We start from the raw sequence: 1118507 nt of genomic DNA, 5'->3' as shown, positions 1-1118507 counted from the left end.
AGGGCTTTTTTTTTTTTTTTTAATTGCTGCAGGAAGACTTCGTATTGAGTGCTGTTGTGATTACAGGCAGAGGTTAGGGGTAATTACTGCTAGGAAATTTAAACCTAGAGATTAAAGGATAAAAACTAAGAGATCATATCAGGTTGGCCAAAAAGTTCATTTGGGTTTTTATGCATGATGTCCCCTTTTTGCTGAGGAAACTAAATAGTTTTCTTCAACTGACCAGGTCATCTGTCTCCTGCCCTTTTGGACCCATACTGGACGCCAGCCTCGTGGCAGGTGACTCCCTGGGATCACACAGGGGACATAACAGTTTGACGAGAATATGTAAACGTGTGTTTGTAGGAAGCACAGGAATCAGACGATGCCTTGATTCCAATCCTCACCTAAGGTGTCAAGTTGAGGGTTGAAATCCTGGTCAGTGCTGGGCAAAGCTGGCTGTAACACATGGGCGTCATTTCACTTCTCTGAACCTCAGTCCCCATCTGAAAATGACACTGTTGCACAGGGTGGCCTCTAGGTTCTGACCTAGCCCAGGGTGACAGGCAGAGAGACTGTCACCAATGCATGGATGCAGACTTGTAATCAGACTCAAGCTGCATCTTAATCTGAGTAAAACTTGAATGAATGCTGGCAAGCCAGTGGAAAGTCTCCTCTAATCAAATAATGGAATCCCTTTCTGGGATGAAGAGAAGACTCATGACAGAGATATCTGTCTCTGGTGATAAAATTGAAGCTTCGTTAATTTGGACTAATTCAAAGGAATAATAGAAGACCAGCAAATATGTGTCTTAATACTTTCAAGCGTGTCAGATAATAGGTGTGCTGCCCTGACCGCTGAAGGCAGTTCAGGGTGAAGTGCCATCAATTCATAAACGCCTTTGTAGTCAGCTGGACAAATCTAAGGCACTTCAACAGAATCCTTTATTTAGGCTGTTTTAGCATGTCCTCCAAGGTCCTGCTTACACACTAAAATGTGTGCACCAAACTTGTGTGTAACCACAGGTAGTAGAGTGCCCTTCAGCCTGAGTCCCAGCCAGACCTTGTTGTTTCTAAGCCAGAAAAATTCTATTTCAGCCTTGTAATTAACTTAGTCATGTGATATGAGGTCACACTGCCTCCTTAATGATGGACATCTAGAAGATTCCTGGCTCACACGGTAGAGACGCTCTGAAGATTCATGAACCAGAGCACTGGGCACTTCTGTTTATGTTTGTTGGCAGGAAGAGCTCAATCTGTTTCCAACTCAGAACTCTAGAGAGCGTCTTTCAGAATCTGAACAGAAGCCTCCAGAAGCTTTCAGAGCCTAGCGCATCCGTGAACTGGAAATGTAGCTGCTGCAGCAACAGCAATGCAGTCCCAGCCCCAGAGCTGGGCCGTGTTCCTGATCTGGGGTCAACTTTTGCATACGGCGCCCCCTCCCCCGCCATCTCCCCGGATGCATCTCCTAGCACACAGCCGTGCCTGGCCCACTGTTGCCTCCAGCTTGCTCCTGGAGACGGGGAGCTGCGTGGCATCATGATGCGGCTGCTTAATACTCAGTCTGCGCCCACCACAGGCGACGCTCATCCCTCCGAGAACACGCAGGTAACAGCTCAAGCCTGACACGAGAGACGATATTCAGTAACATCCTGCTTTCAAAGGGTGCTGTTGGAAAGAGGTTTTGAAGTTGACCCTGTTTTACATTGCCTAAAACGGCGCCTGGAGGTTTCGTGAGTCCAGAGTTGAACGTGTCTGCCGCGTGAGACCGCGTTCCTCCCGTGTTCCTAGACACACTGCAGGGGTGGTCCACACTTCGTTCCTGGAAAAGCGTAAGGAAAGCTAGGTAAAATAACTCCATAGCCAAATCCAGAGCTTCCATTATATGTACATAACCACAGCAGGTGTTTATGTTTTGGAAAAACTAAAGAAAGACCATTCATCTGCGGAGACTCATTCTTGACAGATTTAGACCATATACCCCTCTTTGTACAACAGCGCTCTTCCCCCCAGCGAAAACAGGACCTGACTGTTGACTTGTTTCTTTGATTTAGAGTGCTTTTTCTGATGCTAATATAGTAGGTGGAAAATTATTCTCAGATGATGCTCATGTTTTGAATTTTGTGCATACAGAGTTATTTCCAAGTTGAAACAAATCTACCTGATTCTTAACTGCGGATTTCTAAAGCATCATATTTCAGATTAATCCCATGGTGGTACCTGAGAGTTAGCAGGGTGGAGTTGGAATTGGTTGGGCTGATGCCTGCAGAAGCCTTCTGCTTTAGGGAATCCGGTAGAACTAGTTACATGTGAAATAGTGGGAGGGACATAAAGGCAGTTGATGGACCCGAAGGTGTTCAAGGATGTGAGTTTACACTTGTTCCCTCCAAATAGCATTTGCACACACTTGTAACTGTGGATTTACAGACAGCTGAGTTCTAGCTACTGAGGCCCACCCCCCTGCCTTTCTAACAGGGTCTGCACTCTGTGCATCTCTTGCTGAATGACTAAATACAAAATATCCTTTTAAAACCTTTTATCAGAGTCTAGTTGTTTTACAATGTTGTTTCTGCTGCACAGCAAAGTGAATCAGCTAGGGGTGCGTGTATATATCCCCTCCGTTTGGGATTGCTTTTGCATTTAGGTCACCGCAGAGCATTGAGTTCCCTGTGCAAAATAGTAGGTTCTCGCTAGTTCTCTATTTTACACACAGTATCAATAGCGTATATGTGTCAATCCCAGCCTCCCAGCTCACTTCACCTGCTTGGTGTCCGTGCGTTTGTTCTCTCATCCGCGTCTCCATTTCTGCTTTGCAGATAGGTTCATCTGTACCATTTTTGTAGACTCCTCTTATTAAATGCATGTTAATGTATGATGTTCCTTCTTCTCTATCTGACTGACTTCACTCCATATGACACTCTCCAGGTCCATCCACATCTCTGCAAAAGGCACAGTTTTGTTCCTTTTCATAGCTGAGTAATATTTCATTGTGTATATGTGCCACATCTTTATCTATTTATCTATCAATGGACGTTTAGTTTGCTGCCGTATCCTGGCTATTGTAAATAGTGCTGCAGGGAACATTGGTGTGCATGTGTCTTTTGGAATTATGGTTGGGTTTTCTCCAAGTATATGCCCAGGAATGAGATTGCTCAGTCAAAAATGGTAGCTCTATTTTTAGTTTTTTAAGGAGCCTCCATACTGTCCTCCATAGTGGCTGTACCCATTTACATTCCCACCAACAGTGTAAGAGGATTCCCTTTTCTCCACACCTTCTCCAGCATTTATTGTTTGTACATTTTTTGATGATGGCCATCCTGAGTGGTGTGAGGTAAAATATCCTTCCTTTAACTGTACTCATGTGGTAGGTCTGTATTTGAAAACAAGGGGACTTTTTTCCTAAGTTACCTCTGCCACAATTGATTGTTGTAGGAATTTGAGATTCATCAGTTTGGTTTTGCTCCTGCTGCCTTGCTGGAAAGGCAGACTCTTCCCTGTTCAGAGAGAGACACGTGGATGTGTTGAAAACCGAGAGGTGCACTGGTGCACAGTTGGAAATGCACGGAGGAAGACGCGCCCGCAGAAAGCCGTGCCAGGCCAGCATCACGAAGCTCTTGAGCACCATTAAGGCAGGTCACCAGGAAGAGAAACCATTCTCTAGAATTTAAATCCGGATTAAAAAATATTGTTAAACATCTTCACTGTTTGAAAGCAGAGTTATTTTCCTCCAAGAATCAGGAATCCTTTCGCAGAGTTAATATTTGCAGAAGTTTCTGTATCTTTCCAGTAGTGACTCAAGTTGTGCCTGAGAGCTGCTGGCTGAAGAACAGCTGGGGGTCGGCACTGAGGCTCCTTCTCTGCCAGGCAGAGGGGAGGGAGGGAGGGAGCGGGGAACACAGCTGCTCTTTTAAAGCATGGGGGGACCGTCTTCAGAGAAAGGAATCACAGTGAACAAGAATGCCAATTTGTGGTGATTAAGAGCTTCTTGAATATTTGTACTTTGCTTAATTCCAAACCCTGTGAGCTTTTCTCTCCCAGACATACCCAGAAGCCTCGGAGAATGAGGGGGTGGTTTCTGTCATTTATGACTTCTTCCCCTATGGTGTTTTGAGCCCTGATTTCAATGGATTTAATAAGAAAAGTTGGTTCACAGAGGGCACAGGCCTTCTGTTGCAGAGGAATCTCAAGATGCTGGCTCTTTATCATCTGTAAGTGATGGATGGGGAAGATCAAGTTTACATTCATAAGGGATTTCCCATGCCTTCAGACACAGGGCGGACTTACCGTCTGGAGTGGAGGACCCGTCTGAAGAGCTGGTGGTCCCCCGCCTCTCTTTCTAGGGGACGTGCTGCCGTGTCTGCAGCTGATCAGAAACTGGTGCCAGCCGGGCCAGCCCCATTGCACTACCACTGCCTGTCCCCGTCCCATTAGCACATGGGGTGAGCCCCTCTCTGGGTGTCGGTCCCTCCGCTGCCTTGTACCCTTCGGGTGCTGGGACGAGGCGGGGACAGACAGGAGGGAGGTGAGCCTGGGACAGCCCGTAAGGTAGGCGCTTGCCTTATTTGAAGCCACCAGTATAAACTCGAGTCCCAGCTACCACCCCAGTCCCTTTGTGCAGCGGGAGGGTAAGGGGGGGTCAGCCCAAAGTCTGGCCCTTCTGGTGACCCTGCCGGCCACATGCTGTGTTGGTGGCCTGGCTGAGAGAGAGATGCACTGAACATCTCAGAGCTGGCTGCGCCTTCCTTGTTCTTGGTACTCAGGGGACCAGCCTGCCCATCCGTGGCCCACCCGCCACTGGCCTGGTCATGCAGCACAGACTATTCTGTGTCACTTTCTCTGTCCCGGCCAGGTCCCCCCACACAGGGGTGAGCTGCGTGGTCAAGGGCCTGCTCTCAAGCCACTCAGAGCCAGACTAGTTGTGGCAGTTCCATGACGTAAATTGGGATAAAAGAAAGACCACGGTGGTGCTCGGGGAGAGTGTACTAGGGAAATTATGGAGCCTGGGAGGCTCCGAGGCTCCCCTGAGCAGGCGACATGTGAGCGGAGAGATGGCCCCCAGAGGAGAAGGAAGCTGCAGCGTGAAGGGTCTGCCAGAGGGAGACAGAGGTCAGGTCAGGGGGCACCTGAGAGCTGCAGCCAGGATTCTGAAAATGGGATGATGCTCCCCATCAGCTCCTGCTGTTTCAGAAGGATATTCCCGGAGGAGGAAGACGAGCGCACGACAGCCAAGACTGAACCTTTAAAGCCACGTACAAGAACTTCCTGTTTGTAACAACCAAGGGGCAAGTCCAGGGCCCAGGCGTACTGTCCTGTGCCATCAAGAGGCTGGTTGTCCTGCTTGTTGAACTTTGACCTTTGGCCTCTCGGGGTTCTGAGATTTCACAGCCTCTTGCCATCAAGTAGCGTGATTTCCATAGACCATCAGAAGCCCAGCTGGGAGTGGACTCTCCTGCCCTGCAGAGAGGTGGCAGTAAAGCTCATGTCCGCTCTTGAGCCACCACCTCCTCCTTGCTCTGTTAACAGTGGAACAGGGCACCGCACGCGGGCACAGCTGCCAGGGAGTCACGTGCTAGTTGGGGGCTCAGTTTGTGCAGTCATGCGCTGTGTCCTCCATAAGCCTGGGGATGCCACCTGCAGCCCCACTGGGCCATCATGCCCCCCTCCACCTTCTGAGCCTGAACATGTTCATCCCAGCTTCCCATAAAGGAGAAGATTCATGTTAGATCAAACATATTCATCCCAGCTTCCCATAAAGGAAAAGATTCATGTTAGATCGAACAGCCTAATACCCATCCCTTGGATGAACAGAATCACCCCTTTGCTGATGTAGAGAGCAGAAGCTCCTCAGCCACCTTGAGAATGTAGCTCAGTAAAAGGGGGTCAGTTTTTATCGATCGGGTGGCCTGTAGGCTGATACTGTAACCCAGAGCCTCCAGAACACGTCAGCCCAGTGGTATGGACCATCAGGTGCAGTTGATATGAGTCAATGCTGTTATTCACAAGGACTGTTGCTGTTAATGCATTAATTCTCTGGGCTGTGAACTGGTGTCTCTGCTGAGGGCAAACAGAAAGGGTCCTCCTTGGTCCCCACTAGTAGGGGATGGACTGCCGTTGTCTGTAACCAGTGAGAGCTTCAAACAAGCAAGAGGCCTTGGGGCCAGGGCACATGGTCAGCCCAGTAGCGGCTGGTGGGCTATGTCTGCCTGAGCACGCAGATCTCAGACAGCTGGGCCCAGGCACCTCTCTGATGCTGATGATGCCCCAGAGGGCAGCAGGAGAAGGGGGTAACCGAGGAAGAGATGATTAGATAGCATCATCGACTCAATGGACATGAGTTTGAGCACACTCCGGGAGATAGTGAAGGACAGGGAAGCCTGGCGTCCTGCAGTCCATGGGGTCGCAGAAAGTCAGACACGACTGAGCGACAGAATGACAACAACAAATGCCCTTCCGCTGTTCTGACCCAAAGGCCTCCTTTCTCAGAGTCAGGGTGGGTAAGTGGCTGAGCAAGAGCTTCGGGTCTCTCCCCTTCCCCCAGCCTTGCAGTCTGCGCCCAGTGCCCTGTCATGGCAAAGCCTAACTGGGAGTAGCTGGCAGAGCAGAATGCTGCTTGCAGGGTCCCAGTCCCAGGGGCCCAGGGCAGATGGGGGTGGGCTCGGCGCTGGAGGTGAGCACTCGCTAACTGGGGTACTTGAGTTCTTGCTCCAGTTGAAGCCTAGACCTAATACTCATCAGCTTCCAATTGATTCTTGGATAACAATCTAGAAACCATCCCACACAACCCATGTGTGGGCCTCCTTGAGTTGCCATCTCTTCTACTTGCTGGGAGTTGATTGTGGTCTGTGCCCTCCAGGAGCTCACCTGTGAAGGTAACCTTTATTCCAAACCTTTATTGGGGGTCAAGAGACTGGACACTCCTCTCTCAGAGCAGCCACAACCATGTGTCCCTGCTCAGTGCGACCCTCATCACATGGGAAATGACATCTCAAGCATCCCCCACCTCACCTGGACTTTGTTACAGGCTCGTTTTCTGGAATTGGAAAGAACTATTCAAAGACTCCAGGAGCAAATTCCTAGAGATGGTGAAGGACAGGGAAGCCTGGCGTGCTGTAGTCCATGAGGTCACAAAGAGTCAGACATGACTGAGCGACTGAGCAACAAATTCAAAGACTGCTTGAAAAAGGCAAGGAACTGAAAACATCCTAGAACACCAGCCCTGAGCTAAAAAGAGTTGGTTTTTCTCTGTTCTTCCCTTATGGGACTGAGAAAATTGCTTTGGGAGTATTCGCTCTAATTCCATGGCCCCGTAAGGTAGAGCTACCATCTGGGTAGGACAGAGATGAAGATGTTTCTGGAGCATCTGGCAAGGGAGTTCCTACGCTGTTGAGTAAATGCTCTGGTTTCTTGTCTTTTTGTAGCTGGTAGTCGTGCCCTTCCTAATCTGCACTGGAGTCTCCTCTGTTCCCCATGGACACCCTGTTCACCCCTCCTGCCTCTGTGATCTGAAGTGCGGCTCACCTGAGAAATTACTTCTCTGTGTTTATCTCTTTGAGAGGCGAGATCAGCCATAACATTTCCGGGTGCTGGGCCATGACATTGACTTTCAGAGACTGGAAATGGCTATTTTCCTGGATGTTCTGAACTTTAGGACCTGGAAACACTTGTTTCCTAAAGAGATTTAACAACCCATGAGCAAAGACCTGGGAGATGGACCTGGTTTCGTTTTTCCCAGCGTGGCAGGCTCAATGATTGCTGTTCTAAATCGAGGCCATATCTGCTAAGTCAGGAAGTCAGAGCTGTCTTCCCCTTGGAGCTTTTCTGCTCACTTGCGCCAGGAGGTCCAGAAAGGAGATCAAAGGGAGGTGGGTGAGGTTGGGGTGCAGAGGGTCATGTAGAAAAAGAATTCTCAAAGAGAATTGGCTCAAGGTTGGAAATAACTTGTGAATGGCCCAGAAAAGCCCTCTGGCTCTGGGGCTCAAACTTATTTCAGTAACATGATAAAATCCTCAAGCAATGAAATGAACATTTAGTACTTGCTTACTTTCCTATCTCGCTCTCCAGCCAGCCCACAATGGCTGGGCTGGTGTTTGTCTGTCTTCCTCTCAAAATGAAGGCTGTTCTGGAAGCTCAAAGTACTTCATTTATGTTCGTGAAATTTCCTGGTATCAGTGACAGATGATCAGCTCATCGGTGTGGGGTTTGACAAGTGGTGGAGGATACATCTGATCACAAGGAAAGCATTGTCTTGCAGCCGTTCCAGAAGCATAGGTTGTAGCAGTCTCTGATTGCCATTTGAGAAATAGGCTGTCAGAAGCTTATCAGTGTAGACAAGCCCAAACCATCCCTGCAAATGCAAGGGAACTCTATTAAAAGTGAGGAAGTCTGAACACATCAAACATATTTTAGGAAATCTCTTTATAACTAGCCATCATCCACTTTGCAAAGAGGAAATGGCAAAATGCAGGTAGTCCAGAAAATGTGTTCAGACATTTGCAGGTTCGTCTTTCTCTTCCACTCCCCTTGTAACAGAAGTCTCTAGTTCAGGGTCTCCTAATTTGCGTTGTGCCTTTTTGCCTTTTCTGGGAGCAGGAAGGGTCTCCCAAGGCCTGAGAGGACATGCGGACTGAGAGTGCACGCACATGGGAATGGCCCCAGTGGAAGAATTATGAGCAGGGGGTGTATCTCACTTTTGAGACGTGAGGAGTTGCTGCTTCCTGAAAACCCCTGCTACCCTAAAGTGAAAGTGTCAGTCGTGTCTGACTATTTGAGAGCCCGTAGAGTGTAACCCAAAGGCTCCTCTGTCCATGGGATTTCCCAGATAAAAGTACTGGAGTGGGCTGCCGTTCCCTTCTCCAGGGGATTTTCCCAACCCAGGGATCGAACCCACATCTCCTGCCTTGCAGGTGAATTCTTTAATCTGAGCCACCAGGGAAGCCCTATCCTAAGAGAAGTTGAAGGGCAGAGACAGACTCAACTTGAGGATATTTAAGCTTAAGCCTCTGACTTGCAGAGGCTCCTTTCAAGGTGCCAGAGTTCTCCTGGGAGGAAACAGCAGCCCAGCCGTTCATGGGGTGGGAGTGGGAGTGGGTGATCTCTGCCTCTACCCCCACCCCCACCCCCCACAGTTTAGGCATCACTCTTCACACCTGGGGGTCCTGTGGGCACTGTGGGCAGAGCTGGCAGGCTGCCTCCATCACCCACAGCAGCTGTAGGGAGGCGGCTGGGGGAGGGGAAGGGTGTAGCTGAGTTAGACTAGTATGCCAAGGCCGAGGCCCTAGGGGCTGGTGTAGGGAGATCAAAGAGCTGGTGCTTTAGGCAAGAAGTGCTGCCCACGAGGTGTGGCATCTCCAGTAACAAGTTGTGATGCCAAGGAAAGTCTGTTCTCCCTACCCATGATGTTACATGACTATCTGATGCAGAAGTGATTTAAAAAAAAAAAGCAGAAAAAATAGGGGAGGAAAGAAGTATTATAGAACTGAGTCAAGCAATTGAACATTAATAATGATCTTTTTTTTTTTTTTAATTTTTTTATTAGTTGGAGGCTAATTACTTCACAACATTTCAGTGGGTTTTGTCATACATTGATATGAATCAGCCATGTATTTACACGTATTCCCCATCCCGATCCCCCCTCCCACCTCCCTCTCCACCCGATTCCTCTGGGTCTTCCCAGTGCACCAGGCCTGAGCACTTGTCTCATGCATCCCACCTGGGCTGGCGATCTGTTTCACCATAGATAGTATACATGCTGTTCTTTTGAAACATCCCACCCTCACCTTCTCCCACAGAGTTCAAAAGTCTGTTCTGGATTTCTGTGCCTCTTTTTCTGTTTTGCATATAGGGTTATCGTTACCATCTTTCTAAATTCCATATATATGTGTTAGTATGCTGTAATGTTCTTTATCTTTCTGGCTTACTTCACTCTATATAATGGGCTCCAGTTTCATCCATCTCATTAGGACTGGTTCAAATGAATTCTTTTTAATGGCTGAGTAATATTCCATGGTGTATATGCACCACAGCTTCCTTATCCATTCATCTGCCGATGGGCATCTAGGCTGCTTCCATGTACTGGCCACTATAAACAGTGCTGCGATGACCATTGGGGTGCACGTGTCTCTTTCAGATCTGGTTTCCTCAGTGTGTATGCCCAGAAGTGGGATTGCTGGGTCATATGGCAGTTCTATTTCCAGTTTTTTAAGGAATCTCCACACTGTTTTCCATAGTGGCTGTACTAGTTTGCATTCCCACCAACAGTGTAAGAGGGTTCCCTTTTCTCCACACCCTCTCCAGCATTTATTGCTTGTAGACTTTTGGATAGCAGCCATCCTGACTGGCGTGTAATGGTACCTCATTGTGGTTTTGATTTGCATTTCTCTAATAATGAGTGATGTTGAGCATCTTTTCATGTGTTTGTTAGCCATCTGTATGTCTTCTTTGGAGAAATGTCTGTTTAGTTCTTTGGCCCATTTTTTGATTGGGTCATTTATTTTTCTGGAATTGAGCTGCAGGAGTTGCTTGTATATTTTTGAGATTAATCCTTTGTCTGTTTCTTCATTTGCTATTATTTTCTCCCAATCTGAGGGCTGTCTTTTCACCTTACTTATAGTTTCCTTTGTAGTGCAAAAGCTTTTAAGTTTCATTAGGTCCCATTTGTTTAGTTTTGCTTTTATGTCCAATATTCTGGGTGGTGGGTCATAGAGGATCTTGCTGTGATTTATGTCGGCGAGTGTTTTGCCTATGTTCTCCTCTAGGAGTTTTATAGTTTCTGGTCTTACATTTAGATCTTTAATCCATTTTGAGTTTATTTTTGTGTATGGTGTTAGAAAGTGTTCTAGTTTCATTCTTTTACAAGTGGTTGACCAGTTTTCCCAGCACCACTTGTTAAAGAGGTTGTCTTTTTTCCATTGTATATCCTTGCCTCCTTTGTCAAAGATAAGGTGTCCATAGGTTCGTGGATTTATCTCTGGGCTTTCTATTCTGTTCCACTGATCTATATTTCTGTCTTTGTGCCAGTACCATACTGTCTTGATGACTGTGGCTTTGTAGTAGAGTCTGAAGTCAGGCAGGTTGATTCCTCCAGTTCCATTCTTCTTTCTCAAGATTACTTTGGCTATTCGAGGTTTTTTGTATTTCCATACAAATTGTGAAATTCTTTGGTCTAGTTCTGTGAAAAATACCATTGGTAGCTTGATAGGGATTGCATTGAATCTATAGATTGCTTTGGGTAGAATAGCCATTTTGACAATATTAATTCTTCCAATCCATGAACACGGTAGGTTTCTCCATCTGTTTGTGTCCTCTTTGATTTCTTTCATCAGTGTTTTATAGTTTTCTATGTATAGGTCTTTTGTTTCTTTAGGTAGATATACTCCTAAGTATTTTATTCTTTTTGTTGCAATGGTGAATGGTATTGTTTCCTTAATTTCTCTGTCTGTTTTTTCATTGTTAGTATATAGGAATGCAAGGGATTTCTGTGTGTTAATTTTATATCCTGCAACTTTACTATATTCATTGATTAGCTCTAGTAATTTTCTGGTAGAGTCTTTAGGGTTTTCTGTGTAGAGGATCATGTCATCTGCAAACAGTGAGAGTTTCACTTCTTCTTTTCCTATCTGGATTCCTTTTACTTCTTTTTCTGCTCTGATTGCTGTGGCCAGCACTTCCAACACTATGTTGAATAGTAGTGGTGAGAGTGGGCACCCTTGTCTTGTTCCTGATTTCAGGGGAAATGCTTTCAATTTTTCACCATTGAGGGTGATGTTTGCTGTGGGTTTGTCATATATAGCTTTTATTATGTTGAGGTATGTTCCTTCTATTCCTGCTTTTTGGAGAGTTTTAATCATAAATGAGTGTTGAATTTTGTCAAAGGCTTTCTCTGCATCTATTGAGATAATCATATGGTTTTTATCTTTCAATTTGTTAATGTGGTGTATTACATTGATTGATTTGCGGATATTGAAGAATCCTTGCATTCCTGGGATAAAGCCCACTTGGTTGTGGTGTATGATTTTTTTAATATGTTGTTGGATTCTGTTTGCTAGAATTTTGTTAAGGATTTTTGCATCTATGTTCATCAGTGATATTGGCCTGTAGTTTTCTTTTTTTGTGGCATCTTTGTCTGGTTTTGGAATTAGGGTGATGGTGGCCTCATAGAATGAGTTTGGAAGCTTACCTTCATCTGCAATTTTCTGGACGAGTTTGAGTAAGATAGGTGTTAGCTCTTCTCTAAATTTTTGGTAGAATTCAGCTGTGAAGCCATCTGGTCCTGGGCTTTTGTTTTCTGGAAGATTTTTGATTATAGTTTCGATTTCCTTGCTTGTGATGGGTCTGTTAAGATCTTCTATTTCTTCCTGGTTCAGTTTTGGAAAGTTATACTTTTCTAAGAATTTGTCCATTTCATCCAAGTTGTCCATTTTATTGGCATAGAGCTGCTGGTAGTAGTCTCTTATGATCCTTTGTATTTCAGTGTTGTCTGTTGTGATCTCTCCATTTTCATTTCTAATTTTGCTAATTTGGTTCTTCTCTCTTTGTTTCTTAATGAGTCTTGCTAATGGTTTGTCAATTTTGTTTATTTTTTCAAAAAACCAGCTTTTAGCTTTGTTGATTTTTGCTATGGTCTCTTTAGTTTCTATTGCATTTATTTCTGCCTTAATTTTTAAGATTTCTTTCCTTCTGCTAACCCTGGGGTTCTTCATTTCTTCCTTCTCTAATTGCTTTAGGTGTAGAGTTAGGTTATTTATTTGGCTTTTTTCTTGTTTCTTGATGTAAGCCTGTAATGCTATGAACCTTCCCCTTAGCACTGCTTTTACAGTGTCCCATAGGTTTTGGGTTGTTGTGTTTTCATTTTCATTCGTTTCTATACATATTTTGTTCTCTTTTTTGATTTCTTCTATGATTTGTTGGTTATTCAGAAGCGTGTTATTTAGCCTCCATGTGTTTGAATTTTTAACAATTTTTTTACTGTAATTGAGATCTAGTCTTACTGCACTGTGGTCAGAAAAGATGACTGGAATGATTTAAATTTATGTGAATTTTCCAAGACTAGATTTATGGCCCAGGATGTGATCTACTCTGGAGAAGGTTCCGTGTGCACTTGAGAAAAATGTGAAGTTGATTGTTTTGGGGTGAAATGTCCTATAGATATCAATTAGGTCTAGCTGGTCCATTGTGTCATTTAAGGTTTGTGTTTCCTTGTTAATTTTCTGTTTAGTTGATCTATCCATAGTTGTGAGTGGGGTATTAAAGTGTCCCACTATTATTGTGTTACTATTAATTTCCTCTTTCATACTCGTTAGTGTTTGCCGTATATATTGCGGTGCTCCTATGTTGGGTGCATATATATTTATAATTGTTATATCTTCTTCTTGGATTGATCCTTTGATCATTATGTAGTGTCCTTCTTTGTCTCTTTTCACAGCCTTTATTTGAAAGTCTATTTTATCTGATATGAGTATTGCGACTCCTGCTTTCTTTTGGTCTCCATTTGCATGAAATATTTTTTTCCAGCCCTTCACTTTTAGTCTGTATGTGTCTCTTGTTTTGAGGTGGGTCTCTTGTAGACAGCATATATAGGGGTCTTGTTTTTGTATCCATTCAGCCAATCTTTGTCTTTTGGTTGGGGCATTCAACCCATTTACATTTAGGGTAATTATTGATAGGTGTGGTCCCATTGCCATTTACTTTGTTGTTTTGGGTTCACGTTTATACAGCCTTTCTGCATTTCCTGTCTAGAGAAGATCCTTTAGCATTTGTTGAAGAGCTGGTTTGGTGGTGCTGAATTCTCTCAGCTTTTGCTTATCTGTAAAGTTTTTGAATTCTCCTTCATATCTGAATGAGATCCTTGCTGGATACAGTAATCTAGGTTGTAGGTTATTCTCTTTCATTACTTTCAGTACGTCCTGCCATTCCCTTCTGGCCTGGAGGGTTTCTATTGATAGATCAGCTGTTATCCTTAGGGGAATCCCTTTGTGTGTTATTTGTTGTTTCTCCCTTGCTGCTTTTAAGATTTGTTCTTTGTGTTTGATCTTTGTTAATTTGATTAATATGTGTCTTGGGGTGTTTCGCCTTGGGTTTATCCTGTTTGGGACTCTCTGGGTTTCTTGGACTTGGGTGGCTATTTCCTTCCCCATTTTAGGGAAGTTTTCAGCTATTATCTCCTCGAGTATTTTCTCATGGCCTTTCTTTTTGTCTTCTTCTTCTGGGACTCCTATGATTCGAATGTTGGGGCGTTTCACATTGTCCCAGAGGTCCCTGAGGTTGTCCTCATTTCTTTTGATCCTTTTTTCTTTTTTCCTCTCTGCTTCATTTATTTCCACCATTTTATCTTCTACCTCACTTATCCTATCTTCTGCCTCCGTTATTCTACTCTTGGTTCCCTCCAAAGTGTTTTTGATCTCATTCATTGCATTGTTCATTTTTAATTGACTCTTTTTTATTTCTTCTAGGTCTTTATTAAACATTTCTTGTATCGTTTCAATCTTTGTCTCCAGGCTATTTATCTGTAACTCCATTTTGTTTTCAAGATTTTGGATCATTTTTATTATCATTATTCTAAATTCGTTTTCAGGTAGATTCCCTATCTCCTCCTCTTTTGTTTGACTTGGTGGGCATTTTTCATGTTCCTTTACCTGTTGGGTATTTCTTTGCCTTTTCATCTTGTTTAGATTGCTGTGTCTGGAGTGGGCTTTCTGTATTCTGGAGGTCTGTGGTTCCTTTTTATTGTGGAGGATTTACCCAGTGGGTGGGGTTAGACGATTGGCTTGTCAAGGTTTCCTGGTTAGGGAAGCTTGCGTCAGTGTTCTGGTGCGTGGAACTTGATTTCTTCTCTTTGGAGACCAATGGAGTGCCCAGTAATGAGTTTTGAGATGGGTCTATGTGTTAGGTGTGACCTTGGGCAGCCTGTATGTTGATGTTCACGGCTATGTTCCTGCGTTGCTGGAGAATTTGCGTGGTATGTCTTGCTCTAAAACTTATTGGCTCTTGGGTGGTGGTTGGTTTCAGTGTAGGTATGGAGGCTTTTGGACGGTCACTTATTACTTAAAGTTCCATGTAGTCAGGAGTTTTCTGGTGTTCTCAGGTTTTGGGCTTAAGTTCCCTGCCTCTGGATTTCAGTTTTATTCTTCCTGTAGTCTCAGGACTTCTCCAACTATACAGCACTGATAATAAAACTTCTAGGTTAATGGCGAAAAGATTCTCCCCCGTTAGGGACACCCAGAGAGGTTCACAGAGTTACATGAAGAGGAGAAAAGGGAGGAGGGAGATAGAGATGAGCAGGAGGGGAAAAAGGGGGACTCAGGAGGAGAGAGACATATCTACGCAGCTGTCTGTTCCCAGAGTGTTCTCCGTATCTCAGACACCTACAAAGATTCACAGAATTGGATTGGGAAGAGAAGGGGAAAGGAGGAAATAGAGGTGTTCTGAGATAGAAAACAGAGAGTCAAGATTGGGAGAGAATAATCTTTGGTTTAAAAATAGGGCTTCTCTTCTTTTTTTTTTTGTAAGGTTATAGTGTATTGAAAATGAAAATTAAGGAGTAGTAGAGGAGTACTAGAGGACTTTAAAAGAAATAAGAGAAAAAGAAAAATAGAAAAAAGAAGAGAAAAAGGAAAGAAAAAAAAAGAAGAAAAAAGAAAAAAAAAGAAAGAGAAAAAAAAAATTTTTTTTTCACCCTAATTAAAAAAATCGTAAAAATCTATGAAAATGAAAGTTAAGGAGTAATGGGGGAGTAATAAAAAGAAAAAATAAAAAAAGAAAAAAAAATTTTTTTTTTTTTCTTCCTTACTTAGAAAAAAAAAAAGAAAGTAAAAATATATCTAGGAGTTTCTCTGGAGCTGTTGCGGTCAGTATGGGTTCGGCTCAGTTTCAGATAGCTCCTCGTTCCAGCTTACACTGCTCGATATCTATAGGGCCCTTCCGGTGTAGACCGTGTTTTCTACGGGGATTTTAATCTGTTGCACCAGTCCCTTCTGAAGCGGTTCCCTTTGTTTATTTGGCTTCTGTTTGCCGGTCTCTTCAGAGCCTCATTTCCGCCCTGACACAGGCGGGCGGAGGTGGACTCTTATTCAGGTAGCTAGTTCCGTCGCTCTGCCGGGAAGGGCTGGCACTGCGGGGCGGGGCTTGTCGCTGTGGTGACGGGCTTGCGCCGCGGGGACGGGCTGACGCTGCCCTCTCCGTCTGCGCTGCTCAGGCTCCCGGCTGCTCTACATGGAGCGCGCCCCGCGCTGCGCGAGGTTCCAGCCCTCGGGTGTTCCACAAAAGCGCGGAAGGAAAAGCTGCGCCTGCTCTCTGTGCCTTCCCCGTCAGAGCGGTCCAGGCAGCGAGGGGCTTGGTGGGCGCACTCTCCCCAGGTGTGGCGCGCCCACGCCCTTCCGCGGACCCAGTCTCAGTTTCCGCTGGTGCCAGTCGGGTGCGCGCGCCTTCTGCCCTCCGCGTCCCCAGCCCCAGTCCCCGCCCGCGCCGGTCGGGTGCCTGCGCCCTGTGTCTCGCGGCGACCTTCCCCTCCCCCCTGCCTCCTGCCTCCGGCGGGGCTGGGCCGGTCCGCAGCCTGCGAGCTCTTCTCTGGATTTTCTCGGTCCCTTTGTTCTGCGAACGGCCGGCAGTGTGTTCGGGCGGTTAATTTTCTCTCTGTCTTTTGGTCTGCCACAGTTCAAGTTGGCAACTCACAGAAGCTCCCTCCGATTGTCCTCAGGGCACTCAGGCCCGGACCCTACCCGAAGCAATGCCGCCTAAGACTCCCTTCCTGGGACGGATCTCCGTCCTTAGCTCTTTTGTCTCACTTTTTATCTTTAGATTTTGTCCTACCTCCTTTCGAAGACAATGGGCTGCTTTTCTGGGCGCCTGATGACCTCAGCTAGCGATCAGAAGTTGTTTTGCGAAGTTTGCTCTGCGTTCAGTTATTCTTTTGATGAATTTGTAGGAGAGAAAGTGGTCTCCCCGTCCTACTCCTCCGCCATCTTGGCTCCTCCGATAATGATCTTTTAATATAATTAAGATTCCACCCAATGGTCCCGGCAGGGAAAAATTACAGGGAAGGAAGACGGATGTGAGGTTGTGAGGGTCTCAGGTGAAGAGAGGGCAGAAAGTGTTAGTCCTCCGTCATGTCCGACTCTGCGACCCCATGGACTGCAGCCCACTAGGCTCCTCTGTCCTTGAAGTTCTCCAGGTAATAATACTGGAGTGGATTGCCATCCCTTTCTCCAGGGGATCTTCCCAACCCAGGGATCGAACCTGGGTCTCTCACATTGCAGGCAGACTGTTTACCTCTGAGCCCCCAAGGAAGCTGCAGGGAAGGTGGGGTTGGCCACAGAGGGGCAGTGGGGGGATGTTCTGGGGTGAGGGGACGTCTGCGTCCTCATTGTGGGGGCGGCTACACAGTCATATGTGTTTGTCAGAGCTCACAAAGCTGTACACGGTAAAGAGTGAATTTTACCGTGTGGGAACGAGGCCTTCCACGTGTTCCATGATTTGGCCGGTAAACCGTGCCGACTCTATTCCATCCCACGTGTGTTTCTGTTGCCTTTGTATCAGAGACAGCTTACGAAGTCCAACAGGAGAAAATCAAAAGTGCAGCTATAGACTCCAAAGCCTCTTGGTGAGTTTAGGTCCCGGGGTCTGACGGGGTTGGAGACGTGGTTTGTCTGCGAGTCTGCCCCCTGCCTGAGCCCACCAGCGTGCAGACGGCAGGGACCATTCCAGCAGGCGCTCAATAGAAGTCTCGGGACAGATGACGGGCTGCTGGCTCACCACCCCCTCCAGCTCTGGAGCGCCTCCCTCTCCCCGCCTCCTTCCCTCTTCCTCCCCATTCCGCCTTCTCCGGGTGTCTAAAATGTTTCCACCATCTCCAGGGCAAAAGACCATCAGCCCAGCATGATTCTTACAGGAAAAGGATCCAGAAGGCCTTCTTCCCAGCCTCATAATTCTTCAGGACAACTCCCCGTGGGGGGCTGTCAGAAGTCATCCGGGAACAGGAGAAGGACTTCACCAGGAAAGTCCCGAAGGCTCCAGGGGAGGGGTGGGCGGTGAGGATCATCCTGGTGGGTGAGGGGCCAGCAGGGGCCGGCGAGGGGTGACTGCCTGGGGAGGGTGGGTGCTGGGGCTGCTGGGCCGGTTGACAGGCCCCCGGTGAGGGCTCAGACCTCATCCCCGTTTCCACGGGAAAACAGGACACGGAACAGCTGTCCGGCAGCTTCAGTGCCTCTGTCCGACTCCCTGCTGTGAATCGAGGTCGGGGGCAAGACTACATTCTCTGTTCACTGCTGGTTCCCCTGATTTAGCGCCCAGTACATTCAATGGAATTGAATTGAGTTGGTGTGTGTCTGGGGGCTGGGGTGTGCTGTGTGCTAGGTCGCTTTCAGTTCTGTCTCTTGGCGACCCCATGGACTGTAGCCCGCCAGGCTCCTCCGTCCATGGGATTCTCCCGGCTAGAACACTACCATGCCCTCCTGCAGGGGATCTTCCTGACCCAGGGATGGAACGCGCGTTTCTTACATCTCTTGCATAGGCAGGCGGATTCTTTACCCCCTGGGGGCTGGGTAGCGATGGTGAATTTTCTGAAAGGATCCCTCAGGCTACTTCTGGAAACAGACAGGGTGGGGCGGACAATGTGGAAGAGGTGAAAAAAGTAGGGGGACCGTGGGGGACAGGAACCTTAGCTGGGCAGCCTCAGTGGGGATGGAGAGCGGGGAGTGGGCGTCCACGAAGGGGAACCAGGATTTGGTGGAGGGGCATCAAATGTGATTCCCAAAGAAAGCTGGTGAGAAAGCCCACTGCCTTCTGAAACTGCCCTGGCCCAAATCCCCTGGGCCTTCCAGATTTGGGAGGGAAGGAAAAGCCACATTTGGGGTTGATGGACTTCCTTGCTCTGGCGGGAACACACTGTGGATGCTACCCCAAATGCCCTGGGTGGAGAGCTGCTTCCAGCTCTGAAATGCACCGGTGTTTCTTGTTCTAAGACCAAGAACAGTGGAACACAAAGGGGAGCTTTATAACCAGAGGCCCGCACACACCCCAGATGCAACAGATGCCCACGTGTGTCTGTGGGACATGGAAGAAGGGAGACAGTTGGGTTTCCAGGAAGCTGGGAACAGCAAACGGCAGCCAGATACCCCAGCGTAGGAGACCGTCACGGCACATCGGAGCGTGAAATCAGGGTTCAGATGGGAGAGGAGGGTGCAGTTTGGCAGAGGCCAGGGGGTGGAATCTCTAGCTGGAGGTCTGTGTGGGAGCTCTGGCAAAGGTGACCCAAAGCGTGTGTGGGGTGAGGATGAGTGTGCGCTGGGGCCTTAGTGCAGAGTCTTACCCCTGCCCCCGTTCATCCCGAATAGGTGACCCACCATCAAAGCTAGATGCAGATCCACCATCCGTCCTCCTCTGTCCCTCCAGCCCTCAGCAGGCTCAGGTCTGGCCCAACCCCTGCAGCCTTCTTCCTTGCACCTCACCTCTTTCGACTGTTTCCCCCACTGCTGCAGCCGGGGGCAGAATGTACAGCCCAGGCCCCCGTGCAGTCCCCAGGGCAGAAGCAGCCGAGGCAGCCTGGCCATGGGGTGGCTCCAGTGAGCCCTGCTCATCTCACAAAGGGAATGCGCACGCCCTCAGGGCTGACCAAGCCGGCCTGGGGTCCACAGGGCAGTGTTAGTGAAGGAGGACCAAGTCAGGAGGAGCCCCACAGGCACAGCCAAAGGCTGCTGTCCACAGTGGAAGTTTCCTCCATCTCTCCCTTGCGTGCCTGTGTGGCTAAGATGCTCAGTCGTGTCCGACTCTTTGCGATCCTATGGACTGTAGCCCACCAGGCTCCTCTGTCCACAAGATTCTCCAGGCAAGAACACTGGAGTGGGTTGCCATGCCCTCCTCCAGGGGATCTTCCCGGCCCAGGGATCAAGCCCACATCTCTTATGTCTCCTGCACTGGCATGCGGATTCTTTACCACCAGGGCCGCCTGGGAAGCCCCCCTCTCTTTTACTCTCTCTTGGAAATCTCAGCCCTACTTCCACAGGTCCACCCAAATTGTCCAAGGCAATCTCCCTTACTTAAACTCAACTGAGGAGGTGTTTTAATTATATCTGCAAAATACTTTCACAGCAACCCCTGGGTAAGTGTTGGATTGGCTAACTGGGGACTGTAGCCTGACCATCACCGCCCCATCAGAGAGAGCTGACCCACAGCTTAAAGCTTCCAGGCGCATGCAGCCGCACCTCACCGGCTCCAAACCTGCTCGGAGGCCTGACTCCTCTGCAGGCCCTGAATGACATTCTCCTAGAGGCCCCCGGCTGGGCTCTGATGCTGCTTTGGGGAAGCCGCTGCTCTCCAGGTATGGCTCTGCAAGCCTGGGTGGAAACAGTAGCCGTGTCATTCCAGGGACTGAGGAACAAGCTTAAACTGGTAATTGGCATCCGTGGACATTTTCAGCTCGGTGACAAACTCCAGGTTCATAGCTCCTGTTTGTTTGGGGAAAAAAAAAAGTGGTAAACAGTCAAGGGCAAATGAGAGGACTTTATTTCTCACATCATTCCCTCTTTGAAATGTACACAGGCTTCCCAAGTGGCTCAAGTGGTAAAGAATCCGCCTGCCAGTGCAGCAGACACAGGTTCCATCCTGAGTTGGGAAGATCCCCTGGAAGAGGAAATGGCAACCCACTGCAGCATTCTTGCCTGGAGAATCTCATGGACAGAGGAGCCTGGCGGGCTGCAGGCCATGGGGTCACAAAGAGTCAGACATGACTGAGCTACTGGGCACACAGAAGATAAAAACTAAGAGTGATCAGGCCTGCTCACTGTTCTCTCCATCTTCTTTGTTCTCAGGAAAGAAATGTACAGAATGGGCCACATCCTGTGGTATTTGTCTCATTGTTCTTTGTTTTAGACCACCTTACCCTTCTTTATAAAAACAAATTTTCTAGATTTTTTTTGGGTGATTCTCCTTTAAAAAGGATCCTTCCGAAAGTAGACTAATTATGTGGTTACACTTTTTAAGACTTTCCCTAAATTTCCTATCTCCTCTTGGGAATTGATTTCCCCGGACACACTTTGTTCACCCCCTGGGGCTCACTTTTGAATAACTATTCTCTTTCTCATCCTTGAACTGATTTAGTGGAAGCCTTGTGATCCTCTTTCTTTTATTATCAGTGTGGTGTCTGTAATCCAAATTTGGAAAGAATTTTCTGAATATGAGGCCCCAAGAACCAGCATTTAAATTTCTCCCACATTTCCCCCTCTTCGTTATAGTATCATCTCAGAGACTCCTCATTCTCGTCTTCTGAATGGAGGCCCATGAGCAGCACAAGGAACCAGCGTGGACCAGCGCATAGCAGGTGCTCAGTAAACGACAGTGTCTTTTCTTTGCCCGGGATCCAGTCTGCTGCTCGGCCCCAGCCTGTCCGCAGCGCTGTCCTCTTTTCCTGAGATCGGTGCGTTCAGGCCACGAGGGTGGCTGGTCCAGGGTAGGCAGAATCTGAGGCTCATGGCCTCACATTTAGGAGAGATACCCTGCCTTACTGCACTGGCTCCAGCTTCCGTCTGGCCCTCTGCCGAGACCTCTCCTCCAGTATGAGGCTCCGTTTCCCTCGATGCTGGGATTGTGGGCTGGCGATGACTCTCAGTTGAGTCCCTCCCACAGCACTGCACTTGGCTGAAGGGGTTCCCTTCCTCCAAGGCTAGGACCCTTCCGCAGGGTCAGTGCACATCCAGTGACCGGTCAATGCGGCAGGTACCAAGGGCTGGCCCCTGCCGTGGTTCAGGGTGGCTTGGAACGGCTGTCTGAGCTCAGAGCTCTTTGTGGGCCAGGCCAAAGTTGTTGGTGCTCTTTCATGACATCCTGATGCCCCTTCTGCCCGCACAGCTCCCCTCACTCCTTCTGTGTTTCTGTCCCAAGAGCCCTCTTCCAAAATCTAGCTGCACCCAATTCTCCCTCTCAGTCTGCTTCCTAGGAAACCTGAAACTCAAAGGCTCTCAGACATTGAGTCATTCTGAACAACTGTGCTTTGATGATACTGATGATGCCATGATGTCAGCACAGCATCCTTACCTCCTTCTTAATGTGTCCGCCTCCAGATTGTCCTCTGGCCTTGGGGAGAGCCCTCCGTCAGTCCTCGCTGCCTCCCCAGCCTTGGGTGCGGGTGTGGCCGAGGCCTGGCCCGTCCTAGAGCTGTGTTGCCTGGGCCGCAGTGATTGGCTGAGAGTTGACGAAGGACTTGAGCTGGGCCAGGAACACCCCTCCCCAGGATTCACACTTTAACCACTGAGGCAGAGAAGCTCTCTTTGCCCTGGAGCACTGAACTCATGGCTGGGACAATATTTCAGAGAAAAGTGGGATGAAAAGATAGAGAATTTGATGACATCCTTTGACCACCTGAATCCAGTTGGCTCTGAACCCAGGTCAACTATGAAGTTTCACTTAGGGAGTTAATATATTCTATTTACTTAATTGGATGGATTTCTCTTCTTTGAGGCCAAAAGTGTCCCACCTGATACAGAGGTTTGCCCTTTAGCTCCCCTCAATTAATAATAATAACAACCCTAAAGAACATTTTTAATTAGAATTTTTTCTAAAATGTATCCTTTCCTGCTGCTTAAACAGAGCTCCAGAACATGACTTTTCCCATTGGCTGGCATTTGACCCTGAGGCCCGAGATCTGCCCTGGGCTCTTGCATCTGTGTCAGCTGGACTCGGTGACTAAGACTCATGGAGTTCTCATGTAACTACACTGAGTTAAAAATCTTTCCCATTGTTGTCAGGCTGTTGCTCTTTTGCAATTTCTATCTGCTATCACAGCAGTTGCTTCTAGCAACAACCATCCTTCTCTTCAGTTGCTGCTTTGATTTAGAAATCTGGACTCTGAGTTCATTTGAATTGTGTGTAAGGTAAGTGAACATACATGTTTGCATGTGTGCATGCTAAGTCACTTCTGTCATGTCCTACTCTTTGCACCAACCCTATGGGCTAGCCTGCCAGGCTTCTCTCCCCATGGGATTCTCCAGGCAAGAATACTGGAGTGGGTTGCCATGCCCTCCTCCAGGGGATCTTCCCAACCCAGGGATCCAACCTGCGTCTCTTGTGGCTCCTGCATCACAGGCAGATTCTTTGCCTCTAAGTCACCAGGGAAGCCCTAAGTGAACATAGGTTTTGAGTAAATACTTGACAGTCTCCCCTCTGCCCTAAATGCCTAAGTTTTTGATACATGGACATTGGGTATTAAATATAACCAATTGCATTTTATGATTTTATACTTATCGTGAGACACGTTCTCAATCAGGAAACATATGGGCTAGGAGACCTCCATGTCGGCAGGATGTGAAATAGTCAACCATGCAACCAGAAAACTTGGTTTTATACAATAGTTTCCATCTGGCATATTGTTCTGTTTTAAAAATAACGTTCTCAAGTGAATTCATTCTACATGAGTCAATGACTTTTTTGAGTCAAGAAAATTAGATTGAAACCTGTAGTAAATGGATCCATAAAAATACTCATTAGTTTCTACAAATGTACACTGGCATTTATGCCAAGCGCTTTCTCACTCCTGTTGGTGTGTATCTTGTACTATCCTCATTACCGATCTTCCTAGGTAATGTGTATGTGACTATGTCCAGAGACCAGAGTGGAATTCCCAGCATTTGTGTGATTTCTTTCTTTGATTCTAATTGTTTTTGTTTCATGAACTTGACTTAAGGCAGCTAGAATATGATTCCTAGCTTCTGCTAGAACCAAGGACAGAGTCTGGGACCTGTAAGTAGAAAGAGGCATATAGACAGGAAAGGAGATGTTTGCTTCTGTGTTCCCTCCTCCTTGTCTGTAAAGCAAAGAGCAGGTATAGAAGGGAGGAAAATGTTCCCAAGAAGGAGGAGATCTGACAGTCCCAGAGAGTCCAACATCATCAATTAGTATGAACTCAGTATGCGTCATTTTCGAACAAAGAAAACTGCTTTTGCCAATCATTTCAGCTCCTCTTTATCACTTCCAAGGGTGTTTATTTTGACAGCTTTTTATTTACTCTCTCTCTCTCTTTTTTTTTTCCAGTGGTATATCAGAAATATGGCCCCATCTGGAGACAGGGCATAACTTGATGTTTTCCATGGCCCTTCCAATCAGGAGTAACTACAGTTGTCAGGGGAGCACTGAAAAAATGTCAATTAGCTATAAAAGTTTCGCAAACAAGCATTATGTCTTCCTCTTACGAGTCCCTGGGTGCAGCTCAAAATGGAGCAATAATGTCCATAGTTAAGAATGGCTGTTGGGGGCCCTAGCATCTCTTTTTCCATGAACAATTGCTCGACACTGGCGCTGGAGTCCCTGCCTGGGTGTGGTGGAGCCCAGGTAGAGTATGTGTGTTAAAAATGACTACGGCTCCTGTCACATCTTTGGCATGGGGACCTGGCGTTCTGTGTGCAAACCACATGGCCAAGTGCATCCCTCCGGGGAGCTAGGAGTGGTGCCATCCCACCCTGCTCTCCAAGCACCAGCGGCACATTTCCTCCTCATGTCTGGAAATCACATCAAGGTCGCTCTGGCTCCAAGGAGGAATTAGAGAGCCGTCTGACTCCTGGTGTCACTCTCTGGGCTTGTCCAGAATCCCACCCACATGGCCTGTATTTGCAGACACGTGTTCTGTCCTCCAGGCTGAAAAGGCAAAGAATGTCTCCTTTCCAGAAGTAAAGCTGGACAGGTATGCCCAGCGACTGTGACCTGTCCTTGGCATGCAGAAGTAATGACATCTTGTTTACAAAAGCAGGCAGCTGGCCCATGAGCTGTAGTTTGTCAATTATATTTTTAAAAAATATTGCATTGAACTAGTATTCATCTTGCTTATTGAAGTTTTTGGTGCCCCTTTAATCTTGCGCCTGGGGCCAGCACCTCCCTCTCCTCTGTCTACTCCCAGCGTGGCCTCCAGCCAGAGAGGAGGAAGGTGGGGTCCTTGTCCAAGGGCTCTGCTGTGTGTTGCAGGGCAATGAGTCAGGGCAGAAGGATTCAGCCATGTGTGGCATGGAGGTGGCATCTGGAAAGAGCACGCCTCCAGAGCTTGGTTCCAACTCTTGTTCTGTAGCCATGTGACCCCCAGCGAGTCATCCAGCTTCTCTGAGCCTCGGACTCCGGGGCTACAAAGCTGAACCGACAATACTGACCTCCAAGTATGGCTGTAAAGATTAAATGAGATGAAGTATGTCAAGTGGCTGGCCTCAGTAAGTGGCACTTTAACAAATGTTTGCATTTGTGAACAGAATGTGCAGGCTATTCGAGGATTTTATAGCACCCGACTGCCTTCTAATCAGCTGGACCTTTTTTGTAGTTTGGGCTTCTACATCAGGTTTGTGTGATTTCATGAGTTCTGGGAAGATCCTGCTGGCAGCTTGGGAGCCAGCCCTGTGTAAAGGCCCCATCGACGCTGATCTGAGGCCTCCTACTGGCAGCACGTGAGTGCGTGAGCTCAGGGCCTGATCCCCCGAGGCCAGCCCTTGATGTCACACAACCCCAACTGATACCCAGACTGCAGGCTTGTGAGAGACCCGGAAGTAGGACCACACAGTCGAGATGCTCCTGGATTCCTGATCCACAGGAGCTGGGCACTTGTACCTATGAGTGGTTTCCAGCTCCTATGTTTTGGGGTATTTGTTACACAGCAATAGCTAACTATCACACAGTTATATCCCCACTTTGGGCCATAGCCTCTATAAAGTGTTTAGAACCCAGAGGAGCCCACCAGTGAGTTGGTATAAGCCTAGCAGAGATGACAGTGGGGACATGGGGAATCTGGAGGGTCTCTCTGACCCCACTGAGCCATCTGCCCCCACATTTCTGAATTGGGCATTGTGATCTTTCAGAAAAATCAGCCAAGCAGAGAACAGTCCTGTTCAGGTTAAGGTGATATCAACAAGTAATTTAGTACTTTCTTTTGATTGGATTAGCAATAAAGGTATTGACTAGCCGCTCTCTGAGAGGAAGAAAGTTTAGCCCATCTATATTAAATCTCTTTGTCATCACTGGTTCCAGCAGCCTTCTTACACTGCTCCAGATGCTCTGCACATTTCTATTGTTGTTCAGGGCTGGAGGAGAAGCAGAAATGAATTCTTTTTTCTTGGCTAGGAGGACCGACTGCCTCCACCTCCCCAGCGTGATTATCGAGGCGCATATGGCTGAGAGCCACTGAGAAAAGACATGGATCTGCCTGAATTAGCACCCAACTTGGGTAAGCACCGAAGCAGAAACTGGCCCTCCTTTTAACACTGTGGCTCAGCCAGGCAGGCCAAGCCCTATAATCATCATCGATTATCTCGTTCGGCCTGACTCCTGGGAAATCTTGGGTAAAAGCAAATTGAATTGGATATTTGCTGCCACTCTTGTAAAAGAGGCCCCGCTTAGATTAATTTCAGTCATGATGGTGGCCTGGAAAATGAGGCCTGGACCAGCGTGGTCGAGGTGGCTGTCTGGCCCCACGAGAAGATGCGGCTCTCATAAGCTGGTGAATGAAAGGCTTTGGAGCCAAGCGGGGTCTTTTAATCCAGGGGATTAGTCACAGAGGGGAGGCCGCTATGCACATGAGCTTGCCTGGCTGACACATGGAAATGGCAGATTGTTAAGGAAGATTAATTAAATAAAGCCCCGGCTGCATTGTTCCTGGGTGTCCTAGGCCCCCTAGGGAGAGAGGCTGAACTAGGGCTCTTGGGGTAGGATCTTAGAAATTAATGGAGAAGAAGCCCTTTTGTGGACCGTGGATCATTCTAAGAAATCCCTAACCCTTAGCCGGAGAGGATGAATAGGCAAAACTTGAAAAGGCCAAGGGTTTATTTAATGTCAGAGGAGGGTTTGGGGCCGGCAGATCCTGCTGGAGACGCGCGGGCACGGCTGAGGGAGAACAGAGCCCTCTAACTCGAGCGCTTGGCTGGCGTCTCCCTTGCACACGGCCCACCCGGCAGGAAGTGGGGCCTTCCCACCCCGAGGAGAGGGAATCCCAAAAGACAGGGCACCAAACATGGTGCCAAACAGAGACACCGATGATGTGAAACCAGAGTTGAGTGGTCACCCTGGCTGTCAGATGAGGGCCTCGCAAGGGGAGCAAACAGGACCTCTGGGTGTGAGCCTGATGAGGCCCTTTCAGGGAAGATGTTATGGGAAAAAAAAATAATGATAATAATAATAACAACATTAACTATTAGCAAGTGTCTTCTGTGTTTCAGGTCAGGAGATATATATGTGTGTGTATATATATAATGAAAGAAGAAGAATTATTGTCTGTAGTGTAAAATGATGTTCCACCCAGATCACTTTGGGTCCCTTTCCACCCATGTTTAAAATGAAATATAGTTGATTTACAATATTGGCTAAGTTTCAGGCATACAGTAGAGCAATTTAGATTTATATTCACATATACATGGTGGTTTAGTCGCTCAGTCGTGTCCGACTCTTGCGACCCCATGGACAGCAGCCCACCAGCTCCTCTGTCCATGGGATTCTCCAGGCATGAATACTGGAGTGGGTTGCCATTTCCTCCTTCAGGGGATCTTCCCAACCCAGGAATCGAACCCAGCTCTCCTGCATTGCAGGTAGATTCTTTACCTATCTTTTTCAGATTGTTTCCGCTTATAGAATATTACATGATATTGAGTATAGTTCCCTGAGCTATAGAGTAGGCCCTTGTTGGTTTTCTGTTTTATACATACTGGTGTGTATCTGTAAATATCAGCCTGTTAATTTACCCTTCCCTCCTTTCCTCTTTGGTAACCATGTTTGTTTTATGACTTCTCACTCATTTACAAAGTTATTTTTCTATTTATTTTGGCTTTGCTGGGCCTTCCTGCTGCCTTTGGGCTTGCTCTTGTGGCAAGCGAGGGCTGCTGTCTAGTGCCCAGGCGTCGCACTGTGGGGACTTCTCTTGTTGAGGAGCACAGGCTCTAGGCTTCGGACTTCAGCAGTTGTGGTGCACAGGCTGAATGGCCCTATGGCATGTGGGAGCTTCCTGGCCCAGGGATCGAACCTGTGTCCCCTGCATTGGAAGGTGAATGCTTAACCATTGGAACACCAGGGAAGTCCACTTTTCACCCATTTTGTATTTTGTGCCTCTCAGGCTGGGGTGTGGTCCTGCTTCTAGCCTTGAGCACCTGTGGCTGTTTTTTTTCTAAGAATTCCTCTTGGTCTGATGGAGCTTGCTTTGCAGAGATGAACATGCCCCAGAATTTACATTCACCCTTCGTTCCCACAGCCCTGAATCAGAGGCTGATGGATGCAGAGATAAGAGAGCACCTCTGGGTGGAGCCAACACCAAGGCATCATTTCATTCAAAAGTCCAGGGTGCTCCTCCAGGGTCAGGCCACCCTGTGCAGGACTTAGATCCAGAATTCCTCTCCTGCTAGGCCTCCTCTCTTCTTCTCTCCTGCTTCCCTCCCTAACTTCCAGTTTGTCCTGGGAGAATTTCCTTGATCCTACACATCCTCACCTTGGGATGTGCTCTTGGGAAACCTAACTTAAGACATTGTCCCCAGTTTGTAGGCTAAACAACTGAAACTGATAGTGTGATGAACTCATTTGCTTGCCCAGGGTCACTACAGTGAATGGCTGAGCTGGGATTTACCACCAGTTCTATCTGATTCCAGAGTGTGTGTTATTTACATCTCTTGTTGGAATGCATTTCTGAAGGGGAAGCCTCTGTGTGTGGAAAGCTGGGAGGAAAATCCTTATGTCATTCTTTGGTTCCCTTCTAGGGGTGCTTCTTCCCCGTGGGATCAAGAGTTGGTCAAATTCAAGACATCTACAGCAGCAATTATGCAGTTGACCTGTGAGGATTTCTCACTATGGTGTATTTCATTTAGTTTTGGTAAAAGTTGACCCCAAGAGTCAATTGATTTACCCCAGTAGAGTTGCCCTCAGAGACACCATCTTTGTAGGTAGCTCTGTAGTTTCTTCTACTCCAGAATTATTTCCTGTGCTGACTTGGTGTTGGCCTGTGGACTACGTCACCATGAGGCATGGTTGGCTGGTGTTTATTTCCTTTGCGAACCAGAAGTCAGGCCACCACTGCCATGATCACTGTTATCTGCCTGCAAAGGAACTGGTTGGGCCCAGAGGTAGATACACTTGGGCGCCTGATAGAGCTCAAGCACTGGCCTTAGGTGCCTTGCCTGACGTTGGAGGCAGGGACAAGCGATGCCCAAAAGATGGGCAGGTGCTGGGGTTAGGGATGGCTTTGGATTTAAAAACACCCGGATTACAATTCTGGCTCAGAAGTTAGATGTGTCGTTTCAGACAAGTTACTTAACTCATCTAAACTTATGTCCTCATCTGCAGAATGAGAATTCTCATCACCCCCGGTTTGTAGAATTGCTGTGACTTTTTTATATATGGCTCTTATGCATTTAGGTGCTTTTTAAAATATTTACTTGACTGTGTCGAGTCTCAGTTGCAACAGGCAGGCTTCTCTCTGGTTGTAGCGTGCAGACTGTCTGGTTGTGGTGTGCAGACTCTCTGGTTGTGGTGTGCAGGCTTCTCTCTGGTTGTGGCGTGCAGACTCTGGTTGTGGCATGCAGGCTTCTCTCTGGTTGTGGCGTGCAGACTCTCTGGTTGTGGCGCGCAGGCTGTCTGGTTGTGGTGAGCAGACTCTCTGGTTGTGGCGTGCAGGCTGTCTGGTTGTGGCGTGCAGACTCTCTGGTTGTGGCGAGCAGGCTGTCTGGTTGTGGCGTGCAGACTCTCTGGTTGTGGCGTGCAGGCTTCTCTCTGGTTGTGGCGTGCAGACTCTCTGGTTGTGGCATGCAGGCTTCTCTCTGGTTGTGGCGTGCAGACTCTCTGGCTGTGGCGTGCAGACTTCTCTCTGGTTGTAGCGAGCAGGCTCTCTGGTTGTGGCGAGCAGGCTCTCTGGTTGTAGCGTGCAGACTCTCTGGTTGTGGCGTGCAGACTTCTCTCTGGTTGTGGCGTGCAGACTTCTCTCTGGTTGTGGCGTGCAGGCTTCTCTCTGGTTGTAGCGTGCAGACTCTCTGGTTGTGGCGTGCAGGCTCTCTGGTTGTGGCGAGCAGGCTCTCTGGTTGTAGTGAGCAGGCTCTCTGGTTGTAGCATGCAGGCTTCTCTCTGGTTGTGGCGTGCAGACTCTCTGGTTGTGGCATGCAGGCTTCTCTCTGGTTGTGGCGTGCAGACTCTCTGGTTGTGGCGTGCAGACTTCTCTCTGGTTGTGGCGAGCAGGCTCTCTGGTTGTAGCGTGCAGACTCTCTGGTTGTGGCGTGCAGACTTCTCTCTGGTTGTGGCGTGCAGACTTCTCTCTGGTTGTGGTGTGCAGGCTTCTATCTGGTTGTAACGTGCAGACTCTCTGGTTGTGGCAAGCAGGCTGTCTGGTTGTGGCGTGCAGACTCTCTGGTTGTGACGTGCAGGCTGTCTGGTTGTAGCATGCAGGCCACAGCATGTGTAGGCTCAGTAGTTGCACTGCATGAACCTAGTTGCCCCGTGGCTTAGTTTGCTGACCAGGGACCAGACCTGTGTCCCCTGCATTGGAAGCCAGATTCTTAACTACTGGACCATCAGGGAAACCCCAGAATTGCTGTGATTTCTGAATGAAATAGTGCTTCCAAAGGTTTGGCAAATAGTCCTTTGGCCACCTGATACAAAGAGCCGGCTCATTAGAAAAGACCCTGATGCTGGGAAAGATGAAGGCAGAAGGAGGAGGGGAAAAACGGAGGATGAGATGGTTGGATGGCATCACCAACTCAATGGAGATTAGTTTGAGCAAGCTCTGGGAGATGGTGAAGGACAGGTATCCTGGCGTGCTACAGTCCATGGGGTCATAAAGAGTCAGACATGACTGAGCAACTGGACGATAAACTACAAAGTATTTGATAATGGTCCCTGTGTTTTAATAGCTTAATTACAAGTAGTTTTTGCTTATGTTAAGCAAGAGGGAAAAAGCAGGAGATTGGGAAAAAATATAGCTGGTGTGTCAATGTGGGTCAGCATACACTTGAACTCCAGCGAGCTTCCTACTCACCAAATAGTTCTTGTTTTGTACCTGTAATCAGGAGGAAATCAAGGGAAGACCTGTGTTATCAAAACACTGCTCTCTCTCAGGACCCATGCTCTCTGAAACCTGCCTAATGACAACAGCACAAAATGCGAAGCCCGTGTCTGTGAATTTTTATATTCTGATGGGGCTTCAGACTCACAGACAAACACTTAATGTTTAGGCAGAGACTGCTTGGTTCTTGACCTAAGGGCCACTCAAATTCATTTGCCACATGTGTCCAGTTGGCCTTGTCTTCTAGACAACAGTGGCTTTGGCTTGTCATCTTGAACAGAGCCCTCACAGTGTTCAGATTTGAGGTATGTCTCCCGGAGATGTGCATGAATCTCTGGGACTGCAGTAATGCTGCCCCCCACCCCCTCAGAACATCCAAACTCCAGTCAGTTATAGCAACAGGGGTTTGTTTTCTTGCATCTGTGACTTCCAGTCAGATGGATAGCTCTGCTTCTAGCCATGGGTTGGGTTCAAGACTGCACGTATGTCTTCATTCTGGGTCCCAAGCTTGTCAGAGGCAGCAGCTCTGGGCATCCTCTGTTCATGGTGGTCCCAGGCCCAACCAGGCAGCACACGCAAAGCCTCCACTCCAGCGACGTTGGCCAGAGTGATGACTGGGTCAAACCCAGCACCAAGCCCATGGAGGAATGGGCTCCGTCTCGTGAGCGCAGTGGGAGGCTTTCTGAGTCACATGACAAAGTGCGTGGATGTAGAATTTAGTTGTGGGAGAGGGAATGAAGGAGTGTCACAATAATCGAATCTGTTATATATGAGAGTAATAAGACTTCACACTGGACCCAAAACTAGGGCAAATGAGAGACCATCAGAGAAAGATCAGAATACATACACACACTATTATATAAAAAATATATTAACAACCAGGACCTCCTGTATAGCACAGGGAACTATACTCAATATTCTGTAATAACCTACAGTGGAAAAGAATCTTACAAAGAATATATTTATGTATATGTAATAGATATATAACTGAATCACTTTGCCCCACACTGGAAACTAACACATCATTGTAAATTAACTATACTTTAGTCAATCAATCAATCAATCACATTAAAAAAAAAAAAAAAAACAAGTCTTATTTAAAGAAAGAGAGAGACCAGAGTGTTAGGACTGGTGGTCTGAGCATCAGTGATGCACGGGACACGGAAAATACCCTGAGGGACACCCACAGGTCTTTCGTTTCTACCGAGGATTATAAGTGCACTGATAAAAATAAATACTCACGTGTATGTATCAGGAATACCACAGAAATGATACTTCTAGGTAGATAGTCACTAGAGTGGCTGAATTTGGCGGTGGTGGGGCTCCGCCTAGGTTCTTGTGTGACTAGAATTTCTGGGTCAAGTCACAATTTTGTGAGTTCTGTCAGATCTCTTAGGCAAGCTTTTGCTTGTTTTTTGTCACTTGAATCATCAGAAAGCGGCTCTTAGCTAAGCAGAGCATTCCTGTAAGAACATGTTGCTAAGTTGCGTGCATTTTTGGAAAAATTACACCCGTAGAGGCACGTCCTGGGCCCTTGTGCTCTTGGCTAACGAATGAGAGTTGGGGGTTGGCTGGAGTGTGTCTGGTCAAGGTCTGGTCTTCCATCCTGTCCCCGCTCCTTTCCTAGTAGCTGTGAGAGGCAGTCATCATGTTAAGTGGTGATCTTCAAGGAGAACCACTCCTCGCCTCTAAGGATTGAGCTAAATGGGTGCGGGGAGAATCTCTAAAAGGCTATGGATGTTTTATCCCACATGCTGGACCCAGGACTTAAAGGCCCTCAGAACAATCCTTCTGCTGACATCGCCCCATCCCTTCCTGAGCGTCTGGGCACGTCCATGATGGACTACTTGCAGGATCTGGAAATACTGACTCTGCCAGGCAGCCGGGAACAGGACAGAAGGACAGTCGGCCTTGACAAAGGCCCCTGCTAATGAGAAGTGCAGCCTGCCCTGGCCAGAGCCCTCACTGGAGTGCGGTCCCTGGGGTCCCAGTCTTCTGCCAGAGGGTAATCGCCGGCCGTCCATGGCTGACTCTGGCCGGCAGACACAGCTGGGTTAGTCGCCCAAAGCCTGGCACTGTCTTCTCTGGTCCCCCACAGTCTCCCGTCCTCAGTCAGCACCCCCTCTTCCACCTGATTGATGGCTGCGATCCGACTGGCCCTGGGGTGACGTAACCTGCAGGCCTGGAGCCTCCTTCTCCATCACCAGGTGTGAGTGAGGCCCGTCCACAGGGTTATAGTGAAACTTCAAGCCAACAGTAATAACACAGCCAGAGTGGGTGAGCACCTCTTGAACTCAATTCGTTTCTGTTTCTTTTCCTGCTTCTTTTATTCTGGCTTTCCCTTTTCATTTGCCCCATTTCTCCTTCCTCTCCCTTTTTTTGCTTCCTTCTTCTGTGATGCTTTGATACTTGTTTTATCTCTTCGGTAAACTTTAAAACTGGTGTCATTAGTCAGTGGGAGTTCTGAGTTGCTCTGGCTTACCCTGAAGGGAAAGTCGTGTTAAATGTGTCTTCCAGTGACTGCCCGCCCCCGCCCCCCCCACCTCCCGTTTCCAGGGTGAAGGAGACATACCTAAAAGGCGCAAGAGTAACTCAGTATCGAGGTAGTCACACTCTGAGTCAAGATGAGGTTCAGTGCTCTCCTCTGGATGAATCCAGAAAGTAGGTGAAGATGATGGCCAAGCATCTCACCTGGGGGATCTTACAGGCAGTGAAATGATGCTGTCTCACTCTAAGAATAGAAAATAAAAGAAAAAGTAATTCTAGTTTTCTTAAGACCCACCTAAATAGGTACATAATGCAGGAATAAAATAGCCAAAGGAGAGTTGTTAGCAACTTATAGCACTCAGAGTGAACAGAGTGACAAATTCTTCCAACTATTTTCTTTTATAGTTATACAGAAGCTGGTTAGGCTTAAGGGACTTGTTGGAGGCATATGGGTATCTGATGCTGAGGACCTTTGCACTAAGTGCCCAGTTTCTACTCCTTACCCTACAACCCCATTGACTACAAGGGTCCAGATAGTTTTCTGTGTCTGCATTTTAAATAACAAGAATTGAACCGGCAATCATTAGGGGTAAATGTTACACAATCAGTGAAGAGATTATTGAGTACCAGTGCTGACCTTGGTTTGAAAAGACAGAAGGCATTCCCATAGAATCCCCCAAAGTTGGGGGAGGGGAAAAACTTTCTTTGACTTCACTGAGATCTGGCGATCAGCCCTGATCTGGATACTACTAGCTGTAAACTTGAACATGCCATTTAATTTCCTTAAGTTTTATTTTCTTTATTTGCAAAGTAAAGATAATTATTTCTGAACTGCTTGTTTTGAAAACATATTGTGAGTCTCCAAGTATAGACAATTTAGTCCAACAAAAACATCTGTACACCTACCTTGTGTAGGGTCCATTTGGCCAGACACTGGAGGGCCAAAGATGAATTTAGCAAGAACATGCTGCTTATGCTCCATGATGGAACATTCCATGTGCATAACAGAGCAGGTCATTATTATCACTCCCGCAGGGCTACTCCCTTTTCCCTGAAAGCAGGGGCTAGACTTCCATCAGTGCCCCCACAACCCACACAGCTCAGAGCTCTCGGATTTCAGTAGCTACTGCAACACATATGTGCGTGCACACTCAGTTGTGTCCGGCTCTTTGTGACCGTGTGGACTGTAGCCCACCAGACTCCTCTGTTGATGGGATTTTCCCAGGCAAGAACACTGGAATAGGTTGCCATTTCCTCCTCCAGGGGATCTTCCTGACCCAGGGATCCAACCTGTGTCTCCTGCATTGGCAGGCAGTTTCTTTACCATTGAACCACCTGGAAAGCCCCACTGCAACATTATCTAATGGTCACTGTTTAAAACAGTGTCTTTCTACATGTACAAGTTTCAGGGATGACTTGTGTATTGTTCTTGACGAAGACTCAGGATCCAAGAGGGAATCGTGAAGGACAGAATATTAAGGACCAAGGGCTGAATTTCTCAAGTTGCTTCATTCCCAGCTTGCTTTATGGGTCTAGGTGACTCACTCATTTATTCTGAGTTTGAATTTCCCTCACTCTGTTCAGGGAAGAAGAATCTTATCCCACCTACTCCAGAAGTTTCTTGGGGAGCCAAGATAGTAATGCTTTTGGAAGCATTTTTAAAAATGTATGAGCACTAAAAAGGAAAACCTGCCTACATGGGCCACCTGGAAAAGGAAGAATGAGCCAGATAAAGAATTCTTTGAAAGCTCACAAATAACCAGATTTCCTGGAAAGCACACAAGTGGTGTTCACCAGCAAAAAGATTAGGGAGAATCGCCGTCTCTGAGTTATTTTTAGCAGGATAAACCCAATCTGTGCTAGTTGCCTATTGTAAATAAGCCTGAAATGTGTGGATTTATGGGACACAGTGGAAAATGTCCCATAACCTATGTCACTTATTTGTTAATTTCTGTGTTCTGCTCTGGCTTGTAAACTGAATTACAAGTGAATCTGGCACTCAGTCTGATCAATGATCCATGCTGACTGTCACTTGCATGGTCTGTGTTACGTCAGGTGCCATCCTAGGGGAGGAATAAGAAGGCATAGGTGTCAAGGTATAGGTGTAAAAGGGAGGCCTTCCATAACTGAAATGGCTCCTCTTCAAGCATCATACAAGATCCGGGGCGGAAACCCCCCATGTTATACCTGAGCAGGAGCAGCCCCAATGCAGCAGAGATCTGTTGACAGTCTTGGATCTTTGAGAGGGAATGCTGTTTGGCTGGGTTTGACAATTTCCGGTAAACTTTGAATTGGAAATAAGTCTGGTCCTAGCAGTCATCAGTGAGTCCAGCTGAGTCTTATTTGCACTCTCTTCGGGCTTTCTCCCAGATAAGGCGTCATCATTGCATCATTTCTGAGGATTACCGAGGAGATACCTATAAAACCCAATCCAATCTTTAGGGCAAAGATCTTGTGTATGTGTGAGATCAAAGCAAGCGATAAAGATAAACTCTGTGAAATGATGTCTTTGCACACATGTTTGTGGAGCCGGGTGAGAAAGGGAATCCCTGGGGCTTTGCTGACTCAGTTACAATCAGAGGGGCAAGTTAGAGATGGATCTTGGAAGCGTTTGTTCCTTGGTCCATACAGTGGGCGTGGTCACCAGTATCCACAGTCATTATTTATTTATTTTAGTTTCTATTTTATTTTGGGGTTTAGTTGATTGACAATGTTGTGTTAGTTTCAGGTGTGCTGCAAAGTGATTCAGTTACACGTAGACATATATCTATTCTTTTTCAAATTCTTTTCCCATTTTGGTTATTATAGAATATTTAGCAGAACTCCCTGTGCTATACCATAGGTCCTTGTTTATCTATTTTATTTTATTTTTATAATGAAAACTTTTATAGTTGGAATTAGCCAGCTGGACTCAGTTTAGATGACTAGTTTTGTTGGCAACATCCAAAGTGTCTTAGTCTGGAGCCAGTTGGACATATACATGCCTTCTTCTCTCTATCAGGCCTGATCAGGGGGCTGACTTTAGCCTCATCAGTGTCTTAGAGCTTCTTCACGGCTGTTTAATTTGCTGCTCGTTGGCCTTGACGTCCACACTGAACACCAGTGTGTTGTCTCCTATTTTCTTCATGGCCAACTGGGTGGAGAGGGGGAAATTGATGATGACAGAGTGGTCACGTTTGTTTTTCCTGGGGGCATTCTTCCGAGGATATTTGAATTGCCTCCTGAGCTGAAGTATTTTGGGCTGCTGGGACGTGGGTGACGTCCGGATCGACTCTTTTGTTAGTGGCTGTGGATGCCTTTCAATACTGCTTCTTGGCCTTCAAGGCCTTTGCTTTGGCTTCAGCTTTGGGAGGGGCAGGGGCCTTCTTCTTTGCCTTTGGCTCCATCTTCATGGAAGGTTACCTATTTCATGACCTTTATGGGTCAGTTCCAGACTCCCGATTTGCCCCTCCCCTGCATTCTTCCTCCCTGATATCCACAAGTTTGTCCTCTGAGTCTGTGAGAATGTTTCTGTTTTGTAGATCAGTTCATTTGTATTAATTTTTTAGATTCCGTATGTAAGTGATATCGTATATTTGTCTTTCTCTGTCTGACTTAGTATGACAGTCTTTAGGTTCATTCTATTTCATTCTTTTTTGTGACTGAGTAATATTCCATTGCAGATAAGTACCACATCTTGTTTACCCATTCCTCTGTCAATGGACATTTAGGTTAATTCCAGGTTTTGACTATTATGAATAGTGCTGCAGTGAACACTGAGGTGCATATTAATCAGAATTATGATTTTCTCTGGACATATGCTCAAGAGTGGGATTGCTGGATCATAGGGTAGCTTTATTTTTAGTATTTTAAGGAACTGCCATACTGTTCTCCATAGTGGCTGTGCCAATTTACATTCCCTCCAGCATATGATCACTCTTTATTGTTGGATTTTCCTCTCCCATCAGCCCCTAGACCACTTATGGTTTCCTCAGGTGCCCCCTAGGATGGTAGATCCTGCGTTCTGGCCTTCCTCTTCTGCTGTCATTATCCTGACGTGTGTGTGTGGCAAAGAGCAGCAGGGATGAGGTGACCTGGACCCCCCCAGCTGCTCTTCCTCTCTGCTCCCTTTCTTCACACTTTGTCCATCACCATCCTGAAAGCCAAGGGATAGAAGTCAAGTCAGAGGCAAGACCTGGATATTTTCTTTAGTCTAATAAAAATATTTGGGGGATTAATAGGGGGATAAAAAGACAAAAAGAAAGATCTTATCTCAGAGGCCACAGAGGCTCACTTTTGCAAGCCCCAGACAGAATTGGAGACAACAGTTCTCCACCTTGACTGCAGAATTACTTAAGGTGATTTAAAAAAATACTATGCCTGGGCCCTCATCCAGACTGGTTAAATTAGAGTTTCTGAGAGTGAGACCCAGGCATGCAATTTTTAAAATGTTTCCAAGGTGATTCTAATGGATACCCATCATTGCAAAGCACTGGGGTAGGAATCTCATAGTCATTTGTTATAGTCCTTAGGAAAAAAAAAATCAGGTGGTTAAGTGAATTTTTTAGACATAAAACGGCTCAAAGATGAAACATTTGCTATTGTGAGATAAGCTACATGAAAAGGCAACCCAGCTGCAGACTGGAACATTGTCAGCCCATCTATGAAATCATTTCTTTTGATGTTTACAGCACTAACAAGTTCTGAGATGAGGCTGTCTGATGAGACCATGTTTAATGACCCAGGCCTGCCTATGAGCCAGAGAGACATCCTGATTTGACTTCTGTCTTTGCCAGTTTATTAACTTCAGGACATTAATATTTTTACCATTTAACAAAATGACTTGCAAGTGGGACCTTATTAGAAAGCATGAGATTCACATCATATCAGGGACATGACCCTCCCCACGTCCTTCCCACTCACACAAGAGCTGACACTTCTATGCGCAGGAGATAAAACACTGAATTTGTGTTATACCAGAAATTCTGAACCCTGGGGCTAACTGGATCACTTTAAGGATCCTAGTAAGAGATGTAGTTGTTGTCAGTGTCTGCCCTTGAAAGAGTTTCTCTCTGCTTAATTTTGGTTCTTAAGGATGATGGAATGAAGTCCACTTTAATTAAATGTATAGGAAACACTAATCTGCTTTGAAAGGCACCACTTAATCCACTTATTGGTAGTCAAGGTATGTAGTTAATAATGAGACTTTCAGGAGAACAGGCACAAAGGAGACTGTTTCCAGGAAATGCCCACTCTTAGGATGGGCACTGTCTTGGGACTTCTCTGGAAGTCCAGTGGTTAAGACTTTGCCTTCCAGTGTAGAGGGTATGGGTTTCATCTCTGGACAGGGAGCTGAGATCCCAAATGCCTTGCAGCCAAGGAACCAAAACATAAAACAGAAGCAATGATGTGACAAATTTCAATAACGACTTTAAAAATGGTACACATCAAAAAAAAATTTTTTTTAAAGAGAAAAGAATAAAAAAGAATCAACATTGTCTTATATGTATAACTCATAGCCAGTGGCCACCAAGCAATCTCAAAATTAATCCACACCCTGCCTAAATACTTACTGTGTCTTCACTAGGGATCTATGTACATGATACAGTTTTTGGTTAAGCAAATGAAATTATGCATGTATTTATAATCTGGGTCTCGTGCCCAATTATACATTAATTTGGTCTCCTGATACTAGACTTTTGTTTATACACTCCAGACTTCAGGTTATTTTTCTATATATTATTATGGATTTGCATTTCAATCCTGTGGGAAACTTAAAGAAATAAGTCATATGCTACTGCATTTATTGTGTTATTGTGGATAGTTTTATGTTACTATTTTTGTTTTCCTTCCTTAAATAGACACTGGAACTTCTCTAGCAAATTACTCACCTATATGACTGCTGTTTAAGAAATATTTGAATATTTTCAGCATAGGAAAGAAAAGATGTCATCATCAATTTGATTGGCAAAATAGCTTAGCTATCTAAGAAATATTCTGGGTTTTACCCTGAGGCTTTACTGAAGGATAAGCACTTGGAGAAAGGAACAGACAACTGCTACTGTGTCTAAATTATCCAGGTTTACTGCAGAGCACGTGGGGTCTCTGAGTGGTGATTTGACTTTATCTGCATCGTAACAGGTGGCAATTAGTTATCAATAGAATGAAAAAGTAACAATAATTTTTTAACATAAAAGAATTCACTTGCAAACTGTGCCTTCAGTATTGTTGTGATATTTATGTATGTATTTATTTGACTGTGTTGGGTCTTCCGAGGTGGTGCTAGTGGTAAAGAGCCTGCCTGCAGGAAACATAAGAGACTCGGGTTTGATCCCAGATCAGGAAGATCCCCTGGAGAGGGGCTTGGTAGCCCACTCCAATATTCTTGCCTAGAGAATCCCATGGACAGAGGAGCCTGGCGGGCTAAAGTCATGGGGTCTCAGAGTCAGACCCAGCTGAAGCGGCTGAGCACGCATGTGTTGGGTCTCAGTTGCGGCACACAGGACCTTCACTGCATCGCGTGGGACCTTTCACTGTGGTGCACAGACTCTCACATTATGCGCAGGGGCTCAGTAGTGGCAGTGGGCGGGCTTTGTTGCTCTGCAGCATATGGGATCTTAGTTCTGTGACCAGGGATCGAACCTGTGTACCCTACATTGTGAGGAGGATGGATCCATAACCACTGGGCCATCAGGGAAGTCCCTGTTGTGATTTTTAAATTCTATCTTTGCAGAACTCCCACCTCAAAGATTATTAGACTAGAAATGAGATGGCCCCTGCAAACTGATTAGTTGTATGATCTTGGCTAAGTCACTTTAGGTACTTGAATCTTATTGGCCAGATAAGATATGAGTTATATGAGCTTTTCCCCGAAAATATTTTGTTCCTAACATTGTGTAACTCAAATTTTCAACATGTGTTCTGGGATCGTTAAATATTGCTACTTTCTATGCTTTTGTCTTCATGCAGGATATCTTAATGAGCGTGGAGTTTAACAATGAAGATGTCTTTATTCCTCTTCTGATGACTTTTACAATTATTCACAAATACTTATTCTATTTTCAATTCCCCATTGAATTTAGATCAGCTCATATGGCTTGTGGATTAAGACAATGTGAGCAAAATGACACGTCACTTCTAGAATTAACAGTAAATGATTCTTTATTTGTACTCTCTCTCTTGCTACTGTGACCAGCCTGGGTCTGAGTGAAGATGTGGAATAAGCCCCTAGATATTGAGTAATGAGTATGCATCATAAAGAAATCATTTATGTTTAAATCAGTAAGATCTGGGGATTGAATGTCACTGCAGCATAACCTAACCTATCCTGACTAGTACACCTTCGTTTATCCATTTCAAGTAGTTGACAAGCAGCCTCTGGGGGAATTTACTAAGTGCCACTGAGGTTAGAATCAGCAGATGAACCATTGCCCCTGTAAGACCACTCAGGAAGAAACTTAGCTGCCACGGACCTTCAGTTTACCCATCACTAAGCAAAATCTTGCAAATGATTCAAACTAAACAGATAGCCCCAGCTAATATCGTTTCTCATCTTACTGCAAAATATTTAGTAAATGATCAATTATAGTCAGTAGTGACTTGTAAGAGAGTGCCTATGTTTTTAGGATATGAGGTTATTTGCTTATTTTTTTCTTTTCCATTGTGGTTTATTACAGAATGTTGAATATAGTTCCCTATGCTATACAGTAGGACCTTATTATTTATCCATTCTATCAATATATGTAATAGTTTATATCTGCTAATCCCAAAGTCCCAATCCATCCCTCCCCCACCGTTTCCCCCTGACAAGCGTGACTTTATTTCTCTTTAGTAGATAAGTTCATTTGTGTCATATTATATATTTCACGTATAAGTGATATCATATGGTATTTGTCTTTCTCTGACTTCACTTAGTCTGATTATCTCTAAGCCCATCCATGTTGCTACAAATGGCATTATTTTGTTCTTTTTATGGCTGAGCAATACAGTGGCTAGGGGGCTTCCCTGGTGGCTCAGTGGTAAAGAATCTGCCTGCCAATGCAGGAGCTGCAGGTTTGATTCCTGGGCCAGGAAGAGCCCCTGGAGGAGGAACTGGCAACCTACTCCAGGATTCTTGCCCAGAAAATCTCATGGACAGAGGAGCCTGGCGTGCTACAGTCCGTGGGGTCACAAAGAGTCAGACATGACTGAGTGACTAAACAACAACAATATTCCATTGTATATATCTACCACATCTTTATCCATCATCTATCATTGGATATTCAGGTTGTTTCCCTGTCTTGGCTATTGTGACTAGTGCTGTTATGAACCTAGGGGGTGCATGTATCTTTTTGAATTATAGTTTTCTCCAAGTATATGTCCAGGAGTTGAATTGCTAAATGATATGGCAACTCTATTTTTAGTTTTTTGAAGAACCTTCATACTGTTTTCCATCATGGCTGCACTGATTTACATTCCCACCAACAGTAGAGGAGAGTTCTTTTTCTCCACACCCTCTTCAGCATTTATTATTTGTAGATTTTAATGATAACTATTCTGACTGATGTGAGGAGATACTCCATTGTAGTATCGATTTACATTCTCTAAGAGAGATCATTTGTATAAACAGTTGTTACAAATGAAGCCATGGTGCATATTGCAGATACTTTTATTGTTGTTTCTATTGTTATATATGATTTTTGAATGGAATAACATTTGCTACAATCAATTGAATCACTCTGAGGGTGAGAGGTTTGGCTCTAATACAGATATACCCAAGTGACGCAAGTTCTCCAAATCAGCCATTTCAAATAATTCCCTTGAAAATAGCACTTGAATACACCGTAGGGAAAAAAAAAAAAGAGTTTTCCAAGTTTGCTAATGGCTCCTTTATTGTTCTCATTCTCCTGGGACCCGTTTCTCTTCTTGCTCTACATGTTCTTCCTTTGTGACCTCACCCCTCCTGTAGCTCCTAATAAGGGGAGTCAGCAAAGCAAGAATACAAGATTTCCTGGACTGGTCTTGGGATTGTGCAGAAAGGCAGGGCGTGTGCTGAGCTGAGCAGCAGGGCTAGCCATGGGGTGCTGGCCTTGGATGCACAGACTTTCTGAGTGGATTCTGGAGGACAGAGCCCGGGAAGAGGGATGATTTGGGAGCAGAAAGGGAGAGCCAGGGTTTGGGGACTATACAAGCAGACCTGAAGACTAAAGGGGGAATCCAGTCAGAGACCAGAAGTGCAGTCAGGAAAGGGGGTTGGCAATAAAAATCAGTGACAGGGACTCTGGAGAGTTTTCAGAGCAGATTGCTGCTTTTCTGCCAGCTTGTTCCAGCTGCTAGCTCCGCTCTGCTCACTCCAGAGTGCCTTCGGGAGCATGGTCCTGCCCCTGGGGGATTCAGCCGCCGTCTTGTGACCTTCTGGTCAGCCTCCATATCGTCCCTCAGTTGTGTCTTTCTCTGTGAGACACTATGGACTGTACCCGCCAGGCTCCCCTGTCCATGGGATTCTCCAGGAAAGAATACTGGAGTGCGTTGCCATGCCCTCCTCCAGGGGATCTTCCTGACCCAGGGATCGAACCCAGGTCTCCCGCATCGCAGGCAGATTCTTTACTGTCTGAGCCAGCAGGGAAGCCCATCCAGCATCTGTCTTTAACCTCAATGCTTTGGGAAAGGGCCAGCAATAGAAACCTGCACGGTAGGTGTGAGTCCTTCTCTACTGAAATATGGATTTCTTTGGATTAATTTGTCATATGTATTTAGTTAAAATTACTTTGGGCTTACAATCTGGTCTCTTCCCTGGAATACAAGTTTCCCTTGTCCTCAAACACAGCCTAGTCCAAAACTCTCAACAAGAGCTTATTGTGGGGCCTGGTGGTGGGCAGCAAGGAAAGGGACTAGGGCAGTGTGAGCCAGACTCACCGCTGACTTTATGATATCACAGAGGTGCTGGGAAGTGATGCGCCTGCCTTCCTAATACCAGACCTAACTGTGAGCCCTCAGCACTGACACAGGTCTCTCCAATTAAAAGCATGTAGATGAAATCTGATGACTGGATAAAGAAGATGTGGTACATGTACACAATGGAATATTACTCAGCCATTAAAAAGAATGAAGTAATGCCATTTGCAGCAACATGGATGGACCTAGAGATTATCATACTAAGTGAGTCAAGTCAGAAAAATAAATACCAACATGATACCACTTATATATGGAATCTAGAAAAAATAATACAAATGAATTTACTTACAAAACAGAAAGAAACTCACAGACATAGAAAGCAAACTTACAGTTACCAAAGGGGAAAAGAGGAGAGGGATAAATTAGAAGTTTGGGATCAACATATACACACTAATATATATATATAATAGATAACTAATAAGGACCTCAGCTACTGTGTAGCCCAGGAAACTATACTCAATATCTTGTAATAGCTTATAATTGGAAAATAATCTTAAAGTGTGTGTATCTGTTATAAATGTATAAATATATGGCTTCCCAGGTGGCTCAATGGTAAAAGAATCTGCCTGCAGTGCAGGAGAGGCGGGTTCCATCCCTGGGTTGACAAGATCCCCTGGAGAAGAGCATGGCAACCCCACTCCAGTATTCTTGCCCGGAGAATTCCATGGACGGAGGAGCCTGGTGGGCTACAGTCCATGGTGTTGAAGACTCAGACACCACGCAGCAGCTGGGCATGCACAGGTATATGTATAACTAAATCAGTTTGCTATATACCTGAAACTAGCAACATTGTAAATCAACTATGCTTCAAGCAAACGATTTTTTAAAACGATGAGGAGAGCAGAAACGTGAAAGGAGTACCAAAATTTACTAAAAATTATGAGATCTGACTGCCCTTCCTAAGAGCTTCCAGAATTCACAGTGAAAAGCAGCATCTGTGGCCCCGGCGTCTCAGTCCGAGCCCCGCTGACACTCAGCCTGGGTAGGGGCTGAGTTTCTCTTGGGGAACACGAGTCACTGGGTGTGTGGAGGAAGCAGCTGTGGACAGGAGCGCTTGTGAGCTCTTGAGCATCATGGTGTCACATCAGCTAAGCAACCAGCCCCTAAGCTGCAGCCCAGGGGGGCTGGGCTGGGAGGAGCTAGCTTTGCAGGAAGGCGTGATTCCACATGACGTCCATCTGCTGGAGCCTCCATGTTGATCTTCTCTTATAATGCTTCTGCTCGGAGGACATACTTGCCACTTGCATATCACTGGTTCAGTTCCTTAATCCATGAAAGGCCCCAGCAGGAGTTGTCTTGTACATCTGTGAATGCCAGGAAATCAATGCCATTCAGCCAGCCACAGTGACCTTTCAGATACAGAGATGAGTGCAAAATGGCTCATGGAAGATAACATTCAGCAGTTACGATAGTATGCACAGAATTTCCATTAGCACCTTAATGATCATCTCTTGCATAAAAGGAGAAAAAGTACTAGTTCGTTAGGCTTTGGTGGCAGCTCTTGGAGCTGAAGAAAGCAGGGAGGACAGGCTGGCTCATAAGGGGGGTGCCAACTGCCTACCCCCTTGTCAAGGGTCACATCCCATGACTCCAGCCCCCCAGGAAGGGAGAGGGAAAGAGCCCCAGGGCTGACAAACTAAAGCTCAAGGTTCCTGCCTCAGCTCTGTGTCATGAGTCTGCATGACAACGGTCATTTTGAGCCTCGACTTCTCCATCTGTGGAATGGGATGATAGGACTACTTGCTGGATATATTGCAAAGATTCAGGAGGAGGTGGTTTTTGTTGGTTTGTTTGTTATTTTTTATAGAAGTTTGTACCTTTTGGCCACCTTCACCCATTTCACCCACTTACCACCCTCCACCTCTAGCAACCACCAGTCTGTTCTGAGTTTGATTTTTTATTTTTAGATTCCACTTACCTGAGATCATACAGCATTTGCCTTTCTTTAACTTATTTCACTTAGCATAATACTGTTGAGATCCAGCTCTGTCATTGCAAATGGCAGAGTTCCCCTTTTTATTTTTACATAGAGGAATAATACTCCACTATGTAATATACACGTTTTCTTGTTCCATCAATGGACAAAAGTTGTTTTCATATCTTGGCTATTGTGAATAATGCTGCAGTGAACAGGAGAGTGTAGATAGGAGAAGGTTTTGAAACCTGAAAATCGCTACTGTTTTATTCTTCAATCATTCTTTCAAAAGCAATATACATCTTAAAAAAAAAAAAAAAAACCATTGATCACAGAGATTAGCTGAAATAAGAAACTAAAAATAACTTAATCCCATCACCTGTTTTTTTCATGCATACAGGTTTATTTATCTATTCCTTCCTTTCTAAAATGGGATTATATTGCACATACTGTTTGATAATCACTTTTTTTTAAACGGAAGACTATATAAGCATAGCTTTCCAAGTCATTAACTATTTTTCCTATAATTTTAAATGATTGTTCAACATTCCATTGCATGTTTGTAGCATGATCTATCCAACCAGCTGCCTAGTGTTTGACACCGATGTGCTTCTCTCTCTGTTTTTCTCTCTGTATCTTTCCTCCTTCCTTCCCTCCTCCCTCCCTGTCCCTCTTACCCCTCCCCATCCCCTCCTTCTTCTTCCTTCCTCTTCCTCCCTCCTTCTTGGAAGTTACAAATGATGCTGCGAGTTGCTTCCCCCACTGCTGTGCAGTCCAGGAGCAGCCACATGGCCGGCTTGGCTCACCACATCCTTTGCTGGGATTCTGGTTCCAGCCCAAAAGGATGCAGAGAAGGATGACAGGGCCAGAGTTCCTTCGTTCTAGACGTGATGCTGCCAGGCAGTCCGTGCTACTAAGACTGCTTACATCTTCCACTTCAGCCCTCATTCCTCAGCAGACTCTCCCCTTCTCCTGCAATCCTTCAGGGGCTTGCAAAGCTCTTAGATGAATTTCCTTCTTGCCTAAGGTACTCATTGGCCATTTTTGCTCTTTGTTATCAAAAGATCTCCTGCAAATGCAATCAGGAATTTTACAGTACTAACCTGACTTCTTAATGTTTTAAGTTAATCAAAAGAGTGGCCTACAGACATTAAAATTAAAGTCAAGTCTATAATCTTGTTTATACCAGGATTGAGCTTTATCTTCTCCTTTGTGACTGGATATTTGCCTCTGGAATTAGTAAACTTTAGTAATTTTTTTTTTTCAGCCTGCCAGGTAAATTGATATTTGTTTAATTTGCCAACAAATCTATTAGTGTCTTGGCTGGAAACTGTTGGGAAGAAGTTTCAGCCCAGACCCACTTTTTATTGGCTCTTTCTGAACCTCAGAAAACAAAGATTTACTATCAGTTTTATGGAAGTGCTGGCACAACCATGACTATGATGATGCAGATGGCACAGTTGTAAAATATATATGTATGTGAGCATACTCAGCAGCACAGCTTGGTAAATAGATGTTCGGATTGCCGAGGGGAGAGAGGAACTTCGATGTGGCATGGTTTCTGTTTATCCATATGGCCTAACAGAGCAAGTGACAGGATGACTTTCCCTTCCGCTCTCTTGTCTGGTTTTCTTTAAGAATCCACAGCCCTCCTTCTCAGGAGTCCTCTTACTTTTCTCCCAGGCCAGGAGTTTATGGGAGGGGAACTCTCTTGAATGGTGGCCTTCAGGAATCCACCATGGGCCAGCCCATGGCTTCCAACTCAGAACCGAGTGATGCTAATGATGGTGAAGGATGCTTTTCTTCACTCCCTGTCTTGCTCTGACTGATGGGAAGGATGGTACCTATTACAGCAGAAAAGAGTCTAGTCACTATGAAACAGTGTTGGAGAATCAGATTGGTTTGGGCTTTAGAAGGTGGTAGACCTAGTTGTGAACCTAGCTCAGCCATTTTGACTTGACTTTGAATAATTGATCTACCCTACTATTGAACATGTTCTCCGAACAGTTTCTTCACCTGTAAATTCTTTCAAATTAATGTGAGAATTTATGAGCTAGTGATGGCTTGGTATGTAGTAAGTACTCTTTAATGGTGGCCATAATATTTTCAAATAATTATATCAATATTTGCCAATAAGCTATTTTGGGATTTAAAGAACTCCATAAGCTTCAAGTAATGAATCTACTGAAAGACTACATATAGGAATTAGAAAAACAAGAATTCTGGCCATGTTAGTATTGAGGAAAGTGTGAAGTACTTAACAAGCAGGGCCAGGGGATGTCTGCATGTCTGAGCCTTGCAGAGCATGAAAATGGATCATCCTTAAAATTCCACTCTGTCTGCTTTGGCCAGGAAAGAGGTGATGCGGTGCCAGCTTCAGAATTAGCTTTCTTGACAGCTTCCTCTTTCCACCTCTTGAAATGCTCACTCCTGGGAGATTTCCGCTTAGAACCAGCTGCCACACTGTGAACGCCGAAGCCCTGTGGAGGTGTTTCAGATCACAGCCTCACCTAAGCAGCACTGTCCACGGCTGGTCACGTGAATGCATCAACTTGAATATTCCAAACCAGCTGAATCTTCACATGCTGCAGCCTCAGCTGACATCGGATGAATTGCATGAGACATGCCACATGCAACCAGACAGCTGAGTGCGGCCACGCCTAAGAACCCTGAGAGATAATCATGAGTGGTTTCAAGCTACTGAGTTTTGGGGTGGTTTGTTGTGCCAGAGCAGAGGAACTGGAACAACACCAACCTTGGATACACCACAGAGTGAATGTCTCCATCAAATGGAGTGACTGTCAACTCTCCCGCTCTCAGGACGGCCAGGGAACCCTCCTATTTGCTGCCTGCTTTATGGCATAGCAAGCGGTTTGCCTGTGGTTAATGTCTTCACAGACCTATGAAGTCATGAGCTTGAGTTACCACTTTCTTTTCTCTCTTCCTACTTCCCAGCACTTCTCAGAAATAGTCTGGCTCCTGCTTCTCAGACAGAAGCTGGACTTCCTTTTTCTTAAAATCTGGCTTCTCTTCTCTGTATCATGTTCTTACATCCATGCTTTTTTTCCTGTTTATTCATCTCTCCCTGTTTCCTAGTCTTGCCCAGGTTTCCAGCTGGTCCTCTCCTCACTCCCTTTGAGTCCACTGTCCTCCTCTCTTTGGACTTCCTGCCAGTGATGACATCTGAGGCTGCTTTCTGACACTTCTCCCATCTCTGTTTCAGGGCCATGATGGAGACTCCCCACCCTCATTCTCTGTGATCTGAGACTGTCAGTCAAGATCCCTCTCCCCAACCCTCGACCAGAGGTGAGTCATGGGATCAAACATAGGCAAGACTCTTTCTTTTCCTGGGACTTTGAGTCTTCAGGAGGTGGTATTGATAGAAAATGGTGATTATTGAATGCAGACACTGGAAGAGAGGATCCATTTCTTCGTGCTGCCTGCATTGGGAGAGCTGCCTCTCCCAAGGGCTGCTTGCTTAATTCTTTCCTTTCGCTTTATGAACTGTTCTTCCAAGAGGTAATTTTACATATGAATCAACCAGAACTCTTTTCTGTTGTCTGGCATGAATTATTTCCTTCCTACCCCCTCTTTTATTTTTTCTCTTGTTCACTCACCTCCCCTCTTAGTTCTCTGTCTGCCTATTTATTTCTGGGCTATTCTCTCATTGTCTCTTTTCATAGACGCGCATATACAAGAATTTTCTCTCTCTCCACCATTTCTTCCCCTTTCTGGGTCTGCTGCTTTTCTTTTTATAATTAAATTGTTTTTAAATTGCAGTCTTCTGGGCCTTGCTCATGCCCAATCAACTCCACATGGGCCCTGCTTCCCCGGCCGGTGGGCGGTGGGGTTACAATGAAGCTGTGAGTCTCCGCCATGCCTGTGAGTTTGCCAAGCCAGAGTTTCATCCCTTCCAGCTCCCTCCCAGGATGGCTTCAGGCTCTTGAAGAAAGCAATGGCCATTTCTTGCTGCATTTCTCAGCTCTCCGAGTTCCAAGTCTCTCCTGCTGGGTTTGCAGTGGTGTTTGTATAAGCCTAGCATTAATAGGACACATATTTGGTGCTGCTTTTGGGAGGGGGTGTTTTAGAAATCTGGCAGATGGGCTTGTGTTGAAATAACTTTGGAGTGGAAATAGGAGGTCTGGACGCCAGTCCCAGGCTGTATGGCAGACAGTCTCCACGCTCTTCACCGCTCCATATGCTGCCTCTCACGGGCGCCAGCCTGCGTCTGCTCCTCTTTTATTTGCCAGCATCAGTCCTGGTCACAAATTCACACAAAGGCAGGTCACAGTCAGGATCCCCTAGAGAGAGCTCCCAGGGTCCATTGCTGAAGGATTTCTTAGGAGGGAGAAGACGAGTGATAGAAAGGCCACTTGGGAGAGTCTGGATTGGGGAGATTTGTACATAGCTTCCTTGGTGGCTCAGATGGTAAAGAACCCGCCTGCCAGTGCAGGAGACCCAGCTTCAATCCCTGGATCAGGAAGATCCCCTGGAGAAGGAAATGACAACCCACTCCATTATTTTTGCCTGGAGAATTCCATGGACAGAGGAGCCTGATGGGCTACAGTCCATGGGATCGCAAAGAGTCAGACACAACTGACTCCATAACAACAACAACATATATATAGCACGAAGCAGACGTTGTTACTGCCCCGCCCGTATCCACTCGCCATGCACCACTGCCGTGTGCCATGCTGGTAGCTTCCCGCTGCTAGCACCTGAGAACGCCCGGGGGCTTTTGCTGACTGCGGGGTTTGCTTGGTCTGTGAGGACTGTGAGGGCAGACAGGAGTGCAGAGAGATTTACCTGGAGCAGCCCTGAACCAGTGACACATGGAAGTTGGTGGATAAATACCTCAGCTCTCCTGCCCCTGGGATTCCGTGAGAGGTGTTCCATACATCTCCATACGCAGAGGTGTTCCAGACCCCAGAGGCCAGCCATGGGATGGAGCCCCCATTGTCCGCAGTGGGGACCTGCTCATCAAAGCCCCCTCTAGCAGCTGCCTCCATCTGTCTCACTCCCCATTCCTTTCCGGTGGCCCCTGAGGTCATCCTTTCCCTGGTGAAACACTGTCCGGGAGAACCCAACCCAGAAAGAGGGTTTTCAAACTGCAGAGCCAATAGTTGGCAAGCAAGAGTGATGCTCCTAGGATAGAAAAGAGTGAAAAATGGAAAACTCAAGTTGACCCCTTGAATACCTCTTCATCCGTTAGTGTGGGTATGTTGGGGGAAGAGAGATGGTGGGTTGGAGATTGAAATACTGTGAAATTGACTCTGGATGAGGATACGAGCTAGAAACTAGACTTCAGTACCTTTGAGTTCAACAAATCACTCAACTTTCTCCATCGAGTTTCTTTCTGAAAATAAATGGCTCAACTGACCTCACCAGGTGCCATGGTATGCAGGAACTGAAGCCATGAACCTTCTTAGCCTATTGAAAAATGGTGTCAGGGCATTCAGGTTTTTTCCTTATAAAGGTCTCATTTGTTTTTATAGTGAAATGGTTTTGATGACAGTTTCTAAACTGTCAGCCAGCATTATGTGCTAAGTGTTTGCCATGAAGAGTGCTGATTTTCAACAGCTACGTTCGTTATAAATTCACAGACATAAAAAGTGCCATAGTGATGAACACGCATGTCCTAAGCTCCGAAATCATGAAAGTTTAATGGCTGCACTTTCGTTGCCCTGGGTCTTGTATCCATTGTTGCTGTTTGGTTCCTATTTTACATGCTTAAAGCATCCACAACTGAACAAGCTGATCCTTACAAGATAGCTTGTTTTTCACTGTGCTCAGGGCTGGGACTTTGGGCTTCGATCTTTCTTGCCGCTGCACTGTGGACCAGGTTACGAGTTTTATTCCAATGCCAGCAGGTTGTTGTGGGACAGTGATATTTTATGCAGGGTCTCAAGCATATGATAGGTTTGTTTGCAGATCAAGATTTAGGAGTACAGACTTGGAAATTCAGTATTTTTGGTTTCTTCCAGGATGATTCTGGCGGATGGGTCTGAAGAGTAGAGAGGGAAGAATGGTTGGCCTTAAGACCCACAAGGAAAGGACAGAAAAGTGATGATGCTATGGGTTTCTCCATGATTGCTTTATTCAATTTCACAGCAGTCCTCTCTGTGTATTGATTATGTCCATTTTTACAGATGAGGAACCTCAGGTTCAGAGAAGTGAAGTGACCTGCCTGAGATCACACCACCCATGAATGCAGAGCTGGGATGCCAGCCCAGTCGTTCATCACTCTGTCCTATGGCAGTGTTTAGATATTTGAAGAGAAGTTGCATGTAGGAACTAGCAGAACCCAATCTGTGTGGGGTTCTTCCAGAGTCACATCCTGTATAAGAGGGTGGAGATAGATGCTCAAGAAAGTACCACCCAACTTTTAGGTCCTAGGATGGGCTATGAAAGGATGAGCCTTGGCCAAAATGTTCTGAGTATTTTATCTGTGTTCTTATGATAGGACTAGTTTACCTCCCAAGTAAGATACTTCTAAAGTCATGAATGGTCTTCATGGTGATTCCATTTGAGACCTTCATTGGAGATCCACTGGGACCTCCACGGTGTTGATTTCAGCACAGCCGGCCTTAACCTGGGTAGCTTCTTGGGGGAAGTTTCCTGCATGCAACTGATCTTGTGCCATGTGGATTCTTTTGGTTCCCTTCCCAGCATACAGATTCCAAGGTAGATCCATGGAAGCTTTTTGAGGGGCTAATGAACCTTGGGCTTCCCCAACTGGTGTTGGTGTTCCATGGAGGACCACAGTAATCATGCATCTCCTCATCTACACCTTGCAGGTAACCTGTATACCCCACACCATTCACCTGCAGACCTCAGTCTTACTGTAGTGTAGGTATCTCCTGAGAGCATAAGCTTGTTGAATAAAACATAATGATGGTCAATTTTGGTCAGGACTTCCCTGTTCCAGAGTGGATGACAATAGTTGTTTCTATGAACTTGAGGAAAAGGCTTATTCTCAGGTGTAAGTATTGCAGTCTGGTCAATGAAACTACTTATTGTCTGATATGTCTTATATGTAGTCTACAAAGACCCATTTAGAATAAATAATAATAAATGATAAAAAGTTTTTGAATAGCTTGGGAGGAAAGCAGATTATTTGTTTTATCATGTGTGTACATGTACATGAGTGTGTGTGCTGGTGTATCTGTCTCTTATACATGTCTATGTGTGTGTGTTCAGTCACTCAGTCGTGGCTGACTCTTTTCAAACCTATGGACTGTAGTCCACTAGGCTCTTCTGTCCATGGAATTTTCCAGGCAAGAATACTGGAGCCAGTTGCTATTTCCTACTCCACGGTATCTTTCCAACCCAGGGATTGAACCTATGTCTCTTGTGTCTCCTGCATTGACAGGAGGATTCCTTACTACTGCGCCACCTGAGAAGCCCACTTGTGTACACACACACATGTAAGCACATTTACACACATATATGTATAGGTATATCTGTACATAGGAGAATCAGATCTGGGACTTCCCTAGTGGTCCAGTGGCGAAGACTCTGCACTCGCAATGCGGGGTCCTGAGTTCAATTCCTGGTCAGGGGAATAGATCACACATACCGCAACTGAAAGATTCAGCATGCTGCAGTGAAGACTGAGGATTCCATCTGCCAAAAGTAAGACCCAGCGCAGCCAAATAAAATCTTAATAATTTTCTTTTAAAAAAGAGAGAATCAGATCCCTCTGTGTGTACTTTATGAGCTGTAGTCTTCCAGGTGTCAATTTGCCTGAATGGTTTCCCCACCAGAGGAGAGAGGAGAAGACATAGAGGGATCTTTATAAGTCATCCAGCTCCTCCGAAGACTCGAAAGAAGTAGGAGAAGCTAATTTCACAAGAGATCTAGGGATACCTGGCTGTGGAAGCAGGGCTGGGGTCCCCAGGTGATCAGGGGTGCCATGGATTTACGGAAGGGCTATGTCTCTTACTTTCTCTTGCAGCCAGACGTGGCGCTGGCCACAGGAAACGTCAGAATGGTGGCCAGTGCCTGGCAGTCAGGGGAGAGGATCTAGAGAAAAAGATAGCGTCTGCAGATGGCACCTGTTTGGATCAAGGGCTTCCTCAAATAAGCTTTAAGGAAGGTGAGCGATTTTGTTTTAAACTCAGGGATTGGGACTTCCCTGGTGGTCCAGTGGTTAGGTATCCACCTGCCAACACAGGGGACACAGGTTTGATCTCTGGGAGCAAAGATTCCACATACTGAGGAGCAGTTAAGCCCGTGAACCTCAATTAACTGAGTCTGTGCTCCAGAGTTGATGAACTCCAACTGCAGAAGAAGCCTGTGTGCCGCAATAAAGACCCAGCACAGCCATCAGTGAATAAGTCAATAATAACCTTAGAAGTTAAGGAAAAAGCCAGAAAAATGCAGGGTATATCTTTCTTTGGGGCTTCTGTGAATATTCCAGCCGTCTGACTGTGGTAGGCAGAACTGTCCTCCCCTGTCCCCACTCGGACCATGAAGATCCTCTAAGCCTTAGAACCTGTGGGCATGTTACATCACTTGGCCACAGTGAGTTCAGGTTGCAGATACAATTAAGGCTGCCAGTCAGCTGACTTTACAGTAGAGGGCAGAGCCTAGATTACCTAGATGGGCTCAATCTCATCACCTGGAGATGTGAGAAGGTGCCGTGAGCCGAGGACTGTGGCCGCCTCGAGGAGCCAGGAACAGCCCTCAGGTATAGTCAGCGAGAAAACAGGGACCTCGGTACAACTTCAAGGAGCTACATTCTGCCAGCAGCCCAAATGGACAGAAAACAGATTCTCCCCTCAAACTAGAGGTTTCAGAAAGGAACGCAGCAGCTGACCTCTGGATTTCAGCCATGTCTGCCAGACTTTCGACCTGCAGAGCTGTGAGGCGATTTGTGCTGCTTCAAATGGTGAGTTTATGGTGCTTTGTTATGAAAACAAATATAATAATAAAAAAAAACCCTGTCTCTCCTCATCTTTAAAAACTTCCTTTCCGAATTGCCTCCCAATCTAAGACCATCTTCTCTGTTCCCAGGCTTTTATTCACATATCACTTTGAAGGTATATTTCTCTGTTGTCTTTTACCTTTTATTCAGCATTAGCTGGAAATTTGATTCTTGCTTCTTCATTTATCAGTTGAAACTTTCCTACCAACACATATTTTGGCAGTTTTTAATCTTATGGCTTTTTTGTTTGTTTTTACCTTAAAAGACTATTCTAACTCCCTATATTAGGTTTGTTGAAGGGGCCGATAAACCTGAAAAGTTGTACAATCTCAAGTGACCGTAGAAATATAAGTACAAATAATGAGTTGTTTTGATCCGTCGTTCGGGGAAAATTAAAAGATGTGTATTACGAAGTGTTGATGAGTGTGAAAAGAAGTGTGCCCTTTTATACACAGTTGGAATATAACCCTGCAGACTCTCTTATGGAAAGGCAGCATGACAGTATTTTCATAAATGGAAATGTGAATTCCTTTTGACCGAGAGATAAAGATAAAGATGTCTATTTTGGTGTCTGAGGTTGTATAAAATTGGAAACTGTGATAAATGGGCATAAAAGCAGGTCAGAGAAAGACCACGGGGAGGAACTGGGGAGTGGGAACGTGCAACCCTTGTGTCTGAAAACATGTGAATTGTTTTATCTTTTACAGAGAGAATCTGACCTTAATCCCTAAAGTAACATTAGAAGGAAAGAAATCCCAGGTTCTTTTCCCAGAGAAATCCAGGTGTACTTCTACTTTATAAAGTCAAAACGAACCCAGCAGGCTGTCAAACCCCAAAAGTTCAGGCAGCAGGTGGACAATTTAGTCACGGAGCTGGCTGGTTAGTTATTTGGATAATTGAATTTCAGCCATCACGGATAATGTAATCCAGTTTAATTTGCAAAAATGTCATGTCTGGAGACAAATCAGAAGAAAAACATTTGGTAATGGCGGGAACGTCATTGGAGAGACTTATTTTGTGTTATGAGCTGTCTGTAGGAACCAACCCTTTCACGCTACCAGCGCCTAGATTGAAAAGATGTGATTAAGAACCTCAGCAATCTGGTGTGTGTCATTAATGTTAGTGTTATATAATGTGCTTTGCTAATATATTTATGAAATGTTTGATTTAGGAGTCCATTTGCCCCTTGTCAAAAGCATCTGGGAATGCCTTCATTTTCAATTTGTTTACTGGAATAATAATTTGATTTGGGTTTTCCCATTTGGCAAGTTTTTCTGATCCCAACAACATCTCTAACTACACCACATGGTAGATTTCTATTGTTCTGGAAATTTTGAGCTTCTTTTCAAATATTGGATATGGCAAATGGCCCACCATTTGTCAGCTTAAACATGTTGGCTTTGAAAAGGGGCTGCAACTAAAAATTGTATTTATCTCCTTGGATCTATGACCAAACACCTTTCTGCTTGTATAATCTTTTCTTAGTCTCAGCTGTGACCACTGCTTGTTTAGAAGGTTTGGACATGACTTGTGGACTACAGGGAGAGCCCAGCTGATATTTATTAGCTTGGTGTCTTCTGGAAGGAAACTCAACATCAAAAGAGGGCTGTATGAAGACTGGCAGGTGATGTGGGAGGGGAGTAGACATTGTATCAATAAGTACACATGGTGGCTGGGATTCCAATTTGGTTTGTTTCAGAGAGACCTACAGATGATTGGGTTCCAGATACAGAGACTGAAATCCTGGAACACACTGGGGCATAAGGATCTCTGTTTGGCGACCCCACTAAGTTACAACTAACTCGATGCCCTTTGTGCAAGATTGCAGACCAATAGTATTTTGCGGCTCAGTGTCAGGGGTGTCGGACCAGGCAGGACCACAGAAATGCCCCTCGGGATTTTTGAACACTTTGAAGTGTAAGAGACTTGGGAGTCTCCGAAATAAATGGTATAGCCTTGCTGACATCTGAGTGCAAGCTGATGGTCATCCCGGCATTATGACACATCTGCACTCACATGCTAGTGATGATTGGTCACACTTGGCCTTCACAGTGAGCCTCGGATGTGGACTCGACACTGAAACAATCCTTTCACAGTGGTTTGTTTTACCAACAGTTAAATTGCGCCATTATCAGTATGGCAGAATAAAGATATGTGCACAATAGGAAACTTGTGAATGTAACCACTGGGTCCTTTCTGACCCAGCAGAATCTGGCCACTGGAGTGCTCATCTGGTGTCCTCAAGATCATCACATTATTCAATGGTATTTGTGAATTATTCCCTAGAGGTCATAGGGTGGAGATAAAAATGGAGAAAATGACGACCTTTCATTTAGAAGTTCAACTACATTAGAAAAAATTTTTAGAACCTAGGGTCCAATTGCCAATAGATAGTAAAGTGATGAGTTATAATTGTAGACTTGAGATAGGTTTCCAGAAATAACTCAGTGAAGTTATATCATTGTCACCAATTTCAAGTGCCTAGAAACTTTTTAAATTTTCCCAAGAAATGCTCTGAATCTTGCATCCCTTCTCTACCCGAGTCCTCAGCCAAATCCACTTTTCACGTAGGTTGTCTTTCTTTCAACCTGTGTCAGAACCTTGGTAATCACACAATATCTATCTTCACACGTGAGGTCTCTGTAAGTGTGAGAGTAGCCTGGGGGGTCATTGAGCCAGGCAAGTGCATCACCCAGGCTGCCTGTCTTCATATCAGAGTGTCTATAGGGCTGAGCTCTTTGAGAATTACAGGCTGACTCTTTTTTTTTTTTTTTTTTTTTTCCGGGCTGACTCTTAAGTCCTCAGGAACCTAAATTTCTTACCTTAGGTCTTTGCCAAAACATTTTGAGTGCTTATGTTGTTCTACAGATAGAGATAAAATATTATTTCTTCCTGGGAAATACATCTTTAGATAAGCACCCAATTATCCAAATTTCCCTTGGCCGCAATCTTCCTATCTGGAGAATGCATGAGACTGACTTTTCCTCCCTGAGGTTTTTGTATGAGATGCTTACATGAGATCAAAGACCTAGACTCTAAGACCTCTCAGGTTGGACCGCTCTGATTGGGTCCATCCACCCGACTCATGTGTCTGTGAGAGTCACTGATCCAAACATGCTGGTTCTCAATGTAAGTGGGAAAGAGAGCTTGGAAAAGTCACCCCATGGGAATCAGGTTTAATAGAAAGCACATGGATGGTATTGAAAGCAAGCTGTACTTCCATAGTGACCTAGAGAGAAAGTTTTCATGGAGGAAGAGATGTCAGAGCCACAGACCCTGCCCTCACAGGAAGGATGAGGGATGCCAGCCAGCTGGATCTGGCCTGGTGCTGCGTTCAGTTGCTCAGTCATGTCCAACTCTTTGCAACCCCATGGACTGCAGCCCTTCAGGCTCCCCTGTCCATGGGATTCTCCAGGCAAGAATACTGGAGTGGGTTGCCATACCCTCCTCCAAGGGATCATCCCAGCCCAGGGATTGTACCCAGGTCTCCTGCGTTGCAGGTGGATTCTTTACCGACTGAGCCGCCAGGGAAACCCGGATCTGGCCTTAGACCACTGTTAACCACTGAGCTGCTCAGTGGCATCTGTCGCCCAGCTTCTTTCACTCACTTCTGAGACCAGGCCACCCTCCAGGCCAGTCCCATTAGCATCTGTGGCGTGGGACTTGGGCAACTCTGATATTAGAGCTTCTCAGGGGATTTGCATATGGAACCAAGGTGAGAACCACTGCTTTGGTCCCTGTGCTTCTCCCACTGTGGTCCTTGGAGCAGCAGCATCAGCCGCTCCTGGGAGCTGGGTAGAAAGGCAGAATTTTGGCCTTACCCCAGACCTACTGAATCAGAATCTACACCTTAACAAGATCCCCATGTAGTTCTTATTGTCCTTTTGAGCAGTATAGTAACAAGGTTTCTCAGAAGAAAGAAAAAACAGGAGAAAAAAAGGCCATGTATATTTTTTATCTTAATGTGATAAAGTGAAAATGACTCCTGTGTTATTACACACTAATATGTTTAAAAACTACTTAAATGCTTAAAATAAAATTTTGAGCTTGGGAGGCTGCCATTTGCATGCAAAATGTGATTCTGTAGTCAAGACAGTAGTTGAAGATAAATGGCAAGGATTGGGCTTTTCGGCTTAAGGATGCTCTTGAAAGCATCTCACATATAGGACACAAGATAGAAAAGAATTGTGTTCTGATTTTTTTTTTTTTTTTCTTGGTAAAGGCCTGCATCTGTTGGGGGAGGCATTACTTTTTCAAGAAGGAATTTAAAATGAGAGAGGTTGAATATAAAAAAGGTGATTGGAAACAATAAATGAAGGCTTTGCTGTTTATAGGAACACAAATATAGACAGAGGTGAATGGTATTTTCAAAGCAAAGAAAAATAATGTTCAGTCTGGTGAGTGGAATTTACATAGATCTTGATCAAATATGCATCCTGATCCTAAGTTTAAGACCGGGCACAGCACACAGCCTCGTTACACAGAGTGCTGGCTCTTTGAAAGAGCAGAAGAGAGGAGTCAGGAGCAACTGAGAGTGAGCGCACAAAAAGACAAGCACCCGGATTAGGGAAGGGCTAGGCTGGCGAGGGGAAAGGAGCTCTCGTTGTTGGGCACCAGGCCAGGTGCCCCATAAGCAGAGGGCGGCAGGCTGATGGAGCCTTGGGGTTGAGCTCCTTGCCTGCGATATGGTTATGGCTGTGAACCCAGACCTCTGCTTTCTCTGTGATCCAGGTCATCTGGAAGTTCTTGAGGATCTTGGTGAACAGCATCACTTTTCCACTTGAGACCCAGAACCCACCTTGCCACGTTTTAGTGATTTTCAAAACAGCAGAATGATATGTTATCCATTCACCTCCTCTTCTTCCTTCTTATCTTGCTTGTCACTTCCTTGTTCTCTGACTTCTTAAACCATAGCCTTCCTTTAGAAATCAGCAGCAGAAAAGCTGTTTCCTTATCACAGATTTCCAGGATTCCCATCAATCCTGCAGTGAAAATTTAAGCATCATTTTCAGGCAGGAAACTTGTCAACTTGCCTGACAGCAAGAGAGATGATGTTTCCAAGATTCTTCCTGACTATTGTGATGTTATCATAACTGTGAAAAGACCCGGCATCCCACTGCTTTACTTACTTAGTGTGTTAACCGTCCCAGGGCTGTAACATGAAGGTTCACTTTCAGTTCAGTTCAGTCATTCAGTCGTGTCCGACTCTTTGTGACCCCATGAACCGCAGGATGCCAGGCCTCCCTGTCCATCACCAACTCCCGGAGTTTATTCAAACTCATGTCCATTGAGTCGGTGATGCCATCCAGCCATCTCATCTTCTGTCTTCCCCTTCTCCTCCTGCCTGCAATCCCTCCCAGCATCAGGGTCTTTTCCAATGAGTCAACTCTTCCCATGAGGTGGCCAAAGTATTGGAGTTTCAACTTCAGCATCAGTCCTTCTAATGAACACCCAGGACTGATCTCCTTTAGGATGGACTGGTTGGATCTCCTTGCAGTTCAAGGCACTCTCAAGAGTCTTCGCCAACAACACAGTTCAAAAGCATCAATTTTTCAGCGCTCATCTTTCTTCACAGTCCAACTCTCACATCCATACATGACTACTGGAAACACCATAGCCTTGACTAGATGAACCTTCATTGGCAAAGTCAAGTCTCTGCTTTTTAATATGCTATCCAGGTTGGTCATAACTTTCCTTCCAAGGACTAAGCATCTTTTAATTTCATGGCTGCAATCACCATCTGCAGTGATTTTGGAGCCCAAGAAAATGAAGTCTCTCACTGTTTCCACTGTTTTCCCATCTATTTGCCATGACGTGATGGGACCAGACGCCATGATCTTAGTTTTCTGAATGTTGAGCTTTAAGCCAACTTTTTCACTCTCCTCTTTCACTTTCATCAAGAGGCTTTTTAGTTCCTCTTCACTTTCTGCCATAAGGGTGGTGTCATCTGCATATCTGAGGTTATTAATATTTCTCCTGGCAATCTTGATTCCAGTTTGTGCTTCATCCAGCCCAGCGTTTCTCATAATGTACTCTGCATATAAGTTAAATAAGCAGGGTGACAATATACAGCCTTGACGTATTCCTTTTCCTATTTGGAACCAGTCTGTTGTTCCATGTCCAGTTCTAACTGTTGCTTCCTGACCTGCATACAGATTTCTCAAGAGGCAGGTCAGGTGGGTCTGCTATTCCCATCTCTTTCAGAATTTTGCACAGTTTATTGTGATCCACACAGTCAAAGGCTTTGACATAGTTAATAAAGCAGAAATAGATGTTTCTCTGTAACTCTCTTGCTTTTTAGATGATCTAGGAGATGTTGGATGTTGTCTAACTCAATGAAACTAAGTCATGCCATGTGGGGCCACCCAAGATGGATGGGTCATGGTGGAGAGGTCTGACAGAATGTGGTCCACTGGAGAAGGGAATGGCAAACCACTTCAGTATTCTTGCCTTGAGAACCCCATGAGCAGTATGAAAAGGCAAAATGATAGGATACTGAAAGAGGAACTCCCCAGGTCGGTAGGTGCCCAATATGCTACTGGAGATCAGTGGAGAAATAACTTCAGAAAGAATGAAGGGATGGCGCCAAAGCAAAAACAATACCCAGTTGTGGATGTGACTGGTGAGAGAAGCAAGGTCCCATGCTGTAAAGAGCAATATTGCATAGGAACCTGGAATGTTAGGTCCATGAATCAAGGCAAACTGGAAGTGGTCAAATAGGAGATGGCTAGAGGGAATGTCGACATTCTAGGAATCAGCGAACTAAAATGGACTGGAATGGGTGAATTTAACTCAGGTGACCATTATATCTACTACTGTGGGCAGGAATCCCTTAGAAGAAATGAGGTAGCCATCATGGTCAACAAAAGAGCCCAAAATGAAGTGCTTGGATGCAGTCTCAAAAATGACAGAATCTCTGTTCATTTCCAAGGCAAACCACTCAATATCACGGTAATCCAAGCCTATGCCCCAACCAGTAATGCTGAAGAAGCTGAAGTTGAACAGTTCTGTGAAGACCTACAAGACCTTTTAGAACTAACACCCAAAAAAGATGTCCTTTTCATTATAGGGGACTGGAATGCAAAAGTAGGAAGTCGAGAAACACCTGGAGTAACAGGCAAATTTGGCCTTGGAGTACAGAAGGAAGCAGGGCAAAGGCTAATAGACTTCTGCCAAGAGAACACACTGGTCATAGCAAACACCCTCTTCCAACAACACAAGAGAAGACAATACACATGGACATCACTAGATGGTCAACACCAAAATCAGATTGATTATATTCTTTGCAGCCAAACATGGAGATGCTCCATACAGTCAGCAAGAGCAAGACTGAGAGCTGACTGTGGCTTGAATCATGAACTCCTTATTGCCAAACTTAGACTGAAATTGAAGAAAGTGGAGAAAACCACTAGACCATTCAGGTATGACCTAAATCAAATATCTTAATGACTATACAGTGGAAGTGAGAAATAGATTTAAGGGACTAGATCTGATAGAGAGCCTGATGAACTATGGATCGAGGTTCGTGACATTGTACAGGAGACAGGGATCAAGACCATGCCCATGGAAAAGAAATGCAAAAAAGCAAAATGGCTGTCTGAGGAGGCCTTACCAATAGCTGTGAAAAGAAGGGAAGCGAAAAGCAAAGGAGAAAAGGAAAAATATTCCCATTTGAATGCAGAGTTCCAAAGAATAGCAAGGAGAGGTACGAAAGTCTTCCTCAGTGATCAGTGCAAAGAAATAGAGGAAAACAACAGAATGGGAAAGACTAGAGATCTCTTCAAGAAAATCAGAGATACCAAGGAAACATTTCATGCAAAGATGGGCTCAATAAAGGACAGAAAAGATATGGACCTAACAGAAGCAGAGGATATTAAAAAGAGGTGGCAGGAACACACAGAAGAACTATACAAAGAAGATCTTCACGACCCAGATAATCACGGTGGTGTGATCACTCACCTAGAGTCAGACATCCTGGAATGTGAAGTCAAGTGGGCGTTAGGAAGCATCAGTAGGAACAAAGCTAGTGGAGGTGATGGAATTCCAGTTGAGCTATTTCAAATCCTTAAAGATGATGCTGTGAAAAGGTTGCACTCAATATGCCAGAAAATTTGGAAAAGTCAGCAGTGGCCACAGGACTGGAAAATGTCAGTTTTCATTCCAATCCCAAAGAAAGGCAATGCCAAAGAATGCTCCAACTACTGCACAATTGCACTCATCTCACACTAGTAAAGTAATGCTCAGAATTCTCCAAGCCAGGCTTCAGCAATACGTGAACTGTGAACTTCCAGATGTTCAAGCTGGTTTTAGAAAAGGCAGTGGATATAGAGATCAAATTGCCAACATCCGAAGGTTCACTTTGGTTTTACAGAAACTTCCTGACTTGAATGTCCTTGGCTAATGGTCAAGGGCAATTTGCTCATAGACATATCGGGGTCTTCAGTTAAACTCCTCAAGCTGGTCTCCATATACTAAACCTAACCCAGACTTGCCTGTGAGTGTCCAGGAGTTTTTGGTGGAGGCGTGGGCTGGCAATGGCCTGCTGCAGGGTTGGGGGCACTGAGTGTAGCAGTGGGTCCATGGAACCTTTTGAAGGAGGTCACCATTATCTTCATTACCTCCATAGTTTGGCCTTCAACAGAAAATTGGATTAAAGATTTACTGAGCTTGGCCCCATCATCTTTCAGTATTTGAAATAGCTCAACTGGAATTCCATCACCTCCACTAGCTTTGTTCTTAGTGATGCTTCCTAAGGCCCACTTGACTTCACATTCCAGGATGTCTGACTCTAGGTAAGTGATCACACTATCATGATTATCTGGGTCGTGAAGATCTTTTTTGTATAGTTCTTTTGTGTATTCTTGCCACCTCTTCTTAATATCTTCTGCGTCTGTTAGGGCCTTACAATTTCTGTCCTTTATCGAACCCATCTTTGCATGAAATGTTCCCTTAGTATCTCTGATTTTCTTGAAGAGATCTCTAGTCTTTCCCATTCTGTTGTTTTCCTCTATTTCTTTGTATTGATCACTGAGGAAGACTTTCTTACCTCTCCTTGCTATTCTTTGGAACTCTGCATTCAAATGGGAATATCTTTCCTTTTCTCCTTTGCTTTTCACTTCTCTTCTTTTCACAGCTATTGGTAAGGCCTCCTCAGACAGCCATTTTGCCTTTTTGCATTTCTTTTCCGTGGGGATGGTCTTGATCCCTGTCTCCTGTACAATGTCACGAACCTCCATCCATAGTTCATCAGGCTCTCTGTCTATCAGATCTAGTCCCTTAAATCTATTTCTCACTTCCACTGTATAGTCATTAAGATATTTGATTTAGGTCATACCTGAATGGTCTAGTGGTTTTCTCCACTTTCTTCAATTTCAGTGTGATTTTGGCAATAAGAAGTTCATGATCCAAGCCACAGTCAGCTCTCAGTCTTGTTTTTGCTGACTATATAGAGCTTCTCCATGTTTGGCTGCAAAGCATATAATCATTCTGATTTAGGTGTTGACCATCTGGTGATGTCCATATGTAGAGTCTTCTTCTGTGTTGTTGGAAGAGGGTGTTTGCTATGACCAGTATGTTCTCTTGGCAGAACTCTATTAGCCTTTGTCCTCCTTCCTTCTGTACTCCAAGGCCAAACTTGCCTGTTACTCCAGGTGTTTCTTGACTTCCTACTTTTGCATTCCAGTCCCCTATAATGAAAAGGACATCATTTTTTGGGTGTTAGTTCTAGAAGATCTTGTAGGTCTTCATAGAACCATTCAACTTCAGCTTCTTCAGCATTACTGGCTTGGATTACCATGATATTGAATCGTTTGCCTTGGAAATGAATAGAGATCATTCTGTCATTTTTGAGATTGCATCCAAGTACTGCATCTCAGACTCTTTTGTTGACTATGCAAATTTGGAAAATCAGCAGTGGCCACAGGACTGGAAAAGGTCAGTTTTTGCGGGGAGCCGGCCTGACTGCTCAGGCCCCTTCTCGGCCCTGAGAGAGATCAAAAGGTCCCTCTCTGTCCCGCCACCCCTGATTTGTTAAAGTGCAAATTGGCCTTTCTCACCTCACTCAAGGAAATCGCTGCAGCCACCATTTGCCCATTTTCCTGACTCTGATAAGATTATCGGGCTCCTGTGAATGGCTTATGTCTAGGTAGTCTTTACCTGATTGTAAGACCCTGGTGCCATGCTCTGCTGGAGTTAAGATAAAACTCCTGAGCTAAAACTAGTGTCTGCAGTTCTGCACGTATGCAAGTCTTTGATCTAAAATTTGGTGAATCCTGTTAGTATATATATGTATGTTACCCCTCAATAAAGTCGTCGGAATCAGTCACAAGCTGACTCCGTCCCTCTCAACCCCATCTTTCTTAGTCTTTTATTTCTCAGGTGCTCTGGTGATTGCGTCCTCGACCTGTTCATCTAGCCGGCAGGCCCGGCAAGTTTTCATTCCAATCCCAAAGAAAGGCAATGCCAGAGAATGCTCAAACTACAGCACAGTTGCATTCATCTCACATGCTAGTAAAGTAATGCTTAAAATTCTCCAAGCCGGGCTTCAGCAATATGTGAACCATGAACTTCCAGCTGGTTTTAGAAAAGGCCAAGGAACCAGAGATCAAATTGCCAACATCTGCTGGATCATCGAAAAAGCAAGAGAGTTCCAGAAAAACATCTATTTCTGCTTTATTGACTATGCCAAAACCTTTGACTGTGTGGATCACAATAAACTGCAAAATTCTGAAAGAGATGGGAATAGCAGACCCACCTGACCTGCCTCTTGAGAAATCTGTATGCAGGTCAGGAAGCAACAGTTAGAACTGGATATGGAACAACAGACTGGTTCCAAATAGGAAAAGGAGTACGTCAAGGCTGTATATTGTTACCCTGCTTATTTAACTGACATGCAGAGAACATCATGAGAAATGCTGGGCTGGAGGAAGCCCAAGCTGAAATCAAGATTTCCGGGAGAAATATTAATACCCTCAGATATGCAGATGACACCACCCTTATGGCAGAAAGTGAAAGAGGAGAGTGAAAAAGTTGGCTTAAAGCTCAACATTCAGAAAACTAAGATCATGGCATCCGGTTCCATCACGTCATGGCAAATAAATGGGGAAACAGTGGAAACAGTGAGAGACTTTATTTTCTTGGGCTCCAAAATCACTGCAGATGGTGATTGCAGCCATGAAATTAAAAGACGCTTACTCCTTGGAAGAAAAGCCTTGACCAACCTAGATAGCATATTTACAGGCAGAGGCATTAGTTTTGCCAAAAAAGGTCCATCTAGTCAAGGCTTTGGTTTTTCCAGTGGTCATGTATGGATGTGAGAGTTGGACTATAAAGAAAGCTGAGCGCTGAAGAATTGATGCTTTTGAACTGTGTTGTTGGAGAAGACTCTTGAGAGTCCCTTGGACTGCAAGGAGATCAAACAAGTCAATCCTAAAGGAAATCAGTCCTGGATATTCATTGGAAGAACTGGGGCTGAAGCTGAAACTCCAATCCTTTGGCCACCTGATGGGAAGAACTGACTCATGGGAAAAGACCCTGATACTGGGAAAGATTGAAGGCAGGAGGAGAAGGGGATGACAGAGGATGAGATTGTTGGATGGCATCACTTATTCTATGGACATGAGTTTGAGTAAGCTCCGGTAGTTGGTGATGAACAGAGAAGCCTGGCGTGTTGCAGTCCATGGGATTGCAAGGAGTCGGACACAACTGAGTGAGTGAGCTGAACCTAACCCATATCTCTTCCTGCTCACATGGCTTGTCTGTGAACTGCCCACTTTCCCTGAAACTAGATCTGTGAGTTCTTTGAGGCCCTGATTAAAGCTGAGCTTCTCCATAGAGGATTTGTGGATCCCTACCTGTTTCCCTGGTGCACTGTCTCTTTAAGTCAAATGATTTCGGGGGGTTTTGGGCCACATTTATTCCTGACACTGAGGCATCCCAGCTGAATGTGGTGTGTAGTGTGGGGTTACCTCCACTGGCCTGTACTAAAACATGCCCATCTCCTGAGATACTGACCCTCAGCCAAGGCTTTGGCATCTGGTCATTAATGAGAAACAGTGATCTGGAATCGTGGAGCGCTGAGTCGTTTCTGAGCAGAAGGTAGCAGCTTGTCAGGATTGATTAGTAGCAATACTCGGATTTATGATCTGTTCCCGGTTTTGGCAGCGGCCGGGGAGTGAGGTTGGGCTTCACTGGATAAATCTGGTCGTGTAGCTAGACTGTGTCTATAAGAGATGCCCATCACGAGCATGTTTACTAGTGCCAAGATGCTCCACCTACCTCTCCTCCACCCCCTGCCACAAGCATGTGCACACACACACACCCCGGTGCTTGTTAGAGACGAGGCTTTTCTGTGAGACTCATCTGTGGGAGGACATAGACCCTGCCGCTCTGTTTCTGGGTCCTTCTGAGGATTCCTTAGTTCCCATCCAGTTCAGAGATGCATTTTTTTTTTTTTTAATCAGAATTGCTTTCTCAATAGGGCAGTTATTCAGTATATCCAATCTTCTAACAGATGGTAACTGCAGCCATGAAATTAAAAGACACTTACTCTTTGGAAGAAAAGTTATGAACAGCCTAGACAAGCATATTAAAAAGCAGAGACATTACTTTGCCAACAAAGGTCAGTCTAGTCAAAGCTATGATTTCTCCAGTAGTCGTGTATGGATGTGAGAGTTGGACTTTAAAGAAAGTTGAGCTCAGAAGAATTGATGCTTTTGAACTGTGGTGTTGGAGAAGACTCTTGAGAGCACCTTGGACTTCAAGGAGATCCAACCAGTCCATCCTAAAGGAAATCAGTCCTGAGTGTTCATTGGAAGGACTGCTGTTGAAGCTGAAACTCCAATACTTTGGCCACTTGATGCAAAGAGCTGACTCATTGGAAAAGACCCTAATATTGGGAAAGGTCAAAGGCAGGAGGAGAAGGGGACGAGAGAGGATGAGATGGTTGGATGGCATCACTGACACAATGGACATGAGTTTAAGTAAACTCCGGGAGTTAGTGATGGACAGGGAGGCCTGGCGTGCTGTGGTCCACGGGGTTGTGAAGAGTCAGACACGACTGAGTGACTGAACTGAATTGAACTGAATCTTCTAAACTGCCAGCGACTATAATTTTCAATACACACACACGAAGAGATATGTGTGTGTGTGTGTGTATACATACATATGCCTATACATGTATGCAATATACACATGTTTTACACATATCTATATATGCACATATATGTAACCATGACTTTAAAGATTTCTTTGTGGGTCATTTACAAAAATTATTCATTTTTATTTCTGGCTTTTCATGACCATGTGTGGGCTTTTCTCTTGTTTTGGCGAGTGGGGTCTACTCTGGTTATGGCGTGTGGGCTTCTTGTTACGGCGGCTCCTCTTACTGCAGAGTACGGGCTCTTGGCTTGCCAGCTTCAGTAGTTGGGGCACATGGGCTTAGTTGTTCCAAGGCACGTGGAATCTTCCTGGACCAGGGATCCAGCCATTGTCTCCAGCATTGAAAGGAAGATTCTTCACCCATGGACCATCAGGGAAGCCCGATGTGAACCAGTTTTAAAGTCTTTCATTTTCATTTCATTGAATTCACTACAATATTGCTTCTGTTTTATGTTTTTGGGTTTTTTGGTCACAAGGCATGTGGGAGCTTAGCTCCCTGAACCAGGGATTGAACCCGCAGCCCCTTCTTGGGAAGGTGAGGTCTTAGTCACTGGACCACCAGCGAAGTCCCTGTGACCGTGACTGTCTCACTCACTGTCTTCTGGCTTTCATGCTGCCGATCATTCCAGCTTCCCTGTTCTGAGGCTCTGTCCTCTGCTTCCTCCTACTCCATCTCTGCACCACGTCAGATGCTTGCTTGGCCAGCTGCCCCTTGCCAGCCACATGTGGCCCATCCCCTGCTCTGTCGGTGAAGTTTTACGGGAAATACAGCCTCACCCAGTGGCTTCTGCATGGTCAGTGGCCATTTTAATAGCGGAGTGGAAGGGGTTCAACAGAGGTCTGGTCCACAGAAGTCTACAGTGTTTAGGAGGAGTTTGTCGACTCTGTGCTCGTGGCCTGACACCTGTGATGCTGGCCGCCCCTGAGTGCAGCGGTGCAAGGGCTCCCGTGTGCCTTGTGGTAGGCTTGTCTATTTGGTGTCCGCGATTAATTGAAATCACACCGTGTTTCTAGAGGGAGTAGGTCCTGGTTACTGAGTGTCTTGAGGGCAGTGATGCCTGGGCTGACTCACGTTGAGTGATGTAGGTGAACGGACCGTAGTGACACCGCACAGGTTCCTGATAGGGATCCTTGAAGAACAGGAGGTTTATTGATTATGGACGATAGAATTTCTGACCTGCTTGGGATTGTCGCTGCCCTTCTAACATCAAGAAGCAAGGAAGCACGGAGTCAAGCCACGGAGTGGGTGAATGCGGCTGCCTCTCCGCCAGGCTTGGAGACACCAGGAGAGACCGACTCCTATAGCAGGAGCAGCCATGAAGGCAGCAGTGGCCAGGCTGCCAGGGTCCGCTGGAGAGGAGCTCACTCTAGTGCAGCTGCTTGTCCTCTGGGGGCCACAGAGCAGGGAGCCCTAGCCAGGATTCAGGGCCCTTCAGGATGGAGGGTCAGGGCTGGAGAACTTAGGTTGCCCAAACCAGGGGTCTGCACTGAGAGCTTGGGTATCACGGGGACTTCATTCAGTCACTGGCAAGGTGGGTTAGCCAGGATGTGGGTAAGCTTCCCCTACTCAGGTCGGGTCCCCCTCCAAGCTCTCAGAGGACCTGGGTTTGAATCAATGATAAGACATCCAGAGAAACAGAGCCCAGAGTACTGAGTCACACTGGAGGGGAGGAGTTTGGAGACCACTTTTCTAAAGGGCTCTGAAAAGTAATGGGGCTGAACCCCCGGACTGAGCTGGCCTCAGCCAGGATGCAGGTGATGAGCAGCGTTGCATTGCACTGATTACCCTGCGGTTGACTGGAGTGAGGCTTGCTCGGCTCCCTTCTGAACCTGCGGCCTCTCATTTACCCGCCTCCTCGGTCCTCATAGACCTTGAGCCTCCTGATCTGGAGCCAAACCCAGTTCACGTGTCTCTCTGAGTACAGACCTGTGCTGAGTACAGACCTGTGCTGGGGCCATCTCTGCTCAGGCACCCGAGTGGTGCTGAGCTCAGCTCAGCACGTGTGTTCTTGCCTGCCTTCCTCCCCCTGTGGCTCATGGTACTACCTGACTTCTAGTAACAAGTCTTGGCCACTGCTTCTCACAAATTCCATTCAAATAGCAAATGAATCCTACCCTTTTAGACATTCACTCAGGGTCCCATCATTTCTTTCCTGTGTCACCTCTAAAGTGGTCTCGTTGGTCTCTCGCCCTACTGTCCTCCAAGCATCAGCTCAGATGCTGTCATGTCATAAGTTCATCCCCCTCCCTTCTTGCCATGAATACTTTTCTCTCCAGGACACAGTCCATGTTTTTAACGTGGCTGTGAGCGTCTTCCTGTCCTTCTCTGGTTGAAACTCAGAACCTCTTCTCCAGGCTCACACTCATTCCCTGGCTCTGAGCCCATCTGAATGCTTTCTTCACACCCAGGTTCTGGAGACAAGCCCTGTCCTCATTGCTTGCCTGGCTGTATCCACTGCACCCCCATGGGACTGTCCCATCCTGGGCTCAGGTGCCAAGTATCCTACATTCACTCTGAGCTCACAGGTTTGGTCTCCCTTAGACCTCACAGAGCTGGAATGCAAGCTCTACTTGGGCAAAATCTTAGTTCTCCTGGTGAGTAGATTCCCTTAGCTGAGAGCTGGGCATAGAGTGGGTGCTCTGTGAATTTGCAGAAGGCACACATTTAAGGGGTTCTTTGTAATCCACCACATTTCCTAACAACCTTTCCCACCAGTAAGTTTTCTCTGTTCGAATTAAATCCATATGCTAGAAAGCAAGCACGTTTCCTCATCTGGATTTTTGATGGAGCTGGCAAACCAGTTAGACTCTCTTTGCTATAAAGAACAACAACCTGGATTCAAAGGAGTCTTGAGTCCTTGCTGACAATTTTCTCATCTTAATCTGAGTCATTTTGATTTCTTGAACACTTCTTCAGAAACCGTTATCTGTGTTCATAGATTCGCCTGGAAAGAGCCCACATTAGGTAAGCAGCTTCTGCTGTTTACAAAATAGCACCAGATTCAGGCCTTTGGCTGTTAAAACCTACAGTGTTCTTGAAGGAAGCTTGGAAACAATGCCTCAGGCTCAAGTGGGTTCACAGTGTGTTTTGGTCTGGGAAAGTCTATGAACCTGAACGCCTGTGATTTTGGATCGGAATGAAATAATGCCACTTGCAGCAACACGGATGGACCTAGGGTATGTTTCTAATGGTCGTCACTGGGGAGGAGAGGGACATCGAGATGAACACAGTCCAAAGCCAGCTTGTGCTGTGTGCCTGTGGGGGCCCTGAGGGGGATCAGGAGGGTCAGACTTCTAAGGTGTCTCCTCTCTAGCTGTACTCCCGGTCCCATCTCCACCCTGAAGCCTGAGTAATGTTCTAAGTCAGAAGTCCAGCCAACACCTGTCTCTGCTTCTGACCCCTCAGGCATCCCCAGGGTGGACAGACCTAAGCCTGTGCTCTGGTGCTCCAGGACTTGACAGGCGCCCCCTCCAGCTCTGCCCTCAGCCCCCTGCAGACTTGATGCTCCAGCTCCCAAGCCCACAGCCTCCTGTTTCTTCCATCTCTGCCTCCTTCCTGTTGCTTCTCTTGTTGTTTATTTTTAATGAATCTTTATTGGTGTATAGTTGTTTTACAGCGTTGTTAGCGTCTCCTGTCCAGCAGAATGAACCAGCCATACACACACACATACCCCTTCGCCTTGGACTTCCTTCCCACTCACGTCACCCCGGCGCCTTGAGCAGGGTTCCCATGCTGCGCATGATGTTCTCGTTAGTCATCTATTTTACACATAGCATCAATAGTGTATATATGTCACTCCCAGTATCCCAACTCCTCTCACCACCCACTTCCCCACTTGGTGTCCATATATTTGTTCTCTGCATCTGTGTCTCTGTTCCTGCTTTGCAAATATGAAAATCTATTCCATTTCTCTAGATTCCACATATATGCATTAATACACAATACTTTTCTCTTTCTGACTTATTTCACTCTGTGGGTCTGTCTATGTTTTCACAAATGACCCAACTTTGTCCCTTTTCATGGCTGAGTAATATTCCATTGTATGTAAGTATACATCTTGCTTCTGTCTTTGATGGCCTTCTTCTGTTCTCCCTTTGGACTAAATTCCATCCATCCTTTAAGATTCAGTTTTTGGGTCTCCGATGCCAGGAAGCCTTTTAATTGCCTCAGTGTTGACTGGAAATGTTTTTTCATTTGTGAGTGTTGACCCAGTGCCTACTACATGCTCGGCATTAGAGACAGAGCAGAGATGAAGATTCAGGAGTCATCCCTAAGGAGCATACAGGTTGGATGTCCAAGTGTCCTTGTCCAAGGCCATGGATAGCAGAGAGAAAATCAGAGGACCATCCCTCATTTGCAATAAACTCTCAGTCATTATGTGATGAATTTTGTTTAAAAGTTACAAATGACACATGAGCCTTCAAAGTCACCAGAATATTCCGCCACTTGGATAGCCAAGGATGATATTCCTCTGTGGTGAACATGGATGCTGGTGTTACATATATTAATTAGCATGATATTGGCTTCCTAGGAGACTCAGTCGTAAAGAACCCACCTGATGAGTAGGGGACACAGGTCTGATCCCTGGGTTGGGACGATCCCCTGGAGGAGGAAATGGCAACCCACTCCAGTATTCTTGCCTGGAAAATCCCATGGATAGTGGAGCCTGGTGGGGTTACAGTCCATGGGGTCCCAGAGCCGGATACAACTTAGTGACTAAACAGCAACATAATGTGCTGTTTTACCAGCATTTCAAGGTTTTCTGGGAACAAAAATGGAACTTTACTCCAGTAGGCATGTTTCACCATGCCCTGCACAAAGCTTCCCCTTGTCGGCTTAGAAGAACCATTGAAAGTTCAGTTTAATGTTGCCCTAATGTTATGTCATGGTTACTATGAAAATTATGACATTGTTTATTACAAAATGAAGAGTGGCAATAAATTCAGAAAAAGAAACCTGCAACATTGATATGGAGCAGTCTTGCAGTGTGGTTATTTTGCTTTTCTCTTCTGCATCAGTGGAAAGCTGATTGAAGAAAAGTCTTCTACTCAGGGGAAGAGCACACTGTATTAGTGTATCTGCTAGTCCCATGAGGTAATTCATTTCTGATAATAAAGAGGGACATTACCTAATTCAAACTTTTATCATGCTGGTCAACTGGGCGCCCGTAAAATGCACTGAGGCAAATGATTTACTGACCACCTGATCATGACGGGACATGTCCAAGCTGCTGGGAAGTTCTCAGTCCGTGGAAACTAATGGGCAGAAGTGATCGCTTTCCAGGCAGAGGTGTTTACCTAGGAAACAGTTAGTCCAGCAGGCTGAAGGCTCATGTTGATATCCGATAGAAATTTTGTTGCAGTTATACCCAGTAAGAGATTAACTCTCATATTTAAATTTGTTTTCTGTCGAGTCATTTGTCAAGCTCAGTAAGAAGACTGAAACAGGCTGATGAGATTCAGGGCTGCTAAAACGGCACTAAAACTCTAAAAACTGAGGATTCTCACTAATCCCTCTAGAGAATTTTTTAGAACCAAATAAAAGGCTTGGATTTGAATGGCATGGCTTAGCCCTGTACAAAAGCAGCTCAGTACCCTTGATTTTAGTTCTTCCAGAGAAATGCTCTGTCCCCACTGGGAATAATAGGAAGCATGTTCTGACCCAGAAGGAGGGGATGGCACTGTACCCCATGTCCTCTTTCCAAAGAACAAGGGGCCCTCTGATATTTGAGGCACTAAAATTGAAGACTTGAACACCACCTAATTTCTTTGCCTGTGAATGCCAGCCAGCATCTTGCATGTCTGTAAGTGTTCACCAGTCCTTGCCAGATAAAAGTCTGCTCTTGCAGCTAAGATAGCCCATTTCCCCAGTCAAGATTCCTGGGGACAGAATACAACAGACTGCATGTGAATAAGGGCTTTGAGTTACTGTTTATTTTCATGACCAAATATGTGCGTACATATATATGTTTGGGTAAATTTACTCAGTGGATGCAGCAGATCCTGACCCCTGGGCCATGGAACAAGCATGTGACCACCCCACCCCTCACCCTAGCTTAGGACAGAGCACCACCCCACAGCAAGAGTCATTCCAAGGTGAGGTCATGAGACACCAGCAGAGCTGATCAGAATCTTTCCCTGGAGCTGGTACACTGACGTTGGAAAAAAGAAGCTCTGTCTTTCCGTGTGGTTACTGGTTGGCTATTTTTTGCAGCCTCATGGAGGTCCCATGTCTTTAGTAAGAGACAGCAAAGACAACATACAGAAAGGAAGGAGACAAGCAGAGATGACAGATGGCAGAGAAAGAGGTGCTTGCATGACTGGGACTCCAGACTTTGTTTTGGTGATGCTGAGTCATGGAGGTCTTCCCTTTCAGTTCTGTGAACCATTCAGCATCTTTACTGCCTATGCAAGACAATACAATGAGCCCTTACATTCCCTTTTGTGCTTTTTGTATTTTACTAATACACCAAGTTTTGTCAACCTTTTACCATATAGAATTGCTATGCTTCAAAAGACACAATTGACTCCCAGGTTTCTATTTCCATTCTATAAGGAAGCACATTATGGCTGCATTATTTGGATTCAGTTCAATTCAGTCACTCAGTCATGTCTGATTCTTTGCAACCCCATAGACTGCAGCACGCCAGACCTCCCTGTCCATCACCAATGCCCAGAGTTTACTAAAACTCATGTCCATTGAGTCGGTGATGCCATCCAGCCATCTCATCCTCCGTCATCTCCTCCTCCTCCTACCTTCAATCTTTCCCAACATCAGGGTCTTTTTCAATGAGTCAGTTCTTCACATCAGGTTTCCAAAGTATTGGAGTTTGAGCTTCAACATCAGTCCCTCCAATGAACACCCAAGACTGATCTCCTTTAGGATGGACTGGTTGGATCTCCTTGCAGCCCAAGGGACTCTCAAGACTCTTATCCAACACCACAGTTCAAAAGCATCAATTCTTTGGCACTCAACTTTCTCTATAATCCAATTCTCAACATCCATACATGACTACTGGAAAAACCATAGGGTTGACGAGATGGACCTTTGTTGGCAAAGTAATGTCTCTGCTTTATAATATGCTGTCTAGATTGGCCATAACTTTCTTTCCAAGGAGTGAGTGTGTTTTAATTTCATGGCTGCAGTCACCATCTGCAGTGATTTTGGAGCCCAAATAAATAGTCTTTCACTGTTTCCCTATCTATTTGCCATGAAGTGATGGGACTAGATGCCATGATCTTAGTTTTCTGAATGTTGAGCTTTAAGCCAACTTTTTCACACTCTTCTATCACTTTCATCAAGAGGCTCTTTAGTTCTTTGCTTTCTGCCATAAGGGTGGTATCATCTGCATATCTGAGGTTATTGACATTTCTCCCAGCAATCTTGATTCCAGCTTGAATATTGGGATTACCCTTTGTAATACTGCCATTGAAAAAGAAAAGGATTATGTAGGCTAAGTGGATAATTTACTCATCCAGGTAAAGTTAGAGTAAATTAAATGAAAACAAATAATGCAGGTACCTTCTGGCTTGATAGCTCCTGTTACTGATGGCATTTTAGCAGTGACCACACCTCCCATCCCACGTGTTCTTCTGCCATGTGACCTTCACACTCTGTCCATCAAGATGTGCAGTCTATGCTCCCTCCCTTTGGACCAGGGCAAGCTTGTGTTTCATTAATGAACAGAAAGTAGCAGAAGGAATGCTGTGTATCTTCCGAGGCTAGGAAATCAATGCAGTTTCCACCTTATTAGCTGAGACACTTTTTTTGGAGCAGTGACCTGCTGCAGAGGAAGTTCAAATACCCTGAAGTCACATGCTGTGAGTCACACGCCCAGGCGATTGGAGAGGCCACTCATGGGTGCTTCAGTTGATAATCTAAGAGAAGACCCCAGGAGAAAGTCAGCATCCACTGCTGGACACATAGATGAAGATACTTTCTGATGATTCCAAACCCAAACCATCAAGTTACCCCAGCACGTTTCTAGGAGGTCCACGAAGGACAGCTCACAGGTCCCCAGGAAGCAGTCTGTCTCTAGTCTCCGTTTTTGTCCCACGGCCCATCATCACCACATTTCTTCTCCTGCTCATGATGCTGCCTGGCAATACCCCATCCCTTTGCCCACTCTGCAACTCACATCTCAAGGTCCCTGTTTAGGAAGAATAATCCCCAAACTTCCCACTACATTCCAAAACTAGTAAAGACTCAGTGTTGAGACAGGAGGAGAACTGTGTCTCCAGATTTCAGCCACACTTTGGTACTTGGGCTCCAGAGCATCTGGAGTGTTACAAAGCCACTCCTTAGCAGTGTCATGCTGGCGGTGGAGGCTGGACTTCTTCGATAATACTTGCATGACGCTGACAACGGGCAGGCACTCTTCTAAGTTCTTTAAGAATAGTAACTTCCTTGTGGGGGAAAGGATCGGAGGAAGAGGTAGTTAGGGAGTTTGGGATGGACATGTACACATTTAAATGAATATTTTAAATGGATAACCAACAAGGACCTATTGTATAGTACATGAAATTCTGCTCAATGTCTGTGGCGACCTGGATGGGAGGAGAGTTTGGATACATGTTTATGTGTGGCAGAGTCCTTTTATGGTTCACCTGAAACTGTGACAATATAGTTGTTTGTTAATTGGTTGTACTTTTTTTAAAAAAAAAGAATAGTAAGTTTTTAATTTTATTGATGTGTAGTTGATTTACAGTGTTGTGTTAGTGTCGGTGTATAGCATAGTGATTTAGTTTACATGCACATTTCATTTACAGACTCTTTTCTCGTATAGGTTACCACAGAATATTAAGTAGAGTTCCCTGTGCTGCCCTTGGTTATAAATTTTATGATTTGTCCCTCCCCACAATGTTTCCCCTTTGGTAGCCACAGATTTGTTTTCAATATCTGTAAGTTTTTTTTTCATAAATATGTTCATTTGTATCTCTTTTAAAAAAATCAGATATCACATATGAGTGGTGATATATAATGTTTGTCTTTCTCTGTCTTACTTCACTTTGTATGAGAACCTCAGAGTCCATTCATGTCACTGCAGATGGGGTTATTTCTTTCTTTTTTATGGCTGAGTAGTATTCCGTTGTATACGTGTACTACATCTTCTTTATCTGCTCCTCTGGTGATGGACGTTTAGGTTACTTCCATGTCTTGGCTATTGTGACTAGTGCTACAATGAACATTGGGGTACCTATATCCTTTTGGATTATGGTTTTCTCTGGAGAGATGCCCAGGAGTAGGATTGCTTGATCATATGATAGTTCTATTTTTAGTTTTTTAGGGAAGGGCTAGTAACTTTTCAACCTTCCCCGTAACCTCATGAGTTTTGTTGTTGTCTTTTAGCAGATAAGGACACTGAGGCACATCAAGTTTAAGGAACTCTGCTAGAATGTGGGGAAGTCAGGATTCACATCCAGGCAGTCTGCTCATAAGTCCATGTTCTTAAGTGCTGTTTTTGATGGCTCCTCTGGGTTCACATCCGGCCAATATGGCCAGAGAGATAACAAAGGACATACTATCTTCCTTATCTCTCGTATACCTCCATCCCAATTATCATGCTAGTTAATCTGTGTGTGCCTGTGTGTGTGTGTGCAGACTAGTGTATGCTTGTGAAGCCATGTCTTTCTCTACTGTATGCCCTTGGAAGCTGATAATGGCTTGTCTGTGTCTATGGATAGAAATAAAACCAGCCAGTGTTTGTTAAAAGAGATGAACAAGCCTAACCCAGTCAACCCTAAAGTCATCTGGGTTTTTGAGAGCTTTCCAGGTCCTTTGATGGAACCCATCAGGCCAGACTAATGATGCTGCAGTTTGCCATTCATTCTCATCGGACTTAATGAAGATAAAGGGCTCTCTTTATGTGTCCAGTTGGGCTTAACAAATTAACCAGGCTGCCCAAAGGGTCCATGTGAACAGAGTGTTTGTCCTCATAATGTTCATTAGGAGAGAGCAAGTTAACTAACCTTTTTATCCTGTGTTTCTTTTCCCAGGGCCCAATGAAATCTGCAGAGCTAAAATATCATCTCTAATCTTATTTCCGAGGGGCCTTTCCCTAACTTCTTCTTCTATGATTTCTTCACAGCTGTTATATTGAATCAGTATCATTATTGTTTGAAAAAATATTGTGTTCTGTGTCTCAGAGCTAACTGTCCAGAACTAAATATTCTGGCTCCTTTTGGGTAGATCACAGGCTGTGAGAGATCTTTCCAGAGTGGCGGAATTGTTTGCTTGTTTCTTCTGCCTTCTTGGCAGCAACTGGTGAATGAGTGAAAGCTGTGCTTCTTGGAATTTTTTGCTATGGGTTTACACTAGCAGCTCCTCATGGCCAATTGCAAAAAAATTGCCCCCAGTTCCCCCTTTCCCTGAATGGACACCTCTTTGCAATGTGATTTTTGCCTTTATTTTCATCAGGAGTGGAGTCTATATTCCATATGTTGCATCTAGGCTTAGAAACATGATTTGTTTTGATTAATAGGGGCTTCCCTGCTGGCTCAGATTGTAAAGAATCTGCCTGCAATGCAGGAGACCTGGGTTTGATCCCTGGGTCAGGAAGATCCCCTGGAGAAGGGAATGGCAACACACTCCACTCTTCTTACCTGGAGAATTTCATGGATAGAGGAGCCTGGTGGGCTATAGTCCATGGGGTCACAAAGAGTTGGACACAAGTGAGAGACTAACACTTTCACTTTCAGTGGGATGTCAGCCGAGCCTGAAGGGTACATGTACTTTGCTCTCTCTTGCATCTGAATCTTGAAACCCTTATGATACCTGGCCTAAGCTAGCCTTTCAGAGGATGAGAGACCATAAGGAGAAGAACACAACATCCCCAGTTGCCTGGCAACCTGTTAACTGCCAAACATGTGAATGAAGCCAGCATAGATTATCCAGCCTCTGGTCAACCTGCCAGGTGACCATGGTCACACAAGAGAGTCTGACAGAGGTAAACTGAGCTAACCTGGACCAGAATAATTGCCCCAAAGACTCATAGAATCAGTCATAAAATAAATGGTTATTTTAGCCATTAAAATTTGGGATGATTTGTTACATAGCTGAACCTAATCGATACACTCCTTTATTCTCAAAGCATGCAGCAGCTTACCTCAGTGGGGTACACTATGCCAAGAAGTCTCTGAATCATGTGAAAATCCATCTTCTGAAGGACTTGGCCTCCAAGAAGTTAGCTCCTCTCCCCCCAAGACCAATGTTTTTATCAGTGACGTCACTGAGACCCCTTTCAACACTGAACCATCAGTCAGTACACATATCAGCTCTGCTATTTCACCTCTCACAGCAGAGATCAAGGCCATTCACACGCATCTGACACAAGTAAACCAAGTCCCTACGGAGTTACCCTTTTGTAAGATCAGACTACAAAGCTGAGGATAATTAGTTTGAAAACCAATTGTATAGCATATTACCATGCTCGTGGACATCTGGCAGGTTGAATTAAAGTTGTTTCCTCCCAGAACACCAAGATCATAAGTTGGTTTGTTGGGTTTACTTGATTCAGATATATTATGTTTATATCCCTAAGATGATCTTGTAACTCAAGATTTTGAAAATAATTGAGAAGAATTAAAATAACATAGTGGATGAACCAGATGCAGGTTTTCAAAAAAAGTACTACACTAGTGATCACGAAGAAAATAATATATTAATAAGGTCTCATCTTGTTACTATTCCTTACTCAACTTAGGATGGCCAAACTTTTTAAGACTTGGGTGCCATTCTGGATATCTCTTGTTGTTTAGTCGCTAAGTCACATCCGACTCTTTGTGACCCTAAGGACTATAGCACACCCGGATCCTCTGTCCTCCACTGTCTCCCCCAGTTTGCTCAAATTCATGTCCACTGAGTTGGTGATCCTATCTAACCATCTCATCCTCTGTTGCTCCTTTCTCCTCCTGCTTTCAATCCATCCCAGCATCAGGATCTTTTCTGATGAGTCAGTTCTTCTCATCACGTGGCCAAAGTATTGGAACTTCAGCTTCAGCATCAGTCCTTCCAATAAATATTCAGGGTTGATTTCCTTTAAGATTGACTGGTTGGATCTCCTTGCTGTCCAAGGAACTCCCAAGAGTCTTTTTCAGCACCACAGTTTGAAAGCATCAATTCTTCAGTGCTCAGCCTTCTTTATGGTCCAACTCCACATCCATACATGACTACTGGGAGAACTATAGCTTTGATTATAGGGACCTTTGTTGGCAAAGTGAGGTCTCTGCTTTTTAATATGCTGTCTAGGTTTGTCATAGCTTTCCTTCCAAGGAGCAAGCATCTTTTATTTATTTATTTTTTTTTGCAAGCATCTTTTCAATTCATGGCTGCAGTCACCATCCACAGTGATTCAGAGTCCAAGAAAATAAAATCTGTCGCTATTTCCATTTTTTTCCCCTGCTATTTGTCATGCAATGATATCTATTGCTGGGTAACAAGTCATGCCAGAATTTAGTGACTTGAAACAGCAATCATTGTATTATCTTTCATAATTTCTGGGAGTCATGGATGCAGGAAGGGCCTGGCTGGGTGGTTGTGTGTGGCTCCCGTGTGCAGAGGTTGCAGGTAGAAGCTGTTCTCGACATAGGCTATTCCGGGCTTCCTCCCAGCACGGCTGCCTCGGGACAGTCAGGCTGCTTACAGGACAGCTTAGGCCGCCAAGCCAGTGACCCAGGAGAATACCGCCTGGCCTTTTGTTACCTATGCTCAGAAGTCACACAGCATTACTGCTGCGGTAGACACAAGCCCTGGCTGAAGGGAGTGGGATAGACAGCATATCTTGAAGGGAGGAGTGTCATCAGAAAAGCAGTGGATGGGAGATAATCGTTGCCACTCTCTTAGTACATCTGCTACAGAGGGCTAAAGGCAGAATCTCTGATTTGATCTAAAATCTGTTTTGTTGGCCTGTGTTTCCTTGGCAGGAACAGAATCAACACAGTGTTACCATGTGGGTCCTTTCTGCTACTGCTTGCTTCCTATCTACCTCCAGGTACAACAAATCAGCTACAAAGTAAAGTAAAACCGAAGAAACCCACAGGACCACCAGGGCAAAGATGAAAAAATTGTCTAAAACCAAAGGAGTCTGAGCTGTTCACCTAGTAGCTCTGATCTATATGAGAGATAAGGAAATTTAGAAGCTTGGAAGAACAGTGGGGTAAGAGAAAACCAACAACCAAAAAAGAAACACTGAACAGAAAAAGTCTTGCCTTCTAATCCCAGAAGGAGGAAAGAAGCTGGGAGGGTCATGCAGTTCAAACCATCTTGTACACCTCATTATCTCACTTATTTTTCAGATCTTTTGTATGGAACTGATTTAATGTCTGTAAAACTCCTAGAAACCCTGGGCTTATGGATGCTAAGGAAATGTCATTCAACTCGTGCAGAAGCGAAGGACAAAAGCGAAATCAGAGAAAGGGGCTGCTGCTCACAGTTTAATGCGCTTGTTTATGGTTTCCCACAAGATGGGGCCTGAGGACAGAAAATCAGAAGCAGGCTGTTGGGCCAAGTCCCACTTCTGTCCCGTCCCAAGGCCTTCCTGCTCCAGGGCCTTTACAAACATGCTTCTGGATATTGTACCTGTCTCTACAGTCTCCCAAGTTTGCCAGACAATTTCCTTTAAAAAATTCTTTTTTTTTTAATGTTTTGGCCAGGCCACACAGCATATGCTTCCTTAGTTCCTTGACCAGGGACTGAACTTGAGTCCTCTGCAGTGCAAGCACAGCGTCTCAACCACTAGACTGCCAGGGAAGTCCCTGACTAATACAATTTTTTTTTTTTTAAAAAAAGATGCAGCTCACTTTGAAAAATATCAGAAGTGTGAAACTATTTTCAGATGAAGTTTTAAGAATGTGTGCTCTGCTAGCTCACTTGAGCCGGGTCCAACTCTACGACCCCATGGACTGTAGCCCTCCAGGCTCCTCTGTCCATGGGATTCTCCAGGCAAGAATACTGGAGTGGGTTGCCGTTCTCTTCTCCAGGGGATCTTCCCAACCCAGGGATCCAACTGGTGTATCTTGTGTCTAACTTGATTGGCAGGCAGGTTCTTTACCACTCACTAGTGCCATGTGGGAAGCCCATGGTGGCTCCATGCAAAACCTAAAAATATTTCTCTGAATCAGCAGTTTACTGAAAACCTATTTTATTGCTGTTCAGTTGCTAAGTCTTGTCCGACTCCCTGTGACCCCATGGACCACAGTGCACAAAGCCTCCCTGTACTTCACTATCTCCTGGAATTTGCTCAAATTCATGTCCATTGGTTCGGTGATACTATCCAACTACTCATCATCTTCTGCCCCCTTCTCCTCCTGCCCTCAATCTTTCCAAGCATCAGGGACTTTTCTAAAGAGTTGGCTTTTTCCATCAGGTGGCCAAAGTACTAGAACTTGAGCTTCAGCATCAGTCATTCCAATGAATATTCAGAGTTGATTTCCTCCAGGATTGACTGGTCTTATCTCCTGAGTCTCCAAAAGATTCTCAAGAGTCTTCTCCAACACCACAATTTGGAAGTCTCATTTCTTGATTGTTCAGCCTTCTTCATGGTCCAACGCTCACATCCATACATGACTACTAAAGAAACCATAGCTTTGACTAGACGGACCTTTGTTGGCAAATGATGGCTCTTCTTTTTAATACACTGTCGAGGTTGGTCATAGCTTTCCTTCCAAGGAGCAATCATCTTTTAATTTCATGGCTGCAGTCACCATCTGCAGTGATTTGCAAGCCCAGGAAAATAAATCTGTCACTATTTCTACTTTGTCCCCTTCTATTTGCCATGAAGTGATAGGACTGGATGCCATGATCTTAGTTTTCTGAATGTTGAGTTTTAAGCCAACTTTTTTACTCTCCTCTTTCACCCTCATTGAGAAGCTCTTTAGTTTCTCTTTGCTTTCTGCCGTTAGAGTGGTATCATCTGCATATCTGAGGCTGTTGATGTTTTTCCCGGCGATCATGATTCCAGCTTGTGATTCATCCAGCCCAGCATTTCACATGATGTACTCTGCATATAAGTTAAATAAGCAGGGTGACAATATACGGGCTTGACGTACTCCTTTCTCTATTTGGAACCAGTCTGTTGTTCCATGTCCAGTTCTAACTGTTGCTTCTTGACCTGCATACAAATTTCTCAGGAAGCAGGTCAGGTGGTCTGGTAGCCTCAACTCTTTAATTTTCTACAGTCTGTTGTGATCCACATGGTCAGAGACTTAAACATACTCAATGAAGCAGAAGTAGATGTTTTTCTGAAATTGCCTAGCTTTCTCCATGATCCAACAAATGTTGGCAATGTGATTTCTGGTTTCTCTGCCTTTTCTAGACCCAGGTGTACACCTGGAAGTTCTTGATTCAAGTACTGTGAAGCCTAACTTGCAGGATTACCTTGCTAATGTGTTAAATGACTGCAATTGTTTGGTTGTTTGAACTTCCTTTGGCATTGCCCTTCTTAGGGTTTGGAATGAAAACTGACCTTTTCTAGTCCTTGGCCACTGCTGAGCTTTCCAAATTTGATGGCATATTGAGTGCAGCACTTTCACAGCATCATCTTTTAGGATTTGAAATAGCTCAGCTGGAATTCCATAACCTCCACTAGCTTCATTCATAGTAATGCTTCATAAGGCCCACTTGACTTCACACTCCAGGATGTCTGGCTCTAGGTGAGAGACCACACCATCATAATTATCTGGGTCATAAAGAACTTTTTTTAAAAAAAATTTTATAGTTCTGTGTATTCTTGCCACATCTTCTTAATCTCTTTTGCTCCTTTTAGGTCCTTACCATTTCTGTCCTTTATCATGCCCATCGTTACAGGACATAGTCCCCTGATATCTCCAGTTTTCTTGACGAGATCTCTAGTCTTTCCCACTCTATTGTTTTCCTCTATTTCTTTGCATTGTTCACTTAAGAAGCCTTTCTTGTCTCTCATTCTATTCTCTGGAATTCTGCATTCAGGTGTATATATATTTCCCTTTCTCCCTTGTCTTTCACTTCTCTTCTTTCCTTAGCTATTTGTAAAGCCTCCTCGGACAACCACTTTGCCTTCTTGCATTTCTTTTTCTTTGGGATAAATTTAATCTCCACCTCCTGTAAGAATGTTGCAAATCTCCGTCTGTAGCTCTTCAGGCACTCTATCTACCAGATTTAATCCCTTGAATCTATTTGCCACTTCCACTGTATAATCATAAGGGATTTGGTTTAGGTCATACCTTAAAGGCCTAGTGGTTTTCCCTGCTTTCTTCAATTTGAGCCTGGATTTTGCAGTAAGGAGCTCATGATCTGAGCCAGTCAGCTCCGGGTCTTGTTTTTACTAACCATATAGAGCTTCTCCATCTTCAGCTGCAAAGACCGTAATCAGTCTTATTCCAGTACTGACTGTCTGGTGATGTCCACGTGGAGAGTCATCTCTTGTGTTGTTGGAAGAGGGTGTTGCTCTGACCAGTGTATTCTCTTGGCAAGACTCTGTTTGCCTTTGCTCTGCTCCATTTTGAACACCACAGCCAAACTCACCACTTACTCCAGGTATCTCTTGACTTCCTACTTTTGCATTCCAATCCCTTATGATGAAAAGGACATCTTTTTTTGGTGTTAGTTCTAGAAGGTCTTGTTGGTCTTCATAGAACCATTTGACTTCAGCTTCTTCAGCATTAGTGGCCGGGGCATAGACTTAAATTACTGTGGCATTGAATGATTTGCCTGGGAATTGAACTGAGATCATTCTGTCATTTTTGAGATTGCACACAAGTACTACATTTCAGACTCTCTTGTTGACTATGGGCTACTCCATTTCTTCTAAGAAATTCTTGCCCACAGTGGTAGATATATATATCTGAATTAAATTCACCCATTCCTGTCCATTTTAATTCACTGATTCCTAAGATGTTGATGTTCATCTTGTCATCTCCTGCTTGACCACTTCCAATTTACCTTGATTCATGGACCTAATGTTCTAGGTTCTGATGCAATATTGCTCTTTGTAGCGTCAGACTTTACTTTCACCCCTGGACACGTCCACTACTGAGCAACTTTTTCGCCTCTTTGTTCTTTCTGGAGCTCTTTCTCTGCTCTTCCCCAGCAGCATATCAGACACCTTCTGACCTGGGGGGCTCGTCTTCTGGTGTCATATTTTTTATCTTTTCATACTGCTCATGAAGTTCTTGAGGCATGAATACTGGAGTGGTTTGCCATTCCCTCGTCCAGTGGACCAGGTTTTGTGAGAACTCTTGACTATGAGCTGTCCGCCTTGGGTGGCCCTGCAGGGCATGGCTCATAGCCTCACTGAGTTACACAAGCCCCTTTGCTATGTCAAGGTGGTGAACCATGAAGGGGAAAACCTATTATATACCCCCACTAGGATGTACACTATTGCAGAATAATAAACCATAATACTTATTGTTATGTAGGGATGGTGAGTCTCATGAGAAACCAATAGTGACCATCAATGTGCTCATATTCCTTATACTGTAAATTTTTTTCAGGTTCATAATCAGTCATAATTCTTTTCAACATTGAGACTTAGTCTTGACCTTGAAGGCTTTAAGTTTGTACAATATCATGAACCAAAATGCCATTTGTGGACTTTGCTTTTTTTCAGGGAGTGGTTATGAAAGAGCATCTCTAAATAGCCTTTCCACACCAGACCTCCAGGCTCTTGTTGCCATCCCGTCTGGAAATTGTGTTCAGATGGACTTTGCTTGGAACTATTTTTTCCCCATGTAATACTTCAAAACTTCTATGCAAGCAGTCCCAATGCCCTATGGGGTTAAAATACATTAAAAATCCTCTTTCATTATTTTACTTATTATCTGAAATTACATGGTATTGAAACAGTAGAAGATTCCTTCTTTGCCATGATAATCTACTTTTGTTGATTAACTGAGAAACTGTTAAATTTTGTGTCCGTGCTTCGCTGTATTATGGAATAAGTATTGATAGCCATGGGTGGGGAGAATTCTAATGAGATGGATGAGATTAGGTGGGAATAGGGCCGGAATGTTTGCTTCCAAAGCAGCTGAGGCTTAGATCTTCTAAACACCTGTCTTAAAATCTGGCATCTAAATGACTTTTCTGGAGATTTCAAAATGAATCTTGCCTTCTTTCCAGCTTTAATTGATCCTGGAATGGAAACAGAAGACAGAAAGCCAGTTTGTACCATACCCCGTTGTTGAAAATGGTAGTGGTTTGTGTTATAAGCTGCATGAGGAGAGGGACCGTCAGGCCCTGTTCTTTCCAGAGCAAACTGTTCAGAAGTGCGGTGTGTGCATACGCAAAGGGACATGGAGCATCCGGAGCTCAGTTGCTTTGCTCTTCCCAGTAGGTTGCTTCGTGGGCACTCACTGAGTGGACAGCCCGAAGAAGGGCTTAAACATCAGTGTGTGGCCCGGGCAGAGTTCCCAAGCTGTTTCCCAGTGAGGTTTGGATGACTGTGAGCTGCCCTGTGGTGCTGAGCGCCAGTTGCCCAGAGGGGAGACCTATCCACTGCCGGACCCTGTACCTTCCCCTGCCCTCTCTGTCTCACTCCCTTGCTTCGCTGTAGGTGCTTCCTGGGAGCATCACGCACACAACCTCATACATTCCTTGTGTTACAGCCTGCTGCTAGAGGAATCCAACTGAAGACACGACCTTTAGAAAACAGACGCTTAGCTCTGTGAGCCCATCTTGCAGTCACCATGCACTTTCTCTGAACCCACCACGTGGAAGGCACAAGGTGCGGAGCTGGGGAAAGAAAGGTGAGAAGTGAGAATACCTTCCTGTTACCTAGAGTTGAAAAACAGAAAGGGACTCTCTGTTGAAACAGGAACATCGTGAGAGAGGGGTGTGAGCTCTCACAAGACCTCCACCCTAAGGATTCCTCCAGGAACTTTCCGATGGACCCCTGGTGTTCCCTGGCAGCTGGGGGCTAGGAGATGCTACGTGACTTCTGTTGGCTTTTTCCTACCCGCTCCTTCTCGTCTCATTTGACTCTCTATTTAGTTTGGGGTTCTTGATGATGTTTTTCTTGTTTTTAAACATGGCTATAACTTCTTTGGACATTTTTATGTACGTAGAACATCCATACAGAGAAGTGAACGTATTGCTCAAGAAGTGTCCCTCAGGTACAGCTCACTCTCCCCACAAGAGGAATCACTGTCTTGACTTCCCACAGTGTAGTTTACCTCTTTTTCTCTTTAAATGTCCACATTTGTGAGTTTTGTGCATAATTTTGTACATGATTGTGCAGGGTTCATACTCATTTCCATGTAGTATTCCAGTGCGTGAATGACCATGATTGCTTTATCTGCTCTAAGGTTGATGGGCAGGTGAGTGGTTTCTAGTTGGAGTTCATTCTCGACAGCGCTGCTCTGAGCTTTCCAGTGCATCTTTGGATGAATACATGGATGCATTTCTGCTGGGGAGATGCTCTGGAGCGACACTATCAGGTCACAGAATTCACATGTGTGGTCGGTTTCAGCAAATGACTACCTGCTTTCCTCAGTGGGTACACGGGATTACACTCCCACCAACAGGTTATGAGATGTCCAGTGTTTCTGTGGCCCCACTAATGCTGGTTTTATTCATCTCTTTTTCATTTTAGTTATTCTGATGAGTATGGGCTGTATGCCTTTTTAACTTTTCTACAGAGAAAGATTTAAGTATTTTATCTCTATTTGTAGCAGAAAACCAGAAGGCTCATAAGAGAGTTTTGTGATTAATAAAAATTTGTACCTGCTATAAATTTTCTCTTTTGTGCACTTTTTGTCCATAATTCTTTGAGATTATGACTCATCTTGGGAGCTGCCTTTTGCTAAGCCACTTTGAATACTCTAACTAGCTAATCCTCCTTCCCACCTCCTGGAAGGTGTCTGCATCGCCCCCTTTCAATGAAATGTGAGTCCACCCACTTGAGAATCCTTTTCTGTCAGTCTTTTCTGCCTCATTATCTTCCCAATGCTTTTCACTTTTCAGGCCATTTTCCTGCTTCATCCGCACCATTCTTTTGAAACCATTTTTCCTCCCAAAGTCACAAGTATTTCTTTCATTTTCTTTTCAGTATGTGTTCTTTTTTTTTTTTTTTTCCAGAAAGTCCTTGAGAGGATGCTAAAGCTAGTTTGCATTGTTACATGGTTTCCTTTGCTTCTAAATGTTATCTTGTCCTTCGAGGTGATATAATGGTTAAGAGTGATTGACACCGCGGGCTCTGAGGTCAAGTGCCAGCTCTTCAGTCTTTGGCAAATCATGTAACGACTGTACACCTCAGCCTCCTCATCCATAAAGTGGAGGGAGTTATTTTAACTCTCTCTTAGGGTTTCTGGAGAGGAAGTGAGCTGTTAACCTTAGCCTCATAGCTGGCACATACTACTGTCCAATGAATGTTACTGTTAATCAGATGATATCTTGAATTCCTGTAACGGAATTTCCTTTTCCTTCCCTTCTTTCTCCCTTCCTCCTTCTCTTTCTCTTTTCTTCCTTCCTTCTCCCCTTCCTTCCTCAAACATTTATGAAAGTCTGCTGTGTGTCTGATCTTGTGCCAGGAGCTGGGATGTAGTGGTCATGGTCAGGGCCAAAGAGCACAGAATTTAGCTTGTGTGACAGGAAATCAGGTGTTCACGTGGATACATCACTACAAGCTATGCTGTGTGCCTAGGGGGAAAGGCATGGGTTCCTGGGTAGTGCCTATCAGGAAAATATGATCTAGTCAGATTCCCTGGGAAAGAGGCTTCGGGTCTCACGGGAGGAATTAAGTAGACACCCCACCATCATTGAGAAGTGTATAACAGATTATTTAGCTCTTTCAATAATTACTCTTTTTTCTTTTTTTTTCCAAGCAGGCTGTGTTGTAGACTGCTTACCCAGTGCCCATGCCCAGTAAGCCATGTATCCTGGTATTCCTACTCTTGTGCAGTCCTTCCCCACGTTGACTCTGGGCTTAGTCTTGTTTTGGTCAATGAGATGTTAGCAAGCTTGACCCCAGCAGAATAGCCCTCTTTTTTTTTTTTTTTTCTTTTTAAGTTTTGTTTTATTCTGGCATGAACCCTTAACATAAGATCTAACATCTTAATAAAAATTTAAGTGTACATCATCGACTGTAGGTACTCTATTGGGTAACAGACCTCTAGAGCTTATTCATCTTGCTTAACTAAAACTTTATACCTACTGATTGCGACTCCCCATTTTTCCCTGTCGCTAGCTCCTGGCAACCACCATTCTGCTCATTATATGAATTTAACTTTTTTAGATACCTGATATAAGTGAAATCTGCAGTATTTGTTTTCCTGTGACTAGCTTATTTCATATAGTCATTATGTCCTCAAAGTTCATCCATGTTGTTACAAATTGAAGAACTTCTTAGAAACTCCCTCTTGAAGCCTTGGACCCCCATGAAGACGTTAAATTTTCCTGCTGGAGGGCTCTCGCGGAGAGATGTCCCTGAGGCAATGAGACTCCAGGGAAAGTGAGTGAGGGGAGTCCAGTCAGCCTCAGTGGTTCTAGCCAAGACCCCACAACATGAGCAGAGCCAGCTTGACCCCTCCATTCCCCAGTCAAGCTGCCCCAGCCAGCAGCACCCGGGGCAGAGCCATCCCTACCAGGCTCTGCCTGAACCGTAGAATCCTGACCAATACAGGGTCACTCTTCTTTTAAACCGCTAACCTTGGGGATGGTTTGCTGAATAGCAATAGATACCTGAAGCATGTGGCTTATTCATCTTGTCTGACTTGGGCCCTTCCTGTATTTCAGATGGAACGGGGTGTAATCAGTGGCTTCTCTCACATAGCCCAGTCAGACTCAGGGGGTTTAACCTCAAATCCACACACTCCTTGACACTGTACTCTCTGTTGGACATATGTTGTATATTTCCTAGGGAGAGGACTTGTGGCTCTAAGTATACTGTTTTCTAAAGGAGCTGTGATTCTGCCAAGTAAATAGCGAGTGTTTCAGAAGGAAATAAAGACATGTAATATTTTCTACAAAAAAAAAATTTTTTTTTGAATAAAGTGCTCTGGGGGAACAGAGAGATAGGAATGATTAATTATGCTAATTAGAATCCCTGTGATCTCCACAGTGGAAGGACTATAACTTCATCTCCTTCAGTAAAATTGAGCCTTGAACCCATATGCCAAGGAATTTGTTTTTTCTCTCGTATTGCGGTGAGTTTATTGTTCCCTCATCTTTTAAGATGGGCTAATGTCCTCACAGTTTTCCTAAAGACAAATGAGAAATTAAAGAAGTAAATATCAGAGAGTACAGTAAATCATAAAAACTCAGCATCAGGTTTGCTTCCAGCATTTGTGGGGTTAATAATAGGAGTAAAAATGGAAAATTAGATACTGTGGCTAAATATTAAAAGTTATAAATTGAGCTAACAAGCTCTTTTTGAGCAATGTCATATTTTAAAAATTTTATTGTTCATGTTTGGCTGTCCTGAGTCTTCACTGCTGGGCACAGTCTTTCTCTAGTTGAGAGTGATTGTTACTCTGGAGTGGCGGTGTGTGGGCTTCCTATCGCGGTGGTCTCTCTTGTTGCAGCTCTCAGGCCCAGTATTTCTGTTACATGGCCTTACTTGCCCCACAGCATGTGGAATCTTCCCGGACCAGGGATCAAACTCACGTCCCCTGCGTTGGCAGGCAGATCCTTAACCACTGGACCACCAGGGAAGTCCTACCACACTCTTACATAATAAAATATGTTCTATTTTCCTACCTTGTTAAATTAGCTGCAAACATAGGATCCTTAGGCACCTCAGAGCTCTCTACTTGCATGCAGTGGTGTAGAGAGGAATGACCAGGCTCTTGGGTCAAACCGACCTGTCCGTCTTCTCTTCCTTGCCCCAGCTCCATCCTGCAGAGGAATCTCAACCCACCTGTTCATGCTCTGTTTCTGCCTCCCCCACAAGCACGCATCTCTTCGGGCCTCCTCCAGTCTAGGAGTGCACAGAGCATCAGCGTAGTTCACCCTCAGCGTGGTAGCCCCTTCCCTGTGATGGAGCCAGAGAAAGGATCCATCCAAACTTTGGAAGGGCGCTATGCACCCATTGGGCAGGGACTTGAAAACCTCATGTATCCGATGTATAATCTAGAAGGAGGTGTGGACGATCTAGGTAGGTGGGTCTCCTTGGCCTCACAGATTCCCAGCCCCCATGATGAGGAGTCTAGCCAGAAGAGGACCAGGGTGGCTCCCCCTGAGGCTATGTTATGCAGTATGATAGCCACTAACCACGGGTTGTTTTTAGCACTTGCAGTGTGACTAGTCAAGATGGAGATGTGCTGAATGAGTTGATTAGAAAGTGCCTATTAGATTTGGAAGACACAGTATAAAGAAGAAAAGAATGTAACATACCTCATTGAATGTATTACATTTGCTTCTTTAGCCCTTTAGAAGATGTGGCTATGGAGAACTTTTCATGGCCCACATGCTTTGCATTTGAGGACTCTCGGTCCATGCAGCTCTAAAGCGTGGTGTCCAGGGCAGCAGCCCCTGTCGTCCTGGGGTAGCGGCGTCATGGTGGTGATGCTCTTGGCGGCTCTTCTCTTCCTCTCCTGGCCTCACCCACCCTCACACAGCTCAGACTTGTTTTGATTGATCTCATCTCCCAGATTCTAGCCCAGATTTTGATTCATGGCCAAACTTTGGTGTGCAACTCTGGACTCCTACTCTGAGATTTAACAACCTTCCTGACTTTCCCCATGTTGACTCTCCAGCACTTGTTTCTGACTGACAGCTCCCCTTTGCCCCAACCCCCATCCCAATTCCCTTTGTCTTCAACAAGGGCCCTTGGGGTATTAGCCAGCCCATTGCTGGCTTTCCTCATGAAGAATGGGTGAGATCCCATTTGCTCCTTGGCTCCCTGGGGTTCCTTTATGATCTAGTCTGTCTTATATATTTGCTATAATGACTTGGGTTTGATGGGCTTTAGCTTAATCTCTTAATTATCTCAAAAAACATTGACATTTTTTCTTTCAAGTATTTCCTCAAGGATAGAATCCAATGGCAGATCCATGAGGAAGGCAAACTCTAGGTTTTCCTTAAAGATTTTACAAATCCTTCTATTTGCAAACACTTGTTGCTATTCAGTCATTAAGTTGTGCTTGACTCTGTGATCCCACGAACTGTAGCACGCCAGGCTTCCCTGTCCTTCACTATCTCCCAGAGTTTTGCTTAAAGGCATATCCATTAAGTGCGAGATGCCATCCAACCATCTCATGCTCCGTCACCCCCTTCTCCTCTTGCCCTCAATCTTTCCCAGCATCTGGGTCTTTTCCAATGAGTTGGCTCTTCACATCAGGTGGCCAGAGTATTGGAGCTTCAGCATCAATTCTTTCAATGAATATTCAGGATTGCTTTCCTTTAGGGTCGACTGGTTTTATTTCCTTGCAGTCCCATGGACTCTCAAGAGTCTTCTCCAACACCACAATTCAAAAGCATCAGTTCTTCAGCGCAGTTTAGGTTTGTCATACCTTTTCTTCCAAGGAGCAAGGGTTTTTTCATTTTGTGCTTCAATCACTGGTTACAGTGCTTTTGGAGCACAAAAAATTAAAATCTGCCAATATTTCCACTTTCCCCCCATCGATTTGCATGTAGCAATGGGACTGGATGCCATGATTTCAGTTTTTTATATGTTGAATTTCAAGCCAGCTTTTTCACTCTCCTCAAGATTTAGTTCCTCTTCACTTTCTGCTATTAGAGTGGTATCATCTGCATATCTGAGGCTGTTGATATTTCTCCCGGCTGTCTTGATTCCAGCTTTTGAGTCACCCAGCCTGCATTTTGCATGGTGTACTCTGTATAGAAGTTAAATAATCTGGGTGACAATATACAGTCTTGATGTACTCCTTTCCCAATTTTGAACCAGTCTGTTGTTCCATGTCTGGTTCTAGCTATTGCTTCTTGACCTGCATCCAGGTATATCAGGTGATGGGTAAGGTGGTCTGGTATTCCCATCTCTTGAAGAATTTTCTACAGTTCATTGTGATCCACACAGTTAAAGGCTTTAACAGAGTCGATGAAGCAAAAGTAGATTTTTTTTCCCCCTGGAATTCCCTTGCTTTTTCTATGACCCAGTAAATGTTGGCAATTTGATCTCCGGCTCCTCTGCCTTTTCTAAACCCAGCTTGTACATCTGGAAGTTCTTGGTTCATGTATTGCTGAAGCCTAGCTTGAAGGATTTTGTGCATTACCTTGTTAGTATGTGGAATGAGTGCTATTATGCAGTAGTTTGAGCATTCTTTGGCAGTGTGCCTTTTTGGGATTGGAATGAATACTGACTTTTTCTAGTCCTGTGGCCACTGCTGAGTTTTCCAAACTTGCTGGCATATTGCAGCATTTTAACAGCATCATCTTTTAGGATTTTAAGTAGCTCAGCTGGAATTCCATAACCTTTGCTAGTTTTATTGGTAATAATGCTTCCTTCCTAAGGCCCACTTGACTTCACAGTCCAGGATGTCTGGCTCTAGGTGAGTGATCACACCATCGCGGTTGTTTGGATTGTTAAGACTTTTTCTGTATATTTTTTCCGTGTATTCTTTCCACCTCTTCTTAATCTCTTCTGCTCCTGTTAGGTCCTTGTCGTTTCTGTCCTTTATTATTGAGTTCCTACTATGTTCTAGTCACTTGTTCTAAATGTGAGGACTCTATAGGGTGTGAAATGGAGCAGTTCCCTTTGATAAATGAATTAAAAATCAAGGAATCACAACAGCACCCACTATTGCATAGAAGCCTTTGGTGCTATAGATGAGAGAGTCAGGGAGATAAGAGAGAACTCCAGAGAAATCAATGAATTACTGAAAATGTAAATGGCTTCTTCAGACCCCTAGTGAGGATTAATAGTTGTATGGAGAGGAGAGAATCATCGTGTCACTGGTGACATCTTGGGGACATGTTGGAGGCCTAGTCTTGCCTCTCTCATGAAGAGACATTTCTCTGCCTAATCCCTCGCTGCAAGTGGGCTGCAAACTGTTAGCTTTAAACCAGTTCCAGAGCATGTGAGGCTGGATCCTTGACTCTGTGAAAGACCATGTTGCTATCTTGTGGGTATTTGGGCCTGTTCTTCATTAGAGGAGTCATATTTTGAAATATTGGCCTATGCAGTTATTCTTTTTAGAAGTCATTTTCCCTACAAGACTTGCATTTCTTAAACTAGAAAAGCTGAGTTTGATTGTCCTGAGAAAGAAAGATACAGAATCCTGAGAGTAAGACAAAAGTTGAATTCTTGGCTTTTGGGATTCTAAATAGATGCTTCTGAGTCTATGATGAGAAAAGGGTCTCAAAATTTAAGTGAAAAAAAAATCAGACTTGAAAAGGAAATAGGCTGTTTATTCTCCTTAGAAGGCCTGAGAGTTTGCCCTTAAACAGTATTTAGATAAAAGAGTCACTGGGATATGAGAGTTGGTGAATTCTTACTTGTGCTTCAAGACTTCACTCTGAGACCCCTTTCTGAGTGACCCAATACCATAATCTAATGACACCCCTAGAACATGGGCCTGTCTTCTGAAAAAAGACTTTAGTTCTTCAAGCAGGGATCATGTTTTATTTTGCTATTTCCAGCTCTATGCTCAATAGTACTGATACTAAATAAATGTGTATTAAGTGAATGAGTAATGGAGTAAATTCTCCCTTATTCTCCAGAGTAAAGAGAAAACAGCAAGAGACAGGTTGATATGAAGACATGGTTTCTCTACCAATAGTCAGGATTTCAAGACACTTTTTATGGGCATAATGAGCATTGTCCTGGGTTTTTGGGTGGCCATCCTGAGAAATTTCCATGTGTCAAATGAAATGTAATACTCGATCCCTACTGTATGTCAGATGAAATAGGCTAGTGGGCCCAGAGTGGGGTTCTGATCCTCTCTCTGGCCCTGACGAGTTATGTGGCCTTGAGTATTATTATTATTATTTTAGCTGGAGATACTTTGGTGCCCATCCTAACTTCCTCATTTTGCAGGTGAGCAGACTGAGTGGCTTGCCGAAGTTGATACACAAGGCTCTGGCCGAGGTAACAGACCCTTTCTGCTGACTGAGGTGACCAGCTCTTTAGTCAAAGGGATGTACGCGGTGCTCACCCTTAACTGCCCATGGATGGGTTACAGCGTGATCAAAGCCAGGCATCCTGGGCACACGTTAGCTCCAAGATGAGGCAGGAGTGAGACGGAAAATGTAGGGAAGTGAGGGCCATTGACCAGGTGTCTGTAAAAAACTGAGAGATGCCATCACTACACACCTGAAATGAAGCAAAACCATGAATCGGTCAAGATAGACGTGGGGGCTCCGGGAGGAGAATCAGGCAACTCGAGTTGGTTCTGAGAGTCCAGACTCAGTGCTGACGTGCCAACTCGCCCTGCAGCAACATCTTAAAAATGGCAGCCACCACCTAACAGTGCCTACGTGACAACTCTCGCAAAATGTGATGACAGGGCCTGTCAGTGGTATTTACGGGTCTTAAGTTGCTGGCTCAGCCTGGCCATCTGTTCAGAAACCCTTCCCTTGGCATATAGCGCAATAACTTTGTCAGTTTCTTAAAGGCAGAGACTGCCTTACAGTTCCAGTTACACTCAGGATCCAGCATGACACTAGGCAAAGAATTATAAAGTTTGATTGGCCAGGTAGGAGAGGCTCTGCTGGGTAACAAGCCTGAAATCTCAGAGGCCACACATAGTAAGAAGTGGTTTGTTTCTTGTGCAAGATCGAATGGACTGGCAGAGGCTCTTCTCCAGGCAGACACTCAGGTATCCAGGCTCCTGTCCCTAGAGGCTCCATTTCAGCACCCGCCCATCACGGTGGCTCTCCAGAAGGAAGAGAGCCATGGAGGGGGCACATTGGCACTTAGCTGCCTTAGCCTGGAAGTGCTCATGTTGCTTCAGCTCAGAATCCTATCACGCGGCACAAACTGGCTGCAGAGAAGGCTTCTGAACACTGGTAGCCTTTGCTGGGGGCGTGGTGCTTTTGTCTCAACGCAGCAGAGCTGTGTGGCGGCTGGATGGGGTGCACACGCCAACCCGGCCCAGATGTGTGGCGGCTGGATGGGGTGCACATGCCAACCCGGTCCTGCTCCATCACGTACTCTTCCTGCAACCTTGGATGCTCGTCTCAGCCTCTGTCTTGGTCTTCTCATCTGTAAAATGGGTATAATAATAATATCTATTTTCAGGGTTGTTTGGAAGACCCCTTGAGACGATGAATGTTAAAAGGGCTTTGTAAAGTGTCAGGGACTATTAGAACTTTCATAGTTTTTTCTTCCTTGTTTTCCCCCCAGAGCACTTTGTAACTGTTGGAAGCTCATCACAGTGCATGTGAGCAACAGAGCTTGTCCTTGAATAGGGAGGGTTTAAAGAGGACTGGACCCTGTTTATTGTTGTTATTTTTAACTTTATTCCCCACCTCCTCTTGTTTTTTCTTCAATTGTTTTATATATGTATCTAATGTATATTTTAAAGGGTCTTGAAGAGATACTTGTTCGTTTGTTGATTTTGGCTGTGTTGGGTCCCCGTTGCTGGGCAGGCTTCCCTCTGGCTGTGGTGATGGGGGCTACACTGCAGTCACCGTGCGTGGGCTTCTCATTGAGGCGGCCTCTCTCCTCGTGGAGCAGAGACTCTGGGGCTCAGGAGCTTCGGGAGTTGCAGCACGTGGGCTCAACAGTCCTGCTTCCTGGGCTCTAGAGCACGGGCTGTTTCTCCCAGACATCTTCCGGGACCAGGGACCGAACCCGCGTCTCCTGCATTGAAAGGTGGGCTTCTCACCAGGGAAGCCCCGATCCTGTTTATTATTAATTTTTCTGTGTCATCACTGCCTCCCAAGGATCCCAGACTGTAAGGATACTTAATCAGTATCTTCTAACTGGAGGAGTGGTTGAGCATGTACATTTTATGCCTCGCTAGCACAGTAAAGAAAGAGGATACACTTGAGGCCTCTGGTACATTTGTGGCTTAAGTGTAAATCTCTTAAGGCTCTGCCCTAAGATCGCACATGGATGCAGAATCATCCCTTTCCCTTTCTCCATCCATCCACCCTACCGTCTCTTCCTCTCAACTCTATAAACTCTCTTCCTTACTGCAATGACCAGAATCATAAAGCACAATAATATAGTCTTTGTCTTGTCTTCTCTTTCTTCAGCCAGAGCAGTCCCCTTTCCTCCTCTGCTAGGCTGGACCGACTCTGACGGTTAATGCTAGCAGTGACAGGGACATGAGCCATAACAGTGACCAAGCAGAACTCTGCCAGGCAGTTTTTCCACGACATCTGTTACTCCTCACGACAAGCTTGGGAGTGAGGCGGCCTTTCTGTCTTAGAGATGAAAGAATTGGCAAGGTGATAACAGGGCTGTATTTTAAACCCAGGAGAATCAGATTCCAAAACTTTTGCTCAGAGGAGTTTTTCAATATTGCCTTCTTCAGAGTAAGCCATGATTCCCACGTCTAAACCAAGATGCTGGAATTATTTTGTATCTGAACTCATTGTTTTCATTGTAAGCGTCTCTTCTCTAAGAACTTTAGTTGTATTTTTAGCTTTCATGATTGGCTGTTTCAAACATAAAGCATGATGCAGCTGACAAATTTATGTAGGGGACACATAGAATTGTCTAAGAATCAAGTCCTTTGATTTTTTTCCCTGTAGGTTAAGATAAATTCATTTAGCCACTTTTCTGTTCTAACGCTGTCTTCTAGTACGTGATTTCCACCATGCCTCCTAGTCACATTGGTTTGCCTATGGCACTCTGAGTGCTATTGCTGGCTCCAACCACCTGAACTTGGTGGTGTCAATCAGTAACTCTCATTTGCTCACGATTCTGTGGACCAGGAATTTGAACAAGGCCAAGTAGAGGACTCTTCCCTTTTCCGTGATGACTGAGGACTCAGCTGGGGAGACTTGACTGGCTGGGGGGTGACTCGAACATCTGGGGGTTGGACAGCTGGGGCTGGGAGTTGGCTAGCTTCCATGTTGCTTTCCTTCCTTGCATGTCTGATGCTGAGGCTGAAGGACAGGCTGTTGACCAGCACACCTACTCCTGGCCTCTCCGTCTGGCAGGGGCTTCCTCACAGCATGGCAGCTGGGTTCCAAGAAAATGTATATTGAGAACAGCCTAAGAGCAAGTCTTCTAAGACAGTCGGTGGGAGCTGAACAACCTCTTCTGATCCAGCCTTAGTAGTCACACTCCATCATTTCTGCCTTGTTGTTCTCTTTGGTTTTGTAAAGATTTTTTTGACGTGGACCTTTTTCAAAGTCTTTATTGAATTTGCTTCAGCACTGCTTCTGCTCTGTGTTTTGGTTCCTTGGCCGTGAGGCATGAGGGAGCCTTGCTCCCTGACCAGGGATAGAACCTGCACCCCCTCCATTGCAAGATGAAGTCCCAGCCACTGGGCCACCAGAAAATTCCCTGCCTTGTTGTTCTCTTCGCGGCCAATGTGTCATAAATCCAATCCTGACTAAAGAGGAGTGGAATTGTATTCTACCGCTCAGCTGTAGGAGTTTTAAAAAATGTGCAACCTTTAAAAAACCGAGCACTTCATATATATATAATAATATTCTTTAGAGCAACTAGGCCTATTCAAAGAAGAGAAGACAGGATGGCACAAACAAAGAAAAAATATGTAAGTTGGCAAATTGATGCGTGGCACAATCTTACAAGACAGCAACTGTGGCCATTAAAATTATGTTTTCAAATGATATAAAAAGGAGAAATGTGTCAATGTATTATTAAGTAGAAAAATGCAGCAGATAGTATGTAGAACCTATACCTGCACATCACAGACTGAAAGAATCCGGCATTTTGAGTGATTTCTCTTTTCTTCTGCTTATCAGAGTCCGTGAATGTTCTTACAATGAGCATGTGCTTCTTTTGTAATAAGGAAAACAATCAGATACGAGGAAGGAGAAGTTTGGAAAGTTGAAAGCATCTGTACTAATTTCAGAAGACCCACAAAGTGTTTTGGGCCCAGCTGTTTTTCTGCATGAGTGTGAGGAGAACTGACTCTCTGGCGCCTGGGGAGCTGGGGTGATTGGGTGGCTGAGGAGCCCTGTGAAGCTGGAAAGGGCCTAGAAATAGTCGTCCTCAAGCCCTGGCTTCGGGGAAGAGACAGTCGGATAGGGAGTGGCTTATGCAAGGCCAAGCAGCTAGTAAGTGGCAGGCCCGGTGTGTAGCTCAGGGCTCCTAGTCTCGGCTGGTTGGACCCTCCCCGGGTCCTGCTGCTGCGGCCTGGACCGAAGGCAGTGCTGCATGTGCCCTATGGGAGGACGTTTCCACTCCCGATGGGCGTCTCGCCTGAGACACTGTCTGTTGGGAACTCTTGGATGCTTCTGGCTCGAGAAAGTAGAGTGTGATTTTATGGAAATTGGACCGGAGGTTGTGATAAACTTAGCAGTCGTGGGTTATGTCCAATGATTGATGGCAACTGTATTCTGTAAGAAGCTGAACTTGAGAGTGAAGAATGGGAAAATCGTTGAATGACACTGAGCTTCCTTGGTTAAAGGATAACTGAGAAAGATCCAGCTTTAGAAGTGGCTTGGAGAGAGGGAAAGGAGCCCACATTTTGGGCATTCCATTTCTAAAGCTTTTTAGGGGGCCAGATGGCACTGGTACATTGAAAGGCAGCTCAGAAAGCATATATCGTCTCCATCCCTGACATATTTTTCCCTTTGGAACACGAGACACATGTTCAACAGAGCCCTGAAAGCAGAGTACACCAGTCAAATGTTTTGCTGTCAATATTGTCTATTTTTTACTTTCAAGTTCCATCCCAGCAGGGCCAACGGCTCATACAGGTGCTTCTGGGCTTTTCATACCCTCTTTTATCACCTGATAATCTTTTAATAAACAGAGCTTGCTTTTTCTACTCCTGTAAAAAATGCCTTTGGAATTTTGATAGGGATTGCATTGAATCTATAGATGACTTTTGGTAGTATTGACATTTTAACTATATTCCTTTCATCTACGAACACGGGATAGCTTTCCATTTATTTGTGTCTTCTTTGATATATTTTATCAAACTTTTTGATATTAAATATAAAGAAATGATATACAAAAATAAATTCATTGACAGTTGACTAAAATATCATTAAAATATTGAGTTGCATACAAAATACCCACAAAGGGCACATTTATAGGATAGTGCAAATTTGGTGTTTAACATACAAGAGTAACTCAGGAGTGCCCACAGGCAAGTTTGTTTTAAAAATGGTTAAAAAACCAAGTAAATTTCAGAAAAGGATAGATACTGGCAAGGATTCAGAGAATTAAATATTCGATAACTTGATCATTAGATGACTAATCATTAAGCAAGTAACTTTTAAGGAGAATAGCCTCAAGCCCGTAAGGATTCCCTGGGAGCTATGAGCGAGCATGGTTAATGCTCTGGGGATTGGGAGTGATGGTTCCAAGGTGGCGACAGACGCTTCAGAGATAATTTGCTTGTGGAATATCAGAATGTCTGAATAACGAGGATAATTCTTACGTTCTAGGTGTGCGGCTTTTCTGGCCACAGTTCCAGGTCAGGAGGGTTGGTTCGTTTGAGCAAACAGCGCCGTATCTTCCCCAGATGGGAGAGTCGTGCTGAGCAGCCTGAGTGCTCAGTCGTGTCTGACTCTTTGCGACCCCATGGACTTGCAGCCCACCGTTCTCCTCTGTCCATGGGATTTCCCAGGCAAGAATACTGGAGTGGGTTGCCATTTCCTTCTCCAGGGGAATCTTCCTGGCCCAGGGATTGAACTTGCGTCTCCTGAGTCTCTTGCATTGGCAGATGGATTCTTTACCACTGAGCTACCTGGGAAGCAGCTGTGCAGAGGGGTAATAAAATGGGAAAATGAATGTTTGGGGATTGTATAGATGTAGCAAGGAAGATGGGGAGATGCCTGACAGCTGCTGTGTGGGCCTCTGGGCAGAAGCAGAAGAAACAATAACTAAAAATTAGCTTTCAGAGGAATTCTATGACCTTGGCAATGCCACTCCTTTAAGGAAATCTAGAAGAAAGGCTAATGTTATTCTCCAAGCTTCTAAAGGCAGATGTTGTTGTTCTTAGATGCATTGACAAGCAAAGAGAAACCTCAGTCTTGCCTGGTTATATTCAGATTACAGTCTGATGGAAGACATATTAGGAGACATAGGTTAACATTTTGAGTTCTTTTAACTGACTTTACTTTTTTTTTTAAAAGCAATATTTATTTATTTGGCTGTGCTAGATCTTAGCTGTGGCACTTGAGATCATCAGTCTTTCTTGTGATGAATAGGAGCTTTTTTTAGTTGCAGCATGAGAACTTTTGGTTGTGGCATGTGGGATCTAGTTCCCTGACCAGGTAGCGAACTCAGGCCCCCTGCATTGGGAGTGTGGAGTCTTATCCACTGGACTGCCAGGGAAGTTCCAATAACCCGTTAACTAATTTTCCTCTTGATGTCCAGGACACTGTGAGTAAAAAGGACCAGGTGAGCTGATACAATGTGCTACCAAACACCTGTGATGAGAAGGTGTTTCTGAGGTGCTTTAAGCCAAGGGACCTACAGAATGAAGGGCATATACTGCAGGCCTGCAGATGTGCTATTTCATTACTTTTTATTTAGGTGAGCCAGAAGACAAAAATCTGAACATTTCACATTCAAATTGGATTTCCAATTTCTAGTGAAAAAACTGAACAATCTAAGGATAACTTCCTGCATGATTATTGGCTGGACCTGAGCAGAGGCTGTCTCCTCTCAGCAGGGAACGTGGGCCCTCCGGCTTGCCCCAGGCCCAGCACTCCTTACTGCACGGCCAGGCCCGCATCAGCCCTGGTGACCCACCCTGAGAGGCCCCACTCTGAGAAAACTGGCCTTGCCTTTGAGTCGTCATGACCAGACACAGGAAACGCGGGGATGGGGCACATGTCCCACATGCCTTCTCCTGAGAATACCATAGAGGGAGGCAGAGACAAGGACCCCCGGGAATGAGTCTCAGGTCCCACAGCTTCACAGGGTGACTGTGCTCGTGGGCGTTGTGGGAAGGCAGCGGGCTTCGTGAAGTATAGAGCTCCATGGAAGGGGATGAAGAAGTGGGTTAGAATCAATAAGTAAAAACACTATAAATATTTGATACAGAGTTCTAAAGCAGCAAGGGGGACAGGGAGAGGACAATGAGTAAAGATAAAAAAGATAAAACTGTTCTTGAAAGGGATGCAGAGCAAGCCAGCCATCTTTGGGACCATTACAGGGCGAGAATGGGAAATACGTGATGCAGGAGGCTGGGAGCACTGTGCGTGGAATTTAAATGTTTCCTCGGGTATTTAGGAGAAAGCTAAGACAGTGTCCCGGAACTCAGGCTGGAGGCTCCTCCAAGTATATCTCTCGTGCCTTTTGTGAGCCACAGCAGAAAACTGGAGAGGGGAAGATGAGGGTGGGATGGGCAGAGCCGGAAACCATCGTTGGCATCATATCCGGGTGTACCACGTGCTGCGGGAGATAACCAATTCCCTCGAGGCCCCAGCCCCCTGGGGCAGCTGGCTTCTGCAGCTGCTACAGCTGAGCGATTAACCCAGGAGGACCCTGAATCCTGTTCCCCTGTGCTGAAGAAAATGAATCTCCTCTGAAGTCAGGAAACATTCCCAACAGCCCAACCTGGGTGCAAGCAAGCCTCTCTTGAGAGGGCAGCCCCCAGGGAGAGAGATGCTTGGGATCTCAGAGTTCAGAGTATCACTCTGGGGAAGGCTGGAGTGAGCAGTGTTCCGTGTTTAATCACTTAGGCCATGGAGAAATCACTTGGAGAAGAGCATGTGCCGGTTATAGCCACTTAATTAAAGGAAAAAAAAAAACAAAAAACAAACCCAGGAAGACTAAAAACAATTTCGGTGAAGATGGCTTCCAGCTATTTACAAGGGGACAGAAAAATGCCTGTCAGGTCTCTGAAATTACACACATTAAAACTATCTTAAGTCCTGCTATTCTGAAACCCTTGATGAGAGAATACGCCTGCAATGCAGGAGACCCCGGTTCAATTCCTAGGTCAGGTAGATCTGGAGAAGGGATAGGCTACCTACTATTCTTGGGCTTCCCTTGTGGCTCAGCTGGTGAAGAATCTGCCTGCAATGCAGGAGACCTGGCTTCGATCGCTGGGTTGGGAAGATCCCTGGAGAAGGGAAAGGCTACCCACTCCAGTATTCTGGCCTGGAGAATTCCGTGGACTATACAGTCCATGGGGTCACAAAGAGTCAGACACGACTGAGTGAGACTTTCACTTTCTTTCACTTTGATGAGAGAATGACAGGCAAATCGTTCATTCATTTGCTTATTCCCCTTTTTGAACTTTGTCTTTCCTAAGGGCACATCACTTTCTCCCTTTCTTACCTTATTTAACAAAGTCTTGCAGATCTTACCTTCTAAATATCTGTGGTTACTCTCTCTCCTGCTTAATGTAGTCAGCACATTTCTCCGTCTGCTAATCCATTCTTCACACCCCACCTATTGTCCTCTTTTCAGAATGATAATCTGTTGCATGAAATCCCTCAAGAACCAAACTGAGCCAAAGGGGACTTCCTGGTAGTCCAGTGGTTAAGACTCTGTACTTTCACTTCAGGGGGCACAGGTTCGATCCCTGGTAGGGAAACTAAGATCCCACATGCTGCATGGTGCGGCCAAAAAGGAAAAAAAAAAAAAAAGACAAAATGTACCAAAGACTGGCTCTTGGAAAAAAAAAAAAAGAACACCACCATAAACAGAACCCAAACCAAAACTTAAAATATTCTACAACCTTGCTACTTAAAGTGTGGTCCCTACTCTCAATAGAAATGCAGAATCAGTGCCTTTGTTTTTGCAAGAGCCCCAGGTAACTCACAAGTACAATGAAGCCTGAGAGCCACTGACCTGCAAGGTTTTGTGTTCTTCAACCACACCTACCTGCCTAGTAAATCTGCCTGACATCTGTGGGTCTCTAAGCAACAAAGGTCCGTCTAGTCAAGGCTATGGTTTTTCCAGTGGTCATGTATGGATGTGAGAGTTGGACTATAAAGAAAGCTGAGCACCGGAGAATTGATGCTTTTGAACTGTGGTGTTGGAGAAGACTCTTGAGAGTCCCTTGGACTGCAAGGAGATCCAACCAGTCCATCCTAAAGGAGATCAGTCCTGGGTGTTCATTGGAAGGACTAATGCTGAAGCTGAAACTCCAATACTTTGGCCACCTCATGTGAAGAGTTGACTCATTGGAAAAGACCCTGATGCTGGGAGGGATTGGGGGCAGGAGGAGAAGGGGACGACAGAGGATGAGATGGCTGGATGGCATCACTGACTCAATGGGCATGAGTTTGAGTAAGCTCCAGGACCTGGTGATGGACAGGGAGACCTGGCATGCTGCGATTCATGGGGTCGCAGAGTCAGACACGAATGAGTGACTGAGCTGAACTGAACTGAAGCAAGAGTAGGGCTTCCCTTATAGCTCAGTCGGTAAAGAATGCCTGCAGTGCAGGAGACATGGGTTCAATCCCTGTGTTGGGAGGATCCCCTGGAGAACAAAATGGCAACCCACTCCAGTGTCCTTGCCTGGAAAATCTCATGGTCAGAGGAGCCTGGTGGGCTACAGTCCATGGGGTTGCAAAGAGTCGGGCACGACTGAGTGACTAACACTTACTTACTTACTTAAGCAAGAGAAGAAATGGGGGCCCATAAGTCCAGTGCCTAAATATTAAATTCTAAATCAAAGTAGTTGTTAAAGAAAATATTTCCTATCCTTCTATATTGACAAAGATAGCTTCATCACAATCATGAGTGTTGGGTCTCCTTTAGAATTCCTAGACTGTTAGTAGTTCTATATTATAACATACCAGAGATGATGTGAGCCCAAATAGACACCCCACCCACCCATCAAGCATCTGTCCACAGTCCCACCAGTAGCTGTCCTGTGGCCATTTCTCAGAAATCCCTTCCCAGTAACATGATCTACCCTCATAAGTGTGGACCCAAGACAGAGGTCACTCAGGCCGTGGGAGCAAGCTAGGGGGTTCTGTAGAGAGGCAATTCTCTACATCCTGTACCTAAAGGGTGGTCTAGAAAGAGAAGAGCATGAACCCTTGGAGGACAACGTCTTTCCAGTCCCAGAAGCTCCTTGCCTCATGGAGAAGAAGAGGGCTGAACTGATCCAAACATCTAGAGCTGGGTCCTTTTAGAGTCTGAACCTCTCTTACCTAGGTTGAAGGTCAGTACTACTCTCTGAGCTTCTGTTGTGTTGTGACCTCTGTCCCCCCTGACACAGGCATCCTGGTCTTGTTTCCATCCTTTGTTCTTACTCACTTCCTCTCCCCAGCTGTGGGGCTCTGGTCATTCTGCCCAAACACGGTTTTACTCTTCAAACTGTATGCTTAATGCCAGGCATCCCTGAGATACCAACTCAAGCATTCTTTTCAAGGGACGGCTTCTGCACCCTCCCTGATGAAATCAAATGCGCTAATATTGAATTAACACAGTTACCTATGTGGTATATCTATCTATTTATCACCCATTTCCTCTTCAAAACCTAAGCTCTATTATGGTAGGAACCATAACTGGTTTTGCTTTAGCATGAAGCACAGATTTTTTACATATACTATGTATTGATACATATATTTGTGGAGTGATTGTATGAATGAAGATGAACTCTTTTTGACAGCCAGAACAACTAAACCAAATATGCAAGGTTTCAATCATTAAGAAGAAAAAGATTGTTCTGTACTTCATATCGGAGAAGGCAATGGCAACCCACTCCAGTACTCTAGCCTGGTAAATCCCATGGATGGAGGAGCCTGGTAGGCTGCAGTCCATGGGGTCGCGAAGAGTTGGACACTACTGAGCGACTTCACTTTCACTTTTCACTTCCATGCATTGGAGAAGGAAATGGCAACCCACTCCATTGTTCTTGCCTGGAGAATCCCAGGGACGGCGGAGCCTGGTGGGCTGATGTCTATGGGGTTGCACAGAGTCGGACACAACTGAAGTGACTTAGCAGCAAAAGCAGTATACTTCATATAGGCTAGGTCCAGTGGGTCGTATTTACCATGTAATGTTGTCTACAATGTTTTAGGTGACTTTTGACAATCTGCAAGATGGATATAGGGCATTGCTCTGTTTATTCCAGAAGAGACCATTTGTTCTCTTAAACCTGTTTTCGAAAATTTCTTACCATTCTTCTTTGGAAAATATATTACCTGCACTTTAGCTCCTGACATAAAGAAACAAAATCCACTACCTTCTAAGTTCTTTCTTGTCTTTTACAATGATGTGATTTAAGCTGCTTACTTTTGTTTTTCAAACTAACTTCCCATGATTTGCCGTGTGTATCAGCTTTTGCTATGTAGCAATCACCCCAAAACTTACCAACCTAAAATATCAACCATTTTGCTTAGTTCATAATTCTGTGGGTTGGCTAGGAGGTTCTTCTGGACAGGCTAGCTGTTCTGGTCTTTGCTGGATGCCGTCATGCATCTGTAGTCAGCTGGTGGGTCTTATGACAGTTGATTGATCTAAGCTGCCATCACTCACATGTCTGATGGTTTGGTGGCTATTGGCTGGGTGACTAGGTTTTCCTCTATGTGGTTCTTCATTTTCATCAGACTTGCTAGGGCTTATTTACATCATGGTCTTAAGGTTTCAACTGAAGGAATACAAGTCTCAATCTGTACTCTTTAATCTTCCTTTTGGATCACCTTTGCTAATATTCTATTTTCTCAAACATGTCACACAGACAACCAAGATTAAAGGGGTAGAGAAATGGACTCCATCTCCTGATTGGAGGGACTGCAAAAGTGTGGCCACTTTTTCAATCTGTAGCATTGTGCTTAAACCATGCTTTCTCAAGGTGATCCCCAATTTATTCTACAGGATTGCCCTGTAGAAAGATGCCTTTTTCCCTCTCTGCTTTGTCACCAATATATTTCCCAACCAATAAAAGAACTAACATGGCTTCAACTGTGAAGCTTAAAAGTGACAAAGAATGAGTAACGGGAGGGCCTGTGTGTGCCTGGTGATGTCTAGGACTGATTCTGTGAGTGGGCACCCAGTCCGAGCCCAAGCTGGAACAGTTCACAGGACAGGATGGCACCCAACTGAGTTTATCCTGAGTTGACAGCAGGAAGAGGCTGGGGCATCTGTGGTTTCTACAGTGTCCTCCAGGAAACCTGTTAGAGACTATATTTCTGGATGATAGTGCAGTCTGCTCTGTCATATGGAAGCCACTGTAATTCATGTCTGAGGGCTATGAGACTCTGGAAATCTCATATTTCACTATGTTGCCAGAACAGGATGCAACCAGGGGAAACAATGTATCTTGTTTCCCAAAGCTCATCTGTGTTGACCCCAATGGTTCCAAATAGGAAAAGGAGTACGTCAAGGCCGTATATTGTCACCCTGCTTATTTAACTTATATGCAGAGTACATCATGAGAAACGCTGGGCTGGATGAAGCACAAGCTGGAATCAAGACATTAGGGAGAAATATCAATAACCTCAGATATGCAGATGACACCACCCTTATGGCAGAAAGTGAAGAAGAACTAAAGAGCCTCCTGATGAAAGTGAAAGAGGAGAGTGAAAATGTTGGCTTAAAGCTCAGCATTCAGAAAACTAAGATCATGGCATCTGGTCCCATCACTTCATGGCAAATAGATGGGGAGACAGTGGAAACAGTGGCTGACTTTATTTTTTTGGGGGGGCTCCAAAATCACTGCAGATGGTGATTTCAGCCATGAAATTCAAAGATGCTTGCTCCTTGGAAGAAAAGTTATGACCAACCTAGACAGCATATTAAAAAGCAGAGACATTACTTTGCCAACAAAGGTCTGTCTAGTCAAGGCTGTGGTTTTTTCAGTGGTCATGTATGGATGTGAGAGTTGGACTGTGAAGAAAGCTGAGTGCCAAAGAATTGATGCTTTTGAACTGTGGTGTTGGAGAAGACTCTTGAGAGTCCCTTGGACTGCAAGGAGACCCAACCAGTCCATCCTAAAGGAGATCAGTCCTGGGTGTTCATTGGAAGGACTGATGCTGAGGCTGAAACTCCAGTACTTTGGCCACCTGATGCGAAGAGCTGACTCATTGGAAAAGACCCTGATGCTGGGAGGGATTGCGGGCAGGAGGAGAAGGGGACAACAGAGGATGAGATGGTTAGATGGCATCACCGACTCGATGGACATGAGTTTGAGTAACCTCCGGGAATTGGTAATGGACAGAGAGGCCTGGTGTGCTGCGGTTCATGGGGTCGCAAAGAGTCGGACATGACTGAGTGACTGAACTGAACTGAATATTGCCTATAACATGATGAGGAACTGTCAGTGTAGGACACCACCCTGGACCCAAACAGCCTGGGTTTAAACCTAAATTTCACCTGATTTGCTGCATGCTTTGTTAAGTTAGTTTAGCAGTCAATGCCATGCCTCAATTTCCTCATATAAAAGTTGAGATAATGACAGCACCCATTCCTTTGGTTATTTTGAAGATAAAATGAATACATATGTTTAAAATACTTATAATAGAGCTGGTATGTGTTAGGCACTCAGTAAATACTAGCTCTTTTAATTTGTCAGTAAATTGGAGAAAGTAGGGACTCTGTGGTGAATCTCATTGGTGAAACGGATCACTTCTCTATTGGACTTGTTTATTCTCCTGTGCTCAAGCTAGATAGTCAGTTGGTCTTCCTTCCTCCTTCATACAAGAGAAGCAGTTATAAGATGGTTCACTTTCTTGCCATAGTTAGAGGCACTAATAGTTAATAATATTATTATAGGCTAGAGGGGGAGATGACAGCTGAATCCACCTTATGTGTGACTTTTTGCCCTCCCTTAAATATTTTTAATTTTATCACTCTCCAGGTGATCATTAAATTATGATGTTGGCAAAAGGATCATTGGATCAGGGCCCAAAGACCTTATTTCTAGATTGGATCCTGCCACAAATCAGCAGGGTGGTCTTGGGAAATGTTATTTGCACCTCTGAACACCTTTTTAAAATGGAGTCTGTTTCCATAGACTAGGAAAATTTATACAAAACGATCCATGTGTATTGGGAGGACCAAGAGCAAGCTGGTAAGTGGATGTTTCAAGGCGTTGGCATGAATATTCTGTGTGCAAATAATCATGTGGTATAATCTGTGGTATAATCATGAAGCGACATTCCAAGGTGTGTTTTATTCTCTCAATTTCTCTGTAACGAGAAGGAGGTGGGGTTGGTCTTGGACTTTGAAACAGAAAAAGTTTTTCTGAAACTGCAGTATAAATAAGGAGCTTACAGCCTGAAATGATTTCGTCTTGGCATCTTTGGAGGACTGAGTCTGGTTGACCTCTAAGTGGGAGCAGCAGCTTCTACAAAGCATCTGGGGCTGCTGCAGTGCCTGTGAGCAGGGCCTTGCTGATTTCAAGGTAGTTGTGGTTTGTAACAGGGCCAGCAGTGTGGTCATTTGATGATATTTAATTCTGTAGATATCTATGAAGTGTCTACTCTGCTGCGAGCACTGTGTGATAGGATGATGGAGAAATTGTACCAGTTTATGATTTCACAAGTGGCCGTGTGATACCATGTACCATCCAGAATCTCAGGCTTTGGATATATTAGGACCCCAGATGGCGAGTCTTGAACAAGGGCCATGACTGTGGGGCGGGGGGTCTTGACTGAGATTAGTGTCCCTTAACTAGAGCTGAGGGGTCCAGTATGATGAATCACAATGCGTGGGATATATATGGAGGCCTGCCCAGTTATGCATTGGTGCTTGTACAATGGCAAGGCTTTATTTTTCTGGCCTGGGTGGTGGCTAAAAGCAGAACATGTATTTGGTCTAGAGAAGCACTCCCTAACCTTTTTGGCATGAGGGACCAGTTTTGAGGAAGACCATATTTCCACGAACTGGGGGCAGGGGGATGGTTTCAGGATGATTCAAGCACATTACATTTACCGTGCACTTATTTCTGTCATTATTATTATTGCATCATCTCCACCTCAGGTCATCAGGCATTACACCCCAGAGGTTGGGGCTCCCTGGTCTAGAACAAAGTGTTCTTAGAGGTTGAGGATCCATTGCCAGGAGTTCAACTCACATCCAGACACTGACAGCATTTTCTGAATATGGTCTAAAGAATGGCCATCATTCTTAGTGGGAGTCATGATTTCTGGGCCCCTTAACAGAATATGGCCTTTCTAGTTCTTGATGTAACCCAGCACACATTACATCACCGCGGGCCAAGGTGTAGGAAGATGGATCTTCTTTAGTCATGTGCAGCATGCTGCCTGCTAAATCCATAATTACTCTAAGGAAATGTGCATCTTTCCCTGGACACAGCAAATCTGAAAGGAATAGCCATGTTTTCCCCCTCACCTCCAAGGACAGAGCTTATTATATTAAGTGTAGGTTCTCTATAGTGGGCAACCAAGCCTTAGCCTGACCATGACCCAGGACATTACCAGGAGTGGAGCATTGAACAGATTTATTAGGAATTGTTGAAAAAATGAGTCAGGTAATTATAATGTTCATTCAAGATCCAAAAACACTCTTCTGGAAGGTGAGGCCCTCAAATTCTTAAAAGAACTGAGAAAATCATCACCTACTCAGTTATCCAGGACACACGCTGGGTAGATTTGGGTGTCATCTTGGAGAATGGACCTCCTGGGAGCTTGCTGACTCTTTTGTGAGAACCTCTTTCTTCACATCTCAGCAGGTCAGAAGCATTAGAGGCAGAGCCTCTACCTGCAATATGTCCTATAGCGAAGTCTGATGGTGACGTCTCTAGGCTTGGGCATTTAACAGAAAGAGATAAAAGGGTTACGCTTGAGTGTGTCTTTGTTTTTATTGTTAAGTAACTTCAAAAAACTCAATTCTGGACCTTAAGGTCAAAGCATTTAGGCCTTAGGTCAAAAGTTCTATTTAACGTCAAAAGCTCTTATTAAAGAATCTGATTGTTTTTGTTTTTCTTAAGCCAGTGATCAGTTGTGAGAGCTTGGAAAGTACATTAAAAGAAGCACATCTTCATTTCTTAATCTGCAGAATGGACAAAACAGTACCTCCATCTTATGGTCAGTTAGGATGGCCAATCATATATAAAACTTTGAAGTAGCACTTGATATGAAGCCCTTGATAAATGAGACTTTATATTATTCCTGATCAGGCAACTGAGTGATATGAGCTTAAGTGAGTTTGAGTTTTAATTAGTTCACATAAAAATTGCACAGTGCACATTTCCTATGGTGCTAAGAGATACTTTGGCATTTTTTTTTTTTTCTGTAAACTTCTACTGTTTTGTATAGGTTATGTCTATATAGTGTAATTAGATTGATTTTTTTTCCCATTCAATTCAGCATTTTGTTTTTCAGCTGGGATAATGGGCAATTGCAGAGATATTGATGGAAGTTACTGAGCTTCCTTAAAACAACCAAGCAAACACATCTGTCTGTTGCTCCAGTGGAGGCAGCCCTACTGCAACTGCCAGAAAGCATTTGAGTCAGAAAGTGCTGTTAGAAAATCCTGGCTTCTCCTATCATCCTCTGACCCTTAGCTCTCAACTATTTCTGATGAATCTGACTCCTGTGGAGACTCACTGGTGTTGAACAAGAAATGAGAACAAGGTATCGGTTATCTCATTTCAGTTCAGTCGCTCAGTCGTGTCCAACTCTTCGTGACCTCATGGGCAGCAGCACACCAGGCTTCCCTGTCCATCACCCACTCCCGGAGCTTGCTCAAACCCATGTCCATCGAGTCGGTGATGCCATCCAACCATCTCATCCTCTGTCATCCCCTTCATGGCTGCAGTCATCATCTACAGTGATTTTGGAGCCCAAGAAAATAAAGTCTCTCACTGTTTCCACTGTTTCCCCATCTATTTGCCATGAAGTAATGGGACCGGATGCCATGATCTTAGTTTTCTGAATGTGGAGTTTTAAGTCAAAATTTTTACTGTCCTCTTTCATTTTCATCAAGAGGCACTTTAGTTACTCTTCTCTTTCTGCCAGAAGGGTGGTGTCTTCTACATATCTGAGGTTATTCATATTTCTCCTGGCAATCTTGATTCTAGCTTGTGCTTCATCCAACCTGGCATTTCCCATGATATACTCTGCATATAACTTAAATAAGTAGGGTGACAATATATAGCTTGATGTACTCCTTTCCTGATTTGGAACCAGTCTGTTATTCCCTGTCCAGTTCTAACTGTTGCTTCTTGACCTGCATACAGATTTCTTAGGAGGCAGGTCAGGTGGTCTGGTATGCCCATCTCTTTAAGAATTTTCCAGTTTGTTGTGATCCACACAATCAGAGGCTTTGGCGTAGTCAAGAAAGCAAAAGCAGATGTTTTCTGGAATTCTTGCTTTTTCAATGATCCAAAAGATGTTAGCAATTTGTTCTCTTGTTCCTCTGCCTTTTCTAAATCCAGCTTGAACATCTGGAAGTTCCCAGTACACTTCTCTTCTTTCACCTATTTGTAAGGTCTCCTCAGACAACCATTTTGCTTTTTTCCATTTCTTTTTCTTGAAGATGTTCTTGATCACTGCCTCTTGTACAATGTCACAAAACTCCATGCATAGTTCTTCAGGCACTCTGTCTATCCAATCTAATCCCTCAAATCTATTTTTCACTTCCACTGTATAATCATAAGAGATATGATTTAGATCATACCTGAATGGTGTAGTGGTTTTCACTACTTTCTTCAAGTTAGGTCTGAATTTGGCCATAAGGAGATCATGATCTGATCCACAATCAGTTCCTGGTCTTGTTTTTACTGACTGTGTACAGCTTCTCCATCTTTGGCTGCAAAGAATATAATCAATCTGATTTTGTTATTGACCATCTGGTGATGTCCATGTGTAGAGTCTTCTCGTGTTGTTGGAAGAGGGTGTTTGCTATGACCAGTGTATTCTCTTGGCAAAACTCTATTAGCCTTTGACCTGCTTCATTCCATACTTCAAGGCCAAATTTGCCTGTTATTCCAGGTGTTTCTTCCCACTTTTGCATTCTAGTCCCCTATAATGAAAAGAACATCTGTTTTGTGTGTTAGTTCTAGAAGGTCTTGTAGAAGACCTTCTACAAGATCTTGTCTTGTAGACAAGAAGGCTATAAGAAGTCTATGAAGGTCTTGTCTTCATAGAACCATTCAACTTCAGCTTCTTCAGCTTACTGGTTAGGGCATAGACTTGGATTACTGTGATATTGAATGGTTTGCCTTGGAAATGACCAGAGATCATTCTGTCGTTTTTGAGATTGCATCCACGTACTGCATTTCAAACTCTCTTGTTGACTATAAGGGCTACTCCGTTTCTTCTAAGGGATTCTTGCCCACAGTAGTAGATATAATGGTCATCTGAGTTAAATTCACCCATTCCAGTCCATTTTAGTTTGTCAATTCCCAAAATGTCGATGTTCACTCTTGCCATCTCCTGTTTGACAACTTCCAATTTATCTTGCGAAAACAAGAACAGGAGGTGACTGTGTCTCAGATCATGAACTCCTTATTGCCAAATTCAGACTTGAATTGAAGAAAGTAGGGAAAACCACTAGACCACTCAGGTATGACCTAAATCAAATTTCTTACGATCATACAGTGGGAATGAGAAATAGATTTGAGGGACTAGATCTGATAGAGTGCCTGAAGAACTATGGACGGAGGTTTGTGACTTTGTACAGGAGAAAGGGAGCAAGACCATCCCCAAGGAAAACAAGTGCAAAAAGGCAAAATGGCTGTCTGAGGAGGCGTTACAAATAGCTGTGAAAAGAAGAGAAGCGAAAAGCAAAGGAGAAAAGGAAAGATATTCCCATTTGAATGCAGAGGTCCAAAGAACAGCAAGGAGAGATGAGAAAGCCTTCCTCAGGGATCAGTGCAAAGAAATAGAGGAAAATAAGAGAATGGGAAAGACTAGAAATCTCTTCAAGGAAATTAGAGATACCAAGGGAACATTTCATGCAAAGATGGTCTCAATAAAGGACAGAAATGGTATGGACCTAACAGAAGCACAAGATATTAAGAAGAGGTGGCAGAAGAACTGTACAAAAAAGATCTTCATGACCCAGATAATCACGATGATATGATCACTCACCTCGAGCCAGACATCCTGGAATGCAAAGTCAAGTGGGCCTTAGGAAGCATCACTACGAACAAAGCTAGTGAAGGTGATGGAATTCCAGTTGAGCTATTTCAAATCCTAAAGATGATGCTGTGAAAGTGCTGCACTCAATATGTCAGCAAATTTGGAAAACTCAGCAGTGGCCACAGGACTGGAAAAGGTCAGTTTTCATTCTAATCTCAAGGAAAGGCAATTCCAAGGGATGTTCAAACTACTGCACAATTGTACTTATCTCACATGCTAGTTAAGTAATGCTCAAAATTCTGCAAGCCAGGCTTCAACAGTACATGAACCATGAAATTCCAGATGTTCAAGCTGGATTTAGAAAAGGCAGAGGAACCAGAGATCAACTTGCCAACATCTGTTGAGTCATCAAAAAAAGCAAGAGAATTCCAGGAAAACATCTAGTTCTGCTTTACTGGCTATGCCAAAGCCTTTGAATGTGTGGATCACTACAAATTGTAGAAAATTCTGAAAGAGATGGGAATACCAGACCACCTGACCTTCCTCTTGAAAAATTTGTGTGCAGGTCAGGAAGCAACAGTTAGAACTGGACATGGAACAACAGACTGACTCCAAATTGGGAAAGGAGTACGTGAAGGCTATATATTGTCACCCTGCTTATTTAACTTATATGCAGAGTACATAATGAGAAACGCTGGGGTGGATGAAACATAAGCTGGAATCAAGACATTAGGGAGAAATATCAGTAACCTCAGATATGCAGATGACACCACCCTTATGGCAGAAAAAGAAGAGGAACTCAAGAGCCTCTTAATGAAAGTGAAAGAGGAGAGTGAAAAATTTGGCTTAAAGCTCAGCATTCAGAAAACTAAGATCATGGCATCTGGTCCCATCACTTCATGGCAAATAGATGGGGAGACAGTAGCAGACTTTTTTTGGGGGGGGCTCCAAAATCACTGCAGATGGTGACTGAAACCATGAAATTTAAAATAGGCTTACTCCTTGGAAGAAAAGCCTTGACCAAACTAGACAGCCTATTAAAAAGCAGAGACATTACTTTGTCAACAAAGGTCCGTCTAGTCAAGGCTATGGTTTTCCCAGTGGTCATGTATGGATGTGAGAGTTGGACTGTAAAGAAAGCTGAGTGCCAGAGATTTGATGCTTTTGAACTGTGGTGTTGGAGAAGACTCTTGAGAGTCCCTTGGACTGCAAGGAGATCCAACCAGTCCATCCTAAAAGAGATCAGTCCTGGGTGTTCATTGGAAGGACTGATGCTGAAGCTGAAATTCCAATACTTTGGCTACCTGATGACTCATTTGAAAAGACCCTAGTGTTGGGAAAGATTGAAGGTGGGAGGGAAGGGGATTACAGAGGATGAGATGGTTGGACGGCATCACCGAGTCAATGGTCATGAATTTGAGTAAGCTCCGGGAGTTGGTGATGGACAGGGAGGCCTGGCATATTGAAGTCCATGGGGTCTCAAAGAGTCCGACATGACTGAACAACTGAACTGAACTTAATTTACCTTGATTTATGGACCTAACATTCCAGGTTCCTATGCAATATTGTTCTTTACTGTATCGGACTTTACTTCCTTCACTAGTCACATCCACAACTAGGTGTTGTTTTTGCTTTGGCTCCATCTCTTCATTCTTTCCGTAGTTATTTCTCCACTGTTCTCCAGTAGTATATTGGACACCCGCCGACCTGGGGAGTTATCAGTTATCTATGGCTGCATAAAAAACCACCCCCACATTTAGTGGATGAAAGCAACAAATACTGTATGTGTTCATATTCTCTGGGTCAGCCACCTAGACTAGGCCCATCCAGCTGGTTCTCATGCCGGTCTTGGTTGAGGTCACTATGTGGCTGCAGTCATCAGACAGCCTGATACTGGCTTGTGGCTAAGTCACACATCTTTATCAGCTCAGCACGGCCTTCCTCACCTGGCAACATTATCCAAAGGGCAAGAACAGATGCTGTAAAACCACTCAAAACTTAAACTCAGAAGTTGTGTGACATCAATGCAAGTCAAAGGATGGCCTAGAGTTCAAGTCATAAGTGTATGGGCTACATGATTTAATGGGAAGAGCTGCAAAGATTTTGTGGCCATTGTAATCTACTGCTGGGAGAGAAGGGAAGAAAAAACAAAAGTAGAGAAACATTTGCTGAGTATCAGTTATGCTCCTCATCAGACACCTTTCAGTAATGATAGCCAGCCTGAGTCACGGACTAGGTGTGTGCTGGCCATTGTCAACACTCAGATGCATACATACCTCATCTGTGTTCTGAACAACCTTAGAAGGTAAATGACATTATTATCCCCACTTCTCAGATGAGAGATCAGAGAGGCTAAGGATCTTTTTCAAAACAGCCTCACTTGTCAGTGATAGATGGGACAGTAGTATATTGTCCCATGATTTTGGATTTATCCATGCTGGAGAGTAAGCTCTTGATTCTTATTCTTTCACAAATCAGAAAAGTCACAGGAAAACTCATTTCTTCTTTGTTTCTCTTTCCTTGAGTGAGAGACTGATTGACTGGCAGTCAGCAAAGTGGCAGTTGGCTGGGCCAACAAAGGAAAACTATTTTATTTGCTTATGGATCATCCCAGGTGTGGAGAAGGCAATGGCACCCCACTCCAGTACTCTTGCCTGGAAAATCCCATGGATGGAGGAGCCTGGTAGGCTGCAGTCCATGGGGTCACTAAGAGTTGGACACAACTGGGTGACTTCACTTTTACTTTTCACTTGCATGCATTGGAGAAGGAAATGGCAACCCACTCCATTGTTCTTGCCTGGAGAATCCCAGGGATGGGGGAGCCTGGTGGGCTGCTGTCTGTAGGGTCGCACATAGTCGGACACAACTGAAGCGACTTAGCAGCAGCAGCACCAGCAGCAGCAGCACCAGCAGCAGCATCTCAGGCGGCCCCAGTGGTAAAGAACCCTCCTTTTCAATACAAGTAGCCATAAGAAATGTGGGTTCAGTCTCTGGGTTGGGAACATCCCCTGGAGGAGGGCCTGGCAACCTGCTCCAGCATTCTTGCCTGGAGAATCCCATTGACAGAGGAGCCTGGGGGGCTACAGTCCATAGCATCACAAAGAGTCGGCATGACTGAAGTGACTTAGCACACATGGATCCTCCAAAAGACCCAAGATATTTCTTGGTCTCTGTAGCCTGCCTGTTTTGATAGCACCCCATTACACTGGGTTAGTACTATTTCTCCTTTTAGAGTTTCTCATCTTGGGGGACAGTGCTGATCCAAGCTGCAAAGGGATTCAGGGGAGGGCACCTGTCCTAAGAGGTCAGCGGTAGCATGCATGCTCTTTCTTGGTTTTAAAGCCTGAGCTCATCAGATTTAAACATAATGAGGACCCTAGGAAGCCAGGTGGATTGGTTGTCGTCTCATCACAACCCATAGCCTCTTGACTTTGCTTCTTCTCCCACAAGTTCACAAAACTCTCATTTTACCCTTTTCCTAGACCACATTGCTACCCTGGTTCTACTGTGTTCTTAGGGAAAAGGACATTTTTGTGGTTCTACTGTGATTTTCTCCTGAAAACTAAGTGACTTTCTGGTTCCGTTGCCACTAAAACATAAATTTAAAAAACAAACAAACAAACAAATTAAATATTCACCGAGGCATCTGCTGCAAAACATTGTGACTTTCACTTTCCTTTGGAACAGCTCCCTTTTTTTAAAATAGCTCCTTTTTATTTATTTTTTTAAAATTTATTTACTACTTCCTTTGGAATAGCGTGCTCTCTCTCCCTCTCTGTTTAAATAGCCCCTTAAAAAGATTCTTTTTATTTATCTACTATTTTTTTGGCTGCACTGGGTCTTTGTTGCTGGGCGCAGGCTTTCTCTAGCTGTAGCAAGCAGGGGCTACTCTCTAGCTGAGGTGCCTGGGCCTCTCACTGCAGTGGCCTCTGTTGTTGTGATGCATGGGTCCTAGGGCATCCAGGCTTCAGGACTTGTGGCCCGTGGGCTTAGTTGCTCTGTGGCATGTGGATTCTTCCCAGACCAGGGATCAAAACCGCATCAGCTGCGTTGGCAGGCAGATTCTTAACCACTAGACCACCAGGGAAGTCCTTTGTCTTATTTCGAATCAAGGTTATTACAGAGAATCTGATGAAATAACCTTACTGAAAAAATTGTACATGTCCAAATACCCAATTTTGGAAATGTTTGTAGCCTGGGTGTCTGCGAACCCTGGGTTAGGAAGACCTGCTGTAAAAGACTTCGAGTCAATGATTCAGAAAAGGGAGCAGACCAGAGACACAAATGTTGAGGGCTCCGGACCAGTGGTTCTAAGCCCTGGTTTTTCATTAGGATCACCTGAAGAAATTTTAAAAAATGGTGATGCCCAGGCTGTCCCCTGGACCAGCTAAATCAGAATTTCTGGAAGTGGTTCCTAGGCATCAGAATTTTTTCAAGCTTTCTAAATTATTTCAAATTGCAGCCAAATTTGCTAGACCAATACCACTCAAAACCCAGCTCAGACTCTTACTTGCTGCCTAACATTGGGAATCACTGACTTCCTTTGTGGGTTTTAGTTTTCTCGACTACAGAATATTGATGATATTAATACTGAACTTAGAGGATTGTTTGGAGGAAATAAATGATTTCCTGTATTGAAAGGTCTTAGAACCTGCCACATAATATGCCCTTAACACAGCTATTACTATTTTTTATTAGGAAATAACAATAACTTGGTCTCCATCCTTCCAAAGTTTATTCAAGAACATCATTCAGAAGTTGTTGCTGTCTTGTAGAACCAAGGGCTGTTTTTGTTTCTTAATATAGGGGAAAACTAAGGGTGAGTGTTCCTGGTTGATTTTTTGGGGGGAGTTGGCAAGTGCTGTTTTTGCATTTTGAGGGACTATTTGATCTTCTTGCAGTTGTTCTGTGTTGCTGGTCAAAGGTGTCACACTGAGCCCTGGAGTTGGTTTTAAAGTCTCTTGGTGCAGAGTGCCCATGCTCTCTGGGATGTGTTTGTTTATTTATTTATTTATTTTAATTGATTTATTTTAGTTGGAGGCTAATTACTTTACAATATTGTAGTGGTTTTTGCCATACATTGACATGAATCAGCCATGGATTTACATGTGTTCCCCATCCCGATCCCCCTCCCACCTCCCTCCCCATCCCATCCCTCTGGGTCATCCCAGTGCACCAGCCCTGAGCACTTGTCTCATGCATCCAACCTGGGCTGGTGATCTGTTTCACATATGATAACATATATGTTTCAATGCTATTCTCTCAGAACATCCCACCCTCGCCTTCTCCCACAGAGTCCAAAAGACTGTTCTATACATCTGTGTGTCTTTTTCTGTCTCGCATATAGGGTTATCATTACCATCTTTTAAAATTCCATATATATGTGTTAGTATACTGTATTGGTGTTTTTCTTTCTGACTTACTTCACTCTGTATAATGGACTCCAGTTTCATCCATCTCATTAGAACTGATTCAAATGAATTCTTTTTAATGGCTGAGTAATATTCCACGGTGTATATGTACCACAGCTTCCTTATCCATTCATCTGCTGATGGGCATCTAGGTTGCTTCCATGTCCTGGCTATTATAAACAGTGCTGCGATGAACAATGGGGTGCACGTGTCTCTTTCAGATCTGGTTTCCTCGGTGTGTATGCCCAGCAGTGGGATTACTGGGTCATATGGCAGTTCTATTTCCAGTTTTTTAAGGAATCTCCACACTGTTCTCCATAGTGGCTGTACTAGTTTGCATTCCCACCAACAGTGTAAGAGGGTTCCCTTTTCTCCACACCCTCTCTAGCATTTATTGTTTGTAGATTTTTGGATAGCAGTCATTCTGACTGGCATGAGATGGTATCTCATGGTGGTTTTGATTTGCATTTCTCTAATAATGAGTGATGTTGAGCATCTTTTCATGTGTTTGTTAGCCCTATGTATGTCTTTTTTGGTGAACTGTCTGTTTAGTTCTTTGGACCATTTTTTGATTGGGTCATTTATTTTTCTGGAATTGAGCTGCAGTAGTTGTTTGTATATTTTTGAGATCAATTCTTTGTCTGTTGCTTCATTTGCTATCATTTTCTCCCATTCTGAAGGCTGTATTTTCACTTCACTTATAGTTTCCTTTGTTGTGCAAAAGCTTTTAAGTTTCATTAGGTCCCATTTGTTTATTTTTGCTTTTATTTCCAACATTCTGGGAGGCGGGTCATAGAGGATCCTGCCGTGATTTATGTCAGAGAGTGTTTTGCCTATGTTTTCCTCTAGGAGTTTTATAGTTTCTGGTCTTATGTTTAGATCTTTAATCCATTTTGAGTTTATTTTTGTGTATGGTGTTAGAGAGTGTTCTAGTTTCATTCTTCTACAAGTGGTTTACCAGTTTTCCCAGCACCACTTGTTAAAGAGATTGCCTTTTCTCCATTGTATATTCTTGCCCCCTTTGTCAAAGATAAGGTGTCCATGGATGCATGGATTGGGATGTGTTTTATTTCTAGTGCTTATTCAGTCTTTCCCCTCTCCAAGGGTAACTCTGAAGGCGGGGAGGTTGTCTGTGAGCCTCTGCTGACAAAGGCAACTCTTGTAGGACTTTCTGCATGTAGGTGGAATTTTCTGTACACAGTATCGCCAACTTCTCCATAAAATAAATGGGACTGGTGGCAGCTTTAGCTGAGACACTTTGATCTCTTCTGCCAAGCTTGTAAGCATAAACCATATGTTCCACTCTAACTGTACCTTCAAAAGTCAAACAGAGACTGTGACAGTGTGCGCCTGAAAATATCTATCATGTCTTGAAACTATATTCTCTGTTTGTGCTAGGTATTTTAGAGAAATAGTAGAGCAACAGAATTTAGCCAGGCTCTGGCCCGAGGAGGCATATGATTGAAATGAAAGACTTAGAGGAAATGTGGCTTTGTAATTATAAAATAAATTAATGTACAGCTTAATTCTTTATTTTTTTATTTTTTTCCATTTATTTTTATTAGTTGGAGGCTAATTAGTTTACAATATTGTAGTGGTTTTTGCCATACATTGACATGAATCAGCCATGGATTTACATGTGTTCCTCATCCCGATCCCCCCTCCCGACTCCCTCCCCATCCCATCCCTCTGGGTCTTCCCAGTGCACCAGCCCTGAGCACTTGTCTCATGCATCCAACCTGGGCTGGTGGTCTGTTTCACCCTTGATAGTATACTTGTTTCAGTGCTGTTCTCTCAGAACATCCCACCCTCGCCTTCTCCCACAGAGTCCCAAAGTCTCTTCTGTACATCTGTGTCTTTTTACTAACGCATATATATGGAATTTAAAAAGATGGTAATGATAACCCTATATGCAAAACAGCTTAATTCTTTTTTTTAATTTATTTTTATTTTTAAAAATTTTTTTCATCTATTTTTATTAGTTGGAGGCTAATTACTTTACAATATTGAGGTGGGTTTTTGCCATACATTGACATGAATCAGCCATGGATTTACATGTATTCTGCATCCCGATACCCCTTCCCACCTCCCTCTCCACCTGATTCCTCTGGGTCTTCCCAGTGCACCAGGCCCGAGCACTTGTCTCACACATCCAACCTGGGCTGGTGATCAAAACAGCTTAATTCTTTAAAGCAGGCGATCCTTAGGCAATCAAACCTGATTCTATAGCCTTGAAAGGACCAAAAAATGTTGGTGAATAGAAATTGCTATACAGGCTATTCCTGTAACTTAAGGAAAGTATGAGTTCTTAGATGAAATCAGTGTTTCCTAAATGTTGCACATCAGAATATCTGAAATTAAGAAAAATTAGAACTGTAGATAACTACATATCTACAGTTTATATAGTTTTATATACTATATATCACTCATATAACATTTTTGAAATATAAATTACATGTGATAAAATGCATTTGATCATAAGTGTTCAGTTGATGAGTCTGGATTATTCTATCCAATCATATTACCACCAGCTAAAGTAAGATAAAGAAACTTTTTGTCACTCTCAGAAGTTACCTTATGCTTCTTTACAGTCAATTCTCTTCTCCCCTGGAGACCAGCACTCTGTGATTTCTATCACAGTAAATTAATTTAGCTTGTTCTCCTACAGTGTATCCTATCTTAGGTCTGGCTTCTTTCACTGAATGTAATGTTGGTGAAATTCAATTTTATTGTTATGAAAGATTCCATTTCATTTTTTATTGCTGAGTGCTGTTCCATTGCCTGACTATATAACTGTATCTGTATGTTGATGGACTTTTGGATTATTTCCAGGTTGGAGTTGTTTTTCTAAGGCTTTTATGAACATTCTTATACAAGTCTTTTGTGGACACATGCCTTCATTGCTCTTCAGTCAATATTTAAGAATGAAATTGCTGGATCATATGGTAGATGTATATTGTTTAATTTTATGAGAAGTTGCCAGTTATTTCACTTGGTATGATAATCTCTAGGTCCATCCATTGGAGAAGGAAATGGCAACCCACTCCAGTATTCTTGCCTGTAGAATCCCATGGACAGAGGAGCCTGGTGGGCTACAGTCCATGAGGCAGCAAAGAGTTGGACATGGCCACACAAGTAACACTTACTTACTTACTTAAGCATTTGTGGATAGGGTGTTGTATACTTATTTATAGTTTATACAGGCACATATTTAATTATCAATCTCAGGAAAGCTCCTAAGGTTAATAATAAGCACATGGATTTGTATGATTGTGTTTCTCACACTTCAAGTTTCTTTACCTTTCATTAGTTTATCAGTCTTTTAAAAAATTGAGATATAATTTATATACCATAAAATTCAGCCTTTAAAAACTGCCCAATACAGTAGCTTTCAGCCCAAAACCAAAGTTATGCAAGCTTCACCACTACCTAATTCCACAATATTTCCATCATCCCAAAAGGAAACCCTGTACCCATTAGCAGTCACTTCCCATTTTTCCCCCATAGCAACAAATTAATTCATTTTGTGTCTATGAATTTGCCTATGTTGGGTGTTTTATGTTGGGTGGAATTATTGGGTTATATGGTAACTCTGTCTTTAATCATTTGAAAAACTGCCAGATAGTCTTCCACAGCAGTGTGTGAGGGTTCCAAATTTCTCCATGTTCTTTCCAACACTTGTTATTATCTGTTTTTTTAGAGCTATCCTAGGGCATACAAAGTGGTATCTCATTATGGTTTTTGTTTGCATTTCCCTAATGATTAGTGACATTGAGCATCATTTCATGTACTTATTGGCCACTTGTATAAATGCCTATTCAAATCTTTTGCCCGTAAAAGAAAAAAAAAAAACATAGGTTCTTTGCTTTTGTACAATGAAGTTCTGAGTTCTTTATATATTATAAATACAAGTCCCTTCTCAGACATATGATTTACAATTATTTTCTCCCATTTCTGTAGGTTGTCCTTTTACTTTCTTGATAGTATCCTAGCACAGGTTTTTAAAATTTTTGATGCAGTTCAATTTATCTTTCTTTTGTTGTTTGTGTTTTTTCTTTGTCATATCTAAGAAGCCATTGCCTAATCCAAGTCACAAGATCTATGTTCAAGGTTTCTTAAGAGATTTAGCTCTTACACTAGGGTCTTTGATGCATTCTGCATTAATATTTTTATATGTTGTAGAGATCCAACTTCATTCTTTTGCATGTGGATATTCACTTGTCTCAATACAATTTGTTGAAAAACTAGTCTTTCCCCAATGAATCATCTTGGCATCCCTGTTGAAAATCAGTTGATCATGAATATAAGGAATTATCTTTGGGATCTCACTTTTACTCTATTGCTCTGTATGTCTGTCCTTAGTTTAGAACCACACAGTCTTGAAGCCTGTAGCTTTACAGTAAGTTTTGAAGTTGGGAAGTATGAGTTCTTAAACTTTGTTCTTTTTAAAAATTGCTTTAGTTATTCTGAGTATTGCATTTCCATAAGAATTTTAGGATCATTTTGCTTTTTTTTTTCCCCAAAAAAGTAAGTTGAGATTTTGACAGTGACCACATCTATTTTGTGCCTCAGCCTGGGGAGTGTTGCCCAGCCGTGATTTCTAGGCTGCTGGCTTTCCTTGAAGTTTGTGGCTATTAGTTTTCAAGGCTACCATGGAGCTGGAGAGAAGAGATGGGTACCAAACAAGTTGAAATATCACAAAACTCTCTGTTCTTACCAAGATTTAGACATTTTTTTTGAATAAACACTCTCCACATTGTTGTAAGAATTCAATTTTCAGAGTTCTTAGTTTATTTTTTGCCAGTATTCTTATTGCTTTTATGAAAGAGGGGATTTTTGGAGGTCTTTATTCCATCTTTTCTGCTGATGTCGCTGTCAATTCCTCCACCTTTCCAACTTTGGGATTAGGAGTCCTGTAGAACAATTCTGGCCTAGTCATCTATCAGCTGGTGACCCTAGGAAAGTTACTTAACTTCTCAGAGTCTCAGCTTCTTCTCCTGTCCAGTGAAGCTCCATTTCAGGATGTGCAGGAACATTAAGTGGCATATAAGATGGCAACACAAACTCTAAGAGCTCTGCATGTACATATATTTCCCTAGTCTCATCTTCAAGGCGAAGTTCAATTAATACTAGTATGCATTGATCTTTTCCTCTCCAGATGCTTAACATCTGATCACTTCCTCTTGATGTCCCTAGTTCCCCAGGTGGGAACTTCTATTTTTGTTCTCTGGGATGAACAGACTTTCAGATGCCACCCTGATTCCTGCCTCTTAGGATTCACACCTTTGTATAGTCATCTCCCTTTGAAGGTGGGCGGGAACTGTGACTTCTAACCAGTCGAATATGGCAAAGTGATGGGATGTCCCTCCTATGATGTTACACTATGTATGACTCTGTCTTGCTTCTAGACCTGTTCTTTTCTCTTTTGCTGGTTTTGAAGAAGCAAGTTCCCATGGGGTCAGAACCAGCCTACAGAAAGGGCCAGTGGCAAGCAGCTGCAGGTGGCCTTTAGGAACTGAGGGTGGCCTTGTTGTGTGGCTGCCAGGGGTACCAAAATGAATTCTGCCAACAACTGGAGTGAATTCAGAAGCAGGCCCATCGGCAGTCAATGACTTTTGTAAGAACCTCCAAAGCCAGATAGACCAAGTACAATAATCCCTACTTTGAAAAAAAGGTTTTGAGATAGTAGGGAGAAATGATTATTATGGCTCACATATGAAGACGGGGTGAGGAAACAGTCAAGAATCTAGGTTGTTGTCTTGCTGGAAAAACAGAAGATGAAAGACTTTGTCCTTCACAGACACATCACAAAGCTTCCTCTATCCATTCGCTGCAGTTGGGCAGCAGTTGGGCAGCAGTTGGGCGGCAGTTTGCCCTTCTCTCAGCCCTTTCACAGCACCCAATGCAGGGCCCTCAGCCAGGTGTCAGAGAGGCCCCCCACCAGTGATGCCCCACGGTGCCAGGAGACATCCCACCAGTGGCCACCTGCTCACACTCTCCCGTGCTGGATGTGGAGAAAGCCTGTGCTCCCAAACCCAAGAAGTGCATCACCATACCTGCCGGGCGGAGTGGAGCTTCCCCAGCTGCCTGGCACATGATCGACCCTGTTCATACAAACAAGTCACCTCTGGGGAGGCCAGCTGTGCTGCAGCCAATGACACCCAGTCGCTGAAGGTGGTGGAGATGAATGAATGTGATGAGCTGTCATCCTGGCTGCTCTCATCTCTGCCTTGCTGCCGCAGGCTCTGCTGTCTGCATCTCTGCACAGGCAGGCGTGGCTCCAGGTGGAGGACCAGCTTGGTCCTGCTGCTGTCCCTGCAGCTCCCCCTGGACCCCATCACCTGGCAGGTTAGCGTTGAAGCTGGTATAACTAGATGTCAGTTTGCCGCCAGGCTGGCAGAGGCCCCCCAGTGCTGTCAGCTGCCGTCTGTGATGAAAGCAGGGCTGCCGTGTGCCAGCCCTGAGCATTCTTGGGGCTTTGGCTCCTGCACAGGCTTGCCATGCCTTTGTGATGCCTTAACAGCCACAACTAGGGCCACCGTGAGCTTACAGGACAGTCCCGACTCTCTTATTATCCTGTGTTGAAGTCTGCAAATGTGAATGAGTTCATTTTTCTGGTGAGAGCATTCGTAGTTTCTATGATATTCTCCAATCAGGAGTTACTGAGATTTTTTTTCCAGTTACTGTTCTAAACACTCCACGTACGTTGATGCCCTTTAACTCTCATAATGACTCACTGAGCTCAGGATTATGTTCATTTTACAGGTGAGGAAATTGAGGGCTGGGGATAGTAAGTCACTCACTTAAAGTTGCACCTTGAAGAAGGTAGGAGGGCAAAGATTCAAGTTCAGATTGCACCACATGAGTGTCTGTGACCCCAGAAAAGATTGTGACACCCTGCTCGGATGAGTCCATTTGGAAAATAACATGACTCCCCCGTCCTGGCAGCTCAAGACACAGCTCTTGTTCACAGCGTGGTTGTATCTCTTCCCATCTACCAGTGTGAGGCATGGCATTACCTTTACAAGTGACTTGCTCTAGGACATATTTCTATATTTTCAGTTTCCCTTCTCCTTACTTTGTGCCTTTCCTTTCCTTCTTTAGGGTTTAGAATAGTCATTGATAACATGTAACTTGATGAAATTTTTTGTATATGAACTTGCGTGTAACCACTATTCAGATCATGGTCCATAACTGAAGTCAGCAGACCTTTTCTATACAGGGTCAGGCAGTAATTTTTTTTTTTTTTTTTTTTTTTGCCAAGCTGCACAGCATGTGGGATCTTAGTTCCTAGATCAGGGGTCGAACCTATGCCCCTTGCAGTGGAAGGGCAGAGTCTTAACCAGTGGACTGCCAGGGAAGTCCCAGTAATACTATAGACTTGGCAGGCCATGTAGTCTTTGTTTGAAATACTCAACTCTACCTTGCAGGGCAAAAGCCACCATATACCTGTGCAAATAAGTGGGTGTGGCTGTGTCCCCCCAAAAAAGGTTGTTGACCAAAGTGGGCAGTGGGTCAGATTTGGCTCATGGCCTTATTTGCCAAATCTTGTTATGGTGTATTCCTAGCATCTCATAGAGCTCCCTTTTTTTTTAACCCATTCATGACTGAGAGTAACCCTCCCTATCCATCCAGATGTAACCACTATTTTGGCAGCTGTCATCATTGTGGTTTGTTTTTCTTGTTCTTGGACTTGGTGTGAATAGAATCATATTCATGTACATATTACTTTGTGTCTCATTTTCTTCATTCAGCATCATGTGTGAGTCGTCCGTGTTGTTGAATATTTATTATTGCTTTGTAGGTTTCCCCTGTATGACTATACTATCATTTATTTATCTATTCTCCTGTTGATGAAGATTTGCATTATTTTCAGTTTGGAGCTATTATGAATACTCCTGGGGGGTGAAAAAAAATTCTTAATTTCCTTTTGTGGAATCTCTAAAAAAGCAAACAAAACTCTAGATGATATCTTGATTGGCCACCATGTTAATTAAATTAATAAATGGCCTCAGTGAACGCTTTGAAAGCATACCTGAATAGAAGCAGGATCTGGTTGCTTACATTATGGATTCTAGCACCGTTCCTTACTCTTATTTAGAAAAAGTAAAGATATATATTCAGTGGCAATTTAGTGAGTGCCCACTCCCAGGTACAAGGCAATGAACTTGGAACCCAAAGGCCTGCCCTTTCACCTAGGGGATCTGTGCCTTTGGCTATGGCAGGGAACCTCTCTGAGTCACTTTCCTCACCTGTGAAATGGTAGGAGCCAAGGTGTAAGAATAAAAATGCTTGTGGACTACAAATTTCTACAGATGTGAGACAGTAGTGTTATTGTACAGAGATTTATCAATAATGGTCTCTGTCCTCAAAGAGAACCCAATGTAGGAAAAGCAATGACCATGACCTGTGCCATGTGGGTATACCATAGTCAACACTGAGGAGGCGTCTTGCTTGGACCAGCCACAGTGCAAGGGGGTAGTGAGGATGGCAGAGCCCCCTGGGTTTATGCCACCAGGGTTTGCTGATGGACTGAATGTGGGATTATGGGATGTGAGAGAAAGAGTTACGATGGATGGTTACGATTGCAAGGTGTTTGCCTGATCTGCAAGACTGATAGAATCGCCATTGATTGGTGCAGGAAGGCCAGGGCGACGTTTGTTCTGAGCTGTCCTGTGTGGGTGGACAGGATTTCCCTAAGAAGGGGATATGGTGGATTCCATAAAGGGACACCCATCTCATATAAAGGAGAACTGGGGGGACCTTTGGGGAGTCAGTTGGTCAAAGCTGAGAATGTAGGGAAAATGAACAAAACCACAGAAAAAATGGCAGCAGATCTTGTGGACCAGCTGATGCACATGGCCATTCTCCTACATGTCCAGGAAGATAACTGGAGGATTTTAAGCCACAGGACCTTAGAGCCTTGAGATAAGCCAATGAGACTCTAAACACTTCTTCCTGACTTTCTTCCTCAGGTCAGTTTGCTCAGTAAGTTAGTCTTTGAGGGGAATCCAGAAGTATTGAAACTACTTTGAAAGTAGAAACAGATAACTGGGGCTGCGTTGACCCTCATAAGTCCCATGTTGGCCCCATGAGCCACTTCAGGAACTGTTTCTGGGGTCTTATTTGTGGTTGCAGGAACTGAGGTGGGGAAGCGGATGATGCCATGCTGAGAATTACAGAAACACTCATTTCCTCAAATGATTCAAGAGCCGAGGCTATTGAAGGAAGGCCAAGAACAAGAGAAAATTTAAAGCAAAATCAGACCTGAACCATAATGCCTGAAGACCTGGGTGTGGTTCTTCTTCAAGCCACGCAATCATCGTGTTATCTTGGACATGTTACCCACTGACCTTAGTGCCACGTTCATCTGCAAAACCAAGGTGGTTTTCCCTTCTTGACCTTCCCTCCAGGGCTGTAACAAAAGTCTAATAAGATGCTGTAAGTCAGACACCGTTTCTTGCTGCAGGGTGTTAATCAGGCTCCTGTCAGAGCAGTGAATTAGGACGGCAGAGCTGCTCATTTCTGGCAGAGCCAGCCAGTCTGCTTTGCCAGACTTTTGAATTCTTGTAATTCTGCAGGCCACACAGGGCTGGGGCAGGCAGGGAGAAGAAAGTAAACCCCAAGGGCTCACCTTAGAGGGAGACACTGATGTGATAGTGGCTTCCTTTCTGCATAAGGAGCCTGGCTGTTTAGTGTGAGGTTCTTGTCTTCAGGGTTCTCTTCTGAGACCCCCAAGGGTCCCAGGGCACTGTTCTTTGTGAATTCTTTGACAATCATGGTCAGTTAGCCAAAGCTCTCTGTGAAACTTTAGGGAAACCTGAGGAGGCTGGCTTTGACATCTTGGAAAGTGAGAGAATGCTTGTCTTTTCTGTTTTTGGAGCATCCTGACATACCCTCAGGCAGGCCCGGGGCAGCCCTGAATACAGCTGGAGGACCCTGACCTCCTCCACTCTGCAGTGCTCACCTGCTTCATTTCAGAAGAGGCCTGAGGGCAGAGCTGGGCCTTTTTATTGTCTTCACTCCTGGGCCTCCCTGGCCCTGGAGGAAGAACCTTCTGGAAGCAGACATGTCTGCCAGTGGCAATATACGCATAGTAATTACTGTCCTCTTTCGTAAATTATCCAATGCCTCATCATTAAAAGGGGAGCTACCAGATAACTTTAATAAACATTTAGAAGTTTATAGGAAGGAGTGGTTGATAGTTAAGAGCCAGAAATTTAGCCTTAAGTCAAATTCTGTTCAAATCTCTTCTCTGGCTTTTATGAAACAGATGCAACCTTGGACTAGTCACTATACTGTTGGAGCCTCATTGTTCTTGTCTGTGAAGTGGACATCAGCATATGTATCCTCTAAGACTACTGTCTTAAAGCAGTCTTAAAATAGGAAGTCAAGAAATACCCAGAGTAACAGGCAAATTTGGCCTTGGAGTACAGAATGAAGCAGGGCAAAGTCTAATAGAGTTTTGCCAAGAGAACGCATGGGTTATAGCAAACACCCTCTTCCAACAACACAAGAGATGACTCTACATGTGGACAACACCAGATGGTCAATACCGAAATCAGATTGATTATATTCTTTGCAACCAAAGATGGGGAAACTCTATACAGTCAGCAAAAACAAGACCAGGATCTGACTGTGGCTCAGATCATGAACTTCTTATTGCCAAATTCAGACTTCAATTGAAGAAAGTAGGGAAAACCACTAGACCACTCAGGTATGACCTAAATCAAATCCCTTACAATTATACAGTGGAAGTGAGAAATAGATTTAAGGGACTAGATCTGATAGACAGAGTGCCTGAGGAACTATGGATGGAGGTTCATGACATTGTACAGGAGACAGGGATCAAGACCATCCCCAAGAAAAAGAAATGCAAACAAGCAAAATGGCTGTCTGAGGAGGCCTTACAAATAGCTGTGAAAAGAAGAGAAGCGAAAAGCAAAGGAGAAAAGGAAAGATATACCCATTTGAATGCAGAGTTCCAAAGGATAGCCAGGAGAGATAAGAAAGCCTTCCTCAGGGATCAATGGAAAGAAATAGAGGAAAACAATAGAATGGGAAAAACTAGAGATCTCTTCAAGAAAATTAGAGACACCAAGGGAACATTTTATGCAAAGATGGGCTCAATAAAGGACAGAAATGGTATGGAACTAACAGAAGCAGAAGATATTAAGAAGAAGTGGCAAGAATACACAGATGAACTGTACAAACGGGATGTTCATGACCCAGATAATCACGATGGTGTGATCACTCACATAGAGCCAGACATCCTGGAATGTAAAGTCAAGTGGGCCTTAGGAAGTGTCACTATGAACAAAGCTGGTAGAGGTAATGGAATTCCAGTTGAGCTATTTCAAATCCTGAAAGATGATGCTGTGAAAGTGCTGCACTCAATATGCCAGCAAATTTGGAAAACTCAGCAGTGGCCACAGGACTGGAAAATGTGTTTTCATTTCAATCCCAGAGAAAGGCAATGCTAAAGAATGTTCAAACTACCGCACAATTTCTCTCATCTCACACGCTAGCAAAGTACTGCTCAAAATTCTCCAAGCCAGGCTTCAACAGTATGTGAACTGTGAACTTCCAGATGTTCAAGCTGTATTTAGAAAAGACAGAGGAACAAGAGATCAAATGCCAACATCCATTGGATTATTGAAAAAGCAAGAGAGTTCTAGAAAACATCTATTTCTGCTTTGTTGACACAAAACCTTTGTGTGGATCACAACAAACTGTGGAAAATTCTTAAAGAGATGGGAACACCAGACCACTGGACCTGCCTCTTGAGAAATCTGTAGGCATGTCAAGAAGAAACAGTTAGAACTGGACATGGAACAACAGACTGGTTCCAAATTGGGAAATAAGTATGTCAAAGCTGTATATTGTCACCCTGCTTATTTAACTTATATGCAGAGTACATCATGAGAAACGCTGGGCTGCACGAAGCCCAAGCTGGAACCAAGATTGTCAGGAGAAATATCAATAACCTCAGATATGCAGATGACACCACCCTTATGGCAGAAAGTGAAGAAGAACTAAAGAGCCTCTTGATGAAAGTGAAAGAGGAGAGTGAAAAAGTTGGCTTAAAGCTCAACATCCAGAAAACTAAGATCATGGCATTTGGTCCCATCACTTCATGACAAATAGATGGGGAAACAGTGGAAACAGTGACAGACTTTATTTTTTTGAGCCCCCAAATCACTGCAGATGGTGACTGCAGCTATGAAATTAAAAGACGCTTGCTCCTTGGAAGGAAAGCCTTGACCAACCTACACAGCATATTACAGGCAGAGGCTTTAGTTTTGCCAACAAAGGTCTGTCTAGTCAAGGCTGTGGTTTTTCCAGTGGTCATGTATGGATGTGAGAGTTGGACTGTAAAGAAAGCTGAGCACCGAAGAACTGATGCTTTTGAACTGTGGTGTTGGAGAAGACTCTTGAGAGTCCCTTGGACTGCAAGGAGATTCAACCAGTCCATCCTAAAGGAGATCAGTCCTGTGTGTTCATTGGATGGACTGATGCAGCTGAAACTCCAATCCTTTGTCCACCTGATGTGAAGAACTGACTCATTTGAAAAGACCCTGATGTTGGGAAAGATTGAAGGTGGGAGGAGAAGAGAATGACAGAGGATGAGATGGTTGGATGGCATCACCGACTCAATGGACATGAGTTTGAGTAAACTCCGGGAGTTGGTGATAGACAGGGAGGCCTAGCATGGGGTTGCAAAGAGTCAGACACGACTGAGCAACTGAAATGAACTGAAGTATAATCAGTAAATATTAGCTCATAGGAGATCATAATTTTTGACTTAATTAGAGGTGATTTGTTGTTATACAGAGGCATTTAGAGTCAGTAAATGAATTCAGTTTGATTTTTTATTTTCAGTCTAGGAAGTTGGGCTCTGGCCTTTATCACCTGCCAGAATTAGGGAAGAGATTTTAGGATTAGTTACATGAGACTGAGTTTACTCTTTAAAGGGTGATGTTGGAGAAGCTGAAAGCAAGTGGCCAATGAGCTGATATTGGGTCATTCCCAGGGACACTTGGGGTGGGTGGGCAGGATCCAGGCAGGACTCCTCACTTGACAGCCCAAACTCTCATCTGCTTACTCAATTTTCTGAACATTGGAACCAGCACAAGCCCCATAGGAGAGGAGGAAAACTTCTGATGTCCTAAGTCTAGTCAACCCTTCTTGTTCAAGTTTAGAAAGAGGCTGAGGAGCAATGGCGTTTTATCTTCATATTCTTAAAAACAGTACTGTCAACACCGAAAACTGTTGGAGAGGTTCTATGAATCCGCAGTTTATGGGTGTTGTCTCTGATCATTACAACATAAGATGTACTAGTCTCTTTCCCCACTGACAGCGGTCACTAGCTGCCCAGGGATGTTAAATAACTCACTCAAGTACCCACAGCATCTGAGATTCTAACCCAGGGAGCTCATGCTCTCACACCATGCTCTATTACCTCTTGGAGCTTCCCTGGTGGCTCAGATAGTAAAGAATCTACCTGCAATGCAGGAGACCTGGGTTCAATTCCTGGGTCGGGAAGATCCCCTGGAGAAGGAAATGGCAACCCACTCCAGTGTTCTTGCCTGGAGAATCCTATGGACAGAGGAGCCTGGCAAGCTACAGTCCATGGGGTCACAAAGAGCTGGACACGACTTAGTGACTAAACAACCACCACTGCTCTTACACTAAGCAAAGTAGGCCTAGAAATACCTTGAATGTTTACAAGCTTCTTCTTCCAGGTAAGACTAAGTCAAGATCATCTTATATTTATAATGTGCACTGTTCTGAGTCAGATGAGCAGAGTATGTTCAGATATTCATAGAAAATGTTACGGGCTCTTCCTTTTCTGAAATAAGAGGTTCCTATACATTGTTAATCCAAATGTCTGTTTTCCTCAGTTCTGCTCACAATAGGCATGGAAAATCCGTTCACAATGCCTTCTTGGGAAAATGGAGACGACAACAGCTTAACAGAGTACTTTGATGGCTCATCAATGGTCCTTCTTCTATAAGGCATCCTTTCTTCATTCACTCATTGTTCATTCATTCATTATTTCAGTTAAGAATTTATTATATACTATGCTTTCTTCTAATCTTGTTTCTATCTTTAGATTGTGTTAGTCACTCAGTTGTGTCCAACTCTTAGTGACCCCGTGGACTATAACCTACCAGGCTCCTCAGTCCATGGGGTTCTCCAGGCAAGAATACTGGAGTGTCTAGCCATCCCCTTCTCCAGGGGATCCTTCCAACCCAGGGATCAAACCTGGGTCTCCTGTATTGCAGGAAGATTCTTTACCATCTGAACCACCAGAGAAGCCCCGTCTTTAGCTTGATTGTCTTCTAAAAGTTTCAACTCACTTTCATGTAGTCTGTAAAAGAAATGTGATAAAGTGGACTCTGACTTTGCCCAGAAACAATTCACAACTCTTGGGAATATCATCCTTTCTATAAACTAGGGCACTCCCAAGTGCAACTGAAGGCTAAGTTTGTCATGCCTAGAGCAGGTAAGATTTTTGGTTCTTAAGATAAATGGCCAACAGGTATATGAAAAAGTTCTCAGTGTCACTAATAATCAGGGAAATGCAAATCAAAGCCATGATGAGCTATCACCTTGTACCTATTAGAATGGCTATTATCAAAAAGACAAAAGATAACAAGTGTTGATGAGGTTGTAGAGAAAAGGGAACCCTTTTGCACTGTTGATGGGAATGTAAATTGGTACAGCCATTATGGAAAACAGGATGGTGTTTCCTCAAAAAATTAGGAATAGAACTACTGTATGACATAGCAATTCTACTTCTAGGAATATACCCAGAGGAAACAGAACCAGTATCTTGAAGAAATATCTGCGCTCCCATGTTCATCACAGCTTTATTCACAATAGCCAAGACGTGGAAACAAAGTGTTCACTGATGAATGATATAGAAAGTGATATATGTGACATATAAATTTCATTATCTATGTATGATAGATTTTATCTATGATAGACTATTATCTAGCTATTTATAGATAGATAATGAAATTTTATTCAGCCTCAAAAAAGGAAATTTTATCATTTGCAACAACATGAATGAAACATGGAGGACATTTTGCTGAGTGAAATAAGTCAGAGAAAGACAGATATTGCATGATCTCACTTATATGTGGAATCTAAAAATGTCAAACTCTTAGAAGCAGAGGGTATACTGGTGGTCTCCAGGGATGGAGTGGAGGAAATGGGGAGATGTTGGTTACAAGGTACAAAGATTCGGATATGGAAGAGGGATAAGTCCTGGAGATTTAAAGTACAGCTTGGTGACTTTAGCTAACGGTACTGTATTGTACACTTGAAATGTTCTAAGAAAGTATATCTTAGTTGTTCTCACTAAAAAGAAGATAACTATGTGAGATGATGGATATGTTCATTGTTGTTGGTTAGTTGCTAAGTTGTGTCTGACTCTTGTGACCCCATGGACTATAGCCTGCCAGGCTCCTCTGTCCATGGAATGTTACAGGCATGAATATTGGAGTGGGTTGCCATTTCCTTCTCCAGGGGATCTTCCTGATCCACAGGGTTCAAACCCATATCTCCTGCATTGGCAGGTGGTTTCTTTACCACTGAGCCACCAGGGAAGCCTGGATATGTTAATTACCTTATGGTAAACTGGTCATGTATGGATGTGAGAGTTGGACTGTGAAGAAAGCTGAGCACTGAAGAATTGATGCTTTTGAACTGTGGTATTGGAGAAGGCGCTTGAGAGTCCCTTGGAGTGCAAGGAGATCCAACCAGTCCATCCTAAAGGAGATCAGTCCTGGGTATTCATTGGAAGGACTGATGCTGAAGCTGAAACTCCAATAATTTGGCCACCTCATGCAAAGAGTTGACTCATTGGAAAAGACCCTGATGCTGGGAGGGATTGGGGGCAGGAGGAGAAGGGGACGACAGAGGATGAGATGGGTGGATGGCATCACCGACTCAATGGACATGAGTTTGAGTAAGCTTTGGGAGTTGGTGATGGACAGGGAGGCATGGCGTGCTGCGGTTCATGGGTCGCAAAGAGTCAGACATGACTGAGCGACTGAACTGAACTGAAAACATTTTAAAGCGTAAATGTGCATCCAAAAATCACATTGTATGTCTGAAATGTATACAATTTTTAACTGTCAATTACCCCACAGTAAAGCTAGGATTAAAAAAAAGAGTTTGGGAGCAGTGGCTGTAAGGATTTTGCTTAATGTGGGTCTATAGCAAGTATTTAATGAAAGATAGCTATTGAGTTTTGTCATTTAGTCAAACTGCTTAAACCAACTGTGCTGATTCATTGTATTTTGAGAACTTTTAAAATAATTCTGCTTTATATGGGGAAAATCCAATGGCTTGTGAGCTGGAGAATATGGATTTGAATGTTGGCTCTGTCATTTAACTGCCAGTCCTTGGGCAGATGTTCTCACCTCCTCTGCCTCTTTGTGTTTTCATCTCCACCCAGTAGTAACATTTACTGAGCATTTCTTATGAACTCCACTTTTTTCTAGGTTTTCAGAAGATTAAAATATAGTAAATTAAGATCTGATTCTTGTCCTGGCAGTTCTAGCATGGCTGGGAAACTGAGGGGGTATGGCCAAAGGTGAAGTCCTGGAAGGAACAGAGCTATAGGATGCAGAGATGTTGAGAGCAAGGGATGATGAACAAGGCTTCACAAATTGTGGGACATGGACTGAGCCTCCAAAGTGAGGCGGTGTTAGGCACAAACCAGCCGTTTAAGCAGGAGCTGGGAAAGGAACAGTGTGGACTCTGGCTGGAACAGCAGGGTGTGTGCAGAGGAATTGAGACCAGCCTCCCCAGAGCAGAGTGCTGGGTTTGCAGTAGTGAGTGAGGAAGGTACACAGGAATTGCTGAGTCTTTATAGGAGTGCCTGTAAAAGTCAAACCCATGAATTATGTTGTTTCTCTTTCCTGTTCTGGGTCACCGTCTATGTGATGAACTAGAAGGAGCTTTGTTTTGTTTGCTTTGATAAAACTTTCATAAGGAAAGGTGATGTTGAAGGTGTTCCCAGGAGCCATGTTCTCTTTTCTTGGGGATTAATCAGTCAGTGGCCAGAAGCATGTTGGTGCCTGTGTGGACTGCAGGAAGTGGTGCCTACGGGGATGCAGAATCTGCTCTCAAATGCAGAGCCGGTCTCAAAGAGACAAGCTGGGATTTCTGATTTTCATTTCTGATGACTCCTTCTGACTTATCAAACTTCTAAGATGCTTTCTATAAGGTCTATACTTCTTGAATGGAGAAGGAAATGGCAACCCACTCCAGTATTCTTGCCTGGAGAATCCCAGGAACAGAGGAGCCTGGTGGGCTGACATCTATGGGGTCACACAGAGTCAGACATGACTGAAGTGACTTAGAAGCAGCAGCAGCAGCATACTTCTGGAAAGTTTTCCAAAGAAATGTCAGGAGCAAAATGTTTCCTTTCATACTTTGGAAGCTGCATTCTTTTTTAGGAGGAGGGTAAGGGGAAGTTCATTTTCTTAATGTTGGATGAACATCTGGTCTACCTCCTTGCAAATATACCATGGGGAGAATGGGTCTAGACACAGCAGACTCAAGACTCTTCGCAACAAGCTCTGGCTACCAGGTGGGAACAATTTGAAAGCTTTGCTTGGATCCAGTGTGGTGTGGCTGTCAGAGGAAGTGGTGCATCAGGTCTCCTTTCTTGCTTAGTAATTCTCTTAACGCTTCTTTACAGCTCTCTTGCTAGTGTCTGAGAACACACGCATGCAAAATAGTTTGGAGCAAAAGTGGCTTTTGAGGGGTTGAAGTAATGATGATCATGGTTCTAAAGGCGCTAGGACTGAAAAGCTGTATTGCCGAATACTTACAAGGCACATGAAAACTCAGAAGGCAAGGTCACAAGATCCTGACTCTCTCACATTTTTCTATCAATTGGTCAAGAACAGTTTGGCCATAGCATACAAAAAAATAGAGAAAGGTTGGTCAGAGCTTACAAAATTAGAAAAAGGCAAGGAAAAGATACTCATAGTCTCCTGGGCAAAAGCTTAACTCAAAGAGCCCAACTCTCTCATTTTTCAATAGGAAGATGAGAATAAATATGGATTCAAAAGGATCCTGGAGGAGTTCCCTGGTGGTCTGGTGGTTAAGACTGTATGCTTCCACTGCAGGGGGTGTGGGTTTGATCCCTGACTGAGAAACTAAGATCCTTCATGCAGTGCAGCACAGCCAAAAATAAAAATTAAAAACAAATAAATAATGTCTTTAAAAAAAAAAAGAATCCTAGGTTTCTGGTTTGAAAGAATACTTTCCTGATTTCTCAGGGTTATTGAAGAGGCTATTAACATACAAAGGTAGCTTCTCCAGGTCACTTCTCTCTCTTGTCCTCATAAACCAGGTGAAATGAGGAAGAGGATGAACAAACCAGAAGGCGGAGGTGGTGGGGAGGGGAGCATCCACCCACCACGTCCTCCACGCGCTTCATCCTCTGTTCCAAAGACTTGGTCTAGTGTTACTTCCTATGCCTCCCGCTAAGGAAGACAGAACAAGCCTCACAGATATGGATTTTGTGAATCTGTTTGAAACCATAACTAGAGGCCAAATTCTGGCTTAGTCATAGGGGCAAGATTTTTGTTTTAATAAGTCAAAAGCGATTGGCCAAGGAAGGTCTGCCAATTCACGGGTCACAGCTCTGCTGGCCTGAGCCCTGGGAGTGTGCTTCCACTGAACAACGCAGTGGGCTGGCCTGCAGGCAGGTCATGAAGAAACCTGAGGAAGAGTGTGCCGGTTCACAGCTCAAGGCCCTCTTCTCCCTAAATTTGTTTTCTACATCTGATGTCTCCACATGAAAGTGGTGCATTTAGCACTATACATAAAAACCATTAAAATATTCAAACTCTTTGCCTCAGGAATTCTAGTTTTAAAAATATTTTCTAAGTCAATAATTCTAAATATGGGAAAAGTTGTATGCATGATGATATCCCTCAAACTTTATTTCTAGGAATGCAATTTGCAAATAATTTAAATGGCCAACCAAGAGGAATGGTCCATAGTAGATCCACTTGAGGGAATTATAAAAAGCAAGATTATATTATAAAAAGTGAGATTCATTTGTATAATAAGAAAAGTTTTCCTATTACAGTGATTTAAAAATAGAATATCAGAAAGAAAAAAGTAAAAAGCTATAGAAAAGCCTAATGGATTCTTTATTGCTATTTGGGGGATAATGGATCTGTCCAGCCAAAGCTATGGTTTTTCCAGCAGTCATGTATGGATGTGAGAGTTGAACCATAAAGAAAGCTGAGCGCTGAAGAATTGATGCTTTTTATCTGTGGTGTTGAAGACTCTTGAGAATTCCTTGGACTGCAAGGAGATTAAACCAGTTCATCCTAAAGGAAATCAGTCCTGAATACTCACTGGAAAGACTGATGCTGAAGCTGAAACTCTGATACTTTTGTCACCTGATGCAAAGAACTGACTCATTGGAAAAGACCCTGATGCTGGGCAAGATTGAGGGCAGGACGAGAAGGGGACAACAGAGGATGAGATGGTTGGATGGCATCACCGACTCAATGGTCAAGAGTTTGAGCAAGCTCTGGGAGTTGGTGATGGACAGGGAAGCCTGGCGTGCTGCAGTCCATGGGGTCTCAAAGAGTCAGACACAACTAAGGGACTGAACCGAACTGAATGAGATTATGAGTAATTGTTTTTTCCTTCTTCTACCATTTTCTTTTCCTTTTATTTCTCTTCCATAATCATGCTTGCTTTTTACTAGAAATAACATTTTCATGAAAAATGTTTATGAAGCAGGAAGAAGAAGATTCCCTCTGGAATTATTCTTTATTCCTTCACTCTGGAAAAATAACCATCCTTATATTCCTTTTCTGGGGTGGTTACATATCAACTGCATCATTTTATATTTTGGGGGGAGTTAGGCTGTGCTTCTTTCCTTCTGAACCTCTGACTGCTTTGAGCTGTCAAAACCCGAGGATTGTGCTACCGTGACCAGGAACTCTAACAAGTTTCTCTGTCTTAAGTTAGCTTTGTTGTCTTTCCTTGAATTGCCTGTTTCTTCTGAACGCACCAAGGTCTCTGAGAGCTCAGAAAAATAGTGTGAAAGAGTGAAAGAAGGAATACCTGTTCAACCCATCTGACTTTGACAAACATCCATGAAGTAACTGCTTCAGGCCAGGCAAACCCCTCACACCAGAGCTGTACAAGGATATTTTCCAGGGACTAATACCTAGTCCAAAAGGCAAGAGGGCTGACTCCTGGCTCTATGGCAAGGTAGACTGTAAGCCTCCTAGGAGAAGAGATGAGTTTTATTTAAGGGTCAGGGGACATGGAAAACCATTCTAGAGGATGAAGTGCAGAACTTGTCCCCAGATCGATCCAACACAAGTAGATGGTCAGGTGCATGGGAAGCTGGGAGGAGTGGTTGAGGCCACAATAGGGGAGTCCTCAATTGTTAGGTTGGGAGTTTTGGCTTTATTTATAGGTGATGGAGACTGATTTTTGAATCAGAGTTGGAGCAAAGTTTTATCTACTCCTAGGAAGTTAACTAGTGCAAAGACTGCAATTTGGTGACCCTCAGGCTGTATAGGACCACTGGACGGGTTGGTTTGATTCCAAGATATGTTGTTTTTAATAATTTTTTTTCCTAACAGAGATTTAACATTATAAAAATAATTCAGATTTCAAACTTAAGGAAAAGAAGAAAAGGAGATGTGTGAGTACCAGGCCACATCTCTCTTTTTTTCTCAACCCGAACTCTCACTTTCATGCATTTTGTCATTTGTGTTACTGACATGGGTCGTCTTGCTGGGACATTGACTAGGACACTGTGAAGGAGGTACTGCTGTGCTGTCTAATGTGGAAGCCATGAATGTTTGTATCTATTTACATTAAAAATTAAATTTTAAAAGTTTCTTAGTCACGAGTCTCAGTGATTTCTCAGTCACTGGTCATGTGGGACTCATGGCTGCCGTATTGTGGCTTCTTCTTTATGTCTTTGATGTAGAATACCTTTATTTGGTAGTTTCTATGTTTTTTTTTTACTGATGGTTGTTCAGCAGTTAATTTGATTTTGGTGTGTTTGTGAGAGGAGGTGAGCTCAAGGCCCTTCTACTGTGCTGTTTTGTCTCCAAGCCTCATGGTTGCCATATTGGAATATACAGATATAGAATATCGCCAATATCACTAAGAGTCCTATTGGATAGCTCTGGTGTTGGGGCAAACTGGGAGGCCTCAGCAGGAGTCCAGAGGAGGAACTACAAGGCCACTAAGAGTGGTGGAAATGGAGCGTGATGGCTCTCCTCTCTAGAGCACTATTTTGGTTTGACTTCTTACTGACACAAGTAGACTGAAGTCTATTGTTTAACTCATTTTGTTGAGTGTTTGAAAGCACATTTTTTTGCTGGGGGGACAATGTTTGACAAGTGTTCCAGGAGGACATAGTGTTTGTATTCAACAATACTGATTATTTTTGCCCTAAGTTAGTTTCTCTGGAGTGCTTACTCATTGGTGACATACATGAAGTGCCAAGTGCTGTGAATGCTCATGAAAACAAAAAGTGGGGAGCATTTGGAGTGCTTTAGAGGAATGGTGCTCCAAATGTTGGAAGCATTATTATCCTCAAAAATAGTATCAAGAGGCTCCTCTCTGTGATCTCCATCTATTACGATTATAGGCAAAAGGAACCTGCTGACAATGACAAGAATGGGTCTGCCGGGGTTATCATCCCTGATCCTAATTCCTCTCAGTGCGCTTCTGTGAGACTCAAGGACCTGAGAACATAGGAGTCATGCTTCTGTGCACGTTGCTTCAACACTCATAGAAACACCAACATCTGGGTCATGGGGTAGATATACGTTCAACTTTATGAATGCTTTTAATTGGTCTTCCAAAGTGAGAGAACCAGTTTGCATTGTCACTGATTCTGATTTCTACATGTTTTTCTGAACATTTGGTATTTTCAGTCTTCAAAATTTTAACCATACTAGAGTGGGTCTACTGGTATCATTTAGTGGCTTCAGTTTGCCATGCCTTGCTGTTTAATGAGATTGAATATGGTGTTTGCTTTTGCATGTATTTACTGATTGTTTGAGATCCTTCTTGACTGACTACTCAAATATTTTTCTAATGAGTTTTTGTCTTAATGATTTGTAGGAGCTCTTTACATAGCTTGAATATGAACCCCTTGGTTGACTGTGCTGAAAATATCTTCTTCCACTCTGTCACATGTTATTTCATTTTCTTAATGGAGTCTTTTGATGAACAAAGTTCCTAATTTTAACAGTCAATTTAACATTTTTTTCCCTTATGATTAGAGTTTTTTGTATACTCTTAAAACAATCATGGCTTACTCTAAGGTTAGGAAGATGATCTTTTATGGGTTTTTGAACAGCTTTATTACTTTTCTGATTTGGATTTACAATCTATGTGCAATTCATTAATTGATTATTGCACACTGATTTTGTACATCAGTTTTGGGCTTCTCAGCTGGTTCAGTGGTAAAGAATCTGCCTGCCAATATAGGAGACTTGGGTTTGATCACAGGGTCAGGAATATCCCCTGGAGAAGGAAATGGCAACCCACTCCAGTGTTCTTGCCTGGGAAATTCCATGGATGGAGGAGCCTGGTACGCTATAGCCCATGGGGTTGCAAAAAAAGTTGGACATGACTTAGCGACTAAACAATAATAACATCGCTTTCACTGTTTCCATATGGATATTAATACTTTGTCTAAAGACCTCATTTTCTTCCATGTGGATATTCAGTTGATCCAGTTCCATTTAATGAAAAACCCATTCTTTTCTCACTGCTCTGTTCTGCAAATTTTGTCATGAATCAAGTGTCCATTTATACATCGGAGTCAGCTTCCCACATCTGTTATGCCTCATCCCTCCAGTTAACTATTCTTGTTTACTAATTTACTGTACGCTCCAAATATTTTTTTTTATATCTGGGAAAGTAAATCATCCAACTTTATTCTTCTTGTTCAAGACTCTTTTTTGGTCTTTGCTCTTTCATTTGTTTATAATTTTTAAATCAGTTTATAAGTTTTGACACAAACACAGTTGGGATATTGTTTGGTATTACATTAAACCTATAGAGAAAGCTAGAATTTACATCTATAAAATACTGTCTTACAAACCCATCTCTTTGGGTATTCTTTAATTTCCCTCAATAAAATTTCATGCTTTCATGGGTACGTATCTTTTATTAGAGTTATTCTGAGGAGTTCCCATCTCAAAGAGAGGTCATTTATCCTTTTACCATCAAGGATGATGGTGGATGGCTCTTGGGTATGGTTTCGCTTGGCTCTTGGGTATGGTTTCGCTTTGTTATGAAATATCCTTTATCAAATTAAGGCTTGAAAACAAGACATTTTGCCTTTTTTTTTTTTTAACCCTGGGCATTTTTAAAGGACCTAAAATAAGCTATCGAAGTTTCAGCTGTGGCAGGGTTATGAGCACAGTCTGCTGCATTCAGCCTCTGAGCTGCAATCCATCTTCCCTGAGCTTGAAGGAGAGAGGAAAAAGATGGCAGGGTTGACGCCTAGAGACTCTAGAAGATTCAGGAGCTAATCCCTGGGAAACCCAGAATTATTTTTAAAATAATTGAGGACAGTCTAGTGTTCTCACATAAAGGATGAGAAAAAGACCAAAGAGATGTCTTGTGACAGACTTATGCATGTAGCAAGAGCCTGGCACATTTTCACTTTTAACATCCCATCTGTTATGTCACTGGATCCTTATAGCAACCCTGGTTTCAATATAGTACAGTTTTACAGAAAAAGAAAAAAACAAGATGAATCAGTCATCTAATATCATCGAATGAGAAGAGGATGAGCTGGAAGCAAAAATCAGGTTTCCAGGTTTCCTGACCTGGACACCTCTGGTTAGAACAGAAAAGCATATGAGGGAGGACTTCCCTGGCGGTCCAGTGGTTAAGGCTCTGTGCTTCCACTGCAGGGAGCATGGGTTCAATCCCCGATCACGTAACTGGCATCCCACATGCCACCTGGCATAACCAAAAAACACCCCAAATAGTTTTTTAAAAATGCAATTAAAAAAGCACGTGAGAAGCCCCAAATACAAAAGCTACCCTAGGTCACCCAAGAGGAGACGATTACATTAGAACATGCAAAATGTAAAAATACAATATCAGTTTATAAAAAGTGCCTCTTATAAAACCATGATTCATCCTCAAAACAAACAGTTCTGGAGGACTGCAAGCTGGGACCTCCCCTCCAGGCTCCCCCAGATGCAAGTGCGCTCCTTCTTCCCTCTTTCCTCTTTCTCACCTGCTCTTCCCTCTGCTACTTGCTTTGGCCAAAGCAATATGAGCAGAAGTGACCCGTGTCACCTCTAGGTGAAAGCATTCCACAGTGGTGCTTGGCTCCCAGCCCACTCCCTGTGTCACAGAAAGCGCAGGATCTCAGGTTGATGTGGCGGTGCCAGAAGGTAGAAGCCAACTTGATATCCTGAAATTTCCCAGAGTTACCCATATCCACAGCAGGTCTCGTGTGAGCGATGAAGCAACATCTATTCCTTAAGCCACTGGGACTGTGGGTTGCTTGTTACTACAGCATCACCTCACCTTTCCTGACGGATACAGCAGACCAAACAAGGTCTGCTCCTGCCAGGCCATCTCTGTGGTTTGCATTTTCTTTTGCTGTGCCTCTGGACAATTGCCAGTGCCTCTGCTCTACAGGGGCAGCTATCCTCAGTTCAGTCGATGGGGAAGAAGGGAGAAAGAGACAGGAAGGTCACTGTAGCCGTATGTCCAGCTGTGATCTCCAGTCCCAAGCCAGCATTAGTGAAGTGCTTTGCTTTTCCAAATTTTAGATTCCAACCACATTCCTTGGCTCATAGCCCCATTCCATCTTTAAAACCAGCAGAATTTTCATCACATCATATTTCTGTTTTTAAAAAGAGTGCTTTGATTCCACCAAGGTGTCTGTTTCTAAAATAGCTTAGATTAAAAAAAAAAATACTTTATTAGGTCATGCCTTGCAGTATGTGGGATCTTAGTTCCCCTACGAGGGATCAAACTGATTCCCTCTGCATTAGGAACACAAGTCTTATCCACTGGACCACAAGTGTTGGTGGCTGTTTAGTTACTAAGTCATGTCTGACGCTTGCAACCCCAGGGACTGTAGATTACCAGGCTCCTCTGTCCATGGGATTGCTCAGGCAAGAATACTGGAGTGGGTTACTGTTTCCTTTTCCAGGGGATCTTCCCAACCCAGGGATCGAACCCGGGTCTCCTGCATTGCAGGAGGATCCTTTACTGACTGAACCACTAGGGAAGTCCCTAAAAAAGCCTGGATTTTTACTACTCAAACAGTGATCCATGGGCCAGCAGGGTCAGCATCACCTGAGAACTGGTTGAAATCTGGAATCTCAGGCCCCACCCCAGACCATCTGAGTCATAATCCACATTTTAAGATCCACGTGACTGATATGAACATTTCAGTTTGAGAAGCACTGGCTTAACCTTGGCAGTGAGGAGAGAAGAGTATTTTGGTTTTCCTCAGTTTCCACGGTCCTCGGAGGGGGGTGAGTGATTACCTTCCCCTGACCTCCCGACCCACTATGCCCTCTTTTGAGCCCTGCACAGATTCCTGCTGCAGTTTCTGTAACAGAAGGTGAGCTTTGAGGTTTCTGGTCCTCTTTTGTATCACATCACAAGTAAGAAGTGAGCCCAGATGTCAGGTATGAGGATTCCATCCAACTCGCCTTCCTCGAGACTGCCTGCCGTCCGTGTGGGAAAGGCAGCCGGAAGGTTTTCCTGCTCCGTGCTCCCATCTGGTGCTCTTGACCTTGCTCGGGTCCTCTGCAAACAGATGGACTTGGCAAATGCTGGGGCTGCTGCCGCTCACTCCTAATGTGCCCTCTCATTTTCTCCCTGGCCCCAGTCCCTGCTCTTGCCCATCTTCTCCAGTGCCCCCGGAAGAGTGCCAGGGATGAGGCAAAACGGCTCCCTGGCCCTGCTCCCGCACAACGAGAAGCCAGGGGAAGCTGAGCAGGAAGGATGCTGAGCTGAGACTGGGGCTGGTGCTCTTGGAGCCCCGCTGCGTCTGCTGGTTACTGGAAGACAAGGCACAGGCTTGTCTTTGCCGCTCCAGTCCACTGCCCCGGGCTGCCCTGAGTCCTGGCACCTCCTGCTCCGCTATCCACATGCTGTTGGCAGCCCGAAGCCGGGGCGGGGGTGGGGGGGCTGCCAACGGGAGGCCACTGGTTACTCCTCAGAGCTGCGTCCTCCTGCTGTTTATGGAAGCAGCTCTCCGTGGGGGCCTGACCTGATGCCTTCCACCAAGAATGACTTTCCGGGGGGCTGTGGCCGGGGCTCTGCCATGGGGGCTGCTGGACTGAACGAGGGCCAGGAGGGAGGGAAGGTGGTCCGGCTACAGCGGCAGATGGAATCCGGCCCAGGGCGGACGGCGAGTGCCTTCTTCAATATGCCTTTCCCCTTTTAATCTCCTCTTGAGCAGAGCTGATCAATTAGAGCTGTAATTATTTTAATCTTCTTCTTTGCTGTCCCTGTCTGCCCGCCTGCCACTGCCCATCGACCCTTTCTGCTAACGATGCACTCAGGTGGCAGCCTTGCCAAGGCCACTTCAGGCAGCCCGTCTTCGTAACAGGCCAAACCCGGATACAAGCTTGCCCGATCAGGGACTGTCGCCTTCCTTTGCCCGGGGGGCCTTTGGCAAAGCAACACTCCTGTGGTGGTTTCTCCTCTACAAAGTGAGTCAACTCCATGGGTGGGTGAGAGAAATAAGGCATCAGAACGCTAGCTATGTAGCATAGATAGCACACATTTCAGCATCACTGTGATGTTCACAATATCATTTTGGAATCAGAAAAATCTGGGTCATCTACCTGGGCATCAATCTTGTCATCTCTGGGTCTCGAACCCTCATCTGTTGAATGGGGATTGTAATAACTTCAAGAGTTGCAAGGACTGGAGGACTTCCTCAGTGGTCCAGTGCTTAAGACTCCACTTTCCAATGGAGTTCTGGGGGTGCATGTTCAATCCCTGACCAGGGAACTAAGACTTCACATGCTGTGGGGTATGACCCAAAAGTTTAAAAAAAAGAAGAGTTGTAAGGAATGGGAAAAATGATGCATATATATATATCTCAGAACATAACATTGGGCCCGAATGTCAACTGGATAAGCAAGCTTTTTTTTTTTTTTTTTTTAAATCATTAGTTATTTCCAGATTTTCCCTGTGACTGAGGGAAATAGGTGTTTGGAGAAAGGAGTTGAATTAGTCATCTTGGATTTGTGCTGTTAGTATGGGTTAATAGAATCTCTTCCTATCCCATCATGGGTGGTAAAATGAGGAAAATAGTGCAAACTAGAAGTCTTTGGGATATTTGAATAAAACTTTCTTTCCCCCCCTATATAAACTCTCATGAAGTGAAGGAGACAGGTAGTCTCTGGCTCACAAGACAAAGACTTCCATGTTCTGAAGGGTCCTGGGCCAGATAAACATCAGTTTGGGAGCTTGATGGGTGTGGGTTGTCCTGTGGGAAGATTGGATGCTTCAGCCCATGAGAAAAGCAAACCACTGCTGGCAACTTTCTCCCCCTCATATCAAGTGTCCCATTTTGTTCAGTTCAGCGTAATGCAAAGAAACGCATAAGGAGCGTGAAATACAAAGGCAACTGGGACAGGGTTGCTGGCCCTAAGATCAAGGGTCAAGGGCAGGCACAGAAGAGGAAGTGGAAATTATAGTGGTGGGTATTAGGCAGACACAGACACGTCCTACAGGAAAATATGCAAGGGGTCAGCAACTTAGCAATGGAGGGTATGTGGGGGGAGATGTCAGGGAAGGCGCTGCAGAAGAGGAAGCACTTCTGAGATGATTTCTCTTTTCAGGTAATCCTTAGATGCAGTGAAAACAATTTTAGTGTAACCAGGTGTGTCAGTTTTTAGCTTTTGCTGCATACGAAGCAACCCAAATATTAGTGGTTCTGAACAACAGCAGTTTATTTCGTTCACCAATTTGGGGCTCACTTGGGTGGTTCTTCTGTCTGGACTGGCTTGACTCCTCTGGGTGTGCTGTTTTGGGGTCATTTGATAAATTAGCTGACTGGGTGATTTAGGACGGCTCACTCACAGCTAGAGCGCATTGGTCCCCCTCCACATGGGGAAACCACCAGCTTGGACTCGTTTACGTGGTAGTCTCAGCAAGAAAGCAAGCCCAAATGCTCAAGGGCTATTCAAATCTCTGCATCATGATTTCTAACGTCCCATTAGCTGAAGGAAATCACGAGGCTAGCCTGGATTCCAGAGGCACAAAGGCAGCTTCCACTAGTGTACCATACTGCTTATATTTAGGACGCAGAAGACAAGAGGGGACAGAGAGAGATGAACTCAGGAGGTAAACATCCGAATGAGATGATCTATTTCCCTACTAGAGATGGGAGTCAAGAACCCAATGCTCCATCTTTGAAGACACATTCTGCTGTGTTTAGCGGGGTTCATCCCATTGTCCTTGTTGGAATGAGTATATCCTTGGAAGATCATGACACTCTCAAGTGTAATTAGTCACTTTGAGCGGTCACTTAATAGCAGCAAAGGCCATGGCAGAAACCTCCTTGGAGGATTAGTGGTAGTGGATGAAACATGGGGTGGGGGGTGGTCAGGAGAGGCAGAGAGCGAATATCAGGCTTGGTGTTAGCTGCCTCCCAATTTTGCCTGAAGCTAGACCTGCATCTGCGTGTTCAAGGGGGAACCGCATTACAAAGTCACTTGCAGAACTTAGCTTACAAAACTTAGAAGCCAGATGTCCCTGAAAGGATGGTAGCAGCATGCTAGGGCACCTCACTGACAGCCTGATAAACGGTCTCCTTTCTTGTGCCTCCTCCAGCTCAGCCACTCTCTGAGCAGCTGGTGCCTGTAGCCGGCTGTGGGCCCTGCCTCAGTTAGTGCTCTCTAGTCCAACTTCCAGGGGTCATCTGGTGTGGGACGCCAAGGACTTAGAGTAGTAGTTTCTCAAACTTTACCAAACCCCAGATTTCCCTGGTGGTGGTTGTTTTTATTCACTAAGTAGTGTCTGACTCTTTTGCGACCCCATGGACTGTAGCCCACCAGTCTCCTCTGTCCATGGCACTTCCTAGGCAAGAATCCTGGAGTGGGTTGCCATTTCCTTCTCCAGGGGACCTTCCTGACCTAGAGATTGAACCCATATCTCCTGCATTGGCAGGCGGATTCTTTAGTACTGAGCCACTTGAGAAGCGCAGATTTGCCTGGAGTTTGTTAAAACAGATCTCTGGACCCTGCTTTGAGGGCTTCTGATTCTGTAGGTCTAAGGATTTAAGCATCTATCATGCTAACAAGGTGCCAGGCGATGCTGATGGTGATACTGGTGATTCAGGACTGCATTTTGAGACCTCCTAACCTAGGGTTTGGATACCTTGTCCTTCTACACAGGGTTTTCCTTAAGGCAGAGGTTCTCAACCTTGGCTGCTCCTGGGCACCACTTTAAAAAATATGACTTCACCTGCAGAAAGGCTGATTTAGTTGGTCTGGGTGATCCTGGTATTTACAGTTGTTAGAAGACTCTTGGGTGATTCAGATATAGAGCCAGGGCTGAGGACCCCTGTCTTGTTGTTGTGGTTTTCAGAGAGTGGTCCCCAGACCCATAGCAGCAAGATCACCTAGGATCTTGTTAGAAATGCAGATTCCTAGGCTGTACCCTAGCCCTACTGAGTCAGAAACCTGGCAGATAAGACCTGGCAAGCTGTGTTCTAACAAACCTGCAAGGAGTCTAATGCACACTGAAGTCTGAATCATCAGCTTTTTCAAATGAAATTGGGCCCCTGGGGCACTGTCTTGGAGGCGCTTATTCAATACCCTCCATCTTCAGAACACGGCCTCTGGGGAGGTGACATGCAGTTTGCAAGTATGGGGTTTTGGATATTCCATCAAAAAATCTCTGAAATACATCTTAGACAGAAGCATGGGATATGAAAGTGAAAAGTGAAGTGAAAGTCGCTCAGTTGTGTCTGACTCTTTGCGACCCCATGGACTGTATAGTCCATGGAATTCTCCAGGCCAGAATACTGGAATGGGTAGCCTTTACCTTCTCCAGGGGATCTTCCCAACCCAGGGATTGAACCCAGGTCTCCCACATTGCAGGTGGATTCTTTACCAGCTGAGCCACAAGAGAAGCCCAAAAATACTGGAGTGGGTAGCCTATCCCTTCGCCAGTGGATCTTCCCGACCCAGAAATTGAACTGGGGTCTCCTGCATTGCAGGCAGATTCTTTACCAACTGAGCTATGAGGGAAGCCCCAGCATGGGGTATACATAGACCTAAAGAGAGGTCTCAGGCTAGCATGGGGGAAGGGCTTCACGTGTCTACCTCACTCTGGCCTCCAAGGCGGTCCCTTGAGGTCCCTCCCCCCCAATTCCTCTGCCTCTCAGCCTGGAATGGAACCAGGAACTTCTGCCTGAACTCTAGCACTAAATTAATCTTGTGAGCTTTCTGTGCCTTTGCTTCCTCTTCTAAATGTACAACAGGATTTGCATCAAATAAATCATCTACCTTGCCATTCTAAGTAGGTCAATGAGATTTCACAGGTATGGTTTGCAAGTGTTTTATGGTTATTGTTCAGGAAGAAGAATGTTAATGGAAGGCCTGCTCTTGTCTCATGTACATGCAGCTGGCGGGGCTACCTTCCTCAGCTCGGGGGAAAAGCAAAGTTAAAAATCATATCCTTTAGATTTTTGTAAATCCATTGTTTGAAATGTCCAAAGTAACAAAGAATGTATAGGAACGCAGGGATTCCTCACTTGGGCCTCCACCACTCCCAGTTGTCTGAGATCTCTTAAGGTTTATTCCTGGGGAACTTAAAGCATCAGATCTGCTTCTGGATGCTTCTCAGAGTATCTTGAATGTGATCAGTGGGGACCATGGCTCATCCTGCCTCTTCCACTGCATGGGCAGATCTGGGCAGCTCAGGGGATACTCTTTACTTGTGATGCTCTTGCCAGTCAGACAGGTTCTAGAATTGCCCTCTTCTTGGGCCCCAGAGACATAGTAATTTGGTAGATGGACACACACACACACTCAAGCTACAAGCTTGTAGAGTCTAGAGGGACTTTCCGCCTGGGTCTTGAGTTAGAGCTAGCCGTCTCCATGAACCTGGAGAACAGGGAGAGTCAGTCAAGTGCCTACCAGGGGTTAGGAGGACACTTAAATGAGAGAAGCAACACCAGAAACTACAGTAGAAACTAGATCTAGTTCCAGGCTCATTGCCAAAGTCTGGTACTCTCTTGAAATACATACGAATGAGGCTCAGAACTAAGAACTTTGGGGTCTGAGCAACAGACAGATTCTCTTTCCACTGGATGTTGTCTTATTGGGTGTTGGTTTCTTGGGGCATCTCGTCAGAGCCAGATCAACATGATGGGAAAAGTGTTTGCACTAATGTTATAAGTGGTTCTCAAAGGGTGGTAATCAGGCCAGAGTAGCAACATTGCCGAGGAACTAGTTAGAAGTGGGGCCTCACCTGCACCATTGAATCAGAAACTCTGGGATGCAGTCTTGCAGTCTGTGTTTTATCAAGCCTGCTAGGCATGTCTGAGGTGTGCTAAATTCAAGAACCATTGCTGTTTCTCTATGCCAGTGGATTTTAACCTTGACTGCACATTAAAACCACCTGGAGAGATTTAAAAACTCCCCATGCCCAAGACATACCCCAGACCAATTAAATCCGAACCTCTGGAAGTGTGACCCAGGCATCAGTATTTCTTTTAAAACTCTCTAGATGATTCCAATATGAGCCAAGGTAGAGGACTATTGCTTCAAACAACCAAATTAAATCAGCTATACAACTGGTCTGTTCCATTGCAACCATTACTGATGGCTGAAAATAAAGACCTTAACAAAATGAAATTGACCTAAAGAAACAGTTTGAAAAACAGACTGGGTCTCACAGGCAACTCGTAGCAGGGAACTGGGCATTGACTCGTAAATTCTATCACCATAGACAGTCCCACAGATAACTCGAGCTGTTTCCCCTTTGTCCTCCGACAAACTCTTGGTGTGGAAGAACCACTTATTGGTGCGAGACAGAGAAAAGGGCAAGATCTCGTGAGGATCAAATGCCGCGATAGGTGTGATGGGAATTTGCTTCAATATAGCGGCTTAGAAAATCCAAGACGGGATTTTTTTTTTTTTTTTTTAGGAGCTAAATTCAGAAAAGGCAGTTCTTACTCATCAATGCCTTTGCTTATGAAAGTGCCTCAGTCTGTTTAGCACCACTGAATTTAATCAAAAGTCTTATAAAGCAGTCCTGCCCCTTCAGCTTTTATTACATCGCCCAGTGAGATCATCCTACTGGGTTCTTCCAGCGGCCTGCCTTCTCCCTCTGGGGCTCAGAGGATGAAGCAGTGAGTCTGACCCTCTGACACTGTCAGGCTCAACTTCAGCAACGTTCTATCTCTATAGTGACTTCAACCTTAAGAAATGTGTGAGGTGATTTAATTTGGATTTAGAAAGTCAAGCCCTCTGATTTGGATGGTGGCCCTGATGGGCGGTTCACCTGTGTGATTGGTTTCATGAATCTGTTCTGTTGCTTCTTGGTATTATGAGCCTGGAAGTATGAAAGAGAGGGAGGGAAAGAGAAAAGTCTCGGAAGGAGCGGTCTGCATGCAGGAGTAGCAGGTGGCTTCTATTCTGACTTTGCGAGCTGCCTTTAATGAGAGTAACAATCTCTTAATTGCCTTAGCAGGGCATCCCCTGCGGTTGGCTGCCCACAGTGTCGTGTATGTTCTCTGGGTCCGGACCTCGTTACACTTTTGGTTTCCCTGGAGGCTCTGTTCTCACAAAAGCAGCAGTGGCCTAATAGATTTTGCTAAATAGTTGGTATCAGAGTCAGAGTAGGGGTGGGTTCTGTTGCATCTTCCAAGGCAGATGACTTAAAATCTTCATGGACGTTTCTCTTCTCCGTTTCTCTTTAGCTGGAACATTGTGGGATTGTGTTTTCAATCCGTTCTCCTCCCTAAGATTTTCCCTTGGGATTTCAAAATGCTCTTATCCCAAATTGGTGTTCCCTGGAGCAATGGGTGTGGAGGGAAGATGAAAAGGGATGAAGGAAGTGTCATAAAAGAACAGCGGTCTGCAGAGGGAGGGCTAGTATGTCTCCTCCCACCCACCTACCCACCTTCTGGTCCCCATGTTTTCTCCTTCAGCCCTTTTGTCGTTGAAACTCTTGACTTTGGCTACCAGCCAGAAGATTCTTGGCAACTGACGCGGACTCTGTCTCAGCTGAATTTGGCGGGTGCCATTCTGTCCCTGGAAGAGCCCCGTCTGACCTCTGCTTTGAATCAGTCCTCAGCTGGTTAAATGGCGTTGATTCACTGAAGATTTATCCAACATGCAGCCTAAATCGCTCCCGTCCAAGTTCTTCCCTCTTTGTTTTGTCCTTGGCAGTGAGGTGGGGTGGGGGTGGGGGGTGCGGGAGAGAAGAATACCCCGTTGTTTGCAAAAATACATCTTTCCAGATTGACAAAGGGAAGTTCTTATTTGCATTTGAAGAAGCTGGTTCTCATCAGTCTTCTTTGAGATAAAGAATAGCTGGAGATCTTGGGATCACATAGAAGGGATGGCTTCTCAGTTCTTGTGACACGTGTCACCTTATCAAGGGTACCAGGCGAATGTCTCTGAGTTGTGGTGACTGAAACAATCTATCATCAGGGAAGAGAGCCCCAAAATAGACTGTGTGGGATGGTGTCTCTAAATGCTGCCTCTTGACCTTGCATTTTGGGCAAAGGGTATAAAGGAGCGAAGGCAAGAACACAGCTTAGCCTGTATTCCTGCAGTAAGAATTCGCTTCAAAAAAATAAAGCTGAACAACAGGAGCGGAACATAAGCATGGTTTTTGAAATGCATAAATTCCATGTAAGCTGGAAACACGATCCTCTTCTCCTTCAGTTGGGATAAATAGGAAAGTTGTTGCAACACAGATTAGGGCACAATTCTTTTAAGACTCCAGAGCTAATGTAAAAAAATGCAAACTATAGCAAACTTGATCTTGAGAGAAAAATAAGTGTGAAGATGCTTCCCTCACAGCTGGGACTGTTTACAGGTGCTGGTCATCAATCTCTCAAACACGTGTCTTGCATCCCATTCATGATGGTCTGATTGATTCCTCCCTCTTTTTCTGGGTTCATCCTGCTTCTCTCTGTGCCGAATTGCTTTTCCTGCAGGTTAGGATATGGCTTGATTTTTTTTTTAATTGGCTTTAAATCTTGTAATTAAAGCTCTCTTTTCATCCAAATACATATAAAAAGAGGTTTCACTTAAAATGCATCTCCAGCCAGCTTGCTTGAAGCATCTGCTCAGTGAGTGAGATTATGTAACTTCCAAAGATAGAGAAGGCCAGGGCAAGCCTGGCTTTTCCAGTGACCCTCCCTCCAATTTACTCCATGCTTACTTGATTGGAGACATGCCTGACTATGGCAGCATGTGGACAATTAGAAACAGATCTAGGCTTCCTGGGAGATGTGCATCTTCCAAGGTGCATGTTAGTGCATTTTCCTAGGACAGCTTGTAAGTAATGGCCACATAGTTTGTACTGGATGGAGCTGGACTTGAACCCTTGACTGTAAGCCTCCTGCATATCTAACTACTCAGTAAACTAACAAATTGTTATAAAAGGCAGCATTAGCTCTAGGCTCAACAGTGGTAGAAAGGAGTTGGTTTAGAAGGACAGAGAAAAGAGAGGTCAGTTCTGACTTCATTAAGGAAGTCTTATATGAGCAGAGCCTCAGAATCAGCATGACTTTGATAAAAAGAGACAGGGATGTGGAGAAGTGCTGGCAGGTATTGGCCCTGAGGCCACTGAAGGGGAACTACCCCGGTTTCACCCAATGCCAGCTGTGTGACCTTCAGAATGTGCCCAGAGTTTAGTTTCCTCATCTTGTAAACACTGCTAATGACAATAAGACCTCAAATGGTTTATGAGAATTTGATGAAGTGAAGCATGAAACGCATTTAGATCAATGCTCTTTAAGGGCTCAATGAATCTGAGCTATTATTATTTTAGCCACAGGCAAGAAAGGGCATGTCATGTTGTGATTTTTTTTTTTCCCATTACATTAACGTTAGCCCAAATGTTTGGAACACTTTGGTGCGGCAGGAACACACAGAGCCCTGAGTTCCCCCAGGAGATGCTGTGATGGAGAGCCTTGAGGGGAATTTAGAGGGTGTTGCTTTTGTCTTTGTATTCAGACCCTTGCGGTGGCCAGCACCATGCTGGTTTTAAGTAAACAGAAGCTTAAAAACACTCACTGCATTGTGTTTTGAATTCCAAATCCCAGCTATCCAGCCTGGGATCAGACTCCAGAAGGAAGAGTGACTTCCAGATCCCTTTTATCCCCATTCACGGTTCTCCACCTGGTCCTTTTTCTTAAAGGGTCCTGCTGCAACCCCCAAGAAATGTCCAGTGCTTTCTCATATCTCCATCCCCGGGTGAATCGACCGAATTGTCCTACTCATCAGTGTGTCCTTTTCTCGAAGCTAGTCACTGTTGAGGTCCAGAGCATGCCACCCCAAAATGTGCCTCAAGTGTGTACTGATTATTTTGAATAAAGTCACTTAAGAAATGGCTGATGCAAGAGAGACAATCACCCTCTTCTCAGTCTCCCTGAAGGCAGGAAATAAAACACCTCTGAAAGGTGCAGTCCTTGCATCTGGTGGTAGAAGGATGCCTTTATCACCAGAGGTAGGGAAGCTGGGTAGAGAATTCCTCTTTAATGGAATACCCCAAGCCTAAACACTGCTTTTAGATTCTTCACTAATTAACCCACTCAAAGCCCATATTTCTTTGTTCCATCAATTCTTCACAAATTTATTGTTCCTTACTCTAAAAGGTATAAAAGCTGCCTGTTTTGGCCACTTCTTAAGTCCTATTCCTATGAGACCTCTGTGCATATGAATTAAATTTGTTTCTTTTTCTCCTGTTCATTGTCTTGTTTCAATTTTTCTATTGGGCCAGTCACAGAAAATCAAGGGGGTAGAGGGGAAAATTCCCCCCCTCCTCAAATGCCCCCTTTTCATTCCTCCTCACCCCATTCCCCACCACTCAAAACTGAGATGAGACTGAAATGCTTGAAAAAGTTGGGGCTGGTGGGTGGAGTGGAGATCATGCAAAGGAATGATGATGGATGGAGAAGCCCAAGAAAACAGCTGGAATATCCAGTTGGTGGCTGGAGCCAGATGTTAAGTCAGGGTGTTAAACAAGAGTGTAGGTGCCAAAGAATGGAGGCAGATATATATGTACTAAATGGGGTAAAAGCATAGTCCCTGGCAGTCCAGTGGTTAAGACTTCGCCTTTCAGTGCACGGGGTGTGGCTTCGATCCCTGGTTTGGGGGCTAAGATCCCATGTGCCTCATAGCAAAAAAAAAAAAAAAAAAAAAAAAAAAAAACAACCCAAAAACAAGAAACAATATTGTAATAAATTCAATAAAGACTTTAAAAACAACCCACATTTAAAATCTTTTAAAAAAGAAAAAGAATATTAGAGTTTTGAGGGCCTTAATTCTATTTGTTCTTCCCAAGCATTTATTGTTATAGTCATGGGGGTCTACATCGAGAAAAGGACTGAGCAGGGGCTAGCCCACATCTCTGTTCTCGTGGATGACATCCCAGTGGAGCAAGCAGGATACGACACAGGGAAGCCTGGTGTTCAGGGTCAGCTTCACAGAGGGGTGAGAGTCAGGAAAGAAAGGGAGAAGTGCTGAACAATGGGCATTTGATGTGGTTGGGGGAGCTGAAACCTGAAGCATGAGAAGGAACTAGCCACCTTACGATGGGGAAGAGCAACTGGCGGGGGTGATTTCAGAGCCAAGATCTTGAAAAGGGGACAGAACTGGTATTTTCAAGGAAGAAGAAGGTATGGTCAACATGTTTATCATTTATGGTCTGCCCTGTTCTGAGCCTGTTTCCTAATTTTGGGGGAATCCTTCATCGGCAAGGAGAGTCCATTTTTCACTGAGAAAGAAAATGAAAGGAAAAAATAAAAAGGATGATATTGGTGCTCTCATCATCTTAGCAGCCAGAGCTGAGCACAGGGCTTAGGGCCACCCAGCCAACCAGGTACTCCCAGTGGGACTTTGCCCCTTGAGTAGGTCATTCAAAGATGAAAGGTCAGAAGGATGAGGAGCTTCCTCCCCTATAGTTGGAGAACACAACCTGTAGTTGGTGCTTGCACTACTACTTTGAAAACTTCTGCTTTTAACAACTAAGTGTAGGAATGGCCAGATGTCTCTGGCAGGGCCAGGAGGGGACAGCAAGGTTTTCCCCTCCAGTCAGAGCTTGCAGAGAGGGGCCGCAAGACTTGCAAGACCCATTAGACATAAGACCCGCTCTCACTAAGCCATGCCTTGGCTTAGGGTTGGGCCCAAACAGTGCCTTTCACCTTCCACCTAGTCAAGAGTCCCCACCATAGCCGCTGCTTCCTGCCACGTGCCTGGGCTGCTGTGGTTTCATGCTGGTGTTTGTTTTTTGTGTTTGAGTTTCTTTGGTGGCATATTGTGGCAAGTCTAGGATGGAGAAAACCCAGGTGTTTTTCCTGTAACATGGAGTATCTTTTCACACTCACAATTCTGCTGCCTTGCTGTCTATTGCTTTTTCAATTCAATATCTAATAACTGACTTGGGAGTGCCAGTATTGGTGCTAATGTTGAAGCTTGATGAGAGGCTGGTGGTCCTTCTGTTACAAGATAGGATCATTTCTCTGGCAGTTCGCTTATTTGGTGCCTGTGGGTTCACTCATTGGGATTTTAGGATGTCAGTATTTAGATCTGTGTAAATAAATCACTTGTAAAGTATAAATAATAGAAATAGAAAGTAATATGCTCCCTCTAAAGAAGATATATAGGTGATAAAGAAGTATATGAAAAGGCATGCCACGTTATATATCATCAAGGAATTGCAAATTAAGACAACAGTGACCATGTCCCACAAGTCCATGTCTAAGTCTCTATTTCCCTAGAAATAGATACACCTGTACCATTTTTCTAGATTCCACATATATGCATTAATATATGATACTAGTTTTTCTCTTTCTGACTTTACTCTGTATGACAGAGGGAGGTCCAAGAGGGAGGGGATATATATATGCGCATGGCTGATTCACTTCACTGTCCAGCAGAAACTAACACAAATTATAAAGCGATTATACTAAAAAAAAAAAAAAAAAAGACAGTAGTGAATTATCACTACCTACCTGTTAGAATGGTCACTCCAGAGCAGTGATAACAGTAAATGCTGGTGAGGATTTGTGGCAGCAGGAACTCTCATTCATTGCTGGTGGGAATGCAAAATGACTTGGTCACTCTGGAAGACAGTTTGGAAATTTATCACAAAACTAAACATATTCTCACCATATGATACAGCAGTTGTACTCCTTGCTATTTAACCAAAGGAGTGGCAAATTTATGTCCACACAAAAGCCTCCACACAGATGTTTATGGCAGCTTTATTCTTAATTGCCAAAACTCGGAAGCAACCAAGGTGTCCTTCAGTTGGTGAATGGATAAGTAAACTGTGGTACATTCAGATAGTGGAATATTATCCAGCACTAAAACGAGCTGGGAAGCCATAAAAAGACACAGAGGAACCCTAAATTAGTAAGAGAAAGAAACCAATCTGAAGAGGCTCCATAAGGTATGATTCCAACTATATGGCATTCCCAAAAAGACACAACTATGGTGACAGTGAAAAGATCAGTGGTTGCCAGGGATTCAGAGGGAGGGATGGATGGATAAACGGATGAGTACAGAGGATTTCTAGGTCAGAGACACTATTCTGTATGACGTTACCATGGTGGATAATGTCATTCATTATACATTTGTCCAAACCCATAGAATGTACAACATGAAGAGTGAGCCCTAACGTAGGTCTAATGTAAACTATAGACTCTGGGTGGTAATGATGTGTCAACGTAGATTATAATAAATATACCACTCTGGTGTGACATGTAGATAGGGATGGGTTAAAAAAAAAAAAGAAAGAAAACCATAAAAGCTCTATAGAATTAATCTTTCTAAAGCAATGAAAGCTGCATGTAACACTACAAATGCTATGAAATAATAAAAATAATAAACTTAAATGCATGGAAATGAAAATAATAGTATAAAAGTTTTAAATGTTGTTATGATTCTATTAGGTTTTTAGAATGTAGAGCATCACCCAAAATGGCTGATAGCTGGTTGTCATGACAACAGATCAGGAGTCCCAGAATGAGCATCAGGGACACTGAGGTCTGGAGCGGTCCTTCACAGACCATCCGCACGGATGTCAGTTGGTTCCACCCTGGCAAACAAGCAGAGGCATTGTTGAATTTTAACAGCTGGGCTACAAGTAAACACCTCTCCCCATACAGACTTTTTAGTGTTGTTTTTGAATTTGGAAGACCGTCACTTCTGTTGTCATAGAACAGCAGCTCAGCAAGTGATAGACGATATCATTTCAAATTGCAACCACATTTAGCTTATTTAATGAAAACTGCCCTCCACACTCAACCCTCACCTGGAATTCTTATCAATGCCAGAAACCTGGCTCATTAATTAAAGCTGCCCTTGGACTGAGCTGCATCCAAAATGATGATTGGCTAGAGAAAAACAAAACGTCCTGGTGAGGAAGAATAATGCTGGGAAGGGCTTCTAGGGAAAATAACATTGGTCTGTTGAAGATTTGGGGGCCCCAGCCTGACACCCAAGGACTCAGATCCTCAACGTCACGTAGACCTTTAATGATAGTACCTTGATGTCCAAAGGTCTCCTGCAAAATCAGGACAGGTTTCATCTCTCTCAAACAGAGTAGAGATGAAAGCCTCATGGTAAGCAAAGTTATAATAACATTTTACCTTCATAGAGCATTTAGTTTGGAAATGATGGAGAATCTGGGCTTGAAGATCAACGTTGTACAATTAGCAGGTTGTGGAATCACAATCTGAACCGAGGTCTCTATTACTTGATAATGTGTGTTAAGCACTTAGCACAGTGCTGACACTCATTAAATACTCAAGAAATAGTATCTATTGGTAGTTAGATAGAATAGAAGATCATTATTGAAATTCTGAGAAGTTTCCAGCCAGCAGGTGATGACAAATGGAAATGAATCAACAGTACATTCTGTTCCCTGTGTTCCTAATTTAAAATGTGGAAAATGTAAATCATATTCTACTAATCAGTACTTTGTGGGTTTTTTTTTTTTTTTTGGATGAATGAGTTTATAAAGAACTTTCTTAGGCTTCTTCTCATCTTGTACCTCCAATGAAACACTTTTCTTTGTAAGGTTCTAAGTGGATCAGTGTGAGTTCTCCTAACAGGAGTTTTTAAAACTTAATACTTTAAGTTGGGCAAGGTTTAATATTTAGGTGAAGGAAATAAGCACCTAACAGCATTTAGGAACACTCTTATGAGAGATTTAGCCGAAGCACATCTTGCAACTGATTTTTTTTCCTCCTCAAATATCATCAGCCGGTTATTTCCGCCATTCAGGATGCTATAATTGCATTTTTCTATGTAAATGTCAAATCAGGGTATGAATACAGTATAATTACTGCACAGGAAGGAAACTACACAGGTGACTATGGGTTTTAGAGGGAGAACTTGGAAGAACTTGAAGATGGCTTTCCCTGGAGAGGCAAGAGGGCCAGGCAGAGAGCGGGCTGGGCCTGGGGCAGCTGGTGGCAGGTCAGGACTGAGGAGGAGGTCAAGAACAGCAGACGGAGCAGCCTTGGTGTATATGTGCTGGTGGTGAGGCTGCAGACTGAGGCATCCTTGTGAAGTGTGGTGTTTCAGGCTGAATGCAAATCAAGAAGTTGGGTATAAAAATTGAAAGAGACAGGATTTCCAAGTTGGGGTTGAAGTTTGCACATTCAGGTCCAAATCATTTCTTGCTACCGAAAACTGCAATGAACAGTCCATTGGTTGGGCTTTTCTCAAGTGGTGGCTTTTAGCTATTAAAAAAAAAAAAAGTCCCTAACATCCAAATCTTGTTGACTGCCTCAAAGGGTAGATTTGTCTATATGGCTTTTAACTTGTTTTTGTCAACAAGTTCTGCATGGACTATAGGAAACACACTTATCTGTCTTTCCTAAAACAAAACAAACAAGACAGCATTATTGAAATAAAATTTAAATATTGCATAATTCACTTATTTAAAGAATACAACTCAGTGATTTTTAGTGTATTCACAAAATTGTGCCAACATCACCACTGTCTAATTTCAGAACATATTCATCATTCCATAAACAAAACCTATACCAATTAGAAGTTATTCCTATCTCACTTCAACATCTCCCCAATCCCAGGCAACCATGAATCTACTTTCTGTTTCTGCAGATTTACCTATTCTGGACACTTCATATAAATGGAATCATGTAATATATGGCCTTTTGAGTCCGTTTTTTACATTTTCTTGAGAGTTAATGATGCTGAACTTTTTTCATGTACTTGGAGCCCTGCTGTATATCTTCTTGGGAGAATGTTATTCAAATCCTTTGCCCATTTTAAAATTGAGTATTTGTCTTTTATCATTGAATTATGAGTCTTTTGTGTATTCTGGGTACAATTTCTTATCAGATATATGGTTTGAAATTATCTCCCCCCATTTCTTTTTTTTTTTTTTTTCATTTATTTTTATTAGTTGGGGGCTAATTACTTTACAATATTGTAGTGGTTTTTGCCATACATTGACATGAATCAGCCATGGATTTACAGGTGTTCCCCATCCCGATCCCCCCTCCCACATCCCTCCCCATCCCATCCCTCTGGGTCTTCCCAGTGCACCAGCCCTGAGCACTTGTCTCATGCATCCAACCTGGACTGGCAATCTGTTTCACACTTGATAGTATACTTGTTTCAATGCTATTCTGTCAGAACATCCCACCCTCGCCTTCTCCCACAGAGTCCAAAAGTCTGTTCTATACATCTGTGTCTCTTTTTCTGTCCTGCATATAGGGTTATCGTTACCATCTTTCTAAATTCCATATATATGTGTTAGTATACTGTATTGGTCTTTATCTTTCTGGCTTACTTCACTCTGTAGAATAGGTTCCAGTTTCATCCATCTCATTAGAACTGATTCAAATGAATTCTTTTTAATGGCTAAGTAATATTCCATTGTGTATATGTACCATAGCTTTCTTATCCATTCATCTGCTGATGGGCAATCAAGGTTGCTTCCATGTCCTGGCTATTATAAACAGTGCTGCGATGAACATTGGGGTACACGTGTCTCTTTCAGATCTGGTTTCCTCGGTGTGTATGCCCAGGAGTGGGATTGCTGGGTCATATGGCAGTTCTATTTCCAGTTTTTTAAGGAATCTCCACACTGTTTTCCAGAGTGGCTGTACTAGCTTGCATTCCCACCAACAGTGTAAAAGGGTTCCCTTTTCTCCACACCCTCTCCAGCATTTATTGCTTGTAGACTTTTGGATAGCAGCCATCCTGACTGGCGTGTAATGGTACCTCATTATGGTTTTGATTTGCATTTCTCTGATAATGAGTGATGTTGAGCCTCTTTTCATGTGTTTGTTAGCCATCTGTATTTCTTCTTTGGAGAAATGTCTGTTTAGTTCTTTGGCACATTTTTTTATTAGGTCATCTATTTTTCTGGAATTGAGCTGCAGGAGTTGCTTGTATATTTTTGAGATTAATCCTTTGTCTGTTTCTTTGTTTGCTATGATTTTCTCCCATTCTGAAGGCTGTCTTTTCACCTTGCTTATAGTTTCCTTTGTTGTGCAAAAGCTTTTAAGTTTAATTAGGTCCCATTTGTTTATTTTTGCTTTTATGTCCAATATTCTGGGAGGTGGGTCATAGAGGATCTTGCTGTGATTTATGTTGGAGAGTGTTTTGCCTACGTTCTCTCTAGGAGTTTTATAGTTTCTGGTCTTACATTTAGATATTTAATCCATTTTGAGTTTATTTTTGTGTATTCTCCACCCATTTCATGGGTTGTCCTGTCTTTTCTTTTCATGGTGTCCTCTGAAGTGCAAATTTTAATTTTGATAAAATCCAGTTTATCTACTAGTTCTTTTGTGATTTGTTCTTTGAGGTTCATATCTGAGAAAATATTCCCTAACCCAGAGTCATGAAGATTCATACCTGTGTATTCTTCTAAGACTTTTATATTTGAATTCTTATAGGTGAACTGTGACACATTTTGAGTTTATTGTTTTCAATGTGAAACGAGGTAGGCGTTCAGTTTGCTTTTTTTTTCCCTTTGTGGTTCTTTTTTTGCATGTGGCTATCTAGTTCTCAGTACCATTTGTTGAAAAGACTATTCTTTCTCCACTGAATGGTCTTGGCACCCTTGTTGAAAATCAATTGACTATAGTTTTACGGATTTACTTCTGAACTCTCAATTCTGTTCCATTCATCCAGAAGTTTGCCCTTATGCCGGTACTACACTGTTTTTTGACTGTCGTAGATTTGTAAAATTTTTTTCTTCTTTTGCAAGATTATTTTGGCTATCCTTTAATTTCCATGGGAATTTTAGAAACGGCTTATCAATTTCTTCAAAGAAGCAAACTGAGATTTTAATAGGGAATGAGTTGAATTTTTAGATCAGTTTGGGTTATATCGCCCACTTGACAATGTTATCTTTCAATCTGTGGACATGCGGTGTCCTACTTACTTGGGTCTTTCATTTTTTTAAAGAATGTTTTACAGTTTTCAGAGCATACACTTTGTACTTGTTTTGTTAAACTTATTGCCAAATATTTTATTATTTTGATGTTATAAATATCATTGTTTTCTTAATATCATTTCAGTTTGTTTACTGTTATTGTGTAGAAATACCATTGACTTTTTAATGTGGTTCTTATGTCCTGCAGTCTTGCTAAACTCATTTATTAGTCCTATTTTTATAGATTTTTTTAAAGATTTGCTATATATAAGGTCGTATCTTCTGCACATAGAGGAAGTTTTATGTTTTCCTTTTCAATCTGATTGTCTTTTATATAATTTCCATTCCCAATTTCCCTGGCTAGAAATTGTAGTACGATGTTGAACAGAGGTGGCAAGAGCAGAGATCCTTGTCTCGTTCTTGATTGTAGGGAGAAAGTACTCAGTCTTTTTACTGTAATGTCTTTTCTAACATAAAATCACTAGGTATGATGTTAGCTGTTTTTTTTGTAGATGCCTGTTATCAGGTTGAGAAAGTCCCTTTCCATTTTCAGTTCATTGAGAGCTTTTTAAATCATGAAAGGATGTAGGATTTTGTCAAATGCTTTTTCTGCATCTGTTATGTGATTTTTGCCCTTTATTAATATGGTGTATTAATGAAATGTGAGAAGTGTGGAGGAATCAATGCTGTTACAGCATTTTGCTAGGAGGGTCTTTCATAATTATTATAAATATCATCTCCTGGAAAATTGTTTTTGGGGAGATATTGTTACATCCATTCAAAGTTTAAGAAAACATTGCTTTAAAAGAAAATACTACAGAGAGTAATTTCTTTTCTTTGAGAACTCTTTTCTAGTTAGGTCACCTGAGGTAACCAAAACTTGAATTTAATTAATCAAGCAATGCTCTAGCTTCTGTCCCAGACTCTCCCTTTTATCTTCACCAAGGTTTAAAAAAATAAAAGTTGTGTTGACATGGATCTGGGCATGTGTCTGTACATGTCATCCCCCTGTAGAATATAGACATTAACATGAAGTGCTAGTTTAAGTTTTCTTAGTGCATGTGTAATCCATTTAGTTCTTTTGTCATTTAATCACCCATTATTCATTCAAATGTTTGTTGAATTTCCCCTATTTGCAGATTTAGTAACTCTTCCCATGTCTAAATGCAGTTTTCACTTCCTGCTGCTAAAGCACTTAACATATGCTATTATAACTGTTTATAAAACTGTTTATTGATACAATAGACTGCCATCTCCTAAAATAAGAACTGTTTGATTCTTTATATCCCTAGATTTTTATACAGGCGCTCCAAAGGTGTTTGTGAGAATGAATGAACAAATGAGTGGGTGAATTAAAAAATGCAAAACAATAGGTGTGGTCCTGTGTGACATGAAAAGGTATTCTTCATGGTCTCCCAGTGATATGACTTCAGCTTGGGCAGTGAAATGGCAGGCATGATAACAGACACTGATATTTACCTATCTATCAGCCATATCCCCTTTTCTCCTGCTAATAGAATTCCAAGTTTGTTTTCAGGTTGTGAGTGGCAACCCCTTGATTTCCAGGAAGACTGGCTGCTCCCCAGGAATGAGTTAGAATTGATCCAGTCACAATCATCTCACTTTTCTTTGCTGGTGATTGGCCCAGAAGTAAACATGTGATCCATTTTGAGCCAATAAGGCAGGAAGGCAGTCTTCCAGGAAGTTAGCTTTTCCCCTACAAAATATGAGAGACATCTGAGGATAAAAGCTTTGGTCTCACGCCCTTTCTCTATTGCTTGGAGAGTCTACCATGATAGGTGAAAGAGAGCCATGGTTTCAGTCCTTGTGGGGATTATAGTCTTGTTATAAAGACAGAAAATGAACAATGAACACATACAGAAATAGGAAATATACGCAGAGGGAATCCAATCAAGGTTGTTTAATGGAGAGAGATGGGTTGAGAGGAAAGTTGTCTTTTTAAGCCAAGAACAGAAAATATCTGTGGAAACAATATTCCAGTGAGTGAAGAGGTCATTCTAGAAACATGAGTATGGCCAGTGTAGGTGGAGGAGGGAGAGTCCGGGTGAGCTTGGGAAGGGGGTGGGAAATGAGGGAGCAGAAAAGGCAAGAACAAATGATGAAGTGAGTTAAAGGCTGTTACAAAGAATTTGAATATTTTTGCTTAAATGTGATGGGAGCCACTGGAGGGTTTTAACCTGGGGACTTATTTCTATAAAAATGTTAATGCAAACTAAGCTTTTGATTAATTATCGTGAAATGTAAAGACCTTGAGTTGAAAGAGATTAATCTAAGTAGGAAAGACCTAATTTACTAGCAATCCTAGACTTGCTTATTTCTTTATTTACTTAATGGCATTTTCTATTAATCTTACTTGATAATTTGGGTATTTAAAAATGTTTGGTTTTATTTTTCACTGTGATAACATTCTTTTAAAGCTACTGACAGATTTTTATAGGCTTTATGAGAGAAATGGATTTAACAGATGTTTTCCCCCAGAGTCAATAGATTTAGACAACTCACTGGGTGTGAAAATGAAGTAAAAAGTAATGTAAAGACTACATTATGTCTTCAGGACTGCCCTCTGTTGTAGCATCTTCCAGTTTTACTGCTATTAAGCTCTTATCACAATTTTTGTTCCCCAAACTAGACAGTGGGTTCTTTTAGGAAAAGGTCTATGCCTTCCTAGGACTCTCCCAAAGCAGCATGGCGCCTCATGAGAAGGAAATACCCACACGTTGGGTTGATTAATTAACTGGGTCAAGAATAGGTTACAGTTATGTTGTAGTTCTTAGACCATGCTAAGGAACCTCCACATCTGTCTGTCTTTCTCTTTCGTTTGCTTCTGCTTCTTTCTGTGTGCCCACTTAATTAGCCCATGTCAGCTTTTCCAAATGGTGAAAACATGGCTACCAATAGCTCCTGGCCTGGGAATAACTGAGCATCTGTTTGTTCTTTTTTCTTTTTGGTCCCAAGTTAAGAAGTGAAGGGAGAGCTCTGAGCACTTGTGTTTGAGTTGGATGGCCACCTGTAGGCCAATCACCACAGTTATCGAAACCCGGCCCACCTGTGTCACATGCTGCCCCTCCCCACCCAAACCAAGGAGGAGTGGGCTCTGTTTGAAGATGGGATTCCAGTTTGAACCAGCAGGCTGAAGTTAGGATGGCCATTTTTAGTAGAACAAACACCACCTTACCTCTTGTCTGAGATCCCTACCTGCACGCAACTTCCTCCTCTGTCTCTCTGTTGAATGTTTCACAGACATTTCAGATTCAGCATCTCTCCCTCACGCTATTCCCAAACCTGATTCTCCACAGTACATGGCTCTGCCATATATCCAGTTGTTCAAAGAAGATGCCTAGGAATTATCCTTAACTTTCTCTTCTCTCTCTCTTGCTCCTTATTTCTCATATTTTCTGAGTCAGACATTATATTTTGCTCTCTTTCTTGCTGCCATCACATTGTTTAAGCCAATATGACTTCTCTCCTGAAGGAGTTACTCTACCATATGCTAGTATCTACTTTTGCCTGGCTCCAGTCAGTCCATTCTCTGCACTTGTGCTGTCCAATATGGTAGCCACAGGCCACATGTGGCCATTACATTTACAATTAAGATAAAACACATTTAAAAGTTCCTCAGTTGCACTGGCCGTATTTCAGATACTCAGACAAGAGCCCCTTGTGGTAGATAGGGGCTACCACATTGAGGCTTCCATGAAGGATCCAGCTGGGGATGTATCAGGTCTCAGCTGCAGGTGGAGTGCTCAGAAAGGTGATGATATACAAAGCTTGCTTTACCCACGCTTACAGGACACTCATAAGACTCTTTCCTGCATCTTCCCAGTCTCAATGGTGTCTTCCTTTTCTGTAACATAGCATGTTCTTCTTACCTCAAGGGTTTCATGAACATTTGGCTTACGTTCCTCATCCTTCTAGCTCTCTTTCTACTAGGAGGCCAATGGGCACAGTTTGGTCACAACATCCCAGGAAACCCCTCAGACCCAGGCAAGTCAGAACAGACATCCTATCTATTTTTAACATGGCCACCTATTAATTATCCTTCTGATCTCAACTATAGCATCCTCCTGCAAAGCCTCCTTAGATTTGCTACTCAAAATGCAGTCCCTAGACTAATGGGGTCCCTAGACTACTACCCTTATCCTACTTAACTGTGACTCAATGGTTTAACAAGATGCTGAGGTGATTCAGGTGAACATTAATGTTGAAAATCTTCAGTGACTCTGTCTTATCCTTCAAACCAGATCATATACGACTGTCTTATTATCTATCTCCTAACTAGAAGCTTGTACCTTTGAACTACCTGCCTCCAGTTCCCCCTCATAAGTCAGTCTCTTTAAAAAAAAAATATTTATTCATTTATTTTTATTTATTTGGCTGCACCAGGTTTTAGTTGCAGCATGCAGGATATTCAGTTGCAGCATGCAGACTCTTAGTTGTGGCATGTGGGATCTAGTTCCTTGACGAGGGATCAAACCCGGGCCCTCTGCATTGGGAGCTCAGAATCTCAGCCACTGGACCACCAGGAAAGTCCCCTAAGTCAAAGGCTTATCTCTACATCATTCTAGGTCCCTTGATTCTAATCACTGGTTTTCCCTGGTAAATTCATCAAACGGAACTTGAGGTGAAACCCACTTATCAAAGAGAAGTGAACACAATATATACTCACAACACTGTGTCCTCCCTTTTTGAGCATTCATCCCAATTGTGTTATTAATTCATTTTGTATGTAATTGTGTTTTTAATATCTGTCTTTCCCATTAGACTTTAGAGGCTGGGTCTTCCCTATTCACTATAATCTTTTGTGCCTAAAGCTGTACTTGGCAAATAGCAGGCACTTATTAAGCATTTTGGAAAAATGACCCAATGAACTCCTTTTATATCAGTTAATATTAATACCATGTACTGAAAAGCTATTTACCAAGCATCTTATTATAAATTCCCATTTTATTCTCTAAAACCATGAGAAGTAGAATAGACATTTTTATTAATATTTTCTTTTAGAACTGATCAGGTGGCTCTTATGTTCCAAGCTTTTTGCTAGGACCTGGGATACAGGATGTATGAGGTGGTGCTTCTCAGACTTCAGTGTGCGTTCACATCATCTGGGAGCCTTTCCCCTCCCGAGTTCTTTGATCCTCTTTATGATCATCACCCTGAACTCTTTCTCAGATAGGCTGCCTGTCTTCACTTAGTTCCTCTACCGGGCTTTTATCTTGCTCCTTCGTCCAGAACATGTTTCCTGTGCAACCTCATTTTGTCTAAGTTGCTGTTTGTATTTTTATGTATATGGTAGGTTAGATCCCTATCTCAGCCTTGGAGAAGTGCCCTCTGTAGGAGGTATCCTATGCCATCCTAGCAGGACACGCCCCTGTCACCACCCAATCTACACACTCTAGGGGTTCCCCTTAAGAGGCTGCAGGGAGTGCTCAGGGCTGGTTCACTGGGAAGACCCAGAGGGATGGGATGGAGAGGGAGGCGGGAGGGGGGATCAGGATGGGGAACACATGTAAATCCATGGCTGATTCAGGTCAATGTATGGCAAAAACCACTACAATATTATAAAGTAATTAGCCTCCAACTAATAAAAATAAATGGAAAAAAAATTAAAAAAAAAAAAAGAGGCTGCAGGGGGTCCTTCTGTTGTGGCAGGCGGACTATGTGGGTGGTCTGGTGGGCTTGGTTGGCCTTTAGTCCAGTTGGTTGCCAGGCCCTGCATTGTGTAGATGCTGCTGTCTGCTGTTTAGCGGAGCCTGGTCATGAGGTGGCTCGCTGTGGGTTCCTTAGGGGGCCCCGGGGCTAGTGGCTGGCTCACTGGTGGGCAGAGTCAGGAATGGCAGGTGAAGCCAGCTCCTGGGGTTAGTGGCTGACTATTAGCAGGAAGAGCTGATTCCTGCTGGGATCAGTCTGGCTGATACCAGTCTGGCTTGCAGGGCCCAAGGATCCCAAAGCTCATTTCAGATTGTTGACGGTGGGAGGGCCCGGTTCCTGATACAGTTGGGTATGGGGTCTGAGGTGTCCTGAAGGTTGTGTTTTCCTGCCGGTGAAAGAGCCAGGGACTAGCTGGTCCCAGGGCAGGGTCTGGCTTGTGTTGCAGGATTATAGTCTCCTTGCTTCTGGTCTCTGCTTCCTGGTGGGAGAGGTTGAACCAGAGGCTTATGTGGGCTCCCTGGTGGGAGGGGCCAGTGCCTGCCTGCTGGTGGGCAGAGCTGGGTCCTGGACCTCTGGTTGGCTGGGCCATATCTAGGGGTGTGTCCAGAGGCAGGTGTGGCTCTTCAGTCTTTAGACAGCCTGTCTGCAGATGGTGGGTGGCCTCCCTGTCCAGTTAGTTGTTTGGCCCAAGAAGTCCCAGCACTGTTGCCTGGGTGCTGTTGGGTGGTGCCAGGTCTCTGTGCTAAAGAGCCAAGATATTTGCATCCAGTAGCAGGGTTAATGCAGCTGAGTGTTCCTCAGGGTATCTGCCACCAGTGTTCACGTTCCCAGAGTGAGCCACAGCCATGCACCCCCCACTTCCCCGACCCCCGCATTCTCCAGGAGACTCTCCAAGATCAGCATGAAGGTCTGTTGCCCTGGGCCCCAGTGCGTGTGGGATTTTATGTGTACTTTCTACAAGTGAAGCCTCTGTTGCCCCCAGTCTTGTGGGGCTCCTGCAATTAAGCCCCAACAGCCTTCAGCATCAAATGCTTTGCGGGCTTGGCTTCCTGTTGCTGGACTCCTGGGTTGGGGAGTCTGACGTGGGGCTCAGATTTCTCACTCCTGTGGGAGAACCACCACAATATAATGATTCTCCAGTCTGTGGGTCACCCACCTTGAGAGTATGGGATTTGGTGACCCTGCGAGCTCGTCCCTCCTACCCATCTCATTGTGGTTCCTTATTTATCTCTTTAGTTGTAGAAGATCTCTTCTGATAGGTTCCAGTCATTTTCATCAGTGGTGATTCTGCAGACAGTGGTGATTTTGGTGTGCTCATGAGAGGAGGTGAGCGGAGGGTCTTGGTGCTCCACCGTCTTGGCTGCTCTCCCAGATCACCTGGGAATTTTGTTGAAGTGAAGATTCTGATTCAGTCTAACTGGGAAGTAACCTGAAATTCTGTATGTCTAGCAAGTTCTCAGATGACGCTTATGCTGCTGATCCATGACTACACTTTGAGAAGAAAGGTCTAGGCTAGTGTTTTTCACCCTTACTGCACGCTGGAATTCCCTGGTAAGCTTTAGTATTACTGCTACCTCTGTCCCTTGCCCGGAGACTTTGATTTAATTGGGTTGGGATGTTTGAAAACTTCCCAGGTGGGACTTTCCTCATGGTCCAGTGGTTAAGAATCCACCTGCCAATGCAGGGGACATGGGTTCGATCCCTGATCCAAGAAGATCCCTCATGCCTAGGGGGAACTAAGTCTATGCACCACAACTGCCAGAGAAAGCCTGGGCCACTTGAAGACCCAGTGTAGCCAATCAATCAATCAATCAATCAATAAAATAAAATTCTAAGGTGATTCTAATGTTTGACCAACTGGTCCAGGACAGTGGTTCTGAAACCCCAGTGTGCAATAGACTGACTCCCTGGAGAACTTGTTAAAACATATATCATCTGGGCCAACCCCAGAGTGTCTAATTCAGTACATCTGGGGTAGGACCTGAGAATTTACATTTCTAAAATGTTCTCAGGTGATGCCAACCTTGGTCTGGGTTAATACACATTAAGACACAGAAGTCTTCAAGCAACACAGGAATATACATAGAAGAGTTGCAGTAAAATGTTGGAAGTTTGATCCAACAGTGGAACCATGTACAGTGGTAGCAAGAGAGAGAACTTGGTTTAGAAAGGGCTTCATGGAGGAAGTGATGTCTGAGTTGGGATGAGAAGGACAAAAAGGATGGGAAGAAGTGGTGGAAGAAACAATTTCAGCCAGAAAAAAACATATATAAAGATGTGCTGAGATGAAAGGCCAGGGGTGCCTTTGGGGGACTCCACGAAGTTTGAGATTGTGAGAATATATAAAGTCAGAACAAGGGAGTCACTGCAGGACAGGAGATTTGAGCAGTAGGCTGGGACTAAGGCATGAGGGGAGTTCTATACTATTTTAAGACTTTATTCTCAAAGCCATCAAAGGGGTAAGATCAACCTGGTTGTGATGGGGGTGAGTCTAAGAAACAACAGATGGATGCAGAAGCAATGGGAACAACTCTGGATGGAGAAACAGAAGACACAAACTGGGCAGCGGGAGCCCATGAGAATCCAGAGGGAAGGACCTCAGCCTGTGATGTTGGAATTATGTTGATGGCCTCACCCGCTTGATGTTAGCATTGACTAAAACCTCTCCCCCACCCCAGCCCAGTTTTCCTCCATAGGTAGTCGAAACTTTGTTTCTTGATGGGTTAGCTGATTGTAAGTTATGAGAAAAATTCTTTGATCTTCCACTGTTTTCAAGGAGGTGTGTACCCTGCACATTGCTCACTGAGTTGAGACCCAGCACAGACTGGGCTTTTGAAGCTCTTGCTGCTGCTGCTGTGGCTAAGTCACTTTAGTCGTGTCCGACTCTGTGCGACCCCATAGATGGCAGCCCACCAGGCTCCCCCATCCCTGCGATTCTCCAGGCAAGAACACTGGAGTGGGTTGCCATTTCCTTCTCCAATGCATGAAGTGAAAAGTGAAAGTGAAGTTGCTCAGTCGTGGCCAAGCTCTTGAGTGCGGATGTACTTCCCTTCCTGAGAACCGCAGGTTTGCTTGAACACTGACTGCCTGCTGGGTTTGGCGCTCCAGCTGACCTTGGGTGGACTCCTGGTGGTCCGGTCAGGGGATGTTGGCTCAATTGACCAAATTGATGGTGGCACCGGATAAAGGAGGAAAGTATTTAGGGGTGGGGTGGAGATGGGGACAGAGGAGGAGGTAAAGATCTGAGTATGCTGGGGATATCTGCTAAGCAATTAGACATACAGCTCCATAGCTCAGAAGAGGGGAGTCCAGGCAGATGGCAATTTAAATAACGGGGGTGAAGAACCCCAGAGTTAGCAGAAGGAAAGAAATCTTAAAAATCAGGGCAGAAATAAATGCAAAAGAAACTAAAGAGACCATAGCAAAAATCAACAAAGCTAAAAGCTGGTTTTTTGAAAAAATAAACAAAATTGACAAACCATTAGCAAGACTCATTAAGAAACAGAGAAAAACCAAATTAACAAAATTAGAAATGAAAATGGAGAGATCACAACAGACAACACTGAAATACAAAGGATCATAAGAGACTACTACCAGCAGCTCTATGCCAATAAAATGGACAACTTGGATGAAATGGACAAATTCTTAGAAAAGTATAACTTTCCAAAACTGAACCAGGAAGAAATAGAAGATCTTAACAGACCCATCACAAGCAAGGAAATCGAAACTGTCATCAAAAATCTTCCAGCAAACAAAAGCCCAGGACCAGATGGCTTCACAGCTGAATTCTACCAAAAATTTAGAGAAGAGCTAACACCTATCTTACTCAAACTCGTCCAGAAAATTGCAGTAGAAGGTAAGCTTCCAAACTCATTCTATGAGGCCACCATCACCCTAATTCCAAAACCAGACAAAGATGCCACAAAAAAAGAAAACTACAGGCCAATATCACTGATGAACATAGATGCAAAAATCCTTAACAAAATTCTAGCAAACAGAATCCAACAACATATTAAAAAAATCATACACCATGACCAAGTGGGCTTTATCCCAGGAATGCAAGGATTCTTTAATATCCGCAAATCAATCAATGTAATACACCACATTAACAAATTGAAAGATAAAAACCATATGATTATCTCAATAGATGCAGAGAAAGCCTTTGACAAAATTCAACACTCATTTATGATTAAAACTCTCCAAAAAGTAGGAATAGAAGGAACATACCTCAACATAATAAAAGCTATATATGACAAACCCACAGCAAGCATCACCCTCAATGGTGAAAAATTGAAGGCATTTCCCCTGAAATCAGGAACAAGACAAGGGTGCCCACTCTCACCACTACTATTCAACATAGTGTTGGAAGTTCTGGCCACAGCAATCAGAGCAGAAAAAGAAGTAAAAGGAATCCAGATAGGAAAAGAAGAAGTGAAGCTCTCACTGTTTGCAGATGACATGATCCTCTACATAGAAAACCCTAAAGACTCTACCAGAAAATTACTAGAGCTAATCAATGAATATAGTAAAGTTGCAGGATATAAAATTAACACACAGAAATCCCTTGCATTCCTATATACTAACAATGAAAAAACAGACAGAGAAATTAAGGAAACAATACCATTCACCATTGCAACAAAAAGAATAAAATACTTAGGAGTATATCTACCTAAAGAAACAAAGGACCTATACATAGAAAACTATAAAACACTGATGAAAGAAATCAAAGAGGACACAAACAGATGGAGAAACATACCGTGTTCATGGATTGGAAGAATTAATATTGTCAAAATGGCTATTCTACCCAAAGCAGTCTATAGATTCAATGCAATCCCTATCAAGCTACCAACGGTATTTTTCACAGAACTAGACCAAAGAATTTCACAATTTGTATGGAAATAAAAAAAACCTCGAATAGCCAAAGTAATCTTGAGAAAGAAGAATGGAGCTGGAGGAATCAACCTGCCTGACTTCAGACTCTACTACAAAGCCACAGTCATCAAGACAGTATGGTACTGGCACAAAGACAGAAATATAGATCAATGGAACAGAATAGAAAGCCCAGAGATAAATCGACGAACCTATGGACACCTTATCTTTGACAAAGGAGGCAAGGATATACAATGGAAAAAAGACAACCTCTTTAACAAGTGGTGCTGGGAAAACTGGTCAACCACTTGTAAAAGAATGAAACTAGAACACTTTCTAACACCATACACAAAAATAAACTCAAAATGGATTAAAGATCTAAATGTAAGACCAGAAACTATAAAACTCCTAGAGGAGAACATAGGCAAAACACTCTCCGACATAAATCACAGCAAGATCCTCTATGACCCAACTCCCAGAATATTGGAAATAAAAGCAAAACTAAACAAATGGGACCTAATGAAACTTAAAAGCTTTTGCACTACAAAGGAAACTATAAGTAAGGTGAAAAGACAGCCCTCAGATTGGGAGAAAATAATAGCAAATGAAGAAACAGACAAAGGATTAATCTCAAAAATATACAAGCAACTCCTGCAGCTCAATTCCAGAAAAATCAATGACCCAATCAAAAAATGGGCCAAAGAACTAAACAGACATTTCTCCAAAGAAGACATACAGATGGCTAACAAACACATGAAAAGATGCTCAACATCACTCATTATTAGAGAAATGCAAATCAAAACCACAATGAGGTACCATTACACGCCAGTCAGGATGGCTGCTATCCAAAAGTCTACAAGCAATAAATGCTGGAGAGGGTGTGGAGAAAAGGGAACCCTCTTACACTGTTGGTGGGAATGCAAACTAGTACAGCCGCTATGGAAAACAGTGTGGAGATTTCTTAAAAAACTGGAAATAGAACTGCCATATGACCCAGCAATCCTACTTCTGGGCATACACACCGAGGAAACCAGATCTGAAAGAGACACGTGCACCCCAATGTTCATCGCAGCACTGTTTATAATAGCCAGGACATGGAAGCAACCTAGATGCCCATCAGCAGATGAATGGATAAGGAAGCTGTGGTACATATACACCATGGAATATTACTCAGCCATTAAAAAGAATTCATTTGAACCAGTCCTAATGAGATGGATGAAGCTGGAGCCCCTTATACAGAGTGAAGTAAGCCAGAAAGATAAAGAACATTACAGCATACTGACACATGTATATGGAATTTAGAAAGGTGATAACGATAACCCTATATGCAGAACAGAAAAAGAGACAGAGAAATACAGAACAGACTTTTGAACTTTGTGGGAGAATGTGAGGGTGGGATATTTCAAAAGAACAGCATGTATACTATCTATGGTGAAACAGATCACCAGCCCAGGTGGGATGCACGAGACAAGTGCTCCGGCCTGGTGCACTGGGAAGACCCAGAGGAATCGGGTGGAGAGGGAGGTGGGAGGGGGGATCGGGATTGGGAATACATGTAAATCCATGGCTGATCCATATCAATGTATGACAAAACCCACTGGAAAAAAAAATAAATAAATAAAAATAAAAATAAATAAATAAATAACGGGGGTGATCAGGTTGTGCAGAGGGTGTACAGAGTGAAAAGACCCGGGGAGGGGTTAGTTAAAGCCATGTTCCAGATAATATCATTGCAAGAAAAATACTCCCAAACCTTGAGGCTTAAAGGGACAATGGTTATTTATTTTGCTCACAACTTTTCCAGCGAGATGTAGAGAATTTCTTAAATCTAAATCACTGGGGATTTCTACCCCATGTATTTACAGATGGGGCAACATGACTGGAAGGAGAGAAGTCACTTTCCTAGATGGATCTGGGGCATTTTATTTATTTAAAAATTATTTTATGTTACAGTATGATTTACACTGTTGTGTTAGTTTCAGGTGTACAACAAAGTGATTTAGTTATATGTGTATATACATCCATTATTTTTCAGATTCTTATCCCATTTAGGTGATTACAGAATACTGAGTGGAGTTCCTTGTGCTTTACAGTAGGTCCTTGTTGATTGTCTATTTTATATATAGTTGTGTGTGTCTGTTAATCTCGATTTCCTAATTTATCCCTCCCCCACCCCTATCTTTCTCCTTCGGTAACCTTAAGTTTGTTTTCTATGCCTGTAAATCTTTTTCTGTTCTGTAAATGAGTTCATTTGTACTATTTTTTTTTTAGGTTCTGTATATAAGTGATATCCTATGATATTTGTCTCTGGCTTACTTCATTTAGTATGATAAACTCCCGGTCCATCCCTGTTGCTTCAAATGGCATTATTTCATTGTTTTTTATGGTTGTGTAATGTTTCATTGTGGTAAAGAACCTGTCTGCCAATGCAGGAGACATAAGAGATGCAGGTTCAATCCCTGAGTTGGGAAGATCCCCAGGAGAAGGGCATGGCAACCCACCCCAGTATTCTTGCCTGGAGAATCCCGTGGACAGAAGAGCCTGGTGGGCTACAGTCCATCAGGTTGCACAGACTCAGACACAACCGAAGTACCTCAGCACAGCAGACAACATTCCACTGTGTACACGTACCATATCTTCTTTATCCATCCACCTGTCGGTGGACATTCAGATTGCTTCCATGTCCCATCTATTGTAACTAGTGCCCCAGTGAACAGTGGGGTTGCTGTATCTTTTCAAATTAGGTTTTCCTCTGGTTATATGCCCAGGAATGGGGTTGCTAGATCATATGGTAGATCTGTTTTTAGTTTTTTAAGGAACCCCTATGCTGTTCTCCACCGTGGCTGTGCCCACTTACACTCCCACCAGCGGTGTAGGAGGGGGTCGATCTGGGGTGTGTGAAATTACAGTTCGTGTCTGTCTGGCAAGTTGCTCCAGATGCCAGCTGAGAGCCCGGCTGGGGGCTGTGGACCGACACCTTCATTCCCCTTCACCGCAGGCTCTTGCTGGATGCATGGGCTTCTTCCCAGGAGCGTGACTGGGTTCCAAGTGGGAGCATCCCGAAAGAACCAGGAGGAAATTGTATTACCTTTCACAACCTTCTCTCAGAAGTGACAGCATCTCTTCCTCGGTGGTCCAAGGTCAGCCCACACTGGGTGAATGCAGGCCCCAGGGGGAGGACTGTTGAAGTCCCACAGTAAGAAGGGCTGGGGAATGGGAGCTACTATTTGGCCATCTTTGGAGGATAGGTCTGCCACATGCGCTGCTTCTGGGGGAAGCCGGGGGAGAGGAGTGGCCCAGGTGCCCTGACTGTGCATCTGGGGCTCCCGCCTGTCTGTTGCTCAGGTTCCTGAAAGGGTGATCTGTCAGGCAGCAGCACCAGCATCATCTGGGATGTGTCTGAACTGCAGAATCCCAGCCCTGCTCTGGGGCCTGTGGTCTAATAAGATGCCCAGGAGAGGCATCTGCAGGAAAGATTTAAGAAATCTCTCTCTATGCTGCGCTGGCTCATCTGGCTGCTGCTGCCCAGGGCCTCATCCCAGTTCCCAAGTGCCACATGAATTTCCCATCATGCCTCCTTCCAAGCCTCCTACACAAGATGTGTCAGAGCCGTGGTCCATGGAGACACCTTAGGGGCAGGTGCAAGGGTTTCTGGAGCGGTGTATGCTCGCTTCCTCTCATGCTAATCCCTGGCTGGGCTTTCAGCGAGAGCATTTGCAATATCCTCCTCCAGCAACAGGCCAATCCCAGCTGACTGGCAGATGGGCACTTGGAGAGAGAGGGCTGCTCAGTTCATTACCTTCCTGCTCATCAGCCCAGCCGGGCTTGCCGGAAACAGGACATACTTGAAGCCCCTTCGGGACTCCCATTAATGCTATGGGCTAGGACACAGGCCCTTAGGCCTTCCGCTCCTGGCAACAGATGAAAAAAGTAGCTTCTGTTGTCATTTGTTAGGATCCTGTACGTGCAAAGGAAATGGAGATGACTCTTTTGGGAAAAAAAAACCCGTAAGCCTTCTGCATGCTAATATACAAAGGTCAGTGGCCAATTATGCCCTCAATGGCCTGAAGACGGATGCTACTCAGTTGAGCATCTCGGTCTCTGGGGTCATTGACTCATCAAAGATCCGTGAGCTCTGATGCTGTGCCAGGCGCCAGGGATACAGCAGGGAATAGGCCACTCCTTGCACGGGGCAGGGAAATGTCAAAGCAAAAAGCCACATGTTTGTGTACACACAGCTATATTTAAACTGGATAACCAACAAGGACCTACTCTATAGCAGAGGGAACTCTGCTCAATGTTATGTGGCAGCCACAGATCAGGGGGAGTTTGAGGGGAATGGATTCGTGTATATGTATGGCTGAGTCGCTCTGCTGTGTCCCTGAAGCTATCTCAACGTTGTTAGTTGACTATACTCCAATACAAAATAAAAAGTTAAAGCCACATATTTGGGTTATGGGTCAGATTGGTGGCATTCAGCCTTGCTAGCTTTGCCCCAGCCCTACTTCTTCACATTCAGAGTCATGGCCCCAGGCTCTGCAGCTGTGCTCTGGTGAGGGATGAGGCTGGGGTTCCTGTGTTTTGGCCTCTGGAGTGAGGACCCAAGTCACCCACCCTCGCCACCCCCTGCATCGCTGCTGAAGCTGGAAAGAGGAGTGCCTGCCAAGGGGACGGCCCCCTTGCTGGCTTGAAGCCAGGGGTTGCTACCACACATCCATAATTCACATTCCTGCAGCCCTTGGTGCCTTTCACAATCCATATATTTGGGCAAAATGCTCCTGGAACACCTGAATAACCCTCAATACCAAGCACAGTTTGATGGACATAAGAGTTGGTGCTCCAAGACTTGGGCTGGCAACCTGTGTTCCCAGGGCTGGAACACCGCTCAGCACAGGCACCTCAAGCTGCTTCTTCAAGTTCATTTGGGGACCTTGTTAAAAACAAACTCTGGCAAGAAGGTCTTCTTGGGTGGGGTTGCAGATTTGGCATATAGCATGCTTCCATGGAGGCTGTATTTGTTGGCCCAAGGACCATACTTTGACTCACATGGATCTCGAAGAGGGGCTGCAAACTACCGTTCTTGTGAATTTCATGGCACACAGCCACACACACTGCTCTGTCCACCGTCAGTGGCTGCTTTCAGGCCTCGATGGCAGAGCTGGGTAGCCAGGGCAGAGATTGTCTGGGCCACAAAACCTGAAATATTTACTGTCCACCTTTATGGGAAAGGTTTGTAGACCCCCTGGCACTCAATCAAGGTGCTCTATTCACCTGGGGAATTCTCAAACCCACCCCCAGCAAGTCTGGCTTAATTGCTCCCAGTGCAGTGTGGGCAATGCAATGTCTAAAGGCTCCTGGGCGGTGCACAAGGGCTGCAGGTCCCTGGGGGGTTATGAGCCCCATTCGGTGCCCTTGCGTCCCTCCTTCCTCTGCCCCCGTTTGGCCACGTGACTTTCATTTTTGGAGTTGGCGTTTGCAGCTGATTCTTGCAGCTGCTTTGGGAGCAGATTTTGATAAGAAACTTAGGATGCACAGCTGAGTACCGTGGTTCCCCTGCCCCCAGCATATTTATATGCAAATAACCAAAAGCCTTGTTTATGAGGCTGTCTCTAAAACTGCAACGGAATTGAGAGATCTTTTTTAGGTTGCTTAACCTTCTGATTTTTCCCTTTGCGTTTCTGGGCACATTTCTACTCATCTTTCATTTTCCCTCTTGCAGCCTCCAGCCCACAGGCAGCCTTTTGCTGCCTACTTATTAATCAAAGCAGATTAAGTCTCATTTTCTTATAGCTGCATTTGCTGGCAGAGGTTGGTATTTAGTGCTTGCCAGTTTCCATAGGAAAGGGCTCATCCTTCTGTGTAGCAATAAAATAAATTTTTTATAAAAACATCTTGCAAACTGAGAGGGGAAGCACATATTTGTCCGAGGTTGGAGATTATTTGAGACTTGCCACCTGATGGCTTTCTGTTTCCCCAAGGGTAGTGAAGATTTTGTAACTATGATTGCCTTTCTCAGTGTGGATGTCTTCCAGAAGGAAGACTCAGATTCTTCTAGAGAAACATCTTTCTGTTACTGAACAGAACTTGAGTCCACAGCAAAGACAATCTATTGACACTGCATTATGGTGAGAGAAAGTATAGCATTTATTGTAAAAGAAAAAAAAAAAATACAAAACAAAACAAGAAAGGAGTGTGGGCAGCTGATGCTCAAAAGACCTGAACTCCCCAGTGGCTTTCAGAGAGAATCACAGGGCATGTGATCAACTTGGGCTTGGTTCTCTGATCGGTTGATACAGAGGTAACACGGTGATATTTCAGGAACCTCTGATCTCGGGTGGCCTCGGCCTGCAGCAGCTTGAAGCAGGACTTGGGTTCCCAGGCAGAGACCGAGGTCAGGTTGTGGTGAGAGCACTGAATCCTAGCCACTAGACCAGTGGTCAGTGACAAGGGGCCCTGGCCCTTCAGCTTGGCAGAAAAGAATTTCCACAAAGATGAAAAGTCGTGAAGCAAGTAGAGTATTTATTAAGAGGAAAAAAGAGTACAATAGGTGTGGATAGACACATGGAATTACTCAGAGAGAGACAGTGCCTGAGTTTCACCTTCGTGGTAGTTTGAATTACTTTTATGGGGCATTTCTTCTGTATTTCCTTTGGCCAGGCATTTTGATTTACCTGGCTCACAGTCCATATTTGGTATATCTCAGGATCCTCCCATGTGTGCGCATACACCTCGTAGCCAAGTTGGATTCTTCTGCAAAGGCCTGTGGGTAGAGCATCCCTTGACACCACTCCTCTTTGACCTTCAAGGAGCCTTTCTGTGCATGTGTGGTCAGGGAGGTCTTCTGACTTGGAAAATGAGAAATATGTGATCTGGGCAGGATCCAGCCTCCTCCCTTAATTGTCTCGCTGTTCTCATCTTGGAGTTTCTGTCCACAGGGAATGAACCTCCAGTTGCTTTACCCCGGGGAGGGGTGCATCAGTGTCCTTCCTCACCTCCATGATCAGCCTTCTGGCCCCGTCCGGTCTGGGGTCTGCATGCTGGTGGTTAGCCTGCGCTTCACTTCTTGCACCTGAGAAGTGAGGCACTGGGTTTGGCATCTGCAAAACCAATCAAGGACATGGCTCAGGATATTATCTATGGCACTAGAGGAGGAATTAAAAGTTCTTGATTTTGTTTTATGGCTCAACTATTGCTCGTTTATCTTTCTTGACTGTTTTCCTTTGTTTCTGCATTTTCTCACCTCTCTGATTGAATTTGCTCATTGGAGCTCAGGGGGGAAGGCCTAGAAGACTACAGTCTCTCTGTAAACAAGAGGCAGGAGACCTAGGGGGATCTGTCCCCAGGAAGGGCCTGCCGGGTCCAGCTCAGTTTCATTTCAGAGTCTCAAAGGATGCTTCTCTTGTGATGGCACTATCACATTACCCTTATTCCAGCCTCATCCCTGATTCCACCCAGAAGCGTTTCCTTTGAGTCTAAGGTGGTAAAGAGATGCTGTAGGATGAGCATCGCTGATTCAATGAACATGAGTTTGAGCAAGCTCCGGGAGTTGGTGATGGACAGGGAAGCCTGGCATGCTGCAGTCCATGGGGTCACAAAGAGTCAGACACGACTGAGCAACTGAACTGAACTGAGGACGAACTGACACAGCCCCAGAAGGAAGGGGCCCTTTTGTGCCCTTTGGACAGAACAAAGCTTTAAGGCAAAGTCCTCTTTAAGACTTTTAAAACCCAGGGTGTGATTCTCAAGCTGGATCGCACTTTAGAACCATTTAGAGGTTTTTGAAAGTGCCTGTAGCCAGATCCTAGGCCCCCAGATGCTGATGTGTTGGTCTAGGGTGTGGCATAGTCAATGATAAATTTTTCACATTTTGTTTTGAAATAATTTAGACCTTCAAAAAGATGCAAAAATGTACAAAGGATTCCTGTGTATGCTTACCCAGGTTTTCCAAATGTTTGTAAATTGTGTAACCACAGAACCGTGATCAAAACCAGGAAATTAGCACTGGTATGTGTTGCACTGACGCGTGATCTATTCTGCAGATCTGACTCAAATTTCCTCCGTCATCCCACTCATGTTCTTTTCCAGGATCCCATGTTGTATTTAGTCATCGTATCAAGAAATCTTAGTCTCCTTTAATCTGGGATAGCTCCTCCATCTCTCTCTTGACCTCAATATCTTGGAAACATACTGGCTAGTTATTTTGAAGAGTGCCCGTTAATTTAGCTTTGGTCAGGGTATGTTGAAAATCTCCTTTGATAATTCTAATGTGTAACTAAGATTGGCAGGATCATTATGCTCAGTAAATTGCCCCTTAGGATCATGAGCAAACCATGGGGAAGAGGACTGGAGAAGAGAGTGAGGGCCAACAGGACCTGGATTTTTTTAAAAAAACTTTTTTATTTGAAAATATTTATAAATTAAAAATTTTGTTTTTGTTTTTAACTTATTCTTAATTGGAGGATAATTGCTTTACAAATATTCTGTTGATTTTTTCCATATATCAACATGAATCAGCCATAGGTATAGGTATAGCCCCTCCCTGTTGAACATCCCTCCCATAAAATATTTTTTAAAAAATATTTGTTTTTATTTATGGATCTCACATGTATGGATGTGAGAGTTGGACCATAAAGAAGGGTGAACACTGAAGAATTGATGCTTTTGAGCTGTGATGTTGGAGAAGACTTGAGAGTCCCTTGGATTGCAAGGAACTCAAACCAGTCAGCCCTAAAGGAAATCAATCCTGAATGTGTTCATTAGAAGGACTGATGCTGAAGCTGAAGCTCCAATATTTTGGCCGCCTGATGTGAAGAGCCAACTCATTAGAAGAGACCCTGATGCTGGGAAAGGTTGAAAGCAGGAGGAGAAGGGGATGACAGAGGATGAGATGGTTGGATGGAATCACTGCCTCAGTGGATATGAGTTTCAGCAAGCTTCAGGAGATGGTGATGGACAGGGAATCCTGGCGTACTGCAGTCCATGGGGTCACAAAGAGTTGGACACAACTGAGCAACTGAACAAGAACAAGATTTATTTGGTCGTATTGGGTCTCAGTTGCAGCATGTGGGATCTTAGTTCCCTAACCAAGAATTGAACCAGGCCCCCTGCATTGAGAGTGTGGAGTTTTAGCCACTGGACCACCGTGGAAGTCCCTGGATCTCTCTTTAGTTTGGTCTCTGCCCAGGCCTTTCTCTTAGACATCTGATATTTCATTCTCTTTTTCCTCTACCACAGTGTGAGTGCTAGTCACCCAGTCATGTTCGGCTCTTCATGACACCAAGGACTGTAGCTCATTTGGCTCCTCTGTGCATGGAATTCTCCAGGCAGGAATATTGGAGTGGGTAGCTGTGCCCTTCCCCAGGGGATCTTCCTGACCCAGGGATCGTACCCAGGCCTCCTGCATTGCAGGCGGATTCTTTACCATTTGAGCCACCAGGGAACCTCTTCTATACGCAAGTCCCAAGTCAAAGGCTTCACTTGGTATCAGCCCAACTCCCTCAGACTGCATTGACGTGGATTCACTTTCAAAGTTGGATCATGTCCCTCCTTTGAGTAACATCCTGTGACTGTCAACGCATCCTGCTCCAAGGCCGTCATGATGGGACCTGGCCTTCCTGGGACTCCAGGTTTTCCCTCACCCTCTCCCACTCACTTGCACTGGCAGCTCTCGGGGCTCTTGCCTTTACTGCTCCTTCCCCGGATGCCCTGCCTTCGGATGGCTGCAGGGCTGGCAGGCTCTTCTCTTTCAGGCCTTCCCTCTCTGATCCTGCTCACTCCCCCGACCCCCACGCTCTTCACATCCCCACCCCCAACCCCGCTCCCCAAGGAGAAGATCTTTGCCTGTTTTGTTCCCCTTTGTTTCTCTGGAACCTAGAGAAGTGGCTGATACATAGCAGGGATTTAATATATGAACAAATGGATGAAAGAGTGGTTGAAAAAATTTAAAAAATAGCTTCATTGCTGACAAAGAAGAGATTCGCATTTATAAGGCTGAGTGCATTTATTCAAAGATCTCTCTCTCTCTCTCTTTTACTTGACCAGCTGCCCAGACTCCCATTGTGCAGATTGCTCCTCCATTTCTGACACCTTCCACTTTTCCAGTTCACCTGTCTCTTCTGCACTGGGAAAGATGGCCCGTGAGATGAGTCAGGCAATAATTCTCTCTCCTTTCAGCCGGAGCGGGGAGCAGATTGTCAGATACACATACTTTCTTTTTTTATCCTTGTCACAGAAGCTGTAAAGAAAGTTTGGGTACCTGATGTGACCCTGGAAAAATCTTACTGTGGTGGCGTCTCCAAGTTAGATTTCTCAGCTGGTGTCTAAGGAAGGAAGGAAGGAAAGAAACCAGATACCTACCTTTTATAAAATAAATAACCACTGTTATTTCTGTATGCCAATCAATGTGCATGTGTGTATGTGTGTGTGTGTATGTGTGTGTGTAAAGTTTACTTTTACTAAAATCCTAAGTGGTAAATAATTCTTATTTTACAAATATGACATCTGAAATTTAGCTTGTCAGCAGGTAAACAGCAGAAACTGATATTTAAACCCAGGTGTTTTGATGCTCCAACCAGTACCCTTAATTATCTCCAATATTTAGTGAACTGCCTATAATTAACAAGCTGGATTTAGAAAAGGCAGAGGAACTAGAGATCAAATTGCCAACATCTGTTGGATCATAGACCAAGCAAGAGAATTCCAGAAAAACATTTACTTCTGCTTCATTGACTATTCTAAAGTCTTTGACTATGTGGATCACAGTAAACTGTGGAAAATTCTTCAAAAGATGGAAATACCAGACTACCTCCCTCCTGAGAAACCTCTATGCAGGTCAAGAAGCAACAGTTAGAACCAGACATGGGGCAATGACAGGTTCAAAATTAGGAAAGGAGTACATCAAGGCTGTATATTGTCACCCTGTTTATTTAGCTTATATGCAGGGTACATCATGTGAAATGCCAAGCTGGGTGAAGCACAAGCTGGAATCAAGATTGCTGGGAGAAATATCAATAACCTCAGATATGCAGATAACACCAGCCTTATGGAAGAAAGTGAAGAGGAACTAAAGAACCTCTTGATGAAGGTGAAAGAGGAGAGTGAAAAAGTTGGCTTAAAACTCAACATTAAAAAAACGAAAATCATGGCATCCAGTCCCATTGCTTCATGGCAAATAGATGGGGAAACAATGGAAACAGTGACAGACTTCATTTTCTTGGGCTCCAAAATCACTGCAGATGGTGACTGCAGTCATGAAATTAAAATACACTTGCTCCTTGGAAGAAAAGCTATGACCAACCTAGACAACATATTAAGAAGCAGGACATTACTTTGTTGACAAAGGTCCCTGTAGTCAAAGCTATGGTTTCTCCAGTAGTCATGTATGGATGTGAGAGTAGGACCATGAAGAAGTCTGAGCTCCAAAGAACTGATACTTTCAAACTGTGGTGTCGGAGAAGACTCTTGAGAGTCCCTTGGACTGCAAGGAGATCAAAGCAGTAAATCCTAAAGGAAAAGAAAGTGAAAGTGAAGTTGCTCAGTCATGTCTGACTCTTTGCGACCCTGTGGACTGTAGCCTACCAGGCTCCTCCGTCCATGGGATTCTCCAGGCAAGAATACTGGAGTGGGTTGCCATTTCCTTCTCCAGGGGATCTTCCCAACCCAGGGATCGAATCCAGGTCTCCCGCATTGCAGGCAGATGCTTTACCCTCTGAGCCACCAGGGAAGCCCAAATCCTAAAGGAAATGAACCCTGAATATTCACTGGAAGGATTGATGCTGAAGCTCCAATATTTGGCCACCTGATGAGAAGAGATGATTCATTGGAAAAGACCCTGATGCTGGGAAAGATTGAAGGCAGGAGGAGAAGGGGATGACAGAGGATGAGATGGTTGGATGCATCACCAACTCGATGGGCATGAGTTTGAGCAAGCTCCGGGAGATGGTGCGGGACAGGGAAGCCTGGCGTGCTGCAGTGTATAAGGTCGCAGAGAGTTGGACATGACTGAGTGACTGAAGAGCAATAATAAGGAAGAAGGTGACATCTTGTAGGATTGGGGGTTGCCTCAGGACCTGGAAGAACAGATAATCTGACTTTAGAAACAGGATTAGCTGCATACCTTCATCATCCTCCAGGTTTATTGATTCTTCCTTGCTTCTTATGCCGACCATTTCTGTGTCCTGCCAAATGGTGGTTCTCAAAGGGTGGCTTCCTGGGAAGCAGAAGCAACAGCACCTGGGAGGTGATAGAAGTGTAAACTCTTGCCTTTCCACTCCTGACCTCATGAATGAGGAACTCTGAGGCTGGGGTCCAGGAATTTGTGGTTTGTCAACCCTCCAGGTGATACTGATGGCCACTCAGCTTTCAAAATCCCTAACACAGTAAGTGGAAGAGTCATCTCTGGCTCCAGACTTCCTGTGTTCAAATCATAGCCCTCCTGATTAGCGGTTCATCAACCTTGTGAAAAATACTTAATCTCTTGGTGCTTCAGTTGGATTATCTATGAAATGGGAATATTGACAGCGTCTATCTCATTGTTGTCAGGAGGAAATGAGTGAACATATACAAAGTGATTTGAACAATGAATAACATTGATATTAGCTATAAGTATCATACTCTTTCCATGTTTATCAAACTTTCTGTTTGAAAAAAAAGAACAACCCCCTCCCCCCAGCTCTCCTGGATCCTTTAAAGAGGACCCAGCATCGCTGGTGCGATTGTGACGACTGCCAGGCTAGGCTGCTCATGAGTTGTGGTTGGACTGGATGATGCCAGCACCCAGCGTCAGGTAAGATGGAGCGACAGCATTTCCATTTGCTTCAGGTAGAACTTGGATCTAGGCAGTGGCAGCAGGAGCGTTTGGTCACCAAATGCTGTATTCCTGTATCTTTGGTCTCTGTAGAGTCTTGTGTACCAGCTCTGAGCTCTTCAACAGTTGTCTGCAAAATGAACGATGATTACTCAAGACACAGTGATATTTACCAAGTGTTTGCTTCCCAACTCACTATGCAGAATCAAATGATTCAGATGAGATAGAAGGGACTGAATGCCAAAATGAACTGGAAGTGGCTTCAGAGCAGAGTATTTGGGAGCCGATTGTTATTCAGAGCACAGCCCAGCCTGGTCTGAAGGCCAGGGATGAGCAGGAGCCTTCTCTGGAACGTTTCAGGAAGCTGCACTTATAACTGAAGCCCTCTCTCCTTACTGTCTGAACTAAGCGTGGTATGACTAACCTGGCTGGCTCATCCATTTTCCTGGGGATGTGGCGAGCGGGAGGGGATTGAGCAAGGAGGACTATCTATAGGAGAGAAGTGTGACAAAGCTATTCAGAGGTTTATCTGGAACATTAAACAATGAGGAATAGCCAAGAACATTTAAAAATGAAGGTGGTGGAGGCACTGAATTTTCCTTAATAGACATCAGCGCATATTGTAAACTACATTAATAGTAACAAAGTGGCACTAGAGAAACCAAAGGAAGACATAGCCTAGAAAATAGGTCTTTGTATAAACATAAAATAAATGTGTTTTAAAGAAATAAGCTCAAGGCAATGGGTTGCAGATGTATTATTTAATAATTGGTGCTGGGGATATTTTCAAAGTTACTTAATTAAATTACTTTTCATCAGCTAACACATACCAAAATAAATTTAAGGCACATTAAAGATGTAGATGTAAAAATGGATATCTAAAAAAAAGAAAAAAAGAAAAAATATAGGTGAGCATCTGGAACAGTTCCCTGTCTCTAGGCAGAGAAAGATGTTTGCCTTTCAAAAGCTGTGCATTTTCAGACCTTGAAAAATCAGACACACACATTTCCCTTGGACCTTGTCGTCTTTTAATTTGAACAAGTGATAGAGGCCAGTCCAAGTCTCATTCTATTACATCCTTATGTTTCTAACCAAGACAGTGCAGAACAGCCTTTCCTCATCACATCATTAAGCCCTCCTCCCAACATGAGTTTGCTTTGATCATCTAAAATGGCCAGACCTCATGCTCTCCCTACGCCAGTGCAGCTCATTTGCTCTTGGGCAGTGGAAAAAGAGGGCAGCACGAGTCTACGTCTCAAAAGAGGGAGTTGTTTTGCTTCCAAGGCAGAAGCAAGGTGGTCATCAAACATGTTTCCTTTTCCTGCTGGATTCTTGGCCAACCCACATTTTCCAGGAAGTAGAGCAGGGCCAGGTGACTGACTCGTGGGCAGCGAAACATGGACAGCAGGTGGCAATCTCTTCTATGCTTGGCTCCTCAGTCTCTGTTCTCTCTCCTTGTTTCATGGTGACCTTGGAGAAAACAAGCCAAAGGTTAACAGCACCATAGTGGGGAGAAGCCAAGGGTCCCTGTCACTACCTGTAGGAAAGCTGCCCAGCTTGCAAGGGGCCGTGATGCAAATGAGAAGTCAACCTTCATTGTGTTCACCCACTGGGATGGTGTTTTCTCAGAGTAGTCTAGCCAATCTTTCCTCCCGTGACCCCTGTCATCACCCACCCCTGGGTGAAAAGATGGACCACAGTAACATCAAAGCATCATACTTGCTTTGTTTGAGGCAGGATGAATGAATAGACCCCGTTTAATTTCATTCTTCTTTTCCTCTTCCTTTTCTTCTTTCTTTGAATAGAGAGTGGGCATACTTTCTGAACCAAAGGGAGTTCTCACAATAATTTTGCAAACATTTTTAGCCCTCCCATTTGTTCTTATACTTGTCTTCTGCAACAGGGTACAGAGCCATTAACTTGCTTAAGACCTACAGTTTAATTTTTTCTCCTCTCTCTATTTTTTCCCCCAAAAAGAAAGAAAGAAAAGAAACCCAGTTAGGTGGTCATCAGTGTGGTAACAGGAAATTTGCCAAGGATTTCCCAGAACAAAGTATTGAGCATAATTTCTTCATTTGTTCAACAAATATTTAATGAGCACTTATCGTGTGACAGGTATTACTTTGATGCTTGGGGTTCTTCAGTGAATAAGACAAAAAAATTCCTGCCCTTGTTGAGCATCTTTTCCTCATGGAGCCAGGAGGGCTTTTCAGTAGTTCCTTGTTTTAATAAGTAGTAGATTATATAGTTTAATTAGAAAGTGGTGTCATGGGAAATGGGGGAAACAGAGCCCACGAGGAGGGCCAGAGCTCTCTGCAGCATTTGAGAGGATGGTCATGATATGTATCCCTGGGAAAACTTTGAAATGACTCCAAGGAGGTGCACAAAGTACCCACATGTATATCCAGAGGAAGGGAATACTAGAAGAGCTGGGCTAGAGCTCTAAGTGAGGAGCTTGGCTGGTCTACTCGAGGGGGAGAGTAGAAGCCCGCGGGAAGAGAAGGAGGAGATGATTTTGTGCGTGTGTGGGGGTGGGGGTAAGATGGTGTGTGTGATACCATGGGAGACCCTCAAGATATTTTAAGAATTTTATTCTTTAATTTGGGAAATCAGAGCACCATTCAGCAACAAGATTTGGAAAGCTAACTCAAAATTGCTAAAAAGGGAATTTATTGGCTCACAGAACTGAGCCAGGAGAAAAGCTGCCCAAATCTCCAGCTTCACATATTCACTGAGGCATGTGAATTTCTCTCCTTTGGTAACCACATATGGTTACCACATATGGTCTTAGGGAAGCTACTTATTGGTTCAGTTTGGGTCACATGGCTCTTTCTCAACCAACCACTGAAGGCAGGAGTATTAAATCCTGTAATTGGCTAGTCTGGATCCTTGTCTGTCCCTTCTGGAGAGGAGAGTTGAAAGGTCAGTTTCAGAAAATGCAAAATTTTCTACCAAACTGAAAAGCTTCATCACCTGAAGAAAGAGGAATGCACAGCAAGCAAAAATAATAAATGTCAGCTACAGAAGTGATGAAAGCCAGTACAAGGGGAAAGAGACTTGACAGATTCAAAGCATAAAAAGAAGTCTGCATGTCAGAAAATGTCCTGGTCAGACTTACAAAACAAAGCACAAGTAGGAGGTTACATGGAGGAAATATGACAAAGGATACCTTCATATAGAAATAGTGCAGAAATATCTGTTGAAAAATCAAAATTCCAATGGACAGATAACCAAATATCATGAACAGATGAATTTCTCATCAGGAACTACGTACAAATAGCTGACAGAAATCTGTCCAACCTTACTAGTAAGTGAAGAAATGTTATTTAAGATAATAACAACAAGTCATTTTTCACACTATTTTTTAGTTCCAGTGTTTGCACGACCCTAAAGGTCACTGAGGGTTGGGCCAAATAGAAATTCTCATTTTCTAATTGCTAGCAGTACAGCGTTGCAAACTAACTTGGTGATAATTATTGAGTGTTCCTGAATCCCAGCAGTCCTCTTCTGGAGTGTACCCTGATGAAGATAACAGTTTCTGACCAATAGTGTTCATTACAGTTGCATTTAGAATAGGAAAAACCATCAAGTATCATCGAATAGGAAGGTGATCATATAAACTCAGGCAAAAAGATGAAGTGATATTAGATGACTGGAAAATCCTTGCTTGACAAGAATGTGCTTGTGACACAACCAAATGAAAAAAAGGGTACACCATATGATTCAATTATGAAAATGCTATGAAATTAAAGAAAATTGAGAGTATTACCCGTGGTCACTCCTAGGCTTTTGATGATTTGTATGTGCTATTTTAGAAGTTCACCTATTGTGGCTGTGCTGGGTCCTCATTGTTGTGCTGGCTTCTCTCTAGTTGTGGCAGGTGGGGGCTACTCTTGGCTGCCTTGTGTGGGCTTCAGGAGTTGTGGCACCTGGGCTCAATAAATTGTGGTTCCTGGGCCCTAGAGCACAGGCTCAACAGTTGCTTTCGGCATGTGGGATCTTCCTGGAACAGGGACTGAGCTGGTGTTTCCTGCATTGGCCGGCAGATTCTTTACCGCTGAACCACCAGGGAAGCCCTACACATACTATTTTGATGAATAGACACACAGACATCGATAGTTAGCTTGGGGGCTTTTTGATATCTTTTCTCATATGTGCTATGAATTTGTTTTATGTAGCTTTCCTGCTTCCTGTTGCATTTTTACTTTGAAAAATCCATTATCATTAGGTTGTTATTGGTTATATAGTTAGTATAAAATTTAATTGTACTTAAATTTCCTATGTTGCTATCCTTTTGAAATTACTTATGATAGTTGCTGAAAATTTATGTATTTTAATGGCTCTTCGAAGAACCAATAGATTTATTTTAACATTTTGCTTGTATGTATTCCTCACTTTCTTTGGATTGTTTTCTAAAATTTGAATGCTTTAGTTTTTTCCTTTTTTACTATTTTAAGTGATTAGAACATTTCAGACTGAATTTTCCCTAAGTATAGCTTTTAGTTTTATCCTACATTTTGTATATTTAGTGTTCGTTTTTATATTCTAAGTAGTCCATCATTTTATTCTTGACATCCTCCTTGACAAAGTATTTAGGAAATTGCTTTTTATTTTTTTTTAGCAACTCTTAAATTTTTTTTAAAAATTTTCTATTAGTGTATAGTTGACTAACAATGTTGTTCTAGTTTCAGGTATATAGCAAAGTGATTCAGTTATACATGTATCTGTTCTTTTTCAAATTCTTTTCCCAATTAGGTTATTACAGAGTATTTAGCAGAGTTCCCTGTGCTATACAATAGGTCCTATTGGTTATCTATTTTAAATATAGCAGTGTGTACATGTCAACCCCAAACTCCCAATCTATTTCTCCTGCTTTTCCCCTGGTAATCATAAGTTCATTCTCTAGTCTGTGAGTCTTTCTGTTTTAAATAAGTTCATTTGTATCATTTTTTTAGATTCCACATGTAAGCGATATCATATATTTGTCTTTTTCTGTCCGACTTACTTAGCTTAGTAATGATAATCTCCAGCTCCATCCATATTACTGCAAATGGCATTATTTCATTCTTTATATGGCTGAGTAATATTCCATTGTGTATATATGCCACATCTGCTTTATTCATTAATCTGTCAATGGACACTTAGGTTGCTTCCATGTCTTGACCATTGTAATTAGTGCTGCAATGAACACTGGAGTGCATGTACCCTTTTGAACCATGTTTCTCTCTGGATATATGCCCAGGAGTGGGATTCCTGGATCATATGGTAGTTCTATTTTTAGTGTCTCAAGGAATCTCCATGCTGTTCTTACTAGTGACTGTAACAATCCACATTCCCACCAACAGTGTAGGAGGACTCCCTTTCCTGACATGCTGCAGTCTGTGGGGTTGCAGAGAGTCAGACACGACTTAGTAACTAAACAACAACAATTTCTGCCTATGTTTTGCTCTAAGAATTTTATAGTTATAGGTCTTTAATCCATTTTGAGTTTATTTTTGTGTGTAGTGTCAAAAAATGTTCTAATTTCATTTTTTATGGGTTTCTGTCCAGTTTTTCTGGCACCATTTATTGGAGAGAATGTCTTTTCTCCAGTGTATAGTCTTCTTTCCTCCTAGATTATTTGACCATAGGTGTGTGGATTTGTTTCTGGACTTTGCATGGTGTTCCATTGATCTATATTTCTGTTTTTGTGCCAGTACCACACTGTTTTGAAGATGGTAGCATTGTAGTATGGCCTAAAGTTAGGGAGCCTGATTCTTCCAGCTCTGTTTTTCTTTTTCAAGATTGTTTTGTCTTTTGTGTTTCCATGAAGAAGATTGTTTGTTCTAATTCTGTGAAAAATGCCATTGGTGATTTGATAGGGATTTCACTGAATCTGTAGAATGCTTTGAGAGTATAGTCATTTTTGACAGTACTGATTCTTCCAATAGAAGAACATGGTATATTTTTGCATCTGTTTGTGTCATCTTCAATTTCTTTCATCAGCATCTTATAGTTTTCACAGTTCAGGTCTTTTGCCACCTTAGGTAGGTTTATTCCTAGGTATTTTATTCTTTTTGATGCAATGGTAAGTGGGGTTGTTTCTAATCTTCCATTGTTAGTGTATAGGAATACAAGAGATTTCTGTGTATTAATTTTGTATCCTGCAACTTTACTGAATTCATTGATGAGCTCTAGTAGTTTTCTCATAGCATCTTTAGGATTTTCTATGTATAGAATCATGTTATCTCTTTCCAGAAAGTCTTAAAAATCAGGAAACTGCATTTAAGATATTTTATCATGGTTAAAATTCAGTTTTTGTTGCTAGTTTTATTGCACAGTGATTAGAAGAAAGGCCTTTATCTACATGGGTAGGGCACAATAATTTTGGTGTCAAGAAGTGGCTTCAGTAAGGCATTTAAACCTCGGATCTCACAAAATTTTTATCCCTAAATTAGCATTTTAAACTGAAAAAGACTGAGATACCTTTTATTGACCAATTAAATTCTTTTCCCACGATCACCTCTAACCAGTTGGACAGAAGCTTAGAAATAAGGCAGGCTCATATTTTTGGTGTGTGTGTGTGGGAGAAAGTTGCATTATATTGCCCACCTGATTTGAGACATAGGAATATTTATTTCTCTCATGTAAACAAACAATTACAAGTAATTCTAACTGTTCTGATATAGCAAATATGGCGTTCAGTAGGCAAGGACATTGGGAAGGGGGATCTCCTTTGATATAAGGTAGTTGGGGAAGGCACCTCAAGGAAGTGACATCACAGCTGAGACCTTAAGGATGAACATGAATTTAGCCAGTTCTGGGAATGGACAGAAGGTCATTGTATTGCCAGTTTGGGGAGCCAGTTTGACAGATGAGACTGGAAAGGCAGATCATGCCACTCCTTGGACTTTTTAGTTAAAGGCTTTAATGGCAGACATATCAGTTAGAATAGGCTAGGTTAGGCTTGGGTAATATGGTGCCCAGATCTCAAAACACAGATTTCCTTCTAACTCCTGTCACCTTATCAGTGTAACTTGGCTGAAACTCAACTTCACATCTTCTTCACTCCAGGTTCTAGGCTGACAGAGTAGCCTATCTGAGAAGTTGCTGGTCATTTTGTTAGAGGGGAAAATGAGCATGAATCTTCAAGCTTCTGCCTGAAATGACATATGATGTCTCTGCCCACATATCATTGGCTGAAGCAAGTTATATAAAGTCCAGTTTCAGTAGGGCAAGGAAGAGGTCTCCTCCCCCAGTGAAGGGAAGTGCCTGTTGGTATAATTCTCTATCCCCTTCTAAATCTATTCCTCCTGTGCACCTTACCCAAGAAATAGGGCTACACCCCTTTCTGATTTAGTCACAGATTGACTCTCTTACCAGAGAAACAACTGCTTAAAAAGATTTATACCAAGTGTTAGTATTTTGTGTGCAAATGGCAAACTGCCCATTTCTCTAAATTTTATAAAATAGTTTTCTCTCATCCTCATGGGTCCTTAGGGGGCAAAATTTAAGTCAACTTCAGTAGAAAGGATTTCATATTTCCTACCCAAAGTTTGTTCATTGTTCACTTACTAAGTGGTGTCTGACTCTTTGGGACACCGTGGATGAAGAATGCCAGGCTACCCTGTCCTTCACTATCTCCCAGTCTACTGAAATTCTTATCCATTGAGTTGGTAATGCTGTCTAATCATCTGATCATCTGCCACCCTCTCCTCCTTTTGCCTTCAATCTTTCCCAGCATCAGAGTCTTTTCCAGTGAGTCATCTCTTCACATTAGGAGGCCAAAGTATTAGAGCTTCTGCTTCAGCATCAGTCCTTCCAATGAATATTCAGGGTTGACTTTCTTTAGGATTGATTGGTTTGTTCCAGTCATAAGGAGTTGATGATCTGAGCCGCAGTCAGCTCTAGGTCTTGTTTTTGCTCACTGTATAGAGCTTCTCCATCTTCAACTGCAAATAATATAATCAATCTGATTTTAGTAGAAAGGATTTCATATTTCTTACTCAAAGGTAAGGACTGTTTATTCATTTGGTGGAGAGTCTTGAGCTGGAGAAAGGGATATTTGCCTATAGTTTCAAGTAGAATATAAGGCAAATAATTTACAAAGTGCTTTTCTCAATGGCAAAGTAGAATATCTTGGTATTTTATTCATGTTTAAATTTGGAAGAGAGTTCAGGGGATGCATTAGTATTTCTATCTTTCAAACCAAGGAATGGAGGTATTTGTTTCTCAAAGCCCCACACTGGGCCAGAATTCTGGCAAGAACAGTATAAACGAGTATCATTACCCTTTTAGTCCCAAGAACCAATCAGCAAAGTTTAACGCTCTTCAGTGACATCTTTTAAAGGTAAAGGGGAAGAAGTGGGGGAGAAACATACGTGATGGGCAAAGAGACGAAAAACTGAATGTAGATTTAAAAACACAACAAACTGTATTTGGCCAAGCTAGCATCAGGTCAAATCATCTGTCTGCCACTTTGAAGTATTTGTGTTGGGGCTGCCCATTGTGAGAGAAGACTGTCCTGCCTACAATTTTCTTCTCATCAGACTCATTTGTTACTGAAAAAATGTCCCTTTGGTACAGCAGGTTAAAAAACCTGATTCTGCTTTAACTATTAAGCTTCTGGCTTTGTTGGATAAAAGGGCCGACCTCCTTTATTGCCTTCTAGAACAATGCACTCGAAAGCTCTTCCTCTGTAGGAGATAGAGGGAATTAAACGTGATGGAATACAGATTTCCATTTTCAAAAGAACTTTGAGTTTCTCCCACAGTGGTTTTTGCAGCTTCGTTGCCAGTGTCTTAACAATTTTGTAATTCAGTCATAATTCTGTCAACAGGAGGCTGAGGAGGATAGTGGCTACAACTGTCATATAGCCAGTCTGGCTATGTGACATAAAAGATGCTCAGAAAGAATTCCAGTAGTGGGTGATGGGTTCTATAGGATGTGCCAATGTTCATGCAACCATTGGCTTTATCTCAACAACGTATATCTTCACCTCAGAGGCTGTTGCTAGGGTAATTAACTACTTAGCATTCAGAGAAAAATTATACGTTAGGTTTTATGTCTGTTCAAACGTCTGTATAGTTTAATTTTGAAAAACATGGGCACACCATTGATCAGTCTTAGTAGGGAAAGTGACAGCTGACTTGCAGGGGCAATTTTAAACACACGTATTTGCAACCAGATATCTGCTGTTAAATGAACAGTTTTGAGTCATTAACTGCTCACAGCCAAGGAACAAATTTCACAAAACACGGATAATTCCACCTTATCCTCTCAAACAAATTTTATTCATATTCTGCTCTAACAAATATAGCATGAAGGCAACAGTTGTTTAAGTTTCTTAGTGTACGGCACGGATGAAAAGAAACAAACATATTCAGAAGCAGTCCAGTGCTGAAATGCTGGTTTAACAAAAGAGGCACGTATTATTCTATTTAGCAGTTTATACCAGATCTCAGAAGACATTTTTTTTTTTTCCTTGCAAGCAACAGACTACATTTATTTGCATTAAGTAAAAACATATCTTGATCAAGAAAATTACTTTTTTTCTGATTTTCCTTTATATCACAAATGTCAGGGTAAGGCAAATCCTTAATGAATCGTATGATAAAAACCCTATTCCCCAAGAAAATATATTGAACATATTCTGCTAACTTTGTTATTTTTCAAAGCAAAGCTGACATGCACCACATACAGAAAAATGTCATTTCAAATCGAGTGCATCAAGCAGAGCTGTATTAATTCACAAAGAGGCTTTTCAGTGTTTCATAGAAAGATGTACAATTAGCTGCAATGACTAATAGGTGACCCAGTGTCACAGACTGTGTTTCAGATGCCTCCTTTGTAAGCTTTTGTGAAGGAAGGCTTGTCCATCACTTGAGTAGTTACCAGCTAGAGGACAGACCCTTTGTCTCTCCTACAATGAGTACCTTTTTAAATAGAACTATTATGTGGAAAGCCCACCTCCATCCTCTGTATGCAAACAGGACTTAAATAAGGGGCTATTTGCCTCCTACTCTCCTTCCTATAAACCCTTGAGTCACCTAGCCTGGCTAGAGTGTGGTTGGAAACGGACTTCTAGAATTCATGTTCGGAGAATGAATCAGTCTGGCAAATTTTCCATTGCACAGTTTGTACAATGACAGCACCAGTGAGATAAAGGTTTCCTGCATTGTGGGTATCTTCCATGTTGCCAAAAGCTAGATTTTTAATGTTTTACTATTGAAATAGAAATTTGCTTCATTGTTTGTTCTAAAGCATAAAATCTTCTAGCCAAACAGCAACCCAAAAGCAGAATGAGGGAAAAAATGAAAACGCAGTCTAATCATAAAGAGGAGTGTAAACCAATTTGGGAGCAGGGTTGATGGTCTTTACTCCTCACTCAGTGTCCCGGATGCAGAGCCCACTTTCTTTTTCTATAATTTTCAGGCAGAGAACTCCTTCATCTCATTGATACCCACCCACATTGAAAACTGGATGAATGGCTGTCATTGACATCAAAAGGAACACCAGGACAGAAATAATTCTGATCCCTACTGTTCCTGCCAGAGACATTAGATCTTTGTCCATCAAAAAAAAAAAAAAAAAATCCCCATCCTTCTTGCCACCTCATGTTGTTTTCCACTGTTACTCATTACTCAGCATGAGTAGCACTCAGGCTTGGGAGTCACAGGAAATATGTCCTCCTGGTAGATTGCGCTTGTCAAGTACTAGGTTGACCAAGATGTGCATTCAGGTTTTTCTGTTACATCATACGGAAAACCTGAATGAACGTGTTGGCCAACCCAACACTTCACAAGAACGATGGCGCCTGTCAGCTAAGTCATACAGATGATGTGAAATATAGAAGCTGTCTGTATTCCCGTGGCATCTTTGCTTGGATTAGTTAAAATGAGGCTTTTCCTTGGTTTTCTAGAAAGCAGTGTCTAACGGCAGTAGAGCACATATAAGTTTCTGTATCAAACTCTGGGATAATGGCAGAAGGGGAAACAGCCGTGTTCCAGAATCATGACGTCACTTAAATGTCACTGCTAGGTTGATGAGCCACTTTAAAAACAACAACAGCAGCAGAGGGTGTTAAAACATATTAGATAGGTAGAAATACAACTTATTATTCCAAGAGACCAAATAAGCCATCAAATAAGGCAACAAATTCAGAAAAGCCAAAACAAAATTCATAGGAAGACAAGAAAGTGAAATTTTCTTTAGAGGAAGGAGCAAAACTGAAGACCTCCATGGAATATGTAGAAAGCAGAGCCCCTGATTATTGTAGAAATTCTCCATTTGATCCATTCCTTTTCTCCCTCTACTAAGAAAAAAATATGCAGTTAACTTACATAAGGAAAGCCCTAAAGCCCTCATAAGGAAGATGGGTTTAAGAAGATGGAGAGAGGGGGACAAATGGAGTAAGTGTCATCAACATATATACAGTATTGTGTGCAAAACGGACAGTTGAAGGGAGGCATGGCAGAGTGAGCTCAGTCTGGCCCTCTGTGATGACCCCGATGGCTGGATGGGGGCAGGGGAGGGAGGCGCCAGAGGGAGGGGGCATATGTGTAATTACGGCTGATTCACGCTGTTGTATGGCAGAAACCAATACACCAGTGTAAAAAATTAAAAAACAAAAACCAGGAAAAAAAAAGATATGCAAGAAATAATGGGAGTTTCCACAGGGACGGGCAGACTGGTCTTAGAGCCAGGGAGGCAGGCTTCTTGCCTTCTGAGGGTTCTATCCTGTTGGCTCTGGGACGATGCTTGTGACAACCTCTGACGTCTTCCCATGCCCTTAATCCCTTGTGCCCACTGTACCAGGGACATCTTGGCTTATTAGTCCTGCTGCTTCCCTTCCATGCCTGCTGGCGGAGAGGACGGCCATCAAATTAGTCTTGAACTTGGCGTGAACAAAGCATACCATTTAAATGCAAACCAGGGAGCTAGAACTGCAAGCAAGGCCTCTAATTGCCTCCAAATTCAAACGAGAATCTGCTCTGTGGGTCATCAGTCCTTGGGTAAAAACAAGATGTTCTTTTATGGAAAGCAGATGTATGAAGATTTCAAGGAGAACTTTTTGGATTCTAAATGCAGCAGTCTCCCTCTCAACTAAAACGCCTAGGAAAGTGCCCTTAGAATGGTGTCCCAAGGAATCACTTCTCCCTGAGGGAAAGACACAGTTAAAGGCTTCCTGAATCAGGTGAGCTCTGCTGAAAGTCAGGGTCGGACAAGGGCGCACCTGCCGCCTTGTTACCAAGGAGGAGAACAGGGTCCATCCGCCTGCCTTGTTATGCCTCTGTGGTCTGCTCCGGATTAAACCCTGCCTTCATATTCCGCCTTAGAGCCTCATGGAGCAGTGTTGGACCTTGGGAATCCCTGAATAAAAGACCATTTGCAACCAATCATCCTGACCTTTTTCCAAGCGATTTCTGAGGGTTTTGCCCATTTTCTGTCCTGCCTCCTTCCTCTGTGGATTCTACTGATAGAGGGTTTGATGTTTCCTCAAATGCAGCTTATCAGTCACCTTCCTTTTTTTTTTTTTTTTGGGAGAAATCACTGTACCAACCAGCTTTGTGAAATAACCGAGAAAGCAGACAGGGACCAGAACACACTTGTGCGTTACACGTGCCACTGAGACCCCGGGGCGGACTTGGGAGAAGAAAAGACAGAAACGACAGGGATAGCGCCTGAAAGTTGCATTCACGTGGGTCCCCCACCAAATGAAAGAAAACTTTTTTTTTTCTTTTCTTTTTTTTTCCTTTCTGCGGGTAAACAGAACAAAATGCAGCTGGAGAAATGAGAGCAAAGGGTTCCCCGTCCTTCGGTGGGACTCACCTCCCCCCACCCCACCCGCCTGCACAGTGCACGTGCGCGCCGGCGTCTTCCCGCACCTCCCCGGGGCCGGGAGGCCTGCACTCTGAGGACTGTCCTTCACTGCCATCGCGCTGTCCCTCTGCTTCATCGCGTGCCCCTGCCGAAGACAAGGAGAAGCCATTTGTTAAAGACGTCTTCACAGGGTGAGCAAGGAGTATCTTTTAAATACAGCCATTTAAATGTTTCTCACCCTTCAAGCGTGCCTAGAAAGATGTTTAATTATCAGAGAGCTTGGGATATCTGAGCTGTCATTGGTAGCATGGAGTATCTTTAAAGACCATATAAATCATTGTTAATAAAGGTACGCAACATGGACAACTTGCTGATTAACTCAAGTCTTCAAAGTATTATTTGAAACACCGAATCTTGAAGCCATAGGTCCTCTCTTCTTGGCCCTATCACGTGTTCCAGTTTCCAGGGCTCAACATAGAAACAGTAAAAATGTACATGCTGCTGGCTTGCAAAAGACATGAATGGTCAGCCCACTGCTTTGAGATCGTACTTATTAAGTAGGCATCTGCTGTGTTCTCCACTTGTGAAAGAACTCTAAGATATCCTGCCTTAGAAGAACCTATAGGGAAATGCATAGATCACAAGTATACTGCAAAGTCTTTTGAAAAATGCATTTAACCTACACCACTACCAAGACATTGCCCCCAGAAAGTTCTCATTTCAGTTATGAACACTACTCTTTTTTTAAAATTTATTTATTTAAATTGGGGGCTAATTACTTTATAATATTGTGGTGGTTCTTGCCATACATTGACATGAATCAGCCATGGGTTTACATGTGCTCCCCATCCTGATCCCCCTCCCCCCTCCCTCCCCATCCCATCCCTCAGGGTCGTCCCAGTGCACCAGCGTTGAGTGCCCCGTTTCATGCATCGAACTTGGACTGGTCATTTATTTCACATGTGGTAATATACATGATTCAATGCTATTCTCTCAAACCATCCCACCCTTGCCTTCTCCCACAGAGTCCAAAAGTCTGTTCTTTATATCTGTCTCTTTTGCTGTCTTGCATATAGGGTTGTCATTACTGTCCTTCTAAATTCCATATATATGCGTTAATATACTGTATTGGTGTTTTTTTTTTTTTTTTTTTCTGATTTACTTCACTATGTAGAATAGGCTCCAGTTTCATCCACCTCATTATAACTGACTCAGATGTGATGAACCCCACTCTTGCTGGAATGAACAATTGATCTGATTTCTGTTACCATAAATTACATCTCGTCAAGGATGAATTGGAGATGATCTCTGAGCTAACTGTCTGTTCTGGTGTCCTATGAATCTTTAAAAAAATACTCTTTGAGGTGTTTATGTGTATGGAAAAGCAATGTAGTGCTCATTGTAGATAAAGTTTAAAATATCCAAAAGTAGACAAAGAATCCTGCATAATCCTTCTATTGATACTAACTTCTGTAATTAATGTTACACAGTATTTTCTTATATTTTCTATCTCTTTCTACCTATATATAAAACCATTAATTTTAATAATGAAAATTGCAAACATGAAGGAAATTAGACAACACTAAATATATCTAGAATATATTTACCATCCAGATTTAGCGTTAATATTTTTCAAGTTTCCTTGCAATCTTTATTTAAAAAAATAAAACATGGATAAATTAAAATATTTACAGATAGTTTTGATTTATCTGTATATTATCTCTTCCCAGAGATTACTGAATCCTGATATTAGTGTGAATCCACAACATGCATGTTTTTATACTTTTACACACAAATATATTTACAAATAGACACAATAGGAAGTATGTAGTGTTATGTGGTGTATTATAAAATATACATAATTATTGTAGTCTTTTAAGCATTCATTAATATCGTTACAAATTTGTAATCAATATATATTATGGTTTTCATTTGTGTTTACCATTCCCTTGGCTTGCAATTGTTTCCTACACCATACTCTTTTCTCTGGGCTCAATTTTCTTTTTACTGTTGTGCCTGCTTTGGTAGCTTTTAGAGAAACGGTATGTGAGTAGCAAATCTTTCTTTTTTCCTGAAAATGACAAATGTCATTTTCTTAAATGATACTGAAACTAGTGAAGAACTCTATGTTGACCATTATTTTCATCCATGTTTTGAAGACTTAGAATTATTTCATTATCTTCTGATCTAAATTCTTGATCTTGGGAAATTGCTGTCCTTGCAATACTTATTTATTTGTGGTTAAATCTTTCTCTTTAATTGTTTTAATTTTTCCTCTTTGTTGGTGTTCTGCAGTGCATAAGTGTGAATTTATTTTGTTTTGTTTGTGCTGGATCTTAGTTGCAGCATGCAGGACCTTCCATTTTTGCTGTGGTGTGCGGTATCTTTTAATTGTGGCATGCGGGGTCTTTAGTTGCAGCATGCGAACTCATGGTTGCAGCATGTGGGAGGCCTGTGGGATCTAGTTCCCTGACCAGGGATGGAATCTGGGCCCCCCTGCATTGGGAGTGCCGGGTCTTAGCCACTGGATCACCAGGAAAGTCTTGTGAATTTATTTTAAATATGCCCTTCTTGTAACTTATGATTCTTCTTTTAACTCAAATTTTTTGACTTTCATCAATTCTGATAAATCCTTGGCAGTATCTTTCAAATACTATCAACATCTCCTTTTAGAGCTCTTGTTGAACAAAGAATGTCTTAGTTATTCTGTTTCTATTCCTTATGTCTCCTCATGTGTCATTTATATCACTATACATTGACTTGCTTTTTCCAAATTGTTAATTTTTCATAGTTTGCTGCTTTCTTACAGTTTTATGTCTACTTTTTATCTTTTGTCACTTAAAGATATTTATTTTATGAAATCTTCAACATTACCCTCAAGTTCTTGTAGTGCTAATCATCCTGCAATTTTACCCATCAACTCTCATTCATAATAGATCATTTCCTTGTGTGTTTTATAAATTCATCTTTGGAAATTTATTTCTTCAGTAGGAATTCTGAAGGATAGTTTTACATTACATTTCCATTTGCTAACTCTCCCAGGGGGGTCACACTGGTCTATAATCAAGTATAAATTAATTTCTTGGTTTGTATATTACTGTATGACTTTAGATGGCATAAATTTGTGTTTCAAACACATAGTGTATATGTGTTTTCTGCTTACCATGGGGGCCTTTTCTTTCCCCATGGAGCACCCTAGGCCAGCTCAAGTCTCCTTGTTAATATCCTGAGCTGGGAATCCCAGATTTATTTATGTAGAGGCATCAACTTCAGCTCCTTACCTTGAGGGGCCCAAGGTCCAGGCGGGCATTAAAACCCAGCCTTCTAGCGTTAGAGTCTACATCTGCACAACAACCAAACTGTAGTCCTGGGGGCAGCTGCTCACCAGATTATTGCTTTGGCCTCAAATTCCTCTTCATTTTCAATAGCTTTCATGTTCCTGAGCTATGTATTTTAAAAATATTTTTGTTACAGCTTATCTCTCATTTCTAAGCATTTGTATTGAGAGGGTTTTTTTATTTTTTCCACCTTTTCAGTCACCTATTGCTACAAAACAAGCCACGCCAAAACACAGTGGCCCCCAAACTCACAACTTATTTCTAATGGTTCTGTAAATTGGCTTGGGCTCAGGTGGGCAATTCATCTACTCTAGGCGGCATCCACTGGGGTCTGAACATCCAAAATGCCCTCTCACTTTCTAAAATCTCTCTCCATGTGGCTGTCTCCATTCTGTACCACAGCTTGAGCTTCGTAGAGGGTGGCTGGATTCTAAGAGCAAGCATTCTGAGATCATAAAAAGTTACCAGGTCTCTTAAAGCCCACCCTGGAAGCCACACTTGGCTTGCCGTGTTTCCCCAGAACAAAGGTTCAGATTCCATATGCATCTTTTGTTTTGGTTGTGGTTTAGTCGCTAAGTCGTGTCCAACTTTTTTGTGATATCATGGATTACAGCCTGCCAGTCTCCTCTGTCCATGGGATTCCCCAGGCAGGACTACTGGAGTGGGTTGCCATTTCCTTCTCCAGGGGACCTTCCCTACCCAGGGAAGATGAACCCAGGTCTCCTTCATTGGCAGGTGGAGTCTTTACCACTGAGCCAGCCACCTGGGAAGCCTGTAACCATCTTTACATGCCCTCAAATACTTGTTGAAAAATTATTTTTACATTTCCACAGCACTCTATTGATTCATTGAACTGTTCCTCTGTTGTCATTTATGATATCCCTGGTTTTCAAACAAATTATACAGCACTAAACTTTCTTATATTATGTCTTTGAACTCTAATTTTAATCCCATTTCACTGTATTTCATTAATTTTCTTGGAGGTATGATGCACAGAACTAAAGGTTCTTCCTGTTGCACTACCAATAACCGCTACAAACCCAGCTATGTAAGTATTTCTGTGGGAATTGATGAAGTTCCTTAGGTCACACTGTTTGCTATGACAACTGTGTTCAGAAATGCACTATTTTTTAGGGAACAGCACTGTGTCAAAAAATTCTGTTCTGGAGGTATCTGAACTTCCATTGATCAGCTGAGTGACCCTGTGTGAGTCATTTCTTCCTGGAGATGAAGTTCTCCTCTGAAGAGGTAAGGGAGGAGTCAGGATATACTTTTGCAACAAAGTTAAACTAATTTTGAACTTTAAATTTTGACAACTTATTCACTTGGGTAAAGGTATGTAGGTAGATTCATGTTTATGGCCAAGGGATATATTTTGATATTAACTAAGGAAAACATACTTATTTTGGTATTTCATCTAGATATTGATCATACAGAAAAATAATAGTGTCTGTAAGAAAAAAAATCTAGACAAGCAGTCTGTAGTGTGTTGGCAGTGAAAGGGAAAAAAGGTAAGGCAGTACTGAAGAACTTGCATTTAAATTGTTCAGGTTTAGTCTCACTTCATTACTTTTTAATGGAAACTTCTCTACCATATCATTTCTGCAGCTTAGGATAATTTTAAATACATGAATAAGGTTTAAAAAAAGATGAAATGTTTGTAAGACCATGTTTGTATGAGTTTACATTTTTTATCAGTCCTATGCTGTATATGTATTGCATGAATGCTATTATAATTTATTATATTTTTAATATTATAATGCTATAATAATTTTAATAATATTAAAATTTATTTTAAATAAAGTTTAAAATCATGATATGGGAAGACAGCTGCCTCCTTTCACATATTCTGAAACTTTAGTCTGCCACCATGCTGGAGCTTGAGTCTGGTACAACTCTAACTTCTGGGAGAGTAGAGAAGCCTATGGAGAAGATGCTGGGAGGTGTGAATAAAACATTTTGCCTGCCATATTCCACCACCCTGACACTGAGCCCTGAGGGGACTTATGATGGGAAAGAACAGGGCAGTTCTTTCTGAATAGAAATAGATAAGGTGCATATCAAAGAAATAATTTCAATGAGCCCAGATTCTCACATCTTCCCATATGTAGACAAGTGCTAAATTCATTACCTTGAGATGTCTGGTTTCCCTTAATTAATGGCAATCTTTTGATGTTTCAACTACTTGATTTTTGTTGCAAAACTATGCATCCTGGCTCTTCCCTTGCCTCTTCAAAGCAACACCTCAGAGCTATCTGAGAGGTTGCCTCCTGGTCTTGAAGTCCTCAGAAAGTTCACTGAATAAAAATAATTTTCAACTTTAAGGTTGTGCATTTTTTTCTTCCAGTTGACAGTTTTGGCAACCAAATGAAGGAGCCCAGAGCAGAGTTCCTCACCTGAACTCTACCAGGGACCTCTGGGCCCGAACACCTCCTTGGGGAGTCCAGATGACTTTTGGTGAGTCACTCCTGGTTTTCAGATCTCCTATTATTGGTTAGTGATGCTAAATTTTATGCAGCGGTGTTAAGCTCCTCTTTGGAGGAGTCAGTAGTCCTTGAAACTTAGTTTCAAGAAGAGGTACCTGGTTCATCCTCAGTGAAGGCACTGGGGAGATTTGATTCAGTTTAGACACTCAGGGGTTTTATTCTCAGTTGAAAGTCTGGGGAGATTTTGCTCGGACGCAAGAACACTGAGCAGGGTTGGACTGGGTGATTCGGGGAAGACCGGCCTGCTGTCTTTTCTTGAACTGCCTACCGTCATAGAATCCGTCAGCATGAAACCAAGAGCTCATGAGAGCCTCCAGCTCTGACGAAGGGGACATCTCTTGGCTGGCAATGGCTTTCTCAGGCAACTGAGAAACTTACAGGAGTGGTGGAGGCAAAGACATCATGCCATGTAGCTGTCCCTATAGGAAAATCCATTCGTTTTCATTAAAGCTTGCTCTGCTGGGGACATGAGCTCCCATGGTGGCCTTATACCACCAGAGGGAAAATGTGAGACATGTTAAGAGGAGCTGAAACTACTCTGGGGCAAATCCTGGAGGCATTAAGCTCACAAGTGGTATGTTGGCCCACCACCTGATCATCACTAGTAATTCTATTTTGACAAACCAACCTCTGAATGCAGAATAAAACTTGCAAAACAAGAAGGAATGACAGATTGCCAGCCTCCAACTAATACCCCAGACAGGTCTACGTTCCTACAGTATTTACTTAATTGGGAATTAAAGAAAGTCTCGTCCTGATAATAACTAATAATGGGGTTCTTTTATTGCATACACAGTTTTAAAAATAGCCTGATTGATTAAAAAAAAAATTCCTTTCAAAATTCTGACCTTAAAGAAACAAAAGCCCCCCCAGGGGTAGTTTGCGTTTCTCTTAATCTGTCTTTGAAATGTAACGTATCAAGTGTGAAACAGATCGCCAGTCCAGGTTGGAAGCATGAGACAAGTGCTCAGGGCTGGTGCACTGGGATGACCCAGAGGGATGGGATGGGGAGGGAGGTGGGAGGGGGGATCAGGATGGGGAACACATGTAAATCCATGGCTGATTCATGTCAATGTATGGCAAAAACCACTACAATATTGTAAAGTAATTAGCCCCCAACTAATAAAAATAAATGAAAAAAAAGAAAAAAGAATATCCATGAAGAATTCTCTCAAAAAAAAAAAAAAAAAAAGAAATGTAATGTTCTACCTGATCATCTGTGTGTGTGTTGAGAACTTGGTCTCTGCCATCCAAAATGTATAGCGTACATATGTCAGCCAATTGAATAGACTGGGGTTCTCAGCAGTCTTTGTCTGGCCATGCCAACTCTCAGGGGCTTTTCACCATCTTAACCTTCATTGTGTTAGCCTGCACAATGCGGGCCTTTCTTAAATTATTTTGACACGTAACCTTTCTGAATCTTATTTAGGTGGCATCTTTGCACTCTCTTCTGAGGAAGGCTTTTGCCCTATTGTTTAAGTCACTATTAAGATATATCTCATTAATGGCCAATTGATGGATCTTTAAATGGGACTTAGGAATGAGTAAACATTTAGAGCTCTCTTATTATAAAAAGCTCTTCTATTGGTACTTATTAAAAAAAGAAATTAAAGGGTGAAAAATACATATTGAATGGTTGACCTAGGAATACCGTTAGTTTAAAACAAATAAGAAAAACCAGCTTGTGACTTTTGGTTGATCATATTTTGGGGTAGACTTGTTTCACTGGGGAATGCTTCCCCTGGTTGGCATTATAAGACAGGGCATATAGATCTCACCCTCAGGAAATAGTGATTAAACATACTAAAGGAAACTAGTAGGGCTACCTGAGCTTTACCATATAAAGTAAAAACTGGGAGCTAATATTCAAGGGCTAACAGTAATAAAATTAGTGATTTTGCTTTGGGTTTAACTTGTGCACTCAGAAAGAGGGCCTTGTTGAATACCTTATGCAAGCTTTTGAAGACATGATAAGTTAAACTCTAAAGCCCTAGAACTTAGAACATATTCTCTCTCAAAGGCAAATTAAATAAGACACGGTTTGGCAAATCAATTTTTAAATATCATTTAGGTGACAGTTCTTTGGAGAATTAAAAGCAACTGTCTTTGCCTTGCTAATTTCTACAAATGAGAAATGTAAGTACAGCCCACAATGACCTGAGACTGGGTCCAATTAGCTCAACCAAGCAGACCTGAAACCAAGGGGAAAAAGGGCAAAAGTGGCCCTTTTAAACTCAAAGTGTGACTGGGTGCAAGTTCCTGCGCCTGATGCCTAGGGAGGCCAAAAATCCAAAACATCAGAGTTTGGAGCAAATAGCAGTTCACTACAGGGCCAAGTAAGGCAAACAGGCACCACCCTGAACTCCCAGTCTGGGGGGAGAAGTGTTTACTAGGCAAAGTTTGGGCTGAGGGCCACAGGGTTTGTGGCTTTCTTCTGATCGGTCGGTGGTGAGGTCAAGGGTGGTGCCCAAGGAGGCTTCTGCTCAGCCTGAAGTGGGGGCTTTAGTTCCTGCAGCTGAGCTCAAACATTTCGTTGTCATGCATACTCCTCAAGGAGGAACCAGGAGCCTGCTTTATCGCTTTATCACTGCATGATTGTCTCTTGACTGCCCCTCCTCTGTTTCTTCATTCCCCGGTAAGCAATTGTTTGAATCTGCTCTTTGGAACTCAGGGAAGAGCCAAGGCTGAAGGAAGCTTATTTCCTACAAACAAGAAAGGGACAGGGAAAGGATTTGTACCCAGAGGGCCCCACAAGGTTCTGCTTAGTTTCAAAACGTCTGGAAAGGGTCTCTCGGCCAAATTTCACTTCACAGCCTCCTTAAGGGTAAGGGCTTATCAAGAACAAATACCAATCTTAAAGTCTTTTCCATGACTAGTGAAGCCTTACTCGTCTGAGCACACAACTTTAATGTATTCCAACTGTTATTTATAAAGTAGTAAGTTTACATTGCAATATCTGATTCATAACTAAACTTTTTTAACTGAAGCTATGAGAGCTCTAGTTTTCTCTGGGTACACATTACACATATGAGACGTCTCTACCTCTGGGAAATATTATCAAAATTAAACTTATGAAAGAGCTCTGTTTAATTTACTTTAAAGTGCTTATGAACTAAATATTTCTAAATATGAAAGAAGCAGGCCAGAATGAATTTTAGGTTCAAAAAATCTAGAAAGTATTCAGTATTAAATTAACATCTGGCATTAAGCTTAAGATTGCTAGTTTAATCAATAAAGACTTGTCTTTTATTTTACCTAGGTTTAATGAAGGTCAATACATTTATTTCTGTTACAGAGTTTGTCAACAATAAAAAAATTAACTTGGTATGATGAAATTCTTATAAATACACTATAAAGGAGACAAGATAAGCTTTGGGGTGAACTCTTTAGAAATAATTATGCTTTAGGAATGTCAAACTTGAAAATAATCTCTCCATAAATTTGGTAAGTTGAAGAACTGTGCTAAATGAAGTTAAACAGTGGAAGCTGATTGAAGAGCTAGGTCATTCCCAAATAAGATGCTGAGACAGTCTCTTCCTTTACAGAGAAGCTAAAGATATTTAGAACTATTCATATGTATGTTTGGTGCCACACTGAGATATTTTTATAAGAAAGCACATGTTTTTAGAAATTATTATTGATATTTGTTTGCCATGCCAAACTATAGAACGTGAATGTAGTTCATAATTGCTTACTTCTTCTTAGTACACAGTAGGAAAATAAGATGTGTGTTGTGAACAAAAGAAGGTATGAAAGATGGAATTGTGTTTTTTTAAGGGAAAAGAAAATAGTTTTGTCCCAAAGTTGGTTCTTTCTAGATGGGGAAAAAAATAGGGGACAAAATAATAAGCATACAGAAAGTGGGTGGAAAATAAGCCCGAGAAAAGAGTTTTGTGCATGGTCAGGACTGGCTGAATTTAGATTGAATTTAATAAGGTAGATGGATTTTGTTGTTGAAAGTAGGCTGGTGTAAGCCTGGAATTTCATTTTCTCTCTGTTAAGAGAATAAAGTTTTCTTGGAGTGCAGCATCGGTAGCATTGTGTGAGTTTCTGGGCCTTTAAGTGAGCTGTTTTTACTTTTGAACTCTTTTGTCAACTTTAGTTAAGTGTTCACTGTGATCTTATTTGACCAAGTGTTTTAAAACTTTTTGTTATTTTTGACAAACTTCCCATCAAGTTTTAATTAACATCTCCAGCTAACTTTAAAAGGCTTCAGAGGACCCCTATGGCATCTCAGAGAAGAATATCAGACTAATTAGGCGTATGGTATGTTAAATTACTTGAGAAACGTTGTCAACTGATTAGAGATGAACCTTAGGTTATATTTTGTGGATAAATGTCATTAATACAGATATCCTAAAATGTATATGAATTCCTAAAAATCTGATATGCCCTGGTATAATATTGATCATAATTCTAGTTTTTATCTTAAAATCTAATATGTCACAGCAATATCCAAGTTTATTGTCAAGTGCATTATAATTTGCTCTTTAACCAAGCCTTTTTAAGTCTTGCTACTTAAAGCCAATCATTGTTTTACTTTGATGCTTCTATAAAAATGAAGGTCTTCAAGGAAATTCATAGAAAGGATTTTTGACAAATAGAAGTTTCTGATCACTTTTAGATCATATCACTGAGCTGGGTAAGAAATTACAAAACTCTAATGGAAAACTTGAAGGTTTCACCTAGATCATCAGGAATTAATTAACTGATAAATATAATTTGTGATATTATGACTTTTTGGGAAATTTTTGTTTTCTAAAAGAAAAATCTTTTATGCTATGGCCCTCAGCGAATTGACAAAGTATACTTCTATAAACAAACAGGAAACATCTTTTTCTCTCTACCTGATCCTTCTAGGATTTGGCTTCTCCAGTTAGATCTTCTGTGGACTTGATGCTTTATTGCAACCAGATTACAACTATTTATACTAGTCATTGTTTTAGTTTGTTCTTTTTTGTTTCCAAATTGTTTATGCTTTGTATCTATCTCTGCTGTACTATGACTTTATTAATATTACTAGCTGTATTGCCTATTGTCTAATTTATAAGATTGCTTCTTGTATTACCCAGTATGTAACCAGGTCTCCAACAGAATCAATGATGGCTAAACGTCTTGAGTTAATCCACCATATACACATAACTTTACATAAAATAATTATAATAGTGCAACTCTAGATATGGGAAGAAGCTTCAGGGGAAAACATTTCCTGGATCATAATAGACTAGTAATGCAAGCAATCCAGAGAATTTTAATTATCAACAGGCCCTAATCCAAAAAAAAAAAACACATTGAGTGACCGATCAACAGAATATCTCTCTGGTTTAGGAATGAGCCATTCCTAGCACTGTGCCACAAAATTGCTCATGAAATGTCTCCGAAGGCTGGTCAGATTTTGACCAAGAGGAAGCACTGTGAAAGAAAACATTGCCTGCCATATACTGTGGCCCCCACAGTGAGCCCTCAGGATGGAGACAAACAGGCTGCCTAATGCCAAGCCCTCAGCCATTGTCGCCACCCCCAGCGGTGTACCGAGGAGTCTCAGGATGGGGAAGAACAGGATAGTGGCCCTAGGTAGCTAAGGTGCTTAGCAAAGGAGTGATTTCGATGAGCCCAGACTCTTGCATCTTCCCATATATAGAAAAGCACTAAATTCATTAACTCGAGGTACTGGTTTTCCTTTTGATGTTGTGGCTACCTGATCTTTGTTGCAAAACTCCTATAAATCCTGGTTGTTCCCTTACCTCTTTGGAGCAGCCCCCCAGAGCTACTCTGGGCTTGAAGTCCATAGAAAGTCATCGAGTGAGACATAATTCTCAACTTTTAGGTTGTGTCTTTTTTCTTCAGTCAACAGAGGCAAGGATGTCAACACATCTGTGTCTAGCTCCAGGTAACACACAGTTCATTTACACACGGTTCATTTATCCCATAGGATTTTTTCACAGCTAAGCATTTTAAGCTAGGAATCAGAATAGCAAACCTGGCTTCTTTCCTTTAATTCTTCTCACCAGCCCTCAAGGTACAAAAATGGGTAACAGACCACTCAGTATTCTAGATACACTTTAGTCTTGGCTGAGTGATTTAGAATGTTGGTCTAGAAAATCTCCTAAACATCATCTGGTCCCATTTATTTTCCTGTGGTATTTCCTGGGGCTCATTCAACCCAACAAACCTTTGTACAGATGCGAAGGTCCACAGGTAGTGGGGTAAGAGGGCAAAACATAAGGCGGGCTTCTCTCAGCCCAAACATGCTCAAACGCCTTTTACATTCTCCAGGGCAAAGATTTAGTGTTATGCTTAAAAACAGATATACTAAACAACTCAGCAGGTAGCTTCTGGAAAAGCAATACTTCAGAATCAGCTTGGGGTTGCTTCAATAATTTGTTCACTCCAGGAAGCCAGGGGGCGAGCTAGATGGAAAAATTGTTTTCCTGTCAAAGCTCAGAAAACCAGGGTACCGCACAATCTGGAGATGCTGTAGCTTATCTTTTTCGTTTAAAGATGGTGAGCTTCTAGGGGTAATCCTAGCTCCTTATAATATGTTATTTGGCATAAAGATTTTAAAAGCTTAGCCTGAGCCATGCTGTGGGACTTGATAGAACTGAGGGAAATCCAACATGCCTTTTACAAACAGTTCCTATGGCTGGCCCATTTAATCAATTGAAAATCTCACCACAGAGGCAACTTACCTTAGTTAATCTTCTTGCTGACTCTCTGTTGGGTCATTTACACTGTCAACCTGACAATTCATGTCAACTGTAACCAGAAGGGAAAACAAAAAGGTTAAATGTTTGTTAAACCCAAGTCTCTTAAGTATATTAAAATGGCCTGTGAATCGCTACATTTCTGACTTCCTATCTTATACCTCTTTTCAATTTGTTTTCATTCATTCAAGATTTGGGGACTACTCTTGTAGATTTTTACTGGTCGGAGAATGGGGAGGGCAGAATTGCCCCTTTACTAAACTGTAGGAGCTGTTTTCATGTCATACCAGGTTTGGGGGTTGATATTTTGTGTGTATTTATCACCATCCTTAGGTAAACTCAAAGGCTTTAATAGATGTCTAAGAAAATAAAGAGAAAACAAAGCAAACCAGATCATCCATGCACAGAGATGTAAGCGATTTCCTCTGAAACAGCAATGCTAGTGGGCCTGCTAATTCAAAACCGACCCTGAAAACTTGCCAATGCGTGCAGTGGACACCATGAAATGGAAAAGCAAAACATCTACCAGATCACACAGCAATGATAAAACGTGTGCATTTACTTTACTGTGTGTATTATTCTATGTGAGCATTTGCATACAAATAGCACACGTAATTAATGTCATTGTCCAGAAGGAGCCCAGAACAGGCAGAGCAGACACTCTGGAAATTTTCAAGGGTCAGTAGGTTTAATTAGATTGGTATTGCTAAAGCATCCAAGCCCATATTATATACTTAGAGACTTAATATACAGATGAACAATGGCCAGACCATATTTGGCAGTAGAATTCTGACTTCAAAACTCTGCAGCAACCAGCTCAGAACTTGGTCAGTGACTGCCAGCTTCCCTGTGTTTTGCTCCTTGCTCCCAACACAGGGCCATCAGGGAAAACCAAATGTTCTCAGACCAACCAGCCACTTCTAGTTAACCCATCTGGCTTCCCCTTGCCAACAACCTCCTGTCAAGGGTCTTTGAAATCTTCCCTTTTGTTAGATAGAAGTTCCCCACTTCCCTCCTGCCTTTGAGTTGGCCAGACATAAGTGATAAGAGCTGACACCCATGCTCTGGATATGTAACCTGTTTGTTCCCATTTGGGTAATCTTCATTTGTTTGAACAGAATCAGTCATCCAAATCTCTTTTTCTTGAACACAAAAACCTGATTCAAGTAAAACAGTGGCAGGTGCTGGATTTCACATTCCAAAGAGACTTGAATGAGGGAACGGCTGGTTGGGAGCCCACCGAACTCTCTCTCAAGGAGGAAGGAAAGCAGGTCTCTTTGTTCCTTCTGCAAACACTCCTTGGTTTCTCACCATGTGTGAGCCCACTCTTTACCCCAGGTGTAAACTGGCCAGATACAGCGAGGGTATACCCATAAAAATGAATAATGTGTACACTTTCCATCCTGGCCTACAGAGTTATTGTAAGGTTGACCATCTCAGTGTGGACTGTACAGAATAAAATATAGGAGAGTGTTCCTTATTTGTTCCTTCCTCCAACCCAAGGGTCCCTAGTTCTAAAATCTATTAATAAGTGTTAATATGAAAAGCGTTTGATGAGCAATGTTAACTATGTTAAGAAGTTTTTTTTAATAGCTGAGACTTTGTGCTCAGTAAACTCTATAGTGAGGACAGAACCTTAGTATTTAACACATTTATGTCCCTTTTATTCAGTGAGAATTACATGACCTTGGTATTCTTCGGAACATGATTCGTAGCTGCTGCTGCTGCTAAGTCACTTCAGTCGTGTCCGACTCTGTGTGATCCCATAGATGGCAGCCCACCAGGCTGCCCCATCCCTGGGATTCTCCAGGCAAGAACACTGGAGTGGGCTGCCATTTCCTTCTCCAATGATTTGTAGAGACCTAGTTAAAAATCATGTTTATAGTGTCACAACCTGGCTGGGAGGGTTTCACTCTGCTGAGGATGACTAACATGGAGTGACTTTTAATGGATGAAATCTGGGATTTAAAAATATTAGTTTCCTAGATAATGCATGTGCATGCTCAGTCGCTTCAGTTGTGTCCGACTCTTTGCGGCCCTATGGACTGTAGTCTGCCAGGCTTCTGTGTCCATGGGATCCTCCAGACAAGAATGCTGGAGTGGGTTGCCATGCCCCCCTCCAGGGAAGGGTTAAAAAAATAATCAGTTTGCACTGAGTCAAAGAAAGGTTCAAAGATGTTTTGTAGAACATGGGGAATACAGCCAATATTTTGTAATAACTATAAATGGAAAATAACCCTTAAAATTGGATAATTTTTAAAAAATTAAATTATAAATCAGTTGGCACAAAAGAGCTTATAATTAAGGGAGTCAACTAAGATGAGGGGATGCCTATAGCAGGGTGGAATGCATGGTATAGGAAACTGTTTAAAAGTACCAAGTAACTTCTAACAGTGGCTGAAATTTTCTCAACCCAAACTGCAAGATTTTACATATACATGTTGATAACTGACCAACAATTCTGACTCTCCTAAGCTCTGTGGGCAAATGGAATTGAATATTTAGAAATCATGTGTGCCTAAATAGCTGTTTTTTCTAATGCAAATGATGCTGTCTCAGAGGGTTTCCAGTGTCATTGTGCAGGGGCAAGGTGATAATATTCCTGAGGCTCACAGTCTTTAGAGGCCTTCAAAATGAGACAGGACTAAAGAAAGGTTTTCGGAAATTGAAGAAGTGCTTTTAAAGACTCACTATGTTTCTGGCCAAGCCATGTGATGTGATACAGTGAGGTGGAGTCATGAAATTTTAAGAATAGCCCAGATTCAAGACAGGGCTCCTCTAAATGCTGAGTAGTCCCATGGTGTTCACCAGCTAGACTGCGGTTCAGTTTAGCCTTGGCATGACCCACCATTCCCTTGGTGCCATGAAGTAAGATTAAACTGAGGCACATGCTATTTTTTTTTTTTTTAAATGGGCTGTCCATTTTGCCAATTCCCAGTAGAAAGCGGTTTTTGAACTTTACTCTGTTCAAACCGAACATGCTGATTCATAGAATAGCTCCTTTAATCCTAGATTACACAGAGAAAGTGTTCCAGGTTTGTAGTTTCCGTGACTCAAATAGCTCAGAAACTTACCATCAGGACTTGTGGAGCTCTCTGTGTCACCAGAGCCTTCGCTTTTCACAGGATCTCTGGGTGTGTTCCCGCCTTGAGCTGAAGAAGAAGATGGGCCTTGATCAATAGAGAATTAGGATGTCCTGACTGCCAACTGTTCTGTCACCCTCCATTGCACTCTTCAATTTAAAAATACTCCTGGGATTGAATTTCTTTTGCAGAAGAGGTTAAAGGAGGAAATAGTAGGTTGAGTTGCTCGAATACTTCAGTGCTGACATTTTCTAAATTCTCTTTAATTTGTGAAATAATCACATACATACATGCACAGTTTCTCAAATTAGAAAGCAGGTTAACATGAAAGCAGAGAAACTTGGTTTAATCAGAACAACCCACAATCTGAATTTGGGGAAATCTGTATGTGAGTTTATGTGGCTTTAACTTTGAAGAGAGTAAAAACAGAAAATCTATTTTGCCTTAGGCATGCCTGAAAGCTGAAAGATTCATTCTCCTGGCAGTGAGGTTTTTTTTTGTTTAAACACAAATGAATGTCTCAGTTGTTCCCCTAGAAGACATCCTTAGATGCTGCCATTTTGGACTACTGAGAATCCAGTCTTTAGTTAATTTCTGTTGTAATTTTTCTCTACTCACACAACTTCATAAGACTCGTCCTCCATTCACTGTGGCTGAAGCTATATAACATACTTAAGTGTAGTTGTAAGGACACTGTTTTTCTTTTGCTTTGCATGATCTGATATTTGTACATATTGAAAATTGATCACTATAATAAGTCTAGTTAACATCCATTTTTCTTTTTGTGAGAAAATTTGCTTCTTAGACATCTATTATGTTTTCACAGCTTGAAGAGCCAGGGCATTTGAAAATACAAATAAAGTACTGGAAAAACCCATAACTTCAAAGTTTTTATTATTTCTGTACTTAAAAATGGAATATTAAATTGAGTCTTAGCACGTGAATACCTATTGAGTCCAGAATGTGTTCAGAGGATGTTCAGTCTGATCTTGCTATTAGTGAAGAGTCAAATCTAGGAAAGATCCAGTGTATAATCTCTTCAAAGGCAGATACATGGAATTGGCACTTTTGGTAATGACTTACTGAAGCTGAGAATCAAGAAGTAAGGTGACTAATCTTAGCCGGGGTAGAGGGAAGGTAGGAAGGTCAGTACTTAACAGTGCAGAAAGTCATTTTATATTTGAAGACTGAAGTGCAGGGTCATTTAAGTGCAGATACCAAACAAGCTTTGCATCTAATGCTGAGGAAGAAAATTGAGAATCAGACGTGTGGGAATTTGGGAGATGTCTTTGATCTCTGGCTTGGGAAGATCCTCTGGAGAAGGGAAAGGCAACCCACTCCAATATTCTTGCCTGGGAAATCCCATGGACGGAGGAGCCTGGTGGGCTACAGTCCGTGGGGTTGCAGAGTCAGATACAACTGAGTGCCTAAGACTTTCACTTTTCAATACAGAATAATGTCATATCATTGAGAGCATGAGAGTAGATGAGAAAAGTCAGGAATGGGATAACATAAAAAAAAAAGAACTCCTGGACAGCCAAGTCCTACAATAATGTTGTAGGTCCTACAAGGACAACATTAAAGGGACTGTGTCCGTGAGTTTCTTTCACTGGTTCCTGAGGTTGAGGTTGGGAAACTGAAAACAAAACTTGAAACTTCCAACTGGACTTAACATCATATTTTTTCTCACTGTCAATTCTAGAAAATAGACAATGTTTCAATTGCTCATCAACATATTCCTTAAAGACACAATTACAGAAGAAACCACTGATGGATATTTTTCTAAGCCCAAGAGCAGGAAATCTTTGCTAAGTATCTCTCAAAACAGAAGAAAGAAGAAAAAAAAATGGAATATTTGACTTTATATAAACACAGACTTTGGGGTGGAAAAAAATACCATAAGAGATGTTTTAAAAAAGAAATATAAATTGAAAAATATTTATACCTTTTGTCATAGACAAAGGTAGGTCTATATCTTTGATATATAAAGTACTTCCAAAAAATAGAGGTAAATATTAAGAATTGGATAGAATACTGAGCAAGAAATCTAACAGGAAGTTAATTAAAAATAAGAATGGCCTGCAGTTATGTGAAAACGTGATTCACTTTGCTACTAATGAAAAAAAAAATGCAAGGTAAGATTACACTAAGAAAGAGATTTCTGCCTAAAGTATACTATCATAATGTAGGGTAATACTCCCATCAAGAATAGAGATATTGAACAGATTTGAGAAATTATTTTAAGGCACTACAGAGCCATTGAAGGAGTCTGAAGAGGTGAAAAATGGTGAACTTGACATTCCACATGTACAAAGAAGTTTAACAGAGCTTCCAGATGTTTTTTCAGTGAAGTTTGTGGGGGAGAGGGCCAAAGCTTGGAGGTCAGGGCCCACCAAAAAAGAGGTGCTCTGATAAGTACCTCAAGTTTTCTATGGAATTCCCCTGAAGGGTTATGCTCTGCGGGCAATGAACTTGAAATAAACCAGTTCTTAAAAAAATCTGAAGACCAACTTTTAAGCCACCTAATCTCTGACTAGACTTCAGTGCTCTGCTCACTCCTCCCAGCCTTTAAGCAGCAAACATAAATCCTCTCTGGGAGAAGATAAAGTCATCCAGGAGCTCAAGTCATCACTACAGCTTTTCACATGTAGTGTCTAGCATTCAATAAAAAATTTAAAATTCAAAAAAAAGTAAAAAAATTCAGTCATCCCAGAAGAACAAGTACGGATCACTGAAAACCAAGACGATAAAACAATATGTAGAGACATCTTAGAGATATTACTTGTAGACACAACTTTAAAATATGGTTAATGTGTTTAAGAATTGAGTGACAAGAGGGTGAATTCTCATGGCAAAGAAGTTTATCAGATAACTGGACTAAACACTGTATAAAAAAGTCAGATATAAATTCTGGAACTGAAAAATATATGATAATTGAAGTTTAGAATTCAATAGGCAGATGTGGCAGTAATAAGACACAGCTGAAGAAATCATTCATAAACTGAAAGCTAATTTAGAATATAAAGAATATTAAAGATGAAAGATACAGAGAAGAATTAGTATTATGATCCCCAAACAAAATTAATGCGAAGCAAACCTCATTGAAGTCAATCGTTATAAAACTGCAGAAAATCGTGGTTAAAGAAAAACTATAAAATTATTTAGTGAGTAAAGAAGGATTCAGTTCAAAATAGCAACAATAGGAATTATAGATGACATCACAATAAAAATCATGGAATCCAGAGACAATGTAATGATATTTTTAAAGTGCTTAAAGAAAATAATATTAATGTAAAATTTCACATCTAACAAAAATCTTCTTTTAGACTTCAATTTGAAAATATTTTCGGGGTTAAAATAGTAGAACTACACTGAAGGATTTTTGTTATACTAAAAATAAAAATTCTAGGTAGATTATAGAACTACATTTGAAAGGTAACATGGAAAAAGACCTTCACATCATTAAGCAAACATCTCTTACACAGGAAAAGCAAAACATTAACCATTAGGAAAAAGACTAGAAATGTAGGAAACATTTAAATTAGCAGCTTTAGTTTATCAAAACAGCATTAAGACTGTAAAATAAACCAGAGTAGAAGAAATTTGCCATGTATATATATATATACATATATATGTATACACATATAACACAAGAGTCCTTGTATGTATGTGTATGTGTGTGTGCATATACATAAAACTCACAATGGATTCATATATAAAACAACATAACATAGGAAAAACAAGGAACCCAATAGAAAATGAGCATGACACAAGCAGACATGTCATAAAAGAGGATATCTTGCCTGGTCACTTAATTTCTTGAATGACTTTTACCAAACATTGCAGTATTTAAAAGCCTCAGCCTTTTCACTATAAACATAACTACAAACTGTTTTAACTCCTTGGACACCATCAGAACTTCTCAAAATACAACATAACTGTTATATTTTATGAGAAAGGATTACTATAGAAGGGAAGTTAATTGACCTAACACTATTTAAACGTTACTTATTTGACTTTCTCCTTGGGGTCATTGTGATGGTATCTAGCAGTACCTATGGCTGATTCTTCCAGGAAATCTCTTTCAATGTCATGGATATTAATGGTAATAACCCTGATGATATTACTATAGAGAAACCTCTCTGACATCACAGAGAACTTTCTAGCTAATAGGATGCTAGTCAATTTAATAATGCTCAATGAAAATAAAGGAGCATACAAAACACTTCTAAGAGCTGGGTGAGATAGGAAAAAAGTTGAAGAAAGCAAAACCCAAAAGGCCAATCAGACAGTAAATATTTAAGTTGCTGGCCTTATGTTTTGTTTTTTCAAACTCATTGTTTTAAAATACAGTACATTTGTCTGAGAATTCTCAGGTTATGCCACCATATTGGCACAGATTAGCATGAAATGTAATGGCATGTTTCAGCTCCGTGACAGAGAGGTAAGAAAAATCATAGTTGTAGCTCTATATATTGCCATGTTGTTGAGCATAGGTCTCTTGGACTGCTTTTGAAGATCCTAATGGTATGACTGGTAGACTCATTCATTTATTTATCATGAGTGTACATGATCCATGTGCATGTGGTATGAATATATGACTATGCATGTGTGAAGTGGCAGGCTTATGTGAATATGCAAGTGCATATGTGTATGCAAGTGTGTGTGTGGTGTTCTTTGGAAAGAAGAATGACAGATACTTATTACTCTCATGTATGTGGAACTGTTATTATCCTAAGGGCTTCTCTCCTGCTGGGCAATGCATCTGAGTGCCCCGGAGAAATGATTCCATTTCACACAGACAACAGAATCTGATCAAAACAAAAATTGTCTCTACAGCCTATTTATTTCAGTTTGCCTGTCCCTCCCCTCATTTTGATTGCTGCTGCTTGGAACACAAACAAGAGCAACATTTCAGGACTCCTAGCAGGAGATAAAAGGTGCTGAAATAGAAAGAGTCTGGGACAGTCAGTACCAGTTCATTTTCAATTACCAACCTCAACTGTCCTCTTCAAAGCCTTGATTATGATAACCTTTTGTAGGTCACTTGCATTACATAAAAAATAATAAATGAAGAAAGTCATACCACAAAGAAAAGATGCTGAAATGCATACAGAATGCAGTTAACCAAATTTTTAAATACATAAACATGGAGAGATATGAGAGGATTTGCCAAGTTTTTCTTTTGAGATTTATGTTGGCAATAAACTCCATGCAACAAAGAGAAGTACAAATAATTATTGCTCAGAATGTGTAGTTCCCTAGGTATCATGACAGCTGTAGAAAGCAGAGTTGTCTGGATTCAATTCTATTGAATTAAATTGGTGTTGAACCAAAGCAAGCATTCTTGAACCATCTTGACTTTTGCTATTATCTATGTTCCAACTTCCCTGGAGAAGGAAATGGCAACCCACTCCAGTACTCTGTTCCAACTTCCCTGAAGAGGGAAATGGCAACCCACTCCAGTACTCTTGCCTAGAAAATTCCATGGATGGAGGAGCCTGGTGGATACAGTCCATGGGGTCACAAAGAGTCGGACACAACTGAGCGACTTCACTTCACTTCACTTCATGTTCCAACTTACTGTTAATGCAATGGATTTCCAACTTTACTATTAATGTAATGAATTAGATAATTATTTAGAAAGGCTTACTTCCTATCTTCACCCCTATGGGAGTTGACTTCATTGTTCTTTGACACTGGGCTTGGTCCTGGAATTTGCTTTGCCCAATGAGATATTAGCAAAAGTGAGTCAAACAGAGGTCTGTGAAATGCACTTGTGCAGTTGGGGTTTGCCCTCTTATGCTCCTGCCTTTTACCCCAAAGAGAACATGCTTCAGGGAAGAGCTGAGTGAATAAGACCTGAAACTCAGCTCACAGCCTGACATCCTTCCTGGCCTAGACTAGATGGGGTTGATCCTCATATCTGTGAACAAAAGAATGAATGATTGGTGTTCTAAACCTCTGAGATTGAAGAAGGCTTGTTATGTGGCGTTACTGTGGTGATGACTACTGTTTAATAAAGTGAAAAGTGAAAGTCACTCAGTTGTGTCTGACTCTTTGTGACCTCATGGACTATACAGTTCTTGGTATTCTCCAGGCCACTGGAGTGGGTAGTCTTTCCCTTCTCCAGGGGATCTTCCCAACCCAGGGGTCAAACCTAGGTCTCCTGCGCTGCTGGCAAATTCTTTACCAGCTGAGCCACCAGGGAAGCCCAAGAATACTGGAGTGGGTAGCCGACCCCTTCTCCAGTGGATCTTCCTGACCCAGGAATCGAACCAGGGTCTCCTGCACTGCAGGCAGATTCTTTACCAACTGAGCTATCAGGGAAGCCCAATGCTTAATAATATGTTTATAACTGACTCTGTCTTAACATTGCTTCTTAATTTTGTCCCATAGCAATTACAGCTATAAAACTGTGAGCTTAATTTGTGCCTAATTTTTTCACATATAATAATGTGTTAGCTTTGGTATCACCTAAAATCATCTACAGAACCGACAGGGATAAAGTAGGATAGTTAAATAGTTTAGTTTAAAAATCCCACTAGAGGGAGTTTGAAGGGAGTTTGGGAAACTCTTATAAACTAATGAAGCCAGTAACCTAGCAACAATCTACACTACCTTGAAGGAAGGCCAGGTACATTCAAGCACCAGGCACAGTTAGCCACAAGTCCTGGGTTAAACATACAACAGGACGTCCCTGGGGGCCCAATGGTTAGCAGTCTGCCTGCCAGTGCAGAGGGCATAGGTTTGACCCCTGGCCTGGGAAGATTTCACATACCACGGGGCAACCAAGCCCGTGTGCCACAACTACTGAAGCCTGTGTGCCTTAAAGCCCGTGCTCTGCAACAAGAGAAGCCACTGCAATGAGAAGCTGGTGCGCCACGACTAGAGAGGAGCCTGCTGCCCACAGCTAGAGGACGCCTGCTCTCAGTGAAGATCAATGAAGATCCGGCACAGCCATCAAATAGATAAATGCAAGACAGCGGATACGTGGTCTGAATCTTGTTAATGGTCCCTGAAGAGTTGCATTTCTGCATGGAGCCAAGACAGGAATATAGGTGAAAGGGGACATGACACTGAAACCTGAGGTGAATTATCATACTAGTATATGTCACCAGCCTTTTTCTAATATACATATGATTTTAATAGCGCCGTGACACTCCCAGCTAGACCATATGGGTCAAGGCAGGAACTAATAAATGTAAACCTTGACATCTATTCAAAAATGAGGACGAGGGTGGTCTTCTCCCCGCCTCTCCATTTTTCTCTGATTATAAAAATGTAGCCCTCTTTGTTCTCAGGGCTGTGCTGCCTTGCTTGTCTGCTTGTCTATCTCACAAGCATCCTATGCTAATACACTCTTTCTCTGCCTATCACTCTGCTTCTCGCTGAATTCCTTCTGTGACAAGAGTGAAGAAGCCGAGCTGTGGGAAGTTCTGACACCAGGGAACAGTTTCAATGAAAAGACAATGGGTTTGAGTCCGCTCCTGGTTGGGGACCCTGGGTTCAAGTCCCAATCTGAGTTTTGGCTGGGTTGGAGCTCCATCTGAGAAAGAGTGTGGGTTTAGGACTACAAATGGTGAAATTTTGAGAAACACAGAGTTAATGTATACAGATTAGAAGTCCCTTTACAGGCCAAAGTCTATTGCCTAAAATGGAATAAAACTGGTCACGGAGTTTAAGGCATTTGTCACATATATTTAACTTCCAAGCTCAAATGGAAGGAAGCAATTATTCCACGTGCATAAACATCAATTTATGTTCTTTTCAAGCAACAGATTGTTAGGGGAGATGCTGTCCATTAGACCTTAGAGTGCCAAGTTCACTTTCTAGGTATTGAATCCAAGTGCAACTAAGCAGAAGGAGATCAGAGACCAACTTATGCAGGCAGAACAGAGTGTCAGTGAAAAGACAGAACTTAAAGAGAAGCTGAGTATGTGATATGCTGTGTTGTCATGATGCTTTCCCACAAACTGCTCTTTATAATCAAGGCACCAACATTATTTAAAATGATCGTAAAAGTCAGTGATGTGACTCCTCTTAGTGATGTGGTTCTAAGAGCTGTAAAATAAATATATTTAGCCTCAAGAAAAAAAATTCCAGTCCTTAGTAGTAGCATGGGCTTATCTATTTACATAGCTACTTGAGGGGCATCCAGGTTTCACTTCCAGGTGTTTTGTTATCATATGTTAAGGGTACAAAGGGTAAACACCACTCCTAGGAAATTCATCCAAAGTAAAGGGAAGCAAAATAAACCACGCAGCATTTATTAATAACAAAGATTACCACCCACTCTCTACCACAAATGACACACAGCAAGCCATGGATCCAGCCTCCAGAAATTCCTTCTCTCCGTTGGATATGCCTTTGTTTTGCTTTTTGTAACTTCCTGTTTTGTTTCTCATGACCGATTCTGAACCTCAGGACTGTCTATTTCTGGCCACCTTTCTGGGAAGTGCAACGTTAGTGTCAGGGGAGGGATGGAGTATAACAAATGCAAACCCTACAGGGACTCCTTAGGGAATGAAGGCGGCTCCTCCTTCAACGGGGTTTCACCGGGGACTCTCCAGTACCACCTCCTCTGCTTCCTGCTTACCCCAAAGATCTACACTTATTTTCTCTTTCACTCTTTATTTGGTGAAATTCCTCTTTGTAAAAATTTATCATACAAGTAGTTAGAGCTAGGCATTTGTTACTGGTCTGCCATTCCTTTAGCATTTTCCTCCCAGCAAGAGATACTAAAATAGAGAATCACAGTGAGTTTTCCTGTCTCCTGGGGGAAATGAGGAGTGAAGGTGTTCATGGCTAGCTTCATGTGCTTGTGGAAATTTCCCTGGGCGGCTTCTCTCCCAGTTGGGCAAGTAATTGGAAGCTGGTGGTGGTGGTGAAGTAGTGTCTGACTCTTGCGACCCTATGGACTGTAGCCCACTAGGCTCCTCTGTGCATGGGATTTCCCAGGCAAGAATCCTGGAGTGGGTTGTCATTTCCTCCTTCAGGGGATCTTCCCAACCCAAGGACTGAACCTGAGTCTCTTGTGTCTTCCACATTGGCAGGTGCGTTCTTTACCACTAGCACCACCTGGGAAGCCCCTAAATGGTAGCTACTAAGACCCTATTCATGATTATTTCAGTCTGCTAGAGTGAGGGGGTGGGTTGGAGGTAGCACCAGGCTCATGCCTTCTTTTTGCTGTGGCTGCCAGCCCATTCTTTGGGTTCATCTGTTTTTGTTTGTATTCTTCATTTGCTTGTTATACTTATCTGCTTTCATATCATTATGTCTGGGTAAGTGAGATTTAAAGTCTGACTTCATATCACCATCTTTAACCCAAGACTAGGTACGTAGACTCTTTTGATTTGTGGGAGAGTGTATTCACTCTGGGTGTGTCTCACATACATAACCTTTGTCAATAGCAGGTTTGGGGAACATTTATCAAAGAATAGCTCCGATGAGACAATGTTATGGACTGAATATTTGTGACCCCCACCCCAGATTCACATGTTGAAGCCCCAACTGGTAATGTGACTATATTTGGAAATCAGGCCTTTATGGAGGTAGTTAGGCTAAATGAGGTCATAATACTGAGGCCCTAATCTCACAGAATTGTGGCCATGTAAGAAGAGGGACATCTCTCTCCTTTTGCTGAATGAGGACACAGTGAGGAGTGGACCACCTGCAGGCCAGGAAGAGAGCTCCTACCAAACCCAAATCAGCCCAGTACCTGGATTCGAACTTCCCAGACTCCAGAACTGTGAGAGAATATGCTTCTGTTGTTTAAGACTCCCAGTCTACATTTTTTTTAAATGACAGTAAGATATACTCGATTTACAACTAGTTCACTTTTCTTTGGAACAAAGACACAATTGTAAACCATCTACACTGCATTTAACTTATTTTCTGCCAAAGAACCCCAGTCATAAAGCTGCTACTTGACCACTCTACCTGTGGTGATCACTTGTAGACACATGCCTTTGGCTCCCTCTCCAAAGCCAAATAATGAATGGCTATTCTCAACAATGAAAAATTGAAAGCATTTCCTCTAAGATTAGGAACAAGACAAGGATGTCCACTCTTGCCACTTTTACTCAACGTAGTTTTGGAAGTCCTAGCCACAACAATCGGAGAAGAAAATGAAATAAAAGGAATCCAAACTGGAGAAGTAAAATTGTCACTGTTTGCAGATGACCTGATACTATACATTGAAAATCCTAAAGATGTTACCAGAAAACTATTAGATTTGTTCAATGAATGTGGTAGAGTTGTAGGATACAAAATTAATACACAGAAATCTCTTGCATTCCTATATACTATAAATGAAAAATCAGAGAAATTAAGGAAACAATTCAATTTACTATCACATCAAAAAGCCTAACATACCTAGGAATAAACTTACCTAAGGAGATAAAAAACCTGTACTCGGAAAACTATGAGATACAGATGAAAAAGATCAAAGATGACATGAACAGGTGAAGAGATATACCATGTTCTTGGATTGGAAGGATCAAAATAGTCAAAATGACTACACTAAATGTAATCTACAGATTCAATGCAATACCTATCCAATTACCAATGGCATTTTTTTCACAGAATTAGAACAAAACATTTTACAACTTGCATGAAAACACAGAAGGCCCCCAGTAGCCAAAGCAACCAGTGGAGCTGGAGGAGTCAGCCTCCCTGACTTCAGGCTGCATTACAGAGCTACAGTAATCAAAACAATATGGTACTGGCACAAAGACAGAAATACAGTTCAATGGATCAAGATAGAAAGTCCAGAACTAAACCCGGGCACCAACAGCCACCTCGTCTATGACACAGGAGGCAAGAATATACAATGGAGAAAAGATAATCTCTTCAATAAGTAGTGCTGGGAAAACTGAACAACTACATGTAAAAGAATGAAATTAGAACATTCTGTAACACCATACACAGAAATAAATTCAAAATGGGTTAAAGACCTAAATGTCAGACCAGAAACTATAAAACTCTTAGGGAAAAACATAAGCAGAACACTGACATAAATCACAGCAAGATCCTCTATGACCCACCTCCTAGAGTAATGGAAACAAAAACAAACAAATGGGACATAACTAAACTTAAAAAGCTTTTGCACAGCAAAGGAAACTACAAACAAGGTGAAAAGACAACCCCCAGAATGGACGAAAATAATAGTAAATGAAACAACTGACAAAGGACTAGTTTCCAAAATATACAAGCAGCTTATGCAAGTCAATACAAGAAAAACAAACAACCCAGTCAAAAAGTGGGCAGAAGCTCTAAACAGACATTTCTCCAAAGAAGACACACAGATGGCTAAATAAACACATGAAAAGATGTTCAACATCACTCATTGTTAGAGAAATGCAGATGAAAACTACATGTAGCCCAATGTTCACCGCAGCACTAGTTACAACAGCTAGGATGTGGAAGCAAGCTAGATGTCCATAGGTAGATGAGTGGATAAGGAAGTTGTGGTACATATACACAATGGAATGTTGCTCAGCTATAAAAAGGAATGCATGTGAGTCAGTTCTAATGAGGGCTTCCCTGGTGGCTCAGAGGTTAAATAATCTGTCTCCAGTGCAGGAGACCTGGGTTCGATCCCTGAGTCAGGAAGATCCCCTGGAGAAGGAAATGGCAACCCACTCCAGTATTCTTGCCTGGAGAATCCCATGGAGGGAAGAGCCTGGTAGGCTACAGTCCATGGGGTCGCAAAGAATTGGACACGACTGAGCGACTTCACTTCACTTCGGTTCTAATGAGGTGGATGAATGGAGAGCCTATATAGAGTGAAGTCAGTCAGAAAGAGAAAGACAAATACTGTATATTAATGCATATATACAGAATCTAGAAAGATGGTGCCGATGACCCTACATACAGGGCAACAAAGGAGACACAAACAGATGTTTGGACTCAGTGGGAGGAGGAGAGGGTGAGGTGATTTGAGAGAACAGCATTGAAACGGATACATTACCATATGTAAAACAGATAACCAGTGTGAGTCTGATGCATGAAGGGGGTGCCCAAAGCTGGTGCTCTGAACAACCTAGAGGGATAGGGTGTAGAGGGAGGTGGGAGGGTTTCAGGATGGATGGGACACAGGTATACCTACCTATATCTATATGGCCAATTCATATTGATGCAAGGAAAAAACCATCACAATATTGTGAAGTAATTATCCTCCAATTAATATAAACACATTTAAAAATAAAATAAAGTAGATTTAAAGGACAAGAACAACAACAACAAAAAAACTACAATGAGATATCACCTCACACCAATCAGAACAGTCATCATCAAAAAATCTACAAACAATAAATGCTGGAGAGGGTGTGGAGAAAAGGGAACCCTCTTGTACTGTTAGTGGGATTGTAAATTGATACAGCCACTATGGAAGACAGCATGGAGTTTCCTTAAGAAACTAGGAATAAAACTACCATGTGACCCAACAATCCCACTACTGGGCATATACCCTAAAAAAACCATAACTGAAAAAGACGCAAGTACCCCAATGTTCATTATAGCACTATTTACAATAGCTAGGACATGGAAAAAACCCAGATGTCCATCGACAGATGAATGGATAAAGAAACTGTGGGACATATATGCAATGGAACACTTCAGTTCAGTCGCTCAGTTGTGTCCGACTCTTTACGACCCCATGGACTGCAGTACACCAGGCCTCCCTGTCCATCACCAACTCCCAGAGTTTACTCAGACTCATGTCCATTGAGTCGGTGATGCCATCCAACCATCTCATCCTCTGTCGTCCCCTTCTCTTCCCACCTTCAATCTTTCCCAACATCAGGGTCTTTTCAAATGAGTCAGTTCTTTGCATCACATGGCCAAAGTATTGGAGTTTCAACTTCAACATCAGTCCTTCTAATGAATATTCAGGAATGATTTCCTTCAGGATGGACTGGTTGATCTCCTTGCTGTCCAAGGGACTCTAAGAGTCTTCTCCAACACCACAGTTCAAAAGCATCAATTCTTCGGTGATCAGCTTTCTTTATAGTCCAATTCTCATATCCACACATGACTACGGGAAAAACTATATCCTTGACTAGATGGACCTTTGTTGGCAAAGTAATGTCTCTGCTTTTTACTATGCTGTCTAGGTTGGTCATAACTTTCCTTCCAAGGAGCAAGCGTCTTTTAATTTCATGGCTGCAATTACCATCTGCAGTGATTTTGGAGCCTTCAAAATAAAGACTGTCACAGTTTCCACTGTTTCCCCATCTATTTGCCATGAAGTGGTGGGACCAGATGCCATGATCTTAGTTTTCTGAATGCTGAGCTTTAAGCTACCTTCTTCACTCTGCTCTTTCACATTCATTAAGAGGCTCTTTAGTTCTTCTTTGCTTTCTGCCATAAGGGTGGTGTCATCTGCATATCTGAGATTATTGATATTTCTCCTGGCAATCTTGATTCCAGCTTGTGCTTCATCCAGCCCAGCATTTCTCATGATGTGCTCTGCATATAAGTTAAATAAGCAGGGTGACAATATACAGCCTTGACGTACTCCTTTCCTGATTTGGAACCAGTCTCTTGTTCCATGTCCAGTTCTAACTGTTGCTTCCTGACCTGCATACATATTTCTCAGGAGTCAGGTCAGATGGTCTGGTATTCCCATCTCTTTCAGAATTTTCCACAGTTTTCTGTGATGCACACAGTCAAAGGCTTTGGCATAGTCAATAAAGCAGAAATAGATGTTTTCCTGGAACTCTCTTGCTTTTTCAATGATCCAACGGATGTTGGCAATTTGTTCTCTGGTTCCTCTGCCTTTTCTAAATCCAACTTGAACATCTGGAAGTTCACAGTTCACATACTGTTGAAGCCTGACTTGGAAAATTTTGAGTATTACTTTGCTAGCATGTGGGATAAGTGCAATTGTACAGTAGTTTGAGCATTCTTTGGCATTGCCTTTCTTTGGGATTGGAATGAAAACTGACCTTTTCCAGTCCTGTGACCACTGCTGAGTTTTCCAAATTTGCTGGCATATTGAGTGCAGCACTTTCATAGCATCATATTTTAGGATTTGAAACAGTTCAACTGGAATTCCATCACCTCCACTAGCTGTGTTCATAGTGATGCTTCCTAAGGCCCACTTGACTTCACGTTCCAGGATGTCTGGCTCTAGGTGAGTGACGACACCATCCTGGTTATCTGGGTTGTGACGATTTTTTTGTATAGTTCTTCTGTGTATTCTTGCCACCTCATCTTAATATCTTCTGCTTCTGTTAGGTTCATACCATTTCTGACCTTTATTGTGCCCATCTTTGTATGAAAAGTTCCCTTGGTATCTATAATTTTCTTGAAGAGATGTTTAGTCTTTCCCATTCTGTTGTTTTCCTTTATTTCTTTGCATTGATCACTGAGGAAGGCTTTCTTATCTCTCCTTACTATTCTTTGGAACACTGCATTCAAATGGGTGTATCTTTTCTTTTCTCCTTTGCCTTTTACCTCTCTTCTTTTCATAGCTGTTTTAAAGGCGTCCTCAGACAACCATTTTGCCTTTTTGCATTTTTTTTTCTTGGGGATGGTCTTGATCTCTGTCTCCTGTACAATGTCATGAACCTCCATCCATAGTTCATCAGGCACTCTATCAGATCTAATCCCTTGAATCTATTTCTCACTTCCACTGTATAGTCATAAGGGATTTGATTTAGGTCATACCTGAATGGTCTAGTGGTTTTCCCTACTTTCTTCAATTGAAGTCTGATTTTGGCAATAAGGAGTTCATGATCTGAGCCACAGTCAGTTCCCAGTCTTGTTTGTGTGGACTGTATAGAGCTTCTCAATCTTTGGTTGCAAAGAATATAATCAATCTGATTTTTGTATTGACCATCTAGTGATGTCCATGTATAGAGTCTTCTCTTGTGTTGTTGAAAGAGGGTGTTTGCTATGACCAGTGCTTTCTCTTCGCAAAATTCTGTTAGCCTTTGCCCTGCTTCATTCTGTATTCCAAGGCAAAATTTGCCCATTACTCCAGGTATTTCTTGACTTCCTACTTTTGTATTCCAGTCCCCTATAATGAAAAGGACATTTTTTTTTTTTTTTTTTGGTTGCTAGTTCTAGAAGGTCTTGTAGGTCTTCACAGAACCATTCAACTTCAGTTTCTTCAGCATATTGGTCGGGGCATAGCCTTGGATTATTGTGATACTGAATGGTCTGCCTTGGAAATGAACAGAGATCATTCTGTCATTTTTGAGATTGCATCCAAGTACCGCATTTCAGACTCTGTTGACTATGCGGGCTACTCCATTTTTCTAAGGGATTCTTGCCCACAGTAGTAAACATAATGGTCATCTGAGTTAAATTCACCCATTCCAGTCCATTTTAGTTCGCTGATTCCTAAAATGTCAATGTTCACTCTTGCCATCTCCTGTTTGAGCACTTCCAATTTGCCTTGATTCATGGACATAACATTCCAGGTTCCTATGCAATATTGCTCTTCACAGCATCAGAATTAACTTCCATCACCAGTCTTCCACACCTGGGTGTTGTTTTTGCTTTGGCCCATCCCTTCATTCTTTCTGGAGTTATTTCTCCACTGATCTCCAGTAGCATATTGGGCACCTCCGACCTGGGTAGTGTCCTATCTTTTTGCCTTTTCATACTGTTCATGGGGTTCTCAAGGCAATAATACTCAAGCGGTTTGCCATTCCCTTCTCCAGTGGACCAGTGGTCACCATTATCTTCATTATCTCCACCACAGTTTGGCCTCAGGTCAAATAACAAGGAGGGAACACAGTAGTGCCTTTCAACAGAAAATTGGATTAAAGATTTACTGAGCATGGCCCTGCCCATCAGAACAAGACCCAGTTTCTTCCTCTGTCAGTCTCTCCCATCAGGAACCTTCCATAAGCCTGTTATCCTTCTCCATCAGAGGACAGGCAGACCTGAAAACCACAATGGAACACTACTCAGCCATAAAAAGGACACATTTGAATCAGTTCTAATGAGGGTGATGAACCTAGAGCCTGTCATATAGAGTGATGTAAGTCAGAACACAAATATCATATATTAATGCATGTATATGGAACCTATGTAATCTAGAAAGATGGTACTGATGAACCTATTTTCAGGGCAGCATTGGAGATGCAGACATAGAGAACAGACTTGTGGACACAGTGCGGGGAAGGAGAGGGTGGCACGAATGGAGAGAGCAGCGTGGGACCATGTAAATTACCATATGCAAAATAGATAGGCAGTGGGGATTTGTTGTATTACTCAGGGAACTCAAACCAGGACTCTGTGACAACCTAGAGGGGTAGGACGGGGTGGAAGGTGGGAGGGAGGTTCAAGAGGAAGGAGACGTATGTATATCCATGGTTGATTCATATGGATGTATGGCAGAAACCAACAAAATATTGTAAAGCAATTGTCTTGCAATTAAAAATTTAAAAATCTACTAAGAGTAAAGAGGATGTAGAGAAAAGGAAACCCTCCTACACTATTGGTGGGAATGTAAATCGGTGTAGCTACTATAAAGAAGTATGTGGAGGTTCCTTAGGAAACTAAAAACAGAGCTACCATATGATTCAATAATCCCACTCCTGGGCATATATCCAGAGAAAACCATTGTTTGAAATGATACATGAACCCTACTGTTCATAGAAGCACTAGTCACAGTAGTCAATATATGGAAGCAACCTAAATGTCCATCAACAGATGAATGGATAAAAAAGATATTGTATGTATATACAGTAGCATATTGCTCAGCCATAGAAAATAAAATAATGCCAACTGAAGCAACATGGATGGGCCTAGAGATTGTCATACTAAGTAAATAAGTCAGACAGAGAAAGACAAAAATCATATGGTATTGCTTATATGTGGAATAAAAAAAAATAGTACAAATGAACCTATTTACAAAACAGAAATAGAGCCACAGATGCAGAAAACAAACTTATGGTTACCAAGTACAGGAGAAGGAATAAATTGGGAGATTGTGATTAACATATACACATAAAAATGGGGCTTCCCTTGTAGCTCAGTCAGTAAATGATCTGCCTGCAGTGCAGGAGACTCAGGTTCGATCCCTGGCTTGGGAAGATACCCTGGAGAAGGAAATGGCAACCCACTCCAGTATCCTTGCCTGGGAAATCTCATGGACAGAGGAGCCTGGTGGGCTGCAGTCCATGGGGTCGCAAAGAGTCGGACACTACTGAGTGACTAACACACGTATATAAAATAGATTACTGATAAGGACCTACTATATGGCACAAGGAACTCAATACTCTATAATGACTTATGAGGGAACAGAATCTAAAAGAGTGGCTATATGTATAACTGATACAGCAGAAAGTAAATCAACTACAAAATCAACTATGAAATCTAAATCTAAATCAACTATGAAAGTGAGTTGAAAGTGAAGGTCATTCAGTCGTATCTGACTCTTTGCAACCCCATGGACTGTACAGTCTATGGAATTCTCCAGGCCAGAATACTGGAACGGGTAGCCTTTCCCCTCTCCAGGGGATCTTCCCAACCCAGGGACTGAACCCAGGTCTTCCCACATTGCAGGCGGATTCTTTACCAGCTGAACCACAAGGGGAGCCCAAGAATACTGGAGTGGGTAGCCTATCCCTTCTCCAGTGGATCTTCCCAACCCAGGAATCAAACCAGGGTCTCCTGCATTGCAGGTGGCTTCTTTACCAACTAAGCTATAAGGGAAAATCAACTATACTCCAATAAAAATTATTTTTAAAAAGTGAATGACAGGATCACACTGGTGGAAAATCTGCATGTTTCTACAAGACATCCTTTCCATGGCAACACATGTATTAACCGGGAATATTCTGCCCTAATACATGGCAACACATGTATTAACCGGGAATATTCTGCCCTAATACATGGCAACATATGTATTAACCGGGAATATTCTGCCCTAATCAAAATCAGAAGCTGTCTTTAGTAGGAAATGAAAGGTTGTCGTGGTACCTGGTTGTGGGCATGATATATACATATCATGTATACCAGATATCTATCTATCTATCTATATATATATATACATATAAATATACACCTTCTTCTTTTATGTTTAGCTAGATGATGTGCCTCCTTACAGCCACTATGAGAATGGTTTAGAAATTCATCACTAGCTATTGCCAGAATAACCACTCTAATGAAACCCAACATTTGGGAAAAGTGAAAGTGTCAGTCAGTCAGTCATGTCTGACTCTTTGAGACCCCCTGGACTGCAACCTTTGGGAAGAAGACCCCCACAACATATCCACCAGTATATCAGTGTCTACCATGTGGTGAGATACAAAATGAATGAGGACTTCCCAAGGAAGCTGAGACAGAGAGAGACTGAGAACACAAATCACCCACATGCCAAGTGCTATGGTATGAGCAGGGAGCTCTGGAGGCCCAAAGGATGGGGGTGAAGGGAAAACAGTGGGTAACAAGGAAATGACATTGAACGTGGAGCCGGTGAGACGAGTCAGTGTCAAACGTTTTCCACCCATGCCAAGCATTTGGATAGGTAGGAAGACCTCCTGTGGGTAAAAGGTCTGGGGGACTCAGTTCCTTACATCTTCACCTGGACCACCTTAGGCTTGACCTGTCTCACTCCCACTTTGCCTCTTCTTGTTCGTGGTGCTGCCTCCATGGAAATCAGAAAGGCTGCTCCAACCCCTTTATGTAAGATCACAACCACGAAGCCTCCCCAGGTGTTGCTGCCTTTGGCTTAACTGAGCTGGATTCCAATCACGCTCCACATGTCTGACTTTTCTTTCCCTTTTCCAGGCCCCAATTAAGCATCTAATTCTCATTCATCCTCTTTCTGCCTCCCCCATGTCCTTCAGGGCCTGGCAAGAATGAAAGCTACAAGGAGGCCCTTCTCAGCTCAGGGCCGCCAGGGCTGGTCTCAGATCAGGGTCTTTACAGCAGAACAATACAAATCAGGTGTCTCTCAAACGCCACCCCCTACACCATCACACGCTGTTTGTGGCTCTTGTTTCTCTGCAGCGACTGGGTAAATCTGTACACAGCAGGGCCCTAGTGAGCACAGAGATAGGTATTTTTTCCACAGGAGTCTCTTGATTCTTTTACTCTAATAGGGTTTTAACTATGTAAGGAGCCACAGTGGGGCTGCTTCAGGCTTTTCAATGGTTCTTTATGTGGTATCTTTTATAAGGAAGGAAACTGACTGCTGGAAATAACCCATGCTGGATTCGTAAAAACTTCATCAAGTATTTAAGGCTCTGGAAAGAAAGTGCCTCTGACTGCTTGGGCCGAAATCCTGCATGATTATGTACACAGCTCTTTAGTCCAAGAATAATTTAATCCTATCATCCTTAATTATAGATTCCTTAAATATTTCCACCAGATTTAGCCCTCTTTATATATTTTCCTAAACAGCACAATTTATTCAGAACATTTGATAAAATCTAGCATGTCATCTTTGTGCTGACCAAAGTACTCAAAATCTATACCTAGGAAGAAAGCTGCATCCAATAAATAGCAGATTTACAGCAACACCGAAAGACTATAAGAGGACCCTGGACTGGAAGTAAGTGCATTCAGTTCTGTTACGCTAATTCCATTTCTAGTCTTGGACTCTCAATACCAATTCTCTCAGCTTCAGGGAAAAATGATAGATTTTTTCCTACCAGGAGAAGTTTTCAAACACACCTGGCATTAAGCTGGAACCCATTTCACATTTCACTTTTCTTCAAAAAGCACCATCACAGATGCCTGCATCTTAATCTTGTATTCTTTTTTTAATGGGTACACTATTTAATTATTAACATTGAACTTCAAGAGTTCAAGTATATGCTAGCCTTACGTTCTGATTTTTGAAATGACAATTAAAACAAAGCTTTAAGGGTGCAATGTATTGAACACTGCACAATATATTAACCAACTGGACAACCTAAGGGGTGGTGTAACTATTTAGGAGCACTAATTGAAGGGAAAACCTGCCATTCAGGACTGAACAAAGGTCCTTGGTTGCTGGCAGAGTCTCCCCTTGACTTCAGGCTGGAGATGAATCAAGGGAGTCTGTCAGTGTACAAAACCCATTGAATTCAGGACCAACAGTAACAGGATAGATTGGCCAGAGCCAGCTCAGACTGTGGGGGCCCAGGGTTAGCTGGAGGCTGGGGAATGTTGCAGCCAGAAGTCCAGGACCAGTAGAGAGTAGCTATCTTTTGAAAATCACTGATTTCTAAGAAGTTCCTGAGATCTTTTCCTAAACAGGAATGCATCTTAATCTCTGAATTTCTTTGTATTTAATCATTTTTATGCCTTCTGAGAGTTTATCACTGCTACAACAAACACACACACATACACATACACACATATATCCCCCTAAAAGACTGTCTAATCACATTCACTAAACGTGTAACTAAAACTGCAGTTAAACTCAACCAGATGCCTTTTATCAAAGAGAGTCTGAAGTTACCTGCCAGAAGTTGCTGTTACCTTTTCCAACCCCCTCTTCCTAGGGGTTTTAGTCCGCTTTTAGGTACTAGTTCTATTTTGTCTTTTGCTGTCTGAGCCACTGTTTTCCCCAAGAAATAAATGAGATACTTGACCATATTCCAGTTCAACAAAACCCTTTGCAACTAGCAAAGTGGCACGGCTGCCCCCAGGCCATCTAGTGAGTGACAAGGTTGTTCTTCAGAGTTCAATCTGGGGCTATCGTCACTTCATCAATATAGTAACAGTGGTGCAGAGTCGGGTGAAATGGGACTGGAACTTCCTAGAATCTTCCTTCAGAGGTCTGCTTGGTCAACTCTAATCCATTTGAAAGCAGTGGACTTGAGGAAGGTCTTTCATGTCCTTAAGATGGCTTGGGGGAGGGAGAGGAGCACAGACTTGGTCACAGTGAAGAGAGGGAGTCCTGTTGAATGGCAGGGACTTCCCTGTGGTCAGTGGCAGCAGGATCAGTAGGAATGTGACATGCAGAGGTCTTCTCGTTACAGAATCTGCAGGGCCCTCTACAGAGACCATCTTCCCCTGCCAGATATTCTGGAGTCCAGGCTTGGGGGTTTCATGTTCCCTTTGAAGATGGGTTCACACCATGGCATCTTTAATCTGGAAAGCCAGGTTCATGTCACTCTGGACTTCCTACCATGCAGTTAGAAGTGTATGATGGCTTGGTTTGGAATCCATGGTAAAGATTCTAAGCATGAGGCAGCATAGAGGCCTCCTTGGGCACCCGAGGATCTGGGGGCCCAGCAGGAAAGTGGGTGGTCAGTCAACAGAGGTTAGCTTTGTAATGTCGTCATGCTCTGGGTCCCAGGGCTCTTCCTGGGTTTGTGCTATAGCACCAGCTTCTTGGGGCTGACATCACTGGGTCGCTCAGTACCCTTCCTGAGCCCTTGGGTGCTGAGCATCTTACCTGGCCTGTTGCTTCCTAGTTTGATTGACTTCTGATGGCTGAGTTTTGCTTTTGTCTTGACTGACATCTCTATAGGCACCCTGGTCTTTCCCAGAGTTAGGAATCTCTTGCTTGTTCCAGAATTCTAACAACTGAGGGATCCCTAGCCCTTTGCCTCTTTTCTCGGACTGTCATAGATGCTCCTGTAGGTATCAGGCCACTTTCATTCTCCGTGTGGAAATAGCACCTCCAGTGAGAGAATGGGCTCTGACAGCACTAAATAATGGGCCTTGCACCTGCTTTATCTCTTGACATTTAATCTCTTGTTCTAGGAGACAATTCAGGAAACTCTTCCATAAAGGAAAAAAAATAACATCCAGAATTTTCCTTTCAGGCAAAGAAATCTTAATCCTTTTTTTTTTTTTTTTTTTTTTGGTTCACGTATTACCAAACTAGAGATCCTGTCACATCACCTCTTCAGCAAGATAACAATTCATCTTTGAGGAAGAGGCAATCCAATTTTGATTTATTGATCTCAGGACACAATGCTCTTCTTAAAAAAAAAAAAAAAAGTAGACCAGTCCATAGGAGATTGTGAAATAAAAGCCCAAAGGCTTTTTGAAGGGGGAAATACCAAGTTTGATTTCTTTCTTTATACAGTATTCTGTAGGCATTTTTATTTGTAAAAACAATTTTTTGAAAGCTCAAAATAACACAACTAGAAGCAGTAACATTTCCCCTGCCCTGTGGCTTCCTCTGGGCAAATGGTAAGAATATTTCTAAAAGCTACCCTCAAATTTCAGCTTTCAGTTCTGTGCATTTAGTCTGGTTGCTATTTGGCTGGTTTCAACAGAATATTGATTATTTGTGTGGCTGTAAACCTTGGAGGAAGAAAGAAGACATTCTTATATACCAGTAAGTGTCCTCCACTGTAGAGACATCTATTGAAGATGCAGTGGTGGTGTGCATGTGTGTGTTGGGACAGAAAAAGGAGTGCTCTTGAAGTTTTTATTACATGGGAAAGAGATTGTACCTGTTTTGTGGCTAAATTGTTACTACTGTGTTTCACTGTTTCAAAGATACTTTTTTTGTGTGTGTGCGCCACATTTTAACATCAGGGAAGTTGAGATGAATCAAATAATCAGTTACTACAATTACTGTTCAGCTGGATTGACGCCAGGTTCACACAGGATTTGCATCTGCTTGTCCATCCCTGGACAGCATTGCCAACCCAAGGTCACTTGTATGCCCTGCCTAAGGTTTCTACGGACCACACAGGGATATGAATTCAGGGCACAAGTGTGTATGATTAGCACTGGCGTGTGATTCAACTTCTTAAGAAAGACATTTTTCTAACCCTCTTCCATCAGTGCCAAAGGTCAGACCTCCATGTCTTCTAGCTTTTTGGAGTGGCTGTCATTGGTGCCTGGGCCACCACCCACGGGCTGCCTTGGAGTCCCCTGGAGCTGAGCAGACGCCCTGTGTCCTCACAGCTGTCCCTTCCAGAGCCTGCACCTCTCTGCTTCTCCACTGGCAGTGTCTGGGGAGATTGTTCAGCCCGGGACAGGACAGCCCAGTGATCCTTTGCCATGGAAGTCTGAGAATTACTTGATTATTAACTGCTCTTTGCTAATTCCAATCGCAAAGAAAGGCAATGACAGAGAATGTTCAATCTACCATAACTGCATTCATTTCACATGCTAGCAAGGTAATACTCAAAATCCTCCAAGCTAGGCTTCAACAGTATGTGAACTGAGAACTTCCAGATGTACAAGCTGGATTTAGAAAAGGCAGAGGAGCCAGAGATCAAATTGCCAATATCCGCTGGATCATAGAAAAAGCAAGGGAATTCCAGAAAAACATCTGCTTCTGTTTCATTGACTATGATAAAACCTTTGTGTGAATCACAACAACCAACCAACTGTGGAAAATTCTTAAAGAGATGGGAATACCAGACCACCTGACCTGTCTCCTAAGAAACCTGTATGCAGGACAAGAAAAAATAGCTAGAACCAGACATAGAACAACGGACTGATTCAAAATTGGGAAAGAAGTATGTCAAGGCTGTATTTTGTCATTCTCCTTATTTAACATACATGCAGAGTACATCATACAAAATGCTGTGCTGGATGAATCACAAGCTGAAGTCACAATTGCCGGGAGAAGTATCAACAACTTCGGGTATGCAGATGATACCACTCTAATGGCAGAAAGTGAAAAGGAACTAAAGAGTCCCTTGATGAGGGTGAAAGAGGAGAGTGAAAAGCTAGCTTTAAACTCAATGTTCAGAAAACATTAAGATCACGGCATCCATTAAGATCCATGGCAAAACATTACTATCAGTCCCACCACATCATGGCAAATAGATGGGGAAAAAGTGGAAACAGTGACAGATTTTCTTCTTTTGGGCTCCAAAATCACTGTGGATGGTGACTGTAGTTATGAAATTAAAAGACACTTGTTCCTTGGAAGGAAAGCTATGGCAAACCTAGACAGCATATTAAAAAGCAGATACATTACTTTGCCAACAAAGGTCCATCTAGTCAAAGCTATGTTTTTTCCAGTAGTCATGTATGGATGCAAGTTGGACCATAAAGAAGACTGAGCACTGAAGAACTGATGCTTTTGAACTGTGGTGTTGGAGAAGACTCTTGAGAATCCCTTGAACAGCAAGGGGATCAAACCAGTCCATCCTAAAGGAAATCAACCCTGAATATTCTTTGGAAGGACTGATGCTGAAACTCCAATACTTTGACCACCTAATATGAGAGCTGACTCATTGGAAAAGACCCTGATGCTGGGAAAGATCAAGGGCAGAAGAAGGGGACGACAGAGGATGAGAAGGTTGAATGGCATCACCGACTCAATGGACATGGGTTTAAGCAAACTCCAGGAGACAGTGGAGGACAGGGAAACCTGGCATGCTGCAGTCCATGGGGACTCGAAGAGTCAGACACGACTTAGGGACTGAACAACAATAAAACAGTCCTGGGGATCTAACGCCCCAGGGGCAGCCCTCATCCAGTGAGGGATGGGAGTCATTGGCTGACACCCAGCTTCCCTCAGGTCCATCTTGTGTTCTACCTGGGTCTTCAAAGGGCCCTAAGGGGGTCGGGGTCCATTTGCTCACAGCGTCCTTGGCTCATGACCCATGTTTCTCTGGCTCCCTTCCTCTCCATCATTTCCCTTCATGCTTCCTGGGGCCATTTCCTCAAATAAACCACCTCCACGAAAGGTCTGACTTAGACCTGCATTTGGCAGAGCATGGACTAAGGCTCTGGCTTTATTTCTGCTTTACCTTTACCCAAGGGTGTAGCTCTTTGTTGCCCTATATTGAGTTCTCCATTTGGGGACTTTTCTTTCTTGGTAAGATTTAATAGAAGAGTAATTCTTATAATTTCAGGTGTTTTAATTTCAATGACATAACATTGATGGAAAGATAAAAGTCTTCTGGGATGACATAAACAATTGAAATTGCACAAATTGAGTCATTAGCTCTTCTCCCCAGAATCAGTCTAAAGATTTAAATGATTGTGAAGTGTTCTGTCCACCGTGATCCAATCAAGCTAAATTGGCACCTACAAAGATTATGATGTCTCAGGTCTCAATATCAGTTCTAAAAATCATTATAGTAAATAACAGAGGTCAAACAGTTTTATTCCGGTGGCAATTTTACTGTTAGGTTTTTTAAGATTTCTTATGTGACATAGAGGTTGATTAGATGATGGAAAGTTCCAGTGACTTGCTTGAGTTTGCCAAGATGTGGTCCGTGCAACCACCTGCTCTGGACTCATTTAGAGATTACTACAAAATGCAGATTTGGAGGCTTCTTATCAAACCTGTTGAATAAAAATCTATGATCGGTGGGGCTCGGTAATCTGCATGTTAATAAGCTTCCTCAATGACTTATGTGTACATGGAAGTTTGAGGATCATCTGTTTATCGACTAATTTTCACTATAACAGCATCTTTAAGGTTCCCGAACCTCTTCCAGTATGTGTGTTTAATGTATTGACTACTAGAAATTTTATTCATAGCACAAAAGCTATAACTAGTATTTTTTTTTCTTTCTTTTTTTTAAATTTTATTATTATTATTATTTTTTTTTTCCAGTGGGTTTTGTCATACATTGATATGAATCAGCCATGGATTTACATGTATTCCCAATCCCGATCCCCCCTCCCACCTCCCTCTCCACCCGATTCCTCTGGGTCTTCCCAGTGCACCAGGCCGGAGCACTTGTCTCGTGCATCCCACCTGGGCTGGTGATCTGTTTCACCATAGATAGTATACATGCTGTTCTTTTGAAATATCCCACCCTCACATTCTCCCACAAAGTTCAAAAGTCTGTTCTGTATTTCTGTGTCTCTTTTTCTGTTCTGCATATAGGGTTATCGTTATCACCTTTCTAAATTCCATATACATGTGTCAGTATGCTGTAATGTTCTTTATCTTTCTGGCTTACTTCACTCTGTATAATGGGCTCCAGCTTCATCCATCTCATTAGGACTGGTTCAAATGAATTCTTTTTAATGGCTGAGTAATATTCCATGGTGTATATGTACCACAGCTTCCTTATCCATTCATCTGCTGATGGGCATCTAGGTTGCTTCCATGTCCTGGCTATTGTAAACAGTGCTGCGATGAACATTGGGGTGCACGTGTCTCTTTCAGATCTGGTTTCCTCGGTGTGTATGCCCAGAAGTGGGATTGCTGGGTCATATGGCAGTTCTATTTCCAGTTTTTTAAGAAATCTCCACACTGTTTTCCATAGCGGCTGTACTAGTTTGCATTCCCACCAACAGTGTAAGAGGGTTCCCTTTTCTCCACACCCTCTCCAGCATTTATTGCTTATAGACTTTTGGATAGCAGCCATCCTGACTGGCGTGTAATGGTACTTCATTGTGGTTTTGATTTGCATTTCTCTAATAATGAGTGATGTTGAGCATCTTTTCATGTGTTTGTTAGCCATCTGTATGTCTTCTTTGGAGAAATGTCTGTTTAGTTCTTTGCCCCATTTTTTGATTGGGTCATTTATTTTTCTGGAATTGAGCTGCAGGAGTTGCTTGTATATTTTTGAGATTAATCCTTTGTCTGTTTCTTCATTTGCTATTATTTTCTCCCAATCTGAGGGCTGTCTTTTCACCTTACTTATAGTTTCCTTTGTAGTGCAAAAGCTTTTAAGTTTCATTAGGTCCCATTTGTTTAGTTTTGCTTTTATTTCCAATATTCTGGGAGGTGGGTCATAGAGGATCTTGCTTTGATTTATGTCGGAGAGTGTTTTGCCTATGTTCTCCCCTAGGAGTTTTACCGTTTCTGGTCTTACATTTAGATCTTTAATTCATTTTGAGTTTATTTTTGTGTATGGTGTTAGAAAGTGTTCTAGTTTCATTCTTTTACAAGTGGTTGACCAGTTTTCCCAGCACCACTTGTTAAAGAGGTTGTCTTTTTTCCATTGTATATCCTTGCCTCCTTTGTCAAAGATAAGGTGTCCATAGGTTCGTGGATTTATCTCTGGGCTTTCTATTCTGTTCCATTGATCTATATTTCTGTCTTTGTGCCAGTACCATACTGTCTTGATGACTGTGGCTTTGTAGTAGAGTCTGAAGTCAGGCAGGTTGATTCCTCCAGCTCCATTCTTCTTTCTCAAGATTACTTTGGCTATTCGAGGTTTTTTGTATTTCCATACTAGTATTTTTAAAAAGTGAAAATAAGCATTAGGAATAACCTTATCTTGATAACATGCCTTTTAAAAAATGACTACATTTTACAATTCCAGAGATTCTGGAAAAGCACATTCTTCATTCAGCAAATTTTTATTCAATGCCTATAATTTTTTAGGTTATGTGATTACAAAGATGAATGAAACTTTGTCCTAACTCAAAGGCAATGGGAACATAAAGGACCATGGCCTCAGGGTTGAGAGCATGAATTTGAAGTGTGAATTCTCATTCTGCTACTTATTTGTGGAATGATTCTGTGCATGTCATTTAACCTCACTGCAACTCAGGTTTCTAAATATGTAAAAGGCAGACAGGAACGCTTACCTCACAAATAGGTCATGCACATTAGAAGGTGCTTAGTGGAGCGTTTGGCCCATAATGCATAAGTATGAATGCTATGATTTGAGTGATAATAAAACATGATCTGTCAGAGCTGGAGCAGACACAGGCCATGTGCACTGTGGTTCTACGCCTGCATTCTGAGATGCGTGGGATCTCAGCCCTGGCTTTGCCACTTCTTTGCTATTGAACTCCAGGGAAGTGATGGCTCTGACACTTCCCCTCTGCTCATCTTACACAATTCTGCTCCCTTTCCTTGACTTTCTCATGCCTTCTTCCTCAATAAATCTTTATTCCTAAGTCCATCTATGTGTTTACTTCCAGAAGAACCCAACTCACAAGGCTGGTCTTTGAGTGCCTTGGGGTCATGCTTATAGACTCAGCAGACAGTCAGTAGAGATGCTGAAGCTGAAGCTCCAATACTTTGGCCACCTGATGTGAAGAGCTGACTCATTGGAAAAGTCCTTGATGCTGGGAAGGATTGAAGGCGGGAGGAGAAGGGGACGACAGAGGATGAGATGGTTGGATGGCAGCACCGACTCAATGGACATGAGTTTGAGCAAGCTCCGGGAGATGGTGATGGACAGGGAAGCCTGGTGTGCTGCAATCCATGGGGTCACAAAGGGTTGGGCATGACTGAGCAACTGATCAATAGCAACAGTAGAGAGAGATGGAAATGACTGATGGGGCAAAGTTCCGTAGGGAGGAGCTCATACCCACTGCTTTGAAGCAGGGGTCCCCAACCCCTGGTACCAGTCTATGACATGTTACTGACCGGGCCACACAGCAGGAGGTGAGCCATGGGTGAGCGAGTGAAGCTCCATCTGTATTTACAGCTGCTCCCCATTGCTCACGTTATCTCCTGAGCTCCACTTCCTGTCAGATCAGCGGTGACATAATAAATGTAACGCACTTGAATCACCCCGAAACCACCAGCCCACCTTCTGTGGAAAAATTATCTTCCATGAAACCGGGCCCTGATGTCAAAAAGCTTGAGAACTGCTGCTTTAAAGAAATCTGTTCCTTCTTCCTGTGCAGAACAAGTGGACTTCTACTGTCCAGAGCTTCCTGCACACCTCAGAAACCTCCTTGCCCCTCACCCGGAGATTCTGCCAGGCAGCATGGATCGAGGTTGAGAGTTCTCCTGGGACTTTCAGGTAAGGACCAGTCACTGGCTGTGTGCCCCAAACAAGCTGCAAACCCTGTGTGGAAGACAAAAAGAGCCCCGAACTCTGCGACCTGCCCCGAGAGTCTCAGCCAGAGAGTGTTCCAAGCGAGATGGGGCATCTGGGGGATAAATTCGGTTCCGACTCTAATTTCTCATTTCAGTTTGTCACCACTTCAATATTTTCCAAAGTGTCTATAGAATAAACTTGTCTGGTTTCATTTGAAAAAAAATAATTGGGAGCACTGGCATCGAGAGGACTTAGAGCAGGAGCAATTACTGTTCACGGACACTGCTGTGGCTTATTTTCCCATCCCTGTGAAGGGTGTCACTGCATTTTTTTTTTTTAAAGAGAATGTCTTCTCATACAGATGGCTAAAGGGCAACATGAAAAGATGTTCAGTGTTGCTAATTATTGGAGAAATGTAAATCAAAACGACAATGAGATATCATCTCACATTCATCAGAATGGCCATCATTAGAAAATCTACAAATAATAAATGCTGGACTGAGTGGGAAAAGAGAACTCTCCTAACTGTTGTGGGAATAGTGCAGTTCCCATGAGTTGGTGCAGCCACAATGGAAAATGGTATGGAGGTTCTTCAAAAAAAAAAAAAAGTTTCCATATGAACCAGCAATCCCACTCCTGGGCATATATCTGGACAAAACTATGATACATGTACCCCTATGTTCATAGCAGTGCTATTCACTATAGCCAAGACATGAAACAACCCAAGTGTCCATCGACAGAGCAGTGAATAAAGAAGATGGAGTACTACTACACAATACTGATACTGCAGCAGTGTACTACTCAGCCATAAAAAAGACTGAAATAATGCCAAGTGCAGCAACATCGATGGACCTAGTGATTGTCAGACTGGGTGAAGTGAGTCAGACAGAAAAAGACAAATACCATATGACATTGCTTATGTGTGGAATCTAAAAAAATGTACACATGAACTTATCTGTGAAACAGCAAAGCAATCACAGACACAGCGAACAGACTTGTGCTTACTAAGGAGGAGAGGGGTGAGGGATGATGTATTGGGAGTTTGGGATTAGCAGATGTAAAATCTTATATACATGATGGATAAACAATAAAGTCCTGCTGTATAGCACAGGGAATTATATTCAGTATCCTACAATAAACCATATTGGAAAAGAGTATGGAAATGAATGTATACTAAGTCAACTATACTCCAGGAAAAATTAGTTTTAAAACAGAACATATATATATATATATATGACTGAATCACTTTGCTGTACCACAGAAAGTAGCATTGTAAATCCACTGGACTTCAATAAAATAATTTTTTTTTTAAAAAAGAGAATGTCTTCTCAGTTCATTATTTTCAATCCAAAATTAGTCCATCAGAGTGAGCCATAGCAAAGCGTTATAAGAATAGAGAACTGATTCATCCAAGAATTCAGCTGCCGAGAGATCTGTGCTGTCCCACCAGCACCAGTCAGCTTTATTTTTTCTGTTTTCTAAACAATATAATTTGATTACATTTCAAATACTGAGCTTCCTTATTCTATTTATTATGTAAATCACACATGCAAATTCACATGGCTGAAGATACAAAGATTTTTGTGTACAGATCGCCAGTCCAAGTTCGATGCATGGAACAGGGCAGTCAAAGCCAGAGCACTGGGACAGCCCAGAGGGATGGGATGGGGAGCGGGGTGGGAAGGGAGTTCAGGATGGGGACACATGGACACCCATGGCTGATTCATGTCAATGTGTGGCAAAACCCACCACGATATTGTAAAGTAATTAGCCTCCAATTAAAGTAACTAATTAAAAAGAACACAACAATGGGCTGACAGTGATCAGAGTGTGATAATGTGGCTTTGAGTTGATTTTCAGGTGACAGGAAGCTCTTGGCTGCAGTTTAGGTGCAGCGTTTATCTGAGAAAGACTGAGTATTCTGAACTGATAACAGATTCTGGCCACAGTACGATACAACCAATCGACAGTCTCATCTACAAGTAGCCACTGAGCACCCACTAATCCCCTAGTGCAGGAAATAGCAACCCACTCCAGCATTCTTGCCTGGGAAATCCCAAGGACAGAGGAGCCTGGCGGGCTACAGTCCATGGGGTCCAAAGAGTCAGGCATGATGGAGCACACACACAGGTAAGCCTCTTTGAATTCATTACTTAGCATATATTCTTGGGGCACCTACTACATGCCAGGCTCTTGATGGGCAACAAGACCAACACCATGTAATATAGTCTCTGCCCTCCACTGACTTCTGTGATTGAAATTCAAGGCGGTAAGAATGATTCAGGGTTAGGAGAGGCATCTAACCCAGTCTTGAGGGAGGGCCAGGCAGGGGCTTCAGGGAGATGTTTCTGGACAAAGTCACAACCCGGCTGAACCCTGAAGGATGGATGGGTGTGGTCAGGAAGAAAGGAAGATGGGAGGAGCAGCAGGCGCAAAGGCCCAGAGAAGAGGGCAGGTGACTGGGAGAAGGACCAGTGGTTGAGAGGTCTAAGTGCCAGGGAGGATGGCAAACTGTGAAGCTAGAGAAGCAACAGGGACCAGGCCTTGGAGGGCTAAGAAGTGTCATTCGAAAGGCTGTGAGACTCATGGAGGTTTTTAACTGGGAGCGGGTAATAACAGTTTCACCTTTTAGGGACATTAGTCTGACTGCTGAAGGGAGAGTGAGTTTAAGGGAGAGACTAGCAGTGGGAAGACCATTTAGGAAGGGAGGACTTTTCTTCCCGGGCGCAGAGCCGGACTACACGTCTCAGCTTCTTGAACAGGAAGGCAGGGCATCAAACCTGGGTCACAGCCGACGGGCTATGGGAAGAAGCGGGATGTGCCACTTCCCAGCTGGCACTTAAATATCCTCCCGTGGGACCCTGCACACTCCCTGCCCCCATCCGCTAGCTTGGTAAATATGTATTTTGGATCCAGAGCCAAAGCCTCTGATTCAGTAGGCTCTGCATTTACATTTTTAACAAGTTAACAGGTCGTGCTGACCCTGCAGGTCCAGGAACTACATTTTGGATCCTGAGGACCTAAGCAATGCAGAGCGATGATGTACAGAAGAGTGGTGTCCTAAGTTCCTGAGTGACTGTGTGGAGCAGTCTTTTGCCTCCTTGGAACTGCCTTGGAGTGTGAGGGGATGTAGGAGATACTCTTTTCTCATGTGAAGTTACTGAGATTTTGACGTTGTCTGTTTATGCAGTTAGCCTACTGGCCTGAGTCCAGAAGGCACTGGCAGAAGGGACACAGCAGACAAAGTAATAATGTGTATGGCTGCCAGCCCCGTGTCCATGTGGCAGAGCGACCGTTTCTGTCAGAACTGGATGAAGGGCGTGTGTGGTCTTGAGGCTGAGCTTCCCTTCGCTCCTTTGTGAGACTCAGCTCAGCCCTCACCCCTCCCTTTCACAGCGGAGTTAACTTGGATCACTCATTTGGCTTTTCCTCCACTAGACCACGAGCTCTTAAGACGGCCAGGAGTTCTGCTTAATATCCTCACAGGATGTGAAGCTTCACATGAAAGAAGGTGCTCAAGAAATAATTAGTAGACATCTCGATGGTGCCCAGTGAATGTGGGAGGTTGGAGGCGGGCGCCATATTGTCTTCTCCCACAGTCCTTTGCATGAGCTTCGCCTTCCCAGTGACACTCACCACCGCCTCCCCAAGGAGGCGAGACATCGCTTCTACCTGCGTGGCTACTCAGAGAAACCCTGGCTAACTGCCCATCCTATTGTTAGGTAGTTAGAATAGGGAGAAGGAGTCCGAAATGGTGGTGGCTAAAAGACAAGGAAGGGAAAAGCCTGCGAAAGTAGAACAGAGGAAGGTCAAAGGAAGGTCTGAGGACTGGAGTGAGGACTTCAGGTAGAACAGCGCCCCTGACTAAGCCCGATTTGCATAGGGCAGGCCCAGGGGGAAGGAAAAAACATATGAAAAGAGGAGCCAAAGGGTTCTCTCTCTCTCTCTCCCACGCGTGTGTACGCTCTCTCTCTCTCTCTCCACCCACCCCCTCCTCCCCACGCTGGCATGCTCCTCCACTCTCTTCTCTTCTTCGAGGATGGATTCTCCTGCTATCTTCTAAATAAAATAGAGCTGTAACACTGATTCGTCTAAGAGCTATAACACGGTCTGTCCAAGACTCAACAGCTGTGATGCGCTGAGGGCTTTGATGTCCCTCACTCCAAATCTTTGTTGTGACGAGACAAAGAACCGAGGAGCATACACTCGCCTGACACTATGTCCCTTTACTTTCCTCTTAATGCATTAATAAGTTATATTGAATATTTGTATATATGTTTATCATTAATGCAGCAGGATGATGGAGGCAACAATAGCAACCACTGGTTTTCTAAGACAGGGAACACCTGTGTGTGTCTGAAGTCCAAAGGGAAGGAACTAGTAGGAAGAAAGGTATGCATGATGCTGGGAAATTGGAAATAATTGAAAAGACAAGGCGTTGTTTGACAAAATTAAAGGGAACGTGATCCAGATATAATGTTCATGTTAATTTTTGGAAAGAAGAAACAGTAGCTATTGTGCCAAGACAGAAGAGAATGAGGAGGGGGCATGTGTTGGATCCAAGATATTTTTGGTGGAGAAGACAGAAGGTTGGGGGACTTCCCCTTCAATGACCTTGACTTTCTCAACAAAGTGAAAGATAGAGCCATCTGTGAGGAGAAAGGATTTGGAGACAAAAAGAAAAAAAGAAAAAAAGAATGGGGAAAGTTTAGAACAACTACTATAAGGAGTGTCCTTGGGTAATCAAAAAATTGACTTATTCACAGAAACTATTAAATGCAGCACATCAATAATATTATTCTTTTGCCAAGAAAAAAAGATCCTGTAGTTTTATAGTACCAGAAGCCTTGGCATTGCTCTGCAATGAGCACCTGGATTGATGATCTCACCATTGTATTCCTTCTCCCCATAAGAACTAATTACAAGCATTTACTTTTTCCATGTCTTATCTCTTCTGTATCCTCTTCCTCATATGGCTTCCCTTAACCATCTCATAACATTAACTTTGAATAGTTTACTATCTCTGATTGATATTCTCTATCCTTCAAGTGAAATTAACTTGATGAAGAGGCTGTATCACCTCTGTGGAGCTTCATGTTGGTTTGGCAAACATCTGTGGAGTACCACTAGGTGCCTGGAACTGTGGGCAGTGTCAGGGAAGTGAGTACAAGTTAAACATTTTCCTGTTCCGGGGGGTCTCACAGACTGTGGAAGACAAAGTCACAGATATATCATTTCAGCACCTTGTGGCTAGAGCTGTTTTGAAGGCACGGATCTTATGATCTTCAGCAACTATACAGATGACATTTATCAATCCTCCAAATATTTTGTGAGTGTCACGTGATGGGCACCTCTGGTACCAGAGTCAGGAAAATAGGTAAGGTCTCTGTTATCTTTTATTCTGAGGCAAATAAGAGTGTGGTGTGACAGAGATAAGCAAAGGGGAGTTAGTTGCTTTGAGTGACTGGGGAAGGTCTCAGCAGAGGGGAGCTTCAAAAATGAGACCTGAGTGAGGACTCACCCAAAGATGCAGGAACAGATGCTTCTCGCCAAGAGCACATCCAGCAAAATGACCCAAAGGTTCAGATATGCTTGGCCTGTTCCAGGAGCAGAGAGAAGGCCAATGTGGCTAGGCAGTAGTGAGAGCAGAGATGGGAAGGGGGTGCTGTTGGAGAGATTATCAGGGGTGGATATGCAGTACCTAAGCAGGACTATCTTGTTTTAGGAATCCCACTGGTTCTGCAGAGATCACATGGTGCCATGAAATATCCTTTACAACACCACTAAACAATGATTGCTACCTAAGTATGGTTCATTCAGGTTTTCAGTAATCATTTATTGTGCACCACCCAAACGTCAGGCACTGTTCTGGGTCCTGGGGGTTCAGTGGCTTGGTAGCCAAAAAAGTTTTTTTCTGCTTTGTAGCAGAAAAACTTCCTGCCATCATGGTGCTCATATCTGGGTGTGCATGGAGGTGAACATTTCAGGTAAAGAAGAAGTGAGTGCAAAGGCCTTGATGCAAGAGTATGCTTATAATGTTTGAAGAAAAACAAAGGCATGAGGTGAAGGAAGAGAAATTGCCAGCAGAGGAGAAACCCCGGGGTGGTGAGGGGAGAGTGAGGAGGTGATGGAAGTCAATCGGGATCATGAGGGCCACTGTATGAGTGTTAGATTTTACCGGGAGTCACTGGGGGGTTTGGAGGAAAAGTGGGGCATTATATTCTTATTTTGTAAAAGGATCACTTCAATGAGACAATGACTATAAGGAGACAGGCAATCAAATAGTTATAGTGATAAGGTGGGGAGCCTTGGGAAGGAAATGGAGAGATGGGAGATATCACCTCCTCTGGGTTTATTTTGAAGACAGGATAATAAGATTTGGTGATCAACTGGATAAGTAGGTTAATAAAAAGAGCAGAGTCAAGGATAACTTCAAAATTTTGTATCTAACGACCAGGAACAAACATCATTTGCTCAGATGGGGAAGTCTCTAAGAACTGGAGATGAGGGAGCAGATATTGAAAGCTCAGTTTTGAAGAGGTTAAGCTGGAGCTGCCAATGACAAATCTAAGTGAAGAGGTTTATTAGATAAATCAACAGTTCATGGGAAATAGCAACAGATGGATAGAACAAGGGCCTTGAAAAACTAAGAAGGAAGAACCTATTTATGTTTAGACAACTGATTCTTTGTTTTTATTCGGCCCTTTTGTCACAGTTTCTTATTGGTGATTTGACCAGTGAAATTAAGCAGACAATCCAACTGAAATAGCATGTGTTAAGTATACACCAAGCTGAAATACTGCAGCACTCTTCCAGAAGTAAAGTTCTGAGTAGCTTAAGTGCCCACACAAGATTTTACTATTTTTGTCATCTCTGTAGAAAATAAAAGTGGTGATCCTGGAGAACTGGGAGAGAGTCTGTATCCAATTGCTTATTACTGAACTAACAGATCTTGATTCAACTGTCCATGTTTTAAGTCACGTTATAGCTCTGTTCATCCACTTTAAGCAAAAAGAACTACCTGTTGAATGAGCTCATTTAGAGAATTGTCCTGCATGGAAAATAAATGTTGAATGCTCATTTTTCTGTACAAATTTCATAATTGGTTTTGTTGTTTTACAGTGAGTACTTTCACTGCAGATGGTGATTGCAGCTATGAAATTAAAAGACATTTACTCCTTGGCAGGAAAGTTATGACCAACCTAGATAGCATATTAAAAAGCAGAGACATTACATTGCCAACAAAGGTCTGTCTAGTCAAGGCTATGGTTTTTCCAGTGGTCATGTATGGATGTGAGAGTTGGATTGTGAAGAAAGCTGACTGCCGAAGAATTGATGCTTTTGAACTGTGGTGTTGGAGAAGACTCTTGAGAGTCCCTTGGACTGCAAGGAGATCCAACCAGTCCATCCTAAAGGAGATCAGTCCTGGGTGTTCATTGGAGGGATTGATGCTGAAGCTGAAACTCCAATACTTTGGCTACGTCATGTGAAGAGTTGACTCATTGGAAAAGACCCTGATGCCGGGAAGGATTGGGGGCAGGAGGAGAAGAGGATGACAGAGGATGAGATGGTTGGATGGCATCACCGACTCAATGGACATGGGTTTGAGTAAACTCTGGGAGTTGGTGACGGACAGGGAGGCCTGGCATGCTGCGATTCATGGGGTTGCAAAGCGTCAGACACGACTGAGTGACTGAACTGAACTGAGCTGAAGATCAATTTAGGCCATCTTTAAAATATATCTTCATTACCAAAGTAGCCTTTCTTATGAATCCTCCATAGTATTTAAATTTTTCATTTATAAAAAGAGAGCAAAAAGTAAATAAAATGTTCATTTACATACATTTCTTGTTTTGAGTTTATTCTTAAATATATTTTATTATCATTATTCCTATTATATACTTCCTTCTTAGTTCACAAGGCCCCAAAACATATAGATATAAGTTTAAAAAAATCCCCTTTGAAAGACTGCAGAATTATTGCTTCCATATTAGAAATAGGAAACTGTGAAGAGTAAGTGATGCCTGGCAGCAAATAAATCAACGCCATTTGGATACAGTCCTCTTTTCCTGCTTTTCTTTGCCTGTCCACCTTTCTGTAGGACAAAGATGGGAACACAGGACTCACTTTAACGGGTTATCAGAATGTTCTAGCCCCAACAAAGACAGAACATGATCAAGTCAAGAACCTTGAAATGGTGACTATCGTTACTTTGGCAAGTAATAGTGGAGTCCTTATCTGGCCAAAGGGAGACCTTTTGCCCTAAGAAGGTCAAGTGTACTGAACACTACAGTAGATGTTTAGGCTAGTGAAAATGGCCAGGATCAAAAAATGGGCAGAAGTTCTATACAAACAAACACACAATAAACAGACCAATAGGCACATGAAAACATGCTCAACATTGCTAATTATCAGAGAAATGCAAGTCAAAACTACCATGAAGTATCACCTCACATAGGTGAGAATGGTCAACATCAAAAAGTCCACAAGTAATAAATGTTGGAAAGAGTGTGGACAAAAAGGGAAACCTCCTACATTGTTGGTGGGGATGTAAACTGGTACAGTCATTATGCAAAACAGTAGGGAGGTTCCTTCAAAACCTAAAAACAGAAGTACCATATGATCCAGCAATCCCATTCCTGGGCATATATCTGTAGAAAACTCTAATTTGAAAAGATGTGTGCACCTCAATAGATATATGCACCCCAATGTTCATAGCAGCACTGTTTACAGTAGCCAAGTCATGGAAGCAACATAAATGTCCATCAGCAGAAAGGTGGATAAAAAGATGGAGCTATAGATATACACACACCACATACATACATACATACAGTGGAATACTACTAATCCATAAAGAGAATGAAATACTGTAATTTGTAGCAACATGGAAGGACCTAGAGATTATATCAATACTAACTGAAGTAAGTCAGACAGGGAGAGAGAAATATCATGTATCACTAATATGTAGAATTCAAAAAATGATACAAATGACCTTATTTACAATACAGAAATAGACTCACAGCCAGAGAAAACAAATTCATGGTTACCAAATGGGATGGGAGTCGGTGAGGGATAAATTAGGAGTTTGGGATTAACAGATACACAGATAAATAACAAGGACCTCCTGTATAGCACAGGGAACTATATTCAATATCTGTAATAACCTATAATGAAAAAGAATCTGAAAAAGAATGTTTATATATAAAATCTGAATCAATGTGCTCTATACCTGAAACTAACACAACACTGTAAATCAGCTACGCTTCAAGTAAAGAAAAAAAGCTATAACTGGAACCTCTATATAGTCTATTGGCATCCTGAACTTCGGTATAGCACTCCATGCTAACATGTATATCTCCCCCCACAACACCCCCCCCCCCCCAAAAAAAAAGGGAAAATGGCCAGCGATGGTAAAGGGATGCAGCCTGAGGATGTTTCATCTGCTATCCCATTATTTTTCTTGGCTACTATTGAACCCAGATGGTGATGAGAGTTTCTCCCAGCACAAGGCTCTGTGGAAGAACAGAAGGCTTGTTGCTTTGCAAATGAGGGAAGCGGGAAAATCTGACCTAGTTATCTGCAAACTCACGCTGGACTCCTTTTTGTGAGATTATGACAACCTGTCTTACAACCTAGGGAGCATGTATTAGGTTCTTAGTACTAGCTTCTTCTTCTGCATAACAAGTTTTCATTTGTTGAGAATTTTTTTGGACTAGAAAGTATCAGATTCTAATAGTAGTAAACATCTGATTTCCATTTTATAGGTGAGCAACTGGGGCTGGAAGAAGTTAGGAAACTTGTTCAGGGTCATCCAGCTAAAAAGTGATGGAGCTGGAATTTGAATCCTATCTGTTTAAAGACAAGGCACATTGCTGACCTGCATAGTAGGCAAGCTCATATTTTAAAGCTCAATAGAGGCTGTAGAGAAACATTCGAGATAACCCAGAGACAAACATAGATACTTCCAACTTCAGTATCCTTGCCTGTGAAATCCCATGGACAGAGTCTATCGGGTGGCAAAAGAGTTGGACATGACTCAACAACAACAATTCTAGAGGAAACTCTTGATGTACAAAGCATTAGGCGGGAAAGGAATTGAGAATTTGAGTTGAGGGCCAGAAGTTAAGTGACACAGTTGAGGATGCAGAACCTGCTGATGGCAGGTATAGATCGGAAGAAACCTCAGAGCTCTTGTGTTTAATTCAGTGCTCTATTTAGCTGTGGTCTATCTCAACAGGTATTTCTCTGAACATCTAAAGGCACCTACAGGCATGTGACACATAGACCAAAACCATCTGCTAAAACCTCTGGCCCTAAAAACATGCCATTGCTTATAGTTGTGTTCAGAAGAATCTGCAAAGGGGTGAATTGGAGTGTTATCCAGCAGATTCTTTGTAAATGTCACTTCCTCTAAATCTCTCCAGGGAGTGTACAAAATGTAAAAGATTATAAATGTCTCGATTCTGTGGTGGGCCATTTACTAACTAAATGCAAAAGATCTGGCCGTGGAGAATCAGTGCACCACCACCCAGGCAGGTAGTGCTGCTGTGAGCAAGGGAGGGGCTTGAGCATTCAACCTACGCAGGCGCTCAGCTGTAGTCAGCACTGACTGGGGAGATTCTCCCAAGCTATCCCTTGATATATACCACAGCATGGAATCCCAATTTCGTTTATGAATTTAGCTTTAATCTGTCACCTTTGTTCAATGTATGTGAAAGGTGAAACTTCAGACATTCTCAGCTGTCCTCTATTCCAGACCCACCGCTAAGAGATAGCCTTTACATGGGGTGGTCAGCCTCTTACCTCTAAACAGCATGGAACTCAGCTGCTGTTTCTACCTATCATTAGATAATAGCTATTGACTCTTGCAGTGATCAGTGGTGATGTATCACTTATGGCACCCTCTCTTTTGCCCGAGTTTGATGGCTAAAATAACTGTCTAGCTTTTCCACTGGTTACTTTTGAATCTTTAACTAATGCACCTAAAATGTACAAACCCTTCCCTCTAGTTTTCCTTGCTCCCTTTATACTTTAGACCTCTGCCATACATTTTCTCTTACATGGTCAAGAATAATACTATATTCTGTACAATTATCACAATAAACTGAAATAATTGATTATAAATGTTAAAATTAAGAAATTACATTTTTATGAGAGAGGCTGAAAGCAGGTAATCTATTAAAAATAGTATTCTGATCATGCTTCATTCCTCTTCCCTTCACATCACATTTCTAACAGTCAATGACTATTTTAGCCACTAGAAAGTGGATGGGCCAATACCACCCCTGGAAGGAGGGAGAATACAGAGCAGGGTTTCCCAACCTTGAAGACACACTGGAATCACATACAGAGCTTTAAAAAACATTGACCCAGACAGAGGAGGCATGTAGACAGGTTGAGGGGAAAGGGGGAAAACTGATGAGGGGCTTTTGTTCCACTTCTCGTTTGGGATTTAGAACATATGTCCTAGGAGGTCTCCACCGCCACCCTTCTGCAGAAGCTGAGAAAAGATGGTGCCTCTGTCTGATTAGGTTTAGCTCTCCAGAATCTCTTCACGCCTTGAAGTTCCCATATACTCTTCAGGTAGGGTGTCCAGAATACTGATGGAGCTGACTGTGAGCTTACCTGGGCAGTCACCACAGTGGGGAGCATGCCACCCTGAGCAGGACCGCCATGTGGAGATGAGCAATGTGGCACATCCTGGTACATTCACAAGGGGCACTGATGTCAGTTCTGCCCCCTGGAGTTGTGTGATGTGGAGCCTAGATCCTGTCACTGAAAAGTGCAAGGTGAACCACCAGGCATGGGAAAAGACTACAAGTCACACTGAAAGCCAGTTAAGGTCCGGGAATGGTGTTATGGAGAATCACCAAGCCTGGATTTGATTAGAGAGAACAGACCACAGAGTTTGGTGTTAGATAGCGGTAGTGTACCCTGGGAGCATTTGCAAGAAGCCAAGGGACAACAAACGGGGAGAGGACATGGAAGACTGAGAATATGCATGAAAGGGATCAAATTCCCCAAAGATACTTTAAAAGGTTAGATCAAAGGTAACTTCCTTTTAAAACTGAATAGGATTCAAAGAAATGGAAAGATATCCCGTGCTCTTGGGTTGGAAGAATTAATATAGTTAAAGCTGCCATACTACTCAAAACAATCTACAGATTTAATGTGATCCTTACCAAATTACTCATATTTTTCACAGGACTAGAACAAATAATCCTAAAATTTATATGGAACCATAGAAGACCCAGAATTGCCAAAGTAATCCTGAGGAAAAGGAATAAAGCAAGAGGCATAACCCTTCCAGACTTCAGACAATACTGCAAAGTAACAGTAATCAAAACAGCTGATATTGGCACAAAAACAGACACATGGATAAATGGAACGGAACAGACAGCCCATAAATAAACCCATATGCTATGGTCAATTAATTCTCAACAAAGGAGACAAGAATACACAATGGAGAAATGAAACAGTCTCTTCAGCAAGTGGTGTTGGGAAAGTTGGACAGCTGCATATAAATTAATGAAGTTAGAACTGGAACACATCCGCGCACCATACACAAAAATAAACCCAAAATGGTTTAAAGACTTAAATGTAGACATGACATCATAAAACTGGAAGAGAACATAGACAAAACATTATCTGATATAGACTGTACCAATGTTTTCTTGGGTCAGTCTCTCAAGACAATAGAAGTAAAAGGAAAAATGAAAAAAATGGAACCTAATCAAACTTACCAACTTTTGTACAGCAAAGGAAATCATAAACAAAATGAAAAGATATACTATATACTGAGATAAAATATTTACAAATGGTGTGACTGACAGGTGCTTAATTTCCAAAATATATAACTCAATGAACAAAATAACAAATGACTCACTTGAAAAATAGGCAGAATACCTAAACAGACATTTCTATAAAGAAGACCTGCAGATGGCCAACAGGCACATGAAAAGATGTCCAATATTGCTAATTACTAGAGAACTGCAAATCAAAACTGCAATGAAGTACCACCTCATACCTTTCAGAATGTCCATCATTAAAAAATCTATAAGTAATAAATGCTGGAGAGGGTTCAGAGAAAAGGGAGCCTTCCTACATTGTTGGTAAGAATGTAAATCAGGGCAGCCACTATGAAAACCAGTATGGAGTTTCCTCAGAAAAACAAAAAGAGATTTGCCATATGATCCAGGAATTGCACTCCTGGGATATACAAAACTTTAATTCAAATAGACACATGCACCCCTACGTTCAGAGCAGCACTAGTCACAATAACCAAGACACAGGAACAACCTAAATGTCCACTGACAAATGAATGGATACAGAAGATGTGGTAGGTATATCCAAGGGCATACTACTCAGCCATAAAAAAGAATGAAATAATGCCATTTGCAGCAACATGATGGACATAGAGATCATCACACTAAATCAGAAAGAGGAGAACAAATACCAGAATTTGTCTCTCTCCTTCTCAAATAAATGATACCACTTATATGTGGAATATAAAATATGACACAAATGAACATATCTACAAAAGAGAAACAGATAAACTGAGATAGAGAACAGACCTGTGGTTGCCAAGCAGGGGTGGGTGGGAGAGGTGGATTCAGAATTTGGGATTAGCAGATGCAAACTATTACAAAGAGAATGAATAAACAATAGGTCCTACTATATAGCATAGGGAACTATATTCAATATCCTGTGATAAATCATCAAGGAAAAGAATATGAAAAAAAAATACATATATCCATATAACTGAATCATTTTGCTGTATAGTAGAAATTATCACATTGTAAATCAAATACACTGGAATAAAATAAAAATTTTAATTTTCTTTCTTTGTTACACAGTGGGGTGGAGTTTTAAGGATTAGTGTATTTACCAGTATTATCCAGTTTACAGATAGATTATTATAGCTTTCATTTGCATTTCTGAATCAGCAAGTGTAAACTGTTGATCATTTTATAGAAATGACACATATAATTTCCAGGTAGATCAAGAGGAGCACTGGAGTCATGGATCTTCTCAACAGAATCAATGTCATAGCACCACGGTCACTCAATAGGGAATGTTCACGGCCTCAAAGTCAAATTGATTAAAATGGTACCACATTTAGTCTGCATCACATTAGAGCCAAAATAAGCAAATAATAGCCATGAATAGTCTTCAGAGGAATGATCAGGGATGAATTTTACTACTGTTGTCCATGTGAAAACCATTAATAACATTGTGTTCCCTATTTGATTCAACTTGACAATACAGGGGAAAACCCATATTGCTAAAATTTAAATTATGCATTTAAAAAAAGTCCATATAGGACTTTGCTGGTGGCACAGTGGATAAGAATCTGCCTGCCAATGCAGGGGACACAGGTTCAACCCCTGGTCCAGGAAGACATCACAAGCTGTTGAACAACTAAGCCTGTGTGCTGCAACTACTGAGCCTGAATGCTGCAACTACTGAGCCCATGCACCTGGAAGCTGTGCTCCACAAGAGAAGCCACCGCAATGAGGAGCCCACGACAAACAGCAGCCCCTGCTTGCTGCAACTAGAGAAAGCCCATGCAAAGCAACAAAGATCCAGTGCAGAAAAAGAAAAAAAAAAAGAAGTCCATATAAGTGCATTCAATTAAAAATGTATCACCTATGATACGGAAGTGAAGTCTTTATACTCCCTTTTCATTTCCTATTCTCTGGATATTATTATACTTTGGACATAACCAGAAATGCATGTGTTTCTCCAAAGGTGCAAAGATGATAAAGCATGTAGGTGATACAAAGTATCTGGCATAGTTTGCTCCCAAGAGCATTTCCATAGGCTCCACTATTTCTCTTGCACACTCTAAGTGTGATCTCTGGTGACCTGAGAATGTGAATATGTTTTCCAGATCTCTGATGGTCAAAGGTCACTTGGCTGCTAAGAGCATGGGATGTTGACAGCCTGTTCCAGAATGAGGTGCCAAGACTGGGACAACTTATTCAGTATTTCTGATGTTCTGGTCCTTAAAAGGCAGGGATCACTGGCATGAAAACACTGGAATGTAAGTAAAGTGCTTCATAATTATAGGGGCAGGGAACTGGGCAGTTGTTCCCATGGACATTCTAGATCCATTTCAGGACAGAACGTGCAGAGGAGAGACTTAACTCAGCAAAACTAACAATTACTTTGGGAACTTGGGGGTCAGAGAAGAGGGAACACAAGCTCCCCACATTCTATGTGGTGTGTGAGGAAAGTGGTGGGGCGGGGGGTGGAGAGAAGGATGTAAAGGGAGGGGCAGCTTCAGTGATCTTGTGACCTTCAGTTCTTAGAGTCCACGCAGGGTAAGCTTGGCATGCCGGGCTCCCCCAGGGTGTCTCTGGGAGGAATTCTCTGCAGAGCCTGGGTCTTGCCACAGGCATATTCAGAGTGTTGAGTAAATGTGTTGGTGTGACTACAGTTAGGGTTGACCTCAAAGTCCTCTGTAACAGCACAGAACTCTCCAAGGCGATTGTTCTGAAAGACATTTCAGTTATTTTGGATGTTGAAATCTTGGTTCATCCATTTTATAATCAACTAGGAGAAAAATGGGTTTTTGAGAATTAGCTGCATGTTCACATTGTATGCCTAAGTAGGGTCATTTATTGGGTAGAGCAATTTCTTTAGTCCTGAAGTTTCTAGAACTCTGTTCCAGCCACAAGAATGCTCCCTGCAGATGTCCAGTTACAGGGAGTGGAGAGATTGACCATTGACTGGGCCCCAGGTCCTGGGCTCTGGAATCCATCCCTGCATTTGTTCTGGGGCCATGCTTCCTGCAGGCTCTGTGCTCCCAGCCAACTACCGAGGGGAACGAAGGCAGTTCTGTTCTTGGCTGAATTTGCCTCGAGGACTCCCAGATGCTTTGCCAAAGCTTCGTGCCACTGCACACCTCCCAACTTCCCTTCCCTGTCTCCTTCTCCCAGGGCTCACACTGACAGGTGGTCTCAGGGCTCTCCCAGCCTTCGCCAGCCCCCTCCTCCTTTGCTCTCACACAGGCCACAGGCAGTGCCCTTAAGAAATCCTATTTTAGCATCTGCTCCTAGGAAAACCTAGACTCATGCTCTGTACCTTAGAACAACTTGTACTGCTCAGAATCACTGGAATCTGCTGGATTTCAACCTATGGTTCAACCCTGGACAGTTAGGACTTTGTATCTACATCAGAGACAGCAGGTAGAAGCCAGCTTCAGCCAAATGTATGGCTAACTGGGTCATTCTAGGTGAGTGGTTACTGTTTCGGCCTCGCCAACTCTGACTGCGTGTAGAGGGTACCATTTCATCTCATCGGTAAATGCTGGCAGAAGCTTCAGCAGGCGGGTGTCACATCCTGAGTGCTGGGTCTCAGCCCCCCACACCCCTACCCACCCACCACTCAAGAGGGAACAAACTGACAGAATCTGGATTCAGGCACACTTCAGGTCCCCAGGTCACAGCACTTCCAATGACGCCAAGCATTTCTGCTCTGCCCACACGACCCCGGCGCGGGTCCAGCCAAACCATCTTGTTTCCCATTCAGGGAAAGATACTCCAAGTGCCAAGTCTAATGGGTTCAGTTTGTTCAGGGAAACTTGTGAAGTGTTTGAAGTGCGTTTCTGCCATTTGAAAAGGACTGGCTTAGTTTTAAAGAGAGAAAAATGACATTTGGAGAGAAAGGTCTGGCTGTGATAAGACCCTATACAACTATGTGTTGAGAAGGTACAGTTTCCAGTCTCCGGGTTCGCAAGCCTCTGTTCCCTCATCAGACTGCTTTTATTCCAATTACAGACTTACCAGAATCCAAGGCATGATGAAGATGGATTCACAGGGGTCGAAATGTGATTGGGAGAGAGTGATGGTCAGGGGCTGCTAGTCTCTCCTCACATAAGGTGGAGGGGGTGGTAAGTGTCTCAACATGATTCTCATACCCCACACTTTTAAAAACCCCAAGGACCAAAACCCAGCATCTGCGCACCGGGTGATATGGAGTGAGCTGCCCATGAGGGCTTTCAGAAACCTCCCGGGGGTTGCACACACACTTTAAAGAGGCTGAAGCCCAAAACAGTTTGCTAAATTAAGGTTCTGATATCATAGCGCTATTTTCCCCATTTTCTAGAACTGCTTTTATTGTTACAATATGGCTGGTACAAAATACACATTCACGAGGGAAAATAAGATAAAATGGTAGGAAGACAAAGGACCATTCTTTTATGTTCTGACTGCTGGTCATGGCGGCTCTGATCACTGGCATATGCTGAGATAAGAAGTGAGTACCAGTGGGTACAGAGTTGCCAGCACAAAATGTCACAAGATGCTGGTCCCATAGGAGCCCTTCAGAGGAGGGAGTTTGAAGGTCAGCTCTCTGCAGGGAGGCTGCCTGGTGACCCACAGGCATCGAGACCTACAAGCTCATCTGGTTCTCTTTCTTGTCTTTTTCTAAGGTGAGATTTTCATAATGATTAATCATCTTAATAAAGACGCCAGTGATAATGTAGCTTATATTAAGTGAGGACCTCAACCCTGGCAACTTAAAATCAAGTACAGCAGAGGGAAAAATGGGACTTCTGCCATTATAAGATTGAACCCACCAGGAATGACCTAGAAGGATTAAAAAGAGCTACTAGTGTGTCCCTCCGTAATTCCTTACAGTTACTGATTTGCCGGAATCCAGATTTCTGTTTGTCCTCAATTCAGCACTTCTGAGAGTGTAGCTCCTTGGGGTTTCTGAGTTTCTCTATAGGATGGGTGTTGGAGGGAATGATACAGAGTGAGGTGAGCGATGTTGTTCCTGTCTCCTGCTTGATAACATGTTTGAGCCAAATAGTAACAACTGGAAGAAGTTACAGGAAAGATAAAACCTCAGAACAAGGATCACAAATAAGGAAATGGAATTCACAATACTTTCTAAGTCTTTACATCTCTAGCCAAGGGATCGTAATTTCCATGCTCCTGTGTTTCTATACAATACATTTTCCCATGATTCTATACAAGTGTACACCATGACTCTGACGGTCATGTTACTTACCTGCAGAGTTTATTATTTGGCCGAGTAAAGATAACGTCTCAGGGAGCACACAGATTCACCCCCAGTGAATGCTTTGCTCCTTACTTCTGCAGGCCCATCTTTGCCAGACCCTGGAGGTGTTTGCACGGCCCTGTCGTGTCTGCTTAGGGACAGAAGCAGCTGTGACAGATGTATTCTCATGACATAGCACCTCTGCCAGAAGCCAAGGGCTGTGGGGAGTTTTTCTTGATCGGCTGCATCCCTTTCATTAGGTCTCTTACTATCAAAGGCGTTGGCAGCTAAAGGAACACTACTGAACTTCTAATAGCGGGCACGTTGGGAGGATGAAGGGAGCTGGGTGTCTCTCAGGGTGCCCCCGTGGTTCCATATCATGCTTGTAGCAACCAAGGGAGTAGATTAGCCGAGTCATTACAGGGAGGATGGCAGTATTTGATCCCTGTTTCTGTAGTTTTCAGTTTTTTCACTGCTCATCACAAAAATGTGAGGATTTTCCTTGGCTTGGAGTATGGGCTTTTGTTCAGAACAATGATAATAATAATAATAACATTAAGCATTGATGGTGTGTCTGGCACTACCGCTAGAACTTTATACATATGAAATCCTATGATCTTTGTAAAACTCTCTTCTGAGGTGGGTGCTATTTTTAGCCCCATTCCCAGATGGAGAAAGCAAGTCCAGGGTAGATAACTTGTTCCTGGCTCATTAGAGAACAGCCTGCCTACAAGCTTAGGGAGTCAGGCTGCAGAATCAGGCTGGGATCTTTCATCACCCAGGGAGAGATATTCATACAGAGTTGCCAGGGCTTGAAGCAATTTCTTTAAAAAATAAATCTCTAGGCTTTGATTTGACAAATGAAGGTTGGGACCACTGTGTGCAATTCTATACTCATGTTTTGAGAGAGAAGATTGGAAAATCTAGCTTGCTTAGAGGGACACAGCCAAGATGATGAAGGGTTTGGAAAGCTCATAAGACAAGGGGTATCTGGAATAAATACGAAACGAATCGGGTGACTAACAATAGACATAGGTCAGGGAGTCTGCAAACTGCCTTCAAATCCTCAAGGTGCTCTTGCCATATAGGCCAGACTCACTGTAGTTCCCTGTGAAGGACAGATCTGGGAGGAGTGAGCAGAGGCCACAGGAAAGTCAAGTTCATCTATGAGCACCCAGAGTCAGCTGAGGATGGAAGGGCCACTATTAAGGGCATGAGCTCCCATCAGATGCATCCTGTAGCAGAGGTTACAGCATCTTTTGGGAAGGAAGAGGGTCTCTGTGCCTCAGGGCAGGAGGTTAAACTGGGTGGCCTCCAGGATCAATTCCAGCTGCAAGACTGACAGGAGGATGACTTCACCATTTCAGAAAAGAGTTGAGTTGAAATGCAGAAGACACCTTCTTGAGTATCATCTCTATCAGCCACAACCTCCTGGAGCAGTGTTGGGGCCCAGGATAAGCCAACCCCAAATATGCCTCAAAAACACACTGATCGTTTTGATTTGAAGTTACTAAGAAATGGCCAGTGCAAGAGGGTCACTATGACCCTCCTCTCTCTCCACTTGAAAGCAGGAGATAAATCTCTCATATGAAAGGTATATTCCCTGCATCTTGCCAGACATAGGGGATTTTAGGCTGAGAAGCCTGTGTAAACAAATACTGTTACTTTTTTAATATCCCAAGGCCAACATTTGCTTAAATTCTCTACTAATTAAGCACCCAATCCTAAATTTCTTTGTTCTGTCAATTTTTCTCAAATGTGTTGTTTCTTTGTTTAAAAAAAACTTAAAAGCTGCCTGCTTGGGCCATATCTTAGGTACTTCTATGAGGTCTCCAAGCACACAAATTAAGATTTGTCTCTTTTTTCCCCAATCACTGTGTCCAGTGTCAATTTTATTATTAGTCTAGCCACAAGAATGTAAAATGGAAGAGAGAAGGGATTTTCTTCTCCCCAACAGCAGCTTGGAATGGAAGTAAGGCTGGGCCACAACTTAGGCAACACGCATTAGGTCTTGGCTCTTCTGCCCACATGTGTTACCCTCAGAGGCACTGACTCTGCACACCCTTAATTTCTATAATTTCAAGATGGAGGAAAATGAACATCATCATTTTGGAAATTTCAGAAATAGAGATGCTGGCCCCCAAATTTTCTGAATAAGCATCAGTTTTTTGGAAAATGGGATGGACCAAGGTTATCCCACCCCCAGCACTCTGGCTAATGACAAGGCTGTTGTCTAAGCGGCTACAGAAGAGCATTTCTGCATATTTGCTGGACATCAAGTTTGCTGGCCATCCTTGTACATCTCTGTATTTTGCTATAAAATGAAGGTCTCGCCAGTAATTTCTTTTCCTTTCTCTTGTTCTTACTTATTTTGTACCCATACAATCAGTTTCATGATCCAGAACTGTCCCCCTGGTTGGGATAGTCTAGTTTCTTGGACCTATTGTATTCTAGGCAATTAATAAAATACTTTACTGTAAGTTTTCTTCTATGCAAAACTAACCTTTATGAGAAGCATCTATAAAAGACCAAGTTCCTATTTGTCCTACCTTCAGAAAACTCTTGTGAAAAGTCTTGCTTACTGATTTTTTTTTTTAAGTCCATTAAATGTTAGGTCCTATTTTGGAGACAACAGTAAGATCATTTAAGTGATCTTAAGTGTTTGCAAGCCTTACTCCACAGTATAACACTGCTCAGAACACACCTTTCTGTGTTTGCAAAGAAATTTCCCCCTAATTCCTGATGGTCCTGTCCTCCACAGGTGAACCATATACATAAAATCTCCCTTATAAGCACCTGTACCTAACTATGCATCGCTACTTAAAAAAACAAAACAAAAAACTAATTAGTTCACTTGAGACTAAAAAATAAGTCATTCTAATCAAATGTTGGCATTAGTTCCTTCTATGTGAAAAATATGCTAATGGATTTATAAAGAATGATTCCCTTTTTCCCAAATCCTGGTAATGAGAAACTGATATGAGACCACGGTTAATCATCCTAGCACCCAGCACCTGAGACTTGGAGATCCCACACGAGTGCTTGGGGAACATGGATATCTCAGAATTCAAGGAGGGGCCGTTCCCCTCTCCTAACAGCCCACGAAAAATCTGTGCTTCACACACTTAGCTTAAGTGCTACTTCACTTCACTGCAATAAAAATCGAGTTTCATTTGGTCTCAAAAACTTGCTTTCTCCCAAGTATGAGGGAAAAGGGTTTGGGCTGGGGGTCAACTGTGGCCGTACATGTGACTGTTTAGAAATAGAGGGGTTCAGCATCACTCTGCGAAATGAAAAATTTCCTGCTGTATCAGTAAACAAGGATGTCACAATCACCAGCGATTCTAGCACTTCACTGTGAGTTCCTGAGCCTGAAGGGCACTCAGGAAGGAGAAGAATACCTGCCATCCAACAGCCATCTGGCTGAAGCCACTCCATGGTGAGCCCAAGGGAGCTCAGGATGTGGGAAAAACATAGGATGCTGGCCCAGAATAGCGGAGATGCATATGAAAGGAGTGGGTTTAGGGAGCCCAGATTCTTGCATCTTTCCATACATAGAAGAGTGTGAAATTCCTTAACTTGGGATACCTGATTTTTCTTTAATTAGCAATAATTTTTTGATGTTCAGACTACCGGCCCTTTGTAGCAAAACTTCGGCATACCTGTCTCCTCCCCGAGCCTCCTTAGAGCAGTTCTCTCAGGGTTACTTGAGATGTTGTCTCCTGGGCTTGACATCCTAAAAATGCCCACCAAATGAAACATAACTCTTAACTCTTAGGCTGTGAATATTTTTTTTTAAGTCGACAACTCAAAGGCGGGGTGCAAATCGGGATTGTGGTTAATTAACTTAGACTTCATAGCAAATGCTTAGAACTACAAAGGTTTACCAGCCAATTTTCAACCACCAAAGGATAAAGCACTGAATGAAAAGGCTAAGAAATTTAGCAAACAAACTGTTAGCCATTTGGGAGTAACTTAAGGGCTACCCCAAAGCGCTCCTTGATTGAAATCCATTAAAAGGAACCAAACACTGACCTTGAGAAGATAGCTTAGATATCCCACCTATCCAATAATGGTCCACAATAGAGCTCCAAAGCCCTGGGGCCCTCATGAATATTCTGGGAACTAAACGTGCCAAAAGAAGGAGAGATAGGGAGGAGGAGAGAGGTCTTTGCTTCTAAATAATAGCGGCTCTCCTGTGGTTATGCCTAGCCTTCTAGGATTCCTTTTCAAGCTCTTTATTGAAATTGCTCAGGTCTTTAACTGATCTCCCGTGAGGCCTCAAAAGCCTTAAGCTAATTACATTTGGCTGAGATATGCTTGATGAGATGGGAAAAATATAAAGCTATTGAAAGGGTGAAAAAAAAAATCTCTAACCATCTGCTGGTGGTGTTGCTAACAGAACAATAGGTGAAAAGAAACAGGGCCGCTAGCCAGAGTGGAAAGGTACAGGATTTCTTTAATTACTGGGTCAATGAGGCTATTACTGCTTGGAATTTGGGGAAGGCAGAGAAAACAGGCTTAGAGGACTAAGCAACTAGGCAGTGCTTAGTGAATAAACAAAGCCAAACAACAGCACCAAAAAAAAGGATGAATTTTCTGAGGGAGAAAGGGGAATTAGGTCAGTTTGGTTTAGCAAAGCACTTCTAGCTAGAAATCACAGGTACTTTGTGGAAAGGACAGAAAGAGATGCTCCTAAAGGGGAAATCGGTTTCAGCCCAACTTCTGTACTTCTTTCCAGGTTATCTGTGATCCTCAGAGGCAGTTTCTGACTCAGCCATGGCAAAGTGCATTCTCTTGATGCTCTGAGCCAGATAGTTGCTTCTGTTATACTTGGCAATCCAGGTGAGCAGCCTGTGTTGAGCTTTCAAATCAATGCCCCAGGTGTTGATTCAATATGGCAACAGCTTCTGTGCATTGCTCTAAAAGCCCTGTTCAGTATTTTTATCCTTTAATTTTTTTTAAAAAAATAACTAATCCCCTCAAATTCAGTTGAGAAAATGTTAGATCTTGGAAGACAAACTGACTTAAATCAGAAAGGGGACTGCTAAATCAAAGTTTATTTTTCTTTGTGTGTACAGTAATGCCTGAAGTTGAATAGCAATTTCTGCCCCAAACCCTATTTTTGTTCTTTTCTTCTTCAGACTTTACAGAGGGAATGCATTTTCTGTTATGTTATTTTGTCTTGATTCTGCCTCTGAAGGTGGGTGAAACTACTAAACTAATAGCAAAATGCTTTTATTTTCTTCATCATTTTCTTTTCATCAGAACCAGGAAAGGATGACCCTTTAGTAGGGAACCTATTTTTCAGATGCACGCAATTCAAATGTATTCTCAGGATGCTCTTGGAGTGCCCCCACCTGCTGCCTGATAGAGTCCTCCCCTGCACCTTGCTAACCTAGGCACGCAGTCTCTATGTTCCCTCTTCCTCTTTGCCTCCTAGACCTGCCCCGTGAGAGGGATGTTTTGTCAGTGATCAGAAGGAGGGCACAAGTGGGAAGAAAGGAGCTGATCTCAGACCAACAGGGGTTTGACTTGAGAAGAGGCCTCATCCGTCCAGGCTCCCAGCTGCAGGTCTGGGAGTCCAGGATGATGCAGAGACCCTCTCCTCTCTCAGTGCCTGATGCGAGATAGCTGGTGTAGGTAATGAACAGGAGCTTCGCCAGTGGGTCTCAAAATACAGTCCCTGGACCAACAGCAGCAACATCAGGTGGAGACTTGTTAAAAATGCAAACTCTTGCCTGCTTGTCATCACAGACCCTCTGAATACAAACTTGAGGTATAGGGTCCTGCAATCCATTGTTTCACAGAGCATTCAGGTGAGCTGGATCTACTGAAGAGTATATTTTCTATCTATCCATCTATATCTGTCTCTACCTACCCATTCATCCATCCATCCTATCATGCTTCATTCTATCCATCCTATTCTATCCATTCTATCCTTCATCCATCATCCTTCATCCTTCATCCATCCATCCTATTATCTACTGTCTCTACCTACCCATTCATCCATCCATGCTATCATCCTTCATCCATCCATCCTATCATCTACTGTCATGTTTAAATGCCCTGCCCTCCAATAAAAAATAAGGCAGAGGGAAAGGTTTAATGGACTTATCAAAAATAATTGTCTAAATTTGGATAGGAAATACTGGGGTAGTGGTTGTTAGGGAAATAAAATAGAACAAGTCTTGTTCAGGCTTCAGAGGCAAAAGAGCATAGCAGGCCTCTGACCTTGCTTCTGACCTACCTGGACTCTGCCCAGACCACTGCTAAGGGAGTCAGCCACACACGCTCTGAGGGTCAGGTTCACTTCAGTCCAGTCGTTCGTCATGTCTGACTCTTTGCGACCCCATGGACAGCAGCATGCCAGGCCTCCCTGTCCATCACCAACTCCCAAAGCTTACTCAAACTCATGTCCATTGAGTCAGTGATGCCATCCAGCCATCTCATCCTCTGTCATCCCCTTCTCCTCCTGCCCCCAATCACTCCCAGCATCAGGGTCTTTTCCAATGAGTCAACCCTTTGCATGACGTGGCCAAAGTATTGGAGTTTCAGCTTCAGCATTAGTCCTTCCAATGAACACCCAGGACTGATCTCTTTTAGGATGGACTGGTTGGATCTCCTTGCAGTCCAAGGGACTCTCAAGAGTCTTCTTCAACACCACAGTTCAAAAGCATCAATTCTTCGGCGCTCAGCTTTCTTTATAGTCCAACTCTCACATCCATACATGACTACTAGAAAAACCATAGCCTTGACTAGATGGACCTTTGTTGGCAAAGTAATGTCTCTGCTTTTTAATATGCTGTCTTGGTTGGTCATAACTTTTCTTTCAAGGAGCAAGCGTCTTTTAATTTCATGGCTGCAATCACCATCTGCAGTGATTTTGGAGCCCCCCAAAATAAAGTCTGTCACTGTTTCCACTGTTTCCCCATCTATTTCCCATGAAGTGGTGGGACCAGATGCCATGATCTTAGTTTGCTGAATGTTGAGCTTTAAGCCAACTTCTTCATGCTCTTTCACTTTTATCAAGAGGCTCTTTAGTTCTTCTTTGCTTTCTGTCATAAGTGTGGTGTCATCTGCATATCTGAGGTTATTGATATTTCTTCCAACAATCTTGATTCCAGCTTGTGCTTCATCCAGCCTGGCATTTCTCATGATGTACTCTGCATATAAGTTAAATAAGCAAGGTTATAATATACAGCTTTGACATACTCCTTTCCCGATTTGGAACTAGTCTGTTGTTCCATGTCCGGTTCTGACTGTTGCTTCTTGAGCTCTACACAGATTCCTCAGGAGGCAGGTCAGGTGGTCTGGTATTCCCATCTCTTTAAGAATTTTCTTCAGTTTATTGTGATCCACACAGTCAAAGGCTTTGGCATAGACAATAAAGCAGAAGTAGATGTCTTTCTGGAACTCTCTTGCTTTTTCGATGATCCAACAGATGTTGGAAATTTGATCTCTGGTTTCTCTGCCTTTTCTAAATCCAGCTTGAACATCTGGAAGTTCATAGATCACGTATTGTTGAAGCCTGGCCTGGAGAATTTTGAGCATTACAATACTAGCATGTAAGAAGAGTGCAATTGTGTGGTTGTTTGAACATTCCTTGGCATTCCCTTTCTTTGGGATTGTAACGAAAACAGATGTTTTCCAGTCCTGTGGCCACTGCTGAGTTTTCCAAACTTGCTGGCATATTGAGTGCAGCACTTTCACAGCATCATCTTTTAGGATTTGTAATAGCTCAACTGGAATTCCATCATCTCCACTAGCTGTGTTCGTAGTGATGCTTCCTAAGACCCATTTGACTTCACTTTCCAGGATGTCTGGCTTTAGGTGAGTGATCACACCATCGTGATTATCTGGGTTGTGAAGATCTTTTTTGTATAGTCTTCTGTGTATTCTTGCCACCTCTTCTTAATATCTTCTGCTTCTGTCAGGTCCATACCATTTCTGTCCTTTATTGTACCCATCTTTGTATGCAAAGTTCCCTCAGTATCTCTAATTTTCTTAAAGAGATCTCTAGTCTTTCCCATTCTGTTGTTTTCCTCTATTTTCTTGCACTGATCCCTGAGGAAGGCTTTCTTATCTCTCCTTGCTGTTCTTTGGAACTCTGCATTCAGATGGGAATATCTTTCCTTTTCTCCTTTGCCTTTAGTGTCTTTTATTTTCTCAGCTGTTTGTAAGGCCTCCTTAGACAACCATTTTGCCTTTTTGCATTTCTTTTTCTTGGGGATGGTCTTGATTTCTTGGGGATGGTCTTGATCCCTGTCTCCTGTACAATGTCACAAACCTCTGTCCATAGTTGTTCAGGCTCTCTATCAGTTCTAATCCCTTGAATCTATTTGTCACTTCCACTGTATAATCATAAGGGGTTTGATTTAGGTCATACCTGAATGGTCTGGTCGTTTTCCCTATTTTCTTCAATGTAAGTCTGAATTTGGCAACAAGGAGTTCATCTGAGCCACAGTCAGCTCCCGATCTTGTTTTTGCTGACTGTATAGATCTTCTCCATCCTTGGCTGCCCATCAAAACAAGACCCAGTTTCCCCCTCAGTCAGTCTCTTCAGTCAAGAATCTTCCATAAACCTCTTATCCTTCTCCAGCAGAAAGCAGATAGAATGAAAGCCACAATCACAGAAAACTAATCAATCTGATTACATGGACCACAGCCTTGTCTCAGTCAATGAAACTATGAGCCATGCCGTGTATGGCCACCCTAGACGTATGGGTCATGGCAGAGAGTTCTGACAAAATGTGGTCCACTGGAGAAGGGAATGGCAAACCACTTAAGTATTCTTGCCTTGAGAACCCCATGAACAGTATGAAAAGGCAAAAAGATAGGACACTGAAAGATGAACTCCTCAGGTCGGTAGGTGCCCAATATGCTACTGGAGATCAGTGGAGAAATAACTCCAGAAAGAATGAAGTGATGGAGCCAAAGCAAAAGCAACACCCAGTTGTGAATGGGACCGGTGAAAGAAGCAAGATTCAGTGCTGTAAAGAGCAATATTGCATAGGAACCTGGAGTGTTAGGTCCATGAATCAAGGCAAACTGGAAGTGGTCAAACAGGAGATGGCAAGAGTGAACGTCGACACTTCAGAATCAGCGAACTAAAATGAACCGGAATGGGTGAATTTAATTCAGATCACCATTATGTCTACTACTGTGAGTGTCAGGAGAGAAACACAATAGATAAATAGGAAGTGGAATTTGTTAAGTTCTCAGAGGAGGTCTGGCCAACCACTCCCAAGACTTGGCAACATTCCAAGATTTACAGTACAAAACAGCATTAACCCGAAGCCAGAGCTGTACTTTGCTCACAGATTGGTGATGATATCAGGTTGCATCCTGGGGTTATAGGTGGGAACCCTGAACTGCGTCTTTGAAGTCTCACCCACGGACTGGATGTGCTGCCTGGGACCTTTTCCCATTTGGGACTCCAGACATGCTGTGACACGGGACTTCCCAGCACTGTATTAAGCCTGGATGTTGGTCAAAACCCAATTTGGTGCTGTATCTTCTGCTCTATTTCTCTTTACTTTTAATGTTAGTATATTGAAAGTAAGCTAGATAATTCTCTAATAAATATTTGTATTATTTATTTGTATATAGCGAATGACTTGTTTTGTTAACCAATCCTTTGGACCTGAGAGGAAAGTGAAAATTTTCAGCAAAACAGTGGAGCCATTCAAGATGTGGTCCACAAACCAGCAGCACCATCACTAGGAGGCTGACAGAAATTCAGATCACAGACCCACCTAGACCTGCTGCATCTGAATCTCTGGGAGCGGAGGCCAGAAATCTGTGTTTTTAACAAACACTCTAATTCTTATAAGTTTGAGAGTCATTTTGTCCGAACAAGGTTTGCTGGCAGCTTGGCTTGAAATGATTAGAAACTATTAGGGTCAGTGAAGTGAAGTGAAGTCGCTCAGTCGTGTCCGAGTCTTTGCGACCCCATGGACTGTAGCCTACCGGGCTCCTCCGTCCGGAGTAAGCTGGATTTTCCAGGCAAGAGTACTAGAGTGGGGTGCTATTTCCTTCTCCAGAGGATCTTCCCAACACAGGGATCGAACCCGGGTCTCCCGCATTGTAGGCAGACACTTTACTGTCTGAGCCATAAGGAGTTCTCTATTCCCATTTTGTGATATCAGTTAGGGAGAGCCCAACTGGAAAGTATGTTGGACATGAATTTTATATCTCATTCATTTCCAGAAAGTATTAGTTGGGTATTTACTTTATTATTTTTCCCAAGTCAGAAAATAGAAACCAGCCTTTTTTCCTCCTTCCATCCTTTTTCCTTTTCTCCCGCCTTTCTTCTGATCTCACTCACTTCTTTCTTTCTCCTTCCCTGTAATTCCTTTTCTTCTAATCTCTTAGAAATCCACAACTATTCTATTGGCACTTACTGTGGCCACAGTAATTAGATTTACCAGAATTAAATCCCAGTGGTGCAACCAACAGAGACTGACATTAAAAAGGGATAGGTCATGATAATAAAAATGCTGCCTAACTTAGCATAGATTACAGAAGGAGTGAAACTGAAAGTCACTCAGTCGTGTCTGACTCTTTGTGACCCTATGGACTATGCAGTCGATGGAATTCTCCAGGCCATAATACTGGAGTGGGTAGCTGTTCCCTTCTCCAGAGGATCTTCCTGACCCAGGAATTGAACTGGGGTCTCTTGCATTGCAGGCGGATTCTTTATCAACTGAGCTATCAGGGAAGCCCTATAGAAGGAGGGACCACTGTAATTTCCAACTTCCAACTAGAGTATGGAAAGATACTGGTGCCTCTCCTTTTCCTGGGGATCTATTAAGAAACGTCTAAGTTTCTCAACATGGTGTTTCCAAACCATGTTGAAGGTTAATGTAGTAGTTCCCCATTCCTGTTGTAACAAATTACCATAGACTATGTCTTAACACAGATTTATTGTCTTATAGTTCTGGAGGCAGTGTCTGAAATGGGTTTTTATGGGGTTAAAATCAAGATGTCTGTAGAGTCACCTTCCTTCTGGAGGATCTGGGAAGAATCCTTTCCCTTACATATTCAAGTGTTTAGGGGCTGCCTCTGTTCCTCATCTCACATGGCCTCCTGTGTATGTGTGTGTGTCTGTGTACACAGTTTTATTCGACTCTTTGTTACCCCAACGAGGTAGCCTGACTGTTGCCTGACAGGCTTCTCTGTCCATGGGATTTTCCAGGCAAGAATACTGGAGTAGGCTGCCATTTCCTCCTCCAGGGGATCTTCATGACTCAGGGATTGAACTTGTGTCTCCTGTCTGCCCTGCATTGGCAGGCAGATTCTTTACCACTGAGCCACCTCATCCATCCTCCAAGCCGGCAACATAGCACCTTCACGTCTCAACACTTGCTGGTTCTGTCTGTCTGTCTGTCTGCCTCTCATTCACTTATATACACATACATGAGTTTATCAATATCTTGTCTATTATTATCCTACTAATTATGTATAATTACTACATTTTATGCAAGTTTTGTTTTCTGATTAAGGTTGTCTATAATATTTTGTTAATGGGAAAAATGAGTAATATAATAGCATGAAATGACTATAGTAATTTTGAAAAGTGTTCCTTTCTGTTCTTACATGTCTATGTCTTAATATATCATGAACTTCACACCTCTTGATCCTTAATATTATTTTATGACTATGCTCAATATTATAAGAAAAATGAAGGACATATGAATAAAAAGTTGTGTATATTTGAGAAATAAACTAAATACAATGAATGGAAAGTAAACATCTCCTTTAAAATATGTCTTTAAGAAGAAATATGCACTTTTTACTCTTTCATTCTTTTTTCTCTGTAGCTTTTTTTCTATTAGTTTCAATTAAAATCTGAGACTAATAAATTATGACATTTCTGAAAAATGAACAGACATGCTTCTATATAACAAAGGTAAGCTGTAACTTTGAGATGATATTTATTGGTTAGAAACATGACTGATTTATCTCAACCTTTCCTTTGAAGATTCAGAGTGAAATAAAGTGATAACATACCATCAACTCAAACCCTTTGCTATTGTTAAAATGCTTACCCCCTTTTTTCTTTTTTTTATACAAAAAGTTGCAGCAGATGCCATAAAATAAATGTAGTGAAACAGTCAAGCAGCAAGCTCCCTAACTGTTTCCATCTTGATTATAAAAACACATTGAAAGGTAAATCCTCACAGTGAAATAAATGAAAAAAATAATTAACATTCAAAGTACTCCTTACACCACCTGTTCTTTACATACTGCACTGAAATGAAGGTACCTGATGTATAAAAAGTAATGAAAAGAAGCTGAGTTTCCTTCTAAAACAGAAAGAAAAGTAGCACTAAGTTTGAAATCCAAATCAGAATGGACATACCTTTTGTACAATTAATAGGGTGCAGAATTTCTTTCATCTGATGAGTCAAGTGAAGTGGTTAAGTCTAAACCCAGGTACAATAAATATTTTACCCTATATATATGATATAAAAAGTTCTTTTGTGGAAATAGATATTGAACTTCTGTGATCTTTGAAAGCAGATATAGCAGCTAATACCAGAGTTTAAGGTTATATGCTAAAAAATGGTTGATAATATTTTGGTCTTTACAACAAAGTGTCAGTGAACATTTTTACACACCCTGTTATCATAATCCCTAGTTATCCAGTATACTCAATTTATAGATGAGACCTGCATGTGTTAGTCTTGTTATCTAATGGCCTTTCTGTATTCTTCAACTGGAAGGATATTGATCCCAGATGGTCAAAGATGATGGAAGGAATTATAAACAAGATAAATGGTAATTATTGAATAAGTCTAAATGAACAGTGATGTGCAAATCAATGATGATTATAATAAGGATAATGTACTGTGGGAGTTAAGATAGACTGAGAGTTGAAATATATTGCAATAATGGCACTTATTGAGATGAGGTAAATTAAAGTATGCTAACATTTCTCCATTGTCATGGAAAATAAAAGCACCAATTAATATTAAAATCTGGTGTCAGTGATGCCTAAGAGTCAGGAAATGAGGTGAGCCCTGTGGTTGTCCCTGCTGACCATCTAGAGAGACTTTCCAGACCACACTGCACAGTCCAGCAGACTTCTTGAGTTAAGGAGACATTGCTGAGAGTCCTGGAAGGTCTAGTGTTTGCAGGCAGAGAACTGGAGATTATTTGATTCTATAAGGTGCTACCTCTTTGACTTTCTACAATTAGACTATTTCGCAGGTCTCTAGGGGGAGAGTTACCTTTTAGAAAATAATGAAAAAGAGACTTGTTCATAGCAGTGCAAATGCATTCTGGTGAATAAGAAAGAATACATTTTATTGCCCTATATGATATTAACCAGTCTTTCAAATGTCAATATTCCTGAATTATGTGTGTATGTGTATATGTATGGATACATTCAGCATTCCTGACTCTATGTGTATTATGGAGATACCATGATTTTATCCTCGTGAAAATTATAATTTAGCATGACTTAATATCTTAGAGAAGAGGGCAGATCTAATGAATGTGTCACCAAATGTTAACAATTATACCCACTGTTTGAGAGGAGGCTAATTTTGGAATATTTAAGGATAGTACTGATAGATGTAAAATAATGTTATTTTTATATGCAAGTAAGAACTACTCTTTACATTTGTGAAGTATGAAGGTACTTCAGTGTTTCTGGACTGGAAGAATAAATATTGTCAAAGTGACTGTACTACCCAGTGCCATCTACAGACTCAGTACAATCCCTATCACATTATCAATGATATTTTTCACAGAAGTAGAATAGCATTTTTTAAAAATTTGTATGGAAACAGAAAAGATCCTGAATAGCCAAAACAATCCTGAGAAAGAAGAAAAGAGCTGCAGGAATCAGACTCCCTGACTTCAGCCTATACTATAAAGCTAGAGTAATCAAAACTATGGTACTGGCACAAAAACAGACACATAGATCAATGCAACAAGATAAAAAGTCCAGAAATAAACCTACACACTTATGGCCAATTAATCTACAACAAAGAAGGCAAGAATATACAATGGAAAAAAGACAATCTTTTTAATAGGTGGTGCTGGGAAAACCAGCCAGTTAAATGTAGAAGAATGAGATGAGCACATTCTCTAATACCATATAGAAAAGTAAACTCAAAGTGAATTAAATACCTAAATATAAGCCTGGATAAAACTCATAGAGCCCCAGTGTTTCTGGCACCAAGGATTTGTTTCACAGAACACAATTTTTCCACAGATGGAAGCAGAGGGAGGATGGTTTTGGTACTGCCCACCACTCACCTCCTGCCATGTGGCCTGGTCCCTAATAGACCACAGACTGGTACTGGTCCATAACCCTGGGGGTTGAAGGCCCCTGTCCTAGAGCAAAACATAGGAAGAGTCCTCTTTGACATAAATTGCAGCAATAATTTTTTGGATCCATCTCCCAGCATAATGGAAATAAAAGCAAAAATAAACAAATGGGACCTAATTAAACTTAAAAGCTTTTGCACAGCAAAGGCAACCATAAACAAAATGAAAAGACATCCTATGGACTAGTGGAAAATATTTGCAAACAATGAAACCGAAAAGGAACTCACTTCCAAAATACACAATTAGCTCATACAGCCCAATAACAAGAAAACAACTCAATCAAAAAATGGGCAGACCTAAATGGACATTTCTCCAAAGAAGACATTCAAATGGCCAATAGGCACATGCAGATATGCTCAGCATCACTAAGGTATTAGAGAAATGCAAATCAAAACTAGAATGAGGTATCACCTTACACTGGTTAGAATGGCCATCATCAAAAAGTCTACAGATGATAAATGCTGAAGAGAGTGTGGAGAAAAAGGAATCCTCCTATACTGTTGGTGAGAATATTAATTTGTGCAACCACTATGGAGAATAATAGAGATTCCTTCAAAAACCAAAAAGAGAGTTTATTATATGATTCAGCAATCCCACTCTTGGGCATATATCTAGAAAAGATGAAAACGGTAACTCAGAAACATACATGTGCCCCAATATTCATGGCAACACTATTTACAATAGCCAAGACATGGAAGCAACTTACATGTCTATTGGCAGATGAATGGATAAAGAAGATATGGTACATATATACAGTAGAATACTACTCAGCCACAAAAAGAATGAAATAATGCCATTTGCAGCAAAATGAATGGATCTAGAGGTTATCGTGTGAAGTAAGTCAGATAAAGAGAAATACCAAATGGCATCACTAACACATGGAATATAAAAAAATGATACACATGAACTTACTTACAAAACAGAAAGAGACTCACAGACACAGAAAACAAGCTTATGGTTACCTAAGGGGAAAGAGGGAGGGAGGGATAAATTAGGAGTCTGGGATTAACAGATCCATACCACTATATATAAAATAGATAAACAAGGTCCTACTGTTTATATATATATCTATATTCAATATCTTATAATAACCTATAATGGAAAAGAATCTGAAAGAATATTTACATGCACACACACACATATCTGAATCATTTTACTGTATATCTGAAACTAATACAACATTATAAATCAACTATATTTCAATAAAGGAAAAGGAAAAAGAAAGAATTAAGGTAATTTATGCACTGAGAGTTGCAGAACTCTAATGCAACAGAGAGAAATAAAAAGTTCACCACCTAGAGATAGAATTCCACTTAAGGAAGAGATCTTTTTTATCTTTGCAAATCACTTTGATTAGCCACAAGGAAAACCAGACAACCTAGGCTTGATACAAAGTTAAGAAGAAAAAGGGGATCCAGAAACAATCTGGATGCTAGAGAGTTAGTAGAAAAGAAGTTCTCTCAAAATTCCCCAGATAGGGATAGATTAAGAATTGTAATTTTTGATCCTAAGATTTATATAATTATAAATTTCAATCCTAATGTTCGCTTGGGCTTCCATGTAGCTCAGATGGTAAAGAATCTGCCTGCAATGCAGGAGACCTGGGTTCGATCCCTGGGGTGGGAAGATCCGTTGGAGAAGGGAGTGGCAACCCATTCCAGTATTCTTGCCTGGAGAATCCCGTGGACAGAGGAGCCTGGTGGGCTACAGTCCATGGGGTCGCAAATAACTGGACATGACTATGTGACTGACACCACCACTGCTAATGCTCACTTGAGCCTAATATATACTTAGGTTTGTGGTTCTTCCTCTCTGACATGTAAAATGGAGGTTTAGGGCAATTTTTATAACTCTTAAAAGACAGATGATCGTAGCAAGCTGGGAGACTTGGCCTAATACATACTTTCCTCTTGAGAAGCTACATATAAGGTTTACATGTGTTTAATACATGAGTTTGAGTGAACTCCGGAAGTTGGTGATGGACAGGGAGACCTGGCGTGCTGCGATTCATGGGGTCACAAAGAGTCGGACACAACTGAGTGACTGAACTGAACTGAACTGAATCTAAATTTACACACATATATACACCTACTACATTATGGGACCAAAATTATTATTGTAACAGTGACTCTATTTTTTGGTTCTACTTCAAAATTATAGGTTATACTTTTATTTGAGGGATAAGCCTGAAGAAAATTTGCACTCAAAATTATTTTAAATGTAAAATGTGAATAAAACATTGTATCTTTACTTATACAGTGGAATTTGCATGAACTGATTCTATATGTGTATATCACATACACAGAGATATGTAGAAGCCTTAAATACTTAAATTAAAAAAATTTTTTTATATTCAGTATACTTTACCAATATAAGAAATTTCATTAAATACTTAAATATTCAGAAAAGCTGAATAGGTGATAAGTACAGAATAGGATGATTATACAGGCAGCTGTAGAAGTTCCAGCAGGGGACTATAGACAAAAAGGGAAACCGAGGAAACTTCGGGAGACCACTGTAAGTTCACGATTGCTCAAGAAATCTATCTGAACAGTGTGGAAGAGAGCAGGCGTGCTTAACTATAAAGCTGTAAATAAAAGCACAAGATATGCCCTAGGCCGTTAGGTGAAAGAAAAATGTTACCACTCTTCTACTGATGTGAGTAAGTGCTACAAATCACAGTCTGACCTCATGGGATCAGACCCTCTCCTGCCTGATAGGAGGGAGGAGCTACTGAGGTAAGCCTCACTTCTATTTGAGGTGGACTTTCCTGGGGGCTCAGGTGGTAAAAATCCGCCTGCACTGCGGGAGACCTGGGTTCGATCCCTGGGTTGGGAAGATCCCCTGGAGAAGGGAATGGCTACCCACTCCAGTATTCTTGCTTGGAGAGAATTCCATGGACAGAGGAACGGGGCAGGCTACAGTCCATGGGATCGCAGAGTTTGACACAACTGAGCAACTTTCACTTTTATTTTCCCTTAATTATAAAATTGTAGCTCATTTAATCCTCCAAGCAGAGCTTCCTTGTCTGCCTACTTGCACCTTTCACAAGCATCCTATATTAACACATTTACTTCTTATCAGTCACTTTGCCTCTCGTTGAATTCCTTCTGTGATGACACAGAAAACCTGAGTCTCAGTAAGTCTGGACCCTAGAGTCACAGTGATTCTAATTAAAAGACTGTGGGTTCAAGTCCCAGTTAGGGTTTTGCCTGGGTTTGAGTCCTAGCAGATGGGTTCAAATCCCAATCTGAAGCACGCGGCTTCACAGGCACCAGCGTTATTATTACCTTAGATTCTAAAATAAAAGTTTGGTTGACAAATTCTAGCTACAAAACATGGTTAGGAGATAAGACTGGTAACAAAATAAACCATTTGAAAATGAAACTGCCCTTGAAAATGAAGTCATAGCACTGCCAGTGTGAAACAAGCAGCATTGCTAAAGTTGACTTCATTTGAAAAGATACAGAGACCTTCAGAAAACACTAAATTCCAGTAAGTTAATCAATTTAATCAAGATGAAATTTCATAGAATATTGGGCATGAACCAAAAATGTGCCTGAACCGTGATTCTCCATCGGAAAGCACAGACTGGAATATGAATGCTTGAACGTCACAGGCGTTGTGTATTTGTGCTGTTGCTTCATTGCTGGTGTGCAGGCTGATTTTCAAGAAGAGGGGAAAGGGCTCTGTCAGTGATGTAAGAATCCCATCAGTAATGGAAAACACCAAGGGCTGTGTAGTGGTATTTTGTTGACAAAATAAAACCCTCAGGGACTTGATTGGTAGGAGCAGAAGAGAAAGTGGTTTACTGTGTGTCCACTGAAAGATGAAACAGTGGCCAGAGGAACTACAAGAAAAATTTCTCATGTGAACTAAGAAAGATGGGCAACAGAAATCTAGCCTGGCAGAGTTTGTGTGTCAACCCAATTTGAGATAGTGGCCCTTTTTATCCCACTTAAAGTATCTTCAGGGAAGTACTAGCTGTCCAATTATTGGTTAAGCCCTGAACTAAAATAAGTTAACATGGCTGATCTTTTTGTCTGGTCTAGGACACCTCTGTACTTTTATCAATAGAATAAAACTGAGTAAAGCCTACAATTTCAGCTTCCTCAGTATGCTGATGACCACTGGCTCCCATCTCATTACCCCTTGTTTCATCAAGAATGTGGGTCTTCAGGGACTTTGATAGTTAAGTGGTTAAGAATCTGCCTTCCAATGCAGGGGACACGGGTTCAATTCCAGGTCAGGGAACCAAGACCCTATATGCCTCAGAGCAGCTAAGCCCATGTGCCACAACGAGAGAAGCATGTCCATTGCATCTACTCTAGATTTACTCTAGAGCTTGTGCCCTGCAACAGAGAGACCCTTGTACTGCAGCTAGAGAAGCCCAAGTCCCACAACTAGAGAAAGTCCACCTGTCACAACACAGACCCAGCACAGCCAAAATTATAGATAGATAGAAGCTGTGATCTCAAACAAACAAACAAAAATAATAATGTGGTTCTTCAGAGCTGGCCCTTCTGAGAAAGTTTACAAAATTGGAGAATATCATCCCTGCATTAATGAGTTCATGCGTGTCATTTTACTACCCCAGAAACTGGGATTTATAAAAGGTAAAGGATTACCAGGAACCACATAACCAGAGCCAGAAGCCATGGTTCTCCACACATAGTCTCATAGTCCTGTTCATCAGAGGCCAAGGCATGAGCCGAAAGAAGCGATAATTTATATCTGTTGCTGGTTTATATTTCACTTCCATGCCTGTCAATATTCATCTTCTTCCAAGAAGATCTTGGACCATAATATACCTTAAATCTCCATCAACATTTTGATCACCCCAAAGTAAATAAAGGATTACTAGGACTGATGCTGAAGCTGAAACTCCAATACTTTAGCCACGTCATGCGAAGAGTTGACTCATTGGAAAATACCCTGATGCTGGGAGGGATTGGGGGCAGAAGGAGAAGGGGACGACAGAGGATGAGATGGCTGGATGGCATCACCGACTCTACGGACATGAGTTTGAGTAAACTCCAGGAGCTGGTGATGGACAGGGAGGCCTGGCGTGCTGTGATTCATGGGTTGGACACGACTGAACGACTGAACTGACTGACTGACTCCTTATTATACTTACTGATGGATACAAGAAAAATAATTGGGATGCATGCATTCTATATAATATTTGGAGAGGAAATCCAATATACTCATAATGCAATGTAAGTTAAAATGAGATAAAATAATGATACTCTGTTGATCTAGTTTAGATTTTATATTAAATATTTCTAAATTCAACTAGAAATAAAAATATTCAGAAAAACATTTTAATGCTGGCTAAATTTACATTTTATGCTAAAACAAGAGATCCTTTTGAGAGGAGATCTACAGGGTTACTTTCTTATTTGGTTATTAACCTAAATGATGATGTTTTACTGGATTTCATGTGTGCACAGACCCTGCTGGGAAAGAATAAAACTGGACTCATTTAGGAAGAGGAAATGTGGCTATATGAGAAAAGCTGCCATATGTGAAACCTCACTTTATGCCTGTTGAAATTTTTGTATTTCAGGTCTCCTAGGGACATGTCCATTGTGCTATTGTGTAATTTTATCAGCATGAACTTCTGCTGAATATTTTCACTTCTCTTTAAAACTCATATTTTGGTAGAGCTAACTTCAAAACAATGCTACAACATCTGTGCCCACACACCTGGGAGCCATCAAAGATATATCCTTAAGATCAAGCATATTTTCTAATCTTGCAGGATGCTGTGAAATGAGAGTAAAGGCTATAGATACATTTTTCCTAGTCTGGAATGTTTTGAAAGGAACCACTTTCAAACTATTTTCTGTTTCCTTCGAAAGATTCTCAAAAGAGAATCAATATTTCTAAGGCTGTAAACAATTTCCTTAGAAATTTAACAGAATATTCTCTTTTTTTTTTTTTTTTTGCTGATTAGAGAGGTTCTTAATGCATATGTGCAACTTTCCATTAGAGACATTATTAATATACACAAAATTCCAAACTTTATTCTCAAAATGTTTTCAAATAAGACTGTACAGTAACTATATGAAACAAAAGAAATCTAAAGAACAGTCTACAATTTTGAATTTATTTGCTACTTTTAATCTCTGGCTCTACCAATAAATTAATGGCATCTTCTTTCAAAAATAGAAATTAGGGACCTCCCTGCTGGTCCAGTGGCTAAGACTCTGTGCTCCCAATGTAGGGGGCCCAGGTTCAATCCCTCATCAGGGGACTAGATCCCACAACTAAAAGACCCCACTTGTTGCAATGAAGACTTGGTACAGCCAGATAAATAAATATTTTTTTAAAAACCCAGAACAAAAATAGAAATTATAGTTGAATCAGCATTTCTCAAACAGAAGATTGAGGTTTTGACAAAAAAAAAAAAAAATTCTGAATACAGAGAAATGTCTCCTTACCTTTCATTAATTGTTCTATCTTTATGGATTAAACACCTATACCAAAATGAGCCTGTAGCAGATGGTATTTAGAATGAAATAGGCAGAACAATTTGCTGTTGAAGGATAATGTAGACTATGTGAAATTTTTATGGCTTCAAAATGGGAATGGACTTGAGGAACTCCACATGCGGGTTCTCCTGACTTTGTCACCAATTTATCCAATTATGATATATACTAAACACTTAGGGTATGCTTTCTGTGTGTCCGCTGCTGTTGGAATTGCTTTACAAGTGTTAACTCATTAAAGTTTCATCACAGCCACATCTGACAGGTACTTTAGTCATCACCCTCCTACCGATGAGGAAACTGAGGCACTGAAAGGGTAACTCACTTGCCCCAGGTTCAGCCCCTTGCCAGTGGGGGCGGGGCCAAGGCATCACACCCCAAATCCACCCCCAAATCCTTATCACTTCCTTTTCCTTCCTTTATTTTCCTTATAGGCAACAGAATAGCTTTCAACTCTTACTTTGAAGCAAGGAATAAGATGAGGGAGTGATTAATTTCAAGTTATTTCAAATTTAAACAAAAATATACCACACCACCTTATCTGTCTCCTAAGAAATCTGTATGCAGGGCAAGAAGCAACAGTTAGAACCAGACATGGAACAACAGACTGGTTCCAAATTGGGAAAGGAGTACGTCAAGGCTGTCTATTGTCACTCTGTTTATTTAACTTACATGCAGAGTGCATCATGCGAAGCACTGGGCTGGATGACTCACAAGCTGGAATCAGGATTGCCAGGAGAAATATTAACAACCTCAGACATGCAGATGATACCACTTTAATGGCAGAAAGTGAAGAGGAGCTAAAGAGCCTCTTGATGAAGGTGAAATAGAAGAGTGAAAAAGCTGGTTTAAAACTCAACATTCAAAAAACAAAGATCATGGCATCTGGTCCCATCACTTCATGGCAAATAGATGGGGAAAAGTGACAGATTTTCTTTTTTTGGACTCCAAAATCACTGCTGATGGTGACTGCAGCCATGAAATTAAAAGACACTTGCTCCTTGGAAGGAAAGCTATGATAAATCTAGACAGCAGATTAAAAAGGAGAGACATCACTTTGCCAACAAACCTCTATCTATTCCAAGGTATGATTTTTCCAGTAATCATGTACAGATATGAGAGTTGGACCATAAAGAAGGCTGAGCACCGAAGAATTGATGCTTTTGAAGTGTGGTGCTGGAGAAGACTCTTGAGAGTCCATTAGACAGCAAGGAGATCAAACCAGTCAATCCTAAAGGAAATAAACCCTGAATATTCTTTGGAAGGACTGATGTTGAAGCTGAAGCTCCAGTACTTTGGCCATCTGATCTGAAGAGCCTACTCATTGGAAAAGACCCTGATGTTGGGGGAGATTGAGAGCAAGAGGAGAAGGGGGAGACAGAGGATGAGATGGGTTGGATGGCATCACTGACTCAATGGGCATGAGTTTGAACAAATGCAGGGAGATAGTGAAGGACAGGCAAGCCTGGGTTCATGGGTCCAAAGATTCAGACACAAGTTAGCAACTGAACAAGAACAAATTCAAGGCAGAACATATAACAAAGAAGTTATATTTTTTTTTGTGGGGGTAGGGATCTTGATTCTACAACTAGGGATGGAACCCATGGCCTCTGCAGTGGGAGCATGGACTCTTAACCACTGGACTGAGGAACGGAGTATTTCCTGTCATATCAGTAAACGAAGGATGTCATAGTCATCAGCAACTGCAGCCACTGCCAACAGTGGGCTGGTGAGCCCTGACAGAACTCAAGAAAGAAAAGAATACCTGCCATCTAGCAGCTACTCCTTGAAGTGACTCTCCACAGTGAGCCCTGAGGAAACTTTGCATGTGAAAATACAGGATACTGGCCATGGACAGGGGAGGTGTGTTATCAAAGGAATGATTTCGGTGAGCCCAAACTCATACATAGAAAAGTAAAGTCTTCTCATACATAGAAAAGTGCTAAATTCCTTAACTTGAGATATCTGGTTTTTCCTTTAATTAACAATAATCTTTTGATGTTCAGACTACCTGCCCTTTATTGCGAAAGTTCTATATAAGTCGGCTACCCGCTTTGCCTCTTTGGAGTAGCTCTCTAAGGCACTGTCTCCTGGGCTTGAAGTCCTGAAAATTCCCATTGAGTAAACCGAAACTCTCAACTTACAGGATGTGAATAATTTTTTAAGTTGAGAGACCACCAGAGGAGTCCCTTAACAAAGAAATTCAACTTCAAAGTTGACACAAGCAGGTAGCAGAATTTGATGTCACTTCTTTCTCATGTGCCATCCGTCCATGTGGAGAAGAGGATTGGCATCGATCTCTACGGGAGAGAACTGAGCTCTTCAGTAACTAGAGGAATGCCGCATGCTGGAGAAACCGCTGGGAGAAGGGTGACAAGTCAATGTGCGCTGAGCACGGACATTTTCCCTTGTAGGCAAAGTGAAGAAAAGGACAATGAACCAGTTGTTTGATGTTCCTCATTTGCATGTCTTGAAGTATGACATAAAAAGTAAATAATTTCTGCTACAGACAGATTACACACCCTTGGATTCCTCTCCCTCACCTGGCCTTTGAAAATGCTTTGCTGAAACCCTCCAGGGAGTTTGCGATTTTTTGAGCATAAGCCACCTGTTCTCCTTATATGTCCCTGCAATAAATGTTTCTTTGCTCAGAACTCTGACATTTCCATTTGTTTGGCCTCACTGTGAATTGGGCACATGAACTTGTGTACAGTAACAAAAGCAGCAAGGCCATGTATCTGTATTTCAAGTGAGGGTTGTATCAATTTTCTATTATCATTGTCAGACATAAAATTCTCCAAATATTTACTTAACCTGCCAGGAATGGGGTGTCATGAGTCTGAACTAGGATTTGCTGTTAGAGAAAAGGTCATTAGACAAAAGACATAGAAGAATATTGTGCTCTAAATGCAGTGGAATAAAAAAAAAAAATCTCAAAATCACTAACATGACTTGGTAATTAAACTGTGTCAATGCTGCTGCCAAAAAAGAGTTTGTAATTTGGAAGCTGTACTTACTATTGACCTGATTTTACAATTGAGATCATGTCTGCATTTTCATTTGGAAACAAAATTGATCACTGTGTTCTATAAACAAGGCCTGTCAAGTTATTACTCTGTAACTACCTTGCAAACACATATTTAAGAATGGTATGATTCATGATACAGTATAGGAGACAAACTATTTTCTTTTTTACTTCCCATTCTTAGCTCCTTTTAAATTCTTTAAGTTCTTTAATAAATTTCTTTGATAAATTTTTAATGTCCACTTTTAATATATTGGCTTCTTGCTCCAAATGCTACATTAAAATTTACAAAGTGACCATTCCTCTAATGTTCTCTGAAATCATTATAATGCTCACTTATTCTTTTTTTACCAGTACTCAAAATTATTGTATCCTAATATTAGTGGACAAACTTATAATTTAGAAGGTTTATACAATGCATGTATTTTATACAAATTGCTTCCTTAATCACTACCATATGAAGGATGACAGAATGAAATCAATACAAAATGGTTAATTTAGTTGTTTTAAAGCCATTTCAGAGTTTCTAAGACTTTCATCCATCTAGTTCATAATATCTGTTTCTTAGAGGTTTTCTCAAAACTATAATTAAAAAACTGAATCTAAATTAATAATAAAAACATCCTCATACTCCTTGAAAGAATGAAAAACTGTTACAAGTATCTTCTTTCACTACTTCTGGATTTTATTTTACTTTCAAAAGTAAGTTCAGAATTAAAGAAATATTCATTTTGCCCCTTGACAGTCTGCAATTGAATGAGGATAATGCAGATGGTTAGATTCTAGGCAGGAATCCAAAGAAACTCTCAATTCTTGACTGGGTAATTTAAGAGCAGGCCTACCTTTTTCATCTTCGCTTTTTTCTTGGTCGTCTGTCAGTGGGGTCACTTCTGGGTGCTCCACAATCATGGCATCTTCTTGGTTTGATGAAAGCTCTAAATAGAATGGGACAGAAGGAAGCTCAGAGATGTTTTAGTTGGAATGCGTGAGAAAGCAGTGACTAAAGCTCAGAAAGGTAAAGTTCTTTTTTCCCCTCCAAGTTTCAACGGTCACATAAGGAGACCACCATAGCCACTCTCCAGAATCACTGCCTAAAAGCATGCATGCACCCTGCTCACACACACCAGTGTGTACAGAAGTCATGACCGCGTCACCTCATCCTCAGATAGCAATATATTCTGGTTTCAATACCTTCTGTTTCCATATATGAACTCTGCGACTCTGCCTCAATTTTTACTTCATTCTTCGTTGAATCGTTCTCTTGCCCTGTTAAGAACAGCGATTGAAAAATAAATATGATATGGATGGCTATAGCTTTATCCCTGGTTTGAAAAGACAAACATTTCAGAAACCATGCTTTGATTATGCCTGGAGAGGTAGAGAACAGTTCTGAACCAAAGCAGAAGGTGAATATCTCATTTTGTAAATTAACAAATTTATATCGATTAGTCAATGAGAAATATCCAGATAATGTAGGCAAAAACCTTTTCTTTGAACTGACTGGTGTAATCAGTATCTAGCTTATCAATACACTGAACATCAATGGATACAAACTGGAAGTCGAAATTTTGAAGAATTTCTAGATTGCATGGGTTAATTATATTCAATTTCTGTTTATTATATAGATCTTTCTGTATTGAGGATTCCTAGGAAATTAAAATACTACTTGTATTTTCATTCTCCCATCAACAGAGCATAAAAAAATGAGTAATATCAGCACACAGGGATGGGGGTCACCTAATAGCTCAACCATTCTCATAAAACACCAACTAAATGCAGCAAAGGTCAGGAGGGAATTCAGCCAACTCTTGATTACTCCAAGGCTGGTTATCTAGGAAAGCATTTTCTCCCTCATCCCCTTGGGTTCTCCTCGTCTCCCCTGTGGAGTTTAGAACATTTAAGAGCTAAGAGAAGAAAATGAAATGTCCATTTTGCATCATATTAATGAAAGATTTTATGCTAAGGATACTTAACTGTTACATTACAAAAAAAAAAATTCCAGAGCTAGAGGTTACAGATACAAAGCTGAAGCAGAGGTTCTTGGGCTCTTAGCCTGCATAGGTCCCTAAAGGAGATGCATCATTTTCCCCAAGTTGTCTCTACTTCGGCGAAAAGATCCTCTTTCCCTGCCTGAGACCATGTGACCTGCAGTGGCTCCTATGAGACAAGAGTGGGTACCCAGCTCACCTAAACAGAATATAAAGTCTGTGCTCTTTAGTATTTTACTTTATGTTTTCTGTAAGGGTAATCCTTGCCACCGCATGTATCAATTGTCTGTTCTTTATCACTGATGTATATTATTCCATTGCATGAATATGTGTCAGTTTGGGGCTAAATGAATAACACTGTTAAAAACATTTTTGTATATGTCTTTTGAGGGACATACGTATTCATATCATTTGGGTATAAACCCAGGAGTGAAATGGTTAAGTAAGAGGCAACACATATGTTTAGCTTGACTAACTCCTGAAATACAGTGTTCTGAAGAGTTTGTTCCATTTTATAGTCTCACCAGAAACGTATGAGAATTCCAAATTAGACTATGTCTAACTGGACTATGTCATGATACAAAAGCCTTTTTTTCTTTTAGCTACACCACACAGCACGTGGGATCTTAGATTCTCCAACCAGGGATCAGACCCATGCCCCTTGCATTGGAGACATGGAGTCTTAACCCCTGGACCTGGACCTGTGCTGTGTGCTAAGTCACTTTAGTTGCATCTGACTCTTTGTGACCCTGTGGACTGTTACCCTTGCTCCTCTATTCATGGGATTCTTCAGGCAAGAATACTGGAGTAGGTTGCCATTTCCTCCTCCAGGGGATCTTCCTGACTCAGGGGTCAAACCTGTATCTTTTATGTCTTCTGCATTGGCAGGCGGGTTGTTTACCACTAGTGCCACCTGGGAAGCATGGAGTCTTAGCCCCTGGACCACCAGGGAAGTCCCCAAAAGTCTTTATATGGGGCAGAAAAGTCTTTATTCTGGGGCAGAATCTTTATCCCCCAAAATCATTTCCATCCTTTTCACCTCTGGGTACCATACAAAATGATCACATTGAGTTCCTCTGCCTATTTATTTATGCTATTTATTCACCTATTTATTATTCTCATCACACTATAATATAGCTGTATCTGTGTTCATTTCCCTTATCAGGTTGTAAGCACTGTGATGTTAAACATTGTTTTATTCATATTTCTCTGCCTAGTGTGTGCACGTGCTCAATTGCTCCGTTGTGTTCGACTCTTTGCAATCCTATGGACTATAGCCCACCAGGCGCCTCTGTTCATGGTATTTTCCAGCAAGAAAACTAGAGTGGGTTGCTGTTTATTCCTCCAAGGGATCTTCCTGACCCAGGGATCAAACCCATGTTTCTTATGTCTACCTGCATTGGCAGGCAGATTCTTCACCATTGCATCTGGGAAGCTTCTCTGCCTAACACCTACTAATAAAGAGTGATCAATAAATGTTTAATTAATTGGCCCTCCATTATAGTCCTCATCAATGTCCGTAAATAGTAATTAGGGACTGTAACTTACTTCCATTAGCAACAAAGCACTAAGGCTAAGCACTACATGTGCTATATTTATTGCAAAGAATCTTGGAAGAAGAACTGAATGTTTTAGGCAAACCACCATCTCTTTGGGCTTCCATTTCATTATCTTTAGGAAAAAAAGCCCTCCCCACCCTCCGAAACAATCACCTAGATACTATCTTGGGCTTCCCTGGTGGCTCAGTGGTAAAGAATATACCTACCAATGGAGAAGATGCAGGTTTGATCCCTGGGTCAGGAGGATCCCCTGGAGAAGGAAATGGCCACCCACTCCAGTATTCTTGCCTGGGAAATCCCATGGACAGAGGAGCCTGGTGGCCTACAGTCCATGGGGTCACAAAAGTGTCCGACCTGACTTAGTGACTAAACTACAGCAACAGATACTAATATCTTAGAGTCTACCTTTGGCGTTATAAGAGCTATGTCTCCTGGTAAACTTTCTAGTCATCCCTGACATTTGTCTACTGGGAGGATGATGTTGAGGGAAACTTCAGTCTTGAGTGAGCCTCATTCTCTAACCCCTTTCAGGGATCACAGCCTTGTTGTGAAATCAAGATTGCTAGGAGAAATATTAACAACCTCAGAAATGCACATGATACCACTCTAATGGCAGAAAGTGAAGAGGAACTAAAGAGCCTCCTGATGAGGGTGAAAGAGGAGAGTGAAAAAGCTGACTTAAAACTCAACATTCGAAAAACAAAATCATGGCATCTGGTCCCATCACTTCAAGGCAAATAGATGGGGATAAAGCCAAAACGGTGACAGATTTTATTTTCTTGGGCTCCAAAATCACTGCTGATGGTGACTGCAGCCATGAAATTAAGATGCTAGCTCCTTGGAAGAAAAGCTATCACAAACCTAGATAGCACATTAAAAAACAAAGATATCACTTTGCTGACAAAAGTCTATATAGTCCAAGCTATGTTTTCTCCAGTAGGCATGTATGGATGTGAGAAGTGGACCATAAAGAAGACTGAGTGCTGAAGAACTGATGATTTTGAATTAGAGTCTCTTGGACTGCAAGGAGATCAAACCAGTCAATCCTAAAGGAAATCAACCCTGAATATTCATTGGAAGGACTGATGCTGAAGCTGAAGCTCCAATACTTTGGGCCACCTGAGGTGAAGAGTCAACTCACTATAAAAGACCTTGATGCTGGGAAAGATTGAAGGCAGGAAGAGAAGGGGATGGCAGAGGCTGAGCTGTTAGCACCACTGACTCAATCAACATGAGTTTGAGCAAACTCCAGGAGGTGGTGAAGGACAGAGAAGCCTGGTGTTCTGCAGACCATGGGGTTGTAAAGAGTTGGACACGACTTAATGACTGAACAACAACCACCTTTGCCACTGTTGATGGGAACTGACCATAATAACTCCTCCTAGTCTTTGCTGAAAACTTAACTCATTATCTGTGATCTGCCTTTGTACAGTGACGGGGACTAGCAGGCCATTCAGAGAGAAGCAGAAGCAGCCACTTTACTGCAGAGTGTCTCCATTCCCAGTTCTCCACACATTTTCAGAGAAAGTCCATCAGGAATAGTAAGATGGCAATTCACCACGGACTGGGACTGCTGATGGGGCAGGACCACCTGGGCTGGCAGCCTAAGGCTGTGATGTGTACTAGGGATGTTCTCTGCAACCAGTAAGGACTGTTGACTCACTTGGAGGATAAGAGGCCGTTGCAAAGCTTTTAGAATTATTTCTCTCCACTGCCCTTAACTTGTCTCATTCTTTTTTGGGGGGGGAGTGGGTATAGTTGCTTTACAATATTGCATTACCTTCTGCTATACAACAAAGTGACTCAGCTATATGTATGCATATTTTTCTCTTTCCCCTCACCCTGGACCTCCCTCCCACTGCCTCCCCCCACCATCCCACCCCTTTAGGTCAGACAGAGCACTGACTGAGCTCCCTATGCTATACACTTGGTTGACACTAGCCGTCTGTTTTACACATGGTAGTGTATATATGTTGATCCCAATCTCACAATTCATCCCATCCACTCTAATCCCCCTCACCCTTGTATCCCCATCTCTGTGTCTGCATCTCTGTTCCTGCCCTGTATATAGGTTCATCTGTACCATTTTTCTAGATTCCACATATATGCAGTTTTCTCTTGGGCCAAAAATACATACATTTTCTTCTTTCTCATTTTTCTGACATTTAGTTCAGTCACTCAGTTGTGTCTGACTCTTTGCAACCCCATGGATTGCAGCATGCCAGGCCTCCCCGTCCATCACCAACTCCTGCAGTTTATTCAAACTCATGTCCATCGAGTCGGTGATGCCATCCAACCATCTCATCCTCTGTCATCCCCTTCTCCTCCTGCCCCCAATCCCTCCCAGCATCAGGGTCTTTTCCAATGAGTCAACCCTTCGCATAAGGTGGCCAAAGTATTGGAGTTTCAGCTTCAGCATCAGTCCTTCCAATGAACACCCAGGACTGATCTCCTTTAGGATGGACTGGTTGGATCTCCTTGCAGTCCAAGGGACTCTCTAGAGTCTTCTCCAACACCACAATTCAAAAGCATCAATTCTTCAGTGTTCAACTTTATAGTTCAATTCTCACATCCATACATGACAACTGGAAAAACCACAGCTTTGACTAGATGGACCTTTGCTGTCAAAGTAATGTCTCTGCTTTTTAATATGCTGTCTAGGTTGGTCATAACTTTCCTTCCAAGGAGCAAGCATCTTTTAACTTCATGGCTGCAATCACCATCTGCAGTGATTTTGGAGCCCCTGAAAATAAAGTCTGACACTGTTTCCACTGTTTCCCCATCTATTTCCCATGAAGTGATGGGACCAGATGCCATGATCTTAGTTTTCTGAATGTTGAGCTTTAAGCCAACTTTTTCACTCTCCTCTTTCACTTTCATTAAGAGGCTCTTTAGTTCTTCTTCACTTTCTGCCATAAGGGTGGTGTCCTCTGCATATTTGAAGTTATTGATATTTCTCCTGGAAATCTTGATTCCAGCTTGTGCTTCCTCCAGCCCAGCATTTCTCATGATGTACTCTGCATATAAGTTAAATAAGCAGGGTGACAACATACAGCCTTGACGTACTCCTTTCCCTATTTTAACCAGTCTGTTGTTCCATGTCCAACATGTTCCATGTCTAACTGTTGCTTCCTGACCTGCATACAGATTTCTCAGGAGTCAGGTCAGGTGGTCTGGTATTCCCATCTCTTTAAGAATTTTCCAGAGTTTGTTGTGGTCCATACAGTCAAGGGCTTTGGCATAATCAATAAAGCATAAGTAGATGTTCTTTTGCAATTCTCTTGCTTTTTTGATGATCCAATGGATGTTGGAAATTTGATCTCTGGTTCCTCTGCCTTTTCTAAATCCAGCTGAGTATCTGGAAGTTCACGGGTCATATACTGTTGAAGCCTGGCTTGGACAATTTTGAGCATTACTTTGCTAACGTGTGAGATAAGTGCAATTGTGCAGTACTTTGAGCATTTTTTGGCATTGCCTTTCTTTGGGATTGTAATGAAAACAGATGTTTTCCAGTCCTGTGGCCACTGCTGAGTTTTCCAAACTTGCTGGCTTATTGAGCGTATAGTCCTTTAACAGCATCATATTTTAGGATTTGAAATAGCTCAGCTCCACTAGCTTTGTTCATAGTGATGCTTCCTAAGTCCCACTTGACTTCACATTCCAGGATATCTGGCTCTAGGTGAGTGATCACACCATTGTGATTATCTGGGTTGTGAAGGTCTTTTTTGTATAGTTCTTCTGTGTATTCTTGCCACCTCTTCTTAACATCTTCTGCTTCTGTTAGGTCCAGAGCATTTCTGTCCTTTATTGTGCCCATTGTTGCAATGAAATATTCCTTTGGTACCTCTAATTTTCTTGAAGAGATCTCTAGTCTTTCCCATTCTATTGTTTTCTATTCTATTTCCCCCTCTATTGTTTTCCTCTATTTCTTTGCATTGGTTCTGAAAACAAAGTAGTGAAAAAAGGGGAAAGAAATGAGGTTCTCAGCTTTGAAATCCAAAAATGCTCATAGCTGCTCCTTCCTGAGACACGCCGGGATTTGGTGTGTTGTTGGAGGAGGGGGCATGTGTGAGCGCCAAGCCCTGTCTGCAGGCCTGCTGTGTGTTAATGATGACTTTCGGGGCTCCAGTCCATCTGCCTTTCTCTGCAGCCACTCAGACATACCACATTCCATCCACTTTCTTGACCCCATGGGGGCACGCTTTATGTTTGCCTCTCTACATTCAGTCTGGTTGAATTCTACCCACTGTCCTTTGCCCTAATCCCTCCTGGCAGAGGAAACAAAAGAACATAAAGGATCCTACAGTTTATACATATATTTTTTATACAGTGAACTCAGTCATCCATACTAATGGGAGGGGGCCATTAGAACAGATAATCCAAAAACCCATTCACTTTCCTTTAGAAATGGATCACATGATTGTTTCTTGAAGGCCTGGTAATTAAGTTTGGCTAAAGCTAATGCTTTAATTAATTCACATTAAAATTGGTCTGGGAACATCAGTCTAGGGTCAAACATTTCTAGAGGAGGATAAACCTAAACTCACTTGGTAGGTAAATAGACTGTTTTTTAAACAATAGCAACAATAATATAGCTTTGTTATTTATAGATTATTAGATGCTCAGATCTTCCTAAGAACAAAGACTGTTTCTCTGATGCATCTCTTAAAGATAATAGAAATTATTCCTTTTGTTAAGCTTGAAACTTGATTGCTGCTATTGGTCAAAGTTTTACTTTCACTATGTCTAAAAATACCCCAGATTAAGATGAAATTTAAACCTAGGTTAAAGTGAACTTGATTATTTCTAAGTTACTCTTAGTTTTCTATTAGTTCTCTATTTCTTAGTTTCTAGGGCCAATAAAATTTACTATCCTAATGTAAATTATTGCTAAAATTATTTCTTGTAATTACAAAAGAAAGGCAGTTTTCACAAAGAAACACTTAATACAGGTATTGGGAATTATCAGTAATTTTACAACTAAGGGATTGCCATTGTTAATTCTGTAAAGTGCTATCATTCGCTTGCATATGTGTGTGTATGTACCTACATATGTATGTATATATGTATACATACATACGTATCTGTATAAGTGTGTGTCTTTGTGTATGTCCAAATATAAAAAATGTATCTACACACATACATACACAAATATACGGAAATACATAAATGTACCCTGGCATTGCAATGAATCTACGTTTTGATTCTTTTTTAGTTTACATTTTATAAGCAGCTTACACTGTCATTGTAATTTCTTCAGAAATTTTATAAGATGCATTATAGTCCATGTTATGGACAAATTTGGGGATATTCCCTTTTGTTTTTTGTTTTCGCCATCAAACACAACACTGCAATGAGCATTTTTGTGAATACTTCTCTCTATACTTTCGGTGGTTGTTACTTTAAGATAAATTCTTAAAGCATAACTCTTGGATCAAAGGGTAAACAGTTTAGCTTTCATGACATTTTGTCAAAATTGCTGATGAGGAGGTTACGCCCTTTAATCGCCCACCAACGCTGTGTGAGCATGTTTGGATGCCTTCTTCATACCAATTCTGTGTACTTTCAATCCTATTTAAATGTCTGATATTCAGGAGAAGAAGATACTGAAATCATGTTTTATTTACATCTTAAAGAAATGAAGAGATAGGCCATGTCTTCATATCTACAATGACTGCATTTTCTCTTTTGAGAATTACAATTGAATCCTTTGCCCCTTTTCTTCTTGAGCTGTTTACAGTATTATTATTATTGACTTATGAAGTTTTTATTTTTGGAGTAAGAAAACTGATTTGTTGTCATTTAGGCTGAGAATACATTTCCTAGTAGCTTTCTTTAGAATTTGATTACACACTCTATCATGTCAAAATCTATATATTCAGCTTTAGCCACTAACCTTCCTCTTTTTTGACATATGTGGACTTATGTACACATGTAGTGCTATACACATCTATGTGCACATATTTGATAATGCAATCATGTGTCTGTATACATTCACATTTCAAAAGGCAGTCCTTATTTCAAAACTAAAAAATTTTATATATATATATAAACTTTATATAAATTTTGTATATATATATATACACACACACTTTGGTTTTTAGCTAGTATTTTTATAGTTTCATTTTTACATTTCATCTTTGCTCCTTTTGGAATTTAAGTTGGCATAAGGGATGAGATTGGGATACAGTTTATTTTTTCAAATGGCCAACTAGTTGTTTTAATGCCATTTATTGAGTCATCTGTCTTTGAAATGTCAGCCTAAATATGTACTGAAATCCCGATCTCCTGGGGTCTATTTCCAAACTCTTTATTCTGTTTCATTGATCAGCCTGTCCATCCCTCCAATAGGGCTACATAGTTAATCACATTTTTAAAAGATGTCATGTCATTTTTAGTCTATTTGTTCTGTCATTGACTGATAGTATCATATCTGTGAATTCCGCATTGCATTTCCAATTGGATTTTCTTTGCAGTGTATCTTCTTATATCATCTGACACATAAAAACCCATCATTCTTATATTTCATCAGGGCTTTAAATTTTTATTGATATAAAATGACCAACTCTTTCTCACTTGAGATTTTTGGCTAGAATTCTAACTGGAGAGATTCTAAAGTAGTTATCCATGCTTTCTTTTGATATTCATTTCCCAAACATACTTTTTTTTTAACTTTGCATTTTTAAAGCCTTACTATTTTATTGAAATTAATTCACTGCGTGGTTTTTACACTCAGTAACCTAAATTATGCTTACTGTCATAACTATTTGCCCATGTCATCCTCTTTCATATACTGTTTTTTGGTTATACCTTTACTTATTATTTTTATTTGCATTACTAAATATACGCTCATGGTTGGTATGATCTTCAGGGCAAATTAGAAAGCAAGATTTATTCCTTTAATTCTTGTGATTTAATTCTATTTGTAAGTATCATAAAATGTTTCAAAGTTATTCTAGTTATTCTTAAACCTAACTGATATTGTCAGAACCCAGAGCACAGTAGGATTTTTAGTTTTTTACTATGTTTATCAAAGTCAGCTGTGTAGACAACCCTTACTGCTCCCCACGGGAATTTTTGTTTTACAAACTCTGGCACTGAAATTTCCTTTCTTTACTCTCTCTTCCTTATTTCCTCCCTTTCTTTCTTCCTCTTTTAACTCTTCTATCAACATGCGATATACATTCAAGAAAGTACACAAACAATATGCAGATCCCAGTTAAATAATCAAAAGCAGACAGAGAAACTACAGATTCTTAGGATAATCATCCAGCCCTCAGCCCGGCTCCCAGCCCAATCAGTATCTCATCCCCAGTCACCCAAGTTTAATAAACACCCTGCCTGTCATAGTTATTTTCCCTGCTTTTCAAAGTTGATATAGATGAACTTGTACAACATATATGCTTTTGTACCAACATATTTGCTTTTGTACCATCTTTAGTTAAGGTTTGTAAGATACAACGTTTGTAAGATTCATTCATGCTTTTGCCTGGAATTCTAGTTTGTAGTTTCTTTTTCCTTTCTTTTTTTAAGATATTTTTGATGTGAACCATTTTTAAAGTCTTTATTGAATTTGGTACGGTATTGCTTCTGTTTATTTTTATGTTTGAGCTTTTGGCCATGACGCATGTAGAATTTAGCTCCCTCACCAGGGATCAAACCCACACCCCCCTCTTTGGAAGGAAACGTCTTAACCAGTGGACTGCCAAGGAAGTTCCATGTAGTTAGTAGTTTTTGTACTTCATTCTTATATTTGTTTCTCTGTATGTAAGTTGTCTCTTTCATCTGACTGCTTTTGAGATTTTCTTCCTTATCACTGGTGTTGGCTGAGTTGATTATGATGTACTTAAGTATAATTTTATGTTTCCTGTGCTTTGGGGTCATAGAATTTCTTGCATATGTGAGTTCATCATTTTCACGAAGTTTCTGAAAAATTTCAGCCACTATTACTTCAATATTTTTTCTGTCTCCCCTTCCCATGCCTGCCTACAGAGACTCCAATTCATGATTATTATATGTGGAATCACTCAAACTTGTTCCATGGCTCCCTGACGCTCTTTTCATTTCCTTCAGTCATTCATTTTCTCTGTGTATGGATTTGGATAGTTTCTATAGCTACAACTTCAAATTCACTGATCTTTTCTTATGCCCTGTCTCACCTGCCATTATTCCCATCAGGTATAATTTTCATCTCAGATACTCTGTTTTTCATCCCTAGAAATTCAGTTGTATCTTTCTATATTTTCCATGTTTCTAATGAACATGGAAACCCTTCTTTTAGCTTCCTGAGGACGTGGAACACAATCAGTGCTTTTTAATGTGCTCTTTCCTATTATTACCCCATCTCTGCCATTTCTGGATTGATTCCTATTAATTGGTATCTCTTCCTCTATAGGTCATACTTTCCTGCATCTTGTCAAGTAACCCTACAAGGGTCTGAGTGTTCAAGTAAAAGGAAGGGTCATACATCTCTTACTTTAAATCAGAATCTAGAAATGATTAAGCTTAGTGAGGAAGGCATATTAAAAGCTAAGACAGGCTGAAAGCTAGGTGTCTCACACCAAGAAGTTAGCTAAGTTGAGAAGGCAAAAGAAAAGTTCTTGAAGGAAATTCAAAGTGTTTCTCCAGTAAACACAAGAATGATTAAAAAAAAAAAGTGGATTATTGCCGATATGGAGAAAGTCTGGGTGGTCTGGATAGAAGATGAAACCAGCCACAACATTCCCTTAGGTCAAAGCCTAATCCAGGGCAATGCTCTAATTTCCCTCCATTCCGTGATGGCTGAGAGAGGTGAGGAAACTGGAGAAGAAAGCTTTGAAACTAGCAGAGACTGGTTTATGAAGTTTAAGGAAAGCATTCACCTTAATATCATAAAAGAACAAGGTGAAGCAGCAAGTGCTAATGTAGAAGCTGCATCAAGTTAACCGGAAGATCTAGCTACGATATTTATGAAGGCGGCTGCAGTAAACAATAGCTTTTTGATGTTGACAAACAGCCTTCTATTGGACTTCAGTTCAGTTCAGTCGCTCAGTCGTATCCGACTCTTTGCGACCCCATGAATCCCAGCACGCCAGGCCTCCCTGTCCATCACCAACTCCCGCAGTTTACTCAAACTCATGTCCATCGAGTCGGTGATGCCATCCAGCCATCTCATCCTCTGTCGTCCGCTTCTCCTCCTGCCCCCGATCCCTCCCAGCATCAAGGTCTTTTCCAATGAGTCAACTCTTCGCATTAGGTGGCCAAAGTATTGGAGTTTCAGCTTCAGCATCAGTCCTTCCAATGAATACCCAGGACTGATCTCCTTTGGGATGGACTGGTTGGATCTCCTTGCAGTCCAAGGGACTCTCAAGAGACTTCTACAACACCACAGTTCAAAAGCATCAATTCTTTGGTGCTCAGCTTTCTTCATAGTTCAATTCTCACATCCATACATGACCACTGGAAAAACCATAGCCTTGACTAGACGGTACTTTGTTGGCAAAGTAATGTCTCTGCTTTTATATATGCTGTCTAGGTTGGTCATAACTTTCCTTCCAAGGAGCAAGCATCTTTTAATTTCATGGCTGCAATCACCATCTGCAGTGATTTTGGAGCCCCCAAAAATAAAGTCTGACACTATTTCCACTGTTTCCCCATCTATTTCCCATGAAGTAATGGGACCAGATGCCATGATCTTAGTTTTCTGAATGTTGAGCTTTAAGCCAACTTTTTCACTCTCCTCTTTCAGTTTCATCAAGAGGCTTTTTAGTTCCTCTTCACTTTCTGCCATAAGGGTGGTGCCATCTGCATATCTGAGGTTATTGATATTTCTCCTGGAAATCTTGATTCCAGCTTGTGCTTCTTCCAGCCCAGTGTTTCTCATGATGTACTCTGCATATAAGTTAAATAAGCAGGGTGACAATATACAACCTTGACATACTCCTTTTCCTATTTGGAACCAGTCTGTTGTTCCATGTCCAGTGTTCTAACTGTTGCTTCCTGACCTGCATATAGGTTTCTCAAGAGGCAGGTCAGGTGGTCTGGTAGTCCCATCTCTTTCAGAATTTTCCACAGTTTGTTGTGATCCACACAGTCAAAGCCTTTGGCATAGTCAATAAAGCAGAAATAGATGTTTTTCTGGAACTCTCTTGCTTTTTCAATGATCCAGCAGATGTTGGCAATTTGATCTCTGGTTCCTCTGCCTTTTCTAAAACCAGCTTGAACATCTGGAAGTTCATGGTTCACGTATTGCTGAAGCCTGGCTTGGAGAATTTTGATCATTATTTTACTAGCGTGTGAGATGAGTGCAATTGTGCAGTAGTTTGAGTATTATTTGGCATTGCCTTTCTTTGGGATTGGAATGAAAACAGACCTTTTCCAGTCCTGTGGCCACTGCTGAGTTTTCCAAATTTGCTGGCATATTGAGTGCAGCACTTCCACAGCCTCTTCTTTCAGGATTTGAAATAGCTCAACTGGAATTTCATCATCTCCACTAGCTTTGTTCGTAGTGATACTTCCTAAGGCTCACTTGACTTCACATTCCAGAATGTCTGGCTCTAGGTGAGTGATCACACCATGATGATTATCTGGGTCATGAAGATCTTTTTTATACAGTTCTTCTGTGTATTCTTGCCACCTCTTCTTAATATCTTCTGCTTCTGTTAGGTCCATACCTTTTCTGTCCTTTATTGAGACTGTCTTTGCATGAAATGTTCCCTTGGTATCTCTAATTTTCTTGAAGAGCTCTCTAGTCTTTCCCATTCTGTTGTTTTCCTTTATTTCTTTACTTTGATCACTGAGGAAGGCTTTCTTATCTCTCCTTACTATTCTTTGGAACTCTGCATTCAAATGGGAATATCTTCCCTTTTCTCCTTTGCTTTTCACTTCTCTTCTTTTCACAACTATTTGTAAGGCCTCCTCAGACAACCATTTTGCCTTTTTGCATTTCTTTTTCCTGGGGATGGTCTTGATCCCTGTCTCCTATACAATGTCATGAACCTCCATCCATAGTTCATCAGGCACTCTGTCTATCAGATCTAGTCCCTTAAATATATTTCTCACTTCCACTGTATAGTCATAAGGGATTTGATTTAGGTCATACCTGAATGGTCTAGTGGTTTTCCCCACTTTCTTCAGTTTAAGTCTGAATTTGGCAATAAGGAGTTCATGATCTGAGCCCAGTCAGCTCCCAGTCTTGTTTTTGCTGACTGTGTAGAGCTTCTCCATCTTTAGCTGCAAAGAATATAATCAATCTGATTTCAGTGTTGACCATCTGGTGATGTCCCTGTGTAGAGTCTTCTCTTGTGTTGTTGGAAGAGGGTGTTTGCTATGACCAGTGCGTTCTCTTGGCAAAACTCTATTAGCCTTTGCCCTGCTTCATTCTGTACTCCAAGGCCAAATTTCCCTGTTACTCCAGGTGTTTCTTGACTTCCTACTTTTGCATTCCAGTCCCCTATAATGAAAAGGACATCTTTTTTGGGTGTTAGGTCTAAAAGGTCTTGTAGGTCTTCATAGAACTGTTCAACTTCAGCTTCTTCAGTGTTACTGGTTGGGGCATAGGCTTGGATTACCGTGATATTGAATGGTTTGCCTTGGAAACAAACAGAGATCATTCTGTCATTTTTGAGATTGCATCCAAGTACTGCATTTTGAACTCTTTTGTTGACCATGAGGGCTACTCCATTTCTTCTAAGGGATTCCTGCCCACAGTAGTAGATATAATGGTCATCTGAGTTAAATTCAGCTATTCCAGTCCATTTTAGTTCGCTGATTCCTAGAATGTCGACATTCACTCTTGCCATCTCCTGTTTGACCACTTCCAATTTGCCTTGATTCATGGACCTAATATTCCAGGTTCCTATGCAATATTGCTCTTTACAGCATCAGACCTTGCTTCTATCACCAGTCACATCCACAATTGGGTATTGTTTTTGCTTTGGATCCATCCTTTCATTCTTTCTGGAGTTATTTCTCCATTGATCTCCAGTAGCATATTAGGCACCTACCGACCTGGGTAATTCCTCTTTCAGTATCCTATCATCTTGCCTTTTCATACTGTTCATGGGGTTCTCAAGGCAAGAATACTGAAGTGGTTTGCCATTCCCTTCTCCAGTAGACCACATTCTGTCAGACCTCTCCACCATGACCCATCCGTCTTGGGTGGCCCCACACAGCATGGCTCAGTTTCATTGAGTTAGACAAGACTATGGTCCTGTGATTAGATTGGCTAGTTTTTGTGATTATGGTTTCAGTGTGTTGGCCCTCTGATGCCCTCTTGCAACACCTACTGTCTTACTTGGGTTTCTCTTACCTTGGACGTGGGCTATCTCTTCATGGCCGCCCTTCCTGACCTGGAACGTGGAGTAGCTTCTCTCGGCCCTTAAGATGCCATTTAGGACTTTCATAGCTAGAGTGGAGAAGTCAATGCCTGGCTTCAAGACTTCAAAGGACAACCTGACTCTCTTGTTAGGGGCTAATGCAGATGGTGAAGGCAATGCTCCTTAGTCATTCTGAAAATCCCAGGACACTTAACAATTAGGTTTAATCTACTCTGCCAGTGCTCTGTAGATGGAAAAACAAAGCCTAGATGACAGAATACAGCTGTTTATGACAAGCTTTACTTAAAATTTCAAACCCACTATTGAGACCTACTGCTCAGAAAAAAGATTCCTTTCAAAATATTACTGCTCGTTGACAATGCATTTGGTCACCCCAGTGAGATTAATATTGTTTCCACACCTGCTAACATAATATCCCTTCTGCAACCCATGGATCAAGGAATAATTTCAGCTTTCAAGTTCTATTATTTAAGAAATATATTGCATAAGTCTACAATTGCCATAGATAGTGATCTCTCTGATGGATCTGGGCAAGATAAATTGAAAATCTGGGAAGGATTTGACACTTGAAAAGCCATTAAGGAACATTCATGATTCATGGAAAGTGGTCAAAATATCAACATTAACAGGAATTTGGAAGAAGTTGATTCCAACACTCACGGATGACTTAAGAGGGTTTCAGGATATCAGGGGAGGATGTAACTGTAGATGTGGTAGAAACAGCAAGAGAACTAGAATTAGAAGTGCAGCCTGAAGAAGTGACTGAATTGCTGCAATTCCAGGATAAAACCTTAGCAGATGAGCAATTCTTAAGGATGAGCAAAAAATAGTGGTTTCTTACTGCTGTTGCTGCTAAGTCGCTTCAGTCATGTCCGACTCTGTGCGACCCCATAGACGGAAGCCCACCAGGTTCCCCCATCCCTGGGATTCTCCAGGCAAGGACACTGGAGTGGTTTGCCATTTCCTTCTCCAATGCATGAAAGTGAAAAGTGAAAGTGAAGTCGCTCAGTCGTGTCTGACTCTTAGCAACCCCATGGACAGCAGCCCACCAGGCTCCTCCATCCATGGGATTTTCCAGGTAAGAGTACTGGAGTGGGGTTTCTTGAGATGGAATCAAATTCTGGTGAAGATGCTGTAAAGATTGTTGAAACGACAGCAAAGGGTTTAGAATATTATACAAACTTAGTTGAGAAAGCAACAACAGGATTTGTGAGGATTGAGTCCAATTTTGAAAGAAGTTTTACTGTGGGTAAAATGGTATCAAACAACACTGCATGCTACAGCTAAACTGTCCATGAAAGGAAGAGTCAATGATGTGGAAAAATTCATTGTTGTCTTATTTTAAGAAATTACCACAGCTGCTCCAACCTTCAGCAAACACCACTCTGATCAGTCAGCAGCCATCAATATCAAGGTGAGACCCTCCACCAGCAAAAAGGTCATGATTCATCAAAGACTCAGATGAGTCTTTAGTTTTTAGCAATAAAGTATTTTTTAGTTAAGGTTTATGTGTTGCTTTTTTTTTTAGACCTGGTTCTGTTTATCACTGGCTTTCAGCAATTTTACTATGATGGCTTTGGATTTATTTTGCTTGGAGTTCAAAGGACTTTTGGAAAATGTGACTTGATATCCCTTCTCGTTGTAGGAAATTTCTCACCAAAATTTCTTCAAATATTCTTTCTGTCCAATTCCCTCTCTCCTTCCTGTCCAGGATTCCAATTATATGTGCAATAGACTTTGTCATTTTATCCTGACATCTTTTCCCTTTCTTTAGTTTGCCATTCTTTCTCTCCTGTTTTTTAGTTTAGATATATTCTTCAGACCTAACTTTTAGTTCACAAATTCTGGAATACTGGAGTGGGTTGCCATTTCCCTCTCCAGGGGATCTTCCTGACCCAGGAATCGAACCCGGGTCTCATGCACTGCAGGCAGATTCTTAACAAACTGAGCTACAAGGGAAGCCCTCATTTCCATCTAATAAGCCATAAACCTATTCACTGAATTCTTTATTTTAGAGTGGCATCTTTTACTTCTGGACTTTTTCTTTTTCTCTTTTGAATTCTCAGTTCTCAGCTAAAATTTTAAGTCTTGTCAGTGGAGGAACTGGTTGCATGGTCTTTGTGTTTTATACTTTGGGTTTATAACACTAATATTTTCAGCCCAAGTGGGTTTGCTACTCTTGACTTTTTGTTTTACATGTTATCTTGTTTCTTTATTTTTTTCAGGCTATTACATTTTCTGGCATTTACAATGCTCTTTCTTTCATCTAGTAAATAATTTACATTTGCTTTTTTCAGGTACCTAAAGGGACTGGCAATCTAGGTTGATCTCAATTTAATTTGGGGATTGAGATGATTTAAAGCTGAGCAGCAGTCTCTCAGAAGGCTGATCTATATCTGTTCATCCTTCCTGCAGAGATATACATCTTTGGGGTTTCAACCCAAAATATCACATTATCATGGCCCTTTTGAGCAGTGGGACTTTAAGATGCCTTTTGCAGAAACAGTAAATGCCCTAAAGTAAAAATAGTTTCAAATTCTATGTTCATCTTTATATATACATATAAAGATGTGTGTGTGTGTATAGTCCAGGTTGTCCAATCGGAGTAATGGTCTGTATTATTTAGTCTCTCATTGTTGAAAGAAAAACTGTCTCCTTCTTTTTCTTTCTCATTAAAAAAAATACTATAATTTTCAAAGGTAAAAGCAGCCATTTAAGTAAGCTCTTTGGTACTAATTTTGAAACAATTACTCCAACATCTTCATACGTTTAAATGAGTCTCATCACATGGTCCTTTCCGGCTGTGCCTTTCTCAGTTTTGAGTGTTTCCTTTCTCTCTGTATTTATTGCTTTTGCACAGGCCTTTTGTCAGTTCCTTCAGAAAGGACACTTTGGGTAGCATGTTTTCTTAATCCTTCTTTTCCTGAGAAAATATTACTCTTGACTTCATGCATGAATAATAACTTCACTAAATATAGATGCAGTGTTCGTTAGAGTTCTGGAAATGTTACTCCATTTTTTTTTTTTTTTTTGAGAATTTAGAGTTGTGGAAGAAGACTAAGGCTAATTTGAATTTGGTGATTTTAGTTATAAACTGATTTTGAATTTCCAAGATGCTTTAAAAGCCTTCCTTTATTATTGATCTTCAGAAATTCCATGAGGATTTGTAGGTTTCTGTTCTCATATGAGTTTTCATTACCTTTGCCTATAAATATAACATGTAGTCTTGTGCTTTGGGTGGAGGAACTGGTTTGCATTAGGAAAATATTTCTTTCTTTTCTTTTTTTTTAAAGATGGCTTCATTTCTGTTTGTTCTATTATCTTTTCTTGGTATTTCAAGGAGATGCAAATTTAATCTCTTGGATCTACTGTCTCCATGTTTCACATTTATTCTCACTGGTATCATATTTTCCTTTCAGCAATCGCAAATCCAATGCCTATAGAGCTCAATCAGGTAACAAAAATAAATGAAGCCAGCCTGGTACAAAATTAGTGAGCAACAAGGACTGTGGAGAGCAAACACCCCTTCTAAATGTGGCAGCTACCAATCAGGAGGAGAAGGGGACGACTGAGGATGAGCGGGCTGGATGGCATCACTGACTCGATGGACATGAGTGCGAGCAAGCTCTGGAAGTTGGTGATGGACAGGGAGGCCTGGAGTGCTGCAGTCAGTGGGGTTGCAAAGAGTTGAACATGACTGAGTGACTGAACTGACTGACTGACTGACCGATCAGCTGGTATCTAGCAGTAATAACACAGTTGACACTTGAGCAACCCAAGTCTGAACTATGCAGTCCACATATACGTAAATTTTTTTTCAACAAATATGTACTACAGTACAACACAATCTGTGGTTGGTTGAATCACTGGATATGGAACTACAGATAGGGAGAGCTGACTATAAAGTTGTTCACCAATTTTTGACTGTGTGGAGGGTAGGCATCCCTAAATCTCAGAGTTGTTCAAGATACCAGAGAAACTAAAATCCAGGTTTTATAAAATGTAATATTCCTTAGCAGAAAACAAGCAAGTCCCACAACTTACCACTGGGATGCTCTTGGTCACACACAGAATGATCTGTTGCTTCACTGTCTTTTGTTATATTATCATCCTCTGCAGAATCTGACATAACAAACAAACAAAATCTTTAGTCAGTGTTTTTAACCAGGAAATACAGCAGCCTCCAACACTCAAAGAACAGATACCTGTTTGGGGAAAAATGTTTATTATTTTAAAAAAATCATTAAAATGCTTAAATATCTTCATCAATAAATAAGCTTTTCTTAAAGTACTACATATGATGTCTTCACAAAGTTTACAAGGTAAAAATGGTAAGGATTCAGTTGGAACATCTTTTTTACAACAAAGAAGAAAATATAAGCAGGCTTTATGCATCAGTGAAAGTCTTAGGAGAATTGTGCAGAACGATATGAAAGGAAGCAAAATAGAGAAGATTAAAGGAATATAATTTTAATGTCCTTAATGCTTCCATTATTGTCGTTGTGCATATATGGGAGGCTTGTGTCCTTGAAAAGGCCAGGTGTAGAGCTTTGAAATCCAGTGGTAATCAAAATCACCTTCCTCAGGAACTATACCAGTAGAACAATAGCAAAGGGGGAACATAGACCTTCTGTTCTGTGCAACTTAACCCTCTCCCTTGTGTAGCATATTTAAAGGAGGGATCAGTATAAGTTCACTTTTTCCCCTTAAATCATATGATGTACTTCACAGCAAATAATGTGGCTAAAAGGATTCCAGCAACTTATGGACTCATGCAAAGCTGGAAACGGTCCCCTGTTGAATGTTTGAGACTTCTCTGGAGGCTCTTCAAAAATCACTGGGAAGAGCATGTGAGTAGATCAGTAGGATGACAGAAAATAAATCTTTCATTCATTCCACAAATATTTATTAAGGGCCAACTCTACGTCAGACATGGTTCTTGATACTGGGGAATCAACAGTGAACAAAACAACAAATCTCTGCCCTCAAAGAGGTTACAATCTAGTGTATATTTTTCATGTGGTTCAGTTCAGTTCAGTTCAGTTCAATCGCTCAGTCATGTCCAACTCTTTGGAACCCCATGGACTGCAGCATGCCAAGCCTCCCTGTCCATCACAAACTCTCGGAGTTTACTCAAACTCACGTCCATCGAGTCAGTGATGCCATCCAACCATCTCATCCTCTGTCGTCCCCTTCTCCTCCTGCCCCCACTCCGTCCAGCATCAGGGTCTTTTCAAATGAGTCAGCTCTTCGCATGAGGTGGCCAAAGTACTGGAGTTTCAGCTTTAGCATCAGTCCTTCCAATGAACACCCAGGACTGATCTCCTTTAGGATGGACTGGTTGGATCTCCTGCAGTCCAAGGGACTCTCAAGAGTCTTCTCCAACACCATCATTCAAAAGCATCAATTCTTCAGTGCTCAACTTTCTTTATGGTCCAACTCTCAAATCCATATGTGAGTACTGTAAAAACCATAGCCTTGACTAGACGGACCTTTGTTGGCAAAGTAATGTCTCTGTTTTTTAATATGCTGTCTAGGTTGGTCATAACTTTTCTTCCAAGGAATGAGCGTCTTTTTATTTCGTGGCTGCAGTTACCATCTGCAGCGATTTTGGAGGTTAAATGCAATCCAAAGATAGCAAAAAGCCATGAGCTAATCTTGTATGCGTGTGGCCGTGGAGAGAGCAGGGGTTGGCAGGCCAGCACGTCTGTTACTTACAAATAGTTTCTCTATTGAGTTCATGCTCCTCAGTTGTGTTTTAACCCCTAACAGAGCTGAATCAGATGGAATCTAAAACAAATCATTCTTGATTTGTTTCTCTTACCCACTTTTTTGTACCCCTGCCCCCAAAACAAGGAGACAGCTTCAAACAATATGATTTGGAATATGATGAGAAAGTTTGTTTCTCCAACTTGCCACTAGCAGCATTTGATGGACAAGTGAGAAACCTGGGTAGTTAACATATGATTCAGATTTAATAACCAGTGAAGCAAGCATACACCCAAAGTGTATGGTTTTAATTAACTGCAAATAATTACCCCGAGGCAAATGTTTAATGATCTGCACAGCTTCTTATTTCTTTCTGAGACTGACAATAAATTTCAAAGTCCAAATTTGGAAGCAAAACTTCAGCACAGAAACATTTCCCAAACTGTTATCTCACTCAAGTCAAACTGTTTTAAACCAGTTCCCATTAAAATATGCCTTTAAAATTTTGAACCCAACAAACACATGAATTAAAAAATATCATTTGAATACTTTTTCCACGTGAACACTGAAAATGAACAATTTTAAAAAGGTACTATATGGACCAGGCTAAATTTAATTTTGAAAGTGTTTTAGTTTTGCTAGTTTATAGAAAATGGTATCATTTGATATGTACTCTGGTACAACACTCATTTCTTTCAAAATTATCGAAGATTTTGTAGGCAGTTAAAATTTATTCATTTATACTTAAGAATAATTCACTACACTTTATAATTTACGTAAACATTATGCTTCATGAACCAAATATGACCTAAGAAATGGTCTTTTGAAAAGTGATTTACAGTGAGTTTATAAGTTTACGGTGCTATGAGTCACATAAAATGGGTGAAAATATTTAAAAAATTAATTACTAGACTATGCCGGTTTTGACACCAAAATCTGTGTCTTTGGCAAGTTAAATGACCCTTAAATTTCAACTTCCTTGAGGAGGTGCTACAACATTGCTAAGGCACTTTCTGATGGTGTGTGCTCTAATGTATATAATGTATTTCATTGAATCCAAGACACCATCAATTGTTACTTGCTCTATTATTTTGTGTAGAATTTAAAAAATGAGACCAAATGAACTATAACTCACTCTAAATTTTAAAGATGTGCCCTGATTTTGGAAATAAAATATATAAAGAACTATGTATCCTAGAAAGATGATATTTGAGTATATTCCGTGTGAAATACATGTTTTTATGTGATGACAAAGATTTCACATCACATGACCCATTACCAAAGCCACAAGTTCATCTTGTCTCGTATGTGAGTCTCTTTCCAGAAACGCTTTCACGTCTGTGCCTCTGTTTTATCCACAGTAATAAAGGAAGATAGAAAATATAAGCTCAAACAGCATGCACAAAAATACAGGTGCCCATGGAAGATTGTTCCCACCACGGTTTTTCTATTCAAAGAGATATGCAAATTTCCAGTCTCATGAATTCCGCCAGACTAAATCCGATTCTGAATGTTTTAAACCATGGCTCCTATTACATTACACATAGTCAAAGGTTTGAAATGACAGGAGCGTTTCTGCTTTGGAGGTGATGAAAACTGCGCTCTATGTGCATATAAAGTCATTATTCATAATCAGAAAGAGGGAAAATAAATCCAGTATATAGTCATTAAAAGAGGTTATTTTTCCTTTGTAAGTTCCATAAACTACCATGAAAACTGTAGTTGTACATAGTAAATTCTTTGTTGTTGTTGTTTTGTTATTTATTATTCTTGAATCACCTTGGATTCACATTTTATTTAATTCTAAAAATTATCATTTGATAGTGTTCAAAAAGTGTAGAAGAGTTATCACTTAATTCTGAGATTCACTCAATGTTACTTTAATAAAGAATTTAAATTAAATTTATATGTAGATCCTGACTTTGAAAATCCTTAAGGTCAATGTCCTATTTGACAATTTTTTCAAATGCAAATATTAAATTGAATAGCCAAGCCAAAGTTCTAAAGACAGAAATGCTAAATGGTAGGTCATTTTTAATGCAGTCAATCACACATGTATACACAGGCTAGTACATGTATAGATTTAAGTTGTGATGATAAATGATGATACTACTGAATTTTTAATCAACATATCTAGACTATAAATCAAAATAAATACTTTCTTTTGAAAATGTCCCCTTAGAACAAAAGTTGCTAACCCTACAGCATCACTAAATATACTCCAGGGGTCCACAAACCTTTTTGAAATGATATGCAAAAATGTGCTTATATTCATATGTTCATTTTTTTTTCTGGGAGGAGAGAGCTTCTGTCATATTCTTACGGGGATATGTGACTCCAACAAGGTTAAAAATAACTATAGAAATGTATAATGCCAGTGACACCCATTTTACAAAAGATTTTTAGTACCATAATTGAGGAGACAGCTGTAGAATTTGATGGCCATCCATAAATTCATCAGTGATGGCAATTCTTGAATTCTTTTTTTTTTTCATTTATTTTTATTAGTTGGAGGCTAATTACTTTACAATATTGTACTGGGTTTTGTCATACATTGACATGAATCAGCCATGGAGTTAAGGAAGATTTGATTTGACCAAATAGCTCAAAACAATATGGAGATACATTTAATAAATGAGGAGGATAATCCAGCTGTCAAAAAACACTCTGCGAATGGATGATTAACTGTCTTTGAGAACATTTCCAAGCCAGGAGGTGAACTAACTCCCTCTAGTAAGGGAGGCAGTCCCTGCCTACTACTGAGAGAAGAGGCAAGAGGTCACTTGGGTGCAAAAGTCCTACTGGGTCCGAACAAAATAAATACCATGCATGAACACCTACACATAAAATATTCTTGCTCTGTAACATGCAAGCCTCCTCACATGAGTACCTAGGCTTGACACGCAAGTCACACAGAAACACAATCACCAGGATTTTCTTTGATTCCTGTAAAGTGATCAAACCAAGGAAAACATTTATCCTGGCCTGTTCCTTTGAATAGCTGGTTTAATGTGTGAAGCAATTGGAATAAAGTAGTTTTTCTTCCAGCTGAACAGTGTGATCATTCACAATAAACTGGAGTCTCTACAGCCGATTAGGGTCTCCTTGAAGCTTTGCAGTGATGAAACCTCCATACATACAGGAAAGATATATCCTGTAATACGTTTGCAGAGGATTCAGATGGCAAGGCTCTGAACTGTGTGTGGTACCTGCGATGCTGGATACACAGACTGGACTGTATTTGCCTGAAAAGGATCTGGGTGCACAGGCCAGGATGCTGCTCTGAGCGGTGGCAGCTGAGTCATTTTTCTCCATTATGCTCTCATTAACCCCCATTAAAAGGCGGAGAATCATTCCCAGGGTTGCGGAATCTAGGTACTAAGTCTTTGAGACACAGAGGAGAGAAATACCATCATGTCTATTAACTTTGTTTCTTTTTTTTTTTTTTTTGGCTACACTCTGTGGCATATGGGATCTTAGTTCCCCAGCAGGGATGGAACCCATATCTTCTGCAGTGAAAGTGTGGAGTCTCAACCCACTGGACACCAGGGAAGTCCCTAACTTTGTTTCTGTTAGAAAACATATTCCAAATTCCACACAGTACACCTGGGTAAACCAGCTTGTTCCAAGATGGGAGGTAATAATTCTTCTGCAAGTTGTTTTTGCAAATATAAGCAAATAAGAGAACTGATCATGAGTGGATGGGCACTAGTCTGGGGGTGTGATTCCAGAGGTACAATGAGAAACTTCATTCACTTTATACAATCTCAGTTTCAGCATTTTAGGACCTGAGGGTGTCTAGGCAGATAATCCCTCTTGAAGATTTTATAATGCTAATCTGCTGAATTGTTCAAATTATCTCTTCCTTCCAGACAACAACTCCGTAAACCTTTCTACTCTTCTTTTGCTATCTGCCTACTTGAGTTTTTACATAGATTTCCCCTATTTATAAAGGAAAGGTTAACAGTGGGGGAAGTGGTGCTGTGTGACATCAATGACACATTTCATTCTGCGACTCCATCAAGGAGCATCACAACAGCTGGATGTGAAACCGGGCTGGACCAAAAAGAAATGCTTAATTACCCTTTCCATCAAGTTAATTTTTCCCCTTCGGCAATGTAAACAAAGGCAAATCTGCTCTTGTTTCCTTGTCTGTGACCTGCTATCCTTGACCTCCATCCTCTGATGCCTTTCTGTTCTTGCCTCCCTCTCCCTTGCTAAGCCTTGCACTGCAGGCTCTCTTTAAATCATTAAAAAAAGAGAGAGAGAGAGAGAAAAAAAACTTTGATCAGGGCACAAGCGTGAAAAGCAGCTATGGCTCCAAACACAGACTGACTTGCAATTCTACGGAAATGTTCACCGAGGGACTTCCCTTGCGGTCCGGTGGCTAAAAATCCAAGCTGCCAATGCGGGGTTTGACCCCTGACCTGGGAACTAGATCCCGAAGGCTGCAACTAGCACTTCCCAGGTCACAACTAAAGACACCACAATGAGGATCAAGATTCCAAGTGCCAGCCAGGTAAATATTTTAAAAGTAGTCATCTATAAACCAGGGGAAAGAGAAGAATTTTGTTTACACTTTGGTTTAATTTGATCTGATAATACTAGGTCTTTGAGACAGTACTGCTGAGAGGACCGTCGTCTAAGATGAGAGGCGGAGGGGTTTGGATCTTCACTCTGCCAGGGTCACAGCCTAGCAGTTGGACACTTCTTGATTATTTTATTCCACAGAGAAGCTGAGGCAGTAGACAGACTCTATGTCCAGATTCAAAGCTGCTTCAGCTTCTGGGCTCTGGCTGTTTTCAGGCAGGCACTTGGAGAGAGGGGCTGAGATGCCAAGAGCTCACTTGCTGAGATCCAGGGGTTCCAGTCTCCAAGGACCCAGTTATAACCTGCCCTGTCAGAGCACAACTTAAGTCTCCTTTCCAATGATGGAAAGGGACACGTCTGTAGACTAAGATACGCCCTTGGAGCCCTTGTGAGAGCTATTCAGTTTATGTGAGCTTCGAAGAGCTGGAGGACTTCTCTTGAGCAGCTCTTTGTTCCTCACATCCAGAAAGATCCACAGACTCACTCAAGTGAAAATGGGTGTGCTTCCTTTTTTCTGTTTTTGTTTCCCTTTAACTTTCCCACATGTTATTGAACATACTTTTTAATTTGGATGGCTGCAGAAGGATTCATTACTTGGATCTGCCATAAGCTACTTTTCTACGGCCTCTCCTATGAGACATTCAAATTGAATCACAGCTTCAGCCATTCTAAACAATCCTATGTGTTTGTTGTATTGGGAATCTGGAAGCTGGATTCACTCCACTCATCTCTTACTTTTTCTCAGCCCAAGCCCATCTCTAAGATCTACAGAGAACTGATCTCTTGAGAGCTAGAGCAGCTGGAATACAAAAGAAGAGAGGTCAGCTAAGCCTTGCAATAGCCAGCCTCCCCTATCCTCCATACCCACTGGACTCTCCCTGAGAATGCAACAAATTGTTCCAGGAGATGAGCTGCTTCCCAAGACTCTGATGAAAAGCACTCTTGACCCAGAAGAGCCAGAAGTACCCAGGAGCCAATGTCCAGCTTCCTGACTCCCAAAGGATCCAGGAGGGAAGACTTCACTTTCCCCATCTCTTAGGCAAACGATTCTGAATATTCTCTACAGATGTCTCTGAGGAATGGAGCCCCAGTTCCCCTCAGAAGTAACCTGCTCATTACAGTACCCCTTATTGGATGTCCTTCTCACTTCCCCAAACCTCACCTGTGGCTTCCTGTGACCACCTCCCAAATAAACAATTTGTACCTGTGTCCCTGTCTCAGAGTTGGCTTCTGCAGAACTGAAGCCAAGGCAGCCAAGATAGTCAGTAACCTGTTTTTCACTGCTTAATAGCAAAAATGTGAATGTTGCCTCTGTTCTCCTGACTTACAGCTCTCTTATGCCATGCTGCCTCTTGTTAGGGAATATTGAGCCAGGACCTGCCATCTAAGGAGGGAAAGTTGGGGAAAGAGGTGTTTTGTACCATATAATCCTGAGCACTAGACCACAGGTGACTGGTGAGGGATGGATCCTGAGCAGCCACATGTAGACTGGCCAACAGACTCTGAATTAAGGTGGCCTCTCAAGAGACCTCCACCTACCAGGAGAGAATTCATATTTGATTATGATGAAAGGAATCCACCAGCTCCTTTGACTTGGACTGTTTGGTGGTAAAATATACAGAGAAAGTTTCAAAGCAGAGAGTGGCTTAAAGGCAGAGATTTACTTAAGGAGAAAGGAGGAAACAGAAGCCATGGATGGGGCAGAAGAGAGAAGCATCAAGAGTTACTTGGCAGCATCAGGAGAGTAGAAAGAGGAAAGGAAGAAAAAGTCTTGGATGCTCCCTGAGTGTATGACTGTTAGCTGAATTTCTAGAAGAACTGATGGAGGGGCTATTGCCTCTCAAATGACAAATCAGTTATTGAGGCTCAATGAAATGTTTTCCTCACTCTCTGACTTTCCAACCAACCAAGTTAAGAGTCTGACTCTCATGCTGGACCTTGCAAGTTCATTTTCTAATTTTGTTGGGTATATATATTTTAAACATTTAAAAAGTGCTTTTTAAAATATTATTTTAAGAATTATTTATTTATATCCCTTTACATCCATTTTTTAAAAAAGAACATTTACCTTTCCAGCCATTTCCAATGTCCAGCATCCTCATGAACCTTGTACACAGATGGAAAGATAGCAGACCAAGAGACTTAGAGAGAGTTAAAGAGGGGAACAGCCTGGTCTTGCAAAACAAAACAAGTTTAATAAACTTCATTTTTAAAATGGACCCTGGTGGGGGAAAAAATCAGGCAACATCTGGTATAACAGGAAATGGGGTGTATAGAAGCTTTTGTATGATGAGAGCAATGATTTGCCATATACGCTAAGAAAAATGCTTTAAAACCAAATATTGTGAGATGCTATTTTATGATGACCTTGGGAAATATACTATGGATTAATGTAAAATGTTATTTTCTATTTCCAGGAAGATTTTATTTTAATCTACTCTTTTTAATAAAATAGTCTACTACTATTTTAGACTAGGTTTAACTAAGAGGTCTAGAAATCATTATCACAGATTTTCCTAATGCAACAACTGACTGTATTAGTCTGCTAGGACTGTCATAACAAAATCCCAGAGGCTGAATGGCTCCAGCGACAGAAATTTGTTTTCTCACAGCTCTGGGAGTGAACAGTCCAGCATTGAGTTGTTGGCTGTTCCAGCTTCTGGTGGGCCCTCCTCCTGGCTTGCTGTGTGCTCACATGTCCCTTCCTCAGTGCGTGTTCAGAGACAGAGATTGAGACCTTTCTTCCTTTTCTTAATGCAGCCACAAATCAAACCTAGACAGCATATTAAAACGCAGAGACATCATTTGGCCAACAAAGGTCCATAATCTCAAAGCTATGGTTTTTCCGGTAGTCATGTATGGACATAGAGTTGGACCATGAAGAAGGCTGAGCATTGAAGAATTGATGCTTTTGAACTGTGGTACTGGGAAAGACTTTTGAGAGTTCCTTGGACAGCAAGGAGATCAAACCAGTCAACCCTAAAGGAAATCAACCTTGAACATTCATTGGAAGGACTGATGCAGAAGCTATAATACTTTGGCCACCCGATGCAAAGAGCTGACTTATTGAAAAAGACCCTGATGCTGGGGAAGATGGAAGGCAAAAGGAGAAGGGGGCATCAGAGGATGAGATGGTTAGACAGTATCACCGACATGATGGACGTGAATCTGAGCAAACTCTGGGAGACAGTGAAGGACAGAACAGCTTGGCATGCTGCAGTCATGAGGTTGAAAAGAGTTGGGCATGACCTAGCGACTGAACAAGAATCCCATTATGAAGGGACCCACCCTCATGACTTAATATAACCCCAATTACCTCTCAAAGAGCCCATCTCCAAATACCATCACATTGGCTAGCAGAGGAGTTAAGTAACTGTTTGCCAAACACTATGTATCAATAAGCAATTCATGGGTCTTCCTTGGTGGTCCACTGCAGGGGGCATGGGTTCAATCCCTGGTTGAGAACGAAGATCCCACATGCCATGTGGTGAGGCCAGAAGATGAAAAAAAGAAAAAAGGCATTTCAGCAGACTTCCCTGGTGTTCCAATAGCTAAGATTTCGAGATCCACTGAAGATCCCTGGGCAGAGAACTAGATGTCACATGCCACAACTAAAGATCCCATATGCCACAAGGAAGACAGAAGATGCTGCCTGTTGCAGCTAAGACCTGCTGCAGCCTAATAACTGATAAATACATAATTTTAAAAAGCATGTCGGTACTTTAAATATTCCTGCAGTGGTACTAGGGTGAGTGGCAGAGTATCAGTTCTCTTTGTAATAGAGAACTAGGTCAATAAGTTTCTGAGAAAAGAATAAACCATATTTAATCAATATTTTAATATTAACTACATGTTGAAATTATTATATTTTGGATATAGTGGTTAAATAGATTATTAAAATTGTTTTCACCTTTTTTCTTCCTTAATGTGACTATTAGAAAATTTAAAGTTGTATATGTGACTCTCATTTATTTCTATCAGACAGTGCCTATTCTAGAGAACTGAGTATGAGCTTGACTTACACAAATAATTAAAGACATGTTTATTCGAAGGCCAGAGTTATGAAGATGGGAAATTGCAGCTGTAAAGCACGGTCTGTCAGAAACTTGAAAATCTAATTTGGCATATAGTGAAGCATCTACAAATGCTGATAGCGATGGCTAAGGAGAAGAAAAGCCCAATTAGGTATAATCAGAGAGGATTTTCTGAGAAGGAATTAGAGGGAGAAAGAGAACGATGAATTTGCAACAACTATCACACACACAAAAAAACTACTTATACCCAAACAGCATCCAAGAGTTGAAAATTTTTGCTTTTTGTTGATTTGACCCAAATTTCTTAGCTTGCCACTAAGAGTTCTTGGCAATCAGGGCTCTACCTTAGCAATGCATTACTAAGCAGATGAATGGATCTATCACTAAGGCCAAGTGAATCTATTCGTTGAACAGAAAATAGGTTTTTCGATGTCCTACTTCCAACTGTTCACGGATGCTATTCCACCCAACCACAACAGCTTGTTTCTACTGTATGACATCTGTGCAGCTTTCAGATTCCAGCTCAAAACTCCTATTCTCTACCCACGTGGCACAGATAACCCCACACCAGAGACGCTCCTTGCCCCCAAGGTCCTTTAACGTGTTCCTGTGTATCTTTGTATCTTCCCCTTTGCACTTGTCACTCTGTCTGGTTTGTTAGCTGTGGTGCATCTTAGTCAAGTGGCCTCTGACCACAACCTTATTGCTCCATGCTTTACTTTCCTTGTCTGTAAAGTGGGGTGATAAATGCACTTGTCTCACAGATGAGCATGGAATGAATGAAAACATGTAAAGTATTTAGAATAGAATCTAATGGATAACAAGGATTACATAAATTTAGTTGCAATTAGTATTATTATGACTGATATTTGTTATGCAGCACATGCCTGTTCTCATTTTTCCATCTCAATTGTAAATTTCTTGAAGGCCAAGAGCAATGTTTTCTTCTTCTTGCAGAAGGTCTTACAAAGAGTTAAACATAGCAAATATCACTTGATGACCATAATACCATTTTCATTGGTGCTTTTACATTTTTAAATTTAAATACATTCCAAAAACACAAGAGAAGACTCTACACATGGACATCACCAGATGGTCAACACCGAAATCAGATTGATTATATTCTTTGCAGACAAAGATGGAGAAGCTCTATACAGTCAGCATAAACAAGACCAGGAGCTGACTGTGGCTCAGATCATGAACTCCTTATTGCCAAAATCAGACTTAAATTGAAGAAAGTGGGGAAAACCACTAGACCATTCAGGTATGACCTAAATCAAATCCCTTATGATTATACAGTGGAAGTGAGAAATAGATTTAAGGGACTAGATCTGATAGACAGGGTGCCTGATGAACTATGGACAGAGGTTCATGACATTGTACAGGAGACAGGGATCAAGACCATCCCCAAGAAAAAGAAATGCAAAGAAGCAAAATGGCTGTCTGAGGAGGCCTTACTTAGCTGTGAAAAGAAGAGAGGTGAAAAGCAAAGGAGAAAAGGAAAGATATACCCATTTGAATGCAGAGTTCCAAAGAATAGGAAGGAGAGATGAGAAAACTTTTCTCAGGGATCAATGCAAAGAGATAGAGGAATACAATAGAATGGGAAAGACTAGAGAGCTCTTCAAGAAAATTAGAGATACCAAGGGAACATTTCACACAAAGATGGGCTCAATAAAGGACAGAAATGGTATGGACCTAACAGAAGCAGAAGATATTAAGAAGAGGTGGCAAGAATACACAGAAGAACTATGCAAGAAAGATCTTCATAATCCGATAATCACGATGGTGTGATTACTCACCTAGAGCCACACATCCTGGAATGTGAAGTCAAGTGGGCCTTATGAAGCATCACTATGAAGCATCACTATGAACAAAGCTAGTGGAGGTGATAGAATTCCAGTTGAGCTATTTCAAATCCTAAAAGATGATGCTGTGAAAGTGCTGCACTCAATATGCCAGCAAATTTGGAAAACTCAGCAGTGGCCACAGGACTGGAAAAGGTCAGTTTTCATTCCAATCCAAAGAAAGGCAATGCCAAAGAATGCTCAAACCACTACACAATTGCACTCATCTCACACGCTAGTAGAGTAATGCTTAAAATTCTCCAAGCCAGGCTTCAGCATTATGTGAACCATGAAATTCCAGATGTTCAGGCTGGTTTTAGAAAAGGCAGAGGAACCAGAGATCAAATTGCCAACATCTCTTGAATCATCGAAAAAGTGACAGAGTTCCAGAAAAACATCTACCTCTGCTTTATTGACTACGCCAAAGGCTTTGACTGTGTGGATTACAACAAACTGTGGAAAATTCTAAAAGAGATGGGGATACCAGACCACCTGACCTGCCTCTTGAGAAATCTGTATGCAGGCCAGGAAGCAACAGTTAGAACTGGACATGGAACAACAGACTGGTTCCAAATAGGAAAAGGAGTACATCAAGGCTGTATATTGTCACCCTGCTTATTTAACTTATATGCAGAGTACATCATGAGAAACACTGGGTTGGAAGAAGCACAAGCTGGAATCAGGATTGCCGGGAGAAATATCAATAACCTAAGATATGCAGATGACACCACCCTTATGGCAGAAAGTGAAGAGGAACTAAAAAGCCTCTTGATGAAACTGAAAGAGGAGAGTGAAAAAGTTGGCTTAAAACTCAACATTCAGAAAACTAAGATTATGGCATCTGGTCCCATCACTTCATGGCAGATAGATGGGGAAACAGTGGAAACAGTGGCTGGCTTTATTTTTTTGGGCTCCAAAATCACTGCAGATGGTGATTGCAGCCATGAAATTAAAAGACACTTACTCATTGGAAGGAAAGTTATGACCCACCTAGACAGCAGAGACAATACTTTGTCAACAAAGGTCCGTCTAGTCAAGGCTATGGTTTTTCCAGTAGTCATGTATGGATGTAAGAGTTGGACTATAAAGAAAGCTGAGCACCGAAGAATTGATGCTTTTGAACTGTAGTGTTGGAGAAGACTCTTGAGAGTCCCTTGGACTGCAAGGAGATCCAACCAGTCCATCCTAAAGGAAATCAGTCCTGGGTATTCATTGGAAGGACTGATGCTGAAGCTGAAACTCCAATATTTTGGCCCCCTGATGCTAAGAGCTGACTCACTTGAAAAGATCCTGATGTTGGAAAAGATTGAAGGCAGGAGGAGAAGGGGACAACAGACAATGATATGGTTAGATGACCTCACTGATTCAATGGTCATGGGTTTGGGTGAACTCTGGGAGTTGGTGATGGACACGGAGGCCTGGCGTGCTGTAGTCCATGCAGTCGCAAAGAGTCGGACACGACTGAACAACTGAACTGAACTGAACTATACTGTAATACATTGTAATTGGTAATTTCTGAAGGCCTGACTTTGTGTGAATCACTGGAAGATAAGTTGATGGACAATGTACATGTTGTCCTTCCTCCATGGAAGTTGAGTTAGAGTAGAGGGAGCTGGGGGAAAAGAAAGGATGCAAAAGAAGAGAGAGGTGTCCATGGTTACAGCTCACTGTAAGTGTCATGGATTAATTACAAGGGGCTCGGACAGACATTGAGTGGAGGAGCCGCCACACCTAAAACGATGGTCAGAAAAGGCCATGATGAGGTGGAGCCATAGTGGGGAAAGAGGGTTCTGTAAGCTAAGAATGGAGAGGCAGGTGTAGTCGCTAATGTTACATCTTATAAGTTCTAGTTATGTTTGCATTTAACTTTGGGGGAAACATGAAAGTATTACATGAATTCAAGAAGCAGTGGGCTCATTTTGCTTTGCTTGGGAATGTCAGTTGGCCCTAGGACCTTTTGCTTTCTTCCATCTTCACTCATCCTTTCCCCTCCTATGTAACGGTTCTCTCTGTGAATCATGCTTCCTACCCTACAGTTTGCCTTTTTTTCATCAAGTAAAAAGAAACTCACTATGGTTCATATGGTGACCATATGCTCTGAATATTTTTTTTATTGAAGTGTAGTTGATTTACAATGCTGTATTAGTTTCAGATGTACAAGATGTACAGCATTGAATCAGATCTCTCTCTCTCTGTCTCTCTCTCTCTCCATATAGAGACATATACATATACACACACACACCACTTTTTTAAGATTCTTTTCCCTTATAGGTTATTACAAAATACTGAGTCTAGCTCCTTGTGCTATACAGTAGGTCCTTGCTGGTTATCTATTTTATATATTTTGGGCTTCCCTGGTTGCTCTGACGGTAAAGCGTTCGCCTGCAATGCAGGAGACCCGGGTTCAGTCCCTGGGTCAGGAAGATCCCCTGGAGAAGAGAATGGCTACCCACTCCAGTATCCTTGCCAAGAGAATTCTATGAACAGAGGAGCCTGGAGGACTACATTCCATGATGTCGCTAACAGTTGGACATGCCGGAGTGACTAACATAGTCACACACAGACACGTTAATACCAACCTCTTAATGCTCTGAATTTTTAAGTATAATTCTAACTGTCGAGATTCTATTATATCTTCTTGTCAGATCACATAATATGATTCCTCGAAGGAAAAAAGAGAAAAATATTTTCCTTCTGAGCATGGACCATCACCTCCTTCTTCAATGCAGGAGATGCAGGAGATGTGGGTTTGATCCCTGGGTCAGGGAGATCCCCTGGAGGAGGAAATGGCAACCCACTCCAGTATTCTTGCCAGGACAATCTCATGGACAGTCTTCTAGTAGGCTACAGTCCATGGGGTTGCAAAGAGTCAGACACGGCTGAGCAACTGAGCACACACATTGAGGGAATATTTAGAAATGACTCTGCCTCAGAACATGGTTGGCATCGAAAACATTTATGGATAGTTTAGGTAAACTGAAGCAATCTAACGGCTTTTGAAAAACATGTCTCTTGAAAGACTTAGATCTTTATGAGTCTCCCAATATCACAAAAAAATCATAAATCATAAAGCAAGCTGGGAGAAATGTTGTCTTGCAGATTCATGTTGGGTCTACAACGGTGTCTGAGTGTATGTACATGTGTGTGGTTTTGTGTATGCACAGATGTGTATGTGAGTGTTACTGTGCTTTCTGGATGAGAAAGAAAGCTAACCGTTAAATGAAAGAGAAGTTTCTGCTAAATGCTATCAATGTTTGTTAGGAGACCTTGTCTTTATACTTGATTAAAAAGATATTTCAGTCTTTGCCACCGGCTAGTCAGTTATTCTTTCCTTTTTGTCTTAACAAAGCAGCAGTTCTGAGATATTCTCTGCCTCTCCCTCAATAAAAATACCCACCTTGGGAACAGTGGTGGAAAGGACAGATGACAACAAAACGTCATTAGGAATGAGGCAGATACACATTTTTGCTCATGGAATCTACTGTCAAAAACTGACAGGCTACATTTTCTGAGACGAGAGAATATTCCTTCAAAAACACTGTGTTGCCATGAATTTAGGAAACTCAAGCTCCATTTTTCAAAAGTTATTTTACTAGTGTTTATCTTTCATTATAATAATGATTATAGTTTATCAAAAGCAAAACTTTATATGTTTTAATTCTTCTGGATAGGATATGAGATTGTTTCCCAAACTATAATTTGTTGGATTAAAATGGTTTATATATGAAAAAAAGGACAAACAAAACAACTTTAAAAAAAAATTTGGTTAATTAAAATGAGAAATGCCACATGCTTCAATCTCCCCTGAGCTTCTCAATGCATGTCAGCATGTTGAAGGCTCTGAAAAGACCTGTAATGTAGAAACTATCTTGTCTAAATTTGTGGTTTGTAGACTGTTGTGACTGCTGAATGTCCAACTCTTTGTGACCCCATGGACTGTAACCCACCAGGCTTCCCTGTCCATCGAGTTCTCCAGGCAAGAATAGCTTTTATAATTTACTAACACTTATTAACATTCTAAAGGCCCATACACAGGTGAATGGATGAAAATGTGATACACACATACACAGAATGGAATATCACTCAGCCATAAAAGAATGAAATAATGCCCCTGGCAGCAACATGGAAGGACAAATACTAATAAGTCAGAAAGACAAATACCATCTGATATCACTTATATGTGGAATTTGTAATATTACACCAATGGACTTATCTACAAAGTAGAAACAGACTCACAGATGTAGAGAACAGGCATGGTTGCCCAGAGGGAGGGGGCCTGGGAGAGGGATGGAGTTTGAGATTCGCAGATGCAAACTGTAGAATGGATTACCAAGGTCCTATGCTATAGCAGGGGAACTATATTCAACATCCTGTGACAAACCATAATGGCAAAGAATAGAAAAAAAATGCATATATGTATATATAACTGAATTACTTTGTTGTATGACAGAAATTAACACAATGTTGTAAATCAACTATACTTTGATAAAGAATAAACAGAAAAGAAAAATAGACTGCTCTTAGAAGATGCTCTTGATTTATTCAGACTGTCTAGGAATATACCTTTTATGGGTCTCTCTTAAGGAGTTCCAAATATTATTTTTTATACTAATTAACAAGAAAGTGACAAGATAGAAAAAAGTATACTCTAAGAATAGTACATTTTTATGAGTCAAAGTTCAACAAAAATTCTTGAATAGGTATGAGTGATATTATACTTTTGATTTGTTGAAAGAAAAGACTGCATTTTTGGTGGGACGAGCACACATGTTGGTTCCTCTGGTCCCAGTGTGATTGCTTGTCTTGGAATAATTATTAACAGCACCCTCATCACTCTCAAGAGTGTGCTTGTTGTAAAGATGTATGATTACCCTTATTAGGCCATGTTGACAAAAGCATCCTAAAATATGGACGTACAGACCTTCCATTTTAGGTCTTTTCTGTAAAAGACTAAAACACGATGTAGGTAGAAGCAGCCACAGAAGGAACAAAAGGACGCTCTATGAATGGTATTGAATCCAGGTGACCCAGCAATCAAATCCTTCTTGGTGAATGGGGGCTAGAGAGAGTGTGAAGTGTTCCTGCCTGTCTGCCTAGCTTACTCCAGTTGTTTTCAATATTCAGCAGGTCCCTGCCAGTATGATGGACCAGAGCATGTTCACCTTCATGGGCAGGGACTGAGCCACAGTTGTTGCTATGTATTTTGAACATCACCTGCAGTTTAACTTCTTTAACTTTATACAGGTCAATAGATTTGGTGAGGATTCAATGAGATATAGGAGTCCTATTTGGAGTAGCTATAATTCTAAAGCCAACACATACACTTAATAACAGTAATTGTAACAAAAAAAATGTCAACACCTGCTGAAAGTTTACTATGTTTGAGCAGCTGTTACAAGCACTTTTAGTTTTCACAACTCTGATATAAATACTATTATTATTGCCATTTTACAGAGGAGAAAACTGAGGCACAACCTAAAAAAGTTACCCAAGGGTGCCGATGTGAATCCAAAATAAACTTATTTGGCTTATAAGGCTACATGACTTGCCCCAAAGAGCTTAAAAGGTAGGCCAGTGAATCTGAAAATAGATTACAGGGATGCTTGTCTTAATTCAGACCTATTAGGACCAACAGTTTGATCCAAAATTGTATTTTGGACAAGGGTTACCATCCCACTCAGTTAATTCCCATGACCTAGTCTGGGATAATTTTGTTTCCAAGCCTCACTCACCAGATCTTTAGAATACACCCAAGAAATCACATGACTGAGTTGACTGCTACAGATGTATAATTATAGTCACACTTAATTTGTAACAGAAAAAATACATATGTGAAAATGTGATTGGATGGCAACTGTTACTTGCCTTCCAATTGCTGTATGTATTTTAAATTATGTGTATATTAAAATATATGTATATTTTAAACTTTACCAAATGGGAGATAAATATAATTTAAATACCAAAAAGTAGATACATGATTTTATCTACTTCGACCGATTTAACCTGATTTTAAACATATATAATCAAAGCATTTGAAGCGCATATCTGAAAAGCCTTATCATAAATTAGGCATAAATAACTAGCCTCAGTCATTGGGAATAGTCTATATATATTCACCATTTAGAAGGAGTTTATCTTGTTCTCTTACAAGAGGATCCAAGTCTGAAGTGAACAAACAAGTAAGTCCACGGCTTGAATTTTTATTTCTGTTCTTACAGCATTTGGGGAAAATTTCACTTCTTGAAACAGGAGGATTCTGAAAGGGAACTTGCTCTAGTATGAGCATCGATAATAGTAACAATCATTCTGGGAAAGTGGCCATGACGTTAGGAGAATTATAAGTGGGCCTTGTCTATGATAGGTTCTATATCCAATATTGAGGACCTACTGAGCACAGGTCCTCGATATTGGATGTAGACCCTATCATAGACAAGGGCCACTTATAAGATATTAAGAAGAGGTGGCAAGGATACACAGAAGAACTGTACAAAAAAGATTTTCACCACCCAGATAATCACGATGGTGTGATCACTCACCTAAAGCCAGACATCCTGGAATGTGAAGTCAAGTGGGCCTTATGAAGCATCACTATAAACAAAGCTAGTGGAGGTGATGGAATTCCAGTTGAGCTATTTCAAATCCTAAAAGATGATGCTGTGAAAGTGCTGCACTCAATATGTCAGCAAATTTGGAAAACTCAGCAGTGGTCATGGGACTAGAAAAGGTTAGTTTTCATTCCAATCCCAAAGAAAGGCAATGCCAAAGAATGCTCAAACTACTGCAGAATTGCACTCATCTCACATGCTAGTAAAGTAATGCTTAAAATTCTTCAAGCCAGGCTTCAGGAATACGTGAACCGTGAACTTCCAGATGTTCAGGCTGGTTTTAGAAAAGGCAGAGGAACCAGAGATCAAATTTCCAACATCCACTGGATCATTGAAAAAATAAGAGAGTTCCACAAAAACATCTATTTCTGCCCTATTGACTATGCCAAAGCCTTTGACTGTGTGGATCACAATAAACTGTGGAAAATTCTGAAATATGGGACTATCAGACCACCTGACCTGCCTCTTGAGAAATCTGTATGCAGGTCAGGAAGCAACAGTTAGAACTGGACATGGAACAACAGCTGGTTCCAAACAGGAAAAGGAGCACGTCAAGGCTGTATATTGTCACCCTGCTTATTTAACTTATAAGCAGAGTGCATCATGAGAAATGCTGGACTGGAGGAAGCACAAGCTGGAATCAAGATTGCCGGGAGGAATATCAATAACCTAAGATATGCAGATGACACCACCCTTATAGCAAAAAGTGAAGAAGAATTGAAGAGCCTCTTGATGAAAGTGATAGAGGATAGTGAAAAAGTTGGCTTAAAGCTCAACATTCAGAAAACTAAGATCATGGCATTTGGTCCCATCACTTCATGGGAAATAGATGGGGAAACAGTGGAAGCAGCAGCTGACTTTATTTTTCTGGGCTCCAAAATCACTGCAGATGGTGATTGCAGCCATGAAATTAAAAGACACTTACTCATTGGAAGGAAAGTTATGACCAACCTAGACAGCATATTAAAAGGCAGAGCCATTACTTTGCGAACAAAGGTCCATCTAGTCAAGGCTATGGCTTTTCCAGTGGTCATGAATGGATGTGAGAGTTGGACTATAAAGAAAGCTAAGCACCGAAGAATTGATGCTTTTGAACTGTGGTGTTGAAGAAGACTCTTGAGAGTCCCTTGGACTGCAAGGAGATCCAACCAGTCCATTGTAAAGGAGATCAGATCTGGGTGTTCATTGGAAGGACTGATGCTGAAGATGAAGCTCCAACAACTTTGTCCACCTGATGCGAAGAGCTGACTCATTGGAAAAGACCCTGATGCTGGGAAGGATTGAGGGCAGGAGGAGAAGGGGACAACAGAGGATGAGAGAGTTGGATGGCATCATCGACTCGATGGACATGGGTTTGGGTAAACTCCAGGAGTTGGTGATGAGCAGGGAGGCCTGGCGTGCGGCGGTTCATGGGGTCACAAAGAGTCGGACACGACTGAGCGACTGAACTGAACTGATGCACAGGTCACTGTGTTGGTCCTGAAACATGAACATGAATGAGATCTGATATCTGATTTCAAGATATTTACATACTAGTGAGTTGGATATATCATATATATTATATATATGAGGCACAATAATTTTCATACAGATTTACAAGAAACAGTAAAAAAGACAGTCCTCTCTTGTATGAGATGAAATGTAATAAGGAGAGGAGAAATCAAGAAAGATGAAAATGTGTATCTCCTCCTCTCCCTCTGCCAACTGCCCTGTATTATATGGATTGATTCCTGTCCTTGAAATGTTGGCTCAGATAATTTGATGGAAAAAAGGGAAGGAGAGAGGGAGGGCGAGAAAGAGTTAAGACAGGAAGGGAACAGTGAAGTGAAAGACTAAGGTAAGACATTGGGAGTGAATCCTGGATGAGCAGATGTAGCAGAATGATGGTGGAATACAGCAGGCCAGTGAGGTTTGGGAGATGAAAGGTAAGTGAGCTGGGCTACAGAGCAGGGTCCCTGTGGGGTATGAGGGAGCATAAACCAGACCAGACAAAGCGGTCTGAGCTTCATGTCTGGCGGGGTCCATAGCTGGAGGTGTCTGTGTCCTCATTCCTAAGTAAGACTGTCACTGCAGCTTAGGAATCAAGGCCACGATGAGGGTCAGGACTGTGACGTGGACCAAGTCGGCTGGTCTGTGCTGTCGCCTCAGCCTCAGTGCCCTGCTGACCTGGCCTGGGTCTCATTTCCCCACGCTGCCCTCCCACTGCGTCCTACTTCCCGCAGGCATGGAATATCCCTTTCTCCAGAAGTATGATTTGGGAAGCAGTATGGTGGGATTGAAGAAGCCTGGGTTTTGGGTTCAGGCAGATTTGGTTTCCAAATCCTGACTACCTTTTGGGTAACTGGACCAGTCACTCAAACTTTCTGAGCTTCAGTTACGGGCAAAATCAGGATAATAATATTGACATCTTAAAAGTCATGAGTTATTACTCTATACCCACTGAACGGGTGAAAATTAGGAAAAACAAAAATAATGATTGCTGATAGAAAAATTAATTGTTATAGTCTTCTGAGAAAGTCCTTTGGCCATATCTATTAAAAACATATACTCCTCAAGGGAGAATGCATGCTTTGGAATTTTTCCCGTGCAAATAAAAGCACTTCTTATAAAGATATACGGGCAAAGACATCTATTGCAGCTTTGTTTGTATGGCAGTAAAGTGAGAAGAAAGTGCTTGCTCATCATAGGATAATGGTTGAGTAAACTATAGTGCATCCAAGCTGTGGAGTAGACTTGAGCTTTAAAATGGATGAATTAGATTTACACAAATGACTACAAGGTGTTTCCACAAAGTTTTGCTGTCTGTAACAAGTGCATAGACTATATTTTTTAGATATATATCTATATCTATATATTAAATATATTTAGATATATTATATATATTTAGATCTATTTTTAGATATATTTTTGGATATATTTTTTAGAAAATAAGCACATATATTTTAAATGGCTAAAAATTCTGTGCCTCCTACTGTGTGTCAGACATTCCTTGACATGTTTAATGGGGTTGACTTGTTTTAAAGTTCAATATCCTATGATGGAGGTGTCACCATTCCCATTTTACATATGAGGAAACTGGGGAGCACATAGATTAAATAATTTGTCCTAAGTCACATAACTCAGAGGAGAGCTGGAATCTGGACTCTGGGAGTTGAACTGAGACTAGATTCTTAATCGGTGTGCTTTACTCTCTGAATATCTGGAAGGTGGGAAGGAAGCGAACAAGTTAAAAGGAAAATGATATTAGAATCACACGTCATATAACTGATTGATACAAAATTTTACGTGGTTGCAAATATTCAGAAAGTGATGTGTGGAGAATGGCCCTCAGAGAGCAAATGGTAGTTGTCTCCAGGAGCTGTGACTATATTTGTGTTTTTATTCTTTTTTTCTTAATCTTAACTCTTTATTTTTTTAAATTTATTTTCAATTGGAAGATAATTGCTTTACAATGTTGTATTGGTCATGTGTTTTTACTCTATTCTTTAAACACTCCTATTAATTATTTGAATTTTCTACAATGAACATATAATATTTAAAAAATCAAAAAAAGGAACAAACTCTATTCATTGTAGAAAAAAATAAAGATTTGTATGCATTTTTTCATTAATTTGAATTTCCTTACAGGAATGATCATGAACATTTACCAAGTTAAAAGAATATTCCTGGCTAGTATAGAATTTAAAACTGAAACCAAAGAAATGACTCAAAATGGAGCCTGGGTAAGTAAATTATAGACTTTTGCTCATTGGAATTATTAATACAATTAAATGATATTAGACTATCAAAAGACATGGGAAAAATTTCACAATTTTGCTATATTTAAAAGACAACTTCAAAAGGATATGCGTTGAAGAGTACTCCCCTTCCAAAAAAAAACTTCATATATATATATATATATACATATATATATATATATATGTGGTAGCCTAGAAAAAGACTGGAAGTTTATATACTAGCACACTAATATGTTTATTTCTCGGGATTGACATTATGAGTGATTTTTTCATTTCTTTTTTTGCTTATTTTTTCATTGAATAAACACACAATCTTTATCTTTAAAATAAGATAAAGGTAAGCGATAAAAAATATCTTAATCTTTTCCCTGTAAATCAACCCCAAATCAAGATTTTATCCTGAGAACTGATCATAGATACACATCCAGATTTATCTAAAATATAAATACCGCATTTCGGTATTATTTATAACACAGAGAGAGATTGTAAATAACTAAATAATCTAACATTAGGACACTGGCTATGTAAATTATGGGACAACCATATGATGGAGTATTTTGCCTCCAATAAAAAGTATGCCTTTGAGAAATTTTTAAAGACATGGGAAAATGTTCAGGGTATGTTGCTAATTGAAAAGCAAAATTTTCTTTTTTACAGTTTAATCGCTGAAATGAAAATGATTATATGCTTTTGTTACCTTTTACACTTTTCTGCTGGAGAAGGCAATGGCACCCCACTCCAGTACTCTTGCCTGGAAAATCCCGTGGACGGAGGAGCCTGGTGGGCTGCAGTCCATGGGGTTGTGAAGAGTCAGACACGACTGAGCAATTTCACTTTCACTTTTCACTTTCATGCATTGGAGAAGGAAATGGCAGCCCACTCCAGTGTTCTTGCCTGGAGAATCCCAGGGACGGGGGAGCCTGGTGGGCTTCTGTCTATGGGGTTGCACAGAGTTGGACACAACTGAAGCGACTTAGCAGCAGCAGCAGCAGATACTTTTCTGCATTTAAAAAAACTTTTCAATAAATATGCAGTATGCTTTCCAGTAGAAAAATAAGCGCTAAAATATATAGAATAAGATATTAATATTGTTAAGGTAGTTCCTCTCTCTCCAACCCCCATGTACATCTTTCTTTCTCTCCTTCCTCTCAGGTTACCTTTTTGCGAAACGAAAAATAGATTGTACAGAAATGAAAGCACTGAGTCCAGGAGATACTCCATATGTCTTAGCTCTCTCCTCTTCACTGAACTACCAGAGGGCAAGGGCTCTCATTCCACGCTTCAGACTCTTCCCAGCATAGAGTGAGAGCCCAGACGGGCCGCGGTGTCCAACGCTCCATCAGCGAATAGCTGGGACAGGGGCACAGCCCTGTCCCACCATGGTGGGGCGTGGGCAGGATGCCAAGTGGGGCGAGAAGGGATGCCAAGAACAGGGGAAGAACTAAGGGAAATCAGACGAGAGAAGTCTGAGGGGAGCTTCACGGGTGGCCCAGTGTTTTGTTTCTCCCCAACAGTGTAGACAGGAATAGAAACAGATTCTGGAGGCTTACAGCTACTCGTGGTTGGGAGCTTTTATGCTCATCTCTTGGGCTTCCCTTGTGGCTCAGCTGGTAAAGAATCCACCTGCAATGCGGGAGACCTGGGTTCGATTCCTGAGCTGGGAAGATCCCCTGGAGAAGGGAAAGGCTCCCCACTCTAGTATTTTGGCTGGAGAATTCCATGGACTGTTTAGTCCACGGGATCGCAAAGAGTCGGACACGACTGAGCGACTTTCACTTCACTTCACTTGCTCATCCCTGAATCCGATTCCTCACACATAACCCCATCCTTTCTCTGCTGTCTTCTTTGGCGAGCCTGACTCTTTCTCAAGCTTTCCCCCATCCTCTGGAAATGCTGACCTCTAGGAGGCCTGAAACTAGATTCAGGGTTAAGGTATCCTTCGCCAAGTGACATCCCACTTCATAAACAGCAGACAGCAATGATGTGACTTACTCAGAGCGCCAAAGGAATACAAGCTCGAGTGTGTGTGCACCTGAGCGTTAGTTGATTTTGTTCATATGATGAGCATATGGTTTAGTCTAGCTGACCTTCAAATTCAAATTGGGTACTGATTAAGAAATAAGATGGGCTTGCCAGGTGGTTCAATGGTAAAAGAATCCACTTGCCAATGCAGGAGATGCTGGTTTGATCCCTGGGTTGGGAAGACCCCCTGGAGAAGGAAATGACAACATACTCCAGTATTCTTGGCTGGAGAAGCCCGTGGACAGAGGAGCCTGGTGGATTACAGTCCATGGGGTCACAAAGAGTGGGACATGACTTAGTGACTAAACAACAACAGAAAGAAATAAGATAGGAGAATCAAGATGTGTTTAAATAGCATTGTTCCCCCTAATAAAGTACGTTAACCTTGGCTGCAAGTGAGGATGATCTATTAAGAGTTAATAGGACAGAGAATTCTCCAAGAGTTAAGCAGACTGACTGTATCTTAAATAATGATGATGAGGATATAGCAGTTTCAACCAGAGTACTTGATATTCCTAATGCTCATTTTAATCCTGGGTTTACACTCCCCTTCATCTGATTGCCTCTATATTTGCTAACTTAAATAGCCTTAACATTTGTACTCTTGGGTTTGTATTTAAGCATTTAAATTGTAAACTACCGTTAGATCAATCATTGGAATATTTTTACCAGTAGAGAAAGAAATCTGCCAATAGACAAGTGTGTGCCCTGTTTTATAAATGACCCCAGAGTTCCTATCAACTGACAGATATTTTCTCAGGTTTCTTTAACTTGGAGTTCATTTCTATTCCATCCTGGCTGTCGCACCCACCCCATATGGATGAATTATTCATCAGAATCCCTCCTCCTCACATCTCATCCTCCCAGCTCAACCACTGCCCACCCAAGGGCTGGGATGAGTCACTGGGACAGGTGTCCTCCGTCTGGAGCTCAGAATCTAGCTCTTGATCTATAAGTTGTACCTCCTGTTAGCGGTTTGGACGGTTAGCAGTTACACAGGGTAAATGGGCAGTGAGTATCCATTCTCAGCACCTGGTGGGAAATGTGTCTAGAACACTTGAACAAAATCATAGACCTAGAAGACACCCCCAAAGATGTTTCCTCTTGAAATTATTCTGCTTCTACATATCTGTTTTAATTTTTTTAAAAAAATCTTATCTTCCAAACCAAGTGACATGACCTGCTCATTTCTTTTGTTTATTTTTAGTCCTTGCACTCTAAGAAGACAGTGAGGTTCCTGTGGGAGCAAAAATTATAACAAATATAAAGCCAGTCAACCAATATGCAAAGCTAAAATAATTGACAAGGCTCAAAATCTCTGAGAATTATTTTGGAAAGGATACTAAAAAAAAAAAAAAAAAGGCCAGTCCATAATATTGGTGATTCCAAGACCTAAGAAGAAGATGCTGGGTCAGAAGCAAAGCCTAGAAAAGTCAAGAGCAGGGGCTCCTTGAGAACCTTTGGTCAGCAAAAATGCTCTGCACTTAAACTGGAGAGTGTAATAAGCATTTTTTAAAGCAGTCTTATAGCTGCAGAGATCATAAATACCCCAGACATCACCAAGGAGATATATTTCTGCATGTAACATGATGGTGAATATTTGAAATGAATTCTCAACACATATGAATGCCTTTTAACCTCATTGTGACCTCAATCTTGGAGGATCTCAATGGCAAATTCATTTCTTTTTTTCATTCTAAGCCATGTCTCTATCAATCAAGCTAAAGTATGTTGTATTTCCAACACGTGCAGTTCTATAAGCAATAGATGCTTAGTCTAAGCATTGGAATGATAATCAGTTAAAATGGTGGTCTTCTATAAATACATGCTATTTCAGAAAAAAGGCAAAAATCATAACCTGTATATTCTGTTTTTAATGGAAACTGGATCACATGTAAATGTGCACTTCAAAATTCTTTTCCTTAGATTCAGGGGTTAATGGACATTAACAATTTCAGTAAAAGAATTCCCCTTACTTCACATTTGGTCTTATTAGGAAATGGCATTTGTGATACATGACAGAACTCATTGGCGTTACCACCATTAAAAGTTTCGTGTAAAAAAAGAAACACCTAAAAGTGTTCTGAGAAACTGATCCTGGCATGAGCAATTAATGGTGTGAGATCCTAAAAGCATGAAGAAACATCGCAGTGTGTTTCTGCAAAGGTGTGATGTCTCCAAACCAAACAACGCCACAGGAAAAATCTCAGTTTGAAGCACTTAAATTAGATTACTTCTCTTGTTTCCAAAAACTCTGCTATTCCACTTCAAGACGTTTAAAAATTGTTATCACAGGCTGAATGACTGGGCTGGCTTCGCAGGTGGCTCTGTGGTGAAGAATCTGCTTGCCAGTGTGGGAGATGTAGGAGACACAAGGAGATACAGAGGATGGGGGTTTGATTCCTGGTTGGGGAACTAAGATCGCAGATGCCCAGGAGCCACTCAGCCTGTGCACCGCAAGAGAAGCCCCCTCACACATACCACAAACAGAACAAGCCCACGTGGTACAAAGAAAACCCAGAAAACAAACGTAAAACAGCAACCAAGAAACACATATTTGAGGAGTATGAAGGGAGATGCCAAGGGATTCATTAAAAAAAAAAAAAAAAAGACAATGAACTAGAAAAAGCCCACCAAAACAACAGTACAGTGGATGCCGTCTTGGTCCACAGGATCCCCCTTCAGGAAGGAAGACCTTACTCTTCCAGTCTCTGGCTGCCCTCATCCTTTCTCAAGCTTCTAGGATCATCTGAACAGGAGAGAGGCTTCATCCAAGACCACAACCCCTTCCCCTGGCAGCCAGTGACAGGTTGGGAGGTTTTAAGAGCCAGACTCTCACATCCCAACTGGACATCTCAGAGCTGTCACGCCATCTTCAGCCTGACTGCAGCTTCGGTTGAGAACGCCTCGCGTTCAATTTCTTTATCCAGTTTTCCATTCTTTCCTTTCACAAGTGTTGATTCCAAGAGCCCTCCCTAATAAAGGTTAGCTCCCTAGTCTTCTGGGGAACCCACCCTACATAGGTACCAGGGGAACAGTTTGAGCAATGGGCGTGTATTGCTGTATTCTGGGAGGTAATTCTCCATTCTATAGAGGAGAAAACTGAACCGCAGAGAAGTTAACTACTTGTGATGACATATGGATTCCTTGCTAAGTACTAGAATTTCTTGTGAAAGGCTACATACCTTGCTAGTGCCAGAGACAGGATCTAGGCCTCAAGCATCTGGCCCCAGAGCTCACACTCTTAGCAACTATCCTTCTTACACAGGATGACTCACTTATAAAAACCATTTACAGGCAACAGGAGATGAAACAACTGATGGAAACAGTTGAGTGTTATTTTTAAGACAACTTTGATGTTCTAAACATTGATTCCAGGACTAGCTAATATCAACCTTACATGCAGATATATTTTCTTATCACTCCAAACTGAAGAAATGCATTCAGCATATTAATCTAAAAGTTCCAAGTAGGTCATATGGTTTAGCAGACGCCCATTTGTACAAGTACAACAATCTCATCCACCATTCAGAGAGTTTTTAGTAGTTATCAATTACAGATTTAAAATATTACTTTTTTGTGTGTGGAGACAATTAATCACAGGGGGGAGAAATGACAATTTCATTTTCCTTTAGGTAATACATATTTTTAAAACTGTGTTATCTGCACATGAATGCTCCTGCAATGTCTCCCTCAAACTTTCTCTTAGAACCTACATAAATTTTTCTTTTCCTTTTTTCTTCTTTTAAAGATACTTGGGTCAGCAACATTTTCTCACAGTAACTGTCCACAGAATGAGGAGTGATGCTCTTGTCAAAGATTTATTTTCAAGGATGCCTTTCAAACATTTCTTTTTTATTCTGCCTAGATAATGGAGTTCTCTGGTAGGTGATTCTCAAATGAACCCATTCCTGACAAGTAGCTGTAAACAGCCTCCTTCTGGTGTTTCAAATAAACATCTTCTTTAAACGTAATTTCTCCAATCATCCTGTTGTTTCATGAACAGTTACTGTTAGAGGAACAAATGGATATACAAATTCTGGAAAGGGTAGATATGGAATAAAATAGAGCGGGTTGGCTATTTGTGTTGGAAATAGAGATGCTTAAAGAGGATTGGATGGATTTGCTCACTATTTCATTTTCCCCAAACAAACAAAATCCAGATGGTTTCCTGAGAGTTTGCACAGATTTTTAGATGAGTAAGTGGTCGCATACCTTCATCTTTACAGACTTCAACTGCTTCCTCTGAAGAAGGGCTGGGCGCCGAAGCAGTGCTGGTACCGTCTGTGAGGCAGAAAGAGACGCTGTCTCAGAGTCCGTCCTGCGGGGTGGGCGCTGCCCTGCCCACCTCACCTCCCACCCCACCGAAGGAAGAGGGAGCCCGTTTCACGCTCTCAGACACTGAATGGTCTTCGGAGGGGCTCGGGTTTGTGACCCTCCTCTATGACAATTGGAACAAGAACCCTTGGGTAAGACTGAGCCCAATGAACTACAAACTATGCTTCGGTGAGGAAGACTGGGACTGTTAGGCTTTGGGCTTTTGTTTCTTCCCTCGCCTCTAGAAGAACGGGAGGCTAGCTTTCTTAGTAAAAGGCTGCGAGTTTCTACAAAGTGCTTTTCTGTGTGTGTGTGTAAAGTCTGGGTTTCCTTAGCACCGCGCCTCATCCCGTTAGCCACGCGGTCAGGCTGCAGGGGGTGCGTCGGGCCGGTGTCCATGCGGAGGCCCGGGAAAAGGGGGGCCTTTGTCAAAGCACCAAAAGTCACTCGGTGATTCCATGTCCGTCAGGCACAGGGTGGGGACCAAGGAACCTGGAGGTCCCTGGCCTGCGCTGCCACCCCCCTCCACCCCCACCGCAGCAGCAATTAACCTCATCAGAGCCGGTCTTTCTATTTAGGACTTCAGCACTCCAGGGACTCACTCCACTTGGCCTGCAGAATGGTAACTAACTTACTAACACTGAAATAGTACATTTAAGATGGGAAGGATTACCAAAGTCATTTGGAATGGTCAATACTTGACAAATGGAAAAGGAATGTATACATTTTTTCATGCAGTAACGAGGTTATAGAACTAAAGATAACTCAAAAATGCATGACAACACACACACACACACACACACACACACACACACACACACGCTCAGGACATTTGTATCAGCCTACAGCTGGACAAACGTGTGTTAGTTGCTCAGTCGTGTCTGACTCTTTGCAACCCTGTGGACTGTAGCCCAACAGGCTCCCCTGTCCATGGGATTCTCCAAGCGAGAATACTGGAGTGGGTTGCCATTTCCTCCTCCAGGGGATCTTTCCATCCCAGGGACTGAACTCACGTCTCATGTCTCCTGCATTGGCAGGCGCGGTCTTTACTACTCACGCCACATACGAAGTCCTCTAGAGTGGGTGGCCATTCCCTTCTCCAGGGGATCTTCCCGACCTCAGGGTCCAACTTAGGTCTTCTGCATTGCAATTAGATTCTTTAATGTTTGAGCCACCATGGAAGCTCACTGCTGAGCAAAAGAATCTAACAAAAACCTGTTTTATAATAAAGTGCTGAATATCTCAAAAAAAGACTGATTTTTCCATACAAAGTAAAAAAGCGGCTACCTTGGTAATGCCTTTAAACTTTACAGATATACTTACTAAACTGAATCTCTGAAATAGTATTAATATTATTCTGTGAGCAATTAATAAGTATCTATATTTTCAACAAAAGAAAGGCTAACCAGATTTTTTTTTTTCAGCATATCCTTTGCCTGTAATGTACATGACCATCACTTTCAGGTCACATTTCTATCAGAACAGAGAATAAATCTTTTTAGTAGGGAGATAATGGGAGATGAATCACTTTCTTTTGTTAGGTGACAAACTCCTATGAACAACAAAAGAACAAACTAAAAACAACCAGTTCTCCCTTGATGTCACATCATCCCAGTTCTCTGCTTCCCTTCAAGGCAAAACTCCCCAAGAGAGCAGTCCATGTTGTTGCTCCAGACTTCCTCATCTCACAGCCTCTCTGTAACGTACTCCAATTGGCTTCCATCCTCCTTGCAGCATTCTCTTCTCAAAGGTGTCAGTGACCTCACTTTGCCAAATCCAAGGGTCATTTTTCCTTTCTTATCTTCCTTGACTTCTCAGGAGCATCTCAGAGTCTACTTTGTTCTTTCTGAAATACTTTCTTGCTGCAGCTGTTCCCTTTTCCCTTGTTGCCACAATCCAGATGCCATGGTATCCCAGGCTCGATTCTTCTCCTTATTTACATGTTCTCTCCAGTGAATCTCACCGAGTCACCGGCTTTCAGTAGCATTTCTACACCAGCGACACCCAAGCCTGTGTTTCTGGTCCACATCTCTTCCTAGAAATCCAGACTCATATATCTAAGTGGCTTCTTGACATCCCATATGGCTGAGAGTCCTCTTGGATTTACCATGGGCAAATCTGAACTATCAACTCTATTAACAAAAACTGTGCCCTGTGGCCGTTTTCATACACTAGTTAGTGGCACCATCATCCACATAGTTACTGATGCTCAAAGCCTAGGATGTAGCCTGGGTTTCTATGCCTGTATCTAAACCGTCAGTACATCCTGTCACCTCTGCCTCTGGGATGAAACACAGCAGTCCACTTTGTCTCCATTTCTAGAAACTGCCATCACTACCTTCCTGCTACAGTCTTTCAACTGGTCTCACTTTGGCTCTTTTGACTCATTTTCATTCACAGGTGAGAGTGAGCTAGTTAAAACTGATTATGTTCCCTCACTACTAAACGCCTTCCATTGGCTTCTCCTTGTAGTTCTAATAGAATCAGTTCTTACTGATTACATCAGACACAACCTGGTCCTATGGTGTTTTCCTGAATCACACCCCTGTTCTCCCTTATCCACCAGGCTCCAGTCACTCTGAACTTCCTTCTCTGACCTGTTAAAATTCACCTGAACATCTGCATTTTCTTGTCCCTTCATCTGGAACGTTCTCCTGCCATTTTATCCCTGAAATTTCACTTTAATTACTGTCCTCAGGGAGTCCTCCCTGAGTGCAGCCAATGGAAAGCTGCCTTCTCAGGATTCCTTCTACATCACCTCATTTCTCCATGAGGTGCTTATCACTACCGTGCTTTTCTTATCATTTCCTTTTGGATCACTGCCACTGGAGTAAAAATTTCAAGGAAGAAAAGATACTGTCTTTATAGTTCACTGCCCTATTTCAGGGCCCAGAGCAGTGCTTGGGCCACAGTGAACACTGGACAGGTATTTGTTGAGTGGCTGTTTGAGGAATAAGATCCACCACTTTGATTTGATCATGACAGCAGTCAGAACTGCTGGATGATGCTGGCTGGAGATTGTGCTTTTTGCATGACATGGAAGAGGCGTGCAGAGCTGTGCAGTTAGAATTGAAGCCGGAATTTCTAACGAATGAAAGGAAGATATTTTTATTTTGGAAGAATAACAGCAGGTCAAAAGGATTTTAATGACCACCATTGCACCTCTGACTTCTCTGCACCAGGACTAGGGAGGTAGAGCAGTTACAACCATGCATGCCGACAGTGGCCAAGGCCCGAGGTGAATCCTGCCATTGGGCTTTGAATCGGCGGACGGCCCTGCTTAGCGGAACAAGAAGTGTGTTTGGGAATCTTCTCTACACTGAGAGGCAGCCATACTGTGGTCTGTCCATCTGAGAGGTGGAGAAGAAGGCTTGTGTTCTACGACTCTTTCCTAACATGCAAGACGGTCCCAAATCCATAAAGAAACTGCCTGTTCTCAACTGATTAAGGGGAAAAGAGATGAATAAATAAAATGCAGGCAGATGTGTGGGCATGTAAACATGTGTGTGCCTGTGTGTGTGTGTGTACACGTGTGTGTGTGTGTGTGTGTGTATGAACAGGGTGGGCGAGATTTATGTTGATAAAGAGTTTGGGACAGAGAGCAACTGGGGTTGCAAAGAATCAGGCGTGACTGAGCACACAAACACACACACACATGCACACACACGCACACACACGCAATGAGTGAATAAAACCTGTAAAGCTGCAACATTCAGAGAACGGCCTCAGCCGTCAGCAGCCGGGTGACTAATACTCATCAGCCTCAAACAGTGAGAACAGTGACAGCTTTTCACAGCAGCCTCATCTTCCACGGAACATAACGACATGGTGACCGGGAGCTGGGGGCAACGGTGGTGCGGATGACAACGTTTTTCTATATCAGAAATTCATTCCATCCCAAGGACTACATTTAAGCAAGGGGAGCGGGCTGACCCAGCAGCAGGTACACAAGGTCCCGGCGCCTTGCTTCAGCGCCTCCTCTGATGGGCCGTCTTCAATTCCATCTTCCAGTTTAATAGTAAAGGCTTTCAGTTCTCCAGCAAGAGTTCCCAGGTTAATGGAGGAACTTCTCACTGACAAACCTATCACACTACCTGGTTTGTTTCCAAGAGTCCAGCATAAGGCTCAGACTGTGGCTGGCACATGAACAGAGCTCCCCGTTTTAAAGATGCCCCACTTATTGGGCTCATTAGAACCAGAAGAATGACTCAGAAAAATAGAAGGAGGAGGTTTTTGTTTGGGTGGTTATGTTGACAACTGCATAACGTGTGTGTGAATTGTTCTTTCAAAGGAGAGTGTGCCTGAGTATAAAAATGGGGAGGAAGAAAAGAAAAACCTAAGGTGATGACCATCTTTTTTGAGTCTTAAGTGTTAAAAATGTTCAATTTACAACCCACAGCAGAAGATCTCTCAGCATGTCATTGGCACCTCCGTTCTTTGGATCTCACAGAGCGCTGGGTGTGGGGTAGTCAAGGCCACATCACAGCATCATCCACAACATACAGAAAAATGAACAGAAGCACAGCTCTTCAAAAGTGAGTGCAGAACAGTACGGGACACTCCATGTGTTGTGGAAGAAACGCCTCTGATACCTGTCCTTTGAATGTTTCTCATTCTGTTTTTCCCCTCTAACTAAACCTGCTGATTCTGACCTGCCCTAGTCAGCCCAGCTCTGACGCGGTCCTTCCAGCCTCTGCTGGGCCCATGCAGAGCATCACTGAGCCAGCTGCTATCACACGGGAGCAAAGAGGAGCTCGTGACTGACACCTCAGAGGGTCCTCTTCCGACTAAAGACCCTGATACTCCGCGTTAGCAGGGTTGGTGATCACCTGAGGGAGACCAGGGTGGACACTGAGGTTAACCCGGTGAAACGGCATAAACATTGAAAAAAGCACTAAGTCAAGCTATTGTTCACCTCTGGGGACGAGGCCGAGGAGACGCTTCAAAAGAAATCTGAGCCCACCTGCTTCTTGGCTCTGCTCTTCTATTTCTTCCGCACTTGGCTTTTCCTCTGGACCATTCTCATCTTTTAAGAAAACCACAGAGGGAAAAAAAAATATACATCAAGTCAATTTATGAAATATCTCTTTATGGCCAATATGCAGCAGTGAAATTAATTGTAACCAATGTAGCATGGCTCGCCATAAAGCGAGGCAGAGAGATGAATCAGAGGCGTGAAACAGAAAAATTACCTACATAAATAGGTGCATTTATCCTCGGCCCTTCTCACATGATTTGGCTTGGTGGAAAGCTGAACTGCGGTAAACAAAATTCACTCAGCAGTTCCAGTCACATCTCTCCTCTCACACAGCACTTCCCAAAGTGCCAAACAGATTTTAATTTCAATTTGCTTTTATCCCTTGACTCAAGCAATATGCAACGTGTAAGGAGCGTTGGCTGATTATGTTCCTACGCACTTTATTTTCCTGTTTGATTTATGTTGCAAAAAACCTACTTATTTTTACTTAATTTTTTTTCAGTTTTTACTTAAATTTTTTTACTGGGGTATAGCTGTTTTACCGTGTTGTGTTTCTGCCGCACAACAAAGTGAATCAGTCACACATATACGAATATCCCCTCCCTCTTGGACCTCCCTTCCACCCCCTCCCCATCCCACCCCACCCCATTAATTTCTCAGACATTTACTTTACGTTTTACATAGGACAGTCTAACATTTCTATGCTATAAAATATTCTGTCTTGAACAGATGATGCTGGTCAAGTTTATGCTGGAATACATAACTCCTTGAAAAATAAATAACTGGGCAGATATAATGGTGGCTATATATTAGAAACTAGCTAAAAATTTCCCTTTGGCTTAAACTGTATATAATATATCTCTGTGGATTTATGTGCAGAAAAAAGTAAACTTTTCAAAGCAAATAAAGGCATCACTTTAGAACTCATTGCTGGGAGGGTTTCCAAATGTGTTTAGAAATCCTTTTAAATGATAAATTTATATAAAGACAAAGGAATAAAATATAAGACACACAGTTTAAGTACAGAAAACAGAGAAACAGAAGTTATCACCACACGCGGGTTAATGATGGCCAAAGCGCCCTGTTGCTCAAGAGGTGGAATCTACTTCTTTACTCCTTAAGTTCGGACTGGTTCTATGACTTGCTTAGACCAGTGAAATGTGGACATGATTCTCTGGGCCCCTCAAGCCAAAGCCTAAGAGAACTGGCAGCTTTTCCCTTCTGTGTCTGGGAAGCCAATCACCTGCTTAAAGACACTCAAGTGAGCCCCCCGAGGGGCGAGGGGGACAGGGAGAGAGTGGCAGAGGGACCAGGCATGTGGATGAAGCCATCTCCCACCTTCCTACCTGGTCCTGCTGTCAGCTGAATGCACCCGATTGATGACCTCAGCCAAGATCACAAAGAGCAGAAAGATCACCCTGCTGAGTCCTTTAAAAATTCCTGACCCCCAGCCAGGCTTAGACCACCTAACTGAGTTGTACTTGAGTGCTCTGACCCACCATCTGTTACAACTACCAACACTTAATCCAGAGGCAAGAGGATGGGCATCCTCCCAGAGGAGGACGCGATTGGTGGAGCTGAAATAAGAGCCTCGGCGGCAGTGAGGGAACCTTTCACCAAGCAGTTCTGCAAAAGAACCTATTGAGGAGAGTGGAAAATGTGAAAACATCTGAAATTGACCTGAATGAAAGAAAAAGTTTATAACAGAGTGACAAAAATAAATAAACAAATAAGAGCAACATTGACATGGGGAAGGGATGCAATCGATGAATAAAGTGTATAAGGGTGGGGACATCCCCAGGGGTCCGGTGGTTAACAATCCACTTTGCAATGCAGGGGACATGGGTTTGATCCCTGGTCAAGGAACTAAGATCCAACATGCCACAGAGCAGCTAAGCCCACTTGCCTGAACTACTGAGCCTGTGCCCCAGAGCCCATGTGCCACAACTAGAGTCCATGGGCCGCAATGGAAGATCCCACGTGATGCAATGAAGATCCTGCATGCTGCAACTAAGTCCCAGCACAGCCAGAGCATGTATATAATTCCCTTGCTTGCTCTTTGGAAGAACGGCTATGACAGACCTAGACAGTGTATTAAAAAGCAGAGACATTACTTTGCTGACAAAGGTCCATATAGTCAAAGCTGTGGTTTTTCCACTAGTCATGTACGGATGCTGAACACTGAAGAATTGATGCTTTTCAACTGTGGTGTTAGAAAAGACTCGAGGGTCCCTTGCACTGCAAGGAGATCAAACCAGTCCATCCTAAAAGAAATCAACCCTGAATATTCACTGGAAGGGCTGATGCTGAAGTTGAAGCTCCAATACTTTGGCCACCTGATGCGAAGAGCTGACTCGTTTGAAAAGACCCTGACACTGGGAAAGATTGAAGGCAGGAGCAGAAGGGGAAGACAGAGGGTGAGCTGACTGGATGGCGTCACTGACTCAATGGATGTGAGTTTGAGCAAGTTCTGGGAGACTGTGAAGGACAGGGAAGCCTGGCGTGCTGCAGTCCATGGGGTCGCAAAGAGTTGCACATGACTTAGCGACTGAACCACAACAAATTCCCTCTGCCCAGCACTGTGCCATTTGCCACAGGGTCATAGTATCACCTTGGTAGGGGTGGCTCTGCAGTTCCCCAAACCCAAGGTTCTCCGTGGCATATTTACAAGGACATTTCTGACATCTCTCTGTCCTGGTTCTCCAGGGAGGTGCTATAGGAAGGCAGCGGTCATCCTTGATGTTCCCGCTCCTGTCCACAAGGTCCAGTTGGTCCAGGAGCACGTGTCAAAGCCATAGGTCAGTGTTCTGCCTTCCTCCAACCACATGGACTCAGACTCAAGCAGGAAAAATCTACCAGCTTTCCTGTCTCCCCCGACAGCCAGACCTTTTAACGCAGATTTTACAATAGGCTTGAAGTCTGCAGTGACCGACTGTTTTTAAAATTAATCTGGTCACCGCATCTCTCATTGAGTGTGGGTAAAAAGCTTTCTTGTGAAGAGAGAAAGAGAGAAGGGAAAGAGAAACAACAGTTAAGTCGCAGGAAGGTCCCAGCGGTCCTAAACACATGAAAAGGAAATTCAGAGCCCCCACGTCCAACGTTACAACCGTAAGAAACAGTCTGATTCTTTATCTCACCTATGGCTACTGAGTTTTTACCCTTAATCCCCGCGTCCGCGGTGGTCCCACTCCCTAATGAAATTGCCCAAGTGGCATGTTTTGTTTTCCACTTGGAAAACAGAGTCTTGGCTGTGGGGTGCTCTGGGTTGCAGGATTTCTGCCCTTTGGAAGCAAATTCAAGGAACACTTGGTATGTTTATCACGGAGTAAATGCCTTCTAGAAGAATGCTATATTTGGCATTTGAGTGCCTTGCCCTCAAACGAAAAGGTTTAGGTATATTGCTTTCATCAGTTTCCAAAGACAGTGCATCTTCAGAGCCAGCAGGGGGAGCCAGTGTAGAAGTCTTGCTTTCCAAGCCCAACTGATACATTCTCCGGCAATTAGACTAGCATTCATTTCACTTTCAGAAGGACAGTTTGCCTGGCTTCTAACATCCCATCCATTTAAAATGCCTCAAATGGGTGAGTTCTGAGTGAAACAGCGGGCTTCCTCTGGTAGGAAAGAAAAAAATCCCATTACACCGTTACCCATAAGTATTGGATAAGGACAAGCTTTCCTTTTTGTGGCCTTGTCTGTCTAGCTGTCTTCACAGGAAGCACATAAACAATAAAAAAGTGAAGCAGACTGTGGAATGTAAACTTGAGGTTATTAGAAGGGATTTAAAAGGCTCACAATAAATGTGAAGAAATATACGGAAGTGACAGGCTATTTTGTGAGCCCAAAAAATGTCACATGGAAGCTAAATTCTCCTAGTTAATATAGCTCTAGGATTCCATATTTATTTCCAATAATAAATTTCCACCTCATTCATGTTGAGTGTCACATAAGACTACTTCCCCACGCCTACAAGCATGGTGACCTGTGCAAATTCTAATCGTTAAATTATTTTTACTTCTCCAGTATGAAACCTCTGCCCTCTATTCTTTCAGCCCATATGCATGGAGCACATACTATATGCAAGGATATTTCAGGGATTTTATAGAAATAAAAATGAGAGACTCCTGCTGTAAAGCTGGAACTCTCCCACTTTCTCAAGTACAAAACCAAGAAGTTCACGATCAGGACAACAGCATTGCAGACTCAGCATCTGATGCATGTTCTTGAGTTGCTTTGCAGTTACCATAACTGCCACCAGAGGGGAAAAAAACTAACTGTGTGATGCCAGACTGCAGCCTTGCCAGAAGCCCCTCCCTCCGTCTCGAGAAGCACTGAGTCTATGGTCAGCATGACTCCAAGAACTGACCTCAAGGGAACGAAATGGACATGACTGCCCGTAGTAGTCTCTGTCTTTGTTGGCATCAATATAATTGCAGTCTATCCTGCCCATATATGAGAGCAGGCAACTAAAACTGTCAGGAAAGAGACGCTGACATCTTCCACTCTAGAACACCATGTTGACATGAAGAAGTTCCAGAAGACAGACCTTCCCCTCTAATCCCACAGAAATGGGATGATGTTCTGACAAGCGGGAACTTGCCAGCAGCTCTTTGAAGCAAACTGTCCTCAGCAGAAAGCCCCTTTTCCTGTCACTGTAGCAAAGCTACACTGTAACTAAGTTTTAAGCCAGGCACCCCCACCTCTACTCATTTCCGGCCCAAGCACGCCTTTCAAACCTTTTAATCACATAAAACCTTGCCTGACTTGTAGATCAAAGAAGAATAAACAATTAACAGATGACCAGATCGCTTCCTGAGCTTCCCTTTCGGTAATCTCATGAGCAAACTGTGTGACCAAGCTGTGTGAACAAGACAGTGTCTAGGGGAAGATGACAGAAATCAACAGCCTGACGCAGTGGGGGACAGGGACGAGTCTCACCCCCTGTCTCAGTAATTAACTGAGGTTACTCTCCTCCTTTCCTTTAAACCTTTTATGGCTGAGTGGAATCTTTGGAGGTGTGTTTTGGGGGATGTTGAGTCCACCATCTCCCCAGATTGTTGACATTCTGATTATAAGGCCCATTTCCTTCCTACCCTTTGTGAGTATTAATTCTGTAAGTGGCAAGCAGTAGGGTCTCCCATTGATAACAAAGTAAATTTGTGTAAATGTGCTGTTCATGTTTAATTCTATATGGATGAGCTTTTTAAGGGCAAAATTTCAATGTCGTGGTTACAAATTGCTATCCTGATATTTGCAGTTCCTCTTGTGAGATATGCATAGGGATGGGAGGGGAAAGAGAGGTAAGTCAGAACAAACGCACCTTGCTGCTGGGGAAACAGCCTGACGTGTGCTGCCTCCGAGCACAGTTATCTTTTCCAAGGTTTCTGCACATGGGCAGGGCACAGGCAACTCAAACCCAGTGGTTTGCAGCCTGGATTACTGGTTTCGGTTCTTGAGTTCCTTGGTAAGGGATCATAAATCTCAGGGTCCTTCCACTGCTGTTGGACTTGACCCAGGGATATGGCTAATGAACTGTCAGTGGACATGACCGGAGCAAAGAGCTTGAGCAAAGTCCAAGCATAATTGGACTTAGTGCTGGTGATTTTACCATTGGCCATGACAAGATGACGCCTCTGTAGCCACTGGCTTAAAGAGGATGAGAGAGACCAGGAGCAGACTTGACCCACATCACAGTCTGGAGGCAAGACCAGAAAACTCACAGCATGATATCCAACGGCCCAACGGAGCCAGCCTACATCAGCAGACCCACGGTCAACCTGCAAACCTCTGAGGATGAGAACAAATCTCTTTGTTGTAAGGCTCTGAATTTTGGGGTGATTTGTTATATAGTTTTATTGTGATAATAGCTGATTAATACCAATGGTATCTTAATTTTTCTCAGGTCAGGAAGTCTCAGTTTGTTGTTTTTTTTTAAACTCAGCACTTTTTCATTTATAAAGAATTCAGTCTTAAATTTTGTATTTTGCCACACAGCTATATCCTTACATATTCCAAAACTCTCTAGAAGACACTCAAAAAATAAATTCAGCTTATATAAGGAATGCTGTTGATGAATAGGCACTGCCATGAATGTTTATGCTTTATTTAATAGAGCTACGTGGTAGCAGGGTAATACCTAGTTAATACCGGCTGACACGTGTGGAATATTGGCTACGTTCCAATCAGTGTCTCAATGCTCTACATAGATTATCAAATTTAATTCTCATAACAACCCAATGAGGTGATGTTATTATTATCCACATTTCGTGGGTGGGGACACTGAGGCACAGAGATGTTAGATAATTTCCCCGAGATCCCACAGTGATGTCAGCAGGGATTCAACCCAGTCAGCTGATACCAGAGTCCCCTGCTGCCTTCCTGGAAACACAACTAGTATTTGTTTGCTGGAAGCATGGGAAAATGATACTTAACATAATAGCTGAAAATTAAACTATAATCTCATACAAGTTAATGCAGAACACTAAGAACATTGAGAAACTAGCTCTTCCAACACTGAAGCCAGATGGGTGCAAAGGTACAACTCTAAATTTGTTCTTTAATAGTAAGGATATTTTGAAATGATTTTAAACAATGGAGAGTTACAGGAATAGTACAAGAAACTTTCTTTTTTGCCCTGATCCATTATAGAGTAAGTTGGGGACATAATCACCCCCTTATCACCTTTGCCAGCCCTGAATACTCTGGTCTGTATTTTCTACAAAGACCATCTCCATGACCACAATGCAACTACCAAGATCAGGAGACCAGCAGTGATGACATTCCTAATACGGAAGCCACAGTCAAGTCTTTGAAAATTTTCTAAGAATACTTTTCATGGCAATCTACCATCACAAACTGCCTTTCATTGTCCTGTTTCTTTAGTCACCTTCAATCTGAGACCAAGACACCCTCCTGACCTCAACCACATCCTGGCTGGTTGGAGTGGGTGGTGGGAGAGGTTGGTTCCCTACCTTACCACCCACACTTCAGTGTGAATGCCTAACCTTGCTCAACTCTGCATAGAGGTTTTTAGGATGAAAGAAAGAAAAGAACAAAAGAAGTGAGGCAGAAAGTTTAGTTTCAAACCTTTAAACATTTGTTCTGGAGGTATTGTCAGCCAATTGATCTAAATATATGAATCTTAGGAAATTAAGTTCCTGAGTTGCCTGCCTCACCACTGCAATGAAAGGCCTCAAGTGTGTATTCCAGGGCAGATCAAAGAGGTGTACACGGTCAGGCAATCACCATCTGACATGAACCGGAGCTGCTACCTCCCAGGGACAGGCACTTCCGCACCTCTGACCTGTTACCGAGAAGCCCTCCACAGTCCTCCTGGGCTAGACTTTTATCTACATTTTTACAGATAAAGATTTCAAGGCTGTGGGGGGTCAAATAACTGCCCCGAAGCCCCACAGTTAGTGGCAGAGCTGAGACTTAAAACTCAGGGCCAGATTGTGCCAAAACCTGAGGTCTTTCTTGCCTTGCAGATTCCTGTGACCTCTTTCGAGTTTTGACAGCTAAATTGTAAATCCTGAGAAAGATGTCCATGCTGTTCCTGAGGCATCCTCAGCATCTAGCACAGTGCCCACAATCCAGCAGGGTTCCATAAACACCTGCCAAGGGGCTAAGAAGGAAACTTCATCCTCCCCTAAGCAATAATTATTTTGTTGTCGTTAAAACCTTTTTCCAGTTCTTGATGAAGAAAAGGTACAGTGTCTATTTCACCCTCTAGTTGAACCTTATTAAATTCTAGGCTAGCTTTAAAATGTCATGTCTCTTTGATCACAAATAATGGTTCCTAAAAATCAAATGTGGTGCTTTGTAGGGAACACCAGTGGTTCGAGTTCATCTGTTTTCACCGTCACCTTGGTCCAAGTCTCTGTCTCCACTTCTCCTGGTTTAGGGCAACAGCCCTTATTCTCAGCCTGGAAGGTTTGTTTTGAAATGTTTAAGTCTGATCATACCATTTCCACACAAAGGCGGCAAGGCCCCATGTGATAGAGACCCGCTGTTTCCCTGCTCTGACTTGCTCCTAGTCTCTTCCCCTCTCCCTCCCTCCAGCCACACTGGCCTGTGTGTGCTGTTTCTCCAGCACATGAGACTGTCTTCTCCCCAGGCCTTTGCACTGCCTGTCCCAGCCCCTCTGCCTAGACTCCTTTTCCTTCACGTGTTTCAAGTCTTTGCTCAAATGTCCCCTTTACAAACTGTGCTGAACATGCCCCTTAAAATTGTAACATCTCCCCACCTCCACACACTCCATCCTCATCCTGATCTGCTTTTTATTTTTGCCTGTTTTGATCATCGATCACCTTCTAATATCTAATTTAGGTAGGTGTTAACGTTCATTGTTTATGCATATCCATCCTTAATGGAATATGAGCTCCACTAAGGCAGGAATCTTGGGTTACTTGCCTGTTGTCTCCTAAGAATCTAGACCGAGCATATGATGCTTAACAAATATTTGTGAATTAATGAAACATGCTCATCCTTTACCTGGACTTGCACGGCTACTTTACCTGTCAATCAGGAAAAAAAGGGAAAATTATTTTCTATTTCACAACCACCAGGTTGGTTGGGCTCCTACATCATGTGAGGCACAATATTTCAAGAAAGACGGCCCAGCTACAGAGCCCAGGCTGCAGTTAGAGTATACCTGTCACCATTCTGTCTTCTTACTGGAACAGGACTTAAGCTGAAGCTGAAGCTCCAACACTCTGGCCACCTGATGCGGAGAGCTGACTCATTGGAAAAGACCCTGATGCTGGGAAAGGTTGAAGGCCAGGAGGAGAAGGGGAGCAGAGGGTGAGATGGTTAGATAGCACCCCCAACTCAATGAACATGAATTTCAGCAAACTCTGGGAGACAGTGAAGGACAGAGGACCCTGGCGTGCTATGGTCCATGGGATTGCAAAGAGTCGGACACAGCTTAGTGACTGAACAACAACCGGAACAGTTGCCTGGGAGAAGGAATCCCTTCTCCAGGCCAGGGGAGGTTGTGTCTGGAACTTGTTACAACACAGTTATCCAGATCGATGGGTCGGAACCTCCTGGTGATGGAGTGGCGCACACAGAGTCCATTTGGGGAGACAGTGAGCAGTGTTCTGGCTGCCAGCAGCGCCTCTCCTCAATCAGTATTACAGCCACGCTGCATCCACAGACGGCGTGTAAGGCCCATGGCCGGTCTTCAAATACAGGACCGAGAAGACCATTATCTTGGTCCACCTCTCTCTAGAAATGTCCCCAAACTGCCTATTTGTGGATGTAGGGGGAAGAGAAAATAATTAAACCTGCTATTTTTAAAGCATATGTGTCTATTAAGAGAGACTTAAGTATGATGCAATTTCAAGGAAAAGAAACTCATGAGACTGTAGTATGCAACTGTCCCTTACATATACTGTGTGAGTTGCTAAGTAGAAGGTCAAGCGTATGAGAAGAAACTCAACAGATACCTGCTGCAGGGTTGAACTTTATAGTTCAATTAAGGTATGACGCTGGCATACCAAAACTTGCCCTGGCACATCTTGATATAAAAATAGCACAAGGCAACACAACCAGACAACTATTTTCAATATCACACATGCCCTCTTAATAGATGGCATATGGTTCTCCCATATGGCATATTAGTATAAATACTTATACTCTGATACGGTTAGTTTTTAATCCGAGGATTTCCAAGTACTTTACAAACACTATTCATTAACACAGTCTTCCCTGGGGAAGCTGCAATGCCTCACAGAGATACAAAACACAATCAATAACCATTAAGGAATGACAATAATAAGAAACATATTAATGTGGCATTTTTTAAAGAATAGGAAACAAAGGGGGATTAAGCAACTTTCCAAAAGTCTTCCAATGAATCCATGGTGCAACTAGGGTTAGAAATCAATTTATGCTGGGGTTTATGGTTATAAATTACACTGGTTTTCCAGTTGTGAAACATAACCTGGTGCCTACATCATAACTGGGAAAATTATGGCCAAAATCAAGCTTAGCGCAATGATAAGATTCTTTTGCTCTAACAGACAAAACAACAATTGCACTTTTTCATTAACTTTAAGCCCTCAGGTTAAATTTCCTTCTATAAGTTACATTTCTCACCATTGTCATTTATGTTTCTGAATTGAGATAACTGGTGTGCCTACACATTTTGTTTAAAACAGTCACACACTGTGCTCTGTGCAGATGTTACATTCAGAACTGGCAAGACAAAACAGTGGTTTACTTTTTTGTGGAATATTAGAAAAGTATATAAAGATGTTCTTTGAATAGAAGAATCATCCCATGAATAAATTCAAAAGCTGTTAGGTATCTTTGTCATGAACTAATGTTTGTTGAGTACTTACAAAGTTCAAGATGGTGGAGAGGGAATAAATTAGGCTATTTGAAAGACAAAAGACTTTCCCTTTGGGAGTAGACAAAAGAAAGATGGATGGAGTGTCTTCCTGAGAGGTACCTGTCTGCACAAGGTAAAACGGAAGCTTGAGACAAGCCAGAGAGAAACACAGCATTTTATCTCATATTATGACAAACCTAGATAGCATATTAAAAAGCAGAGACATCACTTTGCTGACAAAGATCTGAACAGTGAAAGTTATGGTTTTTCCATTAGTCATGTGTGGATTTGAGAGTTGGACCATAAAGAAGGCTGAGAGCCAAAGAATTGATTCTTTTGAACTGTGGTGTTGGAGAAGACTCTAGAGACTGCAAGGAGATCAAACCAGTCAATCCTAAAGGAAATCAATCCTGAAAAAATTCACTGGAAGGAATGATGCTGAAGTTGAAACTCCAATACTTTGGCCACCTGATGTAAGAACTGACTCATTGGAAAAGACCCTGATGCTGGGAAAGATGGAAGGCAAAAGAAGAAGGGGGCAGCAGAGGATGAGATGGTTATTTAGCATCATTGCCTCAAACGATGTGAATTTGAGCAAACTCTGGGAGATGGTGGAGGACAGAGGAGCCTGGCATGCTATAGTCCATAGGGTCACAGAGTCAGAAGCAACTTAGTAACCAAAAAAAATTAATGTTGCCCATTTCTCTTACATCTTTTTTTAAAACATTGCTTCTCAAAATTAAAAAAACAAAACCTCAAAATTAAAAAAAAATTAAAAGTTGTGTATACATTGTGACTACAATTATATTTCTCTTGGATGGTTCTGCTCTCAAGATAATTAGGGAGAATGGAGTCTTGGAACAGAGGGTTCAGTGGAGCAGACAGACACTGGGGCTGAAGCTGTCTACCCCCACTGTGTTGCTGGCACCCACCTCTGATCCCCACACACTCGCATGCTCTGGCTTCTTCCCGTGGACACCATGGCACTGTGTGTAGGATTTGTTCCTAGTTCAACGTGATGCTGGCCCTGTGCAGCCAATTGGGAAGTAGCCCTCAACCAATGACGGACAGCTGCTTTCACGCCCCCATGGTGGGACCACCTTTAGATTCCCACATGGTCTCCCAGAGACCCAGCCCTGCATTTATCTCCTTCCCTCCCCTGTCTCACATCCATACTCTGCTTCCTGTCTTTCTGGAATCACTCTTTAAATCAACTGCTGGCCGTTGAATCCTTGTCTTAGGGTGGGCTTCTAGGGAACCTGATCTAAGTAAGACACGTTTAAGCCAAATAGTTACATACTGTCCTCAATCATAAGTGCTAATAGAGGCAAGTTTTCAGGTTGCCAGGAGGGCTTCAAAGAAAGTTATCAGAGGGGTCTTTCCTGTGGAAAGGGCATCTGAGCTGACAAGGCATTTATTAAGTGAAATTAATAAGGCACAGAGAGAGAGAGAGAGAGATGAGTGTTCCAGGTGAAGAGCTTGTCCAAAGACCTTTATGTGAAAAAGACCCTAGCATCTTTGAAGACTTGGGGGCAGCCAATGGGGCTAAAGTACAGCTGGTGAGGACCATGAAAAGTGACAGTGTTAGCTGCTCAGTCGTGTCTGACTCTTTGCAACCTCAAGGACTATAGCCCGCCAGGCTCCTCTATCCATGGAATTGTGCAGGCAAGAACCCTGAAGTGGGTAACCATCCCCTTCTTCAGGGGATCTTCCCGACCCAGGGATCCACCCTGGGTCTCCCACAGAGCAGGCAGATTCTTTACCATCTGAACCACCCAGGAAGGGCCATGAGCGGGGCCTAAACGAGAGATATCTAGGCAAACAGAGTGGGATGAATTAATGGCGAGATGGAACGTTCCAAGGTGGGGAACAAGACTAGAGGTGAGAGAGATGGTGAGGGTCTGGGAATCACTGCAGGAGCCCTCTCAGCAAGGTGAGTGGAGCGTGGAGAGGAGGCAGACGAAGGACCAGCGGTCAGACCACAAGGGGCCCTGGACCCTCGGCTAAGGAGGCAGAGGCTTCCAGGAGGGGAGCAGGGAGCCGCGGAAGGCTCCCCTTCACATGGCTGCTTTGTGAAGCATGGATTGATGTGGGCAGCCTCTACTGTAAGACCTTGAAATTACCCCCTTTAACACTCACAACAACTTCCGGACATAGATATGTACAATATTCTGTCTTGTAGGTGAAGAAATGGTGTTTAGTTAAATAACCCTCCCAAAAGTCATAGAGCTAGTGGGGAGCAGAAACAGGCTATGAGCCTTGGTCATCTGCTTCCAAGTGAAACTGATTCATCACTATGCTCTAATGCTACCTGGACTCCCATCCAAGCATTTGGCCTGGAAACACTGGAGGTTGGGGAGCTGTCGTTGAGCCTGGGAAACAAAGGGGGTTGTGGGTATAACGTGGCATAGAGAAATCTCAGTAGAAAGGAAGGGAAGCTAAGCAGATGGAGAGGGAAAATAGCCCACTAGAAAGCCTTCTAAAATAACATCAAGAAAATTTGCACAAGACTTAAAAAAAAAAATAAAGTGGTCATTTTAAAATAAAGTTACACTACTTGCTGAAAATCCTGGTTAGGTTTCTATTTATCTCTTTTGTGATATTGTCTGGGTGGTATGTTTTGACCAATGGTTTGAAATAGTTGCTTCCAATATCTATTCTCTTTTATGTCACAGATAGGAATATATCCAACTGTGAGCCCTCCTGACCAGCCTGAACAAAAGGAGAACATCAGTCTTCTTTATCCCTATTCTGCATACATTCTGTGATTTCCAGACCTATTGTGATTTCTCTTTTTCCTATGTGTGGCCAAAATCCTCATGTTTTCTTTCCCATCAAGCTGTGCTTTAAGAAGGCATCAGATGTCATTTTCAATTCAGCATAAATCACTTTTATTTAGTAATTAACCCATCACCTCTGATAACACTCTTAATTATCTAGTCTTTCTAACTATCACACTAGTACTATAATTACTGAGAATCGAGCTCTCCTGGTCCTGAATTTAAATACCTCCAAATTACTATTAGACATGTCCAAAGAGTTACTGGGGTCTTACTTCACTTTGAATAAATAAAATTTTCTACATATATTTTTGTATGCTCTCTTCCCAATGGTATCTCTATTTCCCCTGTGCCAGAGCAATACCTGTTGGCAGTGGATCACTTCCTTGTGATGATAATCACATTCTTAATAGCCACCTGACCCAGTCAATAGACTTAAGGACTAGGCAGACACTGTCTATGGTGGCTGATGTTATTTTAGACGACAAGTCAATGTAAATATCCAATGCCACATGGAAAGACAAATAGGAACATTTGTTTCCTCTCTCCTGGTGGCCAAGTAGGCCACAGACAATTAAGTATTGCCCGTATGGATGATGCCGCAGACCCAAAACGACACATGAATCTCTAGCTGTACAGTATTCTGGCGTGTACTTTGTTCATTCTGCCAAATTGGTCAATTTGCGGGAGTCTGCTCTTATCTGAAGCCCTTTGGGGTAACTCTAAAGGAATTCCAGCTGTCTCCTCTCCACAGAAACGTGTTTGGTAAAAATATATATCAGACAGCCGGGATCAACGAGAGGAGACCGCATGCATTCCGAATGGAAATCAGCCTGCCTGGTAGTCACTGGCCTCCCCCTCCCATGGGTTCTAGGGACAATCATCCAATACACAGAGCCCCTCCCCACCCAAACCATCGAACCCCCTGAGGAGGGAGCTGCTGAGGCCGGGAGGAGCAGAGAGCCACTGCTGGATGGTGGGGGACGAGGGAGCACTCCTGTCAGGAGGACCAAAGGAGAACATGGGCACAAGAGCAGCTCCAGAAAGGGTTTCAGGACTTTCTATCTTCTTGGCAGTTTGTTTATGAGAATAAATTACTCTACCTCTCCCAATTCACATTACCAATGTTGGATGATTCCGGACTTGGTGGAACCAATTTCCCTGTTTTATCCCAGAGGCTTTGTACCTTCTAGAAGTGTCAAAATGGCTTGTGTTTTTAAAACTTACTCTGTGAGTGTTTTCTTCAGAAAACTCCCAGATAACAGTATTGCAATGCCTGCTGCCTTCTGCCTGACAAGGTCAGTCAAAAACATGTCAAATTAGATGAAATGGTTTTCTGATCATATGACAATGTCTGGACAAATACTCAAATATAGGTGTTTCATCCCTTGAGCCATCCAAATGAATGGCAAATGAATAATTTCCTCTAAAACTGGCGACTAAATTTATGATTGGAATAATTTAGAGAAACAAATAATTACAGGAAGAAGCATTATGTATTCCAGAATGAAAGATGATCTTTCAAAGTCTGTCCTGTGAAAACTAATTATATTGTAATTTTGGTCCATTTTAATTACAACTAATAACCGTCCTACAAGGTAAGCTTTAAGAGGGTTAAACAAAGACTTAAGACTGTGGTTGTTATGTTTAGGAAGCAGAGATTCATTGCCTCCTGAAATATCTTCCTTTTTCATAGTCAAAAATCCCTACTCTTGCAAGAGTTTTCCATGTTTTCCTGTAGGGTTTTCATTGAGTACACCGATTTAGCAATTTTGTAGTGCTACAAGTTTGAGCATAGTAATAAAATATGAAAGCAGCATTACTTATCTGGGGCTATCTGAAATATGAAATATGATGAACAGCTTTTAATTTCTCTCTAGTCTTGTTTTTGTTTTTTCTTTTTGCCTCTTCTAGTATGAATTCATTAATCACATTTGTATGCTAACACACCGTCTTTTGTTGATTCACAGACCAAAGTAATACTTTTTTTTAAAAAAATAAATGCTCTGGTAAAATTAAAATGCTGATTAAAAAAAAATAATTGTTATCCAAGGATTTTGATTCCAGTTGCTGATAAAGACACAGGATTGTGTGTGTGTGTGTGTGTGTGTGTGTGTGTGTTCAATGTCACCGATGAGGCTTACTGATATTTGGGAAAACAGTGAAGATCCAAAGTCAAAAGCAGAAGACTGGATTATTTTCTCCCATTAAAAGCCAGATCTGACAGAAATTCCCAGCATATCACCATTGCCATATAAAGTCTTCACGGTGCCAATACTTACTGCGCAGTGAGGAATACTTACTGGCAGTCCATACATTCTTCATTCTGCTTGTTGGAGAAGGTTATTGTTATTCACGTGATGGACAGAAACGAAAAATGAGTTCTCTGAGAGACCATAACCCTGCAGGTTCATAATTCTTTTCTGACAGTACCACATTAATCATTTTAGTGACTTAATTTCTGAGCCTGTTTCTGTCTCCCTGAAGGAATGAGAGAAAGCCTATGTAAAATGTATCCAACCTGAAAAGAGGACTTGCAACTCTTTACCTCAAGCAAGATACATTAGAAACATGGAAAGGATACTCTGTTTTTATGGCTGGGGGTATGGAGAAGCACACCTAAATATTTCCTGAGGATGCAATGAGCATCTTTCCATGATTATTTTAGAGCAGGGGTCAGCAAACTCCAGCCCACAGGCCTGTTTGTACAGCCTGCATGCTACGAATGGTTTTTACATTTTTCTAAAAGAGTTGTAATAAAAACAAAGAAAAATATGCGACAGAGACCATATGTGGCATGTGAAGCCCAAAGTATTTCCCATCTGGTACTTTACAGAGGCGTGCTGCCTCCTGCTTTAAGATCAACCTGGTGAAATAGAGGGAGATGACTCAGCCAGCCTACAAAACCACACATCTGAATGCCTTGTGGAGGGGTGATTATTCATGGGGCATAGGAATTGGCTTGATCCACCATTAAGATGACCGTCAACCTCCTCCAGTCCACCAGACATCACTTTCTGCAAGGCAGCAAAGTCCCTGGTTCTGACATCTTCTCACTGATTTCAAGACCTCAGACTGTTTTAAAAATGATTTCTGATTAAACATCAACTTAAGTCAATAAGAGGATTTAATATTTGAGGGGGTCCCAAAGAATCAGAGGGCAGAGACACAGCTGGGATGGAGGAAGGCTTAGAAAAGCAAACTAGAGAGTCTTTTGGGATTACGGTGGTTAAAAAATCACTTACTCTTAAAAAAACCAGATTAAAAAATCTGTTCAATCTGCTCACAAATTCTTAGATATTTCTCCCTTCAAAAGGTAGAGCTTAATTTGCCTTCCTTTAAGTGTGTTGGATTTGTTAAGGACCTGCTTGTAATTAACAGAATACAGCAGAAGTGATGGTATTTTAGTTTTGAGATTAAGTTATAAAAGGGCTGCCACTTCTCATCGTGAACATGCACTCATTCTTTTGGGTCGTCTGCTCTGCAGGAAGCCAGCTTCCTGTAGACAGGACACGAGCCAGTATCCTCATGTCATGAGTATACAGACAAGGCTATGGAGAGACCCACATGGGGAGGAATTGTGGTCTCTGGTCAATAGCCAGCAAGAAAGTGCCCAGAATCAGCTCCCCCAAGAGAGGGTGTCTGGGGGAAGGTTTGGTGAGTATATAGGGACACTGAGCTGATGCTGCAAATACTATGTTACAAAGGTTAATCCCACCTTCAGTCAGCTGTGGGTTTGAAGGACCCACCAGGGGTTGAGTCCATTTGAGTATGACTGTGCTTTCTCTTTTGCAATCTATTTGTATCTTCACAGCCTGTAGTTTTTCATGATCCAGCCCATTCCACAGAGTCCTTCCTCTTCTATGAAAACTGATATTTAGTCTCTAAGTTTAGAACAGTTGGTTTCCTTAAAAGAAGTCCCAATATTGCCAAAGAGAATTCTAGCAATTTGAGCTGCTCACTCCTGGTTCCCTTCTCCCTTTCTCCAGCCTCTCCTCTAAGCTTACCTCCCTTTTCTTCTAATTCATCAGGTCCCTCTTCTACCTGTTCCCTATTTTCCCTGCCCTGTGCCCTTTGGGACATCACTGGCAGCAGACAGCACTCCAACCTACCTCTTTCCCACCCCCAACCCCTACACCTTTAGCTCAAAGAGCCATGGGTGGGAAATGGCATTCCTCCTATGTTAATAATAGCAACTTTTGTTATTCATAATAAACCATACCTTAGCTTACGCTAATGAGGTGACTCCTGGTGGACTTTAGGATGGAGGCTGATTGCTAGAGGACTCAACTATGTGATCAGAGGGTTGGAACTTTCAGTCCAAACCCCAATCTTTCGGGGGAGGAAGGCTAGAGATTGAGTTAATCATCAATGGCTGATGATTTAATCAACCATGTATATGTAATGGAACCTCCATAAAATATGTCAGCAATAAGATTTGGACAGCTTCCCTGCTGGCGAACACGCCCACATGCTGGGAGGTGGCATGCCCCAACTCCCCACAAGCTCCTGTGCTGGGGATCTTTCAGGACCTTACCCCAGACCTCACTCTTCATTTGCATGCTTTACAATAAACTGGTAATGGTAAGTACGCTGTTTTCCCTGAGTTCTGTGAGTTGGTTTAGCAAATGATCAAACCTGAAGAGGGGTTTGTGAAGATCTCCTTACTTGATAGCTGGTCAGTCAGAAATACAGGTGGCTCAGATCAGCAGTTGGCATCTAGGGTGGGGGTCATCTTGTGGAACTGAGCCCTTAATCTGCTGAGTCTGATCCTAACCAAGGACAGTTGGTGTAAGAACTGAATTAAATTGTGGGACACCCAGATGGTGAAGGTGGAGAGCTGGAGAATTGGCTGGCGCAAGGAAAACACCTACACATTTGGTGTCTGAAGTGTGACTAGAAAGAGATCATAATAGCAGTACTTGGGCACTGAGCTAAACGCTTCACATGTGTTATCTCATTTAATCCTCACCCAAACTATCATGAGGTGTATTCCTTCATTTCATTTTTAAGATAAGACAGCTGAGGTTTCCAACTAAGAGATACACTGAAATTTTCCCTGATAAGTGAGATCTAGATCCATCTGTCTACTCTAAGATTATGTCCATACTCGGTTTTCCACCTCCTTTTTTTAGCATCATTTTTAGGAAAACACCCTAACAAATTCCTTCCTGATTAGACTGACATGCCCATTACTTCCCAAAGATCATTGTTAATAAGGATAACAGACATTTCTCTGGGGGAGATTTAGCTGTTGTCAAGTAACCACAGGTCTGATATTCTGGGGGCTATTCTCTGCCCAGGAAAAGGATTTCAAAACCTAAATTATACACAAGGCAGGCAATCTGGAAAAGAAAGGGATTAATAGGCTTCCTGTAACTGTAGCCACCACATTCTGCTTTGGGGAGCAATGTTTTATTACCATGTTCACTGCTCTTTTAGTCCCCAAAGAACTCTTTCAACAATGATTTATCTCAATTTAACTCCCCTCCTCCCCACCCCCCGCCCCAGGAAAGGAAGCAGTATGTTTCATTCAAGAGAAATGATTTGCAGTCATGGCAAACTCCCCTTGCTCATTTGCTTATCCACATGTTCATTCCTGGCCACTTACAAATATTTACAGAGTGCCTGGTATTAAAAAAAAAAAAAAGTATCTCTAAAATACTATCAACACTTTCACTTTTAGAGGTAAGCATACATGAGAGTTTATGGATGCACTTGTACTCAATTTTTTTTTTTTTTTAATACACTGTTTGCTTTGACCAGAGTTGAAGTTTCATAGTAGAAATATATTACTTTGAAGACGAAAAAGTGGGCAACAGCCAGTAATAATTGACAGCATTTTCAGCATAAAGAGCAAAGAGTGTTCTATATACTAAAAAGAAAGACACAAACAAGTACATTCCAAGCTTATGTATGGTACAGTTTTCAGGAAACTGGCTTTTTATTTCTTTTCTTGGCTGAAACTTCACTGTTAGCTCATAAGGGCTTATGATTCTTTTTGCTGGCACCTGTTGAAGAAATAATGGCAAACTTACTGAAGGGATAACAACAGATAAATGACCAGGAGCGTTCTACACAGAGGAAAGTAAAAGTTCAATATCTCTTTAGGGAAAGGATACACATACATCGCAGGAAAACAATAATTTGACTGTACTTTTTCTGGAGAACTAGCAGGACTCCTCCCTGTGTCTAATATGATTTTCCTGGACTGAGTCAGTTTTCAATTTTATACTCAGGATACTTAAAAAAGGATTTGGGGTTTTGGATTTCTTCTTGTGGAGAGAAAAAAATGGATATCTATCACCTAGAAGAAGCAATCTTAATAGTAACACTAACAACAGTGGAGACAGCTATCATTTCTGAGTGCCTACTACATATTTACACGTCAGACTTCAGGCTTGTTCTTATGTATGGGGCAAGTGGGTTTCCCTGACGACTCGGTGGTAAGGAATTCGCTTGCAATGCAGGAGACCTCAGTTTGATCCCTGAGTTGGGAAGATCCCCTAGAGAAGGAAATAGCAATCCACTCCAGTATTCTTGCCTGGGACATCCAATGGACAGAGGAGCCTGGCAGGCTACAGTCCACAGGGTCACAGAGTTGAACTTAGTGACTAAACAACTTTTGTATAACGTAAAGATTATTATTCCCTTTTATTATTATTTTTCCCCTCCCTATTATTATTTTTTCATTTCACAGATGAAAAAAAAAAAAAATGGGGCTTAGAGGGGCTTAAAGTCTACAAGCTAATGAGTGGCGGAGCTGGCATTCAAATGGGATCTAGTTGACACCCAAGCCTGTGGCTCTCTCTGCCATGACATATTGCATGGTGCCTCTCCAGCTGACTGTGGACCAGGCAAATTTTCTCAACTTATTGTATGAAAATACTCACTGTCATATAATTAAATTTTATGCAGAATTATATTCAACTTAGGATTTCATTACATTTCTAGGCACAGGTTCAAGGTGAAATCATTACTGTCTTTTGTTTTATGACTTTGTTTTCATTCTTTGTCCCAGTAAGCATCCTCTTGACACCCTGATAATTTCCTCTGAAGGAGTCTTGTGGTAGTTAAGAGAGGGGGTATTTTAATCACGTTTCACAGATGACTAATTTTTGTGGTCAGTGAGCTAGACAGCTTCAAAACTTACTTTGTGACGGTATTTGAAAACTAACCTTTTACAGTATCAATGAATAAGCTGAAGAGTAAAACCTCAGGGCTCAGCCTCCTAAGATCTACGTCTGGATTTCAAAATCCAGGTCTTAACTCCTTAATGTGGCTCTTTCCATGATTTCTAAGACCTCTATTTTAAAATGCATATTGAGGAAATCTTGACCTGCAAAAATAACACTGAAGGACGCTGGTTATTAAAACATGGAACTGGTAAAGTGATTAGAAAACTAAGCAGATGATGTGGTCCAACTTTCCCTAATTGAATGAACGGTAGATAAGAAAATCTGTAGCAGCTGAGCAGCAGCAAGAGGGAGGCAATTCCCTGTGGCTGCCGATATATAAACATCAGGCTTCCAAAGACAAGGTTAACATACCAGCCAAGGAATTTCCGGGAGTAAACAGAAGCTCAAATTTCACCTCTGCCTGTGGCTGCCATTTATAATAAAGCCCCTCATAAACAGTACTTTCAGCATTCCTTTGACCCACTGTCAAATCACTTGGAAATGTAGAATGACATTTAAAAAGTGAACACGCAAATTTTGAAAGCCTGATTCCACACTGCCTTCCAATTCCCCTCTGCTCACTTTTTCAAGTCCTATTCTTGTAAGGCACAGGATCTCTTTCTACAAGTCTATTTCCCGTGGAGACACACTCCAGCCACCACAGCCAGCCACTATATGTCTGTCCTTTTCTTGCCTTTATTTCCCCTTCTGATGTTTTATCTCTTGTCCTACCGCACTGAATTTCATTTTCTGTATCTGTGCCGTGTTCACTTTCACACGCCCCACTTCTTTCTCATCCTTGGCATTGACCTCTGGTGCATGTGTGCTAAGTCCCTTTGGTCGTGTTCAACTCTTCACGAGTCTGTGGACTGCAGCCCACCAGGCTCCTCTGTCCATGGGATTCTCCAGGCAAGAACGCTGCAGTGGGTTAGCAGGCTCTCCTCTAGAAGATCTTCCCAAGCCTGGGATCGAACCCGCATCTCCTATGTCTCCTGCATTGGCAGGCAGGTTCTTCACCACTAGTGCCACCTGAGAAGCCCTTACCGTCGGTGGGGTCCACCTTATCTATAGCTTCACTCCCTATGTTCAGGCTTCCAGGTGGGGTTTTCAACAATGTCAATACTTCCCTCAAGATTATGTTTTGACCTTTCATCATCAAGCAAGAGTGGAAAGAAGGAAATTTATAATAAGGCATATTACTGGTTATAACATTATGTCCTCTTAACTGTTACTGTCTGTCTTAGAAAACATGGATTATACAATCCACGGAATTCCAGGCCAGAATACTGCAGTGGGTAGCCATTCCCTTCTCAGGGGATCTTCCCAACCCAGGGATTAAACCCAGGTCTCCTGCATTGCAGGCAGATTCTTTACCAGCTGAGCCATGAGGGAAGCCCAAGAATACTGGAGTGGGTAGCCTATCCCTTCTCCAGCGGATCTTCCTGACCCAGGAATCGAACCGATGTCTCCTGCATTGCAGGTGGATTCGTTATCAACTGAGCTATCAGGGAAGCCCTTTAGAAAACAAAGATACAATTCATGGATCCAGAATATTTCACAGTGATAGACCTGAATGCTCTCCATTCATTCTTTGCACTGGTAGTTGTCCTGTTTTCTTCTAGGAAACCTCCCCTCCCCTGCTCCAGGTCCATAAGTTTTAAGCTTAATGACCTCCTCTCTCCCAGGGTCCCTGTCTCCCTCTCTCCCCTCTGGTCCCTGAGTTGTCCTGTAACCTATGCCTAGTCAGAGCAGTGCATGTCTGGGACTGACCCAAGACTGGCCAAACAGGGGCAATGAAACTTGGTTCTAGATCTTTTGTTGGAGTGGAGTGGTTGAGAAAGAAGCACATTTTTTTCCCAACTAGGGAGATGAAAGTCTAGCTGATGGCCATCCTGACCTTACCAAGAGAAGGGCATTTGAAATGGAGCCAACATGGATGAAGGCAGACCACACAGATGAGGAGAGAGACCCAGTCCTCATGTCTCTGATTCTCTGATCAAACACTGCCTGGACTTTTCAGATGCAGGCTTGGTTAAGCCAGTTTGATTTGACTTTCTGTCCTTTAGTCTAAAACTTGTGGCCCAGACAAACTGTGTGGTGAGTGGCTTGTGGTTCTCATGCTTGGTTGCACACAGCACCACCCTGGGAGCCTGAAAAATTACTGGCTTACAAATGTCATGGGCTGGTTGAAGCAGCCTTATAAAGTGTGCCCCCTAGTTCAGAGCTGCAGCTAGGCTCTGCTGCCATCATCATCAGAAAGTGCCGACGGAGTATATTATCTTAAAAAAAAATTAGTATTGGACTATAATTGTCTTACAACATTGTGTTAGCTTCTGCTATACAACAAAGCAAATCAGCTGTGCAATGCTGTGCTGAGTGATTCAGTCGGGTCTGACTTGTTTGCGACCCCATAGACCGTAGCCTGCCAGGCTCCTCTGTCCATGGGATTCTCCAGGCAAGAACACTGCAGTGGGTTGCCATTTCCTCCTCCGGGGGATCTTCCCCACCCAGGGATCAAACCCACGTCTCTCATGTCTCCTGCATTGGCTGGCAGGTTCTTTACCACTAGTGCCACCTGGGAAGCCCCAAGTCAGCTATATGTGTACATAGATGCTTTGTGTAGATATATGCATACATATATCTCCTGGGCCTTCCTCTCACTCCCACCCCGACCCACCCCTCGAGGTCAGCACAGGGCCCAGAACTGAGCTCCCTGTGTTGCACACAGCTCCCCACTAGCTGTTTCACACACAATAGTGTATATATGCCAACACTGCTCTCTCAGTTCATCCCGCCCTCCCCTTCCCCTGCAGGTCCACATGTCCACTCTCTGCATCTGCGTCTCCATTCCTGCCCTGCAAATAGGTTCATCCGTACCGCTTTGGGGTTCTATATATATGCGTTAACATCCGTATTCGCTTTTCCCTTTCTGAGTTACTTCCCAAGCATAACCTTGCCTGTGAAGATACTTTGCTCACAGACAATCCTGTGGTTGTCATTTAGTCAATTTCCTATTTCTTTTACATCCACACCCTTTGGATTTAGTGCTCTATGCCCTCATCTAACATCAAAACTATCTCTTAGAGAAGAGCCGGGCCAGCTTTTTATACATATATCTACTATATATATATATATGTATGTATATATATATATATATATATAGTTCCTTTGACTTGGCTACAGTACAATCCCTGGCTTCCTATTACTCTTTTGATGGCACACATTCAAAATGCAAATTTTCATACACAAAGGAAGAATAACTCTTGATATAACACTTGGTGCCATAGAGGACATGAAGCTCACACTTGATTTAGTAGAGCTGCATAGATAGCAGAGTGTGACTGTCTGCTCAGCAAAAGCAGTTAGAATTTAGAGTCAGCAAATTGTGTAGGAGAGGAATTTTAAAGCAGAAACAGGCACAGTGAGTAGATGATGCTGTGACGGAACTTCAACCTTTCATAGAACCAGGGGTTTGGGGAGAGACCATTCAGATCACAGAGATTAGACCCTTCACTTGACAGAGATCAGAGACTTGGTAAGGTTGATCTGCATAGACAGGAACCCAGAGTTTATTCCCCCACCTGCAGCCACTCTTTATCTGCCCACGCTTGAACCGTAAGCCTCGTGATTACATAAAGCAGACATTAAGACTTCCATGTTCATATTATCATATCTCTGCTTGCTTCCCATTAGTAATCCCTAGTATTTTGTTTGGAATCTCATTCCACAAGACTTGAAAAATGAAGTTATATATGTGTGTATGTGCATGTATGTGTGTATGATGGATACTAAAGCAGACTGTGGTCTCAAAAAGTGACTGCACCTATCTATTTCCCATTCCACATCTTTTTTTAAAAACTGCTGAGTGATATTGACACTCTCTATCAAGAGGTGGGGTCTATGTTCCCTCCCCTTGAACCTGGGAGGGCTTGTTAATTGTCCCAACTGATAGAATGTGGTCAGGATGACACCACATGACTTTTTTTTTTTTTTTCTTCTATTTTCTTGGAAGTATTTTATTTTTTTTATTTTTTATTTATTTATTTATTTTTTAAATTATTTTTATTTTTTTTTTTCCAGTGGGTTTTGTCATACATTGATATGAATCAGCCATGGATTTACATGTATTCCCAATCCCGATCCCCCCTCCCACCTCCCTCTCCACCCGATTCCTCTGGGTCTTCCCAGTGTACCAGGCCGGAGCACTTGTCTCGTGCATCCCACCTGGGCTGGTGAACTGTTTCACCATAGATAGTATACATGCTGTTCTTTTGAAATATCCCACCCTCACATTCTCCCACAAAGTTCAAAAGTCTGTTCTGTATTTCTGTGTCTCTTTTTCTGTTCTGCATATAGGGTTATCGTTATCACCTTTCTAAATTCCATATATATGTGTCAGTATGCTGTAATGTTCTTTATCTTTCTGGCTTACTTCACTCTGTATAATGGGCTCCAGCTTCATCCATCTCATTAGGACTGGTTCAAATGAATTCTTTTTAATGGCTGAGTAATATTCCATGGTGTATATGTACCACAGCTTCCTTATCCATTCATCTGCTGATGGGCATCTAGGTTGCTTCCATGTCCTGGCTATTGTAAACAGTGCTGCGATGAACATTGGGGTGCACGTGTCTCTTTCAGATCTGGTTTCCTCAGTGTGTATGCCCAGAAGTGGGATTGCTGGGTCATATGGCAGTTCTATGTCCAGTTTTTTAAGAAATCTCCACACTGTTTTCCATAGCGGCTGTACTAGTTTGCATTCCCACCAACGGTGTAAGAGGGTTCCCTTTTCTCCACACCCTCTCCAGCATTTATTGCTTGTAGACTTTTGGATAGCAGCCATCCTGACTGGCGTGTAATGGTACCTCATTGTGGTTTTGATTTGCATTTCTCTAATAATGAGTGATGTTGAGCATCTTTTCATGTGTTTGTTAGCCATCTGTATGTCTTCTTTGGAGAAATGTCTGTTTAGTTCTTTGGCCCATTTTTTGATTGGGTCATTTATTTTTCTGGAATTGAGCTGCAGGAGTTGCTTGTATATTTTTGAGATTAATCCTTTGTCTGTTTCTTCATTTGCTATTATTTTCTCCCAATCTGAGGGCTGTCTTTTCACCTTACTTATAGTTTCCTTTGCAGTGCAAAAGCTTTTAAGTTTCATTAGGTCCCATTTGTTTAGTTTTGCTTTTATTTCCAATATTCTGGGAGGTGGGTCATAGAGGATCTTGCTTTGATTTATGTCGGAGAGTGTTTTCCCTATGTTCTCCTCTAGGAGTTTTATAGTTTCTGGTCTTACATTTAGATCTTTAATCCATTTTGAGTTTATTTTTGTGTATGGTGTTAGAAAGTGTTCTAGTTTCATTCTTTTACAAGTGGTTGACCAGTTTTCCCAGCACCACTTGTTAAAGAGGTTGTCTTTTTTCCATTGTATATCCTTGCCTCCTTTGTCAAAGATAAGGTGTCCATAGGTTCGTGGATTTATCTCTGGGCTTTCTATTCTGTTCCATTGATCTATATTTCTGTCTTTGTGCCAGTACCATACTGTCTTGATGACTGTGGCTTTGTAGTAGAGTCTGAAGTCAGGCAGGACCCAAAACCTATGGGACACTGTAAAAGCAGTGCTAAGGGGAAGGTTCATAGCATTACAGGCTTACATCAAGAAACAGGAAAAAAACCAATTAAATAACCTAACTCTACACCTAAAGCAATTAGAGAAGGAAGAAATGAAGAACCCCAGAGTTAGCAGAAGGAAAGAAATCTTAAAAATCAGGGCAGAAATAAATGCAAAAAAACTAAAGAGACCATAGCAAAAATCAACAAAGCTAAAAGCTGGTTTTTTGAAAAAATAAACAAAATTGACAAACCATTAGCAAGACTCATTAAGAAACAAAGAGAGAAAAACCAAATTAACAAAATTAGAAATGAAAATGGAGAGATCACAACAGACAACACTGAAATACAAAGGATCATAAGAGACTACTACCAGCAGCTCTATGCCAATAAAATGGACAACTTGGATGAAATGGACAAATTCTTAGAAAAGTTTAACTTTCCAAAACCGAACCAGGAAGAAATAGAAGATCTTAACAGACCCATCACAAGCAAGGAAATAGAAACTGTCATCAAAAATCTTCCAGCAAACAAAAGCCCAGGACCAGATGGCTTCACAGCTGAATTCTACCAAAAATTTAGAGAAGAGCTAACACCTATCTTACTCAAACTCTTCCAGAAAATTGCAGAAGAAGGTAAGCTTCCAAACTCATTCTATGAGGCCACCATCACCCTAATTCCAAAACCAGACAAAGATGCCACAAAAAAAGAAAACTACAGGCCAATATCACTGATGAACATAGATGCAAAAATCCTTAACAAAATTCTAGCAAACAGAATCCAACAACATATTAAAAAAATCATACACCATGACCAAGTGGGCTTTATCCCAGGAATGCAAGGATTCTTTAATATCCGCAAATCAATCAATGTAATACACCACATGAACAAATTGAAAGATAAAAACCATATGATTATCTCAATAGATGCAGAGAAAGCCTTTGACAAAATTCAACACTCATTTATGATTAAAACTCTCCAAAAAGTAGGAATAGAAGGAACATACCTCAACATAATAAACGCTATATATGACAAACCCACAGCAAGCATCACCCTCAATGGTGAAAAATTGAAGGCATTTCCCCTGAAATCAGGAACAAGACAAGGGTGCCCACTCTCACCACTACTATTCAACATAGTGTTGGAAGTGCTGGCCACAGCAATCAGAGCAGAAAAAGAAGTAAAAGGAATCCAGATAGGAAAAGAAGAAGTAAAACTCTCACTGTTTGCAGATGACATGATCCTCTACATAGAAAACCCTAAAGACTCTACCAGAAAATTACTAGAGCTAATCAATGAATATAGTAAAGTTGCAGGATATAAAATTAACACACAGAAATCCCTTGCATTCCTATATACTAACAATGAAAAAACAGACAGAGAAATTAAGGAAACAATACCATTCACCATTGCAACAAAAAGAATAAAATACTTAGGAGTATATCTACCTAAAGAAACAAAGGACCTATACATAGAAAACTATAAAACACTGATGAAAGAAATCAAAGAGGACACAAACAGATGGAGAAACATACCATGTTCATGGATTGGAAGAATTAATATTGTCAAAATGGCTATTCTACCCAAAGCAGTCTATAGATTCAATGCAATCCCTATCAAGCTACCAACGGTATTTTTCACAGAACTAGACCAAAGAATTTCACAATTTGTATGGAAATAAAAAAAACCTCGAATAGCCAAAGTAATCTTGAGAAAGAAGAATGGAGCTGGAGGAATCAACCTGCCTGACTTCAGACTCTACGACACCGCATGACTTTTAAGGCAAGGCCACGGAAGGTAATGTGGATTTCGGCTGGCTCCTGCCCTTGAGAGAGGCACCCTGAGGGCTCAATGTGTAGGCAGCCAGCCTGCCTGAGGCCCCCCACACTGGGGGATCATGGAGAGAGATTACATTGAGCTATAGAGATGCCCAAGGAGCCCCTGTTATTCCAGCCTTCAACTTCCAGCCTTCTCCCCAGCCCGGGGCTCATACAAGTGAGTGAGCCAATAATCTGGATGCTACCATCTCCTAATTTCTGAGCTGCTCCAGCTGATGCTGAGTCAGCTAGAAATAAACTGCCCACTGAGCCCCCTCAGTGGGTCAGTTTGTGGGCAAAATAAATGTCATTATTCTAAACCCAATTAATTTTCCGGTAATCTGTTATGCAGGAATTGTCCCTGGAACAGACATTACTCCCCACTGGTAACAGCACTACCTCGTGGGGAGAAAATATTCAGGGGCCTGCTTATCAGGGTGACCTCAGTGATGGCAAAAGAAAGAAACTTCAGGCATTCAAGGGCTTAAGTCTACATAGCTTAATAGCCAAATGCAAAATCACATGCAAGGCCAGTGAATAAACCAACAGGAAGGGCAAAAACGAAGGGATGGAGAAAACTGAGCCACCACCACAAAGGTGTATTACTAAACAATTATATTAAGTGAAGAATGAAAGAAAAGCAAGAGGACGGGGGAGGCAAAGAGAAAGGAGTGAAGACTGGAAGCGGGCGAGGCAACACTGTCTTGGAGGCCTGGTTGCAGAAGGTGAAGGGGTTCCAGCTGGAAGGGAACAACCGTGGTCCTAGCAGGAAGCAGGCGCCCATTCAGAAGTGTGTGACAAGGACACATGTGTGGACCCGGTGGGGGTCCAGGGGTGGGAGGAGTTGGGAGACTGAGACTGATGTATGTAACACTACTGACACATGTGTCAATAGCTCAGCTAGTGAGATGCTGCTGCATAGCTCAGGGAACTCTGCTTAATGTTCTGGCGGTATGTGTATAGCGCAGCAGATCCACTCTGCTGTAGAGTGGAAACGAACACAACGCTCTAAAGCAACTCTACTCCAATAAGAATGAATGAAACGAAACACACAAAAAGGGGTGTGAAGAGTTTAGAGAAAGACGTTTTTAAAAGACGTGGGCAGAAGCAAGGGCAGCGATAAAGGACAGTGAAGGTCCACAGCCCAGGGATGGAGGGGAGTCACTGCCAGCTGGTTAACAGAAGCCAAGCAATAGCTAGAGAGCAGGGGGACCGTCCACGGGTGGGGTGGTCTCGGCTGGAGGAACACAGCTACTTCGGGCTGGCAAGGGCCCAGGAGCACAAATGTCTCAGAAATTCAGCCCCGACTCCAACCTCCTGTGAATGTCTTCCACTGGTCTAGCCCATGGTTTCTTAATATGAGGCAAACATTTGTTCTTGGCAGGATAAAAAGTCCCCTCCAAAAGGCCACAGTTCATAAACAGATAATACAGCATATTTGTGGCCTTAAGATTTCGTGGTTGGGGGACAGCATAAGTCCAACATGCCTGAAACAGCTCTCCCAGGGGTCACAATAATGAAAAATCATTTGAGAAGTGCTGGCTTAACCAACCCAAAGGTCCAGGATGAGGGAGCCTGGTCAGTGAAGGTCCTTGGTGATTGAACGTGCAGGGTTTATTGAAATTCTCCCTGATCTCTACCCTTTAAACCTCTGTACTGCATCTATGTTGGGAACAGATGGCAGTGAAAACAGTTAATCCAGGGAAATTGCCTACCCAGCAGAGCCACCGAGGAGGAGGATTAGCAAAGTGACCATCCACAATGACAGCGAGACCTGTCCTCAGGGTAAAGTTACCTTTGTTTTGGATATATTTCAGTATTTTTAAAAAAATGAGCAGATTGTTTAAAGGCATGCCTACATGTGTATATTAACATTTGCTTATCTGCTATTATATGATGAACAAGCCAAATTTGACAAAATGGCTGGACTAAGTCTACTAGACATTCTAAATACCAAATATAGTTTGGTATGGCGTCCCACCCTCATACCAAAATATATATATATTTCACCTGACCCAATCTTGCTCCAAAAGAAAATTTCTCTTTAAATGATCTGATTATAATGTTTTGAGTAGTCAATCAAAGTTGAGCTTTTGTTACTTACTTTTGATGCCCCTGCTTTACTGATATCCAAAACATATGCTCAGTCTCTATATTTGGTAGTACAATGAGCTTTGACTAGAAATTGTGGTGATGGGTATCTTCTGACCATGTGGCTTCCAATCCACCAAATGCATTATGCCATAACTTTTCAATAAAAAAAGTCTTAGTAAAAACTCTGTCAGGTCTATGTTTGGGGATGAAGTTTTAATACAGAGAGCATCACTTTGTGTTACATATTAAGGTCACCCAAGGAGCATGTGTCACTTTGCCGGTGAAAAAAAAGCCCACGTGGCTGCCTGACACTAAGGAAACCAAATGTTAAAACCGCTTGTTTTCGAAGTTCTTCCTAATACAGCCCTCAGTCCACACTCACACTTAACGTCAACCTCCCCATAACTTGGGCCCTTTGGTTTCCTTCCTATTTGCCCGTCTCCTCTGTTTGGGACCTTTCTCTAGCCATCACGCTCTCTTCTCTTGCAATGTTCTTGTGCTGTGAAGAAACCCTTGGGAAAAACTTAGAGGCTCACTCCTTCCCCTCCTTCAATGAGCCTGGGCCTCAGTGTTTTTTTGCCTAGTCTCCAGGTGATTCTGAAACCAAAAACTCATTGAGAACCCAAAGCACTTTAGGCTCTAAGCCCAAAGTTTGAGAAGCACTGGCCTATGGTCTGGTATCAAGCTACCTTATTTCTAGACCTAAATTCCCGGAGGTCCTAGCCAAGGGACATTCTGCAGAGTGGTTGCTTTATACCTCTGTCTCCTCACCTGTAAAATAGGGCTATTACAGCATATGCTTAATAGTATAGTTATAAAGGTAGAACAATGTCCAGAACAGAATAAGTACACACTTAAGTCTTCACTCACTGGCCCCTCAATGGTCTGGAAGTGTTCAAGCTGCTCCCTCAAGTGCATAATCAATAGGCAAGATGATTACTCTTGGGGTTGAGAGAATGAAAGGGGCTGAGCCAGATTCTTAGGAAACAGGGCACTTAACTGTGTGATTCTCAACCTTGACTGCAAACTAGGTTCAACCAAGGTGCTTAAACAAATACAGTTCTACGGTCAGAGGTTGAACTTCACTCATCTAGGGTGGGACACAGGAACGGGCATTTAAAAATCTCCCCAGATGGTTCAGATGGGTAACCACAACTGCTTAGGCAGTATGGTCAAACCAGCTTAGACAGCTGATCAATAATCAACCCAAAACAGTTGTGCTTCTGTGGTATCTTGATCACCAATGACCTTCTGCTTTTTAAAACACTACTAGCTAGTATATAGGAATGCAAGGGATTTCTGTGTGTTAATTTTATATCCTGCAACTTTACTATATTCATTGATTAGCTCTAGTAATTTTCTGGTAGAATCTTTAGGGTTTTCTATGTAGAGGATCATGTCATCTGCAAACAGTGAGAGTTTTACTTCTTCTTTTCCTATCTGGATTCCTTTTACTTCTTTTTCTGCTCTGATTGCTGTGGCCAGCACTTCCAACACTATGTTGAATAGTAGTGGTGAGAGTGGGCACCCTTGTCTTGTTCCTGATTTCAGGGGAAATGCCTTCAATTTTTCACCATTGAGGGTGATGCTTGCTGTGGGTTTGTCATATATAGCTTTTATTATGTTGAGGTATGTTCCTTCTATTCCTGCTTTTTGGAGAGTTTTAATCATAAATGAGTGTTGAATTTTGTCAAAGGCTTTCTCTGCATCTATTGAGATAATCATATGGTTTTTATCTTTCAATTTGTTAATGTGGTGTATTACATTGATTGATTTGCGGATATTAAAGAATCCTTGCATTCCTGGGATAAAGCCCACTTGGTCATGGTGTATGATTTTTTTAATATGTTGTTGGATTCTGTTTGCTAGAATTTTGTTAAGGATTTTTGCATCTATGTTCATCAGTGATATTGGCCTGTAGTTTTCTTTTTTTGTGGCATCTTTGTCTGGTTTTGGAATTAGGGTGATGGTGGCCTCATAGAATGAGTTTGGAAGCTTACCTTCTTCTGCAATTTTCTGGAAGAGTTTGAGTAAGATAGGTGTTAGCTCTTCTCTAAATTTTTGGTAGAATTCAGCTGTGAAGCCATCTGGTCCTGGGCTTTTGTTTGCTGGAAGATTTTTGATGACAGTTTCGATTTCCTTGCTTGTGATGGGTCTGTTAAGATCTTCTATTTCTTCCTGGTTCGGTTTTGGAAAGTTATACTTTTCTAAGAATTTGTCCATTTCATCCAAGTTGTCCATTTTATTGGCATAGAGCTGCTGGTAGTAGTCTCTTATGATCCTTTGTATTTCAGTGTTGTCTGTTGTGATCTCTCCATTTTCATTTCTAATTTTGTTAATTTGGTTTTTCTCTCTTTGTTTCTTAATGAGTCTTGCTAATGGTTTGTCAATTTTGTTTATTTTTTCAAAAAACCAGCTTTTAGCTTTGTTGATTTTTGCTATGGTCTCTTTAGTTTCTTTTGCATTTATTTCTGCCCTGATTTTTAAGATTTCTTTCCTTCTGCTAACTCTGGGGTTCTTCATTTCTTCCTTCTCTAATTGCTTTAGGTGTAGAGTTAGGTTATTTAATTGGTTTTTTTCCTGTTTCTTGATGTAAGCCTGTAATGCTATGAACCTTCCCCTTAGCACTGCTTTTACAGACAGAGAAATTAAGGAAACAATACCATTCACCATTGCAACAAAAAGAATAAAATACTTAGGAGTATATCTACCTAAAGAAACAAAGGACCTATACATAGAAAACTATAAAACACTGATGAAAGAAATCAAAGAGGACACAAACAGATGGAGAAACATACCGTGTTCATGGATTGGAAGAATTAATATTGTCAAAATGGCTATTCTACCCAAAGCAGTCTATAGATTCAATGCAATCCCTATCAAGCTACCAACGGTATTTTTCACAGAACTAGACCAAAGAATTTCACAATTTGTATGGAAATACAAAAAACCTCGAATAGCCAAAGTAATCTTGAGAAAGAAGAATGGAGCTGGAGGAATCAACCTGCCTGACTTCAGACTCTACTACAAAGCCACAGTCATCAAGACAGTATGGTACTGGCACAAAGACAGAAATATAGATCAATGGAACAGAATAGAAAGCCCAGAGATAAATCCACGAACCTATGGACACCTTATCTTTGACAAAGGAGGCAAGGATATACAATGGAAAAAAGACAACCTCTTTAACAAGTGGTGCTGGGAAAACTGGTCAACCACTTGTAAAAGAATGAAACTAGAACACTTTCTAACACCATACACAAAAATAAACTCAAAATGGATTAAAGATCTAAATGTAAGACCAGAAACTATAAAACTCCTAGAGGAGAACATAGGCAAAACACTCTCCGACATAAATCACAGCAAGATCCTCTATGACCCACCTCCCAGAATATTGGAAATAAAAGCAAAACTAAACAAATGGGACCTAATGAAACTTAAAAGCTTTTGCACTACAAAGGAAACTATAAGTAAGGTGAAAAGACAGCCCTCAGATTGGGAGAAAATAATAGCAAATGAAGAAACAGACAAAGGATTAATCTCAAAAATATACAAGCAACTCCTGCAGCTCAATTCCAGAAAAATAAATGACCCAATCAAAAAATGGGCCAAAGAACTAAACAGACATTTCTCCAAAGAAGACATACAGATGGCTAACAAACACATGAAAAGATGCTCAACATCACTCATTATTAGAGAAATGCAAATCAAAACCACAATGAGGTACCATTACACGCCAGTCAGGATGGCTGCTATCCAAAAGTCTACAAGCAATAAATGCTGGAGAGGGTGTGGAGAAAAGGGAACCCTCTTACACTGTTGGTGGGAATGCAAACTAGTACAGCCGCTATGGAAAACAGTGTGGAGATTTCTTAAAAAACTGGACATAGAACTGCCATATGACCCAGCAATCCCACTTCTGGGCATACACACTGAGGACACCAGATCTGAAAGAGACACGTGTACCCCAATGTTCATCGCAGCACTGTTTATAATAGCCAGGACATGGAAGCAACCTAGATGCCCATCAGCAGATGAATGGATAAGGAAGCTGTGGTACATATACACCATGGAATATTACTCAGCCATTAAAAAGAATTCATTTGAAACAGTCCTAATGAGATGGATGAAGCTGGAGCCCCTTATACAGAGTGAAGTAAGCCAGAAAGATAAAGAACATTACAGCATACTGACACATGTATATGGAATTTAGAAAGGTGATAACGATAACCCTATATGCAGAACAGAAAAAGAGACACAGAAATACAGAACAGACTTTTGAACTTTGTGGGAGAATGTGAGGGTGGGATATTTCAAAAGAACAGCATGTATACTATCTATGGTGAAACAGATCACCAGCCCAGGTGGGATGCACGAGACAAGTGCTCCGGCCTGGTGCACTGGGAAGACCCAGAGGAATCGGGTGGAGAGGGAGGTGGGAGGGGGGATCGGGATTGGGAATACATGTAAATCCATGGCTTATTCATATCAATGTATGACAAAACCCACTGGAAAAAAAAAAATAATAATAATAAAAAAAAAAAAAAAAAAAAAATAAATTTAAGCAAAAAAAAAAAAAAAACAAACAAACAAACAAAAAAAAAAACACTACTAGCTATGTAACTACTCTTCTATAATCATGCTGGATTGTATGTCGGATGGTTTAACCAAAGTTGGGCAATTTATTTTCTTGGTTACAGGTGTAATGGAAGTATATGGGAAGACCATCCTGGCAACTGGAAGAAGTCATCAAGGAGCCTAGATCCTGCCAGCTTGGTCCTCATATTTAACCATCACAATCACCTGGTCATCCTATTTTAGATCATGTTTCTCAACTTGTGGTCCACATATCTAGCACCCAGATTTGGTTTCTAAATACTATTGTCCATTAAATGGAACCATAGCTCCTTGAAGAAATGACTGCTGTCAGGACTGGGGCAGGGAAAGTATAAAATGAGCTTGAGTATCTGCTTATGCTGGGAAGCAAGGAAGAGCTCAAACATGATGGGTGCATGTTAAAAGAACACAGAAGCCACCCCGAAGGGGCCCCTCATGGTAATGGATTATAATCCATTGAGTAGAATAGAAAACTATGAGTCTATATGACACAAGAAAATAAATGAATAATTTGTAAGACTGATGAAGGACAGGATATTGACCTAGTTTCAACCGCCATCCCCCCTCCCCCAATAAGATATGCATTAACTACAAATGGAGAAAAGAGTATCTGTACAGTTGAGGAGTCCTAGAGATACCATTTTCGTCAAATAATCAAAGGGAACATTACTGGTAATGGACTGAATTGGAATCAAGGGCTCCTTTTTCTAAATCAGCCGTGAGAACACGACATCACTTCTGCGAACTCTCAGCAAAGAGGCGTGACTTGAATCCAGTCATGAGAAACCATCAGACAAAACCAAACTGGAAGCATCCTACAATGTGACCAGCCTGCAAGCATCAAAAGGATCAAAGTCAGTCCAACTGCAAGCAGGCTCTGGAACGCTTCCAAACCAGAGGAGAGTGGGGATGTGACAACAGAGTCAAACAAAGGACATTACTGAGATTGGTGACACTTAAATAGGGTCTGAAAATTACAGGTAGTATCCGTGCTCATTTTCTGCTTTTGATCTTTTTTATTGTGCTCATGTAGGATCACTGATCACGTCTATAGAAAATACGCAGTGACATTGGCAGGGGTCGGGGGCAGTTGGGACACAGAATCTGCAACTTGTTTTCAGATGGTTCAAGAAGAAAAACCTTCTTTTTACTATACTTGGCAAACCTGCTCAAAGACTGCCTCTGATGGCTCCAGAGTGACAGGAGTCAGGGGAGCGCCGCAAGGCCCTAGGAGAGTGTGACGCAGGCCTGGGTGACTCTAGAGGCGGCGGACAGCCTCCAGGCTCTCTCCAGGACAGTAGGAAAGCACAGCTTACACCAGAAAACTGAAAGTTTGAAATACAATGGCGAAATCCTAATGTGAAAATCTGATCTGTTCAAACGCAATATTTCTCCTTAAAGACCAAACAAAACCTTTCTCTGATGAAAAATTAATATACAGTATTACAAACTGTCAAATGTCCTATCGGCATGGTGCCAGAATTAAAAAATAAACAACTCACGTAGCTCTTATTATAAACCCGGGGTCTGAGTTATCAACTCAAGAAAGACAAATGCACCTGAATGATGCATTCTTTACCCTCAGTTTTGGAAATCCAAATAGACAAATATGAAACACATTTGGCCTGAATTACTCACAGACACCTGTAAGACTTAAAGATACTTTAAGTATAATGGTGTTAGTCCCTCTGTCATGTCAGACTTTTTGCAATCCCATGGACTGTAGCCCGCCAGGCTCCTCTGTCCATGAGATTCTCCAGGCAAGAATACTGGAGTGGGTTGCCATTCCCTCTCCAGGGGATCTTTCTGACCAAGGGATTGAACCCAGATCTTCCGCATTGCAGGTGGATTCTTTACTTTCTGAGCCACCAGGGAAGGTGAGGGGAGCAGAAACTAGCTGGCCAGACAGGATGGAGGATATGCGTGGGAAGAACTTTTTTTTTTCCCCAGAAAGTCTGAATTAAGTATAAGTAGGGCAGGACTTCTATTCTGGATTTAGTAGTTGCAGAGAAGATAAAAAGATTCACCCCCGAGCCTCTCTTTTTCTCTGGTCCCATATCCCAAGCCAGTGAAGTCTGCTGGCTTTACCTTTAATACAGGTCCACCACCAGACCAAGCCTCACCCTGTCCCTTCACTGATACTGGGAACAAGCCACTGGATCTCCTGCTCCAAACTACTGTCTCCTTGCTTCTGCCCTTAGTCCCCTACTGTCCTTGATCAACACAGCAATCCGAAGGCTGCCTTTAAAATGTAAGATCAGGTCCCTTCACTGCCTAAAAATTTCCACTCTCCCTTCATTCAGAGAAAAAGCCAGCATTCTCACAGTGAGCCACAATGCCCCAGCAGAGTTTCTCAAAGCGGAGTCCTGGGCCAGGGGACCAGCCTCATCTGGGGAATTACCAGAAATGCAAATTCTTAGGCACCCCATGTCCTGTGAGTCAGAGACTGAGAGCCAGTTGATGCCTTTGAAAGCCTTATCTCTGTGTGCAGACCAATTTTGTTCATAGTAAGAGGAATTTCACACGTTAATAAACAAGGCGGGTGAATTTTGGATGGCCGGGGGCTCTTCCCATTTCAAATTCAATACACTTGGACTGACTGGCCCCCTCTGTGCAGAGACTGGGCCAGGTGGCTTTTGGAGATCCTCTTGTTGAAATCTCACCACAGAGTCCCATAAGGTATGTTTTTACTGACCATTTAATATGAGGAAGCTGCCTGTTAGTTAGAAAATCTGCCCAAGTAGGGAAGCAGAACTTGGGCCCTGAGAGCTCTGTCCATACTCGGGCTGCATTGTTCGTCTCTATGAGCAGGTGGGTCCATATGTTGTCACCAAGCCGGGACACCCCTAACAGTGAAAGGGACCAGGCGCCAACAGGGTCAAGGACAACAGGCACACGAGTCATCCTGGGTCCCACAGGACTATGGCTACTCTGCAGGCAGGTTCAGCCCTTCTCCCCATGGATAATACCTTAATAGTCACATCCTCTAAGCCCCATTCAGAATCCTAGGGCTGGCTGCAACAGGACTCCACGGTCCCAACCTCCGTTCTGTTTAACAGGTGAATGTGGAGAGCACAACTGAAAAGAAAACAGACCCTTGGGTCCTCCTCCTAACCTGTGGCAGGGAGACAGCTCAGTGCGGCCCTGGAATTAAGCAGAATATAGAGTATAATTAAAGCAAGATGGTGACACAGGCTTTTCTTCTATTCTGAATTTTACCATGGAAATTCACATTTTGCTTTAATTCATAGTATTTTAAGGTCTAGAGGATACAAAAACGAAGCTTTCCTTCATGAGAAAGTTGCTTTTCCTCATTCCTGCTTTTTTCTTTCTTATTTTGGTTTTGAAATCTGGTCAATCACTGAGCTCGTTTGAGTGATGGCGAAGTCAAAATTATGACTGCCTGATTTTACCCTTCAGTGCACTTGTCAAAAAAATTAAATTAAAGATCATGCTTATGAATATAATGCATGAAGTGCTTCGTGGCATCCTGAAAGAGAGAATGTTTGTTCTGTCCAGCCACTCACAAAACCGTTTGTCACATGATATTTTCATATGCAGAAAAAATAGGAGGCCAGAGAGAAAATGCTGCCTCTCGGGGAATACAAAGTGCATTCCACCCATGGTTCATATATTCAGAAAAATTTATTTTAGTAAAAACAGTAATAATAATACTTCTAATCGCAACATTAGATCCTTCAAAACTTGTTGAGTACTTCCTAGTTTCCAAAATGTTTCCACATCTAATTTCATCTGACAAAAGAGATCATTAATATTTTAAAGTGCAGTATCGGGCTGCTTGATTTAGCATTGCTAGGGCTCGGGCTCCTGAAGAATGGGCATCACATGCAGGCTGGCTGCATATTCTATGTTGAGGCAATTGTGCAGCGAGAGTCAAAGTGCTAGTGCTTTCTGTAAAAAATATGATGGAAAAATAACATTCAGTACCAAAAATCACTGAAGGCTCTGGAGATGAATGTATGGAGAAAATTACTATTCTAAGCTTGCTACTGAATTTTAGAAGCCTATAAGTCTCTCTAGGTTTTAATGAAAATGTCTTTTTTATAAAGATTAAGTAAATCTTTCTATTTACGTATTTACATATATATTCATATATATATTTCAATCACACATACATTTAGAAAGCTGAATATTAAATTCTCCAAAGCCTGCCCCTCCCCCTTCTCCACTCCTTCAATTGATTTCTGAGGTCACTTTGAGATATATCTATAACTTTCCAGACCGTATTGTATCTGTGGATATGTATGTACATACTTGGGGCTTCCAGGTGGCTCAGTGGTAAAGAATCTGCCTGTCAATGCCAGAGACCAAGGAGACACAGGTGCAATCCCTGGGTCGGGAAGATCCCCTGGAGGAGGAAATGGCAACTTACTCCAGTACTGTTGGCTGGAGAATCCCAGGGACAGAGGAGGCTGGTGGACTGCAGTCCACAAGGTCGCAAAGAGCGGGACATGACTGAACAACCGAGCACACAGCACACACATATAAGCATGTACATAGCTATGTAGATATGTATTTTATATGCACATCTGTGTGCATATACTATCTACTATTTACGTATCATCTATCTACCTACTTACCTATCCAGCTATCATCTTCTCATCTATTTACTGCCCTACCTATCCATCTGATTCTTGGAATACATGGCTGAGCTGGTTCTTTTATAATGAACTTCTAAGAAGCCAGAAATGATGAACAATATTGAATCAAGATTTGTAAGCAAGCACCAGCATTATTGTTTGCTTTGAGGCACCTACCAATCTCAGATGGTCTAGACCCTAGAACCGTGGTTCTCAGACTTGAGCATGCACTGGAATACCAAGAGGGCTCTCAAAAACATGAATTACTGGATCCTACCTCAGAGTTTCTGATTCAGTAGGTCTGGGTGGGGCCTGAGAATCTGTACTTCTATCAAGTTCCCAGATGATGTTGGTGGTCACAGAAATACTCACTGAGAAACTTGGGCCAGAACTAGAAATGGAAGCAGTGACATATTTTATTAATATTTTCTTGGGGTCCAAAATCACTGTGGATGGTGACTGCACCCATGAAATTAAAAGATGACTGTTGCTTGGAAGGAAAGCTATGACAAACCTAGACAGCATATTAAAAAGCAGAGATATCACTTTGCCGACAAAGGTCTGTATACTCAAAAGTATAGTTTACCCAATAGTCATGTACAGATGTGAGGGCTCGACTATGAAGAAGGCTGAGCACTGAAGAATTGATGCTTTTGAACTGTGGTGTTGGAGAAGACTCTTGAGAGTCCCTTGGACTGCAAGGAGATCCAACCAGTTCATCCTAAAGGATATCAGTCCTGAATATTCACTGGAAGGACTGATGCTGAAGCTGAAGCTTCAACCACTTCATGCAAAGCTCTAACTAACTAATGCAAAGAGCCAATTCACTGGAAAAGACCCTGATGCTGGGAAAGATTGAAGGCAAAAGGAGAAAGGGGTGGCAGAGGATGACATGGTTACATAGCATCCCTGACTCAATGGAATTTGAGCAAACTCCAGGAGAAAGTGGAGGACAGAGGAGCCTGGTGCAGTCCATGGGGTCACAAAGAGTCAGACACGTCTTAGCAACTGGACAACAACAGGCAGCCAGACCTGGGTTTGAATGAGCCACACGTATGAAGTGAAAGACATGAATGAGTGTGCTTTGTTATGAAAATAGTGGGAAATTTGCCTCTCTCAGTTTTAGCGATGGTTGGAGAAGAAAAAAGGAGGAAAGAAGTCTCTGCTGAGATTTCCTAACCTTATGCGTGCACTGACATGGGCTTAAAGACAAATAGCGAATGAAACAAAAAAGAAAACTTTAAGCCAAATATGTAGTTTAAGGTATTCCTAAATTGGTAGTATCTTCAGGCATCGCAGAAAACAAAGTACAAATAAATAAGCTTTTATTTCAACTTCAAAAAATTCCCACAAGAAAATCCAATGAACATGTCAATAAAAAAGACAAAATAAACAAGGAAATACCCACAGGCATGAGTCTACAGAAAACATAAACTGTAGAATTTGACATACAGAGTGGAGATACTGAAATTTCAGATACAGATTATCTTAAAAGATACTTTCTGTGTTAACTAAATAAAGATTGACCAGGTATATTTAAAAAGGAACCAAATAAAACTTGTAAGAAGGAAAACCATAATAACTGAAATGAGAAACTCAGCAAACAGTTAAACACCAGATTAAAGAAAGTTGAATAGAAATTAGGAAGTTGGATGACAAACCTGGAAAACAAACCATCAAGGAGAGACAGTGACACAGGAAGAAAAATGCAATGTAGGTTAAACGTCATGAAGGGCAAAGAAAGAATAGAAGGTAGTGGAGACACTAACATTTGGTGAGATAATAGGTGAAAAATTTTCATAACTAATGAAAGATGCCCATTTTCATGTCCAAGAAGCTCAGCAAATCATAAGAAGAATAAAGAGAAACCCACACTGAGGCACATCGCAGTGAAACTAAGGAACACTAAAGCTAAAGAATAGACTGTCAAGATAGCTGGAAAGAAAATACAAATAACCTAAAAATATACAATAATTAGACTGAGAAATGAATTCTTAACAACTACAGAATTGATAGGACTGTGGGAAAATATCTCTAAAACATTGCAAGAAAATCACCATCAACCTTGAATTTTTACCCAGCAAAATCACCTTAAAAAAATGCAAAATAACATCTTTCAGACAGACAAACCCTGAGAGACTTTCACTAGACAATCTGCTTGTGAAAGATAGAGGAAAGAGTTGAGAAAAGCATGTTTTATTGAAGGTGCTGAGTTTTTTGTATTGATATTTTCTCAATTAAACATTTTGTAAGAAATGAAACTGGCATAAATTATTGGGAGTTGGAACTGATGGAATGGGTATTAACCAGGGTTTTCTTCAAGTAATTATGCCTATGATGTGCTGGTTTATGGATAGCATTACCATTTATATCAGATGCCAATTAGTGGTTTGAAATCACTAATCATTTCATTATTGGCATTGCATTGCAGTGGGTCAAATCGAAATATACTATGGTCCATGATATTTCAATCAGAATAATGAAAATAAAACTCTATATCCAAAAGTCCACAGTATAAAATATGCAAATAATTTTAGAAAATGTTTGATTTTTAAAAGTTGATGTTTAATACTTTAGTTAAATATTTAAAGTTAAATACTTAAATATTTATAATATTCAGTCACTCAAAGCTGTAAAGATGGCAACATTTCTTCCTTCAACAAAATGAGTTCTAATTTCCAGAAGAGGGAAAGGGAAAAAGATTAGAGACACTGTGCTGCTTCCAGAAAGAAAAAAAAAAAAGAGAGAGAGATTCTGACATTAACAAACTGCATGGTCTTGGGCAAGATAAAGAACCATTTGCAGTCTATTTTAAAAACAGTTTTGTAGAGAGAGAAAACTTGACCATATGTGCTCAAGATTCTTCTTCTGGATCAAAATACAACTATTATGGTTTTATATGCTAGAAAATCCAGGTGAATTTGTATTCTAACTCCACTCTGCATGACCCTGTCTTTATACTCCAGGGTGAGCCAAGGTGACCAGTAGTACCCAAAGGGAGGAGAGAAGTGAGAGGAGGTCAAGTGATGGGGAGTAACGCCGAGTGGTCTCTAAGAGAAAATACCAGAAGCACATGTCACAAAGAGAGAAGCCAAAGAGAACAAGTCTGAGGGACATTCCTACTTATTCTATTGTGCAAGAGATCACTAGGATGGTTATGGAAAGAAATCTCAAGCAATTTATCTCAGAAGAAGGGCAAGCGGAGAAGGGGGTGACAGAGAGTGAGATGGCTGGATAGCATCATCGACTCAATGGCCATGAGTCTGAACAAACTCCAGGAGATAGTGAGGGACAGGGAAGCCTGGCGTGCTGCAGTCCATAGGGTCGCAAAGGGTCGGACACGACTGAGCAACAAAAACAGGAGTAATTAATGATAGTATTTTTGAGAAAAAAAAAATCAGTGAAAGCATTTTTCTGCATGTAAATTAAGGAATTCCACATGATAATGAATGCATATATGCACAAATGATTCTGAAGTTTCAACACATCAATGTAATCATCTATTTGGTCTGAATTTAGCTAGGTAATTTTCTGAATTCAATAAAACCAACACAAGTTAATAGAAAAAAAAATTAGATGATCAAGTTGGAAAATGATTGATAACGCTAAAGCAGGAAGATTGCAGAGAAGGGTCATGACCCACATACACCTTCTACCCAGTCCCTTTGCATACCCAGCAGGAAAGAATGCTTGGGAGTCTGAATCGTGGGAGGGAGTGAGGCACAGGCAGCCAACACAGCACCTGAATTTAGGACATGGTTCGTTTTGTCAAAATAGAAGCACTGACAAGTAATGCGTGCTCCCATCATGCAGCCATCTACCATGAGCATGTCAGGTTCTGCCCCTCCCTCACTCCTTCCCCAGCAACGTTTGTGTATCTGAAGGCGTTTTAGGAACAAACGCACAATTCCCGTGACTCTGTAGAAGGACTAGCATGTACATTTCACCACGATGCTATAGACCGAATAGTCCTGGTAACAAATCCACAGGGACGGAACTTTTGTGACTCAGAGCAGATTCTGGGATGATATTTTGGGCGAGGTAAAGATATATTATTTAGTCATATTAGGATTATGAGATGCTGCTCCTAAACAAAGCAAATTATTTAGCAAGTACAAGTTTTCACATATTTGCAGGAATAACTCAGAATTCCCCTGTTAATCAAGGTGACTGTTGCAGTGTACGCCCCCAAGTGACCCTCAGGCTCTGGAAAACCACCTCTGACCTGGGTCACACATGTGACAGGAATCTTTCAGTGACAGGGAGCCCCTCCAGGGAAAGGAGACTGCTGTTTTGCTTCTAATCCATCTCCCAATCATGGTCTTAAGAGATTATCCAGGGAATGACCTAATTCCAGTAGGAGGTGGAGCCCTGGCTACTCTCCCAATCAGATATTAACAAAGCTTACTACCTCCTGCCAGTTAGAGATGCTGGCCTTCTCCTTGGTTCTAAGTGTTCTTCAAATGATTCTAAGTTTTCCATGACCTTTCAATGAATTAGGACAATGTGTACCACATCATGGTCCTGACTTGTGACATGTACTAGAATAGCCATCACTAACGGAAAGCGGACCTGTGCTAGGCACTTTATACCCACTATTTCTACTGTTATTCCCTCACTCTTCACCCAGTTACTATGGGTCATTTCTTCAAAAAACGGCCCCATTGGGCATTCCCACTCAATGCATAAATGTGAAGATACATTGGTCTCCAGAAAGGAAAAGAGAACAGTAAAGACAGGAAATGTTTCTATCACCCATTCCTGAGGTTTTGTTCTGGATCCAAATGTATTCATAAGAAAAAAAAAATGATCCCAATAAGACAATAGCTACCTTGCAACTCTTCACCTAGAGGTCTGGACCTTCATCCTTATGTGATTTCAGAACACCTAACTGGTAAGCAGCATCCACACTTTGCAGGAATGGAAAATACATTACCCTGAGAAAATGATTTTTTACATTTGGTCTTTACCTTAAAATGATTTAAACCTGAATCTGCTATTTCACTCTCACATTCAGGGGAGAAAGGATAAAGGATAAAGAATTTCCCAGTGATTCTTGAACACTTAGAAATAACTGAATATGAGAGCATACACATAATTTACAAATTAAACAGAAGTTTCTTTTCATGGTGTATTTTTTTTTTAAAGAGACAAAGAACTGGACTTACCCTCACTGGAGTCTTTGGAGCCTTCTGGCTTCTTTGCTTTGCTCTTCTTATGGGGTGGAGAGTGGTCTTTTGGCTCTAACCCCTCTGGAAGCACACAGATTTAGTACATTTTTATTTAAATATCTCCCACTAGGGGTTCAAAATTATCATGATGTTTCAAAATACATTTTTCTTACTAAATCCACACATACAGTGAAGCTTAATTGTAGGTTCACCTGACATTATGGCTGAGCTAAATTTTGGCAAAAACCTGGGCTTCTCCAATGAATGTGAACTTAACGACTTAGAGCTTAGGCATAAACATTTTTGTTGTTGTTGCCATCATTAATGATGCACACGAATATGAAACCATGAGGGCATTTTTTAAATTAAAAAAAATTCTCTATTAGGCAACTCCAAATTATTATGATTATTCTCTAGGAGAGTTTGATTTAAAACTTCATGGATTAACTGACAGTTGTCATTCTGCAATTTCATTTTAGCCCTCAAAGTATGGCTAGATGAGCTGTAAAGTCATCTCATTTGGGGGGAATGGGATGGGGCATGAAATTATCCTCCTTCTATTTAACAGAGTTCTTTAGCAATCCAGATTCTAAACAATTTCCATATGCCCCTGATTAAATTCCTGCACTTCCCACTTTCCTCAATGCTCAAGCCAAGCGCAATGCACTAGCCAAGGAGGCTAGTGACAAATTCTAAAGACAATTTTAGGAAAACTCTTTCAAATCCATCCCATTTGGATATGGGATATTTTGTTAAACATTATATCTGCAGCTCTGGCCTCTTTTATTTCTCAAAGCTTATGTCTTCAATTGTTCACATGCATCTTATTTTGGATTTCTTCCATTGGCCCCTCCACATCCACTTTCCACCCTTCCTTCCTCCTGCCCACACTGCATTGGGCTCTGGGACACTGGTCTCTATGGGCGGCACCGATGAAGTCCCCATCTCTCTGGCTTCCTATTATACGCAGCCAATGGGGAGCCCAGGGCATTTGTTTCCTAGGCTGCCGGCAGTCTTCAAGGACTAATTATCTTCCTAAATCTAAGGTCACAGTTCCTATCAACTGACCTTCTCCTCATGGCCCTCTTTGTCTTTGAGGTACTGAAATGACCACCACTCTGTTGTCTTTTCAGGGCTGGGAAGTACCTATACTCCATTCTTCCTAACCCGAGTGATTCCCCTTTACTCAGCTCCCTTATATAAATAATCCCAGGAGGCATTTCAAACAACACAGCTGGAACAATACACTTGATGTCTGCAAATCTGTTCTTTCCACAGTGTTCCACATCTCAAGGGAGAGCGTGACTTATCTACCCAGGAATTTAAACCCCAAACTGAGATATTACCTTAATATTTTTCTTCAATCACTTTTCCAGTAAAGGAATTCCATCATAATGAGTCCTATGACCTCTGCTCCAAAATATATCCTATATTCATCTACTGTGCTCATTCTTTGCAACCACCACCCTAGTCCAAACCAACAGCATCTTTTACCTGGGTTACTATGACAGCCTTCTGAATTCTAACTCCTAGCTTTCTCATCTTCCTATAATCTATTCTGCACATAGCAGCCAGATCTATCTTTATTTTTCCCTGTTTTAAAAAAAATATTTTTTAAATTGAAGGATAATTGCTTTACAGAATTTTGTTGTTTTCTGTCAAACCTCAGCCATAGCTATACATATATCCCCTCCCTTTTGAACCTGCCTCCCATATCACCAGATCACCCTGTTTGCTTATTTAAAAACCACTGTTCTTAGAATTAGATCTGAATCCAGTCTCATGGGCCAGGGGAACAAGTCACTTGGGTTTCACCTACCACACTAGCCCTGTCTCCCACTCGTCTTTATTAGCTCGACTTATTACCGCCCTTCTGTCATTACTAGGCTGGTTCTTGCCTCAGGATCTTTACACCTGCTGCTCTTCCTTTTTCCTGACACACACATTCATATGCCCACCCATTCCCATCTTTTAACATAGAATCACATTCAACTCCTAAGGAAGGCTTTTCCTGACTACTTAATCTGAAGGGTTGCAAGGAAGATCTGTCACAGACATATCACCTGGTGTAACTGAAATTATTTTGCTCCCTTGTTTATCTCTTTATTATATGTCTCCCTCCTAAACCACCCTCCACCTTGAGACTGTAGGTTTCATGAGAAAGGGCGTTTGTCTTTCGTAATCTTCTCTTGTGTCACTGGTGTCCAGCAGTGCCTTGAGAATTTCATTTCAAATTCTTTTTTATATCCCTGTTACCCAGGCCTTTCTTTGAGACCAAGACATAATGGGGTTTGTGCCTAATTCTCACTCTCTTAGCAACTATTACCTACGCCAGGACTCTGTAACTATACAATAGAGTTATGGTAACTCATTTTTCTTTTCCCATTTATTATAAAAAGAACAGAACAGAAAAATGCATTTGATAGATGTGCTATTAAAAACTTTGGCATTACGGACTACAAAGGGGTTTGGGCACTAGGTCAGGCTTTCTGTGGCTGCAAGGCAGTCACATCCAAGGTCATTACCTCGACCAGGGTGAAAAATGTTGCCAATGACTACATTAGCAACTGCCCCAAATTTCTGTTACCAGGTGTGGATGGATATTGACCTTTCAGAATGGGTTCAGCAAAAACAGAAATGAGATGCTTGAAACAGCTCACTGAGCACAGATGCTGGGTTCAAAAGCATTCATAAAATGAGCAGGGTACCACTTGCAATATCCCTGAGAGAAGCCTCTCACCCCTCCTTGTGCTGAAATGCATTGTTTGCAACTGGGACCGAGAGGAGAGTTTCCAGTGCTGGGAGTTCAGCCCCAAACCAGCATTTCCAGAAAGTGAGTTGAGAATTAAATTGTGAATTCTTGATTACCCACCTAAATGGGAGTTCTTGGGGAATGGGTGAGATTTAAAAAGACATCTCTGAGTCCACATTTTGAGCTATTTATAAACTGTCAAAGTACTAGTGCTTCCTTTTTGAAGAAGCTGTAGGGCACTCCTGGGGTGATCAGTGGGCATAGATGCATGTTAGTTATGAGCAGCCATCTATGACAGTGGTCCTCAGTTTTCTGGGGACCAGGAACTGGTTCCATGGAAGACAATTTTTCCACAGACTTGGGGGCTGTATGGTTCAGGCGTAATGTGTCCAATGGGGAGCAGAGAGGAAGCTTGTCTCCTTCACCAGCTACTTACCTTCTGCCGTGAGGCTCCGTTCCTAACAGGGCACAGACTGGTACTGGTCCATGGCCCGGGGCGTGGGGATCTCTAGTCTATGACATAGTACTTCATAACACCCATGGAGACACTCAACTGAAAATCACCGCTACATATGGCCTCCATGCTTTTGTTTTTCCTCTCCCTCTTAGCCTGGGAAAGCTAAGAGGAACCTTCCCCAGGAGCACCCCTAGCTTCTCCCTAACACCAGAGCAGGCTGCCTCTGTTGCCTCTGTTTACAGCAGAGCCTGGAACTCTGGGGTGTTGCCATGAGCATGGCTTTGTCCCTGAGGAACTCGACTGGGCTCTGGCTCTTGGGTGGCCGACCTGCCAGAGGTAGCTGCTGATTTTCTGTCCCTGGGGCTCAGGCTGGGGTCCATTTCAAGAGTGCATGGTCTTGGAAATGGAAGGACATGGGGAAATATTTACTATGCTAGGATTAAATGATTTAAAGAGGATCCTAGGCATTTAAGTCAGTCTATTTCTACCACCTCGAAAAGGGGCAGAGCCTCTCTTAGGATGACTCTATCTGACACCATGTGATATTATCCCCCCTAAGCACTGGATAGTGACAGTCCCCATCTCTTTGAGCTGTTGCATATCCTAGGTGAGTTCATGTATGTTGAGCAATCAGCACAAGGAACAGCTCAATTAAATTCCTGCTCAGCAAAGGGACGCTGGGACTGATCTGAGCTGAGCCAGCCTGCCCTAGCTGGTTGGACTTCTCTTTCCTCCACCCCTACATTCATTGGCTAATGTTTGGCACCTTGAACAATACCTTTTATACCAAAGAAATCTGCAAGCTCTCAAAATTGGGGCTCCCCTTCACCCCCCCAGAGAGTACATTTCCCAGCACCTCATTGGTTTTTGACATTCATATTATTGTTTACTGTCATTTACTAGCATTTGTTGACTGGTTGATTCACACAAACAGGCCTTCACTAGCATCAACTGCATTCTTAAAAATCCTTCCAGCAATACTTCTTGTGTGAGAAGAAGAGGTTCAGGGATCAGGGAAGGCTAGCTGTTAACGGTCTTAGGAGGCTCGATCACTCTTCTCAGACACCAGCACACCGGAGCATGAGACTGGACAGAAGCAAGCCTGCTCACCTATATTTGGCAAGGCTTGCTGGCCCTTCATGAACCCATCTTGCACAAAATCCCCCATGATTTCAGCACTCAGATATGAGTAACAAACAGCAGCTTCCCAAGCCCATTCTGCCGGAGTGACTAAGTATCCTTGGGCCACTGAGTGTGACATGAATGGCGGCATCCAGCTGCTAGAGATAAATCTCAGGAAATTTGGTGGGACTAACATCAGAAATGATGATCCACTTAAGGCCCCTAAACCCCTAATGCTGACTCCAACCTTGTGGATTCTGCATTAGCGTTAATGATTTCCTTGAACTCATTCTGTGGTTCAGATAGCTAGTTGCACCTTATTAAGAAGTCAGCCCCCTTTGCCTAGAAATGCATACTTATATCACTTTGGGCAAATGATCCTTAGCAAGATAAGGACCTTAGACTATTGGGCTGAAAGGGCAGTGCTCCCCATGGATGAAGGATGCTCCAAGGACATCCAAGGATATTCCATGTGAAGTGCAAGCATTAATGCTAAATTCATGGAATTTAAGACAGGGTGAACAGCATGAAAAGGCATAAAGATAGGACACTGAAAGAGGAACTCCCCAGGTCAGTAGGTGCCCAATATGCTACTGGAGAACAGTGGGGAAAGAACTCCAGAAAGAATGAAGAGACAGAGCCAAAGCAAAAACAACATCCAGTTGTGGATGTGACTGGTGATGGAAGTAAAGTCCGATGCTGTAAAGAGCAATATTGCATAGGAAACTGGAATGTTATGTCCATGAATCAAGGCAAATTGGAAGTGGTCAAAGAGGAGATGGCAAGAGTGAATGTAGACATTCTAGGAATCAGTGAACTAAAATGGACTGGAATGGGTGAATTTAACTCAGATGACCACTATATCTACTACTGTGGGCAGGAATCCCTTAGAAGAAATGGAGTAGCCATCACATGATCAACAAAAGAGTCTGAAGTGCAGTACTTGGATTCTACCTCAAAAACGACAGAATGATCTCTGTTCATTTCCAAGGCAAACCATTCAATATCATGGTTATCCAAGTCTATGCCCCAAATAATAATGCTGAAGAAGCTGAAGTTGAATGGTTCTATGAAGACCTACAAGACCTTTTAGAACTAACACCCAAAAAAGATGTCCTTTTCATCATAGGGGACTGGAGTGCAAAAGTAGGAAGTCAAGAAACACCTGGAGTAACAGGCAAATTTGGCCTTGGAGTACAGAATGAAGCAGGGCAAAAGCTAATAGAGTTTTGCCAAGAGAACACACTGGTCATAGCAAACACCCTCTTCCAACAACACAAGAGAAGACTCTACACAGGGACATCACCAGATGGTAAATACCAATATCAGATTAATTATACTCTTTGCAGCCAAAGATGGAGAAACTCTATACAGTCAGCAAAAACAAGACCAGGAGCTGACTATGGCTCAGATCATGAACTCCTTATTACCAAATTCAGACTTAAATTGAAGAAAAATAGGGAAGACCACTAGACCCTTCAGGTATGACCTAAATCAAATCCCCTACAATTATACAGTGGAAATGACAAATAGATTCAAGGGATTAGATCTGATAGACAGAGTACCTGATAAACTATGGACAGAGGTTCATGATACTATACATGAGACAGGGATCAAGACCATCCCCAAGGAAAATAAATGCAAAAAGGCAAAATGGCTCTCTGAGGAGGTCTTACATATAGCTGTGAAAAGAAGAGAAGTGAAAAACAAAGGAGAAAAGGAAAGGAAAGATATACCCATTTGAATGCAGAGTTCCAAAGAAGAGCAAGGAGAGATAAGAAAGCCTTCCTCAATGATCAGTGCAAAGAAATAGAGGAAAAGAATAGAATGGGAAAGACTAGATATCTCTTCAAGAAAATTAGAGACACCATGGGAACTTTACATGCAAAGATGGGCTCAATAAAGGACAGAAATGATATGGATCTAACAGAAGCAGTAGATATTAAGAAGAAGTGGCAAGAATACACAGAAGAACTATACAAAAAAGATCTTCACGACCCAGATAATCACGTGGTGATTGGTCACTCACTTAGAGTGATGATTTAGTGTGGTATGATCACTCACCTAGAGCTAGACATCCTGGAATGTGAAGTCAAATGGGCCTTTGGAAGCACCACTACAAAGAAAGCTAGAGGAAGTGATGGAATTCCAGTTGAGCTATTTCAAATCCTAAAAGATGATGCAGTGAAAGTGCTGCACTCAATATGCCAGCAAATTTGGAAAACTCTGCAGTGGCCACAGGACTGGAAAAGGTCAACTTTCATTCTAATCTCAAAGAAAGGCAATGTCAAAGAATGCTCAAACTACCTACAACTGCACTAATCTCACATGCTAGTAAAGTAATGCTCAAAATTCTCCAAGCCAGGCTTCAACAGTACATGATCCATGAAATTCCAGATATTCAAATGGATTTTAGAAAAGGCAGAGAAACCAGAGATCAAATTACCAACGTCTGTTGGGTTATCAAAAAAGCAAGAGAGTTCCAGAAAAACATCGACTTCTGCTTTATTGACTATGCCAAAGCCTTTGACTGTGTGGATCACAACAAACTGTGGACAATTCTTTTTTTTTTTTTTATACATGCTGTTCTTTTGAAATATCCCACCCTCACATTCTCCCACAAAGTTCAAAAGTCTGTTCTGTATCTCTGTGTCTCCTTTTCTGTTTTGCATATAGGGTTATCGTTACCATCTTTCTAAATTCCATATATATGTGTTAGTATGCTGTAATGTTCTTTATCTTTCTGGCTTACTTCACTCTGTATAAGGGGCTCCAGCTTCATCCATCTCATTAGGACTGGTTCAAATGAATTCTTTTTAATGGCTGAGTAATATTCCATGGTGTATATGTACCACAGCTTCCTTATCCATTCATCTGCTGATGGGCATCTAGGTTGCTTCCATGTCCTGGCTATTGTAAACAGTGCTGCGATGAACATTGGGGTGCACGTGTCTCTTTCAGATCTGGTTTCCTCAGTGTGTATGCCCAGAAGTGGGATTGCTGGGTCATATGGCAGTTCTATTTCCAGTTTTTAAAGAAATCTCCACACTGTTCTCCATAGTGGCTGTACTAGTTTGCATTCCCACCAACAGTGTAAGAGGGTTCCCTTTTCTCCACACCCTCTCCAGCATTTATTGCTTGTAGACTTTTGGATAGCCGCCATCCTGACTGGCGTGTAATGGTACCTCATTGTGGTTTTGATTTGCATTTCTCTAATAATGAGTGATGTTGAGCATCTTTTCATGTGTTTGTTAGCCATCTGTATGTCTTCTTTGGAGAAATGTCTGTTTAGTTCTTTGGCCCATTTTTTGATTGGGTCATTTATTTTTCTGGAATTGAGCTTCAGGAGTTGCTTGTATATTTTTGAGATTAATCCTTTGTCTGTTTCTTCATTTGCTATTATTTTCTCCCAATCTGAGGGCTGTCTTTTCACCTTACTTATAGTTTCCTTTGCAGTGCAAAAGCTTTTAAGTTTCATTAGGTCCCATTTGTTTAGTTTTGCTTTTATTTCCAATATTCTGGGAGGTGGGTCATAGAGGATCTTGCTGTGATTTATGTCGGAGAGTGTTTTGCCTATGTTCTCCTCTAGGAGTTTTATAGTTTCTGGTCTTACATTTAGATCTTTAATCCATTTTGAGTTTATTTTTGTGTATGGTGTTAGAAAGTGTTCTAGTTTCATTCTTTTACAAGTGGTTGACCAGTTATCCCAGCACCACTTGTTAAAGAGGTTGTCTTTTTTCCATTGTATATCCTTGCCTCCTTTGTCAAAGATAAGGTGTCCATAGGTTCGTGGATTTATCTCTGGGCTTTCTATTCTGTTCTGATCTATATTTCTGTCTTTGTGCCAGTACCATACTGTCTTGATGACTGTGGCTTTGTAGTAGAGTCTGAAGTCAGGGAGGTTCATTCCTCCAGTTCCATTCTTCTTTCTCAAGATTACTTTGGCTATTCGAGGTTTTTTGTATTTCCATACAAATTGTGAAATTCTTTGGTCTAGTTCTGTGAAAAATACCGTTGGTAGCTTCACCATCACCTTCGGACAATTCTTAAAGAGATGGGAATACCAGACCACCTGACCTGCCTCTTGAGAAATCTATATGCAGGTCAGGAAGCAACAATTAAAATTGGACATGAAACAACAGACTGGTTCCAAATAGGGAAAGGAGTACGTCAAGGCTGTATATTGTCACCCCGCTTATTTAACTTATATGCAGAATACATCATGAGAAATGCTGGGCTGGATGAAGCACAAGCTGGAATCAAGATTGCCAGGAGAAATATCAAAAACCTCAGATATACAGATGATACCACCCTTATGGCAGAAAGCAAAGAAGAACTAAAGAGCCTCTTGATGAAAGTGATAGAGGACAGTGAAAAAGTTGGCTTAAATCTCAACATTCAGAAAACTAAGATCATGGCATCTGGTCCCATCACTTCATGGCAAATAGATGGGGAAACAGTGGAAACAGTGACAGACTATTTTCTGGGGCTCCAAAATTACTGCAGATGGTGATTGCAGCCATGAAATTAAAAGACACTTGCTCCTTGGAAGAAAAGTTATGACCAACCTCTACAGCATATTAAAAAGCAGATACATTACTTGGCTAACAAAGGTCCATCTAGTCAAGGCTATAGTTCTTTCAGTAGTCATGTATAGATGTGAGAGTTGGACTATAAAGAAAGCTGAGCACTGAAGAATTGATGCTTTTGAACTGTGGTGTTGGAGAAGACTCTTGAGAGTCCCTTGGACTGCAGGGAGATCCAACCAGTCCATCCTAAAGGAAATCAGTCCTGAATATTCATTGGAAGGACTGATGCTGAGGCTGAAACTCCAATACTTTGGCCACCTGATGGGAAGAACTGACTCAAAAAAGAGGGAGATCCAACCAGTCCATCCTAAAGGAAATCAGTCCTGAATATTCATTGGAAGGACTGATGCTGAGGCTGAAACTCCAATACTTTGGCCACCTGATGGGAAGAACTGACTCATTGGAAAAAAGAGGGAGATCCAACCAGTCCATCCTAAAGGAAATCAGTCCTGAATATTCATTGGAAGGACTGATGCTGAAGCTGAAACTCCAATACTTTGGCCACCTGATGCGAAGAACTGACTCATTGGAAAAAACCCTGATGCTGGGAAAGACTGAAGGTGGGAGGAGAAGGGGACAATAGAGGATGAGATGGTTGGATGGCATCACCAGCTCAATGGACATGAGTTTGAGTAAACTCTGAGAGTTGGTGATGGACAGGGAGGTCTAGCGTGCTGCAGTCCATGGGGTCGCAAAGAGTTGTGCATGACTGAGCAACTGAACTGACCACTTTTTTCAATCTATGGTTCTTTTAAATAATAAGCTATCCTGAGTATATTAATTGATATTTTAATTGAAATTTTACCTTGGGCTTTATGTTTTACAAAAGGGAAGCAGAGTCCTTGTCTTAAGTTGAATTTTCTCAGAAGACAAATAGACAAACATTTGAGTGCAAGTACTTAATTTGAAAGATTATCCCAGAAAGCAGCAGAGGGGAGCAGGGAGGTAAGACCAGAAAGGAAGGACAACCAATAAGTGTATTAATGAGAAAGTTTAGCTGTGGACAGTTCATTTCTACTAGGAGCCTCTGGGCGATAGTACTGAATCCCGCTGTCTAGTATTACATATCGCCAATGATACTGGAAATGTGAATAGTGTGATTTTTAAATGTGCATGTGAAATACACACAAATTTCACAAACAGTATGGAAAAATAAAGAATGCAAAATATCTGACCAATTTTTATATTGCTTATGTCAAAATGATAATATTTTTGATATGTGACAGGCAATGTTATTTCACTTGTTTCTTTTTACCTTTTTCAATGTGACTAAAAGAAAATCTGAAATTATCTGAATTATCAGGCTGGGCAGTGATAGTTTCTACTGGGCAGTGCTGGTCTAGGACATGCCTCAGATGCATCCGGCAATGGTATCGGTCAACCATCTCCTGCTCAACCTTGGCTGAGAGGTACTCCAGAGAAGTTAACTCCCTGATACTTTGAGTTTTCTTTCATGAACAGAGACAAGAACTTTCCTTAGAAAGCTGCCCGTGCTGTACAACAACCAGACTGCCAAGGGGGCTCCAGCGAGGGAACCCAGAGCTGCTGTCCTGTCCCTCCTCCCCCTCCTCCATTCCACTCCTGACTTTGAGATCCTCCCTCTGCCTACCATGCCCCTTGAATCCATGGCCCTGGGGAGACCAGAGAGAGGTACAAGAGTGGATAGAATGTCAGACCGTTGTTCCAGTGAACTGTTACTACCAAAAAGAACAGATATTATTCCTCCACGAGGACAGTGGGAGGTCAGGTGAGGGATAGAGACTGAACTTCACAAGGAGAAGGATGATCTTAACCAAACCTTGCCCAATGAGACTGTCTGGCTCACAGTTTAAAGAGCTCCCTGTTTGTGGAGCTGCTCAGAACCAAGGTGTCAGTGAATTGTAGGGAGTCTGGCAGCAACAGGAGGTCACACAAAATGAAGGTCTGTAAAATATCTATTTTAGTTCTGAAAACAGGCCCCATCTTGCGTCTAGAGCGGCATGACACCAAAGTGAGAGACATGGGGCTCTCGTCCCACAGAACTGAGCCCTGTACTTTCTAATATCTGTCAGATATAATGTTGAGTAAACAAAGTGATCACCAAGTATGCAAGGAACATTTCAGGTATGATGTCTCATTCAGTCCCCTGAAAAAGACTGTATGGTAAGAGTCATTGCCACCAGAAGTGTAAACTGAGGCTAACAGAGAAAACTCTAATCCAAAGTCTTTAAGTGGAGGAGCTAGGATTGAATCCAGGCCAACTGATTGATGTATTCATTATCAAGCTAATATTGACCTTAGGCCAGAACCAATGGTTTTAACCACTAGATTTCTCTCATCAAACACTGGTCTTTTTTATGAGGAGCAGGCATGTATCTCACTTTCTGATAATGAGAACAATACATCACATGTACAAAATGCATTTTCCAAAGATTCCCTCAGCCATTTTTCAGGTCCTACCTGCTATACAGACCCTCACTGATTCCCACCAGGAAACAGTCTATTCTCTGTTCCTCTGAGGCTGGGTGGGCTTGTGAAGAACCATTCCAAAGAAAAGAGTGTGGTGGAAGTAATTCTATGGGATTCTTGAGGATGCGTCTTAAGACAGGAGTGTGTCTGGCTCGCTCGCTCTCTAGAGAAACCAAAAGGAAACTGGCCACTGGAAGGAAGCCCAGAACACAGAAGGAGGCCGTGCACAGGCATTTCAGAAAACTGCCCCAGCCAAGGTCTCAGGTGACAGGCCTGTCAATCACCAGCCAGAACCGTTGCTGCTGCTGTTCATTTGCTAAGTCGTGTACGACTCTTTGTGACCCCATGGACTATAGCCTGTCAAACTCCTCTGTCCATGGGATTTCCCAAGCAAGAATACTGGACTGGGTTGCCATTTTCTCCTCCAAGGGATCTTCCCAACCCAGGGATCGAACCCAGGTCTCCTGCTTGGCAAGCGGATTCTTTACCACTGAGCTACCTATGAAACCCCACCAGCCAGACATATGTGAGTGAACAAATCTTCTGGTGATTCTAACCCCCAGCTGCTGAGTCTTCCTGTTGAGGCCTCAGATTCTGTGAAGCAGTATTATCAGATCAGCCCTGCTGTGAATTTCTGACCCACAGAATATTTCGGCATATATGTGGGTGCTTTAGCCACTAAGTTTTGGGGGTGATTTGTTATACACTTCCATTAACTACATCATGGTCCATTTTTACCTTAGCTCTCAGGAAGCTTGAAGTCAAGTTTAATGTTTAAATACAGTAACTTTATTAGTTATGTATGGGGCTTCCATGGTGGCTCAGATGGTAAAGAATCCACCTGCAAAGCAGTAGACCCGGGTTTGATCCTTGGGTCAGGAAGATCCCCTGGAGCAAGAAATGGCAACCCACTCCTGTATTCTTGCTTGCAGAATCCCATGGACAGAGGAGCCCAGTGGGCTATAGTCCATGGGGTCACAAATAGCTGGACATAACTAAGTGACTAACACCCACACCCACACACACATCCCCCCCCACACACATTAGCTATGAGTTAGAAAGACCACTTCCTTATTTTGTAACCTTGAGTGTACATTTCTATTATGTTAGCCTTGTTTTGTCTTTCTTTGGAAGATATAAGGTATACATCAACAACAGAATGATCCTTGTCTATCTCCTAAGAATAAAAACATTAATACCTGAATCTTCTTTCATGTCAGCATCTTCTTCTTCATTATTATCATCTATTAAAAATAAGAAAAAGAAAAACTCATATGAAAGCTAGAAATACCAGTATTCTCCAATTTGACTAACAAAAAAAAAAAATCGAGCTAAAGAAAACATTTAGTAGAAAAGAATATTAAATCATGACTTTCCACGGACTTATATTATCATGCTTAATTAGGAAGAAAGTATATACATTAGAGCACAACTTAGCAACTAGGGTTTATATTTCCTTTAAAAAATTATTACATATTTCATAACAAAATATATATGCAATAATCTGTTTCACTTATAAAAGTTATATATGGTCACTTCAATTCTTAAAAAATATTAAAATCACAGATTTTAAATGTCACATTTTCTGCATTTGTTAAAGGTGTGTATGCTCACCTGAAGTACCTAAGAAATGCAGGCATCATCATTTCACTGTAGGCTGACACACCATCCAACATTTGCCCTGCACCAGGAAACATGCTTGTCTGCTACACGTGCAAACCCACACCTTCAACCATGTACTTTCAAGTGTCCCTACCAGCTACTCCATTCCTATTTAACCCCTCTCATCTCACCTTCTAGAGTGAGTCCCTTTGACAGGATCCAGATGTATGCTTCCTCCGCCTGCTGAATGACGTATTTGTTTCTCTGAACTGTTATATGTTATCGTCTCCTCTCCTTATGTGTTCCTTACATCTAGCCAATGCCAAATCCTGACCTACTTCCATATTTCTTCTCCTCTGCTCACATGATTGCACCTGAATCTCAACTCTCATTGCCACTCGCCTTCTCTGTTTTTCCTGACTGTCCTGCTCTTCTTCCCACTTCTGACACCAATTCCCTTTACATGTAGCTGTCAAATCAGTCTTAAAACACTGCTCGCATCTGATTCACAACCATCAGACAACCATTCTCTGTCTAATGAGAAAAGTCTAGAGTCTTTGGAGTAACACTCAAGGCTGACAATATCTGATTCCAACCACTCTCCTCAGGTTCACCACCCCTGTTCCACTCATGCTGCCAACTACAGGCATGACAATGCTTGGCTCTTCCTTATTTTCTGAGGCTTCCTTTAGCTTCCTTCCTCCTGCCTCAGTCCTGGAAGCAATGCTTTTCTCCACCTCTGTTCACACTTATACCTCCAGGCCAAGCTGAGGCACCATAACATCTGCTCCACCCAAATTTGAATGAATAATGTTTGCTTTGGTACCTTATGTTCACTGCCTTCTGAGTATGGACTTTAAGGACCTTTAAGCTTAGATCTGTATACTGGTTCCTCCACCCACACATTCATCAGGTATGTATTCTTGGAGAAATGACCTAATATTCCTGAGTTTCAAGTTCATCAGCCATAAAGTGAGATAATAATAGAGCCTCCTATAGAGAGTTGTTATAAGGATTAAATGAGATAATATAACATAAAACACTAGGACAGCTACTGAAACATCATTTAACACTAAGTATTAGCTATTATTACCATCAAATCCCACAGCCTAGTAACTTGTAAATTATCTGTTTTCCATAGGCCCACCTCCAGATCATAAATCCTACAAAGATAAAGAACATCTCCAGTGTTCTTTTGTGTTCCATGGCACCTAATCCAATTGCTTACACATTGGAATCAACAAAGAAATTTCTGCTGAATTAAATTTTTGTGGTTTTTGTTTTTATCTCATTTTGTATTAGCCAAACTGGAGAATTCTTAGTTTATACTTTCTAAGTGTTTCCTACATATCAGGACAGCATGTATTTAGAAGACTGTCTGTAAGTAACAGGACTCAGTTAAGATTTGCAACTTCCTAGCCAGATTTATTCAATATGACATTCCTCAAAGTGTTAATTATTAATGAAGATTAGAGATATAATAGCAGAAGTGGAAAATGCATTTAATTTGAAGTGTTACACAGGTAATTCTTGATGGCCACAGTTAAATTTCAAAGAAGCAAAATTTCTTCCAATCAGATTGTTAGAAACAATTGTGATTTTCTACATAATTTCTTTTTTTCATTCTTTCTATGAATATAATTTTAGGAGGAAGAATAGCTATTTCTTGGAAATGTGGTTTTCTAACCACATTCTAGAATTACCTAAATTCTACAAAGTAAACTCTTCACAGATTTTTTTCTAAACTTAATATATTAAAATACAATTTTATTTCCCAAAACTGCCTAAAATATCTAGAATCATCTCTATGACAATCTCAGAGTGGGATGGAAAAGACTATATTTTCTAGGGGAAAATAAAGGCTATGTCAAAGATCTCTCTGATTGCTCCCCTTGTATCCATTTGTCCTTCTGATAAACACTAGTTGGTAGCCTAATATGTGCAAGGCTTGTGTTTGGGGAAATAGAAAACACAAAAATAAATCAGACACTTAAATAAAACCTTATCTAGAAACTTATCAAGATTAAGGAAACTAAGACAGGCAGAGAAATTTGAATATATGATGCAGAGTAGTCATTGCCATTACAAGTGGCCAGAGGAGGGATAGATGCTTCTAGTCAAGACTACTGGGATGGGTTCTCAGAAAATGTGACCCCAGAGCTTATATTTGAAAATAGACTCTATTGATAGCATTGGGAGGATAAAATTACCATTCTTCTAGAGTTGGTAACACATGTGAAGTGCTTATACAGAAGGAACATTCAATAAATACTGGCTGTCATTGTCGTCATGTCATTATTATTACTACATTTACTACCTAACCATTTACTGGCCAACACTGTGGGCCAGAACCGTGGGAGGCTTTGGAGATACAAGATGACACTCCTCAAAGATCTCACAAAGAAGTGGGTGACACAGGAAAGCAAAGACAGAAAGCAAGGGAGCTGGAAGCCTTGTATGCAAATCCTGTCAGTCACTTTGTAAAAGGCTGCCCTGGAGGGGAGGGTAATTCCATGACATTTCTCACTCCCCTACTGGTGTAATGATTTCCACTTGAATTTTGTTTCAAGTCTGCTTCTGGAGTCGGGGAGGGGGTTGGGTATTCAAAGTAAGACAAGGTTAATGGAACTCAAGCAGAGGGAAATGCAGCTAAAAACACTTGGATGTGAACAGTCAAGATGCTTTGAAGGCAATAAAACTAGCTCTGAATGGCTGAAGGGAGAATTTACAGAACTATGGATAAAGTGATCTGTTCTACTATTGAAGGGCCTTCCCTGGTCCATGCTGAATATGGTAGTTAATTTTATGCATCAACATGACTGGATCATAGAGTGCCCAGACATTTGCTGAACACTATTCTGACAGTGTCTGGAAGGAGGATTCTGGATGAAATTAACATTTGAATCCGTAGACTGAGTAAAGCAGATTGTCCCTCCTAATCTGGATGGATCTCATCCAGTCTGTTAGGCTGACCCTCCCCCAAGTAAGAGGGGACTCTTTCTGCCAGACTACCTACCTCTGTGCTGAGACACTGAATATCTTGTGTCTTAGACCTCAAACTGGAACAAGGGCTTTTCCTGGATCTCAAGCCTGTCAGCATCTGGATTGAAACTACACTATTGACTCTCCTGGTTCTCAAGCTTGCCCACCACAGATCTTGGGACTTGTTAGCCTTCATAACTGTGGGAGCCATTTCTTTATAATACATCTCTTTCCATATCTATATTATTGGTTCTGTTTCTCTGAAGAATCTTGATTACTACATCAGGTTGAAGCTTTTAAAGTGCATCCTGAGAACCAAACAACTTTTAGCAGAGAAATGACATATCATCCCTTGAGTGATAACTTTTTTTTATGAGAGAAATTTACTTTAAAAATGCCTTCATATTTTGGTATTTGTGTTAAAATCAAGGAAGAGTACTATGGTCTGCAAAGCGCCTAATGTGCTGTTACTTATTAATGAAATCCACTTTAGTACAAGTACAACATTATTCTATATAATGTGCTCACTGGAGCCAGATTTATTCAACACATTTCTAGCAATATTTTTTTTTTTCAAACAAAAACTGGAACCAAAAGACAATGTATAAAAGAAGATGATAATCTATGTAGATGGGAGTCATGCCATTGAAACTTGGGAAGAAGTTAAGACATGAATGGAGCATGGGCAGAGAACTTTTTAACAGTTCTTCAAGCATCCTTCTTTGTTAGAGGACAAAAATAAAATAAAAGGTTCTCAGCCAAAGTGATACCATTTCAAAACAGAGAGCAATCCATCAGCTGGTATTATTCTGTGTGTTCAGAAATGCCAACTCCAGAAAATCTCCTTTCCTTCCTCTGCTAGGGCTTCCCTGGTAGCTCAGTTGGTGAAGAATCCACCTACAATGCGGGAGACCTGGGTTCAATCCCTGGGTTGGGAAGATCCCCTAGAGAAGGGAACCGCTACCCACTCCAGTATTCTGGCCTGGAGAATTCCATGGACTGTATAGTCCATGGGGTCGCAAAGAGTCAGACACGACTGAGCGACTTTCACTTCACTTCCTCTGCCAAGGGCACCCACAGACTAAGGCTCTTAAGGGACCTCTTTGATATGAATTTCATAATGGATACAATTTTTACTCACTTCACTGTCAGATTAACCTGTTGAATTCTTTACAGAAAGTACAAACATGACTAAAGTTCTTATTTAGATCAAATACAAGTATGAAAAACAACTAGTTTTCAGTAATACCTAGCTTTATACACTTCAGAAACTCCTTCATAAGGAAGCATTTAATTTACTTTCACGGCTATCTACTTTATCTTTTATGGGAGATTTAGTTAATATGAAATATTGTTGGCTTAAAGATATCTATCTTTGGAGAAGGCAAATAGTAACAAATGGTTCCACGCTTCCTTGAAAAACGAAGTATACCACAGGTTTTGCAATGACTTGAGGTTTGCCTCTTACTTCTCTACTTACCTAGAGTTCCCATAATTAATGAAGTCTTTCAGGGAAGTAAAAAGAAAACAAACAGACAAACTACAAAACCCCACAGAACTTCAGCCTAAAGTGCGGTCTCTGGACCAGCAGCGTCACTGTCATTATCATCTGATAATTTGTTAGAAATGCAAGTTCTTGGGTCCCATTAAAGATCAGAAGTTCTCGAGGAGGGACCCATCAAATCTGTGTTTTAATAAGCCCTCCAGGTGATGCTCATGTAAGGTGATATTCCAAAGTACTATTTGTGCACTGGAGGAGAATCTTTCAAAAGCAGTATCTGTCTCACTTTACATCCAAGCTAAGCTAACTTGGATGCCTAACCAATATTGATGCTGGTAAGGGCTGCCCAAACTATGTGGTTGCTGCGAGCAAGAGACAGGTCTTCTCCTTATAAGATAATATGTGCTTGAAATCATCCAAGGCATGGTTATCATGGTCCATGGCCAGGACCCTCAGATTGGCTGAGGGACATGTACATGGATGGATATGTACATGTCCAATGAAGCTCCAGCCTCATTCAAAGAGGCCTGTGGATTGCATGGAAAAGAAGTGTGTTACAAAGGAAAGTTACCCTCATGGACCATTAAGGCAGCCTCTCCGCTCCCAGGCAGGGGGTGGGTGGAGGTAGGGGGAGACGAACAACAGGCATGTGAAATAGATAATGCAACACTGTCGTCAAAACTTCAGGGACACCCCCGCATATGGGCAAGTCTGTAAAGCAGAACAATTGCAGTGATCTTCTCAGCTTTTATTTCATGTGCACCCAAGTCCTCTCTCCTAAGGCTTAATTTTCACACCACAGGCTTTTTATCTATCCTTTATTTTTGAAATAATTCATTATCCATGGCTTCTAGGAGCAATTTGCATTTGCAGAGAAAGGAGCTATCATTAGCAAGAACACAGTGCTCCAAACTTTTCAGGATTTCCATGAAGTAGGAAGGATTAAGGCATCCTCATGACTTCTTGGGAAACTTCACAAAGCAGAAACTGAAAGCAAGGAAAGACTGATAAAGATGAATTCCTCACAGAGTGAGTATCTTGCATTACTTTGAGAACTGGGGCCCCCTGGATCTAACAAATTGCTAAATTTACTTTATGCAAGGTCACTGAGGGGGCCAGGAGAGAGTTTTTTTAAAAAGTCAATTTTTTTTTTCCTCCTTCCCCCACCTGGTCATTGACCTAGAGGAGCACTCAAATCTCATTCATTTATAAATAAATCAATAAGTAAAAGGCATTGCTCAGAAAACTGCATGGTTCTGCTGTTTCTGGCTTGGCCAACTAGGTACATGATGGTACCAACCATTGAAATACGGGGTTCAGGAGGGGGGCGATGGGAAAGGGGAGACTTTGGATTTAGTTTTAGATGTGTTGAGTGAGAGATGCTGAGGGACTCTCGGCTGGAGATGGTCGTGTGCAGTGAGGATACAGAGAGAAGTGGAGACAGAATGGTCAATAGGATAAAGGATGCCCAGGCAGGTGACATAAAGGCTGCAAAGGGTCACGTGGGGTCATGTGATCAAATATTCACTGGTTTCAATAACCACACTCCACCCATCCAAGAGGTTTTGATAACCCCCACAAGGATAGCAGCTGTAGCTGGGTAGAGAGAACGGCATGATCACTGTGGACTGCAGAGTAAACAGCAAGTGAAGGAGACAGATGCCTCTTCAGAGATACTTGGCTGAGATCCCACTCCTGGGCATGCACCTGGACAAAACTATCATTCAAAAAGGGACATGCGGGAATGCAAACTAGTACAGCCACTATAGAGAACAGTATGGAGATTTCTGAAAAAACTGGAAATAGAACTGCCATATGACCCAGCAATCCCACTTCTGGGCATACACACTGAGGAAACCAGATCTGAGACACATGCACCCCAATGTTCATCACAGCACTGTTTATAATAGCCAGGACATGGAAGCAACCTAGATGCCCATCAGCAGACGAATGGATAAGGAAGCTGTGGTACATATACACCATGAAATATTACTCAGCCATTAAAAAGAATTCATTTGAATCAGTTCTAATGAGATGGATGAAACTGGAGCCCATTATACAGAGTGAAGTAAGCCAGAAAGATAAAGAACATTACAGCATACTAACACATATATACAGAATTTAGAAAGATGGTAACGATAACCCTATATGCAAAGCAGAAAAAGAGACACAGATGTACAGAACAGACTTTTGGACTCTGTGGGAGAAGGTGAGGGTGGGATGTTTCGAGAGAACAGCATGTATATTATCTATAGTGAAACAGATCACCAGCCCAGGTGGGATGCATGAGACAAGTGCTCGGGCCTGGTGCACTGGGAAGACCCAGAGGAATCGGGTGGAGAGGGAGGTGGGAGGGGGGATCGGGATGGGGAACACATGTAACTCCATGGCTGATTCATGTCAATGTGTGACAAAACCCACTGCAATGTTGTGAAGTAATTAGCCTCCAACTAATAAAAATAAATGAAAAAAAAAAAAAAAAGGGACACGCAACCCAAAGATCATAGCAGCAGCGTTTACAACAGCCAAGATATGGAAACAACCTCAATTTTCATCAACGGATGAATGAAACACTTGTGCTATGCTTAGTCATTCAGTCACATCTGACTCTTTGTGACCCTATGGACCATAGACTGCAAGGCTCCTCTGTCCATGGGCTTCTTTAGGCAAGAATAGTAGAGTGAGTTGCCATGCCCTCCACCAGGGGATCTTCCCAACCCAGGGATCGAACCCAGGTCTCCCGCATTGCAGGCAGGTCCCTTACCATCTGAGCCACCAGGGAAGCCCATAAATACTGGAGTGGGTAGCCTATCCCATCTCCAGGGGATCTTCCAGACTTAGGAATTGAACTGGGGGGGGGGGGTGGGTCTCCTGAATGAAATACTACACAGCCATAAAAAAGAATGAGATAATGCCATTTGCAGCCACATGGACAGACCAAGAGAAAGGTAGATACCATACGATATCACTTACATATGGAATCTAAAATATGACACAAATGAATTTATCTGAAATACAAACAGACTCACAGACCTAGGAAAGAGACTTGTGGTTGCCAAAAGGAAGGAGAAGAGTGGGAGGGATGGAGTGAGAATGTGGCATTAGTAGATGCAAACTATTATATATCGAATGGATAGACAACAAGGCCCTCTGAATAGCACAGGGAACTATATTCAACATCCTATAATAAAGAATATGAAAAATAATATATGTATATGCATAACTAAATCACTCTGCGGTACAGCAGAAATGAACACAACTTTGTAAATCAATTACCTTTCAATAAAATAAATTTAAAAAGAAGATGTGGCTGAGGGCACAAGTCAGGTCTATACATATGGTGTCACGGAGGCTGGAGGATTTTCACCTACCCTATTGTTTATCTTTATTCTTACTTCTGTGTCTTATTAGAAATTATTTCATTTATACACTACTCTCAGAAGTTATTGTTACTTTCTCCACATCTGCCTCAATGTTTTCGACTACACAGCAGAAACCAGTCTTCCCAGGACGTTTGAGGAGTCTTTCTAAAGCACCTTGTGGGGTTTTTTGTAAAGATGCCTACAGCACCCGCCCTTCTGCCAGCAGCATTTTGTCTGCCCTTTTATCAGAACTCCCTAATGAGATCAAACTCTGCTTAGTCAAGGCTTGTGTCCTCAGGTCTTTATTTGTTCTGCTGTTTATCAGCATTTGCTACACACACTGCACATTCTTCCCCTTTGAAGAGACCGATTGCTTTCTGTCCAGGCCTGCTGCTTGTTCCTGCATTCAGGTTGCTTGGTTACAGCAACACTTCACTGGATTTTCATTGAAGGCAAAATGTGTTTGTAGCTTTTGAGGCCCATCAAGTGGAAATGGTTAGCACCCCATTTCCTAAGAAGGCAGTCAACTCATTTACACACATTATAGAAAGCAGGTCTTGTATAATGCTAAGCATCAATGCGACCCTCACATGAAAAGTGTACAAATGAGCACAAAAGGGCCAAGTCCCTGTAAATATTCATAATTGAAGAAAACTTTGAATTCTTTCACTCTGTAGAGTTTTCTATGCACCGAATGTGCCATTTTAAATAAAAACAGTGTGCAATTCAGAGTGGGTCAACAGTTTGCTTGAGTTCCCTTTACGTATTCAAAGACAACTGATGGATTAGTTTACTGGTGCTGCTGTAAAAAATTTCTACATACTTAGTGCCTTACAACAATGCAAAATTACTATGTTACAGTTCTATGGATGAGAAGTCAGGCGTGGACCTAACTGGGTTAAATGAGGTGTTGGCAGGGCTGCAATCCTTTCTGCGGGCTCTAGAGGAGGATCTGTATCTTCAACCTTGCAGCTGCTAGAGGCCACGCACGTTGCTCAGCTCGTGGCCCCCTCTGCATCACAAAAGCTAGCAAGGCTGTATCTCTCTGAACTTTCTTCCACGGTCCTGTCTCACGCAGACTCTCTTCTTTCTGTCTCCTTCTCCCAGTTTTTAAGGACCCTTGTGATTACATTGGCCTACTCAGATAAGCCAGGATAACATCCCTATTTTAAGATCAGCTAATCAGCAGCCCTGATTTCATTTGCAATCTTATCTCCCCTCTGCAATGTTAACGTATTTACAGATTCTGGGGTTGAAGGTATCTTTGGGGGGTTTAAGGCGTCATTCCTCCTCCCACATCTAGTAAATCAGGAAGCAGATGGCTTTGCATCCAAAATATCTGAGGAGTAGAATCAAGAATGATTCCATTTAGACATAGAGATTTCCTATGGGATCAAGTACCCAGGCTTAAAATCAAGGTCTTTTCTGAATTTTTAATTTTCAACTTCATTCTCTTGTATAAAAAGTTTCCTCTTTGCTTTCTTTTTTTCAGTCTTCATTCTTTTCTTTCATCTCCCCCTCCTCCCTTCTTTCCATTCTCTACCCTCCTGTTTTTCACATTTCCTTTCATCTTTCTTTTGTCCTTATGCCTACCTTTCCTCATTGTTTTGGTCATAAAAGAAAAATAGCTAACTAACATCACAAAGACAGATGACTAACTGGGGAGCTACTTGCAACATACATTTGAAAAGATTAATAGCTTTAATATACAAATTGTTCTTACAAATCAATAAGGATAAATATGCAGTAGTATAAATGTGCAAAAGATACGGTTAGCCATCTCACATAGGACATTTAGAGCTATAATAAACAACTGAAAAAGGGATTAGCTATACTACTAATAAAAGAAATGCACTTTGTTATCCATTAATTAGCTTAATTCATGTATAAAATTGATAACATGAGACTGTATACCACTTGGAAGAGTAAGGAAATAGTAAACTCTTAAATACTGCTTATGAGAATATAAATTCTGTGCAATGGACTGAATGTTTGTGCTCCCCCAAAATTCATATTTTGAAATCCTAGCCCCCAGTGAGATGGTATTAGGAGTTAAGACTTTGGGAGATAATTACCTATGAAGGTGGCGCTCTCATGAAGGGGATTAATGCCCTTATAACAGGAACTCCAGAGAGCTCTCATTCCACCACAGGAGGATACAGTGAGGAAATAGCCACCTGCCACTCAGAAGTGGATCCTCACCAGAACCAGACCATGCCGGCACTGTGGTCTCACGATTTCAGCCTCCAGAGCTGTGAGCGACAGATTTCTGTTGTTTATGAGCCTCCTGTTTACAGATTTTTGTTACATTAGCCTGAAAGGCTGTTCAGCGTGAGGTGTCAATGTTCACATTTTTGACTCTGGATATGGTGACTCCTGAAGTACATGTCACTCACTCACAGGCTTGTAAACACAAAGGCCAATTTGACGATTACTATCAGAAGCATCTTGATTTTTTTATGCATTTTGAAAAAGTAATACTCCTTCTAGAAAAATATTCTAAAAATTGTGGATATATGCCAATGTTTACCCATAAAGACGTGCTTCTGTAAGTGTCATTCATCAACAAATAAAGAATAATTTGCAATGATATTTTCACAGTTCAACAATATGATTTTGGGTAAACACTGGGTTCATTAAGATTATGTTACAGAAGAATATATAATGACATGAAAATGTTCATGATTTGTGGTATGTGACACATTGTGAGTTATAAGACGGTACTTTTGCTTGTTTTCATTTTGCATTTTAAAAGATTAAAGTATAAACAATGAAATCCAATTCATTTCTGAACTATAGGATAAAACATTATTTGTATTTTTTTCTTTTGGATTCTCTACTTTTTTTTTTTTTTTTACTACAAATCTGTGCTACTTTTATATTACAGTAAGAAGTTTTATATATTATTTTCTAGAAGCTGTATATATTTTAAAACATGGTCCAATCACTGAAATGCCTCCTTTTAAAATTATAAGAAGTAAACAGGCATATTTTAAATGTATAATCCTTGGTGTAGACATCTCTCTGAATATTCATTTACATTGTTATTCATTCTATTTGGAAATGTCCCATTACCGTTTGTGCACACGACAAAAGTGAAGCGTGGAAAGATTAAACAACCTACACAAAGTCCCACAGTTCTGAGGTGGCTGTCTCAGGAACAGAAACTGACTGTGATGACAAGCCTAGAGGTTTTCTTTCAACAAGCACATGGCTTTGACTACGTACCAAGCTCTTCACTAGTTATTAGTTAGGTTTTTCAGATCTTCACCATGCCTATCACCACCAGGGCCTTCAAACTTGGCCTTCTGACCACTGTGTTGATATGGCAAGAGTAAAGAAAACCTTTAGCAGATCATGGTGCCCAGTTCACTGACGTTCTTGGAAAACAGATGACTGGGGAGCAGATAAGAAGAGGAAGGAAAAGGATATATGGAAATTCCCTGTGGCTGGAGGCATGTTTAGTGCTTCAGAAACTCCAGCACTATTACAACAAATAGATAACATATAGCTTTCTTAGCAGAAAGTCTAGCTTTGGACAACTGCCCACATTTTCAGAATTGTTATGGGAAGAAGTGTTGCATAGCAGGAAGGATTTGAGGTCAGAAATAGCCATCTACATGATTTGGGGCAATCGGCTGAGCTTTCTTCAGTGTCCTGTTCATTGCTATCCCCCCCAAAATCAGCTGATGAACCTATGCCATAGAGTTCTTGTTGGAAGGCCAGTCTCTAGTTAGGAATGAAATAACCCTTCTTAATCCCTCTAAAAGGCTTACTTTCAGGCCCAACTAGCTATTGCATGATGACGAGTGTCAACATTTCTGAGTCAAGGATCCACACGTTTGATAGAAGCATTTTACTTATTTCCCCTGATTCTCTCATCTGAACTGCCCTTCTTCCTCTGTCTCTTACATAACATTTGACATCACATCTCTGCTCCTGCTCATCCTTTTCTTTTTTGGCTGTGCCACACAGCTTGAGGGATCTTAGTTCCTCACCAAGGATTGAACCCATGTTCTCAGCCATGAAAGAGCGAATCCTAACCCCTGGACCACCAGGGAATTCCCTTCTGTTCATCTCTTAAAGCTCACTGCAGGTACTAGAATCTTCATGAAACTTAGCTTAACCACTCTGGTCCTCATATGTATTTGTCTCCGAATTCCTGGTACTATGACTGTATCAGTGCTATACTTGATTATTTGTTGATATTGCCTTCCAACTGTTCTGTATAATACTTGCCACTTCAGGATCTCATGAGAACTGTATTTTAAATGCAATAGTGATCAAAGTCTTGGGCACATAGAAGGCATATAATACTGATGGTGTACGAGAAAAACGTATGAGTGAGAAGGGAGAGGAAAAAGAGGTTGGGCGAATACAGTCAAACCCTTGGTATCTGAAGGAGACTGGTTCTAGGAATCTTAGGCAGATACCCAAATACAGGGATGCACAAGTCCTTTGTACAAAATTGCATATTACTTGCATATAACCTATGCTTGTCCTCTCATATACTTTAAATCATTCCTAGAATACTGATTATACCTAATACCATGTAAATGCTTGGCATGTAGCAAATTCACATTTTGCTTTGAAAGACTTGCTAAAAATTTTTTAAAAGTATATTTTAAAAAAGGTTGGTTGAATCTATAGATATGAAAGCTGTGAATATGAAGGGCTGACTGTACCTTTTTCTTCTTAGCTTTGGGAGAATAGATTCAGGTATAAATTTTAAAAAATCATGTCCATTTGTCAGAGGATATAATTTTAGAAAGATATTTTTAGAGAAATACTCTTCCCTTATGACAAAAAATAAATGAAAAGAAGTGCCATTCCTTTATCTAGATTAGGATTTCTAAAAAAAAAAAAAAAAGCCCTTTTACTTGAGTGAAAAGTGAAAGTCACTCAGTCGTGTCCGACTCTTTGCAACCCCATGGATTGTGTATAGTCCATGGAATTTCCAGGCCAGAATACTGGAGTGGGTAGCCTTTCCCTTCTCTACAGGATCTTCCCGACCCAGGGATCAAACCCAGGTTTCCTGCATTGCAGGTGGATTCTTTACCAGTTGAGCCACAAGAGAAACCCAAGAATACTGCAGTGGGTAGCCTATCCCTTTTCCAATGGATTTTGCTGACCCAGGGATCAAACCAGGGCCTCCTGCATAGCAGGTGGATTCTTTCCCAACTGAGATATCTGTTTTATCTTTAAAGGTCATGGTAGCTTTTTGTTAGTTTAATAAACACCTACTATATATATTTTGAAATTTTCCAGATTATGGAAGTACAACAGAATATCAGAAATGGTCTTGATTCTCTCCAAATTTACCTTTCTATTGATGAGACAAGACAAAGGTTAAAAAAGAAATCATAACATAAAAAATTCAGCTGGAGACAAATTGTAAGAATGTATATAATTTAGACAGAGATAAATGACAGAAACACAGTCAGGAAAATTAATGAAAGATGTATTTGTATTAATACAATTTAATTTATGTTTGGAAGTCTATAAGGAGGTTGAAATAACTGGAACCTGATTGAGAAGATTCTTGACTTGTGTTTAGAAATTAAGAGGCATATGTTAAAAGGTATGACAATTCTCATCAAAATCTATATTTGGGGTTTTCTTTATGATGATCTTTTTGTAAGAATGGAAAAAAGCATGAAACCTAAATATGTCTGCATATTCAAATAAAATAAATTAATAATATATCTGTCAAATTTTTAAATAAAACCTATGTAATTTAGGCAACCATTGTCATCTGTTTAATTTTTAGCAGGTTGCCAATGTAGAGTTCTCAAACCTGACTTATGCTTTGACTTTTTCATTCAAATGATTTTGCATTATATCCAACAAAGAAAAATTTATGTTTAAGGGCAGAAATCATCTCCAGTAAAATTCATAATTTATAAACATTCATAATTCTATGTCTATTAATTGTATCTACTCATAACTTTATACAGGTCATACATGTGTTTCTATATGTGTATATTAATACAAATATATTTCTCAAACTCATTTTTAAGGCATTGAATACTTTTGCAGCTTTATAAAGTTTATCATTATCATACTGTACTTGGAAATGCCTCCGAAATATATTAGTGGGTCAAATGGTTCATTATTTTGCTATGTCTATCAAAAAGAGAGTGAAAATTTCAGCCTCTTTTTTATTTGATTTTCTTAAATAGTTTTCAAATCACACTTAAACACAAATGAAATTTTCTGTCTAAAGCAAATCTTCCTCTTAGAGACAAGTGGCAGGTTTGAGAAGAATACAACTTCATCTTAGAATAATTTTCCTATTTTATTAATTTTCTCAGCTACTTACTATTAGGAGGATACATATTTAATTATAGTTAACTCTGCATAAGTCAACATGAATATTGTGTATAAGCTATATAAATATCCTACTTGGAAGAAAAATTAGACAAATCTAATCACTTTCAGGGTCAAACTATAAGGAACATATGAATAAATTTTTTTAGTCATAGTCACTTTCTTTGTGAATGAGTCAACTAAGTTTGGATACTGGTAGGGGATTGAAGATCTCTAATATCAAATATATTTGTGAGCTCACAAGGTAATATTGTCAATGAATGGTCACTAACCCAATGGTCATTGACAAAAGTGAAACTTTTAGCCAAAGAAATCATAACTTTTGCTTGAGGTATGTAGAGAGACTAACTGGTGAATTTGTTCTTCTTTGTTCTGCCTATTTGCTTCACCTCTACCCTTATTCATTCAGTTCAGTTCAGTTGCTCAGTCATGTCCCACTCTTTGTGACCCCATGAATCACAGCACTCCAGGCATCCCTGTCCATCACCAATGCCCGGAGTTTACTCAAACTCATGCCCATCGAGTTGGTGATGCCACCCAGCCATCTCATCCTCTGTCGTCCCCTTCTCCTCCTGCCCCCAATCCCTCCCAGCATCAGGGTCTTTGCCAATGAGTCAACGCTTCACATGAGGTGGCCAAAGTATTGGACTTTCAGCTTCAGCATCAGTCCTTTCAATGAACACCCAGGACTGATCTCCTTTAGGATGGACTGGTTGGATCTCCTTGCAGTCCAAGGGACTAAGAGCCTTCTCCAACACCACAGTTTAAAAGCATTAATTTTTTCTCACTCAAGCTTTCTTCTCTGTTCAACTCTCACATCCATACATGACCACTGGAAAAACCATAGCCTTGACTAGATGGACCTTTGTTCGCAAAGTAATGTCTCTGCTTTTTAATATGTTATATAGGCTGGTCATAACTTTTCTCCCAAGGAGTAAGCATCTTTTAATTTCATGGCTGCAATCACCATCTGCAGTGATTTTGGAGCCCCCAAAAATAAAGTCAGCTGCTATTTGCACTCTTTCCACATCTATTTGCCATGAAGTGATGGGACCAGATGCCATGATCTTAGTTTTCTGAATGTTGAGCTTTAAGCCAACTTTTTCACTCTCCTCTTTCACTTTCATCAAGAGGCTTTTTAGTTCCTCTTCACTTTCTGCCATAAGGGTGGTATCATCTGCATATCTGAAGTTATTGATATTTCTCCCAGCAATCTTGATTCCAGCTTGTGCTTCATCCAGCCCAGCATGTCTCATGATGTACTCTGCATATAAGTTAAATAAGCAGGGTGGCAATATACAGCCTTGACCTACTCCTTTTCCTATTTGGAACCAGTCTGTTGTTCCATGTCCAGTTCTAACTGTTGCTTCCTGACCTGCATATAGGTTTCTCAAGAGTCAGGTCAGGTGATCTGGTATTCCCATCTCTTTCAGAATTTTCCACAGTTTATTGTGATCCACACAGTCAGAGGCTTTGGCATAGTCAATAAAGCAGAAATAGATGTTTTTCTGGAACGCTCTTGCTTTTTTGATGATCCAGCAGATATTGACAATTTGATTTCTGGTTCCTCTGCCTTTTCTAAAACCAGCTTAAACATCTGGAAGTTCACGGTTCATGTATTGCTGAAGCCTGGCTTGGAGAATTTTGAGCATTACTTTACTAGCGTGTGAGATGAGTGCAATTGTGCGGTGGTTTGAGCATTCTTTGGGATTGCCTTTCTTTGGGATTGGAATGAAGAGTTCCAAAGAAGAGCAAGGAGAGATAAGAAAGCCTTCCTCAGTGATCAATGTAAAGAAATAGAGGAAAACCACAGAACGGGAAAGACTAGAAATCTCTTAAAAAAATTAGAGACACCAAGAAAACATTTCATGCAAAGATGGACACATAAAGGACAGAAATGGTATGGACCTAACAGAAGCAGAAGATATTAAGAAGAGGTGGCAAGAATACACAGAAGAACTGTACAAAAAAGATCTTCACAACTGAGATAATCACGATGGTGTGATCACTCACTTAGAGCCAGACATCCTGGAATGTGAAGTCAAGTGGGCCTTAGAAAGCATTGCTACAAACAAAGCTAGTGGAGGTGATGGAATTCCAGTTGAGCTATTTCAAATCCTGAAAGATGATGCTGTGAAAGTGCTGCACTCAATATGCCAGCAAATATGGAAAACTCAGCAGTGGCCACAGGACTGGAAAAGTTCAGATTTCATTCCAATCCCAAAGAAAGGCAACATCAAAGAATGCTCAAACTACCGCACAATTGCACTCACTTATTCACTAGGTGTATAAAAACTACATAACAGTTAACCACACTTTCTGAGATTATTACATTAGATCTCCTAGGTGGCAATAATGAGCAATATCAGGAGTGGGCTGGCGCTGGAAGAACCAGGCCATTGGGCTGGTGGCAGCAGAAACACACACAAAGAAATATGTGGGTCCAGAGTGAATGGGGAGAAGGCAGACCCAGAAGACTAGACCAGGAGATGGTTATGAATCTAGGGAGTCAAAGATCAGGGTGAAGGCAGAGGTTCAAAATCCAGCTAAGTTTGGGTAAGGTATTAGCAAGTAGAAATAAACCCGATCCAAAGGCAAAGCCTGCTGTGGTGGCCTGAATTTTAAGAGAGAGACGGTCACAGTAGAGCAGTTTCTCAGCTTCTGCCCTGTTGACATCTGTGGTCAGAAAAGTCTTTGCTGTGAGGTTCTTGTGCATTACAGGACGTTGAGTTCCATGCCTGGCATTGACTCGCTGGTTGCCAGTAGCACTTCCCTTCCTCTAGTTGTAACAAAAATGTCTCCAATTGTTCTCGGAAGGGCAAAATCACCACTATTTGGGAAACCCTACAGTAAAGAAATTTGACTTTCCCTCCAAAAAAAGGGAAGGTGGTGACTTGATCCTATCTTTCAAGTTTCTAATATGAGGATTCTTTGATCCAATCTCAAAACTGAGAATTGGACATTCTTATTATGAAGAAAATTAATGTCCTTAAATTCTCTGTTAGGACTTAAGGGTACAATAAAAAAAAATCGACTCCCACATTCAAAATCAGAACTTGGGTTTTTATGCTTTGTTTTTTATATTCACTGAAAACTACACAAAATAAATCCTACCCACTGAAAAATCCAAACCTTTTATGTAAAGAACAAAGAAATTTCAGACTTGAATCATACAAATATTACTTGCTGTAGGCTATGAAATGACACATGTAACTATAAATTATTTGCAACTAAAGTGTATGATAATTCCATAAGCTGCCACACCAGACTGCTAACAAATACTCCCAGAAAGAAAAAGTCACGTGTGCTTCACCCACAGAGACATAAAACTGTTCAAAAAAAACCTGTTGCTGGTTTCTTTCCTCCAAAGTTCCTAATGCATTTCCCTAATGGGCTCTATTAAGGGCTAAATGTGTCCCCCCAACACTCATATTTTGAAGCCCTAACAATCTGTCTAACAAGTCCATCCTAAAGGAAATCAGTCCTGAATATTCATTGGAAGGACAGATGCTGAAGCTGAAGCTCCAGTACTGTGGCCACCTGATGCAAAGAACTGACTCATTTGAAAATATCCTGATGCTGGGAAAGATTGAAGGCGGGAGGAGAAGGGGATGACAGAGGATGAGATGGTTGGATGGCATCACCAACTCAATGGACATGAATTTGAGTAAGCTCCAGGAGTTGGTGATGGACAGGGAAGCCTGGTGTGCTGCAGTCCATGGGGTCGCATAGAGTCAGACACGACTGAGCATCTGAACTGAACTATCTGTGACTGCTTGGAGATAGGGTTTTAAAGAAGTAATTAAATTAAAATGAATTTACCAGGATGGACACTGATCCAGTATGAATGATGTCCCTATAAGAAGAGGAGACTGAAACAAAGACACGCAGAGGGAAGACCGCATGAAGTCAAAGGACAAAGATGACCATCAACAAGCCAAGGAGAGAGGCTGGCGAATAAACCAGCCTTTCCTACACCGTGATTCTGAACTTCTAGTCTTCAGAATTGTGAAAAAATAAATTTCAGTTGTTTGAGCCATTCAGTTTGTGATGCTCTATTATGGCAACCCTGATAAACTAATACAGATACTTTTCCATCTTCTCCCATGATCCCTTTGACTTCCTAGTGACCACTTATCTACAGAAAATTGTACCACACTACCTGGATGAGTTAGATGGAATTTGATTTTGAAATCTATAATAAGGTACCAACTTGACTCTAATTAGAGTGGTTTCATGAGGAAAAATTCAGATATTAGAAGGAAGAGAAGCCTAGCAGATTTGAAAAGTTATGAGAATCAGATGAAATCAGGGAGACTTTCTCGATGCTCCAGATGCCTCTTAGGATTTGACCCCAGCCTTCTCAGAAGGCCCTGTTATTACTTGTGCAATGACAGATACCATTCTCAGTTTTAAAATATAGCTCTGTTACTCCCTAGCTGTATGTCTCACTTTTCTGAAGTGTGCATAATTTCCACATCGAAAAAGCAGGGCTGCTATCATGCTGACTTTCTCAGAGTTATCATGAGGAATTAACTGATTTAATCTATGTATCTTATGACTGATAGAAAGCAATCCATAAGGTTAGCTATTATGCCTGTTACTAACATCAAGCAGTAGTTATGTATGTGTTGTATCCTTATTATGATCATTTCTAGTCTAACTTCTATTGTTTTCTCATTCATTTTGTCTTACTCTCCATTATGAAATTTAAAGACATGGGACTACAGTATCCCCAAACACAGAGATCTTGTTTAATATAAAAATGACTTTCCCCCCTAAACTATGATCATTATTGCATTGAGAAGGGTTAAGAAGACTAGCTAGATAATCTGAAGTCAGTCTAGGGAGTATGTGCAAGTCAGAAAAATTATATTCCAGTCAAAGATAGTACGGTCATGAATTAACCATAAATTCAAATTATGGACAGATAATGTATATCATCTATATTAGCAGTCACATATTCCATTAGAAGTCACTTTTATTTCATATTTCATATTTAGAATTTACAAATGGCTGACGCCTCAGCATTGCAGAAATACTGAACAATATTGGAGGATTTTGACATTTAGTTTAAAAATGTACTTACTATTATAAATATGTAATAGAAATAATTTCATGAGCACGGCGTGATTCAAGGCACTGATGTGAAACTGAGAATGATTTTATTATTATTTCACTCACTTGAGTGCTAAGATGCATTTTGGATTTATTTAAAGTAGCAATTTTCAAACAATAATTCATTTGCATAGTTATTAATACATTCTAGACCACTAAAACTGTCCCATTTTTTAAAACTTGTAATGTGATTTTTGGCTTTGCATCACTGGAAACACCTGCTGATGGATAGATTTGTTTTAATAGCAATGCATTATATTTGTACAATTATTTTTTTCCTCATATGTTAGGGTGAAAGCAAGTTTTCATTTTCAGAGGTTTAAAAATAAATATGATGTCATTATTGCCAAACATATCAAGGAATCCAAAATTTATAAAATCTTATAAATTATGCTGTGGTGTTAACAAGACATTTACAATCACATACCATAGCAAGTTGCATTTTTTACCTGAATGGACATTTTCTTTTAAGAAGACTTTAAAATACAGAAATCTGCTCACTGTGATTATACAGGAAATAAACAGAGAAGATGGAACAAGGAGATTGAAACAGAAAGAAGCCATGAGATTATGGAGAGAAGAATTTATTAAATTCAACTCATATCATCAACTACTTATTAAACAGCTATCATGTACTTTATATGCTGGAAATACTGAGTTGCTTGAAAAAATGAATACAAGTGAAACAAGGAGGGGAAGGAGGAGGAGGAGGAGGAAAAAGAGAAAAAAGATCACAACCCTGATCTTCTTCATCACATGGGAGTCTCTCTGGATTGATGTTATGTTCCAGGTAGGGGGATATTGTAAAGTCCCAAATGAAATACACTTAGCAGGTTCACCTTCCAATTATAACATTAGGGAGGACTTCAAATCAACCAGGAGAACTTAGCCCATCTTGATCATCTGCACAGAATGGAACATCTCCAGCATTTTCTGTAGCTGTTCCGTAGGTAGGCAACCGATCCTGATCTGAGGGTAGACAGGGCATCCTCTCTATCATGAGGTTCTGAGAGGTTGCTTAAGAGGGTGGCAGATATCAGCAGCCTTCATTCACAACTTCCTACCTGCCAGAATCACTAGTTAGATGAAAGACCATATGAGATGGACCTCAAAAAAGACTTTCTGAAAGGCACGTGCCACAGTGTTCATTATTCAGTTCAGTCACTCAGTCATGCCCAACTCTTTGTGACCCCATGGACTGCAGCACGCCAGGCTTCCCTGTCGATCACCATCTCCCAGAGCTTGCGCAAACTCATGTCTATTGAGTCTTTGATGCCATCCAATCATCTCATCCTCTATCATTCCTTTCTCCTCCCCAATGTCAGGATTTTTTCCAATGAGTCAGTTCTTTGCATCAGGTGACCAAAGTACTGGGGCTTCAGCTTCAGCATCAGTCCTTCCAATGGATATTCAGGACCGATTTCCTTTAGGATTGACTGGTTTGATCTCCTTGCAGTCTAAGAGACTGTCAAGAGTCTTCCCCAACACCACAGTTCAAAAGTATCAATTCTTTGGCATTCAGCTTTCTTTATGGTCCAACTCTCACATCTATACATGACTACTGGGAAAACCATAGCTTTGACCATATGGACCTTTGTTGGTAAAGTAATGTCTCTGTTTTTTAATATGCTATGTTTGTTGTAGCTTTTCTTCCAAGGAGCAAGTGTCTTTTAACTTCATGACTGCAGTCACCATTTACAGTGATTTTGGAACCCAAGAAAATAAGGTCTGTCCCTGTTTCCATTGCTTCCCCATCTATTTGCCAGGAAGTGGTGGGACGACATGCCATGATCTTAGTTTTTTGAATGTTGAGTTTTAAGCCAGCTTTCTCACTCTCCTCTTTCACTTTCATCAAGAGGCTCTTTAGTTCTTCTGCTTTCTGCCATCAGGCTGGTGTCATCTACGTATCTGAGGTTATTGGTATTTCTCCTGGCAATCTTGATTCCAGCTTGTGTTTCACCTAGCCTGGCATTTCACATGATGTACTCTGCTTAGAAGTTAAATAAGCAGGGTGACAATATACAGCCTTGATGTACTCCTTTCCCAATTTGGAATCAGTCCATTGTTCCACATCCGGTTCTAACTATTGCTTCTTGACCTGCATATAGCTTTCTCAGGAGGCAGGTAAGGTGGTCCAGTATTCCAAACCCTTTAAGCATTTTCCACAGTTTGTTGTAATCCACACAGCCAAAGGCTTTAGCATAGTCAATGAAGCAGAAGTGGATGTTTTTTGGGAATTCTCTTGCTTTTTCTATGATCCAAAGGATGTTGGCAATTTGATGACTGGTTCCTCTACCTTTCCCAAATCCAGTTTGAACAGCTGGAAGTTCTCAGTTCACAAACTATTGAAGCCTAGCTTGGAGAATTTTGAGCATTACTTTGCTAGCATGTGAGATGAGTGCAATTGTGCAGTAGTTTGAACATTCTTTGGTATTGCCTTTCTTTAGAATTGAAATGAAAACTGACCTTTTCTAGTCCTGTGGCCACTGATGGGTTTTCCAAATTTGCTGGCATATTGAATGCAGCACTTTAACAGCATCATCTTTTAGGATTTGAAATAGCTCAACTGGAATTCCATCACCTCCACTAGCTTTCTTTGTAGTGGTGCTTCCTAAGGCCCACTTGACTTCACACTCTGGAATGTCTGGCTCTAGGTGAGTGATAATGTGATCATTAAGATCTCTTTTGTGTAGTTTTTCTGTGTTTTCTTGCCACCTCTTCTTAATATCTTCTATTTCTGGTTAGGTCCATACCATTTCTGTCCTTTATTGTGCCCACTTTGCATGAAATGCTCCCTTGATAGTTCTAATTTTCTTGACGACATCTCTAGTTTATCCCTTTCTGATTTTTCCCTCTATTTTTTTGCACTGATCACTTAAGAAGACTTTCTTATCTCCCCTTGTTATTCTTTGGAACTCTCATGGTAGTTTGAAATTACCTGGGAGCCGTTCTGTACCATGGCTGAAAAAAGTGCATGGGGCACCGGGACATAGTAGAACTATAAAAATAGTAAAGTATTCACAGACTGGAAGAGGGATAGTGGGCGTGATATTCAAATGAATCAAGTACAGTTAATGGCACATCCAATGGATGTAAATCATTTACTCAAGGTTCTTTAATAATCATGAGGTTTCTCCTACTTTCTAAAAAGAAGTGTGAGATAAGATGAGTGCCTACCTTTTTCAGATTGCCCTAGAAAGGAATGCTCTCTCCATTGCAATTTGGAGTGAGAAAACTGGGGAGAAGAGGGATGGAATGCAGTAATAATCTGAATTGTGACTACAAATATTAACGGGTTTCATACAACTTCTAACATGTTTAACATGGTGATGTGTGCACAGACCTGGACAACTTATGAGTGTGGGGAAGAAATCACAGGACATGAAATTTAGGGCAAGAGAAAATACTGTTCGGTCCAGACCCTCATTTTTGATGTGAGGGGCTGAGACTCAGGAGATGAACCAACTTTCCCAGGACAACACAGTGACCTCACAGGAGCAAGAGGCATATAGCCTGGATTTCCTGTCAACTCCTTTAGGCCTTCACAATGAGGTACCATTACACGCCAGTCAGGATGGCTGCTATCCAAAAGTCTACAAGCAATAAATGCTGGAGAGGGTGTGGAGAAAAGGGAACCCTCTTACACTGTTGGTGGGAATGCAAATTAGTACAGCCACTATGGAGAACAGTGTGGAGATTTCTTAAAAAACTGGAAATAGAACTGCCATATGACCCAGCAATCCCGCTCCTGGGCATACACACTGAGGAAACTAGATCTGAAAGAGACACATGCACCCCAGTGTTCATCACAGCACTGTTTATGATAGCCAGGACATGGAAGCAACCTAGATGCCCATCAGCAGACGACTGAATAAGGAAGCTATGGTACATAAACACAATGGAATATTACTCAGCCATTAAAAAGAATTCATTTGGATCAGTTCTAATGAGATGGATGAAACTGGAGCCCATTATACAGAGTGAAGTAAGCCAGAAAGATAGAGACCAATACAGTATACTAACGCATATATATGGAATTTTAAAAGATGGTAACGATAACCCTATATGCAAAACAGAAAAAGAGCCATAGATGTACAGAACAGACTTTTAGACTCTGTGGGAGAAGGCGAGGGTGGGATGTTCTGAGAGAACAGCATCGAAACAAGTATACTATCAAGGGTGAAACAGATCACCAGCCCAGGTTGGATGCATGAGGCAAGTGCTCAGGGCTGGTGCACTGGGAAGACCCAGAGGGATGGGATGGGGAGGGAGGTGGGAGGGGGGATCGCTATGGGGAACACATGTAAATCCATGGCTGATTCATGTCAATGTATGGCAAAAATCACTACAATACTGTAAAGTAATTAGCCTCCAACTAATAAAAATAAATGGAAAAAAAAAAAAGTAAAACACAAGTTGTCAGACGTGACTGGTGTATGGAAATCACACTTGAAAGACTATTTATGATGCAAAATAAGGTAGTAGAACTACAAGTGATGCCCTCACTTTTTCAACTTACAATTTCAAAGGAAACAAACTGCTTTACTCACCTGCCGGGAAAAACTCGCCCATTTTCTTTTTGTAGATTTTGAAGTCGACTTCTAGGAAGACACAGAAGATGATCCGATCCACCTAGAGGCAAACAATAGATACCTAAAGTGAGAGGAAATATGGCAAATGCATTCCCAGAACATGGTCTTGGAACAAAAAATAAACAAAAGACCCTCTCGCAGATTCTTGGTGCTATATTGCTAACTATATGAGAGTACCAAGTGAAGTGCACACAGGTGAGTGTGTGTGTGTGTTTGTGAATGCACTCTCTATGTAAATAAACCCATGGGCAATTTGGTGGAAAGATGTTGTATAAATCAAATAAGAAACAATAAATGACAATAAGCCACTTTGCAGCAAGCTATAAATAAGATCTGAGATTCCACCAGGATACCTAGACTTTTATGTTCTATTAAACAGCCACACGAGAGGTGTAGAGCGGAATGACAATAAAGTATGTCAGTAAACAGAGAGCTCTTTGTCCTACCCTTGTTAAACAAATATATTTATCAAAACTGTTAGTATTTGAACATGACCTAAAAAGCTTCACACAGTATAATTTGCATGCAGTCACTTGCTTTAGCTTTACATACTTGGAAATGCAGCAGAAATAAACTATAATTAGTTGACAGTACATGAGGCCAATATAACTAATCTGGTAGGTTATTACTGAATAAGGAAATGCCACTTCAGAAGTGAAATGTTCACACAGTCCCTTTTTTCTATTTTGAGAGCTTCTGCATGTAAGGAGTTTCTCTGAGACATTCCTAGAGTAATTGGTACCAGAGAAGAGAGATGGGATACACCTAACAGCTCAGGGATATCTGATATTAAATCAGTGACTCAATTTCGTGTCTTGAAAACTAACACCCCCTTTGTTCCTTTATTTTAACAATGTACAAAAAGTTAAAAATTACTCCATTCATCAAATTGCAACTGGCAATTGAACAGAACATCAGGAGGGAACAGAAGTGGGGTGTGTGTGTGAAATGACAGGAAAAAACCCAAAAGGATTTCATCCACCCAACCTCTCAGCCCTCCCAGCCTGTAGGGGACAGAGTCACATGAGCCAAGTCCCAGAGTTCCTAGGAGGAGAGTGATCTACATGACTGAGAGGGGAGAGAGAGGATTAGGACACGAAGAATCACCAGGGTTCTCTGAGCTGATGGAGACTCAGAGATGTGGCTTCCTGATCCCTGCACAAGGCTAGACCCCCAGCTAAGTGGACTGCCTCCTGGGCAGTCACTGGACTTTAACAAAAACCGTGCATCCCCAGCCACTGTTCCCACACGGTGGAGAGAGCACTTAGCCTTCAGAAATGGAAGGACTGGGGTACAAATAACCCTGCTTTCCTTTCCCTCTATTCACCTGAGTTTCTGGTGTCCAGTCCTGCCTACGTGGCATTAACATTTTCGACAAATGTAAAAACTCACCATCAACTCACTGTCCAGGTTACGTATACATTTAGTTGAATCAGTGATTAACTATCTGTGCAATACTGAATGCTCACCTCCAGTTTCCCTATGGAGTGTTTATGCCCTGTAGCTAAAGATAAAAATCATAATGTCGAGCATTAAAAATGAGTTACAAAAGGACATACATGCTCTGAGGCCATACATGCTCTGATGCTACTACACAAAGTTTTAAAACACAAATATAGAAGAGTGTAGAGATTCGTTCATAAGCACTAACTCCCAGAAACATATGTAGGAAAGTTGTACATGAACTTCAAGACAATGATGATATCTGGAAATGGAGGGAAGGTAAAATGATGGACTGGTGAGGCTTTAACTGAATAGTGAATATTTTATTTATATAGAAAGAAAATAGATTCAAGAAAAAGTATGGTGATGGGTAACTGCTATTAACTATGGGGGTAGGTACATAGATATCATATTCTATACTCATTCTATACCTTTCTATATATATGAAATACACCATAATTAAAAGTCCTAACATTAAAAATAAGATTCTGTTACTATTCAGTCATAAAAATGAAATAATATCATTTGCAACAACATAGATGGATGTAGAGATTATCATACTAAGTCAGAAAGAGGACAAATACCATATGATCTCACTTACATGTGGAATCTAAAACATGACACAAATGACCTTCTCTATGAAGCAGAAATAGACTCATAAACACAGAGAACAGACTTGCGGTGGCCAAAGGGAAGGAGAGGTAGGGTAGGGATGAGGTAGGGGTTTGGGATTAGTAGATGCAAATTATTTTATATTGAATGGATAAACAACAAAGTCCTATTGTGCAGCTCTGGGAACTATATTCAATATACTGTGATAAATCACAGTGGAAAATAATATGAAAAAGAATATATATTATATATGTATATATAATATATATGTATAACTGAATCACTTTCCTGTATGGCAGAAACTAACACAATATTCCAAGTCAATTATAGTTCAATATAATATAGTTCAGTAAAAAAAGTAAGATTCTGTGTTAGACATACTCTACTCTTCAGCTTCAGTAAACTACTTATAATTTCCAAACACCATAATTATTCTCACTTCTGTGCTTTTGATGGCTGACTTTTTTCTCCAGGCTTCAAATGATCGGATTATCTCTAAAGTCCTCTAATTAAGATCAAAATCAAAACAAGAAAACTTGGTTCAAAGCAGATCTAAGAACAAGCCAAGCCAGACAGTCTCATTTGTACTAATTTCTCCTTATTTTTATGTTCACTTAATATAAATTGTGGAATTAAAAAAAAAACACTTATGTTGCGTGTGTGTGTGGAGTACATTTGTTGGGGGGGAGGAAGGGTTAGTGGTAATGTTATTCACTGCTATTAAGTGTACTTTTAGGTACTACAGACTAAATCCAGATTTCTTAAATATTGCATGGAATTGTAATCCACCTTTTAACATTTTAGGGTTTGTTACCATGGAAATGGTATGGGTCCAAAATTCAGCAGCCTGATTTATTCATTTTTTTTTTCCTCACAGAGAGAAGATGGATGATGAAAGAAAAGTACTTTTATTTTAAACTAATTGGGTGGCCCAGTTCTCTGCCCTTATCCTTAGGCATAACACTGGAAATATCTTAGAAGCCAGTTAAATCCAAGAATTAACCTCATTTGCCAAGTACTTGTTATATATATACACATATGTGTGTGTATTCTCATACATATATATGCTTGGGGTTATTGTTGGATAAGAGCTCATTAGCTGGCAAGCTCTGTGTTTATAAACTCATTATGGGTATTAGTCACCACTTGTGGTGGACTGTATTTTCCAAGATGGTGTGCAAGATACCCCATCCTTCAGGTTCCTCTTATGATGTAATGCTGACCATCTCCTCATTGAGAGGTGGGGTCTATATTTCCTTCTCTTGAATCTGGGAGTGCCTAGAACCCTTGCAGAAATGATATGTGAGTTCTGGGTCCATGTCGTGAAAGGTGATACAGTTTCTGCCTGGTTCTCTTGGGATACTCACTCTTATACCTAATCATTGTGCCCTGAGAATCAGAGGTCCCTGGAGAATTCATTTGCAGAAGGTCTAGCCAACAGACCCAGCTGGAAGTGAGTAGCCCCTGGGTGATTTCAGCTCCTGGCTTTTGAGCTACTCTAGGTAATACCATCTGGGCCAAAGACGAGCCCTTCCTGCTGAATTCTGCCCAAACTGTGGATTCACGTGCAAAACATCGAATCGCGTAGTTAGAAATTGGATATTCTTCTAGCTCCTGCTTATTGCCATTTTTGGATTCTTGCTTCTCCAGCTGCATGGCATTGACTCCTACTGAAAAGCTCAGACTGACTGGATCAAGTAGAAGTCACAATGGAATGACAAGAAGAATACAGACAGTGTAATTACTACACAGTTGAGAGATAGAAAATCTGACTTGTGCAAAGGAGGAAGAACCTGGGTGATCCATTCTAGCTGCAGATAAATTTCATGAGCATATGGAAAGATGCCTCAGTACTGAGGCTTTGGAGCATGATTTCAATTTTCTTCTATATTAGGTATAAATAAAACAATTTTGTACAAATGGTTGTTCTTGAGAGACTATATTTATTCATTTGTTCTTCAGATATTAATTGAGCACCTTCAGTTTGTGGGTCTTAGCAAGTCTCTCATAAGAAAACTTGAATCCAGAATTGAGAGATGTTTCCCCCACCCAAGGCCAAACAATTAGTGGCAGAATTCCAGGCCTCTTACCTTCACATGAAGGGTTCTTTCTGTGAAGTCACCCAGATGGTGACCCGAGGGACTGAGTTTCTGGGCCTGTCACTTGCTCTGGGACACTGGATGAGCCATTGTCTCTCTGGGCCTCAGTGTTCACGTCTCATAAGGAAATGATTGCATTATATCATCTCTATCTCTTCTTTCTTCTCCTTTTTTATCTCAGAGTCTGTCTCTGTGGTTGTGTGATACAATCTCAATTGAGTCAAGCTGAATTCACGTTTCTGTGAAGAGTTCTGGCTTAGAGTTGCCCACAGAGCAAGAGATCTGGGGGCAGAAGTGTGGCTGCACCCTCTGCTCTGGGCAGGCGTGGAGGCTTCCGGGCAGGTCTGTGTTGCTGCCTCCCTTAGCCCTGCTGGCCCTCTGAGTCCTGGGCCAGGCACACGAGCAGCCCTGTGCCCAGGGCACCGGCTCCTCTTCTGCGGGGCACGGCAGCTCCGGGCTCCTGGGCACCGAGAGGCACATGTATGCGGCAGTTTGTTCCTGGGGTTCTTCTTCGCTCCCGTGGCTCCCACTGTCTTTGCTCACTTCCACTGGGCATCCAGCTGTCCTCAGGACCCTCCTGCCCTGCTAACACCCTCCAGGCCCGGTCAGATGTGAAGGTTCGGCACCTCCCTCTGCTGGGCCCTAGGTAGGGACTCTTCTCTGTTCCGCGAAGTCATCCCCTTCTGGACACTGACTTCCTCAGTTTCTCACTGTTGAATAAGTTCTAATCCCTATAAGAAAAACCCTTATTTCATATCTCTCATAAAGTTCTGCTTCCCTGATTACACTCAACTGATGTAATCTTTAAATCATTTAGTTGGATATTATGGTAAAGAACATGATGAAGGGCAAAGAATAATAAAAATGCTCCTTTATGAAAGGGTATAACCTGTCAAGGTTACTCAGAGTCCGGTGACTTTCTTCAGTATAGACTTTGGTTGGTCCCAGTCCATCTTCTTGGTGAACTTCCTAATGTATGCAGGTGATGTTTGGTAGCTAAAGAAACTTCTGTGCTTAAAATGACTCACATTCTTCTTTTTTAATGTGCAAGTTATTAGTAAACTCAGATGGGTCCTCAGGCTAACACATACTTGCAAATAATATAAAAGGTGGCATTAACATTTTTAGGAATTGATGATGTAACTGTAGTTCTTGTTACAATCTTAAACTAGAACCTTATGAAGACTGGGGTGATGCTCACCTTTGCATTGTGTAGTTCCTGACACATAACAGGAACTTTGTAAGTATTCCCAGAGTACTAGTTAAGGAAAACAGAGCTGACTAAAAGGCAAGTTCATGGCAGATGTATTTCAAGGGTATTTTAGTTCCAGAACCAAAAATGACTTCTTTTGGAAGAACACAAGACTTTCACTTATGTTTGTCAGAGGACCTAAGTACAGAATTATAGAGGGGCCTGGATGTTTTACAAAAAGTAGAAAAGAGCTACACAAAGGGTGAGTCATTTATTGTTACTGATTGTCATCTTATCCATTGAAACTATGCCAGGTACAAAGTTGCCTGAGCCCAGCACTGATGTTTTTATACTGGGTGCTTCTTAGTTTCATAACAGAAACAATGATAGTACCTGTAAACTATGATGTTTTAGAAGTTTTAAAAACCTTTTTAAAGTGAATAAACAGTCTCAAATATTGGCAAGGATGTGGGTTAACAAGAACTTTCATATATTGCTTTACAGTCACTTGGGAGAATTATGTGGCAGTACCTACTAAATTAGCTGAATATGTACGTACCATACAACCCCACAATTCCACCCCTAGGCAAACACCCAGCAGAATGCATATGTATGTTTACACATACTTCAACATTCACAGCAGCATTAATTTGTAGTTATCTCCAACTTGGAAGCTACTTACTGCCCACAAAGAGTAGAATGAATAAATTAATTGTGATCTATTCATACAAAGGGCTTCCCAGGTGGTGCAAGGGGTGAAGAACCTGCCTTCAATTCAGCGGACATAAGAGACACAGGTTCAATCCCTGGGTCGGGAAGATCCCCTGGAGGCGAGCATGGCAACCCACTCCCGTATTCTTGCCTGGAGAATCTCATGGACAGAGGAGCCTGGTGGGCTGCAGTCCATAGGGTTGCACAGATTCAGACATGACTGAAGTGACTTAGCATGCATGTGCGCATGCATACAAGGGGATACACAAACTGGAAAGACTTGAAAATTTATAACTACACACAATAATACAAATTAAAAATACTGAATAAAAGAATCCATAAAAAAATGGAGTTCACACTGGATGGTTCCATTTCTATAAAGTTTAAAAATGTTAGAGAAATAGGAAGAGTCACCTATGGTGTTAAAAGTAAACACAGCATATTACTCTGGGGTGAGGGTTGGTGAAAAGACACCTAGGGAAATGCTTGCGATCCTGGTTTTTCAACCTGGGTGCTAGTTCCCTAGATGCGTTCGGTCTGTGAAAAGTCATACTTAGGATCTGTGTCCTCTGAATATTATACTTCAATAAGAATTCTTTCTCAGATTGAAAGTCTTTTGTTACAGTTGTCTTGGTCAACAATCAAAAATCCATTTTCACTGACTTAGAGGTTAAAAAAGTCCTTTAAAAACTGACCTTCTGAAGGCAATCTCTCTATTTCTTCTGATGCCAACTGTAGCTCACCCATCAAGGCGTAAAGGAGTAAAAATGTATTTTTCTCCACCAAGATATCCATTAATCCACAGTTGGGGGTTTTACGCCCCATAAATATGATGACATAAGTTCTATTAATCTTTTTCAGCATCACAGCCACTGCCCCTGAAGAGGGTTACGCAGCAAAGCAGGTTTGGAATATCTGTGGCCGACCTCCATTTTTCATGGCTACCAGTCCTAGGGCAGCTGACACAGCCAAGATTATCGTGGGTTCAGCGATCCTGGGAGAATGAATGGAGTCTGATGAATGCAACTTGCTTCCCCAATGACAAACGACAAACACTCAGAGACCTAGCGTGCAGGCAAATATGGCCTTAACTGATGGAGGGGTATCCTGTGTAAATTCAGCCTGATGGGCAAGCCAATGTTCAGCCTTATTGACAGATAAACCAACAGCCTCACCAGGGCAGGCTTGGATATTGGGGATCTTCCTAAAACAGTGGCTCTATGGTGAAACAGATCACCAGCCCAGGCGGGATGCATGAGACAAGTGCTCGGGCCTGGTGCACTGGGAAGACCCAGAGGAATCAGGTGGAGAGGGAGGTGGGAGGGGGGATCGGGATGGGGAATACGTGTAAATCTATGGCTGATTCATATCAATGTATGACAAAACCCACTGAAATGTTGTGAAGTAATTAGCCTCCAACTAATAAAAAAAAATGCCAACAAACAAACAAACAAAAAAACAGTGGCTGCTGCTAATAAGTGAATTAAATTCCAAGGCTTAAGTATCAACGACATGAGAACAGGTTTTGAGACGGATGGAAGACCAGGACAACTGGAGCTTGCTTGGGGCTTTGGGTAAGTCAAGTTTAAACAGACTTAGAAAGGGATACAGTCACTACTGAATAAAGAACAAAACCAAGAAATGGGTACATTTCTGGGTCCTAGCCCCTTCTCTTTGATTCTGTGAGTAAAAGGAGACCAATCTCTCCTCGCCCCAGTATATTAGTTCTGGTGGCATATAACAGATGACCATAAACTTAGCAACTTATAAAACAAAGTTTTATTGTCTTAGAGTTTCTATAGGTCAAAAGTCCAGACCGTACAGAGTTGGGTCCTCCACTCGGGGTCTTGGAAGCTGCGATTAGGTGTCAGCTGCCCTGAAGTTCTCACCTGAGCCCAGGGTCCACTTACAGCCTCATTCAGCTTGTTGGCAGACTCTAGTTCCCTATGGCTGTAGGACTGAGGTCCACAATACCTTGCTACTTGTTGACTGGGGACAGTTTTAGCTTCCAGAGGTCACCTGCAATTCCTTGTCATTGTGGCCTTGGAAGGCAGTTCAGGATATGGATTCTTTTTCCTTTCAGGCCAGCAAGAGTATGTGTCTACGACTTCCTCCATCTCCAACCTGCAGATGCCTTTTAAGAGTTCAGGCCCCATCAGGAAACTCTCCTTTTTAATGAGCTAAAGTGATTAAATACCTTCATTACATCTTTTAAAAAGTCTCTTCTGACTAATTTGGGGAGTGACCACCCCATCATATTTATATTTACAGGAGAAGACAGGGGCTACGGGCTTGGGGACATCTCTGTCTCCCGTCTCCCACAGTGAGTCACCCCTGTATTCCAACGCCAGCTGGCTGTGTTCCAACCTGGACCTGACCACTTAGCTCCTCTCTGATCCTGAGCATGCCACTACCCTTTCTAAGGCTCAGTCTCTTCATCTCTAAAATGGAAATGCTGACGTTGTGGGGGCGATACATTAGCTTCTTCTGTTGCATAACAAGCGACCCCAAGCTTTGTGGCTCAGAACAACCTCTGACTATTGGCTTAGGGTTTGGTAGATCAAATCAGCCTGGTGTGACTGTGTTTTCTGGTCAGGTATCAAAAGGCTGAAATCAAGGTGTCATCAGGGCTGACCGCTAATCTGGAGGCCGTGAAGAGAAAGCCACTGCCAAGCTCCTTCTTGCTGGCAGAATACAGTTCCCTGCAGGTGAGAACTGAGGTCCCTGTCCTCTGGCTGACTGCCAGTTGGAGTCCACCTGCCTCCCCTGCCAGATACCTGCCTCCATCTTCAAGACAGTGAAGGTGAGTTAAGTCCTTGATTCTGAATCTCTAACTTCCTTCATATCTGACATCTAGATCCAGATGTAAAGAACTTTTGTCATCTGGCCCACTTAAGGATGGTCTCCCTACCTTAAGGTCAACTGATTTGGGACTTTAATTACGTCTGAACAACCTCTTCCCTGCATTTTCAGACCTAGATTACTGTTTAAACAACTGGGAGAAGGTATGTGTGCACCAGACACTGGGAATCTTGGGAGAATCTCAGAACCTTTCTGTCACAGCTTGCTGTAATGACCACTCGAGACAGTCTAGGTAAAGTGCTTGGCAAAGGGCCTGACATGCAGTAAGCTCATAAACATTGATTGTTTATAAAGTTATTATTCACAAGGTACTTGAAGCACTTAGCACACCACTGGCATATAGATAAAATCACTGTTGTATCCTGATCTTTTAAAACAGGTCAAGGAAAAGTATAAGCCAAAGAGAGAACACTGGAAATGCTTTTACTGGCTGGTATGCGGAAAGGTCACTTTATTCTACTTCCAACTTTGCAGAGGAATTCTAACTTAAAAGAAACATTTACAAAAATGGTCCATATTATATATAAAGCAGCTTTCTTTTTTTTTTTAGTTTGATCATACCAGCCAATGAGAGAAAGGGAAAAAAAAAAAAAAAGAATAAGTTCACAGTTGAAGCTGCAGTAATGGAAAAGATTTCACAAGACCCTCCAGGAGTCTTAGGTCTGATATTTTAATATCGTTGTCAAATGTCACTGAATATAATTCTTCCGGCTCTTGAAGGTATTAAGTATGTCTGTATTTGTGCACTCCACCACAGACACTAGTATTTCAATCTGTAAATTACAGAATGAGAAAAATTTTCTTTCTGTGTTTCCAGAGACATTCGGAGGAGTTGGAGAGCATTCATAATCCATACACACTCAAAGGGCATCTTTGCATTTTGAAATTACTTCTGCATGCATAAAAAGAATCCTTTATTGTTGGGGGCTTTTTGCAAACTCAGTTCATCCGTCATTACTCAGTGGCAGCACAATTCAGAGTCTTCTTGTTTTGTTTTGATAAATTGCTCTTTTTGACTTTTCTTCAACTTTATAAGAAAAAATGGCCATGGAGCCAAAGAACCAAGACTTATTTTGACTTGAGCTGGAGGCTCATTCATACAAGTTAATTTCCAAACCTGCCTTGCATCCATCAAAGTGGACACCCTTGCAAATGACACATCTCTTGTGATCCTTGAAGCTCTTTCATAAAATGCTTCACATAGAAGAGAGATAAACACACACAAGGGCTTAGGACCCCTGGTTCTAAATGTTAGCATGGTAATACACATGCCTTGCCCTGCCCTGCCCTTGAAGCCAAAGAAAGCACCCTCAGATGATTGGCAAGGAGGAGGGGGACCGTGCCAGTCCAAGATAAGAACAGTGGCAGTGCTACCCACAGGAAGTCGAGGGAAAGTTTGTCCTGACGTGGCTGAAGCTGTCCAGAGCTGAGATACACTTCTGCAGATGTTATTTCTTGTTTCTAATGCCAGGCATATTCTTTCGATTAAAAATAATGGATTTCTTTTTGAGTAAGAGGTGGGTTACTTCAGTGGCTTTTAACAAATCCATAAAAATGAGTCCACGTGGTCCGAAAGTTTGGTCTGGAGATGTGAGGCACTCTGGGTCCTGTCCATATCCCCTCGGGCCTTAGGACTGTCAAAGCCTGAAGCCTTTCTTAGTGCTAAGAGGTTCGAACCAAACATCCAGTAAACTGGGATTTTGGAGAATGAATGCTTCCCAACCCAGCAGTTCTCAAGCAAAGACCAGATGGACTTGATGTTGAAAATATCTCCACTGCATCACCCTTGGGTGGCAAAAATCAAGAGTTCTCCAAGGGGAGAAACTTCTGGTTGTGCAGGGTGTAAACTTGATCGCATGCTTCTCTTAACCTTTCTCACCCCTACTTAATCCACAAATAATTTACCTGTAGTCCTTGTTTTAGAGTCTGCTTTGGGGAGAACTCAGATGATGAGATGAGAAGAAAATTGGTCAAATTCAACTTAGCCTCTCAGTATCCTGCCTACAAATCATAGAAAAAGCAACAGAATTCCAGAAAAACATCTGCTTCTGCTTCACTGACCATGCTAAAGCCTTTGACTGTGTGGATTATAACAAACTGTGGAAAATTCTTAAAGAAATGGGAATACCAGACCACCTTACCTGCCTCCTGAGAAACCTGTATGCAGGTCAAGAAGCAACAGTTAGAACGGGACATGGAACAATGCATTGATTCCAAATTGGGAAAGGAATACATTAAGGCTGTATATTGTTACCCTGCTTATTTAACTTAAATGCAGAGTATATCATGTGAAATGATGGGCTGAATGAAGCACAAACTGGAATCAAGATTGCTGGGAGAAATATCAATAACCTCAGATATGGAGATGACACCACCCTAATGGCAGAAAGTGAAGAGGAACTAAAGAGCCTCTTGATGAAACTCAAAGAAGAGAGTGAAGAAGCTGGCTTAAACCTGAACATTCAGAAAACTAAGATCATGGCATCCAGTCCCATCACTTCACAGCAAATAGATGGGGAAACAATGGAAACTGTGACAGACCTTATTTTCTTGGGTTCCAAAATCACTGAAGATGGTGACTGCAGCCGTGAAATTAAAATATGCTTGTTCCCTGGAAGAAAAGCTATAACCAACCTAGACAGGATATTAAAAAGCAGAGACATTACTTTGCCAACAAGGTCCATCTAGTCAAGGCTATGGTTTTTCCAGTAGTCATGTATGGATGTGAGAGTTGGACCATAAAGGAAGCTGAGTATAGAAGAATTGACGCTTTTGAACTGTGGTGTTGGAGAAGACTCTTGAGAGCCCCTTGGACTGCAAGGAGATCCAACCAGTTCATCCTAAAGTAAATCAGTCCTGGATATTCATTGGAAGGACTGATGCTGCAGCTAAAGCTCCTATAATACTTTGGCCACCTGGTGCAAAGAACTGTCTCATTGGAAAATACCCTGATGCTGGGAAAGATTGAAGGCAGGGAGAGACGGGGATGACAGAGGATGAGATGGTTGGATGGCATCACCGACTTGATGGACATGAATCTGAGCAAGCTCTGGGAGTTGATGATGGACAGGGAAGCCTGGTGTGCTGCAGTCCATGGGATCGCAAAGAGTTGGACATGACCGAGTGACTGAACTGATCCAGCCCACAAAGGCTGATTTAATATAACTCAGCTTCTGACTCAGTTAAGTTATAGACCTCCTGCGCACACTTTGCTGTCACTTGCATGGTACACTCAATACCCTTCCAGCAAGAAGACGATGCCAGGAATAGGTCTTTTGACTCAAAGTTCTTCTTCACAATATAGTCCATGACATGAAATTACCCTTCCAGTGACGGAGCTATTGTGTATCAGGCACTCACGTGGCGCCCTTGTCAACCCTGCTAACCCAGCTGCAAACCCCTATTGTATATTTCATACTTCAGCTTCTAAGAACGTCTGTTTCTGTTCCCTTTTATTTGATGAAGAACATCTGCAGAGGTGGTTCAGCTACAAAAGTTAATAATTACTCTTTTTTTGTGTGTCACCATAATTAAAAATTTCAAGGAAGAATTGTCATTCATTGTCGCTTACTGAGGTTGCCCATGGCGCGGATAATGCTTTAGGAAGCCCACAGATCATGACCTTAAAAAAAATGCCATCATCAGGAGAAACAAAAACTCTCCTCAAAACAGGGATGCTATGCCAAGCCGTGAGGTGGCTCTGAAGTCTGCTCACACGTCCAGCGACACGGGGGCCCCCAGAGAACCTTGCACATCACTGTCCCTGCATTCTCATTTTCCCAAGGTTTCCATCCGTATCTGGCAGTCCTGTGGATGCCAGTTATGGTTCAAAGGAAGCTGATTCACACAGCATCCCCAAGGAGCATTTTGTGAGGACAAAAGCTGTTTTTCTCAAGCTGGTGTTCCTCCCATTCCCGCCAGAAAGGATCTTTTTGTTCAAAAGACAAACGCCAAGGGGGACAATCACTCCGGAGTAATTTTCCCTATGTTCATGTTTCATACAATAAGAAAGAGCAAACCAAAGAGGTTCTAACGTGCCCCCAGAGGGCTGGGGGGTGGTAGCGGTCGGGTGTGTGGGTGGCATTTATGCGGTTTTGGAGTGTATAGAAGACAAGGGGGGAAAGAGAGCATTCTGTTTACATCTCTCCTCCCAGCCACCCTTGGTCCTCTCTTTATCTTCTCCATCAGACACTGTCTGCTCTGAGCCCTGGATTGTTCATTTCTATTTATATAGATATATTTATCTATTATATATAATAATATATTTTATAATAGTTATACATATTATACACTTACATTAATGTTTACATTATATATTACATATACAGATATAGATTTATATTTATTTATATAGACTTTATTGATGTATAGTTGCTGTACAATATTATTTAAGTTACAGGTGTATAATACAGTGATTCGTAGTTTTTAAAGATTATACTCCATTTATAGTTATTATAAAATACTGGCTGTATTTCCTGTGTTGCACACTATATCCTCAGAGCTTCTTTTGTACATAATAGTTTGCTCCTCTTAACCCCCGCCCCTACTTTGCCCCTCTCGTCTCCCCAACTGGTAACCACTAGTTTGCTCTCTACACCTGTGAGTCTGCTTCTTTCTTTGTTTCAACTTCCAATGACTCTCTTGAAATGTCAGATGAAGGAACGTGTGTCCAACCGGAACATAAATCCCTGGGGGAGACACACCTTTTAGTTTAGTCCTCTTTCCATCTAGCAAGCGATGCAGCCAGCTGAAGGGTAGAGAAGAAGGCCCTCAGTCATACTGCTTCCTGGACAAGGAGGCTCTGAGCGGCCTGATGACCCAGCTCTCTGACTACGGGACCCCAAAAGAAGGGCCATTTGAGGAAAAAGGACGGCCCTGACTCCCTTCCCTCTCCCCTCTGCGGTTCATCCACATCCACGCCATCCTTCTAAACCACACCACCATCACCCTGACAGGTTGAAATAAAGTTGATTCCCACTTCATATTCTGAAAATCAAATACAGCTTTCAGTTGTTTATTCATTAAATTTTTTTCAGATGTCTATCAGAGAATGCCCTCAAGGGTTGTCTCACTCAGGGACTCAACATGGCAAAATACCTCCTGCAAAATGTTATTTAATTTTGAGTTTTGCCACATGGTCTTTTGTTTAATGGACTGCACAAAAAACTCATGCTGGTAGGCATATAGAAACAGTGTTTGTCCTCCCAGTGTTTACAGATCCTCAGATCCTCAAGGAAGGTGGGTTCTGCCTTATAGCAGTTTCAAGTCCTACCTGGCACATGGCTGCATACACTCCATAGGGGCTGGACTCCACTCCTGCCAGAAAAGTAGGCCTGTCTGACATAAAGCCAGTGTGCTTGGTATACTGATATATTTGCATGAGAGAGACAGACTGGTAGACATAAAGATATTTGAACTTCCAAAAGCATCTACCTTTAGGTACTACAGTGTTAAGCTATGCTCCAGTCTTCTAAATTCTACATTTTAAAACCAAATCCATCATGGATATCAAACCTTCTCAGGGAAACAGGAGAGAAAGGACTAATAGTTACTGAACATTTCTCTGCTAGGCTCTGAGGTATGTAGCTTCAACTGTGTGAACCCAGGTTATCCAGAATACTCCCTGTGAAATAGCTATTATCTTAATTTTGTAGTAAGAGAATCTTTTCTTTCTTTTTAAGAAAAACAAAACAATGAAAACAGTAAAAGAATAACCAACCTACCAAAAATAAAAACAGAAAAGGCAAGACTAGAGCATAGGAATGTCAACTGCATGTCAACTTTTATAATCACTGGGGGGAACATGGGGGGGAAAATGAACAATTAAAGTCAAGTATCCACTAAGATTATTTTAATAGAGGGTAATAGAATGGCAGCTTTCTGAAAATAGCCAACAGATGTTCCCCTCCCCCATCATTACACTGAGTCTTGTTATGTAACGTCTGCCGCTGTAATCCCTTAAAAATCTATTTTTTTAGACTCACTTCTGCGGCAGCATCTGTGATGCTAAACGCTACAGCGGCTGTTTCCTGGTTTTCGTGGATGCCAGTTATAGGTCAAAATTTAAGAGCAGTAAAATAAAGACTTTGTTTGCATTTTCAGCAGGAAAAATGATGCTTCATTCATATCGGGGCTGTATCCAATAATGTTCTGTTCTACCATCCTTCAGCAGGAGGGGAAGTGCCCAAATTACAAAGATGTGCAAATGTAATTGGCGTATCGGCACAATTTAGAGTAACTAGTTAATTGCTAAGGGAGATACATTCCTGAAATAACACTGCCCACCATCCACACTAAACTTTCCACCTGAAGTATGGATTTGTTCCATGAATTTAACTGGATGATTTATTTGCTGAAAACAGACCAATTCTCTATGTTATATTTTAGGGGAGATTGGGGAGGGGAAGCCAACATTTAATTTTGTGAACAGATGTAAAAAGTATTCGGAAAGACCCACTGATGATGTGTTCACTGAAGAACTTGAACCAGGATTCTGCTATGCTATTTAATTTCTAAGTTGTGAAACACAAAGGCACATTCCAGAAAACAAATTATTTAAAATATACTTAACTCCTAAGTTAAACATTTTGGAAACTGGATGTGGAGAAGCCATAAACATTTCAACTGTGTTGAGGTCCCGCCTTGAGAAAAGTGCTGGGCTCTAGGGAATCATTTAGTCTCTTTCCCCAGGATGTTGAGCATCTCACTGTGTAACATTGGTTTACCATCTATTCCAGGACGAAGGAACCTCTATGTTTCCTAAGTCAGTCACCAGCTCTAATCTTCAGTCACACTTCTGTAGCCAGTGGGTGTGAAATGGTTAATGGAAACTTTCTGGACTACATAGTTCGTGGGTTTACAGAAGACCTCTTATGGTGTTCTTGATTTTGCTCAGTAGTGAAAAGACCACTTTTTCTCTTTTGTGTCCAGCCAGGAAATCACTTTTTTTTTTTCCTGCTAAAATGGACTAAAACCACACTCTTGCTGCCACCACTGAGAAAATGCAGTAGAAATAAAAGTCAGGGTCCTCAGATTAGAGAACACTGCTGCTCCATCAAGTAAATATGTCTCTATGAATGCTTCCACTTTGCAGAATGTACCAGAGGGGCAAGTTCAAGCAAACATGAATTGGTATACACCATCCACAAGAAAAATGTTACTTTGCTCGCACTGTCCATTTAAAAGGAGCATTAATCATACTTTACCTAAATATCAAGTAAGAGTCATCTTTCAGAAATGAGCCCCTGCCTTCTTTGAACACGTCCAAGCTCAGTCAGTTGGTGAGGCCTGGGAAATGGTGATGATAAATGCGTGATAACGATGCCAGTTGGCATCAGCATAAAGCTGTTTCATTGTCAGAGTGTCTTTCGTGTCCATTACTTCTTTTATTTCACTATTACACTTGCAGTACTCAGAACAGAGGCGTGATGAATGGCCGCATTTCATGCCTAAGGTGAGCGCAGCAGAGAGATTACACAAGGGCAGTGCCACCAGGAGGGAGGGAAAGGGGCAGGACTGACATGCTGGCTCCTGCTTCCTGTCTCTTCCCAATGTGTGTGCCTAGTCACCCAGGCGTGTCTGACTCTTTGTGACCCCGTGGGGATTCTCCAGGCAAGAATACTGGAGCAGGTTGCCATGCCCTCCTCCAGGGGATCATCCCAACCCAGGGATCAAACCCAGGTCTCCCGCATTGCAGGTAGATTCTTTACCGTCTGAGCCACCAGGGAAGCCCCAAAATACTGGAGTGAGCAGCCTACCCCTTTTCCAGGGGAGCTTCCTGAGGCTGAAACTGAACCAGGGTCTCCTGCATTGTGGGCAGATCCTTTACCACCGTCCTTGTTTAGTCCACTAAACAATTCTGCTTCAGAATATAGTTCATCTCTAGTCAAATTCTTCTGGGCACTGAATCTTCCAGCTTAAATTGTCTAGCTTATTTAGCAAGGCCAGATGTTTATTTCTTGAGAGATGAAGCAAACTCCTGAGACAAAAATGGTCAAGAGTATGACATGTCCCATACAGCCTTGGGCTGCGTAGTCTGTCCAAATCACAGTTCAAGGTCCTCTATCTATCTGTCTATCCATCCATCATCCATCTATCCATCCACCCACCCACTTGTCCACTCACCCACCTGTCTGTCTTTTATCCAAGCATTAGAAAACAGCAACAATAGAATTTAAAACCAGACAATCACACTGTTCAAAAGCAAGGCAACCAATATGATGCTTTCTGTGGGATGTATTTCTGTAATTCCCATTAGTGAGACGCAAGGGAAATTGAGATGAAGTAAACAAATAGTGACCAACTTATTTGGGGTCTACCAGAGGCAAAAAACAAAAAAAAACTCACCCAAACCCTCAAAATTACTTGGATTAAAAAAAAAAACTCTGGAATTTTTGCTCATTAATTTTGGGCTTGATTGTTAACAAATCATGGACTTGATCAGAACATCTATTTTCTCATCTTTGAAATAAAGAGGTTGACACTAGAATTTTCCGAGGGCTTACTTATTCTCAAATTTCATAGTTCTTGATGTTATACCACTCCCAATGCCTCTACCAGTGGACATCACAGGCATCCCAAATAACTGCCAGACAACTGCAGGTCCAGCCCTGCTGCAAACCACAAAGCCCACCCTAACAGTGGTCCTTCGTACTTAGAGACAGCGTCAAGAATGAGTCAGACCTCATTCTGTATCACTCTCATGCTGGATTATATCACTATGGCCCTGGAAAAAAAGGCTTCGTTCACACCTCATTTCACGGACTCTTCACTTCAGCCCCAAGTGTCCAATGCCTTTTCAACCTCTCCTCTAGTGGAACCCAACACACCTGTGTACCTTTTACTAATTCCTCTTCCCAGGTCTTGACTTCCTATTTTCCTTTCCTCAAGTTGGACCCAAATCACAATGCTATAAGAAAGAATATGAGGTTAGAACTGAAGCCCCTTGTTCACTTTTTATAAATTTTTTTATTGAAGGATAATTGCTTTACAGAATTTTGTTGTTTTCTGTCAAACCTCAACATGAATCAGTCATAGGTGTACATATATCCCCTCCCTTTTGAACCTCACTCCCACCTCCCTCCCCACCCCACCCCTCTAGGTTGACACAGAGCCCCTGTTTTGAGTTTCCTGAACCATACAGCAAATTCCTGTTGGCTATGTATTTTACATATGGTAATGTAAGTTTCCATGTTACTCTTTCCATACATCTCACCCCCATCTCCCCTCTCCCCATGTCCATAAGTCTGTTCTCTATGTCTGTTTCTCCATTGCTGCCCTTCAGAACCATTTTTCTAGATTCTGTATACATGCATTAGAATACGGTATTTATCTTTCTTGTTCTGACTCACTTCACTCTGTATAATAGGTTCTAGGTTCATCCACCTTATCAGAACTGACTCAAATGCATTCCTTTTTATGGCTGAGTAATATTCCACTGTGTATATGTACCACAATTTCTTTATCCATTCATCTGTCGATGGGCATTTAGGCTGCTTTCATGTTCTAGCTATTGTAAATAGTGCTGCAATGAACAATGGGATACATGTGTCTTTTTCAACCCTGGTTTCCTCAGGGTATATGCCTAGGAGTGGGATTGCTGGGTCATATGGTGGTTTTATCCCTAGTTTCTTAAGGAATCTCCATACCGTCTTCCATAGTGGCTGTATCAGTTTACATTCCCACCAACAGAGCAAGAGCATTCGCTTTTCTCCACACCCTCTCCAGCATTTATCGTTTATAGACTTTTTGATGATGGCCATTCTGACTGGTGTGAGGTGATATCTCATTGTGGTTTTGATTTGCATTTCTCTAATAATGAGCGATGTTGAGCATCTTTTCATGTGTTTGTTAGCCATTTGTATGTCTTCTTTGGGGAAATGTGTGTTTAGATCTTTGCCCCACTTTTTGATTGGGTTGTTTGTTTTCCTGGCATTGAGTTGTATGAATTGCTTGTATGTTTTGGAAATTAATCCTTTGTCAGTTGTTTCACTTGCTATTATTTTCTCCCAGTCTGAGAGTTGTCTTTTCACCTTGCTTACAGTTTCCTTTGCTGTGCAAAAGCTTTTAAGTTTAGTCAGGTCCCACTTGTTTACTTTTGTTTTTATTCCCATAACTTTAGGAGGTGTATCATAGAGGATCTTCCTTTATGTCATTGAGGGTTCTGCCTATGTTTTCCTCTATGAGTTTTATAGTTTCTGGTCTTACATTTAGGCCTTTAATCCATTTTGAGTTTCTTTCTGTATGGTGTTAGGAAGTGTTTTAATTTCATCCTTCTACATGTAGCTATCCAGTTTTCCCAGCACCATTTATTGAAGAGACTGTCTTAGCCCCATTGTATATTCTTGCCTTCTTTGTCAAAAATAATGTACCCATAGGCACATGGGTTTATTTCTGGGCTTTATGTCTTGTTCCATTGGTCTGTATTTCTGTTTTGGTGTCAGTACCATACTGTCTTGATGACTGTAGCTCTGTAGTATAATCTGAAGTCAGGAAGATTAATTCCTCCAGCTCCATTCTTCTTCCTCAAGACTGCTTTGGCTATTCGGGGTCTTTTGTGTTTCCATATGAATTGTGAAATTTTTTGTTCTAGTTCTGTGAAAAATGACATTGATAATTTGATAGTGGTCACACTGAATCTGTAGATTGTGTTTGGAGGTAGAGTCATTTTCACAATATTGATTCTTTCTACCCAGGAAGATGGAATATCTCTCCATCTGTTTATGTCATATTTGATTTCTTTCGTCAGTGTTTTATAATTTTCTGTGTATAGTTCTTTTGCCTCCTTAGGTAAGTTTATTCCTAGATATTTAATTCTTTTTGTTGCAATAGTGAATGAGACTGATTCCTTAATTTCTCTTTCTGATTTTTCATTGTTAGTATATAGAAATGCAAGTGATTTCTGTGTATTGATTTTTTAATCCTGCAACTTTGCTAGATTCACTGATTAGCTCTATTAGTTTTCTGATACTATCTTTAGGGTTTTCTATGTGTAGAATCATGTCATCTGCAAACAGTGAGAGCTTTACTTCTTCTTTTCTGATCTGTTTCTTTTATTTCTTTTTCTTCTCTGATTGCTGTAGCTAGGACTTCAGAACTATGTTGAATAATAGTGATGAAAGTGGAACCCTTGTCTTGTTCCTGATCTTAGGGGGAATGCTTTCATTTTCTCACCACTGAGAATAATGTTTGCTGTAGGCTTATCACATATAGTCTTTACTATTTTGAGGTAGCTTCCTTCTATGCTCACTTTTTGAAGAGTTTGAATCATAAACGGGTGCTGAATTTTGTCAAAGGCTTTTTCTGCCTCTATTGAGATGATCATATGGTTTTTATCTTTCAATTTGTTAATATGGTGTATCACATTGATTGATTTGCGTATATTGAAGAATCCTTGCACTCCTGGAATTAAACTCAACTTGTTTATGGTGTATGAGCTTTTTGATGTGTTGCTGAATTCTGTTTGCTAAAATTTTGTTGAGGACTTTTGCATCTATGTTCATCAGTGATATTGGCCTGTAGTTTTCTTTTTTCTGTGTTGTCTTTGTCTGGTTTTGCTATCAGAGTGATGGTGGCCTTGTAAGATGAGTTTGGAAGTGTTCCTTCCTCTTCAATTTTTTGAAAGAGTTTTAGAAGGATAGGCATCAGCCCTTCTCTAAATGTTTGATAGAATTCTGTGAAGTCATCTGGTTCTGGGCTTTTGTCTTTTGGGAGATTTTTGATCACAACTTCAACTTCAGTGCTTGTAATTGGCTAGTGCATAATTTCTATTTCTTCCAGGTTCAGTCTTGGAAGATGGGACTTTTCTAAGAATCTGTCAATTTCTTCCAGGTTTTCCATTTTATTGCCACATAATTGTTCATAATAGTCTCTTATAATCCTTTGCATTTCTGCATTGTCTGTTGTAACTTCTCCTTTTTCACTTCTAGTTGTGTTGATTTGATTGTTTTCTTTTTTTCTTGATGAGTCTGGCTAAAGGTTTGTCAGTTTTGTTTATCTTCTCAAGGAACAAGCTTTTAGTTTTATTAATCTTTACTATTATTTCTTTCATTTCTTTTCCATTTATTTCTGCTTAGATCTTTATGTCTTTCCTTCTACTAATTTTGTTGGCTTTTTTGTTGTTGTTGTTCTTCTTCTTTTTCCAGTTGTTTTAGGTGTAAAGTTAGGCTGTCTATTCAATGGTTTTCTTGTTTCTTGAGGTAGGATTATATTGCTATAAACTCCCCTCTTAAAACTGCTTTTGCTGCACCCCATAGGTTTTGAGTGGTCATGTTTTCATTGTCATTTGTTTCTAGAAATTTTCTGATTTCCCTTTTGATTTTTTTAGTAACCGGTTGGTTATTTAGAAACATGTTGTTTAATCTCCATGTGTTTGTGTTGCTCATAGTTTTTTTCTTGTAATTGATATATAGTCTCATATTGTTTTGTGGTCACAGAAGATGTTTGATATGATTTCAATTTTCTCAAATTTACTGAGGTTTGACTTTTGACCCAAGATGAGGTCTATCCTGGAGAATGTTCCATGTGCACTTGAGAAGAAGGTATATTCTTCTGCATTTGGAATGTCCTGAAGATATCAATGAGATCCATCTCATATAATTTGTATCATTTAAGACTTGTGTTTCCTTATTAATTTTCTGTTTTGATGATCTGTCCATTGGTGTGAGTGGTGTGTTAAATTCTTCTACTATTATTGTGTTACTGTCAATTTCTTCTTTTATGTCTGTTAGTGTTTGTCTTATGCATTGAGGTGCTCCTATGTTGGGTGCATAGATATTTACAATTGTTATGTCTTCCTCTTGGATTGATCCCTTGATCATTATGTAGTGTCCTTCCTTATCTCTTGTAATATTCTTTATTTCAAGGTCTATTTTGTCTGATATGAGGATTGCTATTCCAGCTTTCTTTTGCATCCCATTAGCATGGAATATATTTTTCCATCCTCTCACTTTCAGTCTATATGTGTCTTGAGGTCTGAAGTGGGTTTCTTGTAAACAGCATATATATAGGCCTTGTTTTTGTATCCATTCAGCCAGTCTGTGTCTTTTGGTTGGAGGATTTAATCTATTTACATTTAAAGTAATTATTGATATATACGTTCCTATTGCCATTTTCTTAATTGTTTGGGGTTGATTTTGTAGATCTTTTTTCTTCTCTTGTATTTCTTGACTATATAAGTCAGTTTAACATTTGTTGTAAAGCTGGTTTGGCGGTACTGAATTCTCTTAACTTTTGCTTGTTTGAAAAGTTTTTGATTTCTCCATCAGTTTTGAATGAGATCCTGGCTGGGTACATTAATCTTGGTTGTAGATTTTTCCCTTTCAGTTCTTTAAATATATCCTGCCATTCCCTTCTGGCCTGCAGAGTTTCTGCTGAACAATCAGCTGTTAAATGTATGGGGTTTCCCTTGTATTTACTTGTTGCTTCCCCCTTGCTGCTTTCAATATTCTTTCTTTGTGTTTAGTCTGTTAGTTTGATTAGTATGTGTCTTGGCATGTTTCTCCTTGGGTTTATCCTGTATGGGACACTTTGTGCCTCTTGGATTCAGTTGACTATTTCCTTTTCCATGTTGGAGAAATTTTCAAGTATAATCTCTTTAAAACATTTTCTCATACCCCTTCTTTTCTCTTTTTCTTCTGGGACCCCTAGAATTCAAATGTTGGTGTGTTTGATATTGTCCCAGAAAATGGAAGTATAGATATGCAAAGTTAAGTAGAAGTAGATAAAGAAGATCTATATAACAATATATGTAATGTTATATATAATATATTAATATATATTATTACTATATATAATATATAATAATGTTATATATAGATATAATGTTATATATATAATGTATATAACATTAACTGCAAGGGGAAAAGAACAGTAGGAAAAGCAAACAAGGGAATAAATATAGAAAAAAATAGGTTTAAAAAATTAAAATTAAAAAAATGAGGGAAAAAAAAAAAAACTCCCCGAACTGCAAACACCTGCTTTAGAGGCAGAGGCTTATAACAACAATAAAAAACGTGACTGAGGAAAAAAAGGGAAAAAAAAGGTCAAAAGGTTAGTTAGATTTCATAGTGCCAATAAAATTGACAACTACAACAGCGGGGGTGGGGGAAGAAAAAAATACACAAGAATCTACACTACACGTCAAAACGTAAGAATAGCAAATGTTTTTCTTGAGTCGCTGCTGTCAGAGTCCTTGCCCTCGCTGGGAGTCACAGTCCACCTCACCTCCCTAGGATGCCCTCCAACACTGTGATGGTCTCTGGACCTGCTCTGGGGGCAGCTCAGATTCTAATCTGGTCCTGCTCCTGTGTGTTCTTGCCTCCAATGTCCACAGCTGTCAGAACTAGTGCGCTTTCTTTTGTGGGAGCTCTCAGTGGCCTTTTATATATTCCACAGACACAGAGTCTGCCTAGTGGATCGTGTGGATTTAATCTGCAGCTTGTACAGCTGGTGGGAAGGTTTTGAGTCTTCTTCCTTAGTCACACTGCCCCTGGGTTTCAGCTGTGGTTTTATTCCCACCTCTGCACGGGGGTCGTCCACTGGGGTTTGCTCCTGAGGCTGCCCTGGAGGACTTGGGTTTGCCCCTCTGAGGGCCGGGTGTGGAGGGGGTGCAGCTGCTTGGATCACAGGGGTTCTGGCAGCACCAGGTACTCAGGGGAGTTGGCGGCTAGGGCAGCAGGAAATACAGTTTTCTAGAAGGGTGTGGCAGCCAGTATTGGCCAATATGCATCAGTCTTCTTGCCTGGAGAACCCCGCCTCCCTGACAGAGAAGCCTGGCAGGCCACAGTCTACAGGCTCGCAACCAGGCAGACACTACTGAAGCGACCCTGCACACATAGATGTAAGACTTTTTTGCCTGGGGCAGCTCTGCTCCCGTGAGGGTTGAGCATGAAGGTGGTGCAGCTGCTTGGCTTGTGGGGACCCTGGCGGTGCCAAGTGTGCAGGGACACGGACGCCTCTGCCGCAGGAGTTGTGGCCCTATCAGAGCCTTTTTTTGAGCCTTGTAGCTGGCGATCAGAAGGCCTCTTTGGCCAGTCTTTCTCCGCAGCTCCGCCCATTGAGGCACTTAGAGGCTCCCTTGCCTGGGGTCCTTCTTTGTTGTTCCGCATGTCAGGCACATAGAGGGGCCCCCCAGGCTGGGGTCCTACTGTGTGGTTCAGGGCATCAGGCACTTAAAGGGGCACCCTGGGTGGGGTCCTGCTCTGTAAATTGGCACGTCAGACACTTAAAGGGGCACCCTGGGTGGGGTCCTGCTCTGTAGTTCAGTGATTCAGGAGTTTGATGGGCCAGCCTCTCCACTGTTCAGCAGCATGTGGGGGGAGAGAGGCTATGGTGATGGCTCCACCCTTTACGCATGACTCAGCAGTATCGCCTTGCTTCCATGGCTGCCTGGCTTTCCTCCACAGGCATTTCCCACCACAGTCTCCTCCCTCACCTCCCCTCCATCTGTCTCTGCACAGTCAACAGCAGTCCTCGCCCTGGGATTGCTCCACACTCCCCAAACTCCAGCTCCCAGCCACTGCACCTTCCACGGTACCCTCGTCCCTGTCCAGGATTTGTATGGTTGCGGCAAGGACTGTCTGATTCTCATTCCATTTAGGCTGCCACAGATCAGCTGTTTCCCTCTCAGCCTTAAATGTTTCTCCTGTGACTCAGACAGTTGACCTGGTGTGGGGATCAGACCCCCACTTCAGTTCCCCCACCTGCCAAGGGCAGGTCCAGTCTGACTAACAGTCCCATCTTCACCCAGTTGCTTTGTACTACTGAGTCTTGTGTTGGCCTATATATACTTTTCCACTGGACAGGTCCTCCTGTCCACTCTCAGCTGCTGTTCCGCATGCACTTCTGTGTCTGAAGGTGTGTTCCTGATGTATCCGTGGAAAGAGATGTACTCCACGTCCACCTACTCCTCCGCACCTTGTTCCTCCTCCCTTGTTTACTTCTTGCTGTTTCTATTTTTCTGGGGTTGGATGTCTAGCTGGACACATTACAAACTATCTCTCCCTTAACAAATTTCACCAGGACCCAATCAAGCACCACTGTCCGGGCCTCCCATAATCATTCAAAGCCTGCTCACACTGGACATCTCCCCAGCAACCCTGTGACTGGGCACTATTCCTTTGGTCCCTTCCATTCTCACATACTGCCTTTAGCTCAGCCCTTTCTCCTCACAGCATGGGCCATCCCAGATGAAGGCCAACATGTGAAATGCAGATAAAGCCATTCCATCTCACCAGGATAATGTGAGAATAAAATGATATTACAAGAGGGAGTGCTTGGAGAAACTTAAAAGTGAAATACAAATATGAGATTTCATGATGCTATGGAAAGAAATTTAAAGACTAAGGTTTAAATAGGACTCAGAGCTTTTTGTTGAAAAATATATTTCGTTTTCTTTGTAAGGACAAAAGCCAAAATCAAAACCATTTCAGACTTAGGGTGTGTACAGACTCTTACCATAAATTTAACCAAGGTGGGTAACATTCAATGTGTTCATGGCTTGCTGTGGGAGAGTATATTGCCTTATTTCAGTCCTGTCCTCTGTGTTTCTTGCTCTCTCTGGACTAACAAGTTACATAGAGGATATTCTTAAGTTAGTGGTAAAACTATAAGAGGGAAGAGTGAAAACACGCAAGGTCTCTTAAGATACGGCCTTGAAACTAAAACAGAATCACTTCCTGTGTCCTCCCACAGGCCAGGAGGAGTCACATAGTTGAGGCCAAAGTCAAGGAATTAGTACATATTTTCCCCCCACACTGATACAATGGAAAGGGTGTAGATATAGAGATAGTCAAGAATTGAGGTCAATGATTCAATTCACCAAGGTGATAAAAGATTTGAACTCAGGCAATCTGATTCCATAAAGTGACAGTGAAAGTTGCTCAGTCGTGTCTGACTCTTTGTGACCCCATGGACTATACAGTCCATGGAATTCTTCAGGCCAGAATACTGGAGTGGGTAGCCTTTCCCTTCTCCAAGGGATCTTCCCAACTCAGGGATCAAAACCAGGTCTCCTTCATTGCAGACACATTCTTTACTAGCCGAGTCACGAGGGAAGCCCAAGAACACTGGAGTGGGTAGCCTACCCCTTCCCCAGCAATCTTCCCAACCCAGGAATTGAACCGGGGTCTCTTGCATTGCAGGCAGATTCTTTACCAAGTGAGCTATCAGAGAAGCTCATGATTTTAAGCGCAACATTCTACTTCCTCTAGAGAGATGCTTCTAATTCTTCTCTTTATGGAGAGGTATAGTTTAAGCACCCTCTTTTGAGGAATGATGAGTAAAAAGGTGAGATCTGCCCAACATTTGAGATGTAAGCATAAATAAGATTTCTTTATGTAGAATGAAGCAAATATTACATATGAATATATCAGAAAATAATTTTGGAAAAAGTCAGTGCATATATTTATAACCACATCATAACTACATTTGTATGTATACATATATGCATGTGCATGTATATATCAACACATAAAATACACACACACACACACATATATATACATATATACTGAGTAACCAAAGTAGTTCCCCAAAGTATCTGGGCCTTCTGTCATAATTTTACAATAACAACTGACATTTAGGGAAGCAGTCTTGGCTTTACAAATGCTTTATCGAATAAAATCAAACTGCAAGTTCACAATTTTCCTGCTGTATTTATTTAAAAGATTCAATCTGTCTTAAATCAGAACACTTTGAATGCAAAATGATGCTTATCTTTTTTATTTTAATATGCTACTTCTGTGTATATAGGATCCAAGAATTCACCAAAAGCTAGCGGGGCCCACTGGACTTTATCTCACAGGTATTGTGATGTGGCTACACTGGGCAATCTCTTCTTATCCAAACAAAATTGCCACAGAAATAGCTAAATGGAAAACCACAACTGCTAAAAAATAATGAAATAAAATGAACCCCTCAAAGCTGTATCTCCAATATAAATCACAAAGTTATGTTGCAATGATCCAAAGACGGATTTAAGGATGTGTGTAATCCAGAAAAAGCTCAACTGATGATTAATTTGTGCATTGCATCTGTTAATGATGTAATTAAGGGCTCCACAAGATGAACACATTAAGCAAGTGGTGTAGAAAGACAAGAAATGTGAAGATCAGTATTTGGATGAAAGCAACACCTTTCACTTGTAGGATAATTTCTCTGAAACTTAAGACCATTAGTCACTTTTGTATTCATAGTTTGCTGTTTTCCTTATTAGAAAGGGATTCTAAATGTTAAGTTAAAAGGAAAGGATAGAATGTATCATGGCTCCATAGAAGCAATAAGCTTGATACTCTGATCGAAAACTTTCTATCCTTGACAGGAAAATTAATCTACACAGATTGCTGGGGTATTTAATGAAATGTTACATAGCAGTTACTCTCATACGTTTTAGTCTGACAAATTTATGAGGCTAGAGTGAGATATTACTGGGTGCTACAAAACTCAACAACTGATGGCCCAAAAGCCTCAGTGACTGATGGATTTGGGATAGCTGATCATTTTCAGTTTGTATTGCAGGTCCAGGGAGGTTGGATTTGAGAAGCCAAGAGGTTGTTTATGGGCTTGGAGGTTCACAAAAATTACATGGGATTCAAATTACCTACAGGCTAAACAGGGGTTTAAGACCAACAACCAGGAAGTAAGGACCTACTGCCTTTATACATCATCAGAGATAGACCAAGAGGAATGTAAAGTGTCTCGGGTCAGAAGCAGCTCAGAAACCAAATCATAAGTTAGTAAAATTGTTTTATCAATGACTTGGAGAAAACTAAGTTTCCAGAAATTCAAGGAAGGTAGAAAAGAAAGACTGAGTCTTGGTGATCTTAGAAGTGGGTGCAGAAGGCAGCGAATCAGAGAAACAGATCAATGGATCTGGTGCCCAGAGGACAGGCATGAGTCCAAGCATCACACAGGGTCTGCTTGCAAGAGACCTGGAGGAAATCCTGGGGTGACAAGAGGAGCCCCTCTCAGAGGAGGATCAGAGTCTGCAGAACTGTAGGCAGTGGCTCAAGGACAAAGCTGAGGGACCAGCCTACTCTGATGCAAAGGATCAGGGCTCTATTCAAGATCTTCTATGCCTCACTCCTACAGACTTTCTCCCTCTGTTAAAAGACCAGATTACTCAAGCAAGTACCACAGGACATAACACAAAGAATATTACATTTCTGCAAAGGCTTCTGTGGTTAAACAAGTTGGGAAACACAGGATATTTTATCTGTTTAAACATTTAAAAGGGTGTCTTTAATGTCTTGGTTCTCCTTCATGGTACATACAGCCCTGTCCAGGAAAATCTACAGTCTTAGTAACATCAAGAGAAACACACAGACCAAGTGCATGTACGCATGGGTGCAGACAGCCTGTTTTGCAGAAAACAAACAAAAAACAGATAACCTCATGAACTGAAGCCAAAACTCCTTAATCTCTGATTCAAGAATAGACAGTGAAGTTTTCTTCTGGTTTTCATTTAGCAAGGCAATCCTCATAGGCTGTCTTTCTCTAGTATACAATCAGATCTTCTACAGAGAAATAGCCACGGTCTACCTGCTAAGATTCTGCCCAATTAGAGCAATATTTCTTCCTTGAAAATTCCTGATTTTCCCATAACATTGTATTGCCGTTCTGAGTGCACAGCTCAAGCTCAGCCAGATCACATTAAAGTGGCAAAATCCACCAGCCATTCTTGTGTCAAAGTTACTATGGATGGTCATTCCCTTTCAATGCATCATTTATTCTCTGCAAGCAATTTGTAAAGCAAATAAGAGGAGCATTGCAAGTTAGAATAAAATTACAGAAAGTATTTTAAAGCTAAAACTTATATTCAGGTAAGGGAATGTTTTTTGGCTAACCACATGCTGCTAACCCAGGCCTGGCGGATTGATGTGGTGAATTTTTCTCTCTTGGAAAAGATCATGCCTTGATTGCAAATAGAGGAGAAAAAAAAAAATAATCCAAGATAATGACTCCTATGACTCAAGTCTCTATAACTGACCTCCAGTTGATTGTAATGAGATTGCTTTTGCAGAAGATAGAGGTTTTAAGGAGAGGAGTGTATGTCAATCATAAGGGGGCGGGTTGTGGAAAATACATTGCAACACTCATTTCATAGTCAATGGGATTCACATCTGCATCAAATCCATTTAGTGCATCAAATCACATGTAGGCAAAGGAAACAGCTCTGTAATCTCTAAGGTGCTATGAAAAGGTAAATAATTACTATTATTAGTATCCATTATGAGTCTGAAAAATGCAGAAGAGATTGAATTGAAACACTGTTACCAGAAGAGTTACCCAAGTTTCACAAACCCTGAGGACACCTGGAGTCCTGTGTGGGAAGAGACATTTAGTCTGTCTTCCCACCTGAGGTTGCTACTGCCCACAGCTCTATGGGTCCGAGATCCTGACTCACCCTAGAAGAAATGCTCTGGTACACTGTGAACGAAAGGGAGACAAAATGACGCCTGTTGCTTGTGCATCATTTAGGCATTAAGAAAGGAATTTTAGTTTTATCTTATTCAATTCTCACCATGCAGGCACAGGTTAACCATCACTGGACCAACTGTGCAGTGATGGTGCTTCCAGTTTAAGACAGATCCTGTCTTAATCACGACTCAGTATCCTATTGGTTGTTTGACTTTGAACAAATTAACCACTCTAAGCCTCAGTTTCCTCATTCGTCATGGGGATAGCAGGGATAGCAGCATTTCTCACTAATAGACAAAATAATAATTAATATTGAAAACATTGTTAGTAGTTCCACCAAAACATTGGTATTTTAATAATATAACAGTTTTATTACTATTTTAATAGATCAATGTCATATAATAGTTTGAATAAGTTCATTAAAATTAATAATATAACAATGCTGCAAACAGTTTACTATCGTTGTTGTTAGGTGATCAGTCATGTCTGACTCTTTGTGACCCCATGGACTGGAGTACGCCAGGCTTCCCTGTCCTTCACCATCTCTTGGAGCTTCCTCAAATGCAAGTCCATTGAGTTGGTGATACCATCCAACCATCTCATCCTCTGTCATCCCCTTCTCCTCCTGCCTTCAATCTTTCTCAACATTGGGGTCTTTTATAATGACTCAGCTCTTTGCATCAGGTGGCCAAAGTATTGGAATTTCAGTTTCAGCATCAGTCCTTCCAATGAACACCCAGGACTGATCTCCTTTAGGATGGACTGGTTGGATCTCCTTGCAGTCCAAGGGACTCTCAAGAGTCTTCTCCAACACCATAGTTCAAGAGCATCAATTCTTCAGTGCTCAGCTTTCTTTATAGTCCAACTCTCACATCCATACCTGACTACTGGAAAAATCATAGCTTTGACTAGATGGACCTTTGTCAGCAAAGTAATGTCTGCTTTTTGATATGCTGTCTAGGTTGGTCATAGTTTTTCTTCCAAGGAGTAAGTGTCTTTTAATTTCATGGCTGCAGTCTCCATCTGCAGAGATTTTGGAGCTCAAGGAAATAAAGTCTGTCACTGTTTCCACTGTTTCCCCATCTATTTGCCACGAAGTGATGGGACCAGATGCCATGATCTTAGTTTTTTGAATGTTGAGTTTTTAGCCACCTTTTTCACTCTCTTCTTTTACATTCATCAAGAGGCTCTTTAGTTTCTCTTTGCTTTCTGCCCTAAGAATGGTGTCATTTGCATATCTGAGGTTACTGATACTTCTCCTAGCAATCTTGATTCCAGTTTGTGCTTCATCTACCCTGGCATTTCACATGACATACTCTGCATATAAGTTAAATAAGCAGGGTGACAATATACAGCCTTGATGTACTCCTTTCCCAATTTGGAACAAGTCTGTTGTTCCATGTCCTGTTTTAACTGTTGCTTCTTGACCTGCATATTTGTTTCTTGGGAGGCAGGTAAGGTGGTCTGGTATTCTCATCTCCTTAAGAATTTTCCACAGTTTGTCGTGATCCACACAGTGAGTCTTTAGCATTGACAAGCATAATATTACTTTAATACCAATACTTTGTTAATAATGTATTATTAATATTGATATTAAGTCACAGACAAGATTTCAGTAGCATATCCATTTTCCTCTATTCTGTCATATTTCCTCCCAGGGCAAAGTGGGGAGAAAGAAAATGTCTGTTGACACATAATAAATAACACCCAAACTTGGATGCTTAAAACAATAATAATCATTTATTATTTCTAAATTTCTAAGGGAATTTGGGCATTTTTTGACTAGGAAGCTTTGGGCCTTTCATGGGGACAGAGTCAGATATTGGGGGTGCAGTCATTTGAAGGACTGACAAGGGCTGGAGGATTTGTTTCCAAGATGGCACTCACATGTCTGACAATTTTGGTGTTGGCTATCAGAAATTAACAAGGAAACACAAGCCTTAAATGACATGTGATGTCAGATGGACTTAATTGATATTTATCAAGTATTTCACTCAGAAGCAGCAGGATACACATTCTTTTCATGTGCACATGGAATGTTCTCCAGGAAAGATCACATATTGGGCCACAAAGCAAGGCTTGGTAAAGTTAAGAAAATTGACATCATATCAAGCATCTTTTCTGAACACAATGTTATTAGCCTAGAAATCAACTACAAGAGAAAAAAAAACTGTAAAATACACAGATACCTGGAGGCTAAATAATATGTTACTAAACAACCAATGGACCACCAAAGAAATCAAAGTGAAAATAAAAAGATACCTAGAGACAAATGAAAACAAAAGCATCAAAATCTAAAACCTATGGGGCACAGCAAAAGCAGTTCTATGAGGAAAGTTTATAGCAATAAAATCCCAAATAAACAACTTAATCTTACACCTAAAGCAACTAGAGAAAGAAGAACAAAAAATCCAAAGTTAGTAGAAGCAAACAAATCATAAATATCAGAGCAGAAATAAATGAATTAGAGACAAATAATAAATAATATAAATAAATTAGAGACAAAGAAATAATATAAATAATATAATATAAACAAATAATATATTAATATATAATAGAATAATATAATATTATAATTGTATTTATCATAATTTTTATAACATAAATATATATTTATATTATAATTTATATAATATAATTAATAAAATAAAATAAATACAATATAATTTATATTATATATAAATAATAATCATCATTATTATAATTAATATAATTATATACTATCATATATGATATATTATATATTATTATATATGATTATTATATATTATTATATATAATGTACATTATATAACATAAGCATATTATATATTATTACATGTTATATGTTATAATTATATATTATTATAATCATATTATATATATTTATTATAAATTTATATATATTTATTATCATTTATATATATTTATATTTTTACTATTTATTTATATTATTATATTTTATATTATAATATATAATATATTATATTTATATTAATATTGTATATTATATTATAAAATATTTTATTACATTAATTATTAATATATAAATATTATATATTATAGTATTATTTTATTATATTGTAATACAATATTTTTAAATTAAGTTTTAAGTATTAACAAATATTCATTATATTTATATTATATTATTATATATCATATCATTATATTATACATAATATATATGTGACATATTATGTATAATATATTACATATTAATGATTAATATATATTACCTACAATATATATTATCATTATAGTTATGTATATTATTACTATATTTAATTATTTATTATTATATTTATATATATTATATAGTTATAGTTATTATTATTATATAATTATATTTATTATATTATATATTAATATATAGTATATAGATTATAATTTTATTATATATTAATATAATATAATATATATAATATTTAAATATTTATATAATATATAAATAAATAATATATATAAAATAGAGACAAAGAAATATTAGAAAAGATCAAGAAAACAAAGCTGTTTCTTTGTAAGGATAAATATAATTGATAAGTCTTCTAGTCAGACTTCTCAAAAATGAAGAGAGAGGACTCAAATCAATAAAATCAGAGAAGAGAAAGGAAATGTTATAACGGACACCACAGGAATACAAAGGATCATGAGAGATTACTACAAGCAACTATAATCTGATAAAATGGACAACCTAGAAAAAATGGACAAATTCTTAGAAATAAATACTCTTCCAAGACTGAACCAGGAAGAAATAGAAAACATGAAGAGATGAATCACAAGTATTGAAATTGAAACTATGATTTAAAAACTCCTAACAAACAAAAGTCCAGGACCAGGTGGCTATATAGGCAAATTCTATCAAATATTTGAGAAGAGTTAACACCAATACTTATGAAACTACTGAAAAAAATCACTGAGGAAGGAGTACTCCCAAACTCATTCTATGATGCCACAGTACCCTGATACCGAAACCAGACAAAGGTATCAATACCTTTTAAGACTTAGCCTCAGAAATCACACACCATCACTTCTACTATAGTCTGCTGACCCACACGTCAGCCTTGATTTGTTAGGAGACATGACTGTACACGGGCGTGAGGACCAGAAGGTGAGAGGCATGGAGGCCATCTCTGAGGCTGGCTAGCACAAAATGTAATTTTTAACCAAGAAAATAAATTTATAAAATTGTCCAATTCAATTTATCAGATGTTTACTGACTGTCTATTATATTCCAGGCTTCAGGGATACAAAGAATGAGATAAAAATCTTCATTACTGAGGAAATCCTAATCAAGTAGAAAGTCAATAATGAAAAATGACTTAAAACTGGACAGATTTCTATGTGATAAGATTCAAGAAATGTATGCGGGATGAACTATGGGAGCACAAAAGGGACAGAAGTGAACCTAACTGGGCCAATGGATAAGGCAATGAAAGCTTTGAAATTTGATCTTGGCCTTAGAAATGAAGATGTACTTAACCAGTTGTGATTGGCATTTGGGTTTGAGCAAAAGTACAAATGTTGGAAAATACAGTGTTTGTGTTTGTTTTTTTAAAATATTTCTAAAGTACATTCTATGGCAATTACACTCTTGACCCTTTATTGTTCACAAATGAAAGATATCTTGAAAACAAGTGTGTATAACAACAAACTAGTTCGATCCCTGAGTCGGGAAGTTCCCCTGAAGAACGGAATGGCAATCCACTCTAGTATTCTTGCCTAGAGAATTCCATCGACAGAGCAGCCTGGTGGGCTAGTGTCCATGGGATTGCAAAGAGTCAGACATGACTGATTGACATACAGGTGCAGCACCTGAGAGGATATAATATTAAGTTTCTAGAATTGTGAAAGCAAATCTATCAGATTCACAAGGTATTCCAATAAACTGTGGCAATCTGACTGTATGCAGATATAAAACCTAGAAGACATGTAGAATAGAGAACTTCAGAAGAAATGAACTTAAGAACACTGGTCTTTAGAGAGTTTTGGTTATTTGTGTTTGATGATTTTTTTTTTTTGATTTTTTAAACTTCTCACTTTATATTCCTGTATCAGCCAATTAGCAATGTTGTGATAGTTTCAGGTGCATAGCAGAGAGACTCAGCCCTACATAGACATGTAGACATTCTCCCCCTAACTCCCCTCTCATCTAGGCTGCCACCTAACGTTGAGCAGAGTTCCCTGTGTAGTACAGTAGGACCTTGTTGGTCCTCCATTTTAAGTACAGTACTATATACATGTTGATCCAAAACTCCTTAACTATTCCATCCCCTCACCCTTCCCCACGGTAACCACAAATGTGTTCTCTAAGACTGTGAATCTGTTTCTGTTTCATAAATAAGTCCATTTATATCATCTCCGTTTTGATTCTGCATATAAGGGATATCATATGTATTTCTCTTTCTCTGACTTCACTTAGTACGACAATTAGAGTATGTTTAAATAATATCAAATTGTTCTGCTTGTTTAAAGTGAAAGTGAAGTCGCTCAGTCATGTCCGACTCTTTGCAACCCCATGGACTGTAGCCTACCAGGATCCTCAGTCCATGGGATTTTCCAGTCAAGGATACTGGAGTGGGTTGCCATTTCCTTCTCTAGGGTATCTTCCCGACCCAGGGATCGAACCTGGGTCTCCCGTTTTGCAGGCAGATGCTTTACCGTCTGAGCTACCAGGGAAGCTTAAATAATATCAAATCATTCTGCATGGTCAATAGTAAGTAGCCAAGACAAGATCCGATATAACTTTAACAGGACATGGGTGGGTTTCCATATTATAGTCTCACTGAACTGTATGTTCTGAAAGACCTGATAGGTCACTTAATTCCAATCCTGTCATGTTAGTTATGGAACCCAAAGACCAGAGCCTTTGTAGGACTTACCCAAGGTGATCTGGTGCGAGGGTGGGGGCACTGGAAATGCAACACAGTTTGTTACACATGCTGGCTTCCCCTTAGTTTGCATCAGACCATGAAACCAGTGATGAGATGCGTGATTGGCTCAAGGATGATCATCAATCACTGGCCATGTTCTTAATGAGACAAATTTGGCCATGAGCAATACACATCTAATTTATAATGATGTCAATTTCTTACATTAAAAAGTAAATTAACTATTAAAGATGAATCAGCTCTACTTGGTGAACCAAGTATTGGACTCCTTCAGATCTTTATTCACCATCAAGAGCAATAGCCCCATTTTAAGTATTTATCTTTCTTTGCTATTCTCATTCCATATTCTTGTTTCCCTTCCTGGTTTACATAAAAACTCAAAAACAGAGTTCTTAATGCCTTTCATTAGAAACAACTAAAGCCCATAGAGGCTTTCCACCTAAGGGGTCTTGAGTTCATTTGCCACAGGATTCCACTGGATTAAATCAGAATTCTTGTATCTTTTCCCCACACTCTCATATACAGAAATTATTTCCATACATAAAAAATGTCATGTGTGTTATATTAAAGCATGAGAGGCAGTATAAAACCTTAAGAAAGACTTAATTAAGGACAGTCTAGAGAGGAGTTGAAAAAAGAGTCAAAATGTAGGGAGTACCAGCTAACATCCTAGTGGGCTGAGCAGTTCACAATTAATGCAAGTGCGACTTTAGACCTCATTCTCATTTGAGAGTTCTATTTTCAGCCATCAGTTATAGACATTAATACTAATGAATGCTGGAAATAGTTGTACTACATTGTTGAGCTAATTTTACATAAATACACCTCATGTTTTCTGTACTTATTGGACTACTCTCCAATGTCATTTGAATAGTTCACCTTTAGGGATTTCTAAAGGTTGATTTCTAAAGTCAAAAAATACCTGGAGTAATAGGCAAATTTGGCTTTGGAGTACAGAATGAAGTAGGGTAAAGGCTAATAGAGTTTTGCCAAAAGAACACACAAGAGCAAGCACCCTCTTCCAACAACACAAGAGAAGACTCTACACGTGGACATCACGAGATGGCCAACACTGAAATCAGATTGATTATACTCTTTACAGCCAAAGATGGAGAAGTTTTACACAGTCAGCAAAAACAAGACCGGAAGCTGACTGGGGCTCAGATCATGAACTCCTTACTGTCAAATTTTCAGACTTAAATTGAAGAAAGTAGGGAAAAGCACTAGACCATTCAGGTATGACCTAAATCAAATCCCTTATAATTATACAGTGGAAGTGACAAATAGATTTAAGGGATTGGATCTGATAGACAGAGTGCCCAAAGAACTATGGATGGAGGTTTGTGACATTGTACAGGAGACAGGGATCAAGATCATCCCCAAGAAAAGGAAAGGAAAAAGGCAAAATGGTTGTCTGAGGAGGGCTTACAAACAGTTGAGAAAAGAAGAGATGCTAAAGGCAAAGGAGAAAAGGAAAGATATATCCCTTTGAATGCAGAGTTCCAAAGAATAGCAAGGAGAGATAAGAAAGCCTTCCTCAGTGATCAGTGCAAAGAAATAGAGGAAAACAATATAATGGGAAAGACTAGAGAGCTCTGCAAGAAAATTAGAGATACCAAGGGAACTTTTCATGCAAAGATGGGCACAAAAAAGGACAGAAACGGTATGGATGTAACAGAAACAGAAGATATTAAGAACAGGTGGCAAGAATACATAGAAGAACCATACTAAAAAGATCTTCATGACCCAGATAATCACAATGGTGTGATCATTCACCTAGAGCCAGACATCCTGGTATGTAAAGTCAAGTGATGCCTTAGAGAGCATCACTACAAACAAAGCTAGTGGAGGTGATGGAATTCCAGCTGAGCTGTTTCAAATCCTACAGATGATGCTGTGAAAGTGCTGTACTCAATATGCCAGCAAATTTGGAAAACTCAGCAGTGGCCACGGGACTGGAAAAGGTCGGTTTTCATTCCAATCTCTAAGAAAGGCAATCCCAAAGAATGTCCAAACTACCACACAATTACACTCATCTCACACGCTAGTTAAAGTAATGCTCTAAATTCTCCAAGCCAGGCTTCAGCAATACGTGAACCGTGAACTTCCAGATATTCAAGCTGATTTTAGAGAAGGCAGAGGAACCAGAGATCAAATTGCCAATATCCACTGGATCATTGAAAAAGCAAGAGAGTTTCAGAAGAACATCTATTTCTGCTTTATTGACTATGTCAAAGCCTTTGACAATGTGGGCCACAACAAACTCTGGAAAATTCTTAGAGGTGGGAATACCAGACGACCTGAACTGCCTCTTGAGAAATATGTAAGCAGGTCAGGATGCAACAGTTAGAACTGGACATGGAACAACAGACTGGTTCCAAATAGGAAAAGAAGTACGTCAAGGCTGTACATTGTCACCCTGCTCATTTACCTTATATGCAGAGTACATCATGAGAAATGCTGGGCTAGAGGAAGCACAAGCTGGAATCAAGATTTCTGGGAGAAATATCAAAAACCTCCGATATGCAGATGACACCACCCTTATGGCAGAAAGTGAAGAGGAACTAAATGATGAACGTGAAGCAGGAGAGTGAAAAAGTTGGCTTAAAACTCAACATTCAGTTGGCTGATTCATGTCAATGTATGACAAAAACCACTACAATATTGTAAAGTAATTAGCCTCCAGCTAATAAAAATAAATGAAAAAAAAAAAAACCTCAACATTCAGAAAACTAAGATTATGGCATCTGGCCCCATCACCTCATGGCAAATAGATGGGGAAACAGTGGAAACAGTGACAGACTTCATTTTTTGTGGCTCCAAAATGACTGCAGATGGTGACTGCAGCCATGAAATTAAAAGATGCTTGCTCCTTGGAAGAAAAGTTATGACCAACCCAGACAGCATATTAAAAAGCAGAGACATTACTTTGCCAACAGAGGTCCGTCTAATCAAGGCTATGGTTTCTCCAGTAGTCATGTATGGATGTGAGAGCTGGACTATAAAGAAAGCTGAGTTCTGAAGAATTGATGCTTTTGAACTGTGGCAGTCCCTTGGACTGCAAGGAGATCCAACCAGTCCATCCTAAAGGAATCAGTCCTGAATATTCATTGGAAGGACTGATGCTGAAGCTGAAACTCCAATACTTTGGCCACCTGATGCAAAGAACTGACTCATTGGAAAAGACCCTGATGCTAGGAAAGATTGAGGGTGGGAGGAGTAAGGGGACGACAGAGGATGAGATGGTTGATGACATCACAGACTCAATGGACATGGGTTTGAGTAAACTCCGGGAGTTTGTGATGGACAGGGAGGCCTGGCGTGCTGCAGCCTGTCCATGGGGTTGCAAAGAGTTGGATGCTACTGAGCAACTGAACTGAACTGAGGCATTTCTAAGGACTGTGCAAAAGGGAGACACTTTATTAAATGCAAATTTGTCATATATTCTATGTATTTTATTTATTATATTTGGGGAAAAGTCAGAAGAGGGGGAAAGTCAAAAAGTTCACATCTTTCCACCATCAGAACTTCTGGCTATAGTGGTCCTATCTCAGGCTGCCTTACAGGAGAGCCTGATGAGGTCAAGAGTTTTCCACATAATGGAAAATGCTGGTGCACGTAAGCATCACCTATGCAACTTGTTGACAATGCTACGCTCAGAGATTTGATTGAGTAGGTTGTCACTTTTCTGTTTGCCCTCAGCTGCTTTCCCTGCTCTGGTCTGTATCACAGGGACCTGCATATCCCTGGATACTCTGTCCCTGTGGCTTTCATCCAGTTAATGGGCATCATGGACAGAAGATTGGCAATTTAAGATGGGGAAAAGCCTGGGGCCATTACCACCCTCTCTTTCTGTTTCAAGGGCATTTCGGGCAGTGGCATTCATACAGGCCAGCCTATGCTTTCACGGTCCCAGCTCTAGGCTGGTAACAGCATTGCCACCTGTGTTCCTTCCCTCACAAGGCTGAAAACGGCTTCCTGCTGATGTTAGGGTGTCTCACTGTTTCCTACTGGGCTGTCTCCTGTACCACTGATGGCAGGATGTGATGGGCAGAGTATCACAGCAATCGCCGAGAGCGTCAGATGCTGAATTCCCCACAGAAAGCCTCCTTCCCTCATCCTCAGCTTGGTAGTCCTTCAGTGGCCATACACACATACAATTTCCCAGGTAAAAATTCATGGAGAACTGCTAAGAAAACTACAACCCTCACGTATCATTTGGCTTCCAATGTTAGTAGTCACAGTATTGAAATTTTTTTTTTTTCCATTTTGAACCACTGGCCAAAATCAAATCACGTAGCGCCAACAAAGGACACATGTAGGTAGAACTAATCTGAATTCTCAGCTCCAGCCTCAGTTCAAGGCTTAGCTACTAAGTCCAACAAACCCCAGAGATATCACAGTGACATTTAGATAACATTTTCTGTGAGAGTTAAACAACACAAACATATCGGCACAGGAAGTCAGGAGTTGAGGATAGCTTCCCTGGAGACAAGTTTTGTTTTTCTTCAGCCAGAGCTTCCAGGACAAAGGCCTGGGACTTGGACTGGCTTAGCTCTCTGGCTTCCCTGGTCGTTCAGATGGTAAAATAATCTATCTCCGCTGTGAGAGGCCCAGGTTCTATCCCTGAGTCAGGAAGATCCCCTGGAGAATGAAATGCCAACCCACCCCAGTATTCTTGCCTGGAGAAATCCATGGACAGAGGAGCTTGGCGGGCTACAGTCCATGGGGTCGCAAAGAGTTGGGCACAACTAAGCAACTAACATGCGTGTGCACACACACACACACACACACACACACACACACACACACAAGCTCCCTGGCACCTGATGCTTCAGGGACAGAGTCATAACTTGGTGTCACTAGGTCACAAGTCCAGGGCTTTGCATGGGGTCTTGAGGTCAGGCGGGGAGAAGGCAGAACTCTGGGTATAGTCCAAGCAATGCCGAGGGTGAAGAGAGGCCTTCTGCAGAGCAGAAGGAGGAGGAACAGGAAAGCCAGGCCTCCAAGTTGGGCCCAGACAGAATGAGAGGAAGCGTCAGGCAAATGGAGACGGAATGGGGGCTGGTGCGGGAGATTCTGGGAGCTGGGCAGAAGTTCTGCATGCAACTCTTTTATGGGCAGGTCAGGCCAGGTGAGAGGCATCCAAGCTTCAGGCTCCTCCCTTCAGATGCTGCACTAACTCTTCATGTATTCAGGGTTCTTGAAGCAGTTTTTGCAAGCAGGCCGGTCTCTTTGATTAAAGCAAGGGAAATGCCTGCAGATTACAGCTCCAAGAATCAGTCTCAGGACCAACCCCTCCCTTGATATAACTTTGATCAAGGAACATGACAGAGCTCAGCCTCACAGCCCGTGAGTGATGTGACTGATGGCTATTAGGATGCATGAGAGAAACATCCAGAGGGGAGCTGTCACTGAAATCCAAGGCCGCAGGATTCTACTTTTTTAATGGCAATCGTGACTGTAGACCTTGGTTGATGGTAGCATCTAATGTCTTGTTGTGTCAAAAATCTCCGTTTATGAGCTCATGTTGGTTCTAAATAATGTGAATACTCTGAGCCTTTAAATCCAAACACCCTGCAGACCAGATAACCTAATGAAGGCCTTTCTTTGAACCGAAAGAAGTACTATTTTACTCTCACACTGTCAATATTTTAAGAAAGAAAGAAACTTCCAAAGCGAGGACATATGCCTATGTATTTAGGACGTACACAGAAAATAACCACCTTAATTTACATACTGCTTTGTGGTTTTCAAATGATTTGATATACATTATCACATTTGATGGATATTATTTTATTGATTTTTCATACCACTTTGGAGGCCACAGAGGCTCAGAGAATTCCATACCCAATAACAAGCAATAGAGGTGTAAGATCTCCTGACCCCCATAATTACTGCTTTCTTTTATTCGATAGGTGCACATACAACACAGAGGGAGCCTCCCAAGTTAGTGAACAAAATCTCCCCCCTTGGCATCTCTTTATTAAAAGTTAAAAAAAAAAAACCTATTTTTGGCTGTGCTGGGTCTTCGGCGCTATGCAGGTTTTTCTCTGCTGCAGTGAGCAGGGGCTACCCTTCATTGCGGTGGGTGCACGTCTTACTGTGGAGGCTTCTTTTGTTGCAGAGCACAGGGCAGCTTCAGTTGTTCGGGCAGGTGGGCTCAAGAGTGGCAACTCCCAGGCTCTAGGGCGCAGGCTCAGCAGTTTAGCACATGGGCACAGCTGCTCCACAGCACGTGAGATCTTTCTTGATCAGGAATCGAACCTGTGTCTCCTGCACTGGCGGGGGCACTCTTCACCCCCGAGCCACGAGGGAAGCCCCGGCTTTGGCATCTTCAGTCACACTTCTGATGCTGTATCTCCTTGTTCCACGACACACAGTTCTTATCTACTCTCTTCTGCCAAATCACCTGATTCATGAGGTTTAATGCATTAGAACCCTCATTATTGGGACAAAGACAAAACCCTGGTCATGAGATGTTCTATAACACCAGCCTGGTTATTTTGAAGGTTTTATGGCAGATTGGAATCATTTTGGCATGGATCGACCTGCAGAAATTTAAAAGGCTTTCACTTACTTCTCCCGTGTCTGCCTTCCTACCTGGAGACTTTGTATGCTGTGCATGCCTCTCCTTGCTCTGTGGCTAAGTGGATTCCTATTGATTTAGGAAGGTTTTTATTTGGAATGTGGAGGTGCTGGGGAGAAACCTTTTAGCCCCTGGCATGACCTCTATCCATACCATCCACTGTGGCCATGGGTCCCCTAAGCATGTATGGTGTCCGTCATCCTCACTCTCAAAAGAACAGAAACTCCCTAAGGGTTGGTAGCTTTCATCAGTTCTCTCAAATCCATTGTACACTGCAGTTGTCCACAACGATCTGAGGATTCTGGAACATGGCATGCCATGGGTCTGCCCTGCTGCTCTGCGTATGCTATGCCTCGCATCTAGGGAGCCTGTTTTTTCTTCCTTCTTTCCAAATGTCTTCCTTCAATAGTCCTTTCAGATTCCACTCCTGCTTTAAGCATCCCCCTTCTAGGCTGAATGAAGTCCTTGCCCTCTGTATCCTCATAGAGCTTGTCTAACACTGTACCATTTTACCCTGTTTGATTCACTCTTTCAATCCACTGCCCCCACCCTCACCCACAGGAGCTTGGACGTGTGGCTCTGTGGAACTCTTCCTCTGCGCTTCTGGTGCCCTGCAGCTGCCTGCAGAATGAATGAATGGGAGGAAGGAAGGAAAGAAGGAAGGGAGAGAGGAGAAAGGAAGCAAGCGAAGAAGGGAGGGAACGAGTGAGGAAATGGGTGAATAAGTTTGCTAAATGGAGACCCTAATTTAACGAGGATTAAAGATGAGCTCTCCACCATTTGGGCTTTTGAATGAAGCTCTGCTCCCCGTGCTGGTCACAGGGCTAAGGCTGGGAGCTGCAGACATCATTTAATGGGATTTATGATTTCTGCAGTCTGTATGGATGATGATGTGTTTGTTTGATTCTGTTTTCAAATCCATGTTTCTCTTCCATGATCCTACTTCATTTCTAGCTGGGGACTAAAACCCCGGACTGGTCAGACAACACAGAATAGGCTGTTGCACTGACAAGTCACGGGAGTGGAACTCTCTGGATATGGGAAAATGGGAATATCCTACAGTTAGGGGAGACAGTACCACTTGAGTACAGGATGCAAGTAAGCTGATTGGTAGGCAGCAGCTGTGAGTAGCATTGGCTAAATTCCAGGGATACTTTTTGAGGAAAACCAATATCCTTTGCTTTTAAGTGCCTTTCCACTCTGAACACATTTTCAACTTCAGGGTTATTCTTTTCTTTATAAAAATCAGATGAATGCTAGAGTAATCTCTGCCACTCACATTTTGCCTTGAGCAGAAGGTAATTTTCTTTTTTATTGAATAATCCTTAAACATAATTAAAAAGAATTGCTTTCAAATATCAAGTCTGTGAAACATCAGCTTCTTAACATAATGCTCATTTTTCTCTTAAAAAAAAAAAAAAAACTATGGTATTTATAAACGATTGAAAGATCACAGCTCACAGGAACATTTCTGCATTTAAAATAGGTCCTTAGAGTAAAGCATATAATCTAATCATTCACCCTCATTCATTCATTCAACATATATGTAAGTGCCAACTGTGTATTATGTCGTAACTACTTTTCTGAAGAAAGCAAACACAGAGTATGGTGGAACACAGGCAATATATGGTGACTAATGCTCAAAAATATAAAGTAAAATGTGGAAAACCAAGAAACACATTTCAGATGATCCTCTGGAATGTACCCAATATTGGAAAAGACCCTGATACTGGGAAAGATTGAAGGCAGGAGGAGAAGGGAACACAGAGGATGAGATGGTTGGATGGCATCACTGACTGAACGGACATGAGTTTGAGCAAGCTCCGGAAGTTGGTGATGGACAGGGAGGCCTGGCGCGCTGCAGTCCATGGAGTCGGAAAGAGTTGGACACAACTGAGTGACTGAATTGACAGTGCAGTATATGACATTAAAAACCACTGTGAAAACTTCCAGCTTTTTCCTGTGTGGTTACAAACTCATCTGAAAAACATCTTCATTCTGATGTTTTTTCATGGCCATAAATTGGCAAAAATCTAATATTTTCCCCTTAAGAACCAATGTCAGGGACTTCCCTGATGGTCCAGTGGTTAAGAATGCAGGGGATGCAAGTTCGGGCCCAGACTGGGAACTAAGATCCCACATGCCGAGGAGCAAATAAGCACCTGTACCACAACTAGAGAGTTTGTGCACCACAGCTAGAGAGTGTATGCATTGCAACAAAATAACCCCATGTAACTTAGTGAAGTTTCTGTTGCCATGACTAAGACCGGATGCACCCAAATAAATATTCTAAAAAATCCCCAAAGAATCAGTGTTGGCAACTGTTACCTTGCACTCCTAAACTGAAGTATTAACAGAATTGAGTTTGAAGATATTGATGGGAGAACATGGTATTTTTGGCACAAAGGCGAGGCCAGTTTAAATTTGCTCATCCAAGTTTTCCCCACTTCAATAAAGGTTGTAAACACTTATAACCCAAAGAAATCAAGGCATTACTAATGACTGGTTGTGATCTCACTGGGTGTGATCTAAGCACTGCCCTATCTATTCTGTGCTTTTCCAGACTCGCTCTGGTAAGGCATAAAGGTTACAGCGTCACTGCCCTAGAACGCACTGATATGGTTAGTCTTAGGTGGGCTTCCCAGGTGGTGAGCTAGTGTAAAGAACCCACCTGCCAGTGCAGGAGATGCCCGAGACAAGGGTTTGATCCCTGGGTCGGGACGATCCCCTGGAGGAGGGCACAGCAACCCACTCTAGTATTCTTGCCTGGAAAATTCCATGGACAGAGGAGCCTGGTGGGCTACAGTCCACAGGGTCACAAAGAGTCAGACACAACTGAAATGACTTAGCATGCATGCATGGGTGCAGAAGGACCACTCAGTTGGAATCCCTCTGAGAAAGCCCCGGAAGACTCTCCCCCAGGGCCCAGCAACTGTCAATCATTCAGGCAGATAAGCTTGCTCCAGCCACCACTGTAGAAGTGCACACTTCAGAGCCTGCATATCCATTCTTGGGTGTACAGTCTACTTAGTGTAGCCTTGACTCCCGATTAGAATGAAAGGTAGTCAGAACATCCACAAATATGCAGCTGAGAGTGTATTATGTGCTGGTCATTTTCCTGGCTGACTGATTCCATTAATTAATCTCAGTACTTCTCCCTTCCCCAACTCAACCCCATCCCCACAAGCAGAAAAGGAAAACATAGTGAGCAATGGAAATTACTACCTATTCTTTCTTTTAAAGGTATGTGGATAAACACAGCAGTTTTTCTCTTCCTTTGCAGCGGATAATGCTACCAGGCAGACCCTTGAGACAACTTAAGACCATTTATTAACGAGGGTTTGAAGACACTTCTTGCTGTTTTTGTCTTATTTCCTACGAAGGCTACCATTGTGCAGAATATTTGCTTTCTTTTAGGTGTGTCATAGAAAAAGGTATCTGAGATGTTTAATGATCCTCCTTTTTAAAGAATATCCTCAACGTGATAATCTTCTTTAATATTTATTGAAAAGATCTAAATTCTCTTTTTGGAAATAGAGCATAAATCATGAATATCCTTGAAAAATTATTCTTGAGGCCAACTGACATTCTCTGAAACACTGCCATTGTTTTTCTTCTTATCTTTGAAAAGTTTTGCAAAGTTTCCTCCAAAGATTATATCCGTCAGGAAGAGAGTAGCTTTTGAAAATATCAATAGCTTCTGAAGAAGAAAATGGCTTTCAAGAAACAGCCATCCAAAGGAAAAGTTCTACTATATTTAAGACAATTAGTCTGTCATTTACCATGATTTAGAACCCCATATCCTCATGAGAGATGACAAATGCAACTTTACTTACTATTCCTTTAACCACTTACTAGTACTGGAATAAGGTAAAGCTGTAGAATTGAAATTTATATATCAGCCACATTTTTATTATTAACAATGCTGAGAATTTTAGAAGGAACATAACAAAAACAGATAGTAGAACTAAAAGCCATATAATTTCAAAGATAAACTTCATCACATGTTATTTTGTTACTTATATTCTACCCAGTATCCATTGTACAGACTATTATTCCTCTTTATGTTTTGCAGAAATATAATTTATAAAGCATTATACTAAACATCACTTTGAAAAAAATGCTTTAGTAAAACAATCTGTGTTCAGGCACACCTTTGCTTATACTTTTGCAGAAAACAAATCCACTGACTTTGAAATAAAATAATTTCACAGCAGTAACGCTTCAAGGTAGGTGAAATTTCTTTCTGGTTCAAAACAATAAGAATAACTTTGATGGATTAGGAAAAGGTAACCCACTCCAGAATTCTTGCCTGGAGAATCCTATGGACTGAGAAGCCTGGTGGGCTATAGTCCATGGGGTTACAAAGTTGGACCTGACTGAGTACCAATGCACAAGATGTTTACTCATAAATGTTTAAAAAGAATATATTTAATATGTTTAAAGACAGTATCTGTATAGAAATGTTTGCATATAGAACCTCTAAAACCTCCAAGTTCTTGGGAGTATAGACTATACAGATAGAATTTAACACACGGTAAGTTTTTAATAAATGTTTTGCTTTACATCTTTTTTTCTGTTTAGGTACCTACACACACACTCCCCCAGCCCCAAATTCCAGCTTATTCTCCTACAAGGGACAACAAGAGCATAATGTAAAATAGTCTAACTTGAAAGGAATCATCTGAATAGAATGTCTAGGGACGAAGTTCTCTACTAATATATTGATATTCAAGAGTAACAAATACCAGAGTACGTCTTTAGATTGAAAATTACCAAAATCTGTGCAAAATTCTCATTAGTATCAAATATTAATATTACTATATTTCTTTTTTTAACTTTTAATTTTATATTGGACTTTCATTAAAAATGTTGTGGTAGTTTCAGGTGTAGAGCAAAGTTATTCAGTTAAACTTACACAAGTATCTATTCTTTTCTGGTCTTTTTTGCCAAGAGAATGCACTGGTCATAGCAAGCACCCTCTTCCAACAACACAACAGAGGACTCAACACATGGACATCACCAGATGGTCAATACAGAAACCAGATTAATTATATTCTTTGCAGCCAAAAATGGAGAAGCTCTACACAGTCAGCAAAAACAAGACTGGAAGCTGACTGTGGCTCAGATCATGAACTCCTTATTGCCAAATTCAGACTTAAAGAAAGTAGGAAAACCACCAGACCATTCAGGTAAGACCTAAATCAAATCCCTTATGAGTATACAGCAGAAATGACAAATAGATTCAAGGGATTAGATCTGAGACCAAAAGTGCCCAAAAAACCATGGACAGAAGTTTGCAACATTGTACAGGAGGCAGTGATCAAGACCATCACCAAGAAAAAGAAATGCAAAAAGGTTGTCTGAGGAGGCCTTACAAATAGTTGAGAAAAGAAAAGAGGCAAAATGCAAAGGAGAAAAGGTAAGATATACCCGTTAAAATGCAGAGTTCCAAAGAAGAGCAAGGAGAGACAAGAAAACCTCCTCAGTGATCAGTGCAAAGAAATAATGGAAAACAATAGAATAGGAAAGACTAGAGAGCTCTTCAAGAAAATTAGAGCTACCAAGGGAACATTTCATGCAAAGATGGACACAGAAAACGGACAGAAATGGTATGGACCTAACAGAATCAGAAGATATTAAGAAGAGGTAGCAAGAATACACAGAAGAACTATACAACAAAGATCTTCACGACCCAGATAACCACAATGGTGTGATCACTTACCTAGAGCCAGACATCCTGGAATGTGAAGTCAAGTGGGCCTTAGGAAGCATCACTACAAGTAAAGCTAGCAGAGGTGATGGAATTCCAGTTGACCTATTTCAAATCCTAAAAGATGATGCTGTGAAAGTGCTGCACTCAATATGCCAGCAAATTTGGAAAACTCAGCAGTGGCCACAGGACTGGAAAAGGTCTTTTTTTCATTCCAATCTCAAAGAAAGGCAATGCCAAAGAATGCTCAAACTACTGCACAATTGTATTCATTACACATGCTAACAAAATAATGTTCAAAATTCTCCAAGCCAGGTTTCAGCAGTACGTGAACTGTGAACTTCCAGATGTTTAAAATGGATTTAGAGAAGGCAGAAGAACTAGAGATCAAATTGCTAACATCCATTGGATCATCAAAAAAGCAAGAGAATTCCAGAAAAACATCTACTTCTGTTTTATTGACTATGCCAGAGCCTTTGACTGTGTGGATCACAATAAACTGTGGAAAATTCTTAAAGATATGGGAATACCAGCCCACCTGACCTGCCTCCTGAGAAATCTGTAGGCAGGTCAAGAAACAACAGTTAGAACTGCACATGGAACAACAGACTGGTTATCACCCTGCTTATTTAACTTATATGCAGAGTACATCATAAGAAATGCCAGGCTGGATGAAACACAAGCTGGAATCAAGATTGCTGCGAGAAATATCAATAACCTCAGATATGCAGATGGCACCACCCTATGGCAGAAAGTGAAGAAGAACTAAAGATCCTCTTGATGAAAATGAAAGAGGAGAGTGAAAAAGTTGGCCTAAAACTCAATATCCAGAAAACTAAGCTCATGGCATCTGGTTCGACCACTTCATTGCAAATAGATGGGGAAACTATGGAAAAAGTGAGAGACTTTATTTTTCTGGGCTCCAAAATCACTGCAGATGGTGACTGCAGCCATGAAATTCAAAGATACTTGTTCCTTGGAAGAAAAGCTATGACCAACCTAGGATATTAAAAAGCAGAGACATTACTTTGCCAACAGAGGTCCATCTAATCAAGGCTATGGTTTCTCCAGTAGTCATGTATGGATGTGAGAGTTGGACTATAAAGAAAGCTGAGTGCTGAAGAATTGATGCTTTTGAACTGTGGTGTTGGAGAAGACTACTGAGAGTCCCTTGGGCTGCAAAGAGATCCAACCAGTCCATCCTAAAGGAGATCAGTCTTGAATATTCGTTGGAAGGACTGATGTTGAAGCTGAAACTCCAATACTTTGGCCACCTGATGCGAAGAACTGACTCATTTGATAAGACCTGGATGCTGGTAAAGATTGAAGGTGGGAGGTTAAGGGGATGACAGAGGATGAGATGGTTGGATGGCATTACCGACTCAATGGACATGAGTTTGAGCAAGCTCTGGGAATGGACAGGGAATAGTGGAGTGCTGTAGTCCATGGGGTTGCAAAGAGTCGGACATGACTGAGCAACTGAACTGACTGATACTTTTTCAAATTATTTTCCCATTTATGTTATTATATAATACTGAGCAGAATTCCCTCTGTATGTTGTACAGAGTTGCCTTGTTGGTTATCCATTTTAAATACAGCAGTGTGTATATGTCAGTCCCTGGAGAAGGCAATGGCACCGCACTCCAGTATTCTTGCTTGGAGAATCTCAGGGACGAGGGAGCCTGGTGGGCTGCCGCCTATGGGGTCACACAGAGTCAGACATGACTGAAGCGACTTAGCAGTAGCAGCAGCAGCATCTGTCAGTCCCAAATTCCCAAGGGTCAGGGTGGGAGAGAGATAATATTACTGTACTTCTTAATAAGCACATATATTTCAAGACAGACTGTATTGCCTCACAGTGAATCATCTGTTTTCACTGAAATCGTCTGAGCAGAAGTTGGCTAACTATGGCCCTTGGAAGAGAGGGAATTTCTACAGATGGTATGAAGTTGGATTCGGGCAGAGGTTTTAAATCCCACAGATACATAAAATGCATTAGAACCGATGCTATATAGGTTCTACATAGCACCTATATGGGTGCTATATAGGTATCCCAAGTTTTTATTATCAAATTAAAGACACACATCCATATGTGTGTGTGCATGCCAAGTCGCTTTCATCATGTCCAACTCTTTTCAATGCTGTGGACTGTACCCTGCCAGGCTCTTCTGTCCAAGGGATTCTAAAGGCAAGAATACTGCAGTGGGTTACCATGACCTCCTCCAGGGGATCTTTCCGACTCAGGTATCGAATGTGTCTCTCTCATATCTCCTGTATTTGCAGGTGGGTTCTTTACCACTAGCACCACCTGGGAAGCCCCATACATCCACATGCATCACTGCTATTTATTCTGATCATTATACCAAAAAGAGATATCCATCAGTGAGTCAGAAAATCCTGCTGTTTGTGATAACATGGATGGAACTTGCATAAATCAGACAGAGAAAGACAATATAGTATGATTTCCCTTATATGTGGAATCTAAAAACATGTTATATGTCAATTATATCTCAACAAAGCTAGGAGAAGAAAAGATATTTTGACATCAAAAGAAGTAAGAAGTGCAGAGTCTTAGAAGAGGCAATCCTTCTCAGAAACAGGAGCTAATAATCTTACACAAGTGAATGTATGTCATGGTTACAAGTATCTACGACTGAGAACAAGCCAACCCAAAACTTAAACAGCAAGCTTTTTACTATCTTTTCAACTGTGTGGGTTGACTGAGCTCAGAGTGGGGCTCGATGTAAGGCAGCTGGCAGTTGGCTGGGTGCTCAGCAGTGGCTGTTGACCAGGGTCTGCATGTGATCTTGGCATTTGGTTTGAGCCTTTTATCATATGGTGACTGGGTTCTGGGAGGGAGTGTCCTGAGAGCAAGCATCTCACCACAGGAGGCAGAAGCTTCCAGTACTCCTACAGTCAAGGCTTAAACTGGCCCAGAAGTCACAAGGTCCTCCCTCGTGTAAGAGAAAGGGGAACAGTCTCCAACTCTCAGTGGGATCATGAAGATTTTTGAACATCTTTAATCTCCGCAAACCATCACTCTGAAGTTTTTCTCATTTTGCTTTGACTGGTGAGAGTGTTGTCTAAGATGGGCACCTGTCTATGGACCATTATTAAGAAATGAGCTGGTGTGAGCAGCTAATTCTTTCCTCTGAAGAGAAATGTCCTTGGCAGGTTTTCTCCATGGGTGGGGGAAAGCTCATGGGCTCCGTGTTTTTCCATAAAGGTTTTATAACAATTATTTACTTTGTCATGCCACATCACAATGGCATCAAGCTCTACTTATACAGGCAACTCTGCAAAACAGAAGGAGATCTGACCCTACTGTGCCATGTATAGACAGAAGGAACCATGCAGTGGGTTTTCTCACATTGAGCAAGTTAGAATGAAGGAAGGATGTGTTTCTTCTCCTCCACCCCTTCTAAATACACAGTTTTCACACAAACTTGAATTTCCCCTCTCTCACCGATCTCTGCAACAGTCTATGTTGGTCTTGTTGCTTAGTCACTAAGTCATGTCCACCGACTGTTGCCTGCCAGGCTCTTATGTTGATGGGATTTCCCAGGAAAGAATACTGGAGTGTGTTGTCATCTCCTCCTCCAGTGGATCTTCCTGATCCAGGGATAGAACCCACACCTTCTGCATTGACAGCTGGATTCTTTACCACTGAGCCTCTAGGGAAGCCCTGTAACAGTCTATAGAACTGTCCAGTGCAACTTACTCCCACAAGGTAGAATAGCTGTATCTTAAAATAGCACTATTCATCAGAGATGTCTTAAATGTATTACTGTTGAGAAAAGAAAACACACACATAGACAAACATGCACACACACACACACACACAAATATGTGGTATATCTATGAGTTCAATGAAATCAGCAAACTTAAATCAATCCCATCCCATCCCCAGCATAGTAAATGCAATTGTATAATCAATCAGGAAGCTGTACAATCCAATTCAGGTTCATCACTAACAGCTGAGCTCATCAGCAAGACCACCAGTCACTGATGGCTCAGCAATTAATTGGATCTCTCTGGTTGATCCAATTACGCCATTAAGAAATAACCAGACCAACTATTTTACAGTCTGGTTATTCCAGTTGTCTTAATGACTGAATTGGACTGGGTTGCCCAGTGACCCCAGCAATTGCTTCATGATTGGCCTGCAGGTGACTGAGACAGTCAGTCATCCCTGGCCAGTGTAATCTCACTAATAAAGTGGAGCTGTCTTTTCATATGCTGCAGAAGCACTAACAGGATTGTTTTCACCATAAGCTGTGGCCCCATCAGACACAAGGACATTTTCTGACAATTATGCAGCCGTATGTGCATTTGACCGGCCGCCCACAGCTTGGAATGAGTCTACCACCTTGGTATGGAAACTGCAGCATGACTGAAGATGCAAATCAGATTAAGTAAATTGTAGTTGGAAACCAGGCATGTTGATCAATAGTTGGAAACTTTTATGAACATCGTGATGACTGCTATTTAATGTAAATCTCTTTATTTTTCCTGCTTTCAAAGGAAATAAATGACCACTTTTTTCATTGGCTGACATGTTTGATCAAAGCATAAGGAACACTGGAGAAGTAGTGCTTTTAAAAGCAATCTAGTCATGCTCGGACTATAAAACCTTAATTACAACCCCAGATTTTCCTGGCAGATGTGTCTGTTAAATGAAGCTCTTCTCTATTCAGCAGATATGGGCCTTGGTTTGCAAATATGATTTGCTACCCACAGACATGAACACACACACACACACACACACACACACACATACACACAGTGCATACATTTCATGAAGAGCTCACCTGCTGTTATCTTACATTTTCCTCTCTCTAGTCAGCTCTATTTGCAGAGGGCAGATTTTAAGGCAGTCATTAGAGATATTTTATAGTTCACTTTTGCTTTGTCATTAGCAGTACTCTTTCAAATATTTATCCATGTTGTTTCTAAATAAAACACCCAAGCAAACATTTATGAGTCATTTGTGAATATATTTAGGAGAAAAGTGATTGTCTGTGGGTCATAAGCCATTCTCACTATAACAGATTTTAACTCAGCATTTTATTTGAGGGTGTGCAAGTGAAAACTACCATGCTGACTGGCTCATGACCCAGGGGAGCATCACAGAACAGAAATTAGTGTAATTTAGCATGTACATTGTCATGGCAGCAGGCATTCCCCTCTTCTCCCTCGAGCTCCTGGATCTTCTGGGTTCTTTCCTACTTTACAACCCTCTCCTAATCTCTAAAATCTCCGCTCCTTCCCTCACTGAAAACCCCATAAAATATTGATGTGTGCTAAGTTGCTTATTTGTATCTGACTCTTTGCAACCTTATGAACCATAGCCCGCCAGGTTCCTGTCCATGGGATTCTCCAGGCAGGAATACTGGAGTGGATTGCCATGTCCTCCTCCAGGAGGTCTTCCTGACCCAGGAATCAAACCTGTGTTTCTTACATCTCCTGCACTGGCAGGAGGGTTCTTTACCACTTGTAAAGCTGGGAAGCCCCAAGATATTGATGGGTAATATTTAAATATCTAACTATATAATCTATTTAACTATATAAATACTAAGGAATTTATCTAATCACTTTGTATTAAGTAATTAATACTAAATCTATACAAATACAAAGTGACAATTAATTGAGCAAAAGTAAATTTCTTTCAATCATGGTATCAGTTTAATAAAGTGAAGACTTATTTTTCCATGCAAAAGTAAAAACTTCCCTTTTTTTTTTTTTCCAGTCAGTTCTCTGTTATCTGGAAAATGTACTAAAAGACAGCAGTTAATGGTATAGCAACTTACAGTTCCATGCCTGTATTTTATCAATTTTTGCTAATAAATGTAACTTAAGTTATGACTTCAAAGATCATATATTTAACTATAACTTTTCCATAAATTATCCATGCAAGAATTAAAGGAAAATCCAATATCTAAACAGAAGTTTAGCATACATCAAACATCATTTGGCTTAGAGAACATTATTATAGCTTATATTAATACATTAGAAACTCATCAAATTGTATATCTCATCAAATTGTAGATCTGTTGTCTGATAATGTACATGTCATAAGGATGCAGGGACAGACTCAGGATTCAAGCTGGATTATTTTCCCTAGCTGGATCTTGATTTAATTTGTATCATTATCTTGGCCAACTGACTTGACCTACCTATTTCTAATTTCCTGATTCTTAAAGTTCATTCTGATGTTTTCAATGATTAATAAGGCTACCCATCTTGCAATGCTTCTTAACTAAAAGCAACAAAGCAATCACACAATAATTATTTGTGTGAATTTCACAGAATTTGTGCAGAATTTCAATGTGCTTCACATGCTTTCTTCCTACATCTTAGATTGCATGCTCGAAATATTGTACAGTTCATGTTCTGAAATCACATTGAAAGATGCAGTGCTATAAAATAATGCAATTTTTACAACTTTTCATATGTACACATACATGTAAGTATGCACAACTCATTTCAATAAGAAAACTGCAAATTAGTATTTTCAAATGGCCAGCCTGAATTTCATTTAATGTAAATGTGTCATGGTGGTGTCAGAGTAAGAAATCTCTTACTAGCACCTAATATACTGTTTTATCATCAAAATTAAATTAAAAAATATGCATTGTAAATAGAAACTAATTACAACCAAAGAATTTGCCAAATGTCATGGGGGATGTACTAATAGACTAGAGGAGGAGAATTGCTGGGTATTTAAAAACTATCTTTTACATAACAGAATTAAGGCATATTTTAAAATAATTTATTACAAATTATATAATATTGGGTTGGCCAAAAAGTTTATTTGGACTATTCCATAACATCTTATAGAAAAACCCAAACAAACTTTTTGGCCAACTCAATACGTACAAGTTAATGCTACAAAGATTAATAAATAATGCTTTAAAGAAATAAATACATAAAAGAATTTATAAAGGAGAAAAATTGGGATTTTTTTAAAATGAAGAACTTGTATTCATTAAAAGACATCATTAAGAGACTACAAAGGCAAGCCACAGAGGAGATGATATTTGCAATATGACAAAAAAATTGTGCCCAGAGTATATTAAGAACCCCCTAAGATTAATAGGAAAAAAAATAGATAATCCACTTTTGCAAAACAATCAAAAGGCTAGAATACATGTTTCACAAAAGAAGATATTCAAATGGCCAGTGAGCTTATAATGAGATGTTTAGTAAATGCAAATTAAAACTACAGTAAGATATTCCTGGAACAAAATGGCTAATGATAATAATAATATCAATTGGGAAGGATGTGGAGCAAATTGAGCTTTCATACTCTGCTTGTGAGAGTGGAAACTGGTGTAGCTACTCTGGCAAAGGTTTTAGGCAACCTATCACTAAAGCCAAAAATATAATTTCCTAGGACCCAATAATTCCACTTCTGATACATATCAAACAGAAATGATGAATACTTATGTACACCAAAAGACATACAGAATAATATTCCGAGAAGTATTATTTTAAAAAGCTCAATTGGAAACAACTCAAATGTACATCAAAATGGGTAAAAACAAAACAAAACCCAACTCATGCTATAACTATACAATGGAATATTCCTCAACAATGACAAGAAAGCAACTATCAAAACAGGCAACAACACAAAAAATCTAGAGGGAAAAAAAGCAAAAAAAAAAAAAACAAAAAAACAAAAGAAAATGTCCCTTAAACAAGAGAAAAAAGTGAAAGTGTTAGTCGTTCAGTTGTGTCCGACTCTTTGCAACCCATGGACTGTAGCCTGCCAGGCTACCCTGTCCATGGAATTCTCCAGGCAAGAATGCTGGAGTGGGCAGCGATTCTCTTCTGCAGGGGATCTTCCCAACCCAGGAATCAAACCCAGGTCTCCCACAGAGCAGGCAGATTCTTTACCATCTGAACCACCAGGGAACCAGGCACAAAAGAACAAATACTATATGACTCTATTTATATGAGCAGGCAAAGCAAGTCTACAGGGACAGAAATTGAAGAGTGGAACAAGAAGAGTGGTTACACTGGGAGGGAGTACAAGAGATGTTTCTGGAGTATTAGTATGGCTATTATCTTGACTGAGTGGTGGGTAGAGGGTATTTTTGCAAAAAGCCATCAAGTTGTGCCCTTAAGATGCATGTAATTTATAGAATGTATGTCACATTATTTGTTTAGAAAAATATATGTGTGTGTGTGTGTGTGTGTGTGTTTATCTGGGAAGACATAATATGATATGAAAGTTGTGTTTAAGAAGGTAGGAGGCCTTCTGTTTGTTTTGTTTTTGGCTGTGCTGTGCGGCATGTGGGATCTTAGTTCCCTGACCAGGGATGGAACCTGCACCCTCTGTAATGGAAGCACAGAGTCTGAATCACTGGACCACCAGGAAAGGTAGGACATTCAGTGTTTCAGCTTTGCAACAATCACAGTTGTATCTCAAATTCCCCATCTAATAAATGCATGAGCTAAATGAGATACTTTCCAAGGAAACTTCTCATTCTAAATGTCAGTGATTCTATAATTAGGCCAGCTTAGTATTTTGGCTTATGTGTTGGCAACATATGTGTGTGCTAAGTTGATTCAGTTGTGTCCGACTCTTTGTGACCCATGGAATGTAGATCACCAGGGTCCTCTGTCCATGGGATTCTCTGGGCAAGAATCCTGGAGTGGGTTGCCATTTCCTCCTCTAGGGGATCTTCTGAACCCAGGGATGGAACCTGCACCTCTTAGGTCTCTGGCATTGGCAGGCAGGTTCTTTACCACTAGCGCCATCTACGTATGGGGAACAATCCAGTGCAGACCCATTTACTTGGATGTAATGGACGTCGTGTGGTCTGAATCTGGAGTCTATGAGGGAAGATCCTTGTTCACACAGATGTCTCAACACAATGTTCAGATCAGAGAGTAAGTTGCCAAATCTACTGACAGATGACTTCTAAGTAGGAAAGTGGAGGGCCATGAGGACTTCCTTACCCACCTTGCTCAGATAAATCAAAGAAAAGCAAATACTATAAGTTTTTAAGGTTATATTTTGCTAATTAAAAATCAATGCAAAATGTATTCTCTATAAATACCAGAATTTTCCTATAAAATATTTTCACTCATCTTACTGAATTTTTAATATGAATATGTAAAACAAATTTATATACAAATAATGCATAAATTTATGTATTAATATACAGAGTACATATTAACATAGATGTTAACACACATGTATAATACATACATACATGTACATGCATGTATATGTACATACATGTATAATAGATGTATAGTACATCTAATAGCATTCATTTCTCACTATTGGACTCTTTCAACTAAATTATCAAGAGCGAGTGAGCAATGGCAAGAACATATGACTGCGTCGCATGAGATGCATGCCGGCTGGTCTATTTGGTGGCAAGATTCTCAGATGTTCCACCATGAGATGTGAGCGGTGGCAGCCTTGTCCCAGGGCTGAGCACAGTGCATTTAGGCAGCTTTGGGCTGTGAAGTCTAAACAGAGGACTTTTTTTTTTTTTCATGTTGGTATAACATGAATATGAATGACCAGATCTACAGTAGAAAAGCTCAAGTAAGTTTGTAGGGAGAGACAGAGATAATGCAAAGAAACAAAGCATGATTTTAAAAATGTTTAAAAAGCAGTCCTTCTGGGAGGTCTGCTATAAGCAAAACTCTGGGGGTAAAAAAGATGGCAGTGAACACATTTAAGAAAATACATGTTAAAGCCCATTTTAAAAGGGTTTATCTTTAGTTCTAACAGGCCATTGAGAACAGGTAAAGATTTAGTATAAAACAGGCAATTGGATTTTAGTTGGAGGCACATCCTTCTTCTTAAAATTTCCAACTTATGTCTTGAAAACCAGAAGTGAGGTGGAAGGGTGGGTGGTGCAAGTATTTTAGCCTCACCCGGAAAGCACAAGGCCTGTCTTCTCTGGAGGTGAGGGAACATGGTATCGGTATCACAGTACTGTGCTTGAAGCCCAGAGAATGGCTCTTTGAACCCCTGCCCCCCCAATTACTAGCTGTATGACCTTTAACTACATTTGCCCAGCAAATGTTTGCTGAACAGATGCACAGTGCCAGCTGCTGGGAACATATAACTGAGAAAAGCCACAGTCCCTGACTTCCCAGTGGGAGGAACAGACACGCTAACAGTTGCTTTCATTAGAGCGTGGTCAGTGCCGTGCTGGGGTCTATTAGCACAGGGCACTTGCTCCAGGAACAAATCAGCAGGATCCTAAAGGCAGTCTTGAGAGGAAGGCACAGAAAAAAACCGAGAGGATGGGACAAAATGTGCAATTTGAGTCCTGAAGGATGAGCAGGGATTCACAAAGAAAAATGAGAGAGAGAGGAGACTTACAGGTCAAACAGCCTTGAGGGAAAAGAAAGAACAGTTCTTTGGGGGAGGCCACGTTGTTCAGGAGTTAATTAGCATGGGAGGCATGCAGTGATAAGTAACTCAGGAGAGGTGGGTAGGGCCAGGCCAAACCAGGTGAAGGATGCTCAGAAGCTTTATTCTGATATCAGTGGGGAACGTTGGGGAGAAAACAGCCCAACTGGGATCTCAACTTTCAAAAATTCATTGCAACTCCATAGGATGGGATGGAAGGGCTGGTGGTGGCAAGAATACAGGTAGAGAGATTAATTAGGATGGTGTGGCAGTGATTCAATAAAGATATGATGGTGGCCTAAGCTAAAGATGCTGGAGCTGGGGAGGGAGAGGTGGATGGAGATTTGAGAGGCATTAGGGAAGAGGAATGAACAGAATTTTTTAAAATAATTAATTTACTTTAATTGGGGACTAACTACTTTACAGTATTGTGGTGGTTTTTGCCATACACTGACATGAATCAGCCACTGGTGTACATGTGTCCCCCACCGAGAGCCCCGCTTCCCGCTCCCTCCCCACCCCATCCCTCAGGTCGTCCCAGCGCCCTGCTTCATGCATCGAGCTTGGACTGGTCATCTATTTCACATATGGTAATATACATGTTTCAATGCTATTCTCTCGAATCATCCCACCCTCGCCCTCTCCTACAGAGTCTGTTCTTTATATCTTTTGCTGTCTCACATATAGGGTCGTCGCTACCATCTCTCTAAGGAGTGAACAGAATTTGATTAGACACAGGCCATGGAGAAGAATGGGGCTGCCCTGGTAACTCAGTGGTAAAGAACGCGCCTGTCAAGCAGGAGATGTGGGTTCGATCCCTTGGTCAGGAAGATCCCCAAGAGAAGGAAATGGCAGCCCACTCTGGTATTCTTGCTTGGGGAATCCCATTGACAGAGGAACCTGGGGGGCTACAATCCATGGGGTTGCAAAGAGTTGGACACAGTTTAGCATCTACACAGCAACACGGCATGGGGCAGAATGGGGTATCAGAAGGAAGGTTTAGGTTTTTAGCTTGCATACTCGTGAGACACCATCTGAAACTGAATAACACGAGTTCCAGGGAAAGTACCACTTTTTCCTGCCACAAATGCCAAATGGTTATCACTTACATGTGAAGTCTAAAATACGACACAAATGAACTCATCTATGAAACAGAAACAGACTCACAGGCACAGAGAACAGACTTGGGGCTGTCAGTGGGGGCGGGGAGCGGGAAGAGCTGGACTGGGAGGTTGGGATTAGTAGATGCAAACTATTTTATAGAGAATGGCTAAACAATAGGGTTCAACTGTATATCACAGGGAACTGTGTTCAACATCCTGTGATAACCATAATGGAAAACACTATGAAAAATAATGTATACATACATGTATAACTGAATCACTTTGCTCTACAGCAGAAATTAATACATTGAAAATCAGTTATACTTCAATAAAATAAATACAACAAAGAAAATAAATCTGTTTCTTTGCTTTGACTAAAAGAGCATTGAATACCTGAAGTACACCCTCACCAGCTGACTTGCACGATCAGAGTTTCAAATGCTTCTACCTATTTTCACAAAATCCTCCCAGTCTTTTATAGGTTAAAGTCCTCTGTCTCCAGCAAGACCATAAGAACAGCATACAACAGGGATCTCACCATATCCCTTCTTTGCTTTGGGGCTTACTATCCTAATACCTAGGACAAACTAGAGCTAATGAAAGCCCACTGTCCAGGACTGAACTGATCAGAGGGTAGATCGCGCTATCAGAGTATCAGATGTAAGCCTGCCTGTCAAATACCAGAGGAGTAGAAGGAAGAAGGTGTTGGGATTCTCAAGGTCTTCTTGATAGGATATAAGGTCTACAATTATATAACTCCATTTGTATCTAGCAAGAGGTGCCTGGTTGGCTACAGCCCACAGGGTCGCAAAAGAGTTAAACACGACTTAGTGACTAAATAACAGCAAATCTTAGCTTAGTGGTGCCAATTTGCATATTTCTATGGCTTATAGATAATGAAAACTTGAAATTGGTTGTAAACTAGAAAAAGATGAGAATTTGAAGCCTATGCCATTTGAGGAGAGGATGAAGTTTCAGGTTTTCCAGAATAATTCAGTTGTAATAGTCTGGTTCACATAAATTAGTGGGAAAGTCTGGTTCCAGTACAATCTTGTGGTTCAGTGTTGACCTAAAACACAAAAGCCACTACAGGTCACTTCTGGAGCAGAGGACACTTACAAGAGATACTGTCTGCTAAGGGGGACAAGAAGCTGAATTATCTACCAGATAATTTACATCAATTCATTGATCTGCCTACCATGAACTCTCTCCATATTACTTTAGGTAGGCCTATGAGTAAAGTACTATGGGCCAAATAGGGTCCTTATTATTCTTTTAATGTATGTATATATATGCATGGCAGAGAGATCAGGAAGGGAAAAGGGCTTTTCCATGAATAATGATTAAATAATGCCAGCACGGCCCACTAATAGCCCCTCAATCATTCAGGTTCCAATTCACCAATTACTGACTCAGTCTTCAGATTTAAAAGCTTTGCAATCCAATAATCAACATGATGGAAAAAAACAAAACTTGTTGATGTTTAGCTCATGAATGACAACAGATTGATTGAGGGAAGAAATGTAAGTTATATATTTTGACTAAAAGTCTAAAGTCAGACTTGTATGATTTTGACATGATGCCAATAATTGAGGCAAAGTGTTTTTCAGGAAATCTCTGCCTCAATTATCTTGAATAACAAAATTTCAAGGTAGTGTATTATTCATACAATTTTCAAACATTTTACTTTACAATGAAAAGGAAGACATAACTCAAGTAGAAGTGTTTCCTATTTTTTCTTTTTCTTTTTTTTACCACTCTCACATTTCTTTTCTACCCAGAGGAGGCTGAGACTCTTACAATATCATATGAACACCAGCTGCTGCATATAGGTCTGAAGCACTATTTCATTTTAGACTATGTATTTTAAAAAGAACTATTGTTTAACTGTTAAAAAAAACCCTGCTGAAATATGCTGCAAGTTTTAGCCTTGGGGAAAATAACCAAGTGGAAACCCATTGAGTTCTTTATCCTCTAAACTTTAAGATGCTTTAGAGAGGTGTTCATAAAATAAGTTATGTGCATTTTACCCAACTTGGACAGGCTCTCACTTTGCTATACTGAGTGATAAAATCTTTCCTCTCTCATATTCACATTTCTCAAGAAATGAGTCAATGCATACTCAGCTTCCATGACCAACAAATTGGAAACCAAATTCTTCTCATTTGAAAGGGAGAAAGGTGTCCAGAATGACTAGTTTTATGAGCTGCACCTCTGTGATAAATTATTCCCAGATGTTGAGATGGATAAAAATACCCTTCTTTCCTCTGAATACCCGTGTAAGCAGGTGGATTTCAAGCAGATGGCTTCAAGTACCACATATCCTGCCATTGTTCTAAAGCTGGATAAAGACCTCTCCATTGCCAAGGGCATAATCATCACACTTCATCTGATAAAACATTTTCTAAATATGGACTTTGTGTAGGAACTATGCTAAGGCATAAGCTTTCTACTCATAGGGCGGTCTACTTTCAGAAAATACTTATGAAACACATACCTATGATGGGTATTGACTAAAGCAAGGAAAATTCATGGCATGGGTAAAAGCAACACCATTAAAAACTGGTTAATAATTCTTAAATATAGGAGCTGTTATAATTCCAGTGATTGGAATCCAAAGAAAAACTGCTATGAGCAGAAATAGTGGTTGTCTTAATTCGGGTTCTAAAGGAACTGAGTCTAAGACTAGAATATGAGTTCAAACAGTTTGTTTCAGAGGTGATCCCAGGAGGCATGGCAAGAGTAGTGAAGTGACACACGAGAGGAAGGCAGTTAAATAAAGAATGAGTTGTTGTCAAGCCAACTACCACAATGGACCACTGGAGTTTAATGCTGCAGGCAAATATTAAGAAGTGACGCCTAAGAGCAGAAGAGCTAGGGTATTTATAGACTGGAGAATCATTGACTGAAGGTACGGTTCCAATGGGATCTGCTACTGGTAAAGAATATTTCCACTGTTATGGGAAAGCCCCTCAGGCACAGAATTACAGGTAGCAGCACTTGGAAATTTGTTGGAGCACAGTGAAATGTTAAGGTCCAAGGAATTAAACAGAGAACAGGCAACATCTCCTGCAATGGCAAGATTTTATCCCCTTGGAACTTCCCTTTTTCTGACCATTCTCTCTTTTCCTTTCATTTCTGCCCTCATCTAAGTTGATTAGGGACATCAGGGCAGAGAGACTGACTTGTCTCTTAGTTGTTATTTTCCCCTTGAGAACATTCTTTCATACATACTTGGCAATTTCATTTAAAAATTTATTTCCACAAGCAGCCTGAATATGGAAAGACAAAAGCTTTTTAAGAAAAGCAATAGTATGTAAACCAAGTTATTTTACATGGCTGTAAATTACATGGGCTATTTAATTTCCTTCCTCTATCTACACACATCAAACTGGCATTTCTAAAACATATCTGAAGCTCAAGATGGTTTAATATTCAAGGCTTGATAATATAATCAATTCTCTTCAGTTTTCATCTCCCAAGGAACAAAACATTCTTCAGTCTATGCCTCCCTAGGTCAAAGGTTTCTCGTAAGAAATCAATCGACTGGTAGACTTAATGTGATTCTACAGGGCTTCTTCCTTTTATACAAGCAATCATCATTTAAGACCAGTGAGATTAAGAAGAAAAAGCAATAAAAGGAATCCAAGTTGGAAAAGAAGAAGCAAAACAGTTGCAGTTTGCAGATGACATGATACTACCTATTGCGACCCCATGGACTGTAGCCTACCAGGCTCCTCTGTCCATGGAATTTTTCAGGCAAGAGTACTGGAGTGGGTTGCCATTTCCTTCTCCAGGGTATCTTCCCAACCCAGGGATTGAACCTGGGTCTCCTGCATTGCAGGCAAATGCTTTACCATCTGAGCCACCAGGGAAGCCCAATATATGTATATACACACATATATACATATATATATACACACACACACATATACACACACACACACACACACACACATATATATATAAATCCTGAAGATGCTACCAGAAAACTACTAGAGCTTATCAATTGACAGAAATGTCTTGCATTCCTATACACTGACAACAAAAAATCAAAGAAAGATTAAAGAAATAATCCTATTTACTGTCACTTTAAAAAGAGTAAAAATACCTAGGAATAAACCCACTGAGGGAGACAGAAGACCTGTACTCAGAAAACTATAAGATACTGATGAAAGAAAATAAAAGATGACACAAATAGATGGAGAAAATACCCTTTTCTTTGATTGGAAGAGTACTGTGAAGATGACTATACTGCCCAAAGCAATATACAGATTCAGTGCAATCCCTATCAAAGTACCAACAGCATTTTTCACAGAACTAGGACAAAAAAGCTTACAATTTGTGTGGAAACACCACGAATAGCCAAAGCATATTGGGAAAGAAGAATGGAGCTGGAGGAATTAAGCTTCTCGGCTTTAGGCTATACTACAAAGCTACAGTCATCAAAACTGTATGATATTGGCATAAAAAGCAAATACATACATCAATGAAACAGGATACAAAGCCCAGAGATAAACCTGCACACTTATGGTAATCTAATCTATGACAGAAGAAGCAGGAACACAATGGAGCAAACACAGCCTCTTTTATAAGTGGTGCTGGGAAAACTGGACAACTGCATGTAAAAGAATATGCAAAAATGAACTAAAAATCAACTACAGACCTAACTGTAAGGCCAGATACTATAAAATTTGTACAGGAAAACATAGGCATGACACTCTCTGACATAAATAACAACAAGACATTTTTTTGATCCACCTCCTAGAGTAATGAAAACAAAAACACAAACAAATGAGACGAAATGAAACTTAAAAGATTTTGCACAGCTAAGGAAACCATAAACAAAACAAAAAACAACTCTCAGAATAAAAGAAAATATTTGCAAACAAAGCAAGTGACCAAGATTAATTTCCAAAATATACAAATAGTCCATGCAGCTCAACATACAAAAAAAAACAACCCAATCAAAAAAATGGGCAAAAGATCTACATAGACACTTTTCCAAAGAAGACATACAGATCAATAAAAAGCACATTAAAAAAAGCTGCTCAACGTCACTAATTATTAGAGAGATGCAAATCCAAACTACAATGAAGTTATCACCTCACACTGGTTGAAATGGCCATCATTAAAAAATCTGCAAACAATAAATACTGGAGAGGGTGTGGAGAAAAGGGAACACTCCTATATTGTTGGTGGGAATGCAAACTGGTACAGCCACTATGGAGAACAGTACGAAGGTTCCTTAAAAAAAAGAAATAGAGCTACCATATGATTCCATATAGGATCCCATTCCTAGTCAGATATATGAAGAAAATCATACCTGCACCCCAATGTTCACTGTAGCACTATTGATTAATACTATAGCCAGGACCTGAAAGCAACCTAAATGTCCATCAACAAAGGGATGGATACATGTATAACATGAATATTACTCAACCATAAAGAAGAACAAAATAATGCCATTTGTAGCAATATGGATTGACTTAGAGATCTGCATACTGAGTGAAGTAAGTCAGAGAGAGAAAGACAAATATAGGCCACTTACATAAGAAATCTAAAAAATGGCTACAAATGAATTTATTTACAAAACTTAGGAAGAGCTACAGATGCAAAAAATAAACTTGTTGTTACTGAGTGGTAAGTGAGGAGGGATGAACTGGGAGCTTGGGACTGACGGATACCCACCACTGTATACAAAGCAGACACCCAGTAAGGACTTACTGTATAGCACAGGAAAGTACTCAATACTCTGTCATGGCCTATTTGGGGAGAGAATCTAAAAAAGAGTGGGTATAGCAGATTCATTCTGCGGTACATCTGAGACTATCAGAACACTGTGAATCAATTATATCCCAACAAAAATGTTTAAAAGTAGCAGACCTTGTATGTGAGAGATGGGGTAGGTACACCCTTTTAGAAATGTCTAATGACAGCATTGTTACAAGTCAAGCGAGTTTCTGCAAATTTGCTTTAGTTTGTGCTTCTCTAAGTATGTGCTAATTGATTAAGGGACTATGTTCCACACAGTTATAATAAAGACATGGAAAATTAATAAAATGTATAGAAAAATACAGCCTTCTGAAATGAGTGAAAAAGAAGTTAACCTTATAAAATCTAACGAGAGGCTTTCAGATACTTCTGGGGAATCTGAAGTTGTTAACATTCCAATTAAGTATATCAAGCATCATCGTTATTAATATATCATTTCTCCATTTTGTGTTCAATCTCTGTCGCAATAATCAGAACCAAATTCCAAGGTGCTTTTGTTTCAGCCTGTTGGAAACAATGCAACTCCAGGAGATAATTGACGTAATGGTGAACAACTAAGGCACTCTGCCCTTTCAACACTAGAGAAATGAAAGCAAAGGAAACAACCTTTCTTAGCCTGGTCCAGAATTCTGACCACCAAGAGTTGGTTTCTACTGCAGAAGACTAACCTCTGAAAAATGGACAGCTATTTTAGAATTGATTATTCCCACAAGAATGTAGCCTTTTCAGGTGATTCTTTGATTAAAAAAAAAAAAATCCCATGTGTCAGGAATTTGTTTGGTTTCTCTTTTCTATACCAATTCAGGAAGGAAACTGCATATATGTGTGTATGTGTGTGCATACAAACACATGTACATACACATACATACATAAGTATATACATACACATACATACATAAGTATATACAGACAGACACACGCACGTATGCACTGTCCACATCTCCAAAAGGTCTTTCCCCGGCCTTCTGCATTGTCAAGGTGATATTTTTCCACATTGAAAAGCTTTGGAGCATATCAGTTTATTGTGCATGTCCATCCTCAATATTAATTCAAAGTAACTATTATGGAGGGTCAGTGGAGCATGAGCTCTTCTCGCACTTTATGTGATGTCCCAGAATAATCTAGACAGCATCTAGTTCAGATAATGGCCTCAAATATCAGTTCAGATAACGGCCTGTAGAATAACACGAGAAAAGATTCGATTCAATTCAACAGGAATGTGCTGGGAGCCTACCTTGCAGGAGGCGCAGAGTTAGACGTGGAGAATTCAAGAGGCGAGATATGGCCCCCGACTTTGTTCAGCTGACAGTCTCAGGTTTAAACACTGAGATGGAGTGGGCAGGCAGACACTCAGAGCACGGCTCACTCTGTAGCATATTCGGACAGCTGGTTTTATGATACGGTCCAAATCAGGTTTCTCATACGTCACTTCTATCACTTGGCGGGTTCCAGCATATCAGGCACGGCCTATCTACCCTCACACATCACTATTATGCCATCTTCCAACAGGACTGAACTTGTGGTTCTCTGAGCATGGTAGACTCCTCCAGGCCACCAGGATCTTGCTCATTTGCCTATAAGAAAAAGCCCTTTGCTGATGGTCTGAATGACAACTGCTGGTAACCTCCGGTGCCAGGGAAGGTACTGTCTCCTTCAGAAACTTTTTAACTTCCCAATCTGGATTAGGTACCATGTCTATTCCCTCCCCTAGCACCCCGAACTCCCTCTGCTTGACACTAAACTCCATCATATTTCATCTATCCCTCCAGCCTGCCAGCCCACCAGCAGTCAGACAGGCACCAGTTAGCCAGCCAGCTGTCATTTAAATATTGAGAGTCCTTTATGTGCCTGGGGAAAGATGACCAAAGAAAATAAAGCAAGCTTATGTGCTCAGTTCTCAATAGACAGTACACAGCTAAATGTATTTAAAGTAAAAAAAAAAAAAAAAAAAAAAAAAATAGTTGCTAGTGCTGTAAAGAAAATTAAATAGTAACATTGAGACCTAAGGCTACTGTCAGCGGAGCAGGAGAACTAGGCCCTGGGGGCCACAGAAGGCCACTCAGAGGTACCCAAGCTAAGGCTCCCTCTGTTTTCCACTATCCTGATGGCTTAAGAAAGATTTCCAGGCAGAGTGATGACAAAGATAGAGACTCTGAAGCAGAAGCCAGTTGGAGAGTTGAGCATGAAGGGGAAGTGGAGTCTGGGGTGAAACTGGAGAAGGTGAGCTTATGCAGGGTCTTCTGGGTTTTGCTAAGGTTTTTTTCCCCCATGTGCATTAGAAATTCACTCCGGAATTTTAAGTACTGGCAGTGGGAGGAGTGAAACAAAAAGATTTATTTTTTAAAAAATGTCATGTGCTGCTACATAGAAAATGACTGCTATATACAAAATGGGTGGATTAATCTAGCTAACAGCAACAGTACTTATCAGCCTAATGACCCATACCTCTCTACTATATTTTCTCTAAGTAGAGGACACATCATGTATTTTTATCTCCATAGTTTAGGATAAAGGCTTATTGCTTGCATATTATAAAAATACCCAACTTATGTGAGACGGCAGATTCCAGCAATAATGTCATCTCAGGATGGCCTCTCCCTTCCTGTCCTGTCTCGAGCGCCAAGTCACTGCGTGTTTAATGAATTTGTTCTCACCAACCCATTCTTCCACCCAATGCTTTAGCACAGGGAAACTGAAATAAGAGCCTCCTAACATAATTGAAAACAAAAACATTCTATATTATAGTATTGAAAAGTTACAAAGACACTCTTACAGATTAGTATTATTTACTTTGGTGGTGAATCCTGCATTTCTCAATACGTATCATTTAAATGAAGTATTTGAAAACTCAGTTAAATGATAAGTGCACCCTTCTCCAAAAGTTTTTTTTGTTTGTTTTATTATTGAAACAAAATTTAATGGAAGAGACAGACACAAACAGTAACAAAAACAATATTGGTATAAATAAAATGCTAATGAAGTTGAAGTATGCTGAATGTTCATAGTTTGTAGGAAAATAAATATCTTATTAATAGTTCTGTGTATGTGCGTAGAGTTTTAAGATATTTGTAAACTAATTAATTTTGAAATACTGGGCCTCACTAATTAGATGGTTTCGTTGGCATAATTTTCCATCAGATAGGCATGATGTTGTTGGGTGAATTAAAGGGAAGAGCATGTAACTAAGAAGCTTACTTTATTTTCTGAAATAGTGAAAGAGAAAAGTCCACCCACTTCTTAAGTTCCTCATTCCCAGAGCTGGCCAAGGCTGCTGCTATTAGTCACTTCAGTAATGTCCACTCCGTGCAATCCTGTGGACTGCAGCCCACAAGGCTCCTCTGTCCATGGAATTCTCCACGCAAGAATATTGGAGTGGGTTGCCATGCCCTCCTCCAGGGGATCTTCCCGCCTCATGGATCAAAACCGTGTCTCCTGCATTGCAGGCAGATTCTTTACCGCTGAGCCACCGGGGAAGTCTAATAGAAACTATTTAACAATACATGTAATTTAAATTTTCTCATGACAATATTTTAAAAGTAACAATAAATGTGCACTTAATTTTATATTTTACTTAAGTGAATATATACAAATATTATCATTTGAACCTACAATTGATATAAGAAATTACCAAAGAGCTAATTTGTCTTTTTTTCTCAGTACTAAGTCTTTGAAATCTGCTGTGTGCTTTATAACACATCTTGCTTTGGATTGTGCATCTTTCCAGGGCTCAACAGACACATGTGGCTGTTATATTGGACAATGCAGCGTGATGTTTTCATTATACATATTCCACACTGTAGGGTGTGTGTGTGTGTGTGTTTGAAAGTAGGAAGCAGATGGCTCAATATGCATTCAAAAAATGGATCTTCCTTTTAAATTCACAGAATGGTTCACATATTGATCGATAGCCTTATTCCTTTTTCAGTCATCAAAGAGGGCCTCATGAAGGCCTTGCTTTGGGCATTAAGATTCTGAAGCTAACTGCATCTGGCTTTTCCCCATCACTCTAATAACACAAATAAATGCTTATTGGGATAAGTTAATAATAATTTGACTGAATTAAACCAAAGAGTCAATTTGTAGATGCTACTTATGTCTAATATGGTATCGTGTTTCATTTCACTTGCTTTCTCTAGGATTCCTGGGATCCTTGTCTGAAGGGCGATTATTGGTGGGAGTCTGTGTAATAAGTTGTACCTCCAAGTGGAAGAGATAATATGAATAAACTTTGTCAAGTTAAACATAATTTTTCCTTTCCATAACAAATATTTTAGAATTAATAACATATAGGACTATATTGGAGAAAGTAGGGAAAACCACTAACCATTCAGGTATGACCTAAATCAAATCTCTTATGATTATACAGTGGAAGTGAGAAATAGATTTAAGGGACTAGATCTGATAGACAGAGTGCCTGATGAACTATGGACAGAGGTTTGTGACATTGTATAGGAGACAGGTATCAAGACCATCCCCATGGAAAAGAAATGCAAAAAAGCAAAATGGATCTCTGAGGAGGCCTTACAAGAAGCTGTGAAAAGAAGAGAAGCGAAAAGCAAAGGAGAAAAGGAAAGATATATCCATTTCAATGCAGAGTTCCAAAGGATAGTAAGGAGAGATAAGAAAGCCTTCCTCAGTGATCAGTGCAAAGAAATAGAGGAAAACAATATAATGGGAAAGACTAGAGAGCTCTTCAGGAAAATTAGAGATACCAAGGGAACATTTCATGCAAAGATGGGTTTGATAAAGGACAGAAATGGTATGGATGTAACAGAAGCAGAAGATATTAGGAAGAGGCAGCAAGAATAAACAGAAGAACTGTACAAAAAAGATCTTCACGACCCAGATATTCACAATGGTGTGATCTCTCACCTAGAGCCAGACATCCTGGAATGTGAAGTCAAGTGGGCCTTAGGAAGCATCACTACGAACAAAGCTAGTGGAGGTGATGGAATTCCAGTTGAGCTATTTCAAAGCCTACAGATGATGCTGTGAAAGTGCTGTACTCAATATGCCAGCAAATTTGGAAAACTCAGCAGTGGCCACAGGACTGGAAAAGGTCAGTTTTCATTCCAATCCCTAAGAATGTTCAAACTACTGCACAGTTGCACTCATTGCACATGCTACTAAAGTAATGTTCAAAATTCTCCAAACCAGGCTTCAGCAATACGTGAACCGTGAACTTCTAGATGTTCAAGCTGGTTTTAGAAAAGGCAGAGGAACCAGAGGTCAAATTGCCAACATCCGCTGGATCATCAAAAAAGCAAGGGAGTTTCAGAAAAACATCTATTTCTGCTTTATTGACTATGCCAAAGCCTTTGACTGTGTGGATCACAACAAACTGTGGAAAATTCTGAAAGAGATGGGAATACCAGACCAGCTGACCTGCCTCCTGAGAAATCTGTATGCAGGTCAGAAGCAACAGTTAGAACTGTACGTAGAACAACTGACTGGTTCCAAATAGGAAAAGGAGTACATCAAGGCTGTATATTGTCACCTTGCTTATTTAACTTATATGCAGAGTACATCATGAGAAACACTGGGCTGGAAGAAGCACAAGCTGGAATCAAGATTGCTGAGAGAAATATCAGTAACCTCAGATGACACCACCCTTATGGCAGAAAGTGAAGAGGAACTAAAGAGCCTCTTGATGAAAGTGAAAGAGGAGAGTGAAAAAGTTGGCTTAAAGTTCAGCATTCAGAAAACTAAGATCATGGCATCAGACCCCATCACTTCATGGAAAATAGATGGGGAAACAGTGTCAGACTTTATTTTTGGGGCTCCAAAATCACTGCAAATGATGATTGCAGCCATGAAATTAAAAGACGCTTACTCATTGGAAGGAAAGCTAGGACCAACCTAGATAGCATATTAAAAAGCAGAGACATTACTTTGCCAACAAAGGTCCGTCTAGTCAAAGCAATGGTTTTTCCAGTAGTTGTATCGATGTGAGAGTTGGACTGTAAAGAAAGCTGAGCGCCGAAGAATTGATGTTTCTGAACTGTGGTGTTGGAGAAGACTCTTGAGAGTCCCTTGGACTGCAAGGAGGCCCAACCAGTCCATCCTAAAGAGATCAGTCCTGGGTGTTCATTGGAAGGACTGATGGTGAAGCTGAAACTCCAATACTTTGGCCACCTGATGCGAAGAACTTACTCGTTGGAAAAGACCCCGATGCTAGGAAAGATTGAGGGCAGGAGGAGAAGGGGACGACAGAAGTTGAGATGGTTGATGACATCACGGACTCAATGGACATGGGTTTGAGTAAGCTCTGGGAGTTTGTGATGGACAGGGAGGCCTGGCATGCTGCGATTCATGGGGTCGCAAAGAGTCAGGCACGACTGAGCGACTGAACTGAATTGAACTGAGGACTATATGGACAGAATTATTAATATACAGGTCTATATGAACAGAATACTGGTGTATTCTCTCTTCAAGAGAAGGTCAAACAAGATGCAAACTATTACATAGAGAATGGATAAACAACAAGGTCCTACTGTATAGCACAGGGAACTATATTCACTATTCATAATGGAAAAGGATATAAAAAAGAACATATATGTATATGTATAACTGAATCACTGTGCTGTATAGCAGAAATTAACATAACATTGTAAATCAACTATACTTCAATTAAAAGAAAAGAAAACGCCAAAAAATGTCACAGTCGTACCTGATTAGAGATTGGTCATTTACTGGGGTCAGTGGGTAAATACAGGCTTCCCAGCAGGCACAATGGTAAACCATCTGCCAACAAAGGTACATCTAGTCAAAGCTATGGTTTTTCCAGTAGTCATGTACGGATGTGAAAGTTGGACTATAAAGAAAGCTGAGCACCGAAGAACTGATGCTTTAGAACTGTGGTGTTGGAGAAGACTCTTGAGAGTCCCTTGGACTACAAGGAGATCCAAACAGTCCATCCTAAAGGAAATCAGTCCTGAATATTCATTGGAAGGACTGATGCTGAAGCTGAAGCTCCAATACTTTGGCCATCTGATGCGAAGAACTGACTCATTGGAAAAGACCCTGATGCTGTGAAAGATTGAAGGTGGGAGGAGAAGGGGGCGACAGAGGATGAGATGGTTGGATGACATCACTGACTCAATGGACATGACTTTGAGTAAGTTCCGGGAGCTGGTGATGGACAGGGAAGCCTGGTGTGCTGCAGTCCATGGGGTTGCAAAGAGCTGGACATGATTTAGTGACTGTGTACACACACACACACACACACACATACACACAGGTAAATACATCGTGGGCTCATTTCTAGAGTGAGAGAACAGCTCAAACCTGTCACCCTAACTGTCAATTTCCATTCTTTTCAAAATCCCTTCTCTGTAATGGAAGAGTTAAACTCATGGAGTTTTCCCTTCACCTGACTCATTCAAAAAACAGCACATTCATTGTCCTTAGCAATTTTCAAATGGCACAGATTTACATCATGTTAGGATATCATGTATATCCTTTCCTCTGCACTATATTTTATCAATAAGCTGAAAAATAAAATACTAAAAGGCACACATTACTGGCTGGTGAAGTTTCCTTAGGAACTCAGAGATCACTTAAGACCATCAGGCTTTCTTCTTAGACATATTTAAGTAAATAAATCCTGACGTGTAACAAACAAGCAAACATTCTGGGAAGCTGTGCCAATCAGGAGAGCCATGTGTAAAGAGCATTCTGTTAGTTTCCAGACACTTGAAGGGTGTTAAGTGGCTTGAAAAGCTGTGCAGAGTGAGTGGGGGCGAAAATGTGGTTGCTTCTGTGTTCAGGCAGGGAACATTTCAGTTACCTTTTCTGAGCAAGTGCAAGGGAAGCTGCCTCTGGTGGTGATTGTTGAGAGGGGCTACCAATTGTAAACAGGTCCTGGCTTTGACATACTCAAAACGTAGCTCTGATCATTCATTAAAGGGTCTATTGTTAAGAAAAACTTATTTTTTTATTCATAAAGAGAAAAGCCAGGTTCGAGGACTTCAGTGCAGGGAAAAGATGTATGTGTATTGGAGGGCCAGAGAAAAATCCATTAAAGTCATATGAAACACTGACTACATTTCCAAAGGTTTCACAAGGTCCTTTCTTTGAGAGAAATGAATCCCATTCTGATGAACTACACAGGGCTTCAGGATAGTCTCAGGACCAATAAATATTATTCTGTAAGCAGGGCTACAAATTAGGCATAGATCAAACCTGCCAAGAAGACTGCCACCCTCTTCGTTCTCTGAGCAGGTTATTCTGCTTCCTCCATTCTTCCCATTCCTCCATCACTAACTCAGGCAGCATCAGCCCCACTGATTCTCCTTCATGTCTTTGATTTGTCCCTGATCTTTGTTTTAGCTTCTTCCCAACCAATCCAAACTTCCTTTGTCACTAAGAGTGGCAAAAGTCATTTCCCTAGGTTCCAGGCTCTGCCGGCAGACACTTCCTCCCTTTAGTACAAAGCACAGTAGACAACAGAAACGTAGAATCATTTCGTGTAAACAACACACCCATCCTTGTTTAGCAGCCTGCAGCACTTCTATATTAATACCCACTGTAATTATCAGGCTTCTCAGACTCCCAAGGCTACCGCAAAGCCATACTCTGCCCCTCGGAATTAGTCTTCCTCTTAAGCTGAGTTTCCTCAACAGACCCCAGAGACACAGCATGTGGTTTCAGTAGCTTATTAAGGAAGTGGTCATTGGAAGCACTAGCAGGGAAGTTAGAAGGTAAGGTAGGGGAAGGAGTCAGTAAGGATGGACTGGAGGGCAGGTGACCAGATGGGCACTAGGGTTGGTCTCCCTCGGGAGCTCTAGGAAACAGTGTACAAAATGCCTCAGAGTTACCCACCAGTTGCTGAGAGAACTGGGTATGTATAAACCTGTACCCTTGACCCTGGTTGGGAACCACTCAAGGGCTTGGAGTTTGTCAGTTTAGCACTGAAGTAGAGCCCTGGGGTGGTGGATGGTAGTAGTTCAACCCAAGAACACACAGGAATTGAAGCAGGGGCGTTTATGACTTAGGTCCTGGAGGCAGTACACGGCACATCCCAAGGGGTCCCTAGGGGAGGTCCAGAGAAAGAGCCCTGAGGACCTGGGGCACATCCTCTGAGAGTCCATCAGCGGACGGCTTGGAGGTTCTCAGGCTGGGACTGGATTGGACAATTCAAACCAAACGAAGTGAGATTTCGGTAAGCTTTGCAGGCGTCTTACTCACGGGGTATCTTGGGGAGACTGAGGCACACAGGGTTGCTCAGACAGTCACGACAGAAGTTTACATTGGTTTGTCTCTCCGCGGCCTGCTGTCTAGTGGCAGGTCAGGCCCCTGTAGGCTGCTTGGCCAATCAAAGTGGATACCGAAGCAGTGGTATCATGGATTAATCTGGCCTCACTCTGGACACATGGGTATCAAGTCCCAGCTCCTCTGCCTGCCCCACTCACGGGCTGTATGGACGCCATGGTGAGAGGAGGCCCCAGGGCAGAGAGCCACTGCTGGATGTCGCTGGACTGGCATTCATGGGACGGATCGAGTACCAAGGAGATACAGGTAAACACTGACATATTTCTTCAGGAAAGTGAAGCCTTGACCCAAACACATAGCTTGGTTCCAGCATCACCCGCCTTCTCTACTCATCTGTGTGCCTTTGTGCAGGGATCATGCTGAGAAATCCTGTCGTGGCCCCCAGGGAGCTCCTCGACCAGACCATCACCAGCTACACAGCTGCTTACCTCCTCCCTCCAGCACTCCTGGTATATTTAATCTCTGAGTCTGACCATTTCATTCTCATAAAGGAAACGTCCTACTGACATTCTTCCTGCCAATTCTTCCCCCTGAAATGGTTTCTCAATCTCTGATCAACACTTAACTACCTCCATAATCAACTCAGTCTGTCCACTGGACACCATCTGAATGCAGGTACAGTATTCATTTTGGTTGCTTCACTACCATTGAGTAATTAAGTCTTGATATAGTCTGTAGATCAAACTGTAATTTTCAATGCACATCAGCTTTGAAGGTAAGAGGACCTGGGTTCCAGACCCAGCCCCGCCAACATGTCCAAGGGCAAGAACCTTAATCTTTGTGGCCTCAGTTTCTTCATCTGTAAAATGGAGATGACGCTAGTTTATCAAAAGGTTGTTGTGAGGATTAAATGAGATACTGTCTCTGGTAGCACATAAGATGCAGCAACTATTTGAGAAATGTTCATTATTAGTAGTTTTACCCTCAACATGAGGATTTGTGTATCATCAGTACCGTCTTGCTATAAGCATGGCATAGATTCTCTAAAACTAATGATCATATCTTTTTTTTTAATTATAAAAGAGAAATAGACTCACAGACATAGAAAACAAATTTATAGTTACCAAAGGGGAAAGGAGGAAGAAAGATAAATTGGGAGGCTGGGATTCATATATACACACTAGTATATATAAAGTAGGTAACCAACAAGGAACTATTGTATGGCACAGGGAACTATACTCAATATTTTGCAATAACTTATAAAGGAAAAGAATCTCAAAATGTTCACATATATAAACTGAATCCCTGTGCTGTATGCCTGAAACTAACATGGCATTTTAAACCAACTACACTTCAATAAAAATAAAGAAAGAAAGGTAATGATCACGTGTTCTATTTCTTTAGTATCCTCTATACTTGACTTTTTAAAGACAGACTGCCTCCGATAAAATAAGCAGTCAGTTAAGACAGTGCTTAAAAAGAGAGCTGGCCAAAAGGCAACTTTTTAAAGCACTTCACATTTCATTGAAAAATGTACTGTAAAATGTTATTCAAATGAAAGTCTATCATGGCTTGTAGAACCAGTCAATATTTGGAACTAGGGAGGTCACTGCTTTATAGGATTACAATGGACCCTTTTGTTGGATTCTTAAGTATTAAGTAGCATGCTATTAGGGTGCTTTTGAAACAAAGTGAGACAAGTACAAGTATTCTTCACACACCTGTGGGCAGAATTTGTTCTGGAGTGATTCAATGGTCTCTTTTCTGAACTACAGTGAGACCTATGGCGTTCCACTGCTCATCACTGGAAACTAGGCACTTCTTGCCTGAAATATACTTTCTCTTCCTTTCCTTCCATCCATCCACCCGTCCCCCTTTTCTGTTATATTTCAAGGTGAAAATTAAGAATCCCTTTCACTAAGGTGGCTTTTTCAGCTATTCAGTTAAGACAACTTAAAATGAAGATGGCCTCATTTTAAAGCCATCAAAATGCATTTCTTTTGGTACATGATATAACCTCTTTGTTGATGTTCATCTTTTTTGAAAGTATAGACCCAATCTTTCCAAAGACTATAAGCTCTTTGAGGAGGGGAGTAGAGCCTTGGACTTTACAGTTTTAGCATTATTCTTATACATAAAGAAATTCAAGGGTTTTTTTTTTTTTTTTTTTTTTTTTTTTTTTTTTGCTTCATAACAATATTAAATGATATTTGCTCTGGATTCTTTTCTTTGCTCATTTGTTTCCATCTCTGCAGAACTGAACAAGCTTTTGCAAACATGAGAAATCACTAAGATGTGGATGGCCTGACAGCTAATGGGGACATGAGGAAGCAGCGGCATTGGCCACATAAGACTTAGTGGTCAGTCCCAGAACAGAAATACTGCCATGCAATGCTCTGTGGATCTACATTCTGTGCTCCGATGCTAGGACACTGGCTTCTAATGAGGACTTCTAGAGCCTCAAGAATCCTTCCGTGGGGATTTGTCAGACACCATTATGTGTCTGTCTACAGCAGAATGTACTTTCCATAGAGGGCCACAGGAGTATTTCCCATGCTGCATGCTCTTCTATAATGTGAACCTGCCATTTCTTCAAGATGAAGTCTAATTCTCCCTTTGAATATGAGTAGGCTTGTGATTCACTTCTCAGCAACAGAATGAGTCTGAGTGATGCTCATGACTTCCAAGGCTAGATCATTCACGACCATGAGCGTCCCCCAGGTCCTGTGAAAGTCTCCCTCTCAGGACCCAGCCACCACGCTATGAGGATCCCTGGCACTGTGAGAGGCTGTAACACATAGGTGTCCTGGTCCAGAGTCAGAGTGTAGCAGGTCACCTTGTCATCCCAGCCCAGATACCAGAGAGATGAAGAGAAGGTCCAGATGACTCCAGTCCCCAAGCATGCAAATCCATGCCAGTCATTTGAGTCTTTCTAGGTGAAGCCCCAGACACTGTGGGCCAGGGAAGAGTCATCCCTGTGTGTTCTTACAATCCACTAAATAAACGAGTGTGATAAAATGGAATGATTTGTTATACAGCCACATACTTGACCCTTACTCCAGATCTCCTGAAGTAGAAATTCTGGGTGTGAGGCCCAGCATATTTTTTTGTAGTAAACTCTTCCGGTGATTTTAATGCATCATAAAGGTTTGAGAACCACTGCTGAATGTTAACAAAACTCTTGATTTTCTTTCTTTTTTTTTTTTTAGGCTGCAATGTTGCCAGTCTTCACTGGGAGGATGACTGGTCTACCCAGGACAATCCTGTTACCTGCCTTTTCAGATACCCGTAGTGCACTGCAAAGCTTGCTGATAGTTCCGGCCACTGAGACGGAGAAATTTTGCTGAGGGCACTTCTTGGAAAGCACTTGCTTTACTGATAAAAATGACATCATCTATGGATAAAGAAGTTGTGGTATATATATATGTAGAGTGGGATATTACTCAGCCATAAAAAGGGACAAATTTAAGTCAGTGGTGCTGAGGTAGATGAACTTAGAGTCTGTGATAGAGTGAAGTAAGTCAGAAAGGGAAAAGCACATGTCCTATATTAATGCATATACATGTAATCTGGAAAAATGGTACTGAGGAACCTACTTGCTGGGCAGGAACAGAGACACAGACACTGAGGACAGACTACTGATGGACTCAGAGCGGGAGGGAGAGGGTGGGATGAACTGAGAGGCCAGCACAGAAATATACACATTACCATATGTAAAACAGATAGCTCACGGGAGGGAGGGAGGGAGCTCAGGCTGGTGCTCTGTGATAACCTGGAGAGGTGGGATGGGGTTGGGGCTGACAGAGGCTCAAGAGGGAGGGATCATATGTATGATATGGCTGATATCACATGACTGATTCATGCTGTTGTATGGCAGAAACCGACACAATACTATAAAGCAATTGTCCTCCACTTAAAAATTAAAAAAAAAAAAATGACATCATTTGGTGAAGACACTTTCTTTGGTTTGTAATGCTGGTAGGAGGCCTAGAAATCATAGCTGCTCCATGACCATGGGGTAATTAACCTCAGGGTAGAAGCAGGTAAGGCTGCCGGGAGAAAATGGTAAGAGTTGGATCCTCAAGGACATTGTTGAGCATTGCAATCAAGGTCAGAAACCTCCTCCCATGATTTATAGCAAATATACCACTAATTATTCAGACCACTATTAGCTGCAGCCAAACACATTTCTAACTCATGTAACAGGCATACAATAACAATAGCAACAAGCCAAAAAAAAAAAAAAAAAAATAGGCATACCAATTTCTATGTCATTTTTAGTATATTCAAAAAATTCTCACATTCCAATTTGGCCTTGAAGAGGCCCAGGAAGCTATGAGCGAAGTCAAGTGTGCTTGCTTTGGGCTGGATTTATACCAATTCATTTTGTTAACAGTAATCCTTTCAAGTTATCTAGCAGTTAAATTTGGCTGCATCAGACACCAAAGACATTTGGGAGTGGTGACAATTCTATCAAAGCCTTATGAACTACTTGCCAAATGCTTGGCATTCTTTTTTAGTTCAGTTCAGTTGCTCAGTCTTGTTCAACTCTTTGCGACCTCATGGATTGCAGCACACCAGGCCTCCCTGTCCATCACCAACTCCCGGAGTTTACCCAAACTCATGTCCATCGAGTCGGTGATGCCATCCAGCCATCTCATCCTCTGTTGTCCCCTTCTCCTCCTGCACTCAATCTTTCCCAGCATCAGGGTCTTTTCTAATGAGTCAGCTCTTCGCATGAGGTGGCCAAAGTATTGGAGTTTCAGCTTCAACATCAGTCCTTCCAATGAACATTCAGGACTGATATCTTTCAGGATGAACTCGTTGGATCTCCTTGCAGTCCAAGGGACTCTCAAGAGTCTTCTCCAACACCACAGTTCAAAAGCATCGATTCTTTGGCACTCAGTTTTCTTTATAGTCCAACTCTCACATCCATATATGACCACTGGAAAAACCATAGCCTTGACTAGGCATTATTCTTACATGACCTTGTTTTTTGTTTTGTTTTTTTTTAATTGAACCATAATCCCAATTTCTCCCCATTTCAGATGGGGAGACCAAGGTATAAATCGAAAAGGGGACTTTTTCTGTTGGCGTATCATTTATGTAAGTCCAAAGAAACTGATTTCAGAGCTCATTCTCACAACCACTGCTAATATTAAGTAACTTCCTGATTTAATTGCATACTCAACAAACATGTATTATGTTATATCCAAATACCTTAAAAGGCATAACCTTGCAGCAAACATGTAGATCAAGAGGAGAGGATGTCTCAAATGGCATTTGTGGTAAAGAAGTTTAAGATTTCTGAAATTTGAACAGCTCAGTGAGTAGTGACCTGAACCTCCAAGTATTTCCATCTACCTTGAACCTCTGGAAGAATTACAGTTGCCAGAATCAAAGAAAAAAGAGTCTCTGAATGTTAACATGGACTTCATGTAGTCAGCACCGCTCTGGAAAGTGACTCAGATAAAACAGGGCTTATGTGTATCATTTTCTTTACATCCTTTCTTCTCTGTCCACGTATTCCTCCATCCATGCCTGCTTTCCCAAATCGCTCCTCTTTCAGGCTCTGGAGTTACTGGAGGGCAGTATGGAGCCTTTGAACAGACACCCCCCACTGAGACAGCGCCCTTCAGAGGGTTCAAAGCCCCCCCCTTTTGTGTCCATAGGTTGAGAACTGTCTCTCTGTTGATCTCCCAGCGTCTTATGACCACAGAGCAGGAGAATAGAAATGCAAATGTGACATTATGAGTGCAAGGTAAGGACTGTCCGGCCTTTTGTGGGCAGGATGCCTGCGGGGTGAGTGAAATGTGCGCATACAGTAGACTGAACGCCATCCCGGGTGTTCCCACAGTCAGCGCTCCGAGGCAGACCGGGCCCTGGGGGGCTGTGTCCAGGTCCGGTTTTGAAAGACAGCTTGACATTCTTATAATGCCATGCAAATGTATGCACTTATACAATGCCAGTGATTACTCAGACTCCCGGGACAAGCCACACGTATCTTAATACATCGAGACTATAGATTAAACAATTTAGAGAAGAATGGTCTTTCACAGAGGGAGCAAGCCATGGTTTCTGTTCTTCAAATTAGGAGACAGAGTGTGTAAATCATTCTCAGTCAGAGCTCACCCCAGACACACGTGGCATTTTGTTGTTCCCAACTACACTGCGCCCCACCCTCCCACTCTACTCCCCCAAAAGTGTGACTCAGCCTGAAATGCCCAAATTAAATGTCACTCTCTTTATGAAGTTTTTTCTGATTCTCAAACCCCATCCCAAATACAATTCATGACACCCTCCTGGCTGATTTTGAACTCCTTTATTTAGATCTCTGGAGTCACATAAATAAAATTGAATTATGAGTTGTGGTATACAGTCGTTATGGGTCCTTTCTCCTACCCAACCCTTCCCCCAAATATGAACTCTACAGAGGACAGACAATGTCTTATAATTCATCCTGATGACACCCACTTACGCTTGGGCCTAGATTACTGCCGTGTGTGACTGGACAGACTGTAATTGCATAGCCCCCTGGGGTACTATTCATATCAAAATCTAGATAAATGGCAACTTTGAGGATTGTGTGGCATTTTTCTTCATTCCTAGCCAACACAGGAGTTCACTAAATGCTTATTAAATGAAATAATGGAACAGGGCTAGGGAAGAAGAGGAGCATGATTTCTGTAACATTCACCTGAGCTAGCTGTAGGGTTCAGCTCTTTTCAATGGCATATCAGTCAATCTGATCATAATTAATCAGGTGTTAGCGGCATATGGTTTGAGGGAAATAGTGTTCTCTGTTATAGACATCAGTTAAAACAAAACAAAACAAAACAAAAATTAAAGCTTCAGTTGGTGCAAACTGCCTGCTTAACACAGGCCATGAGGAGATGGTGACAGACAAGCTTTACATCCTCGACTTGCAATCAATTTGCTCCTGACTGTGATTCCAAGTATTAACCTTGTTCTATCAAACCCCTGGAGTGTAGGGCAGGGAAGAGGAGAGCTTGCACAGTGGAAGCTGGGATCAGCCAGAATAGCTAATGAACCACCAGATTTGATCTTTAGGGAAAAGGAAAAAAAAAAAGAAAAACAAAACGGCCTTGGGAGGGAAAGCAAAACATAAGAATCCCTCGCCCCAGTACCCGGACCGTGACTTGCTTTGCTGCTGACATGGTCTGGTGCAAAGCCTGCTTCTCAGGTTTTCTGCCCCATTTGGAGATATGGGGGCTGGTATAGAGAGATTCCAGCTTGTAGTTATTTTGTATTTGTTCCCATATATTATGTAATGTGTCTGTGGGATACTACACAACAGATACTGAACAAAGGAAACCATATAAACAACAGTAACACAGACAAGGTTATAGAAATACGGCCTGTTAAAACAAAAGGGGAACAGGATAGGACTGGACAAGCCGTTCTTTTTGTTGTTGTTACTGTCCTAAAGGTTTATAAGTTCTGAACCAGAAGAGGCAATGCAATCATAAAGACGTATTAACAGAAATACAGGGAAGACAGCAAATTCCAACACCACCGTTCTCCCTCAGGGATTTGTCATCTTGTCTGGCATCTTAAATACTGCCCCATTATATGAATCAAATTCCATGCATTTGTCACTCCCACTTTACAGATCAAATGGCTTTTTTTGTTCTCTTAGAATCTTATATATATATATATATATACACACACATGCATATACATATACATATATATATACACACACACATATATTTGGCATTAAATTTGATATTATGAGAGGATGTGAATCACTGTGTTCTTAAAATATCTCAGAAGATTTAACTTCAGAGTTCAAATTGGGACACAAGGAAGTATGTAGGAGGGTTAAAAGGTGGGAGAGATTTAATATCCCACCAAGCCTATTGCTAAGGAAAATAAATAACCAAACAAAATATTTAATTGTAAGTAATAAGCAGTAGATATAATTTTATTTCAAAGGCTTAAAATTGATAACAAATTTACAATAAATCAGTAATATTTGACTATTGCTTTTTCAATATGATAAAGACATTTAAAATGCTCCAGAATCCCACTACATAGATTGCCATTTGTGATATTAAAGAAAAGAGAAATTAATATATGATTTCTAAAAATCAAAGGAACGGGGTACTATTAGGTTGAGAAGCCTAGTTCTTCTACAAGAACTGTGACCCAGTGTGACTTGGGGGGCCAGAAGCACCAGCCTCCCCTGGGAAATTGTCAGAAATGCACATTCTTAGGCCCCACCCTATATCCACTGAATCAGAATTCCTGGGGGTGGGGCCCAGCTATGGGGCTTTAACAAACCCTCAGGGCGATTCTCACAGGTTGACCTGTGAGAACCATTGTTCCCAAAGGCAATCAGAGCTAAATTTCTTAATTTTTTTGCATCTTTCTGGTTATATTTTAATCATGCACATGCACACACATAAATGCATATATACAATATTTCTTTATACTAAAGGAATTATTATACACACTGTGTGATTGCTGCTTTGATTTTTTTTTAAATGCATCATTTCTCACATGTCTTTCCACTTCTGCACTTCATGCCTCAGGAGATTACATAGTCTTTCATTTAATATGTCATACACCTTAGTGGTTCAGCCAGGTCCTTGGTGTGGTTATCTTTGCTATTTAAGTTTGTTCTGTTAGTTTTACCATGCTGGGACACATTCACACATGCATGAATATGTTCTTGAACAAATTCCTGGCAGAGGTGATTCAAGATCATACCAAAGAAAAACCATCCCAAATAAAAAAAGGCAAGAAGGCAAAGTTGTTGTCTGAGGAGGCCTACAAATAGATGAAAACAGAAGAGAAGCAAAGGCAACAGAGAAAGTGAAAGATATACCCAACTGAATTCAGAGTTTCAGAGAATATACCAAGGAGAGATAAAGCCTTCTTAAGTGAACAATGCAAAGAAATAGAGGAAAACAGTAGAATGGGAAACACTAGAGCTCTCTTCAAGAAAACTGGAGATAAGAATTTATCTCCCAAGAAATTTATCTTATCAATCCAAGAAAAGAGAACATTTCATGCAAAGATGGGCACAATAAAGGTCAGAAACAGCAAGGATCTAACAGAAGCAGAAGAAATTAGGAAGAGACTAAAGAATACACAGAAAAGCTATACAAAAAAGGTCTTAATTACCCAGATGGTGTGGTCTCTCACCTAGACCCAGATATCCTGGAGTGTGAAGTCAAGTGGGCCTTACGAAGCATTACTAGGAACAAAGTTAGTGGAAATGATGGAATTCCAGTTGAGTTATTTCAAATGCTAAAAGATGATGCTGTTAAACTGCTGTACTCAATATGCCAGCAAATTTGGAAAACTCAGTATAGGCCACAGGACTGGAAAAGGTCAGTTTTCATTGCAATCCCAAAGAATGCTCAAACTACCACACAACTGTGCTCATTTCACACACTAGCAAGGTAATGGTCATTATCCTTCAGGCTACGTTTCAGCTGTACATTAACCAAGACCTTCCAAATGTACAAGCTGGATTTAGAAAAGGCAGAGGAACCAGAGATCAAATTGCCAATATCTGTTGGATCATAGAAAAAGCAAGGGGATTCTCAAAAATGATCTACTTCTGCTCATTGACTACACTAAAGCTTTTGACTGTGTGGATCACAACAAACTATGAAAAATTCCTCAAGCAATGGGAATACCAGACGACCTTAGCTGTCTCCTGCAGGTCAAGAAGCAACAGTTACAATTGGACATGGAACAATGGACTGGTTCCAAATTGGGAAAGGAGTATGTCAAGGCTGTATATTGTCACCTGCTTATTTAACTTCTATACAAAATACATCATGCAAAATGCCAGGCTAGATGAATTGCAAGCTGGAATTAAGATTACTGGAAGAAATATCAACAACCTCAGTTATGCAGATGCAAGAAAGCATCTAATGGCATCTAATACACTAACCTAAAGCATCTAATGGAAGAAAATGAGGAGGAACTAAAGAGTATCTTTATGAATGTGAAAGAGGAGAGTGAAAAAGCTAGCTTAAAATTCAACATTCAAAAAACTAAGATCATGGCATACAGCCCCATCACTTCATGGCAAATAGATGAGGAAACGATGGAAACAGTGACAGATTTTACTTTCTTAGGCTCCAAAATCATGGTAGGTGGTGACAGCAGCCTTGAAATTAAAAGATGCTTGCGCCTTAGAAGAAAAGCTATGACAAGCCTAGACAGTGTATTAAAAAACAGAGATATCTCTTTGCTGGCAAAGGTCCATATAGTCAAAGCTATGGTTTTTCCAGTAGTCATGTACAGATGTGAGAGCTGGACCGTAAAGAAGGCTGAGTGCTGAAGAATTGATGCTTTCAAACTGTGGTACTGGAGAAGACTCTTCAGAGTCCCTTGGACAGCAAGGAGAACAAACTAGTCATTTCTAAAAACAAAAATAAAAAATAAAAAATCAACTCTGAATATTCAATGGAAGGATTGAAGCTGAAGCTCCAATAATTTGGCCACCTGATGCAAAGAGCAGACTCAGTGGAAAAGAAGAAAGATTGAGGGGAAGAGAAGGAGGGGGCAACAGAGCATGAGATGGTTGGATAGCATCACCTACTCACTGGACATGAGTTTGAGTAAACTCTGGGAGATAGGGAAGGGAAGTTTGGAGTGCCGCAGTCCATTGGTTGCAAAGAGTCAAATACAAACTGCATGACTGAACAACAAGATCTTAAGGAAATGTATATGCTCCATTTTAATGCAGATGACATTAATGTTGGAAAAAGAGCTTGCACCAATTTATACTTCAAGCAACAATTTACCAATAGTGTCTATTTTTCTGGATGGTCACTGACACTGGATCTTATCAAACTTATTTCAACTGGTGTCAAACTTATTTCAACTGGTGTCAAACTTATTTCAACTGGTGCCAATCTGATAATCAATCAAAATATATATTTAATCAAAATATGGCATCTCATTATTGTTTGACTTGTGTTTCTTTATGAAATTGAAGATGGTCATTTTATATTTTTATAAAGGTATACTTCTTTTTTGGTGACTTGCCCATATTCTCTTGGGTTATTTATATACTTTGTTCTTACTGATTTGTATGGATTTTTATAAATTAAGAAAACTATTATTGGCCTGTCACTTGTTTTTACTGTACTTTTCATTAGTTCAGACATTTTAAAGTTGGTCATGACTTTATAGATTTGTTCATGTTTTCCTGTCCATGCTCTGTGTACTGTATCTTTACTGGAAAAACTTCCACCAATTTCAAAATTCTAAATAAATTCACTTGGGATTTTCTTCAAATTGCTGCAGATTTTTACTTCCCATAATTTACTGAAGTAAAAGAAATGAGATGGAAATATAAATTTTTTCATACAGTTAGTTTCTTGTTCCAACATCAGGGAATGAACAAACTCTTTTCCCAATGGTTTGTATATCCCTTTTACCTCTGATCTAGAGAATTCAAGATAATTCTCCTATAACCTATTGGTTCTCTATTTTCAAGTTGTTTCAATTAGCACATCTTCATTATCAGTTTTTATACTAGATTGTTACTTCTGTCTCAGTCATTCATCTTTTTGAAAAATGTCATGGCATTTTTCTTTTATTTTTCATGGTGAACTTGGTCATTTTGTGAAATACAGAAATGAATTTAGATGGAATGTTAAAACTGAATTTATATTTAAAGAAATGGAGCTTTGTCAATGCACAATATTCTGTTTCTTATAAAAAGAATACAATCATTTCTAATTTTATCAAAGTCTTCTTTTACATAACATTAGAGCTTCAAGTTTTCTTCCTATTGCTCCTTCAGAGTTCTAGAAAACTTTAATATTAGCTATTTTACTTTTTGGCTGCTATAATACATGTTTTATTTCTCTCATTGTATTTTCTAGTTGTTCATTGGTTGTATATAAAGCAACTCCTCTACTTTTTTCTTTTTTAATAATACTGTGAACAACAACAGCAACTTAAAGAGCAAAAGAGCAGCTGTCATCAACCAGATACAAGGGTTAAGTCACAACCCACTGGAGTGGACACTCTGTGCTCGGTAGTTAGATGCATATCTCAGGACGAATTTCAAGGCTCCCAGATTCTTCCACCTTTCCATACATAGAAAAGTACTAAAGTCATTAAATTGGACATCTGTTATTTGTGATTAGCAAGAGTCTTTTATTTAGATGTAGGCCTGACTACATGTATGGATGTGAGAGTTGGGTTATAAAGCTCAGTGCCAAAGAATTAATGCTTTTGAACTGTGGTGTTGGAGAAGACTCTTGAGAGTCCCTTGGACTGCAAGGAGATCCAACCAGTCCATCCTAAAGGAGATCAGTCCTGGGTGTTCATTGGAAGGACTGATGCTGAAGCTGAAACTCCAATACTTTGGCCACCTGATGCGAAGAACTGACTCATTGGAAAAGACCCCGATGTTGGGAAAGATTGAAGGCAGGAGGAGAAGCAGATGACCGAGGATAAGACAGTTGGATGGCATCACCAACTTGATGGACTTGAATTTGAGCAAGTTCTGGTAGTTGGTGATGGACAGGGAAGCCTGGCGTGCTGCAGTCCATGGGGTCACAAAGAGTCAGATGTGACTGAGTGACTGAACTGAACTATGCCTGAGTACAAGTATTTCCCTGTCCAAAACTTCATATACATACTGGCTCCACCCCTACCTCTTGGAGCAGCTCCTAAAGGGTATCTCCTGGGTTACTGTCCTCAGTAAGACCCTGAACAAAACTCTAACTCACAACTTCCATGTTGTGTGGTTTTCTTTAAATAGACACCATATATCTTCAATACAGATGATACATGAAATGAATTCTTAAAAACACATGCAAAAAAAGCACATCTGAATGAAGGTTCTCTACTGAAAAGAAACATGAACAGGTGCTGTTGAGAAGGTATTTCTGGAATTGCCCACAGAAGACAAAGTCCCATTTACTCCCTAGTGGTACATGGAAATTTTTTGACAATGATTGACACGGTCTTGCTTGGTCAACCAGTATAGCAACTAAGCTTTGTTTAGACAAATATAATCATTTTCCTATAGCAACCTATGAAAACAAACAGGGAGGTCTGCTACCATTTGGGATATTCCAAAAAATAGTGTTAATTCTAAATAAATGTTTAAATATGAAGTTACAGAAATGCCTTGGCCCATGGAGAGACCACTGAGGTTCCAGTGAAGAACTCAGAAAAACTGAATGCATCTACTGAAATGGAATGAACAGTGATGAGAAATATTTTATTTTAAATTAAAAAAAAAAAGGAACAGTGAAATTGATTATAAATCTAAAATAATTTTTCCTCTTCCCTTCTAGGTTCTTTGCTGAGAGACCCCTATAAAAAGATGGATTAACAGGGAAAAAAATACAAGTTGAATAACATGTATTCCTCCGATACACATGGGAAAGACCCAGGAAAAGCAACTAACTCCCTGAAATGGCAAAAGCCGCTATCTTAAATAACAAATCTCCAGCCAAAGACACGAGAAGATGCTACAAGGAAAAAGCACAGTGAACAAGGGTAAGGTTGTGAATGCTGACATAGGTCTTTAGGTCTCTGCCTTCTATAAAAGTTCCAGAGATTCAGTCATCCTTCTCTTCCTGGTGCAGAAAAGAGATACCTTTACAAATGGAGTTTTCCCTTATAAATGTAAATTGCTCTTACAAAAGAATAATGTCTCCTCACTTTCCAGAGCTTCATTTGTGCCTGCTATTCCTTAAAAATGGTCAGGCTAAGGATTGTGAATTCAGCTCTCTTTTATAAGTTAAAAAGCAAGACAAAACAATGTAAAGTGTAATGAAAATGACAAAGAGAGAAGACAAGTAAACATAAGAGATGATAATGGAGCAGCAACACAAAGAGGAAGTAAAATTAATCATAAAATCATACTTCATTAAACTTTTCCAAATATATAAAAAATATCTGGGTATAGTTAAACTATACGTAGGAAAAAATAAGATGGGAAGTGAAAATTGATTCTTATTACTAGTGACATTTTATGTTAAGTGATTGTTTTATAAATTTTTCAGTTGATTATATTGGATTTGCTCAAAATACAATTATATAAGCAACAATTAATGTGTGTCTCATCCTTAGCGATATTTACACATTAAATTATCATTTCTCATGTACATGGGCTATTTCAAGAACAAAATAGTAGGCATTATTATTTTTATTATAGATATGAAAATAAAGCTTTTAATGTCTTACTCTTAAACTTGCTGCTAGATATTTGTTTCAGAAATATATATTCTTAGTAAATGGTATAGTGTATAGTGTTTTTAATGTACCACTATTCTGTTTGCTGACATTTAATATTCTGGCCCCAACAGTAATAAGACTGTATTGAGATTGTGAGATGTAAGAATATTGTATTTTGTCATCTCTATCAGATTTCTATTTAAATGTTGTGATGCCTTGTACAAAGAATTTGGAAGTTGGCATTCTTTATGTTTGAAAAGCTTACATAATTTGTAAATTTGTTTCTTTATGAAAGTTTAAAATAACTACTTTTTGATAAGCATTTGATTCTGGAAATTTCCTTTTGCTATATAACTTTTTAATAATTTTCATAGTTATTCATCAACTAGAAGTTTCATTTCTTCTCTGTGGACACTTTTGTTAATTTTGGGGGGGGGATTTTTTAACATTTTTTATAGAGATTTCTAATATAACATTTTCTTCATGCCATTTTTAATTTTGTGTATTTGTGCTTTCTCCTCTCTTTAAGCTCTGGTTCCAAAGAAGTCCTCAGAGTTGAAAATGTTTCCATTTTCTAATCTATTTTTTAAGTTTTTCTTTGCTATCTCCTTTTCATTTTGCAATTTTTTTTTCCAGTTATTCTATATTCAACTTGTTCCTTAGATGCTAAATAGTCTCTCATGGCCCAGGGTATTTCTGAAACTTTACTTGGGAACTCTTCAGAATTTGCATTACATTCTTTTGAATATTCTAAGTGGTGACGAATCTTTCTCCTTTGTGTTCGTGCTATAATGTAAGAAAAGTGGCTGAATGTTGTTTCAAACAAAGCTTGCCTGATAGAGTGGTTGACCAGCTTGGTCATACAATTTTGTGTCAAAAATCATGTGCCTCTGTGATTAAATGAGGCATTGTTTCCTGTGGGTTTCATACACCAACTCTGAAGGCAATGCAAAAAACAGTTCAAAATACATTTTCACCAAAGGCTCTTTAGAGGCAAACACTTCTTTGGATGTGTAAGCACTTCTTTCTGTCATTTTGAGGACTCATTACCATGTAGTCAGCTGAGCGTGCATTGTGGCTAGAAATCAGAAAGGCAGATAAACCAGGAGTGCAAAGTGAGGGCTATGCAAAGCTGGGAACTCTGCGCTTGTCCTGAGCTGATCTTTGTTATTAGTCTAAAATGCAAAGTCGTCCCTTCCAAGGAAAGAAGTAGCCGCACTTATTTATAGCTATTAGACAAATATGCAGAACAAAAATCGGTTTTTCTAAATGAAGAATGAAGCACAAATCAGTATAAATACATCAAAACAGAGCGTGCTTTTGATAAAGGACAATGAAGAGAGAAACTGTGAGAAAAGACATTGGTAAACGAAATTTTTATATATCCCTTCGCCAAAGCTAGGGTTCTGAACACCCTCATAATCCCCTTACATACTGTAGTTCTGTCATTTAATGTGAATGTTAATGTCATTTATAAAGAAAGCAGTCATACTTCCTGGATAATTACTGCGTATCTATTAAAATGAATCATGTCTCGCTTTAAAATGTGCGTTTATTCCTCTCCCATTCGGTTAATGCATATCTTTTCCTTCATTATGCTGCTAAAATGTCAACTCTGCTATGTTGAAGAAATCAATAATTAAATAGCTTTACGGTAATTACCTCCCAGTAACACATTTTTCCACCTTAACAACACAAACCTAACCCACTAACATCAAAGTGACACAAATATATTTGTGAGAAGGTCATTTTGTGAAAACATAACTGTTGGGGAGGGAAAATTTTCCACTGTCCTTCTAGATTTTTTTAATTTAATAATTACATTGATGCAACAGATTAACAGGAGAAAAAGAAAAAAAATAATAAACACATTTTAATTTCCATACGGAGAAACGAAAGAAGAACACAAATTTTATACTTTTTAGTCAAAGAAACAATATATTTATGATAAATAGACAAGACAGAGTAACTAGGCTTGGGTACTAATTAGTGGAGAGTCTAAGCAGTTTGTTTACATAGCCTTCTTGCCCTGAATTCCCTGTTACTTGTACAAAGGATGTCTCTTTACCTCCTGGTGCAGGGAGGGTACCTTTCACATGGGAGATTTATTTCATGCTTTCGGTGGAGGGTCAGCATTTCTTTTTGCACCAGCTGTTTCTCAAGTAATTTTAATTTGAAATAATCAATATGCCACAAAGGCATGTTTTGGGGCTGCTTTCCCTGGGTCCCATCCTAACTCAGTTTATAAACATTGTGAATCACATTTTAAACACCAACTTCTCTGTTTTTTGGGGAGGGAGGGTGAAACACACAGTTAAATTTTATTATTTTTGTTTTTTTCAAAGGAATTAAATTTTTTTTTATGTTTTTCCGTTGGAAGATGGACTATTTTTACAATGTCATGTTAATTTCTTCTGTCCAACAAAGTGAATCAGCTATATGTATACATATATTCTCCATCTGCCACGAAACACAAGAAAAACGCCCACAGAAACAAATCTAAAGTAATTAAATAGGAATATACATATAAATAACTACCTTGAATGTAAATGGATTAAAAGTGCATGTGTGTGTGTGCTCAGTTGTGTCCAACTCTTTGTGACGCCATGGACCCCCAGGCTCCTCTGTCCATGGGATTCTCCAGGCAAGAATCCTGAAGTGGGTTGCCATTTCCTTCTCCAGGGGATCTTCCCAACCCAGGGATCAAACCCACATCTCCTAAGTCTCCTTCATTGGCAGGCAGATTCTTAACTACTGAACCACCTGGGAATCCCAAAATGCTCCAACCAAAAGACACAGGCTGGTTGAATGGATACAAAAACATGAGTTTTATATATATATATTTATTTACATATGTATATATATGTCTCAAGTGTCAGAAACACTAACTCCTGAGAAGAAACATTGAGTATCTGTTCTGAGCAACTCACATGAGCTTCAACTCTACATTTATAAAGAGCAACACTCTACTCTGGCTCTGGGAGTTTGGAGTCAACCTTAAAACTTACAACAATAAAAAACTATGACTCTCGCAATAAACTATGTCATATCTTACAAAATTTCCATATGTTTTCTAAGTTTTCCAGGAATCTAGTCAATTTCTGTGTCTAAGCTACTAGGAACTAGGCAGAATTGGCCACTCTGGTGCTTTTACCATCTCACTGGCTAAAGATGATTACCTAGTCAAAGCAACTAGTCATGTACCAGTGGGCTTCTCACAGACATGATGAAAAGACCAGAGAATTAGTCTCAACATGATGTCCGTACTATAGGGGAGCACAGTTTGCCACCCCACAATGTGTCTTTTTATTGTGAGGATTATTTCAGGCTGTTTTTAAGAAACAAAAGACTCATCTTGGGGAGAGCTTTGACAACTCCCCCCACCCCTTAACTGCCTAAAAGGATTTAGACAGGGGGCCTATCCCAGGAAGAGAGCATGACAGACATTTGTTTACCAAATATTTGCTTTTCTCAACTTCTTGTAAATTATTTTCCTCTCCTTTAAAGTCCTAAATCTTTGGCCCTTTCATTTTTTTTCCCCCCCAGATGGGACATAAGCCTCAATTATCTAACTTGTCTTGGGGTCTCATTTTTCTTATGAGGTCCCCATATGTATGAAATTAGGTTTTCTTCTATTAATCTGGGTCATGTCAATTCAATTCTTAGACTAGCCAGAAGAACCTGAAGAATAGAGGAAATCTTCTCCTCTCCTCTCTGTCTGCAGGATTCAGAGGAAACAAAAGTGATAGTTCTTTTTCTCTTCCTCTGTATGTGACTTAGCAGGATAAAATACTTGTGAAGCTAGATTCTTGGGTATAGCATCTCTGGTAAAAATGTGACTGATCTATTTCTTCCTAAGGATGGTCCCTGTTTCCCTCTGTCTCTGTTGTGTCCTGTGTCTTGTCTTGTGTCCTCAGAGCTTGCTTTATGACTAGGGAGAATGTTCTCTGTGGAAGGTGCATGTAGCAGGGTGCACTGGTGGTCAGTAGAACAAACTAGGACTCCAAGCAGCTGTAGCCAGTTGGTCAGAAGCACAGGCAGCAACCTAAACTTGCAGCTGGTGTTTATTTGTCCAGCTGTGTCAAAGTGTAACTTGCTCAGTCGCGTCTGACTCTTTGCGACCCCATCGATGGTAGTCCACCAGGCTCTTCTGTCCATGGGATTCTCCCAGCAAGAAGACTGGACTGGGTTGCCATTCCCTTCTCCAGGAGATCTTCCCCACCCAGGGATCAAACCTGGATCTCCTGCACTGCAGGCAGATCAGCTAGCCTGCTCTTGATGGCAGCTCTCAAGGGCATCTGTCATAAGGGGGCAGAGTCCCTAAGGGGTCTTTGTTGTCTCAACCTTCACTGTTTTATGTCCTATGCTGCCAGTGACAACAAAGGTCTTTGCCTTCATGGACTAACTCTGGGGGCGAACATTCTGGATCTGATGAGGGCTGCCTCCTCTGAGCATCTTGCATCTTCAGTTAAGCCATAAAAAGACTTCTTCATCCAAGCTGCTATTTGAGATTAATATAAGATTCTACTTATCAATGGCCAGATAATGGATCCTTTGAACTGGTTTTATTTAAAAGGAAAAATCTTAGATAGCGCTCATTTTAAAATCAAATTAAAAAATGGAGGTGTACACATATAATTACACATTTACATGCAGACACACACACACAACACATAGCTTCAGGGACTTTAATAAGATGGAAGGACAGCAATTAGAACAAAAATCAAAGTTCACTCAAACCCCTTCCTATTTGCCTTCAGACAGTTGCAAATAATTTTTTTTTTTTTTTAAAAGAAAGAGATATCAGGACATTGGAAGTACAATTGCCCTGTATGTAGGAAAAAAATTTTTTTTAAAGAAAGAGAACTGTTGCAAGTTGGGCAAATAAAAAATCTTAAATGTCTAAGAACTACATTCTTAGAAGTTATAAATATCTTTAAAAAAACAAACAAAAATGTGTGTTGCACCCCATTTGCAGCTGGACTCGTAGGTTAAGCTCCATTTGTGACTAGAATTCAACCAAACAGCCCTTAAGGAAATTACGACCTAGGATTATTATGGTCATTATGAAAAATGTTCCATTAGATAAGCTTATTTTTAAAGTACACTGAAAAGCAAGGACTTTCAAATCACACAAACAGAATGGGATACCTATTTTAAGTGGTGTGCAGGAACTTCCAAAAAGCTTCAAAATTCCAAAATACCTTCACTGGAAGATTTGTTGTAAAAAGGCAGAAAGCAAGATAGAAGGCCACCTATCTGATTGAACTTCTCATCCAAACTGATATTCAGAACTGAAAAGGAAATTTTTTAGGTCTCCCCCCACACCCGCCCCAAAGCTAAATGTACCCAGGGATAAAGAAAAACATTCCAACAGAAGTGGATGGATATATCAGTCCTTGGATAAGCAACTAATCTCACTGACTTGTCTCAACAGGCTTGTAAGTATTCTAGCCTCATAAAACCCAAGTCCTTCTCGGAGGAAAGTACATTCCTCCCCTGTATCTTTTTTTTTTTTTTTTTCACTTATTTTTATTAGTTGGAAGCTAATTACTTTATAGTATTGTAGTGGTTTCTGCCATACATTGACATGAATCAGCCATGGATTTACATGTGTTCCCCATCCTGATCCCCCCTCCCACCTCCCTCCCCATCCCATCCCTCTGGGTCTTCCCAGTGCACCAGCCCTGAGCACTTGTCTCATGCATCCAACCTGGGCTGGTGGTCTGTTTCACCCTTGATAGTATACTTGTTTCAATGCTGTTCTCTCAGAACATCCCTGTATCTTTGCGATGTAAACTTTCTACAAATTTCAGGAGGTAACTCTTATCAGAAGAAGAACAAAAGGGGGATAAGACTATTTGAAAACTAAAACAAATGAGAATTCATGTCTTATTTATTGTTTTATGTTCTTTCTATACTTAAACATATTTGAGTGACAGTTTATATCTTTATTATCTCTTTATCCCTAGAATTTAAGTTCTATTTGTTGGCTGAATTTCATATTCTTATTGTCCCTTTTCCCCTCACCAAAATAGTATAAAAACACTTTATCCCCTCAATTTATTTACCTGAAATGATCTATTCTTCGACTTTATATTCAAAGGAGAAGGAGTTATCTTTTTTCCATCATAATTTCTTTCCCTTTAGCCTTGTAGATATTAAGCAACTTTTTTCTGGCATCAAATTCTACATCAAGCACCTCATCTAACTCACTTTTTTTTTTTTTTTTTTGCTTATGCAGAAATGTAATTTTTTCTTTATACCTGTAGTTCAATAATTTCAATACTATAGTGCCTTTTCATTGATAATTTTTATCAAAATTTCCTTTCTTCCTTACAAATTAAGATCTTCTATTCAACTGATATATTCTCATTTTATCTTTAAATACATGTTCCTCCATTTATTCTCAATTATATATGTATAAATATCTTTTGATTTTTCTCTATATCTCTTATCTAATCTAGAATTATTTGACTTGTTCCTTTTTTTATATTGTTAAACATAGAAAACTTATTTCCCTGTTCTTTATCAAAATTTAGTCTAGCTTCTCCTTTGTTACTGCTAATGTGGCTCATCTCTATTGCTTTTATGCTTCAAAATATTAACACTTTTTATTTGAACCCTTGTATCTCAGAACTGTATTTTTAGAAAAATATGTAACTGGCACTCTGAGAATGTGAAAAACTATTTTATAAAATATTCCTGTTTCTTTGTGCAATTAATCTTATGGTGTATTATTTCTATCTGCTTTTACGCATGTTTCTCCATTTTTAAATTTATTTTAAATTGGAAGATAATTGCTTTCCAATGCTGCGTTGGTTTGTGCTGCACAGTAACGAGAACCAGCCGTAAGGATACATGCATTTCCTCTCTCTTGAGCGTCCCTCCCGCCCCCACCCCATCCCTAGGTCATCACAGAGCACTGAGCTGAGTGCCCCATGCTACACATCTTCCCTCTAGCTGTCTGTCTCACACTATAGTGCATCTCTGTCCATACCACTCTCTCAGCCTCTCCCCCAGCCCCCCCGCTGTGTCCGCACGCCTGTTCTCTGCATCTGCATCTCGATTCCTGCCATGCAGATAGGTTCATTAGTACCATGTGTCTAGATTTCATATACATGGCTTAATGTATGATTGTATAATTTGTTTTTCTCTTTCTGACTTACTTCTCTGTATAGCAGGCTCCAGGTTCATCCACCTCACTTCAACTAACTCATTCATTCCTATATACGGCTGAGTAGTATTTTATTGTGTATATGTACCACAGCTTCTTTATCCATGCATCTACTGAGGGACATCTAGGTTGCCTCCATGTCCTAGCCACTGAAAATATTGCTGCTATGAAGATCCTTTGTTTTCCTCTCTTGTCCTTTACTAGTCCTTTGCTGTTTATTGTTGAGGTGCAGGATGGGTGCGATGGCACAGCTGCAGACGCTCCCTGAGTGTGTTAGGACACTTGAAGGCTTGTGTCAGCGAGGCTCACAGCCAACGCTCCGGCTGCGGGCCCTCTGCGCTTTGCTCTGACACTCACTGCCTCCTCTCCCTCCTTCAGAGCCCCTCACTTCAGAGAGCGCCCCTCTTCTGATGGGTCTGGTTACAGAACATAGAAATGACTCATCTGCATAGTTTTCCCCAAACTCATCTTCTTTCTCTGTGCGATTTGTTTTAATGTAGTTTTTCTCCTCTACCAATGTCAAGTCATATTAGTGACTCAGATTTTTATAACTTCAGGGAAAGAATCATTAGATTTCTCTTTTAGGATGGCACTGGTTGCCCGGAGCACCAAGAACTCCTAGACCACTGAAAACATTTTACAACGAAACCTGTGTATTATCTAGATTCTAGCACTAAGGTTTTACTGTTTTTGTTTAATCACATATCTATCCATTTATCTAGTCCTCTTCCCCACTACCAATGAATTAATCATCTTTGTTATTTAAAAAAAAAAATGAAGAATAGCAATTTGCCAGGGGAAGGTGATTATGAAGTAGTAAAATTTCATTTATAGTGGCAGTCAGTTTAGAAATCATAGGTATAATGAAACTCTTGTATAGCCCTTTGACAAAAATGAGTAATGTTATCAAGTAATAAGTAACATAATCAAGAATTATTTTATAGGCAATTATTATAAGGATGAAACTTGCATTAATAACCAGATTCATAAATTTCTTCTCTCTGTGACTTGGTCCCTTGGGGCATCTTGTCTCAAACAAAGAGTTTATTCTAATATCATTCATATCATATAAAATTAAAACATATAAATTCCTTCCATACGGCTCAACTTTCTTGATCCTCTCACAAGGTACCAGAGACATGTAATAGCATATGTCATTATCACATCAAAGAGGACCTTGGTTCTCAAAAGCATGTGTTGAGGGTGGGAGATGTTGCCTATTACAAAAGCTTCAGAGTTGTGTCACTCTGCAGAGTCACACACAGAATCTACTAGAATTGTTCATATACTTAGTTCTCTGCCGCAGGTTTGACATTTGAGACTATTGCATGGAAGACCAACTAACAAGGGACGTTCCTTCAGGGATTATGTCAGGAAATGTTCAAAACGAGGCACAAGAATATATCCTCGAATTGTGAAGGGGTCGGGAATTAAGAAACAGGTGGCCAGCTTGCATTTCTTTCCTCATTATGGGTCAAAATCAGGATGAAGTAAAAGGAAAAAAAAAAAAACAACATGAGTGCAGTTCAAGTAGATTTTCTGCACCTTGGCTGCTACTAATAGTAGCAGTATGAGGTGAATCTCACTGGGATAAAACCCATCAGTCTGGGGGGGGTACAATCTGAAGAAGAAGGTCCAGCATGGGGAGATGGGAAATTGAACACAGTGGCGACCGTGGCTCCAAGTATGACATCACATGGGTGGAAAGAGAGCTTTCAGAGTTAGGGAAAGAAATGAGTGAAAGTTAGCAGCAAAAGATGCTGTTTGAAAAATTAAAATGGCGTTGGGTAATCTTAGTAACTGTGGTATACCATCCCCCAAAATGATCATCAACAATTCCTTCTATCTTTGTATCACAACAGGGCTCCTCCCATCAAGAGGATTCCCTTTTCCATGAATTGGTGGCCTTGTGACTGGCTTTGATTAACTAGAGGTGGTAGAAGTGTGTCTCAGGGACTTCCCAGACCAGGAATTAAGAAAACTGGCATGTTTGATAGCAAACAACAAAATTCTGTAAAGCAATTTGTCTTCAGTTAAAAACAAAACAAAACAAAACCTCCCCGCCCTCCCCCCAAAATGAAGACTGGTAGCTTCCACTTTCTCCCTCTGAGAACAGTTTCCATGTTGTCCAGGATAGACCAGTGGATGAACAGAGGCCTTAAGAAGAGAGGCTTTGACAGAAGGAGAGCTCTTTCTATAGTTCAAATCCCATTCCAGTTCAGGCTGAATGCAGTTACAAGTGAACCCAGTTGTAATCACAGAACAGAACTGCTCACCAGAGCCCACCTAAGACATGGGTTGATTGTACCAAGTAAGCCACTAAGCTTTACAATGGCTTGTTAAGTAGTAATGCATATTGGAAACAGTAACATTCCTTATGTAACTGGTATATGCCAAACTTTCTGGTAAGTACTTCTTCCGTGCTTTCTCATTTAATTTTCAAATCCCTCTGGTTTTCTTTCATAATATCATTGCTTTATGTCAAGCCCTCATTCTTGCTCAAACAGAAAAAAAGAAAAAAAGGGATAAAGAGCTTTCAAGTTTGACTCCTAGACTTCTGACTTGATCCAATCCCCAACTGATCCTCTCTGCTGTCAGTAGATAGAGTTACGCAAAATACAAATTAAGCCATGACCCAGCTACGAATTCCAGATTCCTCTCTCATCTGCCTCTCTGGTGTATTTATCAGCTGTGCTCCAATACTACCCCGTTACTTGCCCCTCCTCCAACTTTACCCATGATGTCGCTTGCCTCTGTACCTTTACCCCTGAAGGACCTTCTCTATTCTCATTAACTTCATCTACAAAATTTTTGTGTATCCTTCAAAATGAAGACAAAAACCAAAACTATTTTCCTCAAAATGAAGCTTATATATCATCTCTTCTAGGAGGCCTGTCTTGACTGTATCTGCTCAGGACCATATCAGGTGCCCCTTCTTGGACTACATGGAAAACCATCAATACAGTCATTATAACAACTTTGCCGCAACACTGTATCTATCTGTTTATACGCTGGTCATCTGCAGTGGACAATAACTCTGTGAAGACAAGGATTTGCTGTTCCCAGCCGTTGCTTTTTAGTCATGTGACCTTAGGCATGTTCTTAGGCTGTCTTGGCCTCCACAGTCTATGTCTGGAAAGCAGGATCCCTTCCATAGAGTTTTACTGTGAAGATTAAATGAGTGGGCCAAGTAGCATGCTTAGAACAACTTACACCTTTTAACTCATTATTTTTACTATTGCTCAATATGTTTGCTGAATGTAATTATTCTCAAAAGACAGATGATATTTGGTAGAGAAAGGGGAAAGGAAGGGATGTTTGCAAGATGGAAGCAAGATTCTCCCTAATTCAGTAAACAGTCTCACCAGATACCCAAGCACTCAGACCACAAACCCAGGAATTCAGACCACAAACCCAGGAGGCATTCCTGAGATGTCCCAGAGCTCTGCACTCTTCATATTCCATCATCTGTATACATTCCTGATGCTCCAAAATGCATGCTGAATCTGTCCACTTATCTCTATGTCAGTGGACACCATCCTAGTCTAGAACATCACTATTCTCTTTGTAAATAACCACAGTAGCCTCCCAATGGGCTTCTACTTTCCCCCTTGTCCTTTGCCCTTTAGAAATTCATTCACGAAAGAGTATTGAGAATGACCTTCGAAAGTATCACTCAGGTATTTTAAATCCTCTGCTTCAAGCCACTGTGGCCGTGGTATTCTCCAGGTCCCACCTGGCGCAGCCTTGCCTCCCGGGTGCATGCCATCCACACTCCCCTCTCTTCTCCAGGCACAGAGGGCTCCTTCTCAGCCCCCACCAAGCCTTTCCCAACCATATGAGCTCTGTGTACCACATATGCTTGGCTGGTTCTCTTTCTTTTGTTCTCCCAGTAGTCTTTCTTTTTTATCTTTCAAGCCTCAGCTAAACCACCTCCAGTCTTTCTCTTGTGGCAGCACTGTTCTGTTGGAGCACTTACCTGAATCCTAAGTAAATTACTAACGCATATATATGGAATTTAGAAAGACGGTAACGATAACCCTATATGTAAGACAGAAAAAGAGACACAGATGTACAGAACAGACTTTTGGACTCTGTGGGAGAAGGCGAGGGTGGGATGATCTGAGAGAATAGCATCAAAACATGTATACTATCAAGTGTGAAACAGATCACCAGCCCAGGTTGGATGCATGAGGCAAGTGCTCGGGGCTGGTGCACTGGGATGACCCAGAGGGATGGGATGGGGAGGGAGGTGGGAGGGGGGATCAGGATGGGGAACACATGTAAATCCATGGCTGATTCATGTCAGTGTATGGCAAAACCCACTACAATACTGTAAAGTAATTAGCCTCCAACTAATAAAAATAAATGGAAAAAAAATTACTTATTTTTCTGTGTACTTGTCTAAAGTGTGTCTTCCACACCAGATTCAAAGTTAGAAGGAAGAAAGGGGTAAGGACATAGAATGTTAGCTAATTACCGTGGTACTTAATGGGATTTAAGTATTAATTCACCTAAAGATTTATATTCAGAGGCTGATTCCCCAAGAAGAGAGATAAATTTTTTAAAATAACTAATTTTACAAGAGGTAATGCTGCAACTGAGTGACTCCTCTATGCTAAATGCTCTGTGCTCCTCTGTGCTAAAATGCATTATTAACTTATCTTTTCCCTTTTTGCATATAAGGAAGGTATAGCAGAGTAGGCTCCAACACAGACTGAGCAGGAATCTCTTCACATACAATAACCCTAACCCTAACCCTAACCCTACCCCTAATTTTTTCTGCATCTGAACAGATGCAATGGTTTCTAAGCTAGCTCCAGGGGCAAACTCTTGGTTGTATTTTTTCATACAGATCTACTTCTTTATCTGGCAGAGTTCTTATGGGAAGCAGAAACAGGAAATGTGACGTCTTTCGAGCTAGTTTCCTGAACTTTCTTAATCCTTACATCTACCAAGTACAGAGGAAAGGAAAAGTCAAACTCTTTGAGTTGGGTGAAGGTTGTCATGGTGTCATTGCGGTTTTTGTTTTTGACCAGCCACTTTAGTATACCTCTAAGTGACACTAGCTGCCAATGAGAACACTTTTCCTGATGCTACTTGTTATTTGGATATATGGGAACACTTTGCAAATGGAGTTTCACAGTACGACATGAAATTCAACAAAACAGAATATATCAGCGAACAGTGTCTATGTCACCTCTTTAGCCAAATATCAGAACTCATGACTGAACCACTGGAGCCCCCCTGACCGAGGCACCAAACACAAATGTGTGCTTAACTGAGACAGAATTCAAGAGCACCTCCAGTTCAGTTGTTCTGCAATCTGAAACATACAAGGATACAGTTGCTTTTTAGAGCATCAGTATCAAGGTGTATGCAAACAACTCCAGGGGGATTTTCAACAATAAGGATGATGTTAAATCCAAATGTTCTCTGAATACTCTCTAGGTGGCTCTGAGGACTCCCGTGGAATATGATGGTTAAAGGATCAGATTAACTTGAATCATCATTGCTTGTCCCTGTCTTACGCCTACTTGATATTCTTCCACTCCTCCCCTCTCCTTTGTGGTCTTATGTATTTTTCTTTTACTCTGTGATCCTCATTTGATCAGACTGCATAGAACTTTCAGTACCCAGAGCTACTATACGAATCCAGAAAATCAAGATCATTTTATAAGAAATTATGTGAACCCCCCATGGCTTTTCCTTCAACTCTTTTCTAGGAATCGCTTCTCTCAAATTGTACTGGAAGCGTTCATTGAGAACAATCAATAACATTTCATCCATCTGATAAATGAATGAATACATAGAACAGGGATCTGAGACTTTTACTTTATTAAACCCGGAATATAGATTTGTAAGAGATTTCCAGGATTAATAGCATGCCAAACACAAGTGAATATTTAAGGAAACTGGATTTCTTGTGTTCGGACATCTGACTATTTCCCGCCTCAGTTTTGTACATACAGACCTAAGTGGTACTGTCAGGAGTTCCCATGATTAAACGTGTATTTCTTTTTCTACTTCATGCGCCCAAAACTTCTCAGGAGAAGCCTTAGGAAACACCAAGCTTCAAGAGGAGAATAGCAGGTATGGATCCACAGGAAGAGGCTGAGATCTGGTGGTCAGCAGTGGGACGGATGAGCAGAGGGCTGGATGCAGCTTAAAATCGGTCTCACGAAGCACGGTGAATAAATCCACTAGAGACAGACAGAATCCCTTCTCATGTTGAGCTGGCATGGCGCCTAAGCTAACAGTTCCTCCATTTCTGTCATTCTATATTTTATAATAGCTTTGACTTAAGTAAAGTAATTAAATATTTAGGGTTAAGGTCTTATACTAAGCTCCAGGCTACATGGCAGAGTAAAATGCAACTAGAGATTCAAATAATCTCATCAAATCCTCTTCTACCTTCTCAAAAACTCTGCAGAAAAAACTGCTCTGGTGTCCACTTGGACTTAGCTACAGTTATACTATGTCTACAGTATACTATGGGGTTTACTGGTGAAATATTTTGAGTTTGGTAACCACTAAGGGGGGAAAAAACCTTCATCTCCTTGTAGAAGGCACTCTATGCGTAATCTTTGTTGCTCTGAAAACATGCACAGAGTCACTGGAAACAGTGGAAATTTCAGTGAATTTTAAAATACTTCCGTATCTTAGGAAAAATGCTTTTTAAACAAACAAAAGAACTTGTAAAATTACTTTCATTCTTCCATTATTCTTGAATGTAGAGGAGCAAAACTCACATATCTTAATCTCTTAACTATATCTAAAGGGACTTCCCTGATGGCACAGTGGATAGAGTCCGCCTGCCAATGCAGGGGACATGGGTTTAATTCCCGGTCCGGGAAGATTCCACACACACAGGAACAGCTATGCCCGTGGACCACAGCTCCTGAGCCTCTGTGCCCTAGAGCCCGTGATCTAACAAGAGAAGCCTCTGCAATGAGAGGTCTGAGCACCGCGACCCAGAGTAGCCCTTGCTGGTGGCAACTAGAGAAAGCCCACTCAAAAACAACAGAGACTCAGCACAGCTTCAAACAAACAAAAAATGTCTAAAAATCACTATTTTCATGAGCTAGAAACTGTAACATATTTTTACCATTATCATCCAAGTGACGGTATTGATAGGGGTTATGAACTTTCCTTCAGCTGGGGCACAGAGACTACTCTCCCATCACACGTGAGATGGCAGAGGTGCTGTCTAGTAAATGCTTACTTTGGTCCACTAATGAGACAGTGGTTTCCTGAAAGCTTTAACAGCACTTCCGGAAGTCCCATCTCTATCTCCAGAGCTGGGGGAGTGATTTCTTTACTCCAGATGGCATGTATGTGCTGTACTTAGTCGCTCAGTCGTGTCTAACTCTTTGCGAGACCAAGGACTGTAGCTCACCAGGCTCCTCTGTCCATGGGATTCTCCAGGCAAGAACACTGCAGTGGGTTGCCATGCCCTCCTCCAGGGGATCTTCCCATCCCAGGGGTCGAACCCAGGTCTCCTGCACTGCAGACAGATTCTTCACTGACTAAGCCACCTGGGAAGCCTAATGGCATGTAGGACTGTTACTAACTCAGTGGTGATCTCTGTACCTGACATTCTGCAGGTACACCAACCTCAAGTTCAAGTCCACCTAAGGACTGTGAGTACCTCATTAGCTAAAGAACATTGCTACTTGAAATAACTGGTTACTTGTCTCAGACCTACACTAGCTTTGGAAACACCTCTATTTGTCATTTTATTTTGCTAGGTGCAGACAAAGCCAGATTGAATAAGCACTTCAAGGGGCAGGGCAAGAGCACATCAGTGAGAGTGACTTGGTTCAGATGTTTTAGGAGTAGACTCTAGCCATTTTGAGCAGGGGCAGAAGTGATCATCCTTTCTTTAGCAATTGTGAAAGACTGAATTACATGTCTGTCAAAACAGGGAGATGGCATTGCCATGGTGCCCTTCAGCAGCACCCATCCTATCCATTGGGAATTTACTATAATAATAAGTATCTGCCATAGTGTTCAGGGTAACCCAACTAGGGTAAAGTTCCTCTGAGACTGCTTAAAGATAGGCTGGTGAGCACAATGCCACCCAAACTCTTACCAGTAACCTTTACAAACTCTGCTTTCTTGGCTTTCTCTTCCAGTTGGTCTCTCGGGTTGTTCATAAAGCATCATTTCCTACTTCTCCCGGCTCTGGCTCCTGTCATTAACCTGTATTGACAGGTAGTGTCATAAACACACCAAGATGCTCTCCACTGCCTTCTCAGGTCAGAAGAAATCAAAGTCCACAATCACTTACATAGTTCTCAACTCCGAGCTCACGGGTTCTGGATTCAGGGAGCTGATCTTTTCAAATTTGATACAACAATGGAGTTATGGCTAGTATAGAATTATTAAAATGTCATGATCAGGTACATTTTGTCATTCGGAGCATGGATGTAGAAAATCGCACTCAATTTGACTTATGGTCTATTCTACCACCTTGGATAAAAACGGTTATGAGGATAGTAGAGAAAAGTGCTTAAGATAATAGTTAAAGGCTTTGGAATCAGATTAAGCCAGATTGGAATTCTGGCTGTACTTTAGGTCTATGTGACCTTGCCAAATCACTTATCTACCCTGAGTACTTTTATCCTCATCTCTAACATGGATGATATTGACTCCATGGGGTCAGTGAGATTGTTTACCGAGATAATTCAGGTGAGACACAGTTCCTACACACAGCAAATAAGCAACAAATACTAGGCAAATAAAGCACAAAGACTTGACCAGGAGTTTCGAGCCTTGTATTCTAAATCTGGCTTGACCATTACCAGTACCTGAATTTGAAAAACTCTTACAATGTCTCAGTCTCATATTCTCATATGGAAAACAGAAAAGCAGGACTATGTTAGCCCAGCTGGTATTGCTTACCAACACCAGCATTTTCTTTTTAGGCATAATTTTACATGGAACCCCATTACATAAAACTAAATAAAGGAGTAGATGCTTCTGTGGTTGAAGTAGGGAGACTCATAAACAGACATACACATTACCTGTATATTTACATTCACACACACACACACACACACACAGACACACACACGTTTATGCTAGCGGCAAGAAGAAGCAAGTCTCTAAATTCATATAACCTCGACAAATAACACTCCAGAAAAAAGCTTTTCAGCAGATATTCTGGCAGATCCTCAAATAAGGACTGTTGTTTTTATAGGCTCTAGCACTGAATTGCAATGAGCTGAATTTCAACTTTCATTCATATTTAATGGACAATCGTCCAACTAATCTATACTAAGGAGGTTTCTTTTCATCTCAACAGTCACATTCTTTCCATGTAAGCAAGGCAACGCTGAGTACTTACAGTGATTGCAATTTCTTCCAAGAAAATCTATGGCACTTATGTATAATCAGTACCTTGCTCAGGACAACTTGTGTCATCAACATACTCTCTTATTGAGTAATCAAAGCATGAAATTTAGTTTGGCATTTTCCCCCCACCTCCTGTAAAACCAAAATGTATTTTTGGGGTGAATATGTTGCTGTTGGGCAGATCTGCAAATGTTAACTTTCGAAAGGGAATGTTTGGATTGTGATTTAATTTAGAAAGAGAACAGCCTTGTAGGTGTGCACATTAGTAGCATCAATGTATGTATCATCATTGCCTGGCTGCTTAATTGTTTTATTATGTGATTTGATTTAAATGACCGCTAGGTTGACACTGGGGTGGTCTGGAGCAAGTTCAAGATGACAGCCTGGAATCCACAGTATGAAGGGCCAGCACTGACTGGGGTGGAGAGCCTAGGTGGGGAGTAGCCAGTATCGGCCAGCAGACACACCAAGGTGGATCCCACTGGGCCTTGGAGTGAGTGAAGGCTCAGAGATGAACAAAGCCCATTACTCCAGAGAACATCTTGGGACATCGGAGAGGCTGCATGATAAACACAACAGCAGCGGCAGCCCAGAAGGTCAGGAAAGTGAGTCAAAGGTGCCAGGGGTCAGACTTGTGAGAGTATATGTGTGTGAGGGGGTTTAGGGGGTAGGGGAGGGGACTGGATGTGACCACGTGGACTTGGTGAGAAGGCTGCTCCCTAAAGAAGTAGCTGTTATTCAGTTCTTGAGCTTGTGTACCCAGGTGTTCCAAGAGAAGCCAGGAATCTGGATTTCTATGGGAAATATTTGATTGTTAAACCTTATCAATAACTTCATCTGGTTTTTAAAATACTGTGGAAATGGAAGCAACCTATGCTGGCCAAATGGAATACTTCTGCAAGATCTACAAAGCCCTCGGGTTTCAAGTAAATCTAAGCATTCAGGTCCGAAATTCTATACTCAGGTTTCATGCCTATAAATTAAGGGATTTAGGGGGAAACTATGAACATTTTTCCACTTTTGTCATAATTCACTCCTTTATGTCTGAATGATCCCAATCATCAAGTTATCTTAGTATTTATGAGAGGCCAAATTCATTCTTCGTTTGGGATTCCAAAGAAACATCCTCAAAATCAAGAAATATTGCAGTCTGTTCAGGGGTGGTCTCACCTTCTTAGTTAGCCTGCTCTCTTCAAGAAATGCTAGGCTGAACTCTCTGTTCCCCACCATTTTTTCATTAGCCAAAAATATCTCACAACCTAGCAACGCATTGCACAAAGGGTTTGGCTGTTTCATAGGATATGGCATTGGGGCCCAAGGCACTTTAAATGCATGCAGGAATTGGGATAAATTCGAAATCAAATGGAATGGCTCACAGTCATACAGTCATTAATACATGTTTTTCTGTAGAAGATGCACAGAGGGAAAAGTATTACTGTTACCACACAAAATACTTTTACTCCTTTGCTTCCCATGAGACTTTATTCTCTTCACAGTGCTTTCGAAGGGGAGGGCAATGAAAATGCGTGTGTGTTGTGGGGGCACCAGTCCAGCTGTCTGTCCTCTGTCTCCCTGGGCACTTACCGGAAAGTCTCCACCTGGCTCTCCAGCTAGGGAGACCTGCTCCTATGTGAGAATTTTGGCCCTTCCTTCCCCACTCAGCCTGAAGAGGCCTCTAGGGGAATTCTGACACCTCAGAATCTCCAGAACACACTCAAAGGTAGACAGCGGATCCACGAGCAGACGCCTTTTGAGATTGCAAAGGAGAAGGGGATTGGAAAACTCTAAATGGCACAGCATAAACAGGAAAAGACGCAGAGTGGAGTCACTGAGAGGAAAGTGGGCCCTGGAGGTGCTGAGGAAGCCAGCGGACTAAGCATTTTGAAATAGCAATTAACATAACTCTCCTGAATGGCTCAGACGTTCCTGTAACTTCACTGCTTTTACATATAGATAACTTTTACCCCCTTTAGGCAGCAGTTCATACCATCTATTAAAACTCCCCTAAACACAAAGCAAGTTTCAAAGTAGGTGGTTACAACCGTCTCAGAGCCCAGGAAAGTGAAATGGCAGAATCCTCTGACCTCCAAGGGAAGCTCTCTTATTACACTGAAGAAACATAAGAAGCAGGAAAGAGAGAAAACAGTTTCCCTTTTGGCTGACATGATCAAACGGATTTTACTAAGTGCAAAATGGACAGCACTATTGCTTCCCTTTGATGGAAGACATTTGACTCACTGCTCTAAGGCTGGTATTAACAACAAAACAGCAGCGAAATACTGAGAAAGGACATTAAGTGGAAACTGTATCTCCCCTTCATCTTCTTATTTTGTCAACTTTGCTTGGAACTATTAAGTGACTTCTTTCAAGTGCATGACATCTATACATTATTTTGCTTTCTTTGTAATTAGGGGGAATACAGTCAGCACCTCCCAGAAGGATGTCTTTTATCACTAATTGTCATGAAAAGAACGACACCCACTTGAACACCGAACTTTATAATGCTCAGTTTATCAACCTCTGAGTAATATATTGCACATCTCTATTAAATATGAAAATAAATCACTGAAATACACTTGGCCAACAGAGCTTGGATTGTTAGAATGAGTTAACAGGGAATTGATCTGATTAATTAATAAGTGATGTGAACCTGGATGAAAACTGTGTCTTTCTAAAGAGCTCTGAGTGCTCTTGTATCATCTTACTTTCCTCAGACAATCTGGAGAGTGAAATGAGATGTCAGAGCTGAAAGTCGCATGACTGATTTGCAGGAGAATCAATCTTTATCCCCTCATTTTTAGGAACATGTCATAAAACACTGAATCATCATATTTCTCTAATTTAAAAAAAATAGCATTCGGTATTTACAGGGTAACATCTGTGACATTCCAAAATCGCACTGTGTCACCGGGGGTCAAGTGGAATCACAAAACAAAACCAATTATTTCTAGACAAAATAATCATTATTTAACCATCTGAGGGGAAAGAGGTTTAAAGACATAAGAGCCGATGTAACTCAAAGCGTAAAACAGGATAACAGTAACATCATGATTATCTTGTGGGCTTTCACTAGCTCTTCATCAAAGAAAGGATTTAAATGTCTAAAAAAGAGAAGATATTTAAAAGTACCACTCTACTACATATTAAACATTAGAATCAAATCATAACAGCAGCCAGAATAGCTTTGGTGTTTTGTAGATCTATGATTATCTAACCTCCTTGCCATTTGGGAAGGGGTTAAATGACCTAGAATCTTAACTTCTGCTATGACCTTGAACCTATGACCTTGGAAGACTCATTTGATCTTCCTGAGTTCCAGTTTGCTCATCTACAAAATGATAATGCCACCATTTAAATCAGTGGAGGTACTTGAAAGCACTCTGTAAACTATGTGGTTGTCTAATGATAGACTATTATTACTATTATATGTGACTAACATGTATATTTTATTTGTAGGAGGCTCTACAGAGGGATAGGCTGGAGAGGCTGGCCAAGGTTAATCCTGCTTGTGGTAGAGCAAAATTGTGGCCTTGCTGTTGATGGACACAAAGAAAGATTTTCGAGCTTTCATAAATGTGTATTTACAGGGCTGTGTATTGGTAACAGAAAGCGATTTCTGATCAAAAGTTGCAAATGGCAGTCTTCATATTACAGCCGGTCTGTACAGTTTTTTGTTTGGCTCAAACATGATTTTTAAAAGTATGCTGATTTCCAACACCTAAAAATGAAAAATTTTAACATAAGATTCTGAGTTTCTGTGTGCTCTCTCTGAACATCAAATTACTGCAGAAACTCCCCGGGGATTCCTGTTAAGCAATCATCCTTGAAGCCGAGTTTCTGCTGTCTTCTTCCGATAGTGTCTTCCCTCTGCTGTTTGCTTCATCTCCCACATAGACTGCTTTACTCAAATGGTTGCTGGCAGTCTCTTTAGGAATCTCAGTTTGTGATATTTCTTAGATGATGGTGAAACACCAGGCTATCATTCTGTAAGTCTTTATGGCTCTTCTCACGTCCCTGTGGACAGCATACATGGTCATGCTTCACTGATCTGGGGTTTGAAGGAAGACTTGATTTGGTCAAAGGACTGCAGCAGATGTAACGTGAGCAGAAGTCTTCACCGCGCTTGGGCGTCTGGCCTGGCTCTGTGTTTGTTTTCCTGAGGAGTGGATGCCCAGGCAGTTGCTGCCCCTTTATCTTGAACCCTACAGTTAGACACATGGAATGCAACTGAGTCCTTCCTTCAAGACCTTAGCCTGAAGCCAACGTCAAGTGCCCAACCTGAAGCAGAGTTGCTCTGGCCAGTCTAAATTAAAAAAATAAAATAAATGCTTATTGCTAAGTCGCTGAGTTATAGGTTAGTTTGTTGGGCAGCATTATTATGCTGGTAGCTGACTGATACATTTGTGGGTAAGATAAACCTCCTTCAAATGCAAACTAAAACATATTTGGAGTATGTATGCTTGTGTATATGTACACACATCTGTGTCCACCTGGAAACTTTAATATTTTAAGGAATGTGAGCCAGTTATCAGTGATAAACAACATTTTTAATATATCACTAACATCCTCTCAGGAAGATAAACAAGCTTAAACATTTCCCAACTTTCCTTGTTTTTTACTCTTTCCCTCTTAAATATAAATTTAAGCTCTTTCAGAGGAAGTTAATATAGAGACTCAGTGTTACTTTTTGTAATGACTGCAATGTTATAACAGACATACCCATACACACCTTTTATTTCTTATTTATTGCTTCATTTTATTTTGTGACTGAATTTTAATACCCTAATTCTAAGTTAGGATATTGTTTTATAAATGATGTCTGTTCATAGATACATATTTTTTAAATGCTTCATGTTACCTATTTCAAAGGATGGAAAAACTTGGTTAACAGAAACAAACCATGAAGTTATTTGCACCTCCTTCTTATTCAACAATTGCACTGTGGTTTTATGTCAAGATCTCCAAAGTTGTTACAATGACATTTGCCAAAAATTAAGGATTGTAAAATCTCCTTGCAAGATTCTCAGTACAAATAAATGGTTTGAAAGAATGCTACACATACAGCATAAAAATCCCAATAATGAAGTATTTCTATATTAGAATAGAACATATCATGTTAAAATACACTGCTGACTTTTTCAAATGAGCTACAACATGCATCATTAAACTTGCAGAAAATACAGGCTCGCTAGACATGCTTAGTAGGCTGTAGTACATCCTGGGTTTCCAAAATAACCTAAACGCTTCCAGTTCCAGGAGACAACATCACAGCCTCCAGGAACATAGAGTGCCTTTGGTAATCAAAAGTCAAAAGAATCAGCAGAAATTTCCTGAGAGGAAGAAAAAAATGCATACACACACACACACACACACACACACACACACACACACATATACACATTAAGACAGAAAAAAAAAAATCTTTTAGAGATGAACTTCAGAAAAAAATGGAGTCCAGAGAGAAACAACTCTAGATGTATTTTAAAATTGTGAAATTGTTGGCTTGTAAACACAAATGTTAACAAACACAGTCTACAAGAATTAAGACTGGGGTGGCTTTGCCCTTAAGCAAATGAAAAAAGACAAGGTGGAAAGAAATGAGCAGCGAAAGATAATTTATGCAAGTTTGGGACTTCCTCACCCTTTGTTATAACAAGTCCTTCTTCATTTGAGAAAGGATGGGCTTGTCAGCATAAGTCACAAGCCAAAAAGTCACTTTTGTTAGAAGTATAAATAAATGTTCTTCCTTTTAGACATTTATCTATTATTTACTAAGAAATTGTCATAAAAATCTAAAATCACCAAGAATATTGTGTGAATAGCATCTCCTAGATTGGGCAGCGCACAGTCTGTACCATCTGAGGCAGTTCTCCGGAGTTGAATAAATTGTCACCAGCATCCTTACAATGTGGTATACCACAAGGCTTCTGCGATTCCTCCCAAAAGATGATCCATACATGCTTTGGCAAAAAGAATAACAGGATACCAAAAAAAAAAAAAAAATGTAATTACTCATTGTCTAGAGAAAGCACACATTTTGTGTTACTCTGTAACCATTATAATAGAAAAAAGAAGCCACCCGCTCATTTTTGATGTCTGCGGTAGATTTCCAAAAATGTATAAAAATTCTTCGCATTTCTTCCCAGGAAGAGGTGGGAGAGGTCCTTCTCTGAGTTTGGGTTTGGACACGTGATTTGCTTTGGCCAGTGGGACAGTAGCAAATGCAACATAATCAGAGACTTGAGAAGTGCTTGGGGCCTGGGGCTTGCCCTCTCTGTCCTGCAGACAAACCTGGGCCAACCAGCTGGAGAGGGAGGTAGTACATGAAAGAGACATGTGTTTTTTAAGTCATTGTATTATGCAAAAAGTAACCGTTACAGTGTCTCAAATAAGAAAAATGTTGCAATTGCCCATTATCCCATCAGTTATCTAAGTAATAGAAGATGGGACAAGTCATCTCTTGTCTTTGGGAATCTTTCTATGTCAAGTCCACAAAGTTCTTTGTTTGGGAAGACAGCTTTTTGGGGGTCATTCTTCTTCAGATTAGGGTGAATGGTGGTTTCAGATACTTGAATTTTTTTTAAGGAAAAGGAAACTTCTTAGCAAATAGCAAAAGAAACCAGCATAAATGCTTACCATTAACTTCAGTAGAACATATAGGTGATTTATAAAAGACTTTAGTTGATTTTTTAATATGTGAAAATTATCCCACTGTTTACTTTAAAATTGTGATATCGCTGGCTTGTAAACATGAATGTGAACAAACACAACCTATAAGAATTAAGACTGGGGTTGCTTTGCCCTTTAACAAATGAAAAAAGACAAGGTGGAAAGAAGTGAGCAGCTAAAGATAATCTATGCAAGTTTCATAATCAATTACTTGAGGACTAGAATAGAAAGGAATGTTTCCTAACCACTGAAAAGGAATATTAAGGTGGGTCACCAAAAGAAAAATGTCCTTCTCTCAGAAAAAGCCAATCTGATGCTATTCTAAAGAAAGACTGCTAAGACTTTACACAGCGGAAGGGAAACCATAAGAAGAAATGACACCGACAGGCAAGGCTTGTGATGCTTAGAGCTTTGGTTTTCAGAAAGAAATCTCCAGATCAGAAGTGTCATGATAAATTGCAAAAAGAGAGATTTTAGAAGGCTCCAGAGAGAACTGTGACATGCAGTTTGGGGATTTTTAGGCAGTAGAAAAATTAGAAGAATTCTCTGAACCTGTAAAATCAATGACAAGACTCACAGTAAAAAGCACGCTTCACTGGGGGTGGGGCCAACAATTAACAAATGAAACGCGCGCACGCGCGCGCACACACACACACACACACACACGCACACGAGTAGTCTTCAAGTAGAGGAAGAAGAGTTATATTCATTTTCTCCTTCCTCCCTCCTCCTTTATTGCCTGTCTCTTTCCCTGTCTTTCCCTTTCTCTGTATCTCTCTGAATTTTTTTTTACTGGTTCCATGAAAGGAAGTAAAAGACACAAGTATAGACATTTGTATTAAATTAGCTTCTCTTGAAAGTATAGAAGTACAAATATTTGTATTGCATAGACTGTCACTGCAATGTAAAAAAAATACTCTTTGAAGTCATGCCAAGGAGAAGATTGATCTACTGATCTGTCCACACACACGTGTATATATCTGCGACATGTCCCACTTGTCATATTTCTTTCTTGTTTCTGTAAACACGTTCACTTCATTTCATTTTTGGGTCTCACTAACTTTTGGTTTTCTAACAGAAGAAACACATAAATATATGGAAACAGCAGATGAAGAGGAGCTGAAGACAGACTGTATGGATTGAAAAATGAAAATTCTCCTCCTACTCTAATCATTTGCATGTGTCCTTCCAGCTTGTGTGTGCTATTTTCCAGGCATTTACAAACCTCTACCATGCACTCTGCTATAATAAGTGCTTCTGTAATGCAAATTAGAGCACAGTCACTGGTAAACAGGGAAGTCATCACTACAATGAGGAAGTCACACTGGTTCATATGTGAGCTATTTATAGGTAAGAGGAGCCAGAAAAATGGTAGCAGAATTATAAATTTGAGCAAAGAAGAGTGTCTAGAGCTCAGTGTTGGAATTGGCAACAGGAGTCTTCTATCCATATTTTAAAAATTGTTAAAAACTATCAAGTGCAGCCAAAATCACCTTCTCGCTGTCCATGGGGGCAGACTGCGCTACAGTGAAGGTAAAGAGTAAGGGCCTGCAGAGCGTGAAGGGCTGTGTTAGAGCAGTGAGGGCACGCTTCTGCGAGAAGTGGCATTTGCGAGAGTGAGCCAGAGAAGATGGGGCAGGGCAGTTTTCCAGGCTGAGGGAACAGCACTGGAAAGGCACTGGGTTCGGGAACAAACATGGGTGGTCAGGGAAGCGTGGGAGGGTTAGCAGGGATAGACTGAACAGGGCAGACAGCAGCAGGATAAAACAATGGAGAGAGGAGCAGGGACTAAGCCCTAAACACCTCTGTAGACTAAGAGGAAAAATTTAGATTTTATTCAGCAGGTGCTAGGAAACCACTACACGTTTCCAAGCAAGGAGTGAATATATCTGTTTGTGCTTAAAAAAAAAAAAATCACTCCAGGGGCTGTGTTAGAAGTACATACTGTGGGCAAAGAGTAAAATCAGGGAAATCCATGAGCAGCTTAAATAAAAGATGGTGATGCTTTGAACGATGGTGATACTAGAAGAGGATAGACTTTGAAGTCAGAGTTGGTAGGGCTCACACACAGATTATAGGAAACGTATGAGAGAAGGAGAGAAAGCAAGGAAGGTTCCTAGGCTTGGACCTGGGGAAACGGGTGAATGGTGAGACCATTCATGATGGTGCCAAAGACTGAGGCAAAACAATTTTGGTATAAGTAGTGAAGTCAAGAGCTTTCTTCAGTTAATTGTAAGATGCTCATGAGACATCCACGTAGAGAACTGCAGATTTCAAGGTGGTATAGGATGGATGAATACAGAATAAATATTCCTTGTAACAATCTGCTAAATCAGGACTAGTTAATGATTCCACATGTAAGTGATGCTCATCTAACCAGATCAATATCACAGAAAACAGTTTTAAAAAGAGAAGACACAGAAAGGTTACAAAATGGAACATAAATGCTAGGTTGTGTCTAATTGGTTTGCAAGTTCAAACAAGGTAAAAATGGTCTGTGAGACACAATACAGTCAGCTTTCCCTTAATCATAGGCTTCCCTTCTGTGGAATGGAGGGGCTTTGTTTCTGGCTGACCATTTCCGGTCAGCCACTGTTTACTGTCCCTACCCCCACAAACCACCAAAGCAGAGGACAGCATACCCTATTCCAAACCCTGGAATCTTTTGATTTTAAAAAGGAAACTCTTTAATATGTTATTAAAATTACACAAATCTTACTAAAATTCTAACCTGCATAAAATAAAACTCTCAATTTCCCACTTTGATATTAGAAAATCAGGGGATATTTCACAGATTTCCTACTATCATAATGTGTAAATTTCTACTCATGCATCAGAAAAGCAAACATTAAATGAATCAACTGACCATAAAACAGAATGGCCTTAGAATACTTCAGTTTGCCTTTGGGACAACTGACCCAAATCCACTTTTCTCAGTGAGATTAACGTGAACCAAGTTAAGTACAATGTTGAGATGAAAATTCACCTTTTTAAGGCAAGATTAATTGAATGTGATTTCTGTCAATATTAAGCCAGTTATCCACTTCATCTTATATGCTCGATCATAGTTTAAGAATATAACTATGACTGTATCACATAGTCATCTCAAGCACCAGATAGGTCAATACACCAAAAGTCAAAGTTACAAGACTCTTTGACTCAATCACAATCTGAGAACAGCTTCAAATGCTTTATGAAATGTGTGTGTATGTGTGTGTGTCAATGTGTGTATGTACACTGTTTTTTTCCTTCTGCATTTGGCCTTAGCCTAGTAATTTATAAGATTACATGATGCCACTTGATGGCAGCCTCTGATGTTGCAAAGTTTCTTCCCAATTCACAATGATTCATCACTGATGATCTTGTTCAAAGTCAAAACCACCTCAGGTAGCCCTACAGCTGAGAATCACCAGGATGGAATTTGGCAGAGGAGTGCTGGACAGTCTCTGCCCTGTGGGGGTCTAGATGCCTCTCAGCAGCACAAAGAGTGTCTCTTTAAGCATCAGTTATCAGGGAAATGCATCAAAAGCCAAAGCAAGAGCGAAGCAGCTAAGCTTTTAATGGGAAAATCAAGAAAGAAATGGAAGAGAATTTTCCAAAGGAAAACAATACTGAAACTCCCTCTCCTTTGATAATAGTATATTTATTTGCACCAAATATTTTTCTGGATGTAAAACTGATGCTTTTGAACTGTGGTGCTGGAGAAGACTCTTGAGAGTTCCTTGGACTGCAAGGAGATCCAACCAGTCCATCCTAAAGGAAATCAGTCCTGAATATTCATTGGAAGGACTGATGCTGAAGCTGAAACTCCAATACTTTGGCCACCTGATACAAAGAACTGACTCATTAGAAAAGACCCTGATGCTGGGAAAGATTGAGGGCAGGAGAAAGGGACGACAGAGGATGAGATGGTTGAATGGCATCACTGACTTGATGGATATGAGTCCGAGTAAGCTCTAGGAGTTGGTGATGGACAGGGATGCCTGGCGTGCTGCAGTCCATGAGGTCGCAGAGTCAGATACAACTAAACTGAACATAAGACAACAAACTTAAACTCAATTTGGTGTGTGTATGTGTGTGTATATGTGTGTGTGTGTGTGTGTGTGTGTGTGTGTGTGTGTGTGTGTGTGTAGATATGGCTTTCCCAATGGCTCATTGGTAAAAATACACCTGTAACACACGAGACACAGGAAATCCATGTTTTATCTCTGGGTTGGTAAGATCCCCTGGAGGAGATGGCACTCCAGTATTCTTGCCTGGAGAATCCCATGAGGAGCCTGGCAAGCTACAGTTCATAGTGTCACAAAGAGTCGGACACACAGTGTGAAGATGATATATATGTGTGTACGTGTACGTGTGTGTGTGTGTGTGTGCATGTGCATGCATACCCATTCATTTAGCATATATTCTGCAAAACAGACTTAGCAATTATGAAAACATCCAAAACTCAGATGACAATGATCATTTACTACTGCTTACTCATCTTTGGATCATCTGAGCTTTATTAGCAGGTGAACCTGGGCAGCACGGTCCCATGTGTCCCTTGTGTTCATTGGCCTGCAAGCTGAGCAGGATATGGTCTTCTCAGATCCATGACAGTGAGCGAGAAGACAGGCAGAGGCATTGCGGCCAATGAGAGCCTGGATTGAGAGCTGCCAGCAGGCTGCCACCTCTAGCCAAAGCAAGTCAAATGGCTAAAGCGAAGATCAAAGTATGTGGGATGGGGAAATAGACTCTGTTCCTTTAGTAGAAGCAGCTCCAGAGTCATAGGGCAAAGGGCATGGGCACAGGGAGGGTTAAGGATCATGGTCAACAACACCATCTACACCAGACCATCTATTCCTGTTTTAATCTGGAGAAATATTGGGTTGGTCAAAAAGTTTATTTTCCTTAACATCTTGTGGAAAAACATGACTGAACTTTTTGGCCAACCCAATAAAAGTAGCATGAGGTCATAAAGCATAGATTTGGGGGAGAGTTGAGTTCAAATCCTTACTAGCTCTGGCCCATGAACAATCAAAATAAAGTCCTTGTCCTTATTTCCCCTTTGAGTAAACTAGAAATAGTAATACTTGCCTTGCAGGATTCTGAGATTCTTTTTTTTGTTTGTTTGTTTGTTTGTTTTTGATTTTGAGATTCTTAAAAGGCATATTTATAAACAGTAGTTAGTCCATCTAAATCTTCCAAAAAGTAGTGACACTCATTGCTATTATTGCTATCATTATCAATATTCTCATTGTTATTACTCAGACATAGCCAAGGCTTTGATCCTACTGACACTGGCCTACTCAATTTATTCACCAAATTACGCTTCTAGATGTGAGTTGTGTACCTCTGACCACAAAAGGAAACCAAATAGAACAAAATGAAAAGCGTCCACTTTGTGTCCTGCATGCTTCCTGGCCCACACAGCTCTTGGAAGGAGAATCTCTGTGGATTAAAATGTCGTGTCTAAAGAGGGAATTTTAAGGAAAGCTTTGTGACAATAAACGCAGAGAAGTTCTGCCTTTATCAGAGATCTTCCTGCAGTCATTTCCCAGGTAAAATGAGTTGCTTTGCTTTCAGAGTCATTAATTTCTTTTGAAATCATTTGGAAAATAGGTTGCTTGGAGGGATCAGTGGTTGCATAGTTGGCTGGGGCTTCCTGGCTTTTCCTGGGTCATGTCTGCTTAGGAGACCTCACCCCACTGTGGCCCCAACTTGCCCTCATCTGCTTTGTTTCACATCCAGGGACATTCCTGAGGTTCTCCTGGTATTTTACCGCTAAGGTGTGCATATATATGTAGCATATATTCTTGAGTCAGTTGAAATAGACCCAAATCAACCTTTTTTTCCTCAACTGAGTGCATAACTGAAGCTATTTTTATTTTTTGCACAATTACAGTAATTGTCTTAATTTTCTACTAAGCTAAATCTGTTCCTTTTCCACTGAGGTGGTACTTGAATGATAACAATGTGACAAATTTTTTAAAAAGGACAATTTAGAGAAATTCAAAATTTTAATCTAAATGATTATCCAGAATAAATTCAATTAGTGTTATTGACTCAGCATTTGCAGAAACCGTTTTCCATTCCCTTCTAGGCTTCATTTAAACTCAGTTTTCTGAATCTAGCAAAATTAGGTTCTCTTCCATCACTGACTCAATGGACATGAGTTTGAGCAAACTCTGGGATATGGTGAAGGACAGGGAAGCCTGGCGTGCTGCAGTCCATGGGGTTGCAAAGATTCGGACACGACTGAACAGCTGAATAACAAAATAGTAATAATGCTGTTTGCTTTTTTTTTTTTCTTCATATTTTACCTTCCAAATCTTTAATTTCTGCCATTATTGAATTATAATTGCAAAAACGGTCCCTTCTAAGCCTTGGTGTCTGTGTCCATTCAGGAAATATTAGCTGAAGATCAGTGTGCAGAGTATTTTCGGCATTTTACTAGAGGTGTTGCTGAGGGAGTGCCTTATGTACAAACATATTTCTACCTTGAGATCTATTCTTCCCTCTCCTTAGGGGTTCTCTTGGCCACTCCCCCTCATGCTGCCCCAGAGATGGAGGACTCATCCACAGCGGGGTGAGGGCTCCCAGGGGTGAGGAGAGATGCAGGGAGTCTCTTTTCTAGGCCTGGCTCTCCAGTCCCAACGACCTAGATGAGAACCAGTGTTGCCTTCTGCCATCCCGGAAATGCTATCAGCAGAACCTGCTGGGCTGGAAAGAAGGCTGTTTCCAGAGCGGTGCTTTCCCCAGCTGTGCTCCACTTCTAAACATAGCAGACGCCCCTCCCTGCAATGCCAGCCCCAGCTGGAAAGCCCACCTGGCTCCCAGGAGGCATTCACTCTGAGCAAGCGGCTGTGAGCAGCTGAGATGCCCTCCAGGAGCCGGCAGCTGCCGCCACGGCTTTGATTCCTACAGCTTCAGTGAGCAGCTCTGGGTCATTTTCACGAAGCCCAGACACTCCTCAAGACGATTCAATCCAAAGGATCAGACGTGACCCCACGGTTCTGTTTTGATCCCAGGAGCATCTAACAAGCAGTACAGGGAGAAGCTCTGTGATCAGCTCAAAGGGTTGATCTTTGTGGAGCTCAGCTTGTGAATTTCTATCAGGGAGAACGGTTCTGTTGTCCGCTTGTACCATGAGCCCAATGTTGTTATTATTTGCTCTTTTCTAAGCTTTACAGGCAAAAATTCAGTCTGCCTCTTGGGGATGCTACTTTTCTTTAAGACAAGAGTTGTAGCATTTTCCTAGCATAAATGCACATACAGGTTTTGTAAAAAAAAAAAAAAGAAAAAGCTCCTGCAGGTATTCGCTGATGTTTCCCTTCTGGCCTAAGCTGCTGGGTGTGACTCGTTTAAAAGCTGTCAAAATGACATAAAACAGTTATTAAAACCACTAGCTGCCTCACTGCCAGAGGGCAATATTGTTCCATAAATTGTCTGCTTCACAACAGTGCCCAGAGCAAGGCTAAGCCATTGGACCTAAGGGCAGAAGGCATTTTAAACCCACAGTCAGGTGCAATCATAGAGTCCCACACAAAAGTACCTGAAAACAGTTTTTGCAGCGGTGATTTGGGCAATAGATACAAGTGAAACCTAGGTATTTTCAGTATCTATTTGAGCACCTAAGTGAACATGTAATTGCATGATGAGTTTTTCATGGCAACTCAATTAAACACATAAATTACTGTCAAACGTTCCCAGCGGCCACAGAACATACTCGGTGTCCAATGTCATTATCCTCTATCACGCGTTTGTGCATCAGAGTACACACTTCTGTAATTAAATAGCAATTATTTTTACTTCTAGTCCCATTAGTAATATTGAAAATCTGAACTCCTATATTGCCTTCCTTCATTTTTGGCTTGGATTCATTATATGTTTAATGAAAACACACTTTATGGCATCAGTGGGTTCCCACAGAGGTGTCTTTGGAAAGGTAGGGTGACTAGCAGTCCTCTTAAAACAGAATCACAAGAATGTGTTAATCTGCGATGTCTCTTTGAGAGTCTTAACCCATAGCCAACACTGAGAGATGAGCTACTAGTAGTTTACACAGAATATTATCAACCTTAAGAAATAATATCCAATAGGTATTGGGTTGGCCAAACATTTTGGCCAACCCAATATTTACCAATAATATTTTTTAAGCAATTGTCTATCCTGAAAAACCGGTGGTAACTGTTTCTTCTATTCAATTTATAGCATTCCTTGTAACAAGTGGGGCTTCCCTGGTAGCTCAGATGATAAGACTCTGCCTGCAATGCAGGAGAACTAAGTTTGATCCCTGGGTCAGGAGGAAGCCCTGGAGAAGGGATTGGCTACCCATTCCTGTATTCTTGCCTGGAGAATTCCATGGACAGAGGAGCCTGGCAGGCTACAGTCCATGGGGTTGCATAGAGTTGGACATGACTGAGCAACTAACACTTGAGAACCTCAACTGGTAAAAAGTGAATGGACAAACTAGAGGCATTATTTTGAGGACCTTTGTGTGTGTGTGTGGGTGGGGGGCACTGGCAAGGACAAGAAATAAGGTGTCAAAACCTCATGGAGACACTTCCTAAAGTGGATAGTCAGTTTTCAGTCCTTCCAAGGGAATTTAAGTAATGAAGTCTCATAAAACATTTGTGATAGGAAAAAGAATCTTCTCTGATAGAGGACAGTAGTATTAACAGCATCCTCTGGCTTCTAGACAGGAAGAGAAGTCCAACAGAACCCCCAAGAAACCTGGGGCTGCTGAATATTACTGATTTAGCCAGATGAGATGGAGCCAAAACAGTCCATTCAACTGGTCGACTTTGATCTCTCCTTCTACTGATAAATAACTACTCCTGTTTTACAACTCATTTCAATCACTTAGTAGCAGCACTACACAAGTTTTGAAGATGTGAAGTCTACAGATTTCCACAGGGTATTCCTTTCATTGTTTTGTTTTGGTTTTGGTTTCAAAAAATTATGCAAAGAGAATGTGTTCTGAAGTTCCAAATGATTTCAAATATCAAATCAATCCAATCAATTTCTCCATAATTGGCTTTGAAGAAATTGAGACAAGAGCAATGCAAACAAAGTGCTTTTAAATAAACCATAATTGCCCATGCAAATGTCGCCAATAATTCGAAGGTTTAATCAGATGACTAACAATTTGGAAGCCCTCTTGCATTTGCTAATGTGACAGGTAACAATGATGCAGAGTAAGCAGCCCTTGTAGGGACAATTCAAGTGTCAGAGGGAGAGGCTGGGATAACCTCTAAAATGATCCAGACTCAGAAAAGTCTCATACCAGGAAGCTGTTTATGCATTTACCTTATTATTTAAAGACCGACATATCCATGTACCATTTCCAACTGGTTTTTAAGCCTTTACATTGATCTGGAGTGGCTGCAGACTTTTCTTTTTCCCTCCAGGTGATAAAAAACATTTTTGTGCACAACAAGGAGCAGGTGTTGGTTTTGCAAATTCAGAGCCTGTTACCAGTTTCACCCCACGACCCCTTTCCCTATCCCTAATTTGAGCCCATATCCTAACGTCTTCTCATGCCACCCAACCTTCTATTTTCCAATTAAAGAAAACCTTTTAAAGAGTTGCGCTTCTGGAGTCCTAGATGATGCAACCTTTAACAATGTTATTTTACTCCTTCTTGGTGGGGGGGATTAAAAATCAATACTGTATGTGACTTCCTTCTGATATATATATATATATATTTTTTTTTTTTTTTTTTCTGGAACCAAGAAGCAAAGTACTCCACTTAGTGCAGTTTTAATTAAACTGAATACATTATAAAACACTCTCCTAATTTGCTTTGCCTAGAAAATGTTTTTTAAAGTGTTACAAATCAATCAACTAATTGAGCTATGTAGTAGGAAATGCAGATGGCATCTCGTTCCTCTCTTTTCGCTCTGCCAACCAAGTGCCTCTTCAGAGATTGGGTTTGCATTGGGGCTGGCAATTTACATCCCATGGTGGCAGCTGGGGTTGTGGCTTTAGCCAGTTCCAACAGTGAACAAGGGACAACACAGAGTGCACCGACCGAGGGCAGAGATGGCACGGAGATCTCAGCAAGGCAACGGAGTTGGCACAGACAAGGCCCCAGCTACTGTCTGTTCTCCACTGGATCAAGAAGAGGGAGTGTTACCTGTCTGTACACAGAGTGGTTCAACAGAGAGTAAAGTCCTATTTGCTTGGGGATTTATTCTTTTCCCCACAATTTTAATGCTGGGAAATGTTAGGGTTATGCTCCTGCTGTGTGCTTTCAGTCAAATTTCATAAATAATAGTTCAGTATGAGACACTGCACTGATGGTGGCATGACCTGCCAGCTGACAGACAAGATGAGATCTTTGCTTTTGAAGGACTTTCACTGGACAAATATTTACTGAGCAAGATACAGCCTGTGGGTATGGGGCTTCCCCAATGACTCAGAGGTAAAGAATCTGCCTGCAATGCAGGAGACGTGGGTTCAATCCCTGAGTGAGGAAGATCCCCTGGAGGAGGAAATGGCAACCCACTCCAGTATTCCTGCCTGGAAAATCCCATGAACAGAGGAGCCTAGTGGGCTATAGTCCATGGGGTCTCAGAGTCAGACAAAACTAAACGTATACACGTGCATACATAATAGATGGATCCTGAAGCACAACTTTGGGTGCCTACTACAGAACACAAAAATAAATGGTCTCTGCCCTCAAGGATCTTCCAGTTTAGAAGGAAACAGATAAGCCAACAGCCATTGTACAATATTGTTTTATATTATTCATGAAAGTACATAAGAGACAAACAGGAACATAACTAACTTTGCCTGGGAGAGTTTTGAATCCTTTAGAGAGGAATTAGAAGGTAGAGCACATTCTGGTGTGAAGGCTTATGGGCTTTGGGTGATGGAGAAAGTTTAGCATCAGCTCAAATGAAAAACCTTATTTTGGTAGTTATCAAACAAGTGTCTCTCTAGAGTTTACATTCTGACTGTTCTCCTCAAACCTGGAATACAATGTATCTTTTCTTTCACATCTGAGGTTGCTGTTCCAGTTTAAAGCATTGCTTTGTATTATACACTTAGGACTCTCATTATGTCAACCCATGTCCGAAATGCACCATGGGAAATTAGGATGCCTCAGCAGCTCAGTAGCCATTTTGCTCACACGCTTTAGAAATACTGACAAGATTTCATCAGTACCTAGCTATTTTCCAAGGGACGCTTTATTTAAGCACTTAAGATGTCCCAAACTCTGAGGCTCAAGGGTGAGCCTATATAAGTAAAAGACAGAAAAATAAAAAAGTAAAACGGGGAGGAATAACCTAGGTAATTTCTAATGCTCTTACTTAGCCAGTTGACACATACTGTTTTTATATTTTAAATGGACTTTCCATTTGTGTTTTCCCTTGTGGTTTAGCTGGTAAAGAATCCACCTGCAATGCGGGAGACCTGGGTTTGACCCCTGGGCTGGGAAGATGCCCTGGAGAAGGGAAAGGCTACTCACTCCAGTATTCTGGCCTGGAGAATTCCATGGACTGTATAGTCCATGGGGTCGCAAAGAGTCTGACACGACTGAGTGACTTTCACTTTCACTTTCCATTTGTGGAGAAGACAATTCAAATATTGAATATCCTAAAAGATAAAAGATATTTAATGTAAACATATCAGGAAGGCTAAGATGCTGCCTTGAGCCACTTGAGTCACGTTGGATAAGCTTTTGCCTCTGTAGTCTAGACCAGTGGTTTCCCAAGTGTGGTCCCCAACCAGCAGTGTCAGGATTCCCTGCTAATTTGTCAGGTAACAAATTCCTGGACCCCATCTCTGTCCTCCTGAGTCAGAAACTCTGGAGGGGAGCCCAGCACTCTTGCCTGAAGAAACTCTCCAGGCGATTCCAATGTAAGCTAACTTTGAAAACCATTTTTTTACTTTACAATTACACAATGCCCAATTCATTACCTGTCTGCTGTGTTCTATTTAGACAATGCTAATAAAAAGATGAGGCATATTATACTGAAACTAGGCTAAGTTATTTATTTATGTAATGCTAATAAAACAATTTTTTCTGATTTTTTTTCTTCTGAAGGGACCATGATTCTTGGCTGTGTAAAAGAAAACCAAAAGCTAAAAAGAAAGAAAAAAAAAAACCTACCTTTACTTGAGTCATGTAGAAAAAGCAACTTAACTGATTATTTCACTTTCCAATAAGTAATATTTTTCGTTTAAATATTTATCACACTACTGTTCTCCTGAAACCATCACAACATCGTTGATCGGCTATACTCCAATACAAAATGTTTTTGGAGTTAGGCAAATAATAAGAATAAAATTTAAAAATTGTTTATTGAAAATTATGCCTATAGTACTAAGAGAGGTATTCTATATACCACTGTGACACATACCAATCCCTCTATGAGTTAAGTAACTATTATATGTCATTTGTTACATCTCCTCACTTCTCACATAGTTTGGTCTGCTTGATCCATCACATTTTGGGAGATAATGAAATATGCCAAGATGACTGTGGATTTGTCATCTTTCCCCTATAACTCTGTCAATATTCACTTTATAAATTTAAAATTCAAGCTGTTAGGTACAGGTTGGCTTTTGCTTATCTTATCTCATAATCTTTGTAACCTGTTGTTACTGTGCTTTAGGATCCAAGCATGCTCAATGGCTTTTTTTTTTCACAAAACATACTGTTTCCCACGAGTAAAGAATACAGATACATCCTCTATATACACACTCCCTTTTCCACTCAAACCCAGGGTCATTCTCTCCATAGCTCAATCTTACTCCCATAGCTCAACCTCCCACATTTATGTTTGGTTCAACACACTGAAAGTGTACATACAGTATGCAACTGCAATCAAATAGGAACAAAATTTCTATAAAGCTCAAACAGCCCTTTGATGAGATATTGTGCAAGAAAGGCAATTCCTAAGGTCTAGAGAAAAAATATGCAAGAAAACCAAGGAAAATGGAATACCCCATGACAGAGGGTGAATTATAAATCTTAAAGCAGGAAATTACATTTGTATCTGTTTCTGAGCAGAAACAAAGGCTGTTCATTCAAGAGGCAACCATGCAAAGAAATATTGCGCTCTGTATCAGTGAAAAAATCATCTACCTGCAAAGTCATACTCTTTGACAGAGAAGTTGATAAGACTGGTCAGGATCTGTAACTGGACTGCCTACATCAGAATAAAAATCCATATGTTTCTATGCTTTGTGGTGTGTGTTGTGTTGAGTTTGTGTGTGGTTGATGTGATTCTTCATCTGTTGATGCCACAAGAGAAATCATATTTAAGGAAAACATATTTGCCTTGATAGGAGCCGGGATGTTTGTCTTACGCCAATTGATCACGGGGCCAATAAGACCTAACTTTTCTTTCCACCATCTCCAAAAAAAAAAAATCTAAAAATTATTGAAACAGTCACAATTAGGTAAATGATTATTTCTACCATAATAGATGGTCCCTAGATTAACAGTAATAAAATATCCATAATACAAGCTGGTTGGAATTCCTTCTTCACAAGGCAGTCTTGTATAGAAGAAAGTACTTAATAATTGAAATGAGATACACCCAAACTTTGCATAAGGAGGAACCAACCTTGACTTCCCAAAGCTTTAGTATCTAGCCAACACTTGCTTAGGAAGCAGTGCAGACAGCTAGGCATCCTTAGAGCCCCGAGAAGGAAGGTCAGCCACTTTGGACATCAATAAGATAAGAACTGTGTTGAAAATGAGATGTTTTGCAAAGATATCTGCAGCTAAAATGTGTTAACACAAGTATTAAACATTGCTATTTATATCTATTGGTTATTTGTCATCAACTAGATCACAATGCCTGAACTAAACAATTACATCCCAAGTTAAAGATGATGTCCTGAGCTCCAGGACCCTGGGAGCTCAAGGGATCTTGATGTGATTTCCGTTTCTCTACTGTGGGGTAGAAAGGAACAGATACGGAGGCCGTGTGCATTGGCACACTGCGCCGTTTCCACAGCACATCTGATGCTCCGAGTTTGGAAAACCGTTCTCATGTATACAAATAACAAACACAATTTGCCACCTTGGTAAGATGTGCAATGTGCTGCAACTCCCCCAGTTGTAAAATATCCCCCCTTACTCATCCATAGATCTTCAGGATATATGGAGAAAATTTCTAGAGCAAGACATAAGATGCTTCCACAGTGTATTTTGTTCCTTATGTAGAGCCTCCCAAGTTATAGCTTTCTGTCGCATCTTAGAAATTTATGCTTGAGGAATATAATGACTTCCCAAATGGCTAATTCCTAGGGACAACTTGAGGACACTATGAGAAGAAGATAAAAATGGAAGCATCTTTTGCTTTTGTCCTCAAGAAAACACAGTTTTAATTTAACCAATTTCTCATAACTGTGAAAACAGTAAATATGCTACCCTTCAATGAACAAAGGATTTATAGCTCTGAAGAGTTCAGTGCTATTGTATTTAGCTACCAAGTATCATTTTCCTGTATCTTTCAAATAGGAATATTAATATATCATATAGCATGACATGATAATAAAAATTGTACACTTACTGCGGGAAAACACTAGTACCTTAATCATGTTATTATTTGAATTTAATTAAAAAAAGCTCTAGAAGTAATCATCCCTCATTTTGTAGGGAGAACACTTTAAATCTGTGTCAGAAGTAACAGCTGATCTTGTTCACTCTTCAGACCAAACTTTGGACTTCAGAGAAAGTTTATATTCTCAATAAAGAAAAGAATGAGCCAAATTCAGAATAAACGTTTTTCAGAAATGCAGAAGTTGAGAACTGAACAGGGTTTCTAAAGATGGCAGATATCAATAATAAGCCAATGTCATAAAAATTTCTAACTCCTTGATTGCTATAACAATTCATTTATTTCCTTAAATCAATTAATACTCATTAAGCACCTATTTTGTGACAGGAATTGTCCTAAACTTTAGGGATTGCAATTGTAATCTATCTGAGGTAACATAGAAAATAATCAATGAAACAAAAAATGAAACAATATAATTTCAAATTGTGACAAACAGTATGAAGAAAATTAAAAAGGCTATTGTAACAGTGAGTTATTGAGTGAGAATCCTGACACATGATCATTCAATATTGTTTCACGGTCTTTCATGAAAAAGCAACTGTTGTCTTGATGAACTAAATAAAAAGAAAACAAAATTAATAAACACCTACTCTGTGATAGCCAATGCAGAGATTATAAAAACAATTTAAGATTCACCACTGCCCTCAAGGAAGCAAGATATGAAAACAGATCAGTTATTAATTCAAAAGGTAATCAACAGTTCAAGTCAGGAGTATGTATAGATGCCACAAAGACAAAATTAATAGTAACAGTTATCACTTATGTTCTAAATACTGTAAGTAATACTGAGTGAAATAAAAGACTCAAAATACGTATTGTATTAGTGTGTTGCAGGATGGTTAACACTTAGTTTTACCTTTTTTTTGTTGTTGTTGAAAATATGCAACTTAAAATTATGTAAAATTCAAAAAGAGGCAAACTAAAAGAAGGGGTACCTCAAATGGACAGAACAGATGGGTGCTTGGACGTTGGCAATGTTCTGGCTCTTCTCCATGGGGATTAATACACAGAAGTCCATTTTAGAGCTACTTGTTATGTGAGATTATGCTCATTTCTCTCTGTAAGTAATATTTCATGATTGAAAGAACTAAAAATATAGAAAGAACAAGAAAATGAGAGACAGAAGTGTAAGGAAGGAGGGAGAGAAGAGATAAAGGATTACACAGTGTAACTTCAAAGATGGAAGCAATAAAAATTATCATGCTAAAAGGGAGAACTTTATTGAGAAGGGTTTTCAGTTGGACCCTGAAGTGTGAGTTAGATCTGCTTCAACAGAAGTGCACGTCGGGGCATTCCAAGCAAAAGGAAGAACGTGCACAGATGCCTGGAGGTAAGAAAGCTCAAGGATGTCCAGTGATGAGAAATTAAATTAGTCAATGTGAATAAAGCATGGTAGTGGGCAACCCTTCAGGAGGCTACTGAACTCTGCTCCTCCCAAGGATGCAGTGAATGAACAGCTTCACATACAGAACAAGTCCCCCTAAAAGAAATTCAGAGACTCGTACACATCAGGAAAATGAGAAATGTCTCACATCAAAGTGGGTAGAAAAGGCTGAGAGCCACTCTTATAATAAACTCCACATCTAAAACAGTGCCATACAGTTAGGAGGGAACCCCCAACTCTCAGCTTCTCCTTGAGGAGGAAAGAGTTTGGACCACACATCTAATATGCCTTGTTTTAAGGCTCCCGGATAAAGCATGGGTTCCCCTTAAACATCTAGCTTTGAAAACCAGCAAGGTTTGCATCCATGAGACCCACTAGATTACAGCAAACAATGAAGCAGGTTTTAAAAGACAGGAGGTTCACCTCCTGTGAACCCAGGGCTCAACACAGAGGAAAGAGGCAAACATTGCCCATCTCTCAGTCCTTTGGAGTGTGTTTTCACAGATTGGAAGCTGCTGCCTGAGGGTCAGACTTGTAATTTAACACCTATTTAGAGGCAGAGAGCAATCCTCCCTGGACATCAGGGAAGCCACCAGACACCTCCCCCACCTCCTCACTCCTGTCTGCCTCAAATTGCCAGTACCTCCCCAGAAGGAGTTTGTGTACATCTAGGCTCCATCTTTTGCAACTGTCACCCAAGGGACAAGTTCCCAGAATGCTTGACTCTGTTATCCCAATGGACCTTTCATTCCTGCATCCCACAGCACTGTAGCAAACAAAAAGCAGCTCTTAAGCAGCTATCCCCCCAGGGCTCAGCACAGACAGAGCAGGCAAAAACACCCAGCTCCCAGTCTTCCCCTAAAATAGGTCTATTTGCATACTTCAAAAGCTGCTGCCTGGTGGCCAGGCTTCTAATGAGCACTTATCTGGGCTTTCCTGGCGGCTCAACCCTCTCTACCAACCAGGGAAGCCTCTGAATACCTCCCCCGACAATCTCTCTCTAGCCTGCTCTAAGTTGCCAGCATCTCCCTGGGAGTTTATATACACATTTAGTGACCCAGATTTGGGGACTGATGTCTGGGGGAATGAACCCTTGGGTCACAAGTTTCTGATAGCCAGAGGACTGTAGAAACCCAATAAGTTGTTCTTTTTTTTTTTAAACAGACTCAGACGTACCCCTACCCCACAGCTATATACCTAGAAGTAGCACAGAGGAAGAAGGCAAAAATTCTCAAGATCCAATTACTCTTGAAAAAGATCTAACTACATACTTTCCCAGATGCTGTCTGAGGGTCCCGTTTCCAACCAGCCTGCATCGAGGTACTGAAAGTGATCATCCACTTTGGGACATTGTTAGGTATTGGCATACCATCAACTACTGGGGAGTCACTAAGGACGAAATGTGATGATTTGAGCTATCACAAAGGTCTAAAAGGCAACCAGAAGAACAGGCTGATTGATAAACTTCATCTCCAACACAAGACACTGTATCAAGACTGGGAGAGGTGGCTGCTTTCTCTAACGCACAGAAACCAACATACAGAAGAATATGCTTAAAACAAAAGCAAACCAAAAAACCCTAAAACTCCAAAAACAGATTTTAATGAAACGGAGCTAAATGATTTATCTGAGAGTTCAAAATATTGGTCACAAAGACACAGGGAACAGAAGAACAATCCACGAATAAGGTGAGAACGAGATAGTACAAAGAGAAGTGAGAGAACTGAAGAATATAGTTTAACTGAAAAACTCAATAGAAGGGTTCAGCAGGGGACAAGAGCCAGTGGAGGAAAGAATCAGTCAGCGAATTTAATGAGAGCACATTGGAATTCATCTAATCAGAGAAGCAATAAGAAAAAAGAATGAAGAAGAGTGAAGATACCTGAAGGGACTAATGAGAAACCGTCAAGAGGACTAGTAAATATTTATAGGGGTTCCAAAAGGAAAAGACAGAGAGAAAAAAGGACAGAAAGCTTATGCAAAGTAATAATGGCTAAAAACTTCAGAAACAGATATTCAGATCCAGGAAGCCTGGGGATCCAGGAAGCCTGGGGAATCACAAAACAGAAAGAACCCAAAGAAACTCATGCTGAGACACAATAATACTGGATTGTTGAATGATAATAACTAGGAAGGAGTCTTAAAAGCAACAAGAGAAAAACAACTTGCTATGTACAAGAGAATCCCATAAAACTATTGGAAGATTTTTTCAGCCAGAATTTGGAAGCCAGAGGAAGTTGTATAATATCTTCGAAGTATAGACATACTTTGGAGATACTGCAAGTCTGATTTCAGAACATCAGAATAAAGCATGTATCATAATAAAGTAAGTCACATGAAATTTTTGGTTTCCTAGTGCATATAAAAGTTATGTTTATGCAATGCTATAGTCTATTAAGTGTGTAATAGCATTATATATGACAAAATTATCTATACCTTAAAATATACTATTTCTAAAATATTCTAACCATTCTCTGAGCCTTCACTGAGTCATGGTAGTAATATCAAAGATCACTAATCACAGATCACCATGACAAATACGGTAGTAATTTTTAAAAAGTCTGAAATATTGCTAGAATTATCAAAGAGTGACAGAGAGAAAAGAAGTGAGATAATGTTGTTGGAAAAAATGGTTTGATAGACTTGCTCCCTGCAGGGTTACCACGAACCTTCAATTTGTAAAACAAAACAAAACAAAAACACAATATCTGTGAAATACAGTCAAGTGGAGAGTGCACATGCACACACATACACACACAAAGTACGCTGTTCTGAAAGAAAAGAAAACAGGTGCCAACTAAGAATACTCTACCTGGAAAAGTTGTCCTTTAGGCTGAAGAAGAGATCATTTGAAAGCCCATTACCACTAACCTGGCTTCATGAGAAGTTTAAAAGACTGGCCTTGTAAGAAATTTAAAAGAATTTCAATGTAAAATCAAAGGATGCTAATTAGCAACAAAAAAAATCCATATTAATGTATGAAAATAACTAGAATATATAAATATATAAATTCAGAACACTAGAATGCTGTGATAGTAGTGGGTAAATAAGTTTGTAGGAAAGGTAAAAGTCAGAAGTATTAAAAATAACTATAATCCCATGACAAGTGAGATAGATTCCAAGGATGTATTAAGTATTGTTCAACATTCACAAATTAATCAATATAGTATACATTAACAAAATGAAGGATAAAAATCATATGATCATCTCAATAGATACAGAAAAACATTTGGCAATATCCAATATACTTTCATGATAAAAACTCTTAACAAACTGGATATAGAGGAAACATCTCAACATAATAAAGGTCGTATATGACAAGTCCACAGCTAACATCATACTCAGTGGTGACAAGGTTTCCTTCTAATATTAGGATTGAGGCAAGGAATGCCAGAATTCAGTTTTCCCATTTAACATAGCTTGCTTAGTCACTCAGTCATGTCCAACTCTTTGTGAACTTGTGGACTGTAGTCTGGTAGACTCCTCTGTCCATGAATTTCCAGGCCAGAATACTGGAATAGGTTGACATTTCCTCCCCCAGGGATTTTCCTGACTGAGGGATTGAACCTGCATCTCCTGCATTGGCAGGTAGCTTCTTTACCACTGATCCACCTTGGAAGCCCCATTCAATGTTTCAGTGTAGTACTGGAAGATTTATCCAGAGTAATTAGATAAGAAAAAGAAATATAAGGTATTCAAATCAGAAAGCAAGAATCGAAACTGTCACTCTTTGAAGAATACATAAATGAAAAATCTTGAAGACTTTATCAAAATTTTTTTTACCGCTAATCAAAAATTTAGTAACATTTCAGGATACAAAGCAAGTATGAAAAATCTGTTGTGTTTTTGATTAAAAGCAATATATCAGAAACAAACACTAAGAAAGCAATTCTTGTTCCAATAACCTCAAAAAGATAAATTAAAAAATGAATTTAACTAAGGAAATGAAGGATCTATTCACTGAGAACTTTAAGACATGGATGACAAAAATGAGAAAGATACAAATAAATATTCTGTGTTGATGGGATGGATTTATTAATATTGCTAAAAATCCATACTACTCAAAGAAATCTACACATTTAATGCAACTCCTATTAAAATTCCAAAAGTACTTTTCAGAGAAATATAAAAAAACTCCTAAAATTTGTATGGTGACACAAAAGCTGTTAAATAGCCAAAGAAAGAAGAAGAAAGCTAGAGGCATCATACTTCCTGATTTCAAACTACATCACAAAGCTACAGTAATCAAAACAATATGGTACTGGCCTAAAAACAGACACAAAAGATGTAATGGAATGAAGATGCAGAAAAAAAATGCATATGTATATATATGACAAAGGAGAGAAAAATATACAATGGGGAAAGGCTAGTCTATTCAGTAAATGGTGTTGGAAAAACTGGATATTTATATGTCAAAGAATGAAGCTGAACCCCAATTTACACCATATATAAAAATAACTCAAAATAGATTAAAGAATTAAATGTAAACTTGAAGCCATAAAACTCGTAGAAAAAAAAAAAATAGGTGGTAAGCTCCTTGATCAAAAGGAGCTAAGATCAAAAGCTCTATCTTGGCAATGCCTTTTTTTTTTAAATTTTGACACCAAGGGAAAAGTTGACAAAAGCAAAATTAAACAAATGGGACTATATTAAACTAAAAAGCATCTGCAAAGCAAAGGAAATCAACAAAATTAAAAGCACCCTATTCCACAGGACAAAGGGAGAAGCAGCTTGGAAAACAGTACGGAGGTTATTAAAAAAATTAAACAGAATGATTGCATGATCCAGCAATCCTACTTCTGGGTACATACTAAAAGGAAATGAAAACATAACTCAAAGAAATATCTGCACTCCCATGTTTACTGAGGCATTATACATAATAGCCAAGTTATGGCTATAACGCAAGTATCCCTTAATGGAAGAATGGATAAAGATGCATTATATAATACAATAGAATATTATTCCACCATGAGAAAGAAAGAAACCGCACCATTTGTGACCACATGAATGAAACTTAAGGGCATTACATGAAGTAAAATGTCAGGCAAATACTGTGTGATATCACTTATATGTGGAATCTGAAACAGTTGAACTTGTAGAAACAGAATAGAGATGGTGGTTACTAGGCAGTAGAAGGTACAGAAAATGGGTAATGGTGTTCAAAGAATACAGATTTCCAGTTATAAGATGAGTATGTTCTGTAACTTAATATATAGAATAGGGATAATATTTAAGAATATTGTATTATATACTCAGAAATTGCTAAAAGGGCAGACAGTAAATGCTTTCATCACCAAAAAGAAATGGTAATTACGTGATGTGGGCTTCCCTCTGATATGGTGGAGGTGTTAGTTAACACTACGGTGGTAATCATTTTATAGCATAGAAGTGTAACAAATCAACAGGCTCTACACTTCAAAATCACACAGTGTTAAATGTCAACTATATCCCAATGATGCTGGAGAAAATGTTTTCAATAAAATAAAAAGAAATCTCATAATGGAGAAGGATGTGAGAGAATAGGGGAAAGTAGATTAGGATGAAATTAGGTGGGACCTTAAAAGTCAAAATGAATAATTGAGGTCCTGACGACCGAGCATAGATGTGGGGGATGATTTTGCGTCTCAGTAATCTCTCTTCTGATGCTTCATTAAAATAGATTTAATCTCCATGCTTATTTGGATCACATTTTGAAAATGTTTAATCTCTTTTTCCAATTTTAACTTCTTCTGATTAATTCATAGTCCAATGGCAAACCAAGAAGAGCATTTGAGATCAGTGAATAATTGAGGTCACATGTGCACAGCTGAGATCAGCTGGGACCCTTGTAGGGTCTCTGGTCTGCTGAAATGCTCATATGTGGGGAAGAGGGTGTTCTGGCTAAGCACAGAGGGCCTGGTTTCTCAGCAGGTACAATATTTCAACAACTTTGCAAAGGGTCTGTCTTGGCTCATCAATAAAGTTGTTGCTGTTGGTGGGGTAGTTTAAATATGAAATTCTGAAGGTAACAGTCTTATTGGGAAATTTATTTGGGGGGAAAAAGAGCGAAAATATCAAACAAATATAATTTGAGGTGGCAAAGCACTTAATAAATGCACAAGAGCGACGGACGGGGATACCTGCAAATTCCTCTATCACCCAGCTGCATACCCTAGGGAGCCGGCCTTCTTGTAAACCAGAAACAGCTCCCACTTCTGCCAACTGTAGCTATGTTTGCATTGGAGTGAACAGGATGATTAAGATCCTGTTTTATTTACCTCTTGGCTTTGAAAAGATGGATCTAAAATTAATGCCTAAACAGGAGCTGAAAGAAATTAAGATTGAAGAGTTGTTTTAGTTAAGATCAAAAGGTAGGCAGGTGTCAAAGCCCACCTTCAGTAAATCGGTTTTTAATTTTCAAGAATTCTTTATTCTTTCTTTTCTGTTTCCTTTAGCAACAAAGTTTAGTAAAAATAGAAGAAACAGCCAAACACATCTGGGATGGTGAGTTTCTTCTTACACTGATTCCCCACATTATGGGCTGTTCCATGTCTAGTCTAAATTACTATCTATCTGTGAAAAATGAAATGGAAACTGAAGTGGGGCTCACTCAGATAATTTAAGTCAAAAATAAGTTCTCCAGAAACATCCAGATTGAGGCAAACATGTTTTCTATGGTTCATATCATCCTGATAATTGCCTTAATTCTCCATTTCATTTTGCTTCCGTAGACAGCTTAATGGCAGTTAAGATTTTGGGGATCTTGCAGCATAAGAATAAATACTCAATTAAGGGTTTTTCACATGAGTCAGAGACAGAAAATCACTGTAGCTGGAAGGGATGCATTCTCTCCACTCCCAACCATTTGCCAGCCTGTAAATTTTCAGACATCATTTGAAACACAGAGGATACTTATACTGCTAACCTGAAGAGTATAAATCAGTAATTCATGAAGAAAATTTATTTCTTATCAAAAGAATCAAAGTCAAGTTGCCATCTGTAGTCTTGGTCCCAGATCACTATCACCAGAATCATTGCAAAGTGCAGAAGTAAATTACTACTTGTCAGGTAATGTAGGAGGTATGGAAGTTCAAGGCAAAATCAATCAATCAATTCATTAACTCATTCATTCATTCAACAAGTATTTATGGAGACAGATGGGCCAGGTGCTAGTCGAGGAACATAGGGTATACAGGTGAACAAAAAGGCAAAGACTCCTGACTTCATGGAGTTTAAGACTGTATTGTGGGGGTGGAAGGCCAACTCAACAACAGACATGATAAAGAGGTAACTTACTATTATGCTTCAGGGTGAGAGTGCTAATGGTTGGTGTAGCATGGAACAGGCTAAGGGAATGAGGGAATTATCCGAGCGGCGTGTTGCTTTCTTAGGTATGGCCCCCGGGGAAGGCTGCAAAATGTGACGTGTGAACAAAGATTTGAAGGAGGTGAGAAGGTTACCCACGTGGATACACAGAACAGAGGTTTCATGCTGTGAAGACACCCAGAACCAGGACTCCAAAGCAGGGATGTGTCTAATACATGTGAGGAACAGCAAGGAGGCCGGAATTTGAGGCAGAATGCCGACAGGAGGCAGCAGGATTTCAGGTCTGAGAGTCATGCAGGCCATTGTCCATAGTCGGCACAGATGTGGTTCTTCTGGGTGAGGTGGGGGCCACTGAGGAGCCCTGAGCAGAAGCGTGGCGTGATCACTTGATGGAAGGAGGCCGGGGAAAGAGCTGGTCAAGGTGAGAAACAATGGTAGCACAGGACAGTCTGGCTGCAGGGAGGGGCACGGTGTGAGCAATTAGAAATGGATGGCAAAGGGTGAGTCAATAGGATTTCCTGTTTGACCGATGGCTCAATGTGAGAGTCAGAAACGACTCCTGCAAACCCACTCCTGGGCATGTATCTGGAGAAAACTAACTCGAAATGGTATACACATCTCAGTGTTCACAGCAGCGCTATTGACAACAGCCAAGACATGGAATCGACCTAAATGCCCATTGACAGACGAATGGATAATAAATACGAATGGATAATAAATAATAATAATGAATATTACTCGGCCATAAAAATGAAATAATGCCATTTGCAGCACCATGGATGGACCTAGAAATTATTATACCAAGTGAAGTAAGCCAGACAGAGAAAGACAAATACCACATGATACTACTTATATGTGGAATCTAAAAAAGAAAAGATACAAATGAACTTATTTCCAAAGTAGGGACTCACAGACACAGAAAACAAACTTATGGATACCAAAGGGGAAAGGTGGAGTGGAGGAGGGATAAATTGTGAGGCTGGGACTAACACATTACTTGGTATAAAACAGATAACCAACAAGGACCTACTATCTAGTAGAAGGAACTATACTGAACATTATGTAATAACCCGTAATATAAATATATAAACACACATATACACACTGAATTACTATACTGTATATCTGAAACTTACATGATATTGTAGATCAACTATTAGATGTTAGTAGATATTAGTGTTAGTCACTCAGTCGTGTCTGAGTCTTTACGACCTCATGTACTGTAATCAGTCAAGCTCCTCTGTCTGTGGAATTCTCCAGGCAAGAATACTGAAGTGGGTTGTCATTTCCTTATCCAGGGGGTCTTCCTGACTCAGGGATCGAACCCAGGTCTGAGTTGTCTGAGCTACCAGGGGAATAAACTACACTTCAATAAAAAAACAAATATATGATTTTTAAAATAACATTTAGAAAAAAGAATGATTCCAAGAATTGTAATTTCAATACTGGGAAGAAAGGTATTAGCATCAAATTGATTTTTTTTTTTTTTTTATTAAGGCACTAGGTAAAATGAAGAGAAGCTAATAGCAAAGAAGAAAAGGAAAGATATACCCATCTGAATGCAGAGTTCCAAAGAACAGCAGAACACATAAGGAAGCCTTCCTCAATGATCAACACAAAGAAATAGAGGAAAATAATACAACGGGAAAGACTAGATCTCTTCAAGAAAATCAGAGATACCAAGGGACTACTTCATGCAAAGATGGCCATAATAAAGGAGAGAAATGCTATGGACCTAACAGAAGCAGAAGATATTAAGAAGAGGTGGCAAGACTGCACAGAACTATACAAAAAGGATCTTCACAACCCAATAGTCACGATGGTGTGATCACTCACTTAGAGCCAGACACCCTGGAATGTGAAGTCAAGTGGGTCTTAGGAAGCATCACTGCAAACAAACCTGGTGGAGGTGATGGAATTCCAGTTGAGCTATTTCAAATCCTAAAAGATGATGCTGTTAAAGTGCTGATTTAATATGCCAGCAAATTTGGAAAACTCAGCAGTGACCACAGGACTGGAAAAGGTCAGTTTTCATTCTGATCCCAAAGAAAGGCAATGCCAAAGAATGTTCAAACTACTGCATAATTGCACTAATCTCACACGCTAGCAAAGTAGTGCTCAAAATTCTCCAAGCCAGGCTTCAACAGTACGTGGAACTGTGAAATTCCAGATGTTCAAGCTGGGGGGAGGAGCCAAGATGGCAGAGGAATAGGAGGGGAGACCACTTTCTCTCCTACAAATTCATTGAAAGAACAATTGAACGCTGAGCCAACTTCATAAAACAACTTCTGATCGCTAGCAGAGGACATCAGGCGCCCAGAAAAGCAGATGTTCAAGCTGTATTTAGAAAAGACAGAGAAACCAGAGATCAAACTGCCAACATCCACTGGATCATCGAAAAAGCAAGAGAGTTCCAGAAAAATACCTACTTCTGCTCTACTGATTACACCAAAGCCTTTGATTGTATAGATCACACACACACACAAAAAAAAAAAAAAACTGTGGAAAATTCTTCAAGAGATGGGAATAACAGACCACTTTACCTGCCTTCTGAAAAATCTGCATTCAGGTCAAGAAGCAATAGTTAAGAACTGGACATGGAACAACAGACTGGTTCCAAATTGGAAAAGGAGTAGGTCAAAGTGTATATTATCAACCTTATTTAATTTCTAAGCAGGGTACATCATGCAAAATGCCAGGCTGGATGAAGCACAAACTGGAATCATGACTGCCAGGAGAAATATCAATAACCTCAGATATGCAGATGACACCACCATTATGGCAGAAAGTGAAGAACTAAAGAGCTTCCTGATGAAAGTGAAGGAGGAGAGTGAAAAAGTTTGCTTAAAACCCAACAACCAGAAAACTAAGATTATGGCATGTGGTCCCATCACTTCATGGCAAATAGATGGGGAAACAGTGGAAACAGTGACAGACTTCTTTTTGGGGGGCTCCATCAGTGCAGATGGTGACTACAGCCATGAAATTAAATGACTCTTGCTCCTTGGAAGAAAAGTTATGACCAGCCTAGACAGCATATTAAAAAGCAGAGACATTACTTTGCCAACAAAGGTCCATCTAATCAAAGCTATGGTTTTTCCAGTAGTCATGTATGGATGTGAGAGTTGAACTATAAAGAAAGCTGAGCGATGAAGAATTGATGCTCTTGAATTGTGGTATTGGAGAAGACTCTTGTGAGTCCCTTGGACTGCAAGGAGATCCAACCAGTCCATCCTAAAGGAATCAGTCCTGAATATTCATTGGAAGGACTGATGCTGAAGCTGAAACTCCAATACTTTAGCCACCTGATGCGAAAAACTGACTTCTTGGAAAAGACCCTAATGTTGGGAAAGATTGAAAGCAGGAGGAGAAGGGGGTGATAGAGGATGAGATGGCTGTATGGCATCACTGACTTGATGGACATGAATTTGAGTATGCTCCGGGAGTTGGTGAAGCTTGGCGTGCTGCAGTCCATGGGGTCACAAAGAGTCAGACACGACTGAGTGACTGAACTGAACTGAGAATGAATTCTGGAGGGGCTGTGAAGATCAGTTTAGTTTTGGCTGTGTTTAACTTGAGATACCTCTAAAAACCCACATGGAAAGGAAACGTAGCAGTTGGCTATGAGTCAGACATGCAGAGGAGGTCTGCACCAGAAGTGTAAGTTTGGGATTGCAACATTCTCCTATCCCATCCTAGCATTTGCTGTTCTCCTCAGGATACGTGCTTCTTCCTCAGCTTCCTCGAGTTTGCTTTTAGCACGTTCATGTCTATCTTTCTTACCCCTACTGTTCATCAAACCATTTGTCTTTTATCTCTTCTCCACTCTGTGGGAATTATGTTGGCTAAGACTTTGCTGTAGGTAAAAATAATAGTAATCATAATAGCAGTTACAGAGACCACTTCTGGTTTTACCAAAAATGGTTCTTTTCCTCCAGAGCCCATGGTTAAACATTTCTCAGCCTTTCCCTGTTAGAAGGAATCATGTGACTCATTTCTGGCCAACAGACAAAGAACGCATATAGCATTTCTAAGCCTTCAAATTATTCCCCCCACATTCTTCCATGTCCTCTTTCTTTCGTCTGACAGCTGGTCACAGAGGATTCACTGGGTGGTTCCAAGATGCTGGGGAGGGCCGAGCACTAGCTTGGAAAGACCTTGAGACCCTGAATGATTTCATGAAGCTCAGCCCCATCTCAGGCCTACATTAGACTATGACTTGGAGGGGAAATAAACCTTGTTATGATAAGCTGCTGGAATTATGAACTTGTTTACAACAGTTTGCATATCTTGACTAATAGAGAAAATGAATGTTTACTATGTGCCAGGCAGTATTCTCAGCTCTTGAAATATAATGTCACTATCATGCCAACTTTACATCTGTCCTTGAAGGCAAAGGGGAAGGACAACTTCGTATTTCCAAGCCTGTCTTCAACTTCCTCCAAACAGCTTCTGCCTTTCCTTCATGCCATTTTCTACCCATATAACATATTCATCATGCAGTCTTCTAGTTTTCATTCTATATTTTGTTGCTAAAGGATAACACAGACTTATCCCAGTCCTGCTATCCAGTGTCCACTGGAACTTCCTAGTTGTTTAATAGGCTTCTGATACTTTCTTTCCCAGAGGCATCTATGCTAATGTTTTAATGTTCACTTTTACTCCTCTTCGTCTCTTTGCAATCTAGCTTTCATAGTCAGTGCAGGACTGAAAATGTCCTTAATAACTTCAGTGAATACTGTGTAGATCCAATTTACCCAATATTTCTGGGTCTTTGCTCTGAAACTTGTTGCTTCTTGGCTTCTAAGAGTCTACTGATTTCTGCTGGCTTCTTTCTTGCATATCTCTGTACCTCCTCTGTGTCTCCTGCCCACTAAATGTCATCTGACCCTGGCTCTGTTATCACTGGGAAATGTTCTCTCTGGCTAGAGATTGAACTTATAATTTGATGACTTCCAGATCCAGACTTGAACCTCCTTAACTCCAAATTAATATTTATGCTTCTGACAGGGCATCTCCAACTTAGTGTTTATTTTAAAAACACTTCTGACTCAACATCATCAAAACTTAATTCATAACCTTGCCTTCAACACAGGCAAATCCACTCCTTCTCTTGTGAGACTGATTACAGGTTAAGTACCAGTAATATATATTGATGGAGACCTCTTTTCAACGAGTCTCTCACCCTCATTCTCAGTTTGTAATAAAGCCACATTAATCCTCAATATCTTATGAGTTCCGTTTTCTCCAACCACATAGCTACTACCATAACTCAAAACTCTTATCATTTTTGGCCTAGATTTGCATTAATCTTTCAACCAGTATCTCTGCCACAAATTTCACCTATATGCAATATACCCTTCAGGCAGGTACCAAAATGACTGCAAAAAGTAACACCATAAACAACTTTGGCTGAGCCTTCTCCATTTAACACCAGGGTGAGTGGGTCTGTTCCCCACCAAAGTGTTTATTTCTTTTCTTTCTTTCTTTCTTTTTTTTTTCCAAAGCGTTTATTTCTAACTAAAGTCTCAGGATCTGACATGCGTTAGGTGGTTCTACAGGGTTTGCCTCAGCTTCTGGGATTCTGTACACCCTCCCAATTATACCTTATCAATCTTCCTGAGTATCTTTGTCCCTCTTTCCCAAATTTCCCAAATTAACACTGGTTTATCAACAGTTGTAAAAGACAAAGCTTTGAGTCATTTCGTGCCTTATTCTTTCCTATCAGTGTTGTTTTTCATAGCCTCATGAATATTATACCTTGACTCCTCTTTACTTTGCTGAACTGACTATTTAAAAAGTTTACTGATGAGCTTTTGATTCTCTGACTCCATTTATCCAATCTTTCCATATCATTAAATGCTGTGGAACTTGTCCTTTTAATTTTTTCTTCCCTTGGCTTCAGTGGCATTGTCCTAGCTAGCTCTCTTGCTGGTCCCTACATTGTAGAATCTCTAGTTATTGACTTCTATTTACCTGTCTCTCTGTGTCCATCCATCCAGTCCTTGATTCATTTAATCTACTGGCTACTTTCCCATCCATTACATGGGTCCATTCCCCAAGGTCACTTCTGAGTCCCTTCACTCTCCTCCTAACCACTCCTCAAAGCAAAGGTTCTCATCCAAGGTATTGAGGTACAATGGTTACCATGGGTACATTGCCTCCCATAAGTTATCAGTCTTTGTGAATGATTTATGTCCTTAAACACTTAGAGTAGTTTTAGAAACATTTTAATAGCAATGCCACTTTTCTTCCATAAAAATCGACTTTTTGAAAAATTGATTTTAAATTGGAGGCTAATTGCTTTACATGTTGTGTTGGCTTCTGCCGTACAACTTGACTTTGTCATAGGTATTCATATATGCTCTCCTTGGACCTCCCTCCCTGGCCCCTTGCCCCTTGGCCTACCCCTCTAGGCCATCACAGAGCCCCAGTCTGAGCTCCCTGTGACATACAGCAACTTCCTACCTGTTGCTGTTCAGTCATTAAGTCCTGCTCAACTCTTCGCAAGTTCATGAACTGTGGCATGCAAGGCTTCCCTGTTCTTCACTATCTCCTGCAGTTTGCCCAAGTTTATGTCCATTGAGTCAGTGATGCCATTCAACCATCTCATCCTCTTTCACCCCTTTCTCCTCTTGCCCTCAGTCTTTCCCAGCACCAATGAATCGGCTCTTCACATCAGGTGGCCAAAGTATTGGAGCTTCAGTGTCAGCATCAGCCCTTCCAATGAATATTCAGGATTGATCTCCTTTAGGATGGACTGGTTGGATCTCCTTGCTGTCCAAGCAACTCTCAGTCTTCTCCAACGCCACAGTTAGAAAGCATCAATTCTTTGGCGCTCAGCCTTCTTTATGGTCCAACTCTCAAATCCGTACATGACTACCAGAAAAAAACATAGCTTTGACTATACGGACTTTGGTGGCAAAGTGGTGTCTCTGCTTTTTAATACACTGTCTAGGTTTGTCATAGTTTTTCTTCTAAGGATCAACCGTCTTTTAATTTTGTGGCTGCAGTCACTGCCTGCAGTGATTTTGGAGCCTAAGAAAATGAAATCAGACACTGTTTCTACTTTTTACCCATCTATTTGCCATGAAGTGATGGGACCAAATGCCATGAATTTAGTGTTTTCAATACTGAGTTTTAAACCAGCTTTCTCATTCTCCTCTTTCACCTTCATCAAGAGGCTTTTTAGTTCCTCTTCACTTTCTGCCATTAAAGTGGTATCATCTGCATATCTGATGCTGTTGTTATTTCTCCCAGCAATCTTGATTCCAGCTTGTGCTCCATTCATTCCAGCTTTTTTATGATGTACTCTGCATATAAGTTAAATAAGCAAGGTGACAGTATACAGCCCTGACCTACTCTTCCCAATTTTGAACCACTCTGTTACTCCATGTCCAGTTCAAACTGTTGCTTCTTACCCTGCATACAGGTTTCTTAGGAGGCAGGTAAGGTGGTCTGGTATTCCCATCTCTTTAAGAATATTTCACAGTTTGTTGTGATCCACACAGTCAAGAGCTTTAGCGTGGTCAATGAAGCAGAAGTCCATGTTTTTCTTGAACTCTCTTGCTTTTTCTATGATCCACCAGATGCTGTCAATTTGATCTCTGGTTCCTCTGCCTTTTCAAAATTCATTTTGTACATATGGAAATTCTTGGTTCATGTACTGCTGAAGCCTAGCATGAAGGATTTTGAGCATAATCTTGCTGGTATGTGAAGTGAGTATAATTGTACTATAGTTTGAACATTCTTTGGTGTTGCCTTTCTTTGGTATTGGAATGAAAACTGACCTTTTCCAGTTCTGTGGCCACTGCTGAGTTTTCCAAATTTGCTGGCATATTGAGTGCACTACTTTAGGCTTTGAAATAGCTAGGCTATCTATTTTACACATGGCAATGCATATATTTCAATGTTACTCTCTGGGCTCATCTAGATTCCATACATATGTGTCAATATACAATATTTGTTTTGATTTTTTTCAAATAGGGTCTTGGCGTCTTGACCAAGAACGTGTTAAGTTTATTTTTTATTTTTTAATTTTGGCTGCAGATCATGTGGTATCTCAGTCCCCCAACCAGAGTCTAACTGGCATTCCCTGCTTTGGCAGGGCAGAGTCTTAATCACTGTATCACCAGGGAAGTCCTGAAAATCAATGTTTTTGAGAGACCTGGCTTTATAGCTATTAAACAGAACTGAATATTCTCATGCGTGTCAGTCATGCCGAGCGGGACGCTCCACGGGTGGGAACTTTGCTGGTGTTCACACTGTGTCTCATCACTCAGGAAGGTGACCGGCATCCGCTCATGCCTCAGTGCCTCACTGCAGTTTCACTGTTGACTGAATATGTCTAACACAAGGTACAGTTGGGAAACACTTCCTCAAAAAGTTCATCTGCTTTTAGATGTTTAATTACTTCATGAGGATGAATGACTCATACCTTGATTTCCTGACTGTCTTGAATTTCTCTCCCTGTATGCCAACTATTGATTAGAACTTTCTATTTGGATGCCCTGTGGTCATTTCAAGTTGAACATGTCTAAAAGCAAACACTCATCTTTCAGAATTAATTCAACCTTCTCTCATTTTCACAATTAACACGGACTGGATGCTTGGGTCAATCTCAGTTTCTTCGTTCATTTTCACCCCCATATACACTCAATAACCAAGGCTAATCAGTACTTCCTTCACCGAAGTTCTATGCTTCTTTCTCCTATTACTTCTGCTAGTAGCCTGATTTATTCAGGTCTTGGTTATTAAAACTCTCATCACTCAGCTTTTATTTTAATTAATTCATCCTGCATTTAAAACAAAAATTAGTTTTCTTAAAAATACTAGCGTTGACTCAAAAATCTTACATGACTTCCATTCCTGAAGTAAAACATTTTTAACTTCCACCCACTAATCTGTAACCTTAAAATTGCATCTATTCCCCATTTATCTATCTAACTTAACTGTTTTAGTCAAATTATAAGTCAAATTATTCTACTCTAAGTTCTTGTGACACATGTAGTCCTACTGCCAAGACACCGCTCACACTCTATTCTTAACCAGGACTTTCATCTCTTTCGAGTTTACACACCTAGATTTAGTAATGCTCAATTCAAATTTTGACAACTTCAAGAAGCCTCACCAGATCACCTCAATGCTGAGAAATAGCGGTTCTATTTGTACTGGTAACCTGCAAGTGCCTCTTCCTAATGCTCTTTACAATTAATTATGCCATACATATGAACTTGCCTTAGATTTCTTTGAATTCCTATCTGACTATGGATGTGGGCCCCTTCATGGATCACTGCCTTGTCATGGCAAAGGGATTTGTGTAACTCGATGAAGCTATGAGCCACGCCATGTAGGGCCACCCAAGACAGATGGAGTTCTGACAAATGTGATCCACTGGAGGAGGGAATGGCAAACCATCCCAGTATAATTGCCATGAGAACCTCATGAACTGTATAAAAGACCAAAAATACATGACACCAAAAGTTGTGTCCCCTCAGATTCAACCGTGTCCAATATGCTACTGGGGAAGAGGGGAGGAGAACTATTAACAGACCCAGAAGGAATGAAGTAGCTGGGCCAAAGCAGAAACAATGTTCTGCTGTGAATGTGTCTGGTGATAAAAGTAAAATCAGATGCTGCAAAGAACAGTATTGCCTAGGAACTTGGAATGTTAGGTCCACGAATCAAGGTAAATTGAATGTGGTCAAGCAGGAGATGGTAAGAACAAACATCAACATCTTAGGAACTGGTGAACTAAAATGAACGTAAATGGGTGAATTTAATTGAGATAACCCCTATGTCTATTACTGTGGGCAAGAATCCCATAGAAGAAATGGAGTAGCTTTTAAAATCAAGAAAAGAGTCCAAAATGCAGGTACCTGGATGCAACCTCAAAAATGACAGAATGATCTGTTTGTTTTCAAGGCAAGCCATTCAACATTAGAGTAATCCAAGTCTATGTCCCTGCCACCAACACCAAAGAAGCTGAAGTTAATCAGTTGTAGAGAAGACCTAGAAGACCTCCTGGGACTAACAGCAAAAAAAAAAAAAAAAAAAAAAAAAAAGATGTTCTGTTTATCATTGGGAATTGGAATGCAAAAGTAGGAAATCAAGAGATACCTGTAGTAAAAGGCAAGTTTGGCCTTGGAGAAGAAAGTGAAGCAGGACAACGGCTAACTGAATTCTGCCAAGAAATGCATTGGTCATAGAAAATACTCTTTCAACAACACAAGAGATGACTTTACACATGGACATCACAAAATGCCCAATACCAAAGACAAATTGATTACATTTTTTGTAGCCAAAGATGGAGAAGCTGTGTAGTCAGCAAAAACAAGACCTAGAGCTGACTGTGGCTCAGATCATCAGCTTCTCATAGCAAAATTCAGGCTTAAACTAACATAAATCACAGCAGGATCCTCTATGATCTGCCTCCCAGAATATTGGAAATAAAAGCAAAAATAAACAAATGGGACCTAATGAAACTTAAAAGCTTTTGCACAAAAAAGGAAACTATAAGCAAGGTGAAAAGACAGCTTTCAGAATGGGAGAAAATAATAGCAAACGAAGCAACAGACAAAGGATTAATCTCAAAAATATACAAGCAACTCCTGCAGCGCAATTCCAGAAAAATAAATGACCCAATCAAAAAATGGACCAATGAACTAAACAGACATTTCTCCAAAGAAGACATACAGATGGCTAACAAACACATGAAAAGATGCTCAACATCACTCATTATCAGAGAAATGCAAATCAAAACCTCAATGAGGTACCATTACACGCCAGTCAGGATGGCTGCTATCCAAAAGTCTACAAGCAATAAATGTTGGAGAGGGTGTGGAGAAAAGGAAACTCTCTTACACTGTTGGTGGGAATGCAAACTAGTATAGCCGCTATGGAGAACAGTGTGGAGATTTCTTTAAAAAAAACTGGAATTAGAACTGCCATATGACCCAGCAATCCCATTTCTGGGCATACACACCGAGGAAACCAGATCTGAAAGACACACGTGCACCCCAATGTTCATCGCAGCACTGTTTATAATAGCCAGGACATGGAAGCAACCTAGATGCCCATCAGCAGATGAATGGATAAGGAAGCTGTGGTACATATACACCATGGAATATTACTCAGCTGTTAAAAAGAATTCATTTGAATCAGTTCTAATGAGATGGATGAAGCTGGAGCCCATTATACAGAGTGAAATAAGCCAGAAAGATAAAGAACATTACAGCATACTAACACATATATATGGAATTTAGAAAGATGGTAATGATAACCCTATATGCAAAACAGAAAAAGAGACACAGATGTACAGAACGGACTTTTGGACTCTGTGGGAGAAGGTGAGGGTGGGATGTTTTGAGAGAACAGCATTGAAACATGTATATCATCTAGGGTGAAACAGATCACCAGCCCAGGTTGGATGCATGAGGTATATCTTCTTCAGCTGCCCTACTATCCATCATGCCATAAAGCCTTGCTAAGTAGGAGTTTGATCATTTATTTTATTTGCAGATAGGCAAGAAGGCAATATGGGCATATATCACATAGATCTAGAAAAGAGAGTTTGGAATTGAAGAAGTTACAGTATCACCAAGGATATTACTGTAAAAGCGCTGGGAAGACCCAGAGGAATCGGGTGGGGAGGGATGTGGGACAGGAGATCGGGATGGGGAGCACATGTAAATCCATGGCTGACTCATGTCAATGTATGACAACACCCACTACAATACTGTAAAGTAATTAGCCTCCAACTAATAAAAATAAATGGAAAAAAAAAAAAAAAAGAAAGTTGGGATAACTACTAGGCCAGCCAGGTATTGCTTAAATCAGATCCCCTATGAAAATGCAGTGGAGGTAAAGAATAGATTCAAGGGATGAGATCTGGTAGACAGAGTGCCTGAAGAACTATGGACAGAGGTCCATAATATTGTACAGGAGGCAGTGAACAAAACCATCCCAAAGAAAAAGAAAAGCAAAAAGGCAAAGTGGTTATCTGAGGGGGCTTATAAACAGCTAAAGAAAGAAAAGAAGTGAAAAGCAAGGGAGAAAGGGAAAGGTGTATCCAACTAAATGCAGATTTCCTAAGAACAGCACAGAGAGACAAGGCCTTCAGTGAACAGCGTATAAAACTAGAAGAAAACAATAGAAGGGAAAATACTAGAGATCTCTTCAGGAAAACTGGAGATATCAAGGGAACAGTTTGCCCAAAGATGGGCACTATAAAGGACATAAACGATAGAGACCTAGTAGACACCGAAGAGATCAAGAAGAGATGCAAAGAATACACAGAAGAACTATGAGAAAGATCTAAATGACCAGATTGCTACAATGGTATAGTCAGCCAGCCAGAGCCAGAACATTCTGGATAGTGAAGTCAAGTGGGCCTTAGGAAGCACTGCTGTTAATAAAGCTAGTGGATACAACAGAATTCCAGTGGAACTATTCAAAACACTAAAGGATGATGCCATCAGGATGTTGCAATCATTACGTCAGCAAACCTGGAAGGCCCAGAAGTGGCCATGGGACTGGAAAATGTCAATCCTCATCCCAGTTCCCAAGAAGAGTACTACCAGAGTGTGCTAACCATTGGACAATTGCACTCACCTCCCATGCTAGTTAGGCCATGCCCAGACAAGTCTCAGCTACTGAATGGTTAGGTACCCTACAGCCTAGGCCCTTTTCTTTCTACCATGGCACCATAATCCTTACAACATCCACTCAAGAGTTTTACATGGTTAAGAGAAGGTAGTAAGAGTCAGATAAAGACATATTAAATAAATGTGGGGGTTTGGGGGCACTCCTTGGGGAACATGGGAGAGTATATGGTCTACATTGATTTGTCCTCTAACTATGGGGCTGAGGTCAAAATGACTTCAAAAGAGCAGAGATCAGGCTTGTGTAGTCAGTTTGTTCCTTAAATTATGTAACTCCCTTAAGTGATAAAACAATTACATCTAACTAAACATAGAAAATAGAAACTTACAGTAAAACATTTCACCAATTCTTTCCAACAGAAAAAGAATGAGCGATAACGTAGCCAGTGGCAGATACTGGAGCAGAATGTCATTGCCCCAGGCCAAAAGCAGTCAATTCCATTTATTGAGCTGATTACCAAAAATTAAAACTGCTCCACATGAAATAGAGCATGTTGACAGTCCCCTTCTGATTTCTCATGGAAAGTGTTAAACTCTGGCATGGAAACTCTGAAAGAATCAACTTCCTCATAACTTCCAGAAAAACCACCAAAGCAGTGGCTTCTGTTAAATGAAATTAAAGGCATTTCAGCTTTTATTAAAACCAATTTATCTTTATTAGAACAATTTTATCACATTCATTACGAGTCAGACAAACAAATACATTACTCATTAGTGGTGACACCATGGGCTTCTGTGCACAAGTATTTCAATTAAAAACTCAAATTGTTCAGTTAAAACTCACTTTTATTGTTGCTGCAGTTCAAGATAATGATTGGTGTATTTTCCCAGATTTGAGTTATTTTGCCACCCTAACCAAGAACATTATGAAAAATGAGTGGAACTGAATATATTTATTTGAATCACACCCAGAAAAGGGTAGGTGTGTATTAAAGAAAACACTTGCAAAGGTATGTCAGTACAGTCCATTGATTAAAGGGAATTCTTACAGAGAGACACATATCCCAGGAATAATAATAAGAGAAACAAGAAATAATATTGGAGGAACAGGAAATAGGCTCAAGGCATCCTGTGAAGATAATTTTTATTTTCTGAAGGCATCACGATTACTCACTCTACTTTTAGGGAACAAAATAAGTATCAGAAAAACACCTCACACAGAGTCCACTATCTTTCCTAATGCTTCATCTATTTCCTAGCAAATTTATTTTAATCACATGAAGCTTACTAACAGGGTGACCCAGGATGAATTATGTAACCTCTCCTTGTCTCTGGCTTGTTGACCTTCATCAGTTATGGCGACCTAGCTGGATAGTTGGAGGGCTGTCTGAAGCTTGGAATATGACTTTAAGTTCCATAGATCTCCAATTTGCTGACTCTTACACAGACCCTGGACCTTCCAGCTTGCACTTCCGTCTTCGATCATTCCTCTAACGCACCCCTGCCAACCTCATGCAGCATGCCAAACTCTGCTAGGGCTTGGCACCTTTGCAAAGAGCACTGACACTAATATCCTACTTTCTCACAGGTCAAAGTCCCTTTCATCCTTCAAAACACATCCTGCAAACTTTGCCTGACATTCCTGCTCCTCTCTCCCCCTCACATCAGAGTTAAATACTCCTCCCATGTGTTTCTGCAGTGATCTGTAGACATCTCTCCTCTAACACAAATGTCTTAGCATGTAATTCTTGGTACTTGTATTTTCCTGACTAGACAGTGCTCCTTGAAACCTATGTCCTATTCAACACCTAATGGCCTTTAATGGTTGTCATATGTGGGTCTCCTTTTGATCTATGGTTGTCCCTAAAGTCTCAAGGTGACAGAATTTGAATTCTAGTAAGGAAATAAGACAGCCTCAGATATGTGGATGATATCACTCTAATGGCAGAAAGCAAAGAGGAACTAAAGAGCCTCCTAATGAAGGTGAAGGAGAAGAGTGAAAGAGTTGGCTTATAACTAAATATTAAAAAAACAAGATCATGGCATCTGGTCCCATTACTTCACGTCAAATAGAAGGGGAAAAGGTGGAAATAGTGACAGATTTCCTCTTCGGGGGCTCTAAAATCACTGTGGATGGTGACTGCAGCCATGAAATCAGAAGACAATTGCTTCTTGGCGGGAAAGCTATGACAAACCTAGACAGTGTGACTCTGCAGACAAAGATCTGTAGAATCAAGGCTATGGTCCTTCCCAGTGGTCATGTACAGTTGTGAGAGCTGGATTGTAAAGAAGGAAGAGCACCAAAGAATTGATGCCTTTGAATTGTGGTGCTGGATAAGACTCCTGAGAGTCCCTTGGATATCAAGTAGATCAAACTAGTCAGTTTTAAGGGAAATCAACCCTGTATATTCATTGGAAGGACTGACGCTGAAGCTGAAACTTCAGCATTTTGTCACCTAAAGTCCCTGATGCTGGGAAAGATTGAGGGCAGAAGAAGAAGAGGGGATCAGTGGATGAGATGGCTGGATGGCATCACCAATGCAATGGACATGAACTTGGGCAAGCTTCAGGAGATGATGAGGGACAGGGAGGCCTGGCATGCTGCAGTCCTTGGGGTTGCAAAGAGTCAACTGAACAACAAACAACAACAAGGAAATAAGACAGAAATCCAGATAATGGACACAAAATGATATCTCTCCCCTAGTTCAAGTCCTAATTATCATAACTATTAGTGTGTTTGTCTATGCAATGCACATGGTTGAGGGTGGATTGGAATTAGCATGCCTACATACAATACAGAAGAGCTACTGAGAGCATGCAGTCTAGCACCAGCCTATCAGGGTATTAACTCTAGGTTGTTCTCAATGATTTGATGACCCAGGATAAGTCATTCAATCTCTCCTTGCCTCTGTCCCATCATCTGTAAAATGGAGAGAAAGAAAGTGCCTACTCCATAGGATTGCTGTGGATGGAGATGTTTCATGTAAAGAACCTAAGTCCATGTTGGCACATATTGAGGACTAGACAAATGCTAGGAAATGGTATTGTCATCAATATCCTTGTTTTTACTGTTAAATTTTCCCACCTAGAGGCTGTGAACATGAGAATGTTAACTTCACTAACCCATCAGATTTAAGGAAAACTTCCTTAGCTATAAAAGAAAATAGGATGGAAAGCAAAGAGTTAGATTCTAGTATCTTTAGAGATTTCTTTACTTATCAGGCATGCCCTAGAGATAGGATAAGAAATGTAAAAATACTAGTCTCTTCTGAGTTTGCTAGACACTACAGTTTTGTAGAAGAGATCTCTTATAACAGAAGACCCCTGCTGGAAATCTGAATAAGAACATATTTTGTAAAATTAAGCCTCTTTTGTGTACAGATACTGCTCCAGACATTGGGAATGCAGTGATGAACTTGAGATGCCTTCAAGCAACTTTTATTCTGAAGCTGGTTTTAATTATCTCTTGCCATTTCCCTATACATCATAACCTAGATAATGGGTGTAGAACTATACTAAGCAGCTGTTCTTATTTTTACCTTTTTTTCTTTTTTTCCCAGTTGTACATCTGCAGGTAGAGTCACTAAAGTTGAAAATGAAAAGTCAGGGAGTCTTATTTTGCAACAGGCAGTCACACCCCTTAACTGTTTAAATGTATTGATTAAGAGGATATATAGAGGACAAGTTGCTCACAGATCCAGGGAGTGGGGAAGTGCCTTTATCAAGGTGATAGCAAAGACATTCTCACAGTATCACATTGTAAACACAACTGCAGGAGGGCCTAGGCCAATGGAAGGCTGAGAAAGGGAGACAAGTTCACTGAAACTTAATCTCCTGAGGAAGAATTTGCCCAGTGGTTAGTTCAACAATTTAATAAAATTTTTCCGAAGCTTTCATTTTGCCACTGCTTCTGTTCATATCTTAGAGAAGGCTAGACAAACTGTGGGAAGTGGTTCTAGGATGATTTTTCACAATTTAAACTGCACTTAAAAGAAAATCTGTACCTTCACATGTGAAAACAAAGGCAAAGTGATATTGACAGGAAAATTTAAATAGCGATCCTAGCATCAGTCCTACACATTCACAGGTGTCTGCCACATGACAAAAGTGGCAAGGAGCAAATAATGGATTCCTTAGTAAATTTCAAGGAGGCAACTGAATGTCCTTCTAGAAAAGGAATAAAATTGTATCTCTAGCTCATATTTGATAGTAGTAGATCTATTAAACATGTCAATGTGAAAAAACAAGACCACAAAGTTTTTAGAGAAATGATTTGGGATGATATCTTCATGACCTTAGAGCGTGGATAAAGGACTAGTATTCAGAATAAAGAAAGTTCTCCCACAAATCAATAAGAAATATCATATGAAGTATCAATTAGCACAATGGGGGTGGGGGGAAGGATAAAAGATCTGAAGATATGTTTCACAGGAAGGAAATTCAAGTGACTGACACAAGATGATATAGAAATATGCTCAAACTCATTAGTCATTAGAGAACTGCAAGTTAATGATATTGTAAAGTAAAATTATAAAACAATTAGCTTCTCAATATATTTTTTAAAATTTGATAATAGCGAATATTGGTGAGAACATGGAACTGGGTTGGAGGTGTCAGCTGGCATAAGTTCTTGGGAAAACAGTTTGGCATTACTTGTGTGTGTGTGCTCAGTCGTGTCTGACTCTTTGCGACCCTATGGTAGCCCACCAGGCTCCTCTGTTCATTGGATTTTTCAGGCAAGAATACTGGACTGAGTTGCCATTTCCTTCTCCAGAGGATCTTCCTGATCCAGGGATTGAACGCACATTTCCTGTGTCCCTGCATTGGCAAGCAGATATTTTACCACTGAGCCACCTAGTAAAATGTAATAGATCTATACCCCAGCAATTCCACTTGTAGGTAATAGGAGAAATTTGCATATTCCCCAAGAGGCAAATGCAGAATTATTCACCATATCATTACAAAAGCCCTAAACTGGAATAATCCCAAATTCCCATTAAGAGTAAGATGAATGCAGATATTATGGCAAACTCATTCAATGAAACACATTCTAGGATAATTTCCCACAGTTTAAACTGAATTTAAAAGAAAATCTGTACCTTCATATGTAAAAACAAAGATATATTGAAAAAAGAATTCCATTAAACAACCTAGCATCAGACCTATATACATACAGACATCTGCTTCATGAAAAAAGTAGTAAGGAGTAAGATAGACTTTTTAGTAAACTTCAATGTTAAAGATAAACTATGTATAGATTCAACAACTTTAATGAACCTTACAAATAGGTTTGAACAAAAGGAGCAATTTGGAAAAGAAAACATAAAATCATAATTCTATTTACATAAGGTTCAAAACCATGAAAAATAAGCTTTTACAGAGGTACATGTAGAAAATTATTATAACAAAAGTCATAAGAGTCTTTACCCTTACGGTGATAATGTAAACAGGTTTCTGTGTTTCTGCTATTTTTGCCAATGTTGATGGTTACAAGGAGTATTTATAATTATTCTTTAACCTGTTCAGAAGTATTTTATGTACTTTTCAGATATATTGCACAAGCCACACACACACTGCGAGGGGATAAATCAAGTAACAGAAAATTTCCCTAAAGTGTGTTATGAAATCATTCTCATTTGACAATAAAAATGATTAATTATATTAACATAGGAAAGTCTACAAAAATATATCAAAATGTTAATAAGTTTTCTTTGAATTGTGGAAATTTTGATGTTTCTTTCCTTTTTTGTATTTTATGAATTATCTACAATGATGCATATCCACTTACACTAAAAATACATTTATTTTAAAACAGTAGAGGCCAAGGAAGGGTTAAGGATGAAAGTATAGCTTAAAATATGTTCAGAAATTTGTCTTTTAGCAAAACGATCATGTAACAGATTTTGGCAAGCAAATCCACAAACATTTGCAAGATAATTCCTACACCATTCCACGAGGTTTGTGAATGAAAAGACAGTTGGCTTTTGATGAAAAAGCTTTCCTGTATAAGCTCGTGTATACATCACTGCAATGCTCTCCAGAAAGCAAAGTACAAGCCGACACCAAGAATGTGCATTTAGGGATGTTGATACACTCCTGGCAAGCTGATGAAGGTCTCAGGCATGCAGGTTACAAGGCATGACATAGACCGGCCAAAAGCTTCCATATGATGGGTTTTGAGGTTTGACACACCAATGTGTGTAAAATGTGTCTGGGTTTTTGGAAATGCTTAATTTTTTCCCTTAACATCTAAGCAAAGCTCAGTGGAAAGATTCAACATGGAGACAGGAAACATACAACCTCACCATGACTGCTCTAGGGACGAACCTACTAAGCAATGAAGCAGGATGGTTTTGACAGCTGTACTCACCCATTCATGTTTTAGGAAAATTAAAACAGAAGTCATAGCTTTATATAAACATCTATTTTTAACAGGCAATAATTAGGACATGCCTGGCTTTTTGTCCCTTTGTTGACAAAAGGGTGTAATAAATAGGAAGAGGGACCTTTCAGTGAAGACTCACGCAGGAATGCTTCTCACTCTCCACAGTCCAGAGTGATCCAAATCAAAGAGTTGATTAAGCTGGCCAGTTCTAGGACAGCAAATCTATGACTGATATGCTAATCAAAACACAAATTGCATCTCTAATGATGTGTTGATTTTTCAATCAGCCACTGTGTTAAATACAAAGGTGACCCGCTGGTTGGTTGGTTCTATCAATTAAAGCCCTGGGTTAGGGCAGTTTGGGATTATTTTAAAGCAAGGAGAAGAAAAGGGAGGGATTCAATGTTGTATAGAATTTAAAAGAATGAAATTTGGCAAAATGCAGAGACGTGTTTGTGCACCATCGGCAAAGGAATCACAATTTTATGAATAGCCAAGCAACTCAAAATTTATTTTGGGGTGATTAAGTTTAATTTATTAACTGGGCCATTTCACTGAAGCTTGGTTGAAACTGATCATTTTTACTTTTGAGAATGAAAACTAGTTTTCAGAAGATTCTGTGGGGAAGCTGGTTGGATAGAGTTTCCTTAATTAGGGGGAAAAAAAATATTACAGCTAATCACCAAATAGATGACTCTAAAGATGCCTATTTTATAAACAGAAACATCCAAAGTTCAATCATGACTCTCATGGCCTGTTGAGAACAAGTTAATTTCTAACATTTTGCCCCAGAACATCTTTAGAGTTGGCAAAGTGCATAAATTCTTCTCTGGGAGCTTCTGCCTCAAACCTTGTTCAAAAGCCCTTATAATAGAACTGCCAGTCATTTCAGAGCATACACTGGTTATTTCTTAAGAAATCATCCCCCATAAATTTATGATATTTACAGCCTGAACATGAAATAAATATAGTTTTTGTTCAGTAGCATTCATGAATAAGCAGTCATATTTCCCTTTGTGTGCACAGAATTAAGAGCTTTGGAAAAGATTCACCTCTGCAGAAGGATAATTTAAAGGGCTGCATAGAAAAAAATTCAGCCCAGTTAGGATTATAAAAATGTTTCATAATCAGCACTGATGCTAGCTTGAAGAAGGATAATTAGAACCTTTAATGTGCAGAACACCTTTTGAAAATATTTCTGGTGACTAATACTGCCACCTTCAAATTCAAAGAAGGGCCACTGAGCTGAAAGATGATAACCAAGAACCTTAGCCAAGGTCATGTAGAAAAGGGAAGGAAAGATTTCCATTCTTCTCAGATGAACTTTCATGCTCTCATTAGATTTACTGCCATCCTGCCATACAGGTTTGGGGTATAATTTTTCCCCATAAATGTCAAGGATCTGAGAGGGACACTCCTGGAATGACAGCTGAAAGGGAACACTTCTTACTTCCTCCCCCTGGTAACTGAAGACTGAAAGCCAGCTTTGAGGACAGTTTTGCTGGTCTACTGAGTCCTAAAATGACCTTCAGGAGAATCAGACCGACATCAGACAGACACCCCTCATGAATACAGGGATCAGTAAACAGAGCTTGGGCTACAGTTCTTTGCAAAAACATGTTTCCCTGAATCCAAAGCTCTCCACCCCTGTGGCATTACCTGTTGGTAAATATGCAGTTTAAAGAAGAAATGTAACGGTCACTTAAAACTTGTGATAATAACTAATCCATGGTCAGGAGCCAAGGATTTTTGGTAGAAGTTAAGGCATATGTTGATGCAAGGATATGAGACTAAAGAATAATTTGCTCATATGCTAAGAAAACAAAGTGAAGGCGTACACATTGTTGTGTTATTAGGAGACTTCAGTCCACCACAGCAAAGCCTGCCTTTTATTTGTCCTCCTCACTCGCTCTATCCATCCTCATAGATGACATTTTTTTCCTGTGAACTATGCCCCATCTCTCCACACCTCTTTAGAACAGAGCTCTTTGAAAGAGTTGCCTGTATTTATGGCTTCCGTTTCTTCTCTTCCAGATCTCTCTCTAGCCCACTTTGATCAGGCTCCCTACAATTCTACCGAAACAACTATCCCCAGCATTCTCCATTGACCCAGCTGGGTCGTCAGTCCTCAGGCCAGGATGACAAGCCGTGGAACGGTATCCCAGTTCTCCTCCTACCTGCTCCCTTGCGGGTGTATCCTCCTTTCTCAGATGTCTAGATCTAAGCTGTGTGCTCTCTGCTCTTTTGTTCTTTAACCCACAGGTTAGAGTCAACACATATCTGCAGGACTCGGACGTTTGGAGAAAAACTTCTGGCACAATCCAATGTGTTACACCTTCCCATTCATTTATCTCCAGAGACGATGGAGTCGCATAAATACATGGTTCTGTCCAGCTGTGAGCACACCAGCTCTACCCTCACGTCTCACACAAACACTGTCACGTTATCAGCTAATGATTCTATTTTTTTTTTTTTTTCAATTGGTTAGCCCTCAAGTCTACAAGGCAAGCAAATGTCTGACATTTAATCAGTGACCCAACTATGGCTTTCTGCTGGCCTCAGCTTATTTTTTAATTTAGGAGAAAATGAATTCAAATTGATTGGGTTTATAGTGAAAAAGAAATTATAACTCTAGTTATTGGTTCTAGCCTTCCCAGGGAAGAAATGACTTTAAAAAAAACTTTTTCCCCTAAAATTAAAGGGACAAATTAAAAACCATTATAATTATTTCAGAGGATACATTTAGTACTTAATAAAAAAAAAGTTACAATTAAGAGATGGTTTCCTCAGTATATTCTGGTTCATAGCTGATCAGAGTATTCTTTTACTAAAAGAGTGGGATATGAGGAAGTAATAAAAAAAAACTGTCCACAAGAAAGTGTGAACAGGTCACAGAAAATAATGTTTTGGCCAGCAGAGAATTACTTTTCTTTTCCTGTTACTATATTTTCATTTCCTATTACACTTTTCAGGATCTTCAATTCTCGTCTTTTCCTAATCATGGAAAGTTTCTTTTCACCCTTCTTTTCAGATAAGACCTGTTAGAAGGTGTTACAAAGGATAAGGCCTAAAAGTGTCCAGAGAAGAAAACCGGTTGATGGCTTTCATTGTTAGATTGGATTCTCCTCTGTCTCTTTTGTTGCTTCTTGTTAAAAGCAGAATCATCTTGTGATGAGACAAAAAAAAGAAATAACGTGACTTAACAACAACAACAAAAGTTTTTAAAACACTGTAAATAGAATTGGTGATAAAGTATAAAGCCTGTGGACCTTTCTTAAAAAACTGTCTTGACTACAAAAGGCAATGCCCCCTGCTGGTCTCCTGAAAAGTGAAAGTCGCTCAGTCACGTCAGACTCTGCGACACCCTGGACTGTATAGAATTCTCCAGGCCAGAACACTGGAGTAGGTAGCCTTTCCCTTCTCCAAGGGATGTTCCCAACCCAGGTCTCCCTCAATGCAGGAGGATTCTTTACCAGCTGAGCCATGAGGGAAGCCCAAGAATACTGGAGTGGGTAGCCTATCCCTTCTACAGGGGACCTTCCCGACCTAGGAATCGAACCAGGGTCTCCTGCATTGCAGGCAGATTCTTTACCAGCGGAGCTGTGAGGGAAGCCCTGAGAGTATGTGTATTAACCCTTTAACTCCTCTGCAGCTCCCCAGATGGGCTTGTTGGTGCCTTTCCAAGTCAATCTGTGAAATACAGGGAAGGGTCTGGAACATTTATTTGTAATGAAAATGGGAACACGTATTTAGAATTAGCTATGTTTAAAACACTTTCAACTGGCTGAAAAATCCATGTTTCTGGAGAAATGAGACATCTGCTAGAGAATAAAACCATCCATTGTGGGATTCTGGCTTCAATAGTTTGCAAAAGAAGCCTTTTAACTGGAAAATAGAGTCAATGATAAATTGATGACAAAACATTTTTTTATGTGTGCAGATATTTGGGGCAAGTCTTTATTTACTTTTTTCTTAATGACAGTCACTTCTGTGGGCTGGTAGAAAGGATTAGCAGAGATAACCTCTTTGCCCAGTAACTGTAATGAATGAAGACCACACAGTTTATCTGCTGTGTTATTGAAATGTAAAGTCCTGAAAAAGAAAAAGAAATTAAAAAAGAAAAAAAAAGAAGAAGAAAAAAGAAAGAAAAAGAAAAAAAAAAGGAAAAAAGAAAAGAAAGAAAAAAAAAAGTAAAGTCCTGTAACACCTTGCATAATTTGAAGTAAAAATAACAACATACTGTGTAGAGTAGTACTCTAGAAACTGTTTGCATAATCTTAATGAAATTGTTTATTACTGTATGCATGTTGAACTTGAATGAAGCAGAATATCAGTCTTTAATCTTTTTATACAATGAGGGTGATAAAATGACCTACCTCCAAAGACTGTGACAAGTAAAAGACAGGCAATAAAAACATCAAGCCCTTAGTTTAGAATGTGGTATTAGAATAAGCTCTTAATAATTAGCAGCAATTATCAATATTATTCGATTAAGAGATACAATACTATATATAATTAGCAAGTGTCTCAAAGAAGTGCTGATAGAGTGTATTAATCTAACAAACTACATGCCACTTTTTTTAACTTGTTATTTTTAATTGGAGGATGATGCTTTACAACGTTGTGTTGGTTTTTGCCACACAACAATGGGAATCAGCCATAAGTATACGTATGTCCTCTCCCTCTGGAACCTCCCTTCCGATTCCTAACCCCATTCCACTCCTCCAGCAAGAAGGAAAAAAATCCCCAAGGGATGCTAAGAATCGCCCTAGTTGACTAGAGTTCCCTCTGGGCAGTGGTGACCCTTGACAGACAAATCTGTCCACATGACCTAAAGTCAGTACTCTATCACGTTTTGAAACAATGCTCAAAATCAGTCTTCAAGTTAATTTTTTAGAATCACACAAAAAGTAAAGATAATCCAAAGTGGACTTGGTTTTCTCAGCATTGTTCAATAATTGAATATAGTAGAAATTTATTCATAAACCTACATGCTAGCAAAGAAGCCAAAGTGACTAATTAATTTCTAACACAAATCTTTAAGATCTTGACATTGTGTCTTCAACAACATCTCGTGTCTTCAATAACATCTCATCTGCCATTTTCCTGTAACTATAACAGTGTGTACATAAGTAAAATTACAGTCCATGGTTGAGCAGGGTAGAATTCAAATTAACCAGGAAACTTCTTGATCTGTTTAAAACTCATGAGCATTTAATTGAAAAAAAAACTGGGAGTTTTAAACAAGTTTTAAAATTAAAAATTTGGAAGTATATACACATAAAAGAGATAGGAATACCAGACCACCAGACCTGCCTCCTGAGATATCTGTATGCAGGTCAGGAAGCAACAGTTAGAACTGGACATGGAACAACAGACTGGTTCCAGATAGGAAAAGGAGTACGTCAAGGCTGTATATTGTCACCCTGCTTATTTAGCTCATATGCAGAATGCATCATGAGAAATTCAGGGCTGAATGAAGCACAAGCTGGAATCAAGATTGCCAGGAGAAATATCAATAACCTCAGATATGCAGATGACACTACCCTTATGGCAGAAAGTGAAGAAGAACTAAAGAGCCTCTTGATGAAAGTGAAAGAGGAGAGTGAAAAAGTTGGCTTAAAACTCAACATTCAGAAAACTAGGATCATGGCATCTGGTCCCATCACTTCATGGCAAATAGATGGGGAAATAATGGAAACAGTGAGAGACTTTTTTGGCAGATCCAAAATCACTGCAGATGGTGAGTGCAGCCATGAAATTAAAAGATGCTTGTTCACTGGAAGAAAATCTATGACCAACCTAGATAGCATATTAAAAAAACAGAGATATTAATTTGTGAACAAAAGTCCATCTAGTCAAAGCTATGGTTTTTTCCAGTAGTCATGTATGGATGTGAGAGTTGGACTATAAAGAAAGCTGAGCACCGAAGAATTGATGCTTTTGAACTATTGCACAAGACTGTTGAGAGTCCCTTGGACTGCAAGGAGATCCAACCAGTCCGTCCTAAAGGAGATCAGTCCTGGGTGTTCATTGGAAGGACTGATGCTGAAGCTGAAACTCTAATACTTTGGCCACCTGATGGGAAAGAGCTGCCTCATTGGAAAAGACCCTGATGCTGGGAAAGATTGAGGGCAGGAGGAGAAGGGGACGGCAGAGGGTGAGATGGTTGGATGGCATCACGGACTCGATGGACATAAGTTTGAGTAAGCTCTGGGAGTTGGTGACGGACAGGGAAGCCTGGCATGATGCAGTCCATAGGGTCGCAAAGAGTCGGACACGACTGAGTGAGTGACTGAACTGAACACATAAACTAATTAATGAGATATTATTGTGCGACTTCAGTTGCTCAGTTGTATCTAACACTTTGTGACCTCATGGGCTGTAGCAGACAGTCTTGTCTATGGAATTCTCCAGGCAAGAATACTGGGGTGGGTTGCCATTTCCTACTCCAGGGGATCTTCCTGACCCAGGAATTGAACCCATGTCTCTTGCACTTCCTGTATTGGCAGGCAGATTCTTAAGCACTACACCATCTGGGAAGCCACATATATATGGAGAGAGAGAGAGATAGATATCTCTCTCTCTATATATATATATATCTCATATATTAGCTATACAATATAATATAATATTATGATATATAATATTATATGACATTGTAATATATTATTATATGATATTGTATAGCTAATTAATGTTTTATATATATATATATATATATATATATATATAAAATTAATTGGCCAACCCTATATTAATTGGCCAGAGTTGGCCAAAAAGTTCACTTAGGATTTTCTGTAACATCTTATGGAAAAACCCAAGCAAGTTTTTTAGCCAACCCAATATATGTATATATGCACACAGTATAACTTTTCCATACATATATGCATATGTATATCATATAAATATACATATTTCTATGTACATATATGGCATATATTTATATAAAGATGCTAGGCTTTTCCTCTAGGCATTTTATTGAGGTCTCACAGGAATATGCCAACATTTGATTGTGAATTCAAATGAAAGTGATTCATTATGAGGGTTGTGTTAAGAATCCAAAAAGCCGAAAAACTCTACATCTCATTTAGAAACCATCTGACTTGTTTCTATTTTCCCCAAGACTTTTTGTAACAAGAAAGAGCCTATGCCTGATTTCTTAAGCATCTTGGGCTTTGGCTACTTTTTTCTCTTCCCTTTAGCTGCAGATGTAGCAAAAGAGCTGTTGGAAGAAGGTGGCCAAATGTCCTTCAGGAAAGGATTTAAGTTACTCGTGTGTAGGTAACAGTATGTGGCAGAAGCCAAGGACTTCTCAGTGGAGCAAAAACTTTCCAATGAACTTTTCTACTTGAGACAGCAGGGGAAGAAGAAAAGAGAAGACTCATAGATTTACTTAAGTCTTAGTTCTCTTGTGTTTGACCGCTTGCTGAAGAGCTGAGCAGACCAACAGCTGGCCTAGGATGACTGGATTTTGTTAGTTTGGTTGTTTCTTTTGAGTGCGTGTAGTCAACACACTAACACAGGGAAGGCAGACCATCCTGGGGGCACTTGTTCATACGCCACCACGGTCCCCTCTTCTCCCTACATCTGTCTTGTGTGTGTGTGCTTATACTAGTGAATGACTCTTGGATCCATACCCCAACTTCAACACTGCTTTGACCTTCCTTAAATTTAATATCCTCAGCCTGGCCTCCTGGACTCACGGACTGTGAGTTATCAACATGACCATTCACTTCTGTGTTGGCCTTCTCACACTATTGGGGTGAAACCGTCTCACTTTGGTGTCTAGTCTGCTACAACCTACCCTTGACCTGACTAGACCAGACCCCATAACCCCACACCAGTATTCATAAAAGATGAAGATTCAGTCATTGCACGAGAACACTGGGGAACAGCCCCTGGATAGTACTGGTCTTTAACTCTAAGTGAAGACACAGACTCTGTACCTTTGGCCAAAGACTCGTCTTGCACTGCCATTGGTCCTGGTGGGCAGAACTGTGTATTTTAAAACATTCTCTGCCTGGATGATAGCTTGGAGTGCTCCTCTTATCTCCAGGGAATGGTGTCTGGCATTTTAGGATATTGTTAATCTGAGAAAAGATGTGGCACAGAAGTGGTGAGAGCCAGACCCTCAGCCAATCTGGATGAGGAATGGTGCCCGAGAGAGGTCAGGTCCCAGGATTTAGGACACATGCAGGTGAAACCTCGATTCACTGCATATTTGATGCAGAATCTTGGGCAACTCACTCAATCTCTCCAGGGCTATTTACTTTTAATTAAAAAGTAAACAAAAAACAATAATGATAGTCTCAAATGGTTGGGCCAGGGTCCCGTCAGGCAAGACATTGGAAAGGTTTCTGCACTGTCAAAGGGCTAGTGATGCTCTAACATGAGGTAACGAGACTGTAGAAGCTCAGTCTCCCAAGAGTGAAATAGAAAAGCTGGCAAAGGAGACAGGGCCTGGGAGCCCAAATGGGCGCTATACTTTCAAGCCTGGATTGACACAGTAAGTTGCAAGATAGTTTTGGGCTTCTGGATCCTCTATTTTGTAACAACAACTTTCCTGGCACTTGCCTACTCTGTTGGTGATGGGTCTGGAACAGAGTGAAAAACAAGAGGTATAATTAGATCAGCAGAAACCAAATGCAGGTGGGAGTTGACAGAACTCTTGGCAACAACTCAGTCAACTGGGAGAAGTGCCAAGACTCATCTTCTATATCAAGGGTGAACACCCTATTGCCGTGGGCCAAGCATGGTCTACCACCTGTTTCTATGAATAAAGTTTCACTAGAATACAGTCATGCTTACTGACATTTTGTCAATAGTTGCTTTTACAGGACAAGGCAGAGTTGAGCAGCTGTGCCTGTAGCAGCTGGAAGCCTTGCACACTTATTCTCTAGGAAGAGTTTTAGAGGAAAAGTTTGAAGGTGGCTGTTCTATACCTTGTTTCAAACAATTACTCATGATGGGGCAACATCTGAACTATCAGATTACTTTCAATTAGAAAGAGAAATCCTCAAAAAAAAAAAACAAAAACCAAAAACAAACAAGCAAACAAACATGGGGCTGGGGTGTCCTCTGGGAATAACATACTTGTTTTGCCTTCTTTTTCAAAAAGAATAATCAACAATCACTGAAGGAATGACAGTTTCTTAGCACTTCAAGAAAGGGAGTAGGAAAAATCCAAATCAAATGCTTGAAACCCAGGGAGTCCCAGAGAAAAAGAACAGTAGCAATATTTAGGAAATAGCATCAGAGTGCACCCCACTATAGTTGTTCTCTTTTTTTCCTAGGTTTTCTTCATTTTGATTAATTACAAGCGAGTACATACTTGTAACAATTTAAAAGGTACAAAGACCTATAAAACATTTAAATCACCTCCCTTCACTCCCACTCCCATGGAACAAATTGGTTTATTTCTTTTCACATCATCCTCCATGTTTCCCATGTTCCACATATACACCCCAGAGTCTGTCATTTATTTTGCAATTACATTGTTCTATTTAGCTACAATGTATCTAGTTTCCTCAGTACTTCTCATCTTATTATGCCATACCATAGTTCTACTAATTCCCTATGATGGACATTCAAGTTGTTTCCCAGGATTTACCAATCACATAAAGTTACAGTACATATCCTCGTACACACATCTTTATGCACCAGGGCCATCATTTTTATAGGACAGATTATCCAATCAGTAACGGCACAAGGATCCAGCAAAATGGGAACCTCCCACCATTTTATCTTCTACCTCCCTTATCCTATCTTCTGTCTCTGTTATTCTACTGTTGGTTCCCTCCAGAGTGTTTTTGATCTCATTTATTGCATTATTCATTTTTAATTGACTCTTTTTTATTTCTTCTAGGTCCTTATTAAGCATTTCTTGCATCTTCTCAATCTTTGTCTCCAGGCTATTTATATGTAACTCCATTTTGTTTTCAAGATTTGGGATCATTTTTATTACCATTATTCTAAATTCTTTTTCAGGTAGATTCCCTGTCTCCTCCTCTTTTGTGTGACTTGGTGGGCATTTTTCATGTTCCTTCACCTGTTGGGTATTTCTCTGCCTTTTCATCTTGTTTAGATTGCTGTGTCCGGAGTGGGCTTTCTGTATTCTGGAGGTCTGTGGTTCCTTTTTATTGTGGAGGTTTCTCCCAGTGGGTGGGGTTGGGAACCTTCCTGGCAAGAATTCTACCATGCTAAAGCAGAGAATGATTCTAGCTAGCTGTGAGGAGTGGACTGAAAGTGTGTGCCAGAAAGACTGCAGTATATGTCAGCATCTAAGAATAAATATTCTGGTATGTCCCTTGTTTTCCTGTGAAACTAAAGCACAAAGGCAAACTTAGTGGTGCGGGAAAGTGCACTCAGTGTCCCCAAGCCAGGTGCCCACTGTAGACATGATGAGATATGAGGGGATCACTGTACCCAGTGAGGGGCTCAGGGCAAACAGAGGCTCTTTCTGCCCAGGATAGTCAGCTACCACTCAGGGCCAAGCAGAGACAAATGAAAATAGCTAACATGGCAGTCAGGGCTGGGTGGGTCTAGGCAGAAAGAAAAATGGTTCTCGATATAGTGAGAAGTGGATCATTGTCAAATGTCCAGTTCTCCATGTATGCCAAGCACCATTTTTATTTCCTCGTGTATCTCAGCAATTAAAGTAATATATAACATGTAACTACGGGGCCTTACTTGTACTCCCTGTAACTGATCAGAACCTGCAACCAGCGTGCCCTGCTTTGCAAAGCCAAAGGAAAGATCAAGGAGAAAACAAACCTCATTCACCTCTCCCCATTCCCTTCCCTCCCCGCACTCTCTCCTGAAAGTCTATTTACTGGTTCCAACTCATTCAACACCCTTGATAGGTGTGGGAAATATAAACCAGAGGGACAAAGGATTAGTAAACATAAATTACCAGTGATACAAATGCAAGATATTAAAACAATAAAATATGAGTGAATTCTTTTCCCTCCTTATAATTCCCAATACAATTTAATTCTGTTTCTAGAAAACAGTACGGAAGGAAACGACAAAGATGAATAAAATAGCTACAGGAAAAGAAAACTTTGCCTTCTGTTGGCAAAAAGCTGGCGCCCCCAAAATGGTCTCTGTGGATCAATGTATCACTGTCCTTGAAGTCCCTCTGAAGGTCAAACCGCCGGCAACTTAGAAACCACTTACCCAATGATTGCTGTGGGACAGATTCTGCCAAAAGCATCAGTGACAGGCACACATGTGCTAGGAAAACACTGTGTTGTTTCTTTAATGTTTATGTGGCCTCGGAGATTTCAAAAGGAATGTTTCGTGCATAAAACAACATCATAAATGAAATGCCTGCTACTTGACAGGGTTCCCTTTAATGGAAAGACTTTTTCACGCCCATAAACATTTGATGCCCACATCTGTAAGGGAGAAAAGGAGAGTCTGACTTCCCTTTTGGATGAAGAGAGTCGGAATTCTCAGAGACCATATAACATGCTTAATGAAGACAGCAAAAATGCTAGAGTTTCCCCGATTAAATTAGCACTCCACTGAAATTTAAAGCTTTATGGACTGCTTCAGGTACTTCTTTTTTATGTGGCTTTGGGTATGTGTTTATATTTTAATTCTAGGGAATGGCTTGTTATAGATTAAATAAAACAGATTTTTCCAAGCAGTAGTGCTCTTCACTTCTTAAATAATGGGCATGGACCAGAATCAGCCTGACCCTTCCCCTTGCCACCACCCACAGGACTCCTGGGGACGGACATGGCAGAACACCATCCTATGGTCTCACCACTCCATGGGAAGCCCATCCTTCCCAGGTGATTCTCCTATCATTTGGAAAGAAATTCCTGGGTTTCCATGCTGACGCTGATCTTAGAACGACAGCAAAGACCCTACGATGTCTACTCATTTCTCGGAGAGGAAAAGCCAGAGTCCTGGCACTATTCTTCATGATCTATCTCCCATCATCGCTCTGATTATGTCTCCTGTGTGTTTTTCTTTTTTTCCCACTCACTTCGCATCAGCCACACTGATTTCCTTGCTGCTTCTCCAGCACAGCTTTGCACCCGAGGGCCTGCTTCACACGGTGCTCTTTCCCACGTCTGCCCAGCCAATTCCCTCCTGGGCTTCAAGTCCTGGCTCACGTCTCACCTTCTCAATGACTCCCCCCCTAACCACTCTAACCCCACACTTTTGGTCCTCCTCACCCTACTTTTTCTTTCTTTTCCATATCTCTGGTCTTCTAACATATTATATAATGTGTTTATTACTACTGATTACTTACTCTCTGGGTCCCCAACAGAATGTAAGCATCACAAGGCCAGCAAACTGTGTCTGGAATAATGTATAAGGCCCAGTAGGTTCTCAATACATATTTTAGTGAATAAATAATAAACACATGAATACATGCCTGAGTGAATCAAAGATTTCAAAAGCCAGGTTCTATTAAAACTTCTCTTCTTACAGAACTAGTAAGCTCCTCTTGCTCATCTCCAGACCACTGTATTTTCCTGCTCCACCTGCTTGAAACACTTTCCCCCTAGATCTTTCTGACACTGCTTTCCTCTCATCATTTAAATCTCAATTCAAACATCACTGTCTTTAAGAGAACAGCTCCGTGACATGCAGCCCTTACCCCTGACCTCCCTTCTCTATCCCTCCCTTTATATTTTCCTCACCACACTAGTCAATACTGAACACATACCAAACATGAATACTGAAGGGGAAGGCAGGTAGGATGAACTGGAGATTGGGCCTGACATATCTACGCTGCTAATACTCTGTATAAAACAGATAACTAACGAGAACCTATTGCATAGCACAGGGAACCCTGCTCAATGCTCTGTGGTGTCCTAAATGGGAAGCAAGTCCAAAAAAGAGGAGATAAAAGTACACGCATAGCTGATGCACTTTGCTATACAGTAGAAACTAACAACATTGTAAAGCAAATATACCCCAATAAAATTTTTTAAAAAAACTACATAATGGTACACTAAGAGTTAAATATCAAAAGAAGGATTACGAATATCTATAAATGTTTGCAAATTAGTCAATATGCTCAATTAAAATCATGAGTGGTTTGATATCATTATTTTCAATACTTGCATATGTTAAAAATATCTTTAATATGCAAGATGTACAATGTCATTAAAGATCACCATTAACAGGGAAAAAAGAAAAAACAACCAAATGTGATCTTACCTCTGTTTTCAGTTGTGTAAACATGTATTGGTATCTTTATTTTTTCACCAGAATATAAATTCCTTGGGGACATGGAGAGTTTTGTTTATCACCATATCCCCAGCGGCAAAAAGTGCCTGGCATTTGGTAGAGGAGTAATAATTATTTGTTGATCCTGTTGAATAAATAGATGCTATACACTGTCACCTGGAAAGGTATCAGAACTTGAGCTATGCAATGTGCTGGGCACAGCTTCACTATCCCCGCTGAAATGCGAGTGAATTCATTGCTCCCAGGTTAGTTTCTGAAACTATCTTAGAACTTCAAGTCCAATTCCTTCACCCAGAACCTGATGAGTGCAGAGTCCTAGTGATCTTTCTGTGTAATTTACTGTGTATGCTTGTATGTAGGTAGGCATGTATGTACATACTATGTAGGACATTGCATGCATGCTAAGTCACTTCAGTCGTGTCTGACTCTTTGCGACCCCCTGGACTGTAGCCCTCCAGGCTCCTCTGTCCATGGGATTCTTCAGGCAAGGCTACTGGAGTGGGTTGCCATGCCTTCCTCCAGGGAATCTTCCAAACCCAGGGATCGAAACTACATCTCTTGCATCTCCTGCCTTGGCAGGTGGGTTCTTTACTACTAGTGCCACCTGGGAAGCCCCAGGTAGGACATTACTATGTTACTACGTAAGACAGGGTAGTATGTTACTATGTAAGATAGTACCCTAAACAGGGTACTAGCTAGGACTCTAAGAGCAGTGGAATTACCATGACTTTTCACCTGGAGGCTCAAACGGTAAAGAATCTTCCTGCAATGTGGGAGACCTGGGTTCAATCCCTGGGTCAGGGAGATCCCCTGGAGAAGTGAATGGCTACCCACTCCAGTATTCTTGCATGGAGAATTCCATGGGCAGTGGAGCCTAGTGGGCTATGGTTCATGTCTCACAAAGAGTTGGACATGACTAACACTTTCAGCCGGAAGGGTTAACATCTTCTGTGAATCTAGCTACAGAAGAATTTGTCTAGAAAGGCATCCAAGGTAGGTGGACCCAGTGATGGCAACCCTTGGAACGCCCATCTGTATTTGTAGCATTAGGAGTCACGTTATGGGCTACTTGTGAAAATCGTGAGATGTCAGTCTTCAGAAATCCTGAATTACCATGAATATAAATCTTAGAGTCACTTCCTCCTCATGATTATGGCAGTTAAATTATGAGGATGATAAAGCTTTTGCTTGAAGTAAAGGATTGTACTATTAACCTGGACAAATCCTCATCCTTTGCTAGTGTGCTATTTTATGTATTAGTAATAGGGAGTTACGTGAGCTTTCTGGGCTTCAGTGTCAACTGTAAAACAAAGTGACTGGAATTAACAACATATAAAATTCCCTTTTTATGATAGAATCAGAATCAAAGCATTAATATGGTTCTTTATTTTAATCTTATTTTTTTCTTGGGCTTAATTTAACAATCGAGTGACTTAAATGTCTGCCCATGTGAAAATTCTCCTATAGCGCCATTGAGTTTTTGAGAGTTCTATGAGAATTTTTAAGTCACTTCACACGGTACCTGACTTAGAAGCACTCAAAGCACTTAGAAGCACGCTATCCCTTTTCAGCTATGAGAATCTCATATGCCTTTTGCTTCATTTTTCAAATAAAATACTGGAGACCATCAAGTTAAGAGACTTGCCAAGGGTTACACAGTTACTAAGAGGCAGGGCTTCACGGAGATGGCAGGTATTTGGACTCCACGTTCAGAGCTCTACCAATTCCTCTAGGCTGCTTTAATTTTAGTTTTTATAGTTTGACCTTGAATACCCAAAATAAGTCATATATTTTTTTTCCTCTGAGTAAAGCACTCGTAGACACAGAGATCTGTTCATGATGCTAACACTCATGAGGCAGGCATTTAGCAGTATTCTATTCAGAACCGAGACTGACTTTGACTAGCAGAAATAAAATATCTGCAAAGTGTCTTCATGTTTTATAAAACCTAGAATAACTGGCAAAATAATCTGGTGTGTTTGCTTAAAAATAGAAAGGTACAACCTGCATCAACAGCTTCTGTTTAATTAAGAAGCCATAATCATTTAAGAAAAGGTTAGATTGTGCTAGACTACAAAAGTTACTATAGTAGATCTACTTATTCATAAATTAATACAATTATATTCTATAGGTGAAAAAAAAACTGAAAAATTTTCTCTGAGCTGATCTTCAATGATAATTCCAAGTTATATATTATTAAAATGCATTGGGCAACAGTAATACAAAAACAAGCATCTTATTTTAAAATCTAGTAGGTTATCAATTAAATTAGTAGTCTTTAACTTTTAATAGTAGAATTACCTAGGGAGCTTTAAAAAAAAAAAACAAAAACCTATACCTGGTACAAATTGAGAAAGGGATATGAAAAGGCTATTTCCTGTCACCCTGTTTATTTAACTTATATGCAGAGCACATCATGCGAAATGCTGGGCTAGAAGAAGATGAGGTTTTTATCAACAACCTGAGATATGCAGATGACACTGTCCTTAAGGCAGAAAGCAAAGAGGAACTAAAAAGACTCTTGAAAGTGCAGAGTGAAGAAGCTGGCTTAAAACTCAACATTCAAAAAACAAAGATCATGGCATCTGGTTCCATCACTTCGTGGCAGATATAAAGAGAAAGAGTGGAAGTAGAGACAGATTCCCTCTTCTTGGCTCTAAAACCACTGTAGATGTGACTGCAGCTGTGGAACTAGAAGCTGATTACTTCTTGACAGGAAAGCTATGACAAACCTAGACAGTGTATTAAAAAGCATAGACATCACTTTGCCTACCAAGGTCCATATAATCAGAGCTATGGTCTTTCCAGTAGTCATGTACAGATATGAGATTTGGACCATAAAGAAGGCAGAGCACCGAAGAATTGATGCTTTTGAACTGTGTTGTTGGAGAAGACGCTTGAGAGTCCCTTGGACTGCAAGGAGCTCAAATCAGTCAATCTTAAAGGAAATCCACCCTGAATACTCTTGGAAAGGACTGATGCTGAAGCTCCAACATTTTGGCCACCTGATGTGAAGAGCTGACTCATTGGAAAAGACCCTGATGCTGGGAAAGATTGGGGGCAGAAGGAGAATAGGGAGACAGAGGATGAGATGTTGGGTGGCATCTCCAATTCAGTAGACATGAAAACTTGGGCAAATTCCAGGAGATGGTGATGGACAGAGAAACCGGGCGTGCTGCAGTCCATGGGGTTGCAAAGAATCAGTTATGACTTGGCAGCTAAACAACACCACTATCACCTGGGTCTACCCTCAAAGATTCTTATTTAATTAGAGTGTAAAAGTGTAGTAGAATTTTTCTGTTTGACCAGGTTAATTTCTATTAATTTGAACACATTAATTTCATCATGTTATCTTAATTTAGTAGCTTCTTAATAGTAAATGTTTGATTTGATTGGGGGAATTGTATTATGTATTGTACAACACTGTAACTGTAAACAAAAAATTTTTAAATATTCATAGTGGAGAGCATTTTGAGACGGCTATCCTGAAACCAGAAATACTTTTGGAAGAGAGATTCTTGGGAAGAAATGATTTAATGTAGGAAATTAACATAGGGCAGTCTGGAAATTAGTAGTTGAGCAATCAAGCAGTAGATATTTTTAGAACATGTTTTGTAGAGAAGGAGCTACATGTCAGTTGTGTAGTTGACATGACCATACTCAACTGAGAAGAACTTTGAAGCAAGACTGGATGCAGTAAAACATTTGTGTATATAAAGCCCAGCTCAACAGAACTGTAAAGAAATCTGACTGTGAGTTATGATTTCAAATATTGATGCCTCATCAGCTCTGGTGATAGAATAAAGCCATGATTCTCTACACTACTTTTCCTTCTCAGTGTATATTCCATTCATATTCTATTTTATGCCCATATTCTAGTACCTTGCTACTCAAAGTGTATTCCATGGGCCAGCAACATGAGCATTAGCATCACCTGGGAGCTTGTTAGTGAGGCAGCGTCTCAGACCCTGCCCGATTTGTACTGGGTCTCAATTTGCATTTTACTAGATCTCTATATGCTTCATATGAATATTTCAGGTTGAGTAGTAGTGGTCTGGTAGACAGTGATCTCTTAAAAATATCATACACATATATCATTATTACTTGTAAGACCTTATATAATATAATGTGGTTCAATCTATAATTAAGATTCCCCCCCCCCCCCCCAATGCGTCACATAGGTTTTTTTTCAGTAATATTAAAGGTTTTCCTTACTTAGAAAGAGCTGAACTCTTTGGACTATTTTATTTGTGAATAAGAAGTATTTTCTGTGTGTGAGTATCTGCTAAAATGTGTGATGAGGATAATGAGACCACAGGAGAACAAAGGAAGATGTGATTTCTTCAGGCTAAAGGACTCAGATGTCGTAGGGAAGATGGGACACCAAAATGAGCATTAAGAGATAATCTGAGTCAGAGAATGGTAAAAAAAAAAAAAAAAAAAGAGAGAGAGAGAGACAGAGGGCATTCCAGATAAGAAGAACTGAGTAAACGCTAAGTCCCTGCCTAGAGCAGGAGCATATTAAAACCATGCAGTTTCCAGGATTTAAAATGGCCCAACATTGTCAATCCCCTGATATTCACACACCTGGGTCATCTTCCTCTACTGACTGGGACTGACCTGTATAATGAAGAAGATAATGCAGAAATGATGAGGTGCGACTTCTGAGGCTACGTCTTAAGAACACCATGGTCTATCCCTTGCTTCTTCACGCTCTGTGAGAACCAGCCCTCAAGCCACCAGAAGGAAAGAGCCAGGCGGAGAGGGACTGCGGCTGACAGCCAGCAAGCAGCACCAATCTGCCAGTGGTGTGTGCACCATCTGCCGAAGGCTGGTTCTGTAGACTCAGAAGCTGGCCAGCCACCCAGACCAATATCATCACAACCTCATGAAAGCCTGAGCGAAAGCTACTCTTCAAATCCTGCCTCACAGAAAACAGGAGATTTAAAAAAAAAATCTCTATAGTTGTCTTAAGACACTTAGTTTGGAGATAATTTATCATTAATAAATAGCTAATATTAGAAATAAATTACTAAAAACTAATATTAATAATAAATTACATACAAGAAAACAATTATAAAGTAATTTGAAAGACAGTGAGTAAACTGGTGTGGCTTTTATTTTTTAATTCATACATTTTCATGTTTTTGTCTCTCTCTCTTTTTTGGGGGGGGCCACAGCACAGCAAGTGGGATCTCAGTTCTCTGCCCAGGGATCAAACCTACGCCCCCTGCATTGGAAACTGGAGTTTCAACCACTGGACCACCAGGGAAGTCCCAAAACTGCTGTGGCTTTGATCCCTGGGTTGGGAAGATCCCCTGGAGAAGGGAAAGGCTACCCACTCCAGTATCCTGGCCTGGAGAACTCCATGGACTGTATAGTCCACGGGGTCACAAAGAGTCGGACACGACTGAGCGACTTTCACTTCAGTTAGATCTGGGGTTGTAAACTCGCACGTTAACAGGTGAATTAAAGGAGTGAAGTGGTCCTGGGCTGGGTCAGCGAGGAAAACAGTGGCAGAGCCTGTGATTGCGTGTTGAACACCTGCCTTGCCACGCCTGCCGGTTTCCATTTCTGATAGGTCAATGTAGAGCCTGCAACACTGGGAAACGTCAGGTGGTAGAAAAAACAGTGCTAGTGGTCTGGCTGGAGAAGGAAATGGCAACCCACTCCAGTGTTCTTGCCTGGAGAATCCCAGGGACAGAGGAGCCTGGTGGGCTGCCGTCTATGGGGTCGCACAGAGTCAGACACGACTGAAGTGACTTAGCAGCAGCAGCAGTGGTTTGGTACCACAATGTTGAAAAACTGTAATAGAAAAAAATCTTATTCTGAAGACTATCATCACTAAATAGCTACATTTAAGCTATTTATTCTGGAAATGCTATCTAGAAGCTACTAAAGGGAGAAAAGTGCTGGGAGGAAAACTCTTATATTGGGGAGGTGTTTTAATTGTGAAGACTGAAGATGTTGGAGCATGGGCTAGGGCTATAGAAATGTGAATGAAAATAGTAATGGAAACCCTTAAAGGAAATAAGGTCCTGAATAATTAAAGGTGGAATTACTCAATTAAGACTTCCCCTTATACTTTGTCTTCAAAACTCACAAAATTTTTAGCGCCATGTTAGAATGTGGGTCCATGAGGATATAACTATTATTTCAATACTTTTGTCCAAGTTGCTCCAGATAACTTAGAATGCATTATAGTAAATATTTTAGTCTAAGTATCCTAGGTTTTACAGACCAAATACTCCACTCTGCCATGACAGGACAAAGGCATGGACATTACCTAAATTTACACTCATGTCTGTATTCCAATAAAACTTAAAATATGAAAAGTAAGATGAACTGGGTTTGGCTCAAGGGTTGTAGTTCGTCAGTACCCAGCCAGTGGTTGCCCATGTCAGCATCCATAATAGCATCACTGGAGAATTTGTCAAAAGGCGGCTCAGGGCTCAGCAGACTGTGCCTGCACAGGTCCTTTCCATGAGTCTGATGAAGGCGAGTTCGAGAAACTTCTGCACAGACACTCAATAATATATTTGATGAGTGAAAGAGTGGCATCTCCGGACATGCTAACTTCTGTCTCTATTAGAATCTTATATAACACGGTGTTTGGGATGTCACAAAATTCTGTGTTTGGCTCTTTTTAAGTCCAGGTTTGGGTGTTAATGTTTCATGGTATCCCACAAAGCAGGCCATGGTTTACAGGCTCTCCACCACCTAAAAGACATGGGAAACAACTAACCTAACACAGCTGCCTGTTTTCAGAGAAAAAGAACATGAGGCCTACTATGGTGAATTAACTGGGCCAAAGAAACATGCAGTTACTGAGAGAGTTAAGAAAAAACACACTCATATTTATATAATAGGCATGCCTCACATACAATATGATGTGTTTGGGCTTGGCAGAAAATACCAAACATTCAAAAAAAAAAAAAAAAAATGAGTGGCAACATGTAGTGATGGGATCTTATTTTTAACAGGGGAATTGCAATTGTATTTATTCTGTTTTCTCAACTTAATGACTGGGTGGAGCTGAAGTTTCCAGATTCTGTTCAAAGATGGTAAGGATAGGGAGGGAGTGAGACCAGAGAGCAGAGGAACCGAAATCTCCCTCAGCCGTCCACCATCAAGGCCCTTCCTCCAGAAGGACTGTATCCCCGAGCCTCAGGAGGCACGGATTAGCTGGCAGGGAAGAGCAAGATCCTCCTACCCACCTAACAAGATGACAGATACAACATGATCTTGGCTTGGGCGTGAAGCTCAGACAGAAATGAGACAATTACTGGGCTAGAATTCAGAGAGAAACTGATGGGTTCATGCATGGAGTCTGCTTAGCCAAAAAAAGAGTCAGAAACCTTCATTAAACATTCCTGAAAAATGTGGGTTTAAATCAAAGGAAAGAGAGGTTTCCAGCTGATCCATGCACTGGCCTGCAGGGTGGGCAAACCTAAGCGAGACCACAGATCTGAAGTATGAGACGCAATGCCTGCTGAGCCTGTGAACCCCACTGGCATTATTACTAGGATTATAGGCACTCTGCAACTGTGTGGGTCCCACCACCAGCCTTGCCCTCAGCTTCCTTTACCTCTGCTTCTCCAGGGTTCTGGAGGTGAGGAGAAGCATTGCTCCCATGAGTATAATTGCATTTGAGACCCCTGCTCTTGAATTTGCCTGGCAACTGGACTGGCTTATCTAGAGTCGAGAAGAGGAGATTCCCCATCATTTCTCCTTTTGACCCTGGGATAGGCTAAAGTAGGACTGCAAAGCCATTGCTGATGTACAAAATCAGCCCATGTCCTTAGTCCCAAGGGTGAAGGTGGGTGGGTGCCTGGCAAACACAGGCAGGCTGGCACCTGGGGGGCCCTGCAGGAGGGCATTCACCATCCCCCTTGGTGACCTTATCCTTGAAAGTCTGATTTTTGCCAGAGGCCTGGGAGAACTCAATCCAATGGTCAGTGAACATTCACTGGGTGCCTACACTGATGTCACCTAAGTTCAGGAGGCAAATGTGTTCAATCAGAATGCCGGTTGCTAAACTTATAATGAGCGAGAGCTGCAACAGGAGCTAGAATAATCAAAGTCCATGTGATGAGCGTAGGCACCCCATGTGGCCAAGCTACACAGGAAGCCAAATCATAATTAGAGTGCCTGTGTCTCAAAGCATAATGAGAAGAGCTACGAACGGAAGCTGAGCACTGGAGGTCTATGTGATCAGAATATCCCTCCAGGTGGGCAGGTTTACATGGGAGGTTAAATCATGATTAGAATGTGTTTGGTGAACAGATTCACAAAAAGAGCAGTTGGATTCATCATGCATTCAATGGCATCAGCTAAAGCATCCAGAGACTGTCTCGTAGCTCAGTCAGTGGATGAAATGACTCCAAAGGCAGAGGCTCTCCCCAGGCTGGGCAAGGAGCCCATGATCCTGGGTACCACCCATGTCTGCTTTCTGACTCTCCTTTTCCCAAGATGGCATGGCTCAAAGTGGGCGTCTAGTCCCGTGCTAAACATATTTTTGTGTGCTGTCTCATTTAATCCTTGTCCAGTTCCCTGCCAAAGAAGCCTTCCCTGACTTGTCATGATCCTCAACACTGCTCTCCTTTCTACACGGCTCTTGTCACCACCTGTATGCTCTGTATCACTTTGTTGATTGATCATTGACCGCTTTCCACTAAAGATGGCAGTCTCAGAAGGGCAGTAGCTTTATTTTCTGCAATAGATGCTTTTCCAATGTCTAATATGGAGGCTAGCACATAGGAGGAGCTCTGGGGTTTGGTTGGTGAATGAATCCATTGGTTAGTGGAAGGCTGGGTGGGGTGTATGAATTCACAAATAACCTGACAGGTAGATGTTAGCATCCTCACTCTAAGCTATGCTACTTCCAAAGTCAAGTGGAGAGCACGGATTTCTTCAAACTCTGTTAGACTCTAGAGCTCTTGCTCTCAATGGCTGCTCTATTTCTTTAAAAAAGTTGATATATTCAGGAAATTTCCATCTAAAACTAGATGCCTTAGACCCTTGGAGTCAGAAGTATCTTTCTTCTGCCAATCTCACTTGTTACTTCTGTGACCTCATCCAGAGAAATTGCTTAATTAACCTTTCGTGGCCCACATTCTCTTCTGTTAAAAGGAGGAATGAGAATACCTGTTTAAAGAGTTGCTCAGTCCATCAAACGGGAGATTGTGCACGTCCTTCACACTTCATGGATTGTTACAAGGACAAAAAGCAAAATGGGATAATGACTATAAAGTCCCTGGAGACTGTAATACTAGTACAAGTTATTATTACAACGGCTTAGGGACAAGAGGAGAAACGGAATCTACCTTGCTCATGCCCTCAGGGCCATTTTGGATTTTGAGTTCCTAGAAGGCAAAGACTATAGTTGTTTCATTTCTGTGTACAGAACATCCGTCAATGTAAGGAGGCATCATACAGGGGAAAGAGCTGGCTGGGTACATGGTGTCAAGAAAGCTAAACTCACAAATTATTATTATTATTTTTTTTCCTAGAGAAAGGATTCTCTAGGTGCTTTTTCCAGCCCATGGCTTTAAATACCATCCACATGCTGTTCTGTGCTTAGTCGCTCAGTTGTGTCTGACTCTGTGACCCCTTGGACTGTAGCCCCCCAGGCTCCTCTGTCAATGGGGATTCTCCAGGCAAGAATACTGGAGTGGGTTGCCATGCCCTCTTCTAGGGGATCTTCCCAACCCAGGGATCGAACCCAGGTCTCCCACATTGCAGGCAGATTCTTTACCATCTGAGCTACCAGGGAAGCCCATTCACATGCCACTGTCTTCCAAATTAATTTTCCTGCCCAGTTTTTCCTTTGACATGAAGACCATAATAGCCATGTCCACCTCCTAAATCCACAGGCCAACTTGGATCTCCCTTCGCCATCTTAGAGACACCTCACACCTGGCATGGCCAAAACAGAACCTTATTGCGTGCTTTCCTTCTCTCTCAATCAGAAAGCCACAGGACGTTCCGCTCATAAAGTCAAACTCCTAAGAATCATTCTTGATCTCTCTCTACTCCTTTTGCTCCTCTCCACCCAAAGTCAACCTGTGGAAGCTGCCTATGCTATCTGTAAAATATGTCTTCATTTTATCTACTGTGTCTCACGTCCACTGTCAGTATTGGAGGGCCACCAGCCACCTTCCCTCTCCTGTGCTATGGCCACAGGCTCCTTACTGGATATTCTGCTTGTATTCTTTCTTCCAACCTCCTAAATCATTTACACAGCAGGCACAGGAATCTTTTAAAACTGTGTCCTGGACTTGCATTTCTCTGCTCATTTTGGGGTCTTCCATTGCATTAAGCGTCACAGCCATTCCTTACTATGGCCTCTGGGTCAAGCTCCAGCTATTTCTCACAGATGGTGGTGGTGCTGAAAGCAGGCAGGAATAGATACAGTGAATGGAAAGGGATTGGGGGTTTTGCTTCCTTTGGACAGTACAGGCCTGCTTAGCACAGAGGACCCTGTCCTGGGCTGGACCGATGGTCTGACCTGTGATGTTAACACAGTGAATCTCATAGGGCTTCCTTCAGCATCTTCTCATCAGGTCACCGGCCATGAAAAAGTTTCACTTTAGGAGAACACGCTCAGGGGAAGCACTGTGTCCCCTGCTCTCAGCTCTTCTTCCAGGTAAGACCCTGAAGATTCTGCTCCCTGCCTACCCCGCCGCAATCTTTCCAGACCACTCACCCCGTTTCTGTGTTTGCTTACTTGGCTACACTGGCTTCTGTTAGTCTCTTAAACCACCTGGGCGATTCCGACCTTAGGACCATTTTACAGCATGCTTCCTCTGCCTGGAATGCTCTCCCCAGATTCTTAACAGGGCTAGTTCCTTCTTTAGGGTGTACTTTAAATAACTTCTGTTAGACATCTCTGCTGATTGCCCTGCCCGAAAGAATTACTACCACTGATCTCTATCATAACACGATTGTTACTTTATTCTTATTTTTACAGCTCTCATCAAAGTCTATTAACTTCCTGGTTTTTGTTTGTCTATACTTACTATACGACTCTGTGCTCTAGAAGTTGAGGCCCAGGAGGCAGGGCCTCGTCTGTCCCCATGGCCTCCAGCACCGTGTCTGACATGTTTAATATGCACATAATAAACAATGATGTGTAATATGCATACAATAAACACCTGGCATTCATAACGGTGCACATGTCAGTGGTTGGCATTAGTAAAAAGTATTATTAACCATTAAGATTTCTCTTTGTAGTTTTCATACTTTAATGATAATAAAACAGCCTCTCTCTCTTTTTTTTTAAACTGAAATCCATGCCTTTCTCTCTCCATGGTTATATGCCATAGAACAGACTGAAAGAGAAAAGGTAATTTATTTGAGCAAATGTAGGTCAAATTCACTTTTGGAAAAATCTGTGCATATTATGTACATCGGGAAAAAAGCATAGGCCTTTTCATTTTCTCCTCTAGTTCAGATAGCTCTTTTTCATCTTACTTATATTTGGAAGAATATAGGATCATAATCCATGGCACTCAAGATTCATCACCTCTCAAAGCACATTCTCCTGCCCATATCAGATGGCTCCTTTAAAAACTCATCTCAAGTACTGATGCTTCTGTGATCCCTTCTATCCACTTTTTGTACTTTTTAAACTTAGACCCCTTATGTCTATGTATGGTAGGTAGCTGTTCACACTGCTGTGTAATAAGACTTATTGTGCTATAAATCTAAATAATTTTCCATCCCAATAATCCCTCTTCTGCTTGTTAAAACTAAACTCACAGTAGAGAACATGGCCTCAGGGAATGGGTGTGGTGCTTACAGCAGAACAGAAGCAAATATTAGAAAATTCTTACTCGATTTTCTAAAATGGCTTTTCAGATTCTGCATGGTGACAGTAATCTGAGAGAAAAAGGTTTTGCATCTCAAAAATCTAGGTGTATAAACACAAGAGCCAAACCACAAGTAAGTGAACTGTCTTTGAGATGTTCAGGGAAGAGTGAAGAGTCTAGAATGTTCAGAGCCTAGGGTTCCCAGGGCTGGTAGACTTGTCCCACTGTGTTCTGCCTGTTCAGTTTGAGATCACAGATGGAAAAGAACACATCTCATCAATCATGGTATTTTCCATGCCTTATATAAACCTAGCATAGAATATATACTTGCTGTCCTGTCGCTCAATCGTGTCTGACTCTTTGTGACCCCATGGACTGCAGCCCGCCAGGCTCCTCTGTCCATAGGGATTCTCCAGATACAAATACTGGAGTGGGTTGCCATATACTTGCTAAACACATTAATTAATCATAAGGGATTTGATTTAGGTCATGCCTGAATGGTCTAGTAGTTTTCCTTACTTTCTTCAATTTAAGTCTGAATTTTGCAATAAGGAGTTCATGATCTGAGCCACAGTCAACTCCTGATCTTGTTTTTGCTGAATATAGAGAACTTCATCATCTTTGACTGCAAAGAGTATAATCAATCTGATTTTTGTATTGACCATCTGGTTATGTCCATGTATAGAGTCGTCTCTTGTGCTGTTGGAAGAGGGTGTTTGCTATGACTGGTGCATTCTCTTGGAAAAACTCTGTTAGCCTTTGTCCTGCTTCATTTTGTACTGCAAGGCCAAACTTGCCTGTTACTCCAGGTATCTCTTGACTTCCTACTTTTGCATTCCAGTCCCCTATAATGAAAAGGACATCTTTTTTGGGTATTTGCTCTAGAAGGTCTTGTAGGTCTTCATAGAACTATTCAACTTCAGCTTCTTCAGCATTACTTGTTGGGGCATAGACTTGGATTACTGTGATACTAAATGGTTTGCATTGGAAACAAACAGAGATCATTCTGTCATTTTTGAGATTGTACCCAAGTACTGCATTTCAGACTCTTTTGTTGACTATGAGGGCTACTCCATTTCTTCTAAAGGATTCTTGCCCACCGTAGTAGTTAGACCGTAGTAGATGACCGTTAGGTCATCTGAGTTAAATTTGCCCATTCCAGTCCATTTTAGTTCACTGATTGCTAAAATGTTGATATTCACTCTTGCCATTTCCTGTGTGACCACTTCCAACTTGCCTTGATTCATGGACTGAACATCCCAGGTTCCTATACAGTGTTGCTCTTTACAGCATCAGACTTCACTTCCATCACCAGTCACATCCACAACGGGGCGCTGGCTTCACTCTGGCTCAGCCTCTTCATTCTTTCTGGAGCTATTTCTCTACTCTTCTCCAGTAGCATATTGGGTACTTACCTACCTGGGGAGTTCATATTTCAGTGTCAATCTTTTTGCCTTTTCATACTGTTCACGGGGTTCTCAAGGCAAGAATACTGAGGTGGTTTGCTGTTCCCTTCTCCAATGGACCACATTCTGTCAGAACTCTCCACCATGACCCATCCGTCTTGGGTGGCCCGTCACAGCATGGCTCATAGTTTCACTGAATTAGACAAGGCTGTGATCCAAGTGATCAGTTTGGTGAGTTTTCTGTAATTGTGGTTTCCATTCTGTCTGCCCTCTGAGAGATAAGTATAAGAGGCTTGCAGAATCTTTCTGATGGGAGGGACTGGCTATGGGGAAACCTGGGTCTTGCTCTGATGGGCAGGGCCATGCTCAGTAAATCTGTAATCAAGTTTTCTGTTGATGGGTGAGGCTGTGTTCCCTCCCTGTAGTTTAGCCTGAGGCCAAACTATGGTAGGGGTAATGGTGGTGATGGTGACCTTCGAAAGGATTTATGCCAGGACTGTTGTATTCGGTGCCCCTGACCCCAAGGCAGGCCACTGTCGACCCATGCCTCCGCTGGAGACTCCTGAACACTCACAGGCAAGTCTGGCTCAGTCTCTTGTAAGACTTGCTCCTTGGAAGAAAAGCTATGACCAAACTAGACAGCCTATTAAAAAGCAGATTCATTACTTTGCTGACAAAGGTCCGTCTAGTCAAAGCTATGGTTTTTCCAGTAGTCATGTATGGATGTGAGAGAAGGCCTATAAAGAAAGCTGAGCGCCAAAGAATTGATGCTTTTGAACTGTGGTGTTGGAGAAGATGCTTGAGAGTCTCTTGGACTGCAAAGAGATCCAACAAGTCCATCCTAAAGGAAAGCAGTCCTGAATATTCATTGGAAGGACAGATGCTGAAGCTGACACTCCAATAATTTGGCCTGATGTGAAGAACTGACACATTAGAAAAGACGCTGATGCTGGGAAAGATTGAAGGCAGGAGGAAAAGGGGACGACAGAGGATGAGATGGTTGGATGGCATCACCGACTTGATGGACATGGGTTTGAGCAAGCTCTGGGAGATGGTGATGGACAGGGAGGCCTGGCGTGCTACAGTCCATGGGGTCACAAAGAGTCGGACACGACTGATAGACTGAACTGAATTGAACTGAAACACGTTAGTTGATCTGAATTATTATAACAGCTAGATTATTTACTGACATATATATTATCATTTATTTTGATTATTCAAAAATTCTAAAGCAGCAAGGAAAAATTTGAGTATTATCTTGGAAAGATACTAGCAAGTGGCACATGTGCCACTACATACAATCATACGTGCATATATAAAACATGTGGCTCTACATGCAATCATACATACACACACATGTGTCACTACATACAATCACACATACATACAACATGTGGCTCTATATACAATCATACACACACCATGTGCCACTACATACAATCATACATACATGCATACAACATGTGGGTCTACATACAATCATACATACATACACACAATGTGTGGCTCTACATATACTCTTTCCCCCATGTGAGCGATCTAAGAGCCCATCCTGAAGCTGAGTTCCCCATGTATTTTATTTTCAGGGGAAACCACTTTCATTTACATGTGGTCCTCATCAGAACTGGTTGATGAGGACCATCTTATACAACAAAGTGCAAGTATTTTAACTAACAATTATTAATGTACATTCCTCATACACTTCCCTCAGACATTTGTGTTTATCTACTGGTCTAGCAGAGAAGGCTACAACCATTTATTTACATTTTTGGAGGCTTTGAAGTGAAGTCACTCAGTTGTGTCCGACTCTTTGTGACCCCATGAACTATAGCCTACAAGGCTCCTCTGTCCATGGAATTTTCCAGGCAAGAGTGCAGGAGTGGGTTGCCATTTCCTTGGAGGCTTTGGTAATACACAAATAAAATATATGAAGAAAAGCCTATTAGTACTTCTCTCCTTTAAATGCCAGAAAATCCCCAAATTCATGGAATAGACTTAGAGTCTCTCTGCCCCCTATGGTGCAGGTAACTACTAATCACATCAAATCCACATTATAAAGATGGATATTTCACTCTATGCAGAATATTTATAATATTTTTATACTTTTATATTAGAACTCATATCATGAAGACTGTTTCATTAATGACCCTCACACTGCCAGTGAGAATATCACTCATTATGGTTTATTTTTTAAAACCATCTATTTTTCTAGGGGGGATTGCATAAACTGTGGAGCTCATTTTGTTAAAGATTCCATACAGCTTATGAACTAGTATCCCAGGTAATTTGAACAATTTCCTCCCTTTTCACCTAAAATGGATACATTTCCTCCTTTTGCACCAAAACAACAATGTCATGAATGGTCTAATGCTTATGCATAAACATGTGTGTGTTCAGTTTTTATGTCAAGAAATAAAATAATGGCCACATCTTAATTTTAAAAATAGTTACATGTTATTTTCCATGGCTGATTCATGTCAATGTATGGCAAAAACCACCACAGAATGGCTGCCATCAAAAAGTCTACAAACAATAAATGCTGGAGAGGGTGTGGAGAAGAGGGAACTCTCTTACACTGCTGGTGGGAATGCAAACTAGTACAGCCGCTATGGAGAACAGTGTGGAGATTCCTTAAAAAACTGGAAATAGAACTGCCATACAACCCAGCAATCCCACTGCTGGGTACACACACCGAGGAAACCAGAACTGAAAGAGACACGTGAACCCCAATGTTCATCGCAGCACTGTTCACAATAGCCAGGACATGGAAGCAACCTAGATGCCCATCAGCAGACGAATGGATAAGGAAGCTGTGGTACATACACACCATGGAATATCACCCAGCTATACAAAAGAACACATTTGAGTCAGTTCTAACGAGGTGGATGAAACTGAAGCCTATTATACAGAGTGAAGTGAAGCCAGAAATAAAAACACCAATACAGTATATTAATGCATATATGTGGAATTTAGAAAGATGGTAACGATGACCCTATACGCGAGACAGTAAAAGAGACACAGATGTAAAGAACATACTTCTGGACAATGTGGGAGAAGGCGAGGGTGGGATGATATGAAAGAATAGCATTGAAACATGTATATTACCATATGTGAAATAGATGAACAGTGCAAATTCGATGCATGAAGCAGGGCACCCAGCGCTGATGCTCTGGGACAACCCAGAGGGATGAGGTGTGGAGGGAGGTGGGAGGGGGGTTCAGGAACACATGTACAAAACACACACACACACAATATTGTAATTATCCTCCAATTAAAATAAATTAATCAATTAAAAAAAGTTATATCCTGTTTCAACAGCATGCCCGTGTCTCCTGGTAGAGCGTTATTCTCATTGGTAATATTCAAAGGAAAACTTGCAGTCCACGGACACTACCTAAAGCTCACAGAGAAATCTCCTCTTGATAATGCTTCATTTTGAAAAATCCTTAAAAACCCTAATTAGACTGTTAAACCTTCTGGGTTGGTATTTTAGTGATTCAGCTATGGGTAAACTCAGAATGAATGTCCATTTTAAATGACTCACCCCTGAGATGTGTGTGGTGGTGGTTTTTGCAGTAAACAGCTTTCACAGAAGATTGTGGTAGCCACCCCAGCGTGCTCCCATCAATTTGGCAGGGCTATTTTCCTCTAATCAAAGTATCTCCCTCACCATTTGAAAGAGCCTCTGGGGAATTTTCTTCAGAAATGTAATTTTGCACTATCTGATTTTGCCTATGTCTTGCCCATCCATTGACTGTAATGGGGTCTAAGCTTTTCTTCAGATGCAGCTGGTCCGTGCCATTCAATCTCCTTCACAGAGTAAGAGATGGCATATGACTGCAGTGAGGATGAGCGACGGTGCTCTTACACAGGAAGAAATCTCAAGCCAGCCTGGGATGGGCCATACTTCTTTGGAGCTTAAAATAAGAGGTCATTAGAGTACAACAGGAGGGGTAGGGTGAATAGAAACACAAAGCAGGAAGGAAATCTAAACAGAGAGGAGGTTAGTTTAAATTGAGGTGACTGGAAGTCCCTGAATTAATGTTTTCACTTTAATGATGAAAATAATAACAGTGGAGGAGAGGAAATGACTTGCTCAGGGGCATACAGATGGTAGCAATGCTGAGACAGGAGGCTTCCGGTTACTAATGTAGGATTCTTTACATTTTCCAATAATTTTAACCTGGTTTGAAAATATTTTATATTTCCCAATGAGCTATAAACAGATATTATATGGAAATTACCATGTTGGTTATTTCTGAAATAATTTTCAGCAGGTCATTAAAAAAGAAAACATACTGAACAATCCATTCTTGCTTTGCAAAGGAAAAGAGCTTAAACACTATATTTTAATACAAAAGATTGCCCAGAGAGGTGTTGCATTATACAGCAAGTGCCACAAGAAGATTAACTGCCATGCAGGCTGTACCTCGAGCAGGGAAACTCAATGACTTCTATATAAAACTCATAAATGAAAGTGTTCATTTATTCATGATATTCTAACATATTCTGTACTGTTTTTCTAAGAGAAGCAATGCATGGCCTTTCAGTTTTATTCCATTACTTAAAATATTTGAAGAAAATTGTTCATGAATCTCTGATTCTATTATTACACTCAAGAGGAGGTTAATTACTATCTCCTGGGGTTGTTTTTAGCAGGAAATATATAATGGATTGCTACCAGGGCATGAGTTCATGGCAAGGAAGACCTGACTTACAGTTGCTAAAAAATGACTGATATGAATTATTTCCAGAACACAGGACTAAGATAGAGCTTGCCAAGTTAAACTCATTTTTACCAAAAATGTGCTTATTTTCAGAGAATGATCTCTTTTTAAAGTCCATCTTGATAAGAGAAACAAAAAGCCATTAACCATAGATTTCTCAACAGAAATTGAAGAGTCATAAGAGAGGGTCATGTTTTTGATAGTCAAATATGATAAGAAAACTTTAAATCTGCTGTTTGGTTAAGACTCCAACTATACGTCCAACAGAACCTCATGTGGCATTGAAAAGAATTCTCTCACTGGTTTCAAATGCTATATAATATATGGAACTTTAGTAAGCTTGCAGGTTTCCTCTTGAGAAATGAAGAAAAATCTGTGAATTTGGACAACAGCTACAATTCTGGTACCACTCTAGTGATGGTGACTGTATTATTGAGCAGTGCCTTATAGCAAGTCTAATTATTCTTGCAATCTCCATGGAATTTCTACAAATCTATAGTAACCAATTAGTAATTTCCTGCAAGTCACCCTACGCTTATGTGCTTAGTCTCTCAGCTGTGTCCAACTCTTTGTGACCCTATGGACTATACCCGCCAGGCACCTCTGTCCATGGGCATTCTCCAGGCAAGAATATTGGAGTGGGTTGCCATGCCCTCCTCCAGGGGATCTTCCCAACCCAGGGATTGAACCCAGGTCTCCTGCATTGCAGGCAGATTCTTTACTGTCTGAGCCATCAGGAAAGCCCATAAGTCACCCTAGTTTCATAAAACCAAGCTGAGAGTCATAGTGTGATTTCACTGTATCTTCCTACTTCATTCAACCTAGTCTAAAGAACTTTCCAGTTAAATTCTTAAATGCAAGAAGAAAGAGTTGAAATGTCTATCCCATCTTTTGTGCTTCTCTTTATTGGGCTTTGGAGCTGAAGTTCTTCTGCTCTGGACCACTCTGATGCACTCAATTCAAACTCTCCTTTCATTTGGAAATGCCTAAAGGACCTCAGTTGGAGAAGGCAATGGCACCCCACTCCAGTACTCTTGCCTGAAAATCCCATGGACGGAGGAGCCTGGTGGGCTGCAGTCCATGGGGTCGCTACAAGTCAGACACGACTAAGTGACTTCACTTTCACTTTTCAATTTCATGCATTGGAAAAGGAAATGGCAACCCACTCCAGTGTTCTTGCCTGGAGAATCCCAGGGACGGGGGAGCCTGGTGGGCTGCCGTCTATGGGGTCACACAGAGTCGGACAAGAATGAAGCGACTTAGCAGCAGCAGCAGCAGCAGCAAAGGACCTCAGTGCTTAGATAGTAACATACACAGCTATACTTTATGAGCCATGTATTTCTACAGGACTGAGAAACTGTGCTATCATTAGAGTTGAAGTTCATGATAATGAAATTCTGCAAAGACTACGAGCCAAAATTACAAAGACTTTGGAAGTGCTCCTCAGAAGGAATGCCACCATAGCTATCATCTGGTGAATCATGAATATGCTAACTACATGACCACAGACTAGCACAAAACAATGTGTTAATCTCTTAGTCCCCCAAGTTGCTCTACTATCTCTAGTAATAGAAAAACAGTATGCTGGCAATTGAACAGGAGTCGCTGCAGCTCCATTTTTATTCCATTACACACCTCATGTAACATTCAAATTTACTTATAAGGCTTCAGGATGAAATCTGATTATTTTAAATGAGAACAAAAATGTCATCAAACAGCCATAAGACAGGCAATGTCCTTATCATCACTGGAGAATAATGTAACAGATTGGCAATCTGTTAGTCATCCCACACCCCTGCTTCTCTCCTGCTGTTGAAAAGGATCCCTGTGTCTGACATGAAAACGAGCACTGACTTACACACTTGAAGTCTCAAACAAATCAGGTCACACCTAATACAGATGATACAGTTGATCTAAAATGGGTTGAAAATATCCATCTTCTTTTTCATGCCCATTTTGCTTGGTTTTTATGAAAGGGCAAATTGGTAGGGATACTAGAAAACACCAATGAAAGCTACATTGCCTGGACTGCCTACTGAAAAGGACTAGCAGAGTTATGACAATTGTTTCTGGGTAGCACTGTTTTTCACCCGTCATTAGACCACTTTGCTTTTGAACAGCACTTTATACTTCAATCATTTCTATGTATTTCTGAGCATTAAAACAATATCAGAAACTAGACAGAATCTCCCATGAATCAAACATAAGCAGAGGATGAGGCTAGAAGACTCATTTTGAGGTTGAGTGCTAAACCTTGAACTGGAAACCCAAGAGCTATAGCATCCTGTCCTTTGGTAAGCAGAGGACAGTGGCTATGATGTCATGATTTTAGGAGCATCTTAAAGTATGACATTGAAACTATAGTGAACTGAGATAACAACCTGAATTTGTTACTTGTCTTTCTTACAAAGTTGAGCAGCCAGATGTAAATGCCCTTGTGTGGCACCTTGGAGAGTATAATGTGATGGATTTTATTCAAAATAAAGTTTTTAACCAAGGCCAGAAGTCTCCTCCTAAGATGATTTCTTATCTTTAATGAAAATTAATATGTCTGCCTCATTTTCAGACTTTTTACTGCTCTACAACCGTCAATGTGTTTTGTTGTTATGTCATCAATCATTATATCTCCATGTCATTTTAATCCCAGTATTTATTTGCATTAATGTCATGACAAAAATATCAACATTTTGCTGATGGTAAGAAAATTTCTGATGAAAGCATTAAAACCAAATACTGGGCTGTTTTTGGTACCTGAAATATAAAGCAGGCTTCTCACATTTGGATGTTTTGCTTATTTCCAGATATTCACAATAGTTAACTTTAGGGTTTCATCTCATAGTGGCTCATCAACGTTATATTATACAACAGTTTAAGTCTGTGTTCAGCCAATGGATAAATATTTCTCTCTCCATTTTATGCTTTCACAGTATTCCATCAAGTCATGACATAGGCCAAGTATTCTGCAAGACAATATCTTTCTTTCTTCTTCACGATGACTTATTTAGTTGATGAGAGAAGAAAGAAACATGAGCAAAAGCCTCACCAAACAGTACACACAATAAGAATTATACTTAAAAGAACCTTGGGCTTACAGATTGGAGATGTATTTTATTTCTGGTTCTTGAACAGTAATGTCAAGAATTCTGCTATCTGTACTTTGCTTTCCCTCTTGATCAACTGAAACACTGTCACCACAGAGAGAGAAGAAGATAGGGAAATGTAAATGCTACCGACCACAGTTCCCTTCTGAGCTTGTCAGCTCAGACTACAGGGGCTGGCTCTGAGCCCTGCGTGGTTCTGCCGGTGGAGGGCACCCCTGGGGTTTCCATCTGTGCCTCTAGGGATGTGACTTCCCTTCATCACAGGTAAGTGTAAATAAGATTCTTACGTTGGCAGTTGTGTATGGCTGCTTCATAAATGACCCCTGATCTTGGCCGTATTTGCTCCCAGTCCTGTGGGTTAGGGATTCAGACAGCATAGGGCACTGATACCCACGGTGGGCTTCACTCAAGTGACGGGCTCAGCCGGGATGACTGGCGGTCAGAGGCCTGGGGCCCCAGCTGTGTCCAGCGGGTGGCTTCCTGGGTCCTCCTCTGTTCTTGCCAGGACCTCTGCTTCCTAGTGAGGCCCTCCCACGTGGCCCCCTGGAGCCGGGGAGCCAGGCTTCTCAGGGAACAGCCCAGGGCTCTGCAAGCGCAGGAGCAGAAGCCACCAGGCTTGGCTTTAGGCTGAACTGAGAAACGCACAGCATCCCTCCGGCTACGGTCTGCTGCGTGAAGCGGTCACGGCAGAGGCTGCGAGGAGGAGGGCGTGGGCAGGGCCTGGACCCAGGGTCCAGGGAGGGGAGGTTCCCTGGGAGCTGTCACAGGAACCGACAGCCACGGCAAAGAGCAGGGCAGCCGTCAGCCGTGGTCCTCACCTGTCGCCGGCTTGGCCTGCCCTGGCAGGATGCCCACCTCCTCCGCCCGGGCGTCACCCGTCCTCCCCGGGGCCCCTGGGAGCCAGGTGGTGAGAGCGGTCTGTGCATCTCCTGTTAGCTTCTCCTGCAGGGACTTCACCCTGGAAGCTTGAATTTGACCACAGAACACCAGCAAACACCACCATTAGAGTTTGTTCCGTGGTTGTTTCTTGGCTTATTTTGGATTGCTAGTTTCCCGAGCTGCCACCGTGCCCATTCCATTCCCATGCTGCCCCAGGTGACTTCCTATCTCTCAATTTATTAGGTTCAGAAAGGATGACCCGATAATGATAAAAGGCATTTTCCCACCACAAGGAGGAGTGTTTTATAGGGAACCAGGTGTGGGCTGTGGCTTACAGAGTCATGGATTTAAATCCTAGCCCTCCCATTGAGCACTTGTGTGTTTTGCGGCAAATTACTCAACCAACCCCTCTTAGGTAAAATAGAGAGGAAAATTAACAATGGGGAGCCTGAGCGGTTTTTTTTTTTTTTTTTTTTTTTTTGCGTTTAACAATATATATATGAACTTAAAGGAAAAAAAAAAAATCTCTCAGGCTTCCCATGGTTAATTCTGACCCTTTTCCTAAGGATATTTCCCTGATGGTGGGCTTAGGGCACCGTGGAAGCCTGGGGTGCCCACAATGTCCATTATTCTCCTCTCTACTCTGCCTACTCCAGGAGGAAGCAGCAGCCAAACTCCATGACTTGGACAGGCAGGCAAAGGCGCAGGCTTCCCTGGAGTGCTGGCTGGCCCTGCCTCTGTGGGGATACTGCATAAATGATGTTGGCACACCCAAAAGTCACAGGGTACTCCCTCAGCGTGACACTCCCCATGCCCGAGGTGCTGCCATTCATGATCAGTTCCTGTGGGTCAGAGAGAGGCATTAGGGTTGCCCTCTAAGTTTCCTAGATGCTTTATCTCAGAACGGTAGGAGAGAGAGTCTACAAGGTTTCACCTGTGTAGGACAAAAATTAAACATTAGCCACAGATGATGACAATAGTCCAAAAAGAAAAACAAAATTCTCCAACACAAAACATAAGCCTTTAACAACTACTTGTACATCGCATAAAAATGCATTTGTAAAGCTCACTTTTACCTATAAGTATAGCCAGTAGTTCTTCTCAACCTTGTAATCTTAACTCTGAAGCACCGGGATGGTACAAATGTTCCAAAGTCATCAACTGATATTCTATACTGTGCAAATAGTTCCTGGTCATTCACAAGTTTGACTCAGATGGCACCTTCATGAAGGAGAGCAACCCAATACATTTCTCTTATTTTCATCACTATTTCTGTCACTGTGGTTGCCAAGCTAACTTTCTTTACATTTCAGTATTAGAGCTTGCTGTGCAGTAGAACGGAAGATAGAAACATCTAATCACGGTGAATAAGTAAGGTCTGTAGCATCTTGGATTATAAACTTATGGCTCTGAGACATAGGCTATAAAAAACTGAACGTAAGCCAAAAAATGTCAGTTGAAATGACGTATTTTTGAGCGAGCTGCTCACATTTAGCAAGATACATGGAATCTTCATAGCGAATGCAGTACAAAAAGTTAGAATACAATAAAATAAAGTGAAATACACAGCTTCAACTGCTCCATAAATGTAAAAGAGCTGTGGTTTTGATTATTTGGACTGGAGGTGGGGCAAGAGGGAAGATAGGTTGAGAATCTGAATTAAATTTTATTCCTCTGGGCATCTGCAAAATATGATCAAGCTGCACATGGATTTGGTTTTTGGTTACACTCTTTAACCAAGTAGGAAAGAAAAACAGGTTTTAACTTATTATAGTAATCTAACTTGCTATAAACACGGTGGGTTTATAATCAATATTCACATGGACCTTGCCTGTCTAAATTGATTTTTCAAGTGGAATGTTCAAATGCATGACTCAAATCGCTCTTAATCATTGTTCAAATGAAAGCCAGGCACATTAGTGAGAAGGTCATGGTGTCATATTTTCACAGCCTTTATGGAGGCACACAAGATGCAGATTCCTCACGGAATAAAGGGACAGCAACAAATTGAGCAAGAGGGTAGGAAGAACTTTAAAAGAAGGGAAATAGATCCTTGAAATTTTCATATAATTCTATACCTACAAGTTCAAGAATGAACACAGGAAACAGAATGAAAAGCAGCAAATTGCTTCCTTAATTTAATAACGTACGTAGTGGATGACTACCAACTGATTCACAGGAAAGGGAGGAGACAGACACAGGAGAACCTTGTTAACCTAATTAAAGCCTCACAGACACACACGGTTCTAAAACTCGAGTTTCAAGACTCTGTTGGGATAATAAACACAAAACCAGGCCCAGCCACTTAAAATGTCATCACTGCCACAAGAGATTACACTTGTCTTCAGTGAGTTCTCACTGGTTACGTACATAACAAAGATAACCCCTGTTCTAATGCTTTGGAAATGTTGGCCCTTTGGAGGCTGCTGCTGATTGATCTACTGTAATTTTTGAACAGTTAGCAAGCCTCAATCCTCTTTGTTTTGAATAAAGTGCTTTAGTCAGGAAGCACTGTAAATGCTGTAATGTTGCACTTTCTGATTAATTGATCTGGCCATTCTTCCAGCATTCACAATTTTTAAAATTGCCTTTAAAAAGAGTTGCTAGTGCTGAATGGTTGAAGATGGGGCTTAGGAAAAAATCCACCCTAAGTAAATGCATTGAACTCTGGAAACTCAATGCCGCCTATTTCTAGTGTCCAAGATAAAAGTAGATTAATAGTTTAATTAAACATGTAAGAGACTGGGCAGTGTAGCTATTACACCTTTGACCTCATGCAGGGCTGCCAGAGATGTAGGGAGGGTGAGTACTGAAGTCACATATTTACGATGCACAGCTGACTTGAAAAGCACACCAAGCTAGACAGAACTTGTAATTAACCAAAAGATCCAGTAAATTATGAGATCAATAAAATTTCCTGGGTGCCATAGTTTTCAGAACTAGTTAGTGCCTTCCTAATTTATTGGCAAAAACTTCACAGACTAGCAAGGAAGATAAATAAAAATGCCTGCATGTAGAAATAAATATGTATGCTTGACAAATCTGAAATACACTGTTTACAGCTAATGAGGAAGCAACTATGCGTTTGGCTGCATGTTTTATATCTAGAGCAGCGGAGAGCATTAAAACCAATATAACTGATAACCTTGGTGCAAATAGCATAAGCCTTCATTTCCCATTATTCCCCAGAGTTGGAATTAATTAGTGCTTGTCAAAATCAGAGCGATCCCCTGCTGTAAACTAAAAGTAATGCAGAGGGCATGAATGGCTTGTATTACTTTTAGTTATATGGCTCTACTCCAGAAATATTTCTCATCTATTGGGGAGAAAAATACTGTATAGATGCCTATATGCAGTATATATATAATACTTCCTTAATCCCAGATACATCATAAACAAATACAAACAAATTTAAAAAAAAAATCTTTGTTGGCTACAGTTCAAGACACATCTATAAAGTGCCTACCATGTGAGCATCCAGAAAATAGAAATACTTTGAGTTCACAGTTTAGTAGGGAGAGATGGAAGGGACATTGCAACACAAAGCATTAACGGTTATATGGGAAAATACACAGTGAGTTATGGGGACTCGAAAAGGGGATCTATCTGAATGTGGCAGGGAGGTCAAGAGGAAGAATGGATAGGAGGCTACAAATGGGCAGAGTGGGGTGGAAAGATAACCCTAATCCACTCTTGTAAGAGTTTCTCTGTGAAATAGCTTTCAGTTCAGTTCAGTTCAGTTGATCATTCGTGTCTGACTCTGTGACCCTGTGGACTGCAGCACGCCAGGCTTCCCTGTCCATCACCAACTCCCGCAGCTTACTCAAACTCAAGTCCACTGCATCAGTGATGCCATCCAATCATCTCATCCCCTTCTCCTCCTGCCTTCAATCTTTCCCAGCATCAGGGTCTTTTCCAATTAGTCAGTTCTTCGCATCAGGTGGCTAAAGTTTTGGAGTTTCAGCTTTAGCATCTGTTCTTCCAATGAATATTCAGGACTGATTTCCTTTAGGATGGACTGGTTGGATTTCCTTGCAGTCCAAGGGACTCTCAAGAGTCTTCTCCAAGACCACAGTTCAAAAGCATCAATTCTTTGGAGCTCAGTTTTCTTTATAGTCCAACTCTCACATCCAAACATTGCTACTGGAAAGAACCAAAGCTTTGACTATATGGACCTTTGCTGGCAAAGTAATGTCTCTGCTTTTTAATATGCTCTCTAGGTTGGTCGTAACTTGTCTTCCAAGGAGCAAGTGTCTTTTAATTTCATGGCTGCACTCAGCACCTGCAGTGATTTTGGAGCCCAAAAATATAGTCTCTCTCACTGTTTCCCCATTTGTTTGCCATGAAGTTATGGGATCAGATGCCATGATCTTAGTTTTCTGAATGTTGAGTTTTTAGTCAGCTTTTTCACTCTTCTCTTTCACTTTCATTAAGAGGGTCTTTAGTTCTTCTTTGCTTTCTGCCCTAAGGGTGGTGTTATCTGCATATCTGCATATCAAGATTGCCAGGAGATATCTTGATTCCAGCTTGTGCTTCATCCAGCCCAGCATTTTTCATGATGTACTCTGCATAGAAGTTAAATAAGCAGGGTGACAATATACAGCCTTGATGTACTCCTTTTCCTATTTGGAACCAGTCAGTTGTTCCCTGTCCAGTTCTAACTGTAGCTTCTTGACCTGCATACAGATTTCTCAGAAGGCAGGTCAGGTGATCTGATATTTCCACCTCTTTCAGAATTTTCCACAGTTTATTGTGATCCACACAGTCAAAGGCTTTGGCATAGTCAATAAAGCAGATGTTTTTCTGGAACTCTCTTGCTTTTTCTCTGATCCTGCAGATGTTGGCAATTTGATCTCTGGTTCCTCTGCCTTTTCTAAATCCAGCTTGAACATCTGGAAGTTCATGGTTCATGTACTGTCGAAGCCTGGCTTGGAGAATTTTGAGCATTACTTTGCTAGTGTGTGAGATGAGTGCAATTGTGCAGTAGTTTGAGCATTCTTTGGTATTACCTTTCTTTGGGATTGGAATGAAAACTGACCTTTTCCAGTCCTGTGGCCATTGCTGAGTTTTCCAAATTTGCTGGCATATTGAGTGAAATAGCTTAGTCAACAATAATATGGGCATCAATGATGCCCTTTCTACAACTGCCTCCCCGAACCCCTTTCTCCTGACCAGCTCAGATGTCTCCTGCAGGTTTCAGCTCCAGGATCCCTTCCACATTGAGTTCTTTTATGACCCACTTCCAATTCAATTCTGAGTCCTGTCCCTTCCATTTTCATTACCACCCAGCTCTCCTTGGTGGTCTTATCATAATTCATACTTACTATAATTAAGTAGTTATCATTTACTTTGATGATCATCTTTCCTACTCAAAGTGTGGTCTATGGACCAGCCACATTAGCATCACCTGGGAACTTAAAAGTGCAGAAGTTCCACTTCCACTCCAGACCCTACTGAGATGGAATATGTATTTAAATAGGTGATTCCTATGCACATTAAAGTTTAAGAACAAATGGTCTAGAGTGCTTCACATTTCAATACAATAGACAGAAGTCACATGTGGCCACGCCAATGAATTCCAATTTAAGGTCAGCTTTTCACTAGCCATATTCACATGCTCAGTAACTACAATACATGGCTGATGTACTGGACAGTGCAGCTAGAGACACATACGTGACAGAAAGTTTTACTGAATGTGCTAGATTATAAGCTTTTGAGAACAGGGCCATTTTTTTTTTTTTTTTTCTTACTGACCACCCAATAACTCAGTACCTGCCTAGAACACTGAGGACAGGTATGCAAAATTTTCCCTTAAATATAATGAATAAAAATATGCTAAAGTACTTTGAAAACTAGCCCACTGAAGGTGCAAAATAAACACTATTTCCCTTCCCTATTACCTGTGATCTTTGAATAATCTCTGGCATATGGACCATCAAGAGCTGCTATGTAGACTGTACCATAAATAAACATGTCCCCTTTTTTTTGTTAAGTAGAGATTCTTGGGTTTCCTATTCTGGAGATTGAGATTTAGTAGGATCTGTGACACTTGATGCTTTTTAACTGCGGTGTTGGAGAACACTCTTCAGAGTTCCTTGGACTGCAAGGAGATCCAACCAGTCTATCCTAAAGGAAATCAGTCCTGAATACTCATTGGAGGGACTGATGTTGAAGCTGAAGCTCCAATACTTTGGCCACCTGATGCGAAGAACTGATTCATTTGAAAAGACCCTGATGCTGGGGAAGATTGAAGGCAGGAGGAGAAGGGGATGACAGAGGGTGAGATGGTTGGATGGCATCACTGACTCAAAGGACACGAGTTTGAGTAAACTCTGGGAGTTGGTGATGGACAGGGAGGCCTGGCATGCTGCAGTCCATGGGGTCACAAAGAGTTAGACACGACTGACCAACTGAACTGAACAGTGACACTTGAATTAGTCACCTGTTTTTAGATTTGATAGTCTCAATAGTGAAATTCCATCCTTCCAACAGGAAGTGGCTTAATTTCCCCTCTCTGATGGATGTCTAATACAATTAATTTGGAATTAAGAAAATGAAATGTCAGCAATTTCATGAGGAAGTGCCAAGCAACTTGAGGTGTCTTAAGAAAATAAATTATTTTCTTATTGACTCCTACACTTGGTGGCTCAGATAGTAAAGACTCAGACTGCAATGCAGGAAACCAGGTTCGATATCTGGGTCTCCTATACTTGAAATGGGCTGGGGTTAGGGGTTTGAGTCAGCTGTCAACAGAATCTGAACTCTTCCCATTTTTCAGTATTCATTTCCTACATATCAGGCTCATTCTAGAGTTTCATGTGGCAGAAAGATGTTGCCTGAGATCTCCAGATCTCTTTTCTTCCAAGTCACGTACAGTGGTAAAGGACCTCAGTGAAAGTTATACTGAACATCATCGGCTTTGACTGGGGAATATGTCATCTGACCAATCACAGTGGTAGGGAAAACACACAGTACTGATTGAACAGACTCCAGTCACATGTCCACCCCCATGCCCAACTCCTCTGAAAAGCATGGAGTGTAAGAGTGAGAGAGAGGGTGTGGTTCCCCAGAAGAAAGTCAGAGTAATGTTAGTAGAAAAGTGAATGAATTGTGGATGACAAAAACAGATATCTACAATATGCCACTTAATTTAAATGAATGAATGAATGAATGAATTCATGATGTGTGAAACAGAACAAAGTTTGAAACTGAACTAGAATGTTCAGTTATTAATCATTATTTAAGACTAGTCAAATCTTTGACATGAGAGAGAAAAAATTTTTAACCTAGACTCAGTGCCAACTGTAATTATAAATATTAACAGACTTTAAAATATCTATTCTTTCACTAGTGTCCAGACAATTCATAAGCACAGAATCAAAATCTATGCCAGACCCAAAGGAGACTCTGCTTCACATTGCCAGCCTTGGCTTCACTATTTCCTTTTGATTTAAGCAGCTTAGTGAGGCCTGGATCCCTCCCAGTATCCTGGGTGACTGTTTGCTACAGTGGGTAAGACATTCAGGTTACCAACAGGTCTTTCCAGCTCTGAAGGAATGATTTCTTTCTAAAATATTGTCGTGTCACCTCCCTGAGACAATACTTTTCATTGACAAGGCACAACAGGAAAAAAAATGAAACAATTCAGTCCAATAATTCAATGTAAAACTACGAGCCAAGACTCTGGCAATGGCTGCAAATTTTCAGAATATAATTTTGAGACAAGGAGTTCACAGGCTCAAGCTTTCTTATTAACCACGCTCACAAATTGTAGTCCTAGGCATTCCACCATGAAGAAGGGGACCCTGGCCATTGGGTGCTTTGTTTAAATGAATATCTCTCTAATACAGTTGATGAAGACTCTTTAGAATCTAAGTGGTAGGCAAATGACATTTTTCACAGATACAGAATTCTAGAGCTTGAAAATGCTCTTGGTACAAGCTAGTTGATATTTTCAAATCTTGTTCCACTGTATCTTGAAGGGCTCCATGGACATTCATTAGAGACCTCCCATCAGATGAGGGAGAAACAAGGAGGCAGGGATTCACTCCCATCAACTACAGGATTGGGTGTTTGATATATTTTACTTCTATAGTTTGATCTAAGATTTTTCAACTGAAATATTTCAGCTGTTTTCAAGTTACAGAAAGGGATAGAAATTTGATGGATTCCATTAACAATAATAAGATAGTTCTGCATGTATCGAAAAGCAATGACCTCCAAAATCTATTGCCAAGTGAACAAATCAAGGTACAGAAAACTTTGAATATATGTTTATATAAACAAAGACAATTCTAGAAACATATGGAAGAAACATATGAGCTGTCTCTGAGGTGGGATCCTGGAGGACAAATCAGAGATGAATTGGATATTTACTTTCATTTACATGCCTCTGTTTCATCTGAATGCTTTGTTGGTAATCATATTTCCTGTTTAAGTGCATCTCTAAAATTTTTTAAATCACTGATTTCACTTAACTATCTCATTTTATAGATAAAAAGACAGCCTTGCTCAGGTCTGCCTGGGCATAGCCCCCAAGGCAGAGGGAGGTTGCATGAGGAAGGTAACTGGCCAGCAGGGCTGGACCATGGAGCTGGCTTCATGGCAGAGTTTCTGCCTCTAATGGAAACACAGGTACTGCCATGGTTTTCTCTGGGCAAAATGTAAGGAGAAAAATCTGGTGGTTGTTGATTTTAAGAGTCTCTCAGCACTCTAAGATACATTACCCAGGACACGCTGCTAATCTCTGTCTGGGGCATAGTACCAGGAGAAATTGAAGACAGACCCTGAGAAGCTATGCTCACTCAGAAGCATCCTTTGTCTAGCTGCTCTCACGTCCTCCATGACGTTCAATGACACTCTGGATTAGCAATGTTCAGAGCCATTCAACTTCCTTTCTGTGCTTTTAATTAGTGAGGAATAACCATATTGCTCCTCCATTGGGATCTGGGACCTCAACAGTCTTACATTTCAGGAAACTGTTCATGCCAGCCAGAATTTTATTTGCTTTAGCAGCTGAAAGTCCAAAGGCATTCCAAAATTCTAAGAGAGAAAAGTAGCCATGTCACAGTATTTATCCATCATTTTTGGAGTCCTCCTTTTTAACCTTTCAATCTACACACGTGTCCCTGCTTTCTCTGAAAGGAAACACTTATCACCCAGAAAAAGGTACTAATCTCTACTGATCAGAAACACAGGGGTCAGGGAAACCCCAACACTTATTAACTGGGTGGTCTTAAGTAATGTGCCTCAGTTTTTTATCTCTAAAATGGGGATAATAAAAATACTGGCTCTTGGGAGATTCTATCAGACGATGCATAGAATTAATACAAAGCACAACGCCTGTTACATAGTAAGCACTCAACACATGTTTTAAAAGGAAGACTTAAAGCCAGCTGCTGGCAACTGTGTCTCCAGCTTTCATTCTTCTTGCCATTTAAGTGCCTGCTTCAAATTCTACCTCTTGATTATTTTCTTAGGTCTTTCTAGTTTGAGCAACATGGACGGAGCATGTAGGATGATTTAAGCTTCGGCAAATAGAATCTAATTTTCCTACAGTCTTAATACTGCTGAAGTTAGACAAATTCTCTACTGACACCCACTCTTTCCATTCCCTAATGACCAGCCCTAGGTGCTTTCCAGGAATAGGGGTCAGATATTATTCACCTGAGTCAGATGTTATTTCACTTTTCTCTTCTCCACACTTCTCCTTCATCAATATTTTGTCTATCTTTCCTCATTCAACTCGTTTCCAGTGTTTACTATTTCACATCATGCTGTACATCCAATAGATGTAAACTCAAATTGTGTGTGTTAGTCACTTAGCTGTGCCTGACTCTTTGTGACCCCAAGGACTGTAGCCTGCCAGACTCCTCTGTCCATGGAATTCTCCAGGCAAGAATACTGGAGTGGGTTGCCATTTCCTTCTCCAAAACTCAAACTACTGGACTTAAATTCATCACAGGATGATATCAAAATTTTCCTTGGCTTAATAAACTATTTACTCTTGAAATATCAGGAAGAGGTGGTGATACGGTTGTTGTATTGACGTTACTGATCCTGCCAAGACTAGGAAAGGCTGCAGGTATGTAAATAAGTTTCTGAAGTTCACTGAAAATTCCTTAGTGTTAGCAATAAAACTTGGCAATAGCATAATATAGGCAAATACAAAAACTCACTGCCTACTCTTTGCATATGTACAATAATATTTACCAAGGCTGAAACAAGCAACCTCCTATTATCCTACAAAATTATAATTCTGTGGATAATACTGCCAGCAAATAAGCAGTAATTGTACATGGGTGTGTTGACCTCATTTCCACCCACGTACGGTGTGCTTCCCTTTATTCCAGGGTTTCAGTTACAGAAAACTCATTAGTTATGAGATCAAAATAAACAACACAGTTGGACCTCCCTTTTCTCATCTGTTAAAAGAATTGTTGGGATATATACTATTTTAGGTTACTTCCAGCTCTAAATTTCTATGGTTTCTCTAAATTTGTTTCAAGTTCTTAAGCTTTTAGTTTATGTAAGGCTAAATATTTGCCATTTCTAGGTCATGCTCTACTCAAATACACCTTCTTTCAAAAAAAGAGCTAAAATGAGTTCTTTACAGAAGAATGCTAGCTAATCTATGCTGAAGGAATGATACAATCAGAGTCTCCATTGTTTTAACCCTGTGTTGTAATTCAGACAAGGCTCATGAACAGATGATAGGAGCTTTAGGTTTGGGTAAATAAGCAGTGCAAAATGTCTACTTATTAACTGCAAAGACAAAACAACTTGTCTTTATAATAGAATCTGGTGGTCACCATCACAGCCAAGCAATAGAACACAGAACCACTAATAACATTAGCAACCTCCTCATGTGAATGAAATATACAGAATCACCCATGGAGTTTTCCATCAAAAACATTCAATGTGAATCTAATCAAGCTAAGATGTAACTTCCAGTTTACAAGAAATAGAGGATATAAAGGGGGATTCCCCAGTGGTTCAAGGGTAGAGAATCTACCTGCAATCCAAGAGTCACAGGAGATGCAGGTTCGATCCCTGGGTCAGGAAGATCCCCTGAAGGGAGGGCATGGCAATCTACCCCAGTATTCTTGTCTGGAGAATTCCACGGACAGAGGAGACTGGCAGGCTACAGCCTATAGAGTCTCAAAGACTCGGACATGACTGAAGCAACTTGGCATGCACGCAGGGGATATAAAAGACCACACTGTACATCTCCTTAAGAAAATCATCAAAAAAACACAGACTATTATTGGACTTTACAAATCAGGAGGGCACTATGCTATATTCAAAGAAATTAAAAGGACATAAAAAATGCAGTGCTAAAATCTTTACTGGATGAGGATGCCAAGAACAAAAACAGTCATGAAAGCCTGAAGCTCAATTGAGGAAATTCAGGTATTAGATGATACAGAATTTTAAAAAATCACTTTAGAGGGTGTTACAGTGGTATTGTGGCTTTTAGCATAATTCTTTGGAGATGTATGCTGAAAGGTTTGAGGTGAATTGTCATGATTTCTGTAACTTGCTTTCACATAATAGATAAATGACAGGTAAAGAGAGAGATACATATATATATAGATGAATAGATGGAAGGAAGGAATGCCAGATGGGTAGATGAATGGGTAGGTGGATGGATGAATGGAGAGAAAAAGAAGGAAAAGATGAAAATTTCAGTTGTTAACTCTAACGGAGGGCATATATATTCATTACACTATTCTTTCAACTTTTCCTAATGTTTAACAATTTTCATAATAAATAAACCAGGGGAAAATGTACCTTCCTCCTCCAGTGAGAAATGACAGAAATGTAAGGGTGAGTGGGTCTCTTTAGCAACATAAAGGGGTCTTCCTCTGTCAAGCCCTTGTCACTCTGCCTCACAAGTACTTGTCTTCCAGTCAACTGTGACCTTCTTGAGGCCAAGGGCTAAGTCTGGTTATCGTCATACCATCAGTATTTAGTCCCCAGTGCCTCGCATAGTGAACACACAGCAAATATCTGTTCAATTTAATTGAAATTTATGTACTGACTGAATAACCACATAGGCTGATTTGGAAAACAACACACTTATTTTTGATACATAGTGATGAAACCCAACATTAAAAATTCATTGTTCAGAATAAACGGAAATCAATAATACACAGAGCTTGAAAAAGAATACATAAATCTTTACCAGGGTCAAGTAATTTGCTTAACATCTGGCAACAGAATTCCTTCACAGAGAGGAAATGAGTCTATGTTTAGAGAAATATCCTGATGAACAATTGCATGTGAAAAGGAAAGACACTGCAGCAGGTTGTGGAAAGTTAAAGCAGGTAAGGAGGGGGTTGAACCTCTCTGAATAAGAGATGGAAGGGGTTAATGATTCTTACAATTTTTATTTTATATTGGACTACATTTGACTTATAATGCATTAGTTTCAGGTGAGGAGAAGGAAATGGCAACCCACTCCAGTATTCTTGCCTAGAGAATCCTGTGGATGGAGGAGCCTGGTGGGCTGCTGTCCGTGGGGTCGCACGGGGTCGGACACAACTGAAGCGACTTAGGAGCAGCAGCAGCAGTTTCAGGTGAGCTGCAAAGTGATTCAGTTATACCTATATCTATTTTTTTTCGAATTCTTTTCCCATTTAGGATATTATAGAATACTGAGCAGATCTGGGTTAATTAATTGATGATTTATTTAGCGCTTTTCTCCTCTCTGAAGTTGCCAGAGGGTTAGACATTTTTTTTTTTTCCAGTAAGAGGTGTCTAACATTCAATTTCAAATTATTTGCCTTTATGGGATTTAAGTTGTTCTGTGTGTCCTCAAACTTCTAGTCCAATAATGCAACAGGAAATGCAACAACTTTATGAAGGTCTTAAGAAGTCAGATGACGAGAGAAAACCTCATTTTACATGCAATTTAACTGTCTTGTTAATTACAAGGTATTCATTTATCTTTCCATTTACATTCGTACTCTTTTAACTATTATTCTTTCACTATTGCACTCATCTCACACACTAGCAAAGTAATGCTCAAAATTCTCCAGGCCAGGCTTCAGCAATATGTGAACCGTGAACTTCCAGATGTTCAAGCTGGTTTTAGAAAAGGCAGAGGAACCAGAGATCAAATTTCCAACATCTTATGGATCATTGGAAAAGCAAGAGAGTTCCAGAAAAACATCTATTTCTGCTTTATTGACTATGCCAAAGCCTTTGACTATGTGGATCACAATAAACTGTGGAAAATTCTTCAAGAGATGGGTCTGCCAGACCACCTGACCTACCTCTTGAGAAATCTATATGCAGGTCAGGAGCAACAGTTAGAACTGGACATGGAACAACAGACTGGTTCCAAATAGGAAAAGGAGTACGTCAAGGCTATATATTGTCACCCTGCTTATTTAACTTACATGCAGAGTACATCATGAAAAACGCTGGGCTAGATGAACCACAAGCTGGAATCAAGATTTCTGGGAGAAATATCAATAACCTCAGATATGCAGATGATACCACTCTTATGGCAGAAAGTGAAGAGGAACTAAAGAGCCTCTTGATGAAAGTGAAAGAGGAGAGAGAATAAGCTGACTTAAAGTTCAGCATTCAGAAAACTAAGACCATGGCATCTGGTCCCATCACTGCATGGCAAATAGATGTGGAAACAGTGGCTGACTTTATTTTTCTGGGCTCCAAAATCACTGCAGATGGTGACTGTAGCCATGAAATTAAAAGACCCTTACTCCTTGGAAGAAAAGTTATGACCAACCTAGATAGCATATTAAAAAGCAGAGATATTACTTTGCCAACAAAAGTCCGCCTAGTCAAGGCTATGGTTTTTCCAGTAGTCATGTCTGGATGTGAGAGTTGGACTGTAAAGAAAGCTGAGTGCCAAAGAATTGATGCTTTTGAACTGTGGTGTTGGAGGAGACTCTTGAGAGTCTCTTGGACTGCAGGGAGATTCAACAAGTCGATCCTAAAGGAGATCAGTCCTGGGTGTTCATTGAAAGGACTGATGTTAAAGCTGAAACTCCAATAGTTTGGTCACCTCATGCGAAGAGCTGACTCATTGGAAAAGACCCTGATGCTGGGAAAGATTGAGGGCAGGAGGAGAAGGGGACAACAGAGGAGAAGATGGTTGGATGGCATCACCAACTCACTGGATGTGAGTTTGGGTAAGCTCGGGGAGTTGCTGATGGACAGGGAGGCCTGGTGTGCTGTGGTCCATGGGGTTGCAAAGAGTCGGACACGACTGAGTGACTGGACTGAACTGAACTGATTATCTTACAGGAGACACAGGCTGGCTGGCTGGCTTGGGGAGATATCTTGGAGTAGGAAATGGCAAGCCACTCTAGTATTCTTGCCTGGGAAATCCCATGGACAGAGGAGGTGGTCCACGGGGTTGCAAAGAGTCAGACACAACTGAGCATGCACACAGTACATTATCTTGACAGCATGAAATATCAAGTGCATCTCAAAGAGAAATAAGTGGGGATTGAGACCTGGGAGGGCAAGGGAGAGATTTACTAGGTGGCATGACTTCAAGGAGGTCATCACAGGCTTTGGTCTGATTTTGGACCTCTATTTTACCAGGATACCCAACAGTGAGGATGCTTAGAGAATAAGTTTCAAACGTATAAACAAGAATGAAAAAAATGTTTATTCATAATCATAGAAATCTCTTGTCAGAATAACCATATCTGCCATCTTCTTACTAGAATTTTAGCTCCTTAAAGGCCAAATTAAAAACCAAAGGATTTCTTAGTATCATGAAATCAGGGCAAGGGAATATAAGATGTTTTAAGATGGAAGTATGGGCCATTTCCTACCCACAGCTCTTTTTTTCTTTTCTCTCTAGAAACTGAAGTCTACCTTCTGCTATAATTAGAGTTAGAGAAACATTGCCATAGTCTTACTTTTCCTTGATCATCCCCTGTAAATGGGATGCAACCCAACTGATTGACTGCAGTTTCCACTGTGGCTCTAAGATTGCATTCTTACTTCTCCAGGTCCCCTTGCAAATTCCCAAGGATGTTTACTCAATTTTGCACAGACAACCCTGTGAGTTATTAGAGACTGTATAGCAATTTTGTTTGGGAGATGTTTAAACTATAAAAGATGAGTTCTGTCCCCTTATTATCAAGTCATTTGTTGAGGGTGGGAATGTTCCCCATGTTGACCAGGATCCCAACTAAAATGCACTGTCAGTCACACATTTAACTCTGAGGCTCTCAGTGAAAATTAAAATAAAGAATTCCTTTAGAAGAAGGCTCATAACTAGCATACAAACTCTTCATGAAGCTTGAGTGATTGAACATTAACATAAATGCTCACCAATCACTTAGACTTAAAACAGCACTGAGACAGGAAAGGTAGCTGTTTCCCTTTCCAAGTCTCTTTAAAATCTTTGATTATGTTAAGGAGAAAGTCTGTGTCTGTAAATCTTTAACATCAGTCTAGCACTGGCTAATAACTCTTTTTCATTATGTGATCCAAGTCTATTTCCATATCCACAGTACCCATATAAGCTCAGGAAGAGACTGGGAAACAGCTTATGGTAGATTCAACTATTGCCCCCAAATTTCACCCAGTCTCTATGCCTTGTAACTCTTCAGCTCTTCCCACTAAAGGTAGAGTATACTTCCTTGCACTCTGAACTTAGGTGTGACCATGTGGTTTTCCATAACTGTCAAGATAATAGCAGATGGGAGTCAACAGAAGCTGAAAATGTGCTTGTGTCATTGTGCATGTCTCCTGTGATCGGTCATCACCATGGAAAAGAGCTTCTTGCAGTTAGCTGTCGCTCTTCAACCTGAGGGGCCAGAATAAGCATGAGACACAGACCTGAGCATAAGTCTTAGGGCAGTGTCCAGCCCAGCTGGACACACAGTTAAGACACAGTCATTGAGGCAAGCCCAACAACTGCCAAGGCTAGGTAACCCCTGGACACGTAATATAACAGGGAAGGACAAATCTGACTCCACATTAGAGCTATATCCTTCCTTCTGCTCAGTCATGCGGGCTCTGCACCTTTTGTAGGAGAATGTTGCCTGTAGCCTGAAATATACAGGAGAGCCCATTCTCAGGGCTCTGACCTTTAAGAGTCCATTCATACAGAGATAAAAGTTGTAGAACAGAGAATTATATTTGTCTTGTTGGAGGTTTACAAGAACATCGTGGCATGACATACATGGGCAGCTACAAGAACAAAGAATTCCAACACTGATAGGTTTGCAAAAACTCACCAAGCCCCTCCCTCACCTTACCTTTAAAAATGTCTTGCTGAAACCCTTTGAAGAATTCAGGGTTTTGGGGGCATGAGACACCCATCTCCTTACATGGTCCTGCAATAAACCTTTCTCTGCTCCAAATTCCAATGTCTTAATTTGTTTGGCCTCAGTGTGCATTGGGCACATGGACTTGTGAGAATAAGTGATTATAGTTTTATGTCTCTGATATTTAGGGGGCTGTCATAGGACAATAACTGATGGACACATTGATTAACTCAAAATAACTATCCTAATTTGGGGATCTCAATTATTCACTCCAAGAGATATATTTTTATGCTGTTTAAAGCCAATCCTATCAGAGAATGAGATGCACTTTGCTGTTCACTGCAGGCTGCACTTCCTCTTGTGGTTTTCAATCACTTCATCTAACCCCCTCTGCTGTTCAATTCTTCCCTGAAGATTCAGTTCCCCCTTGTCACCCCCTGCTTCCCCTCAATAAAGTGAGACCTATCTGAATCTTACCAGAACTCTTGGTCATATTTATTGGAAAGTCACAACTGTTTAATCTAGGTGCAGACTCAAGCTGAGGGTGATTTCTTTAATTTAGTCCCAGGGCTGACTGCTGATCTAAATTATCAAACCGTCACACTCATGATTTATGATGCAGAGAGATTGACCAACTGATTTATACCCTGTTCCTCACCACAGACTGTGAATTATATTTTACAGGGACTCAGCAAAGATTTCCAGAGACAAGAACACCTGTGGAGTCATCATTACACATACTACTGTGATTAAACTTTAGTTCATAGGGAAGGGACCTGCACTGCTTTTGACTTATTTCTGATTTTGCAGTCAGTGTGTTGCTGAGTAGCAGCCCTCACCAGGAAAAAAAAGAAAGCAGGCTCATTGGTATTAGCATTTAGAGTGTAGAAAATACCACTTGTTCTTCTATATCAAGTGTGTTATGAGTAAGGTGTCTTTGGTTAGCAGAATTTGAAAGCAGGAACCATCAGACTGAACAAGACTGCTGGTCTTATTTTGTTTGGCCTGTACAAGACCCAACAGCATTTTGCTAATCTTCCAGTTTTAAGTTTGGTATTAGCAGCCAGAATTCATTTAACATGGAGATACCATATAAAAGCATATCCTGACTGCTCTTGAAGAGGAGAAAAATCTGGCAACACTGAGGTCTCCTTCTTTTGTTTTCCCCATTCTCACCCAACAAATAGTGACCATCAGAGAAGCACCTCCTTTATGAGGTAACATGAGCTCACCAGTCTGGTTTCCCTTTTGGAAATTAAGCTAGTGATCTGTCTTATACCCAGCTTGTTGTTGTTGTTTAGTCGCTAAGTTGTGTATGATTCATGTGACCCCATGGACTCTAGCCCACCAGGCTCCTCCATCCATGGGATTTCCCAGGCAAGAATACTGGAGTGGGTTGCCATTTCCTTCTCTAAGGGATTTTCCCAACCCAGGGAGCAAACCTGTGTCTCCTGCAATGGCAGATGGATTCTTTACCACTGGGCCACCAGGGAAGCTCTACATATAGCTTATTTTTCCTTTATCTTCTTTGCTTGTTTGACTCCTTTAAGAATCTGTTTATGAACCAGATATTACAGGAAAACAATAACAAAGTGATTTTGATTACGTAAACACTTGAGGACCTCAACAACAATTAGATGTGAAAGTAGGTAAAAGCCAAAGAAGAAGGGAATATGAATCCAATGCAGAATGAAAGCTTTTATTACTCATTTGTTCTTCCAAGTAGTGCCGTTATTTACTCAGTGCCCACTATGTGCCAGACACCACGCAACACACCGGAGATACCAGGGACCCACCACCTCTTCTAAGACTCAGCGTCTGTTGGGTTGTCCAAAGAGTTCATCTGGGGTTTTCTTTTCATAACATCTTATGGAAACGGAACATCTTTCCATAATGGAAAAACTTTAACAAAGTTTTTGGCCAGCCCAATATTATTGTGGCTTTCATGCTTTACTAAGAATGAACTTAGGGGCCAGAGATCCATATTTCCAGGCTCCACTTCCAGAAAAACGGATACATCTGGGTGGATATTGATTCCGGGGTGAAATCCAGGACAGGAGCTGTACCGAAGGTAATAGTAACATGTGCAGAGATCACACACTGAGGAATAACAGTCAATTCAATGCCTCATGAAGTAAGCTCTGAAATGGGGTAAACCAAGGACAAGCTGAGTTCTTGGGTTTGTCCAGATCAGCCCAATGGCTGGAGGTATTGAGACATCCAAGTTCCTTGTGGGTAGAGAGCAAGAAGTTTATCAGATGAAAGAGACCAGAGAGTTGGGAACTGTAAGGGATCTCTGAGAATACAGGAGGAAGTTGCAAACTGAGATTAGAGAGGAATAAAACGTTCAAATCATTAAGGAAGGCTTGGGTTGGCCAAAGAGTTCATTTGGGTTTTTCTGTAACATCGTACTGGAAAAATTCGAACTTTACAGTCTACCTGATAATAACTCAATTGTCTTCATGACAATAGCTAAAGCACTCGAGCCATTGACTGCAATAAAGATGTGACATGCATTGTTTCATCCTGATTACATGGCCATGATGCAGATGATATCACTGTCCTAATTTTGCAGAGGAGGAAACAGCGGTTTAAGCGTTTAAGTCAGAGTTTCTCAACCTCCACCCTATTGCCATCCTGGGGCAAATAACTCTCATGATGTGGTGGGTTGTCATAGGATGTTGAATAGCATCCCTGGCATCTAGCCCATAGATGCTAGTGGTGGCTCCTTCCTCTCCACATCCCACCCACTGGCCTGACAAACCAAAATGCCTCCAGACATTGCCAGAAGGCCCCTGGAAGGTGAAAGTAACTCCTGGTTGAGAACCGTTACAAGTAAGGTTTAAGCCATTACACATAAGCTCTCACAAGTAGTACGGGGCCAGGCAGAATTTAGTACCATTCGATTAACTGTCGAGCTCAAACTCTCAAACATCTGCCAAGAAAATAAGAACAAAACAGAGATGATCAGATTAAAACTTTGTTTTAAAAAAGATCACTCTTGTAAAAAAAAAAGTTTTCAGTACAAATTAAAGGGAAAAAAAACCGCTAAAAACGTCTAATAAAAATAATAGAATCCAACTATAGTATTCATTGGCTTGAATGTATGGGTTGAGCTGCTAATGGAGGTCTGAAGTGCGGTGAAAAGCCACACACACATGCACCACAGTCTGTGCCTGTGGTTCCTGCTATTTCACTCCGTGATGCTTTAAAGTAAATGTGACATTACACACCTTTTAGCATCTATTTTCCCAGCAGGAAGTGTAAGATAAAGAGGCTCAATCAGTATGTTAAAATAAGACCTGATGCATGGGAGGGAGAAAAGCTTTCAGATCACAAGAAATATCACCTCGAGGAAATTAAAAGCCTGAAATATAGCATATGATTACTGACCCCAAAGTCCTGCTGTGGTGCGGTTGAAGGACTTGCAAAGATGTTTTCTATTCGCCAAATAAATCTGCAAAACTACACTGCTTTCCCAGGTATTGACATGAGTCAGTGGGAAAATCTGTGTACATGGATATCATCACCAAACTTTCTCAACTGAGGATTTGCTGAAGAAAAATAAGTTGCTTTAATTAACAACAGAATAACTGGAAATAGTCCTGATGGTTACTTTTTTTCAACCTTCTATTTCCATATATTCTTTCCAAGTACACTGAAGAAGGAATTTGTACCCTATGAATGTTATGGTTTGAAATTAATCAAAAGGCACATCACACTGGTAACTTTTTTCTTGCTTTTTTTTCTCCGTTCCTTCCTTCTTATTCTTTCGTGTTCTCTTTTTCCTTCAAGCCTTTCTACCTTCAATTATTCTCCCATTCAGTCATGCATTTAATAAATCTTTACTAAGCAAGGGCTCACCGGGGCTTCCCAGGTGGCGCTAGTAAAGCACCCTCCTGCCAACGCAGGAGACATGAGAGAGGAGGCTTCAGTCCCCGGGTTGGGAAGATCCCCTGGAGGAGGGCATGGCCACCCACTCCAGTGTTCTTGCCTGGAGAATCCCGTGAACAGAGGAGTGTGGCAGGCTACAGTCCATGGGATCACACAGATCTGTACACAACCTAAGCAACTTAGCATGCTCACGTGCACACGTGCTCCCTATGCGCCAGATACTCTGTGAAGTTCTGGGAAAAGATGCAGCCCCTGCCCTCACGGAACTTTAAATCTAGAGGGAAAGGCAGACGGCAATCAAAATATCACTCAAGCAGAGGAAGTCTGCATTTCTTATGAGAGCTATGGTTGATGGGTAACTGTTTTGATGACAGCCTACAGTGGAGGATTTTGTCTCATTAAGATGTCAGGGAAGGACTCCCTGGCATAATTTCTGAAGGTTAAGTAGGAGGTATCCACATGGGGAAGAGGAACATACTCTGTGTGGTCAAGACAACATGGGAACAAAGAGCCTTTGGTTGATGAGGGCATGGCATACCTGAAAAACTAAAAGAAGGTGGGTTTGGGTAGGTGACACAGAGCCAAGAACAGGATGGCGAGGTGGGTGGAGGAGGGGTTTTCTGGGAGTCTGCTCTGGAGTTTGTATGAAGCTTTGTCCTAATCCTAAAAGCAAGAGGTAACATAAAACATTTGCTATCTTACAAGTTTTACAAGAGGATGAGATGGTTGGGTGGCATCATCAACTTGATGGACATGAGTCTGAGCAAGCTCCAGGAGTTGGTGATGGACAGGGGAGCCCAGCATGCTGCAGTCGATGGGGTTGCAGAGAGTTGGACACAACTGAGCAACTGAAATGAACTGAACTGAAGTTTTGGATTTGTTTCTATAGCAGAAAGATGTGTGTAAAGGCAATGCATCACATGATGCTAAGATCTGATCTTAAAAATAATTAGAAATGACCAATGTAACATATACCTACAGACCAAGTCCTGAGCTCCTGTGAATGGGGGCGTTTTTTAAAAATGGTTTCTAAGATGACACACAGCGGGGAACAAGGATCAGGGTCCAGCAAATATTACATTCCACTATACCTGTTTCCTCAGAAAACTATTCGACTTGATATCACACACATATCTGCGATCACATTTGGGGTTAACCCTGAAACGTTAAAAATTGGAGGCAAATATTTAAATATGTGTCTTGAGAAAGTAAGCAGGCTTGATTCTTGAATCATTTTTTAGTCTTTTCTAGCTATAAGAATTAGTACAATTTGATGACATTACAGGCCCTTTGGTGATGTGCCATCTTAAGAATCCTGAATTGTATCATCTCATCACTGGCGTTTCTTCAGGAAAAAAAATGCATTCAGTTCAGTTGCTCAGTTGTGTCCAACTCCTTGCAGCTGGATTGTCTGGAGTGGCAGATGCGGAGGACCTTGGCCACATTGAACACAACCAGGCGAGACAAACCCATACAATTTGTCCGTGGGGCTTTTGGGGAGGAAATTGTGATTCCGATTTCAAGAGAGTTGGAATCACATTTTTACTCTTACCTAAAGCCATAGGGGGTGATGTTGAGAAGGTCTGCTAGAGTTTGTCAAGCGGAGCTCCTACAGAGCTGAGACTCGCAAAGCACATACCATCTGGAAAAGGAAGTTTCTTCAGAAAGTGGATAATGTAAACCTGGAAGGGGCTGAGGGGCCGGAGGTGGGGAAGCGGGTCTGGGAGCTGGTCTGTCACTCAGCCAGCTGGGGACAGAGGAGGCTGACAGGTAAACACAGACACACTGGTGGCTGGTCTAGCGGTCATCAGAACTCTCCATCAGTACCCTCCTGACCACTCTCCTTCCAACCCCTGTCACAGGTCTCTGAAGAGAAGCCTCCAGACTGGACCACACAGAGAGGTCTCCAAACACTAAGGCCCACTCGGGAGATGCCGCCCTTCTTACCCAGTAGGCAATTTCAGTCCAAAGCCAGCGATCTCCGGTGTCAATAACACAAAGCAGGATATATGAGAATCAGTTGCATACAAGGAAAACAGTAACTGACTAAAGAGGTTTATGTCAAAATATCCAACTGGCTTCCCTCCCTGCACTTCACAAGCATACTCGTGGGAAATGGAGATGGCCAAACATGGAGCAGCTGGTGAGTTTCACAGAATAAAATGGAGATGCTCGGATTAAAAAAAAAAAAAGTTTTTGTGTTGCCTACCCCTTTCTTTCTAAAAAGTAATTTCAAACATTATATTAGTTTTTAATTAATTATTATTTGTTGTTGTTCAGTTGCCAAGTTGGATCCTCACTGTGACCTCATGGACTGTAGCATGCCAGGCTCCTCTGTCCTCCATAATTTCCTGGAGTTTGCCCTGATTCATGTCCATTGAGTCAGTGATGTTATCTAATCATCCTGTCCTCTGCCACCCCTTTCTCCTTGTGCCTTCAATCTTTCCTATCATTATGACTTAATTACTAATATTGATGAGGGAAAGGCTGCTGGTAGCTCCATTTGACAAACGAGGACACAGAAGTTACGGGAAAAATCTGATGACCATCTTTGGTCTACCTAAGGTCACATAACTCGTTATCAGGACTCAGTTAAACTAGAGCCTGAGTCCCACACAAAGACGTTGCCTACAAGGAGCTATTTTCCTGTAACCTATTTAATTGTTGTGTATGCAGAGTTGCTCAGTTGTGTCCGACTCTGTGACCCATGGACTGTAGCCCACCAGGCTCCTCTGTCCATGGGATTCTCCAGCCAAAATTACTGGAGACAGTTGCCATTCCCTTCTCCAGGGGATCTTCCTGACCCAGGGATCGAACCCAGGTCTCCTTCATTGCAGGCAGATTCTTTACCATCTGAGCAAATAAACTGAGTCTTTTCTTTTTGCCATTAGAGTTTAAGCATATTTTTAAGAAGGAAAAGAAAAGTGTCTCGTGTTTGTTTTTTATAAAGGAGTGTCTGAAAACTAACCAGTGTGATATGGTATTGATTTAAAGAAATGCAATTTCATGAAAACCAGCCACAGGTGCTTGGAAAGGCTTTCATTCACTCCCCCTCAGCAAGCCGCAGCTGAATTAGATTTCCCTGTGCCATCTCTTTAGCAAGCCGTATGATCTAACACTTGACAAGAATAGAAATCCAGAGAAACAAAAGAACCATAAGAGAAGAAACAATGAATTTTACCATAATTTTTTTTAAAAATTCCATTTGCCAGGTTATTGGGGGCATTGTCTACCACAAGGAGAGTGGGCTTGTTTACTGGCTGTAACTGATTTTACTCAGCATTAGCTAATTTCAGAATGTTCCTTGCAGTCCATTCAGGGGTATACATTCACTTATTCTTCCCCCTGTCTTTCCATTTAGTTTTTATTACTAGCTGCCAGCAATTCTTCTTTCCTCCCTTTTTTCTCCATTAGTCCTTCCTTCCTTCCACGCTAAGCAAATCAACTAAAAAAACTGAAGGGGCAACGTTTCAGAAATCAAATTGGAAAAATCCTTATTTGACTATAGATTTACATTTTCAAAGAAGATAGCCACGTTTTAATAAATTATCCCTTCTTTTTCCCCTAATCCCTGGATGGTCTCTTTTTACTTTGGCCAAAACTTGGGAGTGAGAGCCATTCTTGGGGCAGGACCAGGGCTATTATGTTTAATTAATTTCTGTAGCTATACTTTCTAAGTCTTGGGAAATGAGTCAGCCAGTGGGGAGAAACTCCATGCTCTGGGGCTGGGGGGCATTTAGTCCACCGTGGGCCATGGGAAACCCCCTCCTGTTCCCTCTAGCTCTGGTGCTGAGCCTTGGCTGGGGGGCTGGCGGGTCTTCATTTATGTTAAACCTCGCCCTTATTGGATACGCACAAAGGGCGCCTGCAGCGCCAGCTCTGAGGTTTGGCCCAAACGATTCTAATTGTCCCCTGATCCAATATTCAAAGATAAGGCTCAGCCATTAGGCCCTTGAAAAGCAATATACAAGCACTGGCTTATGGACAAGGTTAGTAATAAGATACGGCTCTACTTCATATGTCATACTTGAGGGATGCAAAAAAGATAGCTGACCCCTATTTCTGTTCTCACACGTTTTGTAGCGCGTACATGTTTATATTTCCTGCTTCAAATGTGCCAGGCGGAGCTGCAGCAATTCAAGACCCTAGAATTGATACAACCTGACCCTCTGTAATTTACTTCAGGAACTAGTTAGCCTTGTTATCAAAAGGAGAAACCTTCTGCTTCTGACAGGCTTCTCGGTTAAAATTAGGAAATGGATCACGATAGATCAATATTGCAACCCCAGCACCACTGTGCATTAAAGCTTCACCATCATCCCTCACCTCCCCTGACCCCCCTCAACAAAACCTCCACACCTTGCACTAGAAAGACTGATGTGTATGAAATTAAAACAGTAAGAGAGTTAGGTCAGCCACAGGGTCACCCTTAATAGAAGATGATTCAAGAGGTTTCTTTTAAAATGGAGTTGATGCCTTAAATGTAACTTGCTAACATCCTCCGTTTATCACTAAATGATGGTAAATATTTAATCTTTAGCAGAGAGGAGCTAAAATACAGCAGAAATCAAAGACGGAGAAATAAATGACTTTTTCTTCTTTTGAGCTGCTGGTTCTGTTCTATTTACAAAAGATGTGTGCCAGGTTCAGAAGCAACCATTACAGACCCTAGCGATGTGAGTTTGATAATGAAATGTGTGTGTGTTGGGCAGTTCTCAAAAGTTTCCAGCATATGTTTTCTTTGACAGATTAAATATTAACAGAAAGTTGTGACATGAAAACATACATCATTCTGAGAAATGTTGACATGACTTTTCTTACAGATTTTTTTTTTTCCTTTTGTGGTAGGTGGTGTAATGTTACACACTCTTAAAAAAGTGCAAGGAAGCCTATGAATAACTTCTTTCAAATCTTTATGTCAGGGGAGCAACTTTTCAAAAGTGATTCTGAAGCCCAGGATTTTCTGATTCCCACACCTAAACCCCAAACCACTTGTGAAAATTCAGCTTTTCAAACAAAGCCCAGCCCTATGGTTTCCAGCTGTCTATCTGTTGCCAAATGTCCTGAGATTCATGTACTCAACCTGTAAATCAGAAGAGAAAGGACAGGAAGGTGTGAAAGGAGTGGGGCACTTGAAAATAGAATTCCTAGATATCTGTTTGTTGTAGAAGTGTGTATATGTGCATTTCAAGCTAATTCTTTATAATTATCAGGGTTGTCCTGTTTCACATCTAAGTACTGAACTACCGTCTATTCTTTTTGACACAAACAATATGCACATAGTGCATACAAATTCATAACATAGACACAACATATGCACACACAATGCACACAGATTTGTAACACACACATGTGCAACACACATATGTGCAACACATACACACAGTGTGTTTAAAGACACATACTCCTCAAACAAAAAGCTTTTCTTTTCCTCTGCCCTCAGAGCATCTCTATCAAGTGCTGCCTAACTTGGGGCTTAAGGCAGTAACTGTGGAAGCACGGTGGCCTGAATCTCTTGGGTAGATTCCATGTCCATCATCCCAGCTGGGGGATCATCAGGTTCCAGAGTCTATAGTCAAGCTTTCAAAGCTAGGTGCTCTGTGTGCTGTGAGGCATGGGCCCCATCACTCGGGGAGAGACAGACAGACAGAATTGGTGGCATTTTATTTCTGCAGCAGGTTAGTTAGGCTACAAGTGGTGCTAACTGGCACCCTCACAGGCTATGACATTTGAGATCTGCTGCCAAAGGGCAAGAGACAGATGTCTAACTTCCCTTTGTTCCCTGTGCAACATCAAATGGATGCCAAAGAAAGCCCCTCTGCCCTGACCCTGACAATTTCAGGCCAGCTTAGGTGATGGATTTAGGCATCTCCCCACCTTGACCCCATCATTTTGAAAGCAGTGCTTTAAATTTGTTCAGATGTCATATAGGAAAAACAAAATCACTTAAAATGGAGGGGTGCTAGCGGAAGAGGGGAGAGATACACACTTTGGAATATAACTTTGGGCAAGGGATTCTGAGCTCCTACGTCCTCTGAGCCTTAAGTCCCCCAGCCCAGCATTTTTAAAAGGCCAGGAAGAGTAATGGATAATAGTGAATTTTCAACTCTAGGGGGAAGCTCAAAGTATCCACATGTTCACCCCATTCTAACGAGAAGGAGGTCACTGTGGTAAGGGTGAAGCTTTTACTGAAGTAAATAGTGTTACAAGTGGAACTTCTTTGATAACCTCTCTGTTATTAACTTTTCTCTTCTTTTTTTTTTTTTTTTTCCTTGCTGTTTTTGCTGAACTTCTTTATGGTGTGTGCTTTTGTAACTGCTATCCACTCTAGTCTTTGCCCTATTCTGGTGGCAGAAAATGACAGAGTAGCTTGCTATTTGTGATGGTTCCCACCCTGTCAACCTTTCCTGTCAACCTTGGAAAGAACAACACAACTAGGAGATGAGACCTGGAATGAGGTGTTTATTCTAACCTCTCCCCTGGCCTAGAGGAGACAGGTTATCATCTCTTTTCCATGTTTTCAGCTTGCTTCTTCCTCCAAATTTATAATGGAAGCATCAAGAGCAGAGATTAGAAAGAGCTGGCCTCAGTTCTAGCCCCCAGTCCTCAGGAATGCTGAGGATCACAAGGGCTTACCAGTTCTCTAGAATGAACACAGAACAGGGATTTGAATCCAATGCCATAAAGAGGATTTCTTTTCCCATATGTCTCTGTGTTTATATCCCAATGACCCAGTGCACTGAAGGGCGATGAGAAATGATTCAGGGATTTGGAATCTTCTTACAGTCCTCCCAAAGTCCTTACCAAGAGTGGTTACAGGACCCTAAGGGGGAGGATGTTGGTGTCCTATCACAGCTGAAACTCTAGCTGGGAGTGAGTTTAAACTGATTTATGGAGATATTGAAGAATTTTATGAGCCAACCAGATGATGGAATTGTGGAATCCAGTAACGGTGATTATCCTAACTGAATCAAATTGCTTCACATTCAGACTGAGTGATTGATGCTCCATTGAGCCCGCCTATCGCCAAAACAGTCACCTACTGCAAGACAACCAGTTCTGTCTATGTTTATAGATATGGAAACTTTGAGTTTAGTTATATGTCTATATATGTAGCTAGATATATGTATCTCCCTGATAATATAAATCATTTTTCTACGGAAAAGTGATTTTCTCATCTCTGTGACTTTCTCACCACTCACAGAGTTCTGAATAGAGTAAGTGAACAAAAATTATTTACAGAAAAAAGGACACAGCAATTTAAGGGCACAAATAAAGATGATGCTGACCTTTTTGGTCACATCTACCCATGGAGCTGATAATTATCTCTAGAAGGTTCCCTTCAAGCATAAGAGATAACACTCTAGTAGTTTAGGGTTTGAACACTGTCTAGGGTCAAGAGGACAGACTAGAAATTAAGACGTATATCTTTTCCAATGTCTTCTATTTTAGGTCCTTCTAACCTGAATGATTTTCTGTCCAAGCATTTTGATACAGGAGATGATGCAATTATCAGACCAATTAACAGCAATGCAATAATTATGATAGTACTATTAATTGCAGCTTTAGTGTTATAACACTAATAACATTTATCATTTAATAGGTACAAGACACTTTTCTATGCAATTTACCTACTAATGTACTGGTTTGCCAAAAAGTTCATTTGGGTTTTTCCATGACATCTTCTGAAAAAATCCAAATGAACGTTTTGGCCAGCCCAGTGTTTAATATCCATGGCAACACTATGGAAGATTGTATTCTTGTCCATTATTAAACCCATTTTATAAATAAGGAAACTGAAAGAAAATGTAGTCAAATTATTCAAGGTCTCATAGCTAAATAAGAAGACCTGGAAGATCACAAAACACAAAATCAATAAAACAGATCCCAGGCATTCACCCATTTAACATGTATGGGTTCTCATATTGTTGATTATTGACCTGAAAGCCCATGATAAAGTGATCTAAGATTTTGTATATGCCCAATTTTGGACAGACTTACTATAAAGCTGACATAGACACCCCCTATCCAGTGAATAAACTCAGTCATCCATCCAGCAGTCATTTCTCAGCACACCTTTTTTCTTTTTTTCACTTTCCTGTATCCTGTTCTATTAGAAGAAAAATGGTCACTTAAAAAGAGAGAAAATCTTAGTGAGAAATGATGAGTTAACTATTATATGAACATATATATGCAAAGTCCATGACTCTCACTGGAAATATGATCCAAGAGAAGTCAGGACAAACACTTCATATTTCCAAACTCTCAGATTTGGGATTTAGTGAAGTTTGTGAGAATTATTCTCTGTGACTGTAAAGAATCTACTGAACAACTGCCTCAGGAAGAAAACTACTTTTTGTACATCCTGTAGCTCGTGACCAAGACTAGCAGGTAAGTGCTTGTTTCTGACTTGACTATCTAGAAATTAGACATGATTTCTTGTCATGATGCTTGTCCAGTGCTGTGAGCAAGTTTCTGAGACCAGCATAAGAAACAGGTCAACAGGGCCAGACCTCCCATGGCCATCCAAGTGACGAGTCTGGCTCCAACTTTCTTCCCTATTATGTTCCACAGAACTGCCATTTTCACAGTTATAGTCACTGGTTGAAGGCTTTCTTCCTGGAAGGTCTCTACTAAAATGCAAAGCAATTATAGAAATAAAAGCAACCCTGGAAGAAGCCTTGGAAGAGGAATAGGCATGATGGAAGGGGCGAGTGAATTGGAAATGGGACCACTGAAGGGACGCTTCCCAGGTACCACATCTCTGAATCCTTATTGGCCCTGTTAAACATTGTGTATGATGCAGGTAATACATGCAGATCCATCTGAGAGCCTGGAATGAAAGCAGAAAACTACAAAGCTGAATTTAATGAAGCAAACTTTTGCCAAAGACCCTAGTGTTTGATACACATCTGATAGCTCTCTCAGTGCAAGTTCTGGATCATAGAGCACACACTGGCTAGCATCGAGACCCATTCTGCTTTCATTCCCAATTAATTAGAGATGCTGGGTCTCTAAGAGCTTTTGTTAGAAATAATTAAATAATAAATATCTATAAAGCGGTTTGCATGTTGAGTCTAATGAGAACAAACTCCACCGAAATCCAATTTCAACTCTTATTGCTTTCCTGAGACAGATTTAAATTGGATTTGTGTTTCTGCACTCTTTGGCATAAGGATCAACCATCGCATGGGTAGATTTGGCGTGGTGGCTGCCTTTGGGGCCAGCTGCACAGAAATATTGTTTGACTCAGCCATGGTATCCCCCAAACATGGGCCCAGAACCAGACCGTTGGGCTGACCATTTCTGGATATCCAAAGGGTGTCATGAAGTTCTCAACTATGCTCCCAGAAAAAATAACTTTCATTCACTTCAGTTTCAAAAAGTAAGAGAGGAGAGAGGATAAGCAAAGAGCAATAGGAAGGCTAGGATGTCCCAGTTCTGTAAGGTCGGGAGGACTGTTGTTAGCTTGAGCTAATGATATGGCGTCAACAGACCAGAGCCTTTACAAGACAGAGATGCGGAGCCGTGAGCACAAGGGCTCCTTGCATTTCATACATTATACCTTGTTTCCCCCTCATTTAGCATATTTTCCACGCTAGATCACATTTAAATTCACCGAATAACAAACTGAAAACCCCTTTTTGTGCTATTAAATGTCCGTGCTGTGTGCTAACCAGCAGTATCATTGACTCTAACTGCAATATGGTGTTTAGAAAACAAATGGGTAATTTCATTTTGCCTTTCTTTTATTAAAGAAAGTGAGTGGAAAACAAACAAACAAACAAAAAAACTAAAGTATGTGTTCATTTGTTCCAAACCTGGGACAAAAAAGTCATTTCCAGGCAAACCTGGAAGGGAAGAATTTGTTCAAATCAGAAGTATGTTTGATTGACTGGTTGGCTATGAGTGTTTGGCAAGTGAAAAAATACAACTAAAGAGGACATCAGAAGTGTGAGGAAAATGTCAAAGAGAGGGGTAGTTAAGGAGAAAATGGAGAGACCAGGTATTGGGAAACAGCATAAAAAATTTCTTTTTCAGAAACCTCAAAGCAGAGAGAAGTAGCTTGTTCCACAGAACAATTGATACAATTTGTTATACTTGTCCTTTATCAAAAGAGAAGGAAAGGTAGTGTTTAGCGTTGTGTGATCAATTTTTTAAGCAAAACTGACTGGATTTCAGTAATGTCAGCATCGCTAACACCAGCTCAGTCTCTCATGAATTCCCTGCTTGATTCCTCTGCACAAAACAGAAGCAGCAAGTCTCACCCCAGATGTAAATCATCTTCCTTTGTCTACTGACAGTCAAGGCAAAATACTGCTTTACAATTTTTATTATCTACACCTGTTAGCAAATTATTGTTCTTAAATATTGCATGCTTGCTAGCATTCAACGAGGAAGGAGTAAGTCTAAATATGTATGCCATTACTAAGGATTATAAAATATGCTTAACAATTTCAGAAACAAACTCACTGCTCAAATTTTGTTTATGCAACATCCATAGATATATCATGGGAGGTATTCTTGATAAGCGAGCAGTCTTGAATAATTCTAGTAACACACACCTGGGTTTATTTCCAAGCTATAAAGCACACAGTGGCTTTCTCCCCCAATATCTATTCCACTCCTTTCTCATTTTTAGCATTCATGATACTTTTATTGATCCCATTCCTAGATCAAAAAGTTGCCTAAGTCAATCAGAGTAATTTTATCTCTCATGGCAAATAGATGGGGAAAGAGTGGAAACAGTGGCTGACTTTATTTTTCTGGGCTCCAAAATCACTGCAGATGGCGATTGCAGCCATGAAATTAAAAGACGCTTACTACTTGGAAGGAAAGTTATGACCAACCTAGACAGCATATTAAAAAGCAGAGACAATACTTTGCCAACAAAGGTCCATCTAGTCAAGGCTATGGTTTTTCCAGTGGTCATGTATGGATGTGAGAGTTGGACTGTAAGGAAAGCTGAGCACCAAAGAATTGATGCTTTTGAACTGCGGTGTTGGAGAAGACTCTTGAGAGTCCCTTGGACTGCAAGGAGATCCAACCAGTCCATCCTAAAGGAGGTAAGTCCTGGGTGTTCATTGGAAGGACTGATGTTGAAGCTGCAACTCCAATACTTTGGCCACCTAATGCAAAGAGCTGACTCATTTGAAAAGACCCTGATACTGGGAAAGATTAAGGGCAGGAGAAGGGGGCAACAGAGGATGAGATGGTTGGATGGCATCACCAACTCAATGGACATGGGTTTGGGCAGACTCTGGGAGTTGGTGATGGACAGGGAGGCCTGGCATGCTGCAGTTCATGGGGTCACAAAGAGTTGGACCTGACTGAGCAACTGAACTGAACTGAACAAATTGGCTGAGGAATCCCAGGCCTGGGTCAATTGGCACATACCATCCCAATGACTTATGTCAGGGTTCAGAAGTACTCCAGTCACAGCAGAGCTGAGGACTTTTACTGGGGTCTGGGAATCAGATATTCTCTCTCCTTCTGGGCAGTGTGGTTTGGGTCTATGAGGCTCAGGAGAGCTGCAGCCATTTTGACACCATGAGGTAAGCCAGCCTTTCAGAGCAGAGTCAGAAAAAGATCCAGCCCCAGGCAACCTCTTGAAACTCTAAATCAAACCTCCTTAATTGCTCTACCTCTTAATTGTCCAGTTACTTGAGTCAATAAATTGTCACTGTTAACAGAAGTCACTTTGATTAGGCTTTCTCTTTATTGACCATGTAAAGAGTTTTAACAGATAGGATACATTTAGTCAAGTTTCTAATCCTTTCTGGATAGCTTCCCCTGCCTCTGACTCCTCATCTCCCAGTGGGAAAATACTAACTCTTTAGTGGGCTTGTGAAGGGATTAGCTCTAAGAAGAGTCAATTTTTAGTTCACTCATATATGTATTCATGTGTCCATTCATTCCTCTATTCAATTAATGTTTACTGAGCGCATCCTACACATGTCAGGCACCACTGCATGAAAGAGAGCAATGAACAAAAGCGATAAAGTCCCTGATGCCACACTATTACACAACAAGACAAGATTATAGAATTGTTCAGATGGGAATGCTGTAGAGGTAATCAAAGTGGAGGGGTCATACCCAGGAGCAGGTGAGGTTGACAGAGTAGAAGAACTATACGGGATGGTCAAGGAAGCTCTTGCTGATAAGATAGGATTGGCCTAGAGATGAGAAAGGAATGAGGAGTCCAGTCACGCAGAGATGAGGCTAGGAGGAGAACCTTCCAGGCACAGATAGAGGAAACCCAAGTGCCGTGGAGATCTGTACTCGGCACATTCAAACAACAGCAAGAAGGCTTGTGGCTGGAGCTTATCGAAGGTGATGAAGTTCTTTTCAAAACCATGGTCAATTCGTCACCAACTGTTATTTATTCAACCACCTAAAAATCATTTTAAACCATGCCCTTTTATCTATCCCACAATTTTGGCTCATATTTTCACCAATGTTAACTTCCCTGGTGGCAAACTTCTCTTCAATGCACTTCCCTGTATGAGTCTTAGACCTGTGTTATTAATATCATCCTTCATGGGGCTTCACAAAGAATCTGTAAACAAACAAATGTGTAAGAGAGATCCCCTTTAAATTAAACTGTCTACTGTCTCCCCATTACTTATGAAAGTGACTCCTAAGATTATATTTCCCTTGACCCTATCAATAAAAGAATTTTAGCATTGAACTCTCTCACACAAATTATATACCTGTTATGTGCCCACTCCCACACACATAAAGCTTCATCAAAAATCAAAACAAATTTCTTTTAAATTAAAAGGGGATTAAAAGGTACACACTCATGTATAAAGTTAATAAGCTATATTGTTCGCAAGGGCAATATAGCCAACATTTGATGATACCTATAAATGGAATATAAGCTATAAAAATTATAAGTAACTATGTTGTGTTCACCTTAAGCATATAGTACTGCAAATCAACTAGAATCCAGTAAAAATAAAATACAAAAAATAACAGCATACATGCTTTGGTGTTTTCCTCCGGTGCCTCTGTGCAACATTTCATGCTCCCTAACGTGGAGAGGGCTGACTTCTCAGCCTAGCCCACGTCCCAGCGCCCTTCTCATCCTGCCACCTCACTTCTCGTCCCCCTTTTATGCTGCAATGAAAACCAACTCTTTGCAGCTCTGCCCCCCACACACCATCTTTGTTTCTTGCCTCTTTGCCTGTGTCCAGTCACTTTCTCTTCATTCTACTTTTTTCTTTAACCTTTTGGAGTCTATTAGCTGACATGCACTCCATCAATTATTACATGACTGCACCCCAGCCTGGATGAGGAGCGCTCCAAGCTTCCACAGCACTTCTGCAGCTTTATATTCTCTATATTTACTGCTCTCTATTCTCAGCAAGTGTTCGTGTCTTGTCCTGGACAGTTCATGAGTTCCTGGAAGGCAAATACTGTGTTTATTTCATCTACATATTATCAGTGCCCAGGACAGCTTTGGGCAAATACTAGCAGACGCTTACTGTTTCTGGGGTGTGGTGAGGAGAAGGAATGGGTGGGTGGATGGATGGATGATGCCTTAGAAGGAAACACATGGTGAGCTTAAGGAGACACGGCATGAGCTGGAGCCAGACTGCCTGAGTTCTCAGTCCAGCGCTATCACAGCCTTGCTGTGTAATCCTGGCCAGATGCCTTAACTTCAAGCCTCCACTGGCTTTTCGGTAAAGTTTGGGCCATATAACAATACCGAGTTCACAAGACGGCTGTTAGGATTGAAGGAGCTAACATGGGAAGACTTCCCAGCACAAAGGACCACCTTAACAAAATTCAGGGATTCCCTATCCATCAGTGTGAAAGCTTTTCCCATGCTATTATGACAGAGAGAAAGTCAGGCTTGGAGTTTATCAGAGGAATTAGTTCCTGTTGTGACAAGGTGCTCTCATTGTAAGACTGGTAAGGGTTTTGACAACAGATTAGTTAAATGATATGCCTATGAGTTAATAAATAATGCTGAGTTTACCTTTGACTTACTTCAGGCGTGTGCTGAGAGGATTAAGTGATTAATGTTATGATCTTAAGAGCCCAGGAGTGGGGGACAGTCTAGTGTGAATCACACAAGAAATACCGAGGCGGAGGAGCAGGAGGAGGTAAGGCGGTATAGACCTAGTGTCTTTTAAAACTGTTGACTAGAAGGGAATATTAGGCATTCTTCTGTAATTTGCATAATATGGGTTTGCGAACAGCAAACAATACTTCTGAAGGCTGTGTCCACCATCACGGAGCATGTGTATGTGATTTCAAAATTAGCTCGCCTGCTATGTTACCTCTTAATCCAATGAAGTGTAACAAAACTGAAGGAGGGTGTACAAGCATTAAATAGATGTTTCTTAGAATTAAAGACCTACCCATGTATTTAGCCCATCCTCAAGCCCACTTACTGTATGCTTACGTGGTTCGCCTTATTAGTTCCAGTTTGCTTGTTGTGACTTAGCAGAGCAGGTCTTAAGTTTTGAAAGACCTTCTCCTAGAAGACTCATGAGGCTTCTGGCCATCTATTTTATCCCTGATGTAAACATGTTAGTTTTAAATTTAGTTGGCTCTGCTGGGTCTCTGCTGCCGCAGCGGCCTTCCTCCAGTTGCAGCCGGCAGGGGCCACTCTCCGGTCGTGGTGAGTGAGCCTCTCGCTGCGACGGCTGCCTTCGTCGTGCAGCGCAGGCCCCAGGGCGGGTGGCTTCAGTGGTGGAGGCAGGCGGGCTCAGCAGCTGTGGCCCCCGGGCTCTAGGGCACAGGCTCAGCAGTTGTGGCCCTTGAGCTTAGTTACCCCACAGCGTGTGGTCTCTTCCCAGATCAGGGACCAAACTCACGTCTCCTGAGTTGGCAAGTGGATTCTTTACCACTGAGCCTCCAGGGGAGCCCTAAACACTTTTAAAAAGAGAGTTTTCATAATATCTTCATTTCCTCTGCTGGATTTTTTCCCCCTGATTTTCTTTAAAAAAACAACAACAAAAAAAACTCAAGCCTGTCCCTTGTAAAATGAGGCGTTGAGCTTTCCTGAGTTTTCAGAGAAAATGATTAGCTGTACAGAGAACACTCCTCCATTCATTTCTTTGAACCATCTTCAACCTATATCTCACCAGCCTAGAATCCCTGCAACTGCTCAGATAATTGGAGAAAAATGACATGACAGGATACATTATCATGACACAATGTCTAGACAGTGACCGAAACAGAAGCAACAGGAAAATTCCACGTGCATCTCTGCAGCGAAGGAGGGGTCTGGGGCTCTGAAATGACATGTGACCCTCTTGCCTCAGCGTCTTGTGTAATTTCACATAAAGCAGGAAGCAACCATCCACCATTCTGGGATGGCGGCTGGTCTGTGGTTCTGGTGAGATGCAGGCATGGTCCAACTCAAAGTCCTCCTAAGCAACTGCAACACCACCCACCCCAACCCCACGGACTCCACAGCCCCACCTAGGGGCAAGGAAGGCATCTGGTCTGGCATTCCCAGAAGAAATCCAAAGTCTTCCCAGACTTTGGATGTTGACCTCCCTCTTGCCATCCTGACCCAAACAGGACTAAAACGTCTCAAGACAGAGAAAGTGGGCCTGTGGCCATAAAAGCCCTTTTGATCTCCAGCCAAATGGAGGCGTTCAAGCCTCAGGCATGGGAAACACGATAGCAAGGGCAGAGTTCACTTAAAAACAACAAAGTAAGGTTAAGGCACAAACACAGCTCAAAGAAAGACAATCACTTCTTTTGAGTCACTAAGATGCACTTTAAACAGGATTACGTTGGAGAAAGTGGAGAGGAGAGCATCCAAGGGTAAGAGATGCTTGAGCTGGAAAAAGCTAGTTGTAAGAGTGAACTTTTAAGCGAAATTCTGGGTATACTTAGAGAAATTAACCACTCTAAGCCTGATTACCCTGGCTCTAAAATAGGTTCAATTATTAGAATTGAGTGAACAATTTTTTTATAAAAATAAAACACTCAGCAGAGTACATAGTGAATCAAAGCAAATTTTCAGTAGTAACTATTATAATCATTAGTAGTATTAAGACTAGGGAGTATTCACACAAGAAAAGAGGAGGAGAGGGCACTATCAGGTGAAAGTGGAGAGGTAAGGAAATTGCAGGCACCATATAATGTCTGACAATGACTAGTATCCTCCCTGGCTTCTGGGAATAAGAAAAAGAAGGGAGAAGACTTCAACCCTAGCTTTTTAGTTCATTGAGGGTCCCTCAAGAGGGACTTGGGAAACAATTATATTACTGGGTGTGTGGGGGAGGTTTAGATGCTTTGGGGATAAACACAATGTCCTTACATGTTTTCATAGTGTAGCAGTTATCATGCAAAAGGTCCTTCCCTGATAGCTCAGACAGTAAAAGACTCCATCTACAATACAGGGGATCTGGGTTCAATTCCTGGGCCGGGGAGACTCCATAGAGAAGGGAATGGCAACACACTTCAGTATTCTTGCCTGGAGAATCCCATGGACAGAGGAGCCTGGCAGGCTATATCGGGTCGCAAAGAGTCGGACAGGACTCATGGAGTGACTAACGCAACAAAAACAACATAATATCCTTAGGCCAGGTTCCCATCTCCGCTCCATCATCCAGTAGCTGTGTGACTCTGGAAGCGTTACCTTCCTCCTGTGAGATTCAACAAGGATGCAGCAGAATGGGCTAGTTCCTTTCTTCCTTAGAAACAGAATCTCACATTTGAGTTAGGTAAGCACATTGGTGCCCTTAATTACTTTTGTCAGCTCCTTTCCTAAGTAGATATTGTATGGGTCTGTATTCTGACCAATGAGACAGAATCCAAAATGTTGGGGGGACTAGCATGAAACTTCTTAAAGGGAAGAAGGTATTACCCTTTTTATTCCTTCCTCCAGCCTCTTGCCTGAAAACAGAAGTAACGGCTGGACCCCGAGCAGTCACACTGGACATGAAGTTGGCAGAGCAGATGACAAGTAGAACCCCTGTTAACAGTCTTAAATTTCTTCTACATGAGAGAGATACCCATTTCTATGTTGTTTAAGCCACTCCTATTGAGAAATTCTGTTACATGCAGCCAAACCTAAGTTTCTACCAAGGCAAATATAAAAATGGTGTGTATCCAATAAGGTTTGTGTAGAGACTTGACAGGCTAAGTCAGGTAAATACCTCGGAGAAGACTCTTGAGAGTCCCTTGGACTGCAAGAAGATACAACCAATCCATCCTAAAGGAAATCAGTCCTGAATATTCATTGGAAGGACTGATGCTGAAACTGAAACTCCAATATTTTGGCCACCTGATGTGAAGAACCAGCTCATTGGAAAAGACCCTGGTGCTGGGAAAGATTGAAGGCGGGAGGAGAAGGGGACGACAGAGGATGAGATGGTTGGATGGCATCACCGACTCTATGGACATGAGTTTGAGTAAGCTGTGGGAGTTGGTGATGGACAGGGAAGCCTGGCATGCTGCAGTCCACGGGGTTGCAAAGAGTTGGACACGACTGAGCAACTAAACTGAACTGAACTGATGTTATTTAAGCCACTTCTATTGAGAAATATGCAGCCAAACCTAAGTTCCAATCACGGCAAATATAAAAATGGTATGTATCCAATAAGGTTTGTGTAGAAACTTGACAGGCTAAGTCAGGTAAATACCTCACACATGATAGGGTTTCATAAATCCATAAATCCATTCATTCATTAAGTATGTATTACATCTTCTCTGTTCCAAACCATCTTTTTGGCACTGAAAACATAATGGTAAATAAGACTGTAAGGTCTGGGTCACTAAAAGAGATCATATTCCAGGATGCAGACAGGCAATAAACATGCAGTCAAATAAGTCAACCTGGCAGAGAAAGATACACCACAGAAGAAAATTAGTGGAGTTATGGTGCAGAAAGTAATGGAATGAGGGAGGGTACTTCACAGTGATCTAAGACAGTCTTTTGGATGAAGTCACATTTCAACTAATGTGGGAATGGGAAGGAGCAAGTCAGCTACAGATTTGCAGGTGTCATTATACAGGCTGGGGAATGAATAAGCTGAAGGGCACTGAAGCAGGAAGACGCTTGGTATGGGACCAAAAGGGGTCTTCCTGGACGCAGCTCGGAAAACGAGGCTGAGGGCAAGAGATGAGACTGAGGTGAGCACATATGACCCTGAACAATTAGTAACAAGAGGTATCCGTCAATATATATCATGGGAGTAGGACCTGTCAAATCCTGGTCACCTCAAAATTCATGATTTGTAAAAACAAGCACCATCAAATGCTTTTGTACTTATTTCTTGCAATGCTGACAATCTTCTTCTCCAGTTAAAACTTGGTGGGTAGGACTTCCCTGGGGGTCCAGTGGGTAAGAATCCACCTGCCAATGCAGGGGACACAGGTTTGATCCCTGGTTCGGGAAGATTCCACATTCTGTGGGGCAACTAAGCTAGCTGCCACAAGACTGAGCTCACGTGCCTCAACTGCCCATGCACCCGAGAACCTGTACGCCACAAGAGGAGCCCCATAATGAGAAGCCCTCGCACTACAAATAGAGAGGAGCCCCCACTCGCTGAAACAAGAGAAAGCCCGTGCATAGCAACAAAGACCCAGAACAGCCAATAATAATAATAATAATTAAAAAAACTAGGTGGATGAATATCCCAACAAGATGCACAGGTGGTGGCAGAGTGTGGTCAGTTTGTATAGGTCCATGGGTGGCTGGATCCAGTAAGGAGGTCCTCATCCTTCAAGATCCAACCATTGATGGATGTCTGAGGTAGTGAGTTGGAAGGGGAATCCTGTCCTATGAGCCAAAATGGTATGTCACATATGTGCTTCTGTGTGTGGGGAAGGGTACCATGTGCTTCACAGAGGAAAGTGGAGGATAGGAGGGACATACTAGAGTCCAGGAGTTGCTCTGGGAGAGAAATGTTCTGGCACACAGAGAATTGTTTGTATTTTGTTTTTCTGTTTTTTTGTGGGCGTCGGGGGGGGGGGGTAGGTACACAGGCCTCCTCTACCCCCTCTCTATTTTAGTCTAACCACAAATCAGAGAGAAAAACAACTTAATGATGCGAGATTTTGCTTTACTGCAGGGAAAACAGGCATGCACATCCCTTACCTGGGGAAATTGATACTGTACCATTAAATGAACACTCACACAAGGTTGAATCCGCAAACCACCTAATAGGCAAAGTTAAAGAAGAGTGAGAATGGGAAATGGTTGCTGGGATCGATTCCAGACCTGCTTGCTTTATGATGCTTGTAATTGTTTGTCCAAGGGTTCCTGTGTGGACTGTTTTTCCGCAGTGCTATCCATCCTTTTGGAGATAAACGAGGACAGGATGCTGAACGATTGCCATGGTCCTCTCCGTTGTCCAGAAATGAGCTGCACTGATTTCAAAGTTTCTATTATTTTGTGGCTCGAGTCATCTTGAGATACAGAATCTTTTGTGAGCTTGGAGGAGCTTGCCTTTTTTTTATGCTCTTCTCTCTTGTCTCCCCACAAATCCTCAGCAGACAGGAAAAAAATAGGCTTTGCAAAACTGCCTCTGGATTCGTAGGGTTTCCTATGCCCTAAAGGCAGTTTGCAGCCATGCTACCTTCGAGCCACTTAGAAAAGGAGATTTTGAAAGATACAGACATAGATACAGATATAAATATGTTTTTATCCAATAGAGCCAGAGTTACTGATTACTAGTTCACAATTGTTTTTTAAACAGGGATTTTAATAAAGAAAGACATTTTCAATGGCTGGGGCTATCTTTGGTTAGGAGACAAAAATAAATCTCCTTAGCAGTCTAATAAAACTGAAATATTATGTATTTTTTCCTCTACCCAGGCTGATAATTTACTCACTGGAATTAACTACAAAATAAATCTATCTCTTGGGAAAAGGGCAAAGAGGTGTTGAGGTTTGTCTGTCAGAAGGAAAAAGAAGTCCCTATGAAAATGCAGTGCCGGGCCTCTATTTTTGTTTGTTCATCTTTCCATGAATAATGAAGCCCTTGCTGCAGTATGAATCAGGTTCCATGGATACATACATTCCAGTTTCTCTGGCTGGGTGATGATGGAAGACACACAAGCCTAGTGAAGACCAGGGAAGCTCTGAAACTCGGCAAGCATGCATTTCCTGAGCAATGAACGGTCTTCACGTTCCTCACATTCCTTCTGTTATTCTGCACAATTCATTCTCAGCTGGTTTTGCGGCATCTACAGTTTTAAAGCCAAAACACCCTGCTCTATCTGCCTCGAAACAACATGAAAGCCCAAAGTGCTTAGATGCAAAGTGGAGGAGAAGCAGCAGAATCCAAGAGAAGGAAAAATGAGGGGAAAAAAAAAGTCAGAATGAGGCAAGGGCAGGTATGACGGTCAAGCAGGCTTGGATGAGTCAAAGAACTTTTGCTACAGTGGCAAAGGGCCCTCTGCAAATCTCTACAATCAGCATCTCCAAAATATTTTATTATCAATACACATGCTCCGGCTGGACAGCATGCTTGTTAAGATAATGTCAGAATGTTCCAGGGAGACAGGTCATCCTGCTCAACGGCCCCAAGGAAACGAGGCAAGACCGTAACGTGAGGTTAAGTAAAATTTGAAGAAAATCTTCCCATAAGCCCACGTGGGGGCAGGCTTCTAGGTGGTGCCCTGGGCAGTGGGGGGCCCTGCTTGTTCATCTCAAGAGCCCCGCAGGGCCTTGACGCGGGGTGCCCAGGAGCCTCCTGGAAAGAACCATCCTATGGGGAGGGAACAGAGGCTCCAAGCTCCCTGGAGAGACAACAGGCAGAGTCTGAGGGGAAGTTCTTGAGTGCGGCACAACGTCTGTCCATCAAGGGTCCCTTGATGGGATCAGAGAGGCTCAGGTCTGTGCCCAGCTCCCAGGGAGCAAACATCTTTGTGGCATCTCTGCCAATGGCTCCACCAAGGTCAGGGTTTTCCAATGCTGGGGTGGAGGCTGGGAGAGTTCAGAGTGGGGACGCTGGGCATTCTCAAGACACGGGTGACTTTAAATTTCAGACAAAAGAACCAGATGTCGCATTCTCATCTAACTACCTTCTCACAGAGCCTTGAATTTTTCTGGGATTAAGTGATACAGGTTGTGAGCAGCTCTGGTTATGAATTCTTCAATCTGTCCCAAACCCGCCTACCATCTCATTTTCCACAGAAATACTTTTCCTTGCATCTAATTCAAATCCCTATCAGATCTGGTCTTTATTGTATTTTTCATTATTCATTCAGCACAGCGTCAGCCCCTCTGCTGTGGGTGATTTCCTTTGAAGTCGAGGTTTCTCAGAAATAGCTCGTTTGTATCAGTGCTCTAACCACAGCGCCTAAGGATGCAGAGGTCTAGATATAGAAGTGTTGATGTCGAACTCTGTAACCATCTACTGCTATATTCAAAATGGGTAATCAACAAGGACCTACTCTATAGCACAGGGAACCCTGCTCACTGTTATGTGGCAGCCTGGATGGGACTTTGGGGGTGAATAGATACATGTATATACATGGGTGAGTCCTTCTGCTCTGCAGCCGAAACTATCACTACATTGTTAATCAGCTATCCACCAACATAAAATAAAGCTTTTTTAAAAAAAATTCCCAATGTCTTTTACTGGTGTCTTTCAGAAAGTATTTGTCTCCAGACTTTTGGAAACAAAAATGACAGAACGCAAACCACTGAGATCCTCAACCTGCTGTCTGCTCACATCCTGCTGCCTCGATGGTGTTTTTACTTGGTATAAAGCCTCTGGTGGCTCAGCTGGTAAAGAATCCACCTGCAATGCAGGAGACCAGGGTTCAATCCCTGGGTTGGGAAGATCCCCCTGGAGAAGGGAATGGCAACCCACCACTCCAGTATTCTTGCCTGGGAGAATTCCACGGACAGAGGCGCCTGGAGGGCTATCATCCATGGGCTCGCAAAGAGTCAGACACAACTCAGACATGACTGCTCGAGCAACTAACACTTTCACTTTTGCTGGAGCTGAGAATTTCTAAGTTATCATCAAAATGTCCTTCTCACTGGCTTGTAATTCATATGTTCTTTGCCAGCTCTTGAACCATGAAAATGTAACCTCCTGGCCCCCTTGCCCCAGCCAGCATGCTCTTCTCTCCTATGTAATTATCAGCTCTTAAGTAGCATTCTGATTCTGTAATGCTCTATCGGATGAATTCAGCAGCACTGGCCCATGGTAGTTATTACGTGTCATCTGGGTTTGTCAAAAGAAAAATTCAGGAACTTAAGTTTCTGGAGGCCCCTCAGCAAGTCCGTGCCTAAGACAAAGACAAGCCAGTATCCACAGCCCTGACCCACACTGCCTACTTCTACTCTGATTTTTGGCCTTGGCTAATGAGCTGGAATTCTTTTCTGATGCATGTGGGAATCATGCCCTGTGACTTTTACCTTCTGCGAATAACTTTAGCTTTTAAAAAGCAGTGATTTCTTTTCCATTCCAAGCCTTGTTCCATTTGACATGGTTGGGTGACTGCTATCCCCTGTTGGGCGTGTCTGTGTGTAGGGGGATTGGTTTCCATTTATGTTGAGATATTTTTATTTCTCCTTCTCCTGGAAAGAATAGAGACACACAGAGGGTTGGCAAGAGGAAGGGAACAGAGCCTGAAGCTGCCACGTCTCCATGTGGAATGCATCTCCATTCCCCTTAACACTGAGGGCTTCTTTAGGCCAGAGCCAAATTCTTCATGTTTGTTTCGTAGCCAGGTGGCATGGAAGAATGCATGGCTCATTCCAAGGGAGTTCAGAGCATGTGCTTTAACTTAATCAGCACAAATCTAATTATATATATATATATATCTGGACCTTCTTACAATTTACCTCTCACCAAAGGAGTTTATGGCCCACCATGTGACCTTTAACTAAATTTGAACATAATACACTCAATAGGGAAGCAGCCAAGTAAGCCAAGACCTTACAGAAACTTTCCGTTCTCATTAGGCAAAGGCAGAAAGACAAGCAATTTCATTTTCTGGTTTAGAGCTTCAAAAATAATGGATCTTCTGACTGATTTGAAGTTCAAAACCCCCAGAACTTCAGCTCCCTAATCCTTCCTTGAGGAGGGATGGAGGAGACACACAAAGGTGATGATCCCTAAAATGTCCAGGGTCCCAAGTCTTTTCTTTAATGTTCTCCAGGGCTGTGAGCCCACATAGCCCCGTTTTTGGAAACCTAGCAGCTGCTTGGACATTTTGAAATGGGGACCTTAAGAAAGTTAGATTCTCTCCTGAGGGTTGGGAAGGCCAGTCTGAGACCAGGCCAGATGATGGTGACGGCTTGCCACGTGGTCCCTGCGCTCTCCGGTTCTTTAGGTGAGGGCCTGGGAGTACTTCCTCCCATTGACTTGTCTGGGAGCTGCGATGTCAGTTGCCATAGAGCCAGCAAGAGTAAGTAGATTAACCCACTTGATCTGAATTAAATTACTTGATTTCAACACCTACCCCTAATGAGGGAGGCACTATTCTAGCTTCCTTTTCACAGATGGAGAAACTGAAGTGCAGAATTAAAACAGTCTAGCAAGTAAACGGGGGCACTAGGATTTCAATCCAAGCTGGCTGCTTCTACAAATGACCCTCGTAGATTCTAGAAAAATGGTATATAAGTGAACCTATTTCCAACGCAGGACTAGGAATGCAAAAGAACGGGCATTTGTACACAGAAGGAGAACGGGAGGGTGGGACGAATTGGGAAAGCGGCATTGACATATACACTACCATGTGTGAAATATTTGACTAAGGGAAGCTGCTGGAAACACAGGGAGCTCAGCTCAGTGCCCTGGGATGACCGACATGGACAGGATTTGGGCCGCAGGGTGGGAGGCCCAAGAGGGAGGGGATGTATGTGCACGTGCAGCTGATTGACTTTACTATAGAGCAGAAACTAGCAGAATATTGCAAAGCAACAACACTCTGATTTTAAAAACTGGCTGCCTCCAGAGCCACGAGTTACGACAGAAAGGAAAGGAGCAGCCCCTTCCCTGGGAGTCGGAAGGCATCTCCACTCCCTCCGGTCTAGCCGGGTCCCAGCTGCAGCCTACATTTAGCACACCCCTCACAGGACCCCCAGCAGCGAAGCTGCTTTATGGAGCGCCCCCATTTCTTGCAGGCAGTTCTTCCTAGAAAACCCTTTCCCCGCCGCAACTTCCACTTGAGTTTTGGTGTATAGACTCCTGTGTCTTCCTCATGACGCCTCAGTCCCTCCTGCTCAGCCCCTAGAGTCACACCTCTGCAGGCAAAACTCCTCCAGTCTTTCACCGGAGCGTCCTGAGACCCCCGTGTTGCCTCTTCCTGCTGGCTGGTCACTGTTCCATTGACTTCTGGAAAGGGCAGTGCTCTCAGTCCTGGTACCTGTTCTTGGAGTCTGCTGACCACCGGAAGCTGGGCTGCCCTACTGCCCCGCTGTCTTATCTTTTGTTTTATGTTAGGCTCCAAAATGCTGAACGACTCGGTCAAATGATACACTCTGTCTTTTCAGAGTCTGCTTCTGAAAGATTTTAGAAATACAAAAACTTTCTGAAAAAATATACAAACAGCCTCAAGGGGATCTGAAACATGACACCTGATCCATTTAAGGCAATAATTTTCCCTTCAGTGTTGTGATGAGGAATAAAACAAAACAAACATTAGGAATGAATGCCATGGGCTAAAGAACTGCTCTTCATCCACACCTGATGATCACTACAGTGGTGTCAGCTGATGTGGGCTTGCTTCAGAGATGCAACTTTTCCCGTAAGAAGTCAAGGCTGCACAAATTCTATCTGCTTCACCCAAGGTGTGTGCTTGTGGTTCTTTTATGGCAGTGACATCAGAGGTCTTGTATTTAGCTTTTAGAAACTGCCCCAGCACTTGGGAAAATTTTTAAATTAACTTTAACTGGAGGACAATTACAATATTGTGATGGTTTATGCCACACATCAACACAAATCGGCTATAAACATACATGAGCCACTCCCCACCTCACCCCTCCAGGTTGTCATAGAGCACTGGCTTGGGTTCCTTGCCTCATACATCAAACTTCCACTGGCAATCTATTTTAATATGGTAATGTATATGCTTCAATACTATTCTCTCAAATCATCTCACCCTAAGGTTGATGTTCAGAGGCTAAGTCGTGTCCAACTCTTTGCTACCCCAGGGACCGCAGCAAGCCAGTCTTCCCTGTCCTTCACTAAAATTTTTAATAGAAGCAGGCTTATTCCAATTTCTGCCCCTTACCTACTAGTTTCACAGAGAGACTCACATTCAAAAAATTGGCCTTGCCACTTACTGGCTTTGTGACCCTGTACAAGTTGTCCATCTCACTGAGACTCAGTTTGTCTGGCATTTAGTAAAGACTCAAGAAACTGTAGCCCCCCCCCCCCTTTTTTTTTGTACCACTGTTTCTGTACTAGTCAAGGTTGGTGGTAGGCGATGGCAACCCAGAATTTCAAGCAGAATAGTATTCAGTGCAGGAGATTAGTTCCTCGCACAATTCTTAGTAGGGGTGGTGGGGGGTGGTGGATTGGAAGACAAGACCACGAAACTGTAGCTGCTGTAACCACAGGTCAGGGAGCTCTTCCTGCCACCAAGCCACTATGAGGCTGAGTCTAACGGCCACAGCCTTTCTACACACTAACTTCTGTGCCCATCCTCAGCAGCAGGAACAGTAGCAAGATGATGGCCTCAGCCTTGGCTGTTTTCAAATCTCATCCACAAGTGTCTAATTGGCAAAACATAAGTTGTACCCAGAACTCTAGAGCCTCAAAGGAGTCTAGAGAGCTGGTTTTTGACTCTCAAGTCCCTGGAGCATCATGAATCTCATTTTAAAAGGCGGGAATGAATGCTGGGTGCTAATTGACAGAATTCATCACATTACTCATAGCTACTGTCTCTACCATCTCCACCATCAATACAGCATATCCTTGACACCATTACCAGTACCACAGGGATAATCTGGTACCAAGTTTGTAGCAACTTTAACACCCATAAGTTAAATGATTAGGGCTTCTGATACTGCAACCTGTAACTATTTTTCTGTGTTGAACCCTAACTGGACCACATGGGATCAGATGTACAACCTTTTCTGGTTAATATCCTAATTCAAACAACAGAGTTTATCAGACCTGAATAGACAGTCACTTTCAGAACTGCAGCAAACACATGTGTGTTGAGATGAGATGAGGGAAGTTTTATGAATAATGAAGATTTTCTGTAAATAAATTGTTGGGTACTCAAATAATTCAAACAAGAAATCAACTCTTATATCTGTTCTTCATGATAAATGTTTGGGATCACACCCGAGGAACTTCCAATAATACATTATGTCAAATGGGTAGATCACAGATAGAACCATAAATTCAAACTACTTAATCTTCTCTAAGCATCCAAGGAAGTAGGAAACACATGCATGCCATTTTACACATCTGCTGATCCTTTGTTCTCTCTGCTCCTTGACTACCCTAAAGAACAATCCATCAGTGATAGGTGGTCAGAGAAGAAAAAAACACAGCAGACATTAAGTTGGAGAAAGATGAAGGGCATGTGACCATGGTAAAGAGAAACTGAAGGGGCATGAGAAGATGAAGTGAGTCCTTTGAGTGTCATGAAGAAGAGCAACACTATTGAATTCTGACTCATTGGACATGCTAAAGAAGTTGAACTCTTTCTTAAGAAACAGATTCATGCAAAGCCATTTGTAGAGTAAATACTCCTAAACCATTTGTATGTAGACAAACATCTAATTGTATTTTGTGACACAAAGTAATAAGAAGTAAACATTCATTTAAAATACTATTAACTTGATTATGGTAATAGATTCAGTGTAAACCCAGAAAATTATGGGCTGATAATATTAGCTTGTTCAATTTAAAAATAACGTGTTGACTATTAATAGCAATTTAGTCTTAGCAATAACCAGATCATGACAGAGGAATGGTAAATACATGTGAAGTAATCCAAAAGAATTCAAAGGATGCTGCTGCAATGACTAATGAGACTTGTCATGGATAAAAAGGCTCTGCTTTACCCAAAATGAATTAATCAAAATACTTGTTGTCTGTTAATACTTTCCCTCTAGATAAAAGCCAAAGCAAAGATAAAGATTATACTTTGGAATCTTGAATGGCATTGTCTATTTCTGGGGATAAAATTGTTATCCTCCCACCCCCCCCACCCCCATCACACTAATGAAGTCCCGCAGTAACATTTAAGAGCAATGCTTATCTGACATCATGACATTGTCATTTACATCTCCATCAGAAAGTAGCCATTTTTTGTTTTGTGTGTGCTTTTTTTTTTTTTAACTTCTGTTACTCACTTCAGGTCTAGTTTTGAGAATTTGGCAAATTGCAGTTAGTAGCAACTATTGTAGTTATTATTGTCTCACTTTTTACCTTTTAAGCATTATTTTGAGGTCAAAGCAACAAGTTACTTTTATTTCAACACATCCATACTACTCCAATGGGAGAAGGAAACTGAATTATATGAGAGTAATGTCCACAAGAATCATAAGAGAAATGCAAGTTAACTAGGGTGTTAATAAACTAAAAGCAAGATCAAGGGCTTTCATTTTTGTTTTCAAAAACTGATTCATTTAAACGACAGAGGACAAAGTTGTTAGCTGCTTCTTCCAGTAAGTGGGCAGGTATGCACGTGAGGGGATGGATGAAAGGAGGGAAGGAAAGAAGGATGGAGAGCAGACAAGAATAAATCATTGTGCTGGTTTATGTTGGACCATTACTAAGAATACTCACATTCATAGATGTTGGTTGCACCCATGAAAAGCCAAGTTTTAAAGGCAACATAGAAAACACTCGATAAATGAGATCTTTCCTACAGCCCATATTCTGTGTGCTTCCCTTAGTCTTTAAAGTTTCAGAAATACTAATCACCTGAAAATACTCATCACTTGAAAACTCCTCTGTGAAATATTCCCTCATCCCCTTCTCTTTTCTCTTCTTTGGATCAATTTCTGGGTTTGTATATACCACACTGTTTTGTAGTCAGTTGGGCTGTAATTATAATTGAACCTATTTGTCCATCTAACTGGTCTCTCACCACTGAGTCCCATAGGAGTGGGGATATATTTTCTTATTTCTGTTTGTATTCCTGGAGCATAGCGTATAGCTTTGCACACAGTATGAGCTCAGTCAACATTGAAAATAAACTGAAATTGAGAGACTCATTTACTCATTTTCTGGCCTTTTTTAATAGACTAGTCTACCGGGGTCTTTAAAATAGACCAAGCTCTTAATAATCCCCATGCCCAAATCATGCCCTAGACCAGTGAAATCAAAATGTCTAGGAGAGAGAGCTGGATGTCAGAATTTTTAAAAGATCCCCAGTTGACTCCAATGTACAGCAAAGTTTGGTAACTGGTGCACTGGGGCTCTTTTCTATCTCTTCTTGGTGTTTAGTTTCAAAAGAGTGAATGGGACATTTCATTGACCAAGTCTTGCCCTTCCAAAATGCTTCAAATGGGCAACACACAAGTTCAGAGGTGTAAGGCAGAGAAATTTAAGAGTTTCTCTACACCCCAATTCCTGCCAAAGGCCCTAAGCCCAGGCTCTGGACAATGTCTTTCTTTATTCTCTCATGATAGCTCTTAGAATCTGTCTATAGGAGTTAGAACAAAATTGGAAGGATGTTTTAGATGAAAAATCATCTTTCCCAGATGAAACAAAAGCATTTTATAATCATAAGTATTTTGATAACATACTTGATTCTGTTTATTAAAGAAATAATGACACTTGATTCTGGGTCCCAAGACTTAATTCTTGTCCTAGTATCAGTAGCTGAACACACACTCATATTCATTAATCTACTGGAATATGCAGATGCTCATTTTTTACTGAAGGGTATCACGGAGCTGAGAGGTGCCATGATATCCCCCTGCCAGGACTTGGCACTATTTCTTTCCCTCTATGTAAAGGGAGATGTATTTGCAAAGTATATCCCTCCCATTTGGTTAGTTTGGGGCTCTTAAAGAGCAAATCAGAGTTTGGCCCTAAATACAGTTTATTCAACACACCAAGTTTTAGAAAGGCAGATCTTCCTATAAATATCCTTTTATGTGGAATTTGTAGCCAAAGCCATAACGATCTGTTGAGTAGATGCCTCTGTTGTTCCAAGATGATCCTTACTCTGGATAGACTTGAAGTTCTGTTGAAACTATTTGTGTCCCCTCTCTAGACTACCTGCCCCAGTGTGGATCCTACAACTAAGTTGTTGGTTTCAATTCAAGTCTGGGGGGGAAAAAATCTATCTGTGCACATAGCATCCTGCCCCCGAGGTGGGAACTTAGTTTGAGGGTTATTCACAAAGAGTTGGAAAAAGACCACTCTCTCCCTTGTGTTTCGTGCATGTCCAAAGGACAACGACATTTGCTGTTGATGCTTTTCTTGAACATTAAACTCATTTGCAGAATTTATTCTCTATTTCCCATTAGGAGAGTTATGCAACCTGAATCCTTAATGGACTTAATCAGCAGGATAACATGACGTTTCCCAACTCTGGGCTAAGTACAAGGCAGAGTACAAAAAAACATATTAGAGACATCTCTGCCCTTGAGGATTTTATAATCTAGTTGTAGAGACGAGAGGGTCACAAAAACCACTGTAATGTATGACATGCCTACTAAAGGGTCTACTCAAGTCAGGGCTCATTTGTTTGCAAGGAAGTTGCTCAAGTTTCAGCGCAGAACTTCGTTGTAGAAAGTCTAAGAAAACTTAAACCAATGGCTTCCAGGAACAGCATATGAAGACAGCAGAGAAGGCGTGTCTTATCTCTGGCTATTTCATCTTATCTGATTCACTGATCCCCTCTTGCCTGGTTTCCTCTATATCTATGCTCTGAGCATCACTGTAGGTCACAACTTTCTACTAGGTAACTTACACAGGCTAACCCAGTTAATTTTATATTTGAAAATATCTTCAAGGAGTAGATATACTTATCCCCTATATTACCATCATCATCGTCACCATCACCACCTTACCAAAATCCTGGAAAGAAGGATAAGGGAAATAAAATGGTGGGATCAAGAAGTTTTACAGAGAAAGGTAAGTAACCTGATTCTTCCCATATCACAAAATCACTTTGAAGCATGCATTGTAGCAGGCTCACACATAGAGATGGTTCCTTTGCCTTTGCAAGTTGAGGAGGCATCTTCCACTACATCTATATCCACAGGTACAGATCATTTTCTCTTTGCCATCCTGACAGTTAGTCCCAAATTTACTTTTTAAGCCTCCTGCTTAGCAAGGAGGGCTTCCCATGTGGCTCAAATGGTAAAGAATCTGCCTGTGATGCAGGAGACCTGGGTTCAATCCCTGGGTCAGGAAGATCCCCCGGAGAAGGGAGTAGAAACTCACTCCAGTATTTTTTTTTTTTTTTTCACTCCAGTATTCTTGCCTAGAGAAGTCCATGGACAGAGGGGCTTAGCAAGGAAACATACTGGGGAAGCTGAACTAAATCTGAAGGTCTCTGAACATCCAAATTCAAAAGTTTTCACATGAAAAATTTCACTGACTTTCTTTTTTAAACATTTAGTTATAGCGTGGTGGATATTGAGATTATTGGTCCTCCATGAGAACTGATACAAGAAGACAGTCAATATCATTTGGCTTTAAGATGTGGGAAAGACCACCAATAAAATGTCAGGAGAGGTCCATTTGAATCATTTCTTTCAAAGCTTCAGCAGAGTTTTGAGAGAGATTCCACAAATAAAGAATAAGGAAAGACTTAAATGGGATAATCAGATAGGTTTTCCCCCATAATCTGTCAGGAAAGCAGGAAGAATTACCTAAGCAGAGAATGATGGGGCAAAAGAATTAGATAAGGCCTGGGTTAATTTGTCAAAACAGTCCCTTCAGAAGAGCTAAGATGGCTAGAATTAATAAGATATGATACTACCAGTTGATGTTGCAAAGAGCTGACTCATTGGAAAAGACCCTGAGGCTGGGAAAGATTGAGGGAAGGAGGAGAAGGGGACGACAGAGGATGAGATGGTTGGATGGCATCACCAACTCAATAGACATGGGTTTGGGTGGACTCCGGGAGTTGGTGATGGACAGGGAAGCCTGGCGTGCTGTGGTTCATGGGGTCGCAAAGAGTCAGACACGACAGAGCAGCTGAACTGAACGAGTCAATGTAGGACAATTAAAATTTTCATACACTGATGTCAAGGTATAAGTCTGGACAAGCAGTATAGAAAATTGTTAATGCTGACATAAACACATGCTATAACCCAGCAATTATACTGGTAGGAATGAACTCAACAGAAATAGGAACATATTCACACAAACACACATATCAGAGCATTCATAATGGTATTATTTATTCTAGCTCAAACCAGAAATTACCCGAATATCCATCAGCAGTAGAATGGACAGTTAAATTGTGGCAGAGTCACACAGGGTGATACTATGCTGCAATGAAAAAGAATAAACTATGACTGCCCATCATGGTGTGGATGAACCTCACAAACATAATGTTAAGCCAAAGTAGCCAGACACAAGAGTCTATAGTATATGATTCCATTACATAAAGTCCCCAGACAGGCACATGTAACTCACTGAGGGCTTGAGATGCCTTTGCTGGAAATGCCACGTGTCTGGCTCTGGAGGAAAGTCCAGCTGAACCAGATTCCCAGGCAATCTCATCAGGTGCCATGCTCATGAGTGAAGCCACCCTGCTCCTTCTAGACCAGCCCATCTGCCAGCCGCATACCACTGCGTGCCCTCTGTCTGTAACAGAAGGCTTGCCCAGGCAAGCCTGTCCCAGCTCCTGCCCAACAAAATTGTGAGCTATAATAAAATCATTGCTATTTTCAACTCCTGTAACTTGAGCAGTTATTACACCACAGTGTATGATAGGAACACCTCTCAATCCACAAGGTTGAAATCTCCTTGCTTTCTCGTTGTTGCTCTTTGCCCTCCACACGCTGATAGACACAAGGTGCTCTGATCAAGAACATGGGTCTTGCAGTTGGACATCCTGGAGTCCAAGTCCCACTCAGCAGACTACTAGCTGGGTGGTCTCAGGCTACTTACTCAGCCGCTCTAAATCTCAGTGTGAAGAAAGTGAAAATCATCCAGTCGTGTCCAACTCTTTGTGACCCCACAGACTATACAGTTCATGGAATTCTCTAGCCCAGAATACTGGAGTGGGTAGCCGTTCCCTTCCCAGGGGATCTTCCCAACCCTGGGATCAAACCCAGGTCTCCTGCATTGCAGGCAGATTTCTTACCAGCTGTGCCACCAGGGAAGCCCTAAATTTCAATGTGCTTGTATGCTAAATGGGGATAAAAGTTAACCTACATATTATTTATTTATTTGGTTGACATGTTGCTTAAATGAATATGCATACAAAGATCCAGTATCTTAAGCAACCAGGGAATTGAAGAACGCCATTTTCTGATAAATGCTTGGAACACTGGAAGTACAGAATATGCAAACGCCACTGACCAGTCATCCCTGTAGGTTATGTCCCTCTTGTCTCCCTCCCACACATATCCTTCTGTCTGCAGCTGTTACCATCTAGTTCAGCCACTCAGGACTTCCCATATGTCTCTGCAATGACCTTCAAACTCCCCTGTCCACATTTGCCCTCTCCTTGGCATTGTATGTCTCACAGACCTGTCAATCTAATCTCCCTAAAACAAAACTTTAAACTCAGCATTTGAGGCTGATCTGCAGCATTTCTTCTCTGATCTTTTCTATTAGCTCTTCTCTGCTTGTACCACGATTTTCCATCTAAAAAGATGACTCGTTGCCTCTCTGAACACCATCCAAATCACTGTAGCTGCCATTATGCAGCCCCAAATGCCTTATCACCGATCTCCACCTACTAAAATTCTAACTACCCTTCAAAAACATTTCAAATCTCAGCCTATCAACTAACTGTTTGCTAATTCATTCCTTCTTTTGCTTCTCTGTTCATCTCCTCCCCACCTCCCTTCCTCTTTCCATCTCTCTGCCTCATTCCTATGAAAACTCCACAGCAATGACTCTGAACCTCCTTTGTGAAAATTGCCTGAAACAACCCTTTATTAGTCATTAGTAAATTTCTGAACCTCTGTAATACAATACAAGGAGAAGGAAATGCAACCCACCCTGGGCTTCTTGCCTGGAGAATTCCATGGACAGAGGAGCCTGGCAGTCTACAATCCACGGGATCACAAAAAGTTGGATGTGACTTAGCAACTAACACACACAATACAAACCCTTTAGCTCTTGCACACAGTGGACATTTAATAAATATTTGCTGGGTTGCACTAAAAGGCTAGAAGCTAACAGAGTTTACTGGCAAAAAAGGCAGGGCCTTGTCACGAGTTTGCACATCAAACAAAAATTTTTGTGTGTCTAATCCATTTTGAAAAGTCTTTGCATTTCAACTGATGAGAAATCACTTCTATTTTTATAAACCTCTAAGAAAAGATATTCTGCTCCTTTCAGTAACATCTTCCAGTGTGTAATAAGCTCTAATGGCAGAATAATCTTATTTCTCTTTAACCTAAATCATTCATGTTGTAGACTGAGCTCTTTTTCAGGGATTTTTTTTTTCCCCAAGTGAAGGTAAAGAAATAATGGGGTGGTCACTTAGAACTGTCCATCAGTTTCCCCTTTGCCATTAAGTGTTTCTTCAACCCTGTGTATGGCTGATGCCGGAGCATAGTATTACTGCTATTATTCACGGGCCCAAGGTGACTGGCCCAAGAGCAGGTGTTTGACCCAAATGGGACCAATAAGTCTCTTCCCCAAGATTTTCTCTTCCCTGATCATAGAGAGAACCTCTGATCAGCTTTTTTCCAGGGTCAGCCTTAGCTAGTTCCTCTCTTTCTGTCATTTGCAAGCAAAGAATTTCTTGCCAAGCCATTTCCCATCTTATATATGCTTCAATTGATCAGCAAGGGTTTACTTTTTGTATCATAATGAACTTAAATGGTAGAAACGTTCCACCAAGCCATTTCTTATCTTTTTTTCTCTGTCAAGATAGATTAACTCAGTGTCCTTTACTGTTTTAGAAATTACTTTTCCATCTCCTTCCATTGCCACTGACCTTTGCGTATCCATCTTCATTTCTTCTGGAACACCCTGAAGCTGAACACCTGTATTCAGGAGATGTCCGAACGTCACGGAGCCCACACGTGGCCCCTCACTCCCCACACAGTGGGTGCCCCCCGTGCCTCCCTCAGGGACACGGCTTCTTAACTTCCTCATTTAATAGGCATTTTGTGGTCCTCTCTGCTCTTCAGTGCTTTTCTTTTAAAAAGTGCAGCAAGGGTGGGATGTTCTGAGAGAATAGCATTGAAACAAGTATACTGTCAAGGGTGAAACAGACCACCAGCCCAGGTTGGATGCATGAGACAAGTGCTCAGGGCTGGTGCACTGGGAAGACCCAGAGGGATGGGATGGGGAGGGAGGCGGGAGGGGGGATCGGGATGGGGAACACATGTAAATCCATGGCTGATTCATGTCAGTGTATGGCAAAAACCACTACAATATTGTAAAGTAATTAGCCTCCAGCTAATAAAAATAAATGAAAAAAAAAAAAAAAAGAAAAAAAAAGTGCATTCATTTCCCCCTCTTTCTTTTTTCCCCTTTTTGGTTTGGGCAAATTAGTGTGGCTAACGTGGGAAATTTCCATTTCTCAGATTCAGCTACTGCAGATATGACACCCCAAGTTTAAAGAGAGGGCCAAAAAAAAAAAAAAAAAAAGCCAAAACCAAGAGATGAAAATCACAAAGTGCCAGGTACAAAAAGAAGCACTCCAAGGCAGCTTTCAGGAAGGAGGACAAAATATTAGAACTTAAGTAAGGCAATGGAGTGCAAGAAAGAACTGATTTGTGACCTGTAGGGGCCTCGGCTCTGTAAAATTACACATTATATTTCTGCCATGTTTGGGGGGAAATAACCTAACTGGTAGTAGCCCAATGCCGAAGATGAAAATCTACTGTATAATATTTCTTTCAGGGATTGGCAAACTTTTCCTGTAAAGGGTCAGATAAAAAATATCTCAGGTTTGAGGGCATTTGGTCTGTACTGCCTTCAACTCAACTCTGCCACTGTTTATGATTTTGGGGGGAAAGCAGTGTAGGAAATACATATGGGAATAGGCACAGCTGCATTCCAATGAAAGTGTACTTATAAACACAGGTAGTGAGCCTGTTCAGGCCTATAGGCCAGAGCTTGCCATATACAGTCCATAAACAGTACGTATATACAACAGACCTTTGTCCACCACAAAAATGATGCCTAAAGTGATGGTAATAAAAGATTTTCATTAAATCCAGGAATTTACAAACTTAGACACCAGTGCCACTAGGTGCTATAGAATACCAGGTACCATGAGTGTATATCTCTCCCTATAAAATTATCTAGATGTAATTAGATAGATTGATGATAGAACACTGACTAACAGAAGCTAAGCAAGATTTCTGAGGTTGAGATTCTACTAGTCAAGCCCTTATCTTCTCTAAGTATGTGTATTGGCTTCTACCACATGGCCTGTCCCATACAAGGGCATCTGTATCTCTGAAAGCAAACTTGTGGTTCCCAGTTCCTCACGCCCTCCCTACTTTACAAGCCTCTATCAGTCATTCCTTCCCTTCTCACTAATGATGGATTGGTCCTCTGAAAAGGTATAGCCTCTCCTCCCATCCTGAAAAACATTCAGTCAATTAATATGCTCATTTGCAAACACCAAATGCTTGATGAACGTATAGGAGACATGAGTTGATACAGTGATAAAAGATGGTAGGGACACTGGGTGGGTACATTTTATTAAAACAACATACGTCTTTCATTTTAGTGATAGCAATCCAGATTTTGTATAGAGTTAACATTAGATTTCACTCTATTTCAATTTAACCATTTTGCTTACACACAGGCGAAAGTTTTATGAAAACACATTCACACATACACCCTAGAGTTCACTAACATTTTCACTCACTGGTCGTTGGATTACTCGGAGCCCCTACAATTTCTTCTCTACCAGAATTTGACACAAACTGAAATGGCACATTGCTCCCAAATTAACAAACTGATATCACTATTTTATGGAAAAAAAAAATTCCACATGTAAGACACTGGTCTCTTCATACTTATTTGGAGAAAACTTCAATGAGGACAACACTCAATTGTGAATTATTTCACCAAATTAATGAGACTGTGCACCACTATCCAAACTCAAAGCACCAAAGAGTATGTTTATATGAATTTTCATAAGGAAACAGCTGCTCCACTCAAAGTAGATAGCAGTGCTGTCTTGTCGGTATCACCCTGACCTTTTCATTTAAGTGTACGCCTATCGGAATCAAGACTGCCAGCACCTACTGCACTGCCTGAGGGCTCCTACTTGATGCTGGAGGCCACTGAGCCACGGAGAGTGTAGGGGAGTAAGTGCTCCCACAATCAGACCTCGACCGATAACCAATGGGAGTGGTGTATCAATACCCCAAGCCCCTTGTCCCTCAGATGTCCCTCAGATGGGGTGGCTCTGAGGTGCCAATTCCCTGTGGTTGTAGGTGGCTTGATAAGGCACCTTTGTTACCTGCCTTCCCTCCCTGCCCACTGCTCACTCCCTTTCTTTCACTGCCCAAGAAAACTACTTGCACTTGAATCTTTGTCTGGTCTCCTCTGGGGAACCAAAAAAAAAAAAAAAAAAACCCAAAGCCACACACTCAGCCCTTCTTAACTGCAGAGATTCAAGCACAATTACTGCATGCCTAATTTTACTTCCCAAATCCAAACCTATTTTTAGTCTGTTTTGAACAAATCTATTTTAAAATGGCATGAAGGTCTTGGGGAACTATATGAAAAGTGAAAGTGAAAGTCACTCAGCCGTGTCCAATTCTTTGTGACCCCATGGACAATACAGACCATGGAATTCTCCAGGCCAGAATACCAGAGTGGGTAGCCTTTCCCTTCTCCAGGGGACCTTCCCAACCCAGGGATTGAACCCAGGTCTCCTGCACTGCAGGCAGATTTTTTGTGGCAAAGCCACAAGAAAAGCCCAAGAAAATTGGAGTGGGTAGCCTATCCCTTCTCCAGGGGATCTTCCGAACCCAGGAATTGAACTGGGGTCTCCTGTATTGCAGGTGGATTCTTTACCAACTGAAGTATGAGGGAAGCCTTAGGGAACCATACACAAAACATAATTAAAACCTATAGAATCCATATAGATTTTGAAAAGCCTAAACCATCTTCATAGCCATTAAAAGTATAATCTGAGTGGCTTGGTGGTGTTGTTCAGTTGCTAAGTCATGTCTGACTCTTTATGACCCCACAAACTACAGCACACCAGGTTTCCCTGTATTTCACTATCTCCCAGAGCTTGCCAATATGTCAGCAAACTTGGAAAACTCAGCAGTGGCCAAGGACTGGAAAAGGTCAGTTTTCAATCCAATCCCAAAGAAAGGCAATGCCAAAGAATGCTCAAACTACCGCACAATTGCACTCATCGCTCACACTAGTAAAGTAATGCTCAAAATTCTCCAAGCCAGGCTTCAACAGTATGTGAACTGTGAACTTCCAGATGTTCAAGCTGATTTCAGAAAAGGCAGAGGAATCAGAGATCAAACTGCCAACATCTGCTGGATCATCGAAAAAGCAAGAGAGTCCCAGAAAAACATCTATTCCTGCTTTATTGAGTATGCCAAAGCCTTTGACTGTGTGGCTCACAATAAACTGTGGAAAATTCTGAAAGAGATGGGAATACCAGACCACCCAACCTGCCTCCTGAGAAGCCTGTATGCAGGTCAGGAAGCAACAGTTAGAACTGGACATGGAACAACAGACTGGTTCCAAATAGGAAAAGGAGTACGTCAAGGCTGTATATTGTCACCCTGCTTATTTAACTTCTATACAGAGTACATCATGAGAAACGCTGGGCTGGAAGAAGCACAAGCTGGAATCAAGATTGCCAGGAGAAATAACCTCAGATATGCAGATGACACTACCCTTATGGCAGAAAGTGAAGAAGAACTAAAGAGCCTCTTGATGAAATTGGAAGAGGAGAGTGAAAAAGTTGGCTTAAAGCTCAACATTCAGAAAACTAAGATCATGGCATCTGGTCCCATTACTTCATGGCAAATAGATGGGGAAACAATGGAAACAGTGGCTGACTTTACTTTTTTGGGCTCCAAAATCACTGCAGATGGTGACTGCAGCCATGAAATTAAAAGATGCTTACTCCTTGGAAGGAAAGTTATGACCAACCTAGACAGCATATTAAAAAGCAGAGATATTACTTTGTCAACAAAGGTCCGCTGGTCAAGCCTATGGTTTTTCCAGTAGTCATGCATGGACGTGAAAGTTGGACTGTAAAGAAAGCTGAGTACTGAAGAAATGATGCTTTTGAACTGTGGTGTTTCAGAAGACTCCTGAGAGTCCCTTGGACTGCAAGAAGATACAACCAGTCCATCCTAAAGGAGATCAGTCCCGGATGTTCATTGGAAGGACTGATGCTGAAGCTGAAACTCCAATACTTTGGCCACCTGATGTGAAGAGCTGATTCATTGGAAAAGACCCTGATGCTGGGAAAGATTGAGGGCAGGAGAAGAAGGGAACGGCAGAGGATGAGATGGTTGGATGACATCACCTACTCAATGGACATGAGTTTGGGTAAACTCCAGGAGTTGGTGATGAACAGGAAGGCCTGGCATGCTGCAGTTCATGGGGTTGCAACGAGTCGGTCACAGCTGAACGACTGAACTGAGTTGGTGATGTCATCTAACCATCTCATCCTCTCCTCCCCTTGCTCCTCTTGCCCTCAATCTTTCCCAGCATCAGGGTCTTTTGTGGGATGTGTGAATTTCTTTGGTAATACTGTCCCATTCTCTCCTTTCCCTGAAGTAACCAGAAGGCTGTCTGTCCCTTTAGAAGGCAGAAGCAATTTGTATCAGAGTTGTGTGAATGTGAGCATTGGATCAAAACACTACTTTTGAGTCAAATACTAAAAATTTTAGGAACATAAAAGCATTTTAAAACCTCCAGATGTGAATTATTCTCAATATTTCAGTGTGTTGTATCTGGAGGGAAATTAATTGTGCAACCATTTTACAGATTTCTGCAATGACCCATTCTCAAATTAAGTTAGAGGAAGTTTTTGTATTTTTAACTAAGTCATTTTTAATATACACAGCCAGAGTGAAAAGCTAATTGCTACAATCTGCAAAGCCTGGGCAAGGTTGCCTAGAAGTATCAGAGGATTCAGAGACTTGTTGAGGACATTCAGCCTCTAAAAACCCACCCACATCCAATAGCACCACAGCAAGTCTGACGTTAGGAATCTTAATTCATTTGAGGCTAAGATCTAATGCTGAGATTGTCACAAATGAGTGGGAAAAATAATTTGAAACTGTGAAGAGACTTCTAATGAGCAGAAGAATGTGAGTCAATGAGAACAAACAATGTGCTAAAAAGTTCTACCTTGAAATGGAACAACATGCATTGAAAGCAGTCTGAAAGTTCAACCAACCTCCTCCTTGAATAGCATGAACACACTGACATGGTGAGGTACCCTCATGGATGGCTTGTGACCTAGAATGTCCCAGTTCTGCTCCATGTCTTCCACACCATCAGCCATGCCATCAGCCATCATCTTCTCTACCAATGCCCATCAAAGTGATGGCAACCATCCCAGGCCTCAGCCATATGTTCCCAGAACTCTGAAGCCTATTTGCTGTTTCAAAACACATCTTCAGGTATTATTCTTACCCCTAGTAGTACTGCCTCAACTTCCGTCAGTTTGTCCTGGCTTCAAAAATTTCCTCAAACTGGCAGTGATGTTATCAAAGGCAGTCAGGAGCCTTTAAGAACTTGGGTTGCATCTGTGGTGGGTGATGCCCGGGACTCTTCATAAAAGGTGGGACTCCATCCAGAGTCTCTGGGAATGTCTCTAGATATGATGCTCTAAATCCAGAAATAAATCCTATGACTAGTCTAAGTCCTTCCCCGATCTTTAACAAATTAACAATATTCATAATCACTAACAGCCAGTTTGTATTTAACCTGCCAATTATCCCATTTCATCCCACGATGCTCTGAGGTGGGTGCCATTAAAGTTAAGTGACAAGATATTTCCTTGGCCATTCCATCTTACTCAAATGATCTAAATATCTAGCCTGGGTGGTTCTCTCTTAGGCTTCAGATACAAAATTGTCATCTCTTTGGTGCCCCCACACCCTGAGCCTGAACACACACACTGAGAGAAGAACTCGTTCTCTTCCATCCCATGCTTTCCGATTCCTCAATAAACTGGGTGAACAGTGGTCAACAGAGCAGGTGTCCCAGGCCACAAAGGGAGGTCTTACCCTACGCGCTCTGCCCTTCCTTACACCCCACCTCCACGCGGTCAGCATGTCTCCTTTCCTCCCCACGAGGACTGCTTTAATGTAGCCCGTCGTCATTCCCTGCCCAGATCATCCCGTCAACCTTGTACGAGACTCCTGACCTCTGCCTCAAACCTCTATAATTGTTCAGGCCATGCCTCTGCTTGAGATCATCGATGGCCCTCTAGAGACGTCAGAGAAATCATCTCAATCGCCTCACATCCTGAGACAAAGTCCCATGCTGATTTGGCCCCTGCCTGCCTTTCCTGGTCCATTTTTCACTCCTTCCCTCTCCTTTGTCCCGATGGATAACAAGTGCTGCTGTCCTCTGATGCCCACATTGTGTATTCCATGTTTCTGAAACCCCTGTTTCCATCCATCAATATCCAGTGGGTAATAAGCCTTCCTGAACTTGTCCTACCCACACCCAACACCACAGCCCAGAAGTCCATCACTGCGTTAGATGCCCTGCGGTGGATGAGCAGTCCTTCTTCCTAATAAGAGAACAAATACCTTGTCTCCTTCCTCTGCAACCCCAGGGCTCATCAAGGTGCTTGGCACACATGGTGGAATGAATGGTGGATAAGGTGGAATTCTCCTGCCATAAATATATGGCATCTATAATCTCCCATTTCTTAAACAGTCTGAAAACTGCTATGTTCACCTGTCCCCAGGTGAACATATTATGAATAGAATATATTAAGTATAATATATTAAGATGAATAAATAAGAATATATTAAGTATATATATATATTTAATAGTTTAATTGAATTTCCACTTTTGCTTTTAAAAATAGGGTAATTATTGTCTTTTCAACTATTAGCCGTGGTTGGATCAGCTTTGAGACCAATTGTTGTGATGGGACCTAGTCCCTGAACCTTCTGTGCTTAGGGCAATTTTAATAAATTATTCCTGGGTTATCCTGGGAAAACTGAAACCACACTCTCAAAGCTCCAACCCAAATCTATTTTTTCCATCTTTCTGTACTGTCTAATCATGTCTGTTCTGATGCTGAATGTGTTTGAATTATGCTTCTCTCACCACCGCATCAGCCCAACTGAACCTCAACATATGCTAGCAGAAACAACAGATAAATGCTAGGAAAGAAATGACAAGAGAAGAACCACAAAGCCTGATAATCCAAAATGAAAAACAGCCCAGCTGGAATTTTCCTGCAAAACAGGAAAAGAATCTTGAGACGCGGTGAATGGCACATTAGAGTCAGACCCAGAAGTATCCCTGGATACTTTCATCATTCTAGCATCCCTCCGGAGATGGACTAAGACTTTGTGTGGAGATCTAAAAATGCCCAGCCTGGGAAGAAGGGAAGTATCAGCCTTCAGGGAGAAGTGGATTCAGGAAATTGAAGCCCAAATGGGTACAGCACTCCAGTAGCCATCTGTAACAGGAGAACCTCCATAAAAGTAAAGGGCTGACCATGATTAAAGGCAAGTTAATCAAGATCTTTGATGACACAGCCCAGAAAACCATAGCCTCTCGCTTCTAGCTAGAACTGGAAGAGGACTTTTACTAGCATGAAGGCCAGAAGAGAAGATTGTATCGAGGCCACAGAGATGATCCTATCAGGCATGGAATCAGAACCAGGTGATTCACAGGCAGAGAATAAAGCCAACCAGCACCTGGGACGTGGCAGGCAGACAGTGCAGTCACATCCTGGGGAGGCTTTCAGAGCAAGGGGTCTGCTGAAGGCAAGATTAACAGTGACGGACCTCTCAGCAGAAGTCCAAGAGTAGGTGTGGGCGCAACCACACAGAGATCCTCCTTCAATGCTCACTTTGCTGTCAAGCACCGGGAGCTGGGACTTTCCTGGTGGTGCAGGGATGGGAATCCGTCTGCCAGTGCAGGGGACACGGGCTAGACCCCTGGCCCGGGAAGATTCCACATGCCGTGGAGCAACGGAGCTCATGGGCCGCAACTACCGAGCCTGTGCTCTGGATCCCAGGAACCGCAGCTACTGGGCCTGTGCGCCCCAACAGCTGACGCCCAAGGGCCTAGAGCCTGTGCTCCCCACGAGGGAAGCCACTGCAAAGGAGGCGTATCCCCTGCTCACAACAACTAGAGAAAGCCTGCGAGCAGCAGTGAAGACCCAGCAGAGCCGAAAACAAATGGACTCTCCAGGCAAGAACACTGGAGTGGGTTGCCATTTCCTTCTCCAATGCATGCATGCATGCTAAGTTGCTTCAGCCGCGTCCGACTCTGTGCGACCCTACAGACAGCAACCCAGCAGGCTCCTCTGTCCACAGGATTTTCCAGGCAAGAGTACTGGAGTGGGTTGCCATTGCCTTCTCCACAGCGCTATGCTGGTCTCTGCCAAATAACAATGTGCATCAGTCATAATTAGATATACCCCCCTCTCTTGCCCCCCACCCCTGTCCCACCCCTCTCGCTCATCACAGAGCGCCAGGCCCGGCTCCCCGTGTTATATAGCAGCTTCCTGCCAGCTATATATTAATATTTTACACAGAGAGTGCATATATGTCAATGCTGCTTTCTCAGTTTATGCTGCCCTATCCTTCCCCTGCAGTGTCCACAAGTCCATTCTCAGAAGAAGAAAAAGGAGTGAGGAGCTGACCTCACGGGCCACAGATTGCAACAGGCAGAGCTGGGCGCCAGGGAGGCTGCCTTCCCTCTGCGCACAGCCAATGCCAGCTTTGCTCTTTGTCCCACGGTCCGCCAAGAACCCTGCCGACCCGTTTTATTCCACTTACTTAACTAAATTTGTTTTCAGTCATTTCTGGCTTAACAGAGTTCCTTTGGGGAACGTTTCACTTAAATTCAGATATTATTGTCCTTTTACACTATAGTTGGGTATTTCCATCTGAGAGGATCCTTCTGCTTCTCACAGGCAAGGTCAGCAGCAAGACAAAGCAGCAGAAAAGACAAATTTGTGGGGGGGGTGATTCCTCACACCCTGCACACCCCAAAATAGGGATTACAAAAGCCTCAGCAAAGGAAAGCGGCAAAGTTACTTAAGAAAAATAGGAAATGTGCTAAAAACTGGAAGGTGTACAATTTTATTTTTAAAGCCAGAAATAAGAATTATCTGGCAAGAACATAAAAAGTTCACTATTTTTTTTTTCCTCTTGCACTAAGATATGGGTTTATTGGTTTGGCAAAAATCTTGGAAACTTAATAAAATGTTAACACCCATAATGCTGCGTCTCACCAGAATCCAGAGTGTCTGACTACTGGTTCTTTAAGGTACATCAACCCTTCAAGCTTTGTAATCCTTTGATCTATTCCAACAATCTACCATGTCTGTTGCCTTTAACTGCATTGCAAGGTGTCAGACAATTCACTTCCTATATGCACAATATAAGTTTTGTTGTTTTAATGTTGCATAGGATATACTTAATGATAGTGATCCCAATTTAAGTTAAAATCCAACTGTAGATAATGATGCCAAAGCAAACAGCTCACCTGTGTGGACAATGATAGGAACAGGGCAACCCATACCTTGAACACATGATCTAGCGCTCCTGTCCACCCTGCTGGGTGGCTGGCCTGTTCCCCTTTACCCCAACTCTGCTATTTCAGAGTTTTTCAAATGTATAAAAAATAGGAAATATGGTGAGCTCCTGAAGTAACTGGAGGACTTGGTATGGGAGAAAAAGATCAGGGAAGGAATGATGTTTATTTTCGCTCTTAAGAATAAAGGAATAAAGAGATGATCCTTTGAAATTTAATACTTGTTCAATGTTTTATTTGTTTGTCACTTTAGGTTAGGTGTTTGGCATTCATTTTATTTAGTTTTCATCTGCCAAAAGCTGGATATAATTAAAGTGACTTCTTCAAGGTCAAGAATAGGAATGAGCTGGATTCAAACTCTGGCTTTTCTGTAAAGAAACGGAAGAGCGGAGGCTTGTGCTTGAAAGCCTGGCTCATCACTGCTAGGCGAGGGGAGTCTAGAATGAAAAGTGACACCCTCCTTCCGTCCCTCATTTGTTCAGGGGTCTAAAGTGCAGTCACAAACAGTAACAGTTTGACAAAGCGGTGACGACAGTAGGCCAGGAACCCATGCACGGATCATACCATGTGGATTATCAGCCTCTGCCTCTGTCCTCTGCTAATGTTATTCATTTTTGGATAAAATAGATTTCTCACTTTTCTATGTCCTTTTCAACAGGGTTGCTAAGAGGCAGACTCCACTGTATGAAGACAGCCTCATAAGAGAATGGAAGCAAAGCCATTAAAATCAGGGAGGACTGGATTTAAATCCTAGCTATGTAATCTCAGGCCAGATTAATTTCCAAAAGCCTCTATCTTCTCATCAGTAGAATGGATCACTGTGAATAGCTTTTGTGATTATCTGAGAAGCTTAAATGGCTTAACATCATAAAGATCTAAACACAATGGCTGATAAAGAAAGAACATTGTATGTTAATAAGGAAATAACCCTTCTTGTTTAAATTCAAATGCTTTTAGAGGATACTGAGAAAAGAAAAAAGGAGGTTTGATGATAAGCATTGTATGCATCTCCTTAGCCATCTACCTTTATAAAGGTAGGAAGGACCAAATAAAGTCTGAAGTAAGGCGATCTCTTTAGTATTATATATATAAACAAGCAAAAACATAACACTGCGATGTTGGCGTGCCAATCTAAGACCTAAATCAGGAGAGAACACAACTGTCATCCTAAGTAGCAAATCGGGAAGGATGGGAGCAGATGGAAAACTTTAAAGCCATTAATTTCTGACTGTCTACCAACACACAGAGTACAACGTGGTCGGTGTGCCCGTCATTTTAATACAGCCAAATGGCCCCGGAAACTGTCCTGTCCTACTAACAAAGTAGGTACAGCTTAATTCCAGTAAAACATTTTCATTTGCAATTGACAGTTTAGGAGATGCAGCTGGATATTTCCCCCCTGTTTTTTGCCATAGGGAAAATGATCTCTTCCCCTCATAAATGACGATCCTTTTGCTGCTATCCCCAGTCTGGAATTTGAGACCATGCTCTACCCAGATGCACAGAACAGAAAATACAGGAGTCAGAGCTTGGTTGCAGGGTGACAGGCTTCTCAGGCAGCTTGTCTGTGCCATTTTATTAGTCAGTGATAAGTGAATGCATTAGACACTCTTCTTTCAAAAGAGGCTGTCCTATTTTCTTTCGCCTGAAACTTGGGATGCTTACATTTCTAAAATTTTCTTTTTTGCATTCACTCTTATCTAGAGGCACATTCTAGGGAACATTATAAAAATGACTCCAAGAAGCTATCCTTTCTGTTCATTTTCTTCTCCAATGTTAGAACTTCTGCGATTATAATTCCACTGCTCCTGATGAATAGCTAAAGTGACAGTAGTGGAGTATTTCTTCTGTAGAACATGGGGTCTGCAGTCTCATTTATTTTGCTCTGTGTCCTAAGAATCTGTCTTTAAAGCTACTTCTGAAAGAGCTTCATTGCAAAAGATGCTTCTTGTGGAGTCTCGAGCTTAATCAATTGCCCATGATTTTGCAGTCCTTAATGGGAAAAGACAGAGATAATGTAATGAGTATTATGCAAAGTTAGCCAAAAGGGAGGCAGCGGAACCCCATCAGCCACCATTATCTCCCAGAAGAGTCGACACAATAGAGGCAGACAATTAGATTAGAGCATTTTCTTAACTAGGCCAGAAGTAAAATCCGGGGGACGAGATAATGTTTGGATTTGGGTAGCGGCCAAGAGACAAGAATCCTAAGCCATCATGGCAGAATCTTACTGTATCTGTGTTTGTTAGACTCTAGAGTTTGGAATAAGACTGACTCTTCTTGGAATGAAAGCAACAGGAGCTATTTACTAAAGTAGCGAGGGAACCCATCATGTGCTGTGGCCTGAATCTCTCCACTGTTTTCTCACAGACTGTAGGGAAATCTACTTAGGCAGTCAGGTACCATGAAGTCAGCTCGTTGCGGGAAGCATGGAAACTTGTGTCTGGTGGGGAGCAGGGAGGTTAGATATTGAATTCAAAGAGGCAAGAGAAGACCTGCTGGGGACGATGTTCAAGAAACAGCTGCGATCTGCACCCGAGCGTGCTCACACACAGACTTACACAGAACATCGTGTGGGTAGGTAGGATGCAATATCCCCACAGCACGCCTGGCTCCCAGGTATTGCTCAGAGCCTATACACATTGTCTAGCAACTGCTCCAACTGCCAGATTTAGCACTCTGCCTATAATAGATGCAGAAATGAAGTTGTTTAGAAGCAATTACAAAGCCATATTTCAACCAGGACAAATGAACACAGCACAAGCTTAGCATGTAAATACCGAGGGGGGTCACAGCATGAAGGAGTAATCGGAGTCAGATTGAATTAATCATGAGAAAGTGCAGCAGGATGAGGGCCAGAATGTGAATTCCCTCGGGGCTGTGAGCAGTGCTACCCTACCAAGGGGGCCGTGCGGTCCCCCCTGCTGTCACTCAGCAGCAACAGGACAGGCACCCAGTAGGCGCTTGGCCAGTGCTAAGGATGCCTGATGACAATCACGTAAAGCAAACCATAGGTATAAAAACAATAGCCCGAGCATGTAGCCAAGCCAGCAAGTGATGACACAACATTGCACGGAAGAGGCGGTGCGCCAATGGGAAATCCCTGGAGCACCGAGTCCGAGGGCAGGATTCCAGTCCTGACTCTGCCACTGACTTAGCCATGTTCCCTTTGGGCAGTTTTTAATTTGTAAATTCTTTGAGACTCAGCTACCTCACCTGCAAAATGAAACATCAGTGTCTACCTTAATAAGATGCAATTTACAAGCATGTATCTGGCCCCGAGCAGGCTCTCAAGAAATGGTCAACAAATGGCCAAACACCTAAGTGCTCTTGGGCGCACAGATTGAAGCGCATCTATCTGGACTGCAGTGTGGAGACCATGGTCCAAGGGTATTAGGGTACCCCGGGGCCAGAGTGGCTACTGCTTTCTCCCTTGTCTCCTCCAGGAGGTCCGGGTCAGGCCAGGCCAGAGAAGCAATCATCTTCACTGGTCCAGTGGCAGTTCACTGCCAACACCAGTTGAAGGGATGGAAAATGGGCTGAGTGTAGCTCAGGATATATTTCTGCTCACCTCCAAATCCAAATCATGTGCTAAGTGCAAACAATGAGAATATCTTTGAAGGCAAAGATGCCAACACCCGGGGTACCACTGGTGGAGTGAATGGTAGCCCCCAAGGATATGTCCAGCTGAAGGCTGTGGATATGGCCAATTTGAAAAAAGAACCTTTACAGAGATTGTTCAGTATCTAGAGGTGGTATCATCCTGGATCACCTCAGTCAGCCTTAAATTCAGTGACAAATGTCTTTATAAGATAAAGAAGAAGTGGAAACAGACAGGGCAAGACCACGAGAAGTCAAAGGCAGAGATGAGAGCTTGCAGCCACAAACCAGGGATTGCCAGCAACCACGAGCAGCAGTTAGGAGAGGCGAGGAGCAGACACATTTTCAGACCCTCCAGAAGAAATTAACCCCACTGATTTTGGACTCTGGGACTCATGAACTGTAAAAGAATACATTTTTGCGGTTTTAAGCCTCCTGCTTTGTGGGAATCAGTTGCAGCAGCCCCAGGAAACTATGATAGCACCCACTTAGGAGGGGAAGGGATGGAGTAGCAATGATTGCAGGCAAAGAGGATGGGCCTTCCCAGAAGTCTGTGTTCAATCTGCCCACATTACTCTTGGGTTATGAGCTGAGATACGGTCTATGTGAAGGAAAACTTTTTTACAGAAATAATTATTTAGTTAGTTATTTTTGGCTATCCTGGGCCTTTTTTGCTGTGTAGGCTTTTTCTCTAGTTGTGGCAAGTGGGGCTACTCTTCAATGTAGTTCTCGGGATTCTCACTGTGGTGTCTTCCTTTGTTGCAGAGCATGGGCTCTTGAGCGCGCAGGCCTTCTCGAGTTGTGGCACATGGGCTCCGTGGCTGGGGCTCCAGGCTCTAGGGCACAGGCTTAGTAATTGTGGCACAAGGGCTTAGCTGCTCTGCAACATGTGGGATCTTGCTGGATCAGGGATTGAACCCGTGTCTCCTGCACTGGCAGGAGGGTTCTTTACCACCAAGCCGCCAGGGAAGCCCTAAAGAAAACTTTTAACGTAAACTTGCAATAAGAGTGTCCTGTGTTTCAGATATTCCCAGGAGTGCTAGAAAAGGAGAGACAGAAGAAATATTTCACATGGCAGTATTCCATGAAATTCATTACCTGGGGGGAATCTGTAGAAGATTGCACAGATTATGGTGCTAGAGAAGGAAGCAATGGTGTCTGTGGGGGCTTTCTGGCTGTGAACTGAGTGTTTTGTGGCCAATCTGACTCTCCTGAGAGGGGTGGGTGAGGGACTCAGAACCCACTATATCCATTTGTGGCTGTAATTATGTTAATTTATACTGCAACGGTCTAGCCCCTGCTGATCCTTTATGATAGGCTTTAGAAGTCAAGGATTCCATAAAGCAGTGCAGTTAAACCAATAACATAAGTAGCAGCTGGGGGTTGCAGGCATCGATACCACCCATCCACCTCCTTTCATCCCAAAAGGGCACAGACCTAAGGCATTCCTGAGACCGACAAGTGGCACAAGAATCAGCCATCTAGCTCCCTTCTCACTCACATGGGCCGGATTCCATGAGGGTTCATGGGGACCACTTGGATCCTGATTTCTCTGTATTTCAAATTAACTCAGAGAAGCATATGGATGGATGTATTGCACTGCCTCTGGGCATTTTAGACTGATAATGTGCTCCAGTGTAGTCAAATACATCTTCAATATTGCTGTGAGCTGATGGAGAGGAATTATGCACATTTTTAAAATTTGGCAAGACACATGGAAGCTGATTTCTCAGTTCTGACACAATGGGTTTACCTTATGCCTTGTTTTCTCCAAAATCTCATTTCAGAAAACAAAGATGCCATTAACAAGCTCCCCATGGTTCTTCCTTCCCTCACCTGGCCCATCTTGCTTCCTTTCCTTCTTTCCTTCCTGCTGTTCAAAGACAGAGCAGCCTGGAAGGAGTGTAATTAATGAGCTCCATCTCTGAGCAGCTGGGGGTGGGTGGACCACGGGAGCCAGAAAGCAAAACACAATTATCAAGGGGAGGATTTCAGTCCATTTGTTTATCTCCCTTTCTGATTCTGGAGGGACAGTGAAAGGACAGCAGGATGGACTGGGGCCATCACCTACAGGGCATAAGAAAAAGCAGAAGAAGAGCCCAAAATGGGCAACAGCGGGCAGAGAAGGGCACTGATGAAAGGATGTAAGGGATTTTCAAGGAGCAACAGAAGAAAAAGGCAAAAATGAGATCAACCTTGAAAAATAAGCATTCCCAGAAGAAGCAGCAAGTCAAGTAAAGGGGAGAGGAGAAAAAAAGCAACTTAAATGAATACAAGCGAAGGTGTCAAGAATCACATGGGATTTCAAAAAGCCTAAGACAGCAGAGAAAGGGAATGAGATGAGGACCATAAAGAGCACAGTGGGGCCAACGATGCAGAAGGCTTACAATTTTTAAATTTGGTAGCCTGTGAGGGAGGAATGACATCAGTTGGCTATTTCTGTGAAACAAAGCATTCCCAAGGAAGTCAGTGGTTTTAAGAAGCAACGATCGTTTATTCTTTTCTGTGTGGGTCACCTGGTGGCTGGTTCACCGGGGTTGGGCTTGCCTGGGAATCTCCGCTCTGAGCTGTGGGTCCAGCCAGACTTGGCTCCCTAGCACAGATTGCTCTCAGGTTGGTTTTTCCACACATGCTTCCTCAGGGACCATGGTGAAATGGATACTATCCACCCAGAGCACGAGTTTCTCTGGCAGTGGTGGGGGCTCAAGGTCTGAGCCATTTCAAGCTTCTGTTTACACGATATCTGCTAACATCCTGTTGACCAAATCTTGTCTCACTACCAAGCACAAAACTAATGTGTAAGAAAATTCACTCGTCTCATGGAATAGTAGTGAGGGAGTACACAGTGGAAGAAGGTTATAATCAGTGACAGAAGTGAATGAGCAAGAATAACCATGATGTTATCTCAAGAGGGCTCTCGGACTGTGGCAAGATTGACTGAGAGACAGAAAAACACATATGACTGAACAAAGAATACAACTTTATATACTATGTATTTGCAAAGCCCAAGAACATCACGCCCAGGGACCATGATGTGAAGTGGAGGATTTCCACTTTCCTCCTCTCTGATTAACTTGTTTTGGACAAACACGTGGCCATGTTAAGATGGGTCAAGTGAGGATCAGGTCTTACCAAAATATCATATTACATAATTCCTTTTCCACTCATGCTGTTTATTCAATTCAGTCTCTGAGTATCAATTTTAATCATAAAACACATTTACAATGCCATGCAAATTAATGTATCACATAGAATTAGAATGGGTAGGCTGGCTTATGAAAATATTTTATTGGCATGATGTGTGAGATTCATAAGTCTGCAAAACAAACTACCGTAGAGTATAATCAAGGCAGAGATGTGCAAAAGAAAATGGTCAAAGGCTTGAAAATATTGAGCTACTGGGTCACTGTGAACAGAAAGAGAAGAGAATATCCCTGCAGTTTTTCCTAATAAATGTAATTCAGTTCAGTTCAGTGCAGTCGCTCAGTTGTGTCCGACTCTCTGTGACCCCATGAATCGCAGCATGCCAGGCCTCCCTGTCCATCACCAACTCCCGCAGTTTACTCAAACTCATGTCCGTCGAGTCAGTGATGCCATCCAGCCATCTCATCCTCTGTCGTCCCCTTCTCCTCCTGCCCCCAATCCCTCCCAGCATCAGAGTCTTTTCCAATGACTCAACTCTTTGCGTGAGGTGGCCAGAGTATTGAGTTTCAGCCTCAGCATCAGTTCTTCCAATGAACACCCAGGACTGATCTCCTTTAGGATGGACTGATTGGATCTCCTTGCAGTCCAAGGGACTCTCAAGAGTCTTCTCCTATTAGGGAAAAGTCAATATAATCAAATTATACCAGTATTTCTCATGGATATGCCAAATTAATATAACTCAAAGTATGTCAGAAGGCAGCACACCACAGTTTCAGCTTAGCTGCAGAATGAACATTCAGTCTGACATGTTACTTCAGTTTCTTGTGTCTCAGTTTCCAATTTTTGAAATAAAATCCTCCTACTATTTAAACTGTAATCTTCCTCCTGGCCTATGCATCCAGATTTTAATTAAGCATGTACTTGTAACTTGATATTTGGTGGTGCTAAGATGAAGATGTGATAGTTCTGTTCTCAAGGGGCCTAGAACCTAGCAGGGTGGGGTGGGGTATAAAATACATCATATGAATTAAATGTGGCAAGTGTCATGTAGAGAAATGTTTTGGAGACCTTGGGAAGATAAAGAAGAAGGAAGTCCAGGGTCATATGCAGGTTGAAACTTGCGCTGAGTCCTGAAAGACTGATGGCAACTAGGGCTTTCCTGTTAGCTCAGTTGGTAATGAATACACCTGCAATGAAGGAGACCCCAGTTTGATTCCTGGGTCGGGAAGATCCCCTGGAGAAGGGATAGGCTGCCCACTCCAGTATTCTTGGGCTTCCCTGGTGGCTCAGCTGGTAAAGAATCCGCCTGCAATTCGAGAGACCTGGGTTCAACCCCTGGGTTGGGAAGATCCCCTGGAGAAGGGAAAGGCTACCCACTCCAGTATTCTGGCCTGGAGAATTCCATGGGCTGTATAGTCCTTGGGGTCACAAAGAGTTGGGCACGACTGAGTGACTTTCACTTTCAAGGAAATGTTTCAATCAACTGAAGTGGGGGGAAGAAAGCATTCCAGGTGAAGGTAGAAACAACACAGGAATGGAGGTAGGAGAAGGCCCATTTGTGGATGTGTGTGGAAAATCAATTGTAGAGTCTGAATCAGGGATGAGCCTAGAAAGAAGCTGAAGGCTCTGCTCAAGAATCAATAGTGAGACACTGAAGAATTCTCAGTGAAAAAGTACCAGTGTGGGTTTGCATTTTTTCATGGCTCACACCATTGGAAGACAGATCTTTAGGGGTACAAAGCTGGAGGCAGAGAAACCAAGTAAGAAGCAATGGAACAATGTTAACACAACATTCTCTTATAAACAAGAGAATATAAGAATCCAAGCAAAGGCACTAAAGTAGGGACAGGGAGCGGGAACAAGTCAGTAAATATCTGAGAAAACAAAATTAAAGATTATCAGTTCATATTAGGACATGCTGGATTGACTTCTCAGTGAAGAATCCTAGAAGAGATACACATAAGCACTGTTACTTACTTGAGGATGAGAGACAGGAAATCAAGATTCCTTGAATTACATCAAAGACAAACATGGTATTACAACTGAGAACTGTGCTTCTTAGTGGGCCTCATGGGAGGTGAGTTTTAAGAGGCTCTAGACAACAGTATCTATGTAATGAGAAATTCTAAGACATGTTTATTTCTTTTTTTTTTTCTATTTTCTTTTTTTTTTTATTAGTTGGAGGCTAATTACTTCACAACATTTCAGTGGGTTTTGTCATACATTGATATGAATCAGCCATAGAGTTACACGTATTCCCCATCCCGATCCCCCCTCCCACCTCCCTCTCCACCCGATTCCTCTGGGTCTTCCCAGTGCACCAGGCCCGAGCACTTGTCTCATGCATCCCACCTGGGCTGGTGATCTGTTTCACCCTTGATAGTATACATGCTGTTCTTTTGAAACATCCCACCCTCACATTCTCCCACAAAGTTCAAAAGTCTGTTCTGTATTTCTGTGTCTTTTTTTCTGTTTTGCATATAGGGTTATCGTTACCATCTTTCTAAATTCCATATATATGTGTTAGTATGCTGTAATGTTCTTTATCTTTCTGGCTAACTTCACTCTGTATAATGGGCTCCAGTTTCATCCATCTCATTAGGACTGATTTAAATGAATTCTTTTTAATGGCTGAGTAATATTCCATGGTGTATATATACCACAGCTTCCTTATCCATTCATCTGCTGATGGGCATCTAGGTTGCTTCCATGTCCTGGCTATTATAAACAGTGTTGCGATGAACATTGGGGTGCACGTGTCTCTTTCAGATCTGGTTTCCTCAGTGTGTATGCCCAGAAGTGGGATTGCTGGGTCATATGGCAGTTCTATTTCCAGTTTTTTAAGAAATCTCCACACTGTTTTCCATAGTGGCTGTACTAGTTTGCATTCCCACCAACAGTGTAAGAGGGTTCCCTTTTCTCCACACCCTCTCCAGCATTTATTGCTTGTAGACTTTTGGATAGCAGCCATCCTGACTGGTGTGTAATGGTACCTCATTGTGGTTTTGATTTGCATTTCTCTAATAATGAGTGATGTTGATCATCTTTTCACGTGTTTGTTAGCCATCTGTATGTCTTCTTTGGAGAAATGTCTGTTTAGTTCTTTGGCCCATTTTTTGATTGGGTCATTTATTTTTCTGGAATTGAGCTGCAGGAGTTGCTTGTATATTTTTGAGATTAATCCTTTGTCTGTTTCTTCATTTGCTATTATTTTCTCCCAATCTGAGGCATGTCTATTTCTTATATACAAAAGTTAGTATTAAAAAACATTGTCTTATTTTTTGAATTACTTTTTATAGATTTTGTTTGGCCACACACATGGTATATGGGATCTTAGTTCCCCAATTAGGGATTGAACCAATACCCCCTGAATTGGAAGTTCAGAGTCTTAACCACTGAACTGCCAGGGAACTCTCCCAAAAACATTGCTTTTAAATGAAAACCAAATTATCAACAGATTTTTCCAAATTAGTATGTTCAAGTGTACAAATTTTATGTGAGCTTTTACAATACAGTATCCTTGTTATTAGCTAGCAAATAACTGGCATTTTTATTTTGTGTATTCCATCTGATTTTAATTTTGGAGCCTACCTAATGTTGATTTACTCCTGAGGAAATATCATACACACACACACACACACACACACACACACAAACCCCATCTTTCTGACTGAAGTTTTCTGAAATAGTCTATGCCCCACAGAAGAAAGAGAATCAATACTGTCTTTTCATTTTGAGTCTTTCTCTGGCAAATACGGGAAACCATGAAAAAAAAAAAAAACCTGTAATACAAAGAATGATGCCCCAAGACAGCAGAAGAAAGAATGCTCAAAGAGAGCAGTACCCACGACTTTCCACCCAGGTACATTTTCTCCTGACACAAGGGAAATGAAAGAGCGCGGGTCGTGTGCTACATGTGTGTTGCTGTGTCAGTAGATGGGAAAGAAGTGGAAAGATTTAAGAGAACCGGGAAGGGTCTGAAAAGGCACACACACTACAATGGGGGGAAAATCACGCAACATTTGCCTTTTAGTTTCTAAGGTAAAAAATCACTTAAAGGAACATCTGGGAATAAAACAAAGGCCTTTTGCTGCTAAAACTACATCCACAGTCTTATCATTCTTTCATTCTATTTCCTAAAGGGTCACAACTTAAAAATTCATGTGAACTGTTAACATGTAAGAAGGGTGGATACTTGTAAAATGTGTTGTGAAAGTATTTCATAATGATTTTTGAGATCTCGAAGAGGAATATGCAAATCTAAGCTGCCAGTTTTAAAGAGTTATCAGATATATGTATATGCAAAACTGATTCACTTTGCTGTGCCGTAGAAACACATTATAAATCAACTATACGCCAATAAAACTTTTAAAGGATAAGTAGGTAAAATTTTTAAGAAAAAGAAGAGAAGACCCTAGAGTAAAGGCTTTGCTCTGCCATAGAGGTCTAGACCTCTGACACTCCAGTAAAAACCCCAGAGGAGCCATGTCTTTCTGAGAATTTCCAGAAAGGTTGACAGCGGCTCAGAGGCAGCACACAGATTCTGTAGTACAACTCAGTAGAGGTGGGTGACAGTCTGGGGCTGGGCCCACAACTTGGCATGTCCCCTCCTATCTCGTCCTTTGGCATTTTCCTTCTGGATGGGGGAGCTCTGAGCTTCTCAAACCTGCTGCAGAACTGCCCATGGGGCATTTTACAAATAAAGCTGCTCAGGCTCCATTCCCAGAGAGTTTTTCAGTGTTGGAGCACATGTGTTCTCCAAAAATAAAGTGCATATAAAAAAATTCAGTTGGTAATTTTGTTGCACGGCCTGGGTTAAAAAATCAGAAAGAGAAAAGATGGGAGGAAAGGAGGAAAGAAAGAAACCAAATAAGCCCACTTGGATGGATCCTTAGCCCTGTGTATTGAGACTGCTCCAAAATTCTGGGCAATACTCTGGGCCATTTCCTTTCCATTCCCAAACCTAAACAGAAGCCCATGTGGTAAGCATACTCGCACAGTGGGTCTGATATGCCACATCTTGCCAATTTTAGTAGAAGCAGTGGGATGTAGGAAGCTACCTTTAAACAGGACATCACACAAAGCTGCCATCTAAATCTGGACTCTACTGGAGTTCAGAGCTACATGCCAGGTTGGGGAATAAAGGGAACAGAGGGTGACAACTGATTCCACGTGTGCCCAGTTGCTCAGTCCCGTCTGCTTCTTTGCAATCCCATGGACTGCAGCCCGCAGATTCCAGGTACTGGTGAGTTATTCCAAAGAATCATTCCAGCAGAACATGTTGTTGAATCAACTCTGAAAACATTTAAAGACACTGTGTTTCCAGGAAAATCTTCAAAGTTCTCTAAAGAGACTGCAGGTTGAACATCCACTGAAGAGTCATTTTTACTGCTAAAAGGACTCTCTGAGTTGAGAGGTAAGTTGGTGAAAGTCTCTTCTATTTTCCCTTTATGCCAACTAGTTTATTGATTTGTCAAATACCAGGTGAACTGGTTTTCAAAAGTGGTAAAAATTTCAGGCCTCCTGCATCTTTTATGCAATATTTAACCTCCTTTAGTGGTCAAGGGTATTCCTACTTTCCTCTGCTCAGATTGCAACTTATAGAGGCTGGTTTTGTTGATTTCTTTCCCTAGAGCTTGATTTGATGTTTTGGATATGAATCAAAGAAAATTAATGAGCATTTCAGTCTAAGCAAAGGATCTCTACATATAATAATCACACGTCTCGAGCTAGACCTATTTGTAGTTATTTTCAGTTAGAAGTAGCTATAGGCTTTGGAAAAGACAACATAAATAAAGTCTCTCCCACCATACACCCACATAGTGTAATTTTTAGAATGAAATACAGTCAAGAAATAGATCAGATTTTTGAAAAAGAAAACGGCATTGGCTAAATTTTCTAGGTTATATTTTTAAAGAAATAATCAATAAGAACTGCCAAAGGATGGCTGCTAATAGACCTGGATCTTGCAGGAAGTAAGATGGCAGAGTCCCAATAATAATTAGGTCCTTAGAGCAACTATCTTATGTAAAATCCACTTCCCTACCATTTCTTCTTCTGTTTTCATTACACAGGCATTTTACCCTGGGTTCCTGTTACAAAAATCATTGATCACTAATCTCTCCTCAAGAAGCTTCTGGTTTTTTGGATGCAACAATGAAAAACTGCATGATAACTTGAAAGGGAAGCATATTATTTTAGTATTTTTTGTGTAGTTCCCAGGTTAATAAGGAGCTCTCACTAGGTCTGCAAGTGTGAACCCAATAGTATAACATAAAATGAAGGAGCTGTCACAGTTGGGGTTCCCCTAGGAAGCTGACTCAGAAACGAAGACTTAGAGGCAATGGGATAATGAAGAAGCGCTCTTGGGATCAAAATCCCTAGAAGGGAAGTGAGGAAAGCAAAATTGGGCAGAAAATTGAAATGGAGCTGTGATACAGTCTTGCAGTCTCAAAGGTCACAGACAACTCCGCAAGGAGTCTGAAAGTAACAAGACCTTTCAGAAGGGTGAGATGGAGACAGGGACCAAGGCTTTATTTCCCCAAGCTGCTGGGTCACTGAACGTGCACCAACTAAAATGGGAGCATGGCCTTTGCTCTATTAGTGTGGCAGTCCCGTAGGGGTGGTAGCTGAGGCTGTCTACCCTGCAGCATCCCCGACACTCTTAAGTGGAGGATCTGGGTGGTGCCTGCCTACATCTACTGCGTTATCTGTAGTGATTCAGTGATACCCGAAGAACCCAAATGGTTCAGGGTCAGTTCAGCTCAGTTGCTCAGTCGTGTCTGACTCTCTGTGACCCCACGAACCGCAGCATGCCAGGCCTCCCTGTCCATCACCAACTCCCGGAGATCACCCAAACCCATGTCGCTCGAGTCAATGATGCCATCCAACCATCTCATCCTCTGTCGCCCCCTTCTCCTCCTGCTCTCAATCTTTCCCAGCATCAGGGTCTTTTCCAATGAGTCAGCTTTTTGCATCAGGTGGCCAAAGTATTGGAGTTTCAGCTTCAACATCAGTCCTTCCAATGAACACCCAGGACTGATCTCCCTTAGGATGGACTGGTTGGATCTCCTTGTAGTCCAAGGGACTCTCAAGAGTCTTCTCCAACACCACAGTTCAAAAGCATCAATGCTTCAGTGCTCGGCTTTCTTTACAGTTCAACTCTCACATCCATACATGACCACTGGAAAAACAATAGCCTTAACTAGACGGACCTTTGTTGGCAAAGTAATGTCTCTGCTTTTCAATATGCTGTCTAGGTTGGCCATAACTTTCCTTCCAAGGAGTAAGCGTCTTTTCATTTCATTGCTGCAGTGATTCTGGAGACCAGAAAAATAAAGTCAGCCACTGTTTCCACCGTTTCCCCATCTATTTCCCATGAAGTGATGGGACCAGATGCCATGATCTTAGTTTTCTGAATGTCAAGCTTTAAGCCAACTTTTTTTACTCTCCTCTTTCACTTTCATCAAGAGGCTCTTTAGTTCTTCTTCACTTTCTGCCATAAGGGTTATGTCATCTGCATATCTGAGGTTATTATTTCTCCCAGCAATCTTGATTCCAGCTTCTGCTTCCTCTAGCCCAGCATTTCTCTGATGTACTCTGCATAGATGTTAAATAAGCAGGGTGACAATATATAGCCTTAACGTATTCCTTTTCCTATTTGGAACCAGTCAGTTATTCCATGTCCAGTTCTAACTGAACATGTTGTTTCCAAGTTCAGATGCTTCCTGACCTGCATACAGGTTTCTCAAGAGGCAGATCAGGTGGTCTGGTATTCCCATCTCTTTCAGAATTTTCCACAGTTTATTGTGATCCACACAGTCAAAGGCTTTGGCATAGTCAATAAAGCAGAAATACATGTTTTTATGGAACTCTCTTACTTTTTCGATGATCCACTGAATGTTGGCAATTTGATCTCTGGTTCCTCTGCCTTTTCTAAAACCAGCTTGAACATTTTGAAGTTCACGGTTCATGTATTGCTGAAGCCTGGCTTGGAGAATTTTGAGCATTACTTTACTAGCATGTGAGATGAGTGCAATTGTGTGGTAGTTTGAGCATTCTTTGGCATTGCTTTTCTTTGGGATTGGAATGAAAACTGGCCTTTTCCAGTCCTGTGGCCACCACTGCAGAGTTTTCCAAATTTGCTGGCATACTGAATGCAGCACTTTCACAGCATCGTCTTTCAGGATTTGAAATAGTTCAACTGGAATTCCATCACCTCCACTAGCTGTGTTCACAGCAATGCTTCCTAAAGCCCACTTGACTTCACATTCCAGGATGTCTGGCTCTAGGTGAGTGATCACACCATCGTGATTATCTGGGTTGTGAAGATCTTTTTTGTACAGTTCTTCTGTGTATTCTTGCCACCTCTTCTTAATATCTTCTGTTTCTGTTAGGTCCCTACCATTTTTGTCCTTTATCAAACCCATCTTTGCGTGAAACGTTCCCTTGGTATCTCTAATTTTCTTGAAGAGATCTCTAGTATTTCCCATTCCATTGTTTTCCTCTATTTCTTTGCATTGATCACTGAGGAAGGCTTTCTTATCTCTCCTTGCTATTCTTTGGAACTCTGCATTCAAATGGATATATCTTTGCTTTTCTCCTTTGCTTTTTGCTTCCCTTCTTTTCACAGCTATTTGTAAGGCCTCCTCAGACAACCATTTTGCTTTTTGCATTTCTTTTTCTTGGGCATGGTCTTGATTCCTGTCTCCCATACAATGTCATGAACCTCCGCCCATAGCTCATCAGGCAGTCTGTCAATCAGATCTAGTCCCTTAAATCTATTTCTCACTTTCACTGTATAGTCATTAGGGATTTGATTTAGGTCATACCTGAATGGTCTAGTGGTTTTCTCCACTTTCTTCAATTTCAGCCTGAATTTGGCAATAAGGAGTTCATGATCTGAGCCACAGTCAGCTCCCGGTCTTGTTTTTACTGACTGTATACAGCTTCTCCATCTTTGGCTGCAAAGAATATAATCGATCTGATTTCAGTGTTGACCATCTGGTGATGTCCATGTGCAGAGTCTTCTCTTGTGTTGTTGGAAGAGGGTGTTTGCTTTGACCAGTGCATTTTCTTGGCAAAACTCTGTTAGCCTTTGCCCTGCTTCATTCTGTACTCCAACGCCAAATGTTCCTGTTATTCCAGGTGTTTCTTCACTTCCTACTTATGCATTCCAGTCCCCTATGATGAAAAGGACATCTTTTTTGTGTGTTAGTTTTAGAAGGTCTTGTAGGTCTTCATAGAACTGTTCAACTTCAGCTTCTTCTGCATTGCTGGTGGGGGCATAGACTTGAATCACGAGCGCGGCCGAGAGGAGCTACCCCAGGCCGGAGGTCAGGGGTGGTGTCTGAGAGGAGCTATCCCGCGTCCGAGGTAAGGAGCAGCAGCTGCGCTTTGCTGGAGCAGCCATGAAGAGAGACCCAGCATCCAAGGTAAGAGAAACCCAGGTAAGACAGTAGGCACTGAGAGATGGGATCAGGGGATAGACAGACTGAAACTAGTCACGGACAACTAGCCAATCTGATCACACAGACCACAACCTTGTCTAACTCAATGAAACTAAGCCATGCCGTGTGGGGCCACCCAAGGCGGCCTGGTCATGATGGAGAGGGCTGACAGAATGTGGCCCACTGGCGAAGGGAATGGCAAACCACTTCAGTATTCTTGCCTTGAGAACCCCATGAACAGTACAAAAAGGCAAAAAGATAGGACACTGAAAGATGAACTCCCCAGGTCAGTAGGTGCCCAATATGCTACTGGAGATCAGTGGAGAAATAACTCCAGAAAGAACAAAGAGATGGAGCCAAAGCAAAAACAACACCCAGTTGTGGATGGGACTAGTGATAGAAGCAAGATTTGATGCTGCAAAGAGCAATATTGCATAGGAACCTGGAATGTTAGGTCCATGAATCAAGGCAAATTAGAAGTGGTCAAACAGGAGATGACAAGAGTGAACATTGACATTCGAAGAATCAGTGAACTAAGATGGACTGGAATGGGTAAATTTAACTCAGATGACCATTATATCTACTACTGTGGGCAGGAATCCCTTAGAAGAAATGGAGTAGTCATCATAGTCAACAAAAGAGTCCGAAATGCAGTACTTAGATGCAATCTCAAAAACGACAGAATGATCTCTTTTCGTTTCCAAGGCAAACCATTCAATATCATGGTTCAGGGTCATCTGTGAGCAAATTTACCTGGTCTGCCATGCTCTACTTTAATGAAAAGGATGAATGAGTCACGTTTGAGGGTTGGAATAGTCGTTGCTTTGTTATTGCTAAGTGGAGGGCTCAGAGCCAACCAACCAACAGCAAAGTCATTACCCATCGCTGGATATCAGGCCTTGAAGAACATTCCTTCAGGGATAGGATAGTTTTGAAATCCAACAGACAACTATTTAACTATAGTTTTTATTACCAATTTCCATAAGAACAAAATGTGATTATATATTAGTATTTTTGCATGTTTTAGCTGTGAACGTTAAATATACTTTCTTTGTTCATTTCAGCTGAGCATACATCATTTGGAATGGGTGAATGGCTACACACATTTTTTTTTTTTTCCTATTGCTTGAGCTTTCTGCAGAAGCAAAGAGCTTTCTACCTGTGGGCTCCATAAGAAACACCCAAGGAAGAGCTCCTGAGTGGTGTGAAACGGTGGGTGTTGCACAACTCAGACAATCCAATGGCCAGCTTCTTTCCCAATGATGGGGGCTGGCAACTGGAAACCCAATGAGGCGTTATTAATGAGTGTTCAACAGAAAGAAATAATGTACATCCTGAACTGAGTTACCTTCATGTATTTAATCCCCGACTCAAATTTTTAAAAATTATCAATATATGTTTCTTATTGCTCTGTCATCCTGTGGTTATATGATCGCATGGATGTGGGGCTGCTTGGCTGAATCGCCATGTGATGGAGCCGGATGATTGGAGTATTGACACACTTCGAATGAATGTATGAGAGGAAGGATGAGCAGCTGCAGAAAACTGAATCCTGGGTTTCCCTTCTAGCTGCTCCATAAAAGACGGTCAGAATGTCAAGGTTTTTCCAGCAGTAATATTTTTTGAGCTCTTATGTTTATCTGTAAGCTCTCCTCTGCCACTGCACTCTTTCTGCAGATATCAGCATATTCTCCACAGACTGGTGATTGCTTGCATTAGCCCATGGTATTCATCTCAAGAGCTCATCAAGCCCCATTTGTCTCCTCTGAGCTTCTGATTTCTGAAAATGCCTTTACCTTCCTCCCCAGGCTCTTAACTAAAGAGTTTCTGCAAAGACATTTTTCAGTATATTGGACATCACACAACTATTTTGTCTTCGGTTAGACTTCCTAAAGCTCTCTGCAAAGTCACTTGCTGCTTTGTAATTAACAGAGCTAGAGGAAAAAGAAGAGGGGGGTGCTTGGGAAGGGCTTTTTTTCCCCTGGGTTTTACAAATAACTTTTTTGATAAAGAACAGAAGAAAATGATTAAAGTAGAACTGATAATGAGCAATGCAAAATTAAGATCAAATGAGCTTGTCTTGTGACTTGCTGGTTTGAACAACAAAAATGACAGCAAAACTAATGAATCAAAAAGGAAGTTAAAATAGGCTACCAGAAACTTGCAAGAAGCACACAAGAATGAGTGCTGAAGACAGTGAAAATGAACTTTGGGGTGGAGAGCAGGAGGAGGGTCCCCTAGAGGGACAGTGGCCCAGTCTACCCTGGCCTGAGAAGCATGAAGCCCAGGGCTTCAAGAATAACGAGCCTTGGATCCTTGACTATCTGCAGAGCTTCCATGTGATGGAAAGGAGACACCATCAAGGTTGGGACATGGGATCTGATTCACTGATTTTCCTCATCAGCTGCTTTTCATTCTTCTCACCTTTGAGCTGTTCTTCAGTTTGTGAGCATCACCCCAGACTTAGCAGTCAAAGGGAGAGACAGTGCCACTGAAAATGTCTGCCAGCCTGGAGGGCGTTGTTCTGAAAAAGACTTCAATGGAAAAGGCATCCGAGTTGGATTACTGGAGTTCCTGGATCTGCTGTGGTTCCAACATCTCTGGCTAAGCCTAAGTTTATGAGGGAGGCAGGTCTCCTGAATTGCATGCTATTTTTAAGAAGTAATTTTCATGCAATTCTGTTCAAATAAAATGCCAACATATAAATTTTAAAATTTAGACATATTGGTTCTGACACTACTGCCAAGCACAGTGACATTGCTAAGGACTTCCATGGTGCTGATTGTCAATTTTCTTTCATTTGCTTATTTGGGTCTCACTACAATCATTTGGTATTTCCAATTTGTGGATGAAGATACAAACATTCAGAGAGGTTAAGCAATTTGCCCAAGACCACCCTCCTGGAGAAGATTTACAACTGAGCAGAAAAGTTACCCCAGGACAGTTCTATTCACATTGTCTCACGTAGGGGACAAGGTTAAAGCCATCACAGGTCTGAATATTCAGGAATGATTTCAGTTGAAATAATGTAAACTGCTTTTGTGTTCAGGCATCAAACCACATGTGCCAAACTTTGATTTGGAGACTAAGATCTGCAGAAGCACATGGCCCCACCTCTGGGAATTTTTTAAGTGGCTGTTGCCTACATGCAATCCAACTACGCAGGAGCAGAGAGGAGGGTAAGCTTTCCTTGATATTTTATGTGAATAAAATAACTTGATACTTTAAGTCATCAGATACAGTATCACTTGCTAAAATCTGGAATGTTGATTCCTAATAATAACTAAAATTTTAAATGGGATTTGAAGTTAAACTTCTTTCTTTCACCAGCTAGTGCTTTTGGTAGGTGGGAAGCGAGGGAAACGGGTGTGGGCAGCCTTCTGCCTTTATTCCCTGCTTCTCTTGTTAACTTTCAGTTCTGATGCCATTTAGGTCAGAGAGGGGAGGATGAAGCATGGACGATGCAGAAGTTAAAGAAAGAGGAAGGATGGTTTTGTGCTCTTGAGAACAGCTCCTCTTCAAACTAATTTTTTAATGAAGCCTCTTTGTGAATTCTTCGAAGACCCTCTGATCCCACACCCTCACAGGACACCTCCTACCTGTGCTGGCCTTTTTATAGGTGATGTGTTTCCTCTGGTACATAACTTGCTTCTTAGCTGACCCAGGAATCTGGGATTATCTTCAGATTCTCTTTCCCCAGGTCTCCTCATGCCTCTGGGCAGCCCCATTGGACGGCACTCAAGATAATTCCATTTAAGTTATTCTCCAGTTTCTGGTACATGCGTACCACTCTTGGATCCTTTGCCCTCTATAATAAACCAAATCCTAATAGAAGAACAACTTTCTCTTTTTCTCCACAGTACAAGCTGCTAAAACATTTCCAACATCCTATATTATTTAGGTAGGCCAATATACTACCCAAATGCAAAATATATATATCAGGCCAATATAGTCATCAGATGCAAAAACCATGTATTTTTGAAGTTCTTGGAATAGTCTCATTGAAGATTTTCTTACTTAGACTTGAGGTGAGAGGCAAACACTTCTCCCAGTGTTTGGGAATGCGACTCACCACCAGCATCTATCTTAGAAAGTTTGTTCTCAAAACAAAAAACAACTTTTGACAAAGCTTTTAGACTAATAGTATGGAGAAAGGGTTCAAGAATTCTTTAAGGGATCACAGGCTTCCTGTCTGAACTTTTTCAGGGTGAGCACCATGCAATGTGGGATCATTGACCTATATCTTCACGGGAATAGAGAGGGAAAGAGCCACATTTTAACACCTATTCCTCCAGGGAAATGTGTACTACCAAGTAAGGTAACACATATTCAGAGTGTGCACTGAGCCTAGGATCTCAAGTCATGCTTTGGGGTTCTCAAAGTGTCTAGGGTGATTTGACTCAAGAAAAGCTTCATGTTCTTGAAATTTCTAATAAGCAGGAGTACTCTGGCTTCATAAATCCTGTGTCATGCATGGGCTCTTTTGATGTAGGATGCACATATCATGAACCGAATCACTTAAAAAGCCTTTCCGTGAAAGTATACTGCAAATCACAGCAAGAGCCTGAAGGGCTAAGAGAGTCATTTCCAGTCATGGCTTTCAAGAGCACTTATAATTTAAAGTAGCTCATGGAGCATTCTGGATTTCCCAAATAATGCATGTTATAAATGCCTTGCTATGGGAAAAGTTGACCAAGTGCAGCGCATTTGAATCAGTGGTCAATATCCTTCTTTCTGGATCATTCTCAAGGAGGCTTCCAAGCACCAAGACTTTGACCAGCTAACAAGTACAACTCTACTTCATTACTTCACTGCTGACTGGTCCCAGTGAAGGCTGCAATACGTAAGCATCAGAGCACCCAGCAAGGGCAGGTGGTCTGATCAGCCACCTCTGTTAAGACCTTTGCTCTCAGTCAATGACAACGAGGAGCTGGCCCCGGACGTCACCTGCCAGCTCTCCACAGGGCTGGCCCAGTCACAGCCCAACAAGATGGCAGAACGCAGGGAGTCATGACCAGCCCTTCTTGCTCTCCTTCAGATTATATTAGAGTTGGCTGACTAGTAGGGGGGACTTCCCTGATGGCTCAGTGGGTAAAGAATCTGTCTGAAATGCAGGAGACACAGGAGATATGGGTTCGATCCCTGGGTCAGGAAGATCCCCTGGAAGAGGAAATGGCAACCCACTCCAGTATTCTTGCCTGAAAAAGCCCATGGACAGAGTAATATCGTGGGCTATAGCGCAAAGGGTTGCAAAGAGTCAGATACGACTGAGTGACTAAGCACCACCTATTAAAAACTAGTAGGGATAAATGCAAGGGAGTCCTGGGTCCAAACGTCATGGCTCCTCAGCTTTCTGGCTGTTGTATGACTGATCCAGGCTTCATTTTTACCATCAAGGACTGGAATAGAAACAGTACCTCCCCACAGATCAGTGGGAGGGCTGAGTAAGGTAATATACATAGATAGCTCAGGAAAACGCTTACTACATGCTGAATGTGACTTATTTTACACCTAAAATAGGTTATTTATGTTGGTATAGCTCAAGTCTTCCACTCTGAGTGGCTTACAGCCATTGCGTTTGCTGGTGGGCCAAGTTACAGTTCACAAAGCACTATCATACACATTACAGATAATCCCACCGCCACCAGATCTGAGTGCATGTCCTTACATTTTATTTTTAAGAAGTGGAATCATATTGAGTTTGCAGCTTTGTATACTACGTATAGTTTTTTCATATAACAGAATTTTAATATTCCTCACATCATTAAGTATATTTCAAAACAAGTTTTAAAAAGCTGCATTTTCCTTCCTATGGACATACCAACCTTCATTTAACTCATCTTCTGGTTGAGGACTAAGTATGCCTTTTTCAAATCATAAATAATGCTTCAGTGAAGAGCATGAAATGATTCCTGACCATATTTCTGATTATTTTCTTAAGATACACCTAAAGAGGGTGTGGACATTCTTAAGCCTCCTGATACAGTGCTAAATTACTTTCTAGAAAATTTATTTGTGTTCAGTTTTTATAAGTTTTCTTACATTTATTTCCTCAACTAATTGCAAGATCCATTTCTTTCTTTTTTTTTTTTAAAGACCTTGATGCTGGGAATGATTGAAGGTGGGAGGAGAAGGGGACGACAGAGGATGAGATGGTTGGATGGCATCACCGACTTGATGGAGATGAGTCTGAGCAAGCTCCAGGAGTTGGTGATGGACAGGGAAGCCTGGCCTGCTGCAGTCCATGGGGTCTCAAAGAGTTAGACATGATTGAGCTACTGAACTGAACTGAACTGATTGTTGTATAAGGATATCTAGAACTTAATCATCTTGCAAAGCTCTTCCCACTGGTAACCGCTAGTGTGGTATCTGTATTTTTGAGGCTGTTTCTTTTTTTGTTATATTCACTACTTTTTAGATTAATAATATCATATGGTATTTGTCTCTCTGAGACAGCTTACTTTTTTACAGATCCTGTGTTAAGAGTTTTATATTGAGAAACTCATTTACTTCTTATACCAGCTGCACAAGGAATTTATGGTTCTCCTCTCTTCCCGAACGATGACAGAATGGCTTACAGACAGGAAGCAATGTGGCAGCGTCCCATTAAACGTATGGATGGGGACAGCCCACCATCAAATACCTAAGCCCTGGACACCATCACAAACTGCCTTCCTGAAATCTCTTCACAACCATAGAAGATGCAAGTATATGGACAGATGTCTGTCTTGTCACCACAATGCCGGAGCTGTGGCCCATGCCACCTGGTACCTCATCGCAGATCTCAGACCTGTGGGCAGAGAAAGGCCAGCCACACACAGCACCCAGAAGCAGCTTCCTCCAGCCTCTCTCAATGACGCCTCCTGGTGTGCGTGGTACAGACAAGCTGATATGAAGCTTTTACAACATGGACAAGTCAAGCCATGCTTCAAATAAAAAATCTGCTTTCAGAAAATTAAAAGAAATCTACCAATAAAGGAACTGAGAAATAGCCTTTCAGATGAAAACGAAAAGCTGACACAATGCCAATTTCAACTTAAGAAAATAGGCCACCTCTTGGAGGGTGAAATTTCCATGCCTTCAGGCATTACACCTATGGAATGAGTCTGGCCCTGATGCGTACAGTCTTAATAAATCTTATTCCATATTCCTTAGATGACTATTAAAATAGGGTTACAAGGAGTATCTCTTATGAGCGCAGGGACTATTGCAAGTGATTACAGGAAAAAGCAATAATGTCTGCCTTTGTTATGACAGTAGTTTACAAATTAGCAGGAAATGCCACTGTGCCAGTATATGCGGTAGGGGATGGGGCACTAGAGAATTCGGGGTACAAATCATATTTTGCAAGTGGAGAAAGAAGATGGCAGTACCTCGCCTTATCAGTAGTCCTCCTTAATAACAAGGGTGAGTGCCAGAGTCTCATCCTCAGAAAAGGAAGATTAAGCCAGAGTGCCTTATCACTCTGCCATGAGAGACTCAGGGTGTCAGAATTAAGTCCTGCAGGGTCACAGCGTGAGACGAGGATAATGTGCAGAGACAGCTCTGGCATCAATATTCCAAAAAGCAACTGGATAATTGCTTCATATCACATCTAACACACCACGAGAAAGAATGTCAGAGTCCTCGCTCCTCAGACACCGGGGGTGGCAGCACCGCAATTGTCATCCTGGCCTGGCTGGGTCTGTGCACGCTCATGTGTCCCTCTCGCCGCCACTCGAGTGCCTCCTTGCAGACATGGCACTCAGATTCGTAGATTTATCCCCGAGGTGGGGCAGAAGGGTTGCTTCTGAACTACAGAGATTGAAGTGCACCGATTTAATATTTGCATCTTACTGGTAAAACCTCCAATCCATTTGACAAAGGCTGATGAGAAAGGGATGCTTCGCAAAAAGAAGCATCCTTTGGATTTTTTTCAGCTCTTCTGTTACATCTTTTTTATACTTTATTCCGGAGATTTTGAATAATGAAGACAATTGCGACAATAGCTCTAAAGAAAGAATGTTTTCAGCTGTGCCATGGGAAAAGATAAATAAAACTTAAAGGAATTGGGGACTTTTTGTTTTGTTCATGCTCTCCCTTTCCTATTTTTTTGGGAGGGGATCACACTACCTGTAGAACTCATTACTGGGTGCTTCGGCAAGAGCTGGACCTAGGAAGGTAAAACAAGGGAAGACAGACAATCTTTCCTGACTATGAGCATTAAATTAGCATCTCTGAGCTAGTCTGAGAAGTCAGAGGAAAACATGATCAAACAGTCTGGGTGGTAGAGATTTTCCTGTTTTCAGACTAAGGGCCAACTTTGCCTCTGTATTTTTCAATATCATCACAAACACGCAACTCTTGAAATGCTCATCTCTGGTCTGAAATAGACAATAGCTGGCTGTAAAAAACACAAAAAAACTTTAATCCATATCTACAAATCTGGACTCTCAGTAATAATGGTGATTATTTATTGAGCAGTCACTACATATCAAGAGTTGAAATGCTTTACGTATATTAACACACATTATGTAATTTAATTCTCAGTCACTCTCTGTGGTCTTACTTCATCCCCATTTTACAGATGAGAATGCCAAAGCATTGAGGTTTCCCTCCCTGGGAAAATAGCTACTAAGTAGCAATCAGGATTTAAACTTCCTAAGCCAGACTAGGGAGACCTTAAAATTGCCCAGGATGGTAGAGTGCCCACTATGACTCTATGAGTCAATTGACAATCAACTGACCAAAAATTCTGTCCTTTCTATTATTCATCAACTGTTTTCTAACTCACAGCTGGTCTAAAAGTGCTGCAGCAAAACCACTTTGGTCTAGATTAGCAATTCATGTTATCATTTAAAAAAGCCAAAAGAGAGGGAGGAGGGGAAAGTAAGGTTACTCAGTGCCTACAGACAAATAGAAGCTTAATTTCCTGTCATACAGATAATTAGGCACCAAATAGGTCCCTAAGGTAATTAAAAACATAATAAACCTAATGAAACAAGGGCTGCATCCTGGTTAAAGAGGAAAAAATAAAAGTCATAAATCACTAGTAAATGATGAACTTCCACAATGGGTAGACTGTGCTTGTTTTAACAAAAACCTACTGGCCTTCCTCCAAATCAGGGGTTGAGCTCCAGGTTAGCTACGAATGGCCCAGCATCCCCGAGGTCAGAGACCCACCTGTTATTTCCCACATGTGGGACAGGGGCCAGCGGCAGTGCCTGGAAGGTCGGAAGCCTGAGAGCTGCTCAGGTGCCCGGCATCCTGGCGCTGCACTGGTCTCCACGGGCACAGAAGCAGCGCCTTTGCGGCACCCTGACTATTTGGGAGAGCATGGGGGAAGGTGGGGGGCCCAGGAGGGACCCCGGGTGCCCACCATCACTTCTGGATGTGCTAGCCATGCCATGGCCTCAGCTGGGACGATATTTCTTTCTGCCTGAGGCCTGGTGAAAATACACCACCAAGGTTATGCTTAAGACCTTTTAGGGACTAACTTGATCACCTAGACCACCAATCCTCTGCTATCTCGATGGCCTAAATTGAGAAATAAGACACATATTTTAATAACCAATTTCATGACTTAAATTGCACATCAGAAACTCATGTTGAGTACCCTGGAAAATGAGGACTCAAATGAAATCAAGACAGCGAATAGAAAACATTAGAAGAGAAACGGCCAACAATATTGCTTAGTGAGATTTGGAGTTGGGTGTACAGAAGGAGCCCCAGCTAGGAAGTCAGAAGGCCATGGTTTGAACTCCATCTGTGCCCCTCGTTGCCGTGCAACTGTAAGCAAGATACCTAACATCTCTGGGCCTCTATTTTCTAAAACTTTAAGATGGAGCTAAGTATTCCTGCCTCATGGTTTTCTGTGAATATTAAACAAGTTAAAGCCTGTGGAAATGACTAGCAAGTTTCATAGCATGTAGAGAATTCTCAATAAAGTAAGTTGCAGGTGAATCTGAAGCAATGCCAGCTGTAACAATATTAATACAATGGCCATGGGTCTGGGACGGAGAAATCTGTTTCATTTCTTCACCAGGATCAAAAATGGAAATTTCATGACCTGATTCCTATTTGAGATGGGTGGCTATTTGTGGGTTTTCTACTGTGTTCTATACTTGAGCTACTACCAGATTGTTTGAATTATCATTTTTCAGTATATTTTAGTATCTATAAGTCTTTCCTCATTACTCTTGTAGAATTTTCCTAGCTAAACTTGTTGGTTTAGTTTTCCATGTGCACTCTAGGAATGCCATCTTTAGGTTAAAAAAAAAATGCATGCAGGCATTTTAATCAATGTAAATAAATTCATATAAAATTTATTTCTTATCTAAAGAAAATTAACTCGCACATGAAGTTAAACCTTGCTACTCAAGAACACTGCATCTTCTTCCATTGGCTCAAGCCCTTTTGTACACTTAGGAGATGTTTTAAAAATTTATTTTTAATAGAATGATAATTTCTTCACAATATTGTGCTGGTTTAAAAATAAAAGAGAGACACTGCATCACCACCAGGTTTCCTGCAGTTGGGAAAAAGAGCCCACAAGCACACGGGTGCAGGCGGAGGCAGCTGGGGCACAGGGCTTGGGGGAAACGGGAGGGCTTTGGGGGCACAAGCAGGGCACGGACAGCACATGCTGCCCCCCTCGTGGGACCTGAAACCAGCCTGTGATGGGCTGCCCTCTCTACGGGCATCTCAACATCACTATGTGTATCCAATGAGCAAAATCCATCTTGGGAAGTCTGATGCCAACAGCACTTCTGGTAAAGAAATCCACAGAAATTGTTCCTCTTTTCAGTTGAGTGACAAAATGGTAAATTCATTCTCAGACAGGGCAAGACAGCCAGGGAGAGAGCTGGCATTCAAGGGAAAATAAAATACTGTGCCAGGAAAATCGGGGTGAGGAAGAAAGTGGAAGCAGACACGAAAGGCAATACCCTCGTGTTTTCCAACAGCCAGCCTCGTGGCTCCTGGGCGCTGCCAGGGAACCGTGGGGAGGGGAGGAACAGGACGGTGGCAGCCACACTCGGGATGGGCGCCACGCACGCAAGCGGGTCAAGAAGAACCATGTCTGATGCGATTCAAGCAACTAGCAGCTGAATGGGAATATGAACAAAACATTCAACCATTCAAACCTGTCACCCATTCAAATCCTCCATGTCTTTATCTGCTTATAAGTTTTTCTTAAAATAGTAACTGTATTTTTCTTCAGCCTCATCCTACCTATAACATCAGTAAAGCCACTGGTTGGAAACTGGACTTTACTTTGTTCTAAAACACATGAAAATTAATGCATAATTATTTTAAGTTATTCCAAACTGTCTCTAATACCATGAGTGGTGAACAGGCAAAATTTTGGCAAAATCAACTCTAGAATTTGCTTTCTTTTTATTACCCCAATTTATTACACAATAGACCAGAGGTTCTCAAGCTTTACCTTAAGTAAGAATAATCTGTTAGACATTTTAAAAATACACGTCTACTTGATTTCCATCCCACAAAATGCTGATTTAGAAGGATCCCCAGTAAGATTCGGGAGACTGAATTTTTAGCAAGTATTTGAAGTTGCATCCGGACAGTGAGACAAACACTTTACAGGATAAACTCTTTGGAGTGGTTTGAAAGAAGCTTTAGGATAATACCCTGACTTGTAAAATTTGATTGGTTGTTTAAAAACCAGAGCAGCTGAGGGAGTATCTTCCATGAGGTTGGAGAAAGATGATTGCAACATGCCAGAAGCATGAAGGCTGTAGACAGAGACCCCTGTGGGCTCAGGAGTGTGATATGGGAGAGTAGAGTCTTTTTGTCTCTACTTGGGGGCCATGGGGGATGAAGTGGAAGATCACAAGACCAATGGGTTTCTGGTCCCCTGCATGAACCTTAGCCACTCTGCAGAAAAGGGGTCAGAGCTGCTTCTCCTATTTCTCTCCACTTTGTGATGATGCTAAGAGTCTTGATCTAAGTGGAGACTAGAGAAACAGGAGCTTCGTTACTTAATCTGCCCACTAGGGATACTTCCCATCCATTCTAGGCTATGTACATTTCTTCACATAGTCTTTTGTCCCATGGGCTTCTGAGGCAGGAAGCCACATGGGTAACAGAAGGAAAGGGGACCCAGGACTCCTCCAACTGCATAGGGCTGCAGGGGGTGGGGGTGGCTCCATGAAGACAAAGAAGAGCCTTGAATTAAGGATGAGGATCAGGAATAGAAGGTGCTGGTGCCTTCCTGTGCTTGGAATGAATACACACATTTAGAGAGGTTTTCTGAACATGATTGAGACGAACTGGTGACTAGACTACACTTATTTTTCTTTCCTCTTCCCCTCTCTAAGAAATGGCATCTTTGCTTTCACATTCCATCAGCTCAGCCCCTGCAGCTTCTAAGGTGAATTTTCTAAGATTGCAGGGGAAGTCAGGCAAAAGGTGAGATGACTTTCAGCAGTCAGAACTCCAGAAGATATGTGCTTCTAGGTAACCAACATCTCTCAACCTTGACAGAACCTGATTACAATAGTTTAGTACTAACCACAGTGGCAGAATGGATCTTCCACCTGAGGATGTAAAGAGGTGAAGAGATGTGAACTGCAGTTTGTAAACCTTGATGCTGTCTGGGGGTCTGCAGAACCTGTCTTCTCTCCCCACCCTCCTCCATAGGGCAGCAAAATACAATGGCTATTATCTAAACAGAAAGGAAGTGGATGCTTCAGCTGACAGTATGTCACTTTGCTCCAAAAGACACAAGAAAAGTAGGATTCTAGCAGGCAGACTGAGCAGTGCAGACAGGCTTTGAAAATCCTTTAATGCCACCGTTAGATACAGATCCTCTTTGACTTACCTGATAAACCCATACAAATTGGAAGTATTATAATTTGAAAATGCATTTAATATACCTAAACTAGGTGGTGCTAGTGAGGAGGAACCCGCTAGTCAATGCAAGAGACATAAGTGACATTGGTTCGATCTCTGGGTCAGGAAGATCCCCTGGAAGAGGGATGGCTACCCACTCCAGTATTCCTACCTGGAGAATCCCATGGATTGAGGAGCCTAGCAGGCTATAGTCCACAGGGTCACAAGGAGATGGACACGACTGAAATGACTTAGCTCGCACGTACTCACCAAATATCATAGCTCGGTCCAACCTACCTTAAACATGCTCACTTACATTATCTTAGTGGTGCACAATCATCTAACACATAGCTTATTATATTATATACTGTCGAAAATCTCATGTAAATTATTACTGTACTGAATGTGGAGAACAGAACGGTTATCTGGATACAGAATGGTTGTCAGTGTATGGATGGTAGACCCTTGTGATTCTACAGCTGATGGGAGCCGAGACTTGCTGTCGCTGCCCAGCATCATGAGAATCCTCAAACACTGCTAACCCAGGGAAAGATAAAAATTCAGAACTCAAAGCACAGTTTCTACTGCACACATATTTTTTCTACTGCACACACAAGATTTTAAGCAGGCTGGCTACCGATTGGCCCATCTCAAGTCCCACAGACACCATGTGGCACGTGGGTTACAGGATCACAGGTGAGGAAGTGTGGGAGACACATTCCCAGCCTCCCATTCTTCCAGAAAAAGGTGATGTGTTGTCGCTGCAGCCATGGAGGTAATAAAAGGTGGCTAGCTTAGGAGTATAATTTGGACACTGCATTGATAACAATAATTTATAAGAGGGTGTTATAAGGAAGGATACCTAGAAGATGGAGTTTATGCAATCACAGACTTAGGCCCAAGGAAATATGGGACGCATCATTCAGTGAGAAGGCTGCAGAAGGGGGAGGCTGGAGACAGGTGAGAAATTAAAAGCACTGCTCTCAACACATCAAGTTGGAGATGCCCATGAAATACCTACGTGGAAACGAGCCAGAAGCTGTGGCTACTTGGCTCTCAACCTGTGGGAGGCCAGGGCTGTAGACATAAAGTTGAGATCATGAGTGTACAGATGTACGGACTGAAAGCCAGGGGGCTAGACAAGGGGATCCAGGAGGGAGGAACCTGCTCCAAGCTTCTCGACACGCCATTTAAGCAAGCGGTGGATGATGCAGAGCTGAGAGGAGAGTGAAAAGGAGCAAGTGAGGGAGTGCGCGGTGAGTCATCAAGCTGCCGCTCTTGCCCCAGGCTCAGCCATGCGACCCTGATTTGTGAAGTGGGCGAGGGACCTCTCTCTCCTGCTTTTCCAGCAGCTCCCTGATAGGCTCAGTCTCCCAGGAGCACCAGAGGGAAGGCGCAAGGAAGGTGGTGGTTAGAAGGGGTTTGGGGTTTCCTTTCCCTTCAGCTTCACGCTAATCTCCGTTGCTCATCCTAGCAGAGACAGCACTTTTTCTCAGCAGCAGTTTATTTCATCAGACTTCACAGACCAAGGCTCATAGCCCCTTGCCCAGCAACTCCAGCACCACTATCCAGCGTGCCCACCTCGGAGGGCAGGGTCTCAGCTCCACCCACTCTGCCTTCCTCTTGGCTTCTAACTTAGACTCCTTACAACCTCACCCCTCAAGGTAGTGGCTGTTTCCTGCAGTCACTACCTTCATAACACCTTGGAGATTGCCCTTCATGCACTTCAGTGACCTCATTAACATTCTTTATATTTGCTGTTATTGTTGTTCAGCCACCAGGCCTTGTCCAACTCTTTGCCACCCCATGGACTGCAGCACGCCAGGCTTCCCTGTCCTTCACTATTCTCCTGGAGTTCGCTCAGATTCATGTCCACTGACTGTGATGCTATCTAATCATAATTCTACATACACCTTTCAGTTCCCTAGTTCATATTCCTTCTTTCAAGTTCTATTTATTAAAATAACTGGAGGATGTACTGTCACAGAAGTCTAGAAAAGAGGACTCTTTCAACAAAGGAGGTTAAATAAGAAAGGTCCACACAATGGACCACCCATTAGGTTTAACCAGAAAGTTCTGATGACAATGATATGATGTCCAGGTACCCAGGGCGGAGTGGGAGCCCGGTGGAGATGATGAAAGGGGTTGGGCTGAAAAGAGCTTCTGGAGTTTGAGCTTATAAGAAAACTTCTAAGATGGAGCTTATAAAATGACTCCAGTGATTTTGGCCTGCAGAAATGGCAGATGGATGTGTCATTTATAAAAAGATGGATGAATCTGGAGGCTTGATGGAGTTAGCTGGGTAGAGAAGAGTCGGGAGAACTGAGACACCAGGGAACCCCAGAGAGGACCAGCATAGCTAGTTCTCTAAGGATTTTTGCCGCTGGTGGTGGGAGTGGTTTGTTTTTTAAGATCAGAGCTGCTATGTTAGGAGAGAAGACTAGTGCAGGCAGGTACCCCAGGGTGGCGGGGTATGACAGCGACATTCTTGAGTACAGGCTGAGAAGAGCTGGAGTCCGGGTCACCAGGGAAAGATCGGCTTCTCAGAGAACTGGGACAGTGCTCTCAGTTGTCCAAGAGAGGAGGAACAAGCTGTGAATTCAGATGCTAGAGGTTGGGGCATTTGGTGATAAGAAAAGCAGATGATTATTATTTTTTTTTAATCTCAAAAAACAAACAAACAAACCTCTGATCTATTTTCATGTTAATAAAACCCCAGAGAGCCCTCAAACAACCTACATTGCAAAATGACCATTGTCACCCATGGCATTACCAGAAATGCACTTTTGACTTCCAAGGATGACAAATATCAATATTTAAGGGTGTGCAAGTGATACAAATTATCTTCTTGGTATGGAGAAGAAAGATATAGGACTCACATTCTGGAAGTGATGTGAGTACCCATAATTACCACCATAAATTTGCTGAGTACTAAAAATAATTCTGTATTTTCCTGTAGGATTTGCAAGCTAATAATAAGCAATTTCCAGCTGTGTGCTGTGACAGCAAAAAAGAGGGTCTAACATCCTTATAATTATATTTTCCATATCCGTATTCACATTAGAAAATACTGATTAAGATCCATCTGCTTAAACTATTTTTCTGTTGTTATAATCTCTATGATAGGTGACTTTTATGAAATCTATCTGACTACATTGGATACATTAGACTTCAAAAGGAGGATTATCAAATATTTCACCTTTCAGCTTTTTAAATACACATGTATACTTGTGAATCAAAAGGACTAATATCAGTGAGAACTGAGATTTTTCTTCAGAGCAGATTCTACACACAAGTCTCAAGGGCTCCCCTTAATTTGACATCTAAAACTGCAACAAACAGCAGGTTTTACCCAACCAAGTGTTTGGCCTAGCTCACTTTATTCTGCTTGACAAGATGAGGATGACTGTCTCTGAACCACTAAATTGAAGATCTTTTCCTTTTCCTTATTTTCTCAAACTTCAAATGTTCTTCTGGGCACGTGACATGTCACCACCCAAAGAAAGGAGATAACTCTTTAAAAATCACTGGATTCACTGCTATTTCTTGGAGGGATTCTGGAAAGGAAGCTACTGTTCAGGGCAGCTGGGTGGGTCTAGCTTGTGTCCCATGACTGGTTTCAAAGCCCACAGCTCTGGTTTAGGCAGGCCAGATGAGGCTGCTGACTTGCCCGTGGGTCCCCCAAGGAAACCCTGAGGAAGCAAGGAAGGCAAACGTCTGCCCCCTCAATTGAATGTGAAAAGTTATCTTAAAAATATAAAGGAGAAGAGTTTAACTAAACCACAAACATAGAAAACAAACTTACGGTTACCGGAGGGGAAAGTGAGAAGGAGGGACGAATTAGGAGTATGAGATTAACAGATACATCCTACTACACATAAAATAGATAAACCACAGGGACCTACTGCATAGGACAGGGGACTCGACTCAGTATTTTATAATAACCTATAAGGGAAAATTATCTGCTCCCAAGGTGAATGTAGAAAGTTCTCTCAAAAATTTAAAATACTGGATTAACAGATACACACTACCATAAATAAAACAGACAACAAGGACCTACTGTATCGCACAGGGCACCCAACTCAGTATTTTATAATAACCTATGAGGGAAGAGGAGCTGAAGTGCACCGCTGAAACGATCACATTGTAAAGCAACTAGACTTCAATTCAAAAAGGTCCTTAGCCTAAAAAAACCCAAATATATATAATGCGTGACTTTAATCAACATTACGCTAAATTTTCCTACAATTTAAGAGGAGAGCAACAATTCAGATTGAAAACAATCAGCATTACATCTGTCCGTCTATCAACTGTGGTACTATATGCCGGATGTCTCATCGCCAGGAATAAGACTGGTATTAGTTTTTCTTCCCTGGTAACTCAGCTGGTAAAGAATCTGCCTGCAATGCAGGAGACTCCAATTTGATTCCTGGGTCAGGAAGATCCCCTGGAGAAGGAATAGGCTACCCACTCCAGTATTCTTGGGCATGCCTGGTGGCTCAGAGGGTAAATAATGTGCCCACAGTGCAGAAGACCTGGGTTCAATCCCTGGGTTGGGAAGATCTCTTGAAGAAGGGAATACCCACTCCAGTTTTCTGGCCTGGAGAATTCCAAGGACTGTATAGTCCATGGAATCACAAAGAGGTGGACATGACTGAATGACTTTCACTTTGACTTTTCTACTTTCTCTTGCAGCTCTTTGAAGTTCTGTTTTCCATTTTTACTTTTCATTGAAGTATAAAGTGTATACAGAAAGGTGCCTATTCATACATATACAGCTCAATGAATTTCTGAAACCAAACATACCTGTGTAACCAGCACAGATCAAGAAAAAGACAACACCCTAGAAGGCCCTTTCTAGTCACTATCCTCCTAAAGATAATCTTCATCTCAACATCTAAGGCACAGATTCATTTTCCTGTTGTACTATATGTAAATGAATCTCCCTGTGTGTAGTCTTTGGCGTTTTCAGTTTATTGTGGTTTTTTAACTGACTGGAAGTCACTATAATTTATTGAACTCCTGGTTAACCATGTGCTAGGCACTATGCAAAGCCCTTTTACTGCATCATTATCATGTTCTATCCCCACCATCACCTCACAATTAGGCAATAATATTAATATCATCTCCTTTAAGCAGTGAAGAAGTTTCAAGCTCAGGGATATTAATATTACTCAGTCACCCAGCAGTAAATGTTAGAACCAGGATTCATGCTTTGCTTCTCTGGCTTCTAAGTACTGGCCTTTCCCATGGAGGCCTTCACAAACGTACAAAAGACCAAATGTTCCGGAATTTGGATCTGAGTGCTCAGGAAACACTGTCATTGACTCTTCTATCTTATTTATTTAACTGTAAGTGGAAGCAGTTGGCTATGAATCTAGAATTTGGGGGAGAGATTTGAGTTGAAGATCTACATTTTGGAGTTATCAGCAAATAAATGATGAGGAAGTCAGGGACTTAATGAAATCACTAAAGGAGAGATGGCTGGATGATATCACTGACTCAATGGGCATGGGTTTGGGTAGACTCTGGGAACTGGTGATGGACAGGGAGGCCTGGCATGCTGCGATTCATGGGGTCACAAAGAGTCGGACACGACTGAGCGACTGAACTGAACTGAACTGAACTGATGCACCCACCGAGCATGCTAACTCAGACCTTATGTGTTAATATCAACAGTTGGTACTTCCCTGGCAATGTACCTTGTGATCAGTGACACATGAGGTCATAGCATGTGGTTCAAGCATCTTCACTTCCATTCATTGAAAGTAAGACACACTTGCCTGAAGATACAGTCACCCAAGGCAGAACCTGGTGCCCATCGCTTTGCTCATCAAGCAGTTGTTAATATCTAAGAGTAGCAGATATACCTGTGCATATAATGTGAACTTATATCCAGCGATAATTTAAATGTTATGTATATTAAATGCAGGATGGTCCATAATGAATAATTAAAAGTAAACAATAAAATGGATAATAGTGAGGCATCCTATGAGATTCTAAACAGCCATGAGGGAAAAAGAATTAGGGAAACTTAAAATATTGTTATGGGAAGATATTACAGAAAAGTATTTCAGGGGATACATATTTATGAATATGAGTGTATGTTTGTGTAAGTGGACATCTGGAAGGAAACATGTGTATATATAAGCATGCACACAGACAAAAGAGGAAGCAAGTTGTTGAAAAGGATGTACAACAAGATACTACAAACGGTTTTTCTTTCACTATGGAAAACAGTATGGAAATTCCTATAAAAGACTAGGAATAAAACTGCCATATGACCCAGCAACCCACTGCTGGGCATATACCCTGAGAAAACCATAATTCAACAAGTACCCAATGTTCATTGCAGCACTATTTACAATAACAGGACATGGAAGCAACCCAGATGTCCACTGACAGATGAATGGCTAAAGAAGTGTGTGTGTGTGTGTGTGTGTGTGTGTGTATAGTAGAATATTTCTCAACGATATAAAGGAACAAATTTGAATCAGTCAAAATGAGGTGGATGAACTTAGAGTCTCTTGTACAGAGTAAAATCAAAAAGAGAAAAACAAATATCATATGTTAACACATATATGTGGAATCTGGAAAAATGATACTGATGAACCTATTTACAGGGCAGGAATAGAGACGCAGGCATAGAGGACAGCCTTGTGAACACAGAAATGGGGAGGAGAGAGTGGGATGAATGGAAAGAGGAGTGCTGACACATATTCACCACCATGTGTAAACTAGCTAGCTAGTGGGAAGCTGTTTGTTTATTTTTTTGGAAGCTGCTATTTAACACAGGGAGCCCAATCTGGTGCTCTGTGATGACCTAAAGGGATGGGATGGGGGTAGGAGGGAGGGTGGTTCCAGAGGGAGGGAATATATGCATTCTTATTTGAGTGTTGTACGGCAGAAACCAACCTGATGTTGTAAAGCAATTCTCCTCCCATTTAAAAAAAATAAGAACATAAAAACCCAAACAGTTGTTTTTCTAACCACTGATACCAAATAAAAGTTGATCAGGGAATTTGTATTGGCAAAATATTTAGTAATATAAAATTATTAATGCATTTCATCTGTGATCATAGCATTACAGTGTTTTGAAAGCATCTTTTAGGAGTACATACACAAAATTTTGGATGAAATCATATGATGTGTGGGATTTGCTTGAAAATAATCAAACGTGAGACAGGATTTCTGGGCAGAGATAGATAAAGAGTGGGTGTATGTTGATCCTTGTATAGTTGGCGATGGGTGCCTTGGGTGGTCTATATGATTTTCCCTACTTTTATATACATTTGAAATATTCTTTTAAAAAAGTTTAAAAAAAGAAAGAGTGATGTTTCTGTGCGGGGGTGAGAGGGTCAGAAGAGTCAGGTGTTTTCAATGTTCTTTTGCTTGATTGTATTTTTGTGCTTTTTCTCCATAAGAATATATTTTGCATTTATAATACAATATACTAAATAAAAGATGAAAAAAATCGTTGAGAAGGCACATTTTGAAACCTAGACTCACGTTACTTATATACAAAATGTACAGTGTTTCCCTTCAAAAATCAAATTCAGAATACTCCTGAAATCACATCTGCCAACCACTATGCATTAAAAAATTTAAGCTGATCAATTTTCTCCCAAAATACCACCTCTTTCACTGTTATCAGAGTTACTGCAAGGTGGTAAGGAACTCTATTCAAAAGGTAACTTGGGAAAGTTCTTACTGGTGAATAAATTGGGGGAAAATAAACGTTTTCCTGGAGAACTAGAATTGTGAAAAACTCAAAGGGGTATTTGAGGGTACATCTACCCATTGTTCCTGATTCAGCTCTGAGTTTTTCTTTTCCACTCCACTCTGTGGAGATTCAGATAACCCTTACCCAAAGGTCAGTATTTCTGTGTTCTGCAGCATATGTGACCTAACCTTTGAGAAGAAAAAAATATCCATTTTGTATAGAAAACAGGGTTAGTCAGTCCAGTAGAACACTGTAATTTTGGACCACCGAAAAATGTCTTTCTTAATATGGACAGACAGACTTTGGCCTTTGCAATCAAAGAATGAAAGGACAAAGGGAAAATTTGCAGCTGAGAAATGAAGAGTGAGAAAAGTTTCCTCATTGCTGTCCTGAAACTCAAACTGTGGACTGTGATTCTCTATCAGGAGCTGTCAGAATGGCTGGGGGAAGTATGACTGCAGAAGGGCAAAAGGAGAGAGTTTTGGGGTGATGGAATCCTTTGGAATTCAGCTTGAAGGGGTAGTTACATTAATCTACCCCTGTGTCAAAAATCATGTAATCATGCACCAAAAAACAAGAAAAAAGCATATTTCAGTGCGTGCAAAATAAAAAAAAAAAAGACAATTTAAAGCTCCAAAACATTCTAAACTTCAAGGTTATTAGATGTCTGGCGAGTGATCACAATTTTGTAAATGGGTCTCAATGAGTGGATGGATGAAACTGAATGAACAAATTATTTTAAAAGTATAAATTATTGAAATGCATGTTGTTAAAAAACTAAAAAGATAAAACCAACTTACATTCTGAGAAGATGCAGTGGGTGTTTTGAGGGAGGAGATTGTCAGGACGGGAAGAGGATCCACAGGTCTTTGGGAGGCTGAGACAGTCTATCTTTGTTCTGGGAGTTAGTCCCACAGATAATGCTGGCTTGTGAAAATTCATCTAGCTGTACACTTATAATGTGTGATCTTTTCTCAGTGTATGTGAGGCTTCCAAAAAATGCTTTAAAAAATCCCCCCTAAAAAACTATCTTAAACCCATATTACAAATGTCTTTCACAATTCAGTTGTAGGGCAAAATTACCTCTCCTGATGAACCAGTATGCTTTCTTTCTGCCTCTTCACACCAGCTAATGAGAATTAAGTAATCCATCATTTCTTGCCTTGGTTGTCACAGGATCTGGGAAAGATCACCTGCTTAACTCTAGGACTTATTCGGCTGGTATATTTTTACCTCCCTCTATGTATGACTTCTAATTTTCTAGTTCTGTTTTAAAGATGTTGTTATATATACCTGCTCCTTGTATTATAAGCCAGGTCCAAATGCCTTTTGAAAGTAGATCACATATAACTCATAACCTCAAAATAAGAAAGTCGATTCTTATTTAAGAGTTTCACAAGCAAAGCTTGAAAGAAGAAGAAAAAAAAAACCAAAAAACAAAAAAACTCTTTTAAAATGAAATGCAACTGATTTCTTGTTCCCCATTGCAGCACGTTCTTTACTGGCCAATGAGGGAGAGCAGATAATGTATCTTTTCTAGATGAATATAGGAAATGGTAAAATGAACTCTAAGCTTATATCCAGGGAAGTTGAAAAACATGTTCTAGGTGCCTAAGTATGAAGAGAGAGAAAGTTAAATTAAAACCCATCGATAGGAGAGGAACAATTCAGACCTTCGAATGTGGAGCTTAGTGAAAATAACAGCTGAGTCTAATTTCATGCATCAGCTTTGTTAAATTAGAAGAAAATGGAGTGATGAACAAAAGAATCTAAAACAATTGCAGCCATTTGCTCAGATCTGGTAACTGGATTTTCCAGTTATGCAAGTCATTTCATGTTCATTTCAAGCATACTGAGAATGGCTCCTTATAGGCTGACTCCATCAGTTCAGTTCAGTTCAGTTGTTTAGTCGTGTCTGAATCTTTGTGACCCCATGGACAACAGCACACTTCCCTGTCCATCACCCATTCCTGGATTTTACTCAAACTCATGTTCATCAAGTTGGTGATGCCATCCAACCATCTTATCCTCTGTCGTTCCCTTCTCCTCCTGCCTTCCATCTTTCCCAGCATCTGGGTCTTTTCCAATGAGTCAGTTCTTCACATCAGATGGCCAAAGTATTGGAGTTTTGGCTTCAGCATCAGTCCTTCCAATGAATATTCAGGACTGATTTCCTTTAGGGTGGACTGGTTGGATCTCCTTGCAGTCCAAGAGACTCTCAAGAGTCTTCGCCACCACAGTTCAAAAGTATCAATTCTTTGGCACTCAGCTTTCTTTATAGTCCAACTCTCACATCCATACATGACTACTGGAAAAACTATAGCTTTGACTAGACAGATCTTTGTTGGCAAAGTGAAGTGCCTACTTTTTAATATGCTGTCTAGGTTGGCCATAATTTTTCTTCCAAGGAACAAGCATCTTCTAATTTCATGGCTGCAGTCACCATCTCCAGTGATTTTGGAGCCCCCCAAAACAAAGTCTGCCACTTTTCCCTATCTATTTGTTTCCTATCTATCCATTGTTTCCCTATCTATTTGCCATGAAGTGATGGGACCAGATGCCATGATCTTAGTTTTCTGAATGTTGAGCTTTAAGCCAACTTTTTCATTCTCCTCTTTTACTTTCATTAAGAGGCTCTTTAGCTCTTCTTCGCTTTCTGCCATAAGGATGGTGTCAACTGCATATCTGAGGTTATTGATATTTCTGCCAGCAATCTTGATTCCAGTTTGTACTTCAGCCCAGCATTTCTCATGATGTACTCTGCATATAAGTTAAATAAGCAGGGTGACAATATACAGCCTTTACATACTCCTTTCCCTATTTGGAACCAGTCTGTTGTTCCATGTCCAGTTCTAGGCTTACTACAATGAACATATAGTTGGCCTTTTTGTAGAAAAAAAAACAAAAATATATTAGAACTGATGCAATAAGGTCAAAGTTTGGGTATGGTCTGGGCTAACCAGAAGCTGAAATTAGAGAAATATAAACCAGGAGATGCTATGAGGGTTGCCAGAGCTAAAAATCTTCTAAGACATTCCTATTCTTTCATGGTATATTACAGTTTCTTCTACTCAGTCTAAGGAAATAGCCTTCAGAGCTTGTCTACATTCATATAATAATTGGGAAAGACCATCTTCAGATTAGTCTAAAATAGGCTTCCATGAAAAAGTCAACTAAGTATAATTCAATCTTGCAAGATGAAATAAAAAGAGGGGCAGTCTTTGGAACACATTTCAAAATCTAGATGATTCCAGATTTATTCTTGAAAATCATGAACAATGATCTGACATTTCCATCACTTTGTTGATCCACTAGAATTCAGCATGGTTTCTAAAGAAGTCTGTGAAATGCCAAGCATGCAGCATTAACCCCAAGCAGATGCCTCCTGGTACCTACAAATGCTTTGAATTTTATGAAACTATATACGACTTTTTTTTTGGTTATGCCCAAACAGTAGTGGTTAGAACAGCATTGCCAAAGCACTTGCAGAAAAAGATTCTTATTATACACCCTCATGTGGAACCAATGTTTAAAGTTTATAAATACCAAAAATGTGTCACACACAAAAATCGCACTTAGCTGTGTAATTCTGATTGGCTGAGAGTCAAGAGAAACATAGATGGACTCTCCAGGGATTTATGTTTTAAAGGCTATTCTGAGAATCAGATGGGAGAATGAAACTGTCACAGTTGCATGTCAATAAGGTGATATCAAGGCATGACTGCAGTTAAGAGTATAGATAAGGCATGTGCACATGCACCGTGACCTAGTTCCCTAAAGGACGGAGACGGACGGGTGAGGCAGGGAGATAGGTAAATGGTGGGGGTGGCATTCAGAAGGGGGCTGCTGACAAAGACCCAAGGGACTACAGTGTGGGAGGTGTGTGGCTTACAGGTCATTCTAACACATTTCAGGTGTATTTAGCAAATAAAATTTCTTTACTGGAATGATTTATCTTGTTGGACTTTACAATTTCTCATGGAATGCTACTATTTCACACAACTATTTATAAAAGAATTATTTGGCTCTCTCATCCTAGACTGCCCTTGTCTGTCTTTCTCTGCCTTGATTAGAGAATTAAGAAAAGGAAATTGCAGAAAATATTTTGATGATTTTTCCAGGAAATATTCCTAAGAGAGCACAGTAATCTCGAAATCTACACATGTATTCAAACATGTTGTGAGCCCTTCTTACAATGAGCCCGCTTTTATTCCCAGAAGGAAAATACAAAACAACAAAAAGTTTATTTTAATTAAGAAAAATACTCTTCTGGTTTAGCTATGTGACAGCAGAGCATGCCGCTAATAAAAGGGATGTTCATTTTGTTTTAAACTGACAAACTGTGTCAAAATATACAGCTTATAGCTTAGTGAAAAAAGGAGAGACTGGAATGAACTATTTCAAAATATTGCAGCTGTAGTAGAATGGTGGGGTATTTCTAACTGTGATTCATAGTGTTTTGTTTTTCTAAATTATGGCAATGAGTTTATTTTCTTTTTGAATAACAGTATCTTGAAAAGTAACTTGGTGATTTTGATTTTGGTATAAGAATATTATTAACTATATTTTGTAATCATGTAATACAGATTGTTGCTGCTGTTCAGTCGCTAAGTCATGTCCAACTTCTTGCGACCCCATAGACTGCATCACTCCAGGCTTCCCCATCCTTCACCATCTCCTGGAGTTTGCTCAGATTCAAGTCCACTGAGTCAGTGATGCCTTCCAACCATCTCATCCTCTGCCACCCTCTTCTCCTTTTGCCTTCATATTTCCCAACATCAGGGTCTTTTGCAATGAATTGGCTCTCTGCATCAGGAGGCCAAAGTATTGTATACACTATATTTATTTATAATTTGAATTTCTGGTAGTTTAAAATGACTTTCCTTGCATCTACAAGGTCCTCAGATTAAGATTTCTTCTTGGTCCTGTATCTTCCTTCCTCATTCTTTGCATGTTGTTTGATAGTTTGCAAATTGAAAATATACGCTTCATCAAGTTCAGCTAGCTGTAAAAGAACTTCTTTAGCAGAATAACTTTCAGATTTAAATATAAAATTATGAGGTATTCCCATTATTTATGAGAAAGGAAGTTGTTTTTAAACTAAGAGTACACAGATTATAGCTAAAAAAAAAAATAATGTACTTTAAAGTTACATCAAAATCTTTGTCTATTAATAGACAACCCATTTAGGAAAGGTAAAATTTCCACATTCAGCTCTTCTGAGAAATTAGCTAAATTAGTCAGTAGTTCCTACCACATTTAATAAACCCTAGACAGATTACAATGAATGTCAGTGAAGTTTGTTTTTCTTTTCATATTCTGCTTTGGCAGGAATTAACTGTGAAAATTACATGTTAGAAAAGGTTAATTTCAAAGACAATTTTACTTTACATGAGTATGTTACTAAAGGAATTAAGTATGGTTTTCATTGCAAATTTGGGAATAAGACAAAAGAAATTATCTCTCAATGGCTAATGGATTTATGATTTGCAATAATGAACACTGATTCACACAAGGGCTTGGTGAATGCTGCCTTTCCCAGGAAACTTATCTTTTCCTCTTACCTGAGAAATTTAAGTATTTACTTTCAGTGAATTGTTTGTACATAAACAGTTCCCTTTTCTACTAGTTAAAGAAGAAAGAGCTTAAGAAATAATGTTTACCAAGATACAACATAGGTCTTTTTTTAAACACTGTAAAGAAATTAGCATGTTTTTCAAAATCTGTCCTGTGGTTCTTTATGTTAGTAGCTGTTCATGTCAGAATATTGTGGTCAAAATAGGTTTAAGAAATTTTATGTTAGAATTGAATAGGGTTTATTATTACCTTTTGAAAACTACAGGACTTTTCAGAAAACTTACAGGGTCTATTTTTAATTTCCAGGAGGAGAATAGAGAATGCAGCATTTTGTTCACTTGTCTGATCAAGTAACACTTGCAGACTGGTGTTCTAAGAACATACTTTGGAAAAACACTAAATCATTACATGTTTGCAAGTTTAAATAAAATTGCATCTCCCATCCTTATTTCATTAGGCTTTAGTCATCTATCCCCTGCTCCTCAGTATATATTATCAATCTGGACACCTCCCAAGTAAATGCCTTCTATATCTGCTAAAGATAAAGAAGCTCAGTAATCAATGTTTAATTTTCCCCCTACTTGGAATCTTATAGAATCTAAACAGCTCACCAAGTTCCATTTTTTAAATTAAATATTTTTAATCATAAAGTTTATAGAAAACTGGATATTTGCAATACAATTAGTACAGTTTCCAGCAAAGTCAATATTAAACTTCCAACAAACTAGGGGATATTTTTAAAAGAAATACATCTGTCGACAGATGTATATTTTAAAAGATATACCTGTGAAAGAAACCAAAGGAAAGGAACAAGGCTTGGGGAAGATATTTGAAAAATAATTATTTCTGTCTCAACCTTCTTGACTTGGATAAATCCAAAGAGAAATCCAGAGATTATAACCATGTGATTATTTTTCATTTCAAGGACATCCAAACTGTTTCCAGCTATCTGCAGACTGCCAGATGTACAAACGGCACCATGTTAAAAATAAAATAGTGGCTACAGTTAAAAAGTACTTCTGTTTTGACTACTTCAACCTAGAATTATAGATCAAAATATACTTTTAAGGGTTAAAGTCCATCAGCACAATTTTAACTATCCGCCTTCTGCATATAGTATGCCAAGTCAGCAGGCACAAGAAAAGATCATGATGATTGGTAGCAATGCAAATATAATAGGGTGGAATAGAATAGAGAGCCCTGAAAGAAACCCACAGGATAGTTAACTGATGTTTGACAAAGGAGAAAAGGCATACAATAGAGGAAAGACAGTCTTTTCAAAAAAATGGTGGTGGAATGACTGGACATCCACGTGCAGAAAAAGAACCCAGACACAGACTTTAAACCCTTCACAAAAATGAACTCAAAATGGACCACAGACCTCCATGCACAATGCACAGGTGTGAAACTCCTGGAAAACATAGGAAACTCTCTAGATAACCTTGGGTTTGAAGATGACTTTTTTAGAACATAAGATCCCTGGTATGATCCATAGAAGGAAGCACTGGTAAACTGGGCTTCATTAAAATTAAAGGCTCTGCACTGCAAAGACACTATCAAGAGAATGATAAGGCACAGTCTGGGAGGATATATTTGCAAAATACCTATCTGATAAAGAACTGTTAGCCAAAATACACAAAGAACATAAAACTCGACAATAAGAAAACAACACAATTTAAAAAAAAAAAGGTCAAAGACCTTAACAGATATCTCAAAGAAGACACACAGGTGGAAAATAAGCATATGAGAGATGCTTCACATCATATGTCATTAGAAAAACACAAATCTAAACAATAGGATCCCAGCACACACCTATTAGAAAGCCTAAGATTCAGAACTCTTACAACACCAAATGTTGGTGAGGATATGGAATAAAAAGAACTTCCATTCATTGCTGGTGGGAATTCACAATGGGACAGTCACTGCAAAAGACAGGTTGTTTTCTTTTTCTTTTTTTTGGCAAAACTAAACATACACTTTGGCAACACACTTCAGTATTCTTGCCCGGAAAATCCATGGACGGTGGAGCCTGGTAGGCTACAGTCCATGGGGTCGCAAAGAGTCGGACACAACTGAGCGACTTCACATTCTTTTCTTTTAAACATACGCTTACCAAACAAAAAAGCAATTACGCTTTTTGGTATTTATTCAAAGGAACTGAAAACTTATGTCCTCACAAAGGCTATATATATATATATGTGTGTGTGTGTATGTGTGTGTGTGTGTGTGTGTGTAGAAACACTGCATGATTGCCAAAAATTAGAAACAACTAAGAGGTCCTTCAGTAGATGAATGGATTTTGTGATACATCCAAATGATGGGCTTTTATTCAGCACTAAAAAGAAATGAGCTCCATTGCTGCCCTGCAGGTAGGACTGTCAGTACTATTTTTCTAGATTCCATATATATGCATTAAAAATACAATATTTATCTTTCTCTTTCTGACTCATTTCACTCTGTAAAATAGGCTCCAGGCTTATCCACCTCATTAGAACTCAAATGCATCCCTTTTCACAGTTGAGTAATAGTCCATTGTGTATACGTACCATGATGTATGATGCAGGGAACCCAAAGCTGCACTCTGACAATAGAGGGATGGGATGGGGAAGGAGGTAGGAGGGGGGCTCAAGACAGAGGAGACGTATGTATACCTAATGCTGATTCCTACTGACGTATGACAAAAATCATCACAATACTGTAAAGTAATTATCTTCTTGAAAAGAAGCCATGAAAAGATCTACAGGAAACTTAAATGCATATTTTTAAGAAAAGAAACCAATCTAAAAAGGTTACTTACTGTTTGATTCCACCCATATAACAATTGGAAAAGGCAAAATTATAGGAACAATAAAAAGATCAGTGGTTGCCTAGCGGGGAAGGAGGGATGGATAGGCAGAGCACAGAGGAATTTTAGGCCATGCAAATACTCTGTGTAATACTATAGTGGTGGATACATATTATACATCAGTCCAGACCCATATAAGGTAAAACATCAAGAGTGAACCTAATGTAAATTGTGGACTTTGATAATAAAGCACCGCTGTAGATTCATCAGTTGTTACAAACGGAACACCATGGTGAGGTTGGTGTTGCTAATAGCAGAGGCTATGCATGAATGGAGGAAGAGGGAAATCTCTATCTCCCACTCAGTTTTTCTGTGAGCCTAAAACTCTGCTCTAAATAATAAAGCCTATTAAAATAAACAAACAACATTTACAATTATAATGGACTTCCCTGGTGGCTCAGATGGTAAAGAATCCGCCTGCAGTGCAGGAGACCCAGATTCAATCCCTGGGTTGCAAAGATCCCCTGGAGAAGGAAATGGCAACCCACTCCAGTATTCTTGCCTGGAGAATCCCATGGAGAATCCCATCCATATAAAAGGGTTACATGATGAAAATATCTAAGTAAGTAACTTTATTCTCTTTTTCACATTGAGTAGTATATATAGATGTTTATTGGCTCCCTGAATCTTCTTTTTTTTTTTTTGGTCCACACTGCAAGGCAGACAGGTGGGATCTTAGTTCCCCAGGAACCTAAGACCAGGGATCGAACTCATATCCAGTGTACTAGAAGCGTGGAATCTTAACCACTAGACCACCAGGGAAGTCCTCCTATTATCCTTTTGTTGTTGTTGTTTTGGTAATAGCCATTACTTTTTGATTTGATACAAACCAATCACCACATCTCAAGTCATACTGGTAGGCTCAGGGTAGGGCATGTGACTTAAGTAGCTCAATTCAAGTAAATCTTAAGGCTTTTTAAGAACACTCAAAAGGATTCTCATTTTTCCCCTAACCTTGAACCTGAGAGGTTTTGAACCTGGAGCTGCTGAAGAAGCTGAATGCTAACAGCCAGTGTGTAGTGGCTCAAAGTAAAGTCAGCATGGATAATAACACAATAGCGAAACTGTGGGTGCCGACTGCACAGTGTGAGTTTGAATCCAGCTGTAAACGGAGTCAGTCCTTCCGCTGGACTTAACCAACTGCTCGAGAAAATCAATTCCTATTCTTGCCTGAGCTTGTTCGAGTTGGATTTTCATCAGTTGTTTATAACTAGAAGACACATGAGATTTGAAGTCTTTCTGTTCATTTTTCCAGCAAGATTGATTCCCACACATGCATGTTGAGATTTTTGCTCAGATTAGTGCAAAACTGTTTCAAAGTGCAGACGTTGGTAGCAGTAAGAGGGCACATACTTCTGATTGATCAATGTGGAACCATTCAGGGGAGGAGTTAATCAGAAGATACTCGCCATCCTTCCCTACTTTTTTTTTTTTTTTGGCCTGAGCTCTATGTTTGAGGATTCCTGGGAGAAGACAGGTCAAGGCTTCATTAAGGTATTTCCCTCTTTCCTCCCATGCTGTGATCAGGACACAGTGACAGGAGAACCGCAGCTCTGGACAGGGAGCCTTTGCATTTTTGGGTCCTAAAAATGCTAGTGTTCTAGTGTCCTCAGGCTCCAACTTTTACTCATGAGACTTCAGCCCGATGGTTCTGATAACTTTTGTGTCACGCCTTTAGAGAACGACCAGGGTGTCTATGAAATGTTCTGGGTGAAGCCACCTGAAGCTGCTTACATCCTGGGAGAAACAGTAATGGTCAGCCAAGACCGCACATGCTAGCTCACTTTCCCCATTGAAGTTCAGTGGGAACCACATGACTGGTTCTAGCCACAGGGCCATGAGCAGAAGTATTATGAATCATTTCTAGATGAAACTCAAGGGCGTCTAGGCACTGGACTCTGCTAGGGAGCCCCTGGAAGCCGTATTTTGAGATGACGAGCATCCCAAAGAAGTGGACCATGTTCAGTCTTGGCCCCGGAGTCTCCGTGCTGAAGGCACCCACCTGATCACCACACAGCGTGAGCAGCAGAGAACGCTTCCTGGTGCTCGTTTGCTCTGCGGCAAAATCTAGCACAGAACAGAAAACAGCTGTGGTGTAGAGTAAGCCCCCTACATATGAACGCGTTCCACTCTGAGAGCGTGTTTGTAACTCTGGTTTGTTTGTCAAGTCCAACACACTCAGCCTAGGTGCCCAACCAACGCAATCAGCTATATGGTGCTACACTGTCAGAGGTTTACAATGCTTGCCACACAAACAACACATAAAACACAAGCAAAAACAAAACATCTTTAATCTTTTTACAGTGCGCCTGTGTGTTCAGTTCTGTCCAACTCTTGGCAACCCCATGGACTCCTCTGCCCCTGGAATTTTCCAGGTGAGGATACTGGAGCGGGCTGCCATTTCCTACTCCAGGGGCTCTATCCCACCCAGGGATCGAACCTGCATCTCTTGCGTCTCCTGCACCGGCAGGCGGATTGTTTACCACTGAACCGCTGGGGAAGCCCGATCCTACAGTGAAGTTCCTTGAAGAGCACAGTAGTACCAGCTACACCACAGCTGCTTTTACACTTACATCCTGGGCTTGAAATAAAGATAGTCTACTACGGCGCTCTACACGGTAATGCAGAGTCAAGTAGACCAAAGCAGAGCTGCTTACAGTCACTGTATGCCAGATACACAGACTTGTGTGACTGGACACACACACTGCCACTTGTGAAAGTTCACAACGTGAAGGTTCGTATTTGTAGGGGACTGACTGTATAAAGGTGTGTCGTCCATTCCCAAAGCTCAAATCCTAAAAATCTCCATTTTACTGGTGAAGAAATACAAAGGATGAAAGTTATGAGACTTTCTTGGAAACCTAAATGAGGCTTTTTAAATATGATACTGGCCAACCCTTGACCTGATGGGGATGTGATAGGGAAGAGGGGGAAGATGGCGCATCCACAGGAAATGCAGGGCTTTTCCTTTCCAGCAGCAGTTTAGAGCCAGAGGCCCAGGCCCTGGGGACCCAGGTCTGCGCTGCGTTCAGTCATGTCCAACTCTCTGCGACCTCATGGATTGTAGCCCCCGAGGCTTCTCTGTCCATTTGACTTTTGAGGCAAGAATACTAGAGTAGGTTGTCATTTCCCACTCCAGGGGATCTTCCCGACCCGGGGACTGAACTCACATCTCTTGCGTCTCCTGCATTGGCAGGCAGATTCTCTACCGCTGTGCCACCTGGGAAGTCCCTACGTCCAACGACAGCCAACAAGAAGTTTGCCTACCCAAGCACACTAATGTTATATCTAGCTTAGCTAGCACAATGCTTTTTTTTTTTTTTAATTGAGTTACATATTTAAGATTCAGGAGATTTCACACAAAAATCTGAATTTTCAACTTTGCCTGGAGGGTGAGGATAGGTGATAATTCTGAGCCCACATCTTGACCAGGTCATCACTGTCTGGAGCAGAAGAGCAGGCTGTTCCTTTAAAGGGGTGACAGGCCGCCTTTTCCCTCTGGCCCCTACTGTGAGCCTCTCTCTCTTGTTACCACCTGGCTCTTATAGGTATTTGAGTTCATGCTTTTAAGCAGACTCTTCAGGATAGAACTCTCCACTACTTAAAAATTACCAGGCAATTTTGACAGTCTATCACTTCACAGCAAATAGAAGGGGAAAGAGTGGAAGCACTGAAAGAGATTTTATTTTCTTGGGCTCCAAAATTACTGAGGACAGTGACTGCAGTCATGAAATTAAAAGATGTTTGCTTCTTGGAAGGAAAGCTATGACAAATCTAGGCAGCATATTAAAAAGCAAAGACATCACTTTGCTGACAAATGTGTGTATAGTCAAAGCTATGGTTTCTCCAGCAGTCATGTATGGATGTGAGAGCTGGACCATAAAGAAGGCTGAGTGCCGAAGAACTGATGCTTTTGAACTGTGGTGTTGGAGACTCTTGAGAGTCTCTTGGACTGCAAGGAGATCAAACCAGTCAATCCTAAAGGAAGTCCATCCTGATTATTTATTGGAAGGACTGACGTTGAAGCTCCAACATTTTGGCCACTTGACACAAAGAGCTGACTCACTAGAAAAGATCCGAATGCTGGGAAGGACTGAAGGCAAAAGGAGAAGGAGGTGGCAGAGGATGAGATGGTTGGATAGCATTACTGACTCAACGGACATGCATTTGAGCAAATTCCGGGAGACAGTGGAGGACGAAGGAGCCTGGCATGCTGCAGTCCATGGGGTCACGAAGGGTCGGACCTAGCAACTGAACAGCAACAAGAAGTAGCCCTTGACGGATCACAGATGTCAATCATGCAGAGGAATCCAGGAAAAAGTTAAGGCTTATGGGCAATGTTCCTGATTTAATCCCAGAGAATGGTTTATTTACTGTGGATGTGTGCCTAGTCACTCAGTCATATCTGACTCTTTGCAATCCCATGGACTGTAGCCCGCTAGGCTCCTCTGTCCGTGGGATTCTCCAGGCTCCTCTGTCCGTGAGATTGCCCATGGCCAACAGTGGGCTGCCATGCCCTCCTCCAGGTTGCCATGCCCTCCTCCAGGGGATCTTCCTGACCCAGGGATGGAACTCACATCCCCTGTATTACAGGATTCTTTACTGCTGAGCCTCCAGGGAAGTCACACATGCCATGTGCCATATGCTGGGCACCAGGGACGCCAGACCTGAGGCGTTAGTGCAGCCTCTTCAAGTGAACTCACCCCAGATGAGTACTTAGACACCCACACCAGCAGAGTGGGTTATTCTGACTTTTCAACTACATGACTTAATTCTCCTCCTCTTCAGAAATGAGAAAGAACATAATTCACATAATTCGTAACATGATAGTAAAACCTTAAATACATTGTGCTTGCCATTCACTCATGAAAAAAATCCAAAAATTTACTTTAACTATGAATTGAAATCAAGTATTTCAACTAGTAAATCAACTAGGCCCAGTATATTTAAATAATTTTTTAAGAAAAACACACCAGTTATTTAAAGAAGAGGATAAAATGCTGAACATGTATTTCTTTCAGTCATTAATCTGCTCAGAAAGTAACAAAAGAACTTAAAAACAACAACAACAACAAAAAAAACCTAGCTAGCTTCAGAATTTGTATTTATCTTTTTCCATGATGAGAGTAATTTGAGATCGAGGGCACAATTCTGTTTGTTGAACAGATAAGTGACAGTATTTTTATCTAATAGTGATATTTGGATAACTGAAAAGAAACTGCATAACTATAGTAAATTACTTGACAATTGCAATAAAACTGCTTTCAGTGCTAGAGACACACAGATAAATAGCTGGGGGTTTTGAGATAAGCTGGAGAGTGATGCTTATTCATATAAATGATTAACTGAAGAGTATTTTATTGGGTTAAACAAGATCAATATGATAACAGGGTAAACTACTGGGAATCTCAAGAGGTGTTCTTTCTTTTGAGTGACAAGCAATGAGATGGCATAGCAGAGTTACATGGGAGGTGTAAGACTGAAAAAGCATGGATGTCCCAGTCACCATGAGTGAAATCATTTCCAAACTGGGACTGTACTTCTTTTCATGAATGAGTAAATGGATATCAACTGATTATATTATTTTAAAGAACCAACTGGGGTTATGTAATAACCTATTAAACTAATACTCTCTGTTTTCCTGTCTCCACCCTGCCTTTAAACAGATGTCTGTCTTAACAGCCTTAAAACAGACTATTTTTCCATAGTCCCTTAGTGCTGAGTTGCTTTATTTTACAGAGAAGACAGATGAGGCTTCAGGGCTAATCAATGGAAAGAAAAAGATTATTATACAAATTCTTAACTCCAAACATAGTGTGACTTGGGTTATAGTAGACCACCAGCTTTTTGCCTTCAGACACTATTGAAAATAACAAGTCACACCCACAACTGACTTATTGCTCAGCTGACAATTCTACTTTCTCTATCTCAAGAAACTAGACACCACAGTATCTTAGAGTTTGAAAGTGTCTTGCCCTGTTTGGTATTTTATTCCCACAATAATCATCTCAGGTGAATGCACACATGTATCCCTTCAGACATTCCAAACTATTGTCCACATAAGGACATTCTAGGAAGTAATCAGCGCACATCCATGAAGCCTGTGGTGCTTCATTCACAGTTATAACCATCTTTATAATTAAATCTGTGTATTCGATCTAAAAGTAACTTTAGATTGCCTCCCTGTTTGCCTCTTTAGACCCTCAGAGACCTCAAGAGATTTATTTTCAGATGAATATTTGCATTTGAAATGCTTTATGATGGAGATTGTCAGATTCAGCTTAGTTACTAGCAAATCGAAAGGGTTTACAGTAGAACCTGGCAAGCAGTGATGTGGGGGCCCTGGCACAGCTCCTGGGGGGTGGTTGTTCCATACTATCTTTAATATATTGCATTTCAATTTTAAAAGCAGCTGTGTGATATTCCAGATTAAAGGCTAACTGGACATGGCAAGTAAATGCAATGGATCCTGTACACTGGTGGAAAAACTTAGAGAGATCTGAAGATGAATTGTGGATTAGACAACAGCCTTGTATCAATTTTACCTTCCTGATAGTTTATTTAGAGTTCAGTAAGAAAATACTCTTATAATACTGTGAAAATAGTAAGGGATATTTAATATTTAAAGGTTAAGGGGCATGATGTGTACAACTTACTGTGAACTTGTTGAGAGGAAAATATAAGCAAATGTATATGCTATATATTTTTTATATTTATTAAAATATATGTTATACATGTACATAGTATATATCTATATTGTATATATCTATATTGTATATATCTATATTGCATATCCACATACATATGTACACACATGTATGTGCATGTGTATATATGTATAGCTCCATCTCTGTATCCTGGTAAATGTCTACTGGAGTTCTCACCACTATTCCTGTGACTTTTCTGAAAGAGGGCAAGTATATTAAGATACAAAGTTAGGGGGAAAGCAGCCTCATGAAACTTTATTTTCACCTCAAATAACAATTTTGCAAGCATTCCTTATTGTTAGTCCTGTTCCTTTTTCCACATTTTCTGACATGCTACCTAAGAAGAACTGCCCCCTAACACGCTTTATGCTTTAAAAAAAAAAAAAAAAAAGACTGGACAACAACAACAGTGCTTTTTAAATCTAGCTACAAAATGTACTTACTACCAGAACAGTGGTACAATAAAAAAAGATTGAAGGTGGGAAGTTGGATAGAAATATATATTTTTCAACTTGCAAATGACAGTGGGAAGGCGTAGAATGCAGACTTTTTAAGCAGACATGAGTGTACAATCTTTTTCATCATGTAAAAATTCTATTTTTCCTAACACCTAACCAAAAAGTGACCTGCAGGCATTAGCTGTCAAAAAGATATCAGTGTTACACTGTGTGTAGCTACATAGACAGATAGCAACAAAAATGTGTGAAGGTTCTTAAATGCACTATCTGAAAGTGAGGCTGGTCTCGGGCTGGATTTTAATATACTTAGCCCAGTTATCTTCACTTTCACAGTAACGGTGATGGCAACTGACAGTGTAATTATCTTTCAAGGACTGACTGGTCTAAGAAATATTCTTCTAGCGTGTCACACACTGTTGATATTAAACCGGCGACATGAGAAACCATCTGGAAAAAATCTGGGCATAAGGAAGTTTAGGGGATCTAATCCAAGCTAGGTTTTGGCTGATTTACTTCAGTTCACTCAAATCTTATTTAATAACATGAAATAACACATACGGAAAAAAGAAAGAAAAATGCCATCCTTTGTTCCAGGCTTGATTAAATGGAATCATATGCAAGGAAAACAGTTTAAGGATCCCCTCATCCAAGGCTCTGCTTTCATTGATCATTTCACTCTCCCTGCTGTAAGACAAACAATGTGCTCTATCCCTCTCTTTCAAACTACGTCTTTAAGAGGTTTTTATAGGCGTGTATTTCCTGCAAAGCACTAGCACAAGTGTGCAATAAAATATATTATTTTATTCCTTTGATCAATTTCTACCATGCTCTGCTCACCCGTTTATCCTAAGAATATACGTTTTTCTTTTAAGCCTGAAAAAAAAAGAGATTTTCATAGCTGTCTACTTAAGTGAAATATACTCTTTAATAGTTTTAATGTCAAGATAAATTATAGTCTTCCTTTTAAGATAGCACTACAAATTCTTATTATGTCTAACACTTGCAAAGTGCATATGAAATCTGAATGGAGCATGGAAAGTAGATAGAATTAGAGGCTTTCCTAGCCCATGATGGAGCAAAGTACCTATGCAGCATGACCCAATGGGACCAGGTATTAACACCCCGGACAAGGTGTAAGTCAGGGACAGAAAAAAGCATCTTCTAGCTTCTGAGGGTGGGAAGTCTTTGAGAAGGAGCAGGGGAGGTTTGCATAGTTAGCCAGCCCAGTATCTCTCAGGCTTCTCCATCTCTCTGATTGACACGATAACAAGACATATTCATACAAGGTGCATCTTTCTAATTCTCATTGCAACCACACAGTCCACAAGTGATACTGTGTTTAGGGGCGTCAACCCGCCACCCTCACCTAGGAATCTGCATTTGTGCACAGTCACACACATAGACATTATTTTTAGAGTCTGCTCGCCAGCCAGTCATAGCACTAGCAGGAAAGGGATGCTGCCAATTTTCTTCTAATTTCCTACACCTCCCATGTCTACATACTCTGATCAAACTATGTATGGTTCAATGCAAGTATAACATGCACTGTGGTATGTTATTAATATCTGTCATTCTCTGTCACTGGCTCTCCGTAGCTTCATCTTAATGTACCAGTTTCCCTTTTTAGACCCTTTCGCCAACTGTGGCTTACTCATTTTATCTTATTCAACACAATTCCAAAGTCTTACTTTAATTTCTTCCATGAAGATAAATTTCCATCAGAGAACATATAGAAAAAATACCGATTGCATATCAGCCTTACTTTGGAGCTATTTTTTTAAGCAGTGCCTCATTAGGGCCTACCCTAAATAACATCCAATAATTAAAGATTTCAGAAAAGTTGCTACTGCTTCAAATATTTAAAAAGAAAGAAATCACCTTTAAATCCAGAGCATATGGTGATGAGCTCTAATAAACCTACACACACAAGTGCACACACGCACACACACAAATACCTTCCAATACTAATTCCCTTTTTGTCATGCATATATAATATCACAGAAAAGGGTATTTTGGAATCTCTAAGCTTAGCTCTAGTTAAGAAAATATTAGGAGACCTGGAAAGTTTAAGTGCTCATAATCATAGCTGCTGGCAAGATATGTGGTGGAAAATGGAACTTTTCATACTAATTAACTGTGTGTTCACACGTGGGTTTCATTTTCCACATCGAATACTAGAGGAAGGCCCCATATTATAACGGGGTCTTAAATCCAAGAGACAAAAGCAGCTGTCAAAGCCGTACGCAGTTGCTTCAACATGGAGACGGCTAGAAAGACACCCCGGACTGGGGATGATGGGGGAGGTGCGGCATCCGCACAATAGCGCACGCTCAGTTGCTAAGTCATTGCTGACTCTTTGCGACCCCATGGACTTGCAGCCCACAGGCTCCTCCGTCCATGGGATTTTCCAGGCAAGAATACTGGAGTGGGTTGCCATTTCCTCCTCCAGGGGTTCTTCTTAACTCAGGGATCAAACTCATGTCTCCTGTGTCTCCTGCGTCTCTTAGGCTGGCGGGCAGATTCTTTACCACTGAGGCACCTGGGAAGCCTCCTTGTTACAGTAGATAGTACCAGTGGGCATAATTGTGAAAAGATGAACATCAAATTTTAAATTCTTTACAGGAATACGTTGTCCATCCATACTAAACATATTCTATACTCAAAGCTTCATTAAGATCATCTCTTCCCCAATGGTAAGAGAGGGGTTGGTCGCTTCCAGGAATAAGTCAGGCCTGATTGTATGCTGACTCAGCATAACCTTGGCACGCAAAGCAGCCAAGACTTTCCTGTCAGGAAAAGTACACGTGTCATTGTTGGAAGCTACTAAATAGTCTTTTGTTCAGCATGGGGTGTCCAGCAGAGATGTCGCCTTAGCTCGCAGCTCAGATAACACAGGGTTCTCTGTTCTTACTTTAATTCCCTCGGCATCCCCCAGAGTTCACACAGCTACAGAAGAAAAAGCAGACTCTTTTCACCACAGTGCAGCTTTCTAATGATAACTCCTAACAAATGACGTAACATAAAATAGAAGCCAAAGGAACTGTCTGAAATTCTACACAAACATTTTTGCTCTTTCACATTTCTTCATTGACTCATTCATTCATTTGAAAAATGTCTGTGATTTTCACAACAGGTAAGTGGCAGTATCTTCTGGGCGGCAGATGAGATCCAAAAGGTATCAAGATCAGGTAACACGGACAAGATTTAACCTATTATTTAATTTAACCCAGTGTTGCCGAGCAACATAAAGGAGCATGAAGTTGAAGCAGGTAATCACTCCATCCGGCCAGACTCTGGCCACAGTGGGAAACTCAGCTATTAAACTGGTGCAACGACAACCTCACTACAGCTTGCTAACAAAATTCCAAAAGTTGAAAAAAATCTACCAATCTGGGGGAAAAGGTTATCTGTCTTCTTTCTGGTACATTTTCACATGCTGTTTGAAAGTGGCAAGTCTAATTGCTTAACTCATGCTTATTCCAGTCAAATGCAAGTGAGAGTCAGCCAGATCTACTAACATGCTGAAGATCAGGGTGTTTGGACAAAGGAGGTGAACGGGCTGGAAATGGATAATCCTGAATGAAGTCACTGCCATGGCCTTCTCTCAGGACAATCCTTGCCTCCAGGTCAGAAGCATAGACCCTGGTGTCCTCTGACTACACCGAAATGAACACAGCATTTACTGGGACACAACCTCTTAGGATCCTCCCATTTTCTTTTTCTGGCAAATAATGTAAGTAAGAGCTAATCTGTGACCTTTTAGATCTAGCCATCTTGGAAAAATGTTGACGTCAATCATCTAGTTTATTCCTTGCCCTCTCTTCAACCTGTTCTCCTTTGTTTTAAACATAAACCAGGCTCATTTAAAGTAAAATTACTTGTCTAAGAATGAAAAGCCAAAGACAAAGAAACTATTGACATGTTCAGAAAGACCATGGTCAGTCTTGACTGATCAGGTCATTTATTCAATAAGAACAACATTGATCACTACTATTATATTTCCTCTTTTGAATAATTATGAATACATAATATCTGAAAGTGAAAGTCGCTCAGTTGTGTCTGACTCTTTGTGACCCCATGGACTATATAGTCTATGGAATTCTCTAGGCCAGAATACTGGAGTCAGTAGCCTTTCCCTTCTTCAGGGGATCTTCCCAACCCAGGAACTGAACTGGGGTCTCCTGCATTACAGGCGGATTCTTTATTGACTGAGCTATCAAATACTGTTATCTGAAAATGAATGCATTTATTTATTCAATCTTATTTAAAGTACTGCTGCTGCTGCTGCTAAGTCGCTTCAGTCGTGTCCGACCCTGTCCAACCCCACAGATGGCAGCCCACCGGTCTGCCCCTTCCCTGGGATTCTCCAGGCGAGAACACTGGAGTGGGCTGCCATTTCCTTCTCCAATGCATGAAAGTTAAAAGCAAAAGTGAAGTCGCTCAGTCATGCCTGACTCCTAGTGACCCCATGGACTGCAGCCTACCAGGCTCCTCCGTCCATGGGATTTTCCAGGCAAGAGTACTGGAGTGGGTTGCCATTGCCTTCTCCACTAGAATCTTATAAAATAATTCTTATTTCCCTTATGTTACCTAAGAGGAAGGACCTAGGAATCAGAGATATTAAGGAATTCACCAAAGTTTCTTCAGGAAGTTTCTCAGGTTTCTAGGAGGCAGACTTGGATTATGCCTGTGATGTCCTCAGTTTTGATAAACTAAGTTAAAGCTATTGTAGGTTGAGTATGATGGCATATTACATTCATGTAACTTCCAAGCCATTAATCAGTTGAAAAATATATGCAAGACCAAATAGGGATTAGAATATTAGCTTTCTTATTGGGAAGACCGAACTGGAAAAGGCAGCTTAGAGGTAAGACCAATATTCTGTCTCCCTATGGACGCTATGTTTATACCTTGGGACCCACAGATACTTAGAACTGGGTTTTCAGGACAGACACTCAAGAAGAGAACTTCATAGACAATTGGATATGCCTCATCCCTTACCAAGCACTATGAATATAAGAGGAATGATCACAAATCAGTCTTCTCCCATTGATTTCACTCAACAAAGAAACGTGGACTCATAGATGTTAGACTCTTGCTGTTAAACTAATAATTTCTCCATTAGGGAAAGAAGCCAGAAGATGACAGAGAATTCATTCAGCTCTTGTCCTAATTCTTCCAAGAGCTGGTGGAAATTCTCATTTTATGGGGTGGCAAGAATGTGAGCAATGGATGAGGAGATGGAGTGAATGGTTTCTCTGTAGAAAAAAATCTACTTTTATCTTAAAGGAGACTATGGTTTTCAACATTTTAACTAAAAAGTAACATCAGATCTATTTTACTCAATTAACATTTGTTTGATGCATTTAGTAATCTTATCCCAGAGATAGATTTAACTAGGACTATTATTTAACAGTTTTTATTCACTACTGATACCAAATAGATCTAAGCTCTTACCCCTACCTATCCACATGTGATAGTCAGTTTGAGAATATTTTTTTTGGTATAATACAGCAAAGTAAAAATGTGTTCTTTGTATCTAAAATACTGAATGGTTTAGCTAAAGCATCTGAAATTATTGCACCATTTTCAAAAATTCAACAAAATCTTGATTTTTGATAGTCACTTGAATAAGCCTTTACTTCATAAGAAAAATAAAAATAATGCTATAGGCTGTTCAATAACATTAGTTGTGTAGGATATTTTTTCAGGCTCAGAGTTAAAATACACCGGATCAGTTAGTGTTTTGTTTCCCTAACCAAAACTTTTGGAGATCAGCCAATAGGAAAAAAACACATGCTGCCAAAGAAGCATATTTCTTATAGTCTTTCAGATTCAAGGAAGAGCTCAGAAGATGAGGGAAAACAACAACAACAAAAAAAAAAATAGCACAATGGAGTGAAATTACCACATGTTGCAAATGGTGCCAAAAGAACTTTCTTCACCAAGAAGTGGCATCTTTGGAAGGTGTTTCAGTGACTGTTCTCAGTCAGCCACAAGGCAACATTGAAGAAATGTCTCCCAATTTCAGTGCAGAAGGGTGGGAGCTGGGGTGGTAGGCCCCCCACAGCCACAGGGAGGTGGCTGAGGCAGTGGCATGGGGCACATAGTTGGCAAGAGATCAGCAGGGTAAACAGAGCGAAATCACCCACTGGGATCTTTGGTGGGGGTGCACTGATCATTAGTTCTGTGGAGACAAATGCACAGTCTTGCTGACTGTGTCAGGAGCTGAAGAATTTCAGCTGATAACGGCAGAAGACTAGCCTTGAGCATCTTAACTTGACCTATGATTCTTCCCATCATTTTTGTGTCTTAATGATGCTCAATACAGAGACTTGGGAACAGACTGCATGCCAGTGTCTGAGCGGAACTCAGCAGAGTGCCCAGCACACACAGGATGATGCCTGTAGGAGCCCGGCCCATTTGAAGTGTTTTCTGAATGGTTACTTTGTGGAGGAGGAGACGATGGCTCCTATTTGACATGGCTGGGGATGAATACAGAGCACAATGGCCTGGGCTGTCCAACAACAGTCATCTGCTGGAGCTCAGTAAGACAAAATCCAGACAAATGGCTCAGAGACCAGGGGATGCCCTCATAACAGCTGTGCCAAATTAAGCCCGATCCCCCCCTTCCATGCTGTGTTCCAGCGTTAGCTAGGAAAGATAAAATCTAAGACTATTTCAGAATGCTCTCCGTAGTAAACACGTTTGACCACAACCGGGACAAGGTTTCCTCATAGCCCTTAGGCTTAGGTTGTGTGACTTGGCTGCTAGGGTTTCAGGCAACCAGAGAGTTTCAAAGCTCTAGCTGGAAGATGAGCCAAAGGCCAGTGACAAGGTTCCTAAGTCATGAGGCAGGGAAAACCTGAGGATCAATCTTAGAGCATGCTGCTTTTGCGTCAGGTTTTTCTGTCTGTTGTGTCTTTCTGTTTTTAAAACCAAATGGAATGCTTTATTTCCCCCCCCCTTCTCTCTGTACCTAAGGCATAGCTTTTTTTTCCCCTCCATGCAATAGCTCACTAACAGAATCAAAGTGAGGGTTCTAAATTGAATCTTCTTGTTCTAACCTGCATTTTGTAGCACCAAGCTGAATTTTACTAAGCAGGGTTGTACCTAAGGAAAACAGAATTGTTTTAAAGAGTTTCAAAACTTGCCTCCATGAAATAGAGTGCCCTGCTGAATGTGATTTTTGAATGAAGAAATGCAAAGAAGAAAACTGCCGCAAGTTTTTTCTCTTCAAGTGAAATTACAATAAATGAATTAGCCCCTATTATTTGCATGTGAATTTTGTTGTTACTCAGGATTGTCCAACAGATTCATTCATGCCTGGATGATTTATCAGAGTTTGCCTTACTTGCAATGGTCAAACTTGAATGCCAAGATGATATGAGCCTTAGGCAGGAGAAATTGAAATTCATGGAAAAAAAATCCCAAACAATAAATAAAGTTGGAAATGCTAAGGGGAAGAGCCCTAGCCATTCTCTCTTCAAGCATCAAACTCACCGTGTGGTCTGGATTCAAGTTCCCCAGCTGAAGCCAATCACTGCTAATCAAGAGAAAGAAGTCAGAACAGACTGAGGGTCCCCTGACCAGAAATAAACTCCACAATGTACTCAGTTTATAACATTTGTTCTCAATAATGAAACTGCAGTCATGTGAAACACAGAAACGGGGACAGAGATTTTTTTTGGTAATACCTCCCAAATGTGTTTCTTGCGTTTTGAAAGATGAATAGTTAGCACAGTCAGCCATGTGAACTACATTGAGTATACACGAGCTACAGTTCAAGTAGGTCTCTTCCATCGGTTTTGTCTTTGAAGAAGAACCCTGTTACTATAAAGAATGCACACCATCTAACCAAAAATGTTTTAGAAAGTATGTAGTATATCACTGGTTAGAAGTAACCGGGCACCATGAATGCCCAGAGGTTATTTTATCTCTGAGTAAACAGCTTCAGTTTAAGCAAAGGTTTCAGGAAAAAAAAAAAAAAAAATAAGCCAGATGTCCTCGTATAAATCAAGAGATCCTTGATTCTTTAAGTAAACGCAGTGCCCCAAATCCATCATTTATATTGGAGTAACCAGCATTCCGGAAACACATACCATGAGCGAGCAAGCGAGCGAGCCTCCAGCACTACCCTGCACTCCGAGAAGCCAGAAGGTTTAATCCCCAAATAGATTAAACTAGACAGATGGATAAAGCTGTTTACAATGTTCCCAGAATGGCTGTTTTTGTGATATGCCTCAAAGAGGACACAGATGCATATGACCCATTTTAATTTTCCTTCTGTAAGCCTCTCTGCTTCACTGAGCCAGGCAGGGTTCAGAAGCAGGTTTGAATAAGTCAGGAATGCATGAGTTCCAGGGAGCCCCATTTATGACCTGAGAGAGATGAAGATCAGGGCAATGAATCTTGAGTAAACTACCTTCAAACCAAATAAACATGTTCTTCATTGGAAGATTATGCCAAGCCATAAATGTCACACACATTCAATTGCAGTTAATTTACAGTTATTTCTAATGTCAAATTTTCTTGATAAGTGGGACAAGCTCAGAGTATAAATTTGAAAGTTCATTGTCCCAACTGTCAACCTCTTACCTGTTCCTTTAGACTTTTCAGTGATCTGTTTCAGAGTAGCAAAGGGCAGAACCAATTCATCACTCCCTGTGATCAACAGTTACAGTATGTGCCATATTTTTTTTTTTTTTCCTGGAAAATACTCGATTGTTCTGGAAGAAGGGCTTTTTAAAAGTATATTAAACTGTATTGATAAAACCATAAACTAATTATAGGAAGACATGTAAATGAAAATGTCTATTCAGGTAGCAATCTACAAGCAGGACAATTTTCAAATCTCAGTAAAGCCCTTCAATCTCCCTGTTCCAAAAGAGGGATAAAAGTAGATAGAATTAGTCAGGATTCTGATCTGGGAATAAGATGTGGGAGAACAGGAGAGCTGATACAGGGAGACTCAAAAGGCTCTTGGCATGTAACCTTCCACCCTTTGCCACCTCTCATGTTTTCCTCACCCACCCCACACTTTCTCCTTCCTCCACTGATTCACACACTCACAGCCCTTAACACTTCCTGTCTTCAGAGACTGGCTACATCTTAACCCCAGCCGTATAAAATCAAGAATAACTTGAATCCCACTGGCACACAAACAGCTTCTGCATTTTAGTGCAATGCTACAAGAAGTGAGGATTTCTCTTGAAGATTTGTATAGTCTGAAATGAATAAAAGATAAGAAGTCTGTGAGCATGGCCATGGGGTTCATGAGATTAGTATTCAGGTGGCTGTTTATTCCCTCCAAGGCTAAACAGCTAAAGTCATCTTCTTCCAAACAAAGGTCTTTTAGGACATTTTTATTCAGCATTCAGAATGTAAATGCATGCCTTCTGTAAATGGCCAAGCTTGCTACTTCAGCTCCATTTAACCTTCTTACCCTTCCTCACATCTCCGAAAGAAGCAATTTCAAAATAATAAACTGCACCTCAAGGGCTATAATCAATTTCATTAAACTATTCCAACAGAAAACTATTCTAAGCATACAAGTTAAATAATCATGTTTTGTTAAAGAAAATTAATATTATATAGGTTTGGTTTTGTGTTTGTTACTTCTGCCAGATGGGACTACCATGATTTACAGTTTCTTGTGTTAAAAATAAGATCTGATAGAAAAATTAACATATTATACTACATTTTCGTATTATTTGAAATATATTCATGTTTGCAAGGCTATAAATGATCTAGCTATATTTAAGTGATACATTTTGAATCTTTTTTTCCATAAATAGTCCTTTTTTTTTTTTTTTCCCCATAAATAGTCCTTTTTAGACCTGTATGGACAGAAGGAATTGTTACATAAAACTTCAGTGAAAATTCCTTTCTTCTTTCAGCAACACCCGCAAGTGGATCCCTTTCTCTTTACCTTCACCCTTAAACTCACTGCCCCTCCTGTGGTCCCAACTTGGAGAGCCCTGTGGTGGTCAGAACCCTGCATGTTATCAGCACTGTCTCCCCTCCCCACTGCTCTCATCCAACAAGTGCCAAGATTTATCCATTTGATCTCCTAAGTCTCTTTCCAGCCCAGCCACATCTCCACCGCCACTCGCAGATCTGGGTCTCCATCATTATGCATGTAGATTACAGCACAGTGCTAATTGATTTTTCTGAGCCCTGCTTTGCTGGCTCTGATTCATTCCTCGTGATGCCTGCAGAAGGGGCACGTGAAACTGCTCATCTGCTTCTGTCTCCCCAATGCCAAAAATGTAGTCTCCTGTAACTTGGGATAAACTCCCCACTCCTAGACATAGTATGCAAGGTCACTACCCACCTCTTTGATCTGATTTACTCATCACATTGATCATTTTTGCTCTTCCTTAAATATAACTCATTCTTGAATATACTTCTTTTTACTCAATAAATATTTCTGAAATACCCATTGTATTCCAGGTTTTGTGCTGGAGTTTGAGAGACAGGGATAAACAAAGACAGTCTTTTGACCCCATGCAATCCTTCATTAACAAGACTTCTACCACAGTATGTTCCAACCTGCACAGTAATTGACTGTTAGCCTATATTACAACTAGAGTCTAAACTCTATAATGGAGAAGGGTAGGCTACATTTATTTAGCTTACTCTTGTGTCCTCAGCCCATAGCAGAAAGCTTGGCATATAGCAGACATTCCAGAGACATTCCAGGGTTAATAATAAATTAACCTGTATTTACACCATAAATTCAATTGTCTATTAAAAGAAGGGTCATATTGTTAGATCAGAACATAATATTGTTATGGCAGAAAGTGAAGAAGAACTAAAGAGCCTCTTGATGAAAGTGAAAGAGGAGAGTGAAAAAGTTGGCTTGAAGCTCAACATTCAGAAAACTAATATCATGGCATCCAGTCCCATCACTTCATGGCAAATAGATAGGGAAACAGTGGCAGACTTTATTTTTCGGGGGCTCCAAAATCACTGCAGATGGTGATTGCAGCCATGAAATAAAAAGATGCTTACTCCTTGGAAGGAAAGTTATGACCAACCTAGATAGCATATTAAAAAGCAGATATAATATTTTGCCAACTAAGGTCCATCTAGTTAAGGCTATGGTTTTTCCAGTGGTCATGTATGGATGTGAGAGTTGGACTATAAAGAAAGCTGAGCACCAAAGAATTGATGCTTTTGAACTGTGCTGTTGGAGAAGACTCTTGAGAGTCCCCTGGACTGCAAGGAGATCCAACCAGTCCATCCTAAAGGAGATCAATCCTGCGTGTTCAGTGGAAGGACTGATGCTGAAGCTGGAACTCCAATACTTTGGCCACCTGATGTGAAGAGCTGACTCATTTGAAAAGACCCTGATGCTTGGAGAGATTGAGGGCAGGAGGAGAAGGGGACAAAAGAGGATGAGATGGTTGGATGGCATCACTGACTAGATGGACAGGTGGTGATGGACAGGGAGGCCTGGCATGCTGTGGTCCATGGGGTCACAGAGATTTGGACACGACTGAGCGACTGAACTGAACTGATTGTTAGATCAAAACCAGATAATTTCTTACACATCTTCCCAAGGTGAAGTCCATTTCTAACAAGATATAGTAGTTCTCTAGAACTTTTTGGATCTTTGAACAGTTCCCCCCAAAACAGACTCTGAGACAAAGACTTGGATGTAGTTAATTTGAGAAGTGACTGTAGAAAGTACATGAAAGTAGGAAATGAGATAGAGAAGGTAAAAGTCCAATAAAAGAGCATTAATGAGTTGGTTGGGAGAAGGAAATGGCAGCCCACTCCAGTATTCTTGCCTGGAGAATCCCTTGGACGGAGGAGCCTGGTGGGATGCTGTCCATGGGGTCGCACAGAGTTGGACACGACTGAAGTGACTTAGCATGCATGCATTGGAGAAGGGAATGGCAGCCCACTCCAGTATTCTTGCCTGGAGAATCCCAAGGATAGAGAAGCCTGGTGGGCTGCCATCTCTGGGGTCACACAGAGTCGGACACGACTGAAGCGACTTAGCAGCAGCAGTGACTTGGCTACCAGGGTGGGCAATTGGTACCTTCCGAGGAAGCGCACAGGACACTCCCAGAACCATCCAAGAGAAGGACTGAGATGCCAGAGTATTTATTCATTGATTTCTATCCCTTACTGGTTAAGGGATGTCCTTGGAGGTATTAAATTCTTATCATGTCCAGGCTACCTTTCACTGAGACTGAGGAAAACTCCCATATCATAGGAGAATTCCCTGGAAAAGCAAGCAAGGAGATAGAGGCATTGGAGATGGGAAGCTGTCTGAATATACAGGAGCTGTCCAGTGGGGCCACAGGTGAACTCAGAGCGCGGCTATAGGTACACAGGGTATGCATGGTCTACTAAGCACACTTTAACATGGTGTTAAAAACAAAACAAAACAAAAATCTGGAGTGTCTCCCCCTTCTAGTGTCTACTTCATAACAGATTAGAGTATTGCAGAATAATGAGAGATTTCCAAAACACCAGAATTGCCTGAAGACCAGATCCATAGTTAGGAGACTTTTACAGCACCCTGGGTAGGAAAAGATTTGAACATTTCAGACTGGTCTAGAAAGCGAAGGAGAGATTGTGAGCATCTACATAAGCATACAAGCTGTCAACAAAACAACCTGAGGATTATGCCAAAGGCCCAGATGCTACTTTTGGCAAGGGAGTGATGATTTAACTGTCTTCCAAGAAAGAGAATTTCTAGTAAAGCAAGGAGGGAGGAAAACACATGTTCCCCTCTATATACCTAACAAACCTTCCATAGGTCTGATTAATTAACAAAACATGGCTTTTTTTGAGAGAAAAAAATTATAAGTGTCCTTGAAGAAAAAATTCTATATGCATAGAAACAGGAAAATTTTTCTTCCATAAAAGTAATCAGTGCTTATATAATCATAAGTAAAAAAGGAACAGTACTGTGATCACACAGGAAGGAAATTTCTTGAATGTGAAACAATGCAATGCGAATGGAGACTTAAAGCATTTGTCTGTGAAGTTCAAAACTAAAATCACCCAAATCCACAAAACACGAGACTAAGTGTATGCTTTCCTCTTCATTCCCTTCTGAAATTTCACTCAAGTGATGGTGAAATGATGATAAATAAAAGCCCAAAGGAATGGGGAATGGGAAGTAGGGTGACAAAAGACCCAAAAGGCCAAGTGTTTTAAACATATAATGCGAGGTAATAGAATAAAGGGGAAAAATGAAATATGAGAGCCTGCAGAGAAGGTAACTAATAAACCAGTGACAGGTGCCTGAGCACTCTGGAGAAGATCTGAAAGTGGAGACCCCTGGTATCCTGGAACAAAGGGGCAAAGCTCAGGGCTGAACATAGGAAGACTGGTGTTGAGTCTAAATATGGAAGAGCTAAACCTCGTATGCTGTCTAATGCCCCAGGTTGCCTGACTCTTCCCCCTCCTTGAATCTAGTAGGAAACAGGAGATATTTCTCTCTGATAGGGTTAGAAGGTTACCAATACAATAACTGATTCAGGAGAGATTCATCAGCAAAAATTGAAATCATAGGATGAAAATTTTTCATAGGATGAAAAAATGGAATATTTACATAGTCCAAAGAATCATGTCTCAGATTACTTAGAAATTATTAAAAGAAAAATATACCTATACAATGAAAAGATATAAAAAGGACACCATCTTTAGATTATAAATAATGAGACTAATGGATTTTATCTCCTAATGTGATATCCTGGAAAGCAGTAAGATCACCTATAAATATTCTCACCCCAAATTTATAACCTGAATTTAATCATGAGGCAATAATAAGATAAATTCAAATTGTGGAACATTCTAAAAATAATGAGTCTTGACACTGTAGAAATGTCAGTTTCACTGAACACACACACACAAAATGATGGGACCACTTTTCTAGGTTACAGTGGGATAAAGACACTTGATAATGAAACAGAACACATTGAGTGTCATTTAGGTTAGTACAAAAGTAGTTGTAGTTTTGCATTGTTGAACTCTGCCATTTGATAGTGGAATACATTCTTAAATAAATGTGGTTCTGTTATAGATCATTCCAATGCACATTTCTCACTATGTTTTTTTTTTTTTTTTTTGCTAGTGACTTGTTACTTGCTGTATATTTTATATTTTTTTAAGACTGTGGAAATGATGTTAGACAAAAATCACATTTGATCAATTTTCTTATTCCAGTTCAAAATGGGTCATAAAGCAGCAGAGACAACTTGCAACATCAACACCACCTTTGGCCTCGGAACTGCTAACAAATGCACAGTGCAGCGGTGGTTCAAGAAGCTCTGCAAAGGACATGAGAACCTTCAAGAAGAGGAGCCTCGTGGCTGGCCATGGGAAGTAGACAACCACCAGCTGAGCACCAACACTGAAGCCATTCCTCTTAAAACTACACAGGAAGGTGTCGAAGAATGCCATGTTGACCATTCTATGGTCTCTCAGCATTTGAGGCAAATTGGAAAGGTAAAAAAGCTTATAAGTACATGCCTCAAGAGTTGACCAAAAATTTAAAAAAAAAAATTGTTTTGAAGTGTGGTCTTCTCTTATTCTATGAAACGACCATGAAAAGTTTCTTGGTTGGATTGTAACGTGAGAAGAAAAGTGGATTTTATATGACAAATCAGTGGCAACCAGCTCAGTGGCTGGACCGAGATGAAGCTCCAAAGCACTTCCCAAAGCCAAACAAAAAAAGGGCATGGTCACTAGTGGCCTGCTGCCCATCTGATCCACTACAACTTTCTGAATCCTGGCGAAACCACTACATCTGAGAAGCTCAGCAAATCAATAAACTGCAACACCTGTAGCCAACACTGGTCAACAGAAAGAGCCTAATTCTTCTCCACGACAGCACCTGATCATATGTTATTCACCCAACGCTTCAAAAGTTGAACAAATTGGGATACAAAGTTTTCCTTCATCCACCATATTCACCTGACCTCTTGCCAATAGACTACCACTTCTTCGAACATCTTGATCGAAGCATCGAGCTCGAGCTTCGAGCATTTTCCAGAGAAAATGCTTCCACAACTGGCAGTGAGCCTGAAAATGCTTTCCAAGAGTTTGCCAAATCCCAAACCACAGATTTTTATGCTACAGGAATAAAACTTATTTCTCACAGCAAAAATGTGTTGATTGCAATGGTTCCTAGTTTGATTAATAAAGATGTATTTGAGCCTACTTATAATGATTTAAAATTCATAATCCAAAATCACAATTACATTTGTACCAACCTAATATATTAGCTACCAAAAAAGAAAACATCCTTGGGGCAACTAGAAAAATATGAATAGGGACTGTATTGGATACGTTATTGTTTAAGTGTCAAATTTTTGAATGTGATAATGCTTTTCTGGTTGTATTTTTAAAAAGTCATTTTACTTAGAAGACATATGTTGAAGTATTCCCTTGTGTCTCAGATGGTAAAGAAGCAGCCTGCAATGCAGGCAGGAGACCTGAGTTTGATCTCTGGGTCAGGAAGATCCTCTGGAGAAGGGAATGGACTCTAGTATTCTTGCTTGGAGAATTCCATGGACAGAGGAAACTGGTTGGCTATAGCCCATGGGGTCACAGAGTTAGATACAACTGAGCCACTAGCACTTATGTCAACCTCTCCAACTTAATTAATACTCAAAAATTTCTGCAAGAAAAAACACACTGGTGTGCACATATCTGACAAGGGCACAGACAATACCTGGTTTGAGTTAACACATCTGACTGTGAAAAGACTAGCCACATGTGCTAAAAGAATGATTTAGCAAGATTCAAAGGGAAGCTGCTTGGATTTTATGGCAAGATGACTGAGACTGGGGCAGGCATGAGAAAAGTGAGCTCCTTGTAGAAAGGCCCACAGGATTATCACAGTGAGGCCTATTTTTGTTACCCACTGGAGATGAGGCTTTGGTCTCAAAAGCAAACCTCAGTGGATACTGAATCATGTTAACAGAATATCTAGTGAATACCCAATCTTTAAGAGATGATATACTTGTGGTACACAGTCCAAAATATAAATGTGAATCTACCTAGGAGTAAACAAATTCAAATTGATGACCTAAAACAATTTTTCCTCAGTTGGCTTCCAAACTCATGCAACTAAGATTTCTCCACATTTGTGTACATCATACAATCCTATGGGCAAAAAATATTGACAGCCATACTTTCTAGATCAATTTCTGTTTCAATCTATATCTAGGATCAAGGCTTATAAAGCAAAGTTTAAAATAGAAAGGTGAAAGCTAGAAAAATAATTAGCCCTTTTCTAAAAAATGAAACCGTCAACTTTCCTTTAATGTCTTAAGTAATTTACTAGTCAAATATTGGTTTTATTTCATTATAGTTATCATTACTGCAGAATGAATTAATCTAAAACTTGGCAGTTTAGACAGCCATTTTATGATGACCATAGTTATTGGCTAATGGATCCAGAAAGGGCATGTCTGCGCAATTCATGTTGGTGATTTCTCATGAGGATGACGTTCAGTGTAGCTGGGGCTGGAATCATCTTAAGGCTTGGCTGCTCTGAATATCCAAGATGGCTCACTCATGACTGACAGCTGATGCTGGTTGCTGGCTCAGAGCCCTGATGCACTGTTGGCCAGAGAGTCTACATGTGTCCTCTTCCCACATGGCAGTCCCAGGGTAGTACTACATTTTTCACGGTAGCTGGCTTTGCCCAGAGACAACAATCCACAAGAACAAAGTAAAAACGACGTGGTCTTTACTGACCTTGGCTTGGAAATTTCACAATATTATTTCTGCTTTATTCTATTAATAAAAAGCACACCACTGAAGTTGGTCCAGATTCAAGGAAAGGGAACACAGTCTCCTCCTCTCAAAGAAAGGAGTGTTAAACACCGAGGAAACCAGATCTGAAAGAGACATGTGCACCCCCAGTGTTCATCACAGCACTGTTTATAATAGCCAGGACATGGAAGCAACCTAGATGCCCATCAGCAGATGAATGGATAAGGAAGCTGTGGTACATATACACCATGGAATATTACTCAGCCATTAAAAAGAATTCATTTGAATCAGTTCTAATGAGATGGATGAAACTGGAGCTCATTATACAGAGTGAAGTAAGCCAGAAAGATAGAGACCAATACAGTATACTAACGCATATATATGGAATTTAGAAAGATGGTAACGATAACCCAATATGCAAAACAGAAAAAGAGACACAGATGTACATAACAGACTTTTAGACTCTGTGGGAGAAGGAGAGGGTGGGATGTTCTGAGAGAAGAGCATTGAAACAAGTATACTATCAAGGGTGAAACAGATCACCAGTCCAGGTTGGATGCATGAGACAAGTGCTCAGGGCTGGTGCACTGGGAAGACCCAGAGGGATGGGATGGGGAGGGAGGCGGGAGGGGGGATCGGGATGGGGAACACATGTAAATTCATGGCTGATTCATGTCAATGTATGGCAAAAACCATTACAATATTGTAAAGTAATTAGCCTCCAACTAATAAAAATAAATGGAAAAAAAAAAGGAGTGTTAAAGACTTGGTAATGTGTTTTAGAACACCCGTGCTTCATCTGTGAAGTTCTAATTGTTGATTAGAACTCTAAAAGAGAAAGTATTTACTTGGTTAAAAGTAAATAGATAAAAGATTACTCTCATATAATCATGTAACAAGAGGCTAAATTTTAAAGACTATTTCCAAATATTAAGAAACAGTAAATGACCAGATAGATGGACAGGTAGATGAATCTATGGACAGATGGATAAATGGATAGATGTAGAGAGGTGGGAATGAGGGAAGAACTACTTGGCTGAGACCGAGCACATTAAGGGCTATTCCCAACCCTAACATGTGCATTGGGGTTGCAAACATCTTTTTGAGGAGAACTTACCAGGTAGCTCAGATGTTAAAGAATCTGCCTGCAATGCAGGAGACCTGGTTCAACCTCTGGGTTGGGAGGATTATCCCCTGGAGGAGGATATGGCAACCCACTCCAATATTCTTGCCAGGAGAATCCCCATGAACAGAGGAGCTTGGCAGGTTACAGTCCATGGGGTCAAAGAGTCGGACATAACTGAGCGACTATCACTTTCACTTTTCCACTCTAAAGCCACCGTTCATTCGAAACAATTGCTACAAAGGGTAAAACTAGGACAGGGGGCAGGTTCTGACATGAAAAATGCTCATTAGGCATTACAAAGAAGTGAAGATTTACACAGGAAAAACCCCACTGGATCAATGCACAACTCCATCTGTTTGGCCAGCTGCTCAATTCTGCTCTAGAGTTGGTAGTACCATGTCAGTTCATGGCAGGAGACAGATCCTCTGAAAGTGGGAATCAAAAAAAAAAAAAAAAAAAAACGCTTTGCCAAAGGAGAACAATTAGATGATTTATTCGGTCCTAAAAACTTATGATCACATTACATGGGTTCTTTAGCCATGGAAATTACCAGGATACAGAACCAGACTGAGAAAAGGACTAAGACAATGGGAGGTAATATGAGAGATAGTCTCACTTACTTAAAACTCTGAAGGCTACAACTGGGATATCCTCCATTACAACATATGGCTGAGAGACATGAACCCTCATCAAGAAAATGGAATAGAACTTGTCATCATGGACAGATTGTTAGGGGGTGAAAAGCATGGCGATGGGCATATTATGAGATAAGGACAGCTAGTACCCTTACAATTGGAATGCTGTGAAAGCTCCAGAAGCGTTTGTTTTGCTCTTTGGATTGGTTCCATCTGTCTAGTACTGCTAAGAATATTTTGACAGTGGAAATCTGTGATATGAGGCAACCTCCAACATGTAGTGACATTTATTAGTCAAAATATCCTTGATGGAAAGAGGAAGGATCTGAGACATCGGTTCACGTGAACTGGAACCAAAATATCATGAGGGCCATGGGAGAGGGATTCAAGGAAACCTTGGGTGGTGGAGACTTTGATGTCAATTTCTAGGGTTTGGGGTGGGGAAGGGGGAGGCAAGAGGATCTCTCTTTGATTTAGACTCAACAGCAAGCTGCACAATAGTTCACAGGTAAGATAATTGTTAGCTCTCTGGCTTGCTAATTAAAGGAGATGGGGAGCCATAGGGACATTAATTCTGTTCACTCACCAGAATCTCCTTTGGAAAAGGGAATTCCTTTTGAATCCTAAAAGAGATCAATTTGCTGCTTGATATGCACCCATGTGAGTATGAAAAATATGCCTTCAGGCTGAGTGATGTATGAATCAGATGTCAAGCCTCACATGGTAAAATAGTGATATTACCTTTTAATTGCTCTGGGAGATAGAAAAGTCATCTGAAGCTGAGGTGCAGCAACCACTGAAGAGATGGCATCAAAAGGAATCATATTTCAAAACATGAGGGAGCCAAAGGGAAGATCAAAAGCTCCTCTACCTCACTCACCTGTGCCTTGATGTTCTTTGTATGTCCGTTCCAATATTTCTAACACTGCCTTTTAAGTGAATCTGAATTCTTTTCTTTATTCTCTGGAGGTTTCCTGCAGGCGTGCAGGATAAAACAACTTCATTGTTAATCCATTCTCAATTTTAGGTTAAGTGTGGCAATCCCTTGAAACCAAGCTACAAAGCTGATCATCCAGGCTCTAACACTTAATAGCTATGGAAGTTTCAGAGTGTTTCCTCATTTCTGCAATGCAAATATCATGGGTAACTTCCTGAGGTTTTAAGAAGAACTTCAAAAATGTTGAAACTTCTATATATAACCACTTATACAGGGCCTGGCACATAATTGAAATTCAAGATGTATAAGCTACTATGATGTGTGTCCATGGTCAGAAAAAGGCCTTTCTTTCCACTAGGAATTCAGTTCAAGAATAAGGAAGAGATGGGTGTGGTCAAAGACTTGATGAGTGAGTAATAGTTGCTCAGTTGTGTCTGACTCTTTGTGACCCCATGGGCTATAGCCTGCCAGGCTCCTCTGTCCATGGAATTCTCCAGACAAGAATACTGGAGTGGTTTGCCATTTCCTTCTCCAGAAAGCCTTGATGGGAGCAGAGCAAATCTGAATATGTCACCATGTCAAGGGTTTCACTCTTGCAAACTTGGGCCATCTGCTTCATAGTCTTTGAGGCGAAGGAATTTTTATTCTGCTTTGTCCTCTGTGGTGTGCAATGCCACTTAGATTTTTTCCTGAAATGTGATAAATCCGGGGATTTATAAAATTGAGGTTAAAAAAATGGCAAAATGCATTTCCAAGCAGATCTATAAACTCTCTATCCCTTGAGTACAAAACTTTGCCCTCTGGTCACAAACGTTTCAGAAAATACAAGAAAACATGATTTGCTTCCAATACGATATACAGTCAAAATGAAAAGAAAGAAGGAAAATAAGAGATTTTAAAGGTGACCCTATGATTCCAAAGAGACCTGTTTTTCACTCTCACAGACTAGCAGCCTCACTCCAAGATTACTGAGTGTGCGGTATCTGTTTTCTATGGGCAGCTGCCAACAGATGGCTTATTTTGAGTGGAGAGAAATATCATTAAGGAACAAAGAGAAATTAGGACTAAATAGGAAATTAAATATGTTCTTGGGATTACAACTGATGATCAAGGAGTTGCAAACCAGTGATTTGCAGCTTAATATTTTGCCTGCAGCCAATACCCACTGTTTTAGGGAAACCTTAATGTTAAGAAGGCTGTTCTCACACCATGCAATTTATTTGTCTTTCTGTCTTGCCAGCGCCTTTGCCAAACATCATAATTTGCCCAGAATCCTGAATTGCAAGATGAACAAATAATATTCATTTCCTCCATGGAGAAAACATCCTTTGATTGAATTGTCTCCTTCCATGCCACTCACTGCTATGAGTACTGCATGTCAGATGTGCGAAATGGAGTTGAGCCTACTTGAGAGCAGAGTATAAATTAGCTTCTGAATGAAAACAGTTAGAAGGAAAACACTTCCAAATGACAGCCAAACGCGATCAGCTCCTAACGCACTCTGAGGTCTCTCTGAGGAAGGCAGCATGAAAATGAGGGGCACAGAAGCCCAGACTGTGACCCCACCACTGTTCCCTGGGTTCAGCAATTTCCCTGGAAGACCATGGGGGATGGAAGGCAAGCAGAAAAAGGTAAGCTTCCTCTAAAAACCAGCTATCACGGTTGACTTTTAAAGCTACATAGATCTGTTATTTTACCTAACAATAATTAAATATAATAAGGAACTTCCCTGGTGGTCCAGTGGTTAAGAACCCACCTCCCAATGCAGGGGACACAGATTCGATTTCTTGTCCAGACACAAAGATCCTACATGCTGCGAACCAAGTAAGCCCGAGTGCCGCAACTAACTACTGAGCCTGCGCGCCCGAGAGCCCATGCTCTGCAACAAAAGAAGCCACCGCAGTCAGAAGCCCATTCACTGCAACTGGAGAGTAGCCTCTGCTCATCGCAGCTAGAGAAAGGTGGTGTGTGGCAAGGAAGACCCAGCACAGACAAAAATTAAAATAAATATAATAACAAAGGAAAACTGATCAATGAACTAAATGAAACATAACTGCATCCAAAGGGAGTGTTCAAATGTAGCCAGAAAGGTAGAAGAGGATGCTTGGCTACCCAGAGCTTGTCAAGCCCTCCAGCACCACATTGATATATTCACAATCAAATTCACCATGCAGTCCTTGGACACAGGTCTGACTCTATTCCCGCATGACGACAATGCCAGGGAATCTAATCTTGGAAGGCTCCTAAATTAGTCGTGGCAAAATCCAGTGTATTCCCAGGTGGCAGAGTGCTGAAAGAACCCACCTGCCAATGCAGGAGATGCAAGAGACACGGGTTCAATCCCTGGGTCAGGAAGATCCTCCAGAGCAGGAAATGGCAAGCCACTCCAATATCCTTGCCTGGAAAATTCCATGGACAGAGGACCCCCTGACATGGGGTCACAAAGCATCAGACAGGACTGAACGCGTGCGCACACACACACACACGCGTGCGCACACACACACACACAATTCAGAGACTTCATTGAAATTATAATCAGTCCTATCCCAGACTAGCTGCTAAATAAGTCAGAACCTATTAAAAACGACTGAGAATCATTCTTGCCCCTACCTAAAGAGTCTATATTCTTGAGACCAGAGTTTGGGTTTTCTCTTTTAGCTCAGTCTATGGCTATGTGAGAATCACTGAGCCTTTCTGCTGGGCTCTGATTGCTGATGGCACAGTCAGCTACTAAAGCACACTATACAAGTTCAGGGGGGAAAAAATAATATTAGGGGAAAAGTCCATGCTCCAGAGTCTAGCTGCTGTGAGGTGAGTGACTCCTTGACGGAGGGTCCCTGTCCCCGCCGCTTCCCTAGCTCTGCATCCCCACTTCTTCCTGTGGACTTTGCTGGGCTCTCCTCTTATTCTTAGGTCACCGCCCCTGGGAGCTTGATGCTGAGCTCAGCCACGTGACTTGCTTTGGCCAATAAGACACCAGCAGACGTGATGCCACGTCTCAAAGCATCTGGCTCACTGCACCCGCTCAGTCTCGTACCTCTGCCGTTACTACGAGCAGGCCATGCCCAGGCAGGCTACTGGTCCCAGACAGAGGACGAAGGAGTAGAAGACATCTGGCTGACCTGACCCCTCCTGACCGAGATCAGCCAGCAGCCCGCTGATCCCTGGACACGCAGCAGCAAGCGCAGCTGAGGCCAGCACGGCCACTCAGCCCCAGCTGCTGTCCCTGTAGATTGCTGGACCAGATAAGTGCCTACTGTTTTCAGTCACTTATTTTTTGGTGGGAGAAGGGGAACCGAATGTTTTAAGGCACTGCTTAAAACGGTGGCAATAGAAAACTAAGCACGTTTTAAAAGTAGGGGAGGCTTTGCTTCCTTGTCTGGATGCAAGCCGTTTTTAAGTTTCCATTCTCTGCAGCACAATATCCCATCATTCTACTATCATGGCTTGAAAGTCAAAGAAATGGCATTCCTGGCACTTGAGGAACAATATATATTCAATATATAGTTCTGAAAACTGGAAGGTCTATCTGTGATACCATTAAAATAATAGCAGCTAATCTTACTGAGGGCCTACTATGTACCAAACGCTTTTTAGTATATCCTCAATATTCACTACAACCTTATAAGTGGCGCATATTATCCATCCCCATTGAACAGATGAGGAAATTGACACTCAGAAAAGCTAAGCGACTTATTCAGGAACCTACACCTAATGTGTTTGAACCTGGGTTTCAGTGACTCAAACCAAATATAGTGCCCCGGGCCAAATTCTCCTAATAGTATTAAAACCTCAATGGATTTTTAGCAGTAAATCATTTTTTGAATTAATTTATTTTTTATTGAAGGATAATTGCTTTACAGAATTTTGCTGTTTTGGGATTTATGTATACCTATGGCTGATTCATGTTGAGGTTTGACAGAAAACAGCTAAATCGTGTAAAGCAGCAAATCATTTTATAGAAACAGTTCTAGAAAGGTACACGAGGCGGTGAAAATTGCAGTCAGCTCTTAAGAGAGCAAATAATCTGAAATCTATGTATGTCTGTGCTTATCACATTTTGGTGCAGAACAGGGACATCAGCCAGGCACCCTAGCTCCTCAAGGGGTTTTTCTTCACTTCTCAGACCCTCACTCTCTGCCAGCAGGCCGGATTCAGAAGAGTCATTTGCTCTGAAGAGTTGAGATACAGAGAGAAAGGACAAGTCCTGGGCCTGCAAACAGAGTTGGTATTATTCACCAAAGAATGATTAAGTTCCCAGTCACGGGGAAGGCAAAGGTTAAGACCTCCATTTTTTAAGAACTCTCTTGGCTGTTTGATGAAGCTTACAATAGTAAATATTGCAAGAGCCACTGCTTCAGTGAAATTGTGTTGAGGAACAGATTTCAGAGAAGTCAAAATCAGTCAAGTGCCCAAAACGGTAGAGTTCTGACAGTGCATTTTCATTCCCTCCTCCCAGTCTTCTTTCAAGCAATCCATCTCTGAAGGGCCACTGAAGTCTCACCTCATTCCATGCCTCTCCCTGTGAAGACTGCAGGAGCACCCTACTAGCCCCTCCACTCTGAGGATCCCTGGAGAGTATGGCGTCACACCGCTCAGTCCAACTTCCTCAAGTGCTTGCTTAGTAGGTCCATGTGAATACACGATCTCAGACCTCCAGTATAAAGGTGATGATAACTTTGACAATAATATCTACTATTTAATGCACTTTTCTATATGCCTAGTTTCTTTAGAGTCACTGTGTTCACAGTAATCCTAGAAAACTGAAAGTTGTGGTCATGTCCAACTCTTTGCGACCCCATGGACTATAGAGTCCATGCAATTCTCCCGGGCAGAATACTTGAGTGGGTAGCCTTTCCCTTCTCCAGGGGAATCTTCCCAACCTAGGGATCGAACCCAGGTCCCCCACATTGCAGGCAGATTCTTTACCAGCTGAGGCACAAGGGAAGCCCAACAATACTAGAGTAGCTAGCCTATCCCTTCTCCAGGGGATCTTCCCAACCCAGGAATCAAACTGGGGTCTCTGACATTGAAAGCAGATTCTTCACCAACTGAGTTATCAGGGAAGCCCAATAAGCATAGAAGTTGGTACTATTATGCATGCATGCTAAGTCGCTTCAGTCATGTCCGACCCTTTGTGACCCCAAGGACTGTAGCCCCCCAGGCTCCTCTGTTCATGGGATTCTCCAGGCAAACCCAGTTTTTAAAAAATCATTACTTGAATATTCCCTTGGGACATTAAACTCAGTGTAACTAATGAAAACTGGAAAATCTTCATGCATTTCCTATTTGCCTGAATAGCACCCTGTTATGCATTCCATTGTATCCTCTAAAACTTCTCAGGTTCAAGTCTTAACCTGCAGCAGCTCAAAATGTGACATTATCCGCGAAAAGCATCACTGCGTATGTTATTAGTTAAGATGAGTCATATCAGAAAAAGTGTGGGGGGGGGCTACTTCAATAGGTCTGGTGTCCTCATGAAAAGGGGAAAGCTGGACAAAGACATACACAAGATGAGAATGCTATGTGACAATGAAGACAGAAGTCTGAGTGATGCTGTGCAAACCGAAGAACATCAAAGACTGCCAACAAACCACCAGAAGCTAGAAGAAAGAATGAAACAGATTCTATCCAGCAGTCCTCAGATGGAATGAACCCTGATGATACCTGGCTTTTGGAACTTCTAGCATCCCAAGCTATGAAACATTAAATTTCTGTTTAAGCCACCCAGTTTGTGATATTTTGTTATGGCAAGCCTCGCGGATATATATCCCATCAACCCAGTTACCCTGGGATTCTTCCTAATCCTTCAGCCCAATCATCAAATTTTCAATGCATGGTCCCCTCCTTTCCACATCCAGTGCCTTGTCCTTGGTTCAAGTGCTCATTATTCTCATTTAAATTGCTACAGGAGTCTCTTACTTGGCCACCCTGCCTTCTATTCTGATTCCTTGCCTTACCTCCCAATCCATCCTCCACACTTTAGCCAAGGTCATCTTTCTAAATTTCAAATCTGAGGTCAGTCTTTTACTGAAGATCCCTGCACCCTATAGGATACATATTCTAATGACCTTTGGATATCTTAACACTTTAGCTTAGCATTCAAGGCTGCTCATGATTTGGTCCTGACCAACCATTCAGCCCATCATGCTGCTCCCCCTGTTTAAGTAATATTCCATGTCCTGCAGCCAGTTATGCTGAGCTATTCGCCATCATCTGTGCATCCATGCTGTCTGTCATCCTCTATTTTTACATATTCTTCCCTATGCTCCCCAGGAGGAATTCCCTTTCAGCTACAATATTCTCTCTTGTCATCACTTTCTCTCTCCTCCATAAAGCCTAGTACAGTGCTCAACATTGAGTAGTTTTTAAACAGGTGTTTATTGAGTGACAATATAAAATCAGAATTTCATCTTGTTAAGATATGAGCCCCCACCATGCCGGACAACCCAGGGGAAAAAATGCCTCAGTTTAACCAACAAGTCAGTGAAAATATCTCCAGTCAACCCTGAGTTCACTAAATTCTATTCCAATATTGAAATAACAATTTATTGAACAATAAACAAATGCAATTTCTAGAACAGATACTGGAAAAGCAATAAAATAATAAAAATAAATAAAAGCCGAGTTAGTGCGTTTTGATCGTGCTGCACATTTGGCCCAGGTTTCATGTGATATTCAAGAGCTGGCAAGGCAGGATGGTCTTAGACGATTCCGTGTGCGTGTGCGGGACTGCTCACACCTGTGTCCTCCCACAGTCAGCTTAAGCCCCGCATGCTCCTCTTTGTCTCTGATATGAATCTTTCTCTTTTCAGAGAAGACATTTGGCTCAAACAATATACCATGGGTTTATATGAGCTTCATGCCTTTCCTAGATCTCTTGAGATTCTGAAGCCTGCTGCAAAGGACATATTTATCACTGTATTTGTTGGTTAAATGCATTCCTAAGTGTTGCTTTAAAGGGAAAAATTCAAGATTTATTTATTAAGAACAAAAGATAAAAAGCAGAAAACTGTCCTATTATGTATTTAAAATCAAAGTTTTTTATATATTTTATATTTTGTATAAATATATTAAATTTTTATACATTTATTGTATGTATTTTATACCTTATAATTTATATAAATACTTTATATAATATTCTAGGGCATACTATCAGCCAAAAAAGCATTAGAATAGCAAATAGCAATTTAATCTGTTGACACTGAGTAAGAACACTCAGTTATTTTTGTTCCTACTCATGACTGTTCTGTTTTCACTTTTAAACTACATTGTCCATGAAATAGATTTTTTCAAAATTTCTCCAAAAAAGAAATCAATTGTTTTTTTTCCCCTCACTCATTCAAAATATGCATATTCTAAGGGTCAAAGGAGAATGAGTTGGTTTAAGAAAACGATACTTTTCTATTTTTAAGTGAGCTGTGCTCTCTCCAGCCTTTGTAGAACAATGTGCACAATCAGTCAGAAGTTCTACACTGAAGAGTGAAGTTTCATTCCCAAAACTGTCAACAGATCTGTTCGTTCACCTGCAAATCTAGCAAGCATCTCAGACTCAAGATGCTCAAAGCTGAGCACTCTCTCTTTTGTCCAAACTTGCTCTTTTCCCTGAAGTCCTAAAATGGAGTTAGCAGAATCACCCTTTATATAGTCACTGAGCTAGAGACCTCCTGTTTCTCCTGAATTCCTGCTCTGATATCAAAAACCGCTCGGTGGGTCTTGCTTCTACCTCCCAAGTGCCTTTGGAACCCACTGCTTCCTTTCCATTTTTTGACATTGAGTCTGCTGCTGCCTCGGCACCTAGCTCAGTGCTGGGCATGTACACTGCGGGCACTCAGTAATGTTCCCAAGTGAGTAAAAGGGCAGTTAAAGGGAGAGCTTAGAGAGGTTTCTTTTCTTTTTCTTTCCTAGACAACTACAATAGTCCTCTATATGAAATCCCAATTATTGATTGTTCTACTCTCCAGTTTGACCTCTAAATTGACTATAGGAGCTGTTCTTCTAAAACATAGCCAGCCATATCATTCCCTGCTCAAAACATTTGATGGCTCTTATTGGTCATGATAAGGGAGGCAGACAGTCTGCTAAGTGCTAGGGATACACTGATGAGCAAGTAATGGCCTTGATGTTGAAAGCCAGGCATTAATCACCTAATTACTCTATCACAAAACTGTAAGACGCTTTGAAAGCATATGACCAGGGTCATGAACCAGCTTGGGAGACAGAGTGAGATTCCCAGAATGCGAGTTGTAGGAGGAGTTTCTAGGCCAAGTGAAAGGACTAATCACAGCAAGTGAGCAAAACATGCAAAGTCCACGTGTAGAAAGAATCTTAGGGCCTTTGGGGAGCTCCGAGGAGAGAAGTGGGTCCAGAACTTGGAGCTAGTGGAGAGCAGTGTGTGTGGAGGTCACAGGGATAAGCAGGAGTGCAGGGTATCCTTTGCTGACCACCCTAAGGAAAACCCATTGAAGGATTATAAACAAGCCGTGGATTGCTCTCACTGTTTTTGTTTTTAACTTAGTTCTTTAAAAACTACCGGGAGAAGCATATCTTAGGATGGGCAGGATTGCATTAAAGCTCTGGACCACTGGAAATGAACCCAGGAGCGACATTAGATAATTATTCAAGAGTTGTCAAAGTATGAATAAAGGATAAGTTTCAGCCCATCAACACATCATTGGATGGGCATAACTCATTGCATAGTGACTTCACTATTGTTTCTTAATCCATATTAATCACAAGCATTTTCAGCAAGCGAAAATGGTCACTGCACTCTCTGTAACAACCTATTCTGCAAAGCGAAGATAGCAGCACAATTAATACATGTGATAAATGCAAGAACACCCCAGCTTTGTTTCTGATCTCACTTTTTAATCAACATGGAGACCTTTTAACATTTAACTTCCTTTTTTTTTTTTTAATGCTTCTGAAGACATTCAATCCCCTGGGCTCTTGGAATAATGGAATTCACTTTCCTTTGTTTCAGTAGCTGAGGAACAATCACCCCCTCCCCCAATTCTTCATTTGTGCCAAGACACAACCCATGTGGAAGTGACAGCAAGAATTTCACTGTCTCTGCTCAAAGATCTTCCCGTAAAAACAAAACCGAAGATGACACGTCTTTACCAGCGATTGCCAGCTCAAAAACTCTTCCATTTGGGACAAATACATTAATCTGTGTACTTGCTGAGACCGCTTTAGACTCCAGCCTCTCGAAAGCAGAAGTGGTGATGAGGGGGCTCAGTGTCACATGGCAGGTGGACCCTGCTGCCTGCTACAGTTTTATTGTCCTTATAATTGCAATAATAAATAAAACACTGTGACCTTCAGTGTTCACTGTGATGCCTCAAATAACTGCTTCAATTTCTGTCCAGTAGCTCCTGTTCTTCAGAGGGCATCCTTTTCAGTCTTACTTTTTGAAATGAACATCTGCATTACCCTCCAGAATTGCCAGATATCTGCCAATAGGTTTGTCAAAGGGACACTTCCCTTATTTTCTGGTTGCCTATTTATTTCTCATCCATAAGTACTCACCACAAATTTAGGTGAAATACTTAGACAAACTTTCATGCTGAAAATATATCTGTGGAGATGGTAATCCCAGATGCAGGAGACCCAAGATTAGAAATTGTCCTGTCAGGAAACAGAAGCAGGACCTGTTTGTTTGTTCACTTGCATAGTAAACCCTGGGTCCCACTTTCTTCTGCTCACAGATCCCGCATGGATGCAGTTAAGTAGAGACTGAGTTACGGGGGTCTCCTTCCAGCAATCTGGGAATCACGTTTGTCTTTCAAATAGCATAAAACGGTGATTTTCCATCATTTGGAGGGCTTATTAAAACATAGTTTCCGGCCCTGTCTCCAGAGTTTGATTCAGCAAGACTGAGACAGGGCCTGAGAATATTTACATTTCAGACAAGTTTCCAAAACCACATCTTGAGACCTACTAGTAGAAGAGTAAAGAGATTTTACATTGTCTGTAGGAGCTACTAGAAAATAGAATGTTCAAAATATTGACATGGAAATGCCTAAATTGATGAAACCAATCAAAGATGGTAGAATTGAGATTTGCCACTTATAGCACAGACATCACACACCTTAAAGAATATAAGTGATATATCCAAGGTCACAAACCAGTTGGCAATGAAGTAGAGGGTATAACATGTTCTGAATTTCCCCCATCTGTGTTTGCTCTACCACTATCTTGGTAGCCAGATCTGACATCAACTCTATTTATTTACTAAAAATTATGTCATTGGTTATGACATTTTTATAGCGAAAGTTGGATCAATAATGTGATTGCAACTGGTAAACATATTAGTTTTCACAGCTATCTTACACTTTTTAGACTCCCTTTGATTATTTAAAACACACGCACAAAACAAAACTTCTACATTAAAAAAAAAAAAAGGTAGGTATCTATTACTTTTGTACAGGCAAGGAAGAAGCCTGAAAGGGAGGGAAAACTGCATATACTTATATAGTAGAGGTTTTCTAAGGAGAAAAATTTGAACCCTATCAAATACTGAGTTATTTTAAAGTCAACCAATGGATTTCAGTCAATCTGGGTATTTTAAAATGAATAAGTCATTCATTTATTTCATGTAATAGGCTTTCCCATGTTTTATACGCTTCTGCCAATGAATGTGCACATGGAGGCATGATTTTAGCCATGTATTTTTCAGAGAGATTTTAAAGAAATTTAATTTTAATTACTGTGCTCAGAGGGCTTCCCAAGTGTCCCAGTGGTAAAGACTCCGCCTGCTAATGCAGGAGATGAAGGTTTGATCCCTGGGTTGGGAAGATGCTCTGGAGAAGGAAATGGCGACCCACTTCAGTATTCTTGCCTGGGAAATCCCACAGACAGAGGAACCTGGCAGGCTGCAGTCCATGGGGTCACAAAGAGTTGGACATGACTGAGCGACTCAGCACACATACCCACGAGTTCAGAGAGAAACGCATCTCCACGAAATAAACACTGTCACAAGTGGCCCTGAAGCCCATGTCTCCTGGTCTCATGTCAGGGAGCCTTTCAAAGTTGCGGAGGTCACACTGACTCCATCACTATGGTATAATGCAGAACCCATCTAGATTTTGCTTCCTAGACCCAAGTTTGAGCCCTGGCCATTACTCTGTAACCTTGGGCAAGTCAATAAAATGCCTCAGGGTTATCTGTACAATTGGAAAAAACAAAACAAAAAACCTCTCCCCTCCTACCTTACAGGAAGTGCTGGAGCCAAAAGGTGGTTTGGGAAAGATACAGCCCCTCCGCAATTTCCATCAGATCCTTCCTGCCAGTCATGCCTCTCATCAAGGCACCTAACAATCTAAGTGGAAAGGGTAAATCTGAAAATGCAGCTAGAATTTCTAGATAAGTCTCCTACTCAAGCCTTCCCCCTGCTATATTGCTTCCCTTACCCAACAACCAGACTGTCCCCTTCAACCCGCTTCTTTGCAGAAAATCCAGGGCTTGCCTAGTCTACCCTGCATCTATGGTCACACATGGACTATATCTGCAGAGTCACTTACTCCCTTCTCTTCCCTTACTAACTTCGCCTCCCTTGAGTGAGTCATTAACTGTGCTAGGACTGAGTTTCTTCTAAAAAAAAAAAAAAAATTAAAAAAAAGAGTATAATGAATTACCTTAAAGATTTTTCTTTTTCTTTCTTTTAAAAAAAAAAACTATCAAAACTGCACTTAGATTATCCAAGTAATAGAAATTGGAAAATTTAGGGGGGGTGGATAAATGTTTATATATTATAGTAGAAAGCATCTGTCTCATATAAGATTGGTTTAATGCTCGAAATCATTATGATCTATGTACATTTATCTTATCTTCTGCCTTTCTCTTTAAAAAAGATAGATCTACAATTGGGCCACCAAAATTGTTCTTCCCAAGGAAAATACCATTTTATTCTACCATTAAACTTTTAGAATGAGCTTCAAAATCCTTAGGGAGAAATGCTGACTTTATTTAAAGGGTACACTCAGCATCCTAATGTGAACACAAGTGAGCTTTGCTTGGACTTACTTTTGAACTATTGCTTTGCATGAATGACATCATCACACCCCCTATTAAAGGTGAATACTAAATCCATTTCAGTAAAAAATAAACATAGAAACAGCAAAATTGACAAAAGAAGTAAATAAGTAACCAACCTAGAACAGACTTCATGGGTACCATGGATACATAATTATTAACCAGGAGCTTGAAGGAGTAAATCATGGGCTACTATAACCTCTCTGGTCTGGAAAAGTCCTTAGAGATGCTTTCAAACTGTGGTGCTGGAGAAGACTCTTGAGTCCTGTGGACAGCAAGGAGATCAAACCAGTCAATCCTAAAGGAAATCAAACCTGAATATTCACTGCAAGGACTGATGCTGAAGCTTAAGCCCCAATACTTTAACCACCTGATGCGAAGAACTGACTCACTGGAAAAGACTCTGATGATAGGAAAGACTGAGGGCAAGAAAAGGGGGTGACAGAGGATGAGATGGTTGGATGGCATCACTGACTCAACAGACGTGAGTTTGCGCAAACTCCAGGAGAAGAGTGAAGGACTGGGGATCCTGGTATGTTGCAGTCCATGGAGTCACAAAGATTTGGACATGACTGAGCGACTGAACAACAATACTCAAGCCTTCAACCTCCTTTAACTTTCATATGAGAACAAGGAATCCTTTGAAGGGTTCAGATACTTGCCCAGACCATGGAGCTCATCCGAACAAAGCCAGGAGTAGAAGAAAGATTTCCTGAGATCCAAACAAATGTTTTCTGAGAAAAGAGGCAGATTCTGGAAGGTGATGAATTTAATATGAGGTAGCGCATTCATGGCTTTCTGTGTTTTATAGGAATGCTTTTTTAAAAAATATTTTTTGCATGTTTTGATGCTTGTTTTTCTCAATGAGCATGTTAATTTGCACATAGAAGAAACATTGTAATCAGTGAGCAAAAAGATAAAATTAAAAAATTATATGGTTGAATAACTTTTAAAAATCTTACTTTACTATCTTCCTCAGCAATGGTGCCAAGTTTTTTTCCCAACTTATCAGACAGGTAACTAAAACTTGCAAATATTCTGTCAATCATGAAACTGGCAAAAATAAAAATAAAAAAAACAGAATCAAGCAGAAAACTAGATAATTAAACATTTTACATGTTATGTTCTGCTAAATTTGCCAGATTTAGCAAGGAAAAATATAGGATGGCCAATTTAATTTGATTTTCAGATGAAAAAATAATTCTTTTAATATAAGTATGTCCCAAATATTTCATGGGACATAACTTAAATTCAAATTAAACTGGGCATCCTATATTTCATGTTGTAATCCTAGATCAGCCCACATTAAAATGTTTAATTAAAATGTCACTTGCTGGTAAATTAGTACCAACTTAATACAGTTACTGAGTTTCTACTATGCAGAACTAAATTCTCTCAAGTCTATGAGAACAAGAGGGCATTCAATGTTCAATGGATATTGGAGATAGTGATTTATTTCCAAGGAATAAAATGAATTAGTAATTTGAAAAGGACACATGGATTTTATTTATGTACTCATGAAGTATACTCCATGTAACAAAGCAAACAATCACAAAGACAATAGACCTTCCCTTATTGCTGAATCCAGTTAATTGATCTTTTGCATATAACCAATACTCAATTTAAATTGATAATTCTTTGGTAAGTAGTTTGCTAAATTTTATCCTTGTGGCAGACAGAAATATAAAGGAAACTTAAAAGAAAAAAGGAACGAAAGTAGTAACATAAGATTTGTGGGGGATACTCATATTTAGATCTGTGAGTCAGTAATTTTTCTAGTCTAGATTTTGTTCTGATTTTACAAATATATTACAATATCTCACTGTATATAATGTCTGACTGCATAGAAAAGCTCTATACAGTCAGCAAAAACAAGACCAGGAGCTGACTGTGGCTCAGACCATGAACTCCTTATTGCCAAATTCAGACTTCAATTGAAGTAGGGAAAACCACTAGACCATTCAGGTATGATCTAAATCAAATCCCTTATGATTATACAGTGGAAGTCAGAAATAGATTTAAGGGACTAGATCTCATAGACAGAGAGCCTGGTGAACTATAGATGGAGGTTCGTGACATTGTACAGGAGACAGGGATCAAGACCATCCCCAAGAAAAAGAAATACAAAAAAGCAAAATGGGTGTCTGAGGGGACCTTACAAATAGCTGTGAAAAGAAGGGAAGCAAAAAGCAAAAGAGAAAAGGAAAGATATTCCCATTTGAATGCAGAGTTCCAAAGAATAGCAAGGAGAGATAAGAAAGCCTTCCTCAGTGACCAATGCAAAGAAATAGAGGAAAACAATAGAATGGGAAATACTAGAGATCTCTTCAAGAAAATTAGAGATACCAAGGGAACATTTCATGCAAAGATGGGCTTAATAAAGGACAAAAATGGTATGGACCTAACAGAAGCAGAAGATATTAAGAAGAGGTGGCAAGAATACACAGAACTGTACAAAAAAAGATCTTCATGACCCAGATAATCACGATGGTGTGATCACTCACCTAGAGCCAGACATCCTGGAATGTGACATCAAATGGGCCTTAGGAAGCATCACTATGAACAAAGCTGGTGGAGATGATGGAATTTCAGTTGAGCTATTTCAAATCCTAAAAGATGATTCTGTGAAAGTGCTGCACTCAATATGCCAGCAGATTTGGAAAACTCAGCAGTGGCCACGGACTGGCAAAGGTCAGCTTTCATTACAATCCCAAAGAAAGGCAATGCCAAAGAATGCTCAAACTACTGCACAATTGCACTCATCTCACATGCTAGTAAAGTAATGCTCAAAATTCTCCAAGCCAGGCTTCAGCAATACATGAACTATGAACTTCCAGATGTTCAAGCTGATTTTAGAAAAGGCAGAGGAACCAGAGATCAAATTGCCAACATCTGCTAGATCATCAAAAAAGCAAGAAAGTTACAGAAAAAACACCTGTTTCTGCTTTATTGACTATGCCAAAGCCTTTGACTGTGTGGATTACAAAAAACTGTGGAAAATTCTGAAAGAGATGGGAATACAAGACCACCTGACCTGCCTCTTGAGAAATCTGTATGCAGGTCAGGAAGCAACAGTTAGAAATGGACATGGAACAACAGACTGGTTCCAAATAGGAAAAGGAGTATGTCAAGGCTGTATATTGTCATCCTGCTTATTTAACTTATATGCAGAGTACATCATTAGAAACGCTGGGCTGGATGAAGCACAAGCTGGAATCAAGACTGCTGGGAGAAATATCAATAACCTCAGATATGCAGATGACACCACCCTTATGGCAGAAAGCAAAGAAGAACTAAAGAGCGTCTTGATGAGGGTGAAAGAGGAGAGTGAAAAAGTTGGCTTAAAGGTCAACATTCAGAAAACTAAGATCATGGCTTCTGGTCCTATCACTTCATGGCAAATAGATGGGGAAATAGTTGAAACAGTGGCAGATTTTATTTTGGGGGCTCCAAAATCCCTTTAGATGGTGATTGCAGCCATGAAGTTAAAAGACACTTGCTCCTCGGAAGGAAAGTTATGATCAACCTAGACAGCATGTTAAAATGCAGGGATATTAATTTGTCAACGAAGGTCCATCTAGTTAAGGCTATGGTTTTTCCAGTAGTCATGTTTGGATGTGAGAGTTGGACTATAAAGAAAGCTGAGTGCCAAGGAATTGATGCTTTTGAACTGTGGTGTGGAGAAGACTCTTGAGAGTCCCTTGGATTGCAAGGAGATCCAACCAGTCCATCCTAAAGGAGATCAGTCCTGGGTGTTCATTGGAAGGACTGATGCTGAAGCTGAAACTCCAATACTTTGGCCTGATGGGAAGAGCTGACTCACTGGAAAAGACCCTGATGCTGGGAAATATTGAAGGTGGGAGGAGAAGGGGATGACAGAGGATGAGATGGTTGAATGGCATCACCGACTCAATGGATATGAGTTTGAGTAAACTCCGGGAGTTGGTGATGGACAGGGAGGCCTGGTGCGCGGCAGTCCATGGGATTCCAAAGAGTCGGACACAACCGAGCAACTCAACTGAACTGAAAATTGTCTCAAAACAATGTCAAAAATATAATGCAGAATTTAAAAGTTGTACTCCATTTCTTTTTAGGTGTTTTTCCCTACTTTAACAATTTGTATATTTGTATAACAAAGGTTTTATTCTCGTAAGATATAATAGTTGCTGAATTTTGTAGGTTTATAGGTTTTTTCTTTCAATGTCTGTATTTGAAGACTTTTAAGACAAGTTGGGGGAGAAGAGAAAAATTTGAGAAAGAGTAAACAGCCATGCAATCTTTAAAATAAGTTTGGGGAACAGCTAAATAAATTGTGCTTAGTTCATTCAGTCTATTGTAACAAATACACCACAGACTGAATGGTTTATAAACAGCAGACATTTATTTCTCACAGTTCTGGAGGCTAGAAGTCTGAGATTGGGTGCCAGTATGGCCAGATTCTGGTGAGGCTCTTTTCCAGGCAGCAGACGCTTGACTTCTTGTGTCCTTATGTGGCAGAAAGAACTCTACCCTCATGACCTAATTACCTTTCAAAGGCCCTAGCACCTAATACTTCACATTAAGGGTGAACATTTTAACATACAGATCCGGTAAGAACACAAACATTCGGCCCATAACAAGTGTCAAATAGGTTTTTCTCCAATAAATATACACTCTTATGATATGTATTTATATCCCGGCCAATCTTGTTAGAAGTATATTGCCCAGAACTTCTACACAATGGAATATTATATAACCATGAAAATGAGTGACCTTTACATGTATATGAAACTAAAAATGTTAATAAAATTTTAATAAGAAAATATAGCTTATAGAGATGTATATACTATTTATATAATTTAGATTATGGCAGTAAACACAAAGAAACCCCTGAAAACGGTCCCCTCTGTACCGTATGAAGGTCTAAGAATTAATTTACAACGTGCTCACAGCCTTTAGTCAAGAGCTTTCAGTGCCCTTCATCACATGGGTCTCCTGGGATGGACCCCTGTTTCTCGGGCCAAAGTCTTGCTTCTACTTTCACATCTGCCAAAGAAGCAGAGGAGTAAAAACTAATGCTACACTAGTCAAGGAAGGGCTAAAATACGGTGAACAGCAGGTAAAGAACGAAACTGTTCAGGTCCAGTTAACTCAGCTTTACTATAAGTTGTTCAGCTTATTTTTTCCTCTTTAAGCGTTATTTACTGCCCTCCTTCCTTTCTCTGCTGACAGATCTCCCGGGTTCTCCCTCCAGTTTCTTCTACCTGCTGACTCAAACCATGGTTATCCATCCACACACCTCTCTGAACACACACTCTTGTCCTTATTTCTTTGCCATCTCTTCTACACTGTTTCATCCACTTCCACTGTATTGACAGTTTTCTTCTCCCAGCTTCTTAACTTAATCATCATTTGCTAAATCTCAGAATCATTGGTTATAAGGGGATAAATGAGTCAAGTTTTAACTAGAAGTTTTAACTCTACCATGTCAAACACCTGATTTGCTTGATTTATTGTTTTTTCAAAGTAGTTTAAAATATATTTTAAGAGATAATGAATTTTTCTTCATCTCACTCAAAATCACAAACCCAGCATTCTTTTTTATTTTTTTTGAGAGGGAGGGGTTATAGTTGAGCTCTTTCTTATTTAAAAGAAATACCACCTATTTTTGCATTTGGTAAGCATCTATTCTCCTTGGCAAACATCTTTCCATACAGGTTCCATTCAACACCATTTTAACAAATTATTTCAAGAATGTCTCAAGTGGCCTAAAAGCACATATACATTCAGTATAAAATATTTAAAAATATAGAAGTACAAAATAATGAAAATTAAAAATCACCTGTAATCATACCTTTCAGAAATAACTACTGTTAACACTACATACAAAGGCACATGTGCACACACACTATACATACATAACATGCATCACAATTTTTAAAAATATGCTACACAGGAGGGCCTCTCTCCCCCTGTCTCTCAAATGGGAAAACAGATATAGTTACTTCCAGATCTTTCTCCTTTTGTTTGAAGACAACACTCAGAGAATGACAGACTAGCAAGAAGGAGGAAGCTTGGGTATCCGGATAACAACATGGAGTGATGCCACCCTGATGCCAGACCTGCCACACTGGAGAAAAATAAACTTCCATTTTCTTTGCATTAAAGTATTTGAGGCTCTCTTTGTTAAGCAGCAACCCTATCCAGTACATTACTCTAATGGCCAAAACTTTTGGTAAAGTTTCTAAGAGTTCAGAGAGGAGAGAATAGCATATGGAGTCATACTGAAGGCATGAGACTTAAACAAGGTAAGGATGATGGGGTTTGAAGTTCAAGGTGGCAGCTGAGTCCAGGCATTTGCCTCCCCTCTTGCGGGAAACCACACTAAAATGTCAGGAAAGGAATACAAAAGCAAAAAATAAGAGGTTTCAACTTTTGCATGACAAAAAGCAAAAGCAAAAAAAACAAAAAACGTGTGGCCAGATGAGCCAGAAAAAGTCCAGCAGAAGATGTGCCAGAGGGAGCCACGGGAAAGATGGAAGCCCACCTCCCTGCAGAACTCTGGACGGTTCTGGGCAGCAGGACTTCTCAGTCTCAGTAATGTTAATATGTGGGGCCAGATAATTCTTTGTTGTGAGACGCTGTCCTGGATGCACTTGGGTACCAGTAGCTGTATCCATGTCCCTATCGCAACAATCAAAAACATCTCCAGGCAATGCCAAATGCTCCCAGAGGGCCAAATCTTCCTGGTTGCGAACTACCGTTCTACACTACTTACTTCAAATATTTACTAAACTCTTCCTATCTGTCAGATACTGTTCTAGCTACTGGAGATAAAAAAAGAGGTTAATTAAATCGTCAAAAAATCCTTGCCCTCATAATACTTTCTAGTGAAACAAGGTAGGCAATAAACGGAGGATTTAGCTGGCCAAGTGTTGATTAGAGAGAGATGGAGATAATGGAGAAAAAGATTGAAAACCCTAGGATGAGAAGGAAAAGGGAGATAAAACACATGGGCTTCCCGGAGCAGCAGTGCCACGTGGCTTTCAAACCTTTTTCCTGGATTCGTGTGTGTGGAACATTAAGTGTCTGTTTTTGCCTCTTGGAAAGCCACTGGAGAGACGTTGGCCAAACGATTTAAACGGGCTTCAGGAGAGAATGGAGGATGTTGGTAATAATGGACTTGAACTGTCTGGAAGCCATCTACTGAGGAAACAGATCAGACAGGCAGCGGGCAGTCACTGAGGGTTAGCAGGCAGAAGGGTGAAGGTGGTGCTGGTTAGATGATCCAGGGAGAAAAACAGCTGCAATAACTCAGGAATCTGGGTTGGCACATGACTCTGGATGGTTTTAGTGAAAATCGATTTAACTGAATCCACAGGCTATTCAACAGTAAATATATAAACTTCTATCATTTTCTTTTAAACTCATTTTCTCTATCAGACATTCAACAAAGACGGTGTGCAAGGTTGTATGAAACAAACTTTCCTTTCAGAGAGTTTATTTCCTATGATTGCATTACAATGCTGAGTAGAACAGAGTTAAATCCATTAACTAAGCTTTGCTAATATTACTGCAGAGAAATGAATTAGGAGCTTTCTTCTTGAATAAAATCTTTAAAAAATTCACGCTTAAGACACATGGAAACCAAACACTTAGAAATATTTACCGATTTCTAGTGGGCTCATTTTATTCTCTCTGAAGAACACACGTACTTGCTGGTATAGTCCTAAAGCAGCTTGAAGCTACAGACTCAGACAAGGGGTGTGGGTGGGGGTGAAAATGGAGACACGGAGCTTTTTTTTTATCTCCTTAAAGGTTTTATTTTACATAATATTTTGGCATTTTTCCACTACAACAGTTAGCAAAATCAGACGGTCACATCTTTCTGATTTCCAATATATGGTAATGCATATGGTCTCTCATGGTTCTTTGCTCACACCACCCTGCAGACAGCCCCCACCCTCCACACCATCCAACTTTAACGGCCTCCTTCTACTTACTCCTATTGAAATCTTTCACCGTGTCAATTTTTCTCTTCTTCTTCACAAAGCCTTTTCTGAAAAACTTAGCCCAGTGAAGTCTCTTCATTCTAGTTAGAGCTATGGTTTTTCCAGTAGTCATGTATGGATGTGAGAGTTGGACTGTAAAGAAAGTTGAGCACCGAAGAATTGATGCTTTTGAAGTGTGGTGTTGGAGGAGACTCTTGAGAGTCCCTTGGACTTCAAGGAGACCTAACCAGTCCATCCTAAATGAAATCAGTCCTGAATATTCATTGGAAGGACTGATGCTGAAGCTGAAACTCCAATACTTTGACCACCTGATGTGAAGAACTGACTCAACGGAAAAGACCCTGCTGCTGGGAAAGATTGAAGGCAGGAGGAGAAAGGGATGACAGAGGATGAGATGGTTGGATGGCATCACTGACTCCATGGACATGAGTTTGAACAAGCTCTGGGAGTCGGTGATGGACAGGGAGGCCTGGCATGCTACAGTACATGTGGTCAGAAAGAGTCAGACACGACTGAGCAACTGAACTGAACTGAGTCTCTTCATCCTCCAGATCTCTAGAGGATGTTATGTTACATCTCTGCTATTTGTGGCAGAGCCACATTATAAGCTGTTTTGTCTTTGTCATCTAATTCTTTCACAAGATCAGATACCTTTTGGTTCAACTAGCATTTCTTTTGTCTGGCTTATGGTCAGGGACTAAGGGATACATTTTTTTTTGGTATCCACTTCAGCATCTGATGCATTTATAAAAGAAATCTCATTAGATTGCCCTGAAGGAAAGATACTCCAAGGACAGACCTAAAAAAACACAGTCTTATCCTTTGTAGAGTTTGTATTAATGACACACATCCTTCTTTTTTAAAATCTATTTTCTCTTCTGGAACATTTAGAGAATATTTCTTTTTCATCAGTCCCTTGTTTTACTTCCCAGCATCACTTATTAACTTGCCACAAATATTCTTCTTCTGAGGTTGAGGGTGAGGCTCACATGGCTCCCAGATATTGAGTGGAGACCTTGGAGTTCCTCTGACCACCCGATACATAGTATTCAGCTGTCTGGATTCTGTGTGATCGAGGGAGATAAAGGTTTATAGCAGCACTGTTTATAATAGCCAGGACATGGAAGCAACCCAGATGCCCATCAGCAGACGAATGGATAAGGAAGCTGTGGTACATATACACCATGGAATATTACTCAGCCATTAAAAAGAATTCATTTGAATCAGTTCTAATGAGATGGATGAAACTGGAGCCTATTATACAGAGTGAAGTAAGCCAGAAAGATAAAGAACATTACAGCATACTAACACATATATATGGAATTTAGAAAGATGGTAATGATAACCCTATATGCAAAACAGAAAAAGAGACACAGATGTACAGAACAGACTTTTAGACTCTGTGGGAGAAGGCGAGGGTGGGATGTTTCGAGAGAATAGCATTGAAACATGTATATTATCTATAGTGAAACAGATCACCAGCCCAGGTTGGATGCATGAGACAAGTGCTCGGGGCTGGTGCAATGGGAAGACCCAGAGGGATTGGGTGGAGAGGGAGGTGGGAGAGGGGATCGGGATGGGGAATACATGTAAATCCATGGCTGATTCATGTCAATGTATGACAAAACCCACTACAATACTGTAAAGTAATTAGCCTCCAACTAATAAAAATAAATGAAAAAAAAAAAAAAAAAAGAGTGGATAAACGGCCATGATACAGAAAGAACTATGGAAGGATAGTTAGCACATCCAAACTGCTTTTAATACGAGCTGAGTATCACTGCCACTTTGTCAGTCTGTTTTCACATGAAATTGCACTGGCTCGTGAGAGTTGACAGTAACAAGAACATTTTAACTCTGGATGTATGAGAACATACAGATTGGGCTGACCTCCTTCACACTGACAGATCAGCATTTGACTGCTTTGGGCGTATTCTTCTCAAAGGATTGGGGACTGTGGGAGTCTGAATCCCACCATGACGCCTCACAGGCCAGTAGATGATAGACGCTCTTTCTTTGAACTCTGTCGTCTTTCTTGTTTGGAATGGGGTTTTGCTCATACGGGATGCTGTTATAGAAGACATGTATGATGCCTACAGCCTAGAGAGTTGGCTGCCAGCACTGCACCAGAGATGAAACGGCAAGCGCTCCAGGATGGCTGCCTTTCTAGCTTTTAGTGGGAACTGGTGGACAGAGAGCATCCATCTTCCAATCGGATATGAAGGCATAACTGTGATGAAGGGCCTCAAGCATAAGTGCCAGAGGAAACAGGAGCTCCCAGCTCCCTCAGTGACCAAACCCTTCATCTTCATGAGCAGACAGTAATGAGCCTGGCAATGACCCAACATGGGGATGGTTTTGGATTAATGGAGAAAATGAAGCAAGAAACACACTGGGGAAACCGAACCAGTCACAGCTGCAAAATGGCCAGTGTCAGAGAGTGCCGGGCAGGCCCCGCAGAGCAAGGCATAGCTCCTAGTCCTGGTTTCTGGGGCTAACAGGCAAAGAGTCTATCAAAGATGCTTTACAGGGTCCGGTCTGATCTCAGAAAGAAAACCATACAGGAATAGATTTGAGACCAGATGAATCTGCTGAGTTGTGAATAGGTTATGCTAAAAAATTCCAAGAGGTGATGCTACGTCGGGGCATAGTTCAAGGTATTCTGATGAGTACAGTCAAGAGAAGGGCCAGAGGAAGGGGAAATAAGCTGGAATTCAAGACAGGACTAGAGAAATACCAGGTCACGTGGCCATGGCGGACCTATACCATCCATAGGAGATAAGCATCATTCACTTCTTGAAATAGTCATGGGTGAAGTGATTTATCAGTAATTGGGACACAATGATTCAAATCCCATAATGCACAAGATGTCTGAGTACAGTTCCAAAGAACAGCAAAGAGAGATAAGAAAGCATTTCTAAGTGAACAATGCAAAGAAATAGAGAAAAACAATAGAATGGGAAAGACTAGAGATCGCTTCAAAAAAATTAGAGACCAAGGGAACATTTCATGCAATGTTAGGCACAATAAAGGACAGAAATGGTATGAACCTAACAAAAGCAGAAGATATAAGAAGAGGTGGCAAGCATACACCAAAACTATACAAAAAAGATCTTAATGACCCAGATAACCACAATAGTGTGATCACTCACCTAGAGCCAGACATCCTAGAGTGTGAAGTCAAGGGGGCCTTAGGAAGCATCACTATGAAAAAAACTAGTGGTGGTGATAGAATTCTAGCTGAATTATTTCAAGTCCTAAAAGATGATTCTGTGAAAGTGCTGCACTCAATATGTGAGCAAATTTAGAAAACTCAGCAGTAGCCACAGGACTGGACAAAATCAGTTTTCATTCCAATCCCAAAGAAAGGCAATATCAATGACTGTTCAAACTACCACACAATTGCACTCATTTCACCAAGCTAGCAAAGTACTGCTCAAAATTCTCTAAGTTAGGCTTCAACAGTATGTGAACCGAGAACTTCCAGATGTTCAAGCTGGATTTAGAAAAGGCAGAGGAACCAGAGATCAAATTGCCAACATCCACTGGATCATAGTAAAAGCAAGATAATTTCAGAAAAATATCTACTTCTGCTTCATTGACTACACTGAAGCTTTTGACTGTGTGGATGACAACAAACTGTGGAAAATTCTTAAAGAGATGGGAATCCCAGACCACCTTACCTGCCTCCTGAGAAATCTATATACAGGTCAAAAAGCAACAGTTAGAACCAGACATGGAACAATGGACTGGTTTCAAACTGGGAAAGGAGTACATCAAGGCTGCATATTGTCACCCTGCTTATTTAACTTATATGCAGAGTTCATCATACAAAATGCCAGCGTGGTTGAAGCACAGCTGGAATCAAGATTGCTGGGAGAAATATCAATAACCTCAGATAGGCAGATGACACCACCCTTATGGCAGAAAGCAAAGAAGAACTAAAGAGCCCCTTGATGAAAGGGAAAGAAAAGAGTGAAAAAGCTCGCTTAAAACTCAACATTCAGAAAACTAAGATCATGGCATCTGGTCCCATCACTGCATGACAAGTAGATGGGGAAACAATGGAAACAGTGAGAGACTTTATTTTGGGGGGCTCCAAAATCACTGCAGATGGTGACTGCAGCCACGAAATTAAAAGACACTTGCTCCTTGGAAGAAAAACTATGAACAACCTAGACGGCATATTAAAAAGCAGAAAACAAGATCCAAAAAGCTGACAAAGATCCATCTAGTCAAAGCTATGGTTTTCCCAGTAGTCCCTTGGACTGAAAGGAGATCAAAACGGTCCATCCTAAAGGAAAGCAAACCTGAATATTCATTGGAAGGACTGATGCTGAAGCTGAAGCTCCAATACTTTGGCCACCTGATGTGAACAGCCGACTCATTAGAAAAGACCTTGATGCTGGGAAAGATTGAAGGCAGGAGGAGAAGGGGACTGACAGAGGATGAGATGGTTGGATGTTATCACTGACTCAATGGACATGAGTTTGAGCAAGCTTCCAGAGATGATGAAGGATAGGGAAGTCTGGCATGCTGCAGACCATGGGGTCACAAAGAGTCAGACATGATTGAGTGACTGAATAGCAATTTAGCTCCTGAAATGCAGAAGTCTGCTGAAGAATGGCTCTGGATGCCAAATCCACAGGCTTCTGTGATAAGGAAGAATTTCATACATTCTCTTTACGACCAGGTAATTCTGTCTGAGTGAACAATTAACCCCTAGCTAAATGGAAAGGATATTCACAAAAACTGAGGAGCAGTAAATAACACCTACATCATTCTGAATGCTTTGTGGACATTAGTGGTTCTCAGCACTTGAACACTGCAATCACTTGGGAGCATGTTAAACCTATCGATCCCAGGGTCTACCCTTACCTACTGAATCACAGTCTCCAGGATGAGACCCTGTAAACATTAAGCAACCTCTTCAAGAGATTTTCATCTGCATGAGATATTTGGGAACCACTACATAAAGTCCTTGAATCCTTATGACCAATTATAGATGGAGATATCCAGACTGAGAGAAATTAGGCATCATTTCCACAAAGGTCTCTGGATGCTCCATTAGCAACAAAAAATGCATTGGTTTATTACATTTTGAAACTTCATAACCATTATGATGAATATGTTCCCATGTTATGAAAATATAATTTTATGACTGTATATTATTCCATTATAGTTGCTTATTTCAAATTTATTAAACCAATCTCCTGCTGGTGTTAAAAATATATATTTTTTGAATCAGGGGTTTTCCTGATTCAGGAACACCAGTCACTCATACAAACTTGTTCTGCTTGTTTCATATCCAGAGAGGCATTAAATTTCCCCAAGCAGCACAAAAAAAAAGATTTAGCTTCTGTCATGTACACACAGAGAGCCCACTTGGTGGTCATAGATGTAAAAATGATTAGAATTTAGAGGGCACGAATTGTTGAGCAGCGGTGAAAGGTCCTGGTAACAATCATCTTCCAGTGATATTTTTGGTGTTCAATCAGTGGATCACAAGTTTTGACTAACACTGGAATCACCTAGGATATTTAATCATAGCTTTTCTTCCAAGGAGCAAAAAAAGTTACCATTAAAGATCCTAGGTGATTTCAATGTCAGTTTGCTGACAAACTAATTTGCCAACAAAAATCCATCTAGACTATGGTTTTTCCAGTAGTCATGTAAGGATGTGAGAGCTGGACTATAAAGAAAGCTGAGTGCCAAAGAATTGATGCTTTTGAACCGTGGTGTTGGAGAAGACTCTTGAGAGTCCCTTGGACTGCCAGGAGATCAAACCAGTCCATCCTAAAGGAAATCAGTCCTGAATATTCATTGGGAGGACTGATGCTGAAGCTGAAACTCCAATACTTTGGCCACCTGATGTGAAGAACTGACTTACTGGAAAAGACCCTGATGTTGGGAAAGATTGAAGGCAGGAGGAGAAGGGGCCAACAGAGGATGAGATGGTTGGATGGCATCACCGACTTGATGGACATGAGTTTGAGCAAACTCCAGGAGTTGGTGATGGACAGGGAAGCCTGGCATGCTGTAGTCCATGGGGTTGCAAAGAGTTGGACATGACTGAGTAACTGAACTGAAATGAACAGGATCTTTGAAAACACTGATGCCTTGCTCCCATCCCTAAATACTAACTTAGTTAGTATATGACAACCTGAGCATTTGGAAGTTTCTCTAGGGTGCAAAGTTTAAGAGACACTAGGTTAAGTGAAAACTACTGATAGAATAGGTTGGTGGGGTTTCTTTGAGTAGCCTTTTAAGGAAATTGATGTGACTTCAGAGCAGCTGTTGGTCATCAATGTGGCCTTCACACGACCTTCCCTGGAGCCACCGGCCAGGCCACTGAGATTCAGCCACAAAGATGCTTATAGGAGCCAATGACCACCTTTCCTTCCGAGGTTCCTCCTACCCACTGCTGCCTGGTCCCTGTCACTCCCTGCAGTGTGTCCACCTAATGTGTCCTTATCCAGAGTCTCTTTATTTCAATCCATGTCTCCTTCCCTCTGTTCAGACTGCCAGAAAGAGCATCCAATACTCAATCCATGTTAATGTAGTCCAGCATTCTGGCATGCTGGGTGATCAAACAGGCTCTGCAACTCCCTGGGAGGGACTGGGAAGTCTAAAGCGCGGTCCATGGTCAAACATGGACCCATTTCCAATCGTGCCCCTCTAACAGCTATTTCCAATCTAGTACCTGTGATCTCAGTGTAGAGCATGTTAACTCTGGGGGATCTCCAAAGAGTATGGAGGAAAGAACTGTCAGTCTTGGACAGTGCTCTCCTCCTACTGAGACAGATCTATATTCCAAGATTTCCTTAACTTCTTAGAATCTGCTCTACTAAGGTAACCACATAAGTGGCCGCCAAGGAATTTAGTGATGCTGAAGTCTAACAACATGAAGGCAGGTTTTAGCCAAGATACCATTTGATTATGACCCAGGCCTTTGAGTATTCCCGAGGCTGGAGTGACCTAGGAAACTTGGCTTGCACTCATAGAGTGATGCTTAACCAGAGACGTCTATCAAGATCACTGAGAGAAATTCTCATGACCAGACATGCCTTGGCCCAACTCCCTAGAAGCAGTGGTCAAGGAGACATGAATTAGAGCACAGATACTTGGGTTTTTAAAGTATCCTCAAGAATTACTGCAGTGATTTAATGGCACTGACCAGTACTCCTTTCTAGGAAAAATCACTGTACTGCCATTTGAGCCAGAGACCCTATGGTGGAGGTTCCAAGCACAAAGGCAAAGAGATCAGGAAAGAGTTTTCTGAGAAAGTAGGCCATTCAGTTTTACTCAAATCATACAAACACCCTCTTATGTCACTTAGTTACAACATGGCCTGGGCTACCAGAATCTAAGACAGTTTGAGAGAACTTACTGCAATGATGGAAACATTTTATTCTGTTCTGTCCAGTATGGTAGCTGCTAGACACATGTATTTATCGAGCACTTGAAATGTGGTTGCTGAAAATGATTAAACTTTCAGTTTAATTCATTTTAATTTAAATAGTCACATGCAGCTCGCGAGTCTACCATATTGTACGGTGCAAAGAACCCATCTTTGAGCAGAAAGCATGCAAAATAATAAATAGACACTGGAGAATAAATAAGCCCTTCTACTAGACAATCCCTCTTGTCCTATGGTTTCCCATAGGAAGTCTTTCCTTCTTAAAGAATAAGAAGCAAACTCCTTTTGTAGGTGGCCCATCATTCATCCAGAACAGAGGATATCAAGACATGGCCATCCATGAGCCAGATCTGGCCCAAAGATATGTGTGAGTTGCTTTTCACTATACTTTTAAAAAGTTTTAAAATTTGTTTAATAGTTAAAATTGAACTTTTTAAAAACTCAGTGTCTGCTTTCTTCAGAAAAATGAGACAATAAGGCTAATTGGCTCTTGGCTAATCCTTCATGGCAGTGAGTTCCTGGCACTGCAGCAGAGATGCCTGAAATTCAGTCGACATATTGTTTGGCCTGCTTCCCTCACTCACGTGGCCTGACTTGGCCCCAGGAAGGACTTGGGTTTGAGGGACCTGGTCTGAAAATCTCTCCCAGGCAGAAGCATCTAATCTGAGAGACTGGCAAGTCTGGTTGTCTACCTCTGCTGCCCTCACCTTGAATACTCAAAGACAAGACAGACTTCCATACAAATGCCTTTTATTCAGGGCAGAATCTCTTCACTGTTCTTCAAAAGAAGACCCAGATGAATCGGTTGGAGAGGGAGGTGGGAGGGGGGATCGGGATGGGGAACACATGTAAATCCATGGCTGATTCATGTCAATGTATGACAAAAACCACTACAATATTGTAAAGTAATTAGCCTCCAACTAATAAAAATAAACGAAAAAAAAAAAAAAAAAGACATGCACATGCATTCATACAGAGGATTTCAGAGTTACTGTGTCAGGATGAATGAAGCAAAGGCTGCTGGTTTCAGAGCATATACAAGTAACATGTAGTTGCTGAAGCATGTTTCTTAGTTGCGCCCCTCAGCTTCTTGATCTGCAAAATAACAGGACCTAAGAAACTGGAATAGGACCTGGAACAACAGTAGTGCTCAACACCTGTTAGCTACTATCATTCCAGTTATGGAAACTAGCTCTCTATGGGGAGAGAATGAAGTAAACCTTCTCCACAGTGTAATATACACACACAGGCAACTTTTCACTCTCCAGTTGATTTTAAACCATAGCAGCAATCTCTAAGTTTGCTTGTATACGTAAATGAACAGTCCCAAGAAGCCAGTTATTAGTGACTCATCAAAATGTGCCCCTTTCTCCGATGTGTTCTGAGATTCATCATACAAACACCACACACAGAAGACAACCATGACCAAGTGTATCCAAACCAGCCCTTTGACTGAACTTGAGTGCAACTTCAGAATAAAATGCAAAATTTTTAAGACCTAGATGACACTAAAAATTCAGCTTTTCTTTGCAGACATACTTTTGAAAGTTATATTATGCTCAAACTCGACCCAAATTATTTGCCGTGGTTCATGTGATGAAACTCTTGGCAATATACTTCCCTCAGCAAAAAATAATAATAATAATAATCTTTGCTCTGAATACATTTAGCTTTTAATTCATATGATGTTAGGCAGTTCTTTAAAAATCCTTCAAAGGGTGCCTAAGGCCAGCCCCGAGATCACCACAGATGATTGATTCTTATTATGGCTCTCACCCAAGTGAATCAATGCTTTTGGATGGTAAGAATACCAGTCCTGTCAATCGTCTGCTCACCCGTCTTCCCTAAGTGACGCTGCAACTGCCCAAATTCCCCACTCCATCCATCAGGATGGAGTTTTCCAACCTCATCCATTTTCTGGTATAAAGAGACTGTATCATGTTGCTGGGCTGATGGTCAGATTAAACAAGGCGAGAGGATACCACCCTCCTGAGTACCTTCCTAATTTGTACTCAGAAATCATTTCAATTCAAGTTTAAAGGACTATCTTTAGCATCCTAATTAATACACATTAGATCATTTAAAATCTTCACCAACTATAATATCCATTGTATATGTACATACATACCCAACACACATCTTTGCTAATGAGAATAGCAACATAGCAACTGCAATTGTCATTTAGCACAACTAATGTTTATACTGCACTTCACAAGCACATCCACGTACTTCCTCTTACATACTTCTCCAAAGACACCATGAGGCAGACAGAATCAAAAGGGGAGAGACATTTTTGGAGCCTCCGTATGATCCAGGAATTGTGACTAAGTCTTGAACAGTGCTGGGACTAGGGGGAGGTGATGCAGGCATCTTGGGGGCCGAGTTTAAGGATGCCCTCACCCTCAGAGTCATACACTGGTAGAACTGGCCCCTGAGGGTTGCCTCCTTAAATTGCATGTTCTCGGCATCCTGCTGGCCTCCTCCATGTCCTGACCCTGCTAATACTCTCATCCACCTTGTCAGTTACATACAATCTTCCTCCCTTCAAAGGTGGACAAACTAATATGCAGAGATCTTCGGCAGCTTGCCAAAGGCCTCCAGTTAGTGACCCTTTTGAACTCATTCTGGTGTCCTTTTTCCCCACTGAAGGGCATAGAGCTCAAAGCCATGGCTAAATAAAACCACATTCGTGAGCTGCCTAGGAATTCACTTAGATCCCTCAATCATCACTTAAAATTCAACATAGACTGCACTCCAAAGACCATCTCAATTTAACTGTTCTCACCATTTGTACAATGAGAAGGCTGTTTAGTTTTAGCTTTGTTAGTTCTTTAAAATCTGCAATTAGCATTTCTAATTAAGTATAACATTGGGTTTTCATCACCAGTAATTTTTGTTTGAGCGTGTAAGGAGGTAGAGGTGGCAGAAAGTAAATTTTTGTCAAACTTTCTTTTCCATTTTCATACAACTTCAAATATACTCTGCCCCCTAGCTTCAGAGGTAGTTTACGGAATCCACCAGAAAAATCTTACCATGCCCATTACTTTAGCATTCTTTAACATAAAAAACTGTCAGGTTAATACTTATCCAGCTCCAAAGTCACTAAAATACAAAAGCTTCAAGCTTAAAACAACTTCATTGTAAAGGGCTGTATATTTTATTTCTTCCCAGTAACCTTAAATCTACGTACAGCGGTCCCAGGCAGAATTTACGGGAATACAGTAATATGCCAATTAACTACAGCCATCCAGTTCCTAATTCTCCACCACCAGGATTTCTTTGTCGTTACTGAAAAACTCTGCCATATTCACTGAGAAACAGGCAGGCAAACTGAAAAGAAAACCACCTCCTCTTGACTGGAGCTATCTTCGTTCTTGTAGAGACAATTCCTTGCCTCGAGCTTCAAGTCCGTGGATCAAATTCAACCAGTTCTCTGCTGGGGAAGCTGCTGACACAATTAGGGCGAGTCACCCAAGAGAAAACCCTCAGCCAGGAAACTTGTCTAATTATATATTTGTTTTCGCTGTCCCTTCCCTCTGGTTTAAACATCTACTTGCTGTTAAATGCATCTGATGAGGGGCCCACGGCAAGTCTTCCAAAGGGGTCGCAAAGAGTCAGACACGACTGAGCAACTGAACTGAAATTTTCCAAACCCATCACCAAGAACTAGTGGGAAGATGGGCATGAGGCTGTTGTTAAGACCCAGGCCAGGGTATTCTGTTTGAGAAACCAGAAAGAAGGAACTCTCTCTGAGACTATCTGTAAGCCCAAACTTGATTTTGCCAACACGTGAATTTAGTCTTTTTAAGGTAGATAGTATAGGGGATGTTCTCATGATGTCCAATGATGCAGAGACATAGATGCCCTGGGCCCAACGGGACCTTTCAGTTCTTTTGAGTATGATCTTTGCACAGTCTCGACTGTCATGGAAGCTGTGAATTTACTTGTGTTTATTGTCCTCGCATGCAGTGTCACGCTGGATGCTGTTACTCTTATCAGTCGGGGTTCTGGACAAGACAAAAGCGGATGAGAATGCCATTCCTGCAGTTATTGCTATATTAACTGTGGCTCACCTGCACTTTAATAGATTCCAGAAACTGTCATTCTGTTAATGTTGCAAACGGTCTCAGAGGGTCTCAGAGCCACGGCTACACCCTGTGGGTATGTTCCCCCAGACTCAATGGTTCACACAATTAGAAGGTAGGTTCATCTCTTGGGATTCATCTAGAACTTTATTTACTCCCCACCTTATTTGAGTTTTACTCATTACAGTTCTTTATACCACAAAATGTCATCTATGTTAACTGACAAAATAGGTCATTCTTCGCCAACAAGATGTTTAAAGAAATATTCAGCTACTTATATCACTAATCATTCTACTGCTGCAGTTTATTTTTTTTTTCTCCCACATTTTATTTGTTGGGATTGATCGAAATATTTCTTTCTGACTCATCACTTCCCCTAACTTCAGTAGAATACGCCCCTCTGCATGATGCATAGTTCTGCGTTTCTCGACTTGGCCTCAGAAGCCCCTGCAGGTCGGCTCTTAGCAATCAGCCGTAGGTGTTTCCGATAATGGAACTCTTGTGGAGACTGAGCTCATTTCCGTGCTGCATCCCCGGTCTTTAATCCCTGCCCTCAAGAACAGACCCCTCCATCCTCGTATCAGGCAGAATGAGGACAGAAGGTGATCGAGCTTCTGAGTGTGGCATGCTTAATCCTTCCAGTCCATTTTCACTTCCTTCCAAACCAAGTCACCTGGCACTTCACCCGTTTGAGGAGTGAGACTCCATCCCTTTTGCTTGCATAACTAGAGCTAAGGGTTAATTTTAATACAAGGGTTAGTTTCTGAACATTTCCCCTTAAATTGTGTTAACTGTATTTCTTAGCAAACTATAACTGTTTTCACATGAAATTGTTGTATGAAAATTATCATTCATTAAAACAAGACAACATATTTGAGTCAAGACTTTAACTTTCTGTCTGCTGCTTTATAAAAAACAGGGGGCAAGTCCTAACACCCTGAGACAGTGGTAGTGAGGTCTCATCCTGAGCGTGAGATCTGACATACAGTAACTAAAAACTGCTAAGTCATTCCATGTTCAGCACTTAAAACACCAAGCCTGGGATGGGTTCTTAATAAATGGTAGTTATTACATTATCTTAATTGGCCACAAACTGAAAAAGAACAGAAGTGAGCCTTTCCCATATAAAGTGGTTAGAACACGGGGCAGAGGGTCTTTCCTCCCTCCCCCTCTTCAAGCCCCCCTTCTTCCTGTCAAGTTTCCTCCTTTCTCTTGTTGCCAATCCCTTCTCCACTTCCTTCTCTCCTTTCTGACTTCAAATCAAACCAGCTGCAGATTGAGGAAAAAGAGAAAAAGGATGGGGGCACACAATATTCAGGTCTAAAAAGAACCATTATTGAAAAATAATTTGGCCTCTGCTTAAGGGGACAAAATTGCCAGCAGAAAGCCAAAAGAAATTGATGGTATTGTCCCAGGGGCTGAGATTCAATTAACACTCGGCTGTTGTCAATTGGCTCTGCAGTCCCAGGGATAAATCTTTTACAAGCTATTCTGGACACTCTTCCTTTGGCCACCACCACGGCATCAATCTTCTCATCAGCTTTGTCATTACAGATCTCAGCCATTTCTCACAGTTTCAGGAACTCTGCATGGATTTGATCCCAAAGTATTGGGCCACTATCATCTCAGCTGTTAAATGTCAGACTCAGACATCTCAGACTGTGCATCAAGATACTGCATTCTGCCAGCAATGAACCTATCACCTTTCCCCTCCTCATAAAGCATGCTCTTCAGGCACCCCAAATTATGTGATATGAGTTCTCTCATGAGTCTCATTTGATTGTGAGTGCCTCTGAAAAGAATATTGCCAGCTGCATTAATTTCCGGGACTTTTGGTAGTCTGTACTGGGAAATTGATGCAAATAATGTCTGCTCATCTTTACTGGGTGAACTAGGCGGTAGGGTTAAGCAAAAAGATACAGCTAAGGTGGGAGGAGAGGGGGACGACAGAGGATGAGATGGCTGGATGGCATCACCGACTCAATGGACATGAGTTTCAGTAAACCCCGGGAGTTGGTGATGGACAGGGAGGCCTGGCATGCTGCAGTCAGCGGGGTCACAAAGAGTCAGACACGACTGAGTGACTGAACTGGACTGAAGCAACCGGAACCTTTAGCACTTTTCAAGCTTGTCCGTTAAGATTAACACATCCTTCAAGTTGTACTTTTTACTGTTCAAAAAGTCATGCTGAGCCCTCTTAATGAGTCACGAGAGGGCAGGAAGGCCAGTGGATACTGCCTATGAGACAGGCTGGGACCTGGGACCCACTGCTTCGAGGACTGCACCTGGATACACCCCTCCTCGAGCAACAAAATGCAGTGGGACTAATGGGACTAAAAATAACTGCATGCGTGCACAGTTAGGGCAAATTCTGGACAAAAGATGTGGTGTAGTTTAGTCACTAAGTTGTGTCTGACTCTTCTGACTATAGCCCGCCAGGCTCCTCTGTCCATGGGATTCTCCAGGCCAGAATACTGGAGTGGGTTGCCATTGCCTTCTCCAGGGATCTTCCCGACCCAGGAATTGAACCCGGGTCTCCTGCATTGCAGGTAGATTCTTTACCTACTGAGCTATGAGGGAAGCCCAAGAGAAACGTTCCCTAACCGGGAACCGAACCAGGGCCGCAGCAGTGAAAGCGCCGAATCCTAGCCACTAGGCTACCAGGGACAAAAGACAGAGAGACCAAAAAACCCAGTTGTCACTTTTAAAGAGCCTTGAACAAAAACAGGGTACTGCACGTGCCCCCCTGCATACACCACCACCAGAAGGCGTGCAGAACACCACGCCAGCCCTCCGCCCTGACCCCTGGACTCCCTCAAGAGCAAGCAAGGACGCCTAGTGTCTCTTCTTGTTCCCACTGCTGCAGCAGGGGCCCTAGGGAAGCCTTGCCTGGACTTCTTGTCTGGTCTCCAGCCGATTTCTATCGATTGGGAATGGTCAAGAACCAGGTATAACAGCGGGTGTACCGCGGTCAGTGTGTTTCCAGTAAATTCTGGTCCACTCAGGCTGTTTGTACTTCTGTACCTACGGTAGGGGTGGCCTAAGGCCTGAGGGTGCTGGGTGGATTCCAAGGGGAAGCCAGTGAGGCTGGAGGGCTGAGAGCAAGAGGAGGAAGACCGGTAGGACCCGAGGGACTACTCCTTCGTGTTAGGAGCCATTCAGCATCTGACTGGAGCCTAGACAGTCTTCTTACAACACAGGTCTTAAGTAAATAAAATTACAAAAGATTACCAAGGGAACAATTTTATTGAGCTGATGACTCAGACAATAGAGGATCCGCTTGAATACAGGAGACCTGGGTTCTATCCCTGGGTTGGGAGGATCGCTTGGAGAAGGGGATGGCTATCCATTCCAGTATTTCTTGCCTGGAGAATCCCATGGACAGAAGAGGCTGGTGGGCTACCATCCACAGGGCTACAAAGAATCAAACACTACTGAGCAAATGACACTTTTCATTTTCTCTGTTAACACACTTAAACAAGATCTAGTGGTGATCTGAGTGTAAAGTGATAGGAAATTTCTAGTTTCTATTGATGACAAAGTCACAGAAAATGCTGATCCCACTGTGGTTTGTGGATACAAGACAAGACAGAAGGAAGTGCTAAGTTACAGCTAGAGATTAAAAAAAAATCAGTGAGTTTGCTGGTCAGAGGTTGAGGGCTTGTGCTAGGGAGGTCTCTGGATTTACTCCCAGGGGAACGGAAGCCATGGGAGGGACGTGCAGGCTCCAGTCTCTTGTCCCTTTAAATCAGGAAGCCCCAGAATCTTCCCTCTTCCTTCTGTCCAGCGCTCCGGACAGAAAGTCACCATCTGCCCCGGCACTCATCTCGTTATCAAGTGACAACTCTCTGTGTGATCTCTTCCATCAGATTATAAGGACAAGAGCTATGAATCAGCCGTCTTTGTATAAAAACTGCACACGGCTATTAAGTATTTGTTAAATACATTAGTGAAACGGCTAGGTTGCTATTGAAAGAATTCCACATGAAGGTACACTGCCAACATTTTTCTCAAGAACATATTTTCATTTCTGAAAGGGGTTATATGTGGAAATACACAGCATTTTAAATATAATATCAGACTTCGCAACTGGAAACGGAAACACTGACATAATCAAGTAGATTTTCTAAAAATAATGTCAAAGTAGATTGATCAAAAAAAAAAAAGAAAAAAGATAATCTGGTTACCTAAAGACCAAGGTGGGTTTCCCAGGTGGCGCTAGTGATAAAGAACCCACCTGCCAATGCAGGGGATGTAAGAGACCTGGATTCCATCCTTGGGTCGGGAAGATCCCCTGGAGAGGTCATGACAATCCACTCCAGTATCCTTGCCTGGAGAACCCCATGGACAGAGGAGCCAGGTGGGCCATGGTCCGTAGGGTCACAAAGAGTAGTGAGCACAACTGAAGTGATGTAGCACATGCACAAAGACCAAGGTGGCCCAGCATTCAAAATCGCAGGAGTCTCTGCATGACAGCAGAAGGCCAGGTAGGCAAAGGAGTTAAGTGCTGTGTTCACCAGCCACCGCTCAACAGCTCAAGGGCTCAGGCCAGAGGATGAGATTCTAGGTATATTGAATTTCCCTAGCTCATTCCCTGAATAAGCTTCTCCTTTTATACAACAATCTGAAGCTGCCTAACCCCCAAACACCACCAGTCATCTGGGACCTGGCTAGGGCTGTGAACAGGAGAGCTGGCTTCCAGCCCTCTGCGTATTTGGGGGTTTGCCACAGGGATGCAGGCTTGACTCAATTTGGAACACCACTGAAATACAGATAAAAACCTACTGAGCATGCTCACCATCTGACACAGAAAAGAAGGTCTGTAGGAGACAGATGTGCAGGGTTCATGCACGCTCAGGTCTGTCATCGTAAGAAACAATATAAAATAGTCATTCAGTCAGTGTGCTTGTATCAAGGCTTTCTATTTGCCAGGCCCCCTGGATTTAGCACATGCACACACACACACAAAGTTCATAGGTAAAATGACAGTCCCTGTCCTCAAGTTCATGGAAAAGCTAACAGGTAAATCCACAATTTTAGTCAAAGCCCTGAAACTTTTAAGTTTTCCTAAGGTTGCCTGGGGGTGTGAGGAGAAAAGAATACCCCAAAGATACAACAAGTGAGCAGACGTGACAGGCCAAGTAAAAGGAACCTGTCATCTCGAGAAGCATGTGCTCCAAACAAAGACAGCACAGACCCCTGAGAAACTGGAGCCACTGTCAGGGCCTATCTACCCTCCAGGACATTTAAAAACTTCCTGAGCTTGCTTATCATTTGATCAGATCTGGCTAATGAATTAACATCAATGTCTGTGACTCAGAAATGTCACCCCAGCATGACTGTTCGGCTTTCAGCTCTCATCACATGAAAGCTTAGGAGAGTAAGAGAGTTCTTGGCAGGATAATAAAAGCTCCATTTGTTACCTCTTCACTCTTTCATCCAACCTGGAATGCGTATGGGCCTGGCACTGTGCTGCTGCCGCTAAGTCGCTTCAGCCGTGTCCGACTCTGTGCGACCCCACAGACGCCAGCCCACCAGGCTCCCCCATCCCTGGGACTCTCCAGGCAAGAACACAGGAGTGGGCTGCCATTTCCTTCTCCAATGCATGAAAGTGAAAAGTGAAAGTGAAGTCACCCAGTCGTGTCCGACTCTTCGAGACCCCATGGACTGCAGCCCACCATGCTCCTCCATCCATGGGATTCTCCAGGCAAGAGTACTGGAGTGGGGTGCCATCGCCTTCTCCCTGGCACTGTGCTAGGGGCAAGAAAATCAAAGATGGCCAAACTGTGGACCTGCCATCTTGGTTTCCTAAAAAATTAACAAGCAACTCTACACAAGTCATTTGAGCAACAGTGTGGTAGGTTCCAAGGGAACATGGCAGAAAAAAATCCAAAATTAGACTGCAGGCTTGTAAACAGTGAAAAAAAGTTCTCTGAAATTGTAATTTACTATCATTAGCTTTCCTACTGGCTCAGAGGTGAAGACTCTGCCTGAAATGTAGGAGACTCGGATTTGATCTGTGGGTCAGGAAGATCTTCTGGAGAAGGAAATGGCAACCCACTCCAGTATTCTTGCCTGGGAAATTCTATGGACAGAGGAGACTGGCAGGCTACAGTCTATGGAGTCACGAAGAGTTGGACAACTATTATTAAGAAAAAAAAAAAAGAATCTTTCAATGATCATGGTTATGAGTTTGAAATCCTGAGTTAGAATTCTGGTTCTGCCATTTATTTGCTGTGTGGTCTTTGAAATTTTACTTAGTATTGCTAAATCTCAATTTCCTCATCCATAAAATAGAAGGATTACAATGAGAACCACATAGGTTTGCTATGGTAATTAAATGAGATCATCCAAATGAGGTGCTTAGACAAAAGATGCACTCAATTTTTCAACATGTGTGTCATTAAATATATATACGTATGTGAATGTGTGTGCACACACATGCACTCAGTCATGACCAACTCTTTGCGACCCTGTGGACTGTAGCCTGCCAGGATGCACTGTCCATGGAATTTCCCAGACAGGAATTCTGGGGCAGGTTACCATTCCCTCCTCCAGGGGATCCTCCCAACCCAGGGATCGAACCCAGTCTTTTGCATCTCCTGCATTGGCAGGCAGGTTCTTTACCAGTTGAGTGACTAGGGAACCCATATGTGCATGTGTGTGTGTGTAAATATATATATAGTTAGTTAGTGAAAAATCAAGCTCAAGTGGATTTGCTTCTGAAATCCACTTGTCCTCAGCTGTCATGGTAGACCAAAGTTTACTTATTTGAAAAAGTATGGTATGTTACTTCTGAGCCTCAAAAGTAGATCTACTGAACTCAATAGGAGAAATACAAAATGTAGAAACGGGGTTAGAATAAAATCAATCTCAATCACACACACACACACACACACACACACACACACACACACAGAGAAATAACTTCTGATGTACATACTGAAGACATCACACATTTCACTTCGGTCAAGGCTCTAAGTTCCTGGGTAAACCAACCACAGCAAATCTCCTACATAGGAAAGAGTTTCATCCCAAGAGTGTACCTGTAAGTCCAACAAAGTTAGCCTAGGTACCTAACTATCACAACTGGCTATACAAGTACTGTACTGTAATAGGTTTATAATACTTTTCACACAAATAATACATGAAAACAAACACAAAAAATAAAGAAAACATTTTTAATCTTACAGTACACTACCTTGGAAAGTATAGTTGAAAGTTCACAACTTGAAGCTTCATTTGTAGGGGACTTACTATACTCTAAAGACTTCCCTGGTGGGCCAGTGGTTGAGTCTGCCCATCAGAGTTGGGTACACAGGTTTGATCCCTGGTTTGGGAAGATCTCACATGCCATCGGGCAACTAAGCCTGTGTGCCACAACAACTGAGCCTGTGCTCTAGAGCCCAGGAGCCGCAACAAGAGAAGCCACTACAACCAAAAACCCGTGACCACAGCTTGAGAGTAGCTCCTGCTTGTTGCAACCAGAGAAAGGCCATGGACAGCAACGAAGATGCCACCTGGCACAACCAAGAATAAAGAGTGATAAAAAAGAGCTTCACAGGTATATGGCAAAGGGGGTGATGTCAATCCCATTCCTGCTGCAACTACCTCATGGAGTTTCTTTAACCATACATTCAATAAATCTACTAATATATTCCAGAGAATACACCTATCCCCACCCTCTATGGAAAATCATTAGTCAACTATGGTTGAAGCAGGGGATGAATTTTCTTTTTCCTTTGCCTCCTGGACAGAACGTGACTATTTGGGGGGTTCACTCGCTGCTGGCAAATGGCCATTTCCTGCCTCTAGACAGAAAGGCTTAAAAGAACTTATAAAAAACAGTCAAAATCCTCTACAGACATCCAATAACTTATAAGGGAAAGAACGTTTTGATGAGTTAGTGCAAATGAATCAGGACCATATGGATCCGATTTCCCTGGAGTTTAAATTTGTAAAGAGAAAAACTTCTTAGAAAAATGATCTTTGTAGATGTCACTGAACCCAGGGGAAAAACATATGAGATGATTAATCAACTTAATACATTCCTAAGTTGCTCTGTGCTTAACTGAAGCACACCCAGGTCATTTGTAGATCAATTTGGACTGTCAAACACACAGCCCATCATGCTCTAATTGTTTTCAGAGCAGAATTTTGAGCAGCAGAAGATACTAAGCTGGTTAGTATTTTCAGCAATGAATTTTAGTACAACTGTTTATTTTCTAATTCCTTAAATAGCTAATTTCGTCAGTGGCAGGAGATTCTGGAAACACAGTGGGTGACACATATCTGCATATCCAGGGGCCAATCCACAGGTAGGTGGTGTAAACAGGCTCCCATGCAGGACAGCATGGTACCAGTCAGAAAACACATTCCTTGTAGCCTGCTGAATGGTGGCCTCATGCCCAAGGAGAACTAATTTGCTTCATGTGACTGAGCGCTTTATTCTCAAAAGGTTTTTCAGAAACCAATATAATTATACAAGATCCAAGAGGTAGACCCGTCATCTGTATATAATACTCAAATAATGATTCAGTTGTATATGTTGATGACTTTTACTAACTTATTAAATATATCTCATGCATGGAGGCATTTGAATATGTATCCAGAGACAATAATTACTATAAATAAGATTTAGGAAATAAATTAAAAGTGCTTTCTAAAAGAGCTAAATGGCCCCTACTATGTGTAGGGTGCCATGGAAACCTAGCTAGCAAATCCAATGAATATTTAATGTGAGCACAAGTGACATGTTATATGTAGACATGATCAACATTGTTTATTTGTCAACTCATGTCAAAGAGGATTACGGGATGGAAGAAACAAGTGTCTATCAGTGAGAAGGCTATGGTGGCTGCTCTGGAACCTTCTGGACAATACATTCCCATCAAGGCTCCTAAATCCTTTGTTAGAAGGTCTGTTGTTTGCTGGTTTAGAGAGAGGTTTACTGTCACAGTTCTCAGAAGATCTTTTTCCACATTGAAAAGAATAAATATGAGCTTGTACCGTAGTATTTTCTAGCTGGAAAAAATCTTTGAGAGTTACTGGTCTAATCAACCACTGGCTGGAGAAATGTTTTAAAATAATAGGCTGCTGTCCTCCCAGATATGGCAATACAGTAGATTTAGGCTATGGTGCTGGTATATGATTTAATCATTTTCCCAGGTGACTTTCACCTTATTTTACAGATAAAGAACAGGCCTAGAATGGCTACAGCCTCTCCTGCAATCTCCTTATTCCCAGGTCAGTGTCTCACTGACAAGCTCAGCAATGCCTGGTCATTAGGGAGTTTCTCCAGTGTATAATCAGGCAGGAAAAATGAGCCCAGACTAACCAAAGATCTACAGGCTCAAAGCAGCCAACATTTATGTTGAAAAATAAATGCAGCTGAGTTTTTCTTATGCTTTATTCAGGCTCTAAATTTCAGCACATAAAATGAAAATTTCACATGGGCAAAATTAATCTTTAAACTTCTTTAGGTGGGCCCTACGTTAGAAACTAGCATGTGTCTCAATAAGCCCAAGAAAGCCTGTTTTTCCTGCAGCTTTAAGAGAAGCTGCTGGAGTTTTCAAAGTCCCCATTGAGCAAGAGATGAAGTTGTTGGCTAACATTTAGGAGCAATGTCAGAGAAGCAATAACAACAAAAAAAGTCCTTATGGACTAGCATTACAGTGATGCAGAAGGAAGCTAAGACATTTGTGAGAATCTGGACCAACTGGAAGAAGAGTGAATTTGTATTTCTTATCTCACACCAAGGTTTATTATAAAACTCAAAATAAATCACCTCATTTAAAATCTTATTTATATATCTATCTATCTATCTATCTATATATATATATATACATTTTTTTTTTTTTTTTTTAACAGAGTGCACATAGCAGAAGCTATGGGCACAGGAAGCACCTTCTCACTATCAGACATCACTTGCCCTGGTGCCCAGCAGGGCGCATGTCAGGGGTTGCAACACTTGCTGCAGAACCGAGTCTAACCTGAGTACGTCAGGATCTATCTTCCTTGCCTAAGGCCTTCAAAATCTGGACCACAGACATGAACGCTTCATTCTGACCAGCTTTTAGTAACTTGGATTCACCACAAGTTTAAGAAACCAGATATCCGCCAATATCCTTTCTGTTCTCTGCTTCAAGGAAATAGCCTCCTCACTGAAAGTTAGGGGCTCCCTGGTGTGGACTGAAGATGCCACCGCTTTCTTCTCTACCCTCAAGTTTCTATATGATGAGACTTCCTAAGAATCTTTGAACAGAAATAAGAAGTTGATCTGATTGAGCAGGTCATGTTAGCAAGTCTTTCTATCGATAAGCTCACTATCGGCCTCCTTCATATCTACTTTCGTCTATAATTCAGCTGATTTGCATGTTCATAGGTCCACATTCTTTGGAAGTTTCTTCTAGTGTGTTTTTGTTGAAGTGTCAAGAGATTGAAGTACTGGTAGCTTTGGCATATCTACTCCTGTTTCTTACCATAGTGAATGGACATGTCACTATCAAAGAGGTGCAGTTTCCATAGAAAAGTAAAAGTGTTAATTGCTCAGCCCTGTCTGACTCTATGTGACCCCATGGACTATAACCCACCAGGTTCCTCTGTCCATGGAATTCTCCAAACAAGAATACTGGAGTGGGTTGCCATTTCGTTCTCCAGGGGATCTTCCAGACCCACCCAGGGATCGAACCTGGGTCTCCTGTATTGAAGGCAGATTCTTTACCATCTGAGCCACCACGGAAGCAACTTCTACAGGGGCCACCCCTAAATCCAAATGTGTTAGGAAAAGCAATGATGAGATGGCTACAAATCTGGCCACAGCCTCCATATGAAACTGAGATCTAGCTGGGAACACTGCCTCTCAGAGGCAAATCATTTAACTTCACAAGAATGAGAAAGTATCTTTCTTTTTAAGCTCGATGATGGTGGCAGGATTGCTGATTTTCCATTCAGTCATGGCAGCACATGAATCCTATTCAATTAAGGTGGCGAGCAAGGCAAAGGGTTGTTTTTCCCTCCCTACTCAGCAAGAAGGTAGGCACATACTTCCAGCTTATGAAAATGGCAGTAGAACGTCCTTAAGTAGAGCCTCTCAGTGTCATTTTTATCCCTGTGTCAGAATGTAGATCCGACCACATGCTCAGAGGTTTATTTTCTATTTATAAAATTGCCACATCATTTGGATAATCAGCAGATTTAATTTCATAAGGAGTTTTAAAGGTTGTCTATTTTGAAATCACTATATAATCCAGATCATTTACAGAAAAGCAACATGGTGGCCTCTTCTCCTACACTAAATGGGTCAAGGTTGTTAATACTGACTCTAAACAGACACCCATATGGAAATTAAGAATCATCTTAAAGGCATCAGAGAGCATATGAGAATGATGCTTGATCTGGGTATATTACCTGGAGAATCAGAGAGGGCAAAACCTTCTTTTGACCTGATTATGCCAAGATGACCTGAGCAAAGACATGACTGTATCAGTGAGGCTACTCCAGAAGATACCACCAGTGGTGATGGATCCTGGAGCTGGAAGAGACTTGGCCCACATCCCCCATTTTACAGATAAGGAGTACAGAGAGATGGCTTTAATTGTCCATGTTTACACAGGAGAGTTGGAGTAGGAAATGGCAACCAACTACAGTATTCTTGCCTGGAAAATTCCATGGTCAGAGGAGTCTGGCGGGCTACAGTGAATACAGGTTACCAAGAGTTGGATGTGACTGAGCATGCAAGCACCCACACATACAAGAGAGTAGATTAATCTGATTAGAACCCAAGTTTTCTGACTTATAAAAATTAGAACATTGGATTAAATCAATCTGCCTCTTTGAGACAATAATAGCCAGGGTTGAACTGCACCCTACCTTCACCCATCCAACTTCTGAAGCCGTAAGTCTCATTTTGACTCCATGAAGGTGGAGAGGAGCTACTGCTACACAGTGGCCTCCCTGATACAACCCTGCAGGCTTGGAAGATGTCCTATAGCCTCACAGACTTGCAAGTCATATTTTGTAAAAAGATCCATCTTATTTCAAAAACACAAATCCAAGTTGTTAGGAACATTCTGCTCATATCATCTTAGCAAACTTCTTACTCCCTTTTAAAGAACTGTTCACTTAAGTACTAATTACAGAGAATCTCTGCTTCACCTGTCTCATACTATTTATTCTTGGCTTTTACTCAGTACTGGCTTCCAATAAAACTTACATGTTTGTTTACCTCGAGGTTACAGTAAAGAGGAAGATACAGCCATCAGCAAAAACAAGCTGATGATTTCCCCGGGCATGAAAGTACTGAAAGGCTGCATTTTAAAAAGAGTTCTTACTCACTTTGCTATTGAGAACAGTGACTCAAAGTAGTTTTCTGACCCAACATATTTGAAAGATCTGGAATAATTCTACTGAAAGCAGTAGTTAAATATAAGATGAGTTCTGTGAAAGGGGTCAACTACTTAAAACATGCAGCTTTGGGAGACAAACCTCCAAATGATTCCCAACCATCCCTTTTCTCTAGCTGAGAATTATTAGTTTGAGTTGTTAATACTAAAATGAGAGGTCAGTTTTGCTAAAATACACCAACATTTTTGATTCTTCACTCAGGCCAGCAAAACGGGCTCTTCAACTCTGTTAACTACCCAATGATCAGTAACATCTTCAGCAAAATATCCTCTTAAGGTATACCCACTCCCCTGCCAAAAAAAAAAAAAAAAAGGATGGCAGGGAACATGGCCACTGGCAGCTCCTGAGACCCAACTCTCTCTGCTCCATCGCTAAAGTGGGTCCTCAGTCTCCTTTCCCAACGCCAGTTTGCATCACTAACTAAAGCAGCACAATTTGTACTTGTCCATCTATTGTGTTTCTTGATCGATGGGAAGCCTGGAGATGATGAAGCCTGGAGACAACAGCAAGAGGTTCTAATTTCTGGCTGCAAAACTTGGGTGCGTCTGTTGGGAATAGATGCTAAAACAGCAAGGGGATACAGAGGGAAGTGGATTTGCACACTTGGCAAGCTCTCAGGTGGGGTCTATGATGACATCCAGCACTTGAACACTATCTCCCATCAAGAAAGGCAGAAGCTGCCTTGGGACATGGCTTTTACTCTAACAATGGGTATTTAGAATCACACAATCAAGAGATAAAACTCATATCCAGCCACTCATGAAACTGCTTCTCACAAACTTCAACTCAGACAATGTGAGAATGAAGTATTATGTATATGAATGGGCAGTGAGTGAGTGAGTGAATTAGTGTGTGTGTATACGAAAGAGGAGGGGCGGGAGGGAGGGAGGAAGGGAAGGAAGATGGAGGGAGAGAGAAAAATTCTTTCCAAGTCCTGAGGGTTCCTGAAGCACAAAGGAACATGGCACATGTGCAAAGTCTGGGAATACTTTTCTTCCATTATGTCAGAGACGATAAGCATCACGGCTTCCACCTGAAGACCGGGCCTGGACTAGTCAAAGGATACATTTTAATAGCAGCCTATTATGATGATGGGTGTTATTACCATAATCACATTCCTGTAACAGAATGTGAAGATTTTAAGATGGAATTTATTTTTTTAAACACTCACATCTTAAGCTTAAATTGTTCCAGAAATTAAGGCCTGCATAGATGTTCAAATGGTGCTTCTCTACATAAAAAGACATTCCCCCAGGGAGAACCCCAGGCAACACCTCTGGCTTCTTCCAGATCTCTGCATGTCAACCACATCTGTCTCCCGCAGAACTGAAGGACAGTGCGTTGCTTTGCATTTCTGTAAACAACCGTCTGCAGGAATTGAAACTTGGTGTGAAGGATATAATTTTCCCATCAGAAATGTAAACATCATTTCATGTTTCATTTAAGTCCTCCTATTAAGAACCACACACACAGATCCTAAGGTGCTGCACATCAGTGACATAAGGCGGGCCCTGCAGTGGCTTTTTTTTTTTTTTTTTCTTGGTGATCCATAATGTGATTCTGAAATAAAAGTGACAAACAATTTTTAACACTGCATATGTTCAAAGACCTCTGCCAAGAAGGGGAAAAAATAGTCTTGGCGTCAGAAGCTAAAGTGCGACATTTCCTCTGTGATCTGTGAGGAGGAAAGGAGTGGCCATGTCCCTGATCTTGTCAAGTTAACAGCAGAACAGCAGATGAAACTTTCAGGAAGCTGAAGTGCATGGCTTCAGTGGATTCCCACTTCTATGCTCTGGGGGAGAGGATTGTGTTCACCTTTTTCAATACTTTGTGGGTTGTGTGTCTGCATGCTGGAAGGCAGGGAGGAGGATGCTGAAACCAGAGACCAGTATGTTAACTTCTAAAGAACACCAACGATGAGACCAAAACTAGTTCTGTTCTCTGACTGCCAGCAGTCGCCTTGAGGTCTAGATCATACTTGGTAAGGTCTGGGACCTTAGCTCGTAACAAGTGCAGAGCTGGGCACCTGTCTAGGCGTCATACAGCCATATTCACACAGCGTCTCAGGGGATGAGGGATGGCCTGCCTCAACTGTAGGCAAGCTACCCAAACTGACAAACAGCAACACCACAGGCCTGCCTCCCTTGGAAGGCACGGAGCAAACAATTTAAATGACAAGTAGATGATATTTAACATTCTCTACAGCAATTTGTTGGTGCTAAAAGCACAGTTAAAGAGTATTATATGTTAGGCAAAGGTCCAAACTCTGCAGGCCATGAGCAAAAACTTCCACCTTCCTCCTACACAGAAGAAAACCAACTGATTTTGAAAATGCAGAGCTGGGGCTCCTCCGTGTCAAAGATACCCAAGTCAACCCAAGTGCCCATTGAAGGTAAACCAAAAGTTGCACCGCTGAATTGTTCCCACTGCAGAACAGGGGGTCGGCTTGTGGAGGAAGGGTCTACAGGCAGGAGAGGGGAGATGAGGGAATTCCCATGAAGCAAATGAATGGGGAAGATTTCTGGAAACCGGCCATCCTCAAAGATCTGCAGAGATGCAGTTGGGGCCCGGTGAACCACGGCCTCCCCTCTGAACAATGGCTGCCCAAGGCCGGCGCTTTAATGAGAGCTCCCAGAAGGCTGTGCCTCTGCTCAGCCACCTGCGGCCTTATCACTGGCAGAGGGGTCGGCGGGGGGTACAGGTCTGCGTCACACTGGAACTGAGGCCTGGTTAGTATCTGAGGGTTTCCGGATTGCAAGTGTCCTGGACAGCCACTGATCTTCTGGCTCAAAATCTTCATCTTAGGTGCCTTACTGCCTAAGATGGCTTCCTGGAAGCCTTAACCACAAGACCTCTGAGCTGTAGGATGGTTACTCCCTTGGAGTATTTGAAACCACTGAACATGACCTCCACAATGAGGAAACAGCTCACAAAATCAAGTCCTTTGTAGCTTCTACAAGTGAAAAGACATCCTATTCTTCTTCTGCTACCTATGGAAAAACTGACAAATACAGACATTGCTCTGGAGACTGGTACTCAGAGGGCAGATAAGTCCTCAGGGTGGGCCAACAGAACAGGCCCTGTAGAAACACCACTTAGGCTAACTTCCAGATAGGAAAGGGGAACCTCCAAGCTGTGCAGTGAGGAAATCACTATTTCACGAGGAACAGTGTTTTTAGACGGTGTGAGAAATGAGGAATGCATGAAGCTGCGGATGATAACACGGGGCAGTGTCCCCAAGGCAGAAGTCTGGGCCACATTTCCGCCACTCATTTCCATAAGGGCCCTTTGTTTTGCTCACTTGTCTCTTTAAGAAAGTTTCTACTTGAGAAAAACGGGTGCTTCTGGAAAGGTTACCATGCCACATGCTGTCAACTTCTTATAGCCAACTCTGATATGCTTTTCTCTTGATTTTCTGAACTCATGAGTTCTTAATTCTTGATTAAGCTGAAAATGCCAGTGGGTAATCTCCACCCCTCATCGCCCACCTCAGGTCTGATCTCTGGGTCTCCCTGCCTCGCACCTTATCTCTGCATCTTGATTTCCATTTCCTTGTGTTTCTGGTCTTTGTTTAAGATAATCCATCTCTCTGGTCTTCCCAGAGTAATAATTCAACTCTCAGTAGTGAATATTCTCTTTTGTTTTCTCTATTTCTCGGTCAGAAGTCATTATATTTCTTAGTTCTGGTGGGTCACCGATGTGCCCTAATTATATCCTCTTGAGGATTCGCCTTCCTGTTTTTATGAAAGTACTGCTCCATCTCTTCCGTTTGAGCCACTGCAGTCAGAGCCAACTGCACTATTAATATTTGTTCAGCTGGGCTCCAGGTCTCCGAGTCCCCTTAAATATGTGGTGACAACAGCACCCTCAGAGCTTAAACCGCAGGCAAGTGAGACAAGTTGATGGCGAATGAACGGGACATACATTTCCCAGTCCCACCACTGGGCCCAGGTGTCCCAGGCAGGCCTCTCAATATGGGAATGTGTGATTTGTAACAGGACAGAATCAAATCAACTGTTCTGAAAAATAATATATGTTAAACCCGACGCCCTTGCCTCCTTTTCCGCCATCACTGTGTTCCCAGCAACATTTGTCTCTTGCCTGGATTTACTGCAGGGCCCCCTTAATCAGTCTTCCGTTTTGCACTCTGACATTTTTCAAGTCCATTCTCCAAGTAGCAACCAGACTTTGGTCATTCTCAAGGTGAATCTGCTCAAGCTACTCCTTGTCCCAAACCCTCAACAATTTGCCATTAAAGGACTTAGCATAACAACCAAAATCTCTCCATGAAAACACAACACTCGGATCTGACCCCTGACTGTCTGTCCAAATTTGTCTCCTGCTATTTTTTTATCTCTCTGTTCCACCACACTATCTCTATTATTGTTCTTGCAAACAGTAAACTTGCTCCCCTCAGGGTCTGCCTCTTGCCTTCCCTCGTGTGGAATGTCCCTCCTGAAGACCTCTTGTGTGGCTTGGCTTACTCCTTCCCATTGTCCAAATCTTCATTCCAAGGTGATGTCATCAGAACAATCTCTATATTCTCTAAAACCACTTCCCCTGAGAACCCACTATGCAATTACCTGGTTTTACTTTGTACTCCTTGAGATAGTCTATTTATTTGTTTAACTTAGATTTATCTTTTCCTAGACTATGAACATCATAAGAAAATATTTTGTTTTTCACCATTCTGTCCCCAGTATGAGCAAAGTGTCTGGTTTTTAGTGAGATTCAATATATGATCATCAAAAGAGTGAATTAATGAACAAATAGCTTATACAATCAGGATGCCAAAAGAATACTGCCATGAAGAGACAACTGAAAAAGTCCTTAACCTAGTTTGTCAGCAGAGCAAAAAATACATCAAAATATTGCTAGATAATCCATTTGTATAGCTTTTATCTATGTCCCGTGACTTATAATTCATTTCTTAGGCAAAACCTGACTTGTTGAAATTAAATTAGCTGATGCATATTTAAGTAGGGAGCCTCTTGAAAAAGCATTAGCATAGGCTATGTTTAAAGTTGTAATGTCAATAACTAAGTTATGTTTCTTAATCCAAATTATGTAGATTCCCTACAATGAACCCAAGACAAGAGCATAAGAATAAGACAGCAAAAGAGTGAACTCAAAGGCAGTAGGCTAGTAAGGAGATTAGAGCAAAAAAACATTAGGTCGGGAAGGCTAACCTAACAAGTATATAAAAAAATAACTCTCTGAATAGTTTAACTAGGGAGACTCCATCAGAAAAATGTGTCAGTGAGGTATAGACGTGACCAAAATGTTTGTTCCTCCTCACTACTTATGTTTTGTGTAGTTATGCGTATTCCCATCACATGCCAAGATGGCTCATGGGGATTTCCAGTGTGGGAAATGTCCTTGGATTATTACTTTAGTGGAAATGATGGATTCATACCAATACACAAGCTCATTTACCAGTTTTCAACTCATGAAACACTACATTTTTGCCAAGCAAATGGTCCAAGAGCCTTCACTATGACTGAGAGATATATTGAAGATTACCAGCTTTCAGAGGACCTGAACGTCTCTCCTGGCCTCAGCAGCATTCCAAAGAGGAATGCCTCTTAGTGCCAGGAGAGGCAGGTCAGACTCTTGGCTCTGAGACGCTGAAGTTTAAAATTTGTCATTTAACCATTTGATTCCAGATGAAGATAAAGACAGCAATACCTACCCTACATGTTCTGCAAGATTGTTGTGAAAATAATACACATCAAATAAATGTTTTGGAAACTGGCTATTTTGGTTTAATTTTTATTCTGCATCTTTGAGGTTATTAAAGTTATCCTCTAAATTGAAGTTGTCATACGTACACCTTTTAAAAATAAGAGGAAAATAAAAAGCAAGCACCAAAATGGATATGTCTGACCATGTGGTCTTCTACTTGAGATCAACAATGTTCATACCTGTTTTAAAAATGCTGCAATCACACTAATTAGCAAAAATGACATTGCAGTTTCTTTAAATACACAAAAGCATCAAGAGCTCTCATTAGGAAACTCCCACAGTCTCTTTCCACACCCAGACATTCCCAAATAATCTATTTCCTACCCAAGGAGAAAGCTAAATTCATGGGCTATCATAAACGGAACAAAATACTTTACAGTACTCATGTGAGCAAATGAGGACAAAACCAAAATCAGAATAAAAATGCACAATATTGTGTGTTGCCTGAAACCTATTTGCTGTTATATGTTAATCACTGAACCTCTAAAATCCAAGCCTCCATAGCATATTTACTTATTGTGTTTCTTGGTTTACTTGAATAATCCTTTTACACATCACTGCATATATCCCGAAGATCTTATTAAATAAGTAGAACAACAGGCATAATGTACAATGATGGTAGCATTCAGTTTCATTAAAAAAATCCCCATCATGATGATTTAGTACAATTAGTCAAACCCACTCCAATATCACACTCAGAGGTTGCTTTACAGATTGGTTATATATAAAGTGATCTTAGATTACTGAAAAAAAAATTACCAAACATCAGAAATCCCCTGTCAACAAAGGTAACTCTTTCAGGAAAACAGAACCAGATGATCCCTGAATTCTTCACCTTAATGAAATCCACCCAGTTCTTTTATGCAAAAGTGGGATGATGGCTAAATAAAACTGATCATTTTGCCCACCTTCACCACCAAAACCAATCAACCTCATGCCTTCAGTCAATAATTACAGAAAGATAATCAATCACCCATCTTTGGCTCAATGACTAGGTCTACTGGATATTTATGGAATAAATGTATCTGCCTTTTCAAAACTGAGGATCAAATCATAGCATCTTGTATGTTCACTGACTGTGTTCCCCTACCTCGTGCTGATTCTTGGCCAGCCATTCCTTAATGGTGCTAAGGGCGATGACTGCAGCAGGCTCGTTTGGAAAACCTAAGTGAAAAGCAGAATAAGACAAATTAAAAAAAAAAAAAAAAAAGGCAAAGCTGATAGAGAGTTAGTCATGGATGGATACTGGGTTTTTCCTTATTTACTCAATATTCAATCCAACCATTCAGTACTGAGCAAGGCAGACCTTAGTAAGTAGTCTACACACTCTACACTTCACATCACAGGAGATGAAGTTTGCATTGCTATATAGAAGGGCACTGGTCTCATACCCATCTAGAGCTAGAAGGGCAATAGAGAACTGTCTCTTCAGTTGTATGGTTATTTATTAAAATGAACGTACAATTGCTTAACAATTTCACAACATGTTCATGTAATTTTCTCATACAGTTCAGTTACTCAGTCGTGTCTGACTCTTTGCAACCCTGTGGACCGCAGCATGCCAGGCCTCCCTGTCTATCAGCAACTTCCAGAGCTTACCCAAACTCATGTCCATTGAGTCAGTGATGCCATCTAACTATCTCACCCACTGTCATCACCTTCTCCTCCTGCCTTCAATCTTTCTCAGCATCAGGGTCTTTTCAAATGAGATGATGCTGATGCAAAGAGATGCTCTTCGCATCAGGTGGCCAAAGTATTGGAGTTTCAGCTTCAATATCAGTCCTTCTAGTGAACACCCTGGACTGATCTCCATTAGGATGGATTGGTTGGATCTCCTTGCAGTCCAAGGGACTCAAGAGTCTCCTCCAAGTCCACAGTTCAAAAACATCAATTCTTCTGTGCTCAGCTGTCTTTAAAGTCCAACTCTCACATCCATACATGACTACTGGAAAAACCATAGCCTTGACTAGATGGACCTTTGATGGCAAAGGGATGTCTCTGTTTTTTTAATATGCTGTCTAAGTTGGTCATGACTTTCCTTCCAAGGAGCAAGTGTCTTTTAATTTCATGGCTGCAGTCACCATCTGTAGGGATTTTGGAGCTCAGAAAAACAAAGTTGGCCACTGTTTCTATTGTTTCCCCATCTATTTGCCATGAAGTGATGGGACCTGATACCATGATCTTAGTTTTCTGAATGTTGAGCTTTAAGCCAACTTTTTCACTCTCCTCTTTTATTTTTATCAAGAGGCTTTTCAATTCCTCTTCACTTTCTGCCATAAGGGTGGTGTCATCTGCATATCTGAGGTTATTGATATTTCTCCCAGCAATCTTGATTCCAGCTTGTGCTTCTTCCAGCCCAGCGTTTCTCATGATGTACTCTGCATATAAGTTAAATAAGCAGGGTGACAATATTCAGCCTTGACGTACTCATTTTCCTACTTGGACCCAGTCTGTTGTTCCATGTCCAGTTCTAACTGTTGCTTCCTGACCTGCAAATAGGTTTCTTAAGAGGCAGGTCAGGTGGTCTGGTATTCCCATCTCTTTCAGAATTTTCCACAGTTTATTGTGATCCACACAGGATCACAGGAGAAATAAGAAAGCCTTCCTCAGTGATCAATGCAAAGAAATATTCTCTCTCCTGTAATCCACACAGTCAAAGGTTTTGGCATAGTCAATAAAGCAGAAATAGATGTTTTTCTGGAATTCTCTTGCTTTTGATGTTGGCAATTTGATCTCTGGTTCTTCTGCCTTTTCTAAAACCAGCTTGAACATGTGGAAGTTTACGGTTCACATATTGCTGAATCCTGGCTTGGAGATTTTTGACCATTACTTTGCTAGCTTGTGAGATGAGTGCAATTGTGCGGTAGTTTGAGCATTTTTTTGGCATTGCCTTTCTCTGGGATTGGAATGAAAACTGACCTTTTCCAGTCCCATGGCCACTGCTGAGTTTTCCAAATATGCTGGCATATTGAGTTTAGTGCTATAACAGCATCATCTTTTAGTATTTTAAATAGCTCAACTGGAATTCCGTCACCTCCACTAGCTTTGTTCATAGTGATTCTTCCTAAGGCCCACTTGACTTCACATTCCAGGATGTCTGGCTCTAGGTGAGTGATCACACCATTGGGATTATCTGGGTCATGAAGATCTTTTTTTGTACAGTTCTTCTGTGTATTCTTGCCACCTCTTCTTAATATCTTCTGCTTTTGTTAGGTCCATACCATTTCTGACCTTTATTGTGCCCATCTTTGCTTGAAGTTTTCCCTTGGTATCTCTAATTTTCTTGAAGAGATCTCTAGTCTTCCCCATTCTATTGTTTTCCTCTATTGCTTTGCATTGATCGCTGAGGAAGGCTTTCTTATCTCTCCTTGCTATTCTTTGGAACTCTGCATTCAAATGGGTATATCTTTGCTTTTCTCCTTTGCTTTTCACTTCTCTTCTTTTCAAGATGTCATATTAAAGCTTATTACCCTCCGTTGACAAATCAAATAAATTCAGGTCAGAGACCACATGTGGTGGACCCAGGGTAACACAGTCAGCAGCCCTCCATCAATGAGCTGGCACAAGACAGGGTGAACAACTGGTCACATAGTCATAGCACTGAAAGATATTTTACAAATTCAAGGAAGGCAATGCCTGTTCCATTTAAAGCCATTGGAAATGATGTTTGAGATGCAGACAACATGAAAGGACCTGATTTTATAGTACAGGTTTGGTTTTAGAAGGGCAGGAAGAATGATGCACTTATAACACATCAGTGAGCATGTGCACACCTCAGAGTGTCTAAAACTCATCCTTTAGTGCATGTAAACCAAGCACATTCAAGAACTCACAGAATCACCATACATTCTGCCAACAGAGATCAACGTGAGGGAATAACATTTTAAGTTACGCATTTATGGGGCAGAAAGAAGAAATGGGAGTGACTCTTCTGTTAAAACTCAAGCTCACTACTGGCTTCCTAATCACAAAAGCCTGTAGTCTTTCACTCAGTCTTCATCTTCTTTGGTATTAAATGTTTTTAACTCATTTTTCATGTTTCAGTGTCTCTTCCCACCTGGATTTAAAAAAAAATCTTTGAAGTGTTTTAAAGTATATAGTTTAGCAGTTTTGATATGTGCACAAACGTGCAGTCATCATCACTAACCCCAGGATATTTTCACCATCCAAAAAATAAGCTCTGTACCCATTAGTCTCCCCAATCTCACCTCTCCCTCAGCTCCTGGCAAGTACTAATCTACTTTGTCTCTACAGATTTGTATATTCTACTCCTGGATTTTCTTTTTTTTTCAATCTTTCGGCCACACTGCACAGCATATGGGATCTTAGTTCCCTGCCAGGGATTGAATCCCACCCCCACTGGAAGGAATATATTCCAGTAGATCTAATGGTTTAAATCTCAGTGGACTTTCAAAGAAAATGTGAGAGAGAAATAAAAGAGGACTTGTTTGTCCCCACTTCCAAAAGTAAATGTTGCTTTTCTAATTAAGTCTCTACGTGCTTTGTTAAAGAGTATAAAAGGAAAGGGACCAAAATAAAGCAGTGCCAAGCTCCACTTGATCACTGTCACAGGAGAGAGAGAACCCTGCCATATGAAAAAAAAAAGTGTACACATTCTCAAACTTGCAGATTCATTTATGGCATTTGGGATTATGGTTTTGCTGTGTGTTGTTTTACTTTCCTTAAATGAAGTCTTCAAAATTTAAAACTCTTAAAATTAGAAAAGCTTGTTTGTTCATTAGCTAATTCAGTAAACAAATGGATCAAACCCACTTCTCTAATGTTCTTTACCACTAGTGCCACTTGGGAACCCCATTATTTAATTAGAAAAGGGTACATATGTACATACACATATGTACTTACAGATATATCTGTATAGATAGACCCTAACCAGTCCTTGTCTTTAAAGCCCAAAGTTGGGGGGAGGAAGTAACAAGAGGCCATCACAATCCAGCAAACAAGGGCATTTAGGAAAGTAGGGGCTCGGATGAGATCTGAGCAAGGAAGGGGGTTACTTTCTAGAAAACAACAGAATATTCGGGGAAGGGAACTGTATGTCAGGAGCCGAGGGGGCACTGTCCTTGGGAATAAGGTGTGAGCAGCAAGGAACTGATGGAAAAGGTGAGAGAAAGGGAAGTGGGGGAGCAGGAGGAGTCGATAGGCTGCAAGGAAAAACAAGGTGGCAGGCTGGCCGTAAGTGATTAGGGATCAACCACAGTAAGCTTTCCAGTCCACCTCTCCCCCGAGTTGAAAACCTACATTTGTGATTACCCAGATGCCTCCCCTGATGGGCTGCAGAACTGGACGGACAACACGTAACCGGAAGTGCAATGTGCGTTCGTCCACAAGAGGAACCCTTCCTGAGTTCCTGGTTCTGCCCATGGCTCCACCTCTCTTTTAGAAACTGCAGAGTCCAGCGGCTTCCCCCTGGTAACTGGGTCCCACAGACAGTGTCCCCCTGGCAGATCTGACACCAGCCCGTTCTTCCTTATCCATCGATCTCACAGAAGGCCTGATCCGCACTCACCCCAACAACTGCAGTTGACTTGCACCTGTGCTCTTTGGGCTTCTCCCTTCTTCTCACCGATCCAAGCACACCGCCTCCAGGCGATTCTCCTAAAGTACAGTTGCCACCACCTTACTCAAAACAATGGCAGCCTTGGCTGACTTTCTGGCTCTTCCAGAATAAACCTTAGTACCTTAGCTTGGATATACTCCCCACGGGCCTTTCTAGCTTTGTCATACCTCTATTTATTCTCTTCCCATGAAAATCTCCAACTTTTTGATGTGTTCAAGAAGTATTTAAATAGTGAAATTATAGGGCTACATAAAGCTAATAAATTCTGTAATCACGCTCAGTTGCAATGGCCATCAGCATTAACCTTTAGAAGATGTAATTCCCCACAGAGAAATTATACAAGTTCTCCTAGAACCATGGCAACTGTGGTCACTTCTCAATTATGGGTGACCTCCTGGTCACTTTCCCACATTCATCAAACCTCTGGCACTGAGATATAGTTTTCATCTCCACCTCCAGGCTTGTAATAACCTTGGGCAATTTTAACATCCAAGATGATGACCCACTGAACACCTGGCTTGCCAGTTCCCTGACCTGGTCATTTTCGATGACAACTCCCACCTTACTTCCTGCCCAGATCACACTCTGGACCCTGATGTAATACTTCCATTCAAAGCTACCTCCCAAAACCTCTTCTTCTTAGAATGTTCAGCTACTTTCCAAAGAACAGCCTTTGCAAGCCTTTGAAGGCTGCTCTGTCCTCAGACCACTCCCCAGATTCGTGCTGACACTTCTCTCCTGAGTGGTCTGACTCTGTCTCATATTGTTTTACTCTCTGCTTTCTCATTCCAGCCACACTGACCTTCTTTCTAGTCTTTGAATGAAGTGTGTTCCTTTTCACTTTCTTGCCATGAGGCCCTGCTCATGCTGCTGCTTCTTCCAGAAATGGCATTTCTTGCTTTTCCTAGCTGATTTAACATTTGCCCTCTGCTCAGCCAACACTCCACCAGGGAAGGCTCCTCTGATATGGACGACTACCCACCTCATGCTTTCATAAGACCATGTGCCTTTTCCTTGCAGCACTCACTATAGTTGCAATTTTATGTTTACTTATGGAAATATTTGATTAATAATCTTCATAGAGTGAAAGTCCTAAGGAGCTAAGCTACCACACCTGTTTTTACTTATCATGTATCCCTAAAACATTGCTGGCACACAGAAAATGATCAATAAATACATGTGGACTCAGGAACCTTTGCGCTGACAGCAGGAATGGTTAATTACTGGGAGAATAAGAGAGCTTAGCTCAAGAGTATGGTATGAGATGTCCAAGCAGAAATGATGTATCCACATTATCCTATTTCATCCCTGAGGGAAAACTATTGAGAAACTGCATTTGAGAAAATATAGCTCTTGGTGGGAAGATGTGCTGTAATTAAAAGGGGAGGAAAATATCCAGACAAATATCCCTGAAAACATACTTGCTGTCAGCAGTGTAAGTAAACAAGATAAATATTATACTATGTTCTGGGTAAATAGCAACCACACAATCCTTTGTCCACTTAACTGCAAGACCCCAAGGGTTACAAACAAGTCCAATGAATAGACAAGGGTAGATCTGTGCCCAGAGATGGGCTCCTGAGGACAGTAAGGCCTGCCTCAGGAGGTCTCAAAGACATTCTGGTCACCACGGGGCTTTTGTTCACAAAAGCAGAATGGCCACCCAGAGGCAAGGCTGCAGACAAGCTTCAGATGAAACACTGACTTAGATGACATAGAAAATCTCTTCCAAGTATGAGGGTCAATGAGGCTGAGCAAACCATTAGCAATTCAGGGCCAAGCACGCAGGGAGTTGTGTGTGTCCAGGTGTGCACAGGACATGCTTCTGTCATTCCAAAGCTACCTAATTCCTCATTCATTAGGATTATTAAAATTAACTTTTGCTGTCAATGGTGAAGCCAACTTACACAATAATTTTTTAAAATTTATTTTTGTATTTAAATTGCTTGCAAAGTTTTACACACATACACACACACACTATACACCAAATCAAGATATAAAACAGTTCCAACACTGCTGAAAACAGGTCAATACCTATGCCCTGAAGGAACCGCTAATCATAGATTAGCTTTGTCTGCTTTTCCACTTCATATACATGGACAACGTGCACTGCCTGCATTTTGTTCAATATCATGCCTGCCTGATTTATCCACATATCCATATAGCCATGCTATATTCACACATGCAACAGAAGCTCATTTTTTTTTTCACTGGAGGGTTGCATTCCACTGCATGAATATTCCACAATTTATCCATTCCAGTATTGATGTAAAATTGGACTGTTTCCAGTTTGGGGCTATTGTGAATAAAGCTGCCATAAACATTCTCTTACATGCCACGTTGAAAACAAAAGCACTTATTTCTGTTGAGAATGTACCCAGGAGTTGGGGCTATGGATCCAGAGGTTCATTCCCCAGATGTTTCATGCTGGCAGCTCCTACCAGTTTTCCAAAGCAGCTGTACTGATGTGCAATCCCAACAGAAATGTATTCAAGTTTAAAACAATGTATTTATCTTTCCAGTTAGTTAACATGCCAGGATGTACTTCATTATATTTTCTTGACCACATTTAAAGCTATTAAGGATAGCTTTAGGCTAATCAATACCTTTTATAGCTAGAAGCTCAGACACACTTTATGACTCTCTTGTTTTCTCTCTACAAGGCAGTGAATACTTCAACCATGAGGGGACAAATTCTGTCAACAGAACATCAAAGCAGAAGAGGGAGAACTGGGGACAAAACGGGGAAACAACAGAGGGGGAGAACTGAAAACGGCAAGCTGAGTTTGCAATGCTCTTCATCCGTGGCGTATCCAATACCACTTTAGCCATTTTCTATCACTCAGTTATTACCTTATATTTTCTCTTTGCATCAAGCTGCAGAAAAGATAACAGCAGTGAGGAGTCATTGAAGTCTCTACCCAAGACACTGTTTATTGGAACTGTGGAAAACCCTAATTGTTTCCAACATAATTGGAGTGAATCTGGCTTTGACCTTGTCATCGACAATTTTCCTCTCTAGCTTTCTTTTAAAAAAAATTGCTGCTGTTGATAATTTCCCAATATCAGTTCGGGAGGTGGCAAAGGGCTGGAAACAACTGAGCACACAGACATCTTTAACTTTGTCTATAGACTCCCATGGAGAAATTAAATGTGTCCCATTGTTATAAAACAAATATTTTCTATTGAAAACCCAGCGCAGTCTACCAAAATAAATATAGACATAACATACTCTGCCCATTGCTGAGAAAGAAGCAATGGATCAACTTCTGTTGTAAACTCACAGTGAGGTATGCTTGGAGCTATAGATTACTACATCATACAGAGGCAGATGGTAAGGCCTTAAATCAATGATTTCTGAGCTCTTAGCATGCAAGAGAGTTAAAAATCAAATTGAACAGAATACCCAGCACAGTTAATCCACGCCTTACAATATTCAACCCATCTACCGTTTATGGTCTACCCAGGGCCCTCACTCTCCCTCGTCTTCTAGCCCAGTCTCCAGCGGCCACCTGTGCGTTAACTGCCGATGCCTGTCTAGCAGTTGTAAGAAGAAAACCTTCTAGTGATCAATGCCCAGGGAAAGCTCATAAATGTAAAAACTACTGTTTAGGTACTGAATCATTTTTTTTAGCTATACAATTTCTTCTGTAGTGGCCTTCACCTCAAAGGGTATTTAGTCCATATTATCAACTCTACCCAGCCAGGCACTTGGCCCAAGGCTGTGATAAAATACTAACAACTTTATGGGATCATAAATCTCCATGTCCAGTGCATATTATTTAGAAAGTGGTTGCCACACTCACCAGCCCTTAGGGTGACTATAAGCACCCACTTGGGGCCAAATGGCCATAAATATCCCCCCCAAAAAATAATAAAAAGAAGCAATAGTTTAAAAAAAAATCAAACTCAAACTGTGCCCATTAAATTCACATCTACTTTTAAATCCTCCCTCCCCATCAAGTCTTTAATGAGGAAAGCATGCTGCTGCTTTTAATGTCTCTATTTACACACAAACTCAAGTAAAATAAAAATATCAGTTATTAAGCACGGGATTTTCCGCATTGATGAAAATCTGTCCTAAATGAGGGGGATCATGAATTACTGGGCTTATTGAAATATTAACATCAGTTGAACTGGGATTTTCAACATTGACTTAATGCAAAATTATACTTTGCCTGATTTTTTAAGAGGATAACCACAATCTTTTTCTATCTTAGCACACAAATTCTGGTGTGGAGACTAAGTAGGCAATGAAACAACACACTTTACAAGCTCAGGTAAAAGACGATGAAATGCGAGCTGGGTTGTGTTTTGCTCAGAGCATACTTCACCAACCCCCGGAACACACATCCACCACTGCCCTGCGTGGGCGAGAGAGGTAGAAGGCTGCAGATGGGGAGTGTGATGGACACGGGGAAACTTACCGGACAATGACTGTTGTTAACCTCACAACAGCGTTCCATCAACCCCCTCCCCCAGGCCTCCTTCCAAACCAAAAAAAGCAATTCTGATAGCGTGATGGAATCAAATTACTTGAGAGAAATGAGCTGAAGGAACCTCACCGTTAAGCAATTGCCAGAGCAGGCACTCAGACAATTCTGGCTAACGGCTGTGTTTCACAAGAGATAAAACAGGTGAAGTAATAAGACTGACACTGGCCCCGTCACTGCAGTGAGCATGGCAGCGGAATGCTAACGAGGGGGTCGCTGGCTTCTCGCAGCAGAGCAAAAGTGCACACAGGGGCAAGAGGGAGGCAGCCGCAGCCCGTCCTCAGCAGGGTGGAGTCTTAGCTGTTGTTTGAAAGGACAAGGCAGGCTGTGTCACACATCTGTATACACATAATATGGCAGGCTTGGTTATTTGCACATACGTGTGCATGATCAATTGCTTCAGGCGTGTCCGGCTCTTTGCAACCATATGGACTGTAGCCCACCAGGCTCCTCAGGCCATGGGATTCTCCAGGCAAGAATACTGGAATTGGTTGCCATGCCCTCCTCCAGGGGATCTTCCTCACCCAGGGATCGAACCTGCGTCTCCTACGTCTCCGGCCTTGCAGGCAGATTCTTCACTGCTGAGCCACCAGGGGAAGCCCATTTGCATACATATACAGATACAATATGGCATATCAATAAGCTGCATCACTGTGGAAGACTCAGACCACGCCCTACATACATCCCCATGGCATGTGTCATCCTCACATCCTGGCTCAACTTACACCCACTGGCACCTGCTGCCTTTCAACTGTGGGTTCTCACTGCCCACTGTGGGGCAAGTCCAAAGTGTCAGGGAATCAAAGGCACCAGGAGCATCCTTCAGTCACGATTAATGAGGTGGTGGGTACCTGGATCAGACCGCCCACCCCCCGGTGGAGAAGGCTGAGGAGCAGGCTGAATGCTGCCCAGTGGGTGGATGCCCCCATGGTCCACAGCAAGGATGCTCAGCAAGATCCTCTTTGCTGACTCCCTTTCATTGTCTCTCTCCCCTACTACCTTTCATGAAACTCTCTCCCAAACTCAACCCTAACCTCTGCTTTTGGGGGAAGGGAAACTATGACAGCCATCAACATCCGTTCATGAACTTGAGGAAGTGAGGTGTCATGTCTTACCTGGAGAGCACTCTTTCTCTAAACTTTTCTAGTTGTCATCTTGGGAACATGCACAGTAGAGAATGTTTTATAAATTACTTAATGGCAGAGGGAAAAGAGTTAGGGAGCCCACTGGTCATCAGCATGAAATCACAATCATATTTTACTTCTGGGAGGTGCAGAGGGCTTCCTTGTGGCTCAGCTGGTAAAGAATCCACTTGCAATGCGGGAGACCTGGATTCGATCCCTGAGTTGGGAAGATCCCCTGGAGAAGGCAATGGCTACCCACTCCAGTATTCTGGCCTGAGGATATTCCATGGACTGTATCATCCATGGGGTTGCCAAGAGTTGGACACGACTGAGCGACATTCACTTCACTTTCAGAGGTCATAAGCCAGGTTCACATTGTCATGTGAAGCTGCCCTAATACATAGAAATCTTGAAATAGCAAAATTGCTGCTGTTGTTGTTTCTGTTAACATTTAGCAAAAAATTATTCTGTAAGTCATGAAGTAAAATGCATGCCAATACTAAGTAATCTTCACAACAGCCCAAGGAAAAGAAGGGAGAAGAACGAAGATGAGTTGGCTTCTAAATGGACAGTGACAGTGTATTGAGGGAGGAGTTGGTCAAAGATGTTTAATTTGGATTAATCTTGAATACAATCAAGAGGTATGCAAAGTATAGTCTGTCGTACAAGCTTTAATGAACTTAGAATCACTCACTAATGTGATAAATGTGATGTGGACCAGCACCTACCTGAAGAGTAAGCAAGGATACTGCACGTGGCTATGGATGGGCATGGGGAGGAGGCCTGTTCTTAGAAGCCCTGCCACCTCTGGCTTCCAGCTAAAACAGCTCCAAACCCTCAAAACTCCCTTCAGGATATATACAATCTTCATCATTTTACAGAAGTGAAAAAAAATGACTATAGGGGAAGTCAAGCACAGGCAGGGCCAGGGCCAGCCTTCCCCCTCCGCCCCCGGGCCTGGATCCACCAACTTCCCTCCCTCCATCCCCACTCTAGCCCAGGGCCTGGCACTCCGTTCATCCTCACATCTCCGCAGAAGGATGATCACCACAGTGCTTCTCCTTCAGAGACTCCAGTCCAGAGGCAACACGGTTTCAAATTCCGAAGAAAGGAAGTCAGCCTGAAGGCCCCTGTGGTCAGAGAGCTTGTTGCCAAGCACAGAGCCTCCTGTGAGGACCACGCCTGATAGCCCCGGGCGTCTGATGCCCTGCCCTCTTTCTCCCGTGGAGCCCCCAGTCTAGCTCTTAATATCTTCACTGAAGAGCATGACTTGGGCCCAAGGAGCTCCTGGGGACCATAGAAAAGCTGTTTATTCCTCAACATGTAGGTACTGTAATTGTGGACACAGTTATTAATAAAATCTGAACATTTGAAGCTCACTGGCTCACAACAGAACTTCTGTGACATCATGCCTTTCCCCATGGCCCTGCCTTACCCCTCGCTTTATGGTATCAGCTGAGTACTGATTTTCCAAGCACAACCTCTAGAATTGGTCATGAAGAAAGGAAAATTCTATTCTTATTTTAATCTCCTCACGCCCATTCTTTCATTTCACTTGACATTATGTGTGCCATAGCGAATAATACCCCATAAATTCTACTATATTCGCCTCAGACTTGAGTAACTTTTGCTTTCCCTTAAAACAAAAAAAAAAAAATTGTGGAACATGAAGTTTTCAAGTTGTCTCTGCTCTGCAAAGCAGGTCTGAATGAGCTGCATTTTTATGGCACACAAGGTTACTATCTATGCAAGCTTCATCAGCTTCTCAAACTTATGAGCACTGGTGTCTTATTTCTGAGAGTGGTTTTAAAATCACCTTTTGCCTAAGGAATTATAATAATGACCTGAGAAATGGCTCGTGAAACAAATTCTATTCTATGCAAGCTGTTCCTATTAACCCTGAATAAGTCTCTGGAGAAGGGAGATGAAAGACCTCACAGAATCACCTGGAAAAGATTTCTTATGAAATTTTTTAAAAGATGATTTTTCCAAAAAGGGTAATCAAAGGAGTTCATTGAGGACACCACATTTGAGTAGAAAAGACTGATACTGGCTGGGGTCAACTGAGAGATGAAAATTCAGTGTCTACTTTCTGAACTGGTGGTGTGTATGGTCCATGGACCTGGGGGGCAGTGACCTTTCCAATTTAAAGCACATGATCTCATGTCCATGCTAGAAGCCCCGAGTGGCTTCCTCCATGCTTATGACCAAAGTTCACACTCCTCGCTTTGGCTTGCAGGGCACTTCTGCTGCCCTTCCCAAAATCTGAAATGACCTTGGACCCATGCGATTGGTCACCTTGCACCTATCCCATTGCAAAAGAAGCTCCAAAAGGCAGAACCCTTGTCTTACCCACTTTTCCACCTTTAGTTGTGCTGTTCAGTCACTTCTATTTGTGACCCTATACACTGTAGCCCATCAGGTTCCTCTATCCATGGAATTCTCCAGACAAGAATACTGGAGTGGGTTGCCATTTCCTTCTCCAGGGGATCTTCTTGACCCAGGGATCGAATATGTGCCTCCTGCATCAGCAGGCAGATTCTTTACCACTGAGCCACTAAGGAAGCCCTCTCCTTCAGTGACAAAGCAAAACAGGTGCTCAAAAAAATGGAGTGTGAGCAGTGAAGACCCGGGACATAACTGGTCACTCCAGTGCCCTGTCAGGCTCCCTCACCCCCTGCCATGATTTTACACCACCTGAGGTCTAGGCAAATCAGTCCTTGCCACCAGAGAGAAGGAAATTAACTGATTCTGTGTTGCTTACTGGAGCCTGCTGGCTAAATATCCCACGCATATGACTTTCAGTTCAGTCGCTCAGCCGTGTCTGACTCTTTGCGACCCCATGGACTGCAGAACGCCAGGCCTCCCTGTCCATTGCCAACTCCTAACTCATGTCCATTGAGTCAGTGACGTCATTCAACCATCTCATCCTCTGTCAGCCCCTTCTCCTCCTGTCTTCAATCCTTCCCAGCATCAGGGTCTTCTCTAATGAGGTCTTTTTAGAGGTCTTTTCTAACGAGTTCTTTGCATCAGGTGGCCAAAGTACTGGACTTTCAGTTTCAGTATCAGTCCTTCCAATAAATATTCAGGACTGATTTCCTTTAGGATGGACTGGTTGGATCTCCTTGCAGTCCAAGGGACTGTCAAGAGTCTTCTCCAACACCACAGTTCAAAAGCATCAATTCTTCGGTGCTCAGCTTTGTCTTTTCTTTATCTCTCACATCCATACATGACTCCTGAAAAAACCATAGCTTTGACTAGACGGATCTTTGTTGGCAAAGTAATGTCTCTGCTTTTTAATATGCTGTCTAGGTTGGTCATTTTAATTTTAATTAAATTAATTAGGTCTTTTAATTTCATGGCTGCAGTCACTATCTACAGTGATTTTGGAGCCCCCAAAAATAAAGTTTGCCACTGTTTTCCCATCTTTTTGCCATGAAGTGATGGGACCTGATACCATGATCTTAGTTTTCTGAATATTGAGCTTTAAGCCAACTTTTTCACTCTCCTCTTTCACTGTCATCATGAGGCTTTTTAGTTCCTCTTCACTTTCTGCCATAAGGGTGGTGTCATCTGCATATCTGAGGTTATTGATATTTCTTCCAGCAATCTTGATTCCAGCTTGTGCTTCCTCCAGCCCAGCGTTTATCATGATGTACTCTGCATATAAGTTAAATAAGCAGGGTGACAATATACAGCCTTGATGTACTCCTTTCCCTATTTGGAACCAGTCTGTTGTTCCATGACCAGTTCTAACTGTTGCTTCCTGACCTGCATACAGGTTTCTGAAGAGGCAGGTCAGGTGGTCTGGTAGTCCCATCTCTTTTAGAATTTTCCAAAGTTTGTTGTGGTCCACATAGTCAAAGGTTTTGGCATAGTCAATAAAACAGAAGATGTTTTTCTGGAACTCTCTTGCTTTTTTGATGATTCAGTGGATGTTGGCCTTTGATCTCTGGTTCCTCTGCCTTTTCTAAATCCAGCTTGAACATGTGGAAGTTCATGGTTCACAACTGAAGCCTGGCTTGGAGAATTTTGAGCATTAATTTACTAGCATGTGAGATGAGTGCAACTGCATGCTAGTTTGAGCGTTCTTTGGCATTGCCTTTCTTTGTGAATGGAATGAAAACTGACCTTTTCCAGTCCCGTGGCCACTGTTGATTTTCCAAATGTGCTGGCATATTGAGTGCAGCACTTTCACAGCATCATCTTTCAGGATTTGAAATAGCTCAACTGGAATTCCATCACATCCACTAGCTTTGTTTGTAGTGATGCTTCCTAAGGCCCACTTGACATCACATTCCAGGATGTCTGGCTCTAGGTGAGTGATCACACCACTGGGATGGTCTGGGTCATGAAGATCTTTTTTGTACAGTTCTTCTGTGTATTCTTGCCACCTCTTCTTAAAATCTTCTGCTTCTATTAGGTCCATACAATTTCTGCCCTTTATTGAGCCCATCTTTGCATGAAATGTTCCCTTGGTATCTCTAATTTTCTTGAAGAGATCTCTAGTCTTTCCCATTCTGTTGTCTTCCTCTATTTCTTTGCATTGATCGCTGAGGTAGGCTTTCTTATCTCGCCTGGCTATTCTTGGGAACTCTGCATTCAAATGGGAATATCTTTTCTTTTCTCCTTTGCCTTTCACGTCTCTTCGTTTCACAGCTATTTGTAAGGCCTCCTCAGACAACCATTTTGCCTTTTTGCATTTATTTTCCTTGAGGGTGGTCTTGATCCCTGCCTCCTGTACAATGTCACAAACCTGTATCCATAGTTTTTCAGTCACTCTGTCTAACAGATCTAATCCCTTGAATCTATCTGGCACACCTAGGAGAACGAGATCTAGGTCCTCTTGGCTTTAGGTCTGATAAACCCCTCTTGGGCTTCTGTCACCCTCAAGTGGGGACAGTACAGGACCAATTTCAGGGACACATCAGCACAAGGAGTCTGGAAGCTTCAACTGTCACCCTCTCGCAGGCGGAAAACAGTTTATGTCCCAAGAAGCTGATTTTATGCCCCTCACCTGCCCAGGCAGGAGCAAGATTCTCCTGAAGGAGCCACGCTGAAGACCGTCAGCCCAGCTCCCAGCAGTTTAATCCCAGTCAACAAATATGGAAGAAGATGAGTTAGTCCCCAAAGCCTCTGATTATTGGCTTTTACAGATCAATGGCTGGTCCAGTTCCCTGAAGGCCCGTGTAAACTGCCCTCATCAGTCCAGGAATTCCTCTGAAAAGCTTCTCGGTGACCATCTGCACTCTGATAAACACACAGTGTGAACTATCTCTCAAGGCTCAATGCTGAGATAGACACTACCTTCAACCCTCTACAATGTGAGGTTTGAGCTAGCCTCCCAATGTCAGTATGCACAATTTTCCTACATAGGGAGGGCCCAGCTGGTGGAAACTCTTCTCCACGGTTTGAAAGCATATATCATGGCAGCCACTCTTTTGCTGAGCGAGCCAGAGGTAAAAGCACTCTTAGGGCCTAAAATCGTAATTAAAAATAAAACATCCGGTATGATTTTTGTGATCAAAAATACCTTCTTTTGATATACTTTAAGTCCACTGGAGGACCACATACTGAAAGTCATTTGCAAAGACATTTCAAAAGATACCAAGTGAGAAATTCTGAATACTTCCATGTTGAGACAGACAGCAAAGCTTCAAGTCTGATGTGAGCAGTAATGCCACCAATAGACCATTGTATCTCTTTTTAGTAGTTTGAGTGTGCTGGATCAGATAAGTGTCCCCTGGTCTCCACTCCTCTTTGCTACATCATTTACCAGCGGGCTTTGCAGAAACTGTCCCTGCGGGTGGAGTGTACTTCTCTGCCTGTCTGATGTTGAATTTGGGTGTGTGACTTTCTTTGGAATTTGGATGTGAGCAGAAACGAGGCTTTAAAAGCTCTTGCTGGCATAAAAAGAATACCCCAGGTAGACGCTGCTCTTTCAGACTGGTCCCTGAAATGAGACAGGTGACAGAGACTGAACCCCAGTAAAAGCCTGGAACCCAGCTTGACCAGAGTAAGCCTGGCCTTCATCAGTTAATCAACAGCCAGACCACAGAACCAGGAACCAGAGAATAAAGGCTCCTTGCTGTCAGCCATTCGACTGGAGGGGTTGTCTTAATGCAGAAAAACCTGACTGATACACTGAGCTAGACTTGATAGTGAGAGAACGTAAGTGTTTTTCTGAGATCCCACGAAGGCCACACAGCAGCCAGGAGTGGTCTGTCCTTTTGTCTAGGTCTTTGTCATCTTCTGAAATATGGTTTCACTCGCGGACTTCTCGTCCAGAGTGAAATACTATCCACATAATAAAATCTGTATACTTGTTCAGGAATTCAATCAGGGCACGGGAACGGGTTCCAGAGGACCGCTCGAACAAGGGAAAGAAGAGGCCTGGCGTCAGACCCACCATACTGTGACTGTCCCCCTGCATCCTGCAAGTTGCCCATTGGGTGAATGCAGCACGTTTCTTTGCTCCGTCTCTGCACCTGCAACGTGGCCCTAAGGTTACTCTTGTGAAGACTGAGTGGTGTAAGTCACAAGCCTCTTGTTTGTCACAGGTTTTCTCATTTAGGCCCCTTTCCCTATAAGTACTTAAAGATGTGAGAGAGCTGAAGCATGTAAGCAAGCCTAAAGCTAGGTAGGTGAATGCCGGTCAGCAAGGGAGCCCTGGAGACCCAGCTGAGAGCGCTAAGCTCTTCAGTCCACCACGGGCAGCGGCTCTGAGCACAGGTGCGTTCATTCTTCAAGATCAATCTCACAGTTTGTCAAGAACTTGGCAGCAGATTTACATTACCTGCTTTCTCCCAGAATACCCTATTGACACTAGGAAATGCAATTTTTGGTAATAGAAATAGGTATTGGAAGAAACAGGTTTTCACAAGATTGACCTCATTTACAGCTAAACTTCTGAAAGAATTGTACCATACTTGCTGTCCTCTAAAATATCAACCTCCAAAAGGAGTTTACAGATTCAGTTCAGTCGCTCAGTCATGTCCGAATCTTTGTGACCCCATGAATCGCAGCACGCCAGGCCTTCCTGTCCATCACAAACTCCCAGAGTTTACTGAAACTCATGCCCATCTAGTCAGTGATGCCATCCAGCCATCTCATCCTCTGTCGTCACCTTCTCCTCCTACCCTCAATCCCTCCCAGCATCAGGGTCTTTTCCAATAAGTCAACACTTCACACGAGGTGGCCAAAGTACTGGAGTTCCAGCTTCAGCATCAGTCCTTCCAATGAACACCCAGGACTGATCTCCTTGAGGATGGACTGGTTGGATCTCCTTGCAGTCCAAGGGACTCTCAAGAGTCTTCTCCAACACCACAGTTCAAAAGCATCAATTTTTCGGTGCTCAGCTTTCTTCACAGTCCAACTCTCACATCTGTACATGACCACTGGAAAAACCATAGCCTTGACCAGACAGACCTTTGTTGGCAAAGTAATGTCTCTACTTTTTAATATGCTGTCTACGTTGGTCCTAACTTTCCTTCCAAGGAGTAAGCGTCTTTTAATTTCATGGCTGCAGTCACCATCTGCAGTGAGTTTGGAGCCCCCAAAAATAAACTCTGACACTGTGTCCACTGTCTCCCCATCTATTTCCGATGAGGTGATGAACCAGATGCCATGATCTTAGTTTTTTGAATGTTGAGCTTTAAGCCAACTTTTTCACTCTCCTCTTTCACTGTCATCATGAGGCTTTTTAGTTCCTCTTCACTATCTGCCATAAGGGTGGTGTCATCTGCATATCTGAGGTTATTGATATTTCTCCTGGCAATCTTGATTCCAGCTTGTGCTTCTTCCAGCCCAGCGTTTCTCATGATGTACTCTGCATATAAGTTAAATAAGCAGGGTGACAATATACAGACTTGACGTACTCCTTTTCCTATTTGGAACCAGTCTGTTGTTTCATGACCAGTTCTAACCATTGCTTCCGAACCTGCATACAGGTTTCTCAAGAGGCAGGTCAGGTGGTCTGGTAGTCCCATCTCTTTCACAATTTTCCACAGTTTATTGTGATCCACACAGTCAAAGGCTTTGGCATAGTCAATAAAGCAGAAATAGATGTTTTTCTGGAACTCTCTTGCTTTTTTGATGATCCAGCGAATATTGATATTTGATCTCTGGTTCCTCTGCCTTCTCTAAAATCAGCTTGAATATCTGGAAGTTCACGGTTCACATATTGCTGAAGCCTGGCTTGGAGAATTTAGAGCATTACTTTAACTAGCGTGTGAGATGAGTGTAATTGTGTGGTAGTTTGAACATTCTTTGGGATTGCCTTTCTTAGAGATTGGAATGAAAACCGACCTTTTCCAGTCCCGTGGCCACTGCTGAGTTTTCCAAATTTGCTGGCATATTGAGTGCAGCACTTTCACAGCATCATCTTTCAGGATTTGAAATAGCTCAACTGGAATTCCATCACATCCACTAGCTTTGTTTGTAGTGATGCTTCCTAAAGCCCACTTGACTTCACATTCCAGGATGTCTGGCTCTAGGTGAGTGATCACACCACTGGGATTATCTGGGTCATGAAGATCTTTTTTTGTACAGTTCTTCTGTGTATTCTTGCCACCTCTTCTTAAAATCTTCTGCTTCTGTTAGGTCCATACCATTTGTGTCCTTTATTGAGCCCATCTTTGCATGAAATGTTCCCTTGGTATCTCTAATTTTCTTGAAGAGATCTCTAGTCTTTCCCATTCTGTTGTCTTCCTCTATTTCTTTGCATTGGTCGCTGAGGTAGGCTTTCTTATCTCTCCTGGTTATTCTTTGGAACTCTGCATTCAAATGGGAATATCTTCCCTTTTCTACTTTGCTTTTCACTTCTCTTCATTTCATAGCTATTTGTAAGGCCTCCTCAGACAACCATTTTGCCTCTTTGCATTTCTTTTCCATGGGGATGGTCTTGATCCCTGTCTCCTGTACGATGTCATGAACCTTCATCCATAGTTCATCAGGCACTCTGTCTATCAGATCTAGCCCCTTAAATTTATTTCTCACTTCCACTGTATAGTCATAAGGGATTTGATTTAGGTCATACCTGAATGGTCTAGTGGTTATCCCTACTTTCTTCAGTTTAAGTCTGAATTTGGCAATAAGGAGTTCATGATCTGAGCCACAGTCAGCTCCCAGTCTTGTTTTTACTGACTATATAGAGCATCTCCATCTTTGGCTGCAAAGAATATAATCAATCTGATTTCAGCACTGACCACCTTGTGATGTCCATGTGTAGTGTCTTCTCTTGTGTTGTTGGAAGAGGGTGTTGCTATGACCAGTGCGTTCTCTTGGCAAAACTCTCTTAGCCTTTGCCCTGCTTCATTCTGTACTCCAGGCCAAATTTGCCTGTTACTTCAGGTGTTTCTTGACTTCCTACTTTTGCATTCCAGTCCCCTACAACGAAAAGGACATCTTTTTTGGGTGTTAGTCCTAAAAGGTCTTGTAGGTCTTCATAGAACCGTTCAACTTCAGCTTCTTCAGCGTTACTGGTTGGGACATAGGCTTGGATTGCCGTGATACTGAATGGTTTGCCTTGGAAACAAACAGAGATCATTCTGTCGTTTTTGAGATTGCATCCAAGTACTGTATTTCGGAGTCTTTTGTTGACTACGATTGCTACTCCATTTCTTCTAAGGGTTTACAGATTAGATCGCCCCAAATCACCACACTCTGGATTTTTACAGAAGCCTAGTAAGAGGGGTACACTTCTTTAAAGAATCTAAAAGGAATTCGGAGGGACCTGAACAATGGATTGATTTGTTGTTGTTGTTGTTGTGTGTGTGTATACTATTCTATCTAGAACATTTTCTTCACTGGTTTTTGGATTTCAAAGTTTTACCCAAATATAAGACACTACTCCTAAAAATGCCTAGAGGGATGTAACAGGAAGTGATGCATGTACCATTTTCCTCAGATGGACAGAATCTGGCTCATTCTTCTAAACCACAGTGAGGCACTTGGGGGTAGGAGGTTTGACGGATGACACAGGAATAAAGAGACCAAATAAGCCACAGAATTGTAAAGCTGGAAAACTGCATTTTCAAATGCAAATTTCCCACAATGCTCATCATAATAATGAATGACATTATCTCAGAAACCATGAGCTCTAGACCAAGTCTGTGGTAAGATAATGAAATCCTAGAAGGGTGTATTTCCCATCAAAAATCAATCTGTTCTCCTGCTAGAGCTACAGCAAGCAAATGCACAACGTGAAGTTGTAACACACTATGAAAACCTGCCGGGGTCGGGGATGTTCAGTATGCGCTTTTAGAGGTAACACTACCCACTTAAACATATAAGTAGAAGGTTTATTTTGATGGATTTCTTTTGGAAGTGGGAATTTTTGTGTGGACGCCAAGGTATCAAGGTATTGCTGATGGAAATATAAAGCAGACACACAACATTTCACTTATGTAACACATGAAAAGATTTTTTTTTTTTTCCCTTAAAAAATAGAATGGCATTCTGGCACTTAAGGGTGCTTGGGATTCATCACTCTGTTCTGACAAAGAAAAGGCTAAACAAACTGAAAATATTTTTTAAAAGATCTTCTTAGATCCATAAGAGAAGTGAGGTCACAGTGAAAACCACTATCCCTTTAATTGGGAGAAATTGGTGAATACAGAGAATTCCAACTTATCAGAACAGAAACTCCTAAGCAGAAATCTTCACAGGAACCAGTACCATAGCAGGAAAACCTAAACTGTAATTAAGGAATTGTTCGTTGGAGCTTGGAGTAGACAGTTCTGTGTCAACTTCAAAAAAACATAACTTACCAGACCAGCTCAATGAGTTTACTCAGGAATAGTAGAAAGAACTGCAATTCAGAAGACGAAAGCTCTGGTGGACCACAAGAAACTCGAAAACAAGAGACACAGGTTGCTTTTATAAGGGAAAATGGGGCTTTGAGCGGGACTGTTCTAAATGAAATTTCACTGGAGGAAAGAAAGCGTTCAGGGTGGTGGCTTCTCATAGCCTGAGCAGCAGTGTTTTCCATTGGCTGGGCTTGTTGCTGGGCGACAAGAGCTAGTCCTTCCTCCTGCTTCCTCTCTGAGATGCAAAAGTAGTGGCTTTTATTTGGGATAATTGACAATGGCTGGGAGGGTATAAGAACTCCCCACACAGGTCTTCCCAGCTCTAATTTTAGTGGAAGTTTCCTTTTTTTTTAAATACACCAGAAAGTTACAAATTCCGCGGCGGTGGGGGGCTAGTCTTAGGGTCGCCCCCCACCCCCCACTTTTGTGAATTTTACCTTGATCAGGTTCTTACAGTGAGTAGAGATTAAAAAATCACCTCCTGCTCTCTGCAAAGGTGGGGGTGTTGGTGTAGTGGGGGTGGGGGAGGTGGCTTGGGACTTCTTTGAAACATGTTGCTCAGTTCTTTACAAGGCCTGCCTTCAGAAGAAATTGCTTAACCAGAGCCTAATCTACCAGATGGAAGGGCCATGTTCTACTTCAGCCAGCTCCAGGCACCTACATTGTTGTTGTTTAGTCACTAAGTCTATTCTGACTCTTTTGCAACCCCCTGGACCATAGTCCACCAGGCTCCTCTGTCCATGGTATTTTCCAGGCAAGAATACTGGAGTGGGTTGCTGTTTCCTTCTCCAGGGGATCTTCCCAACCCAGGGATCGAACCTGTGCTTCCTGCCTCTTACCACTGAGCCACCAGGAAAACCTGAGGCGTTCACACGAGGAAGGCAAATACCTGACTCCAGGCACTCTAGTTATTCCATCCACCTGACGTGGAGAAGGGAAGCTGAGAAGCACTTGTGATATTCACAGTTCAGAAGCCTAGGCTCAAAACAGACTGAGAACTCATCACAGGACTACAGAATGTTCTCTCCCCCCACCACCTCACTACCACCTTACTAAAGACCTATTTACTGCAGTTCCGTCTACCCAGTACATCATGTCCAGCTATCAAGGAAAAATTACAAGACATACTAAGAGGCAAAAAAAAAGCACAGTTGGAAGAGACAGAGCAAGCATCGGAATCAAACAGATATAGCAAGGATGCTGGAATGATTAATACGATAAGGATTCTAACAGATCAAGTATATATCATACAAGAACATATGTGCATTATAAGTTGAGAGACAAATTCTAAGAAAGAAATAGAAAAAAATTTGAGTTCAAAAATAGTGTAACAGAAATGAAGAATGCCTTTGATGGGCTTATTAATAGAGTAGACACAGGTGAAGAAAATTTCTGACCTTGAGGGTATAGAAGCTTTGAAAGTTAATAGAGACTTAAAAAATAGAAAATAAAGAGGATAAGACAAAAATAGAGCAGAATATCTAAGAACTGTGAGACAAATACAGGAAGTATATATAATGGAATACCAGAAGGAAAAGAAAGAAACAAAAATATTTGAAGCAATAATGGCTGAGAATTTCTTCCAGATTAGTGTCAGACACCAGACTATAGATACAGGAAGTTCAGAGAACACCAAGGAAGACTAAAACAAATCAAAAACAAAACTACACCTTGGCGTATTGTATTCAAATTGCAGAAAATTAAAGATAAATTTTTAAAAATCTTGAAAGAAGCCAGAGAGAAAAAATGCATTTTATGTATAGAGGATAAAAGATAAGAATTGTACCCAATGTCTCAGAAACCATGCAAGCAAGAGAGGGGAGTGAAGTGTGTAACGTGTTGAGAAAACAAAATCACAGAATCAAAATTCTTCACCTTGCAAAATTATCCTTCAAAACTGAAGAAGACATAAAGACTTTCTCAGATACAAAAGTTGAGGGAATTGTTTTCTGGTAGACCTGCCTTGTGAGAAAAGTTCTTCAGAGTAGAGGAAAACAATGTAAGTCAAACAGATCTATATACAGTAAGGAAGAGCATTAGAGAGGGAATAAGTGAAGATAAAGTAAAAACTTTTATTCTTATTCTTAATTGATTTAACAAATTTAAAAAATATAATAGGAACCGTGTGTGTGTGTGTATATCTATCTATCTATCTATCTATATATCTTAGCAGATAGCATAGGAGAAAATATAGAAAACATTTGTATGGTGATAACTTTTAGATACAGCATCAAAGGCTCAATTGATAGGCTGGCCACCATTAAAATTAAAAACTTCTACTCTGTGAAAAACCACTGTCAAGTGAATGACAAGCCATACAAGGAGAAAATATTTGCAAGACACATCTGATAAAGGACTGTTATCCAAAAATATACAAAGAACTCTGAAAACTCATCAATAAGAAAATGAACAAGTTGATTTAAAAAATGAGCAAAAGATTTGATCAGATACCTCACCAAAACACACACACACACACACACACACACACACACACACACACGGGAAATAAGCTTATAAAAAGATTCTCGCCATCACATTTTATCAGAGAACTGAAAATTAATAATGAGATACCACTACACAGTTATTAGAAAGACCAAAATCTGGAAAACTGACAACACCAAATGCTGGTGAGGATGCAGAACAAGAGGAACTCCCAATTCATTACTGGTGGGTATGCAAGGTGGTACAGCCACTTTGAAAGACAATTTGGCAGTTTCCTACAGACTAAATGTACTCTTACCATATGCTCCTTAGTATTTATGTAAAGGCATTATGTCCACACAAAAACCTGCACACAGATCGTTCATAGTTGCCTAAATTAAAAGCAAAATGTCCTTCAGCAGCTGAGTGAATAAACAAACTGTTGGACTTCCAGACGATGGAATATTTTGTTGTTCAGTTGCTAAAGCTATGTCTGACTCTTTGGGACCCCCATGGCCTGGAGCTCGCCAGGCTCCTCTGTCCAGGCAAGAATACTGGAGTAGGTTGTTATTTTCTTCTCCAGCGGATCTTCCCAGACTAGGGATCCAACTGGTGTCTCCTGCATTGGCAGGCGGATTCTTTACCACTGAGCCATCAGGAAAACCCAATCAAATATTAGTCAGTGAGCTATCAAGACATGAAAAGACACAAAGGGAACTTATAATACTAAATGAAAGAAGCCAATCTGAAAAGACTACATATTGTATGGTTCAAACTGGAAATTATAATACTGTGGATACCATAAAAGGATCAAAAGGTGCCAGGGGTTAAGGGGGAGGAAGCGATGAATAGGTGTAGCACAGAAGATTTTTAAAGGCAATGACAGTATTCTTTATGATACTATAATTATAGATACATGTCATACTTTTATCCAAGCCTATAGAAAGTACAACACCAAGAGTGAACCCTAATATAAACTACAGACTTTGGGTGATAATGATATGTCAGTGTAGGTTCAGTGATTACAAATAATGTACCACTTTCCTATAGGATTTGTGGTGGAGGCTGTATGTGGGCAGGTGGTGTACAGGGAATCTGTTTTCCACTGAGCTTTGTCATGAATCTAAAACTTCTCTAAAAAGTAGCCTATTAAAAATAAAGTTAAACTTTAAAAAGTAAAATAACATAAAATAAAATAAACAGCCCTCAGCTTTGACAGATGAGCATTTCCAGTTGCTGTGTTTAGCATATTTTCTAAATGACAGTTTTACCCACCAGCAACTTCAGTGTTCTTTTGGAATCCTAAATTCAAAAGCTCATTTTAGGAAATGATATTAAAGCAATTCCCGTGTGACAGGAAGCACATAAAATTTCAACTCTCTTAAGCACAGAGGCCTGGTAATTACTGAGGAATGTTTTATCAGATGTAAAACTCTTATTGTGGAATAATGTCAGCAATGGCTTTAATAACACATTGAAGTTACAAAGTACTTTTCATGATCACCAGAAATTCCCTTTAGTACTGCCCATTGCATCGCATGTCAGAATTATACTCAGGCACATTTCTGACATATAATAAATGCTGTATTTCCATTAAAAAATGTAAAATGGACTATTGATACATACAATATGGATGAATCTCTAAGACAGTACTTTGAATGAAAGAAGCCAGATGCAAAGTGTATATACTGGCAAGATTCCATTGAAGTTCCAGAACAGGCAAAACTAAGCTGATAGAAATCAGAACAATGGTTATTTAAGGGGGAATTGGATTGCCTGAAAGGTAAGGCAACTTTCCAGGGTGACAGAAATGTTCTACATCTTGACTGCGTAGTTGGTTACAGAGGGATATACGATTATTCATATCTTCCCTCCTGATGCAAAAGAAGCTGTGAAAAAATTCCTTCCAAATGATTCCTGCCAGAAGGGGGCCCAGGGGCCCAGGTTGACTGCCCTTATTAATGTCCAGTGCTCACGTCAAGGAAGTGGACGACTCAAGCGTGAGAAGGAGACTCCTAGTGTTCTAATCTCTCTGCAGCACAGATGAGGGGGTAATCACTTTCATAACAAGCACTGCTTTTTGTAAAGCAAGAGAGGGTTGGGGGAAAGCAAGCAAAGATTAAGAGAGTGAAACATTCCCTTGACAGAAGGCGACATCGGGAGTACAGAAGAACAATCAGTAGGGGAGGCATGCCAGAGATGGGGGAGGGGGCGGAGTCTGCCTGAGGGGGTGGAGTCTGCCTGAGGGAGGCGGGGTCTGCCTGAGGGGGCGGGGTCTGCCTGAAGGGGTTGGGGTTGGAGTCTGCCTGAGGGGGCGGGGTCTGCCTGAGGGGGCGGGGTCTGCCTGAACGGGTTGGGGTTGGAGTCTGCCTGAGGGGGCGGGGTCTGCCTGAAGGGGTTGGGGTTGGAGTCTGCCTGAGGCGGGCAGAGTCTGCCTGAAGGGGTTGGAGTCTGCCTGAGGGGGGCGGAGTCTGCCTGAGGGGGGCGGAGTCTTCCTGAGGGGGTGGAGTCTGCCTGAGGGTTGGGTGGGTAGGGGTAGGGGCAGGTAGGTGGTAGGTGACCCCTGCCCAGAAGGGCAGGGTGAAGCAACCCAATGTGTTCACAATTTACTTCTCTGCAGGGTTAGAAACAACAAATCAAGAACCAGATGATTTTGACATGTTTCTTAAGCTTCATAGATGCTTCTCTATGTCGAACTGTGATTATATCTTAAAGGATTAGTAACTAACCACAAAATTGAAAGAACTTGTGGGTTGCTCTTTAGGGACAAGAGAAAAATAGGAGCCATGGAGACCATGGCCTTCTCAGCCTGACTCAGTGAGAGAGAAAGGCACAGGTGAAACGGGCAGGGACAGTTTTGAGAAAAAAAGAAAAGAAGACGGTGGAATAAACCATATGGGCTGAATTAAGAAGACAAGAGCATGGGGGGGTCATGTGTGGGTGTGACAATCCACTCTCTGCTCATCTCTCCCCACTCCCCACCACCAAAAATAATAATAATGATTTATAAGTCACTCCCCCCCCCCCAAAAAAAAAAAAAACAAAAAACAACCGACCCTTGTATTTTTCTATTCCTATTGGGAATGCTTTTTTTTTTGTTAGAGTGAATCACTGGGCAGAAAACTATTCAAGTATTTTTCAGTCATCGAAGGAGTCACCCTATCTTCAGAGACTTCTAGAGAATAAAAGAAAGAAGAAAGACATTCATGACAGCACAGTGGTTTCATGGCCACTCTTACATGACTGGTTTAATTTACTTCTCTTCAAGGGCAGGAGCCAGCCCTGTCTTAGAATTTATTTCTGCCTGGTCACCTTCTCCCTGCATCCCAGTCAGTTCCTTCAGCACCTGTGTAACTTGTTTAAACTCAAGTTAAACCACATTCATATGTATGCTTCCTAGGAAATATGAGTTTTTTGAAAGGTGTTTATTTTCTATAACCTGGACTATCCAGGGAGAACCTGAGTGTAGGCTAGCTCTGGCTTGCTTTCTGGTACCACAGTATTTGTGCAGTGTGATGCTTTTAGTTAACATGGAGCCCCAGCAGGGCTATTCATAGGCTTCATAGTTCAGATTCTCTCTCTCTAGTGTGTGAATGTATGTATATAAATATATATGTATATATATAAAAAACATATTCTATGTAAATAATATATGCATACCATACAGGCCATATACGCTAGAATTATAAACACATTGTCCTAAGACTTCATCTTAGCTTTTATTATCCAGACTAAAAGGACCTGGCCAGCCTCTGGCTTCTGTTTAGCATGAGTCATCTGGCCACTTCCAGAGCAGCAGACACTGCACCAAGGTTAGCAGACACCCACCTGGCTGGCTCCTGCAGGCTCAGACCCTCTTTCTGCAGAGACAGAATGACACACACGCTTGAGCCCAAACTATAATGTTATGCAAGATGGCACCTTCTATTTTTGTTTCTCTCGCAAAGTTTGGAGTCGCATGCTTGCCAAATGAGAACTCCTGCATCGCAAGTATGTCAACTTGAGTATTTTATAATTAAATATTAAATATATCTCTTCCTTACTTTCAAAGAATGCTATGGTTAGGGAAAGCAAAGTGTACCTGTCAGCATCCTGGCAGAAAAGACAATTTGTCAAGATGGTTTGCATACGGATATTTGATGAAGGGACCACGTACAGAGACGTGGCAGGGTGGAAAAACAAGCAGAATACATTGGGACACTCTAGGGCCAAGGGGTGGAAGTCATATTACCACTGCCCAGTGAAAGAGAGCTGGAGACATAAAGTGGAGCCTGCCCGGTGAACCACGATCATGGAGAGGTGCAGCCATGGCCATAGTGGGGATGGGGAGGAGAGGAGGGTAGGGAGTCAGGGGATCTGGGGTGGGGAGCATGGGGACATTGAGAAATATCCCAAGCACTTCCTCCCCCCTTCCCATCCTGCAGTTACCCCAAATCTCCCCTTTCCTATCAGCCATACCCAAACAGAGTCTAGGTAGCAGGGATGGGGCTCTGGGGTGACTTTACGCAGAGCGAGACAGAGAAGGGAGGGCAAGGGGTGGAGAGGAGGGGGACAAAACCACCAACAAACAAGGGAGTTGTGCTGTCATAAAACACAGCCTTCACCACGGTTCTGGACTTATTACTTCCAAAGTGTTGATTACTGCAGGCATAGCCCCAAAGATAGGGTAGCACACAGCAATGGCTGTGTCTTATGCTCAGCTTGTGTCGGGGAGGGGGCCAGAACCAGTCAAGTATGACTTGGCTATGAGCCACGGGTCTAGGAACCAAAGTGGACAGGTGGGAACTGGTGACTCTGGCTCATGCCAACATGTGCCCAGTTTGGGGCGTGGGGTAGGGTGGTTGTTGCTCAGTTAGATAGCAAGCTGCTTTCTCAGAAAATGAGTCCAAAGTTTTGGGACTGCAACCTTACTTGATTCACAAGCTGATCACTCACAAGCTGATATTCACAGCCCACAAATCTGCAGGGGACAGAGTCCCTTGAGGCCTGTGGCAATCAGGACCTTTACTTAATTAGCAAAACTATGGATCCATCAGGGCTTAACTACTCTAAAATCTCCTTCAGACCCTGATGATTCTTTGAAAAGATCAATTAATTTTAATACCATATGTTACATTTATTCTTTATTATTTTCAAATATTTTAAGTACAAAATGACCTTCAAAATATATCTTCATGTGTGTTATGTGTTTAAATATTTTATATATTTTGTATACACAAATGTTTGTGTGTGTGTGTGTGTGTATATAAAGAGAAAGACAAAGCTTTTCTAATACCCTAGGGCTATTTTAACAGTGAGTGTCAATGAATTTAGCCAAATACCATTCAAGGGCATCAAACTTTAGTCTGACATGTTCAAATCAGGAGTAGCAGCCTGTGCGGAAGAGAAAGACCATTTTCCAGGTTTCTCCTAAAGAAGAGGCACTCAGCCTTCATTTTAAATAAGTTCTGAAGGCTAATGTACCTAGTAGAACAGAAAGTAAAGTGAAAACATGCAAGGCATCTGCAAAGAGCAGTGAGTGCAGTGCCTGCTCAAGTTTACTGCTTAAAAAAAAAGTCCAGGAGTAAAGAGTATCTGGTGTTTAACAAGCGCTCCCCAAAACTAGTCCCGTTAGATACCTAGAAAAGGAAGACGTTGCCACATTCATCACACTGTCCTCTCCAAGTCCTTGTCAAGACAAAACTGTCTCTCATGTGTCAAGTGGGATTTGTGGGAGTTAATCTGATTTTTCTTTCAGGACCAGGGATCATAGGACTTTCATGAAGGAAGTCTTTAGTACTTTACCAATATGCTCAATTTTCTGCCAGACACATAAAACGGCTGTTTGACATCAACACTGCCTGTGATGCTCGACTCTTTCTTGTATTGATTTATCTGCTAACCTTGACGAGGCAGTCTTAGATTGCAGATGGATTGTGCGCCAGGAGAAAGCCGTTTTGCCGAGAGACAACTTGCATTTGTGATTGACAGCCACCTCGCACCCACACTGCCTGGGATCTACAAAACCTCTTGAATCTCTTTCCAAGAAACAGCAATGTTTTCTTCCCTGCAGTCTTAGTTTAGGAATTAGAGAAAATGGCGCTTTAAAATAGCCAAGTTCCTTATTTACTGTGACATTCACAAGCTGTCCCATTCTGTCTCCCAGTCCACCGGGAAGTTTTTCCTAGATGTCAAGCACTGAGCTGGAGCCTTGCAAATGGGACAGAATTTCTAGCTTCGAAGAACTTGGTGAAGGGGAAGAAAACCCATGTGCACACATGCCCACACACACATACTTATGCACCATGGCAGGTAATACCGGTCTTCCACTCACATTCCCTTGGTTCTCCCTATTTATCATCTGTATCCTTGGCAGCCCATCATGGCCGAGTGCATCACTCGCTATTCATGCACCTGGGTCTCTCAGAATGAGGCTTTCTCTGGCCCCTGGAGAGGACGAGAGGTCAGCTTGAACGAGTCAGTTGTAATGGAAAGTTAATGCCCCTGGGAGCAGTCCTTACCCAGTGAGTGAGGGGAGTCACTGGACACATTCCCTGGTCTCCTAGGCCCTCAGAGGCATGAGTAAGAACCATGATTCCCACGGTATCTCAGAAATCTCTGCCCTGGTTTCCTAGTGCCACAAATTAACCACGAATTTGGTGACCTAAAAGAAGACAAATTTATCATCTTACTTCTTGAAGTCAGAGGGGCAACATAAATTTCACTTCACTAAGATCAGGGGTGGACTGGACTGCACTCCTTCTCAAGGCTCCGGGACAATTCTTTTTTCTCACTTTTCTTCCGCTTATGCAGTCTGCCTGCACACCGTGGCTCCTGGCCCGTCCCCATGTCTCTGTTACATTGTCCTTCCCTTCTTCCGCTCGTGATGTCACTTCACCTTCTCTAACTGTGACCCTTCAGTCTTCTTCTTCGAAGGAGCACTGTGATTATATTGGCCCCACCTGAATGATCCAGAACATTTTGCCAGCTCAATATGCTTAACTTAATATCAGTGAAGCACATTCTGCCATGTAAGGTAATATATTTAAAGTTTCTGGGATTAGGATGTAGACCTCTTTGCGGGACTATAATTCAGCCTACCGCAATCTCCAATAAAAATGAGCCCCACTTGCCCACAGCAGTAAGACATTAATTAATGCACCCTGCCCTGTCTCACTTTTCTATTCACCAACAAGTACTTGTGGGATTACCTCTTTAAGTTTCTTTTATCCAAATCCTTATTGCAAATTAGAAGACTCACTTGTGCTCATAAAGTTATTTTATAATGTAAGAGGTGTCCAAAGGCAGAATCTGATAAATACCCAAAGGAACTCATATACCACAGAAATTCAGACAAGTTGTGATCATTTCAACTTAAATTCCAGAAAGCACCATAGAGAAGGAAGAATTGAAGTTAGACTTTAAAGAATGAGAGGACTGTTCATTTCCTAGTGAGTAATTTGTGATTTCCCTTCTTTCCTTCTTAAAATAGCTGTATCAGAGCCAGTTTCTGACCAATGGCGAGAAATACCACCATCTTGAAATGAAGCACTTATCAAAACTCTCTCAAGTTCCCAAGTAGCGGCATATGACCCAGATTTTTCTAGTATCTGAAGACATACAATTTTGTCTGCAGGACTCCAAGACTGGAGAAATACTTTGCAGGCAGATCTTGCTAATTTTCCTTCTTTGCTACTGAAATAGGATGCAGCAATCCAACTGAATGAATATGTACTGGGGACCGAACACAGTGAAACACAACGCTGACGGAGATACCAAAATAAGAATGTGACAACTATACTCTGTTCAAGAACTTTATAAGCTTACTGGGGAAGCTAAACATGTGGGAAACAATTCTGTACTTTTTTTTTTTAAAAAAAGAAAGACTACATCAACATTATTTTGACATCACAGATGATGATACTAGGTGGAAAGAAAACACTTCTAATTGATGACTCTGAGAAGCCTGGTGATTTGGAAAACAGTATTTGTGAAGAAGGTTGAGGAATATTTTCACTCATGCATTTTCATTTTCTTTTTGGTTGTGCATGCAGAAGAGTGATATATCATAAAGGACTGTGTCTAAAATAAATACAAAGTACTCTTTTGATAAGTGCATGTGCATGCTTGCATGCTAAGTCACTTCAGTCGTGTCTGACTCTTTGTGACTCTATGGACTGTAGCCCACCAGGCTCCTCTGTCCATGGGTTTCTTCAAGCATGAATACTGGAGTGGGTTGCCGTGCCCTCCTCCAGGGGCTCTTTCTGGCCCAGGGATCAAACCTGTGTGTCTTATGTCCTCTGCATTGGCAGGAGGGTTCTTTACCACTAGCACTACCTGGAAAGCCTCCTTTGATAAGTATAAAATACAAATTTTAAGGGATTATGACATAACATCATAGTTGAATGTTTCTAAAATTACAGGGACAGCTTACAGTTGATAGCATTTTGGATCCCATAAAACAGCATAGCATAGTGCTAAATCAGTCCAAAATCTAGACATGTTGTCCCTTTATTGCAATTCTGTAGAAGATGTATTTGGTCACAAACATTTTGCTTAAGTCTAAAGACTCAGCAATATAAGTTTAATGGGAGAATACAGGTGACCCTCTCTTCTTCTCTTCATCTTTTGCTCTCCTAAGCTTCCTTTATTAGCAACCTATTTCCCTTACTGAAGGCAGCAAATAGCATCTTCTTCTCTTTCATGCAATTTTACAAGGTGTGCAGAGCCTGAAAAGTTAGAAAGGCAGGCTGGCTGAGAATCCTACGATTAAAGGTTTTCTTTCACAAGACTCCTCAGCAGGTCCACGAGCCCTCCAGCATCCTTGGGGAGCTAATCGCCAAGGGTGACGCAGATATCTGCATGGGAAACCCCTCTTTGAGCTCTTTACAAGTCACAACACATGTCAGTACAAGCGGGTGGCAGGCAGCCAGGGGCCCTTGCACCACGAGATATATGGCTGCTGGGCGCGGCTTATGCAGGACAGAGAGACCTGCTGAGGAAACATATTTATGGCAGCAAATGCTGAGGAATGCAGTCCCCCTTCCCCCACAGGCAACATTAAATTTTTTTCCCATCAGAATGTAGATTTCCCAAACACTCTCATGCAATTCTCGTGGAAAAGAATTGGTCCCCACACTGCATTCCTCTGCAAAAGAAAGCTTACCATAGCATTAATGCCAGTAGAAAAAGTTTCACCTGCATGACTTTCAAAGTATTTGGAGACCCATCTCTCATTAAAAGTGAGAGAGGGGTGACTGGGGACTTGCAGGGGAGGGGGAACGTTCCAGTGAGAATGAGTGAGAGGTCATGCTGTCTCCTGGTATAGCCGTAGTTGCCATAGGGTTGCGGGGGAGGGTGCAAGCATATGTCTACTCCCAGCAGGACCTTCAAGTAAGACTGCTGAGTGGAGATGTAGATCAGAATGAAATCCAGCCTAGGTCAGCTGCCAACATTTGCACTCAAGTTCAAGGGTGACAGTCTCCCCATCATCCCAGACCATCCCCACTAGCCCCCACCATCCCCACCATCTACCCCCATCCTCATCATCCACAGCAAAAGACTGGTTTTTCTTGTCCCAAAGCACCTAAACTACCAAGCCTTTCACCTATGGGATCGCCTCTGTTCAGAAAGGATTGCCTTTTCTGACTTATACTAAGTCACCGTGTAGGATGGTAGTTGTCCTACAAATCAGAGAGGTATTCTTATTTGTCTGTTTGCTACATCTGTACCCCCATGAGAAGCAGTCAGTTACTGATATTGATGGGAATATGTTAGGCAAGCTGAAGCAGGGAAAAGAAAAAAGCTGAGAACCTGTGTAGTCGATGTCAGGGGAATGCCTTGTAAGAAGACGGAGGGGTATTTTCCATTCTAGTCCTTCTTGCCCATGATAGCCCAACTCAGACATCAAGAATAGGCAGGGAGAGGAGTCAAGACACCAAGCCTGATTCATTAAGTGAAATGTTTACCCTGAGGACTAATACAAACAAATCCACACAAAATAAACCAATGAACAACAACATATCTATTATAGAAGGAATAAACAAACAATTTGGAAAGCCAAAAGCATAAAATCAACAGTGAACTTGATAATTATAAAAGACTGATGTTAAAATGTTAATATGAATATCCAGTACCCATGAACTCTAAGTGATTCACCATGTTGAGAGATTTAATTGCCTTATTTCATTTAATTTCTCCCAATTTCAGATGAAATAGGTTTAATTCTTACATGCATTTTAGAGACAAGCAAACAGGTCCACAAGGGCATATATTTTGCCCTGAATTCACGGAGTCAGTAGGTGTTTCAGGTAGGATCCAGATCTAGGCAGTTTGAACACTAAAGCCATGTTTGATAACATGTACACATTATTTCTATTGTAGAAACCGAAACAGAAGATCACAAGATAATTTGCTTCCTTTAACTGAGACAAAACTGGCCATTTTAACCTTTGGGGAACATGCTACTTAAAAAAATTCAACTCTAATCAATAAACCCAAGAGGGCATCACTTATGAAGGGAAAGCAAACTGGAAGTGGAGAAAGGAGATAGCTCAGGGGACATTTAGAAGCTAGATGTGTTCATGTCAGTAGAGATTGAAAGCTGAGGGAATTGACAAAGTCACTGTAGCACAACCAGCAGCTATTATTTTTTGAAAATGCAAGCACAGGCAGAATTCCCTCAAGCTTGGGAAACAGTAAATGTAAGGCTCAACTCAGAAAATAGGACGGAGGATGGCTGTGGTCACTACAAACAGTTGAAAGGCAATTTTAGAATGACGGTTTCCACTGTCTTGAGGGGATGTTTTCAAGCAAAAGTCACTCCATGATAGTTGATAAATGAGTCAGGCTTTTACCCAGTATAATTTTAGCCTTCTCTGGATCCTGGTGGACAGATTTTAAAACCAATGGACGAAATTGGTGGCAGGTTTTTGCCTTCTATAATTCTAGCCCTTTCACTGTGCGAACATTTCCTGGATGCCTACCACATGCCGTGGTTTGTGCTCTTTCACATCTCATATTCTTCTCGGAGAGGACGTTTCATTCAACAAATATCTACTGAATAGTAACTCCGAGTCAAACACAGTATCAGGGGCTGTGTCATACACTGTTATCTTCCCAATGCACTTGAAGGTCCAGTCTTGTTACTCTTATCATGTAGATGAATAAAATGATGTTAAGGGCTTTACCAGGGCTCCCCTGGGGCTTCAGCAAGAAAGAGTCTGCCTGCAATGTGGGAGACCAGGGTTCAATCCCGGGGTTGGGAAGATCCCCTGGAGAAGGAAATGGCAACCCACTCCAGTATCCTTGCCTGGAAAATCCCATGGAAGAAGAGCCTGGCAGGTCACAGTCCATGGGGTCTCAGAGTCACACACAACTGAGCGACTTACAAAACAAAACAAAACAAAAAATGAAGTTCAGAGACATTGAGTAACAAGCTTAAAACCACATGGCTGATAAGAATCGAGTGGATCAGGCCAGGCAGATTGGACTAGAAAGTCAACATTCTTGCTGTTCTTTTCTATTATGGGTAACATAATAAGAGGTCGGAGAAGATGTTTTAGGAATTTAGGGGCAAAAATCTTTACCCGTTTGGGAATGAAAGGCAGAGAAAGTGGATCATGGAAACTTTCTGGAAGAAATGTATTTATTATAAACCTTATCAGATAATGGGTTTAAATAAGAAATGGGGAGCAGGATTCTGCAGAGGTGATGTAAGCAAAGGCAAAGAGACCAAAAATGGACTTCACTGTAGAAAGTCTAGTTAAGGGAAGGAAAATTGGGCCATAAGGTAAGAAACAAGTTAATAAAAGAGGGCATTGGAATAATACTACACTTGAGCGATGGCAGGAGGGGGAAAAGAGGGAAATATTCAATAGCTATGGAGAATAAAATGACTTCAAAATAGTTAACAACTAATTATCAGTGGAAACGGGGAAAAATGGTGAAAAGTAACTATGGACTTAAACCTCTGGGCAGTGTTGTTGCCATAAATGAAAGAAAAAAAGAAAAGAAAAAGGAAAATAAGATGACAGACCTAATGGTAGACTAAAAGGATGCAGACAGCCTGTCTGTACCCTGTGGCCAGCACCCCCAAGAACACACACTGGGGTCCCACCTCCCACAACCACGAGCCCTTCATTCCCCCTCATGTCCCACTTGTATTTCATAGCTCTCTGCAAGCACTTTCACTTCAACCACATTGCAGTCCTCCGCTTTCGCCCTCTTGGTTCCAACTGCAATGCCTTTCCCAGTCCTGTAGCAGCCTCTTCCTTCCTTTCCGTGAAGGGCTTCCACCCTCGCTCCAGGTTAACTCCAGTGCCTGCTTCCTGCACCGAGCTCGGCTCTGACTACATCACCTAACAGACTTTAACATCTTTTCTCATGCATATTGCATATGTCTTCCAACTAGCAGTGATCTCTTGCAGGGTCAGGGCTGCCTTTTTGTTCTTTTTTCATCTCTCACAGAATGTATGCCAAAATTAAGTACATCAGTCAGTTCAGTTCAGTTCAGTCACTCAGTCGTGTCCGACTCTTTGCAACCCCATGAACCGCAGCACGCCAGGCCTCCCTGTCCATCACCAGCTCCCGGAGTCCACCCAAACCCATGTCCATCGAGTTGGTGATGCCATCCAGCCATCTCATCCTCTGTCGTCCCCTTCTTCTTCTGCCCCCAATCCTTCCCAGCATTAGGGTCTTTTCCAATGAGTCAACTCTTTGCATGTGGTGGCCAAAGTATTGGAGTTTCAGCTTCAGCATCAGTCCTTCCAATGAATATTCAGGACTGATTCCTTTAGGATGGACTGGTTGGATCTCCTTGCAGTCCAAGAGACTCTCAAGAGTCTTCTCCAATACCACAGTTCAAAAGCATCAATTCTTCGGTGCTCTGCTTTCTTCACCATCCAACTCTCACATCCATACATGACTACTGGAAAAACCATAGCCTTGACTAGATGGACCTTTGTTGGCAAAATAATGTCTCTGCTTTTTAATATGCTAGCTAGGTTGGTCATAACTTTCCTTCCAAGGAGTAAGCGTCTTTTAATTTCATGGCTGCAATCACCATCTGCAGTGATTTTGGAGCCCCAAAAAATAAACTCTGACACTGTTTCCACTGTTTCCCCATCTATTTCCCATGAAGTGATGGGGCCAGATGCCATGATCTTAGTTTTCTGAATGTTGAGCTTTAAGTCAACTTTTTCACTCTCTTCCTTCACTTTCATCAAGAGGATTTTTAGTTCCTCTTCACTTTCTGCCATAAGGGTGGTGTCGTCTGCATATCTGAGGTTACTGATATTTCTCTCATAGTCGTCAAGAAATAGTAGTAAACAATTGACTTCAGAATTCATTTCTTTAGTTCCTAAATATGCTTCTATATTCTAGACAGTTCTGTAAAAATGAAATACACTAGCTAGGAATGTGGTTCAAAAGTACCTTTCCCACCTTCAGAGACCTTTCAAAATACCTGAAATTCCTTTAATGGCAAAGCATGAAGAAGGGTGTAACAAAATTGCACAATCTGGGATAGGGTTTTTCCTTTGGTATTTAGTAGAGCTATTCAACAGAAACAATGTAATTCATGTAAAACAACTTGATATTATGAAGCACTGATGTGCTCTCATCTGTAAGGTGGAAAAATTCAAAAGACCACTAGGTAAAAGATAGACTGAAAAGTATTCTGTCCCGGAAATTTTTTGTCATTTGCAATTTGCAGCATGAGAAGCCTTTTCTGTTTCACTGTTGGAAATTTTATGCGTCTTGTAGGATAACTGTTGATCACTGCTTTGTTACATATTTATGTGTGTGTATATATACATCCCAGTTTCCTTGGTGGCTTGACCTTCCCTGATAGCTCAGTTGGTAAGGAATCTGCCTACAATGCAGGAGACCCCAGTTTGATCCCTGGGTTGGGAAGATCCGCTGGAGAAGGGATTGGCTACCCACTCCCAATATTAGTGGGCTTTCCTTGTGGCTCAGCTGGTAAAGAATCTGTCAGCAATGTGGGAGACCTGGGTTCAATCCCTGGGTTGGGAAGATCCCCTGGAGAAGGGAAAGGCTACCCACTCCAGTATATTCTAGCCTGGAGAATTCCATGGACTGTATAGTCCATGGGGTCGCACGACTGAGTCGGACATGACTGAGCCACTTTCACTTTGCTCCACTTCCTTGGTGGCTCAGTGGTAAAGAATCTGCCTGCCAATGCATGAGACACAGGTTCAATCCCTGACCCAGGAAGATCTGGAGAAGAAAATGGCAACCCACTCTGGTATTCTTGCCTAGAAATCCTCATGGACAGAGGATCCTGGCGGACGACAGTGAATGGAGTCATACAGAATTGGAGATGACTCAGAGATTGAAAAACAGCAACAATGTATAATCCTCTGTGTATATATATGGATTTAAAAATAAAAAGCATGTTGCTTGGCCTGACTGAAAAAAAAAAGGTATCTAAAGCTCCACTATTACGGGCTCTTCCTCCGAGTCTTGCGCACTCTTCCATCCTTCAGCATTTCTAATGTTTTATCCTACCAGCAGTTGATGCTTTGCATGGCAGCTGAGATATCTGACAGAGAGGAAGATGGTTGCAGATAACTGAGAGCAGAGAACCATGGCCTTTTACACAGGATGTGTACTCAGGGAGTAGGAATGCAAGAAAAGCAGCGGACAGGTGAAAAAGAGGAGGGGGCCACGCTTGTGGAATCCATCGTTTTGAACAGCGATGGCCCCTTGTGATCAGATGACTCTCTTGCTCTTTGGCTGCACAGCCCTGAGCCTCTCCCTTCATGTTTACGGGCTGTGTTTTTAGAGCCCACCTGCTTTCATAGATTATGCCATAATACATCCTAAGTAATTTGAAGCAAGGTACAAATCACTAGTCAACCGTGAAATCATCATAGCACTCAGAATGGAACGACATTGGGATATTGGTTTCATTTGTAGTTAAGATGCCAACAAGGCTAAACACCAATTTCTTCCCACTGATTTAAATCAATAGCTTCTTTCTCTCCTCTTTTAATTGAATGAAAGTATGTGGAAAACATTCTGTTAACATCTTCAATACTCCCTTAGTCCAGGCACTTTCTAAGAGAGTCCTGTACCCAATTTTTAAGTTGATGTGGATCACGCAATTATATTCAGAACTTTGGTCATTATTACTTATTCAAATTCAATGCAGTGGCAGAAATATTCATTACTTACAAAAGGCATTTATATTCGAGTGGAAGGAAAACACAAAAAGGTCGATCCAAAAAATAAATAAATAAATAAAAAGAGAGAGAGAGAAATGGGGTTCTGCTTACTGACATAAAGCCAACTAATTGGCATCTGAATTGATGCTTAGAAATCAGGTTGTCATTTCTGAACACTTCTTGAATAGTAGCCTAAGATCCTGGCATCACAGGAAGCTCTAATACCACGATGAGAGTTTTTCACAAATCAGTATGCATTCAGCCCTTCTCAGAGGAGAGCTCCTCACTTGCCACTGTACATTCAGGAAGGAGCAGAGAGCCTGGCACTTAGCAGGAGAAAATAAATATTTGTAGAAAGAATGAACAGAATTCCACCTCCTGCATTTTTGACCATGACTACAGCAGTTCAAATCAATAAATGATTTATTATTCTGCTGCAAAATTCATTAACCACATGGCTGCACATTCTTAAAAGACCGTACCTTGCCAGTCTTATCTCAATAAAGTAGGAAAGGAAGGAAATTTGGAATAAGAGAGTGAGCTAATTAACCTCTCTGAACCCCAGCTTCTTCATCTGTAAAATGGGGATAATAATATTTCCCGTGGGGCTTCCCAGGTGGCGCTAGTGGTAAAGATGCGCCTGTCAATGTAGGAGATGGGAGTTTGGTCCCTGAGTCAGGAAGATCCCCTGGAGGAGGGCACGATAACCCACTCCAGTATTCTTGCCTGGAGAATCCCATGGACAGAGGAGCCTGGTGAGCTACAGTCCACAGGGTTGCACAGAGTCAGACATGACTGAAGTGACTTAGCATAACTCAGAAACATTTCCCTTGGACAGGCAGTAAAGATGAACAGATCATGTATGAGATGCACATGTCCTGGTTTGCCTCTGCCAGAAGCAGATCTTGAGACAAGGTAGTAATATACATGGAGGACCACCCCAGAAACACGGTTAGGAAAGGGGAAAGATGGAAGAGTAGAAACAAGATAAAGGGTGGTTATCAAACCAGTTACCATTGTGGGCATTCGGGGCACAATCTCAGTGGGGAACTTTGGGAAATGGTGTAGAACATATACTTCAAAGTTATCTTATCTGAGGAGCAAAAGAGGTGAGGTTTTTATCCACCAAATCCCATTACTCCTGGATTGCAGGTGGCTGGTATGTGTGTGATTTGCCTCCTGGACATCCTGACCTGGCCTGGTCTTCAGCAGAGCACGTTCCAGAAGTCAGAGAATGCTCTCAGAGAGAGACGCAGGTTCTGGTAGGAGGATGTCAGGCTGGCTGCACAGACACGATGAGTGTGGAGAGGAGATGAAAGGGCAGGGCGGGGCAGCAGCTACAGAGCCTGACCTTGGACTTGGCACCAGGACATGTTCAATAAACAACTGTCAATTATCATGACATCTGTAAAGACTTGCTGGGCCTCTAAGAAATGCTCCTCTTTAGAAGTAAACATTTAATTTCAATTTTTATAGGGAGACCTTACAGTGTGCTAGAGCTTGTCTGATCTAGCCGTGAAATTGACATTATCAGAATTAAAATAATTAGGGAGGGCTGCTTATACGCTATTAAATATCAATGACTTTAAAGTAAATAAAATTCATTTTATACTTATAAAACAACCTCCTTTTTCTTCTTTTTGTTTTCCCAAGCTCTTGTTTTTAAGCTTTTCATGGTAAGCATACCAGAGAAAATATTATCTTGAAATTCTTATGACTTTGAAGTAATAGAGAGGGGAAGGAACGGCAAAGAAGGATAAACATATTGGTGCCAATTTTATGTCCATCAGTCAAATCACATTTTGAGGGAATTAAAAATTTGGACGTTTTATTAGATGCTGAGTCAGTTCATAAATATGCCAGAGTTGACTTGTAAAATCTAGGTGAATGACACACCATGTATTCTTTTATCTACCTTTGCCCCATAACAATAGCTGTTTCCAGGTAAAACTGCAAATGCAGTGGCAATTCTGAATGGATGAATAATTGAATTACCTTCAGTAAATGTGCATAACCCCATGGCTAAAATAATTTGGAAGGCTGCCTAGTCAGTGTATCACAATAATGCCAGGCAATGTGCTTAAATAGATGAAGGCATTCATGGTTATTGAATGAATGAATGAGAGAATAAATCCATAAAGGCAAAGACCTGTGTAGAATGACCAGATTTTCACTCTTCCTGACCAATCAACTCTCGGATCAAACGTAAAGTAGCCGCTCCCCACCATCCCTACCGCCTAAATGTTACTACTCAAAAATTAATAGAGAAGAAGGTTGGACAACCAAAGGGTCAGCCCAGTGTCCATACCTTCTTCCCAAACTGTAGGCGTGTCTTGCTTTCTCATGCCTCACCAGTCCAGAGAAGAATCTGAGACACTACCCCGACTGTTGGTAGACCACAGACAGTTCTGAGCAGGGTCTCCTCTCAAACAGCCCAGAGGATTGCGCCTCCATTCGTTCCTAAAGTTATCAGAGAAAATTCGACCTCTTCTGGGAAGTCTGTCTCAGGCTTGCCAAGCAGTCATCTGAGAGCCCAGCCAGAACCTCAGTGAAGTCAAGTCACCTGAAAGCTCTTACCACAGACAGAAATATGGTCAATTCACCACTCCCACCCTGCCCGCCTACACTTTAGGGGTATATATTAATAAGTTTTATTTTCAAGTTAATAGTCAAAAGTAATTCTTAAAATAAGATGTATTGTAGCAGTAAAATATATGTTTTTTTTTTTTAAATTTAATAGCATTTATACTTTATAGGTAATAAAGAAATCTCACTCACTGAGGCAACACTCATCTGTTATATTTATTTATGATCCTTGCTTTGTAGAGTGAAAAGCAGTGCTGTACCTTAAGGAAAAAAAAAAAATGGGGAAAGAGAGTATCAAGAAAAGAAAAAAGCAAACACAAAACCATACAGACTAGCTTTCAGCACGGAACAGGCTGAGTCAATGAATGAAATCAGGCCTCTCTCCACAGGGAGATGGTGGTGGCTGACCGGAATGTCGATTCTAACCAGTGCTTATGGGGCCTTTACCATCAGCTGTTTGCAGTGAGGCATTCGAGATACAGTGATGACGAAGATGCAAACCCTGCTCTCACCCAGCCCAAGTTAAAAATATACTTTTCAAGGAGAACAACAGTGAAGGTAAAAATAAAGCTGGCCTGGAGGCAGAGCAATCAATTTCCAGGGGTAGGAAAGGAAGGGATAGCTAAAGATGGGTTTTTGAGATAATTAGTAGCTGAATAGGTACAAAAGGAGCAGAGAGAGAGTGAGTACATTTTTTTTCCATTCAGAAAAACAGGGCATTTATGGTGAGTTCATAATTGGAAGGAAACCCCACTAAAATGTTTTTTAAATAGGTAGTTATTTTAATTTTTTCCAACATGCTCAGAGAAGAATAAAGCTAAGGTAGAAGACTTTCAGAAGAAACTAGAAGATTCCAGGAATGGTTAACATATAAATTATACATATCATTGGAGTTTATCCCTTTCCTGAAAAGTATTTCAAAAATCAGTAAAGAAGAAGGCTGAATAGTTCATATGGTAAGTGACTTATAATTAGAGAAATTCATTTAGATAAATAGAAGCGTTGGCTTGAGGGATCAAAGCTGTCTTTCACATACTGTTCTCCATATCCCCGCTTTTGAGTAAGTGGTCTCAGTGAATGACTTGTCTTTCAAGAGGAGAACAGCCAGTCAGAATACACCAAGCACCAAGAAGCCAGATGGGATGGCTGCGCCAACCAACGAGTGTCCGTTGATGGGTAGGAGAGGTCCCCCATCAAATGACTAAAATAAGAGAAGGGACTTCAATATTTAATTGGTCTTAGAGAAAGACAGATGGTTTCCTCAAGTGGAGGGAGCAAGAACAGGGTGGTTAATCACAGGGTAAGTTTGGGATGAAAGACTCAATAAACTTCATTTGTTCTTAAATATATTTTGTAAAACAGACTTTAAGAGCAGTTTTAAGTGAATTTTAAAGTTAAGACCTTAGTTTAAACCTTTGTTAGATATCTATTTTAGTGGCTATCTCCACTATCCTTTCCCACGGTAAGCTGAGTCAAATGGTCCTCACAGTCTGAGTCAAGGATGTCAAACATGTGGCTCTTCCACACCTAACGCGTCCTCCTTCCCTGGCAGACATCAGCAATCGATACTGGCACGCTCTTGCTCTGAACTCATACTTGAACTTACAGTACTTTTCCACACAGCCCTTCAGACAACCATTCCTCTCCACTGGCACTGACATATGAGATGTAGGAGACTATCCATCCCTGAGCTTTCTGATTCATTAGTTTTGAATTCCTAGGGGACTTTAGAGTTATTTAAAGAGTTTTATGAGTTCATATTTATACTCTTGAGAGTCCCTTGGACAGATCAAACCAGTCAATCCTAAAGGAAATCAATCCTGAATATTCATTGGAAGGATTGATGTTGAAACTGAAGCTCCAATCCTTTGACCACCCGCTGCAAAGAGGCCAACTCATTGGAAAAGACCCAAAGATGGGAAAGATTAGAGGCAGGAGGAGAAGGGGGTAACAGAGAATGAGATGGTTGGATGGCATCACCAACTCAATGGACATGAGTTTGCGCAAACTCTGGGAGACAGTGAAGGACAGGGAAGCCTGGTGTGTTATAGTCCATGGGGTTGTAAAAAGTCAGACACAACTTAGCAACTGAACAATAACAACAAATGAATTCATATGTGTATCATGACTGGCCTTTATAATGAATAGCATGCTTCATATATGTATATGTTACTACTTTACAAGTGTATGCATCCATTGAAGTTAATAAAATGAAAATACTTTGAAAAACATTAGAGAAGACATAGCTGTCTTTTTACCACTATAGAATAGAGACCTGTGAACTTTTCTTTGACCTTATTTAAAAAAAAAAAAAAAAACCCTGTTATTGGATAAGTTTGGGAACCACTTGGCATGTGCCATCAATGTTTACCCTGTGAAAACTCTGCAAAGTGGTAGTGATGTATCCTCAAGGCAGACATTGGTCTCTTTTGTACAAACACAAAACTATGGCACAGACATATGACAAATTATGACTCAATTCAGCCAGTAAATATTGTTCTCCTTTTTTTACTAAACTTGAAGTTGAACAAAAGTCAAGTAGCTTCCAAACCAACAAATAAAGCAAAGCATCAAGAAACAAAACTACCACTTGTATATTTAAAATGGCACAGCTATAATATATATTTGCCTTCTTAGCCAAATATCATAGTAATAGCAGTTTCCTTTACTATATTACAAAGACTTTTTTTTAAAGGAATTATAGAAGCAAGAGGTCACGACATGCCTTGAAAAGTACATATGCTATACAAATGCAAGGGGTTCTCATCACTTCTGATTATAGATTATTTTCAACTGCTCTACAGTAAAAACTTCATTTTGAAATATGTTCATTAGGTGCACTTGATTTTTGGTGGTCTCTACTTTTCCAGAAAACAAAGCAAACCCAGTAAGAATCTGCATTACTATTATATTTCCCAAAGGCATTCATAAAATATCTGAGACATGGACACTGTCCATACAAAAGCCATACTTCACATTTCACAAGCATTTTCTCCAATAATTTTCCAAGAGTACATTTTTCACTTCCCATAGATGGTTTCTTAGAGGAAATGCTTTGGGTAGTCCCAAAATTGGCAAGAAAGTAGCTCCATCTGGAAACTAGATTTCATGTAGTTCTTACAGACATATCATTTTCACCTAGCAGGATTCCAATAGAATTTGGGTACTGTCTGTGATTTTGATTTGTTCATAGAGTTAAAGAGAAAAAAAAAATGCCAGCAGTTGTTAGTATGTTCAAGAAAATATGTAAATAAGGTTAGTTCAGTTCTAGAACAACAAAAAAAAATATTTTTACATAGCAAGTTTACCCAACTACATTTGCACAATTAATGCATAAACAAAATATTTACCATTTCAGGGGAAATCCTAAGGTTGCAGTTTAAAGGTACCAAATTTTAGGATGGTTTGTGAGGCAGCAATAGTAACTAGACCAGCTTGTTTTATGCAGCTGTGTTTTTAGGCTCTTTCTGAGGGCAGATGCCGGCACCGAGCTGTGCGTACTCAGAGGGGGAGGTACCCAAAACTCACGATAAAAATAAGCAGTATTTCACTCATGTTTCGGATGATCATACCATTTGTGTAAGGTAGATATTGTTATCCTTATATCAAAATAAAGCAAAATAACACAAATTCCATTGTATTAAAGTAGAGCCAAAGGAGGGTTTAATAACTTGCTTGCAATAATCCAGCAAGTGTGTATAATGCTCTAAGGACTCAGCCTAAGGACTTCTAAGCCCTGGTTCCATGCTCATTAATGGTATAGTGCTGTTTCTTGCTTTCGTAGGGAGGACAGTCCAATAGAAAAGAAAAATGTAACATATAACCTCATATTTAAGTAGAATATAGTTAATGTGTTAATAAAATTCCAAACAAAAGATATTGGTAGAGCAGAGTGAATTTATTCCTGGCAGGGGTAGAAAGAGACAACTTCAATCAAATACTTAGATAGCGATACTTTATCACATGCTTCTAATATAAATCAACATTGTAAGAACATCCCTGGAATCCTTTTAAGTGCCATAAATCTTATACAAAACACAATATGGAAAAAATTAAAAGCATTTGTGGTGAAGAAGAGTGAGGCTTTCTTGCCCATCTTCTCTACATCTATCCTTGATTCTCCATCACACATAGGTGAGTTGTTCTGGGACAGGCAGACTTCACTTTGAAAATCATTGAGTTCATAGAAAAGATCACCAAGCATATGCAAGTGTCATGGAGGCTGTGGTGATTTGATAGAAATGGGAACGGGGTGCTGTGTTCCCCAGGGTCAAGAAAGGCAAACAGGGAACCACCACAGTTATTGTAACAGAGAATGGAATAGCAGGGACTGGTCACAGGTTTTGAAGGACTGCAAAGGTAACATGTGCAAAGCAGGAAGCAACTACCACTCAAAGCCCTAGCAGACAAAGGGAACCAGCTTTGATCACTGGAACTCAGAAGCCTGGAGGAGTGTCCCCAACAGAGCAGAAACCCAGACTTTGAGGAATGGGCCCTGCTCAGGACCTCGGAGGAGTTGCCCTGGCTTCTGGGACCCAGATATCTGAGGAGGGCATAGAAGGATGGCAGAATTCACCATCCCCCAAAGTGCCACTTTGCGGTAAGGAGTACTTGGAGCTAGAGGCATTAAAAAAAGAAAAAAGATACAACAGAGCATTCTAATCTCCCCTTTTCCTCCTGAAAAGAGGAAATAAAAACACCCTTGTGAAACATGTTCTCCCTGTACTAGGAGAAAAGAAACATTTTTTGCCAGGGAATCAAAGCTGAGAGAATCCCGTTCAAACAGGTGCTGTTAAAATAATCCTTATCTTCCTCTAGCTTCCCTGTATATTGCAGTTACTTATCCACACTTGACTCTCTTTGTTTGACCTGGAATGAAAGTATTTCAGTTTTGCCACTTCTCTGGTCCTTTATTTCCTTATGAGGGCTCCCATGTCACACAGAATTTACATAAATTTGATGTTTTTTCTCCTGTTAATGTGCCTTGTTAAGTGTTAGCTGCTCAGTCGTGTCTGACTCTTGTGACCCCATGAACTCTAGCCCATCAGGCTCCTCAGTCCATAGAATTCTCTAGGCAAGAATACTGGAGTGGATTGCCATGCCCTTCTCCAGGGGATCTTCCCAACCCAGGGATGGAACCGAGGTCTCCTGCATTGCAGGCAGATTCTTTACCATCTGAGCCACCAGGGAAACCTTATGTCATTTTAATTTGCGGGTTCAGAGGAAAAGCCCTGAGACAGAAGAGGTAAAATTCTGTGTCCCTACAGGATGCCACCGGCCAGTGTTTCTCAGGAGAAGCCAGGACCTGAGTGCCTTCTGAGATGCTGGGGTGGAAGCTGGAAGCAACTGCTTTGGCCAAGGTGAAGAGCCCTGTCGGGGTGTCAAGAGGGATAGAAAGCAAAACAGAAGGAGCACAGATTCTGAAAAGACACGCGCCTGCACCCTTCTCCTGCCTCATGGTCTTCGCACATGCTATTAGGAAGTTAGGCCCTCCAGACTGAGAGCAAACAAGCATCTATCTCAAACAGCCCATCACAGAAGCAAAAGTGAAAACAGCCCATCAAGTCAGGGATGGCTCCATATTCCTAACACCAACCCAGCTAGGCCATTTTGCAAATTGTACTTTTCATTTGGGACCGGAGACTATTTTCTGTGAAGGCATTCACAGCATAGCACCCTTGCAGCTTGGAGGTAGAAGTGCCATTTCCAAAACTGCCCAGTGTGCAGATTGCCACATGCACAATGATGCCTTGCCACGATGACCCCTGGTCCAAAGCAAACATTAGATGCCATCATCAGACAGCATCCTCTGTAAGACTTGGTCATGTTGGAAGTGTGACAAGGTGAAGAAATGTGCACCTTATATTGCACGAGGTGAGATAAATCTTCATAACCAGGTAACACTCCTTAATGGCAGGGCTCATGAATTCTCCAGGCAAGCATACTGGAGTCGGTTGCCATGTGCTCCTCCACGGATCTTCCCAACTCAGGGATCGAACTTGAGTCTCCTGCATTTCCTGCATTGCTTTACAGCTGAGCCACTGAGAAAGCCCTACATATACAGAGCACAATATGCAGACTCACAACCAGCTTGTTGAATTGAAGGTATTTTTTTTTTTTAAATAAAGGAGAAGCAAAGCACAAAATGAATAATCCAGAAAGAGGTAATGCAAGCTACACTTTAATATCTACATGACTTTCAACATCACTATCTCCTTCTGCTTTTGAGGTACACACAGTAATAGAATGGTGCACCTCATTTTAGCTTTTTTTTTTTTTAATTCTAATTTTTTAATGTCTTATTTTGGCCATGCGGCATGCAGCATCTTAATTCCTCCACCAGGAACAGAACCCAGGCCCCCTGCAGTGGAAGTGTGGAGCTTTAACCACTGTACCTCCAAGGAAGTCTTGGGGCACTCGATTTTAAAGCTGAGGAAACTGAGACTCTTCAAAGTGGGTTTACTGATTCAAAGGGATATGCACGTTTTAAAAGCTAGAGTTAGATTACTTTGTAAAAACAGATGATCAAAATTCACATTCCCATCTGCATTACATGAAGTCTTAGTTTCTCCATACCTTCACCAGCACTGGTTGTTATCAACCTTTTTTATTTTTCTTTTGCCAATCGATTGCATAGGAAATAAAATGATATTTTATTTTGATTTTTGTTTTCCTGACAACTGAATATCCTTTTATATGCTTACTGGTTATTTATATTTCCTCTCTTATTACTCTTTATGTCTTTTGTCCATTTCTCTGTAAGGCTGTTTATATTTTTTTCTAAGAATTCTTTATATATTAAGGATTATAGCACTCTGATAGCCAAGAATTTGTCTTTTACTCAAATTTAATGTCCATCCAAAATTCCCACCCACATATTATACAAGTATTATCCTAAAATTTAATGTGATTATTTTCTTTTTTTAACTGTAGATTATCAATCCATGTGTACTTTGTTTTTCTGCTTTGGTGTGAGACAGACATTCCTCATGATTGATTACAGTTACATCAACTTAGCTCATTAAATAAATTACTATTTTTATTATTTTTCCACTGAGCTAAAATGTGGCATTAAACTCACATTAAGTTCCCAACTATACACAGATACTTTTATGAACTTTGACTCAGTGGGGGAACTTTCTGATGTACTTAGACCACTTTATAACATTAATTAAAGGGAATCACAGAATAAGAAAGGATGTTATTTCTACTAAACTGCTCTCTACAACTGTAGATTCATTTTAAAGTAGATAAAAACCCTAAGTTGATGCCTTTGGTTTTGGAATTATGAAACACAGAGTAGATTTTTAATAATGAAACAACTAGAACAGACAGTTAGTGACAATAAACACTTCTTCATAATGGAAAGTGAAAGTCACTCAGTCGTGTCCAACTCTTCTCAACCCCACGGACTATACAGTCCATGGAATTCTCCAGGCCAGAATACTGGAGTGGGTAGCCTTTCCCTTCTCCAGCAGATCTTCCCAACTGAGGAATCTAACTGGGGTCTCCTGCATTGCAGGCAGATTCTTTACCAACTGAGCTATTAGGGAAGCCCTCATACTGGAAGGGGAACAATTAAATTGAGCATTAGACATTATCCAAAAGTTTTTGGATTTGTTTGTAACACTGTCGGAAGTCATCCTCAAAACTGGAAAAAAAAAATATATATATACACACAAAAGTTCTTTGGGTGATAATTTTATAGCATTTGGGATAGTTCACAATGCAAGTGACACATAAACCAACTCAAACTCGCTTGAACAATTATATGTATGTGTATAGACTCACATAACTAAAAAGTTCAAGAGTAATTCCACTTCAGAAATGGTTTAATCCAGTGATCCACATAATATCACCTAAACCTAAGCTGTCTCCATCTCTGGGATCTTCTTTCATCTATGTTGCTATCACTCTTGGGTCCAAACGATAGTAGAATGCCTACAAGCAACTACAAATCTACTTTTTCACAGGTTTAATTTCAGCAGAAATGACAACAGTGTCGTTTTCTAGTAATTTCCCCAAACTGTCCATGTCTGCATAATCTCTGCAGCCAAAAGAGTAGATCAAATCTACTTACCAGACCTCTGTTATATGCCTGTTTCCAGATAAGTCAGTATGACCGGTTCTAGGTTACAAACTACATCTCTGTGGCTGGAGATGAAATCCATGAGAACTATTTGAACTGAGGGTAGAGGTATGACCTCAAAAAGAAAATTTAGTGTATTGCTATGTCTCATTTGAAGAAATAAGAAGGTAAAATACTGAGAAACTGAAATACAAATATCAACCATATGCATCATCTCTGTATCCTACTAATCTCCTAAGAATCTCAATATATATAGGATCCAGAGAGTGGAAAATTGTCTAGAAAAAGGTCAAGAAGTGACAAGGTTGCCTGAACTCTGAAGACTTCCTATTCCCATTGCCCAGCTTCTTACACAGATTTGGAAGCTTGGCAAACAGCTGGAATCCTTTAGGAAGATTAGAGAATGGAGACTGAAAGTGTCATAGATAATTATTAGACAATGATGAGGATGGTGAGCATTTAGTGTCACTGGGAAGATCAAGGAAATTTCTATAAAGAGATAGTGTGGCAGGGGTAGTCAGGGAGGCTTCCAGTAAAATATGGCATATGTTGAAAAGCTGCTTCAGATGTTGAATATATGCAGCAGAGAGCATCTAGGCCCCTTCTTCTGCGCTAACTTTCTTCCAAATGAGCATCCATAGTACCTCAACACTGAAATGGGGTGAGCAGGAGGGCTGTGCAGTAGATACAAGACACCCAGGCAGACAGCAGTGATAATGCAGAGACACTAATGAAAAATACATTGCAGACAAGAGAGTTTATCCTCTCTCTACAAATCCGCATCACTGGAGGAAAAAAGAAAAGTCAAGCTTCCCAACTCTAAATATTAGCCATGTTTTCTTTCTTTCTTTTCTTTTTTTTTTTTTTTGAGAGACTGTACCCTCAAGAAATGTTTCTTCTTTGATTTCAGGCCTACAAATTGCCTTCAGATACTATTTCATTTTCCATCCTTCCTATCAAGGAGGCCACGGCAGCTCTGGGAGCTTCCTGGAATGTCTACATTTGGCTCTAAGATGGAACTTCCAATTGCCCTTCAAAATTATGGGCAAGAAGACCTGGAATCGCTGCCAAAGGACTTAGGACTCTGATGCTCACTCAGCACACAGCTCTGAGGGGCTGAAAGTGAAGGGTCAGGAGCAGGTGACAGGCTGTCTCTCCTCACTGGCCCAGAACTACTCTCCATCATTCTGGTCCAGACATATCAAGCCTGGAAGAATCCCTTGTACACAGTGTGGTGGGCACTATGGAAATAATTGTTGAATTCTGAATGAACGGACTATTAATATTAAATGAGTATTATCAGTGTCAATCAGGTGTAGCATTTAGTGGGCATCTATTGAATAAATGATGCATTTTTAAACAGCTCATCCCCTTTATCTCTCCTGAAGCATTTAGTGTTCATAAGTTTAGTGTCACTCTCTGATTCCATGCTAAACTCTATGTAAGAACCTTGTCTTTAACAGGTATGCTCGCCTAGGATACATCTCAGTTCCAAGTCCACATTTTCATCACTGATAATGACTTCTGGTTTATATCACAGGAGCTTCATGAAAGTCAAGTTACCTTCCCTAGAGAATGCAAACATCTTCCTGAGTCTGACCACAAAAAAATGAGGCTAAGGTCTAATTATTACTGGGAACATTCTTTTTTAAAAAAGAGGGCAGAGTACATTTCCTTTTTATGAGTTCTTATATGATTTATCTGAATGCCGTGGTCATCCTTGATCCACAAGGGAATGGTTTCTGAAAACATGTGGATTCATTATTATCCAAAATTGTCTTTGGAAATGCTCAGAACAGTTTGAAACCAAGCCTTGTGTGGCAGGATTCAGCAGTTATATCCCAAATTTTCTTCTACTAGTGGAAATAATTGGAAAAATGTAACTCAAGATTAGGGTTAAGGAAACAGAACTAAATAATACCTACCATTTATTATGGAAGGGCTCTCTGTGAATCAAATATAGCACTGAACACTTATGCATGTTTTTTTAATTTAACGTGCAAAGCAGCTCTGTTAGGTTAAATTATATTATCTCCATTTTACAGAGGAGGGGAAACCACAGCTCATAGAGATAAAATAATTAGAGTGAGAGATAGTATGTAAATCCCAGTGAGTGTGCATGCTCAGTCATGTCCAACTCTTTGCAACACCATGGACTGTAGCCCACCAGGCTCCTCTGTCCATGGAATTTTGCAAGCAAGAATACTGAACAGGGCTGCCATTTCCTACTCCAGGGGGTGTTCCCAATCCAGGGATTGAACTTGCATGTCTTGCATTTCCTGTATTGGCAGGTGGATTCTTTACCACTGAGGCACCTAGGAAGCCCACATTTCAGTGTAAGCAACTTCAAAGGCCCAAATCATCACAGGACATCGGGCACCTCCCAGGGACCTGACACATATTAACACTGTGAAAAGTGTATATTCAAATGGCCAAATAACTTAGAGTATCAGCTATATGACAGAGAAAGGACAAAGGAGAGATTTCCACAACCAAAGACAGAAGAGTTTGGTAACATATCCTTTCCCCAACTTTAAGAAAACCAAGTCATATTCTAGCTTGGGGTCATCATGGTTAGTACCAGAGTAATGCTCAGATAAAACAGCATTTCAAAGAAGTCAATGGGATTGATTATTCTCCAATCATGCAAATCCAGTTGCTTTGTACTTCAGAAATATTTCAGTTATTCTGTCTCCATGTGACCCAATTTCATCAAACAAATTTATAGCATTCCAAGATAGCACCTGATTGTACATGTAGTTACCAGAAACGATAAGGGGATGATGGTCAAATTAACATGGCCAAGTTGGCTGACAAAAAGTTTGACAGACTTGCTATATCTATCATTACTCAGTTGTGGCTTCTCAGAATAGAAACATGTCAGATGCAGAATAGTCAAGTCCAGAAATCCTTGTCAAATTGTACATCCTCTAATAACTTCAAAAGTAATAGAAAAATTAAACTGAGGACAAGAATTTCAGACTATATACAGTAAGTACAAAACACTCACAATCATTTGAATTAATCCTTACATCTAGCTTAGGGGATGTTCAAAAGTAAGATATCTTTCAAAAAATTAAAAATGAATTTCAGTTCCCTTCCACAACTTCAGTCTTTGAGAGTGCCAGCCTGTCTTCCCAAGAACAGATAAAATGAAGTGATACGAAGTCAGTTGCCCACTGTAAAAAGCAAGCTGAAATAAAACTATAAAGCCTATGAAAGGGTAAGCAAATTTCACTTCCACAGCTCAGTGGATCTCAGTCCTGGCTAAACATTAGATTCTCCTAGGAGACTAAATAAATCCTGAAGCCCAGGTCACAGCCAAGACCAATCACATCAGAATTTCCAGGGATAGGGTACAGGCACTAGATTCTCTCTTATAGTTTATTTAGCTAGCCTCCCAGGTGATTGCAAAAGGCAGCCAAGATTGAAAACTGCTGCTTTAGGGACAATGGGCGAAGAAGAGGCCAATGTCAGATCTTCCTCTGGGGCTGCACTTCTGTGACTGGAAATGGGTTGCCCTTTTCTTCTCTGGGGGATCTTCCCGATGCAAGGGTTGAACTCACATCTCCTGCGTTGGCAGGTGTTTATTTTATTTTTTTAACCACTAAACCACCAGGGAAACTCTGAGTTTACCTACCAGATGCAAAAACTGTACACGTGACCTCGAGGAGCCTGTACTCTGTTATAGAATGTAATTCGTAACCACAAATAACTGATTACGACCACAAGTGAAAAGGGAAGTCACATTTGTGTCTCCAAGCGGCAAACCATGGCGGGGATACAAAAGAAAGACACATTCTTGGGGTAGGTGATCGACAAGACTATTCAACCACATTCTTGGATGAGACAGTGTCTAGAGAATGGTGTGTAAGCAACGGCCAGAAGTGCAGGAGTAGAAGACACATTTTAGGAAGAGGTGGAGCCTGAGTGATGTCAGGAGAATTAGATCAGATGGTTCAAGAAGATTGTTTTCTGTCTCAGATGCCCAAGCAGTTCTGTGATTCCCAGTATTTGCCTCGAGGATTCCCGTTGCCTGGCAATTACTGTCAGACACTACAGTGATCACTTAACACACATCCTTCCCCAAAATGGAATCGTTGAAAGCACACTTTTGCAGAGACTTCCCGCTGCACAGAACCTGAGGAGGTCAACAGAGCGATCCCTCAGGCTTGTCTCGGTCTTTATTAAGCTCATAAAAGAGAGATTTCACAAAGCAGAAAGCTCATTTTTAGTTTACAGATTTATGAAGGGAGCCTGTCTGACTGGTGAAAATGTCAATCAACTCCCGTCTTCAGAAATAAGCTGAAATTAGAGGGCAGTCAGCATCTGCAAGGTTGTAACCCACCTTGGGGAACTGAGCAGAGGCTCCCAGGGAATGAAAACCTGATAATGAAAGTGAATCTGCAGTACAAGCTTAAGTAATTAATTTATTCTTCAAAATATGCATCACATTTCACAACTATAATTTCACAGGCTGCCCTTTATAAAAAGATTTTGACAGGCCTGACAGTTATTTGCTCAAAGTCTTATATTTCCCAAGAAGAACTCTTAAATATAAACCCATCAGCATTTGGGGTAAAGATAGCTTTGTATGCTTTATAGGAAGTGCAGTTACCCAAGGGTGTGTACATAAATCACACATCTGATGGGCTCGCATGGTTTCATTCATCACTTGTTGAATGTTCTGGGTTGCTCAGATGCTAAGATACTTCTAATCCTGCCCCTGATTACCTATATCCAATTTAAAACAGTGACAACTCATTAATCAGTCTCTAAAATCACTGTATAAGCTGACACGGACTAGAATTTCCATTAAATCTGATGACAGAAGGGGGACCAATATGTACACTCATTATCCACATAATCACTGGTTTGAAAGCAGTGCTGAGTACTAATTTTCTATTAAATGGGCCCATTTGGTGACTGGTGAAATATCCTCTATTACCAGGAAGCTAAACGTCTAAGAAAATGCACAAGAAGAAAGTCTCTAAATACCATAAGGATGTCATTCTTGCTGTTCGTTAAGTGAGGACCATCTGAAGCCAGGATTCCTGGGTTTAGTTACTGTTTTGACTGTGGTGGTCTCTGTATGAACTTGGGCCAGTGGTTCAGGTGATCTGAATTTCTTCATCTGTAACAGTAACAGCACTTATCCCACAGACTGTTTCGGGCATGAGATAGATTAAGATACACAGAGCAACTGACCCATTACCAGGCAGAAGGCACGAGGTAAATCCTTGATGAGTAACCACCATCACTGTTAAAAATCATTTTTTATCCATGAAAGGTCACCTCCACAGCTCAAAGTATTTCTGTGTAGGGCTGGGGCCTTGGTTTGAAATGTTAAGACTGCTTCCCATGAAACGGGAAAGGTAAATCTTTAAAATATATATGATAAATATACATGTGTATGTATGTATAACTAAATATATGCATATATGTGTGTTTGTGTGTGTAGAGTACACTGTTAGTTGCTCAATCATGTCTGACTCTTTGCGACCCCATGGACTGTAGGCCAGCGCCAGGCTCCTCTGTCCATGGAATCCTCCAGGCAAGAACACTGGAGTGGGCTGCCATTTCCTTCTCCAGGGGATCTTCCCAACCCAGGGACTGAACCTGAGTCTCCTGGGTCTCTTGCATTGCTGGAAGATTCTTTACTGTCTGAATTACCAGAGAAGTCCCTTGTGTATGTATACATATACACACAAATATGACTAATACATGTATAAATACCTACACACACAATCATGTCTGATGGACAGATAAGACTTAAAAGAGAGAGATCTTCATAATAACTCATCAATTTTCCTAAGTTAGAAACACTTAGAAAAATGTTGTAGACATTCAACTAACAATGTCATAGTGAGTGTGTGTGTGTGTGTGTGTGTGCACATGTGTGCACACATATGTATGTGTGTTGAGGAAAAGAAAACATTGGTAAAATTTGTTAGGGAGAGAGGATGGAAAGAGCAGTGTTAGGGAAGGTTGTAAGGAAGGGAGAGTGATTTAGATATCTTACCATTGAAAACTGACGAAGATGCTTACAACCTGCAGCTAAGAATGCTTTAAAAATGATTAAACTAGTAATACTGCTCTTACTAAAGATACAGCTGAACAAACATATGATAATCAAAGCACACAAAAATGATCAAAAGGCTTTTGCCATAACTGTTTGTCAACTGAAAACCTCACCTAACACCCATAGCCTGTATTGGCAATTGCCTAGGGACATGCCCTCCCAACTGCTCAGCATACCCCAGAAACCCAAAATTAATTGTTAAAGCAGAGTAATGGCCTGGTGCATAAAGCTGAGATTATGCGGCAGACACAGGTCAATGTTAGAAGAGCCAATGACTGCAGGTCTAACATCCAGATTCTAGCACAAGCATTAGAGTTGCTTATGGATTTCCTAATACTGGGTCTTCATGCCCCTCAGCCAATGAGATAACTAGAGAGACTGATATAACCAGGAAAGCAAAATTTGGATTCTTCAGACCAAAGGCTTACTGGGCAGACTTGAGGGCTTTGATGAATGTTCATTATACATTATATAATTGTAGACACTGCCTCCCAAATCACGGCCCCTTTTTTTAGTAGAACAGAGGGATGTTTCTCCGAGCACTGCCCTTTAACACAGAGAAGCAAGGGCTGCTTTCAGGTGCATCTCTGAAGAATAAGGCTGAGTTTTCATCTCAACTCTGTTCTTTCCTAAGTCAGTCACTAAACTCTCAGAATCTCAGATCCCTCTTCTGTATACTGGGGATAATGGTACTGATCTATCAAGACTGTAGTGAGGATTAGAAAAGACACATAGTATATCAGGAAAAATTATAGGTAACCGAGAGATAGTAGGCAACATCATTAACTTTAAGGTAAATGCCAGTTCAGTTGGTATATAACCATTTTAATCTAAACTGTAATATTCAACATGATATAAAACATTTTTAGGGACAAAGCAAATAACTCAGTGTTTGGAATGGCTAAATTAGTTGTGAAAGTGTTAGTCGCTCAGTCGTGTCTGACTCTTTGTGACCCTGTGGACGGTAGCCTACCAGGCTCCTCTGTCCATGGAAGTTCCCAGGCAAGAATACTGGAGTGGGTTGCCATTCTCTTCTGCAGGGGATCTTCCAGAAGCAGGATCCAATCCATGTCTCCCACTCTACAGGCAGGTTCTTTATCATCTGAGCCACCAGGGAAGCCCCTGCACTTCCTGGTAAAATTTTATTTAAATAAGAGATGAGAGGCCTGGGTGTGGGGATGGGGGAGAGGTTCAACTAATGAGCCATGGTTCAATAAGCACTGGGATTTTCAGATCACTGGAGTAGGTTTAGGAAATTATAATATGTCTTTCTCGGAGAGAGAAAGGGAGAAATAGCAATTGATTTACATCTTTTCACAAGTAATTTTTTTTTCCTGCAGAAAGAAGCTAATCATCAGGACAATTTCAAATTGTGTACCCCGAGGAAAAATCACACAGCAGCTCCTGGATGCTGTGTTCATGGTCTGAATTCTATGTGACTGTAGACAAGTCACTGACACTTTCAGGTTGGTGCTGGGAAATTCTCTGCTATAATTTGGACCTCAGAAAAATATCCATTTTTTTCTATCAACTTGAGTTAAGAAATAGAATCTCTAGTCCTAAACACATATGAGAAAATGTGGCTTTTCTTTTTTAGTTAGTACTAGAGATGAAATGTTTTAAACCTGGCTTTAAAAAGTTATAAAACCCCACATTTTAATTATATCTTATTTCTACTCAGTTATCTGGGAGAGGTGAAATAGGAAATTTAGAGAAAATGATCCAATAACAAGCATCTGGTCTGAACAGTGATCACTTTTCCTAGCAATTAATACATTTCACTACCAACCTATAAGACCCTGACCCCTCTTTTGTGAAAGCTACATGTCATAGCTGTGAATGCCACTGTCCACAGTTATAAGAACATTGTTACTCTTGCTTGATTCAATTTGAGCATCTTGAGCATTTCAGAGGGGATATAAAAAAAATACACTCTTAAACTTAGGATGGATAACATCAGAAACATTCCATCACATAACCTGGCTGTCTTTTACAAAGAATGAGCACTCCAAAATATGATTTTCTCTTGGCTATACTGCAGGGTAGGGAAAGAGAGTTGACTTTTCATTTATCTTTCACTATTATACCACTTCTTATTGTCAGCATCTTCCTCTTAGGATCTTCCCACCTTTTAAAAATTACTCTAGTCCAAGAAAGTATTTGTTAGAATTACATCTAAAATAAGACTAATTAGGCCTGAGTGATGGGCTGAGAAGATCTCCTATGGGTAAAGCTTATGAAATTTATTAGAGGGACTGGGGAGATAGATGAAGAACATTTTTAAAGGTATTTTCAGTTTCATGGTTAAATGTTGAAGAGAAAATTGCCTGGTAAGTGAACTGTAATGAGTGGAAAGGGCTAGATACCTCCCTACCTCGCAGATAAATGACAGACCACAGACAAGCAGCAAGCATAGACAGACAGACACCCTCATTTGGAGCTTGCAATGGACCTCAGCCAATTTCCAGAAGGTCAGACACAGCATCCCTCTCCAGGGTTCCCATGGGCAGTCTCATATGCCATTGCCCAGAGCCTCTTCCTCAGCAGGATGAAACTCTTCCCTCATCTCTGCAGCACAGATTGGTCAGGTCCCTGGCAGACCCAAGGAAGCCCTGTTCAGATCAGCTGAAATTCGAGCTGCAGGGAGCGGTTTGTTTATGGGTGGTGGTGACAGGCAAACCAGTGTCCCTTCCTTCAGTCTAACGGGGTGAGCTGAAAGATTCGGCTGTCAGACCAGCGTGAGGCCTCATTTTTCTTCCCTGCCGCGTAGGGTGCCCCTCGCTGCACCAACATTTGATTGTGATTAATTTGTCAGGGATGGCTGTACAATGGAAATGGAGAAATGGATTGCCAATTACAGCTGGTCTTTTCTGACTGCTTGGCAGACGAGGGCCTTGCTGCTGGGCTGGCAGCCCTAAAGCACAGCAGATGTAGACTGGGAGGGAAGGAACCCATTTTCAAGTGAGTTTTAAAGATGAGGACGGGGTCAAGGTGACTCATTTTTTTTATATACTTGCTGACGCCTGGCCTGGCATTTTTGGCAAGCACCATAGGAAGGAAAGCTACTCTGAGATTTATTCTCTTGATTTAAAATGCTTTATACTTTTGATTTCAGTCTTAACAGCACAAATGGAAGGTGTGAAAGAGTCCATTCCATATTTCACACTGAAAATGCCCCAAGGGAAGCAGTATCTCCGATGCCCTCTGAAATGTTTCTAACATGCTAATAATGGTGGGCACATGGCAGGTGTGCCATCATTTTTTCCCCTTTTAGTTCCAAAAGACAATATATAATTGTATGTTGATAACTATCACAAAATAATTTGTGACTTACCTCCTCATGGAAGAGATGAACTTCTGTAACTTAAAAATTGTCCCAAGGGGGAAAAAATGTCACATAGTCATGTCCAACTCTTTGAGATCCCATGAACTGTAGCCTGCCCGGCTCCTCTGTCCATGGGATTCTCCAGATAAGAGTATTGGAGTGGGTTGCCATTTCCTTCTCCAGGGGATCTTCCCAACCCAGTGATCAAAACCGGGCCTCCTACATTGTGTGCGGATTCTGAGCCACTAGGGAAGTCAGTAAATGAGGAAATGTTTTTAGTAGTCAAGCCCAATGGACCTCATGATCAGATATGCTTTTAGATGGTGAATGAAATGGACTCAATCACACTTGTAGAAAACTGCCACCAAACTGACATCAATACTTATAATTCTAAGGAATCTCATTATACCTTAGAAATACTTGAACTACAATTTGTGAAGGGTTGCACAATTAATTTATTCTCACATTACATGATTTGCTCATTTGGAGAGGCAGGGGTAGGCAAAATGGATCTTGTTTTTGTGGAAAAATCTCAGTGTCACTGTCTTGTAAAGAACAGATGAAAAAACAAACACAATTATTCAATGACAAGAAGATTAAAAAAAGAAAACCTTACCCTAAAATTTCCTAGTAGCTATATTAAAACTGCTTGAGATATAGATGCACACTTACTACATTTTCTCACATCCATACAAAAGAGCACAGACACACATAATAGGTGATATATTTTCTATTATCTATTATAATATATATGTGTCTATATATACATAGACACACATAAAGAAATATATAAGTATTATGATATATACTTATAAATAATAATATTAGAAAGTATTACCTTGAAATTATCAATTCTAGAGAAATTTAAAAAGCTAGGAATTATTTATGAAAGAAATGGGAAATATTTAAATAGATGGTTGTTTAAAGTCATATATATCCCCAAAACCTTTGAGTAATTCATACTTTTCTTTAAATCAGTACAGACACATAGGTACAAATATGTAATTATACTTTTTATATTAAAATATATACTACTTCTCATTCAATACCTTAAGCATATAAGGACTTTATTGTTTGTATATGAATATGCATATATCCACATGTTTATACACACATGCATATCTGTATGCATACACATATGCTATGTGGTACATGTGCCATACAGTACACATATATGTATGTATATATACCTATATATGTATGTGGTGTATGTATGTGTTTGTGTGATATTTATGTATGTACACAAACATATACAGAAAGAGATGGCTTAACATACATATGTTTCTGTGTTTGAAATGTAGCTAGCTCACTGAAAGTAAGTCAGGGAGAATTTTTAAAACTGTCTTGAAATGGGAAGGCCTTCCTAAGTTGGAAGCTATCAATATGAAGAAAAAGACTAATAAATTTGGTTACATTTATAGGCTTTATAGTCAGTGAATTTTTCTTTTTTGAAAATGCACAAGGAATTCAATAATGGTTGCCACTCAAGAGAGATATTAGCAGTTTTACATGGGGAGAGATTTTTTTTTTTAAATTTGATGACCTTTTATATGGCTTTATTGTTTTTTTGCTTTGTGCATGCATTACGTTAATAGTAAAAGCACAACATTTAAAAATGTCCCTCAATCTCTCTTTGGTAACATTAGTGCAATATAAGTGTTCAGATACTCTAGCCATATTTTTTCACTAGTCTTCTAAAGCCTGGGGTGGTGATCATAAATCTTCCAATAAGCTATTAGCCAAAGCAAAATGGGGATCTGTGTGATTCACTTCATTGTCATGGGTATTCATTTGCCATGTTCCATACTAGATATACTAGACATGGAACATGTTCCATATTCCATACTAGACATACTAGACATGGAACATGTTCCATGTTCCATACTAGACATACTAGACTAGTGAAAGGCAAAGGAGAAAAGGAAAGATTTACCCACTGGAATGCAGAGTTCCAAAGAATAGCAAGGAGAGATAAGAAAGCCTTCCTCAGTGATCAGTGCAAAGAAATAGAGGAAAACAATAGAATGGTAAAGACTAGAGATCTCTTCAAGAAAATTAGAGATACCAAGGGAACATTTCATGCAAAGATGGGATCAATAAAGGACAGAAATGATACGGACCTAAAAGAAGCGGAAGATATTAAGAACAGGTGGAAAGAATACACAGAAGAATGATACAAAAAAGATGTTCATGACCCAGATAATCACGATGGTGTGATCACTCACCTAGAGCCAGACATCCTGGAATGCAAAGTCAAGTGGACCTTAGGAAGCATTACTACGAACAAAGCTAGTGGAGGTGATGGAATTCCAGTTGAGCGTTTAAAATCCTAAAAGATGATGCTGTGAAAGTGCTGCACTCTATATGCCAGCAATTTGGAAATCTCAGCAGTGGCCACAGGACTGGAAAAGGTCAGTTTTCATTCCAATCCCAACGAAAGGCAATGCCAAGGAATGCTCAAACTACCACACAATTGCACTCATTTCACACGCTAGCAAAGTAATGCTCAAAATTTTCCAAGCCAGGCTTCAACCGTGAACTTCCAGATGTTCAAGGCTGGATTTAGAAAAGGCAGAGGAACCAGAGATTAAATTGCCAACATCTGTCGGATCACTGAAAAAGCAAGAGAGCTCCAGAAAAAATTTACTTATGTTTTATTGACTATGCCAAAGCGTTTGACTGTGTGGATCACAACAAACTCTGTAAAATTCTTAAAGAAATGGGAATAACAGACCACCTGACCTGCCTCTTGAGAAATCTATATGCACGTCAGGAAGCAACAATTAGAACTGGACATGGAACAACAGACTGGTTCCAAATAGGGAAAGGAATACATCAAGGTTGTATATTGGCACCCTGCTCATTTAACTTATATGCAGAGTACATCATGAGAAATGCTGGGCTGGATGAAGCATAAGCTGGAATTAAGATTGCCAGGAGAAATATCAATTACCTCAGATATGCAGATGATACCACCCTTATCGCAGAAAGTGAAGAAGAACTTAAGAGCCTCTTGATGAGGGTGAAAGAGGAGAGTGAAAAAGGGCTTAAAACATTCAGAAAACCTAAAACATTCAACATTGAGAAAACTAAGATCATGGCATCCAGTCCCATCACTTCATGGAAAATAGATGGGGAAACAGTGGAAACAGTGACAGACTTTATTTTGGGGGGCTTCAAAATCACTGCAGATGGTGATTGCAGCCATGAAATTAAAAGACACTTACTCCTTGCAAGGAAAGTTATGACCAACCTAGACAGCATATTAAAAAGCAGAGACATTACTTTGCCAACAAAGGTCGATCTGGTCAAGGCTATGATTTTTCCAGTAGTCATGTATGGACGTGAGAGTTGGACTATAAAGAAAGCTGAGTGCCAAATAATTGATGCTTTTGAACTGTGGTGTTGGAGGAGACTCTTGAGAGTCCCTTGGACTTCAAGGAGATCCAACCAGTCCATCCTAAAAGAAATATCAGTCCTGAATATTCACCGGAAGGGCTGATGCTGAAACCAAAACTCCAATACTTTGGCCACCTGATGTGAAGAACTGACTCAGAGGAAAAGACCCTGCTGCTGAGAAAGATGGAAGGTGGGAGGAGAAGGGGCCGACAGAGGATGAGATGGTTGGATGGCATCACTGACTCAATGGACAAGAGTTTGAGTAAACTCTGGTAGTTGGTGATGGACAGGGAGGCCTGGCATGCTGCAGTCCATGGGGTTGCAAAATCGGACATGACTGAGCGACTGAACTCAACTGATAGTAGACATTGAGGGGACAGGTATGCTCACTGGTAACTGAGAATTTAGACACTAGTGAATTGCTATGTTTGGAAGTAGGGATGAAAATATGAATTAGTGCATCTAATGACTGACTTTTTAGACAAATTCTGAGGGTCAACAACCTGTCATTAGACAGTTGACTTATCTGCTCTGAGTAATCCCACAATCTTAGGGATGATCCTCTAAGAGGAAAGATGACCATTTGCATAAATGTTACCCTAGGATAACCACAAGAAAGATCTATACAAACAACAAACCCTGGCTCTTTATAAAAATATTAATAGAAAAACACTTATTCGGTTACGTGTACTATAAGAAAAGAAAAAAAAAATCTTAGAATGAGACATACGGACTCTAACTTATTATGCTGTCCATGTTCAAGATCTGTTATTTCCTGTTTGATTTTTTGGGTACTTATAATTCATATTCTCAATGAGAAGATATTATACATTTTAATTCTGTTGTGTGGAGAAACCTCAAGGAAACTTGATTTATAACAAATGTAGAGCATAGAGCTTCTTTTTTTTTTTTAAACAGGAAAATGCATGCATTCATTTAACAAGAATTTACTCTCAAACATTTGTCAGGCACTGTGCTGGGAGCTAGGGACTTAGGGATGAGCAAAACCAGACGCTAACCCTGATAAAATAAAAGCCCAATAAACATAAGCTGCAGCTGTAAGGAGGACTGGGAAAGGGACTCACAGAGTGCCATGAGTGCCGGTGATAAGAAGGTTTAGTCTGATCAAGGAGGTCAGGGAAAGCATGCCTGCTGGTGCTGGTTAGCCAGCTGAAGACAGGGAGGTAGGGGTTCTCCAGACCCTGGGCACAAACAGCAGAGCAGAGGCCTGGGGGAATGGACTGAAAGGTGGCCACTGGCGTGGGGAGCAGAGATCCAGGCAAAGCCAGGCACCAGATGAGGCCAGGAGAAGAATCCAAGACCATGTTGATATTTTCATCTTCATCCCAAGAGAATTTGCTTAGACTTCTGGACTGGGTTCCCAGAAATACTTCTCTACTACAGGGATCTCTCCTGTCTTCCACCTCCTAAGCAGTCAGGATGGTAATTCTGTACCTCCTCGTTATTAACAGTGAGTTACAATCCTATAGCAGGGTATCCAAGGAAATGGAGTTGGAGGTGGCAGAATAGAAACCTAAGAGTTTAGGGATGGGAACTGGAGGATGGATGAGGTCATGGCTTCTTATTAAGAAAAACGCTTGGGCTTTTTTTCACTTTCAGCTTTAATGATATATAACTGGCATGTAACACTTTCTAAGTTTAAGGTATACAACCAAGTGACTTCATATATGTATTTATTGCAAAATGATTACCACATTCAGGCTAATTAACATATGCATCACCTCACAGAGTTACGACTGTGCATGTGTGTGGTGAGGACTTTTAAATATCCAATAAGGTGCTGTTAACATAATTGCAAGACTGTTATTGTTAACATAGCCCCAGAATTTACTCACTTTATAACTGGAAGGTTGTACTCTTTGACCACTTACACTCATTTCCCTAACCCACCAACCTCTTCCCCTGGCAAAAAAATAATCTGTTAGGTTTCATTTAGTTTGTTTTATTAGATTCCACCAATAAGTGAGATCAGATAGTCTTCCTCTGTCTGACTTATTTTACTTAGCATAGTAGTCTCAAGGTCTACTCATGCTGAAAGAAATGACAGGGTTTTCTTCTTTTTATGACTGAATAACATACCATTATAAATTTAAACTTTCTTAACAAAAATAAATGAAAAAAAATTAAATTTTCTTTATCTGATCATGCATTGATGGACACATATTATTTCCATGTTTGGCTATTGTAAATAATGCATTAATGGACACAGAGGTGCTTATATTTCTTTGAGATAGTAATTTTATTTCCTTCAAGTATATACCCAGAAGTGGAATTACTGGATCATATTGTAGTTCTTAATGTTTTGAGGAGTCTCCATACTGTTTTCCTTAGTGGGTGCACCAATTTAAATTCCCAGCTACAATGCACAATTGCTCTCTTTGCTTTCTTATCAACACCTCTTATCTTTTGTCTTTTTGATAATAGCCATTATAACAACTGTGAGGTTAACTTCACTGTGGCTTTGATTTGTGTTTTGCTGATGATTAATGATATTGAGCACCTCTTAATATAACTGTTGGCCACTTCTATGTATGTATTTTTATGCCAGTGCCACACTGTTTTGATTATTATAGCTTTGCAATATAGTCTGTAATCAGGAAATGTGAGTCTTTCTTTTTCAAGATTTCTTCAGCTATTCAGAATTTTTTGTGGTTCCACACAAATTTTTTAATTTTTTCTATTCCTGTAAAATGCTTTTGGCATCCTGATAGGGATTACACTGAATTTACAGATTATTTGGGGCAGTATGAACATTTTAGTAATATTAATTTTTCCAATCAGTGAACATGAGCTGCCTTTCAGTTTATTTGTGTCTTCTTCAATTCTTTGAAGAATCTTATAGTATTCAGTGTTCAGTCATTTCACCTAATTTATTCCTATTAAATAAGTATAAAGTTTATCATTGTGATGTTTCTGTAAGTGGGATTGTTTTATTTATTTCTTTTTCAGATAATTTGCTGTTAGTATACAGAAACACAACATATTTTGTGTAGTGATACTGTATCGTGCAACTTTACTAAATCCATTTACTAGGTATAGTGAATTTGGCAATAAGCAACACATGATCTGAGCCACAGTCAGCTCCCAGTCTTGTTTTTCCTGACTGTATTGAGCTTCTCCATCTTTGGCTACAAAGAATATGATCAGTTTGATTTCGATATTGACCATCTGGTGATGTCCATGTGTAGAGTCTTCTCTTGTGTTGTTGGAAGAGGGTGTTTGCTATGACCAGTGTGTTCTCTTGGCAAAACTATGTTAGCCTTTGATCTGCTTTGTTTTAACTCCAAGGCCAAACTTCCCTGTTACTCCAGGTGTTTCTAGACTTCCTACTTTTGCATTCCAGTCCCCTATAATGAAAAGGACATCTTTTTTGGGTGTTATTTCTAGAAAGTCTTGTAGGTCTTCATAGAACTATTCAACTTCACCTTCTTCAGCATTACTGGTTGGGGCATAGACTTGGATTACTGTGATATTGAATGGTTTGCCTAGATCATTCTGTTGTTTTGGAGACTGCATCCAAATATTGCATTTCAGGCTCTTTTGTTGACTATGATGTTGACTACCCCATTTCTTCTAAGGGATTCTTGTCCATAGTAGTAGATAAAATGGTCATCTGAGTTAAATTCACCCATTCCAAACCAACATCCATTGAATCATTGAAAAAGCAAGAGAGTTCCGAAAAACATCTATTTCTGCTTTATTGACTACACCAAAGCCTTTGACTGTGTGGATCATAACAAACTGTGGAAAATTCTTAAAGACATGGGAATACTACACAACCTTACCTGCCTCCTGAGAAATTTGTACACAGGTCAAGAAGCAAGAGTTAGAACTGGACATGGAAAAACAGACTGGTTCCAAATCAGGAAAGGAGTTTGCCATGGCTGTAAATTGGCACCCTGCTTATTTAACCTATATGCAGAGTACATCATGAGAAATGCTGGGCTGGATGAAGCACAAGCTGGAATCAAGATTGCCGGGAGAAATATCAATAACCTCAGATAGGCAGATGACATGTTCCTTATGGCAGAAAATGAAGAAGCCCTAAAGAGCCTCTTAATGAAGTGAAAGAGGAGAGTGAAAAAGTTGGCTTAAAACTCCACATTCAGAAAACTAAGATCATAGCATCCAGTCCCATCACTTCATGGCAAATAGATGGGGAAACAATGGAAAAAGTGACTGACTTTATTTTTCTGGGCTCCAAAATCACTGCAGATGGTGACTGCAGCCATGAAATTAAAAGACACTCGTTCCTTGGAAGAAAAGTTATGACCAACCTGGACAGCATATTGAAAAGCTGAGACATCATTTTGCCAACAAAAGTCTGTCTAGTCAAAGCTATGGTTTTTCCAGTAGTCAGGTATGGATGTGAGAGTTGAACTATAAACAAAGCTGAGCACCAAAGAATTGATGCTTTTGAACTGTGGTGTTGGAGAAGACTCTGAGAGTACCTTAGACTGCAAAGAGATCCAACCAGTCCATCCTAAAGGAAATCAGTCCTGAATATTCAGTGGGAAGACTGATGCTGAAGCTGAAACTCCAATACTTTGGCCACCTGATGCAAAGAACTGACTCCTTGGAAAAAGATCCTGATGCTGGGAAAGATTGAAGGCAGGAGGAGAAGGGGACAACAGAGGATGACATGGTTGGATTGCATCACCCACTAGATGGACATGAGTTTGAGTAAACTCTGGGAGTTGGTGATGGATAGGGAAGCCTGGCGTGCTGCAGTCCATGGGGTCACAAAGCGTCAGACACGACTGAATGACTGAACTGAACTGAGCTGTAGTGAAATTGTGTGGTATCCTGCAACTTTACTAGATCCATTTACTAGCGATAATAGTTTTGGTTTTGGTTTTTGTTTCTTTTTTTTGTTTGGTGTAGTGTTTAGGATTTTCTATGTCATCTGTGAATGGACTATTTTACTTCTCTCTTTTCAATTTGGATATCTGTTAGTCCTTTTTCTTGTCTGATTGTTCTGGCTAGGACTTCCGGTATGATGCTGAATATGAGTATTGAGAATGGACAGCTTGTTTTGTTTCTAATCGCAGAGGAAAATCTTTCAGACTTTCACAGCTGAATATGATGTTAGGCTTCCACACATAGCATATGTTCATATATAGCATATAGCATAGGCTTTCACATATGTAGGGCTTTTATTATGTTGAAGCATGTTCCTTCTGTACTCTGTTGAATTTTTATCATGAATGAATGTTGAATTTTGTCAAATGCTTTTTCTGCACCAGTTGACATGACTATGTGATATTTTATCTTTCCTTCTATTAATGTGATGTATCACATTTACTGATTTGCAAATGTTGAACTATCCCTGCATCCCAAGGATGAATCTCACTTGATTATGTTACATGTTCTTTTTAATGAGATTTTAATTTAGTCTGCTAGCATTCTGTTGAGAATTTTTACACTTATATTTGTCAGGGAAATTGGCCTGTATTTTTCTTTTCTTATAGCATCCTTAGCTGACTTTGGTACCAGGGTAACACAGGTCTTGTAAAATGAGTTTGGGGGTGTTTCTCCTCTTCAATTTTCTCCAAGAGTCTGAGAAATATTGGAGTTCATTCTTTAAATATTTGGCAGAATTCACTAGTGAAACCATCTGGCTGAGAGTGTTTCTTTGTTGAGAGGTTTTGTTTGCTGATTCACACTCCACAGGTTTTTTTTTTAAAATTTCTTCATAATATGATTTTGGTAGAATGTATGTTTCTAAGAGTTTATCCATTTATTCTATGTTTGCAATTGTTGATGTACAGTTTTTCATACTAGCCTCATGATCTTTTGTATTTCTGAGGTATCAGTTGTAATGTCTCCTCTTTTGTTTGTAATTTTATTTATTTGGGGTCCTTTTTTTCTCCCTGGTTAGTCCTGCTCAAAGATTGCCAATCTTGTTTTACCTCTTCAAAGAACTGACTCTTGGCTAATCTTCTCTGCTGTTGGTCTAATCTTTATTATTTCCCTTCTTCTACTAACTTTGTGCTTTTTTTTTTTTCTTTTTAGGTCCTTGAAGTGTAAAGTTTCTAAGTGGATGATGTGTGTAATACATATACAGAGTAATTTTCACAGTTACTTTTTGTTAGAGACATTGCTAAGTGATCTACTTTCATTGTTATTGCTGTTTAGTCACTAAGTTGTGTCCAACTCTTTTGCGACCCTATGGACTATAGCCCACCAGGCTCCTTGGTCCATGGGATTTCCCAGGCAAAACTACTGGAGTGTGTTGCCATTTCCTTCTCCAGAGGATTTTCCCAACCCAGGGATAGAAACTGCATCTCCTGTATTGGCAAGCAGATTCTTTACCACTGTTCCACCTGGGCACCAATTTGATCCCTGGGTTGAGGATATCCTCTGGAGAAGGAAATGATAACCCACCCCAGTATTCTTGCCTGGAAAATCTCATGGACAGAGGAGTCTGGCAGGCTACAGTCCACAGCATTGAAAAGAGTCAGACACTATTGAGAGTGCATGCACACATGCACACATGAGATGTAAATTTAGGCTGTTTATCTAAGATGTTTCTTTATCCTTTATGCTGCAGTTATTGCTTAAAAAAAAAAAAAAACAACTTCCCACTTCAATGTGCTTTTGCTGCATCCTTTAGGCTTTGATATGTCTTTCTATTTTCATTTGTCTCAAGACTTTTTTTCCCCTTTTGATTTCTTTGTTGTTCACAAAAGTGTAGTTTAATTTTCATGTATTTGTAAAATATCCATCCTTCCTCCTGTTATCAATTTCTAGTTTCATTCTATTGTGGTCAGAAAAAACACTTGATATAGTTTCTACCTTCTTGAATTTTTTGAGATTTGTATTATGGTATTGCTAAGTCACTTCAGTTGTGTCCAACTCTATGTGACCCCATAGATGGCAGCCCACCAGGTTCCCCCGTCCCTGGGATTTTCCAGGCAAGAATCCTGGAGTGGGTTGCCATTTCCTTCTTCAATGCATGAAAGTGAAAAGTGAAAGTGAAGTCGCTCATTCGTGTCCGACTCTTAGCGACCCCATGGACTGCAGCCTACCAGGCTCCTCCGTCCATGGGATTTTCCAGGCAAGAGTACTGGAGTTACATATGTCCTATTCTAGAATGTGTTCTCTGTGCATTTGACATGAATGTGTGTTATGTTGCTCTTGGATGGAAAGTTCTCTATATGTCTTTTAGGTCCCTTTGGTCTATAGTGACCTGAAAATATCCTTGGGTTTCACATGGTCCTTGGCCAACCTCCACTCAACTCCTTTGTTTTCTTTAAAGGTCATGAAGGACAGAGCCACCATCTCTTACCACCCATCATTTCCCCAGTAGGTTCATTCCTACCTAACTCCACTGTAGAATGCACAACAGTTTCAGTTGTCTTATCCTTTTTGTTCTAATGCTTAAGGTAAGCACACAGTTTCCTGGGTTTCCTGAGAATCAGTGCCATTTGCAGACAAGAAAATGCACTGAGATATAAAAGATCAAGATTAGTTTCTTCCACATGGAAGTTTCACTGGGCACTGCACTTCTGCCTTGGAAGGGAAGCTGCATAAAGATTTTGATGGTAGGAAATGCTATGGAGGCTGGGAAAGTGATCAAGGTTGCCCTTGGTCTGACAGGGGGTTGGAAGGAGCTTGGCAGGAAAATTATTAGGAAAATCCCCATATTTCCCCTTTACTTCCCACTAGAAACAATTCTGAGACTATTGCCCCATTTAAGATAAGCAATGTATTGTCTCAAGTGAGAAGCAGAAGTAGCTGGTAGTGAAAGGGATGGGAACAAACACTGGATGTAAAGAACAGGAAAGCAAAGGATGTTCTTGAACACAAACTGGGCTGCACATCCTAGCCAATCCTGTAGCCATTCTTCTTCCACCTGACAATAGCTGTCCTGCCATGAAATTATCAATCCACTTGCTCTAGCTTCTTGGCATTTCTATACCATCTTATTACTCCTCTCCTTCACCAACTTCTCATGTTCACTGTATTTTCTACTTCTTACCTTATCCCACAGCTGGACAGGTAGTGTAGAGTGAGATCTCTTGGGAGAAAGGCTAGACTAGGATACCTCCTAAACACCCATATGTCTTCATGCATACACACACACAGTCATACACACAACACCCTACTCTTAGGTGACAATATGCCTTTAACATGTGCAGATTCCTTAAAAAAGCATTTGAAGTCAAGTACTTTTTACATTTCTCAGATTCTTGATGCATACACTTATTTTATCCTAGCAATGAGGTCTATTTTCATTGTTTTATGAAGGATGAAAAAAAACTGGTGAGTCCTCAATTCCTTCTATATACAACATGAGAAAACAATATTCCGTGCACTTGTCTTTCTTTTTCACTATGGATCTATAGATGAATGGATTAAAACATTTGCAAAACTGAAAAAAAATATTGAGAGGCAATAATTTAGAATGGTAACCATTCCCCATGGCAGTGCCAGCAGATGTTTTCAGCTTGCTACAGGATTCAAAATTTGTGGAAACTCATGAGCTGCTGGTGATCACGTTCATAGGTTCCTGTAATTATATGCAAGAGCTGACATTTGTAAGTTTGGTTGAATGTCTGGCTTTTAAACTGAAGATTGGTGGGGTGCCATAGGAACAATAAACCACAGAATGGGCACCTTCCTGAGGGTTAATTTTACATGAAGATTTATTGGAAGAGGTTTATACAATTACTTAACAGGTAGCTAATTTAGAGTTTTTATTTATGGAAACAGATTATATTTATGCTTTAGAGTACAATGTGAGATTTCAACTAAAAAAAGAAAAATCCTCACTCGCATAGGTGAAGCCCTGGGACCTCAAGGATACAGATGCATCAAACTTTATCTTTAAAGGGGCTTTGATAATATAATGGAAGAAGAACTGATATGATACAAAGAGAGTTGAATGTGCAGTTACTTTCTATATTATCTCAGTCTTTACAAGTTATGGATAGTGAATCCAATGGCCTGGGATAGCATGATTCTTACTAAAAGGATTTGACTGGGAAAAAGCTTAGATAGAAGAAAAGGAAGGGGTTGGAACAGGGTCACAGAGGAAGTATAGGAGTCATGACCCTTATTGGGGTGTCCTTGGGACTTAGCTCTAAAAGAGTCATGATTCAACATTTTCCTTTTCTTCTAATAGCAGAAGGGATGCAACTATTTAATTCCCACCGAATAATGAGGCTGTGAACAAAGCTAGTAGAGGTGATAGAATTCTAGTGGAGAGATTTAACATTCTAAAATATGCTGCTGTTAAAATGCTGCACTCAATATATCAACAAATTTGAAAAACTCAGCAGTGGACACAGGATTGGAAAAGGTCAGTTTTCATTCCAATCCAAAAGAAGGGCAATGCCAAAGAATGTTCAAACTACTATACAATTGTGCCTATTTCACATGCTAGCAAGGTTATGCCCAACATCCTTCGAGCCAGGCTCTAGCAGTACATGAACCTAGAACTTCCAGCTGGGGTTAGAAAATGCAGAGGAACCAGAGATCAAATTGCCAACATTCACTGGATCATAGAGAAAGCAAAGGAAGTCCAGAAAAATACCTACTTCTGTTTCATTGATTTTGCTAAAGCCTTTGACTATGTGGATCACAACAAACTGTGGGAATTTCTTAAAGAGATGGGAATACCAGACCACCTTACCTATCTCTTGAGAAACCTGTATGTGGGTCAAAAATAAACAATTAGAACCTTATATGGAAAAATGGACTAGTTCAAAATTGGAAAAAGAGTACAACAAGGCTGTATATTGTCACCCTATTTATTTAACTTCTATGCAGAGTACATGATGCAAAATGCAGGGCTGGATGAATCACAAGCTAAAATCAAGACTGCCAGGATAAATGTCAACAACCTCAGACATGCAGATGATACCACTCTAATGCCAAAAAGTGACGTGGAACTAAAGAGCCTCTTGATGAGGGTGAAAGAGGAGAGTGAAAAACCTGGCTTAAAACTCAACATTCAAGAAAACTAAGATTATGGCATCTGGTCCCAACACTTCAAGGCAAATAGAAGGGGGAAAACTGGAAGCAGTGACACAGTTTATTTTCTTGGGCTCCAAAATCACTGTATATGGTGACTACAGCCGTGAAATTAAAAGACACTCACTCCTTGGAAGGAAAGCAATGACAAACCTAGATAAAGTATTAAAAAGCAGAGACATCACTTTGCTGACAAGGGTCTGTATAGTCAAAATTATGGTTTTTCCAGTGGTCATGTGTGGATGTGAGAGCTGGACTATAAAGAAGGCTGAGCACCAAAGAACTGATGCTTTCAAAGAGTGGTGCTGGAGAAGACTATGAAGAGTCCCTTGGACAGAAAGGCAATCAAACCAGTCAATCCTAAAGGAAATTAACCCTGAATATTAATCTTGGTGGGTCAGATGGTAAAGAATCTGCCTGTAATATGGGAGACCCAGGTTAGTTCCCTAGGTTGGGAAGATCCCCTTGAGAAGGGAATGGCTGTGCACTCTGGTATTTTTGTCTGGAAAATTCCACAGATAGAGGAGCCTGGAAGGTTACAGTCCATGGTGTCACAGAGTCAGGCACGACTGAGTGACTTATGCTTTTTTTTGGAAGGACTGACGCTGAAGCTGAAGCTCCAATACTTTGGCCACCTGATCTGAAGAGCCAGCTCGTTGGAAAAGATCCTGATGCTGGGAAAGATTGAAGGCCAAAGGAGAAGGGGGTGGCAGAAGATGAGATGGTTAGATAGCATCCCCAACTCAATGGACATTAATCTGAGCCAACTCTGGGAGATAGTGAAGGACAGGGGAGCCTAGTATTCTGCAGTCCTTGGGGTTGCAAAGAGTCTGACATGATTTTGTGACTCAACAACAATAACAATATATGAGGAAGATTTGAAAGAAAAGTGAAAGTGAAAGAAAACTTTTCTTTTTTTACTGAACATCAAAGAAGAGATTAACTAAATGAATCATCCTGGATTGTAATCTCATATCCTCCTGATTCCTCATCCCTACCTTTGCTTCTCTGCCTTGTTAGTGGAATGGAAATCTGATCTTAGTCTTATATGGACTATTTCCATATGGCAAGGCAAATCACTTAATAACCCTGGGTCTCATTTTTCCCACTCAGAAAAATAAGGAGCTAGACAAGTATGATATACAAAATGACTTTTAACTTCAAGAGCCTATGATCTTAGAAATTTTTTTTTTAAATGTGCAAAATTTTTAGGTACTTCTGGCAAGACAAAGCAAGCATCAATTGGGCCTTTTCACTCTTTAAGCCAATTGGCAGGATAATGGTTGTCTACTCCCCAAGGCTACCCAGGAATGTTGCTTTACAGAACTTGATTTGGTTTTGACCATCAGAATATGCTGTCTTACAATGTGAAATTTCACTTTTGAGGCCACAAATAACTGTCATTATTTTGCCTCTCTTATATGCCTGTATATAAAATTTTTATATACATACAGAAAAAACAAAATGTTGTCATCCTTAGGGTTTAGATAAACTGTTGTGAACTTGAAAGTGATGAAGCAGGTTGACTTATTTTTTAATCATTAGGCTACAGTGGTTATGGGTAGATGTGATATAGAAAGTCTGCCATGATATTACCAGCAAGTTTCATTTCCATGTGGCTGAACTCACGAGGCTTAACCATAGGAGTATCTCAGAGTGGGCAAAGAGACAACTGGTCTTCAGAGAAGCAGCATAAAGAACTCAATCAAAAAAAAAAAAAAGAATTCAATAGGCAGTGAGGTGGTGCTTCCTGGTATCATTCAGTCTAAGTAAAGCCTTAATACAATGAATTACTTAAAAATTCATTAGTAAAAAAAGTAAATTACTTGCTCAATAGTATAGATACTCTTCTAGAGTCTAGGTGGTAGAAGTGAATAGCACTCAAAGCTCCTATCCTTGAGGGACTCAGCCTCTAGTGGGAGAAGAATACTTACAACAACAATAAAATTACTATTAAACAATAAAAATAATCCTAATTGAAAAAATGTTTATCTTTATGTGCATGCTCAGTCAATTCAATCTTTGTGGACCCCATGGACTGTGGCCTGCCAGACTCCCCTGTCCATGGAATTATCCCAGGAAGAATACTGGAGTGGACTGCCATTACCTCCTCCAGGGGATCTTCCTGATCCATGAGTGGAACTCAGCTCTCCTGCATCTCTTACATTGACAGGTGGATTCCTTACCAATGAGCTGTCTGGGAAACCCATTATCTTTATGTATCTGGTACCATTTTAATGTGATGTCTCAGTCAGTTCAGTTGCTCAGTTGTGTCTGACTCTTTACGACCCCATGGACTGCAGCACGCCAGGCTGCTTCCCTGTCCATCACCAACACCTGGAGCTTGCTCAGACTCATGTCCATCGAGTTGATGATGCCATTCAACCATCTCATCCTCTGTCATCCCCTTCTCCTCCTGCTTTCAATCTTTCCCAGCATCAGGGTCTTTCCCAATGAGTCAGTTCTTTGCATCAGGAGGCCAAAGTACTGGAGTTTCAGCTTCAGCATCTGTCCTCCCAGTGAATATTCAGGACTGATTTCCTTTAGGATGGACTGGTTAGATCTCCTTGCAGTCCAAGGGACTCTCAGAGTCTTCTCCAACACCACAGTTTAAAAGCATCAACTGTTCGGTACTCAGCTTTCTTTATGGTCAAACTCTCACATCCATACATCTAATTTAATGCTTCCCAGGAGCCACAGTGGTAAAGAATCCACCTACCAGTGAAGGAGACATGGGGTCAATCCCTGGGTTGAGAGGATCCTCTGGAGTAGGAAATGGCATCCTGCTCCAGTATTCTTGCCCGAAGAATTCCATGGACAGAGGAGCTGGTAGGCTACAGTCCACGGGTACCAGATCCACTGGTACTCTAAGGGAGCTCTGAGGCAGCGATCATCAAAGAATAATCACACACAGTGATGCAGACCATGCTACAAGAAATGTTTATCATCCTCCAGGCAGCAGGACACCATAATCATGAAAAAAGGTAGCCATTGAAGGGACTTGAGAAAAAGTGGGCAGGCAAAGAATGAAAATGTTTCAGGATGATTAAAAATAATCTAGATGATTAAAAATAAACTCATGATATATAAAAGACCTAAATGTATAATATCAAATACTATAAAACTAGAGGAAAACATAAGCAGAATATCCTTTGACATAAATCACGGAAATATTATTTTGGATCTGTCCCCTAAAGCAAAGGAAACAACCAAAAATAAACAAATGGGACTTAAATAAACATAAAAAACTTCTGCACAGAAAAGGAAATCATTGACAAAACAAAAAGACAACCTACTGAATTGAAGAAAATCTTTTCAAATGACATTCCTGATATGGGGTGAGTATCCAATGTATATAAACAGCCATTTTCCCAAAGAGGAAATGCAGATAGCCAAGAGGCACATGAAAAGATGCACAACACAAGTAGTGATCAGAGAAATGTAAACCAAAACCACAGTGATATAACACTTCACACCTGTCAGAAAGGCTATCAAACACTAAAAGCAGAACTACCATGTGACGTAGCAATTCTACTTCTGGGTATATATCTGAAAAAAACTAAAAGCATTAATTTGAAAAGATACAGGCACCTCAGTGCTCATAGCATTATTTACGATTGCAAGGTATGGAAGCAATCTAAGTCTCCATCACAGATAAGTAGATAAAGAACATGTGATACACACACACACACACACAATGGACATGTTGGCATCTGCAGCAACCTAAATTGACCTGGAGGGCATTTGCTAAGCGAAATAAGTCCGGCAGAGAAAGGCAGATGCTGTATGATATCACTTATGTGTGGAATCTAGATAAATAAAAAATAGTGAACAGGACAGGAAAGAAGCAGCCTCATGTATTTAGAGGAAACTAGTGGTTACCAGTGGGCAGAGGAGAGGGGATGGGGAAGGGGTTATTAGGATATGATACCGTGTGTGAAACCTTGAAAACTGTAAAGCACTATAGAATTTAAAGAATCTCTTATTCAAATAGAAATAAAAAAAAAAACTAGATAACACCACTAGATGAGTTATAATTTATACATTTAGATATATAATTATGCTAAATTAATTGCCCATAAGCATTACTCATAATAGTCAAAAAGTAATACCAAATACATATATCCATGAACTGACAAGTGGATAAACAAAATGGAGTATATTCATATAACAGAATATTAATAAAGAGGAATAAATTACTGATGGATGCTACAACATGGATGGAGTTACAGAGTATTATGCTAGAAGGTAGTCACAAAAGATCACATATTTCATGATTCCATTTATATGAAATATTTCCAGAACAGGCAAATCTATAGATACCAAGAGTAGATTATTATTTGCCTAAAGTTGGGGAAGAGGGATTATGGAGTAACATCTTATTTGGAGTCTCTTCAGAGGATGGTGAACATTTATTAAAATCAGATGATGATGGTTACAAAGCTTTGTGAATCTACTAAAATCATCTTGAAAGGAAGGGCTTTCTATCATGTAAACTATATTTTAATAGAAATGCTTAAAATGAACTACAAATAAAAGATTGGGCTCTGTTATTATTAACTGACTGCTGTTAGCCTCTCAGAAGTCTAAATGAAATCATTCCTTTCAATAAGTAAGAAAATAGAAATGAGGTGTGACTATTGAATCCAGAGTGACTATTGAATCCAGAGTCTCGTATCCTAACACTGGATTTCCCTACCATTCATTCATTCATTCATTCACGTATAATGCCATTCTTTTTTTAAAATTTATTTATTTTTAAATTGAAGGATGATTGCTTTACAGAATTTTGTTGTTTTCTGTCAAACCTCGGCATGGATCAGCCGTAGGTACACATATATCCCCTCCCCCTTGAACCTCCCTCCCATCTCCCTCCCCGTCCCACCCCTCCAGATTGACGCAGAGCCCCTGTTTGACTTTCCTGAGCCATACAGCAAACTCCCGTTGGCTGTCTATTTTACACATGGTGATGTAAGTTTCCATATTATTCTCTCCATTCATCTCACCCTCTCCTCCCCTCTCCCCATGCCCATAAGTCTATTCTCTATGTCTGTTTCTCCACTGCTGTCCTGCAAATAAATTCTTCAGTACCGTTTTTCTAGATTCCGTATATATGCATTAGTATACAATATTTATCTTTCTCTTTCTGACTTACTTCACTCTGTACAATAGGCTCTAGGTTCATCCACCTTACTAGGTTTACAACAAAACTGAGAGGAAAGTACAGAGATTTCTCATATACTTCTACCTATCCCCAGACATGCGGGGCCTTCCCCATCATCAACATCAGACACTAGAGTGATGCATTTGCTACAAAAGATGAACTTACAGTGACATATCATAATTACTCAAAGTCCATGGTTTACCTTAGGGCCCCCTCTTCACATTTTCCATTCTGCAGGTTTGGACTAGAGTGCAATGACATACATGAATCACTGTAGTATGAACAAGTATTTTCACTGCTCTAAAAATCCTCTGTGCTCGGCCTGTTTATCTCTCTTGCAACTCAAACCCTGGCAAACATTGATCTTTTTTTATTGTATCTGTAGTTTCTACTTTTCTAGACAGTCATATAGTTGGAATGATATAGTATGATTTCAATATGAAGCCAGAAGACCACCTTCTTCACTTAATAATATGAATTTGAAATTTCCCTGTGTTCTTTCATGGTCTGATTGCTCATATCTTTTTAGCAAATAATATTACACTTTTTAGTGAATAATAATTCACTGTCTTAATCTGCTACAGTTTATTTACCTATTCACTGACTGAACGGCATCTTGATTGCTTCTAAATTTTGGCAATTATGAACAAAGCTGCTCTAAACAGGTGTGCATGTTTTAATGTGGATAGAAATTTTCATCACCTTTGGGTAAATACCAAGGAGCACAACTGCTGGATCACATGGTAAGACTATATTTAAAAAAGAAACTATAGTAAGAAACCTTATAAGAAACTATAGAATTATCTTCCAAAGTGGCCGTACCATTTTGCATGCCCATCAGTAATGAGAGTTTCTATTGCTCCACACCCTCACCAGCATTTGATGTCATCAGTGTCCCAGATTTGGGCCATTCTAATAGGAGTGTTGTAGTATTTCAGTGTTATTTTAATTTGCAATTCCTTGATGACATATGATTCAGAATATATTTCCATATGCTTATTTGCCATCTGTGTATCTTCTTTTATGAAACGTCTATTAAAGTTTTTGACCTACTTTTTCATTGGGTTGTTCAATTCTATTGTTGAGTGTTAAAAACTCTTTGCATATTTTGAATAACAATCCATTATAAAGTCCATCTTTTAGAAATATTTTCTCCCAGTCTGTGGCTTGTCTTTTAATTCTCTTGACTTTGTCATTCGTAGAGCACATGTTTTCAATTTTAATGAAGTTCAAATTATGAAATTTTTCCTTCTGGATCATATCTTTGTTATAGTATCTATAAAGGCCTCACCATACTCAAGGTTATCTAGGTTTTCGTCTGTATTGTCTTCTAGGACTTCTGTAGTTTTGCAATTTACATTTAGGTCTATGATCTATTTTGGGTTAATTTGGGAGAAGGGTGTAAGATCTGTGTCTAAATTATTATTGTTATTATTTGTTGGTATGTGCATATCCAGTTGTTCAAGCAACATTTATTGAAGAGACTAATTTTATGTCATTGTATTACTCCTACCCCTTTAACAGAGATCAGCTGTCTACATTTACATGGGTCTGTCTCTAGGATCTCTACTCCATAGATCTATTTTTTCACCAATTCACACTGTCTTGACTATTATAACTTTAAATAGTTCTTGAAGTTAGGTACTGTTAGTCCTTCAACTTTGCTCTTTTCCTTCAATACTGTGTTGGCTAATCTAGGTCTTTTGCCTCTCCAAATGAATTTTAGAATCCACTCGCCAATATTTATAAAATAACTTTCTGGGATTTAAATTGGAATCACATTGAACCTATACATCAAGTTGGGAAGAACTGATGTCTTTGGAATATTGAATCTTCCTATCCATGAGTGTGGGATATTTCTTTATGCATTTATTTGTATAAATTGAAGCTTTTATACCAACCATTATCCTACAATTCTTGCTATAATTGCTTATTAGTTCCAGGATGATTTTTTTTGTCAGTTCTTTTTGATTTTCTACAAAAGATGATCATATTGTTTCCAGATAAAGACAGCTTTATGTCTTCCATCCCAATCCATATGCCTTTTATTTCCTCTTCATAGCAAGCACTTAAACTGTGATGCTGAAAAGAAGTGGTGAGAGGGAATATCCTTGACTTGCACTTAATCTTAGTGAGAAAGCTTTGAGTTTCTCACCATTAAGTATGGAGTTAGCTATAGGTTTTTGTAGATAGTCTTGTCAAGTTGTGGAAGTTAGTTACTAGCCCTAGTAGTTTACTAAGGGTTTTTATCATAAATGTGTGTTGGATCTTGTCAAAACTATTTCTGAATTCTTTGATAATTACATGCTGTTTCTTTCATAGTCTGGTGATGCGATAGATTAACTTCATTTAACCAGGCTTGCATACCTGAGATAAGTCCCACTTATCATGGAATCTAATTCTTTTGTTTTTAGATTTGATTTGCTAATATTTTTGAGGATCTAATTACTTTGTAGTTGTTAATTAAGCAAATATTTATTAAGAACCACTCTACATCCAGCTCTGGAAGCACAGAACTTAGAGCCCAGTTGCATAAGCTAAGTCTCAACAGAATAAAAGTCTTGAGTAAATAGAAAATTAGTTTTATCAACAATTTAGTTGCTTAGAGAGATCTTGGAATGTTTAGATGAATCTACATTCATTTAAAACATTTTGAAATAAATTCTGGGCAACAAATAGACAACATGTAAGGTAATTTCTTGTTGATTTTATTAATTTCAATTTAATTTTCAATCACTTGCAGGAAACTCTCCCTATTGACCATAGCTGAAAAGAGAGACGAGGCATAAAAAAATCTGTTTGTTTTTTTTTTTTTTTCAGTTCTTAAGAGTCTAAGGAAACTTACTTTGACTGCTAAGGAGGTTTAGATTCATATTCATATTATCATTCTCTCTCTCTTTCTTTCTGTCTGTCCTTCTTCCCCTCTCAACATCTGCCTGTTGATTTTTTCACCCTGCTATGATCAGACTCTTCTCTAAAGTCACATTTCTCTAGGGTTTTTGGTACACAAGTTGTTGATCTATATCTGCTCAGGATCTCTGATATGTTTACAGACGGATATAGCCTCAGGAGCTTAAGGTGTTACAGAAACAAGCTATAATTGATTCCTCCAAGGGTTTCTACAGAAAATGGGCACGAATTAGGAATGTAAAGAGTGATACAATTATTTATTCATTCTCAATATATTGATTTTAGTTTCTACCGATATGTCTGCAAATTTTGGAAGAAGTACAGTACAAAAAAAGTTAACACAATTGATGTAAGATCTAAAGGTCTAAATATACTGGCTGACAACTAATAACAAGTCACTGTACTGATGCCTTAGGAATTCCATACTTTCAAATTTTTCAGGATTCAGGATTATAAAGGCATCTTAATAAAGTAGATACTATCAAAATCATTAACTATTCTTACCAAAAAGAGACTATAAACATTCAAATATTTATTGATTCTGAGTAGAATCAAACCACTCCAGAACTAGTTTACCTATGAGTGAGCTGTCTGATTTAATTTGGTCTTCTTTCCCCCTAGAGTGATGATATCCAGAAGGCCATGGTGATTTAATGCTTTCTTCTTGCTACATGAAAGAACTGTAGTCGGACACATGGAATTCAATTTATACTAATTTCCAATCTCTTTTGCAGTTAGGTTGGTCATGAGACCAATTTCTCTCCAATGAAAGAAAGATGGAAGTGAAAAGTGCTGCTGTGAATCCAAGGACTGTAGAATAGGGTGCGTGCCCATCCTACTTGTTTATTCTGCTAGAACCAAGAAAGATAACTACCCAAGAACAGTGCCTAGTGAAAGGCAGAACAACTACTTAATACCATAATAGATGAACGGCACTTTGAATGATAGCGTGGAACAAATCCTCCCTAACCAGAATGCTCTCTTAGGAATTATTAGCATAGAAAGAAATCAGCATCTGTATATACTAAGACACTCTATTTTGGATTCTCATTGTTACAGAAGCTTAGCTTTACCCTAACTAATATGGTCTCATTCAGATGCATCTCAGGATGATTTTTTAAAAATAGAATCATTGACTAAAAAGGATTTGACATGAAAATCATTGTCCTAAAGAGCTAAATATACTTGACTTCTCTAAGAGCTGTCAGAATTATTTTTGAATTCCTTTCTAAAGAGAGCTGAGCTATGTTTATTTAAAGTCACTCTTTAGATACAAGTATGTATAAGGAGCAAATAAAAAGGAGTGTCATTCAAGACTGGATGAGAAAAATGAGCAAGCGCACGGAAATTATTCTACTGATCAAATGGAAAATGTGACCCATTCTTAGGAAATTCTACAGGGAGAGCATCTTATTAGTGCTCCCATATTCAACATGGCTGAAAAGTATCCCCAGGTTCCTACTAAATGGATAGACTTTGTAATTTACTGAAGTGGTTTCCCTATTTCCTTAAAAGGCTTACTGTTTTATTACTTCTATAAGAAAAGCCATTTTTAACATGTAACATAATAATAAATGGCAGCTTCTAAGGATGAGGTGGCTTGGAAATTATTTCTGCTTTCCAGTCCTGAGACAAAATTTTACCTTTATTGACATAGTTGCAAGGAAGTAGATAGTCAGACCTCGGGGACAGTAATAAAGTTGTAATTTTTATTACTTTTTGAAACACTTAATCTTTTAATTAAGTCCTAAAACTGTTAATTTGAACAGAACACCAGGGAGAATGACACTGGTTTCCACAGTACCACAAAGCTAGGCTTCCAGGATTTTCATTTCTTTCGGTAGATCCCCTGAGGGAATCCTGCCCGTGGGCCTCAGTGTCATTTTTAGGTAAACTGAACTGGCATATTTTGTTGCTGGATGATTGAAACTATTTTCCAGAGCAAAAGTAGAAGCTTTGGTTTCTTAGTTTATGTCTTTTTTATTATTAGAGACTCCACAGTTTGAGAGGGTAAAAGGGGAGTTTGTACCACACTTTGCGGGATGAATGTATAAATGTGTACCTGTGTGAGTGAATTTTCTAGAACTGTCTATTCAGATGATAAGCACTCAGAGGATTAGAAACAATTTAATAGGTATAATTTAGTTGTCTGTTAAACTCTTCCTCCAGGGCTTCCTAAGGATCAGTTCATAAAATATTATTCAAATGTGATAGAATTAAGATGAGTATGGCCCCAGCACTGCATTTTCCCAAAGGGAAGCAAGTTACACTGACTCTAATGTTACTTTGCTTTGAGGTCCAGCAATTAACTCAAGGATTACTAAAAACAGTAACACTTGCTAGAGTGGGAATTACGTGTCCAGGACAAAAAACACAGGATGTCATAGAAGGGAAGTTATGAGAGAGAGTAAGAATCACCATTAGCCCACCTAAAAGGAAGTTTTCAAAGCAAATGGAAATATCAAAGGGAAAAGAAGAAAGCTAGAGGAAGGAGGGGAGCTGTCAGGGGGATGAAAGGGAGGGACACACATTTTTGTCAATTTTGCTCTGGTTTCCAAATGTATTACATAAGATAAGTCTTCCCGCAAGCCCCGGATTGCCCAGCCTTGGTTGTCACACCCTCTGAAATCTGTCAGCATTTAGAGCTGACAGAGGGCATGCCCTTTAGCATTGCCTTTGGAGAATGCCCTGGTTTCTTTCCAAGTCATGTCTCTGAATGTAGACAGATGTAGTGATAAAAATATTTGCCAAGTAGATATAAGGTTAGCGAAACATCATGTCGATCTCCTTTTTTACCACAAAAAGCAGAAGAGCAAACTTGAATGCAAATGAGGGATTCAATTAGAAAGTTGTGTTCTGGCAGCATGTCATGGAAAGCAGAGGGAGACCAGGTGATTTGATAGAAACAGGCCTTCCACGTTGATAACAGAAATCGTATGAATAAATATGGGAGCCGCTTTCACTAAATTATGCTGCGCTTAAATTTTTTCACCAGATTTCCAGCCAGTAACTCAATGTCTGAAATTCCTTACTTTCTAAAAACAACATCTTGTACCTGGAAAGGAAGATTCAAGTCTTGGTGTGTGTGTGTGTGTGTGTGTGTGTGTGTGTGTGTGTTTCCCCTCCACAGAGAATATTTTCTCAATTACTCAAAGGATATACTTTTCCACCTGGACTTCATTTCTGTTAACTATATTGACTCTCATAAAATGGATAAAAATTATTTTTGCTGCTCACTTCTCAGTAAAAATTCCATTGCTATGGATCATGTCTAGCCTCTTGTGTTAAACTTATTAGCACCGGAGTATCCAAGTTGGGCTCAGAGGGCAGAAGGCACGCACAGGATCTGAAATGTCCATCAGGGAAGCTCAAATCTATCCCTCTGAGACAGGTTTAGCAGCCAATTCAAAACTTTAACTAGGATCTGGGAGTTTAGAGCCCCTGCAAGCCTCATCTGGATCTATTTTTCCAAAACTAACACAAGTCTTGCTTCAGCATTTTACCAAATGTGGCTTTTCATCCTGAGTGTAAGCAGGCGGTCTGGTGCCCTGTGGAACCAGCCTGGAAAGATTACACTGGGGGCAGCCATGGCAGTGGCTGAAAATCAAAGTGGAAAAGCCTAGCCCCTCATCCAGGGAAACTTCAAAGCAAGCAGGGCCTGCTCCCATTATGCTTTTCTCTGAAATCGGGTTGAATCGCATGGTAGATAGTTGTCTGTCTGTGTCTTGCAAAAAGATGTAGCTGGTTTTGTCTCCAAAAGGTTGAGGGCTGAGGAGAGGGTGAGGGAGGAACTGGTCTCTGCCAGGGTCTCCAGCGTCTCAAAGCCTGGATCCTCCAGACATGCTTTGAATGTGGAGATTATGTCTAGGTTTCCACAAATCGGGGATGCTTACTATTGAAATGGCCCTGTATGAGATCACCTTGGCAATTAAATAACTCAAACCCTTCCAAAGAAGGCTCTACCATAGTCAGTAATTCTGTTCTAATAGAAGAATTAGAGTTACATTGAGTTTGGGGGCCATAAACCTAAAAGTGAAGGTTAATCCAAAGCAAACGGGTGTTTGAGAAATAACAGTAGATGGGGCGGTGGGCTGGGACTAGGGCATGTCGGGAAAAGTCAGGATGGGGTCTAAGAGCAACGAGTACCTCCCTGAGAGACCATCATTTGATGAGCCATGATAAACAGTGAAGACTTTGTTGTTGCTGCTGTTTTTAGGTGAAATAGAGTGCTGTATTTATCTCGGTTTTCTTTCCTTTAAAAATACAGTTATTGGAGGAGAGTCGATTTACAGTATTGTGTTAGTTTCAGGGGTACCAGTAAAGTGAATCAGTTATACAAATACAACCCCCTCAAAAAAAAAAAAAAAAACCACACACACACACACACACACACACAGATTGCTTGGTTTCTAACTAAACAAGTTCTTGAGTTTTCATTTTTCCTTGTGAAGATGGACACTGCTATGCTTAAAGTTATCATTTCCAGTTTGAGAATGCTTTTTAAAAGCAAATTTGTTTCTCTTAAAATAGACATGTTTGTCCTTTGAAGAAAATACCAACTAGGTAGTTTCTCTACTTGTTATTTTGCCAATCAACAACTCTGCTTCTTGTATCATCAGTTAGTCATCAGTTGGGGTTATAAACGTCACTATCATAATTGAGCAGCATATTCCCTGAGCTTCTCCAGGAGACACTATGCCAGATGCTGGGTGTGTGTAGAATATGCACAAGTGAATCCCTACTCACAAAAAGGCTCCAGATAGGCTACAAACACAGGATATATTTTTAAAAATCTATGGAACAATATGAACCGGCAATTATTAATTGTCCAGATTACAAATGCTGAAAAGTTTCAAAGATGTAATGACCATCAAGAGTTGGAATACTCAAGGAAGACATCTCATAGATCAAGCTTCAACCTATACAAGTGTGTGTGGTGTGTTTTTGTTTTGCTTTTAATTTTCTTTTTCTTTTTAGCTGTGGATCACTTTCTTTGAATAAAGTATTCTTTCAAATGCCAGTAAGTAAAGATAAAAGTAAAACTGATCTAGATAACAGAGGAGCTAGAACTAAGTTCTGAAAAACAGCAAGAAAACCACTGATCCATAAAATATGAGTACTTAGGAGAGGATCAAGGACTGATTAGAAAGCTACAGTTTCACAAGGGACATGTGACATAATTCCAAGTTACAAAATGCTAAATGGTTCAGAGAGTAAAGAGACCTGGAGTAATCTAAATGTTACTAAAGATCTCATGAAGCTGAAAGTAAGTCTGGGTCTAAAGCTCAAGTGCAACTAATGAAAGACAACATGGCACCTGACTTGCAGGCTTGACTGCTTCACTTTGAAATTTACTCAAAACCTAGACAGGAAAAGAGATGAGCAGCCAGGACTTGAAAATCACATTCTTTGACCTGGCGCGTTGAAAATTGAGTGAGTTCATGTGGTGGCAGCCTCTAAACCAGCGACTGTGACTCCCTATCAATGCCCTTCTCAAGTCTTCAGTATTCCCTCCCACCAACACAGTGCAGCAGTGATCTAGTTACTATACATTGACCCATGTTACTCTAAGGGGAGAAATCCCTGTCCTTCAGGGATCACAATTAATCCAGAGCCACTTTAATTTTGATTCTGTTTTTGCTATCCTTTCTCGAGCCTTTCCTTTTAGTGTTCATGCTCATCTTCCTTTACTTTTCTATTTCTTTTCCCCACCACCTCCCTCCTTTTTGGTGTATTAGCTGTTAAATTCAGTTTCTGAAAGTCTTTGAACACTAGCATCAGATTCTCAGAGATAAAATAGACATAGGCAATGTGACATACTATTGTCTGGGGCTTTTGGGTTTCTGTGTGTTTGTTTGTTTGTTTGTTTAAGGAAAATCAAGATCGTCGTGTGAAAATATTCTCAAATTCAGAACCATTTCTGTGGTGGAGTCTGATTTGCCTTTAGACAAGGTGACATGAAGATCTGGGTAAAATGTTGCATGTAATGCTTCTTCTAAGCAAATATACCAGTGAGAGTTATAACTGGGCACCTGTGAGGCAGAAAGAGTGGCAGTGATGGGGTGATGGTGCAGATGGTCCAGCCTTAGCTCACCAGCCCAGTGTCCTCTGCATTTCCCCAAAGAGAGGCTGTTGTGGAATCCAGAGGAGGGGGAAAGCATGCCTTTGATTTTTAAATAATGTCACCAAATCTTTTCCCATTTAATTCAGGCCTACATTTTCCACTTTATTTTCACTGAAACCTTAAAAAAAAAACAAAAAAAAAAAAAACAAAAACAAAAAAAAACTTGGAGACTTCCCTAGCGGTCCAGTGGTTAAGAATCTGCCTTGCAATGCAGAGAATGTGAGTTCGGTCCCCGGCTGAGGAACTAAGATTGCACATGCTGCAGGGCACCTGAGCCCAAGTGCTGCAACTAGAGAGACCACGTGCCTCAAAGATCCCATACGATCCAGCTAAGGCTGGATGCAGCCAGATGAATGTTAAAAAATACCGCCTTAGGAGGAAAGAAGTCTCCTGCCTCTGACATCACTTTAGCTATCCTTTCCCTGTAGTAACAAATTTAAACTAGTTCTTTACATCTGCATGTATTTTATTTTTCACTTAAAAGTCTCCACGTGAGAAGTTTGAGCTCAGAAAAGTCATAATCTTATTTGTTTGACCAGAAAACTCTAAAATGATAAACTCTGCTTATTTATTAACAACCTGAGGAAAAAAGTATATGGAAATGCCATTGTAGGTGAAAGAATATTTAAAGAAGTTCAGGCTGGTGCAAACAAGAGGTTTTAAAAAACATTTTGCTTCCATCTCTAAGTAAAGCAGCTGCTACTTAAAACAATCTATGGATACCAGAAAAAAAAATCTACTTTGAATCAAAAATATGTGTTTATATTAACAATCACATCTTTTAAATTAAATATATAGATATATGCATATGTGTGCATTTTAATGCTTCTATAATTTTGTAATTCACAACAAAATAATGGTAATGTTAGATTTTATATGCGTTATGACTTGTCTGACAGAAAACTATGACTTTATTAAAGAAAACACTATTAGAGGTCAGATTATATGAGAGCAAACATTTTTACATAACAAAAGACATTAAGCCACAGTGCACCTAACTTATTGCACTTGGTATGCAATACAACTAAATTCAGTAACACCCAAAATATCCAAATAGCCTCTTGAGATTCCTCAAGGAAATTTGACCTGTATTTGAATCTTTTTAAATGACAGCAAACTACATCCATCAGAGAACCTCTAATTTTTCCTGTTAAACTTGACATTAACAACAAAATTAAGAAATACAAATATTACCAAAAGATAGATCACTTACCATAAATGCCTGTTGAGATACAGGGAAATGCCTGTGAATAAACCACAAAAAAAAACAGAATAAATTTTAAAGGCCCAGCTCTCCCCAAACCCAAAAACATCTATTTCAACATCTGTTTTGCCTGATAATGGGATGGCCTCTACTCACATACTCTGAGATCTGAACTCCACTCAGGTGAAGTAGGAAACATTGTGGAAATGGTATATTTGATTAAATTTTCTTTACCAGCAATTATTCCAGCTCATAAGAGCCAAGGATCAAATTACCAGGAAACGTGGGAACCAATTGGTACACATAGTTACAAGAAATCATATCATCTAAGCCTACAATGAACTAAGTTGTATCTAAAAGAAATAACCATTTGTCAACAAGTCCTAATTATTTGCCCCATTTTACTATGACCCTTGCTATTGAGATGACCAGGTCTATTATATGTGTCTGGTGGAAATACAGTATACCAGTATGGTATGCTACTGGGCATTCTGTCCCAGCTCTGTATTAAGTGACATCATGTTGGTGGCATAAAATCTGAAAATACCAATCAACATTCATCTGTGTCAACTGAAACCATAAGCTGGCTATGGAAATAAAATTTTGATAAAATTTAACAAAAGGATTCTGTAAGAACCAATTGGATATACAGAATTTCTAATAAAGGGTATTTTATATTCTATTCTATTCAAGAAAGAACATTTAGAACCTTATATGAACAACTGACTGGTTCAAAATTGGGAAAGGAATATGGCAAGGCTGTATATTGTCACCCTGTTCATTTAACTTAAATGCAGAGTACATCATGTGAAATGCAGGGCTGGATGAATCACAGCTGGAATCAAGATTGCCAGGAGAAATACAAACAACCTCAGATAAGCAGAGACATAACTTTGCCGACAAAGGTTCCTATAGCTATGGTTTTTCCAGTAGTTATGTATGGATGTGAGAGCGGGACCATAGGAAGGCTGAGTCCCTAAGAATTGAAGCTTTTGAACTGTGGTGTTGGAGAAGACTCTTGAGAGCTCCTTGAACTGAAAGGAGATCAAACCAGTCAATGCTAAAGGAAATCAGTCCTGAATATTCATTGGAAGGACCGACGCTGAAGCTGAAGTTCCAATACTTTGGCCACCTGATGTAAAGAGCTAACTCATTGGAAAAGACCCTGATGATGGGAAAGATTGAAAGCAAAAGGAGAAGAGGGCAGCAGAGGATGAGATTGTTAGATAGCATCCCTGACTCAACGGACATGAACTTGAGTGAACTCTGGCAGATTGTGAAGGACAGAGAAGCCTGGCGTGCTGCAGTTCATGCGGTTGCAAAGAGTGGGGCACAGCTTAGCAACCAGAGAACACATTCTATTCTTATATTTAAGTTCTGTGCTATACATTCTTTGTATCAGTAAAACTTAAAAATAGACTTACAGAAGTAACATGCTAAATTGTTGGACTTCCCAGGTGGCGCTAGTGGTAAGGAACCTGCCTGTCGATGCAGGAGACGTAAGAACCTGGGGAGGGGGAAGATCCCCTGGAGGAGGCCATGGCAACCCACTCCAGTTTTCTTGCTTGGAGAATCCCCATGGACAGAGAAGCCTGGCGGGCTACAGTCAGTAAGATCGCACAGAGTCTGACACAACAAAAGCGACTTAGCACGCACACTAATTTTTTGAGTCATTTTTTAAACACTTGCTGGCAAACCACTGCTTATACCAGACACTGTGGACTGAATGCTTGTGTCCACCCAAATGTAGAAGCTGAAATTCTAACGTGATGGTATTTGGAGGTGGAACCTTTGGGAGTTAATGAGGTCATGACAGTTGAGCCTCCACAATGGGATCAGAATTCTTAAAAGAAGAGGAAGAGAACAAGCATGCTCTGCTCTCCACCGAGTGAAGAGACAGGGAGAAGGTGGCCATCTGCAATCGAGGGCATGCACCTGCACCAAACGCCAGATCTGCTGCCATCTTGGTATTTGACTTCTCAGCCGTGAGAAATGAACGCCTGCAGTTTAAGCCATCTAGCAGTTTGTTATAGCAGCCCAGTAAAAGACACTGCACTTTACTTAGCGATATTTAGAGTTTGATTGAAAGAGTTAATGAATAAATGTAAATAAAGTGAAGTCAAAATCGAGCTTTCTAACAACAGGAGGGGATCTCAGAATGGTGATGTCCTCCTGCCAATGTACCTATGTGTAAATCTGATCAAGTTCCTATCATCTTTGTCTTTTCCCAGGAAAAATGCAGATGATAACATTTACCATATAGAAGTATGCTGCAGGAATTCATGACAGGATAGTTTAAAAAAGGACTGATGTTGCACTAGAAATTCAAAAAACTGCAGTTGCTGTTGATTGTAATAACTAATATGATGGCTGAGCTCAATCATAATGAAATGTTTAAGCCTTTTTTATTTATGTCTTTGGGTTAAACATGCATTGCATTTTATTTTCCTTAACATTTTAAAAGAATGCATATTTATTCCCTTCACTTGGATCTTCTATTTAAAGTCACAATTTACATGATTTGTTTTGGACACAGTAATATTAATAATAGACTCTGTTGAGCTTAGTTATAAATCTGTGAGACACTTTTTTCCAGTCATTTCACTAGTAAGTGCTACTAGTTGCTAATGAAAAAAGGGCAGTTTCTGGGATGGAGTAGAAGCTATTTTTAAAATGAATTAATTATTTGATTCCTCTCATTCTTGAGGTGCTAGTAAATCTGAAGGAGTTTCTGGAACCACTCAATCCATCCAGTGACCCACAACCATGAAAAGACAGTATGGAGCAAGTTCTCCTGAAAATATTGTAGTTTTTTTTACAGGCATTCTCCAAGATTCTCCATAGGCATGTAAATTAACTGCATGCTCACTATAAGTAATTTGTTGCTAACAGTAAGGACTTGACATTCAGGAATGGCCTGCTCGGAAGTACAGGTTAGAGAGGATTCAGAATCATTCTTATCACTTGAGCCATGCCTACTCATGTTTCACTTGCTTTTTAATGCGGTGGAGAGAGGTGAGTTTACAGCTGATGCCCCAGGAATTCCACAGAAACAAACTAAACGCAGAAACATTATCCATCTTGTGCTCCAGGTAGACAAAGGGAAACGTTTGAGAATGGTTGCATCAAGCCATCAAGCAGAAACTACTAGCTACTAGAATGGTTTCCACAAGCCGGTCTGCTAGAAATCCCACCTGGACACCCTTTCCATTTAAGATGTCGGAGAGTTTAGTTAACTGCTTGGAGCATCTGTTTCCTCATCAGTAGATGGAAACTCAAAGTTCTCCTGAGGGGTTTGTGGGAGGATGAGGAGGAATGAGGAACATAAAGCACTGTGTCTGACAAGGGGCACTATCCCAGCGAGTGCTGATTCTTCTGTTGGCCACTGTAATGACCACCAGGCTCTGCTTTAAGCAGGGCGTCTATTGCCCTAGGGGCTTCCCTGGTGGCTCAGATGGTAAAGAATCCACCTGCAATACAGGAGACCCAGGTTCAATCTCTGGATCAGAAAGATCCCTGGAGAAGAGAATGGCTACCCACTCCAGTATTCTTGCCTGGAGAAACCCATGGACAGAGGAGCCTGGAGGGCTACAGCCCATAGGGTGGCAAAGAGTCGGACACGACTGAAATGACTGAGCATTCACACGCACTGCTGTCCTAGCAGGGCTTCCTGCCCTTGGCACTGTTAATATCTGGGACCAGAGGGCGCTTTGTTGCCCAGGGCTGCCTCGAGCAGGGCGAATTGCATAGCAGCTTCCCTGTGCTCTCTAGCCACTTGCTAGGAGCAGGCTCCCAGTCTTGACAATCAGAAACATTTCCAGGCATTGTCACATTTCCGCAGGGGGTGAAATCACCCCTGGCTGAGGACTACTGCCCTAGAATCTAGCACCTAGACCCCAGCCGGGCTGCCTGCAGACAGCCTTCAGCTGTCAACCTTTTCAGGGATGGTCTCAGGCGCAGAGACCCTCCTCGCTGGGGCCGTGCCCTGGCCCATGGTCAGGGCAGAGTATAAAGGCCTCGGCTCATCTTGGCTCAAGTCAACGCAGCACTGTAGACCCCACAGCACCACCGCCATCGCCGAGCCGCACGGCAGCTCACGCCTTTCCCCCTGCCCCTCTCATGACCCCCTCCCTGTCTTCTCCAGGGGCTGATTCCCCAGGCACAGCTCACTAAACGTCCTGCACCCTGAACTGTCTCAGAGTCAGCCTCCGGGGGAACTGATCTGAGTCCACTCCCAGCTTCCCTCTTACATCCAGTATTACCAGTCATTCTCCCATCAGATTCAGCAGAAGAGAGAGAACATCAGAAAAGTAAAGGCAACTTTCATTTGCTTCAGCTCCCAGCTCCATCTCAGAATCAATCACGCAACTTAATAATTGAGTCTGACTGTACCAACTGTCTTGTCTGTTTTAACAAGGACAAACAGCTTCATCCGAAAATGACACTGTCGCCTTCAAAGTGAAGGCGCACAGTTGTGTAATGGAGGCTGGCTTTGATAATAATGTTGTATTAATTCAAACACAAAGGCAATGATAAAGCAGAGATAGGATTGCAATATCATGGAAAAACTCATTGTATGTAAAGCAACTTTGCATACAATTCATCCATATAAATTTCCCAATTGATCACTTTTTATCATGAGAAAAAGAGAGGAACAGAGAAAGAAAACAGTGAGCAAAGTGACCTCAACTAAAGGGTTTCACAGCATATTTGTTCTTTGCCATACTAAATTTCTGATGGGGCTACCAAAAGTGAACAACATGGGATTTCTTTATTTCAAAGTTGTATTTAATATAAGCACCTCCCACAAAAATCCTCTCCTGTGGAAGAATGATAGATTGCATTATACCACAACCCAGGCAGTTTAGCCTGGTTTATTTTAAAGTGCATGTAATTCTGCAGTCACCTGTAGAACTTGGGGAATTGACATCATCAGCCCACTTTGTAAGGCTCCAGACTCCCCTTCCGGCAGGCAAGCCCCAGGAGCGAGGACATCTCCATGCTAATCACTGCCGAACCTATAGCCACCAGCAACTTCAGAGCACTTGACTGCCAGCCAGTATTTTTTTTTTTCTTTTTCCCAAATCAGCATGTACTTCCCTCTTGTGGGAAAAATATTCATTTGACTTGGAGAGTGAGAGAGGATTTTTCTTTTGTAAAATTACAGATTTCCACCTGGAAAATACTTCCTTAGCCCAGCATGTTGATTTCAAGTAGATTTGTAGAAACACTGAAATCCTCAGGGCTGTAGACTATGCTTCCCATCCTCTTGAATGTCTGTCTCCACTTCTCTCATTTCTGTCTCAATAACTTGGGGACAAAGGAAGCAATACCCCTCAACCTTTGTTTTGACCCTAACAGTGCCTCAAACCAAATACAGTGAGCCCTGTGCCAGCATTATAACCATCACGTGCTCTCCCTCGGTCCTTGATGCATACCAAGTGGGAATTTCTTCCTCTCCTCCTTGTCCAGGGTCACTACCATCTACCCACTGCTTATAAGCAGCCTTGGGATCTAAGTAGGTCTGACCCCACCCTCAGGTCCACAGGAAGGTGATGACTACAGAAGGTAAGTAAGCACACACCTCCTTTAGTCACGAGGACGGGGAGATGGGGAGTTGTGGCATCACTGAGCTGATGGTGTAAATTAACTCTAAACTAACTGTAAATTGGTCTCAACCCCTGGAATCTTTCAGTTGCTTAGTCAACAGTTTCCTCACCGCTTAGTCCGTTTTAGTTAGGTACTTCATTATTTGCAAGCAAAAGCTTGCTACCTGATACACCTTTCATTTAAATATTTGTGATTATATATCACTGTTCCCTGACTTGAGGAAGCTGTCAACTGTAAGAAACACCATTTTGTTGTTGTCCTTGGTGTGCCACTGAACAAGAAGAAGCTCTGTAACAGTGAAAATATACTTTCCTACCACTTAGGACTTTTATTCTATACCTATTGAAATTACTATTTTGGATTTATCTAAACTGTTTCTTAAGTCATAACTTGCTCTACAGCATAGATTAAAAAGGAGAAAAAACTGGTTACAGTTTCCTCAAACTCCTTCATGTGAAGAGTCCGGTACTTCTGAATGACTTTTCAAAACAGAATTCTAGACCTGAGCTTTCCATAGTTTTATCCTTGTGCTCTCAAAGTGATCTTGACTCAGGCCGTCACAAGTGCTCCCCTGCTGACTCAGAATGTTCCTTCCTGGCCCAGGACACCTCTCTGAAAGTTTGGAAGTCGGCTCCTCTTTTGATGCTAACAAAGGTTTTCAGACAACATCAAAGGCACATACCTCCTTAAATGGCCCCTAACTGGCTGGGCAGCTGAAGGTCAAGGCTGTCCAGTCAATGCCTTGGGGAAGACGACAAATGTACGCATGTAAGCAACAAGACCTTACTGTAACTAGGCTTAACTGTAAACAGCCTGGGGTACAAGAGGCATCCTACTTTCAAAGAAGTTAGAATATGAGAAAACGTGCATCTGTGAAGCGTAGGGTACCACTCTTCATCTTTAGATGTCTGGTTATCAGCCTAGTAGGTTGTACCAAAATTCTCTTATCCCCAGGATGAAGCATACTTGGGTATTTCTCAAACTGTGATATGCCTCACTCTAGGAGTATGCAAGATATTTTGGTATACAACAAACAGTCACTGTCCATTCCAGTGTAGTGTCAATATATTATTTTTATATGCTGCATTAGAGAGCCAAGAGTATGCCCCTCAGGGCCTCAGTTTCTCTATGAGAGGAACAGAGTTGGACTAGATGGATCAGTTCAGTGATTACATTCTGTAAAGCTATGAAACAGCCTGTTATGCCTCTCTAAAGCTCAGGATAAAGGTGCTGAAGAGCCAGGCAATTTTACAGCATCCTGAATTCCTCATAGTGTTTAAACATGGGAGGTGGTAACATAGCAACAACAGTGGCTATTCTTGAATTACAGTAGCCTGCTCCTGATCTATGATCTTGCTTTTCTCAGTATCAGTGACCCCTGGTCACCTGCAGTCTGAAATCATTAAACTGAAAATTCCTGAAGTAAACCATGCACAAATTTTCAGTTGTGCTCCATTCTGAGTAGCACAGGGAAATCTGGCGCCACCTTACTCCATCCTGCCTGGGGCATGCATCCTTCATGTATCCTATCTGCGGTCACTTAGTAACCACCTCGGTAACCACCTCAGTTATTATCCCAGTATTGCTGTATCGCGGTGCGTTGCTTGTGTTCAAGTAACCCTTCCTTCTCTTAATGATGGTCCCAAAACCCCACAGCAGTGGTGTTGGCAATTTGGATATCCAAAGAGAGGCAGTGCTTTCCTTAGGGGAAAAGTGAAAACTCTCGGCTCACAAAAGAAAGAAAAAAAAAAAAAAACCACCAAACAATTGTGTGCTGAGGTTGCTGAGATTAGTGTAAGAACGAATCTCCTGTCAAAAAATTGTGAAGAAAGTAAATCCGTGCTACTCTTGCCGTCACGCCTCAATCTGCGAAAGTTACAGCCATGGTGTGTGATAAGTGCTTAGAGAACACAGAAAAGGCATCAAATTGTACAATAAGACATTTTGAGAAAGAGACTGTATTCAAACAACTTTTGTTACAGCATATTGTTACAGTTCTATTTTATTATTGTTGTTGTTAATCTTTTGTGTGTGTGTGTGTGCCTGTGGCGGGGGGGGGGCGGGGGGTGCGGCTCAGTCGCTCAGTCCTGCCCGACTCTTTGGGACCCCATGGATTGCAACCCGCCAGGATACTGGAGTGTATTGCCATTTCCTACTCCAGGGGATTTTCCAGACCCAGGGATCCAACCCGCGGCTCCTGTGTCTCCTGCACTGGGAGGCGGATTCTTTGCCACTGAGCCATCTGGGAAGCCCTGTTAATCTCTTACTGCACCTAATTTATCAACTAAACTGAATCACAGGTATGTATGTCAGGGAAAAAACACAGTATATATATAGGGTTGAGTACTATCCATATTTTTGGCATCCACTGGGGGTCTCAGAATGTATACCCCACAGATAAAGGAGATCACTGTGCTCCAGGGTGCTAAGCATGGGCTAAAACCTCTATGCAGAGAATCTGATTCATTCTCATGAACAATCCTGTGATGAAGAACCTATCACTCTCTCTTCATAAACATGGAGGAGAGAAAGCTAAGAAAGTGAACTCCCTCAGGGTCACAGAAACTGATTTTGTGTAAGATATCTATTTTACGTAAGGCATAACTGATCGTTTACCCTTCATACTTGTTAACTACACAAAGAATTTATAAATAATTCTCAAAAGGCTGAAAGAAGACAGGCTCGGGGAGACACAGTGGCAATCTTCTTCTTCAGCCACAGCTCTTTCTTCCCCAGATTCAGCTAGAAAACCCTCCCCTCGGACCATCAGAGACAATAGCACGGTGACTATCACACGGCTCCATTTATTTAGATTTTGAAGCCTGAGATTGTGTCTTTTTCCTGATCTCAAACCCTTAGTCCCTTCAAAGCACATTTTAATAAAATTTGAAGTCACGTTTTAATAAAATGTGAAGTCACGTTTTAATAAAATGTGAAGTCACATTTTATGCGGCCTTCAACTTCCCCAAGATCTGGCTCCTGGCTCCCTCTCCACCCTCCTTCCCGACCACTTGTCCTTGTGCTCTGAGTTCCAGCCACACTGGTCTCCTTTTGTTCTTCAAACGTGGAAAGGCGATCCAACGTCAGGACTTTGGACTAGCCGCCTCCTGTCTGGCGCGCTTCTTTTAAGTTACTGATCAGATACCACCTCCTCAGGGAGGCTCCTCAGGCCTTGAGCTAAACTCCTCTCTCTTCCCTCAGGCTGCAGGGTCTCCGAGACTCTTCTGCCACCTGACAGACAGGTGTTTGCTTGCTCATTACCTCCTCAACCGTGGTCTCCCCACTGGCAGGCAGAATCTAGGCAGATCTTTGTCTTCCTTATGATCGCATCAGTTGCAGCTAGAATGAGGCCTGGCATTCAATAAATATCTTGTGAATGGATGAATGAATGAATAATTGAGTTATATGCCACACAAACACAGATTTTTTTTTTCCTACAGAAATTGGAGTATATGTTGTGTTTTATCTTCTGAGACTATTTTTTTTCGTGTCCTAGATGTTGGAGACCTTTCATTGTCAGTGTACAGTGATATAATGTCTACATAATATTCTAGGCGTGATTACACTATGTTTACTTAACATGATAAACATGTAGGTTGTTTGTAAATATTGCTGTAATAACACTTCCATAAGCATTCTTGACTATGCCTTTATGTAGCTAACATATTCTGGCAAGATATATTCCTAGAAATAACATTAATTTGCTTAAATGGGCAAATTGACCTAAATGAAAAAGTTTAAAATTTTGAAAATGCAGTCCTTCCACAACCCTCCTCACATACCTAAATCCACAAATGCGCAAGTCACTTGCATAAAATATGTAGTATTTGCATATATCCTATGCATACCTTCTCATATACTTTAAATCAACTCTAGATTACTTATAATATCTAATACAATGTAAATGTGATGTAAATAGTTGTAAATGCAATGTAAATGATATGCAAATAGCTGCCATTACAAATTGAAGTTTCACTTTTTGGAAATTTCTGAAATTTTTAAAAATATATTTTTGATCTGTAGTAGGTTGAATCTGCAAATAGGAAAGTAGATAGCTACAGAGGCCTGATTGTACTGACAAACTGCTCCCCCTAAAATATTTTTTCAATGTAAAATCTCTTCGACAGTAAAGACAATAATTTCACACCGCCCCCCATCCCCATTACATGGGTGAATAGAGCAACAGATTGCTATCTCTTTAACAAATTACTGGAAAATACAAGCATCATCAGGGCATTCCCTTCCCTAAAGCTGAATAACCTGAAGGCCAAGGTCATTTAAAGGAGCCTGTGAATGAGATCAGGTGGAAATGGCCGGGGCTGGAGCGCATGGCGCAGGCTCACTAGGCACCATAATTATAAGCAATAACTTTGTTTTTGTTTTCTTCATTATACCTTGGGAATCGCTGTCATAAAGTCATTTATTGCCAGCTGCTTTCACGTTTATAACTACAACTCCACGCAATATAAAACAAACTATTACACAGCCATGAATAGGAGCAGTCCTCTTCTAAACTTTATATTTTCCAAGAAGACAGATGGGTTACTTCCACCACGAATTTATATGGATGCAAAATGTCAGAACCAGCAAAGGGAAAAAAAAAAGAAAAACCTGCCTTTTGCCTGAGCTTGCTCAAGTGACTGGTAGGAATGTTTTACTAGAAACTATATGTATGTGAAAATGAGAACTAGTCCCCATAAACCCACTGAACCCAAAAGAATGTGCATTCTGTTCCCAAATGTCTACATCTGTAAACTCCTTTTACCCAGAAGCAAAGGGAAAAAACAAAGGTTAAAACAAAAAAAGGAAAAAACAAAAACAAAAATCCTTTTCATGTTAATAGCAAACCAGTGGTGCGATATGGAAGCTCCTACAGAAACAAAATATCGCTAAAACGATGCTTTTTTCCATAAACTTGACTGCCTCTAATTTTGAAAGTATCTGCCCCCATGTCTTTGTCATAATTAAATATATGTACCAGGCTCATTCTACACCCCTGGCGCCGAGAGGAGGGGGTGTGAGGGAATGGCCTTAGGTGACCTTTTCCTGGGTGGAGCTGGGGAAGCTGAGATTACTGATCATCACCTCAGATCCCCTGAGAAGTAAATTACCCACTTGAGACTGAAAGGCCCACAGCCATTGTGAAGCCAGACTCTTTCTGCACAGAGGGGCCTTCCTGGCTGAGGAAGGGGCCAGAATGACAAGGGAGGCCCCTGTGCACATAGCACTGAGGGGCCAGCGTGCTCTGGGAAAGAGCCCAGGGCTGTAGGCAGAGCTTTGGAGGGCTTAGGGTCCCCAGAGCTTCCCTCTGCATGCTGGAAGGGACACCACCATCCGTCACCATCTGCACCCTGCCTGAGGCAGGCACCCCGACACGGCCACAACTGTCACGGGGATGCCCCTGGGCAGCCGGGCCCGTGCACTCAGAGCACAAGGAGTTCAGAACCAGGCACCTCCGGGGCAGCCCCTCACTGATGTCCGATCAGTGGGGTGTGGAGGTGTCCCACTCCTGCATCCTTGCCCTGGAGGGGACATATCAGAGCTGTGACCTGGTTATCCGGCAAGCATCACCGGTGGGACTTTGCCGTCACCTAGGACTAAGCCTGACCTCCGCCCTCCTCTTCTGATCTCAGTCTTCACATCGCACCTGTTTTATTTTCCCCTGGGATGTTCCTAACAGATTCCCTTCCCCCAGATCCTCACCCCAGAGTCTGCTTTTGGGAAGCACTGCAGATATTTGTTATTGTCATTAAGCTTGATGTGGCTACAGAAGAACTTTAACAGTGAAATAAACCTGCGGGGTGATTTTGGGGAGAAGCTCAGAGGGAACAGAGCCCGTGGTTACTTCTGCTCAGTTGGGGTGAGAGGAAGAAGAAAAGGCAGGTGATTGAATTCTTTACAGAAGCAAGAAGGAAGAAAGAGCATTCTTAAGATGATGAGTAACAAGAACAACAGAGACCTGGCTCCAAGCCAAGGAGGGGCTACCAGGGGTGTACAAAAGGAAGGGGTTCAGAGACTAACCGTGCAGGGATGAGGCAGTGGTCCTGGGACTTTCTGCCTTCCACGCTGAGGGCAAGGCTCCATAAGGAATGTGCACCAAGGGGATAGGGAGGGAGGTGGGAGGGGGATTCAGGATGGGGAACACATGTACAGCCGTGGCTGATTCATGTCAATGTATGGCAAAAACCACTACAAATATTATAAAGTAATTAGCCTCCAATTAAAATAAATAAATTAATTTAAAAAATAAACTAAGGCTATTAATTGAAAAAAAAAAAAAGAATGTGCACCACATAAATAGTAAATAAACCCAAGTAGAAGTTATCATCTACTTATGTGAAGGGGAAAGTATTAGTCATGTCTGACTCTTTATGACTCCATGCCTGCCAGGCTCCTCAGTCCATGGGATTCTCCAGGCAAGAATACTGGAGTGGGTTGCCGTGCCCTCCTTCAGGGGATCTTCCCAACCCAGGGATCAAACCTGGGTCTCCTGCATTGCAGGCAGACTCTTCACCATCTGAGCCTCCAGGGGAGCCCAGCTACTCAGGGGTTGGAGTCAATCCTTGACTTCCATAACGATAAGTTCTATCTCCACATCTTTCTTAAGAATAAAGTTGAAGATCTGACTTCCAAAGGAAACATTTAAGAAAATCCATTAACAGCAATCAACCGCAAAACAAGAAACACAGATGACCTCATCGAGGAGCAACCCCAAAGCCTTGACACAATGGGGTGGTGAGGTGATATTTTCTAACAGTCTGTGCATAGATTGGGCACAATGGATATAGTAACTCAACCACTTCTCAGCCAAACCCATGTCTCCACTCTTCTTCCAAGACTCCCTAATGATCTGCTAGCAAATCAAACAGCCATGAGAAGGGAGGGAGATCATACACAGTCAACAATATTTCCTGAAACACCATGGAAAGAAAGGGATGCCAGGGTGTCCAGAAGCTTCAGCTATCGGGTTCTCCTCTGTGACTTAAGCAAAGAAACAGAAATAAAGACACCATCTAATAAATGCTAAATCTTCCTGGATGTTTTTACATAGCCTTTGCTGCCTCTCAAAAGAAGCCTGAGCAGAGGCATCATTATTATCCCCAGAGAGAGTGAGGACGCTCCCCAAAGTTATACCATGGCTAAGAGGAAAAGCTCAGACAGCTCTGATCTTCTGGCTGAAAATTCTAAGCACTTTCCACTGCAGAACAGAGTTCATGAGGTCAGTGGAGAAGGAGGAGGCGAAGACAGAAGGATCCACCTTAAGCATCCCTGGTCCTTGAGGAAGGACTGGTTAGAGACGAGAATTCTTTTTCCACATCAACAGAGGATGAAAACCCTCCCAGGCACTAGCTACCAGATCTCAGAAGTATTAAATCTGCCATCACACTGAAGGTTAGCGTCATGGTGTCCCTGAAGATTAGGACACTTTGAGAACCACTGTGTTATTTTATTCTATTCCCACCACTGCACCAGACGAGCGTAGCCCAGGCTGGACCATTCTCGTGTCCAGCAGACTTCTTCTCTGGGACGCACTGAGGTCCTTCTGTATGTGTCCGTCACAGACCGTATCATTAGAGAGGGAGCAGGTTGCTAGATTACCAACACATACACGGGTTTTCGGCCTGCAGAATTTTTTGAAACCTTTGTTTCATCTCTTAAAATGTCAGCACGTTCTTGTCACAGATTGAGCAATTCCACTTCAGCCCCTCTACAATGTCATGGTATGAACTTGAAAACACTACGTAGAAAAAGAGATGGGTTTCCACAGTCACCTTTAAAGTCAATTCTACATGCAAATACCTGACTCCCTTTCATACATATGAGAGTTAAGTGAGATTCTCCTGACAGTTGCTTGTGGCCTAACCTACAGTGTGGTTTGTAAAGAATAAGGACTTTCAATAAAATGAGTTATGATTATGCAGCTTGAGTCAATATGTAAAGGTAATACATTCTTCTTTCCTTAGTCACAAAGGAAGACATTAATCAAGCCTAATGCACACTTTATATTTAACAAGGGAATTAATTAGGGGATAATGACTAAGAAAGAGGTGTCTACAGAACACACGCTATGGGAATGACTAAAGAAAAAGAAAGCAAGAAAGGAAAAGAAAAAAGGAAATTGACTGTAGTCATATTTCCCAAGTTTAGGAATTGATACTCATGGCCTGAAAATGGCTGTGCTTTTTGGACCGTCAATAACAGTGAAGACTTTTATCAGCTAGAGTCTATTATGGAAATGAGCAAGAATAACAGGACAAGGAGCAGCTGGTCTGCAGGGAGATGCCTAACAACTTAGGCCCCAGGAGGTGAGTTATTTGTACACCTTTCCTGGTGATCACTGAAAGAATCCAACCAGAATTATCTGAGAACAACAAGGAAGGAAGCAGGCACCTAGCCTTTCATTGTACACATGAGGGATCAGTGTTGGCTCCTGTACTAGATGAGCAAACCAAGTTTTGCAGAACGTGACATACCTGTAATTCACTAAAAAATAGGCAAGACTAAATTCTGTTCTACTCTCAAGGAGTTAAATAGCATAGGCATTGGGTCACCCTTACTGCTACAGAGGCAATGAGAAGGTCATATGTGCTGGTTGGATAGATGCATGGATGATGGAAGGGCAGAGGGTGGCAGACGGAAGGACAGACAGATAAAAGGACAGAGGAGATCATTTTGGATGTAGAGGCGGATACTTTTAAGCTGCTACTAGCTCTGGTAGATGTTGACTTCACCGAAAGTTTAATCTAACAAAGTGAACAACTTAATTTTTAACCACAATGTTATAAACACATCTTTCCTAAGGATAAACAAAATAAAAGCCATCCATAACAGGTTGTAACCCTGTCTCAGATAAAATGTATTGCCGCCAAGAGTTATATTGCTTTCAAGTGTGTGAAAGAATTTCTTCCCACCACTTTTCCTCTCCCACCATGTAAGTTTCTTTTCTTTTTTTTTTAAGGGGGGGTGTTGAAAGTGGAATGCATTCTCAACATGGAAAATGATAGTTTCATCAGTAACAGATGTCACTTGATGTAACTGAGGAATCTTTTTGAGAACATAGCAAGAAGCCAAAGATTCTGTAGTAGGGATTTATTTCTCCCGAGTTACAAAGAGCTGTCCAAGGTTCCCTTTTCCATGAAAAGCAGTAGTTTCACAACCAACAGTTCATCATGTGATCTCTAGCACACATCTAATTGCAGAAACTATAAATGATACCTTTTTGGCACACATCATACTCCTGGCATTCAGTGTTCCTGTTAGAAGCACAGATATCTCAAAGGTGTCTGTTCCTGGCGGTGATCTGTTCCCAGCAGCCCACACAGCGCCTCCTGTCTCCACCATTGTTGATAGGCTTGCCCAGGCTCCACATGAAATTCTCCCGGGATGAAGAGTTCACCCGTTCAGAAAGTACATGGACCAGTGATTCTCAAACGTCAGCATATGTATATCCACTCACAACAGCATCTTGCTGAAATGAAAATTTAGATGCAGTCGACCTGGGGCAGGCTGAGATTACGCGTTTCTAACAGCCTCCCAGGCGATGCTAATATGGTTGGTCTGGTCACAAGTCACTACACCATAGTACCCCTTCAAGTCCTACTTTTCAAGGTAACATTGCCTGAGTTGAAACCTGAGGAATACCGGGAGGAAATTACTGGTTCCACTTAATACGGGCATACCTGAAATGGCAGATCTTCCAAAGCTACACAGAAGGCAGCAGTAAACCAGGGGGAGGCCAGACGATGAAGCCCCTGCTCTTCCCCAGCCCCTGGTATTTTCCAACAAAATTGCTCTCTTCAAACAGCCAACTCCTTTCACCCTGATAAACACACTTGTCTTTCTGCTCACGTGAACAGAATGTCAACATCAGCGCTTCCATTATTTCCGGGTGGGACTATTTTGTTGTTGTTGGTTTTTTACTTCCATCTGTCCATGTCACTACTATATTTTAGACCCACAGTCAAAGCATTACAGTTTGGACTAGGATAATCCTCACACATCAGTGTGTAGACATGCCCCTTAGGAGGACCTTTCTTAAAATGCAGATTCTGATTCAGTAGGTCTGGGTTGAGATCTTAGCTTCTGCATTTTACCAGCTCCCAGATGATACCTATGCTGCTGATTTTGGGACTGTACTCTGAGGGGCAAGCATTGAGACCATTACTCACGGACTTTCATACTCTGACCCCTCTGTTCATTTTGACACCTAAACCAGTAAAACTCATTATGGTGCAAACAACAGGCAACTTAACTCCAAGTAGCACTCAAAATAAAAATAAAAAATGCAATCTTTCATAATTTAAAATTTTCAGTGATATGTGTAGCTTCACAGGTAAGTCTTGATCCAGCCTCTCAATGATATCTCTAATAACTATAGTAAGTGACTGCTTGATTTAGGCTAATTTGCTGGTGTGAATCACATGTGTGTACACATATAGTAGTTGTGAATATCAGCTACCTGATGAAGAGGAAGTCACCTAGTACATGAGATGCTTTTTTTTTCTGCTAAGACAGAAGTTAAGGTGTCCCTTCTTGTCAAAATTGCAAGTGGACATTTTCTTGGGTTGAGAAGAATGCCTTGTGGAAAGACATCTGAGACTGTTTCTGCTCTAAAGACTTATGATTTAGTGATGTGAAAAAGTTCTAAGAACTTTGTCAAAATTAGAAAGCATAGATTATTAAGGACTAAAAAAAAACAAATGCATGAACATATGAATTCTTTTGCCTTTAGACTGAATATAAAATTATATTTTTTTATAATTAAAAGAAGTTCCACCTGAACTCATTCTCTGAACTCTGAACCCAATATTTACTTCTCCTCCCCAATCACAGGTAAAGGTTCCCCTTGCACCATTTCATCCTCTTCTATATCTCTACCTCCATTCTTTCCTGGTTTTGATTTGGTAAAGTGAAGCTATTCTTAATGAGGCACACTGGACCACTCACATAGGACTGAAGCTCCTAATCAATAGCTTCAGAAAAGTTAGGAAGGAGAAGGAAAGACAAGACAATGTTTTCCTTAGCTATGGTGAATTTCCCTTAGTTGGCCACTCTAGTCTTTCCATTCAGAATTCTAAAGTTGTCTGGAATCTTGACCCTCATTTTCATTCTTTTTTTTTTTTAAATGTGGAGCAACACTTCCAAAAAAAAAAAAAAAAAAAGTTTTATATTCCTGAAGAAATGTCATGACATTTTACATTCTGCAGTGAATGCACAAGCTCAAAAGATTATGCTGATGTGATGGTGACTCTGCTATCACTTTCAGGAACTGAAATATAGAAGAAAAATGCAAATATGTTCACTAAATGGAATCAAGCAAAGGCAGTTGTTTATAATTATGGATCTTAATTTTATTTTCTCCTCTTGAATAATGATATACAGTCTTTTCTAGTTACTTATGGTAAAGGATATTTTTGGAAAATTATTAGGAATGCAGATGTGAACATCTTTTGGTATATTTCATTAGGGAGATTTTTAAGTCTGTAACGACTAGCTTATGATATTTTATGAGCTTTCATAAATGGGTCATTTGTCCAGAGAAGAAATTTAGTTATAGAATGAACATAGAGTTATATTTGGATCTTAATTACACAGGCCAGAACCACTCACAAAGTCATTAGACATAATAATTCCTAAGCTTCTTAGAAGAATGGGCTGATCGGGGTGATCTCACTGAGGCCATTTTCTGGTTTTAAGAGGCCTGAAATTCTACTCTCAGATTTCTCAATAATTTAAATGGTGTAGTGTCTGCTAAGATCTCAAAGAGCTGTCAGTTTCCAGGAGGAAAACAGAGTCTGGGTCTACAGAGGCCCTGCAATTTCTGAAAATTGATGCAGGTATCTGGATAAATCAATCAAATGGAAATCATCTTACACAAAGTTTTTTTTTTTTTTTTTAAACCTGCACTGTGCTGGTGCTTTGTTCACTTTGATGTTTTAGTTACTACATTATCACTTAATGACAAAACATGGCATAGTCAAGAGGCCATATATAAAGGGTATAAATTAACTCTAATAAAGTCAGTTGAATTTTCTTTCCTTCTTGATCTTTTCTCTCCTTATTTCAGTTGTTTTAATAGTGCAAGTGCAAAACTATTAAATCCCCTCAAACTTGTTTAACCTCTTCTTCACAGGTCATCAGCTGTCTCATTAACACAAATAAAATTATAGGTTGTTTTGAAGCTCCAACTGGTAGCAACCACTAATGTTATTTACAGCTCTTTTTCCAAGGGCAGTCCTGCCCTTGGGAACACAATGAGAGACTAATTACCGTTGCTTCAGCATCTGAATTTTCCAGGCGTTCTTCGTCACCCACTTGACAGCCAGCATTAGGAACAATGGGGGAGGCGGGGAGGGGAGCGTCAGGAGGTGCCGAGAACCTCCTCGCAGCCACAGGTGCACCAAGAGGCACAGGAATACCCCGGGTGGCGGCCCGCGTAGACACTTCCAAGCGCACTCCCATCACGCTGTGTAGCTCCCAGGATTAACCCCTCTGGACCCATCTTCCTGCACACTGGGATTCCACTTCATCAAGGAGTAAATGGGCTTTATTGGTTGGAAAATGAAAGATGAGCTTGTATGGATAAACACTGATGTTTCCCATTAGGCCATATTTTTCTCACAGCTCCGTATGGAGTCAAAAACTCAACTGTAGTCGAAGCATAAACTCATAACAATTTTTAGACAGAATGTGAAACACTAGCTAAGTAATTTGGGGACAGTTCTAATACCAACTTATTGGGCTAAATGTCATTGTGAAGTTAGAGGAAGTTGTGTTTTTCTGTATTATCTATTCAAACCCATGTCATCATCATGTTATCCTATACTTTCAAGAAAATTTAATAAAGCATCTGTAGCAGGATGTAGTTTTTAAAAATTTGCCTTAGAAGAGGGACGAGATATGGGGATGTGAAACAGGATTATCAAAATTTTAATTTTTTTTTCATTAACAGACAAAATCAGCTCTGGCAAATTTTTAAAGTGAGCCAGTTAACAAAGTAAAAGCAGCAATACTAACTCTGAAGATTATTAAGATTCTTTTTATCAAAAATTCAGACTAACAACCATGGGAAATTTCAAATTGCTGAAATATTTTTCTAAGAAAGGTGAATGGTGATTTCTTGAGAGTTTCTGTTTTGGAGTATTGTCCAGGTTGAAATTTGGTTTTAAATACCTTTCTGTGTGTGTGTGTGTGTGTGTGTGTGTGTGTGTGTGTGCGCGCGTGGGCACATGCATGCACACATACATACGTAAGTATACAGCCTGGAGGCAGTTAGTTCATATGACGTACCCTAATCAGATAGTCAACCTCCACAGATGGCTCCATCAACCATTTCAACTATCAATATTGAAGCAAAGAGGGTTAGTTGACAATCAAAGGAGATATTAGAAATAATTCTTTATTGGTAAAATGAGAGGTGTTCAACATATGTAGCTGGCCAGAGAAGTTGTAAAGGTACCATCAGCTTTGCATGAGAGATGCATGAGAACTGTGCAAGTTCAATCACCTAAAAGCTTGGGAGCCAAGCCAATATCCACAGCTCTGTCCACTGTTAGAGTCACACTGAGTGGATGAGCCCATGGCCTGATCTGCCTTCAGCACTGGTTGCTCAAATGATATTTATCTATAAGGGATTTGCTGGATGCCTGCAGATGGAGGGGTGTCACTCAGCTTACAGGGTAAGACTAGATGCCCATTTGTGTGACTGCATGTCAGTGGATGTTTGCATGTGTAACAGAATTCACCCTGAGAAGTACTTGTACTGTAGCACAGGGTTTGATATAGATATGAGTTATCAGTAGAAAACGTCCCTTCCTTTCTATTTTTCACCCTACCAGAGGCCAGTGGGCTTCCCAGGCAGCTCTGGCGGTAAAGAACCTGTCTGCCAGCGCAGGAGACGCAGGTTGGACCCTGGGTCAGGAAGATTCTCTGGAGAAGGGAATGGCAACCCACTCCAGTATCGTTGCCTAGAGAATCCCGTGGACAGAGGAGCCTGGCGGGCTACAGTCCATAAGGTTGCAAAGAGTAGGACACAACTGAAGCGACTTAGCACGCATGTACACTAGAGGCCAGTGATATCTGACAAATGGATTTAATGATTACTGGTGGAGCTAAAGGTTGTGGGCAGAAACGTGGAAACAAAGGTGGAGCAGATGCTGGAGGTACCAACTCAGGAAGAGGCAAGAGGTGGCTAGGGTTCCCCAAATACATCCAAGGGAGGAAACTTAATGCAGGGGACACACGACTTTTTTCCCTTACAATCAAGTTAGAAAATATACTCTCAGCTCAAAAATTAATGCTACCATACAGTATACTTCTCCTTGTCAAGATCCATTTAATAGCAGTAAGAACTAGCAATCTAGAGATACTCAACAGTTCTATTTCTAGTTTGGATGACATTTTTTTTGTTTCATTACATTTATTTACATCTTTTGGCTAAGAATTTTCTTTTGCTTACAAGTATCTTTACTCCTTCCCAATTATTTTTTATTAACCTATTTTCAAACTTTCAGAGAATTTAAAAGGAAAGAAGAATGAATTTTTTTTAAAGGAAAGAGTGACAGCAAAAGAGGGGAACAGACCCAGGCAGAGACAAAAAAATCATGGGGGCCAGATATTAACAGCCAATTTAATATCCCAAGTTCTGAGGTTGCACTCTGGTTTATTTCCTAAGCTCAACTAGTTATCACTACATATAATTTGGCTGGTAGAAAATTACACTGATGCTGCACCCATGGCACCTTAAAGGTCCCTGCTCCTTGCACACCATCGCCCTGTCATCACAGGCCACTGAGACTCTCTGGCCAGGATGGACGAAGAAAGGAAGGTGACAGGAATCAAGTGGGGTGATTCTGAGACGTACTACATACTCAATGCAATCTGTCAGGGGGTCTCATGGGCTTGAGTCCTCACTGTCCAGAACAGTTACCTGTTCAGTAATGCACCTGCATTGGCTTCCTGCCACTTCCATTATTACTCCTCGGTCTCCATATCAGTGGGTCCTAGCATTACCTGCAGAATTAACTGTATGTCCTCAACTTCTCACCATGTTCTTCTGGGGAAACCCAGACTCAAACATGTGCTAAATAGGCATGTGTGCTCTTCTCAGGGCCCACATTAAACAACTGATTTGAACAAGTCATCTTTCTTCTCCCAGAGACGTGAACGAATAGCCCTTTCCCTTTATTGCTATTTCTGCATTCTATTGCCACACCCTAGTTTTGCTGCTTGGAAGAATTACAGACTGCAGCCCTGTGACTCCTGGAATGGCATATAATCACTATTCAAAGGGGGGAAAAATGAATTGCAAAATTAGAGCCTTCCCCACAATGTGATATACAGAAAACAAAGGCAAGGAAGGGCAAGTGAAAACTTAGGGAAGCCTGATGCTTATCATGGTACAGTGAGTCCCCTAAATACGAATAAGTTCCATTTCAAGAGAGCATTTGGAAGTCTCATTTGTTTGTAAGTCCAACAAAGACAGCCTAGGCACCCAGCTAATACAATTGGCTATAGAATAATATACTGTAATAGGCTTACAATATTTTCCACACACACATACACACAAACAAAAAAAAATAAGAAAAAAACACAAAAAGTAAACATTTTAAATGTTATAGTACAGTACCTTGAAAAGTACAGTATTTCCTGCCAGACACACACATGAAGTGACTTACATGACTGTACATGCAAACACATGTTCACATCTTTGAAAGTTTGCAACGTGAAGGTTTGTATAGGGGACTTACTGTAATTAATCTGGAAAATAACATGCATATCATGCGTCATTTGATCCTGAATAGAGGTTATTTTATGCTTCTCAGGTGGCGCTAGTGGCAAAGAACCCACCGGCCAATGCAGGAGGGATGTAAGAGACATGGGTTCTACCCCTGGCTTGGGCAGACCCCCTGGGGGAGGGCAGGCAACCCACCCCAGTATTCTTGCCTGGAGAATCCCATGGTCAGAGGAGCCTGGCGGGCTATAGTCCATGGAGTCACAAAGAGAAGGACAAACCTGAAGCAACTTCGCACACAGAGAGGTTATATTATTTCACAAAGGCTCAAAGACCGTCCATCTGTACAGAGTTGATCTATGTCCCCGAGCAGAATTGGCTTCCATGGAAGCTTTAAAATAATAATAATAAATTGATTTTGTTGTAACTTTATCAGTTGTAAATAAGAAAATTTAGATAAGAAACAAGGCTAAGTGTATTAATATTGGGATAGTCAACAAGCAAAGATGTTAGAAATAATTCATTATTGGCAAAAATGAGTGGTATTCAAGATATGTTGTTCAAACTGAAGAAATAAAGATTAGCTGACTGGCTGATCTGATGGCAAGTGTTCACTGTGAGACAAAAGAGACTTCCCTAAAGCAGAACAGATAAAATGACACCATTTCCACAAACCGGCTTGCTTCACCTTTTGAGAGATTCTCTCTAGATTTCCTTTGCCAGACATACTCAAAGACAAACAGAAACATGAGTCTCAGACAAATATTTACAAGTCGCGGCACCACAGGGCTCTCTCCTCCCGGTAATTTTCTGTGTATTTATACGGAGGCACGCTTGCAGCGGCTGAAAGATGTCATCTCTGGAGAGGAAGGGCCAGAGGTCATCTTTAATGTGGTTTTATTCCACTGATCTCAGTGGCTGGACAGGAGAGAGCGCTTTCGTTTAGTGCTCTGATTCACTTCTGGCAGTGAGTCCTCGCGATTTGCCCCTTCATGGTTTTAAGGTCAAAACTAAGAGGAGAAGATGTGGCTTGCATGAAGCAGATAACAAGCAGAGACTTAAAAAGCCAAGAACTGTTACAGAAACATGTATTTTTAGTTTGTTAGGTCTGGTTCCAAAAGCTAGTGAATACTACCAAGGCTGTAAGCTATAATCAGATAAATGCCATCAAATACTTTAAGGACTTCAACTGCACAGCCAGACCTGTTATGCGCCTGGACCTGGGACCAGGAGGTTAAGCTGAGGTTTGTCATAAACTCGGCAGCAGAGTGCATTCCCATCTAAATCCTACATTCTCCATGGGGACACTCTGCCTCTGGCACTGCAGGGGTGATTTTTTTTTTTTTTTTTAATTTCCTTAAAATAAATTTCGACTTTCCCATTCATGAGATCCCTGAAATCTTCCACAATTCCTTCATCGTTCCTGCCTTACACTGCCTAGGAGTTTGGGGTTTTGTTGTTTGTTTTGATTTTTGTTGTTTCTTGTTTGTTTTTTAATTCAGTAAATTTAAATGGCCACATTGGGTCCAATGTCTTAATGGAACATTTGGAGGTATGACTGTTGTGAAGCTGGATTTGGGGTATCATACACTGGGCTGAGAGATCTTTGGGTCTTGCTGTTGCTAATTAGTTGTGAGACCCTGAGGAAACCACTTCATGTTTTTCTGGGTCTTGTGGAAAATGAGGAAGCTACACTCGCTAGTCCATAAACTTCTTTCCTGGCCTGATGTTCTGTGACTCTAGGAGTCACAGCTAACCAGCTTTGAGCATTTCCAGAAGAAGTGTGTGGACCACTCACTCAATTCTCACCACCAGCCTGTAAGGTGGGTACTATTTTTATTATCGACCCCATTTCCTGAATGAGGAAACTGAGGGCCAGAGAGGTTCAATGTCTTATGTGAGATCACACAGTCACTGGACAAACCGGGACTGACAAGGCTGCCTGTAGAAGACGCCCTCATTTTCTGTTTATTTATTTCTTTTCTTTCTAAGGTATCCACATATTATTTTAATTTTTAAAAATTTTATTTAAGTACAGTTGGTTTACAGTGCTGTGTTAACTTCTCCTGTGCAGCAAAGTGACTCACTCACACACACACACACACACACATACACACACGCCTTCTTTTTCAGTCCTTCCCACTACGCTTTGTCACAGAATATTGACTGTAGCTCCCACGCTCTGCAGCAGGACCTTATTGTTGACGCGTTAGCAGAGGATGCCCTCCCCGCCAGGCTGGCCTGCCTCTCAAGCCTCCTCTGACCTTTATGCTACCCCAGGAGTGAAAGGCCCAGAGCTGCACTCTGTCTCAGCAGGTTCCTGCTAAAGCAGACACTGAAACTAGGATTTTGGAGGCAGTGTTTCCTTTGGGAGATGATTTCAGAAGAGCCCTGAGGTGGCAAAGAGCAAGCCCAGAACAGAGGAAAGCCGCGCATGTACTGACGCTACAGGAATCAGTATTGTTGTTGTTCTTGTGTTAGTTACTTAGTCGTGTCTGATTCTTTGTTGACCCCATGGACTGCAGCCCACCAGGCTCCTCTGTCCATGGGATTCTCCATGCAAGAATACTGGAGTGGGTTGCCATTTCCTTCTCCAGGGGATCTTCCCGACCCAGGGATCTAACCCAGTTCTCCTGCATTGCAGGCAGATTCTTTATCTTCTGAGCTATATGGAAGTCAGTTCAGTTCAGTTCAGTTCAGTCACTCAGTCGTGTCCAACTCTTTGCGACCCCATGAATCACAGCACGCCAAGCCTCCCTGTCTATCACCAACTCCCAGAGATTACTCAAACTCATGCCCATCGAGTCAGCGATGCCATCCAGCCATCTCATCCTCTGTCATCCCCTTCTCCTCCTGCCCCCAAGCCCTCCCAGCATTAGGGTCTTTTCCAACGAGTCAACTCTTTGCATCAGGTGGCCAAAGTATTGGAGTTTTGGTTTCAGCATCAGCCCTTCCGATGAACACCCAGGACTGATCTCCTTTAGGATGGACTGGTTGGATCTCCTTGCAGTCCAAGGGACTCTCAAGAGTCTTCTCCACACCACAGTTCAAAAGCATCAATTCTTCGGTGCTCACCTTTCTTCACAGTCCAACTCTCACATCCATACATGACTACTGGAAAAACCTTAGCCTTCACCAGACGGACCTTTGTTGGCAAAGTAATGTCTCTGCTTTTTAGTATGTTGTCCAGGTTGGTCATAACTTTCCTTGCAAGGAGTAAGCGTCTTTTAATTTCATGGCTGCAATCACCATCTGCAGTGATTTTGGAGCCCAAAAAAAATAGTCTGACACTGTTTCCACTGTCTCCCCATCTATTTCCCATGAGGTGATGGGACCAGATGCCATGATCTTAGTTTTCTGAATGTTAAGCTTTAAGCCAACTTTTTCACTATCCTCTTTCACTTTCATCAAGAGGCTTTTCAGTTCCTCTTCACTTTCTGCCATAAGGGTGGTGTCATCTGCATATCTGAAGTTATTGATGTTTCTCCCAGAAATCTTGATTCCAGCTTGTGCTTCTTCCAGCCCAGCGTTTCTCATGATGTACTCTGCATGTAAGTTAAACAAGCAGGGTGACAATATACCGCCTTGACGTGCTCCTTTTCCTATTGGGAACCAGTCTGTTGTTCCAAGAGGCTACTAACTGGGCAACCGCACTCGTTCCTGCAGGGGGCGCTCTGAGCAAGTGCGTGGACCACAGCTTGGCCTTTGCTACCGAGGGTGCCTGGGAGAGGGTATTTCCTCCCCCAGGTTCCATCCTGATGAGCTAACTCTCTGAACATCTGGCCGGCCTGCACTCGAGCCAAGAACGACCTTTCAGCCACAGAACGACCAGGTCTGAGCTGCAGGATGCCTTGAGCAAGCACAGGGACCGGGCTGTCACATCCTGGGCGGGCTGAGAGGCAGGGGCGAGGCGCTTGACAGTATGTGCGGGACGCGGCCCGGAAGCTCAGCCGCCAGCACACCTGGGTGGGTCATTTGGCTTTAGACCTTGGCCTGTGAACAGGCTAATCACCTATGCTGACACCTACGAAGGGAGGCTCAGGAGATACTAAGGGGGAAAACAGCCTTGCTCAATCCCCTCCAAGGGTCTCTGCCAACCGAAGAATCCCGACCCAGTCTCTTCTTTAGTTTAATTCGAGATAGGACACATCCCATGATTTATAGGAGGCCCAGGATACTTAATGAGCTTGATCTGTGCCTTGAGCTAAGGGCATCTCCTGGTGCTCAGCTGCTATCGATTAAAAATAAATGCTGGCTTTGTTTATTCTGGACAATTTGTTTGTCTTCTCTAGTAAGGTTCCCTTAGCTATCAGGCTCATTTTTTTTTTAGTTCAGTTGCCAAGAATAGTGAAGTTTGGATAGGTGCAAAATGATACATGTTTGCCCTTTCTGCCCAAGTTGAAGGCATTTAAAAAATATTTTAAGCAAAACTTTTCCTCTTTTAATTAAAGAATAAGACCCAGTTTGAGCTCATTACTCTGTAAGATAACATTTTACCAGTAAGAGACATTCCCCAAGGACTCTAATAAAAAGAACAAATATATTCTTATAATATGATTAATCCACATTAAAGATTCTCTTATGAAAGAAGGTCAGTGAGACTCGTTTGGAAGGATTCTTAGCTTGGAGCCAGGAGGTCAAGGGTTGTTACTATTTGACATTTATAGACCTGGCAGCAGCAGATGATGAAGTATTTGAGTGAGCAAACTGGACATGACCTAACAGCCCAATAAAACAACGCTGGCCACTTGTGCTGAGCAATGCAATCATTTAGTCATTTTATCCTCCCATTAGGTTGCAGGTGATTCAAATGTAAATGACAACTGTAACATCAGACCACCTCACCAGGTCCTAGGAGGATAAAATGACCAAATTCTGGCAACTTAAGGGAAGAAGGATGCAGCAGTGAATAGACCTCTCAAGGCCGAAGGGACAAACCTCTTCTTTCGGAACCCACATTCTCTTGGATAGCCAGATAGACAGTAGATCACTCTTTATATTCTTTCATTGAGCTCATCATCATGGGCTCCTCAAACCTCACCGTGTGCCAGATGCTGAGAAGTGCTGACCTCATCTGAGTGGGCAAGAGCAGGCAGGACCCTACTCTCAACAACTGCAAAATCTGCCAGGAAAGGATGATTAGATGAAGGGAGCACACCAGTGTGAAACTGCAACTTTAAGAGTTTAGGGAAAGGAGAAATGTAAGACAAGAGAGTGTGCGGTTGGCAATTTGAGCTGATTATGAAGGTCAGGGTAGAGAGGTTTCACTGAGGCAATGACATGAGTGCTAAGATCTGTAAGATGAGGAGGAATTAACTAAACAAGAAGTGTGAAGGAACAGCTTTCCTAGGAAAGGAATGTATGTGCAAAGGCCCTGCACTGGGGAAGGCAACAGGAATTAGAATGGGCTGGAGCTGAGACTCCAAGAGATGCGTGGCACACCATGAGGGCAGAGGGACTGAATCAGGGGCTTTTGCTCTTACCCTAAGCAGCATCTCATTTAAAAGTATCTTCTTCTGACTCCTGGAGGCTGTCCCACACTGGTGGGCTGGTTTTACTGTAAAGTTCCTTTCTGTAGTCTGAGGTGTTTGAGAGCTAAATGTGTGTGTCCTTAGTCACTCAGTGGTGTCTGACTCTTTGTGACCCCAGGGACTGTAGCCCATCAGGCTCCTCTGTCCATGGGACTCACCAGGCAAGAGTACTGGAGTGGGTTGCCTACTCCAGGGATCTTCCTGACCCAGGGATCCAACCTGCATTTCCTGCATTGGCAGGTGGGTTCTTTACCACTGAGTCACCTGGGAAGCCCTTTGAGGGCTGAGACAAGACTATTTGTTTTTGCCTTTCCTGAACTTAGCATCGTAACTGGCTCAATCAGTCTCTTCTTAAATTTTGTTGGGATAAAATCGACCATTTAAAAGTGTGGTTGTCTGGGTCTTTTGAAATATCCCACCCTCACATTCTCCCACAGAGTTCAAAAGTCTGTTCTGTATTTCTGTGTCTCTTTTTCTGTTTTGCATATAGGGTTATCGTTACCATCTTTCTAAATTCCATATATATGTGTCAGTATGCTGTAATGTTCTTTATCTTTCTGGCTTACTTCACTCTGTATAAGGGGCTCCAGCTTCATCCATCTCATTAGGACTGGTTCAAATGAATTCTTTTTAATAGCTGAGTAATATTCCATGGTGTACATGTACCACAGCTTCCTTATCCATTCATCTGCTGATGGGCATCTAGGTTGCTTCCATGTCCTGGCTATTATAAACAGTGCTGTGATGAACATTGGGGTGCATGTGTCTCTTTCAGATCTGGTTTCCTCAGTGTGTATGCCCAGAAGTGGGATTGCTGGGTCATATGGCAGTTCTATTTCCAGTTTTTTAAGAAATCTCCACACTGTTTTCCATAGCGGCTGTACTAGTTTGCATTCCCACCAACAGTGTAAGAGGGTTCCCTTTTCTCCACACCCTCTCCAGCATTTATTGCTTGTAGACTTTTGGATAGCAGCCATCCTGACTGGCGTGTAATGGTACCTCATTGTGGTTTTGATTTGCATTTCTCTAATAATGAGTGATGTTGAGCATCTTTTCATGTGTTTGTTAGCCATCTATATGTCTTCTTTGGAGAAATGTCTGTTTAGTTCTTTGGCCCATTTTTTGATTGGGTCATTTATTTTTCTGGAATTGAGCTGCAGGAGTTGCTTGTATATTTTTGAGATTAAGACCCAGAGGAATCGGGTGGAGAGGGAGGTGGGAGCGGGGATTGGGATGGGGAAGACATGTAAATCCATGGCTGATTCATATCAATGTATGACAAAACCCACTGAAATGTTGTGAAGTGATTGGCCTCCAACTAATAAAAAAAATTAAAAAAAAAAAAGAAAAGTGTGGTTGTTAGTATATTCACAAACTTGTATCAGCCTCACCACTAGCTAATTCCATAACACTTCCACCATGCAAAAAAGTCCTCCCATGGCACTTCCCTGTTGGTCCAATGACCAAGACTGGACCATACTCCCAACACAGGGGCCGGATTCTGATGCCCAGTTAGGGAACTAGATCCCATATGCTGCAACTAAGAGTTTGCATGCTGCAACTCGACTCTTTGTGACCCCATGGACTGTAGCCTACCAGGCTCCTCCACCCATGGGATTTTCTAGGCAAGGATACTGGGGTGGGTTGTCATTTACTTCTCCAAAAGAACCTTCAGGCTACAACAAAGATCAAAGATCCTTTGTGCCACAACTATGACCCAGCACAGCCAAACAAACAAATAAATAAATAATGTTTTTTAAAAGCCCTCCTATTTGTTAGCAGTCTCCCCCCATTCTACTCTCCCCTTGCGTCCGACAACTACTAATCTACATTCTAACTTTGGATGTGCCTATTATGGACACTTCATGTAAATGCTCTCATACAATATGTGACCTTTTATGTTTGGATTCCTAAGCTTAGCGTAATATTTTCATGATTCAATCACAGTGTACCATGTATCAGTACTTCATTCATTTTTATGATAATGATATTCCATCAGAATAGAACAACATCCCATTGTAGGATTACACCACATTTTGCTTATCTGTTCATCAGGTGGTAGACACTTAGGCTGTTTCCACTTTTTGGCTATTATGAACAGTGGTACTATGAAATTCATGTATGACGTCCATGGGGTCGCAAAGAGTTGGACACGACTGAGCAACTCCACTTTCCACTTTCCAGCACTTATTATTTGTAGACTTTTTAATGATGGCCATTCTGACACATGTAAGGTGAAACTTCATTGTATTACAGTTTTAATTTGCATTTCTTTAATAATTAGGGATGTTTAGCATCTTTTCATGTACCTTTTGGCCATCTATACAGATGACTGAATAAAGAAGATGGGGTGTGTAACAACAAAATGTGGAAAATTCTTATAGGGATGGGAATACAAGACTCCCTTACCTGCCTCCTGAGAAACCTGCATGCAGATCAAGAAGCAACAGTTAGAACTGGATATGGAACAATGGACTGGTTCAAAATTGGGAAAGGAGTACGTCAAGGCTGCATATTGTCACCTTGCTTATTTAACTTATATGCAGAGTACATCATGTGAAATGCCAGACTGGATGAAGCACAAGCTGGAATCAAGATTACAGGGAGAAATATTAATGACTTCAGATATGCAGACGATACCACCCTTATGGCAGAAAGTGAAAAGAAACTAAAGATCCTCTTGATGAAGGTGAAAGAGGAGAGTGAAAAAGCTGGCTTAAAACTCAACATTCAGAAAACTAAGATTGTGGCATCTGGTTCCATCACTTCATGGCAAATAGATAGGGGAAAAAAATGAAAACAGTAACAGACTTTATTTTCTTGGGCTCCCAAATTACTGCAGGTGGTGACTACAGTCATGGAATTAAAAGACACTTGTTCCTCGGAAGAAAAGCTATGACAATCCTAGACAGTGTGTTAAAAAGCAGAGATATTACTTTGCCGACAAAGGTCCATATAGTCAAAGCTATGATTTTTCCAATAGTCATGTATGGATTTGAGAGTTGGACCATAAAGAAGGCTGAGTGCTGAAGAATTGATGCTTTTGAACTGTGGTGTTAGAGAAGACTCTTGAGAGTCCTTTGGACTGCAAGGAGATCAAACTTGTCCATCCTAAAGGAAATCAATCCTGAATATTCACTGGAAGGACTGATGCTAAAGCTGAAGCTCCAATACTTTGGCCACCTGATGTGAAGAACTGACTTATTGGAAAAGACCCTGATGCTGGGAAAGATTGAAGGTGGGAGGAGAAGCGGACAACAGAGGAAAAGATGGTTGGATGGCATCACCAACTCAATGGACATGAGTTTGATCAAGTTCCAGGAGATGGTGAAGGACAGGGAAGCCTGGCATGCTGCAGTCCATGGGGTCGCAAAGAGTCAGACATGACTGAATGACTGAACATCAACAACAATTATTTATACACACACACACACACACACACACACACACACACACAGTGGAATAAATAATGCCATTTACAGCAACATAAATGGACTTAGAGATTATCCTACTAAGTAAGCCAGACAGAGACAATGTCATATATGATTTTTATGTGGAATCTAAAAAAAATGATACAAATGAACTTACATACAAAACAGAAATAGACCCACAGACATAAAAAAACAAACTTTTGGTTACCAAAAGGAAAAGGAGGGTGTGGAGGGATATGCAGATGACACCACCCTTATATCAGAAAGTGAAGAGGAACTGAAGATCCTCTTGATTAAAATGAAAGAGGAGAGTGAAAAAGCTGGCTTAAAAATCAACATTCAAAAACCTAAGGTCAAGGCACCCAGTCCCATCACTTCATGGCAAACAGATAGGGAAACAATGGAAACAGTGACAGACTTTATTTTCTTGGGCTCTGAAATCACTGCAGATGGTGAATGCAGCCATGAAATTAAAAGACGCTTGCTGACTGTGGCTTTGTAGTAGAGTCTGAAGTCAGGCAGGTTGATTCCTCCAGTTCCATTCTTCTTTCTCAAGATTACTTTGGCTATTCGAGGTTTTTTGTATTTCCATACAAATTGTGAAATTCTTTGGTCTAGTTCTGTGAAAAATACCGTTGGTAGCTTGATAGGGATTGCATTGAATCTATAGACTGCTTTGGGTAGAATAGCCATTTTGACAATATTAATTCTTCCAATCCATGAACACGGTATGTTTCTCCATCTGTTTGTGTCCTCTTTGATTTCTTTCATCAGTGTTTTATAGTTTTCTATGTATAGGTCCTTTGTTTCTTTAGGTAGATATACTCCTAAGTATTTTATTCTTTTTGTTGCAATGGTGAATGGTATTGTTTCCTTAATTTTTCTTTCTGTTTTTTCATTGTTAGTATATAGGAATGCAAGGGATTTCTGTGTGTTAATTTTATATCCTGCAACTTTACTATATTCATTGATTAGCTCTAGTAATTTTCTGTTAGAGTCTTTAGGGTTTTCTATATAGAGGATCATGTCATCTGCAAACAGTGAGAGTTTCACTTCTTCTTTTCCTATCTGGATTCCTTTTACTTCTTTTTCTGCTCTGATTGCTGTGGCCAGAACTTCCAACACTATGTTGAATAGCAGTGGTGAGAGTGGGCACCCTTGTCTTGTTCCTGATTTCGCCACAGTCATCAAGACAGTATGGTACTGGCACAAAGACAGAAATATAGATCAATGGAACAGAATAGAAAGCCCAGAGATAAAAATCCATGAACCTATGGACACCTTATCTTTGACAAAGGAGGCAAGGCTATACAATGGAAAAAAGACAACCTCTTTAACAAGTGGTGCTGGGAAAACTGGTCAACCACTTGTAAAAGAATGAAACTAGAACACTTTCTAACACCATACACAAAAATAAACTCAAAATGGATTAAAGATCTAAATGTAAGACCAGAAACTATAAAACTCCTAGAGGAGAACATAGGCAAAACACTCTCCGACATAAATCACAGCAAGATCCTCTATGACCCACATCCCAGAATATTGGAAATAAAAGCAAAAATAAACAAATGGGACCTAATGAAACTTAAAAGCTTTTGCACAACAAAGGAAACTATAAGTAAGGTGAAAAGACAGCCCTCAAATTGGGAGAAAATAATAGCAATGAAGAAACAGACAAAGGATTAATCTCAAAAATATACAAGCAACTCCTGAAGCTCAATCCCAGAAAAATAAATGACCCAATCAAAAAATGGGCCAAAGAACTAAACAGACATTTCTCCAAAGAAGACATACAGATGGCTAACAAACACATGAAAAGATGCTCAACATCACTCATTATTAGAGAAATGCAAATCAAAACCACAATGAGGTACCATTACACGCCAGTCAGGATGGCTGCTATCCAAAAGTCTACAAGCAATAAATGCTGGGAGAGGGTGTGGAGAAAAGGGAACCCTCTTACACTGTTGGTGGGAATGCAAACTAGTACAGCCGCTATAGAAAACAGTGTGGAGATTTCTTAAAAAACTGGAAATAGAACTCCCATATGACCCAGCAATCCCACTTCTGGGCATACACACTGAGGAAACCAGATCTGAAAGAGACACGTGCACCCCAATGTTCATCGCAGCACTGTTGATAACAGCCAGGACATGGAAGCAACCTAGATACCCATCAGCAGATGAATGGATAAGGAAGCTGTGGTACATATACACCATGGAATATTACTCAGCCATTAAAAAGAATTCATTTGAACCAGTCCTAATGAGATGGATTAAGCTGGAGCCCCTTATACAGAGTGAAGTAAGCCAGAAAGATAAAGAACATTACAGCATACTAACACATATATATGGAATTTAGAAAGATGGTAACGATAACCCTATATGCAAAACAGAAAAAGAGACACAGAAATACAGAACAGACTTTTGAACTTTGTGGGAGAATGTGAGGGTGGGATATTTCAAAAGAACAGCATGTATACTATCAAGGGTGAAACAGATCACCAGCCCAGGTGGGATGCATGAGACAAGTGCTCCGGCCTGGTGCACTGGGAAGACCCAGAGGAGTCGGGTGGAGAGGGAGGTGGGAGGGGGGATCGGGATTGGGAATACATGTAAATCCATGGCTGATTCATATCAATGTATGACAAAAACCCACTGGAAAAAAAAAATAATAATAATAATAATAAAAAAAAAATCCAAACCATAAAAAAAAAAAAAAAAGACGCTTGCTCCTTGGAAGAAAAGTTATGAGCAACCTAGACAGCATGTTAAAAAGCAGAGGATTACTTTACAGACAAAGGTCCCTCTAGTCTAAGCTATGTGTTTTTTTTTTCCCAGTAGTCATATATGGATGTGAGAGTTGGACGTCAGAAAGCTGAACGTCGAAGAATTAATGCTTCTGAACTGTGGTTCAAGACTCTTGACCCACATGAGAGAAGACTCTTGAGACGCCCTTGGATTACAAGGAGATCAAACCAGCCACTGCTAAAGGAATTTAGTCCTGAATATTCATTGGAAGGACTGATGCTGAAGGTCCATACTTTGGCCACCTGATATGAATTGCTGACTCACTGTAAAAGACCCTGATGCTGGGAAAGATTGAAGGCAGGAGGAGAAGGGGTGACAAAGGAGGAGATGTTGGATTGCATCAGTGACTCAATGGACATGAGTTTGAGCAAGCTCTGGGAATTGGTGATGGACCAAGAAGTCTGGCATGGGGATCACAAAGAGTCAGACACATGACTGAGCGAATGAACTGAACTGAACTGGGATAAATTAGGTGTTTGGGATTAACATATACATGCTACCATATACAAAATAGATAACCAACCAGGACCTACTGTATAGCACACAAAACTCTACTCAATATTTTGTAGTAACATAAGGGAAAACAATCTGGAAAATAAAACAATCTGGAAAACACACACACACACATATATATATATATATATAAAACTGAATCACTTTTTCTATACACTTGAAACTAACAATATTATAAATCTACTATACTTCCAATACTTCAATTAAAAGTAATTTTTAAAAAATCTATCTCTGACACTTATTGATTAGGAAAAGAGACATGCCTGTAAACTGTGGGCAAACAGCAACATAACCATACCCACTATACACAAGCGTGGCGGAGAGGAGCTACCTCACGCCCAAGGTCAGGGGTGGGGGCCGGAAGGAGCTACCCCACATCCAAGGTAAGAAGCAGCAGCTGTGCTTTGCTGGAGCAGCTGTGAAGAGAGACACCACGTCCAAGGTAAGAGAAAACCAAGTAAGAGGGTAGGCACTGAGAGAGGGGATCAGGGGGCAGACAGACTGAAACTAGTCACAGACAACTAGCCAATCTGATCACAGGACCACAGTCTTGTCTAACTCAATGAAACTAAGCTATGCTGTGTGGGGTCACCCAAGACGGCTTGGTCATGATGGAGAGGTCTGACAGAATGTGGTCCACTGGAGAAGGGAATGGCAAACCACTTCAGTATTGTTGCCTTGAGAACCCCTTGGACAGTATGAAAAGGCAAAAAGATAGGACTGAAAGAGGAACTCCCCAGGTAGATAGGTGCCCAATATGCTACTGGAGATCATTGGAGAAATAACTCCAGAAAGAATGAAGGGATGGAGCCAAAGCAAAAACAACACCCAGTTGTGGATGTGACTGGTGATAGAAGCAAGGTGCAATGCTGTAAAGAGCAATATTGCATAGGAACCTGGAATGTAAGGTCCGTGAATCAAGGCAAATTGGATGTGGTCAAACAGGAGATGACAAGAGTGAACATTGACATTCTAGGAATCAGCGAACTAAGATGGACTGGAATGGGTGAATTTAACTCAGATGACCATTATATCTACTACTGCGGGCAGGAATCCCTTAGAAGAAATGGAGTAGCCATCATAGTCAACAAAGGAGTCTGAAATGCAGTACTTGGATGCAATCTCAAAAACGATAGAATTATCTCTGTTTGTTTCCAAGGCAAACCATTCGATATCACGGTAAACCAAGTCTATGCCCTGACCAGTAACACTGAAGAAGCTGAAGTTGAACAGTTCTATGAAGACCTACAAGACCTTCTAGAACTAACACCCTACAAGGATGTCCTTTTCATTATAGGGAACAGGAATGCAAAAATAGGAAGTCAAGAAACACTTGGAGTAACAGGAAAATTTGGCCTTGGAGTACAGAATGAAGAAGGGCAAAGGCTAATAGAGTTCTGCCAAGAGAATGTACTGGTCATAGCAAACACCCTCTTTCAACAGCACAAGAGAAGACTCTACACATGGACATCACCAGATGGTCGACACCGAAATCAGATTGATTATATTCTTTGCAGTCAAAGATGGAGAAGCTCTATACAGTCAGCAAAAACAAGAATGGGAGCTGACTGTGGCTAGGATCATGAACTCCTTATTGCCAAATTCAGACTTAAATTGAAAAAGTGGAGGAAACCACTAGACCATTCAGGTATGACCTAAATCAAATCCCTTATGACTGTACAGTGGAAGTGAGAAATAGATTTAAGGGACTAGATCTGATAGACAGAGTGCCTGATGACCTATGGATAGAGGTTCATGACGTTGTATAGGAGACGGGAATCAAGACCATCCCCATGGAAAAGAAATGTAAGAAAGCAAAATGGCTGTCTAAGGAGGCCTTACAAATAGCTGTGAAAAGAAGGGAAGCAAAAAGAAAAAGAAAAAAGAAAAGATATACCCATTGGAATGCACAGATCCAAAGAATAGCAAGGAGAGATAAGAAAGCCTTTCTCAGTGATCAATGCAAAGAAACAGAGGAAAATAATAGAATGGGAAAGAGTAGAGATCTCTTCAAGAAAATTAGAGATACCAAGGGAACACGTTATGCAAAGACGGGCTCAATAAAGGACAGAAATGGTGTGGACCTAACAGAAGCAGAAGATATTAAGAAGAGGTGGCAAGAATACACAGAAGAACTGCACAAAAAAGATCTTCATGATCCACATAATCACGATGGTGTGATCACTTTCCTAAAGCCAGACATCCTGGAATGTGAAGTCAAGTGGGCCTTAGGAAGCATCACTGTGAACAAAGCTAGTGGAGGTGATGGAATTCCAGTTGAGCTGTTTGAAATCCTGAAAGATGATGCTGTGAAAGTGCTGCACTCAATATGCCAGCAAATTTGGAAAACTCAGCAGTGGCCGCAGGACTGGAAAAGGTCAGTTTTCATTCCAATCCCAAAGAAAGGCAATGCCAAAGAATGCTCAAACTACCACACAATTGCATTCATCTCACACACTAGTAAAGTGATGCTTATAATTCTCCAAGCCAGGCTTTAGCAATACGTGAACCGTGAACTTCCAGATGTTCAAGTTGGTTTTAGAAAAGGCAGAGCAACCAGAGATCAAACTGCCAACATCTGCTGGATCATTGAAAAAGCAAGAGAGTTCCAGAAAAAACATCTATTTCTCTTTTATTGACTATACCAAAGCCTTTGACTATGTGGATCACAACAAACTGTGGAAAATTCTGAAAGAAATGGGAATACCAGACCATCTGACCTGCCTCTTGAGAAACCTGTATGCAGGTCAGGAAGCAACAGTTAGAACTGGACATGGAACAACAGTCTGGTTCCAAATAGGAAAAGGAGTACGTCAAGTCTGTATATTGTCACCCCACTTATTTAACTTATATGCAGAGTATATCATGAGAAATGCTGGGCTGGAAGAAGCACAAGCTGGAATCAAGATTGCTGGCAGAAATATCAATAACCTCAGATATGCAGATGACACCACCCTTATGGCAGAAAGTGAAGAAGAACCAAAGAGCCTCTTGATGAAAGTGAAAGAGGAGAGTAAAAAAGTTGACTTAAAGCTCAACATTCAGAAAACTAAGATCATGGCATCTGGTCCCATCACTTCATGGCAAATAGATGGGGAAACAGTGGAAACAGTGGCTGACTTTATTTTTCTGGGCTCCAAAATCACTGCAGATGGTGATTGCAGCAATGAAATTAAAAGACTCTTACTTCTTGGAAGGGAAGTTATGACCAACCTAGATAGCATATTAAAAAGCAGAGACATTACTTTGCCAACAAAGGTCTGTCTGGTCAAGGCTATTATTTTTCCAGTGGTCATGTATGGATGTGAGAGTTGGACTGCAAGGAAAGCTGAGTGCTGAAGAATTGACACTTTTGAACTGTGGTGTTGGAGAAGACTCGTGAGAGTCCCTTGGACTGCAAGGAGATCCAACCAGTCCATTCTAAAGGAGATCAGTCTTGGGTGTTCATTGGAAGGACTGATGTTGAAACTGAAACTCTAATACTTTGGCACCTGATGCAAAGAGCTGACTCATTGGAAAAGACCCTGATGCTGGGAAAGATTGAGGGCAGGAGGGGAATGGGATGACAGTGGATGAGATCGTTGGATGACATCACCGACTCAATGGACATGGGTTTGGGTAGACTCCGGGTGTTGGTGATGGACAGGGAGGCCTGGTTTGCTGCGGTTCATGGGGTCGCAAAGAGTCAGATGCGACTGAGTGACTGAGCTGAAGTGAACTGATACCCAAGGAACAGCTTGCCATTGTTGTACAGAGAAAGGCAGAGATGTGAGCAATTTGGTGCTCACTGCTCCCTGAGTAGCAGTGTTTGTGAAGCACTTTAAACACCTTCCTTGCCATCCTTTCCAGCCAGCTCTGCCCTCTGCCTTCTACCCAAAGGAGCCACAATGCTGAGGAGGGTTACATACAAAGATCCCAATTACCCAAGTAGAGCAAAGGCCTGGTGAGAGAAGACAGTGCATCTTATGCCATGTCTCTTTGGTCAGTGAGGTGAGCATGTAGAATAGTGGTAGATATCAGGTGAGGTAGCTCAAAGACAAACATATCAAAGGAAAAGAATTTTTACATATGGGTAGTGCTGCAATTGTCTGAAATATCCAGAAGAGATCAACTTCCCCTTTTGGCCCAGAGGTTGAAACAGGTAAAAAAATAAATAACATCTGCATGCCTGATCCTGCTGTAATTGTCACACACATCCTGCATCCTGATAGTTTCTGAAACACTTAACATCTATTGGTATATTCATTACAGTTTGCTTTAAAAGTGTGTCCTCTTATCACATTTATTGTTGTTATTGTTTAGTCAGTCAGTTGTGTCTGACTCTTTGCAACCCCATGAACTGTAGCCCGTCAAGATCCTCTGACTATGGGATTTCTCAGGCAGGAATGTTGCAGTGGGTTGCCATTTCTTTCTCCAAGGGATCTTCCTAACCCAGGGATTGAACCCATGGCTTCTGCCGCATCTCCTGCTTTGCAGGCAGATTCTTTAGAGCATCAAAAATAAAATTGCCAATTATATTTCCTTTAATTATAACATAGAATACTGAATAAGCATGATGGTGAGGAAGGATCAAAGCTAATTAATGTTACATGTATCTTAAATAAATCAAAATCTTGTTAATAAATTTCTAGCAAGATGTTCCCACCCAGAAGAAAAATAGACTATTTCTCAAAATGAATATGTCAGAGAATCTACTATACTTTCAAGCACTATGAAAATGGAACTACTTACCTGTAGTGAGAGCTGGAGCTCCTTGTAAGTTTCCAAATAGCTAAGGCCACCCAATAATATAAAATCTATAACACACCCATCTTAGTCCGAGGTGTGGATAATGAATGAATGAGAATTGTTCTTATCCCCATTCTTGCTTTACTGTCCCATATGTTCCTTTGTAGGCATTATTATAGTTAATATGATTGACTTAAACAAATGTGTTTATTTGTCTCCTTCAACAGGTGAAGATGTTCTACAAATTCATTAATTGCTTGGGACTTTTAATGTTCCTGTCTGTCATGCATAAAGTGTGTCTTCCATCCCAATGGTCCCCAACCGTGGCCCCAAGTGCTAAGTTCCAAATGACAAGAAGAAAGGGAAAAAGAATCAGGGGCATTCCACACTTCAAGAAACAAAACTTTGCTAGTAATCTCCAACAAACTTGCATGTAGAGTGCATGTCCCAGACACACAATCACACGTAGTGGAATTGGAGTCCTGGTAAACATGTGTGGCTTCTTTTTTTAATAGCTGCGTGAATTGCCATTCCAAATAACATTGGGTTTATTATAAATGAAGAAGGCTAAAAGTGAATATTACATCTAAAACTAACAGAGTCTGCCATAGTTATATCACACACACACACACACACACACACACACTTACTTATTCAAAATATTAGAGACTGAACTATAAAAATATTAGAACTAATGCTCTTTTCCTTTTTGTCTCTATGTATGAGCATTACAAATCTATTAAGAGGACCTGCCTTGGGATATTAGTTTATATTGCTCTTGTATTTCTCTCATAATATTTAAATATCTCATGCCTTTCATACACATTGGGGATTATTCTCAATTTTCAAGGACCAAGATACCTAATTAAAGCAAAAGGCCTTACTCAATCACATCAAATTAAATCCTTTGAGGGGTAAAGATGTGCAGTAATAGGGAAGGACACATATGCAGTGTCAAATTAGTTCTATCTTTGCATTTCTTTTTTCTTTGTTCTTCCCCTATTTCCTAAATATATCTTCCCAGAAGGACTATCCTGCACTCACTCTTCTGGGCTTCATTCCTCGCGACTGTCATGCTTTTCAATTTTGAAGCCTTTTGAAACATCCCAGAAAAAATATTTGATCTCAAAGATATGAAAGCAAGGATTTCATATTCAACCATCCCTATGAGTCCTCTAGTCTTACAGATTTAAGACATTCCCAAGGCATTAATAGAAAAGTTTTTACAATTTTATTATTTAAAATATTTATAGTTCTCAATTATGCAAGTAATAGGCAATTTCACTACATTTATTATAGGTCTGATTTTTGCCAGTCAGTGTGATTATGTAGACAGTCTATAAAATGGGAAGGATATACACAGTCAAGTTTACCTTTTAAATTCCACTTGTTTTTATTGAACCTTCAACAAGCCAGGTTCCCTGGATGGATATCTACAGTACCATCCCATGATGCCTCGGCCCAAAGAGAAGAACCTTAGGAAATAGAACTGATCCTCCTTGACCTATAACATCTGTGTGGTTTGGACCACTGCTGGGAGCTTGAGCAACATTTTTCTTGTCAAGGGAGGTGACTGAAACCTGGAAAAGGTCCCGAAGGAGTGTGAGGTGATGAAAGGTGTAGGAGGGAAGCATAGCTTGGGAAATGTCCAGCAGAACACAGGCAGATCTTACTCTCTCAAAAAGAATAAATTATGTTTAGGAAATGTAAAGCACTTGGCATCTAGAGACTTCACAAAGCCCTTGCTATTCCCAGGCTTGCAGGAGGCCAAGCTCAGTTGTCGGTCTGTGTCTCGACCATCTGTCACTAAGAACATTCCCTCAAGGTTTCCATCTGTCAGTTGGGTCACCTCTTTCCGGCTCTCTACTGGTGGATCCTGCGCCTACAATTTCTCTTTTGTTACCTGTAATCAGCCTCAAAGTCCTTGGTTATTCTTGCCATTAATTTATTTATAGGCATGCACTCTATATTCCTAGTTCTATTCCAAAAGCTTTACAAGTGTTAACTAATTTAATCCTCAAAACAATCTTATGGAATAGGTACAATTATCTTCCCCATTTTTCTGATGAAGAAAACAGAGCAGTCAGGTGCTTTACCCAATATCATCCAGCTAATAAATCATGAGTTGGGATTATACCCAGGCTTTACGTCTCTAGGCTTCAACCACCAAATAATCATACCCCATATCATTGGAGTAAGGGCCTTGACCTTGGAGGTCATGTCAGATTTTACCTATGAAGAAATTCCTACCAAAGTCCCTATGAAAGATGGTTGGTCAACTTTGACTTGGATTCTTTCTTCCCTGGGGGTAAGAAGCTCTCCAGATCCATTATCCAAGTCACTGGTGGTAAATCTAATCTCACTGGATTCATGCTAAACAAGGAGGACGAGTGGATGCCAAGGTCTTTAGTTACCACACTGCTGCTATTTCTCATCCCTCGCTCGTGGGGCAGAAATTAGAGATCTGCCATTATGCCTCTGTATTCTGTTAGCCAGTGTTATCTGCTAAAATCTGGAGACAAATCAGTAGAGTTTCAACTCTTACAAACCAAGTCACTTCTGTGATTTGGCAGAATATGCTGAAAAATTCCAAATATTACTTGGAATGAAACAAAAAAATTACCAAAACCAACCTGTATGATGCCATCTCAAAATAATGGAGAGAAAATCCAGAACCAAGGAACTTGCATCCTTTTTCCCACTTGGCCGCTAACTGCCCTCAGAAGCATCCTCATTCCTTAGTTTTGTCCTGAAGCTAATCCAGCATACCCAGCTTCCCTCACAAGATCAATTTCAAACCAAAGATATGTAATGACTTCTCATTGGCTAGAAGATGCAGAACTAGACCCCGAGGAAAGAACAGTGAACCAGACCTAGCCTCACAATAAAGAGCTTGACCACAAAAGAGTGATGTGAGTTCTCAGAAAAATTAAAGTGTGTGATGAGACACACAGGAAGATGAAGCAACTAAACCATAAGGTCAGAGATAAAAGATATCTAAGCTGAGGCCAAAAAATTGAGAAGAGTGTCCTGAGGCTCAGGGCTTCCAAGGGTGCCTGGTTACTTAAGCAGGAGATAAACTGAGGCAGCCTATAGGCCAGCTCAGCCTAGGAAAACACACAGACCAAGTTAGAGGTTTCTATTGTATAGGTTATTTAAATAGAATCCTTGCTTAAATGCAACAGAGAAATACAGGACTATTCTGAACCTTTAGCAGAAAAACTAAGTGAAGGAAAACTCATTTTCTTTTCAACGTCCCAATTTTTTTCAAAGTGGATTCTCTTGGAGGACAGTGACCAGGGGTCTTCCAGAGTGTCTACGGTCATTTCTGCTGGTCACTCAGTGGGGGTGGCTTCCACAATTGCTGGCTCACCAGGGCAAAGGAGACACAAAACAACGACCCTTCTCACAGCAGAGCAAGACCCACTTGGAAGAGAGCTAGGATATTGTCAGGCCTCAATTCAGATTTTCTTTCTTCCTCAGGAAGAGGTTCCTAAAATGTCTTCTAAATTTAGTGCAGTTATACAATTTTAGGATGACCCTTAAATATTCATTCCTCAATGAAAGAAAAGACAGTCAGAGAAGGATCTGAATGGGGAATGGCTTTACACAGTTATCCTTAATTTGAGGAAACAACAGCTAAAGTTCTAAATACACATTTTTTCATTTAAAACACTCATTCTTCCCAGAGAGAAAAGAAGAATTTCATCATTTGGATGGCTGATATCTAGCAATGCTAAAGACTAGATAACACACAAGAACAGGAGGAGATTACTTCTAAAATTATATAAAGTCCTAGAGAAATGATACAATAATTAAAGAAGGATGTTCAGGAAATGCTCAAGAAAACAGAGTAGATAAAACAACAGCATTCCGTGTTAGGTATACTCTTCACAATGTTTGGTGTCAGAGGACAGGCTTGTTTTCCTTTTTGGGAAAAACCCTACAGGAGTGCAAGTGATGCACTGGGCAGTAAATCAGGGTCTAACACCTTCTTGTGAAGAACAGCTACATTCTATTTCCTGAAGCTGAACAAAATTCCCAGGGAACCCAGGTGAGTGTTGACAATGACACTTCTGCACTGGGAAATACAGAAGGAGGCCGGCTGTACCCTATCAGTAACTATTATAGACAATGGGTATTTCCTATCCAGTATCCACTTTCTTCTTCTTGTGCCTAACAGAACATTGCTTGTTTGGGAATGGCAGTATGTACAGCTCCAGGAGGGATAACCACTCCCATAACACTGGGGTGACCACCTGATGCAACTATAACTAACAAGATCAAAGCAGAAGACTGCTGGGAGCTCTTGGGTAAACATAGGTGTTTCCTAAACAAAGATATTGATGCTCGAATACAGTTGTGATAAGCAGAGCTACAGCAGTCATCCTACTTTTATGAGGTCACGGCCAATACCCTAAAACTGGCAGAGCAGGAAGAGAGAAGGGATGTAGATCTCTCTTGATGATGCCCTGGACAGCCTAACTCTGGAATTGTGAGAAAACTTGGATTTACAGATAAGCCTGTTCCTGACACCATAATCATTTTATTCATGGCCTTAGACACAGATGTGAGGAGAGATGAACAGTATCCTCTTCCTCCTCCTCCATCACCACCATCCTCTCACCCCTACCTGTGCCCCAACCCCTAACATGGAGACCAGCCTGATCCAGTAGACAGAATATCTGGGTTAGAATGATAGAATGATAACACCCAGGTCCACGTTCCAGCTACACTGTTACTTAATAAGAATATAGACCTGAGAACTTAACTTTTCTGAGTCCAATTTCTTCTTTTATAAAAATCAAGAGAATGACGTGAGTTGACAATACATTTGCTAAACAACACACACACACACACAGAGTAATGGTTGCTTTAGGATCTCAAGAAATAACAAATCAGGTTGGGGTAAGTAATAAAGAGTAACTTGTTTACTGTCCTTCTTGAGTCAGCTTCAAAGTCCCCCAGTTTTACCACCACATTTGGCATATCCAAAATATTCTATTCCCCTGCTGCTTTGTCAATTTAGTACCACTCAGAGTTACTGAACTCTCTATATAGGTGGATAACCAAAGATATCTATGCTTCTAGTAGCAAAAACTTGTGGGTTTTCTTTGCTCTTAATTTACTAAATTGGCATATATCAAAGGGATTTGATGTGCAATTTATATATCATAGAGATAATTTTACTCTGTACAACATTTCTTTTTTTGCAAATGAAAATTAAGCCAGCAATGGAGTTGGTGAGAATACTTCTGCTGTTTAATCCTGATTTTATGTAAACCAATCCTCATGAGAAGACATTGGGAGGATAAATTCTCAGCATGATTGCAGATTGAGGCTGTGAGTTTCCATTAACTTTATGACAATTTACACAATCAGATTCCCATACCCCAAGAATATATGATACTTAGATCATCTTTTACTTCTAAGATCCACGTTGATTTTAAAATTATGATAATGTGCCCAGAGAAAACACAAGAGGCTGAAATTATATCCACAATAAACATAAGATGTGAGGATGTGCCATATGACCTAACTATAATTTTACAAGTTTACTATAAGTTTACATTATACATTTACTATAATGATGGCTGCTTCCATTGAGCAGTTGTAGCTCTAATGCACAAGAATTCACAGCAGAAAGTAGAGTGTGAGATTCTTTACATTCTTAGAAAATAGTCAGCTAGCTTTTGCTTTAATTGCGTTTTGACAGAGCTTTCAACTACCCTGTGAGAAGCTAAGAGATGGCAAGCCAGACCTGGTCTCAAGAAGTGAGATCTTTAATAAAGGAATTCACTGTCCTGCCATCCCACTCAATAGAGCACAATGGGTGGGTTTGCCTCACAAAGACTCCCTCACCCAGTGGATGGGGGGCAAGGAGGTGACCCCAACAGGCCCATGACTGACAATGTGTGGATGCTTTAAAGAGCAAAGTTGCACGTTACTCTCTTACACAGACCAATGTCCTTGGCAGGAAAAAAAAAAATCTTCTGATGAATTCATGTTCTCTTTTTGCTATTTTGTCAAGAGGCCATGTAGTACTAAAACACAAAACAAACTAACAAAAAGAAATGATTTTGTTTAAACACTAAGAACATCAGTGTTTTAATTCTAGCAGTCTGCAACTACTTTATCAAACCCAAAACTTATCTGAGACTCAGTTTCCTTGCCCTTAAGTATAAGATTCTAATAAGTAACCTCCAACTTTCCTTCCGCATATAAGATCCTATTATGAATCTCAACCATCTCTGATCCAGAGAAGGCTTGCTTCTTTATGTCTACAGAATTAAGGCTGCACATCCTTGTGTTCAAAAACAGTCTGGGCTACATCGGAGTGGTATAACTTTTAAAGTTACCTCCTGTTGCTGCTGCTGCTGTCGTTTCAGTCGTGTCTGACTCTGTGCGACCCCATAGACGGCAGCCCACCAGGCTCCCCTGTCCCTCGGATTCTCCAGGCAAGAACACTGGAGTGGGTTGCCATTTCCTTCTCCAATGCGTGAGAGTGAAAAGTGAAAGTGAAGTCGCTCAGTCGTGTCTGACTCTTCGAGACCCCATGGATTGCAGCCCACCAGGCTCTTCCGTCCATGGGATTTTCCAGGCAAGAGTACTGGAGTGGGGTGCCATTGCCTACTCCGTAAAGTTACCTAGTCTCTCTTCATTTCAGTTTCCATGCTGGCTCAATGTATACTGTTTATTTTCATTACCAAAGAACTTTTGGTCACTGGTGCTGTGGGATTTAGACAGCATTATGCATTCCCTTTATGGACTCCTCTAATCAGAAAATTCTTCCCCAGCCCTCGGCCAGGTATTTTACAAGTTGACGTAGACATCTGTGAATTTAAAAGTCCTCTTTTAATAATTAAGTACTCTTAAAGGGTGAACATATCAAGCTATGGCCACTGGTTCATCCCTAAATGTATATTATTTTATTCTGTCCTCTGGCTAGTTGAGGTCAATGTGCTAAGAGTCAGTGTGTGGTGATTGGGAGAAATAGAAGAGAATACATGTTAAACTGAGACACTCTGGGTGGCATTTTGGGGTGGGCAGCACAAGGCTGGAGATATTGGCAGGGAAAAGGGCAGAGACGGGTGGACAAACAACAAAAGTAACTGGGTTGAATTACAAGGTGAATGCCAGCCTTGTTTCTAGAAATATTAATCTCTTAGTACTCTGAGGCAGAAACCAAGTTCTCTTCATCTCTGTTTTCCAGAACGCAGTATAGGAATGAAAACAAATAGGAGGTAATCAGTGTGTTGTATTGGGGGTCAGCTACCAACAACCCACTCACTTCCTGTTTGCTATAAAGTTTCATTGACTCTCAGACAGGCTCATTTGTTTATGTACTACCTATGATGCTTTCATGATCAACAGCAGGTCTGAGTAATTGTGATAGACTGTAGGCCTACAGTGCTTAAAATATTTGCTATTTTTTGCTAACTAGCCCTAGGGCTAACTAGCCCTAACTAACTAGTCTGCCAACTCTTGTGTTAAATGAATGATGAATACATCAGCAAATGAATAAATGTAATTATAGAAAACAAATGTATAAAAACCAAACAAAGAGATAAGAAAAATAGCTAATGTTTGCTTTAGGACCAAAACAATGATAAAAACAGCTAACAGGTAGAAAGAATTGGAAGTTCATGACTGCTAAATATCGGACCACATTCAAACGTATTCTCTTTAGCATATACTTGTGTTTTGTCTGGGTGTCCCTGGTGGCTCAGATGATAAAAATTCCACCTGCAATGCAGGAGACCCAGGTTTGACCCCTGGGTCTGGAAGATCCCCGGGAGAAGGAAATGGCTACCCACTCTAGTATTCTTGTCTGGAGAATTCCATGAACAGAAGAGCCTGGCAGGCTACAGTCCATGGGGTCGCAGAGTTGGACACAACTGAGCAACCTAACACTTTCATTCGCATTGTATTCTGTTTATGTCTCAAGCCTACTTGAAAGCATTCTGTTTGGTGGATATGGCAAGGGGTAGATCATGGCAAGGATAATAGTTAAGAACAAATAAAATGGGGTCTTCTCTAGAATTTTCTTGTGGAACCAAATCACACAGGAGAAAGAATACATTTTAGTTACCTTGTGTCAATTCTGCATTGCCCATCCAGTGGAGGGGGTGGGGGGTGGGTGGAGGAGAAAGTCAATAGTGTCCTTGATACACTTGGAGGACAGGCGCCATTTTGCAGAGTAAGCGCTCCTTAGTTCAGTTCAGTCGCTCAGTCATGTCCGACTCGTTGCAACCCCATGAACCACAGCACTCCAGGCCTCCCTGTCCATCACCAACTCCTGGAGTCCACACAAACTCATGTCCATTGAGTCGGTGATGCCATCCAACCATCTCATCCTCTGTTGTCCCCTTCTCCTCCTGCCCCCAATCCCTCCCAGCATCAGGGACTTTTCCAATGAGTCAGCTCTTTGCATCAGGTGGCCAAAGTATTAGAGTTTCAGCTTCAGCATCAGTCCTTCCAATGAATACCCAGGACTGATCTCCTTTAGGATGGACTGGTTGGATCTCCTTGCAGTCCAAGGGACTCTCAAGAGTCTTCTCCACACCACAGTTCAAAAGCATCAATTCTTCGACGCTCAGCTTTCTTTATAGTACAACTCTCACACCCATACGTGACCACTGGAAAAACCATAGCCTTGACTAGACAGACATTTGTTGGCAAAGTAATGTCTCTGCTTTTTAATATGCTGTCTAGATTGGTCATAACTTTCCTTCCAAGGAGTAAGCGCTTTTTAATTTCATGGCTGCAGTCACCATCTGCAGTGATTTTGGAGCCTAGAAAAATAAAGTCAGCCACTGTTTCCACTGTTTCCCCATCTATTTGCCATGAAGTGATAGGACTGGATGCCATGATCTTAGTTTTCTGGATGTTGAGCTTTAAGCCAATGTTTTCACTCTCCTTTTACACTTTCATCAAGAGGCTCTTGTTCTTGTTCTTCTTCACTTTCTGCCATAAGGGTGGTGTTATCTGTATATCTGAGGTTATTGATATTTCTGCCAGCAATCTTGATTCCAGCTTGTGCTTCCTCCAGCCCAGCATTTCTCATGATATACTCTGCATATAAGTTAAATAAGCAGGGTGACAATATACAGGCTTGACGTACTCCTTTTCCTATTTGGAACCAGTCTGTTGTTCCATGTCCAGTTAGGTATTACTAAAATCTATTCTCCTCAGCTCCTATGACCCTGAAGAGACTTGGGTCTGGCTTCTTTGCTCCAAAATACTCATTGAGTTTTACCTACAGTGGACTTTCAGGTTTCTCTAACTCCAATCCAGAGAAAATGATAAGGGATTTAAAAAATAAAGAAAAATCCATTTTGCCATCAGGGACCCTGCTGACTCTGTATTCAGGATGATGTTAAGGATTTGACAGAAGCTAACAAAGTAGTAGAGTGGAACACACATGTAAGATGCTCTGTCCTGAGGTCTTGTTCTCCTAAAACCACCCCAAAGTGCGTGTAGGCAGCCCTTCAGAATAACTTAGACTAAAAAATGTGGAGACCTGGAGTGACGGCTAGTTTTATTTGGATCCTCCATCTGCTTTCAGTATTGTCAAACTTTAATCGGGCTGTGCTATAGGAAGAATTTAAGATGTAAAACAGGATCAATTCTGCCTTTCTGTTGACCAGCACTCTAAATATCACAACTCCTGGGAAACAGATGGAAGCAGGCAGGCCATAGAAATCTTGGAGGTCTACAAGGGCCTAAAATATAAGCAGTGGAAGAAATGTGCTGGTTTACCCAAGGACCAAGCCACGGCCCTTGCCTCCTGGCTAATGTGAAAAGAGACTCAAACAGGCCTCTGTTCTTGTTCCTCTGTGTGCTCCTGGCTTAAAGGAATTGGTTCCATAATTTTCTTTGTGCCAAGTATATATGTTACAGTTGCTTCGCTGTTAGAAGAAATGCCTGAAGTTCTTCCCTCTTGCATCACTCAGGGAATCTCTTGATTCTGAACCTCTTGAACTGGCAAGAGGGCAAGCATGTCATTTCCAACATGAAGCTTTTGGTTAGAAACTCACCCCAGAAGTTTCCCCTTTGAACTTATTCTATTCTTTCTCTTCATCTTCATCACCATTGAAACATTTACCAGGAACTTATGATTTGGACAGTACAATGAAGAGAAAGTCATAGGTAGGTGTGTGTGCACAAGTGTATGTGTGTGTCTTGGGAGGGGTTGGGAAGGGGAGATAGGAAAACACTTCTTAGAGAATTCTCTTAGCCAATACTCAGAGAGGGAGTAGTTGAGAAGAAAGATACTGGCAGGCTCGACTGGTTAAAGGAAAGACAGTGTGAAGGGACTTACATCAGAAGAGTGATTAATAGAAGTCCTTTCATTCTGGGCTCAGAGGTTTATACTTTACTCTGTATCTAATAGAAAAATCCTGAAGGATTTGGGGCAAACAATGATTTGGTCAGGGTAGTCGATTAAACTAAAAGTGGACTTGGAAAAGGAATTGAAAAGAAAAATCCAGATATGGGGCAATGGGAAAGGGAAAACACATGCGCGCGTGCGTGCACACACACACACATACACACACACACACACACACACACACACACTAGTTTGGGTTGGGGGAAGACAGATAAAGGTCCAGATTTTGAGTGGAAAAGACAGAGTTCTCAAATATAAAGGAAAAATTTATGGGACTGACCTGGGATGGAAAGATGAAAGAGCCAAAGATAGCTTTGATATTTTGAGCCCAGACGACAGAAAGGAAGAATAATGAAGCTGTTAAAGAGAAATGGAAAAGTCTAGAGAGACAGTGGGTTGGAAAAAGAGATGCTGAGTTAAATGGGTAGAGTTAATCCTTTGTCACCATCTGTCTTCCCACCACACACTTATTCCAATCGGTGTCAGGAAATAATCTAAGACGACTCGGCTCATCACAGCACTGTAACACCCGGGATGGCGCTGCCATTAATCTCCTGACAGAAGACCACGCACTCTTTACTTCACGTCTGTGTTAGGAATCAGGGCAGTCACCCTTTGCCACAGACTCGCAGGGGGATGTCATGGGAAACCCTGGACTGAAATCTGTCTTCCGGACAAGGAGAGACATGGCCCCTGCGGCCCTGGCTCGCTCACCAGGGCTTTCCCAGGCGCTCTGCACGGCCTCCCATCGCTTCTTCCCCAGCCAGCGCCGTGAGCTGAGAGGCGGGTAGGACGTGCCCTAGAGTTTTCCTTGGATAGAAAGCGTAACTTTATACTACACAATTTCCTATTATAAAACAGCGGAAGCAATTTTTTTTTACATTATTCTTTAAAAGAGAAAAAACAAAAGAAGAAAGGAAGAAGGGAAAGAAAGAAGGGAAGGAGAGGGAGAGGGAAAAGAGGAAGCAAAGGAAAAGTGGAGGAAAAAGAAAGGTGGGGGCAAGGGAAAGAGAGAGAGAGGACAAAAAGAAGGAAGAAATAGGAGGGGGAAGGAAAGCGCTGACACTCCAAACAGAAGTGAAGACCTTGCAAAAAATTCAGTAAATCACTGCATCTCTGAGTCTTCCCTTTTCCCATTGGTAGAGAGGCATGCTGCTGCTGCTGATGCTAAGTCACTTCAGTCGTGTCCGACTCTGTGCGACCCCAGAGACGGCAGCCCACCAGGCTCCGCCGTCCCTGGGATCCTCCAGGCAAGAACACTGGAGTGGGTTGCCGTTTCCTTCTCCAATGCATGAAAGTGAAAAGTGAAAGTGAAGTCGCTCAGGCAGTGTCCAACTCTTGGCGACCCCATGGACTGCAACCTACCAGGCTCCTCCGTCCATGGGATTTTCCAGGCAAGTGTACTGGGGCGGGGTGCCATTGCCTTCTCCAGTAGAGAGGCATAATGATGCATTATTATTCACCTAAGGGAGACAATATGAGGTAAAATGATACCAATTAGGCAAAAACAGAAGTAATTGAAAATAAAGTCTAACAGTCTTGAAGTGTGAATATTAAAGATAGGGAATGATCAAGAGCCATCTTATAAAATGAAAATAATAAATCACATTAAATACAATATTAGTGTCACATTATTGGCTTTTCCTCACACTAGTGACCAACATATTAAAACACTGAATATTAATATCACCCATTAGAAAACCAACCATAATAAAAACCAGTGATGGTAGATAATGAGGTATTAGTGAACCCAAGCCACACTGGCAAGAACAAGGAATTTTTTTATAATATAAAAATATTTTTTTCTGTAGTTCCTTCAACTATCAAAATTTTCTTTGAATGATAAGTATATTTATACTTGCTTTAAAGCTTATAATCACTGGTGTCTTGCACATTAACTACATTTACTACATAGCAAAGTTAATTAAGGACTTCCCAGGTGGCTCAGTGGTAAAATAATCCACCTGCCATTGCAGGAGACTCAGGAGATGCAGGTCAGATCCCTGAGTTGGGAAGATCCCCTGGAGTAGGAATTACTGAAGTTAGCTCCAGTATTCTTGCCTGGAAAATCCCATGGACAGAAGAGCCCAGGTTACATCCAGGGGGTCGCAAAGAGCTGGATATAACTGAGAACGGACAGGAGTTGGGGGTGGGGGTGAGTTAATTACATAACCTATTAGAGTTCCTCTCTCTTCCCATCTCCCCATATTTTTCCCACTTAAAAGGACAAACAAAAATCCTTGGACAGCAACGTGTAGAAGAATGAAATTAGAACATTCTCTAACACCATAGTAAAACAAAATAGACTCAAAATGTATTAAAGTCATCAATGTAAGACCAGATACTATAAAACTCCCAGAGGAAAACACAGGCAGAACACTGATACTAATGCAGCAACAGTTTTTGGACTCGTCTCTCAAAAGTAAAAGAAATAACAGCAGAAGTAAATAAATGGGGCCTAATTAAACTTAAAAGCTTTTGCACACCAAAGGAAACATCAACAAAATGAAAAGACAACCTACTGAATGGGAGAAAATATTTTCAAATGATACGACCAATAAGGGATTAATTGGAGAAGGAAATGGCAACCCACTCCAGTATTCTTGCCTGGAGACTCCCCATGGACAGAAGATCCTGGCCAGCTATAGTCCATGGGTTCACAAAGAGTTGGATACAACTAAGCAACTAACACACACATGACCAATAAGGGATTAATACCCAATGTATATAAATGGCTCATACAATTCAACATCAAAAAATCAAACAGACTGATTAAAAAATGGGCAGAAATGACTAGATACTTTTCCAAAGAGGAAATGCAGATGGATAACAGGCACATGAAAAGATGCTCAATATCACTAATCATCAGGGAAATGCAAATCAAAACCATAGTGAGATGTCACCTCACACTTGTCAGACTCACTATCATCAGAAAGAACACAAATAACAAACTTTGGTGAGGGTGTAGAGAAAACGGAACCCTGTATACTATTGGTGGGAATGTAAATTGGTACAGCCACTGTGGAAAACAGTATGGATTTTCCTTAAAAAAATACTAAAACTTCAGTGACCACATGATCCAGCAATCCCACTCCTGGATATATATCTGGAAAAAATGAAAGCTCTAATTTTAAAAGATACATGCACCCCAATGTTCGTAGCAGTATTATTTATAATAGCCAAGATTCTGAACCAAGCTAAGCATCCATCAACAGATGAATGAATAAAGCTGCATGAGCTTTACATAATATATTTATATATAATATATATTTATAACAATATAGTTTCTTATATATTATATTATATTTATATATATTATATTTGTATTTATTATATATGTATTTATATATAATTTATCATATATTTATAATATATAAAATATATTTATAAATTATACATATTTATAAAAATATAGCCAATATTTTGTAATAACTGTAAAAGGAGTGTAACCTTTAAAAATTATATTAGAAAGTTGAACTTTTTTAAGAATAAAATTAAAAACAAAAATCCTGAACCAAAATACTGAGGACAATGATGTAAAAGCAAATTTTGGAGATTTATTTATATTAGATAATAGCTTGATGATCCTAAGTTTCGTTTATTTTGTTTATCATTGAGATTAACATGTTATCTTAATTCTGTTTTGCTTACTTCATGTTTTCTAAATAAAAGTGGAGCCCTTCAATGGTGACCTAAATTAAAATCTCTGGGATGGTTAAAAGGTCTTGTCACTTTTAATGGACATATATCCACACATTTCTATATAGTTTCCAAGAAGATCTCACTCACGCAGGTTAAAATAGAAAAGGAAAAAAAAAGAAAGAAACCGAAGAGAAGAAGTGAGCATTTTGGGGTTAATGGAAGACACAGGTGACTCCCCAGAATCCTCACTAAAATCGCTTCTAATATTTACCATCCAACCACATGGATGGGGGAATGAATCCTCACAAATTTCCTCAAGGCCTGGTCTCCTTCCTGACTATGACTGGGACACCTGCCCTCTTTGGGAATGCCAGCCCCACCACTGCCGAGCTTCCCCATGTTCTGCACAGCTCCGAGCCTCTGTGCTAGGGCTTACAAATGCTAACTGAAAGTCCTAGACCAGCTGTGGCACAACAAAAGCATCAGATCCCAGCATATTGCCTGAGCTCTCCAGGATAATTCCTCTCCCAGGTCGTATTGCCATTAAGTGTTTTACTTTTTAGGAACCCTCCTACACTGCTGGTGTGGATGTAAACTGGCGCAGCCACCATGGAGAACAATATGGAGGTTTACCAGAAAACCGAAAACAGGGTTGTCATATGGCCCAGCAATCCCACTCTTTGGCATATATCTGGGGGAAATGATAATTCAAAGAGATATACACCCCTCAGTGCTCACTGAAGCACTATTTACAATAGCCAAGACATGGAATCAACCTAAATATCTTTCCAACAGATAGACGGATAAAGAAGATGTGGTAAATACACACACAATGGACTACTACTTGGTCATAAAAAGAACAAAATAATGTGATCAGCAGCATCATGAATGAACCTACTGATTGCCATACTAACTAAGTCAGAAAGAGAAAAGCAAATACCATATAATTTCACTTATATGTGGAATCTAAAATATGACGCAAATAAACTTATTTACAGGGCAGAAAGAGATTCACAGACATAGAGAACAGACTCATGGTTGCCAAGGGGAAGGGAGGAAGGGGAAGGAAGGACTGGGAGTTTGGGATTAGTAGATTAGAACCATTATATTAGTATATAGGATGGATAAACAATGAGGTTGTACTGTATAGTACAAGGAACTATATATGATATCCTATAATAAACCATAATGGAAAACAACATATATATGTGTGTGTGTATACATATATATATATACACATATATATTCTGTAACAAACATACTATGTACAGGAAACTAACACAACATTGTAAATCAACTATGCTTCAATAAAAGTTAAATTTAAAACAAGTTTTACTTTTTAAAGGCAACACATATAAAACCACATACACTGATTGAACAAAATTGACCAAATGTTTGTGCTAAACTAGGAGGATTCCGCAGTCCCACTTGTAAAAGGTGATAGTGATCAACCAAGCCCCGTAAGCAGGTAGGGGTCTTTCGGCTGGCCCAGTTCAGTGCTTCTGTTAGCTCACTTTTACTGACTAGCAGTAGAGTTCGTGTGTCGTCAAACTCTCCAGTTGCCTCTCGCTCCTTTCTTAGGCGCCTCAGCCAGTTTCACACGATTTCCCTGTACATGTGACACCCGCATGGTGAAGTGAAGTGGTGGAGGACACTCGCCCTGCCTTCGGATATTCGGACCCACAGACTTTGGTACCCTCTGCATCTTCCAGGTGAATGATACAGCAGCAAAACAGCATGAAGCAGGAAGTGTGGTGAAACACAGCTCCAGCTACTGAGCTCCTACTTTTTTTCAGTTTCCTGATTTAAATAAATCTGTTTTACAAAGGGTTGAATTTATATGACCAATCAATCAATTAAGAGTAGTTATATATCAAAATATTTATTTATTCCAATAATTCTTTTCTGGTTGTTTTATTAAGAGCAAAACTTTTGTAATTTATAAGTGGGTTATATTCAAGAGTTTTTTGTTTTTGTTTTTTTAATAATAATGCTGTTAGAAAGTGTTCTAGTTTCATTCTTTGACAAGTGGTTGACCAGTTTTCCCAGCACCACTTGTTAAAGAGGTTGTCTTTTTTCCATTGTATATCCTTGCCTCCTTTGTCAAAGATAAGGTGTCCATAGGTTCGTGGATTTATCTCTGGGCTTTCTATTCTGTTCCATTGATCTATATTTCTGTCTTTGTGCCAGTACCATACTGTCTTGATGACTGTGGCTTTGTAGTAGAGTCTGAAGTCAGGCAGGTTGATTCCTCCAGCTCCATTCTTCTTTCTCAAGATTACTTTGGCTATTCGAGGTTTTTTGTATTTCCATACAAATTGTGAAATTCTTTGGTCTAGTTCTGTGAAAAATACCGTTGGTAGCTTGATAGGGATTGCATTGAATCTATAGACTGCTTTGGGTAGAATAGCCATTTTGACAATATTAATTCTTCCAATCCATGAACACGGTATGTTTCTCCATCTGTTTGTGTCCTCTTTGATTTCTTTCATCAGTGTTTTATAGTTTTCTATGTATAGGTCCTTTGTTTCTTTAGGTAGATATACTCCTAAGTATTTTATTCTTTTTGTTGCAATGGTGAATGGTATTGTTTCCTTAATTTCTCTGTCTGTTTTTTCATTGTTAGTATATAGGAATGCAAGGGATTTCTGTGTGTTAATTTTATATCCTGCAACTTTACTATATTCATTGATTAGCTCTAGTAATTTTCTGGTAGAGTCTTTAGGGTTTTCTATGTAGAGGATCATGTCATCTGCAAACAGTGAGAGTTTTACTTCTTCTTTTCCTATCTGGATTCCTTTTACTTCTTTTTCTGCTCTGATTGCTGTGGCCAGAACTTCCAACACTATGTTGAATAGTAGTGGTGAGAGTGGGCACCCTTGTCTTGTTCCTGATTTCAGCGGAAATGCCTTCAATTTTTCACCATTGAGGGTGATGCTTGCTGTGGGTTTGTCATACATAGCTTTTATTATGTAGAGGTATGTTCCTTCTATTCCTGCTTTTTGGAGAGTTTTAATCATAAATGAGTGTTGAATTTTGTCAAAGGCTTTCTCTGCATCTATTGAGATAATCATATGGTTTTTATAAACTCAAAATGGATTAAAGATCTAAATGTAAGACCAGAAACTATAAAACTCCTAGAGGAGAACATAGGCAAAACACTCTCCGACATAAATCAAAGCAAGATCCTCTATGACCCACCTCCCAGAATATTGGAAATAAAAGCAAAACTAAACAAATGGGACCTAATGAAACTTAAAAGCTTTTGCACTACAAAGGAAACTATAAGTAAGGTGAAAAGACAGCCCCCAGATTGGGAGAAAATAATAGCAAATGAAGAAACAGACAAAGGATTAAGCTCAAAAATATACAAGCAACTCCTGAAGCTCAATTCCAGAAAAATAAATGACCCAATCAAAAAATGGGCCAAAGAACTAAACAGACATTTCTCCAAAGAAGACATACAGATGGCTAACAAACACATGAAAAGATGCTCAACATCACTCATTATTAGAGAAATGCAAATCAAAACCACAATGAGGTACCATTACACACCAGTCAGGATGGCTGCTATCCAGAAGTCTACAAGCAATAAATGCTGGAGAGGGTGTGGAGAAAAGGGAACCCTCTTACACTGTTGGTGGGAATGCAAACTAGTACAGCCGCTATGGAAAACAGTGTGGAGATTTCTTAAAAAACTGGAAATAGAACTGCCATATGACCCAGCAATCCTACTTCTGGGCATACACACTGAGGAAACCAGATCTGAAAGAGACACGTGCACCCCAATGTTCATCGCAGCACTGTTTATAATAGCCAGGACATGGAAGCAACCTAGATGCCCATCAGCAGATGAATGCATAAGGAAGCTGTGGTACATATACACCATGGAATATTACTCAGCCATTAAAAAGAATTCATTTGAACCAGTCCTAATGAGATGGATGAAGCTGGAGCCCCTTATACAGAGTGAAGTAAGCCAGAAAGATAAAGAACATTACAGCATACTGACACATGTATATGGAATTTAGAAAGGTGATAACGATAACCCTATATGCAGAACAGAAAAAGAGACACAGAAATACAGAACAGACTTTTGAACTTTGTGGGAGAATGTGAGGGTGGGATATTTCAAAAGAACAGCATGTATACTATCTATGGTGAAACAGATCACAAGCCCAGGTGGGATGCACGAGACAAGTGCTCCGGCCTGGTGCACTGGGAAGACCCAGAGGAATCGGGTGGAGAGGGAGGTGGGAGGGGGGATCGGGATTGGGAATACATGTAAATCCATGGCTGATTCATATCAATGTATGACAAAACCCACTGGAAAAAAAAAATAATAATAATAATAAAAAAAAAATAATAATGCTGCTTGGTGAAACTTAGGACATATTTTTCCAAAGAAACTGATTTGTAAATGATAGGAATCTAAGGCAGGCCACAGATACACATTTAATTCACTGAGAGTTTGGTGCTGTCTACACCCACAAATGCATTTACTCACTAAACAAATCCTACTATGCACCAAACCCTATTCCAGATGCTGAGGACACAGCCTACAAGGTGTCAACTCTCAAGGGAATTAGATCCCAGTGGTAAGAGACATCCAGAGAGGAACAGTAAATCAGCAACATTATCTTAGATAATAATCAGTGCTAAGAAGAAACAAGGCAGCTGGGGAATGTTACAGGTGAACTTGGGCAGGTGCAGAGAGTGGGCAGTTCAGAGACCCCACTGAGAAGCTTACACTTGAGCTGGACTTGAATGCTGTGGACATCTGAGCATATGGCAGTCCCAGAGAAGAGTATTTTAAGCAGACAGAATGGTAATAGCAAGAACAGCCCAATGGCAGGAATGTTGCGTGTGACTGTCACTGTTGAGGAGGAAGACATTTCCCTCTATCCCTCTAGGTTCTTCTGGTTGGTCTAAGAATTAGCTTGACATGAGACAGATTAAGAGCAAAAAATTAAACAAAATTTAATAGGGTGTACATGGAAGAGACACAGGAGAGCTAATACTCCAAAATGGCCTAAACCCTCACCCTGAGTACCATCTTCAGCTAATGACAAAAGAGGATGTTAGGGGTATTGGTTTGGGACTTCTAAGAGGAGGAAGACAATTCTCATGGAGATGGAAAAGCAAATGTTTGCTGGGCCAGTCAGAGACAATGGGACTCAGAAAGGACTCTGATCTCTATGTCCGGCTGAGTTTCTCCCACTAAGCGAGCCAGTATTCTTGGTAAATAGCTCTGGTGAGAGCTTTATCCCAGGAGTAGGTCCTTTATCTGAGTTATTTAGGCAGTTAAAAAGGAGCCAAAAATAAAGGCTCCCTGAACCTTCTGTTTCTTAAAAATAATCAGACTGAATTAATCTTCTGGCCAAAGAGACACAGATTGGGGTGACAGATTTTGCCTCTTTGTGCTACAAAGACCAGATATATGACCCGTGTGACTAGAAGAATGAAGGCTGAGGGTGGGAGAAGCCAAGTTTACAGAGCCAGATGATGGAGGTCAGCCCGGGTAATGAAGCTGGATTTTGTCCCAACTGCACAGGGCTTGCTAGTCCCAGCACTTCTACACAGACTCTAAACCATCTCTACATCACTTCATGGCTCAGCTACAATAGCCACGAGGAAATTACTTCAGAGTTGTCACTTTGATTTTCAGGACCATATCTTTCCCTTTTCAATATGGATTCGTTCTGTTTCCACAACTAGAGTACAGGCAGAGGAAAGTTCACTTCCTCATCAGTTCATTCAGTGCTCAGAAGAATTGTTGAACGAATGAATGAGAGTCCGAAGTAAACAATACCAGTAGCGTTTGTCCTCACGAAGCTTGGAAGGGTTTATTGTGGCAGGGTTAGAGACCAGTTAGAGCAGGCGAGACCCAGAGGAGCAGGAGGGGAAGCACAGCTTCCAGCCAGTTACACTCCTGGCAAACTCTGGAGCCCGGAGACACCTACTCCCAGGCACCTGCTTTCTCTCCTCCCTTGGATCTGGGGGCTGGCGGTGCAAAATGGACCAGTGCAGGAACTAAGCTTGGGAGACTTCAGCCTCCTGGTTGATTCCACTGGGAATCACGTCTGAGAAGGAGGGAGGGTCTCCGTGAGGACACTCACTCTTACTACAGTGAGTGAGGGGGAGATGCGGTTAGCTTCTCCATCATGCTCTTTCCAGCAGGGAGGAGGATTCACGGGTCTGACTTAAGGCCCTACAGGGACCCCTAGAGGCTTGACCTGGGCCTCAGGGGCACGCTGGCCTGATCTTTGTCTGCTTGTGTACATATTGGTAGTTCAAATATTAAAAGACCTCTGTGGTGTAGCTGTTTCCTCAGGTTCCTCAAATTCCAATCAAAGAGTCCTGGCCAATCCAAGACCCTTCCCCGGAATGCTCATGACCACCCTTAATCAAACAACAAAGGGGGCTTCCAGACCAGGGTCTGCTTCAGCACTTCAGGCCTATTGCCTTTCTGATGAGTCCATGCTTGCTGGACTTTGCTTGCTCACTTTGAATATCAAATATTTTCAATATAGGAAAGACTCATAGACTTAACCGAGAGACAACTGTTACCTAAGTCATGGGCATGCAATGGACAGCATGGTGAATACAGAAATACTGTATTGCATACTTGAAAGGTGCCGAGAGAGTAGATCTTAAAAGTCCTCATCACAAGGAAAAAAATGTGTAATTAGGTATGATAATGATGCTGACTAGACTTACTGTGTTGATCATTTTGCAATATACACCAATACTGAAAATGTCATGTTATATACTTGAAATGAACATAATGCTATATGTCAATTATACATCAGTTGTATAAACTGACTAATTTTTAAAAAAAGAAACAGTCATTATCCTCATAGATCCCTGGGGAAGAGTTAATTTATCATGATATTCCTGACCATGAAACAGTCCTTTGGGGTTTAAATAATGGTAAGAATGTGCATTTTTAGGGCTCTCTTTCTCCTTTTTGTCTTTGCTTTTGCTTCTCCGTGTCTCTCCCCATCCCTCTCTCTGCACACATTGTTTTCCAGGGCAGGGACTTCCTCTCACCCTCCCCAGCCTGTCCTGTTCCCCCTCCTCCATGAGGTCTTTGCATATTATCATCCAGGTTGGGTTCATTTAGAGAAACCTCTTCTCTAGTAACCCTTTAAACCATCCCTGAGTTTCTGTACTTGGCACGTTATTTGAGTACTGAGAGCCTGTCTGTCGCCCTTGCCTGCAGAACCGAAGTATGAGGACCCCATATATGGTCCCAGGATCTGATGTATTAATAGAAGGTAAAACAAAGGAAGAGCGTGGGGAAACGGCTGTGGAAGGAAGTGGGGCTAAGAGGAGGGGAGAGGGAAAATGACTTAAGAGAGAAAGGAGGTTTGAATGGAGTTAAGGGAGGGAGGAAAGTGGAATGGAGAGAGAAGGGGACAGAAGTGGAGGAAGTGAGAAAGAGAAGAAGGACAAGAGAGGGAAGCAAGGAGAAAGAGGAAGGGAAGACGGGGCGAGGGAGGAGTGGAGGAGGGAGGAGAGCGAGGGAGCATTTCTGGAAGAAAGAAGAAGCAGTAGAAACTAGAGAGAAGGAGAAGGGAGGATACAGGGAGGGAGAGAGGCCAGAGAAAGGAGGGAAAAGGGAAGAATCAGACTCTGACTTCAGGCAACCTTTGCAGAAACAGCAAAGCACCCAGAGACCTAAGCTTCCGCTCGGCGCGGGCATTCCCATCTCACCTCGCAGCCATCAGGTTTCTTTCTGAATAACCTCTTTCTGAGCGGTGACTGCACTCCACCTCTCTCCTAAGTCTCCCTGCATTACTTGTGCCCATTTGACTCTCTTGTCCTCACACCGACTGTGAATTTTGATGAGCGAGGGGAACAGGCTCTACTCTTAACAGTCATGGGCTGCATTGCTCCCATCGCCTGTGCTGAATGCTTTTGGTTTTCTTTCCCTTTATATGATTTTCTTATTTGGAAGAATAGCAGGGGAAAAAGAGAAGGAAAAAAAAAAAGTATTTGAGAATGAAGTGTTCCATCAGGATTCACAGACAAGTTAGCCAGGGATCACAGATTATAAGAACATTAACAGAAAAGACGATATGAAGAAATTAAATAATTTTCAAATTCTGTGTTCAGTTCTAACTCAATAACAATTGATTCTCCAGTGGTTTGGTCAACATGGCCTCAAGTGCCACTTTTATTGTCCAAGGAGCAGGGAGTGAAAAATGAAGAGGGCATTAGGCCCAACTCCGGAAGGACTATATTCTGGTATTAATATTTTCACCTTTCCAGTCATTGACTACAATATATTTCAAGAGATCTGAAGTTATAATATAATTACTGGGTAAGCTATTACAGCTTCAGTGGAATTTCCATCAGCCCTGGACCTAGCAATTCAGGATCACTTCTTGACACTGGGGTTTTGAATATCTTAATAGTACTTTCAGTGGCATCTATTGAAATCATAATGGGATTTCCCAAATGGACTTTTAAAAGTTTTTACTGCTCTAAGTGGTTTGACCTTGCAGGTCACTTACCCTCTCTGCTTCTTTCTTCATCTTTAAAGTGAGGCATTTGTACAAACTTATTTTTAAGGTCCCTCCCAACTTCAAGATTCTGGAAACCATATGATGCAGAACATAAGAATACAGGGGCAAACAGGCCAATTTATTATTGGTGTACACAGAACTATCACTTAGGATCTTATAGCTCAGGGCAAAGGTGCTAAAGTCTACTCCTTTTTTGCCAGTAACTGTGACATGAAATCTATTTTGCTTAAGCATACCTCTACTGGGACAGTGCAGAAAAAAATACGTCTACTGGGATAGCACAGGAAAAATACACATGATTTATCTCTTTATGGCCACTTCTGAATCATATGCCAATAGCTTCATCTCCTTGCATTTTAGGTAGTCACTTCTGGAATCTCAACATCTTAATATCTGTCAGTGTGGGACTGAAACAAAACAGTCTTTCAGGCCCTCAAGTATCAGTTTGTAAAAACCACCACAGTTTCTGACTACTTTGACCTAGTCACCTTACAGAACAGACTGTCATTTATGGAACAACTCAAGTCTAAGGACTGTTATTTTATGCTCAATTAAAGGAAGTCTCTTTTCTTTCTTTCTTTCTTTTTTTTTTTTTTTTGCATTTTCAGGAAAAGAGACTCTTGAGGACACATTAAAGTTTACCTAAAGAAATAATTTTAGGATTAAACAGATCCACAGAGCAGTTAGCTAAACTCACCTTTACTGTCAGACATAAATTTGAGTAAGGGTAGATTTCTCTTTAATGAAAAGAGACCAAGAATAACTGACGGGAAACAAATAAAGCCATAATAATTCACTGAATATTAATGGGCTTGTCCATGGAGAAGTTAATAATTTATGTCAGGCAATGTATACATTCTCAAGTGGTTAAGAAGGCAGGTCTCAGGGTACTCCTTAGACACTAATGTCAAGAACACGTAGGAAAATAAACAGACAAGTATGTCCTCGTGGTTTGCTCAAATAATCAAGACCACACTGAATTATGCAATCATGTCACTCAGTAGCCACAGATTTAAAATATGACTGCCTCATGTCTTCTTGGGGGCACAATTTTGAAATAATTTCATTTATTTCCTGCAAAAGACAAATGGATACTTTATACTCTGCAGGAAAATTCCTTCCATCATTTGAGTCCAAACAGTAGTCATTTTATTCCAAAGCTCACTGGCCTCCATCCTTCATGAGGTCAAAGTTCTACCTTGTTAAATCAAAAATTATTCAAGACAGAGTCTCTGGCTGTCTTCAGAGTGTTTACATGAACTTGAATCTGTCATGTGTAGATACCATCTGCCCTGTCCTTCTCGTCAGCTCTAAATCTCCCCTTCTCTCCTCCTGTGTATAGTTGGAAATAATCTATCTTGAATGTGTTCTCAAGGCTGTATTGATTACATGAAGTTTCAGAACAGTCTCTGCAGCTGTTGTACCAATATTTTCTTTCTCTCCTCTCTACTCTGACTTAGCAGTTTATTTCCTGTGAAATATCACAGGGTCACATGGACTTGCCAAGTAAGAGGGCCTATTAAGGGGAGATGTCTTCCTTTGCTTAATTAAAACCAAGGAATACACTGGCTCAATTTTGGAAGGAGCCCTTGTCTATTTGCCAAGATTCTAGTAAGAGTGAGAATTAGGTTAATGGATGTCTTACCTAGTTTACTGCTAGAAGAACCTCTTCAGGCCTCCCAGGTGGTGCTACTAGTAAAGAACCTGCTGGCCAAGGCAGGCGGAATAAGAGACAGGGGTTCAACCCTGGGTTGGGAAGATCTGCCGGAGGAAGGAATAGCAACCCACTCCAATATTTTTTCTGGAGAATCCCATGGACAGAGGCTATCCTACCAGGCTACAGGCCATAGGGTTGCAAAAGTCACACATGACTGACGCGACTGAGCACATTACACGTGGAGACAGCCTCTTCAGGGTTTCCCTGATGGCTCAGATCTTAAAGAGTCTGCCTGCAGTGCAGGAGACCAGGGTTCAGTCCCTGGGTTGAGAAAATCCCCTGGAGAATGGAGTGGCTACCCACTCCAGTATTCTTGCCTGGAAAATTCCATGGACAGAGGAGCCTGGCAGGCTATAATACATGCAATCTCAAAGAGTCAGACATTACTGAGCGACTGAGTACACACATACAACCTCTTCAAAGGTCCTGAGAATTTCATTTCATATGTTAATTGTAAATAATGTGTTGATTAGTAATGATTTGGAAGATACTATATAAATATGCAATTTTGACAAGTATGGGTCCTGCCTCAGCATTTGTCACAGTGCCTGGCACATAGTAGGAGCAAAATAAATGATTTTTGGATGAGTGAATGGATAAACTAAAGAACTAGTGCCTTCAGATACGCAAAGGTTTGCAAGACACATCCTTTGATCTCAATGTTAGGAGGTTTCAAAGAATTGATTGAAAATATTTCTAACTGAAAGCCATAGTTACTGTAACATAGTTATTATTTTCTCCCTTCTTGGATCTGTCTTGGGCCTTTCCAGAAAAAAACAACAACAACAACAAGATACAAATAACCATTCATGCTACCTGAAGGTTATACACTATGGATTAATGTCCATTAAGAACTGAGTTGAAGCCACATTGCTGAGGCCAAGCTAACATGTCATTACGAAAGGCATGCAGTCCCCAAAGCCTCTATTCCAATGTGACTGAACGCATGAAATTTATGGAGTGCCATTAAATGTCCCCATGCAGTTTTGAAAAATAAATGTTTTTGACAGAGCATAAGTACAAAGCATTTACTAGATCTCCCATTTCCCAGAAAAAAAAAGACTGAGTGGCTCCCGGAGCTAATTAATGGCCACTTCCAGAGATCAGAATGTAAATAGAGAAGTATTAACAAAAGAAAACTCACTAAAGGGAATGGAACTGGATTACTGAAACCAATACACTATTATAACTCCTTTTATGACAAATAGGGAAGGGACTTGGAAAATAAAACGCTTCTGCTCAACGTGAAACTTATCAATTGTTTTCAAAAGTGAGCACACATCATATTTCACTTCTTGGAAGTGCACTGTGACAACAGAAAATGCAAGCTTTCCTGTAGATCAGTGTCACAAGTCTGCACACAGAGGACTAAAAATAATAGGGACATGGAAATCCAATTGTTTGATGCTCATGAAAGCCAGCAGGATGTGCTCAGCCTCATCCATTTTGCCCCTTAAAAACATTAACTCCAAAAGGAACATCATGTCAGAATAAAGTTGAAACCCTTACTGGGAAACAAATGCTGTTGTGAAAAGAGCCTGGGCTCTAGGTTAATACCACCTGTGTTTGAAATTCCACTTACTAACTGAGGGAACTTGGGCAAGCTTTCATCTCTCTGAGTCTTTTCAACTGGAAAGGCAGTTGTTCTTCTCAGGGCTGATGAATGGATTAAAAATGCAGCATCCGGTTTACTGCAGGTAATGTCGGCCAACACTGGCTCACTCTCACAGGAACATTTCTAACCAATTCCCTCTCCTTATTACTCATGTTTGGAAATTTCTTAGAAAGTAGTTGGAGGTATATCTAATTAAAGTGACAAAGTGAAGTCATTCAGTCGTGTCAGACTCTTTGCAACCCCATGGACTGCAGCCTACCAGACTCCTCAGTCCATGGGATTTTCCAGGCAAGAATACTGGAGTGGGGTGCCATTGCCTTCCCCAGGGTATGTAGAGTCAAATTCTAGTTCTTTTCCTAAAACTTGTGTTCAAACCTCAGTTTATTAAAATTTATTTTCTCTCCATCCCATTGAAAGTAAGTCCCTACCTTCTGGATGATCTTTCTCATTCATCATTTTTGACTGAAGATTTCATGCAGCTTTATTTAGCTTTCTTTTAGGGCGGGGGGAGGCCAGTGTGTAAAGATAAAAATCTGGAGGCCACTTGTAAAGTTCTACCTTATCCAAGGGCTTCTCTGCTCTTCCAACTCTCTGAATTGATGTTCCTCCTTTTCACTCCTTCAGATTAAGAGAACTTTTCAAATGCCTTGACAATGTCTCCGCCCTTGGCCAATTTTTCTCTCCCTCAACCAGAACATAGTTTCTTATTGAAACTACTGACTACGCATCTTGCCTGTGTGTGTGGATAGACCAACACACGTTCCTCTTCGTCACTGATCAAAATCCGTATGGATCAGTTCCCCACGGGCAGTGGCTCCTTCTCTAGATCCACCTGTTTCTGTCTTCCTTCTAATTATTCAGGATTGAATTCTCTCATGCTTTCTCTTTCTTCTACCAAGATAATGCATATATTACAAGTAATTTACATACACACTTTCTGAGTCTGCATTACCATGTGCCAAAAAAAGAACCAGTGAGCTCTCATTTATCCCTTCACACTTTCATTTGTGCAACATCTATTTACTGAGTGCTCACTACATGGCCAGTCCCTGCTCTCTTAAAGCTTTAGATTTAGAGGGAAAACAATGAATACATTAAAGAAATATATCTGGTTCATTCAACAGGAATGGCTTCTAGGGATGAACCATAAGGCTGCCATTTACTTGTCTGCTAATGCCCCTCAACTGACTTCATGGGAGTTGGCTCTTCTTTTGCTCCTTCAATATCCAGTCTCGTGTAATGATCAACTGTGAATGTGATTAAAAGAGGAGGAGTTTTTCTTACCACAGCCAGACCTCCTGTCAGTGAGAAGTCAGCAGCTAGGGTAGGAGAGAGTGGACAGATGTCCTTCGTTTCTTTTTCACAAATTTGTATTTCTCTTCTGCTTCCCCCAACGTGCTAACTTAGGGACAGGTATGAGGGAACAAAGCAGCAAAGCCCTAACAAGACTGGCACCATCGCAAACTGGCAACATATTCATTCTCCCTTTCTAGGGGTGCAGAACTGCCTTCTCCTTTAGGTATATTAAGGTGGCTCCTCAGAGATTCCCAATTCCCAGTTGAAAACTTTTCAACTGGAATTCTCCTCATGCGAGACATACATCTCTTCCTTTGGTTATAGAAAACCAGGAGTCATTTTGAGCTTCTTCATACAAATCCACTTGACTCATCTGGATCTGAGTTGATCCTGTGCCATATCTGATTCACATGAGGGCTGTCTCTGGTCCCGGGGGAACGCTCACTCAACCTTTGCCCCACATCCCTGGGTATGTGCTGGGGAGGGGGAGTTGCTCTAATAGCAGCCTTTCCTCACCCCTCCTCTTAGAGCAGCCAGCCAAATCTCTCTCTGCTTTTAGATTTTCCAAGAGAAGTAAGACTCCAATTCATAGCCTCCTTGTCCCAGCCCTGAGAAACATAGTCAACACTCTGTTGGTGGTCTTAGGAGATGCCCCTTCTCTTGACTTGGGGTAAAATGAGAAATAATTTGCCTTCCTCTGGGACAGATAGTGCATCTAGCACAGTTCTGTGCTAGAAAAGCTTAACAAAGAGCTCTCTAAAATACAAAAGTATGCATGCATATATACCTATACATAAGTTTACTACACATTTTACTAATATCAAGGAGTCATAGAACAAAAACACAATAGTATTTATTATAAATTCTACATGGCCAACTGATTCTCACAGAATGATTTAATTGATTTATGCCAAACTTTTAAAAATCTGTAACCAACCTAGAGTTACACTGATAAATATGTATAACTCCAACATGAATATCAGTTGATATTTTCATTTATATTAATGAGTAAGATGAAAGTGACAGTTCATCATGTAACAATCCTGTGGCTTGAATGTTTGTGGGCCTCCAAATTTATATGCTGAAATCCTATACCCCTAAAGTGACGGTATTAGCAGGTAGAGGCTTTGGGAAGTGATAAGGTCATGAAAGGCAAGCCCTCCTGAATGGGATTAGTGCTCCTATAAAAGAGATTCCACAAAACTCCAGAACTCCTTCTGATAAGTGAGGATACAAGGAGATGCCTGCCATCCAAAAAAGGGCCCTCACCTGACCATGATGGAACCCTGTTCTCACACTCTGAGCCTCCAAAACTGTGAGCAATAAATGTCTACTGCTCAAAATCTACCCAGTCTGTGGAATTTTGTTATAGCAGCTTCGAAGGACTAAGCCAAATAGCTACAGACATGACAAACATTTGGATTTTATGCTATATGTAATAGGAAGTCCTTTAAGAATTTTAAAGAAGGGGATGACATATCTGATTTATATTTTTAAATTTTTAAAATGAACTCAGTTCAGTTCAGTCGCTCAGGTGTGTTTGACTCTTTGAAACCCCATGGACTGCAGCAAGCCAGACTTCCCTGCCCATCACCAACTCCAGGAGCTTGCTGAGATTGATGTCCATCAAGATGGTGATGCCATCCAACCATTTCATCCTCTGTCGTCCCCTTCTCCTCCTGCCTTTAGTCTTTTGCAGCATCAGGGTCTTTTCCAATGAGTCACTTCTTCGCATCAGGTAGCAAAGTATTAGATCTTCAGCTTCAGCAACAGTCCTTCCAATGAATATTCAGGACTGATGTCCTTTAGGATGGACTGGTTAGATCTCCTTGCAGTCCAAGGGACTCTCAAGAGTCTTCTCCAACAACACAGTTCAAAAGTGTCAATTCTTTGGTGCTCATCTTTCTTTATAGTCCAACTGTCACATCCACACATGGCTACAGGAAAAACCATAGCTTTGACTAGATGGATCTTTCTTGGCAAAGTAAAGTGTCTGCTTTTTAACATGCTGTCTAGGTTGGTCATAACTTTTCTTCCAAGGAGCAAGCGTCTTTTAATTTCATGGCTATAGTCACCATCTGCAGTGATTTTGGAGCCCCAGAAATAAAGTCAGCCACTGTTTCCACTGTTTCCCCATCTATTTGCCATGATGTGATGGGACCAGATGCCATGATTTTAGTTTTTTGAATGTTGTGTTTTAAGCCAGCTTTTTAACTCTCCTCTTTCACTTTCATCAAGAGGCTCTTTAGTTCCTCTTCACTTTCTGCCATAAGGGTGGTGTCATCTGCTTACCTGAGGTTATTGATATTTCTCCCAGCAATCTTGATTCCAGCTTCTGCTTCATCTGGCCTGGCATTTCACATGATGTACTCTGCATAGAAGTTAAATAAGCAGGGTGAAAATATAGCCTTGACATACTCCTTTCCCAATTTGGAACTAGTCCATTGTTCCATGTCTGGTTCTAACTGTTGCTTCTTGACCTGCACACTCATTTCTCAGGTGGTAGGTCAGGTGGTCTGATATTCCCATCTCTTGAAAAATTTTCCACAGTCTGTAGTGACCCACACAGTCAAAGGCTTTGGCATAGTCAATAAAGCAGAAGTGGATGCTTTTCTGGAGCTCTCTTGCTTTTTCGATGATCCAACAGATTTTGGCAATTTGATCTCTTGTTCCTCTGCCTTTTCTAAATCCATCTTGAACATTTGGAAGTTCATGGTTGATGGACTGTTGAAGTCTGACTTGGAGAATTTTGAGCATTACTTTGCTAGTGTGAGATGAGTGCAACTGTGCGGTAGTTTGAGCATTCCTTGGCGTTGCCTTTCTTTTAATGAACTAGAAGGCAAGAGTGGAAAGCTGAATGACTAGTTGCATCCTCTTGCATGAATTCAATCAAATGATAATAATTACAAACTAAGGTGCTGACAACCAAATCAGAGAAGAGGGAATGAATTAGTCATATATCTTCCAGGTAAAGTTGAAAGAAATTACAGATGAATTTGGTGTAAAGTGTGAGGGAAAGGGGAAAAATGAGAACAATGCCCATGTTTTTTAAGCTTGAGCAGTAGAATGAATCATGTGTTCAAACGGGGATCCCTATAGTTGGAAGAGGTTCCAGTGGAGAAAATAAGACTTTATTTTGAGCAGCCTGGCTGATGCAATGCCAATGCCAAGAGGAAATGTCAGCTTGAGAGTGACATATTTTAGATCAAACTATGAGAAATGATCATTTTTGTAGACTCAAAATGATCAAAACCTGGAACTGTCATATGGTTTAATTTAATATGCATTTGACACTCAGTGGAAAGATATGTGAAGATGCTATCCATATAATAAAGTCTGTCTAACTATTAGGCTGGATGTAATTTATAAACAAAAAAATACATGGGTGTATAGTTTATCATGGTATTATTTATAACACATTCACAGAAAGCCATAGCTACTGATGTAACCAATCAGAGTTTGAGGATTCAACATCTACATCAATTTCTTTAATATTTGGCTTTCAGTACTTTGGCTTAAAGGTATTTCTTCACGATTATGAGGCCCACTTTAGAAATTCCACCCCTCAGCGGCAGCTGAACACCATGAAGTGAGACTCAGTATGTGGTAATCTTTGCAGTTTGAGAACTAGTACAGTTTGTGCTGAATTCCCCTCTCAGGGCAGTGGTAGTTTGCCAGTTTAAAGCAGAGATAATCTCACGCATCCTTTGCAATTTCTTTTCTTTTCTGTATGTCTTTTCCCTTCCATTTGGATTTTATTTGTATAAAATCTCAAATATATAAAAATCAATTATCACATATACTCTGTTGAGGTAGTCACATGACATGAACTTTGATGACATATAAACTATTACTTAGAAGGACTAGCACTGTGATAGTTGATTTCTTCTTTTAAGAAATAAACTATCCTCTCAAATTAAAGAAGACCACATTATAATTTAATAAGTGATATAATAATAAACTTACTTGGAACACAAATAAGTGTATAATATAACCTATAAATGCAAGACTCATCATTATAATTATCAGTATCTTTGCTTTAATGTATTCCATCAGTCATATATTTTCTCAGTTTTTCCTCTAACGTGTCTTTAGCACGTACCTCTCGACTTTTCCCTTCCCCACCATCTGTCTGGTGTGGCATTATTTTCCTCTGCCTGGGTTACCAAAAAAGAAAGAATGTGTTAGTTGCTCACTTGTGTCTGATTCTTTGCAACCCCATGGACTGTAGGCTGCTAGGCTCCTCTGTCCATGGGATCTTCTAGGCAAGAATATTGGAGTGGGTTGCCATTTTCTTCTCCAGGGGGCTTTTTTGACTCAAGAATCGAACCCTGGTCTCCTGCATTGCAGGCAGACTCTCTACCGTCTGAGTCACCAGGGAAACTAAAGTTGCCTTCTAATGCTTTCCACCTGTCTATCCTCCACTCCAACCTTCCTGTCCTCACTGGCATATTCAGTGACTACTGATACTTCCAGTTATAGCTCAGATGGTAAAGACACTGCCTGCAATGCAGGAGACCAGGGTTTGATCCCTGGGTTAGGAAGATCCCTTGAAGAAGGAAGTAGCAACCCACTCCAGTGTTCTTGCCTGGAGAATTCTATGGATAAAGGAGCCTGGTGAGCTACCATCCACAGGGTCACAAAGAGTCAGACACGACTGAGCAACTAACACACGACCACACTGATACCGTATGTGTGGCCTGCTACAGATCTCCCTGTAGGGGCTAGGCATAGAATTATAACCACTCTGCAAAGGTATTTATCCCAATGTCTGAGAAGCAATTCAAAGTAGATCATTGGTTTATTCTCAAAGTTTCAGACCAGCAAGATAAGGGCTTACTTCTTTACCCAGGGGATCAGTGTATTAGGGAAAGTATTCCCATTCTGGAAACATGTTAGACTGTGGGCATTGCTTGTGATATTTCTTAAATGGATTAAATATTTGAATTCACACAGGAAGCACTTGGGAGCTGGAAGATAATTGAGAAGCCCTAGTTCCTTAAATGAAAGCAAGGCACGAGTTTAAAGGCTTTCAGATTTCACTGTTAAATTTTATCTCAAGGTAAGCAGGCAATAGTAAAGTAAAAGTCGTGTGTGTATGTGTTTTAATATTGTGTTTTGTTTTGGTCTCTGGTTTTCATTATCTCTGTAGAGACCAATGAGTAGTAAAATACTCTAGAGAAAAAACTTTTCTAATAAAGATGATTTAAACAACTTTTTTCAAATGAATATATGTAAGAAAATGAACATTCAAAATAATACAAAACTACAGAGACTAGGACCTGCCATGACATGGTGGGTACATCATTGAGCTAGGATTCAGATAATTTGAATTTTAGTCTTAGTCTTATTGGTAACTAACTATTTAGCTTTGGACTAGTTCATTTTTCTACTTCCCAGTTTCTTCCTTCATAAAATAGAAGCAATCTTAAAGGCCTTATATAGCTTTCAAAATTTATAATTCTCTTATCTCTAATTTCCTGGCTGAAAGTAATTCTGTAGTAGTGTGTTAGACAACTCTAGTGGTGTAACAAGTATTTTCTCATACCCCTGGTGGTAGAGAAATCCAATTTGGGATGGGACACCTTTATCCAAATCCAAGGGGATCCTCTATAATTTTTGATATTGAACAACATAGTACAGAAGAAATCTGTACTGCACTTTTATCTTCCAGCAATAAATACAGTGACAGGCCACTCTGATTCTGCATTTTCTTATCTATTAAAAAGAGTGACAATTTATAGTCCTATTTGTCCTAAAACCTATCTCAGCTTTCTCTTTGATGATCTGGAATTTTACTATATTATCCAGAAATGATGCATGCATGTGCTGTGATCATTGTGCTGAGCATAGATTTCCCCATCTGGATGGACTGGACAGACTTGTAGATGGACCCTGTGGTTTCCCACTTCTTGGTATTCCTATCCTTATGTAATCCCATTGCCTTCAAAGTAGCCAGAGCGGGAAATCCTAAAAGAAGTATCAATAACATAGCAATTACTGTTTAACAACATTCCCTATCTTTTACACCCATCCACAAGTTCCCAAGGACAGGCAAACATGCCAGAATCACCTTATAAACATGAAATACATGGTCTCAAAAATGTTCCCATGTATACTAAATAATACTTAAAACAGCATTAAGACAGAATTAAGAAGAATATATCTTGATACAAATATTCATTATTACCATTGATGTAGAAGAAATTAAGCAGACTTCAGAAAAAGACAGACTGGGTTTGAATGGCTATAAAAATTCCTTGACTTACGATGGGATTATGTACTAATAAACCCAACCCAAGTTTAAAATAACATAAACTGAAAATGCATTTAATACACCTAACATCATAGCTTAGCCTTGCCTGCCTTAAATGTGCTCAAAATACTTTTAGCCTACAGTTGGGCAAAATCATCTGACACACAGTCTGTCTGATAATAAAGGGCTGATATCAAAGTGCTGTTTGATAATAAAGTTGAATCTCATGCAACTATTTATAATTGAATATTGTACTGAAAGTGAAAAATAAAATGATCATCAGGTACTGAATGTTGTAAATGTATCATCTGTGTGTCCTCGTGATTGTGTAGCTCACTGGGAGCTATGGCTTGCCACCCCTGCCTGGCACCACAAGAAAGCACAGTACCACTTACTAATAGTAAATATGTATGTATAGCTTTCACATGGTCATAATGCTGAAAAATCACTAAGTAGAACAATCCTAAGTTGGGGACCATCTGTATTAGCTGTGTGACCTTGAGAAATTTTCTAACCTGTCTGAAACACAACTTTATCTTCTGTTAAGTGAGGATAACCTTCACTTTTCAGGATTGTGAGAATTAAATTAAATGGGCTAAAATATGAAAATGCCTAACATAGTATTTAATATGCAATAGGCATACTATAAGAGCTTGCCTCATTTCTTTCTTGTTTTGTCAACTTCTCTTTAAAATCCTGATTTTTCTTTTCCTTTTAAGGAATGAAGAGATGAATACAAAATCTCCAGAAACATAACTGTAAATAATTTCTGGCTAATTCAAAGTTTAGAAGAAGCTGAGAGTCATCTGGTCCAGGCACCTCTACTTTAGTAGTCAATCTCTGTAATAACCTCCCAATTACTATTTGGCTGAGACTGTAGTTCTGCAATTGGTGAATCTTGGCATCTGAGATTTTTCCCAAGGTTGTTATCATTCTCAATTCATAATTAGCATCTGTCTTACCAGATTGCCACAGAATTATAGCACCTGAGTCTTTCTTGGATCACTTACAATTAAAACACTAGCTGGGATTCAGTTCAGTTCAGTTGCTCAGTCATGTCCAACTCTTTGAGACCTCATGAATCGCAGCATGCCAGGCCTCCCTGTCCATCACAAACTCCCAGAGTCTACTCAAACTTATGTCCATCGAGTCGGTGATGCCATCCAGAAATCTCACAGTCTGTCATCCCCTTCTCCTCCTGCCCCAAATCCCTCCCACCATCAGGGTCTCTTCCAATGAGTCAACCCTTCACATGAGGTGACCAAAGTACTGGAGTTTCATCTTCAGAATCAGTCCTTCCAATGAACACCCAGGACTGATCTTTAGGATGGACTGGTTGGATCTCCTTGCAGTCCAAGGGACTCTCAAGAGCCTTTTCCAATGTCGTAGTTCAAAAGAATCAATTCTTTGGTATTCAGCTTTCTTCACAGTCCAACTCTCACATCCATACATGACCACTGGAAAAACCGTAGCCTTGACTAGATGGACCTTTGTTGGCAAAGTAATGTCTCTGCTTTTTAATATACTATCTAGGTTGGTCATAACTTTCCTTCCAAGGAGTCAGCGTCTTTTAATTTCACAGCTGCAGTCACCATCTGCAGTGATTTTGGAGCCCATAAAAATAGTCTGAGACTGTTTCCACTGTCTCCCCATCTATTTCCCATGAGGTGATGGGACCAGATGCTATGATCTTAGTTTTCTGAATGTTGAGCTTTAAGCCAACTTTTTCACTCTCCTCTTTCACCTTCTTCAAGAGGCTTTTTAGTTCCTCTTCACTTTCTGCCATAAGGGTGGTGTCATCTGCATATCTGAGGTTATTGATATTTCTCCCGGCAATCTTGATTCCAGCTTGTGCTTCTTCCAGCCCAGCATTTCTCATGATGTACTCTGCATATAAGTTAAATAAGTGGGGTGACAATATACAGACTTGACGTACTCCTTTTCCTATTTGGAACCAGTCTGTTGTTCCATGTCCAGTTCTAACTGTTGCTTCCTGACCTGCAAATAGGTTTCTCAAGAGGCAGGTCAGTTGGTCTGGTATTCTCGTCTCCTTCAGAATTTTCCACAGTTTATTGTGATGCACACAGTTGAAGGATTTGGCGTACTCAATAAAGCAGAAATAGATGCTTTTCTGGAATTCTCTTGCTTTTTCGATGATCCAGCTGATGTTGACAATTTGATCTCTGGTTCTTCTGCCTTTTCTAAAACCAGCTTGAACATCTGGAAGTTCTCGGTTCACGTATTGCTGAAGCCTGGCTTGGAGAATTTTGAGCATTAGTTTACTAGCGTGTGAGATGAGTGCAATTGTGCGGTAGTTTGAGCAGTCTTTAGGATTGCCTTTTTTTGGGATTGGAATGAAAACAGACCTTTTCCAGTCCTGTGGCCACTGCTGAGTTTTCCAAATTTTCTGGCATATTGAGTGCAGCACTTTCACAGCATCATCTTTCAGGATTTGAAATAGCTCAACTGGAATTCCATCACATCTACTAGCTTTGTTCGTAGTGATGCTTTCTAAGGCCCACTTGACTTCACATTCCAGGATGTCTGGCTCTAGGTGAGTGATCACACCATTGTGATTATCTGGGTCATGAAGATCTTTTTTGTACAGTTCTTCTGTGTATTCTTGCCACCTCTTCTTAATATCTTCTGCTTCTGTTAGGTCCATACCATTTCTGTCCTTTATTGAGCCCATTTTTGCATGAAATGTTCCCTTGGTATCTCTAGTTTTCTTGAAGAGATGTCTAGTCTTTCCCATTCTGTTGTTTTCCTCTATTTCCTTGCATTGATCACTGAGGAAGGCTTTCTTATCTCTCCTGGCTATTCTTTGGAACTCTGCATTCAAATGGGAATATCTTTCCTTTTCTCCTTTGCCTTTTGCTTCTCTTCTTTTCACAACTATTTGTAAGGCCTCCTCAGACAACCATTTTGCTTTTTTGCATTTCTTTTCCATGGGGATGGTCTTGATCCCTGTCTCCTGTACAATGTCATGAACCTCCGTCCATAGTTCATCAGGCTCTGTCTATCAGATCTAGAGGCAAACCATTCAATATCACGGTAATCCAAGTCTATGCCCCAACCAGTAATGCTGAAGAAGTCGAAGTTGAACGATTCTTTGAAGACCTACAAGACCTTTTAGAACTAACACCCAAAAAAGATGTCCTTTTCATTATAGGGGACTGGAATGCAAAAGTAGGAAGTCAAGAAACACCTGGAGTGGCTGATTCATGTCAATGTATGACAAAAACCACTACAATATTGTAAAGTAATTAGCTTCCACCTAATAAAAATAAATGGAAAAAAAAAAAAAAAAGAAACACCTGGAATAACAGTCAAATTTGTCCTTGGAGTACGGAAGGAAGCGGGGCAAAGGCTAATAGAGTTTTGCCAAGAGAACGCACTGGTCATAGCAAACACCCTCTTCTATAAACACAAGAGAAGACTGTACACATGGACATCACCATATAGCTGGGATTGGCAAGGCTTAATTTTCTCCACCTTGATGGTCCAAATCAGCAGTGTATTACTTGACGCCATATAAGGATGATTTTTTTCAAGTCCCAGGTATCTCATGAGCTTATCTATCATCCATATGACTTTATTATGTCTGTAAAAGGTTCTGCTGCTGGGAAGGCCTATAGATTTAAATTACCAATATATTGAGAAGCCCTTAATAGATGAACTTTCTGAGTTGGATAATTTAGTCACTCCAAGATAAACAGTTTACATGGACAGTAGAAGAATTTACTTGAATAACAGAAGACTGGTATATTTTGCAAAACGTAAGAGTAGCTAAGTGAAGGCAGGAGCTAATGGAAATTGATCTAATGTCACCCCATTTTCTGAGGAAAAAAAGTCCATTTTTTTTCTTTTTTTAGTCTGTTCTTTTAAGTTGTGAAGAATTTGTCAAACCAATTTGTCATCATCCTTGCACAATTGTTTTGCCTCTGATGTGTACTCATCTGGGGCAAAGCCGTATGTTTTACATGGCAACTAATCTCCTCAAGGCAAAACTGTATGCTCTTAAAAAATTGCTCTGCAGCATTAGCAGCAAAAGTCATTTATATACATCCTGGCCATTCTCTAACTTGGATCTCTGATGATTAGGAATGCAATACAATATGTACATGTGTTTATATGTATGGTGAGAGACTGGATAGATTCAGGATGAAACTGGAGAAGTCTCTCTCTTTCTTACACAGGAATAGTGATTTTTGTTTTTGTCTTTTTCCCTCACTTGGGAGTAGAATTTCCAGAAATAAATCAAATGTCTACAATCTTGAAAATTTTTAAAGGAAAAATGCATAGTCTCAGGGAAAGTTTTGTCCAGGGACAACTGTGATCCTTTCTTCAAATTAATCTTAAGTGGAAGGCAATTATATAAAGATATAAATAGCACACATTGATTGAAAATAGGTTTTGTATAGTTAGAAAATATGAAAAACTTTGCAGGATATGAAAAAGTGCACAGATATACACACACATATATCTGACTATATACATTAATATATATTCTTTCTGAAAATTTTTCAAGATCTTATGTACATTTAATTATATTGTAAAGCCAAGATATAGATATATTCTTGTAAGCATCCCAGTAAGAATAAAAGAAAAGAGAAAATGGGAGAAAGGTAATAAGACTGTGCATTTTCCAGAATTGAAGAAAGACATGAGTACCTGTCTTGGGGAAAAATAGAAACATATATACCATAATAGGATAAATAAAAGCAAATTCACAGCAAAATGAATTTACAACATACACATATAAAAATTAAAGATATTAAATGTTATCAAAAAACAATGCAAATATTTACCAAGGATAATGTGAAAATATGCATAAGTATACAATATTCATGGATTAGAGGACTGAAGAAATTTATCAATTCTCACCCCAAACTAAATCTATAAGTTTAATGATACTTCAATAAAAGTCTCCAGAGAAACTCATATAAAAATAACAAATTATCTTATAATTTAACTGGAAGAAGAAAAGTCAAGAATAGTTAAATCAGTTTGGAGCATAATAAGAAATATGGGACTTTGTCCTTCCAGTTCAGTTCAGGTCAGTTCATTTGCTCAGTCGTGTCTAACTTTTTGCGACCCCATGGACTGCAGCATGCCAAGCGTCCCTGCCCATCACCAATTCCAGTTTACTCAAACTCATGTCCATTGAGTTGATGATGCCATCCAACCATCTCATCCTCTGTTGGCCTCTTGTCCTCAAAACTTCAATCTTTCCCAGCATCACAGTCTTTTCTAGTGAGTGAGTTCTGCATTCAGGTGGCCAAAATATTGGAGTTTCAGCTTCAGCATCAGTCCTTCCAATGAATATTCAGGACTGATTTCCTTTAAGATAGACTGGTTGGATCTCCTTGCAGATCAAGTGACTCTCAAGAGTCTTCAACACCACAGTACAAAAGCATCAATTCTTCAGTGCTCAGCTTTCTTTATAGTCCAACTCTCATATCCATGCATGACTATTGGAAAAACCATAGCTTTGAGTAGATGGACCTTTGTTGCAAAGTAATGTCTCTGCTTTTTAATATGCTGTCTAGGTTGGTTATAGCTTTCCTTCCAAGGAGTAATCATCTTTTAATTTTATGGCTGCAGTCACCATCTGCAGTGATTTTGGAGCCAAAATAAATAAAGTCTCTCATGTTTCCATTGTTTCCCCATCTATTTGCCATGAAGTATTGGGACTGGATGCCATGATCTTAGTTTTCTGAATGTTGAGTTTTAAGCCAGCTTTTCACTCTTCTCTTTACTTTTATCAACAGGCTCTTTAATTCTTCTTCGCTTTCTGCCATAAGGGTGGTGTCATCTGCATATCTGAGGTAATTGATATTTCTCCTGGCAATCTTGATTCCAGCTTGTGCTTCATCCAGCCTGGCATTACGCATGATGTACTCTGCATATAAGTTAGATAAGCAGGGTGACAATATGCAGCCTTGATGTACCACTTTCCCAATTTGGAACCAGTCTGTTGTTCCATGTTCGGTAATAACTGTTGCTTCTGGACCTGAATACAGATTTCTTGGGAGGCAGGTCAGGTATGCCCATCTCTTTAAGAATTTTCCATAGTTTGTTGTGATCCACACAGTCAAAGGCTTTGGCGTACTCAATAAAGCAGAAGTAGATGTTTTTCCAGAACTCTCAAAAGGAGGCCCTTTCAGTTATCAAGGTATAAAGCAAAAGTCATTGAGACAGTTTAATTCTGGAGCAGAGAGACCAATGTATCAAAAAGAGGTCATAGAAATAAAGTTGTACATTTTAGAAATATGGCCTATGAAAGATGGATTAATGATCTAAATATGAGTGCCAAAATATTAACCTTTTTACAAGAATTTATAGAATTGATAGGATCGCTTTATAAAATTATGATAGGGAAGGATTTTTAAAATAAGGTCTGAATGGCAGAAACTATAAAGAAAAAGATTAGTATATTTTTTTGACAATGAAATTTAAAACATGATAAATATCTCCATGGAAAAAATTAAAAGAACAGCTCCAGTCTGAGGGAAAAAAAAAGGCAACACACACAGTTGGCAAAACTTATAATAAAAACTTATAATAAACTTATAAAACTTGTAAGTTTTCTAAAAAACTTATAATAACAACTATATAAATAATTCCTATATTACAAGAAAAAAAAAACTGAGCAATTGTCATTAGGGGTAATTCCCAGAATAGAAACCCAATAGACAGTAAATTAGGAAGATACTTAATATTGCTAATAATCAGAGAACTGTCTATTAAATCAGCAATGAGATGCTACTCCATATTCACTTGGCTATTGAATGCAGAAAAGCATGGGCCGTAAAACAATGCTAGGCAGCATGTAAATAAGAAGAGCCACTTTGGGTAATATTGATACATTGGCTTTTTTTAAGTAATGAGTACTCTGAGTCTCAAGAACACTTCTGGTTATACACCCTGACTAGTTTCACGCTTAAACATTGTGTAAGGATGTAAACTGCCATGCTGTCTGTCAGAATGAGCGAGTACAAGGCAGTTTAATATTTTTCATAGAAATTAAATTAATTGATTAACATGACATATTCATTATATGGAATTTCAGCAAGCAGTTAAAATGAATGCATGAGAATCTATATATACCAACATGAAAATCAAACATAAAATATGATGTGAGGAAAAAGATGATCAATGATATTTATGGTATAATATTTATGAAACATTTCAAAAGTACACAATTAATACAATATATACTTTAAAGAATATCTTTACATATGCCCTAGAAGTATAAGAATACATATGGGAATCAAGGACACCAAATTGATGATAGCACTTGTGTTTGGAGAGAAAGGGTAGATTTAAAGGAGGGATTTCAACTTTTCCTATTATATTTTATTTCTTTGATTAAGATATTCATTAATATTAATTCTAGGTGCTTTTTTGTATCACTTGTGCATTTCTGAAATGTAATAATGATACAAAAAGAACCAAAAGAAAAACTAATTTCTTTTTATAGATTACAAGTAAACCATAAAATTTTCTTATGATTTCAGGGGATTGCTAACATTCTAAAAGTCATCCTAAACATAGCAAACATTCTGAGAAGCATCAATCTGAGTTAGGATACACTGGTTAGAGCCTGCACAAACATATACCTTGGGGTCAGCTACAAATCCCTTCTCCAGAAGCACAGCTGATGATTTTTACCTAGTGGTTATCCAACTGTTTTCAGTGGAACTTGGATTCAAAGCAATGCTTAGTAGAATCCAACATAGTCAAAAAGAGAAAAAAAGTTAAGTTGTTCTGGGCAAAGTAATTTGTATGAAATGTCCTCCCTCTTACCTAGGAAGTGGCTACTGAACCCTCTAAGAAGAGTCTAGGTGACAAGATTATTCTCATTTCTTATACTGAAAAGCAAGCTGTGATGGGGAGCCCAGTCAACCAGCAAATCACCCTATTGCTCAAGTTTCTAGCATTAACAAACTAAGCAGTGAAATAAAATGAAGAGAATAAAGCATTGGTTGTTTTTGGTTGGTTGGTTGTTTTGAATGATTTAAGAATAAAATGAAAACACTGAGAGATTTTACAAGATGATTCAGATATTGATTACTGAACCCAGTGACCTACAGATGAAAGCCATCAGCAAACATTTATTGAATGTGTTCATACTGTGTACTCTTAGACGGAAAAAAAGCTTCCACTGTATTTACTAGTCAAAACTCAAGACCATATCAACAAGCAATTTTATTTGCCTTTGCTCACAAGGAGTTCAGAACCTAAATTTACATAACTTATATATACATGTATATATTGCTGCACTGTGACGCATGCAGGATCTTAGTTCCCCAACCAGGGACAGAACCCATGCCCCCTGCAGTGGAAGAAATCATATGTTAAGTCTATGGGTTACTGCCCTCTCTAATGGGTTATCGCCCTCTCTAATGCTTTTTTTTCTTTAATTTTGCATGTGTTTCAATTTTCCATCTCTATTCAAGTTTAAAAAAATAAAGTCACAATTCCTTAATGTAAATAGCTTCAAATTCTTTTGAAAAGGTGTAAGTATAAATAATTAAGAAGACAGTGTCATTAGATACAAAATTTATATTTTAGTCTCCAATCTTATACAAATGTTTTATGAATATCTATGAATATTATTCCATTTACTATTCTATTCTATTTAACTGTTCATCTAAATATATAGCAATTTTCTGGTAGTGCATATTTTTAATGACATCCCAGTTTTCTTTCTCTGTTAGATAAACTGATGACAGTATCAGTCATCAGTATGATAAAAAAAAAAGAAAGCAAAATGCAATTGGGCTAGACTGTAGGAGAATGGAGAGTCCTCCATTCCTCCATCAACTCATATGAATTCTACATCGCGGAAATATAAACTCCTACTTAAGGATCTATGTGAGACTGTCAGCTAAATCGGTATTCCTTAAATGTTACTTAATGAAACTGAGATTTATATATGTCAAAGCTGAAGTTCAGTTGCTCAGTCGTGTCTGACTCCTTGCAACTCCATGGACTGCAGCATGCCAGGCCTCCCTGTCCATCACCAACTCCCAGAGTTTACCCAGACTCGTGTCCATTGAGTCAGTGATGTCATCCAACCATCTCATCCTCTGTTGGCCCCTTCTCCTCCCACCTTCAATCTTTCCCAGCATCAAGGTCTTTTCTAGTGGGACAATTCTGCACATCAGGTGGCCAAAATATTGGAGTTTCAGCTTCAGCATCAGTCCTTCCAATGAATATTCAGGACTGATTTCCCATAGGATGGGCTGGTTGGATCTCCTTGCAGTCCAAGGGACTCTCAAGCATCTTCTCCAACACCACAGTTCAAAAGCATCAATTCTTTGGTATTCAGCTTTCTTTATAGTTCAACTCTCACAGCCATACATGACTACTGCAAAAACTATAGCTTTGACTAGATGGACCTTTGTTGGCAAAGGAACGTCTCTGTTTTCTGATATGCTGTCTAGGTTGGTCATGACTTTTCTTCCAAGGAGCAAGTGTCTTTTAATTTCCTGGCTGCAGTCACCATCTGCAATGATTTTGGAACCCAAAAATATATAGTCTCACTGTTTCCATTGTCTCATCCATTTGCCATGAAGTGATGGGACTGGATGCCATGATCTTAGTTTTCTGAATGTTGAGTTTTAAGCCAATTTTTCACTCTCCTCTTTCACTTTCATCAAGAGGTTCTTTAGTTCTTCTTTGCTTTCTGCCATAAGGGTGGTGTCACCTGTATATCTGAGGTTATTGATATTTCTCCTGGCAATCTTGATTCCAGCTTGTGCTTCTTCCAGACCAGCATTCTCATGATGTACTCTGCATATAAGTTAAATAAGCAGGGTTACAGTATACAGCCTTGATGTACTGCTTTCCTGATTTGGAACCAGTCTGTTGTTCCATGTCCAGTTCTAACTGTTGCTTCTGGACCTGAATGCAGATTTCTCAGGAGGCAGGTCAGGTGGTCTGGTATTCCCATCTCTTTAAGAATTTTCCACAGTTTGTTGTGATGCAAAAAGTTGAAAGGAGGTTCAAATTTTACTTCTTTAGTACATTTAGAAATAAAGAAACTACAATAAGTAAATACCCCAAGAGCTCACCGGTAAAGGATGAATACAATTTTTAGCCAATGAACAATTTCAAATAATCACGGTGGATTCACTCCCAATTTATATCAAATGTTCCATCCTTGGTCTTTGATCTTTGTTCATAATACAAATGTGAAATCATTCAACCCTGGAGTCAGTCATATAATTTTATTAAGAAATCCAAGGTAGATGTACTAAATAGTTTCATCCTGACATGTATTTTCTCTTTTTCTAAAAACTAAATGAATGATTTTAGGTTGTAATCAGCAAAACAGAGGTCAGAGTTTTTTAGAATTAATTTGCATTTCATTATGAAATGATTCCAGGTGCAAGAATTAAAGTGCCTCATTTTGCTTCACAATCTTTATTTAAAATTCCATTTCTATTTTCATTCCTGCAGAAATAACATCCTACACTCATTTATGCTTTGTTTGTTTGAGGGAAAAGAAAGTCTGAACTCAGTCTACTGGGATCTAATTATCAAAACCTAATTCTAATTACAGTCTTTTAAATCAACGCTGGAGGCTTTCCTCCTCTCCCCTGCTTTTTGAATAAGGACCGCTTATATTGTTCAGAAGATTTTCCATGTTAGATACCTCTATTTATAGACACCATCTACCAAGGGTTTTGTAGCTCTATAATCTCAGTTTGCCAAACAGCTTCATGCTCATTTGAACTATGGAATGTCTTTGTAATTTAAACTCACAGGATAAGAGACATGCAAAGATAAAGCATATACAAATCAAGACTTTCTTGTTGAGATAAAACATAACATTTTCCCTTTTTTGCAAAAGGTATAGAGCTACTAACAGAGAGTGTTGCCTATAGATGTTTAAATAAAACGTGTTATGTTTGATCCCTATTATTAAATCATTAGAAGTCCACTAACAAAATTTAAGGGTGGTTTCCCCATTAAACTTTGACCTGGCAGCAAGCAATAGGCCACAGATTCATGTTGCAATTTTTCAGCAGATGTAATAATTGTTATTCTCAACTTTTCATTTTATTTTTTTTAATTTAAATAAGATAATATTTTGTCTTATTTACTAATTTTATATTCTCACTTTGTATCATGACATTTTTTTCTTCATCAGATAAGTATTTGGTCCAAAGTCTCTGAATTTATTTTACTCAGATACGCAATCATCTCTAATAGTCAGAAACTATAAATAGAGTATTTCCTATCAGGGTTTGGTAACACAGAAGCCATTATAGTACATTTTATACAAGACACATATGCTCAGATACATTAAGATATACACTATAGGCAAGCAGTGGGGGTAGCAGAGGTGAATCAACTCAGCAGGCAATAAAGCATCCTTTGATTAAGGATATAATTAAGAAAGGGCTGTTGGTTTTCTCATGATCTACTCATAAGAAAAACATAAAACACTAAGCCACTTCAGTTGTGTCCGACTCTTTGCAACCCTATAGACTGCAGCAGATCAGGTTTCTCTGTCCATGGGATTTTCTAGGCAAGAATACTGGGAGTGGGTTGCCATGCGTTCCTCCAGGGGATCCTCTCCACCCAGGTATCAAACCTGAGTCTCTTATGTCTCCTGCATTGACAGGCAGGTTCTTTTCCACTAGCACTACCTGGGAAGCCCTAAACACTAATGCACATGTGTAAATCTATTGACCACTCAGGTTGAAGCTAGCAACTGCAGTTTGAACTGAGACACACTCTATTGCCAAAGGAGTGCTGTATTTGATTAAACATAACATAAATATAGCATGGTCAACATTTTGGGCATACAAAGTTTAGAGAAAGATATATACTTTTTCTTTCCTCTACAGGCCTTGTCAGAAACTTTAATAAGGTAATGACATCAGGAGTTGCCAAGAAGAAGTTAAAGCTGTGGTTCTTAGACTTTAGTGATTAACATAATAACCGAAGGACTTGTTAAAATATGGATTGTTGCTTCTGCCTACAGAGTTTCCTGATTCAGTAGGTGTGGGGCAGACCTGAGATTTCACATTTCTAACAAGTCTCCAAATGACGTGGATCTTGGTAGTCCAGAGATCACATTTTGAGAAGATCTGAGATTGAGAACACATTTCATACTTTTACTGAATTTTTATATATATTTAAATTTTATTTATGGAAATTTCATCCTAAGGTACTTGTGTTCCCTATAATGTAGTTTTAGAAATAGGTTTTATGATCCCCTAGCTAGAAGAAAACCTTAGGTAGGGAAAAATATTCCGGAAACAAACAAGGGCAAAAGGGATCCCTTTATCTCCAGTATGACATTTTAGAAAAATGAAAAAAAAAAAAAAAAAAAGATAGACCACTGAAAATGGAAAAAAAAAATTATAGAATACAGTTCATGAAGATGTCATCTTCTTATTCCAACTTATATCAAGTGAGAATACTAAAGTTATTTCTAATATATACATTTTAGTATTTTAAAGCATAAGAATTAAGATAAAGTGAGAAATAGATATATCAAGAAATGTCAAATTCCTTAGATCCAAAATATATATCATTAAATCATCTTTCCATTAACAAACTTTTATAGGCAGGGACTCTCTTAGGTAAAACAAGTTTTAAAAGTCTTACTAACTTAAAAGTTCCTGAGTTTCTTTTCTTCTTTTTTTTGGTAGTGGTCTTAGAAGTGTTCACTGGTCCTTTTGGGCTTAATATTATGATGCTTTAATAGCTCCTTTTCTAAAGAGAAACTCATGTTAATGAAGACCTAGTAGTAATATAAATAGATACTACTACAGAAAATAATACTGTAAAAATGAAAATAAATGCTTATGGCTTGACTCCCAAAGGAAGTGTATTTCAAGGAAATAACTCAAAAGGAGAAAAAGTTTATGTCGAGAAACTATGTTTCCAATATTATCTACAACATTTTTAAAACGTTAAACCAATTACATGTCTTCAAGCAGAGAAATAATAGATTATGGATATAAAATTGATGAAACAGTATTTCAAGATTAAACACCAAAGTTATAATGGGTGTGAAAGCACAAGAATTCTATGTGCAAAACAGATCTCATTATTTCTCTGCTCACATACCATGGCACAAGAAGAATGAGGGGGAAAGGGAAAAGGCTTGAATTACAGTACTGAGAGTATGGATGACTTTATTTCTTTCTTTACAAAAAATGTGTTAATGTTATTTTAACAATATATGAACATTTTAAATATTCTTATCAGTATACTTATTCTCCCCCCAAAATACCTCTTTAATTTTCTGACAGTTGGTATTAACAGTTCTAGGATCACAACATGGTAGAAGTTTCTGGAATACTTAGGTAAGAATACTTAGGAAGAAATACTGAATAAAAGGAGAATGAAATCTTCCATAACTTAATTTTCTTCATATTTTAAATGAGGGCTCACTGGACACAAAAAGTTAGTCCAAGCTGGAAAATGTTCAGGAGAAGATGAATTTTATGTTCAAGCATCCAGGTTAAAATTTTAATTGTGTGTGTGATTAATTTGTTCTTTTGAAAAAAATGCAATTTTTCTTGTCAAATAAAAACTCTCTTCATCGCAATTAACAATAAGCATAAAATCAGAAATCTTGCTGATTCCAAACAGTATTTTCCTTCCCATAATTTTGCTAAAAAGGCTCAGAAGTTTGGATAGAGAGTCTCTGAGTTTGTTACTTACTGAACAAGGTACAGGTTACTTTTTCTTTTCTCATTATACCATCTTCACATAGATTTTTTTCAATATTCACAAATACAAGTATATTCTCTACAAAACACCACTTTTGATTTAAAACATCTGCCTTACATTTCTGCTCCTCAAAGAATAATTTAGAATACAGAACATTTTCCCAGTTATTTAAAAAGTGATGTGTGGTAAAATTATAAAGTTGCCCTAAAAAGCAAGTCTCAGCATATTCTTAATCAGACAAAAATGTGGTTGTTTCCAGCAAATGCACTGTTGAATTTCCTTCTGTCTTTGTCAGTAAAACAGCTGTGAATAGATCAAACTTTGTTAGTTTTTAACTTTTTCTCTTATGACTTGTGACTTTCCTTTTTTCCTATTCTACAGCTACTACAATTTTAGAGGAAACAAATTGGATCAAACACATTTCCCAGTTCGTACACTTTTTCTTTCACGTTGTTCACAGTAGGTTTCACACATAAAAGTAACCCTTTTGCAACCTTCATGCAAGGGTCCCTGTAGGAGCTTAGTTCACTGGTGAGCACACATCCGTTGAGGACCTACTATGTGCCAGACACTGTCCTTGTTTGCATTCTAAGCTATGAGAGAGAGAGGGAAGGCATGAAGGTGTTCATGCCTGCAAAGATCTGGTGAAAAGATCTGATGAACTACTGACATGAATCATAACTCAGTTATTAATTCAGTAAATCTCTGGAAATTATTAAATTCCACTCTTATGAGAATTAAGACTTTGATCTAGGCTGATAGAGGTATGATCAATAAAAACAAGAGAAAGAGAACCACCAGCAACCATTCCCCAATACTGAACGTATAATGAATTAAATGATGTTTACAGAGGGAAGGGCAGTGGGACGTGCCGGGGTATGTATGTTCTTTACATATTAAACACAACAAAACAAGGCCTTTGTGCTGACAGTACAGGAGAATTTAGCGGAAAAACAGGGCAGGAAGTTTCAAAGTGGGATTCCCTTGGAATAACTGGATAGCTTTCTAACAAACAGGAGACCTCTAACATACACTGGGACGGTGGCGTTCATGATTGTTTAAACAGAGAGGTGGGTTGGAGGAGATGGCAAAAGTCAAAAAGCCTAGACATTTTTAAAGAAAAATAATAGGCACAATCATGAAGGCCTTGTTGGTGATGGTTTTATCAAGAATAAAAGGTTATTAGTTTAACCTAGTTCACATGCTTGTACATTAGGCAGGAATATTTTCACAGAAAGTCAGGATTGTGCCAGGAAATTTAAAACCAGTGAAATTCAAACATACCCATTAAAATTATATTAGTAATTACCAAAGTTACCAAAAAGTGTTGTAAAGAAAATAAAAGAGGTGAGTTCATGCAAACCATCCAGACAGTAATAATGTACATGGAGCTCTGTTAATAGATGTGCTAACTGCTACTCCTTGTATCCTGTACCATTTCCCTGGACTCCCCCCCACCCCCACCACCCAGTGATGATTCATTATGCCAGATTGTGAAGCCATTTGCAAAATATAAAGTGCTATAAAAATACTGGATAATAATGATAATCCATCTTGCCTTCCATCTCTATAGCATTTATTTATATTACACTAAATTTGAGTTTTTATTGCTCCCTAGTGAATCTGTGGATCCATATTTCTTTCTTTTCCTCTTGCAGTAATACTTTGTAAACATGTCGGGCAGGTCAGAGCTGGATGGGCGGCAGTGTTTCCCTGTAGTAGATTTTATGCAGTTTGGACCGAATGACCCACACCCTGGGGGCTTTCATTGTCATTCACAATGGACACCGTCTTGTTTCCTTAACTTGGTCAAAGCTAATGACATGAGAAAGCTCTCTCGTCTAATTGGTCATTTCTGCCCTCAATTTATGGCACTGTTCTATAAAAGCAACATATTATCCTGTGTCTTCTGAAACTTTTTCTTATAACAAATGTTCCTATTCCACCAAGCATAGCTTTACACAGTGATATTATTTCATCCTCAGGTTAACACTGTCTTCATTCTACCTTTGTCTCTCTGTCAGAGACAGAATGCTGAAACTGGAGGCTCCTAGATTTTCTATTAACAGAATGACTCTACAGCATACAATTAAATGTGTCCCCACTAAATAAGCAGATGGTCATTTGTCTCCTGGAATCTGGACTCCATATGGGTTCTCAAGTCAGGGAGCACCCAGCTTCACAAAGAAAAAAAAGTGGTAGCAGAAAAATAAAGAAAGAAATACCAGGGAGATAGTAATAAAGTTGAATAGAAGCTAAGTTAACCTGTATACTATCATGGATTCCTATATGTCTGTTCTTTCTTTATTTCTAATATCAACACTATGTTAGATTTCATGGCTTTACCTTTTTTTTTTCCTTTCATGCATATTTGACAGTTTAGTTGATGACAGATGAAATGTTTGTTTATTGAGCAAGAATTATTAACTTCTAATAATGAACTGAGTATTTAAAATGTTCTTCTGAACCAAGGTATTCACCATATTAACAAATTTTTTTAGAAACACAAAATCATACCAATTGATGCATAAAAAGCATTGGACAGAACTCAACATCTCTACAATAAATATTCCCAGAAAACTGAAGAGAACTTCTTTAATCTTTAGTAAGATACATCTACCAAAAAACTTAGAGTTCTAACATCATACTTATTGATGCTTTTTAACTCTGGTGTTAGAAAAGACTCTTGAGAGTCCCATGGACTGCAAGGATATCAAACCAGTCCATCCTAAAGGAAATCAGTCCTGAATGTTCATTGGAAGGACTGAAGCTGAAGCTGAAGCTCCAATACTTTCTCCATCTGATGCGAAGAGCTGATGCACTAGAAAAGACCCTGATGCTGGGAAAGATTGAAGGCAGGAGAGGAGGAGAGGGACTGACAGCAGATGAGGTGGTTGGATGGAATCACCAACTCAATGGACATGAGTTTGAGTAAGTTCTGGGAGATAGTGAAGGACAGGGAAGCCTGGCGTGCTGCAGTCTATGGGTTGCAAAGAGTTGGGCACGACTGTGAGACTGGACAACAGCAACATCATACTTCATGTTTAAAGTCTCACTTTTCCCCCAAAGACTGAGAATAAGACAAAGAAGTTCACTCTTAACACTCCTGCCTGTGTGATAAAGTAAGGAAATGAACATGAAAGAAAAAAGGAAATCTACATATGACTGAGAAATATTTAGATAGCATTTCTTTTAAAGGTTCCTTAGATTGACCACTTTGGATAGTACAGATAGCTTTGTGACTGCCAGAATATTATTTAGTACAATTGATTCTCCTAGAGGACCAAGAAAATGAAAAATATTTCCCAAGTATCTGCCATTCTGAGTGAAGAGCTTCCTCAGTTCAAGACTGATTCATAAGATCAAATCAGACATACATACTGTGGAATGAATGCTAAGAAAATCATAAAGAAACTAATACAGGAGATGAGTACAGTTCCTTGGTTTTCTATTCTCTGAGATTGAATCCATTAAACTCTAAGAGCAACTTTGTAGCCTTTCTAAGTGCAAAATCAGGTCACTGGTCTCCTTCAAGAAGAGCCAATAAAACTTTCATCTCAATAGGCTGCTAATATGGAATTATTTCAAATCTCCAGCAAAAGGATAATATTCAGAAGAGAAATAAATAGTCATTGAACACTAAGCTATTAATGTCTCTTTCAGAAGAGACATTATCTGTATATATATATCTGTATCTATATCTGTATTTTAGTTGGACAGTCCTACTGGAAAACTCATTTATATAATAGTCATCCAATAAACTAGGTGTCTTTTCTGATCACTTAACCTCCCCCCAAATATTTTTTTCTCTTCAAACTCCTATAGCACTTCATACTATCTTAAGACTTTTCAACATGTGATGTGTTTGATAACAGTCATGCAGATACAGGACCTATCTCTCTTGCTAAATGCTATCCATTTGCCAACTTCTCATCATCATCACTTCATGCTTATATTAGCTGAATGAATGCCTGAATGAATGAGTGAAGAGTAAGAATGTGGATAGCATTTCTACCTTAATAAATCAACTCATCTCAACTTCAGAAAAATATCATTTAGACTTTTAAAAATTACTTACATATTTGTCCAAGAGTTTCATGTATTACATACTGAAAAATGTAGATAAGAAGAAATTAAAATACAGAGATAATGAACTTAATAAACATGTACATCTGATAAACATGCAATGTAGTAATTATTATTAATTATCTGAATGCTGGTAGTATTAATATTCATGATTGATTATTTCTATAAGTGCTATTTGTGTCTCATGGACAGAAGGGAAGAAAATTAAAATTAGTATACATGCCATGATGGCAAGACTAATTATTTTAGGCCAAGATCACAAAAAGCAAAAATAATGCTAAAAATGGAAATTTCTATTAAGTGTGACATATTCTTGTCCTCTAGGTTTATTAAAAAGTAAATTAAATTTTAAGATAAATTTTTAATTATATTCATAATTAGTAAGACAACACATAGAAAATGACAGAAGTGACTCATATCTGCAGGATGGCATCATATAATTTAATCCTTCTCATTCAGTCAAGTATTTCACAATGGCTGTTTTTAGAACTTGTTACAGAAGTCAAAGCCCCAGGGCTAGAATATGGTAACACCAGAATTGCTTTCAGGCAAATCTACTCTTGTTAACTCTTACTGAGATGGTTCTATTAACCACTCCCTTTGTTTCTGAATGAGTCTTGCTAACAGTCTGTCAATTTTGTTTATTTTTTCAAAAAACCAGTTTTTAGCTTTGTTGATTTTTGCTATGGTCTCTTTTGTTTCTTTTGCATTTATTTCTGCCCTAATTTTTAAGATTTCTTTCCTTCTACTAACCCTGGGGTTCTTCATTTCTTCCTTCTCTAGTTGCTTTAGGTGTACAGTTAGGTTATTTATTTGACTTTTATCTTGTTTCTTGAGGTAAGCCTGTAATGATGAACCTTCCCCTTAGCACTGCTTTTACAGTGTCCCATAGGTTTTGGGTTGTTGTGTTTTCATTTTCATTCATTTCTATGCATATTTTGATTTCTTCTATGATTTGTTGGTTATTCAGAAGTGTGTTATTTAGTCTCCATATGTTTGAATTCTTAATAATTTTTTTCCTGTAATTGAGATCTAATCTTACTGCACTGTGGTCAGAAAAGATGACTGGAATGATTTCAATTTTTTTGAATTTACCAAGGCTAGATTTATGGCCCAGGATGTGATCTATTCTGGAGAAGGTTCCATGTGCACTTGAGAAAAAGGTGAAGTTGATTGTTTTGGGGTGAACTGTCCTATAGATATCAATTAGGTCTAGCTGGTCCATTGTGTCATTTAAAGTTTGTGTTTCCTTGTTAATTTGCTCTTTAGTTGATCTATCATAGTTGTGAGTGGGGTATTAAAGTCTCCCACTATTATTGTGTTACTATTAATTTCCTCTTTCATACTCGTTAGCGTTTGCCTTACATATTGCGGTGCTCCTATGTTGGGTGCATATATATTTATAATTGTTATATCTTCTTCTTGGATTGATCCTTTGATCATTATGTAGTGTCCTTCTTTGTCTCTTTTCACAGCCTTTATTTTAAAGTCTATTTTATCTGATATGAGTATTGTGACTCCTGCTTAGATGACATGATCCTCTATATAGAAAACCCTAAAGACTCTACCAGAAAATTACTAGAGCTAATCAACGAATATAGTAAAGTTGCAGGATATAAAATAAACACACAGAAATCCCTTGCATTCCTATACACTAACGATGAGAAAACAGAAAGAGAAATTAAGGAAACAATACCATTCACCATTGCAACAAAAAGAATAAAATACTTAGGAGTATATCTACCTAAAGAAACAAAAGACCTATACATAGAAAATGATAAAATACTGATGAAAGAAATCAAAGAGGACACAAACAGATGGAGAAATATACTGTGTTCATGGATTGGAAGAATCAATATTGTCAAAATGGCTATACTACCCAAAGCAATCTATAGATTCAATGCAATCCCTATGAAGCTACCAATGGTCTTCTTCACAGAACTAGAACAAATAATTTCACAATTTGTATGGAAATACAAAAAACCTTGAATAGCCAGAGTAATCTTGAGAAAGAAGAATGGAACTGGAGGAATCAACCTGCCTGACTTTAGACTCTACTACAAAGCCACAGTCATCAAGACAGTGTGGTAATGGCACAAAGACAGAAATATAGATCAATGGAACAGAATAGAAAGCCCAGAGATAAATCCACGAACCTATGGGCAACTTATCTTCTATAAAGGAGGCAAGAATATACAATGGAAGAAAGACAACCTCTTTAACAAGTGGTGCTGGGAAAACTGGTCAACCACTTGTAAAAGAATGAAACTAGAACACTTTCTAACACCATACACAAAAATAAACTCAAAATGGATTAAAGATCTAAATGTAAGACCAAAAACTATAAAACTCCTAGAGGAGAACATAGGCAAAACACTCTCCGACATGAATCACAGCAGGATCCTCTATGACCCACCTCCCAGAATATTGGAAATTAAAGCAAAAATAAACAAATGGGACCTAATGAAACTTAAAAGCTTTTGCACTACAAAGGAAACTATAAGCAAGGTGAAAAGACAGCCCTCAGATTGGGAGAAAATAATAGCAAATGAAGAAACAGACAAAGGATTAATCTCAAAAATATACAAGCAACTCCTGCAGCTCAATTCCAGAAAAATAAATGACCCAATCAAAAAATGGGCCAAAGAATTAAACAGACATTTCTCCAAAGAAGACATACAGATGGCTAACAAACACATGAAAAGATGCTCAACATCACTCATTATCAGAGAAATGCAAATCAAAGCCACAATGAGGTACCATTACACGCCAGTCAGGATGGCTGCTATCCAAAAGTCTACAAGCAATAAATGCTGGGAGAGGGTGTGGAGAAAAGGGAACCCTCTTACACTGTTGGTGGGAGTGCAAACTAGTACAGCCACTATGGAGAACAGTGTGGAGATTTCTTAAAAACCTGTAAATAGAACTGCCATATGACCTAGCAATCCCACTTCTGGGCATACACACTGAGGAAACCAGATCTGAAAGAGACACGTGCACCCCAATGTTCATTGCAGCACTGTTTATAATAGCCAGGACATGGAAGCAACCTAGATGCTCATCAGCAGACGAATGGATAAGGAAGCTGTGGTACATATACACCATGGAATATTACTCAGCCATGAAAAAGAATTCATTTGAATCAGTTCTAATGAGATGGATGAAACTGGAGCCCATTATACAGAGTGAAGTAAGCCAGAAAGATAAAGACCATTACAGTATACTAACACATATATATGGAATTTAGAAAGATGGTAATGATAACCCTATATGCAAAACAGAAAAAGAGACACAGATGTACAGAACAGACTTTTGAACTCTGTGGGAGAAGGCGAGGGTGGGATGTTTCGAGAGAACAGCGTCGAAACATGTATATTATCTATAGTGAAACAGATCACCAGCCCACGTTGGCTGCATGAGACAAGTGCTCAGGGCTGGTGCAATGGGAAGACCCAGAGGGATTGGATGGAGAGGGGGTTGGAGGGGGGATCGGGATGGGGAATACATGTAACTCCATGGCTGATTCATGTCAATGTATGGCAAAAACCACTACAATATTCTTAAGTAATTAGCCTCCAACTAATAAAAATAAATGGAAAAAAAAAAAATAAGCAGGGTGATAATACACAGCCTTGAAGTACTCCTTTCCCAATTTGGAAACAGTCTGTTGTTCCATGTCCAGTCCTAACTATTGCTTCTTGACCTGCATACAGATTTATCAGGAGGCAGGTAAGATGGTTTGGTATTCCCATCTCTTTAAGAATTTTCCACAGTTTGTTATGCTCCACACAGCCAAAGGATTTGGCATAGCCAATAAAGCAGAAGTAGATGTTTTCTGGAACACTCTTGCTTTTTTGATTATCCAGTGGAGGTTGGCAATTTGATCTCTGGTTCCTATGCCTTTTCTAAAACCAGCTTGAACATCTGGATGTTCTCATTTCGTGTGCTGTTGAAGCCTGGTTTGGAGAATTTTGAGCATTATTTTGCTGGCGTGTGAGATGAGTGCAATTGTGTGGTAGTCTGAACATTCTTTGGCATTGCCTTTTTTTGGGATTGGAATGAAAACTGACATTTTCCAGTCCTGTGGCCACTGCTGAGTTCTCCAAATTTGCTGGCATATTGTACAGGAGGTGGTAATCAAAGCCATCTCCAAGAAAAAGAAATGCAAAAAGGCAAAATGGTTCTCTGTGAGGCCTTACAAATAGCTTAGAAAAGAAGAGAATAGAAAGGCAAAGGAGAAAAGGAAAGATATACCTATCTTAATACAGGGTTCTATAGAATAGCAGGGGAGATAAGAAAGCTTTTCTAAGTGAACAATGCAAAGAAATAGAAAGAAACATAGAATGGGAAAGACTAGAGATCTCTTCAAGAAAATTAGAAATACCAAGGGAACATTACATGCAAAGATGGGCATAATAAAGGCAGAGATATAAAGATGAGGTGGTAAGAATACATGAAAAACTATACAAAAAAGATCTTAATGACCCAGATAACCATGATGGTATGATCACTCACCTAGAGCCAGACATCATGGAGTGTGAAGTCAAGAGGGCCCTTAGGAAACATCACTACAAACAAAGCTAATGGAGGTGATGGATTTCCACCCATACTATTTCAAATTCTAAAAGATTACGCTGTGAAAGTGCTGTACTCAGTATGCCAGCAAATTCGGAAACCTCAGCAGTGGCCACAGGAGTGGAAAAGGTCAGTTTTCATTCCAATCCCAAAGAAAGGCAATGCCAAAGAATGTTCAAACTACCTCACGATTGCACTCATCTCAAACGCCAGCAAAATTCTCCAAACTAAGCTTCAATAGCACATGAAATGAGAACTTCTAGATGTTCAAGCTGGATTTCAAAGAGGCAGAGGAACTAGAGATCAAATTGCCAACATCCGTTGGATCATAGAAAAAGCAATAGAATTCCAGAAAAAACATCTACTTCTGCTTCACTGACTATGCTAAAGCCTTTGACTGTGTGGATGATAACAAACTGTGGAAAATTCTTAAGGACATGTGAATACCAGACCACCTCACCTGCCTCCTGAGAAACCTGTGTGCAGCTCAAGAAGCAATAGTTAGAACTGGACACGGAACAAAAGACTGGTTCCAAATTGGGAAAGGAATATATCAAGACTATATATTAACACCCTGTTTATTTAACTTATATGCAGAGAATATCATGCGAAATGCTGGGGTGGATGAAGCACAAGCTCAAATTAAGATTGCCAGGAGAAATATCAATAACCTCAGATATGCAGATGACACCACACTTATTACAGAATGAGTAGAGGAACTAAAGAGCCTCTTGATGAAAGATGAGAGTGAAAGAGCTGGCTTAAAACTCAACATTCAAAAAACTAAGTTCATGGCCTCTGCTCCCATCACTTCATGGCAATTAGATGGGTAAACAATGGAAACAGTGAGGGACTGTATTCTGTGCTCCAAAATCACAGCAGTTGGTGACTGCAGCCATGAAATTATAAGAGGCCTGCTCCTTGGAAGCAGGCCTCTTATAATGACAAACTCAGATAGCATATTAAAAAGCAGAGATATTACTTTGCTAACAAACGTCCATCTAGTCAAAGCTATGGTTTTTCCAGTAGTCATGTATGGATGTGAGAGTTGGACACAAGAAAGTTGAGTACCAAAGAATTGATGCTTTTGAACTGTGGTGTTGGAGAAGACTCTTGAGAGTCCCTTGGACTGCAACGAGATCCAACCAGTCCATCCTAAAGGAAATCAGTCCTGAATATTCATTGGAAGGACTGATGCTGAAGCTGAAGCTCCAAAACTTTGGCCACCTGATGCGAAGTGATGACTCATTAGAAAAGACCCTGACACTGGGAAAGATTGGAGGCAGGAAGAGAAGGGAATTACAGAGAATGAGATGGTTGGATGGCATCACCAACTGAAAGGACATGAGTTTGGTCAGGCTTTGGGTGATGGTGAATTTCAGGGAAGTCTGGCATACTACAGTCCATGGAGTCGCAAATGGACATGACTAGCTACCAAACAATTTCAAATGTAGAACATGCATCAGGTAACTTGTTTCAAGGAACACTATTTAGAAAGTCTTGAGAGAGTCAATTTCTAGTCAGGTTAATAAGAAGTCTGGGGTCCCCAAGGAGGAAAGAGGGGTCTGGAGCTCTCAAGGAGGAGATAGGAGTCTGGAATTCTCAAGGAGGAAGGGACAAATGTTTTTGTTCTACATTCATTCAGTTCAGTTCAGTTCTGTTGCTCAGTCATGTCCAACTCTGTAACCCCATGAACCGCAGCACTCCAGGCCTCCCTGTCCATCACCAGCTCCCGGAGTTTACTCAAACTCATGTCCATCAAGTCAGTGATGCCATCCAGCCATCCCATCCTCTGCCGGCGCCTTCTCCTCCTGCCCTCAATCCCTCCCAGCATCAGGGTCATTTCCAATGAGTCAACTCTTCGCATCAGGTGGCCAAAGTATTGGAGTTTCACCTTCAGCATCAGTCCTTCCAATGAAAACCTAGGACTTATCTGCTTTAGGATGGACTGGTTGGATCTCCTTGCAGTCCCAGGGACTCTCAAGAGTCTTCTCCAACACCACAATTCAAAACCATCAATTCTTCAGTGCTCAGCTTTCTTCACAGTCCAACTCTCACGTCCATACATGACCACTGGAAAAATAATAGCCTTGACTAGATGGACCTTTGTTGGCAAAATAATGTCTCTGCTTTTTAATATGCTATCTAGGTTGGTCATAACTTTCCTTCCAAGGAGTAAGCATCTTTTAATTTCATGGCTGCAGTCACCATCTGCAGTGATTTTGGAGCCCCCAAAAATAAAGTCTGACACTGTTTCCACTGTCTCCCCATCTATTTCCCATGAAGCAATGGGACCAGATGCCATGATCTTAGTTTTCTGAATGTTGAGCTTTAAGCCAACTTTTTCACTCTCCTCTTTCACTTTCATTAAGAGGCTCTTTAGTTCCTCTTCACTATCTGCCATAAGGTTGGTGTCATCTGCATATCTGAGGTTATTGATATTTCTCCCGGCAATCTTGATTCCAGCTTGTGCTTCTTCCAGCCCAGTGTTTCTCATGATGTACTCTGCATATAATTTAAATAAGCAGGGTGACAATATACAGACTTGACGTACTCCTTTTCCTATTTGGAACCAGTCTGTTGTTCCATGTCCAGTGTTCTAACTGTTGCTTCCTGACCTGCATACAGGTTTCTCAAGAGGCAGGTCAGGTGGTCTGGTATTCCTATCTCCTTCAGAATTTTCCACAGTTTATTGTGATCCACATAGTCAACACTTTGGCATAGTCAATAAAGCAAAAATAGATGTTTTTCTGGAACTCTCTTGTTTTTTTGATGATTCCTTAGTAAGGATTATATAACAATAATGCATCCTGCTTGAGGACATGTTTCTCCTTCCTGAAAACCTTCTGACTAATTCTATTATCTTAAAATGTATATTGTGGGAGTGGGTATAGTAAGATCTTTACAACCTTGAGACATTCTTTTGATTAATGTAATAACCAGTTAAAAATGTATGTAACTCCCTGACTACCACTAGCAAGGGGGACACTCTCTGTCCCCCTCTGATGCCTGTGTCAGAAGCTTTCTCTGTGTCTTTCCTACTTTAATAAAACTCTGCTACATAAAAACTCTTGAGTGATCAGGCCTGGTCCCTCATCCAGAAGCTAAATCTTCTTCAGAGATCAAGAATCCAACATGGTTCACTGTAAGGTATCAGTCTCATAATATCAGTTTTTGACTCACAATTTAAGAATATCCTCACAAGCTGTCCAGGTCTTCCCAGGTGGCTCAGTGGTAAAGAATCTGCCTGCCAATGCAGGAAAAGCAGGTGTCTGGGTTTGATCCCTTGGTCAGGAAGATCCCCTGGAGAAGGAAATGGCAACCCACTCCAATATCTTGCCTAGAAAATCTCATGGACAGAGGAGCCTGTTGGCTACAGTCCAGGAGGTCTCAAAGAGTCAGACATGACTTAGCTACTGGGCATGCATGCATGCAAAATGCTGTCTACATTTACATAGAGATTTAAAATGAAGGTTTCTGGTATAATACACATTTAAATGAGTTTAATTCATGATATTTTGATGAACAATTAATTCATGATATTTTGAATTCACACCAATCTACACAGTACTCAAATCCTGATATGTGATCCTATATAAGATCAAGAATTTTTCATTTCCTCTCTGAGGAAACACCAATTTGCATTTATGATTAAAGGTTATGGGAACATTTAACATCAAGCTGGCTTTCTGCTTCCACTCATCACCTCCTCCCATTTACCTACAGCCAGGTAAGAACCAAAAGTTAACTCTATTTATGGAAGTATGTCTGCAATTGAAAAAAAACCACACAATTGAAAGTCAAATATAAATGCATTTGATTGTTATCTTTACCTGAGTCTTTCCAGCCCTACCAGCCTATCTAAATGAGGGGGACATTGGGGAACCTTTCCATTATGATCATGACAGGCTTATTGAAAGCCAGCATCCAAAGCCATAATGGTACAGAAGGAGATGCCAAATCAAGGAGTACCATGTTTCTGGCAGCCGAAAGGAATTCTCTCTCTATTCTGTTAGCTAATCAAATATCCAAGTTAACCAAAGTCAGTTTCATTAGACTTATCCTTGCCTATACTTTTTAAATTCAGGGCTGAAAATCATATATGTAATGCAGGCACAGTGAAGTCCTAGTTCAACCTCAGCTATTAGCAACTGGAAACCTATCTCAAGATGGTGGAGGGTGGCAGTGAGGCTGTAAAGGAAATGCATTTACCATATAACATCTTGTTCCAGCCAAAGGAAGCAAATTCTTACTTTTAAATTCAAAGCTTTTCTTCTTTGACCATTTCACTCGCTCTTATTAAGACTCACTATTTTACCATGTTTTTTTAATGCTTGATCCAAGAAAGAAATTGCTTGAACTACAAATTCCCTTGCCCCCCAAAAAAAGGTGGAGAAAAATTGAAAAAGCTGAATATCTCTATAAAAAAAACAGAAAGAAAGAACAATGTGCTAGCTTACTTTAGTAGCAACATATGGCCCACAAATTAAACTCCAGACATGAAAGAAAGACATGAAAAACTTCAGGAGGCAAGAAAGAGTAAAAGGCAAAAAAAAAAAAAAAAAAAAACTTAGAGCAAATAAACTGAAAAAAGAAGATTATGTTTCTTGGTTCTTTCATGGCGGCACTATTGAATTGAATGAGTTGACACAAACATTCAATTAATTTAAAATGTTTTTAAAATAAAACACACTGGGTGGTTTCTGAAAGAAATGGAAAGGCCAAGGAAAAAAAATTATCTGGGTCTGTGTCAAAATTCTCCAGAGCCCATGGTTTCTTTCCCATGAAGGAAATTACTCCATTTTTAAAAACTGAAAACATGTCAGTCAACTGATTAGAAAAAGCAGAAGCATATTTTTTTTCATTTTGTATTTTAAAGTTGATATTCTTTTCTTAAAGTGACACATTAGGCTGTGATGAGGAATGCTGAGATTGTTCCTGTAATACAATGACACCCTATAGCAATGTTTATTCTACTTCTAAAATCTGAGTCCTTTTAATAAACATAAAAATCTCTTGCTCATGCTGAAGGGAGCACTCACTGCTCCTGTAACAGATCAAATCTCAATGGTTTCATACAGACATGCTTGCTTCCTATATTGTTAGCATGCTGATGTTAAAATCCAATTGAGGAGGCCTCCCCAGCTGTATGGCTCTCCTCAGTGACACAGACACTTCCCCGGTGCACCTGATCTCCTTCAACAAAGAGGCCCAAGGATGCCTTCGGGATAGGCTTCATCCCAGCGAGCTAGGAGAGGGAAAGAGCATGGAGGAGCAAGCAGGCAGGTTGTCACAGCCAGATCCAAAAGGGGCATGAGTCATTTCCACCCCCGTTTCATTGGCCAGGACAGTCACACATTGTCATCTAAAATAACATACGCCATCCAACACGGTCTAGTTGGAGGCCAAGGAAAGGAAACGGGCTGGGTGAGCACATGATTAGGCTCTGCCATACTCCCCAAGAAAATCCTAATAAATTCTCCAAGAAAGACCCCCTATAGGGCCCATGTATTAATGCCCCTTTGGGACTGCGGAGTTTCAGTTTTGCAAGAGGTGCTGCTGCTGCTGCTACGTCACTTCAGTCGTGTCCGACTCTGTGTGACCCCATAGACGGCAGCCCACCAGGCTCCCCCGTCCCTGGGATTCTCCAGGCAAGAACACTGGAGTGGGCTGCTATTTCCTTCTCCAATACATGAAAGTGAAAAGTGAAAGTGAAGTCGCTCAGTCGTGTCTGACTTTTAGCAACCCCATGGACTGCAGCCCACCAGGCTCCCCCATCCATGGGATCTTCCAGACAAGAGTACTGGAGTGGGATGCCATTGCCTTCTCCGTTGCAAGATGTGAGAGTTCTAGAAATTTGCCTCCCAACAAAGTAACACTTAACAATGGTAAAGACAGTAAGTTTCATGTATGTGTATTTTTTTTAAACCCATAATTAAAAGAAAAAATTTTCTTAAAAGGTCTAAATAATTTTTTTAAAAAAGCTCATGGTTTAGAGTATATACTTTGTATATCCCTACCAGGCAAGACGATCCATTCATTCATTCAGCATAGATTTACTGTGTGTGCGTGCTAAGTCTCTTCAGTCATGTCCAACTCTGAGACCCTATGGACTGTAGCCCACCAGGCTCCTCTGTCCATGGGATTCTCCAGGCAGGAATACTAGAGTGGGTTTCTGTGCCCTCCTCCAGGGGATCTTCCTGACCAAGGGATCAAACCCATGTCTCTTATGTCTCCTGCATTGCCAGGCAGCTTCTTTACCAGTAGGATCACCGGGGAGTGCCTGCTATATGCCAGAAGCAATTTAAGTAAGAAGACATATGGATTAAAAAAAAAATAAAATCCTCTCCTGCATAGAGATTGCTTTTTAATGGTGAGAGGTAAGACAACAAGCAAAATAAACAGGTAAACTTTGTAGTATATTAGAAGCGATCAGAGCCAGGAGAAAAATACAAAAGAGGAAAAAAAAGAGGCAATGTGTGCCAGTGGACGATGGCGTGTTTACGGTTTTGAGTATAGTAGTCAGACTTAACAGGAAGTGACTGACGGTGTGTACCATAAGAAAATGTAGTCAGGCATTCATTCGATGGATGATTTGATTTACATTTTTGATTTAATTTTTAAATTTTTATCAAATTTTAAATCAAATTTTTAAATTTGATTTAAATTTTTCCCAATATAATTTTATACAACCCTGAATATGACTTAAAAAAAACATAAGCACTTCTCTGAGATTTTGAAAACACTTTTTCCCCTGTAGCAACCTAGGTGATAATCCACTGGCCAATAAAATAAGTATGAAGTGCTTATATTTCCATCTCCATCAAGTAAAAGCAAAGAGCTTTTATTCAGAAAGACAAGTAATGTAGCAAGTTAACAGAAAAACAAGTTAACTTTTAACAAGTAGTCTAACTGAATCTTTTGATGTGTGAAAGTTACTCAAGTTAAGGGAAGTTAGTCTTGACTGATGAGACTATAAAAATAGTCTCAGAACAAGTGGATAACTTGACTTAAATGGATTATTTAAGCCAAATCATTTTTGAGAAATAAGTTTAAGTATGTAGGAAGATTCAAGTTGCAAACTACTTGTAGCCTTGAAAGACTTTTAAAATGACCAAGACAGAGTCAACGTGCACAGCACTGATCCAAAAGAGAGTTGTCACGGCAGTGAGTGAAGAGCTGAAACGAAATTTCCTGAGTTCTCTTGGCCTAGACCTTTGCTTTTCTGTCTGGTTCCTGGCCCTGTGCTCAGCTGCCCAAGTCAGCTTTGCCCCTTTTGCTTTGAATGTTTGGTTCCCTGTCCCAGAGATTTCAGGCTGTGGCTGCCCCGTCGATTCCCCTGACTCACTGTTTCACAGTGTTCTATCTCTGCCAGGCTCCATTGTGGTTGGTCACGGGACTAAAGCTTAAGGTGATCAACATAAATGGAGAGAGTTAACCATTGCTAATATAAGCTCCCTGGACAGGATTTATTATGCATTTATATTGAAGTCCTTTCTAAGAGATGATTTCTCTCTTCAGATACTCTCAAGGAGATACACCAAATTGCTACACAAGCAAAGAGAAAATATTTCTGCCTCTCTCTACAGCTTCTTCCATGACAACAGATGGTCTTCAACTCCCAGCCCAGCCAGATCCATGCAAGAAGAATAGAAGGAGCTAGGTTAGATCACTGGGCTCAACAGCATGTGAACTGTGCTGCTGTACACTGTATGACTTTAAGAATACATTTATTTATTATTTGGAAATCTGCCTCTTTCCTAATACTCCAATTCTAGTCATTGAGTAGCTACAGTTTCCTAAACTCAAAATCCAGTCCCAGGTCACATTTTCTCAAAGACAAGGATCTCGCCTCCTTCTCAGCAGTCCTCCCAGGAAGAGGGAACAGGGATTCTGTTCCGCGATGTAACCCAGCATTTAAAGATCTCTATTTAGCCCATATTTCATGAATTCTGGTCACAAGTGACACCTTGTCCTGTTTGGAGCTCTTGAAGAGCTTCTAAGTGGCAAACATCTGCATGGCTGGCTACCTGTACATCATCTCCAGGAATCAAACTCCTCCTGTCTGGCCATGCACTGTCTCAGCTGTTGATACCTGACCTGTGAACAGTCTGGATCTGTGGACATTCAGAATGGCTCATTGTACCATTTCCTGAGCAGCAACCTGCCAAAGAAGCAGCAGTTCTAACCTTACAGAGACTACAGGGAGCTATGGATCACCTAGAGCGGTACTGTCCAATGTGATAGCCATCAATGGTGGGCAGTTACTGAAATGTGATTTTAAGTTCAATAACATTTAAAAATTCAATTTCTTAGTTGTACCAGTGACATTCCAAGTTCTCAATGTCACAAGTGTCTACTTGGCCAGCATAGAGCATATTTCCATCATCTGCTGGATGGCATTGATCTAGAGCCTGGGAATGAGATGTCAAAGATCAAGGATTTAGCCAAGAGGAGTCAGTCCTGATTCATTCATGCAACTGAACAATGTGTACTGAACTGTGCTGATCATAGAGCTAATGCAACTATATTCTAAAATACTTAAAGCATGTTATGAAGGACGTAGATAATTAAGGAAAGGATCTTTGCCTATTGTGCTCATTGATAAATACAGGAACCTAGGACAGTGACTGAAAACACTGAAGAAGTGCACTAAATACATACTGAATGAATGAACAGACACAGTTTATTCATTAGCAGTTCATTCATTCATGAATGAATGAACAGACACACAGTTAATTATAACAGGATCAGAACTTCCCCGGTGGTCCAGTGGCTAAGACTCCACACTCCCAATGCAGGAGCCCTGGGGCAAGTAAAGACCCCACATGCCCCAGTGAAGATCAAAGGTCCTGCGTGACAACCCGAAGACCCAGCACAGCCAAATGAAGAAACAAAATAAATTAAATATATATATATATATATATATATAACAGAATCATCATGGAGGGATGGGAATAATTTTCTAGGCTCCATTATAGGTCAAATTAAATAACATACTAAGAATTCCAATCCTTTTTCTATGGTTGCCAATTTTCTAGTCACTAATTCCACATCTTGGGCCAAGAAGGGTGAACAAACAGATAGGACTATTGTGGCTGCAAAACTAGATCAGTCACATTGCAGTTGAATAAACAGGCACAGAGATGTAGAAATCAGCCCTCTGGGAGTCTAGCTGCCAAGGCTGATGCTCTCTGGAAGCACACACACCGAAAGTTTCTACAGAAAACACACCGAGACTCAGAGCTTAGGGCGGACTGGTCCCTGCTGCCGCTCCATCTGAGCGGCCCACCCGAGTGCTCTATCAGTGTCTCTAACACGAGCAGCACGTGCTCTGTCCCCACGCCTGGGGTGTAGGAGAGCTTCTCTGGTCCTTCCAGTGACCCACAACTGTACATGCAAAACTGGTCATTGCCTCTTCTCATCTCTGCCTTACCCACACCTTCTCAGCCTGGCTTTCCCACCCTTACAGAGCATCTAGATTGAGGAGTACCAAGAGGAAGAGGACAAGGAAAAAATAATAATAATAAAGAAGAAACATTAGAGGTAAGGGGTCTCTGAAGTGGGAGAAAGGCTGGCACTTGGAGATGAAAAGGAGAAAGGGAAGGATTGGGAATTATACTTAGGTTTTCATCAGTGAGTCTGGATTTGTATTTGGAATATAATGTGAATTTTATGCTATCACCTAATTCATTTTAGAAGAATCTCATTTAAACTATGGAGAAGGCAATGGCACCCCACTCCAGTACTCTTGCCTGGAAAATCCCATGGACAGAGGAGCCTGGTGGGTTGTAGTCCATGGGGTCCCTAAGAGTCAGACACGACTGAGTGACTTCACTTTCACTTTTCACTTTCACGTATTGGAGAAGGAAATGGCAACCCACTCCAGTGTTCTTGCCTGGAGAATCCCAGGGATGGGGGAGCCTGGTGGGCTGCCATCTACGGGGTCGCACAGAGTCGGACACAACTGAAGCGACTTAGTACCAGCAGCATTTAAAGTATACATATTGAGATAACTGAAACTTCAGGAGCCAATTTAGACTGCAGATTCCAACCCCATTTCTACATTATTTTTTTTTGTACATTGATAAAGAGAAAATGAATGGAAGTGTGGCTACTCCTGTACCTGCCTTGATCTGTCTGATAAAGTCATATTTTCAGGGGTTAAGTAGACTGGATGGGAAGAGGGGATAGCTCATCAAACCAAACAGAGCACAAAACTCAATATTAGAGTTTGATGACATGACAGATGCTACAGTGGATCTCCCTCATAGTCTAAATGCACGGCTGTTCAGCTTTTTAGATAGTGGTTACCCTGGGGTCTTTGAATGAAAATCTGGAGCTTTTAGGAAAAATAATGAATGTTTGTTAAAGTTACTTGGTATTCTTCTTAGAAATGATCAACGAATTCTCACATATATTAAAGTACTGAACTAGGAGACAAGATACCTGGTTTCTGTCTTCATCCCAGCACTAACTAGATGGATCATTTACTTCCATTGGTCTCTGTTTTCTTTTATGTGATATTGAAGTTTGGAAGTGAGTCAGAGTTAGAGTTGAAAAAGAGAAAGAAATTGAGAGAAGGAGAAAGACACGTAGAGAGAATACCACTGATTGTCAAAGTATTAGATAACAATGTGTTTTAATGAAAACGTCTCCTGAATCAATGCCCTATTTATGTCTGGCCAAACAAGTCAAATAAACATGCTATTCCAACATTTTTATCCAGTAGATCAATTTTTCATCCTCAATCAGGTTGACACCATCTTCAGAAATTGCTTGCAGTAGGCACTTTGCTTTCCTTTGGTTACAGAAGGGTTTAAAGTAGTCCAACAAATGAACACACAAAGTGTCAAAATAATGTTGCAACAGAAGCACACACAAGTCAAGCAGCATCAGATGTGCTTGTAAAACCGTGGCCCTAATTCACCCTGATGTGAGTGGGAGGCCTGGCTGATCCATGGCTACATGAGGAATTCTGACAACATGCCTTTGCATCGTATTGTACATGCTGCAGTTCCTAGGTGCATCTGAGTTAGTACCGAGGCAATCCTTTCAATTTCCGAAGCACTTGCTAATCATTAATGATTTAAGCCTTACAACATCCCTCCAAGGGAGGTCAGTAGCAAAACACCAGGAGCACAGATGAAGAAACAAGAGGAAGATGTTAAATGATGTGGTAGGGACTGCAAAGAGAAAAGGCGGTATTAAAGTAAGAGCCCCCACCCTTCAAACAGATATATCAAAGTGGTCAAAATGAGGTTACATGTACTCCCTCACCACCAATAAAGCTCAGTCCTCCAGAAACTTCTTCCTGTCTCCACCATTTTCTTGTCATCTCCTTCATCCTTTTAATGTCTGACATCATGTTTTCATGATGTTAATGTGATTTAGTCCTCAGCTATTTGCAACACAATCAAATATCCTTGGCTGTCATCTAACATAAGTTAATAAAAAGACCCTCCTTAAGTGAAGGGGGGGGAAAACTGTAACATAAACTATTTCCTTAGCTTGTCCCCATCACATACAATTCTGTCCATTATCTTAAGGATTCTATATCTCCATTGATTTTCATTAATAGATTCCCTGAGACTCAACTTCATACTACAAAAATGCTGCCTACTCTCCTAGGGGCTCCATCCCCATACCACACAGTCTGCTGATGACATAGATACTTTAAAACCCTAAATTCAGAGTCTCAGCTCTGGACCTTCCCTGGTGGTCCAGTAGTTAAGACTTTGCTTTCCAATGTAGGGGGTACAGGTTCAATCCCTGGTTGGGGAGCTAACATCCCACATGTGCCTTGGAGTCAAAAAACCAACACATAAAAACAAAAGTGATGTTGCAACAAATTCAACAAGGATTTTAAAAATGGTTCACATCAAAAAAAAATCTTTAAAAAAAAGAATCTCAGTTATGATTTCTGAAGATCATTTGCCTAGCTATATCTGTGCAACTTACTTTGATCTGCATGAAAAATGTATTTTGAAAAGGCTATATGTTCACCATCATTTTATAAATTATATGACATGTTTCTATTGATTTACATTATAATATAATTGATGTTGTACCTTTAGGGTAGAACCATATCAAGCTGTCAATCACTCTTAATGCCTTAATTTTAAATTTATATACTTTTTCTTCTTCCTTTTGCTCCCCACCCGGCTTAGGAAGTACCTACCAATCAATACCAGAGAAGGCTGAAATACAGTGTTTTAGAGGTGGATAATTTTGTATACTTAAGAAATGTTTTTGTAAAGTGAATAAGCCCTGAATTCATCTTCTAGATTTGTTGCCAACATTTTTCTTAATGGATATTGAAGCCATTATTAAACAGAAAGGTTTTTTTTTGAAGGTGGCTTCAGGGCAATACATTACCAATAGTGAAGCCTAGCTATATAAAACTCTCTGGAGATTTCTTATATTCTTTCTTTGGTTGCACCTAAGTACATTTTCTCATAAGGCAGTCTTGGACTCAGCAGAATTATATCATATTAAGGTAATTTACTAGATACTACTATATTACCTTGGTATACATTAATGAATTTTTTGAATTACTGTTTAATATAGCATGAATTGGGCTTCCTTGGTGGCTCAGCTGGTAAAGAATCTGCCTGCAATGCTGGAGGCCTGGGTTCGATCCCAGGGCTGGGAAGATCCCCTGGAGAAAGGAATGACTACCCACTCCAGTATTCTGGCCTGAGGAATTCCATGGACTGTATAGTCCATGGGGTCACAAAGAGTTGAACATGACTGAGAGACTTTCACTTCACTTCATTTCATAGTATGAATTGACATTGGTGCCAACATGAATAGAACTTTGCTTGAATATTGAGTAAGAAATTTTAAAAACTTAAAAGTCACCAAAGAGCAAACCACATAATCAAAATAAGGCAAACAATTTGTTAAAACTTTTCTAACCATTTTCTGTCCCAAAGAAAATGTAAGTGAGCTGAGTGTGGAAGTGGGGATATTTTGCAGGAAGTGCTTCATGCCATGAGTGGGGTGCAGGGTCCTTCATGTATCACTGTAGAATGAAAGAAGTGGTCTCCCCCCAAGAAAGTAAGTAATTAGACATCTATATAAGGAGCCTGATGCTGTCAATAACTCAAGAATTTGTATAATTTCCAATGATACTAAAATAAGTTTGGTATGTTTCCTGAAAGTTATAACATGAATGTAACTTCATGAAAAGGAAATCTAAAAAAGTTACAATTTGAAGAAAGTCCATGTGAACCAGAGTAGAATAGCAAGCATGGAGGAAAAATGTTTGTATGTGGAGGGTGATTAGTCAAGCAGAATCTGTAGCTTTCATTCAGCACAGATCCAGGGAGAACGTCACTGAATTGAAAGGGTGTGAGATGCCCAAGACTAGAAAATTGTGTCTGTTGCAAGACAAGGATGAGTTTTGGTCTGGAGGAAAGCGCCCTGGGTCACTTGGTTCTGCTTCCATGATCTCGTGTTCACCAAGTAATCTTCTGTTGCTAATTCATCTCTCCTAGGGCTCTGAATCTGGGAAATTCAAGCAGAGTATGGTTGTAGACTCATCAAAATTCAAGGTAGCAGCACAAGTCAAGTTTACCCAAAGGCGAGACAAAAAGAAAGGTTGACAAAGGGGAAAAAAGAAAAGCAGACCCTATATCTATCCTGGTTACTTTGTCAAGACAATGGGAGCCAATGAGACCAGGCTAGCTTATTTTTCTGTGTAGCTACAAGACTAGGAAATGGGGGTCAATAATGCACTCATCACTGCATTATTAAAACTACACTATATTGAAAACTCTGGGGGGAGGTGCTGTGCTTAGCCACTCAGTCAGGTCTGACTCTTCACCAGGCTCCTCTGTCCATGGGATTCTCCAGGCGAGAATACTGGAGTGGGTTGCAATGCCCTCCTCCGGGGATCTTCCCAACCCAGGGGTCAAACCCAGGTCTCCCACACTGCAGGTGGATTATTTATCGTCTGAGCCACCAGGGAAACCCTGGTGAAGGGAGGGGTTCAGGGGAGGGGGTGTCATTAAATCAGGCCAAATAATCACATGATATGTAGCTGCACTTCTACCATCAACACTGCCAGCAAAACTACAATGAATACTCTTTAGATCAGGAAATAAATATTTTCAATTAACTTTTCTGTGTTCCATAAATAGAAACTAGTTCAAGTAGTAGCCAATTATAATCACAATATTAGAAACTGACTTGGAAACATGAATTTCACTTGTTGAGAAACCATTACAACAAAGCAGCTGTCTCTTGGACTACGTAAATTCACCGATAAGCATAAGATAAGTTAGTAGAAAAACACTTTCCTGAGCCGTGCTCAGGATCCTCAGTCATGCTGGGCTTCAAGCGCTGGAAACGACTTAGCAGCCAGCTCTTCCATCTGCCCTACAGTCGGCCAGCAGCCAGCATCCAGGATGAGCAACAGCCTCAGGGGTTTATGACTTACCAGCCAACAAGTAATATATTGTGCTGTTTGGTGCTTTGTCGATTGATTTCTTAGAGTGAAAACTGCCAAAGCTGCAACCCACCTGCCAATACTTTAATCTCTGCCAAACTGTTTTAAAAACATAACCTGAATATCAGGATATATACAACCCAACACCTCACCTATGGTAGATGGAACTCTATTACCACTGGGTACTGAGTGACTCAATAACCGTAAAAGGTTTTCAAGGGTATCTGTACATACATATGCATACATATATATTCATACACATGCTGAGAATACCTCATTTGAGTTTCTAAACAGAGTGAATATTCCTTACTACAATATCTTTCCTACTAACAACATTTGCTAGAAGCCAGCTATAATAGATTGAATGAGCTTATTTGAAGGAGCCAGTAAAGCCAGTGGTTGATATTAACAAGCTTCAGTGACTGCAGAGAGAAATGAATGTTCCAAATATACAGAATGTACCATTCCAAAGTGTATCATCTAAATAGTGAACATAGTGCTTATAAACTGATAAATTAGAATCGTCGCTCTAAAATGAACCATAATGCTTGTGTTTACCATCGGAGTTTGACAGAAACAGGGTGGGGAGACAGCACATGCGTGTGTGCTTAGGCAGTCATTCGAGCCCGAATCTTTGCAACCCCATGGGCCCCATAGAGGAGCCCGCCAGGCTCCTCTGTCCATGGGGATTCTCCAGGCAAGGATACTGGAATGGGTTGCCACGTTCTCCTTCAGGGGTTCTTCCCGATCCAGGGGTCGAACCCAGGTCTCCTACATTGCAGGCGGCTTCTAACCATCTGAGCCATCAGGGAAGCCCCGGGGAGTCAGCATAACTTGTATAATATACCATTTGGCAGAGTAATTACGAACTGAAATTTTGGAAGCTGACCTTCTGTTCATAACACAGACTCTATCACATACCTTATAGAAACTTTTAGAAGTCTTTTAGACTTCAGACAAGTAACTTAAACTCTCTGTGCCTCCAGTTTCCTTGCCTGCAAAATGGGGATGATAATGACATCTCGTGGTATTGTTCTGAAAATTAAATGAAATAACAAGGTACCTGGCACCCGTTAAGTCTTTGATAAGTCTTCTTCCTATTACCACCTTGAGCTTAGGTTGCGGGTTCTCATAAGCTCCCTCTAGCCTGATGGATAACCAGATCCAAAGAGAAAAAAAAAAAAAAAAAAAACCACAAAACCTGGGTCTTTTGCAAAGGACTGTTGGTGATTCAACTGTGGTAGGCAGAGTGCTTTGAAGTGATGGCTTCAGATACACAGGCAGCAGGAGACCTCAAAAGATTCGACTGGACCCTTCGGGAAAGAAACTCATTGGCATACAAAGGAAACACATGGTTGAAAAGCTGGATGAGAAACTTTGGCTGAATAAACACAATATAAGGTATTTTTAAGCAATGTCTTATAAGTTATGAAGGGTAGAACCAAAACTATACTTGCCATATGATGGCTTAACTGGGTTTTGTGTCTGCATGTAGAGGAAAGAGGAGAGAGGCAGATAGGGAGAAATCAATGGTCCCGGGATGGATTTCTTAGCTAACCCAAGAGCAAGAGTGTTCTTAGTCTATTTTCTAAAGTACTTCAAAGCCACTGAAAGGTCTTCAATATTATTTAAAGGCTTTAGTACCTGGTGAGTTCAAAACTGTACAACATTGAAAGAGATGGTTGAGGGGATACAATTTTGGGTCAAAAATGTTATGGATGTTTAAGAAAGAAGAAACAAGCGAAGAAACTAAATTAAAGACAAGGATGGAGGAAAACAGAGCTGCATTCAAACATAATCCTCTTACTCAAGGCAATATCTCAGTATAATTTCTTAAGTTCCCTCAATGTAGTTCAATAAATACCTTGGTAAAAAGAAAAACAAGCCCATATATGTACGTACACACATACACACACACACACACACACATACCACCGTATGTTGGGAGGTTATCAGAGTCAAAAGATCTGTTGAAAATCAGCCTTTGAAAGGCAGCAGTGCTAAGGCTAAAAGGAAAATTTTAATGTGCAAAGGAGAGAAGGCCAAGCTGGAAGGGAGGTACCAGCCTGAAAGTCGACCCTGCAGGACTCAGAGCTGGGGCAGATCCGACGAGAGTGCACGCAGGTAAAGGTTTACTTTAAAAAGTGTGACTATCAAAATGTTGCTGAATTCTTCCCAGGCTTTCTAAGAAGAAAAATATGTAAGTACAGTGAGGGGATAGAATACAGCTTAGAGGAAGCTTGTTTTTTTTTTTTTTTTTTTAATTTATTTATTTTTTAAAAAATTTTTATTATTATTTTTTTTCCAGTGGGTTTTGTCATACATTGATATGAATCAGCCATGGATTTACATGTATTCCCAATCCCGATCCCCCCTCCCACCTCCCTCTCCACCCGATTCCTCTGGGTCTTCCCAGTGCACCAGGCCGGAGCACTTGTCTCGTGCATCCCACCTGGGCTGGTGATCTGTTTCACCACAGATAGTATACATGCTGTTCTTTTGAAATATCCCACCCTCACATTCTCCCACAAAGTTCAAAAGTCTGTTCTGTATTTCTGTGTGTCTTTTTCTGTTCTGCATATAGGGTTATCGTTATCACCTTTCTAAATTCCATATACATGTGTCAGTATGCTGTAATGTTCTTTATCTTTCTGGCTTACTTCACTCTGTATAATGGGCTCCAGCTTCATCCATCTCATTAGGACTGGTTCAAATGAATTCTTTTTAATGGCTGAGTAATATTCCATGGTGTATATGTACCACAGCTTCTTTAAAAAAAAAAAAAAATCTGGGACTTCCCTAGTGGTTGAAACTTTGTGCTTCTACTGAAGGAAGCATGGGTTTGGTCCCTGGTCAGAAAACACAGATGTCAGATGCTGCACTATATGGGGATTAATAAAACAAAACAAAACTGTCCTGCGCCATATAAGAGTGACCCAGAAAGAGATGAGAGAGGGAGTCAGAAGATGGGTGAAAGAGGTAACATAAAATCACTTAATCTGCAAGGAGATCAAACCAGTCCATCCTAAAGGAAATCAGTCCTGAATATTCATTGGAAGGACTGATGCTGAAGCTGAAACTCCAATACTTTGGCCACCTGATGCGAAGAACTAACTCACTGAAAAGACCATGATGCTGAGAAAGATTGAAGGCAGGAGGAGAAAGGGATGACAGAGGGTGAAATGGTTGGATGATATCACCGACTCAATGGACATGAGTTTGAGCAGGCTCTGGGAGTTGGTGATGGACAGGGAAGCCTGGTGTGCTGCAGTCCATTGGGTCTCAAAGAGTTGGCCATGACAGAGAGACTGAACTAAACTTAATCTTTGTGAAAAGCCTTAAAAAGGAAACATATTTACATCAAACAAAAGATATACTTCAGCTCATTCATTGACTCTGGTTAAAAGCTCATAGTTAGTCCTAGTGTATAATTTACTCTTAGGTAAACCAAAACTGCCCTCTTAGTCTTTCTTTTTTTTTTTTTTTTTTATATCCAATGTCACATTTTATTTTATTTCTGTTCATTTATTTTTATTAGTTGGAGGCTAATTAATTCACAACATTGCAGTGGGTTTTGTCATACATTGACATGAATCAGCCATGGAGTTACATGTGTTCCCCATCCCGATCCCCTCTCCCACCTCCCTCTCCACCAGATTCCTCTGGGTTTTCCCAGTGTACCAGGCCCGAGCACTTGTCTCATGCATCCCACCTGGGCTGGTCATCTGTTTCACTATAGATAATATACATGCTGTTCTCTCGAAACATCCCGCCCTCGCCTTCTCCCAGAGTCCAAAAGTCTGTTCTGTACATCTGTGTCTCTTTTTCTGTTTTGCATATAGGGTTATCATTACCATCTTTCTAAATTCCATATATAGGTGTTAGTATGCTGTAATGTTCTTTATCTTTCTGGCTTACTTCACTCTGTATAAGGGGCTCCAGTTTCATCCATCTCATTAGGACTGGTTCAAATGAATTCTTTTTCATGGCTGAGTAATATTCCATGGTGTATATGTACCACAGCTTCCTTATCCAGTCGTCTGCTGATGGACATCTAGGTTGCTTCCATGTCCTGGCTATTATAAACAGTGCTGCGATGAACATTGGGGTGCACGTGTGTCTTTCAGATATGGTTTCCTCGGTGTGTATGCCCAGAAGTGGGATTGCTGGGTCATATGGCAGTTCTATTTACAGGTTTTTAAGAAATCTCCACACTGTTCTCCATAGTGGCTGTACTAGTTTGCATTCCCACCAACAGTGTAAGAGGGTTCCCTTTTCTCCACACCCTCTCCCAGCATTTATTGCTTGTAGACTTTTGGAAAGCAGCCATCCTGACTGGCATGTAATGGTACCTCATTGTGGCTTTGATTTGCATTTCTCTGATAATGAGTGATGTTGAGCATCTTTTCATGTGTTTGTTAGTCATCTGTATGTCTTCTTTGGAGAAATGTCTGTTTAATTCTTTGGCCCATTTTTTGATTGGATCATTTATTTTTCTGGAATTGAGCTTCAGGAGCTGCTTGTATATTTTTGAGATTAATCCTTTGTCTGTTGCTTCATTTGCTATTATTTTCTCCCAATCTGAGGGCTGTCTTTTCACCTTACTTATAGTTTCCTTTGTTGTGCAAAAGCTTTTAAGTTACATTAGGTCCCATTTGTTTATTTTTGCTTTAATTTCCAATATTCTGGGAGGTGGGTCATAGAGGATCCTGCTGTGATTTATGTCGGAGAGTGTTTTGCCTATGTTCTCCTCTAGGAGTTTTCTAGTTTCTGGTCTTACATTTAGATCTTTAATCCATTTTGAGTTTATTTTTGTGTATGGTGTTAGAAAGTGTTCTAGTTTCATTACCTTAAATGTAAATGGGTTGAATGCCCCAACCAAAAGACAAAGATTGGCTGAATGGATACAAAAACAAGACGCCTATGTATGTTGTCTACAAGAGACCCACCTCAAAAAAAGAGACACATACAAAGTAAAAGTGAAGGGCTGGAAAAAAATATTTCACGCAAACAGAGAACAAAAGAAAGCAGGAGTCGCAATACACATATCAGATAAAATAGACTTTCAAATAAAGGATGTGAAAAGAGACAAAGAAGGACACTACATAATGATCAAAGGATCAATCCAAGAAGAAGATATAACAATTATAAATATATATGCAGCCAACATAGGAGCACCACAGTATGTAAGGCAAACGCTAACGAGTATGAAAGAGGAAATTAATACTAACACAATAATAGTGGGAGACTTTAATACCCCACTCACAACTATGGATAGATCAACTAAACAGAAAATTAACAAGAAAACACAAACCTTAAATGACACAATGGACCAGCTAGACCTAATTGATATCTATAGGACATTTCACCCGAAAACAATCAACTTCACCTTTTTCTCAAGTGCACACGGAACCTTCTCCAGAATAGATCACATCCTGGGCCATAAATCTAGTCTTGGAAAATTCAAAAAAATTGAAATCATTCCAGTCATCTTTTCTGACCACAGTGCAGTAAGATTAGATCTCAATTACAGGAAAAAAATTGTTAAAAATTCAAACATATGGAGGTTAAATAACACGCTTCTGAATAACCAACAAATCATAGAAGAACTCAAAAAAGAAATTAAAATATGCATAGAAACGAATGAAAATGAAAACACAACAACCCAAAACCTATGGGGCACTGTAAAAGCAGTGCTAAGGGGAAGGTTCATAGCATTACAGGCTTACATCAAGAAACAAGAAAAAAGTCAAATAAATAACCTAACTCTACACCTAAAGCAACTGGAGAAGGAAGAAATGAAGAACCCCAGGGTTAGTAGAAGTAAAGAAATCTTAAAAATTAGGGCAGAAGTAAATGCAATAGATACTAAAGAGACCATAGCAAAAATCAACAAAGCTAAAAGCTGGTTTTTTGATAATATAAACAAAATTGACAAACCATTAGCAAGACTCATTAAGAAACAAAGAGAGAAGAACCAAATTAATAAAATTAGAAATGAAAATGGAGAGATCACAACAGACAACACTGACATACAAAGGATCATAAGAGACTGCTACCAGCAGCTCTATGCCAATAAAATGGACAACTTGGATGAAATGGACAAATTCTTAGAAAAGTATAACTTTCCAAAACTGAAACAGGAAGAAATAGAAGATCTTAACAGACCCATCACAAGCAAGGAAATCAAAACTGTATTCAGAAATCTTCCAGCAAACAAAAGCCCAGGACCAGATGGCTTCACAGCTAAATTCTACCAAAAATTTAGAGAAGAGCTAACACCTATCTTACTCAAACTCTTTCAGAAAATTGCAGAAGGTAAACTTCCAAACTCATTCTATGAGGCCACCATCACCCTAATTCCAAAACCAGACAAAGATGCCACAAAAAAAGAAAACTACAGGCCAATATCACTGATGAACATAGATGCAAAATTCCTTAACAAAATTCTAGCAAACAGAATCCAGCAACATATTAAAAAAAAATCATACATAATGACCAATGGGCTTTATTCCAGGAATGCAAGAATTCTTTAATATCTGCAAATCAATCAATGTAATATACCACATTAGCAAATTGAAAGATAAAAACCATATGATTATCTCAATAGATGCAGAGAAAGCCTTTGACAAAATTCAACACCCATTTATGATTACAACTCTCCAGAAAGCAGGAATAGAAGGAATATACCTCAACATAATAAAAGCTATATATGACAAACCCACAGCAAGCATCACCCTCAATGGTGAAAAATTGAAAGCATTTCCCCTGAAATCAGGAACAAGACAAGGGTGCCCACTCTCACCACTACTATTCAACATAGTTTGGAAGTTTTGGCCACAGCAATCAGAGCAGAAAAAGAAGTAAAAGGAATCCAGATAGGAAAAGAAGAAGTGAAACTCTTGCTGTTTGCAGATGACATGATCCTCTACATAGAAAACCCTAAAGACTCTACCAGAAAATTACTAGAGCTAATCAACAAATATAGTAAAGTTGCAGGATATAAAATTAACACAGAGAAATCCCTTGCATTCCTATACACTAACAATGAGAAAACAGAAAGAGAAATTAAGGAAACAATACCATTCACCATTGCAACAAAAAGAATAAAATACTTAGGAGTATATCTACCTAAAGAAACAAAAGACCTATACATAGAAAACTATAAAACACTGATGAAAGAAATCAAAGAGGACACAAACAGATGGAGAAATATACTGAGTTCATGGGTTGAAGAATCAATATTTTCAAAATGGCTATACTACCCAAAGCAATCTATAGATTCAATGCAATCCCTATCAAGCTACCAACGGTATTTTTCACAGAACTAGAACAAATAATTTCACAATTTGTATGGAAATACAAAAAACCTTGAATAGCCAAAGTAATCTTGAGAAAGAAGAATGGAACTGGAGGAATCAACCTGCCTGACTTTAGACTCTACTACAAAGCCACAGTCATCAAGACAGTATTGTACTGGCACAAAGACAGAAATATAGATCAATGGAACAGAATAGAAAGCCCAGAGATAAATCCACAAACCTATGGACACCTTATCTTCGACAAAGGAGGCAAGGATATACAATGGAAAAAAGACAACCTCTTTAACAAGTGGTGCTGGGAAAACTGTCCTCTTAGTCTTAAATATCCTTGCTATTAGATTGTAATCAAACAGTGAGTCAATTTTTTGTTGTTGTTGTTGGTACTATGCTTAAGTCTTTCCTGGTGGCTCAGATGGTAAAGAATCTGCCTGCAATGCAGGAGACCTGGGTTTGATCAGTGGGTTAAGAAGATCCCCTGGAGAAGGGAATGGCTACTCACTCCAGAATTCTTACCTGGAGAATTCCACGGACAGAGGACTCTGTCAGGCTATAGTCTATAGGATCACAAGAGTCAGACACGACTGAGCGACTAACACTAACGCTTACTATGCTTCATGCAGACACACTGGAATGGGTCTGGGGGGCGGGGATTACAATGACATGGGAGGCAGGGGCCTAGGCCCTCAAATTGTAATCTAGGTATGGAGACAAGATGTTAACATTTAAATAAACAAGGTCACATTTAATTTTACAGAAAAACGATGCTCAATTAGTGTTCAATGAGGGCAAAAAGAGAATTGGATCATAGGTCTTTTTTGGCCTTGATGTGTCTGAGGAGTTGTGAACAAGAGACCATTTTCAACTGGGTCAGGGTGAGGGTGGGGTTCAGGCAAGTGGAGATATTCAAAAAAGGCATCCTATGTGATGGGAGCACAGTGAGCAAAGACTTGGAGCCTGGAAAGTGCAAGGAAAGTTCTAGGAAATGCAAATAAACTAGCTGGGCAGGAAGAGTGTTAGGCAGAGGGGACCAACGTCCAAGATCTGATCTGTTCTATCCACAGTCTGTCCTGGCTTCACATTAACAAACATTTGTGCTGGTGACTGACTCAAGAACCTCATTTCAACCCCATGAATGTTTTTTTTTAATGTTGCTTTTGGTACAGAAGGACGATTTGAAAGAAAGGAGTCCACTGACATTCTTTAAGAGAACTATGGTGTAGAGCATCTGGGATTATCATGACCATAGACAGATATTCCCTTCCAGTGAATTGTCTGGTGAGCAGTCTTTGTATTACCACTATCATGTATCACATGCCTTAGTAGGGCCACAATTTTGGTATAGACATTTAAAAACACAGAACTCAAAACAACAAGGTGTGTCCCTTCCCTAAGGAGCAGGAATAGAAAGAAAAAATCACACTAGCAGAATGGAAAGCCTAGCAATAGCTTAACAATGAAAAGACAAACAATACTGCTTCTAGGAAGGAGGTATGAAACTCCTAATATGTAATGGGTGATAAGAAAATGAACTTAGATTACCTAAGAAAAGCATGTATGTAGAATGTTGCCCTTTGGGTTGAGAAACAACAATAAGGGCCTTTGAAGAACTCAGTCTCTTTGTAGAGAGAAGAAGGAGCAACAGCTACTCCTATCGAGTTGGTCAAAAAGTCCATTGGGGTTTTTCGGCCACATCTTTGGAAAAACGTAAACTAACTTTTTTGGTCAACTCGATATCTCAAAGCTATGACGATCCATGGGCTTCACAGACTCCTGAACAACATCTCAGTGGTCAGGGACTGTCTAGTCACTTCCCTGCCAGGGTCCAGCATTGTTTTCCAAACAGGGGCTGGACAAGAAGACCAGAATCCTCAGTCTTACACACAACAAACTAGCTCTGGGAACCAATCCAGTCCTGACTTTCATCACCATGATTGCTCTGGAGTCTGTGACCACAGAGGGCCTGCCCACCTTGAGAAATCTACAACACAGGTAGCCTTCTGTGACTCTGGTCAGGAAAGGTGGGGACTCTCAGAATGCAGCCTAGGACAGACTGGAATCCACTGCTGCTCTGGATCCCTTGGTACAGGAGATAGCAAATTTCCTTACTGTTTCAGGCAGAACGTCCTCTTACCTGAAGTCAGAAGTTGAAAATGTTTCTAATCAGGATTTGAACATTGATTACAAAAACTGAATTTGCTAAGCTTTATTTATGAATGAATAAATTGAATGTTAAATACATTGCGATAATGTTTTATATATCAGTCAGTTCAGTTCAGTCACTCAGTCGTGTCCAACTCTTTGCAACCCCATGAACCGCAGCACACCAGGCCTCCCTGTCCATCACCAACTCCCAGAGTCCACCCAAACCCATGTCTATTGAGTCGGTGATGCCATCCAACTATCGTATCCTCTGTCATCCCCTTCTCCTCCTGCCCCCAATCTTTCCCAGCATCAGGGTCTTTTCCAATGAGTCAGCTCTACACATGAGGTGGCCAAAGTATTGGAGTTTCAGCTTCAATATCAGTCCTTCCAGTGAACACCCAGGACTGATCTCCTTTATGATGGACTGGTTGGATCTCCTTGCAGTCCAAGGGACTCTCAAGAGTCTTCTCCAACACCTCAGTTCAAAAGCACCACAGTTCAATGACCAATCTAGACAGCATATTAAAAAGCAGAGACATTACTTTGCCAACAAAGGTCCATCTAGTCAAGGCTATGGTTTTTCCAGTGGTCATGTATGGATTTGAGAGTTGGACTATAAAGAAGGCTGAGCACCAAAGAATTGATGCTTTTGAACTGTTTTATATATACATATAAGTAAATGTAGATATGTGTATAGAAGGCTTTCCATGGTGCCCAGCTCCTCAAAAGCCCTCAGTGAATGTCAACTATCGTCAGTTTTTAATAGCATTAGAATGGCACGTTAGCATTTAAGATAGCATTCACTTTCCCTCAGCTTGAACTCCTCATTACCCTTTGAAGAGGCACTATTATACCAGTTGAAAAATCAGTCTAAGTGAGAAAATTGATCCAAGAGGATGAGTGACTTTCCTGAGTCAAAAGCTAATCAGAGATAGGGTCAGAACCATGTCTCTGGCTCCAAATATGTTGCTGTTCCCATTACCCCACATAACCTTTTATTATTTTGCCATCATACAGAAGGAAGGTCAGAAATAAAAGTCTATTTTGGTGAGTCAATATGGCCTCTTTCTTGGCCAGTGGAACTTTAAAAGATGGAAGGGAAAAAAAAGAAAAAAAACAGAGATATTATAGAAATCTCCACTGGATATTCAATCAAAGGCGAAAGCAATCATGTGTCCAAAATCGTACATGTGTAAAACTAGTTGCTTTCTTTAAGAAGTCAGCTTTAAAATAAAAGACCCACACACTAGGATGCAGGAAGTTGGGATTTAATGAGGAAACTGGGGGCAGAGAACTAGTGTGCCTGTTTTGAGAAGAAAGTGTCAGAGGTTTGCAGCCGAGAGAACAATCACTTAACTGAGAATCCACAACAGTTTAGTAGCAACAGGACAATTCCCTTGCCTTGGATTGTGAGTGCCTTTTAACATTGCTCTAATTGGACAGAATATTCTTATAAAAATCTCTTAAAGCTGTGATCGATGTGGTCCAGTCTCAAAAAGCCTGTTTTTAAAGCAAAGTGATGAACCCAGCAATCAAAATGTAGTTGTTGAGATCACACTGAGTCTTTTAATTGCTTTTTTTTCTTTCTGAAGATCATAAAGAGAATACATTGCATTTAGCAATAAAAACAAATGAATACTGATCACTGTTTCATGCCCTTTATATAAATCAGCTAAATGGATACTTATAATATCCCTCTGAGTTTTTATTGCTGTTTTAGCTCCATTTTACAGCTAAGGAAACTGAGTCCTGGAGAAGCCAAATAAGTGGACCAATGATACGCATCTTATAAGTGGCAGAGCTGGGATTCAAACCTGGAGACAACTTCCAGCTCTACAGCAACAGTGTTTATTCCCAGTGATATGTGCAGCTCTCCTTCCAGCGCCGATCTCCACACTCCGGGAAAATTCTTCTCATGGTTCTGACCTGATCTCCTCCTTCCTCTCCTGTCTGCATCATAAAAGTCTAAACTGACTAAAAGTTCAATCTGTCCAGGAAATGGCCAGCTTTGAAGGAGAAGGGAAGGGGAGGAAATGAGTGAAGAAGTCTGAAGGGGAAGCAGACAAGAGGCAAGGATGTTCAAACTGGAACTTGCGTTAGGATCACCTGGAGGCTTTACTAAAACCAACTGCCAGGTTCCACCCACTGGGCTTTGCCATTTGTTTGAGACAGGGCCTGAACATTTTCCTTTCTAAGAAGTTCCAGACTGATGCTGGTCTCAGGACCATATTTTGGGAACTGCGGTTCTAGGTGAATAGCTTTTTATTCATACTTGAGAGAAGAACCCAATTTTAAAGGTTCTTCCAATTATTCCAAAGTTACACCATATTGTCCAAGCATACAGAGAATCTACTTATTGGGCTTAACTTCCTCTAACCAGGCACTGCTGATCCCAATCTAAGAGAAGCAAGACCCAGAGGGAGAATTCAAGCTTTCTCTCTCTCTTGGCTAGAGCCAGCCTTCTGAGTTCCCACTGCCTCTTTGAAGGCCTGCCTCTTCCTGTCAGTAACCTGGCCTCCCTTTAACTTCATGGACTAGTAACTTCATTTCTTCTAAAAAAAAAAAGGCCATGGCCCTCGCTTACATCCCAAACAGAAAAGGACACTCACTATATTATAGGGGTAATCGAGGAATGGCTCCTTTATACAAGCCAACAGAAAAAAAAAAAAAAAAAATATATATATATATATATATATACACCAAGACAACGGCAAGGAAGAATTGAGAAGCGGACAGCAGAGGATCACAATGAATCATCATCATCATCATCGTCATCGTTGTCAGATATCCCCTTCTGAAGGGTATCAATGTAGGAACATGCCCTTTCCTTGTAAAATATGAATACTCTATATTTGTATTAAGAATTCCACATTTAAACCTTATTTTCACCTAAATGAATTATAAATTAATCATGTGAATTCCCAGCCCATATTTTATTTTTAATGTTTTGGCCTGGGAGGCCCAAATTCAAATCCTGGCTTTGTATCCTAGGACAGATTTTACCTGTGCCGAGTCTTTAGAGCATAAAGTCTTCCTTCTGATAAAGTATATGGAATTATACATCTAGAATAAATAGATGCTTTAGATTGATTAAGCTGAAGGAACACAAGCATTATTTTATTATGTGCACTTCCCTGATGATTTAAATGGATTTATTCAGCTATGTTAAATAATGCATTATTTCAGCAGCACATGCAATTTTGCCTATTTTGCATATGGAAGAAAAATTTAAATACTGTCTTTACCCAGACAAAAATGGGACTCCTGTGTCAACATCTTTGGAGAGAGCCAACTCAATCAGTTCAAACTTTTCCAATTTGCTGTGCAATCATAACCCATGTCTTCAGTTTTTGAACTCATCTTGATTGAGATTCTTGCTTTTACCTATTAAATATGACCTCAAGCCTTCTGTTGAAGGGAAGTAAGATTCCTCTGGGAACTAGGGAGATCCCTGTTCAGGCCTGGAAACACTATTTGCTTTTTAAATATTAATGTTGGAATAATACATTTATACAAATCACTTCGAGTTCGGAGCACAGGAAAAGAATGACCCTAGAAAAGTTAGGTGCATGCCTGTGTGTATATATTTGCATACATGCATCTATGCATGAATATATGTATTTGCAAACTGATGCTCTAAGAAAGTTTGGAAAAGAGTATTCACACAAGAAGTCCCTGAAAATGGCACAAGAGAAATTTTGAAAAAAGACCATCTTAGGAATAAGTTCCTAAATTCCATCTGATACTATTTAGAGCAATGGACCAAATGAGGTTTTACATGGCTTAGAGCTTGTATTTTGAAGTCTTGAGCATGAATCATCTGAAGTTAAATTATTTTCTTTTACTTTTATATAACTTCCTAAGTCAAAATTCCCAAGGTATCTCTTTGAAATTAAATATTTCCTTTAAAATCATAAATTTTCACACAGATAATCTTTTCTAGGAAAAAAATTGATGTACATTATAAATGCATGAGTACCATACTCTGATATATGAGAGAATCACATCAACTTTAGTCAGCATGCGGTTTGTTAATAATTCAGCCAAGCAGACTTAATCATAATAAAGCCTATCTTCATCAGATAACAGACATTTAAAAATTAAAGATAAAATCTACAATGCACAAATATTACTTTGTGTAAAAATAATGCTTGATATTACAAATCCATTTAATTTTTAACAAGTAGTTCCATCTGTTATTCATAATTCTATATAACAACTAAAATACATTTGGAAAGTTGTGGGAGAGTAAGTCAAATCCCTGTCCTAAACTTGTAAGCACATTTCTATGTGCTATTGCTTTAACCACCTTGCCTGAGTTTTCATATTAAGGAGACATCACAATTTTCTGTTCCTATAAAGCATCAAAGCTGAAGTATTTTGCTCCTATTTTCAAAGAAAAGGAAAATGAAAGTAGTGCATGTAGGGGCTCTTACGTAAGCCACAGGTAGGCGATAACCAGAGGCAGAAGACGCACAGGCCACTCTATGAAATTGTTTCAGGGCAGGAGGTAGCTTGCTGAGAAGAGTAATTTCATCTTTGGGTTCTAAACTTGGGATGCCTCCTGAGCTTATAAAACCTGATGGTTCAACAACATCACAGAGGAAGATTTAACAGCTCCGTTTGAATTTTATCACTTTTGTCCACTAGTCAGAAGTGTGAAGGAAGTCTTCCAATCCCCCCCTAGAATACAGTCACTCTCCACATCTGCGTGTTTTGCATCCATGGATACTGAGGGCTGATGGTACTCAGTACCCTGGACCATTTTATCAAAGGAACTTGAGCATTCACAAATGTTGGTATCCCTGAGGGTCTTGGAACTATTGTCCTGAGGATACCAAAGGAAAACTGGGTTGACTTCCCTACTCCTATGAAGGTGGTGGGTTCCTGAGTTAGCACACCTTGTTGCCATTTTTTTTTTCTTGCTATCATGGAATATCAATTTGGACTCACTGGAGATATAATTTGAGATATAAAATCATCCTACATTTTTCGTCTCCATAAAAATACACTGCTGATTATCTTCTGTGCAGCCCTCCACATCCTCAGCCACTAATCTACGACCAGGACACACTTCTCTCAGGGAAGAGGTTGAAGCACTTCTGCATTCTCCATCGGCTCCCATGGAAAAGCTATTTGCAACCGAGGCTGCCCTCTGAGCCAAGACTATAACAAACCCAGACACTTCTGAGAACTTGATGTAGAGCAACACTTGTCAAGATTAAGTGGGGCTAAGAATCACTTGGCAATCTTGTTAAAACACAGATTTCTGGGAGTGGAATCCAAGAGGTTGCATCTCTAACAAGCTTCCAGGCTCACTCTGAAAACCACTGACAAGGGGTCTAGATTTCAGACAAGTGGAAAAGTGCACTTCTCAGGACCTGTGAGTTCACTGAAAGGCTTTGTTTTGAATGATCATATACTCATTTCCATGATAATCTTTTCAAATGATATGAGTCTTTCTGTCAGGCTGAACTACTTGGGAAAGTATATCTTACCCAATCCCAGAGAAGTGGCACAGAGGGGCAGATAGAGAGACCCAGACTTCAAATAACATACTAGTCAGTGCAAACTATCTCCACCCTCCACAACCCCATGCAGGCCCTGAACTTGGCCATGACATCATTGGGACCTTCCCTAAACTTTTTCATTAATGGTACCTTCTAGAAAGAACATTATAAAATAATTTTGGGGGGAGGGGTAGAGGTAGGGTAAATATAAAAAAAAAAGCATGAAAATTATTTTACATAATCATACAGACTCCATTAATATCTATTGTATTCCCTTCCAGAGTTTTTCTATATTTTTGAATCTTACTTTTATTTGCATTACTTCATAAGAATTCTCCTATAATTAAGATGGCTTTCAATGGTGAATAATACTTTGTCTTACACATGTCATAGTATCTTAAATAGTTTTTTCATTGATGTACATGAATATTGAGATTGTTTCTTATTTGTCACTATTATACTTTATATTATATATATATGTGTATATATATATACACACACACACAATATGTATACACACATGTACATATATATCCATATATCCACAGTTTTGGTACATATCTTTGGACATATTTTTTCCCTGCATTTTGAATAATTTCCTTTAAGCAAATTTCTAGAAGTATAATGACTATGTCAGAAATATTATATATATATATAAATATATATATATTTATATATATATATATACACATGTATAGTAAAACTGTGCCATAACATGGATTCCAAAGAATTCCATTGCAGACAACGTGGATGTCGATGTAAGGTTGACCAGGGCCAGACAGCCAGCATGGGATCCCAGGTTCAGCTGTGTGACGCAATCCATCCCTGGGTTGTGATTTTACCACCAGGTCAAGCTTGTTTTCTCTGATTTAAACATCTCTGGGGATGATTCTAGATCCTGGACCTAAATAGGAATTTCAGAACACCTGCAATGCTGCCAAAAATCTCTTGCCTCTCCACCCTAATCCGAGAACACCACAGACAATGGCAGCTGTGTTCCCAATTAACCTGAGCATCTCCTTTACATTCTCTCATCTCCTCTCCAGAAGATGACTGTGTCCCATCCTCTCCTCTGCCACCTGGATCATTGCAAAAACCCCTAACCACCCCCTTCTGCTCTTTCTGCCTATTCTCAATCAACTGCCAGGAGGACCCTTTCCAAAGCATAAATCAGTGTTTATCTCCTCTGTTCAAAATCCTGACACTGCCTTGTTTCATTCAGAGTTAAAGTCAAGGTCACTGCATGACCCTACAGGATCAGATCCTGGGTTACCCCCAGGACCTCATCCCCTATTCTCTCTCTCTGGCTCACTGCATTCAGCCACACTGGCTTTCTGCTCTAACTCACACACAGTTTTGTAGTTACTGTTCCTACTTCCTGAAATGCTCTGCTCCATGGTATCTACTTGGCCAATTATCTCACTTCTTTCTAGAATTTATCTTAATACTGCCTTCTTTGAGAAGACTGCTCTAACCACCTAATTAAATACTGTAAACTCACCACCCTACCCTGCACCCCAGCCCCAACCATTTGGCACTTCTGATCCTTCTTACCTTCACTTTTTAAAAAATATATTGTAATTATCATCTTAATAATGTGACTTAGTTATTTATTACGGTTACTATTTATTATCTGTAAACTCAAGGGCAGTGATAACTTTGTTAATTGATATGTCTCAAGTACCAAGAAAAGTCCCTGACACAGAGTACAAATATAAAATATATATATATTTTAAAGAACATTCAATTCATTCAGTTCAGTCGCTCAGTCGTGTCCGACTCTTTGTGACCCCATGAACCGCAGCACGCCAGGCCTCCCTGTCCATCACCAACTCCCAGAGTTTACTCAAACTCATGTCCATCGAATCGGTGATGCCATGCAGCCACCTCATCCTCTGTTGTCCCCTTCTCCTCCTGCCCCCAATCCCTCCCAGCATCAGGGTCTTTTCCAATGAGTCAAATCTTCACATCAGGTGGCCAAAGTATTGGAGTTTCAGCTTTAGCATCAGTCCTTCCAATGAACACCCAGGACTGATCTCCTTTAGGATGGACTGGTTGGATCTCCTTGCAGTCTAAGGGACTCTCAAGAGTCTTCTCCAACACCACAGTTCAAAAGCATCAATTCTTTGGTGCTCAGCTTTCTTTACAGCCCAACTCTCACATCCATACATGACCACTGGAAAAACCATAGCCTTGACCAGATGGACCTTTAAGCCTGTCCTAAAACAAGAGTAGGGGCTAGGCAAAAAATAGAATCTAATCTTCTGCCACATTACAGTCACATTTTGGTATTGTTGTCATGTTATTTGGGAGATTCACTGTTGAGCCAGTTAACCTCACCCAAAAGTGCGCATGGGCCTCTGGGGCCTTCTGGGCTCAATTCTCTGGCTGCCTGTGCCTAATTCTGTACATGTGTGGTCTTGCAGATTGGGGCAGAGATGAAAGAAGTTCTTCCTCATCAAGATACAGTCTTCTCCTGCTTGTCTTCTTAAAGCCCTATTCCTGCCCTACCCCAGGATGACTGGAAGTTTAGGTCCTTATCGTTATTCAGTTGCTAAGTTGTGTCCAACTCTTTGCAACTCCACGGACTACAGCACACCAGGCTCCCCTGTCCTTCACTACCTCCAGAGTTTGCTCATATTCATGTTCATTGAGTCACTAATGCCATCCAACCATCTCATCCTCTGTTACCTCCTTCTCCTCCTGCCCTCAATCTTTCCTAGTATCAGGGTCTTTTCCCTCTGCATCAGGTGGCCAAGGTGGAGCTTCAGCTTCAGCATCAGTCCTTCCAATGAATATTCAAGGTTGATTTTCTTTAGGATTGACTGGTTTGGTCTCCTTGCTTTCCAGGGGACTCTCAAGAGTCTTCTCCAGCACTACAGTTTGAAAGCATCAATTCTTCAGCACTCAGCCTTCTTTATGGTCCAACACAAAACCATTGCTTTGACTATATGGACTTTTGTCAGCAAAATGATGTCTCTGGGTTCTGGAATCCAGTAATTTTCTTCCAAGAGAGACAGGTGAAAGATCACAGAATCTCATATTAATCACTTTTAGAAATGGGTACAGGAAACGCATATTTAAGAACATATGGAGAGGGGGGGAAAAAAGGAAAGTAGAATAATAGGATAAGAAATTTAAAATAATGTAAAGTTGTGTGAAATAGATAAAATGTACTCTGTATCAGTTTATCCAATAAGGTTAAAAAAAAAACAACTAAAATATATCCATTAATTTCTGGAGTTGTCTATGGTGCTGCAATATTTAGACTTATTAAAAATGTCCAGTTTTAAAGGAAACAATATTATTATATGAGACTAGCAAAGATAAATGCTGTTATCAAGATAAGTATCTATGAAGAAATTTCCAAAGTGACCAAATCTTTAAAAGTTTTTTTTTAAAGCAACTTTCCATTTTGCTTTGAAAACAAATCTAAATGTATTTTCAGCTTTTCTAGAAAACATGAAAAATTGTCCTGATGGCTTACCTCATTCATCACTTTTACAATTAAGAAAAGATAGTTTCTTCCTGTTTCATATTTGTTCTCTAGAGGCAGATATAAGAAAGCTGATATGAAGCAGCAAATCGAACAGTTTGGACCTGAATGTGATGGATATGAAAACATCACAGGGTACATCAAGAACCTAAACACAATTACTAAGGAGGAAATTGGGGGATATTAACTCCCTGGGAAAGAAGTGTACTAAAATCTCAGTCATTAAGCAGCTCTTGTATGATTGGAACAAACCCTGAGACCATCTCCCAAAACATCCAAGATTTGGGGAAGGCCACCATATGTCACTCTAATGGAACCCCTGTTCCCTTGTTGCCTGCATGAGCTCTGATTAATGAAGGACATGCTATGAATGATACAAGTGATTACACTACATAAGTTAGGACTCAGACAGGCCATGGCTTGATTAGATTCTGGAACAAACAGCTCCTCTCTCCCGGGGCACGTCTGTCCACAGCACGGCAGTCATCTGTTAAATACTGGCATATTTTACCATGGAGGTTACCAAGGACCAGGGTAGAATTTAACACCTGCCTTCCTAGAGCTGCCTTAAATTCTATCCCCCATTACCACAAATAAAAATGAGAATGAAGCATAAATGAGAAGGCAAACTCTTTTAAAAACAGAACAATTTAATAAGATGGAGAGATATAAATGGGTTGACCATGGACAAACACTAGTTTCTAGCTATAGCTGTAACAAGATTTTGCAATTTTCACTTTGTAAATATTCGTTACTGAATACCTGTCATCTTATACCTCAGAGGTCACTGACTTTGGTCAAATGTTTAGATTTGCAAGATACAAATATAGAAGTTTGGCAAAGGAAGAAGGATATACATTTCTTTGCTAACCAGAGCTACTGACAACAAGAATCAACATGATGAATGACCTTATGTTATCCTAACCTCATAACTTTTGACTTCTTCTATTGTCAGGTTGTTAGGATACACTTATTTTCCATCAGCTACTACCACAGAAAGGCCAACATTTTTATCAACAAGTCCAAGGGACAAACAATCTGCCTGTGGAAGAAAGTGTTAGGATTACCTTTTTACATATGGGCAGAAATAATTAGTCAAGGACAGCTTTCAAACTTTCAAAGAAGATTCAAATGGCCAACAGTTACGTGAAAATGTGATCAACATTATTGGTCACCAGGGAACTGTAACTCAAAACAAAACAAAATGAGATATCACGTCACATCTGTTAGGATGTGTATTATAAAAAAAGAACAAGAAATAACAAATGCAGGCATGGAGGTGAAGTAAAGAGAACCCTTGTACATTGTCAGTGAGAATGTAAAAAGGAGTATAGATGCACCTGGAGGGCATTATGTTAAGTGAAATAAGCCAGTCAAAGAGCAGTACTGCATTGTATCACTCATATGTGGAATCTAATTTTCTAAAAAGGTCAGACTAGGATGGTGATTGCTAGGGGTGTGATGGTTAGGCAAATGAGGAGAGGTTGGTAAAAGGGAACAAACTTTCAGTTACAAATGAGTATGTTCTTAGAATCTAACTTACAATAGCATGACCATAACTGATAATATAGCTGTATTATGTAACTGAAATTTGCTAGGAGACAACTGTTCTCATCCAAAAAAAAAAGCAAATATGTGAGGTGATGGTTGTAACTAACTTAATTATGGGCATCCTTTCACAGTGTTTACATATATCAGATCATCATGCTGTACATTTTAAATAAATTATAACTTTATTTGTCAACTATACCTCAGTAAAGCTGAGAAAAATGAATAAAAACAGTGGAGTAATTCTTTCCTAAAGCTTATGATTCCTTGTATAGATTTTATTTCAGATCACATTGAGCAGAAGCATAAGGAACACAGGAAGTGTTCTAAAATCCTCCTTAAGTAGTTTTATAATAAAGGCAAAGGCATGAACTGGAAATAGCATAGAACTCGGATGTACAAGACCTATTTTGCAGTCTTAGCTCTATCTGTTCAGCTGTAGCCTGGGGGTGAGGTTAAAGGAAGGAGTATGATGCGACTCAAAATTGGGGATACAATCTGGGGATGCCTACAATGGTTCATGTGAGAGTATAAACTACTGTCATAAAAGCATCCATTGGAGAGGAAGGGACAGATGCTAAAAATATATAGAAAGTAGAATCAACAAGATTTATGGAATCAATTAGATGGACGGCAGAATGATGGAGGGAAGTGGGAAAAGAAAGGCTAAGGGTGATGACTCAGAGGTTTATGGCTTGGGCCAGAGGCTGAATGGTGGCATCATCCACCAAGATAAGAAATATTTGCAAAAGAACAGCAATTGGTGGAGGCAAAATGAGTTCAGTTTTAGAATCAATGAATTGTGAGCACTTATGGATTTTTGTAATATAATGTTTAAAAACACTTGTAAAAATATAAAAATTTCAGAGAAAAAATAAATTAAGTCTGAAAGTTCTGACCATTTCAAAACAGATAGATAAAGTAAATTACATGCATTTTTACTATGCTTCTATAACATTGTATGGAAAAACCTGAACAAACTTCTTGGCAAACCCAATAAAAATGCCTAAAGAGCTACGGACAGAGTTTTATAACATTAAACAAGAGGTGATAATCAAAATAATCCCCAAGAAAAAGAAATGAAAAAAGGCAAAAACGATTGTCCCAGGAGGCCTGACAAAGGCTGAGAAAAGAAAAGAAGCAAAAGGCAAAGGAGAAAAGGAGTGATATATCTATCTGAATGCAGAGTTCCAAAGAAGAGCAAGGAGAGATAAGAAAGACTTCCTAAGTGATTAATGCAAAGAAACTGAGGAAAACAATAGAATGGGAAAGACTAGAGACCTCTTCAAGAAAATCAGAGATACCAAGGGAACATTCCATGCAAAGATTGGATAATAAAGAACAGAAACAGTACGGACCTAACAGAAGCAGAAGATGAGGTGGGAAGAATACACAGAAAAACAAGACAAAAGGCTCTTAATGACACAGATAACTATGATGGTGTGATCACTCACCCAGAGCCCAACATCCTGGGGTGTGAAGTCAAGTGGGACTTAGGAAGCATCACGACCAGCAAAGCTAGTGGAGGTGATGGAATTCCACCTGAGCTATTTCAAATCCTGAAAGATGATGCTGTGAAAGTGCTGCACTCAATACGCCAGCAAATTTGGAAAACTCAGCAGTGGCCATAGGACTGGAAAAGGTAAGTTCTCATTCCAATCCCAAAGAAAGTCAGTGCCAAAGAATGTTAAAACTATAGCACAATGCCCTCGTCTCACACACTAGTAAAGTAATGCTCAAAGTTCTCTAAGCCAGGCTTCAACAGTTCGTCAACTGAGGCCTTCTAGATGTTCAAGCTGGATTTAGAAAAGGCAAAGGAATCAGATCGAGTTGCCAACATCTGTTGGATTATCAAAAAAGCAAGGGAGTTCCAGAATGTCTACATATGATTCATCACTAAAGCCTTTGACTGTGTGGATCACAACAAACTGTGGAAAATTCTCAAAGAGATGGGAATACCAGACCACTTGACCTGCCTCCTGAGAAATCTGTATGCAGGTAAAGAAGCAACAGTTAGAACTGGACATGGAACAACAGACTGGTTCCAAATTGAGAAAGAAATACATCAAGGCTGCATATTATCACCCTGCTTATTTAACTTATATGCAGAGTATACCATGTGAAATGCTGGGCTGGATGAAGCACAAGCTGAAATTAAGATTGCTGGGAGAAATATCAATAACCTCAGATATGCAGATGACACCACCCTTATGGCAGAAAGTGAAGAGGAACTAAAGAGCCTCTTGATAAAAGTAAAAAAGGAGATTAAGAAAAAATGGTTTAAATTCACCATTCAATAAACTAAAACCATGCAGTCTGGTCCCATCACTTCATGGCAAATAGATGGAGAAACAATGGAAACAGTGACAGACTTTATTTTCTTGGGCTCCAAAATCACTGCAGATGGTGACTGCAGTCATGAAATTAAAAGACACTTGCTCCTTGGAAGAAAAACTATAACAAACCTAGATGGTATATTAAAAAGCAGAGACATTACTTTGCTGACAAAACTCCAGCTAGTCAAAGCTATGGTTTTTCCAGTAGTCATGTATGGATGTGAGAGCTGGACTGTAAAGAAAACTGAACACCAAAGAATTGATGCTTTTGAACTGTGGTGTTTGAGAAGACTCTTGAGAGTCCCTTGGACTGCAAGGAGATCCAAACATTCAATCCTAAAGGAAATCAGTCCTGAATATTCATTGGAAGGACTGATGCTGAATTGAAGCTCCAATTCTTTGGCCACATGATGTGAAGAACTTACTCATTAGAAAAGACCCTGATGCTGGGAAAGATTGAAGGCAGGAGGAGAAGGGGATGACAGAGGATGAGATGGATGGGTGGCATCATTGACTCAATGGACATGAGTTTGAGCAAGCTCCAGGTGTAGGTGGAGGACAAGGAAACCTTGTGTGATGCAGTCCATGGGTTTGCAAAGAGTTGGCCATGACTGAGTGACTGAACCGACAGGTTTGTTCATGTCACGCTCATTCCGTTCTGATTCTCTGCAACCCTGTAGGCTGCAGCCTGCCAGGCTGCTCTGTCCATGGAATTATCCTGGCAAGAACACTGGAGTGGGTTGCCATTCCCTACTCCAGGGCATCTTCCTGGCCCAGGGATTGAACTTGTGTGTCTTTTGTCTCCTCCACTGGCATGCAGGTTCTTTACCAGCTGGGCCACCTGTCTCATAAACTATATAGTTTACTTATAATGTAGAATGCTACATGCTATTGCAGTACAACGGTCCTGGCACATCCATCTGTGAACAATGGCAGGAAAGTGAAGAGTAAAGGTTCTGTGTTGACAGATAATTTGACCATGAAGAGGAAATACTGTACGTGGAGCAATCTGCCATTATTGTTCTCTTGTGCTCAATGAGTAACAGAGGTGAATTATGTGATTCACTCACACAGCATGGTGAAATGCCAGTGTCAATGTGCAGCGTTATTCTGGCTGAAAAGTGAGCCCCAAACTCTTATTTGGTGGTTGAGGACATTGGTTACCACAGAATGACAACCAGAGGGTTCATTGACAGAGAGGCAGGACTAGAATTCACAGACAACTCCTCAGGAAAAAACATATTTGCTTTTTAATACCAAATTACATTTCTTACAAATATATTTTATGGATTCGCGGTAACATTCCTAGCACAGACAGCTTATTCAACCTACAGTTATTAAAGGAGAGCACAAAAGGAAGATCCCCGAGGTTTTATACAATTGTAAACATTCCACCACTAAAGAAAAGATTAGAGAATTGGGTTGCCATTGCTTTCAAAATGGTCATTCAGATTCTACGCAAATCTGTAACTAAAGAACACAGGAAAAAGTAAATCCTTAAACCTAAACTCTGTTCAGTTCAGTTCAGTGGCTCAGTCATGTTCAACTCTTTGTGACCCCATGGACTGCAGCATGCCAGAATTCCCTATCCATCATAAACTCCTGGGACTTGCCCAAACTCATGTCCATAGAGTTGGTGATGCTATCCAACCATCTCATCCTCTGTCATCCCCTTCTCCTCCCGCCTTCAATCTTTCCCAGCATCAGGGACTTTTCTAATGAGTCAGTTCTTAACATCAGGTGGCCAAAATATTGAAATTTCAACTACAACATCAGTCCCTCCAATGAACAATCAGGACTGATTTCCTTTAGGATTGAATGTTTGGATCTCCTTGCAGTCCAAGGGACTCTCAAAAGTCTTCTCCAACACCACAGTTCAAAAGCATCAATTCTTTGGTGTTCAGCTTTCTTTATGGTCCAGCTCTCACATCCATACATGACTACTGGGAAAACCATAGCTTTGACTAGCTGGAGTTTTGTCAGCAAAGTAATGTCTCTGCTTTTTAATATGCTGTCTAGGTTTGTCATAGTTTTTCTTCCAAGGAGCAAGTGTCTTTTAATTTCATGACTGCAGTTACCATCTGCAGTGATTTTGGAGCCCAAGAAAATAAAGTCTGTCACTGTTTCCATTGTTTTTCCATCTATTTGCCATGAAGTGATGGGACCAGATGCCATGATCTTAGGTGTTTGAATGTTGAGCTTTAAGCCAGGTTTTTTTTTTTTTTTTTTTTGACTCTCCTCTTTCACTTTCATCAAGAAGCTCTTTAGTTCCTCTTTACTTTCTGCCGTAAGGGTGGAGTGATCTACATATCTGAGTGTATTGACATTTCTCCCAGGAATCTTGATTCCAGTTTGTGCTTCATCCAGCCCAGCATTTCTTTTTTTTTTTTTTTTATTTTTATTATTATTATTTTTTTTTTCCAGTGGGTTTTGTCATACATTGATATGAATCAGCCATGGATTTACATGTATTCCCAATCCCGATCCCCCCTCCCACCTCCCTCTCCACCCGATTCCTCTGGGTCTTCCCAGTGCACCAGGCCGGAGCACTTGTCTCGTGCATCCCACCTGGGCTGGTGATCTGTTTCACCATAGATAGTATACATGCTGTTCTTTTGAAATATCCCACCCTCGCATTCTCCCACAAAGTTCAAAAGTCTGTTCTGTATTTCTGTGTCACTTTTTCTGTTCTGCATATAGGGTTATCGTTATCACCTTTCTAAATTCCATATACATGTGTCAGTATGCTGTAATGTTCTTTATCTTTCTGGCTTACTTCACTCTGTATAATGGGCTCCAGCTTCATCCATCTCATTAGGACTGGTTCAAATGAATTCTTTTTAATGGCTGAGTAATATTCCATGGTGTATATGTACCACAGCTTCCTTATCCATTCATCTGCTGATGGGCATCTAGGTTGCTTCCATGTCCTGGCTATTATAAACAGTGCTGCGATGAACATTGGGGTGCACGTGTCTCTTTCAGATCTGGTTTCCTCAGTGTGTATGCCCAGAAGTGGGATTGCTGGGTCATATGGCAGTTCTATTTCCAGTTTTTTAAGAAATCTCCCCTCTTACACTGTTGGTGGGAATGCAAACTAGTCCAGCCCAGCATTTCATATCATGTACTCTACATATAAGTTAAATAAGCAGGGTGACATTATACAGGCTTAGCTTACTCCTTTCCCAATTTGGAACCAGTCCGCTGTTCAATGCCCAGTTTGAACTGTTGCTTCCTGACCAGCATGCAGACTTCTCAGGAGGCTGGTAAGGTGATCTGGTATTCCCATTTCCTGAAGAATTTTCTAATTTATTGTGATGTACACAGCCAAAGGCGGTGGCATAATCAATTAAGCAGAAGTAGATGTTTTTCTGGAACTCTCCTGCTTTTCCATGATCCAGCAGATGATGGCAATTTAATCTCTGATTCCTCTGCCTTTTCTAAATCCAGCTTGGACATCTGGAAGTTCACTTCTTTTGAAGCCTGGCTTGGAGAATTTTGAGCATTACTTTGCTAACATGTGAGATGAGTGCAATTGTGAGGTAGTTTGAACATTCTTTGGCATTTCCTTTCTCTGGGATTGGAATGAAAACCGACCTTTCCATTCTTGTGGCCACTGCTGTGTCTTCCACATTTGCTGGCATACTGAGTATAGCACTTTCACAGCATCATCTTTGAGGAACTGAAATAGTTCAACTGGAATTCCATCACATCCACTAGTTTTGGTTTTAGTGACGCTTCCTAAGGCTCACTTGACTTCACATTCCAGGATGTCTGGCTCTAGGTGAGCGATCACACCATCGTGGTTATCTGGGTCATGAAGATCTTTTCTGTATAGTTCTTCTGTGCATTCTTGTCACCTCTTCTTAATATCTTCTGCTTCTGTTAGGTCCATACCACTTCTGTCCTTTATTGGGCCCATCTTTGCATGAAATGTTCCTTTGGTATCTTTAATTTTCTTGAAGAGATCTCTAGTCTTTCCCATTCTCTTGTTTTCCTCTATTTCTTTGCATCGATCACTTAGGAAGGCTTTCTTATCTCTCTGTACTATTCTTTCGAACTCTATTCAAATGGGTATATCTTTCTTTTTCTCCTTTGCCTTTAGCTTCTCTTCTTCTCAGCTCTTTGTAAGGCCTCCTCAGACAACCGTTTTGCCTTTTTGCCTTTCTTTTTCTTGGGGATGGTTTTGATCACTGCCTCCTCTACAATGTCACTAACCTCCATTTATAGTTCTTCAGGCACTCTATCAGATATAATCCCTTGGATCTGTTTGTAGCTTCCACTGTATAATTGTGAGAGATTTGATTTAGGTCATACCTGAATGGTCTAGTGGTTTTCCCTACTTTCTTGAATTTAAGTCTGATCTGGCAATAAGGAGTTCATGATCAGAGCCACAGTCAGCTCCTGACTTTTTGCTGACTGTATAGAGCATCTCCATCTTTGGCTGCAAAGAACATAATCAATATGATTTCGATATTGACTATCTGGTGATGTCCCTGTGTAGAGTCTTCTCCTGTGTTGTTGGAAGGGGGTGTTTGCTACAACCAGTGCATTGGCAAAACTCTTTTAGCCTTTGCCCTGTTCATTTTGTATTTCAAGGCCAAATTTGCCTGTTACTCCAGGTATCTCTTGACTTCCTACTTTTGCATTCCAGTCCCCTATGATGAAAAGGACATCGTTTTTGCATGTGAGTTCTAGAAAGTCTCGTAGGTCTTCATAGAACCATTCAAATTTAGCTTCTTCAGCACTACTGGTTGGGCCATAGACTTGGATTACTGTGATATTGAGTCGTTTGCCTTGGAAACAAACAGAGATCATTCTGTCATTTTAGAGACTGTAGCCAAGTACTGCATTTTGGACCCTTTTGTTGACTTTGAGGCCTATTCCATTTCTTCTAAGGGAATCTTGCCCACAGTAGTGAATATAATGATCATCTGAATTAAATTCGCCCATTCCAGTCCATTTTAGTTCACTGATTCCTAAAATGTCAATGTTCACTCTTGCCATCTCCTGTTTGACCACATCTAATTTACCATGACTCATGGACCTAACATTCAATATTCCTATGCAATATGTCTTTACAGCATTGGACTTGACTTCCATCACCAGTCACATCCACAACTGGGTGTTGTTTTTGCTTTGGCTTCATCTCTTCATTCTTTCTAGAGTTATTTCTCCCCTCTTCTCCAGTAGCATATTGGGCACCTACCGGCCTGGGGAGTTCATCTTCTGGTGTCATATCTTTTTTGCCTTTTTGTGCTCTCCATGGGGTTCTCAAAGCAAGAATACTGAAGTCGTTTGCCATTCCCTTCTCCAGTGGACCACGTTTTGTCAGAACTCTCCACCATGACCTGTCCACCTTGGGTGGTCCTACATGGCATGGCTCATAGTTTCATTGAGTTAGACAACACTGTGGTTCATGTGATCAGTTTGATTAGTTTTCTGTGTTTGTAGTTTTCAATCTGTCTTCCCTCTGATGGATAAGGATAAGAGGTTTACGGAAGCTTCCTTATGGGAGAGGCTGACTGTGATGGGAACCGCGTCTTATTCTGACATGTGGGACCACGCTCAGTAAATCTTGAGTACAGTTTTCTATTGATTGTTGATGAACAACCATCGACAGGAGAATATTGGATCCCACCAAAAAAAAGATACTCCATGTCCAAGGGCAAAGGAGAAGCCCCAGTAAGATGGTAGGAGGGGTGAAATTGCATTTAGAATCCAACCCCATAACCACCAGCGATGCACAAATAAAGCCTTGTGCACACCAGGACCCAGAGACCCCATAGAGACTGAGCCAGACCTATGTTTGAGTCTCCTGCGGAGGTATGAGTCAGCAGTGGCCTGCCACAGGGGCTCTGGGTACAGCCACCTGGTCATGCAGCCTGTGGCATAGCCTCCTTGGAGGAGGTCACCATTAACCCCACCATAGAGCCGCAGAGCAGAGAGCCCACAAACTGCAGAACAATTCTACCAAAGAAATCCTTGCACTGTTAGGGAAGTTCTAGGAGCCACAACAGATTTCCCAGCCTGCGGATCTGGCAAACAGACTGAGTACTCCCAGATAATTTGACTCTGGAGGCCAGTGGGATTTGACTACAGAACTTACACGGAACTGGGGAAACAGACTCTTGGAGGGCACAAACAAAACCTTGTGCATACCAGGACCCAGGAGAAAGGAGCAGTAACCCCACAAGAGGCTGACCCAGACTTGCCTGTGCATGTCCAGGAGTTTCCGGCAGAGGCGTGGGTTGGCAGTGACCAGCTGCAGGGTCAGGGGCACTGGGTGTAGCAGTGCATGCATGGGACCTTTAGAAGGAGGTTGCCATTATCTCCATTACCTCCACCATAATTTGGCTTCAGTTCAAACAACAGGAAGGGAACAGAGCCCCACCCATCAACAGAAAATTGGGTTAAACCTAAATTACTGTAACTAAAATGCTCACCCGTTTTCAGGAATGAATATTGCTGTTGTTTAGTCACAAGTGGTGTCCTACTCTTTTGCGACCCCATGGGCTGTAGCCTGCCAGTTTCCTCTGTCCGTGGGATTTTCCAGGCATGAATAGTGCAGTAGGTTGCATTTCCTCCTCCAGGGAATCTTCCTGATCCAGGTGTCAAACCCAAGACTCCTATGTCTCCTGTATTGCAGGTGGATTCTTTACCCACTGAGCCATCAGGGAAGTCCCTCTTTACTTTATGATACACTCAAGACAATTATTATCAATCCTTTGGCATATAAAATTAAACCCTGTCATATTTGACTGATCTGAACCCACTGGCAATTGCTTTGCTTATTAAAAAACATATTTTCCAAACTCAGTGAACAACAAAACTATTTGAAGAACTGTGAAGTTGAAATGCTAGCAATGGGTCAGTATAAACTTCAGCCTTCAAAAGTTCCAGGATCATGTGTAGTGACCTGATCTAAGAACAACTAACCCATTTGAAAAATGGAAAAATGCATATTTTAATGTCACCACACATATACATCACACAGGCAAATTGATTTACTTATTCCCTTGGAGGGGGAAAAAAACAAATGCTTTCTCAGTATCTTCATAAAAATTTAATGTACATCACAAACACTTTTCAATCTATAACTAATACAATCAAGGGAGACATTTAATTAGCAATTAGTCTGATTAACATTCCTTGGAGAATAATTTGTTTTACCAGATGGGCTTCATAAAAATAATTCTTAGAGGATTTCTGCAAAAAAATGAGCTAAGTAATTATAAGATGTAGAAAGAAATAGAAATGTTGAAAATCATACTAAGAATACATTCATGTGTTCAGGTTGGAAGTCAAGACATGACTAGAATGGTGAAGAATGGTGAAGGGGAGTTTATGGGCTGGCTCAATGAAGACGCAGGGCCCAGGACGAGGACCTGTTTATTGAAAGGGTCAAATCAAGGGTCTGAGTCATACAGAAGCTGGGGGTGAGCAAGGTGTTTCAGAAAGATAAACCCCGAATTAGACATTGGAAACTAAACTGGACCAAAGCCAAGGGAATTTTCAATGCAGAAAGGAAGATAAAAGAGAAGGTGGGCACAGAGCCCAGAAAGAATTCTGCCGAACGTTTCGCTGGCAGCCGCATCCACTGACTTCGCCACAGTGCCATGGTTAATGGTCTTTCCTCAGGTGCATACTTTGAGACACACATCCAGAAGCTATGATGGATTCTCTCTTACCCACAAAGAAAGGAGCTCACATTTATTAAGTGACTACTTTTATCAGACACTGAAGTAGAAAATTGATATATGTTATTCCAAGTAGCTTTGTCCTCACTGATTTTTTTCCCCTTTCTGACATTCATAGCTAGTCTACACTTCTTAGCCTTTTTGCAAGTAGGCCTGGCAACAATATTGAATTATGGCTGATGGAACTGGGGGGAAAGTGATGCATTCCACTATCTGGTAACGTTTCATTAAAAATTTCCACAAGAGATCTATGATGTTTTTATCCATTTGCTGATTGATGGAAAAGGAAACTATTTTAATACAAAGACCTGAGAAGGGGGTCCCTGATGATCATGTATTATGCTCCCCAACTCATGAACACCCACAGTGGAAATATTTGTGAGAAATAATGCTTATTGTGATAAATCACATATATTTGGAGATTTGTTTGCTACTGGACCTGGCTTCACTGATATATTTGTTTTTCTAATTTAATCACGCAACCATTTGTTGTACTGTTAATTTTATCTTATCAGGTGTGTGAAATAAATGAATCATGAATTTGAATTCAAGTCAGTAACACTCTAAAGTATATTCCCTCTCACCAAATACTCTAGTTATCAGTATATGAATTAACAAAAAACATGTGTTTTATTTTTTTAATTAAAACTAAATTCACATAATATAAATTAGTGTTGTTTTTTTTTGGTGGGGGGAGGGGGGCATGTCCTGTACAGCTTGTGGGAACTTGGTTCTCCAATCAGGGATCAAACCTGGCCCTTGGCAATGAAAGCGCCAAGTCATAACCACTGGCCTATCAGGGAATTCCCATAAATCAGCCCTTTTAAAGTGAACAATCAAGTGGTAGTACATTAAATAAACTGTGCAATCACCACACATGTGTCTAGTTCTGAAAACATTTTCGTCACCCTGAGGGAACTCCATATCTGTTAAGCAATATGCCCCCATTTACCCTCTTCCAGTCCCTGGCAAGCAACAGTCTGATTTCTGTCTCTGTGGATTTACATATTCTAGATATTTAATATAAATGGAATTATACAATAGTTTGATCTGTTGTGTCTGACTTCTTTCCCTTAGCACAAATCACAGGGCACCATGTTTTCAGTATTTCGTTCCTTTTCATGGCTGAAAGATACTCCATTGTATACCATAATCTGTTTATCCATATATCCACTGATGCACGCATATTTCCACCTTTTGGCTAATATTAATAGTATTTTGGTGAACATGAATGTATAGGTATTTATTTAAGTACCTATTGCCCATTTGGGGGACATCTATTTAGAATTGGAAATGTTGAGTCATATGAAGACATTGTGTTTAGCTTTTGGGGAACCATCAAAAGTGTTTTGTTTTTTTTTTCCCCACAGCAGCTATATCATCTTCCATTCCTACCAGCAAACTACAAAGTTCCAATTTCTCCACCTTCTTACCAACACTTGTTATTTTCAGGGTTTCTTTTTTTTAATTAAAGTCATACTAGTGGGTATGACATCATTGTGATTTTGATTTATATTTCATGTTTCTCCAATATTTCCCTAACAACTAAGGATGCAGAGTGATTTTTAATGTTCTCAGTGCCCATTTATATGTCTTCTTTAGTGAAATGTCAGTTTAACTCCTTTACCCATTTTTATAAAACCGGGTTTCTGTCTTTTCATTGCTGAGTTGTAAGTGTTTTCATATATTCTGGATAACAGGCTTTTATTAGATATATGATTTGCAAATAATTTCTTCCATTCCACATGCTGTCTTTTCACTTTTTTAATGATGTCTTTTAATGCAAACATGTTTAATTTTGGCAAAGTCCAGTTTATCTGTATTTTCTGTTGTTGCTCATGCTTTTGATGTCATACATAAGGAAACACTGCCAAATCTGAGATCATGAGGATTTATCCCTTGTTTTCTCAAGAGCTTTATGTTTTTAGTTCTTCATATTTAGGTTTTGGTTCATTTTGATTTAATCTTTGCACATGGTGTGATGTAAAGTGTTCAACTTCAAGCTTTTACATGTGAATATTCAGTTGCGCCAGCACCACATGTTGAAGAAACTGTTCTTTTCCCATTGAACACTCTTTGCACATATGTCAAAAGCCAAGTAGTTAATTGATTTAGACGTTTGGGTTCATTTTCTAGACTCTCAAACCTATTCTATTGGTATATGTCTATTTTTATGCCAGTACCACATTGCTTTTTTTTCCTATAGCTTTGCAATAAGTTTGGAAACCAAGTGGTATGAATACTCCAACTTTGTTCTTTTTCAACATTGTTTTGACTATTCAGGGTCCCTCTCAATTCCTTATGAATTTGAGGATTGGCTTTCACTTCTGCAAGAAAGGGCAGTTTGAATTTTCATATGGATTACATTAAATCTCTAGATAGCTTTGTGTAGTCACCATCTTAACAAAAATCTTCCAGTTCATGGACATAGGATGTCTTTCCATTTACTTACATCTTCTTTAATTACTTTCAGCAATATTTATAGTTTTAAATGTACAAGAATTTTACCTTCTTGGCTAAATTTATTTCTGGATATTTTTATTATTTTAGCTGCTGTTTTATATGAAATTTTGCTTTCTTAATTTTCTTTCTTTCTTTTTTCATTTATTTTTATTAGTTGGAGGCTAATTACTTTACATAATTGTAGTGGTTTTTGCCATACATTGACATGAATCAGCCATGGATTTACATGTGTTCCCCATCCCGATCCCCCCTCCCACCTCCCTCCCCATCCCATCCCTCTGGGTCTTCCCAGTGCACCAGCCCCGAGCACTTGTCTCATGCATCCCACCTGGGCTGGCGATCTGTTTCACACTTGATAGTATACTTGTTTCGATGCTGTTCTCTCAGATCACCCCACCCTCGCCTTCTCCCATAGAGTCCAAAACTCTGTTCTACACATCTGTGTCTCTTTCTGTCTTGCATACAGGGTTATCGTTCCCATCTTTCTAAATTCCATATATATGCTTAATTTTCTTTTCAGGTTTTCATTTCTGGTATGTATCTTGTACCCTTCAATTTTGCTGAATTTGTTTATTAATACTAGTATCTTTCTTTTCTGCAGACTTTTAGAATTTTCAATACACAGAACATATAATCTGAAATATAGATACGGTTTTATTTCTTTCTTTCCTATTTAGATATTTCTTATTTAATTTTTCACCTACATTCTCTGGCTAGAACTTCCAGTGCAGTGTTGAATAGCAGTGTTGAAAACAGGCATACTTGCCTTGATCTTAAAGGGAAAGATTTCATTTTTCACTATTGAGTACATTATGCTTTTTTTTTTTTAATAGATGTACTTTATCATGTTAGAAAGGCCCTTCAAGTCTTAGTTTTCTGAGTGGTTTTATCATGAAAGGTATTGGATTTTGTCAAGTGTTTTTTTCTGTATCAATAAAGGTGAAGTTGTGTTTTTTGTCCCCCTTTGTTCTATTAAGGTGATAAATGCTATAGATATTTTTATGTTAAATGACCCTTGCATTCTTCACATAAATTCCAGTTGATCATAGTGTATATGATTTGCACACTGTTGGATTTTGTTTGCTAGTGTTTAAGAATTTCTGCATCCATATTTGTAACAGACATTGGTCTGTAATTTTCTTTTCTAGTGGTGTCTTTGTCTGGCTTTGTCTGGTATCAGAGTAAGCCAGATTCATAGAATAGTTTCAGAAATGTCCCCTCTTGTTCTATTTTCAGAAGAGTTTGAGAAGGTTTGATGTCAATTCTTCCTTAAATATTTGGAAGATCCACCATTGAAACCATTTGGTCTTAGACTTTTCTTTGTTGGGAGATGCTTAAGTACTGATACAATTTACTTGTTATAGGTCAGTTCCAGATTTTCTATTTGTTCTTGAGTCAGTCTTATTAATCTGTTTCTAAAAACTTGTTCATTTCATTTAGTTACCTAAATTGTTCATGCACAATTGTTCAAATTTTCTTTTATAATCCTTTTTTAAAAATGTTCTATAAGGTTGGATAATTTTAACTGACTTATCTTAAAGTTTACTAGTTCTTACTTATGCCTACTTAAATCCGATGCTGAAACCCGCTAGCAACATTGGCTATACCACTCCTTCAACATTTTGCCATGCTGCTTAGAACTCTGCCTGCCTTTCACTTCCTGCTTACATAGAGTCTATAGATCAACCAAGGGTGGGAAGCTTACTGTCTTCTCAGGACTCATGAGCATGTGTCCAGCACTGAGCAAGCTTGTGACTTGACAATTTCTTCAGTACACACAGGTACTTTTGAACGCCCTAATTCCCCATTGGAACCTCTGTCCTAGCTTTTCCTCCCAGGCTTTCAGTGTTACATTGTTTGTGTCAACTGTAATCTTTGTCCTTCAGGTGCCTGTAGGTTGTTCCTTTGCCTTACAAAGTTTTGAGAAATATCTACTGCTTTCTTATCATAAGTGAGTTCTAAGTTATGCAAAACAAAGATAAGCCCCTTGCCCCAGTCCTGCAGGGAGTCCCAGACAGGTTTGGATAGACAAGTATGACTCTTTAGGAATAAGGTTTTATCTTCTTCCTGAAGGATCAAGAAGCAGGGTCCCTCACTGCAAACTGGGGCTTCAAGAATTTTACCAACCTAGGGGGTGGGGAGTGTGAGGCAAAGCCAAGTATAATGCATAGAAGCTCTTTTACCATTTTTAAGTTGCCTTTTTCTTAATTCAGCATGGCAAACAGATAAGAAAAATGTATTTTGTAGTCTGTCAAAAATGCATTCTTGGGGGGGAAAAGACTATAGTCAGGAATTTGATCCACTGTGGTTGATCCAATATACTTGCATAGCTTCATTATCTCTTTCACAGTATCCATCCCCACCCCACCCAGTGGATAAGGTATTGGTCGGCAGGAGTACAGTGAGCAGCTGAACATATTTTATTCCTTGACTCTTTCATTGAAAGAAGTGAATGCATTATTTTGCAATAACTCCCTGACATTACATTTTTTTTAAATTGAAGTATAGCTAATTTACAATATTGTGTTAGTTTTAGGTATACATATAAGTCACTCAGTTTTATATATATATATATTTTTTCAGATTATTTCCATTATAGGTTATTATAAGGTATTGAATATAATTCCCTTTGCTGTATAGTAAATCCTTACCTCTAATCTATTTTATGCATAGTGATTTGTATATGAGACTCCTAATTTATCCCTTCCTCCCTCTCCCCTTTGGTAACCAAAACTTTGTTTTCTATATCTGTGAGTCTATTTTTGTTTTATACATAGATTCATTTGTAGTGTTTTTAGATTCTGAAGGTATATATATATGTATATCATAGAATATTTCTCTTTCTCTGACTTACTTCACTGAATATAATCTCTAAGTCCATCCATGGTGCTGCAAATGACTTTATTTCATCCTTTTTTATGGATGAGAAATATTTCACTGTGTGTGTGTGTGCACACGTGTGTGTGTGTGTGTGTGTGTGTGCATCCACATGCTCATTCAGTGGTGGCTGACTCTTTGCAACCCTGTAGCCCACCAGGCTCTTCTGTCCATGGAATTTCCCAGGCAAGAATACTGGAGTGGGTTGCCATTTCCTTCTCCAGGGGAATCTTCTCAACTGAGGCCTGGAACCAGTGTCTCCAGAGTCTCCTGTATTGACAGGCAGATTCCTAACCCCTGAGCCAGAAGCCTATACATGTATATGCATGTGTGTGTGCATACTACATCTCCCTAAGCCAACTGAATACTGATTGGGTTGTTTCCGTGTCTTGGCTGTTGCAAAACGTGTTAATATGATTGGGGTGTATGGATCTTTACAAACTAGAGTTTTCATTTTTTCCACATATATACTATATACCCAGGAGTGGGATTGTGGATCATATGATAGTTCTAATTTTCATTTTCTAAGGAATCTCCATACTGCTTTTCATTATGGCTGTGCCAATTTACATTCCCACCAACAGTATAGGAGGATTACCTTTTCTCCACATCCTCTCTAGACAGGAGACTTTTTGATGATGGCCATTCTGACAGGTGTGAGGTGATACCTCCTCATGTTTCTGATTTGCATTTTTCTAATATTTAGTGATGCTGAGCATCTTTTTGTGTGTCTGTAGGCCATTTGTATGCCTTCTTTAGAAATGTCTATCTAGATCTTCTCCTCACTCATTTGTCAGGTTATTTTTTTCAATATTGGGTTGTATGAGCTGTCTGTATGTTTTGGATATTAACCCCTTGTCTGTCATATCATTTGCAAATATTTCCTCCCAGTTGGTCAGTTGTCTTTTCATTTTGTTGATTGTTTCCTTTGCTGTGAAAAGGCTTTTAAGTTTTATTAGTTCCCATTTGTTTATTTTTGGTTTTATTTATTTTGCCTTGGGAGAGTGACCAAAGAAGAAATCGCTATGATTTATGTCAGAGAATATTTTGCCTAAGTTCTTTTCTAGGAGTTTATAGTGTCATGTCTTATAGTTAGGTCTTTAAACCCTTTGGAGTTTATTTTTTTATACAAAAACCCTTATTTTTGTATATGTTGTGGTGAGTGATATATATATATATATATATATATATATATATACACATACATGTGTGTGTGTGTATTTCCAATTATGTATCTAAAAGAGGACTTTAAAAATCAAATCCAACCATCATACCTGAACATATTAACAATTCCTAAATAGCATCAAATATTCAGTGTTTGAACTTCCAATTGAGTCAAAAGTATGTATGTGAATGTGTTGCCATCAACATGTGAGCATATGTCTGCAGATAAATTTCTGTAGGTCTTCTTCATAAGTATGTCAAAGATAATCCCTCGAGTTGGTCTTTTTTGCTTTAACTTGTTACACTTTTTCTATAACTTTCTTTGTCTTCATTTATATGTAGTCACCTTACCTTTATTTATTCCATTATTTTTTTGCATTTTAATTAAATTATTTGATGATATTATGCTTGGTCACCAAAACATGTTTTCCAAAACATAAGTTTTAATAGCATGAGGATCACTGATTTGTTCAACCATTTTCCTGTCATCTTCTGCAATTTTTTTTTCTGCTATTAAACATCACTACCTGGTACATCCTTAAAATTGTACCATTTGCATAATTAATACTATTGGTTAACCACTATTGCACAGTTTTCAACATATATGCTAAAACATAATTTAAAAAATCATTTAAATTAAAGATTTTATTTCCTATCTGGATTTTTCATATTTTCCTTCCAAATCATTGGCCCACTATTTTATTACCATCTTCTTCAGACTTTAGAAATACCTTTTTCTATTTCTGAGCAATCAAAACACATAGAGAATGAAACTATGCTGGCTACTGTTTACTGGCTATTATTTACTGAAATATCCTAATTTCCCCTCCTGATTGCCTTTGGTCACATAAACTACATGTAGGTTCTCTTGGGATATACTAAAAAATGGTCTGCCGACAGTTGACCTTCCTGTCTGGACTGAGAACTTCTTTGTGTTGTCTAGGTGGTGATGAAGGAGGAAGGCCACTCACCTAGCTCTTTCTGGTTGACTGGGTTTCACCTTTGCCTTATCTGAGAAACTATTTTGTTTCTGCAAGAAGCTGTAATCACTGAAGATCTAACTCAATTATCCACACAGTTCTGTCCTTTGAATTCATGCATGAGAGGCAATACCCATTTTCTCACCTCTCAGTTCCTGAAGGCTGATTAACACTTCCTGAAGTTGTTGTTGAGGACTGCTTTTTTCTCATTTGCATCATTCTCTTTTTTGCCATAGTCATGCCTCCAAGCTAAGTACTTTATTCAGATCTCAGATGTCGCTTAGCTGTGATTGGCAGCCCTCAAGGAAATAGGATTTATTTTGATTGGAATGAGACCAAATGAGTGCAATGTGGAGCTTAAGGGGAGTGTTGATCAGATAGCATGTAGTCTACACTTCAGTGCAAAATATCTGAGACCTTCAATACTGAGCACAAACCCTATTTTTAGTTTCACCAATTGCCATTCTTACCTCTCTACCTGGTAAGGGAAGTAGGAAAAAAACATGGTGAAAAGTCCCCCTTTCCTGAGCTCTATGCCAAGCCGCCTGTATGCATGCCCATTGAATCTTCACAACACTGAAGATGGAAACTACATCTCCACTTTCTAGATGAGATGATGGAGACTGAGAAAGAGTAAATCATTTAACCAACCATATTTTCCCAGTGAAACACAGAAATGAGATTGAAACCCAGGTTAACCTGGCCTCTAAGCCTGTGCGCTGTCTGCTAAGTCATGCTGATTAAAGTCTCCAAATGGCACAAGCTTGAGCCTCATCAGACTCTAAGCCTTTATCTGAATACATTATATTTTCCTGTGTGTGTTTGTGCTCAGCCACATTCATGTTCAACTCTTTGCTACCCATGGACTATAGCCCACCAGGCTCCTCTGTCCATGGGATTCTCCAGGCAAGAATACAGTAGTGGGTTGCCATTTCATCACCTACTTTTCCATACTGCTAAGCTTCTCCCTGACATGCTTCTCCCTGTTTCCTTCTCTTTCTGATGAATTCCTAGTCATTCTTCAATATCTAGCACAACTGCCAGTCCCTTCTGAAAGCCTTCCCTCAATTCTACAGATATAACCATTGTTTCTCTTCTCTGTGGTTCCACTATATTTATGCACAGTAAAGATTATATTTGTTCTGTGTCTCTTTCCTCTCATGGTAGGTCTCCTGTCTTATTTGTTGTTGTATTCCCAGCCTATAACATGGTTCTTGTCACAAAGTAAATACAAAATACGCATTTCTTAAATTTAAATTGTTAATTCATTAAAAAGTCAATAATTACTGTTTGTGGACAGTAGATGAAGACAGGACATGTGTGGTATTTTGCCAGATCTATAGATTCTTAGGAAAAAAGCACATGAGCGGAGCAATCTCTTCTGGTTACTTGGAGGATGCCATGATTAGTTTGGGAATCAGCAGATAACCAAGTCCTCCTAATTTAGTTCTTCCTTTCCTCTGATAGAGGGAAAAAAAGAATAAAGAGAGGACCTGGAGGGAAAGATGGCCGCAGCCTTTCCCTAGGAGATGTGTGGCCTGAGTGAAGGGATCAGTGATGCAGATTCCATCTTCCTCATCAATCTCTGTATTCTCGTTGGCCTCACATTTGCTGGGTTAAGACTCCTCTGCTGATTGTTGAACACAGACATTTGTGTAAAAAAATAACTCCATACCCTCAGCAAGGAAATGTTCTCACACACAGGAGTATTTCTTGCAGCTTTCTATCTGGGTGTAAGGCAGCAAAGATAAGGAAGAGCTAAATGTGTAGAGAAATGGACCCATCTTTGTGAGAATGACTGTTACAATATTGTGTTTTTAGGGGAGAGAAAGAATGGGCCCAAAATCCTCAGAGGGAGGTGAAGTTGCTGATAAGTTAAAGAACACAGGCTTAGATCATAACTTCCCAAGTTTTGAAGAGAAGCACAGGGAGGTCTATCCAAGTCCAGCTAGTTGAAAAGACTCGGCATTTCCCTGAGGACCACAGCAGGGGAAAGCAGGCCCCAAAGTGGAGACCAGGAATGAAGCCAGGCCTGCAGGAATGAAGGGTCATGAGCACTGTGGAAATCTAAGCACTAGTGTCAATCTTGCAGCCAGGAAGTGATAAATGTCTATATTTCTTTTATTTGTCCCCTTAAAAATAATCATGAAATTCTGTTGGCCTTCTTCTTGAACCTAAGTGTTTGATATTTGGCAAGTAAGTAGACCTCAAATATAAGTGATCCATTAAAAAGAGTGTAAGTTCCCACATGAATAACCTTTAACTTTAACATTTGGAAGTTTGAATATTTTCTTTCTCAAAGCAAAAGTTCCTCTTAGATATATTTGAAGAAATATTTGAAAGTTGTTAAAAGAATATATCCTAAGAGTTCTCGTTACAAGGGAAAAAACATTTTTTTCTTTCTTTTTAAAAAATCTATATGAGATGATGAGTGTTAACTAGACTTACTATGGTAATCATTTTACAATATATATAAAACTCAAACCATTATGCTGTACTCCTTCAACTCATACAGTGCTATTTGTTAATTATATCTCCATAAAACAGGAAAAATACCTAACAGTATGTTAAAAGCTGTTGTTTTCCTTATATACTTATCCTTAACCTCAGTAATAAATGTGATCAATAATTACAAACTGCAAGTTAAATATGATCCAATTTGGATGATGAACTCATCCACATGGTACTGAAGTTGCTCCATATTGAATTTTTATTTTTGTTCAACAATGTCTTTGTAAGTAAAAGTTACAAAACAAGACTCTCAGCATGTATCTGGCAAGCAAATTATAAATAATATTTCAGATAAAAATCATGGATGGTTACTAATACTACTGGATGAAAATTGTGATGATAAATGGGCTACTGAATTAAGATACCCATTAATTACAAAGAGAAAATAGTAACTTTATAAGGGAGAAATCTGACAGATCCCACTATTATCAAGTCTTGAAATTAACCAATACCAGGGGTAATTAACCATCCTTTGCCTCCCACCATGGGGCACCAAGAAGGACACATCATTACTTCCATGACAATCTTGGCAAAGATACATAACATGAATCTAACCATGAGGAAACATCAGACAAACCAAAATTAGGGATATTCCACAAAACAACTGGCTTGTACTATTCAAAAATGTCAAGCTCTCTTAAGACAAACAGATTGAAGAACTTTTCCAGATTTTAGGAGACCAAAAATAAATGACAACAAAATGTAATATATGATCCTGAATTGGAGACTAGAACAGAAAAAATACAATTATTTTATTACAAAACACATGAGCTGAGTTGGTAAAACTCAAATAAGATGTGCAGATTAGGATATAGTACTGTGACCAATATTAGTATCCAGATTTTAATAATTGCCCTATGGTTAGATAAGAGAATGCCTATATTTTTAGGAAATGCACAAATATTTAAAGGCAAATAGGCACAATACTCCTAACAGTTCAGTAATAAACATAATGATATGTTTTAAAAACTAGTCCGTGTGTGTGTGTGTGTGTGTGTGTGTGTGAGAGTGTGTGTTTATGTGTGTGTGTGCCGAGGGGATGGAGAAGAACAGAGCAAACCTGGTAAAATCTTAACATGGAGAATTCTGTGTGAAAAGTAAGTAGGAATAAGAATTCTTTGTACTGTTTTCGAGACTTTTTCTGTAAGTCTGAAATTATTTCAAAATAAATTATCCCTTGGAGTCCAAAGGATCCAAGTTTCACTGTCTGATGAAGGCAACCACGATCACACAGCTAGTTTGTGGCAAATCTAAATCTTAAGAAGATGAGGCTTTCCCCCTCTACAGTCTGTTTCTGCATAAACATAAACTAGGTCTCAAGAGATTACAGAGAGCTTGTAATGTGAACACATTCTAGAGCTACCAAGTTGCAAAGGAAATGAGCTTTGGCTTTGCTGCTCCCACCTGTCTCTTTTTTGGGGAATAGCCTAGTTCTGATGACTCTCTTGGCCTAGGAGAGATTATCTGTCTTCCCCTCACATCCCCCAATTATAGCTCCACACACCTGGGAGGCTCCGGAGGAAAGCAGACCCCACAAGAGCTCTCCTAACCCCTCAGCGATCAAAGTTAAGAACGTAGTCTCCAGCCTGGGCTTGTCTGTGTTCAAATTCAAGTTCTACCCCTTTACGACCTATGTGACTTTGGGCAAATTACTTTGCCTGTATTTGGGTAAAATGTAGGTAATAACAGTATCTGCCTTTAGGATTATTGGGAGGATTGAATGTGACAACTTATGTAAAGTACTTAGCATGGATCTTGGCACATAATGTTAGTGCTAAGAACATGTGACTTGCTAATTTTATAATTAAAATGGGTAGTTAGTATGAAGTCCAGGTTCTCACACCTGAAAAAGTGATCTAGAAAATGACTCAGCTGCTAGAGGATTTTGCATATGTATATGGAGTTAACTCTCAAATATCTATGAATTGTTAACATTTTGGCCAGAAACCCAGTCATGCAATGACTGTTTTACCTTTCTCTCCAGCAAGGAAACTGATCGTTAAATTAGAAAGAGAATTGGAAACAACATAACTGTCCCTCAGAAGGAAACTAGCTAAATACTTTATGACATGCATAGTCATTGGAATGATAAAAAGCAATCAACAAGAGTGAGGTAGATGAAGAAGTAATGGAATGGAAGGACATCTTATTCATATTGAGAGTAAGAGGAAAAAATGCAAATAGAATGATAGAATGTATAGTATGCTTGCAAGTTTTTTAAATGTTCACATGGAAAAAGGAATTAGACAATTGTATTCAAAACAGTTAAGGAATGAGACTGGGAAAGGAGTGGGCACTTAATTATAGTGTGTGTGTGTGTGTGTGTGTGTGTGTGTATATATTTACCTGGCAACTCAGTGGTAAAGGATCCACCCTCCATGCAGGAGACGTGGGTTCAATCCCTGGTTTGGGAAGATCCCCTGGGGAAGGGAATGGCAACCCACTCCAGCATTCGCACCTGGGAAATCCCACGGACAGAGGAGTCTAGCAAACTACGGTTCATGAGGTTTCAAAAGAGTCGGACACGACTGAGCAACTAAACAATGACAATGTGTTTGTGTGTGTATTTATAAATTCAGTATTATAATAGCTCTGACTGGTTCCTAAAGATTTCACAGGAATTGCCAGAGCCACTAGCTAGTGGATCCAGCCATTGTTCCCAGAGGCTCTTGCCAGATTGTCACAGTAAGTCTGGAAGAGAAGGTAGAGAGCTAAACTGAGCGACCAACAGCAATGAGGACTACTTAAGTATTCATACGCTATCTTTTTTTTTTTTAACTCTTTTTTTTTTTTTTTCATACGCTATCTTAACATCACTATTTAGCTAGCAAAACAAGTATGATAGAACACTACGGCAGTTCAGAATATTATTATAGCTCATAATTATGAATTATAGTTTAAAATATGAATCAATATGGAAAAAGAAGGCAGCCTAAGTGGAAGAATATAGGTGGGTTCAATAGGTGCATTGTTTCACAGAGAAACATTTAAAACCTGAGGTCTGTAGGGAAGAAATGAATAAAAAGGAACTTTGGTAAAGATACAGAAGGATCTACTTCCTTTCCTGTTACACAGATGAGGACATGTGGTCCAAGGGTCAGTTGATGAGCCCAGGGCCCCACACTGAGTTAATTCTGTGAACATGGGCTGAGGTGCCTGGAGGACTCAAGCAGGCCACTATCCACGGGTATGAAGCCCAGAGAGGACTAAAGCAAGGATGAGACCCAGTGCCGGCCCAAAGGAGGCTGCAGTTGCTCATCTCCATCAATTTTGCCCACAGAGAATGCAGATCTACCCTTGCCAGTGTTTCTTCTTTCAAGAAAAGGCAGATACTTTTAAGAAATATTTTGACTGCAAATGTTGTTCAACTAGGACATGTGATCATACACTACTGGACTTGAGCAGACAGAAGGTACCAGGGATGGTACCAGTCTCACCGCCACTGATTGCCATCAATGGGAAGCTAAGACAATCGATCCTTGGCAGAGCTTTCTCCAGCTTTATTCCATTTGTCCCTGATCCAAAATCTCAGCCATATACTTATTATAAAATTACAATCTTTTTAAGAAAGGAAGGAGCATCTGTAAGGTACCAGACAAGAAACTGAGATGAGAAAACAGAGCAAAGAAGGAAAATATAATTGGAAACAAGAAGCAGATTCTGGCCTTCAAGAAGCTTAGAATCTAGTGAAGTAAGAAGAATCATGTACATGATGCTATAATAATTAATTATTACAGAAAAATTAAATTGGGAGGTGCTGCAAGAAACTGCTACAGTAGCTGATTCAATCTAGTTGGGTGAAGGAGGATATCACAAAAGGAAAAGAAACGGGATTCAACAGGAGGAGAAGGGAGAGGCATCGAGGCTCTCACGCCAGCAGAGGAAAGTCACTGGAGAGTGCCCAAGCCTGGTACATTGAAGGAGAGGAAGGAAACTGGTGCTGTGGGAAAATATGGCATGTGAAGGCATGGTGACAGTGTTTGCCAAGACCAGTGTGAACCTTATTCTGTGAAAGATGGGACTGGTCCATGCTTTTGTGGGGGCAACACGATTCTGCTACTGTTTTAGAATATCTTGTCTGTCATGTAACAGATGGACTGGAACCATGAGAAGTTGACAGAAGAAGGACTGGTTAGTTAGCTATTTTAGTTGCTGAAGCAGTGAACTAGAGTAGAAACAGGGAGAGCAGAACAAACAGGATGGATACAAGAGTCATTATAGGGATGACGTTTATGGAGCTTCGCCACTGAAATGAACACCTTGGACAAAGCTGCATGGTGACTTGGAGATTTCGGGTTCAAAGGTCTTGGAGGAAATGGTACCCTTGGTGATAGAGGAAGCAGAAGTGGGAAGATGATGAATCTCACATTAGGAGGCCGATTTTGCCTGTTTGTGGGGGAGGAGAGGCTGGGAGCACAGGGTCCAGTAGGATATGAAAACGGATCCTTTATAATTTGAAAGACAAATCAGAATTAGAGATTCTGATTTCTCAGCAGAGTAGGGGTTAATAAAGTTGAAATTGTGGGAGTTATGGAGGTAGTTCAGAAAGAGAGTATTGAGTGTCAAGAAGAAAGGGATTTGACAGTAGAATCTTGGAAAATAGGTGAATTTTAAAGGTATGAGGATGAAGAACAACTAAATAAGGAAAAAGGAATCCAAAATAATTAACACTAGCTTCCGTTTATCAAGTGTGTTGTCTGTGCTAGACTTTGGGCAAAGCCTTCATGTAAATATTTTATTTAAGCCTCATATTAACTTTGTGAAGCGGCTGAAGCTCAGGGAGGTAAATTGAAATACGAATATAAATAACCAGGTTCACAGAACACATCTAAATGGCTAATAAACATTTGAAAAGATGCTCAACTTCTGTGGTAGTTGAAGAAATGCAACAGATTTGTAAAAATGTTAAGGGCTATAATACTTCTGGGAAGGGCTACTCAAATACTACTGGTGGAAATGTGAAATGGTGTAGTTTTTAAGAAGGCCATCTGGCAACGTCTATGAAAATTAATGTACACATTAAATACAAATTAAATATACACGCGTCTTTTGATCCAGCCATGCTTCAACTGGGAATTTATCCCATAATATGAAATCACCAGCCCAGAGTGGAAAATGTCTGAAAACAAATTGGAATATCCATCAATAGGGGAATGGCTGAAATTTTTATGGTACTTTCATAATATTTAAAAGGATAAGTTAGTTCTATGCCAGTTCATTTGTAGGGATTTCCACAATGAACTGTTAAGTGAGTAAGGCAAGAAGCAGAGAAGATTATAAAATATGATCCCATTTCTACAAAGCAAAATAAAAAAATACACATCTGTGTAAATGTCACATGTGTGTGTATGGTTTGTTCACCCAGGGCTATAGTTGATGACTTGAAGGGATAAAAGGAAATATAATCAACAATGTCAAATAAATGACCACAGAAACAGAAGGAGCTGAGACTAAGAAAAAGCCTTTGGATTTGGCAATGAGGAGGCCACATGTGGCCTTTGGAAGATAGGTTGCAGATGACAACTTGAGGAAGAGTCATATTCCAGGAGGCAAAGAGCAAGGACACGGTGAAGAAGCAGGACCATGACGGCTGACAATGCTCTGGAGGTAATGACAGGGTAATGAGAAGGCTGTGATCTTGGCAGGGAAAGAAGAGGTAAGGCTGAGTTTCCTTATGTTTGGTAGGTTTGGGCTTCCTTTGTGGCTCAGCTGGTAAAGAATCTGCCTGCAATGTGGGAGACCTGGGTTCGATCCCTGGGTTGGGAAGATCACCTGGAGAAGGGAACGACTACCCACTCCAGCATTCTGGCCTGGAGAATTCCATGCATTGTATAGTTCATGGGGCAACAAAGAGTCGGACACGACTGAGCATCTTCATTTGGTATGTTTGGGTTTTATGTTGGTGACTGTTGGAGTTTTTACATTTTTCTGTCTTTTTGAGTTTGAGACTAATGTATCATATCTGTAAGTTAAGATGAAAGACAGATGCAAGAGCCGGGCCGGGTCCTAAAACAGTTAGCAGGGAAAGTGGAAGAGCTCTTATGGTCCTCTCACTTGGACCTTTATTTTGCTAATGTTCCAAAAAGACAAATTGCTCCTTTAAGAGATATCATTTTAAGATTCCTGAATGGGAAAAAAAAAAATGTAGTTGCTGATCCAAGCAAGCCAATCACTATCCCCACTAACCTTCACTCAATGATGAGATTCTTAAATAACTGTGGTGACCTTTCTGAAAGCCAGGACACCAAAGCAAATCCCAAGTCCCCGAGTGAAAGAAAACCCTGAGGAGCAAACATCTTCTGGGGACAATCTAAGCTGTTGGCCATCACCCGCGGCTTCTTCCTCTTGTTCTGGGTGCCTCTCATCCTCAAGCCCCGTGATGGCTTGCTCATCTCTCTCCTGCCTCCCTGTCACAGGTCTAGTTCCTTCTCTGTGGCATGCTCACCAGCACCCACTGGCAGGCCTGCCGGCTCTCTGTTCCCTTGTCCCAGTCAAGTGAAAGGACGGTGAGAATGACTCAGACCTTCTCCTTGTATGTTCCTCCTCTAGCTCCTCAAACTGGAGTAGCTTCCAGGAAACCACTTTGGAGAAGTTACACGCCCTCCCTCCCACTGAAGGAGCGACTCAGCAGGCCAGTGAGATGGGCCACTGGTCACTGCTCTTGCCCAGCTGGCTACCATCTTGCTAGGTCTCCCACCTCCAAAGTTGTTCTCCGTTCTCCTCCTGTTGCCATGGGCAGAGTCGGCTCACCAGGGCATGACTTCCCCACTCCACAAGCGGGGCCTTCATTCTCCAGCCTCTTTAGAGACTAGCTAGCTGGCGTGGGGAGAGAAAGTCAATTCAAGCAACAGGAACAGCTGTGTTAAAATGCAGAGTCTAGTAGGTCGAGGTGGGCCCCAAACTCTTGTATTTCTAACAAGCTCTCAAGTGATGCCAATGGCACAGACCACACTTTGGGCAGAAAGGATTAGAACAGTGGTCTCCCAACTTAGCTGTGCTTTGGAATCACCTGGGGACCTTTTAAAAACAGGCCACATTCTGGACCAATTAAGTCATAGTCTCTGGCAATGGGACACAGCAAACACTATTTTTGAAACTTCCCATGTGATTCCTAGAGAACAGCCAAATTTGGGATTGCTGATTTGAAATGATGAGCTCCTTTGCAAGGGCTAACTATGAATAACACACATCGAAGGATCTAGGAAATGCAAAGCTGAGACTTAAGCTAAATTCTCTAAGTTAAAAAAAAAAGAAAAAAGGGTCAATAGTGTTCACCATTATCACCATGCTTTGGCTGAGCACCATGTGCAGTTTGGGGGGGTGACATTTCTAGATAGATAGTGATATGGACCGTGCCCAGAGAACAGTGAGTGAATCTTATTTAAAGGCTGTAGCAGTTGTCTTCACATAACCCAAAGTCTGTCACACACACACACACACACACACAGAGACACACACAACTCTACTATTCCTTCCATTTTCAGTTGAAAGTGGCTTTGACCCTTGCACTAGCCTCGCTTTAGATAAGTTTTCTCCCTCATTTAAGCAGACTCCACCTATCTTGGTCTGTTCCCAGCAGCAAAAGGGCTGGATCTCAAACTCAGTCTTAATACAGGGGCTTTGTCATATCTCTGCAATGACTTTTTTCTATTTTATAGGTAAGTATATGAAATATACATAAAACATCAGTATGGATGTGACTGGTTAAAGACAGTACTGACTGACTTGTATGAGTGATAATGAAGACAGCTGAGGAAGCACACATTTTTGTCCAGACAACCATAAAATGCATACATTTTTGGCAATGTCGACTCCTACAGGGGAATCTGACTTAAAGAGGCCAAAACACATGAAAATACTGTGGTTCTTAAAATCACTTCCTTGGGATCTATTCCAACATTTAACAGTAGTTACAAAATGGTAATCTCATATTGTTGAATTAGGAAGCATTCGCAATCTGTTCATGCTTTGTTTATTCTGTGTTTAAGATTTAATGAAGATTTGTTACTGGGAGCCAGAGACAAGAAAACTTAAATGCTCTCTGCCTGAGAGGTTTTAAATGACCCTAACTATCTTGTTCTGTGAGTAGCTGTGTCCCTAGATAATGATTCTTGAGAAATAGTTTCAAAATTGGGAGTTAGAAACAGCAGACGAAAGGGTACAAATAAATTAGGATTGATTTACTGGTTTACACACACACATGTATGCATGCACACACATGAATGCACACACATACAAGCACGCATGCACACACACACACACACACACACATAATTATACATTACTTTCCTGCCTTTGCCTCAGAGACAATGGTGTTAGAAAAATAGCCAAACTGCAAACCCAGGTTAACATATGCTTTAGGTTCTTAATTTATCACTTTCAGTCATTTGCAATATCACAACTATAGACTCACTGATTATTTCAGTAGGTGGTATATGATAGGTTTAGAGGTCAGAATATAGATGAATGGGTCAAAAACTTGAATTCAAAGTCTCACCCCTGCCACTTCATAGCTATGTGAACTGGAGGAAATGGCCTGACTTCTCTGGGCCTCAGCTCCTTTAGGAGTAAAATGAGCATAATAATACACTGCAGGATTGTGAAAGGTTTAAGTGAGGTCATATATGAGACATACAAAACAATGACTGAAATATGAAAGGTACTCAGTAACTGGTAGCCAGGTACATCTTCATCATGTTAGTTCCATAAATGGAAATTTTATGACGGAAAATAAAGCCTTAAAGTAAATGTAAATTGTACCCAACAACCCACAGGAATGACCCCACCTAAAACTCACTTTCTAAAAGGTAATTGACTAAACTCTAGTCACAGATAGACACTAGTCACAGTCTTTATCATCCCCATATAACTCCATCAACTTGACCTGGGACTGGAATCCTTGGAATCTTCCTTTTACCCGTGGAGGCTGCTTGGTGGTTACATCTCAATGGCAGTCATGCTGAATGTAAACCTCCCTCTTCTTCCTCCATCCCGTCTCTCTCTCCTCTTCCATTTTTCTTCCCTGCCCACCCTCACGGTCTTTCATATCCTCCCCCTTCTGCATCCTTGCCAGGCAGTTTTAGTTTTGTTCTAAATCAGATAGTTATGGAAGAGCTAAGATACAGTTCAAGCAGATTTAAAGCTCGGTTCTGTCTAAGCAGGAGTCCCTGCCTAGTGTCTTTGTCACTTTAGTGCCACTGATGAGTCAGAGGCCTGCAGGAAAATCCAGAAAATTCTCTCCCTAGAGGAGGGAGCAAACTCGATCCACTCAAAGTCTTTGAGTTAAGATGTCCACATCCTTACAGTGAGGATTACAATGCCTGCCTTCATTGTCTCATCTCAGAGTTTATACCAGAATAGACTGAAATAATAAATAGGATGAAAGCACTTAAATCTAATGTCAAAGACTAGACATATGCCATTGCATTCCTTAGGCCTCTTAATTAGCCAGCAGTCAGAGTGAAATGCACAGAAAGCGTACCGTACCTCTGGTCAGTCATTAGAAATTCCGCCCTGGGGACTGACCATGAAGATGCTGAGAGTCAGCTTTAAATTCAGATTAGAACAGAGGAAGAGATGGAGGGAGCTAAGATTTGGTAGAGGACTTCAGAGGTCAGAGTCCAGGTATTGATACATCATGATATTATTCTATTTAGGATTCCTCAACTCATAGTATAATGTAAACACACAGGCACACATACACACACATTTTCATTTCATTTTGCTTTGTTTAGTTTTTAATAATATTCCTGTGGTTCACAGCCAAGAGAGATGGGTGAAGGGACTGGAAATAGGGTTGGGGAACATCAACTTTTGCTTAGAAGCCTAGGCTCCAGAGCATCTCTGCAAATATTTGAACCCAGATACCAATATTTACCATCTATGTCACATTGAGCATATTATTGAATGCTCTGTGCCTCCCAGTTCCTTCATCAGTAAAATAGCGGGGATAATAGTACTTAACCTCATTAAGTTTGTGTGAGGCTTAAAGGAGAAATTCCCATACATTGTTCAACACATTCCTGGAATTTAATAGATTCCATATTTATTCTTTATTATCATGATTCTTATAATGGTATGGCTATCCAATATCTTTCCTCCATTCTTTTTCATACAGATTCCTCACTTAATTGGGGATGACAGTGTCCCAAGCTTAAAAACTACATTTTCCAGTTTCCTGTATAGGTAAGGTTTACAATATAACCAAATTCTGTCCAACAGCATGTAGGTAAAAAAAGTTTGGTCATGTCTTTAAGAAAGTTCTCTAAAAGTGCATGTTATTCAGCTAGCAAATTACTTGCATCCTCCCTCTTCTTCCTGCTCTAAATTTGTATGTAATAGCTAGAGCTGCGGCATCTATCTTAAGACCATGAGGCAAACAAGAAAGTGGAAAGGATAGGAGATTAAGAATATGGAAGACTAAAATATCAATAGTATCATGGAGCTACTATGCCAATCCTGAACTGTCCCTTTGTAAAATTATCTTGCCTGAAAGAAAAAAAAAACAAAACACTCATACCATGTTTAAGCTACTGAGCTTGATATTATCATTACACCAATAATGGGTCTAGTTCAACGCTAGACACTTGAGAAATCTAAAGCTCTGTTAATGTTATGCTCCTGCCTAGAGTAGAGAGTGTCTTCTTTCACAAGACTCTAATTTAGGGATGGGATGTGGACCACTCTCACTGCCAAATTTTTTGCAACTTAGCCTTGAAAAAGCACCTGATTTCCTCCTGACACAATGTGAGAAGAGGATGCAATCCAAAATAAATAAATTAACTAAAATTTGAAGTAATAAAAAGCTAACAATGTCTGCAAGAAAATAAAAAGTGATTTATAATGACACAATCTAAGTCAGGGAAAGTCAATGGGGGGAACAAAAATAGGATAAAGGAAGTATGAGAAAGAAGGGGACTGATTGTGAAGAAAGAAGAGATGAATGAACTGTACACAGTACACAGTTAAGCAAGAATTGCTCACAAATAATGACCCCATTTTGAACAAAATGATAATGCCTTCCCTTGAAATTTAGTTCACAGATCAACTCAAAATTTAAATTGCATCTATTCTGTTGAGCAACCAACAACCATGTATTCTGTGGAGATGGGAAATGATGGAAGTCCTGAGTAGGTCAGATTGGTTGAGGAAGGACAAAGCTGGAATCTGTGGAGATGGTGACGCATGGCTGAATTTGAGGTAATTTTGAGGGTACTTACTCATATAGTGCTTACTCATATACTTGGTGTAAAGTATGAGGGAAAGAGAGGAGTCAAGGCTCTCGGCTTAAACAATTGAATAGGTAATGGGACAGTTTACTGAGATGCAGGAGGAATGGTAGGAGAACATGGAGAAATCACTCTCTCTCTCTCTCTATTTGCCATTTTAAATTTGAAATGCCTATTAAAGAGGCAGGTGGTGCTAAAGAACCTGCCTGCCAATGCAGGCGACCTAAAAGATGCAGGTTCCATCTCTGGATTGGGAAGATCCCTGCAGTAGGGAATGGCACCCACTCTAGTATTCTTGCCTAGAGAATCCCGCGGACAGAGGGGACTGGCGGGCTACAGTCCACAGCGTCACAAAGAGTCGGACACGGCTGAGAGTCTTAGCACACACATTAAAGAGCCAGGGGAAGCGGCTGAGCAGGCAGTGTGACAGGGAAGTCGTGGAGCTCAGGGGAGAAGTCTATACGGACAGAGATATCCGAGACAGGATTCCAGGCTATGAGCTGGGACAGATGACCAGCAGACAGACAGGCATTCCGACATTCAGTTATCTGGTAGAAGAGGAGAAGAAATCAGGAAAAGATACTGAGGAAGAACAGCCAGTGAGCAGGAGGAAACCAAGCGAGTGTGATGTCCTGGATGAGAAAGTGGTCACCCATGGTACATGCTGCTGGGAGACCAAGGAAGATGAGACTGGAAACGTAATCCCCGCCTTTGTGAGCTACAGTCACGGGCTACTTAATCAGAATGGTTCCAGTGGGATCATAAGGGTGAAATCTTGGTTGGAGCAGAGAGGTTTCTCTGGAGAAGCTTCTCATTTCTCTCCCAAAGAGAAACCGGGAGATAAACCGGTGGAGACAAGAGTAGAGATAATGATTTCAGTTTTGTGGTGAAAGAAAGCAAAAAGACAGGGATTGGGGTGCCAGCTTCTGTGGGGTCACTGTTTTTTTTTGTTGTTGTTGTTGTTGCTTCCGTTTTTTATTTTGTCTATATCCCAAAGGGAATGACCTTGTAATAAGGGAAGACATTGATGTTTTCATAAGGTAAGTGGATAATTCCAGGAGTGAAGTCGCTGAGAAGGCAAAAAAAGGCAGAGTCAGGGCCCAGGTGGAGGTTCAGTCATTCAGAGGAGGAGTAGGACTGTCACCTGAAAGATGGGGGGAAATTCTCCATTAGGAAAGCCCCATGAGCCTCTCTACCAGAGTACGTGGCCTAGACGGAATGAGTAGGCAAAGACACAAATTTGGTTTATTCACTATAGCAGGATTATATTTTCCAAAAATGCTTGGAAGCTCAGGGTCGGTTGCTGCTGGTCAAAACTAGTCTTAGTTAATAATCTGTCTTAGTTTGGATTCCTCCAGAGGCAAGACATTGAGATAAAGATTCCAAGGCAAATCATTTATTTTCAAAGTGATCCCATGCAGGAACAGTGAGCAAACAGGGAAATGAGACAGAGACAGGAAGGCTGCTGCCTGAAGGGCATCGTCTATCAAGTTATCACGGTGGGGAGCAGAGGCGGGATCCAACTGGAGAACTCTGGGAGATGGGGTAGGACATGCCTCAGAGTCATCCCCCTCTCAGGGTTTGGGACTTGAACTGTTTATCCACCCACTTCTGTCATTTCCTGGGTCTAGGTTGCTCCAAGGGCCCCCTAATTCCCTGGCAAGTTCAGTCTGCACTGTGCATGGGCAGAGTTGGCAGGAAAAGCCGTCAGGCAAAGAGATGCAGGTGTTGAGACCTGGAGGTGCAGCTGATGGACCAAAGGGATGTCGGTGGGATTCTGATGTGTGCCAAGTTGCTTCAGCCGTGTCCTACTCTTTGCTACCCTATGGCCTGTAGCCTGCCAGGCTCTCTGTCCACGGGATTCTCCAGGTAAGGGTACAGGAGTGGGTTGCCATGCCCTCCTCCAGGGGGTCTTCCTGACCTAGGGATTGGACCCACGTCTCTTATGTCTCCTGCATTGGCAAGCTAGTTTTTTACCCCTAGCGTCACCTATCAGGACAGGATCTGTTAAATGAGCCAAGGGTCATAGTTATATTTTGGCTTGTTTTGCTGGTTGGAAGGAAATACAGAAGTCCAATGGTCTCTCTCCTGGTACTTGTCAAAGAGCTCAAAACAGTATGAGTGACCAGACGGTAAGGTTCCTCTCCCTGACTTACTTTCACTCTGGGGGTTTGGAACTAGAATAAGAAGTTAACAACCCACTTCTCATATATTATCTCATTTAACCCTGACACAATGCCTGTTTCAAGGGTATCATTGGCTTCATTTCATAGAGTAAGAAGCCAAGTCATAAGAGCTTCTTCAAGACTGGCTCAAAATCATATCAGTTAGGTATATCAGGGCTCTCAGACTCTAAAGCCTAGCTCTCAACTTGTTAGAGAAAAAATAAAAAAACTGGATCTGATTTTATCATTTACCTGTCAGGAAAAAGTGATGAGAACTTACTCTGGCAATCTCTTTGAAGGACAATTTATTTGGAGAATATACAACACAGTATTTCTGGTTTTATTTAGCTATTGTATTTCCTTAATTTGTGGGCAGACTTTTCTAAGAGGAAAAATTATATAAAATAAAATGTTTGGAAGCGTCTCACAGTGTGACTGAGTCATTAAAAAGAAGAGTCATTAATAATGCATTGACTTTGATTATACTTCTTTCAGTCACTGGGAGCTGTCAATAGAGAATTACTACTCTCTTCTGACAAAGTCAAAGTCATGTAGGGGTCTCTAAGATGCACGTGATTGTTCTAGCATTGCAAAAATGGGAAATTGTTCTCTCGTGGAAAATGCATTCCAAGGCCAGGGGGCATCATTAACATTCTGGAAGGGTTGTGGTCTAAGGATGGGATGGAGTGGGAAGTGAGAGAGGGAATGGAATTTAAAATAAATGAGAAACATCCAGCCAGTTAAGGATGGTTTGGTGAGCACCACCCCTGCCCTCCCTTTGTCAATGCAGCAGAATTCTTTCACCAAATCATTCCAGTATGCTCTTCTATGCTAGTAAATTCTCTATCGATCTTTGTGGTCTGCTTAATTACAAAGAAAGTTGGAATGTAAATGCGGACAGCTTTCAGATCTTAGGATGCACACCTTTTTCCTGTCTGAAAATACAAACCCACTGTAACAATTGGATTCTGAAATTGACTCAAGTCTTCCAGGCCCAGAGCCAAAGTCCATGTGCGTGGAAGGAAGAATGCTCAGCACTTATTTGGGTGAGTGTATCAACAGGCAATAACTCTCCCAGCCCCCTCTGTGATAGAATTTATAGACTACTTAGAAGGGCAAAAAGAAACAATCTGCAATAAACATTTAAAGTGATAGGGAACCCTCAACATTCAGAGGCAGGAGGGATGAGAGCAGAATTCTCCTCATGTGCAAGGCATTCAGCACTTGAAACCCCAGGATGCCTGACCATGGGGTTCCCGGTGCCTCTAGGAATCCCGGAAAATCAAGGCTAAACATTTTATGAGGCTGAGAAAGATCTTCACCCCAACCGAGGCTCCCTTCATTCTGGTCAGAGAGCTGCTGTTGTCATCTGTAAGCTTTCTGCAGTAAAGCAGCACTTTTTAAAATTTTTTTTTTTAAATTCAGCTCTGCAGGGGTAAACTGTGCCAGGACCTCAAATTCATTAAAATTTCATTAACATCCACTTACGGAGTTGCCATTTATGTGCTGCATAGCATTTTCTGATAACTCTGCGGAGAGAGATAAATGAGGTTTTCCTCTTTGGGATCAGAAACAACCACGTCCCTTCCCAGGCCGGGCAGTCACAGTCTAATCAGGCCATGCTCCCTCCCTACAAACGTCCGGCTTGGAGGGTCCCCAGCGCTCCGCTCAGTGATGAGTCCGTGGACGCCTGTGTTCTGCCACGGCTTTGGCTGTGGAAAGGGGCCTGGGTGCTCAGCATCTGCTCTTCTGTTTGTCGTATTTCTCAACTTCCAATATAGAATATTTCCAATATACACAGTATCAAAATTTCATTTGCGCTTCTAGCAACTTTCCTCTTGCCTGTATTTCTGAACCAACTGTCAGATGTTATATTATGTCACTGATATATACCCCAAATACATGTTTCTAAACGAAAGAGGCTCTCACTTTTGTGGGTAAAGGAAGGACATAAGTTTAATAACTAAAGCACTATTACTATACTTTTAATTAATTAATAATTCCTCATGATCATTAACTGCCCCATTGATGTTCAAATTTCAAATTGTCCCATAAATTCATATTTTTAAATATTTTAAGACTGTATGAAACAATATCCAAATTTGAATTTTGATTGGAAGTGGTCAGTGGGTCTCTTTTATTTGTTCTTGATTACAAGTAATATAATGTAATTAAAATTATGAAAAAATAAATAGAGAAGTATGGGGAATAATTCTATGCACTATCTTTGTTGTATGAAGCAGAATAAACTAATGATATTTTTTTGTATTTGATTAAGATGGGATATCTTTTAAGTCATTATTTTTATAGATTTTTTTCTTTCTCATTCTCTCTCTTCTTCCTGCCCTCCTCTAATTTGCATGTTGAAAAGTTGGGTCCTCTGTGATTTTCCAATATGAATTTCATTGGATCCATAGCATAATTTAACATATTCCTCTCTTCTCTGTATTTCCTATAAATGGGTAGTTATATCTAGAGAACTGATCGAATTTGACTCATTTTTTTAGGGGGATGGAGCTTCCCCTGTGGCTCAGATGGTAAAGAATCTGCCTGCAATGCAGGAAGGCCCAGATTTAATCTCTGGGTCAGGAGGATCCCTTGAGATGGGAATGGCAACCCACTCCAGTATTCTTACCTGGAGAATTCTTTGGACAGAGGAGCCTGGTGGGCTACAGTCCATGGGGTTGCAAAGGGTCAGGCACGACTGAATGATTGACACTTTTAGGCAGATGGGGATGGCTAAACTACTCCGTAAGTAGTGATGTGGAAGAGTCATATACCATCTAGGGGATACAGTGTGTGTGTGTACATGTGTGTGTGTGTATGTGTGTGTGTGATGCTAGAGCTGTGGATGAGTGTTGTTCAGATACTTTAAGTTATTAAGGTTGCAAAACAGTGACTGCTTCATTCTGTCATTGCTCTGTCACTTATTAAAGAAACACTTCTCAAAGGAGAAACTCCCCTCCATTTAAGCTTTGCATCCCAGGTCTAGCACCTGTTTTTCAAAGTCCCTATCAACACATCCTCCTTCTCATACCCATCTCAACAGACTGTGCACTTGGGAAAAAAGGAAAAGCCTGAAAGATTTTTATTTTCTTTTTCCAACATTTGTTGTTTTGAAAAGTAGTAGACATTCAAAAGTTATAAACAGTAATATAATAAGCAGCCTGATGGCTGGGAAACTTCTCCCTGCTTTTTTCATTTGCATTTCCCTGATTACTAGTGAGAGTAAGTGTTTTTTTTCATGTGTTTACTGGCCAGGCAGACATTTCAACTAGTCTGGTTTTCTGTGATTAAAGACCAAGAGTGTCAGATTTCACATGGGCAAGGGAAGGCAGGGGCAGAGGTTACAGCCGGCGCACACAGCTGCAGCTTCACTGGAGTCCAGCTTGAGCACTATTAGAAACGAGCATGTGCCCCACATGAGAATACCATCGGTCAGGCGACGTGGCAGGAAAACATGCTGTCAGAGTCCTAGACGGAGGTGCAGAGGTGATGGTGAGAAATCTCAGCATCTGTCAGAGGAGATCTGAGCATCAAAGCAGTCCTGTGTTGCCTGAGGAATTACACCTGAGAAAGTTTGCACGTGTGTGCTGTGTTGGGTGGAAAAAAGCATTAAGGAGAACAGGAGGCTTAGAAGCTGGAAAGACGTGGCAGGTAGAACAAAGGCAGGCTCAGCCTGGAGACATCCAGTAACTGGGGTATCAAATGCCAGGAGAATCAAGCAGACAATAAAAATGGAGGCAGTGTGCCTCCTACCCTGCACATGGGGAGCGGTGGGCACCGTGGCCACCTGCAGATGTCCCTTCCCATCAGCTTTATTACCAGATTCTTGACTAGTGGGAATGTCGGCCCTGTGCTGCCTTCTCAAGAGAAGTTAGAAATCTAGATTTTACATAGAATCTCCTGATTTTTAAAAGCAACCTCTTTTAAAAAAAAAAAAAAAATTATGTCAGCCACACACTACATCGATGGCCTCCAGGTTACTATCTTTTCATGGGAGGGGTGCCTCTTTCTCGGGGAACAAACGTCCTTAAGCCAGGGGCTTGGGTGTCTGTTCCCCATTCCACTGTCTCCACCCTAGACACAATCATACTCGTTGGTTAGCAAGGAATTATCTACATGTCACGTGCTCCAGACACAATAAGGAAAAAAAAAAATGGTTCCACCATAGGCATGGCCAAGCAAGCTTCAACCTGCTCAGTTATTTTGTTTGCTTGTTTAGTTGTTTTTGGTTTGATGATTTTTCCAAATTCAGCAGAGGGGTCCAAATTGCTGGTGTGTTATGGGTTGGGACATAAGGTCCCTGTAGAAATACTTTATCTTCCAATAGTATATATAGCATTTAAAAAGGCAACATGTTATAAAATGCAATTCATTCTAAGATATGGCAGTAGACTAAATATAAATCTTTGTATAGCAGCATGTTTCTAAAACACCTAAAGCGTTGCATATGAGGAATGAATAAAGAATAAGGATATATAAGTTACCCATTTTCAAATAACTGAAGGGCTGCCATGTGATAGAGAGTACCAACTTATTCCATGTAACACTGCAGAGTAAGAGTTTGGCAAGAAGTAGCTGAGAGAGAATTTCCTGGTGGTCCAGTGGCTAAGACTCTGCACTCCCATGGCAGGGGACCCAGGCCTGGGTTCAATCCCTGGTCAGGGAACTGGATCCCACGTGTCTCAACTAGGAGTTCCCATGCTGCAACTAAAGATCGACGATCCCACCTGCCACAACTAAGATGCCCGCACAGCTAAATAAACAAAATAAAATGAATTTATATATAGATATATAAAGAAGTAGAAAGAAGTAGCTGAGAAAGAGTCCAGAGCTTGGTTTAATATAAGGAAGAATTTCATAGCAGTACTTTTTGAAAACAGGAACACATGGCCTCAGGAAATCAGTGAGTTTCTGGTCCCTAAAGACAGTCAAGTGATGTCTACCATGATGTACAAGCAGAAAATGGTGTCATGTGCCTCCTCAGCCCATTAGATATTAATATATAAGTTCCTTTCTAACACTGTCACTAAAGATCCTATACAATTTAAATCCATAAAAAAGGGGAAAATAGCCCACTGAAATTTAAAGAGTAGGAACTTAAAAAAAAAAATACAGTTGGATCAGCATTCGATGAAGAGAAAAAAAAAAAAAAGTAAAACAATGTAAATTGATACAAGGCATGCATAAAAATGTTAAGTAACACTTATTATTTCAGTTATTCTGGTTAATATACCTCATAATCATAATATAGGGTTTTATAACTATAACTAATTATATAGCTAAGGTCATTGGGGTTAAGTGATTTGCCTAAGGACATAAAAGAGTTATTATTTTTATCAGGAATTACAGTGAGAGTTATGACTCTGAGCCAGGTTCTGTTTCGGAGAAGGCAATGGCACCCCACTCCAGTACTCTTGCCTGGAAAATCCCATGGATGGAGAAGCCTGGTAGACTGCAGTCCATGGGGTCGCTAAGAGTCGGACACGACTGGGTGACTTCACTTTCACTTTTCACTTTCATGCATTGGAGAAGGAAATGGCAGCCCACTCCAGTGTTCTTGCCTGGAGAGTCCCAGGGACGGGGGACCCTGGTGGGCTGCCGTCTATGGGGTCGCAGAGAGTCAGACACGACTGAAGTGACTTAGCAGCAGGAGCAGCAGGTTCCTTATGTTTTGTATTTGAACTGCCACATACTCCAAACCATAATGGTAAAAGGTTGACTTTATTAATCAAAAGACATCGCAAAAGTTAACATCAGGTGAATGATGACACAAAGAAGAGTCAGTGGGTCAAATATTTATCAATTATTTATTAAATACCCTCTCCACATGGGGTCAAATGCGGTTCCTTTTACATACTATCTCATCTCATTTACTCTCATAATTAGATAGGTGGGGATTCACCTCAACTTGACAGATTAGAGAAATTAATTAGCTTCTTTGCTAAGTCACTTCAGTCGTGTCTGATTCTGTGCGACCCCATAGATGGAAGCCCACCAGGCTCCCCCATCCCTGGGATTCTCCAGGCAAGAACAATGGAGTGGGCTGCCATTTCCTTCTCCAATGCATGAAAGTGAAAAATGAAAGTGAAGTCGCTCAGTCGTGTCCGACTCTTAGCGACCCCATGGACTGCAGCCTACCAGGCTCCTCCGTCCATGAGATTTTCCAGGCAAGAGTACTGGAGTGGGGTGCCATTGTCTTCTCTGAATTAGCTTCTTTAAGGCCGTGCAATTTGAGAAGATAACAGTTAGAATTTTTCACCTGGATTGTATCAATTAAAATATGCAGAAAATTCAAGGAAAAAAAAAAAGCTGTTTAGTTTCAGGAGACCAGGTACTTTATCCAGTGATTACAGGGTTGTTTATTGTTTTTTGTTTTTTTAACCTTCCTGTGATTTTCTTTGCTATTTATTATACAAAATAGCTTTACTTGAACCATAGCAAATTAGTTATTATTAGTAATACAACTGATAACCATTTAATTCACAGGTGTTCCACTATGCTATTATTTTTTTGAAATAAAGGTGATTTATATTTTACAAACAGAAAAAATTAGAAATTAACTTTTGATGTATTCCAGGTGTGCTACGCCCTCCACAAAAGTTTTCCCTTTCTTGGCCATGAAACTGTCACGACTGCCTTTAAACTAATCATAATATTTCATTTCCTCTGCACCTGCAGAGGAGTCTGAAAAATTCTTTATTTGAAGTGAATTTGAGTTCCTTTTTGATTTGTTTAAATAAATATATAACATTAATATCTTATAGGCCTAGGGCAAAACTGAGTTCAGATATGGAAGAGAATACAATAATTATTATTTAATTGAGCGTTCAGTGAATAGATTTTTGCCATTTTCAAATACTGTGTACCAAGCCACTCTTGCATCCATGAATAACATCAGTGTTTTATTGCAGGCCTACTGTGTGTGCTGGGGGCTGTGCTAGGTGATTTAGATATAAGAGGAATAATATCTTGACCCCTCATAGGACAACAGCAAAGGTCAAACAGCTGGTATTCTGTTATGCTATCACTGGGAATGTCTTGTTATTTTTCATCTCTCATGTCTCTTGGGTTTAGAGGAGTTTTCACGTTGGACACTTTATGGAACAACCATTTAGCTCAGCTTGCCTTGAAATCAGAAATCTTGGAGATGGAAATGAAAAGGCTAGCTGACGGAATTTGCCAGCATTAGTGACTCCCAGGGAGCTGAATTCATGGCTTAATTTGCAATACAACGCTCACTTATTAATTTGGCCACCTGCAATATCCTTTCTTTTCCTTTTCTTCTCATCAGTTGCCTCTTCACCCTACTGCCATGTCTTCCCAGCAGCATCCCAAACACTGCTCCTAGCCTATTATTCACATTTTCAGTTTATTGCAAATTTATTTTATGTATCTGCCTCTCCAATTACACTCTGCAGGCATAGCATATTATTTTCTTCAGCATCTGCCCCAGGACCTAGGAATTAAAATGAATGTGTGGCTGAATGAATGGCTGGCTAGGTGGGTGTACTGCAATACGACTTCAGAGTCTCCAACCTATTCAGACCACAGTCCCCTCCTTGGTACAGAAAGGCTGGAAAAAGTTCAGTGTGACAAAAGACCAGATGAGACCTGGATTTGTAACGCTGGCTGGCTTGTATCTTGCTGGTACTTTCTCCAATAAATGAACCTGTTGTGATTTCACTGCTTTGAGGCCTCCTTAACAGCCTTTCAATTCCTTCGTTTTAATGGCTCAAAGGAAGTTGTTACAATGTTTGCAATGAATGCAAATTATGGATCCATAATCCTGAGTGTCTCATAAAGAACCTCGCTAAACAGTTATTGTACCTATACAACAGCGTCTCTTATGAAATTTCAATGAATCAGCTTTAAATAAAACCATTCTCGCCCAAGTCTGTAGTGTGCAATTTTATAAGAAACTCAACAGGCTTTTATACACCCCTCGCTCAAAAACATCCTGCATAGTGGAAGAAAAAACCAGAACACTGAAAATGAGGCTTACAAAAGACTGACATTCTGAGGTAGATAACACTTCTTTCAGCTAAATAGTAAAAACTTCTGATTTAATTTATTCTGTCACATGGGTACTTCTTGTGGGGAGAAAATTATAGCTTCATGGAATCAAAACCAACCACAGAGGTTATTTGAAAATATGTTCACTCAGTTTAGTTCAGTCGCTCAGTCATGTCTGACTCTTTGTGACCCCATGAATAGCAGCACGCCAGGCCTCCCTGTCCATCACCAGCTCCCGGAGTTTACTCAAACCCATGTCCATTGAGTTGGTGATGCCATCCAGCCATCTCATCCTCTGTCATCACCTTCTCCTCCTGCCCCCAATCCCTCCCAGCATCAGGGTCTTTTCCAATGAGTCAAGTCTTCGCATGAGGTGGCTAAAGTATTGGAGTTTCAGCTTCAACATCAGTCCTACCAATGAACACCCAGGACTGATCTCCTTTAGGATGGACTGGTTGGATCTCCTTGCAGTCCAAGGGACTCTCAAGAGTCTTCTCCAACACCACAGTTCAAAAGCATCAATACTTCGGTGCTCAGCTTTCCTCACAGTCCAACTCTCACATCCATACATGACCACTGGAAAAACCAGAGCCTTGACTAGATGGACCTTTGTTGGCAAAGTAATGTCTCTGCTTTTTAATATGCTGTCTATGTTGGTCATCACTTTCCTTCCAAGGAGTAAGCGTCTTCTAGTTTCATGGCTACAATCACCATCTGCAGTGATTTTGGAGCCCCCAAAAATAAAGTCAGCCATTGTTTGTTACATATGTTTAAAAATAGCACCCTTCCCTCATTTTATATTTAAGCTTATAAAACCGTTTCATATTTGCATTATTTCATCTCATCCTCATAACAGTTCCGTGCTGCCTCGTTCTTGCTATTGTTGTCAGCTTACATACTTTGCCTCTAGTTTAAAAACATTTTATACAACCCTCCACGAGTGAACTTTTTAGTGTACACACTCGATATCTGTTATCTTTCAGATCAATACTCCTATCTGACAGAAAGAAAAAATGATGAAACCCCATTTGATCCACATAGGGGGCTTTTCAAGATCTGCCTGATTACCTGTTAGCTCCATCTCTTTCCACTTCCCTCGTTTTTTCTGACTGTTTCCTGCTGCAGTGGGGACCCCTCCAGCCCTTGTGTGCACCATATTCTCACATCTCCATTCACATTCTTTTCATTGAGTGAAGTCAAGCTCTGCCCTAAGTTGTTTCTTTGAAGGTTTCCCTGATTTTAACAAGTAAACATAGAAGAGCCTTCCCTTGGGAGATCACAGATTGAGTACTTTATCTGACTTCATTAGATGTGTTTTCTTACACAATTATTTCCTTCTAGAATTAAAATTCCTGTAGGTTAGATTCTTAACACACACACACACACACACACACAAACTTTTAATCACAACTGGCATAGCACTTGATGTAGCGAAAATGTAGGCCTAATTTTTCAAAACCAGTGGGAAAAGAATGATGAATAGGTGAGGTCATGTGGTAGATGCATGCCTTGACTACTCAACATCCACTTTTCCAAGAAACTATTGCCCTTTCATTTCATATTCATTCTCATCAAACCATGTGATTTGTCCCTGGGGTGGGCAGGTAGAGAGTCAGGCCTGGTCCATCAAAACACAAGGGTCTCTCTTCCTACTTTCAGTGATTAGTTTGAAAATGGGCCACTAGCCTGTGCAGGACCAATCAGAGTCTTCTCGGGGCCTTTAATCAGAAGGATCAGAAACAGTTTCTGTCTTCTTCCAGGATCTCCAGCTATCAAGATCAAAGAGTCTGGAGCTACCATGCTGCCCATCATGTGGAGAGAGCATGCCTAAAAATTAAGCTGCACTGGAGAGATTGGTACAGGCGGCCTGCTGGGACAACTCATTCTTGACAGCCTTACCAGAAGTCCTTGAAATTTCAATTGCATAAGTCAACAGTCCCTTTTTATTTTCTTAAACTACTTTGGGTTGGATTTCAGTCACTTGCAATAGAAAACATTTTGATTAATACAGTGATCATGATAAAAATTAATGGGCAAAAGGGAAAATCAAACCAGGCCATCCAACTCCATAAAAAGTGTCCTTCCAAACCCAAACCACTGTCTCTCTATTGAAATAGAGCAAGTTGGGATGAAAATATTTAAAACACAGAATGCTCCTCCTGTTCTTTCAATTTCCCTAAAATGAATCTTGAATGAGCTTGCTGAACATTTCAGAGTTCACAGAAATACACACAGAACTGTCTTTTAAAATGGCAAATGTTAACAGCTCCTTAATTATAAAACTATCATTGAATATTTTATAATAAAGCACATTCAATAAGAGAATTAACAAGAGTATGTACTATAATTGTTCAAAACTTAAGCAAGAATGAGGAACTGTTTACATGCTGCAAGAGAGGGTGAACAAGAGGAGGAAAAAACAAAACAAAACAAAACAAAAACAAGAGTCCCTTCTATTCTCTTGGGTGATGTCCCAGCTCAGCTCTTTGCTTCTTCTGCAGTCCTCACTGTCTATCACTAGTGGAGAGTAAATGGGAATTTATGTCCACCGTAAAATGCTGTCCAGTAGGTAGTTTTATAAGATTTATATACACACATTAAGTCACTCTGTCCTCTGCCATGTACCTACAATAAACCTTGTGGTTCTCCCTCATCGTTTCACGCCAAATGAAAAGTGGTAATATTACCAGATTTGCAGTTAATTATCATGAAATATGATGCCTAGTGATTTAACATCTTTGTTAAGAAGCCATGGTAACATGGAGCACAATGCTGGAAAACATCATTAAAGCCATCATTTATCCATGACATTTACATCTCGTTCGCAGTAAAAAAAAAAAAAAGTTAATTGACAAAGCACATCTATACAATATTTATTGAGAAAATAGCTCTCTCTCCTTACTGCCAGTTAGTTTGGCATATTAAGCCTTTATTTATGGGATCTAGCTTTTGTTATCCTTTTTAATGACCTTGAAAGTGAGTTACGCTTCCTTCCCTTTACATTGAATATATGGGAAAACAATCCTCCCTTGACGATGGAGCTCAGACTGATAAAGGAGATTTGCTTTGCATTTCACTTCCCTGATGGGCAAACAAGTTCCCCAAGAATTCCCTGGAACTGTTATGCATCTTGATGAGAGAAATGTCATATAACTTCTCTTTTGCTAAAGAGAAAACGCTTTAAGAGAGGGCTCACTGTAATTGTCTCCTCTCTAATGTGTATCTCCAAGCCATGCTCACCCTCAGAAATATTTCAATAATATTCTATGATTCTATTTTAAAAAGTCTAATATCAGCACCAGCTTTTGAAAGATGCAAAATACTGTGGATTCACTCGGCCATAGGGATCCAGCTCTAAGAAACTCTGACTCAGTTCTGTGTCTCCTCAGCGTGGTGCACTCAATCTAAAGAACTTTATCTGTGTTTCTAGAATGGAACGCACTATTTCCTAAACAGCAGCCTTACTTCATCCCCCTCCTGTAAAATAGCACCCCTTCCCCTCTCCAGCCTATTCAGCCTGCTTTATGTCTTCATAAGCCTCACCTCCACTTGATATATTTATAAACATACCTTTATTCCTTTGAATATTTGCTGTACTCCTCCTCACTCCCGATTAGACTTGACTTGCTTATTAATTGGACTTGTTGGGAAAATGTGAAATTTCCCAATTAGAAATAAGGAATGTGTGGACCTTTTAAAATGTACTTTGAGATACTTGGGCGTAGAATGGAATTACCATGGAAGTATTTAATCAGTATGGTTTGACCCCAGGGTCAAGGGATGTCCTTGAGTCAGGGGCCTGGGTACCTTGCTGTCTGTCTCCCTGGCCCCACCCTCAGAAGCCTTTGAAACATTCTCCTCTCCTTCATCAGCTTCCATGGATTCGTTGCCTCAATCTGTTTCCCCACTCCCTTCACTCTCCACATTTAAGAAGGTAGCTGAATTTAACCTGTTTTTTTCAAGCAAGAAATACTCCTTTCTCTTTAAGCAGGTAAAAGAGGTAAAAATGGGGTAGGGATTGGGATGAAAACAAGAGGATAGTCTTGGTACAGTTCAGTAAATAAGAATTTATGAGTACTTTCTTATGAAAGTATTTAGAATTGCCACACATATAATATATGAATAAATGTTCCCCCCAAATAGAAACTTACACCTTAAAGCACTTTAAAGTGACTTTTAAAAATAGTCAAAGAGAATTGACTCTCATGTGTAGACCAAAACTTCTGATTAGATAAAATTCTCCCAGCCACACATATACAGGAAAATCTTTACTATCAGGAATAAAATATGACAGACCACACTATTATTATTTAATCATTACCAAAAATAAATCACAATTTTAAATATGAACATAGTAGCTAACATATATTAAACAACGGTCACTTGGAGTTAGATAAATAGTTTAGACAGATGGATGGATGGATGGATATAATGCACTGTTAGGCCAGTTTTAGAAATGATGAATGGTATGGTATTCATAGAGCTTCCCAAGGTTACACAACCAATAGTGTAGTTGTTAACCCACTTTCTTGCCACTACCTACAAATTGATACATACAGCTATATCAATACTCCAGAGAGCTAAAATAATTCATTTCCATGTTTCATTTAGTCAGAAAAACTGTTAGGCTAGCTACATATAAATTTCATAGGCAAAGCAGCAATGTTTTCTCAGCAAAATAAAGGGGCAATAACTATGACAATACCTAATTAGATAATTTAGCAAAAGAAAAAATTTCACTTCAAACATCAAAATACAGAGGAGGAAAGATGATTTCATCAAAGATTGCAAACATCCTCAAAAGAGAAAAATGGACCTCATCTATTCTCCTTACAGAAGAATGTACATTTGCCTCTGAGATTTTCTCCAAAAAAAATTTTTCTCTTAAAAATCTAACCTGAATCTGATTAGTCCTCTAACTATAAAACTACTAATTTAAGGAACAAACAATGAACATGGAAACATATTAAATAATACAATTGAGATGCAATCAGCTAAATCTAGATGCAATTCCTCAATCTAGACAGAAGGAACTCTGTAGAACAAACACCCCAATTGCTCAATAAATAAATAGCAATGAATGACAGAGACACAGAGATAGAGAGAGAAGGAGTTAACAATGTAAAAACAGCTACAAAACAATTAGTGAAAACTAAACAATGACTGTCTGATGATATCAAGGAAATCAAGTTAATGTTAATTTTGTCATACAATAAAAGTATTATGGTTATGTTTTAAAAGTATCCTGTTTGCTAGAAATATATATGGAGATATTTGCAGATCAAGTGGCATATCAAAAACTGTTTTAAAATAATGCATGGGTTGGGAAAACACAGGAGAGGGTACAGATATAATCACTTACGATATGAGATAACTCTTGAAGGTATGTGATGGGTACATGGGAGTTTATTATTCTGTTATTTCTACTTTTGTATTGATGTATACTCAGAATTGTCTTTGATAAAATATTAGAAAAAAATCTCTAGGCTGTATAGGGATAAATTAAACAAAGTAATAAAAGAATATTTTCTTTCAGCTGTGTATTAAGAAATAGTAGACATACAATGTAAGCTTAAAGAGTCCAGCATAAAGATTTGATACATGTATATATTGTAAAGTGATTAGCACAATATGGTTAGTCCAAAACCTCAGTTACATTGTGTGTGAGTGTGCATCTGTATGGTGAGAACTTTTAAAATTTACTATCTTAGCAATTTTCGTATACAGTACAATATAGTTAACTATAATCACCACACTGTATACTACATCCACAGAACTTATATATTTTATGACCAGAAGTTTTGTGTTTTTTGACCATATTAACCCACACACTCCCACCCTACCCAGTAATCACCAATCTGCTCTTGGTTTCTATGAGTTGATTATGTCCCATAAGTCTTAAAGGCTTTACTCACTCTTTTTTATCCATTTTTTTTTTCTTTTTACTTCACTGACTGAATAATTTAAATGATCTACCATCTAGTTCACTGATTATTTCTTCTGCTTGGTCAAGTCTGCTCCTGAAGCTCTCTACTGAATTCTTCAGTTCAGGCTTTGTGTTTTTCAGATATAGGATTTCCATTTGTGTGATAGACTTTTTGATAGTTTCCATTTCTGCATTGAACTCATTTTGTTCCTGCATTGTTCTAATTTATTTGTCTGTATGTTCATGTAATTAACTGAACTTCTTTAAGAGGATTATTCTAAAACCTTTGTCAATGCATAGTTCTCCTGTTCTTTAGAATCAGTTATTGGAACTTGTTTCCTTTGGTTGTCAATTTTCATTTCAATCCCAAAGAAAGGTAATGCCAAGGAAAGTTCAAAATATCATAGAACTGCACTCATTTCACATGCCAGCAAAGTTATGCTCAAAATCCTTCAAGCCAGGCTTCAGCAGTAGATGAACCAAGAACTTCCAGATGTATGAGCTAGGTTTCAAAGAGGTCAAGGAACCAGAGACCACATTGCTAACATTCTCTGGATCATGGAGAAAGCAAAGAGGTTCCAGAGAAACATCTACTTCTGCTTCATTGAGTACACTAAAGCCTTTGGCTGTGTAAACACAACAAACTGTGGAAAATTCTCTAAGAGCTAAGAGTACCAAACCACTTTACCTATCTCCTGAGAAACCTGTATGTGGGTCAAGAAGGAACAGTTAGAAGCAGATATGGAACAACTTACTGGTCCAAAATTGGGAAAGGAGTATGACATGGCTGTATATTGTCTCTCTGCTTATTTAACTTCTATGCAGAATACATCATGCAAAATGATGGGCTGGATGACTCACAGGCTAGAATCAAGATTAATGGGAGAAATATCAACAACTTCAGATATACATATGATACCACTTTAAGGGGGAGGCTAAGTGAAAACTAAGAAATAATTGCACACCAAGTTACTGAGCTCTTCTGGTCTGGACTCCTAAATTATCTTCTGAATTGCACTTTCCTTGTTCTCTCACCTACTCTCTCTACAGTAGGAATTTTCAGGAGGAATAAAACATAATTCTAAAAAATAAAGCATGCATATATTTTAAGATATTACACAGGAAAAAAAAATAGTACATGAGAACAAGGAGCAAAAGGTGTGCCCAAGAAGAAGTAACAGAAGATAGAAGTTTGCCTGAAGAAACAAGAGCACCCTAGAGTCTGTTTGTAAATTTCTTATCTGATCAAACTAATAGCCTGCGCATACTGAGTGATGGGTATAATTCATCTTGCCTTCAGGAAACACACTGATGTTCTCTTTCGTAACACACTTATTAACAAAAAGGGAGCATACTTGGTATCAATGGAAATGCTTCTCGCTGAAAGTAACATTCCAAATCTGCTGACTAAAACATTGAGCAAAATATGTTTACTCAAAAAGCAAGGGGGTCCTGAGATGAAGTGGCTTTGACATTTTCCATATTTTCTCTCTGCCATCTTCAGCCAGGTGGATGTCCTTGGCATCCACCTCATAATATTTGCAAGAGGCTTGTCATATTTTTTGGCATCATAAGAAGACACCATAATATCTACTGGTAGGAAAGTAACTTTTTTTTTTTTTCTTATTTGATTAACTATACAAAGCACACACACACACACAAACTTCTTTCCTTGAGGTCCCCAGCCTACTTCTCTGATGTTTCATTGGGAAGAACTGGATCAACAGTCTGCCCACAAGCCATTTGCCAATGACATAAATGCAATCTTCCTAATAGGAAGCTCGCTAATCAGGTTTGCCCTGAGGTAAAGTGAAAAGTGGATGAACAGATAGAGTTCTGCTGGGCAGGAAGGAAGGCTGAATATTTGCTAAATAAGCACCTATATTTGGGCCAGTGTTTCTCAAACTTTAATTTTGTTAGAGTGCAGAATCTGATTGACAAATGAGGAAGGTTAGCAGAAATCCCCGATAATGGGGATCTCTGAAGCAGTGGGATTTCTGCTCATTTTTCTAATTTTTCAAGGTCGCTATACAGTGACAAACTGAGAGAACAGGCAGAGACAAACAGGATGGTGTTTAATAAGTACACCTGGGAAGAAAAAAATAAATAAACTGTACCAGTAAAAGCCTGGGAATGGTGACAAATGTCTACATATGACAGAATAAAAGCTCTCAGGGTCCCAGTGATAGCAAGCTATATTGAAATACTGCAGTGATGTTACAGTTATAAAACTTATCCTGCCTTTGGGATGCCTAACAGTGCATAGATAATGTTCTGAGTTACAGAGTTTTGAAGGATAAAGATTTTAGCCCCCTTCAGGGCTCCCGGAAAAGAACTGTAGCAGACTTGTAGCAGGGACAAGTTACTAGGAAACAACAAAGAAAAGGGACTTCTGAGAAGTTCAAAAGGCACACCTAAACCAACTTCTGGACATCCTGATGTGATGAGGACGACTGGCTAATGGGAAAAGCAAGCAGAATTCAATAGTAATAATCACTTATAAAAAGACCTTGACAGGAGCCCTGAGTCCAGCCAAGCTTTTGAGTAGCCCCGTGTCTTTGGGTGCTTTGCTTAACTTCTCCAACTCTCATTCCTTATAAAATGAAGCAAACAATACCTTTCAGAACTTCATAAATGTTAGAGAAAATAGGAAATGTGTCTGTCCAGGGTAGCTGCTTAATAAATGGGAATAGATATTATTGCAATGGTATGCATGCTAAGTTGTTTCAGTCATGTCCAACTCTTTGTGACCCTATGGACTGTAGCCCACCAGGCTCCTCTGTCCATAGGATTCGCCAGGCAAGAATGCTGGGGTGGGTTGCCATGTCCATCTTCAGGGGATCTTCCCGACCCAGGGATCAAGCTGATGTCTTTTATGTTTCCTGCGTTGGAAGGTGGGTTCTTTACCACTAGCGCCACCTGGGAAGCCCAGTTGTAGGTTCCTGCGCTGCATACAACAGGGGTCCTTAAAGGGATACTGAAATAATAGTCTGGGAAGAAAAAAATAAATAAACTGTACCAGTAAAAGCCTGGGAATGGTGACAAATGTCTACGTATGACAGAATAAAAGCTCTCAGGGTCCCAGCCAAATCACAATTCACAATCCAATTATTACTCAATGCCTACTTGACATGTAGGCATCATGCGAAGGTCCATTACCTCACCTATTGCTCCCTGCAACTCCATAATATCAGTGATAAGAAAATGTATTATTGACACTTGGGGGAGGCAGTGAACATCGATCATTTCTCTGACCCCAGCCCCTTCCAGTCCAACCATGTGTGCCCCAGTGTTTCGCAAATGCTTCCTAAATGTAAAATGGTTGTCAAGTGCACCTGGTTTTTCCTAGAATTCCGGCTATGTTGCATTTCTGTTCACTTGCAGTGCCGTCAAAAAAAGGTAATGTCTGTGATTAGATTGGATTCCATTTCCTGATAATGAAAGGAGTTGTTTTTTTTTTTTTTTTTTTTTGCCTAAAACCTGCAGTAAGTAGTTAGTGGAAGCTTCCTTCCTTAAAGGCAAGAGCTGTAGAGACTTTATATTTTCTTCTTTGTCGATAATGGCTTACATTTGGGTCTTCCTGCAGAGTGCAGAAAATCTCTAAATAGTCCTTGGAGACACACATGAACAGAAAGGCCATGGCATTTTGAACCCTCATTGTTTCCTTCTTTACAATTACCCGCATGACCTTTTGAGGAAGCCATCTCAGAGAAACACCTGGGATTCAAAGAAAGCTAGGCTGCTAAGCCTGGCTCCTCTGCAGATTCCAGACTGTTAAGACATACTTTCAACCATCCCTAGGCTGGGAAGTTAGGGCTTTTGCCTAGTTTTAAAGAATATATATTTCAGAGCCAAATCACAATTCACAATCCAATTATTACTCATCAGTCAACAACACAAATCAATCTCTAAGAACACAACACAGTGGCATTTTTCAAATTCAGTAACTTGAACAAAGTAGTGAGAAATTGATGAGGGAAAGTAAAGAGTAAAAACACCCCTACTGAGAACTGTTCATTTGCATTTCCTGAGAACATTCTTACATTGGGATAGTTTAGCAATGATTCTATTTACAAGCAGTAATTAATAATGACGATGGTATTAATGAAGGTGATAAACGTAAGTGCAATAACATCTACTGAGTACCTAGCATGTGTGAGACTCTGCGCTAAGAGCTTTATAGGTATGACCTCATTTACTCTCCCTTAATCCAGTGCAAGAATTCTGACAAATTCTAGGTTAAGAGTCAACATTAGGATGATACACTTTTTTCTTGATACTTAAATCTAGGACACAAGCAGAGCTCACCAGTCTTGAGGGCAAGGACTTCGCATTTCATCTTTTATGGCACCACATAGTGCCTGGCACAGAAGGGATGCCGCTGGTGTATGTTGAATGAATTGAGGCAAAGTTGGCCAGGATTTCAAAGTTCACAAATCTGAATGATTTTTATGAAACTAATGGAGTTTGATAAAATTCTTCAGTATTAATACATCAATGAAAGTAATGACAAGGACTTCCCTCGTGGTCCATTGGTTAAAACTCTGCCCTTCAAATGCAGAGGGCATGGGTTCAATCCCTTGTTGGGGAACTAGATTCCACATGCCCTGTGGTGTGGCCAAAAAAAATTACTTAAAAAAAAGTGATTACAGATCCCTGTGCTGGGGTAATGTCCAACTGGTAATGTCCAATCCATCATAATTGATAATATTGTAAGCTGAAAAATGTATTTACTACACCTAACCTACCAAACACCACAGCTTAGCTCAGCCTAACTTAAACATGATTGGAACACTTAGTTTAGCCAACAGTTGGGAAAAATCATCTAATGCACAGCCAACTTTGTAACAGGGTTGATTGACTATCTCATTTAATTTATTGACTACTGTATTTAGGGTGAAAAGCAGAATGCTGTCTAGATCTGGAAAGGTCCAAAGTATATGGCTGACTGGGAGCTGCCCAGCATCAAGAGAGAGGATCTTATGACATGTTGCTAGCCCAGGAAAAGATCAAAATTCCAAGTATAGCTTCTACTGAATGCATACAGTTTCCACACCATCATAAGTACAAAAATCACAAGTTGAACCATCCTAACTCAGGAACCATCTGTACTATTCTGATTGTAAATTCTTTATAATGAGGATTTTACTTTTATAATCAAAAGCAATCAAAATTTATACAAATTTCAATTTGCAATAAAATATTTTTATTTCTGGGATTATTTGATTCGTGTTTATCTTTCTCAGGAGAAAATGAAATCAGTGAAGACAGGAACTTGTTTGTTTTGCTCATGACTTTGCCTCTGCCCATAGGAGAGCGCCTAATACATGGTAGGTATTCAATAATTAATGAATGAATGAACAAAGCCCAGCATCCCCACCTGAGTCAAAACTTGAGAGAAGTGTGAAGAGGAGTTAGAAGATACAGGTCCTTCATACCAAAGGATAAAAAACTTAACTGCCCCATTGTTCACACAACCCTTTCACTAGTTCAACATAAATAGGACAGAGGAATAGAAGTCAAGTAAGAAAGAGAGACACTCAATAGCACCATTGTATCAAGAGTAGGCACTGGAGGAAAAACCAAAATCACTTTTGCAGAAAAACGGGGTCTGACACGTCCCAAGACTGGTTTGGTTCTATGTGTTCATGAATGTGAAGGGCACACAGTCCCAGTGTGGCTAAGCATCGATCTACTGGAGCCTAATTGTGAAGCATTCAAAATGCAGCCTCGGTCAGCCTGGACTCTAATCAGAACAAACAAAAGCAAACAAACAAAAAAATCACAGTGCTCGCCATGTTCATTGTAGCAAGATTTACAACAGTCAGGACCTGAAAGCACCCTGAATGTCCACTGGTGGAAGAATGGATAAAGGAGATGTGGTACGTGTGTACAATGCAATGTTACTCGGCCACAAAAAGAGACAATAACAACAAAAAATGCCATTTGAAGCAACATGGATGGACCTAGCGAGAGTCATGCTGAGTGAAGTAAGTCAGACAGAGAAAGATAAATATCATATGATATCGCTTGTATGTGGAATCCTAAACAAAAAAAACAAAAGTACAAATGAACCAATTTATATAACAGAAATAGACTTACAGATATAGAGAACAACTTAAGGTGCCAAGGGGGAGAAGGCAGGGGGAGGGGAAAACTAGGAGACTGGGATTAGCATACACACTGCTATACATAAATCAGTAACTAATAAGGAGCCCCTCAATACTCTGTAATGCCTATATGGGTTGTTGTTTTTAGTCACTCAGCCTACTCTTTTGTGACCCCATGGACTGTAGCCCGCCAGGCTCCTCCATCCATGGGATTCTCCAGCCAAGAATACTAGAGTGGGTTGCCATTTCCTTCTCCAGGGGATCTTCCCAACCCAGGGATCAAATCCAAGCCTCCTGCAATGGCAGGTGGATTCTTTACCACTGACCCACCAAGGAAGCTCAGCACGGGAATAGACTCCAAAAGAAAGTAGACACATGTATAAACATGACTGACTCATTTTGCTGAATAGCAGAAACTAGCACAACATTGTAAATCAACTATATTCCAATAAAATTTAATTTCTTGAAAATGGAACTTTTATTTGCAGCTGGACTCTCAGCCTACTACAAATGAATCTTGATGGCTATATGTAGTCTTGCCTCTCTGTGTGAATCCCTGAGATTCCTCATGTCTCCTGCTTCTTACCAGTCATGAGGCAAGGCTGCTTTATTAAGCTCTTAGAAGTGTCTCAGCTCACTTCACCCTTCATAGAAGAGTAAAGACCTTGCAGTCATCACAATAACAATAGCTATTGTTTATTTAGTGCCTGTGCACTAACCAACTACTGTGATAAGTGCCTGGCGTACATTATCTTCAATCCTTACAACCTGGCCAGGCAGATATTAGTATTCCCACTTCAAAGATAAAGAAACCAATGCTCAGAGTAATTGCATAAGTTGTTCACTATTGTAGCTAATACAACAGTAGGGAAGGCAGAATTGGAGCACACTCTATTGTCAGACAACTCCACGACCTGAATTCTCCCACCATCCGCTATACACTGTTCCTGCAAACACAGCATTTGATTATCAGAGCCAACAGCTGTATCTAGATGCTCTATGTGACAGTGGAGGAATCAATCACTTAGCTACCCAGACTGTCCCTTTCATCTCCAGGTCTTCTGGAGTTCTTTTATGCTTAGTCAGCAGTTCTCTTAAAAAGTCAAAATCTCACCATCACTGTTGGTGTTCATTTTCTTTGCAGCTCACAGTAGGGAAAGTGTCAGTTGGATAGGAAAGTTTAATTTTTAGGATCTCAGGGAATAGTGGATTTCCTTTCAAAGTCAAGAGAAGAGCACGGCCAAATATAAAAACTTCCAAACAGAAAGAAGTACCATGGTAAATGCAGACAGACTAGGAGAAGGAACACTCGGGTCACAGGAAGGGAGTGCTGGATGGGAAGACTGATTGGAAATTGCAAACACTAGTCCATATGTAATGTACCTTACTTGGAAGTGTCTTATACGGATTATTGTACTTTCCAAATTGGACAAGATAATTGACCTGAAAGCGATCAATGTCTCCTTTCCAACATGCATTCGGAAAGCATCTGCTCATTCTGTGCCTTCAGGACTATTGAGTCCCCACCATTCACATGGTGAATGGAAACAGTGTGGAGTTCCTGCCGTTCACACACTGGGTGTAAACAGTGTGTACGTACAGGGCTGAAGAGGAACAGAAGAGCAGCCTCTCACCAGTGATCTTGGGGTCAGACTCATTTCTGTGTTAAATGCTTCAAAGACTGATTATTATAAATATCAAAAAGAAAGTCCTGAGAACCAATTTACTCATCATTGACTTATGATGGAGAAATCTCGACCCCATAAAATGAAATAATTTTTCCTATAAGAAGCTTTGGAATGACTTCCTAGGAATCAGCCTCTTACAAAATACAATTCCAACTATGATTTGACTAGATAGATCCAATACTCTGTTTCATATACACCAGGAGGTCGGAAGGGAGAACTTTGGGAAACTTTCCAATATTTTTGTGAAAAAAAAATTTAACCAATGCAAAGAATCACTAAATGTTAATACACTGAGACAGCACTAAAGCCTCAAAACAGAAGTTTATTTTAAACACAGTTTTATATATCCATAGACAATTTTCAAATTTCCATTTTTTTAGCACATAATTAATTTCCTAATTAGCTAATTAGACATTTTAGCAGGCTTAAAGACTACAGAGGTTAAATACATAGCTGTTTAATGGTTACTGTTACTGAAACAAAAAATGGTGTTAATAAGGGTTGAGTTCTTCAAACAAGTTTTTCATTTTTCCTTAAGAATATAATTGTGTGTTAGGCAGTGCTTTATTACAGATGTTAGGGGTGGGCAGGCTGGGAACAAATCCCAAGTATCTAATTTGAAGATCTAGCATTTCATAGATGGAAGTATAGTGTTTCCACAAAACTGTACCTCCGTTAACAAGAGCCTGTTGACTAACCACAGTAGACCACACGGTGTCTTAGGGGGAAAGGCAGTTCGTGTTCTGAAACTATGTCTGGAGGCACTCACCCTTGTTAGATTAACTGGGCTTGGGGTGGGGATGCGAGCTGGCTGCCCCAAAGATGAATGAGGGAGGCTAGGACAAAAAGAGCATCTTTCTCCAGAGAGACTTAGGGTTCAACTACTTTTCACATTCACTCACACATCAAAGTGATCGTTCTTTTAGCAAATATGTATTGAAACCATACTATAAGCCAGAAAAAGAATCAGGCACTTTATAGGTACTGCTCATTTATCCAATATCCAATACATTTTTCTAACCTCCTACAATGTGCCAGTGATGTTTTAGCAAGAAACGGGGAAATAGTCTGCTTTATTGACTATGCCAAAGCCTTTAACTGTGTCGATCACAACAGACTGTGGAAAATTCCTAAAGAGATGGGAATACCAGACCACCTGACCTGCCTCCTGAGAAACCTGAATGCAGGTCAAGAGGCAATAGTACCAGACATGGAAAAACAGACTGGTTCAAAATTGGGAAAGAGTACGTCAAAGCTGTATATTGTTACCCTGCTTATTTAACCTATATGCAGAGTACATCTTGCAAAACGTTGGGCTGGATGAAGCACAAGCTGAAATCAAGATTGTCAGGAGAAATATCAATAACCTCAGATATGCAGATGACACCACCCTTATGGCAGAAAGCGAAGAGGAACTAAAGAGCCTCTTGATGAAAGTGAAAGAGGAGAGTGAAAAAGCTGGCTTAAAACTCAACATTCAAAGAACGAACATCATAGCATCCAGTCCCATCACTCCATGGCAAATAGATGAGGAAACAATAGAAACAGTGACAGACTTTATTTTTCTGGGCTCTAAAAATCACTGCAGATGATGATTGCAGCCATGAAATTAAAAGACACTTGCCCCTTGTAAGAAAAGCTATGACCAACCTAGATGGCATATTAAAAAGCAGAGACATTACTTTGCTGTCAAAGGTTCATCTAGTCAAAGCTATGATTTTTCCAGTAGTCATGTATGGATGTGAGAGTTGGACCATAGAGAAAGCTGAGCGCTGAAAAATTGATGCTTTTGAACTGTGGTGTTGAAGAAGACTCTTGAGAGTCCCTTGGACTACAAGGAGATCCAACCAGTCAATCCTAAAGGAAATCATTCCTGAATATTCATTGGAAGGACTGATGCTAAAGCTGAAGCTCCAATACTATGGCCACCTGATGTGAAGAACTGACTCACTGGAAAAGACCCTGATGCTGGGAAAGATTGAAGGCAGGAGGAGAAGGGGATGACAGAGGATGAGATGGTTGGATGGCATCATCGACTTGATGGATATGAGTTTGAGCAAGCTTTGGAAGTTTGTGATGGACAGGGAAGTCTGGCGTGCTACAGTCCATGGGGTCGCAAAAAGTCGGACATGACTGAACGACTGAACTGAACTAAAATAAATTGGCTTTTACTCTCATAAATATTCTAGGATTTTTTTTTTTTTTTTTTTTGGAGGGGAGAGTGAGGGTCATTTGGTTTCCTTATTTTGTAGGGCCTGAAATTTACTCAGTTTTAAAGGCCTATTTATCAAAAAGAAAATGCATTTTTAACAGCTGTTATGTGCAAGTGTGGGCACTGGGTGCATGCATGCTAAGTAGTTTCAGTCGTGTCTGACTCTTTGCGACCCAGTGGACTGTAGCCCACCAGGCTCCTCTCTCCATGGGATTCTCCAGGCAAGAACACTAGAGTGGGTTTCCATGCCCTCCTCCAAGGGACCTTCCCTACCCACATGTTGAACCCAGGTCTCTTAAGTCTCCTCCATAGGCAAACAGATTCCTTACTACTAGCAGCATCTGGGAAGCCCAGCTAAAGTTGTATCAACTTCATGGGAAATCTACCTCTTGACTCTGCTTGCCGATATCTTGTAATCTCATAGTCTATGCTTGAGTCTCCTAACCAGATAGGTCACCAACCATTGGAAATTTACTTCTTTGGGGGCTTAAAAGCAGTAAGTTTTCCAAACTCTTTTAATAAATGCAAATTCTCTTAAATGAGATCGCAGCTTAAGGTGTTACTATCACATAATGGGGCTGTGGTGGTGGAGTCGCTCAGTTGTGTCCGACTCTTTGCGAACCCATGGACTGTAGCCTACCAGGCTCCTCCGTTCATGGGATTTTCCAGGCAAGAGTACTGGAGTGGGCTGCTATTTCCTTCTCCAGGGGGTCTTCCCCACCCAGGGATCGAACCTGGGTCTCCCGCATTGTAGGCAGATGTTTTACCGTCTGAGCCACCAGGGAAGTCTTATAATGGGGCTAGGAGGTGCCAAATGTACATTGAAGTAATTAATTAATTAAAGTGGTAAACAGAAGCCTTGTTATCCAGGCAGCGAATGTAAAAGCGAAGGGCAAGAGGGTTTCAGGGGCACCCATGGAAAACAGTAGGGGTTGAGAAGGCAGGTGCAGGCAAAGCATGAACTGTCTTCCTCACAAATCTCTCTCTGGGTCTGCCTGCTCAAGATTGACAAAGCTGCATCACAGTCCTCAGTATCACAGTGATAGCCACTGCAGCAAACCCTAACGGACAGGAAGGTGGCCCCGGAGCCTATGGACAAATCTCCTCAGGGGACAGTTTGCAGAACAGATAATCATTCTACTGGTTATCCCATCTTGACTATAATTTTATTCCAAAGAATTCCCTTGAGAGCCAGACAATATTCATCATTAGTTAGTCATTTCACCTTAAAATGTACTTGCCTGTCCACTTTTCAGTTAGCAATAATCCATGCGTCTCAGGCAACCACAGGGAGAGGGCTGGAGGGGGAAGGAGGGGAGGGGAGTTGGCCGCTGGAGGATGGGTGAGCAGAAGGCTGGGAAGGGTGAGACGGGGTCAGGTGCCGAGGGAAAGCCTCGTCCAGGCACTGGAAGAGGCAGGGAGGCTGAGCTGTGTTGGCTTGGCTGGCCTGTGTGGCCGCAGTGTCCGTGTGAGGAAGAGTCAGGGACACGCTCTCTGAGAAGGCTGCAATAGTGAATATTTTTACCTGCGTCCTGTGGAGAGCTGTGAAAGTAGCGATTTATAATCTGACAAAAATAATGTAAAGATATAGAAAAGGCTGCCATCTGAACCACATATTCGGTCAAGAGGATTTGGGAATGAATGCTGTTGATAATGTTGCCACCCATTCAGAAAAGGCTGACGGAAATCTTGTGGTTCTGGGGTTTTAAGGAAGATGATTCAGAAGGCATTTCTCTTCTGAAGAGACAATGAACAGAAAGAAAAAAAAATCGATTATATTACGGGCTGCAGCTTCCTGTTTCCCAAGGTCTGGAGGGAAGGCGTTTTTTTTCTGGGGAGTTCATGGGTGGAGATTCCAGCTGCTATCTTGGCCATGACCCTGAGGGAAACATGGTCACTTATTCATTTACTTGTTCAATAGTTAATTCATTCCCTCATTCGTAACCCTTAAGATTCCTAGAGTCTCACAGTCTGAACCCTATAGTCATGCAGAGAGTTCAAACAGGAGGGAAAGAAGGGAGAGAGGTGAAGGCAGGGAGGGAGGGAGAGAAGAAGGAAGACAAAAAAGGATTTCTAATCTATTTTACATGCAATTTTAATTTGTAAGAATTTTAATTTTTAGATGTTTCTTAAAAGATATCTCCAATAACATGTATATGCTAAGTCCCTTCAGTCATGTCCCGCTCTTTGAGACCCCATGGAATGTAGCCCACCAGGCTCCTCTGTCCATGGGATTCTCCAGGCAAGAATATTGGAGTGGGTTACCATGCCCTTTTCCAAGGGCTCTTCCCAGCCCAGGGATCGAACCAGAGTCTCTTAAGTCTCCTGCATTGGCAGGCGGATTCTTTACCACTAGCGCCCCCTGGGAAGCCCCTGCCAATATCATAATTCTCAATAATGATCTTATACTCCGTTTCCTCCTTTTTGCTACCACAGTTTTCTGAAATCCTGTTCTGCTCTTGGAAACCTCCCTCTGAAGCAGAACACATCAACTGAAACAAATCTACAACTCTCCCTTCTCGCAGTCTCTCCTCAAATGTCAGCCTTTCCCTGTCCATTTCTCTGTCCTCTCTCACCAACTCCCCACACTCCCCTTCCACTTCCTGATTTGTGTTTGTTTGTTCTGCCCAGCCTCCAAATCCAAAGGAGAAAAGCCAAGAAATCTGTTGATGAGAAGGGATGGACAGAGGGAGAGGCTAGTGACCTCCCAGGGGGTGAGCTCGGAGGTGGAGGCTCCCAGGGAATGTCTGACACTGTTCCACATTCACTACACACACTGGACAAGGAGTATTGAGAGCCTGTTTTGCGTCAGGCATCCTGCCGGGCTCTGTGGACACGAAGGTGGCCAGGCCTGTCCCTGCCCTCCAGACACTGAGCAGAAAGACGGCACGGTGGGCAGAAAAGCAAACAGCAAATTACAGCACTCTGAGATGGGCTCTCTTCCAGATCTGAGCTCAGAACTTTGGGGTCTCTGGCTGGAGGCAGGGGATGAGTTCCCAGGAGGTGTGGGGCAGACGCTGAACCACAGTTACTAGAAGTTAGCCAGGCAGGCGTGGGCGCACAGAGGCGGGGAACAGAAGCACAGTTCCGCACACAGACGCGTGAGGGCCCTGAGGGGAGAGAGGTTTCCCCTGAGGCCTTACAGGGCCCTGTTCCCACAGCCATTCCTTCTAGCATGCAACTTTAGCCCCCAGCTATCTCTCTCTACCTCTCTGGCCAAATCCAAATCGTTTAAGCCAATGGCTGCTCATCCCCAAGAATAATTCCTCCCTCTTCCTGCTAAAGCCTACAAACACTCCGCCCACCTTCCCCAGTTAGACTCTCTGCCCAGCCTTCTCACGCGCTGCCATTCAAGAATAAAAGAGAGGCCCTCACACCCATGCTGCCCTTGCCAGTGGCTGGTCTTCTTCCACGGAGAACAGCACAGAGTCAGACACAGACATCCCACCTGGGCCGCTGTGAGGAGTTCTGTGTGAGTGAGCCAAAAAGTTGGGGGTGCCAACAAGCGTGGTGGGAGACGGGGTCTCTGGGGGTGATCAAGAGACAGATTATGACCAGCCTTGAAAACCATCTTGAGGATTTGAGACTTGGTAACAAAGGACCGTGGATCCATTCAAAGAAGAGGCAAGTGGCATGGAACTGAAATGTGGAAAATTTATGATTCTGAGGATGGGTTGGAGAGAAAGGGAGTTAGAAGCAGGGAGAGCCGGAAGGAGGTAACTGTCGCTCCCCAGGTGAGAAAACAGGCATCTGGCCACTGCCTGGCACCGCCTGGTTGGTGAGGAAGCCATCAGGAATGCTGGCCAAGACCTGCTCATAGCTACTTAGCAAGAGTCTCATCCTCTCTCCTTTAACTGTACAATCTTTTACTGGCCTGATTGCACAGGAGAGGCTCTTTAGCCATCTCAGAATGTATGGCACACGGTAAGTATGCAATGAAAGTTCGTTGCATGGAATCGAAATGTTCTGGAAGCTCCCAAGGACTCAGGTTTATTTAGGTGAGGGCAGTATGAAAATATACCATCCTCAAAATCTGAAGAAAACTTGTATCTTTTCATTTCCTCTTGATGTGATACAGAAAACATTACAAAGAAACAAAACTTTTCAAATCAACAGAATGTGTTTGTGAGAGTATACAACTCCTATTTATGAATTTATTTTTACCTTATTAAGAGATATGAAAAATATTACCCACATTTTCCAATTCTGCCACCATCTGGGCAAGCAATGTAAATATTTACAAGCAAAGTCTTAAAGTGAAGAGGGGGGCTCCGCAGTATTTTGAAAGCTGATCGTGCTGCTTTTCCCAATGGCCTATGGTTTCCATCCATTGGATTTCCTTCTGAAGCCTTCAAACACACACGTGACACACTCAGGGACCGTTAGCAGATGGTAAAACATTTTATAAGCTGATTTATTTAGCTATTGAGGGTCATTCTTTGAAAAATGGGGAGAGAAATCCAGGTACAACAGAAGTTAGAGAAATCAGAAATCAACCTTTGGAACAATGGTAGCCAGTCACTTTCTTTCTCTTTGTTAACATACTGAGCTAATTCAAAACAGATCAATGTCTGTATGAAAGCTTACAGTCTCTACTTTTCCTCTCCAGTGAGAGAAAGTTCAGGAAAAGTAGAAGAAAAAAATAAAGAAAGAAAAGAGAGAGAGAGAAGGGAAGGAGGGAGGAAGACAAGAGAATACAGTGTCATTGGTGTATTTATAGGAAATACGAATTTAACTGGAACCTGCTTGTGATTTGTCCTTCTTTAGATCTGCTATCTATTAAGAAGCAGCTGTATTTCTACATGCAGCTACAATTATATAGAAAACTCGTGTCACATGATAGCACCCTTATCTCAACATCTTGATAACAGAAGCTTGCTTCTAAGAAAGGTTGAAGGCTTATTGTTCAGGTGCAGTGGGACAGGGCAGTATATAGCTGGATTTGAGGAACCCAGGGAAGACATCTCAAAATACCTCATCAGATGGCTGGAAGTTGGCACCTCTTCTTTCAGATAATGCTTTTACCTTCTCTGGGTCCTATTTTTCAGATACAACTGGTCTTGGAAAAGTGAATGGAAGCAAGTCACTCCCAATTTAGTGTGAATATGCTTTGAATATGTCCTCTATAGGACAAACTAAAACCTAATGTGATCACTGGGGCCAGGAAACCAGAGGAGAGCTTGCAGAGTGATCATATGGCCACTGCTTTCCACTTTTTCCCTGCAATTCTGCAGTCACGGAAGACGAGATCATCTACATTTACTTCACAATTTTCCCAGGCTCTGCTGTGTTGAAGAACATCACAACATGTTAACTCATGGAGTGATATTTATTCACAATATATACAGAGTATAATGTGTCAATAACTGGAAAGAACTCTATTTACTGACCTTTTAGAATCCCACCAGATTATAAACCATTAAACATCCGATTGAAAAGAGTCCACCATCTGGCTTTTCTTAAAAGATTAAGTTTTATTTTGAACTTCCTTTTATTATAAGAGACACCTTGCATTAGTAGTCACAAATCAAAAAGGCACTCTTAGAGGAAATAGAAAGACTCAAAAATGTTGTCAGCCAGATTGGTCCAACATTGACTTTGTTGTGCAAATTATGGGCTCTGAGTTCTGTACATTTTGTCGGAGCCAAATCAGTTACTTATACGTCTCTGCCATTTAAAAAGTCATGATGGGCAGTTCATGCTGCTTATTAATACTCAAGCAATTGTTGATAATTGTTCTGGATTTCAACATCTAATTAAGCTGAGTGGCTAGATTTGCATACAATAAACAATAGAAGTGACTTGCATCCTTGGTCCCACAGGCATAATCAGCTTCACCATACAGTATCATTAAAACTCAAATGCTAATTACAGCTAATGGGTTCATTTAAATAGGAGCTATTTCATTCAGAATATAGACTTTCTTCCAAAAGCCTAAATCCTGCTATTCATCTAAAAAGACCCAAGATGATTAAGTTACCATAAAAGCAAAGTGTATAGGAAAGATTCTGTGTATGTGTGCGCGTGCATGCGTGTGTGTGTTCCCCTCAAGACACACAAAAATCTGGGTTTCTTTATTGAAAGGATTCAGATCTTCAGTCAAAGCAAACCAATTTGCATTAACCTGCTTATTAATTGTACTTGTTGGTAAAATGTGGAATTGCCCAATTAGAAATGAATAAAATAAGTATTCATAATTTGGGGGGGGTTACACAAATATTATTAATAGGTTAAATCCTGGAGTGGCCCTTTAAAAATTGTTCCCTAATTAATTTTAAGGGACCACATGAAAAGTGAAATATTGGACATGTTTGATGTGGAAAACCAAACTGTCCTTCTCCAAAATCAGTACTAAATGTTATAAATCTAAGATCGATTGTCAATAGTTTTCTTTTTTTTAAGGCTAAAATAAAATAAATGCTGTATATCAATGGATTACGAAAGCAACACCTCATTTATTTTGTAACTAGAGCTCTCCTGGTTTGATACCACGTTAAATGGAGCCTGGAAGTTTCTGACCAGGGCAGTTCATACAGCAAGGCCAAGGGTTTGAGATATGCTTATATGTTATCACCTCCTTGCAAATAATGCTAAAAAAGATTGAATAATCCCATGGCCCAAAGTTTTTTACCCTCTGGGAAAGCTCAACTAGTAAAAGGGATTTTAATTAACAGACATTTCTGGATGTGACTTGTTTTGTAAAAGGAAAATTAATATCAGAGAGAAATAAGTTAAGTAAACAATATGCTTTTTAACAGCAGAAATCATTTTAAAACAAAACAAAACAAATCTGTTTCCAGAGAGATTCCATCCCATTTTGTTCCTTCCTGGTCCTTTCTCTTCTTTGCCTGAAACCTAGGAAGGAAACTTATAGATGGTGTTTTTTTCAGATGCATCTTGCTCAGCCAATGGTGATGGCTCCCAGATGACATTTCATGTCTGGGGTAAGAGAGGAGAGGAATGGAAGAGGAATAAAAATGAAAGAGACAGGGAGAGAAAAAGCCCCTGGGGTAAAGAAGACGGACTTCATGGGTAGGGCTGACAGTTAGAGGCTCTGCTCGGCTGTAGCGCCTCGTGGATCCTGACCTCCGTCCTCACTGCCTTCTGCTTTCATCACCCTTGCCATTTCCTTCCAAAAGACTGTCAAGTCTCTGACATAGGAATTTATGGGTTAAAAATAACTAATTTATGACTCCTTGCCAGTACACAGATGATTTGATTTTCTGACTTTTTAAAAACCACCGCCATAACCAATATAAGAAAGTCCCAAGGAAATATCTCTTATACACTGGCCCTTGGTCACCATGATCCATCTGTCACAGAATTAAATACACAACTGCTCAAGCAACGGCACGTGGAGTTCACCTATTTCTCATTTCCTTCTACCAGTCACTGTCCCTCCAACCCCCGCTTGCCCTGAAAAGAAACTGTCTTTCTGGACATTTCCTATTCTTTTATAGCAGGTTTACCTAAGGGGCTTTCTCTCCTTAACCTTCTCTGACTTGGAATCTCACTAGCCTTCCTCTGTCCCACAATCCATTGTGCGTGAACTTTTTTTATTAATAAAAAAACATGGAAGACTCAAAAAATAAGGGAAGCGATGGGCAGCACAAGACCATGCAGGGGCAAAGACTCACTGAAAATCATCTAGGGGATGTGCTTTGCTCAACTCACTGGTTACTGCTGTGAAAATATCCCGAACAGAGTGAGGTTATACAGTAATTTGTGCGGTAGTTTGAACATTCTTTGGTATTGTCTTTCTTTGGGACCGGAATGAAAACTGACCTTCTCCAGTCCTATGGCCACTGCTGAGTTCTCCAAATTTGCTGGCATATTGAGTTCAGCACTTTAACAGCATCATCTTTCAGGATTTGAAATAGCTCAGCTGGAATTCCATACCTCCACTAGCATTGTTTATAGTGATGCTTCCTAAGGCTCCAAAATCACTGCAGATGGTGACCATAGCCATGAAATTAAAAGACGCTTGCTCCTTGGGAAAAAAGTTATGACCAACCTAGACAGCATTTTAAAAAGCAGAGGCATTACTTTGCTGACAAATATCTGAATAGCCAAAGTTATGATCCTTCCAGCAGTCATGTATGAATATGAAAGTTGGACCATAAAGAAAGCTGAGCCCCAAAGAATTGCTGCTTTTGACCTGTGGTGTTGGAGAAGGCGCTTGTGAGTCTCTTGGACTGCAAGGAGATCAAATCAGTCAATCCTAAAAGAAATCAGTCCTGAATATTCATTGGAAGGGCTGATACTGAAGCTGAAGCTCCAATACTTTGACTGATGCGAAGAACTAAATCACTGGAAAAGACTCTGATGCTGGGAAAGATTAAAGGCAGGAGGAGAAGGGGATAACAGAGGATGAGATGGTTGGATGGCATCACTAATTCGATGGGCATGAATTTGAGCAAGCTCCAGGATTGGTGATAGACAGGGAAGCCTGGTGTGCTGCCGTCCATGGGGTCACAAAACGTTGGACACAACTAAGCAACTGAACAGCAGCGACAACAACAAAAGGTTGCCTGTAAATATCTAGCTCCAGGAATGCTCTTTGAATCGGGTCAATCACCTTGACAACTCTCTTATTAATTAAAGAGTTTAACAAAATCTTTGACACTTTTATATCTGTGTGAAGATCATACCATTTCAACATTTTGAATATTACACTTGGGCAGTATCAATTTTATTTACATACTTCTATTACTTATCATATTGTTTAGTTAATTGGTCTTTCTTTACAGTTATACAGTTGGCCCTTCATACCAAGGGTTCTGCATCTGCAGATTCTACCAATTGTGGATCAAAAATATTTGGAAAAAAATTATAGAAAGTTCTAATAAACAAAGCTTAAATTTGACTTGTACAGGCAAATATTTGCATAATATTTACATTGTATTTACAACTACTTACATTGCACTTTACATTATGCAAGATATTATATGTAATCTAGATATAATTTAAAGTATATGGGAGGATGTATGTAGGTTATCTGCTATTTTAAGGAGGGGATGTGAGCATTAGTGTGTTGTGTTATCTGTGAGGGGCTGTGAAGCCAATCCCCCCTGGATAACAAGGAACAACATACTGTGAAATTTTCAGAACCAAAGCCGTTTATTTCTAAATTTGCAGCATGGGTTCCTGGCACTTAATAAGTACTCGATAAATTCTGTTTGTATGTTGTTAAATTCAATTTCATGACCATACTCATAAATCACTGAAGCATAGTCACCTACATTTATCCCCAGAGGCTTATATTTGTCTCTCCTTAATTTGGCAACTGTGTTACAAAATAGACTTTAACTCATGTTATATGAATGACATAAATCATAACCTGTCTCACTTGGTATTTCACATATATGTTCATACTAAGAAAATTCAGATGTGCAGTGCATATTCACACACACATATCTTTTACTGTGTGAATGTATACACACACATTCTAGTTAAGAGTAGGAAAATTAACTCAAAGAAAGGAAAGAGGCCACATTGTTATCTGTAGTATGGCTTCCACAAATTCTCCCTACATAAAAACTATTAATTTAATAATAAAATTGGAACTTGTCTTTTTGTGTAAGAAAGCTGCTGAAGACTTGTTCTCCACTTCCCTGGGGCAGAAGCCAACAAACATGACTGAAATATGACTTTAAAAAAAAGTCAAGAAAAGACAATCACATTGACAGCAGTAACCAAAATAGGTTTCAAATATTGTTAGGGAATTGCTGTCATTTCAGAATAAATCCAGGTCTCCGATATCCATGTCGAGTCACTAAAAAGTCCATGGTTAATGAGACTTCAAAACCCTTGCTTGATCAGTTTCTCATATCCTCTTACCATACATAATTCTTAGAAAGGACTTTGGCTGGCCAGAACAAGTATCTTACTTTTCAATTGGTTTAAATTACTATAAGCACCCAGAAGTGTTAAGTAATGGATTAAATTCATTTTTTTTCCCAGTTTGCTACTACATAATTAGGACCTTTGATTTTTATTTTTTTTTTTTTTTACTGTTCTCTAGTTGCTAGACTGCAGATGTAAAACAATACATATTGTATTTTAGATATTAATTATATACTTCAGACACGCTCAATAAAATAATCCAAATCCCAATGTCTCTGACTATTTACTTCAATAATATAGCTCAAGTACTCCAGAACTTTTCCAAAAGTATGGATAAAATTCCCAGACATTCTTATGTTTATAGTTAAAACATAACAAACAAAAAAATCCTGTATCAGGAGAGCATTACTTTATAAATTTTCAAATTCAAAAATGAAAGTACTAAGAACCATGAAAAACTCAATATAATAATGCAAACAGAATATTAATAAAGAGGATAAAAACAACTAATATTAATTTGAGGAGTTAAAAAGCTCTATGATTCATTTTCTACTAAAATTGACCAACCCATCATTCAAAATGCAGTAATAATGCCTCGTGAATGATGAGCACGGTGATGATGCTGGCTACATGACATTGAGAAGCCACCCAGGAGTTAAGCAAGGAAAAACGTGACTGCTGCCAAAGTAAAATAAACAGACAAATCACATGCACTATTCAGATTCTCAGGCTCCCACTTAACTTTTAGAGACTGTTGACTCACAATTCCAGTTATCATGCTTCCCATTCCATCGCATATAGAAATGCCAAATCATAAAGGGAAGAGAGAAAGCAAACGGGTATATATTCTTGCCCTTGTACTTCTGAAATCAAAGAGAGTTGCCTATTTTAATGTTGGAGGGAGGCAAAAACAGCTTAGCTTCTTACTCCAGGAAATACATGTTCTTATAAAACATAACTGTGAACCAATTGAAATTGCTTATTAACACTAATAGCTTGATCATCAAGGCTCTTGTCACCTCTCTGTGTTCCCCAGTCCAGAGTTATGATGGCATTAACCTCTGCCAAATCACAGCCACCTCCCTGCCTTGTAAGACCCGTCTTAAAACCACCCACTTCATACCTTATTCTATAAATATTCTCATCTCCTCATCTGAAACACTACCAAGACTTATCAAGGTGGTGGTCTCTCATCTTACAATAGATTTAGTAAACCTAGCTGTGTTTGAGGAGAAGGCAATGGCACCCCACTCCAGCACTCTTGCCTGGAAAATCCCATGGATGGAGGAGCCTGGTGGGCTGCAGTCCATGGGGTTGCGAAGAGTCAGACACGACTGAGCGACTTCACTTTCACTTTTCACTTTCATGCATTGGAGAAGGAAATGGCAACCCACTCCAGTGTTCTTGCCTGGAGAGTCCCAGGGACAGGGGAGCCTGGTGGGCTGCCTTCTATGGGGTCACACAGAGTCGGACACAACTGAAGCGACTTAGCAGCAGCAGTAGCTGTGTTTGATCGATAGATATATCTGGTGGATATTGGAAGACTGACAATCCACAGGCTACACTGATAAGGAGAAGTAGCAACCACTGTAACATGAAACATCTAAGAGTTTACACATCAAGCACAGGCACTTCAAAATACATAATAGTCCATGTCAATAATATTCCTCTTTATTTCAGTAAACTCTTATAATGTTCCTATATTATCATACAGAATAAAAATGAAGTCCATAGTAATATATGATTCATTAATATAATCTAAAATCATCATCATATAATCTGTATAAGAAGACAGGGAAATGTATAACATATCTTACAGAGAATTCTACCAAAATTAAACAACATTTAAAAAGTTTTGGCAAGTACCCAAATATTAAATAATATTCTAAATGTTTTGTCAAGTCTAGGTTTTGACCAGAGTCTCCAGGTGATGTGTTCTCAGGGACTCCAGTTAGCTGAGGAAGCACCATGCTGTATTCAACCAACTACCCACTTTTGAATTGCTAAGGAAAGCCATACCTTGGCCCTAAATGATTCACAATTTAAAGAATTCACGTTTTACAATTGGTGAGTTAAGTCCACAGGCTTTATAATCAGAACAGAAGTCTACCTCCAGCTTTATAATATTCTAGACTTGTGACCCTTAGCAAGTTAGTTAACTATACTCTGATTCTCAACCACTTTGTCTGCTGGAAATAAAAAAAGAAGATAGAGTGAGTTCTGGCTCAAGATGGCAGAGTAGGCTCTGAATAGACATTTTTCCAAAGAAGACGGACAGATGGCCAGACAGACAGATAAAAAAATGATGTTCAATATAATTCATCAGGAAAATTCAAATAAAATCCAAAATGAGATACCATCTCACATTTGTCAGAATAGTTATCATTAAAATGGCAATAAATAACAAGTGTTGGTGAGGATGTGGAGAAAAGCGAACCCTTGTAACTATTGGTAGGAATATAAATTGGTACAACCACTATGCAAAACTATATGGAGGTTCCTCTCCTCCTCTTCAAAAACAGAATAACCATTAGATCCATCAGTATCACTTCTGGGTATTTATACCGAAAACAAAAAACAAAAAACCCACACTAATTTGAAAAGATATATCCACCCGTGTGTTCACTGTAGTATTATTTACAATATCCAATGTATGGAATCAACCTAAGTGACCACTGATAGATAAATGGGTAAAGAAAATATCACACACACACACACACACACACACACACACTGGAATATTACTCAGCCATTAAAAATGATATCTGCCACTTTGACAACACGGGTAGACCTAGAGGGTATTATGCTAAGTGAAATAAATCAGGAAGAGAAGGACAAATACTACTGTATGTTTCACTTATATGTGAAATCTAACAAACCAAACAAATGACAGAACACGAACAGAACCGAAACAGACTCATAGATACAGAGAACAAATCGCTGGTCACCAGAAGGGTGCGTGTGGAGCACAGGGCAAAACAGGCGAAGGGGATTACGAGCTACAAACTTTCAGCTGTAAAATAATTAAGTCATGGGGATACAATTTACACAGTCACTAATACTGTGTTAATATTGTAATAACTTTATATATTGACAGATGCTTACTAACTAGACTCACAGTAGTGATTAATTCATCACGTATATAAATGTATATTATGTTATACACTCAAAACCAACATAATATTATATGTCAACTACAATTTAAAAACATCCTCAGAAAGCTACAGTTTTGATTACAATATAATTAGCATCTTGTTTGTTAGATGATAAAGAACCCTATATATATATACTAGTGGCTACTATTATAAGCACTTGACATGTATGAACTCATTTAACTAGCACAGTTCTACCTGTAGTAAAAGCTATTCATTTCCCTTGTCTACAGATGAGATCAATGAGGCTCAGTGAAATCACGGGCTGCAGTGACACAGTCAGGAAATGGAGAGCTCAGAGCCAAACCTAGGCAGTTTGCTTCATGGTCTTACTTGTACCACTAAGAAACAATTTATGACAAAACTGGAGATGATCAAAGTTTCAAGAAAGTACATCACATTTGAATATCCACCAAGTCATGAACAATTCTAGTTGGCACATCTTCGTTTTCCCTTAGGATGAATAGTCCTGGAGAGAGTTAATGGAATTTGTATGATTTACCTTTTTTTTTTTTTTTTTTGAGCTGAAGGAAAATCTTAATTACCTCTTAACTTGGCAAAATCCTATCATTTTGCCTCACAAGGCATAGAGAAATAAACCATATAACCAGGTTAAGTACACTGTTTTTTGCATTAACTATCTTGTTTCCTTGCAGGTGGAAGAAACATTTTTAAAATGAGTGTCCCCCACGTCAGAACTAATTGAGTGGGTGTATGATTGAAAACAAACAAAACACAGTTAAGAGTCCTGTAAGTTACGTCAAGGAACATTTACCTGTGGATGGTACAGGATGGAGGATAGAGTGATCAGTAAAATCTGATGATTACCTTTGAAAATAAAGTGAAATAAACCAAAAATAAATGAAATCAGCCCTGGATAAAACAATCCAAACTAAGTTATAGTATTTGCCTGGGCAGTTAAGGCATTTGAGGTAATGAATTCTAGTAATGGTGAATTGGGTGTGGCTGTAGCCTCTGCAAATTTTTTTTTTCCACTCATTGGGAATAAAGGTTGGGATCTTCAACATGGAAAAAGGAATCTAGAGGGTGAGAATGAATCAGTTTTGAACAGAATTCTACAGTGTTGCCCCAAGGGAAGCTACGGCCTCACCCAGTCATGAGTGTCCAGCCCAGGGGACGTCCACGGTGACAGCGCAGGTGGAAATCTCCCTGCTCATAACTCACTGTTCTAGAGTTCACTGTCTTACAGATAACTTGAAGTGCTTCCTGGCACTGTGTTAACCTTATTATAATTTAGCTTTGCACACAGATGAAACACAGGGAAATAATATTATCTCACAAATCTGAAGCTGCTGCGGCCGCTGTATATAGCCAAGCTTCTTATAAATCAACAAATCAGTCTTCTGGCCTGTGGACCCGGGGCCAGGAATCTTTCACTATGAAAGATGAGATATTAATAGTAAATATCTTAGGCTGCTGGATCATATGGTCTCAGTTTTGCTATCCTAGTGCAAAGCAGCCAAGGACAACACAAACAAATGATCCTGGCCTTTTCCAAGAAAGCTGTATTTACACAAGCAAGGGGCCAGACTTGACCCCTAGGCTCTTATTTTGCCAACCCTCAGACTATCAGGATCTTGTGAGTTGGTGTGGTTGGCAGAATACCAGCCTACCAAAGCCATTCATGTCCAGCCCCCAGAACCTGTGAATGTGTCATATTACATGGCAAAAAGAGTTTTGCTGATGTGATTAAGTTAATGGTTTTGAGACAGCAAGGTTACCCTAGATTATCTGGGTAGGTCTAACATAATCACAAAAGTCCTAAGGGAAAAGAGGGAGGCAGGAAAGTCAGATTGAGAGAAGGCGATGCAAGGAGAGAAGCAGAAGTTGGAGTGATGTGGCCTTTAGAAGCTGGAAAAGGCAACAAATGGATTCTCCCCTGAAACCTCCAGGAGGAACACAAGCCCTGTGAACGCATCGATTATTGCCTAGTAAGACCCACTTTAGACTTCAGAACTCCAGATCTGTAAGGTAAAAAATCCACGTGGCTGTAAGCCACTAAGTTTGGAGTAATTTGTCACAGCAGCAGGAGGAAACTGATACACTGGGTTAGCACGGGTCTGACCAGGTGTCTTCAGACTTGGAATGTGTGAGAGGCTGTATTAAGTCTGCCTGGTTAAGCTGCCACTGTTTCTAGAACCCTTGCCCTGTACTGTTTCCAAGGCAGATTTGAGAGGCAGAGGTGAATGAGCAGCCACGACACCAAAGGCTGTAATGGTGAGGCGCAGATAGAAGCCAGCAAAGAGGGGCCCCTGAGTTCTAGATGGCCATCACTCTCCACCAGTTCCTAGCCTGTTAAACCATCATGACCCCAGGCCAACCACAGACGCTTAGCACCAGTCCACGGGGCCGCCAGTCATGTAGAAGCCCAGTGTCCCCACAAGATTCCTACAGATCTCTTCACCATCCCGCTTTGATGACTGGGCATGCTTGGCTTATCAGGGTAACTCATTCGTGACTCTTCTGAGCCTCCAGCCTCCTTCCGGGACTTTCATTTTCCCAGATTCTCCCACAGGGTTTAATTTCTAGTTACTATAACAAATCCCTTACACCAAACTATACAGCGGTTCTGCTTCCACAACTGATTCCAGACTGACACAGAACCTGAGCAAGAGCAAATGTTGGACCCACAGACCCAGAGAGACAATGTGTTGACCATGGCGAAGTTACACCATGTGTGAGACAGGCCCTGGGGAGCAGCCAGCCTCTCCAGGTGGCATCCTTCGCTGTGAGTCTAGCTACGATGGCATGTCCACAAGTTCGGGAGAAGGGGAAATAGGGATCTGAGTCCAGTCTCAGCTCTGCCAGTTATCCTGTACAAGTGTCTCAATCCTCCTGATGATGTTTGCATATCCAAAATATGAAGGAGTGAGTGTAGACTTTTCCCACGTATTTGGTACCTTGTCCCTGAGGAAAGATTGTATTCCTTGTTTCCCTGTCCTAGTAAATGCAGGAATAGCCATGTAACTTGTTCCACTTAATGAAATGTGAGGGTAAGTGACATACAGAAGCTTGAAGAACTGTCGTCTCTCTTTCACTTCTGTTGCAGAGACAGGCCTCATTCTAGCGAGAGGCACCCCTGTCAGCCAGGTCCCAGAGGGAAGGCGATGTTTAAGAGGAGCCGAAGCCCCTCATGATGGACATGCAGGCTGGGTAAGAACTAAACAGGAGGCTTTGTAAGCCACCAACACGTGGGGAGTCACTTGATCAGGACCCAGGCAATCCTGACCGACTCAGGACTGAGTGAGAAGCCTAATATAACTGCTTAAAATCAATTCACAGAAATATATGCAATAAAATAATCTTTGCACTAGCTCTTTGTTTACATGGCATCTAAAATCCACATAATATCAAACATCTTAAATGACTGGATCTTGAAATAAAGAGACTGAACTGACAAAGTTAGTCAGGATTGCCCAGACATCATTTATGCAACCTCTTACAAAAGACTATCTAATTATTTTTCCTTTCTGCTGTCTTCTTAATATCACTTCCTGATTTGAAGCGAATAACTCATACTTGGGGCTTATCAACCTCAAAAAGTAACAAATCAGAGACATTTAATTAACTGTGTATTGGATAGCTGTACTTTTTAGACTGTTACCTGGAATGTTCTCATTTTAAAATTTTAGAACTACTATCTTGATGCCTAAGAAGCAATCTCTTAAACTGAAAAAAATAGCAGATTAACTTAAAAAATAGTCATTTGGGAGTAAAGATAGTAAAAAAAAGAAGATAAAGACTGGAGGAAGGGAGGGAGAAAGATGAAATATTTTAAATATCACTGAAAATAAGGAACCGATGCGCAATTCCAACTCTCCCAAACTTCATACTGAACGAGTTTCCTCTAAAGTTGGTGTTGGCACTCCATTTCACTCTGAAGTCCTTCGTTAAGGGTTACGGGGACACAATTTGTTGTATGGGTTTTCTTGTTGCTGTTTTCTTACTTCTTATCCTAAAATCCTTAGTTATGCCAGTTGTGCTACAATTTCATTGAGCAGCATGTTGTAAAAGAATGCATGTCATATATATTCAGTGAGAGTTTGAAGTGGGAAATGTTAAGCCTGAGGTTTTCTAACCAAGGGATGAACATGGCATTATCATGGATCTAACTCCATCAATTTTCAGCAAATGAAAACATGGCAGTTTTGCAATTGCAGGCAATCCATTTTGAGTTGAAATATTCCAAGTGGTTAAATAAACAGAACTTTGGATATTGTATTCTGTCCTAATTTGATTACCTGACCCCTACTCCTTATTTCAGAAACCTACAATCTTTCCTGATTTCTTTCCAAATCAAAATTAAAATTCCAATCCCTGCCCTCCCTTACCCAAATGCCTTTTGTTCTCACAAAGCAGGAAATTTTCTTACCTTCTGTTGGAAAAATTGTTTCTCACAATCACTTTAAAATAATCATCAGGTCTTGATACTTACAAACAAAGCTCTCATAAATTAATCATTCATTTATTCTTCCCATACTGATTCCACAAATATTTACTGACTGTCTGCTATGTGTCTGGCAATATGCTCAATTATGGATGCTAGTCGTGAGTAAGATAGAGCCTACCCTCATGGAACTTGTGATTTAGGGAAAAATAAGAAAATATTCAGACAATCACACAGACATCAATGCAAAATGTTTACCTGAAGAAGATGTATAGATGAAGAGGGCAGATAACCCAAGTGAAAGGGGAGTGAAGACTAAGACAGAGAGGGTGGAATATGCAAAGATCCTGTGGCACATGCAGAGATCTCATGACATAAGATGCTTCAAACATAAACAAGAAGGAAAAGGGTCAAGGTTTGTTCTTATATTCTTACATTCATTCTTGCTTTTACTTTCATCCTTTGATTCACTCACCATTTTGGAAGAAACGATAGTACCATGTTAGGCACTCATGATAATCAACCATACATTAGATTAGCATGATCCCAATGGAAACACCAGCCAGGTGCTTGATGCAGATGTAATGGTGCTCATGGAAGTCTTGGACTCGAGTGGCAGACAAGCGACTCTCCTGCGGGGTACAGCATACATGGCGCCCCACATGCAGTACAAAGGGTGCTCCGGGGACATGGGGGCACCTGAGTCCTGCCTGGGGCAAAGCACCAGTTCCGGGGCACTCGTTCTAGAAGTGTCCCTGAAGCTGAGTTAGGGAGGGCTGGTTAAAGGGGGTGAGGGACCAAGAAAGAAGGGAGGAAATCATGCTATGGCATAACCACCTGATGAGCTTCTCAGACCTTCCACGATGTGAAAATATGAATATGAAGTAGAGGCAGATGAGTAAGAGGCTGGCAACAGCCTTATGAAAAGGACCGAAGGTAGGGCACCCAAATGTTTTGGCTCCCTACACTCTTCTTCATGCTGCCCTATGGCAAAAAAAAAAAAAAAAAAAATGCCCAAAGGTCTCCTTTCTTACACAGTTGGGTGCAATCAAGGTAAGCATTTGTGGACTAATAACTCAGTAGCCAATTGAAAAGGTAAGATGTGTAAATGGAAAGGAAACATAATACTTTGATTTCACTCTTAAGTAACCACGATTATTTGCTAGAGAGATGGGGCTCCTGTTGGAGCAGCACAAGTCCTTAAACTTTGGAACCAGGTTGGACTCTGCCACTCACATTTCCTTCCCACATAGATTCTCACCCACTATTTCCTTGTTTATCACAGTGACAGTCAAAAACCCAGCCCGGGGATGGCATGGCATCATAGAAAGGGATGTTGTATTACACAGATTTGAAACTGTGCATTATCTTGAAACTAATAGTCTACATGCTGTCCAACAGATGTTGACTATCTGCATTTCTTTCAAAATTTTACAGTATCCTGCCCCATCCCTGTGAGTCTGCTATGGTGTCCTGGGTGCTTGGGGTACCAATCTTGCATATAGCTCGGGAAGCACAGGCTAAGGTAATTGGGCTTCATCATGAAAACTACAGGAGCTCTTAAGAGTTTCTAATTAGAAGGAAGGGAGATACACAATGGTAAGGAGTATGTCTGTGTGTGCACGCGTGCATGCATGTTGAAGACAACTCTAGCAAGATGTGTAAAAAACTAAAGTTAAAGAAACTTGAAACTTCAAGAAAATAAGCTCCACGGTTCAGCTGAGAAGTGATGGGAAATGGTACCTGGGACAGGGCAGATGGACAGTGCAGCAGAGGCTCTTGGCTGCCTCCCTGGCCCTGGCCCTCCAAATATCCCCTCCACATCATTTCCATCCACCTGGTGCCTTTGGAGTCTCTGCTTGAGGGTGGTCGCTGGCTACAGGAGGTACTCACTATGCGAGGGGTGAAGGCTAGTGGAATAGACCACCCCAAAATAAGACCAGAGGAGTTCAGAACATGCCAGCCCTAAATATGCCACTTTGGTGTATTAATTGTTTTGAGTTGTTGGTACTTAAAAAAAGAAAAGAAAACAGCAAATGCAGAGAGAGGCTTTCTCTGAACATTCCTTATCTGCCTAAAGAGAGATCCTCCAAAGAAACTCAAGTGTCGTAGATTCCCCCCCACTGGAGAGTCATGGGCCAGGGAGGATTGATCCTTACCACAGAAGATTAAAGTTGTGACTAACCCTGTCACAAGGCATCATAGCTCCCACAGAGTCTTCTAAAACCTATTAATCTCCCCCCAAATCACCTATTCTCCCCTAAGAGGTATACATACCCCCTCCTCTTTGTCTATTAAGTTGGCACTTAAGTTTGAATTCTAAGCCACTTCTTCGAGTTACTTGTTTGTCTTGGGTATTTCCCATGTGTATATGAGGTATATGTGTTAATAAACTTCTGTTTGTTTTTCTCTTGTTAATATGGTTTTTATTATAGGGGTCTCAGACAAGAACTCAAAAGAGTAATTTTCCTCCCCTAAAAGGGTAACCTCAAACAACAAGGGACAGGTTTGGTAGATTAAAAATCCCAGTCTTCTTGGCATTATTGGGATGATTCTTAAATGGGTTCTCCATGGTCTCTCAAAGATTTCACAGCTAGACTGTTTATTGATGCACTTTATAGATTTTCTTCCTTCCCACATTCTTTCTCGACTCCCTCGTGGTGCTTTATGGAAAAATACCCCTCCCCCAATAAATTCTTTGAACCCAGATACTTGTCTCAGAGTCTGCTTTAGCGAGAACACAATCTAAGGAAGATATGAGAAACATTAGGGAGGTCTAACGTGCTGCAGTAGATGACTCACTGGAAGGAGAGGAGTGAGGCAGAGAAATCTAGAAGCATACCTTTCTGGCTGTATCTCAGGGTTGATGTTGGTGACACTCACAAAGGTGCTGGCTAGAGAAGTTCAAGCAGGTTATCCTAGACACACACAATGGAACTTTTCATCAGTAGTTGGATATTTAGTTATGGCGGTCAAGAGAAAGAGCTTTGCTGGAGTTATGATTTGGGAATCAAGGACAGGTAAGCAGGTAACTGAAGTCTTAACATCACCAAAGTGTTAGGATTTGACTGGTATGAGGAAGGAAGGACACACTTCTGTCTAAGCAGAGCAGAGGGTGAATGAGTGAGACCGCAGAGGGCTTAAGCCAGAGAGGTGGCCACAATGATGGCTAAGAAGGGATGGCTAAGTAGGAAGGAAGAGAAAGAGGAGAAAGTTGTTGTGAAAACTAAGAAAGCCAAGTCTTTTTTTTTTTTCTGTTAAACAATGATTTTATTGCTTTAGTACTGGTAACAAGTACTGCAGCAGTTCTCTTTAGATAAGGGCAAAAAGGGCAGGAAGATTGAAGGATTATTACACCTGGGAAGTTGCAAACAGCAGCCCAGAGGAAGAGTTTGGAGGATATGCATCAAGGTGGCCTAGAGGCAGAAATGAATTGACCTCAATTCTGACTCTGCCTGGAGCCCTGGATGAGCTCACATCCTTCCTCACTTAAATAAGAAAGCCACAGTCTGTGAGGCCCTCAGAGGGAGGTGCCTGGAGTCCATTCAGTAGCCTGCAGACTTTGTTTTGGGTTCCAAAAAGAATTTTTTTTTTTTAAGTCTCAGCAGAGCTCTTCTGGTATCAGCTGAGCAGTCCCCACAGGCAGATACTGTGTCCAGGGATGCAGAGATACGGAGATGAACAAAGTGAAGCTTCTGTCCCTCAGGGATCTTTGGTCTAGCAGGGCAGTTATCATACACCTGGTACTCACATGTAAAGTAGAGAGTGACGGATCCCAGAGAAACGCTCCATTTTCTACAGCTCTCCTGTGCCTTCCATTCTTTAAAACAAATTCTTCTTTGTGAGTTTATAACTGTCATAAAGCTCTTCATGGAGGGTGTCCTGAGTGGAATTAGCTGTCTGGGCAACTTTTCCCAGGACTGGGCATAAAGATGATTTTCATGCAAATCCTCCATATCCACTTGTAAACACTGAGGCTCATGTTCTTGTCTATGTAGTAGATTTTTGTGTGTGACTGAAAGTTTATAAAGAGTTTATAGAATTTTCCAGTTGTATTTGTTACTTACAACAATCCTGTGATATAGGCAGGGCAGGGTTTTTAAAAATTATTTTCTTTATTCCTATACCATAAAATTCACTTTCTTAAACTATGTAATTCAGTGTTATTTTATTTTATTTTGCTTTTTTTTTTTTTAGCATTTTCACAGAGTGGGGCAAGAATTATCATCATCTAATTCCAGAACATTTTCATCTCTCCAAAAAGAAGCTACATATCCAATAGAAGTTACTCCCCATTCCTGCCTCATCCACCTCCAAACTCTGGCAACCTTTAATCTTCTCCCCATCTCTATGGATTTGCCTATTCTGGACATTTCAAGGCTTCCCTTTCATTTCAACTGGTAAGGAATTGGCCTGTCCCTCCGGGCAGGAGACGCCGGTTTAATTCCTGAGTTGGGAAGATCCCCTGGAGAAGGGATAGGCTACCCAGTCCAGGGTTCTGGGGCTTCCCTGGAGGCTTGCATGGTAAAGAACCCACCTGCAATGTGGAAGACCTGGGTTCGATACCTGGGTGGGGAAGATCCCTGCAGAAGGGCATGGCAACCCACTCCAGTATTCTTGCCTGGAGAATCCCATGGACAGAGGAGCCTGGCGGGCTGCAGTCCATGGGGTCCATGCCCATCAGAAGCTACTCCTCATTCCTGCTTCATCTCCTACCCTCAGACTGTGGCAACCATTAATCTTCTCTCCTTCTCAATGGATTTGCCTGTTTTGGACATTTCATATAAGTGGGATCACAAGATGCGGCACTTGGTGACTGACTTCTGTCATTTAGCACAGCATTTTCTATGTCCAGCCATACTGCAACCGGCATTAGTATTTCATTCATTTTAGTGTTGAATAATATTCCATTGTCAGTGGTGTCTGACGCTTTGCAACCCTTTGGACTGTAGCTCACCGGGCTCCTTTGTCCTTGGGATTTTCCAGGCAAGAACACTGGAGTGGTTGCCACTCCCTTCTCCAGGGGATGTTCCCGACCCAGGGATGGAACCCACGTGTCTTGCATCTCCTGCATTGCAGGAGGGTGCTTTATCTGCTGAGACATCGGGGAGGCCCGCTCCATTGTATGGATGGACCATGTGTGTTTATCCTTTCACTAACTGATGGACATTTGGGCTGTTTCCACTTTGGGGCTATTATAAACAGTGCCACTATGATCACTAGTGTACAAGTTTTTATATGAACATATGTTTTCAATTTTCTTAGATCGATATCCAGGAGTGGAATGGCTGGGTCACATAGCAACTCTGTGTATAACTTTTGAGGAACTGTCAGACTCTTTTTCCATAACAAATGTGTCATTTTACATTCTCACTGCAATGTATGAGGTTTCCAATTTCTTCACATGCTCACCAGTATTTTTCTTTTTTCCATTGATATGATTCAAGACACATTTTATTACCCCCATTTCACAGATAAAAAAGGATGGTGCTACACAGCAATTAACTAGAAAATCCAGGGCTCAAATAATATTTTTCAAATTCTTAGACCAGATTTCTTCCTGTGATACACAAAGTCATTTTGAAACCACTTATATGTTATAAAGGCATAGAATAATGCTCTTAAAAACTAGGGTGTGATAACTCAGGAAGTGTATGGATTTTACAACACACATCTACTCACAGATGCACATGTGTGTGCATACTACACACACATTCACATACATGGATGTGTGCCCATCCATTGTGTTACTGGTTTAAAAATGTACTCAACAGAATACCAATATGTTAATAGCAATGAGCAGCTTTCAAAGAAGCTGAACTTAAATTACAGTGACAACTTTGATGCTGAGAGAAGATGATTTGTTAGCATTAAAATTTTGTCTTTGAAGTTCTTCAGATCAATTAAGGGTATGATCCTAGCTTGTGGTTCTTAAGACCTGGACACTTCTACTCATGCCGTCGGATCTGGGTTATTCTAGAAAGCAGCACAGTATTGTCTAAAGCTGAAGCAACCGAGTTTTTAAATTTCTTAAATTGTCACAAAGCACAGTATCTTTAAAGTTTCTTTAGTGTATAGGTCCTTAGAAAAATACACATTTGAAACTTAGGCATTCCTTTGATCACTATTTCAGACAAATCTGTCAAAATTAGAAATGCTGTCGTACAGCTTGTGTGAACAGAAAAGTAAAATTGATAGTGTCTGGCCCCCGAATTAGTCTTTGACAATTTTTTAATGGAGATAATATAAATATATTTTGAGTGTCACAACAGCATCCCCTCACTTGTCATAGGAAATGGACTAATATATTTTCTTGTTTAACACCAAAGAAGGGTGTTGATGAAATATGTCAGAGCCCTCACACCAAATGAAAATTTCTAGGCTGGGAGAAATCAACTTCACAGGACAGTGAAGACTGCATTTTCAGAACTTCCTCCTTTCTATTGAAATAAAAACAATCCAATGTGAAAAACAAGTGAAGGCGTGACATAAACATGGAATTGTTCATTTCAGATGCTTATTCGTCTTGTTTCACACTAACATTATCACAGTGAACAGCTGGAACACATCTCTAAGTAATTTATACCAAGTCTATGATGTTATATTTTGGTGATAATGTCACAGGTATATAATATTAGGGAGAGTTCTGCTGAATTTGATTTTAAATAATTCTCCTAAGTTATGGCTTACTGTATTCAAATATGTGCTCATTGAAAACATGGGTTTCCCTGGTGGCTCAGCTGTAAAGTATTCACCAGTAATGCAAGAGATGCGGTTCAACCCCTGGGTCAAGAAGATCCCATAGAGAAGGAAACGCAATCCACTCCAGGATTCTTGCCTGGGAAATCCCATGGACAGAGGGGCCTGGCAGGCTACAGTCCCTGGGGTCACAGAAGAGACACAATTTAGTGACTAAGCAACCACAACAATCGGAAACATTGACAAGTGTGTGCTTTCTTTGTATCTGTTGCCTGATGCATTTGATTTTTAGTTACACAGAGGAAGAAACGTTTGCACAGCTTTCTCTGCATTGTTCAGAAGAAGGTTTCTAACTATCCGTAATTTTCAAAATATATTATATGGCAGTTGAGTTAGTTAGAATTTCAAATAACAAAATAAAATCAGAACCTCAGATTTCTTTAGATTTTTTGTAAATAAAAACTGTCAGAATGCCTTTCTCTACGAAAGTTATGCTTTTCTGTCCAAAAAAACAATAACTTCTGCGATGATGCACATAAAGTTGTGAGAAGGGGAGAAAGTGTCTGCCCAGTCAGTCACATAAGTCAGACCAATCTGGGGATCAGTGAGACATCAAACCAACAAGCACTGCACGCCTCAAAGCCTTTCACGCCTCAAGATCCCACTGAAAACCCTCGTTCAGTATGCTGGCTTACCGGATACACAAACCATCACTTACACACAGAGTGACCAGATTCTGCCTTTGTGCCACTGGTAAATGAGCAGTAATAAGAATATCTTAATACTGCTAATATATCTTTGATCTAATGCTTATAGCATGAACAAGGTAACTCATAGATGTTACAGAAGAAAAGAAAGAAGTTTTCCTCCAAAGAATAAATACCATATGGCACTGGAAGAAAGCTAGCCTTCCTGTCTCTCTGACTTTGACCTACAAATACCCATGAATAGATATGACTGGAGTAGTGGCAATTACAGATAATCAGATACACAACTATTTATAAAATTTAGAACAGAAAATATCGACAGAGCCCCTACTCTTTGCTGAAAGGTATTACCAAGAAGCCTTAGTTTATGCAAACGGTGCAGAGCTATTTCTTCAATTTTTCCAAGAGGAAACTGAATTCAAATATAGTTCATTCCATTGCATACGGTTTGCAGCACTGTGCTAGGCCCTTGTGTGTTAGATTGTGAGGTATGTAGATTCACACTCATTTTAAAATAACGTAACTGATCTACAAGCAGTTGTGGTCATTTTTACAAGGTCTGAGAGGCCCTCTCTGCCTGTTCTCTTAATGCTGGATCAGCCTATGGGCAGGGAAGCACCTGCCCAGCACACGATGGCAAAGCAGAGACACCAGAAGCTGTGTGTTTCCCATTAGGACATCTGTGTGAGACAGTTTGCTTATGACAGTTCAATTTAAACAGAAAATGATAGCTATAATTGAGGGGAAATCAGAGTATTATTGGGTTTCCTTGCAACTTTTTTCACTCCTCAGCATAGTTTTCATTTTTAAATATATTTACCATGTCTGGAACCTCTAAAGGCTCTATTCATGAAATTTTTTTTCTACAGTTGGGAACATTTATAAGGTTGTTAAATAGTTTTAGCAATTGTATCTATGATTCCTAAAAAACAAAGATGTATATACTATATACACACAATATATATGCTATATACATAGTGTTTCATATATGAACATATATACTATATATCATATACTGTATATATGATTTACATATATACATACACACATACATATATAGTATTAAAATACATATATAACCAAATTCTGTAGTAATTGACAAACAAGTGTAGTCCCAATATCCATGTTGTTTGATATTTTTTATTTATGTTAAGAATAAGACAAAAACAAAATAACAAGGATATATATCAAAACTTTGACTCACTTGTCAATATGTTAGCAGCTTCTTTGTTGAATAGAATAATGGTTTTCAAATACTGGAGAAATAGTTCTGTGATTTCTTTTGGTTTTCACAATGTAACAGCTATAGACACAACACATTTGATCTGCTTTATTAACATTTTTCATCACTTTCTTAAGTCAAGACAATTGACAAAACAATAAACAAAGCCCCAAGTTATACATTTGCTGATTTCTGCGGTGTAAATACTTTCACGCTGGCCAATTTAAAGTGACTTATGCAATGTCACTGAAGGCGGAATTGGGAAGAGATGTAAGGCAGCCACTGTCACACAGCATTTCTACCATCCAGTTATCACAGACAGAAATAAACCCAAGATTATAGACAATAGTAAAATGCAATAAAGTACTTAAGAGTGATATGTGTCAAAATATATAATCCAATTTTTATATAATTTGTTTTTAACATAGGCTATGTTTCAACCATTGGCTTATAAAATTCATGGACTTGTATCCATTCTTACAAGCCAATATAAACCAGTCCTACTGCAGGTATACAGACAATTTAAGACATGTCTATATTGACCTATGTGTGCACGTATTAATGTGAGTGTATATTTTTTTTTCCTGCAAATGCGCCAAATTGCCAAGAAAAATAACTAAAGGAACTGAAGGAAATGAAAGAGCACAGACTGAAAGAGGGTTGTGTCAATTCTGCCAATAACGGGAGCCTCCACTGCGATCCCACCATCTAAACATGGACCAAAATGGTTCTGCGACTGAACAGTAAACATAATCCTCAGCCTGCTATCCTTTTCATTCACATCCCCAAGAGACGCAAAATATTCTGCTTCAATTCTTATTTTACTAGAGCCATTAGGTTTAAAAATCCTTGGGCTTTGAAGCAAGACAAAGTTCTGGTTGAGAGTCTTAATTCTATTCACAAACGGGAAATGCGGGGAGGGATAAATTAGGAGTTTGCAATTAACATACACACTACTATGTATACTACATATAAAATAGACGACCAATGAGGATCTACAGTATAGCACAGGAAACTATACTCAATGTTTTGTAATAACCTATAAAGGAAAGTAATCTGAAAAGATTGTGTATATATGGATATGCTTTATATATATATGTTTTCGAACTGTGGTGTTGGAGAAGACTCTTGAGAGTCCCTTGGACTGCAAGGAGATCCAACCAATCCATCCTAAAGGAAATCAGTCCTGAATACTCATTAAAAGGACTGATGCTGAAGCTGAAACTCCAATACTTTGGCCACCTCATGCGAAGAACTGACTCACTGGAAAAGCCCCTGATGCTGGGAAAGATTGAGGGCAGGAGGAAAAGGGGACGACAGAGGATGAGATGGTTGGATGGCATCACCGACCTGATGGACATGAACTTGAGCAAGCTTCATGGGTTGGTGACAGACAGGGAAGCCTGGCGTGCTGCAGTCTACAGGGTCGAAAAAAGTCAGACACAACTGAGCAACTGAACTGAAATATATATATGTATATATATAAAATCTGAATCACTTTGCTGTATATACCTGACCTGAAACTAATACAACATTGTAAATCAATTGGACTCCAATAAAAAACAAACAAAATAAACAAAAAGAGTCCTAATTTGTATTGCTGTGTGGTGTGATGGACACCATGAAGTATCACTGAGGACAGCAGTTGGCAATCCCCGAAGATATCCCCTCCAGGAATTGCTCCTGACTGAGGAGGGTGACTTACCCCAAGATCATGCCCTTTCCTGGGTATAGTCTGCAACCAATGACTAACTGTCATGGTTAAAGCTTCAGGCTTTTCATACCAACCTGCAGGCTTCCCAAATGGTGGAGAGGTAAAGAATCTGCCTGTCCATGCAGGAAACAGAAGAGATGCAGGTTCAATCCCTGGGTCATGAAGACGTCCTGGAGTAGGAAGTGGCAACCCGCTCCAGTGTTCTTGCCTGGAAAATTACTGTTTTGTTGCCTGCCTTCCTCCTGTGACCCATTCTACCTCCAGTCCCTTCCGTGGAGGTCTGTCACAAAGCCACTTCCCTATTAACGTCCTGCACACGACATGCCATTCTAGAGAGCTTCATGGGGCCACAACCCACAATGATTGGCAAAGCGACTGTGGAATAACAAAACCCATAAACAAATATCTTTAATTAAAATGAAAAACACTATTTGGGCTCTATGAGTTTCTCATTTTTTTTACATTTTTTAATAATGTAGAATTATTTCTCATTTCTAGGTTATTTCTTGGAGACCACAAGTATGAACTAAATGAATATGTTTTCATATAGTATTTCAAAACATATTACATTTACTTCTAAACAGTTAAAGAATAAATATCAGTTCTTCATAGATTCTTTCAAAAAACTGAAAAGGGGTAACACTTAACTTATTCTATGACACCCTAACCAGACAAGTCATTACAATAAAGGCAAACTACAGACTAAGATCTCTCATGAATACAGATTGCAAAACTCCTCAAAACTATTAGGAAAATAAATTCAACAATACATAAAAATAATTAAATTAATCCAAAAATGGCAAGGTTTATTTAATATTCAAAAACAAGTCATGTAATATACCATACAAAATAGAAAGAAAACAAACTTAGCTTCTGTTTGTCTTTCTTGACCTTGACAAGTATTTTGAAGAGTATTGATTCATTACTTCTCTGAACATGCTTCCTTTAGCGTTTACCTGATGATTTCTTGCAAGTGAACTGAGGTTATGTTTTTGGCAAGAATATCACAGCAAATGAGGAAGTGCTCTCTTTATTCCATCACATCAAGAGGCTCATGATTTTGATATGTCTTATCACTGATAGTTAATCTTGATCAACTGCTTAAGGTGGTATCTGATGCGTTTCTCTACTATAAAGTTAATATCTTTTCTTTAATATTTAATACAAGTCTTGAGGGATCTAATTATAGTTTTGTTGATGGAAAAAAATAATAGAGCTTAGCTTTTTGCATTAACCATGGACCTGATGGAGAAATGGTTCTATTTTAAGGCGTAGAACATGTCACTTATTCTTTACTCAGACTGCTGACCACTCTCTTACACAAGACCTCCATCTCCCCATGGTATCAAAACATTCCAAGAAATTTCAAGCATTTGGCACAGATTCTAGCTCTTCCATTTTAGTAGGGAAATATCCTTAGTACATAACTTTTACAAAGAGACATTTCTGGATTTTCATTGTTTTGAAGACCTTCTGTAGTGGCTTGTCTCAACTGTTCCTCCAGACAGATTTCTGATCAATTATCAGATGTCCAACAAACCTGATCCGCAGAAAGAGCTCTTGTGCCCTCTTTATAGAGCCAGTCATGTAACCATTTATCTTTATAAATGTATTAATATGTTAACTGAGAGCTCTGTTATTACCATTTCATAGAACCACCATTTGGTGGATCTATACTCAGTTCTCTTGCCTTCTGAGCTTCTCAAAGATTCAGGAATCATAAAAGTAAGGTTAAAAGAAAAAACAGAATGATGATGAGATAATTTCCCTGAAATACAATAACAATAAAAGCTGCAGCATCTAGAAATGTTGTGAAATCATTTAATAGTGAAAATTAGTACTAGTAGAATGCAAGCTCCATGAGGGCCAACATATCCCAACAACTTGGAATGGTGATTAAAACATGTCTGTTGCTTGATACATGTATGGTGGAAAAATCACCATTAACAAACCTTACCAGGTAGTCCCCTAAGCTTTCTATAAGCACTGTTTCATTTTAGCTTCATGGGAACCCTAGGATGTATATACTAATATCATGAATCACTGTTTTTTGTATTTTTTAAACATCTAAGTTTGTTTTTTTATAGAACATTTCAAACAGGCACAAAAAATAGAGAAAAGAATACAGAGTGGACCCTCTGTACCTGTAGGTGCAGAACCTGTGGAGATGGGTGGCTGACAGTACTAGGTCATTTTATATCAGGGACTTGAGCATCCTTGAGTTCTGGTGTCTGTGGGGGTCTTGGAACCAACCCCTTGAGGATATGGAAGGATGTCTATAATAAACACCCATAGACCCATCTATTTCTGTTACAGTAATCAGTTATTGATATGTGTCATCTCTTGTATTTATAGTATTGTTCAATAATATCCAATTCCTCTGCAGAAGAAAAAATATATGGACTGTATGAAACTCATGTAGTGAGTAATGATAAAAACGAAGAAGGTAGATTTTGAGATACAGGTATGATTCACAGAATGTCACATACTTTTCTAAGTTAATAAACTCTGAGACATGACCAGTGATAGAAGGGATGAAACAAACAAAAGTGTCATCTCTAAACAGAAAGAGACAATAAGGCCAAGTCATGAGCATGAGTCATAACCAGCTCTAGGGCGGCATCACCTCTAGTGATTTGAGCTCTAAAGTTACTTTCAATTTGTGATACCCATCATGGTCTCACTTTGCACTACATCTGCTCTGACTTAGAAATGCAGATGCTGTCCATCAACTTACTGATGAGCCAGCGCCAGCAGGCGCCCTTGTCCCTGTGTGTTTATGATGGAGCAGGTGTGTGCTGTTGGCCCCAGATACTCGCCATCTGCTATGTCTCCTTCTCAAACTCAACTCCAGTCTTCCTATCCAGACTGGAACAGAAAAGGCTGAGTTGGTAGAGAGAGAAGGCATGGGAACGCAGTGCAACCACAAATAATATAGGTGGTCCTTCCACACTTTGTCACCCGGTGCAAATGCATTAAACTACCCCCTCTCTGTCCCCTAGTTTATTTTCCCTCAATTGAAAAAGCTATGTCGCTCATGACGCCTAGTTTGGACTGTAAGCTTTTCTGTTGTGTAGCCTTTAGGATAGCTTGCAGCAAGGAAACTCCCCAAACAATGGACTCAAAATAAATGAAAAGACTGCACTAAAGTTATTCAGCTAAAATATCAGTGATTAATATACTCCTCTATGTAAGCCCTAATTATACCCACAACACTATCCGTTTTCATGAAACACCGTCCAAGCAGAATTTCACCCTTTAGACATTTTACAAGTGAGTGTGGGTGTGTGTGTACGCGTGCGCGTGCATGCACTTTAAAAACAAAGATAGCTAGGGTGTAACTTAAACCCAATCTGTAACAAATCTTCTTTTAAAAAAAATCCTTTTTGCAACTCTATTGAATTGTACATAAACAAGTCTAGAGAGCTTTCTCAATACTGAGAAATTTATTTTTACTTTAAAATTTTATTGGTTTTATTTGTTTTGCTCTTTTAGTATCTCAGTTGAACAGCTCAAGAAGAGCTTAGATTCCATTCATTGAAATTGCTCTTATAAAAAGAAAATATCTGAACATTTGCAAGAAAAAGAAATGCACAGTTCAAAGCCATTGCCTTTGCTCTACGCTATTAGCTCTCTAGATGTATGTAAAAATTGCCCGTTGTTCAAACCAAATGGCAGGCCCGAGCTTCTGCGGTCCATGTTTTGAATTGACTATTTCCTCATGATACAGTGATCTAATAACTGCTTCTCAGGTCTGGGAAAAATAAAACACTCAAGACAAAAGCTTGCACTACAAATCTGCTTACTGTTTCCATACAAATTTCACTACAATATACTTTCTTTGACAGTGTCCTTGGCTAGTATTTCCTCTGAAAGACACTGTTGTAGAAACTAGTAATGATATTCCTGAGAATGTTCTCTAGTCTGATAAAAGAACTGAAAATTGTTAAGTTGACAAATCCAGCCAAATTGATGTATTTTATACTTTCACTTGTAAATATATTTTCTTTGGTCTTTGCTGGTAGATTTACATATGCAGAATGCAAAAATGACTAACAATAAGTCTTTCAACATTGTGAAAATTGCTCAGTCCTGTCTGACTCTGAGACCCCCATGGGCTGTAGCCTGCCAGGCTCCTCTGTCCTTGGAATTCTTCAGGCAAGAATACTGGAGTGGGTATTCCTTCCCTTCTCCAGGGGATCTTCCTGACCCAGGGATTGAACCCAGGTCTCCTGCATTGCAGGCAGATTCTTTACTGTCTGAGTCACCAGGAGGAGATGAAACAAAAAGTTACAGATACTCATATAGAAAGGACTGATATTGAAAGACTGTTGAAGAAAACATAATATAACATATTACCTAAAATTTTTAAAGAAGATAATTTGAAAGAATTCTTATATTGGAATAAAACCAAAAGCAGCTTCATAATCAAATGACTCTGACAAAACGCATCTCCTAACTGATGAATGATTTTACATACATGCAACTTTAAGGTGGTCAACTTTTTTGCAGTTTGCAAGATGAATCAAAATTTGGTGTTATGAAATGTTGAGAACAAATTCAACCTAGGTGACATTATATTGTGATACTATTTATCCACTATTGAAGTGTTAACACTCACTTCCATAATTCTATGCATTCCAGAGAATTTCACACTCTCATTAACTATCATCTTTATAACATCTACATCACACTATACTTAAGAAGCAGAAATTTGGATGGCTGACTTCAAGAATAAAAGTCTTTAGACAGCTTGTGTCTAGCACAGTAATCTATCAGGACTGGGGCTCAGCTGCCCACGGATATAACCTGCTTGAGAACATCACTCTTGGCTACCTTCCTTTCCCTTTCTCACTTTTTTTCTCTCTGACAGTGCTTCCAGTTTTCCTCCTAAATAAAGTATTTGTACACAAACACTTCTCTCAGAGTCTGCTTCCAAGGGAACCCCAATAAAGAAATATATCAATTTTCAAAATCAACACAATGAGTGTAATATGAAAGTGAGTGTAATATGAAAGAGATATAAAAGGAAAGTGACATAGTAAAATTCTGTTTTTTCAACATGTAAAGACTCTGGTACAATTATATATTGCCTAACGCAGCATGTAAGGAATCAAGCAACATACAATGGAGTAGTCCACTGGTTGCTTCCCTACCTGGAATCATCCTCCAGAGAACATTTGCAGATGCAGACTCAAACAGATGGGATGTATTGCCCACCATAAGTGCCACCGTCATCATGACTGATTGATTTTCTCTGGGAAAATTCTCGGGAAACTAAGCACAAACATCCCTTAGCTTTCATGGTAGACCATATATTTCATGGTAATATACTAAGAGTAAAAAGACTGTTTTTACCTGCACTGTTGTTTATAAACAGGTGTCCACTTACATTACTGTCCAGCAAAACATGATCTCACCGGATGCCTGGTCAGCCCACACGCTGCAGCATCCCTGACCTGCATCCCAAACAGTGTGATTGCCCAAAACCACCCTCACAAAACGCTCCCTACAAGACAGTACTATTGAGGACCATTTAGAGCGAGAGAGAGAGTGGGGCAGGGAAGAGAGACATAAAGCAGCAGAGAAAAGGAAAAAGGAATGGGACAATGGGTAAAGCCACTGGATTTAGAATTCCTCATTTCAAATCCCACCTCCGTTTGCTGTTGGAGGTGAGACTTTAGATACTTTACTTATTGTCTTTTTGGCTCATATTGCCCATCTGTAAAGTGCAAGAAACCACAGACCCTAACTCAGGATTGCTCTGTGATTAAATAAGTAAAACACAGTGTCTGCCACAAAGTGAAAAACTACTAGCTATTCTTATTATATTTTGTGGCTAAATGACTGGTCTCTTTCTTCTAACACCAATCATTGTTCTGCTGTGGCCATTGGAAGATACAAGTTGATCACATATGAACATATGAGTTTGGGCGTATAACAAGTCTCCCAAGCGTGATCTGTGAATTGACAATCACCCCGTGCTTTCCCGCCTCTTCGTCTCTGCTGGCCACCCTTGGTCACCTGCCATTCCCAGCAACAATAACCAGATGAGAATATTATTCCATCTTTTGTACCCCTCTTCCCAATTGGGACATCTCCTAAGAGGTGAGTGTAGGGAAGAAAGAGGAAGGAAGCGTTCTGGTTTAGCCTCCCCCTACCCTCCTTGGCAAAATCAAAGGAAACACAGAGAGTCAGCTAGAGAATCTGAATAACAAACGAAGCATAGAAACGCGCTTTCCTTCTTGGTGTTTATTAATAGTAACGCCAGTTAGACAGCTGCGAGAACCCCAGATAGGAAACACATAGACACTCAGCATCATCCTTTTCTAATGAGAGGACCAAAAACCAAGACTAGATGGTGTCTAAAAACACGAGAAGGCCAGGCTGACGGCACTGCAGAAGAGGGTGCTTTGAGAGGAAGAGTGGGCTGGGAAAATTGTGATATCAAGTTAGTTGGAGAAGCGGAGGTAACAAATTAAAGGGTCAGATTTTTAAGGCTGAAGAAGTCTTCTTGAAGAAAGGACTGCATTGATTGATGTGGCCTGTAATGGAAACTCAGATAATGAAATAAAACCAGCATTTAAGAATTTCAGACTGAGAACTCATTGCCATGGCAACCCTCTCAGAAGGGAACTTGTAAAAGAAAATAAGATTCACTTGACTACGCCTTAAAATGAAAACCTACACTACAGTGAAACAATTAAATGCAGAATTCCAAAACTGCTTATTGCCACAGTGCCTAGAGGTATAGTAGGTCTGGCAGCTCTTCCACTAGAATTCTCAAAATTTATTGACTCATAGAGGGAACATCGTCTAGCTTTGAGGAATCTCTGTTGGCGTTGGATGTTTCCTACCAGTGAAGATTTGCAATTGTTTTCATCCTATAAATCATCTAGAACCACGCTCATATGTAAACCACAGTGGTATATACCATTCAAACAAGTAAGTAACTTTAGTCTGCCCATAATCACAGAAAACTACCAAATTCATGCATCAATTATTAGTTAGACTTCATGGGAAAATCATTTTTAGCCTAAGTAGAATCTGTTTTATATTTGCATCATAATCCTTTTCATAAAAACATCTATTTTCAATTACATGTTTTCACTCAAAGAAGGCTTCCCAGGTGATGCTAGTGGTAAAGAATCCATCTGCCAATGCAGGAGACACCGGTTCAGTCACCGGGTCAGGAAGATCCCCTGGAGGCAGGCATGGCAACCGACTCCTGTATTGTTGCCTGGAGAATCTCATAGACAGAGGAGCCTGGAGGGCTACAGTCCATAGGATCGCAGAGTCAGACACGACTGAAGTGACTTGGTACGCACACATTTAAGGAATGTCAAACTGGATACACTGTATTTTGTCAGTTAAAACACATTTTCTTAAATAGCTAATATCATTGACAAACATGAATCTATGCCTTTTAACTGATGCTGAGAGAATAAATCAGTTTCTGAATGGCAAGGATTAGGTTCCTAAAACTGAACCTGGTAGTAAAACAATTTGCCACTGAGGAATTTAAAATAATATTTTAAAATATAGACAGAGAGGTTAAGAATAAGATAAAAACCCTTATATTTCTATGCTCAGTTAAACAAAAACAATAAAAGCCCCACACAACATATAAGATGATGTGTATGCTATTTTAATAACTCTACATCAACATCTAACTCTACATGAGATAATGGATACAGTATTATTAACTTCTATTTGCCAGCACTTTTTACCTAGAATTTTTTACTTCCTGCTTTCAACCCCATCTCCACCCTTGAGGTTTCACCAAGATTTTCATCAGTGTAACAACTTCCATTTGTATATTTTATCTAATACATATTCAAAAGGATATTCTGTATATGTTCAATCCTCCTTCAGTCTCCACAACATCCTTCTAATTTTCTCAGGACATAACCTTTTCCTAGAAAGCAAAATCATTTAGTTGTTTGCCTTCATGAGCAATTGACTGTTCATTTCTCAAGTCACATGTATCAGAATACTGTGGTTCAGAGGGCCCAGACTTGGCCACTGGACATTTACAGACAGTGACAGCCCGACTGCTTACATAAATTAGATCATAAGATGCGCCATGCCAAGTCATTTCCGTCGTGTCTGACGTTGTACAACCCCATGAACTATAGCCCACCAGGCTCCTCTGTCCATGGGATTCTCCAGGCAAGAATACTGGAGTGGATTGCCATTCCCTTCTCCCAGGATCTTCCCAACCCAGGGACTGAACTGGTGAGTCTTATATCTAACCTGCATTGGCAGGTGACTTCTTTACCACTAGCACCACCTGGGAAGCCCATCATAAGATATAAAGGAATTTAATTATGTTCTGTTGCTTTGGCAGCAACACAAAATGACTTTTAACAAAATATTTAAGAAGAATTTTTTTTTTCATGTTGAGTCCTGAGAGATTTACTTTCTGTAGTAGCTATCCATTCTTAAACAGTTAAAAGCCAAGTTGTGTAAAGACAACCAAATATTCGTAACTAAAAATGAGTGAAACACTGATTAAAAAAAGAATAATGTGGTTCTAAGACTTGGATCTATTTTTTTGATACCTATCTTTACCTTTTATTGAGAAGATCTGAATCCTTGACTTTTCATTCATTTTTTTTCCTTATGCCTATTGCCAGGTCATCCTATTTCTAATTATCCACCACACTGAGCATTACACTTTACGCCTATCTTGGAATCAACATTTTCAAGGTTGTCAAGAATGTATACAAAAGTAAATTTGCATGTATTTGAATTTTGCCCAAGGGGAATTTATGGTTGGAGGAAAATAACTGAATATTTGAAATAATTTGGAAGGAATAAGGTACTTCCACCTACCACAGCTAGGAAGCATGAAAGATAGATTTTTCACCTGAAACTCTTTATGGTAAGACTGAAATGAAAATCATGTTTAAATCCTAAATTTAAACATTCTTTGGTATTAATAAAGCTGCAATAATTAATAATCTGCCACTGTAAAAAGAACCATTAGATTGATTAATTTATTTTTATTCTTTTACAACCTAAAGCAAACATGTGGGTACATATTGAAAAAGAACTGTATATTGAAAAAAATAATGGATAGAGGAGAGACATTTCAGAAAATTTTATCTCCTAAATTAACAACAGGACTATTAGAGAATTCCTTTGCAGTCCAGTGGTTAAGACTCTGTGCTTCCACTGCAGCGGGCATGCATTCAATCCCTGATGGGGGAACTAAATAAATAAAAGGAATACTATTCTTTCACAGCAAAAAAATTATATCCACAAATGTAATATTAACCACATAACTAACTTATTTCTAGACCGTTTCAAGTAACCATCACTTTTCCTTGTTCTCTGTTTAAAAGTATCTCCTTTAAGCAAAAAGTATCTCACTTTAAGCAAAAAGTATCTCCTTTAAGCAAAAGTATCTCACTTTGTTTTCTGCTTCTTCCAACCTCCCTCCAGACTACCTTTTAATTTGCTTCCTTCAGGCTTAGGAGTTTAGTACTTTTATCATCCTCTAATTTATCCTGCCAAATGAAAAGTAATTTGATAAATTTCCTCAAATTAAGGTATTAGGAAATTAATTATCTGCTGATCTCATGAGTATTTGCATTTTAAAGGAAAATTGCAGAGAAAGAACAATGCCTGACCATCCTAAATTACTCATTAATTATGGAATTTCAAGTTTCCCTGAGAAGATATTTAAAAGTGATGAAAAAATTAGAGAATACTCTCAAATCATACAATGGACATGGTGACCGGGTCTATTTATTTTTCTGGATTGTCAGAAGATTGAGACAAATTATACATGTTGAGACAAAATATACATATTGAGACAAACATACATTCTGTAGGTCTTAGGTGATACCTAAAATGTCTTGAACACAATATTGTTATTATCAATCTTATTATTGATTAAATAAATAAATGATCATGTTATTTGGTTTACTGCCAGTAAAATTTTGAAAAATATATTCCTTTCAATAAATTAGAGTAAAGCAGACATCTCTGACCCTCTGCTATGATCCCAAAGCCTTTGTCTTAAGAAATTGGTACCATCAAATATTTCACTTATTCATTTCTAATCTGACACAGTAAAATGTTTATGCATGATTTTGCAAAGCTCCATGGCTGAGGAGGTGAACCAGTCCTAATGAGATGGATGAAACTGGAGCCCCTTATACAGAGTGAAGTAAGCCAGAAAGATAAAGAACATTACAGCATACTAACACATATATATGGAATTTAGAAAGATGGTAACGATAACCCCCTATGCAAAACAGAAAACGAGGCACAGAAATACAGAACAGACTTTTGAACTCTGTGGGAGAAGGTGAGGGTGGGATATTTCAAAAGAACAGCATGTATACTATCTATGGTGAAACAGATCACCAGCCCAGGTGGGATGCATGAGACAAGTGCTCGGGCCTGGTGCACTGGGAAGACCCGGGGGAATCGGGTGGAGAGGGAGGTGGGAGGGGGGATCGGGATGGGGAATACGTGTAAATCTATGGCTGATTCATATCAATGTATGACCAAAAAAAATAATAATAATAAAAAAAAAAGAAAAAAAAAAAATAAACAGTACCACCCAGAGAAAATGAGACGCCCGGAAGACAGGGACTCTGAATGCAGGTCGCTAAGATTCTGAGCTTATTTGTAGCTGCAGCACAGCCTAGCTGATCCAGACCAGTAGAATAATATATTCTATTTGTGACACTTGTTGCCTTATAGGCACTTTGTTATATATTTTGTTCCTCCTTATTCATTTTCATAGCGTTATTGTGAAACAACACATAGTGGAAGAAACTAATCATGTATGAGAACTTTAAAATTAAAAATTAGTTTACAAAGTTAAGATAGCTACACGTGGTAACAAAATTAGTTTAATGTAATTCAATTCAGTGTATCTACTGAGCCATAAAGTTCTGTGGCATGTTCTGTGCTGTCAATACGATGTGAGTTGGTAATATTAACACTGATATTATTTATGATTATGAATAAGATGATACTAATAGTTATTAACAACGTTAGTACTTTTAGTTGCCTAAATACAGTATTATGAGCTAACTGGCCTCTGTCCCAAGTACCTGGCACAGAGCTCCTGAAGCCTTTATAATTTCTGAGGTGGCAAGAACACTGGGAGCACCCCTTGTTCTAATATTCGTCCTTGACTCCATGCCCGACACAGGGCTCCTAAAACCCTGGCAAACCTCTCTAAGTGATGAGAGCATTAGGAGCATCTGTTGTCCTCATGAGTTGACTCGGAGTGGGCTTCTGGATGAACTGTGGATGGAGGCTGCTCACCAGAACCAAGACATGATCAGAAACGTGGGATTTCCATTCCTATCTCTTATCCTCCAGACAGGGGAGACCGGCTGGAAATGGAGTTAATGATTGATTGTGCCTATATTCCTGGTTGGCACTAGTGGTCAAGAACCCGCCTGACAATGCAAGAGACCTGGGTTCGATCCCTGGGTCCGGAAGATCCCCTGGAGGAGGGAATGGCCACCCACTCCAGTATCCTTGCCTGGAGAATCCCACAGACAGAGGAGGCTGGCAGGCAACAGTCCCTGGGGTCTCAAAGTCAGACACGACTGAAGCGACTTAGCACGCATGCGTGTGCCTATGAGTAAGTCTCCATTATATCCCAATAGTGCAAGTTTGGGGAGCCTCCCACTGGGTGAACATATCAGATCAGCAGGGTAATAACCCACCCCAACCACACAGGGGCAGAAGCTCCTGCACTCCGGACCCACCCAGACCTAGTCCTATGTATCTCTTCATCTGGCTGTTCAGCTGAATCCTTTATCATATACTCTTATAAACTGGTAAATGCATATAAGTGTTTCCCTGAGTCCTGTGATCTGCTCTAGAAAATGAACTGAACCCAAGCAGAGGGTTGGATCATTGGGCCTTCCAATCTATGGCCAGTAGATCAGAAGCACGGGGGATACGCTGAGCTTGTGACTACTGGCATTTTAAGCTCACATGTGTGTGCATTTGTGTGTGTGTGTGTGTGTGTGTGTGCGCGCGAGCGCGTGCGCGTGCAGGGCCGGGGAAGGGCAGCAGTCTTATGGGACCTGGTGTTTAATTAATCTATGGGGTCTGACACCATCTCCAGGAGGAAGGAAAAACTGAGATTCTCCTTTGCAAATATACTAACTGAACACTTCATGCTGATTTATTTCTGTATGAAAATATCAAGAAATGATATGATGATGTCTAGAGGTCTGGTCTTCCGAATATCAAGGCACAAATGTTCTCAATCTCTTAAACTTGCCAAATTATAAACTAGGAAAATATCTTACACTTAAAATAACATTACCAAATACTTTTATAGAGAACTATATTTTCCAGTTACCTTACATCCATTATTTCAACTAATCCTCACAATAGCCTCTGATGTAGACAGTAATGATTTACTGATTCTTTGCATACGGAAACTGAGGCTACAAAATATTGATGTGACTTTTCCATGGTCTGATAAATGAGTTTATGAGAAATTTTTTTTGATATGCATATAAATAAACTGAAGTTAACTTTATTTTCCAGCTTGCTAACCAGGATTTTGATATCAAACATTTCTGTCCACCTATAGTAATGTCTATAATGTAGAAACTTGTTCAATAAAAGATGTATCCAGTCATGATAACTTTTCTAAAATGTTTCCATTTCCCCCCATATGACAACAATTTGATGACATTAGCATCATTAGTTTTTTAATGATACTCAATATAAAGTAGAAAGTTCCATTTCCCCCTTCAAGAAAAGAAAGAAAGTCAGCTACCACGGAGAACATTATGGAGGTTGTGTGAGATACTAAAAATAGAGTTACCAGGTCCAGTGGGATCCAACAATCCCACTCTTGGGCATATGTCCTAAGAAAACCATGATTTGAAAAGATGCATGCACCCCAGTGTTCATACTTGGTTTATAATAACCGTGACAGGGAAACAGCCCAAGTATCTGCCACCAGATGAGCAGATAAAGGAGATGCAGTATGTGCACATGATGGAATATTACTCAGCCATGAAAAAGGATGGAATCACGCCATCTGCAGTAACATGGACAGTTTATCATACTAAGTGAAGAAAGTCAGGCAGAGAAAGACAAGTACCTTATGATATCTCTTACATGTGAAGGTCTAAAAAATACAATACAAAGAAATTTATTTATAAAACAGAAACAGACTCAGACACAGAAAGCAAACTTTTGTTACCAAAGGGGTGGGATAAGTCAGGAGTTTGAGATTAAGAGGTATGCACTATTATATATAAAAGAAACAACAAGGTCTTAATGTATAGTACAGGGAACTATATTCAAAATCTTGCAATAACTCATAACAGAAAACAATCTAAAACAAATATATATATATATATGGATCACTTTGTTGTTAACCTAAAATTAGCACAACATTGAAAATTGATATATTTCAATTAAAAAAAGAAAAATAAAGGGAGGAAAATAATTTTTTCTTTTTAAAAAGAGACAAGATATTTGATGGCAACTCCAGTCAACCCATGCAAGAATGTAGTGATTAATTTAGCTGGACATTTTCCTTCATATTTTGCTGATATTTCCCATCTCCATTTTTATTTACTAATATTAGAATAACTTCACTTAAGTGCCACCACCTGATAATCTTATCCAAGTAACCTGCAATTAACCCCTCAAAATCATTATCAAATGCATCAACATAGACCTAATTCCAATATCGGGACAACTAGGGTATCACACTGTAGGGCATCCGAAAAGTTAATTTAACTTAGTCCATGATTCTTTCACTGTTTACTTTGCAGTATCAAGTAAAGTAACACAGATGTGATTATTTTAAGGTCATAATAGTTAAGAGATGTTTAGTTTTCCTGTTGAAAGGATGAGTGCTATTTATATACTGTCTCTAATGGACTAGTCTCTTCTTACTGGTTTCAAGGAAATTACTAGAGATGCCAGTGAATTGGTTAGTAAATTCACTTCAGGTCTCAGGGATCATATTTCCCAAGTTGGAAACTTCTATACATATCCATTTTTCCAAGCATTTCAGCCCTATTTGCCTCTTTTAGTCAAAAAGCTATATTACTGACAAAATATTAATTATTCCCAGAATGTTTATGCCTGCTTTGATTGTTGTTGTTTTCATGTAGAGAACAAAATGAGTCAACTGGTTTGGTAGCTTGCTTTGGATCATTCTCTTTGAACTTCAACTTTCTCCTCTCAGATAGAATAGGGTCTTATTAATTCATTTGCAAAGAGAAACATTTTTTTTTTAAATCAAAGGATGAAATGAAATATCTAGCTCTGTTAGCAAGTAAGAAAAGATGTAAAAGGCAGCATAATTGGCCTGAAACAGTCTTCTTATTTTAAGCAAACCCACTAATGTACATTGGAAAAGGCCCTTTATAATCATAATAATTCACAAAAAGTACAGAGACCATCCAGTGTTATCTAAATGTGTCTGACTCCCAATGCTCCTCGTGCAAATAATAAAATCACCACAAAACCGCCACTTCTGTGAACTCGCAAGAAATGCTGATCCATTCAGTCTGTTAAGAAGGCAAGTGTTTATCTTCCTTCCCCATGATTTCAGCAAGGTTATCATCTATATGAAAAACCCAAGGGATTCTGCCCCAATTAACTTACTATTGTGTATTTACACTCTCATTTTTCTCATAGTTTTATTTTCCTGGTGTAATTGAGATGTAATAAATGTAGGGCATGTTACAAAATAAAAGCAGGTGAACAAACACCTCCAAATCCAGCTAGAGGAGACTCCCTTTCATCTCAGCCTACTGCTAAGGGAAAAGATTGGATCCACATTTTCTGAACTCTCCCACCTAAATGGGTAAAATGTAGAAGGGATGTGGCATATCCAGCTACAGAGCATTAATTTAGGACGACCAAAAATCAACCTAAAAGAATAACATCTTTCAAGTTAAAACACACACACATTCATGAACATTTTCTTCAAAAGATAATGACAACAGGGAGAAAATAAATTAGATGTGATTATTCCAGTTCTGGGATGCTACCATTTTAAATTCAAAATAATTAAGCAATTATGTCAGACATACAAAAAAGTTGAGTCATGATAACCAAGAGTCTGTCTCACTTCCTAAGCTGGTTAAACTTAGTTTTCTGAATAACAGAAATTATTTTCTACCTTCATTGTGGACAAGATTGATATCCAGCATATAAAGGCTGAAAAAGAATAAGAAATAGCATAAAAGTACTTACAACTGATCGGATGTTATTTTCTTTCACCAGTTTCAGAGATGATTTATAGCAATTTGCAAGGTCTTCCTTGTGGGAACCATTAATATGGCCTCTGGCTATTGGCCCTACAGTGTGGATGACATCTGCAAATGCAAAAGGAAGGAAAAATAGGGTAAATGAGAAATTTTTTGCTTTTCACATAACTGTTGCTTTATTTATTTTAGGTATTTGTTTTAGAGTTTAGAGACAAGCAAGCTAAGAAATATTGATGATGCAAATGCTTCTCTGGTAAAATATTTTAAATAGCATAGCTTTTTAAAGTAGGTAATATTCCAGGAAGGTGATAATTATGAAAAGGAATCCCCTACCAGTAAATTGTTCCATTGTTATTGGTCAGATCCAAGCATAACAAATTATAATATAAGATGTGAATAATTGGCACACTGGCAAAAGACAAATCCTCAGTAGGAGATAAACTGAGAAATAATTGCCTACAAAATGAGCATTCTGAACTGACATGGGAAGGAAGAACCAATGTTACATATCACCTTGTATTTAAGATAATAGTGTCAGACATCATAAAAAACTATAAAGAAGGGCAAGTTTCTGAAAAAGTAAAAAAATGAAATAATAATAATCCTAAAAGTAATCATGTTTAAACACCCATAACAATTCACAATGCAATCTACCAATGCTCACACACATCAGATATGCTGGAGATATCTGGTTCTTAATAACTCCCTAACTTCTAGTTTTCATTATAGTAAACCTCAAAAATCAATGTGTACCTCTCAACCTCTATTTATATTTAAAATACAATATTTAATGTTCTTGCTTTTGCATATAAAACCAGCCAGTCTGGCACACATAAACATTTAAATTTAGGAATTTAATGAAATAGAACTGTCCTCATTTTAAGTCAATAAAGATAGTAAGAAAAAAACTAAATTTTAATCCAAATTACTTGAAAAGGCCTTTATTACTCCTGCTTCCCAGTCTTATCTGTTAATCTGGATTATCAACTCATTCCACTGATGTGAATAACAAGAACTGATCAACTTTGATAAAAAAGATAAATTCAGTCTAATATCATTAGAATATTATAATGAAATGAAATTACTTGCTTTGGCTAATTAGTACCAGTTAATTTCAAAAACAGTAACAGGAATGAGAACACTTTACTAAAATACAGCTATGGAATAGTTAATGGTTTTAAATTGCATATGAAATTTAAACAGTGGAAAAGAAATCACGAAGAGAAAAATCTTTGTTGATTGTCTGCTAAATGTCAAGAGTATTATTTGATGTAGAGGAAATCCCCAAATGTTGATTTCAACTTTTAACAGCTTTAAACAGTATTTAAACCCTTGTTCAGATAATGCTGAAGATGATATCTTGTGATCAAAATAAGCAGAAACCTTATCAGTTAGTTGATGCAGATGTTTATTTCAGACATACCTGGTTCTAAAGTGAGAACTGCTATGATACAGAAAGACAAAATAGAGGGAGATTAGGTTGTATTTAGCATAGGCTTGCATGCACATGCGCGCGCACACACACACACACACACACACACACACACACATACTAATGTTTTTGTGTGTAATAACAAGGATTGCAACATGATTGCAACATGATTTCCCAAAGCAGGTAAGTAAGATATGGGTTTAAAGTGAAAGTGGTTCAGTCGAGTCTGACTCTTTTTGTCCCCATGGACTATACAGCCCATGGAATTCTCCAGGCCAGAATACTGGAGTGGGTAGCCTTTCCCTTCTCCAGGGGATCTTCCCATTCTAGGGATCGAACCCAGGTCTTCTGCATTGCAGGCAGATTTTTTACCAGCTGAGCCACAAGGGAAGCCCAAGAATACTGGAGTGAGTAGCCTATCCCTTCTCCAAATGATCTTCCCGATCCAGGAATCAAACCCTGCATTGCAGGTGGATTCTTAACCAACTGAGCTATCAGGGAAGCCCCTTGTACCTAAATTTAAAGTTTTACCATGATTTTAATATGCAAACTGAGTCCAACCTACCTTATAAGTGGACATGTAGTACAGGATACATCTTAGGTATCTCAGTTACCAAAGAATTTTAGATAGTAGTCAAGAATTTTTAGAGATGAAAGGGACAATATGGAAAATTTAATCCATTTTTCCCTTGCTCAGTGGATCAGTAGGAGAAAGAATTATGCCCAAAGTCACAGTAGGGAGACACACGGTCACACAGGCAATATGACTGTGGATAAACTTTTCTCAACACAACTGTTTGTTGATGGAAACAGCACACATTTGTATACATAAGTTTTCCATGCTTACCATGAATTCTATTACCTTAGCCTCATACTTTGTATACATGCAAATTCTCATTGGCTATCACTATGCAAGAAACTACCCTAAAACTTGGTGACACATTTTTTTTTCCATTTATTTTTATTAGTTGGAAGCTAATTACTTTACAATATTGTAGTGGTTTTTGCCATACATTGACATGATACACATTTTATCTTAACAAAATCTTCAAACAAAAACATTTTATCTTAACAAAAATCACCGCTTGATTATTTTTATGGCTTTTTCGGATCAAAAATTCTGAAACGGCTCAGCTGGAGGGTCTGGCAGTCATGGAGCCTCAGGTATAGTCACAGTTAAGCAGCAGCTAAGGCTGAGCAGGGATGTCCCAGGGATTTACCATGGAGGCCAGTTTGGGTTTTCTCATGAAACCTCAGAACAGTCAGATTGCTCAAAGGACAGCTCAGGGCTTCAAAACCAAGTGCCAGAACTGGAAGCTGTGTTCTCTTTTCTATCTCAGTCTTGGGACTGACACAGCGTCACCATCACTGTACCCTGATTGGTTACAACTGTCACACAATTCCACCCATATCAAGCAGATTGTGGACATGTTTTAACATGGGCACAATGAAGGATGCCCCAGACACCTGGGGCTTTCTTTGGAGTTAGCAGGTTTATCAGATACGAAGTCTTGAGGTAGATGAATAAGATACCATAGGAAAAGCTGATATGATTATTTCCATGCAGCTGTGCATGAAAACAGTATGGGGGTCCTTCAAAAAACTAAAAACAGAACTACCATATGATCCAACAATTATACTTCTGGGTATTTATTCAATGGAAAGAAAAACATCCCAAATAGATATCTGCCCCTCCATGTTCACTGCTGCACTATTTACAACAGCCCAGCTGGTAGCTCAGCTGGGAAAGAATCCGCCTGCAATGCAGGAGACCCCCGTTTGATTCCTGGGTCGGGAAGATCCCCTGGAGAAGGGAAAGGCTACCCACTCCAGTATTCTTGGCCTTCCCTGGTGGCTCAGACGGTAAAGAATCCGCCTGCAATGCGGGAGACGTGGGTTCGATCCCTGGGTTTGGAAGAACCCCTGGAGGAAGGCAGAGCAACCCACTCCAGTATTCCTGCCTGGAGAATCCCCGCGGATGGAGGAGCCTGGCGGGCTACAGTCCCTGGGGTTACAAAGAGTCGGACATGGCTGAGCAACCAAGTATGGCACAGTTCATTGATATAACCAAAGTTTCCAATGATGGATGGAGGGACAGAGAAAAAGGGCTATATAGATAATACATACATACAATGGAGTACTATTCAACCAGAAAAATAAAGGAAGTTCTCCCATTCATGATAACATGGATGGAACTTGAGGGCTTTATGCTAAGTAAAATGCATCAGAGAGAGGAAGACAAATGCTCTACCTTCTCACTTATACGTAGAGTTAAAAAACAAACAAACAAAAAAACAAACAAACAAAAAGCCAGCAATCTCATAGACACAGAGAACAGACTGGTGGTTGTCCGAGGCAGGGGACAGAAAGGAAGGCATGAAATGGACGAAGGAGATCAAAAGGTACAAACTTTCAGTGATAAAATAAACAAGTTCTGGGAATATAATGCACAGTATGGTGACTGCAGTTGATAATACCATGTTGTATATTTGAAAGTTGCTGAAAGAGTAGATCTTGAAAGTTTTAATGAGAAAAAAAGAAATCTATTTCCAGTATGAAGTTCTCAGACCTATTATTTTAATAAGTCAACTGCTGATTTAATTTTAAAAAAATCAGAACTAGAGGAAGATTGAATATGAAATTAATATGCTTACTAATTGCAAATACAGTCCAATTTGGAGCTCACAGTACAACTATGGCTCCTAGATAGAACTGCCTGGCCCAGCACAAATTTTGTTTTTTCCTCTGTCTCAAAATCTGGCAGGAACTTGTAGGCAAATGAGAGGGCAGGGATTACTGTTACAGAATCAGCATTATCTCTCCCTGTGAGTCATGAAAATAATGCTGTTTCTCTGAAATGTCTGGGTCTGCATTCCAGAGAGGAAGAGCAGTCTTGATGCACCTGAAGCTCTTTCTTACACAACTGAGGAAAGCCAAGAAAACAGCTATGTGATCTGTGCATTTCATCAGCATTTCAAATACCTGGAAGAGGCATGGAAAATGAGGTGGCCGGCCCTTTCTTGCTTTATCTGACTAACCTGTGGCAAGACAAACGAGCCTGTTTTTGTTCATCTATTTCTGAAATCAATCAGCCTGTAAATCAGCACTTTTGTTTTGAAGCTATAACCACCACCTTGGGCTCCCCCATCTTGCTCCATCCTGGGAAATTAGTCTCAAGTCTATAGAAAAGGAGGGTAGGATGGAAGGTTTGCTTCGAAGCGGGTGCCAGAGGGAGCCTGCTTTCATTTCTAAATGTGTAAATTGAAAAATGTGCAGTTGGAATGCCAAATAAATATTGAAAGTAGTAGAATCATTTACTAAGATTCGATCAGACTTCTGCTTGATAAAACAAATGCAGCAAAAACATTCGTGAAAAAGTATTAGCATAATGAATTTTGAAACAAATGAGGGGACCTATATAGGTTGCTCTCATCGTTTTCCATTTGAGAAGCAACTGTGCCACATTCAAACTGTTAATGAACAGTCAGACTAGAAGTAGAATCAATTACACATTGCTTTCATTCACTCCATTCTTATATTCATAAGCATAATCGGCCCATCTAACCAACTGCATAATGGTGCCATGCCCTGTCAGTCATATTCAAATTGCATGAATTTTAAGAAGAAAACCAATGCATGGGATTAAATTGATTTTCTTTTCTAGAGCTACAACCACAAAACCAAGCACTAAAAGTATTATTTGCAAATCTTATTGGCCAATTTATATGATAAGCACCACCAATCTATGACCCAAAACAGAGTACTTGAAGTTTGGTTAACGGGAAATTGAATTACTACCTGTTGGCATTACAAAGTGAATGCTGCCTTTTCTTTCCATATAGGTCAATGTTTTTCACATACACATTTTCAAAGCTTGTTTTTACTATATTTCAAGAAACAAGCAATTGTCCATAAGATGTTCCTTTTCAACCTACAGCAGACATCACTGAGATTGTATTTCAGCCGCAGCATGTTTTTAAGTTTGGATTATTCTCGTGCACATTTCTTCAGGTACATGTTTGATTTCTTTCCATGTTCAGAAAGCCTAGTCATACAGCTTTGTGCATGGGTTTGGGATAAGCTAGCACTGACAGTGCTATTTTCTAGTCTATTTTCCTTTGAGTCTGTGAGTTGAGCTTGTTTTTGTTTGTTTTCCTGTTCTATGTTCTTAGTTACAAAGGACTTCCAGTTTACTTCTCTTAGCCTTCTTCGATGTCTGTGTCTAGGACTAAATATACAGTAGCTAAACATCATTTGCATTTTACAGCTGATTAGGACACAGAGAATACACTGTCAAAACTTGAACTAGTACACTCGATTCACTTTCAGGCTTGAATCCCATTTTTACATGGAGATAAGGTAGCATTGCCATGTTTGGGGCCTCTTGTGCTGACAAAGTTTCGTGCTTCATTGACTTCAAAGTTGTGAAGTTTTAAGCTTAAATTGTGAGGACCAAGTCTTAAAATAGTAGTTGAGCACTTTCTACCAAAATGTTATCCTTCAGATTAAAAAGAAGAAGGAAGGGGCAAAGCCCATGTAAAATTTGTTACCAGTTGTCCTTCTTCTGCCAAAGATTTATTTTAGGTGAGTCCTATTGATGGGACTGTGTCCTCTTTCAACCGGCTACTACACATAAGGGTCTATTTGCAATAATATAGATTGAATTTCTATAAAACGGATATCCTGTGGTCAGCCATTTATAGGATCTTTGAGATTCCACAGGATACTGGGGGCACCGGCATTACAATAGCATTATTTCCAACAGAGAGGGGTCTCAGAGAGACTGTGGGAAGCTGAATTTTCTGCAAAATTCCAACGTTTCACCATCATTTTAGAATGAACCAAAAGAGAACACATCTTAGAAGGAAGTGAGTCAAATACATGGCATTTTTAATGCTTCAAAAGCAGGGGTTGAGAGGAGGTAGAAACCCACATAGACAATACGAGTTTTTCAAGGAAAATAATAAGGCCTTTGTTCCAGTTCAAGGGATGGGCAGCAATTTGCAGCTTTTTCAGAGAGAAGTAAAACCAGTGCTTTATTAAGACGCAAAGGGAAACTGGGCTTTAAAAATTCTATGTAGTCAGTAAAAATAAATGAATGTCAGTCCCCACTGCAAGGATAACTCCACAAATGCAGAATCTGGGCTGGGACTCAAGTGCCAGAGAAGTCAACTTGCTTATAAGTCACCAACTTCCTTTACAGCTCCCTTGCCACCACATGTCTGGACAAGAAAGGCTTTTTCACCATCATTCCCTCAGTCATTAATTCTATCCTTTATTCAGTGAATAAATTCATGAAGTGCCAGGTACATAAGGTAACTGCTCTATGCACTCACACCAAACAGTTTGTGAGCTTTTTCTGACTCCACATCTTTCCTGGTATCAAGAAAGCCTCTCAACTTTGCCTCTCAAAATCCTTCCCATCCCATGAAACTAAAAAAAAAAAAAAAATTTGACCTTCCTTGAAGATATAATCCATGAACACCACTACATGTGCTAAATTGAACTCATTTCTCCTCTTTTGGTCTCCAGTACCACTTGTATGTTTGACCATTTACCTGACTTTTAACATGAACATTTCTGTATATATGACTAAGACGATTCATTCAGTCAGAGCTCTTCAGTAACACAGCAAGCATTCTGCCGGAGGAGGCGGGTGATTTCCTGTCATCAGAGGCAATCAAACATGACTACATATGCATCAAGTCCTAACTCGGATGCTATGACCCTGTGTTTCCTGGCTTCACAGAAATTCTGCTTCCACTGCAGAAGACATGACCAATCTGCACCTGAGTCTCCCACAAAGCCGAGAGTGCTATGGGAACCGTTGCCTAATAGATAATTAGTGAATCTGTGAGTGGTTCAATAAAAGTTGGCCCAATGCAATCAATCTAATCAGAGAGGATACACTGGATTAGAGGAAACAAGAGGTGGGATGGACAGTCTAGACTGAGCAAGCCGTGGAATGTAGTTTGACTGGTTCAGATCATTCAACACAAATTCTTATAGAGCTGAGAATCTGTTTCTTCACAGAACAACTCAGCAAAGCCTCATCAAAGATTTCCTAATAACTGAACTACAGACAATTAAAAAAAAAAAAAAAAAAAC

The 1118507-nt window shown here is 41.0% G+C and overlaps 1 protein-coding gene and 1 non-coding gene across 2 annotated transcripts; both read right to left on the bottom strand.

Moving 5' to 3' along the window:
• Positions 1 to 211005: 211005 nt before the first annotated feature.
• On the bottom strand, positions 211006 to 1111052 carry LOC133044568 (ADP-ribose glycohydrolase MACROD2-like). Its single transcript, XM_061125972.1, has 13 exons — positions 1110954 to 1111052; positions 881958 to 881988; positions 794563 to 794636; positions 419270 to 419351; positions 395024 to 395068; positions 382454 to 382537; positions 338244 to 338306; positions 333179 to 333247; positions 304464 to 304541; positions 285747 to 285821; positions 285398 to 285490; positions 214096 to 214173; positions 211006 to 211073 (listed from the first exon to the last, which is right to left on the bottom strand). The coding sequence occupies exons 4-13, from the start codon at positions 419289 to 419291 to the stop codon at positions 211012 to 211014; spliced, it is 669 nt and encodes a 222-aa protein (XP_060981955.1). The 5' UTR covers positions 419292 to 419351; positions 794563 to 794636; positions 881958 to 881988; positions 1110954 to 1111052; the 3' UTR covers positions 211006 to 211011.
• On the bottom strand, positions 482111 to 482182 carry TRNAC-GCA (transfer RNA cysteine (anticodon GCA)). The gene has a single exon. It is a non-coding gene; the product is annotated as a tRNA-Cys (tRNA).
• Positions 1111053 to 1118507: the final 7455 nt, after the last annotated feature.

The sequence above is a fragment of the Dama dama genome, chromosome 23 (assembly GCF_033118175.1).
Source record: "Dama dama isolate Ldn47 chromosome 23, ASM3311817v1, whole genome shotgun sequence".
NCBI lineage: Eukaryota > Metazoa > Chordata > Mammalia > Artiodactyla > Cervidae > Dama > Dama dama.
Note: the sequence above shows the minus strand (reverse complement) of the source record. Positions and strands in the feature narration are given on the sequence as shown.

Bases quoted from the DNA above. Each gene is read 5' to 3' on its own strand.
- LOC133044568 (XM_061125972.1), bottom strand. From the start codon at position 419,291: ATGGGCGAGTTTTTCCCGGCAG. The intron at 395,069-419,269 runs GTGAGTAAAGCA...TATTTTTAATAG, and splicing joins GGGCGAGTTTTTCCCGGCAG to ATGATAATAATGAAGAAGAA. The intron at 382,538-395,023 runs GTATTAATGTTT...GTGTGCTTCCAG, and splicing joins TGACATGAAAGAAGATTCAG to AGGGGTTAGAGCCAAAAGAC.